Here is a 1,019,714-nt window from a genome sequence, read left to right as displayed (position 1 = left end):
CTACTCCAGAATAATTTTGTGGAATTCTTTCGGCAGGTACATATTGTTCTTCTGCTGTAATTGATCATTTATCAATTTCAGGCCCAATCCTAAGAAAATTTCTCCATGATATTTTGTGCTTGTTATTTTCCTTATAAGCTATGAAACTATTTATGTCTGACATGTTTAGGACTCAATAAAACACAACCACTGGCCAACACTTTGTGTTTTGACATCCAGTTGCTGCATAAATTGCCAACAACATTTACTCTGCCTTTCATTTTGTTGTAAAATGTGACCATTTGTGGCTTCATTTGTGTTTATGATTCACTATCAGTTCTTTCTTTCTTCTCTTGTTCTTGAGAAAGAATCTTACTATGTAGTCCACACTAACTAGAACTCACTATGTAGCACAGGCTAACCTTGAACTTACAGAATCCTCCTGCCTTAGCCTCACAGGTGCTGGGGTTACTGGCATCCATCACCATGCACGGTTTCACTATCAGTCTTATCATTATGGTAAAATGTTGGCAGTATCAATACTACTTTGTTTTTCTTCAGTATACACAAGGCCAATGTAAATCTTTCTGAAATCTAAAACTTGTACTATATATTTCTCTATTATGAATATGCCACATTTTGGGGGGAATCTCTACTTTGTTCTTGCAAATAGCTCCTGTGCTGGTCAATTGGTATTGATCATTTGGAAATGTTAACATCAGTGGGCAACTAGTGAACCAATTGTCAAATGTGACATTTTAGTCCACTTTGTATGCTTTGATACTGTGACTTGAGCAACTGTCTCTAAGATGATAATGTGTAATCTATTAACTGGTGATTTCTTACTTTTTTTTATGTAGTTCTGTATTACTTGTACCCTTACACCACTTTGTTTTGTTTTGTTTTTTCTCTTTTTCCTTTTAAATAAAATTTTTTTTAAAATGTGACATTTTAATGGTTACTTTTTGAATACGTGCAACAAGTCCGTTCACAAGGTGCTATGATTTACTACTGTATGAATAAAGATCTGGTAGCTGAATTCCAGGATAAATTTCTAAATTCAAGGTGTAAAATGTCTTCACATATACCAGGGCATGTATTTTATACCATATTAAGAAGGTTTATTTGGCATATAGTACAGGAACCTACAACAATCATGAAACAATGTGAGTTGTTTGTCAATTGTCATGTATTTTGATGGTACATAAATTGCTCGACAGTTCAAAGTTTTCAAAAACAACAGCCAAACTGTGAGATTTTTTTCTTTTTTCTTTTTTCGGTAGGACTTTTTGCTATTAAAACGTATGCAATTTTAAAGGAAACTAAATCTCTTGAGTGTCATTATTGTTCTAAGAATCTCAACATCATATCTATCACTTCATAAATTCTTTAGAATCTGATTAAAATGATAAAATCTAGCTATGAAAGCTTTTAGTTCAGATAGTGAGGTGTCATGATAAGTATAATTTTGAGTACTATGATTGGTGCATATAGAACATTTTACTTGTACATCATTATAAGTATGTTTCACAACATCTTGTAGCATATAGTCCATTACAATTTACAACACTAAATTGCAGTGTTGGTATTCTGTCCTAGGTTTTATCCCTAGAAAGAATTTAACATTTTCCAACCTAGTTCTAATGTTGGATCATTCAGTTATACAAGACCATTTTATCGAATTTTGCTTAGTCAATATTTACTTACACTACTGTTTTCTTCTGCATCTGAATCAAGGTCCTCATTCTGTGCTTCTCTGTCTGTCACATATTGTTCCATCTCATTGTCCCAACTTCTTTGGTTTACATGATCCAAGTCATTATTGGTAGGTGAGTGACATGGATGAGCACTTTCAACCTCTTCCCAAAGTTCTAAAAGCAAATTTTCATGCAATGTTGTACTGAATTGGGCTAATTCTACAAGCAAAATCAAAAGAAACTATTGAATAAAACAAATTTAAATACTCAAAATGTAACAGTGTGTAAAGTGGGTAAAAACTCATCTGTTGATACTTTGAGACCCAAGCATACACATTGCCATTCACCTACCAAGTGGGCAGACACAAAGATGGCTTCCTATATTCCCGCAGTGCAACTTCTGAGACACTCAGCTACCTACCGCTCACTACAGTAGATATTTACATTAGAAAAGTGTGGTGGGCATCTGCTACCCAATTTGAGGAACTGGAGTGAGCTCGAAGTTTATCCAGGAAAAGTGGCAAGACAAATATGGACTGCAAAATAATTTTCTGGCTATGCTACAGACAAGTTTAGGATGCTATGGGAGTAGAGAAGAAAAAGACTTAATCCAGACTGAGAAAAGCCCAGGAACAACGTGGGACTAACACCTAAACTGAGCCTGGAAAGCTATGAATTAAGTAGATGAGGAAAAGAGAAAACAGGTATTTGAGAGAGGGAAACAAGCACCAGTAAAAGTATGAGAATACCAAAAAACTTGTTTAGCAGGTTTGAAATAACTGCACTACGGCTAAAACATGAGATTTAGGGGAAACGTAGCAAGTAGTTTGACTGGAGTGGTAGACCAGAGATCCTAAATTGAAGTCCCTGAGAGCAAGTTTGTAGATTATTCTGCATAATGAAGAATTGTATGGAATTTTAAGTAAGGACATACGTATATTTTCTTAGAACTATGAAACTAGTAGCAAGATGAACTGCAGATTGGAAAGACACCAGAAAAAGAGATTTAAAAAGAGAATGGGAGGTAAAGAATGGAAACAAATCTTTTATAAGTGGGGAGGGGAAGAAGGGTTGAAGGAAGGAAAAGAATTAGACAAAAAGGAAAAATTAAGACATATTAATGTACAGGTACAAATTTCCTGTGATGAATGTGATCATTATGTGTGGTAAATATGTACTAATAAAAAATAATTACAGATGGGAGAGCTGCAAAGACATACAAGCTTAAATAATATTACATGGTTTCTCTTACATGAAAAAATCCAAAGAATAAAAAATTTAAAGAGCAAAAATAGGAACAGAGAGAGAGAGAGAGAGAGAGAGAGAAAGAGAGAGATCTTTTGCAGATGGAAAGAAGGGAAGAGGAAGGACGAGATGGGAAGGAGAAGTGAAAACTATTAAGATGTGTTGCTGTGTACATGCACCAACTCCCCATAATGAATGTAATCACCGTGTGTTACAAACATGTACTAATAAGAATTAAGACTGATGTAAAGAGACAAAGACAAGAATGCTATGGCAGTCCTGAGGAGGCTGCTGAGAAATGAAAAGGCCTGTAGTCACAAATACGTGCCATTCACCCCTATGTCCTGGCCCTGGATGACATATACTTTGCTAGGAATTTGCAAGTCCGATGAAGACAGAGATTAAACCTGATTGTGTCTGTGCAGAAGTACTCCTTATCTAGCCTTCACTGAAGGATGGTGATCCATATTTCCCTTCAATTCTCTGAGCTTCCTCAATATTATTTCAAATAAATCTTCCCTTTTTGCCTAAATTAGTTAGAGTTTGTTTCTCTGGATTGCGACCAAAAGCACCTAAGTTGAGAGTGTACCAGCTATAAGGTAAGGTAGTCATAGTGAAGAGAAAGGAAAGATGTCAGGGAGACAGAATTAGCAGGAGTTGGTGACCAAATGGATCCTGGAATAATGAGTATATCACACTGCAGATTCATTAGTGAGTAAATGGAGAAGAATTTACCAACTTAGAGGTGAAGGAGACGGAACAAGTTTGGGAGATAAATGATAAATTTTGGTCTTGGTCAGTTGAATATGAGGGACAGTTGGGGGCACTGAATGGTGAATGAGTAGTTTTAAAGATGAGTCTGGAGTTGAGGAAAGACAGGTTTGATGCTATAGAGTGAATACTTATGTCTCCCTCAGATTCATATTTTAAAACCTAAACCCCAGTATGAATGTATTAGGAGGTGGACCCTTTGGGAGATGAATATTGCCCTTCTAAAAGAGAACCCTAAAGAATGTCTTGGTCCCTTCTGCCATGAGGCCACAATGAAAGACATAGTCTCTGAGCCAGAAAGTGGGGTTTCATTAGATCTAGAATCTGACAGTGCTTTGCTCTTGGACTTCCAGCCTCCCAAACAATGAGAAATCCATTTTTGTTGTTTATAAGTTATCTGGTTTATGGCATTTTTTTATAGCAACTTTGCCTAATATATTTAGGATAGAGTTCCACATCTGGGAGCCAACTCCCAGTATATGTGCTAGGTGACACTCCTGGAATAGATGAGGTCAAAGAAAATTGTGGGTTGAAGAGAGACGAAGGCAAAGAAAAAAGGGCTGGACTATGCAAACATGGGAGGAAGAACATTATAAGTAGGTGGTGTAAAGAACACTGAGGAGGAGAGGCCAGAGTTTGGAGGAGAACCAGAAGACTACAAGTCACAGGTGCAAGGAGATAGTTTCATAGAATAAGAAGAAAAATCTGAAGCTTATGGCAACATCTGGACTGCTACTCCTGAAAGTGTGGAAAAGAGTTAAAACTTGCAAAAATGAACAAAAGCTTAATGAACTACCCAGTGTTGCCAATTACAAAGCAAGTAAAAGACATAGACTGAAAAATTCTATTAGGCTTGAGCTCATGGAAGAGCCACACTAGACCACTGACTGTCTTCACTTTCAAAGACATAAGGACGACCAAGACTCAGGGTGGTCATGCACTTCTTACAACTAACTCCTTGTGTAAGGACAGCTCCCCTCATGCTTTTCCACATTCAGGTGGGAATATCCTGAGTCACAGGTGACACCTGGTCAGGAAGGACGGTGTGCTAGGGGAGGTGCAATCCGGAAGACACGCCTCAGGGCAAGGAGCAGGAGGTGAAGGCACAAGGCAGGAAGAAGCTCTTGAGAGAACCACGTTCTTCCTCTTCTTCTGCTTCTAACTGTCATAAGATAGAAACTTATACCCTTTCAGAAGCATCGGTGTGGAAGGTCAGAGAAAAGAAGCCACTGCCCTTCTTTTTTCTTTCTGCCGTGAAAAAATGGTGGTATACAGGGCTGAGCCAAACTGCCCCATCCAGTTGTTTAACTCTTTGTCAAATAGGTACCAACAACACATGAAGCTCTTCTTTTGCTAGGGAGAGGCCTTTCATTAGTGACAAGGTAAGTCTTTCCAGTCCAGGAGAATATCAAGAAGCCTAGTTTATTTTTAAATTATTATTAATCAGATTTTATTATTTTATTTTATTTTTACATTCTGGCTCTCATTTTATTTTTGTTAGAGGTAAGTCATTGATTTCATTCAGGAAGTGGGAAATTTACAAAGTGTCTGGGGAAGAAAAATTAGGCCTTGATCCTGGTTCCTTTCATTTTGCATATTTCTTTTTAAAATTTAATTATTTTATTTTAAATAGAAGAAGAAAACAGAAATAAAATAAAAGTTTCAGGGAAAAAATATGTATACACAAGGATTTCTGAAATATGTAGAGGTAGTTAATTTGTAAGAGGGTTATATGTGTGTGCAAGAGTGTCTCTATGTGTGACTGGTAACAGGACCCTGTAAACTCCTGTTGTCTTTTCAGTGCTGGCAGGGAATGTCTTGGGCCAGCGTGAGTAGATGCAGATGAACACTAACAAATACTTGTGACCCTGGTAAGATTTTATTTCTGTGTAATCTATGCTGCATAAGGTTAGGGCCAGTGACAGAGACAAAAGCCCAAGCTGGCTGCAGGGATACAGGTACCAGTGCTGTGGCTTGAGCTTGCAGAAGAAATGGTGGGGGCAGGTCTGGCTCTGATCTTTTGGAAGTACCAGGTAACGTTTCCTGGCTGGGATTGATGTTTCAGCCAATCAGATCCCCAGAGGGGGCTTAGGCTTCTGGATTGAATTATTTTGCATTGGTGGCAGGTTTCCAAATAACAGCGGGAAGCAGTAGCAGGAGACTTTTGGCCAAATAGCTTTGTCCAAAAAACCACAGTGTTTCTAGCCTGCCAAATTCCATTCCTAACAGAGTTACTTCCACTCATAAGTGGGATATAGGAAGCATCTGTCAAGGGGGAGGCATATTTTTCAGTCACTGTTTTGTGGGCCCAGCTTGGTAAGTAGACATATAGCAGGACTGAGTTGCCTATAGTTATTCAGGAGGTCCAGCACAGCATGTGGAACCTGGACTAGGTCTCAGCCTAAGCGAGCTTGTCAACTTTCTTGATCAGAGGGACAGTGGCTGTTAGAGTATGGAGGCAAAGTGGGGAGGCAGCCCTTAGTGACTGGTTCCAAGTATTTGCACAGGCACGCCACTGGGTGCTCCCAGGGCTGACAGTCTGAGTAAGCATCATTGTTTTTGTGAACTCAAGGATCCAGGATCCATAGAATCTAGCAGCTCCAAGAAATTTGCAGAGTTTTTTTCTTGTGACTAGTTTCTGCCAGATATTGCAGCAGAGCTTTGATTCCTTTTAGCAGGCAGCTTGGGTGTCATTAATCTAAAGTGCTTTTTCAAAGAGGAAACAAGTTTTTTAACCTCTGGGAGGTTGAGTCCAGGTCAGTTGCAAAGAGGGGCTGGCTGACAGGAGCCAATTGAAGACAGAAGGCATACTTTAGGTCCAGGCAGATATACCAGCAGGCTGTGGCTGGCAGAAGACTGAGGCAACATACACAGAGGGCAACTGCAGCAGCACTGGTAGCTGGGAGATCTGACTGGCTTTAAAGGCAGGAGAGGTGTATTTTAGCAGTTTGACAGTCCAACAAGTTGAAGGGGACAGAGAAACAGGATGTCTTAGAGAAAATGTGTTGATGTCTTGGCCAAATCTGTTGTTACAACCTCCCAGGAAAATAGTGAGAAATCTTTTAACCCTTTGTGGCAACTGAGTCTAAGTATGTTGCATCGTGTCTCAGGATTTTCCCAGTTGAAGAGGCTTGTGGGTACAACTCACAAGCAGAGGAAGGCATCTTTTAAATCTACACATTTAAACCAGGCAGAATCTGGAGGTAACAGTCCAAAAAGAGTGTACGAGTTGGAAACCACAGAGTGCAAGATGGTTAACAGTCCATCAAGATCTCAAACTGCTGCGTGGTTAGATGCCTGTTTTTGCTTCCCATGACATCTGACAGCAATAGGGGTCACAGTGAGGTATCATGGTTAATGCACAGGCCCAGAGGTAAGTCTTTGGTTCATACCTGTGGGAGGTGAGTTTTCAGAATTTCAGGATTGTGGTTATCTGTCTCAGGCTGTTGCAGTCATCATCCTCCCCTCAGGAAACAGTCAGAGTTGAAAATGCAGGATTAAATGAGAAGGAGGCTGACTGGTTTGTTGCAAAGGCCACAGTGTCTTTTAACTTGAAGAGTAGGTTTCTTCCTAGAAGCAGTATAGGGACTGGCTTATACAGGAATTCATAATCCTGAGATCCTTAAGAAATCCTTAAGAAATCCTGAGATGTCCTCCCAGGCTGCAAGTTTCTGCTTGGCAGAAGGGGTAAGAGGCAAGAGTCCCAGTTGCCCTGGTGATGACAACTTTTTTTTTTTTTTTTTTTTTTGCCTTTTTCCTTTTTACCGGTACCAGGGATCGAACTCACAACTGCCTGCTTGCAAGGCAGGTGCTTATGCCGCTGAGCTAAATCCCCAGCCCCGACAACTTTTTGACAGAGGGGACTTTTGAAGGCAGAGTTCTATTCCATTACCTACCAGGACTTTTGTATTACCACCTGACTTTTGCAATGACTTCAGGCTCTTGGGGACTCAATTTGATAGATCTCATTCTGTCCTATCCATCCAGGCCAGACAAGGTGATGAGAAGTTCAGATTGAAGTGGGCCTGGATTATTGACCAGGTTTTTTTTGTATCTCAACAATGGAGGAGGAATTTATTTTTTAGTGTCTATAGTCTTTATATAAGGCTTCTGGGTAACAGTAGTAATTTTTGACATACTGATGGACTTTTTGTTTTCCCTCTTTAATGTCTTTGAACAGCACTTGACTAATTTTAGGTTTCTAGGTCTGGCAATCTTTGGGAATGGCCATGTCAACCATCATCAAGGGTAACAGACCAACGTTTCCTCAGTCAGTATGTGAATCTCAGAGGGAACTTCTGACATTCATCTCAGGTGGACGTTAGATGGTGCCATCTGACCAATTTAGGCATCACCATGAAATAGAAGGCTTGGAGGGGAGGACTTCTGTGGCCAACTAAGGCAATGGCTAGCTGGAACCAGTTTCTACTGCTGACAGTAGACATGTCAGGAGTGGGGAGTTAACTATAGGTTTAGACAGTAACTGCAGCAGCCAATTAAGGTATTAAGGCAAAATTCTCAGGAAGAATGGGCCTCTTTTTTTTTTTTTTTCTTTGCGACACATGGAGAAGTTTGTTTTCATTTTTAACTCTGTAAAAGCTTTTTTTTCTGCAGTCAGGGACTTTGGGCTTTGACTTAGTTCTATGTCTGATTTCCTACATGTGTTGTGTATCCTTGAACAATTGCACAACAGACAAAGGGTGGGCTCCTCTCAGAGTAAGAGACCATTCAGATGCCTGCCTAGCTAGGCCACTCGTGGGGACTTAGGTGCAACTAAGCAAAGCAGGTCTGAGGCCACATGTTGATCACCACAGAACTGTAAGCATGAGCCCAGCCACCATGACCAGTACTGGTGATGAGCTATCAATACACATGAACACTCCATTCACTCACACATTCATTCAACAGGCATTCTAGCTCTCTTCCTTCAAGGATAGTCCTAATAAGAGGTGATCAATCTTTCCTTCTATTTAAGTTGAGCAGGGCTGACAGACTAACTGGGGTTCTCCTGGGGGTCTTATTGGAATCAGGCAGCCAGGTAGATGGACAGATAGGCTGTATCCTCCTCCCGCTGGGGTCTGATGTGAGCCACTCAATTGAGATAAGAATCTTCCTCCAGACCTCTGAGGGGACTTGAGAAATCTCAAGAGCACACCTTCCCATTGGGACTTGGAGAGTTCCTTACTCCATCTTTAAGGGCCACAACCAGTGATCAAAGAGGTCAGCACAGTTGGTCTGGCCGCACCAGATGCAACAGCAAGCAGAAACACCAAAATGACACCCAAGATTTGGTGGCAGATTTATCCAGTATCAAACAGGCAGTGACTAGGAATCAACTGTTCTTCAAAATGTCAGGCCTTAAGATACAGTGAAGGAGGTTTTTAAGAGGTTGGGGGTGCACAGAGATAGAGTGCTTGGATGTCTTTGATTGATTCTTACAGTATGCATCATAGTGACCAGCTATGCATCACAATGACCAGCCATTCCTAAGAGAAGAAACCAGAACTGCAACAGGACCTATCACTTGGGTAACTGAAGTATACTGGCAATTTCTGCCACAGTACTTGTGCACGATGTAACTTGATTCTTTTTTACCACTTCCCTATCCTCCCTTCAAAGTCTCCTCTTTTCTCCATTTACAAAAGCATTGTTTCTATTTTTTCCTTTTCTCACTTTTTTTTATTTTTCCCTTCTTTCCTTTCCTCCATCCCTCATTCCCCTCTCCATTTGAAAAATGTCTTCTATTTCACAATATCTAATATACACTGTTTACACTTTTGGTTTCTCACACCAGCGAAACAGTGTGATATTTACAAATCTTTAATTCACTTAAGAGTATGGTCTCAAGGTGCATCCATTTACCTAGGAATGTTTCAAAAGAAGCCAGTTTATATTCTGTACAAACAAACCTAGCAAAACAAGCAAACAAACAAACACCAGAACCAGTATTTTGAACTTGCCTAATTCCTGGATATGTTAATTTGCTTCAGAATTCGAGTGGGGAAGAGATGTGATTGTGGCCACAGTGAACACTACAACTGCAGTTTTAGTGTTATGCATTAGTTCAGATAGCATAGAACCAGAAAATAGAAGTTTAAAAAGTGATTTCCTTCCCAAAGCAAAAATAAAATCCTTTAAGAGGACAGAAAGAAATTAGGAAGGAAAAAAGAAAGAAGCTACTTATAAGAGAGTGGAAGCTGTCTGTGCTTACAGTACTTTCCTTCTGTTTAGCATCTTGAAGTGGCAGGAATATAGAGGTCAAAGGAGAAACAAACATAAAATGAAAAAAGTTTAATATAAATTAAATATATGAAATATATGGTGAGGAATAGAAGGTGCTCTCAGGAAAAGTCTTGGGACTAGAAATGCCTACCAGGGCAAATTTCTATTTCAAATATAGCAGGAGAGTATGTGAAGGAACAGAGGATATACTTTCCTGTTCAAGTCACCTCCCAACCCTCTGCTATTCTCATCTTCCTAGAGGGTTTCCCTTATCCTAATTTAAGGAAGCCCAAGAAGGAAGTAGTAGACTCTTAGCTTTTAAGTCCAAGCATCGTACTTGATTGTACTCTAGAACAATTCAGGAAATGTGATCACTTCCCATAATTATGTCCCACAAAGGAGGCAAATTGTTAATCTTACAAATTTCTACCCTGATAATGGAGGCAGAGTATCACACCTAGGTTACCATTGAGTGTCATAACTGAATCCATCCCCAAAACGTGGACTCTAGCAGACACCACTAATTTATTGGCATCTCAGTGAGACTGGAACCTAGAAACTTTCCTTTGCCTCTTACTTTTTAAAGATTTTTGGTTCTTCAAAATAACTCCAGACTCTGCCTGATTTGCTAGCCAGTCATAGTGATGTAGGATAATACATAACTGAACCAAACTATATATAACATATATTCGATATATGAAATCTTATACTGAATGTTATTACTAGAAAAGCTCTAAAAATGTCAGTGTTGGTGGACTTAGGGTGATGGGATGTGAGGTAGGGCAGGGGCTCATGAGAAATTCTCTTCTTTGTCACCTTCTCTCTTGGCTTTCTCTGAAGAGGATTCATATTTCTGTTGGGTTTACTTTTCTTCTTTGAGGAGATGTCTGAACACTAAAAGGTCATATAAATGGGTTTGCCTTAGTCTTCTGTTCAGACTACGGTCCTCTAGTCTCTCTTTTCTCCTTTCCTTCATATTGCCCAGAAATTGGGCTTGAATTTAGATTTCAGGAAGACCCACTGGCTCCACTGTCCCTTGGCTCCATGCCTTTCATTTTAAACTCTGAGGTGCAAACTACATTTTCCACATTCTCTTGCTTTTAGGCCCAATTTCTCCCTTTTAGGTTCTGCTAAAAGGAGGGACTATCAGAAAACGAGCGTAGAAAGAAAACTTTCTGTTTTCCAATTCTTTTCAGCATCTCTCTGGCAAAAGCAGTTGGCTTATCTGCAATTCTCTATTTTCAGTATTGATAAATGATATTTTCTGTCAGTTTGCTTTTTGACATTCTGTTCAGTAAGGGCTGTAGGCCAGGACTTTAAGCCCCCAAATCCTCCTATCCATATTCATTCATTTGACAAATATTTACTGAACACCTAGTGTAGGTCACAGTCTCTTGTAGGTTCCAAGGATACCGCAATACACAAAGGCGAATCTCCATTCTGAGGGGGACTATGTGCAATTGCAGGCTACACCTGCTTTTGGTTATCTAATAGATATCTCAGACCTGATGTGTTCAGAATAATTCTTGATTTCCCTCCCTTCAAACCTATTTCTCCCTCAGACTTACCCATCTTGCTAAATGGCACTGCCATTCACTCTGTTATCTAGGCAAAAGTAATTTTGGAGTTACTCTTGATTTCACTCATTCCCTCACACTACAAAGCCAATATATCCTATTGATTCTATCTTCAGTCATATCCCAAGTTGAAAATCAAGGTGCTTTTCAACCATCCTGGCTCCACTCCAAAGCTCCATTTCCCTTTGGGCTGCTTACACATACTTGTAGTTTTCCTTAGCTTGAATTCCTTTAGTGCAAGGGACTGAATTCATGGCCTTCTGCTGAACTACATTCCTAGCTCTTTTTATTTTATTTTATATTTTTTTAATTTTTTATTTTGAGATGGGATTTCACTAAGTCATTAAACTGTCCAATTGAACTCGAACTTGCCATCTTCTTGCCTCAGTCTCCAGAGTGTTGGGATTACAGGCATGTGTGGTCATACCCAGCTATAGCTCAATTTCATTGTAAAAGGACCTTACAATTTGCTTACTCAAAATATGATAATATCTTCCTATTATTTTGTGAAAAAATTCAAACTGCTTGCCATATTATGTAAGAGTCTGTGCAGTTCTCCCTGGCCTCCTTAGCTTCATCTCCTGCCAGACTTCTATCATGTCAGCTGCAATTGGGCTTCATGCTGGTATTCGAACATGCCAAAGTCACTTCCTTCCAGCACTTTCTTTAATTCTATTCTCAAGAAGTCTATATGGCTTACTCTATTACTTCATTCATTTTCTGTTCAAGTAGTTCTGTTAAGAAATGTCTTCTAAATGTATGCTCTTTCTGAACCATGTTCTATTTCTTTATTATACTCTATTATTCTTGAAAACCTTGGATTTTTTTCCTTACATATTTCCTATTCATTTCCTTCACAAGACTATGCTGTCTAATATGGCTAAGTCCCTGGGTTACACTAATCCCCAGTGTGTATGCTAATAGTACTTGGCACACAGTAGGTAGCTACTTTGCAATGTTTTGAGACTGAATGACTGAAAACTCAACTAAAATGTTTCATGTGGACTAAATGAGATGTGGTTTTATTAGTGCAAGTAATTTGTAGTATATGATATTCAAAGAAAATTTTTTTTGATACCAGGGATCAAACACATGATCCTGTGCTTGCCAGGCAAGCCTTGTGCCACTGAGCTATAGATCTGGTTGCCCAAATTTCTTATTTTTATACAGTTCTGAAAGAAGTGCTAGATTCAAGGAAAATCAGATGGGATTTGTATAGCATTTCTGCAGACTGTCCTAAGCATTTTCCTCCTATCCACTCATTGCTCTTATTTGGTCTTAATGTGTCCATTAGTTATGATTTAATTTCATTTGTAGCAATGGCTAGATGCAGATAAATAGGTATCTACTTAAAAGAATAATAAAACAATCTCAAAGTCTAAAAAATCTACAGAAAGGACTTCCGGGAGAACATGGCAGATAGATAACAGCAGCTATGGAGGCTCTCTGAGATAGCCAGCTTAGAATCCAGGAATGGTGCGGTGTGAGTAGTCCTAATATACACTGCCGATGCAGTAATGAACTAAGCTGAGAGAAACCAACTGGACATGCAATCCTGGTGCTATAACTGGAACAGATAAAATATCAGTGCTGAAGCTGCAACCCATGCCTCTGGAGACTGTGATTTTAATTTCCTGCCACCGCTGCTACATCTGAATTGGCACAGCAGGGACAGAGAGAGAAACCTCTGAGAGTGGGAATCAACAAACAGAGTTGAGAGCGGGACTGGCAGAGAGCCCTGCATCATCCTGCGGTGAGTGAGAGGAATGGGGACCCTTCCATAGACTAGAAGACTCCAACAGAGAACATTCTAGGAATGGGCATACTAGCCAAAACAGGATGCTGCAGTGACTTTAGTCACATATTCCCCTCTCAAGCAGGATTGGTGGGGAGCGCTTGGTCTGGGTGACACCGTGGACTAAGACCCAGTAGGCTAGCCCAAACCAGGTCCCAGTGCCTGGCAGTGCACCCTAATGCAGTGAAGCCTTCAGCAGATTGACTGACCTGAAGGGGTGGGCCCAGCAGAGGCTTCCCAGGTCTGTGTCTCCCTAGTACACTGCAGTGGGCGGGAACACCTAGCCAGCAGATTCAAACAAACTGTAACCAACAAAGAAAGAAACTGGGCCTCCTATATACACTTGTATGGAAGGAACAAAAGTATGGGAAGAGGCAGCAACAAGAAAGGGTCCTCGGCTCCCAATCCTGAGAACACTGATCTAGGAAAGGTAAATGCAAAGGAGAATGAGAACAGAAAACATGCACTATCAGACACGGCACCAATAGACATAAAGCGATATCTCCAGAGCCTCATAGACGAGTTCAAAAGTGAAGTATTTAATGAAGTAAAGCAAGATATAAGTTAGAATAGTTAGAGAAATGCTAAGCACCACCCAAGAAAAAACAGATGATGGAATGGAAGGACAGGAAAAAAAGGGGAAAATTGTTTGATGGAGAAAATGGAGAAAACAGAGAATATGTGAAGCAGGTTCAAAGAGATTACCAGGAAACTAAAAACTCTATTGAACGCTGGCATAACAGCTTGAAAGAAACTAAGGATAGATTACCTGAACAGGAGGACAGATTTTTAATATGGGACCATGAAATGAAAAACTTCTTAAAAATAACAAGGAAACAAAACAGCAATAATACAAAGGCTTGAAGATGATAAGAGGATCTATAACTTAAGAACATAAAAAAAGAAGTAGGGACACAAACAAATGAACTACAAAGGCTATTCGCAGAAATAATCCAGGAGAATTTCCCTAATTTAGCAAAAGGTAAAGATACTCAGATGTATGAGGCATACAGGACCCCAGCCATCTACAAGCCAAACAGAACTATACCCAGGCATATAATAATCAAAATTCCAGAAATCCAATATAAGAACAGAATATTAAAAGCCATCAGAGACAAGAAACAGATCACTTACAAGGGAACACCATCAGAATTACAGCAGACTTCTCGGCACAAACCATCAAATCACGAAGAGCGTGGGGGGAAATAATTCAAGCTTTGAAAGATAGTAATCTCCAGCCAAGACTGATATATCCTGCATAACTGTCCCTAGAAATTGATGAAAAACAAGGTGCTTCCAAGATAAAGAGGAACTAGGGGAATTTGCAACCACCAATTCAACTCTACAAAGAATACTGCAGGACATTCTAAAAAAAAAAAACACCAAGATTCCAGAAATAGTGGCAGAGAGGCCACAATGAATGGAGCAGAAAGCAAAAGGAAGAAGACAAACTGACAACTAATGACAGAAAAATAGCTCAAAACAAATGAGGCAGAGAAGGTTGGATGGCAGGAACAACTATTTTGGAGAAAACAAGATATCATAATAGCTAGTGCTGATTTAATATCATCTTGTTTAGAAGTTCCATCAAGCTTTTGTTCTTCTGTCTCCATCGGTCTTAACATGTTGTATCTTATTGGATTTTATTATATGTGATAATATAACCAAAAACTTTTATAGACAAAGAGATTATACAGAAACTATTGTTCATTTCCTGTTAGTTGATTCTAAATATCCTGTAATATTGTCATTCTCTTGAATAGTTTTACATTGTCTTGATATGTTTGATGCTACAGTATACGAAGTTATACTCAAAGATTTCAAGGAAAGAGACACTATGGTAACTACTTTTATGTCGGGATTATCTTGTGGTGAAACACTATTTTGCTTAAATGGTTATGTTTTGACCTGTGCTATTTTGTTGTTATGTCCTCTTTTATCTCAATTTCCTTTTTTATTATTTACTTTTTCATTTTTATCTTTTTAATTAAGGGAAAAATAAATAAAACATAGCATGATATATTATAGTAACCCACTTTGATTTCCTGTTAACTTGATTTGAAACCCTGTATTGCTCTCATCATCTTGTTTTGACTGATTTTCCTCTGTTCTGTTTTGCTTGATAGTACCAAGTTCGAGAGTATAGGCAACACCTGTGAAGACAATAAGATTCATTATGACACCCATTCTGGTTTGACTATTATCTTCTTTTGAAGTCCTATAATGTCTCCAATGTTTTGGTTTTATTGGTTTTGTTCTTTACTGTTTTGTTCAATTTTGTTATAACATGATATAGGCAATTTGTTTTAAGATAGCAAGAGGCATTATCGTAACCATTGTTGATCACCTTGTATTTTGTTTTTACAGTATGTATTATGTCCATCCTTTTGATTTGACTGACTCTGTTCTGTTATGTCACATTTGGTTTTATTCTCTTCAAAAAAAAGTAATAAGAACTGTGGGAGTAATAAAACCCAAAATGTGTAATTGTCATTGTACAAAAGAGACGAAAAGAAAGTACTCTAAAGGATATAACTGCATGTATATTTAAGTGTATAAGATAACCATATTACTGAGTTTTGTTGGATTGAACAGAACTGTTTGCAGTCTCGCTGTTTGAATGTCCACTTTATTTGCTTTAATTTTGTAACTTGAACAACTATTTCTAAGATGACAATATGTAATCTATTGACTAGTGATTTCCTACTGTTTATTTTTTCTGAAATTCTGTATAACTTGTACCCTTTTTCTGTTTTTTTTTTTTTGTTTTGTTTTTCTCCTTAAATAAAATTAAAAAGAAATCTACAGAAAGCCAGCATCTATTGTATCTTTAGTTATGGAATCAGACTGGTATAAAAGTCCTGGAGGGTCTTGATCAGCAAGCAGGGCCAACTACTGGCTGGTTCAAATGAACAGAGAACTATCAGTTTAGAATATTAGCCTTAGAAAAGACAGAAGCCAAACTAGGGATATATTAGCAGATGAATAGAGAGAGACTGATTCTTGGAGAAGACATGAAATCCAAAATAGCTATTAATCATGTAAGAGGCATTTAAAGAAGGGTGCCCCTGATTGCTTTTAGGTTTAAAAACTAGGCTAGTAATAGTTTAGGGAGATGTTCTGGATGATACTGGATTCCAGGGAGTTTTAATGGAGGAGGAAAAAAATGATACCAGGAAATAGTTTGGAATTATACCCCGAGGGAACCAGATCCAGGAAACTATTGAAAGTCGCCCTCTGATGGTGATAGGCAGAAACTCCTTAATAAAGAACAACTGGAAGACTTTCCTATGATGATAGAGACAACTAGCCCAGATGATAACAGAAAACTTAGACAAGTTTAACAGAAAAAGATGCCCAAGTTGATGAGAGGATCAGGCATTCTTCTGTGGGTGTGTGACATGGTTTTTGCAGGTGGGGACGCATGATGAGCACATGCCCTGAGGAACACATCAAGCATTGTGCGAGGACAGGGCAGCACTCTAAGGAAAGGGGATCTGACACATAAGGGCCGACAGTTATCACAGAATGGGTCTAGGGCACCAGGGGCAAATGGACCAGTACTCCCTAATTTTCACCCTAAATGAACTTTGTAAATATTACATGTTGAAACTTTAAAGGCAATAACTAGAGGAATATATGGCTATTTCCCACAGAACATTTTGCTTTTTAATACAGTGAATATTTCCTTGTTGTTAAATACTCATTTTATAGACATTCATCTCTCAGTTCAAGGTTTTTTTATCTGTTGCCTAAGAAAAATTGGTATTCATGGCCCTAAAACTCAATACAACTTTAAAAATATGTATTTTAAAGACATGCAAATAATAATCTGGTTCACATTCCAAGTACAATCAGAATAATGTGCAGATCATATGTAGTCAGTTTTTAAGACACAAGTATTGACAAAGGGATACAAATTTCAGATGTTACTGGTGCTGAGAGGACAAATTATTGCATCAAATAAACATTTATTTACTTATTGAGACAGAGTTTTGCTATGTAGTTCAGGCTAGACTTGAACTCACTATGTAGCCCAGGCCAGCCTCAAACTTGCAGCAATCATTCTGCTTCAGCCTTATTTTTATAGACTTGTAAATATAGTTACAGTGTGCCCTCATCCACCTTATTCACTGGATCTGGCACCATCCAACTTTTGGTTCTACTTGAAAATCAAAACAACCACGAAAGGTAAATGTTTTGAATTGGTTCAGGACATCAAAGCAGCTGTGACAGCATAACCAAAGACACTCATGAGAGAAGATTTCCAGAACTGCTTCAGAACGTGGCAAAAATGATGAGACAAAAATATTTGAAGCAAGAGGAAGTATCTTAAGGGGGTTAATGGTGATGTGACTTTTCCCACAATAAATGTTTTTAAAAATTTAAATATTCAATGTATTTTTCTATCATAGCTCATAAGAAAAGAAAGCAAGAATCTGAATTAAAGTGAAAAACCATATTAAATGGAAAACAGAAAATAAGATAGTCAAAATAAATTCTACTAAGTAAAACAAAATCACAATAATCAAATGAATTATCTGATGCATGAGAAGATATCGTCAGGTGGGTTTTTTACCTTGCACTTGTCAGGCAGGTGCTTGATCTGTTAAATCCATGGGTTGGATTTTTAAAAAACCAGTGATTTACCCTTTGCTAGGACACAACTAAAATAGAATAACAAAGAATGCCTGAAAAAGGAACGTAGTTCAAGACAAAGTGCTTTCTCATTCTTTTCTTTTACATCTTCTCTATCTACTTTGTATCCTGCGTCATCATATCGGTATGCTATAGGTGTTGTTCCAGCATCTCTCCCCACCAAAAGAAACAAACAAGCCAGGTATGGTGGAACATACCTGTAATTCCAGCTTCTTGGGAGGCTGAAGCAGGAGGATGGCAAATCTGAGGCCAGCCTGTGCAACTTCCTGAGACTGTCTGAAAGAAAAAACAAAGGGCCAGGGGTACAGCTCAGTGTCAGAGCACCTCTGGGTTTGATCTCCAGTACTCTCCAACACACAGTAAGAGCCAACAGTAGCAACTTGGTGATGTCTGGTGAATCTAGGCAATATTGGGTTATCTTGGCTAGGAAAAACAAAGAAAAACACAAAACAGAAACTTTTTATCTAGCAGAAAAAACAATACACTTTTACCATTTGCAGCAAGTGTATCAGTCCTTTACTTACAGTTTTTCTATACTCTTCACTATGGTAATGCAACCTGATTCTGAAAATCTCATTTTCCAGATTCCCCTGCTAGCTAGCTTCTGGTCGGGTCCTGCCAAATGGAACTGGAGAGTGAAGGAGGGAAGAAGGACTCTCTTTCCAATTTCTAGTTTGAGTCTCCAAGCTGTTCTCCTGCAGCACCCAACTATAATTTCAGCCTCCAGCTTCTTTGAGCACTCCCAGTAATAATTCCACTGTGTTCCATGAAGACATTCGTCACAGCCAAATACCATTTGTTTTATCCATTTGGCCACAGCCCCTTAAGGGTCTGGCCTCCACACCCTCAGCAGTCTAAGCTCTAGCAGTAAAGTCTTTTTTTCTAGGTTCTGGTAACATCACTTCCTCCTTCCTGCAGCTCTGGAATGATAGCTGCTTCTAAAAGTATTGATCTCTGCATTTGCTTTTCAGTATTCTAACATCCACATGAACAATTCCCTTTATGAAATACCCTTCATTTGAATATCCAGTGTGGGTTCAACATTAGCAATTTGTGTTGTACCTCTATCAATCTATTATATATATGTATATATGTATATATATATATAAATTTTTGTTGTTGTTGTTGTTATTTCAGGCTGGCCTTGAACTCACTACACAGCCCAGGCTGGGCTTGAACTTGTAGCAATCCTCTTGCCTCAATCTCCTGAGTGCTGGGATTACAGGCATGCCTCACCATGTCCAGCTTCTGTATTTATTCTGGATATTTTGTATTAATGAAATTATATACTATGTGTCCTTTTGTGTCTGGTTACTTTCACTTTAACAGTTTCATCTATGTTATAGCATGGATCTGTACTTTATTATGGCTGAACAATATTCCTACATGATGTACCATAATTTGTTTACCCACTCTTTCATTGACAGACATTTAAGATGTTATTATACTATCAACTTGTATTAGTTATTTTACTACTCAGTTGTATCATTTAAGATTATAACATTCTATTTATTTAGAAATTCTTTATGTTCTTTATTGGAGTATTAAAGTTTTCTCTACAGAAGTCTTACACATTTGGGATTAAATTTACTCCTAGATATTTCCTAGTTTTGTTACTAATGTAAATAGTGTTTTTATTACATTTTCTAATTAGTTGTTATTGGCTAAAATGAGTTCTTAATAGTTTGATGACTGTGTGGTATTTTACTTCAATTTTCATATTGATTTAAAGGACAGTTATATACGTTTCTCCCTTCAGCCACTTGTATCATTTTACTTTTCTTTACAAAGTTAGCAAGACCTTGAGTATGAAAAACAGGAGGGATCAGGGAACCCTTAGCCTTCTCCTGACCTAAAGTGTCTATATTAATATCATACTTGCATTGTTTTTTTGACATATCAACTTTATCAAATTGAAGAATTTCTTCTAATCTTTGTTTTCTGAAAAAATTGCCATCCATAAATGTTAAAGCATATCAAATATTTTTGTTGACCACTTTGTAAGTTCTTTTTTCGTTCTTTTTATTTTTATTTTTTGGTACCAGGGATCAAACTCATGAATGACCTCGTGCTTGCCAGGCAGGTGTAAATTCTTTTTCTCCATTCTTCCATTACCCTATACATGTGGGAAGTTTTGATAGATTGTATTATATATAAATCACATCTCAATTTCCAAGATAGAATTCAGTTCATGGATTTTAAGTATTATTTTTACATTCTCTATTAGATCCAAAGAATTATTTTAAATGTTATCTAAATTTATAACTATAAATGAAATGGTCCTATGTGTCCTTGTATTATATATATTTTTTACAATAGTCTCATAAAATTAAGCAGCTTTTTCTTGATTTCTACTTGCTGGGCCAAATTTCAAACACAAAACAGAAATTCCTAAAATTACTGTTACACATGTCATTTGCATAGTTTCTTTCAATGGTAACTTTAGGCCCAAATCTTGTTTAACTTATTATCCACATTTATCATAGCTAATTAGCTCCTCTTGGTCTCCAGGAAACTATATGCATATTTAAACTTGCCTTCTCTCCTAAAATCCAGATTCACGTATCAATGTAGTATCTTCATACGTCTACTTAGATGTCACACATGTCCAAAATTGAGCTCCTATGAATATGCTGCACACTCAGACTTCTTGTGATCCTTCCCATTTCAGTAAAGGGTAATTTTTTCTCCAGTAATCAATGAATCTTGGAGTCAGCTTCCTTTCTTTCACATCCACATCCAATCCTTCAGCAAATCCTGTCACCTTTACTGTCCAGCAAGCCTCACGTGGTCTAAACCATTATATCGTCCCTGGTTGGGTTGTTGTAGTATGCTTCCAACTGGTCTTCTTCTTTCACTCTGGTTGCTCATTTCTTCTTCAGCTTATCTCAGCACTCCGGCCAAAATACACATCAGATCATGCTGCTCCTCTACAAAACATTCTCCACTGGTTTCCCAGCTGGCTCATAGCATTGGCCAGATTTCTGACAGTGTCCTGTCGTACACGGCTTGACTTCCACCCTGCCTCCCGTCTCTTCACCTCTCTGATACTGTCTCTTCATACTTTTCCTCTTGTTCAGTCCACTTTGTCCACTACGCTTCTCTCCTTTCCTCAAATACAACAGGCACACTTATACTCAGGGCTTTCCACTTGCTATTTACATTGCTTGTTTTTCCCAGATACTGAAGTTTCAGTTCCTTATATTCTTTAGGTCTTCTTGGGAATCCTTTCTGCTACTTTATTTCAAAATGTGACAGTCCTTTTCTGTCAATATTTTCTGTATCCTTTCCCTGTGTGTTTTATGAGTACTTAATAGACTATATATTTTTGGCACCCATTTTATTTACTTTATGAGTTCCATGAAGTTAAAGGGCTTTTATTCCTCGATTGCTGTCTCCAGCATGTGGAGTAGTATTTGGCAGCTAGTAGGTAAACTTGACATACTTTTTGAAGAAATGTGTGCTGAATACCTACTGTGTGCTTCTCTCAATTTGCTTGTCACTAGTTTCTACCTCTTTGCCCATTTTCTGATCTCTGTCCCGGAAGACCAATCTGTTTGGTCTGCATACTGTGTCCTGTAACTGTTGGTTGTGCTTGGTAAATAGGGATCCTGGCAGGAGACAAGCTGGGATAAGGAGATGGAAGTCAAACTGCTTACTCTCCCAAGTCTCTCTGTATTGGTCCACCTCCACGGCTCTTCCTTAGGTGCTGCTCTCTGCCTGTCTTTCTTTCCCAAAGGTGTTGTGAAAACTACTCTTTTCCCTTGCTTTTGGGGTACAGGCATGGTGACAGCACTAGGGCACTGTACTTGCCTTTGTGGCCTTTCATTAGTAGCCCTCCTTACTTCTTTGAAATATCTTAATTTATGTGTATTGTTTGTTTCTTCAGGGACCCTGAGTGACAGAAAGTGAATGAATAAACTGTTCAGAATACATCCAGAGTATACAAAAGCTGATGTCTCGTGTAATTGCTTGCTGAAAGGCTCCTGCTACAGAGTTATCTGATGGATAAAATGAACAGCTCTGTCAGTGTCAGTCAGCCTTTTTTCCAGTACTAGGGACCTGTTTCATAGGCTCACGAACATACTGAAACAGTGGCAGATATGGAGCTTATAAAGAGGATTTACTAACACAGATCTTGTCTCCTTTCCAAGTTATCAACCTGGGAGCAGCAACCACACCTGAACTCTCACAGTCAGGTAAGTGAAGACAGACAATTTCAAACACGGAATCCCTCTTATCATAAATGCAACTGCATTTTTTTGTACATGAGAACAAATACTCCAGACGTGAATTTGTTTTCATTGCCTGGATAGCATTTCCTATTTGAATCATGTTTGCATTTAGTGTTCATCCAGTAACATAATAACTCATGTATCCAACACTGATTTATATTTTGCAGTGCTGTGATCAAACCTAGGGCCACATGCATGCTAAGCAAGCACTCCACCACTGAGTTCTGCTCCCAATCCTCATATAACACTGTTGTAAGCCAAGCAGCTCACTCAATCATAAAAGAAGCACAGTAAATGTTTATTGTGCCCATGAGATCTACTGGTTTTGTTTGTTTGTTTTTAACCATGAACTCCATCATCCAGAAGTATCCTGGTAGAAAGGGCTTCTGAAGACCCAATTTTTTTTTAAGTACTAGAGTTTGAACCTCAGGCCCTTAACACTGAGCTGCATTCCAGTCCATATATATATATTTTGTTATTTTGTTTTTTAAATTTTGAGATAGTCTATATGGGTCTTGCTTTCCCAGGCTGGGTTTGACTTTGAAGACCTCCTCCTACAGCCTCCAAAATGTTGGAATTATAAGCATTCACTGCCACGTTCAGCTTGAAGAGTTAGTTTTGGTGCCAGTTGAAGGACATCATTTGGAAGACTCTGATGCTGAATAGGGTATGTGTTATGATTTGTGTCTAGGTGTCCCCCCCAAAGCCTCATGCCATCATGGAGGCTGTTGAGTTGTGTTTGTGATTCATTGTCTATTACTGGGATTAGTGGTATGAGTGCTGCGCCTGCCCAGGGGCAGTCACTGGTATACAATATAAGAGAGAGGTGTGTTTTTCCCTTTTTTGTCCTTCTCTTGTTGTTTATGGCCACCGTGAACAGCTGCCCTTTAGCCATACCATCCTACCTTGGAGCCAGTTGAATATGGACTGAAACCTCCAAACACTGTAAGCTAAATAAACCTTTCCTTCCTTCATTTGAGGCATCAGGTATTTTGTCTCAACAAGAAAAAAGTAACCCAGATAGTATGTAACCTGAACCAGAATTTAAACAGTGTTTCTCCCATAGCCAGAAGACAAGAGTCAGAGTAAATGTCAGAGTGGTATTCTCATGTGTTTTTGTTGTTGTTTTCTTTCAGCATTTTAGGGACTGAATCTAAGACTGTCACCCTGAACTATATCTCTGGCCTTTTTTTTTTTTCAGGCAAGATCTCATAAAAGTCACCCAGGCTGAGCTTGAACTTTTGATCCTGCTTCCTCAGCCTTCCAGAGTATTGAACGTCATACCACTTTTAACATATGTATTTCTACATTCCTTTAGGCTTCACTAGTTTAAAGCTCTTAAAATGAAAGTCATATCAATGCTTTTAATACCAAAGATCTCCTGGTACCAAGAGATCTGCAGTGGTCCCATTGAACTGGCAGCTAGACACTTTCTGGCCATTTTGAGTGTGTGCCACCTACCACTGACAATACAGGCTAAAAGAATATAATGTAGTACGAAGAGATAATTGAGTGTTCTAATGTCATTGTCTTAGAGAAGAATCTCAACTATTGGTACAGAGTGAAAGCTCTCCCTCCTCGGTGATTACTAATATACATTCCTTTAAAACTCTCTTTCCTATCAACTCAATAATTTTCAGTAACTGAAATGCCCTGGAGGACAAACATGCTGCTTCTCCAGAAACTGGGCACTAGATGAGGGAGTGATCCTGGCTTTCTCTCTTCTTTGTTAGTCTTACCCTATCATCTCTCTTCCACCTTTTCCTCTCATCTGAAAGCATCAGAGCAGATCCCTGATAATCCTTTGACTAGGGAGATATCTACCTGGTATGCCACCTGCCAGTCTCCCTCACAGGACATTGATAGGTAGCTTTGTAAAAATATCACTCTGCCAGGTATTACTATGTTAAAGTGAGTTTTTTTCTTTTTGGTCAAAAAGTGTTTTGCATTTAAATCTCCTGGTTTCAGTTGATAAGGAAAATAATGGAATTTTGTTCTAAAGATAAGCTCAGGTTGGTAAATTTGGGCAGGCAGACACACCCTCTTCCTTTATAGGGTGGCTGGAGTCTCTTGTCTCTCTGTGTATGGACATGAAGTTAAATGTCATTCTGTAGCATTCTGGCCCTGTTTCCAAGCCTCTCAGAAGTATGGACAACTTGATCATCTCAACTGTACACCCCTGGGAAGCAGGCTTAACTCTGGATAACAATCCAGGAAGTCATTTAAGCATCTGGCACTGTTTTATGCCAAATCTCGAGGTGATGTGCTATGCCTGAAAAAAATTATTTAACCCAGTCCCAAATCAGCTGCTGACATGTAACAGAAGGCCTTAATTTCTGTTCATTCCCTAGTGTCTCCACTGTAGGGGAGGTTGTTTGTGGTCTGGCCAGAATGACTAATTTCAAACCTATTCCCTCTGTCTTCTATATCAAGCATTTGCAATTGGATGTCTGGAACTGACTTCTCTGAAATGATCTACCACTTTCTAAATTAGATAGGATGCCACCCAACAGGGTCTTTGAAATACAGCATCCCTCACCCTGCTTCCCATGATCTGGCCACTCTACCTCCAGACATTTCATCCCAATGGACTTTCTGGGTTTCCCCTCTGAGACCTCTATAATTCTGATATCTCTCCGGTTACCTCAGTTTAGAGTCTCATGGGTAAGTGGCTGGGCATTGGTCAAACAGGACTCTTCTATACACACACACACACACACACACACACACACACACACACACTATACAAAAAGATAGGGAGATGAATTAGGTAAATGTAGTAAAGGCTTAACATGTACAGAATCATCATGAAAGAGATATGGGAATTTTGTGTACCATTATTGTAATTTCTATCAGCCTAAAATTATATCAAAGTAAAAAGTTGAAAAATATGCAAATACATATGAAGGTAAAGAATAAGACATTTTAAAAAACATATCCCATAATATTAGCAACAGTTATTGCTAGGATTTGGGATTACAAGATGGTTTTATTTTCTCCCTTAGTTTATTCATGTTTCTAAATGTTCTATAATGGAAATGCATTGCTTTTTCTCTGTGATGAAGATAAAAGAACATTAAAATTATGAACTGGTAAAAAGCAATATTTTTCAAAATTGATCTTGTCAGCATGCTAGCCACATGATAGCTACTGCTGTTCGTGGGAATATAACCTAAACACTGAAGTTAGTAATACATGGTCTAGACTTCCAATTTTGGGTATATGTTTTGTTCTGTGATCAAAACAAGAAAAAATTTTAAAAAGAGTTGCCAACATTCTTGCAGCCCTTGAAAATTATAGATATTTTTCTGGTTATATTCTGATAGAGTATATCCATTCTCCACCTTTCTCTGCTCTTCTTCCTCAGAAGCCTGGTCAAAATGTTCTCTTATTCTCTGGCTTCCATTGAGTTTGGCCAATTGTGAACAAGGAACAAAAGACCCTTAGGAAGAAGAAGAGTAAATCCTGGGATTGTTTTCCTTGCTACCAGTTGACACCATCCTTTACCTGAAGAGCCCTGCACTTGTCAGGTGGTGCTCTCCACTCAGCTTGTTCCTCACATTGCACATGTCCCTCAAGTTACTGGCTGCAGGATACTGAGTTACACCTGCTTCACCTCTGTTCACATCATTAAGATGGCATCTTTACTGAACCCTTCTTTACTGACCTAATTTGAGTGTACTATATGTTTCTCACTGGGACTCTAAATGGCAGCAAGGTCAGGTGTCATGTAGTTTTAAAGAAAAATTCAGCAACTGTACTTGAAAGATTTTATTAAGGATCATTTCCCTACACATATTCCTTTAATTCTCCCTTATGGCCAGTTAAAAAGCTAGGCCACGGATAGCTTAGAGAAGTGGCTATACAAGTCTTTAGTTTGGCTCAGGTTTAACACCTCCCACATTTGCTTCCATTGATACGACCAACACTTTCCTCTAACTGTCTTTCTACTCCAACATCAACAACATATGTTTGGTCTACTTAGTCAAGGTTTCTTGAATTTTCCTGACTTTTACCTCTTCATGGTATGGAAAGACCTTTATCTTGGTGTTGCCTTCCTCCTCAGAATTTTCTTGATGATATCCTTCTCTAGGGCCCTTTCAGACACTAGCCTATATTCAAGTTCCAGAGCGTCAGTGTCCTTTTGACTTCTGAGCATTAAACTGAATGGTGTCACATTAATTTCTCTCTAAAGCTGACTTTCCCAGAGATACTCAGTGCCTTAATTCATGCAACTACAAGCACCTGCTATGATTTAATCTATCCTTGGGGCTCTCTTTGGTTAAAGCCAAAGAAACATGAAGGTCTCAAGTCAGTAGTACAAGAATGCTGTCATTCTGGCCATGAGGTCTTCCACACTCTGCCTGGCCTCTGGCACCTGAAGCCTCCCTATTAGATGACTCACCATTCCAGAGCTCTGGATAAACCTGTACTTTTTTTTAAAGTGGCCTCTAAATCTCTGAATGTGCATATTGGTACCACCAGTTCCTACCCACAATCTTTGAGAAGAGCAATGTTTAGCTCTTGTTGAAGTTGAGCAGCTCTATGATATTTACCTGAATGCCTCAAGTTCTCATTCTTTCTTTTCTGATAGATACAGATCACCTTGGCCAAACCACAAAGGCTTCTATGTGATTAAGTAAAATTGGGATAGGCAGAATGAGGTTGCTGGTTTGACCTTTCATTGCCTGCAGCTACCTGAGAGAAAGCTTCTCCAGCCAGTGTCACTCATGACTTAGCTGTCTCTACTTCCTCTGACACATGGACCTTTCCTGGTGAAGGAAGATGCCCAAGAAGGTTCAGGTTAAGAGTTGGGCAGGGAAGTCAACCTTTCATGAGTCCACATGATGCAACTATATCCTTGAGTTACTTGCCTGGGGTCTCAATCATAGGTGAACTAGATATGACTCTGAATTCTTGGACCCTTTCTCAGGATACAATCCACTAGCTGTCATGATTAATTCTGTATCCACTTGATGGGGCCAGGAGGTGCCCAGGTATCAGTCAAGTTTTATTTGTGGTGTGTCTGTGAGGCTGTTTCTAGATTAGATTCAGAATTGGAATCTAAGATGTGAGTTGGTGGACTGAGTAAGATGGATGACTCTCCCTGATGTGAGTGGGTCTGATCCAACCATCTGAAAGCCTAAATAGAATAAAAAACTGATTCTTTTTGGAGTAAAAGGAAAGTCCTTCCTGGATCCCCTAAAACTGGAAGATCAGCATTTTTCTGCCTTCGGACTCTAGGTTTTAAGACTATAGCTTTTTGACTAGAACTACACCATTGATTTTTCCTGGGTCTTCACTTTCCAACTACAGATCTTAGTACCTATAGTTTCAGGATCTATGATGACATGAACAAATTCCTTGTTTTAAATGTTTCTGTACACACACTCAACTATTGATTCCTATGAGTTCCTGTCTCTTGGGAAGTCTCTGATATCCTCACTAGACCTAAAAACTTTCTCTAGGATCAATCCTGATTTTCTCTGTAAGACAGTGCCTGCCTTTCTACCACTGGTGTGAAATCACATTTCTCTGCATGTTGTGAAGTCTGTACCTCTTCTCTGATAATAAGGATTTCACTTTCCTGTTACCTCTACTCAGCCAGACTACCCAGTAAACTTCCTGCCTGACTGCTCCAGCACCCAGCACAGTCAGTGGGAACAAGTCTGCTCCCTGACCCACTGGGTGGTCATCCTGCCCACACAGGGGAGACCCATCTGGCCACTTGGGCATCCATATTACTACCATTGGCTCCTGACTGGCTTGTTTTCTCCTAGTCTTTCTCTGTACATCAATCCAGATTAAAGGGAACACTGGACTCTGTGCTTCTGGGACACCTGTCACTGTGCTTGCTCAGATTCTGAAGCGAAGTACTACCCAAACTTGTAAGTAAGAGCTTTTAGAACCTTCATGGCGAGAAGCACTGTCTTTACTCACATTTTTCTTGGTTGTTGTTACATAGATTGATCCAAAGAATTCTCTTCTTTTTTTTTCTATACTGTTTAAAGGAAAAAGAGAAAACTAACAAATCTTAGAGATAAGTCAAAGATTGAGAATGTTTTATAAAGAAATCTGTGCAAACTAGCAATTAAAAAATAATAAATTCCAGCTCAAAGAATCTGGATTATGCCACCCCAAAGCATAGAGAAGTCATCTCTAAGGCCCAGGCAGCACTGACATGGTATCAGAGTCAGTAACTGCTCTTATAATTTAGGATTTGGAAATTCTCAAAAAATTAAGAGAAATATTTTCCCTTCTTTCCCATATAAACTCCCCTTATTAGTTTAGGAGACTTTGGAAAGTAAAAAGATATTATTGCTTGATTTTTTGTAGCAATGACTGATGTGTGAAATTTCAGAGAATATCCAGCCACCGATGTCTATCAAAACTCACACAGCAGGTGTGTTACCCGTTTGGCTTACCAGCCTAAACAAATCCTATGTTTCAAACTTCTTTAGGATAATTTGAGTAATTATAAATATGTAAAACCTTCTTGTTATAAGATCATTAGATATTCTAGAGGATCAAAGGATCAAATCTGAAAAATAATGCCAGGTGTGGTAGCATATCCTGTAATTCCAGCACTTGAGAGGACAATGCAGGAGGATCACTATGAACTTGAGGCCACCCTGGGCTACATACTGAGTTCAACGCCAGCCTGAACTACACAAGGCTGTCTCAAAAAAAAAAAAAAAAGAAAGAAAGAAAGAAAGAAAGAAGAGAAGAGAAGAAGAAGAAGAAGAAGAAGAAGAAGAAGAAGAAGAAGAAGAAGAAGAAGAAGAAATTTTAAAAAAGAAACTTTAACCAATTAAGTTACAGTAGGAGTTTCTGTTGCTTGCAAGCCAAAAACAATTATAAATGAAGCAAAATGAAGAACTTAACATAGAGAATTTTTTCTCCAGGGGGACAGAAGTTTCTAGTATATCCTTCCCAATGATTCAAATCCTAGTTTGGCTGTCTGATATGGCCAAGTTGTGCCCTCTTAAAAACTAATGGGTTGCATGCTGCCATGGAAACAATCAGTTATGGTTGCAAGTGTAAAATGCTGGCAGCAAGTAATAATTTATGCTCCAATTTTCTAACTGGCAAATAATAAGACTGGCCTGATACCCTTAGTGCCAAACTTAAATTTGCTTGAAGGTCCAGGCGGTGCACTATGGAAGATCAGTGTGGGACAAAGATGCTGCATTCTCCCTTCTCCCAGTGCAACTCAAAGTAAAAAGTGGTCTGTGGTCTATGTTAGCAGAGCCCCAGGGCCACTTATAGCAGGGCAGTTATCACTAGAGCAGTTAGGACAGCAGCCCAATGGCCCAGGCAGAAGAGAACTCCTGCCATAGGTGGCCTAGTGACTGCAACCACAACTGTATTTCCTTGATGAACAATACTGTGATAGCTTTAAAATTCCTTTAAGAATGGCTATTGGTCTTCTTGGTGCCAAACTGCCCAATCAGTGGCACTAAGTAAAACTAAAGTGTGACTTTCCTTACTGTGCTCAGGCATAGTCTTCTAAATGTACTCAAAGGACTAAAGAGACTTGCACCAAAAGAAGTTTTGAGGTGGGATTTTTAATGTCAGAGGACTATCCTGAGCAATATCAAGAAGGGTGACATGTGGTTCCTAAATCAATAAATTACTTTGAGCTTTTTTAAATTTTAACTTGTACCCAATGTCTTTGAATTGAGCCACAATTCCAGCCTCACTCTTTTATCTTTTTATTTTGAGCTGAGGTCTTGCTAAATCATTAAGTTGCCAGGAATGGACCAAATTTACCATCCTCCTGCTTCAACCTCCTAGAGTGCTGGATTACAGGCATGTGCCATCCTGCCTGGTGTTTTATGCTTTGTGTCTCCACTGAGATACAAAAAGTAGATGCTGGACTATTTTCCTCCCAGCCCTACACAACCTACCGGAGGAAGTAAGGAAGCATTTCACAAATACCCTATGGGAATATCTTTGTGCTCTTGTCAATCACTCAAAAACCATTAAGATATTTATTGTCTGGGAAAAGTGTTTTTTGCTTTATCTACACAAACACATGATAAGATGGGAAAGTATGTCCATTTCCTAGTAATCCAGAGTAAAAACCACCTTGAGATTACAGGAACTAAATTAGGATGTGCCACAGTAGATCATGTGTCTAAGATCTCCTGGGCAACAAGGGAAGATGCCTTTTCATTGGTATTGATGTCACCAAAATGGAGCCCAGAATCCAGACTGTGCCAGTCACTCTAGGTATAAAGGAGGTCAGAATGCTCACTCATCCTTAAAAATGGTGATGGGAAAAGAAATCATGAACCATTAGCAATCTAAGGAGAAAGGCACAGTACCTAAATTAGAAGCCAGAAGTTAATACTTCTAAGCTCTTGGTGGATGTTTTCCTTTTACTCTCTAATCTTGAAATCACTGAAGAAGATGAATGCCCCATTATCTATTATTTTAGATCTTAGATTATTAGACTTGAACAACCAAAGTGTTACTGTAACGTCAAGCAGGCATTAATAGGGGAATAAATCCGAGTCTCCAAAAAAATGAAGTCAAACAAATTACTGAAACAAATGGAAGGGTTTGTTGTGTTTGAAAGAACCAGTTTACTGCTCAAAGAAATAGTACCATATTACCTTTTGATTTTAGCACTATCCATGCTTCTGTACTACCTGGAATAAAGTTTTTGCAAATAAATAAAATATTTGATTGGGATTGTAAGAATGATACATGGGGGGTGGAGCAAAGATGCTGGATAGATAACAGCTGGCTATAGAGGCTCCCTGAGATAGTCAACTTAAAATTCAACATAATAGAATGTGGGGAGTCCCGAACAAAGGGAGATGAAGTCTCTTGTCCCAAGAAAAAACTAAGGTGACAAAAACCAATCAAACATACAGTCCCAGTGCTATTATTGGAACTGCTAAAGGTTCAGCGCTCCCGCTGCAGCAGGCGACTTGACAAGCCATCTGAGGTCCCACCGCTTCGACTCACTGGAGGCACAGTCACACTGAGGTCGGGCATCAGCCAGCCAAACAGAGAGCTCCACTGGTGGGGAGCCTGCATCAACCTATGGTGAGCGATGGGAGTGGAGCCATTACACAGAAAGGGGGGCTCCAGTGAACGACATTCTGGGACTGGGCAGGACTGGCAAGTACAAGGGGCAGCAGTGACTTCAGTCATTTGTTCCCTTCCCAAATGGGATTGGTGGAGTGAGCAAGGCCTGGGTCTCATGACCTGACTGAGACCCAATAGATTATCTGAAATTAATTCCCTATGGCGGTGATGCACACTAATGCAGTGAAGCCTCAGAAGTTTGACTGGCCTGGAGGGGAGGCAGTACACAGTAATACAGTGCAGGCCACAGCAGCTTGACTGATCCAGAGGAGAGGGGCCAGCATATGTGACTCAGTAGCACACTGCAGTGGGAAGGGTCAGCTAGGCAGCATGCATCAGAAGAATTGTAACCAAGAAAGAAAGAAACTGGGGCCTCCTGGAAGAAGCAAAAAAAGATGGGAAGAGGAAGCAATAACAAAAATTCCCCAGGTCCCAACCCTGAGAACATTGACCTAGGACAGGTAAATACAAAGGAGAATGAGAACAGCAAACATGCAACATCAGACACGGCGCCAGTGGACATAAAGGGATATATTCGGGACCTTATAGATGAGTTCAAAAGTGAAATATTTAGCCAAATAAAGCAAGGATATAAGAAGATTAATAAAAGAGATGCTAAGCAGACACAGAGGGAAGAAAGGAGGAACACAAACAAAGGAGAGAACCGTTTGATGAAAAATATAAAGAAAATATAGAATACATGAAGCAGATTCAAAGAGATTACCAGGAAATTAAAAACTCTATGGAAAGATGGCAAATCTGCTTGAAAGAAACTAAGGATAGATTATCCAAACTGGAGGACAGTTTTGCAATGTGGGATTATGAAAGGGAAAACTTTTAAAAAATAACAAGGAAACAAGCAGTAACAATACAAAGGCTAGAAGAAGACAAGAGGATCTATAACTTAAGAATAAAGAATGTGAATGAAGAAGCAGGAATAAAGGAATCACAAAGGCTATTCACAGAAATAATTAAGGAAAACTTCCCAAACATAGGAAAAGGAAATGATATTCTGATATATGAGGCATACAGAATCCCAGCCACCTACAACCAAAACAGAGCTACATTCAGGCATATAATTATCAAGATCCCAGAGATTCAATATAAGAACAGAATATTAAAAGCTGTTAGAGACAAGAAACAGATCACCTATAAAGGAAGGCCCATCAGAATAATGGCAGACTTCTTGACACAAACCATCAAGTCAAGAAGAGCCTGGAGCGAAATATTCCAAGCCCTGAAAGAAAATAACCTCCAACCCAGATTGTTATACCCTGCTAAGCTGTCACTAGAAATTAATGGAGAAACAAGATGTTTCCAAGACAAAGAGGAACTTGGGATATTCACAACCACCAATCCAACTCTACAGAGAATACTTGTTGGGAGCCGCGGCCGAGCCCGGTCGCCTTACTTGGCGGACGTGAGGCCTGTAGGAAGGAGCAAAGCCTGAGCTAGATTACCCCTCCCATCGAGTGTGCTAAGATGGCGCTTGTCTCCTGCTTCCTGCTTGGTAAACAACCCGCTCTGTAAGATAGTCTGCCTAGCAACAACTGATGTTAGCCAATCAGCCCGCATCGTGCGCTGTGAACTGATTGGCCACTGTAACCTTATAAAAGTGAGTGCCTCTCCCGCCAGAGGGGGAAGCACGGAAGGAGCCGCGGGGAGCGGACCGGTTGAGGCTTCGGCCGGGTAGGATCCCTGGGCAGACTGTGAGGAAGACAAATAAAGAAAAGCTTGTCCACCACGAAACCCTGTTGCGTGCTGTTCCTGCCGGCCGGGAGCGACACCGACAAATACTGCCGGTCATTCTAGATAGAGAGAAAAGTACTAGGATTCCAGAAACAGTGGTGGAGAAGCCTCAATGAATGGCGCAGAAAACAGAATTAAAAAGATAAACAGACAACTGATGGCAAAAAAAGAGCATAACAGAAACGTGCCAGAGAAGGTTAGATATAAATCTCTAATATAGATGGCCTCCATACACTAAATTTAAAAAAAAAAAAAAGAAAAAGAACCACACATGGAGTTGATCAGGAGGTAGGGTCCACTGAGACACTATTTATAAGAAATATAATTAACATGAAAAAGAGTACATGGACTGAAAATCAAATAGGAGAAAACAATGTTCTGTGTGACAGAGAATCAGAGAGTAATAGGAGCAACTAGGCCAGCATTTGTGGATAAGCTAGAAAGATAGGCTTTAATAGGTAAAGGAATACAATTAGAGATCAAGTCCAGGAGAGAGAAGGTTCAGAACCACTTAGTAAATAGCAGATTGCCCCCCCCCCCCCAATTTAAAACCAAGGGTCTTTGTCAGATCCAAAAATGCACAGTATACCCTGGGGAAGGAAAGGGAAGGGAGAGTCTTAAAAAAGATGACAGAAGATATTGTTAATAATATATCAGGATTTAAAACCCACATTACTCGCACAATTCTGCTTAGATTTTATTCTTTTTTTGATAGATTTTATTCTGTCCTAGTTTGTCTACTTGCATTAGATTTGAGGGCACAGACACATATCCCAAAAACATCAGAATACAGTACAGTAATCATCTTTAATTTCATATTATCTTAATCTAAAGCCCTATATGACTTATACTGTTTTATTGTGACTGATTTTAGGTTAAATCTGGTTTGATTGCTGTTTAGTATCGACAGATTTTATTCAAAACTGATATGACTGATAGTATCAAGTCTGAGAGTATAGGCAACTACACTGAAGATGACAAGACTCTATGATACACATTCTCGTTTGATAACTGCCTGTTTTTGAAGTTTTATACTATATAAAAAGTAATGTTTTATTAATACTGTTATGTACTGATATAATCAATTATACTATGTCTGATGATATAGCCAATTCTATTGAAGATAACAAGAGACAACACAGGAACTATGATAGAACTCTTTGTACAACTGTCTTATATGTCTTTTTCATTTCATGTGTTTATAGGAATATGTTTTGTTTTGTCTTGCTCTGTTTGTTTCTCCCTCTAATATAGAAAGGATAGAAATACATGTTAAGACTCATACATGTGTAGAATCTATAAACAGTTTATGAGAACTGATCTTACGACACATGATGAAATGAACACATACTCTGAAGAAAAAGAGACACTAAAATACCCAGTGCTGATCCTGGAGAGTCATCATGTGAAACCCAGCAATAGTATTATTCTGTGTTCAGAGTGATATTAGCCTGCTTGGGTTTGTTCAATCTCAACATAATTGGAGATATGGATAATTGCATATATGTTTAAATTTATAGGATTGATAACCATATTTCTAAGTTTTTGTTGGGTAGTTGAACAGAACTGGTTGCAATCTCACTGTTTGAATCTCCACTTTATATGCTCCACTTTAGTATCTTGAATAACTATTTGTAAGAGGACAATCTGTAATCATCAACTAGTGATTTCTTACTGTTTATTTTTTTCTTTGAAAGTATATATTATTTCTACCTCTTTTCTGTTTTGTTAGTCTTTCTTTAAATAAAATTTTTAAAAAAAGAATGATACATGGGACGTGTGAATCATTAAATGTTACTAGACGGAAAAACAAAACTAAGAAGCAGTATACAATTAAAGCAGATAATCTCTTCTTGCTATTATAGGTAAGTTTCCCCAGGCAAACTTGTTTTGTTGGACTTGTACCCATTCAAGCAAATATTACACTATAGCCATATTTTGTTTTGTTACATTGAAAAAGGTAAAATAAGGTATAAATGGTAGGCTTCGATTATAACATTCAATTTGCGATTCGCTCTTAAGAATATCAGTGGATCATTTTCTTGTATTTCTAATAATTTTACTTCCTGGCTTAATAGCAACCTTGTCATTATTACCCTTTCCTTAACCTTGGTGAATGTCATATATAAATGACCCTGAAAAATTTTAAGCAATCAAGAAAGAACCTTCACAGACTCCCACCATTGCTTCTACCCATCTATCCCAGTCTGCTCCCACGTATTACACTTTCCTGGTTGCTTCACAATGCACTATCCCTGCTTCTAGCTAAAATCAATCCTAGCACGCGTGCATTAGACCTCATTGCCATTCCTCCCTGCCACGTACACACACACCACAAGGATATTGTTCCTGTAATTCTCCTTCCTCTCTGTCATGCATTAACAACTTCTTACCTTCCTCTTGGGTCATTTTCATTAGCATATAAATAGGCTAGTTTCTTTCTCACTTTAAAAACAAAAACAAAACAAAACACCAGGCCCACTGTGGCACAGCACATGCCTATAATCCTAGCACTCAGAGAAGTTGAAGGAGAAGGATCTAAAGTTTGAGCCCAGCCTACCAAGAGCTTGAAATAAATAAATAAATAAATGGCCTAGGGGTGTAGCTCAGTGTGATGGCCCTGGGTTCAATCCCTTGTACCAAACACACATACGCATCACAACCACCACCACCACCCCCTAACACAACAACAAAAACAAAAGTCTTAAATAAATAAAAACCAAAAGTCTTGCTCCTTCCCATTTTTGCTCCATTTCTTTACAGAAAAATATGGCCTCTAGTTTCTTTCCTCCTGTTCTTTCTTAAATCCATTAAACCCAGTGCAGTCAGACATTTGTTCCTACACTCTGTCACAACTGCTCTTACTAAGTTCACCAGTGACTGCCTAGCGGTGAAGGCCAATGGTCAGCTCCCCAGCTTTGGTCCTGATTTAATGTGATCATCTGACGAAGTGGACCATTTCCTTTTGGATATGCTTTCTTCAGTAGGCTCCTAGGACACTGTGCTCATGGCTCTCTTTCTCCCTTAGTGGTCCCACTTCATTCTCCTTTGCTGTCTTTTCCTCATTTCTGTTCCTTTCAGTTCTTCATGTCAGAGTGCCCCAGAGATCTGTCTTAGCCTTTCTTCCCCTTACATTCACTTTCTCTTTAATTTGATTCACTTGTAGCTTTAAATAACATCTCTATCTTGTTAACTCAGTGTTTCTCTTCTTTCTCCAACTCTCATTATTAATTCCATTGCCTAGTCAAATTTTCCTGTGGGATGTCTAATACACATGTTAAACTCAACAAGTTCAAAATGGAATGTTTTTTCTTCCCCTACAAATCTGCCCCACTTCTAGCCTTCCTCATCTTAGCTGACAGCAATTCCATCTTTTTGGTTGCTCAGGCACAGATCTTTGAGTCATCCCTCTTTTCTTTCCAAGCCATGGTCAATCCTTTAGAGATGCCTATCAGTTTTTCCTTTAAAATGCTGACCAGCATTTGTCCACTTCTACCCGGCCCTTTCTACAGCCACCCTGATCCAACTCCCCATCATGTTATCCCCTAGCAGATGACCTTGCTTAAACCTCTTAAGAATGATCCTCAGAAGTTTACAGCAGACACTATCAGGATTTTGCTCAAAATCTTCAATAGCTCTCCACTCTACCTTGAGAAAAAAAAACAAAGTCATGATAGTGGCCTTTAAGATTCATGTAAGTTAGTCTGCCATTCCTCTCTTCCTTTTGACAGTAAGTCTCTTCCAGACATGTTAGTGTCTCAGGTTTTCTTGATCACATCAGCATCAGCTAGCATTGTTTTCTTAGCTGTTGCCTCTACCTGCAATGCTTTCATCCCAGATAGTTGCTGGCTGACTTCTGTCTTTGTTCATACCTTGTTTGCACACTGAAACCCATCCACATCTCCCCTTTATTTATTACCTTGTCCTAACCCTGACTTCCGCCCAGCACTCTTGAACACACTTAGCCTTCTCTGCTTTTATTAATTCCATATCTATTACTTAACATATTGTTTCTTATTTCTTATATCCTTTCTGAAATATAAAACCAAATGGGCAGGGATCTTTTATGTACTTGTGTGTTCTAAAATGCCTATGACACTGCCTGACACATCATAAATGCTCAATAAATCATGGTTGAATTGCATACCCCAGCCCATTAAACCTTGGTTTTTCAGATAAATGCCATGGCTAAACAATAGCCCCAGAGAAAAAGCCTCCAGCATTGCCTCTGGGGTGCTCAGTGCATTCCAGTCCTATCCATTACTGACCCCTGCTGGATCTTACTGACCAATGTGCTGTCCCTTCCTAGATGGGATGAGAAGACCTAGAACTCCCTGGGGACCAGCAGGATGACAAGATGCTGCTGATACTCTCTGTCATCTACTGCGGCCTCCTTTGAGTGTAGCAATAATAACTGCAATCTTTCCTCTCCCTCCGGCTTAGCCTTACTTCAGGGGCCTGGAGAAGACAGATTAAAGCTTTGTTTGTTTGTTTGCTTATATTTAATAAGTATTTTTCTCTCATAGGGCCCAATTGGCTAGAAGAGAAAAACAAAATTAAAAACTCTGCTCTTGGCTCCACCATTAGAACTAATAATTTTAAATAAAAGCTAAAAGCTGATATGAAGGAGATAACCTATTTTGAAAAATACCATTATTGTCTTGTCTCATCTTGTCTTTTTATTTTTCTTTTCTTTTCTCTTGTTTTCCTTTCTTTTCCCAACTGTCTATTCCCTTTCAACCAGAGGCATCCTTTTGCTCCAGAGAGCATTATGGTTGTTACAATAGCAATGTAAAGATAAATTCCGATGCTAGCTCAGTTTTTGAGCCCATAACTAAACAGTCTTGGACACTCTGTTGGGAAGTAAAAGGGATCCCAAATGCCAGAATTTCTTTATGACAATACATGTAGCATCATTAGATACAGCAAATGTGGGGTTTGAGGGAAAGTTGCTCCTACCAAAAGAGGAAGTGCTCTTCTAGCTGGGAGAGTCAAGGAGAGGAGGGGGGTTAGAAAGTTGGAATTTAGATTCCTGAGTAGACACCCATCATGCCCCTCATCCCTTAGGCCAGGATGGGAAAAAAGGACTTGACATCAGGAATCCTTTAAAAGTTGAGGATCCAGTGGTCCCTCATTTCCATTCCATGCTCAGAATGGTACTGGGGCAGCATGGTGCCATTCAAGGGCTAATGCTTAAGTGGCCAGAAGGTGTGAAGGCAGGTGGACCTATATTTACCATGATTCCCTGTGGCCTTGGTGTAGTACAGAAAATCACAAAGGTTTTCATACCTTGGTAAGAGACCCCAGTCTGGAAGAAGTCTGCATTCAGGATAAGACAATCACATCCAGAAACATAACAGAACACAAATTCCAGCAGTAAAGGTACCCCTCAAAAAAAACCAATAAACAAACAGACAGACAGACAAAAGGACTGTTGGAACTCTGGGCACAAGCTTAAAATACCTAGAGCCTCCTAGAACAGCCACATAGCATGGAAAATGAGCAGAGACCCAAAGCACAACACATCTCACTGCTCTAAGACTGTCCCTCTTTCTGCTGCTGATGGAAGGCTATGTGAACCCTTGGCGTTCAGAAACTGTAGCAGGACTAAAGGGAGCCCCTTGGGAGGAGACAGCTCTGAGACAGTCTGGAATAATTTGAGTTGAGTGAATATTTTTGTAAAAAAAAATTAAATTGAATGGAAATATTTTAAATGCAAACAACGAACGGACATATAACTAAGTAGCCCTAATCGACAAGCTTAATATTTTCCTCTGTCATTAACAAGAGTGGGAGCTTGTTAAGAAGATGCAAGCTGCTGTAGATAATAAAGAATGCATAATTTTTTCTTTCAAATTGAGCTGTAAACATACATTTTGACTGTTTTTGCTTCTCATTCTCCTTATTAAACTAGAATATTTTAAAAGGGGAGGTAAAGTTCTGGTTCAGTCTCTCTCTCTGGATCCTCAAGAGCTGTTGTGAAAGAATAAAAGGGGCAAGGGTATTTGGGGGAGATTCTCCTGAAGGAATTCAGATGGGGTTTGCACTCCTGTAAGGCTTAACTTGTGGTGATATTCTTACCTCTGCACCTGCGGTGAATTTAAGACAATAAGGATGGATCACTGAATTTCTTTGGATAGATGAGGGAAGACCGAAAGCCCCTAACCCCATCTACTATAGGCACCAGAGCTCCTAAATCGCCCTTCCTTGGATACAAGCAAAGAGATTCTGATTGTTTGGGATTCTTAATGTGTTATACTTTACCACATAATCTGTCTCTTCTCTGCTAATATTTTGTACTTTGACTCCAATATTAATATTGTCACACCTGCTTGCTTTTATTAACATTTGCCTGCTATATCATTTCCTACTGTACCATCTGATTCTGTTTTTTTTAAACAATTACATTGTTTTCCTCCTTTAAAATGTCTTAAAATGTTTTTAATTTACACATGTAATACATATAGTCTCTTTTTGAAAGAATCACATTGCATATAAGACTGAAACACACCAAACTGATACTCTCAGTTCTAGTCTTCATATCACCTACCAATATCATTGATGAGCTTTTATATGTTTATTTCTTAAATTTTTGGCTCTTTATTACATTCTGGATATTAGTCCTGTGCCTGTGAAAATTTTTCCTCAGAGTGTGTAACATGATAATTTTACTTAGGTTTTAAAATTCAAAACATTTGGTTGTGTCAGCAGCCATAAAGGGCAGCCCTGCCATACCTTGCTGCCTTGCAGCCAACTAAGTATGGACTGAAACCTCCAAGGACTGAGAGAGGACAAGAACAGCCATGAAGAAAAGACACCACCTGACACTCTGATCTTCATTCTGGAGAGCAGAAAGCAGGAATCAGGGCTTCCGGTAACAATGGCAGATAGATAAGAGCAGATTACAGAGGCTCCCTGAGGCAAACAACTCAGATGCCGAAATAACATAGCTTGAGGAGTCTCGGACAGAGGCAGACGGATCCTCTTGACCCAGGAAGAAACTAGAGCAAAAAGAACCAGTCAAACATGCAGTCCTGCAAACATGCACTATTGAGGCAGCTAAATTTCTGTGCTCTCATGCGCCCGAATTCCCACTGCTTTGACTCGCTGGAACTGAAGTTGCGCTGAAGTGCAGTATCTATGAAGTTGGAGGTTGGTGAGCCCAACAGAGAACAGAGTTGGCAAGGGACCTACATCAACCTATGGTGAGTGCCAGAAATAAAACCATTCCATGGGAAAGGGGCACCGATGGTTTGACATTTTGGAATAGGGCAGGACTGGCAAGAACAAGGAACAGCAGTGACTCCAGTCAGTTGTTCCCTTCCCAGACGGGATTGGTGGGGTGTGCTTGGCCTGGGTCACGCCCCTGGCTGAGACCCAATAAGTTGTGCCAAACCAATTCCCTACATGCAGTGCACACTAATGCAGTGAAGGCCTCAGCAGGTTGACTGTCCCAGAGGGGAGAATCCAGCATACACCACCCCTGTTTGCACCACAAGAACACACTGGTGTGGACAGGGATACCTAGCCAGCAAGCTTCAGAAGAACCATAACCAACAAGGAAAGAGACTGGGATCTCCTCTATACACCTGTATGGAGGAAACCAAAAACATGAGAACAGGAAGCAACAAGGAAAAGTCCCCAGCCCCCAACCCTGAGACCATTGATCCAGGGGTGGTAAATACAAAAGAGATTGAGGACAGCAAACATGCAATATTAGATACGCATTAGTGAACCTGAAGAGATATCTTCAGGACATCATAAGTTCAAAAGTGAAATATTTAACCAAGTAAAGCAAGAAATAAGTAGATTAATAAAAGAAATGCTAAGCACCTCTCAAGGAGACACACATGGAAGGAGCACAAAAAAAGGAGGGAAATGTTTGATGAAGAATATAAAGAAAACATAGAATACACGAAGCAGGTTCAAAGAGATTACCAGGAAATTAAAAACTGCATTGAAAGCTGGCAAAACTGCTTTAAAGAAACTCAGGATAGATTATCCAAACTGGAAGACAGGTTTGCAATGTGGGATCATGAAAAAAAAATTTCTTAAAAATAACAAGGAGACAAAAAGTAACATACAAAGAATAGAAAATGACAAGAGGATCTATAACTTAAGAATAAAGAACATGAATGAAGAAGCAGGGGTACAAACAAAGGAACTGCAAAGGCTATTCACAGAAATAATAAAGGAAAACTTCCCAAGCATAGGAAAAGGAAATGATATTCAGATGTATGAGGCATAGAGAACTCCAGCCACCTACAAAAAAAAAAAAAAAAAGAGCTACACCCAGGCATATAATAATCAGGATCTCAGAAATTCAATATAAGAACAGAATATTAAAAGCCATCAGAGAAAAGAAACAGATTACCTATAAAGGAAAACCCATCAAAATCATGAAAGACTTCTCAACACAAACCATCAAATCAAGAAAAGCTTGGAGTGAAGTATTCCAAGCCCTGAAAGAAAACCTCCAGCCCAGATTGATGTACCCTGAAAAACTGTCTCTAGAAATTAATGGAGAAACCAGATGCTTCCAAGACAAATAGGTATGGGGAGAATTTGCAACCACTAATCCAACTCTACAAAGAATACTGAAGGACATTGTAGAGAGAGAGAAAAGTACCAGGATTACAGGAACAATGGCAGGGAGTCCCCAATGAATGGATCAGAAAGTGGAATGAAGAAGAAAAACAGACAACTAATGGCAGCAAAAGAGCACAACAGAAACAAGGCAGAGAAGGTTGTCTATAATCTCTAATATAGATGGCCTTGATGCACTAAAAAAAAAAAAGAAAAACACAGGCAGAGTATATCAGGAGAGGGTCCACCGAGATGCTCTTTGTAGGAAATATAATTAACCTGAAAAAGGGTTTATGGACCGAAAATCAAATATGACAAAACAATGCTCTATGTGAAAGGGAACCAGAGAATAAATAATAGGGGCAACTAGACCAGTATTTGTGGGTAGGTTGGAAAGACAGGCTTTAATAGGTAAAAGAATACAACTAGAGATCAAGTCCAGGAGAGAGAAGGTTCAGAACCACTTATGTAAATAGCAAATCTAAAATACCAAATCTAAAAACTGAGTGTATGGGTGAGACCCAAAAATGCACAGTGCACCCTGGGGGAATGAAAGGGGAGGAATAGCCTCAAAAAAGATGGTAGAAGATATTGTTAACAGTGTATCAGGATTTAAAACCCATATTACTCACACTGCTCTGCTTAGATAGATTTTATTCTGTCCCAGTTTGTCTACTTGCACTAGATCTGAGAGCACAGATATCTATCCCAAAAATAACAGGATACAGTATAGTAATCATCTTTAATTTCCTGTTAACTTAAGATCAGTCATGATAAAACAGTATAACTTATACTGTTTTATCATGACTGATCTTGTCAAATCTGGTTTGTTTGATTGCTGATTGGTATCGATAGATTTTATTCAAAACTGTTATGATTGATAACATCAAATCTGAAAGTATAGGCAACTGCACCGAAGATGACAAGATTCACTGATACCCATTCTGGTTTGATTACTACCTGTTTTTGAAGTTTTGCACTATCTACAAAGTTTTGTTTTTATTAGTATTGTTATGTACTGATATAATCAATTATGCTGTCTGATGATATAGACAATTCTATTGAAGATAACGAGACAACACAGTAACGATTGTAGAACTCTTTGTACAGTGGTTTTATGCCTTTTTTTGTTTCATGTATTTATAGGAATATGTTTTGTTTTGTCTTGCTTCTCTCTCTAATATAGAAAGGATAGAAATACATGTTAAGACTCATGCATGAGAACTTATCTCATAACGCATGACAAAATGAACAAATATTTTGAAGGAAAGAGACACTACAGTACCCAGTGCTGATCCTGTAATGTCATGATGTAAACTCCAGCAATACTATTATTCTTTGTTCAGAGTGATTTTAGCCTAATTTGGTTTGTTTAATCTCAACAAAAATGAAGATTATGGATAACTGCATGTATGTATAAGAGTATAGGATTGCTAACCATATTACTAAGTTTTTGTTAGATACTTGAACAGAACTGTTTGTAGTCTCGCTGTTTGAATCCCCACTTTGTTTTTTAAAATTTTATTTAAAGAAAGACTAAACAAAACAGGAAATAGGTAGAACTAATACATATGTTCAGAGGAAAAAAATAAACAGTAAGAAATCACTAGTTGATGTTTACATATTGTCGTTTTACAAATAGTTGTTCAAAACAAAAAAAAATGGAACATGTAAAGTGGGAATTCAAACAGTGAGACTGCAAACAGTTCTGTTCAACTGTCCAACAAAAACTTAGTAACACGGTTGTCAACTGTATACACTTAAACATACATGCAGTTATCCATATCTTCATTTATGTTTAGATTAAACAAACTAAAGCAGGTTAAAATCATTCTGAACAAAGAATAATAGTATTGCTGGATTTCACATCATGACACTCCATGATCAGCACTGGGTACTGTAGTGTCTTTTTTAAAAAATTAATTTAAAGAAGGACTAAACAAAACAGAAAACAGGTAGAAATAATACATAATTTCAAAGAAAATAAACAATAAGAAATCACTAGTTGATGATTACAGATTGTCCTCTTACAAATAGTTTCAAGATACTAAAGTGGAGCATATAAAGTGGGGACTCAAACAGTGAGACTGCAACCAGTTCTGTTCAACTATCCAACAAAAACTTAGAAATATGGTTATCAATCCTATACACTTAAACATACATGCAGTTATCCGTATCTTCAATTATGTTGAGATTCAATAAACCCAAGCAGGTTAATATCACTCTGAACAAAGAATAAATCCTATTGCTGGGTTTCACATTATGACACTCCAGGATCAGCACTGGGTATTTTAGTGTCTCTTTTTCTTCAGGGTATCTGTTCATTTCTTCATGTGTCATAAGATCAATTCTCATAAACTGTTTATAGATTCTGCACATGTATGAGTCTTACCATGCATTTCTATCCTTTCTATATTAGAGGGAGAAACAAAGCAAGACAAAACAAAACATGAATCAAAATACATGAAACAAAAAAAAAAACATAGAAGACCATTGTACAAAGAGTTCTACCATGGTTCCTGTGTAGTCTCTTGTTATCTCCAATAGAATTGGGTGTATCATCAGACATAGTATAATTGAGTATATCAGTACATAACAGTATTAATAAAAACACAACTTTGTATATAATATAGAACTTCAAAAACTGGCAGTTATCAAACCAGAAGGTGTAGAGTCTTGTCATCGTCAGTGTAGTTGCCTATACTCTCAGACTTGATACTATCAATCATATCAGTTTTGAATATAATCTTCTCTGCCTCATTTCTGTTATGCTCTTTTTTGCCATCAGTTGTCTGCTTATCTGCTTCATTCTGTTTTCTGCTCCATTCATTGAGGCCTCTCTGCCACTGTTCCTGGAATCCTAGTACTTTTCTCTCTCTCTAGAATGCCCTGCAGTATTTTCTGTAAAATTGGATCGGTGGTTGTGAATTTCCCAGGTTCCTCACTGTCTTGGAAACATCTTATTTCCCCATTAATTTCTAGAGACAGTTTAGCAGGGTATATCAATCTGGGATGGAGGTTATTTTCTTTCAGAGCTTGGAATGTTTCACTCCGAGCTCTTCTTGACTTGATGGTTTGTGTCGAGAAGTCTGCCATTATTCTGATGGGTCTTCCTTTATAGGTTATCTGTTTCTTGTCTCTACCAGCTTTTAATATTCTGTTCTTATATTGAATTTCTGGGATCTTGATTATTATATGCCTGGGTGTAGCTCTGTTTTGGTTGTAGGTGGCTGGGATTCTGTATGCCTCATATATCAGAATATCACTTCCTTTTCCTATGTTTGGGAAGTTTTCCTTAATTATTTCCATGAATAACCCTTGTAGTTCCTTTGTTTGTACCCCTGCTTCTTCATTCACATTCTTTATTCTTGTTATAGATCCTCTTGTCATCTTCTAGCCTTTGTATTGTTACTGCTTGTTTCCTCGTTATTTTAAAAAAGTTTTCCCTTTCATAATCCCACACTGCAAAACTGTCCTCCAGTTTGGATAATCTATTCTTAGTTTCTTTCAAGCAGATCTGCCATCTTTCCATAGAGTTTTTAATTTCCTGGTAATCTCTTTGAATCTGCTTCATGTATTCTATTTTTTTATATTCTCCATCAAATGGTTCTCCCCTGTGTTTGAGTTCCTCCCTTCTTCTGTGTCTGCTTAGTATCTCTTTTATTAATCTTCTTATATCTTGCTTTACTTGGCTAAATATTTCACTTTTGAACTCGTCTATGAGGTCCCAAATATATCTCTTTATGTCCACTGGCACCGTGTCTGATATTGCATGTTTGCTGTTCTCATTCTCTTTTGTATTTACCTGTCCTGGGTCAGTGTTCTCTGGGTTGGGACCTGGGGACTTTTTGTTGGTGCTTCCTCTTCCTATCTTTTTTGTTTCTTCCAGTTTCTTTCTTTGTTGGTTACAATTCTTCTGAAGCACACTGGCTAGATGACCCTTCCCACTGCAGTGTGCTAGTGAGTTACAGATAGGGACAGCGTATACTGGCCCCTCCCCTCTGGGTCAGTCAAGTTGCTGAGGCCTGCACTGCATTACTTTGCGCTGCCTCCCCTCTGGGTCAAACTTCTGAGGCTTCACTGGGTTAGTGTGGTTAGTGTGCATCACCGCTGTGACTTGATTTCAGATAACCTATTGGGTCTCAGCCAAGTCCCACGACCCAGGCCTAGCTCACTCTACCAATCCTGTTCAGGAAGGGAGCAACTGACTGAAGTCACTGCTGCCCCTTGTGCATGCCAGTCCCTCCTGCCCCAGAATGTCATCCACCAGAGCCCCCTTTCTATGGAATGGTTCCACTCTCATCACTCACACAGGTCAATGCAGGCACCTCACCAACTCAGCCCTCTGTTCGGCTCGCCAACCCCTGAACTCAGTATAACTTGTGCCTCCAGTGAGTCAAAGTGGTGGGACCTTGGATGGCTCGGCAAGTCATGGTGGGACCCCGGCAAGTTGCAGCAGGACCTTGGCAAGTCACCCACTCCAGCAGGAACACTTAACCTTTAGCTGTCCCAATAATAGCACCAGGACTATATGTTTGGTTGGTTCTTCTCATCTTAGTTTCTTCTTAGGACAAGAAAATTCATCTCCCTCTGTCTGAGGCTCCCCAATCTGTATTATGTTGAATTCTAAATTGACTATCTCAGGGAGCCTCTGTAGCCAGCTGTTGTTTATCCGCCATCTTTGCTTCTCCCCCCTTAATCCCCACTTTGTATGTTTCTGTTTTGTATCTTGAACAACTATTTGTAAGAGGACAATATGCAATCATCAACTAGTGATTTCTATTTATTTTTTCTTTGAAAGTATGTATTATATCTATCCTTTTTCTGTTTTGTTTAGTCTTTCTTTAAATAAAATTTAAAAATTTTTGAATTTTGATGTAGTCAGATATCTTTTCTTTCTTTAAATCTTTATTCTCAAAATTCCTAGCCAAACATAACTGTATATACCTATAATTCCATCACATTCGAAGGCTGAGGTAGGAAGATTGCAAATTTAAGCCTAACCTGGCAACTTAGCAAGACCTATCTCAAAATAAAACATAAAAATGGGCTGGGAATATGGTTCAGCATGCAGGTCTTGGGTACAATTACAATACAGTCAAAAAGAAAAGAAACCCTCCATCCTAAACAAGAAAAATTTCCTTACACTTCCATGCTCAATGATGATTGATTTACCAATATTTTTCACTTCTATAGTTTATAATTTCATTTTTTTAGTTATCTATATTTTTTAAAATATGTGATAGAAAGCAGCTGTGGCTCGAGCGAGCAGCAGGCAACCCAGGGAAACAACCAGTCAGCCAGAATCTCCCAAGATCCACGCCATGTTGGAACTTAGGGTGCTGGGCAACAAAGCAACCTGCTTGCCTCCCTAGTAGGCAGCCATGAACCTACTGGAGTGAGAGCTGAGAATCAAACATCCCCACCCCGCCATTAGCAAACGGGGGCCAGAGGTCTGAGCATCTCTTGGGAGGATGGCCATATGCAATTATAGCAAATATGGGGGATTTCCTTCTACCATCTCTTTGAAAGCAAATATTGTTATCACTGTTTTGCTTTGTTTTGATTAATTACATTGCTCTATTCAATACTCTGTCTTAATAACGTTTATGATGTTTTGTATTTGGCCTGATTTTGCTATACCTGATTGAAAGGACAACTGTTGTGAAGATAACGGGATATACTATGGTACCTGTTACTGTTATCCCGGTAACCTGCTCTAAAATTCTGTACCAATTTCACTGCACTGTCTCAATTGGCTTTATTCTGTCTTGTTTTGTTGTACTTTACTACCTTCAAAATAATAAATAAATGTGACAAAGTAATATTGTCTTCAGTTCGTTTTTCTTTTGTTATGAAGAGTTGGTTGATTTTGCAGTATTTATCAACTAGTCTTATCTTTCACCCATGTGTGTGAAGTGCCATTGTTTTCATTAGCATATCCTACATTCATAGGTCTATATTTAACTGGTAAAGCAATGTTCCCCTCCTTTCCTTCATGTTCATTTGTGTTACTTCTTTTAGAAAGCTCCATGAAGGGTTGGGGATTCAGTTCAGTGGCTCAAGCGTTTGCTTGGTAAGTACAAAGGTTGTGAGTTTGATCCCTGGTACCAGAGAGAGAAAGAGAGAGAGAGACAGAGACAGAGACAGAGACAGAGACAGAGACAGAGACAGAGACAGACAGACAGAGAGAGAGAGAGAGAGACAGAGACAGAGAGAAGGAAAACCCCAAGATAAAAAGCTCCATAAAAATCATTTTGGTTTTTTAAATCACATTAACCATAAAGACTAATTTGGGGGAGGTTTTAAATTTTGCATCCACATTTGAAAAATCTATTAAGTCATATTTTCTTTTTGCATTCATTAAAAGTTTTACACTCTTTCCCATAAAAATTTTCAGTGTTATTTGTTGCTACCATATATGGAATCACTTAATCCATTATACATATTTTGGTGATTGCTGGCATGTAAGGAAGTAATTGATTTTCTCTTTTATTGAATTAATGGAGTGAATTATACTGATAGATCTCTATTATTGAATTAGTTTTGCATTCCTGACATAAATTTCACATGATCATGATACATTACTTTTTAATTCACTGCTGAATTAGAATTTTTAGTATTTTACATAGAATTTTTGCATATATATTTATGGAATAAATTGATAATTTTTCCCTTTTACTTGTTTTTGTGCTAAGGCTAGCTACATAAATTAGTTAACTTTCTATCTTTTTCAGTGCTTTCAAACAATTTATAAAAGTTGGAAGTTATCTGTTTTTTGAAGGTTTGCAGAACTTGGCTATACAACTCTCTAGATATAGTGCCTTTTGGAGGGATAAGCACTTTGACTGTAATTGTAATTACAGATTCTATACATCTTCTTAGATCATTCTGAAATTTTGTATTGTTCATATAAAATAATTTACATATTTTTCAATTTTATTGCTATAAAGTTGTTTGCACTATTCTCTTATTGCTAAAAACATCTGCTCTAGCAATATAGTCAAGTTGGCCATACTTCCAAAACTGGCACACAGAGTTAATGCATTCCAAATTAAAATACTAATAGTTTGCCTTACAGAGGCAGAGAAAAAACTTAAATTCATATGACACCAGAAAACAAAACTAGAATAGTAAAAATTAATCCTGGTCAACAAAAGCAAGGAAGGAGGTATCAGGATCAAGATATACTACAAAGCTATGGTGATTAAAAACAGTATAGTATTGGGAAAAAACAGACAGGTGGATCTGTGGGGGAAAAATACAGAATGCAGAAATAACTCCAGGCATATTCAACTACCTGATCTTTGACAAATGGGTCAAAAACTTATGCTGGAGGAAGAGTAAGCATCTTTAACAATTGGTGATGGGAAAACTGGCTACCCACCTGCAAAAGATTAAAGCCAGGATCATATCTTTCACCATAAACTAAACTAAAATTAAAGTTAAAAATCTAAACATTAAAACAGAAACAATCTTCTGGGAGATAAAAGAGGTAAAATTCTTGAAGACGTTGTCTTAAATGAGGATTTTCTGAAAAGAACCCAATTGCTCAAGAAATAACATCAAGAAATGCAAATTAAAACAGCATTGAGATTTCAACTCACTCTGGAAAGAATGGTTGCCATCGAGAAATCAACTAATAATAAATGTTGCAAGGCTGCAGGGGAAAAAGAAAAACTGCTCCACTGTTGGTGAGAGTGTAGACTGGTGCAGCCACTATGGAAATCAGTATGGAGATTTCTCAGAAGACTAGGATTGGAAGTTCCATTCAACCCAGCTATTGCCCTCCTGGGTATTTTCCCAGAAAAACTGAAAAGGTCATGTCACAGAGATATATGTACACCCATGTTCATAGCAGCACGATTCGTAATAGCTAAATCTTGGAAACAACCAAAATGCCCATCAACTGCAGAGTGGATGAAAAAGATGTGGTATTTTTATACAATGGAATATTACTCAGCTATAAAAACGATAATCTTGAGGCCTTCATGGGTAAATGGAGACAACTTGAGACTATCCTCATAAGTCAAATAAATAAGAATCATATTTATAAATATCAAATTGTGTCTCTAGTATAAAAAATGATAAATGTAGGAGTCATAAAACCCAAAATGTGCAATTGCTGTTGTAAAAAAGAGACGAAAATAAAGTGCTCCAAAGGATATAACTGCATGTATGTCTAACTGTGTAAGATGGATAATCATACTACTAAGTTTTTGTTGGATTGTTGAACAGAACTGTTTTCAGATTCACTGTTTGAACATCCACTTTGTATACTTTAATTTTGTAACTTGAACAACTACTTCTAAGAGGACAATATGTAATTTATCAACAAGTGATTTCTTACTGTTTTTTAATATCCTGTATTATTTCCACCCTTTTTTCTGTTTTGACTTTTTCTCTTTAAATAAAAAAGTTTTAAAAAAGAAATAACATCAAGAATCAACAAATAGGAGATTTCCAGGAATATGGCAGAGTGACAACCAGAGGCAGCAACAAACCAGCCTCTCCAAGAGTCAGAATCCAGACACTAGAAAATAGCAACTTGGGGAAGAAAAAGCAGGCAGGTGGATCTCTGGGACCCAGGATGGATCTGATGGGAAAATTAGAGCCTACAGAGAAATTGATAGGCCACAATGTAGAAAAAGAAGGGGAAATCCGCACTTTCTCCCAAGCTCCTGGCTCCTGGCTCATAAAAAAAGATAAAATCTAAAGCAACACAGTGGAAGCATGTGATTCCAGAGGCCTCGTAGGAGAAACCTACCAGTGGAGTACACTGCAGATGGTGTGTACTACAACAGTTGTTGAGTGACTCCAGTCCAAGTGTCTGCCATATTGAGACTAGAGATTAGCATTGGGCAAAGCCTTCTGGGAAGGAGATGTGATCTGTTAATTACAGAATCTTAGGACACATGTGCAGAACAGTTCCCAGAGCTCTGCATTTGGACTTCTTGGGAGAACTTGAGCAGGTTTTTGGAAGGATGGCTTAGAATTGACATCAGCCTGAGGAGTGGGTGATGCAAAAAGGACAGCCCACATTGAGTTTTTGCCACTGTATTCACACTTGCGTGATGGTGCATCCTCACACTGAAGCGTATTCTTCTCTTCCTAGTGTTACTTGGCCCGAACTCATTCTGTTGAGCCTGTTTTTTTCCCTATAGCAAAACTTTACTACTGTTTGTACTTGTTTTGACCAATTTTTTGTTCAGGCCTGAAAGAAACTAGAAACTATCTTCAAAAGGAGACTCTAGCACCCCAAAACCCAGTAGCAATATATCTTGGAGATACATTGGTCAGATACTCTTCTAGGGAGGGACCAACTACAACTGTGACTCAAAATAGCCATGGGTTGGCATAATATCAGGATTCCCAGTGTTAAATTCCCACAGTGACTGGGTAAGGGTCTACCATGGGGGATGTCCATGGTCAGGAAGCCATGGTCAAGCTGGCAAGAGATACCCAGCATATTGTAAGATGACTCAGGTCCTCCCCCTATGACCAGAGGCCAGGTTCAACCTGAATTTCTGTGGATTTGAAAGCTTCAGAACCGGTATCCCACCTGATCCTACTGCTGCCTTAATGGTGATGATCCAGCACAGATCTGGGCTCTGACCGCCTCCTCTGTCTATCAGAAGGAGCAGACTCATGCCTTAAATTGGACTCTGCCACAAAACTGTGGAACCTGGATGATAACTACAGGCTTGAAATCACAGAGCAATTTCTTTCTCTTTTTTTAAAAATTTCTGTTCATTTGGTTATTTTTTAAAAAGCTGTTTCTGTTTTTTTTGTAAATGTGTGAACATTGTTTTTAGTTTGTTATTTTTGTTATTTTTTCTTTTCTGTCTTCTTCACCAGTTTCCCAGAGCTAAAGCAATCTTCTTTTCAACTTGAATTATAGCTTTGTTTCTAGTTTCTTTTTTTTTCTTTTTTCTTTATTTCTTTCTCTTTTTGTTTCTTTTTTCTTTTTCTTTTTCTTTTTTTGTGCCAGGAATCAAACTCATAACCTTGTACTTGGCAGGCAGGTACTTATGCCACTGGGCTGTATCTCCAGCCCACTTTAATTTCTTGTTTTTTTTTTAACTTCTATACTTTTTCTTCTTCTCCTTTTTAAATTTTCTTCTTGTAATTGTCTCCTATTTGCTTTTGTGACATTAATTGTGCTAGAGGACATTCTTAGAGAACCTGGTTGCTAGACTAAGTACACTGCTACCTCCTTTCTCAAAATAATAAAGGTAATTAAATCTTGGGGCTGTGATAAAGGATTCAGTTAGTTATGCCCAAAGACATCATTGAAAAGCAACTAAGGAGATCTGTATAACAACAAACTCTTTAGACCATATACATCCACAAACATCAGTACAAAACAAACAAGCACAAACAACAAAAACAGGAACAAAATGATTTCCAAAACTCCAACTTCCCCATAGTGTCCACAATCAAGGTGTCACAAGGGGGCTGAATTAAGTCATACACCTGAATTGCTGAAAATTACAACAGAGGAGATTAGAAAACAACTCAAAGACACACTCAGTGGGATTAGAAAATGTATAATCAGATAGATAATGGAAGTATTAACTACTAAGACGCAGGAGCTCTCAGCAGACAAACAAAAATAAAGAATCAACAATGTGATAGAAAACTAGATGAGCTGAACAAAATGATACAAAACATGAATGACCAGTCTACCAAAGCATTAAAGCCCATGAAAAGGTTTAAATTAGAAATCCAGGAGATTAAAAATCATATTTAAAGTATGGCAGCAGGATAGAACAATGTAGGGACAGAATTTCAGAACTAGAAGACAATGATGCCTTCAAAAGCCAACTACTCGGGGCTGGGGATTTAGTTCAGCGGCATAAGCACCTGCCTTGCAAGCAGACAGTCGTGAGTTCGATCCCTGGTACCAATAAAAAGGAAAAAGACAAAAAAAAAAAAAAAAGCCAACTACTCATTCACCTTAAAAATAATAAAGTTAAAAATTGATCCAACAACTACTAGTTGATGCAAGGAAAAGTAATCTAAGAATAACTGGAATAAGTGAAAAATTAGAAGATAACACAAATGGCATAAAAAATTTTTCACAGAAATAGGGCAGGAAACTCCTCAAATATAGAGAAAGAAATAAATGTATAGATAAGTGAGGTATGCAAAATACCAAATAGTCATGACAAAAAGAGAATTTTCCATGATAGACAAAACTTAAAATTCTAGAAGTCCATCACAGGGGCAAATTTCTTAAAAGCTGTTAGAGAGAAAGGTCATGAATCATATACAAAAGTAAACCTATTAGAATCACAGCAGACTTCTCTGCACAAACCTTAAAGGCCGGGAAGACTCAGAGTGAAGTGTTTCATGCTCTAAAAGATAACAACTTCCAACCCTGAAGTATGTACCCTGTAGAACTTTCCTTTAAAATTGATGAAGAAATCAGGTATTCCCACGACAACGATCAACTCAAAAAATTCATGACCACAAAACCAGCTGTACAAAAAAATTTCTCAAGGATATCCTAGAAAAGAGTTGGTGAAGCCAACAATATTAATAAATCAAAAAGAATCAATATACCTGGTATCGCAGCTAACCAAAAGGGGCAAAATGAGGAAATCAGCAACAAGAAAATAATGCAATGACAGGGATAAGTCAGTATCTCTCAGAAGTAACTCTCAATGTGAATGGTTTCAATTCCCCAATTAAAAGATATGGACTGGCAGAATGGATTAAGAAAGAAAACCCAACATTATGCAGCATACAAAAAACACACTTAATTCAAAAGATATTCACAGATTAAAAAACCAAAGGATGGAAAACAATATTCCATGCAATGGGAACTCAGAAAAAAGAGGATATTACTATCTTAATTTTAGACAAAGTGGATTTCAAGCTAAAACTGATCAGAAAGGACAAAGAAGGTCACTACATATTAGTTATGGAAGCAACAGGAAGATTTGATAAGTATAAATATATGTATACCAAATATCAACATATCCAACTTCATGAAACAAATACTAACAGATACAAAAAATCAGATAAACACCAACTTCCCAAAATAATTGACGATATCATACCACAGTGATCTATGCATATTATATTTATAACAGCACAATTAATAATAGTTAAATCTTGGAAATAGGTTATATGTTCATCAGTAGATGTATGGGTTAAAAATACGGTATTTATATATATCAGAGTACTACTCTGCCATAAAGAAGGATAAACTTGAACCATTTATAGGAAAATGGATACACCTTTGAGATCTCAATGTTAAGGAATGTAACTTGGACACACAAGCTTGAATGTTACATTATCTGTCTAATATGGAAAACTATATATTTGCTATAAATATAATTTAATATACATACTACAGAATAAAAGGCAGATAATAAGAAAAAAGAGAAAGAAAAGAAAAAGTACTTCAATCCAGTACAGATAATGTATCTAAAAGGGTATCTTGTCTTAGTACAACTGTCTTACATTTTTATGTGTTATTTTACCTATTAGCTTGATTTTCAATCTGTGTATATGATAATTAACTTTTTAAGGTTTTATAAGATAAATAAATGAATCTAGTGCTAGAAAAATAAAATGATGTGGGGAGAGTTGGGGAAAGAAAGGAATTGAAATGTGTTATGTTGATTTCTGGTATTAAAAAAAAGAAATGTGTTATGCACATGTACCAATTTTTTTTTACAGTGAATGCAATCATTATGTACTGAAAACATGTACTTATAAAAGTAAAAAAAGAAAAAATAAAGAATCAACAAATGCTATAATATCAAATTAAAAAGCTGCTGCACAGCAAAGAAAACAACCAGTAGAATGAAGACACATTCTAAAGAATGGGGAAATTTTTGTCAGCTGTTCCTTAGACATTAGACTAGTATCTATAATATATAAAATACACACAAAAAATAGACTCCCCAAAATAAAAGATTCATACAAAAACTGGGCAACTAAAATAAACAGACACTTCTCAAAAGAAGAAAAACAATGGCCAATAAACACAAAAAATGTTTAGCATCTCTGGCTACCAAAGAGACGCAAAATTCATGCAACAACACTGACATTCCACCTTACTCCAGAAAGAATGACTATCATCAAGAAATCAGAAAACAAATTTGAGGCTATGGGGGAAGACAGCTTCTACATAGTTGGCGGGAATGTAAACTAGTAAAACCAGTATGGAAATTAGCATGGAGATACCATAAAAATCTAAAGCAAGGCACAGTATTGCATTCCACCCACCATGCCTCTTCCATGTCTTTTCCTGAAAGAGTTGAAGACATCACATTACAGAGATAGATGCTACGTATATTTATAGCAGCACAATTCACAACAGATAAATTTTGAAAGTAATCTATGTCTATCAACAGATGACTAGATAAATAAAATATGGTATTTATATGTAATAGAGTACTACTCTGCCATAAAAAGGATAAACTTAAGTCATTTGTAGAAAAATGGATGTGCCTGTAGACCAAAATATTAAGTGAAATAAATCCAGCACACAAGCTTGAATATTATGTTTTCTCTTGTATGACAAATCTAAAATATAAATAAAAAACAAAATAAAAAATAATAGGAAATAATGAGATAGATTTTTTACTTATGGAAAGGGGACCATTAGATGGAGGGTGGAGAAAGGAGAGGAAAAGACAATTTAAAAAAGAATTAAGATGTGTTTTGTAGGTGTACCAAATCCCTAAGAGGAACATGATCAATATATACTACAAACATGCACTAATAAACAATCAGTTTTATTAGTGCATTTGTATATACATACAAACAAATACAACTATTTGCTCTTGTCATATAATTTTGTCCTTTTAAAGTTCTTAATTTCTTTGTGTCATCTTATTTTCAATTTATATTTGCCAAATAAATCTATTTTATTATGCTTTTTGAAATCTGTTCTGCTGATTTTACATTGCTATATTAACTTCTGCTTTTTATGTGTGACAATGTTTCAATTTTTATTAATACCCTTTTAGAATTGCTTTTGTTGAGATTTTTTTCCTAAACACTCTCTATCCCTGCCCATATAAAATGTTAAACCATCCAAAGGTGCATATCTATATAATATGCTCTTTCAGCAGTCACAACTATTTTGATATCTAATGCCCCCTACTCCTTTTAAGAACCTGTTATTTGTTCCTTTAGGATCAATAGCTTCCTAGTAGCAGACGCGCAGTCTCTATTTTCTTTGTGTGTAATGTCTCTGTTTTCTTTGTGTTTGTTTTCTTTTTTCCCTGGAATTAAAAGCTTATTCACTCACTTTCAATCATTCTTTTTTTACAAACAAAAAATTTAAGTCTATAAGTACTACTTTTCTTCCTCCAGTGGATAGCTGGTGCTGTTTTCATTCAGTTCTAAATTTTTGTAATATGTCTTTTATATAAGAGATGTAGAGATTTGCCTTTACACTTCCCAACCTCTAAACTTTTAGTGATATTTTCATTGTAAACCTGTTATTATCTTCCTGGAGTTTATTGAGATGGTGTATCTTACCGTATGGTCAATAGAAACGCTTGCAATCTTTCAGTATTTAAGTTTAATGTTTACAGTAGGCTTTTGGCAGATATCAATAGCAAAAATTATCTTTTGTTACTAGCTTATTGGTGTTTTTAAATTAAATAAAAAACTTGTGCTCTATTTTAACAGATATTTATTTGTGGAACGCATTGAGATGCCTTTTGTTTTCTTTCTTCACTTTGACTATTTTGATATAGTACATGTTTCTTGCCCTATTCTTTCCCTTGGAGATCTAATCTGTGCATTCTCCAAGTCATATTTGTATACCTCTGACAAGGCAGTATCACCGAAACTAAGCTAAAAATGTCAGTAATATTATTTACATTTTTAAACAATCTACCACACTTATCTCAGCGTTGAACAGACAATTGCCCATTATTTTTCTGCAGACTCAGGCAGAATTATCTCAGTATTTCATTTCACCTGAAATCTCATCCAGGTAGGTATTCCTTTTTTGTCTCTCTAAGTTTGTTTCCATTCTCTTGTTAGATCTCATTCCAATCACCTCCTCTAAACTGTTAGAGGCTAAAATGTAACTCTTTCATAACTCCTTCTTAACTCATCTCCTGATCTTTCCTTTTCTTTTCCTATCAATACTGTAATCAACAAACATAATCTTTCTACAGAAATCCTTTAATTCTTCCAGTTTAATCAGCCTGCCTTCTTTTACTTTTCTCTGGTGGCTACTTTTGACCTCCAGATCTAAATATATGTGAAATAAACATGGCTCTTACTTAATTCCCTGGATACTACTGACTCCTACTGGTAAAATAATCTAGGCACAACTCTTTTTCTTCTTGGCTTTGCTTTTTCCCTTCTACAAAGTCCTATATAACAAATATTTCTACTCTTCTTTATACATTCATGATGAAAACCATTATTCTGCAGTTGCAAATATAGGGAATTTTGGGGCTGGGGATTTAGCTCAGTGGCATAAACACCTGCCTTGCAAGTAGGCGGTCATGAGTTCGATCCTCAGTACTGATAAAAAAAAAAGTTTAAAAAAAAAGTTTAAAAAAAGGAAAATATAGGGAATTTCAAAAGTCCCTCAAATACCACTCCTGGGATTTACACAGTCCACAGAAACAGAGGATATGTCTAATTGCTAGGAAATAAAGAATTTGGTCCCTCTCATTTATTTCCTTATCCCTATAAAAGGATGCAATTCAACCAAGATGCTAAAGTGAAGTGAAATTGGGTAAACCTGATCTAATGCTACCTGAAAAGCTTTCACACAACGTAAGGACTACAATTCCTTAAACTTGTATTTTTTTAACTACAGTATGTGTGCAATTTAGGCTATTGTATCTAAAGTCTTCATGTTTATTGTGGCTGAGAAGAAAGGTAACCCAAATGGATCCATTCAGTGGTACAATATCTTTCCTCTCTACAGCAAGCCTATCTCAGCTACAACTATGTGATTCATGATCAGCCACAGTGGCCTAAACGTCTATGCCCAGTGCCTCTAAAAAAATAGTGGCTTACAGGCAGACACTACCTACCATAAACAGCTTGTATTTGAAAAAGCCAAAGAACTGAAAAGTCCAAGTCACTAAACCCTTAAAGCCTTGTTCCCCAGTATAGCAGACATCTAACCGCTATACATTTACTTTGGTTCCCTAATTCCATTTGAGTACCTATTCCTCAAGACTTAACACCCAATATACAATTAAATGTGTTAGGACTTAAAGGGGAAAGCTAATCATATTCCTTCCCCCTCCAAGTGTTCAGTCAATTCCTGGTCTTGAGGTGACCCATCAAAAGAAAAATACGCAAAGGAAACACTTACCGGGATAGCAGCAAGGGGCATCACTGCCCCCAAAGCAGATGAGAAGCCCTCTTCAGATCTGCCTCTGGAGCGCAGACTTGATCTCAGCAGGTGTGCTTACCATATGAGAGCAGGATCAGACAACAGTGGATATATATTATAGGTAGGGAAGTACAAAAGTGATAAGGAATGTTCAGGATATAGCTCAGCTCAGCCGCACAGTGCCTGCCTGGCAAGCGTTGAGTTCAATTCCTGATTAAAAAAAAAAAAGAAAAAGAAAAAGAAAGAAATGTAATCTCTCTCTCTCTCTCTCTCTCTCTCTCTCTCTCCAATGACCCTTCTCCTTCTATCTCCATCAAAAAAACACAATCTTTTTTCCTTAGAGAAGGAAAAGGTAGAACTAGGGCAAGGAATGATATTCAAATATTGTTCCCTCCTAGAAAAACAGAGGAACAGGGACAAATGACAGCTTCTTGCCTCTGGTGGTAGAAAGAAAGCTTGTACTCTTCCCTGCTCCCGCAGGAGTAGGGGATTTGTCTCCCTCACAACCAAGGTCTGCCCTGGAATTCATTCTCAGCTTCCAACCCAAAATTCAGGAAGATGTTTATTAAAAGATTCTGTTAACAATAACAACAACAAAAAAGATTCTGTTACTGGGTCATTTCTGTACTGGATTTTAGGGTGACATGGGTGAGGCAAGGACCCAGAGATTCAGTCTGACTCCAACCAATGCCCAGATATATTTACTCACAGAGCTTCATCTGATTAACAAAAAGGAAATATCAAGGAATCTCCTTCCAGGGCATTTCACTAACAACTAATCTTCAAGAAGTCTCTGGCCACTGGAGTGAAAAAAATAACAAATCAGGCCAAGAATCCTAAAAATCCTGCCTCTGTTATCAAGTTGTTCTGCGGTCTTAGGTTTCTCCCTCTCCACCATTAACACTTAAGAGGACTCAGTGTATCAGTGAAAGACGTATTACATCAAAGTTGTCAGTGGCTACCCTCAGACAAAAGTCCTCAAGAGAGAACACAAATAAGGATAGTATTTGGGAGCTCAAGTGTCAAAAGTCATTAATAATAGGTAGTTTGAAAAATTATTATTATTATTATTATTATTTTGTTATCTGAGCTCAACTCCATGAGTAAATGGGAGCTCCTTTCCTCTCAACTTCTTCAGTCCACTTATCCAGTAGATTTCCTAAGGAAGGGGACAAAGGAAAAATTTTACCCTTCAGGGGGGCCCATCGGGCCTACCCAGCCTAGGCTAAGAAAAGACAGCAAAAGGATGACTCTTCCTACTCTCAAAAGTCACCTCCACAACTGAGGGCCCACTCGTGCCATAGGTAACACAAGCATAGCCCTCCTGCCCTATTATACTCTCGCCCAGAAACGCTGAAGCTCTTCAGGGTCACAGACTATACTCTCAGTCTTCTTAATTAAAGATCCCTGGCTCATAAAGTGAAGGCTGATAAATGCCTTTCAGCCTCCTCTTAAGGAGTCACATATATACAAGCAGAGTGGTCAGTTATTTCATCTACAGCATCAGGGACACATTGTAGGAAAAATGAACATTGTTAATACCTGATTCGTTCAAGGGGTTGGGGAAGACAGGCCCTAAGGATGTAACATTGGAGGGGCCTCACAGTCATAGGAAAACAATCCTATTATTTAATAAAATCTAGCACCATGCTGCTCCTTCACCAAATCCAAGGCAATCTGCTCTTTGGAAGAAATCAATCTTCCACCTTGCTAACCCTCCCACCCATCAATACACCTGTAGTAGAAACACAACGCTCGAATCTTGAGGGAAATAAACCACTAGTTAGCCACTAAGAAATGAACAGACTCTACCAACCCTGAGATAATTTGAGGTCGGACAGCTGGGACCACATACCTCTGTTTCCCTGAACATTATTCATGGTTTTGCAAGGTCTTATCTTAGACCCAACCCACCCGAGAGTTGATTGGGTTGCCATCTGAGCGATTGTCATTTTCTGATACTTTTATAGTTGTTTCCACATTGTTTAATCTCATTTTGAGCAAAAGTTACCATTTGCAAGTAGAATTCAAATTGGCAGAAGCGTTACAATGCAAAAGCATGGTTTAAAATCATTCTGTAAAATCTACAAAGACTCACTCTTCAGACACTAAGAAGCGTCTGTCAGTCATACAACCACATGTACACTTACATAGCTTCACTGAGCAGAGGTAGCTGAGGAATAACATTAGCATCCTATCAACCTTCAATCTTTGTTTAAAAGATACTAAAAATAAATTAGTAAACATTGCTGTTTATAGAAATAGAAATCATTTCTGTGTCCAAAGGCCTCTCATCAACCCAGTCCTGGGCATTTCCAAGACTGCCATCCCTGATACCCTCTCCAAAGTCCACCCTGATGGGAGAGTAAGATACCAGTCCTTTGAGACCGGGAGCTCCTCCTGCATATGAGAATTCCAGTTCAACATTTCTGGTTCCAGGACGAGGAGAATCTTCAGTATTCTGCAGAGTACCAAAGTTCATCCATTCTCACAAGTTCCTGGAGTCTGTCTTGAGGCAACCCCTACTTTTAAAGGATGGTATCTGGGTTGCAAGAATTCCCGCTATTTTCTGGCTCCCAGTCTCTCCCCACAATCCAATATGCCCGTCTAGATCCAACCTCCTCAGAGCCGAGAACTCAGTCTGTGCCTTGGTCTAATAACTCTGAAAAAGTAAGATGGGCAAAGAGAAAGCGGAGACATTGACTTGAAGGAATTGTCCTTGAGGGAAGGACAGACAGCAATGACTGTCCTACAGGTAGGTAGTGCCACTGGTCGCCTGGCCAGAGCCAGGGCCAGAGCCAGAGCCAGAGCCAGAGCCAGAGCCAGAACTTTCAGCCACACTGGTAGGTTGCGGATCTTCGGCACGAGGTGTGCGACGACGCCCCCGATACTCAACCATGTCTGGGTGATACAGCGGATGGCGACGGGCATGCTTGGTCAAGTGGTCGCTCCTGGAGAACAGCTTGGGGCAGAGAGGGCAGGAGAAGCGCTTCTCGCCGGTGTGCGTCCTGTAGTGGCGGGCCAGCTCGTCAGAACGCGTAAACTTCTTGTCGCAGTTGAGCCAGTCGCAGGAGAAGGGGCGCTCGCCCGTGTGGATGCGCTGGTGCGACTTGAGGTGCGATGACTTGTAGTAGGCTTTGTTGCAGCCCGGGAAGGAGCACACATGGCGCTTGGTAGCAGGTGTTGCGGGCCTCCTCCGTTGCATCTGACGTGCCGCAGGGCCGGAGCCGGACCCTGGACCCCTGCGGGACCCTCTCCAGGTGTGCGCGGCCACACCCTGGACAGCTGACTCACTTGGGACGGCGCGCGAGCCGGAGGAGCTGGAGGGTCCGGGGACCGCTTCTTCGCTGGAGGCCGGGTCCGGCTGGAGGCGTCGGGGCGGCCCCGGGCGTCGGCGCGGGTCGGAGGAGCCGGACGAGTCTCGCGGAGCCTTCTGCAGGTTCGCCCTTAAGCGCTGCCTGGAGCGGGCGCGCAGATCAAGCAGGATGCTCGCGGCCAGCAGGTGGGGCGCCGCGCCGTCCGCGCCGGGGCCGGGGGCGCAGACCTGGGGAGCCGGGGGTGCCGGCGCGGGCCCCGGGGCTCCCAGGCCCGGCGGAGCGGACCCCGGGGGCGCGGCACCCCCCTCGGGGTCCGGCGGGCGGCGGTGGACCACGGCGCCCGCGGACATGGACACCAGGCACTCGGCAGCGAAGTAGTCCAAGCACGCCGCCGCCGACATGGAGCGCCAGCCCGGCCGCCCGCCGGCAGCGTCTGAGGGCGGCCGGCCGCAGGCCGCGGGGTCCTCCGGAGCGTCCGTCCCGCCGCCTCGGAGCAGAAGCCGGAGGCTGCCGCGCACCGCTCGCGCCGCCGCTGCTGCTGCTGCCGCCGCCGCCGCCGCCGCCAGCGCTAAGCTCGGCCGGCCCCGCCCGCCCGCCCGCCGCCCCCTGACGCAGGGAGCCGGACCCGGACCGCCCCGGCCGCCGACCCCCGCCCCCCGCCGCCCCCTCCCGGAACTGCCGCCGCGGCCAGCACGCCGAGCGGGAGATGTCCGGTCCTGCCCGCGCCCGGCTGCGCTGGCCAGCAGGTAACGCTCCCGGCGCCAACTCCGGGTCCGAACTTCTGCGCGGCCGGCCCGCCCCGCCCGCCCCGCCCGCCCCGCCCGCCCCGCCCGCTAGGGGTCCCGCCGCGTCCAGAAACTTTCTCTTTAAAGCAGGAAAAGCGCTGATACCTGGTCTGTCTTTCGATTCATAATTGCGATCGCGGCTAACTGGTCCGGGATTGCGCGCGGCTCCCGAGCTCCGCTCCGTTCGCCGCTTGCAAATTGCAAACGTCCCCAAGTCTGCGGCGGGGGAAAAAAAAAAGTTTTCTCATTTAGCGGTTCGACTGCGAATCCAGGGGCGGCAGCAGCTCTCTAAATAGATCTCCCACGTAGCCATTAATTAATAGCATTTTGAATCAGAAACATTTTTAACCGCGGAGAAGCTAAGAAGCCTCTCATGGCTGAAATTGAAACTTAAAATCCTTTGAGTAACGATTTAACTATTCAGGCAACGAAAGAAAAATGCTTGTTTACACTGCATTAACCTGTCACAGGCATACAAACAAATTTGCACGATGAAATATAAATTATAGGCTAACAGCGAGATAAACACTTTAAAATGGACTCCCACAATTTCAATAATAGAAAGTCACGTTTCCAGTTAGGCAGCATCTTCTATTTTTCTTTTAACAAAAATTAAAAATAAGAAAATGCAGCCAGTACTATAGAATGCTCATATGGTGCTTATGACTGTGGACGGTTTTTTTTTTAAATAGTCAAGTATGTGAGTAATTTCTTTTACATGTCTTCATTGCTCTAATTTTGCTCCTAAAAAATTAAAACACACAGAGTGCAAACAGGATGATTCTAAAAAATAGACATCACAGTTTTGGATGTACATAAGCTTTACTTTTATAATGAATCACGTGCATTTTATTTGTAGCTACAGTACCTTTTCTTCTGAAAATTAAAAAATACAGATGCAGCAAGAGTAACATATGTATGTGTGTTTACTGATTAGAATAATCAATTATGGTGTTTTTGCCCTATTTGCTTCAGGGTTTTTATTTTTTCTAAACATTACAGAGTTGCATGTCACTTTACTTTCCTCCTCACTTCCATTCACCTTTGTCCCTCCTTAACTTCCCAGGTAATCAGTATTATAAATTGTATATCCTAGCAGCATTTGTTATTATACTTGCAATAGTCAGTGACCTATATGTAAAAATGTATATCCATGATTATCTAAATTTTTTCATAAATGATACAGCAGTGTACATAGCATTTTTGCATCCTGCTTTTCTTTCTCAATGTGATTTTTGAGAATTATCCATGTAAATGCCTGTAGAATCTATGTTATTCATTACAATAATTTTAAAATAATATTGTTAGCTATAGTATTGTTAAGGAGATTTCATTTTAAATCTGATAATTTTTGCTAAAGTTGCTTGCCTCAAAATTTCAGGTTAGTCACCATCTATACATTAAAGTCACCTGCTACACATTACTATTTTTCTTTTAATTTTATATTTACAAAAAATAAAAAGATAATTTAAAATACAGAGGCAGTATAAACATCCATGTACCAGTCTCATATAACTAGGGAACATTACAAGCTGTCATATCTGCATCAGGTCTGCTTTTTAAAATGGAATGATTTAACAGTTCCAATAAAATTGAAGCCCCCTTTGGGTCCCCTGCAATACATTCTCCACTCCCCTTTTCCTCAAAGGCAAACATTATCATGAATTTATTATTATTTATTATTATAATTTATTATTCCAATCTAGGTTTTACACTTTCACTCACATATGAACTCATGTAGAATACCGCTTTGAAAGATTTTAAAATATACATATGTGATGTTAGACTGTAGATATTATTCTGATTTTTAAAATTTGTGGTATGTTTTTATTTTTTCTCTTAATGTTGATAAATATTGATCCAGTTCATTATTTTAATCTCTGTATCTCTTTAACATTTTGTGCCATTTATATATTAGTAAAGGGGACTTCACATCTGATGTGTGAAAGTATCCTATTATGTCTTTTGCCTTAATATTTTTAAAGTTTTGTTTTTCACAGATAAAACCCATCTATCTGTGGCTTATCATTTTGAATGCTGTAAATTACATTTGACTTTTCCCCACACCCCCAGTATAGAAAGCCTGTCATGACCTGATTTACAGAACTGTCTTCATATCACTACTAATGTATAATGCTGCCATGATTGCAAATTAAATTTCTGTACATTCATAAATGTGTTCCTAGCTTGTCCTTTCTCATAGATCAAACCAATTCTGAGCCAGTAGCACACTTTTAATGAATTTCTATGGCTCCATAAAAAGTCTCAATGTATAGAAGGGCCTGGCCCCTTCTTTGTTCATTTTAAAAATTGTGCCAACTATTTTTGGACTTTCACTCTTCTATCTGAGTATATAAAGTCTTCTATATGACTTTAGCATCAGTTTGCCAGGTTCCTTAATGAAAAAAAATTGAGGGGTATTTGAGTTAAATTTACAGGTTAAATTAGGTAAGCTGTGATAGCTTTACAAAATTTAGTAATCCAATGCCTGAATATTATTCTGATTTTAAATATCTTTCAATAACATTTTATAATATGTTTATAAAGTGCTTGGTTTATTTTCTAGGTGCCCTCCCAAGTATGTTGTTGTTTTTGTTGCTAGTATAAGTGAGATTTAAATTTTTTTTAAAAAAATTGGTCATTACTACTGTTTGGAAGTGCTATAGATTTTGGAATAATTTTGTTTTAAAGGAAAACATGCTGTATATTCTTATGAAATAGTTTATTTGCAGATTAATTTGTATTTTCACATAGATAATCACATTATAATGAACTAATATTCCTGATACCTTCTTTCCTTTCTGACTTCTTTGGGTGGGCTGGGAATTCCCACAGAAGGGTAGCAGAAAACTGTGTTCTCCTATTGCTGTTACTTAGAGAGTGTTTCTAATGTGTCATCATAATTTATCATATTTATTGGGAGTTTTTGATAAAAACTTTTTATCACATTAAGGTAGTCCACTTCTATCCCAATTGTGTTTAAAGCAATAATATTTTAAACCATAAACAGTGAAATTTTACTAGTTAGTAAAACACAGAGATGGTTATAGATTTTGTCTTTAATATGTCAATGTAACAAGTCAACCTTGATGGATTTTTCTAATCCATCATTGACATTGAATTCCAAAGCAATCCTGTTTTGCTATGTGGTACTGTTATTTTTTAATATATCACTTCATATAATTTGTGATTTAAAAAAAATTTTAGCATCCTGTCTGTGTCATTGATTTATAATTTACATTTCTTTCAATGACCTTGTCAATTTTAGGTGTTGGGTTATACTACCTTCAAAAAGCATTTGAAAATTTCCTTCATTTTCTGTATCCTGTGATTGTTTGTATGAGACAGGTTATTATATTGTTTCTTTGAATGTTTGGTAAATTTTCATGTGAAGTCATCACATTTTGAAATTTAACTCAGTTTCTCTAATTTTTCTTCTACCAGTTTTGGTAATTCACATTTATCTTAAAATAAGATATATTTTAAAAATTAGATATACTTAAACATTTAAAATTTGGTACATAGTTCATATTTTTTATTATAAAATTTAATACCATATCTGTAGTCTTGTTCTGTTTTTCTCCTCTGATCTATACTTGTCAATTCTCCACTTTTGGGGGCTTAACAAAGGTTTTCTATAATTTTAGACAAACCTATAAATGTTCATTTACGGTCTTTAAATGGCCAACTTTTGTTGACTATACTTCCCTTTTAAATATGTATGTTTATTTAATTTCTGTGTTTGTCTTCATTAATCCCTGACATTTGCATTGAATTTAACATGCTACTCCTCAAAAATGCTTTCCAAGTTATGTATCTAACACATTAATCACCAGTCCTTCTTATTTTCTAACAGAAATTTACAGCTATAAATTTCCTTTCAAGGGCATTGCTTTATCCATAGCCCACAGGTTTCCAAAAGAGTGCCATCATTGCTGTTTGATTCTAAATACTTCGTAATTCCACTGTGATTTCTTAAAGATTACATTTTCAGAAAAGTGCTCTTCCTGAATTTCCGTGGAATTGTACCACTTGAGCAATAACTCTGACTAGTGCTCATTGTGTAACCTCTTGGGACCCCCTCTGGAAGTATAATTTGGGATCATTTGAAATGAAAAGTTAAAAAGGGTAATTTCTCAATATCGTATATATGGTGACTTTCAAATAAATGTTACTGAAATAATCTTTCTCACAAACCCATTCAGAAGCTTCCTAAAAATCATCAAAGAGATGTTTCTGAAAGCCTTGAATACCTGACCTGGCCATTCCTTTGGTCATAAGTGATTTAGAGCAGGTATATAATAAGCATTCTGCCAATATGCCAAGAATAAGTGAATAGGAATTTATAACTTACCAGATTATCATTACTGTTCATTCATGATTGTCAGTCTTAAAAAGACAATCAGCATCCCAGAAACACTGGGTAACCTGCAAACACTGAAACACTGCAAACTTGTTTGCATTTGGGCTGCTTTTTTTCCTACCCTTTGGGAAAAGCAAGTCCATTCTTGTTCTAGCCGATTATATCTTGCTTTTCCAGGATCCACAATTCATTATATATCTTCCACTTCTCCAAAATATTTTTTGTTTATCTCTTTACAGAATAATTTGAGTCAACATTCAATAATAGTCCAATATCTTCAATTTAAAAATCTTGTCTCTCTATTCTCTTCTAGTTCCTGCTATAGCTACTTTGCCCTTCAAAACCAAATTTCTCAAGTGCTGAATATATTCTTATTCATCTTCTTAGCTCTACATTATTAAAATTGCTCTATACTGTACCCTCACTTTACAACAAAAAATTCTTTTGTGTTCATATTCATAGTCCACCAATATGAACACAGAACAATTGACTCTAAGACCACTGAACTCTACTTTTAAAAATGGTTAAGATTGTAAACTTTACGTTATACATATTTTACCACAATCAAAACCTTCTTTTTGTAAAAATATTTGTTAAATGAATGGGTGCTTGTATAATAGCAGGGACCCAATTTGGATGGGAAATGGCAGGTTCCTTAGAGGAAGTAGTAATGAGTGAATGTGGCATGAGAGTGAGTCAGAATGAAAGAAAGAGCTATCTAGGTTGAGGTAAAAATGTACCAAAATTTCTGACTTGAGTATCTGAAGAACTGGTGTTTTCAAAGGCCAGTGCAAGCTGGAGTAAAGGAAGTCAGAAATCCAGGAGAAAGGTAAAGAGGAGCTGGATCATTGTCTGCGCCTGGGATTTGTCTTATCTGTGACCGGCAAGTCACAGCTAGCTTTGTCACCGGAAGGTCACAGCTAGCTTGTTACCTGACTGCAACATGGAAAAAAGACTTTGAAATGGAGAAAGAGCAAAGCACAGGAACCAGGGGACCCCAGTATCACTGTAGTTTGATCAAAACTGAAAATGCTTCGGATTACTGGCAGGGAAAATGAGCATAGTGAATGGTAAACACGTAGTTGAAAGTAGAACCTACCACATTTGAAAATAGATTAAATGTGAGGGCTGATGGAAGGGAACTGTCCAGAATGACATCCAGTTTAGGAATAGGTCAGGTGGGAGTGCATGGTCCTTGTCCAACTGGCTAGTCTGAGGCCTTGGAGATGAAACAGTGAACAAAATAGTCCCTGCTCTTATGGAGCTTACATTTTAGTGGGGGGAGACCAACAAGAAGTAAATAAATAGACATATTTCAGATGGTGTTAACTGCTTTAGAGAACAATAAAACAGTGCAGCAAGACAGTACGTCCTGAAAGGGAACATTTTATATAGGGCCATTCTGATAAGGGGAAGTAGAGGGAGTAAGTCTTGGAAAGAAAATCTAAAAGTCTTGAGATAGGAACATGTTGAGGTGCTGAACAACTTAAAGGCTTGCATTCATTTTCTGTCACTGTTACAGTAAATTACCATATATTTAGTAGCCTAAAACAACAACAAAAAATTGTTTCTCACTTTTATATAGTTCAGAAGTACACTATAAGTATCAGTGAGCTAAATAAAATAAAATAGTCAAGAAGGCTGCACTTGGAGATTCTAGGGGAGACCTGATTTTCTTGTCCCTTTCTGGCTTGAGAAACAGCCATCTCTTAGATGACTCCTTTTCCCATCCAGAAAGCCTGCAATGATTGGCTGAGTCATTTTCTGATTTCCATCACTCTTCTGCTTTTCACTGCCGTTTACAAAGATCTGTGTGATTACACTGGGCTTACTTGAAAAATCTGATCTATTTCACAAACAGCCAATTAGTGACCTTTATTCCATTTGTTGCCTTAACTCTGCATTGCTATGTAATGTAACCTCTTCATGGGTTGTGGATATTAGAATGGGGCATCTGTGAGGAACCACTTTTCTGCATAGCACAAGGCTGAAGCAGACTAAGAAAAAAAAAAACAGTAAGAAAGAAAAAGCCCTGGGATCTGGCCAGGTGGAAGGCAGGTAGATAGCACTTTACAAACCAGTATAAAGAGTAAGACAGGACTCCTTAAGGAGGATTTTGAACAGTGAAATGATCTGAGTTACTTTTTAGAAGTTCACATTTTTACTGTTTGGCAGACATAGTAGAGCTCAGGCAAGAGCAGCAGCAGCAGATCAGTTAGTAAGCTACTACAGAAATCCAAGCAGAAGTCAGTGGTGGTTTGGATCAGAGAGGTAGCAGTGAAGGTGGTGAGATGTGTTGTATGTAGGGTGTGAGAAAAGGTGAGGACACATAAATGGCTGCAAGGACTTCAGCCTGGTGACTGGCAGACTGTCCTTTCTGTTCTGGGTTGGAGAAGGCTTAGGAAGAGTCAGAATACATGAGATAGCAATCAGGAATTCAGCTTTGAAGGTTGGGGGATGTCTCTGAGGCATGTAAGTAGAGATACAGAGTAGGCTGGTGAACCTAGGAGGCTGATAATTTAGCAGTGAAATCTCACTGCATCCCTGGCTAAGAAACAGGATAAAGTCATTTTTAAAAGCTGTGTATTTCTATATGTAAGTCTCTCAGGGACTGGAATTTTAACTCTTAGTAGGCTATTTTCTTAAAATTCTGTATGTAATTATTCAATATTTTTGTATAATCTCAAATTATTATTTAAGTATTATTAAAACTAATAGTGTTAAATTATAAAGATCAAAACCCTCTATTTTAGAAAATCTAGTTACATTAATTTATTTGCTTATTTTTGTGGTGCAGAAGATTGAACCCAGGGCTTTTACCCATTATAGGCAAGCATTTTCCCACTCAAGCTCAAGCTATAGCTCCATTCTCAAAAATACAGTAATTTTAAACCTAATGTTTAGATTCAAAAGTCTTTTATGTTGCATTTGGGCTCATGTTAATTTATCAGTCTCTGTGAACTATATATGACTTTATGTTGGTCAGCAGGTAAAAAGCTCCAGTTAGGTGGGAAGAGCAAGTTCAGGTATGCTATTGCACAGTACAGAGACTGTAGTTAGTAATGACTATGAACCTTCCTTTGCTAATTTCAAGTATAGTAGTGGTATGACTTCACAAATAACTGTAAGTGGTAGGAGGACATAGTAAATACTCAGGAAATATTTTTACATGAGGCTGAGAGCAAAGACCCAATTGAGGTATTTATGTGAAGATAAAAAGAAAGTGGGTGATGTAAGATTTTTATAGAATAATAGCCTAGTATTGAGCAAATATGTATTGTGACTTTGGAGTTTAACAGGCCAGATTCAAATGAGGAGGGAATGTAAATTTGTGCATCAATTTGACAATAACTTGTCAAGATGACAATGTGCATAACCTCTGACTTGGAAATTTCACACCTTAGTTATATGCCTTAGGGATACTCTTGGATTCAGGTCTCAGAGATATCTACAAATATGTTTGGTGAGGCATTTGCTTCAGGTTTATTTTTTTTAAAAGCAATTTAAGCATTGTGAAAATATAACACACTGCGACATCGGATTAAAAATAAATGATCAACCCACACTTGCTAGATCATGGATAATGCTTTCTGCATAGTAAATAGAGCAGAAAAAATTCTAAGACTTTAAAAGAAAGTGTCTAATAAACCATTTAATTTTGTTCACGTATGGTAATCATTACTTTATCAACATGTACTATTTTGTTAGTAGTACAAATTCCAGCCTGTGTCCAGGCTTCTGAGTTACAGGTTCTACCTGTAACCAGCTGTAGGACGTAAGTTACTTCTCTTCACTGATGAAAAGAGGACAATAATAGCACCTATTTCACTGCAGTGCAGTGAGTGCTCAGTATATGCAATGTTAATAGTTCACAGGCATATAGTAAGCACTATACTAGGTGCTGGGATTCGTGTGTATGTGTATATGTGTGTGTATGTGCCTGCATGCATGCATGCATGCATGCGTGCATGTGTGTGTGTGTGGTGGTCATGCTGGGGATTGAATTCAGGGCTTTGCACCTGCTAAGCAAATGCTTACCACTTATCTACATTTCCAGTACCTATATTAGACATTATATATTGTTTATCTGTGTATTATCCATCTACATATGTCTCCACAGTTGTATGTTTATACATTAAAAGTATAATACTTTAATAAATGTAATACACTACAAATTTAGAGGAGTACTTACCTACCATTATGGTATAGTAGGAAAGAGAATAGACTTTAAACTGATTATTTAACTTTTCATTTATTTTTTACAAAATCTTGAAGCAAATGAATCCAAGTGATAACATTCATCAGCATGAATGCTGAGTACACCCCTGACTGCTGTAATACTGCCTATACCTTTTCTATCCGCATGAAATGTTTTCTTTCCAAAAATCCCAGGACAGAATTAGAACACTGATACATAACAAATGTCTGCTGAATGAATGAGCGGTTAAGGCCTGGCTTGGACTGAAGAAGCAACCCAGAGACATTCAGTGTGGTAGTGCACTGCATAGTCAGTTAAGGACAGTGACAGGATATGGCGATTGGAAGGGAAGGCGTCTCCTCAGCCATGGTGGATTCAGTGAGACGGTAGAATAAGTGCTTTCAAACTTCTGATGGAAAAATATTTGAACTTAAATTCCATATTCAGTGAACCTGTCATTCACATATGAAAGCCAAACAAAAATACTCTCATAAATACATGGGATCAGAACACCAACCCCTCAAGCCTCTTTCCCGGGAAGAGTCCCTACACAGGGTATTCTGGGAAAACAACAAATGAACCAAAGAGGGAAGGTTAGGAGTGAGACCTAATTTGGTGGCAAAACAGTGAAATTTACAGTAGTTATTAAGTGAGGAAAAAGAAAAGGGTGAGAGAGAAAGAAAAGACAACAATCTGACAATCTGGAACTGAAATCCCTAATGATCTTTACTTAGGAAGTAGCCAGGGCGAAGGAGAAAACCAGAGATAGGAACAGTTTCTTGATTTATTTATTGAGAAGCTAGTTGTATCTTATCAGTGCAGAAGTTGATTTTATAAATTTTAAGGACTGTATGTGCTGAAAAATTGAATAATAGGCCCTGAGAAGTGGAAATAAGATGTATAACTTACTAGCCATTAGAAAATAAGAGAACTAATAAAATAAGAATATGATCAATTGAACAAAAGTAGGAAGGAAGGAAAACAATAACAAAGTTGGTACATAGAAAAGAGAAAATAAATTGCAAGTGTTAGCCTGAAGTGTTATAATCATGACGGCAATGGATTTACTACCTCTACAAAAGACAGAGCTCTCCAGGTTGCAATTAAAAGAGGAGTAGGGAGACAAAATATCTATTTAATAAAAGCAGACATACTATGTAAATATGAACACTGTAAAAACATTTCAGTGGGGGAAAACAAAGGCTATGGAACATTCTATAACATTATTAAGAGGCTGTATATGTGTGTATGTGTATATGTGTGTGTGTATGTGCCTGCATGTATGCATGCATGCATGCGTGCATGTGTGTGTGTGTGGTGATATGCTTTCTGCATAGTAAATTCTATAACATTATTAAGAGGCTGTATACTATATTCTGTTTAAATGGATCTATATTCTGTTTAAACTTGCATGGTGTATTTACAAGAAAATTTCAATAAACTATAAAGCAGAAATTATACAACCTACATTCATTACCACATGCCTAAAATGACTATTTAATAGCAAAAAGCTAGTCAAAAAAATCCTTAAAGATAAAAACTACTATCCTGGAAAGGAGAAAGCACACTTCTAATTAACTTGGATTACAGAGGAATTAAATTTGAAATTACAAACCACTTAGAAATGAACAAATGACTACCCTGCATTTCAAGATCTGTGAGTGCTGCCAAAGTGGTGCAAATGGAAAGATTTACAGCCTTAAGTGTTTGTGGAAAACAGAAATTGTGAAAATAGACAGACAGGGCATTTGACTCAAGTGCTAGAAAAAGAACAGGCAAATAAGCCCAAGGAAATAAAGGGAAGAGCAGAATAAAGACAAAACTAGAACTAATAAAAAATAAAATTATTAGGCCTCATTAATATAACCAATTACTACTTCTTTTGCAAGACCAGTAAGATAACCAAATGCCTGGTAAATCAGATTAATAAAAAATGAAGACTATATGAACAATGTAAGGTACAAGAAATGCCAGGAATACCAGCTGAATAATTACTATTTATAACTTTAAGAAAATACAATTAAAATACAATTTAAGATGGAATGTTTGATCCATAAAAGCACAAATTGCCAAAGGTGGTTTAATGAGAAGTGAGAAATTTCTATTGATGATTGCTTAAAAATAGATGATGAAAAAGAAGAAAAAACCCCAACAATCTACTTTTCAAAAAAGAAAAGAAAATATTACTGAAGTAATATTGCAATCTATAGCTACCAAAATGAAGGAAATGTTTGTTATTTTTCATGTTAAACAAGTAGTTGTGGTTGATAACTTGGGGCAGTTTTTATTCATAAGAGGCTGTTGTCACCCAGATTCTGAAATCAGATAGAGTGTCCAAAAGGGAGTGGGAGTTTAATTTCACCTGCAAACCTAAGAATAAATACTGTAGCTAAGTCCAGCAGTATATTGAAAGAATGCTGCATCATATCCTGGTTGACTTTTTCCAAATTGTTGAATTTTTCAGTAGAAAATACATTAATAGAATCATTGTGTTTTTTAAGAGAATAAAGAAAAATTGTCAGTAAGCAAATCATAGAAGAAAGTATCTCATACTTGAAAAGTAGCAACAAAAACCTATAGCAAACATGACTAATGATGAAATATTGAAACATTCTCATTAAAATTAAGAACAAGTCTACTGACATTTAACAGCAAACTACTTGTTCCATTTAATGAAATAATTTTTAAAAAGCAAAATAAGATGTGTAGTTATTAGAAAGAAAAGATGTACACTGTTACATTTTAAAGACGGTATTTCCATGTACCTTAAAAAAAATCCAAGAAAAATACCTTAAAACGTTCTACAGCTAGTAAGATATTGGTAGGGTAACTAAACAGCTTCATGAAGAAAAGTATCTAAGTGAATTGAAATTCCCAAATAAAAGGCTGAATAAATTGAAAAACAATACTATTTCTTAACAGAAAAAAAAAGGTGCTACAGAATAACAATAGTTACAAAAATAAATTGCATGCTATTCTAAACAATGTAACAACAGGTTTACATATGGAATTCAACACGCTGATTCAGGTTCATCTGAAAAAATATGAAAATTAAAGTGTGGAATAACATTTTCTAGAAAATATCAAAATGTATCCAGAAGAATTAGTAATTGATTCACTGTGTGTTGACATGGGAATAGTTCTATAAATTGATGGAACAAAAGAAATGGTCCAGAAACAGAGCCACTTATATTTAAGGGTTTAAGTACATGATAAAAGTTACATTTCTTTTTTTTTAAATTTTATTTAAGGAGAAAAAAAAAGCAGAGAAAGGGTACAAGTTATACAGATTTACAGAAAAAAACAAACAGTAGGAAATCACTAGTTAATGGATTACATATTGTCATCTTAGAAATAATTGTTCAAGTTACAAAATTAAAGCTTGTAAAGTGGACATTCCAACAGTGAGACTGCAAACAGTTCTGTTCAATGATTCAACAAAACTCAGTGATATCATTATCTATCTTATTCACTTAAATATACATGCAGTTATATTGTTTAGAGCACTTTCTTTTCCTTTCTTTTGTACAATGACATTTACACATTTTGGGTTTTGTTGCTCCCATAGTTATTACTTTTCTGGAAGGGAGTGGAACCAAATGTGACATAACAGAACAGTCAGTCAAATCAAAAGGGTGGACATAATAGATAATGTAAAATCATAATACAAGGTGATCAATAATGGTTACCATAATGCCTCCCACTATCTCTAATAGAATTGCCTATATCATCAGTTATAATAAAATTGAACAAAACAGTAAAGAACAAAACCGACAAAACCAAAACATTGGAGACATTATAGGTCTTCAAAAGTAGATAATAGTCAACCAGAATGGGCATCATAATGAATTTCACTATCTTCACAGCTGTTGCCTATACTTTCGAACCTGGTACTATCAAGCAAAACAGAATAGGGGGACATCAGTCAAAAACAAGATGGTGAGAGTAATACCAGGCTTTAAATCAAGATAATGGAAAGTCAAAGTGGGTTACTATAATATATCCTGCTATTTTTTATTTATTTTTCCCTTAATTAAAAGGATAAAAATAAAAAAGTAAATAATGAAGTGGAGATTGAGATAAAAGAGGGCATAACAGCAAAACAGCACAGATCAAAACATAACCATTTAAGCAGAATAGTGTTTCACAAGATAATCCTGACATAAAAGTAGTTACCATATTGTCTCTTTCCTTGAAATCTTTGAGTATAACTTCGTATACTGTAGCATCAAATATATCAAAACAATGTAAAACCATTTAAGAGAATGACAGCATTACAGGGTATTTAGAATCAACTAACAGAAAATGAACAATGGTTTCTGTATAATCTCCTTGTCTTTAAAAGTTTTTGCTTATACTATCATACATAATAAAATCCAATAAGATACAACCTGTTTTAACCAATGGAGACAGAAGAACAAAAGCTGGATGAGACTTCAAAACAAGATGATACTAAATCAGTATTACCTATTAAGACGTCATTTTCTCCAAAATAGCTGTTCCTATCATCCAATCTTCTCTGCCTCATTTCTGTTGAGCTCTTTTTCTGTCATTAGTTGTCAGTTTGTCTTCTTCATTTTGTTTTCTGCTCCATTCATTGTGGCCTCTCTGCCACTATTTCTGGGATCTTGGTATTTTACTTTTTTAGAATATCCTGCAGTATTCTCTGTAGAGTTGAATTGGTGGTTGCATATTCCCCTAGTTCCTCTTTATCCTGGAAGCACCTTGTTTTTCCATCAATTTCCAGGGATAGTTGGCAGGATATATCAATCTTGGCTGGAGATTATTATCTTTCAAAGCTTGAATTATTTCCCCCCACACTCTTCGTGATTTGATGGTTTGTGCAGAGAAATCTGCTGTAATTCTGATGGGTGTTCCCTTGTAAGTGGTCTGTTTCTTGTCTCTGACGGCTTTTAATATTCTGTTCTTGTATTGAATTTCTGGAATTTTTATTATTATATTCCTGGGTGTTGCTCTGTTTGGGTTGTAGGTGGCTGGGGTCCTGTATGCCTCATACATCTGAGTATCTTTACCATTTGCTAAATTAGGAAAATTCTCCTGGATTATTTCTATGAGTAGCTTTTGTAGTTCATTTGTTTGTGTCCCTACTTTTGCTTTTATGTTCTTAATTCTTAAGTTATGGATCCTCTTATCATCTTCTAGTCTTTGTATTATTGCTGTTTCTTTGTTACTTTTAAGGAAGTTTTTCATTTCATTCTCCCATATTACAAATCTGCCCTCCAGTTCAGATAATCTGTCCTTAGTTTCTTTCAAGCTGTTATGCCAGTTTTCGGTAGACTTTTTAGTTTCCTAGTAGTCTCTTTGAACCTGCTTCATGTATTCTATGCTTTCTCTATTTTCTCCATCAAACAATTCTCCCCTCTTTTTCTGTTCTTCCATTCCACCATCTGTTTTTTCTTGGGTGGTGCTTAGCATTTCTCTAACTATTCTGCTTATTTCTAGCTTCAGGTCATTAATAACTTCATTCCTGAACTCATCTATGAAGCTCTCGAGATGGTGCTTTATGTCTATTGGTGTGGTGTCCGCTATTGCCTGTTTCTCAGGATTGGGGGCCGAAGGGCCTTTCTTGTTGCTCCCTCTTCCCATATTCTTTGTTCCTTATATATGCAAGCGTATATAGGAGGCCCAGCTTCCTTCCCTGTCAGCCACAGTCTGATTGAATTGCACTGGCTAGGTGTTCCCGCCCACCGCAGCACACCAGGAAGTTGCAGACCAGGCAGCCTATGCGGGGCCCGCCCCTCCAGGTCACCCTCAGGTGCTGGGATCTGGGTTGTGCTAGCCTACTGGGTCTCAGCCAGCAGCGTCACATAGGCTAGGCACTGCTCACCAATCCTGCTTGAGAGGAGGACTGAAGTCACTGCAGCGCCCTGCAGACTTGCGGGTTCCCAGAATGTCCTCTGTTGGAGTCTCCTAAACTTTTGGAAGAGTGTCAGTTTCTCTCACTCACCTCACCGCAAGTCAATGCACAGCTCCCTGCCCGTCCTGTTTTCAACTCCGTTCGCCGATTCCCCTTCTCAGAGCTTCTGCGCGTCTCTCTCCCTGCCGAGCCGATGCAGACGCAGCCGCCACGTGGCGGGAAACCCAAATCGCGGCTTCCAATGCCGCGGGCTCCAGCTTCCACACTGAGGCTTTTCTGTTCCTGTTATAGCACCAGGATTGCATTCCCAGTTGGTTTCTCTCAGCCCAGTTCGTTCTTGGGTCAGCAGGGCATATCTCCACTTGCTTATGATTCCTTACTCCGCACCATTCCTGAATTCTAAGCTGGGTCTTTCAGAGAGCCTCCGTAGCTGCTGCTACCTGTCTGCCATGTTCTCCCGGAAGTCAAAAGTTACATTTCAAAAGTGAGTGGGAGGAATAATAGACAATTTATTAAAGAGTGCTCAATAGTTATCTTTTGTGAGGGAGTACCAGGATTTGAACTCAGGACCCTTGCGTTTGCCTGGCAGGTGCTTGTGCTGCTGAGCTGTATCCCTGGCCCTGTAAAAGTTATTTTAATCATTTTTGAGGAACACAAACTTCAGTCACTTTTTATATATAATATAAAAATAAACTATATTCAAGAGCTAAGCATAAAAATTAAAATTAAAGTATGAAATATTAATCTGAAAAGATGTAAAATAAATATTTCACAAAATATTGTCATTATTAAAAACTCTTAGAAAACTAGAAATAGAAAGGATTTGGGTAAATAGCTTCTATGAAAAAACTTAGGGATAAGCCAATGAGAGATGCTCATTCTCCTACTTTTATTCAACATTTTATTGGAGGTTTTAATAAGAACAATTAGGCAAGAAAACTATAGAAAAGGCATCTAGACTGGGAAAGTAGAAATATTATCAAACATAATTGTTTCTTTAGAAAACCTTAATGCATCTATCAAGAAATTACTAGAACTAAGAAGTGATTTGGGTAAGGTATCAAGATACAAAGTCAGTATACCAAAATCAATAATGTTTCTATATAGTAATAACAAAAAGTAACAAAAAGTATTACTAGCAAAGCCAGTACTAAAAATGAAACAAAATTAGTATGTATTTAATAAAATATGTAATATCTGTATATATAAAACTGCAAAATGATGAAAGTCAATGTATACCTATATAAATACAGTCTTCCATGAACTAAAAGACTTGCTATTATGTAAATGTCAATTCTCTGAAACTGATACATAGATTCAGTGTAGTTCTAATCAAAATTGTAGTAGGATTGTGACTTTGGTCGATATCACCTCTAAATTGATATGGAAAAACTGAGAACTAAGAGAATCAAAACAATTTTGCAAAAGAACAAAATTGAAGAACACATTTTATTTGCTTTTAAGAGTAATCTAAAGCTACAGAGATCAGGACAATGTGATACAAGTGAAAACAGAAACATATATTGTTGGATCAGAAGAGATATTCCAGAAATGAATCAAATTAGCTAGCTGATTTTTGACAATTGCGCAAAGATTTTATGGAAAAAGAATAATTTTTTAATTGAAAATTTTTTGAGCAATCCAATTCATATACAAAAAACTGAATTTTGGTTCATACCTTGCACCACCTATGAAGTTGTGATCAAACAGATTATAGATATAAATACAACACTCAGAACTATAAAACTTCCAGAAAAAAATGTATTTTTGAGTTAGGAAAGGATTTCTTAGTTGTGATACCAAAAAAATAGACTTTCTTAATAATTATGATAATATCAACTCAATACATTAAAATTTTCTCTGAGACACTTTAAAATGAGAAAGAGGTCAGTGGCTTAGCTCAGTGGCCTAAGTGCCTGCCTGGCAAGCAAAAGGTTCAATCCCTGGTACCAAAAAACAACAAAAAAGAGAAAGAGCAAATCATAGGCTGGAAATATTTATAAACTGTATATATATAAGGAATTTGTATTAAAAATAACTTTTCAAATTCAATAGAAAAGAGTAAATAACTACATTTTTAAATGAGCAAAAAGTTGGACCAACACATCAGCCAAAGGGATGTCAAATATGTATATGAAAAGATATTTGAAACTATTGGTTGTTAGAGAGATACCAGTTAAACCTACAATGAAGCACCACCATCTACCTACTAGAGTGTGTGTGTGTGTTTTAAATCTTGACACTACTACATGCCAAGCAACTAGGAAAAGGGTATAGCTGCTTGGGAAGACAGTCTGACAGTATATAAAGTTAAACACACACACTCACATTCATACTGTTTGATCCATTAGTCCCCTACGTATTTAGCCAGAAGGGATAAAAACTTATGTTCACCTAAAAACCTGTTCATAAAGCCTTTATTTATAATTGCCCCCAACCAGAAATAATTCAAATTTTCTATAATGGAATAGAGTACTAATAGGCAATAAAAAGAGGCAAATTTATATATACAACAACACAGATGGCTGGCATTGCATTATGCTAAGTAAAAGCAATCAAATAAAAGATTACATCTTTATGTTTCTATTTTATGAGAAATTCCTTAAAAATATGAATGATCACCCAGGCTGGTGTGAGAGAAGGGTAGGAAAGAGGAGAAGGGTAGGTAGTGTTCTGGTACTCCTGTGTGTTTTGTTTGTCTGTGGTTATTCCGTGGTACAAATTTGTTCAAGCTCACACAGTAGTATGTCCCCCAAAATTTAAAAATTATTGTGAAAAATTAGGTCTTTGTAATTGTTCAGTACAGCAGCAACATGTGACTCCCAGAAGCTATGAAAGAAAAGACACAGATTTGAAATCTACAAAAGACTAAACTTGTTGTAAATAAATTGCAAAGTCAGGCTATACAGATTCATGAATATAAATTTTTGGCTAATATTTTAGACAAAGGAAGAACATCCATAATACAAAGAGTGGCTACAAGTTATATGAAAAGTAGATAAATAACATGAGACCAGAGTTCGAAGTACTTGGAATACAGGAGAAGGTAGATCATCTCATATTCTGTAGCATCAATAAATATGAAAAGACAGCCTCACTATCAATCAAAGAGCTATGAATTAAAGTAGTTACATAAAATAATTTCAGTCATCATCTAGGCAAAGCTTTTAATAATTGCTAAAATCCAACATTACTAATGGTGTGAGGTAACAGGTACACCCCTAGAGATTTTTAGTTATAAACTGGTGTAACTTTTCAAGGCCAATTTGATAGCGGCTATCAAAAAACTAAAAGTTCATACTTTTGACTCAGAAATTTCACATCTAGGTATTAAAATATTTGCATAGGTTTATAAATATAAAAATTTTTATTAGAACACTGGTGAAAAATAGGGATCAAATTAAACAGCAGAGAAGTGATTACATAAATTAGATAAATCCTCATCATGGACTGCTCTTACAAGTACAAAGCACACACATGTAAGTACTCATATATACAATATATAAAGAATTGCATAGATACAGTATTCATTTACTTACAGTAAAGTCTATTAAATGAAAGGAGTAAATACAGTAGCAGAAAAACACACATACTGATCCTATTTGTTTTTTAAATATCTGTAAACCTGTGTGCAGATATTTACACACAGGCATGCTCACGCACATACACATGCACACCCACAGTAAAAGTTAGAATAAGTGAGCATGAAAGCTTAAGTAGTAGTACCCTGTTTGGGTCAGGAGTGGTAAGACTGGGGGTCATGAAAGAAACTTACATTTTTTCCTATATGTACCTTGGTCTTATTTGGACTTTTTAAAAAAAATCTATTTTCATTTTGTACATGTTTGCAGTACATAATGTTTGCATTCCTTTTCTGGAATTGGTACACACACATTTCAACTTTGTAAATGCAGAATATTATGTTTTACTTGTATGGTTTTTCACTTAATGAAATAGAGGCATAGTTCAAATATATTAATACATTTTTAAATTAAATTCAAATAGGAAACAAGATGGTAGTTTCCAAATCATCAAAGGAGAAAAATTAAATTTGATTACTAAAATAAGAAAAAATAAAGCCAGTATTATAAGTAGAAATCATAAAATAAAGAGGCAGAACAAAGATCAAGTATAACTTTTCTCATGACATCTGTGAATGCCCTAAAAATATCAAAAGGCACAACCCAGATAAAAGAAAGAAAGAAAAAATTTAGCCACAAGCTGTTCATGAAATTGACAGAGAAAATTGGAAAGGAAAGAAAAGACTTGGCAAAAATATCAGAGACAAATAGAATGCAAGAGAATCTATCCACAGGTACTAATACTGTATTAAAATTTTAAAAACAGAATTCAGTATCTGAATACCAAATGGAATAAAGGAAATTATTAATATTTAGAAATGGGATGTTTCTAAATGGCAAACTGAAGTAAGAAGGCAATGCAGTCTAGAATATAAACACTTCTGAAAGTTATTTATATTGTGGTTAGTTATGTACCAAAGCTGATTTAATTACAGTGAAGTTCTACACAGTCAAGTAATTGCTAATGTAGAAAGATCTAAAATGCCCTGAAAATTTTATGAATTAGGAAGTGAAAAATATAAACTATGTACTATAGTTATTGTATGATTTCAATTTAAAAACCATTTAAAAGGAGAAGAAAGGGATAGAGCCCACAGAGTCAGTGCTGCTCCTTGTGCATGGAGGACAGGCAGCAGTCCCAGCCTTGCAGCAGGACATGACACTGGGTGTTCAGACTGGGTGTGAAAAGCCTGCCTTTAAACAGTCTTTGACTGACACTTCCTTTTGTTTTCCAGCCTTTGAACAGGCTGTATTTCTTGATTCCCATAACTGGACTGCCTAGTCATGTGTCACCCCTTTTTCTGAGACTCATGTCTGCCATCCATAGTCACCACAGCTTATGTGACTTCAGTATTTGATTTAGTTGTTGATGTTGTGGGATGTCCCAAGATGCTAGGTGAGCCCAAACTAGCCTGGAAGCATTTAGGTGACTGCACAAAAGTGCTGTGTATTACCAGGCACCAGACCCAATGAGAAGGAACACAACTATGGCTTCCTCTAGAGGACAGATGGCCTAAGTCTTGGAGCTTCCGCTGGAAGGCTCACTCTGTCTCTTATAACCTCTTCATAGCTTCCGGGATTGGGGTGTTATAGTGCTGAGGATGACGTCAAATAGGGGAAAATTGAGAAAACATTGCAATGGAATAATTGGTTCTGCATTTGCATAAGTCACAGTCAATGTGTACTCCTTTGAACTAAGCTTCAGGTGTCATATTACCTCTTCAGGAGATCATCATGGGTAGCATCATGAGACCAAACAGAGAAGTGAAGTGGAAAACAGGCTGTGTGAGTTTACTCTGTCCTCTGAATTAATTAGAAGCACTAGAATTTTAGAAGTATCCTAGTTGGTGCACTCCTATAAAGCCAGCACTGAGGGAGGCTGCAGCAGGAGGATCGCAAGTCATTTGGGCAACTTAGCAAGACCCTGTCTCAAAAAAAAAAAAAAAAAAAAAGCAAAAGGATGGGGCTATAACTCAGTTTGAAAGCTCTGGGTTCTAGCCTGGCGTGGTGACTCTCCACTGTAATCCTAGCACTCGGGAGGCTGAGGCAGGAGAACCATTGCAAGTTCGAGGCCAGCCTGGGCTACAAAATGAGCTCAAGGCTAGCCTGAACTGCATAGCGAGATACTGTCTCAAAAAGACAAAAAAAAAAAAAAAAAAAAAAAAAAAAAAGAAAAGAAAGGAAAAGAAAAGAAAAAAGAAAAAAGAAAAAGCTCTGGGTTCAATTCCCAGTACCGGTAAAAAATAAAGCAGTATTTTACTACAGTAGGGATAGAGGCATTCAAGTTACTGGCAAGAGTGGTTGAGGAAGGGATTGGATACTGGTAACCACCCTGACAATCTCAGAGAAAATAATGAGAGAAGATTAGCATCAAATAATACCCAGATTTGACTGAGAAAAAAGCAAATTCAATCTTTGCAACAGTGACATAATTCAAGGGGTAGATAATGGAAATCTTCTCTGGGGCACAGTGCAGGGTTCATGGAAACATTGCTCCTTAGTAATAAAAGAGGCAAATGGTCTAAATTTCAGTAGAGGGATTTTCATGAGACCAAACAGAGAAGTGAAGTGGAAACCAGTTGCTCCTCACTAACCATTTGTGACTCAAGGCACATATCTTAGGAGGGAGTTCTTTTTTTTTTTTTTGTCGGTACTGGGGATCAAACTCATAACCACCTGCTTCCAAAGCAGGTGCTTATGCTGCTGAGCTAAATCCCCAGCTCCTAGGATGGAGTTGTTAAAATTAAGTCTAGGGGCTGGGGATTTAGCTCAGCGGCATAAGCCCCTGCCTTGCAAGCAGGCACTTGTGGGTTCGATCCCTGGTACTGATAAAAAGAAAAAAGACAAAAAAAAAAAAAAAAAATTAAGTCTAAATAAGAATTTGGAGGCAGGTTTAACTCCTGACTGCTTGCTGTGTCACCAGCCCTTCCACACCCTGACTTTCTGTAGTGGTATGTTGGGGGCGGGGCATTAGAATTGGTGTTTTTAGCAAGGTCCCAGCTGATACTGCTGCTGTGCTAGCCTAGGGAGCACAGCTGAGAACCAAACCTAGAGCCTGATGGGCAGGTAATTAAAGTGAATGCATGGAAAATATCAAAGACTCATAATTCCAAACTCTAGATCCCATACTGAAAGACTCTCTAGTTTAGGGGTTATTAGATAAAGAGATCTGTACTACATTTATATGGGAGGGGTTGATGGGATGCGCATGGTATGCAGTCAGAGGTGCTGGGTCTGATCCTTTGCCTTACAGATTTAGTAGGGTTCCACGTTAAGGGGGAAATGATATATAATCTAAATGTAAATGTTATTCAAGTTCCTTCCAATGCCTTGGGAAATTTCTTCTCCACTGAGCAGCCTCTGCTATGCCTGCGCCCTTTTTTCTCCTGCATATGACAGGAATGTGGTTCCCTGTCCCCTTTTTCATTCCTCTGGTACCATTCACAGATGACGTGAATGTGCACCGTGCAGTGGGTGGCTGTTGCTTTGCCTGTCCTGTCCTGGGGGCACCCTCCCTGCTCGTATGCCCCAGTCGGCTTATAGAAATGGATGCCAAGGGATGGTTAAGGTGTCTTCCCAGCCGAGGCCAAACACAAATGGTCTTCCTGGACCCTTGGAGGGGTGCTGCCTATTGACCTCAGGAGCAGCAGACAAGCTGGGTGACTAAAACTGCCTTCCAGAGCCTCCCTCTTCAAAGGTCTTTGACTTCTCTAATCTTCTCTATATCTCCCAGTAAATCCTGATTTCTTGGAAGTTAGCTATTGTCTTGCTTCTGAAGAAAAAGGAAGAGTCACAGACTGGAGTCTAGGATATGGAAAGGGCTTCTATTTTATTTTATTTTTTATTTTTTAAATTTTATTTAAAGAAGAAAAAAAGTGAAACAGAAAAAAGGGTAGAAATAATACAGAATTTCAAAAAGTAAACAGTTAGAAATCACTAGTTGATAAATTAATTACATATAGTCCTCTTAGAAATAGTTACTCAAGCTACAAAATTAAAGCATACAAAGTGGACATTCAAACAGACTGCAACCAGTTCTGTTCAACAATCCAACAAAAACTTAGTAATATGGTTATCTATCTTACATACTTAAACATACATTCAGTTATATCCTTTAGAGCACTTTGTTTTCTTCTCTTTTTTACAATAGCAATTACACATTTTGGGTTTTATGACTCCTACATTTATTACTTTTTACACTAGAGACCCAATGTGATATTTATAAATATGATTCTTATTTATTTCACTTATGAGGATAGTCTCAGGTTGTCTCCATTTACCCATGAAGGCCTCAAGATTATCCTTTTTTACAGCTGAGTGATATTCTATTGTATTAAAATACCACATCTTTTTCATCCACTCTGCAGTTGATGGGCATTTTGGTTGTTTCCAAGATTTAGCTATTAAAAATTGTGCTGCTATGCACATGGGTGCACATATATCTCTGTGACATGACCTTTTCAGTTGTTCTGGAAAACTACTCAGGAGGAGAATAGCTGAATTGAATGGAACTTCTAGTCCTAGTCTTCTGAGAAATCTCTATGCTGATTTCCAGAGTGGCTGAACCAGTCTGGACTCCCACCAGCAGTGAAGCAGTGTCCCTTTTCCCCCAAAACCTTGCAACATTTGTTATCAGTTGATTTCCTGATGGCAGCCATTCTTTCCAGAGTGAGATGAAATCTCAATGTTGTTTTCATTTGCATTTCTTGAATGAAGTGATGGTGATCATTTCTTCATGTATTTATTTAGGGCTTATATTTTAGCAATACCAATAATTTAAAGTGGAATATTAGCCATTTTGTTGATTTACAGAAAGCTTTGTCCACTCGCCCACAGGTCTGTGTCACTGTCTACCTTCCCTAAGGGCACTGGTCACCTCAATGCTGTCCACCCTGTTTCCCCTGTCCCTCCTCCCCCTTGCTTCCTCCGCTTTCCCTTGCTTATCAGTATCTGTTTCAGAGCAATGTTGCTCTCCCTGTCTCATTACGAGCCACACCACTGACCATCATCCTCCACAGCCAAGGATCCACCCTGGCCTTCCTTTCCTGGCAGATGATTGCTGCCTGAAGGGGCAGAACCACAGAGCCAGCCTGCTGTTCAAAAATAGAGCTTTCTTGCCCTGCAATAGACAGAGTGCCTACTATGCACCCATGTTATTCTTTGCTGTAGATGGGTGCATACTGTGGTTGCTAAATTAACTGCAAGAATAAACTAATAAAATACCACCTTATCAACCATAAGAACCATTCATTGATTTTTATCTGAGTAGTCTATAAATGAATTGGGAAAGGAGTTGTCAAACCATGGCCTGAGGCCTGTCTAATGGTTTAAAAACATTTTTAGTGTACTGTAAAACAGAAACAAAAGAGGCTGGAGATTTAGCTCAGCGGCATAAGCACCTGCCCTGCAAGCAGGCAGTCGTGAGTTCGATCCCCCGTACCAGAAAAAAAAAAAAAAACAGAAACAAAAACCATGTGGCAGGAACTTGTGTGGTTCACAAATCTAAAATACTTGTTCTGTGGACCTTTGCAAGGCAAGTTTGTTGAGCTCTGGATCAGAATTCTCTTGTAACAGGTGACAGAGGCTGATAATGAAGATCCCAGACCCAAGGAGATAGGTCCAGATTGGGCAACTTGACTTGCAGGTGCCTCCTAGAGTCACTGAGCTCTTCCTGCCTGTGGTGAAAAGAAGATAAGGGTGGGCACGTGGGATCACTGAGCCTAGTTCAAAGGGTGGGGAAGAAGGGCAAAGAGAATGGGAAGGGGAAGACCTGTGGTGGGGCTCCAGCCTCTGTGGTCCCGGTGAGAGGCTGCAGGTGCATTTCAGGACGGAGAGGGTGTGTGTGGGAGGCTGGTCCCGGTCACGGTGGGTATCCCAGGATGCCTGCGAGGGGAGTCGAAGAGATGCTAGATGGTGGGGAACAACCCAGCTTGGGGGACAAAGTGAACTGATCTGGGTTTCAGCCTGGCGGGTGCCAGCCTTGTGTCCCCCTGCTCGTGACGGTTGGCCTTACTTGTTGCTCTGATTTTCTTCTTATGGCTCACCCCAGTATTCTTGAGCTCACTGCTTTGTCATTGCTCGATAGGGTTTATTTGCTGCTTGCCCCCAGTGCCTTGGCTGCGCCTGATACACAAGTGCTTCGTAAATTCCTGTTGATTGACTCCAACAAACCCCGTCTCCTACAGAGTTTTCATGGGGAAAGAACCCCTAGAAAGTCCTAATGCCTGGTAGAGAAGGGACCCAGTTTGGTCAGGAAGGGGCTTAAAGTCTCTCCACATTGAACTTTAGTGGAAATGGGACCTAATTTTGTATCTCAAATTAATAAAGTGTAGCCCATTGGTTGTATCAGAGCCAGCTGGCCAGTACTTTTCTCCTGACAGAATGTTTACATAGAGTACAGTGACTAACAGAAGGTTACTTACTGAATACAGAATCACAACACAGCAACCGGCAAATATCTTGGCCAGTGATACAAGTACTTGTAATTGTGGGATCCTTTTCTCACGGAGAAACAGTCCACACTTACCCAGTGCCCACTCTGTACCAGTGGAGACTTTTGTTGAAATTTTATGCATAAGTTGTTGAGTGAATGTATGAGTAATATAAGCATTTCCTATGTAGTATTTAGAACATTTGCTATGTACTATTTGGGTATTATTCTAAGCACTTTAAAAACATATTTCACTTAATTCTCACAAGAATCTTATGAAGTAGGTTCTGATTTTCATCTTATTTCATACAAGGCATGAGAAGCATTGGGAAGTCGAGTAACTCACTCAAGGACACACACATTAGTAAATGGTGTCACTGGGTAGGATTTGAGCCCTGGCAGCCCCTATTCCTCCCCGGGGCAGTGCTGGAGACCTAGGGAAAAGCTGCTGACTGCCGGCCTTTCTCCTGTCTCTGTGGACCGTGACCCTCAGAGCACAGCAGGTCTGCAGTGAAGCTGATCCCTGCAGCAGAGTCTCATCCATCTTCCCCTGGAAGCACCCTTGTCCTGGGATTGCACTTGTCTGGTCCTGCACTGTCATCAGCAGCAGTCCCTGGCTCTTTAAATCATGTCCCGCTTTTAAAGGCAGCTGTCACTTTAATTCTAAATCATGATTCTAGTGTTTCAGGACAGACTTCTTTTGGTGGCTGTGTTGATACCCTCCATAATCTGTCAGTACTCACGTAATCTTTGATTTTTGCACGCTGGGAACTTGGTCTATTAGATTTTCCTGTAGCATAGGATTCAAGGGAGAATGTTAGTCAACTCAACTGCTCCCCATTGCCATGGAAACCCGGGCCTCACGGGCAAGTGCTGTACCACTGAGCTGACTACCCGTCCAACCCTCAGCTAAACAAGTATCATTGCACAATTTAAAGCTTGGCCCTGAGCCCGCAAATGAGCATATGTATAAACTTATTATCTGGTCCCACAGGCAAGATAGAGCTGTGGGATATAATTTGATAACAAAACCGATAAAACTGCTTCTGCTCAGTTCCAAGAGAGATAAGCATACATTTTGATGGGATATGGAGGGACTGTCCAAACAGAATAGACATATTTGCCGTGATCTAAATTCAGTCCCTCTCAGGCGAGCTTGATAATGCCTCCGGGAAGGCTTCTCAGATTGCCCACAGCCTTGTTTAAGAAAAAAAAAAAAAAAAAATCCTGGAGCTATTTTGGTGGGGATTTGGTTCCCCCCAGTGGTATTATCAGGAAATGCAAATTTCCTTCTTTGTATATTTCTGTTTCTCTTGTGTGTTTATTTGATCAGCACATCTGTTGAGCTCTTGTTTTATGGATACAGAGATAAAAGACACAAGTTTGTTTATGAATAACACACAAGGCTAAGGAGAATTATCTACAAAATATGCAAAGGAAGACGTGACCAGACTCTTTGCTGCCGTGATCCACATCACTGCAGATCTGCTGTGCTCTGCGGGCTGTGGTCCAGAGACTAAAGAGAAAACAGGGCGGTCAGCAGCTTTTCCTTAGGTCTCCCGCACTGCCCCGGGGAGGAGGAGGGAGGGCCTGCCAGGGCTCAATCCCAGTGACGCCATGTATTTTTATTTTTATTTTAAGAGAAAGTAAGACACAGAAAAGAAAAAAAAGCCAAAGAAACGAACAAACAATTTACTAAATTGTATGAAAAACAAGTACAGTGACCTAGCCCAGTTTTAGAGGCATGGAGTAAAAATAAAAGAAGCCTTTTTTAAGGGGTAAAGATGTTCTCTAAGTTTTTAAAAAGCAGTATTCGTTCCTTTTCCTTTATACAGTAGAAACAAATGTGTATTGTATAGTAGGAAATAGAACACGCTAAAAAACTGTCATATTACTCCCCCATCCACAGTAATTATATTTTCCTATATCTATTCCGAACTCCTTTTACATATAGTTTTAAACAGAAATTGTGCTCATAATGTTTTGTTATCTTCTTTAAACAAGATCTGTTTTGAAATTTTAAAAATATATTAATACAATCATGGTTTTTTCAAAACAGTATTATGTAACCCCACTTTTATTTTTTTAGGACCCTTTTGTTTAGTTTTTAAAAATCTTGTTGGTATTTTAATTGTGAAAAATACAGAGATTTATTTGAAGAGACTTTACATTAAATATTTCTGTCTAGCATGTAGCACATCTCTCCATTTGTTTGAATCATTTGTGTCCCCTCAATCAAATGATATAATTTTCATCATTAGGGTCAGCACTTCAGTTCAAAGGTTATGTCTAGATTGTGAAAGGGTAAGAAATTGTTCAAGGGGACAGAACAGCGGGGAGGGGGCAAAGGAGAAAAGAAGGAAAGAAAGGAGAAAATATAAACTGTATACATATATACACAAGGTAGCCAAGATAACTGTACTATTGGTTCATGGAAAAGAACAGTCGCTGTTGATACTGTTTGATCAATTTTGCATGCCTACATCCAGTAATCAGAGCGTCTCTTTTGAAGATAATGATATATAATACAAGAACCATTGTTAAATTCCTGTCATCCTGTTTTGAAATCCTATATTGTTACTGTTTTGGGGTTTTGTTGTTGTTTCTTTTTTTCTGTGTTTTTTCTTTTTAAAATAAAATTTTAAAAAATTATTTCAATGAATTAGCTATTGGATCTTTCTCAATTCATTATTCTCCTAACATTATTATGGCACTAATGCAGGAAATATAACTGATTTTTTAAAAATAATTTGCAATCTTATTGAAGTGTGAATTACTATTTTTAAAGTTAATTCTTTTAGTTCTCCATTTACAATCATAACATAGGAAATGACCATTTTATATCACTCTCCCCCAAACTAGTCCTCTTTTATTTTTCTTAGGGGAATAATAGGGAAGTCTAAAATTACATTAAATAATATTGGGATACTTGTTTTGGTTTTACTTGCCTTATTTCTGTTTCATTTTTAAATGTAGCATTTTTTACAGATATTTTCACATTATCTCTAATTTACTAAGTTCTAATGCCTTTTTTGTATCTGTGTATAGTTTTCTAAGTCCACATAAAAACTTAGCACATACAGGACGCTTAAAGCAATAGAATTTGTTGTATGTTTCTGAAGACCAGAAATCCAGAATGAAGGGAACAGTTTCTCCCGGTTTCTCCCGGAGGTTTCTGGGGAAAATCCACCCCCACACTGCTCACTGCTCTGTGGGGAGTCTGTCAATCCTCAGCATTCCTTGGCTTGTAATTACACAACTCCTATCTCTCCCTGCCTGTTTTTGCATCACTTTTTTCTATCTTCTCCTTCTCCTCCTCCTTACCGGCTTTTGCCCTCCCCCTCCTTCTTTTCTTTCTCCTCCTTTTCCTTCTTTCTTGTCCTCTCCTCCTCCTTTTTCTGACTTTTGTTTTTGGATTTAGAGCCCCCATGGACAATCTGGGATAGTCTCATCTTCTACAGGGCTCCCCCACCTCTCTCTCTCTGTGTCTCTGTCTCTGTCTCTGTCTCTGTCTCTCTCTCTGTCTCTCTCTCTCTCTCTCTCTCTCTCTCTCTCTCTCTCTCTCTGTCTGTCTCTCTCTCTGTCTCTGTCTCTCTCTCTCTCTCTCTCTCTCTATCTCTCTCTGTCTCTCTCTCTGTCTCTCTCTTTCTCTCTGTCTCTCTCTCTCTCTCTCTCTCTGTCTCTCTCTGTCTCCGTCTCTCTTTTTCTCTCTGACACAGTACTTTTGACTGGCCTTGAACTCTCTGTGTAGTCCAAGTTGGCCTCAAATTTTCAGCAATCCTCCTGCCTCAGCCTCCCAAGTACTAGGATTACAGGCATGCACCACCATGCCTGCCAAAAACCATTTTTCTAAATTAGGTAGTATTCACAGGTTCCTGGTAGATGGTTTTTTCTAGGGACAACCACTCAACTCACTACAGCATGTATAAATAAAAATATCTTTTAATTTATTCAATATATGAGTCTCTCCTCCTCCACCCCCTCCCCTGTTTTCTCTCTTTCCTAGGACACATCTCTTTCCTCAATTCTACTCTTTCTGATCCCATTTTTCACTCTTCAAATCTATCCCTGGTGCAATAGACCCAGTTAAATGCTCTTTATGTATATCTGTGTACACACATTAGCCCCTGAACATTTACCATAGTATGACACCACATTCCTGTGTAACTACTGGTCTTCTTGGTGACACTGTAACTTCCACAAGATAGAGGCTGTGTATAAATAACATCCTAATTATCCCCAAAGATTGATACATCAACATAGAAAGCGTAAGATATATTTTTTAGAGAAATAAACTAAATACGATGCATTAAATTAAAAATTTTTCTCCCATTGAACTACTCCATTCCTGTAGCAAGTTTAGTCATATCATATTATTTTTTAATGTTAGAGTTTGCATATTAATATTTTATTGAGACTTTTACATATATTTAAAAGTGATTTTAATCATTTTAATCACTTTTCAGTGTTTTGCTTTTTATCACTTCATTTGGTTTAGGGAGCAGACTTTAAGCTAGATAAATAAAATGGATTACATTTCTTCTGAAAGTTTTTAAGTAGCCTGGGAAACATGAACCACGTGAGTCCACTTACCTTCACATCTGGTTCAACATCTCCCTTCTTGTGTCATTGTTGGTTTTTCTATATCTACTTTTCAAGTGCTTTGGTTTCTTTCTAATTCCTCCCTGAAGAAAGGAAATATCCATCTTATCTATATTTTCAAAAATTTAGTAAGCATTGTGTAATAAATCGCTTTTATAATATTTTAAAAAATCTATCCAGTAGCTGATGATGTATCATTTCTCATCAGTAATCTTTTCTTTTTTAAATTTGATTTACTACAGATTTTCTTCACTTGGTTTTTTTTAAAAATGGAGTAACTTCTAAAGCAGTGCTTGCTCTCGAGGTGTAGTTTACATATTACATTTACCTGTGACAGGTGTACATAATATAGTGATTTTTAGTGGTATCACCAAGTAGTACAGCCTTCAATGTAAACCAGTTTTACAGCCTTATGTACTGCATTCCTTTTACTGGATGTAAGATAGTGCCTTCCATGTGTGTGCATGGGGGACTTGTTGGCTCGTTTCCTTTTTTTTTTTTTTTTTTTTAAAGCCAGTCAAATTTAGCAGTGGGGCGGGGGGCGGTTGGCGTTTCCTTTTTCATTGAATATTTCATTGTATGGATACAGCACAGTTTCATTTGTTCATTTACTTATTGAAGGACATCTTGGTTATATCGAATTCCTGGAGATTATGAATAATGTTATAAACATCCATGTACCGGTTTTTGTGTAAACTTCAGTTTTCAGCTCACTTGGGTAATACCTTCAAGTGTAATTTGATAGGTTGAAATATGACTATATTATTTTGTAAGAAAAACTGTGGTGGAAGGTGGTTATGACATTTTGTCATGTAAAGTGGTTATGACATGTCCACCAGCAATATATAAAAGTTTCTGTTTCTCATCTCTCTGTCAGTACTTCATATTGTGCATTATTTTTTTTGCATTTTAGGCATTCTGATAGTAAAATGGAATCTCATTGTTTTAATTTTTAATACCTACTGACAGAATATATTTTCTCATATTTATTTGCTATATTCTTTGGTGATTTTTTTTCTGATCTTTTGCTTATGTATAAATCAAATTGCTTGTTTTCTTACTGTTGAATTTTAAGACTTCTTGTATATTTTGCTTATAAATTTTCTGTCAAGCACATGTTTTGCAAAGATTTTCTGCCCACCTGGGATAAGTTTTGGAGTGATTTTGTGTACCTTCCAAAATACGTTTTTGGGACTTTGAAAGAAACTGTATTAAACCTGTGTTATCAATTTGGGAAGAAGTGGCATCTTTACTCTGTTGACTCTTTCACTCTGTGAAATATTATGCCCTCCCTGTTTTAGATCCACTTCAATTTCATTCATTAGTGATTTGTAGTTTTCAGAATACAAGCTCACGTGTTATATAACAATCTGCATTTTTTAGATTTATATGTATTTCTAGTTTTCAAAGCCTTATAAATGACATTGTATTTTGAAATTCTGATTTCCTTGGGTACTTGCTAGCATGTATATATGTCATTTATTTTTGTATGTACCTTGATCTTGTATATTGCAACCTCACTCCCTTATTAATTTTAGGGAGCTTTTTTGTAGATTATGTGCAATTTTCTATGTACATCATTATGTCATCTGAAATTTGGAATTATTTCTTCCTTTTCAATCTGTTCCTTCTTATTTCCTTTTCTTTTCTGGCTTTATTGCACTATTCAGAATTCTAGCACTATGCAGAATAATAACGGTGAGATGGGCATCCTTACCTTGTTCTTGAAATTATGGAGGGACTATCAGTCTTTCATCACTAACCGTGTTATCTTTAAGTATTTTTTATTTTACTTTTATTTGCGTTTATTTTACGTTGAATTCCTTCTTGTGCCCTATGTTTTTATTTCTTCAGTTTCTTCTTTGCAGCCTCCTCTTCTAGTTTTAGAACAGTTTGTTCTTTTTAGCAAGATGATTTCAGGTGGTGGGCGAGTTCTTGTATGGGTGGGCACCTACAGTGCTTTGTTTACCTGGTTACGCTCAATAAACAAGACCCTTAAATCCAGCACTACTCTGCATTTTTATGCATGTGCAACAAAAAGCTGCACCTTTCTAATACACCATGTCTTAGTTACTTTATGCTCGTCGCTGAGACAAAATACCTGAAGCCCAAAGTTGGGAAAGGAAAGGTTTATTTCTTACAGTTTTTGGAGGTTTCAGTCCACACTCAGTTGTCTCCAAGACAGGCAGGCATGGCTGGGCTGCAGTTCATGGCGGCCGCCAGCAGCAAACTCGAACCAGCAAAAGAGAGAAACACACCTTCTTCCTGCCATTACATCACATCCTGGCTCCACCCCTATGTGGGTGGCACACTGACACCATCAATCCAAGCACTATAGGATGAACCATCACATATGAACAATGCAAACTCATGAGGCCTGGGGGACACAGACATAAACCATGACACACCATCTTCTGAAATTTGTTCCTCTTTAACTTTAAAAAATTGTAAATTATTTTAGTCTCATAGGAAGTTACAAAAATGGAACAGTTGACCCTGTATGCCTTTCACCCAAACTCTGTACTGGTAACGTTTTATATAATTGCAGGGCACTGTCAAAACCACATGTCTCATATTGGTATAATTTAAAGAATTTATGCAGAATGTCACCAGATTACACGTATTCATTGTGTGTATAGTTCCCTGTAATCGTTTCCTATGCATAGATTTTTTAATCAGCATCATGGTCAACAGAGAAAATTATTCTGTTGCCACAAAGGCGCCTGGCACTGTTGGTCACATCCATTCTATTTTATGATAAAAAACGTAATTTCTTCTATGTAACTGTGTATCTTGGAGATTTATCCATGTCAGTACAGATGCCTAATTCTGTTTAAAAGCTGAAAAGAACTTTGTACTAAAAATGCTCATCAATATATCTGACCATTCCCTGCTGATGGAATTTAAATTGTTTCCAGCTTTTCACTATTTTTAACTCTACTGCACTGAACAGCCTAACATATGGCTTCTTACAAACATTTGTGCATGTTTCTCCAGGATAGAGACAGAATATAATTACTGAGTTTGCGGTCAAGATTATGTCCCTATTTTAGGGTATACTTGTTATTGTCAGTCTTTTAAACTTTAATACTTGTGCTGATCATGATCCTTCACATTATGATTTTAGCATGTATTTACTTGGTGACTGATAATGTCAAGCATTTATTTAGGTGTGTATTTGCCATTCATTTATGCTCTTTTTTTTTTTTTGAAGTATCTCTTCAGTCTTTTGACTGTTTTTTAAATTGTTTTAAAAATCATAGTTCTTTATGTATTTTAGGTAGAAGATCTTTTCAAATAAGTTTATGATATATATTTTCTTCCACTTTGGGACTTGAGCTTTTTATTTCTTGGCATCTTTTGGAGAACAGATTTTTCTTTGTGTAGCAAAAGGTTTGTCACTTTTTCTTTTCAAAAAGTTTCATTGATTTTTTTTAAAAGTCGTCTTTCTAAGCTCCTGTTTTATTTACTTCTGATCTGATATTTATTACTGTTTTCCTTCCACTAACTTTGAGCTTAAGTTGTTCTTTTTTTTTTTTTTTTTCTAGTTCCTTGAGGTGTAACTGAGACAGGGAGATGGGCCCCACACATTCCAAAAGATACTTTTCTTCTGCCGTTGCTCTTGACGCCTTGTGGTGGGGCCATGGCTGCATCAGGTGCTCCGTGAGACACTTGCTTTGGCTGCAGCCAGCTTCAGCATACTGCAAACCTGTCACAGATGCCTTCACGCCTCTGAAGCCCTCTTCAGTCAGCTGTGCAAGGAGCCTTCCCCTTCGCATGATCACTTTATACAAGCAACCTTCCCCAGGTCAGCCCAGGTCATTCGACCTTGAGAGATGAGCAAGCACCTTTCTGAAGGGCTGGTAGCGCTCCATATGAACACGGATGGACATGGGTCAGTCCACACACAGTGCTCTCTTATGCTGCAGTGCTGTGGTATAAACTGTAAGTAAGCCTCTCCCAAATAGCATATTTTTGACTATTCATAATTTGTGTCACAGGTAGTACAACCTGAGTCAGGGAAATCACAAGTTCAAATCCCACCTAGGAAATTTAATGAGATTCTGTCTCAAAGAATAAAAATGGTTAGGGACCTAGCCCAGTGGCAAAGTGCATCCATACTACAAAAACCCTTTATACTTTAGTAACATCCCTTGTGATCACACTCACTAAAGACACCATCATTATATCTGATGTACAGACGGGTCAGATTTCTAGTACCATAATGAAATATCCAAGATAATCAACTGGTAAAAAGAAAGGTTTATTTTGGCTCAGTTTTTTCTGTTCTATCCTTGATAATTTGGTTCTACTGCATTGGCGCTGTGGCAGGATAGGAAGAAGGATGAGGGGAGGAGGCTGGGGTCCCACAATCTGTTATGCAGGCTTGCCCCCCAAAACCTAAAGACTGCCAGTTAGCCCCTACCTGTTAAAACTTCCACCACCTCCCAGTATCCCTAATATAATGCTACACTGGGATTTAAGCACTTAACATATGGGCCTTCGGGGAACATTCAAGATCCCCCATAGCAATCCATTTTCTTATTTATATATGTGCTAACATATATTAGAATTGTTCATTTATTTTTACAAAAGGATCATACATAGTGTGGTGGTTATGGTATAGTATAATCTTAATTGGATCCACCCAAAGGATTGGTACAGGCCACTTCCACATGTGTCCGGGTGGGCCATAGAGGTGTACTCTTGGGGTCTATGTCTGGTCCCTTGTCCTTGCCCTATGGCAGTGAGGGTGAACCTTTTAGAGCTTTCAGTGATAATATACAGCCTGTGGTGGCACACAGCCATAGATTCAGTATCACTGCTGCTGGTCTCCTCCGCTTCCCAGCCCCTATGAACTAAGCTGCTCTGCCATGGTGGTCTTTCACTGGGGCTTACTATGGACTGAATCCCCCAAACTGAGCCAAATTAAAATTCTCCTAGGTTGTGGGTTTCAGACATTATGTTTCAGTGATGAGAAAGCTGACTAAAACACATAGTATTGCAATTTCCCCCCACTTTTAGTATCATTTGGATCATGGCTTACGTTGTTATATGTAGGTCTGACTCCTTTCTTATGAATGATGATCCACAAAGTACTTAGTTAAAAATCTTATTCCTCTGTCTTGTGCTTCACGAAGAAATTTCCACTCCCAGGATGTAACGGCATTAATGATTCTAGACTTAGTTCTACCTTCCAAATAGAGTGATTTATCTGAGCTGTTGAACTAGGAGAGTACACTGGGTACAATCCCTGCCTGCTCTAAACTTTTGGTTCCAGTTGACTCTGCCGTGTGCTCATTCTGCTGACCTGTAAGCAGTCTGCCCGCCAAGGCTCTTCCATCTCTGCAGGCAGAAAACTAAGGCCTTCTCTTCTTGGGATGGAAGAGAAGTAGAAAGCCTAACTGGCTTCACATTTCAGTCACATTCGCCGTGAAGTTTAATGTGGACTTTGAATTTCATCATCTTAAGTTTACAACTTCTCAAACCACCTCCCTCAAAAGGGCCCTTCAAATCTCAGCATTCCCCATTCTCTACCAGTAAATATTGTGTTTTGTTATAGCACATATTTGTATCTTTGTCCAACATTTACTTTTTTATCTGGGATAACACAGTCCAACAATAGGAATGATACCATTCAGCGAAGCCCTCTTTAAGAGAAATCTCTGAAACTGAGCCTGGGGTCAGAACTCACTGACAACCTAATCAACACCAACACAGCAGGATGGGGTGTAGAGCCTCTTCAGTTACAAAGATGATCTATAAGGAAACTGAATTGCAGGAGACTTCCTGCATGCACTCAATAAACATTATCAGCTCATGACAATGTGCCAGGCACACGCAGAGTCCCAGTTTTTATGGAACCTACATCACATAAAGAAACAAGCAACAAGCAATAAAATGCCGGAAGGTAATAATTTTTGTGTGGTCTTAAAAGAGGATGATGAGTTTCAGTCAAAGCTTGTTTTAAGTAAATCTTGAACTTGCTGGTGTAAGCAGTGTGCTTGTTATGCTGTCCGGTAAAAAGTAGCCATTGGCTTTATTTAATAAATTTCTAGCTCTTGAGCCTTTGTGACAATGGCTGGTATGTTGGCAAGTGATTGTTCCATGGTACTTTCCCATTTCGTGGCTGTTTCAGGAAATGTGTGTCTGAATTTTAGCCACACATGTCCCTGGTCCCCTTCCCATAGTCTACTGCACATACATATGCCTTTACAAAGCACTTTAGAATGATACAAGTAACTAAGTATTTGTGTGTATGGTGTGTGCACGTGTATTTATTTTCAGCATGCATTCATTTCAAGTGTTTTTCAAGAGAAAAGCTAATTTCCCAAAATATTCTGTCAGTGTCTGTAGGGCATCTTGATTGGGCCGTGCTAGAGTTTTAGGGTAATTTAAAAATATTTTCCTATTGTTAGAGTCTCTATTTTATAAACCCAGAGAGGCCTTGGGGCCTAGAGAGAGAGGACAAAGTGGAGGATGCCGGTTTAGATCACAGCCAACACCAACTGAACACTGGAATAGCCCATCCAAGCCTGGGTCCTTATTTAACCAAGTAGACACTTGAGCCCTTCCTATAAACATAAAGCCACATAGCCATTCACCCTGGGAATTTTTTGCTGTATTATTTCTTTATTTGGTGGTTTTAAAATGATTTCTTCTTTTCATTTTCTCTTTTTCAAGAATTGCTTGTCACACTGGACCTTCCTAACTCATTTGTTTGCCTTTTCCTTGTTCCAAATCTTTTGACTTTTTGTTTTCCTTTTGTGTAAAATTCCTTGACTGCGTACTTCAGGTCTTACACTTTTATTTTCCTTTTTAATGAACCTATTTTTATTTACCAAACACTTTGTTCTCTGCTGCTCATTTTTTATGAGATTCTATTTTCATTTTAAGAATCAAATATTCTATCAATTTCTCTGAAGAAGTTGTTTTCTAGTCCCAGTTGTGTTTTTTATTACTTGTTTCCTCTGGGGACATTTTTTCCTCTTAATTTTGGACTTTCTCTTTCATGTTGTATATTTTCCTCAAATCTGGTAATCTTGCCTGGTTTTCTGTTTTGTCCTGAAATTTCTATGGCAATAGTTTCCATCTGGTCACAAGTCTTTTTCTTGTTTTTTTCTTTTTTTTAACATCTTCATTGATAGCTTGAAATGTCTATATCAATTCTTTCTCCTTAAAGCACACTGTTCTTCATTTCTGATGATGATGTATTTAAATGCTTTGGTATCCTCTCACCAAAGGAGGCCTTCTTCAGCTCAGGTAAATAACCCTGATGACGCTACTGCATGTCCAAGTCTGATCTATGTACTACACAGCTCTTTCGGATATGAAGGTTCTCTTTGGACCCATCCATCCAGACTCTATGACTTCACTTTCTTCTTATTCTGGTAGTTCCTGAAAAACACATGGAGCTCATCTGTCTCCTGGAAAATAGTTCCTTCACTTTACTCCAAATAGGTCAATTAATTAGAAGTTCCGATAAGGTGACTTTTATGTAAAATTCAAAGGTCCCAGCAGGGATAGTTGCAGCCCTATACTTGTGGTGATATGAGGAAGTTATTCCTCAACCTATCCTATACTTTTATATTCTAACCTTCTGTAATATCAGAAATTATATTCTGAGTATTGGTTAGGGGTGGAGGAAGAAAAAAATTAAGGAAAATGGGAGGTGAATAAAATTGCTAAATATGAGATACCAACCCAATCATACAAGCAATTTATACTTGACTGATTTCTTTATCAAGGGTAATTCCAAGTTACAGTTCCCCTTACCTGGGTTATTAGATTCAGGCAAATTATTTTTTGTATTTCAATGGCTTAGGAGGCACTAGTCCTCAACTGCCTTATAACTGAATGCATTATTTACAATAAAAAATGTAGATGAACTTGTAATCCTTGTTTCACTTTTGAAATAGGAAAAAAATCTAAAATGATTAAGAGTCTTAATCAGGCAAATAAAATTGGATAAATGCCATCATTTTAGAGCGAGGAGGACCAGAATTTTGGTGAGAAAACATTGGCATTCATGATACAAATCTTCCTGTTAGAGTAAAAAGATCAAGAAAATTCTAAGGCATAGTGTTAACACTTTATAACCAGCACTGGTGTATGTGTATACACATCTTCTGTTCTGGTTGTGCTGTTCTGTATCTATTCTTAAGAGTCATCAAAGCAATTACAATAATCTGATCTATTAGATATGTGAAAATATAAGTTGTAATCAACATCTGGGGAATTCTTATTTTTGTATATCCATTTGTTTTTTATTTATTGTTAAGTGAAAAAATATTTATCAGAACTTTAAATGTTTAGAGTGTAAGGCCCTAGATTTGGCCTTATAAATGGATATTAGATGCTGATAATAACGTGGACTCCTTTCTGAGTTACAGAACATCCTGCCTGCTTTAGACTCTGCATTGTCGCGTACCTGGCCATAGGTCTGCAGAGGAGGAGCTGGGCAGATCTGGGGTGCCCTCACTGGCCTCTCTGCGTGTCTGGAGGACTCTGGATTTCTGCGCCCAGACTGCTGGAGTTCCCTCAGGCTTCCAGGTGCAGTGAAGGAGAGAGGTGGGTTTGAGGCTTCCACATCAGCCTCCCCATTCCCGGCTTCATTTGGAGACCTGCTGAGCTCCCGATAGGTGGGCTGGCCCACACTACCAGCCTAGCCCAGCCTGTTTAGCTGCCGCGCCTGGCCATAGGTCTGCAGAGGAGGAGCTGGGCAGATCTGGGGTGCCCTCACCGGCCTCTCTGCGTGTCTGGAGGACTGTGGATATCTCTGCAACCAGTGAGGGTCCACAGGTTCCTGAAGCACTGCGGCATGTGGTGAGTACCCTAACCCGGCTGCGATTGAAGAACTGTGGAGCTTCCAAGGGGCAGGTGGGCACACAGTGTCCCTGAGGCCCAGCTTGTCTGGAACTGCAGAGTTCTGAGCAGGCAGAGGAGGGCCACTGGTTCTGTAGGCCTAATGGCTTGGAGTAGCGCAGCGCCAGAGTCCCAGTAGCTCCAAACATAGAAGGGGATTTTCAACAGATCCTGAGGAAGCTTTCAAATAACACTTGAAACACAGAAATATAGGAAAATGACAAAACGAAAGACCAAATTACAACCTCAAACCTCCAGCCCATCTCAAGAAACCCTAGGAGCGATGTATATAGAAGAAAATATATCCCATCCACCTCATATATCGGACACAATAGCCACTGAAATTGACAAGCAACTCCAGGAAGCTTTAAAGAAATTCAAACTCGAAATAATCTCCCAGATAAAAGAAGAAATGATAAAAGAAATGAAAGAGATTCTAAATATATCTAAAGAAAACACAGATAAAAAATTGGAGGAACTAAACAAAAAGATAGAATCCCTAGACGAGCAATATAAGAAACAAACAGAATACATAATGCAGATGCACAGAGATATACAGGAAATAAAAAACTCCACTGAAAGTTGTAAAAACCACCTTAATGAAAGTGAAGATAGAATTTCAGACCTTGAAGACAGGATTGCAGCTAGTGAACAGGAAAGGAAAGATCTTTTGAAAATAACAAGGAACCAGGAAACAACAATTCAACAACTGCAAGACGATGCAAAGAAGAATAACATAAGAATGATAGGGATTAATGAAAGAGAGGGAGACAACATGAAGGATGTCAGGAGGATATTTAGAGAAGTAATAGCTGAAAATTTCCCAAGCATGAGATCAGAAACCGACATCAGGATCAGTGAAGCATATAGAACTCCAAACAGTCATAACCAAAATAAAACTACACCCAGACATATAATAGTCACCATCCCAGAAATCCAACACAAGAATAGATTATTAAAAGCTGTCAGAGAGAAAAGACAAATCACTTATAAAGGAAAACCTATCAGAATCACAGCAGACTTCTCAGCACAAACGATAAAGTCAAGAAGAGCATGGAGTGAAGTATTCCAGATCCTAAAGCAAAATGATTTCCAACCAAGACTGATATATCCTGCAAAACTATCATTCAAAATAGATGGTGCAATACGATACTTCCATGACAAAGAACAGCTGAAGAACTTCATGAACACCAAACCAACCCTGCAAAAAATATTGAAAGACAGTTTAGATACACAAAGGAAAAAACCACTAAGCAAAGCAAATAATTAAACAGAACCGAAAGATAAAGATGCAACAGCAGAGAGATAACATTCCTACAATTAACCAGCACTTAACAGTAATAACCATTAATGTAAATGGTCTCAATGCACCAATCAAAAGAAACAGACTAGCAGAATGGATCAAGAAACAAAATCCAACCATATGCTGTTTACAGGAAACCCATCTAACCCAGAAAGATACTCACAGACTGAAAGTCAAAGGATGGAAAACAATTCTTCATGCAGCAGGAATCCAAAAAAAGGCAGGAGTAGCCATTCTGTTTGCAGACAACGTGAACTTTAAACCAACAATGACCATAAAGGACAAAGAAGGTCACTACATACTCGTAAGGGGAAAACTCCAAGAGGAAGAGATAACTATCTTAAATATATATGCACCAAACTCCAGAGCACCCAGTTATATAAAACAATTATTAACAGAAATGAAAACTCAAATTATCAGTAACACAATTGTAACAGGAGACCTTAATACACCACTGACACCAAGGGACAGATCAACCAGACAGAAAATGAGCAAAGAAATAACAGAACTGAATCACACCTGTGAACAAATGGGTTTGATAGACATATACAGAATGTTCCACCCAACAACATCAGAATACACATTCTTCTCAGCAGTACATGGATCATTTTCTAAAATAGACCATATATTAGCTCACAGAACATATTTAAGCAAATGCAAAAGAGTTGAAATCATCCCTTGCATATTATCAGATCATAGCGCTCTGAAATTAGAAATTAATGACAAAGGATACTGCAAAAATTCCGCAAACACATGGAAACTAAATAACACACTCTTGAGTAATCAGTGGGTCACAGAAGAAATTAAAGAAGAAATTAAACAATACCTAAAAGAAAATGAAAATGCAGATACAACTTACCGGAATCTGTGGGATGCAATGAAAGCCGTTCTGAGAGGAAAATTTATTGCACTGAGTTCCCACATCAGGAAAACAGAACGAATACAAATAAATAACTTGATGCTACACCTCAAACAGCTAGAAAAAGAAGAGCAAGTCAAGCCCAAAGCCAAAAGAAGAGAGGAAATTATAAAAATCAGAGCAGAAATCAATGCAATAGAGACTAAGAAAACAATCCAAAGAATCAACGAATCAAAGAGTTGGTTCTTTGAAAGAATAAATAAAATCGATAAGCCCCTAGCCAACCTTATTAAAAAAAGGAAAGAAAAAGCTCAAATTCATGCAATAAGAAATGAAAAAGGAGAAATCACTACAGACCCAATAGAAATACAGAGGATCATCAACACCTATTTCGAAAACCTCTACTCTCAAAAGTTTGATAACACAGAAGAAATAGACAGATTCTTAGAAGCATATGAAGTACCAAAGCTAGATCAAGAGGATATAAAACTGTTGAATAACCCAATCTCTGCTAATGAAATTGAGAATGTAATTGGGTCCTTGCCCACCAAGAAGAGCCCAGGCCCAGATGGATTCACTGCAGAATTCTACAAGAAATATAAAGAAGACCTAATGCCGACACTCCTCAAACTATTCAATGAAATTGAAAGGGAAGCAATCCTTCCTAAGTCATTCCTGGAAGCAAATATTACTCTAGTACCAAAACCTGAGAAAGACCCAACTATAAAAGAGAACTATAGACCGATCTCCCTAATGAACACAGATGCAAAAATCCTCAATAAAATATTGGCAAATAGGATCCAGCAAATCATCAAGAAGATTATACACCATGACCAAGTGGGATTCATCCCAGGAATGCAAGGATGGTTCAACATACGCAAATCAATAAATGTAATCCACCATATCAATAAAGCCAAAAATAAGAATCACATGATCATCTCTATAGATGCAGAAAAAGCCTTCGATAAGGTCCAACACTTATTCATGATAAGAACTTTACAGAAAATTGGAATAAATGGTCTATACCTCAATATAATAAAGGCCATTTATGACAAACCAACAGCCAGCATCATACTAAATGGCCAAAAATTGAAAGCCTTTACTTTAAAATTGGACACAAGACAAGGATGTCCTTTATCACCACTCCTATTTAATATAGTACTGGAAGTACTAGCCAGAGCAATTAGGCAAGAAAGAGAAATAAAAGGGGTAAAGATAGGAAAAGAAGAAGTTAATTTATCATTGTTTGCAGATGACATGATACTCTACATAGAAGACCCCCTAAACTCCATTGAAATACTCTTAGATACAATAAATAAATTCAGTAATGTGGCTGGATACAAAATCAATACTCAGAAATCAACAGCATTCCTATACACGAACAACAAAATTACAGAGAGGGAAATAAGAGAAACTGGACTATTCACATTAGCAAGCAAAAAAATGAAATATTTAGGAATTACTCTTACGAAAGAAGTGAAAGACTTATACAGTGAAAACTATAATACACTGAAAAAGGAAATTGAAGATGATCTCAGAAAATGGAAAGACATCCCTTGCTCATGGATAGGAAGAACAAACATTGTGAAAATGGCCATTCTCCCAAAACTGTTATACAGATTCAATGCAATCCCAATAGAAATACCATCAACATACCTTATAGATCTAGAGAAATCACTCCTAAATTTCATCTGGAACCAGAAGAGATCTAGAATCGCAAAGGCAATTCTAAGCAGCAAAGACAAAGCAGGAGGCATCACAATCCCTGACTTGAAGTTATACTACAAAGCAACAGTAGTAAAATCAACATGGTATTGGAATCAAAACAGAGCTGAAGATCAGTGGAATAGATTAGAAGATACAACCACAACTACGAACACACTCAACCACCTTATTTTTGATAAAGGAGCCAAGCAGGTTCACTGGAAGAACGACAGTCTCTTTAATAAATGGTGCTGGAAAAACTGGCTCTCCATTTGCCGAAAACTAAAGCTAGACCCATGTCTATCACCATGTACTAAATTAAAATCTAAATGGGTCAAAGATCTGAATATTAAAACAGAAACACTAAATCTATTGGAAGACAAAATAGGTAGAAACCTTGGAGACATAGGAGTAGGTAAAGAGTTCATGAACAGGACTCAAACCGCACGGGAAATACTTCCCAGAATCAATAACTGGGACCACTTCTTATTAAAAAGTTTCTGCATGTCAAAAGAAATCTCCAGCATAGTGAAAAGAAAACCCACAAACTGGGAAAAGATTTTAGTGAACTCTCTCTCAGACAAGGGCCTCTTGTCTAAAACATACAAAGAATTAAAGAAACTCAGACCTCCGAAATTCAAAGATCCAATCCAAAAATGGGCATCTGAGATGAATATGCAATTCTCAGATGAAGAAATGCAAATGGCAAATAAATACATGAAAAAATGCTCATCATCACTGGTCATTAGAGAAATGCAAATTAAAACCACACTGAGATACCATCTCACTCCTGAAAGAATGGCCAGGATCAAGAAAACCGACAACAAATGCTGGAGAGGCTGTGGGGAAAAAGGAACTCTCCTGCACTGCTGGTGGGAGTGTAGACTGGTACAGCCTTTGTGGAGATCTGTCTGGAGATTTCTCAAAAAGTTGGGATTGGAAATCCCATTTATTCCAGCTATTCCACTTCTAGGCATATTCCCAGAAGAACTGAAAGCATCATACCACAGTGATATATGTGCACCTATGTTTATAGCAGCACAATTTGTAATCGCCAGATCTTGGAAACAACCCAAGTGCCCATCAACTGAGGAATGGATAAAAAAGTTGTGGTATTTCTATACAATGGAGTATTATTCAGCTATAAAGAAGGATCACATTGAGATATTTATCAATAAATGGGCGCAGCTTGAGACCATACTCATAAGTGAAATAAATCAATCTCGCATGTGTGAATACCGAATAGTTTCCCTAATGTAAGTAATGATTCAAATATATAAAAATATGTGGTAATCATGATTCCCCATTAGGTGGCCTTGAAGCCTTATAAAGTTTTCACTCATTAATTAGAAAGGCTTTATTCTGGGCTTCTTGATATGAAAATATTTGAAGCTAGAGTATATGAAGTTTTACCCAAATATTTCAAGGAAAGAGACACTATGGTAACTACTATTAAGTCAGGTTATAAGGTGGTGAAGTACTAGGTTATTGAAACAGTCATGCTGTGACCTCTATTGTTATATTGTTATGTCCTGTTTTATCTCAATCTCCCCCTTATTGTTTCAAAAAAATTATTTAGTCATTTCTTATGTTTGTCTTAATTAAAGAAAAAATTCAAAAAAATTAGGATATATAAATAGTAACTCTTTTCGATTTCCTATTAACTTGTTTTGAAGTCCTGTAGTACTCCCACGATCTTGTTTTGACTGATTAGACTCTGTTCCATTCTATATGATAGTATCAAGTTTGAAGACATAGGCAACTACTTTGAAGACAATAAGATTCACTAAGATACCCATTCTGGTTTGACTATTGTCTTCTTTGGAAGTCCTGTAATGTTTACAATGCCTAAGTTTTATTGGTCTTGTTCTCTACTGTTTTGTCCAACTTTATAATATCTAATAAGATAGACAATTCTTTTTAAGGAAACAAGGGACAACGTTGATAACCATTGTTGATAAACTTGTACTCTGTTCTACACCATGTGCTATGTCTATCCTTGGTATTGACTGACAGCTTTGTTTTGCCATATTTGACTGTATTCTTCCCCCCCCCCAAAGAAAGTAATAAGCACTAAGGAGTAATAAAATCCAAGATGTGTAAATTTTGTTGTAAAAAAGAGAGGGGGAAAAAAAAAAGAAAAAGAGCTCTAACGGATATAACAGCAAGTGTGTTTGGGGGTGTTAAATAGCTGACTTTATCAATGTTTTTGGAACATTGAACACAGCTGTTTGCAGTCTCCCTGTTTGAATGTCCACCTTGTGTTCTTTGATACTGTGATTTGAGGAACTATTTTCAAGAAAATAGTGTGTAATCTACTAGCAGGTAATTTCTTACTGTTATGGTTTTTTGTTTTGTTTTGTTTTGTAGTTCTGTATTGCGTGTACCCTTATGCCGCTTTGGTTTGTTTTGTGTTTTTCTCTTTTTCCTCTTAAATAAAAAAATAAAAAAAAAATAGACTCTGCATTGTCTGCTTTCCCACTTCTCTCTAGTTACATCAGACCCTTCGTGTGATTTTTCTATACGCAAAGGGGAGAAGTCTTCAGAGTGAGATCAAGACTAGAGTCAGGGTAATCGACTTTTTCTCATGATAAAATGTTTTTTATGGTTATGTTTCTGTCTATCCCATCTTAACTCTGATTCTTCTTCCCCTTAAGTAGTAATTTCTTCAATCTGTTTGAAACTCTACCAACAAAAGGAGAATGAGGAGTGACAGAAAAACTCTTTTAATATTCATGCTAGAACTTCACAGAACAAAAATATGAAAATAAATTTACCCTTAATAGATGTATTGTTCCTTTATATAATCTCTCTTTACAAAACAAAAATAAACATAGTGAAACAACTGTAGTATCCAACAATAAACCAAACTACTTTAAGTAGAGAAAATACCAATCAAGATTAATAAATTCTATTTTGAATTCAGAAAGATCCTATGTACTCAAAATGTATTAAAATCCAGATGAAAGGAAATGTAAGAACTTTCATATTACTAATGAAGATAATAATTGATACATATAAATCCCTTTCTGTCCAAGCTCTATTTTGGGTCTTATCTTTCCCATTTAGCAAATTGGAGACTGACCTATAGAAGTGATACATGGTTGCTCATACTTACACAGACATAGACCTTCCAGTAGTCAGGTTTACATAGAATAATTTCTTCCTTAAATTTATATGGGTCTGTTACTCTGAATCTGGCAGAGCAGTACAACATTCCGGTTAAATATGAATAAGAACATCTTAAATGGAAACTTCATCATTATCAAGGTACTCCACAAGTCACAGGAATACTAAAGTGTGACATAAAAAATGTCACTGAAGAGTTAAAAGAGCTGACTTTTCTATTTCAGGCATCATTTTATTTAGGTGATGATAGCCTCCAGCCCTTAAGACAGAAAACATCTGGCACTCTGCCCAGAACTTGCCAAGGTTTCAAGTATTCGGAGAAAAATTATGGTCTAGATTAATTTGAGATCTTGGCTTGTGGCCCAGCTAATGTGGCTTCTGAACTGAGAAAGTGCCAGGGTGGGCTGGTATTCCTCTATCCATTCATGAAAGGAGTGTGTGAGAGGGTAAAGGGATGATTACAAGTCAAAGCAAAACCACATACTGTTAAAACGAGACACCAGCACCCTAGGGAGACTGAGTCAAACACTAAGGGGGCTCCTAAAAAGGTCAGGAAATGCAAGAGAAAATCTACTGAGACAGAAGCTGAGCCTGGGCCGTGAGCCCTGGACAAGCTGGGGGTGAGGGAGTGTCCTTGGAGAGTTTGCATCTTCCAGAGATGGACAGCCTAAAGGCCCAGGATACAGTAATATTGAAGGTCCCAGGTGGAAGAGTCTCTCATACCACAGTGCAGGCACTAACTGGGGTATTTAACCCCTATTGTAAGGAGAACATGACAATTACAGGACATACAATTTATAATATTTTTTAGAATGGTCACCAAAGAGTTAAATACAAGAAGTGCACGAAATCTGTCCACACACTAAAGACCTAGAAAATCCGGCTAAGGATATGAATCCCAGGACAATAAGCTGCATGAATTTAGATGAAAATTTAGAACCCATGACAATGCCTCTCCTGAATCCAACTGGAGGCCTAGGACATACAGCAATGACTCATGCAAGTCTGTTGCATCAATCTGTGCTGGGAAGGTCCAGAGGTCGGCGGTAGAAACCAGAAAGACTGTGCCAGTAGGGTGAAGGATCTGTGCCAGTAGGTTGAGGGTTCTGTACTGGAACCAGGAAGCAATGTTCAAAGTAAGAATGAGGGCTCACCTGAAAAGTACTATATTCATCCTTAGCGACCACAAAGGTCCCAAGCTCCTCCAACTATGAAAACAGTCGAGTATATATCAGGAGGCCAGTGTGACAAGCTTCTGCTGGAGACACCATCTTCCCCTCTGGAGCCAGGAAGCCATGCTTAAAGTAAGGACCAGAGCTCCCCCAAAGTGAATTTCAGCCATTCTCAGCAACAAGTTCCTGAGCTCCTTTAATGATAACAGCCAGATTCATATCAGGAAAGAAGCTCAGCAAGCTCCTCCAGGAAAACCCACAGCAACAGGAGAAAGGCTCCTTTTTATCTTGGCAACAATCCTCAGGTGGGCCATCTATACTCAGCACCACAATGATTCAGTTCAGCTAATATTAAGTTGACCACAAGTTTTTAATACACCACAATCCCAAAGGGCTAAATAATTAGACCCCTGGGAAATCATCTATTCTGGACCCATCCTCAGGAAATCTCAGATAAAAAAAAAATCCATTATGGGCTTCTACCAGGTCCAAGGGACAAGCTGAAGGTGTGGCATGCCTCAGTGTTTTCAGAAAGAAAGGAAAGGAAAGGAAAAAGGGAAAAGAAAGTGAGAAGGAAAGAAAGAAAGTCTTATTTTATTATTATTATTTTTTGTTAATTGGCCTGGTGTAAATAGTCCTATCCTGGTAGATTTTTAACTACTAATACATAGTCCCTGAAAAAGTTTGGAAGAGAATTGGACCTCAGGGGCCAGTTCAAGCCAAGTGCTGCTCTGACTTATGGGTCTTACTGGTCCTGATCCAAAAAGTAGAGATGACTCTAAGGAAGTGGCTTTGTGTGTCTCCTTTGTGCTAATTACGCATTCCCACAGAATCCAAACCTGGAGCTTGATATGTTTTTGTAATTTAGTAATTTATAAAACTTTCTATAAATGTTTTGAAATTCTTTGGCAGTTACATATCAAAAAAACCCTCTCGACAGGGTTTCAAATGTATTTGAAAATTTCTTGTAAAGCTATTAGGAGGATAACAAAATATAATTTAAATATAATTGTGCTTGTAAAATTTGTTAATTAAAATATGCTAATGTATTTTATGAGTGGTTCTTCTGGAATATAAGCAATACTTTAAAGCCATTTAACTACATAAATCATTTCAGGACATTGCCTGTCCAAAAATTCTAAAATTGTCTGATAATTCTTGTTAATAACTTGGTCGTAATTGCTGACATCATGAGAACTGATATGCACTGAAACATTAAATGTTTATTTAAAGACCCTCTAAAAGGTAGAGTTCAGCACTAAAGCTACCTATCAAAAGAGAGAAATGTGTTTCCTATTCTTCAAAAAAAGAGTTATATGAGAGTCAAAGCCTCCAAGTCCCACTCGATTGAATCTCACCCTTCTCTGCTTCACCCCACCATCTGAGGAATTAGACCTCTGTGAGCTGATCAGTTGAGTCCCCTTTCCATTAGTGTCATTGGCTGAGTTTGGAAAAAGGGAGGCAAGAGATTGGATGGCAAAAGAAAGATGAATCAGAATATTTCTTCCCCCATCTTCCATGCTTTGAAGTTGTATCTTGGACATAACTCAATCCTTCCATGAAAACCACCTCGGCTAACTCTTCTTCAGTGACACTATTTTCTCCAGGTTGTCTCTTTCTTGCAAGAGATGATAACTGCCCTGTGCTGTTGTGGATCTCTGGGTCCCTGGGTTTATTCTGTTTCCTTCATCCTCCCCACACCTCTAATATCTTTCCTTTTCTTGATGTCTTTATTCCAACCATCTGGAGTCAATTCTTTCTTCTGCTGCGTCCTACCTTTGTATCTTTATATTTTACCTTTCATTTGTATAATACTGCAGTTAAATACTAAGGCAGTGGTTATTCTATGTTTGAATTATCTACCATCCCCTCTTGGAGAGATATATTTAAACCCTCATGCACCATAAATAGCAGCAGTCAGACTAGACACTGCCTTGTGTGTTGTTCTAGTGCATTCTGGTGAGTGTTAGTCATTTCTGATACAACTATTCCAAAGATTGACACTGAACTAAAGGAAATAACCCAAAGACCTAAAAATAAAATGCAATAGCTGTTTCTGCAGCCAAGGAAAAGAACTTCAATCCTTTATTTCTTCTGTTGTTTTTCTAGCTGAAGTTTTTCTTTATTTGAAAGTGACATTCCTAGTGCTTTCTCATTAAGATATAGCAAGTTTACAAATGTAAGCACCAGAATCAGAAAATAAAATACAATATCATACAGCAGTGGAACCTAAACTTTAGCGTACATCGAGGTGACACACAGAACTTGTTGCAGTCATATCGCTGGAGCCACTGATTCAATCAAAGTAATAGTCAAGAGGATTTGATTGTGTGAAAAGCTCCCCTGTGAGGCTAGGAAAGGAGGGGCCACTTTTGGGGACCATTGCAATATGCAGCGTGGCACTAATCCCAAATGATTGCCTGGTGCCCTGCAGATTCTTCTCCATCTTACATTTTATTAATAGTACTCTTCTCTGCTTGTGAGAAAAAGATGATAAATCATCTGTGAAACATCTGTTTGCCCCCCAAAAAAATTACCTTCAAGACTATGTCTCTTAAGCTTTAATTTGTGATAACAGTGTAAAGAATCTTGAGAAGATTGTGAAAATATCTTAGATCTTATCCTAAATTTTGTAATAGTTCTAATCAATTTTCAAAATTGTTGATTTTATATTATATATATAAAACATAATATACAGTATGCATGTTCAATATACCATATCTATGTTCATATTAATTCTGGCTAAAGAGATGCAAAGTCTTATTTTTTTATTTTGAAGAGAATAAAAACAAATGAGACAAAACAAAATGGGATCAGTCAAAACAAAAGGATGGACATAATACATGACTTAAAACCAAAATAAAAGATGATCAACAATGGTTATCATAATGCCTCTTGTTATCTTCAAAAGAATTGCCCATGTCATTAGGCATAATAAAATGGAACAAAACAGTACAGAGCAAAATCAATAAAAACAAAACATGAGAAACTTATAGGGCTTCAGAAGAAGATAACAGTGAAACCAGAATGGGTATCATAAATGAATCTTATGTCTTCCAAGTAGGTGCCTATACCCTAAGACTTTATATTATCAAACAAATATTCAAAAAAAAACTAATCAAGACAAGACTGTGATCAAACAAAACAGACTCAAATAAAATCAGTCAGAAAGAGACAATGAAAGCAATTCAGGACTTCAAATTAAGTTAATAGAAAATCAAAAATGGTTACAATAGTATATCCTGCTATCTTTGGAATAGCTGTCCATGCCATCAAATCTAGTATAAATAGACAAAGTGTAACAGAATATAACCAAACTAAACAGAGCAATGGAAACAATGTGCATTTCAAATCATGATACAAGATTAACAATAGCCACAGCCTTCCCTTTTTAGACAGCCCCTCCCCTTTCACTTTCACAGGGTGCATTGTACAGTTTTTATCCTACTAATTCCTTTAGTTTTTAGATTAGGGAGGCAACCGACTATTCGCCTAAGTGATTCTGAACCTTTTTACCTCTGAGCATGATCTCAAGTTATACCGATTTACCTACAAGAGTCTCAAGGTTTTCCTTTTTTATAGCTGAGTAGTTCTCCATTGCATAAAAGTATCATGTCTGGACTTCCGGGAGAACATGGCGGACAGATAGCAGCAGCTACGGAGGCCTCTCTGAAACACCCAGCTTAGAATTCAAGAATGGTGCTGAGTAAGGAATCATAAGTAAGAAGAGATATGCCCCAGTGACCCAAGAACAAACTGGGCTGAGAGAAACCAACTAGGAATGCAATCCTGGTGCTATAACAGGAACAGATAGAGCCTCAGGGTGGAAGCTGGAGCCCGAGCCATTGGAAGCCGCGATTTGGGTTTCCCGGCCGCTGCATCTATATCAGCTCGGCAGGGAGAGAGACGAGCGGAAGCTCTGAGAACGGGATTCAGTGAACGGAGTTGAGAGCAGGATGGGTGGGGAGCCGTGCATCCACCTCCAGTGAGTGAGGGAAAACTGGGACTCTTCCACAGTCGAGGAGACTCCAACAGAGGACATTCTGGGACCCGGCAGACTTGCGGGAACAGGGTGCTTCAGTGACTTCAGTCACGTATCCCCCTCTCAAGCGGGATTGTTGAGCAGTACCTAGCTCATGTGACGCTGCTGACTAAGACCCAGTAGGCTAGCACAGCCCAGGTCCCAGCTCCTGAAGGTAGATTGACCTGGAGGGGCGGGCCCCTCATAGGCTGCCTGGTCTGCAACTTCCTGGTGCACTGCGGTGGGTGGGAACACCTAGCCAGTGCAATTCAATCAGACTGTGGCCGACAGGGAAGGAAGCTGGGCCTCCTATATACACTTGCATATATAAGGAACAAAGAATATGGGAAGAGGCAGCAAAAAGAAAGGGTCCTCGGCCCCCAGTCCTGAGAAAGAGACAACAGCAGACACAGCACCAATAAATATAAAGCGCTATCTCGAGAGCCTCATAGACAAGTTCAGGAATGAAGTTATTAATGACCTGAAGCTAGAAATAAGCAGAATAGTTAGAGAAATGCTAAGCACCACCCAAGAAAAAACAGATGGTGGAATGGAAGAACAGAAAAAGAGGGGAGAATTGTTTGATGGAGAAAATAGAGAAAGCATAGAATACGTGAAGCAGGTTCAAAGAGATTACCAGGAAACTAAAAAGTCTATCGAAAACTGGCATAACAGCTGGAAAGAAACTAAGGATAGATTATCTGAACTGGAAGCCAGATTTGTAATATGGGAGCATGAAATGAAAAACTTCTTAAAATAACAAAGAAACAAACAGCAATAATACAAAGACTAGAAGATGATAAGAGGATCTATAACTTAAGAATTAAGAACATAAAATAAGAAGTAGGGACACAAACAAATGAACTACAAAAGCTACTCGCAGAAATAATCCAGGAGAATTTTCCTAATTTAGCAAAAGGTAAAGATACTCAGTTGTATGAAGCATACAGGACCCCAGCAACCTACAACCCAAACAGAGCAACACCCAGGCATATAATAATTAAAATTCCAGAAATCCCATACAAGAACAGAATATTAAAAGCCGTCAGAGACAAGAAACAGATCACTTAAAAGGGAACACCATCAGAATTACAGCAGACTTCTCGACACAAACCAACAAATCACAAAGAGCGTGGGGGGAAATAATTCAAGCTTTGAAAGATAATAATCTCCAGCCAAGATTGATATATCCTGCACAACTATCCCCGGAAATTGATGGAAAAACAAGGTGCTTCCAGGATAAAGACGAACTAGGGGAATATGCAACCACCAATTCAACTCTACAGAGAATACTGCAAGATATTCTAAAAAAGAAAAATGCGAAAAATCCAGAAGTAGCGGCAGAGAGGCCACAATGAATGGAGCAGAAAACAAAATGAAGAAGACAAACTGACAACTAATGACAGAAAAAGAGCTCAACAGAAATGAGGCAGAGAAGACTGGATGATAGGAACAGCTATTTGGAGAAAACGATGTCATAATAGGTAATGCTGATTTAGTATCATCTTGTTTTGAAGTCTTATCAAGTTTTTGCTCTTCTGTCTCCATTGGTCTTAGCATGTTGTATCTTATTGGATTTTATTATATGTGATAGTACAAGCAAAACCTTTTATAGACAAGGAGATTATACAGTAACCATTGTACATTTTCTGTTAGTTGATTCTAAATACCCTGTAATACTGTCATTCTCTTAAATGGTTTTATATTGTTTTGATATATTTGATGCTACAGTATACTAAGTTATACTCAAAGATTTCAAGGAAAGAGACAATATGGTAACTACTTTTATGTCGGGATAATCTTGTGGTGAAACACTATTTTGCCTAAATGGTTATGTTTTGATCTGCGCTGATTTGCTGTTATGCCCTCTTTTATTTCAATCTTCATTTTATTATTTACTTTTTTTATCCTTTTAATTAAGGGAAAAATAAATTTAAAAATAGCTATATTACTGTAATATATACTATAGCTATATATTAATTTTATTTAAGGAGAAAAAGAAAAAAAAGCAGAGAAAGGGTACAAGGTAAACAGATTTACAGAAAAAAATAAACAGTAGAAATCACTAGTTAATGGATTACATATTGTCATCATAGAAATATTTGTTCAAGTTACAAAATTAAAGCTTATATAGGGGACATTCAAACATGAAACCAAACAGTTCTGTTCAATGATCCAACAAAACTCAGTAATATCATTGTCTATCTTATACACTTAAATATACATGCAGTTATATCGTTTAGAGCACTTTCTTTTCCTCTCTTTTGTACAATTACTATTACACATTATGGGTTTTATTGCTCCCACAGTTCTTATTACTTTTTTGTGAAGAGAGTAAAACCAAATGTGACATAACAGAACAGAGTTGGTCAAATCAAAAGGGTGGACATATTAGATAATGTAAAAACATAATACAAGGTGATCAACAATGGTTACCATAATGCCTCCCGCTATCTTTAATTGCCTACATCATCGGTTATAATAAAATTGAACAAAACAGTAAAGAATAAAACCAACAAAACCAAAACATTGCAGACATTACAGTTCTTCAAAAGTAGATAATAGTCAACCAGAATGGGTGTCATAATGAATCCCACTATCTTCACAGCTGTTGCCTATACTTTCAAACCTGGTACTATCAAGCAAAACAGAATAGAGGAACATCAGTCAAAACATGATGGTGAGAACACTACAGGGCTACAAATCAAGTTAATAGTAAATCAAAGTGGGTTACTATAATATATCCTGCTATTTTTTTATTTATTTTTCCCTTAATTAAAAGGATAAAAATGAAAAAGTAAATAATAAAATGGAGATTGAGATAAAAGAGGGCATAACAACAAAACAGCGCAGAAAAAAACATAACCATTTAAACAAAATAGTGTTTTACCATAAGATAATCCCAACATAAAAGTAGTTACCATAGTGTCTCTTTCCTTGAAATCTTTGAGTATAACTTCGTATACTGTAGCATCAAGCATATCAAAACAATATAAAACCATTCAAGAGAATGACAGTATTACAGGGTATTTAGAATCAACTAACAAAAAATGCACAATGGTTACTGTATAATCTCCTTGTCTATAAAAGCTTTTGTTTATACTATCACATATAATAAAATCCAATAAGATACAACATGCTAAGACCAATGGAGACAGAAGAGCAAAAGCTTGATAAGACTTCAAAACAAGATGATACTAAATCAGCATTACCTATTATGATGGTGTTTTCTCCAAAATAGCTGTTCCTATCATCCAGTCTTCTCTGCCTCATTTCTGTTGAGCTCTTTTTCTGTCATTAGTTGTCAGTTTGTCTTCTTCATTTTGTTTTCTGCTCCATTCATTATGGCCTCTCTGCCACTATTTCTGGATTCTTCGTATTTTACTTTTTTAGAATATCCTGCAGTATTCTCTGTAGAGTTGAATTGGTGGTTGCATATTCCCCTAGTTCCTCTTTATCCTGGAAGCACCTTGTTTTTCCATCAATTTCCGGGGATAGTTGTGCAGGATATATCAATCTTGGCTGGAGATTATTATCTTTCAAAGCTTGAATTATTTCCTCCCACGCTCTTTGTGATTTGATGGTTTGTGTCGAGAAGTCTGCTGTAATTCTGATGGGTGTTCCCTTTTAAGTGATCTGTTTCTTGTCTCTGACGGCTTTTAATATTCTGTTCTGATATTGGATTTCTGGAATTTTGATTATTATATGTCTGGGTGTAGCTCTGTTTGGGTTGCAGGTGGCTGGGTCCTGAATGCTTCATACATCTGAGTATCTTTACCTTTTGCTAAATTAGGAAAATTCTCCTGGATTATTTCTGTGAGTAGCTTTTGTAGTTCCTTTGTTTGTGTCCCTTCTTCTTTTATGTTCTTAATTCTTAAGTTTTAGATCCTCTTATCATCTTCTAGTCTTTGTATTATTGTTGTTTGTTTCTTTGTTATTTTTAAGAAGTTTTTCATTTCATGCTCCCATATTACAAATCTGGCTTCCAGTTCAGATAATCTATCCTTAGTTTCTTTCCAGCTGTTATGCCAGTTTTCGATAGACTTTTTAGTTTCCTGGTAATCTCTTTGAACTTGCTTCACGTATTCTATGCTTTCTCTATTTTCTCCATCAAACAATTCTCCCCTCTTTTTCTGTTCTTCCATTCCACCATCTGTTTTTTCTTGGGTGGTGCTTAGCATTTCTCTAACTATTCTGCTTATTTCTAGCTTCAGGTCATTAATAACTTCATTCCTGAACTCATCCATGAGGCTCTGGAGATAGCACTTTAAGTCTATTGGTGCGGTGTCTGCTATTGCCTGTTTCTCAGGATTGGGGGCCGAAGGGCCTTTCTTCTTGCTGCCTCTTCCCATATTCTTTGTTCCTTATATATGCAAGCATATATAGGAGGCCCAGCTTCCTTCCCTGTTGGCCACAGTCTGAATTGCACTGGCTAGGTGTTCCCACCCACTGCAGCGCACCAGGGAGTTTTGGACCAGGCAGCCTATGTGGGGCCCGCCCCTCCAGGTCACCTTCAGGAGCTGGGACCTGGGCTGTGCTAGCCTACTGGGTCTAAGCCAGCAGCGTCACATAGGCTAGGCACTGCTCACCAGTCCTGCTTGAGAGGGGGATATGTGACTGAAGTCACTACAGCGCCCTGTTTCAGCAAGTCTGCCCGGTCCCAGAATGTCCTCTGTTGGAGCCTCCTAGATCGTGGAAGAGCCCAGGTTCTCTCACTCACCACAGGTCGATGCCCAGCTCCCCGCCTGTCCTGCTCTCAACTCATTTCACCGATTCCCGTTCTCAGAGCTTTCACGCGTCTGTCTCCTTGCTGAGCGGATTCTGATGCAGCTGCGGCGGAAACCCAAATCACAGTTTCCAATGGTGCGGGCTCCAGCTTCATGCTGAGGCTTTATCTGTTCCTGTTATAGCACCAGGATAGCATTCCCAGTTGGTTTCTTTCAGCCCAGTTCATTCTTGAGTCATCAGGGTATATCTTCTCTCTTGCTTAGGATTCCTCACTCCGCACCATTCCTGGATTCTAAGCTGGGTGTTTCAGAGAGCCTCCGTAGCTGCTGCTATCTGTCCACCATGTTCTCCCGGAAGTCAGTTATTATCTTTCAAAGCTTGAATTATTTTCCCCCATGCTCTTTATGATTTGATGATTTGTGCTGCGAAGTCCGCTGTGATTCTGATGGGTGTTCCCTTGTAAGTGATCTGTTTCTTGTCTCTGACAGCTTTTAATATTCTGTTCTTATATTGGATTCCTGGAATTTTGATTATTATATGCCTGGGTGTAGTTCTGTTTGGGTTGTAGGTGACTGGGGTCCTGTATGCCTCATACTTCTGAGTATCTTTACCGTTTGCTAAATTAGGGAAATTCTTCTGGATTATTTCTGGAATAGCTTTTGTAGTTCATTTGTATGTGTGCCTACCTCTTCTTTTATGTTCTTAATTCTTAAGTTATAGATCCTCTTATCATCTTCTAGCCTTTGTATTATTGCTGTTTGTTTCTTTATTTTTAAGAAGTTTTTCACTTCATGCTGCCACCTTACAAATCTGTCCTCCAGTTCAGATAATCTATCCTTAGTTTCTTTCAAGCTGTTATGCCAGCTTTCAATAGAGTTTTTAGTTTCCTGGTAATCTCTTTGAACCTGCTTCATGTATTCTATATTTTCTCTATTTTCTCCATCAAACAATTCTCCCCTTTTTTTGTTCTTGCATTCTACCATCTGTTTTTTTGGGGGGGGCAGTGCTTAGCATTTCTCTAACTATTCTACTTATATCTTGCTTTATTTCATTAAATACTTCACTTTTGAACTTGTCTCTGAGGCTCCGGAGATATCGCTTTATGTCTATTGGTTCTGTGCCTGATATTGCATGTTTTCTGTCCTCATTCTCCTTTGCATTTACCTTTCCTGGATCAGTGTTCTCAGGACTGAGGACTGAGGACCCTTTCTTGTTGCTCCCTCTTCCCATACTTTTTGTTCCTTCCATACAAGCGTATATAGGAGGCCCAGTCTTTTTTCTTTGTCGGCTACAGTTTGTTTGAATCCACCAGCTAGGTGTTCCCACCTGTTGCAGTGTACTAGGGAGACACAGACCTGGGCAGCCTCTGCTGGTCCTGCCCCTCCAGGTCAGTCAACCTACTGAAGGCTTCACTGCTAGGGTGCACCACCAGGCACTGGGACCTGGTTTGAGCTAGCCTACTGGATCTTAGTCCACAGCATCGCCCAGGCCAAGCCCTCCCCACCAATCCCACTTGAGAGGGGAATATGTGACTAAAGTCACTGCAGTGTCCTGTTTTGGCTAGTCTGCCCGTTCCCAGAATGTCCTCTATTGGACCCTCCTAGTCTATGGAAGGATCCCCATTCCTCTCACTCACTGCAGGTTGATGCAGGGCTCCCTGCCAGTCCTGCTCTCAACTCCGTTTGCCAATTCCTGCTCTTAGAGCTTTCACATTTGTCTCTCCCTGCTGTGCTGATTCAGATGCAGCAGCGGCAGCAGGAAATTCAAATGTGGCTTCCAGTGGCACGGATTCCAGCTTCCGCACTGAGATTTTATCTGTTCCTGTTATAGCACCAGGATTGCATGTCCAGTTGGTTTCTCTCAGCTTAGTTTGTTCTTGGGTCAGCAGAGTATATCTCCCCTTGCTTAGGACTCCTGACACCACACCATTCCTGGATTCTAAGCTGGCTATCTCAGAGAGCCTCTGTAGCTGCTGTTATCTATCTGCTATGTTCTCCCGGAAGTCCTATATAGAGCATCTTGATGGATCCTATCTCTTGATCCATTCTGCCTGTGTTTCTTTTTATTAGTGCATCAAGGCCATCTATATTAGTGATTATGGCCAGCCTTCTCTGCCTCATTTCTGCCATGCCATTTTTCTGTGGTTGGTTGTCTACTGTTCCCCTTCATTCCACTGTCTACCCCATTAGTGAGCACCTTCTGCCACTGTTCCTGAAACCATGGTCTTTTTTCTCTCTCTCTAGAACATCCTTCAGTAATTTTTGTAGGGTTGGTTTGGTGGTCATGAACTCTGTGAGTTCCTCTTTGTTATGTAAGCATCCTGTTTCTCCATTAATTTTGAGAGTTTTGCAGAGTACATCAGTCTGGGTTGGAGGTTATTTTCTTTCAGGACTTGGAATACTTCATTCCAAGGTCTTCTTGATTTGATGGTTTGTGTTGAGAAGACTGTCGTCATTCTGATGGGTTTTCCTTTATCGGTGATACGTTTCTTTTCTCTGACAGCTTTTAATATTCTGTTTTTGTGTTGAATTTCTGGGATCTTGATTATTATATGTCTGGTTATAGTTGGTTGGAGTTGCCTGGAGTTCTGTTTGCCCCATATGTCTGAATATCATTTCCCTTTCTGATACTTGAGAAGTTTTCTTTAGCTATTTCTGTAAATAGCCTTTGCATTTCACTTGTGTTTATCCCTGCTTCTTCACTCACATTTTTTATTCTTAAGTTATAGATCCTTTTGTCATTTTTTTTTTTTTTTGTCTTTTTCCTTTTTATCGGTACCGGGGATTGAACTCACGACTGCCTGCTTACAAAGCAGGCACTTTTGCCGCTGAGCTAAATCCCCAGACCCCCTTTTGTCATCTTCTAGCCTTTGTATTGTTGCTTCCTGGTTCCTTGTTATTTTTCAGAGATCTTTCCTCTCACCATCACAAGTTGCAAACCTGTTTTCAAGGTTTAGTTTCTTTCAAGCAGTTTTGCCAGCTTTCAATGTAGTTTTTAATCTCTTTGAATCTGTTTCATGTATTCTAAATTTTTTTATATTCCTCATCGAAGATTTGTCTCCTTTTTCTATGCTCCTCTATTCTTCCATCTCTGTTTTCTTTAGGGGTGCTTAGCATTTATTTTACTATATTTCTTATATCTTCCTTTACTTGTAATAGTATTTCTGTTTTAAGTTCTTTAATAGTTTCATGAAGTTGTTTCTTTATTTCATTTTCTGTTATTTCAGAAACTGCAGGTGTGCAACCCCCAATCTCTTCTGTGTTTACATCTCCCAGGCCAGTACTGCTTGGGTTGGAGGCTACCTTTTGTTTCTTCCTCTTGTCATGTTCCTGTTTTTTCCAGGCAAGTGGGTAGTGGGCTCCCCGGCACTTCCTGTATTGGTTATAATTGCTCTGAAGTGTGTTGGCTAGGTATTTCTGCTGTTTGCTGCTTTCCCCAATCTGCTGGTGACTACTGGAGCATATGCAGGGGTAGGGCAGGCTGGGCCCTCCCTTCAGAGCTGGTTAACCACAGAGAGTCTCCACCATGTTAGTGTGTGCTGTGCAGGTGGGGTTGGTTAAGGATAGCTTTAGGGAAACCTCAGCCTTGGCTATTGGGCTGCACGCAAGGGCAGGACTCAGTCCAAGCAATTTTCACCAATCTGCTCTGTGCTAGGAGTGGCTGAATGAAGCCAGCTGCAGTTCTGGTTCTGGGCTGATCGTGCCCAATTCCAAAATGATGCCCAGTCAATTGCCCACTCCTGTGGGAGGATTTAGTCCCCACACTCACCACCAGCCAGTGCAATTATCTGGCCTGCTGCTCCCTTCTGCCACCGTGTCTCCTTGCTGAGGCCTTCAAGCTTTCCAGCCACCTACTTCACTGGAACCGTGCATCTCCAGTTGCACAGTGGGACCAGCTCCAGTGAAAGCACCTCTGGCTATCACCTTCTATGTGGTAGAACCTGTTTAAGTTTTTCTTTTTTTTTTATTCTCTCTGGGCCTCAATTGTCACTTTAGTGGGTTGAGTGGACCCATTTCTTTCCTTCTAGTCTTGTCCAGAATGCTATGATCCAGCATCTGGGCTGTGTCTCTCAGAGAGGCTGTTTACTCTGCTGCTTACTGTTTTGCCATTTTCCCAGAATCTGATGCAAAGTCTTATAGAAGAACTAATTAATTTCCACCTATAAATACATAATTGAATTGTGTAGTTTCTTAGTGGAAATAGCCTGTTTCCATTGTCAGAAAGAATGGGTCAGGCAGTAAATCAAATAAGTAAATTTTAATGTTTAACAACTTTCACACTTCCTCACCATCCTGAAGATAAGGAGAAACTAAGAGAATACAGAACAAAAGACAAAGAAAAAGTGGCTAAGCTCTATTATAGCACTAGTTAGACTTATTATAAAGCAAAATACTGATAAATCTGGAACTTTTTGCAGGGGGAGTGTGGTAAAAGAACCTGCCATTATTATATAAGTTGGTTTAAGCTCACATTTTGGTTACTCTTCAGTATACTAGAAAATCTTTTTAAAAAGTGAGACAAAGAACTCATAAGTTTTAACTAAGTCATATATGGTCTGGAGCATATTTTGTGTAAGTCAGCTCATAGCCAGATGACCAGACTCTTAACTTGACCCAGACCATTGCCATATTGGAAAATGGATCGAGGTGCTAGATCTGGGTCTCTGTCCTATGCCAAGAGCATAAATAATGTTCCAGTCAGACTTCCTGGGACTGGACTTACTTGGATTGCTTTTAAAATATTGCATTCAGTTGCCATCCCTTGATAAATCTCATGGTAGCCATTGTGGGTGGAAAGAAAGTTCTAGAGCTAAAACTTTGTATTATAGGTGGAACAGAGGCTCCCATGACAGACAGGTGTGGGAGACAGCCTTGGAGGTAATGGATCTTAGACAGGTAGCTAGGGCATTTTAAACTAGAAACAGTTCTCTTCCGCACTCCAACTCTGACAACTTGAGATAACAGATTAACTTGCCTTCAGGGCAGACAGTATGCTCAATTTCTGTCAGGACATATCCCAAATCTCTTCCATGATATAATTATTAGATAGTCCCCTTTTCATGCATATAAAAACATCTGCCTCATGTTTAAAGTAAATTTATTCTGGAAGTGTGGGCTTCCCTTCCTAGCTGAGGATAACCTATAAATGTGTGCCTTGCAGGGAGGAGAGGTTCTTTCTATAAACAGAAAAAAAGAGGAAAACTGACATGGAAACTTCCCTGCTGCCTTGTATTTTATTTATATCCAGGTAAGGCAGTTTTCACAACGCATATAGTGAGATGGAAAGTTGAGTTTGAATTGGCGTGTTCTAATTCTTTACCTCAACTTTGACATCTGAAAATGTTTGCATAGTGCTTTTGACCCTGAATTCATATTTGTATTATGTTGCTGATGTAAGTATCCAGAAAAGTTGGATTATGTATGTCTTTGAGTCTTTTCCAGCTTTTTGAAGTAAGTTGTAAATAATATATCTGCAGATCTGAGGACAGTCTGTCTTCCATTAAGTCACTGTCAGACTAATCTCCTAGAATTCTTCAGTTTAGTAGTCAAGGAAAAGTTCTTTCTACCGTACATTTCAGATGGCAATGTCAAGATAAAGAGAAGCCTTTTGCAAAAAATTTGTGTGGTTGTCTGTGGTGGAAAGACTTACCTGCTACCGGATTCATTTAAACTTCCTGTTTAAAATTTATTAACATGGGTTTGCAATACAAGTGACTACATTCATCATGAATATTTGGTATATGTACACAACACATCTTAGTTCTTTTTACATCCCTTCCTTCTTCCCTCCATCTCTTGATTCCCTACCCATCTGCAAAAAAAAAAAAATCTATCTGCTTATTTCCTTCTTCTTTTTTTTTTTTTACTATTTTAAAAACAGAGAATAAAAACAGCATTTCAAAACAAAATAATCGGAGGTTAACTCTGGTTAATATATTACATACTATTATCTTCAAAGTAGTGGTTGTTTTTGAGCTTTTGTCGATCTTTTATTTGCTGTTTATTTGCACTTTGGATTTCTGAGATATAAGAAATCATGCAATATTTAAACTTGTGTGTTTGACTTATTTCATTTAACATTATGATCTCAAAGTGCATCCATTTTACTGCAAATGACTCAGATTTATGCTTCTTTATACCAAAGTAGCATTCCACTATGAATAGATACTGCATTTTCTTTATCCATTTGGTATTTGCCACACCCACTGGGGAGTATGGTGTGATGTGGATCTATTCAGTCTTCCAGGCTGATTTAATAAATTTCTATTTAGGGGAATTCCCTTATCAAGTATAATAAATGCATTTTAAATTAACCTAGGAAACCCCTATTACTTCCAAATACATTGTGCAAGGAAGGCAGGTGATTCTAAGAAAATTAAAGCGAGGGAAGCTGAACCAGGTCGTCCTTTGCTGTGGCTTCCCATGAAGCAAGCAAGGGACCAAGTCCTGTAAGCAGCCGACACACAGAGTAAAACCTACAACAATTTTTGAAAACATAAGGTAGAGGTGAGCTGAGTAGTTTAAGAGACTTTCTGATCATTGTTTAACACCAAAGTGTGGCTGAGAATGTGAAAATAAGAAAGAAATTAGACAGACCTGCCATATCACTGTGGCAAAGTACAGAAAACCTATGTTAGAATCTCTCTCTCTCTCTCTCTCTCTCTCTCTCTTTCTCTCCCTCTCTCTTTCTTTGCAGCATATGAATGTGTGGACGATGGGACTTCCACAAAAGTGCTAAATAAAGACACAAAAATACTTGAAGAAATAAGGTAAAATGGCCCAAATTTCATTTTTTTAACATGGAAAACTATATTTTTATCACAGATGACAAATAAGTGGCTGGAGTTTTTAGTATGCAGAAAGTGGAACCAAAAGTCTACAAGAGTGTGGACTAAGAGAAAAATAGGACACGTGTATAATAAGGAAGTTCAACATACTCAAATTTAAAAAAGAAATAGGCACGGAAAGGCACCTAAATTAACAGGAATACAAAAAATATAAGTTAAAATCACCGTGAGATACCATTTTACTCCAGGCACATTAACAGAGATTAAAAAGAAGGGTAACAGTTATGATGTCAGAACAAATGTGGCCTCACAGATTGTTCCAAGAAACATCAACTGATAAAGCCTTTTAGGAAAACAAACTATCAAAAGCAAAAATACCCTTCAACTCAACAATCTTAACTCAAAGCTTTTAGCCTATAAAATTTAAGTCCCAGCACACAAGAATATTTTTGATATTACTGTAATTTTTTTTCCAGAAATCAAATTGAACCCAGAGTCTCACATATGCTAGGTAAGCACTCTACCATCACACTACATCCCCATATTTTTTTCAAAAAAATTTTGAGTCTAGGTCTAAGTTGCTCGGGTTGGCATCGTAGGTACCTTGGCCTGATCACTTTCTGTGATAACAGGTGGGCAGCATTGAGCCCAGCCAACAATTCTCACAGTGGCAGAAACAGAAGAAAGAGAAGGAGAAGAGAAGCAGGTGAAACCATATAGGTTGGGAAGGAGACTTGAGGGGAGAGGGAGGAGGAGAAACAGAACTGCACCAAAACATCCTAAGTTTGGCAAGGTCACATTTAGGTGAAATCACAAATACAAATGCGTGTGTATGTTATAGGGATAAAAATGTCAAAATGTGTTGAATTTTCAGAATTCTTTTTTTATTTAAAGAAAAAAGAAAAAGAGAAAACAAAAAAAAAAGGGTAGAAATATATAATTTCAAAAAATTAAGAAACCACTAGTTGGTAAATTACATATTGTCCTCTTAAAATTTGTTGTGCAAGTTACAAAATCAAAGCATAAAAAGTAGACAGATAATCAAACATTGACAGTGCAAACCATTCTGATCAATGATCCAATGAAAACTTGGTAAAATGGCCATCTATCTTACACACTTAAACATACATACAGTTATATCCTTTAGAACACTTTCTTTCCCTTTCATTTTTACAATATCTGTTATACATTTTGAATCTTATTACTCTTTCAATTTTTATTTTTTTAAATTAGAGAAACAATGTGATATTTATAAACATGAGTTTTATTTATTTCACTTATGATGATAGTCTCAAGTTACCTCAATTTACGTATAAAGGCCTCAAGAGCATCCTTTTTATAGCTTAGTAATATTCCATTGTATGACCATACCACATCTTTTTTTTTTTCACTCTGTGGTTGATGGGCATTTTGGTTGTTTCCAACATTTAGCTATTACAAATTGTGCTGCTCTAAATATGGATGCACATATATCACTGTGACATGATCTTTTCAACTTTTTTGGGATAATACCCAAGAAGGGAATAGCTGGTTCAAATGGAATTTCTAAACCTAGTTTGTTGAGGAATTGCCATATTGATTTCCATAGTGGCTGCACCAATCTACTCTCCTGCCAGCAGTGAAGAAGTGTTCCTTTTTCCCCGCAGCCTCACCAACATTTGTTATCAGTTGATTTCTTGATGGCAGCCATTTTTTCCAGAGTGAGATGAAATCTCAGTGCTGTTTTAATTTGAATTTCTGAAATGACTGGTGATGGTGAACATTTCTTCATGTAATTATTTGTCATTTGTATATGTTCATCTGAGAAATATGTGTTCATCTCAAATGCCCATTTCTGGAGAGGGTCTTTAAATTTTGGGGGCTTGATGTTTTTCAGTACTTTATATATTCTGGATGTAAGTTCTTTGTCTGAGGTATTGTTGGTTAAAATTCCCATTCTATGGGTTTTCTTTTCACTTCGTTGGTGATTTTTTTGCAATAATATGAGATCGCAGTTGTTGATTCTTTGAAGTGTTTCCTGTGCAGTTTGTGTTTTGTTCATGAATTCTCTGCCTACCCCTATGTCTCCAAGACTTCTATCTACTTTGTCTTCCAGAAGGTTTAGTGTTTCTGTTTTAATATTTAGATATTTGATCCATTTTGATTTTAGTTTAGTGCATGGTGATAGGCATGGGTCCAGTATCACTCTTTGGCATGTGGAGAGCCAATTTTTCCAACACCACTTATTAAAGAGGCTATCTTTTTTTCCATGAACATGTTTAGCCCCTTTGTCAAATATCAGGTGGCTGAGTGTCTTTGTAGTTGTGTTTGCATCTTCTAATCTATTCCATTGATCCTCAGGTCTATTTCTTTGCCAGTACCATAATGATTTTAATTCAGGCTGTAAATCCATCAGGACCTGAGCTTTTCTTTGTTGGTAAGTTTTTAATCACATTTTTAATTTCAGTAGCTGATATTGGGTTATTCAAAATTGTTGTGTCTTCTTGATTGAGCTTTGGTAGTTCATATGTTTCTAGAAATCTGTCCATTTCCCCTGTGTTTTCTACCCTATGTGAGTGGAGATTTTCAAAGTAAGAATTCATGATCTTTTGAATTTCCTAAGGCTCTGTAGTGATTTCTCCCTTTTCAGTCCTTATTGAATGAATTTGAGTTTTTTCTTAATAAAGTTGGCTAAAGGTTTATCAGTTTTATTCTGTCAAAAACCAGCTCATTGATTTGTTGGTTCTTTGTATTTTTTTTAGTTTCAATTGCATTAATTTCTGTTCTGATCTTTACAATTTCCTGTCTTCTATGAGCTTTGGGTTTGACTTGCTCTTCCTTTTCTACATCCTTGAGATGTAGCATCAGGTTGTTTATTTGTGCTCATTCCATCTTCTTCTTCTTTTTTTTTTTTTTTTTCTTTTTTGAGACGGGGTCTTCCTATGCAGTTCAGGCTGGCCTTGAGCTCACTTTGTAGCCCAGGCTGGTCTCAAATTCGCAATGATCCTCTCACCTCAGCCTCCCGAGTGCTGGGATTACAGGCACCATGCCCGGCTTCATTCTGTCTTCTTGATGTGACTATTTATTGCTATATATTTCCCTCTTAGGACCACTTTCATTGTGTCCCACAGGTTATAGTATGTTGTATCCACATTTTCATTGAATTGTAGGTATTCCTTTATTTCTTCTTTAATTTCACCTGTGACCCACTTGTTGTCCAGAAGGTTGTTGTTTAATTTCCACAAATTAATGCAGGTTTTTCAATTTCTTTTGCCATTAATTTCCAATGTTAGTGCACTATGGTCAGATATTATGCATAGGAGAATTTCAATCTCTTTGCATTACGAATGTTTTGTGGGTTAATATTTGGTCTGTTTTGGAGAATGTCCCATATATGCAGCTGAGAATATATATTCTGATGTGTTTGGGTGGAACACTCCATAAACATCTACTAAATCCATTTGCTCACAGGTATGATGCAGTTCTATTATTTCTTTGCTGACTTTTTGTCCAGTTGATCTATCTCTTTGTATTAAGTTTTCCTACTACAATTGTGTTCTTGTGTATTTGGTTTTTCATGTCCATTAGTCTTTGTCTTATATAGTTGGGTGCTCCTGTATATGATGCATATATATTTATAATTATTAGTTCTTCTTGAAGAACTAATATGTAGTGACCTTCTTTATCTCTTTTAAACATTTTAGGTTTGAAGTTCACATTGTCTGCAAACAGAATAGCAACCCTTGCTTTTTTCTGGGTTCCTGTTGCATGGAATACTGTTTTCCGTCCTTTGACTTTTAATCTGTGAGTTTCCTTTAGAGTCAGATGTGTTTGTTCTATACAGCATATTGTGAGATCCTGTTTCTTGATCCATTCTGTCAACCTATTTCTTTTGACAGGTAAGTTGAGGCCATTTACATTTATGGGTATAACTGATATGTACTGGCTTAACTTTGTCATGTTATATTGCTGTTGTTTGTTTTCTGCTTTTCCCCCTTGTTTAACTGTTTGCTCTGCCTGGTGGTGTCTTTCTGTTGTTGTTCTGGAGATTGTGGTCATTTTTATCTCTATCTAGTGTGTCTTTCAATACTCTTTCTAAGGTTAGTTTATGGACATGAATTTCTTCAGTTGTTCTTTGTCATGGAGGTATCTTGTTTCTCCATTAAATTTGAAAGACAGGGGGCTGGGGATTTAGCTCAGCGGCATAAGCGCCTGCCTTGCAAGCACATGGTCATGAGTTCGGTCCCTGGTACCGATAAGATAAAAAAAAAAAAAAAAAAAAAAAAAAAGCCAAGCATGGTGGCTCATGCCTGTAATCCCAGCACTCAGGAGGTTGAAGCAGGAGGATTGTTGTGAGTTCGAGACTATCCTAGGCTACAAAGTGAGCTCAAGGCCAGCCTGAACTGCACAGTGAGATCCTGTCTCAAAAAAGACAAAAAAATTTTTTGAAAGACAGTTTTGCTAGGTACATCAGTCTGGATTGAAAGTTGTTTTCTTTCAGGGTTTGAAATACTTCACTCCAAGTTCATCTCAATGTGAGGGTTTGTGCTGAAAAGTCTGCCATGATTCTGATGGGCTTTTCTTGATAGGTGAGTTGTGTCTTTTCTCTAACAGCCTTTAGTATCTGTTTTAATGTTGTATTCTGGGATCCTAATTATTATATGTCTGGGTGTAGATTTATGTTGGTTGTGACTGTTTGGCATTCTTTATGACTCACTTATTGATATATCAGATTTTCCCCATATTTGGCAAATTTTCTGCCATTATTTCTGTGAATAGTTTACCAATGTCATTTGCATTGACTCCTGTGTCTTCATTGATGCCTATTAGTCTTATATTGTTTCTTTAGGCATCATCTTAAAGCTGCTGGGTTGTCATTCCACGCTACTTTGTTGTTTTTAACAGTTCTGCCCTTTCATGATTGCTGTGATCCTGCCCTCAAGGTCCAAAATTCTATCCTCAGCTTCATTTAAATGGTTTTGCCAGCTTTCAGTAGCATTTTTTGCTTCTTGGATATCTCTTTGAATTTGTTTCATGGATTCTACTTGTTTTCTATATTCGCTCAAGGTTTCAATCAATTTCCCATGTTCCTGTATTTTTTAAAATCTATTTTTTCTCTGGCCATGCTGAACAGCTCCTTTACTAAGGTTGATACGTTTTGTCTTTATGTGGGGAACTATTTCTAATTTGATTTCCTCCATAGCCTCATGGATTTGTTTCTTTATTTCACTCGTTATCTTTACAGAGATTTCTGGTATATGAATTTTAAAGTCCTCTATTTCAATGTCACCTGTACTTATGCCTGATGGACTAGATGTTTGAGATTGTGTTTTGCTTTTTCATTTTGTCATTTTCAGTTTCTGGGTTAATATTTGGTCTCTCAATCCCAATAGTCTCAACTGTTGGTAGTGTGAATCTTAGGGTGCTTGATGTGTGCTTGATGTTTGCCTGATTGTTGAATACCACAATATAGAGGAGAGTCAGTCATCTGTATTTCTCCTGCAGGACCTGTTGGGTGAGTCCTATATTCTTCCTCAGCTGACTAGCCTAAGGAGTATTGATGTAGATCAAACCTTAGTTCCTGCTGTTACTATATCTTCAGATTGTTCGAGGTCACCAGATCTCCCTGTCTATAGTGTTCATATTGGCTGAGGACCTACTGTGTCACTGGGTATCTCATAAGCCCTTTTAATTTCCTCCACATTGGGGGAGGCCTTATTGGCATACTCCTGAACCCAGCCAATGTTCTCTGTGTGGAGGAGGCAATCACCCACACTCTTGCCAAGCCTGCCAAGGTCTTACAGTTGGAGGGAACTTTGCTACCACTCTATTCCCCACTGAAGACCACATTGACTGGAGCCTGCTGAGGTCTTCTATTAGGGTGAGGGATTACTGAGTCTCCTGTCAACCCAATGTGGTTAATCCACTGCAGTCCAAGGTTCTGGGAGAAGGGGTGGGAGCCAAAGAACAACAGCATTGCTAGGTTCAGAAAGTGAGGATCATCCCCAAGGGCAGTGGGCTGGTGTCCATTGCAGTGGGGCTTACAGGAAGTGCACTAGTGGTAGGTGGGCCTTTTTTTTTTTTTTTAGAAAATCCTATAGATCCAACCTTACATAAACACAAATATAGCTATACTTAAACAGATCATAGTCAAACTAAGACAAAGAGTAAATCATGAAAACATGAGAGAAAAATAACTCATGTAGAGGGAAAATAATAATATGATTAAAAGCTGACTCTATCATTGATGACAGAAATTAATAGGTAATGGAATGACATACCCAAAGTGCTCACAGTAAAAGACTATCAAGCAAGAATCCTAAAACCAGGGCCAGGAATGTAGCTGAGCAGCATAGCACCTGCCTGGCAAGCATGAGGTTCTGAGTTTGATTCCCAGTACAAAAAAAAAATCCTATAACCAAAAAGACTACCCTTCAAAAATGAAAGTGAAATAAAATAAAATAATTCCCAGAAAAATGGAGTGTGAGAGACTTGGTGTCAGACTTACATTCACAGGAAAAATTTCAAGCCAAAAAGAATGAAATCAACTAGAAATTGAAATTCCGAAGAAAAAATAAATACCAAAAATAGTAAATTTGTAGATACATATAAGTAATTGTATAAATTTTTTCTTTTTCAGGCTGAGAATATAGCTCAGAAATAGAAGAACTGCTTGACAAGCAAAACCCTGGGTTCAATCCACAGTATTGAAATATTTTTTCTCTTTATTTAGAAGATACAAAATTGTTTAAAGCAATAATTATAGTATTATTGGAATTATAACATGTAGTTGTCATAGTATGTAAGTAGAGAAATGTGCTTGAAAAATACAATGTGTAATTTTAAAAATTTATTACAGTAGAAGATACATTGCCATTAATCCCCCCTCAAAATATTTTCAACAGACACATCCCATTGTTCTCTGAAACAATTCTGGAAGTCCTCTCTCCTAAGTGTCTTTAGTTGCCCTGTAGTGGCTAGCTCCATGTAATGAATAAATGAAAAGATTTACTTTGCATGGTCATTTTGACACTGGGGAAGAGCTGGAAGTCACAGTTACAGATATGGTGATTAATGTGCATGAGGACATAGAGCAGAGTTTTTATGAACTTCTCTTTCCATTGAATGGCACTTGGCAGTAGCATTTACCATATTTTTTATTACACCTTGTGTTATTGTTTGTCTCCAGATGTCCTCCCAAAGCCTCATTCAGTCTTACATGAGGCTTTTTTCAGGGGTGGCCAAGAGTGTCTGATGTTGGGATTAAGGATGTGTGATTATCAAATCAGTCCACTGATTGGCTGGCATAGTTTAAGCTAGGATTAATGGTGTGAGTGGTACACCTGCTCTTGGGTGGGAAGCCTGCATACAATATAAGAGACAGAAAGAGACTTGTCCCTCGCCCCTTGTTGCTTTTGCTGTCTTCTGCCATGAACTGTTGCCCCTCTGCCATCTGCCACCCTGCCTTGGAGCAAACTGATTATGGATTGAAACCTCTATAAACTGTGAGTTAAATAAGTCTTTCCCCTTTAAGTTTGGGTTTTGGGTATTTTGTCTCAGCAATGAGAGAAAAGTAACTAAGACACCTTGTAAATATTTAAAAGAAATAATACAGAATTTTTTAAAAAAGATATTCACAAAGATAACTTCCAGAACTGCTTCAGAAGGTGTCAATAATAACGGGATAATGCAAAAGAAACTATAGTGAGAAAGTTTAATGATAATGTATTGTTTAGGGTAACAAATTTTTTTAGAATTCAAACATTTTATTTTTTTGATCACCCTTAAATATGTGTATTAAAGAAAAAAGTAAATGGAGTTATCTTGTAGTAAAAATTATGATTACAACAAAATTACATGAGTTTTAGCCAGAATTAGATTTTGACAAATTATATTAATCTACTCAGAAGACAATTTTTAAAATATAGTAAAAATAGATGAATTAAAATGGTTCACTAAAAACTTTACCACAAAAGAAGGTAGTAAAGATGGAACACAATAAGAAAGATGTTACATACATAAAACAACATATAAATAAAATATGAATAATTATTTTAAATTTAAATGAATTGAACATTTCAATCAAAAGGCAGAAATTGTAAAAGTGGAAAAAAAGAAAAGTCGATTTATGTATTTACTAACCTTCCACGGTTCAGATTTAAAAGATACAAGTGGGCTACAAGTAAAATATTGGGAAATAATGTACCATATGTAAATAATAAACGCAAGAGTTGAAACAGGTATATTTATGTCATATGAAGTAAGCTATTAGATGCCAAATATTGCTAAAAACCAAATAAGACATCTCTAGTGATCAAAAGTTTCACTACATGAGAAAGATATAATAATTATAAAAATATATGTGGATCAACTGACTGATCTGATCTTGAAAGAGTATAATATCTAGCAGAGAAGGTAATCCCAGAGGGTTGGCAGCTTCAAGAGAAAACAAAAGACCAGCTCAACAGTCCTAGCTCCAAGAACAGCCCACAGTTATTGTAAACTGCAAAAACAGTGTGAGGTTTCACTCCTGAAGTGACACCTTCATGGCAGACTAAAATTTGGAGAAGAAATCCAGTGCAGTGTGTATTATATTTTGGAGAGTTTAACACATTCCTATTGGCTTGAACCGCCTCTGGTATATGCATGACTCTTATTGGTGATACATGCAAGCTTGAACCACCTAATGGGTCTATTCTATGTTTCCCAATGACTAGTTATGCAGGTACCTCTGGTAGTTCAGAGCCACCAGGCGGTGAGATATATAAGTTATAACCCTGTCATGAACATGTTAATCATAAGCTATTTTAGGGAAGGGTTAATTGTTTAAGTCTGAGCCACAGAACAACTTCACCTCAGGATTCCTAGTGTTACTCTCCTACAGTGACTGGGAGAGAGACTGTTATAAGACATAGTCATGCAAGACCCAAGATACAGACCATAGACACAGACCCAAGAAGTATAAGCTCAGTCTGAGAAGAATAAAAGGCCTAGCCCTCTGTGGTGAGAAGTCAGGTCCAACATGTGTGGTTTTGAGATGGCTGGATCTGAAAGTGCTGGCATTAAATCCAGAGATCAGTGGTCTGATTGCTTCTCCATTTACTAATGTGAGCAAGGAAATGCCTTATCTTGGACAGTTGCCACAGCTTGGATATAAGAACAAAGGGGCCTCTAGATTAGGGGCAGCACCTCAGAAACCTAGGGGTCATAAACGTGAGTGAAGAAAACCATGAGTTACTGGATTCCAAGATAGGTCTTGGAAAGAAACCACTATTCAAAAATACACAGGAATTCTTTTTTCTTCATTGTTTTTAGGAATTTGGGTTTTTTCTTTTTTTATTCTCTCAATTTTAAAATTTTTCTCATTTTTCTTTATTTTGCTTCCACTTTTTCTTTTTTTTTTTGTTCATTTTTGTTACCTTTATCTAATTCTGTTAATTTTCTTTTAGTCCTTAATATGATCCTTTACTTCACTTTTCTTTCCGTTCATGTTCCATTGCTCAGTTTTGCAAATTTAACTTTTTTCTTCTTCCATTCCCCATCCTCCCTGTCTTTATTAGTATAACCACTAAGATTTATTAGTCTTTACATAGTTAGCTCTTTGCTTTTACTGTTGAATATTTTCCCTTTGTTAGTGATGGTATAGTTGTCACGTAGAATATATTTACTGCATGTTGAATCTAATTTGTCTTAGTGTTTACACTATATAATTTTTTTTCTGTGGCTAGGCATGATATATTATTGGCTCTTGTGGTATGTGAATATGTAGTTTCTCTTTGATGCTGTTGATTTTGTTGTCATTGCTGGGGTGGCATAGTTGTTACCATTAATTCTTTTTCTCTATATGCCAAAATCTGGATTATCTTTGTATCATTACTAATACTGTAGTCCATTTCTAAAGAACTGGATGTTGGGCCAATTATACTGTATCCTTCCCTGTCAAATTAACAGACCTGTTTGGATCTTGAGACAGGGACAAAGGCCTATAGTAACCCAGACATCACTGAGTGCATCACTGAAAAGCAGATGCTAACTAAAGAGGTCTCCATACTAGCAACAAAGTCTTTTCATAATAATCAACTTATAAACATGATCAAACACACCAAAAGTAACATGAAATTACAAAGCAACAAAATGCCTCCAAAAACTTCCCAATTCTTCCAAAGCTGATCTTTGGGGGAAGCACCAAGGGGGAAGAAATCAAAAGCTATATGGTTGCATTTTGAAATGACAAAAAAGATCAATGAGGTACTCACTGATCTCAAAGAAGATTTAAAAATCATATAATGGATTTAAGTTTTCATAAAACCAATAAGTTTAAAGAAGATACTAATAAAAACCTAGCTAAGGCCAGGTATAGTGGTGCACACCTGTAATCCTAGCACTCAGAAAGCTGAGTTATGAGAATTTCTGTGAATTCAAGGTCAGTCTGAGCTATATAGTGAATTCAGGACCAATCTGAATTACATAGCAAGACCCTGCCTCAAAAACAAACAAACAAAACAACAAAAAAGAAAACCCTAGCTAAGGTAACATGTTATGAAACATGAATGATCAGTTTAGCAAAAATTATAGTACCTGAAAAAGTACCAAACAGAAATCCAGGAGATTAAAAATTCTCTTGAAAGTATAGGAATCAAGAGTGTCAAATATATGGACAGTGTGTCAGAACTAGAAGATAGAGGTTCAGTCCATGCCGATTACTCAGAGGTACTGTAAAAATAACAAGAGAACATGAGAAATGGACCCAACGGCTGTGAGACAATGTAAAGAAGACAGCTAAGATTAATTAGCATTAGTGAAAAATCAAAAGACTACAAAAAGGCAATTAAAAACCTGTTTACAAAACTGAAGCAGAAAACTTTCTAAATATGGGGACTGAATTTAACACAGATAAAGGAGCCATGCCAAATCTCACATAGCAATGGTGAGAAAAGGACAGAATCTTAAATGCTTCTAGGAAAAACCAAATCATTTATAAAGATAAACCCATTAGAAATAGAGCACACTTCTCAACATAAACATGAAAGGCCAGGAGAGCATGGAGTGAGATTGCTAAAAGAAAGCAATTTCTAACTGAGGGCCAATAATTCTTTCAAAACTGATGGAGAAATAAGACACTTTCATGATAAGGAGCACCCAAATAAATTCATGACCACTAAACCAGTGCTCCAGAAAATTCTAAAGCATACCTTAGAAAAAGACAATTAAACTATCCATGACAAAAGGTCTAATAGAATGAATACACCAGGCAGATGAGCAATTAAGTAGGAGGGAAAGATTGGGAATAAATAAAAATAAAATAAGGCAATGACAGCTATAAGCCAATACCTATCAGTAATGACTCTCAATGTGAATGATTTTAATTATCCAATCAAAGGGCACAGAATGTATCAAGAACCAAAATCCAATAGTGTGCTGTAACACATTTAACCAAACAAGACACATTTAACCAAAAAAAGAAACCCATAGACTAAAGATCAAAGGGTGGAAAACAGTATTCCATGCAATGGAAATCTGAAAAAAAGCAAGTATAACTATCCCACATTTAGACAAAGTGGATCCAAGTCAAAACTGGTTAATACAGCCAAAGAAGGTCACTAGATATTGGTTAAGAGAACAGGAAAAGATAACAATTATAAACATGTATGCACTCAACAAGGCATACCCAATTTCATAAAATAAGCACTACTAGACATAAAACATCATATAAACATAAATACGATTATAGTGTTAGAAGTCAATATCTTACACAAGGAGATCAACTAGACAAAAAATAACAATGAAATATCAGAGTTAACCAAAACCTTCAAAATCTAGACTTAATAGATTTCTACAGAGTATTATATTCACTAATAACAGAATACATATTTTTTCAACAGCACATGGAATTTTCTGGAAAATAGGCTCCATACTAGCCAATAAAGCAAACTTAATAAAATGTAAAAGAATTTGAATTATGCCATGCACATTATCAGATCATGAAGTTAGAAATCAATGACAAAGAAATTATGCAAATACATAGAAACTAAACAATACAGTTTTAACCAAACAATAGGTTATAGAAGAAATCAAGGAAGAAATAAGACAGTTTCTAGAACTAAATGATAATGCTAGTACAACACACCAGAACTTGTGGAACACAATGCAGGCAGTCCTAAGAAGGAAATTTATAGCTGTTAATGCTCACAAAAACAGAGTCAGCCCAAATAAATAACCTAACAATGCACTTGAAGATCTTTTAAAAAACAAGAACAATACAAATTCAAAGTAGTACAAGGTAAGAAATTATAAAAAGCGGAGCAGAAATCAATAAACTTGAGACCACAAAAAGCAAAACCAACAATATACAACACCCTAAAGATTTAATAAATCTTAAGAATAAACAAAATAATAGTTTTTCATGCAGAATTTTTTAATTTTAAAGAGGATAAAACAGGATAAAATCAATCAAAACAAACCAGTAGAAAAGATACAGGGCTTCAAAACATTACAAAATCAAGAATAGTTACCATAATGCTTTTTGATGTCTTTAAAATAGCTGTAGATAATTTCAGACTTAGTAAAATTCAAACAGAACAGGATAGAAACAACAAAAACAAAACAATGAATGCATTAAAGGACTTCAAGATGATAGTAAATCCAAAATTGCTACCATAATATATCTGCTATCTTTGAAGTAGCTTCTCCTGCCATTGGATTTGACATAACCAAACCAAAGAAAAGAGAATAAAACCCAACCCAACAAAACAATGGAAACAATATAGGACTTCCAAAACACAGCCATAGGGAATCAACAATGACTACAACCCTCAGAAAGAGATCCCCCTACATGGCACACTGTGTACCGCTATCCTCTGAACCTATGATCAGACCATTGGCCATAGATCTGCAATGTTAGTCAAACAACAAAGCACCACAGGCATCCAATTGCATTTCACATCCATAGCTACCATCACAGTCTGTGTTTCTCCAGATAAGCTGGTTGTCTAAGTCGGCAGGTGCAGGGGGTACTTGCTGCCTCTTGTTTGCCAGCCCATGTCCCAGAAGGGAGTGGGGTCTGGCTGTTCCAGTCTGGCAGCAGCTCGCACATGGTGCTGGTTCCCAGACTGGGTTTTCTTACTGATGTGGCTTTGTTCTCTCTACCACTGGCCCGTGAATGCCTTTCATGCAGACTTTTCACAGAAATGGGTGACTTTTCTAGATTCTATTCTCCAGGAACCTCTTTCTACCATTGAATTTTCTGTCTAGCTATTTCTCCCCATAATGGGAGACACCAAGCAAAACCTTTGAAGCCCAACTCCATCCAATTTCTGTTTTTTTTTCAAGCCACTTGTTTCAAGAATAGCTTCTACTTCCAGAAGGTGGCACTGTGGTCCAAGTCATTGTCCTTAAAAACACCTGGACTAGCTTCCTTTTTAAAAATTTATGTGTTTATGTATTTATTTATTTATTTATTTGGTAGCCTCTAAATGACAAACTTCAGGATAAATCCAGAATTAGGAATGTGTTGGGAGACCTACTCATTCTTTTTTTTCTGTGAGAACTGGACAGTCTCTCCATCACACACACACACACACACACACACACACACACACACACACACATACACACACACGTTCCATTCTCTTGGAGGAAAAGGAAACAGGTAAGGTTACTGCATAATAACTGGAGAAGCATGCTCGCAAGAAGTGTTACACTAGCAAACAGTGAGACAAGAAACATGGTTAAGGAAAAAACAATCTTTGGGAACATTTAATTACATGGGTGGTTTTTCTGAATCCCAGAAAGAGGTCTAGCAAAGTGTTCCATTGTATCTATACAATGTATAGATACAATGTATCTATAAAACTTGAAAAAATATGATATTTATTTTAACCATACTCACTGAGAGTTGTTATTCTTCCTCAGTTTTCCTTGGGTCACTGGCTTTCTCAGGTTGGACACTATGGCATATGATAGAATTGTGGGGGCGGTGGCTGAAAAGATAAGTATGAAATATACATGACCTTTACTTTAAGAATGCAGGGAAAGATGCCCCCAAACCCCTGGGGTGCAGCATCTCCACCTGGAGTCCGCGATCTCTCCGTGGGACACGTGGAGTGGGGGCACACATGTAGCTTAGGTTGGGGGTGGTGCCTGAGGGGGCATTAGGGATGCACAGGTATCTCACTGGCACTTGTTTGGTGCCGGGGCAAATTCCTAAGGGTGGGGAAGATAGGGCCACAGGTAAATTCCTAGGGGTGGGGGAGGTGGAGCTCCTTGGTTTTGCCTCTAAGGCTTTACTGGCTACAGTGTCCTGTCTGGGCCAAAATCCTTTCAGCATGGCCTTGGACATGCCTTGTGTCTGGCCAAGATGAAGGTGAGATTGATTTAACTTGGGGTTAGTAGAATGTATTTATGTGATATGCTGTCATTTCTGTAGAGTTATTGCTAGGTGACCTGGAGCAGGAATGGATTCCAAGAACACTGCTATCTCCCAAGTAGCTAGCCCAATGGACCTATTCTGATACCACCGTGTGTCAAGCACCAAAATTATGGTGGTAGTAATGCAAGAACAAGCTTTGAAATATATAAAAGAAGAAAGTGGACCACAGGGAATTCTTATATTTTGTTAGAATGTAAAACTACAATCTCAGGATCTGATTCTCATAGGTACCTAGTCAAAGTAAAAATATTCTTTTATCAGGAATTTATTGAATCAGACAACATATCCAGTTATAAATATATCATACATTTTTGTGAGCATCACACAAGCAGTTATTTCCAAAGCATGGACCTGAACCACAAATGACAGTTTTTGTAGATAAAGTTGTACCTTTTATACTTACCAACAACCAGTTATTTAAAAATACAGCAGAAGAGCAGATTGTTTTTTATAGAAAGTGATTTACAAAATAACTGGTAAGCCAGTAATCAAAGAACACGGAGATAAAATAATGTAAGGAAAAATATTTAGAGATTTGTCAGGCAATAAATTAATTCCTTAGGCTATATTTGGGATGATTGTAGTATTTGTCAGCTTTTAAAAATATTTAATTTAATGTGGTTATTTTATCACTTTAAATACTGTTCTAAATGATTCTCAGCTTGTAAAGTTGTGTTCCTGTCATTGCAGTGTGTTTCTAAAATTACATGTATTTCAGGCTCTGGAAGATTTGGCTATGAAGATCTGGGTGTGGTGGCTCACACATGTAATCCCAACACTTGGGAGGCTGAGGCAGGAGGATCGTTGTGAGTTTGCGACCAGCTTGGGCTACAAAGTGAGTGGAAGGCCAGCCTGAACTGCATAGAGAATGACTCTGTCTCAAAAAAAAAAAAAAAAAAAAAAAAAAAAAAAAAAAAAAAAAAGATTTGGCTATGCCTCTGATTATAAATACCTCTTTGATAACTACAATATAAATAAAACATATTTAAAAATTAGGTTCATTTCATAAGGAACTACTACAATTATTTGTCAAAGAGTTTATGCCGTTAATTCTCATGTGACTAGTAAGAGTTCCTGTTATTTCCTATGATCACCTGAATGCCTTTTGGGAAGTTTCTGTACCCTCCTTTCTGTTGTGTTGGCCCATGTATCTGTTTTTGTTTTACCACTGACTTTTAAATTACTGTTGCTTTGTAGTATGACTTGAAGTCAGGTATCATGATGCCTCTTGCTTTTCTGTTGTTGCCCAGTTGGTTTTGCTGTTCTGGTTCCATGTGAATTTTAGGATTGGTTTTTTTTTTTTCTAAATCTGTAAAGTATAGTGTCTGGTTGAGACTGCATTGACTCTGTATAATAGTTTTTGGGAGTATAGGCACTTTGACAATATTGATTCTGCCTATCCAGGAACAGGGGAATTCTTTCCATTTTCTGAGGTCCTCTTCAATCTCCTTTTTTGGTCTACTGTAGTTCTTTGTTAGAGGTCTTTCACTTCCATGATTAGGTTACTTCCCAGGTACTTAATTTTCTTGAAGCTACTGTGAATGGTATTACTTTCATAATTTCCTTCCCAGCCCATACATTGTCTGTGTACAAAATGCGAATGATTATTGTGTCAATCTGGTTTCCTGCTGCACTGCTGAACCTGTTATTAATTCTAAGAGTAGAATTCTTTGGGTCTCTTATGTGTCATGTCATCTGAAAATGAGGATAATTTGAGTTCTTACTTTCCTGCATGTATCCTTTTTGTTTCTTTTTCTTACCTACTTGCTATTGATAATGTTTCATGTACTGTGTTGAATAGAAGAGGCAATAGTGGATATCCTTGTCTTGTTCCTGGTTTTAGGAAAAATGCTCTTTAGTTTTTTTCTCATTCAGTATGATACTGGCTATTGGGTTTTCTTATACTTTTTATCATAGTCAAGTATGGTCCTTCTCTCCCTATTTTCTTCTTTTTTATTTTGAAAGTAGCAAAATACAACAGAACAAGACAGAACAAAGCCGATTGAGACAGTGCAGTGAAATCGGTACAGAACATCACAGCAGGTTACCAGGATAATAGTAATAGGTACCATAGTATATCTCATTATCTTCACAAGAGTTGTTCTTTCAATCGGGTATAGCAAAATCAAATGAAATACAGAACATTATAGGACTTATCAAAACAGAATATTGAATAGAACAATACAAGTAATCAGAACAAAGCAAAAACAGTGATAACAATATTTGCCTTTCAAAGAGATGGTAGAAGGAAATGCCCCTTATAGCTATTTGCTATATTTCATTGGTCAACCTCCCAAGAGATGCTCAGACCTCTGGCTCCCGTTTGTTAATTGGGCGGGGGTGGGGTTGGGGAATGGGATGTTTGGTTCTCAGCTCACATGCTGGTAAGCTCACGACTGCTTACCACGAGGCAAGCAGGTTGCTTGGTTTCCAGCACCCTAAGTTCCAACATGGCGTGGATCTTGAGAGACACTGGGTGGTTCTCTCCCTGGGTGACCGCACATTGCCTGAGCCATGGCTGCTTACCAGGGAGGCAAGTGGGGTTGCTTGGTTTGTCAGTGTCCTAAGTGTCCAATAAGGTGCGGATCTCGGGAGACAAGGGGTGGTTTTCTCCCTGGGATGGTCGCAGCTTGCCGGAGGCATGGCTGCTTCTATACCTATTTTCTTTAGTTTTTTTTTTTTTTTAATTGTGAAAGGGTATTGGATTTTGTCTAAAGTCTGTTATGCATCCATTGTTATAATCATAGGGTTGTTGGCCTTGCTTCTGTTTATGTGATATATTATATATTGATTTACGTATGTTAAGCTATCCTTGCATCTCTGGACTAAAACCTAGTTGATTATAATATATAATCTTTTTGATAATGTGCTGCAACCCCTATAATTTTTTAAAATTAAGTTTATTGGCACATTTTAGATATGCGTAATGATCGTATTCCTCATAAGGAATATGTACCTGTACATGATATATTTCGATTTTCCCCATATACATAGCTTCCCATCAACCTCTCATCTCTTATTTCCAAAAATCTTATACCCATTTTTCTTCTTTTCTCATTTTTTTCTTTTCCCTTCCTTTCTTTCCCCCTTCTCCTTCCCCTTCCCCTTCCAATTTGAAAATTTTCTTCCTGTTTGACAAAATTAATTTTATATATTGGTCCTTATTTACCTTTTTAGTTTATCACACCAAAGAAACATTTGTGTTAGTTACACATATGTGTCTAATTTATTTCATTTAAGAGTATGGTCTCAAGGTGCATCCATTTACTTAGAAATGTCTCAAATTTATCCTTCTTTAAGACTGACTTGTACTTCAGTGCATAAAAAATATCTTCTTAATCCATTCACCAATTGATGGGCATTTGGGCTGTTTCCAACATTTTGCTGTTACAAATTGTGCAGTTATAAACATGAGTGTGCATATATTGCTGTGGTAGATTGCTTTTAATTCTTTCAGGAAGATACCAAGGAGAGGAATAGCTGGGTCCAATGGAACCTCTACTTTGCTTTTTGAGGACGCTCCACACTGATTTCCACAGTAGTTGCACCAGTGCACATTCCCACCAGCAGTGAAGAAGGGTTCCTTTTGCCTCACAGCCTCTCCAGTATTTGTTATTGCTTGATTTCTTGATAATAGCCATCTTTTCTGGAGTGAGATGGAATCTCAGTGTTGTTTTAATTTGCATCTCTTCAATGACCAATGGTGTTGAACATTTTTTCATATATTTATTTGCCTTTTCAGCTTCTTCATCTGAGAAGTATTATTCATTTAAGATGTCCATATTTGGTTCGGGTCTTTAAATTTGAGAGGATCTGATTTTTTTTTGGTCCTTTATAAATTCTAGGTATTATTTCTTTGAGGAATAAGCTGGAAAAAAACTTTCCCACTCTGTGTGTGTCTTCACTCTGTTGGTGGTTTCTTTTGCTGTGGAAAAGCTTTTAGTAATATGAAATCCCAGTTGTTGATTCTTTGTAATAGTTTCCATGTGATCAGAGTTTCAGTCATAAAGTCTTTGCCTACATCTATGTCTTCAAGAGTTCTACCTATTCTATTTTCCAACAGATTTAGTGTTTCTGTTCTAATATTTACATCTTTGACTCATTTTGATTTTAGTGTAGTGCATGATGAGAGATACAGATCTAGTTTTAATACTTGGCATGTGGAAAGTCATTTTTTCCAGCACTGTTTATTAAAGAGACTATCATTATTCTAGTGAGGGTGTTTGATCCCTTTATCAAAGATAAGGTGGCTGAGTGTTTTTGGAGTTGTTTCTATATCTTAAAATCAGTTTCATTGATCCTTGAATCTGTTTTTCTGCCATTATCATGCTGTTTTTATCACAGTAGTTTTGTAGTATAATTTCAAGTCAGGGATTGTGATGCACCTGCCTTGCCTTTGTTGCTAGAATTGTTTTTGTTTTTCTAGGTCTCTTCTACCTCCAAATAACTTTTGGGATTTTTTCCTCTAATTCTTTCTTTCTTTCTTTTATATCACAACATTGTTTATTATGTGAATTTTTTATGATATAAAAAATACAGAAATACAATATATGGCTAAAGCTAAATATGGAATAGTGACTTTTTCTCCTCAGGAAGTCATGATATCCATTTCTAGTAAAATAAAAACACTGTGGATAGGTGGAAACAGGTTGGTTGTTAGCTGCATGATTTGCCTAAAAATGATCTATAAATGCATTTTTCTCCTGCTTCTTACCGTCAAGTGTGAAAAAGGAGTTAAAGTAAAGTTTCCTTGTTAGTTTCTATCATATGAAAGATATTATATTCTACTTTAGCAAGGCAAATATATGGAAAATATCTAAATTAAATATAAAAATCAAATTCTGTGAGGTATGTTATTGGTATTTTGATTAGAATTAAATCTGTACACTGATTTTGAAGTATGACCATATTAATTATGTTGATTCTTCCTATCCAAGAGCAAGGGATATCTCTCCATTTTGTGATATCCTCTTTGATCTCCTTTTTAAAAACAGTGCTATAATTTTCAATGTAGAGATACTTTCTCCCTCTGTTAGCTTGATTCCTAAATATTTCATTTTTTTTTGGATGCTATTGTAAAAGTTGTGGTTTCCCTAATTTCTGTCAGTGAGAGTGTTGTGTACAAAATGCTATTGACTTTTGAGTATTGACTTTGTATCCAGCTATATGACTCAATTTGTTTATTAAATCTAGAAGTTTTGTTGCAGTTTTGGGGGTTTTTCTATGTAGAGTATCATGTCACCTATGAATAATGATTATTTAATTTCTTTTTTCCTATCTTTATTGCTTTTATTTCGTTCTCTTATGTGATTATTCTGGCTAATGTTTCCAAAACTATATTGAATAGGAGTGGTGATAGTTATTGAAGATTTTTGCACATATGTTCATTAAGGAGATTAGCCTCTAGTTTTCTTTTTTAGTTGGGTTTAATTCAGTTTTAGGATCGAGGTGATATTAGGTTCCATAAATGAATTTGGGAACATTCCATCTCTTTCAATTTCTTTGAAGAGCTTGAAGAGTATTGGTAATATAACATCTTTAAAGGTTTTGTAGAATTTAGCATGACTCCATCAGGTCTTGGGCTTTTTTCAGTTGGTAAATTATTACTGTGTAAATTTATTTGCTTATTATTGGGTTGTTAAGCATATTGGATTAGTTTTGATAGTTTGTATGTGTCTAGGAATCTGTCAGTTGCTTCAAAATTTGGTAATTTGTTGAAATATATTTTTTGAATTAGTTGTTACCTTCAGATGTTCACTCTCAAGAATCTTAAGATTGCTCATAAGGTTGTCTGAGTTTGCTGTGTTTTCCTGTTGTGAGCATTGATTGTTATGAATTTTCCTCTTAGAACTGCTTTCATAGGGTCTCACAGGTTTTGATGAGTTGTATCGTCAGTCACTAATTTCCAGAAATTTTTAATTTCTTCTGTGGCTCATTGATTGTTTAAAAACATAGTATTGATCTTTCAGGAGCTTTTGCCTTTTCTGAAATGTCTTCTGTTGTTGATTTCTACTATCATTGCAGAGTTGTCTGATATTAAGTATTGGGTTAATTTCTGTTCTTTTACATTTACTGAGGCAGGCTTTGTAGGCTGGTATGTGACCTATTTTGAAAACAAGTACCATGTGCAACTGAAAAGAATGTTTCTCTGTTGTAGAGGGGTGGAATACCCTTTATATATCCATTAACTTAATATGTTCAAAGTTGTGATTCAGCTCTAAAATTTCTTTATTAGTTTTTTATTTAGTTGATCTATCTCTTTGCAAATGTGGGGTGTTAAAATCCTCTGTTATTGTTGTGTGTTTATTTGATCTTTTAATTTCAGCAGTTTTTGTTTTATGAAAATAGGTGCTCCAGTATTTGATGAATATGTATTTATCAATAGTATCTCATGCTGGATTTAACTAGAATGGAGTGACCTTGCTTGTCTCTTCTAATCAGTTTTAGCTTGATGTTGACCATCAAGCTAAAATTAGAATCATAATTTCTACCCCTGCTTGTTTTCAGGGTCCTAGTTCATGAAATGTTGTTTTCCATTCTTTAAATTTTAGTTTATGAATGTCTTTTTGGATTGGCTATGTCCCTTGAATGCAACAGATTGTTGGACTCGGTTTTTTTGATCCAGTCTGCCAGTCTGTATCTTTTAGTTGGTGAAGTGAGGCCATTAACTTTGAGAGATATTACTGAAATGTGTTGGTTATTTATTGTAATTGCCTTATCTGTTGGTGTATCCTTGGTTTTTCCTTTCTGATTTTTTTGTTGCTGATTATTTATCTCTCGCTAGTTTCTACTTCATTTTTAACAGTGTCTAATTTTTTTATGTTGAGAATATTAAGAAGTATTTTCTCTAGAGCTAGATGTATCTTTTGCATGGAGATTATTTATTTATTTATTTAGGTATACTGGAAATCAAACTCAGGCTCTTGTACTGCTGAGGTGTATTTATGGCCTGGAAATACTTATTTCTCCATTTACTTTGAAGGATAGTTTTGCCAGGAAAGATAGCTTTGCCAGGATAACATGGGCTGAAAGTCATTGGCTTTTAGATCTTGAAATATTTCACACATGCTCTTCTGGTCTTTTGGATTTGTGTTAAGAAGTCTGCTGTGATTCTAATTGGTTTATCTTTATATGTGACTTTTTGTTTTTCTCTGGTTGTTTTTAAAATTTGGGGTTTTTTTTTCTGAGAATCTTTTTTTTTTTTTTTTTTTATTGGTACCGGGGATCGAACTCACGACCGCCTGCTTGCAAGGCAGGTGCTTATGCCGCTGAGCTAAATCCCCAGCCCCTTGGGGTTTTTTTTCTGAATAAATGATAATTTAATAAGGATGTGCCTTGACAAGATTGTTTTTTCTTTATCAAATTGTTCTGGTGTTGTATAAACAACATTTACTGGTATTTTAAAGTCCTTTCTTATATTTGAGAAATGTTCTCCAGTGATTTTGATAAGCATATTAATGAATGCATCTGTGGTGTCTCCTAGTTTTCCACTTACTCTGATTAGCCTTAGATTGGTCTTATTATCTAGCAGCTACTTGATAGTTTTCTCCTGTTCTATTATTTTATTTTCTTCTTTTTTGAGCTCTGTATCATAATTCACTATTTTGTTCTCAGCATTAGACACTATCTCCACATTGGTCATTTCTGAAATGAATGAATTCTATAGTTCTTTAGTTCAGGTATATCTGTCTGACATCTTTTCAAGGATTTCATATCTTTGTTGGATCTGTCTTTCAAATTTTGAACTCATTTTGTTAGCTTTTCCATTTTTTACCTATTTGCCCCAAACTCACCATAGATATATTGAGTGTAATTGCTGTGAATTTTTGGCTGGTTCATTTCCTCTTTGAACTCATCTATTTTCTTCATCCCATCTATGAACTGTTCATAGATTTCTACTACCTGGTATTTGCTTTCTTCTGCCTTTCTGATCCTTTGCTCTGCCTAGGGAGATGTGGAGGGGGTGTGTTCAAAGATCTTCTATTTCCTTGGTTCCATATTCTCCTATGTGTATCTGGGATATATAGCTATAGCTATAGCTATAGCTATAGATATAGATATAGATATAGATATAGATATAGATATAGATATAGATATAGATATAGATATAGATATTTCCCTCTTTTTTTAACCTCCTTTCTGAGGGGGCTACTGCAGATTGGGGCCTAGAGAAGTGAAGAGAGCTTATGGTTTATGTGGACATTTTTAGTAGTATGTTGGCTCCCTGTGAATAATTTTCAATTTTGTATGTTTAGTGCTAGTAATTTCTCCTTCTGTTACGTACTTTGAGTTTGACTCCATCCCTGTGTTTTGCCAAAAGAATTAGTTCTGCTTATAACAGTAGCCACGGATTCAGCCTTATAACACTGCTACCTGACAGTCCTTGCCATTCCACCACCCACTTTGTCTATTCTCTGTGCACAGTGTGACAGTTTTATTATTTGTGGTTGTCGTGCAGTTGGGTGTGTGAGCTAGGATGAGAGGAATAGGAGATGATTGGATGAGGAGGGCACTAAAGGAGAGTGTTTTGTTTTGCTTTGGTTTTGCTTTTGGTTTTAGAGAGGGTCTTGCTATGTAGTTCAGACTGTCCTAGAATTCATTGTGTTCAATGGTGGCCTCCAACTGATGGTGATCCTCCTGCGTCAGCGTCCTGAATGCTGGAATTACAGGCATGCAACACTATGTCCAGTTTGAAGTGGTGGTAAAAGAGAAGAAAAGGTTGATCTGGGGTCTGATTTTATTGGAATACTTTTAGTTGAGTTGAAGGGTTAGTATTGAGAATTTTCAGAGACTATTCTGTGGAAGCAAGTGATGAGGGAAAGGGGATTTACTATGTGATTGAGGAAAGCTGTGTGACTGTCTGAACTTGCCGATAGGGAAGACAATAGCTAGGTAAGATATAAAAGGGCCAAAATCTTAGGATGGGGTGGATCGAGGCATAATCCTAGAGAAGATAGGAGAGAATGTCAGGGAGCTAAGTATGGGAGGAGGAGTTTATGTGCTTGGAAAAAGAATAAAGAGATATGTTAATATTATTATCTTGGGCTTTGAGGTGAAGAAATTATATAGGGAGCTGAGACAAGGGAGAAAACCTAGACACCTATTAAGTCACAGTCAATAAAAGAACAAATACACAAAAGCAACAGTCTAATAAACACAGGAAACCATAAAAGTACATAACATAACCCCACACTATTGTTTAAATCAGGAAACATATAAAAACTTAAAGCTGTAAAATATCCACTAGGAACTCAGATCAAATAACACTGTATAGTGAAACACTCCATATGTGATTCCCAAGTGGCTTATCAGCTGTCACCCCAATTACTCCTCTGGTCACTCCACTGCAGTACTGAAGCTAACTGAGACTCAGGACTTTTCTCTGCCATGTTGCAGACATTCTTGCAGAATCTGATCCTGTCTGAGTTCTTGAGTTAGGAACTCTTATTACCCTCTCTCTGTGTATGATGGGAGATTTGGCCGACACTTTCACTGGCACAACATTGTCTACTGAGTCAGGATTATTCCTATGCAATCAAATCAGCTATTGCAGTAACAGGCTAATTCTTTATAGTGATACTGATCAGGGCTCATGAAGAAGCAGCACACCATGAGACCCTGTTTTGGGTCTCCTCTTAGCCTAGTGAAGAAGTTCAAGGTTATATTGTAAGCATCTTAACAACTCATGTCTTGACTCATAGTTAATGTGTACTAAATGTGATGGCTGTTTCTCTTCTAATGGTGAAAACCAGCATTCAGCAGTAATTTTATAGAATTAGTTATCTAAAGCCCAGGAGGTTGGGCCTGGGTAACGCCAGAGACAGAAGGAGTTCTCTGATGGTGGACTGGGAAGCAGGAAGTGGAGCAGGGTATAAAGGGTCCTAATGATGATAAGGGTAGAGTTAGAAGGGGATAAAAGGGAAAACTCGGCACAGAGTTGGTAGTGAGACGTGGAGATGGCAAATGATTGTATGACGGATGTAAACTAGAGAAAAAGTAAAAAGAGATAAATGGAAGTGGGGAGAGAAGAGGAAAAAATTGAGAATGAATAAGACAGGAGAAAGAAGTCAGGCAAAGCATAATGGAGGTATGTAAAGGACAGGAAAGCATTCCCTTATCCTCTGCAGACTGTATTAGGAGAAAGAAGGCAAGAGGAAGAGAAACACAGCTACATAGGCATACTTATCAAATAAAAAAGAAAAGTACTGGAGTAAAGATGTGGGGGGAAATGTGCAGAAGAAGGAAGACAGCAACAATTAAAGTTAAAATTTTGAAAAAGTAAAATAGAAATAGAAAATGAAAAGTAAAAAAAAAAACAATCACATGGAGTATAATAAAGGAAAGTTTCCTATTGTTTGGGTACGTGGCCCTTTCCCTCAGCCTAAGGTTAAGGATCAGAACCCAAGTCACTCCACAGGCCGGGGGGTCCAAAGTGGCATTTTTGCCTCTAGAACAGTACTATGTGTTGAGATCTTCTTACAGTGAGAAGACAGTGCTAATGTGAGATTCCAGGCTTGTGTAACTCAAGCTGAACCTGACCTTGTACGACTGCAGGTCCATGTCTACCAGCTGCTGCCTCTCGGTAGACTCCACCCAGTCCGCTCTCCAACTGTTAGCCTGCTCCTGTGATTGTCCTTTTTTTCATCCTCTTCATCTACCCTCTTTCCTATTCCCTCCACTTATCAGTCACCTTCCTTTTTAAAAGATCTTTCTTTTTCCTACTATCTATTATTTTGCCTTTATATTTTGGGTTTTTAATATAAGAAAAATCATGAGCTATTTAAGCTTGTGTGTCTGATTTATTTCATTTAACTTTTTGACCTCAAGATGCATCAATTTCCCACAAATGACTCAAATTTCTCCTTTATTCCAGAGCAATAGTCCATTATGTATAAATACCACACTTTCCACCAGGGGTGGTGGCTCATGCCTGTAATCCCAGGACTCGGGAGGTTGAGGCAGGGAAATCGTTATGAGTTCAAGACCAGCCTAGGCTACAAAGTGAGCTCAAGGCCAGCCTGAACTGCATAGCAAGACCCTGTCTCAAAAAGACAAAAAAAAAAAAAAAAAAAACCACACTTTCTTTCTCCACTCATTAACCAATGGACATATAAGTGCTTCCAGGACCTAGCTATTATGAGTTATGCTACTGTAATATAATGTCTTTAAATGTTTAAGGAAGAGGGCTGGGGATTTAGCTCAGTGGCATAAGTGTCTGCTTGACAAGCATAAGGTTGTGAGTTTGATCCCCAGTATCAAAAATAAATAAATAAATGTTTAAGGAAGATAGCTAGAAGGTATCAAATAGAATTTCTTGTTTTAGTTTTTAAAGGAATTTCCATAGTTGTTGTACTAGTTTATATTTTCAACATTGTACAAGAGTTTATTTTCCCTATAGCCTCACCAGCATTTGTTGTTACTTGATTTCTTGATGATAACCATTTTTTCTAGAGAGGTGAAATTTTAATGTTGCTTTAATTTGCATTTCTCTAATTGATATAGGAGAATGAAACTCCTGACTTACTATATGCCCAGCATGAGTTTGTGTTCTCTAAAATCAAAGAATGAATTTTAGGAGCAATGGAGGTTAAGAGCAGAAATATTTATTGAGAGAAAAAAAGATTCTGTCTGAGAGAGAGAGATAGAAGGGGTCCCAAGTGGGTTGCCAAAGACTCTGCATTTTCTCAGGATTTTTGTAGAGTAAAACCATGAGGTGAGGCAGGTCTAAAATTGGGGAAGACTAGGAACTCTAGAGGTAGATAAGCATGAGGTGAGACAGAGCTACGTTTAGCCAATAAGATTAATTGCTAGGTAAAGTTGACCAAATCAGGGACAAATAGGGAAGCCAGTTACATAGAAAGCGAGCATTCTTTGAGATCAGTGACTCTTCCTAAAGGGGGTTGGGATGGTGACTCTTGGCTTCTCAAAGTGATCCAGACTTAATCCGTAAGGATCATACATAAGGATGTGGTGTGTTGCCTTCTGTTTTGAGATCTGGCCCACAGCTAGAGATGTGTGTCTCCTCCAAGGTCATCAGACATCTGGTCCTATGTGCCAGCTCCTTTGAGGGCCTGGCCCTGTCTGACTGCCTATAATATTTCTAACTAGCTCAGCTCTCTATAACATTATGGCCAGTTGTTTTGAACTTCTTTCCTGTATTTGTTGGCCATTTGCACTTCTTTTGAAAAATGTTTGTTCACTTTACTTGCACATTTTTGGTTGCTTTCTTTAATTTTAGGCAGTCTAATTTTTAAGTGCTCTTTATATATTATAGACATTAGTCTGCTGTTTTAGGAATGGTTGGCAAAAATTGTTTTATCATTACATTAGTTGTCTCTTATTTCCTTTGCTGTACAGGCTTTTACTTTGATACAATTCCATGTGTTGATTCTTGGTATTGTTTCTTATGTAGTTGTTTAGGAAGTCCTTGTCTATTGTACACCTTCAAGCATCTTACCTAATTTATCTTCCAGTGGGTTCAGTGTTTGTATTACAGTATAAGTTTTTGGTACCTTTATCACAGATCAAATAGCTGAATATGTCTGGGAATCTTACTGTATGTTTCTTTCTGTTGCATTGATTCACGTTTGTTTTTGTGTCAGTGCCATTATATTTTTATCACTGTTGCCTTGTAACATAGCTTGAAGTCAGGTATTGTGAGGCCTCCTGTTTTGTTCTCAATGCCCAGGATTGCTTTTGCTATTCTGGATCTCTTCCAGTCCTATATGAATTTTAAGATTGTTTTCTTTAGATTTGTGAAGAATGCTGTTAAAATTTCTGATTGAAATTTTACTGGATCTCTATTACATTTTTGGAGTATGTCATTTTGACAATACTAAATTGGTTCTACATATCCAGGTACAGGGAATAGCTTTACATTTTCTGATTTATCTTCAATATTGTCTTTCATAATACTGTAATTTCCACTGTAGAGATCCTTCACTTCCTTGGATAGATTAATTCCCAGGTATTTAATTTTTCTTGATTCTAATGTGAATGGTATTGTTTCTGCAATTTCTTTCTCATTGAGTTTATTATTGATATACACAAATGTTACTATCTTTTGTGTGTTGATTTTTTATCCTTTTGTTACAGGTAGCTGAGCTAGTTAGAAATATTGTAGACAGTCAGACAGGGCCAGGCCCTCAAAGGAGCTAGCACAGAGGACCAGATGTTTGATGACCTTGGAGGAGACATACACCTCTTTCTGTGGGCCAGATCTCAGCTCAGAAGGCAAAATAAAAGCAACTACATCCTTACGTATAATCCTTAGGGATTAAGTCTGATCTTGAGAAGCCAAGAGTCACCATCTCAACCCCCTATAGGAAGAGTCATCCATAAAGAACGCTCACTTTCTACGTGACTGGCTTTCCCATTTGTCGCTGATTTGGTCAGTTTTACCTAAACAGTTAAACTTATTTGTTGATCATCACTATGTCCCACCTCATGCCCATCTGCCTTGCAAGTTCCCAGTTTTCCCCAACTTTAGACCCACCTCACCTCATGATTTTACTCTATAAAAATCCCGAGAAAATACAGAATCTTTGGCAACCCACTTGGGACCCCTTCTTTCTCTCTCTCAGACCGAAGCTTTCTTTCTCTTAACAAATATTTTTGCTCTTAACCTCCATTGTTCCTAAAATTCATTCCTTGATGTTAGAGAACATGAACTTGTACTGGACATGGTAGGTTGGGAGTGTCATTCCCCTGTATCATTTTCACCCTACTAAATTTGGTGATTAACACATTCACGATGGGGCCATAGACTGTATATCTCCCTACCAGCTGGCCCTAATTTGAATTTGGTCATTCCTGTTGGTTTGAATCACCAGTGATATATGTATGACTGTCGCACTGGGTAGCTTGTACCATTTCTCAGGAGATCTTTGATTACAATAATGCAAAGAAAGGCATTGATTTAGTAGACTAGATCATACTATGAATGCTTAAGGTAAACATTAAAATGGTCTAAAAATTATAATACAGCTAATTATGACACAACAGTTATAAATGCATGTTTTGTACATCACCATGGTGTATTTGTAAGATTTCCATGTTAAAATATAGAGAATTAATTATTTATAAACTATTTGCAAATATAAATTTCTTTTTAATAAATTTGTTGATTATTGTAATAAATTTTAATGTGAATGGTATGAATATTTATGTTTGGACAGTAATTATTCAAATTCAGGCAACTAATAAGCTCATTTATAGTCTTTTCATTAACTTATTAGTAAAAGGACAAATAAAAGGTCCATTTGTTCTACTGGTAGTATAAGGTCCATTTGTTCTACTGGTAGTATAAGTCACCTGATGGGATAATCATGCATGTACCACTGATGGGTCAAGCCAGCAGGAACATGTTAATTTTAAGAATTCTTTTAGTAGAATTCTCTTTTTTTTTAATTCTGAAGAGAATAAAACCAAATGAGACAAAATAAAATGGGGTCAGTCAAAACAAAAGGCTGGACATAATACACGACTTAAAACCAAAATACAAGATGATCAACAATGGTTACCATAATGCCTCTTGTTATCTCCAAGATAATTGCCCTTATCATCAGGCATAATAAAATTGAACAAAGCAATACAGAACAAAATAAAAAAAAAATCAAACATTGGAGACATGATAGGACTTAAAAAGAACATAATAGTCAAACCAGAATGGGTATCACAGTGAATCTTATTGTCTTCAAATTGTTGCCTATACCCTCATACTTGATACTATCATACAAAACAGATTTGAATAAAATCAGTCAAAATAAGACAATGATCAGACAAAAAAGGTTCAAACAAAATCAGTCACAGCAAGACAGTGAAAGCAATACAGGGATTCAAATTAAGCTGATAAGAAATCAAAAATGGTTACCATAGTATATCCTGCTATCTTTGGAATAGCTGTCCATGCCATCAAATCTAGTACAAGCAGACAAACTGGAACAAAATATAACCAAACTAAACAGAGCAGTGAAAACAATATGGGTTTCAAATCATGATACAAGATTAACAATGGCCACTGCCTTATCTTTTTAGACAATTCCTCCCCTTTCCCTTTCACAGGGTGCATTGTACAGTTTGTATCCTACTAATTCCTTTGGTTTTTAGATTTGTGAGGCAACCCACATTCACCTAAGTGATTTTGAAACTTTTTACCCTTGAGCATAATCTCAAGTTGTATCCACTTACCTACAAGAGCCTCAAAGTTTTCCTTCGTGATAGCTGAGTAGTTCTCCATTACATAAAAGTGTCATGTCTTTCCAGTCAATCTGCTGCTGATGGGCAAGCTTACCCCCAATTTTTTCTGGTTTCCTGTCACATAGTGCGTTGTTTTCTCATCTTTGACTTTCAGTCCATAAACCTTCTTTCAGGTTAATTATATCTCTTATATAGAGCATCTTGATGGATCCTATCTCTTGATCCATTCTGCCTGTGTTTCTTTTTATTAGTGCATCGAGGCCATCTATATTAGTGATTATGGCCAGCCTTCTTTGTCACATCTCTGTCGTGCCATTTTTTTGTGGTTGGTTGTCTACTTTTCCCCTTCATTCCATTGTCTGTTCCCTAGTGAGCACCTTCTTCTACTGTTCCTGAAACCATGGTCTTTTTTTTCTCTCTCTAGAACATCCTTCAGTATTTTTTGTAGGGTTGGTTTGGTGGTCATGAACTCCACCAGTTTCTCTTTGTTATGGAAGCATCCTGTTTCTCCATTAATTTTGAGAGTTTTGCAGAGTACATCGTCTGAGTTGGAGGTTATTTTCTTTCAGGACTTAGAATACTTCACTCCAAGCTCTTCTTGATTTGATGGTTTGTGTTGAGAAGTCTGCCGTGATTCTGATGAGTTTTCCTTTATAGGTGATCTGCTTCGTTTCTCTGACAGTTTTTAATATTATGTTCTTGTGTTCAATTTGTGATCTTGATTATTATATGCCTGGGTGTAGACCTATTTTGGTTATAGCGGGCTGGAGTTCTATATGCCTCATATATCTGAATATTATTTCCCTTTCCTATGATTGGGAAGTTTTCTTTAATTATTTATGTAAATAGCCTTTGTATTTCACTTGTGTTTATCCCTGCTTCTTCATTCACATTTTTTATTAAGTTATAGATCCTCTTGTCATCTTCTAGCCTTTGTATTGTTACTTCCTGGTTCTTCGTTATTTTTAAGAGATCTTTCCTTTCTCAACTGCAAGCTGCAAACCTGTCTTCAAGGTTTGATAGTCTATGTTTTGTTTCTTTCAAGCAGTTTTGACAGCTTTCAATGGAGTTTTTGATTTCCTGATAATCTCTTTGAATCTGTTTCATGTATTCTAATTTGTTTTTATATTCTTCATTGAAGGTTTCCCTCCTTTTTCTATGTGTCTCTATTCTTCTATCTGTGTCTTCTATAGAGGTGCTTAACATTTCTTTTATTATTTTTGTTATATTTTCCTTTACTTAAAATAGTATTTCAGTTTTAAGTTCTTTAATAGTTTCACAAAGTTGTTTCTTTATGTCAGTTGCTGTTACTTCAGAAACTGCAGGTGTGCAATTCCCAATCTCTTCTGTGTTTACATCTTTTGGACCAGTACTTTTTGGGTTGGAGGTTGCCTTTTGTTTCTTCCTCTTGTCATGTTCCTGGTTTCTTCCAGACAAGTGCGAGGGGAGGTCCCCCATACTTCCTGTATTGTTTAAAATTATTCCGAAGAGTGCTGGCTAGGGATTTCTGCTGTTTGCTGCTTTCCCCAATCTGTTGGTGACTACTGGTGTATAAGCAGGGGCAGGGCAGGCTGGCCCCTCCCTTCAGAGCTGGTTAACCACAGGGAGTCTTCACCACCTTAGTGTGTGCTGCACAGGTGGGGTTGGTTAGGGATAGCTTTAGGAAAGCCTTAGCCTTGGCTATTGGATTGCGCACAGGTATGGGTTTCAGTCCAAACAATTTTCACCAATCTGCTCTTTTCTAGGAGTGACTAAATGAAGCCAGCTGCAGTTCTGGTCCCAGACTTATCCTGCCCAACTCCAAAATAGTGCCCAGCCAATTCCTGCAGGAGGACTGAGTCCCCCACACTGACCGCTGGTCAGCCCAGTTCTCTGGTCCACTGCTCCCTTCTCCACTGTCTCCCCTTTGAGTCCTTTGGGCTTGTCAGCCACCTGCTTCACTCTGACTGTGCACCTCCAGATTCCAGTGGCACTTCTCACACAGTGGGACTGACTTTGGTAAAGCCATCTCCAACTACCGCCCTCTGTTTAAAGTTTTCTTTGCTTTTTTATTCTCTCTGTGGGCTTCAGTTCTCACTTTAGTTTCTTCCTGGGTCAAGGAGACTCATTTCTTTCCTTCTGGTCTTTTCCTGAATGCTATCTTCTAGCACCTGGGCGATTTCTCTCAGAGAGGCTATTTACTCTGCTCAGAATTCTCTTAAAAAGTATCACCTCATGTATAAATAGTAATTTTTCCTATATGAATTCATTCCTTTTATTTCTTTCTTTTGCCTGATTGCTCTGACTAATGTTCCAAGTACTATTGATATAGGGGAATGAAATTCCCAACCTACTATATGACTGGTGTGAGCTTGTGTTCTCTAAAATCAAGGAATGCATTTTTGGAATAATACAGGTTATGAACAGAAATATTTATTGAGAGAAAGAAAGTTTCCATCTGAGAGAGAGAGACAGAAGGGGTCCCAAGTGGGTTGCCAAGGACTCTGTCTTTTCTAGGGTTTTTTATAGAGCAAAATCATGAGATTAGATGGCTCAAAGATGGGGGGAAAATGGGAATTTGCATCGTGGGCATAAAGTGGGACAGAACTGTGGTCAACCAATAAGATTAATTGCTCAGGTATAATTGATTAAATTAGGAACAAATGGAGAAGTGAGTCATGTAGAAAGCAGATATTCTTAGAGAACAGTGACTCTTCCTTCGGGATTGCAATGGGGACTCCTTACTTCTCAAGATGATCCAGACTTAATCTCTAAGGATTATACTGAAGGGTATGGTTCATTTGTTTTGCCTTCTGTCCTGAGATCTGGCCCACAGCAAGAGCTGTGTGTTTTCTCAAATGTCATCAGACAGCTGATGTTCTGTGCCCACTTCTTTAAGGGCCTAGCCCTGTCTGACTGCCTGTAATATTTCTAAGTAGCTCAGCTGAGTGTAACACTATGTTGAATAGATGTGGTAATAGTAGACATCTTTGTCTTGTTTCTGAGCTTAAAGAAAATGCTTTCAGTTTTTCCTCATTTAATATGATTTTGGCCATTGGTTTGTCATAAATAGCTTTTTATCAAATTCAGGCATGGCCCTTCTATACCTATGTTCTTCAGAGTTCTTATCATGAAGGAATGTTGGATTTTGTCAAAAGACTTTACTGTGTCTAGTAAGATAATAATGTAGGTTTTTTTCTTTTGTAATACATGATGAGGGCCTGGGAAATCAATGCCTCAGGATGGACAAAGATCCAGATACTCCAAACCAGCCACTATTTATTGTGTGTGTACAATGAAATGGGTGTATTTAGTGATAAGAGGAGCTAGTAGGAGATTCCAGGTCAGCAGAAGATTCAGACACATCAGGCAATGAATGACTCAAGAGGATGGAGGTGATCTAATGCTAAGAAAGATCTTACTCAGGAGTATACCTTTTTTTATTTTAGTTGTCTTATTTAGTCTTAGTGGTTGGGAGAGGATAGCCCATTCCAAGAGTTAATGTGAAGTCTCAAAAGGGTGATATCATAATCCTAAGCCTCGATTTATCCCTTAGGGAAGTATTCAAAATTAGCCCTTTTGAATTCCTGGCCCCAATATATCCCTTTTTTTGTTTCTGGAATGACAGCTGTTAGGATTCTTACAGATATTATTCAGAACAGATATTATTATTATTAATTTATTCTTAATTGCCCATAACAGTAATCAATTAAAAACTGACAGAAGAGGTTAATGATTGGATCCTCTTCCTATATCTAACTTATGACATTATTTTATATGTCATTTGATTATACTCTTCTGCTGGATGTTCCAGACCAAGTTAAATTGAGACCTGTAATAATTAAAATTAAAAATCTTGCTATCTATCATGGTCAGTGATAGTATTTTGGCGTGGCTGAAAAGATAAGAAGTACGAAATATAAATGACCTTTATTTTAAGAATGTAGGGAGAGACCCCCCCTGACCCTCCAGGGTCTGGCATTGTCTCTGGGGGCTGGCATTCTCTCTGTCAGACATGTGGAGTGGGGGCATACATGTAGCTTAGGTTTGGGGTGGTGTCTAAGGGGCATTAGTGATGCAAAGGTAGCCCATTGGTATTCATTTCATGCCAGAGTAAATTCCTAGGGGCAGGGAAGATGACCTCAAGATAGAGCCTCTTTTTCTGCCTCCAAGGCTATTTACCGGCTACAGTGTCCCATATGGGGCAAAATCCTTTCAGTCAGTTAAGTCTCCTCACAATTTGCCTTGGAACCATGGCAAGAACCTCTCAGTTCTCAACAGTGTCAGCCATCAGGATAAGTCACAGCCATTGCTTGACCAAATTGCTTTCTGTGAAAGCTTGGTAGATTTTTCTTCTCCTTTTGACTCTCCTTAGGCACACTACACACCAATGATGAGTTTCCTCTGTGGTCCCACAATCTCCTTGAGCAGAAGACCAGGGACTCACAGAGTAATGGAATGTCACTGCAGAAGTTCTCTTATATACTGGGTTCTCATTGACCTCAGAGGACTGAATCCAAAATATTGACTGTCCTCCTAGCCCATCTCTTTCTAGTTTTTGATCTCCAAACCTCAGTTGTTGAACTTCCAGAAGAAATATTGTTAACATTACAGTGTAATAAAGCATTAAGCTTAACATTTCTACCTTATCTGAATATTAAGCACATTAAAACATAGAATAGAGCCATTTTTTATCAACCATGGATATTCTAGTATTTAAATTCCTGTAGAATGTTTTATACATATTTTATACAGAGATTTGGAGATCAAAGCCATACATAATAGTTGTAGTATGACAATTGTGACATTTTGTAACAAACTGAATTTCCAGTCTGACATAAAATATCCCATTTAGTCAATCATCCCTATCTAATACATAGAAAGCTTTTACCTAACTTGCTGACTTTTGGTGGGATATACATCACATAAGGTTTTGTTAAAGGAAGTGGTCTGAATTTGCAAGAAAGTCTATCACCATAAACAATCCCTGTTTTACATTTTGGAAGACCTATAAATCTGGAGGCATGAATACATTTAATACAACATAAGAACAACAGTCAATTGTCACAGCCATACAAAAACTTTGATTTTCTAATTTGTTTTCATGCCAAGAGCATCTTTTACAAAAAACTTTATTATAGTGCTTCTAGAAAACTTAACCTTTGGATGATGGCCAATAACGTTTTTAACAACATTGATCAGAGTGTCTCCCATAAGGCTATGGAAATTATCAAGGTCTCCCATTAATGAACAAAGACTGGATAATGAATTTTACCAGGCAGCTGCTTCCTTATTCATCAAGAGGGAGTCCTGTCCACTAGTTTCTCCATACCCCAAAAAATTTTTGTCTAATTACCTTTTTATGTCCAAATTAAAATTGCACTTATTCAAATACAGTCATAGAGTTCTGAGACTATCATCTTATCTCCCCAAATTGTTTAATTATTATAATAATTTTTGATGGCTTATGAAAACCCAAACACAACATTTAACAAAGTATTTTTACAACAATGAGAGACTCTTGTCATGATATATAAGACACAATACACATTAAATTTACACAACCAATTATAGCATCATTTTAACAGCTGGCAACTCAAATGGAAGCATGCATTTAGACCTATAACCCATATTAAACTTGGAACAAATGACCCAAAATTGAAAAAGAAAAAGAAGAAAAAATTGTTGAACTCAAATAAAAACAGATGTAGAAACACATAACCAGTCTAATTGGACAAACACCTTACAAAATCAGAGTACGCTCAAATATATTTGGCCAATTTGAATTATAAAGACTATTTTATAGTTTTTACATTTGTAAGTATAAATATACTATCCAGAATCTTTTTGTAAGTTAATTAACAGAGATCTCTTGTAGTAGGAATCATAAGGAATAAAATCTTTTACATCTGTGAAAGCAAAGAGTTATTAAAGCAAAAACAGCTACTAGGCTGACAATTTATCTGATTGGAATATCCAAATTACAGTTTTGATAGGAACATGCAGGGACTAAAAGGCAGATAAACTTGAACTAAAACTTGTACCTTTAGTTTTGATAGCTACAGGATTACATCTAGACCTGTTTTTTAGTATAATCCAGAGATAAGTAAAAATCCACTTTGATAGAATTGCGGCATGGTTGAAAAGATAAGAAGTATGAAATATAAATGACCTTTATTTTAAGAATGTGGGAGAGACCCCCCCCCCAACCTCTTGGGGTCTGGCATCTCCCTGGGGGTCGGCGATCTCTCTGTTGGACACGTGGAGTGTGGGCATACATGTAGCTTAGGTTTGGGGTAGACCCTGAGGGGGCATTAGGGGTGCACAGGTACCTCATTTGTTTTCATTTCTCACCAGAGCAAATTCCTAGGGGTGGGGAAGATAGAGCTCCTTGGTTCTGCCTGAGGCTTTACTGGCTACAGTGTCCTGTCTGCACCAAAATCCTTTCATTCCTGTCTTATGATTATTATTAGGAAAAGGGCAGAGATTTCTTTTTTTACTGCTTCCTGCTGGAAGGGGGCACTGTACTGGGGTCTAGGGGAGTTGACAGGATGATGGTTGATGCGTGTGTAGAAACTGATGCCAGGTGTTTTAGCCAGGACAACTTTATCACTGGTTAATGCACATGTTAGATAGGAAAACAAAGAGACAAGATGTTATGAAGAGGCATGGCACTGTCATATTTAAGGATCCAGGTGAGGTAGAAGAGAAGGTGCCTTTGATTTTGATATGTCATCATATCAGTACCATGTTGAGGTAGAATCATTGCCACAGTAAGGTAGAATTCTGAAAAATAAATGTGGGGTTAGGAGGAGTGAAGTTATGAGAGGTGACTACTCTCCCATCTGAAAAGGGTAAAAGTTAAGAGGGTAGGTAGGTAAGGCTTGTCTCGGGTATGCATGACATGGGAGTCTAGGAAATACTGTTGAGAGTTCTGCTGTAAAAAGGATAAGGAATTAGAAACCAAATTGGCTAACAAAAACATGACAGCCTGAGAGTTGTGGCTGTGAGGCCTTGGTGAGATGGAGATGAGTAGGCAAAAGGATGGTTAGATTTAGGGCTGGAAGGGCACCACTTAGCCTGAGTGATGTGAAACCAGGATGGCAGTCTAGGAACTTTGATCACTGTTGAGGTTGCCAAGAATACCAGGTATGGACCGCTTTAACTTGGTTGTAGTCCTTGTGATGATTTGCTATAACAGGACTTTAGTAAGTATATCAGCAGTCTCCCTAGTTGTGGGAAAGGCTTTTATGTATCCTGAAAGAGTATAAACAAAGTGAGAAGACAAAATTTATCTGTCAATCTTGACCAGGGTTGTCTGAGAAACTGGTGAATAAGAAAGGAAGGGGGTGGTCTATATCACTGAGGAGAGGTTTATTATCAATAACAAGTGTAAGCTGTTGAAGCCTCAATGTCTGGGTCAGTCTGTATATACACAAGGAAATAAAAAGCATTTTTAAGATTTAGGACTGTAGAGTGAATGGTGGAGGGAAGATTTGGCACCACTGGGTGGATTGGGAAGAAGCAGTCTGGAAACTGCATGAAATAGGCCCTGTTTGTAAATGGTATATGTTGACCCTCAATATCCCCTAGAGACTGAGGACTTAATATAGCAGCCTGAAAACTCAGGAAGAACTCTATATATATGGCCTCTATGTCCACAAATATAGAGAATGTCTTACCTGAGACTTTTAGTGGGACTTGGGACCCTGAGACAGACATCTTAAATTGGGCTGCTGTTGGCCCCTATCAGCTGTCAGCAGCAAGTTTCAGCAGATCTGTCAGCGATGAATCTGGCAGTGTTGGCATTTCCTGTGAGGGCTAGAAGTTAGGATGGCTTACCTACTCTCTGGTGGCTAGGACAGTCCAGTATCCCTGAGATAAGGTCTCAAAGGAACGCCAGGATGGGGCACTCTCTTGCCCAATGTCTTCTGCTGCATTTGAGGCATGGTCCATGGGGAGGGGGCAGGCAGCTCCACCTTGTATCGGTTTACTTGTTCAGAACTCCAAGTGTCACAAATGTTATTGTTATCTCTGTTGTTGAAAACATGAAATGCCATATTAAGAAGGTCTCTATAAGGTTTGAAGGTCAAGTTTTGCCTTTTTGTTTGGGATTTGTGTACAATAGAAGGTATCTATAGAATTAAGTAAGTATGCAGGAGTCAAATACAATCAACAGGATATTTATGATTTTAGTAATGGCTTCCCATAAGGAGGACAAGGTCTAGGGAATTTTAGGAACTGACATGTTATTTATGTCATATATAAGTATCTCTTTATATCATTAAAAATGTCTAATGCCATCTAATTTTTGGAGGATGGCCTGTTTAATTAATTTTTACCTTCCTATTTTGGAGAGAGATCAGCTATGGTGTCATTTAATATCAGCTGAATATAGTTAATTATGGCTCAGTGGAGGGCTGAGCCAGGACAGGCAGACAGGCTGGGAAAGGTTTAAGTTTGGCTTCTGCTGTAGTGTTGGTTTTGTTGTTTTGCATGTATCATATAACCCTTGTTTTGAGCTAGTGGTTCCCAGCAAAAGGAATTTATACTTATCTCTTAATTTTAGTTGTTAAACATTTAGCAGATTGGTAACAGTGTAGTATAACATAGGCAGTAAGTTTAACATAGAACATTACTAGTGGTTTACAACAAAAGGAATTTATAATTACCTCTTCATTTTGGTTGTTAAACACTTAGGAGATTGGTAACAGTACGGTATAATGTAGGCAGTAAGCTTAACATAAAACAAGAAATTTGTGAAACATCTCTAAGCATATACCTGGATCTGAAAGAAAACATTTGTCATGGCTGGAACACAAGAAAAAGGCAGCGGAAACAATTTGAACTTTGTATCTGAAAACATGAATACAGCATCAGATCAGCAACAAAGAATTATCTTAGTCATATGAACTTTAGTTGAGGTATCTCACATAAGGCTATGGAGATTACTGAAGGCTTTAATTGATAAACAAGGCTGGTAAAATTACCAAGTGGCCACTTCGCCATTTATCAGTCAAAGTCTTGTCTATTGCTGGCTTATTTAACCTAAATAAACCTTGATTAAATGGTTTGAGAATGTAAAAAAAAGGCTGATGTGGACCAGGAAATAGCATCTCTGAGCCAAGCCGCTGAGCCAAGGTCTTCTGTGTTTGTGTTCAGAGTGGTACTTGCATTTGGGGGGTGGGTGCTGGGACTGTTTGGGAGACATGCAGCGCCTAAGGCAGGACAGAACTTGGATGGTGTGCAGAGCGTGCCTAGAGTGGGGGTGGTGCACACAGAATGGGTGGGGTGAGCCCCGGGATGCAATGCATGAGGCGGGGCCAAAACTGCCCCAGAAATGAGCACAGGGTGGGGGGGCAGTGCAAGCAGAGTGGGACGGGCGGCAGGCATGTGGCGCACGGGGGACGGAGCTAGGATGTGGTGTGAAGCCAGGACACTGCATGCTGGGACCCTGCATGCTGGGACCCTGCACGCCAGGACCCTGCATGGAGCTGGGGCACCGCATGAAGCTGGGACTGCTCTCAGGGCGTGCAGGGTAGGGCATGGCGTTAGAGCCAGACCCTACACGGAGCTGGGGCATGGCATGAGAGCTTAAAGCAGCCCGGGCGTATCTCTCAACACTGTTTGGACTCACCTCCCCCTTCTTGGCAGGGAATGGGTCAGTGTGCAGGGTGGGGAAAGGGAAGTGGTGAGGAAACAAAGGGGACACTGGTGGGAAAGGACACACACTCTCAAAACAAAGGCTTAAAGATAGAGAGTTTTGTAAACTTGTCATCAGTGTGATAAGCCATAGATAGGTATGGTTTTTTGGGGAGGACAAGAAGTGGTCCCCAAGATAAAATCTGGTGTGGGGTCTGGCCCACAGAGTTATAGCCAGATGAGGCAACAGACCATGGTCTACTAAGTTTAAGTTATCACTTATACTTTAGGCCAATCAGTATTTTGGTTCCAAAGCTCATAATAATTGGCTGTCACCAATATATATATATATATATATATATATATATATATATATATGAGTGGATTTTTCCATGGAGTTTAGTAATGGCTCTGCCTATGAGAACTTAAAAAGTTCTGAAGGACATGAGAGTTTCTCAGTGTGGACCCAGGTTGTCCCAGAAAATCTCTGCCTTGGGCTGTCTAAGGACGTGAGAGCATCACACGAATCCACAGAAAGGGAGAGAAAACGCACATGGGGCCTGGCCCAGAGGCAATCTCCGGGGGTTGCTCACCTGTGGTAAACTGGGCCAGTATTGTCTTCGAACCAGCAGCGACAAGTTTACAGCTCCCATGTGTAGAAGTGAGGAATTAATCCAGGATGCAGTCAGGTCTGTGAACGGCAGGGGACTCAGACTGGGAGGGTCCCAGGAGTCTCTCATTGGCCGTTCCCAGTCAGGGAACCATATGATAGAATTGTGGCATGGCTGAAAAGATAAGTATGAAATATAAATGATCTTTATTCTAAGAATGTGGGGAAAGACCCCCCTGACTCCCCTGGGGTCTGGCATCTCCCCGAGGGTTGACCATCTCTCCGTCGGACACGTGGAGTGGGGGCATACATGTAGCTTAGGTTTGGGGTGGAGCCTGAGGGGGCATTAGGGATGCACAGGTATTCATTTCACACCAGCACAAATTCCTAGGGGTGGGGAAGATAGAGCTCCTTGGTTCCGCCTGAGGCTTTACCATCTACAGTGTCCCGTCTGGGCCATAATCCTTTCACACTTCACTCTGGAAGGGTCCAAGGAGGGGAAACTTACCATTTGGAAATTTGCCCTTAAATTAAGCAGCCATAGAGAGAGAATTGCCTAGAATTAAATACTAGTGTATACTGTTAACTTCTCAGGGCGGGGGAAATGGAGAAGCAACAGAAGAATGACTCCATGTGTGGCACAAGAACTGAATTCTAACCATCTCAGGTGCAAAAAGACAAGATCAAGAGCTTTTCCAGGCTGAATCTATGATCCTTAGCAAAACATGTCTCTGGAAACAGAAGTTATGATTGACTCCAGGTGCATTGTCAAACTGAAAATTAAACCATTAATCAAAGAATCTGAATGGCTGCTTTTAACATTTTGAATGAGAGTGAGAGAAAATGAATGTGTTCCAGTTCTGTCCTTTCAGGTTTATTTCTCATCCTGATTTGTTTTAGGTTACAGAGAGAAAAGGACACATACATATGGGTAGTTTTAAATTCCTCATTTACTTTCTATAAGGGTTACTGTCCTTGAGAAGCTTGGACAAAATGAGCTACAAATGGCTACAGTCTGGTAAGGTGAAGGTTTCAATTATGGCTGGCCTAGAAGCTTCATTCTCAAGGAGAAGCCTCAGATTCTGTAATAGTGGGTGAGGCTTTGAATAACGTTATTTTGGAAACCTTTCCTCAGGTTCTAAAGGTCAAAGAAGCGTAGCTTCAGGCTCAGTGATAGCAGATGCCTTAAGGGCCAGAAATACTAGGATTTTCTGTGGCTCATGTTTACACTTCAAAACAAGTGAGGATTATTTCTCTAGTGCAAAGAAAGTCTGAACATGAAGCAATTTTGACCATTTTTTATAGTACAATTCTAGTAGTGAAACAGCATCATAATCAACATTTCCCTTTACGTTAACAGTGATTTTTAAAGGAAGTATTGTTTGATATTGACATAAAGATACAGACTAGGGACACAAATGAATCTATGGTGAATGGTCCTTGAGCTCAATTATTTACTACAGTTTTAATTTTTTAAGTGGTTTAAAATCAAATACTGAATGTGCATAAGCAAGTTAATTTTGATTATTTAGATCATATCTAGCCGTCATTGGGAAACAACAGCCTGTTGGTATTTGGCAGGCTGAGGGGTACCAGAAGCCTCACATGGCTCTGGGGCTGTGCCAGGGCACAATGGGTAGCCTTTTACTTTTATTTATTTATTCTCCCTGTTCTTGTTCTAAAATAGAAGCTGTGCGGCTGCTAGTACTTAACAGACCTATAACAGATTTTACCAAGGTCCAAAGTGAAAAAGTCTCAGGAGAAATGGTTTCTCCCCTGCCATGAGCTCTTCTTTAAATTTTCTCCCACTTTATCATAATTTTGAATAGCTAAGGTTCCTACCTGCAGAAACCACAATTATATTTAATAATTTTTGTTACATTTTCATCAACTTGCAGGTACTGACTTGAGCTCTCACCTGCAACTATACATCCTCGTTCTTTTTTTTTTTTTTTTTTGTCTTTTTCCTTTTTATCAGTAACAGAGATTGAACTCACAACCATGCACTTTCAAGGCAGGCACTTATGCTGCTGAGCTAAACCCCCAGCCCCATATATCCTTGTTCTTTTACGGACAAATTTAGCCCCATTTCCCAGCTAACTGAAAACTTTCCTCGCTTTACCTTCCACTGGCTTTTTTGTTGTAATTTGTTTTGGTGTAATTTTTATTTTAAAGAGATAAAACCAAGAAAAGCAGAATAAAGTCAATCAAAACAAAACAGTGTGATACAGGACTTCAAAACAAGATAATAGAAAATCAACAAGGGTTACCATTATGCCTCTTGTTCGCTTCAAAATAACTGTAGGTACCTTTAGACATAGTAAAAATCAAGCAAAAAGAACAGAATAGAACCAAAAAAAAATAAGCAATGAACACAATGAAGGCCTTCAATATGTGCACCCATGTTTATAGCAGCACAATTTGTAATAGCCAGATCTTGGAAACAACCTAAGTGTCCATTAATTGAGGAATGGATAAAAAAGATGTGATATTTTTATACAATGGAGTACTACTCAGCTATAAAGAATGATCACATTGTGATATTTATAAGTAAATGGATGCATCTTGAGACCATACTCACAAGCAAAATAAATCAAACTCACATGTATAAATACCATATTAGTCTCCCTAGTGTAAGAAATGGTAAGAGTACATAAGATTTTATGGTAATCATAATTCTTCATTACATTGCTTTGAAGCCTTATAATATTTTCATTCATTAGTTGGAATTGTTTCATTCTGTTCTGTTTGATTTTATTATGTGTAATGGTATGAACAGCTATTTTGAAGAAAACAAGACATTATGGCAGCCATTGCTGATTTAATATCATCTTGCTTTGAAGTCCTACCATGCTTTTGTTCTTCTGTTTCCATTGGTTCTATCATGTTGTATCTTATTGAATTTTAATATATGTGATAGTATAAACAAATTTTTTATGGAAAATGAGATAATATAGTAGCCATTGTTTGTTTTCTGTTATTTGGCTCTGAATGTCCTGTAAATACTTTCATTCTCTTGAATGGTATTATACTATTTTGTATGTGTGATTGTATGTGAAGATATGCTCAACTATTTCAAAAGAGGAGGCATTATAGTAGCTACCATAATATATCTTGTTATCTTTGAAATAGCTGACCATGCCAATGGATATAATAAAATCAAACAAGACAAAACAGAATAAAATCCAACCTAACAAAACAATGAAAATCATATAGAAATTCAAAACAAGACAGTAGGAGATTAACAATGGCTATCCCACCTTCAGAAGGAGATCCCCCATTAATGCTACATTGCATATTGTTATCCTCTGAATAGATGATCTGACTACGGGCTTTCGGCCTGCAAGGTCAGTGAAACACTAACCACTACAAGAATTAACTTGTATTTTACCTCTATATCTCAGCCTGTGTTTCTCTAGATGAGCTGATCACTTATGGTATAGAGGGTTGGCTCTTCTGTGTCCCAGACTGTGCTCCAGAAGGAGCTGACATCTAGTTCTCCCCCGAGCTGCCCACACATGGTGTAGACTCTCAGGAGGGCTGGGCTTCTTGTTAACTTTTTGTTCTCCTTCCACATAGTCTGTGAACGGAAAGGACTGGTGACTCCCACTGGCTCTTTGGACATCCCCAATTTTGTCCCACAGAGTGCTCTTGCAATCTCACATCCTCTTCTTTCCACTTGGGTGGCTTTTCCCTCTCAGGCCTAATTAGAATGTCCCTGTTTAGGTGCCAAGTATGGGGGACCTGGCCAAGGTCCCCAAATGGCTGTATGAGTGGTACAGCAAAGGATAAAGTAAGAAACAGGGACAAATTTAGTCAGGTATGATGTGGGACTGGGAGGCCAATGCCTCAGGATGGTCAAAGACCAATAATGTAGTTTTTGTCCTTGTTTCTGTTTATGTGATGTGTTATATTTACTGATTTGCATATGTTGAACTATACTTGCAACTTTGGGATGAAACCTACTTGGTCATAATGTATCACCTTTTTGATGAGTTGCGTTCTATTCATTAGTATTTTGGAGAGGGTTTTACATCTATGTTTGTTGAGATTCACCTGCAATTTCCTTTTATAATTGGGTCTGTATCTGGTTTGGGACCAAAGTGATGCTAGTTTCCACAAATGAATTTGGAAGCACTCTGTCCCTTTCAGTTTCACTGGAGAACTTGAGGAGTGTTGGTGATATAACATTTTTACATGTTTGTGGAATTAAGCAGTGAATCTACCAGGTCCTGGGATGCTTTTAGATGGTAGGTTTTTTTTTTTATTACTATGCTTCTTTTGGCCAGTTTTGGCTTGAAGTCTATTTTGTATATAAAATAGCTACTGCTGCTTGTTTTGGGGGCTTCTAATGCATGAAACATTGTTTTCTATCCATTGATTTTTAATCTAGGAATTTCTTTTTGGAGTAAACATTTCTTGCATACAGCATACAGTTGGATTTTGTTTTCAATTCATTCTGCCAACCTGTGTCTACTGGTTGAGGTACTGTGATCATTCACTTTGAGTTCTTATTGATTTAGCTATTACTTACCTGAGGTAGTATTGACTTGGTCCTGTCACTACACTATTTTCCTCATGCTGATTCACTCTTCTCCCTTCTTAACTGTTCACTCTACCTAGTATATTCATTCTACTAGCCTTACTGACATTTTTTGATTCCTTGACTCTTAGAGTAATTGTTTAGAGGGCTGGTTTGGTGGCTGTGAAATTTTTGGTGCTCTTTACTTCACTCCAACCTCTCTTGGCCTTTCAGGTTTACATAGAGAAGTCTGATTGTAATTCCGAGGGTTTTTCCCTTTATGAGTGATTCATTGCTTCTCTCTAACAGCTTTTAAGGTTTTGTTCTTGTGTTGGACTTAAGGAATTTCCAGTATCATGTGAGATGGAGAGGTTCTTTTCTGGTCATGGATAATTGGGACTTTATATGCCTAAATTATCCAAATGTTAAATACTTTCCTTATACTTAGGAAAGTTTCTGATATTATTTCTGTAAATGTGTTTTAGTACAATTTTCGTTGTCTTCTGATTTTTCACTACTTTTAATTAATCTTAATCTTTGTATTATCTAACAGCTATTGGGCCCATTTTCCATGTTTTCTTGCTATTTTTAGTGTGTGTGTGTGTATAAATGTTTGTTGACATCAGCCTCGTCTTTTAGCTCTAAAACTCTACACTTAGCATTTGTCATTTCTTCTGCCCACACTTTCAGTAGAAATTTTGACTCCTGGATTTCTGTATGGTACATTGTCATGGACTAGAAGTTTTTGGTAAACTGCTCATTCATGATTTGTATTGTTTTGTTTAGCTCTGCTAGTTGTTTTTAATGTCTTCTGTAGACTTGCTGATTGTTTTTTATTAAGTTCATTATCTGTTTAGTTATATCTTCTTTGAGCTCAGTGACACCTCATTGATCTGCTCTTTTTTTAATGTTTTCTTTTATCATTTCAAATAATCCACCTGTATGGCTTTTGATTTCCTCCCTTTGATACCTCATGGGTCAGCTCTGGTGGAGTTGAGTGTTTGGGAAGCATTCCACTGTCTTGTTTTCTCATATGTCACATGTGTGTGCTGAGCTCAATTATGGTAGAAAGATTTTGCTGCTAGTATAGAGACCTCTTTAGTTAGTGCCTGATTTTTAGTGATGCCATCTAAGTGTGGGCTAACTATAGCCCTTTACCTCTGTTGTAAGATCCAAGCACATCCACTAGTTTGGGAGGGGAGTGTGTAGTATAATTGCCTCAGGATCTGGTTCTCTGGGAGTGGGCCACAGGTTTCTTTTTTCTTTTTTTTTTTTAATTTAAGGAGAAAAGAAAAAAAAGTGAAAGGGTAGAAGTTATACTGATTTACAGAAGAAAAAAATGAACAGTAGGAAATCACTAGTTAATGGATTACATATTGCCATCTTAAAAATAATTGTTCGAGTCACAAGATTAAAACTTGTAGAGTGGACATTCCAACAATGATAGTACAAACAGTTCTGTTCAATGATCCAATAAAACTCTGTGATATCATTTTCTATCTTATACACTTAAATATACATGCAGTTATATAGTTTAGAGCACTTTCTTTTCCTCTCTTTTGTACAATGACTATTACACATTTTGGGTTTCATTGCTCCCACGGTTCTTATTGCTTTTTTGGAAGAGAGTAAAACCAAATGAGACATAACAGGACAGAATCGGTCAAGTCAAAAGGGTGGACATAATAGATAATATAAGAACATAATACAAGGTGATCATCAATGGTTACCATAATGCCTCCTGCTATCTCTAATAGAATTTCTATATCATTTGTTATAATACAATTGAACAAAATAGTAAAGAACAAAACCGACAAAACCAAAACATTGGAGACATTGTAGGTCTTCAAGAGTAGATAGAAGTCAACGAGAATGGGTGTTATAATGAATCTCATTATCTTCTCAGCTGATGCCTAAACTTTCGAACCTGATACTATCCATCCAAACAGAATAGGGGGACATCAGTCAAAAACAAGATGGTGAGAGTAATACAGGGCTTTAAATCAAGATAATGGAAAGTCAAAGTGGGTTACTATATTATATCCTGCTATTTTTTTCCCTTTAATTAAACGGATAAAAATAAAAAAGTAAATAATGGAGTGGAGATTGAGAAAAAAAGAGGGCATAACAGCAAAACAGCGCAGATCAAAACATAACCATTTAAGCAGAATAGTGTTTCACCACCAGATAATTCTGACCTAAAAGTAGTTACCATATTGACTCTTCCCTTGAAGTCCTTGAGTACAACTTCATATACTGTAGCATTAAGTGTATCAAAACAATGTAAAACCATTTAAGAGAATGACAGCATTACAGAGTATTTAGAATCGACTAACAGAAAATGAACAATGGTTTCTGTATAATCTCCTTGTCTTTAAAAGGTTTTTGCTTATACTATCATACATAATAAAATCCAATAAGATACAACCTGTTTAGACCATTGGAGACAGAAGAACAAAAGCTAGATGAGACTTCATAACAAGATGATAATAAATCAGTATTACCTATTAAGGTGTCATTTACTCTAAAATATCTGTTCTTATCATCCAATCTTCTCTGTCTCATTTCTGTTGAGCTCTTTTTCTGTCAGTAGCTGTCAGTTTGTCTTCTTCATTTTGTTCTCTGCTCTATTCGTTGTGGCCTCCCCGCCACCATTTCTGGGTTCTTTGTATTTTTCTTTTTTTAGAATATCCTGCAATACTTTCTGTAGGGTTGAATTGGTGGTTGCAAATTCCCCCAGTTCCTCTTTATCCTGAAAGCACCTTGTTTTTCCATCAATTTCCAGGGATAGTTGTGCAGGATATATCAATCTTGGCTGGAGATTATTATCTTTCAAAGCTTGAATTATTTCCCCCCATGATCTTCGTGATTTGATGGTTTGTGCAGAGAAGTCTGCTGTAATTCTGATGGGTGTTCCCTTGTAAGTGGTCTGTTTCTTGTCTCTTACAGCTTTTAATATTCTGTTCTTGTACTGAATTTCTGGAATTTTTATTATTATATGCCTGGGTGTTTCTCTGTTAGGGTTGTAGGTAGCTGGGGTCCTGTATGCCTCGTACATCTGAGTATCTTTACCTTTTGCTAAATTAGGAAAATTCTCCTGGATTATTTCTGTGAGTAGCTTTTGTAGTTCACTTGTTTGTGTCCCTACTTCTTCTTTTATGTTCTTAATCCTTAAGTTATGGCTCCTCTTATCAACTTCTTGTCTTTGTATTATTGCTGTTTGTTTCTTTGTTGTTTTTAAGAAGTTTTTCATTTCATTCTCCCATATTACAAGTCCGCCCTCCAGCTCAGATAGTCTGTCCTTAGTTTCTTTCAAGCTGTTATGCCAGTCTTGGATAGATTTCTTAATTTCTTGATAGTCCCTTTGAACCTGCTTCACGTACTCTATGCTTTCTCTGTTTTCTCCATCAAACAATTCTCTCCTCTTTTTCTGTTCTTCCATTCCACCATCTGTTTTTTCCTGGGTGGTGCTTAACATTTCTCTAACTATTCTGCATACTTCTAGCTTCAGGTCGTTGATAACTTCATTCCTGAATTGGTCTATGAGGCTCTCTAGATGGCGCTTAATGTCTATTGGTGTGGTGTCCGCTATTGCCTGTTTCTCAGAGTTGGGGGCCGAGGAGCCTTTTTTGTTGTTTCCCTTCCCCATTTTCTCCATTCCTTATAAAATGCAAGATTACATAGGAGGCCCAGCTTCCCTGCCTGTCAGCCACAGCCTGATCAAATTGCGCTGGCTAGGCGTTCCCGCCCACCGCTGCGCACCAGGGAGTTACAGACTAGGCAGCCTGCGCAGGAGTCTCCCCTCCGGACCACCGTCAGGCTCTGGGATCTGGTTTAGGCCAGCCTACTAAGTCCACCCGCAGCGTCACACAGGCCAGGCACTTTTTACCAATCCCGTCCGAGAGGGGAATGTGTGGCTGGAGTCGCCACCGCACCCCGCTCTTACAGGACTGCCCGAGCCCAGAGAGTCCTCCGCTGGAGTCAAACTGTGGTGGAGTGTGAGTTTCTCTCACTCACCTCGCCACCAGTCAGTGTACACCTCTTTATCCATCCTGTTTTTGACTCCGCTCGCAGACTCCCGCTCCCAGAGCCTCCGCGCGTCTCTGCCTGCCGAGCCGCTGTGGAGGCAGCCAGCCGCCAAGCGGCGGGAAATCCAAACCGCGGTTTCCAATGGCGCGGGGTCCACCGAGACTTTTCTGTTCCTATTTTAGCACCAGGACTGCATTCCAAGTTGGTTTCTCTCAGCCCAGTTCGTTCCTGAGTCAGCAGAGCATATCTCTACCGGTTCATGTCTCCTTAGTCCGCATCATTCCTGAATTCTGAGCTGAGCCTTTCAGAGAGCCTCCGGCAGTTGCTGTTAACTATCCGCCATGTTCTCCTGGAAGCGGCCACAGGTTTCTTAATGACATGAAGGCAATCTAGATATCGAAATACAAAGAAAACAAATTAATAGCAAAAATTGTAGCACCATAGCAAAAGCAATAAAATCAGTATCAATAATACAGTCAAAGACAAACTTAAGACCATTTAACCATTGAGAAGAGATTGATAATTATGGTATAAATACTAAGACAAACCAAACATTTCCAATATATACATAGGGTGTATATCTACTATATGCAGAAACTATGCTTCCACTAACAACAAAAAATATTCAATACTAACTTCGTAGAGTGAATTATCCAATGATTAATAAGGTTTATTGGTTATACTAGTAAAGATAAAGGGAGTGGGGAATGGAAGTATGACAAATGTAAGATTTGAAAAATTAAGGAATGGAAGACAATAAGGAGGAGAGAAAAGTGAGATAAAGCATCCTATTAAGAAGTAAAAGGAAATTAGTAGGATCAAAGTAATAGACAGTGATAGAATTGTGGCACAGCTGAAAAGATAAGAAGTATGAAATATAAATGACCTTTATTTTAAGAATGCGGGAGAGACCCCCCAACCCTCCGGGGTCTGGCATTCTCCCCGGGGTTGGCAATCTCTCCCTGGGATCTGGGAATCTCTCCATTGGACATGTGGAGTAGGGGCATACATGTAGCTTAGGTTGGGGGTGGTGCCTGAGGGGCATTAGTGATGCGGAGGTATCTCATTGGTATTCATTTCGTGCCAGAGGCAAATTCCTAGGAGTGGGGAAGATAGAGCCACAGGTAAATTCCTAGAGGCAGGGAGGATAAAGCTCCTTGGTTCTGCCTCTAAGGCTTTACCGGCTACAGTGTCCTGTCTGCGCCAAAATCCTTTCATTCCTGTCTTATGATTATTATTAGGAAAAGGGGCAGAGATTTCTTTCTTTTATTGCTTCCTGCTGGAAAGGGGCACTGTACTGGGGTTTAGGGGAGTTGACAGGATGACAGTTGATGCCCATGTAGAAGCTGGTGCCAGGTGTTTTAGCCAGGACAACTTTATCACTGGTGAATGCATGTACTAGACTGGAAAAGCAAAGAGACAAGATTTCATGAGGAGGCATGGCACTGTCATATTTAAGGACCCAGGGGAAGTAAAAGGAAAGGTACCTTTGATTTTGATATATTATCATATCAGTACCTGTTGAGGTAGAATCATTGCCACAGTAAGGTAGAATTCTGAAAAATAAATGTGGGGTTAGGAGGAGTGAAGTTATGAGAGGTGACTACTCTCCCATCTGAAAAGGGTAAAAGTTAAGAGGGTAGGTAGGGTAAGGCTTGTCTCTGGTATGCATGACGTGGGAGTCTTTAGGAAATTTTGTTGAGAGTTCTGCTGTAAAAAGGATAAGGAATTAGAAAACAAATTGGCTAACAAAAACATGACAGCCTGAGAGTTGTGGCTGTGAGGCCTTGGTGAGATGGAGATGAGTAGGCAAAAGGATGGTTAGATTTAGGGCTGGAAGGGCACCACTTAGCCTGAGTGATGTGAAACCAGGATGGCAGTCTAGGAACTTTGATCACTGTTGAGGTTGCCAAGAATACCAGGTATGGACCGCTTTAACTTGGTTGTAGTCCTTGTGATGATTTGCTGTAACAGGACTTTAGTAAGTATATCAGCAGTCTCCCTAGTTGTGGGAAAGGCTTTTATGTATCCTGAAAAAGTATAAACAAAGTGAGAAGACAAAATTTATCTGTCAGTCTTGACCAGGGTTGTCTGAGAAATTGGTGAATAGGAAAGGAAGGGGGTGGTATATATCACTGAGGAGAGGTTTACTAGCGATAACAAGTGTAAGCCGTTGAGGCCTCAGTGTCTGGGTCAGTCTGTATATACACAAGGAAATAAAAAGCATTTTTAAGATTTAGGACTGTAGAGTGAATGGTGGAGGGAAGATTTGGCACCACTGGGTGAATTGGGAAGAAGCAGTCTGCATGAAATAGGCCCTGTTTGTAAATGGGATAGGTTGGCCATCAATACCCCCTTATAGAGACTGAGGACTTAATATAGTGGCCTGAAAACTCAGGAAGAATTCTGTATATATGGCCTCTATGTCCACAAGTATAGAGGATGTCTTACCTGAGACTTTTAGTGGGACTTGGACTCTGAGACAGACATCTTAATGGGGGCTGTTGTTGGCCCTGAGCCCCGTCAGCCTTCAGTAGCAAGTTTAAACAGATCTGTCAGCGATGAATCCGGCAGTGTTGCATTTCCTGTGAGAGCTAGAAGTTAGGATGGCTTCCCCACTCTCTGGTGGCAGTCCAGTAGCCTTGGGGAAAGGTCTCAAAGGAACATCAGGATGGGGCACTCTCTTGCCCAATGTCTTTCTGCTGCATTTGAGGCATGGTCCATGGGGGGGGGCAGCTCCACTTTGTGTCAGTTTACCTGTCTGTTGTAGTCAGTGGTTATTCATAAAGAACAACTAGGATTAGGGCATGGAGTTTATAATACTTTTATAATGGCCACTGGAAATTAACACAGGAAAATGCAGGAAATCTATGTGCAACACCAAAGACATAGATTATTTAGTCAAGAGCCTAAACCCCACGGCAATGTCCCCACATGAGTCCAGATAAAAACCCAGAGCTCAGGATAATGCCTCCCATGTGTCCAACTGGAGGTTCAGAGCCCACAAGAAGGACTCACGCCAGTCTCTTTTATGGATCCGTGCCAAGAAGACCCAAAGCTCAGCGGTGGAAAGTCTATGCCAGCAGGATGAAGGAGCTGTGCTAGTGGGATGAGAGTTTTATGCTGGAGTGAAAAGTCACACTAACAACAAAGACCAGGGCTATCTTGAAGGGCACCACAGATGTCCTCAGTGACATGGAGGCCCCAAGCTCTCTGACGACAAGCACAGTGGGGTACGTGCCAGCAAGCAGCATGATAAGTTCATCTTGAAGACCAAGCAGCACATGTCTTCCCCTCTGGAGCCAGGAAGCAATGCTCGATGTGAAGACCAAAGCTTCTCCAGGAGAACCAACAGCTCAGACAGCAACTCGTAGGAGAACGCACAATGCCTCCTTAACACCTCAACCCTCAACACCTTCCTGCTTCTCCACCTATTTATCCTGGCAACTTTCCTCAGGTGGAGCATCCTCACTCAATGCCATGCTGATGTAATCCAGCTGGCGTTAAGTTGACCACTAGTTCTTAACCCGTAACACTGTCTCAGAACTTCAAGTGTCACTGTTATCTCTGTTGTTGAAAACACGAAAAGCCATATTAAGGAAGTCTCTATGAGGTTTGAAGGTCAAGTTTTGCCTTTTTGTTTTGGGATCTGGTCTATAGTAGAAGGTATCTATAGAATTAAGTAAGTGTGCAGGATTCAAATACAATTAACAGGGTATTTATGATTTTAGTAATGGCTTCCCATAAGGAGGACAAGGTGTAGGGAACTTTAGGAACTGGCATGTCATTTATGTCATATATAAGTATCTCTTTATGTTGTTAAAATGTCTAATACCATCTGATTTTTGGAGGATGGCCTATTTAATTAATTTTTATCTTTTTATTTAGGAGAGAGATCAGATATGGTGTCATTTAATATTAGTTGAATATAGTTAATGATGGCTTGATGGAGGGCTGAACCAGGGCAGGCAGACAGGCTGGGAAACGTTTAAGTTTGGCTTCTGCCACAGTGTTGGTTTTGTTATTTTGCATGTATCATATAACCCTTGTTTTGGAAAAGAGCTAGTGATTCCCAGCAAAAGGAATTTATAATTACCTCTTAATTTTAGCTGTTAAACATGTAGGAGATTGGTAACAGTACAGTATAATATAGGCAGTAAGCTTAACATAAGACATTAAATGGCTATTAACCATGAGCATTTTAACATATGAACACCAAAGAAATTTGTGAAACATCTCTAAGCATGTCTGGATCTGAAAGAAAACATTTGTCATGGCTGGAACACAAGAAACAGGCAGCAGAAACAATCCGAATTTTATATTTGAAAGCATGAATACACAATCAGATCAGCAACAATGAATTGTCTACTGCTGCACTGCCAGGCAGAGCTGCACCTGTAGTCAGAGCTGCGTTTGTATTTGGGGATGGGGGCTGACTTCTCTAGCAGGCAGCACGTAGGGTGGGTGGAGTGTGCCCATGGTGGCGGTGGTGCATGCATGCAGAGTGGGCAGGGTGCATGTCAGGCGCTCAGTGTGTGGGGTTTAGCTGGAACTGCTGTGGAGATGGGCAGGGTGAAGGATGGAGCGTGGAAATGGGTTCATAGTGTGAAGCTGAGACTGCTCAAGAGGCGCAGTGGGGAGCCAGGACCGACACAGAGCTGGGTCACTGCAAGAAGCCGGGACTGCTCACGGGGCATAGGGAGTAGGGTGGGGCGCACAGAGTAGGGTGCAACATGAGAGCCGGACCCTGTGCCGAGCTGGGGCACGGCATGAGGGCTCAGAGCAGCCCACAAGTACCTCCCAACACTGTTTGGGCGCACCTCCCCCATCGCGGCAGGGACTGGGTCGGTACATGGTGAGGGGAGGGGAATAGGGAGGAAAGAAACATTCTCAAAACAAAGGCTTAAAGACAGAGAGCATTGTAAACTTGTTGTCAGTGTGATAAGCTATAAATAGGTATGTTTTTTGTGGGGGGTGGGGGGGACAGGAAGTGGTTCCCAAGATAAAATCTGGTGTGGGGCCTGGCCCATGGAGTCACAGCCAGGTGAGGCAACGGACCGTGTGGTCACCTGTACTTGTTTTAGACCAAGTAGCGGTATTTTAGTTCCAAAGCTCATAATAATTGGCTGTCACCAATATATACGAGTGGATTTTCTGTGGATTTTAGTAACAGCTCTGCCCATGAGAGCTTAAAAAGCTCTAAAGGTCGTGAGAGTTTTCCAGAGTGGTGCCTGGCCCATGGAGGAAGGTTCTGCCTTGGGCTGTCTAAGGACTTGAGAGCATCATGGGAATCCACAGAAGGTAAAGAAGACTTGCATGGGGCCTGGACCAGCAGCCCAAGTAACCTCTAGGGGTTGCTCACCTGTGGTAAATGAATTAAACCAGTGTTGTTTGCAAACCAGCGGCGACAAGTTTAACAGCTCCTGAGTGTTGAGAAGTGAGGAATTAATCCAGTATGCAGTCTGGTCCCGAACAGCAGGGGACTGAGACTGGGGGGTCCCAGGAGTCTCTCCTCTGCCGTTCCCAGTCAGGGAACCATATAATAGAATTGTGGCATGGCTGAAAAGATAAGAAGTATGAAATATAAATGACCTTTATTTTAAGAATGCGGGGAGAGATCCCCCCGACCCCCTGGGGTCTGGCATCTCCCTGAAGGTCGGCCATCTCTCTGTTGGACACGTGGAGTGGGGACATACATGTAGCTTAGGTTTGGGGTGGAGCCTGAGGGGGCATTAGGGATGCACAGGTATCTCATTGGTATTCATTTCGTGCCAGAGGCAAATTCCTAGGGGTGGGGAAGATAGAGCCACAGGTGAATTCCTAGGGGCTGGGGAAGATAAAGCTCCTTGGTTCCACCTCTAAGGCTTTATCAGGTACATGTCCTGTCTGGGCCAAAATCCTTTCAAAAAGAACCAACAAGAAACCTGAAAAAATGGAGAGCAAAATAAAGGTGAAAAAAATTAGAAGAAAAAAACAAAAATATCCTCAAATCTCAAAACACCATGAATGGTTTCTTTCTGGAATCTGAAATCTTGAAATTCTGCAAGTCAGTTTTTTCCACATAGCTTTATGGCCATGGGTTTCTGAGATGCCCCCACCATCCTTTTTTTCCCATTACCCCTGTGACCACCCTCTAAGCTGAGATCTGTCCTTGCTCATGTTGGGGACAGCTAACAGATCAGTGATTTCTATGCTGGATGCAGGAGATGGCGTGAGTGTTCAAGCAGACTGCTGGATTTAGTGCCAGCACTTTCAGATCCTGCCACTTCTAAAAGCCACACACACCAGGAATGTCTTCACATCATGGAGGGTGGAGGCCCTGACTCCTTCCTGTGCTGAGATTTAACTTCTCAGGGAAACTGTGTCTAGTCTGCATGTGGCCATATCCTACCCATTCACTGTGGATGGTAAAACTAGAAACTCTAGTGAGATTCTGTGGCTCAGTCTTAAATGATTAACTCCTGACCAGAGAAGCTCATTAAATCCTTCAAAATATGGCAGGTGCTGCGCTGGATTTCTTCTCCAGCTCCACTCCGCCATGTGGAAGAAGTCACTTTTGAGTAAAGCATCATCCTGTTTGCAGTTTACAATAAGCCTTGGGCTTTCTTGATGCTAGCATTGTTGACTCAGCCATTGTTTTTTGCTGCCAACTCTCCGGGTTTCCCTTCTCCCCCTGGGTGTGGCCCTTGTCCACAATCCAGCCAGTCAGTAGGTCGGTTAACATTTCTGCTGTCTCATACCTACAGTAAAGAAAAACAAATGTAGGTACACAGTTGGCTCACAGCCATTGCCAGGGCATGGAATCTATGGATGTGGAGTTGGCTGGGGGGAAAATAATTCAAGAAATTTTTCAAAATCAAATTACCAGAGAGCATATAGCCTCATCTGCAAGATCTTTCAGAAACCTTGAAGTTAGCCCTATAATTTCTATGGCTTTCTATGCTCCAAAACACTTTCTCACAGATCTTCTAAAGGCAACAGATGAGAGAGGACTGAGCAGATCATTTATGATGATCTCACTGGCTGATTCAGGGCGTCCAAAGCTCCTCTTGGGCAATATCTGTATCAGTATCTTTTCTGGCTCTAACCACTGCCGCATGAGTTGCTCCCATGTCTGTGCATCAGCAGTGGAGGGTTGTGTGCTATATCTATTTTTAGCTATTCTGAATCTCTGGGATTTAGGAGTATCCTCTGAATTCAGCACAGAGGTGGGTTTTGCCTTGACAGTCAGTCTGAAAGTCTTTTTAAGAGATTTTTATTTACATGTACAGAAATGATCAAAATGTTTGGTTCAATAAATATTTTAATGTTATATTTATTGTGTAGTTTATTTAATATGTAGCCTTTACAAAGTTTGCTTATTTTGTTCTTTAAAACATTATTTGCTGTTTATGAAATTTTGAAAACATGTTACCATTTCAGTCGTCTTTGGATTAGGTCTTCATCTTAGTATATCTCCATACCTCACTCCCAAATAAGGCTACATTCTGAGGGGGTTAGGACTTAGGAATCTTTGGAAGGTACAATTCAACATAAAATGGACCTCGTGTGCATATTTATACAGTGGTTGCCTCAGCTCTGTCCTTTGATTCTCCAAGTTAAAAAGATTTTATTTTTCTTGGTATTTGATTTTTTTTTTTTTTTTTTTTTTTTTGCTGTGCTGCAAATTGGACCTGGGGCCTTGTGCAAGCTAGAGAAGCACTCTGCCTTTGTGCGATACCCCAAGTTACAAGCTAGTAAGATGGGATTTTTCTAGCCAAGTTTAGTTAGCTCTAGCGAAAGGATTGTGGGCTGCCCATAGGCTAAAGCCATTAACACAAAAAACTCATACAGTGCTGTGCTTGTCTTCTGCTTCATTTCTGCCCCCTTTTGGTGGTTCTTTGTAGCCTTTAAGTAGTCTTTAAAAAATATTTTGAACAGAATTTTTAATTATTATTTGCAGGAGAACTAGTCAAAAGAAGCTCATCCACCATTATTGAAAAATTCTCATTTCATCTCTCCATGGGGTTTCTGCTCATTTTCTGTTTTCTGTTTTTTCTTCCTATTGTGAGTTTCCACATTAATAATTCTGTGTTTTCCCCTCCTATTGGAACATGTTTATTTGAAGCTGGTAGTGTGTGTCAGGTTATTCCTGCTTAATTTTGTGGGAGGGAATTTTTAATAGCTGAAATGTTTCAATTTTTACTTTACCTTTCTTCGTACTGACTTTGCATGATGTCTGCCATTTCCAATTTGTTTGGAAACGGTCTCTTTTTTCCTCCTAGATGGCCTATTGTATATTTCACGGTTCAAGAGCACCCTCTTCCGTTGATTGAAGAGAATTGCAGCTTCTTTAATCATTTTGGGAGTAAGTTTGTCTTATGATTTTGTTCTACTAGAACTTTAATTTTAAAATATACTCAAAAATATACTGAATTTCCTCAGGTAACCATAATATTTTATTTTTTATCTGCATGATAGTGCAAAGGTTGTGTCCACTCTGAGAATTCAATGAGCCATGCAGTTACTACGTGTGCATGTTATGTATCAGTAAAAAGCTAATATATACTTAAATCCATAATTCTCGAAGGACTGAGTGACACAATGCTATATTTAAGGAAAGTTTCCTACTTTATTACCTGCCAATTTTGTCCATTTGTTACTTTAATAGTTATACTTTGTACCTATGTCCAAAAAGTATGATTGTTTTAAAATAACTTGATGTTTACTTCCAGTCTTTTCAAACTATGTCTGTACCAGCCATGAATTCTTCATCTTGATTAATCTTTTAGGTGGATGAAGTATAGGACATTTATCCACAGTTTCATCAAAGAAACCATAAAACCTGGCATATTGAAGAAAATCTTTGTGTCACTTCATAGAAGAAAAAAATACCAAATCATAAACATTTTCCTTCAAAATTAAGCAATGCTCTCATATTTCACTGGTGATAGATTGTGAAGCCGGCCTGGTTTTTTAAAATTCCATTGTGTAATGATTGTGTATTAAATGTGGTTTACTTTTTAACATTGATCTTTTTATCTTATATTTATCAATTCTAACAAGTTTATCTGTTAATTCTTTTGAATTTTCCACATACACAATTGAATTACAAAAGATTTTTCAATTCTATTCACTGTTTTCTATAGGACTCCATTCCCTGCATTCTGTGAAATGTCAGGTGTTCTCATGGGAGAAGCTGGGTAAATGTGAATTTCACCTCATTGTTTTTTCTGTATCTTAGGTATCAGCCCTTCAAACCCCACCTGAATTCCATGTTCTCCCCATATTGTAAACATACACTGTACATCTATTAGAGTTCTTTTCATAGGATAATTAATTGCTTGTAAGCTATTTCATCTGAAACAGAATCAGAACCTGAGTTTCCCTTTTGTTAAGTTTCTTTTCTTTGTTAAGTTTCTTCTGTTCTTCTACAGAACAGGTCCTTGAAGGATCACAGAAGAGAATTTCAGGACTTCTGGGAAGATGGCGGAACAGTAAGGAGCAGAGAAAACAGCCTCTCTGAGAATCACTGTCCAGACGCTGGAAAATGGCGTCATGAGGAAGACAAGAAGGAAGGAAGTGGGTCCCTGACCCAGGAGGAATCTGAAGTGTGAATTGAAGCCCACAGAGAGAGTAAAAAGAAAAACTTCAGCAAAGAACAATGCAGCAGCCAGTGGTGCCTCCGCCCTGGATTCACTGCACTAGAGGAGCTGTTTGAACCTGGGGTTGCCTGGTCATGATCATGGTGATGGCTGACAAGGCCTCTGCAGAGAGACACGGCACATGTGGAGGACTGTACTGCCTGGTGGTGAGTGCAGAGGGCTCTGTCATTCTGCAGGAGAAAGCGACTGGCCAGGAGCCATAGAAATTGCTTGGACTGTGGTGAGCCTAATGAGGCTGGCCTCAAGGCAGGCCTGCTAAGGTCATCTACTACTCCACCGGAAGGCAGCTGCTGGCTTGCTGGGATAGAAAGGCACAATTTGGGGCTCTATCTCCATAGGCTGTCTACTACTGAACACAGAGAGAATCCTGGAGTGGACAATTAGTTTTTTCTATTGCTTTGTTTATTTGCTTTAATTGGCTTATTTTTTTTCTTTATCCTTCATTGTTTTTTTTCCCGTGGAATGAGTGTGAGAGTGGTTCCTAACCTCTTTGTGGGTGTGGTTCTGTTCTGTTTTTCATCTCCTCTCAGTCTTCTGCACCAGTTTCCCCAAGTTGGCAGGACCCACCTTTGTCCTCCAACCTTACTTGTAATCTCTTTCTTTTCTTCTCCTTCTCTATTTTCTTCTTAATCCATTTTAAATTTTAACCTCAAGGGCAAAATTGACACATTACAGACTTATACATTGCATATAATTATCTGGTTTGTTTTACATTTTGTTATATAATCACAAATCAAGTTCATATAGATAAAAGTTGCAAATTAAGAGTTAGATGTTCACTGGAAGAACAATAGTCTCTTTAATAAATGGTGTTGGAAAAACTGGCTCTCCATATGCTGAAAACTAAAACTAGACCCATGCCTATCACCATGTACTAAATTAAAATCTAAATGGATCAAAGATCTGAATATTAAAACAGAAACACTAATCTATTGGAAGACAAGTTGGGTAAAAACCTTGAAGACATAGGAGTAGGTAAAGAATTTATGAACAGGAATCAAACCGCACAGGAAATACTTCCCAGAATGAAAAACTGGGATCATGTCTTATTAAAAAGTTTCTGCACATCAAAAGAAATCTCTAGCATAGTGAAAAGAAAACCTACAAACTGGGAAACAATCTTAGTGAACTGTCCTTCAGATGAAGGACTTCTGTCTAAAACATATAAAGAATTAAAATAAATCAGACCCCGAAAATTCAAAGATCCAATCCAAAAATGGGCATCTGAGATGAATACACACTTCTCAGATGAAGAAATACAAATGGCAAATAAATACATGAAAAATTGTTCATCATCATTACTCATTAGAAAATGCAAATTAAAACTACACTGAGATTCCATCTCACTCCAAAAAGAATGGCCAGCATCAAGAAAACTACCAACAACAAATGCTGGAGATGCTGTGGGGAAAAAGGAACTCTCCTGCACTGTTGGTGGGAGTGTAGACTGGTGCAACCATTGTAGAGGTCAGTCTAGAGATTTCTTAAAAAGCTGGGATTGGAAGTCCCATTTGTTCCAGCTATTCCACATATTCCCAGAAGAACTAAAAACACCATGCCACAGTGATATATGTGCACCAATGTTTATAGCAGCACAATTTGTAATAGCCAGATCTTGGAAACAACCTAAGTGTCCATCAACTGAGGAATGGATAAAAAAGTTGTGATATTTGTATACAATGGAGTACTACTCAGCTATAAAGAATGATCACATTGAGATATTTATAAATAAATGGATGTATCTTGAGACCATACTTATAAGTGAAATAAATCAAACTCACATGTATAAATACTGAATAGTTTTCCTATTGTAAGAAATGGTAAGAATACATAAAAGTATGTGGTAATCATGATTCCCCACTATATTGCTTTGAAGCCTTATAATGTTTTCATTCATTAAGTGGAATGGTTTTATTCTGGGTTGTTTGATTTTATTGTCAGTGATGGTATGAACAGCTATTTTGAAGAAAACAAGACATTATAATAGCTAGTTATGATTTAAAATCATCTTGTTTTGATGTCCCACCAAGCTTATGTTCTTCTGTCTCCATCGGTTTTATCATGTTGTATCTTATTGGATTTTATTATATGTAATAATATAAACAAATTTTTTATAGACAAGGAGATAATGTAGTAACCAGTGTTCATTTTCTGTTGGTTTGGAATACCCTGTAATACTTTCATTCTCTTGAATTGTTTTACACTGTCTTTTTATGTTTGATACTATAGTGTATCAAGGTATACTCAAATATTTCAAGAAAAGAGACACTATGGTAGCTACTGTTATGTCGGATTGTCTTATGGTGAAACACTATGTTGCTTAAATTGTTCTGCTCTGATGCTATTATGTCCTCTTTTATCTTAATCTTTTTTAAAATACATACATAAATAAATAAATAAATAAATTAAGGGTTAGCTCAGTTTGTTGTTTTATAGGATGTGTTTGATGCTATTGGTACCACTGCAGCCAAAATTGACATAATTGTTCTAAACAGCTGTTGGTCCTGCTAATCCATGACTGAGGACTAAGGGTCACAGAAAATACTGTGGCACAGTGCTAAAGAACCAGGGACTAGGCCAAAAGAGCAACAACTTCTCATCTCCAAACTGAAGAAGTAAGATCTTCCAACAGATTCAAGCCTCAAAAACCTGCTGCACCTGGAAGACACCTCAGAGAAGTAATCATCACTTAAGGGTCCTAAATACCACCAATAAGGCAACCTAGCATAGGCAACTTATAAGCATCACCCCAGGAACTAAACTAAAAAAAAAGAAAAGAAATGAGAAGACACTTAAACAAGATGCAACCCCATACATCCAATTCATCAAAGGCAAACCCAGGGGGCAATGAGGTGGGACAATCTAAAGCCTCCTGATAGAGTATTCTGGCACAATAGAGAAGCAAAAGTATAAAATGAACAGTTTTATTGAGTTGAGGATGTGGGAAAGAGCACACAACCCATGGTGGCTGGGCTGTCTCCTTCAATCAGAATACGGGATATGGGGTATATGTAACCTTTGACTGGGGTGGTGCTTAGGGCAGGCATTGATGATGTGCAAGGAGCTGATTGGAATTTTCTTTGCATGCACTAGCAAAGGAAAAAGCAAGTTGTAATAGGGGAAAGAGGAAGTGACCTCAGGGTAAACATCCCCAATTTGGCCTTGCACCGCCATAATGTCCTGTGATTTATTCTTGGGCAAAACTCTTTCATTCCTGTCTTTTTATTGTTAAAAAAAAGGGTGAAGTCTTTCTCTTACTATTTCCTGCTAAAAGGGGGTGCTGTATTGGGGCTTAGGAAGGTTGATGGGATGACAGGTGATGTCCATGTAGAAGCTGGTACCAGGTATTTCAGCCAGCACAAGGAATGAATCATTGGTGAATGCTCACATCCTAGATTGGAGAAATAAAAAACACAAGGTGCTATGAGGAGGCAGATCACTGTCATAATTAAAGGGCTCAGGAAAGGGAGAAGGAAAAGTGTCCTTGATCCAAATGTGTCATTTCAACAGGACCATCATGAGGAAAAATCTAAAAAATAATCACGGAGTTGGGAGGGGTAGAGTAATGAGAGGTAATTATTCCCCCATCTGAAAGGGTAAAAGTTAAAAGTGTAGGTGGTAGGACTTGTCCTTGCTTTAGGAGTTGAGCTGGAAAGAATACGAAGCATGAAAAATATAAGGCCTGATGACTGAATCATGTTTGGGAAACTGTAGAGTAGGGATGGGGAGGGCTGTGGCTGTGTCGCTTTAAGTGACATGAGATCTTAGACCTAACAGAGTCTCATGTTTAACTAAACAGCTGAGGGCATCATAGAGAACTAAGATAGTTATAGTGAAAAATTAACTATGAATGTAAGGGACCAGGAACCAAATGGGATAACAAAACATGACCTAACCTGAAAATTTTGGCTGTAGGGCCTTGGTGAGTTGGAGATGGGAGATAAGAGATGAGATGACTACTCAGAACATTAAGAGTCAGGGGAGTTAGAGTTAGGAGGGCACCACTTAGCTTGAGTGAGGTGGAACCAGGAGTCCGGCGACCTTGACCACTGTTGAAGTTCCAAGGATGACCAGATAGGGGCCACTCCATTTTAGTTGTAGTCCTGTTGAGAGATCTGAGAAATAAAGGCTGGACCATTATCTGACTGAATGCTCTGAGGTAAACCAAACTTGTAATGATTTCCTGTAACAAAAGTTTAGTAACTACATCAGCAGTCTCCCTGGTTGTGGGAAAGGCTTTTATCTATCCTGAAAAAGTACAAACAAAGGTGAGAAGATATTTGAGAGTTTTGTGGCAGGGAATGTGTGTAAAATCTACCTTTCCTGACCAGGGATGTGACTGCAAAATTGATGAATAGGAAAGGAAGGGGGTGGCATGTGTCTCTGTGGAGAAGTTCTATTATAGAGATGACAGGTGTAAGTTGCTGAGACCTTAGAGTGTCTGGGTCAGTCTACATAACACAAAGGAATCCTGACAATCAGGGTGTAGGAGGGATGGTTTTAAAAAGGCATTTTTAAAGTCTAGGACTATGAAGTGAGTAGTGGCAGAAGGGATATGAGAGAACATAGTACAAGGCTTTGGCACCATTGGGTGAATTGGGGTAACAGCATCGTTGATTACCTTAAGGTCTTATATCAGATTATAGGACCCATTAGGCTTGAGTTCCAGGAGAGTGGGAGTGTTTTAGGGTGAATGGGTAAGTTTAAGAAAATCATTGTCTAAAAGACCCTTGATTATAGGTTTAAGTCTCCATAAATGTTTGGGAGCTATAGGATAATGGGGAATACAAGGAAAAATTGAAGGATCTCTGAGGTGAATTAAAATAGGCATGGCATGGGTAGCATGGGTGGGACTGGAGGTATCCCAAACTATGGGATCAACTAGAGAAGAAGGGAGGGGAGGGGATGGCTTTGTAGGGCATTGTGAGGGTGTTTGGAGGACTAGAGCTGTGGGGAGAGAGAAGATAAAGGAAAAGTTAAGCTTTTGGAGAAGATCCCTACCTAAAAGGGGTGTGGGACATGTCAGAATTACCAGAAAACTATGGGTGGAGAAGAAAGTTTGGAACCTGCCTGGAATGGGCCCTGTTTGAAGAGGCTATGTAGGTTGGCTGTCAATACCCACTATAGAGACCAAGGATGTAATACAATGGCCTGAAAACTCAGGAAGAACACTACATATGGCCTCTATGTCCACAAATACAGAGAATGTCTTACCTGAGACTCCACTGGGACTTGGGGCTCTGAGAAGGATACCTTAAGTGGGGGGCTGTGGAGCCCATGCCCTATCATCTTCAGCAGCAAGTACTAGTAGATCAGCCAGCAATGAATGTAGTGGTGATGAGATCTCCAGTGAGGGTAAGGATTTAGAGGATGGCTTACCTGCTCTCCGGCAGCTAGGATAGTCGCTCTTCCAATGGCCCTTGAGATTGCAGAAGGGGCATTCTCTTGCCCAGCACCCTTTTTGTTGCACTTGAAGCATGGTCCAGGAAGGGCTTGGGCAGCTCCACCTTGTCTCGGTTTACCTTAGAGCTCCATGTGTCACTGCTAAAAGATCAGATTGTTATTTTTTCCTTTTTATTTTTATCTCTGTTGTTGAAAACATGAAAACCCATATTAAGAAGGTCTCCCTGTGGGGTTTGAGGGCCAAGTTTAGCCTTTTGTCTTGGGATCTGGCCCACAGTGGAAGGTATCTGTCTCCTCCACAGTCACAAGACATCTCTGCTGGTTACTTTGAGGCCCTAGCCCTGTCTGACTGCCTATAGTATTTTTAATTGACTTAGCTGCCTGTAGCATTTTTCCTTTGAAGAAGTAACCCAAACTGCCATGAGGGATAATGGGCAGAGACCAATATGACTTATGCAAGCTAAAGGGGATTGAAGTTGTTGAATGGCAGTCAGGGATACTCTGCAGAGCTTTTAACTAGTGGCCCTCAGGAGATAGCAGGCATTTTCATCTTGGGTAAGTGTACAGCTTTAAGTCTAAAGGGGACAAAGACAGAGAATCAATTAAGTATGCAGGAGTCAAATAATAGAATCAAGAGGGTATTTATCTATGAGCATAATTTTAGTAATGACTTTCCATAAGGAGGATAAGGTCCAGGGAATTTTAGAAACTGACATGTCATTCATTTGTCATACACACATTTAGGTTTTATAATTTTATAAGTACCTGTGCTATTAGAATGTTTAATGCCATCTGATTTTCAGAGGATGGTCTATATTATTAATTTTACCTTTTTATTTAGGAAAGAGATCCGGTGTCATTTAAGGCCAGTTGAGGATAGTCAATTATGGCCCCAATATGTATCATATAATCTTTTTCTGGAAAAGATCTGGTGGATCCCAGTAAAAAGAATCTAAAAAGAATTTAGTATATTTGTTATGATGTCTTGGGGTTTGGCACCTTTTAGGCAAGAACAAACTTTAATCAAAGCATGCATAATCAAAGTATAAAGCATGTATAATGAAAGCATGAGCAGTAGGGCTGACAGTTAAGTTTAGAAACTGATTTTAGGTTATAGCAATTGTAACTCATTGACTCATAAGTCCTTTTTGTTAGTGTGCATTACATAAATTTTTGTTCAAAAATTATCATTTGACTGAAGACCTCATGTTCATTTGACCTGAATCCCTTGGATGGAGCACATGAAAAAGGCAGATATCTGGATCTGAAAGAAAACATTTATTATCATCATATGAACTTTAGTTGGAGTGTCTCCCATAAGGCTATGGAGATTATTGGGACCTCCAATTAATGAACAAGAGCTGGTTAAAGTTATCAGGTGGCCATTTTTCTTATTCATTAATTGAAGTCCTGTCCAATGTCTCCTTGTGCCAAGGGATTTTGTTTAACCAGTTTTAGCATCATTTTAACCAGCTGGCATCCTAGGTGGAAGAATATTTTTTAAATTTATAACCCAAATAAACCTTGATTAAATGATCTGAAAATGCAAAAGAAAAATGAAAAAAGATCATTGAGCTCAAATAAAAAGGAACAGTTGTTTACAGAGCAGACAAATGGACAAACATGGACAGATAACCTGTACAGTATAAACAGATTGGGCAAACAGACAACAGATATATAGATTGACAAATGTCTTATAAACTCAGAGTGCATTCAAATATATTTGGTCAAGTTGAACTATAATAAATAGACTAGTGTGAACCTTTTTCTGAATTAATTAATTCTTGAAATAAGAATAGTAGAAAAGGAACCTAATTTATGTTTACTCTGAGATAGGTCAGCAAGGGAAAAAGGAACATGACTAGGAAGTAATCCCTCAGGGCCAGCCTGTTTCTTTTTCTTTTTTTTTTTTTTTTTCTTTTGAAAGCTTTCACCTTAATTTTATTTTGAATGTAGTAAAAATACAACAGAACAAGACAGAACAAAGCCAGTTGAGACAATGTAGTGACATTGGTACAGAACTTCAAAGCAGGATACTGGGATAATAGTAATAAGTACTATAGTATATCTCGTTATCTTCACAGTAGTTGTCCAGTCAATTAGGTGTAGCGAAATCAAACTAATAACAGAACATTGTAAAACCAGTTGAAGGAGAATATTGAATAGAGCAAAACAATCATTACAAAACATAACAGTGAAAATAACAGAACATAGAAGGAAATAGAACATAGAACATAGAACAGAACATTCAGACAGAACATAGAAGGAAATCCCCCATATTTGCTATATTGCATGTAATCATTCTCCCAAGAGACGCTCAGAATGCTCCCCAGTTGCTGATGGGGGGTGGGGAGATGTTTGATTCTTAGCTCTCGCACCGGTAGGCTCATGGGAACAACTGACTGGTTCTCCTCCCGGCCAGCGCCAGGGGTGCCTACCAAGAGGCAGGCAAATTGCTTTTTTGTACAGCCACCTAAGACCCAACATGGCTGGATCTCAGGTAGCAACTGATTTTCCCCAGCCTGTTCCTGAAGCAGGAATAGGGACTGAGTCTGAGAAGACTATGGAGTGGAAGGTATGGATGGCCACTGAGCAGCCAACTACCCAGCAGGCATCTGTGGGTAATTACTGAGTGATTAGCTATAAAACAGGTGCTCATCACCATGTGACAGGGAAACACATGATGGCGACTGATTACCATGAGACCTATGACCAGATGGCTGCAGCTGGTCCCATGATGAGGGACTGCAAGATGGCGGCCACTGACCCTGGAACCCGTCACAAGATGGTGGTACACTGTCATGTGACAGAGGGTCTCAAGATGGCAGCTGTCCTCCATGCGAGCTGCAGCAAGATGGCTGCTGAGAACCATGTGGCTTGCTGGAGTGCTGGAATGCATGAGACCAAGTATGGTGGACTGGCAAGGAAAATGGCAATGCAGGGGTAGGTAGGGGACAAAGAACCATCTGACAGAATAGATGGCTTAGGTGGAGGGAATTGAAAAATTGGAGACTGAGAAGAGAAACTAAGGGAAAGATTAGAGGCCACTGGGGATGAAAAAGGGGGAGAGGACGGTGCAGGGGGCACAGAAGTCTCTGGCTGAGAAAGCTGCGGGATTTAGTCTGGGAGTTACAGGGGAGGAGCTGTAAAGACAGAAGCCATATCATCTAAGGGGTCTGGTGGGGAGGGAAGGAGAGTTCCTGGTGGAGCAGAGCAAGCCAGAAGTATTTGGGTCATTATATAAGACACAGTGAGAGAAGGACATGTCTTTACAGTGAAAAAGGTCTAAAAATTAAGGGTTTCTGCCAACTTGCTGCCATTGTGACAAAAGTATAAATAAATTATCTGCTTTTTGGCTTTTATAGCCTTTTTGAGGCCAAGAGCACCAAGGTTATGAACCAGGCACCTCAAAGATGTGTTTTTTGGGGGACAGGAAATGGTCCCCATGACCGAATTATAAGTGAGCTGAGAGAACAACTTTGCCTCAGGACATAAGAGCTTTAGCGCCCCCCCCCCAAGAAACATGGAAGCTGTCTTGGATCACACCTGTCAAAAGAGGTCATCACCTGTTTTGAAAATGTGACATGGAAAGTGCTAATATTCCTTCTCCTTGGCCATCATCGAAGAGTGCAGGGAAGGTTCCCAGGGAACAAAAATAACAGTTTTGCCTCAGGCTGGATGGCCTAAGAGCATGAAAACTGCTACCTCTGTCCAGGGAAGGCAAGGATAGGTTTTCTGATGCAAGCTTGCAAATTTTAGAAATGGAAACAGAAAACCCTGGATGGCAGCTCACCTGTAATGAATGAGGAAAGTTGCTGTTGCATGTGGATTAGTGGAATTAAGCTAACAGTCCCAGAGGAAAAAATAGGTGGTTCATAGGCAGGGTAGCTTGAACTGGGAGTGGCTCCCTGGAGCTAATGCACTCTGCTATCCAAGTCATGGCACCATAATGTTAGAGTATTCTGATGCAATAGGGGAGCAAAAGTAAAAAATGAACAGTGTTATTGAGCTGAGGACATGGGAAGGAGCACACAACCCATGGCGGCTGGGCTGTCTCCTTCGACCAAAAATAGGGTGTAGGGTATATGTAACCATTGACTGGTGGTGGTGCTTAGGGTGGGCATTGATGATGCACAAGGAGCTGATTGGAATTTTCTTTGCATGCACTGAGAAAGGAAAAAGGAAATTGTAGTAGGGGAAGGAGGAAGTGACCTCAGGCTAAACATCCCTGGTTTGGTCTTCCACCGCCATAATGTACTGTAGTTTATTCTAGGGCAAAACTCTTTCACTCCCCACCAGGTCTCTCTGAAGTGGAAACAACTAAGCACTTGAATGAGGGTCTGGAAAAAATGAAATCAGAAATCACTTCTCAAATAGCTACAGAGATTACCAAAATATATACCATGCTTAGTGATTAGAGCAGACACAGACAATAAAGTAGACGAGCTTAAGCAAATTATGGGGGCTCAGCATAGGCAAGAAATGGAATCCATAAAGCAAATTCAAACAGTATCCAGGAGAATAAAAACTCCACTAAAAGTATTAAAAGCAGATTAGGCCAATGGGAGGACAGGACCTCAGACAAGGAAGACAGGCTTGCAGTTAGTGACCAGGAAAAGAAAGATTTCTCAAAAATAGCAAGGGGCCAGGAGAAATCAACCCAGCAGTTGCTAGATGAGACAAAGAATAACTTAATATTAATTGGAATCAGTGAACAAGCAGGAGATACCACAAATGACATTAAAAAAATCTTAATACACATGACAGAAAACCTTCCTGGTAGAGAAAAAGAATTTGACATACAAATAAGTGAAGCATATAGAACTCCAATTAGCAATGATAAAAAAAAATCTACATCCAGGCACATCATAGTCAAGATTCCAGAAACTCAATACAAGAATAGAATCTTACAAGCTGTTATGGAAAAGAAACAAATCACCAAAGGAAAGCCCATCAGAATCACAGCTATCTTCTCAGCACAAACTCTCAAGTCAAGAAGAACTTGGAATAAAGTACTCCAAGTTCTAAAGAAAAACAACTTTCAACCCAGATTAATGTATCCCACAAAATTATCTTTCAAAATTGGTGGAGAAATAAGATACTTCCATGACAAAGATCATCTGAGGAAATTTATGACCACAAAATCAGCACTCCAAAATGTTCTGAAGAACATTCTAGACAGAAATAATAAGGACTACAGCCCCATGAACCCCAACAGAACGAATCTACCATGGAAGACAACTAGAGGAAAATTTAAAAAGTGGGGAGGAGCCAACAGGAAGATAATATGACAAGAATAAATCAATCCATATCACTTATAACCATCAATTTAATGGTCTCAATTCACCAGTCAATAGTCCGACTGGCAGAATGGATCAAGAAGCAAGATCAAACAATATGCTGCATACAAGAAACACATTTAATTCAAAAAGAAATTCATAGACTGAAGATCAAAGGATGTAAAACAATACTCCATGCAACAGGAATCCAGAAAAAGCAGGAGTAGATATTTTATTTGCAGACAAAGTGAATTTCAAACCAAGACTGATTAAGAGAGATAAAGAAGGTCACTATATCCTGATGAAGGGAACATCCAAGAGGAAAAGATAACAATGATAAATATATATGCAACAAATACCAGAGCATCCAACTATATAAAACAATTACCAATGGACACGAAAAGTCAAATAAGGCCTAATACAATCGTATTAGGAGACCTCAATACCCTATTGTCACTAAAAGACAGATCAACTGAATAAAAAAATCAATAATGAAATAGAACTAAATCAAACTTTTGAGCAAATGGACTTAGTAGATGTCTATAGAGTGTTCCACCCCACAACATCAGAATACACATTGTTTTCAGCTGCACATGGGACATTCTCCAAAATAGACCACATACTGGTTCATAGAACATGCTTAAATAAATGAAAAGGAATTGAAATTATCCCATGCATACTATCAGACCACAGAGCAATGAAGTTGGAAATCCATGCCAAAGAAAACCACAAAAGCTTCATAAACACATGGAAATTAAATAGCATACTACTGAACAACCAATGGCTCACAGATGAAATTAAAGAAGAAATTTGACAGTTTTCACAGTTGAATGATAATGACAGTAGCACATACTAGAATTTGTGGGACACAATTACAGCGGTTTTAAGAGGGAAATTTATAGCAGTAAATACCTGTATCAGGAAAACAGAGCCAGCACATATAAACAACTTAATATTGAACCTCAAACTTCTAGAAAAAGAAGAGCAGGTTAAATCAAAAGTTCAAACAAGGGAAAATTACATAGGGCAGAGCAGAAATGAACACATTAGACCCTAAAAAAAAAAAAAGAATCAAAGAACTGAAGAGTTGGTTCTTTGAAATATTAAATAAAATTGACAAACTTTTAGCCAACCATATCAAAAAAATAAAGATTCATACATGCAATTTCCTGCAGAAATCTAGAAGATTATCAATACCTATTTTAGAGAACCTATATTCAAATAAGATGGAAAACAGAAAAAAATACATGTGAATTATGAAAGCTGAATCAAGAAGATACAAAAATTCTTTTTTTTTTTTTTTTTTTTTTTTGTCTTTTTGAGACAGGGTCTCGCTATGCAGTTCAGGCTGGCCTTGAGCTCACTTTGTAGCCCAGGCTGGTCTCAAACCCACAACAATCCTCCCACTTCAGCCTCCCGAGTGCTGGGATTACAGGCATGAGCCACCATGCACGGCTAAAAAATTCTAAATTACCTAATATCAGTAAGTGAAATTGAAGATGTAATTAAAAATCTACTAACAAATAAAAGCCCAGGTCCTGATTGATTCACTGCTGAATTATACAAGAAATTCAGAGAAAATCTAATTCCACTGCTTCTCAAACTTTCTAATTGAATTGAAAAGAAAGCAATACTCCTAAACTCATTCTTGGAAGCAAGATTATCCTGGTACCAAAACTAGAGAAGTCAACAAAAAAAGAGACCTGTATGCCAATCTCCCTAATTAACATAGACATTGAAAATCCTCTATAAGATACTGGCAAACAGAAGGCAGTAAATCATCAAGAAGATTATACACAGGGAAGGAAAAGAAGATGCTGCTTGATAGGTAACTGGGTGGAGAGCCTCTCTGGAAAAACAGCTCAGACACTGGAATTTGACAACATGGAGAGGGCCAGACAAGGGGAGAGGGATTCTCATGACCCAGGAGGAATCTGAGGAAAAAGAAAAAGGGTGGAGGGATGGAGCTGGACACGCTCATTGAAACTGGTCCTGCCCTGTGCTGGGCACCCAGTGGAGTTGGACAATTCAAGGTCGTGCTGAAGCTATGGGTGTCAATAACAGGTGTTGGTGAGTCCCAGGCCCTTGGCAAGAGGAGGCAGCACAGCATAGAGTGGAGCCAAAGAGGAGAGCTGCATTAATAAGCAGTGAGTGCTGGAAATTGGGTTCCGTGGTGGGTGTGGCCAGCTGGAAGACATATTGGAGTTGGGCAGGATAGGCCTGAGTCTGGCACTGTAGTGGCATCAGTCAGCTGTCCCTGACCCAAAGAGGACTGGTGGGACCTGCTTGGGCTGAGTCACACCCCTGGTCGGGACCCGATAGCCAGGGATGGAACTATCCCTAACCTGTGACATCTTCTCCACAGCACAGCTAAGTTGCTGAAGGCACTTGCCGGTTGACTGGCTCAGAGAATTGGGGCCAGCCCACAGTCCCTGCATGCACCTCAGAGAATAGCAAACTAGAGAAGGCAGCAAGCCCCCAGCCAGCATGCTTCAGAAAAACCGTAAGCAATATGGGAGAGGGCCTGAGACCTCTACCGTACACCTATCTGAAAGAAACCAGAAATATGACAACAGAAAGAAATAAGAAAAAACCTCCAGCCACTGACTCTGGGAAAATAAGTCCAGGTGAGGTAAATACAGAAGAGAACCACTGCAACAATCATGCAATATCAACCACAGCATCAGTGGACATAAAGAAACACCTTCATGACCTCATAGATTAGCTTAAAACTGAAATTCTAATCCAAGTGAGGCAAGATATAAAAAGATAAAAGAAATGCTAAGCCCCTCTCAAGAAGACACAGATGGAAGAATGGAAGAACACAGAAAAGTAAGAGAAACCTTTGGTGAAGAATATAAACAAAATCTAGAATACATGAAACAGATCCAAAGAGATTATCAGGAAATTACAAACTCCATTGAAAGCTGGCAAAATGCCTTGACAGAAACTAAAGTTAGCCTTTCAAAACTTGAAGATAGATTTGCAATGTGTGATCATGAAAGAAAAGACCTCTTAAAAATAACAAGGAACCATGAAGTAACAATTCAAAGGCTAGAAGATGACAAGAGTATCTATAACTTAAGAATAAAAAGTGTGAGTGAAGAAGCAGGAGTAACCACAAATGAATTACAAAGGCTATTCACAGAAATAATTAAGGAAAACTTCCCAAGCATAGGAAAAAGAAATGATATCCAGATAAATGAGGGATACAGAACTCCAACCAACTAAAACCAAAACAGATCTATACCCAGGCATATAATAAGCAAGATCCCAGAAATTCACCACAAGAACAGAATATTAAAAGTCATCAGAGAAAAGAAGCAGATCACCTATAAAGGTAAATCCATCAAAATAACAACAGACTTCTCAACACAAACTATTAAATCAAGAAAAGCCTGGAGTGAAGTATTCTAAGCCCTGAAATCCAACCCAGATTGATGTACCCTGCAAAACTCTCTCTCAAAATTAATGGAGAATTGGGCCGGGGATTTAGCTCAGTGGCATAAGCGCCTGCCTGGCAAATGTGAGGTCCTGAGTTTGATCCCCGGTACCACACACACACACACAAAAAAAAAAAAAAAAAAAAAAAAAAAAAAAAAAAATCAATGGATGGAGAAACAAGATGTTTACAAGACAAAGAGGAACTGTGGCCACCAATCCAACCCTACAAAAAATACTGAAGGACATTCTAGAGAGAGATAGGAAAAAATGCCAGGATTCCAGCAACAGTGGAATAGAGGCCTCAATGAATGGGGCAGACAGTGGATTGAAGGAGAAAATTGGACAAATAATAGCAGAAAAATAGAATAGCAGAGATGAGGCAGAGAAGGTGGGCTATAATCTCTAATATAGATAGCCTTGATATACTAACAGAAAGAAACACTGGCAGAGTAGATCAGGAGGCAGAATCCATTGAGATGCTCTGAATAGGCAATATATTCAACCTGAAAGAGGGTTAATAAACTGAAAGTCAAAGATGAGAAAACGATTCCCACTCCAGACAGGGAACCAGAGAGAAATAGGGACAACTAGTCCAGCAGCTGCAGACAGGTTGGAAAGTCATGACACTTTTGTACAGTGGAGAACTACTCAGCTATAAGGAAGGAAAACCTTGTGGCTTTAGTAAGTAAAGGAATATATCTCAAGATTAAGCTCAGGGGTAAAAAGGTTCAACACCACTTAGATAGATAACGGATTATCCCCCTAATCTAAAAACTAAAGGAGTTAGTGGGACCCAAAATATACAAAGCACCCTGAGGAAGGGAAAGAGGAGAAACTGCCCTAAAAAGGAATGCAGAGGACATTGTTAATAGTTTATCAGGACTTACAAGCCACATTAGTTTTATTGCTATGTTTAGTTTGATTTTATTTTGTTCCAATCTGTCTACTCATACTAGATTTGAGGGCACAGATAGCTATCCCCAAAATAGCAGGATATACTATGGTAAATATCCTTAATTCTCTATTAACTTAAACTGAAGCCCTGTGTTACTTACATTGTATTACTATGACTGATCTTATTTGAAGCTGGTTTGCTAGACTTCTGTTTTGTCTTGACTGATTTTATTCAAATTTGGTATGGTTGATAGTATCAAGTCTAAGAGTAGAGGCAACTACTCTGAAGATGACAAGATGATTATTAACTGCTTTTGAAGTCCTACAATGTCTCCAATGTTGTGTTTTTATTAAAATTGCTATGTAATTCTATGTTCAATTATATTATGTCTGATGATGTAGACAATTCTACTGAAAATAACAAGAGAAAACATAGTAACTACTGTACATCATCTAGTATTGTGGTTTTATGTCTTTTTCATTTCATGTTTTTCTAGGAATTTGTTTTGCTGTCTTGTTTTGATCTGTTTTTCCCTATAATACAGAAAGGATAGGTATACATGTAGAAGTTCACATTTGTGGAGAATTTATAAATAGTTAATGGCAACAGATTATATAATACATGATGTAATGAACAGATAATCTGAAGAAGAGACACTAAGATACCCAGTGATAATTCTGTAGCATTATGATATGAAATCTATTAATAGTATTATTCACTGTTCAGAATGATGTTAGTCTAGTCTCTTATGTTTAATTTCAGCATATGCAAAGATATGGACAGCTAATTCGAAGAGAATGAGAGACATTATGGCGGCCATTGTTGACTTCGCTGATGTCAGGTCTTGAAGACCAGGTCCTCATCATTTTGTTCTGATTAGATCAGTACTATAATGTTCAGTATGTATTCCCTGTGTGTGAAGATGGGGACAACTATTTGGAAGAAAACTCGAGAAAATATGATAGATAATGAAGATCTCCAGTGGACTTGCTTTGAAATCTGTGCTTCTTAAAATTGCTTCCTTATGATCTGTTTGTTATTTTTTTTATGTTTAATCTTACCCTCTTTAAAAAAAAGAAGATTATACACCACTAGTAAGTAGGATTCATCCCAGAGACGCAGGGATGGTTCATCATACCCAAATCAATAAATGTAATACACCATGTTAACAGAGCCAAGAACAAAAAAATATGGTCATCTCAGTAGACTCAGAAAAAGCATTTGACAAAGTCCAACATTCATTCATGATTTAAAAAAAAACCCACAGAAAATTGAAATAGATGGTTTCTACCTCAATCTGATAAAAGCCATCTATGACAAATCAACAGCCAACATCATACTAGATGAACAAAAACTGAAAGTTTTCACACTAAAATCAGGAACAAGATAAGAATGTCCACTATCACCATTCCTATTCAATATTGTTCTGGAAAGACTATCCAGAACAATTAGACAAGAGAAAAAATTAAAGAGAATAAAGATAGGGAAAAAAGAAGTTAAATTACCATTATATGCAGATTACATGACACTTTACATAGAAGACTGCAAAACTCCTGCAAGACTTCAAGATTTAATAGACAAACTGAATTGCATAGCTGGATACAAAGTCAATACTCAAAAGTCAATAACATTCTTTTACAGATAATAACAAACTGACAGAGAAATTAGAGAAACCATACCTTTCACAGCAGTGCCCAAAATAATAAAATACAATCAAACAAAGTAAAAGATCTCCACATTGAAAACTATAGTACTCTTTTTTTAAAAAAGGAGATCAAAGAGGATATCAGAAAATGGAAAGATATTCCTTCTCTTGTATATGAAGAGCAAACATAGTAAACATGGCCATACTCTCAAAATTGTTATACAGATTTAATGCAATTCTGATCAAAATACCAATAGCATACTTCTCAGCATACTACTAGAGAAAACAACCTAGAAGTTATTTGGAGCCAGAGAGGACCTAGAATAAGAAAAATTTCTAAGCAACAAAAGCAAGGCAAGGTGCATCACAATGCCTGGCCTAAAATTATACTGGGAGGCTGCTGTGATAAAAACAGCATGGTAGGGCCAGGGATTTAGCTCAATGGCATAAACGTCTGCCCAGAAAGTGCTACATCATGAGTTCAATCCCTGATACCAAAAAAGAAAAAGAAAAAAAAAAAAAAGCATGTACTGGCAAAAAACAGACTCAAGGATCAGTGAAACTGATAATAAGATATAGAAACAACTCCGGACACACTCAGTCACCTGATCTTTGACAAAGGAGTCAAATACCCTCACTAGGAAAAAAAATAGCCTCTTTAACAAATGGTGCTGGAAAAACTGGCTTTCCACATGCAAAATATTAAAACTAGACCCACATCTCTCATCATGCACTACATTGAAACCCATGAGTCAAAGATCTAAGATCTAAATATTAAAACAGAAACACTAAATCTGCTGGAAAGTAGAACAGGTAAAACTCTTGAAGACATAGGTATAGGCAAAGACTTTGAGAACAAAAACCTGATTGCACAAGAAATGTTTCAAAGAATCAACAACTGGGATCTCATCTTATTAAAAAGCAAAAGAAACCATCAACAGCATGAAGAGGCAATGCACAGAAGGGGAAAAATTTTTTGCCAGCCATTCTTCAAACAAAGAACTAATATCTAGAATTTCTAAAGAACTCAGAAAAAAGTCATACCTCTCAAATTTAAAGAACCAATCCAAAAGTGGGCTTCTGAAATGAATAACACTTCTCATATTGAAGAAGTAGAAATAGTAAATAAATATATGAAAGAATCTCAACATCACTGGTCACTGAGGAGTTATAAATTAAGACAATACTGAGATTTCACCTCACTCCAGAAAGAATGGCTATTATTAAGAAACCAACAAACAACAAATACTGGAGTATCTATGGGACAAAAGGAACCCTTCTCCACTGTTGGTGGGACTGTAGATTGATGCAGCCACTGTGGAAATCACTGTGGAGATTCCTCATAGAACTAAAGCTAGAAGTTCCATTTGACCCAGCTATTCCTCTCCTTGGTGTCTTCCTGAAAGAATTAAAAACAGTCTACTACAGAAGTATTTGCATGCCCATATTTATAACAGCACAATTTGTAATAGCTAAATTTTAGAAACATCCCAAGTGCCCATCAACAGATGAATGGATAAAGAAGATGTGAGTATTTTTTAGATATAGTGCAAGAATTACTCTGCCAAAAAGGATAAGCTTGAGACATTTTTAGGTAAATGGATGCAACTTGAGACCATACTCTTAAGTGAAATAAATTGGCCACACGTGTTTAAATAAGGCAGTTTTTCTCTGGTGTAAGAAACTGGAAAGGTAAATAAAGACCAAAATGTATAATAAATATTGTAAAATAGGAAGACAATTTTCAAGTGGGAATGGAGGGGGGAAGGAAGGAAGTGAGGGAAAAGAGAAAAAATAGTGGTAAAAATGGAAACAAAGCTTTTGTAAATAAGGAAGAGAAGTGGTGAGTATATAGGAATGGAAAAAAAAGCATCAAGATATATCATGTTCAGGTACAAATTACTTATGATAAATGTGATCATTACATATATCTAAAATGTATCAATAAAATTAATGTAAAAATAAAATATTGAGATGAAAAAATTTTTTCTCTTCCCATTATATGTGTACAAGATTCCCTAAATTTGAATCTGACCCTGTTCACAGGACTAATCAGAAGATGTTTTTAGCCCTTTATTTGCATGTGGGTACAAGCAATTAAGCATCACTATTTCTGAGTCTTCATTTACATGTAACAAGAAGCCAAACAAAAATTTTTAAAAGAGTCCACATAAGGGATTCTGCCAAATGACTGTTCAGTAGGATGACTTTCCCAATTCCTTACTAGAACAGAGATAACCTTGGAATTTTGGATAAAAGTATCATTTTTCCCTTATCCTAGGGATTCTGTGAGCCTTTTCCCTAACCCACTCTAACTCTGCAGGATGTACAATATCTTTCTTTCTGGCTTCTATAAATATACACTTTCACTGCCTTTTTGGTGTGTCTTATCCAATTCTTTGTTCAGAACACCAAGGACCTGGAAAGAAGACCTGTGAGACTCTTCATCCTGGAATAGGATCATTTAGTTTAAACAATGTTTCTCTAGTTTGAGGATAATGTCTGTGTCATCATCCAGGGTAAGGAGTAAAATAATTTCAAAGTGTTCCAAGCCTCTCTTTAGTGTGTTTTATCATTCCAAACAAGCCAGTCACCATCTTAACTTTTAACAGTACCACTAGAGTTTGAATCTGAGGTGTCCTTATAGGTCCATGTGGCAAAGACTTGGTCTTCAGTGAAGTGCTGGTGGGATGGTGGAAAATTTAAGAAATGGGCCCTGTAGGGAGTCTTTGGGTCAGTGGGGCACTTTGTGGAAGGAGACTGTGGAACCCTAAATCCTATTTCTTACTCTTTTGCTTCCAGCCATGAAATGAGCAGTTTTATTCTGGCACATGCTCCTGCTATGATACTGTGCCATGCCACAGGTCCAAAAACAATGGGGCTACAAAATGAGGGACTACAACCTCCCAAACTGGGAGTCAACATAAACCTGCTCTATCCTTCCATCTGGAGGACCCTGGGAAGACCTGTGATTGCTCCTTACCCCAACCAGAGGACACTGGGCCTGTGAGAGTGCTGGTGATTCCTCCCTCCACTTGGAGGACCCAAGGTGGGATGGCAAGACCCCCAGTGATACACTATGGCTCAGGCTGGGGCACATATCATGGAGAGGTGGAAACCTGGAAACCTGGAAAAGTCTGAAGCAGCAGTAAGAACCTGAATCAAATGTTGGTTCACATTGATACTCTTAGGCTAGTCAGACTGGAAAGAATCCAAGACTCACCTAACTGGTCCCTGTTAGGATTTTTTTTTTTTTTGGTGTTGTAGAAAAACAAAGGAAAAAGGGAAAAGGCCTTATTGTAGGCATTGCAGGACTGCAGAAGAGTGCAGAATCCTTCTGAGATACACAAAAAAGCCATTGGGCTTTTATTAGGTTTGACAGTCAGTGGAGTTTGAAGGGCCAGGCAAAATGACATATTGACAGCTGACTGGGGAGATGTGGGTATGTGTGCAAAAAGCTTGGAAGAATACAGAAATCAGTATTGGAGGGACATGCTATCATTTTCAGGTCCCATGGCACCATGTGGGCCTGATGGAATTTCATACAGGTGGAACCCATAACCTCATAGGAGAAATTCAGGTGACTGGCCCCTTCCCTACACTGTGGGAGCCAGTGACCGGGTGAATGCCAGCCACACAATGGGACCCTGACTAAGATGCACACAATGGACAGTAGAAACTACTGAGACTAAAAAGACCAAAATATAAATCAAGAGGTGAAAATGACAAGATGAAAAAACAAAATGCAATCTCAGGCCTCCAGCTCATCCAGCACAAATATAGGAGATAGAGACATAGAAGAAAATGAAAGACACATACCTGAAATTTCTAAAAAGATAGCAAGTGAAGTACAAATCTATGAGGCTACAGAGGAATTCCAATCAGAAATAATCTCAGGTAAAAAAAGAAATGACAACTATAATGAAGGAATTGTTCAGCATAGCTAGAGAAGACATAGATAAAAATAATACAGGAGCATAGAATGGAAACTTTGAATGAACAATATAGGAAAGAAATAGAATGCATGAAACAGATTCAAAGAAATATCCAGGAAATTGAAAATTCCATTGAAGGCAGGCAAAACCTCTTGAACAAAACTGAAGATAGTCTTTCAGACCTTGAAGACAGAATCACAGCTAGCAATCATAAAAGGAAAGGTTACTTAAAAATAACAAGAAACTATGAAATACAAATTCAACAGCTCCAACCCAATATCAAGAACAAACAATATGAGACTGATAAGTGTCAATGAAAAGGCAGGAATCAACACAAATTAAATTTTAAAAATTTGCAGAACTAATAGCAGAAAATTTGCTAAGCATGGGAAAATGACATGACATACAGTTAAGAGAGGCATATAGGATTCTAGATGGTCATGATCAAAATAAATCTATACACAGACAAAATATTCAAACAACATAAAATATAATATCAAAGGCTGTTAAAGAAACAGATCACCAATCACTATCAGCCGAGCCCAGCCTGTTTTGTGGCCACGCCTGGCCATCGGTGTGCAGAGGAGGAGCTAGGCAGATCTGGGGTGCCCTCATCGGCCTCTCTGCGTGTCTGGAGGACTCTGGATATCTCCACCCAGACTGTTGGAGTCCCCCCAGGCTTCCAGGTGCAGTGAAGGGGAGAGGTGGGTTTGAGGCTTTCACATCAGCCTCCCCATTCCGGTTGCACTTGGAGAACTGCTGAGCTTCCGACGGGTGGGCGGGCCCACACTATCAGCCGAGCCCAGCCTGTTTTGTGGCCACACCTGGCCATCGGTGTACAGAGGAGGAGCTGGGCAGATCTGGGGTGCCTGCATCGGCCTCTCCGTGTGTCTGGAGGACTGTGGATATCTCTGCAAGCAGGGAGGGACCACAGGTTCCTGAGGCACCACGGCCTGTGGTGAGTACCCTAACCCGGCTGTGATTGAAGAACTGTGGAGCTTCCAAGGGGCAGGTAGGCGCACAGTGTCCCTGAGGCCCAGCTTGTCTGGAACTGCGGAGTTCTGAGCAGGCAGAGGAGGGCCACTGGTTCTGTAGGCCCAATGGCTTGGGGTAGCGTGGTGCCAGAGTCTCAGTAGCTGCAAACATAGAAGGGGATTTTCAACAGATCCTGAGGAAGCTTTCAAATAACACTTGAAACACAGAAATATAGGAAAATGACAAAATGAAAGACCAAATTACAACCTCAAACCTCCAGCCCATCTCAAGAAACCCTAGGATCGATGTATATAGAAGAAAATATATCCCATCCACCTCATATATCGGACACAATAGCTACTGAAATTGACAAGCAACTCCAGGAAGCTTTAAAGAAATTCAAACTTGAAATAATCTCCCAGATAAAAGAAGAAATGATAAAAGAAATGAAAGAGATTCTAAATATATCTAAAGAAAACACAGATAAAAAATTGGAGGAACTAAACAAAAAGATAGAATCCGTAGACGAGCAATATAAGAAACAAACAGAATACATAATGCAGATGCACAGAGATATACAGGAAATAAAAAACTCCACTGAAAGTTGTAAAAACTGCCTTAATGAAAGTGAAGATAGAATTTCAGACCTTGAAGACAGGATTGCAGCTAGTGAACAGGAAAGGAAAGATCTTTTGAAAATAACAAGGAATCAGGAAACAACAATTCAACAACTGCAAGACGATGCAAAGAAGAATAACATAAGAATGATAGGGATTAATGAAAGAGAGGGAGACAACATGAAGGATGTCAGGAGGATATTTAGAGAAGTAATAGCTGAAAATTTCCCAAGCATGAGATCAGAAACTGACATCAGGATCAGTGAAGCATATAGAACTCCAAATAGTCATAACCAAAATAAAACTACACCCAGACATATAATAATCACCATCCCAGAAATCCAACACAAGAATAGATTATTAAAAGCTGTCAGATAGAAAACACAGATCACTTATAAAGGAAAACCTATAAGAATCACAGCAGACTTCTCAGCACAAACGATAAAGTCAAGAAGAGCATGGAGTGAAATATTCCAGATCCTAAAGCAAAATGATTTCCAACCAAGACTGATATATCCTGCAAAACTATCATTCAAAATAGATGGTGAAATACGATACTTCCATGACAAAGAACAGCTGAAGAACTTCATGAACACCAAACCAACCCTGCAAAAAATATTGAAAGACAGTTTAGATACACAAAGGAAAAAACCACTAAGCAAAGCAAATAATTAAACAGAACAGAAAGATGAAGATGCAACAGCAGAGAGATAACATTCCTACAATTAACCAGCATTTAACAGTAATAACCATTAATGTAAATGGTCTCAATGCACCAATCAAAAGAAACAGACTAGCAGAATGGATCAAGAAACAAAATCCAACCATATGCTGTTTACAGGAAATCCATCTAACCCAGAAGGATACTCACAGACTGAAAGTCAAAGGATGGAAAACAATTCTTCATGCAGCAGGAATCCAAAAAAAAGGCAGGAGTAGCCATTCTGTTTGCAGACAACGTGAACTTTAAACCAACAATGACCATAAAGGACAAAGAAGGTCACTACATACTCGTAAGGGGAAAACTCCAAGAGGAAGAGATAACTATCTTAAATACATACGCACCAAACTCCAGAGCACCCAGTTATATAAAACAATTATTAACAGAAATGAAAACTCAAATTATCAGTAACACAATTGTAACAGGAGACTTTAATACGCCATTGACACCAAGGGACAGATCAACCAGACAGAAAATGAGCAAAGAAATAACAGAACTGAATCACACCTGTGAACAAATGGGTTTGATAGACATATACAGAATGTTCCACCCAACAACATCAGAATACACATTCTTCTCAGCAGTACATGGATCATTTTCTAAAATAGACCATATATTAGCTCACAGAACATATTTAAGCAAATGCAAAAGAGTTGAAATTATCCCTTGCATGTTATCAGATCATAGCGTTCTGAAATTAGAAATTAATGATAAAAGATACTGCAAACATTCCGCAAACACATGGAAACTGAATAACACACTCTTGAGCAATCAGTGGGTCACAGAAGAAATTAAAGAAGAAATTAAACAATACCTAAAAGAAAATGAAAATGCAGATACAACTTATCGGAATCTGTGGGATGCAATGAAAGCCGTCCTGAAATGAAAATTTATTGCACTGAGTTCCCACATCAGGAAAACAGAATGAATACAAATAAATAACTTGATGCTACACCTCAAACAGCTAGAAAAAGAAGAGCAAGTCAAGCCCAAAGCCAAAAGAAGAGAGGAAATTATAAAAATCAGAGCAGAAATCAATGCAATAGAGACTAAGAAAACAATCCAAAGAATCAATGAATCAAAGAGTTGGTTCTTTGAAAGAATAAATAAAATTGATAAGCCCCTAGCCAACCTTATTTAAAAAAGGGAAGAAAAAGCTCAAATTCATGCAATAAGAAATGAAAAAGGAGAAATCACTACAGACCCAATAGAAATACAGAGGATCATCAACACCTATTTCGAAAACCTCTACTCTCAAAAGTTTGATAACACAGAAGAAATAGACAGATTCTTAGAAGCATATGAAGTACCAAAGCTAGATCAAGAGGATGTAAAACTGTTGAATAACCCAATCTCTGCTAATGAAATTGAAAATGTAATTAAGTCCTTACCCACCAAGAAGAGCCCAGGCCCAGATGGATTCACTGCAGAATTCTACAAGAAATACAAAGAAGACCTAATGCCGACACTCCTCAAACTATTCAATGAAATTGAAAGGGAAGCAATCCTTCCTAAGTCATTCCTGGAAGCAAATATTACTCTAGTACCAAAACCTGAGAAAGACCCAACTATAAAAGAGAACTATAGACTGATCTCCCTAATGAACACAGATGCAAAAATCCTCAATAAAATATTGGCAAATAGGATCCAGCAAATCATCAAGAAGATTATACACCATGACCAAGTGGGATTCATCCCAGTAATGCAAGGATGGTTCACCATATGCAAATCAATAAATGTAATTCACCATATCAATAAAGCCAAAAATAAGAATCACATGATCATTTCTATAGATGCAGAAAAAGCCTTTGATAAGGTCCAACACTTATTCATGATAAGAACTTTACAGAAAATTGGAATAAATGGTCTTTACCTCAATATAATAAAGGCCATTTATGACAAACCAACAGCCAGCATCATACTAAATGGCCAAAAATTGAAAGCCTTTACTTTAAAATCGGGCACAAGACAAGGATGTCCTTTATCACCACTCCTATTTAATATAGTACTGGAAGTACTAGCCAGAGCAATTAGGCAAGAAAGAGAAATAAAAGGGGTAAAGATAGGAAAAGAAGAAGTTAAATTATCATTGTTTGCAGATGACATGATACTCTACATAGAAGACCCCCTAAACTCCATTGAAAGACTCTTAGATACAATAAATAAATTCAGTAATGTGGCTGGATACAAAATCAATACTCAGAAAGCAATAGCATTCCTATACATGAACAACAAAATCACAGAGAGGGAAATAAGAGAAACTGGACTATTCACATTAGCAACCAAAAAAATGAAATACTTAGGAATTACTCTTATGAAAGAAGTGAAAGACTTATACAGTGAAAATTATAATACACTGAAAAAGGAAATTGAAGATGATCTTAGAAAATGGAAAGACATCCCTTGCTCATGGATAGGAAGAACAAACATTGTGAAAATGGCCATTCTCCCAAAACTGTTATACAGATTCAATGCAATCCCAATAGAAATACCATCAACATACCTTATAGATCTAGAGAAATCACTCCTAAATTTCATCTGGAACCAGAAGAGACCTAGAATCGCAAAGGCAATTCTAAGCAGCAAAGACAAAGCAGGAGGCATCACAATCCCTGACTTGAAGTTATACTACAAAGCAACAGTAGTAAAATCAACATGGTATTGGAATCAAAACAGAACCAAAGATCAGTGGAATAGATTAGAAGATACAACCACAACTACAAACACACTCAACCACCTTATCTTTGATAAAGGAGCCAAGCAGGTTCACTGGAAGAACGACAGTCTCTTTAATAAATGGTGCTGGAAAAACTGGCTCTCCATTTGCCAAAAACTAAAGCTAGACCCATGTCTATCACCATGTACTAAATTAAAATCTAAATGGGTCAAAGATCTGAATATTAAAACAGAAACACTAAATCTATTGGAAGACAAATTAGGTAGAAACCTTGGAGACATAGGAGTAGGTAAAGAATTCATGAACAGGACTCAAACTGCACAGGAAATACTTCCCAGAATCAATAACTGGGACCATTTCTTATTAAAAAGTTTCTGCATGTCAAAAGAAATCTCTAGCATAGTGAAAAGAAAACCCACAAACTGGGAAAAGATTTTAGTGAACTCTCTCTCAGACAAGGGCCTCTTGTCTAAAACATATAAAGAATTAAAAAAACTCAGACCTCCAAAATTCAAAGATCCAATCCAAAAATGGGCATCTGAGATGAATACGCAATTCTCAGATGAAGAAATGCAAATGGCAAATAAATACATGAAAAAATGCTCATCATCATTGGTCATTAGAGAAATGCAAATTAAAACCACACTGAGATACCATCTCACTCCTGAAAGAATGGCCAGGATCAAGAAAACCAACAACAAATGCTGGAGAGGCTGTGGGGAAAAAGAAACTCTCCTGCACTGCTGGTGGGAGTGTAGACTGGTACAGCCTTTGTGGAGATCTGTCTGGAGATTTCTCAAAAAGTTGGGATTGGAAATCCCATTTATTCCAGCTATTCCACTTCTAGGCATATTCCCAGAAGAACTGAAAGCATCATACCACAGTGATATTTGTGCACCTATGTTTATAGCAGCACAATTTGTAATCACCAGATCTTGGAAACAACCCAAGTGTCCATCAACTGAGGAATGGATAAAAAAGTTGTGGTATTTCTATACAATGGAGTATTATTCAGCTATAAAGAAGGATCACATTGAGATATTTATCAATAAATGGGCGCAGCTTGAGACCATACTCATAAGTGAAATAAATCAATCTCGCATGTGTGAATACCGAATAGTTTCCCTAATGTAAGTAATGATTCAAATATATAAAAATATGTGGTAATCATGATTCCCCATTAGGTGGCCTTGAAGCCTTATAAAGTTTTCACTCATTAATTAGAAAGGCTTTATTCTGGCCTTCTTGATATGGAAATATTTGAAGCTAGAGTATATAAAGTTTTATCCAAATATTTCAAGGAAAAAGACAGACACTATGGTAACTACTATTAAGTTGGGTTATATGGTGGTGAAGTACTAGGTTGCTGAAAAAGTCATGCTTTGACCTCTATTGTTATATTGTTATGTCCTGTTTTATCTCAATCTCCCCCTTATTCTTTTAAAAAAAATTATTTAGTCATTTCTTATGTTGGTCTTAATTAAGGGAAAAAATTTAAAAAATTAGGATATATAAATAGTAACTCTTTTTGATTTCCTATTAACTTGGTTTGAAGTCCTGTAATACTCCCATGATCTTGTTTTGACTGATTAGACTCTGTTCCATTCTGTATGATAGTATCAAGTTTGAGGATATAGGCAACTACTTTGAAGGCAATAAGATTCACTAAGATGCCCATTCTGGTTTGACTATTGTCTTCTTTGGAAGTCCTGTAATGTTTACAATGCCTAAGTTTTATTGGTCTTGTTCTCTACTGTTTTGTCCAACTTTATAATATCTAATGAGATAGACAATTCTTTTTAAGGAAACAAGAGACAACGTTGATAATCATTGTTGATAACCTTGTACTCTGTTCTACACCATGTGCTATGTCTATCCTTGGTTTTGACTGACAGCTTTGTTTTGCCATATTTGACTGTATTCTCTCCCCCCCCAAAAAAAGTAATAAGCACTAAGGAGTAATAAAATCCAAAATGTGTAAATTTTGTTGTAAAAAAGAGAGGGGGGAAAAAAAGAAAAAGAGTTCTAACAGATATAACAGCAAGTGTGTTTAGGGGTGTTAAATAGCTGACTATATCAATGTTTTTGGATCATTGAACACAGCTGTTTGCAGTCTCCCTGTTTGAATGTCCACTTTGTATTCTTTGATACTGTGATTTGAGCAACTATTTTCAAGATGATAATATGTAATCTATTAACAGGTGATTTCTTACTGTTATGTTTTTTTTTGTAGTTCTGTATTACGTGTACCCTTACACCGCTTTGTTTTGTTTTGTGTTTTTCTCTTTTTCCTCTTAAATAAAATTAAAAAAAAAAGAAACAGATCACCTACAAAGTAATGCCCATTAGAATCAAGACTGCCTTCTCAATACAAACCCTCAAGTCAAGCTTGGAGTGAAATACTTCAAGTCCTGAAAGAAAACAACTTCCAACCTAGATTGAGGTACCCTGAAAAACTACCTTTCAAAATTAGTGGAGAAATAAGATACTTCTCCAGAACAACTGGTGAAATTTATGACCACCAAACCAATCCTACAAAGAGTACTGAAAGATACCCTAAATAGAGACTAAAATGATGACAATTTCAAGAACAACAACAGAAATAAAACAACCAGGCAAGGCAAGCAATTAAACAAAGAGGGAAAGCAGGGAACCAACAACAGGAAAATAACATGACAAAATAACATGACAAAGATAAGCCGTTATAACCATCAATGTAAAATGACCTAATCAGAAGAAACATTACCAAGATAGATCAACCAACAAGAGCCAATAATACGCTGTATACAAGTACACATTTAACTCAAAAAAGAAATTCATAAACTGAAAGTCAAAAGATGGAAAACAATACTCCATGCAACAGGAACCCAGAAAAAAGCAGGGATAGCTATTCTGTTTGCAGAAAATGTGATCTTCAAACCAAAAATGATCAAAAGAGATAAAGAATGTCACTACATATTTGTTAGGGGAAAAATACAAGAGGAAGAGATAACAATCATAAATATATATGTGCCAAATACAAAAGCACCCAACTGTATAAGACAAATATTTACAGATATAAAAATCAAATAGGCACGAATACAATTGTAATGGGGAGACCTTAATACCTCACTGTCACAAATAGACATATAAACTAGACAAAAGTTCAACAAAGAAGTACCAGTCCTGAATCAAAATTTTGAACAAATGGGCTTAGTAGATGTTTAGAGAGTATTCCATGCAACCACATCAGAATACACATTCTTCTCAGCTGCACATAGGATGTTCTCTAAAATAGAGCACATGCTAACCCATAGAACTGATATGTATTGCCTTATCTTTGTCAGGTTATTTTATTTTTATTAAGTAAAAGCAAAGGAATTGAAATTATCTCATGCATAGTATCCCATGCATAGTGCACTGAAATTCAAAATTAATGGCAAAAGAAACTGCAAAAACTCCACAGACACATGAATATTAAATAACACCCTCCTGAACAACCAGTGGGTCACAGATAAAATTAAACAAGAAATTAAACAATATCTATAATCAAATGACAATACAAATATCACATACTGGAACCTGTGGGATGAAATGAAAGCAGTCCTAAGAGGGAAATATATAACAGTGAGTTTTCACATCAGGAAAAACAGAATGAGCACAAATAATCTAAGACTGTGCCTCAAGCTTCTAGAAAAAGAAGAGCAAGACAATCCCAAAAGCTCACAGAAGGAAGAAATTATAAAGATCAGAGCAGAAATTAATGTACTTGCAATTAAGAAAATAACACAAAGAATTAAAGAAGCAAAGAGTTGGTTCTTTAAAAGGATAAACAAAATTGATAAACCCTTAGTGAACCTTATCAAGAAAAGGAAAGAACTCAAATTCATGTAATGAAGAATGAAAAAGGTGAAATCACTACAGATCCTGTGGAAATTCAGATCATCAGTACCTACTGTTATAGATTAAAAGCTGATGGTCAATTTAACACCAGCTAAATAAAATCACCATGGTGCTGAGTGTAGATGTTCCACCTGAGGAAAGCTGCTAGCATAGAGACATGAAGAAGGAGAAGGGAGGCATTGAGGCATTGTGGGTTCTCCTACATGTTGCTGTTTGAGCTGTTGGTTCTCCTGGAGAAGCTCTGGTCCTTACATCAAGCTCCCGAGGGGCTTCTTGGCTCCAGAGGGGAAGATGTGTGCCACTTAACCTCCAGGATGAACTCATCACACTGGCTTCCTGGCATGTACTCAATTGTGCTTTTTGTCAGAGGAGTTCAGGGCCTCCATGTCGCTGAAGCTGGCTGTGGTGCTTTTCAGGACAGCCCTGGTATTTGTTTTGAATGTGACTTCTCAGCTCCAGCATAGAACCCTCAACCTACCAGCACAGCTCCTTCATTCTGCTGGCATAGACTTTCTAGCTTCTACTTCTGATCTTTGGGCCTTCCCAGAGTGGATCTGTAAAACAGACTGGCATGAGTCCTTCTTGTGGGAGTCCCAGCTGGACTCGTGGGAAGCATTGTCATGAGCTCTGGATCTTCATCTGGACTCATGTAGAGGGCTGGGGATTTAGCTCAGTGGCATAAGTGCCTGCCTGGACTCACGCAGGACATTGCTAGGGATTTAGGCCCTTGGTTGAATATTCTATGTCTTTGGTATTGGGGACAGATTTCCTGCACTTTCTTGTGTTAACTCTGGGTGGCCATCATAAAATAATACTATAAATAGTATATCATTGAAAATATAATTTAAAAATTACCAAAAAAGAAAAGCCCAGATTCTGATGGATTCACAGTTGAATTCTATAAGAAATTTGGACAAGATTTAATGTTAATACTCCTCAAACTCTTTAATGAAGTTGAAAGGGAAGAAATTCTCCCCAACTCATCTTAAAGGCAACATTACTCTAATACCAAAGCCAGAGAAAGACCCAACCAAAAAAAGAGAACTACAGGCCAATCTCTCTAATGAACACAGATGCAAAAATCTTCAATAAAATACTAGCAAACAAAATCCAGCAAATCATCAAGAAGATTATATACCACATTCATCCCAAGAATGCAGAATGGTTCAACATATACAAATCAGTACAGATAATATACAATATCAATAGAGCCAAAGGGAAAAAAATCACATTATCATCTCATACATGCAGAAAAACTTTTGATAAAGTTCATTCTCATTTGTGATAAAAAAAAACCTAGAGAAAATTGGAATAGATGGTCTCTACCTCCATTTGATAAAAGCCATCTATGACAAACCAACAACCAACATCATACTAAATGGACAAAAACTGAAAGGTTTCACTGTAAAATCAGGAAGAAGGATGCTCACTATCACCATTCCTATTTAATATAGTTCAGGAAATGTTAGCCAGAGAGAAATAAAAAGAGTAAGGATAGGAAAAGAAAAAGTTACATTACCATTATTCACAATTAAAATGATACTCTACCTAGAAGACCCCAAAAACTCCACCAAAAGACAACGAGAGTTAGCAAGAAAATTCAGCAGTATAGCTGGATACAAATTCAACACTCAAAAATTAATAGCATTCCAGTACACAAACAACGAACTCACTGAGAGAAAAATTAGGGAAACAACACCTTTCACAATAGGATCCAAGAAATGAAATACTTAGGAATCAATGTTACAAAAAGAATGTAAAAGATCTATATATTGAACATTGCAGTATTCTGAAAAAGAAGATTGAAGAGGATATCAGAAAATGGAAAGATATCCCTTTCTCATGGATAGGAATAACAAACATTGTGAAAATGGTCATACTCGTAAAACTGTTACACAAATTTAATGCAATCCCAGTCAAAATACTATTAGCATACCTCACAGATCTAGAGAAAATATTCCTCGAATTCATTTGGAAACAAAAGAGACCTAGAATAACAAAGGCAATTCTGGGCAATAAAGGCAAGGCAGAAGGCATTAAAATCCCTGACTTGAAATTATACTACATGGCCGGGGACATAGCTCAGCATCATAAGCACCTGCTGGGCAAGTGCAAAGTCCTGAGTTTGATCCTTGGTACAAAAAAGAAAAAAAACCTTCAAAGCTATTGTGATAAAATCAGCATGGTACTAACAAAAAATCAGTGGCACATATTAGAACATATAGAAACAACTACAAAGACAATCACTTCATCTTTGACAAAGGGGCCAAATATGTTCAGTGGAATGAAGATAGCCTCTTTAATAAATGGTTCTGGAAAAACTGGCTTTCCACGTGCTGAACACTAAAACTAAATATATGTCTACTTATGTGCTGAAGTCAAAGTGGATTAAAGATGTAAATATTAACACAGAAAGAATCTACTGGAAGACAAGGTAGGTTAAAATCTTGAAGACATAAGGGAAGACATAGGAGTTCATGGACAAAATCCAAACTGCATAGGAAGTACTTCAAAGACTGAACAACTGGGATCTCATCTTATTAAAAAAGCTTTTGCACATCAAAAGAAATCACCAAAAGAGTGAAAAAGACAACCTACAGAATGAAAAAAAAAAACCTTAGCAAACTGTCCCTCAGACAAAAAATTTCTATCTAGACCATATAAAGAATTGAAAAAAATCAGACCTCCCCAATTCAAAGATCCAATCCAAAAATCAGCATCTGAGATGAATACACACTTCTCAGATGAAGAAATGGAAACACCAAGTAAATAGATGAAAAAAATGTTTGGCATCACAGCTCATTTGAGAAATGCAAATTAAAGCAACATTGAGATTCCATTTCATTTCAGAAAAAAAATGACTATTATTAAGAAATTAACCAACAACAAATGTTGGTGTGGCGTGGAGGAAAAAGAACCCCTTCTCCACTTTTGGTGGGAGTGGAGATTGGTACGACTACTGCAGAAATCAGTGTGGGGACTGCAAAAAACTGGGATTGGAGGTCTCATTTGACCCGGCTATTTCCCTTCTGGGTAGTTTCCCAGAAGAATTGAAAACATCATACCACAGTGATATATGTGCACCTTTGTTTATAGCAGCAGAATTTGTATTAGCTAAATCTTGGAAAGAACCCAAATGCCCAACAACCATGGAATAGATAAAAGAGATATGGTATTTATTTTCTTTCTTGTTTTATTTTAAAACAAAAGAAAAAAGAGAATAAAAACAATGTTGCAGAATTTCAACACAAAATAATAAATTAACAAGAACGGTTTGTGCTTCCATTGTTTGATCATTTTTTCATGCCTATATCTTTTTTTATTCTTTTTTTGTTTTAAAATAAAAATAGAAATGATGGGAAACAAACAACAAAATGTGTTCTAACTTGATTGCCTCAGGTGTTTCTTACAGTAAAGGAAAAGCTGAGTAGCCCAAATAGCCATGCATTTATTTATAGTTTCACCAACCAAGTCTGCACACTTATTTTGTCCCAGTCATTTGGGATTAATATAAATAGCCATGTGGATTTTGATTTGCTTCTCTCAATAAATGGGCAACAAATTTGTATGATTTATCTCTATCAGTGATTGTACCCCTTTCAGGGACTTAGTGTCCAAACGGGGACCCAAAACCCACTTATTTATTTCAAAGTGGCAATACTACAGTTAAACCTGAACACTGAGGTTTTAATTTAGTAAAGACAACTGTTATCTGTTGCTCAGATGCTAGGGCAATTTGACTCATGCATTAACACAGAGGTACCCTGTATCTCTGTGTCCACTCTGGCACGTGTGTCATAGGTTTAACCACCACTGGTCTATATAAATGAGTGTAGTTTTATTTAAACGTATGCCCTTAATGTTGAGGTATGTCTGTGTTCACAGTTCCAGCTTCTAACAAATAATGTTTCTATGCATATACTAATACATATCTTGTGACAGTGAAGTTGCTGAGTTACACGTTATGTGTATGTTCATGCTTACTAGATAATATGAAATCATTCTCCAAAGTGTTTGTAAACCATACCTCCAATAGTATCAATTCCAGTTGCTCCATGTCTTTAGCAACACTTGGTGTTATATTGTTTAACTTTTGTCAGTCTGGTGAATGTATGACAATCTGATGTGTTTTTGCATTGATAACTAAAGAAGTTGACCATCTTTAATTTTGTTTGCTTCATAGTTAGGATGATCAGTTTAAACTTGCTGCCCGAGTATAATTACTAAAATGATCTCCTTCCATTTTATAACATGTAGTGTTTCAGACAATCAGGTAGCACAATATTCTTAGTGGAGTTCCTCTATAATATGTAAATTTTCTTTTTTGCTCTTTTAAGAGTACTAATGTACTCAAATGGCTCTGAGGGATGAACAGAAATTTGGGATATGTACCAAGAACTGAATGAAAAACAAATGACAGGAAACCAAACTTATTAAACTGTGATTACTCAGTGTGACTCAGGGTGACCATCTCCCAAATAATATGTGATGGAATTTTCTAATGGGTACAAGCAGACAGATTGGGCCATGTAACCCAGAGTCAAAGTGTAAGAATTTGTTTGCTTGTTCCTCAGAAATGACTCAAGTCATAATCATTGCGTGAAACTGGTCACAGTCTCTACTGCAGCCACTCACTTCCCTTTCAACCCCTAATGATTTTCTTAAGAAGTGCGCTGTAAAATCAAACAGTACTTTTCTTACCTTGAGATTATCTTGTGAGTTTCCTTAGTCTATTTTAAAGATTCAGTTGTTACTACACTGTTAAGCCACTTCCAGTTATACTTAACCCTTCATTTCCCCTCAAACAGGGAAATCAAATATATAGTTGCACTTGTTAAAACACATTATAATGGTTCTGACTTTCTTTCCTGTTTGCCCCAGCTGACCAGATGAAATGGATACAGCCTCTATCCAGTCATTACAGGAGGGAATTTCTGAGCCTCTATCTTAGCCCAGGAAGGAAACACATTTTTTTCCTAGGAAAAGTGAATGGGATTGAGTATACACATCCTTCCTGGGGACCGAGTGCCAAATTATTTCTTGCTCAGTCTTCTGCAATCATTTCCAATATGCAATATTTCTACTTTCCAAGTGCAGCTTACTTCTGGTCACTTGAATGAAATTTCTCCAAAGGATGACAATTTTTCCCCTATTTATTAATCTCCCTAATAGCCAGAGAAATTTTTTTCTAAACCTTCCCCCAAATTGAATAAAAACACACAAAAAATCTCACCTTCAGAAAAAGACCAAGTGAGAAGTATTAGTTCTGCTTCTAGAGTTCTAAGTAACCAGTAGACAGGGATTGATAATTCATGTTGGCTAACGTGAGTGAGAGTATTTCTATCTGTGAACACTCAGCTATTCATCTCACCAGATGAGATCCTGTAGAGTGGGTAAGCTCTTCCAGTGCTTAATTCTTGATGCATCCTGGTGGTGTATAGGGTGGAGTTTCAATTTGATTGGTGTGAGGGTTTTCCTGAGGATTGTTGGCACATACCTTTAGGTGTGTCTGCGTGGGCCATGGAAGTCTTTGTCTGGCCCCTAATCCCTTCCTTTCTGATACTGATTCTCTTCATTGCTTCCTGGCCACCATGAACTAAGCAGTTTTGCTCTTCCACGCCCTTCTGCTACAATGTGTCTTAGATCCAGTCAAATTAAAACATGAGCCAAACTACAACTAAAAGTTGGGAATGTCTCAGCAGTGAGAGAGCTAATATAGAAAATTATTACCAAAAAATGGGGTTATTGCTGTGACTATACTTGACCATGTGGTTTAGAAGCATTTGGCACTGCTTTATGGAAGGCATTTGGAAAGATTTAAAGATTGTGGAAGCCCTAGAATGCTGTTAACAGTACTTTATTGGTGATTGTCATTGGAGCTCAAAGACCAAAATGCTCGTAGGAATGCAGACAGTGAAAGTCAGGCTCAGGAGGTTTCAGTTCAGCACAAGGACTCCATTGACAGTTGGACTAGAGACTATGTGTGTTAATTCTGGCAGAAAAAAATTGTCTACATTTTGTAGTTAATCTGATGGAGGAAATTTGAAGACAGCCTGACATTTGAGTTGTAGCATGAGTACATGCTAGACTTTAGCTAGACTTATAGTGACAAAGAGGAGCAAGTGGCAGAGAAGAATAACTTGAAAAACTTACATTTTGGCCTAGAAAGAACCACATGTGAAGCTGGGGCCAAAGGAAGGGTGGATATTTAACAGATTGGCACCCTTATAAAGAATCCAAGGACTTTTGTACAGCAAAAGAAGAAACATGCCTTAAGAGTATCTCAGGTGTTGCAGTACATCCTCATTACTGAGACACAATACCCAACACTCACAACGCTAAGACAGAACGATTTATTTTGGTTCACAGTTTATAGGGCTTTTAGTCCATAGTTGGCTTGCTCCAAGTCAGGGCAGCATGGCAGAGGAGAAAGAGCTCATGGCATGGTGTAGAAGGCAGAGAGATCAAGGGATGGGGAGATATATCCTTCCAGGTCACACTTTCAGTTACATCTTCTGACCAGATCTCACCTCCTAACAGCAAGCCAACTGTAAACTTATCAGTAGACTATTCCATTTACAAGTGTCATAACCCCATGATCCATCACCTCCTAAAATCCCCATCTATGAGTGCATGAGGCTTAGTGGAGATATCTAGCATGAACTTAGTATAAACTAACATCAGAAATTAGCAAGACCTTACCCATTTCAGGCTTAAGGGTGCAAAAGTGTAAACCTTGCATTTGAGATAAGAGTCTCTTGGCCCCCTGATCATCAAGGGTTTCCTAGGGAATTGGTTCTCTGGGATTCATCTCACTGTATTTGGATATCCAGGCATTCAGAGGATGCTGTGGCCATGGTCCCAAGAGACCTAGCTAGTGTTTGAGCTAGCAGCCAAGCTTGGCATCATCCACATGTTGTTGGTTTTACTAGCATGTGGAATTTAGAGTTGTGGGTCAGGAAGACTTCCACCCAAATTTCAAAGGAAGGTCTGGGAGGCCAGCATGTGTGAAGAGCAATGTGTGAAGCTGTGGAAATAAGCCAAAGGTACAGTCAAGTCCCAAGCCCTCTAGAACTTACATTTTACCATTTTTTGGCACAGATGCCAAATATGGAGCTTTAAAATTAATGTTTGCCCTGCTGTATTATGGTCTTGCTTTGGTCTGATTCTTTTCTATTCCTTGATTCTTCCCTTATGGAATGGGAATATTTGTCTTGTGCCATTATAGCTTGGGATTATATGACTTATTTTTCAAAGTTTTGTGACTAAGAGTTTGTCCTGAATATTGGAAGACTTGCATTTGGACTTTTGAAAAATCCTGGTACTGTTTAGACTTTGGGAAGGGAAGTTTGTGTTTTGATGGTTCACAGCATAGTTGTACTGTATTATGTTAGGTGGAACTATTATTTTATTATTGTCTTTATTTGGGGATTAAGTATAGTTTAAAGAGATGTGTTTGGGTTACAATTTGACAAGGGTTGGGATGTGGTTGTTAGAGTGAAGTGTCAACTTGATTGGCTTTGAGATCTGCCTAGTAAATTGGTGAACTATACATCTGGTTGTGTCATGGAGGTGAGGACTTGGTGTCTATGTCTGGCCCCTCAACCTTTCCTCTCTGTCACTATTCCCATTCTCTTCCTGATCACTATGAACTAAGCACTTTGCTCCTTCACACCTTTCCATACGATATTTTTGTTTTGGAGCCAGCTAACCATTGATGGAATCCCCTTAAAACATGAGCCAAATTAAAGCTCTTGTATCTCAGCAGTAACACAACTTCCTCAGCTCTCCAGACTGTTAACGATAGTAATTCTGATGTAGAGCACTCAGTAGTAACAGAAACTTAAATTCACCTATTTGAATCTCTACTTCTTCATACTATTTTGGCAGACTTATAGATCAGGGTGTTGTGAAGCCCCCAGTGCTGTGCTGTCCACTACGTCACCCAACTAGCCACAGGTGACTATCTAAATTTTAATTAAGATTAAATAAAGTGTAAAAATCACTTGCTGAGTCACACTGATCATGTTTTTTTAGTCTATCAATATTATATTACATTGGAATCATAACATTCTTCACTTGGTCCCCTAAAGTCTCATGTACATCCCTTTATGCAAAAGCATGTAGTCCATTTGCAAGAGTTGCCAAAATCCTAAGTTTCAGCATTGCTGAGAAGTCCAAGTCCCAAGTCTCCTCAGAAATGTAAGATAAGGGCCAGGAATTTAGCTCAGTGGTATAAGTACCTGCCTGGAAAGTGCAACATTGTGAATTTGATCATCAGTACAACAAAAAAATTGACAGAAATGTAAGATAAACTCTTAGCTGCAAGTCCTTGTATGAGTGAAAACAAAGTTAACATTTCCAACATGGCATGAGATAAACATTTTTATTCCAAAAGTTACAAACAGAGATACAAAGGACTGGGACTGAAGCAAGTATGAAACTCAGCAGGACAAACATTAGGTCCTATAGTTCCATGTGCACTATTTGAGGCAATCTGTGGCAACTTGTGAGCTCCAAAGGGCTTAAGTGATTCTACCCCATGGAACTTCTGCTGGTTGTAGCTCCTACAGTGTCTCTGTTGGGATGGCTTTGCTCCCTCCTTGCAGCTTTCATTAGATGATGCATGCTCCCAGGTTTTCCAAACTTCTTGGTTCCTCGCTGCACCTTTGGCTTCACACTCACAGCTTCACACACTGCCCACTCAAAGGCACACTGCCTGGCCTCCCAGGCCTTCTGAAATCTGTGTGGAAGCCTTTTTTAACCTCAGAACTCTTGCATTCAAATGCATCTAAAGCCAGTGTCACTTAGATGATGCCAAACTTTGCTGCTAGCTGTAGTAATAGCCAGGCTTTCCTCTTTCTTGGCTGTAGAAGTCAAGTGCCTGAATCACTGAATCCAATTCTGAGGAACACATTTTCTATGCTGCTACCATTCTGGAACTTGGTCCCCTGTGGTTTTCAACTCAAAGCAAAGTGTTTCACTTTTGCAGGTTTTCAGCTGCAAAGGTTCAAGACTTGCTGCTTTTTGTGATGCCTTCATGGAATCTTTTCTATTCTCCTGTTACTTCTCAGCAATTGAGATTTCCTCTATCTTTTCAGTCCACAACTTTATTGGAGCTTCATTTCTGGCCAAACTCACAATATTTTAAATCATGCTGTTGGGCTCTTTGCTCTTGATTCTCAATGTAGATATGGATAAAAGCCACCAACAATAGCCATGCCACAACCTCAAGATTAGGTTGCCTTGAAATTTCTTCTGCCAGATTAATTAGTCTACCACCCTTAATCTTAATGTCAGACAAAGTCTCTGGACATGCACAAAATACCAACAAACTTTTGCCAAGCCATAACATATCTGGAGTCCAACAACCAATGCAGTCCTTCCCAGCAGAAACCTCCTGAACCTGGTCTTTACTGGCAGGATTCCTATCAGCTTTCTGGTCTTTTGACCTTTAAGCAGAATCTCCCATACAAAACAACCTAAGGCATTCCAGCACTACTATTTCAGGAGGCATATCCAAACCTTTTGAAACTCTTCCCACAAGCCATTTCCAAAGGCTTTGAATCTCATGGTCAGGTATAGTTATAGCAATGATCCCACTTCTCTGGTACCAAAGGTTATCTTGGTTACTTTTCTCTCATTGCTAGAAAAATACCTGACACCCAAAATTAAGTAAGGAAAGGTTTATTTAGCTCACAGTTTGTGGAGGTTTCAGTATATAATCCAATGCAGGGTGGCATGGCACAGGGGCATCACTTCAAGGTGGCACAAGAGAGCAAAGAAGCCCCAGCAAAAGGGCACTAATCATGTTTTAAGAGTTTAGTAGCTACATATGGCCACCACACCAGACAGTGCAGATATGAAATACTTCCATTGCAGCAGCAGAAAGTCTTCTTGAACACTGCTACTTCTTAGAGTGTTAAGGAGAGAAAGACTCTCCAAGTTGTTCTGGTGTCTGCCTTGTGGGTTGCTACTTAACAACTGTTTCAAAGACCAGCCCTTTGCTGGCTCAACTTCATTAGAGTCTTCATTAGAATGAAGGTGCTCTATGTTTGTCTCCACATTTCCCCACGTGCCCAGGAAGCCTCTTAAAAGTTAGAGTCACAGGTATATTAGAGAAGGAAAACATTTGGGAGTGACTTTTACAGCAAGGAGAAGGAATGCCAGTCTCATGAGTGCAATCTCTACAACTCTGTTGGCTTTATTTAGCTCACCATTCCTTAAGTCCCACAGCTGCCTTCTGCCGGCTTGGCTCACACATTGTCCCTGGCTACAGGTGAGAATGAAGAACGTTCCTCTCCTCCCTGCTCCTCCCTGCCCTGCCTTTCAGGGACTCTATACTTCTTGACATTCTCCAGACTCACTAGATTCCCTTTTTCCTCCTGGACAAACTGTCCATATATGAAGCTCCCTACTTGGTGGTTAGAAGTGTTAATGTACTTAACAGAGCAGAAAGAAAATCTGCCGTTTCTGAAGAAAGCAGGGAAGTACCAAATGTATAGGGTAGAACAAGATGAGGCAGGACTGAAAGGCAAGAGCAGGATGCTCAAACAAAGAGATGAAATTTATAACCATGATTGTTCATTTGCTTGGAATTTATGGGCTGTTAGCACACTGTGGGTGTAAGCTGTAAGGCATTTGGATAAATGACCTCTCTCCACAATGTCATTTTTTTTTTTTTTTTTGGTACCGGGATCGAACTCACGGCCTGTGCTTGCCAAGCAGGCATTTATACCACTGAACTAAATCCCTGGCCCCTCAATGTCATCATTAAAACATAAGAACTGCATGTTATATATAAGTATTTGATCATCTCTTCCATCCACAAATTCAGAAATAAGTCAACATATATTTTATATAAAACAAGTGCAACAGCAGTATATGAAATATCAATCTTTAGTCACTCAAAAGTGCACCACAATAACTCAGAGGCTGATGTTGCATGTATTTTACATACAGACTTAACAATTTCCCCACACACACATATACAGTGTTTAAAACTTAAAATAGTGTATGTTTTTTAAAAAGTGATATTACAGTAAAAGGCACATTGCTATTTATTTCCCTCAAAGTACTTTCCCTCACTTTGACCACACTTACTCTGCTGTTCTTGCCACTTTCTGAAGCAGTTCTGGAAGACCACTTCGTGAGCGCCTTGAGGTATGATCAGAAATACGGTGAATGCTGCTGCTAAGCGCAACCCAGTGGAATGAGGCTGATAAAAACATTACTGTGTATTCTCATTGACCTTATGCACTAGATCTGCCACCATGAGATTTCTAGATCTTCCCTAAAGTCAAAATGAATGGCAAACATTTTCAATGGATTCAGGTCACTGAGGCAGCCAAAGAGTACAACTCACAGAAGACAACTTATAAGATGGCTTCAGAAAGGGACAAAAGGGACAAGAATGGGATAAAGGTGTTTGAAGCAAGGGGGAATATTGTGAGGGGGACTTATGGCAATGTGTCCTTTGCTGAATACACTTTTAAAAGTTAAAATATTCACTTAAGTTTTGATTACATCTTTTGTTTGTGTGTACATGTAGCATGTGTGGAGAGAGGAAGAAGAGGAAGGGAAGGAGGGGAGGAAGTGGCAGGGAGAGACAGCAAGGGCAAGATCTTTATGGAGTTGGCTACCGTGATTGTGGGATCTGGTAAGCTGAGGCTGGTTAACAGGTTAAAAGTTCTGCCAAAAATTGATGCTATGGCCTGGAGTCTGAAGACTGACAGGAAACAAAATTCTTTGCGTTAGGGTCCTCAGTCTTTTTTCTTGAGGCCTTCAATTGACTGAACAAAGTTCAGTCACTTTTGAAGGGTAACTCAGACCCTGCTAAATTAAATATCAATCATGTATAACATTAGCAAAAACTAGAATAGTATTTAGCCAAACAACTGAGCACCAGAGCTGAGCCAAAGTAACCTATAAAATTAACCAAGTCATCACCGAACATCTCATTCACATGGCAGGTGAGTATATGACTTGGCTAGGACTACCATAAGAAAGACCACAGGCTGCGTGATTTAAACAATAGAAATTTATTCTTTCACCATGGTGGAGGCCAGAAATCTGAGACCAAGGTGTCAGCAGAACTGTTTTTCTTCTGAGGTTACATTCCATGCTTTACAGATCAGTACCGTCTTTTTCTGCCCTAGCAACACTTCCTCTATGACATCTGTCCTACTCTCCTTATCAGGAATTAGTCATATTGGATTAGGAGCCACACTAATGAGCTCATCTGAACTTAATTTCCTGTTTAATGACCCCATCTCAGAATATTGTTATAGTCTAAGGTCCTGGGGTTAAAAATGTCAACACTGAATTTTTAACAGGGGGCACAATTTAATCCGTAAGAGTTGGGAGGAAAGGCAATTTAGTGGAGAAGGTGGCTACTTGAAGTGCTGAGTTTGGAGTGATCATTTGCAAACGATCTGGGGTGGATCTGGAGGCAGACAATGTGTTTGGATGGATGGATAACTTTCCCCATAGTAAGCTTTAAGACTTTCTTCACAGTAAAAGACTGTTTATTTGCCCTGCTATTAAGCTGAAAGAAACTATGCTATTGGTATGGAAACAATTTGTACCCTGGCGTCACTTCACATGAATCATCTGTGGATGTTGGCATCTTCTGTCTCCTCATGGTAAAAGCTGCTGGTAAGGGAAGCCGTAAGCAGGTGGCTGGATTCTCTCTTCCCAGCACACACGGCTGTTGATTTTTCTCTTCGGTTTATGGATTCATTGCCTAGTTTTAATTCTTGGACTGATGTGATTTTTCTAGTTACACTTACTAACTTCTTTCTAAGTGCAAAGGATGGTACTTTGGCTCATTGTAGACATTTGGGAAATGAATAAAACAATGCACAAATAAATGCCAGAGCAATTTCACTGTATTTTTAGAAATATCACTTAATAATTTAATATATTTCTTCTAGATATACATACATTTTTCAATAATGTTGATGTAATGCTACAGTTTAGTATTTGTTTATATAAATTATATTGTCATGAACTTCCTTATTTCTTGAAAACATTTAAATTGTTTTGTAGTGCATTTATCCATATCTATGCAAGTGTCCATTTATTTCACACATTTCTTACTGCTTTCAATGTTCTCTTTCTGGGCAGAGTCCTGGAGAGAATCAATAAACAAAACAGGTAAGGGTGCTGCTTTCCTAGAGACACTGACATTTACAAATCTCTGAACTTTAACCACAGTTTTATGTCATACACTCTCTCACATTACATTAACTCTAAGGAAGTGTTTTCCCACAATGTAGCATCATCTGGCCATGGATGACATGCATAGTTTAAATGATTTTTACAATCGAGATAAAATTTACATGACATTCAACATTTTAGCCATTTTTGTGTCTTAACAGAAATGTGTTATCTCACAGTTCTGGAGTCTATAAATCTGAGATCTAGGTGTAAGCAGGCTTGGTTTCTTGCAAGGACTGTGATGGGTCCTAAGCCTCGCCCCTAGCTCCTAGTGCTTTGCTAACAGTCTCTGACGTTCATTGACTTGTCGACGCATCACCTATTTCTTTTTTTGCATGCATGTAGCATTCTCCCTGTGCTTCTGTTTCTGTGCCCAAGTTTCCCATTTTTAGAAGGGTATAGTCACACAGGATTAGGGCTCACTCTAATAACCCTGTTTTAACATAACCATATGCAAAGAATTTTCATATAAAATCATTATTACACTGTGGTTAAGACTTAAGTATTTATTTTATGAAAAAAAACAAAATCTCATAAGAGTAAAAGTAGTTAATTCACTGTGTATCATTATTTTCAAAGTAGTTATAGTTACTTAGAGTATAAACATACACCCTAAAAGTTCTTACAAAAACACACACATAATAGCCATTTTTAACAGTGAATTTCACTAGATTTTAGTATATTCACAATGTTATTTAACAATTTTAACTATTGAATTCCAGAATAGGGAATTCTGTTTCAAACTCTATACTAAGTAGTCAGTTCCCACACCCTTTTCTCCCAGGCCCTGGCAAAAACAAAACAAAACAAAAACCACAAAGAAGCATACAACGTATCTTCTGTGACTGGCTTCTCTAAGCATAACATTTTCAAGATCTATTTATATAACATGTACCAGTACTTCATTATTTTTGATTGAATAGTATTTCATTGTATGGACATACCATATGTTGTTTCTCTCTTCATGGGTTGATGCATATATGGCTTGGCTAAAGTGAGTATCATTGCTATAATTATTCATGTATATTTTTTAAAATTTCATGTTATAGTCTCATTTCCTTTGGGTTATACTGAGGAAAGAAATTTCTGGGTCATATGGTCATATGGTTTCATTTTTTGAGGAACTGACAAACTATTTTCCAAAGTGACTGTACCATTTTATATGCCTGCCAGCAAGACACCAGGATTCGAATTTTTCCATAATCTCATCATGCTCATTTCCCTCTCCATCCAGCCAGGCTATCTGTTTCCCAGTTGATGGGTAGTTGGGTTGTTCCCATTTTTTACTGTGAGTTTTGCTATTATAAGCATTTGTGTACAAGTTTTTGTTCGCACGTGTTCTCGGTCCTCATGGATATACACCAAGAGTAGATGTGCTGGGTCACATGGTAATTCTATTTACATTTTGAGTAACTGCCACACTGCTTTTTACAGCAGCTGCACTTTTAAATTCCTATAAATGATCAATGAAATGTGAAGAACAAATTTTGACTCCTACTTTATTTTTTGACTAGGTTTTAAAATTTAAATAATAGGCAAGGGCAAAGAAAATAAGAAAATTTTATACTTTTCACCCAGAATGTATTAGCACCAACACTTTTCTTTTTGGGCTTCAAATATTTTTAAATAAAATAAATAGAATGTAGATGATAAAACACATCAAGTACCATACCTATATTACACTGCTCCTTCTCCAGAGATAAACATCATCACAAATTTGGCATTTATCGAGACTGTATTAGCAGTTAAAAATACTACCAACATATAACATTTCTTTACATGTTTTAAAAACTTCAGGTCTATGCAATTATTATACTGGATCTTACTACAACTTGCCTTCTAAACAACAGCTGGAGATATAATTTATATAAAAAGAAATCCACATAATCTATATAAAGTAGAATTGGAAAGTACAGTGAACATTTATTATTTTTTAAATAAATTTTATTACGGTAAAAGATGTTGCCATTAACCCCCCCCCCCCAAATACTTCTCGCTTTGAACGCACTTATCCCATTATTCTGGCCACTTTCTGAAGCTGTTCTCAAAGTCTGTTGTGGCTGCCTTGATGACCTGAATCAATTCAAAATATTTAGTTTGGTGGTCACTTTGACTTTGGAGAAGAGCTGGGAGTCACACAGTGCCAGATGCAGTAAGTGAAGTGGAGAGGATGCCTGTAAGGCAGTCTTTTCTCAGGATGGTACTTAGCATCAGCGTTCACCTACTTCCACAAACTGCTTCAGAAAGCGGTCAGAACGATGGTAAGTGTGCTTGAGGCAAGGGGACGCGTCTTGAGGGGAATTAATGGCAATGTGTCTTTTACTGGTATAAATTTTTTTGAAATTTAAACATTGACCATACATTTTGATCAGCCTTGTATAATCTGATGAGTCTGGACATACATGTCCACCTGTGGAACCATTGCCACAATCCAGACAAGACATTTTATCACCTTCAAAAGTTTCCTTGTGTAGCTTTTTCATGTGTGTATAGTATGTGTATGTGTGTGTGGGTGGGTGTGTGTGTCTGTGCTGAGCACACTTTGTGAGACGTACTCTTAAATTTTTTTTTACCAAGTAATAAGTAGCTAAGTTTATTGAAGGCAAGGTAGCAACAGCAATAAGAAAGTGAAATAAAATTACTTCTTTATGTCTCTCAACAAATATGAGACAAACTAATAATAATATTACCATTTTTCAGGGTGAGGAAACCGAAGCACAGGATGATGAGGGATTTGGTAGATGCTGCATAGCTTATAATTGTATGGGATTGAGTCACACACCTGGATCTAGAATTCTGCAGAGAGGTTCATAGCATCAATACTCTTAAATTTTTAAGTGCATAATACCATACTACTGACCATACACTATGCTGCATAGATTTCTAGAATTAATTCATCTTGAATAACAGAAATTCTAGACTAATTAAACAAATACTTCCCATTTCCTCCTTGTCTAAAACTTGCCTTTAAAACATTTTTTTTTGAAATCTATTCATGTGACCTGCTGGTAAATATTTAACAATCAGTTTCATAGGGGAGAAAGGGAATAATCTGTAGCTTTTGCCAATTCCCATGTTGTAAATTCTCCTACAATGGCTTGCCCTGGGCTATGGATGGAGCACCAACCAATTTGCAGAATGGCTGCAGTTTTACCAGCTGGCTGTCAAGTGCTGGCACCAACACATCAGTAGGTCTGTGTGTATCCATGTATGGGTCTGGGTCTTATTTTATTTTCCATCTTAGTCCTTTTGCACTCCATCACTATGCCTGTCTAGTCCCCTACTGATGAACATGTAGAAGGCATCCACTGTTCAAAACCTTGGAAGGCTGAGGCGGGGGAGTCACAAATTGAAGCCCAGCCAGGCCAAAGGAGCAACTTAGCAAGGCTTTATCTAAAAAATAACAAATAATAAGCAGGCTGAGGATATAGCTTAGAATTAAGGCCCTTGGTTCAACCTCCAATATATGAGAAAAGACAGCAGAGCAGAGCAGAGCAGAGCGAATAAACATTCTAAGTATCTTAGTGCTGTTATGAGAGCTGGTGGAGCCCAGATTATGTTCATCAGCATCGTCAGCACCTTTACTTGTCTCCAGAGAAGCTGCACCAATTCATTCACCAGAACTTGCCAATACTTAGTACTGCAGCCTCAATATTTGCCAATCTAGAAGGTTTAATTTCTTTGAATGGCTATAGAGTTGTCTCTTACCTTGAGGTCACTATTCCTATGCAATTACGTATATGCTTATTGGTTTATTTTTTAACATGACACTCATGTAGTAAGTATCTGTCCATCTCTAGTTGATTATAAGGAGTACAACAGGCTATTGAGGAGCCTTAACATCGACCCAAAATTAGGGTACTGTGGCTACTTTGCTTTCCTCTAAATTTAAGGGAGATTTATAACTTTAATTTGGGGATTCAGAAAGAAGCTATGTGTAAGACTGCATTTGTTACTGTTGCCTTTGGTTTCATGCAACAAAGAAACACATCAACAGTGACTTAAATGAGTGTGGTTGATGCTTACTTACAGAGAAATCTGGGGTGGTGAAGGAGGCACTGAGGCCATCCTGAACCCAGGTCCCTCCAATTTTCTCTACCACCCTTAGCTATAACGTGCATGGCTTATCATCTAAGAGTCACAAGGCAGCTGCTGAAGCTCCAGCGTATCAGCATCCAGAGGAGTAAGTAGCTCCCAGATCAGGGACACAAAGACTTGCACAATACCTACAAAACTCTTATAGCATTAATGGCCAGACCTGTGCCACAAGGCCACCTATGTGTCAAACAGGGATTTCAGTCTAAATATTTTCTCTCATCCTCTGAACAAAATAGGGTGTATTAGGATGGTCAATGAGAAAAAGGGCAATATTGGTTCCATGAGTTATTTGAAATGTGAATTTTATAGACATTATTTTCTCATTGTAGCATCAAACTGAAGGAAAGCTAGAAACACACTGACAAATCACAGCTAAAGAAACAGAAGCAGAACACACAGTTCCCACACTATGTTAGTTAACAGTTTACTATTCCGCTCATTTGACACTGCCCATGCAGTATCTAAGTTTTGCTTCTTTTTGTCCCTTTTTAATAATTCAAGAATTTAAACATTAAAGCTGACATATTAACCAGATATGTGCTATCATGTGTTTAATTTCCCAGGCACATCTCATGCCACAAAAGTGCAGAAAATTGTATTAAATATAGTAGGCTGCAGGATGAGGCAGAGAAGAGCATGGGGCTAAATAGAAATCTAATTTGCCAAATATTGATTTGTGTTTGAAAGGAAAGTCAGTTTTAAAGTCTCATACTACTAACATCATTCATAAATGCCTTTGTGCAGAATGGAAGACCCTTAGCACTACGTGCGGCCAGGATCAGAAAAGGTGTGGTTCTTCAGAGCCCATAGCCTGAAGGTGAGTCAGGGGCAAGCGGCCAGAGGAACAAGAAGCATGGGATCTGGACAAGCAAGCAGGATATCCATTAGACTCTGCAGTCACTGGACTTTTCCACAGAAGAAGCATCTGCTTTGGAGCTTGGAAATTTTTTAAAAATGGGAAAGAAAAAGAGAGTTTGAAGGAGCTCTTAAGGAAAGCACGAAGGTACTCCGCTCTAGGCATTTAATGCTAAGTTGTTTGTAGTTAATAATTAGGTAGCTGCTATGCCCCGTGACAAAAGCCTGCACTGCAGAGATAACCACTGATCTACTTCCCAGGAGCAGCCTGGCTCTGAGGCTGCACCTGCCATGTGTCAACGCCAGAATGCAAAGAGGCAGGGGATGTGTCCATGTCACTGGGTGATAATCATTGATGAGTGTTTTAATTTCATCTACACCACTAGGAGAGTCCTAGAGGGAACTACTCTCAAGGCTTCATTTAACATTGGAATTCCTAGCTGAAGGATCTGACTTCTATCTTTGTTAGATTCCAAACCTGAAATAAGAAAACAAAGCTTGACTGAAGGGACCTCTGATCTACTGCATAGAATTTTATTTTAAGAGAAGACAACATAGTTGTTGATCCTGCAGTGACATTGAAGCGGACTTCAAGGAACAAAACCCGACACCGCCCCTCTTCCCACTGCCGCTCCACCTTTCAGCATGACACGGACACATCTATGTGATGTTCAACTTTAGTAACTTTGACAGCATTTATGTTTATTTGAGAATTGTTTCCTTCTAGTACATAACAGGTAATTTCTCCACCTCCTTGATTTCCTTATGCCTGAGGACACAGAGATCTGTTGAAGTCAAATAGCTCTTAGTTCAAACCCTGGCACTGTCACTTAGTGGTTGTGCAACCCAAAGTGAATCGCTCAATCTTGTCAAAGCTCCGCTGCTGAACCTGGAAAGTGGAGACAATAACATGCGTGTGTTACAGAGAGTGTGGTGAGGATTAAGGGAAATTGCGTAAAGTGCTTAGCCCTATGCCTGGAATTACTAAGTGTTTGAAAGGCAGACAGTTGTTACCATTGTCAGTTTATTTCTCATTGCACTGTAAGTCCAAAATTTTAAAATGCAAATTAGTAGGATTTGATCTGTGGCTTTTTACATACCCCCTTAGGAATGCAGGTTATCATGGCCCATGAGGCAGAAAGATTATTAACAGGAATGGTTCTCCTCACCTCTGCTGTGCATTGTCACGTTCAGGCACATGTGCCTGTGGAAGGGTGCTGCACGTTCCCCTCAAGCAGGGTGCCGTGGAGATGCAATGAGGCCACCCTCATTTCACACCTGGCCTCCAGGAGGCTCAGCAGGTGCCAAGACACCTGAAGACAAAGTGGCTGCTGCAACGCGGACTTGGGAGTTGTGATCCTTTGGCCCTCTGGCTAGCCTGAGCATTGGCTTCAAGGCCCTCAAAGTGGCAAAGATAAACAACTCTTCTGTTAAAGATTCCTTTTATTTTCCTCCTACAGAGATTTGTTTGTTTCTTAGGCCCTGACCATGGTGCTGAATGCAATGCTCTGAGGTTGAAATTTCTATTCCTCCAGTGGCCACTGATCAGTCTCACAGCTGTGGGATGTATTCACATGTATGCCCTTCCTCCCTGCTGTTGCCGCACATTTAAGCTATAGAGTTTATCTACACCTTTAGCTCTTTCGTGTTGAACCTAGGACCGTTGCACTGAGTTACAACCCCAGTCTAGTTTTTAGTTTTCTGTTTTGAAAAAGGGTTTGCTAAGTTGCTTAGATTTGGGGAGAATTTCTGGCTAAACTGTAGAGATGAGGATGCATATAGTTCAAAAACAACATCCAACGGTGGCATGTTTTGATTGGTCAGAAAACAGTTCGGTTGTAAAGTATGCTAAAGGCAGGCCAAGTGCTATATTCCCCAATGTGAACAGGGATGGCGGTTTGTCACGTTCTAGCATGAGTGTTCTGACTACACTGTGTGCTGCTTCACTGCTGACAGAAGCTTGACCACAGAGTCATTTTCCATCCTCTGAAGGCAGTGCTTGTGGGAAACAGTACTTTGTACCAGGCACATAGTGGGACTCTGACATAGAGATGCTTACAGTCGCTCGATGTGGTGGTGTATTCTTGTAGTCCCAGCATTCAGGAGGTTGAGAGAGGAGCACTGCTACAAGTTTCAAGGCTAGCCTGCACTACATAGTGAGCTCAAGGCTAGCCTGAACTACACAGTGAGTCCTTGTTTCAAAATAAAGACGCCTACAGTTCAGCCAGGCATGGTGGCATGAGTGTAATCCCAGCACTGGGAGGCTAAGGCAGAAAGATCACAAGTTCAGACTTACCCTGGCAAATTGCAACACAACAGGGTTCTGTCTCAAAAAAAAAATTTTTTTTAGAGGGATATGGCTCAGTGTGAATGCCCTGGGTTCTGTACTGAAGAAAAAAAAAAGTAGCAGCAGCTTACAATTTAACCGGTGAGAAAATATGAAAAGAGATAAGAGTGATTAATGTGAAGAGAATGGATCCTGTGTATTAGTGATGCCATGTGTTACAGGAACAGCAGTAGGACAGTGGCCCGAAGAGAATTCTCTGGAGTTGCAAGCTCTGGGCTTGACCTTCTGCTCACCTTCTATTTCAGGCTAGGAGTGGATATATCTGAATTGATGGGGCCTGGTGGTTAGAGGTGAATTCCACTCTGCTCTAGATCCTGGTCATGAGTCTCAGGATCCTGTTTGCTGGGAGCCTGGGCGGATTGTGTTTGTTCCTCTGAGGACTGCCAACCAGTGAGAGGATAATCACAGGCAGGTCAGGACAGAGTGTGTTTAATCTGCTCCATAGACACAAATGGCATCTCTGAACCGGCTGTGTGCAAACACAATGAGGCAGAAGTATGAATGAAGGGACATGCAGAAATTTGTTAGGAGCCCTTGCATGGGAGAACAGGGCCAGAGAGTCTTTCTCTATCAAGATTTCCGCTCTTTGGGCCCTTTTTTAGAACTTAAAATGTATTTCAAAGTTATGGCATGTAGGGCCAGACATCAACTTTGTCTAGAGAACAGTGCACCTCTCCTGTAAGACAGAAGGGTGGAATTTGTGATCGGTTTATCCACATGAACCAGCACCAAGGTGGGAACGGCCTGAGGAGCAGGGCTTTGGTGATGTTATGGAGCAACCCCTGGGTGCTGAGACAGTGCCTGCTATAGTACAGATGGCTCAGTACCTCTTCACTCAACCAAACTGCTGCTGAGCTACTAACAGAAATGGCAAGCTGCTTCCAAGGGCTGATTTCCTAATTTGGAAGGCAAAAGGGAGCTGATTGTATGTTCTGCTTCTGGGGAGACTTAGGACTCAGTATGCATCACACTGCAGAACACTGAGGAGTCCCTGCTATGCAGGGAAAGCTCTCCCAGGACCCAGAGCCCATCCCATCTTCATGAGCCACAGCCTCTCCAGCTAAGGAGGAGGCATACATATCCACAGGCCTCTCCCAGGACCCAGAGCCCATCCCATCTTCATGAGCCACAGCCTCTCCAGCTAAGGAGGAGGCATACATATCCACAGGCCTCTTCTCTTTATACATGCAGCTCCGTTACTTTCCAGATCTCTTAACCAGGTACTACCACTCACTCCACCTTGTATAAGAGACAGTCAGGTGACTGGCTTCACTGATACCTGGTCAGAGTAGCATCAGGACCCTTCCCAAGCCATGTCAAAGCCCTTTGCAGGTAGGATCCCCCTGGGAAACTTACTATCTGCTGAGTGTGGAGTTACTGAAGCTCTTTCATTTGTCTTTGTTACTGAAGCTCTTTCATTTTTCATTTGGGAAAATGGGAGAACTCACTCAGCTCTCTATTGTTTTTATTTTGTGACACATGCAGTGAGTGAGTGAGGCAGGAGGTCTCTGCACCACCCACATGATGCCTTTGTCCTTGTTCTGCCTGCCAGTGGCCTTGTCTTGTAGCCTGTTCAGTCACAGGAAAGAAGCCTTCAGGGAGAGGCAGCTGTTTGCAGAGTAAAAAAACGCCTCCTTTGAAAGTCTACCCAAGGGCTGTCCTTTTCCTGAGACCAGTTCTGACAGCTAAGAAGGCTAGCGCCCAACTGGCACATTCTGATGCCTTTGTCCTGTCACCTCCTGCCACATCAAGCCTTTGGCACAGTATTGGTTACTCACCCTCTGCCAGGCCTGCACCTTCTTCTGCCCAACCCATAGCGGGTGGTGGCCAACATGTTCAGGGTTGGTATGAACTGGTACTGGGCCATTAACTTTGTGGACTTTTGTTTTTATGGAAGTAGAATTCACAGAATTAGAAGCACCACTGACCTTCAACCTCCTCCTTTTGGACTTCTTCCTGTGATCCCTTTCAATTCCCAGAAGGAAGAGTCCCATGCCTGCTGCTCCATCATCTCCTCACTCTTCAGAGTGCTAGTCCAGAGACAGCAAGTCTGCACAATTTGGCCCACAGCACCCTAGCTGCACCTACATTCCAGGACAGTGCACGCCCTGCTCAGGCATTCATCTATTGTTGCCGCAAGGTTAGCGGTGGCCAATGGGCACTAAGGCTATCTGGGTGGAAAACCCTTTCGAAACAAAGTGGCTCCCAAACAGTTGATAAAATTTCTCTTTGCCCTTAAAAGAAGTAAATGAATGTAGAACTCCTCTAGACAAAGACTGGGAGAACATCACTGCCAACAAATCCTTCAGCCAATTTACTTGTTGGGGTTCTAAGCTCTATTATTCGGAAAAATATCAAAGCCCACTGCAATGAGTGGTCCACATATCTGAATGAAACAGAGTAGGGAAGATACTAACACTTCTTCCCATCTTTACCAAGCCCTGTGAAGTCTTGAGGACTCTTCTCTCTTTTGGTGCCTCTACTTTAGTGCTGCTAAAAATCTGTTATCTCATGGTCCAAAAATCCCCAAACCTTCACAATCTGAAGCTTTTTGACCTTTTGAGCACTAACATGACAGCATAAATGGAAAATTCCATACTTGCCTTCCTGTGACTAGTTGTGGTCAAAACTCAGTCATAATAAAAATAGTGTACAAAATTACTTTTAGGCTATATTACAGGTGTGTAAGAAACACAAATTGATTCTGTGTTTGAACTCTGGTGCCATCCCAAGATAGCTCATTACCTATATGGAGATATTCCAAAATCCAAGAAAATCCATCATCTGAAACACTTTTTGTCCCAAGCATTTCTAGAAAGTGACGTTCAACTCATAGCAGGAAAGATGGCATTTGCTATTAGAAAAAGAAGAGGAAGAATTAAGTTATTAGGGCCAAAGAAGCTAGTATCAAGTTAAATACCCGCCCACATAATGCCACCTGGGGCTGCAAGTGGCCTCAAGCAGATATCAGATAAAGACATTTAACAACAGAAGATATGAACTAAGCTTACTTCAGGTCCAGAAATTAAAGACTATATAATTATGATGTTGCTCTAATATCCTAGAAGATGATTACTAGAGAACCTTAAGACTTCCTCCTTATTTGGGCAAAATCTGTGCCCTCCTCCTTCCTTAGCTTTATCTATAGTAGAACAATCTTGTTTGTCAACTGCTTGTCACCAGCCCACGAGAAGTCATGTTGTTCCTGGGCCTGACAGAACATGTACAGACTCCCAAAAGCTGTGCTGCCCTACAGGTCTTGAGGAGCCAGAAAGAAAGCAAAAAGCTGGAGTCATGTGGCCACACCGTGAGGGTCTACCCAGGCTGTAGTGCAGTGTGTTTCTTGACTTCACTACTTAAAATGACTAGCAGTGGGAATGCACAGTGAGGGAGGCCACTGCCAATGCACTGTGGACTATGCGGTGCCTGATGGCCAGGGCTCTGCTAAGACTATTACCCTGACTCCATGCCATTCTTCATGGGGAGGAAACAAGGCCATGTTTTTGACCTCTGGCCCCTCTCTTTCCATTAGGCATGGTCATTAGCCATCTGAAAGCCCACAAGCAACTTGAATCTCTAAGCTTCTTGCTTTTACTGAACTGGATTCAAATTACCTCCTTGATTCTTTGGCTTGTTTGTTTTTTCTTTTATTCTTTCAATGTTTTTATTTTGAGGAGAATAAAACCAAGGTAAATAAAACAGAATAGAGCCACAATCAAAATAAAACAATGAATGTGACACAGGACTTCAAAAGAAGGTAAAAGAAAACTAATAATGGCTACCATGTCTCTTGGTATTTTCAAAATAACTGCCCACACCATCAGACATAGTAAAATCAAACAAAACAGAACAGAATAAAACTAAGATTAACAGGAAAACAATGGTTACCATAATGCCTGTATCTTCAAAGCAGTTGCCTATACCACCAGATATAATACAATCAAACAAAACAAAATAAAATAAAATCAATCAAAACAAAAACAATGAAAGCAATACAGGGTTTCAAAATAAGATAGTAACTTAAACAACAATTTCTAAGATGACAATATGTAATTTATCAACTAGTAATTTCTTAGTGTTTTTTAAAATTCTGCATTATTTGTACCCTTTTTTCTGATTTGCTTTTTTCTCTTTAAATAAAAATTTTAAAAAAAAGATAATAGGAAATCACTAATGGCTATCATAATATATTGTTATCTTTGAAATAGCTGCCCATACCATCAAATATAATAAAATCAAACAAAACAAAACAGAATAAAACTCAAACAGAAAAATGAAAACAATACAGGGTTTCAACATGATAATAGCTTAACAATGGCCACTGCCTTCCTTTTTTAGACATTTCTCCCCTTTCACTCTTCTAGTATCTATTGTGCATTTTGGATCCCACTAATTCCTTTAATTTCTTATACTATGGAGATAACACAATGTTTACCGTGAACATGATCTCAAGTTGCATCTATTTACCTACAAGAGCCTCAAGATTTTCTTTCTTCATAGCTGAGTAGCCTTCCACTGTGTAAAAATGGCGTACCTTTCTTATCCATTCTGCAGTGGATGTGCAAGCTACCCTTACTTTTTTCTGGTTCTCTGACACATAGAGCAGTGTTTTTTCTCCTTTGACTTTGTCTATGAATTTCTTTCAAGTTAAATGTGGTTCTTGTATAAAGCATATTGATGGATCCTGTCTCCTGATCCACTCTGCCTGTTTCTTTTTATTAGTGAGTTGAGGCCATCTACATTAATGGTTACGGCCAAACATGCACTGGTTTGTCTCTGCCATGCTATTTTCCTGCTGTTGGCTGCCTACTTTCCCCTCCTTTTAACTGTCTGCCCCGCTCAGTGATTCCCCTCTGCTGCTGTTCCTGGAACCCTGGTGATTTTTCTTCTTTCTCCAGAATGTCCTTTAGTATTCTTTGCAGGGTTGGTTTGGTGGTCATGAATTCCCTGTTATTCTTTGTCACGGAAGTATCTCATCTCTCCATTAATTTTGAAAGATAGCTTTGTAGGGTACATCAATCTGGATTGAAAGTTATTCTCTTTCAGGACTTGAATGAAGTCACTCTAAACTCTTCTTGACTTGATGGTTTGTGTTGAGAAGTTGACATGATTCTGATGAGTTTTCCTTTGTAGGTGACCTGTTTCTTTTCTCTAAAAGCCTGTTAATATTCTTTTCCTGTGCTGAATACCTGGGATCTTATTAAAATTTTCTTTCCCTCCTAATCCCTACATCTTGTGATCTCCCTTCCCATTAGAAAAAGATCTATTTCTCTAGTTTCCTATTATCTTCTATTTTGCTCTTTAGAGTTTCTCAGATAGGAAAAATCATGCTATATTTGTGTGATTCATTTCATTCCCATCATTTTCCTACAAATGATTCGTCTAACCTTCTTTATGACCAGTAGAACTCCGTATTTTCATCATTCATCTGTTATGGACATATAGGCTTGCTTCTAAGATTTAGCCATTTTGTTGTGCTGCTGTGAATATGGATTTGCATATATTGCTGCAACATAAGTCTTTAATTCTTTCAGGAAGATACCTACAAGGAGAATAGCTAGGTCTCATGGAATTTCTGGTTTCAGTTTTTTGAGCAATCTCCATACTGATTGCCATAATGGTTGTACTAGTTTACATTCCCAACAACGTGGAAGGGTTCCTTTTCCCTTAGAGTCCAACCAGCATTTGTTATTTTATTTCTTGATGAAGCCATTCTTTCTGGAAAAAGATGGAATTGAAGTGTTGTTTTAATTTGCATTTGTCTAATGGCCAGCAATGTCAATGTCAATGTCTCATATATTCACTGGCCATCTGTACTTCTGAGAAGTGTCTATTCACTTCAGTTGTCCAGTTTTTGATTGGGACTTTTATTCTGGACAGAGTCTGATTTCTTGAGGTATTTATATATTGCAAGTGTTAGTCCTCGAGTTGTAGCTGACAATTTCCCCCCCACTTTGCATAAATGGTGCTGGGAAAACTGGTTATCCACATGCAGAAGACTGAATCTAGACCCATATACTATAGATCCTTGTCTCTCACCATGTTCTAAATTAAAATCAAAATGGATCAATGATCTATGTTAAAAACAGAAATAATCTTCTGTTAAATAGGTGAAACTCTTTAAAGACATAGGCCTTAAGCAGAGTTTCTGAACAGGATCCCAATGGCACAAGAAATAGTATCAAGAATCAACAAATGGGATCATATTCAATTAAAAAACACAAATCTATTATGTTAGGATTCTGAAGAGCACAAGTTCCAAACAGACTCACTGGGGGAAACTCAAGGCAAGGCTGCGTCCCTTTCCGGAGGCTGAAAAATGCTGATCATTGTCTTGCTTTTCTCAGCTTCCAGAGGGAGCCAAATTCCCAGTTGCACGCTTTTCCTCCTCTTCAGCACCAGCAATGTTGCATCCCTTTGATCTTCTCCACAGCCCCTCTCCCTCTGACCACAGCCAGAAAAGGTTCTCTCCTTATAAGGACTCATGATTAGAGTCCTACGTGGATAATCCCCACCTCAAAGCACCCCATCTTCCCGTGTCCGAAGTCCGAACAAGGTAACATTTCTGCCTTGTCTCAGGAGGTCCCTGGTGCTGTGGTCCATCTCCACACTCCAGTTCTTCTGTTCTGGAGGCCTGTGCAGCTGGACACGCAGACATCTCAGGAGAAATCAGTCCTACCACCAGCTGGACTCTGGACCATCCAAGTGATAGGTGGGTTTTCTTGAGCAGTGTTAGTACTCAGAAAAAAAGGTAATTCTGTGAGAGAAAAATAGAAAATACCAATGTGCTGTGAGCCATGTTCCCAAGACCCGATCTTGATACATGAGCAGCCTTTGTTCTCAGACGAAAGACAAAGTATAGCTAAAAAAGGAGAAATGATGACTGGAAATATTCCATACTTAGAGCAAATGATCAGCTTCCAGTTAGTTTTAATTAATTTATTAATTTTAATTAATTTAATCCAGTTAATTAGAATTTAGTATGAAGTTTTGGAAGTAAAGGGGGGAATTTTCCCAGAAAGTAGAACAACGTAAAAATGATGGAAAACTGGAAGGGGATCACGGAGTTAACGTAGGAGGTCCAACATGGGAAAAACAACAGTATCAGAAATAGTGAAAACAAAATTAGTATGTTTTCCAGAGTTGAAGACACATTTTCAGAATGAAAAGGGTACTGAACACCTGGCCAAAGAAATAGAAAATACTTCTCTCGTGGCACATATCTAATGAAACATAAGAACACAAGAAGTAAACAATCTCTTAAAAAGTTCTAGAAAAAAATTAGCATTATATTAGACTTCCCAACAATATTGAATGCTGGAAAACAAAAGTCTTAAGTATTTTTCTAATCAAGATTCCTTAACTAGTGAAATTACCAATAAAATGTGAGTTAAATGAAAAGATCTACAAAAAAATTACCCACAGTCACCCTTTCACACAGGAAACTAATGAAGGACGTGTGTATGTATGTAAACATACATACATGCATATTCATACATACATGCATACACAAAAAGTAGAGGGAGTGAGAGGAGAGGATTAAAGCAAGAATGATCCTAAGGTCTGAACCTAGATCTACCTAGGAGAAAGAAAGGGAATTTCTGGGATGGCAGTGAAGTCAAGGCTCAAGTGGACAGCTTGAACCAGGCAGAGAGCGCCACCAATTTTGGAGGAGACGAAATACGCCAAGCACCTGCAGACGGGGTCCAAACTTGCTGATCAGAACACTCTAGTTCTGCAGTCAGGATTGGGAGTGAATTGTTAAGTACACGAGAAGGTAAGTTATGCATTTCAGAATTTTAAAAATGTTTAAAAAGAAGATGTGAAATTACATGGCCATGTTTGTCAACAGCATCTATTGAAGTATCAGTACTGATTCTTGACTTAACCAAAAACTTCCTAGTAACTGACCATCTCTGAAAGCACAAAGGAGTCGAGTGGCAAGCTGTGCTCCTCTGGCAACACTCAGGCATGCCGGCTCGCTGCAAGTTCCAGGGGAGAGTACAGCTCAGGTCCAGTTTACCTGAGCATTATGACAGCTAACAGGAGGCATGTGAATCTTCTTTTATCCTAATTGCTTGTTCCATGTCTGAGGTAAATGTGAGGTGAGCCAAAGGCTCAGGGCTCCTTATCAAAGAAACAGGCAACAGCTGCTGGTGTCCCCTTTTTAACTAATTCTGCATCTCTGTTTTTCATCCTTCTTTGCTCTCCAGTTGCTGAAAAACTCATAGGCATTCTGAGCAGGCTTGGCTTCCAACATATCTCCAAACTGTGAAGGTTAACAGAGTAGTGTCGTTATGGTAATATTAAAAGTTGAATCTTTGCCTCCTATAGTAGAAAAAGTAAAGCAAAACAAACCAGAAAGTCGAAATCAAGAAACAGCAACAGCAACATTTTAAAATGGAGATAATCAGAAGAGACAGACGAGTTGAAAGTGGCAGCGAAAAGCCAGAGAACAGAGGCTGTTCATTACTCCAGGGTTCAGAGGCCTTCAACTTGGTAATCTACATACATACTTCACACTGATGGAAATAAAGGCTTAAATGTGAAGAACAAGACAACTCAAATGTCAATCAGATTGATGGGTGAATAAAAGATGTGGTATGTCCACACAACGAACTGTTATTCAGCCATAAAAAGGAACAAATTGTTGATGCTTACTCCAAGTAAACAAAGCCAGACAGAATTGTTGTTTTTTTTAAACTTTTGGTATAGAACTCATGATCTCACACTTGCCAGGCAGGCACTTATGCCGCTGAGCTAAATCCCTGGCCCATAAAGCCAGAGAAAAATGCTGCACATTGTATGGCTGCATTTACGTGAAATGTCCAGAATATGTTAAACTATAGAAAGCAGATTTCACCAGGTGCTAGGAAGAGTATTTATTTAATTTAATAAATATAGGATTTCTTTTAGGGGTGATACAAATGTTCTGGAATTAAGCAGTGGTGATGACTGCACAACACTGCCACTGCACAACACTGAATGGCCTAAAAGTCACTAAATTACACACTGTAAAATGTGCACTCCAGGGTACACATTTGGTAAATTTTGTGCTATCTGAATTCCACCTCAATAGTAAAATTGTAAAGAATGCTGCAGAATGGATTCTGTATAGACTATATAATCTATTTTAGTTTCCATTAAATAATCTGAGTCATCCATAAGTCTCAGAAACTGACATATGTTCTTCTGCTTTATTAAACACAGGAGGGTGAATCAAATCTAAGGTCCTGATGGTTTGTGATTTTTTTGTAATTTTGAGCATCTGTCATCATTCTGCATATCAAGATTGTATTTTAGGCACAACAGGCAGAAATGAACTGTGCATTAACCTAGAAGTATAAATACAGAATTTTTTATGGATGCAGTTCCTCAGTAAATGTAAAGGGCTTGCTTTTTTGTCATCTGACACTTTCACTTCAAAATAGAGAACAGCAGAAAGGCTGGAGTCAGGGTTCTGTGAGTCTTCACAGTGAGCTTACTTTGTGTTTTGCTTCTTTTTTCCAAGTAACATTAACTTCTCCTTCCTTTGGAACTCTTTCTTTCTGCATAAGAAATGTTCACTATTTTATTATTTAATTGTTGAAAATTAGGTAAGCTGCCTACAAAGGAGTTGACCCCTCAGAGCCAACTAAGAAACAAACTGTGGCCACCCAAACTCACAGTCACATGTGTGTGCTGGCTTCAGAGTTCAACTTTTGCTGTTTTGTTTTACTTTTTATGGTTTGTTTTGGACTTTTGTTAGGTCACCAAAAAGTTTTTAAAACCCTGTCTCACTTAATGGTTTTTTCAAATCTATCCAAAGCTCTGCAGCTCACAACTCATCTGACTTTCTCATTTATACAGCCTATTTACAGTTCAGCCAGAAGGATATATGTAACAGCAGGATGTCCTTCTTTTATCCTCTATAACAACACACGTTTTCCTGACAATTTTACTTTTTATGAATTACTCTTTAAGTACCACTTAGAAAATAGAAAATATTGCAGCTAAATGTGTAAGCAATTAGGGAAATTTTTTAACACAGAGTTTAGTACTGTAAAGTGTTTACAACTATTATGGTAGCTGTTGTACATGATAAATTTGTCATAAAATTCTAGCACTGAGTGCGCACGTCTCTTCTAAATGCACAAATCTCACAGCCTGGCTGAGACTAGATGACACGTAATCAAAGGTACAATGTGCAAAGTGTATCAGGCTGGCAAACAGCTCAAGGAAGAAAGCCACCACCAGCATCAGCCTTGACGCCAAGGGTCCCAGGCAGGAGGAAGCAAACCATTCAGTATGCACACAGGCTTGGAATGGCCGGGACCTGGGAGTGTTCCAAGCAACCAGCCACTGGGTAAATGCGTAACACAGGTGCTAAGAAAGAGCGTGTGGCTGGATAGAGGCAGTGGTATAGTCAGGGTGGGAGATGGCAGCGCCCCACCCTTGGCCCACACAGAGGTCACTGGAGGAATAAGGCTGTGTGTGTATTTTACAAAGATGCCGGTAGCAACAAAAAAGCTGGAGTAATGGTGGGGGTGGGGCCTGGAAGTCCTGTAGGAGACTAAAGAGGTAACAGAGAAGGGGTCGATTTGGGAGAGTTCTGAAAGAAGACTGAAGAAATTTACTAGGTGTGGATGTGGGGAAGGGAAATCCATTCTAAAGCCTGTAGCTTCAGCCATGGGGTACAGCTGGAAGAACTGGCTTTGAGGAGAAGGCGAAGGGCAGAGCATATTAAAAGGAGACAGGTGTGGAAGAGCAGGTGAGACTCTCTAGGAGCAATGAATATTATGGAAGTCAAAAGTTCTAGAAAATACCTGAGGTGAGAGATCTGGTCTGAGGGAAATCAGCACACAGGCAATGTAATTTGAAGTAGGGGAATAAATAAGGTTACTCAGAAAACAACAGATAAAAAAGCGAAAGACAGAATCTTGAGGAAACAATAACCAAAGGACAGAAAAAGAAATGATCCTAATTCTCACGGATGACAGTTTGGGCTATAAATTCCAGATCTTGGCCCCGAGGTAAAAGAGCTTTCCCAGAGACATTTTCAGCTGAGTGGTGAGAAGGCAGGAAGCAGGGATAAAAAGGGTGGAAAAACTCCGCTAGCCGTGGCAGACATTATCCTGGATTGTTAGGCCAGAGAAAACAGGACAAGGTCTAAATTCCCATCAGGCATTCCCTCCATCCTCCAGATGCAACAGACATAACTGTTGGCGACATCAGCACTTCTGGCAGAGCGCCATTTACAAGCTGGGAAGCAGAGGGCCAGGACAGGTCATTCTTAACAGTTTGCTTTCCCTTGTAGCCCTAGAGAACTCTCAGCATTATTACCCAACTGTCTTAATTACTTTCTGATGGCTAAGACGAAATACCCAACACTCAAAATTAAAGGAGCGGTTTTATTTTAGCTCACTGTTTGTAGAGGTTTCAGTTCAAAATTTAGCTGGCCCCAGGGCAGGTGGTATGGAAGGGCACTGAATAGAACTATTCATGGCAAGCAGAGGGAAGCAAAGGAGAAGACAGTAAGCAGAGATATATGGAAGCAACAAGTGACAGTAAGGACAATAGCATCCCTCTTTTTGTCCCTTATATTCTATCCAGGTTACCCTTAGGAGTATGTGATGGGTAGCGCACACACCTAGAATGTGGTACGCTTAATCCCCAGCATCAAATCACATCAGCATCATATCCGTAATCCCAGCATCACACACTCTGGATCCAGCTACCTCCTCCACAAAGCTCCATCTATGACTGCATAAGGTTCTGGGTGGACATCTAGACACAAGTGCTAACACCACCTAAGGACTTCATCTCTAATAAGATGGGGAAATTTAGGATAATAGTGCAAGTAGCAACTCCTGCTTTCTGAACCAAACTGAACCCTAGCAACTGAGTTCTATCCTAAACTCTACAATCCAGTTTTTTGTGCCATTTGTCCTTCCATGTTTTGTTGGATTTCACTTCCAAGTCCACTTGAGCCTGGGTATCTAACCACAGAATGGGCTCTGTGGCAAGCTAGGTGAGGGGAGCGCCCTCAGCTGAGTTGACAATGAATTTCTCCAAGCAAACAGACCCTCCTCCCTCACTGCTCCCTTCACATCCTCTCAGTGGTCCTCAGCTTTGCCTGATTTTCTTCTTAGGTACCTGTCACCAGAACAAAAGTCTCCACAAATTCTTTGCAATTCATCTGAAATATTAACCACAGAAATACACTAATAGTTAATCACTGTTTTATTACAACACATGTAATTCAGGGGAGTGCAACTCAATTTAAACATAAAAAGAAGAAAAACCACCATAGGATTTTTGTTTTGCGTTTCTTTTTTCTTAATTCTTACTTGTTGTGATCCTAAGATCATTAATATGCATTTTTTTTCACCAGTTGGCTGCATGATGCTCTTCCCCAATCATTATAACCGATTTCAGATGGTGCTAGAAAATTATATTGACTCTGAACACCAAAAGAAATCAGTCATCCTCTAAGGGGTCACAGGAGGTCGTTGAGGGTCAGAAAGGGTCAAAACTGAGTATGTTTGTCGTACATTTGTCCTTTTAACGTACGGGTAAGTGCTACAGGTTTAGTAGACAAACAAGTATTGTATACAATTCTAATAAGGAGGCACTGCATAATTCACTTTTTATACACAATGCAAGGGGTTGGTCAGCTACACCATAAGGCAGGTTGTCCCAGCTGTTTTAAATTTTGCTTTTAAATTCTTCATTCATTATCTCCCCCTTGGCAGCGCAGGTGGTCTCCCCCAAGAACACTGATTTCAAATGGTGCTAGACAATCACTATTTAAATCTAAACCACCATATGAAACCAGCTTCCTGAAGAAGCTTTATGATCTGTTTTCTCTTTAAGAAGTTCTTTTTATAAACTCAGTACCACCTAGAAAGGAAAAGGCTGCAACCTGGCTCCACACGCTGTTCACAGAGTGGTCTAAGCAGAGCTTTATCAAACATTACCAGTTCATATCCCAAGGCCATTTGCTCTGGTGTTGGGGTGGGTGGGAGGGGGAAGCCTGCAACTCTGTTCTTGAGCTGCTCGAAGTTTGGTTTTATCACTTGTCTCTCACCTTCAGGTGGGAAGTCAAGGAAGACTTTTTACTGTCTTTACTGTCTTTCCTAGTAAAGCGCCACAGGAGAACCAGAGCTCATCCTGGAGTCAAGAGAACCAGGGAGGTGTGGGGTAACTGCAAAGCAATGCTGAAGAACCTTGGAGAGGTCATGCAAACAGCACACACTCAGCCTGGTCCCCAGCTGAAGCTGAAGGAAACATTTTTCTAAACCCAGAACTTTTACTTTGAGGTGGTTTTCTTTGATTCAAAGGTTTACTGTGATTTGGGGATACAAGGAAGACAGTGGACTGGATCAGAGTGCAAAGACAGACACAGATGATAATGTTTTTTTTCCAGAATAGAATTTTCAGTGGCATCTAAATATTAATACTACTGTTGTTATTATTGGTGGTAGTGGTACTGAGGATTGAACCCAGAGTATTCATACTGAGCAACATCCTCAGCCCATTTTATTAATTTTAAGACAGGGTCTTGCTAAATTGCTTCAATGGGGCAGACACAATTTTCTAACTTATTTCTAAGTATTAACCAACATCAATACGGTGAATATTAATTTTTTAACATCAATACAGTAAAGTATACCACTGTTAGTCCGCTCCTCACCTTTAACATGCACCACTTTCCACTTACCATTTTTCCAACTTACCACTTTCTGAAGTCTCTGTCATGCATGTTTTTATGAATTATGATGTAAAATACTGTGAACTGTGCTGCCAACTGCAGCAAGGCGGGCTCCTGACAACATTACGGTTTTAAAGTGGAAAAATGATGTGGTAAGTGTACTGGAAGGAGGGGACAAATTCTGAAGAGGATTAATGACAATGTGTCTGTCTTTTTCTGTAGTAATTTTAAAAATTTAAAAATTCATCATATATTTTGATTGCCTCTGTATGCTCCTTAAAATTCATCAGAGCAACAACAATTATATTCTTTTGCATCTCCATTGTATTAATCCAGTTTGACAAGGAATTTTCAGTAAACCATTAGTACAAACATCATTTAGTATGCTTTTCTACATTTTTCAAGTCCTTGGGGATGACTTGGGATGCTGAGTTAAGCAGCTATAAAGTTACTTAGACACCCTGAGATGGAGGATCTTTGGTTTGGGGCCCTGCTTCCTAATAACAGGTCTGCACAGGAGACCAAGTTAAAAAAAATCCATGCTGTTCTCTAGAGGGGAAATGGAAAAACCAACTGATAAATTAACAGAAACTCATCCATTCTAGGACATATATAGGAGAACAGAGTGACATTAAGAGCTATGGCATTACTTGCTGAGTCTCAGCACTGAAAGGATAGCCCTGTTGGGAAGGAGTACCTGATTCAATAAACATGAGTAGCTTCCATTCCTCTCCATTCTCTAATTTCCAACAATCAACTTTCAGGCCAGGACACAGTAAGACTGAATTTTTGTAATTCAGGATGTTCCTATTTTTAACCAGCGACAACTTTAAGATATTGCAACACTTGAAAGGAGGAAAAACTTTCTTACATAGAATACATTGCAAAATTTGTAGACTCTCCATCCCCAACATTAATCATCTTCCAAGAAGAGAATCCTCCTTACAATCTCTTGGCCCACAACCACAAGACTATGTCTCCATTTCAAAACACAGTCTATATTTGCCTATTTTTCAGCAAGCTGCCCTTCTTAGTACTTTTTCTTCCAAATCTGAGAATGGGCTGAAGCTGGGATGTGATTCAATAATCCACAGCAGGACTCCCAGGTGGCAAAGCCCAACAGTGGACCTGTGTCATCTTCCTTGATGTGAAAGGCCTGCCCATTCTGTAAGAGCAAACTGGATTAAGGTTACTTCCCTGAGGGCTTGGGACTTCACAGAGAGCTGTGTCTACTTCTGACACCTCTTAAAACACAGTTTCAAAATGTGAAGGACACTGGGACACAACAGTCCTAATTTGAGTATTCAGGTCAGACTAACATGCAACTGTCACTGCTATGCCACAAACATGTGACCTGCCTACCTAGATGCCTTCAGCAAACAGGAACATCTGGCTGTGCTGCTTACAAGCTATAAGATCCTGAAGTAATCACTTAATTTCTTTGATCCTTTGTGTCCAAATGTTGGGAATGGAGGTACAAAGCCCCTATACTGCAGTGGTTGGCAGGACTGTGCATAGTGCAATATATGAAACAGTTGGTGATTTTTAAAGCATGACACAAGCTTTAGGATTCTACTGGATAGGTCCAAACTCAAGTGTATTCTCAGAGTGAAGGCCAAAGTGAGTGAGAAGTAGATGGGAAAGGCACTCTGAAAAATGATCATAGCTTCCATTTTTGGAATCCTTGTTCTGTGAAAACATGCTGTGCTATGTGGTTTGAGTACATTTTCTCAACATTCACAACTACCTAAACAAGGCTGGTGTATCCAGATGGGAGATGAGGGAGATAGAACATGTGTTTTACTCTTTGTCTCGCAGCTCCTAAGTGGCAGGACTACAGCTCAAACCCTGGCCTAACTGATCCCAACTGGGCTCAGGCTCATAGCCACCACTCTCTGCTGCCAGGTACCTTATAAAACAGCTCATCTTCACGTGGCCACAATCAGCACTGAGAGATTGGTTATTTCACCAATAAGCATTTAAGCAAACCATTAATACCAGTACTGGTGCTAATTAGTAGAAGTAGAACCCAAAGAGATACCAAGAAGAGGAGAAAACTTGGAAATCTGTGCCATCTGGCTCACACTGAATGGTCAGAAACCTGAGACACTCAGCTGTATTTCTTACTTGCATTATGATCTTAACCACTTCCATCTTCTCTAAAGCCTTGTTTCTCCACTAATCAAAGAAAGTAAAGTCCAAAGAGCATTATGACTGTTCCCACAAATCATGCAAGGTGCTGAAATACAGTCTCTAAGACCTAGCCTCGCAGTTTATCCTCCTAAGTTTCCCATTTCTATGAGGCAGACTTCTGAATCACTTCTTGGCTTTTTGGCTAAGATCAAGTGAGGCAGACTTCCGGTGAGAGAGGGACAAGGCAGACTTCTGGAGCCAAAGCTCCTTGAACAACCCTGGGTAAGTACTACCTTTCTGTGCCTCAGCCTCATCTGTAAAGTGAAGATTACAGTAAAGGTTGCTATGAGCATCAAACCAAGTAAATACAACAACAGCATTAAACAATCAGTACATGGTAGCAAGACAACAAAAATAATACATTACTTTTTCCTTCTGTGCATGATAAAAGGTCTGCTACAACTTTCAAGTGGAAGGGTCTCCCTAGTCTATACCTATGCCAGCCAGGGTAGCTGACTGCTGCGGTGTCTGACCAAAATTTCAGAGACGCCTCTGAGTATCCCAATGTCACCTCCACCTCCTGAAATGAGAACCTTTTCCATTTTCTCCTGTGTCTCTCCTCATTCTAAGACTGCATGTAGGACTTTTACCACTGCTTTTAAATAGGAGTCTGCTTTTAAATAGTTGTAGATTTTCACTGGTGGTAAACTGGAGAGTTGGAAGTTTAAGAGGAGGAGAGATTAAACAGAGATGATCATTTTAAAAACTGTATTGGAGTATCATTCAGGAACAAAATATAACAAAACTCCTTTGAGGGTAGTTGTGAGCACAAGCCTCTACTTACATAGCATGGGTGTAAATGCAATCTGTTGGCAGTGGTTTTCTGGCTGCAGAAATCCTCTGGAGCTATCTGTTCAGAAAAGCAGCACCTGGAATTTAAATGATAGCATGAGCCTCTGGGACATCTTCCATCCTAGCAGAAGTAGAAGTCAGTGGTTTTTCTTCAGCATGTTATTATCTACCAGTGTCATCAACCAATGCACTTTTTAAAACGACAAATCTTAGGCATCTTCTTCTTCCTGCCTAAGATACTTAAGTTGGGAAAGTTCCTGTATAATGGGCAACATTTGTCTCCTTGTGCCTGTGTTCAGTCTGCACCAGAGAGAATGCAAAGTACAGCCGTTGCTAAGGAAACTTCCCACTGACACACAAGGCCATGAGATTAGCCTACTGGCAAGATCTAGGTAAGACATCTTAGGAAATAAAAAGTCTGGTATAAAACTTATAGATTCAATCACAGCAGAAACACATGAAAGCAGCCTACACAGATGATAAGAGGAGGTTTCTGTTTTCAAAACTGATTTTGTAGCTTCCTATTTTAGCAGTATGGACTGCAGAAGGCCCCCAGAGGGTAGCTCCCCCCTGCAAGCACCATCTTTCTCAGCTGCTTGGGAATCAGGTGGAGGGCAATTTGGAACTGAAACCACATTACACTCTCTCCTACGCAGTCTAACTTTAAAGCGGGAATGCATCTTTCACCACATCACAAGAAAGGAAGCCAGTATGTTGAGATCTTATTTCTCAAAGCAGATCGTTCAAGTCAACACTTTGGTCATCTTTGTGATGTGACTACCATAGCAACTCCATTTTATAGCAACTGGGAGTGCCTGCACAGTAGCTCCAAAGAGGGCACCTCATAAAGGTCTTAAAGCTCAGGAAACTGCCGTTTTACCCAACCAGAAGCTGAGTGACTCAGCTGTCTAATGAAGAACTCTCAGTCCTGTCATGTTACCACCTACTGTAATCGCTAAGCTAATGATTAAAATGCTTCTGGGACCCCACAGAGCATGCCCACTACCAGCCGGTGGGGATGGTAGGGTCCAGGAATGTGGGCCGAAACAGATTGGTGAAGAGGATGAGCTATGGTTGACAGGTATAACCTTTAAAGCAAATACTACTTAACACATTCCTTGGTGCCCAGAAAACTCAAGCCACTGAGATAACATTCAAACAGAAATGTAGTATGCTGAAGAGGTTCTTGAGAACTTCGGTTAAAATCCACAAGGGTACTGTCAAATTGAAAAACAAAACAGAAAGCAAAAGCTATACTTTTATTTACTAATGTCTTACCATAGGAAAATTAAATCTTACAAAATAATTTGGCAAGTATGTACAGTCCACATCAGGGTAAATAGGAAATGCAAACCAATGTGGAGCTATTAAGTCATGTGGGACTTGGTAGTGTTAACACACTATTACAAAATAATAGCATGTTCCCAAAACTATCTGATCACAAAAATCAGGAAAGGGATCAAATTCTTTCACTTTTCAACAGCAATGAGGTTTCTGTCAGCTTGTAGGGAACTGCAGTCTGTTGCTGTCTAGAAGCTTCTAGTCTTTGGGAAAGCTTCCACTGAAGCTCCCAGAAAGGCCTGCACATGGAACCTACTCCTTAAAAATGATGAGACTTAAGTATGGAGTGTGTGCCGTAAGTCTTCTTTGCCACTCCCCTAGGGAACCTGGTGAACACTATACCCACACTCAGCTATCTTGCACAGAAGGCTCATGGAAAAAGCTGTATGAGTCAGTGACAAGTGTCCTGCAGACTTCTTCCTCCTGATGAGTCTGTGGCTTCCACTGCAGTGCTTGGAGGCTCTAACCTAAGGGCAGAACCAAGGCCAAGTCACTGTTTCTACATTGGACAAGAGCAATGAGTACAGCCCAGCCAGGGAATCTAATGGCATTCCTGCTCCCTCTGTCAAGAAGCCATGGGTCAATGTACCCTGTAACAGGTGGCCACCAGAAGACCTCTTAGGTGCACAACAACTCTGGAAACTTTGTAGACTTTTAAGTGTTTGTTTTTAGTGATCCTGTAGTTTGAATTCACAGTCTTCACACTGAGCTTCATCCCCAGCCCTTTCTTTGAGACAAAGTCTTGCTGAATCAGCTACTCATACTGGACTCAAACTTGCAAGCCTCCTGCCAGAGCCCTCCAGAGTGCTAGGATTACAGGCATGTGCCACCAACCCTGGCTTACCTCTGCCCATCTCTGCTTAGACTCAAATCTCCAAGTAAGTATCTTTCCCTTACATTTGTCCTTCCTCATGAGTGAATGTACTCATATACTGCCCTTCATTGTAGAGTGCTCCTAAGTAATCTCCCTTTTAATGGCACCTTTCAACTGGGATTTGAAAGACAAACCTCAAGCCTTGTGATCAGAAATAAATGGATCTCAAATTCTCCTCTGCAACTTCTTACTCAGCCTTGGCCAACCTACTTAATTCTTTCTAGGCTTTAGTTTTTCCACGCATGAAGTGGAAAGACTCTCAGAGCTATTGTAAAACGTAACCAAAAACAGAACTCAGTTGTGGTAGTCAGAAGATTTTCATTAAATATTAATGCTCCTCCTATGCCACATTCCTCCTCCTCAAAAGCATAGCATATCTAACATTTTGGATAGATAATAGTGATGTGAAAGACTAAAGATTGGGCATCAGAGAAGAGATGGGTGGGTTTAGGGCAGTGATGGCAAATCTTTTAGAGGTGTGCCTAAACTGGAATCCCAAATCCACTTGTTTATTGCAAAACACCTACACTGCAATTAAACCTGAACACCAAGGTTTTCATTTAGAAAAACAATTCACACATTAACATATACTTGTCTTAAAAGAAAAATCACATGCATGCTATAGGTTTACCACTATTGGTTTAGGGACTTCTCTAGACAGAAAGGGCAGCCCAAAGACTGTCAGAACAAGGAGTCAAGAATCAAGGAAACAACTGGCAAGATCTGAAACTGGGCATCACATTACTCCAACCATCTATTCCTTATTCACCACTGCATTTATAATACACCAGCAGTCATAGGTGGGTCAGAGGACAGGAGAGCAAACTAGAGAGATGGAGGTCAATGTAAGTAAATATATTAAACAGACAAGGACAGAGCAGCAGGTGCCCAATGCAAACACAGTGCAACAGGGGCAAACACAAAAGGCACCAGTGCTCATGAGGCAGGTGCATGGGAGGATACAGTATGTCTTTTGTGGACAGATGAGCCAACAGCAATGTTGGAGAGCCACAAGCCACTTTTCCATGTAATTTAGCCCAGAGCTCAGCACTGTGCTGGACACAGCTAGAGAAATACCTTGGATGTGTTTGTATGTGATACTGTAACCGAACTGTGGAATGAAATTTACCCCAGAGGAATGAAAAACAAGTACTGGAGAGTTATTACACTGGTGGAGAGCACAGCAGTCAGGGACTTGATGGGATAGGATGGGCTATGGATGAGGCAGGAGACACTTCTCAGAGCACAAGGGTCTGATGAGCTCCCCAGAGGCAGCCTAAGCATGTGGGACAAAGAGGGAACAGTACACAAGTGAAGATCATGGGGAATGGAGAAGCTGTCACTGCTTTGGGGAATCAGGCTGCAAGAGATCTAAGATGACATGGGACAAAGGGGTGGGGAACAGGCCTCACTCAAGGGTGAAAGTGAGCTGGGGGCAGGGTGGGAGGGGTGAGAAGAAACATGCACCTTAAACAGATGGTTGTGAGGATCCAGTCTGGGGAAGTACTGTGTTGAGACTGATGAGTAAGTGAGACCCAGCGCCAGCTCCCATGGGGTCCACAGGGCAGCAGGGAATGCTGACCATCAATGCAATGCATGAACATTTGGATGAAGGAGCGATGGCAGGGGAGCAGCCTCTGGAATCGGTGCTTTCCTCAGCACTTGCTGTTCTTTGTTTCCATAGAGGCAGGGGACAGAGGAAGCAGGGTGGGGGGTGTCAGTTCCTTCCAAGTATCCCAGAGTGGCTGGGATCTCCTCTTCAAAACACTGTAGAAAACAGGCTATCTGTAGGTGCTTATTTATCCAGCATGAGGTTTTGTCTGGAGATGGGAAACAGATTGTTTGACCCTTCATAAATGCACTTCTGCTCAACCTGAGTTCCCTTTCAATTCCTTTAGAATGGAAGACAATCACATTCACACTGAAGGTGAATCACGCAGAATTTCAAGGCACAAGTGAAGCTTTTCCTTTTAACTGCTTGAGGGTGCAGAAAATGTGGCCTGACTAACGGAATAGCAGAGGATGGGGAAGAGGCAAGGATTCAGGAGCATTCTCAGCATAGAGGCATTGGTAAAGTTCTGGAGAGCTTCTCCTCCAACACGAGTTATAAAAAACCCTAAGAAGAAAACAACACATGCTGCTTTCTATTCCACTTTCTCAGCTTACTGCATGGTTTTCTGTGAGGAAAATTTTATCCATGGCTTAAATTTGAAATATTTGTTAGGTTGTACTTTTTAACACATAGACAGACCTAACAAAGTACTAAGATGACAAAAGCAAGGTAGTGTTCATTTAAAACACCACCACCCTATGACTCTCCATTTCACTCCTGGGAGGAGAAGACACATACGTGCAGACAACACAGGAAGATGCTTGCCTCCATGAAGAAAGGATTTAGGAAAGACCTTGGACATTATGGACACATTTGTGGCCCTAATCTAGTCAAGTTCTTCCACTTAAGGCAATTAGTATCTCTCTGAAATAATCTCCTATGTTAGAAATGAAAGAAAACACAGATGCTGGGGCAGGGTATTGTTATTGTTAAAATCAGGCTAGAAGCTAAACAATGTAATTTCTCTCTCATTTTTGTTTCCATGAACTAGGAGGAGGGGGAAACACAGATTATTACCAGGACTAAAGACCAGTTGCTCCAATGAAATACCAGTTGACAAGACTTACAACATGGGTTTATACTCCAGAGGAAAACAGGCTTTGGAATAATCACATCATCCAAATAACCAAGCAACAGATGACAGCTGCTTAAATATCACCTGAATAGGATTTACTTCTCAGCAGGTCTCCCAGGCCTGAGAGATCTAGGTAAAAATCTCATGTGTCTTTTTCTCCATACAGAAATTAGTGCATCTTAGAGAACTAGTTATACAAATAAAGGCGGCACCCTCATCTTGTGTGCTCCTGCAGTGTGCTGGTGTGCAGTGGGTACTAAGCACCTATTTGCTGGTGTGCAGTGGGTACTAAGCACCTATTTGCATCCTGTCTTGGGGACACTGTGCTTGGCAGGTCTTTCTGGCTGTGGTGGACACAGCACAAAGTCTGGGGGATAATTCCAACTGGCCGTGGATATCCTGTCATAGCAGGGGCAGCTGGTTCTGCCTGGCTTATGTGGAAATGAGTCCCTCCCTGTGAAGCTCACAACCTCCCAAGGTCCTGGGAGAGCAGGTAAGGGCAAGTCAAGCCCTCTTCCTCCAGCTGCTCCAAATTCTCCATCTGAATCTGCCATTTTCCCTCTTGCTTTCTTCCAAAAGGCATTTATGCAAACCCAGAGCATCCTCTAAATATTGCCTTTACTCACTGCCCCACAAAGTACAGCATGTTCTCATAGCATTGCTCAATTCTTTCTCCTGTGCTAAGGAGTCAAAGCTTATTTTATTAAGAACTAGTGTGGCATAATTAACTCTCATCCAAAGCAAAACACAAAAAAGGTATGTCAAGTCTTTCATTGTGGCATATAGACAGATGTGTCCTTATGCTCAGTTCTATCCAGGAGCTAATAAATTCATAACACACAGACAAAAGAGGTTTTGAAGAAGCTTCCAATGGCACATCACTGATTTGTTTCATTTTGTAGAAATGAGGTTTTCCTTTCTGCCCTCAGTAATTTTCTAAACATTCCTCAAAGGGCAAGCTGCCTCCTTCAGCAGGGAGGCCAAGGCCACTAGCACCTCCTCCCAAGGCTTGGACCAGAGCTGCGTGGTGCAGAGGAAGGAGTCCTGGGCTCTGGCCCAGATGCCTGGCTCAGGCCTGCCTCACTTTCCAGTGCTGTGACCTCTGGCAGACCAAAGTCTCCCTGGTGCCGTCTGTTCATGTCTTGAAATAAGCAAGCCATACTTTAGAGTTTTCCTTGTGCTCTACAGTAAGACGATTCCAAAATGTGATACTCAGTTTGAGGCTGGTTTTGGCTCTGGACCTCACCTAAAGGGTTTTAGCCATAAGCCCAAGTGTGGAAAGCAGCCCTGCCAAAAAAGGAACATTTTGAATCACTCGAAACCACTAAGAATGTTGGCGCTGACTTCAGAAAGGCAGGATAAACACACCCGTGCCCAGCGGGAACGCGTTTACTGGACTCTGCTTTTTTAACTCATCGGTGCCTGAGTGCTGCCCACGGCCCTCCAGAGGCTGCCCTGGTAACGTCCTGTCAGGCCTGGGATGCAGCTTTCTCAAAGGCAGAGGGCACCTGCTGCAGGGCCCAACGCTCATCAATCTTTCCATATCGTCAGCATGCAAGACTGACTTTTGTGCGACCTCTATCCAAAAGCAGGTAAGTTCTCTCACCTCCCCCAGAGATTCCAAACAAAGAATATAAAGCTTTCTTTAATGTCTTTTTGCCCCCAAACATACTCCTTAATCCAGTGAGTCTACAGATTCTTTTAACTGGAGTGGATTCTAGAATTGTCCTGCCTGTAAATTGTAAAGGTGCTTTTAATTTTGCTTTTACCCACCTGAAATCATAAAAGGAATAGCAAACAGTATTTCATTCTGGATTACAGAATTTGCCTGAGATCTTCTGCCTTAGAAACACTAGGAAATCTTTTTGATAGTCTTTATTTTTTATACACATTCATGTGAAGGCAACAGAAAAAGAGTAGTAAACCCCAACTTCTGGGTCACAGTTTATAACACGTATTTACAACAAAGCACTTTATAGCACATGTTTGCAACTAAGTACCGTACTTGAGCTCCGTGGACTTGCTGAAAGTCCTGGCAGGTGCAGTCAAAAAACTTAAACTTGTTTTCTAAGTTTAAAAAGTCCATACTTGGAAAGCAGGAGACATGGCACTGTTTTTCCTCATTTCGAACACTCCCAGTGATGACAATGCAGCTAATCATATAACATTTGTATTCAGGTAACCGTCACCAGACATTTCTATGGCTTCATTAGAAATGAGTAAGCTGGTGGTATTTCCTAAGGGTTATTACTCACTTGTGAAATATAGAAAGCTTTTTTTTTTTGGAAAATCCTGAGCAGCTGAAATGACTGGGTGGTCAGACTTGCATGTTCTCTTTTGCTGCTTGATAAAGGCTCATTTTTCCTGGGCTAAGAAACATGCTATGGTCAACTTGCTGTCTCAGACTGAGGTCATCTCTCACTGGTGGAGTGAATAAGCTAGACATAGTCTTTTTTAAAAAAGTAACACTTTCTTTCAAAAGCAACACTGTATTTTTCTCTTGGACAAAAAAAAAAAAAAAAGAAAGAAATTAAAATATACCCATCCATGTGCCTATAAATCAAAAAATTTCAAAAATAACCCAAACTCCATTTTTAATTTCCTAGACTACCAATAGCTTATACATCTCTCCATGTCATGTTATCCTTTAAGCTCTCTTAATTCACAAGTTCAACAGTATTACAAAATATTTTAAAACTCCCTGTTTCTATTTTTAAAGGGTAAACTGTAAGTAGATAATTTTGGTGTACTAAAATAATATAGCCTGTAACTGTAATTGTGGGAAAAACTTCTTTGTGCTTGGCCAGAAATCCATGTTTCCTTTGCTCTCTGTGCCACACTGAAAGGGCCCTCACAGGCACAGAGGCCGGGGAGAGGCCCCCTCACTTCGGTCTGGTCCTGGTTTGCCTAGGGTGGCCTGGCCAGGGCACTGGTCCCAGCGCAGTGACTCAGCTCGGGAGGACCACCTGCTGTGTGGGTGTTGCTGCCTTCTGGGTCACCACAGTCACGAGGGCAGAGGGACCCAAAGGATCAGAGAACAGCTCAGAGCCGGGTCAAGGGCAGTGCCAGAGGGAAAGCCTTTATTTACAAAAGGAAAGAGTTGGCCCTCAAGAGCGCAGCGCTGCCACAGGGGGGCCTTCCCACCTGGATCCTAAGCTTCTGGGTTTATCCCAGGAGCCCCAAGGCCACAAGAAGGAAACCAAGTGAACATGCCAAGAGGAAATTTAGGCAGGCACAGAGCACCTCATGCTTTCAAAGGAAAAAAGATGACCCTGGATAATCTTTCTAAAAACCACTTTGATAAGTCGCTATGATTTTCTGAAGTAGTAAATGGCACTCCAGCTGCCTTCAGGGTACTCCCTTCCTCTTTCCTGCAGATAAACCTTGCTGTCCCCCAAAACTAATCTTCCTCCACACCTGCCTGCCTGCTGCAGGATTCCCTCCCTGCCTGGTCTGAGTGCCTAGCAATCACCAAGGCAGAGTTCTTCTAGTTGGAACTATTTTTATTGTTTGACCTACTTTAAATCTACAAAATCTTTTCTGTCCAGTTCTAGTAATTCTTGCTGGTTCTATGAAACTCTTGGGACCCGTTCTGGCATTTCACTCCCTTGTGAACCACAGCACTTCATGATTTTAAGGCTACACATATTCCCAGACCTTCTAATATATTAAGTGCTTCCAGGCAATGATAAACAAGACATACGACATGTCAAGACACTGTGTGAGGTGCAAGGACTATAAAGGAAAAAAATGGTGCCGACAGTCACACAGGACAGATACAAGTGGGCACAACCTCCCAGGGCAGGTAAGGGGCAAGTACCTCGCAAGAGCATGCAGATAGTTCCTGGGGGAGTGGCCAGGAAGTAGCCAGTTCTGCACGCAGGATCAGTGAGACTTCATCATCCAGATTTGGGCTGTGTAGAGGAAAGGTCTTTTTAATTAAAGAACAAGCTGCACTGGGGAGAAGCCACTGTCCCAGGGCCTGTGTACACTAAATCAGATGATGCATGCTCTTTGGTATCTTTGCTGAGAGATCCCATCAAGGGCCCTGCAGGACAGGCTAACTGCCTATGATGTCATATGTGTAGCAGGGAATTGTGCCCTTTTTGAGAGAGGGGTGGACTGTGAGATGGCTCTGGGACAGGGCTTTCTAGGGAGAGGCACTTTCACTGCATTATCTGGTTTAGTCACCACAGCAGTTAACACACAGAGCCTTGGGACATGTTCCTCTCTGCTGTCTGGTTCCTTAACAGCTCTTACACTCTGTCTCCTGCTCCTTGGGCTACCAGAAGGCTCAGGACCAGGACCCTTTCTTTGATGGCTCCCATAGTAACCAGCACAGTGACTTAAGATTCAAAGAAGTTCAACAAATCTCTTTCTTAACCGCAATCTCAGGATGTGATTTTGCCATAGTGCCTGTCAGAGAAGTCATACGGTGGTCAGCAGATCCTTACTGAGTCCTAAAACATGAAGGTAGTTTGGATGTACATCAAGTCAGTCACAAAACACAGGAGGGTCTCAGTTGCTCTGTGAAGGCCCTGGGCTAACAAATCCCAACCTTTCTGTGAAAAGTTTTGGTAAGAAAAGCATGTGACTGATGAGCTTGACAGCATGGAGGACTGGATAGAGAGAGTGGCCAAAGGATCCAGAAAGGACTACGAGTACTGCTCATCACTCATGGAGTAAGAGCTGCTTTCTCCAACCCCGAAACGCGGCCTTTCCTCTGGTTGCCTGTGAGTTCATCTTAGCACTTTTTGGAGTTCTTCACACTGAAAAGAATCTCACCTTGTTTTCACTCTCCCTCCCTTTATTCCTTCTAACAATTAGTAAGCATCAGTCACATGCCAGATGCGGTGCTGTCACATGGGGACTGGGAAATAGAAGATGATCTCTACTCAAGCAGCTTGTGGAAGAAGAAAAATAACTTCTTGTAATGCAGTGTATTAAATTCTCCTTTCCTCCCAGCCACTTAACTGTTCTTCCACAAAAGGAGCTGAGGCAGACACAGGCAGGCAGTAAGCTAGGTAGGGTTAGGGAAGCTGATACTTTAGAGAGGGGCTCCTGGAGGAAGGAACACCTGAGAAGACTCAGATAAGCTGTTATCAGCCAGGAAAAACAGACAGGAAGACAGAAAAGCAAGTGCATATGCAGCCTACAGTAGGGGTAGGGACGGCTCGGGAGTGCCAGAGAGCTGCGGAGACACACGGAACCTGCAACATGAGGGGTCAAGCAAAAGCTTTCTGTGGCTGACAGTCAAATTTATATTTCAGGAAAACCAGTCTGCAGGCAGGAAGAGAATCTTACAGGGAAAGCAGAGACACTCTGGTCAAAGAGATGCCAAAGCAGAAACACTAAGCCTTGGGAGTGGAAATGATGTGTATAGTCAATCATGAAGACAGGCCTTTGTTAAAAGGCTTGTAAAAGTAGTATGTGAGATGTGATAGAAATACGATGTGTTTAAATTTTTAAAGAGGTTATTACAGTGAGAGACACATTCCCATCAACCCCCCTCAAATACTCCCTTATTTCGAACACTCATCCTAATGCTTGCCACTTTCTGCAGCAGTTCTGGAAAGCCTTTCAGGAATGTCTTTGGTAGCACTGTTATGCCTGCCTCAGTGCTCTGAACTGGTACAAAATGCTTACCTTTTATGGTGATTTTTATTTAGGCAGGCACTGTGCCACTGAGCTATATCCCTGGCCCTGGTAATTTTTATGTAGGGAAGAGCCAAAAGTTACACAGTACTAGATTCTGTGAATACGGTAGATGAAGATTCACCTTAAATGTTTTTATGAACCTGCCTTTCTTTTGGATGGCACTCAGCAGCAGCGTCCTATCTATTTTTGATCATAATCTCTTGAAGACACTCAAGAAAGAGGATTTCCAGAACTGTTGTAGAAAGTGGCAAGAATGATGGGATGACTTTCTGAATGAGGGAGAATATTCTGAGAATTAGGGGTGATATGTCTTTTCCTATAATACATTTAAAGTTTTTAAATACATACTTCCACTGTATTTGTGGATCATACCCCATTTTCACACGCAGTGCATTTCACACGCACTGCCTGACACTGACCACGTGGTGGCAGCCTCACACAGCCATTGCTGTGAAGAGTTAAGAGTCCTCTTGGGAGAATAGGCTCACCCTCACCCTGGGCAGATCACTGCATCCATTCTCAGAATTCCAAAGGAGGCGTGAGCACTCTCTGTTTGCCCCCATAACACACTGTTCTCCCAAGAAAACCCCTGGAGAAATAATGAAGTCAGTGGATCTGGGGCAAGAAGCATAACCATCAGCAAGGCCAAAAGCAGCCTGAGGTTGGGCAGAGAAAGCTCCTGCAAGACACCACCATCAAGCAGAACCACTGAAGAAAGAACTAGGACTATATTGAGAGCAGGGGACAGCCAGCCGAGAAGCCTCTTTGTCCCCATTCCTTGACACAGGTCGGCTGTGGGAGCTGCAGGGCATGTTCAGAGGGCTGCTGCTGCCATCTACACCTGAAGTGGTAGGACGCAGGACATGCCATGAAGAGGTAACAGCCTGAGCTGGCTCCACAGTCCAAAGGGCACAGAGAACCCACTTCCCCCTCTGGGGCCTGTCCCCTCCCTCTGACTGGCCCTCTAGAGGACATGCTACCATCTATCACGCACAATTCAGAGTCAAAGTAACCACACGAGGGAGGATGGAGAGGAACAGAGTCCATGATCTGGACCAGAGTGCCTGGAGTCTGTCCTGGAGAGGTTGGCCATTTCACACAGGCAATTTGTTTCATCCCTCAGTAGCCCTAGTAGGAGGCACTGATACCCACCACCTTGCAGGTAAGAAACTGGAGCCACCCAGATATGTAATTTTAATGTGCCCAGAGTCAGCACAACCCAGAAGGGGGAGGTCCAGGCTGCTTGATCTCCCAGCAGATTTGCAGCAGAGAGGTTTCCAGCAACCTGCCAGACTCACACACACGTTTTGGGGGCAGAGTGTGGGGAAGCTCAGAGCAAGGTATCAAGCAGCATCAGGGGTGGTCAAAAAGAACAGCCTGCCCAGCCACCATGCAGAAGGTGAACGAAGAGGGGTAAAACCCTTGAGGGGAAATTAATTCACACATTTTCTGTCATATACAAAAGCTCTCCCACCTTCAAAGTGATTCTAGGCAGCATCCCTAGCATTTATCATTTTGCTTAAATTGTTCATTAAAAGCCTTATAGATGTTTTTAATTAACGGTGCTTGTGGAGCACCAAAAAGTACCTTAGAAATCATACTGTTGTTAGCCAGAGCCTTTGGGCATGCCTGAATTCCCCCAAAGAGGACAGACCACTTCTGCCAGCCTGGGTTTCTGGGGCAGCCACAGCTCTGGGAAGGGACTGGTCCCTGGGCTCACTCAGTACTACACTCCAGCCCTTTGGGAGACTTCTAATCATGTCACACACCAGACTGAAGAGATGATGGACACTGTATCTACAGATGTGCAGTGGGTTTCAAAGCTACTTCTCCATCACACCAGCACAAGCCGTTTCTCAGGAATATTTTAAAGTATAACATAGCAGATATTTTATACTGAATTAAAGTATATGCTTTAATTCCACCTGGAATGATGAGGGGGTGGAGAAATCAATGTTTCAAATCAGTCCTGAGGAGCTAAAAATACCCTTCAATTCTGTCATCTGTCTGGTCACTGTCCTAGACGCAAGCTCAGCACAAGCCTTGTCCTTATCACCTATTGAACTGCTGTTTACCTCCACTATTTTGTTTTGTTTTTGCATGTTATACTGGGGATTGAACACATGGTCTTCACATGGACCTGCATCCCCATCCCTTTTTTATTTTGAGATAGGGTCTCACTAAGCTGCCCAGGCTGAGCTTGAACTTGTGATCCTCCTGCCTCAGCCCACCAGAGTGACTGAATTACAGACACGTGCCACCATGCCTGGCTTGACCTTTACTTCTTAAGTGGAACATCAGTGAATATTCTCATTTCCTCCTCAGACGTCAGTACAAGGTTACAGACTGGGATATTATTTTTTTTAAAAACAGCTGTTTAAGGTTAACTGCTTTTGACTGGAATTTCAGGAAACTCTGAAAGGAGTACTTTTTTTAAAAAAAAAGACTATTCAAACTACAGATTGGCAATATGACTAACCACTGAGACATAGCTAAACGTCTGCACAAAAATCCCGTGACACCCACCTATTCCAGAGGCTGAGACCCTATCACAAGTTTGAGCCCAGCCTGGGCAACTTCATGAGACACTGTCTCAAAATTTTAAAAAAAGAGGATGGAGGGGCCAGCGAAATAGCTCAGTAGCACAAGCGCCTGGCAAGCACAAGGTTGTGAGTTCAATCCCTGGTACCAAAAAAGGTGAGGGGGAGATATAGCTCAGTAGCAGAGTTTTTGCCTAGCACATGTGAGGTCCTGGATTCAACACCAAAGGGGCATAAAGGAAAACACACACACACACACACACACACACACACACACACACACACACACACACAGCTTGGTAAGGGGAAACTTTTGCAAGCTGTGAACTCCTCCTGCAGCTTCAAAAATACTCTAAACACTATTGCACAATCTGTAACCTTGAAAAAATCTCAGCCTTCCCTGCCAGCACTCTGCTGCAGCCACCTGTCCCTACAGGTAGTAAAAGATTAGACACCCAGAACCAGTGTTGACACAACACTGCTGGGCCTCTTCCTTCCACTGCTCCCACTTCCAAGTTTGGAGCTTACTGCTGCTAAAGTAAAGGGAGAGAACTTAGAAGGGAACACGGAAAATCAAGAGCCTTGAGGCACAAAAGCAAATGGAGAAGGACTTGGTATGGGGCTTCCACAAAGAGGCACTGCCACCTGAGTGAAGGAATCCCCACAGGGTCCATGGCCCCTGGGGTCTGCATCTGAAGGGGCTTGGGATGGCAGGTCCCTGTGTAAAGCCACCTTGTGGCTTGCAGAGAGGTCCCCAGTGACAATCCTAAAGGAAAGAAGCTCTGCTTAATTCTGTGGGTAACATTCCCCAGAATGCTGGGATCCAATGATGCAGAGTTCCCTTACAGAACTACCTAGTGCCCATGCCTTTCATCCGAGCATCCTGTTTCATCCAATGCCATTTCTCTGGCCTCTCTACACTCGCCTGCATGAAATACAGAAGAGGGCAAGTCACCTCTGTTAGAAGTGGCTCCAGTGGTTCCTCAGGTATAACCGTCACATTTCTGAGCAGCTGGTTTCAAATTCCCTATAATTTCACTCTGTATCCTTGTTTATTACCCTCAACAAGTGAGATCTACAGGAAGGGGGGGACAATCACTAGGGGGCAGGGCTGTGGTAAGAGCCTGGAAACCTCCCAGAGGCTTAGTAAGAGATCCTGTGAAACTCCTGAAATGGAGTGGGCCTCCAGGCCGCCACCTGCCTTTGTGTAGATCCTCAGAAGTCGAGCTCATTCCTTACTCCACAGCCTTTAAAACATGCTGTTCCTTACACCTGGTGTCCTCTCCCCAGTTCCTCCACCACCACATTTATTCTCACGCTCAGCTGATGCAAAGCCACCCCCTGGGAGGACCCCACCCACTAGTGCACATTTCTCCTCCTAGCAGTTTTCACTGGGCTGCTTTGCTGTGCATTTACTTGGATCTCATAATGACAGTGACCATGCCTACTTCCCCGCGACTGTATCTCCTTGGTGCTAACCAGTGCTTGGCACACAGCAGGTACTCAACAAATGGAAGAATGACAGCGTTAGCCTACCTTGACCTTATCGACTTGCTCTGATCTTTGAAATTTCCAGAGAAGATGACTTTTACTGGCAATCCCTGCTTCCTCCTGAACTTGCCACTCCACTGACAGACTATGATAAATGGAGACATTGCCACAGGGCCCTAAAACAGAGCACAGTCAAGTATTATATTCTGATTTTTTTTTTAGCACTTAGGAAATGCTGCCCGGACTCTCTAGTTACACCATATTTTTCAGGTTACTTGCTTATGAAAATCCATACCCAGCTCGAGTGTCCAAAGATGCTTCCACCCTACTCCCTGCGGGCCTGTAGTGAACACCACCCTGCTCTGTTAATAGGATCTGTTCAACTGTTTAATTGCACAGCCCATCCCAGCCAGCAACCTCACTCTGGCCTCTTCTGTGCCAACCACACCAGCCACCCACGCACATTCCCTTGCTCAGTTTCTCACTGCCCAGGCGCACGTACCTTCCACCCTGCTCAATGCACACTTGTGAATACAACTCTGATCTTACTCACTTGCTCAACCACTTTACCTGAACCCCCACGGCCCCCACTTTATGAAAATCTCTACCCACAAGAAAGGAAGCAGCCAGGCTGGTGTAAACACGAAAGATTCACTGTGACACCTTGAAACTTGGGAAGGAGCCATCACGTGTCTGCTTAACACTTTCATTGGAAATGCATGGGGGTAGGAGGATGCTAACCCGGAAGGTGGAAAGGGAAAAAGAGAAACAGGCAATCTATGGTTCTCCCGGAGTCCTGTTGATGAATTGATGTTTTTCTGAAAGATTCTCATAAAGATTTTAAGGGAATAGGCACACAGCACATCAGGATGTAGCATGTAGGGTCAGAAGAGCGGAGTGTTTGTCCTGGCTCTATTGCTCACTGGGACAAGCTGATGCTTCCCTGTCTATTGACAGGGTAAAGAAATCTACTTCCCAGAGTTACTGTGAGATTTAAATGAAGGCCCCAGACACTGTAGGGTTTCTATCTGTCACCAAGCTGTCATGTCTCTCTTTCATTCAATATTTATAATCTACTGTCTGGTATGTATTTATTCAAAAGTAAACACTGCCCAATTCCTGGCTATGAAGAGGCCACTGCATGTCAAGGAAGATGGACAAAAACCACCAGGGAGTGAGAATGTAGTATGTTAGGTGTGCAACGGAAGCACCCAGGGACCTCAGCCCCATCCTGAGGAGTCACAGACACTTCTCGAAGGAAGTTTCATTGAAACAATGTTCTGAGGGACAGCAGTAGATGGCCAGGAGAGGCATGGAGGGGACAGCTTCTGGGCAGAGGGTAAGACCAGCTTCATCAGGTGGATCAGAGATCACTGAAGACGGAGCCCTGAGGCACAAGGACCTGAACACCGAGGGACTCTTGTCTCTTACCCACGGGAAATCAGCTCTCCAGGACTGAGGTGTTACATAGTTAACCAAACACCAATGGTATCACAAGAGAACAGATTTCTGGGGTCTGACAGTACATTTAAATTATGGGACCTTAACTCACGAAGACACACTCATAAGCTCCTATTTATTTCTAATAATGAAAAAGTGGGAAACCAACATGGGCCACGCCAAGTTTCTTTTCCTTCATGGTTGGGACAGTTTGCGTAACTGTCTTTTTGAACATACTCTCTTAGAGTCACAGTGCATTTGTTGGAGTCACATGAGCAGGTGGTGGAAATGGGCACCATTAGTAAGCTATTACCAAGTGATCTAGGTCAAGGTATGGCATCGAGTGCCCATCTATGGGGGATGTCTCCACTAAACCCTTTTATGTTAAAGCCGCCACAAAAGATACAGAACTAAATCAAGTAGAATGGCCCCAAAGAATAAAATACCTCTAAAATATGAGATATAAAACTGAACAGGATACAAATTCAAGGCCTAGGTGAAGCGGCTAGAAGGCTGTAGTTTGAATTTTGTCCTCTTCCATTTACTGGATGTGTGATCTTCGGGAAATGATTTCTCCAGGTCCCTTGATTTCTTCCTATTATGAAATGGTTATCACAATGGCAACTATCATGCAGTCTTTCTTATCAAAAGAGACAGGATAAAGTGCTTGGCACAGTGCCTGGCATATGACACCCTAGACACAGGCTGTTGTTACTAATCTCTTGTACCTGTGCTGAATCAGGTCTCTTCTTGACTACTTTGTATGGAAGAAGTACAAGAGACATGAACACAGAAATGAATTATCCCTGTTAACCCTAACCCAAGAGCACAGAGGCCACAGGAAATATAACTGGTGACCTGGAGTTCTGAGTTAGTCATGATTAGCACGTGTTATGTCACAGTGAACCAACACTTTATCACATGATGGTGATATTTCAGTTTCGCATGAGAGCACTCACAAAGAAGTACGTACACTAAAACACCACACTGGAAAATATCCAAGATCCATTTAAAACATGGTTCAGTGGCCTCTATGTCTATACCTTTGATTTTTTTAAGTTCCAGCAACTAATAACATAAAATACTTTATTACAGCCCTCTCTTCACAATTCATCTTAAAATTTAAGGCTATACCTCAAATATCTGGTATTTGCTTCACTAACCTATTACATAACCCTGCTGACTATGAGATACCCAAACTCCACTTTATGTTTTAATCTGAACTCATTTGTAAGCTTTTTATCTTTTTGCCATTTTTAATATTTTGGAGACAGATGTTTCATATAGGTACAGCTCAGACTAAAAATCAGTGTTCCTGATGACATCTTCCTTAGGATTCCCTGTGCTAACATTACGTGATCTGGTGAAGTAGTTTCATACCCACTCCACAGCACTTATGATCTCACTACTTCATTTCCTGAAGATCTAACCTGGAAGCTAAAATTTAAAACTAGTTTCAGACTTAGAAGATGATTCATAAACTCTCTGCATACCATGGTGATGAGTGGTGGAAAGAGGAGGTTCTTACAGCAGTCTTCTTTATACTTTAACAGTAGAGAAAATCATAGGTTAGAGTAATACTTTTGTATCTGTCCTCTCTTGCTCCTGGTGAATTTAAAGCCAAATAAACTCGATTCTTGCGGCATCTTTGGAAAGTCACAGGAAGCCCTGGGCTGGGAAACATGCATAGAATGGAGACCTTTGGGCCGGCTGCCCACTGGGGAGGCGGACAGCATGGTGAAGCTCAGAGGGCTGCATCTGAAAGGCAGGCAGCATGTGAGTAGGTCCGAGCCGCAATGAGTAGACTCTTCCGGGAGCACAAAAGCAAAAGGGAACTAAGCCAAAAAGAATTCTCTCTCTTTTTTTTTTTTTGACTAAAATGCATTCTTTCAAACAGAATGTTCTTCTGAACACTGATATTGTTTTATTAAATCTTTTTTTCAGTATAATTACCCTAAATTTTAAAATACTCATTGGCTAGACTTCTAAAATGTGACAGCATCATTCACTAAGCAGCAGAAGATTTAGAACTGAGGTGACACCAGACTTCAGTGAGTTGCCCTGAGGTCAAGGCGGGAATGTGTGCAGTAAGGGTCCAGTCCCCCCCCAAGCTTCCTGCCAGCAAGACTCTCCCCAGGCCGACCTCACACATGCTTTCCCATTCCTTTCACTGGGGCCCTATCTAAGGGCTGTAAAAGTCTAACCCTAGAGATCCTGAGTCTGGAGATCATCAGTGTTGAAATACCCTGGAAACATTATTCAGAGAAGCAGAAAAAAAGTCACCTTCCCAGATTTCTGAGAAAGGGATGGACAATGACCTACATTTAGTGTTCTAGATTAAAATCATAGATATGGAGAAAGAAAATAATAATAATCTATGTAATGTGATAAAAGCCAACATATTTTACAGATAGGAAATTGAAGCTTTTATGGGGAAAAAAACAGTACAAACTTTAAACCACGGCTGAAGTTCCTGCAGGGACTGAAGGTGTGCTCTTCAGTGCAAGTTGGGGCATTTTCCCATCTGGCTAACTGTATGCTACACTAAGGGAGATTGTGGTGGGTCATTAATGGACAGGGCCCATCTCTAAGCTAGTATGCTATCAGACTTCAAAAGTTTCCATGGAACTTAGGCTGGAAAGTAGTAGCGAAGCTCCCTGATCTAAGGTGAATGTGACGTGTCCCTCATTGTGAACCAGGGACATGAGAAGACAGACATCAGCAGGACTAGTTAGGGGTGGTAGGCTGTACTGGCCAAGCAGCCTTCAAACACTCAGAAAGTGGCCTGATTGTGACAAAGGCTTCTTTCAATGCCCACTCCTAGAGGGGGCTCTGTGGCTCAGGCAGCCCACTTGCCAGTTCTGGCCAAACCTGCAACTCAACATCTCCAAGCCTCTTAGGCCTTTTTAGTCCTTTCCCAAAGGTACTTCTTAGTTCCTGCCATGACAATAAAAAGTAAATGTAATGTTAACTACAGTGCCGTTAACTGATCTGTTAGAAAAAAAATTCATCTTATGTGAGCAAAATTCATAAATCCTTAAGTAACAAACCATAGAGTTAAAATAACTAAAACATATTTTTGACAGTAGTTTGTCTTGGTAAATACTGTGTTGTTCATAATCTCATTGTAATAATAATCTAAAAATTTCCCAGAAATCAAACCTAGGTATGTAAAAAATTGAACAGGGAAAATGTTTTTAATATTATATTCTGGAATTCAAACATTAAAGAGGGTGAGAAATTATTACATAAATAGACAGTAAAGAAAAACTAAATTGTGGAATCCAACATTGATCCATCTATCTGTCTATCAATATAAAATTCATTTACCTTGACTGCATACCTGAAATTTTTCATAATAAAGTATCTGGGAAAGTGTGACATACGTAGCAATTAATGACTGCCTACAGCTGGGTTAACATTACTGTACAAGGTATTAGAACAGAAAATAAAGGAAGTAACAAAAATTACCTGGGGAAAGACCAGTGACTCAGTATTCATTGGTGGGGGATTTATTATACGGAAAAAAAAAAAAAAACCCTTTTGGGTTTTTGTTTCAGATTTCCTTTTAATTTGGTGAATTTAATGCAAAAAATAAAGTTTTTTAAATTAGATGAATATTATTTAACTTATGAAGAAATTCCTAAGTCCATGGTAAGAGGTTTGGGCCATAGGTAGAAAATCACTTACTGAACAAAGAAATCTAAAGGTTCTAGATCTCAAGAAGTCATAAATAAAAAGTCAAAGACGCTGTTAAGAGTACATGGTCCAAGTATCTTATATACATATACATACTCTTACAAATAGTATTAAATAATCATACTCTAGTAGAAAAATCTGATAAATGAACATGGACACAGCATTTAAAAAAGAAAACAGTAGATTCATAAACACATGAAAAAAGTTATACTTTACTCATAGAAATTTTAAAATACCACAAGCCTAACCCAAGAGGGCATTCATTAAATAGCTGCTCAATAACTGAGCTAAAAATAATGTGGCATTTTTGTGTAACGACTAAAAAAAGATAATAGTGATGATAAAGAGATGGCTAAAAAGGACATTTCATACTTTTCACATTATACACATTGTTAAACAGAAAGAATCTATGACAAGGGAATAAAAAAACAAATGCTTAACATTTATGTACTTAAAAGGATAATATGTTACTATAAAGATATTTTTAAAAATGGAAACATTAACACTCCCAAATTAGTGAGTATAATGCACCATTACAAATGCTTTTCAGTCATTTTAAGAATATGGAGAAAATGTTTGTTTAAAAAGTGGAATATAGGGAGTGGGGATATACAGTTCAGTGGCATAAGTGCCTGCCTAGCAAGTCCAAGGTCATGAGTTTGATCCCCAATACAAAAAAAGAGAAAGGAATATAAAGTCAAGTGTGGTGGTGCCCACCTGAAATCCCAGCACTCAGGAGGCAGAAACAAGAGGATCACAAGTTTGAGGTCAATTTGGGTACATAAAGAGATCTTGTCTCCAAATACCAAAATGTTAATTGAAAACTGGATACAAAAATGCCTACATAGAATGCTGCTCCTTCTGCAACTTGTGTGTGTGTATAAAAATATTAATATATAACAATAACTGAGAGAATGTTATTTCTTCTTTATATATGAAGTCTAAAAGTCAGAAACCTAGAAACAGAGTTAATGGTGGCTGTGGGGGACGGGAGAATGCAGGGCCAAGGGTACAGAGTTTCAGTGATGTGGGTGAATAAACGGAAAGAGCAGCATGAGGATACCAACTAATTCTGTACTGCATATTGGGAATTTCCTTACGAGAGATTTTACCTGCACTTACACACATTAGTAAATAGATGTACGTATGTCAAAATGTATTAGAAATCTTAAATATATATATATACACATATATATATATGTGTATATATATAGTAAAAATAAATGTTCCATTACAAATAATTTTAGAAAAAAATTTAAAAATACTTCAAACACTGGAAACAGGTCTTCACCAAATCAAGACCACCCTTGGAATGGCTGTCGTTAAATCAAATTTTTAAAACCACATCTACTTAAACTGACTTCTCACTTGCCCTGCCTCTCTCACATCCCGCCTTGCCAAGGTGTACTCTAACGCTGTCTTCTGCACAAGCTCCTATCTCCTCTGGCTTCGCATGTGGTGATGGGTGACACCCCTGGCAGCCACTGCCTCCCCACTCTGTCTAGAATCTGTTACTACTGGAGTCAGCACTGCCCTGCTAGATTATGATCCAAACTTTTCATCTGGTCGCCTCGTTTTGCCTGACCTACCCTGAAACCCTGTCTTTACTGTAGCTCTAATGGTCTTTCTAAAGTATACGTTTGACTTTGTCACCCTCCTGGGTAGAAATCTTAGGCAACCATGGCAGGGACATCAGACTCGTGTTAATGCTCTCTGCCAGCTCCCGCTCTCCCCACTCCTTTCCCATGTCCCACTGACCCACCCAGCTGACCACCCTGTACACTCTGCTCCTTCTCTCTGGACTCCATGCTATGCAAGGCTTCTTCAACTAGCTCGCCTCAAAGGGGTCCTTTGAGAGGCCATTCACACAGCACCAAGCCAGGTGGGGTGACTCACATTTGCAAGCCCCTATCATATGCTGATTTTATGTCCCAGATCACTAACCTCACATTGTGATTCTGGTTCTGTATCTATCCTTCCTCTACCAGGACCTAGCAGAGAATAAGCCCCTCAAAGTTTGTGAGAAAATTAATACACAAATGTTTTCTGCCCTCTAAAACAGTGTTACCCATTCTCTTGTAAGACAGATTAAGCAGATTTCGTAATTTCCCTTAGCTAGTCACTCAACTACTTTATCATTCTGGCAACTGAGATAATCCTTATCTATTAATCAGCCAGCAAATTTATTAATTGTATTCTTTCTGTCATGATAGTATCTCTTTAGTTGTATCTGAATCTATTTTACTTCTGGTGAGTGTATCACAAAATCATTACTAACATTTCTAAACGCAATGGTCCCTGAAAGTTTTCCGAGTTACTGAACACAGGCACTCAGTAGAACCCAGGGATGTAAGGACAAATCAGGCAGTTAACTAGTTAAAGACCATCTGCAAGGAATCCTCCAGCCCTTTTCAGACTAAAACCCTCAGTTACTTTATCTTTTCCTAGAAGGGTATGTGATTTCTGTTGCTGCATACAGTTGCCCAACATGTTCTTTTCAATTGTGATTCAAATTGGAGAGAATGAGTCTGACTAACATCTTATTTTCTGACCATTTTATGTCATTCGCATTTAATATACTCAAGAATCGTGTCTATTTTTTTTTCTGTAACAGCCTCACAGTACTGACTTGTATTTATAGTTGATGAGCAATAAAAACTATATAGGTATTTTTTAAAACCAATGTTTCTTTTGAATTAATCACCTCTTATAAAGTCTGTCGCCAAATTTCTTGTGCTAAAGCAGAATCATTTTTCCAGTTTGTTGTAATTATTATGAATTGTACGTCAGAAGTTCGAATGATCTGCAGTCCTATCCAATTTGGTAAAACACACAACGGAAAAGCAAAATGAAAGTGATTTCACAGTTTTATGTTGTGCAAAAGGCTTCGGCAAAAATAGGGTCTGAGAAAAACTTCCAGTGGCTCCCGCAGGTCTGTAACTTTCTCCCTGAACTCACAATCCCTTTATGACTACTGTATGTGTGATTAAACGCTGAAGGATTGTGGACTATTGATTTGGAGTTTCTGATAGTATTAACCATTTTCGGTATTTATTTAGCACTATTTATGTATTTTCTCTACCTTTTGTCCTTTTCTCTGGCTTTGTACCTACCCCTAACAACCAGAGAATGACTTCTTTTGACCTGGATGCTTCCCCTCTTAATACCAGCACTCTAGGAAGCTTAAGAACAGTAAAATTAGGTCTCAGTCCAGGTTGACTTTCTTTAGCCAGAGCACTGAGGGAGCTTCACTGGGCTGGTTGAGTGCCCCCAAAATGAAGGCAAATGTTGTGCAGGAGTGTGGTAAAAGGATCCATGGTTTCCACTGTAATCTCAAAAAGCTCTAGCACCCTAAATAGGTTAAGACAGCCAATTCAAAGACATTCAGATGTAACAAAGTAACTGAATAAATAGCATCAGAGTGAGAGACCCAACCTTTTACTCAGTCGCCTTGCAAGAGAATGAGAAATTCTATAGTAATTATATATCAAGTATCTTTTACATTAAGAAAAAACAAAATTAGAGGGTGTGATACATAGGGATGGTTTTCCAGGATATGTGACGTTACACAGAGGCAATACCCTTTTTCAAATATTTTTTCTCAGTTTCTATTTTTATCCAAATTCAATGTACTTTCTTTGTCCTCTTCTGAAGCATATTTGCTAACTTTGGTGGAAAAGCAAAACACTATGAATTACATTATCTATTACCTTACTAAACATATGACTTTCATTAACTGTAATTATGATTTCTGCTAGTATGTGGATATCTTTCCTACTTGTGTTTTAAGTAACTTTACTAAAAATCATTCAGTAAATCAAAACTCAAGTTGTCATATCAATGTGCCTCAAAAAGTATTTATCAAAATAAACTTTAATTCTTAATGTTCACAATCTTATATAGGTTATGATACCTTATATAATTACTATTGTAGCCAGAGTATTTTCTAGTAGCAAACATGTTATGTATTATAAATACACTGGGGGCAGGAGGAATCTCCTCAAAGCTTCCCTTAGACAAAATGCCATTTGGAATTAAGAAACAAGAACTAGTAAACAGCAGAAATTTCTGTCCTATGTACTCACGGTTGAATAGCCATCAGAGAATCTCCAAGCGCAGGCTGGATGCATCCTAGAAGCAGAGGATGGATTCCATTAAAAGGACAAGCCATAGAAAAAAATACCTAGTTGCCAATGCTACCTTTCTCCAGCCCATTTTAATTGCAGGCACACCGATTTTGGAATCCTTCAGCACTAACAATAAAAACCACACTAGGTTGTTTTCCTAATTCCTATGAAATGAGTCAGTAGGTCAAACAACTTACCAACTCTGGAGAGAGCACAACTCTTTCAACTACACTCCCTGTTTCCAGTAACCCTCCTTTCCTTCTCTGCCCCTGGATCAAAGTGCACCCAGTAATTCCCAAGAAACCACCAGCACCTAAAGGATACTCATTGTGGATAATGTCAGAAAGTTAAGTCTTTTCAGGGAATGCATTGCTCCCCCTTAGGAGAAAAAAAATTCCATTTAGATGTGACATGTAAAATTAAGTTTTCCCCTTAAAGAGAGTCAGCACAACTTTTTCTCCGTGGAAACTAGGTATACATTCACTTCCTTCACACAAGAAGATGAAGTGATGTTTAAAATAAATATAGAAAAGCAGTAACCACTCTTCTAAAAGCCCCTGATAAACCACTTCCTCCTGTAAAATACCTTTTCCTCCTCAAAAGATACAGTAGTCGAAAGATTCAATGATTACTCAATCCATGTCCTTAAAAACCTCTCGGGGTCTTCTACGGTCCCGCAGTTCCAGGCACTGTGTTATATAAAGCAGAAGTGTGTAAAAACTTGCTAGCAGTCTTAAATCCATGACTCAAGACGATGAGTATTAGTTTAGCAGTAATCTTCAGAAACTATCACCTACTCACTGAGGATAACATTTCTTATAGTTAGCAACCTTCCACATAGGAAATCACCAGCTATTGGCAATGAATCCATAATCCCAAGAACTCACTCATGCAGGCAATATAGGAACATACGGCTCTATGTAGAAGTAGAGAGATCTGCTGTGACAGTTCTTCACGAGGCGACTGGAAATACTTTTGCTTTCTGTATCGACAGTACTTTCTTTCTTTTTAAAGACAAGGTTTCATTTTGATCTTGAGAAATTCTGTGTGATCGAACCACCAACTGAAAACCTGCCATTATAATGAGGGATTTCACAATTCTCATTCCCCAAAAATGTGGCTATTCATTTCTGGAAGTGATTCACTCCAGAAGAATCATTGTTGGAGGAGAAGAGAGCATTAATTTGGGGGAGACAGCCTGCTCTCTGAGAAGTGGACAGAAACCTCAGACACAGCCGCCACGCGCCTTGCTGACCCCATCGCAGCTCCCTACGTCCTCCTCCCTGGAAATGACACGAAGTGACCAGTTTTCTCTTGTAGTTCCCTCAGAAGAAAAAACCTTCTCAGTCGCCACACTGCCTTGAGTCCCCTGCTCTGAGGGCCACTGTCATAAATCCAAAGGGCGGTAGCAGCATTCTCCACCTGTCATCGCTCAGTGGCTGGTGAGTAACCAGCATATGGAGACCCACTTCCTGTGAGTATTTCCAAAAGACCTTATGCTATTTCCTTATTAAGAAAAAAAAAAAAAAAAAAAAAAAAAACCAAGCCAGTAGAGAGAAAAGAAAGCTACTCTGGGAGGAGAAGCAACTTGCGAGCAAAGCTAAAAGCTTGCAACGTGATCACTGTTTACCAGACACGCCTAGTTTTAATTTGGTTTCTTAACCCCTGTGTAATTAAGACAGCCCAAGAGAACAGCATTGGGAGGAGGAAAAAATAAAAGACATTTCACAAATGCTTAGACCTTCTGTGCACGTGACTAGAAAAGTAATTTTAAGATTCCAGGGAACTGATGTGAAGCTGGTCAGAGCATTAACCCTTCCAGCAAAGAGAAAGTTGACTTTGTCTGTCTTCAGATTTCAAATATGGAAATCATCTCCTCTCCCAGACACTCAAAAATACAGCTGCTATTACTATTCCTTGAGGTAGTAAGAAGAAAGCGCTTCTTCAGGTCTGTCTGTGACAGGGCAGAATATCTGTTCCCAAGATATGGTCACACTAACAGAACAGCCCACATAGAGTGCACACCAAGGTGCCCTTGGAAACTGGCCAGTAAGGTGTTCCTCTTGCTTTTACTTAAACTCATTATTATTATATTGTTTTGTTTGTTTTGCTTTTGGGTACTGGGGCTTGAACTCACAACCTCGCAATTATTAGGCAAGTGCATGAGCTGCGGAGCTAAATCTCCGGCTAAACTCATCATTTATGTCACAGAAAGAGCAGGAATTTCTCACCATTGGGAAAAATGAGTATAAAACATTGGTTTTATTTCACCATAACGAAATAGTTTCAATGACAGAGGTCATTTTCCAAAAAAACTACCAGATATTTGCTAAAGGGGCGGCTTTTATAAAACCTGTCCTTTATTGCTGCTTGTCAGTGTATTTTCCTCTTGGCTGGGGAGGATGAGGTGGAAGAGTTCATGGGGGGGCAGGTCTGGTACTGAGGATTAAATCCAGAGCCTTAGAACTGAACTAAACATCTAGCTGTTTTTTCCAAGTTCTACAGCAGGGTCTCACTAAATTTCCCAGGCAAGACATAAACTTGTGACCTTCCTGCCTCAGCCTCTCATGTGCTAGATTTACAGGGGTGCCACCATGCCCGGCATAAGTAGGACACGAACCAAATCAGATTCAATGTTTAGGTTCAATGTTGACTTTATGGGGCAATTTGATTCAGTTCTGGTCCAGTTTGGTTTGTGACCAGAATCATGAAGAGAATTGAGTTTGTGAAATGAGGTACTTAAAAGCAGCTGAAGAATAAAAGTACAACAAATTCATACCTGCTTCTGTTACACAACACCTTTGAGCTCTTAATTTATAACCTGATAACACTAGGCTTTTGTATCCCAACCCCTGTATTTATTTTTGGGTATTTGAGATAAATATGAAAAGTATATATAAATATATAATAAAACTGTGTTTTATACTCTGAAACTAAATTTTCATTTATGTTAAATGTTTTGTAACCTTTACAAAACTAATTTTTTAAAGAGTATAAATGAGGATGGTTTTTTTTTTTTTTTTTTTTTTTTTTTTAGCTCAGTGGCTTAAGTGCCTGCCTGACATGTGCAAGATCATGAGTTTGAGCCCCAGTACCAAAAAGGGGGGGGTATAGAAGCCTTCTGCATGATATAAATATAATTTTCAAATTGAAGATAACAAAAATAGAATCTCCAACTGGAGGTAAGAATTTAATTTAAACTATGCCATAGTGCAGTCATCCTTTCTGCCTCCTCACCCTTGAAAGCTCATGAATCTCAACAGAAAGAAATACTGTTATGCAGTTCTCAGAGAACAAGAACATTTTATGAGGAGGGTAATTTAAATGTGTACAATTTTAAAAGACTTCTACTGATACTGACCTTGGTAGAAGGGAAAGCACCCTGAAATGAGGGCCCTGAGAGCTCCTCCAGTACCTGAATGTCCAATTTTCACTTTTATTCACAGGAAACTTCTTACTCCCATGGTGTCTCAAGTTCCCCATGCTCAGCCCCCGACGGCCTCTGTGCAATCTGTGCCATCTCACACAGCTTTATAGGCAAGTGCCCCTCCCCCGGGTGCCCAATGCAGAGTGTTTAGAAGAAAGGAAGAGAAAGAACGGTGCAACAAGAACAGATTGTGAAATGAAAACTTGGGGAGAAAGCACAGAGAACATGAACCCAACACGGCAGCTGCCAAGATGCAGCCATCCTCTAGGAATTTCTGCTAATTTGGGGACTGCTTCTTTGAAGGTGATGAAAATTCAAGGACTCTCCAGGTTTTGTGGGCCTTTAGGGCTGTGCTGCAGATAATCATATAAGTGCATAGAGTCCACCCTCCCCAAACAAAATAAAACCTTGAGAAAAAAAGTTCAACACTAACTCAAAAGTTTTCTTTTACATGATGGAAAGGAGTGCACTATTTTGTGGCACTTTTGTAGCTAGGAGAAGGAACTGACTTTACTTTTGAATAGTACCAGACCTCAAGGAGATCTGAAGGCCTATATTCAAGTTCTGGCTCTTCTTTTTGCTGATTTGCTCTTGTGCAGATCACCCAACTTCCCTAGGTAACAGTCAACTGACATGCAGGGCTAGCTCAGGCATTACTTACTTCACAGTCACAGCAATCCTACAGGTAAGTTCTATTATTACCACCATCCTGTAGATAAGCAAACAGGCCCAGGGAGCTTAGGACCCACCAGGGTTACACAGTCAGTAAGTGGGGGAACCCAGACTCAAAGCCCAGGGAGCTTGACCTTGACCCATATGCTCCAAAGTGTGCCATCAGCATGTCTGCTAGTCACAGTCGGGCAGGGCTACACCGCAAGACAACACATGATGCTTAGTGAAATGCCTTAAAAGCCACCAGACAGGCTATCACATAAAAATATATTCACTTTTTGCAAAATTTAAGGAAAATTCATGACAACTAAGTACTAGTAACTGCAAAATTATTCCATTAGTTTGTACTCTAAGGATAATTTACAAACTATTTATTTGCAAAATCTGTGATACTGAGTTTTACAGGCAGAAGTGATTTTGAGGTCCTATTTTTAAAGCTTGAGGCGGGGATTGGACCTGCAGACTGAATTGTCATTATCTAACTCCCAGGCCGTTAAGTATGGCTGTGTCACAATCCCTTGGTGGTTATGAAGGCATTGGAAACTGCAAAGCACTTTGCAGATGCTTCAGACTGTCAGACATTCTGACATCCTGGAGTATGAGTCTTCAGAAATGAGTGCTGTAATTTTCCCCCAATATAAATATTTTAGGCTTTAAAATGAAAAGAATGAGAAAAAACTTTTTCTTATTTTAATTCAAAGAAAGAAAAACAAAATCTCACAGTTTTGCCTACGATGGATACAACCGAAGTTGTTTTCTTTTTAACTTGTTCATATGCATCCTCTCTGATGTTAAGACAAGTTGTCTTTCTTAAGTGCTTATAGAGCAGTAGGAAGAAACCTGCCTACACCAACAGCTTGGGGACTTTTGTGGCTTCAGTGAGCCATCAAACTTCAAGGAAAGGGTCATTTCTTTTTTTGACTCTGAATGCTTTTCAGTATCATTTGTTCTACACTTAGAATATTTCTTGGAAAAATTGCAGCTCAGTAGTAGAATACTCAACCTTTTAATAGAGGGATTAATTTATTTTTATTTTATGTATGTATGTATGTGTGTATTTTTCTTTCCAAGAAAGAATTTTACTACGCAGTTTAGGGTCACCTTCCACTCACTTTGTAGCTCTGGATGGCCTTAAACTTGTGGTGATCCTCCTGCCTCAGCCTTCCAAGTGCTAGGATTACAGGCATGTACCACCATGTCCAGCCCTAAAAAAAAAATTTTTACAGTAGTCCTATATCATGTTAGCTCTTGCCAAGATACTCAGAAATGTTTTTCTAAACCAGAGGCATTTGTTAGTAAGAAATGTTAGGAAAAGAAATCATCATTCTGGTATTAGTTGAATTTAAAAGGCAATCCAGTCATATGCAAGATTCAGGAAAATTTATGTATTTTCAATTTGTAAGTTGATGTTTTTTCCCCTCAAAGATTTATTTGGTATGAAAAGTTACTTCCTGTACTATAATCATAAAATTGAGTGATATTTACTCCTATCATAACCATTCATATACTTCCTGTCATAAACACTTAAACCTGGATGGAATATTAAATAAAACTTGCAAAACATACAGGAAGAAAATATACAGAGATATATTAAAGTTCTAAGAAAGGGATGAATCACCTACCCTTTGGAAAATCAGTATTACATCTTACTACTTTGGGTGACTAATTGTACTTATGGCCTATAGAATGAATTTTAAAAATAAAAAGGGGTTTCTTTCTTCTGAGCTTAGTCTATGGTTTTGTGAAAGCTTTTAGAGTATCTCCCAGGGGGACTATCTGGATTGGATTGCAAAACACTTTGTGGCCCAGAAAATTGTGAAAATACAAGCACTCCAATGCTTCATTTTTAATGCATGTATACATTTTTTTCTGATGCCTGCTACTTCTAAAAGAAAACATGCTTTAAAATTGCTAGACTTCTCTGCATGTCGGTGTGAAAAGCTGAGCCGGTGTACACATCCAATGATAGAAGAAAACGTGTGGGAACAGATTTGTTTACAAAACAGGGCCCAGCAAAGTCTGTCTCTTAGTGCCACAGCAGGATCCATCCAACAAACACACAAACACACAGGAATATGAGGAACAGCTCTTCCTTCTGATGGGGTACTAGGGTGAGAGCAGCACACTACAGTGTACAAGTGTGGCCCAGGCTCACAGGAAATGCTACAAACACTTCAGCACAGACACCCATACGCTTATTTACAGCACAACAATTAAACTCTTCTTCTTCAGCATTGGTCTCCAAGTCATTACTTCAGAACTGGCCTCACCTTTCATTTTCCATCTTGGACATTTTCTATTTCAATAGAAACTCCCTTTAAGCTCATCCAGAAACAACAAAACACACAAATCTAACTTACTTTACCTTCATTAGCTGCAAAGCCACCCAATGAAGCTTGAGAGTTGGAGCTGGGCCCCTTGAGCTCTGCCTTCACTGAGCTGCACTGGGCTGATCTATCGTCAGTCTAGTTGGTACCTGTCAATGCTTACTGCCTATCCTCTCCTGCCCATTCTTTCAGTAAGTACTTCAGATCTTTGTCACTTTGTTCTTGGACAAGTGTAAATAGCCCTTCCAATTGGTTCACTTAGCAATGAGCGATCAATTGTAAGATAAACACAGGAGGTGGGAGACAGATTGGGCTCCAGAAATGGCTCTGCCACACACCGTGTGATTTTTAAAAAGTTAACTAATTTAAATGTGCCTCAGTGTTTTCACCTAAAGAATGAAGACAGTGGCTGTCACGTTGTATTAGCCAATGTGTACAAAGTCACCAACTATAATCTCATGAAATTGTATTTTCCTGTACCACTACTCAAGAATTTGCAATGACTTTGCTATGTCTAGAGAATAGAATTTAAGATCTTCAGCATCTTATCTTTTATAAAGAATTCTGAAAAATAAAGGTGAAAACTGTAAGGCACCACCCATAAGCAATAGTAACCCTAACAGACCCCATGTTTTGAACTGATGTCTCATGTACTGCCCAGGGATTTTATATATATGGGCATTAAGTTTTGTGATCATGATACAAGGTGGTGTTACAATACAGATCAGAAATCCGAGGTTCTGTGAATAACACACCCAAGGTTATGTTACTGGAAAGAATCAGTACTGATGTACAACTCTACATGGGATGGTTTCTACAGCCCACCAAACCATATCAAGTCCACTAAAGAGAATGTACTATTTGGGAATGAGTGGACCTCCTTACTTGAGTAATCAGCTGAATTTCTATGATTACAAAGTTGCATCAAGAAGTAAACCTCATCATAATACAAAAGCATTGAGAAAATGATCACATAATATTTAGTGCTCAATGACATCAGCTATTCCCTTTCTTAGTTGGATAATATCACAGAATACAGTGCAAACACAACATAGTCTGACTGTAATAAATATAAAACTGCAGTTTTATAAAGTTGATAAAAATTATACTGCACTATTTATAAAACCCACTAGGGTCACAGTCACTGACAAATAAGATCAAAGGGAGTTTCAACAGTTTAAATTAAGGAAGAGAGAGCCAACAATGGTGACTACCTGACAGGCAAACTTTTTAGAATGGTTTATATTTCAAAATATTAAGAAAGGGCCTTTGGAAAATCAAGAACTTCTACAAAAATTAACTCTAGGATTTTACCTTCAAAGTTATCATTCATTCTTTGTTCGAAGAGGTAAAACTGTTATGTCTCAAATTTCATTCTAGATAAAACAAACTAGCTTTCAACATCCCTTTTTATTAAGACTCAGTCTCAATAAAAATTTTTAAAAGAGATTTTAGTTTTCTATATATGTTTGATTCAGTTTTAAGTCAATTCTCTCAACATAGTGGTGATTTTGTACAACCAGGTATCTTCAGGTATCTAGGTCCTCTTGAAATGGAAAGAGAAAAAGAAATAGAAAGATACACAAACAGTCAAACATCTAGCACACCAATGGAAAGCAGTATCACAGCGTCCCTTTGGTCATGGCTTACCCCTTCACATTCTCAGGCTCACCAGTCCAAAGTACTCACGAAGAAGCCAGGCTCATCAGCCCCACACCCCATGCACTCTGCTCTACCTAAATGGCATTTTCATGGCACTGCGCCAGCCCCTGTAAGTCTGATGACGGAGGTGAAACTCGAATGCTTCTAGTAAACTCGCCCCATTTTATACGGTTCACTGTGCCTGCTCTGTCTTTACCCAATCAGCTGAAGACTGGCACTTCTTTTCTTCAGTCAGGATCAGAAAAAATTCTGTCCTATAATAATCCACTTGTAGAAAGGCCTCACTTTACCAAGATCTTTTCTGACATAAAACTGTGTATTATACACTTGTGTATATATTAAATGGCTCTTTTTCTAAAAAATATCCATCAATCAAAGGTTCGGAAAGGCTACTGTGAGAAAGACTCCATGGGATTCATAACGGATGTGATGACCTCAAATGTATACTGCCTTACGATGACTTTGAAATACAAAGTGTGTTTGTTATAAGCTTTCTTTTTCTTTTTCTTTCTTTCTTTCTTTTGAGACAGGGTCTTGCTGTGCAGTTCAGGCTGGCCTTGAGCTCACTTTGTAGCCTAGGCTGGTCTCGAACTCACAAGGATCCTCCTGCCTCAGCCTCCCAAGTTCTGGGATTACAGGCATGCGCAAGCTTGCTTTTTCTGTGACAGTAATGCTCATTTCCAGGAATCTAATAAAATAAAGTTGTCTCCCATGCCAGAAAGAAACCCAAGGAGCCATGCTCCTGAAGAATCAGACTTGGTTAGAGTTCTGAGGTAGTCACTATAAGCAATCAGAATACTGTGTCAGTGAGCTTTTGGCCTTTCTGCAAGATCATTATTTGCTATAGGGATCACAGCTTGTTCAATAGCACTATGATATTATGAGGTAGCTCTCTCTGAAAAGCAGGTCACATGTTAACTCTGCATTGAGAAATATACATTGTAGCTCTTATTTTTTCTCATATGAAAAGTGTATATATGCTCCATAAAGGAAAAGTATAAAATTAATATATAAACACATATAAAAGCCTTTTTAGAATCAGTAGTCTGAAACTAAGGCTTGGGGTGAGTGGAAGGAGGAGTAAAAAGTGACAGCAGTTTAAATTTTGACTTATTTTTTCCCCCCAACATAGCATTGATTTCCCAGAAAGTTTTGTAGTGCTGATCCAAAGGCCTCACAATGATGTGTTGAAGTGTCTTTTAATCAAGGCCACTGATAATGATATTCTCCTCTTGCAGACCGAACAGAAGCTGAATATGCAAGCAGCTAGTATCAAGCCAGGCTGCAGTTCCTTTCAGACCCCAGAAGCAGAGGAGTGTGAGTTTGAGGTGCACTGGGTGGAAGGTTTATTTTGGAGACTATTCAGTGGGTAGCACTGGGTTTCCTCCATTTAACCAGGTCACCCAGGCATGGAATGCACAGCTTTGCCAGATACAGCATGTTGCGGATGCATGAGAAATAACAGCTTATCCAGGCTACTGATGCGAAGAGAGGCCACAGTTTCCTTCTTCTGTGCTTTGAATGGCAGCCTTGACGTCACAGCAGCTAGGAATCACTGAAGGAACAAATAACAAGGCCCAAGCCAAAAGGGCCTCGCTCTGTTGCAGTGGCAGGGCCATTTTAATCTACTTCTGATACCTTCTGTGGCTGCAGAGCGTCAGGGGGAGCACAGACAAATGCCTAGAGTGTAAACATAAAGGCAGTCTCTGCGCTGATAAAATAGACCTTTGGCCAGTCTTAATTGCCTTCAAAATCCTGGATCAATGACAGTTTCTGAATTAAACTTCTTTCTCACAGAGCAGATTTCCCAGGGAATACTTGTGGGGTTTTTTGCTGATGGCTCAGACACTGGCACTTTCTCGAAGGGCTAAATTTCCTATACTTAAAAGCAGACTTCTTTTAAGAGGAGCTGGCACATAAGCATCCTGAGAAATACAAGGAACCCACAAAAGCAGCCAATCTTTACAGCACTAGAATAGAAACATCTTTTTAGAGGTTTTGTGTTTTAAGTCTGAGCAAGTAAGCAGCAGGTACATTAGCACCCAACTATAGGTGTCTGAATAATTGGGTGAAAAATGCTGGCTGCTGGCTGGCTTAATTCAGTATTATCTACAATGAGTTGTCTGTTAAGCCATTTCAGCAGTTTGAAAAGCATGATCTTTCACGTTTCAATTTTACAATAAATTATAAATTGTATTTAGCTACACAAGTGTCAGATTATTTATTTCTCTTGTAAATGCAATGCAAACTATAGACATCCTGGGCAATCTGCAGACAGAACTTCAAAGCACTATCAACTATCCTGACAGAACGGAAGACCTAAGTTCAAGCCCCTGTCTTGGGAGCACTAACAACTTCACCAAATTCAAACCTTTGGCTGAGCCCACAGTGCTCAGAAGTCATGAGCATATACTTGTTTGAACATGTGTGCGTGTGTGCGCCCCAGGTATGTGGACAGAGCACAGCATGTGGACAGGCAATGGAAATGCCTGCTGTTGACTTCTATGCTGCTATCTGATAAGAAGCTCAGCAAAAAGAACAATACTTCTGAGACACTCAGAGTCTTTTATCAGCTCTTTCTTGTCTTAACTAAATGAGTATTCTCAAAGCACCCTATTTTGAGGCCATTGTGTTGGTCTTGTTTCAGCAAATAATCTGCTATGAAGGTTTCAAATAGAAAAAGGGATAAAATTCTGATCTAAGACTCTCACTTAGCACAGACCCTTCTGCCTCCAGAAGGTCCTGCCAACTCACATCCCCCCTACAGGTGTCTGAGGCCTGTTTTGGAATCTGGTCTTTTGAATCAAATAATCTTGCCTGTGTAGATAACAAACTGTCTTGTTCCTGCTGTCTAAAAAAAGCCCTCAAGTATATTTGGTGATTAAACAACGAAGAAAGTAAGCAAAATTAGATTTTTAACCAACGTTTTTTTAAATTAGTGGTTATAAAAACAAAATAAAAATAATGGTTATAATCTATAGGTAAAACTTATTCTAGACCCAAGGACTTATAATCAAAAGGCAAAAGTGCTGTTGTCTTACCCTGTTTGTATTTTATAAGAGCTTATTATAAGTTTAAGAACTATAATTAAATCTCCCCTAACCAGATTTATTAAACTTAAGTTTCTAAGGACAGGATGATGTGATTTCTCAAATCTTTGTGTTTTGATGGGAAGATTTTATTGTTCTAGGGCAAAAAATAAAAAGAATGAGGGACACATTTTTTTCAATCTGTTTTTTGAAAAGAATTTTTTAATGCTAAAATTTCTGGCTGTAAACGCAAGTAAACAATTAGTCATTCATTAAGAAGCAACTGCTAAAAAGGCGATATTTAAAAAGATGAAAAAAATAAAACGATACAATTAAAATCCCACACACGTCTTTACTCCGAGGCAAACGATGTGGCCATCTGGGTATTTGAAAGGTGCCAACCATCACTGAGATCTAGATTTAATTCATGTCATAAAGAAAGCACTGTATTTAATTTGTCTACAAAAGACCTAGAACTTCATGGAAATAATGGTGGCAAAATGAACCACTGACATCAAGAGGCTTTTAAAATTACCTAAATATGATCAATCACAAATGTGAATAAACTTTAATGCTTTAGTGTCCTAATCCCAGTTTAAACACTATACAGATCATTCTTTAGCTTTAAAAAGTTTCTACTCTAATCTCATTTACAAGTCTTAAAATTAGCAGATTTCTTGAGCATACTGGTACATGCCCATAATTCCAGTACTCAGAGAGGCTAAGACAGGAGGATCTTGACAACTTTGAGGCCAGCCTGGGCTATGCAGTGAGTTCAAGATCCGTCTGATTATAATGAAGCTGCTTCAACAAACAAACAAAAGCAACCGGCCAACAAACAAACCAGTAGTTAGTTTAAAAGCCCTGGCTACTTTTACTCATAAGGACCAAAAGAAGAGACAAGATTTATTGTCTGGAGACCCAGTGACAGATCCTGGGAATTTAGACACTGAACATATTGTCTGACCTTAAGGTACTGTTTTTGCTTGCTTTACTGCAAAACTAGAAAGACTCTGAGTTCCACAGGTATCTTTCCAAATGACAGGAAATAGGAAATACACTGTGCCAAGTCACTTCCTGCACACATGCACAAGTATCCACATCTGGAAGCTAAGCCTGCACCAGGGCTCACCAGCAGGGCAGCGCCGCAGCTTTCCTTACATCACAGCTCTCTTGGACTGAGTCTGGTATGAACAGTAGGTCAAACCCCTGTTCGCAGTCTCAAGGGATTATTGTCTGATCTGTTTTCTTTAGGCATAAACAGCTATTCTACACACCACATAAGTGAGCTACCCCTTCTCCAATTCCTGTAATGAAAAGGTAGAGAATAATTACTTCCTATCTGTAAGATTTTAAAAAATAAGTTTTCTCCTTCAGTTTATAATACACAACCAAAGTTATCATCCAATCCTATAAGGCACACCTGAGAAATTAGTTTTCAGAAACTATCACTTGAGTATGTCAGGAAAAACTGTACACTATTCTTACCTACCTACCTTTTATCTATTTGAAAAAATAACAGCCCCTTATACTGACTTCCAAGAGTGACACTGTACTAGAAAGCTTTAGCAAAACAAATGTTTATGCTTATAAATTGCCCTCTAGGAGGTTACGAAGAGAAGATCACCGTCCTGAGCTGCTGAGAGTGCAGGCATAGTTACCCAAGCAAAGAGTGAAGGAGCCACTCTACACTGCTGTGTGGGCTTCTCTGCCCCGTGTCTGCCCCAGATCTGGCCTGAAAACCCCATGAAGGCAGAATTAACACCAGTGGTACTTTGGCATGAACACTGTGGACCAATGTAGAAGAGAAAGGAAAGAGAAAGAAAGGAAGGGAAAGGTCAGTCCCAACAGATACTCCAGTGTTGGAGCATCTTGCCTAGAAACAGTTACTAATAGGAAATGATCTGTGAGGCTGGCCCATTTTGGGGTGGGGTGGGGGCTTTTGATCAATATTCACCTTGTCCAGGCAGTCCAACATAATTTATCTTCCACCTATGGCTATTCTGGGGATTGTGAGAATCAACACAAAAACTTTGTGTGCATGCTTTGGAGGATCCTAATATTGTGTGCCTGGTGGCACAAGCCTGCCTCTGTCAAATACATTCAAGCTCTAGCATGCCAACCTTAGAAATTCAACTTTCATTTTTCCAAAATTGTTCTCTTAGTTGTATTTCTGTTATCAATGTATCAGAATGTATTATTAGCGGAGGGGCCACAGTCTGTCTAGCAATCCTCCAATGACAACAGTAATAAATTGTTCCCTGTATTCTGTCTTCAAGTAGTTTATAATTCACATTTTCTTTTCCCTTTTCCTGATTGATGTGGCTTCTCCAGGGACACAGAAAACAAACTGCAAAAAGACAAGGAGGGACTCATTCAAATAGTTGGGCTAACTTGGCTGGTTCTGACTTGAATCACTGCAGTGTCACAGAAATGCCACCTTCCCCATGTCAACCTCTCGGCAGCTATGACCAGCTGGCTCTATGGGCAGGACACTGTGTATTAGATTCATCTGTGTGCTTTCCAGGTTCAGCTTCAGCCTACGTCCACACCAGAGGTTTTAACCCCTTCTGGGTACCCAGTGGGAGAGAGAATCAAAGGCCAGTGGTCCATGATCTAATCCTAGCACTTGTGTGCATCTGTCAAAGGTCCTCAGAGAAAATCATGTTTTCCCTGGCTGGGGTTTGGCTTCTTTGCTTTTAAAAATAATTCTTTAATATTTATTGCAGGAAAATTAAACACGTTCAAATTTCTGCCAGATCCCCTGAAGACGTAAGGTTTTATTAACACAAAACAAATGTTAACATTTGAAAGGCAAGAGACTTGGACTCTAGTCCCTGGCCACTACTTACCCACTGGGTGGCTGCAGTTAAAGAACTTAAGCAGATGACAGTTTCACCAATCATAGAGTGGGTGCATGGCAGAGGCTGTGTCCTGCAAGAGTAGAGGCTGGGGTCAGGGGTGAAAGTAGGCCACAGGTCTATGCAGACAAAGCCCTCTGCAAGCCTATGGCTGAGGTAGGGGGAGGTGGACATTTTGTAGACATGCTGAAATGTGTTACTAAAATGTCTGAACACGTGAAGCTGTAAGAGCTCAGAGAAGCCTGTCATTTAAAAAAAAAAAAAAAAAAAAAAAAAAAGCTTCTTAAAATGCTGCCCTGGAGCCCAGAATTCAGCTTTTAAAAGCTGACATCACAGATCTGAATTCTGGTTTACCCTTCATATGCTGTGGCTTCCTTACTTTTAAAGCATGAACAACCAGGACCGGACCCACTTCTTCCTGAACATTTCCTATTAGCTAAAAACTATTTACTACTAAAAACTATTAAAACTATAATGAAGTATAAAAATTATATATGCTGTGTGTTTCAGTTGACAAAGCAAATTTGACTATATAGTTTCATTTGGATCTCATAAAACTCCAGGGGACAGGTGCTAATTCCAATAACTAACCTCTACATCATCCTTCAGAGCTTGTCAAACACTTTCCTCTGTGTTCCTGGCCGCTCCTAGCCGCTTGCTCCTTTCTTCTCTTGCATGTCAGACTTCAATCAAGGGTGACAAAGATTTCAAAATCAACTAACCAGACAGACAGTACAGAAGTTTTTTAAAAAATCATTGTTAACATAAAAATTTCAATTGGCAGACTCAGTAGAATTCTAGAAACAGCTGACAAGAGACTGCTTTATATGTCACCTATAGGCTGATTACTGCCATCCTGACCTCTCCCTCGATCAGTCTCGAGCACCCACCTGCCTATTCAACCTTTCCCTCGGTTCCTCAGACCCCTCAAACTCACCAGTCTAAAGCATAACACCTTGTTTCCCTTTCTTCCCATAAACAAGATAGCAGATACGTTGTGACATACTCACAACCACAACATTATGCAAGAAAGATGAAGGAATTGAAGCAATATCTAACAACACAGATTAATTTTATAGACGAAAAACTCAAGCTGCAAAGAGCCCACAGACAGTGTGATACCATTTTTGTGTTTGAAAATACCTTTAGCAATGTACATTTATGCAATAAAGTATGTTATTTGTTTTTAAAAATCAAAAGAACTATCAGTAAAAAGTTCAGCAGCAGGAGAATGATACGGATGAGATGCACAGAGATTTCCCGGTATTTCTGAAGTACTACTTTATTAGTAATTCACTGGTGCACATTTTTAAAATTGTGCTTCAGAGTCTACTGGTAAGTAGACTCTGAAAATAATAACATAAGAGTCTACATACTGTCAAAAATAAAAAGAAGGAGCTGGGGATTTAGCTCAGTGGCAGAAGCACCTGCCTTGTAAGCAGGTGGTCGTGAGTTCGATCCCTGGTACCAATAAAAAACAAAAACAAAAAAATAAAAAATAAAAAGAAATGCCACTCACAAGAATTGTGTTGAAAGTAATTCGTATTTTAGGTCAATTGAACAATGAAGGAAGGTAAATTTTAACTAAAAATATGAAGAATTTAGGTTGGTAACAGTATCATTATTTTACTCTTCAAATACCAAGGAGAAAATGACCAGGTTTACATACCAGTGCAAATGTGTTTCCTGAGACTCTTTCTTTTTCCTTTCCTTTCTCACTTTCTCTCTAATGGCCTTTTCTATGCAAAGGTAGTATAGGAAACCACTTCCTTTTTTTCTAGTACTGGGAATTGAACCCTCTCACAAAGCTATATTCCCTGCCCTTTTTATTTTTTATTCTGAGACAGGATCTCACCAAGTTGCTAAGTTGCCCAGGCTGGGTTTGAACTCATGATCCTTCTGCTTCAGCCTCTCAGATTGCTGGGATAACAGGCATGTGCACATTTTTAGCTCAGAATTTCTTTCTAAAAAGCAAAGTGCACTGATGCTATTTCTTAGCATTAACTGTTCAAGAGGACGATGGTGGCCATTTAGGACAAAGGTTCCTTCCTTCTCCTCCAGTGGCTGAGGCTATGCAAAAGCAACTCAGGGGCCCAGTGAACTATCAAAAAAGGCCACTAATTTTCAGTTACCTTTTTTTCCTTCAGCACTGACAATAGCTTGTTGTAGCCAGATTACATATGTTTTCTTCCTTCTAGAACATCTCAACTTCATTAAAATGAACAGTATTAGAGGTGACTTTAAAAGGAAGTGACCAAGCTCCAAACAACACCAGGCATGATACGCCTTGTTTATTTATCTGCCTGAACAGGCATACAACAAAAAGACCTGTATACTCCTTTCCTTTTTTAAATATAAGAGTTGAATCTATTTGAATGGCCAGGGAGTAGAAGGCAGATTGATTTAAATTTGGCATGTGATTTAGGGAAACAAATGTCTTTGTAGCTGGTCTTAAATATTATGGTAACTTGGACTGAGTTAGTCTCCAAGGGAGAAGTTGCCACATGTCACAACATAAGCCAACTGGCTTGGCAAAGCAGGAATGAAAGAATTACAGTTAGAACAACTTCAATCCTCCATCATGGCAGGCATGCAGGGAGATGCAGGCCTCCTTGTTCTTAGTTGACCAAATCAAGGACTGCCTTTCCAAACCAGTCTTCACCATGCTTGGAAGAACACAAAATACTGAAGCATTTCCAACAATTTCTCAAGGAGAACTAAACATTCAGAGTAAGATTTAGAGGAGTCCAGTGAGCATTCTGGTTTGGGGAGGTTGAGAAGGTGTATTTTTTAAATGTATTCATGTTACAGCTCCAAGACGATCTGGAGCTTTGCTGTTTGTGTCAATGCTTGCCAGCTAAGTGTTTGCAAATTACATTTCTCCCTGTATCTGTCTTGCTATTTTGACTGGATGTTCCCAAACACAAATGGCCCTACCGTGAAGCTTTTCAGAGCCACATAAGCTTTTGGACAGTTTTCATCTGGACATATATTCTAAGGTGCTTTATTCTGGTAGTAATGGAGTTTCTAGCTATATAGTTAGTTTATCTATTTTTGTTTTTGTTTTTGTTTTTAGGGGAAGGAAAAGGCAACATATACTTTAATTTCCAGAATACATAGGAGTATGAACACAGACCCACATACTCATGTACTACATGCCCAAGAGCTATTCTTCTAGACTATATTATCTTTTTTAGAGGAAAAGTTTGCATCATTTAGTTTAGCTGCTGCAGAAATCATTGCCATCTACTTACATAATTAAAAATAATAACATAAGGCAGATGGAGCTAAGTACTACACACTGCCTAATCTTACATTTTTTGGTCAAAATTTAGTCAAAATTTACCATTTCTAAGGGGAAAATAAATGTACATAATGGTACTAAATACAGTATCATTGATTTTTCAGTTATGAGAAGCAAAGGAAAAGAATTTTGAGGGGAAAATGGTACAAAATATAAATAGTTTCAGTTTAAAGTGGTTTTTCCATGAACTGTCATATATTTAATTTAAAAAGCAATGAAATATGTTTATGAAATAGTGAGAAACTGAAGTAGAAGAGAGAAAAAGAGAGAGAGAGACAGACAGACAGAGACAGAGAGATATTGGGAGAATTTTGGAAAGACACAAATGGCACAAAACTTTAGATGTATTTTCCAAATCTATAAAGTGATGATTCATTAACAGCACCAGTATTACTTAGATACGGATAGTAGAGAGCACAAGATACAACAGATGGGTTCTCAGAATGGATGACAGGGATGTAGAGAACGTCACCTAGACTTCTCTGGAAAGAGGGAGCTGGTGACAGAGTTCAGGCAGTGTGTTCATCTTAAAGCACAGATATGGAAAACAACCTTAACCTGTAGCTTAAGGGCTAAAATCCCAGGAGTGCATGATACCTCACAAGTCTGTGATTCCTTTCTGGATCTATAATGAATTATATATGAGGGACATGCTACTCCAATGCACATCCACTTGGATGTGATCACAGAGAACACAAGTGAGTCCCTTAGTCATTCAATATATATGCACTGAGCACCTACTATGTGTTAGGAACTGCACTTGGCAGAAGTTGAAGTATTTTGGTGAAAAGAACACCTGCTTGCATGGAGCCTATGTAGTCTGGCAGGGAAGAGCAGTCGGCACCTACGAGGTGCCAAGGAAGGCACAGCAGAACACCCAGAGCACTGGTTTGGAATCATTCTGATGAGATATGAATCCATGTTCTGCTACTGACCTTCGGAATGTTATTTGATTCTTCAATCATTCCTTTCTTAAAATGGGATGATATAAGGCCACTTTCTTTGGGATGACAAGAAGATAATGTTTATAAAACACTTAAAATGGTACTTGACACACAACAAACCCAATACATGCCAATTATGATGGTCATTCACTCAGAGAACCAAGACACAAAGAAACATACACAAAGAAGTTGGTCTTCTTCCCCAAAAAGCTGCATAAGGAGCCAACCCATCACTTTATAATATTCCTGTATGACCTTCGGCAAATCAGATGGCCACCAGAATACTAAGTCACTACAAATACAACCCCTGCCCCTGAAGCCAATGATAATGCTGCAATAGGAGGATTTTCTGTTTTCCAAGGAGGTAAGAAATGTCAGATAGCTTCTTGAACGACACCTTAGATGCATTTTCCTTTTCTACTTAAGCCTTACCAACCATGCTACTATCTCAATGAATGCTCTGGAGCATGATCCCAAAGGAAGAGGTGAGAAATGTTCAGGACATAGTAACCTGAGAAGCCACAGAGTTAAAGTGATTATAACACAATCTGGATCCCCAGCCCTGCCCCATCACTTATTGGTCAATCTGTATTAGTGGCTGTGGAATAATTTACCTTTCTTAAGTCTTTTCCTATCTGTAGTAGTTATGGTTCTCCAGAATAAAGTAAACCAGTAAGGGGTGTGTGTGTGTGTGTGTGTGTGTGTGTGTGTGTGTGTGTGTGTGTGTGATAATCAGACTTATAATAATGCTTTTATGGGAACTGGTGAGTCTGAAGTCTACAGGGCATGCCAGTGACTCTGGGAATAGTTGGTTATCACAATCTTATCTCTAGATGCAAAGTTTTGTTTTCTTTGAGGACTTTAGCTTTGTTTCTCTTATGGCTTTCAACTGATTGACCCACATTCATTAGGGAAGGTAATCTATTTTGCTCAGAGTTTTATTAGTGTACTTAAATGTTATTCTCTTTTAAAAAAAATTCCTGCACAGGAATTCTGTGATCAAATATCTGGGTGGCATGGCCTAGCCAGGCTCACATTAAACTTGCTGTCATACTAACCTTTCAAACACAGAAGTGCTCAAATGGTTCATTTAAGCATAGAGAGGGTACGTAATTAGTCAAAGGACACCCAGCAGAGAATTCCAGAAGACTATCAATGAAATAGAAAATATGAAGACTCCTACTACCTTCTCTTGCTGTATCTTCTTACTAATGGTCCCTCTATACTGGTCACACAGTAATTTTTAGTCCTTGAGAAGTTCTGTGATTCTCTCTTGCCTTTGGATTGTAGCACATTCTATGTCCCCTGCCTATCTCCCAGAGCAACCCATCCCTCCCCTGTATCATTTTCTCATTTGGTGGCTGTGGGAAACCAGCGGCTCAAGCACCCACTCTACCATGGAACTACATCCCCAGCCCTTGTCAGTTTTCAAAAACTTAAGACAGTCTTCCTAAATGCCTCAAACTTAGGATCCTCCTGCTTCAGTCTCCTTGGCATCTAGGGTTACAAGTGTGTGCCACTATGCCCAGCCTTTTTCTTACTTTTTATAACTCATCTCTCATTATCTGAACGTAATGTTAAGTAGTAAAACTGACTCAAAGAGGCTTCCTGACCCCCGACAGGGTTAGATTCCCCTGACAGGTGTTCCTACAGCCAAGCTACATTACATTCATGCCACACTATTGAGTCTTTCTCATCAGCCTGCACACTGTTAAAAGATACAAGTATAGTCTGTCATGCAATGTCAGTTGCTAAGGATAATCAACAAGTATCTGCCGAATAAATGAACACAAAGGTACTTCTTACACCCCATCTTTAATCCTCCTAACGTTGTTCTCAGATTGCCCTCCATGTCTCCAGCCTGCTGATGGATACCTACCCAGAAGGGAGAGTCCTTCCAGCAGCAGACTGAGTCTAAGCAGAATGAACACAGTTCATCTACTTTCTTCACAGCTGAGTTAAACAGAAAGGACATGCACTATGGGGACATGGATGCCTGCACTCAAAACCTTGTTCTAAATCCTATCAGTTGTGCAATTTTAGACCTACTACTAACTTTTTCTGAGTTTTAGTTTTCTCATCTCAGAAATAAGAACAAAGATACTAGTTACATAGAATAGGGAGAAGATAAAGGTACAAACTATGAAAGCCCTTCCAGATCGGTCCCTGGGTCCCTGAATCCCAGAGCAACTTCGGCTTCCCCTTCCCACAAGCCAATACCCATCATCCAGGCACTTCCTACATCCCACCTCCTCTGTCTAGCTCCCCCATTCCAATGGTGTCCCCTCATTTAGACTTCTTTGTCTTGTTCCTGGACTATGACAATGTATCTAAAGGGCTTCTGAGCACTGGGCATTTCCCCGCAAGTCACCCTCCATTGACATCAGGGATGGGTTGCTCTGGGAGACAGCTCACCACTATTCTCTTAACCAAAATTCTTCAGCTGCTCCCTAGTGACTTAGGATTCAGTCAGATGATATTTAAGGCCCTTCCTGGGCTCACCTCTATGGACTTTGGGCACATATCTCATTAGTCATTTTTACACACACTGTTGCCCACTTTATACACCAGTACTTCCCACCCCCACCAATGCTTCTGCTCAGATTTTCTTGGGTGAGGACAAGCTCCATTCCAAGATCTCAAATTCAGCACCATCCTTCTTTTATCATCTGGTTCAAATGCTGTTTTATCCAATACATATTTCTTGGACCCCTTTCACAGATTAGTGCTCTACAAACTTCTGTTGTGGTTCATTTAGCCATTTCCCTGTCTCTCATGCATTCACCTCTCTCTACTTTTATTCCTGTTTTATCTATGCACATGACCTTAGTTCAGGCTCTTCAAAGGGAGCAGCCCCTGGCCTACATTCTAATACTCAGTGAAAGTATCTGACAAATAGTGGCTTGCCATATACACTTCCAGGGTCCTGTAGAGGAGTGACATCATTTTGTGTCTGCAATCCATCAGTTTAGCCTTCTAATAGCTCCTAGAACAGTGCCCAGCACTGAGCAATACTCTACAAATAGCTCTTTAATGAAATTGGTCCACTAGGGACATTCGTTACTGGCCATAGGGAGAAATCTTGTCCCTATGGAATGTAACATGAAGCCTTCTACCTCCCACCATTCAGAGATGTGAGACACCTCAGATTCACTGTCTTCTGTAAGTGACATAGCTACTGTCAGCAATAAACAGCACATGCAATGCTTTGGTATATTTAGGGTATCACAAGAACCCAATATAAACAGTAAAAAATGAGTTACTCTTCAAAATAGTGTCCCTTAAAGAACATGAAATTATTCTACGGATGTCTAAAACCTTGTATCATCTCATCTTTTGTCTGGTCATCATTTGGGGGGCAGGGGCTTATTGCAAAATGAAAATCAACTGACTTTCAACTATAGAATTTTAGAAATAAACTCTCATCTCTTCAGCCTTAAAATACAATTCTTTTTCAAAAGCTTTCATTTCCAAAATTCTATTCTGTAAGTCACTTTATAAATCACGTACATGATTCATTTTCCCACCAAATCTGTATCTTAAAATGGGCTCCAGCTACACCACATGTACCTTTACTGGTGCACCTGCCTGTCTGTAGAACAACCTCCTTATGTGTCATTTCTCCAATTAAACAACATTCTTCTGGAATGCCAGGTCTGTGGCTGGCTCACTTTCAAACTTGAAGTGCTTACTTTTGCAATGAAGCGGCATGTGTGGTACATTATCTACTTTCTTCATCAGAGGTAAACTACTGACTTCTTCCTGCCCTCAGAGGACAGAAATTTCCTCTACTACAGACAGGAAAAGAAGATTAAAGACTCTTAAGGAATGGCAGGAGGTGCTCAATGTGCCCCTGGCAGAAGTGGTATCATAGTGCTAACGTTAAAATTCTTTCTGCTAATATTCACCATCAGATCTAAATGTCTCTTGCCATGTGAGTTAAAGTATAAATCACATTATTTCGGAACTACACTTGGTAGACAGGCTTCATTATTTAATCTGTTTGAAATAAATAACAAAGGGAAAACTGAATTAATTTACATTTTCACAGGGATAGGTAAGTATCTAGTTGAATATTTAAAATTATTCCACGAAAAAGCCAAGAAAACTTACTTATTTCAGTACTCTGTTTTTCTATTACATCTACTACAAAGGACCCACTTTTATCTTCTGACTACTTGAACGGAATGCCAGCATCTTCAAAAACCTATACTCATCTTCTCAAGATTCAACGACATAAGCACATCTTCATTTCCAAGAAAATTCATTACAAGTTGGTGACAGATTTGAAAAAAAAAAGAGCTGTAAATGAAATTACAGATATGACTCTCACATTTGAGCCTTTTACACATACTGTAATAGGGTTTAGAAATACTGCATTTCCATGTTATGAAGAGAGTTCTAAAATTCAGCACATTCTAGAAAGCTCACCCCCACCTAGGAAGCTAAATATAATGTGTACAGACTGAACTTTCTAAATGATTAACATTTTTCTAAAGTATAAAAAAGTTGAAAATATACATTAAAATTTTATAAGTTTTTAGTTTCAATGAAGTTTATGAAAGAAAGAAGCTGGGCATGGTGGTGCACACCTGTAAATCCAGCACTGAGGAGGCTGGGGCAGGAAGATCAAATATTTCATTTCAGCCTTGGCAACTGAGTAACTTAGGAAGATCCTGTCTCAAAATAAAAACAAGGGGAGGGGGAGAAGGGAAGGAGAAGGGGAGATGGAGAGGAGAAGAAAAAAATCTCTAAGTACTGTTTCATTTTCTCTTTCATATTTCTAAAAACAACACATTTCTTTCATTGAGAAAAGAAACTGAGGCAAGAGCTCACTTATTTTGTTAAGAATACTCTACATATTTCAAAGCTATTACTTAAGCTATTACTCCAAACTACGCTCTCTTGTACCACATTTTCATGAGAAAGGTGCTAAATGGCTTATTGCTTAATTGAAGGATAAACAATGTGAATTATTCCAGTGATTGGTCCAAGAAACTGCAGTAGACCACTGGAAAAATTGGACATCTATGTACATTGTGGTCCATATTTCCCCCTGAGATGAGATGCATGCATTGTAACTAACAGGTGTCCTTGATTTTGATAATATTCCTGCATATCCACATCCCTTGTATGTAGCCATATGTTGCCATCTTCAGATTGTACCCACTGGAAACTGAACACTTTTTTTATGATAAAGTAAAAATAAAAGCAAAATTCCCTATTTTTCCTAGGCATAGTGCTCTTGGTAACAAAAGGGGCAAAGACAGCAACTTAGAGATTAAAATACTCTCAGACATAATTCAAGTGGAATTCTAAATGGATAAATGCATGTTATAAACTTTGTTCCCAAGTGCATGCATGCTTATGTTACTATTCATTCTGAGACAGACAGATCATCAATGACCTTCTGGGTCACTGATTAGAGAGAAAGCTGACTAGAAAAAAGAGTGGGAGAAAAATAAGGGGAGGGGGTTGCTTCCTTCCATCCCAGACCCCCTACTGCCTTGAATGAAAGAAGACAGATGGCAGCCACCTTCCCCTTTAATTAGGAGGGCAGCTCACAAGGGAACAGTCCTGCTTGCTTGGCACCATCTTTAACAAGACCGTTTCGTTTCGATGGTAATGCTCTCTGCTCACTCATCCTTGTTTTGAACTGCTTATGATCTTTAATTTACAAACTTAATCTTTGTAAATTTAACAATGTAAAAAAATCATAGCTCCTACCACATTACTATAAGATAGTTAAATATGTTTAGTGAATAATTCTCAGACATGCACATGATGATCCTGCAATGTTTCAAATGAAATACAGCACCTCAACTAAGTTCTTACCACTTTGAGATGAATCTCTGACACAGACGCTCCTACTTAAATCCACACAGCACTCTACACTAGAATCCGAGGAAAACTCCTGCTTCTGCCTTTCAATTCCACACTACTGCTGTGCTGCCTCTCTTTTTGCAAAGTGTTATTACTCAAATTGAAAACACCAAGAACAGTACATGGCAAAACCAGTCCACTTTATAAAGAAAGATAATTACAAATCACAAAATACTCCACATTTCTATTTGTTGTCCATTTTCAAAACTACAGGACTTTGCATTAAAAATTAACCAAGGCATATAAATAACATCTCTGGAAATAGGATCAGCATAAAAAATAAACACACAGGACAGACAACAGGGGCCAAGTGTCAGATTTAGGCTGGTGTAACAGAATCTTCTGTATAGGTGATAAAGTCTCTTATTCAGGTTATAAAGGCAAGTGAACATATTTTCCATAAACCTGTAAGGCACAAGACTTTTTCTAACATGAAGGAAAACCTCAGCGTCTGTTGATAAGATTAGGTCTCTATATGTTTTATCCTATCTTTATATTAAATTCTGGCCAAAATCACTAAATAATGTATTTCCCTCAGCTCCTTGCATTCCCTGGCAGGTTTTAAAGTTACAGCTTCTTGTCCGTGACCTTTTGCTGCCTGCTTCCTGTACAGTTCCCACTTGAGGACCCTTTGTCTTCACACTAGCCCTGGGGACACACATCTTTCCTGTGTCCAGATGGAAATCAGGACAGCGAACTGGAGTTTTTTTTGCTAGAGATCTCCTGGCCACATTACATAAAAAGCTTCGTCTATGTTATTATTATTTACCTAACAGCGAAAAGGAACTTCCTGTTTTCTCCTTGATAATACACTTCCGTTTCTTCCTACCTCTAAAGCTCAGCACACTGTGTATGGGGGTTAGGGTGGGGGAGACAGGGAGAGAGGGAGAGAGAGAGAGAGGGAAAGAGGAAGAGAGGGAGAGAAAGAAAAAAAGAAGGGGGGTTAAAAGGGGCAATTCGTTAACAAACTCCAACTCTCGTTCCCCAGGGGTGATACAGAAATTTGGCACTTGTCACATACTGAGTGTCTACCTATGTTCACAAAAAAAACATGTAGGAGAGACTGAGTACCAAAGAAACAAACAAAACTTACTTTGCTTTCCAGCACTGTGAGCAGGTTGGGAATGAGTCGAGATGACAGCAATTCCTTCCTCGAGGCCCTGCTTTCACTTTAAAAGCCGTGTGTGCTCCTACCCAGGTCTGCTGTGGAACTCACAGCGCCTGCGCTGCCCAAGATGCCCCAAGTTCACAGTTCAACTCAGAGACACTTCTGAGGACCAGAATCCCCAGGACAGGCCAAGGCAACCTCAGGGCGCCACGTGGCACCACTGCTGCTGTTACCACACACACACACTCTCCCAGGACACTCACTTGTTACCTCAGGAACCTTGCAGCCAGCAGATAACTGCTCCCTCAAACTGCCAGAGACTCAAGCCTCTGGCATTCTCAGGTTCAAGGTTGGAAAACGCATTAAGACAAGCCACATAGTCAGCAATATCCTGGGCCATTAACTGTCTTGTACTTAGATGCCTGTCCAATAAGAACCAAAGATACAAAACCCAAAGGAGTATTTTACTACTGGTTGTGATTGCTATGTGCCATTCCTCTGAAAGGACTGGGTTCTATCCTGCCCTCTAAAAGTGCATTTACCACTATTAGGTCATAAGCATTTTTACTTCCTCTATAAAAATATGGGAAAAAAATCCAGTATAATTCTGCTTAAAAATGTAATGATTACTAAATCTCATCTGACTATTTTTTTTAAATCTGAAAAGAAAAAAAGAACGACACACATATAAATGGGAAATCTGTTTTGAAAAATTACTTCATCCATGTACTGTCCAGCTCACAAAAATAAATCTTCCAGCAAAACGGGACACTTTGACCTTGTTTACTGCAGTGTTTTGAAACTGCTGTCTCGTAACTCCTGACATCACTAGCCACGCATTAGCACCTTTACTGCTGTTGGCTGCACATGCTGCTGCCCCAAATCCCTTGCATCGCCCATGGGTGAACAAATATCCTACCAAACGGCAGTGACAATGGCATCAGCGTTGAATCTACAAAACTCACAAACGTTTGCTCTTTGTATTTTTAGGGAAAACAAAAGCATCATAGATCTAATATTTTTAAGTCCGAGCATTCCCACACTTAATCCAAGCCGTTCTGCCTTTTGACCCTCTCCTACCCAAGACATGGCTTCCTTGTTCACCATTTGCCGTATTAGCAACGAGTCCTGCCACAGAGCTTTCCTCACCGAAGAGAGTGACCTAGTTTCAACCCATAGAGTTCCCATGGACCTTTCTAAGAGGAGAATTTATTGCTAGTTTTAGTGTTTCAGAAAGTATTACATTAAGTTTGATAATGCTGAATTTATTATTTTTTTCCTTTTATGGAACATGCTTTTGGTGCTACACATGAGTACTGTATTTTTAAAGAAGTAATTTTTCCTCCTGTAAGTCTGACACATTTCTCTTCTGCCTTCCCCAATTCTTAATCTAAATACATCAACATCACAGCAAAGGATAGCTATAACTATGGATACTGAGCCACAGTTACATCTGTAATATTCCATAACTCGCCACTTTAAATAAAACCAAATCCTGGTCCTAAAATGACAGCAAGATTTTACAGAATAATTAAAAACCCTCATTTAATCTATCCTATACCAATTAGTAACAATCTTGTTTGTTTATTAAAACCACTTATAAAACATCAAGTCCTTGAACCACAGTCATTAAGATAAAAGAACATGAAATAAATATTTGAGCAATTTATAGTTTTTCCTTGTCACAAATGAGTGAAAACAAAAATACCCATAGTTAATAAAATTAACTGAGTCAGGATACAGAACTACTAAAAAGACCCCCCTAAAGGTCAGGCTGTTACTATGACAACTTCAAAACTGCTTTGAGAAAATGTGACGGACTAGAAGATTTGTGATAAAACTAGGGTCATCCGGCCTGTTGGAAATTAATTTCATTTATTACAGACAGCAGAAAGGCTAAATGGTATTTATGCATCTAAAATATCAAATCGTTACCTTGTGACAGCTGCTGTATTCTTCGTTCTGAACATGAAAACAGTAATAAGAAATGGATCCTTCAGTAATCGGAACCATTTTGATTTCAGTCCTGCAACCGTACCACCTCCGGTCTATCTAGCTGGTACATTATTTTTTATAATGAAAGCAAAGTCTGACTCAATCTGAAAGGGAAGGGTTGAAAAAAATTCCCTAACAGCTTCTCGCCTCCAAATAGAAACAGGCAGGCACACATTCCCATTGATTCTAAGGGGGTTAATCACAAAACAGAAAAAAAACCAACATTTTTCTCCCTAAAATTCTTACTCTTCAATATTTAGACTGATTTGCATTTTACATAATCTTGATGGCTCAATCAGGAAGTACGAATTTAAAGTGCGTGTGTGAAGGACGGGAGGAATCATGTGACCCAGAGCAAAGAAAATTATGCCCTAGATTAGCACACTAAGAAAAATAAATACAACAGCAGTTTAAAGATAGTATCTTTGGGATATACTGACTTATGAATATATTATGGGTTTTGCGAAATAAGAATTTGTTTGCAAGTTTTGAAAAAAAATCCCCAAAACAGTTTTTAAAAACATTACAAAATCAGTAGTGCAGAGTGAAAAACTGAAGTTTAATTTTCAAAGCAAGTATTGTCTCTGAAGAGCGTATATATTCAAGGCTTAAGTTAAAGGCTATCTTTCAATATTATTCGAAGGTCATGTAATATATAATATAATCAAAACAAAGGCTGCAGAAATGAGTTGTAATTATGCTTCCTTTAGTATATAATGCTGTGAGTTTCTGGAGCACAGAGAAAAACTCCCAAAGTTTATCCATACTACAACTAAATTCTATAGATTTCAAGAGGTTACCACATGGTATTATAGTAAACATACTCATTCAAAGAGGAAAACGTTAAAGCCACAGAAACGTTCATGAGAGGTACCTAAGTTTATAATAGGTCATAATTAAGTAATGTCTGAATTATCTTTGTATAGTATGTAAGTTATGACAGACACAGACCACATTCACTCACTTTGGGAATCAAAAAGTAGGAGAAGTTTCAAAACACCTAAGTATAACAGCCTAAGCGATGACTTTTATACAAAAACTGCTTAAGACATACACTTTGTGCTACTTTACAACAAATTAACATAAAAATAAAGTTACATTTAGCTAGTGGCTGTTTTATTTCTTAAGGCAAATTTTGTTGCTAGTACAATAATAATAATTATATCAATAATAAAATATTAACACAACTGAGAGTAGACAACTGTATCTCCTAGCCATTACTTTTACTATTTTAATGCTCTATACTTTTCAAAGTATTATTCAGCATTTTATTTCAGACTTTAAAAACTTTGTACTATAGCTCTGAGCATGTGGCAAGGGTGGGGGCAGAGAAGTGAGTCAGTTCCAGATTTGTGTGATTTCTTTAATTCTTAAACACAAGAGATAGCTGAGGGAAAACAGCGATTATTAGGAAAAACAGAAATCTTTTTGAAGTATAGTAAATTAAAAATACTTAGGGAAAGTAAAAAGTACAAATTCTTCCAAGGCGGAATATTAAGTGACATTTGTCATCATCTTACTAAATTTGGCACCACATCTGTTGACTGAATTAAACAGAAATGAACTACTTACCAAGAAATATCCCTAATGAATGCAGGTAAACCTAGCTCTGCCTTGTAACTAAGCTACAATTTATTTAGAATAAATATGAGGAGACACAGATCTCTATTCCATCCATTAAACCTAGAAAATTGGGGAAATTAAGCAACTTTGCTATGTTACAGCAATAGTTGACTGATAACTGAAATCAGACTCAAGATTTCTGACTTTCCTGGCCTGAGGCTCTTCACACCATGCGAGAAGCCTCCTATGTGTAACTGGGGTTCAAGTAACTCTCCAGCAAATCAAGCCCCGTTACTTATCCTGCTCATGAATAAAGACAAATACAGTCAAGATTTAGAGTACCGTACCCTGGCCCCCCCAGTCCCCAACTCTCACAGGCTGGCTGGTCCTTCCTCCTGCCCTGCCAGCCACCTCCACCCAGCCGGGAGTCACTGCTGGGAGCAGACAGGTCAGGCTCTGGTGGGGGCAGCTGCTCTGAGGGTCCCGTGCCTCTCCTCACAGCCACCTCAGTTTTCGCAATACAACAGTCACTAAAGTAAAGTCGGAAAAGCACTTGTTCTGGTTTGCATCATGCGGTACTGGGAATTTGAATAAACTTAAGAATAAAATAATACCAAAGAAATTTCTCTTTCATAACATTCAATCAAACTAACTCCGTACAGATTAAAGAGTTAAATATAAAAGAAAACAAAACTAAATTAGGAAGAAATATTTCCGAATTTCAGATGGGAAAATAAATCTTAGCTTTAAAAAGCAATGGAAAAAATAACAAAAGGTAACACAACTTGGATAAATCTGACTAAAGTATAAAATGTCTATTCATCAAAAACTGGCAAATAAAACAAAAGCATAAAGTAAAAGATTTGTAACAGGATAATAATATATAGTATATGTGAATATAAAAGTTCAATTAACAGAAATTCACATAAAAAAGCCAATTACTAAGGAAAAATACTAATTTACTAGCAAAAACCAAGACTTATTTTATTAATCAAATTCACAAATATGGACAATGAAAAGAGTAAAGTCAATGATGTGACATACCACAACCACGATAGAAAACCAGCAATCAATCAATCCATCCATTCATCTAGCTGGCTACCTAATCTATTTTTAAAAGTCATGATACATTTTTCTTTTTTAAGACAGGGTCTCACTCTGTAGCTCAATGCAGCCTTGAACTCACTACATAGCTCAGGCTGGCCTCAAATTTGAGCTGACCCTCTGGCCTCAGGCTCTCGAGTGCTGGGATTACAGACATGCATCATCATGCCCAGTCTTAAAGCCATAACACATTTGTGACTCATACCATGTCAACAAACTTACTTGTGACTAAGGAAACAAGTCACAGATCACAGGAATATAACTACATGAGGAAGGAGTGATAATAACATAAAATTGGGACCAACTTAAACAGCTAAAAGTAGAGGGAAACACGACATAGGTAAACTCATATGCTTAAATAACCATTTTTGGAGGATATTAAATTATACACGCATATTTGGATGCACAAAATAGGTACAACTACTATATGTAAAATTGTATATAAATATTGCTAGGGAGGGGAAGAAGAACTATGCAAGAGGAGACAAGCTAATTTCCAAAAAAGCCTGAGAATTAACACATTTAAAAAGATTATGAAAGGACAGACTGAAAGGGTTTTGGCCCAGACCGGACACTGTAGCCAGAAAAAGCCTCAGCTGGAACCAGGGAGCTCCTATCTCCCCCACCCCTAGAGATTTACTTGTAACTCTATCTCCCCCCACCCTTAGGAATCTACCCCTGGCGCCAAACGTGTGCCAATGAATACCTGTGCATCTCTAATGGCCCTAGGTCACTACCCTAAGCTTAGGCTACTTATATACCCACCACGCCACGTGTCTGCTGGAGAGATCGCCAGACTCCAGCGGCCAGTGGGATGTTGGTTATCTCTCTCCGTGTTCTCAGAATAAAGGCTTCTTTTGTTTTATACTTCATATCTTTTGGAAATAATCCTATCACAGACAGAATTTGCCATTTATGATGTTGGGATGTTCAACATTGTTCTGTAAGAAATAACTGCTTTTAAAATTGGAAAAAAGTTATTTAAGCTAATGAATGTGAATATTTCATGGCTATATAAAAATCACAGCTTTATAAGTTATCTAGCATTGTCATGTTTTCATAGTAAAAAAAAAAAGCAGATAAACTCACAATTATAAAACTGATATATGAAGAAACTGTCACTATTAACAGTTGCATTTCAACACACAGAATAACAATAGCCACAAGTACCTATCTTCCTTACTGTGTAGAGTTTTTCCTTAACTGAGGAGCTCCTGGCATGCCATTAGCAAAAGGCAGACATGATGTGTATGATGTGGCACTGATCGTATTTCCTGGCTGTCAAACTGCTTTCTGCATGACCAGTGTTGTAAGGGTTCTGCTGAAACCTAGGAAGTCTGGCAGTAGGAATGTTATAGGTGGTCCCCAACTTCAGATGGTTCTATTTATGATTTTTCAACTTCATGATGGTGTGAAAACAATACATGTTCAGTAGAAACCAAACTTGGAATTTTTATCTTATCCAAGGCCAGCATAACATAATCGAGTATTTTCTGGTGATGCTGTATACTGTGGCTCCATCAGCCAGATCTCACGTGATCACAAGAGGAAATGACAGATACTCTGCAGTGTGTATGTTGGTAAGCTATGATGTTTGGTAGGTTTGAGGCATTATATGCATTTTCCACTTGTGATACGTTTACTTTTTGATAGGTTAATCTGAATTATACATGCAGGATCACTTGACTAGGAAAATGGCCCAAAGGTCACAGGAAATAAGTAGTAAATGAACAAAAGAGGAAGGAAAACAATAGACAATATCAGGAGATTAGGATGAATACTCATTACATTCAAAGAATTGAAGACAGGGACTCATACAGGTATTGTACACCCAATATTTATAGAAGCACTACTCAAAATAGCCAGAGAGTGGAAGCTACCCAAGTGACCATCAGTAAATGAGTGGATTAAAAATATACATATATATACACTCATATGATATGTATATGTATATATGTATCTCAACATATCACATGGAGTAGAGTATTAGCCTTAAAAAGGAAGGAATCCTGTTAACGCTACAAAGATGAACCTTGAGGACATTAAGTTAAGTGAAGTAAGCCATTCACGAAAGACAAATGCTATGTGATTCTACTTATAGGACGTACCTAAAACAGTCAAATTCCAAAGAGATGGAAAGTGGAATAGTGTTTCCAGGTAAACAGAGAGCTGTTGTTTAACAGATACAGAATTTCAGTTTGCAAGACCAAAGAATTCTGGAGGTAGAAGGTAGTGATGGTACAACAATGAGAATGTATTTAGTATCACAGAACTGTACCCTTAAAATGTTAAGTTCAATGTGACATACTTTACCACAATTAGAAATAATAAATTTTAAGCACAATGTATTTGCACATAATACACACGATATACTTTTTGTTTGGCTTTAGTGTTTGGAGACAGGGTCTCACTATGTTGTCCAGGCTGGCTTTGAACTCTCATGTAGCTCAGGCTGGCCTCAAACTTGTAGCAATCCTACTGCCCCAAGGGCTAGAATTGTAACCTGTAGGTATCTGCTGCGACACCAGATATACTGTGGCTTATGCCAGATATACTGTTTTAAAAGAGTGTAACTGTGTATCAGAAAGGGAAAGGAAGAAAAAAAGAAAAAGAAAAAAAAGAAGAAAAATGTTGCTTCAGAATTCTAAGTCCTCAAAATAGCTTCTAATCTAGTGAAAAAAGAAAATACAAGAATGTCAATAATATAGGTATCAAAGCAGCCATTATTTCAGATAGTAAAACCTTGAAATATAATTAAAGAAGTCCATAAGCATAGATCAAAAGTGAAAAAAAAAAATAAGAGACAGTGTGTTTAAGAAGAATATACCAAACTTCTGTGTGGTTTTTGAGACTCTCTCATCATAGCCAGCTTGAAGATTTTCCCACAACCAGGAAAAAACCTACAAATCCAAGCAACATCATCTGCTAACAGGGGAAAACATAAACACTCCAAGTGTTCCTCCCTTTCCCACATGATTCCCCAAGAATGTGAGGACCAAGGCCCTTGAGTAATGTGTCTCAGGGATTGGACACTGAAGAGAAGCTTGCCCAGAAGGGCAATCACACCACATTTAAGACAAATCTGTAGCGGATAGTTATGTTTTACTGTTTATTTTGTCAAGGTAAGAAGCATATACCATTTATTGAGTTCAGAGTATACAACTAGGCACCAGGCAATGGATGGTGCACAAGATGTGACCATCCTTTCCTCAGTGAGCTGGAAGTTACAACTTAATGGAAGCAAAGGGAACGGCTGCATCTGAGAAGCAGTGGTCATCTGGCCCAAATAGGTTAAGAACAGAAACCTTGAAGAAGTGATACTTTCAATAGCAAAAGCATCACTGACCACTACCAAAGTCCACACAGGGCTCTAAGCACTACTCATGTATTAATTTAATGGTCACTGTAACCTTTTAAAGATGAAGAAAAAGAAAAAGGAGTCTTGCACATGAGGAAAGACTAACCTTCTCCTGAAACAGCAGGCAGGAAATACAGGCAGCAAAACAAGGCAAGTGCTGGGGAGGTGAGCTCCTCTGTACTATATGGCACAGGACAGATATAAAGCGCAGAATATGTACAGCGGAAAGTGTGAGATGGGAGAGCTGCATGGCACAGATCAGTCACCACAGAAGAAAAGGTCATCCTATCCAACGCTCTTCTCTACAGAGCAAATGCCCAGTGCCACCTCCTGGTCTTCTATGTGTCTGTGGCACTCACCAAACACTGAGCACATAAACAAGAACTCTACTACACTGAGCAAGCCTCCTTGAGAGAAATTTTACCTTCAATACAGTAACAGCCTTAGGTAAATCAACTGCCATCAGTAGTATCAAATGTCTATGCCTTCATCATTCATGTACAATAGCTGTGAAAGAACACAATGGTCATCTTGTACAGTGTGCAAAACAATCATCCTTCATTCCAGCTACCTTTGGTTGGTCTGTGCAACCAGAATGCCATGGCTTCAACTGAAATCAGGTCATTAGTAATGCACTTCTGGTTTGATCTGAGCTGGGTTTTGCTTCTGGGGTCATCAACCCTGCACAATGGGAAGGAGTAATGACATTGAGGATCACACTCATCCCACTTGCCCGCGTGGTGCAGGGTAGCTGACTGGGGAAAGGCCTGTCCTGGCTACTTCTCCTCAGCATGGCTCTCATTACCACTTTTGCCAGGAAACTGCGAGAGAAGAAAAACGGGCCAGCAGCTGAGCACAGCAAGTCCAAACACAGGCTGGGAATGGTGGTATGTCAACTGAGCTATGTTGTATTCTTCTTAAGATGAAAAGAGGTAGACAGGAACTTAAATATGTTTTTCCTTGTAATGTCCTTTTGTATGGACAAAAGTAACTCCAGCAATTAATACAGAGTACTCCCTGTATTTTCAGAGCATGTATTTCCCAAGGAGTTTAAGATCTACATCCTTTTGGATGAGAATGGGAGTTAAGTCTACAGCCATATCACCCTGAACGCACCCAATCTCGTTGATCACACAAGCTAAGCAGGGTCGGGCCTGGTTAGTACTTGCCAGGAGAACGGGAGTTAAAAGCAAAACCTAACCAGTTCAGGCAGCTGAGGAGTGACACTGTAAACATTGAGACAGCAGATTCACCGTACAATGCAATACACTTTTGCTTTGTGTTCTTTCCTTTTTTTGCAGCACTTAGGCATAAACCCAGGTCCTCATGCATGCTAGCCAAGATTCTAAGGATGAGCTACATCCCTGACCCTATTCTCTTGATTTTTGTTTTTTAAAATAATCTTTGAATGTGTGTTTATTAGAGGTTATATATTAGTACTAACCAGTATTTACATAGTGTTCTGAATCACACACAGCTCAGTGCCCTTTGCCTGGCTCAACCCACCCCCAAAGCAGGTATTCTCATCCTCCCTACTTGAGGAGATTTCCAGAGACTAATTCCTTCATCTCTCGCCAGCAGCAGAGCATGTACTCCAGCCCAGGGAGTCTAGCCCCATAATTTATCACACTCACATGCCATGAAAACACCAACTCAAATTCTGCAACGTAGGATGCCAAAAAAGATAACCATTACTTATCTTAACTTCCTGCTACAGTCTGGATCTTGAATGTACCCCAAAGGCCCATAAAACCTCGGATTTCAGGCTGCTGTTACTGGAAAATAGCAGACCTTTAGGAGATCGGGCTCTATGGGAGGTACCTATAGTCACTGGGGGTGTGCTATTGAAGGTCACAATTCAGAATATGTGAATATGCTAATCAACAACGAGAAAAACACTTCAAATTAAATATAAGCAAAAGAAAATAAAATCAGGAAAAAGAGTTGAATAGATACTTCCAAAAAAATGCCAGTCCCTGGCTCTTTCTCTTTGCTCCCTAGCGATGTAAGTGGTTCTTCTCTGCTATATGATCCTGCCCTGACAGGCTGCCTCATCATAGGCTCTAACTGAATACAGATGACTGATCATGGACTGCAGCCTCCAAAACCATGGGATGTAACAAACCGTTTCTCCAAAAGTTATTTATCTCAGGTATTTTGTTACAGCAATAAAAAAAAATTGACTAACACACTAACAGAGTAACTTTGGTATATTTCTTATTCTATTAATTCTTCATTTTTCAACTAAAGGAAGCTTTTAAAAGAGACAACATTTTACTATGGTTAAATAAAAAAACCATGCTACATTCAATTAACTAAATCTGTGACCAACACCCCTTAGAAGTAGAAATTCTACCCGTAAACAAGATTTGTTTAACATCAGAAGACGTTTCTATACAGTATGATTATACAGTATGATTGTTATTAAAACAAGCTTTGCCCCACGAGTTTCTTTACATTATGAAAAATGTCTCTCTTAAGAACGTATTTTTTGGTCTGGCCTACGTTTAATCAGGATGAGTTTCAAATCCATTTCTGAATCCACACATACCCAAGTTTTTAAATACGAAAACTGAATTTAAAATATTTTTTCATAAAGTTGCCTGCAGGCTCTCATTACAACTCACTTTTTATGGTATTATTTCTGTGTAGATGAAAACATTACTGTTAGCATGGGAACACTGGAACTTCTAGAGGCCTCAGTAAGATCAGCTTCAGAAAGCAAGCAAAAAATGCCCTCGTTACACACAGCTTCAGTTGATGACCTGTGATGCTAATGTGCCACGATGCATCCAGCATGATACCCATCACTTGAAGCTTAGTAACACTGACCAATGAGATTGGTTACTTCCCAGGCTTACGGGCCTGCCTCATGTGTTCTATGCAAATAGTCTTTATAGTTCTTCGAAACCGGTCCACACATCTGTGGACAATCAATTTTCAATGAAGATGCCAAAACAAATCAGTAAAGAAAATAAACAAATGATGTTTATTTCAACAAATTGTGCTGGGGAAAATGTGGAAAAAGACAAAAAAGAAGGTTGACTTCTATCTTCCCTCACATACAAAAATTAACTAGAGGTGGATCACTGGCCAAAGCATAAAATCTGAAATAATATGTTGAAACCTAGGGGAGGCAATGATTTCTTAAAATAACAAAAAATATTGGTAATATAGAAAAATTTTTGATTAATCAAATTACTTAAAAACAAACTTCTCATCAAAAGGCACTTTTAAAATACAATGCTGCAGGCTGGGAAGGTGTACCTAAATTACAAATTTCTAACAAAAGGTTTTTATACAGAATATGTGAATATGCTAATCAATAATGAGAAAACAGTTCAATTTAAATATAGGCAAAAGAAAATAAAATCAGGATAAAGAGTTGAATAGATACTTCAAAAAAAAAAAAGATATAAAATGGTTCAGTACATAGTAGTCCTTAAGAAAATGCAACTAAAAATGTCATGATGGAACACTGCCTTAACATTTAGCAGAATGACCTAAACTAGAAAAACCTACAATGAATAAAAGCTGCAAACAAACTGGAGTAACCAGAACTCTCATGCATTGCTTCTTGGAATGGAAGGTTGTGCTACTATTTTGAGAAATGATTTTTTTTTAAAAAACAAGAAAAGAAAAACCCTTACTGTATGACCTGGCAGGTATGGCTGAATTTAAAAAGAGGATGAGTGAACTCATTCAGAGAAGCTTAATATTCATAACAGCTAAGAAAGTGAAAACAACCCAAATGCTGGTCAACAAAGGAATAGATTAATGAATTGGGTCTTTTCACACAGTGAACTACTACCTAGTCATAAAGAATGAACTGATAAAACATAAAACTGCCAAGTGAAAGAAGCTGGACACAAAAGCATATGCTCTCTATGATTCCATTTATAAGAGGCTCAAGAACAACACTGCAATGATAGAAATCAGCAAGTTTTTGTTAGTGAGGGTGGGGAATGACTGGATAGGAGCAGATCAAATCCAAGTGACAGACGTGCATATAAGGGCGACCTGGCTGTGACATCTGTTACCCTACTGATCGTCAGGGTTGATTAGGCTGATCTGGCGGGCTAGATAGGTGTGCCCTTCTTCCCTTGCCACTCCAAGCATGTCCCTGCCAAAGCTGTGTGCTCTATGGAAGAGGACAGCCACTCCTGATACATGAGGACTATTCCCTTGGGTATACAAGTAGCCACACTCCCCTGCTAAAACCTCTGAACAAGCTCTCAACTGACAGACCCATTCTCTATCTTCACTAATGTGTGGGCACAAGAATCTACTTAAGATTTATGCACTTTCACGCAGGTAAATTTGTCAATGGAAAAAAGGGGGCTGGACTGGGTTCCCAAATTGAACTGTCACAGGTCATCCCAAAGAATGTGATTTTATTCATGCTCTTAGGTCCCACCAAATGGGGAATGAATCTGAATTGCTTCAGCTGCACAACTATCACGGTGTCTATTCTCTTTGGGGAAAAAAGGAATTTGCATGTTTTCCTCTCACCCAACAGTAAAAGCCAACAAAAGACATAGTAGATTTCAGAGCCAGTGTGGTATATGCGCTCAAGTCCTGCAGTCATGGAACTTTGTTTTTGCTTTTGTTTTTCATGCCCAGCTATTTTCAGGAGACAAGTGACAACCTACACTCAGACATACTCCTTATCTCCAAAGGTTACAAGGACAGCAGAATGAAAGGTTTGAAAACAGGCATTTGAAACAAACTGATGCCAGTTGTCCTGATCAATACCAGAAATAAAATCATGAACGTGCTGTTTGCCTGGAAGCTCACATGCTCAGAGCTCAGGACATCTCATTACTCTTCATGTCTGGTCCCAACAGCGTGGCCTCAGGATGCCAGTTCTTTGGTTTGGAACAGACCAAAGGGTCTCAGCTAGTGAACAACTTACAGGGATGGGAGAAGTTGGATAATGCCAGGGGACCGTATCATCAACTGCTTCTACATTACCCCTTGAAGAATGAATGGTTAAAACCCACCAGTACTACCTTGCCAATGTTAGAGGTAGACATGGGGTCCCTAATACTGTGCTAGAGACAAGACTGAGCCTGAAAAAAATTTAAAAGCTTAATAATGGTGGTATAACTGGCCCTAACCATGGAATACTTGTAGAGTGATTTCCAGGGATTTTCCACAGGGAAACAGCCAATTTTCTTCATTAAGGAAAATAATGAAATCCCTAAGATTAGAGCATTAATTCAGTTTCTTGAGAGACACAACTGGATACCACTTATGTCAGGGATATGTAACAATCAATTAATATCTATTTTCCCACTTTCACAGTATCTGTGTGGCAAACAGGACACAGGGATGATCAATAAAGGTTTGCAACTCTGTTCAGAGGAAATGAGAAAAAAAATTCAGAAAAAAAAATTTAGAAGCAAGGAGAGAAGTAGAAGGATGCAAGATGAAGTAGGATTACCAAAAGGCCTAGCTACTAATGTTGCTTTTTATTTGTTTTGGATTTGGTGTTTTGTTTTGGTTTTTGAGACAGGATCTGGCTAGGCAGTCCAGTCCTTGAACTCGTGGAGATCCTCCTGCTTCAGTCTCACAAGTGCTAGGATTATAGTTGTGGTGCCTAGTTCTACGGAATGTTTAAAAACAATTATTACAATAGAATACCTAATGCCATTAATCTTCCTCATTTAACACAATTATCCCATCACTCTTGCCACTTTCTGATGTGCACTTCTAGAAATCCTCTTTTGTGATTGTCTTTATGGGGTATGATAAAAAATCTGGTGAATGGTACTGCTAAGTGCAACCAATGTAAAAGCAGGCTTGTAAAACTATAGTGTGGCCTTATTTTTGTCAGATCTGTCCCTGTGGAACGTGCACCCCGAAGTCAAAATAACTATGAAAGGTACATGTTTTGAATCAATTTCAGGACATCAAAAGAGCTACTACAGTGTTACTAAACAGGCTCAGATCTATTTCCAGTGATAGTATTTTGAAGGGTATTAATGGCACTGTCTTTTATGCAAATCTTATCCACATTCATATTTGCAGTAAGATTAGGAGCTACCATTATTTTTATAGATATGAGGACCAGCACTAGGGATTGAACCCAGGACCTTCACATTGAGCCATATTTCCATCTCTTTTTATTTGTATTTTGAAACAGGGTTTAAGTCACTAAGTTGCCCGGGTGAACTCAAACTTGTGATCTCTGCCTCAGCCTGCCAGAATATTGAGCTAACAGCGGTGTTCCACAACTGTCTTTTTTATAGATTATAAAGGACTAAACTGGATGTTTCGTAAGACATAAATTTTCTTTTAGCAACAAAGCTCAAAGAACCTCTTCTGCATTCCATGATTAAAGACCTGACTGGTCCTCTGCAGCAGGAGAGCATAATTCTAAATAATACTATCAGCTAATTATTTTTTCTCAAACAGGTGCTTTGGAGATAGTTTTCCCCAAGCCTCACAATCCTTTGCAGTCATTTTATGTCATCTAATCTCTTCCTTGAAAAATCAAGGGCCTGAGAGTTACTCACAAAATGTCTGGATGCCAGAGGGATGATGGAGGGGACTGCTTGAGAAGTTGGGCAGGGATACCTACAGCCTGGCAAGCTTGCTGCTCAGACCCTCGTGGAACAGGCAGGGTGAAAATGCTGCTGCTGGGAGAACACAGGTGATCTGGTTTGATAGAATCCCAGGAAGACTCCTAGTCCACAGAAAGCAAGTACAGAAGTGCCAAAAAGGGCAGAAAGCACTCTGGATATCAATAATTACTCCTTCCATCTCTACTTCCTGTGCTTATAAGAAAGAAAAACCTTACAGAACCCCCAAATAAAAATTAAAAAACAGACAGACATAGTGGCACATATCTGCATTCCTCGCTACTTGGGAGGTTAAGGCAGAAAAACGTTACGTTCCTGGCTAGTCTGAGCAACTCGGAAAGACCCCACCTCAAAATTTTAAAAAAATAAGAGGATGAGGACATACATAGTTCAGTGATAAAACATTTACATAGCATGTAGGAGGACAAGTGCATGACCCCAAATACCATAAGAAGTAAAAACAAATTAAAATCCTAAAAATAAAAAGGAAAATGATTCTCTAAAGAGATTTGAAAAGGTCTGTATGAGAACCCTAAACTCAAGCCCTCTTCACTCTGGAACTCAGCAGTTCCCCAGTGTGGGGGGTATCTGCAAGACTCAAGCCACCTAGGAGGAAGCTTACTCCTGGCAAGGGGTGGCAACACATGTGGCTTGAATCAGCCAGAATCAGCTTCACTGCAACTGTGGATGAACAACTGAGAATAAATACTTATTTAGAAAGCCTGCAATATGAAAGAGGAAACCACGATTCACAACAGGGAGACTGTGGAAAAACCAAAAAATTCAAGGGAATGATGATTTAAAAAGAAAAAACAACATTGAGTAACCCTAGAAATACTGTAGATTATATCCAAACAACAAAGTAAATAATCCAAGGAAAATATCTATGAAATTTTAAAATATAAGTCTCCAAAAACAAGTCTTAGTGCATGTGTGTAGGTATCCTAATCTCACAGGTATATTTTCATTATTCAACTTTACCATGTAAGACAGTACTTTTTAACCTCAGATATGTTATATTTTACACTTTTGCTTAAGTCTGAAATGGCACAGTGACATAATGCCCCACTGTTCAAGAAAATCCACATCTACTTTTAATCCTCTGCTAGTTTACAGTGTGATATGTAAACTTCCTTCTATACCTGTGTTCTTTTTCTATAGAAATGGAGCAATCAAAGGTCATGTTTTTAGAATGACATATGAAGACTTCTGGAAAGTAGCAATAATGTACACAAACTGAAACGGTTAAAGGGAAGACTTCAAAATACTAAAATATATTAATGAGGCACATGTGAAATCCTCGCTGCAGAACTTCATAAAGGTAATCCTCCTTCCCACCTAGGTGGCGTGCATACCATACTTTATTAGAGCGGATAGCCAGACTGTATCATTGTTTCAAAACCACTAGTCCCACAGTCCTCTTTTCATAACAAAAAAGTCTATGCCCTAATTACTCCAGTATTCTAAAATGAAATTCTGTGGTAACATTGTGGTAACATATGTGGTAACATATAGCTCCTAAAACATCAACAAACTCAATGTAACATAAAGGAAAAACAGTAAAAAAAAGCAATTTTCTAATATTTAAGTAATTTTAGATCCATTTAACTAGTAAAATAGATGTCTGTCATTTACGTAGATTTAAGAGAATCAGAGTCAGAAACTTCCCACGTTAAAAGTAAGGGAAAATAAGAGAGGTGAGACAGAGATAAACGAAATGAAAATTAGTATATTCTATATATTAAAAGTCTAGTGAATGCTCTTTTGTGTGGTATCACATCTAGGCTTAGAAAACAATAAATTGATTTTTAACTTCATAAAACAGGTAAAAGTCACACGGGGTACTTACTGCAATTTGTTCTGTCTTTTCCACTGTAGGATGTTCAAAATCTCTGGCTCTTACCCATTAAACATCCTTCACGATACAATGAAAACATCCTCACAATTTCTACTATGTCCCCTAGAGGGAGGCCCTGTTTCTCTGAGAACCCCCAGCTAGGTGATATACTAGAGTTTGTCTCTAGCCTTCTTATCCTGAGGGTTGAATTCTGAAGGACAAACCAACACTGTATCTAAGAAAACCATCAATGTGGAAAATAGCATGAAGAAGTTAATTTTGTTTAGATGTGTAGAATGAACTCCAGTTATATTCAACATTATTTCCTCTTTTTAAATTCACAATGATTAGTTTATTTCACACAGAATATTGAATAGAAAGCTCTAACTCTGCAACTTTTAGATAGTACAAAGTGACTAAATTGAATATTTTTAATATATTCACATATGGTTAATTAATGACAAAAAGGGAGTTTTACATAGAACTCTACAGCTCTCATTTCCTCAAAACAAGAATTAATGCATTCTTTCACATGTGGTCATTACAGGAAGAGGAGGGAGTCATTTACTGTAAATGTCTTTCTGATGCAATTCCACCACCTCTTTCAAAGACAGAATTCATCCAAGAAGCCTTAGTCACTTCTTCAAGAAAAATGCCACAGCGTTGAATGTACACAGAGTAAATTATACGCATGAGCAAAAAAGATGAGCTGATTCCATGGTTAGAAGGGGGGCGGGCTGAGGTGCACAGAGACAGAGAGTCAAACAGATCGACAGACACATCTCATAGCTTCTTTGTCATAATGGATTACCACTATACTGAAAATTTGAAGTTTAATACAGGAAAGAGTCTGACAGGTATGCCACGATCATTGTTGCATAAATCAAAGGCAAGCAGATTTCCTTTCCACCTAGCTTCTAAAGCATTCTTAAAAATAGTATCTAAGGCAGGAACCTGTGCAACTGTGGCTGTTTAATTTTAAAAATCTTGGACATAAGAAGAAAAAGGAAACGCTGTATCTTAAAATTTGAAACTGGAACTACATTTTGAAGAGGGTGCACTGCACATGCAAAGGGTAAGGCAGTGGATAATTCTATTAAGTGGCTTGGGCAGAAAAACATACAGCAAACGGTTCTGAGCTTTCCTTTAAAAAAAAAAAAAACAATCATTCTTTGTAAAATTCCAAATCTACTCAAAGGAAAAATAAGGAGTGATTTCTGTTTCTCCTTACCTAGATTACCATGAATTCTTCTCAGAGCCAGGTGCACACACTTGTTTTCTGTGGGACAGTCAACACAGAGCCAAAGACCGGGAGTAACAGAAGACTCAAAGCAGGTTGCTGTTGGAACCTGAAATCCCTTTCATGAATAAACCGCACATGGTAATATGTGCCTTCTGAGCAAGCTATTGGCTAGGTGAAGGCAATGCGTGTGGAACTCTGATTTGCCACCTTCAGGGTAAGCCTCTTGTAGTCCACCTCAGAGATATGATGGATTCACCGCACTTGAGAGAGTCAAAACGAAAGAAGGATCGTTTTTTTCTGTGGTATTCTCCCTAACCCTGCGGAAACCACGATGAGAAGAAACCACAGTGAGATCTGACTCCTTCACCCGGCGATGCAAATGAAAAAGAGAATTACTGTCGACACCGACAATTTACAAACAAATCTTGCTCTGTTGCCAAAGCATGTTGGTATTACAATGTCTGGGTGGGAGTAGAATGGAAACGTAAGCATGGTGTGTATATTTTTGAGCCAACAAATCTGAGCCATGTTTCAGGGTTCCATGTAGGTAGCAAGCACCATCCATCAAGGAGTATTAAAACTTCTGAGAAGAAATTCAAACTTGGTACTACACCGGTGAGCAATTATGGAATGAAAAAGATGAACAAAGCAATAGTGTGACTGATCTTCCTACAGGTGGAGGTTTTCAATCTAGAGTCCTTGGACCATTTGCATTACAATTACCTAAAATTGGACTCACAATTTCTGAGGTACACCACAGGGATCTACTTTTCAAACTAGTATTCCCGGTTGTTCTACAGGTCAAAGTTGAAAGACTTTTCCTGTGGATGGATCTGAGCCTCATTGCAGCTGCTCTCATCTCCCTTCATTACTCAATTATTTTGTCTCTGATTCCTGTAGAAATCAGGAGCATCTAGGACACCAGAAGACACTAGTCATCTTCTCAGGACAACTGTGTCTGTAACTCCAGGGAAAACAGGTTCACCCGATCACTGTCTACCCTTGCCATCCCCAATCTGTCACCTAGCAAGAGAGCAAAATTCAAGTTAAAAGAACCTGAAAATGAACTATCTCAACAAATGTGAACATTGCAGGAGAAGGGGCGATGGCTAGAAAACAAAAAGTACACACGTGGATGAAGATAAAGACAGATAAAATGAGGGAGGAAGGACACCAGCGCTTACTATGCCGCAGGCACTGCAGTAAGCAGCTATGGAATTTTCTTTGCCGGCGACATCTCATGAAAAGCTAACTTGTCCAGAAGTACAGACACACACACACAGGCGTCCTGCCTCCCAGCGGGACACATGGCCGCTGCGGGTTCTCTCAGGAGTAGGCTTTTAGCTCCACCACATACCCATTTCTAGCCCCAGTGTCATATGAGCCTTGAAGAATTTGCAATCATCATAACATTAAGAAATACTCTCAGAAACATTTAAGATGACATCACCTTCCCATAGTTCCTGTTCTTTCTTATTTATTTTGCCAAAGGTTATGTAATCTTTCAGAAATTTCAGAGTGGTTTTCCATCACTATTTCTCCTTTTTAACCAGTTTCAGTCCAAAGCGTGTGGGGAAACTTCATTATTATAACACTGACAGAAAAAATTTCTCAACATTGAGCATGAAGATGGTTTTTCACTTTAACAAGTTTTTTCTCCAAAGTGTATGTTTTTAAACAGGCTTTCTGCATAAAAGGAGGCAAACTCTGAAAATACTACTCATGGAAGAATTCTTCCAAATGCCCCTTTGTTTCCACAATATTTCTTAAAATATCTGTTGACACAAAAAATTAAGTCTTTTCATTTTGGGGGTACTGGTTCCTATTTTAGAAGATGATGTGTCTTGTTTGTGGGGAAACCATCACCATCTTATTTCAAATGTATGTAAGAGAAACTGTCCAGAGTAGAAGTGCTGTCTTGGGGCCATAAACCTGACCCCAGGAAAGGCTGAGATTTTGTGGTCAACTGTCCCCTCAGAGTAACAGAATGCTTGAAAGTAGGGAAACTTATATCCACAGGAGTGTCAGAAACACTCACAGACATACGAAGTGTTGGGCGCAGGCGCTCAACATACCATACCCCAGCCGGGACTAAGGACCACGCCAGCTTCCGCAATGCGCTACGTTCCTCTTTAAATTAGCCAACCCGTGCGCACCCCGCGCTCACTCCGTACTCTGTGGCAACTCCTGATTGGCCACAGCTGGATATAGTAGCCAGAGCCTGCATCCCATTCCCGCCCTGCTTCCTTGTGGCAGCCTGTGATTGGTCACAGCCAAATATATAAACCAGAGCCCGCGTAAATAAACTAGCAGTTAACTGTCATCCACAAGAGCGTCTCCTGTCTCCTGTTTCATTGGGGAGCTGCGCCGGTCAATGAAGAATTTAAATGACCTATTATTTTAAAATTCATGCTTAAACTTATTATTTTTAGGATATTCTGAATTCTCCTATCATTTTGCTATAACTTGTTATTAAAACTAAAAATAAATGTTGAAGCATGTTAGTAGCACTTACAGTATTTTAAAATACAGGGGCCCTTTTATCATAAGGGATATGCCCTAAGACCCTTAGTAGATGCCTGAAATCACATATAATATGAACCCTATTATAAACTCTATGTTTTCATATATGTATTTGTGTGTAAGTTTAATTTACAAATTAGGTAGAACACTTAGGAGGTTGAGGTAGGAGGACTGCAGTGAGTTCAAGACCACCCTGGGCTACACAGTGAGTTCAAAACTAGCTTAAACTACATAGCGAGAGCCTGTCTCAAAAAACAAACAAACAAAAAAATCCAAAAAAATTAGGTAAATAAGATTAACAACTAATTAAAAAATAGAACAATTGCAAAATATACCATAAAAGCGTTATTATGAATGTAGTCTGATAATTTCTGAACTTTCGAGGTAATATTTTCAGAGTATGACTGACTGAGGGTTACTGAAATAAGGAGAATGAATTTGTAGATAAGGGGAAATTACTATAGTCAACCTCTTCCCAGAAGCACAGTTAAGAGAAATAATGACATTAAAATAGTCCTCAATTATTTCATAGTGTTCTCAACATGTGTCTACACATTCATTGGTGGTTCAGGCTGGACTACTTTTCTGTTAAAAATAGTGCTGCTGGGGGCTGGGGATTTAGCTCAGCAGCATAAGTGCCTGCCTTGCAAGCAGGCAGTCGTGAGTTCGATCCCCGGTACCGATAAAAAGGAAAAAGACAAAAAAAAAAATAGTGCTGCTAATGACAGTAACCAGGCCATTCCACAAAACTGGTTTCACTCAGAGAGAGAGACAGACAGACAGACAGAGACAAAGGCATAGTATGAAATGCATTCAGCAACTCTGCTGCAATTCTAAGTAATTACATAAAATATAGAAAAAATAAAAATCTTCATTTTTCTCTATGGAAATGTAAGGTTTAATCAGAGGATGGTGAACCAGACTGAGGCTGCTAGAGCTTTGAAAGTTGATGATATTGGCATTACAGTTTATTTTACCTCCAAATATACTGTGTTCCTTTGCCTTGGTATGATTGTATCACTACTCTTGAGCTTATCAACTATGGCAGATGCTGTGTTGCAAAGTTGAACAAACAGATAAAGGAAAAAAAAGTTTAGAAAAAGGAGATTTACTAAAAATATAGAAGAAACATGGTTAAGGAATTGTATGGAATTAAAATTATGATCTGAAAAAAAGGCAGGAAAAGGGGCTGGGGATTTAGCTCAGCAGCATAAGCGCCTGCCTTGCAAGCAGGCAGTCGTGAGTTCGATCCCTGGTACTGATAAAAACGAAAAAGACCAAAAACAAAAAAAAGGCAGGAAAAGGAGGAGAATGTGTGACATTATCCCAGGTTGGATGGACAAGGTGCTGGACTGGATATAAGGCCTGAACCCAGACAGCCTGGCTGCCACATGCCACACACACTACACAGGGCTGACCAAAGGCAGGCACTGAGTGATTGCCCACATACATGACCAGAATGTATGCAAAGCAAGTGTCTATAATCTGGAAAGGCTCTGTGTGGTAAACGTGGTAAGAATTTGGTTGTTAGTCTTTCAAAGCAGTTAGCTGTTTCGTTTGACTCAAGTGATGAGAATCCAGAGTCAGGGTTTTCACTGGTGTACAACCAGGATCATGGTCTCAGAAAATTTAGAGCAGCAAGTATCCAAGTGCTGGCCAAAAAGGATTGACTCAAAGCTTAGAGATAGTACAGTAGAAAGAATCAAGCTCTCCAGAGCTCTTAACAATAAAAGCAGTCTCATGCACAAAATCTTTGAATTTTTATTTAACTGGGGAGGGGGAGAAAAGAGAAGTTCAGTATCACAATCTAAAAATTCCATTACCTTTAACACAGCAAACCTAAAGTGTTTAGGAAAATGATTAACAGTTTTATGCATTTTTGATGTTACATGTATCTTAAGATTTATGCATTTTTGTTGTTATATATATCCCCAAAAGTAGATGTGAAGTAAGAGTAATACTTAGCAAGCTTTTAAATGAAAACACAAACTTGGACCTTACAAAATAGATTGATTTAAATGAGTATGTGTGCCCATGCGTATGCGTGTGTAAGACAGGTGAATTCCAGTTCTGCTAGAATACAAATTTAGGAAAGAATGAAAGCAAAGGATTTTGAGATATAATTAAAGTATTACCTCTTTGGCTCTTGTCAATAGTTAAAGTGGTCAAATGAGGTTTTCCAGTGTAGGATGATGCATTAGTGGGTTGGAAAATAAATTCAGTGCTTTGCAAGCACTATTCTTACAAAAAAGAAACAAGGAATAAAATTTAAAAGTTCATCCCATACAATGTAACTATGTATATGTTGTGTGTACTTATTCAGGATGTAAAACATAATCCTTCCTGTCAGTTACAGGAAAGAAATGGCCCATTAGAAAAGAATTAACGATTCTATTTGAAATGAAGTGAGTGAATCATGTGGAAGCTTAACTTTACTTGGGGCTATGCCATATAATATCTTGGAAACAAGCCCACAAACCAAGTTGCATTTACATTACTAAGCAACAATTCTAAAGATATCATGCAAGTCATTTATTGTCTACTCTCCTTGAGGTGTTAGGAAGAAGTGAAATTTGAAAAAACGAAAAGCAAAGAAAGCCCAACTCCTTTAAATAGGTCAGATAATAATACCAAACACATATTGAGTGCTTACTGTGTGTCTCAAAGTGTTATAAGCATTTCACACATCATTAATTCACTTGATCCTTGCAATACCTTCACAAAAGTACATACTAACAATATCCCTGCTTTACAAATAAGGAATGTAAGAAATTAAGTCAGTTGCCTAAAAAGCTGAGCCAGCCCGAGCCCAGGAATGTGTGGTGTGTATGTGTGTGTGTGTCTGTGTGTGTGTGTGTGTATGTGTGTGTGTGTGTGTGTGTGTGTCTGTATGTGTATGTGTGTGTGTGTAGGGAGAGAGGGAAAGAGACTGAAGTCAGGGCTTGTGATTCAGACTGAAGTCAGGGCTTGACACACGTTAGGCAACTACTGTACTACTGAGTCACATCTCCATCCCCAGAGCCCTACTTTTAACTGCACAGTATCTTTGATTCCTAATGCCATGATGGTGCACATCGGACAGTGAGACAGAAGAGAGGAAGACATGGACCCCATGAGGGAAGAGCTGCTGCCTGAGCCTTGCCATCCAGCTTCACTTCTCTGGCTTCTAATGGACAATCCAGTCTATGCAAGAGGTAGCCAGGTATCTTCCACTGTGATGTCTAATGTATACTAAATACACTTCCAAGAAGATTAATTCCAATCTCATCTCTCTTCCCTCTCTAGAAATCATACAAGAATGCAGTGAGTGGGCATGCACTAATACGTTAATTCTTATACTTTAGGGTTAGTCAGTGACTTCTAACAGCTCTTCTGGGTCTCATCTCCATGAATTGGTGATATCGAAGTTGGGGTGAATTCTGTTAATGTTGGCCATGGAGAGCACCATTTTCTTTGGACCTTTTGTCCTATGATCCTAATTTGTTTCAAACAGGTCCAAAGGAACCCAAGCAGGATATGTATATGGTGACAGGTGTACGATCAAACCTCTAACAGAGGGCCAGGGATATAGCTCAGTGGCACAGTGCCTGCCCGTAAGTATGAGGTTCTGAGTTCAATTTCCAGTTCCGAAACGAACAAAAACAAAAAACAAACCTCAGAGGGACATAGTAAGATAGTGCCCAAAGACTATTCTCCCATCTAATCTACCCACTTTTGTCTTCAGGTTATATAATCTGGCTTAGAATAGGGCCTACATAGGTGGTAATAGGTACAGAAAAATGCTGGTATTATGAGGATGATTAATCTTGATTTTAAATGTTAGTTAAATGTTGAGTAAACACCACAAGCATTCTGCCTCTGATATAATGCAGGTTAAAGTGGCCACTGTAAGTAAATCTTGGGACAAAAAGACAACACTTAGGTCTCTGACCATTATAGCTTAGCCATACAATTTGAATTTTTTTTCTCATAAAAACCAAATGAACATGAAACCTTTCAGATTTTTAACAAAATTAGTAAACCAATGCATAATGATGGTTTGTATACTGTGACAGGAAAAACTGAATTTTAGAATAATTTAGCATTCTATCAAAATAAAATGAAATACTGTACTCAGCTAAAGTAAAAATTTGAGTAGACTATAATAGGTGTTTTACTGTACTTTGTTCATATATGTACTATATTTATATCTCATAACATTAAAACTACAATGGAAGTATAATACTTGTTTTAATAAACAGTTAAGAGTTCTGTCACAATAACATTTCTCTGAATAATATTATCTGTATGTCAGTATCAATGTCACACAAGATGGAGGAAATAGGATTTTACTGTCCATCTGTAACTCTTAGGCTATTTCTTTTAATAAATAGATTAAACTATTCATTTCTATCAAGTAATTCCTTGTGTCTAAAATCAATACTTTTGATATACGCTGGGCCACATTCTCTGTGGTTTCAAAAGCTAGAGGGATGAGTCAGTTATGTACCAATCTAGTCAATCCACTTCTAAGAAACACACCGTTTTTGGATAAAACAGCAGCACTGTCTGCAGTTAACAATATGACACACTTTTTTACAAGTGCTATTAGCATACTGGAACTTTTTAAAATGATGATGCTTGCTTTCCTTGTCCTATTTACTCTGTTTCATTAGCTATACTTGAGACCAAGAGCACTCATTTGAAAAAAAACGATCAGAAAACAGTCTTACTTGGATATGGGAATTGGATTTAAAAAGGGCGGGGGGGACTGAATGGCTTATGTGCATTGGGAATCAAACGTAAAACTGTAGTCAAGGGATACACAATTCACTGATATAATACGTTAATAGTTTCCATTAAAACTGTTATCACTAAAAAACAACATGGGCAATAAATATGCTCCTCAACAGCAGTATTCTGTCTGCTGAAGGAATCTGGCAGAGGTCTCCCTAGAACATAGAAATTAAGCAAGTTGTTTTCTGAGCTGAATAAGGACACACACAGCTGAGAAAGACATTGAACTTCTCAGGGAGCAACTACTGTTAAAAAAAGAAAGCTGTTCCAGGTTAAAAACCATCCCATAAAACCTTTACTGTCACTGAAGCACAGTGTGGGCTTGTGTCTTTCTTTTCTGTCTGCCCACATGTCAAGCTGCCCTCAAACTAGTCCGTGGAAAAAAACTGAGCTGAGTAACAGCAGGCTTTGCTTTTCATTACATTTTGCTTAGAAAATACTTTTTTGTTTTTTAAAAAAAGACTGAGGTTTAACATTCGTTTTGAAAAATTACTGAACTTCTAAGTACCATTGACCTGTCAGTATTAGTTTTGCCCTTTCATGTATCTGTGGTCTTCTCCATGTTTCATCTGCTTTAAGAGACTTGGTTTCCTTGTCTATAGGTTGAAAAGCTAAACATCCTCTCACCTTTCTCCCAACTTCAAATTTAAATGGATAAATGTACATTATTTTGTGATTTATTTTATCCCTCAAATATACCTGATACAAACTTTATACTAATTTCACTTCAAATCAAAACAGGAAGGAGAGGAGGGGAGTAGTCATGGGGGAGGGGGAAAGATAGGACTTGCGAAGAGTGAACTGTCTGTTCTGTCCTGGACACTACAACAAAGCAGATCTCTAGAATGCACTCATCTAGCATAACTGACATTTTATTCCCCACACTTGAAACACATCCCATTGTACTTGCTGATTTCTGAAAGCGATTACGAAAGTCCTCTTTTATGTCTTTAGCTGCATTGTTGTGACTGCCTCAATGTCCTAAATTGAATAAAAAATGTTTATGTCTTATGATCATTTTGACTTTGGGGAAGAGCCAGCAATCACACAGTGCCAGATCCAGTGAATAAAGGTGGTTGAAAATGTACCATGGGGGCTGGGGATTTAGCTCAGCAGCATATGCGCCTGCCTTGTAAGCAGGCAGTCGTGAGTTTGATCCCTGGTACCGATAAAAATGAAAAAGACAAAAAAAAAAAAAAAAAAGAAAAAGAAAAAGAAAATGTACCATGATACTTTTGTGCACCAGCCTATCAGATGATACTCAGCAGCAGAATTCACTATATTTCTGATCACAGTCTGTAAAGGCACACACTTGTAACCCCAGGTACTCAGGAGACTGAAGCCACAGAATCACATGTTTGAGGTCAGCCTGAGCATCTTAGTGAGATCTGGTCTCAAAATAAATCTTGAAAGTATAAAATAAAAAGGGTTGCAGATGTAACTGAGTAGTAGAACGCTTATCTAGCATGTGCAAGGTGCTAGGTTCAATTCCTTGTACCACCAAAAAAAAAAAAAAAAAAAAAAGAGCAAAGGACTTAACTAGATAGTTCTCCAAAAAAGACATACAAATGATCGCCATGCTTATGAGAAAGTGTTCAGCATTACTTATATCAAGGGAAATAGAAATCAAAACTTCGATATCACTTCACAACTTCTAGTTATTATGAAAAAATAGTGCAAGCAGGAGGAAAGAGAATTGGAACTTTCGTACACTATCAGTGGGAATATGAAGAGCAGCTGATAAGGAATGCAGTGTGAAGCTAGCTCTCTCACACACAAAAAAATAGGACTGCCATATGATCCAGCACTTCCATTTCTGCATATATTTTTCTTTCAGCATTGACGCAAGCATACCTCAAACACTGATGTAGACATATGTTGTTTACATATACATTTCAAATGGAAATGGTAGTTTTACTTGCACTATACTATCTTTGCAGACTAAATGGCAGGTTATAAATTGGAAATATTCACTTAAGAACGTTTAATACCAAGTTAGGCATGCCTGTAATATCAGTATTTTGTGAGGCTGAGGCAAGAGGATTTCAAGTTTGAGCCCACCCTGAATGACTTAGCAAAGCTCCTGTCTCGAAATAAAATATAAAAAAGGACTGGAGCTGTAGCTCAGAACAAAGACCCTGGGTGCAATTTCCATTATCCAAGAAAAGAAAAGAAAAAAATCACAACTTTTACACCCAAGTTATTAAAATAACCTTCCAAATTCAGGAAAATCTGAGTTGCTTTTATTTTGTTACAATCTATCACTATTTTTCTTGTAGGATTATCACAGATAATCAACCATGTAAAACCAAAAGCTTTTTAAATATTGTTGGATATTATTTGAAGTCAATCAGCATATGATTCCAATGAACTATGCGCATTGTTTAATTCTCAGCAGAGTTAGATAATTATTTCCTGTACTTACACACTCTTTGAAACTGAAATAACATTAGCACCTTCCCCTTAGGCATTCAACCAATGCTTAGAACACAAGAAATGCTAAGCGAATGTCATTTTAACATGATTGCTTTCTTTGTATACATTATTACCAAAAATATAAAATGACGAAAGGTTTTAAAGAAACAAAGTTCAAAGAATTTACTGAGTGCTTTAAGTAGTATTTTATCTTTGTACCTGACAATACTAGCTATTGTGTAATAAAAACACAATTTACATTATTTTAAAGCAACACCTGAAATTAAGACTTCAGCATTGAAAACAAACCCATAACTCACTTGTATCTGTTATGGTCGAGATCTAAAATATCTCCTACAAATCTCACGTCTGGAGGTGGGGCCTGACTGGCCAAAAAGGGCCAATCACTGGGCCTGGCACTTGGAAGGTTCCCCTCTCTCTGTGCTTTTTGTCTGCCATGCACTATCACTGTGCCTGCTCTGCCTCAGTCTGCCAGCCATGAACTAAATCCCCTGAAACTGTGAACCCAAATAAGCTATTCCTATTAGATGTGTCAAGTATTTGTAATGGCAATGAGAACGCTAATATACTGTTTCACCTCGTCTTTTTTTTTTTTTTGCTTTTATTGATATTTTTAAAAGCACTTGGCTATCCGATGGTGACTTCCCACGTATGACATGATAAATCTAGGTGACTTGATAAAAATAATAGCTTCTATTTTCATTTTAGTTTTCAAATCAGAAAATTAAGAAAGAAAAATGGTCATAAAGATTGGAAAAATATGAAACATTTTTTAAAAATACATGTTATTCGGTTTTTCTGAGACAGGATTTGTCATCAACACTATGATTCTTCCTTTTTTTCTTTTCTTCAAGCTACAAAGGCTCTGTATCACCTACTAGCCTAACACTACTGGTATTTTCCTAGAATTGATCTTCAACTGCCCTGAAATGCAATGCCTCCCAGTAAAGTACCACTGCATCACTGTGGACCTTTACAGACCCTCTTCCATAAAAAGTAGTGCACTGACTGTTTTTCCAGCTAAGCAAAATAACACCCTGGTGAAAAATACCCGGATGAAATGATTTAATACTTTCAAGGTAACTGATGAGTAAGTAAAAAAAGAGATGTCCAAGGAGATTGTGCCCCTTAATTCAAAGCTAAGAAGAAGACATTATGATTGTTGTGTGTATTCTATTAATAGGAAAAATTCATGAATTGTCTTAAAAAGTGAAAATTAGAGAATTGAAATAAATTCCTAGGAAATGTTTTTCAATTAATTTTTATAGGTAAACCTTTAGATCTACTAGCTACCAACTTGGCTTTTGCTTCTTTATTTTGTTTTGGTTTTTTTGAGACAGGGTCTTGCCATGTAGTTCAGACGGTCTTGAACCCACTATCAGGTTGGCCTCAAACTTGTGGCAATCCTCCTGGTTCAGCCTTCCAAGTGCTGGGATTATGGCATGCACAACTACAGTGGAACCAAGCTGGCTTTATTTTCTTCTTACAATACTTTCGACACTACTTGCAAGACAAGGTAACCCAAACTTGTGCTAACATGGTATTTAAAACAAGTGTAACACAGAAGACTGTTTTCATCTGTAGCACTAATATTTGGCTAAGTTTCAGTGAATCACTCAATTACTCCTAAGCAAAATCAGAGGATACATGAAGACTACATTAGCAACTCTGACTTAACTTCAATGACAAAATATTTAGAAATCTATGACTACTCAAACAAGACTTCTCTACAATAGAAAACTCAAATTTCTTGTGGCATATCATCAACTTTAGAAACGGTCCTCACAGATTAGGTGACTAGTGGCTTAGTTTTCTAACATCTTTAAGATTTGTTGTGCAATGGAGTAATCTTAAGATATAACCTTCATAAACAAGCTCGCCTGTGAAATCAGTGAGAATTTTGCTAAGATAAGCATGGCTCAGAAATCACTATGACAGTCTGACGAGGGCTTGTCACAAAGAAGCAACAGCTTTTCTATTAGTATTTCCAGCACAAGATTCAAAAGGAGGACCAACTGCACCTCTCATCAAATAAATCAAACTGCAAACTTACATTATTTAAACATTAACTTCATAACCATCTTGGAAGAGTAAACTATCAGTTCAAAAATTTTTAAGTGAATCCAGACCAGTGAGTGCTTTAGTAAACCATCATTACATAGTCCCACTAAACACACATGAAGTTCAGGAATCACACAGTACCATGAAATACTCTTCTTCCATTAGACTGTAGCTTTTTAAACTGAGGTATAAGGTATAAATATATCTGTTTATCAGATGTGAACTGGAAATAGCAAACGTGTTTGAGCAGACTAATTGGCTACCTTCAACATATTCCAATATAATGCTTATCCATACACTTAAATACACATGCAAGGTCCTAAAAATTATTATACAACACACAACACAGTACTGGGCCAGCAGGTATCTCCCTATAGTCCACAACATCTACCAAGAGGGCCAAGTACAGAAAACCGTATCATTATTGTACATGCATGATCCCTGCACCATGTAAAGCCATGAAGTATAAGATTAGACCATCAGAATAGTTCACTTTCATGATAAACTTTACAGGTATCTAAACATGAAAATTATAAGGTGCAACTGAAAGACAGAGTGAATGTTTAAAATTTTAAAATTTACTACAGCAAAAGAAACCTGAACCTTAGTTTCCCTTGAAATATTTCCCCTCACTTCAAAAACACTTATCCTATTATTCTTGCCCCTTTCTGAAACAGTTCTGTGAGTCCTCTTTCAGGAGTCTCTAGTTATACTATCATGACTGCTTCAATGTCTTTGATCATTTCAAAGTGTTTACATCAATTGCTGTCAAATACTGTAAAACATTACGATGTGTCCTCATCACCTTACTCAACAGACATGGCATCATGTAACTTCTGGCTCTGCCTCAAAGTCAAAATGACCAGAATGTTTTGAATCAATTCAGGGCATCAAAACAGCCGCAACACCACAACTACTTCTGAAAGTTGTAAGAATGAAGGAGTAAATATGTTTGATGTGAGGGGGAGCAATATCTTTCACTGTCATAAATGTTTAAAAATTAAATAGTTTATTTTTTTCTGTTTTTTCACTTTATATTTTGATCACACAGTGTAAGTATTTGTTTGTTTAGTCAGGGTCTTGCTGTTTGCCCAGACTGCAATCAAACTCCTTGGTCAAACAATCCTCTCAGTTCAGCCTCTCAAGTTGTTGAAACTACAGGCTTATATCACTGTATATGACATTTAAACTTCACATACAACAGCTAACAGTATATGTCACTATAGGTATTTCAGTCAAAATAGTAAATGCTTCTTGGCTACTGGTCAGAAAGAGAATGTTAAAAGTTCAAACATGAAGTTGAAGAGTAAATGGTAATTGAAAAAATAGAAGTTAGTTTCAAAAGGCAGAAAATGCAACACATAAAGGATTAAAGTAAGTTTGAGGAGTTTTTCGGGCTGAAGAGACTCATGAACATCAGTGCGGAACATAGGTAGATGCGCAAAAGAGCATGTACACTATCACAGCACTAGAACATTGCAAGTTTATCAAAGGACAACATAGCATAGCATGAAATTCGTTTCAGACCAAAGACCAGGGAACTGTGGGTTCTACAGCATTAATCATGGGAAAGCCCTGAGTCTCCATTAAACAGAGAGGCAAAAAGATGCAGAAACTGGTACCAATCCAATCAAAAAGATACTGGTGGAGTGAGGAGAAAGGTGACATTTCAACATTGAATCCCATGGCCAGGTGAAATACTAGGCATATACAACATGCCTTATTAGTGTTTGCAGAATGCATCAGTAGCCCCAGGAATGTCAACAGCTTTTCAGGTTGGCAGGTAGGTAGGTTCAACAGTCTATCCAAGTTACCATCTGCCACCTGCAGACAGTGGCAGTGATGCTCCTCGTGTTACCCTCCCCTAGGCCACGTCAACTCCAAAGAAGCCCGCTCTATCTCCAAATTGAAACCAGTCTGACACAAGGTTATCTTCAAGGGGTGTTCAAATGGTTACTCAAAGAAGGATTGGTTAGGGTTCTCAGTGCCACTGAATAGGCCAGAGAGGCTGCATCACAACTTCCCAATGATGTTCACACTTGCAAAAAGTGTGGTTTTGGTGGGGACTTTTTTTTTTTATATGACTATAGTTAGCTCATTATGGGCTTCAGGACACTTAAAAGAACTTAGTAATAGCAAACACTTACATACTATTTACTACCTATTTACTGCCAAGCATGTGTAAATATTAACTTGCTTAATGAATGTATGTATAACTTTTGCCAATTTCAGTTACCTGTTCAGTGGTTTGCTTGGTTCCACTAAAAGTACACCTGCTTTTTCCACTTTTTTCCTGCAAAAGATGAAGAGAATACGGTTAGTGAGCAGCACAAATGTTTTATATCACTATTTGATATTTTCCAAACTCAAAGAGTGTCACAAGGGCTTCCCTTAAAAGGATTTAATACACCATCTCTACATGTGCTCCTAATAAGGGGTTTGAAAAACAAGCAATAGTTTCACAGGAAGTTAAATTGACACAGTAAACACAGACACAAGAAAACAATTTAGGAGTTTCTGATTCTGAATCCTTCTATGTTCGATATGATTTTTCAAACTATGTTCCCACTGAAAATCTTTTTTTACATCTTTTCCTCCAAGTGAAAAAACTGCAATTCTAAGGACAGGATGGGTTGGTAGATGTAGTTTTCAAAGGTTTACTTGGGGCTGGGGGTTTAGCTCAGTGGCATAAGCACTGCTTGGCAAACACGAGGTCATGAGTTCCATCCCCCATACCAAAAAAATAAATAAATAAAAGATTTACTTAAAATTTTAAAACTTTGTAATGGAAAGCACTTGTCAGGGGAAAAAAGTGTGTTGCTTAGTAAAGTCAGTGTTCAGAAAATGTATAGCCACCTTAGAGAATTCCTCACCACCCAGGCTCTGTCCTTCAATTCTGATTCCAGAAGTTATCGTGCTAGTAAGGTCCATAAATGATCTAGTTTATCAGTGTTTACACATGCTGATGAAGCTTACAAGAGACTGATAAAACCTTAATGTCCATGTATGTATTCACAATGAAAAGGTCAGACAGTCTGGACATCTACACTACTCAGTTTGACTAATACAGTCCTATTTCTTCAGTCAACAGCTTTTTACTGACAGTCAATATATACCAGACACAGCGATCTAACAGGAAGGTTCAAAACCTGACCCCAGCTGCAGTGGATTTTTACTGAACCTTTAGCACCACCTCTTTGTCCACTAGTCTGTCCCTAATCTATGCTGCCAATGTTGTGTAAACACAAAACACCTCTAGGTGTCTTTCTAGTTTCCATACTTTTACCCTTCCAACCTGTTATCTACCATGTATCCAGAGAAAATATTTTGAAGTATAAAATGGATCATGGTCAGCCCTACCAAAGCTGCATGGGTCTTTTCATGGACACACTGGAGTTGACACTCAGTCCACTCTGGCCCTGCTCTCCTCTGCAGCTCTCTGCACACTGCTCTCTCATCACCACCTCACTTCAACCACATGGGTCTCCAGTTACACCAGTCAATGTACACAATCCCTCAACACCCCCAGAGAATTTGCACAGCTTATTTCTTCTGCTTTGAAACTAACTCATGTGCAAGTTCCATCCCTCAATAAACCCTTGCTTCCTGATAACCTGCAAATCCTTGCTCAAAGTACATGAGTCCACAATTAGGACAAGCTGCTCTATTTTAAGCTCCCAGGACACCTTCACCTCCTCCTTTGTGGTATCTTAGTTCCTAATTATACGTGCAACTGTTTCTCTCCTCCCTGGACTGACTATAAGCAGCTTCATGAAGGTGGACAGTATTGTCCTTTTATCAGTACAGTCCACCAGAGTGGAGATATGTTCTTTTTTTTGTCTTTTTTATCAGTACCAGGGATCAAACTCACGACTGCCTGCTTGCAAGGCAGGCGCTTATGCCGCTGAGCTAAATCCCCAGCCCCTGGAGATAAGTTCTTGACTGAACAATGGCTTGGGGCTATCAGAGCCTGTTACACATCCATTGCCAAAACAGGGCTAACTCTGCTAGGCAGACCACATAGCCGAATGTGCACCATTCTATTTAGTGCGCCCATGCCACAGGAACAACAGTTACGAGATAGGTTTTGTTTATAATCATCACTATAAATTTTTTGTTCCTATACTTCTATAGCCAAATGAATGTTAAGCACAAAGTTCAAGACACATCCGAGCAGCAATTCTGCAGAGAGGACTCTGGCAATGGGTTACTAAGAAACACCATCAACAAGAAGGAAAACATACATTTCAGCCAAAGGAACTCTTTGATGACAATACTGGCAAATGGACATATGCACATGTGTATACACACACACCCAAAGCAGTAGTTCTCAGAGCAGGGGCCAGGAAAGACTGAGTTTACTTTGAGATAGCACACAAACTGAAGGTCTGACAGGCTCCTCTGCCACCTCTCTTCTCACCCCCACGGCCTGAGCCAACATGGCACTCAAGAGTGGCATATACCAACTATGTTCACCCATCTGCCTTACAGATCAACAATCAATCAGCATTTTCTAACTCACTGTGTAGAATGTTTTAAATGGCTTACAGCTGTGGTTAATTTTTTAAAAATGTTCCCCTAACATTTTAGTCCTCTCATAATGATGGGACTGAGAAAGAAACTGGTAGGAAGTTGTCCCAAAGTGTACCTGGCTCTAACTTTGGAGGGAGTCAATTTCATCTTTTTGGTCAACAAACAAAACGCACTTCAAATTAGCCAGGTATGATTCTAGATATTGGGGATATACTGAGTGAGATAAAACCTCCCTACTCTTCTGCCAGGAGCTAACTTTCTGGCAGATGGGCAAGGAATATTTAAGAAAAATATAAAACAAGTTAGATGACAGAACAGTGGGCAAAAGCAAAGTAGAGGGTGGTGAGTGGAAATATGTGTTTACATGTAGTAGGGAGTTAACACTGAAATGTGAGGATCAAGAAAATCTCACTGAGAAACATTCAAATGGCCATATGAGCTAAGACCTCAAAAGAATTGAAGAGACTTCATGCAGATGTCCTGGGAAAGACATTTTCAGACAGAGGGATCAGCAGGGGCCAGGGCTCTGAGGCTAAAGGCTGTCCTGGAACACACTGTTAACACTACGAGGAGGTGAGCTCACAGTACTGGGTTCCGTTTGGTGACACTAAAGGTCTCTTTTATTCTGGGAGCCAGGGAATGCGGCTGACATGTTTCAGGCAGGGGCACAAGTATGATGAGATGCTGCACTGACAGCAGACTGAAGACGACAGCAAGGGAGAAAGTAGCAAGACCAGTTACCAGGCTACTGGGACCATCCAAGACATGGTGAGGAGATGAGAGTTGCTTGGGCTATGGTATGGCCATGAATGTCCTCCTATAAAGTTGTCAGATTCTTTGGAAACTTGGAAGAAAGGTCCTGGGACTAACTCTTGCTCCTTAGAGAGCTGAGCACAATGTTTTTCATGCTTTCTCACTGCTATGGTTTGTAGCCAAAGTGTCCCCTAAGGGTGCCCATGGTAGCACTATTGGGAGACGGCTAGAGCCTTTGAGAGGTGAGATCTTGTGGGAGGTTGTTGCATAACAGGTGCTGTGCCCCTGAGGAGGACTGTGGGACTGCAATCCATTCCCATTCCCTGTTCCCTCTTCTGCTTCCTGACCTTGTGCTCTATGGTTCTGCACAGACTCCCACCATGTTGTACAGCATCATCACAGGCCCAAAAGATCCTGGAGTGGAGCCTTCAAAATCCTTAATGCAGCCAAAATAAAATTTTCTGTTTATAAGCTAATTATCTCACGTATTTGGAATGCTTAATAAAACAATCATGTATTTTTGCTTTAATCATTTTATTAGCAGTGAGTTTTAATCTAGTGTAGAACGTATCATTACAGGTAGCAGAAATAAACAATAAACAAAAATCCTTGTATCACATTATAAAAGAACTCAACATACAAGTATTTCCTGTACTAGTCACAGCGATGTATTTAGTATTTTTCTTTATTCTGAAAATAAGACTTCTTCTCTAGTTAAGAGAAAAGACCACTCTGTTCATGTGGCCATAGTAGTTAAAAAAAATCCCCATGGTTTTTTACTTTAAAGATCTATTGATATCCAACATGATAAACACCAAATAGAATTAATCTTTAAAAAAAGTTCAACACACTGGAAATGTACTTCAGTACAAGGACTAGGAAACTTAGCAAGAGTCTGTCAGAGCGGGGGAGGGACCTCAGTGTGGGGGCTCTGGGCTCAATTCCAAGTCCTACCACCAAACCAAACCAAAAAAAAAAAAAAAAAAAAAAGACAGAGAGACACAAAAAAACTCCACAAAAACACTACAAAAAAAATAAACAAAACCCTTCAGTATTTTCTAGGACAAAGATTCCACGGATATTTGTGAGAAAGACACACTGTTCACTTTTCATTTCTTTTCTTCCATTTCATTTCTTCAAAATCCTCAGATAAATAAAAGGAGATAGTATGGAAAGGAGAGCAAGTCAGCAAGCGTAAGGGAGGTGGGCCTTGCAAGGCTGTCCCTCTGGAATCCTGGAAACCATGGAGAGAAAAGGGGATCAGGAAGGCAGAGACAGGAGCATAGTGAGCAGTCACTTTGGAGGGAAATTAGTTTGAATGAACTTAGCACCACTTTGGAGAGCTGTGTGATATATCTAAGAGACTACAAGCAATTGTTGATAGGTTCTCAGAGGACCAACTAGAAACTACCATGGAGTAGCATACAGGGGATAAAACTATTAACCACAATCTATTAAAAGAAGGATAAACAAAGATTTACACCCCTTGGGGCAAGGTTTAAAGAAACACACCACCACCTACACAGAAAGGCAAGTACCTGAGAGCAAACAGATTCATTTTATGACTCCTAAGTCTTGAACTAAGGTTACACAGAAAATGAGTCAAGCAGGCTCAGGATAAGAAAACACTGCAGAGTCAGGAACACCCACCATTAGCACCACTGAGGCAGCCTCACCCCACCACTGCCACCTGTTCCTCCCCAGGACCCAGCATGGCACATAGGCTAGGTTGCATGTCACTCCTCAATGATTTCACAACTGCATGCGTCACAGGCATTGTGCCTTCAATATTGTGTATTTCCCAGCGAGTCCTTCAGCCTTGCAAACTTGGTTTCAGTCCAACCTTCTCTGTAGATCTTGAGCTCACTCCCTTCTGAGCAGAGTGGCCGGCAGCGCTGTTCCTTCAGGCAGCTTCGACATCTGCCTGTGCTGTGAATACCAGGTGCCCTCCGCATCCCACTGAGTCCCCACAGTTAACTTCCACAGCATGGGACTGATGACAGGAAGGAGGGAGAGGGAAAGAGGAAGGTGAAGTGGGAGGGAGTGATGGCACCAACGTCATCACCTGTTAATCAAACTGTAGAGACATTCTGATCTGGACAGGGAAGTTAGTTTGAATGAACTTATTCTGCATAAAAAGGATGAGTCACTGTGGCCTTAACTAAGGTTTATAATTGTACATGTTTATCATCTGTTTATTATTAAAGCTATTTAGAAATAGTTCTAGTAACTCCCTTCAAGAATACATATATTAATACCAGTATTCTTCTTTATATGAAAAACAGTCTTTCATAGTTACTGAAAAACCTGCCAAAAAAAAAAAACCAAAAACATATCCATAGCATTATGCTAAAGTTGAAAGTAAATAGATCATTAGAGCAAGTACATGAATATCTACTGACCAAACAGACCATTAACACTTTTACAAGACTTTATGTTAGAATTCTATATACCAGAAAGTAAACTATCTTCAGACTTTCCTTAATTTATGCAAGTCTTTAATACTAATTACAAATGAGTACAGATAAGGGGAATTTCGTTTTACCACTTGTTCTTTTTTTCTAAGAATCTAACATCCAAGTTCATCTGTGTCTTTCAAGTCTATCAATAGCAGCTGTCTAAAATGTGGCAGGTATGCGTTTGTGGTCACTTCTAGGGAAGGCTACACTGACTGGGACTTTTCAGGGGAACAGCATACAGGTAAATAAATCTGGAAATCACAGAATCATTGCTAATAATAATTACTATTTAGAAATTCTTCCCTCAGCCATACCAGCACAATTTGCACAGACACATAAACCCATTACCCATTCCTGACACCACAGAGCCTGGCTCTGCTTTCATCCAGGCTGCCCTCTCAACACTGGCACAGCCAGACCATCCTAGTCCCCTCCAAACTTGTCCCTAGGTGAACATCTGAACACAACAAGCCAGTCCTTACCTCTGGAAAGCCTGGTTCTTCTAGTCCCCTTTTTCCTCTCTAGACTACTGCCATGCATGGCAACAGAATGGTCTCAGGGCTCTGCCATGCCCAGGCCAACCCAGACTGGTGTAGGGACAATCAATGCCTAACAAAAGAGGCTACAGCCTCTGCACAGTGGGTGGTAGGACATTTGCATATGAACCACCAGCCCCTCTCTTTTCATCATTTAAGAGGAAAGCACAGTGGACTTTCTCTATAATGAGAATGGTATTATTTAGAAGGAACTAATGAAGGTCTTTAGCTCACTGCATGACACTGTTTTAAAAATATTGCTTCAAGATATGTATTTTAGAAACAGAAGCAAAAAATAAGTCTTCTGACCTAACATCAATTAATAAATCAGATCTTAAATTTCTTACACTTGTTTTTTTTTTTTTTTTTTTTGGTACCAGGGATGGAACTCACAACCACACCCTTGCTTGCCAGACAGGGACTTACACTGCTGAGCTACATCCCCAGCCTCTAACACTTTCTAAAACAATGCTAATTTGTAACATAGCAACCAACATGGTAGAGCAGCAATGAACCAAATGCAGATTTTACTATACAGATTTCTTTCTATCTTTCAGGTTTTAAAGTAGCAACAAGTGACACTGGCCAAGTGATAGAGAAAAAGTCCCATATAGACCCTTGGAATTAATACTCAACTAGGGAGGCCACAGCAGGAACAGCAGTGACACTCAGAGGAAAAGGAAGACTGGGTGTCACTGTGGATCTGAAGCTGTACACAGGATCTCATTTTCAAAACAACACAAAAACTTTTTTCCTCATTCTGCCAGTTCTTCTATATATTCAGCCAAACTAGAGGGGAAATAAAGTGGCAAAATTCAAAGCAAATGTCTATTGCCTCTGAAACTCCTCAGATGGCCTTTACGGAGAAGACTGTCTCTCCTTGGGAAGACGCATTCTGATTTTAACTAGAGGGCAGAGCTCTCCCTCCCCAGGCAGTTCCCTTTCTGTCCCAGCAAGTTTCACATTTACTGTTCAAGTAACCCACCAAGGAGTTGTAAACTGACCGAAGGTTAAGGCAATAAACTGGAAAAGGGTAACTACTCTCTGCACAGTGCTGTCCAGGAGATTTCCCGGAGTAAGGGGCCTGGAGAGTCCTCCTCCCACCATATCCCACAAGGCCTCCCCCAGGACAGGACTGATACACACCTGTCCTCTTGTGAAGACAAGACCACACACCTGCTCCAAGGGGAGACCTTAACTAGGACAACAGGATGCAATGTTAAACAGGCTAACGGGAAAAGCAAGTGTTACACAAGCTTAGAATCAATAACTAAAGGCAAGCAGACTCACGTGGCTCACTGCAGCTGCTTCCCAGGGACAGGGACACAAACCCCTCTTTGAAATGCCTGTATCTCCCCAGAATGCAGACAAGAGATGCCCTGCAGCCAGGCCTGGCCTACAGGAATGAAGGAAGGCCAAAACTCTGGCCAGAGCTGGGCCCTGGGATATGTCCCAGAGCAAAGACCACCAGTCTCCTCTGTTCCTGCCTATCAGGAACCGAAAGATATTCTATTCCAGAACCCTTCCAGAGTTCCTTGCTCCAGACATAGAAACCCAGGAACCCTACAGATCACCACTATGTATTGCATTTCACCCTCTGGGGCTCAGCAGAAATCTGCAGACCACTACCAAGCGGCAAGTAAGGGCCAAACCCTGGAAAACATACAAACAGGGAAGAAGTGGTTCTTAAGAGCTGGAGGGGGGATGCTTTTTAAAGTGAAAATATTTGTCTAGAATTGAGAATTGGAAAAAAAAATGACAGAAAGCACTAGTGAGCTGAGGAAGGGCAACAGCACTGTCCTCAGCAAGAACAGAGAGTTCGCAGACGCCTGGGCGTGTGCTCGCTTCCATTCCGCCCACCCACAGCTTTTGGGGCAAACAAATTCTTGGCTGAGCAGGTATGTGTGGGAGGCCTGATTATTTTCCAGCCATTAGAGCTTTGCCCAGAACTACTTAATCAGGACTTTCCAAGGTCATACATTCAAGTATGATGTTATAGCCTTACAAAACAAATAACTCGGGGTCCATGGGGCAGGAGGGTGGAGAGTGTGGGGAGGGAGAAGGAGGAATTAACCAATCTCATGTGATCCAGTTTCCTCTTCACTCTCAGCTTGCATCTACCTGTATTCTTGGAAGACTGACAAACTGGGAAAACATAGCTAGAAGGAACAGTAGCTAACTGTTAATATATAGTGCTTGTTCTGCAGCAGCCACAATTCTAAATACTCTGTACACACTGACTTACTTGCTCCGCCACCATCCTGTGAGGGAGCTACTGTTACCGTCATCATGCCTACTTTACAGGCACATACAGAAGCTAGGTAACTAATCTAGGGACCACAGCTTGTCAGAGCACAAGGTTGTCTGTGCATTTGCACTAGCCTCTACTCCCTCTTGTGTTCTGCTCAACATCTCATCAAAAAGCACAAACTGTGACAACAGCCCTTTCCAGTTATAGCATATCCATTCCATTTTCCTGGTCAATAGTTTTCTTTCAGTGAACTTTCTGAAGAAGCATATGATTAGAGCCTGGCCCACCCCGTAAAGTACAGATAAGACATTACCACCCCTGCTGTTGAAAAACCATGATTAAGAACCCTAGGAATGTACCACAGTTCCAATCACCATTCACTCTCACACACAAAGTGATTAGAAGCAGTTTTAACCAAAGTTTTGATCCCTGTTAAAATGTAAAAGCTTTTAGGAAGTGTACATTTTATGGTGTACATCTTATTCAAGTTGCATTGTTATCTTTTTAAATCCAGCTTAATGATAAGACCTTCAGGTGGTTTCCAGGCATGTGATTCCCCTGTCTAGTTCTGACTTGTCACTGCAGGGTGCCTGGAACTCTCCAGGGTCTGGCAAAGAAACAGATGCTCAAGATCACCAGTGTGGGTGTAGGGCAAACTTACGACACACAGGTATCAAAGGGGCAGCCAAGTTGGGTAAAGTTATCACCCAAAAAGTCTAAATATGAACTAGTGAATCACTATTAGCATTAACTCTGAAAGGTACTTCAGACATATTTAAATACTGTAATATACAGAATGGTACTTTTGGGGCTTATTAATGGATTCTATTTTGAAATACATTTAGAGCTAAAATATTTAAACAAAGACAATAATCTGTTTAGGAAAGTATTGACAGCCATGTAATTTTCCCCTAAAATAATGTGCTCCTAAAAGGGAAACATGCTCTAGGACAGTCTTTTCTCCCTAAAATTCTCATATCCACTATACTGCCTCTTCCAGGAAGCATTCCCTGACTTTCAGCCAGAAAAGGTCACTCCCTCTTTGTACTTGAAGTTATTTTGCTCTTTCTTTTTTGAATATAAACTCATTGTCTGAGCTGTCGTTATTTTCTCATCTGCACTATTATATTGTTGTCCCCAATTTCATCCCTGTATTCCACAGGGAGCCAAACATTTTTCTTAACATAAATCAGGCATTCAGTAACCATGAAGCTGCTGTTCGAAAGACTCTTTTGGGAGGAAGTGCTCCAAGGACAGCACAGACATCTGCTTCTAATGTTCAAATATATTTTAGATATTTTTAAAGCTGTAATTTAAAAGAAAAATCGCCCTGATTTATATTCAAGCTTTTCATGACTGTAGATCACCACCCTATTACTGTGATGAAGCCAGGGAGTCTGCCTGGGGCCCCTGCTCCCCTCCCGGCAGGCTGCTCTGTTGGCCTGGTGCACACATGGGAACATCTGGGTGTGACACTGCAAAGGGAAGCTGGAGCCTCAACTGGGTTTTATGAAAACCACGTGTGCTGGGAGCGGAATCTCAGCTACCTTGGAGGCTGAAGTAAATGAATCCTAAGTTGAAGGCCACCTGAGGCTACACAGAAACCCTGTCTCAAAAGTGAAGTAAAAAGAGCTGAGGATACAGCTCTGTGCTCCCTGGGTTCAAATTCCAATGCCGTCAGAAGTAAACATACACACGCATACCCCAGCCACATCCACGGTCCACTATCCTGAAGTCCTCTCAGTAAGCACACAAAGCCAAACCACACCTGAGTGTGGACTTCCAGGTTTACCAGGCAAGACCCAGAGACACCTGTGTGGCCTTTGCTTTTACTGCACTGAGAAAAGTCCTTTGTGACAGCAGTTTACCTGAGAGATGGCAAATATTTCTTCTAAAACTGTAATGTTTTCCTGCGTCACTAGGCTTATGATAAGCAATGTGAGCAATTTCTTCCTCAGTTTAATTAGAGTTATGGCTTTGAAACAAATATTCCCTACCTTATGTTGTTAGGTAGACTGAAAAGATTCTGGGATCCTAAGTCAAGTTATTCAAACCAAAAAAAGAAAAAAAGGTTACAATTTGCAAATAATTATCTGTAAGAACAGCTTTTAAAATATAGTATTATGCATCTAAAGCAAAGTACAGAGTATAATTAAACACAGATGATGTTATAAATATAGCTGTTGTACAGTTAACAACACCTGATTTAAAGTTTTTCTTTTTTGGGCTGGGGTGCAGCTCAGTTGTAGATCACTTGCCTACCATACACAAGCCCTGGGTTCAATCTCCACCATCACAAAAAATTAACAATTTACTTCTTGGTAAGCCTCACTGCTCTGACATTGCAGTAAATAAACAGTGTAAGTGTAAATATCAAAAAGAAACATACTAGTAAAATTTTACTTTATCACTAGAGTTTCATACAAGATTTCAATTGAAGGGTTTACTGCTTCCAAAAAAAGTCTAAAATTCCCCACCAGCATCTCTCAGTTTATGAACTGGCTGAGAAGAGCCCTAGCTGAAAAGTCAATCAGCAATTAAGTGAATCAGATATTTTTTGTATGAAAAAGTATTTTGGAATGCAAATACCCTACACTGTCTTTTTCAGGTAAGAAAAATGTATTTAAGAAACATACCTAAGATGAAACAGACATTGCAAAACAAGAACTCAGGAACCAGGTTTCCATGGTCTGTCCCATTTACTGGCTCTTGGTCAAACCTTATGAGCCACAGTCTCCTCCTATTTAGAAATGGGAATGATCCCATCCAGGGTTTGTTACCATACTGAGAAGTGAACCAAGCTGAGATGCTTAGTGGTACTTTATAATAGCCAGACTCCAAATAATAACCACACAGGTTATGTTATTGGTAGCTTTAAACTGGTACTTCATTATTGTTCTAGAAATAGAGAAAAACTGTCTACTCATAGGGTGGACTAATCCAGAGACCTGTGTGTTTTGAGAGTATAAACTATAGGAATTAGGTGCTGGAGCTTCCTAGAGCTGTAATAATAGAAGTGGTAAACTATGGGAGTGAAGCAGAGAAGGGCTCAGCCTCTGGATCATATTTTCTTAAACCTAGAAAGAGCAAGGACCTCATAAAAGCAAAGCTCTAATGAATTCCTACAACAACTTGCTGGAGGTAGGATATCAAAAGATGCTGACAGGGCTCTTGTGGACACCAGAGTGAACACATGCTCTGGGTCACCATGCCAAAGACCCCTGGATAAGCTTGCCATGGTAGGAGCAGAGCCACCAACAGAGCCTACCCTTGGTTGGAGCCCAGGGCTTGGGGACAGGTTGGGTAACAGCATCCACAGATGCACGAAGATCTGAAATCACTCTCCTAGCACATGAGAGGACGCAATGATGAGGGAGAGTGGATTTTCCATGCACCTTGAAAGATGAGAACATAGCAAATTTAGTTTGACTCATAAAAATCAGGTTCAGCCTAAGGTCATACAGCTAGTACCATAAGACGTGGAACCCAAATTTGGGATTATCTAATTCCAAAGCCCTCACTACGATACCCCTGCTGCCCCTGTGAACAAACTTGGTTCAAACCTGAGCTCCAGTAATAGTGGATCACTGACAATGTGTCAGTGGAAATCAGTACATAATCTTCCCATTAAAAATACTTGCCAGGTTTGAATTCCCACTTTACATGTTCCATTTTTGTATCTTGAACAACTATTTGTAAAACAACATTATGTAAACATCAAATAGTGATTTCTTACTGTTTATTTTTTTCTCTGAATGTATGTATTATTTCTACCTATTTTCTATTTTGTTTGGTCTTTTTTAAATAAAAATAAAAATACTTGCCAGGTGAAAAATTCTGATTCTCCACAGGAGTATCTGGATAGACCACATCAATGAGGCTGCATTTACTATGCTTCCTTTGGTAAAGAGGAAGGTTGGGAGAAAAAATTCACCGTAAAAAATCTACACTGAAAAACATAATGCAAGCAAGTGAGTTTTCAATCCTCCAAAAACATTTAAACCTAATAGGAAAAACAGCAGAGGAAGGATGGCCATTCTTAAAGCTGGCCTTATTGGGACAAAGTCCTGTGACAGTGACACAGGAAGCCATGCAGGTAAGTTGATGAGGATACCCTGATCCCACTTTCACCAGCCAACATTTGACAAAAGCTAGCAGAATATTATTTCTGAGCCTCTGTACACCCTGGCTTTGAATGTGAACCTGATACAAGCAAGACATTTGCTGATACTGAGGCACAGAGTGCTTAGAATGAAACTCTGGAGGAACCAGTTGATTTGATATACAAAGAACTTTTTGTTTTCAAGTTGTATACATTAATAAGCTCCACATTTATACAAGTGGCTTAATGCCACCTTCCAAAGGAAATTGCTTTAAGTTATTATGTATTTTCTAGCTGTGAGAAAGGTGCTAAAAGGATTTCTATTGTCCTGCTAGAGGTCAATGACAAAAATGAAGGTCCACAAAGCATTGTGTGAGGGGATAAAGCAGGCATACCTTAGATGCTTGCCTAGGACGAGGACTTGTGGACTAATGCTAATCTCTTGGGCACTCTACTCACTTGGAGATGTGTCAGATATGAAGGGACTCAAGGGCCACATCAGAGCTGTATCATCAGTTGTTGCGTATTAGTCAAATACTCAGGATGTACATATATACCGTTATGTTTAAGGATTTCTGTACTTAAGTAGCTTACTATGTACTATCAGAAGTAACACACCTAAAAGTTTTCTGTTCTGTGATTTTAATTCTCGGTTAGATCGTCTGTGTTTCAAAAGAAGGGAAACACTATTGCAGTCCTGCAAAAAATGATCCCAATATTTGTCGACACATAGACTGACTCCAGATGTTTTATTTGATATGTTTTAATACTATTGATGCTTTTGTATATTGTTTCTGTATTTGACTGTCCTCAAATCTCAGCATACCTAGAATTTTTAAAATGTCTCCAAGAAAAAAGATTAAAAATTCCTTTTTTGCTCTTACTGTCCCTTTCTCTTTTCTCTATCAAATAATCAATAGTATGCTGATGAACTTTCAAATGTATTAAGAGGTAGATAAATAAAATTTGAAAGACAAAAATATTCTTTTTCAACAAAAAAATCACATCTCACTGGATCCCCGCAAACTTTTCTCAACTCATCTAATTTTAAATGTCTTAACCTAAACTTCTTGAGCACAGAGACTTTATTTTCTCTAGCCTCAGGAATTACAAGAAAAGAAAGACAGCACTCATTGCTTACCATTTGGGTAAAACATAATGGGGGTTTGCAAAAAATCGAGGGACTTCCGGGAGAACATGGCGGATAGACAGCAGCAGCTTTTGAGGCTCTCTGAGAAACCGCACTTAAAATCCAGGAATGGTGCCGGGCGAGAAATCTTAAGCAAGGGGAGATAGACTTTGCCGACCCAGGAACGAACTAAACTAAGAGAAACCAACTGGAAACGCAATCCCGGTGATATAACAGGAACAGGTAAGGTCTCAGCATGGAAGCTGGACCCCGTGCCACTGGAAGCTGTGATTTGAATTTCCTGCAGCCACTGCTGCATCCCAATCAGCGCAGCAAGGAGAGAGGTGCAAAAGCTCTGAGAGTGGGAAGCGGCGAATGGAGTTGAGAGTGGGACTGGCCGGGAGCCCTGCATCGACCTGCGGTGAGTGAGTGGATCGGGGACCCTTCCATTAGAGTAGCAGCCTTCAGCAAAGGACATACTGGGACCGGGCAGACTAGCCGGAACAGGTTGTTGCAGTGACTTCAGTCACATATTCCCCTCTCAAGCAGGATTAATGGGCAGTGCCTGGCCTGTGTGATGCCACTGACTATGACCCAGTAGGCTAGCCCAAACCAGACCCCAGCGCCTGGAGGTGCACCCTCACAGTAAAGTCTTCAGTAGGTTGACCTGGAGGGGTCCGCCCAGCATAGGCTGCCCAGGTCTCTGTCTCCCTAGTACACTGCAGTGGGCGGGAATACCTAGCCCGCGCAATTCAAACAAACTGTAACCAACAAAGAAAGAAACTGGGCCTCCTATATTCGCTTGTATAAAAGGAACAAAAAATATGGGAAGGGGGAGCAACAAGAAAGGGTCCTCGGCCCCCAATCCTGAGAAACATGCAATATCAGACACGGCACCAATAGACGTAAAGCGCTATCTCCAGAGCCTCATAAAGGAGTTCAGGAATGAAGTTATTAACGACCTGAAGCAAGATATAAGTAGAACAGTTAGAGAAATACTAAACACCACCCAAGAAAAAACAGATGGTGGAATGGAAAAACAGAAAAAAAGGGGAGAATTGTTTGATGGAGAAAATAGAGAAAACATAGAATACGTGAAGCAGGTTCAAAGAGATTACCAGGAAACTAAAAACTCTATTGAAAGCTGGCATAACAGCTTGAAAGAAACTAAGGATAGATTATCTGAACTGGAGAACAGATTTGTAATGTGGGAGCATGAAATGAAAAACTTCTTAAAAATAACAAAAAAACAAACAGCAGCAATACAAAGGCTAGAAGATGATAAGAGGATCTATAACTTAAGAATTAAGAACATAAAAGAAGAAGTAGGGACACAAACAAATGGACTACAAAAGCTATTCACAGAAATAATCCAGGAGAATTTCCCTAATTTAGCAAAAGGTAAAGATACTAGATGTATGAGGCATATAGGACCCCAGCCACCTACAACACAAACAGAGCTACCCAGGCATATAATAATCAAAATTCCAGAAATCCAATATAAGAACAGAATATTAAAAGCCGTCAGAGACAAGAAACAGATCACTTACAAGGGAACACCCATCAGAATTACAGCAGACTTCTCGGCACAAACCATCAAATCACGAAGAGCGTGGGGGGAAATAATTCACGCTTTGAAAGATAATAATCTCCAGTCAAGATTGATATATCCTGCACAACTGTCCCTGGAAATTGATGGGAAAAAAAAGGTGCTTCCAGGATAAAGAGGAACTAGGGGAATTTGCAACCACCAATTCAACTTTACAGAGAATACTGCAGGATATTCTAAAAAAAGAAAATATCAAGATCCCAGAAATAGTGGCAGAGAGGCCACAATGAATGGAGCAGAAAGCAAAATGAAGAAGACAAACTGACAATAAACGACAGAAAAACAGCTCAACAGAAATGAGGCAGAGAAGATTGGATGGTAGGAACAGCTATTTTGGAGAAAACAAGACGTCGTAATAGCTAGTGCTGATTTAGTATCATTTTGTTTTGAAGTCCCATCAAACTTGTATTCTGTCTCCATCAGTCTTAAAAGGTTGTATCTTATTGGATTTTATTATATATGATAATGTAAGTAAAAAGTTTTATAGACAAGAAAATTACACAGAAACCATTGTTCATTTTCTGTTAATTGGTTCTAAATACCCTGTAATAATGTCATTCTTTTGAATGGTTTTAGAGTGTCTTGATATGTTTGGTGCTACAATATATGAAGTTATACTCAAAAGATTTCAAGGAAAAAGACACTATGGTAACTATTTTTATGTCAGGATATCTTGTGGTGAAACACTATTTTGCTTAAATGGTTATGTTTTGACCTTGACTGTTTTGTTATGCCCTCTTTTATCTCAATCCCTTTTTTTAAATTATTTACTTTTTTCTTATCTTTTTAATTAAGGGAAAAATAAAAAATAGCAGGATACATTATCGTAATCTACTTTGATTTCCTATTAACTTGATTTGAAATCTGTATTTCCCTCACCATCTTGTTTTGACTGATTTTCCCCTATTCTGCTTTGCTTGATAGTACCAGGTTCGAAAGTATAGGCAACAACTGTGAAGACAGTAAGAATCATTATGATGCCCCTTCCGGTTGACTATTATCTTCTTTTAAAGTCCTGTAATGTCTCCAATGCTTTGGTTTTATTCTTTACTGTTTTGTTCAATTTTATTGTAACTGGCAATTCTTCTTAAAATAGCAAGAGACAGTATGGTAACCATTGTTGATCACCTGGTATTTTGTTTTTACATTATCTATTATGTCCATCCTTTTGATTTGACTGACTCTGTTCTGGTATGTCGCATTTGGTTTTGCTCTCTTCAAAAAAAGTAGTAAGAACTGTGGGAGTAATAAAACCCAAAATGTGTAATTGCCATTGTACAAAAGAAAAGAAAGTGCTTTAAAGGTTATAACTGCATATATGTTTAAGTGTACAAGATAGATAACCATATTACTGAGTTTTTTTGATCATTGAACAAAACTGTTTGCACTCTCACTGTCTGAAAGTGTACTTTATATGCTTCAATTTTGTAACTTGAACAACTATTTCTAAGATGAGTATATGTAATCTATTAACTAGTGATTTCTTACTGTTTATTTTTTAAATTTTATATTACTTGTACCCTTTTTGTTTTTTTCTCCTTAAATTAAAAAAAAATCATTTGAGCACGTTTTCCAACCACGAAAGTTAAGAAAGCTTGAATTATAGAAAAATCTACACACACACACACGGAAAACAATCAACATTTGAATGCAAACTAACCTTAAAAAACAACAGTCTTGAATAATTCTGCAGTGAAAAACTGCCACCCACTCTATAGAAATATTTAATGAGTTATTCCTGTATGCTAAGGGTGGCATATTATTGTTGTGGTCCCAAATGAACCAACCTTCTGATGTGTCATGCCACGCACAATGTGACATTGGGTCAGACCAGTGGGACAGTAGCAAGCATATTAAATGCCTGCCTATCTGGGCCTGTCCTTTTAAAGTACCTAAAATTCAGATGCCACAAAAAGACCACATAAGTCATTGTTATGATTAGATCTAAAACATCACCCAAAGTCTCATGTATTCTGAGGTGAGGCTTTTAAAGACTGGATCATAGGGGTGGGCTACACACCATTAATCCATTGATGAGTCCATTGCTGACTGTGCTTGTTAGGAGGTGGGCCCTAGTCGAAAGAGGGTCACCAGAAAGACCTAGAAGTTTGTAGTCATTTTTGTTGTTGTTGTTTTGTTTTTATGGGTTTTCTTTTTGACATACAGTCTTGCTATGTAGTTCAGGTCAGTCATGAAATCACTATGCAACTCAGCTGTCCTGAAGTTCATGGTGATCCTCCTACGTCAATCTCCTGAGTGCTAGGATTAAGGTGTGCATCTACTGCAACTTTTCTGAAAGACTATATTCTCGTTCCTAGTTTCTCCTTTCCCTCTCTTCCTCTTGGCTACCATGCCATTTCTATCTTGTAGTCAGCAAACCATGGGCTGAATCTCTTAAACTGTGAGCCAAATTAAACTTCTGTTACTTTGTAAGTCGTGTCAGGTATTTTTTCCCAGTCACAGGAAAGTGATTAATACAGAAAACTGGTACCCAAGAAGTATGGTCTTTGGTGTGACTGTACCTGAATACATTGTTTAAAAGCTGGAAATGGTTTGCAAAGGTTTGAAGATGCTGATGAAGCAAGCCTCAAAATGCTTTAAGAAGAGCCGGATGGGGGATTCTAGTCAGCATTCAGAAAAAAAAAAATGCTAACAGGAATACAAATAGTAAAGGCCAGGCTCAAGAGGCTTTAAATTGGAGTGAGGATTCCACTGGCACCTGGACTATCGATCATGTTTTTTTATACCCTGGTGGGAAATTAGACTTTATTTTGTCCATGCCCCAAGACTTTGCAGGAGATTGAGATTAAGGGCAGTGGAACTAATTAAATTCAACAAACTAAATTTCAAGAAGCCCAATATACGGGTTGTGGCATGGATTCTGCTGGCTGCTTTTAGCCAGATCAAGAGTGAGAATCAAGAGCAAAAAAATTATTTGCAAAATTTACAGTTTGGTCAAAAAGGAGTAAAATCTGGGCCAATGAGAGTGAGTAGTATTAAATCAGTATTAAAAAGAAGACAAGTACAGGACAACAGAAAAAGATGCCTTAAGGGCATCTCAACAAATAGCCATACCCCTATCCATCACCAATTCAAAGGTGTAAAAGGGTAAAGTCCTTTGAAAGACTGTTTTGATAAGAGAGCACCAGGCTGCCCTTCTCTTTCAGGGCTGCCTATGAAAGTATTTCCCCAAATTCAGCTATCTAGGCACTCAGGCCACTTCCATGATGGCCCAACTACTTCTTGAGTGAGCACTAAATCTTGGCATCATCCACATGGTATCCACATGGTATTGGTTGTACAGGCATGCAGGCTCCAAGAATTATGGGGTCAGGGAGGTTTCCATGCAGATCTTAGATAAAAGCCTGGGAGGTCAGGGAAGGAGCCTCAGAGAGGGCAATGAGTAAAACTAAAAGAGCAAAGATGGCGTTGAGACCCTGGTAAGTTTGAGATGCCAGTAATGTGGAACAACTGCCAAGGAAAGCCATAGGCAATAAGCAGAGCCAGCCCAAGAGAAAGGTCATGTAGGCTGCAATCAGCAGTCTGTGAGGCAGGGCTACCCAAACCTTTTGAAATTCACATCTCATCACAATCTGCCCCATATGCTGGATATGGAGCTACACTCTTTAATGTTTGCCCATCTGGGTTTCAGTCTTTCTTTAGTCTGCACCTTTCTATTCTTTTGTTCCTCCCTTTTAGAATGGGAATGATTACCTTATGTTACTATATGCTGGGAATTAACTTTCTTTTTTATTTTTATAGGGGCTCACAGTCAAGAGTCTGCTTTGAGTCTCACAGGCCACTTCAAACTTGGGCTTTTTGGCAATGATGAATCTCTTAAAATACTGGCAACTTTTAGAGATGGACTAAATCAATTTTAAATAATAGACATAAGTCTTGTGGGGGCCAGGGGCAGAATGTTATAGTTTACATCTAAAATGTCTCTCAAAACTCTTACATATTCAAAGGTGGGATTTCTAGAAGGTGACTGGATCATAGTGGTAATACACTTATCAGCAGATTAACTCATTGATGAATTCATAATTGAATACACTGATAGAGGTGAGTTACTGCGGAATGACCTAGAAGACTTACGTTCTGTAGCTCTTCCCTTCTCTCTCTGCTTCCCAGCTGCCACAAGGTGAATAGCTTTCCTCTACCATGGTCTTCCACCACAGGTTAAGTGTCAGATAACTTGTTCCAGTGATGAGAAGGTAACACAGCCATGTAGAAAAAGAGGTCAAACCTCTCAGTTGTTCATCAAACTGCTAGCCATATGATTGAAGCCATCTTAGATATTTAATTCATAGCCATCATCTTACTGTAATCTCTCTAGGTAATCAGAGATAAGCAGAAGAATCACACATCTAAGCCCAACTCACACAATCATAAGTAAACAAAATGACTGTGTGTTAATTCAGTAACTTTTGGGATGCTGTGTTACATAGTAAAAGGTAATTCAAACAACTAAGAAGTATACCTGATTAGAATGCCAAGTACTTATTAAAGAAGTCAAGAATGATTTCTTTCTACTTCATGGTTCTGATGTAAGTTAAGATAAACTCATATATTTAAAGAATGTAAATGAATTCAAATAAGGGGTATTTGGATTAACATTTAGCCTTGCTTATTAAAAAATTCTATTTTTCTCTATAAAATAATAAGTAAGCCTGTAAAATCAGAAAGGCAAAAATGAGTCAAAATAATATAATGGAAATCAATCCTTAAAGTCAGTTTTAAATATCAAAGCATTAGAAATTGGGAACATACCGTCAGGGAAAGGATACCTGGGACTGAGCTAGTGAACTAACTATGGAAACCTAGGACATGATACTTACATTTCTGTTCTAGATCTGATACAACAACAATGAAGGAGGAGATGAAAGGTTGGAGTGAGGAAAAAAGACAACACAAAAACATATTTTTTTCAGCAAGTTCCAATGCTTTAAAGATAACTTAAAGGTCTATGTAGGGAATGATTATAATTTACTTGAAATAACGCTGCTTTTCATATTACCACATTTTTACCATTATTTTCTATCAAATTTCACAATAACTTGTAAAGCACAGATTCTTAATCAGAGGGTTGGGTATCAGACCCTCTGAGAATCCAAAAAAAGCTAAGAATCCAAGAAACACAGAACCACATACAGGCAAGACCATCTGTGGATTCCAGCTTATTAACTTACATTGTCTAGTGAAATTGGTGTCATCAGGCTCATTTCATTGGTGAGTACACAGGACCCAGCAGACCTAAGATCACACAGCTAGTAACTGATAGGACCAGCAGTTAAACCTGCCAGAAGTCACACCACTAAACCTATGTTTCTCTTGATTATAACCACACAATTGTTGAGCCTAGGGAAGAATACATGCTTCCCCTTTTCCTATAAAAACAATGTAAGATGCACATAGGCATGTGCACATAGGAGAAAGGAGTGTGACTGCTGTGGAGAGAGCCACTCTTCCTGGCAAAGACAACTGTCACAGGGTCAAGAGAGCCTCACTTCCAGAAAACATGCTGTGATGGTTTTGGATATGGCTTGTCGGGTCAGGTAGTGTGTGACAAGGTGAGGTGGTGTGGGGCCTTCAAGAGGTGGGGCCTCATGGGAGGCAACAGGGACTAAGCAGTTCTCTGGGGTCCCCAATTAGTTCTTGGCAGAGGGCTATTACAAAAGAGCATGACTGGCACCTCCTCAGACTCCATGCTTCCTTCTGGTCACAGGATCTCTAAGACACACACGCTCCCACCATGGTACTTTCTGCCCCAATATCCCTCAGAGGGTGCTCTGATTAAGACTTTCAGTCTTCAAACCTGTGAAGTAAAAACTCTCCTTTCTTCATAAAGCACCCAGCCTCAGCCTTCTAATTGACTAAATACTAATACACAGTCAAATGTATACCTCAATACTAAAGAGATGGCTGCTGTGGAACGCAAATGCTACAAATGTATTTCTATACAGAAGTCTATCAACTAGCTTAAACATACAGTCCTTTGGTTATACATCTTCTTCTGCACACTCCCATGAGCAGTGCAGCAGCCCGTTCCACATGGTTTCCTTAGCGCAGATCTACGCTGTGGCCTAGCAAAGGATGGAGTGAAAACCCAGCTTCACTTCCTCAGGCTACTTGCAGCATTTCTGTGGAAAAGTAGGGGAACTGCAGTCACTGTGCCCTTACTTTAGGACTGTACCATATGACTGTAGGCATCTCCCTCGCTGTGAAGACTTTCAACCCAGGAGTGTGGAGTTTAAGTATTACTCTATCACTTATTCATTGGTGTGACCAGCAGTAGACTTTTGTGCCACTTGGAGTCACAATGCTAACTTTACAGCCTAGAGATGACGATTCACACATGAGTTTGGATAATTCAATGCCCAGCAGCCTGAAATACTCTCTGTATTGATCGTTTAGCAATACTTGATTCTCTATTCCTTCTCTAGTTCAAAACAATTAGAAAAATTTGTGTACAGAAATTACTACAGAGCTTTCTGTATTATATTTGATTATTCCTGACATTAAGTTGAAAGCATCCTTAAGAATAGTTACCAAGTTAATTTATCCCTTTCTCCATATGCATGGGAAATACACCAATACAGTATTATAAATTACTGAAGGTGGAGTCCTGGTAAAGTTGCTGCCAAGCTAGTTCCTTGATGGCAGCTGGCAAGTCCCTGAGAAAACTCCTGGCAGACCAGCGGAGATATCTATCTCCAATCTCAATGTCTCTAGAAAGTTCAATAATAATACAATTTTTGAAAAAATAAATCTTTTAAAATATGCCTCTCTTGTCTACAGCTCCATCATTCATGCCATACCCATTCTTCTACTTTCTGTATGATTGCCACATCCTACATTAAAACTTCCCATAAACCATATCCTGCTTAAGAGTAATCTCTGGGAATAGAGAAACTTCCACAACTCCCACTATACTGCTGTCTTTGACTATTCTATCACGTTCTAGCTTCTCAAGCAACACAAGCAGGGGCTTGCATGGCTTTGTCTTTCTTTTAATGTTTAGAAACTCACACATAAATTGTGTGTATATAGATGTATGTGTCCCGAGAAGGTGTGTGGACGCACACCAAGATCTATCTACTACGCCCCAAGCACTGTGTGTTATATAGACTACATTTTATCCTCACAAAGCCTCTATCAAATAGTCATTCACCATCCTCATTCCACAGATTAGAAGAGAAATTTAGAGAGGCTAATGCTTAACAAAATCACAAAGTTAGAAAACAGCAGAGCTGAAATTCAGACTGACTAACTTGAAAGCCAAGGCAACAATTAGAATATAAATAATTACTCTCAAAGCAAACAGTGCAAGTCCCAGAAGAGTACGCAATCTTTTTTTGCAGGGAGGGGAGCAGACTGGAGTGAAAGTAAAGATAACCATGAAGAAGATACAGAGCTGCAACTTGCCAAGCAGAGAATCAAGGCAATTACCACATTAAAGGTTAAACTGGACTCGCCTTGGCGTTCTTCCTAAAGCATGAAAACGGACCAATAAATCAAGTTCAGTGAGATCTGCATCCTCAATAGCAAATGCTATTTCATGTACTTTTTTTTATGTCGCATTTGTTCTGGAAACAGTCAGTAAATATTTACTTACAAAGAAACAACAGGTAAAGGGGAAAGAAGGATGGGCTTCATAGTATTTAATTAGCTCAAAAATATTGTTCCACATTTAGTTTGGTTTCACAATACATGTTAATAAATCCTCTTTGTCACTAACTCAATCATAGTCTCCATATGAATATTTCATATTCCGAATGACTAGCTCCAATCAGTTTTACTTCCAAATGAAACAAAAATCTCTTTTTTTAAAAAATCTGTTTACTTGTACAAAGGGTTTTTCTTTAGAAAATACCTTCATATATTTAAAAGGGAAAAATTAACAAAATGTGCTCATTTACAAAGAGAAATCATCTACATAAAAAGCAACAGAAATAAAAATACAAAGACAAACTCGACATTTCACCAAATTACCGGACCTGCTTCTAAAGCAAAGTGTTCCTCTAATAAATAAGTCAGAAGAGAAAATGAGCCAGTTGTAATGTGCCTCAAGCAATGAAAACCTGTTCCCTTCCTTTCCTTCTTGTCCCAAAAGACAACTTGTCAGAGTGAGACTATTTTTTTTTTTTTAAATAACAACATTCATCCTTATGACAAATGTTTGCCAAGGCTGTGGGGGGAGGAGTAAAGGAATAAAAAAGCAACGCAAACAGGAGAGGGAAAACAGCAAGACGCCATCTGCTGACAAAAGGGGAGAAGAGGAGCGGAGACAATTGACATTTCCGGACCAGCACATTAAAGAGAATGCAATGAGTCATCTTTTCACTCATCCTCGTGAAATGGAATTTTTTTTAAACTCTGAAAGTACATGAAATTAAATTTTGTTTTTCCCTTTGCATACAGTTTATGTCTTGAAAAATGAGTAAAAATCAAATCATAAAGACCTACGTCATTCTCCAATTATAACCAAAATTACACTCGAAAGTATTTTATGCATTAGAGTAGCATTATACTAAATAAAACAGATAATATCCTACTATTAAATCTCATTTTATGTAGACAAAGCCACCTAGTAGATTTCTTGGCAAGAAGCAGTCATCTAACTTTTAAGCAAATCTGAGACAGAAGACTACAGAAAACTGAAGGGCAGTGTTTCACAATCCAAATTTCACTACTATGATAACTACTATTCTATTATCTAGTTATGAAAATCAGTCTTACTTTTGCCATAAAACAAGAAGCAAAAAACAGTGCCCTAATTAGTTTGCTCCTTTGTTGTCTACAAATAGAAAGTTGGACATTACCCATCACTGATTACAAGTTAGCCAAGCAAAGTACTGCAGCTTGTAAGAAAGTCAGTGCTATGTGGCCATGAATGAGATCACTATCACCTGTAGGAAAAAGAGGGTGGGGGGGGTGTTCGCTTGCACATACATCTTTAAGAATTCTAGCACACTGCTCACTCATGCCCTCACTCTGTCTCTCTCTCTCTCACACAGGATTAAACAAAGGACCTTCCTACTGAGCAGTATCTCCAGCCCTTTTTCTGATTTTTAGAGAGGGTCTCACTAAATTGTACAATTGCCCAGGTTGGGCTTAAACTTTTGCCGTTCTCCTGCCTCAGCCTTCTGAGCACTAGAATTAAAGACGTTTATTGCAATTAGTTGTTTTTCTTGTCTATTTCTTTGTTGACTATATCCACATTCCCACTTGGGTTAGGACATTTCAGCTTTGCAGGCAGCTTCTTTAAATATCTCTGTTTCAGCATATGGCATGTCTTAGCATCTAGAAACTATCTGGACATGGAGCACCTGCAGGGTACCAAAGGACAGGTACCGAGTGGCCATCACTGGGGTTTCCAAGCTGAAGCACACTAAACAAAAGTCATCTCAGGGGACCTGGGTTAGGGCCGGGGGGCTGCTAGTTTACAACATTAATCATTTCAAAGCTTTAAACCTTTCATTCAAACTACTTATTACCACTGTTGAATCTATCCATTATTTTCATTGATTTGTTTATATTGTTCTGTTTGGGTGTTACTGCATCAAATGTAATTTCAAAAACACTTGTATTGCTTTTTTAAATTATAATCTTTAGTGGTGTACAACTGTTACAAAAGAGCTCAACAGAAGCAGATAAAAAAGGCATTAGTATAGAGAAAATAACGCCCTTTTCATCAGATAGAGACAACTAAGCAAATTCTTGAAGAAGTATATAAAAACGTAAGGGAATTCAGTGTTTTGTTAGTACGGATAGATCTAAGACCACAAAGACATTTCCTGTTGTTACAATGGACACCATTTAACACAACCTCTCTGTCCTTCCCTCCTATTCTACTCCTAGGAATATTCTAGAGACAGGGAAATGAAGATATGGGCTAGGAGTAGTGGCTCTTTCCTGAGTAGTACTGGATCTTTTTCCACTGTCACCTGCTATCACATGCTGAAAAGCCACTGTGAGACACACAGCTAGCCACTGCTTATAATGACTGGCAGGTCATCTGGTCTTGTGCCTTTAGAATCTACGGTCTGTGTACCGCAGTTACCTCACCAGTAAAAGGGAATTGAACAACAGTTACCTGCCAGGCTTATCAGAAGATTGCACTGGAATACACAGACCATGGACACAACAGAGAACTTTGTCTGGAAGGGAAAAGGCCCCCAAAAGTTTTGCCACACAGGCACTGTATGAACAGGGTTTTCCAGGATGTTCAGAGCAATAATCAGAGAAGGGAAGAGAGCACATCAGTTAGGAGCTCAGCCAGAGAACAAGCTCAGAGGAGCCACGGGGCTGTGTTCCTAGTGCTTACGCTCCAATGGCAGTAAAACTAAGTCGTATGCAAAACAAAACTGAGAAAAGCTTTTTAAATTATAAATCCTAACACAACTGTAAAATCTACTTGATAGAAATCTGTTTTCTGGTTCCAAAAGAGCCTCTAAGAGGTTGTGCCCTTGTGTTACCTCAGTGGCAAAATGGAAAAAAATGACCTGATCCAAAATACAGTTATAGCAAAAATGCATTATTACCTATTAAAACCCTCAGGTCTCTGGCAACAGGGGAGAGAGTTCCCTATTTTTATTCTATCATCTTGTGCATATCTGGTTTCATTTAAGCTTATTCTCAGAGTCTCAATAGACACTGATTGCTATTGTCCAGCTGCTTAAGTATCTTCTCTTTTTAACTCTATAGGAGATGAGAGGCTGCAACAGAGACTAGACTTGGAACTGTGCGCTGGCATTTATTACTGAAAGAATGTTCCTGACTTTTTAACAGAAACAAGGCAATCTTATGGCTTTATGATACTGTTCTTCTTCCAAGCTGTCAGGATGGCATGAGGTCAGATGTAGAACACGCAAGCTGAACACAGAATCTTCAAACACAGACATGGCAACAGAAAGCTTTGGTTCTAACAGATAAACAGGAAGACTGCTGACCGTTTTCATAAAAAACGTGAGAAAAATATTTGAGATGAACTTCTCCAAAATTACATGATTCTAAATAAAACGGAAGAACTTCCCACAACAATGAAATGATCAAATTTCATTTACTAGTTAATAAATAAAAGTTTACCAACTTTTCCACAAAGGAAAGAAAATCTAAATTTAAAGCAAAATAATTTAAATCCTGGTGTCAATACTATGCACCTTACAAAAAGCTCCCAAAATGTCCTTTTAAACATCTAACTTCATTAAAACCAGACATTCCCTCTTATATCCAAAGACTAAAGTAGCTACAACCCTATAAAATTTGGGAAACCTGCAATATTGTCTTTCTAGTTGTTCACTTGTTTACTGCTTAGCAGTCACTCAAAAAATCGTTTCCTGCATTCCCTTTCACAGCAAGCTTATTTCAAGTCATTGGTAGCCACACAAACAAAATAACTTTTTTTAAAGAGCCTTGATCTGTATTCTTGCTCTTCCCTGTGGCAGTCTTTGTGTTAAGTAAATGATTGCCTCCATGTCTCCAGGATTCCTGTTTTTGCTCATTTTACCCATCCCAAAAGCTTGGCAGGAAATCAATATCAATGGTTTTGTTCTATATCATCACAGTCTGGACATAAGAAACTCTTGAAATAAAGAAACTCAAATGATTTCCCCTATGAACTAATTACACATTATGAGACCATGGCTCCAGGATCCTTGTTTACTGGGGTCCCTGGCAAGTGACCTAATCCTTCAGAGCCATCGTTCCTCCCACTTGTAAATGCAAAGGCAGAACTGGCCTCAGAAGAGTCTTTTAAGGTTTAAAGTTTTTGCTTTTACGACATACAAACAACATGCACTGAATATTAGAGAACATGGATTAACAAATCAAACAGGATGCCAAGAAAAGTCTCAGGCCTCTGGAGTCAAAATCTTGTATTTTCCTGGGAACTAATCTACCCAAACAGCAATTTCTAAGACCATTACTAATTACTTATAAGATGATTTATGAGTAGCTGCATGGGTTAATAAAATGCTTTTTCAAAAACAGATTCAACTTCTATTTCAAGTAAGTTACAAAAATAGGGCTAAATAAATCAATTTTTCATCATCTTAGACTTTTAAAGCATGCACTGTGAATTTCCAGAAAGATTACTGACACACAAAATTTTCCCAGACTTATTTGCCACCAAATCCTTTCTCTCAAGGCAAACCCTGCAAAACCAGTGTTCCCAGGAACATACTCAGAGATTTCTATGCCAACCAATTAGTGTTCCACTCAGGACAGAAATGAATGGACTTTGAAGGGTCACTTGGGCACCACCAGAAGGAGCCCTGGCTGCAGATCAAGATCCCTCTCTCCACTGCAGGTCCTGTTGCCAGCTCGTGGTTTGCACTCCCCAAACCTGGTGTGCCCCACCTGCCCTCATCGCACCAGCTGCCAGCTTCCACCACTCCAGCCTCAGGGCCCAGCAGCACAGCAAGAACCCACTCAGGTCTCTGTTCACAGCCCATGTCTACATGTTACAAAAATGCTGCCTGCCCAGGCTGCTCCCAGGTGACAATCCAAATGACTTCCAGAATTCATTCCACAGGAGCTCCAGCAGCACAATTGGTTAGTGTGTAGTACTTACAGAGTTCATTCCACAGCCCTCCAAATTTCCACATTATCATGGAGCAGACATGGCGAAGGTTTTGGAGATGGTATGTCATTAAGTAAAATTCTAAAACATTCCAGGTTTTCTTGAAATTTTCTTTGACGTAGGTACAAAGAAGATAAATCAGAATGACTTCTCGTCAGACTACTCTGTTTCCACAGAAATGTTATAATTAGGAAATGACAATTGTAAAGTAAGAGAACATCATAGGTTTCTTTGAAATTAAGAACAAAGTTTTTTCTGATAAATATTACTGACATATAGCTAGCACGTTTGTCACTTTCAAAAACCCACAAATGAATTTCTCTGAAAAGCCCAATGTTTTTTTTTTTTTTTTCAATCGACAAAATTGGGACTTTGCCAAAATGTACATGCTACAAAACCATGGGCCACAAGTCCTTCTTTAGGCTTCACAGTAACTTTTACAGCCTGGGTGAAGCTGTTTAAAAAGTGAAGTCAGAAAGATTAGGCCTGGATGCAAATGCTGCTTCTACCTGAAAAAGCTTTGAGTAAATTACTTAGTTTTTTTAATCTCAGACTCCTGCACCATTATTAAGAAAGAATGAGCATACCTAGCTCACAGGATTTTAAGAGTTTTAAGTAAGGTAAAGCTCAACCTGCCTACTAGACTGAAACCTACGTTAGTTAGAACTGGCTTTGGCTGTGAATGGCAGAAAACCCAAAGGCTCATGAGCTTAGAGATCCTTTTTTCATCAGCTGTAAGCCTGGCAGGGTGCTCCATCTGTTCTAGCGCTCTGCCACACACAGCACCATCACTGTCTGTGATGGTGGCACTCATATTCTAGGCTGTGGAATGGAAAAGGGGAAGAAGAAGAGCAAAGCAGTGACCACACTGCCCTTGAAACAAAATTTCTCGAAGGGATGACACAGTAAGCTCCCATTTCACTGACCAGAATTCAGTGTCATGGCCAAGAAATGACTGAGAGCTTCAGCTGGAAAGCAGGTACTGGGTTACTGTATGAAAAGGGGCATGATTTCAGGGACAGCTAGCAGGTTCTGCCATGAAACCCAGTTACAGTGCACCTCCTGACTGAGACAGCTTCATCTTTCAGAAGAGTAAAACAGCCCTGAGCAGCTGGATTTCTGCGAGATCCAGGCACTGTAGAGATTAGCCCTGCCTTGAGGAGGTCCTGCCTTAAATGTTCCACAACAACCAAGATTTCCTTTTTAGCATACACAGGTCGGAACATAAGTACTTTGCCCTTAATTTTATTTCGTGTGTGTGTGTGTGTGTGTGTGTGTGTGTGTGTGTGTAACCGGGGATTGAACTCACGACCTTGTGCTTGCCAGGCAGGCACTTACGCCACTGAGCTAAATTCCCAGCCCTAATTTTATTTCTTGAAATACGTATAGATCCTAGCTTTAGAAAAACAAATTTCCAGGTGTGCTGGCACACACCTGTAATCCTAGCACTTGACACACTGAGACAGGAGGATCTCTGTGAGTCCAAGGCCAGTCAGGGCTACCTAGTGAATTCAAGGCCAGCCTGCAATACAGAGAAAGACCCTGTCTCAAAACAAAATGAAACTAAACAAAGCAACAATGAAAAAGAAAACATACACAAAAAAAGAAAAAAATTAATGTTGTTGAATCATAGGGTTCAGTTTTCAAAAGTAAATACTTCACTTTTAGTCCGTAAGCAGTCCTTTTTAGTGCTGTGGTCTCTGCAAAGCTGAACCAGAGACTTGGTAGAGAAAAAAAGCAGCCTGTGCCTCAGTGTCCAGGCTCCACCCTACTGGCCCTTCCCTCCTCTGTGGGTGAGGGGACAGAGACTAACATCCACACACAGTACACACGGGACTTGCATGTGGGTGGTGTGTGTGCTAAATAAGCTGACGTGTATCATCATTCAACTTAAATTCAGTTAGCACCGATATTCATTCTCCTCAAAGACAAGCTGAAGCAGGGTGCCCTAGACCTGCAACAATTTCTTGTCAACCTCATCCTTCTGTTCTAATTATTTCCAAGAATTTAAAATCAGCATCTCCCAAGCCCTATTCCAAAGTGTTTAAGAATGGCTGCGTGAAAAAATAAATCAATACTAAGGCCAAACTTTTCTTCTAGACTATATTAAGTTATATAAAAATCAGTTTTACATAGTTTTAATGCTGTACAAAAACTGACATGGTAGTAAAGGTGAGCCTGGGGGCTCAGAAGGGCTCATGTGATGGCCATGTGACATAAACCCTTTACTTTGATTTCATTGTGTAATTTGTTTAGTCCTAAAAAATCTTACTTCTTAATTTACCTATTCTGCATCCCACACACTTTAAGAATGGTTTTATTTTTTCATTATTTTATTGATTTACTTTGCTAAGGAATACAGGCACTTATTTACAAGGGGCACAAATAAAAAGGGGTACACACAGTGAAAATTCTCTTTACCTGTCTCCCTTTTCCACAGCTTTCCTCCCCAGAAGGAATTATTTTTACAGCTTCCTGTGAATCCTTCCAGATTATATTTCCTAACATACATGGTGGCATAAATATACCTTGTTTTATAATTTTTTGTCAACACTTTCTAGTGTATATTAAACTGTGGAATTCACTATTATAGGTCAGTGCTATTTATACATGAATATACATCCCCAACTATGATTTCAAGTACTATTATATCCCTGAAAAGCTAATAATACCTTTTCTCACAGTTAAATTTGCATAGAACATTAATTCTCAACAGACAGTTGCAGGACTTGTATCCTCAAGGAGAGGATCAGAAACTTGATTGGGAAGAACATGAGAATCCAAGTTCTCTGCCACTCCCAGAAATCATGCTGTGTGCTCCTAGGACTTGTCATTCCTCAGCTCTCATCTGTGGAAAATCACTGCTTTTCATGAAAGGTGGAACTGAACAAAGTGCCTAGAGCAGGCGCTGTCCAACATTCTGCAACCACGGAAATGTTCCCATCCATTCTGTCCGCTCTGCAGCCACTGGCCACATGTGGCTAAGGACCACTTGAAACCCAAATGCCAATAAAATTTAATTTAAATATATTAATAGCAACATGTGTTTAGTGACCACTAACAGGAAGGAGGGGGAGATAGCAACCCATTGTACAGCAGAGAAACAACAGGAATGGCAGGGGCCTGAAGACACAGAATAAGCAGAATGGATTAAGCCCTAGTATACCTTTTGACTTGTCTTCTCTTAGCATACCCAAGGCCGAGTAGACTAGTTCCAAAAATAATGTGTTTATTTAAAGTTAGAATGCATATTGAGATTTGCTTTCAGTTACCGCTAAAATTGAAATTAAAATACTTTAAATTTAGCAAAATTTTACGTTTGACTATGCAATCTGTTTTAATTTTTTCCTGGCATGATACTGCCTGTAGATCACACTAAATTAACAGTTTCCCTGTTAGGTGAAAAAAAAAACAAACTGCAGGACAGTATGTACAATGTTATGCCAACTGTGTACATGTGTATCTATGTATATTTGTGTATGATCAGGATCCATTCAGCCCCACACTGTTCAACAGAATACTTTGTGACAATGAAAATATTCTAGTCTGTGCCATCTACATGACAGCGCTAGTTGGTACTTGAAATACCGATAATATGACTGAAAACCTTTAAGTTTAATTATGTTTAATTTTAATTAATTTAAATTTAAATAGCTCCAAGTAGCTAATGGCTACCTTATTAGATGGTACAGGTCTAAAAAGCTAGGTAAGAAAGAAAAAAAAAAAAAAACCTACATGGTTAAATAGTAATTGTAAAGGGAAAGCAAATGGAGAGAGAAAAATAAACATTCTAGATCTCTGTGCTGTTTGGATTTAGTTTTGTACAACTCATGTACCTGTAGTGTATTAAACAAACATGAAGGGATAGTGTCCTTGCATGGGCTACTATAACAAAAGAGCACAGACTAGGTAGTTCACACAATGGCACTTATTTCTCCTAGTTCTGGAGGCTCAGTAGACTCAGTGCCTGGTAAGTCTCTTCCTGACTTGCTATGTACTTAATGGGGAGTTTGGAACAATAAGCACTCTGGTCTCTCCTCTGCTCCTAAGTACAGTAGTCCCATTACAAGGGTTCTCCCCATATTTCTTCAGAGAAATGTACCTACTTTCCAAAGATCTGCGCTACCAACGCCATTACACTGGGAATATTTATGATTTCAACATACGAGTTTGGGTGCAGAAGGTCACAAACATTCAGTTTGCAACAAAGAGAAAGGGAAAAATGAAGTTTATTTTACTGTTTTCTCTTTTCCATTCACCCATCTTACTAGATTCTCTAGAAACGTCATTATTAGGTTTCTGAATCCTGGTTCCTGAATAGTTGGGACAATGGCATTTCCAACTGAGCAGAGATACAGCCAAGTCTCCAGGCCTTAGGACATGACAGATTTCAGTTTGAAAGAAAGCATTAATGGTTCAGTGTTCTTACATCCTCACATCCCTGGAGGCCCCAAATGAATGAACAAAGGTACCAAACTTACAATAAACAAAGCTGGAAGTGGCTCCCCGCCATGGTGGTTGACACTTTCTGGATAATCAGCACGATCATTATGGTTATGGTCAGTCAAAATATGGAACCTGTCACTGGACTAAACTGACAAGCAGCTGAACTATGAGTCACAGTAGTTGATTTCTGTAACATATTAGACCACCATACAGTAACCATGGTGGGAAAGTTCACAGTTAAGGGGTAAAAATAGAGGGACAGAGGCAAACAGCTTCCCACAGCCTTCTCTCACTCCTCCTGTCACCTCCACTCCAGAATACACTCTGGAACCATTTTTCCAGAACCTCCCTGAGCATCAAATCCTTTTTTCATGAAACACTTGCCAGCACCTCCTCCCAGTAACTTTGCTGATCTATAACTTTCCCTACACCACATTTTACCTACATACTTGGTCAAGAAATATTGAAATTATCCTTGGTTATTTTTTCTCCATGGTTGGACCAGCTTTACCTTCAATGTCCCCAACCCAACCACTTTTCTGAACCTCCACTGCTACAGTCTGGTTTCAGCCACGGTAATACCAACCCTCACCTGGACAACACCATGCTTCCACCCACTGCCACCATGCTGCAACATCCAGTGATCTTTGAAAATTAAGAGCCTTAACACATTTTTCTCTCTTCAAGCAGGCCCCCACTACCACTGCCAACCTATTCTAAACTGCCTAACACAGCTCATTAGGTCTTCCATAAACTGGCTGCTGGGTACTTCTCCACGATCATGTCTCAACTCCCTCCTCAATGGCTGGAGTCAGCTGAGAGAGCTGTTCCTGTAGCCTACCCAGCCCATTTTCACCATCAAGCTATGATTTGAATGCCTCTCTAAAATTTATACTAAAATTTAACTCCATTTGTAAGGTATTAAGAGATGAGACCAGAAGAGGTCATCAAGAGATGGTAAATCCACTTTGGAATTAATGGAATAATGGATTAATGAGTTAATTTGGGAGTGGGTTGTGTTCTGCCTCTTACATGTGCCCTTGTCATGTGATGTCCTGTGCCATCCCAGGACTCTAGTCTGCACCACCCACTCCTTTGACCTTAGCCTTCAAGCCTTCAGAACCATCATTTGAATAAACCTTTGTTCTTTGTAAAATTTGTTGTTTGTTAATGACAATGGGAAATGGACTAAGACATGAATTGAATTTACAATTGTCGTATAATGCTTTTCTCCTCACTGTGGTTAACCATTGCCTCCTCAGTGAGACCTGGGGACTCAAATAAAACAGCAGCAAGCCATGTGCCTTGCCTTCCCTATCCATCAATTTAGCCTCACCTATCTTCACAGCATCTGCCATTATCTGAATCATGCCACATGTTTATTGGTTTACTAGGTACTTCCTACTCTAGAACAAAAGCTCCATGTAGTCATAGACATCATTTTGTGCCCACTATATCCCTTGCACTCAGAACAGGACTGGTAGGTAGTGATGTCCAATAAATACTGGTGAAACAAATCCATAAACATCAAGAAACAGTAAGCCAAGAGATGCAAAAAGTGCTAAATCAGAAGAAGAGTTAAACTACTGAAGTCAGAATATAAGAAATGGAGGTTCTCCAAACAGAACTGAAGCCAACTTCACATCAGTATCACTAGGCCCAGGAGATAAGCAGCTCAGGTTACTAACAAAGACAGGGTGCTGGCTTCTAGCTCACTGCAACAGATGGGAAGGACTGCACGGTTATCTCCAATGATCTGAAAAGTGGTCCTGTATTTCTTCAGTGATAGATAACCCTGTCCCCTCTACCTTTTGCCTGAAAGGCTCTTAAAAATTTAAACGTGTTCTAACCAATATGTCTGAAACTGGCCCTTAAGAAGGTAACTTGGGAAAATAAAATCTTTTTATGTAGGAACATACATGTTCCATGATTGTAACAGATGTCTTAGAAATTGAATGACATTAGTGTAATTTTTAGGCACTCTAAAGAATCTGCAGTACCAATCATCATACTGCATCAGTGGAGAAACTAAAACATTGTAAAACAAGATTTTTAGCTAGTATTTAATACATGATCTATTCTTAGAGTGTGAATCTTATTTATCTTCAGTCCTTTGAAGATGAAGATATGGGAGAACATAAAAAGCTACTTACAATAATTACAAGTGTGAGTTTGCAGCCCCACCAAACCCACTCTGTGACTCACTGTTTAAGCAACCTGGAGCCCTCTTTAGAGCTTTCATTTGCTCCTCTGTAAAGTGAGAGCACTATTAACAACCTTGCAGGACTTTAAAAAAAAAAGATTATATGAAATTATGTAAATAAAATGTCCAGTACAGACTTCAATGGTCATTATTTCATTCTAGTGGGATTACTCATTCAGCTGTTATGATTGCCAGAAGAACAGAACTGTGTTGTTATCACCTTTGCTTCCCAAGTGCTCAGCTCTGGAACCAGATGATAAATCAATGAATTATGTATCTTTACATGAAGTATCTTTACATGAAGCCAACTCAAGAGGTAAGTCAGAACAGGAGAGGTAAGGCAGGAAAGGGGAAGAATACTGCCAGGAACAACAGGATGAACAGAGCAATGAGCAGGAGGGGCAGGACTCAACAGGAGTCAGTGCCGAGTGGGTAGCACCCCCTGGCAGGAACCAGGACAGACCTGAGGTTCATTGGCAGAAAAGGGCCCCAACTGCCACCCCACTAATCCACAAAGACACAGTTAAGCCACACTCAGGACAACACTTCTAGTACACAGTAATAGTAAAACTCATCTAGCTGGGAAATACCTGCTCAATTCTAATCTGAAAGCTGCCAATCAAACTTTCCACCGGCAAGTTTGCAGAATAAGCCTCAGGGGACTGTTTCTGCAGAGTGCTGAACAAAGCAGCCATCAAGGGAGATGGTTAATAGATACAGCTTGATACTGCATCTGACTAAAGTTGTACAGAAGTTCTGGGGCCCATGCAGCACACAAATACCTTACATACATGCTACATGGAAAAGCGAGCTGCCTGCCACCTGGCAGAGGACCCAATTTTCCAAAAGGAAAGAAAGAAAAACTCAGAAGTTGTAGCTAAGCACAGTGGCACACACCTGTAACCCCAGATACATGGAAGGCTGAGGCAGGAGAATCAAAAAAGCTTGAGGCCATCTTAGCCACACTCTGGGTTCAAAACTAAAATAAAAAATGCTGGGCGGGTAGCTCAGTGGTAGTGTACTCATATGGCATGAGTGAGGCCCTGAGTTCCATCCTAAGCACTGAGAAAATGAACAGATTGAAAACAAAAAACAAAAAAATCCACACAAAATTGTTTTCTGACACTTAAAAAGTAGGCATCTGTACTCAATGTTTGACAGAGATGAAACCAACGAAGATGACTAAGAAGAAAACAGTAAGAGGGAAACATGGAAAACCAGGAAGGTCTCAATTAACAATGTCAAGGACAGAAAAGACTCTGTAGCAAATGGTATAGAGGGTCCTAGAGCAGGGGCAATGAATGTGGGGAGGGAAGAAGGTGCCAGAACAACTCTTCACCCATAGGGCACATGAGGGTAGGAAGCGGGTCACTAGATAAGGATGAACAGAGCTGAACACAGAGACAGAAGGGCCGTTTTCAACCTGGGGGTATGGTAGCAGAAGTGAAGACACCTGTGTGACAGCCCCTCTTGGCTCTCTGAGGTGTGAAAGTACAGAGGGCGAGGGAAGAGAAGCAGATGCTCTAAGGGTATGAACCAGGCTTGTACAGTCACTATGAAATCACGATGCCACTCAGAACATGGTGTAATCTCCCACCATGCTCAAGTGGTCCCCAAATCTGTGCAAACAGGTCCCAGTCTTTAATACTGCTCAGCAATCTAGGTGCCTACCAAAGGCTAAAACGGTCAGAAGTGGAGCACTTCAGCAAGAATGATTTAAAAACTGAACCAAGAAGTACACCCTGGCTGAGAAAGGAAATGAAGGAAGTGACAGGTACTTTGTAAAGGAATCAAGGGATGGGAGATTTAGTAAGGAAAGAGGAAGAAGAGGAACAGGAGGAGGAGGTGGAGGAGGGAAGGAATAAGGCCATGTGGGAAAGAACTCCATCAGGCCATTGTGTCATCACATGAGTTAACACCCAAAGAGCCCTTGCAATACTGCCTGATGCATACTAAATGCTGTGGAAATGTCTGCTATTATTATAATATTTACTGCATGTCACAGTTTTTTGGTTTGTTTTTTTTTTTTTTGTACCAGGGATCAAACTCATGACCTCGCGCTTGCCAGGCAAGCACTTACGCCACTGAGCTAAATCCCTGGCCCTATGTCACAGTTTTTAAAATTTGTTAGCACTCTCAATGCCTAATACAGTGACTGGCAAATAGACATTTTATGAACAAGGTCAACATTCAATCAATTTTTATCTTACAAAATGTGAAATAGATATTAAAAATAATAAGCTTGAAGTATTGCCTTATTTATAACCCATCTTGTTTGAAAAAATAAATTAAGGACGTTCACAAGGTATAGCCTGATGGTTCAAATATGTAATTTGTATGTGAGAATTAGACAAACAGTTTTCACTTTTGCTACAGAAAAAAGGAAAAATAGTCTAGAGCCTGGCTCTAGACAGAGTGTGCTATGATGATTTTATCCTTAGTCTGAGGTATCTCTAAAGGAGAAAAAAGCCAAAATCACAAAGTTCATATACTTAAATTTTTCACCATTCTACAGAGCAGGAATGTCTCAATGTTGCCCATGGCAGACAGAGAACAACAGAGTATCTAAAAAGTTCAACTATTGTGGCTATTGACAATGTTTCTCAAACCACAGGTGCTTGAGAGTGAAGGGCTCCTCTCATTCTCTGGTAGAGGAAGCCATTTTCTATACCTTGTCTCTATCAACATTCATAACCTCAACTATTTTAAAATGTGCAATTAGCACTACTATTATTTTAAAATTCTGATTTTTTGTTATCACACTGAAAGTTTATCATTTACCTAGCAGGATTTTCCTCTTTCCCTGGTACATGGAAAAAACAGTGACTTGTTCACTAAACTGATTTAATGGAAGTTATGCTAAAATCTGGGAGTTTTGCACCTTACAAAGTGAAAATGCTTATCATACCCTAGGGTCAACCAAGCAGAAACCCATATGAAAAAGGATGAGGCTACAGAGTCAGAATCCTTCATTCCTACTCTTAGGCAGGCAGTCCTTCTTACGCATTTCCTTGAGCATCAGAACAGGAAATTTCAATACAATCTAAGGTACAGTAAAACAACTGAACTGCCTGTATAAATGTAAATTCAAGCCTGAACACAAAAACAGAAGAAATGCATAATTAATAAACTTCTCCACATGCTGGAGATTTTACAAATGACAATGAACACATATAAAGGTGCATAAACCTCTTTTCCAAATAACTTCACAGTCAAAAATGCAATCACTCTGAGCACTATCTTCACTTCTATTTATCCAAATAAGACAGCATAAAAAAAAGCACTCCATTCAGAGAATATGTTAGAAAAGTAAAGATAAAAGCACAACACGCATATACACATATGCGTACATCTTATAACTGTGTCCTATAATTAAATGCTGGGATTTTGGATTCACTTTAGATGAAAAATGTATAGTGTGATCTCAATCTGACAAAGGGCTACATTTGAGGATTAAAATTCTCAAGCGCATGTCTTCTGTTTCTCGTCTTTGAATTATTTTATGAGTGACTGCTTAGAAAACCTGACTGCAGAGTCTAAATGAACTCTCTTTTCCCAGCTTATGTGTGTGAGTCCCTACCAATCTTCCTGAGTTACTACCATCTGATATGTTTGCAGCCTAGATGGAATTAAAACCATTATTTTGAATATAGGGTTCCAAGAAACAGTTAAAGCTAAATTTTATTCACTTCAAAATTAGAATAGAAATATACGTTACTCCTATGTCAATATGCTGACAATATTGTGATTAAACATAGTAAGAGATAATAGAAGGGAAATACAGTCAGAAGACGTATGAGCCTCAAAACTGCAGCCCTTACCCTAGGCCCCCCACCACCAGTGCAGGTTCCCTGCTGGTTCCTACAGTCTGGTTACATCTCAGCCAGGATAACATGACAACCCTTGGTACAGTGTCTTAGCTGAACAATAAGGAAAAAGCACAGGTCTAAACTTTTGTGTCAAGTCCGTAACAGCCTGCAGGCCACAGAGGAAGGCTGGAATCTTCCATAATTTCAGCAAATTCCAGCAGAATTACCAAGCACAGCCTCAATGTGACTGCCAGATGATGCCAATGCCAAAACCAAGGTTTTTAGGATGTGCCTGAAGACAAGAGACTGACCAGGCCTGGGGAGGGAGAGAGGATAAGGCTGAAGACAGAGATGGCAGCTGTGGCCTTTGACTACTTTCTCTGAGTTCTTTAATCTCAAAATCTAGCAGCTTTTTCTACCATCTTTGAATAATCAGTAATTGTTTACCCTAAGTGAAATAATTGAAAACCAATCTCCTGGAAGAAAAGTAAGGATTCTTCCACCCTTACCACTGGCTCAGCTGTCGCTTCAGAGCTGCTGCAGGGAAAGGGGACCTGGAAATGTGGGGGCAAAGGAAAGACAGGGCAGAAGCCCAGCCCTGGCTACTTCTTCAGAGAATTAAAATGCTCTGCTGACTACTACTGACCCTGCTGCTGTGCCTCACCCCACAGCTAGCCACTCCCTAGACTGACAGATCAGAGTTTCTACGCACTAAAGGTCCCTCAAGGCTTCCTGGTGACCCTGGGACAAAAATCCAAACTCCCACAGTTCAGTTCACAAAGCTCTTCACTAGGCATCCACTGGAACACCATGACCTTGAGCTTGTAAAACAACAAAACTCTTAAGTGCTCCTTCCAGACTTGGACTGAACAGAACTAAGCTGTCACGCATTTAACTCCCAACACTGTCATGGAAAGGATGCACAGTTTTCTAGGTACGTGTTTTTTTCTAATGTAATTTTCTAATGAACTTTAAGGAAATTAAAATGCGCTGTGAAGCTACCTAAAGCAATGCACACCTGAATTCCCAGAAGTCTGGGAGGATTAGGCAAGAATATTGCAAATCTGAACCCAGCCTGGGCAACTTAGCAAGACTTGTTTCAAAATAGAAATTAAAAGGGGAAGGGGCGCTGACAATGTAGTTCAGTGTGAAAGCCCTAGTTCAATCCCTAGGGTACATCACCTCTGGCCCCCCAAAACTGTGTTCTATCCAGCTGACTCTCAACTATTAGAGTATAAAGATCTTTGACAAGGCCTTCTTTTTAGTGATAACTGCATTAATCTTTCTTCCTGTAAGTCCCTATGCCATGGATCAATCTTTCAATAACCCTACTAGGGGCCTTTCATTGCAAAGCTGTAATAAAATACAAGCACATGTTCACAACTGAACTTTCTGAAAAGTTTTAACAGCTGCTAAGTAACCCAAATCAGGCCTTTATAGCTTGTAATCTCCAGCATGCTCCACAGGCTCTATAGACTTCTGAATGAACAGAAACTTCCCCAGGCCCATCCCTCAGGGCCTGTCACTTCCCTTTGCCCTCTGTATCCCCTAACCCATCACAGAATTTGGCTCAAACCTAGCTATGGATAGATAACGTCTGGTGAATGTAGGAATAGTAATAGACCAATGCAGGACTCCAACTTACAGGAGAGGTTGTTAAAATTCCCTGTGCAACCCACTTATGGATGCTCTGAGTTTGCATCGGTCAAAATCAGATCCAGCAACCTGACATTGATACTGTTCCTGCGCCTTCATGTTGAAATGAGAGACAAACCTGGGTGGGGGGGACCCTCTACCAAAAAGGATCATTAAAGTAAAGCTTAGAAACCTTCCCTGATGTGCTCTCTTCCCTCTAGACCACAGCAGAATTGTAATATGCAGGGCAGCCCCTGCAGCACTCTCCTGACCATCTGGCATACAGTAGACACCCACTGGAGTGACTCAAGCTCACTGACAAGTGCAGACAGATGGTAGAGGAAGAAGAGTTAAGATCTCCTGAAATGTTAAAACTAGAGGAAGAAAGAATACAAGGAATTTTAGAGGGAGGGGGGAAAAAAAGAACAATTTTAAAGAATCTTACGAGTCTGAATTCTTGGCACAAGAACATAAAAATTTAGTTTGTTCATAGAAATACCAGGTTTTGAGATGTAAAAGACCTGAGGGCAAAACAGGAAATTTGGGAGAACTTTTTCATAGTGGCTGCTGAGATTTCGCTGGAGTGGGAGGATGTGTAAATGCTTTAAGAGGTGGTTTCAGTTTTCCAACGCTCTCCCATCGTTCATATCTCGAGGATACTGTTGGGAAGAAGAAACCTCCATGAAAAGCCTGAATATAGTGCTGCAGAGTAGGGCAGAAATGGGCCAAAAACTTTGCTTCCTGTAGGTGGTTACTTGTTTCTTTCTCATTTAAGGAAATTTCTATTTGGTACACTGTGCACATGAGCTGCAGAATGGCAGAGCTGATGGCAGGGTCTTGTCTACATGCAGGGTTTTTTTCCATGCTCCTGGAGGAGCAGAGTCAGGTAACAGACACTCATGTCTCTCACAAGACTCAAGATAGGGATGTAGGGGCTGGGGATTTAGCTCAGTGGCATAAGTGCCTGCCTTGCAAGCAGGGAGTTGTGAGTTTGATCCCTGGTACTGATAAAAAAGAAAAAGACAAAAAAAAAAAAAAGATAGGGATGCAACAAAACAGCTTTCTTACACTAATTTCAGGATGACCTATCTTGTGATTGATAGTTATATTACAACTCTTAGCTCTACATTTCCCCAAAATAGCTCAACATTTATCAACTTTTGGAAGATTACTTGAAGGCCTTAGAAACTGGCCTGAACCAGAGTAACCAGAGGAAGTGTTCCTGCCAGATCTGAGTGGTAAAAATATGTCTGGACTCCTTAGTACGTAATGGGAAGAGCACGCCCCAAAACTAACCTAGGAGGTCTCAGTTAGCTTGGCAAAAGGGAGGTGAGAATGAACTCTGCATCCAAAGCTTTGTGGAGTTTTCTTTACTTACTGCACAAAAAGTAAACAGCAATGAGAACTACATGTCCAAAGATCTTATATTTAACAGGTCTTTAACTCTCCTGGGAACAATTTCTTTTCTAATGTTTCCTAATTGATTTTCTAATACTGTTATTTTATTTATGTGTTATACTTTACTTCTTACACACCTGTACCGAGAAAACAGAATGAGTGATAGTAAAGCAAAGTAATGGTACCCTAAACAGACCTCCTACAATTAAAATACAAAAGACCCTACATTCTGTACACATACGAAAACTCTACAAGAGACTTACTATAGTTCATGTGGGACTCTACCACATGAATTTAAGAATCGTTTGACTGACTAAATGTAGAATTGAGGGCCAGAGAAAGAATTTCCCCTGGTTAAAAGCATAACTCTTGTTTTGAGTTCTCTTACCAAGTGACCACGAAGTGAGCAAAACACTAAACTTTTTTTAAAAACTTTTTCCCAAGGTACCAGATTTTAAGATTGACTTTCAAACGAACAGCTCTAACACATTCAACATAACTTAAATTAGTTTTCAGTAACACAAATAAGAAGAAATACTAAGTTCTAATGTTCTAAAAAAGTACTTTACCAACAGTCTAATTTAATGCTTGCCAATGAAGATTAAAATGAACTGTCTGCAAACATGGACTCACAAGATTGGTTATTTCTGACATCACCAAATTCCTTACAAGATCTTTACTGAAGTAGTGAAGTCTCCTAAAACATAAAATGATGATGCAATGAACAAATACATCATTTGTACATGCCATTTCAGCAGCATTCTGAGTAAATGCTAAAATGGTGTTGAAGATTCTTTATTCTTTTTCATAAATGCACTTGAAGTGAAAATGGGAATAAAGGCATATGACTGGGAAAAAAGTAATCAGACAAGAAAAAAAATTTCATCCTACCAGCACTGAAAAAGTAAGATGTCTGAACTTCTAAGGTCCAATACTTTAAGGAAAAAGAGGCATGTGGAAGCCAAACTGTGTATTATGATGGTAGAATCAGTATAAGATTAAAATTCATAAATATTTAAGACAATTTTATACAGAGAAACATTTTCATCAATTACTTAGAAAAACTATATATTCTGATGTTTACTAGGTAAGATTCTGTATGGATAAAATGCTCTGGCGCTAAACTTTTATGCCCTGACAGTAAGAGAAAAAATTAGGTTTTCTTATGCTGGGAGAATAAGGAACAATCTGTGCAGCCATCTGAGCAGAATGCAACAGCTGATGCAGTTTACAGATTAAGGAGATTTTAAAGTAAAACCATTACACCAAACGTATGGAAGCTGGGAGAAAGATTCAATATAGCTATGAGCTACTTCAAACTCTTAAGTTAGATTCAGGCAATTTTTATTTATTTTTGTGTTTAAAGGCTTAAACACAAAGTCTATACATTCACAGTCCAAAAGAAATATGAGACACAGTTGAAATATAAGCTTTTAAACTGAGATCGCACAGTGCTTAATTACTTGCTTCTGAAGTGTACGGATAAGAAAATAAATTCATGGTGTTAAAAAAAAGGGCAAACTCCACATACCCTGGCCAAGAGATCACACTCAATACCAACAGCACTAATTCAAGTACAGAGCTTGCAACCTTCCTAGGGATGAGATAAAAGTATCAATATAGCATACCGTTTTCCTTCCTCAAACCCGTACCTGGCCAAAAATCAGAAAAACAAGAATAACTAAGAGACAGTCTATGAAACATTGCCCTGTATTCTTCAAAACTGATAAGATTATTTTAAAAAACAAAAGAAAAACCAACCTAAGGAACTACCCCAGGCCAAAGGAAATTAAAAAGACATGGCGACTAAACATAATGTGACAACCTATGTGGAGATGCTGAAACAGGAAACTTAACTTTAGGGAAACACTAGTCGGCTCTGAATATGGTGTGGATTTTTGTTAATAATTCACCAGTGTTCCTTAATGGTAACATGACAATATAAAAATTAGCAATAGAAGGGGCATATAAAATCTCTATACACTAATCTTGGCAACTTTTCTTCAAATTTATAAAGAATATTAAGTATTTACAAAATTAGCTCACTGCACCAACGCATGGCACTGCAGTTTTGATTACAGTCACAGAGACAAGCCCAGGCTGGTTACTGACCATTCTGCACACTGACCAACAAACACCCTTGGACAATTTAGGAACCTATCTGAGATGTAAGAAGACCACAGATGGCAATCATGTGACAAGAACAAACATCTCAGAACTGCCTCACACCCCCATCTGAAGTGAAAAATAGGCAATTTTATGCAAGGGAAAAAACAAAGACTAAACAGGCTGGCAGGGAGCCATCAGTGCTCTGTGAAAACACATGACAAACCAGCCTTCGTACCTCGCACTTCACTTAGCACACGCCACTGCCAGAACCTGTGTAGGTGTGAAAAAATTATACACACTCAACAGGACTCTTCCTTGCCATGAATAAGGAAAAGTCAGAGGGGTAGGGACATAGATCTCTTCAAAGCTTTGTAGGAGAGAGTAGTCCACATGAAAAAAAACAATTTCTTCAACCAAACAGTACATAAATTATTACTTATCTTCAAGATTCCATCCAGGCAGGGAACACATGGTACCATGCTAGCCATGTTTTGTAAGGAGGTGGTAAAGCCTTTAAGTGCTGCTCAACATAGAAAAACATTTTGTTTTTATAGAACAAACATGTGGCATGATAATGTTTGCTGCAGTAGACTTAACTCAATTGCCTTGAATTTCAATCCGAAAAGAAATCTGGGGACTTATCTGCTCTAACCAAAAAGCTCCACAATTTATGAACTACATGAATATGTAGCACTCATCAGGCCAGGGAATTAAAACATAAATGTCTTTTTATGTTTTCAGAAAATTAACACACTGTCAATCAAAATCATAATAAGCTTTTTTGGAAGCTTGACCAATTCTTTTAAAATTCATCTGAAAGAAAAACTTTTCAGAATAATCCCTGAAAAACCCTAATAGTAATGACGACAATGTTTTAGCACACAAACCTACCACGCAGCTCTAGTTATTAGAAGAGCATGCCTATAGATGTAGATAGATATACTGATGGAAAAACAAAACATCTGAAAAACATTACAAACTGATCTATTTATTCAAACATTTCAGTGCCTGCTACATATGGGCACTGATGATAATTCCTTGATGATGGCACAAAAGGACAAAGTAAGGCACAGAAGGATAGAGTAGCCAAAACCTGGCTAACTGTATAGGAAGAAATTGTATTTTTCTCACATTTCACATCCATATTCATCTCATTTGAATAGAATATGCAACTCCTAGCATTACTAAAGTAAACACAGGTGAGTATTCACATACAATTTCATGATGGGAAAGGTGAGAGTTAAGAATAATCAATGTGGGGCTGGGGATACAGCTCAGTGGCACAGCGCCTGCCTAGCAAGCACAAGGTCCTGAGTTCAATTCTCAGTATCAAAACAAACAAAAAACAAGAATGATCAATGTGAAATATGTTCATCTAAATGTCAAGAATGGTTAAATATACCATCTAGCTATGTAATGGAAGATTAGGCAGCCACTAAACTGTTGAAGAAATGCACTTACTAACATTTAAGATGTTAGTATTTAGTAATAGATCCAAATGTAGATATTAAAGAAGACAGAAAATATCCCACAAGGATGTCAACACTCCTTAAATTTACCTAACATTTTATTGGGTTTCCATCAAAATGGGAGGTTTCTGAGGAGTATAAGCCTAAAATCTAAATGGAAAATGCAAAAGGTAAAGAGCAGAGGTAATTTTAAAGAATAATAGGAGAGGCTGTTGTTCATGGTTTACATCTAAATGTTCCCCCAGAGCCTCATGCACTCAAAGGTAAAGCTTTTGGAAGGTGCTTGGGTTATGGGTGCACACAGCTGACCTGCTGTCAGGAAGTGGGTCTGGATGGGAGAGGCAGTCACTGGGGGCGAGGCTGAAGGAGGGTCTGTGTCTCTCTCCCCAGCATGGTCCTTTGCTCTCTGCTTTCCATCTCTGTTTACCATGCTCTAGGCAGCTTCTTCTGCCATGCCATCCAGCCTTGACAGCTAACTATGGACCAAAACTTTTACAAACTGTGACCCCCAAATAAACCTTTTCTCCTTTAAATTGCAGGTGTCAGCTATTTTATCCCAACAATAAAGAAAGTAATTAAGACACAAGAGATTTAAATTACCAGACAAGGAAATAACAATAAATAAGTGAAAACATAATAAAGCAAGTAAAGCAGGCAAAAAAGTAAAGAAAAGAAAAAAAATAAGACCAGTGGAACAAAATTAAGAACCCCTGAAAAGATCTAAATCTACACAGATTGTAAGCTGACATGACAGAATGACACTGCGTATCAGGAGGGCCAATATACAGTGCTATGACAACCAGTTGTCCATGAAAAAAAAAAATTGGTGCTGATATGGCTTAGATCTAAAATGTCCCCCCCACCAAAGTCTCATGTATTCAGACTGAGGCTTTTGGAAAGGATGGCAGGAGCACAAAACTCATTAGTGGATTAACCCACTGATGAGTTCCAGGCTGAATGTGCCACAGGAGGTGAGGCCTCATTGGAGGTGGTCCCTAGGGACTAGATCTGAGTGGCACATCTTTATCTCCACCCACTTCCCCTGTCAGGTCTCTCTGCTCGGCTATCCCATCTTCCATAGTTTCTGCCTTGGAGCCAGCTGACTGTGGACTGAAATCCTTGAACTAAAATATACCCCCTCCTTTAAATGGCAGATGTCGGGTATTTTGATCCAGCAATGGAAAAGCTGTCCAGTACATGTACTTACAATTCATCCTGATATACACAAAGCTCCATCTTAGGTGGAATGCAGATGAAACTGTATAAAGCACAACACTAAAACTTTTAGCCCAGCATGGTGCCATAATCCAGTACTTGGCAGGCTGAGGCAGGAAGATCACTTTGAGTTCAGGCCAGCTGAGTCTACAAACCAAGTTCAGGGCCAGCCTGAACTGCACAGTGAAACCTTGTCTCAAAAAGATTTTTAAAAGCAAAGTAGTAAACAGAAAATATTTTTATGTAACTTCAGCACAAGGAGGAATTTGAGAGACACAAAGCAACAATGCCCAAAAGAACCAATAAATTTCACTGGGTTATAAGGAAAATTCTACTTCATAGAACATGTTACTTAAAAAGTGAACCACCAACCCAAAACCAGGAAAAGATACCTGTATCCACAGAATATACACAGAATAAAAATGGCCTACAAATCAGTAAGTGAAAGACACTAACAGAAAATAGTCATATGATTGGAATAAATACTAAGAAAAGAACCAGATACCCAACACACATCTGAATATAATCAATAAAATTCTAATTCAAGCTACAATTAAATACTACTTCATAAGCATTATATCAGCAGAATTCAAATCTCGCAAGAACAAGGCTTTGGAGTAAGATAATAAGCACTTCAATTTCATTACAGTTATTTGATTTAATTTGGCATGTATCCCAAGACACTGGAATTTTCTGGTTATATATCCTAGGATGAACTCTGGTATGCATTAAGGAGATATACTGAAAAGAGATTGCAAAAACCTAAAGATCTGTCAGTCAGAAAATGTATTTAAAAGTTGTGACATTTATAAAATGGAATATTGTAAGACAATTAAAATGAATGAATTAGCAATATAAATGTTACTGTAAGTATGATAAATTGGGTTAAAAAAAAGCAAGTTCAGACAGTGCCCACAACATGGACAGGAGTGAAGCTAAGATGTGCTGCCAAGCTCCCATTTTAGCACGGCAGAGCACACTACTCTACACCTGCAGCGAGGAGCCTCGCAGCTGTCAGCTCTCTGCTGCAGTCACCTCCCAGCTTCACAGGCTCTCTCCAGAGGCAAGTTTCACCTTGTACTAAAGCTCCAACTGCTTGGCCCTCTCCTCAATTTGAGACGGTTCTCTCTCTAACCCACCTTCAGCACCCCTACAAGCCTCAGCAGAAGCCTTCCTGCTGAATGCAGCACAGTCCAATTGCTCTCGCAGCCTCTTCCTTCTTTTCCACAGCATTAGCCCTATAATCCCTTCAACAATAACCCTACATCTTCACCTCCATAATGTCCTGGGAACTACTTCCTTAGAACTAGACTTGTAACAGATACAATTTGTATTCTGTTTGAAAATATGTTATAGAAAACAGGGAGACAGTCCTTTGCAAATCTAGTAAATCAGGACCAAGAGATGAGAATTAAACAAATTAAGAACTGTTAACGTACATATACCAACTTCCCATGATGAATGCAACCATTATGTACTACAAGTAAGTATTTATAAAATTTTTAAAAGCTAAACCCCTATACCCCAAATAAAACATGAAACATTACCTTATGTTTGAGAATACATGTACACTTATAGTGTGTTATACACGCATGCCAATGGTAAATCCCAAATTCAGGACATGGGTTAGCCTCTGGAAGGTAGAAAGAAGAGCTTGTGGAAGAATATATACAATGTTTTAATAACTGTATACAGTACCCTGCAGAATACTGCATATATATATATATATATATATATATATATATATATATATATATATATACACACACACACATTATAGAATATTCCTGTGCTTTCTTTGCATTTCTGACATATGCAATAATTTTACAAAGTATAAAGAAAACAAACAGCTTGCCCTTCTCATCAACCATTCTCTACCTTCTTTCTGCTCCAATACACAAGACAGATGACCAGCAAAGTGTTAAGGCTTTCCACATTCTGAAACAAGAACACAATCTTTCCTGGTGGAAGTGGGAAAAAAAAGAGCTAAACATTTTTTTTCTTTTTAAATGTAGTGATCTTGAAAGGCACTTACATGTATATAACTCCTTATGCTCTATCAGCAATCATCTCTTAAAACAGACTGCTACGCAGATAAAAGTATGCATAATTTCTACAGTAATTCCATTTACGTTTCCTCAGCTTAAGAAATTATCAGATTCCAAGTGAATGAGTGAAAGTATAGAGATGACTTTAATTTTGTCAAGTTTTACACATAATGGCAATATAATGTATAAAATTCTATGAATTTCGATAGTGTTTAACTTTAACTTTTGAACCACAAGAAAACATCTAAAAACTAGAATTCAGAGTAAAAAGAGATGCCTCAAATTATTATTTCTAAATTTAGAACACTTTTCAATGTAGAAAGTATTATGGTATAATTATAGTTACATAAAATATGGTATGGTCACATGAAATATTCATACAGACAAAACAGTATTTCTCTAAACTTATTATATCATTCTTCCATGTCTAATTTCACTGTCCCATTCTTTAATAATGACCCCAGGCCCCTAGGTTTGGGTTATATAAACAATGTCTTTTCCTGTTCTTAGCAATCATTGCGAGCTATGACCGAACAACATCATATAAGAGGATCCAGAAACAAGGAGGATTGAGGTAGGGAAGAATGAAAAAATTCAAAGAGTGCTTACTTCACTATACTGAGGCAAACTGGTTTTGAACAAATCCAATGGATCAAGCACAAATAATCCAATTTATCTTTAGTCTATTATTAATTATTCAGAAGCCCTATTGAAACACTAAAGTCTCCATATGTGCTGGATATAAAAGATTTGTAGACATACTTAGAAAGAAAAAAACAAAACAAACTTTCAAATTTTTTGAGATATAGTAATCCCATTTTTTGATTTGTTATCTTATTTCTTGTACAACAGTGATGTACATAAAACACAACTGTTGTCTGGGAATGAAATCTCTTTCTTGTCCTTGTGTTTCAAGTATAATACTGTCCCAAAAAAACCCTTTTTCATGATGTTTGCTCAGTAATCTTTCCATTCTTGAACTTCCAGCCACATTTTAGAAAAGAACGTCAATCTCAGTTCGGGTTAGCAACAATACAGGCACTCCCTCTGGTGGTGTAAAGAGAAACTGCCTGGCCACGCTGCCCCTTGGTCCAATCTTTCCTGAGTTTTCTACCCTGAAGCAGGTATTACACCGCTTCACCTTCAAAGCAACTTGCTTCCTTGGGATGTATCTCAACCTAACAATGGCAACTCAGCTACAAGGGTCAGATCCACAGGTCATTAGCTTCCTCCCATAGCTCATGACCTACAGGGTTTTTTCAGCCCATATTTTGTTACCAAATTTGTAAGATGACACTCAAATAAAACAGATACTGGCTTCGTATTTCTAAAAGACATACCTGAAGGAACAGGTTGAACCTAACTTTAAGTTCTACTGTTTTATGCAGTTTCAAAGTAACTATTTGGGTAGTATTTTCATGTTTAATTCATCATCTATAAAACAGGAAAGTGAATAATTGGGAAAAACTTCATAAAAAAGGGTAACTATTTTCCATATGATTTTCTCAGTATTACCACAAGTATATATATTTTATTTTCAGTATTATCACTCTACTTATTATTACTAAAAGTACTTCCTTGAAAGACAGGCAGAAATAATTAGAATTCCCAAAATAATAAACCAACATCCTCAGTTACATGTTAGTATCAATGGACATGAAAATGGGTATTTAGCCTATGTGTTAATAACATGTCCTAAAATTTTCAAATTTTCTGATTTCCAAACATCTTTATTATATAAAGTATCTTCGTGAGTTTGTCTGATTAAAAGTGCTGTACCTCTTTTATAGGGTTGTTTTAAAAGTTAAGCTATCTGGGAGCAGTGGGGCACATGTGTAATTCTCACACTTGGGGGGCTGAGGCAGGAGGGTTACAAGTTTGAGTCCTGCCTGAGCAACTCTGCGAGGCTTTCTCAAAAAAAGTATATGAAGGATGGGGGAGGCAGCTCAGTGTGAAGACCCTGGGTTCACTCTCCAGTGTCACATACACACAGAAAAAGTTAAATGAACTAATCCAAACAGCAAACTGGGTGGCCTTTTCTAGTATTTACCCCTTTGTATCATTTTTATACCAAAGAAATACCAAAAAAGTACTGATTAATGGTAAAAAAAAAATGTAGAGAAGGCAAATAGAAAAAATAATCAAAAGATATTATTAAATTTTTAAATGTGATAGGTTTTTATGTATAAGAATATTTCTACTCTAAATGGGCTCAAGTGTCCAGGCGTAACTTTGCCTGTAGAAGTGGGACTACAGTCCGAGATGCTGCCACCCACAGGCTGGCCTAGAAGGCAGGTCCACAGATCATGTCACTGTCACGCTCCTCCCTCACACTCCCTGTATGTCCTCCCCAAAGCTGGACAGCAAGTGGGTTAAACAGGATTGTGTTAAAGCTTAATCATAGGCTGCACTCCCCTGATAAAACCCCCAAAGCAAGTTCCTGGTTTTCTGAATCAATGATGCAAATCAAATAAAACTCAAGAATCTTGAATTTCCTACCTAGCAAATACTATAACACACTAAGATGACTAAGCCATCTGATCTTTTCTCCTATATTCTCTATATTCAACCAGTTGCAAAGTTATGCCACTTTCTATCACCGAATCTCTTGATCCCATTTTCTCTTCTTTAATCTCTAGACTACAGTTACAGATAAAACTCTCACCAAGTTTCCCCAATCTGGAAAGCGGCTAAATCCTATCACCATCCAATTCAGATTGTACATGCCTCTTGCAAGGCCTGCCCAGTTCTTCCATATGTGCCTATCTTCCCTACCAAGGCAGACTGCACATCGGCCACTGCCTTTGCCAGCCCTAGCTTTATCTTTGCAGATACGTCTTTACGATGCCTCACCAATATCAGTGTCCCAGAAATCTGTATTCAATAACGGATTTTTTTTATAGGGAAAAACAAAGAAAAAATACAGTTTGTTTAAATAGCTTGTGCTTTAAAAGAGCTTAATGAATTTCAGTGAATTATTTTCTTGGATTTTTTTTCTATTTTCATTAGACTTAAGGAAAATTATGGGACAATGTTTTAGGTTCCTTGATTTTTCACTAATACTATGTTCAGTTTCTACAATTTCTAATATTTAGGTGTAACCCTAACCTACAGTCTGAGTCCTCATCAGGTGCAGAAAACATCCACATGCAGCTGCAAAGAGCTCAAGAAGGGCACTTCAGGGTTACAGTCTTATCTATCTGATGGTCCCACAGATGTAGGGTCGAAGTCATACAGGTGGATGCATAGACCTAGGAAGCTGTGCCTTTCTATAACTGAAAAATGCCAGGTATTAAGCCACTATCAACTTCCCCACAGAACTAAAAGATAAAAATAAAACCTATTTTCAAAAAATCAAACTGCTTTATAAAAACAGAACTATAATCTAGGAAGCTACCTTGTCTTCCATTAAGAATGCTGACAGTTATTAAAAATAAAACCAGCAGTTCTAAACCAATGTTCATGTATAAAAAAGTAAAGCTCTTGCTGTAACTGAATTTTGAGCAAGGCAGCAAATAATTACTTCTGTGTTACATGTAGAACCCAGAGCATTAAGCACAGGATGTCCATTCAGTGAGTCTCAACAAAATATTTCAAAGCAATATATGACTACAAACTTAACAATATAATATAGTCCCTTGGTCTTCTGAAAAAGAATTTAAATTTTTGAGTGCTACCTGATAAGTTTTAATGAAATATGATATACACACCATAAAAGTCATTCACTTTAAGAGTATGATTTGATGTTTATAATTTAATAGCTATATAACCTTCACCAGGACTGCCTCCAATGCTCCCACAGGTCCTGTATACCTGTTTATACAGTTAATCCCTCTGCCACCTCTGGCCCAGGGTAACCACTTATTTATCTACAGTTTTGCCTGTTCCGAAGTTTCAGATAAGCGGTATCATACAATACATCGTTCTTTGTATTTGGCTTCTTTGACCTCATATAGCACTTCTTAAGTTCATCCATGTTGTTTGACACTCAGTAGCACGAAGCAAAATTTCCTTCCTTTTCATGGCTGATTTGGATTAATTCCAGTCTTTGTCTATTGCAAATGTTAACTGCTATGAATGTTTGGTTTGGGGATGAACACAACTTTTTGTGTTTCTACTGGTGGGTACAATTGATATGCAATAAAATATATAATGTATATATTATATTGTACAGTGGGTTTTGATGTATTATATATCCATGAAACTACCAAGCAAAATGAAGGTAATATACAAATATGCATTAGTCCCAATGTGGCCCTTCCTCAGGCACTACTGTTCTGTTCCCAACTCCCAAACTATCCTCAGGCACTACTGTTCTGTTCTCCATCATTCTGCATTGTAATCCTATTGTGATGTTCATGCACTTATGCTTTATCACTGTTGGTGTCTCTGTTTGTAAAGTTTAGTGGTCAGCCAGTAATCTGGGCAGTAATTGTACCCAAACACCCCATACCAGGCATGGCTTCCTCATGCTCTGCTGATAGAGCTGTGTTTGGGCAGATGGACATCGAACTCAGCTCAACTTTCACGTTTTGCTAGGTTTTTCTTAAGTCTGCCATACATTCATGGAGAGCTTATCTCAGCTCTGCTGTAGTTCCCTCATTTCCAAAACCAACCTATTAAATTTCTGGCTAGAGGCTCCAAACCAGCAAATTGAAAATTCATGGTAGAAAACCTACATGTTTGCCACTCTGAACTGATCACTTTTCACTAGAAAATCTGTGAGTTCTTTTTTACAACCCAACTCCAGCTATTCACTATTGGTCTAGCTGAATTTCTTACAAACTGATACAGAGGGACAGGGGAGAAAAGAAGCCCCAGATAAAAAGGCCAGAGACTTCCACTTTTTGTACTCAAGCTTCAGCATATCAGTAATGTTTCCTAATTTATGAACTGTTCTTTGGGTTACCAGTACTCAGAAATTATCATCTTGACAATCTTGTTTTGTTGGTTACATTTCTGAGAAAAAGAACTACCTATCCTATTCAAATCATCATTAATGGAAGTTACTCATTTTTTTAATTTCTCAATTTCTCTTTATATAAAGTATTGCTATAATTTCACTTCAAGTATCAAATATAGAAATGTTCTCCAAAGCTGGTAGAAACTTTTTCATCACAACTGAATGTCTTGCATTAAGAGTGACTCTTTCACACAGTGCTGTTGAGTTAACGAAGTCCCAAAATAGCCAGATGTTCACTAATTCTGAGGCTCCTGGGGAATAAACTGATCAATATCTTGAGATGACCTCAGCCAAGGCTCCTGACCACAGACCACCATGATGACTCACACATAATCAATACTATGGTGTCATGAACAAAGCTTGACACAGGCAAAAAGCAAGTTTTGGAAAATTTTCTTGTAAGTAAATGAGTATTAGGTATTACAATTATTCTCAACTCAGATTTTATTTCATTCCACTATTTTCCAATTATGTCAAATACTATGATAAAATCCTGAAACCTAATTTACCTATAATGCCTTTACTTTCTATTTATAGAATGAATGTTTTATAGCTGACTAAGCTCTTTCACCTACTACCTCATTTGACCTTTATAAAGACTTCATGTGATACACAAAGCAAGTTTTATCCTCATTGCTATCTGGCTGGGACTAAAATACAGAGATTAAATGCTCCAAATCACACCGAAAATCTGGAATATTCTGGCAATGTTCCATTCTATGTGATCTTGAGCAGCTCTCAGCCTCAATTTCTTCCAATTTTTTAATAATTTTCTTTAAAAGCTAAGAAAACAAAATTAGCCCCCAAAATCAGAGTTTTCAATAGTTCCAGGTGAAAAAAAATAGTTTTAAGTTTTCCTTAAAATTTTTCATTATCAAAGTGCAAACATTAACACAGAACAAGAAATGAAGGTACATTTCGTAACTGAAAAACTGACTTTTTAACATTGTAAATAGCAGCTTCTATTCTCATCATCATTCCTACCTCCCCTCATCAGTTTCCCCTCCAATCTACTCCACTCTGGCTTTTGCGCTCACCACTTCACTGACTGCCATCAGTGTCATTAGAACCTTCCTCTGCTAAACCCAGGCACCAGCTCTCAGCTCACCCCTGAGCCGGCTGATCAGCAGCACTGACAAGGTGATTGCTTTCTTCCTCTGACATCTAGAATATCACAATGCCTAGCCCCTGTCCATCCCTACCCTCTCCTTTGCTGATACTGTCTCATCCCTAACTTGAGGTCTAGGAGTGCCTATTCTCTGGCTACTCTCACCCCCTTGATGTTCTTGACCCTCTCTATGATTTTCCATAATAGTTAAAAGTTAATCAATTCTGCCTCTTTAACTCTGGCCTCTCACTGAACTCCAGACTCTGCCTATTTGACCATTCTGCTCAGATGCCTAAAGGAGCATCTCAGACCAAATGTGCCCCACAAACTGAGCTTTTAGTGCTGTCTCCAACTGGTCTGGCCTCAAATACCTCCTGCAGTTCCAGGAACACGCACAACTCCGTTCTTCAGTTGCACAGATTCAAACTTTGGAATCATCCTTGATACCGCTCTTTCTCTCATCTTATATGCAATTCATCACACCACCTCATGAAAATCCTGTCACTTCTCATTGCTTCAATTGTTTATGGCCCAGGCATCATCATCTTTGATCTTGGAGTAGACTGCACTAGCCTGGACCTGGTCTCTCTGCTTCCATCCTTCCAGTGCCCCTTCTCCAAAGGCAAATAAATCATAGCAGTGTCAAAAGAATTCATCATGTCACTTCTCTCCTTAAAATCTGCTAGTTCCTTTTCAGCTAAAGCCTAGGTGAAACCCTTATAATAACCACTGTCCACATGGTACGTCTATCCATTTCCTCTCTTCTCTCCTCTCCCCTTGCAGTCATTCCACTCTAGTCACCAGCCTCCTTACACCATTGAAGGCAGCTAGTCATGTGCTGCCTCTGGCCCTTTGCACCTGTTGTTCCCTTTGCCTACAATGTGCTTCCCCCGATTATCCACAGAGCTCTTTCCCACCCCTTCTGCAAGTCTTTCTTCAACACTATCTTTCCAATGGAGCCTTGAATGGGGCATTCTCTGAATAACCTATTTATCACTGTATCTCCAACCCTTGCCAGTCTCAGATTTTTTCAGAGCACTTACTACTTTATAGTATATCACATCTATTTATTTGTCCTATGTTGACTTATTTATTTGCTCTTAGAACATTTCTCCCTGCTAAAATGTCGGTTACATGAATATATTAAGTTTTGGTCAGTCTGTTAACTACTATGTGCTTTGGACACTGGCACATGCTAGGTATTTAATAAACACTTGACAAGTCAAAAAAATTATATTTGGAAAACAATATGGATTTTCATTCACTGATTCTTATGAAGACCAGACCATAAAGCTGCAGTACTACCAATGCTAAGTAATGGATAGGTAAGAATGCGGATGGTATATGAAGGTACAGACCAGTTCTGTCCAGAAGAAATAAAATTCAAGTCATCAGTAATTTTAAACTTTCTACCAATAACAAGGGAAAAAAGGTAAAAGAGATGAAATTAATTTTCATGTTTTATCTCCCAAAATGAATTTCATAATGTAATTCATTCACAATCAAAATATTTTCAATATTTTATTGAAAATATGGTGCATATTTTACACAAAGCATATCTCAATTAATACTACACACACTGCAAATACAGCAGCTGCTGCACATCGTCAGGAGCTGGCAGGTTCACAGAACAGCACAGATTTGGACCAAAACTAAATAACCTCATTGCAGGGAAGACTCTCTTCTAAATTAACTATTAATGGTTTTTAACCTAAGACCCTTAAGGATCTGGTACAGCCTCATAGATTACTAGCTTTTTCAACATCATTTCAAAGGACATTGCAAAAGGAATAATCCTTTCTTTCTTTTTTTTTTTTTTTTTTTTTTTTTTTTTTTTTGTCTTTTTCGTTTTTATCGGTACCGGGGACCGAACTCACAACCGCCTGCTTGCAAGGCAGGTGCTTATGCCGCTGAGCTAAATCCCCAGCCCCAGAATAATCCTTTCTATTCTGAGAAACAATTTACATCAAGATGGCTTACTTAGTGCTTATTCAGGTGTTTTAAACAGGAAAAAATCAGTGTCTAGGCTCTTCCATCAAGAACAAAACTCAATTCAGAAATATTCTGTAATCTCATCTATATCAGTATTTTAAAAATCATTCTTTTCAAACAGATTAAAATTCGATTTCCACAAAAGCGGCATTTATTTTAGATTAAAACATCCTGCATTAAAACACAATTTCTATACATTTGCACTTAAAAACTTAGTAACAATTTCCTTACCAATATTTTTACACTTCATAGTATAAAGGTGAAATCAAGCACTAAGCAGACTGCTTTTAAGTAGGAAATCTAAATCTTCACTATGCTTCTTAAAAAATTGAAGTATTATGTATGGAAAATGTTTTCATTACTTTTTTATCACCAGGGGAATGAGTTCTTCTCCCAGAAGCTCATTATTTACAAGTATATTAGAATTATGATAGTATCACTATTATTCAATCATAAAACTTAAAGAACCCAATTAAAGTACACAATATTGTAAAACTTTATAAAGCTCTAACATTACTTTTTGAAAGGAGTAAAACAATGAATCTACTCACTCAGCTTCCAGGCTGCTATTAATCTTTTCCCTATAACAGGTAGCTCCGAGTTCATTCAGTGAGGCATCAAAACAGAAGGCAAAAACACCCCAACTCTTTGAGAATATGCAGTAAACTCCTGTGTGAGAAAGAAAACTGGAGTTATAACCAAAATAAACCTCTGGCAAGTCATTGTCTTGATAAAACTTTGTTTCCTTTTTTTCTTCCAGGCGGGGGCTCAGAGCAAGTTAATTGGTGGCTCTGCTGTGTTGGGGACCTGACAAGCCAATTCTTGGTGTTACAACAGTTTTTCTGTTAAGAAATCTCTTGGGGAAAGGGTGCACTGGGTTTGTAACCCCAGCTACTCAGGAAGCTGAGGCAGGAGGATTCCAGGTCTTCCTGGAGATTCTGTCTTTCAGAGTGTCACTGGTTAAAAAAAAGATACGGTCTCAGTATTTCTCACTTCTCAGAAAGGTGCCACAATCTTTTTTAAGTTTCATTCCTTTAACATGAAATCTCTCTCTTCAGTTGACTCTTCTCTACTGATACATGTTTAAAAAGAAAACATTCTTTACAAGCGGTGAGAAACCTGTAAGCTCAAAGCACTTTCTGTTACAGGGTATTCACCATTTTAGTCCTACCAAAATTGTATTTCAGCCAAAACAGATACTTTTCCCCTAATTAGCAGCATATCCCACCCCACCTCGCCACCTTGCACTTCCAAGCCATTGGCTAGGACGCACTTCAGCACATGTAGTCTAGTCTCTTATTACAAGTCCTGCCTTAAAACTTTTCAGAAGTTTCCAATGCTGTTCGGATGTAACCTTCACTCTGCAACATGATCTCCAAAACGCTGCATGGCCCAGTTAGTTCCTACTGTGTAGGCCACATGGACCTTCTCTCGAAACCCCCAAAGTACCAGGTTCTTCCTCTCTTGCCCCAGGGCCTCTGCAAGACCAGCTCCCCCAACTGGCCTACTCCCCTCAGTCATCTTTCCTACCTTAGATGCCTCCATGTGCCCCTATGCTAAGTTACACCAGGATGCTCTCCCTTGCTACAGAGAGTTCTGTAACTGTCCTATGAAGCTCACACCCAAACCTGTACGATTTCTGTGTTTTAGAAAGCCTATCCCATCTGACAGTTAAAACTTTGACAGTAAAAACTTTGTGAGAACACGGAGATCGTGCCTGGTTGATTTATCCTATAACCTAACTTCACCCAGCAGCACCAAGCTCGGACTTAGCACCCCATGAACTTCAATGTTTGTCCAATGAATAAGAAAGGAGATGAGGTTGCAAACAACAATCTATTATTTCAATGTTATCTGTGATCCAAATGTGTCAGAACCCTAAATCCAACCAAATTATAGTGTTACTATACGGAGATTCCCATCACCATGTAGTCTATACTTTCCCCTACAAGGGACGGAGGGAGGGAGAAGCCCTTAACCCCTCACACTCCACATTTCTCTAACCCAGTTTTACAGGAATGCTTAAAAAAATAAAAAATAAAATAGAATGCCTTATTCTCTCCAGTACTTGCCTCCTGTTTTCACTTGTTTTCATTCTGACCTGGCTTTTGTCTCACTGCTCTCCAGAAGCTGCTCCTGTTAAAAGTTACCAGTGACTTCACCTGGAAATACACAAAAACCAGTACAGCGACAGACACGTTGAACTACAAGACAGGTACGATTACCATTCTGGTTTAAATCCAGATGTCCCTCTGAAGTCCCACATGCTCATGGGTGGGGCTTTTGGGAGAGACTGGATGATAGGGTGTGATATGGGTCATGCGTGGCTGGGGCTGCATTAGCAGCCCACTGATTGGTTTAGCACAGTTCTAGGTGTAGATCAGGGATTTACTACTCAGTGGGAAAGACTGGATGGAATAGAAAGGTAAAGAGAAGGCTTGCTGCTTCCTGCCTGCCATGTTTCTCCTCAGGGCTACCCCCAAGCCAAGCTTACCCAAACCTTTTCTCCTTCAGTTTGTGAGTGGGTGTCATGTATTTTGTCCCAGCAAGGTAAAAGTAACTAAGACAACTATCATCCCCAAAGAGACATTCATGGAATTTATTCAAAGCCATTTGGACAAAAAACAGCCAAGACAAAATTTACTAAACCACAGTAAGGCTGGAGCAAAATAGATTCCAACACTTATTCTACTCTCAAACACTATTAAATTTAGTCTCATTTCACCCAAAGAATTCAAAATTATTTGCATTATTTCCTGAACTTTCAATGATAGTTTAAACAAATAGAAGCTATGCATTTTCAATGTACGTTATTGGTGTGTTTCTTAAGAGCTGATATAAATCAACACTGATAAAATCAAGATAGGAAATATTTATTCTCTTCACATACCTAAAAATGTATGCGTATGACATAGCATAAAAATTCTGGAAGAATTATATGTTATCAATAACCTAAAAAATGATGAAGAATGATATTTTTAAAGTCCAGGCATTTAATCCACATTATCATATTTTATCTTAATAAGACCTTCAAGGTAGGAATGTATATATTATCAGATTTCAAAATTATCCAAGATAATCCCCTTAAATCCCAACAGCATACCTTAAATTGCTACCTAGTGGTGATTTGGTCTAAAGGGTAGAAATTATTGGTCAGTTTTTATCATTATAAGCAGGTGATAATTAATAACTATAATAAAACTGCTGTATTTAATAAACATGTAAAAATCAATCCTTAAGCCTACCGTGCTTTTTATGGGCCCAAGTAATATAAACATGTCTAAAAAGAAGCTCTACTATTATAACCATACTGAAGATTTTCCATCCAAATTTTCATAAAAAAGACAGTTGGCTGTATTTTTTTCAAATATTTCAGACACAAGCTATTCTTTCATGTATATTAGTTGTGAAGACAAGTCACTTTTTGTTATGAAAACTTGTATTAATGAACATGAGCCTTGAAAAAAATATTGTATTACTGCCCACTAGACTTATGGGCAAAAATATTAGCTCAGCTCTTAAAAGATCCATGAGAAATATTGTTTGCTTCTTTCAAAGCTTAAAGCGTCACATTAATCATCAAAAAGCATCTTCACTACAGTCATTTATTAGAGGACTTGTAGAGGAATAAAATTAGCCCCAATACAAAAACTATGCTGACAGTGTCTGACATTCTATAGAAAACAAACTTAATGGTCCTATTAACAGGGTGGTTTTCTAAAGTCCTTTCTTCAGTATAGTTCCAAAGAGCACAGGCCCAGGGTTCAGGAACCTCCCAACTCCCCTTCACTCCCCCGCCCGGTGCCCAGGTACACCGCTCCTGACTCTGCCTCCCACAGAACTCAATCCACACAGGCTGTGCTCCTGGGTCTTTTACATAACTGTGGTTAAAGATATTTTTCACTAGGTTCTTTAAACAAAGATCCACGTGATTAACTTCTGCTCAAGTTTAGTTCCAGGAAATGTTTGGTTGCTGCAGATGTTTACATGCTTCTGGTTGTCAGCACACAAAAATTACCTTTTTTCCGCCTCAATTTAGAAGCTACCAAGAATCAAATCAAATTCATTGTCTGAATCTTCCCAATATTGATATTGAAATACTTAATTCAACTTTTTTTTTCAGGTGAGACTTTTTTCAAACATTGTTTACCATTCAACTTGAAATGTTCAAGTTACTTCAGAGGTGTTTTCAGAAGCATAAAAAGCTACAAAATTTTAAAAAGTAAAACGTGTGTAATGTTGACCTTGTAAGTTCTAGAATAAATGGAAAAGAGAGAAATGGACTATGGCAGTGGTGACAAACCTATGGCATGCATGCCACAGTGGGCACACAGAGCCCTCTCTTGTCAGCACATGCAGCCCCTGCAGCCAAGTATAAGATAACAGTTGTTTTTTCAAAGCTAAAATCTCAGTATTCAAGTGTAATAGCAGTGTTGGCACTGCAGGAAGTAAGTGTGTTTGGGGTTGCAGTCTGGGTACTCAGTCTCTAAAAGGTTCGCTACTGCTGTGCCATGTGTTTTTCTCACAAAGGTAAAAATCCTTGAAAGGATTCTTCTCTATAAAGAAACAAAACAACCTTCTACACTCTTATTCAAAGCCCATTCGCCAGTTTGAAAAAATATTCAAATATATTATAGGTTGAATTTTCCTAGCAATATGTAAAAGCCTGGAATGTTTAGTTCTTCAATTACTATTTTGAAAATTAATAAAAAAATAGAAAATGTTAGGAAGTGGCTTTATGACATTCTCAGACACTATGCTTGGCAGTCAGTACTGAACTCCCCATCAGCCAAGGACTGTGCTCCCTCCTTCACTCCCCACTACTCATGTTCAGGAGTAAGAGACTCCTAATGAGGGACTAAAGGAATAAGTGAAGTTTCAATCAAAATCTTGAAGGTATTTATTATACATATACCCTGCCTCCTTAAAATATAGACCTAACAACAAACTTAGCCAACTATAAAAATGTAGAAAAGAAAATCTGTATGCCAGAGAGGTTAAACTGAACCACAAACGTGATCCATCACACATTTTCTGGTAAACTAAGAAAAACATGAAAAATCAATCAGTTGCAAAATTAACCCTGAATATGACAGAAAGCTAAGACTCACTTGTCTGATACGCAAATCTGAGAAGCACTTTTTCAGCAGATCATTATATAACAAATACACTGCGTTCCTCACCCCTGTCCCTGAAAAGATACACTGATTTATCTAGAAGATTTTTATAGTACGCAACATATGCAGCAAAAATATAAAGCTGTATAAAAATAAACCCTAGAGAGTCTGCCTAGTGGTGTTTTGTTTTTTGTTTTTGTTTTGTGTGATGCTGGGGACAGAACTTAAGGCCTTATGCATGCTATACAAGCACTCTACCACTGAGCTATATCCCCAACCCAGTACTTCTTGAACAAATGAAAAAGCTGTATTTCTATCCTGGCAAATACGGTAATTGTACTGTTTGACTATTTATTTACTCACTTACTTACTTACTGCTACTAAGGATTGAATTCAGAGCCTTGCGTGGTACCAGTGACCTACATCCCCAACCCTGAATTTTAAAATATATTTAATGTTAATAATCATATTAAAATAGCAAGTATCTATCCACTGGACAGCGCAAATTGAAAGTACATTTTTTTTACTATCAAAGCTATTTTTAGGATGGCAAACATATACAGAATATGAAAAATTTTTTAAAAGATGGTATACTGTATGTGTTTATGTTCAAATTTATCATTTAGTTAATGAAAATACAGGTCAATTAAAATATAATGGGTAAAAAATAAAAATAGAGGGTGGTGAATGTTATAAACTCAAAGTTAAAAAACAATCAAGTTATATCATGTACAGTTATAAATTCTCTATGATGAATGTGATCATTATGTATATCTAAAATATACCAATGAAATCTGATTGGAGGAAAACAAACTCAGATGAGCCCGAGTGAGTGTTTTATTTCTGCACTTTGCTTGGAGGCAGTGTGCAATGCCATGTGGGACCTCGGACCTCCAACTACCAAAGGAATGCACACAGCAACCACCTACTTAGAAGGCAGAGAAGAAAGTGCAGCAGGCCAGCAGTCAGTTTCTGGTGTTTCTTCTCAAGGGTGGGGTCCTCACTGGAATCCTCATGGCCATTCAAGAGCTGTTTCTCTGCATCCAGTTGACAGTTCGGGTGCAAGGAAATGAAAATCAGGTACATGCATAGCCATACTGATTTAGAAGCCTTATGGAAGAAACCAAAGGCATCAAATGATCTCAACCACAGCCTCTAGGATGCCCCTGAAGGCCAAACCCATTTCTGAAAAGTGAGTACTCCTACAGAAGTTCAAAGTGATAGCTTCTAACCAAGAATTAGAGAATTCAGGTAGCTTATTCCAGTTCAGTTACATTTACCAGAAGTAGGGTTACCACAACAACACTGCCTAGCAACATGGTTGACTTTTTCCTTTTATCAAGTTCAGGGGAACTGAGCAGAAAGTTCATCCAACCTCAGTTTTGTCCTAAAAGAATGATAAATGGCTTTGGTCACTGTTTAGCCACCTCTGTATCTGAAGAGAAAGAACACATTTCAGCAAAACAGGAATAAAAAAGAACTTAGCAAACTTCATGAAAACTACAACAAAATCACACTTAACTATTAAATAATGGAGTATTTCTTTTAAAAGCTAGAAAATGCAATGAAGATGACGATAATTATCTTTTCATTCAATAATACAGGTTTTAATGTAATAAAAGTAGAAATTAAATGTAAGTTTTAGTGAAATGTCTATCTTCAAATAATGATTGTTTATCTAGTTTTAAAAGGAAAACTGTAAGAATAAAAGTTCATTAATGCTGAATGTAAGCATCAATATACAAAAATTAGTAAAGTCTATAAACCAAACATCACTTTTTAATTATAATATGAAAAGCTACTCAAAGTATCCACTAAAACCTTACATCTTCCAAAATTAAGTTTAACCAAAATAAATACATAAATAAAAGTTACAGAGAAAATTAGTTAAGTGAAGAAATGTACTATGTTTGTAGAAAGAAGACTTAGCAATTATTCCTAATGTGAATTTGAATTCAGTGTGATTACAATCAAAATCTCTCCAGAGTTTTTTTTATGGAATATGGCAGGTTGATCCTAAAATTCATAAGGAAACAGGGTCAGGAATAGCCTTGATAAATTTCAAGAAAAGTTAAGACAACTTACCCTTCAAAAATTTTAAGATTTTTTAAAAACTATGGTAATATGGTTAAGATTTATATTATCTATGATAACATGGTAGGGCAAGTGTAAAACAACAGAGCACCCAGGAAAACTCATTTACATTTAGAAATTTGGTATGTGATAGCAGTTAACGATGTAAATTGATTTACTCAGACATAAGTAATGTGTGAGGAAATTAAGTCCTTGTCTCACAACACAGAGAAACATTTTCAGGCTACTCTAAAATACAAAAATAAAACTTTAAAACTTTTAGGGAAAAACGTCCTTGAGATAATGATTTTTAAAATGAAATGCAAACAGTAGATATTATAAAGTTGAAGACTGACAAATGAATGTGTTTTAGGTGACAATCAACAAAATGAAAAGGTAATCTAAAGAACAGGAAGAGTGGGCTAAAGATGTAGCACAGGGGTAGAGTGCTAAGCCTGGCACACATGAGGTCCTGGGTTCCATCGCCAATACTAGAGGGAAGGGGAATGAAAGAACTAAGGAACTGTTGAGTTTAATACCCAAGATGCTGTAAGTAATAAAAATAGTAACCTATTATTACCCTAAAAACCCTGTGTCTACTCTCAGGGATACCATCGACACGCACTATTAAAAATGTACTAGTTAGCAGGTGCTATGCTTGTTCCTACAGATAGGACAGTGAGCAAGATGGTTTCTGCTTCCAGAAAGGTCACAGTCAACTGTGCTGCTGACCAGTAACCACCCTATGACAGTGGTGTGGCAAATCCATGATAGGAAATGTACAGCAAACTGGGAGAGATAAGGGAAATCTAAACTAAGACATGAAGGTTAAAATAGCCAGATGCCTGCAAATAAGGAGAAATCCCAAATCAACAAAGATGCATTATCCTCACATAATAAGAAATCCCAAAGAAAGATTACTCAGTGGTGCCAGCAAAGGCACAACCCCCAGCTGTGTTACTGCTGTTCTATTCTATATACATATTTAGAATTTTAGTAAGAAAAATGTCATATAAGTGAAATTAATATACTATAGAGTAAATAACAAAAGGCTTAGACATCATAAATTAATGAGGTAGTTCAGGTTGGGAAAAACCACTAGTAGATTTGATTTGTATTTAAAGGCACATTAGGTAAAAATTAAGAGAAAAGATGTTTATCTGCAACAGAGACGAGAGAAACCTGAGGAAAGCATATGTATAAATACAAAATATCTGTTTTGACATCCAACATTTTGCCTAGGACCTGAAGTTCAAAGTTGCTCACAACATATTGATGATTAAATGCATGAGTAGACAAATGGAGATTTGAAATGCTACCAAAAGTTGCTTATCAGAGGACACCTGTGACCAAAACTATTTATGATAAAAATTCTACCGTTTTCAATTAATAGCATGGGCTGGAGGAATCTGAGGGAAAAGTGTGGTAAATGAGAAAGCCACAATGACACAATCAGGGCCTGGATCCCGGGTCTCAAGAACTAAAAACCAGGAAGAAGTACAATTCTAAACAACAATAGTTACACATAAGCACAAAATTTTGTTCACTTCATTTACAAAGAATGGCATGTACATATAAAGTAGTACTGCATATTTTAGACTCACACTATGACACATTCACCCTAGCTTATCTAATCTTGCATCGTAAGCTTTTGCAGCAAGAATATTTTCTCTAGGTTTTTAAAGTTCAACAGGAAAGACCCAGAACTTAACATGAGAACATCAGAATGAATCACAGGCTCTGTGGCCTCCTAAGCGCTGACCATCTAGAATGACAATTTTTGCGAGAGGTTTTTGTTTGTCTCTTTGGTTTTTTGAGACAGGATTTCACTAGAAGTTCAGGCTGGTCTGAAACTCCATCCTCTTCCTGCCTAACCACGTCCCAAGCTACGATTATAGGCACAGAGATCACACCCAGCTCGATTCTGTGTATTCAATACCTACAATTTTGCACCAAATTCTTTTATAAACGTATCATATGACACGCCTGTTCTCTAGTCTTCTATACATGTAATGCTGAGGCCTTCAACATGTCAGGCACTACTTACAAACCATATCAAGTCCATGGCTGAGGCAAACAAAGTATTTACAAAGCTAGGTCATTATCATTTGCCTCTCCAACACTATCATTTCCTGCAATAATCCATGAGAACCTAATGTCAAAGATTCTTTGTTTTATTTTGGTTTAAAAAAATGTTAATTATTGCCTGTCCTATCTTATCTACCACTTAGTTTTAACTGCAGGCACCTCCCGCAACTTTACTTACTAATCTGATTTCCTAAGACTGGTCACTGCAAAAGGTAATGAGTGCGGCTACCCTGTGGAAGACCGCGTGACTGGACTCTTACCCCGTCTAGAGCAGACTTAAGTCACAAACAAACGAGGCTCCACTGCCCACCAGAGTCCCGTGCTCGGCCCCCCGGGGGCAACACTGCAACTGCAGCCAGAGGGGCAGGCTGAATGTGGACCGACAATGCCATTCTTAAGGATGTGGGCAGCAAAAATACTGTGGTATCTATTTTCACAGAACTGTAACGTTTTAGACATAAATAGCCTTAAGTCTGGGGAAGAGTGTAGGAATGAATATGATCAGTACATAAAATCTAGGCAAGTAAACAATCCCCTTTTGCTCCCCATAAAAAGATAATTATCAGTAGTAGGAAAAAAGAAAAGTTGTGCTAGAAAGAAAAGGTAACTACAGATTATGTAACTCAGTTGTGAATATGTGATCCAAGTCATAAGATAATTAATGCTGAAAATTATTTCAATTTTAACTATAATTAGTATGAGAGAGAAGTGTGTGTATGGGTTGGGATGGTAAGAAAGATAAATTCTCTATTGAAAGAAATGGAAATTTGTGATTAGTTGATGAGTCATCACATATAAAATGGCTGAAACTCTGCCTGGCAGATAGTAATTACCTGTCAGAACACAAGAGAAATACAGCCAAAAAGATAAACCCGGGGCCAGGGATATAGCTCAGCGGTACAATGCCTGCCTGGCAAGCATGAATTTGGGAGTTCAATTCCTAGTACAAAAATAAATAAATCTATGTCTGCCTGACTAAAGCTTGTGTGCATTCTTGTACTCTCATATCTAAAATAATCCTATTATTTTCCTAAACATAGTCTTGACTTTACTTCTGGGTCTAAATGACCTCAAGTAAAAAGAACAAATTATAAGTCATTATGTAGCATGTACAGATGTATAATAAAATCTGATTTTTAAAAAACTAGTTCTTTTTCTAATGATTTATAAGCATTTGACTTATTTTAAGTGGTTTCTAAAAAGGTAGCTTATGAATTAAGTATGATTAAATGGCTAGTGAATGAGGTAAAAGTAAAATTTCTTTTTTTTTATGGTCCTATTAATGTTGAACTCAGGACCTTCACTAAGATACATCCCCAGTCCTTTTTATTTTGAGTCAGGGTCTTGTTAAGTCACTGAGTTGCCTTGGTAAGGCTTGAACTTGCAATCCTCCTGCCTCAGCCTCTCACAGTACTATAACTACAAAGAAATTTGTTTAAAAACTGAAGGTTAGTGAGCTACGTTCAATAACCAGCAGGTGAATTGTCACTAGATGGCACTGTGCTAGGTATCTTTTTAAAAATTTTGTAATACAATGTGATACAAACCAATTTGTCCAATTAAAAGAATACCTTCAAAAGAGGGTAACATTAAATCATTTCTGTTTTTGAGGTTATTTCATGGCTTTAAAAATAGATATGGCTCCGTGAAAAAGAAAACAAAACATAAGCAAGTTAAATAATTTTAATTTTTTTTTTTTTTTTGTCTTTTTCCTTTTTATCGGTGCCGGGGATCGAACTCACAACTGCCTGCTTGCAAGGCAGGCGCTTATGCCGCTGAGCAGCTAAATCCCCAGCCCCTAAATTAAATAATTTTGAACTAAATAATTTTTCTGGTATCTTCTTAGCAGGAATAATTCTGACTGTCTCTTTTGTTTTCACTGCAACAAGTAACTACACAGTGAATTTAGTGATACAGATGTAGTGGCTTCAATCATTACTTTGGCATAGGGAAACTGTTGAGTTCCCTTCCAGATAAGGCTTTTAGGCTAGAGTTGGTACTAAGAGGAATTTATTAGAGATCTGGAAGGAAGAACTGCAGCAGCAATCACTTCTCAAATGTCATTCTCTTCAAAGTGTATCACACAGGACCCCAGCAGGTTCCAGATCCTCCTCTCCCCATTCCCCTCCAAGTTTAGTACTCTTTAATGAACACCAAACCTAGTGGTGAACACAAGAGGCTCCAGGCCTATCATTACATGCGTGCCTGGGAGATACAGAGATGGTATTTGAAAACACATCCTGATTGACAAAGGTACATTTAGCAACTCATAACAATACAATGAATGATTGTACATTCTCAAAAGTAGCTTCCATATACTCACAGTATTATTTATACATAATTAGATCAACTTTCGCATATATCAAATATAACATGATTTTTTAAATAATAAAACATACCCAGGCATTGTTGTACATATGTATAATCCCAGCTACCTGGGAGCCTGAGGCAGAAGGCTCATAAGGCCACAGCAACAGCACAGGTAAGGCACATTCTAAAGTACAGCAGCAAAACACACACACACACACGCAAGCCAGAGATTTGTTTTGATCTTTTTAAGTAAGCTGAGACTCTACTGTCTAAAGAAAATAGAGAGCTAAGGAAATTCAACTCTACTGCTTATTATCAAATTATTACTTAGTAAGTTTATTCGTTTTACCTGAAAACCTTCAAATATTTACAGCCACCTATTCTTATAAACCAGATAAACTGAGAGCCAACCAACATGAGTTCTTAGTAAAACATGATATAATAGACCTAATGACAGAACCTAGTAGTGCACAAGATAAGCACATAACAAGCTCAGTAACTGTCTATTAAAAGAACTGGTAAGTTATCGTCATATTGGTATCAGTCTGGCTCAACTCTCCAACATCTGAGTTACCACAAATTAGGAGAAACGAAACACTGCAGAAAACACAATAGTAACTGCTAGTCCACATTTGTGGATAACAAAATAAGGCTCTGTATTCGACCCTGTTTTTTGTTGGCCTCTGGCGATGTCTTCCAGTGTGATAGAGTCTAGATGACTCCGTTCATAGCTTTCACAGAGATAACCCCTAAACCCTATCTGTAACATTGAACTTCTAGCAAAGTCATAATCCCCTGGGCTCACAAGGAAGCATTCTGTTGATCTCTGTGTGCTGCCACTGGTTATAGAGGGTTCATGGGAGAAGAGAGTCTTCTAAACCCTTTACCACACCATTGTCTTTTTAGGCCGCTACCACCCTTATCACATAGGTACTACTGCATAGGTCCTGTAGCTTGACATGTGCTGGATGTATAACCTTGTCAGGTTTAGAGCAATTGAGCATTTTCCAAGGAGATATGTATTACATGTCAGCACCAGGACATGACTCTGTGTTGGGTTCACTATTGAAGCTGAATTCTTAACCATCAAATGACAGACAGTCCATCCCCTCCCACTCAGATAGGGCAACAAAAGAGTGAGGTCTGCATTGAATTCCTCTTTATATCCCAACAGCATGTAATATACTTACATTTTAGTATGTAGCAATATATGCTGACTATATCTTTTAAGTTAAATGAGATGTCTCTACCTTCTATCAAAAAATAAATTCTCTTCCAATTTAAACTAGAGAAGACGAAGTTTCATAAAACTCAAAAATATTGCAGACAAGATGCACACATCTTGTAATCCTAGCACTTGGGAGGCTGAGGCAGGAAGATTATTGCAAGTTCAAGACCAGCCTGAGCTACAAAGTGAGCTCAAGGCCAGCCTGAACTGCATAGTGAGACCCTGCCTCAAAAAAAAAAAAAAAAAAAAGTGCAGACAATGGAAGATGAAAACCAAGGTTATGGTACACTACAGTTCATAAATTAGGTAGGTAGCTTTCCTGGATCCACTAGGCCAACGCAGCCATTTCTGAGATGACAACAGGAGAACAGCATTATCTATAGAGAAAAGGCTGTGTTAAATATGAAATCTTTCTGCCAGCTTTCTAAAGAAGGTTTCACACTGGATTTTGTCACCCTATCCTAATTAAATGCAGAGTTTTCTCCTATGAAGACATTCTACTTTCTGACTGAAAGTAAGAGTGCCCTACTTGGCACTCTGAAGTGCGTAACAGACTGAGTTTGTTCAAATACACGCCCAAAAATTCACCATTATGTACCTTGGGAATACAAATCCTACTTGTTTTGGACTACACATTAAGCACGATAATCTCACAGGATTATCTATCATGGTAGGTCTAAAATATTAGAAGGTCCAGAGCCTTCCTCAAATTCTTTTCCACTCTGGTCTCAAGTCCTTGGAGTCAGTCCTCTTTTAAGCAGTTCTATCTCTACTCCCAGATCCAGGATGAGCTCTTCTCTCAACCCCTGAGCAGTAAAAAGAGAAGTCCTGGACTTCCAGGAGAACATGGCGGATAGATAGCAGCAGCTACAGAGGCTCTTTGAGATACCCTGCTTAAAGTCCAGGAATGGTGCAGTGTGAGGAGTCCTAAGCAGGGGGAGATGTACCCTGCTGACCCAGGAACGAACTAAACTAAGAGAAATCAACTGGAAACACAATCCCGGTGCTATAACAGGAACAGATAAGGTCTCAGCGCGGAAGCTGGAGCCTGCGCCACTGAAAGCTGTGATTTGAATTTCCTGCTGCGGCTGCTGCATCTGAATCGGCACAGCAGGGAGAGAGACACGGAAAACTCTGAAAGTGGAAACCAGCGAACGGAGTCGAGAGCAGGACTGCCAGGGAGCCCTGCATTGACCTGTGGTGAGTGAGCGGAATGGGGACCCTTCCACAGAGTAGGAGGCTTCAGCAAAGGACATACTGGGACCAGGCAGACTAGCCAAAATAGGACGCTGCCGTGACTTTAGTCACATATTCCCCTCTCAAGCGGGATTGGTGGGGAGTGCCTGGCCTAGGTGACGCTGCTGACTAAGACCCAGTAGGCTAGCCCAAACCAGGTCCCAGCGCCTGGAGGTGCACCCTAGCAGTGAAGCCTTCGGTAGGTTAACCTGGAGGGGTGGGCCCAGCAAAGGCTGCCCAGGTCTGTGTCTCCCTAGTACACTGCAGTGGGCGGGAACACCTAGCTGGTGCAATTCAAACAAACTGTGACAGACAAAGAGAAAAAAAACTGGGCCTCCTATACTCACTTTTATGGAAGGAACAAAAAGTATGGGAAGAGGAAGCAACAAGAAACAGTCCTCAGTCCCCAATCCTGAGAACACTGATCCAGGAAAGGTGAATGCAAAGGAGAATGAGGAAAGAAAACATGCAATATCAGACACGGCACCAATAGTCATAAAGCGACATCTCCAGAGCCTCATAGACGAGTTCAAATGCGAAGTATTTAACGAAATAAAGCAAGATATAAGTAGATTAGTTAGAGAAATGCTAAGCACTGCCCAAGAAAAAACAGATGGTAGAATGGAAGAAGAGAAAAAAAGGAGAGAATTGTTTGATGAGAAAACAGAGAAAACATAGAATATGTGAAGCAGGTTCAAAGAGATTACCAGGAAACTAAAAACTATCGAAAGCTGGCATAACAGCTTGAAAGAAACTAAGGATAAATTATCTGAACTGGAGGAAAGATTTGTAATGTGGTACCATGAAATGAAAAACTTCTTAAAAATAACAAGAAAACAAACAGCAATAATACAAAGGCTAGAAGATAATAAGAGGATCTATAACTTAAGAATTAAGAACATTAAAGAAGTACACAAACAAATGGACTACAAAAGCTATTCACAGAAATAATCCAAGAGAATTTCCCTAATTTAGCAAAAGGTAAAGATACTAGGTGTATGAGGCATACAGGACCCCAGCCACCTACAACACAAACAGAGCTACACCCAGGCATATAATAATCAAAATTCCAGAAATCCAATATAAAAACAGAATATTAAAAGCCGTCAGAGACAAGAAATAGATCACTTACAAGGGAACACCCATCAGAATTACAGCAGACTTCTCGGCACAAACCATCAAATCATGAAGAGCGTGGGGGGAAATAATTCAAGCTTTGAAAGATAATAACCTCCAGCCAAGATTGATATATCCTGCATAACTGTCCCTGGAAATTGATGGAAAAAAAGGTGCTTCCAGGATAAATAGGAACTAGGGGAATTTGCAACCGCCAATTCAACTCTACAGAGAATACTGCAGGATATTTTAAAAAAGGAAAATACCAAGATCCCAGAAACAGTGGCAGAGAGGCCACAATGAATGGAGCAGAAAGCAAAAGAAGACAAACTGACAACAAATGACAGAAAAAGATCTCAACAAAAATGAGGCAGGAAAGATTGGATGGTAGGAACAGCTATTTTGGAGAAAACAAGACATCATAATAGCTAATGTTGATTTAATTATCATCTTGTTTTGAAGTCCCATCAAGCTTTTATTCTTCTGTCTCCATCGGTCTTAACAGGTTGTATCTTATTGGATTTTAATACATGTGATAATATAAGCAAAAACTTTTATAGACGAGATTATAGAGAAACCATTGTTCATTTTCTGATAGCTGGTTCTAAATACCCTGTAATACTGTCATTCTCTTGAATGGTTTTACATTGTCTTGATATGTTTGGTGCTACAGTATACGAAGTTATACCCAAAGATTTTAAGGAAAGAGACAATATGGTAACTATTTTTATGTCAGGATATCTTGTGGTGAAACACTATTTTGCTTAAATGGTTATGCTTTGACCTGCGTTGTTTTGTTGTTATGCCCTCTTTTATCTCAATCTCCTTTTTTCAATTATTTACCTTTTCATTTTTATCTTTTTAATTAAGGGAAAAATAAAAAACAGCAGGATACATTATAGTAACCCACTTTGATTTCCTATTAACTTGATTTGAAACTCTGTATTGCTCTCACCATCTTGTTTTGACTGATTTTCCTCTATTCTGTTATGCTTGATAGTACCAAATTCGAAAGTATAGGCAACAACTGTGAAGACAATAAGATTCATTATGACACCCATTCTGGTTGACTATTATCTTCTTTTAAAGCCCTGTAATGTCTCCAATGTTTTGGTTTTATTCTTTACTGTTTTGTTCAATTTTATTATAACTGATGATATAGGCAATTCTTTTTAAGATAGCAAGAGGCAGTATGGTAACCATTGTTGATCACCTGGTATTTTGTTTTTACATTATCTATTATGTCCATCCTTTTGACTGACTCTGTTCTGTTATGTCACACTGGGTTTTACCCTCTTCAAAAAAAAAGTAGTAAGAACTGTGAGAGTAATAAAACCCAAAATGTGTAATTGTCTTTGTACAAAAAAGAGGAAAAGAAAGTGCTCTAAAGGATATAACTGCATATACTTTTAATGTATAAGATAGATAACCATATTACTGAGTTTGTTGGATCACTGAACAAAACTGTTTGCAGTCTCACTGTTTGAAAGTCCACTTTATATGCTTTAATTTTGTAACTTGAACAACTATTTCTAATATAACAACATGTAATCTATTAACTAGTGATTCCCTACTGTTTATTCTTTCTGAAATTCTGTATAACTTGCATCCTTTTTCTGGTTTTTTTCCTCCTTAAATAAAATTTTTTTTAAAATACCTGAAAAAAAGAAAAAAAAAATGAGAGAGAAGTCCTTTTCCTTCTAGGACTGAGCTCTGTTCCTCTCAAGTCAAAGTTCTCCTCAGGTACTGGATCCACACCTATCCATTTGAATTTCCCCCTTTTACAATCTTCCTTCTTCCTGAGCACACTCACAAACTCACTGCACTTCTCTTGCTGAACATGGATTCTCTTGCTGAACATCAAGTTTTTCTCCCAGAACTCTACCCAGAATTATCCACTGACTCACCATACTTGAAAAATATATTTTGTGTTATCTGGAACATTATTCCTTCCTTTACATTTGAATAAAACAATTATGTGTTAATACCTGATTGCAGTTTAAGTACCTTGATTTTAGGCAGGCAAATACCCTCCTATGCCTGACTTTCAGGAGGACAAATTTTTCACCACAGACATTAATTTGTTTTTAAATTTATGGAGTTCGAATGAGAGAGCTAACTTAAATCAGAGAAGACTCTACTTGCTAATCACTTGTAAACTGAAACACACAAGCCACCAATGGCAGGGGATTTAATCTTATCATTCTTAGGAAAAAATAAAAGAGAAAGTAGAAAGGAAACATTTACATAATGTTCATGATTTTGGTATTATTGGCCTGAAGTAAGATTATAGGCTGTTTTAAAACGTAATCTGATCCCCTCTAATGATCCCAGAGAATCACTCATCTTCTTCCAAAGCATCCACTGCAAGACTGAACCTGGCTTTAGTGCTCCTCTTTCTTTAAAGTCATTCCAAAAATGGGCTTCTGAGAATAACTTTCTAAAGTCAACACAAGCTTCAGATTCTCAGACTCTCTAATAATTGGTCACAGAATGTAGAAGAAATTCAAAATCTGTGGCACTCTCAAAACTTTCAAAGCAATGCACTGAATAAAAACAGAAGAGATAAGCTCAGCCTTCAAACCACACCAAAGCCCACTGGCTCACATCCATGGCAGTCTCGAAGTTCTGAAATAATCATTCTGTAAATGATTGGTTGTTTGCTCAGGACCATCCTTTCAAACAACCTTGATATGTCACTGTCATCATTAGCTTCAAAGCAAAGTGTTTTTCACCAGTAAAAGAATAGAAGATTCAAGAATTCAGAGTAACATAAGATTAAAACCCAACAACAGTAATACTTCAGCACAGCAAATGTCAAGACTGGGAATCAAATACTCCAGAGTCAGGTTACTTAGGTAACATTTTGGTTTTAGGAAAGCCTTAAAATGAGTAGTTTTACACTTCTCATTTTTAGTGTTTCTCCTTTCCTATTTATGATTAAAACAGAATCTGTAAGTTTATAGTCAAGACAAGTATTTCCCCTCAGGAATCTATCCTACAAATCTATCAGTTTAGTTCTGTAAACTACCCCGAGATCAATGCTAGGTTGGATAAATATACCGGACAGGATTAGACAAATAATTGTGTGAGCTGAATCAATTAATTACACAACTAATTTCCACTTTGGGCAAACATTTGATTGTGTTCTTAAAAGCTTAAATACTAAATAAGAACAGTTTGATGTCACAAGCACCTTCAACAATTTGCTGAACACTCAGAAAATCTTTAAAAAGCACAACCTCATTAAATTCAAGGCAAAAAGATTTGACTCTTTCAGAACAGTATAATCAAAGGTTAGATATCTAAAGAGCTGAAAGGTGGTATAGCTAGTGCACACTCTGGTGTCACAAAGTTCCTGGCTCACATTTCTGTAAAAATGTGACCTTGCAAGAGTGACTGAAGCTCTCAGAAATTCAGTTGATTCAGCAGAATAGTAAGAGAATAACATCACCCCATAGAATTGTTGCAAAGATTCAACCAGTCAAATGAAGGATTTTCAAACAATGTAATTCCTGACAGGTAGCAAATAGGATGCAGGTAAAAATGTGAATTCCTTTCTCTCTTCCCTATGTGAAACTGAAACGACAGACCCTGAAGTTTAGTAATCGCTATGGGACAACTTCCTGTGTTCCTGTAAGTGGAAGAGGCTGTGCTTAAGTATTTTAAGAATACTGAAGGAAATCCTGATACACATTAAACACAGCCTCCCTCTTCATAACCCCTGCACAGTCATTTATCATCTGTGCTATGCATGGCAAAGTCTTTCTAGCCTCCTTCACTTCCACTTCTCTTGTAAATAAACCCTGACCCATTTAATCTCGTCCCACGGACATCTCCCATGCCTTCTGCAGAACTGTATCATCTAATGCTGCGCTATTTACTCAGAGATGGTGCTGAGAATAATCTTTTTTTGTACTAGAAGGAACTTATCAACAACAGTCATTTTATCAAAGCATAAAGACTACTCTAATTTGGAACTATAGTAATTATTGCCATTGTGGCTTAGTTTCTTTAAATCTTTAGTAGACCCAAAGTTTTTCAAAAAAGAAAAATAACACGATCAGAAAAACAAAATAAAATAACTGTCATCACAACATCTCTACTAGTAAAGAAAAGTCAGATTTAATTTCTGGGAGTTCTAATGTTTCATTGCACAATTCCTTGGTACATTTAATGCCAAATTCTTATAGAAATCTTAAAATATACCCTCCTATCACATAAAAAAACTGCTACATATTTTCATGTTTTTGTTTCATCAACAACTATTTTACTAACTTGAAAACTGGTTAAGTACATGTATAGGTATATAATGCAAAAAGTATTAAATAATCTCTCAATTTAGTATTTATGTCAATTACTATTTTAATCATTTTTTGTATTAATCTTAAGTTGAGTAACAGAGTCGTATTTAAAGGTGAGAGGTAAAGATGGAGAAAAGTATGTAATCCCTTGTATGTAACTGTGGTCTTAAAGAGTCATACACGTGGGAGGAAGAGAAGAGAAAGGGGTAAAGGGGGCAGGAAAGGTAGTAACAGCTAAAAACAGTATGTGAAGTGAAGAAAAATGGGAAATAGATTTCACTTACAATGAAAAGACTTCCTGAAAACAAGTGAGGTAAAAATCACTCTGCATTCCCCTCAATCCAAGAACTGAGCAGAAGTACCATTTCTGGGATGCTCCACGATACTAAAAGGAGGCAAGACGACAAAGACCTCAAAATCTAAGAGATGAATGGCAAGTCAGCCACTCATCCTCCCACCTTACGCACCTTCTAAAAAGTTAATCGTCAATTAAATGTTATAATCCAATTTCCAAAATTGTTCTACTCCACATAAACCGCTGTCACCTATAATAGTCATGAAGGCAAATGAATTCATTTCAAATATCATTCATTCTCTTCAAATTCTGCACCATCGGAAGCTCTTGTTCACTGAACATTTTTCATTACTGCCAGGAACACAGCTGGTTCTTCCTTCTCTCTGATGCTAAGATCTGGCTCCCTCTAATCATACTGCAAACCACAGTTTACTGTACCCCAGGGGCCTGGTCCTCTAGGCTCTGTTCTCTACATGTACTTGGTCCTTGAAAGTTAACCATTGCTGCACCAGGTAGCAAGCCAGTGCCTCTTTGGTTATACATCTCAACCTAGGCTCCAGCTATGCAATTGAAACACCTCAGGAATTTCTCCTGGAATGTCTAAAACCAAATACATAGCTTTCTCCTATCAAAACTGTTTTATCTTTCCAACTGTGACTTGCCTGCCTGATCAGTACACTCATCATTTTTACCCCCTTTCTTTCCCTCATCATTCTGTTGCATGTGCTTTTCCACGTGTCCTATTTCTCTCTCACTGCCCTCAGCTAAATCCATCATCACTTGACTGATCAAGGAATCTACCTCATCTCTATTTTATGAAAAAAGTAGAACAAAATTTTGTAACAATAAAAGAATTTAATTCATTTTTTACACTGCTACCAGATTAATCTTCCTCTAAATACCATGGTTCTTTTTCCTTTTTAAAATTAACTATCACTCCTTTTTTTCAGAATATAAGACAGTACAGTGGTTTCAAAATGTTTCCAGATTCTTTGACACTCTCTTTTTAAAAGGTGAAGCTACAATGGCAAGCAGAAACTCCAAAATGAAACCCAAGATTTGGAAGCAGATTTATTTACGTCAATGGGCACTGACCAAGATCATTCTGAAAATATCAGGCTCTGATCTCTGGTGGTCTATGGCTTAAATGAGATAAGCAAGCAGAAAGTACAGAGGCAGAATGGCCTATCAATCGGGAATCAGTTTATGCAATATGCATCACAGTGACCAGCTATATCACAGTGACCAGCCATTTCTAAGAGACAGAAGCAACCAGAATTGGAACAGGAACTATTAACTGGACAATTAGGAAACTGAAGTATATTGGGGGGGGGGGGACCATTTTCTGTTACAAAGCCTAGCTCCTCCTTCTCCAGTATGGACTGACTTTATGGCTTACAACTAAAGGAACAGAATGTGGCAAGAGTGGTAGTGTGTGGTTCACAAAGCTAGGTCAAAAAGGACTTTGATGCTCTGCCTGGTTTAGGCTTCCATGTCACAGGACACTAGGCCCTCTACACAGTCCCACATAGAGAGGAGCTGAGGCCACCCAAAACCAACTTGCTACCAGCTGCCATCTTGGGAAAAGATCCTCAGCAGTCAAGCCTTCAGAAGATGGCAGCCTGGCTAACATTGTAACTTCAACATCAGAAGAGACTCTAAACCTGAAACACCCTGTTAAACTGCTCTCAAATCTCTGGTCCAGAGAAACTATTAGAGATAATCAATGTTTACTATTATTTTAAATTGCTAAATTTGCCAGGGATTGGTTACATGAACCTTCCTTACTGTATCACTGAATACAAACATTGAGTCTAGAGCAGTTACTTCACTCACTTTACATGACATGATGAAATTCTACCTCTATTTTAGTCAATGCCATTTGTATTTTTAGTGTCTTTGCTTGGTCTTCTCTACTAAACTAAATGTAGTTCTTTCCTTTAAGTACAACTCAAAGTCTATTTATATAATAATTTTTCATGATGCTTTTTTTTTTTTTGGTACCAGGAATTGAACTTAGGACCTCTCAACTTGCCAGTCAGGCACTGTGCTACTGAACTATATATCCTTGGCCCATGATAATTTTTAATATTATAAAATTTACATAAATAAAAATACATCGATTTTCAAACTATTGTAGTTATTTAAAATAAAAGTTACGACTTTTGCTTTTTTGTGTGTGCAGTGCTAGGGATAGAACCCTCAGTATCACAGATGCTAGTCAAGTAGTCCACTACTGAGCTACACTCCAGCCTCTGCTACCTTTGTATTCCCCATATTATTCAAAGTACACATTTAACTTTTTACTAGAATTAACTTTTATGTTTCTCCAAACAAAATTTTGAATATCTTGTAGTAATAGACACATACAATGATGTTTTCTCAACTTTACAGGTTTGTCAAATAGTTTTAGGACATAATGTGGCAGTATCTAAAACTTGCATGGTCTTTAAGTAATTTCATTTCTAGAAATCTGTCTTACAGATACAGTAATCCAATCAAGCACAGAGTACAAGGATATTCTCCAAAGTATTGTTTGGAAGAAGCAAAAATTAAAAGCAGCATAAAATATACCAATAAAGGAAAAGCTGAGTTAGTATACAGCAGACCATTGTAGGTCCATTTTAAAACTGAAATGGGTCAACATGCACTGACCTGTTCAGATACCCATGATGTATTAAATTAAAAATTACAAATTGCACAAAGAAAATACTTAATGAATTTAATAAGAAATATGTAAAACCCAACAGAAAAAAAACTTTAAAACATTCCTAAAAAGGATACAAATGACTTAAATAAGGAGATCTCTCATATTTTTGAATAGAAAAAGTTAACATATAAAAATGTCAGTTCATCAAAATTTATGAATTTAATGAAATCCCCACAAATATACTAACAAGTGTTTTTAGTTTCACCGGTAGAGAAAAAAAAAAAAAAACAATGAGCAAAAGCAGCCAGGAAAACCCTAAAACGCATGTTCTGGGGAGGAAAGGACTTCATTCTCTAGACAGTATTGCCTCCACAATGCCAAGTGTGGTGCTGACCCATGAGCAGGCAGCCAAACCAATGAGGTAACACAGAAGGGCCCAAAACAGGCCAGCCTGAGGACTGTACATGGTAAAGGTAGCATCTAAAAACCATTGATGCGTAAACTGAACATTTAACGAATGGTATTAAAACAACTGGCTCTTTACTGAGAGACAGACAATTATCTCTTACCACACATCAGATACACAAACTACATGTTTAACAAAACTGTCACTTCAAAAGATAGAACTTGAGATCAACTGACTTCATTTAATATAAATGGCTTTAATTCCATACTAATAATATCATGTCAGTGTGACTGCTACGTTGACAGCTGCCTGAGTAAATAGTCAAGTTTATAAAATGATTTGTCTCCTAATAGAGAATACTGTCTTGAAAAACTTAATATGCATACATGCACACACACACATGGATCCTCAAAGAGAGAAGTTTTTAAACATACATAGCATTGTTGTTCACACCAGAAGTATTAGCAGGGAGCAGAATGAAGAAATTATGGTATGGTCACACAGTGGAAAATTAGGCAAGAATGAACATTAATGAACTACAGCTACATACCACCCCCGCATAGTTAAACATCAAAATCTTAATGTGGAGTAAGAAAGGTATAATACAATAAATCAAATATGATTCCACTATATAAAGATCAAAGACAAGCAAATCTTGTTCATCAAGCAAAGTAGTTAAGTTTCAAACTTTATTTTTTTGAAAGTCTACAACATGCCACACTCCACTGAGAATTAATACAACCGATCTCATGCAAACTTGCCCAGAAGGGTTAGCTTCATCTAGTCTCACAATCCCTAACAATTCTGTTTTTTTGGTTTGTTTGTTTTTTTGTTTTGGTACCAGGGATCAAACTCATGACCTTGTGCTTGCCAGGCAGGCAATTTCACCACTGAGCTAAATCTCCAGCTCCTCCCTATCAATTCTGAATGAACCAATAAAACCAAACTTCTATCCCTACAAAGTCACAACTGGTGACTAATGAAAGAGTACAGAATTCTCCTCTCTTGAAGGCCTATCTGAGCAATCAGCAGTGCCCTTCTCTTACACTGCTGAAATGTTAACTTATGCCACCACTTCCAGAAGCACCTGTCAGAGGTGGGCCATCTGTCTCCATTAACCACAGGCTGCCTAATGGACACCAGGAGCAATTCAACACTCACTGCAGCAACACTGGCTTTCAAGAGAAGATACACTAAGAACCAATCAATAATTCTGTATTAATCCTATGAAAACAGAAAATAAACTGCAAGAGTTAACTCCTAAATGAACCTTACATGCAACGTATCTCGCTATCTTGAGAAAAAGTAATTTTTAAAAAATGAATACCATACAAATTCACCATGTAATTCTGTATCCCTCAGTAGCCATATACAACTAGTTGCAGGTTGCTTCTTCATGCCATAAACTGCAGGTGCCCAGGACTCTTGAATAACAAGGTGCAGAATTTGCATATAACCTATGCACATCTTCCAAGATACATTAAATCATCTCTGGATTACTTATAATTCCTAAATGCTACATATATACTTGTCCTGTGTTATTTCAGGAATAAGTAGGCAAAGTCTAGTTTTAGTTTTAATATGAGCACAGTATTTCTCTCCAAGCATTTACTATGATGCTTTTAAGAGACCCAAGAAAGCTCTTTGCCACATTAACAACACAGCAAAAAGGCAACATTCTTAGACCATGAAGCTGGGCCTGGGGATAGGAAAGGTGAGATGCATTGAAAATATTGGAGAAAAAGCAGGGAAGAATTTTCTGAGGTTATTGCAATGAGCTTCAACATTTTCACCATGGCACACAATACGGTACTATTTTGACAAAATCTGCCAGCTCCTTGATCTTAAGTCTTCCAGCCTTGGAAATATGAGAAATAAATTTCTGTTATTTATAAGCCCTCCTGTGTACATATCATACATAGTTTGTTACAACAGTCCTAATGACTAGTATATCCTTCAAAGCCAACAAGATAAAAATATTTTGTCTTCCCCAAATTTCTTTAGGATGCAAGGAGAAATATTCTTTTGCATATTACAAAGCTAATAGTAACTATGTCTATACTTGTTTCTTTACTATTTATGTTTAAACAAGTAAAATGTTCACATAGTTCAAAAGATAAAAGCACAACTCAAAAGGGTACTCAGAGCAAACTTCCCTGTCCCCCAGTTACCTAATTCCTTTTCTTACAGGCATGAAATGTTACAATTCATTTTCTATCCTTCTAGTAATATTACATTTATAAGCAAATGTTTATAAATTCTTTTTTACATTCTTCTCTGCCTTAAAAGATTTTATCTATAAGAACTCAGCCTATCAGAATACAATGAGTTTAGCTTCCTTTGTATTTTTTGTAGCTACTTGACTCTTAAAATATGTTTAAAATGGTTTCTGTGGCTCAATTCAGTCAGTATGTTTTGCCAGACAAATCTTGGCTTTTAATAAAGAAATGAAAAAAGAAATCATTCTTCCCAAATTTAGGTATTTTCTGTATATTACATCTCATGTTATTGTAGCAAGACTACAGTAAGAAGTGTGATAACTGTATGGTGGCTGTACAGAGAAAAACCTTTATCAATCCTTTAAAGGTAAAATGTTATAATGTCTGCAACTTATGTTCCAGTAGTTAGGGAAGTAATATAAATATACATAGTTGCCTGATTTGGTTCAAAACACTCACAGATCACACACAGTGAAGGGTACATAGGTGTTCATAGAAGTATTTTTCTAAGCTTAATATTTTCCAAATAAAAAATATTTCGCTGTATTCACAAGCAGTCTCATTTGCCATCTTACAATTTGCAATGATCATTTCCCAACCCTGGAGACTGTTCTAAACTATTTCGGCCACATCCCAGCAAAACAAAAGAGAAATGTGCTCTTCAACCATTCTTAACTGCTGCTTACCTTTCAGAAGCCTCCGGCATATTCTACTGCCTTGGGCCCTCCTCCTCTCTATTCTTGCCTGGAACATCCTGTGGGGTGCTCAGACATTCACTGCACTTCACCCTTCTATACGGCCGATATACTGGACACTTAGATAGGGAGTAAGTGCCCACACACAAAAAATCTTGGATGAATAATTCTTTTCTAAACTCCACAGTGTATGTCTCAATGCTATGTACATAGCAAGTATTCAAAATTCCTTACTGAAGGGTGGACTGTTTTAAAACAAAGAAGAGCACAAAAAGCACCGTATTGTGTGCCATGGTAAAAGTGTTGAAGCTCATTGCAATAACCTCAGAAAACATCTCCAAATTTCTTCCCTGCTTTTTCTCCAATATTTTCAATGCATCTCACCTTTCCTATCCCCAGAGATAACCCTAGCAGTCTTCTCTCTGCCACTATGCTGATTAACCTACTGAGAATAGAAAGTGTGCCCTGCAAATCCAAATAAAGTGAAATCTCAAAGCCAGAACAGCAAAATGCTTTTAAATTTTCTCTATGATAATAGTGTCCAAGGCTGTAAGAAAGTCTTAAAACCTTGAAGAGAACATTTTTCAAAGACTCATCTGTGAAATATTACTGCGCGCACGCACACGCGCATGTGTACACACACACACACACACACACACACACACCTAACTTTTACTGGTTTGAAACCGGAAAGACTTCTGGGTATATGCTAAGTTATAAGACAACACTAGAGACACTTTAATACAGAGGCACCCAGCCTGCTAATTCAGACAACAATCTGTGACAACAGTATATGTTGAAAGAGTACATTATTTACAAAAAAAAAAAAAAAAAAGATAAACAGGAATGACATCTACTTACACAAAACACAAGCACAAACATACACTAGAAATAAACTAAATTCGTTTCTCATTCTTCAGCTGAGTACATTACAGACCTACGAGGAACTTTCAAATACAACCTTCCAATAATTCAGTTTCAGACATTAAACACCTACTCTGATGTCTCATAACTAAGCAATGTTTAAGTCACAGCTACTTTAGAACTCAAATACTCTTTTCATGCTTCTCTGTCCATTGCCCATTATCAGAGTTGCTAAGCCTCCTGTGACTTCCTCCTATCCTCCAAATACACAAGGGTCAAAGAGGTGATAGCAAGGTCAGCTACTACAATTAAGAAGGTATGAAACTTAAGTAAATTGTCTCATCTATAAAATAATAATACTGAATTAGCTTTGCAGGTCATTATAGGTTACTCTGATCCTCACCAATGGCATGAGCATTTAATACAAATTGACTATCACATTTTGTATGCCAAATGATTTAAACAACTTTAAACCATTATTTTAACCCAAAAACAGTTTTGTTTACCCACCGTTTTATAAATGGAAAGTCCCGATATTCGTAACTGATTACTATTACATAAATTTTGGCTGAATGATTTTGAAACTTCCATTTGAAACCTGTAAAATGCTTGTAGAATTATCTCAAAAAACCAGGGACCTTACATATTTTATATGTATTTTCCACTCAACATGGAATTAGGTTACATAAACATACTCAAGTTTTCTAGAGTACTTTGCACCAACATGGAATTTAACAGCCTTAAATAAATATTAAAGTTGTCTTCAACTTGGTTTGTCTCTTTGTCACATTAATGACACAGCAAAAAGGCAACCTTCTTGGACCATGAAGCTGGGCCTCACTGGAGACAAAATCTGCCAGCTCCTTGATCTTAGTCTTCCAGCCTCGGAAATATGAGAAATAAATTTCTCTTGTTTATAAGCCCTCCTGTCTACATATCATACATAGCTTGATATGTAGATAGTTGGGCTGCCATTAGGCTAAAACAAAACAAAGTAATATGGAAAGTAGTAAGATATAATTAACCAAAGAGAAAAGAGCCCAAAATGGGGTGTAGGGAAGGCAACTGATGGAAGGAAAAAAGCAGAAAGAGAGAACAAGGAGGAGAGGAAAGGCCCACAACCAGCTTGCAGTCTGCTGGCAGCGTGGTGAAGCAGCATCTCATAAAACTTCCAGATATACCTCTAAGGTTTTGTATTTCTTTTCTTTTGTTTAGTTTTGGACAAAAGGCTTACCCACAGAGGACATGTTTACTTATGCCTGCTTTTAGACTCCATGTCAAAGATTAAGGAGTCAAACACATGCTAAGTAACCCAGACTCCACAATCCAAAACATGCTACCGCAGTGATAGCAAACCTTTAAGAGCTTTCAATAACAAACAGCTCACTGCAGCACGTGTGCTATATAGGTTTGCTGCCTCTGTGCTAGAGGGTTTACCTGTGATTACCTTGACCCCACATGTTCCTGACAAGTAATTCTGCTGAAATTTAGATCATTTATTCTAAAAGACCACAATGATCAGAAAATATATTTAGTAAATACATGTATTTACAAATTACAAGTCTGTTCTTGAAAACAAGTGCTACTCTCCAACAACGAAACACAGTCAGAACACAAGCATTTCCAGGCAACTCTTGGGATGCCACTGTGGTTTTCCTCAAGAATGTAAGACCGCTTTCTGGGTTAAGGGGTTGGTAACATTTGGATATAGAATGTGCCTAGCGTCTCAGGCCACCACCATATCCCATACACAAGTGCAAATTTTCTATGGTTATTACTACCACATTGTTAGGGATTGAACCTAGAGCCTCATGCATGCTAAGCACATGCTCTATAATTGGGCGGCATTCCCAGTCCTGATCTTTTAGTTTTGAAAAACACATTATCTTGGAAATATTCTGCAGATGATATGGGCACTGATTCATTAAGCCTATCAAGTCCTTTTGCAAACTGTTTCTTAGGTAGTAACAAAGACAGATGTCAAAGAACAAATTTGTCTGTTCTTTTTCCAGAAAAACTAAATTAGCAGCAAAAGAAAAGTCAATTTAGAACTCTTGAAAAGCAGGAAGAAAGGGATTTTGGTACCCTTTCCAATGAAAATAAGGAGTAGAGTATAAACATACACAAACTTTTCAAAAATAAGCTAAAAGGCATAAACTATAAATATCAAAGGTAAAAAAATTACTACAAATGAATTCTAAAAAGTGTGTTTCATTTATTGCTACCATATACCTGAATCTTTAGGCAAGAAATGCCAAAATGTAAAAAATTTACATAATTAACAAAACCTTCATTATAGAGCCTATGTAAAGTATAAAATTTTGAAAAGATAAAAAATAAAATCTAAAGGATGACACTAAGAATAAAAGTGATTAAGTGTTCTTAGCACAACAGTAACTAAATGCTCTGAAAACAAAAAAACTAAACACTTATTTGCAGATTTTTTTTAAATGAACAATTTGTGCAATGAGAACATGATATATCAATGTAGTCAGAAAGGAAAAACAGTTGCCAGTGACCTTGACAATGGAAAGATAAATAGCTTTGTGTAATTATAACAGAAAAGATTCAGTACGTACTAACAAAAATTCCCCTAAAAGGAGGACATGAGCACTCAATGAGGTCACAGTCCATGTACAACTGTGCAAGAGAAAGATCTGAGATAGCATTCTTTTAATGAGCTGTACAAGAATTAACAGAAATGCTTAGCAGGCTCCTAGAAACTCCCTTGGTGGTTTAAATACCATCACCCAAAGGATGTCTTTAGAAGCTGCTGCCATCTCCTGGGACATAGCAGCAGAATCTTTCAAGTCTGAGCAAGCAACGTTTCCCAAGAAGAGGGGTTGAGGTTCTCAAGATGGGTAACTCAGCACACAGAAGATAGCCCTTGCAACCCAACCCTAACTTCACAAAGAAGAAGGGGCCAGTTACACAACAGACAAGCTAATGTAGAGAATCCTGGGTCTTCTCACCCAGGGCCTAAAAAGCATCACCTCTACTCTGAGACTGGTCTCCACTAATTGTCATCTTGCAAAAGGCTGAAGCATGCCTGCAAGGAGCTACAACCTTACCATCATACTAACCAACTCACCCGTCTCTAAAGGCCTGAAACAAGCTTTCTACAACCAAGCCCCTCTGACAAAGAAGCAGACTCTCTCCCCCAAGGACCCATAGCTAGTGGGAACTAGAACCCAGTTGAGAAAATGCAAATACAGCTCAATAGAAAAAGGAGCTACATTTCATTAAAGTGGATTACCACTATTCTACCTCAGTGATTAGCCAGCACAAAGAGAACTTTGGACAGGAAAAGGAGAAGGGAAATGGAGAATTAGAGCCATAAAAGAAACCTACATAGAGGCTTTTGCCAATCAGCAATCTGCATGAGAAGCTGGTTGCCTGGCGGTGACAAACTAGAAGAAACCAAAACAGACACAAAGAAAAGAGGCAAAGACAGACATTCCCAACTAAAGTGTTCATCTACTCAATGAAACAACTACCAAACAAAACAAAACAAAACAGTACTTGTCTTTAACATCTTAACTCTAACAGGGAACTTTTTAAAGGTCTTGAAGAAAGAGGTGGAGGGACAAATTCCTCGTAGGATCAGGGGGAGGGGATCCTACAGCATCCCCCTGACAAAGCCCCAGCACTCACAGGCTGCTAACCTCAGCCCCCAGTTGTCAAGTCTTAAAAAATTCAAAATAATTTCAGATTTAGCTTCAGAGATGATGTCATATATTTGAGTCAAGAAATATACACTACCAAACTGCAAGTCATTATCTAGTTCTATACAAAGTAATAAATCAAAATCTAGAGTGATATTCAGCAAATATGCTTTACAGTCAATTACATGAATACTCAATCAACTCTTAAAATTCTAAGGTTCAAGATTTTAAGGTATTTCAAGACAAAATTAAAACCTATAGATGTGAAAAGCAATGAGTCTCAAGGTTTCAGCCCAGCTTTGTGGCCTGTGCTGGGACTTGTTTCATAATCTATGAAATACAAAATGGGCACATCTTGAAACCATACTCATAAGTGAACTAAATCAAACTCGCATCTGTGAACACCAAATAGTTTCCCTAGTGTAGGAAATGAATCAAATATATAAAAGTACGTGATAACCATGATTCCGCATTATATGGCCTTGAAGCCTTATAAAATTTTCACTCATTAATTGGAATGGCTTTATTCTGGGCTGTTTGATATTATGGCCTGTGATGCAATGAACAGCTACTTTGAAGAAAATAAGACATAACAATAGCTAGGGCTGATTTAATACCATCTTGTCTTAAAGCCGCACCAAACTATGGCTCTTCTGTCTCCACTGATTTTATCATGTTGTAACTTGCTGGATTTTATCGTATATGGTAGTATAAACAAAAATTGTTATAGGCAAAGAGATAATATAGAAACCATTGATCATTTTTTCTGTTAGCTGGTTCTAAATACTCTACAATGCTTTCATCCACTTGAATGGTGTTACACAATCTTGATATGTTTGATGCTATAGCATATTAAGTTATATTCAAATATTTCAAAGAAAAAGACACTATGGTAGCTACTATTAAGTCAGGTTATTTGGTGGTGAAGCACTAGGTTGCTGAAAGTGTTATGTTGTTATGCCCCCTTTTATCTCATCCTCTCCCTTATTCATTAAAAAAATTATTTAATTTTAAAAAAAATCTATGAAATACATTCAGGAATAAGCATCCCATGTGCCTTGCAGAAACATGATTTAAACAAGTTAACAACTATTAAACAGCATTTGATATGCATTAATAGTATGTGGTGATATTTATCAGAAATGAAAAAAGAATTTCATCTTTTATCTTCCCATTCCTTACACAATTTTATTTCTCTGCTCTTGGGTAAGGTTAGACAGTTTCAAAAAAAAAAACTTTCCTCTGCAATAAATTCACTCACATTAAAGCATACTATCAAACCTCACTTCAGCTCACCTTAGAGACCTTGAGTCTATGTGAAGCTGGGTATGTGCCAGTGCACAATAGTTTTATCTAGAACATTTCCAGAGTATTGCCTGCCCTCCTAGAATGCCTCAGAATCTCCACCATAAGCCTCCCCCACTCCAAAAAAAAAAAAAAAAAAAAAAAAACATCAGGCACGCTGAGATTAGTATACTTAACACAGTAAGTATGCAGGGCTACTTTGGGACAAATTTGCTGATATTCTTACTTTCCATTCCTATCAGATTCCAGTCCCAAAGGTCTCTCATTTAGAAACTTCAGAGCCACCAGTTTCCCCAAGGTCCCTAAAACGGGAATGACTATGGCTTCTCTTCATAGTCAACCCGGATAGGCATCTCCCTCCTGCAAAAAAAGGACATCAAAGTTAACACTGTCACACTCTAGTCTATACTAGACCCGAAATGAAAAATAAAAACGTTTCAACAAAAAATAAAAACTATGTCTCAAGCCATTTAGAGCACACAATGGTAATCTCAGGTACTGGGAAGGCTGATGCAGAGTGATTAGTTGAGCCCAGAAGTCTGAGAAAACAGCCTGGGCAATACAGCAAGACCCTGAAAAAAACAAGTGTCTTTAAAAAACAAATAGAAACCTTGTATCATAAAACCTTTCACCTACTGAGCTCACCATTTATGATGTGCTGTGCTATACATGCGGCAGCTGTATCATAAGAGAGAAGGTACTAGGTTAGATTTACTACAACATCAAGGTTGAAGGAGTGACAAATAATTTTATCATGTAACTACAAATACTTTAACCATGTGCCAGGCCAATTATTTAAATATAGGATGATCAAAACTGCATTTTTGTTAACTTTTAGAAGATTACGTATCAGGAAATATAAAAACGATTTTCTCAAATTTGTTCAATAAAAGAATCAACTGAGTGAAAGGCCACCTGCCCAAGCCAGGCTCTGGGACAGGCGGTACTATGTAAACAAACTCACTGCCCAAGTGATGCTCAGAGTAAACTGTTTAGTTAACACGACTCAATGGTGGACTTCTCTTAAATAGGAATACCCAATTTGAGTTTTAGCAGACTTAAGATTTTTGGAAAACATATGGAATTTTTAAGCATCTTTCCAAAAAAATCTAATCCCTTTTCAAAACAATCTCAGGATTGGATGTAGAGCCCAGTGGTCAAAAGCAAGTTTAGCATGAGTAAGGTTTAAAACCTAAACAAAAAGACAAAATTCAGTTTCCCACTGAGTGATATACTGCACACATGCAATCCCAGCACCTGGGAAGCTGAGGCCAGGGACCTCAGCAGTACAAGGCCAAGGCCAAGTTGGGCTACACAGTGAGTTCAAAGCTAGCCTGAGCTATACATGGAGACCCTATCACTCATGCACACACGCACGTACACACACACACAATTCAGCAATTTTAAGTGGACCGATGTTGAAGAAATCAAGAAATGGAGAGGTGCTCAAATTGAAAAGAATGAATGTTGGAAGAAACTGTCTAACTGCAAACAGCAGTGACTTACCAAGTGATTCTTAAATTGTATTCCTGAATCCAAGCAACCTATATAGGATTTTCTAGCAAATACATTTATACATTTCACTTTTCTACACTATTATTTCTGATAATATTACAACTTTCATCCAGACCCATCTAAGTAACAGAAATATTTTTGTCCTAAGTAATTTATACAGAATAACTATAAAAAGCCTTCATGTAACTGACCTCTTCACGAAAGTAACAAGTCAAATCCCTTGAGCTTTTTTTAAAAAAAAAAAAAACACAATTATTTGTTTGGTTAGGTTAACATTTGTTGCTATTAGCAGTGTTGTGTTCTGCCTTGTTATGGCTGTGTTTTGGTTTGGTTTCAAAGGTAACAGTAGGAATTAATGGGAAACACTGCTGACAGTTTGTTTTGAGGGGGAGGTTTTTACTGATTGGTATTTCTTTCTCCACCAAAAAAGTTCACACCAGAAAGATTCCAAAAGCATTCTTAAAGAACTAACGCACTAGCGCTGAAAAAAGAAGCCTTCACCCCCAGCACTTATCTCAGAATGTATTCTACAAATTTCTCTGACAACAGACCTGTATTTTCATTTGTATTTTACTTTATTATAAAATTAGTCCTCATTTGTAGAACAGGGAGTGGCAGAGTGACAGGAAGACAGGACTAAGTTGCTGCAGATAAAGCAGGCTTAAAATCTGGCCCACAGGGGCAGGGATTTAGCTCAGTGGCCTAAGTGTCTGCCTGGCAAGCACAAGGTTGGGAGTTTGATCCCCAGTACCAACAACAACAACAAACAATCTGGCCAATAGAGCTGCACAAGGTAGGTCCACCACATGGATGGATCTCCTGAAAGTACTAAACCACATGCTTGCATCATCAACCAAGTATAGATTTACCACATGTAATAAAATTACAATTTTCGGCCTTTGGGCTATTGTTAAACAGATGTTTGATGTGTCACCCACATACCTTTTTATATAAATATTTGAAAGTCCAGTAATAGTTATCTACACAATTAAACATCTGCTTCTATTTATGCCTTAAATATCCTCTTGGAGAAGTTTATAGCTTTGGTGTTAGAACTAACAGATTCAGATTTAGAGGTTTAAGAATAAATGTTTCCATACTGAATTTATTTTTTCAGTGCCATACCAAAAAAGACCTATTTCAGTCCTCTTTTTCAGACTCCATTAACATACACAATTACCTTTTCATTTACAAGCAAGCTTTTCTAACTAACGTAGTTCAGGGCATGCTCCCCTTCCCTGTGAAAGTACATGGACAAGTGCACCTAGCAACAGAAAGACCACTTCAATTTCATTAATACTTCCTAACGTTCTGTAATGACCTGAGCACCAAATCTCGTGATTTTATTTTTCAATTTGTCATCAAATAAGAGTAAAAACTTCTCCTACAGATCTTTCAGGAAAGAAACCAAAGTCATAGTTAAAAATGATGCTCCTGGAAAGACTGCATGCCTGGGAACAATGTGATCAGTGTACTTACTGTCTTCAGCATTCTCCTTAACTCCGCAGTACACCCAGAAGGCCTACATTATTTGAACATCAATTTGCTCGAGAAATATTTGTGAATTTCGCTATGTGTCAAGCATCACACAAAGCACTGCAAATACAGTGGCCAGCAAGATTCTGCTCCTCATACATCATATCTTAGAAAAGTATCAACTTACGTAACTTTCGTTTGGTGTACATACGAAGGCCTCACATCCACTTGTAAATAATTACTCTTAATTATAATTACCCTCAACCACTGTGCTGAAAAAGAGAGCCACATGAACTACTGTACATAAACAACTCACAGATAACTGACAGGGCTTTATGAAAATGAAGGCCTCATATAGGTAAAATATATATATATGTATCACATAAATGATACATACATATATTTACATATACATACATACATATACACATATATATATCACTTAGCTGATCACCATCACAAGGGCATGTAATCCCAGAATCCTGGGGAAGTGAGGCACGATGATTTTAAGTGTTAGCCCAGCCGAGGCAACTTAGTGATATCTTGTCTCAGGATAAAAAAATAATAAAGGACTGAGCTGTAACTCAGTGTAAAGACCCAAGGTTCAACCCTCCAGAACCACAAAAATCACTAACCAAGCACCTTATAATCTACAAATGGGAAGCACTAGTTTTAGCCCTAGAGGATGAACCAAGATTTTTTTTTAAAGGCAAGATACACAGCCTAAACATTCACCTGTGAAACATCAAGTTTAAATTTTAATTATGTTGTATTAGTGGCTATCTTCTTTAGAAATTAATTTCCTACACTGCACTAGCCACATTTAAGGTACTCAACGGCCTCAAGTAGTAGCTAATGCACCGGATTATGCAACTCTAAAAAATCATTTCTCCAACACAGAAAACTCTCTAGGACAGTGCAGCTCTAAAATAACTTTGTATACTAAGTCTGAAAGCTATGGTGCAGTGAACTATGAGGAAGTACTGGTACTCTGCTAGGGCCCATGAAAGTATGTGCACTGCTATTGTGGCATTTCTTCCTTCCCCTTTATTCAACAGATACAACACGACATCCTGGGATAAATACAATGAGACAAGTGTGCTAGCAGATGGAGATGACACAGAAAGGGTGTTTTCAAATACCTTTCTGAGAAGAAATCGGAGAACTTTACATAAGGAAAGTACCCAAAATGCAGAAGTGCAAACTAAGCAGAGATGTGCAACGGTATGTATGGTGAAAAGAAAAGCAACCCTGGCGCTGACTAGATGGGAGTGAACAATGCAGGGAGGGAGACGGAGCTACAGAGCCATTTCCACCGGTGATCAGGTCTGCCAGGGTGTATCCGTAAACTTTCCACACCAAAATGGCCGGTGATGGAAACACCTCTTAAATCTCCAAACAACACGAGTTTGACAGCAATACTTAGTAAGAATATTAGAAAGATTTTTTATGACACTCTACACAATTTTGGTTCACAAACTGTTACAACCCGAATTCTTTGTTTTCAAAGGGAAACTTCACTTTACTGTTTTATTTGGAACACCCTTAGAGATCATATCAATGTACAATTTCAAAACAAGATTATCCCCGCATCTCAATGTTCCCACAGACAAAAGACACAGTGAAGAAGGGGTGAAGGAAGAATGTAAAAGTAAAATTTCTATACTCCAAAAGAGTTGTTTTCTCCCCCAAAACTTGCTGTGGGCGCCGTAACTATGTAGTGTTCAACAACCTAAGGACTCTTTGGATGCGCCTGTAAATGCCTGAAAAACATCTGTGTCTTCTAGACTCTTCATTTTACAACATCAGCGTCTTCTAGATTCATTTTACACAGTGTTCAACTCCCCAAAGAAAACATTTGCAGGGAAAACCTGTTTTCTTCAAATCACTAAAACCCTTTACTCTTCTCCTCACATTAAACTTCTTCAAAAGATAGCCTGCAGGCCTTGAAGAATTCATCAAGTGATTCTCCACCCTTTCCAATAAAGCATTCTTCACCAAAAGGAAAACCTTAACAGTAGATATGTACACATAGGGACTCACTGGCCCTAAAGTAGCTCTTAAATTAAAAAGTACTCCCCTCCCCAGGACAGCAAGTAATGGTTGAAAATACAGAGGCTCTGGATCTGCCCCCCTCAGAGATCCACTCTCACCTGACCTCCTGAACTTCCATTCCTCCAACTGTAAGCCGAAGACAACAGTATTTCACTGCGTATATAAACGTCTGCAAAGCCACAGTGCCTAGCGGAGAGACCCCAAATGGTAACAGATCAATATTAACTACAAAATTCCAGCTATTCTTGAGTATGGAGGATTAGTCTACTTCGTTACCTCCGAAAATTTTTGTTCTTGCCCTGCCTCAGAAGTGGCTGTATAAGCCACAATCTGTCCAGACCCTCTTTGGATTTGGATCCGTTGATTTAGGTCTGTCTAGGTATGGCAGTTCTTTTTAAGGCTCTCAGTTGTTCCTAATAAGCAGGATTTAAAACTGCACAGAAATCTGTCCTACATTTTCAGTAAAACACACACCTGTGACGTCCGTTCCCTTTCTAAGCAAATCACCCCAGGCCGACGGCCCCTCCAGCCCACATGGAGGGGACGAAGCCCGCCTGGACCAACCTTGTGACGACGAACACAGACGTTGCTCACCGTGGGCCAACTGCGGCCAATTCCACAAACAAGTGCCGGACACCGGCCGCAAGAAGTCGGTTGGGGGCCTCGACCCTTCCCGGCACCCTCACCCAACCCCTCCCGCCTCGGCCACGTGACTCGACACGCGCCAGCTGCACGCGGGCTCCATCAAAACAAAAACAGAGGGGGCTGGGCCGGCCGGCGGCCGCGGGGGCGCGCGGGGGTGGCAGGGAGCCGGCGCGCGCCCCCGCCACCGCGGCCCCGCGCCGCGGACGCGCCTGTGCTGCCCCGGGCTCCGCCGGCCGCGCGCTCCGGCAGAGGGCAGAGGGCGCCACCCTGTTTACCGCCCCGGCTCGCCCGCGACCGCGCGCCCGGCCCGGAAACGGCCTCCCGGGAGCGGGCCCGCGAGAGCGCACCCGCCCGCGGCGCGGACGCCGGCCCTGCGTGGGAGGCGCGCGGCCCGGCGCCCCGGCTGCTGCGTGTCACCCCCGTCACGACTCCGCCACGCACTTCGCCCTCAGCTCTGAACTCCGTCGCTTCCGCAGACCCCCTCACGTGGCCGCCCCCCTCTGGGGCACAGCGGCTGGGCGACCGACAGCGCTGCGGACCCCGACGCTCAGAGGGATCCCAAGCCTGTCCCCACCCCGCCTCGGACGTCACCCTTCTCAGACCACGCCACCCACACCTTCCGCCCGAGGCTGGCGGGGGTGGGGGGCTGCTACAAGCTGTCAGAGCCTGCAGTTTCCACATGACGAAGCTCACCCTCACCCTCCTCGCCACTTGCGCAGCTCAGCTGCGAGCTGAAACATTTAATTACAGCGGGGGCTAGGTCTTGAATTTTGCCCCTAATTTAAAAAATAAACCCCAAAAGCAAAACGGAAGACGCAGGGAAGACGCAGTTTGACTCCGAGTGCTCGCTATAAAGGTCTCCCTCCCCACCACCACCACCGTTCTACCGGGAGAAGACTTACCCACCCGAAATGCCACCCGCACACCTACCAGGTGACTAGCCATCCGGAAACCCCGAGCCCCACCCACCGCGCCAGCGGGAAACCCGCGCCTGGGGTGAGGTGGCGGGGACACGGTCTGGTATCCCGAAGTCCTGGGAGTGAGGGGGGGACAGACACCCTTCGCCCCACCCGGGGGCGCCGCGCCCTCTCGTGCCCACCCCCCGCACCGCCAGAGCAAACCTACGCGTCCTGCGACCCCCCGGAGGCTGAGGTCTGAGCTCCGACGGGCTGCCGTCCCCGAGCGCCCGGACTCCGCGTCCTTTCCCAGAAGCGCGCCCCCTGCCCTGATTTCCTGTTGACAGCAAAGGTGGGCGACGTGGGAGAAAGGCGAGAGTTGTCTCCAGGTTCGGGATGTCGGTCTCCGCCGAGTGAAGAGGTGGGATCTCGAAATGGAAACAGCCCCCCTCCTCGCTCCCTCCCCTTCTCCTCCTCCTCCTCCTCTTCTGTTTACCTCAAGTTTGAATTTTATCTGCGCAACATTAGCTGGAATGCGGACATTGAAAAAAAAACACTCGCTCTCTACCCGGCAGCAGCTCCGGAGGAGCCATGTGGCATCAAGCCACCGCAAAGGGCAAAAAAAGTGCTCTTAGCAACACAAACATGGCGAAGTAGCTCCGACAGGCCCTTTTCACGCACAGCCCCGTCTGCTCCCTCTGCTCGCCGGCCGAAGCCCCCAGCCGGGAGCTGCAGACCCCTGGGGCGCCGGCGAGAAGGCCGGGGGTGCGCGCGGGTGGGAACGCGGAGCGCGCGAAGGGGGGTCCGCGGAGTCCGCGGGGGAAGTATTTCCAATTGACGCCAGAGCCCATCTGCCTCAGCTCCGTGAAGTGGGACTGGAGCAAAATCCCCGTCCCCAACTCCTCCTGGACTGGTTTCCCCACCCCCCTAAACTTACCTCTGGGCGGAACGCGTGCCGCTTCCATCCCTTTCCCCGACCTTTCCTCCCAAGTCAGCGAGACGCCAGAGGAAAATGATGCGCACGTAGATTTGTACAGTACACATTCTTCGAGAATTTCCCTGGGATGATCACGGGGAGTGATGGAGACTCCAGAGGCAGGTGCAGGGCTGGTGGCCGGAGCTGCCGACAAAGTTGTTCGCCGTGCGGTGGGCAGCGGGGTCCCCTGGCCGGGCCGAGGACCCCCGACTCCCTGCCCCCGCCTCTGCCCACTTGTCACGCCAGGCTCCTGCGTGCGCTCGGCTACAGGGGAGGTGGCGTAGTTTCTCTTCCTCCCACCTCTTCTCACTCACTTGTTTTTGTAGCCGTGGGCTCCCCTAATGCTTTCCTCTCCACAATGTTGTTTCATTATATCATGTCCATCATGTGACACCGGAGAGGCCTCTCTATGGAAACTTAAAGGGGCTCCCACGTGACTGCAGTGGCAACAACAGCGGCAGGACTGGCGGCGGCGGCGGCGGCGGCGGCGGCGGCGGCGGCGGCGGCGGCGGCGGCGGCGGCGGCCGCAGCTATTGTACCACCACCCATCTGGAGCCCTCGCAGCATCCCGAAGGGGCTTCTAGCGCTGCGGAAGCTCGGAGAAGCATCCGGGAGCTGTGGCATCTGTACGTGCGTGGAGCCTATGCTCCTTACCAGTAAGCCGAACTGAAGGAGCGACCTTAAATCCTTTTCTACAGTCACAAAACCCACGCTCTGTTAAAATGACATTTCATGGCTCCTACTTTATTTTCCCCAAAGAGCAATGAGTTTTCTAGTCGGCCTGATTAAATTTTACAAAGTTTTTTTTTAAAAGCCAACCAAACAAAAAGCCACAGATTTATCCTTCTGTGAGTTCAGTCCCATAGGAATGGTAGAAATGCCAAAACAATACCAGAGAGTCAGGTATTTGATACATAATTACCATCAGCACCAGTTTTAAAGCTTTCTGGAATTGCATTCCTCTGGTAACTCTGTTGATGCTCACAGGAGACAAAAATGCAATGCAGTTTTTCTCCTCCGCAGCTATATTAGGGCTTTGTTGCTGACAACAGTAAAAACTTGTTTGTGTCAGGAAGTGAGGTATGAAGATATGACCTGGAAGGTACAGACAAAACCAAAGTGGCAGTTTTGCATTACTTTTCTGACCATATTCTTCAAAATGGTGACAAGCAGAATGGCTGCTATAAAATGCGTGCTGTTTCTTGGGAAATAAAAGAATCAGGAAAACATTCGCCCCTCGATCACACATGGTAGACACTAGACATTATACACATATACGTCTAGGTGTGAAGAGGGGAGCTTGTGCATTTTTCTGATATTTTGTCCTCATTTTCAAAATTTAACGTTAAGTATTAAACAACTCTAAAAGACTGTTCAAGTCCGATGATGTGTGGAAACTCCTAACAGTTTTCAGTTCTCTCTGGTATTACTGACTCACAACCCTTCTAGGGATTTCTACCTTAAATCCTAGTTCTCTGTATTAAAAGTGTGGATTGACCATGATGATGTTTATCTTATAAATCTAAGCTAGATGTCTATTTCTGTGTTTGGGTTTATGCTTTTCCATTTTAGAAGGAAAACTGGATTGGCGGAATTATGCAAAAACTTTGCAGGAAACTGAAGAGTGGGATGGAAGATCATGGTTTCTGCCGGCCCTGCCTTGACTGTGCTCTTTCCATCTCATCAGCTTACCTCCTCAGCCATGATAAATGACTGTCACTGCATCTCTTCAGATTCCATAAGCCCCCGAATTTTTACCTCCCAGTATCATGCCCAGTTTGTCATTCTTTTCCCCAGCCTCCCTCCCAACTCAGGCCCTTCCCTGCCTGGGTGCTCAGCTCAGGCCTCCCCAAACCCCCAATATTCCCTCCCAGTCCTCTCCCCTACAGCTCCCTGCCCCCACCCTCTCCCCAGCTTGGTCTTTCCTCAGCAACTCTCCCTCCTTACCTCTCTCTTTGACCTCCTTTCATCTCCTCCACAGTCTGACCCTTGACTTCAAGGCCTCTCCTTACCTTTCTTTACCTGAAATGTGCTGCCCCTACTGGGGTCTCCTTCACACCCTGCTCTCTGGTCCCATCCCTTCTGCGATCAAGCCCCAGCATTCCTCCACGGCTCGGCCTGGTCAGCTTGAGCCGCATTTCGTTCGCGTGGCCCTGCGCTGGGAAAGGAGTGTGTGGTGCACAGTGGGACCGAGACTCCCCCTGGCCCGGGGCCCCTGCCTCACCCCCTCCGCCCCTCCCGAGTCCGGGTTGCGGCGCTTCCTGGGCGGATGGTTTGGACTTGCTGCCGCAGCTGCGGTTCTGCTGTGTCATGCAAGAAGGAGGCGGCAGCGGCGGCCGGAGCTGGAGGGGGAGGAGGGGAGGAACCTGATCCTCTGGTAGCGAAGGGCTGGAGGCAAACACCGACCTCCCCTAGAGCCGCCCGGGAGTAGGGAGGGCTCCGCTACCCCGAGGGGCCCTCCCCGCGGGGCAGAGGGTAAGTGGGGCGGCGCAGGTGGTCGCCTTGGGAAGGGAGCGCGCAGGGGGGTCAGGCCGGGCGGCGGGAGCAGCAGGAGCCACCTCGGCCCAAGTGAAAGAGCCTAGTGTCCAACTGACAGGGACCACGGCTGCAATTGGGATGATCGGCCAAACGCAGCCATGATCACTGTTCGAATAACGCCCCGCGGTTGACCTAGGCTGCATCGAGGGTGGAGTTGTGCGTCCTGAACTCGGGACTGAGCTGGAGGCAATGATTCAGGGTCGGAGAAACATCACCCAGTCATCCCGAACAGCAAAAGCCAACAAGCCCCATAGTCCTAGTCTAACCTTGCTGCGCTTTCTTGTTCAAAACTAGGAAGGGGATGGGAAACCTGCCCAACCTCACTTTAGCCACGAAAATAATGCTCTTGGCCAGTGGCCCTGGACAAGCAGCCTCTGGTGCAATTAAACGATCAATAGGAAAAAGGGCTTCATCTCTCTCACTGCCCTCCGTCCCCGAGCTTCTTCGACCAGGATAATTCATTGTGCTTGAAGAAGAAAGAAAACGTGTTGTATTCGCTCCCACCCAACCCCTGCCAGCCTCCCCACCGCACCAACTGCAGACTGCGCACCCCGCGCCCACCCCACCTTCACAGCTGCGCTCCGGAGACGCTGCTCCGCGTAGCTTGACTGCCTTCAACTCGGAACACTCTCACCTCCGTTGCCCTTTAGCACTAGGGGTTTCTGAAGCTCAAGGCTGAAAGCAGGGATGTGGAGGGACCTGCTGGGCACATGGGAACGTTACTTTTTTCACCCAATACAGTTCGCAGTATCACTATATATTATTATTATTACTATTATTATTATTCCTTTCCATTTCACTTGTAGAAATTTTAAAAAGCACTTTCTGAAACATCATTTTTTAAAAATGTCAGTCATACATTTAGAAGTAAGGGGTTGATGGGATTAACAGAAAGGCTAATGACTGTCTCAAAAGCACATGCGGTTGCTAGGGAACTCAGGCTCATCCCGCTCTCTAATCACCAGCCTGTTACGTGGAAATCAAACTGCTCGGGGTGTTATTAAAATGAATCGCATTTGGTTAAAGGCTTTCTTGCTTATATTGTAGCATCTTGAATTATCATCAACTGCCTCACACCCACATACCTTGTTTTCCTAATTTGATTTCTGTATTTGCGTCACTGCCAGGGACACTCAGACTAGACTAGTCAGGTTCACTTCCTGTTTCTCAAAACTGGTTTATATTTGGTCTGGTAGCACTAGCTGGTAAAACATTATCAAACTGATCCTCTTAGAAGTCTTTGCTTTCGGTTCAAAACAAATTATACCAATTAAAGTCTAATTCTCATGGAAAACATCATCATTTGAAAGTAAGGTAGACTGCTAATCTACTTCATTAGCCATTTGAGAAAACCATTCTTGAAATGTAAAACCTAGAAAAATCTATCTTTATTTCTTTTACTCAGAATCTGTAGTCCTCAGTATTGGAACTAAAACAAACTCAAGTGGAAAGCAGATATGATATTCCTAAAACGAAGCACAAAAAAAAAAAATACACATTGAAGCTGGGGAAATTGTTTTGACTAAATAAGGCATAGAATTGAATGGAATCCAGGCCCAGGAAGGACAAATAAGCTTGGGTTAGCACTGTGGCACACTGAGAACAAAGTGTGATTACAGGGCTGTGCTACAAATAGGAAACCCCATCACTTTGTGTACTAATTGTCTCTCTACCAACTCCTCTGCGTTCCAAGACAAGATACCCTTACTCCGCCTTCCCAATTCCTTCATCTTTATAACAAGGACATCACAAAGACAGTATTATAGGCACAAAACTGTATAAATAGTTGAGTTCTGAAGTGGATAATTTGTTGATGTGGAAAATAAGGCCCTTTGAAAATGATGTATGTGAGCCAAGGTTACTGATAGGAGCCTAAAATCCCAGCACTCTGGGATGCTGAGGCAGGAAGATCACAAGTTTGAGCTCAGCCTGGGCAACTGAGTAAAGCACTGTCTTAAAGAAAGATTTTTTTTTAAAGCTGAAGAATGTAGCTCAGTTCAAGGGTCCTAGGTTCAATTTCTAATACCATCTACCCCAAAGAGAAAGAAAGAAAAAGAAAAGGAAAAAAGGGAGAAAGTCCTTGCAGTTATGTTAGATATAGTTAAATGTTTATATATAGTTTGGATCTAAAAATTCCCCTTTAAAAGCTTGTTTTTGGAAGGTGATTGGATCATGGAGGCTCTAATTTCATCACTGTATTAATTTATTGATGGATTCCTAAGTTTTTTGTTGGTTTTTTGACCCAAGGTATAGGCCAAACTGGTCTTAAACTCACGGTTCTCTTGCCTTAGCCTGCTGAGTGCTGGGATTGTATGTGTGCACCGCCATGCCCGGCATTGAGGGATTCTTCATTTGATGGCATTATTGAGAGGTGATGGAACTTAGCGGTAGTGCCTCGCTGAAGGAAGTAGACCACTGGTGTCCACAGCCACTTCCTCTCTCTTTTTCTGTGCCCTAGCTGCCATGAGGTAAGCTGCTTTCCTCTGCCACAGCATTCTGCCCTGATGTTTCTGCCTGAGAACCAACCAAGCACAGACTGAAACCTTGAACCAAAACGGGTAAATCTTGCAATTCTTTAAGTGACTTTCTCAGCTATTTCCTCAAAGTGACAGAAAGCTAACTAACATTCACCCAATGTGCTTTGATGAGCAGAGTGGTAGAATGATGGAGAAAGAGCTATAAAAAAAATCAACTAAGTGAATTCTCAGAGACCCAGTAATTTGTCTTCAATTAGTGATATTAAAAATCCCTAATTTAGATTAAGAATTTTTTAGATTCAAGATATTAATAAATAGCATGCAGAAATGTGAGATTTATGCTGGAAAGAAAAGTCTTAACTTTGAAACCCAACTCTACCCTTTATTAATTATTGAGTGAATGCAGTGTGTCAAGTAGTGTGCTAGGTCCTGGGAATACAAAGATGAATAAGATCACAGTCTATGGCCTGCAGGATCATACACTATAATGAGGAGGTAGATGAATACACAATTGATCACACAACAGTGAGATACACCTACAGAGGAACTATAAAAGAGGAGTCTGAGATGAACACTTAAGGATGAACAGAAGTAAGCCAGACAGATGGGTAAATTCAAACAAAGGTATTCTTTTGCAAGAAAACATTTTGTGTAAAGACTTCAGTGTTAAAAAGAATGCCCAGAGAGTTGAGGGTAAAGGACAGTGCCCATAGGAATATTCTCAATGAATAACCTTATATCACTGCATGGTAGAAATCCTGAAATTTACATCCAAAAAGATTAACATGGTTTTATATTTTGAAAGATTCTATATGCCTTTTAAGAAGTTTGAACTTATCCCAAGGCTAGTGGAAAACCATTGACTTAATTTTAAGCAGCATAATGAAATGATTATGTGTCCATTTTAGAAAAAGCATGCCAGTTTTGAGAGTTTACTAGTGAGTAAATTTAAACAAGGAGACTAGGAAGTTAGTTATCTGAGCATTATGGGAAATACAATGGACGTGCAAACTAAGGCAGCAAGAATGGAAACACGAAAACTGGAAAGATTGATAAATAGTCCAGACATTGAACCAGCTGAACTTGATTATTGATTATATCTGCAGGATTAAGGAATGGGGGGTGATTTATGGCCTAGGTAAATGGGAAGATGGTGGCTTCATTCATCAAGATAGAGACCTACCTGAGGAAAAGCAAGTTATGGAGGAGAGATACTTAGTTTAATTTTAAACTAAGTTGAGTTTGAAGTGAATGTGGATGTTAAAGTGAAACTGTCTACTACATAACTGAACAAAAGGATGTAGAATTCAAGAGAGAGAGCCAATCAGAACAAGTGATAGTTCATGGGCATAGCTGGGATTCCCAGAGAGTATAAAGAAAGAAGAGGAATTAGTATGGGACTCTATGAAAATGCCAACGTGTAAAAAGTGAGGAAAGAAAGATACAGGGGAAACAATGGCCAGAGAGATAAGAAGACCAGAAACAAGGAACTCAGAGGATGAGAGAAGAAATTACAGTATTAAATGCTAGAGGGAGGTCCAGAGAAATGAAGACTGAAAAATCTTGTGTTTAGCAACAAGAAGGTCATTGATGTGCTTGGAAAGAAATGTATTTATGGGTAAAAGGTAGATAGCAACCAGATTGCAGTGAGTTGAGGAGTTAGTGAAAGTAGTGCCAGAAGTTCTTTTAGATAAGAAGGACTAACGGGCAAATAGGCAAGAAGGTAAAGGCATTGGTTATTGGGAAGAGAATAAAGTCGGGTGTGTGAGGATAAGAACGTATAGGAGCGACAGGAAATGATACAGCATCCCAGATTTGCCTGGTCTTCTTCAAATTAAGTGGTCTCATCATCCACCAGTTGCTTTAGCCAAGAAGCATGTAGACATTCATGATTTTTCTCTTTTTGTCAGTTTTAATGACCTATCCATGAGGAATTTAGGCCATCTACCTCCAAAACTTGTCTGTCTCTACTGCTATCCCCTTACTGTGAACCACCGCCTCTGTTCTGTGCTCCCATAGTAGCTTTCTAAGTCATCTTCCTGCTGCCATGCTCGTTCCCCGTTTTCCATACCACAGCTAGGGTAACATAAATCAGACATGGTAAAAACATGAATGAGATCGTATTATTCATCCTAGAATCTTCCCCCATACTCTGATTGCACTTGGAATGAAGTCCAGACTCCCTGCCCTGTGGAGCCTGAGAGACAGACACCTCAGACCCCACTTTCACCTTGCTTTCCTGATCCTAACCACGTGGACCTTTTTCTGATTCTCAGATACACAGACTTTGCTCTTGCTTCAAAAGATTCATTCCAGATATTTTCTTTCCCTGGATAGCTTTTGGGTCTTTCTTATCTTTGTTTAAATGTCATCTCCTTAAACTGGCCCTTCCTAACCATTCCACAAAAGACTTCCTTTCTGCCCATGTTTCAAATTATACTATGCATTTTCCTCCTAACAGAACTTCATTATGGTTATTACTGTTTTTATTGCTCTATGGTAAGGACTACACTAGAACTGATTAGTAAAAATTAGAAGCACATGGATCAGTCAGCCAGGTGTGGTGGTGCAAGCCTGTCATCCCAGTACTCGAGAGTCTAAGACAGGAGGATATTTATGAGTTCAAGGCCAGCCTGGACTATATAGTGAGTCCAGGCAAGCCTGAATTACATAGCAAGAAACTGTCTCAAAAAAGCAAACAAAGAAGAAAGAGGAGGAGAGAAAGAAAAAGAAAGAAAGAAAGAATTAGAGTTTGATTTAGGTGTGGGCACATACTTGTACTCCTAGCACTTTGGGAGGGTGAGGCAGAAGCATCATAATTTCTAGCTCAGCTTGTGCAATTTAGTGACTTAGGGAGAACTTGTCTCAAAATATCGATCAGTCAATCAATCAATGGGCTGAGGATGTGACTCCATGAAAAGGCCCTGGGTTCAATCTCTTATACTGCGAAAAACCAAAACCAAAACCAACAAACAAAAAGCATTAAAGTCTGAGCCAGTCATGGTAGTGATGCCTATTATCATCCATCACTCTGGGAGGCTGAAACAGATCACAAGTTCCAATCCAACCTGGGCATCTTAGCAACTTAGCCAGACCTGTTTCAAAATTTAAAAAAGGACTGGAGATGTAGCTGAATGTAAAGGTCCTGGCTTCAACCCCCAGCACCCCCCCCCCCACACACACACACCGTCAGTCCAGCTGGGAATGGTGGTACATCCATGTAATCCAGCTACTTGGGAAACTGAGGCTGAATAATTGCAAGTGTGAGGTCAACCTGGACAACTTAGCAAGAACTTGTCTAAAAATAAAAAAAAAAAAATTAAAGACTGGGGCTATAGTTCACTGGGCCAGCATGGGTCCAATCCCCAGTACTGCCAAAAAAAGAAAGGAGGAGAAGAAGAAAGGAAGAAGAAAAAGGGGAAGAGGGAGGGGGAGGAGAAATGGAATCTGGTGGATTATGGATTATGAGGCATTCACAATTTTGGAAGTGGAAGAGTTACTAGCTATGTGACCCTGGACATTCACATTCTCCAAACTTCACTTTGTGGTTAGTAATACTACATGCCTCACTGGGCTGTTAGAAAATGAAATGAAGTAGGATAGGTGGAAGCATTAGATGCTCTTGGTAGGCTGTTTTCAAACAAGTAAGAACTTGTCCACATCCATACATCCTCCACTAGTGGGGCCCCTGTGATGGAGGTAGCCCTTAATTACTAGTCACTATTGGAATAAAAATTGACCAAGCTGTGACTTTTAAAAGAATTTGTGACAGACCTAGAAATTAGATTATGTAAAAAGAAAGCAAAACACTCCTGCAAGTCAATAAGAAAGACACTGAAAATTAGAAAATTGGGCAAAACGTATGGCAGATTGCAGTCAAGGAAATACAAAGCAATCTTTAAAATATGTAAAAATGCTCACTTAGATGTGAATCTTTTATATATCAGCTTGACAAAATTTCTAAAATTTAATAACACTTGGCTGGTCAGACTGGGAAGCAGGCATGGTCTCGTATAGTCAGAGGGAGGAAAAGTTGCTATCAGCTCTTTGGAAGGCAATCAGGCAGTATGTATCACATTCTCAAATGCACAAAGCCTTTTATCTAGCAATTCTACTTTTATATATTTATCTAATAGATTTACACATTCATTGGAGGATGAACCTAAGAGGACATTCTTTGAAGCATTATTTATAATCATTAGAGACTGAAAACATCTATCAAAAGAATTAGCTAAATAAATTATGATACAACTATACAAGTGAGAAGTAGGCAGCTATAGGCAGCTATTAAAATTTGTGAGTCACTTCTAGGCATATTTACATTAAAAGATTGTCACGAAGCATTACTATGTAAAAAAATTAAGATGAAGAACTATATATGGCCAGATACAGTGGCACATGCCTGTAATCTTCACTATTTGGAAGGATGAAGTTGGAGCATTTCAAGTTCAAGACCAACCTGGGTAATTTAGCAAGACCTTGTCTGAAAATTAAAAGGGTGGGTGGTACCTCAGCAGGCCATGGGTTCAATCTTCAGTACCACTGAAACAAAAAAGAAAGAAAAAAGAAAAAGAAAAATGATCCACCTGTATATTTTGCTAATGTTGTGTTTCTTTTTTTTTTTTAATCGGTACTGGGGATCGAACTCATCACTGCATGCTCGCTAGGCAGGCACTTATGCCGCTGAGCTAAATCCCCAGCCCCTGTGTTTCTTTTTGAAATGCATTTACACTTTTTCTAAAAAAATAGTTTTTGTTTTGTTTGTTTCTTGGTACCAAGAATCAAACTCATGACCTCACCCATACCAGACAGGTGCTATGCCACTGAGCTATATCCCTGGCCCATCAGCACTTACACTCTTGATCTAAAAAGTCATTGTCTGTGGGAAGATTACATAGAACAGGGTAAGTGCATATGGAAAGTGAGACTAGTTGGGAGTGTTTTACATAAGCAAAGATAGTTGCCTGGCTGAAGCCAATGGCTTGCACAGCGAAAGAAATGATCAGAGTTGAAAACAATTATTTGTAGTAACTTTGGTTGATTGGAGATAGTGGGTTATGGTAGGGGGATAGTGTCATGATGAACTTGAGACTGCTTTCAAGATTGGAGTACAAATAGAGGTGTCAGCTACCAAGATGGGGAATCCAAGGACAGACACAGAATTTCGGGAGGAAATGAAAAGTGTTTTCCAAGTGAACAGACTGGTATACCTGTATCAAGTGCCCAGATGTTGGCTGCAGATTTGTAGGCATGCTTCTGAAGCTAGAACTTCTAGAACTGGATTTATAAATTTTGAAGAAGATGGCCTAGGGATGGCAGGTAGAATCAAAAGAAAAGTGGGACCAGGACTAAGCTCTAATCATGTAGAGACTGAATAGAAAAGATCTGGCACTGGAGACTTGAGAATCAGAAACTCCAGAAATAAAACTAGGAAATTGTGGGACCAAAAAACCCAAGAGTGTTAAGGAGGATCAGCTTGTTACATAATGCCAAAGCTCAAGAAAGATCATTATTATGTGTTAGTCTCATAAGCTCAAAGCTCCTTGTGAGTTGAGTTATTTTTGTAACCTAGGGCTTGCCCCATGCCTCACACATAATAAATGATCAGTAAATTTTTGTAAAATTGGGAAGAAAAACAAGGATACACAGAAAGATATACAGAAAGACAATAGAATTTATGTTTGCACATCAAAAAATAAGTAAAGCAAACTCATTTAGAAGCTATGAAAAGTCAAATTTGATCTTGGAAAACAGAAAGAATTTCTGTGGACTTTGTTTTACTCTTGAACTAACACAGAAGTTGAACACTCATAGTACCATGTTGCCAGGGTAAGCGCCTTCCAAAATATTTTGCTAGATAATTCCTGTGCCAGTCAATCTGAGCCATTTTTAATCTTTATTTAGGTCCTAAGAGATAACGAAAAGAAAAGTTTGGTTCTGCTCATCTATCTGCTCCCATCACCCCAAGCTGAATCAGTTGATGGCATGTGAAGAATCCACTTCAGTGCCACTGCAGCCCCTCCTGGGATACCCAGCCCAGGTTTCCCAGCACAGGACAAGGTGACTTGGGCAGGAAGAGACTTCCGAGTCTCTTCAATTTCAATTTCTGAGTCTGTTGTTTCTACATAAATGCATTGCTGCTATCCGAAGACACTCTAGACAGTATGGATAAGAAGTTAGAATGCAGAAGTCAGTAAAATAAAAAGAAAGAGTCCTCATGTTAGGAAAAAATAAAATAATATATGTATGTAAGCAATATTTAAAATGCTATTACAGCATGTATTAGTTACATAGAAGATCAGCACACTTCTCTACAGAGCCAGACAGGAAATAATTTGGGCTCTTTTGGCCATACAGTTTCTGTTCCAAATACTCCATTCTGCCAAGACAGTGAGAAAGCAGCCACAGAGAGTCCATAAATGAATGAACTCAACCATTCTCTGATGAAACTTTATTCATGGACACTAAAGTCATGTAACTTTTCCATGCCATCAAATACCATTCTTCTTTTGACTGTTTTCCAACCATTTAAAAATGTAATAATCATTCTTTGCTCACAGACTGGACAAAAACAGGGTCGGTGAGTGGGCAGTAATTAGGCAAAGACAAACATGAAGATCATGTTATGAGAAAGATGTTCAGACTTGGACTTTAAAAAGAAGACACACACATATATATCTTTATATATAATCTTTATTTTAACTTCTCAAATTTATTTGAACATATAAACACATTTTCTTACCTCTGGCTTAGGCAGGAGTAAAATATGTCCCCTCAGTTCAGTATTCACTGAACACTTTGCTGTTTCTCTTCCTTGTAATGCTCATGACTATGGATGCAGTATAATCATGTACCACATGGCAATGGTTTGATCAGCAATACAATGCACATAAGATGGTGGACCAGTAAGATTATAATGGAGGTGAAAAATTCCTATCACCTAATGATGCAGCTGTCAGCATTCCCAAACACAACACATTTCCCAAATGCTGGTGTAAACAAACCTACTGCTCTGCAAGCCACTTAAGAGTATAGCACATACAATTATACATGGTACATAATATTTGATAATGACTATGACTAGTTACTAGTTATTTGATAATGACTAGTGACTTTGTTACTAGTTTATCCTAGACTATACTGTATCATTATCTTAGAATGCACTCCTACTCATCAAAAATTATGATGTAATAGTATGCCATGTTATAACAGCATTGTCCCATACATCTTTTTCACTTGTGCTTAAATCTTTTTTTTTTATTTGTTTATCTTGGACCTATAATAGTGATGGCAAACTTTTTAGAGCTTTCAGTAATAACAGCCTACTGTGGCATGCATGCCATAGGCTTGCTACCACTGTCCTAGAAGCAGCAGGGTATATCACATAGGTCAAATCTCTCTCACATATATGTAAATATCCCATATAATCAAGGTGTGTAGTAGGCGATACAAATGCAGGCTGTATAAGTATGCTCTGTGATCTTTGAAAAATGGCAAAATCACCTAAAGACACATTTCTCAGAATACATTCCCATCATTAAGTGACTCATGATTGTGTTTTTAAATAGCAAATTGAAAAATATAAATATCTAAACCAAGAGAAGAAACGGTAGTGCTAATCACATTTTTTAACTGCACTAGTTCATTCACTAAATACATTATTCTGGATCTAATTTTTAAATAGTACAATACTGTGTATTACAAAGTTAGAGATAAAAGAAGTTAGATCATTGATGGGTAGGTAGATAGATGAAAAATCTAGTGGCTGATAAGTTCAGTGAAACTTGTTTGGGTGTGTAACCGAATAAATGTATGAATGTATAAATGTTGTCATTTGAAGCAATAAATAGTCTGAAAAAAACCTCAGTTTAAATCTGAGCTCTTTTGCATCCCAGCTGTGTGACCTTGGACTGATTATATAAACCATATTTGCTTCAGTTTCCTTTGTATAGAAAGGGGATAATAATAACTACTTCTGAAGGAAGCTGTGGGAATTAAATAAGGTATATTGAACATCAGCTAGTATGGTACCTGGGACATATTAAGCATTAATAAGTCATAGGTATCATAATATAGCAGTCTGAAGGTTCATAACTTGTTCTTAAGAAGCACACAATCAGAGGCAAAGCAGAATAACCTTGTAAGTAATGAAGTCACGGACACATATGGAAACCCATAAACCTGAGAGTAAAGAGATGACAGAAAACACTTGGGTAAAACTAAAAGCAGAAGTGACTTTGTCACAGAAACATACAAACATGTATGTGACCAGTTGTTCCCTAGCAACAAGTTGCTGGATTGTCTAAGAAGCTCCACTTTGAGGTCTAGCTCCCCAGACTCCCCAACACTTAAATGCCAATTCTAACTGGAGAGAAAGTGCATCATCTGTGTGCCTCTCCCTTCTTTCATCTTTCCACTCAAGTCAGCTGTGTTCCTCTGACACCCCTAGGTCCTTCCTACTATACCTTCCAACCCTCTATTTGCCCAATTCTGGGCTTCTGACTTCAACCCCTCTCCCTCTGGCCATTGCAGCCCAGTCTCCCCCAATGTGTAAGACCTTGTTCTGAGCCCTAACCTCCCTTAACACAGCTCCTATTTGTTTAGCTCAGCTATGGCCAATCTTCTTCCCCACAGGGGGTGTATTCTAACCATCCATGCCCCTGGTGTAATCTCCTTACCCTGTGGGACACAGTGCCCTACCCTTCATGGATAACCTGCTGCTGGATAAGACTAGACTTATGGGTATTAATAGCTTCCTGATCTGTAGTGTGGTGTGAAACACCAGGTCTTGCATAACCTGGCTTCCCTAATCCAGGCTGGCTTCTGTATTCACAACTCAAGCTCTGGGAAGTACTCCTACCCTAGTCTTGGCTCAAACCTTCTCTCATTGGCCATGTGTTGTGAGGTAGTTCTAGCATGCCTTGTGATCCTGTTATGGCAACATCAATCATGCTTTCTCAATATAAGTGACAAAATTATTGGCACAGGGGCACAATAGAGGGGTAATGGAGAACTTCAATTTATCTGACAATATCATTATGTGAAAATTAAACATCAAATAAAGTTGGCATGACTTAAATTCAAACTAATTGCTCACTGAAGAGGTACTATTCTGTGCTTAATTCCACTAGCTAAGAAGAATGTGCTGGTGAAGCAAAAGTGACAAACAACTTAAAGTTAAAGTGACCATGGCACCCTTGAAATTGTAATAGCCAGAGAAAGCAACTTTGTATTTACTATGCTGACATGAAGAAGGGAAGAGAGTTAAGAGGCTGCAGGGACATGAGACTGCCTGGCCAGGAGCTAGGGAATAAAGCTTGAGAGGAGTAAACTGACTTGAAATGCGTATTTCCACAAAATCAGTGATTTCAGTGAAAAGGAGAGGGTCTTTAAAGATCAATGTGGTTGCGCAAGAAGTGTTCTAACAGACTTATCTTTTTAAAGGACATATATGAAAAGCAGTAAAAGGAACATACAGTAGCCCTCTTCTTATCTGTGAAAGACTACCAGTGGACATCTCGAAACCTCTGTTAGCAGGAAACCCACATGTATTGTGCTTTTTCCTATACATACATACTCATAATTGCTGTTATTTGTTTCCCTGTGCATACATACCTCTGATACAGTTTAATTCATAAATTAGGCACAGTAAGATTTTAACAGCAACAACTATAACATAATGATTATAACAATATATTGTAAAAAGAAAAGGCTATCTAAAACTTAGGAATTGTTTCTTCCTGGAATTTTCCAATTAATGGTTTCAGATCATAGTTGATCAAAGGTTATCAAAGTCAAAAAACTGAAATCTTAGATGAGGAGGAATTACTGTACACCAAGATTATCTTCAAAAGAAGGGCTCGCATCCATGAGAATAATACCTTAAGGGCTAATGTCCAGATACAGCTACAGTCTGGAAAAATATTGAAAGGAGTAAATAAGGGTTTTGTTTATGTTTATGCTAACATATAATAATGAAGAGGGGAGAGTGCTATACAATGGGTTAGTAGTTAACCGAAAATCAGAATTGTTCAACTGTAGCAATTTCTAAATTCTAAGGTATAAGTTCTTCCCTCTACATTTTTAGTATTTCTAAAAGCTGAATATCTTTTCTTTCTTTCTTTCTTTCTTTCTTTCTTTCTTTCTTTCTTTCTTTCATTGGAAATTGAACTCACTGCCTCATAATTACCAGGCAAGTGCTGTGTCACTGAGCTATATCCCCAGCCCAGAATACCTTAAATAGATACGTTTAATATGGTAGCATTTTAGGGAAGGGCTCAAAACAGCCATTAAATGATGGTGCATCCTACCATAAGTTGGTCTTGGAATCAAGGAAATGTGAAATTTTATTCATTTAACATTGTCTGCCTCAATTGTACTCTGTCCATTTTGTGTTCTAAAAGCTGTGGTGTTGCAGGTGGCCCCCAAGAGACAGGGAAGAATCAAAAAGGAGTTCAAAGGCCACATTTGGAAATGTGTTGCCCTAGGCAAGATGCAGAGGCAATCAGATGAGTCCTATTAAAAAATGAGAGGGAGCAAATATTAGAGACAGGACTGAGGCAAAGAAGGCATAATAAGCAGGGTGTGATGGCGCATGCATGTAATCCCAGCACTGGGGAAGCTGAGGCAGGTGGATTGTTGTAAGTTTGAGACTAGCCTGGTCTACAAAGCTCAAATCCAGCTCAACTGCCTAGAGAGACCTTGTCTCAAAAAGACAAAAGGGAAGAAAGGCATATGGGCAGGTAAAGAGACCATTGCCAGCCCATGGAAGGCAAGTCACTGAACATGTGTGTCACCCAGAAGGGTGGATGGAGAAAGGAAATGTGTATCTGAGTCTAGGTACAACCAAGACACAGGTAAAAATAAACTGCTAGGATGATATTTAAGACAATGCCTACCCTGGATCAGATAGATAATGTTTGTCCTGGGAAGGACATTTTGAACTGCCTGGCACACAGTATGTGTGCACCACTACAACCCGACTTCTTGGAATCAATTAAGTGATTGACTTAAAGCCCTTAAAGGATCCAGTGTACTCAGCTTTGATTAACCCTGTGGAAAGCTCCTCTGAGAAGGTAGCTAGTTAAACCAAGATTATAGGGCTGGGAAAACACAACAGGAAAAGATACTGCACAGTGGTTGAGATTGGTACGTACATGCACATACACAGAGGTCAAGGAATGTACAAATGACTGAAAACAAGGTAGCCAAGAGCCAGAGACTTCAGCAAAATAAATTCCAGGGAGAGTTGAAACAATCATCTATTTATGTTCCAGCTTGGGAGCCCATATATAAAGGAAGTAATTTAAGAAAGTTATTTCAATCACGTATGATCAGACCCTTGTGAACTGTGATATACCCAAATGCTGCATGTTTTGTGAACATAAATGACAGGGACCATGTCTTTTCAGGATTGTAAGCTCTAGTGTCAATTAGTATCTATAGTGGCAAGGCAAGTGAGCTTTTGGATGGCAAAACGTTTGTCATTTTCATTAAATACAGTGACTTGGCACTTAAGGATAGGAACTCTGCAATCTCACACATACTCACCTTTGCCAGCTGTGCCTTCCCAGTGGGGGGATGTGGAGTGGTGGGAAAGTTGCTGTAGGGACTTCAGGGAACATCTCCATCTCCAGAGAACAGAGAATATGGCCAATCATTGGAGGACATTCCTTTGGCCTCAGTGATTGCCTTGGGCTTAGCCATGGGACCCAAATCACTTCCACCAAAGACAGTGTCAGGAGGGTGCTAGTCCAAAGATGCTTTCCTTCTGGAAGTGAATGCAGAAACACGAACCCCATGAGTACTTGGCTACTTCTGTAGAACCACAAAGTCACACACAGTCTATTGAGAGTGTATTATCACCAGGGACTAAAGGAAAAAAATGAAGAAGCTGTCAGGTTTCCCAACACATTGTATGAGTCACCTGACCAAACCTGGCTTGAAATTTGAATTTTCCACTTATGTGAGCCGATAAATTCTACTGTTGCTTGAAACACAGCAATTCAGAGTTTCTATTGATGCCTACATAACTTCTCTAATTTGAAAGAATGGAATGAATGTAGCTAAGAATGAGTAGAGTACATTTCAGATGGAGTAAGGAGTTAAACATGGAAAGTGATCCATTAAGAGCAGTGATACATGTTAAAAAGATGGAGGTGATATTGTCATTTTTTGATCTTATGATGATAAAGACATTCATGAACAAAAATATAAAGGTTTATTAGCAGGTCATAGTGTATGTCTGCAATCCCTGTACTCTGGGAGGTTGAAGCAAGAAGATCACTAATTCAAGCTCAGTCCGGACATTTTAGTGACTTACTTGATTTTGTTATCAGTCTTTATGCCTGAATCCACTGAACAACAGGATGTTTCTGCTTTTGCTTCTTGGCCAGGAATCGTTTGATTCTGAAAGTCTTGTGAGAAGACATGGTTAGGCTCACACTGGAGCAGGACCAAGCTGGGACTGTAGATTGCACATGAGCTGCAGCACATTTACCTTCTCAAAGGTCACAAGGCAATACCTTCTTTATCATGGTCAGAATGATATCAGCACATCAAGCATAAAAAAATACCATTGGCTGGACAGTGGAACATGCTTAATCAGGGATATTTATCTTTTGCTGTGATCAACACTAATGGATAAACAATAAATATCTGAAACCTTAAATAAATAAATAAATAAATAAATAAATAAAGTTTCTAAAGAAAAAAAATTGATAGATCTGATTGCTTAGAATCTATTAAGGTATATAAATAGCATCACAAACAAAAGGTAATAGTTTCTAGAACTTTATAGCTATATATATATAGAAATAGTGAGAGTAATATCTTTAATATATAAAATTCAATGTATAAAATTCTCTCACATATTTCTAAGAAAAGAAACATTTCAAAGCGATGACTAAAGAACAAGAAAAGTCAAAAAGAAAATAAAAAAGAATTCAAGAGACCAATGAAAATGGAAGAAATTCAATCTCCCTAGGAATTAAAGAAAATTCCAATTAAGGTAAAGCCCTAGGCTGGGGGTATGCTCAGTGATAAAGCTTGTAGTTTGCATTTGTGAGACCCTGGGCTTGAAAGCATTACACACACACACACACACACACACACACACACACACACACACGCCAGCTTGCTTTATCTAGCAAATGGTCAAGAACTTTAAAGTTATGTCTTATATGAATAAAGATACAATAGACAAATACCCTTACGATACACTAAGTACAAACTGGCACAAACAGTGTAGTGAACAATTTGAATTGTCTGTTAAGAACATACCATTTAACATAGTGGTTATTTTTAAGACTTTAGCCAAATAATCAGAAACACTCACAGAACTTAATATAAAAGAACATAATATTTAGTTCAGCATTCTTTATAATATCAAATACTTAGAAATAACCTAAGTGTTCAGTAGAATTAACACATATTTTGTGGTATATTTCTATGATGAAATGTACGTATACAGTCAAAGCAGGCTTTGGAAGATGTTATGACACCAAAAAGTGTTGGTCACTTATTCTTAAGTGTCAGAAAAAGAAGACTAAACAATGACACAGAAAAATATTAACGGTGATAATATCTTAGTGGAACAGAATTGGTTTTATTTTCTTTGTGATTTCTGTGTATTCTAAATTTACTGGAATAGACATGCATGTTCTCATAGTCAGCATAAAGAAAAAGTTTAAAATGAAGTGAGACCTCAAGGTGAATAACAGCAGGGTAAATTTAAAAGAGATTTAAATTTAAATTTAGATGAAATTCAAATTTAAATGAGATTTAAATCTTCTGATCCATATAAACTACATCTAGGGCTACAAAAAGCACTTCCAGATATGCTTATAAACATGTGAGGAATCCCATAGGGAAAAATACCATATGCCTGGGGTTAGGCAACTATGCCAATTTTTAAAAGGGGGAAAGTGAATTCCAGAACCTACTAACTGATAAGCTTAGTCTGCTTAGGAAAAGAAAGATGCTACTGTATCAAAAAGAGCCAGCATGAGTCCACTTAACTACCTGCAAGCTACTCAGATTTCCTTATCCCCATGTGCTTTAAGTCATGTAATCCTCATTTCAGATGTTATGATTATTCCTATTACACAGAAGCCAGAGGCCATCGATGTCAAGTGATTTGTACAAGATCCTATAGACTAATTTTTCTCTTCCTCCCTCCCTTCCTTTCTGTCTTCCTTCCTTCCTTTTCTATCTTTCTTTTTTACCTGGCTTACCTAACCCTGGACAGAGACATAGTCATGGGATCCTGGTAGGCAAGATGATGGAACATGGGGCAAGTATGGAACAATTTTAAACAATATTCTTAGTGGATGAAATGAATATACAAAGAAGTATGAATTAGTAGGACATGAGTTGAAGGTTTTCAACTGGTCATAACAATCACAACAATACTTAGTACGACTCAGCACTTACTATGTGTAAGGTTTTGTGCAGTGCTACCTATCCATCATCCTCTCCAACATCTGGGGAAACAGGAACCGTTATCATGCCTATTTTATAGGTGAATAACTAAGGTTCAGGGTGGTTTATGAACTTGTTTCCAGTTACGTAGCTAGTATGGAGAGGAGCTGGGGATCAGCTACAGGAAATTTCAGAACCTCCATGACCTATATGCTTAACTATTATTATATTAGAGTTAACTATTAACTATTATTATGTGTATAACTTAATTTATATTATATAGATTATCTTTTTTGGCCTTTTGTCCCTGTTATGTCCAACTTATTTTTTCTTTTTATTGAAAGAAAGATTTATTTTTCATTTCTGAGGATCAAACACAGGGCCTTATGCATACCAGGCAGGTGCTCTACTACTGAGGCGCATCCTGCGCCCAGTTTCTCTCTCTTGAGTCATCACTCAAAAGCCTTATCCTAAGGCTACAGAGCTGAGAGAAAGAAAGAAAAGTAAGGCAGGAAACCAAAGGGTATTGGGCCTTTACATGACATGGTACACTGTCCATATGTTAGCCTCAGAACCACTTTGAAGTGTAGACAGGATCATCCTTATTTTTACTGTTAAGCAAGTCATGACTCAAAGAGATCACACATCACATTCAAAGTCACTGGGCTACTTAACAACATCGAACTTCAAATGTAGATCTGCCTGGATCCTACACCTTGTTTTTATGACTGGTTGTCGAAAACCAAATATAAAATATAATATTTAGGGGGGATGTAAAATCCTGCAGTAGGCTGTGAAACAGCAATTGTCTAAGATTAAGAGACCTAGTCTCTTAACATTCAAGCCCCAAAGATCTTGGTATCTGAGCTGATTGTGAAGCATTATGAGACTGCACGCGATTGTCAGATGCTCCTACAGTGTCAGGTGACATGACCAGGGGACAGGGTCCTAGACAGGAGAGAGAATGCTCCCACTGCTCTGTCTACTGCTCCTACCAAATGGGGACAACCGCGACTTATTCTGAGTGCCACATTCTAAAAGACACTTTGGCAGATTATGCTATGTATACCCAGAGGAAAGCAGTCAGCTGGCAACAAAATACATACGTGTGTACACACACATGGATCTAAAAACTGGATTATCTCACAAAAGTGGAAAAGTGGGAGAATCCCAGAGGCAGCTGAAAATCATCTTCAATTAGCTGAAGGTAGCTATGTGGAAGAAATTCTTCTTACCTTGTGTGTGGCTCCAGGGGTCAAGAACTATGGTTGAAAGAAGGCAGATTTGGGTTAATAAATAAAAAAGGACTTCCCATCTTGCATATCTTTTTGGGCACTGAAATGCCAAACCTGCTATTTTAAACACAGTAGGTGCTCAACAATCTCGTGTTGAACTGAACTGTATGTATCACTGGGAAAACGGTGAAGAGTTTGTCTTGTGGACAGAAGCAAGGTGGTCACCTGCTGGACCCAAGATATTGATCCCGGCACATGGCCCAGCTCCATCTTCTTCCCTTCCTACTAGTCCCTGCTTCCTCCCAGCCATGCTTTAAAAGAAGTTTCATGGTTGACTGACTTCTAATTCCCGAGAAACTATGTCCTTTCATCTTCTCGTGCTAGAGCCTTATTGTCACCCTTAGACTACCCAAGGGAGAGTTGCCGATCATTTCCGGCTTGAAGGTCACCTTTTCCTGCTACCTAAAGGCCTCACTGTCCTGTTCGCACGTCACCTCTGTGAGGGCTCCTTTCCTCCGCTGGCTCCTTCTGTGATAGCTGCCTGCTGCTTGTGTTTGGGGTTCTGTGCCTGGCACACGTGGCACTGTTTGCTGTCCCCAGTCCCATCCACTGGGAGCGCTCATCTAACCTGCACATTCATCCAGCTCTCCTTGCTGTCTCTGGAGCTGGCTACTCCTCATTGTCCCTGGGCACCCTAAGGTCATGTCGAGCTTAACACACCCGTCCTCCTCCCCTTTGCGGGTGCTGGCCTTCCGCACACGTACGCAGTGTCATTGTCTTTCAAGCATGGCAGGTCTCCTCACCTCTCAAGCCTCTGTCTCATCAATGACTCTGTCCTCACCACCACTTTTAAATCTGTCTTGGATTTGTCACTACTTTTGATCCCACTGCTGCTATGTGATTCAGATCTTAACCCCACAGTGGCCTTCTAGCTGGCTTTCCTTATTTCCTTCTCTCCTTACTCTTGCTCGATCTTTCTCTTTCCACTCAAGTTTTTATATTCATTCATTTATTTGTTTGTTTATATGTATCTCTTAATTTATTTTGTGATGTAGGGGATCAAACTTGAGGCCTCAGACATGCTAGACAAACATTTTACCACTGAGCTACGTCCTAAGCCTTATTTTCCTCTTTAAAATACAAATAATCATGGTTTTTTTTTTGCAGTAGACATCTGTCATGTTTTAGACAAATCACAGTAAATTGCTGATGATAGTTTCAAATTTGTGATTCTCTTGCCTCAGGCTCAAGACTGTGAGATTACACATGTGCACCAATGCTGGGCTTCCCCCCTCTTCAAGAACTTCCGGAGTATCAGCCACAGTGGCACGTGCTTATAATCTCAGCACTCCTGGAAGCTGAGGCAGGAGGATCAAAACTTCAGACCTACACTGAGCAATTTAGCAAGACTCTACTCAAGAAATAAAGGCGGCGGGGTGGGGGGAGTGCTGGGGAATATAGCTCAGGGTGAAGGTTTTGAATTCAGTTCCCAGTACCAAATAAATAATCCGTGGTGCACATGCCTATAATCTCAGCACTCAAGAGGCTAAACAGGAGAAGAAATGTGAGTGAATGCAGTCTGGAATAGATAGTGAGACCCTCATTTCAAAAAAAAAAAAAAACCCTCTAAAAATTACTTGTTTTCAGTATAAATTCCATATTCCTTAATTGTAAATCAAATCTTCTAAAGTAGAGCTACAGCCTACCTTCTTGGTCACTGCCAGCCCCTCCCAGACTTGTTGGGATTTTTTTGCTTGTTTGCTTGTTATTTTTTGTTTCTTGAGACAGGATTTTGCTATGTAAACAGTCTGGCCTTAAACTCACAGTAATCCTCCTGCCTCAGTCTCCCGAGTGTTGGGGTTACAGATGTGCATCTTCACACCCAGCAAGATGTGCCTCTTTTCTCTGAAAACATTTTCCCTTTTCACAGCTTTGTGCCCCCCCTTTTTTTTTTAACCTCATTTCCCCTTATTAAAAAACTACCCTTCTGCCCTTTGGCAATTCATTTGCTTCTTCAGTTCCAAATCCAAATTTCAAAACTATGAGGGGAAAAAGTCCTCTTCAGATTCTAAATCAAGAGTTCAGGGGACATATCAGAGCAATAATGATGGTATTTAGTTATTTTTTTTTAAATAAAAATTTTGTTTTTCCTGCAGTGCTGGAAATTGAACCCATGACCTTGGGTATTCTAGGCAAGCGCTGTACCATTAAACTGGCTATATCTCCAACCTGCTATGAATATAGCATTTAACGCAATGGACCAAGCAATAATTATAAAGGAGCTCACCAAAGCAACTTCCAAAACTTCCAAGATCAGGAAGGGCCCAGCAAGAGACTAAAAAGGAGGAGGCAAGAGGAAAGCCTGTATGGTGTGATGGAAAGCAAGTACAGGAAGTGCTGCCCTAAGAAGGGAGTGGCCGGCAGTGCCAAGAGTGCACTGAAAGTTGAGATGAGGAATGAAGATTGACCACTGGCCATTAGGGTTGACATAGAAGTCACTGTGACCTTCACAAGTGTTTTCAGAAAGCACAATAGGGCAAATGTTGTTTGGCTTGCCTCCAAGAGATAGGCAGAGATGAGGAAGTAGATGCTTGTTGGAGGGGAGAAGAGTGGATAAATGAAAAACAAATGTGGCTTAGAGAAGATTCTCTGAATTGGTGAGGAACTAAAACAGATCCATAAGTTATCTTGGATTCTTAGTGAAAATCTCCAGGTAGAAACAAGGATGAGATTTCAGGGTGCGAAGCTTTTCTTAAATTTCAGAGAAGGATTGCCTGTGCAATCGGATTTGTCTAGGGAGAGTTCTGTATGTGTTCTTGTGTTTTTCTCTCCTTCATGCAGGGCTTCTTAGAGGGGACTCCAAAGAACAGGCACCTCAGGGAAGAGCTGTCACTAAAAGGGCCTTAGCGTAGGATGTTCAGAGACCATTTCCAAATATCTGCTGCTAGTGTGTGGGGCTTCTGAGAACCTGAATTAGTCAGCTTCTTACTGCTGTGACAAATACCTAGCAGAGGGATGCGGTGGTGGAAAGCTGGGCATTTCATGGAAGCTAGGAAGCAGAGGGAGAGAGCCAGCAGGAGACAGGGAGTGGGGACAAGATCTATGCTTTAGAGATGCATCCCTGGAGACCTGCTTCCCCCACCTGGGCCCCACTTGCTAATGGTCTACCCAGCGATAACTTGTCAGAGAATTCATCCAGTCGCCATCCTACGCCTCACCTCTGAACATTGCTGCTCTGGGAATCAAGCCCTCAATCCATGAGTCTTCAGGGGACACTTCAGACTGAAACCACAACAGAAGCCTACAAGGCTGGCTCTCATCCTTTTTGGTTGCTGGGCAACACCATGTCTGAATAGTCAGGAAGAGGTGAACGGGAAAAACTGGACCCATCCAGCAGAGTGTACTTGAAAATGCTGTATTTTGAAATATCTAAATAGAAACCTCATAGTAAAATAATAATGGAGAAGAGCTAAATGGTCACCTAAATTTGATGAATAAGTTGACTGTTCTTAATTGTTAATTCCTAGAAAATAAGACAGTGAAATATGAAGTCTATAAACCTTGGGTAGAACTGAAGTTTGATTTTGTGCTACTCCCTAAGTGATATTCTTCAGAGATACAGTTTTCAAATGCGCTTTGACACAGACCCCATATAGAATGTGTTTTTACTTACTTGACTGTGGACAATACATTTCCCTTTATACAAGCACGTATGATGGTGCCCGGGACCTGAGTTGTGAAACAGAACAAGCCATAGAATAATTGAAGAATCTCCTATTTCATGTGCTCTTCTTGTGCCTTTGTATATGCTGTTCCCTGAGCCTGAAATACCCAAATCCTCTTGCTGGAGTGTTCATCTCTGGGAGCACCTTTGAAAGAGATCAGGTTAGATTCCCATTCCATGCCCCCCAAATCACTCTTGTTTTTTTTGAGACAGGGTCTTGCTATGTAGTTCAGGCTGGCCTTGAACTCATGGTAATCTTTTGGCCTCAGCCTCCAAGTGCTGGGATTACAAGCATGTGCTATTCCACCTGACCTCCTCAGACCATTCTTGTGCATAACCCAATCTCCACATCTACCACAGTCACCCACAATTGTTTATTGTGTCTCCCTCATCAGGTTGTGAATTTCTTGAGTCTGTGATTTTTGTCTTATATCCATTTCTGTCTTCTGCATGTAAAATAATGGTGCTTCTACATTTTGGGCACACGATCTCTGTTTATGGAATGGACATTAAGTGTTTGAAAGTGTAAATGAATGAATAAGAAAATGAATACATGAAAGGATAAAAAAATTTACCACTGCAAATTGAAGCTAATAAAAGAGTAAAAGTATCAGTGACCTCACACACATGTAGAATGTGTGTACATAATGGTACTTTCCTAATCCAACTGAGATGGCAATATCATCGCAGTGTAACATGCGTGAAGAGGGGATGACACATACATGAGCTATAATATGTGGGTGTGCGATGATGCGAACTTGCAGATAAAGTGCAGAGTTGGGTAGTGGGAACTGACTGATTCAAATCTAGATTTGTGGGAGAGATTTGACTTGAGGAACACATGAACATTTCGGTCTTTGTTATTTCTCTTAAGTAATGTATTTTTTACTTTAAAATTTAAGGGCAGGATACACCTTAATAAGTGTGTTTACCCAAAGTACAGTTGCATTGTTAATAAAAAATGAAAAATAAACCAGCTATGACAACTCTAAAATGGAAGTTACATTGAAGCAGTCATTTCATTGCCAGCTCCCTTGGTTTCATTCATGCCTAATTTATAAAATGATAATAGTCATTACTTGTATTTCCATTATAACAGTGTTGTTACTGGAAATTAGAGAGTCTATAAACAGAATGTCTTTGAAAGACAAGCATTGTAAACAAATGAGGTATTATTATTTAGTTTTTCCTTTTCAGTACCCTTAAATGAGAATTAGATGAAAACTCTTGCTTTAAGCAATATCCAAGAGGTAAATAATTACTGACTTGAGTGGGGGAAAAAACTCCTTCTGAAAACTTAGTTTGTACAGCTCAGCCTGTCTGTGCACAAAACAAAATCACTGAGCTTCAGTGTGATGTTTACCACTGCTCTTTCTCTCCTCTCTGCTCTAATCACAACCGAAGACAGCTGAGCCTTTTGGTCCAAGCAGAGTGTGTATTCTGAAGAACCCAGATATCTTGGAAGAACTGAATTTTAGAAATGTTTCTACTCATCAGCCCATGCAGCTAGCTTGCTTATTGACTTAGGGCCTTAAGGGTCTATTGGTCTCCATTTACAATCCTGGATCTTAGGAGAGGGAGTGCTGTTCTAGGACCTTTTCAGATGCTCACAACTGTGTGTACCCATTAGCAACTCAGAGGCCAGAGCTTTTCTGTCCACTTCTTGGAGTATAGCAACACTTGGCTGGAGAGGGAGGTTGTGGAAATAAGGTTCGGAGGATTGTTGTAAATTTCAAAACCTTTACTTTGTGTCTTGAGGACCTGGGAACTGAACAATGCCCTGGGAGGACCAGGTAAGAGAGTTAGTAGTGATGTACCTGTCTGTACAGCATAGTTATGTATGTCTGGCCTGTGTGTGTGTGTGTGTGTGTGTGTGTGTGTGTGTGTATATATATATATATATTAGCTTCTATTCATCTCTGCATCCTTGGTTCCTGTTCCTGCACTGCCCTCTTGTCCAAGCCCCTTACAGTGTTCATTCATTATGTCTTGACTCACCTTCACTCCCCAGGACCAACCTTCAGCATTGCTGTCATTTGTTTTCCAACTGACCCATTTATTTTGGCTTCTGGATTTTGTTCTCAGAGAAGCTCCCTGCTTTCATAGTTGACTGGCCAGCTGTGGGGCCAGCTGCCTGTTCCAAACTCCAAGGTGACCAAATTTCTCTTCCCTCTCTCTGGCTGCCCTCATCGCAAAAGCTGTGACAGACAATAGACAACAGATAATGACAGTGTGAGAATTGTGTCTGACCAGATTTGACCATATGTAGGTCATTTCCTTGGTGGACTGTTCAGAGAGGTCAGTCATACATCAAAGTGGCCTTGTTCCAGGAGCCTATGTGGCCCTCAGAGACCTATGAGGAGAACAAAAGGGACATATTTGGTTTATTTTACATTTTTAGCCAAGTCCAGCACTGATTGTTGGACCACTGTCCAATGCCCAGGCAATGTCTCCCCAGAGCACCACCATGCAGTCAACTGAGCTACCACAAAGCAGCTAATGGATCTTGAAAGATGCTTTATGAGGACCCAGTTTCCCTGCCTTTGGAAGAAGATCAGGAGACAATGTTTTCTTCCTTTTTTTGGATACAAGGTCTTGCTATATAGTAAAGGCTGGCCTTGAACTCATACCTATCCTTCCACCTCAGCCTCCTAAGTGCTGGGTTCACAGGCAAATGCCACCATGCCCAATGTTATTTTCTTCCATTTTTAAGGCAAACTTTTTTTAAATTTTAAAGTGGATAAACAGAATAAAAGCAATCAAAACAAACCAGTGTAAGAGATATAAGACTTTAAAACATTAAGAAATCAACAATAGTTACCATAATGCTTCTTGATGTCTTCAAAATAGCTGCAGATAACTTAGGATATAGTAAAAATCAAACAGAGCAGAACAGAATAGAAATAATAAAAACAAAATAGTGACTGCAATAAAGGACTTCAAAACAAGCCAATAGTAAATCCAAAATTGCTACCATAATTATTTCTTGCTATCTCTGAAATAGCTACTCCTGCCATCGCATTTGACATAATCAAACAAAACAAAAGGAAACAGAACCCAACCCAGCAAAACAATAGAAACAATATAGGACTTCCAAAACAAGACATAGGGAATCAACAATGGCACCTACGTGCCACACTGCGTACCACTATCCTCTGAACCTATGATCAGACAACTGATCATAGAGCTGCAATGTTAGTGAAAAACCAAAGCACCACAGGCATCCAACTGCATTTCACCTCCATAGCTGTCATCACAGCCTGTGTTTCTCCAGACAAGCTGGTCACTCACCGTAGGGGTGGGGTGAGGCGTGGTGTTGGTTGGTACTTCTTGTTTGCCAGCCCCTGAGCCGGAAGGGGGTGGCGTCTGTCTGTTTCAGTCCAGCAGCAGCCCATGCATGCGCTGGTTCCCAGATTGGGCTCGCTTCCTGATTGGTCTTCTCTTCTTTCTCCCCGATCTGCAAATGGCCTTTAAGGCAAACTTTTGAAACAGTTGTTTATATTCATTAGTTCCAGTCATTCCTCAACTCACTGTGATCCAAGTTTGCCATTACCAAATATCCTGTGGTGCCTCTCAGTCTTTCTCACCTCATCTTTCCACAGCATTTGCCTTTGTTGGTCACAACTTTTTTCCCCTTGTCCTCTGTGATAACTCATACTTGTTTCCCTCCTCTCCCCCTGGCTGGACCTTGCCACTGTGTTTCTCAAAGATCCTTATTCTGTCCATTCTTTGAGTGCTGATGTTCTGCTGGTTTTTTCCTGGATTCTTTTCTCTTCTGTGAACACCACCCCCAGGTGTCTTACTCATACTCGTGAATTCCATTGTTCTCTGTTGTGCTGATGATTCCTAAATTCTTATCTTCAAACCCCAGGTCTAACTGCTTACTGCTGCTCTGAGTGTTTCCCAGGCATCAGAAACATGGCCAAGGCTGGGTGTGTCACCATTTCCCCCACATCTCTTCTGTCTTGCATTCACATTTCTGCTGTCTCAGTGAGTGCTATCAGTACCCATGCTATTGTCCAAGCCCAAGATCAGATTCCCACTCTTGACTACTCCCTCTTCAGAGCTCTAGCATATAATCAATCACACAGCTCCGCAGATTCTCCTTTCCCTGTCACATAGCTTGTAAATTTCTGCATGTTTGGTACTCTTCACCTTTTCAGTCCCATCTCTGACTGCTCTGGCTAATGCTCTCTGATTGCTTTTGGGACTCAGATACTCAGAATGCAGAATTATCTCTGTTATTTCCCAAATGTGCGTATCCTATACCTTCCAGTTGAAACATACCTCCCACCTCTTTGTAAGACTCTTTCATATCTCATAAGTCTCTGCATAGAAATTGTTAACTTCCCATTTTTCTTTTTTTCTCTTAATAACACACTACTTCAACAGAGCCAACCATATTTACCCTATTTATCTTTGTTTTCCTAGCACCAACAATATGGTACAAAACAGATATTTGATGAATGGATGGATGTTTTCCAATCAAAGTGTACTATTGGGTTTTTTTTCCTTATGGTATCAGGGATTAAATCCAAGACCTTAGCTCCAAGCCATATTGCCAGTCCTTTTTTATATTTTATTTTTGAAACAGGGCCTCACTAAATTGCCCAGGGCGAGCTCAAATGCATGATCCTCCTGCCTCAACCTTTCAAGGTGCTGGTATTACAGGTGTGCACCACCATATCCTGCAAAGCAGTCTTCTACTGAACCAAAATTTATCAAGTCCTTACAACATCAAGGGGTCTTAAAGATTGAAAAATATTTAGAGCAATGTACCAACATTAGAATCACAGAGAGTAATTAAAGGCAAATTTCCAATGTGTCCTTTGTGGGCTTCTTTTCCAGAATTTAATGTCCAGATTCTGAACAGTGCCTTGAGGTCACCCATGCCACCCTGCAGACTCTCCAGAGACTATTGGACTCATAAGCTATTGGATTCATACCTGAAACCATGGGGATTGGAATAAGGTAAGTGCTACCTTTTTAGCTTTTTCTACATTATTTTTTCAAGCATGTATTGCATCTGTAGAACAATACTTTAAAAAGCTCTCTGGAATCTTCATCAGATATGACTGCTTGCTGAAACCTTGAAAGTTTGCATATCCTATGGGTATGAAGAAATGGGAAGTCTCCTGAGGAATTATCATTCAAATTTTCATTTATGCTTCATGACTAAATTCTTTTTTGTTTATCTATTGATTTTTTTCTAATATGACACCACATAAGGAAAAAGAGATTTTGAGAAATTGGAAAGACTTGCTGCCTATGTTAGTCAGCTTTCTGTCACTGTGACAAAAAATCTGAGCTAAAGAACATAAGGAGGAAAGATTTATTTTGACTCACAGTTTCAGAGGTTTTAGTCCATGTTTATCTGGCTTCATTGCTTTTAGGTCTGTGGTGAGACACAAAGCTCAGGGCATGACAGAGGAAAGCCGCTCGCCTCATGGCAGCCAGGAAACAGAAAGGCAGTAAGAGCTATAGGGAAACAGAGGGAGGAACAAGAATCATGGTATCCCCCTGAAAGGCACGCTGCCAGTGACAAATTTCCTCCAACTGGGCGTCCCCTCTTCATAGCTCATTCAGAGATGAACTCATTAGTGAATCCATTAATGAGCTTAGCATCCACATGATCCAATCACCTTGCTAGGCTCTGTCTCTGAACATTGTTGCACTGTGGATCAATCCTCTGAATATTTGGGGGATACTCCATATTTAATTGTAATTTTTTTTTTTTTTTGGTACCAAGGATTGAACTCATGACTTTGTGCTTGCCAGGCAGGCGCTTTACACCACTGAGCTAAATCCCCAGTGGGATACTCCATATGTAAACCATAATATTGGCCACTTTTGGACATATTTTGGCTAGATACACACCAAGACTGCAGGACATGAGCAGAGCAATCAACTGTTTTGGGAGGGTGGTTACAGTAGTGAGTGGACCCAAGGACTTCACACTGAGCTATATCCCCAGCATTTTTTATTTTATTTTTGAGATAAGTTTCTGCTGAGTCACTAAATTGCCCAGCCTGGGATCCATCTTGTAACCCTCCTCCCCACAGAGTGCTGGGATTACTGACATCCACTATACATCATACCTGACTTCAAACTGAAAACAACTCCGTTTTATCAATATTGATCTATACACAGTCCTTTCTTCCATCCCCACTGTCAAACTTCTCTAGCTTCTTCTTTTGTTTTTCATAACATTTAAGATTATTTACTTCTTTTCTTTTTTTAAAAATTGTCTATCTTTCCCTCTTGAATGTGAGTTTTAAGAGGACAGGGGTTTTGTTCTGTTCACCACTATGTGCTCAGCACTTGGAATAGTACCCATAGTACTTGGAAGACACTTAATAATATTTGTTGATTGCACAAATAATAACTTTTAAAAGTTGTTTTGGTAAGAGACTAAGGCACAGTAAGGTTTCTAAAGACCTAATTCAGTTATGATTTGATACACTGTTCCCTTAACACTTTTATTGATCACCAAGATGATAACATTGACGGACATATCCAATAAGTTTACAGGTGATACACAACCAGAAAGACAATGAATAAACTAGAAGATATAATCAGGATTCCCTCTTCACAAATTCTAACAAAATGTAATAATGAATCATATCTGACAATATAAAGCTGATGAGCACAAATATAAAGTACTAAAAGATCCTCAAATTCAATTATACAAGTACAGGGTGGAGGCGTAGCGGCTTACCATTGCACAAGTCAGGAAGAGCTAGTCTCCTGTTGATTGTGAGTGGATGATGACTCAACACAGCATGATGTTGCTTCCAAAAAAAATCCATCTTTATTTTATTAGAAATACAGTGTTCAAAAGGGAAACTAGTTCCCTAGTACTCACTGGTGATCTGTCCACATTTGCTCTGGTTTATGAATTCTGAACTTCACACATTCAGAGATATCGATGGACAGATTACTCAAGAAGAGCAAAATGGATAATAAAGGATCTAGTAAAATGTTATTTAGAAATAGCAAAAGGATCTAAGGTTATGTGTGGGTGTGTGGGAGGAGGGTGACAACTAGCAGATACAGCTGCCTTCTGAAGTCTGAGGAGTTATCCTTGCAGGGGAAAGATTAGATTTCTTCTGAGTAATCCTGAATGATGGATTGAGCCCAATGAGTGGAAGACGTAGCCCTCTAGAATTTATCAACGATTCTATTTATCTAGCAACCAAATGGATAACCACAGGAGGTAGTAAATGTTCTGACTCTTGGGGGATGATGTCCGGAAGTTGGGCAGACATGTAGTATTTGCTGGATGAATTTGTAATGGAAGTTCAAACACTGAGATAAGGAAATAGAGAGAGGAAGGTTAATCAAAATAACAAGTACATATTGTGTGTTAATTAGATGGCAAGTATTTTAGTAAGTTATTTTCATTTCTAATAGATCAATTCTCCTAGCCAAGACCTAGATTAAACAATCTGCCCAAGGTCTTACACCTGATGCAAACCTGATCAAGGATTTAAACCTAGTCAGTCAGATTTTTACCTTAATTATTATTATAAGGACTTTTACTTTTAGAAAACCATTCTTTTCTTCTCTGAGAGTCTATAGCTGTAATGAAATAATCATACCAACAAGTTTGTTACCTCAAAGAGTAGATAATTCTATAGCAAATGACCTTCTTCTCTGTCTAGTGTGCAGGGACTAACGTTACCTGGGTATCTGTCACTGGTGATGCTGTAGATGGGAGCTCATTTTGGCACCAGAATACAGTAGGTGCTCAATAGTTATTTGTTAAGTGAAAAGAAAAGAATGTGACCATAAAAGGTTGACTGCATCTGCAATGGCAGAATCTCAATCTATCACCCCTGAAGAAAAAAAAGCACTTTTGAGGTGGTCTTCTGAGGACAGCGGGCAAATGTGATAACCCTTGATTCCTGGCAAAAGCCTTGGGAATTACTGCTCAATCATTTTGACACAATTCATTTAAACAAATATTTATTGAATACCTGTCTCATGACAGGGATGCAGAGGTGAGTGAGAGGACACATTGTTTGTGGGACAGAGGGAGATAGGCGAGTAAAATCTTCTTCAGGATACAGCGTGACAAATACTGTAGCAGGTGTGTGTGTGTGTGTGTGTGTGTGTGTGTGTGTGTGTTTTAGGTACTATGGAAATAGAGCAGGAAGGAACTAATTCTACTTGGTTTCTTGGTTCAAGGAATTGTCTTGAATAAATTCTACATATGTTATCTTATTTGAGGTTGTTTTGTCTTTCTAAATGCCATGTGAGATTGTGATACTTTTTTGCACTAAAGATAAAACAAGAAGGTTAAGTGAGATCCCCAAGGTTATACACCTTCTACCAATGGCTGTTAACATTCTCAGAGTCTTAGGATCCCTGGAATTCTGTTCTAAACCCTCTAAGACCTTTAAGCCTCACAAAAACTATACGGTAGTTTTCATATCATCGCCATTTTTCAAATGAGAAAACTGAGCTACAAGTTTTTAGTAAGTTGCCTGGAGTCTCATACCTGGAAGTGGAAAATTACAGTTGGCATGCATGCAGCCTGGTCCTACAGACACACACTCACCCTTTGCACTTAGTCATCTTAACTGGTCCCGGAAGCGCCAGGGCCTGCACACCTGTACTCTGGACTCCAAGTTCAGTTTTCTTGTAAGTGATCTTGCTCTTCAGCAGATGTTGCATCCAGGTGAGGAGAAATGATAATATGGGTACACAGACAATTATATAGGCAGTGCACGCATGGTATTTAGGGAACAGTATGGTGAAATCCAGAATATACATTAACATAAGGCTGACAAATGTCATCACATGCTTTAGACTTTCTGTGTGGTTTGTAGGGTTTCTCACAGCAAACACAATTTAGCCTCTTGTTCTCCAGCATAGTGATCTGGACTCAAGGGGATATGACTTAAATTAGCCACCAACACTAACTCTGCAGCTTCTTGAAGTTTAGTTTAAATTTTTCTAAAAAGGAGACAAGATATAAAACATTAAGAATGAAGCAAGTTAAATTCAATACCTTGTAAATTAGCAAGAATGGAGATAGAGCAAGGAAGAAATAAAGCATGTAATTGCTTAAATTGTCCAATCTTTCTATAATAAAAATTCTTGGATTGAAAAATAGTTCAATCCAATATTATTGTGCCTTCATAATTAAGTTGGTTTGGTTCTATGGCAAATCTAACCAAGAAAGAATTGGTTATTAAAATGAATGAAGTAGATTATCCCTTGCGCAATAATTACTGCTTATGCTGATATGGACTTGACTTACATGATCAAAGCAATTGTGTTTCCGAGATACCCATCTCCCATGATTTTTGGAGACGTGGTAATTAAAAGTCAACTGCAGGCTGAGATTCATGTGGTAGGTGGTAAGGTGGGAAAGGTCAGTGCTCTTTAGTATTCTATCCTTCAAAGTAGGTAGGGTTTTGGAGTTGCTTAGTTTTCAGTGTTTTATTTTGTCATTTATGGAGGCTTAGTGTATTCAACTGATTATCCTGGACTTTGTGTTTACGGATTTTTATTTCTCGGCCTCAGTTCCATGAAAACATTTGTTTTGCTGGTATCAGGAGAGTTAGTTTCATCATATTTTATTTTTGTTGCTCCTATTTATTTCTAATATCCTTTAGTTCAAGTCTGCTTTCAAGTGTCATGTAACTTGTCTCTATGTTTCCATAAAGAAAATATTTCTAGTACTAATTTTGGCAAAACTTTATAGGAATAATTAATGTGATGCTCACTGGATGCTCAAAGGGTAATTCTGCAGTATTAGCAGCTAAAACAAAGGTATGTTTTGGAAATTACATTTGAGGCTTATCATTAGACTTAGCATAATACGTGACATTTCATGTTTCTTAGTTCAGTTATTTTTGAATTACAAGTAGCTGTATTCTTATAATCATTTTTTCTATTTCATCAATAAAACTTGGAAAATTCTTTTCTTATAAAGTCCATTCTTTGAAATGGAAGGTAAATTACTTTCAAAACCACATCCCAAATTCACAATTTTTCAAAGAGCTAAGAGTAAATGAATAGAATAGGTTCTACTGGCATTTAGGATGTATGTCTAATTAGAACTCTCAGTATTTCAAACATATAATTTACTAACGTTGTGGTTTTTAATTCCAAACTTTGAGTCCACTGGGATGTTGGAAATATATCAAGAACCAGCTTTCTCAGACTGAGAAACTTGTTCATTGTCAAGTCAAAACATTGTCTGAACCTTTTTGACATGGCTGAACCTTTTTGAATTTGTTAGAAGAAGGTCCAGGCTGAAGGTTGGCATGCTCTATGCTGTAGAAAACAGTATTCTTTGCCCTGCTCTGTGACGTCTTCTGGTCCTTTCTGCATGAACACAGACAGAACTCATTGGCTCCATCTTTGTGTCACTCCCAAGTCATCTTGTACCTCTGGCACATCTTCCAGGGTATGGAGGGGCAGAGTACCATGGTTTTTCAACCAGATAGATATATATTGTATTAGAACTGATATCATATTCTTTCCAACACAAGGCTGGGTCTTAGACATCAAAGATGTACAAATGTTCTCTCGCTATTGTCCACAATTTCAAAGTAGTAACCATGACTTAGAATAGGTAGGTTGTGTGAGCTTGAAAAGCATCATAACCTATTTCTGTAATAACTATTTTACAAGGTTATTGTACTGAAATAAATGCTCCTGATTATATATGAGAATAAGCACAAAATTTGGAACATAATTGCAAGTTTAGATTGAATTTATGTGAAACACGTAATGATTCTTGGAAACTCAGATGACCAAATGAATTCCAATCCATATTATTTGTTGCTAGGCATTTGTTAAACTGGAAAGTATCACTTCCAAATGAGTAACTACATCTATCTATGACTTGGTCTTGAAATTTACATTCAGAAAAAAAGGTACTTCAATGATAATCCATTAATATGTCTCATGACATATTTTGTAATTGTTTATTAATGAAAGAAGGAAAATTAGATAAATAAAATGCCTTTATTTCAAAATAACAAAAAGAGACAGATACTTGATTGTAGAAACTCAGATGATGATATAATTTTATGTATAATTATAAAATATGCTTCTTTTTATATTTGGTTTTGAAAAATTGTATTGATCTTGAAGGACTGATTTTAAAAGACTAAATGACTAACCATGCAGTACTTTGTATTAGCTATTAATATACTAACAATAACCTTTGACTATTTTTTCTTTTATTATTTCTTTCATGGCCTACATTTATTTCTGTGATACAAAAGGAATGATTCAATCTGATAACTTTTGGTCCCCATCGGAAAGTAGGGAAGAAAAGTGTTCTCTCTGGCCCTCTGAACTTGAAAAAAATATTCTCCCAAGTTGTCAGGAACTAATATTGCAGTAATATTACAAGCAAATTTTGCTAAGAAATCCATTTTCTCATGTGCAAGTGATTTGACTGAAATATGAGGTACTTGGATTTCAGCACAAAGGTGACTTTGGAGGAGAAACTTAGTGCCAAACTGGATGCATTGTTGTTATGTTATGTGAGAAGGAGAAAAAAATTAACTGTTGTTTACTGCTAAGCCGTAAATATGATTATCTTTCTACACCAAATGACAGAATTTCCAGACCTCAAACTGTACTTTAGAGCTATATTTTCATAAACTATTATCTGTATTCACTCAAAACCAAATATAATTAAATATTAAGTGACTTACCTTATCCAATTATATTTCAAAAGAAGTTATCCATTACATCAGAAGTGAATTATAATTGAATTTCAAAAATGATATGCAAACAAAATATGAGTTTTTTCCTTGATCGTAAATATATGTGGAGTTCCATATAACTTAGTAATAGAGCATGTGCCTAGCACACATGAGGTCCTGGGTTCAATCCCCAGCACCAAGGGGGGAGAACCAGCATACACATACAGTATAAGAGGAATGTAGAATATAGAGTAAAAGGGAGAACATAAAAATCACCAGGTCATCCATCATTTTATTACACTGAGATTATTACTAGTAACATTTTGTTATATGTAATGGAACTTGGTTCAATACACATGCACAGATCCCCAATACCCATACATCCCCAAATACTTATCATATATAAAGTTATATGGTTTATTATAAAAAATTTAAACAAACTAAAGTTGACTGAAAGCACAATGAACCTCATGTTCTCACCAACCTGTGGCTAGCCCATCAGCATCCTTCTCCACTATTCTGCTCTTTTGGTGGTGGTGGTGGGGGCAGTACAAGGGATTGAACATTGGACCTCACATATGCTAAGCAACTACTCTGCCTCTTGAGAGGCAAGCACTCTACCCAGTTTTATTTTGAAGCAAACTCTAAACATTGTGTCACTTCCCCCATATTTTATATGGATCTTTAAAAGATAGGGACCTTAAAAAACATAATCACCATCACATCTAAATTAATAACTAATTATTTGCAAGTCCGAACTTCAGCATTCGAAGTTTTAACTATTGCATACATGCTCTTTTTTCTGTGTGTAATGTTACTGGGGATTGAACCCAACACCTTTGCACCGAGATACAGTCCTAGTCCACTTTTTATTTTGTATTTTGCAACAGAGTTTCACTAAATTATCAAGTTGCCCAGTTTGGGCTGGAACTTGCAATCTTCTTTCCTCAGTTTCCCAGAGTGCTGGGATTACAGGTGTGCACCACTCTGCCCAGCCCCTATTTAATTATTTTAAGTTGGTTTTTGAAGGAGGATCCAAATGAGGCTCACACATTCATTGATATCTCTCTCTTTCATCCACCCTGAGGCTGGTGGTTAGTGCTGGGATCAAACATATGGCTTCAATTATATTAGACAAGCACTCTCTCTACAGCTGAGCTACGCTCTAAAGTTAATATGTGCTGTAAATGTCTTAATATAGAAATCACCACTGAGAATAGATGTGTGAGTTCAGTGTGGGTTACTTCACCACTGGGTTCAGTCCCCCTGCACTTGGACAAAAAGAAAAAAAACCAAGGCTGGCTGTAGGTGATGACCACTTGTAGTCCCACTGTACTTGGGGGGCTGAGGCAGGAGAATGACTTGGGCCAAGCAGTGCAAGACCAGCTTGGCTACTTGGACAACATAGCAAGACCATGTCTCAAACAAGCAAAAATGGGGAGAAATACATTTATATACGCAAATACACATATATATGCAGATGTGTATATGCATATGTGCATAAACAATATGAGGATAAACAACATAAAATAATAGTTGCCTATAAGATAAAAGTATAAAAGTAAGGGTATAGGGCTAGAAATTAAACTACTTTGAATTTACCTTGCTTTGTAGATTTGACTTTGGAATCATGTAATAGTTTTACATAATTATGAAAATATTTTTAAAATGTAATTTCTATCTTTTAAAAAAGATATACATACAATTGGTGAGATACAGATAACTATGTTAAGTGACTTCAAAACATGCTAAGCCAGGTGCCATGGCACAGGCTTGGAGTCCTAGCATTCAGGAGATGGAGCTGGGAGGATCACTTGAGCCCAGGCGTCTGAAATCATCTGGGCAATGTAGCAAACTCAGTCTCAAAACACAAAACAAAAGAAAGGAGACACCAATTGGACTGTCAGTCCCTAATTGGATATAAGCTCACCACAACAACAATTTTAAGTCATTTTTATAATCATATTTTTGGTGAAAGTGTTGATACTGCCATTGTGTGTGTATGAACTAAGCAAGAATTATGGGATATTCTAATTCTATCGTGTTTGTTGTCTTTAGAGTCAGGATTCTCAGCATGAGAGAAAGGGAATATAGACAAGAGAAGGTTGGATACAAATGCTCTGGTCCTGAATTTGAGCTGAAAGTTATTGATATCCAACAATGGTGTACTCTTATGTGTTTGTATGTAGATGTGTTTTCCAGCTCTTCTGTTCACTGAAAAGACTTCAAAACTAAGACAGTACCAATGAGCATCTCTGGTGTCTAAATTATTGTCTACCTGAGGCAGGAAAATTGCCTATGCATATATACATTAATGCACATATACTGTAATATATTCATATATGCATAAATTCAATATATATTTAGCATCAATTATTTAGCTGTTCTTCTATTTTTGGTCACTTAGATTGTTTTTATTTCCTTACACTTATAATGTTGCAACCAAGACTTAGCACAAGAAATTTGTGTCAAGGAAATAAATGCTCAAAAGTTTGCACAAGCATTATGTATAAGTCTGAAGAACTGGAAACAATTTAAATGACTGGAAATAAAAAATTTGCCTTAGAACAGATTTATTCAAGTGGAATTAATTAACTAGGTGGTAGGAATGTTTTCAAGATCTTGATTAGTATTGTCAGGTTGCCTCTAGAAAGGTTATACTGGGTTACTTGCCAAGTGGCAGGGCTGGAGAGAGTAACTGAGCCTCTATGTTTGTGGTGAGAGTTATTTTTTAGACATTTACATTGACATGTTTCTGCCAATATGATATGTCAGCTACAATTGCTCCTGTATTTCTTTGTTTACCTTTCTTTTATTCTCCTGTAAAGAAACTTTAATGAATTTTCAAATATTATATAAAAAATTACACTAGTACAATAGTCTCACATTTACATTACAAATTAATATCTACATGTCAACAAAGACTAGAATGGGCTTATCACACTTCTGTGTTAAATATAATTAATATATATCATGAATATATTAAAATATGACTTTTTATAGGTTTTTGGTAATTTTGATAGTCACCTTTGAAATTGTTGGGGTTTTTAATTGTAACTTTATCTCTACAGAACTCATAAAGCAGGAAACTTATTTCCCACATAGTTTAGGAAATTAACTTTGTAAACATTGTTTCATTTTGTGTCTTATGCACTACATACATACAATTCCTTGTGTGTATTACAAAAGTCAGCAGACAGAGTCACCCACAATGGAGTTGCTAGATCTTAACGTTTATGTGATCTAATTCTTCCATTTTATACTTCGGAAAACTAAGGCAAAAGGCAGTTATGTAAGTTTATTAAAGTTCACAGCTACTTCATGACAAAAATACAAGTTTGATTTTATGCTGTGTTTTTTCCGTGTAGTTTCACAGAATTAGTAAAACTGAAAGGTGATATGCAAAAGAATTAATTGTGGTAGGGAGATGTGTTTTGGGGTTCTGCCTTCAAAGTTCTATTATATCGCCTTTTTAATAAAACACAGAAAGTGAACCAATATCTGTATTTTAAAGTCAGATGAAAGGCCATGTCTGTTATTTAGGAAGCTAAAAATAAAACGTGGAGTTTCTAATACTTAGACAGGATTTATAGAAATAAAAATAGACTGCAAATGAATTGCATATATTGTATAGTGATCAAAGGACTATGAATGTTAAAATTTAAAAATTCGTATTATAGTAAAAGACATGCTTTATTAATTCTCTTCAAAATATCCTCACTGGAAACACATTCATCCTATCACGCTTGCCACTTTCTGACAGAGTTCTGAAAGTCCTCTTTTGTGAGTGCCTTTTTAAGGTGCGATAAGAATACGGTGGATACAGCTACTGAGTAACATCCAGGGGAAAGGCAGGATCATAAAAACAACACGGAGTGTCGTCAGTCACCAAATCTGAACTCCTGTGACTTTCGGTTCTCCTTTCAAGTCAGAATGACCATGAAAAACAAATATTTGAATCCATTTAGGACACTAAGTCACCCAAAGTATAACTAAGGACTTAATTCATGAACGAGAACTTCCGAACTCCTTCAGAAAATAGCAAAACTGATGGGCTAAATGGGCCCAAAGTAGGGCTGGGGATTTAGCTCAGTGGCATAGGTGCCTCTCTGGTTCCTGCGAGGTCCTGATTTTGATTCCCGGTTCCAAAAAAAAAAAAAAAAAGTGCCCGAAGTAATAGGAGGGTATTTGGGGGGAAATTCAGACATATTTAAAAATTTGAGCATACTATATTTTTCAATCATTTCCTTATATACTTGAATGTGTTCTTGTACACTGGTGTAAGTACTTCGCTTACATTCTCATTGGATTCTAACAATAATTTCAAGCACAGAGAGGTTCTGTGACTTGCCCCAACCTCTAGGGTGTCAAACTCAGGATTCAAACCTAGATGGTCATAGACATGCAGGATGGCTTGAAGACTGAAGCTCCTGCTGTCAATCTTATTGTCATTGAAGGTCAGTGTTCTTTCCCTATAGAGTCAAAAGGTCTACATTGGAAATCCATTCATTTGAATATCATGATAGAATTTCTTTTAGAGCAAACATTTTGAAAGATAGTTCTTCTAAGTCCCTCATCTGCTGCTTGCTAGCCATGATTTTTTATTGCTCTCTATAACCTGGATGTGATAAAGTCTATCTCGGTGGGTTGTAGAAAGAGTAAGTAAGATAAATTGTATCCAGTTTATATATGACATGCAGTAATCAATAAATAATTGCTATTTTCAGGTACTACTGTCATCATCAGTTTACTAATATCAGTTTGTCATTTGCTTATTAATATTTAGTGTTTATTAATTATTTATTATCAGTTTATCAATCATCAGCAATAATATCATTATTTCAGTCTGTCTATTGCCCTCATTTTTAATGCAAACACTTCTGGAAGTGATGGCACATTACTCAAGGGGCTAGTAATTCATTAGTTGTTTTTCTCCTGGTAGGAGCACACAGAAAAGTATTACAGCACAAGGAAGGGAGGGAGATGTCAGAGGTGGGAAGACCCCGAAGACAAGTAGAACAGAGATTTCCTCCAAACTAGTTAGGATAAGTTTATAAAAAAGCCAGTTGAAGTCCACTGTTCTTATTTATATGGGATCTGTAATCTTTATAAGGATCACAGAGGGCCTTGTAAGGAAAGAGAAGGCCCACTATTAGCAGATGGTAGAGACCGTGTGTCCCTGCCCAAGGACGTCTGTGCCTCCTTATCTGAGCTGCAGTTGTAAAAGTGGGCAAACAATCTTTCACGGACTTTTCTGTTTACTCTGTCTGGTAACAGGCCTTTTGCCATGGAAGAGTTCCTTTTTTTATTTGTCAGTACAGGACATACATTGTACAACGTGAAGATACTAAGATTTCTTGGAGGCTGGGATGGGGCCTGTGGTAGAGCACTTCCCTGTCATGTGCAAGGTCCAGGTTCAATAACCAGTACTAAAAGAACAAAAATATTTCTGTTATCCTGTGTACACACTGTGCTCCAAGACTAAGACTGAGTGCCATCGACAAGGTGTCCTTCTACTGTACACAGAGGCGAGAGGTCTCTAGGTGGCCTGAAGTGGCAGCCTCACACTTCCCCTTGGAATTCTAGTCCATTCACTCCCTCCCAGCCCAGCTCTGCAGCACTACTGCCCAGAAATCCCCACAATTCCTCCATTCTTTCATTCATAAGACATAGTGGGGTGCTGGCCACTCTTCCGGATGCTTTGGCACCAGATCCCTGCCTTCCAGTAGGAGCTGATGGCCACAAGCCAGACTTGAGCAAATAGTCATTTATGTTATAGAGTCATAAGTGCGACAACGAACGAGCAGAGGTTGGGAGTGACAGAGGAAGAGGGGAGGAGCTATTGTGGGGAAGAGAGTTCCACATGAAAAGAAAGCAAGTATTAGCAAGTTCACTTAGTATGGGTGTGAGATGGAGCTTTTAATTTTCATTTTTAAGCACTTAGAAAGGATCCATCAGAGGCTGAGCATTCTTCTGAGCACTTCACATGTGTTAACTTTCTTAATCATCACAAGACTGTAAACTCTTATCATCTTCCTTGTTACGGGGAACTGAGGCACAGAGGGCTTTGAGAAATTGCCCCCAAACCACACAGCTGGTGAATAGTGAGACCCGAAATTGCCCTCTGGTGCCACACAGTAGGGCTGTTGGCAGAAGCAGTGTGGAGCTGGTTCAGGGCAAGGGAGAAATCCATCAGAAATTCTGAGGCTCACAAGTATGGATGGTTATCTGTGAGTATATGTGTCTTTAGGTTTATGCTCCCTTAGTGCTAATTAGGTTTTATGTTGAACTTTGAAACGGTTATTACTTATGGGGAGCAGAGGAAAGCTTGATATTATGTATGCTTTAGTTAAGATATTATCTTATCAAATAATATTTTGGTCATGAGTAATCACTTATAATCTTAAAGTCTCACAAATGTCTGTTCTGGAGTTCTGGCAGTACTTAGGTACATGGACATGCTTCCTTAAGACAATAAATCAGTTTAACAATTCACTGGTTTGTTCCTTTTTTCTTTTATTTTAAAGAGTTTCATTCCTTTTTATGTCTGAGTAATATTCCACTGTGTGCATTTGCTGTGTTTTGTTTATGCATTCATTGGCCAGTGGGCATTTGGGTTGTCTCAATATTTCATTTATGATGAATAATGCTGCTATATACTTTTATGTACAAGTATTTGTGTTAACATATGTTTTATAATTCTCTTGGGTGTATACCTAGTGGAATTGCTTGGCTGTATGATAGCTCTATTTAACTTAAAGTCAGTTTCAATCACAGCATACCCCTTATCATCGCTACTTGGAAGAGGGAATGTAAACGAGCAAGTAGCTACTTCAGCAAACGTCTTACCACGGCGTATTTATGTGAGAAGGTAACAGATCAGTAGTGGGGCCTCCTTCGTGCATTTGTGAGTTCTGTGACCTTGAAGGGCGCTGGAGTTCACTGGACAGAGTCTCCATATATTCTCCACTGAGGCTACCTTCTGTGTTCCCCTCCATACCAGATGGGGAGTAGCCAAGAGGAAGTTGTCCCTAAAGTACCTGGAATGCTCAGGCTTGAGTTACCTGCCTTTCTGTATGCTTCTAAAGAGTGCCACGGGCAGTCAGTCTGGACAAGCCTTGAGATGATTACCAAATCCTCTGAGAATATTAGTGCTGATTGTTTTGCTGTCACTGCATGCCTAGCGTAATGCTAAATGCTTCATAGCTTCAGTCTCAGACTCACACACTCCAATGTGGTAGCCACTTGTCTCTTGCCTGTGCAGCAATTAAGTCCTTGAAATTACTTAATCTGAATTGAGAGACACTGTACATGGAAAGTACACATTGGATTTCAAAGATGTAGAATGTAAAGTATCTCACTAATATTTTGTGCATGTTAAAATGATATTTTGAGCATAAAGTAAAATAGTGTTAACACTGATTGCACCTGTTTCTTTTTATTTTTCTAAGTGGGCTACTAGAAAAATTTTAGTTGCACATATGGCTCACATGTGGCTTGCATCATATTTGCATGGACGGCCCTTGTTCTAGACTGTTCCTTACTGTAATTTGATCAGCTGGATAGTATTATCATCTGCACATTATGGGTGAGGAAATTGAGGCTTAGAGAGCTTAAGGAAATTGCCTGTGATCACACAGCTGTGGCTTAAGCACAAATCTGTCTGTCTCTAAGCCTCAGTTCTTTCCCATTACTCTGTGCTGTCTCCCCTAGTCCAGAAACATAACCCATGTAATGCAGAAATGGCTGTGATCATTAGTTATGGCAAAAAGCTGTTTTCGTGTCTCTGTTTTAGAGCACGAGAAAAATGGTCTGTGTAGCTCTGTAAGGTAGAATTTAGGAGTAGTTGGGGGAAATTGCTTATGGGAAAGTTTCTAAAATACTGACTTTCTGTTTGTAATGGTTTGGGGTCAGCCGCTGAGGAGAGAAGGGGGCGAAACTGCCTCTGAGGTGCCTCTCATATCTCTGCTGCATTTCAGTTGTCAGGTGGCACAGGTTGGCCTCTACTGCGATGCTCCCGAGGAGATGAGTAGAGTCAGATGAATCAGGGCTCCTGCTTTGTCTTTTTTCTAGTGAAGTATAAGGCTTTCATTTCAGTGCATTTCATTGGAATTTGTGAAAACCTCAGTAGGACATTCTTCACAGCAGTCCTGCCCTCTCCTAAGTCACAGAGGAGAGGAAAGAGCCATTCTAATTCCTCGCCCCAGCCCTTGCCTTTAACCATTCTCTAAAATATGTTTTAACTCAGCCAAGTCTTCCTTTTCCTAGGGGAATCAGAGTTCTTCCCTCACACACAGAATTCTTGTGTGTGCATCATGAGTGCTAGCTGTTACTGTTTTTTAAATGCTACAACTTAATTTTATTCACATTCTACATATAATTATGTAGAACATGTATCAAGAGTATAATTTGCTTATTTAATTTCAAATTCCAAAGAGGAATCCCATTTTAGAACACACTAGCTCTTTGAGCAAATTTTCCAAGTTGAGAAGGCAGAGGAAGAACTAGGATAATTGGGAATTAGACGTGGTGGCCTGGCCTTTTCCCTGAATGTTTATGCTTGCTCATATTCTCAGGGGCTAGAAATGTTGTTGGGAACGGTTAAATGAAAGAAAAGAAAAACAGTAACAGCTCCACCTACTTATTCCTTTTTTCCCCTAGACTGAAAATTTATAGCATACTAAAAAATATGGCAACTTGACTCCTACAAGTAAAACTCAAAAAAATCAAACTCTAAGAAGCTATGAGGATCTAGAGATATATGTACCACTTTTTGTTGTTCGTTTCTGCTTTTTAACTCAGAATCACATCATTAGTCAAATTTTTGGTTTAGATAGCTACATGGAACATGAATTCCAGTCCTTTTTAAAAATTTTATATTTTTTGCTTAGTCATTCTTCTGTAAAATTCCTTACAGGTTTCATATGTAGCTCAGATGAGATGACAATAAACTAGAGAAAGAAGAATTCAGATAAAATTGCTTTGGGAAAGGTGTTTGGAGCTGGGAACCAGATGACCTAAATCCCAGTTCTGTTTCAAGAATGAATTAGCAGCTCGGCACTGGGGAATTTTAAATTGCACATTTACTGAACAAGCATTATGTCCAAGACATTGTAGTTTGTGCAGTTGGCCCTACAAAGATATGCAGGACATGTATCTAAGGAGTTGCTACGTAGTGGGAAAGCAAGCATATTCACAAAGCAAATAGGTTACCAAATGTGTAAGCAACGCAATAGAAATTTATGGGAGCACAAAAGGAAATCAGCATAATTCCATCCAGGGAGACTGGGGAAGGCTTTGTGAAGAAAGTGATGTGCAGGGTGGTCCTGGAAGTGTGTATAGGATTCCTGGCTAGGGCTGCGAGGGAAGCAGGTTTTAAATAGAAGGTACAAGGAAAGGAGAGACAATATAAGCAAAAGGGCACAGGAAAAAAAGTACAGGGCTGGGTCAGGAAACTCGTTAGACAGGAAGGCAAGTTAATTCTGAATAATAAGAGATAAGTTTTGACCACTGGGTTAGAATGGAATTGTTGTAGAGCTTGAATTCCATTCTGAAGGATTTGGACCTTCCTAGTGGAGAAAAGCCGAAAAAGAATAAATATAAAGAGCAAACCCATGAAAGATCAGCTTTGCGAAGATGGCTGTCCCAGCAGCATCAGTTGGGATGGGTACAAGGCAAAGGCAGGAGACACAGAGCGCAGTTAGATACTGTTCGGGGAGTTTGGGGCAGTGGGAGTGGATGAAGAGAGGCGACAGAAGGGACACTGTGCCGGGTGCATCGGCAGGGTTTGGTTTGGAGACGTTAAAGGTGACTGAGATTCTGAGCACCGGTGAGTCAGAGAATGGAGGTGCTGCGGAAGTAGGAGGTTTGAGGGAAAGAGACCAAGTCTGCTTCTGAGCTCGTTTAGTCTCTTCGGAACACAGTTAAGGAAACCGTATAAAAAACAAGTCAAGTGCTGATGCTCCCTGCTCAAAATGCTTCGGTGCCATCTCTTCTCATAGAGTAGGGAGAGCAGCCTTTACAGTGGCCAATAAAGCCTTACATGTCCTGGATTCCCTTTCACTCTGACCTTACCTCCTAACCCTGCTCCCATCTTCTCAGTGGGCAGGGACCACACAGGCCCAGCAAGCACCTGCCTTAGGACTTTCATTTTTCTCTGCTTGAAACCATCTTTTCTCTGTCAGTTTTCATACCTCCCTCCTGATTTCCTTGTTCAAATCCCACCTTGTTAGAAAGGCCTTTCCTGGTGCTCTTTATAGAAAACAGCAACAGCTCCTCCCCTCTGCCGTTTTCCCTTCCCATCTTCCTGTTCTATGTGTGTACTGGTTTATTATCACAGCCTGGAAACTGAAGCCGTGAAAAGAATTAATAATGAAATAACCCAGTGCTTTCAAGAGTGCAGTGAGCTTTGTTACTCTTATACTCTAGTCTAAGGACTGAGCATGATAAGCAATTTGGAAAGCAATTTGACAGTAAGTATGAAGAGGCATAAAATGTTCATGTCCTGGAACAGTCTATGTTTTTGAAATTCTCAAAATTAGTTCTTGAAAAATAATCTAAAATAGGGAAAAGAAAATATACAAGGAAATGTATACTAATGTGGTATTTATAATATCAAGAAATTGGAATGATTCTAAGCATCTAACAATGTAAGAAGATAGTTAAATTAAGCAAATTACTGTTCATTTACTTAATTATATATTATTCACTTGTTAGAGGATAGTTATGAAAAGCTGGGTAGCAACAGGAAAATGCTCATGAGACAATGTTATGTTTAAAAGAATAGGACCCACAGCTGTATACACGGTGATTTCAGTTATCTTTAGATGTACATACAAAAAAAGACAGGGAAGAAGTTAACCCAAATGCTGATATTAAATGAACTAGGCTAATAGGATTATAGATGGCTTATTTTTCCTAAGTCTTTTAGATTTTCTGCATTTAGGTCATATTTTTTCTTTAATGTGGTTACTTGATTTTTAAAGAAACTGCTGCTACAACTCAACTCAACTCGCCTTCTATATCCAACTGCTGGGTATGAACAGTAAGCGTGAGCTTCTAGGCTGATGGAACCTTCCTGTAGCACCAAAAGTCACTGACGTAGGTGGCTGGCCCTACAGCCCCTAAGCCCCTAGTCTCAGTCCCCACTCATTCTTGACTGTTTCCTGTTCTGTGCTTCCACGTATGATGTTTTTATTTTGAAAAAAGTTCTTGCTAAGTCAAGGAGTTGCCACCACTGGGCTTGAATATTCAATCTTCCTGCTTTAGCCTCCCAAAGTGCTGGGATTACAGGTGTGCACCACACCTGACTCCAAATTGAAATTTAAATCCTCAGCTTTCTGACATCAAATCCTATGCCCTTAGAGGCTACATTCATGAGCATGCCAGTTCTTACAATGACCTAAATTAGTTTATCATACAGACATTGAAATGTGAAATAACTGAATGATTCAATCTAAAACTTGTAAATCACTTGATGTCACGTGTCTTTATGTCTGAATTAACCAGCTCATTACTTCAGATTTTCTTGGTGGATATTCAAAGTATCTCAAGAACTATAAGAGACCCTACCATTAACAAGTGGAGATATTTTAACATTTTGGTTATCTGAAATACTCTAAGCATTTAGCTGTTTTATTAGAATTAATTCTCTCTGCTCTGGTTAATGGTCTTTTTTGAAAGGTTTAGAAGCTTTCCTTTGGACAAACAGTGACTTGTTTTGATAAAACAAAATCCTTCATTACTTAGTATTAACCTAGATCTTTCAAAATGGCTATTAGTACTAAAAAATAAAGGCTATTAGTAGGAGACATGTTCAGCATCAAAGGAATACACATGCAGTCATGACTAATACTATTTCAGAAGAAACTTCTAACAAAAAAGGAGATTTTCCATGTAGCTAGCCATTTATTTTAAGTAACAGAAAGTTTAATAAAGATTCTACAGCTGGGGATTTAGCTCAGTGGCATAAGCACCTGCCTTGCAAGCAGGCAGTCGTGAGTTTGATCCCTGGTACCGATAAAAAGGAAAAAGACAAAAAAAAAAAAAAAGATTCTAGACAAATCCATTCTAATGGGTACGAAGGAACTGAATAGAATTTCCCAGGACATATCACTCATAACGCTCCCATTCTAATAACTGAGCAGTATTCTTCTGTCTTCTGCAGCTGGAATTCCAGGAAGGAAACTCTTTCAACTCCTGAGACCAAGCCCACCCACCAACCCTCACTACAGCTAACATTTTTGAGAACTTAGTGTGAGTGAGGCATTGCTGCGCACTGTACTTGGTTATTTCACGAATAGATTAACTTGTTCAAGGGGCAGCATTAAATAAAACACAAGATATGTTATGTTGGCTGTTTACCTTCTCTGTCACACAGAAAGAATAAGACTTTTTAAAGGAGTGTCAAGTTCAGCTCTACAGCCATTAACTTGAAAAGGAAAAATGAGTCTTTTTGAAATGCTGTGGTTGTTAGGCCGGTGATTAATTCCATTGGAAAATTGGTTCAGTCAGAGTTTAGAAGGCTAAAAGGTCTGAGAAAGTAGGTTTCCCTTGGGTAGTTGGGACTTCTCACAACGCTTTCTTTCTCCCTTTCCTTGGTTGTAAGCTATTTCGTCTTAGGTCTGTTGTGACTTGGAGCTGTCCTTGGTCTGAGAGGTCAGAGGAGAGAAATTGTTCCTGGCATCTCTGACTTCTCACAAAGTTCTCAGCTGACTTGGCTGAATCCTCCACCCCACCACAGAGAACATATTGGGAGAGTTCTTAGGAGAGGCCATGAAAAATATCCACAGTTCTTCATCCTAAAATATTTTAATTTTTCCCTGCATGTGAAAGCATATTCCTGCCTTAGATCAAGTAACAGGGAACCTGGACTTCACTTTTTCAGTAACACTGTATGGAAGACCTTTTTTGTGTGTAATGCAGTTCTAAACTCTACAAAAGGTCAAGACAACATTTCTGCCCTTGAAAAGTCTTCATTCTTGTGATTAGGTACTCCTACATAAAAAGTACAAAACAAGCCAGCATCATAAAAGAGATGAATCAGAAGCTATTAGATGCTATGGAGACTAAGTGTTTGGAATCCGTAGCAGGATGATGGGGGAAGAGGTTACCAGTTGCAGAGGCAGAGAAGGTTGTTTCTGGGAGAGGGGAAATTTTATACAGATCTTGAGAGAAGAGAGCACAGAGTGTATAGTGTGAACCCACTCACTAAAAACAAAACAAAACTATATGCATATGTATTAGTGTAAAGAAAAACAGCAGGATTGGGAGGATGAGTGTCTTAGAGCATTTTCTATTGCTGTACACAACACCACAGACTGGGTAACTCAGAAGAAAAGGTGTTTATTCAGCTCATAGTCTAGAGGCTGGGAAGTCTAAGACATTGACACCAGAACCTGCTCGCCTTTGGGTGAGGGTCTCAGGCTAATTCATGACGCGGTAGAAAAGCAAGAAAGTGGGATCCTGAAGAGAGAAGAAGAAAGCAATTCACTTTTGAAACAATCTACTTTGGAGATGAACTCAGTTCCACCAGAATGAGCTCACTCTCTTGAGAACTAAGTGGCTCCTGAGAGAAGAGCATTAACTTCATCCGGGTGCAGAGTCCTCATGACCTACACGCTCCCTATTAGGCCCCCTGCCAATACTGTACATTGAGAACTGAGGTTCCAACACAATAACTTTTAGGGGACCCATTCACACTACAGCAAGGGAGAGGGTGGCTAGCGGCTGATGAGGGAGAAGAAGGAAGGAATAGAATTCATAGAGAATTTCTTTCCTTGCTGTACATATATTTTTTGTGTTGTTACACTCTTTTCCCAAAAAGAATTGTTATAGTTTTGTATAACTAAGAGATACGAAGTTTACAAAGAATGAGTAGAACTAGGATTTGTAGAGCCAAGGAGGCAGATGTTTCTGGTGAGAAAACATGTGGCAGGGGATGGGGTATATTTAGGTATCAGCGAATGATGGGGCCAGGAGAGAAGGAACATAGTAGTCTGGTAGAGTGGGGCCAGGTAGAGAACAGTTACAAATTCAGTTTTTAGTATATGTGCTACTGAAGTGAGCACCAGCTAGGAATTCAAGACCTCAGAGCGTGAGTCTTTCATCTCTGAGCAGAGGCAATGATGAACTTGTGAAGACTTGGCTCAGAGGTGATTAATCTGCTTTCTCAAGAATTAATCTATTGGGGCTAGGGATTTAGCTCAGCAGCATAAGCGCCTGCCGTGCAAGCAGGCAGTCGTGAGTTTGATCCCCAGTACCGATAAAAAAGAAAAAGACAAAAAAAAAAAAAAAAAAAAAAGAATTAATCTATTAGCCGGCATAGTTGAACTCTCAGCAAAGTGAGATAATATGAATTCACATCTACCTTTCTTGCATACTGCGAAAGTCCATGGAAATGTCTCCTAGAGTAACTGGAGAAAGAAAGGCTCTGACTTACACAAACCCATTGTTGGACTTTTCAGGAAACTGAAAGATAGAGATGCTGTCACGTGCAAGGAAGGAGTAGCCTCTTGCACGTAATGCATTGTATGAATTCTGCTACAAATTTTATGAAATATTTGACATGTATGATGATGTTTCAAATGTATGAGGAGTGTTCTATTCTCAGAGTATGAGAAAAGACTGGGTTAAATTTGTAAAAGTTGAATTAAAATAACTTGATTTTAAATGAAAATCAGATGTATTTTTTAACATATTATTTGTTTTAGTTAATTTAGTTAGTCCCTTCAATGAATTAGCAAAATGAATGTTTTTGAACAAATGTTTATAATTATAGCACTATTCAAACACCATCCATATATAATATTTTACACATATACTATATTTACACAGTATTATATATACACAATATTTTATACATACATACAATACATCTATACAATATTTACACATACATACATGCAATATTTTATACACACATTCATACTGTAGACACCATGTAACAAAATCTATACTTAACCCAGGGCTGCAGAAGTAACTGACCTACATGCCAGTCTTACAGAAAGCGGCTCCAACATGGGGAAAAATTCCATGGCATGTTGAACCTTGAGTCATGCATTGTGACTCATTTTCAGGGACTGAATTCTGCAGGAGATGAACTTTTTTATTGACCAACAAGTGGAAGAAGGAGCATCAGACTCCCAGAATGATGATGTGAGTTAGATTTATAACAATGTCGTCTTCATCCCCTGAAATTTCTTGCTGCCAGATGTGCTATTTGAGGAAGAAACTGACAACTGATGTTAGTTGCCATTTATTTTCCTCCTTCTCCAGACTTTGAAGACTTTTAATCCCCAACCCCTCTTTCCAAGCTCCCCATCCCACCGTCCTGCATGGTCTGTCCTTTTTCAGAGAGGCAGATGGAACTCTAATTAATAGGCAGGAAAACAAGAAACAGATGACAAAGAAAGAGTCAAAGAGACTTTCAAACTTATGTGGAAGAGTCCTGATTTCATAGGTTGCTTTCCCCTGGCTTCTCTGTTCTCTTAATCATTTAAAATTACTTTGTGGTATCTCTTCCCATTATGAGGAAGAGGCATCTGACCTCAATACACTGGGAAAAGGCAGGGACGCAGGATGACGGTGCTTATGTGCTGAGACAGACTCATGTATATTTTTTACAAAGATCTTTTTTTGGAATAAACAATGACTTTTACATTTTTTCAAATCATTTTCATTTAGATCTCTACACTACTCTTGATAAGAATTAGTAATTCAATCCAGTAGATGTTTTACTGTTTTCTGTTAAGTTGCAGAAAAAAGCAATTTCATATAGCCTGGTAGCATTGTGCTAATCATTTGGGTTACAAAAGAAGAACAAATACAGAATCCAAGCTTCCAAAATAATTCAGATAGTCTATTCTCTGTCTCTCTTCCTACTGTTTAGTTTTTCTGTTTCTCCTTGCCCCTTTGCCATTATTCCTTGATAAATGACCAGTATTAAATTCCAAAAGGAATATATTAAAATCTACCACTGTGATTGCATTGAGACATTGAGAGAGGGAGAGAGAGAGAGAGAAAGAAAGAAATAGACAGACAGGCAGACAGAAAGACAAAGGAAAACTTCTTCCTGGGAGTGATGATCTCCTGCACATGGAACATCTGTAAATGACAACAGCTTAAACAAAACCCAGGACTTATTGAGTACAGAAATTAGTGAGAAGATCATTCTAACCAGGAAGATGGGAACTAATTTTGCAGTCACACAAAATTTTTTTAAAGTGAAGCAGGAGTAGAGACTGGTGAAAAATGGATATCCTAAAATAATGCAAAGAAAAACTAGGAACAGCTAGATGGTAGGAAATATTTTTGATGAAAAAAGAAAACAAAAGCCTCTTAGTCTATTTGCAAATCCACATTTGAGGTGGAACATGCAAAGATATGCAAAATACAAATATTATTCTGATGTTGCTGTAGATCCCCGGAAACAAAGGAACAAGTTCCCCATTCATTCCTGGGTGATCTCAGTCAGATTCTCCCTGGTTTGTGAACAAAAATGAGTTGGGGAAACTTGCTATCTTCAATTCATCTTTGACCTTCAAATTTCAGGGGTAAAAGTTCATTTTAATGTGATATTTTATTATTGTTTGCTTTAATGAAAATATATACCAAGATTGTATAATTCTTAGCATCCTATGTATTTTAGCTTATGTATAAACTAATTTATGATAATATACAACTAATAGTATTCTTAATAGATTCACATGTTTTCATATATTAAAATACTTGTTTATCAAAGTACTATTTTTATTTTTTTATTTTAAAGAGAATAAAATTATACACAACAAAACAGAACAAAGCAGAACATAAAGCAATGTAAGAGACATAAATTTCAAAGCAAGACAATCAGAGATCTTCACTATCTATCGTATTGTCTCTTGTTTTCTTCCAAATAGTTGTCCATATCTTCACATACAGAGAATTCACATGAAACAACATAGTATAGAACTGATCTGAACAGGATGAGGAAGGCATTTTAGGTCTTCAAGACCAGACAATAGGGAAGTCAACAATGGCTGTCATAGTGTCTCTCATTCTCTTCAAAATAGCCGTCCATATCTTCATGTATGTTGAAATTACACAAAACAAAACAGGCTAAAATCACTCTGAACAAAAATTATAGTATTGCTGGATTTCACAACATGATGTGAAAGAATCAGCTCTGGGTACTGTAGTGTTTCTTTTTCTTCAAAGTAGTTCATTTCATCATGTGTTATATAATCAGTTCTCATAAACTGTTTATAGGTTCTAAGCATGCATAAGTCTTCACATGTATTTCTATCCTTTCTGTATTAGAGGGAAAAACAAAGCTAGCAAAACAAAACAAATTCCCATAAAAACATAAAATGAAAAAGTCATATGAAACCACAGTACAAGATGATCTACAAGTTGTCTCTTGTTATCTTCAATAGAATTGTCTATTCATCAGGCATAGTATCATTGAATATAGCAGTACATAATAATATTAATAAAAAATTGTAGACAGTGTAAAACTTCAAAAGCAGGTAGTAATCAAACCAGAGTGGGTATCCTAGTGAATTTTGTCATCTGCAGCATAGTTGCCTGTACTCTCAGACTTGATACTATCAATCATAACAGATTTGAATAAAGTCTGTCAATACAAAACAGCAATCTAACAAACCAGATTCAACTAAGATCAGTTGTGATAAAACAGTGTAAGTTATACCGGACTTTAGATTAAGTTAATAGGAAATTAAGGCTCATTACCACACTATGTGTTGCTATTTTTGGGATAGCTATCTGTGCCCTCGGATCTAGTACAAGTAGACAAACTGGAACAGAATATAATCTATCTAAACAGAGTGGTGTGAGCAATGTGGGTTTTAAATCCTGGTACACTATTAACAATATCGTCTGCCTTCTTTTTTGAAGACTATTCCTCCCCTTTCACTCCGACGGGGTGCTGCACATTTTGAGTCCCAACAATTCCCTCAGTTTTTGGATTTGGGGGGCAAACTGCTATTTACCTAAGTGGTTCCAAAACTTCTCACTCCTGGACCTGATCTCAAGTTGCATTCCTTTACCTACAAAAGCCTCAAGGTTTTCCTTCATTATAGCTGAGTAGTTCTCTACTGCACAAAAGTATCCTGTCTTTCCAACCTATCTTCAGGTGCTGGTCTAGTTGTCCCTATTACTCTCTGGTTCCCTGTCACATAGAGCATTGTTTTCTCATATTTGATTTTCGGTCCATAAACCCTTTTTCAGGTTGAGTATATTTCCTATACAGAGTATCTTGATGGACTCTATCTCCTGATCTACTCTGCCTGTGTTTCTTTTTGTTAGCGTATCAGGGCCATCTATATTAGAGATTATAGCCAACCTTCTCTGCCTCATTTCTGCTATTGGTTGTTTACTTTTCTCCTTCATTCCACTGTCTGCCCTGTTCATTGAGGCCTCTCTGCCACTGAAGTACTATTTTTCACTTGTTTATTATTTAGTATTTATTCAGAACCGATCTCACTATGCTGTCAAGGTTGACCTCGAACTTGAGACCCTCCTCTTTCAGCCTCCCGAATAACTGGCACTACAGGCTTACACTTACACCATTATTCCTGGTTTCATTTACCTATTTCAAAATTACTTTTTTGTAATTTAAAAAATTATTTTAAAGATTTACACTAATGTTTTTCTTCTCTTTAACTGATAGCTAAATTTAGAAGTTCTATCCTATGTCACAAATGATCTTTGTTGGTATAAAACATTTATATTTGGAGGGCTTTAAAGACTTCTTGTCCTTTACGCCTTACTGACAAAGTTTTTGTCAGTTGTTTTCTACTGTCCCTCATATTAGCTTGCCAGCAATAAGCAAAAATAAAGCTGAGACTGTGTCAAAAAATGCCCTGGCCTGCATCCAGCCTTCTGTGGGGTGTACTCCAGAGTGCACCCCATTCAGTGCCTGGGCCAGCCAGCAGAAACAGCCAGTTGTTGTCTGAAATGAAGAATAAATGGAAACATGGTGCCTGTTCCTTTTCCTGCGAGTAACAATCCATCCATTTAACATTCTTTTGTTGCTCTTGAATTCTGGGGTAGACAGCTTGTGCTCACTGCACAGCTGAGGCAAGCTGAGAAATGTGAGCCTTCCTGCCACTGCTGGCCCATGGGGAGAACAGCCCAGCCCTCCACACAGAGCTGGGGACACGCAGCGCTAGCAGCTTAGGTAGGTAAATGGACATCAGGCTGTGAAATGCTAGACTGGGAGGGATCATAATTATAAACGATAAAATTTCTGGCCAGTAGGACTCTCTAGATAAAGAAACAAAACCCAGAAAAGCAAAATAACTCCCAAGGTCATTTTGCTCGCAAAGAGAATAGACATCTTTCTTCTGTATATTTTCATGGTTTATGGCCAAGTACATGATTGATTTTGTAAATGTTTCATACCATATAAAAAGATTGTGTATTCCCTTTTTATGAAGTGGAAGAATATGGGTTTATACAGTCTTTACTAACCATGCATCTCTACTCATACGTATGTGTATGTAAGATTATACTATATGACAGATGCTATATTCTTTCTTGTTTTTATGTCATATTCTATTGAATTCTGATGGAATATATTAAAATCTACCACTATAATTGTCATTTCATCAAATGCTGTCTTTTGTATTTTAAAAATTTTACATTTTGTTTTTTGCACATGATAGCTGACATTTGATACTTTTTTATGTTTGTATGTATGCCACAGGGATTGGTCTTCTGCATATAAAAAGATATTCAAAGCATAGTGGCTTCAATAAGTAGAAATACATTTGTCTCAAATCCCTTCCAAGATATTTAGAGGTAGGAAATACTAGCCTGGAATAGTGGCTCCATGGTCATCTGAGATGCAAATCCTTTCTGTCTTCTTACTTTCCCAACTTTAATATGTGACGCCCGTTCTTCAAGTCATAGTTGCAAGATGAGCTCCAGAAGCCGGGCTCCTGCATGTTCTAGAGAAGGAAGCAAAAGAGACAAGTAAGTAGGAGTAGCTTCTAGCTGAATTGGACTTCTGCAGGTTCTACTCACAAATATATATTTACAATTTATTTTCTATCCTGGTTGTAAAAGAGGATGCAAAAATCATTATATTTTCAATAAGAACACATTGCTGCCCTAAATAACACTGAGAGTATTGTTAGCAAGGTGAGGAGAAATAAGACTTTGTAGGAGTCTAGCAATCTCTGCTATATACCTTTCATCACTCATCGTCTTATTCCTAGTTCATGTTTTAGCCTTGAGTTTGATATTGATATTGCTATGCCTGCTTCTGGACTTGCCTGATATATATCTACCTAATCACTGATTTCCAGACTTTCTTTGCCACTTTCTTTTGAGTGTCTTATATATAGCTCAATGTTTGTTTGTTGTTGTTTTTTAGCCCAATCTGAAAGTTTGTCTTTTGAAAGGGAAATTTAACTCATTCAAATATATTGTTATTTTTTATAATTTATTTTATGTATACATTTATTACACTTCATTATTGTTTCCTTTGACCCTTTTCTTATGTGTACTGACTTGATCATTTTTAAGCCATCTCTCTTCTGTGAAATGAGAGTTTTCCTGTAATTGTTTTCTTCTCTTAAATAAATAAATGCCTGACATAACCATGTCCCTGTGTGTCAGAAATTCATTGTGAATATGCTGGGAAAGAAATGGAATTTATTTCTTCGGTATTGAAACATAAAGACATTGGTGCCACGTAATGATTAAAGTTTATTTTCCTCATTCTCATCAATATAACACTTTGACAACTAGATCTCTTAAGAGTTGGAAATGAGTCCTACCTTGACTGAGCTGTGATGTACAGCACTTTACAGATTCCTTTCCAGGTCTACCTATTGAAGGGAAAAGGAAAGCAATTATCCCAAAATTCCAAAATCCTGCACAGGACTGAGTTGTGGTAACTCTTCACTGAATGAAAAGCAAGTTCTCATGGATGATAAAATGAATAACAACACGGTAGAGCACTCTGTGGCTTGTATCCCAGCTGTATTTATTCTTAGAGGGTTGAAAACATTTTTTTCGTGGAAGATTTGAATTCTGCAGAGTTTCATATACTTCTGTAAAGAACTTGCATATGAACTTACATTACATTTGGTGAAATTATTAATTTTTTATTCTACATTCACATGAATATTGTACTTGTGAAAGTCTTTTTCTCTCTTGTCTGCCTCCAAATTATACCTTCCACTTCATGCCACAGCAGTACACTTGTTCCGAAGAGCGATCAAGGTTCCTAAAAGTAAGCAAATGGTTCAAGTGTTACCAGTTAGATAGGAATGTTTCTGGTTTTACCACAGGGAAAGATATAAAAGAAGAAGACAATGGTTTTTTTAAGCCACATAACTTTTACCCAACTCTATTATTTTAACTTACTTCTTAAAGATTATAGCTTTAGAAATCTTATGGGTATGACTTGACTCTAAATTGGTATACATTTTGTTAAATCTTGGAATAGTGTTTCTATACAGGAAAATTTCATATTCTGCAGAGACATTTTGTAGTTTATATGAAATAAATAAATGAATAATCTGTCATATGCAAGGAAATCTTTACCTTAAAACATTTGAGTTATGTATCTGCTCTTGCCGTATATTGTATTGTTGGGTCAAAGGGACCAAGAGCCAGTTCTGCAGTTGGAAAACCTTGCTGTCCACTGCTACAACTTTTCAGGCAAAGAGGGCAAGGCATGGTATTAAAGGAAGAGAATAATTGATAAATTAATAAATTTCAACCCACAACTTTCTCCTCTGCGTGTATATTATTTCCCTTTGCCACTGACCATGAGAAGGTCTTGGCCTCTCATCACAGGAAGTGACAGAGATTTATGAATGAGAAAGCTAAATGTTTGATGAAAATAAGAGGATTAGGGCTGGAGATGTAACTCAGTGATAGAATACTTGCCTAGTAGTGCAAGCCCCTAGATTCTGGCCCTAGAACTGCAAACCAATAGATAAATTAGAGTTAAAAATACATAAATAAGCATACTATCAGGTTTGAACATTAGACTGTATTGCTGTATTGTATAGCATAAATACAGTTTTATTGGCTACTAATACCTACTGCAACTGAGTCTTTGTAAGATTGGCTGTGTGTTGCTGAATATGAAGCTGGTTGGTGGGTTCATAAGGAGGTAGGCTGGGTTCATTTTCATATTCTACTTTTATTCATGTTGACATTTTCCTTAATTAAAATTATTAAAATAAAGTAAGTGAGATTCAGAAAAGTACTCTGGATTAGTTAACACTGAAACCAGGGATTCCTTGATAGCATACAGCTCAGAATAAAGAGCCTTTTAAATATGGTCATCAATCGAACTCAAAACTGGCCTTAGTTCATTATTTTGACCTCATGCTTCAGAACTACATACAAGTCCTACAGTTGACATGCAGTGGCTGGACTTGAAAACATAGGCTCAGATGGCATTCATGAAGAGCATGTAAAAATACTGAAATTGAAAAGTTTCAGTAGGAGAAGACAGCGGAGTTCAGTTGTCAGTTTTGTAGTTGTTTGTAATTTTACAATGTCTAGTTATTTGTGTTTTCATGGTATTTGGGCCCAGAGAACTAGAAGGAGAATCAGAGGTTTATATAAACCAATTCCTGGATATACAACTTACTTTATTGCTTGCTTACTGTTTCTGTTGTTGTCTCAAAAGACAAAGCACTCTGTGTGTTTAAAAGACTTGTTTTCTTTCTCTTCTTTACTTCTCCCTTTCTTCTTCTTCTTTTTTTTTTTAAATAGGGTCTTGCTTCATAGTTTGGTATAGCTCAGAACTCCCTAGAGTAGATTGTAGAATAGGTTGGCCTTGAACTCAAGATCTTCTTGTCTCAGCTTCCCAAGGGCTAAAATAATGGGGTGTGCCACTACATTTGACTTAATTTGATTTTTCTGATGTATCATACAGAATTCTATTAGAACAGAAAGGTTGTCTTCTTTACTAAGAACAAATAAAAATCAATACTATAAATCAATGAATCATTCTGAGTCTTTTTCTGTCTTCTGGTATCGGGGCTTGAACAATTAGAGCCTTGATACTGAACTGCATCCCTAGCCCCTTTTATTTTTCCTTTGAGACAGGGTCTCTTACATTGTGAAATTGCCTAGGCTGTGTTGAACTTGTGATCCTTCTGCTTCAGTCTCCCAGCATGCTACACCGCCATACCTAGCTTCTCAGAGTCAGTTTTTTAGGGTTTTACAGTGTTCCCCGTCTTTTCAGTAGTGCAGCCCTACACTCGGACAGCGGCAGGACAGTCCCTGTCTGTCCCTGCCTTTGTTCTCCCCACTAAGTGGCAGATTGCTTGTGAAATTTCCCACATAACATACCACAGGTTTCAGTTTCTTCTCAGCTGTCCTGCGCCAAAGGAGATGATGATTTGCCCTGCTCATAGATCAACTACGTGCTGGAAAAAGAAGTTACCTGGGATTTTAGTGTCTGATAGCTGCACACGAAAGGCTCTGAAACCCTAGTTGGTTGTGGCTGCATTAATCTTCACAAGTCCTGTGTGATCAATGTGACCATGGCATGTTTTGTGAATTTTTCAGTTGGTTTGCTTAGAATTTTAAGGTATCTATGGATTAAAATGCACTGGGGGATAAATCACATAGTATCAGGAAGAGGTGGAGTGGCTCTGCTGCATAAATAAAATTAAATCCTGAGAAATAAAACCCTCAAAGGAGCTAAACAAGGAAGAGAAAAGGGAAGACAATACCTCATCGTTAAAAGTCAAATATGAGTGTCATACCATTTTTGTTTTTGTTTTTGTTTTTTTGAGACTGGGTCTCCACATGTAGTCCAGGCTGACCTTGAACTCACCTTGTAGCTGAGGGTAGTCTCTACCTCATGGACATCCTCCTGCCTCACCCTCCCAAATAACTGTGTGTCTCTTCTGAGGACTCCTTACATAGTTTGTAGACAATCTTAGTTTATAAAATACTTTCGCATGCATTATCTTACTTGATCCTCTGAATAACCAGTGAGGCAAGCAATCTGAAAGTGAGGAAACTGCATCTCACAATAAAGCTCTTCCTGAAGACCTCCATCCAGCTGCAGGGGACAGAAGGGCACTGAAATACCTCAGGTCTCCAGACATTGTGTCAGGTGCTCTTTCTCTCTCCATGGCTCAGCACTGTGCTGTGTTAAGGCTAATGGACAAATCCAGAGAAGAGGAGATATCAGTCACTGGGGAATAGTTGGGAAAACACAAATTTTCAAAATGAAACAAGCAGAGAATTGTTAAGTGTTGTACTATATGAAACTGGCTATAAATATGATACCAACTAGAGTATTTTAATTAGAATATAAGGTGCTCTAAGTTCTATCCAATGGCTTGAAAAACATGTGTATAGATAATTGAGAATACTGGGCAACTGAATGTTTCTGTGGTTTTCTAGCCAGGCAATTGATGTTTTCCTGTGATGAATTTGGGACCAGGAGGAAAATCAACAAGCACAGTCTTACACAGGGACACAGAGAATTGCTTGAAGATCCAATTCCTGAGTCCTCGAATTCTTGCTGGCCTTTGTGATGACTCAGACTCAGAATTAAAAGCCCATGGGAGCTGGTGCTGGCCCTGGCACATTTGTTAGGTCCTCAAAACCATCAGTGGAGGTCAAAAAAATGCCTTTGATTTACCAAATTTTCAAAGGGAGTAAAGGAGAATACTGCCTTGAGACAGGAAAATGTTCTGTACTCTGAAGACCATGGACTTCAAAGGCCTGCAGGAGCTCTGTGATCACTTTAATTTTCTAATGTCTTAATGTTTAAACCTAACTTTTTCTAAACCCATAGTATTTCTTTCAGAAGCAAAATTCTATTCCAAATAGCTCTTCTGTGTCTTTTCAGCAATGTAGCCCTATGCTCGGACAGCTGCAGGCCAGTCCCTGTCTGTCCCTGCCTTTGTCCTCCCCACTGAGTGGCAGATTGCTTGCAAAGCCCCGCGGAGACTGGCCCAGTGCTTTTACAATGATTGCCCTTGCCCAAGTTCTTTAGCATTACAGTCTCAGATAGTCTTCTTCAAAATGCCATTTGCTAAAGTACCTTGGAAAACAGTAACACATGATACAGATTTTATGTCCACTGAAGGCTCGTACTGCATCTTCTTTGCCTATATCTCTCAAAACCTAGCAGTGTACAGAGTAGAGACTAAACTAATAGGCCAGTATGGATAGACCTACTGTGCAATTCTGATGACTACTGTGGAGGACTCAAACAACAGACACAGGCTGGGCTAGATTTAATGTTCAAGTATCAATACTTGCTACCCAAGAGAAGGACAGGACAGAGGAAAATCAGATTGGAGCTCTGAGTACAAGCATAACATTCTGTGAGGAAAGGTAAATGTTCAACTTGGTGGTACCTGTGACTCTCAACTCTGCTCTCGTATGCTGGGCACTTGAGAGCCAGTGAGAACCTAGGTCTCCCCAGTTCTTAAGGCAAGCACATGACCACTACTGCTGAACTACTCACATCCTCAAAAATGCACCCTTTCAATTACATTTCCAGGAGTGGGAATGGGCTTGTGCTGAGTCACCCCAGCTGTCTTTTCACCCAGTGGTTGTGAACATGGCCTCTGGATCAGCTCTGTCACTTCCTAGTTGTGTAGCCAAAAATTCTCTGTGTCTTTGATTCTCCATATATGAAATGGTGATCATTACATCGGCTGTTCTGTAAAGTTATGATGATTAAATAAGCATAGATATGTGAGGATCCTAGAACATTACCTGGCACATATTCTATAACTGTGTGTAAGTATTGGCTATTTTCATCCGTTCATCTAATATTAATTTTAAAATCTTTGCTCTGGACACTGCTAGGTATTAAAAAGTAAAGCAAGAGCTCAATAAATATTTTGAATATGTGATAGACTGGGGTAAACAGGCGAATATACCAATTATTTCACCCAAATGACAGTGTATAACAGCACGTGACACTTAGTGCCTGCTACCATAGATCAGCTATTTTAACTACTGTTCAGCAGAATGAATGCTGAGACTAAGTATGGGGACTGGAGGTTGAGGGCCAGGAGGTAGAGGTTTTCTTGGGGAAGTCTTCCAAGACCCAGTATCGTTGAGCTTCATTTTGATCAGCGAGTAGGCGTTAGCCAGTAAGAGAAGAGGGCTAAGAGTGTTCCAGGCAGAAGGAACATTGTGTGCAGAGTTAGAGAGGCGTGAAATAGCACAATACATTCAGGGAACTCCAAGTAGGCAAAGTACGAGTGGCGCCCCATTCTCATTGTGACACACAGCTTGCGTTCGGTGAGTGTTTGATATTAGAGGCTGTGAAAGGAAACAAAACAAGTGAGACATTGCTTGTGTCACTGGCCTTCAGCTTTCACTGAACAACCAGGAAGAACTAAGTAGATAGGGAGTTTAATTGTTCTGTGTAGGACTTGCCTGGGTACAAACACTGTGTAGTCTGTACAGAGGTGCTATAGAGTCACTTCCTCTTCATCTTCTGCTAGAGGAATGAAATCCACTTAATTTGTCTTTTTTCCTCCCAAATTAATGCAGATGAATTAAATAAAGTTGCTGGGATCGTGGTTTAGATGAAGATCTTTGGGTAGTAACATATTGCTCTAGTTCAGAGGTCAGCAAACCACGGCCGAGGGCTAAATGCAGTCTGCTGCCTGCTTTTATAACGAAGTTCTGTTGGAACGCAGCCATGCTCATTTGTTTACATGTTGTCTGTGCTACTTTCACACTGCCACAGTAGAGAAGAGCACTTGTGACAGGCGCTGTATGGCGCCAAGCCTGAAATACTCACCAGCTGGCCCTTTGCAGTAAATGTTTGCCAATCCTTATTCTAGATTCGGCTCTTCTAATCCGATAAGTAAAAACCATTACTTAAAACAAGGAATCAGGTTGGTTGAGAAGTTTCACAGCAAATAGTAAATTACTGAATTTTTTAAAAAAATTCACTATCAAGATTATGTACAGAGCTGAGTGTGATAGCACACACCTGTAATCCCAGAGCTCAGGAGATTGAAGCAGGATTGCTGCAAGTTCAAGGCCAGCCTGAGCTACAAAGCAAGACCTTGTTTCAAAACAAACAAGCAATCATTGAGAATGTGTTAGCCATACTTAACACAACACATACGAATAAATGAATAAAAATCGATTCTGAGATTGGCTTTCAAAATTGACTCTGAATTTCCTGGCTGTCAGATACAAACAAGCAAACAAACAAACAAATATTGGATTTGTTCCTCTGCATTGGTTACTCATCTTATAACAAATCATCTTAAACTTTAGTGGCTTACAACAGCTACCATTTAGTGTTTGTTACTGATCATATCTGGATGTCCTCCCAAAGCTTTAAGTGCTCATGGGTGAGGCTTTTGGAAGGTGATTAAATTATTGAGGTTTATACCTGGCTTGTTATTAGGATAGGGTTTGGTTGAAAGAGGTAGGTCATAGAGGTGCTGCCTGGAAAGGGATATCTCTCTCCTCCCGTTCTCTGCTTCCTGTCTGCTATGAGGTGAGCAGCTATCTCTACCCTACCCGGTAACCCTCCTCCATACTGTCTTGCCTTGGAGCTAACCAATATAGAGTGAAATGTGAGCCAAAATAAACCTTTCTCCTTTAATTTTCTCCTTTAATGCTGAGTATTGTTTCTCGGCAACAAAGAAAATAACTAAGACAATATTTCTCATGAATCTGTGAGTCTGTTGTTGTGGGCTGATATTGATGGGCTTGTTCACACATGTGTTGTCAGATTCTGGGTTGTCTTGGGGCTAGCCGGTTCCGGATGGCCTCAGTTGGGACAGTTTATCCCTACTGCACAGGATCTCTCCTTCTCCAGCAGACTGGCCTGGGCTTGCTCAGTTAGCAATGACAGGTTTTAAGAAGGAAAGTGGAAGTGTGCTCTTGAGGCTCAGCCTTGGAATCAGCCCATGGTTACTTCTGATACATTGTCATGGCCAAAACAAGTTAAAAGGCCAGCCGAGATCCAAAGGGCTCCAATTCCCCAGTTCTGGATGAGAGGAGCTGCTAAGTCACATTGTAAGGGGCACGAAGTACCAGGGACAGAACCGGGGCCAAGTTTGAGATCACAAATAATCAATCATAGTCTAAAACAGCATGCATTTTGACCACTAATTTTTAAAAAGTCATCTCTGTGGTCTCAAGTGGAAAGAAATATTCATCATACATGTCTATTCAACCCCACCCACAGATATGAATCATCAGTGTCTTCAACTATGAGGACCATTATCCTCTAGCTAATGGCAGATATAGAGGAGGAGTGGAAAGAAGCCTGCTGGAAATCACATGAGACTGGTACCCCCCCCCCATTCAAATAACACTTGACCACTTTCATTAGGAACCAGATTCAGTTTTAGTGGGTTAAAATGGTAAGGAGAATCAGTATCACAGAAGTCATCAATAACCAAACTAAACAGCCTCTGAGACCAGAGTACACAGAACAACAATATTCTTGCAGGCCATTCCATTCTCTCTCTCTCTCTCTCTCTCTCTCTCTCTCTCTCTCTCTCTCGTCTCTCTCGTCTCTCTCTCTCTCGTTACCAGGTGGTATTAGAATTGGTCACTGATGAGCTTGCTATCTGTGTATATAGACATTATGGAAAAGACAGGCATGGGATAAATTTTTAACTCACTAGTTGTGTAATGATTTTAAAAATTTCTTGCTAAAAAAAACTTACCATTACCAAATGTGCCTCAATAAAGCTAAGTATAAATAGTATCCCAACATCAGAAAGCCTCCTAGGTGGGTCAATAGGACTATCAGTAAGAAAAGATCAAACACAGGTAGCCCTTGCTTCTTAGACTGTGTCAGAATCCCCTGAAAATCTAAAAACAAAACAAAAGCAAACCTCTCAAAGCACTCAGACAAAACCACACAGCTTAGGTTTGAAAATATCTTTCTGGCCCAAAGCCAACTGGGGTTCTTAGCCTTGTCTTTGAGAAGCCAGTGTCTTTATTCTCAGACTTCCATGGAACAGCCACTGTCATACTTCTATCACAGCAGCAGTGGGTAGGGAAGGACATACCAGATTTAGGGAACTACTAGCTGCCAGCTGAGTCGACCAGCTGTGAATGGGAATATGGTTTAATACAGATACAGTGAAAAGAAACAGAGCTGTTCATGTTATTAAAGAAGTGGAAATGAAATCTCCAGGATGTTTGTGGATGACTGGCTTATGGGTGGTTGGGGGAGACAAGGTTGTCTTGGGAAGAACAAAGAAAGCTTCCAAACTTTGACAAAATATGAAGTACTTAGAAAATTAGACTTCGACAAATTTTGATCCTCTTCCTCTCTCTGGATCTCCCACCCAGCTTGGCGATTTCCTAAAAAACAAAAGTCCTGCCAGCCAGCTGCCACTGGAGCGATGTCAAGTAGGATAAGCTGCTGATAGGTGGTAACAATCAAGCATGCCAATTCAGGTGGAGGGAGGGGCGTGTATCCCCTCTCCTGCCCCCTGGCATCACAGCTGGAGGCAGCACAGAGATCTTTTCTTACTGCAGGGGAAGCATGTGTATTCTCTCAAACCTACCTTGGCATTCCTTGATGTCTTAGAGAAGCAGATGACCCCGGCTGAGCAAGACAGTCAGCAGAACAGCAGCCCTTGATGCTGCATTTGGAAATTTCCATTCTTTGCTTGCAGCTCTGAAAAAAAAAAAAATTCTAAAGAGCCCAGTAGCTGGGAAATTTCCACGATGGAAAATTTTAACATATTCTTTAGTTCTAAACTATGCAGGTTTATAGACACTATTTTTTTTTGTAATTTCCTTCTTTAACAATAATTTATGAACATGGTAACACTACAGCTGAGGGAAAAAGAAGGGCAAGATGACCTGGAGGAGAATGGGCATGGTCTGGCTAGTGAGAGGCTGTGCTATATAAATGTATGACCACCCTAGTCATGAAAATGTAGATCTCTGCAAGGCCCACTGGTTGTGAACTCATCCAAAATAGAGATAGTTTGTCCTGGAGCACTGCAGAGAAATCTGTATAAAGACTGGAAGTGGGGTGTAGATGGATACAACTTTGGAACAGAACATAGTGAGTTCTGTTGCTGGAAAAAGCAATCCTAGACAGATCTCTTAAACCACTGCTTCTTAACCCTAAATGTACACAGCAGTCACAGAGAATCCTGTTCAGGTTCAGCAGGTCTTGGGTGGGGCCTGAGGCTGGTTCTAACTGGCTCCTACTTGATGATGCGATGTTATCTGAGGACCACAGTGTTAGAGCAGTAAATGCTGTAGCAGAGGAGTTGGAGGCAGGCTGGTCTGGGGCTGTTTTCTCAGGTTACAAAGCTGAGACGCAAAAGTAGAACTGAATATCTGGAGAAATGTCCCATGCCAGTCTGGGTAAAGCAGACCTTTTGGATGTGGTGATGGACAAAGTTGCCAGAAGTCTGTCTCCTTCAGCACATCCAAGTTGGGGGGTTCTGGACATTAATGCCTTTGCAGAGAAACCTCTGCGTCAAGTTGGTGAAGATGCCTGAGCTGCCCCTGATTCCAGGGTGATTTTGCAGCCCTGAACCATGTGGGTGAAACACTCATGAACCAGCTCCAAATATTGAGGGAAGACTGTTGATGAGAACTCTGCAAAGGGAGGAAGGAGTCCAGAGAATAAATTACTTCCATCCCAGCCAGAATATTTGTTCCACTATTGTTGAGATAATATAAAAAGGGAATTGGAGAATTTTCTATTTTCTTAACAGCTATTTTTGCTTTGCACTACATATATGAGAGAGAGGAGAGGGAGAAGGAGAGAGAGTGAGAGAGATCAAAATCTGTGGCATTGTTATTCTAAGATGTTGCTTCCACTTGAGCTGTAATGTGTCTGCTTTGTACATTTTTAAAGGAACATTTGTCTCATTTTTCATTTTCCATTCAATTGAGTTTTGGATGGGTTATTAGTCTTTACTTTTCAAATGAAAGTACACAGAAGAGCATATGGAAGGAAAGGAGGAGGGAGATTATAATCATGAAAATGTGACTGAAATCAGAACATAACAAGCATGAAATGAATTTGATTACATAATAAAAAGTATTAATGTGTATGTTAAAAGTAAGTAAGTTCTCTGATATGCTAACATCTATATAACACTAAAAATTCTAAGTGGCTTACAGATTGCTTAGGGATTTGAACTGCTAGAGATTGCTTGATGTCTTTTCTTTCAAAAATCTTCCTTTGGGGTCAAGATGTGATTCAGACTTAAGTAAAAGAGATCAAATATATTTTTTCCTTTTCCTAAGTCTTGATGAGCAATTAGTCACCATCTTACAACTTACAACCAATTAAATAGAACTTGTTTGATCCATCGAAAGCCAACTTTTTAAAGGAATGCTTTTTAATGTTGCAGATAAAATTTGCATGGCAGAATTTTCCCATGTAAAGTGGACATGAGTGACATTGTGCAACCATCACTTATTTATCTAGCTCCAAAATATTTTCACTACTCCAAAAAGGAAACCTTGTATCCATTAAAAACTGGTTTCCCAGTTATTCCTCTCTCCATCCTCTGGCTATCAGCAATTTGTCTTTGTGGATTACCTATTCTGAATATCTCATAAAGGTGGATTCCTACAAGATGAGACCCTTTATAAAATCACATCTTAAGACTAAACATTATAGGTATAATAAAATGTAACACTACTGAGTGCTCACTACCTGTGAGGCATGTCATCCTTATAAGTGTATAGATGGGTACCATTATTATATATGAGAGAATTGGGACTTAGCTTGATGAATGGCCTCAGATCTATATGTTATGGTTCAGCAAGAAATAACCTTCCTGGCCAGGTCAACTTACACTAGTGTTTTTTCCAAATGCCACAGCTAGATCTCAGCTTCCTTTCCTTTATCACAGACAGATGGATACTTACTCCTTCTCAAGTTTAACAACTTCACAGAGCTTGATTCAAATACAGAATGTGTTGTTAGTTGCTTACAGCTGCTATTTCTCTAGCAGTGCAGTAAGTCCAGGCAAATTCTTTTGAAGAGCTCATTAAAACTGCTAAAATAAAGTCTTAGAAGCAGGTGCATTCATTAGCTGAAATGCAGATGATTATGCTAATATCGCATTCAGGTGACAAATTTAAAGGCATCAAAATCATGGAGGATAAAGGATTTTCAAAGCTAAAGTTAACTTCTTCCTTTATAAGGCTGTTGTTCTGTTACGCATGTGACGAGCTACAGCTGTCCAATGTGGAGACCTCCAGTGTTATCTCACAAAAATAAAGCTGTTTTTCAGTATCATGTTTCCATCCTTTCTTTGGGAAAAGAAAGGTAAGGGATTGTCTACAAACAGTGCTATATCTGGCACCCCAATGGCTAGATGTTATACTAGGCCTATGGGTAGAGGAAACATATTAAAGATGATTAAAATACATAGTCAGGGCTGAGGATGTAGCTCAGTGGGAAAGCTACATGACAAGTCCTTGGATTTAATCCCCAGCACCAAGGAATAAACAAGCAAAAAACCAAGGAAAATGCACACAATGATTCCCAATTTGAAAAAAATGGAATGGCAATTCTTTCACTTTGTCTTTTTAAAAATCTCAAATAGGAACTGGGCATGGTGGCACACATCTGTAATCCCAGCACTTGGGAGGCTGAGGCAGGTGGATTTCTGTAAGTTCAAGGCCAGCCTGGGCTACATAAGAGAATTCAAGGCCAGCCTTAACTACACAGCAAGACCCTGACTCAAAAATAAATACATAAATAATAAAAATCTCACTTCCGGTGTCATGGCTGCCCTGACCACAACGTAGTGCTGAGAATTTCTGTCCCGGCTAGACTGCTTACTGAGACTTCTACGGCCTACAGGCCTCATGGAAGGACTCTTACAGACCGGAAAGACACACAGTGATCTTTTAATATATTATGGAGGATGTCAAAGATGTAAGATCTAGCCAATTGCTCAGTACACACAATTAAGTTGCCATTTGACTCTTCCGGGAGAACATGGCGGACAGATAACAGCAACTACCGGCGGCTCTCTGAAAGACTCGGCTCAGAAGCCAGGAATGGTGCGGACTAAGGAGACATAAGCAGGTGGAGATATGCTCTGCTGACTCAGGAACGAACTGGGCTGAGAGAAGCCAACTTGGAATGCAGTCCTGGTGCTAAAACAGGAACAGAAAAGACTCGGTGTGGAGGCTGGAACCGCGCCATTGTAAGCCGCGATTTGGGTTTCCCGCCGCGCAGCGGCTGGCTGCCTCTACAGCGGCTCGGCAAGGGGAGAGACGTGCAGAAGCTCTGAGAACGGCAATCTGCGAACGGCAGGGAGGCGTGCACTGACTTATGGTGAGGTGAGTGAGAGAAACTGACACTCTACCACAGTTTGACTCCAGCAGAGGACTTTCTGGGCCCGAGCAGTCCTGCGGGAGCAGGGCGCGGTGGCGACTCCAGCCACACATCCCCCTCTCGGGCGGGATTGGTGAAAAGTGCCTGGCCTGCGTGACGCTGCCGGCGGACCTGGTAGACTGTCCCAACCCAGATCCCAGAGCCTGACGGTGGCCGGGAGGGGAGACGCGTAGGCTGCCTGGTCCGTAACTCCCTGGTGCGCAGCGGTGAGCGGGAACACCTAACTGGCGCAATTCGATCAGGCTGTGGCTGACTGGGAGAGAAGCTGGGCCTCTTATATAAGCTTGCATATATAAGGAACAGAGAAGAAGAGGCAGCATGGGAAGAGGCAGCAACAAGAAAGTCTCCTCGGCCCCCAATTCTGAGAAACAGGCAATAGCAGACACCGCACCAATACACATAAGGCACCATATAGAGAGCCTCATAGACCAATTCAGGAATGAAGTTATCAACGACCTGAAGCTAGAAGTATGCAGAATAGTTAGAGAAATGCTAAGCACCACCCAAGAAAAAACAGGTGATGGAATGGAAGAACAGAAAAAAAGGGGAGAATTGTTTGATGGAGAAAACAGAGAAAGCATAGAATACGTGTAGCAGGTTCAAAGGGACTACCAAGATACTAAGAAGTCTATCGAAGACTGGCATAACAGCTTGAAAGAAACTAAGGACAGACTATCTGAACTGGAGGGCAGACTTGTAATATGGGAGAATGAAATGAAAAACTTCTTAAAAATAACAAAGAAACAAACAGCAATAATACAAAGACAAGAAGATGATAAGAGGATCCATAACTTAAGGATTAAGAACATAAAAGAAGAAGTAGGGATGCAAACAAGTGAACTACAAAAGCTACTCACAGAAATAATCCAGGAGAATTTTCCTAATTTAGCAAAAGGTAAAGATACTCAGATGTATGAGGCATACAGGACCCCAGCTACCTACAACCCAAACAGAGCAACACCCAGGCATATAATAATAAAAATTCCAGAAATTCAATACAAGAACAGAATATTAAAAGCTGTAAGAGACAAGAAACAGACCACTTACAAGGGAACACCCATCAGAATTACAGCAGATTTCTCTGCACAAACCATCAAATCACGAAGAGCGTGGGGGGAAATAATTCAAGCATTGAAAGATAATAATCTCCAGCCAAGATTGAGATATCCTGCACAACTGTCCCTGGAAATTGATGGAAAAACAAGGTGCTTCCAGGATAAAGAGGAACTGGGGGAATTTGCAACCACCAATTCAACTCTACAGAAAGTATTGCAGGATATTCTAAAAAAAGAAAAATACAAAGAATCCAGAAATAGGGGCGGGGAGGCCACAATGAATGGAGCAGAGAACAAAATGAAGAAGACAAACTGACAGCTACTGACAGAAAAAGAGCTTAACAGAAATGAGGCAGAGAAGATTGGATGATAGGAACAGCTATTTTGGAGAAAATGACATCTTAATAAGTAATACTGATTTAGTATCATCTTGTTTTGAAGTCTCATCTAGCTTTTGTCCTTCTGTCTCCAATGGTCTAAATAGGCTGTATCTTATTGGATTTTATTATGTACGATAGTATAAGCAAAAACCTTTTAAAGACAAGGAGATTATACAGAAACCATTGTTCATTTTCTGTTAGTCGATTCTAAATACTCTGTAATGCTGTCATTCTCTTGAATGGTTTTACATTGTTTTGATATACTTAATGCTACAGTATACGAAGTTGTACTCAAGGATTTCAAAGAAAGAAACAATATGGTAACTACTTTTAGGTTAGGATTATCTGGTGGTGAAACACTATTCTGCTTAAATGGTTATGTTTTGATCTGCGCTGTTTTGCTGTTATGCCCTCTTTTTTTCTCAATCTCCACTCCATTATTTACTTTTTTATCTTTATCCTTTTAATTAAAGGAAAAAAATAGCAGGATATATTATAGTAACCCATTTTGACTTTTCATTACCTTGATTCAAAGCCCTGTATTACTCTCACCATCTGGTTTTTAACTGATGTTCCCCTATTCTGTTTTGCTGGATAGTATCAGGTTCGAAAGTTTAGGCATCAGCTGTGAAGATAATGAGATTCATTATGACGCCCATTCTTGTTGACTTTTAGCTACTTTTGAAGACCTACAATGTCTCCAATGTTTTGGTTTTGTCGGTTTTATTCTTTACTGTTTTGTTCAATTGTATTATAACTAATGATATAGGCAATTCTATTAGAGATAGCGGGAGACATTATGGTAACCATTGTTGATCACCTGTATTATGTTTTTACATTATCTATTATGTCCACCCTTTTGACTTGACCGATTCTGTTCTGTTATGTCACATTTGGTTTTACTCTCTTCCAAAAAAGTAATAAGAACCGTGGGAGCAATGAAACCCAAAATGTGTAATAGTCATGGTACAAAAGAGAGGAAAAGAAAGTACTCTAAACTATATAACTGCATGTATATTTAAGTGTATAAGATAGAAAATGATATCACAGAGTTTTATTGGATCAATGAACAGAACTGTTTGCAGTATCATTGATGGAATGTCCACTTTACAAGCTTTAATTTTGTGACTTGAACAATTATTTCTAAGATGACAATATGTAATCCATTAACTAGTGATTTCCTACTGTTCATTTTTTTTCTGTAAATCTGTATAACTTGTACCCTTTCCCTGCTTTTTTTTTCTTTTCTCCTTAAATAAAATTAAAAAAAAATAATAAAAATCTCTAAATATGAGCCTGAAATATGTATGTGACTACATGTACATATTTGGGAGACCATACACATAATGTTACTATTTTACTAAGATAATTTAAATTTTCTATTTGTGTATATTTTTGTATTTCACAAAATTTCTAAAATGAATATCCAAATTTTAAATCAAAATTTTAATAATTTAAATTGTAATTTTAAAAAGTCTTAAAAATTATTAACTGGGTATGGTGGTACACAATTGTAGTCCCAGTTACTTGAGAGATTGAGGCAGAAGGATTGCAAGTTCGAGGTCAGCCTGGGAAACTAGCAAAATCTTGTCTCAAAATAAAAATATAAAAAGGGATGAGATATATAGCTCAGCATCCAATACCACCAAATAAAACAAAATAACGTAAAGCACTTATCCTTTCCACATTCATTTATTTTACTTGTAAAATCAAATTTCATTTAATTGCAAAGTACATAGAAGTTGAATTCCTCTTCTCAAATCTATGGTATTTGTGGAAACAATGCTATCTCCTTTCAGAAGGAAATATAAGAAAATATGATAAAAATATGTATATGCATAAAGTTTTTATAATCTTCTTCTAAGTTTTTTATTTTGAAGAGAATAAAACCAAATGAAACAGAACAGAATAGAATCAATCAAAACAAAAGGATGAACATGGTACAAGACTTAAAAACAAAATACAAGGAGATCAACAATGGCTACCATAATGCCTCTTGTTATCTTCAAAAGAATTGCCCACACTGTGAGACATAATATGATCAAACAAAATAGTACAGAATAAGGTCACTACTTTGAAGACAATAAGATGCATTATGATACCCAATGTGGTTTTGCTCTTATCTTCTTTTGAAGTCCTCTACCGTTTCCATTGTTTTGTTTATACTGGTTTTATAATCTTTTTCAAAACTGCAGTCAAACATGCATCTAAGTGAATAGGGGAAAAAGACTGAGGAAGTCTTTTAAAGGCAAATCCATATTTTTCTTCTTCTTTTTTTTTTTTTTTTTTTTTTTTGGTTATAAATGCTATAAGTCCTTTCTAAACTAGTCTCCTGAAGCACTAGAAACTAATACGCAAAAGACTTCTTGGATGGTATAATAGTTATATTTTTGTCTTTCTTCTTTTTAAAGTCTTCTTCTTTATCATTCTCCCTACATTATTACTTTCTCTTTTTTCTCTACACAATTAACATTATTGACCTTCTCCCATTTAAAATGAAAAGCCATATGTAAAGCATGGATGGAGTTTGGTGAACATACAGTAGAACTTCTTGTACACGGGATATATGCTCTGTGCATGCCTAAACTATAGATAGTACTGAATCTCATACTTCAATGCCTTTTCTATTTCTTTTTTTTTCTCCCTTGTCTTTTTGAGACAGTGTCTCATGACAGAATTCAGGTTGGCCATGCACTCACTTTGTAGCCCAGGTTGGCCTCAAACTTGCAATGATTCTCCAGCCTCAGCCTCTCAGAGTGGAGGAATTACAGGCATGTGCACCACGCCCAGTCCCTTTTCTATTTCAACTAAGCACTTACCACATACTGTGGCCAAAACTCTTGCAGTTTGGGGTGTGATAGCAAAACTAGCACACATTCTTTTTTCTCTCACCATTTCGCAGACTGAAGATCTATTCTTCTCATACATAGATCTCAGAAGTCTCAGCATACATTGTTTTCTTAAGTCAATTACTTTCATCTCTTCACTTAAAGGAAGCACTTTATGGCTTCTCTGCAGCATATTTGAGTTAGCACCATTACTCTTGTGCTTTGGGGCAGTTATTATGTAAAATAAAGGTTTTCTGAATAAAATCACTGTGACAGCATGACAGTTGATCTGAAAAGGGAGATGTCTACTAAATGATATATGGGCTAGTAGCATACACAACATGGATACACTGGACAAAAGGATGATTCATGTCCTTTGTGAGATGGGACAAGATGGCATGAAATTGCATCCTGCTATTCAGAACAACATGCAATTTAAAACTTATAAATTGTTTATTTTTAGTAATTTCCATTTTACATTTTGAACCCAATAGTGATTTGTTGTATTTGAAACCTTACATAAGGGGAAGCTACTGGATTCATATATGCCTATATACTTCTCAGGAAAGACCCAGCTGGATCCTTGTTCCAGACTGCCACAACCAAATTATTCTTAACAGGGACTTACATAGATGCAGCTCCTTTGACTGCTGGACAGCTCCATGTCTCCTAGGAATACTTTCCCACTCGCCCCTTCTCGTCTGTTTGATTTTCCAAGCTTTTACCCTTACCAAGCTGCAGATTCTGGACAAAATGAGAAAGGTGGCCAGAAGAGACTGCAGTCCTTCCAGTGTGCTGCCTTACAGCAGAGATGCAGGGGCTAAAGGGAGCATCAGAGCACAGAACTTAAAGGTGAATGAAAGATGTTACTTTCATCAAGTTTCATGGATGTGTTTCTTTGATACATACCAGGTAGTCAACTAGTTTGAAATTTTCCAGTGATGAGAAAAATGTCCTAGTTTCCTCCAAGTAGTTGAATCCATAGAGCACAAAAAGCATTATAACCACAATGCCAGGAGGGCGGGGGGGCGGGGAGGAGGAGGAGGAGGAGGAGGAAGAGGAAGAGGAAGAAGAGGAGGAGGAGGTAGAGGAGGAGGAGGAGGAAGAGGAGGAAGAAGAAGAGGAGGGAGACACAAATGAATTCTAATCCTCCTACCTTGTAAAAAAAAGGCAGCTATTTTCAAATTTCTGTTTCTGGTCCAGCACCCAGTCTCAAAGAAATAGGCCTCCATATGGTCAATGAAGAAACTAATGAAGCCATATCATTTAGTTGAAAAACATTTACATGATATTCACCCCGAGTGTCCATCAGACCATGCGTGCAAGACTGAGAAAAAGAAAACTAGGTGATTTATTTATAACCCTGAGTTCCAGAGTATTGCCCAAATCTCTCCCTAATTCATCTCCTTTTCTCATTCTGATACCTATACAATGAAAGAAAAGGAAAATTTTTATTTTACCCAAGGACCTTGCTTCATTATCTTCCAATATTTAGCAATGGTTACCAGTTTGCTTAAAATTTATATATGATCTTCTGTTTTGGAGAATTTAGGAAATTCTGAAACACCTAAGTAGGAACAACCAAAGGACAAATATAATAGAAGAAAAATTCTTCAGAGATAGAGTGCCCTGTAGGAACAGCCAGGTAGCTCATCCTTTCTATCAGCTAGATGGAGCTTCTTTTAAAATCAGTCGTAAGAGTGAAAGTGGAGTTGCATTTTTGAAAATCAAAAGTGAAAAATCAATTAGCTAATAGAGAAGACAGAAGACTGTGAACTGTAATTTTGGCTAAGTAAAGAGAAAATAGAGCAGTTTCTAAATAATTATTGTTTTAATGAACTGTAAAAATTGAAGCATGAAAGAAAACAAAGAGAACAAGAAACCACTGTGTATCACATCACTTAAGAATAACTATCCTGGGCTGGGGATTTAGCTCAGTGGCATAAGCGCTTGCCTGACAAGTGTGAGGTCATGAGTTCGATCCCTGGCACCAAAAAAAAAAAAAAAAGAATAACTATCCTAAATTTGGAGGGAATATTACTTACAACATGGAAATAAGAGGTAGTTTAAAATTTTAAAAAGTAACCTGCATTTGGGCAATCGGGTATGGTCTTACTGAAAGAAACTAAAAATTGACCTTTTAAAGATAATCATTTCATCTGAAAATTTACAACACAGAGGGAACTAATTGAACTGATTGATCTGTAAGCAGTCATGAAGTCATGAGTTCAATAAAAATTAGCAGATATTTTCATTTTTTTCTGTAGATCCATGATCTAACAACCAATTCAGCTACATCTAAAACACACTATAATGAGATCTGTCTCCTGAATGTTTTTCAGTTTACAAATCAACTTTATACTAATTTTCACAACCATGTAAGAATAATCAGAATCACCGTTTAGCTGGTACATATTAGTTTGGTCATTCTAGATTATTTGACCCATTCTGGTACACTGAACATTTATTTTGGTTGGTCATTGTCTATGCTATACCAGTTATTAAATATTTTTGACCATCATCCCTGAAATAAGAAATACAGAAAAGCCTAAAATTTTGCCTAACACTTCACAGTTTGATGAACATTTTCACTTATTTTTCACCTGAGGCTCACATTCCCACTGTGTTTTCCTTTGAAGCAAATACTCCGGCAGAACCACCTGCTTGTGGTTCTTTGCATGCAATTTGGTGCCAACTCATGCTTCCATTTTTGGCACCTGACAATGGCTTTCCATGGAGAAGGAGTTGGGGGCGGGATATACAGATGCTCAACACCTTGTTCTGCCCAGAGGAGAGTGGTGGGAGTTGCCTTGCCCTCCGTCTTTTCTAGGTGAAGAACTGTAGTGGCCAGCAAGGCAAGAGTCCAAGGTCATGGGCATCGCATTATTTCTGACATAAGATGTTCTGCTTGCTATTTGAGATAGTTTCACATCCATCACTAACGCAAAAACTCACCCTTCTCATTCCAAATCCCCCATTTTGATGTTTACCTAAGAATGTTACTCTCACTTAGCTAAACCTACTTTCCTACGAGAAGAAGAAAGGAGGACTCTTTTTAAGGTTATAAATACAGATAGACAACCACGGGAAGGTCTTCCTATATTACATCAGAGTCCATTTTTACTAGTTACAGCCCTTTTTCTGAGCATATAAAATATTTTCCTGAGTCGTTTTATTTATTTTTACTTTTTTCCCCCTGTACTGTGCTACCACTGAACCACATTTATTCTTTTAAGTTTCTAATCTTTGGTTTTTAAGCAATATGTCATTTTAAGCCTCATAACTTTATTAATCATTTATTTATGAAGGGCCTTCTGTCATTAGATTCCTTCTCTTACATAGGCAAAATAATCTTATTTCTTTGTGAAAATTCTCTTCTGTCCCTGAATATATACCACCAATTTAAATTGGGATCCCACTGTGATGGCGCTCGCCTATCATCACAGCTCCTTAGGAGACTGAAGTAGGGTCACGAGTTCAAGACCAGCCTGAGCAACATAGCAAGATCAGATATTGAGTAAGAACAAAAAACCTTACTCATGTTGGGAAAAAAAAATTAACTGGAAAATTTTGAATGCAAAGGAAGTATTGCTCCTTTATGTAACAAAAATCAAGAATATTACAGTCTCCATTATCTGTGTTAAATTCAGAGGATATTGATACTAATTGGCAAATGACAAATTATTCCAGTTCTTTCTGTTTTAAAATTTGCACAGTAGTTATCCAATCTTACTCACATTTCAATAATGCTAATATAAAATTAAAGTTTCATGATTTACCAACTTACACTGAGAAAATGCAAGTCAAATAGTTAGAAGAGGAAAGCTAGTATTTTTTGAGTCACTTGCTTATTACAATTGAAAGTAATTCATTAAAACTACAGATTTTGGGGAAGTAATATCCCTGCTTATCTCATAAACACTAGAACATTAGACCCTTGCTTGGACAGTTCCATATCCTGGAAGTATGTTTCTGTCAAATGACAATAACTTTCCATGAGGAAGCAGATAGAGGGAAGGAGAGGCGCTTGCTCGAAACCTTGGTTTAGCCGGAGCATTGGGGGACAGTCATCTTGGCCCTTTCTTCCCAGAGGGGAAAGTATTAAATAATTTCAGTAAACTGTCATATTTTCCCACAGACTTGTTCTAATTTAGAGATACAATCACTCTCTCTCTCTTTCCTTTCTCCCTTTCTTTCTTTCTCTCTCTTTCTTTCTTTCTTTCTTTCTTTCTTTCTTTCTTTTTTTCTTTCTGTCTGTCTGTCTGTCTGTCTGTCTGTCTTTCTTTCTTTCTGTCTTCCTTGTTTCATGTGGTACTGGGGATTGAATTTGGGCCCTTCACCCTCATCTGCATCCCCAACCCATTTCATTGTTATTTTTTATTTTGTGCCACAGTCTTGTTGACTTGCCCAGGCCTGGCTCACACTTGTAGTCCTCTTGTTTCGACCTCCAGGAGTGCTGGTTTCCAGGAGTGTGCCACCACACCCAGTTTATAATTTTGTTTTTAAACTGATCCCAAACTGAGAGGGACACTTAACCATTCTCGCATTCTGGATACTTATTTATATGTGTCAAGAAATGGACAAAAGTCAATGCTTCTGCTACTTTATTTTATTATTTTTGTATATAAAGAGCAGGAGCCAGGTTGTCTGTCAAAATAAGGCTCATACTTCAAAATGTCACTTCTTTCTTCCCTAAATGTGTTACTTGGTCACTTCAATTTTTTAATGTTTGAAGTTTCAAGCTTCACTAGTATTCACTGACTAGGCACTTTAAGGAAAGGACTAATTTGAATAAGTGAAATTTTTGAATGCTCTGTTATAAAAAATACATAATTGCATCCCTTTATGGTATAATATGCAATTCCAGCAGTGAATAGTGAAGTATTTTGAAGAAAGCTACACTTAAGACTACTGTAATGCCAAGAATTTTAAAACTTTAGGCAAATGAGTGTTACCAAGTCATGTGAATATGCAGTTTATATTCACTGAGCAACTATTATATGCTTGGCTTTGTGCCAGGAAAGTTTTGTCCGCAAGTTAACAGTTCAGTCCAAACTGTCATTCATTTTGCCTAGTGACATTTTATCTCATGTTTCATTCATCACTTGTCCAAATATACTCATTTATTCAGAAGATAGTTAACAGTTATAATCGGTTACAGGCACACATTCAAAATGATAGGGTCCTGGGGTGAGAGTCATTTACTGTGTGGACCAACACCAATCAATCACTTAATCAAGCAATCAATCAACCTGTCTGTTTCATGGCTAATAAAGTGAGTTCAAGGGTTCTCAGTGTTGGCATTGTTGACCTTGTAGGCTGGATAATCTATTGTTGGGCAGATAGCTCTTCTATGAATTAGAGATATTTAACATTGCCTCTGTAGGACCTCTACTGCCAGTTCTGATGATCAAGAATATCTCTAGACACTGCCAAAAGTCACCAGGGGAGGGGAGAGATTATCCTGATTGAGGATCAGCAAGCTAACTTATATACCATGCCTTCTTTACTAGACTATAAAGACGTTGAGGGCAGAGACTCAGTCTGATTCACCATTGTACCATCCCTTCTCCATCAGCTAAATTTAGTTTTGGCACAGAAATGCTTCGTGATAAATGTTCAGAAAAGAAACAAACTATCTGTGGAGTTTCTCGACTGTCATTAGCTCTGCACAAGACACCTGGTAAATCCAAAAGATAAATAAGGTAACTGGGCTGAATTGTCTTGACAAGTTTTTATAATTGGAATAATCATCTATATTATAGATCTACTTAGGTGTCAAATGCATGTATCTGCATAAGGTTTTCCCATGGTTGAAGCACATCCCATGGAATGTTATTTGTCACAGACACAACAGTAATCATTTTGGCCACCGCTGTCTGTAATGTAAGCTCTCAAGTCCTAGAAACATATTCTTAGGCAGGAGTGGGAGGTGTTTCGATTTCAGTAGCATTGCCTTTGTTCATTAAAACTCTCAGAAGTGGCTTAATAATGTTAGATGTAAAGTTCAGATTTTTTTTTTGTCATGTTCAAAGTAGAGCATCTAAGTAGAGCCTGTCCAGTGATCTAAGTAATTCTGGTTTATTTAGATTCCTGGAAATTGCCAGAGGGCTTAAAGGGAGGAGGGGAAAAAAGAGTGAGGAAATTTTCCCTGTGGGCAATTGGGGAAAACAAAAATATTTTTGTGCTGTGGAGACTTCGCAGGAAAGGAGGGCTGGCCAGCAGCGGCCTCATCTGCGCAAGGGGAATTTCCACATTTGGGAAAACATGGTCATAATTAATGACTTAGGAAAGCCAAGAAAATGGACCATGTTGGAAAAATATGATCCTCAGTGGCCAAGTCATTGTCAACTGATTGGGCCTGAAAATTGCATTGTTTTATAAAGATATTTTATAGGTAGACATTTGCCTATATATCCTTCTTTCTGTGACTAGAGTAAGTACCCTGCTCCTGCCTGGGGAGCTTGCTTCTCAAGGCCGGAACCACTCATTCTCTGTCTTCCCCTTTCTCTATGGTATAGACTGTTTGCTTTAGCTTTCTGGCTTATACACTGGCCGGAAGCCTTTTGCTTTGAATATGAGGTTTAGATATGGCTAAGGGACTATTAGTATCAGTTAGAATACAGATGATTATCTGGGATCTTAGGACAGGGTGGGAAGATAACTTGGTTGATTCTGACACAGCCACCAATCATCGAGGACTCCGTGTCCTAGACCCTTGAGCTAAGAACATTGACAAACTGTCCTCATTGATACAAGAAGAAACTGAGGCTTGGAGAATTTGAGTCACTTGCATAGAGCTATGCAAATTTTAAACTATACTATACAGCTATACTTCTCTTCTCATTCTGAAGAGAAAATCTGCTCTCTAAATCGAAATGTCATCACTCTGTCAACAACTTTTGTCATCTTCATCTTCCTCTACCCTAGATCACTGTTTAAACTAAATCTTCTCTTGAACTGTTATTTTCAGAGCATTGCACAGTTGCTTCTCTTTCTCAAAACAAGTCCAGGTTCTCAGGCCATGAGCCACTCAAATCTTGGTTAATCTAAGCAGTGATTGTGTGCTTAGACCATTCTTGATCTGCTTTTTTGCTTTCTTGCTTTTCAGTTACCCATTTTATTAAAGCAGGTGTGCTCTTCTTTTGCTTCTTTTCTCCCGTGGTTTTCTCAAGATCCTAAATACCTACCAACATTCTCCAAAGTCAAGGTCAAGAATTTCAGAAAGGGAATCATAGCTAAGAATGAAGAAATTCTCTGTATGTGACTCTAGATGTCATATCCAGATGTTATCCATGTAGACACTGTATCCAATAGAGCATCAATAAAACCCAACACATTGTTTTCTGAATGGAACAAGCTGCTTGTCAAATCATGTCTCCAGAAGCAACAATTCCACACCCTAAACCCACATGACACAGCTCCTAAAGTTAGCTCTGTCTTCCAACTGCAATGAACCTGCAAAACAAATGTAACTAGGATTGAAGAGTGTAATTGTCTTGTCGAATCCCAATGAATATTGTAATTAATATAAAAATCATAGCATTTGAAAATAATTTAATATACTTCTGTTGAACCTAAAATACATGTCTTAGTTACTTTGCTTATTGCTGAGACAAAATGCCTGATGATCAAATTTAGCTGAGTATGAAGTCACCTGGGATTCATCCCCATTAACACCAAAGGAGAGAATAAAGAAAGCTATGCACCATCAATTAATCACACACTCTAGAGCCAGCCCCACCCATGGGGCTTCTGAAAAAACCCACCTATGACTGCATGAGGCTTTGGTGGACATCTAGACACAAGCCAAGACAACATTTTAATTAAATTTTATAGATACTTTTTTGGAAATGTTTCTTGGCCATAGCCAGATTTGTTACCTTTATTTCAAGATGTGAAAAGTGAAGAGTCGCATTAGCTTCCTACTGCTACGGGACCTAGAATCGCCACAAATCTGGGGGTTAGAATGACATCCTGTTTACTCTGTAGTTTCTGTAGTCCAAGTGGACTTGGCTGTGCTCTCCTCTTGAAGCTCTATAAGGTAGAAAGCAAGGTATTAATTAGCCTGGACTGAAGGTCATGGAAGTTTACATATTCCTTGTCATGAGGTTTTCTCCACCTTCATAGCCACTGAACATTCTGCAATGTTTCTCACTTTTGCAATCTCTGCAGCTTCCTCTTCTGTGACCAGCAGAGGAAAATTGTACTTTTAAAGGTGTCACTGTGTTGGGCCAGGCCCATCTGGATAACCTCCAAATTTTAAAGTAAACTTACTTTACTTAAATTCCTCCACAGCACTACCTAAATTAGCATTTGACTAAATAATAAGGGGATGGGCATGCAGGGTAGCCATCTTTATAGTTCAATCTGGCCTAAGGAAATGGTCACCCAGTCAACTTGAGATATAGCCTGGAAACAAACAGGCTACCAACTGTATTGAATCAAAAACTTCCATTTTTAAATGGTATTCTTTGTTCTATTTTTAAATGTATACACACGGCTTTCTTTCTCTCTCTCTTTTTTTTTTTTTTTTTGGCAGTATGGGGTGTGGAATCCAGAGTACTTCACACTAAGCTATGTCCCTAGATCATTTTATACTTTTATTTTGAGGCAGGGTCTCACTAAATTGCTAAGTTGCCCAAACTGGGCTTGAATTTAGCAATTGTCCTACCTCAGCCTCCAGTAGCTCTGGAAATACAGGTGTGTGCACCAGTGTCAGGCTGCATGATTTTACTTACCACGCATGCCTTGTGGGTGCACATAGATACCGGCCTTTTTCACTGATGCACGCTCAAAAGAGTTTCCAAGTTTGGTTTGAGACATGCTGTGCTTCGGGACCTCTTGGGGCGAGGTAATATCTAGAATTACAGGTTGATGTGATGCATTTGGTGGGGAAGATGTAGGTGGGAGACTTACATTTTGGTGAATACAGAGGAACAGTTTATTCCTATTTTTAGATAGTGACTAAAGGGTTCTGAAGATGGGAATTATTTTCTCTTGTTTTCTTAAAATTTATTTATTCAAGTGATGTACTGGAGGTTGAATCAGGGGTGCTTTACCACTAAACTATAACTCCAGCCCTTTTTTTAATTTTAAAGAAAAGAAAAACAGCTGAGGATTTAGTTCAGTGGCTTAAGTGCATGCCTGGAAAGGGCAAGGTCATGAGTTCGATCACTGGTACCAAAAAATACATACACACACACACACACACACACACACACACACACACACAATAGTACAAAATTTCAGTGAGTAATAATGGTTAGTATACTATGTATTGTTATCTTCAAAATGGTTGCTCATTTAACAAGATATAGGCATGAAAAGTTGAACATAGGCACAAACCTTTCTTTTCAATGAACTCATGACAATTAGTAGTATAACTATCTTAACTATTTTTTCCTTTGCATTATTTGTTTTCTTCTTTCTCCCATCCCAGTTTCTCTTTCTTTTTGAACAGTTTCTTCCCATTTCATAATATCTATTGTACATTTGGATCTTATTCACTTTTTCAGCTTTTCACACTAGGGAGGCAAACATTGTTTACACTTGCAAGTCTGATTTATTTCACTTATGAGTATGCTTTCAAGTTGTATTCATTTCCCTACAAATGTCTCAAGTTTATCCTTCTTTATAGCTGAGTAGTACTCTGTTGTATAAAAATACCACATCTTTTTTAACCATTCCTCAGTTGATGAGCATTTATGTTGTCCCCAAGATTTAGTTACAGGTTGTGCTGCTATAAACATGGGTGCACAAATGCTGCTGGGATATGTTTTTAATTCTTCTGGTAAAATACCCTGAAGGGGAGAAGATGGGTTGAATGGAACCTCTCATCCTAGTTTTTTGAGGAATCTCCACGCTGATTTCCACAGTGGTTGTACCAGTCTACACTCTCACCAATAGTGGAAAAGGATTCCTTTTTTACCATGGCTCTGCTAGCATTTGTTATTGGTTGATTTCTTGATGTCAGCTATTCTTTCTGGAGTGAGATGAATCTGTGTTGTTTTAACTTTCATCTCTTGAATGACCAATAATGTTGAACATTTTTTCACATTTTTATTTGCTATTTGCATTTCTTCATTTGAGAAGTGTGTGTTCATCTCAGATGCCCATTTTGGATTGTTTGAATTTGGAGAGTCTGATTTTTTTCAATTCTTTATAAGTTCTAGATACAAGTCTTTTTGTCTCAGGGACAGTTTGCTAAATTTTTTTTTCTCATTCTATGGGCTGTCTTTTCACTCTGTGGGTGATTTGTTTTGGTGTTCAAAAGCTTTCCAATAAGATGAAGTCCCAGTTCTTTATTCTTGAAGTGTTAACCCATGCTGTTTAGGTTTTGTTCATAAACTCTCTGCCTACCCCTATGTCTTCAAGAGTTTTACCTACTTTCTCTTTCAGTGTATTTAGTGTTTCTGTTTTAATATTTAGATCTTTGATCCATTTTGACTTTAGTTTAGTGCATAGTGATAGACATGGAGTCTAGTTTTAGTTTTCAGCAAATAGTCAGTTTTTCCAGCACCATTTATTAAAGAAGTTATCTTTCTTCCAGTGTACATGTTTGGCCTCCTTTGTCAAAGATAAGGTGGCTGAGTGTCTTTGTAGTTTTGTCTGCATCTTTTAATTTGTCCCACTAGTCCCCATTTCTGTTTTTTCTTTACTTTTGTTTAAATGGTTTTTCCAGACCATTTTGTCACAGTAGCATTATAATATAATTTAAAGTCAGGAATTGTGATGCCACCTCATTGCCTTTATTTTCCAGGATTGCCTTTGCTATTCTAGGCCTCTTTTGCTTCCAGATGCATTTTAAGAATACTTTCTCTAGATCTGCAAGGTATGCTAATGGCATTTTGATCGAGATTGCATTAAATCTGTATAAAAATTTTGGGAGTATGGCCAGTTTCTATATGTTGGTTCTTCCTATCTGTTAAGAGCTTTCTGGCAAAATAGAGAAGCAGAATATAGGAAAAAGTGAAAGTGGCCTTTTTATTTAAAGGACATGGAGAGGAGCACATAACCCACAACAGTTTGGCTTTCTCTTCCGACCAGATACAGGGTGTGGGGGGGTATATGTGACCTTTGATTGGAAGTGGCACATGGGGTGGGCATTTATGACGTGCAAGGAGCTGATTGGAATTTTCTTTTCTTTTTTTCTTTTTTTTTTTTTTAATTGGAATTTTCTTTGTGCTCATGGGGAAAGGAAGGAGGAAGTTGTTATCGGGAAGAACGAGGGAATGGCCATCAGGGTAAGTGGTCCTAATTTGGCTTTCCGCCATGTTAGACCACTGCCATAATGTCCAGTAATTTATTCTAGGACAAAACTCTATGAACAAGGGATATCTTCCTATTTTCTGATATCTTCTTCAATTCCCTTTTCAGAGTACTGTAATTTTCAATATATAGATCCTTTACTTTCTTTGTTAGATTAATTCCTAAGTGTTTCATTTTCTTGAATGCTAGTGTCAAGAGTGTTGTTTTTCTAACCTCTCTCAGTGAGTCTGTTGTGTGTGTACAGGAAGATTATTGATTTTTGAGTGTTGACCATATCCAGCTACACTGCTGACTTTGGTTATTAGCCATAGTAGTCTTTTAGTGTAGTTTTTGAGGGCTTCTTTGTAGACTATCATGTTATCAGCAAGTAATAATACTTTAACCTCTTCCTTTCCTATCCTTATTCCTTTTATTTTTCTCTGTTGTCTAATTGCTCTTCCCCATCCCTTTTTACTTTTTATTTTGAGACAGGGTCTCGTTAAATCACCTAGACTAGCCTCAAACTTGCAATAGTTCTGCCTCAGCTTCCTAAATAGCTGAAATTATAGGTATGTACCATCCTGCCCAGCTTTTTTGTTATTTTCTATGGGCAATCCCAGAAGTTAAAAAAATCGAGGGGCTCTTTGTACGTGTGTGTGTGATTTGTGAAGAGGATTTGGGAACACTTTTTCTAGACACGGGCAGTTTGCGGTGGTGAGGTAAGCATTTCCAGGATGCTGTACCTGCAGTGGGGTTCTGAACTCCCTAAACTTCCTGTCATACAGTTTCTGTAGGCTGGAACCTGAAGTCTGTGACGCAGGTGAGTCCCTAGGCTCAAATGCTTACAAAGCTTGAGCCTGAAGAAAGTCACTTTGGGACTGGGAAGGCCTAGAAAAGGCTGCAAGGATCCGCAAAGAAAAGATGAAAGAAGACAGTATCTTATGAGAGGCTGAGGCACTTCTTGTCTTTATCATTTTACTTGGATACAAGCCTAATGAAAAACTGTAGTATTTTGGGCAAAACTGTAGAGATGGTTTTGGCCTTTGGAAAGAATATATACAGAAATATGAGAACCTAAAAAAAAAAAAAGGAAAAACATTTTAGAGGCTTAATATTCTTTCCTCTTTCAAGAACACTGGGTTTTCCCCTTTCTTAAAATTCTTGCCAAAATGGGAAAGGAAGGACATTCCTCAAATGTTTCTTTCAAATTCTCCCAGACATTCAGAAAATAGTGAGAAAAAGCAATTGTATTATTAGGCCAAGAGAAAGATCGTCAGTGAGAAGGCATTTAATAACTTGCATTAAAAAGAGCAGTATGGCTCGTAGTACATGAGGTGTGTTTGGCTTTGGAAATGTGGACCCAGGTGGAAAGAAATAGGGTAGAAGAAGTCAATGTTACTTATTAACTGTGATGTCTTAGAGAAAAACACATTTTTAAAAAATTTTCAATAACTATTTTTTTCTATAAAGAATAATTTTAAAGGTGCTGATAATATGTTTCCACTTAAAAATCCTTCCTCTCATGGGTTCTTTCATTCAGAGGCGTTTGATGAGGACTTACCATGTGTCTTGATCTAAGTACCAGGAGTGCTGCAATAAACACAGCAGGGTCCCTGCTAATGTGGGACTCATATATTTATGTAAGGTAGTTAAAAAACAAAGAAATACTTATGTTTCATTACAGGATACATGTGAGGTAAATATTGAAATGTTAAACAGTGAAATGTAAGACAGTGATAACAATATGGAGAAATAAGCAGAGGCAAGTGGTAGATGACCAGGTGGCATTTTAGTCCAGGTGACTAGGGAAGGCGTCTCTGAACAGTGATCAAGGCATCACTTGAACAGTGATCTCAGTGACAAGAATAGAACTAGTCATGAAGCGATGAGAATGAAAAACCTTCAAGGTGGAAAGAGCAGATGGTTCAAAGGTCCTCACGAGGGTAAGTAATTGTAATCTGAGGCAGAGAAATAGGATATAAGTGGTTGGAACTCATTGACAAATGGAAATTGGCACAAGGTGAAGCTGGACAGGTGTGCAGAGCCTATTTAGGTATAGAAGTCCATGGTAAAGAATTTAGATTTTAAGGGAAATGAAAAATCATTGGGAGATTTTAAGTAAGGAAGCAATTTTTTGTTCGGGCAAAAAATTGTACAGATCAAGCGAGCAAGTATGGAGATCTTTAGGAAAGCATTGTAGTAGTGTAGGTGAACAATGGTGACTTGGTCTAGGATAGTCTCAGTGAAGCTGGAGGGAAGAGCGTGTATGGGATAGGAAAGTAGAGACCACAGAACTTTCTAATAGCTTGTATGTGAGGCATAAGAAAAAGAAAGAAATCACAGTTCTTACCTCTGTTGTTGGCTTAAGCAATAGGTTGATGGTAACACCACTGGGGAGACACAGGGGCTCAGAATAACAGGCACTGCTAATTCCCTCTCTGATGACTGCTCATTTCTTCTTCCTTGCTAAAGAGCATTCATTTTGTTTCAGATGACAATATTTCCAGCCTCAACTTATGAATCATGATTGGTATAATTCAATCATAATAATCCCATTCCCCTTTGCTAGATACTCAATTTCCCCATCTCCTTTGCAGCAAAAGGAGACTTATTCTGAATCTAAATGAAGGCCTCTGGGGACAGATATGACTGAACATAGTTACAGGGGCTCAAGTTGTGGCTGACATCTTTTGACTTTAAAATGAAGAGTATGAAGATTCAAGATCAAAGATGTTAAGGATGCTTAACTAGTAAAACAATTTGTCTGTGTCTTGGGTAGCACTGTTTTGCAGCTGAACCAACATGAACAATCATGTATGACTAGACATCTAGCTTATTAAACAAATAAACATTTGTTTAAGCCACTTGTCATCATTCAATATAAGGTCAAGGGAAAGAAGCAAAGGTTCTTTGACCATGTTAAGTTTCAGATGCCTGTTAGATATTCACATGGAAGTTTCTGTTTAATATCTACCCTCCCTTAATGGAATAAAAACTTTCAGATCTTTTAAGATATGAATCTCATACAGGAAAACATGAAAAGTTTGAAAGTGATCCAAGTTGCAGTGGTTATGAAGGAGCCTAAATTAGCAGCTTAGCATCAATACATAAAACTGATTCCCTTAGCATTGTTAGATTTGCAAAGTCAAAATTGTTCAAATAGCAATAGTAGTCAAGCATGGATAGAAAAAACAAGCTTACCTGAGGACCAGGTAAGTCTGCATTTCTAGTAATTTCCATCACTTTGGTGGAGCAACATTGTCCTGTACTAAAATAGGTGTTTCTGTCAAGATCCTGTCTTACCTGTATAACACACTGTTCCTGATTTGCTATATTTCCTCCACTGATACATAACAAGAAGCCTAGTGAAAATTCCCCACTAATGTGCCAGGGAACTTAAAGTAGGCCAACATTGAGCTTTTAGCACAGTTTCTGGTTTCCAATAAAAATCAGTATCAACAGACCCAATTGCATCTATTTCCATTATAACTGCCGCTCAGTGCTAGATCTTAGATCTTTCATTTTGTACATTAAAAGTTTTCCAAGCCATGTCTTTCTTCCTGAACATATTATCTGTATACTGGATGGTTTGGACTCCATTTACAGAAAACGTTTTTTTCAGTGCTCCTTCCAAAACAGCTGTTGATTGTGTGTGTGTGTGTGTGTGTGTGTGTGGACAAATGAGTCTGCAAAATTGACTGCACGGGGTAAGTATCTTGTATTCTGCTCATACTGTGAGTCTGTGTTCTCTTGAGGTTAATTTGCTAATCAAATTCTGTTTCCATATTCTCTCATTTATCACAATGCATGAGTTTTTGCCCCTTATACCTTCTCACTTTGTCTCCCCATAATTGATTACAAACAACTCTTGTATTTTTTAAAACAGTTTTGAATCTGCATTAATTTTTAAGTCCCTGAGGAGCATTATGTTCCCAAACATTATGTTCTGCACTTTCATGCTCATATCACTTTGTGTAGTGCCAGACACCTCCTGGGATCCCAAGAAATGTTGTTTCTTTTTAAAAAGATGGGTGATTACTCTGGGATGCTTATAAAATATCATTCTCAGTTGAGCTACTCTCACTAATTATTTATCTCAAGTGGTTTAGGTCAAAATATTGTTTAAGAGAAAGATGGTAAGTCTTTGGAAAGGTCTTGTTAGTCTTTCCTTTCTGTAAAAACAGAGATGAATTATCTATTGGTCTTACAGGAATATGGAAAAGAAATGATGAAAAGCAATGAAACAACAAAGGGTTTTGTTTAAAAAATGATAGGCTAGGGAGGTGATAGGATCATTCTCACCAAGCAGGCCTTGGTGAAAAGAGAATTTACTCCAATGCTATACTCTGCTCAGCTGTGGAGATGGCAGCCAACAAGATCCCTTTTTGCTGGCATTGTCTACTGTAGACAGTTGGAACTGTTTCCAAATACTCAAGACTGGGCTGTATCCACATCTGCTCTTCTCTCAGTTTCTCGTCTTTACCTAGAACACTTCCAGGGCCTTCCTATGAGGCACACTTGAACTTCCTCTGCATTTCTCTAAGGCTGTTTGAAGGCCCAGGGATAGGACCATGGACAGGGGTTTCGCCTACCAATCACTGACTGCAGGAAAGCTAGTTCTTCTGCCAAGGAATCCCTTGGAGAGGGTCTTTAAATGAATAGATTCTTCTTTACCCAGGGGCCAGCTTTCCGTTCTCTTCCTTTGGAGAGGCACAGTTTCTTCTGGAAATTCGAACTGCCTCCACCAGTTTCATGCTCCTAAATCACATAAGAGATTTTGACTTTTGCAAAAATGTGGCTCTTAAAACGTTTAAACATATTTTCATTATGAAATATTTCAAACAAGTAGAAAAATGTAGAACATAGTTTAACAAACATCTATGCATGAAACATTCACTTAACAAATCCTGATCTTTGAGTTTTTGCTGTAGCATTTGTTTGTAAAAAAAAAAAAAAAAACCTTACAGTACAAAGCTCCTCATCCAATCCTATGCATTTCTCTATATGTCCCTTTCTCTCTTTTTCCAAAAGTAAACATTACCTTGAAGTTGTATAAATCATTCCCATGCATGCTTTTATACTATCATTATGTGTATATATTTATAAACATATAACTTCTCTGTTTGTAAAATATAATGGAATACTATATGTCAAGCTACACATAAAATTCTGCTGTTTACTCATCATTAGTTTTTATATTTATCCATGTTGCAACTCGAAGAATTCATCCATTCCTTATAACTGTTGTATATTGTCCCCCCATTTGAATACATGCAAACTATGTATCCATTATCTTGCTTTCAAGATGGGTATGTATTTTCTGATGTTATTTGCTGTAATAAACAATAAAGCAATCAACATTTAAATATCAGCAACCCATGCACATTGTGTGAATTTTTTCTAGGGCAGAGTTTCTCATCCTTTACACGGTTGACATTTTGGACTGTGCAAGTCTTTGTTGTGTGATAGGATGCTAAGCAACATCCCTATCTTTTAGCCACTAAGTAGATACTATAGCACCACTTCCTGCCCCAGTGACACCAAAAACATCTTCAGACGTACAAATGTGTAGCACTGCAATTGGTAACTTTGGATAGTACCACCATTTCAAATATTTGCCAACTTAATAGTAAGAAGTTGTGGCTTTCTATTGTTTGAGTTTGATTTTGTTTTGCTTTAGTTTCTAGTGACCTGGAACTTTCCTTTGTATTTCTATTGGCTGTTAGAGTTCTTGTCAGTGTGACTTGCCTATTAATACTTTTTGTTAATTTTTTAAAGTTATTTGGCTTCTTTTTATTGCTTTGTATGGGTTTATAATTTTTAAGTAGTACTTTGATAGTTCTATATGTGGGAAAATGTCTTCTCTTGTCTAAGTTTATCTTTCCACTTAGTTAGTGATGCCTTTTTATTTTAATATGGTAAAATGTGTCAGTATTTTTTGTTTTTTACTTTCCTGCTTTATTTAATCATTTCTTCCTATCCCAAGAGTATAGGATAATCCCTTATGTTTTATTCTAGAAATATAAAATTTTCCTTTTCATCTTTAGGACTTTAAAGTTAACTTTATTGTCCTGTGAATACACATAATATTTAATATATAATATGTATATATAATTACTTTATCATATATTCATTACATAGTTCATCTTCTCATTCCTGCCTCATGATGCTCTCTCTGGTTTAAATTTTAGTATTTGGCAGAGCAATTCCCTGACTTATTCTTCTTCAATATTGATTTGGCTGTTATGATTAATTATATGAACAGCAAATATTCTCTCTTTTTCCTTTCTAACTGAAACTCACTGTTTTCAAGTATCCATGGGCCCTGTCGCATAGTGTGTACCCTACGCCCATCAGAAGAGCAATCTCATCCATTGAGCTCGATTTGGGTATGCTGCATCTCTTGCTGATGAGTACTAAATGGAATTATGCTAAAGAGGATAAAAGGGGATGGTTAACTTTTCCTCTCTCTGAAAAAGTACATAGGAAAAGCCTTGCCCTTCCTAGTTTTATGCAAAGTGGGAGGGAAATGTGATGTCTGGTACTGTGATGGCCTTCTGGCCACCCTGAGGGCTTAAACTTGAAACCACCACATTGAGCATGCCTAAATGGAAAAGTGAAAAATTGTAGATCCCTAAGATATCATTGTGTGGCTGAAGTGACTGATAATAGAATATCCTGTGATCTGAAATAATAAACCTCTTATTGTTCAAGCCACATTAGGTTGCATATTATGTTACTTGCCCCAAACACATCCTCAACTACCATGAAATATTTGAGGTTTTATTTTCTACATGAATTTTGTGATCATTGTATCGTTGTTCTCTGCCCCCAATTAGGTTGGTGTGTGTGTGTGTGTGTGTGCGCATGTGTGTGTGTGTTTTGTTCTGTTTTGTGTGTTGGGGATTGAACCTGAGGGCTTCACACTAAGATACATCCCTAGCTCTTTTATTTTGAGGTAAGATCTTGTTGATCTGCTCAAGCTGGCAAATTTGCAAATCTTCTGCCTCAACCGCTCAAATAGCTAGAAATAAAAGTGTATATTACCATGCTCAGCTTAGGTTAGGACTTCTAACATTGAATTTACATTGAAAAAAAATGTTAACTTTGTAGAATTGATATATCATGGTAATGAATATTCCAGTTAAAGGATATGGTACATGTCTCTATTTAAAAAATCTTTAATACTTTTCATAAAACTATTTTGTACACAAAATCTATATTTTATTCATACACAAAATTTATCTTACTTTATATTTATTCCTAGACACCATATTGTTGATTGCTATTAGGTACAGTATTTTTGGTTTGTTATTAAATATATGATACATACTGAAATATAAGGTTCTAGTAGATTTTAAATGTTAATCTTATACCCATCAACCTTGCTGTATTATTTTTCAAGTGCCATTGCTGTTTTTGTAAAGACTGTTTTATTTTCTTAATAGACGATTACATTATCCAAGTAAGGAGAGATTACTTTCTCCTTTTCCTCTTTGGCTGGAGGCATTAATGCAGCTATGGAAGACTGTGGTTTCTTGATCCAATCTCCTTTCATGTGCCTTTTCTTCTTGCCTCACTATTCCATCAACTAGGGCCCATCACCAGGCAGTGGGCCGCTGCTTTACCCTCTTTAACAAGGTGGTCTACGTGTGTGGGGTGGGGGCTCTCGGTCTAGCCTGTAGTTCAGGCACTGACCTGCCCTCACCCTGACAGGTCACTGGAATCTCTCCTACCACACAGAAGCCCTGTTCCAGCATCCTCTGCCTTGTTTCAGCCCTACAGGAACCTGTCTTCAGCCCCATTCATTGCTCTGTATTTCTGGTCCATAGAAAAGTTTGTATACTGAGCCAGTTTCGTCTTTGAATTTTTCTCTTATATTTTAGTAACTGCTATGATTTAGATATGGTTTGCTCTCACGCTGAAATTTAATCCTCATTTTGAGGTATTAGAGGGCAGAAACTAATCTCACTGTAGTGTTTAGAGGCAGGGCCTTTGGAAAGTGATTAGTATTAGATAAGATCATCAGGTGGAGCCCCTTTGACTGAAAATTGGTGGCTTTATAAGAAGTGGAGAGAACTCAGAGGGACACATACACACACACACATGGCCCACATGTGCCTTGTGTCCTGCCACATGATGTCCTGTGCCACTTGGGAACTCTGACAGGAAGAAGGTTATCTAAAGCAAAGCCTTGAACGTCAAACACTGAGCTAAATAAACTTTTTAAAATGATGTTAATCAGCCTCAGGTATTTTGTTACAGTAATACAGAACAAATAGAATAATAATTGCTTTTGTGTTTAAAGCTGAGTCAGTACTTCAGTGACTTAGGTACAACAATGCTACTTTGACCAGAAATCATATTCCAATGGCTGCTTACTTCATAAAGGGAGACAGAAATGGCTTAGGGATATAACAGTGGCACAATAACATAGCAATTATGATCAAATACAGTGCCACTTAGAATTTTCACAGTGTCCTTCAGGTCTTCGTGCTTTGTAAACATTAGTTCAATCTGTATATGTCATCTTGCTATTGGGGAATGGAGGTAAATATTATTTTCTACATCTGAGAAAAATGAGGCTTCTTCTTTAATTGTAGTTTAGAATAGCCAGATAAAACTAAGATTCTTCCAGGGATGAAACTAGACCCATTCACCCCATACCTTGTACAAAATAACTCCCAATAGAAGTTTTTGAACTGGGAAAATCAAACTCCAATACCATTCCTGACCTTATTCAACAGGATGTCCCATAAACTCAGAAGACCCTTATTGAATGTCCCCGGAATCTCTGCAGTACCATGACTTGAGCAAAAGAAAGACAGGCATAAGAGTTGATTTTAGGAAAATTTGGAGAAAGGAATTGTCAATGGCATTTCATCTGGAGCGTGAATTTTGATTGAGATTTAGATTTTTTATACTAATCTCATATAAACTAGTTTAGTATGTAAATACAATCAAAATAGCATTCATTAAACTTGCAAAACTTATTTATTAAAATATGTAAAGCAGCCAGCTGCAACAGTGAAGACTAAGAAGTATAAAAATATTTTGTTCAGCAAATATTTATTGAGTTCCTACTATATGCCAGGACCATACAGGAAGTAGGAATACCAAACAATAACACAGTCCTTTGTGGAGCTAAAAATCTAGTTGAGTCAATTATGGGCAAATAGATAATACCAATATGAAGTGATAAGTTTTTTAAAAGTATGTTAGTGAAACACCTGTGTTCACAGCAGCATTATTCATAGTAGCCAAGAAGTAGAAGCAACCAATGTATCCACCGATCACACGGATGTTATTCAGCTTTAGGAAGAAAATTCTGACACCTGCTACAACATGGACGAACCTTGAGGGCATTCTTCTAAGCCAGTCACAAAAAAACAAATACTGCATGATGCCACTTATATGAGGTACTTAAAGCAATTAAGTTCATAGAAACAGAAAATAGAATGGTGGTTGCTAAGGACTGGGGATGAGGGGTAAATGGGCTATTTAATGCATACAGAGTTTCAGTTTTTCGAGAAGGAAAATGTCTGGAGACTACAAAAATATGAACATTCTTAACATTGACAAATTGTGCACTTAGAAATTGTTAGTGTAATAAATTTTATGGTGCATTTTACCATGCTTTTTAAAGTAAAAAAAAAAGAGTATTAGCTCCATGAGGGCAGGAGCCTGTCGTGTTCACACTTGAATTTCCAGCATCTATACAGGGCCTGACACATAGTAGGTATCTGACTAATATTTTACCTTCCTCCATCTTTTCCTTGCCATGCAACATTCTACACACCAGGACAAAAGCCAAGTAGTTCTGGGAGCCACTTCGGCAAACAAAAGCGCTGCTCTATACGTGGCACAGAAGGGAAGAATTTTAAATATTTGTGATTTGATATTTGTTATGGTCACACCAACTATTCTTTACTTCTCAATTATGCTTATCTGAGCTCTTTTGGTATTTAATTTTCCTAAAGATAGATCCTGTTTCTATTTCCCAAAACAGAATAGAATTTTGATGACCTTTGTAATATTTCCCCCCAAAAAAGTGGAAGGAAGTGAGATGAAATCATTATTAGACCTTGGTACGAATGGCCCATGGGCCCTGGTGGCAGCCAGGCATAGGAGGAAGGGTGAGGTAATTAGCATGTATTTGCAGCTCTGTGTCTATCTTTGTTCCTTCCTTTCTCTGGCTCTGTCTGAGTCTCTTGTTTATTTTTGGCAAGTTAAAAAAAAAAGCAAAAGAAGTTTCCTTCTACTTAGGCTTTTCTACTTTTCCCTGGTGTGCTTGGTTTCCTCTTGTCTTGATCCTTTCTGCCACCCGTTGTCTTCACTGTTCCTCTTCTTTTGTGTTCTAGAATCTTGGCATAGTACAGAGTATCGGGGAGAGAGAATAGGATGGTGCTGCATTTCAGGAGATGCAGGCTGGGAAGGTCCTAGGGATTTGAATGGAGGAATTTCTATTTCTGGTCTAGGTATTGGCCAGAGCTCCTTGTTACTGGTCTTGGCTCCACTGCGATCATGGGAATACATGCCTGATTTTGCAAAATATCTTCCATAAAATGTAACACCCTCTGTTGCAAAGTGCTGAGCAATGTGTATGTCTCTTGAAACTTCTACGTGGCTCTTGGCACAAGCATCAGCAGTCATGTGTCCACAGGCTTCCATCCCACAGATGACATCAGAATCAGGCTTTCTTTCTTTCTGGGGGTTCAGGGAATAAGGAAGTTGCTTACCTCATGGCTACCAGGAAGCAGACAGCAAGCAAATCAAACAGGAAGGGATCAGAGTCCAGATATGGACCCAACTCACACCCCAGTGACTCACTCTTTGAACTATACCTGCTTCCTAAGTAGTTTATTTAGTTATGAATTTATTGTTGGATTAATATTAATCCATTAATGAGGTCACCCTCATGATCTGGTTAGTTCCCAAAAGCATAGGTGTTCTTTGAAGAACACTTTAGGTCCAAACCATAACAAAAGCAATTTTTACCTATATGAATGAAGAAATAAAATTTCAGTCACGTGTAATGGTGCATGCCTATAATCTCAGCTATGTAAGAGACTGAGCCAAATAGCTCACACATTCAAGACCACCTTGCACAATTTAGCAAGACTCTGTCTCAAAAAGATTAAAAGAGCTGAGGATGTATATAGCTCAATATTGCAATGTGCTTGCCTAATGTGTACAAGCCTCTGAGTTCAATCTCCAGTACAGAGAGAGACAAAGACAGAGATAGAGACACTGCCAAAGCATACTTCCTTCTATTAAGTATCCTCTTCCCACATAAATGGTATTAACTTGGAATCTGTGACAATCAGAGTGAGTTTGCAAGGAACCATCCGGGCCTTTGGGAAGAGGGTCATGAATTTTTTAGATGGCTGGCTGGATTCCAGAGAGTGGTTCAGAGCTGTAGGACAGAACTTCCAGTGAGTGTAGCAAACTGGTCTGGAGAGAAGCCCATGACCTTGGCCTTCTTACTCTGAAAGACCATGGTCAGAACCATGAATATCACAGGCCATTTTTCTGATCTTCTGACCTTCTTTAGGCTACACTGGCTGTGTTCCAGAGAGTTTTCACTGGGAAGAAGTAAAACGGAAGAAAACAAGAATTTTCAGAAAGTAAGATTGACCTTGAGTTTCTGTTGCCCATTGAGACTCTGATTTGTGTTACCTCATTGCTATAACACAGAAATTTGTCTCTGGCTCTTCCATGCCTCCTGCCAGCTTCTTGCTCATAATTCACAAGGCCTTTGCCCATTTTCTATCTCCTAAATGCTTTTTCTAGATCTTCCCACAGGCCCCTGATGCTAAGCTGGCTGGAACTAGTGGAAAGTGAATTCCTGCTAAGAAATTGGCTGATAATATTGGAGTTATGTTCTCCCTACACGCTGCATTTACATCTTAATAGGGATGTCAAAACCAAAAAACTTTAAAGCACAAAGGATTGAATATAGAGGGGTAGAATATCAGACTCTCTGACCTGAGGAGTATTAAGAGGGTTTCTGCCTCAGTATTTTGGGCTGCAGTAACAAAATACCATAGACTAGGTATCTTATAATCAACAGAAACTTATGTCTCATAGTTATGGAGGCTGACATCCAAGGTCAAGACACTAGCAGATTTGGTGTCTGGTATGGGCCTATTTTTGTTTGTAGATAACCATCTCCTCAAATGGTAGAAAGGGCCAGGTAGCCTATTGATAGGGTTCTGCTTTCATGTTCTGATCACTTCTCAAAATGTCCTGCCACAATACCATCATATTGGTGATTACATTTTCCATAGAAAATTCAGGGGGACTCAGTCTTTCTATAGCAGCTGATGTCCTGTAGATCTATCTCTTTGCATTTGTGTATACAAGTAAACTGACCCTGATGTCAATGCCAAGCCAGAAGTCCTCATGTCCAGAATACAAACATTCAATTTACAACAACAACAAGAATAGTGCCCCTGTCTATAGGCTTGGCCTTCAGGGAAGAGAACCTGTGTCCCTTGTGCCAAGCCTGGCATGCTTGTTCCAGGATGGGAGCTGCTGATTCTCTGGATTAGTATACTTTTGACTCAAGCAGAGTGAAAAAAAAAATGATGTAAACAGCAGAGCTGTAGCAACTGGCTATTGCAGGTGGAATTTTTGAATTGGTGGGATGGTGACAACCATCAGAGGCTACTGTCTTCCCTGGCCTGACCCCCTCCCCCACCTCCTGCCATCACCACTGTCTTCTCTATGCTACTTCTGAAGATCAGCTGCTCAGGTGACAGCTTGCGCTCCCCAAACCTTCTTTGTTTTCCCCCCTTGTCTCCTTTCTCAAAATATTCCCCTCTCTTTCCTCTCTCAGTGTCAGAATGCTGGCATCCGACTGTGTCCTGCTCAGGCTGCCATCTCTGGCTTGCCACGGGTTTATAATTGCCTCTGGTTAAAGTTTAAATAGATGGGTTTCAGCCCAAGAGAAAAATGTAAACAAGTCCGTTCTGCAGTCTTTCAGAACTGCTTGCCACCAGTGCTTCTGAATTCTTGCTAGGAAATTCATTCTGCTCCTCCCTAACTCCGAGACTGAGACAGCCACCTCCACCACTGCCACCTCTGGACTTTCGGTGCCTTGAGTGGCTCTCTGAAGCCATTGAGAGCCTTTCAGATGACCTGCACTTTTCCTTTTAACTTAATTAAGCCATCAGGATCCAGTTTCCCTTCCAGCAAGAGTGCGAGGTGAGGGAACAGGGAGCAGCCTCTGAGAGCTGGGAAGGAAGGGAAAGGGATGTCATTTCCCTGCTGGAATTTTTTTCTGGGGCGTGGAAGGCATTTATTTGTTGCCTGAGGCTTTTTGGTGGCTGAGATGGTCTTGGGAGTCCTGAGAATGGGGACATTCTTGGCTGACACCGAGGGAAAAGTGCAGGCTGGGGCTGGCACAGGCCTTTAGGCATGGAGCCTCCTGTTCCTCCCTTTCCTCTGAAGTCCACAGACCTTTTGGTCCTTGGTTTTTTGGATTTTGTTGTTGTTTATTGTTTTCTTTTTTGCTGTTGTTGGTTGGTTGGGGTTTTTTTGTTTTGTTTCAGTCTTGATTAAAAATACCAATTTTCTATATCTTTCTGCTTTCTCTATTTTGGATACTTATGATCTGGTATAAGAATGGATTTGGCAGTACGTCAGAATGTTTTAGTTAGGGGTTTGATTAGATTGCTGCCTTCTCCTTCTCAGCCATCCTCAGTAATGCCCTGTTTCAAGTTTGGACTCTTATTCAGGACCTTCCAGTATCCCAACCAGACAGCGAACTCTTCCTCCCTGCTCCAGTAAAATGCTGCTTTGCTCTGCAGTGGATAAATACCTGGGTCCCCTCCCCTCCCCTGCTCAGCGTCTTCTCCAAACCACTTTCCTGTGTTCTATGGAGCCTTTCCTGCCCTCCCTGGACAACCAGCTACAACCACTCCTAAGTCAGTTCTCAAGCCTAGCTCCCTTCCTGGTAATCTGACTTCATCTGCTATTCAGCCAGTGTTTATGTGTCAGCTTCTTGCACAAGATGCTTTGTCCTTTGGGCATAGAATGAAATTTTTTTGTCCCCTTACACAGCCATCCTCATGTATAACCCATTGTCAGTGTTCAATAAATAATCTTTATTTTTCAATCTCTCAGTATTATATAAGGAGCTCTTGAGAGGAACCAAGAGAAGTGAAAAATGGATTTGGGTTCAAATCTAAGCACTGAAATCTTTGAAACAGCCTACAGGCCTACATACAGATGAATGGGTAAAGAAAATGTGATTTATCCTTGCAAAATGGAGTACTACTTAGTCATAAAGAAGGATAAATTTGTTTCATTTGTAGGAAAAAGGATGTACTTTGAGACTAAAATGCTAAGTGTCAAGAATCAAATACAGAAGGTTAAATATTGTATGGTTTCTCTTCCATGAGAAACCCAAAATATAAATAATTTGAAGAGCAAACTAAAAGATCAGTGACATGAAATGGGGTGGTTGACTATGTGGAGATGGGAAGGGGATCTAGCTATGGGGATGGGGGAGAGTAAAAATCACAGAAGAGAAGAATAACAAATCTAAACTCTACTGAGTGTTAGCACTAAGAATTTCTCCATTCTTATCCTTTCCATGCCTTATTTTTTCACCTGTAAAACAAAGAGTAAGATCTCTTATGAGTTTTTGAGTTAAAATGAGTTCTTACAAATATTAAAGTATTTGAAATGTTGAAACATTTTTATTCTGAGGTTGGAATTTTATCAATCAATTTTGAAGATATGTGCCACATTTTCCCATTACTAACACAACCTTCTTTGATATAACTGTTTCTTCTCATTTGCACCTGAAAGTTTTTGAAAGGCTTATCTTGGGTAAGGTTGGACTCGGTTCTTGGTCCAATAGAGGAATGTCTCCATGGTAGCAATGAAGAGAAAGTAGCCACTCTCGTTGTATTTTATTTTATTTTATTTTATTTTATTTTATTTTATTTTGATGAGTTACATTTATGTGTAATCGGCCCAGGGCATGATATCAACTCTTCATTGTCAGTCTTAACTTTAAAGAGGGAAAGACACCAATAAAGACACCCTCCTCTTTCTTCCACCACCAAAAGTCATTTGCTATTTTCTCCATGGGTGGAAAGCAGAGATTTCACTCATCCATTCAACATCTGTGTGCCAGGCAGTAAGATAAAAGGTGAATCAGCCAACTTCTATGCTTTTAAAAGTTGTCAAGCATCTAACTAAACTGGACTGTGGGGGTAAAAAGGAGGAGACAATCAGTACCTCAGGAAAAGCTTTAGAGTATATCGCTTTCAACAGATAGTCGTGATGAAGCTCTTCAGGTAGTGGAATCATGACTCTTATCACCACATGCAGCTTGAAGCATTTGGCTCTACCATCCTTCACCTGTTCAGCCGACTTCTCCCTGGTCCAAGGGCCAAACGTGTTTCCTTGGAAGCAGCCTTGTGAGTACTGGATCGAACCAGAGAGCTGACACTCGAAACTGCTGCTGCTTTTGTTACCAGGGACGGGAAACAGCTGGAGAGGCTGGAACTCCCTGGGGGAGGATGGAAGAGTCAAGGCTGTGCCCTGGTGCCTGCACGTGTGTGTGTGTGTGTGCGTGTATGTGTGAAGTTTGTATGTGTCATTTTGGATGGGTGGCTAGATGTTTATATGTAGGTGTTGCTACAGAAAACAGAAGTGAAGATTCAGAAAACAAAGTGGCAGCTCAGGACCTCAAAGGCAGCTGAAAGGCTGCTCCGAGAAGTATCGACCAAAACAAAAACAGAGCAGGAAGTTGCATCAGAAGAGGAAGAATGCCAGAGTCATGCTGAAGAACCACAAGTGTCACAAAATAAAAATAAAATGCACGATTCTCATTTTACCTAGGTAAATACTGTTACAGTATTTTCCTCTTTAAAGTGCAATGAAATTATTGAAATAATATTTGGTGCAGTAATCAAGAAGAACACAGATCACACAAACAAAAACTTGCAATAATTTTTAAAGTACATACATCATATTTTATTTGGACTAGCAATTGAATATAATTTTACTCTCTACTTCTTATGATTATGTTTTCTCCAGCCCTTAAAAATATTAAAAACAAAATATGAAATTCACTTATTGAAGAACATTTAAAAGGAATATGTACTTATTATTAGCACAAATTGAGAAATATAAATATGTTAATGTTAATGATTAAAGATGTCAAAGCAAGAAATATAGATGCCATGAATGTCATTAAGTTTTTCTATTTCCGTTCAAGCTGAAATGTTAATCCAAAAAGAAATAAAAGGATAGTTTCTCCTTTGATTAGATTTTTATAACTACATACATCAAAAATTTATAGAATTGGCTTTAGTAAGGAGATTTTATAAAAAGTTGATATAATACTAGAGTGAGCTTGGCATCTGGGCCTCAGATAAGTCTTTTGAATCTACTGCTTTATAAATATGGCCATAGCTATTGGATTTCTATCAGCTTTATAGAATTTTAATGGCTTCAAATGATTAGCTGATTTGCTAGTCTCCCAAAGATTTAAAAGTATATTGAGTTTTTGGCAGTGAACTAAGAAAGTTTTGTGTGCTTTGGCTAAATTTCAATTAAAGTTCTCAAATCTTGAACAAATTTTTAATCCATTGCCTAGTTGCTCATCAGGAGTGACTAGTAGGAGAGGAGAGCAGGGTGGACACTGCAGAGAGGAATCCATCAGAGAAAAGCGCAGCCAGCAATGAAGAGAAGGAGTGAATAAGTATGTAGCTCTTTGTTTGCGTGAAGTTGGTCCTCTATAAATAATTACTAAAGGAAGAAATGACAAGGACAGGTGAATGAATAAGTACAGAGAAACGTAAGTGTCTGATTCAAAATGAAGCTCAGGTTGGGCTTCCTGACACGGTGATTACATTTGGTATTGCCTTCATCATCTACTAACATGTCATCAAGTTATGAAACCCTTAAAAAATAAAATGTCTAAAAAAAAAAGTTTGGAAAAGAAATGGAAATCTAGGCAAAATGAAGCTTTCAGATTTTAAAATATATGTTTACAAGCTCAAATTCAGCATAACTTTAGGAACAAAAAATACATTAGGAAGCTGGAGGTGTAGCTTAGTGGTAGAGCACTTGCTCGGCCTGTATAAGGCTCTGAGTTCAATCTCCACCACCAGGAAAAAAAAGCATTATGGAAAAGAAAAAACATTAGGAATAAATTGTTTTAAAATAATCGTTTATTCAAGTAATATAAATCTAATTTTAAATTACCTTTTTCTTTTTAAAATTAATAATTGTTGGAGCTACAAGCTGCTTTATTTTATGATGTCTCATTTGACACTTAGCAATTAAGAAGAAACCAGTAAAAAGTTAGAAAAGATGGCATACACATCACAATAAAAACAAACAGAATCATTAAGTTATATATTTTTGCTAGAATCACTACCTTCCAGATGGTATTTCTTTACAGAAAAGATATAGAAAGAAGCATTTATTTTCAGAAAGTAACTCAAGGAATAGGCACGGTAAGAAGGATAAATGGATAAACCAAACTTAATATCTGCAATTTTTCTTTTTCTGGTACTGGGGATCAAACTTAAGGGTGAGATATCCTTTTTTAGTTTGAATTTTGAGACAAGATCTCCCTAAGTTGCCCAGGCTGGCCTCAAACTTGTGGTCCTCCTGAGTAGCTGGGATCATAGGTATGTACCACCACACTCAATTTGACTACAACTTTTCCCCAAACACTTACGTTTTTGTTTAATGAGTGATTGACCCACATTTTCCTGTTTATGTGCTAAGGTTCCATATGTCCAAGGGTCTTCCACTTGATATGAAGTTGGCTCTCTATATTCAAATTCAACCAAAAGCATACTGAATATGTATGTATTTTAAAATTCGTGTCTGTTCTGAACATACAGACTTTGTCCTTATTCCCTAAACAATATAGTACTTACATTGTCTAGGTATTGTAAGTAGCTTAGAGATGATTGCAAGTATATGGAAAAAGGGCCGGGGATTTAGCTCAGCAGCATAAGTGCCTGCCTTGCAAGTGCGTAGTCATCAGTTTGATCCTTGGTACAAAAGAAAAAAAGAGTATATAGAAGGAGAAACATAGGATAGGATAGATGCAAACACTATGCCGTTTTATAGAAAGGATTTGAGCATCTTCAGGTTTTTATCCCAGGGGTTTCCTGGAACCAAGCTCCTGCCAATACCAAAGAATGACAGCTGCTTTGCTCCAGAGTACATGCACAAACTCCTTGGTCCAGCTTATGTACCAGGCAACTTATCCTTTCTAACGCAGTTGTCAAATGATGGGAACAAAAAAGGCAGTGTGTGAACTGAGAGATGCTAAGTTCCATTTCACTTTGTAAATATGTGGCCTTTTCCTTCAATGAGTGGCAGGCCATTCTTAAATCTCGCTCTTCGGTGATGGAGAGCTTAGCATCCCTGCCTTGGTAATCTAAAGAACTTTGTTCTTTGCCCAAAATACCTCTCTTTCCCAAAGCAATTTCTCCTCCTCTGAGAAACGCTGTCATGTCACGTTGCACTGACCTTGAACCAGACAACTTTTTCTGCTTGTCTTTATCTGTCTAAATAAAGCTAACCTACATTTGCTGTCTAATTCATTCAGATGCTTGCTGATGCTATTTAAAGCATCCCTCAAGGCCTGAGGAAAACAAGATGCATTACATCCACCCAAGAACTTTTAGGTTTGCTGGTCATTTAAGGAATTCAGGAATCTGTTCAGTCTTCAATGGTTCAGACACAGAGAACAAAAAATTCTGGATTTTTTTCTATTTCAGGCACTTTCCTTAACTTGTACATGGCTGGAAAGAGAAAGGTGATTGGAAATCTGTCTCTGTCTGTCTGTCTCTCTCTTTCTGTGACTCCATTTCAGCCTCTGTTTCTCAACAGTCTCCTTGCTCAGGATCCATAAAATCCAACTTTTCTAGAGATTAATTGCTCAGCAGAATATATTTTCTGTTCTGACCGCTGATGATTGGTTAGTCCACTATGAATTTACTTGCCCCTCTCAGGAAATAAATACAACAAAATGCATATGCCTGTAATCTCAGCTACTTGGGAGGCTGAGCTGGTTTCTAAGTCTGAAGCCAACCTGGGTAATTTAGAGAGAGCCTGTCTCCAAAGAAAAGGAGGCAGGGATGTAGCTCAGTGACAGGGTGCTCTTGGTGTCAGTCCTCACCAACACATATACATGCACACACACACACACACACACACACACACACACACACACACACATTCAAAAGCAGCTGTCACCTTAATAAACAGACTTTTGATGAGTTTGTGACTTGTTTTCAGCTTTTCATTTTCAGGCTCCATGTATCATTCTATTAGAGAATACTGGTACTTCTATGTTCCAGAAAAGGAAAAAAATTCCACAGGGTAAGAAGTAGAATATTGGGGAGTATATAGGATTCTGTTGTAAATTTATACATGATGGAGAGTTCAGAAAGGTTTCAGATATGTTGTTTGTGTTTTCAAATCTGGAATTTCTGTAGATCTGTTGGCTTGCCTAGTGAGAGAGACAGAGACAATGGGATGGTTTTAACTATTAGTACCTTTCTGCTACCTTAAACACAAGCTTATTATCAGCATCCATTTGTTCAGCCAGGATTCTGTGACGTCCATTGCAGTGAGTGAGTCAGACGCCACAAGCTAACAGGTCTATTCCTTCCCACCGTCACCTAGGAAACCATCGCATCATCTACAGGAAATGCAGGCCCGATGAGGAGTGTGCCCCAGATCAGGTTATAAAGCTGGCGATGAGTTTTTCAGAGGAGGTCAAATAATAATGCCCAGCGTAGAATCTTGGTCTAAGGTGGGAGGTGGATCCAACCTCTCAGGCATGGGTGGAGGGCAGCCAGGCGAAAATAACAAGAGAAATTAATCAGCAAAAAGCATATAAGGTATTTGCTTTATAAGAAATTGACCAATGGCAAGAAATATGCAGACATGATTTGATTCCCATAGCAAACAGCACTCATTTGTCTGATGGCTGAGAGTATTTTGGGGAAGTATGGTTGTACAGAGTGTGAAACAGGATGAAGAAATTGACAGCACCTCAAGCCAGGCTTTCTGCTGAACGAAATGCATGTGTACTGTTTCATAGTCATTGTCCTTGGGTTACAAAAGGGTTGGGCATTATCCTTAGAGAAAACTACATGTTAATTTCTCTTGTGCTCTCACTGTTTAGTTGTTGTTGGTGCTATTCACAATTTTCTCTTTCCTTGACTGCTACCACTCCCTATGGTCCAAACCAGTACTGGCCTGGTTGTATGTATCCAGTATATCGCACAGTAGCCAGATATCTGTGGCTGTAAGCTTAGTACCACTGAGAAAAATTACCCTGAGGGTTTCATGTTATATGTTTCAGCTTGATATTTCCGGGCAGAATGACACTCCCATTGCTGCTCCAAATGAGAGATTTTGCGTCAGAGTACTTGAGGTCTCCCAGAACTTCCTGTTGTAACCTCAGAGAATGTTTGGGAGAAAAAAAAAATCCTCTGCACTGTAATCATTTAGCTCAAACATCTCATTTTTCTTTCTTTGTTTGTTTTTGTTTTTTTTGGTACCAGGGATCGAACTCTTGACTGCACACTTGCAAGGCAGGCACTAATGCCGCTGAGCTAAATTCCCAGCCAAACACCTCATTTTTCACACAAGAAATGAGTTTCGCAGAGGAGAGATTTGTCTAAACAAAAAGGGAGAAGAGAAACAAAGCACAAAGCTTGATCACAAATTGAGGATGAGTCAATAAATGACACGGCTACCTCAAAGACTTAAAGTGAGCCGGGCCTGTAGGTGTACTACTATCATCCCAGGTACTTGGGACACTGAGGCAAGAGGAACTCAAGTTCAAGCCCACCCTAAGCAACTTAGCAGCTTGACAGCCCTGTCACAAAAAGATGGAAAAAATTTTTAAAAAAGAATTCAGTGGCCAAGGATGTAGGTCAGTGGCAGAGTGCTTGCTAGCATGCATGAAACTCTGGATTCAATTCACAGCCTGAAAAAAAAAGTGGCTGTTAATATATTAAGCTATTTGCATTGAAATGCAGAGTCCTGGAGCAATTGGTTTCATCATAGGCTGGTAGTGTGGTGAGTGTGTGCCACGATCATGATGTGTAATCTCTGATTGGGAAACAGTGGCAAACATGAGTGTGCCCAGAGAAAGACAAAAATAGTGATAGGAGTTTAAGTAGCTATAACTTTGGGAGAACTACAGAATGCCAGAAGCTAAGAAAATTTGTCATTGGAAAGATAGAAGTGAGTATCATCAAATAGTTTAGGGCTGTCTTGAAGAGGGTTCAGACTTATTTTTTGTGCCCAAAAAGGTAGTCATAAACTGTTACAAGTTAAAAAGAGATGGAATTTATCTCCTTATTAGTTTTATAATAACTGATGCTGAATGATTTATACTCAATTTATGAATACAATAGTGAATTCTAAATTGGGCACACATGTTTAAATATCACATTGTTTCTCTTGTGTGGGAAACCAAAAGCATAAATGAAGACCAAAATGGATGATACATATTAGGAAGTAGGAAGAAAATGTTCAAATTGGAAGGGGAACCTGAAAAGGGGAAGGGGAAGAAGGGAAAAGGAAAAAAAGGGGAACAGAAGGAAAAAACTAGAAAAAAATTTTTTTTGCAAATGAGGGGAAGAAGAGTTGAAGGGACAGGAAAGGAATGGGGAAAAAAGAAGAATCAAGATATACTAAGTACAGTACAAATTCCCTATGATGAATGTAATCATTATGCATCATAAAAGTGTACCAATAAAACTATTTTTAAAAAGGAATTATTTTCATAGCAAAATAGTGAATTAGCTCTTTATCTCTGCAGTTGTTTCAGTATTTATTCATTTAAAACCATTTATTGAATACATGCTCTACGCCACTGATGCTAGGCACTAAAAAGACATGATGACTAAAATAGTCACTTCCTTGAAGGGAAACTGTAGCCAAGTGGAGTTTATGGGATATCACTTCTATGTTGAAATGGTGTCTTAGTTCATTTTGTGTTGCTGTAACAAAATACCCAAAGCTTGGGTATTGTAAAGAAAATAAGTTCATTAAACTCAAGGTTCTGAAGATCTAAAGGCACGGTGTCAGTCTCTTATGAGCTCTGGGGAAGGCCTAGCTACATCACAACATAGCAGGTGGGATCATGGAAGAGAGGAAGAGATCACATTGTTGGACAAGAAACAAGAAAAATACCAGAGACAATAAAATTTGTGTTTAAAAAAATCCTCAGGAAAGCAAACCCATTCCCTAATACCAGCATTAATCCCCTCTGAAGGTGGTGCCCCTTGTCCTAATTACCTTCAATTTACCTCACTTTTTGACTGTTCTACCACCTCAGTACTACCACAGTGGGGACCAAGTCCCAGCATATAAACCCTTGGGGATGATAATATCCAAAGCTGATGACAAGTAATTTAGAAAGCTGGGGAAAAGATTCGTGCATTGCACAGTTGATTAAGTGAGAGGCATTGATAAGTTGTCTGTGTTAATGAAGGCTGCTGTGACGATCAAGACTTAACATGGCTCAAACACGATAATAAATTTACTTCTCCTCCCTTTAACATCTAAAATGGGTACTTCTATTAATTCTATTATTTGATCCATGCATACTCAATTGTTTCTTTTCCTTTGTCTCCTCTAGACTCAAAGCTGTACACCTACCCAAGATAACAATGCCTGGTATCTATAGCAAGGGCCATTAGCCAATGTATTGTTTTTTGTTGTTGTTGTTGTTTTTGTTATTTTGGCACCAGGAATCAAACTCACAACCTCACACTTGCCAGACAGGCACTTATGTCACTGAGCTAAATCCTCGGCCTGCAAGGTCCATTAGACAAAACCTCTGCAGAAGGGGCTGGGGATATAGCTCAGGGGCATAAGCACCTGCCTTGCAAGCAGGTGGTTGTGAGTTCGATCCCCAGTACTGATAAAAATGAAAAAGACACACACACACATACACACACACACACACACACACACACACACACACACACACAAACCTGTGCAGAGTATCCCTGACTACTGATCAGCAACTATGATCCCCTTTCAGCCTGAAGAAGCCAAATTGATCATTGCCTATTACTCCCGTTTGGGTTATTTCTTCAGAGAGGGGATTGTTACAGACAGCTGCATTAGATTAAAAATATAAGCAAAATAATAGTAAATCCAAAATGGCTACCATTATAGCTTCCCATGCCATTAGATATAATGAAATCAAACAAGATAAAACAGAATAAAACTCAACCAATCAAAATTGCATTCATTATTTTGTTTTTATTAGTTCTATTCTGTTTTGTTTTGTTTGATTTTACTACGTCTGAAGGCTTGGGCAGCTGTTTTGAAGATAACAAGAGGCATTATCGTAACCATTGTTAATTTCCTATTATCTTGTTTCGAAATCCTGAGTCACTTACGCTGTCTTTTTTTGATTGATTTTATTCTGTTTTATTTTGCTTGGTTATATTCTCTCTCTGTCTCTCTCTGTCTCTCTCTCTCTCTCTCTCTCTCTCTCTCTCTCTCTCTCTCTCTCTCTTGGGTTTTATTCTCTTGAAAATAAAATTTTTCTTTTGTTGTTTTTATCGGTACCAGGGATTGAACTCACGACTGCCTGCTTGCAAGGCAGGCGGTTATGCCGCTGACCTAAATCCCCAGCCCCAAAAATAAAATTTTAAAAAATATTATAGGCAGTCAGACAGGGATAGGCCCTCAAAAGAGCCAGTGCATGGCTAGTTGAGTGGCATAAGCGCCCGCCTCAGAAGCTGGAGGTTGTGAGTTCATTCCCAGTACCAAAAAAAAGAAAGAAAGAAAGAAGAAAAGAGCCAATGCAGAGGCCTGCAACCTTGGAAGAGACAGACACCCCCCACTGTGGGCCAGGCCTCAAAACAAAAGTTCAGAAAAACACACCCACATGCTTAGGATTGATATTCTAAATGTTCTCTACCACCCTGAGGAAGCCTGGAGTTACCATCTCAGCCCGCTATGGGAAGAGCTGCTCTTTAAGCATGCCCACTTGCTAAGTTGACTGGCTTCCCCAATTTAATCAATTTTACTTGAGCAATTAATTTTACTGGGTTGACCATAGTTCTGTCTCACCTCATGCCTGCCTTGCAAGTTCCTGTGTTTTTCCCACCTCAGACCTGCCTTACTTCATGGCTTTACTCTACAAAAGTCTAAAAAAAAAGACAGAATCTCCTCAGGACCCCTTCTGTCTCTCTCTCAGAAAGCAGCTTTCTTTCTCTCAATAAATATATTCAGCTCTTAACAAAAAAAAAAGGGTACTTCTGATGGTGAGTAGCTCTTTTCCAAAAGATGGTTTCAAGGGCATAAGCCTCTCCATCCTGTAATTCTGTCTTTAGCATCCATCTTATGAGGTCATGTTAGGCCTTCCTGTCCTGTTGAAATATGGGTGAGAACATGAAGACTTAGGATGGGGGTTATGGTCTGGATCCAGAAATGATGCTTATATACTCAGCTCACATTTCGTCCACTGGAATTCAGTCACATCCAAGCAATGGGAGGCTAAATAGTTCAGTGTTAGAGCACTTGCATGAAGCTCTCTGGGTTCAATTTCCTATACTGCAAAAAGAAAAAAAAATCAGTCTGTGTTGTCAAGGAAAAAGGAACAGGTTTCAATGCTTGACTAAGATAAGACTTTTTAAAAGGAGGATTAGGACATGATGCTCTATTTATTTATAAATTTTTAACAATTTTCTTAGTTGACTAATAAAATCATATACACTTATGTATAGTATGTTTTGATATATAAGCATACATTTGTAGAATGGTTAAATCAGGCTAATTAACATAGATATTACCTCACTGGGTTATTGTTTTTTTGCGATAAGAATAAAACTTTTTTTTCATTTAACACCAGTGTCATCATACCCCATATCAAGTATATTCTTATTGAAGGTCTCCTATTGAAGATATATCATTTTGTTGGTTTTTTTTTTTTTTTTTTTTGCTTTGTTTTATTTTGTAGAGCTAAGAGTCAGACTGAGGGCCACACATACTAGGCAAATGCTCTACCACTTAGCATATCCTCAGCCTTCAAGATGTTAAGATAAAGAAGCAAGAAAGAGAACAAAGCAGAGAAGTTACTTTGGGCATGAAAATGAAATGATAATCAGTATCTGTATTTTGCATGTAGGATGAAATACTAGAAGCACACATAAGAAACCATAGCGACCAGGTTGAGGGCAGTGGGATAAAGCATTAGTGGGAATAAGAATTTATGGATTCCATTAGATATTGTTTTAAATTTACTTATAAAAACATATAATTAATTTTTACTCTATTGCAAAAGGGCTTTTCACTGACTGACCTCTTTTTGTTTTCAAATGAAGAAAAGCCAAGGATAAGACTACTTGAAAAGGTGAACAGGGCACAAAGTAATGAGCTTGAGGAAAAATAATGATCAATATTGTGCCTTTTTTATTATAATGTGCCTGTACTGGATTAGAGTTTTCAAAAGAAAGAAAAAGAATATTAATGTAACAGCTTAGTTTTATGTGGAATCATCTGAAAGTCTCTGAGTGCTTTTATATCCAACATCTTTGCTTATTTTCATTGACATTCTTAGGCTAGTCAGCTTTCTGCCACTATAGCAAAACATCTGAGATGAGTAGAAAGAGAAGGGGTTTATTTTGGCTCACGGTTTTGGAGGTTCTAGACTATGACTAGTTGGCTCCCTGTATCTGGGCCTGTGGTAAGGTCATGTATCACCTCATGGCCCAGAATTCCCAACATCCTTTTTAAGGAAAGCTTTCAATGACTTGAGGACTTCCCACAAGGCTCCACCTCTTGAATGTTCCACCACCTCCCAGTAGTGCCAACCTGGGGACACATAGATCTTTCGGAGACATTCAGTGTCCACACTATAGCAATTCCTAATGACTATTATGTTCAAGTTAACATTTTGTTTTACAAGATTCTTTAGAGGCAGAAGTAGGAGTTTAATTTCTACAGATTCAGCTAGAATCATCTTTTTATTTCTAGGTAATACCACTGAAAGTATGTGATAAAAACCCTTTAAAACCCAAGGCAGTGATGGGGAACCTTTTAGAGCTTTCAGTGATACAAACCTAGGTATGCCCTAGGTTCATCACCACTGTCCTAAGGCAACTTCACAAATACTTTCTTATTTAGTTTTTCTATCAGCAGTGTGAATCAATTGAGACTAGTATCATCTTAACTTTGGAGATGAAAAAACAATGATGGCCCCTATAAAATAAAATAGAAAGATTAATAAAATGTCAGCAGAACTGGGACTGTAAGTCCCAATATTATTACATATCATTGATTAAAAGGGAAAAATATCCCAATAGAAAAATTGACAAAAGATATAAATGAAAACTTATAGAACTCTCAGCAACAATAACATATACAAAAATATTTTCACTCCTCAAAGTGAAGAAAAATAGTATCTAAATATTGACAAAAGCACCTGAAAATAGAAAACCTGATGTTTTTCTGCTGTAGAGAAATTAGTTAGCAAAGCCTTTCCATAGGTAATTTGGAAGCATATTAAAATGTTAAACATGTTCCCATGCTATAACCTATAACTTCATTCTGCTATTCCGTCCTGGTGAAACATTCAGAGAAGTGTAACAATTTATGGCAAAGAGAAATATTTGCATTTTTATGAGGCCAGCAAAAGATGAACCAGGTGAAAACAGCATACCAACTTGCCATTAAACAATCATGTCAGCTGGCATGCCTGTAATTTCAGCTACTCCTGAGGCAGAGGCAGGAGGATTGCAAGTTTGAGACCAGCCTGGGAAATTTAGAAAGATCTTATCATAAACAAACAAACAAATAAATAAAAATGGCTGGAGATGTAACTCAGCACTTCCTGGGTTCAACCTTCAGTCCTGAAAAAGAGAAGTCATGTTAAGAAACTAGTGAAAATAGTTAAAAGCTAAAAGAAAATCTCACTGCCCAACGTTAAGAAAACACACAAAAAAGGCAAATATGCAAACTGATAAATTCTGAAAGACTGTTAGTAAGCAAACTGGCTAAGAATGATTTAAATTTGAAACACATATTTTGGTCATGCAAAGCTTTAAAAGTAGGCAGAATTTTTGTCCTCTTCCTGATGTCCATCGTACTGGGCCACTTTCTTCAAACAAAATAGACCGATTATACATATTGAAAATTGAAAAAAGCAACCAGTGGTGAGGTCTGCTAAGTGTCACAAAGAATGCCTCCGCAACTCCCATAGGGGAATTTAATGTCATATAGGGCTGGCAGGTCTTGAATCTGTGGCACTACTCCCGGTGTTCTGCAAAGGTTTCACAAAGGGAACTTCTATCACGCCGGGGTTTAAAATGTTTGCACATAATTTTAGCCCTCACCTCAATTCATATTTAGATCTTAAGCATTTAAAGATGTTACCATTCTCTAATCGCTCATTCAAATGGTTTCCGTACTTTGGATGATTTTTTCCTCACTTCTTGCTGCCTGCTATTCATTGCATTGACCTGCCTGGCATTTTTCAGGTTTTGAATTTCTCTTTGACTTCAAAAATCACTCCTGCATTCAGAAGTACAGCACTTGCCTAGCACTGGATTTGATCCCTAGGAGTGGGGGGAAAAAGCCCACTCCTGTCTCTTACCCACATGCAGCATCAGTGACTTCTCTCACTGCAATGTGTTGATCTTTTATGATTTTCATCATAATCATAAGGTTTTTTTTTTTCCCAGCACATTCAATCTTCTCATTGCTTTTGTGATGATCAGACATACTGGGGTTAATAATGTTGCAAAACACCGACACTAAATACAGAAAACCTGCTGGTAACAGAAAACTAGTTAGTTAAAACTGAAACCACCATGGCCAACTGCTGTTGCCATATGTTGGAGGCAAGGGAAGCTGAAATGCTTTTGCGTTTGGAGCAAGGCATTTTTCATCTGCGTGACAGGTCACAGGTTGCCAAGCTGTCAAAGAACCCCTGCCTTTCCACAGCTATGGTCCCATTCTAGTAAAGTTCATTTGAGACAATAGCCGTCAAATCACATTTAAGCATGCAATCAAGCAAAATTATTTTTAGATGGCTCAGTTGGTTTATGTTGACTGAACAGACTGAGCCTGTGGATTTGATCTCAGAGTGGGATATTTAGCATTGAGAATAATTGTGCTGTCCAGATAGTCTCTCACACATACTTTTATTTTTATTTTTTTAAAGATTAAGATAAAAGAGGACATAACAAAACAGATCAGAGCAGAACAATTTAAGCAACACAGTGTTTCACCATGAGACAACCCGAGATAACAGTAGCTACCATAGTTTCTCTTTCTTTGAAATATTTGAGTATACCTTCATATACTATAGTATCAAACATAACAAAATAGTATAAAACCACTCAAGAGAATGAAAGTATTACAGGGCATTCAGAACCAACTAACAGAAAATGGACAATGATTACTATATTATCTCCTGGTCCATAAAAAAATTTTGTTTATACTATCACACATAATAAAATCTAGTAAGATACAACATGATAGAACCGAAGAAGACAAAAGAACAAAAGCATGGTAGGACCTCCAAACAAGATGATATTAAATCAGCACTGGCTATTATAATGTCTTGTTTTCTTCAAAATAGCTGTTCATACCATTACAGACAATAAAATCAAACAACCCAGAATAAAACCATTCCAACTAGTGAGTGAAAACATTATAAGGCTTCAAAGCAATACAATGGAGAATCATGATTACCATATACATTTATATAAGTCTTACCATTTCTTACACTAGGGAGACTATACGGTATTTATACATGTGAGTTTGATTTATTTTGCTTATGAGTCTGGTCTCAAGATGCATCCATTTATTCATAAATATCTCAATGTGATCATTCTTTATAGCTCAGTAGTACTCCATTGTATAAAAATACCACAACTTTTTATCCATTCCTCAGTTGATGGACACTTACGTTGTTTCCAAGATCTGGCTATTACAAGTTGTGCTGCTATAAACATGGGTGCACATACATCACTGTGGTATGATGTTTTCAGCTCTTCTGGGAATATGCCTAGAAGTGAAATAGCTGGATCAAATGGGACTTCCAATCCCAGCTTTTAAAGAAATCTCTAGACTGACCTCCACAATGGTTGCAGTAGTCTACACTACCACCAACAGTGCAGGAGAGTTCCTTTTACCCCACAGCCTCTCCAGCATTTGTTGTTGGTAGTTTTCTTGATCCTGGCCATTCTTTCTGGAGTTAGATGGAATCTGAGTGTGGTTTTAATTTGCATTTCTCTAATGACTAATGATGATGAACATTTTTTCATGTATTTATTTAACATTTGTATTTCTTCATCTGAGAAGTGTGTTTTCATCTCAGATGCCCATTTTTGGATTGGATCTTTGATTTTGGGTGTCTCATTTTTAAAAATTCTTTATATGTTTTAGATAGAAGTCCTTTGTCTGAGGGACAGTTCACTAAGACTTTTTCCCAGTTTGTGGATTTTCTTCTTAATATGCTGGAGATTTCTTTTGACAAGGAGAAACTTTTTAATAAGACATGATCCTAGTTATTGATTCTGGGAAGTATTTCCCATGCAGTTTGATTCCTGTTCATGAATTCTCTACCTACCCCTATGTCTTCAAGGTTTTTACCCAATCTAGTGTTTCTGTTTTAATATTCAGATCTTTGATCCGTTTAGATTTTAATTTAGTACATGGTGATAGGCATGGGTCTAGTTTTAGTTTTAGGCATGTGGAGAGCCAGATTTTCCAGCACAATTTATTAAAGAGACTGTCGTTCTTCCAGTGAACATGTCTGGCCCCTTTATCAAAGATAAGGTGGTTGAGTGTGTTTGTAGTTGTGGTTGTATCTTCTAATCTATTCCATTGCTCTTCAGATCTGTTTTTATTCCAGTACCGTGTTGACTTTACTACAATTGCTTTGTAGTATAACCTCAAGTCAGGGATTGTGATACCTCCTCCCTTGCCTTTGCTGCTTAGAATCGTCTTTGCTATTCTAGATCTCTTCTGGTTCCAGAAGAATTTTAGGAGTGATTTCTCTAGATCTATGAGGTATGTTGATGGTATTTTTATTGGGATTGCATTGAATCTGTATAACAGTTTTGGGAGAATGGCAATTTTCACAATATTTATTCTTCCTATCCATGGGCAAGAAATGTCTTTCCATTTTCTGAGGTCCTCTTTGATTTTTTCAGGGCATTATAATTTTCCCTGTATTGATCTTTCACTTCATTCATGAGATTAATTCCTAAGTATTTCATTTTTTTGAATGCTAGTGTGAAGGGTGTGGCTTCTCTTATTTCTCTCTCTGTGATTATGTTGTTAGTGTATAGGAATGCTACTAGGAGTCTTTCAATGGAGTTTGGTTCTATGTAGAGTATCATGTCATCTACAAATAATGACAATTTAACTTCCTCTTTTCCTATCTTTACCCCTTTTATTTCTCTCTCTTGTCTAATTGCTCTGGCTAGTATTTACACTACTATATTGAATAGGAATGGTGATAAGGGACATCTTTGTCTCGTGCCTGATTTCAAGGTAAATGCCTTCACTTTTTGGCCATTTAATATGATGCTGGCTCTTGGTTTGTCATAGATGGCCTTTATCATATTGAGGTTAAGACCATCTATTCCAATGTTCTGTAAGGTTCTTATCATGAATGAATGTTGGACCTTATCAAAAGCTTTTTCTGCATCTATTGAAATGATCATGTGATTCTTATTTTTGGCTTTATTGATATGGTGGATTACATTTATTGATTTACTTATGTTGAACCATCGCTGCTTGCCTGAGATAAATCCCACCTGGTCATGGTGTATAATCTTCTTGATGATTTGCTGCATCCTGTTTGCCAATATTTTATTGAGGATTTTTGCATCTGTGTTCATTAGGGAAATTGGCCTGTAGTTCTCTTTTTTAGTTAGCTCTTCCTCAGGTTTTGGTACTAGAGTAATATTTGCTTCCAGGAATGACTTAGGAAGGATTGCTTCCCTTTCGATTTCATTGAAGAGTTTGAGGAGTGTCAGCATTAAGTCTTCTTTGTATTTCTTGTAGAATTCTGGGCTGGGCTCTTCTTTGTAGGTAAGGACTTAATTACATTTTCAATTTTATTGATAGAAATTGGGTTATTCATCTTTACATCTTTTTGTCAGTTTTACATCTTTTTGTCCTAGCTTTAGTACTTCATATGTTTCTAGGAAAATGTCCATTTCTTCTGTGTTATTGAACCTGTGAGAGTAGAGATTTTCAAAGTAGGTGTTGATGATCTTTGTATGTCTACAGAGTCTGTAGTGATTTTGCCTTTTTCATCCCTTATTGCATGAATTTGAGCTTTTTCTTCCCTTTTTAAAATAAGGCTGGCTAGGGGCTTATCAATTTTATTTACTCTTTCAGAGAGCCAACTCTTTGATTCATTGATTCTTTGGATTGTTTTCTTAGTCTCTATTACATTAATTTCTGCTCTGATTTTTATAATTTCCTCTGTTCTTTTGGTTTTGGGCTTGACTTGCTCTTCTTTTTCTAGATGCTTGAGGTGTAGCATCAGGTTATTTATTTGTATTCATCCTGTTTTCCTGATGTGGTAACTCAGTGTAATAAATTTGCCTCTGAGGACTGCTTTCATTGCATCCCACAGATTCTGGTAAGTTGAATTGGTATTTCTGTTTGCTTGTAGGTATTGTTTAATTTCTTCTTTAATTTCCCCTGTGACCCACTGATTGCTCAAGAGTGTGTTACTCATTTTCCATGTGTTTGTGGGATTTTTGCAGTTTCTTTTATCATTAATTTCTAGTTTCATGCCACTATGATCTGATAACATGAATGGGATAATTTCAATTCTTATGCATTTATTTAAATATGTTCTTTAGGCTGGTATATGGTCTATTTTAGAGAATGTACTGCTGAGAAGAATGTATTTTCTGATGTTGTTGGATGGAACACTCTGTATATGTCTATCAAGTCCATTTGTTCACAAGTGTGATTCAGTTCTGTTATTTCTTTGCTGATTTTGTGTCTGTTTGATTTCTCCCTTGGTGTCAATGGTGTGTTAAGGTCTCCTGTTATAATTGTGTTATTGCTTATTTGATTTTTCATTTCTATTAATACTTGCTTTGTATAACTGAGTGCTCTGGAATTTGTTGCATATATATTTAAGACTGTTATCTCTTCCTCTTGAAGTTTTCCCCTAACTAGTATGTAATGACCTTTTTTATCTCTTCTGATCATTCTTGATTTGAAGTTCACATTGTCTGAAAACGGAAAAGCTACCTCCAATTTTTTTTTTTTTTGGTTCCTGTTGCATGAAGTATTGTTTTCTATCCTTTGACTTTCAGTCTGTGAGTTTTCTTTTGGGTTAGATGGGTTTCTTGTAGACAGCATATGGTTGGATGTTGTTTCTCGATCAATTCTGCCAGTCTGTTTCTTTTAATTGGTGAATTGAGACTATTTACATTAATGGTTATAACTGTTATATATTGGTTTGTTGTTGACATGTTATCTTTCTGCTGTTGCATCTTTATCTTTCCATTCTGTTTAATTGTCTGCTTTGCTTAGTGGTTTTTTCCTAAGTGTATCTAAACTGTCTTTCAGTATTCTTTGCAGGGTTGGCTTGGTGATCATGAAGTTCTTCAGCTGTTCTTTGTCATGGAAGTACTTTATTTGTCCCTCCATTTTGAAGGACAGTTTTTCAGGGTACATCAGTCTAGGTTGGAAATCATTTTCCTTTAGGATCTGAAATATTTCACTCCATGCTCTTCATGACTTCATTGTTTGTGCTGAGAAGTCTGCTGTGATTCTGATAGGTTTTCCTTAATAGGTGATCTATCTTTTCTCTCTGGAAGCTTTTAATATTCTATTCTTATGTTGGATTTCTGGGATGGTGATTTTTATGTCTGGGTGTAGTTTTATTTTGGTTATGGCTATTTGGAGTGCTTCACTGATCCTAATGTCAGTTTCCATTCTCATGTTTGGGAAATTTTCAGCTATTACTTTTTAAAATATTCTCTTGATATCATTTGTGTTGTTCCCTTCTTTTTCATTTATCCCTATCAATCTTATGCTGTTTTTCTTTGCACCATCTTGCAGCTGTTGAATTGTTATTTTCTGACTCCTTGTTATTTTTAAAAGATCTTTTCTTTCGTGTTCACTAGCTGCAATCTTGTCTTCAAGGTCTGAAATTCTATCTTCACTTTCATTGAGGCGGTTTTGACAACTTTCAGTGGAATTTTTGATTTCCTGTATATCTCTTTGAATCTGCTTCATGTATTCTGTTTGCTTCTTATATTGCTTATCCAGGGATTCTATCTTTTTGTTTTGTTCCTCTAATTTTTTAACTGCATTTTCTTTAGATGTGTTCAGCATCTCTTTCATTACTTTTATCATTTCTTCTTTTATCTTGGAGATTATTTCTAGTTTGAATTCCTTTAAAGCTTCCTGGAGTTGCTTCTTTATTTCAGTTGCTATTATTTCAGGTATTTTGGGTGTATGGCATATATTTTCTTCTGTGTACATAGCTCCTAAGCTTTCTTGGGATGGGCTGGAGGTTTGAGATTGCATTTTGGTCTTTCATTCTGTCATTTTCCTATATTTCCCTATTTCAAGTGTTGTTCCAAGGCTTCCCCTGGGCCTGTTGGAAATCGTCTTCTATGCCCTCAGCTCCCTGGCCTCTGGCTGCCCAGTTCCCTGGATTGACAGAGGGTCACTAGGGGTGGCCCAGGTAGGCTGAAAATCTATGGAGCCGGAGCCAGTGGATTGTGGTGGGAAGCTGGGGGTTTTCTTGACCACTGGGAGCAATGATCTTAAACTCCCAGGGCTTGGAATGGTGCTCAGACACTCACTTCCGGCTGCCCAGTTCCCCAGATTAAGTGAGGGTCACTGGCTTGGCCCAGGCAGGCTGAAAACCTATGGAGCTGGAGCCAGTCGAGTGTGGCAGGAAGCTGGGAGGTTCCTTGATAACTGGGAGCGATGATCTTGAAGTCTTGGGGCTTGGGATGGTGCACAGACAGTCTCCTCTGCCCTCCCAGTTCCCCGGACTGAGAGAGGGTCACTGGAGGTGGCCCAAGCAGGCTGAAAATCTATGGAGCTGGAACCAGTCTAGCGTAGTGGGAAGTGGATAAAGTTGCTCCTCTGCTGGTCATGGACCAAGAAATGCAGATCTACTATAGATGCTCTACCTTGTACCCAGTGAAGAATCTGCCTTTGTTCTCAATGATTTCTCTCCAGCATTTTCCGAGAAGCCACAGCTATCCATCAAGACCACTGAAGACATCTACCACATGCATACTTTTAGAGCAGCCCAGCTATAGTATGAGGAGGCAGTCATATTGCTTTAGTACAGTCCATGTAGCACAATACGGTTACCAGCCTCTGTAATGATATGTGACTCCAGAATTGCAAATTCTGAATCTCAATTATCCATTGACAAGAGAAAAGATGCAACAGGATATAGTGGTACATTACCATAATCCCCATCAGTTGGGAGGCAGAGACAAGTGGATCCCATGTTTGAGGCCAGCCTGGCAACCTAGTGAGACTCTGTATCAAAATAAATATATAAAAAGGATCTCAGGCAAGTGGTAGTACACCTGCCTATATATATATGAGATCCTGGTTCAATGCAGTCCAAGAGGGATGGGGGTAAGGGAGTAGAAGCCTCAGTCATGCATTTAAATTTTTGCACAGATTGGATCTCACTCCAGAGTTTCACCTTTTGACTGAGTCCTTCTGATCTGTAGCCTGTAGACAGCCCTTTGCATCCTTCCACACCTAACTCTACAGGTAGCGATTATAAGCCTATCTAGTAAACCTATCATCTGTCTGTCTGTCTGTCTGTCTGTCATATAAACACACACACACGTATATATATATCTTATATTCAGTCTGTCTCGCTAGTGAGCACTGACCAATACAGAGTATTAGAACACTACAGGGATGGTACTGTTCACCTCTACTCCTCGAGGATCCAGTGACAATTCTTATATGAATTTGTATCCTGATATTTGCCAAAGAACAGGTCATGTCACTGGGGAATGCTGCACATTTCTCCCAGCATAGAAGGCTGCAGATTCACAGTGCAGCATCTGGCCTAATACACAATTTTCTTGCTCTGTTTTCAGGCCTCGCTCCTTCCTTCAGCGCCAGAGCTGCAGGCAGCTCTCTAAATAACACCATGTCCCTGGCCTTCTAGTTCCCATTTCAGCGGGGCTCCTTTGAGGTCTGATCCCCACTACCCCCCCTCTTCCAGGAGTTTTGCTTATCTGAGTCAGCCCATGAGTCACCTCACTCATTAGTGGAACTCAGATTGCTTTGCCATCCTCTGGATCCTTTTTGTCTTCCTTCTTCTAACTGGTTTCCTGGCAGCATAAGGTCTGGGGACAACCTTGAACCTAGAGGCTGGGCTGCCACTAAGATACTTGGTAAAGAGGTTGGCAGAGAGTGAATAGAATTAAAATGATGAGGATGAGAATGATCATGACAATCGACAGTGATGTGCACAGGCTGCCTCAGAAGGAATTCAGTGGCCAGATTTGGTGTCTCTACCTGTATCAGTTTACAGGACAGTGTACATCCAAGCTTATGGGCTCCACTCTGTTGAGGCAGCAATGTCCTATTGGACATTTTCACCATCCTTTTCAGGTCTTCTCTCATTTCTTCTTCCATGATTTCCCTTTTGTGAGAGATGAGAAAATATAAGAGAAAGAAGATGCCTTATGGTGTCTCTGGGGCACATCAAGAAGCCCAATGTAGCTAGGGATTTAGCTCAGTGGCATAAGCACCTGCCTGGCAAGTGGGAGGTTGTGAGTTCAATCCTTAGTACCAAAAAAAAAAAAAAAAAAAGAAGCCCAGTGAAACAATGCTAATATGAAATTCTAAATTCATTATGGAGACATCAGTACCAATGCAGTGTTATTAATTCATTAACCTTATTTAATACCCTTAGCAAAGTGGCTAACACTTATTGACTTAGTTTTGATAGGGAACCCAGAGACCCCACTCAGCAAGCACCTGTGAGGAGCAAGCTGGATACCTAGGGCAGTGCTTCTGATTGCCATGGTGCGCAGCTGCCGCCTAGGAAACTTGCTGAGATGCAGGTCCTGGTTTAGGAGGTCTGGGTAGGGACTTGTGGTTTTGCATCCTGCTGGCCCACAGACTACACTTTGATAGCAATGCTCTAAGGGTTCCATGTAATCAGATGAGGCTTGACTACGTCGCTAGGAAACATCAGAGGGTCTGTAGGCTCAAGCATGCTGCTCTGCACATTTCTCCTGCAATGGTGATGTTTATCCAGGAGTCCCAGACAATGCTGACCTGTTCTTCCAAATGCTCTTGGCTTTCTCCCATCTTTACTCCCAGTGGGGGGTGTTAAAATGGCAAGATTTAGGCCTGGGATTAGGATAAGAAAAAGGGCCCAAATATCTTCAGCCTTGGCTATGAAGTCCAGGCTAACTCAAATTACCAGAAAGTTCTGAACTCACATTTGAGGCAAAAACTGGCAAACAACAAAGTCTTTGTTTGAGATCTCATAAAAAAGATCCCCTTTTATGATTTTATAGTTCATCTCCTTTACTGATTTTTTTTACCAAAGTCTTTGTCTTTTAATTATTAAATTGTGATAGCTCTTTAAGATATTAATGAGAATAAGCTTTCTTCCAATAAACTTTTTTTTTTTTTTTTGGTCTTTTTCCTTTTTATCGGTACCAGGGATCGAACTCATGACTGCCTGCTTGCAAGGCAGGTGCTTACGCCACTAAGCTAAACCCCCAACCCCCTTCCAATAAACTTTTTTTAAGTAGTTGAACTTTTTATCTATTAATTTTGCAGTTTGGAATCCTAGCCTCTAGGCTAGCCGTGGTGAACCTATAGCACATGTCCTTTGACATGTGCTATAAAAGCTCTAAAAAGTATTGATTTTCTTTTTTCTTTTTTTTTTTTTTTTGGTCTTTTTCCTTTTTATTGGTACCAGGGATCAAACTCACGACTGCCTGCCTACAAGGCAGGCGCTTATGCCGCTGAGCTAAATCCCCAGCCCCAATTTTCTTGTTAATTTGAGCAAGCCTCTTTATCTGACGTGACCTGGACTCTTCCTGTACTGTAAGGTCTATATATTTTGGGAACTTTTGAGAGTAGAAAGAAGTCCATGTTAGAGACTGCTGGACAAATACAGGCCATGACTAGATTTTTTTCTAAGTTTTTATTAATCCCGTAGTTTTATTAAAACTTGTGTGAGACGCAGATGACTGGTGTTGACACGACCCAGTTTTGTTTTGTTCTGCTTTTCATTTGGTTTTGGTTAAATAAACATTTACTCAGCACTTCATAGTACTCTGAGTTCTGCTCTAGGTTTTAGCTGTCTCTAGATAATGAAGGTAGGATTAGAAGCTGCCTGTTGAGGGCTTTATGCGCTTATGGTTTGTGTTTACCTTTTGTCTTGTCAGTGACCTCTTTCTAAGGTGTCAACAGAAGTGTTTTTCTCTTCTCCTAAAGTGTCCACGTGTAAAACTGCTTAGTACTGTAAAGCAGATGACCAGTTTGCTCCTTGGCATCTACATCTTCTTTCTTGTCCCCATTAGAAACTTTGACTTAATAAAATTACTGACTTTTTTTAGAAGTTATAAGGTTAATAGTATTCTCTCTTGGACTGACAAAGTTTTGTTTTAACTGAACTAGAAACTTTATAACTCCTCCTAACTATGGTGATCAATGCCTTATCTTCATTGCTGCCTATTAAAAATAATATAATGAACTCTTTATTAGTAAAACAAAAATTTCTAAATATGATGTTTTGCCCCTCATGGGTATTTGTTTTTTGATAGAGTTAAAGGAAAGAACACGAATGGTAAAATTTAATAATCATGCAGGCAGACAATACTCCTCAACCTCTTTGCTAGTACCTCTGTTATCCTTCTATATACAAATCTGCTTTATGGGTCCCTCCGATAAGCATAAATGAAACAAAAAACTCAATATTATTGAACACTTTCCATTTGCCAAGCACTGTGCTAAGTGCTTTCACATGCATTCAGCGGGGAGGGTGGCAATGTTGTACATTTAATGGATCCTTTGCTTGCTTACTGCAGAGAAGAAAGTGAGCCCGTGTCTTTGACTGTGCCCTTCTCTGCCTTGAGGCCTTCCTTCTCTCTGTGGTGCCAACTTTGTACTGGAAGCAAGGGAGCTCAGTCTAAGCCAAAATCCGTTCTTTTTACATCCCATTCTTATAGGTCCATGGCAAAAAGTTGTTTTCTCACTTCTAGAAGATGGAGAGGTATTGATTTAGGAGGCAGTGAGTGGAGCAGGGCTGAAGGCTGTATACCCTTGAACACCACACTGTGTACCATGTGAGTGGGCAGATACCTCTTATAAAAGGGTTTGCTCTTCTTCTGGCTTCTTGCCAAGGTAATTCATTGCATTGTCTAGGAACAAGAGCCTACATTCAACACCTTTCCTTCTCTTTTTCCCTCTTTCCCTCCCTTCTATGAACCTAGGTCTCTTACTACCTTCCACCCCCTCACAAATCAGTCCAAACAAACAAAAGCCCCTGTCTCCTGCAGATACTTGACAGATTGTATCCACTCCTGAGATAAGGTACATCTTCTCCTCCAGTTCAAATCTTGGTTTCCATTAAGGAAAATGCTGCCTAAGTGAAGTCATGCAACTAGGGAGAAAGGAATCTCCTGTAGGCCATGGGAAGAGGGTTCTCTTACTATCTCAGCTTTTAGAAATGACTCTCTAGCTGCTAACAGAGATACCTGGGCTCAGCCAGAAGGCCAGCAACAACCTCTCTGTGGACTAACAAAAAGGAGGCAACTCGGAGGTGCTGGAAGTGAGCTGAGGAAATGACCCATTTGTAGACGAGCCCACAAAGACATGACTAGCAATCCAAGTTGCAGTACTTTGGCAGCATAGCAAACACCTAGCTGGTTCAGAATGGTGGATGATTGGCATTCAGCAAAAGATGACTCTGGAAAGGGGTGTGCTTATTATCAGTGTGTAGCATTTTTATTGGGGGGGGGCAATGATGGGAGATGCCTTGTTGGGAGGAAATGATGAGTTCGGGCTGAAGCAGAAACCCTCCATTCCACTGATAACTGCCTGAATATCAATGGAGCTGAGGGCTTGCCAGGTGCGCTCCAAATAGACTTGATGACAAATCCAGACCCCAGCAGCCAGAAAGGACAGGGCTCCTAACACCTGCCTGACTCATTAAGACTGAATCCACTCAGGATGGAGGCTGCAGATGAGAGGTCTTCAGTACCTGCTGCCAGACAGGGCCCGACAAGCCGTTTCTATGGAGACCCAGCAGCCTGCGCAGGAGGAAGTAGGAGGCCTGATCCATTCCAGAGCCTTGGGTCACAAGACTGTTGCAGGCTAACAGATAAACAGGAAAAAGACATGATCAATGAGAAAAGGATGTCAAAACTATTGGCACTTACTTGCATCATAATTCTAGATTAAATGTAACAATTCAGGAAGGTTGGAGCAAGTGAATTCATGATCCTGTTTGTTATTCTGGAGACCACGCAATGAGAACACAAGGAAGTGGGTGCCAATTTAGGTTGACTCCAAATGTTCAGACACTCATTCTAGGCCCTTCTGCATCCCTGAATTCTAGCTATATATCACTTGCAAGTGGCTGGAGAAATAGGCAGAAATACGGGAAGTGAATTTCTTTTCTATTTGCCCTCTGTGTTAGTTACTTTCCTTGTTGCTGAAACAAAATACTCAATGCCCAAAGTTAAAGGAGGAAAGGTTTATTTATTTAGCTCACAATTTGTATTAGTTTCAGTCCATAATTGGCTGGCTCCAAGGCATGATGGCACATGACAAAGGGGCAACTGTTCACAGGGGCAGAAGACAGCAAAAGCAACAAAGGCAAAGGGGGAGACAAGCCTCTTTCTCCTCTTTTTTTTTTTTTTTTTTTTTTTATCTTATCCAGACTGCTGGGATTAGGGCAATGACAATCCAATCAAAGGACTGGTCCAGCAATCACCCACTCTTAATTCCAGCACCCTTAATCCCAGCATTGCACATTCTAGATTCAGCTCCTTCCCGAAAAGTCCTGTTACCGCCCAAGACTTTGCAGGGAGGTGGAGGGGCATCTAGACACAAACCATAACACATGCTAATGGCACTGATAGGCAGGAAATCTTCAGAGCTCTTTGGAAAACTCAGATGCTGGCAAAGTCCCAGACTGGATGTTGTTAAGCAATTTGGGGAATAGTCTACACGAAGAGTCAGGAACAATGGAGTCTCCAAATATTTGTTGTGTACTTTAAAATGGACACAACATGAAGTTTACCATTTAGGACATTTTTAAGTGCACAGTTCAGTGGTACTAAATCTACTCACAACCTTGGGTCAGAGATATAAATCAGTGGTAGATTGTGTGCTTAGCTTGCGCAGGGTCCTGGGTAAAAACTCCAGCACCATATTTTTAAAAAGTGAATCACAATCTGTGTGTGTCATTTGGCACTACTTCTACAACTTTATCATCACCTAAAACAGAAACTACCACTAAGCAACAATTCCCCTTTTGGCTCTGTCTTAGTCCATTTTGTGTTGTTATAACAAAATACCTAACGCTGCATATTTCATAAAGAGAGGTGTATTTGTCTCACAGTTGTAAAGGTTCAAGAACATAGTGCTGGCATCTGCTTAGTCTTATGGGAGATGACATCACAATGGTGGGGAAGTGGTCAAATGATGAGATGAGAAGCAGGAAACAAGAAGGGCTAGGGTCCAATTTTTCTAACAACTTGCTCTTGCAGAAATAATTCTAGCACTGTGAAACCTAACCAATTCTGTGAAACAAACATTAATCTATCTGTGAGAGTAGAATCTCTTAATTACTTTCCACTATGTCCCATTACCTCTATACCACCACACTGGGGACCAGGCCTCCAGCACATGAACCATATGCAAAACCACAGCAGGCCCCTAAGATTTTAAATCACTGCACTTTGCTGCAAAACTCTGCAGGTGGGATGATGTTTTGGCTGCTGTAACTGATCTTGATTTGGTCTGCTGGTTTCAATTCAGGCAGGGAAATTTTTGGTTAAAAATCCTTAATCCTATTGGTGAGCATAGGCAGTGGTGGTGGTGTGGCGGGGATTGTTTTACCATCTTAATGACTGGTGGACTTAATAATTTTGATCTCCAAGGTATTCAAGTGGCTGAGGGCAGTGTTTGTTTAGCTAGTAAAAATTAAATGAAGGCCACAATCAAAGATTCTGCTGAAGTCTAACTATTTCAAAAATAGCAGGGCATAATTGTGTTTGGAATCGTCTAGAACCAACTTTTCACTTGGATAAACCGACAATTATGAGATGTCATTCTGGTGTACTACAGTAGCCTACGACCAGAAGATCCGAACCTAAAATTCCAAATGTCCTAATTCTCTTCCTTCTACTAGTTAAAACATTTTGTGTAGATGGGATAAAGCTTTTTTATTTTGCTTACTTACCTATCAAGGTCAAGGTTTTGGAACATGGTTCCTGTAGATCAAAACTTGATCTTGAAGTTCACAGATTCAAAGCAACAATCTGAAGTTCAAACTGGTAACTCACTGATCCATGATGTTAGTCACAAAGGGCACAGTAAGTGAGAGAAGGAATGGAGTTGATTTGGTGAAAATTGCTGTACTCTAATCATAATCTAAATCACATCCTGTGTTTTGGGGACCATAGTGAGAAATACTTTTATGTAATATACTATTCCGGGGAACTAGAACTCAGAGGAGGTTGACTGGCTTACTTATCATCACCTGGAAAACCAGAGAGAGAGCTAAGAACTGATACCTGTGCTTCTTGATACCTGATGTAATGGTTTATTCTGATGAGTAACTACAGTATTCTGTGCTTGGAATGTTCTCAGAGCCTGTCTCTAAAGTTTTTATTTGGTAAACTATCAGTATCTTATCTCCAAATTCATTTTCAATTTACTCTTCTTATTGTACTGAATTTTTCCATTACAATCCAAACTCTGGATGGAGAAAAACATCATTAGCAGTCAAGAAAATGATTAGAGCTAAAACAGGGGTGGTGGCACAGGCCTTATAGCACAGGGGAGGCTGAGGCAGGAGGATCACTGAAAATTCAAGGCCAGCCTGAACTACATCATAAGCTCCTATCTCAGAAAACAATAAAGAAATTAAAAAAGGAAAATGTTTAGAGTTACTAAGATTTTATTAGGAGATGATTTCCAGAAAGTTGGTATGAGGAGTCTACAGACTTAACCAAACAATCATAACTGGTGAAAATTATTTTGAAACAATAAAGTTCCTGGAAATTGTCCTATGGGCATACAGCAAATGAAGAAAAAAATCTGAATCTAGGTATTTAGGAAAATCTAAATCTCAGCAAAAAGAGTGAGAGTCTATGGCATTTGAGCAACCAAATGCTCCTTGCCTTTCACCCTATCCCATCTAGGTAACTTGCAGAATCTTTTAAGCTAGATGTTCTGTGGAACAGACCAGATGCACTTGGAACATGTATTTTGTTTTAAACTGAATTTATCCTTTATTATTTTAAAAGCTGTAACAAGTTATTTTTTAAATGTTTTCCATCAGCACGTTTTCTATTTATTTTCCTTAACATCCTGAGGCTACTTGAAGAACGATTTAAATTTCAAAGTCTGGTAAGTAAACAGAAGTTTCCCAACATCTTCAGGCAAGCACCAAAAAAGTCTTATTTATGACACGGTGTTTGGGTCTTCCATTATGGTCCATCAGTACTGTGCCTAACCACAACATATTACAATCATTTTAAAAATATACTCCCAGACACAAAGTTGCCTCCCAATTTATTTGTTTTTCTTAATCATCATGCTTGGTTTAAAATTAAAGAAACAAACAGGTTTAAATGTAGTATTATTTGACTAGACTCTAAACATATTAATCAAATAGGCTATGTGGGAGATTCACAGGACAACTAGTTTGAAGATGATTATTTACTGTTCTCCCCAAAGTAGAAGAATGTCCAGAGGGATAGTTAGAGAAGCAGAGGCTAGCATGTATAGCTTCAGCTCTTTGGGAACTTTCAAGGCTTTCAAGTTCATTCTAGAATCTTCTAATATCTCCTGTTATTAAACTTGCTCTCTGATACCTTTTTAAAAAAAATCTAAATTATGTGAGGCCATGCACTGAAATGTCAGGAATTTACTCATTTCTCTTTCTGCTTGTGACCACAGGGAAATTGGGAAGTAGGGTTAATTGGTCAAGATAGGCTAATTCTTATAACAAAGACAGCAAAATCTCAGTGGTTTTATCTAATATAAAATGTGCTGTTCTTATCACAGTCCAATATGCACTGATAGGAGTGGAAGTACAAGGAATGTGATTAGTACTATCTAGTGATTTAGGGGCTGAGGCTTCTCCTAACTGTGATTCTGTCTTCCTAGAGCTTCCCAGAGTCCTCACCATTCAGCCAATGGACAAAGAACTGTACAGGAGGCTAAGGGTCAGATAGGAATTAGCACCCACAACTTCCACATCTCATTGACTAAAACTCAGCCAGTGGCCCTGCCAAACTTCCAGAGAGGCTAGGAAATTTTGGCTAGCTATACGCCCTGCTCACTGCTGTGAAGGCTACAGAGAGCTCCTCAGGGTAGGCAGCAGCCATAGTCTTATGTGTCACTGAAGCTTTTTAAAATAAATGCACAATCCTAATTCACTTTATTTAATGTCTCTAATCTCTTGGTCAGTATTATGGTTTCATCTAGAATGTTCCTCAAAAGACTCATGTGTTGGGGGCTGGGTATTTAGCTCAGCAGCATAGCAAGCAGACGGTCATGAGTTCAATCCCCGGTACCGATAAAAATGAAAAAGACAAAAAAAAAAAAAAAAATTAAAAGACTCATGTGTTCAGAGGTGGGGCTTTTGGAAGGTGATTAGATCATGGATGAAATGTGCTGTTAGGTGGTGAAGCCTGCTCATAAGCAGTGGGCCACTGAGGTGTGTGATGGTCTATATCTAGATGTCCCACCAAAGACTCATGCACTCATAGGTGGGCTTTTGGGAGGTGGCTGGATTATGGGTTTGTGATACTGGTTTAACAGTGTTTGATACTGGATCAATCCATTGACTGGTTTAGCATAGTGCTGTGTGTGGCTCAATAATTTACTGAAGACAGAAGCCCCTTCCTGGATATGAGTGGCACCAACCAGTAGGCTTGTAGCATGAATGGAATAAAAAGGAAAGCAAAAGGCAGGCTGCTGCATCCTGTCTGCCCTATCAGGTGACCTGTTTCTCTACTACCACGTCCCTTTGCCTTCTGCCCTGGCTTGGAGCCAGCAGACTGTGGATTGAGCTAAAGTAAGTCTCCCTTCCTTTAAATTGTGGGTTTTAGGTATTTTGTCCCAGTGATGAACAAAGTAACCAAGATAGGGAGGATGCCCCAGAAGGGTTTTCTTTCTTCCCAGCTCCTCCTTTATTTCTCTGCTTTCTGGCTGACAAAAAATGAGTAGTTTTCCTCCACCAGACTTTTCCACCCTTGTCTTTCTGTCCTGGAGCTAGTTGAATATGGACTGAACACATCAATTGAAGTAAAACTTTCTTTAAGTTGTGGGTGTTGAATATTTTGTTCCAGAGATGGGAAAGTAAGACAGTTTCTGGAAGAGTCCATCTGTCAACAGTAGCATCAATCTATCACCATGAATCAGTCCTAACTGGTTCATACATAGGATTTCACAGAGTTTCAAGATAGCTGAACCAAGCTCATAGATGCTTATTATAAACTGTCCTTGCACTTGCACATTGCCCTTCTCATCAGATGGTCCCCGTGATAAAACCTGCAGGTTAATCTGCATAAATATCTAAGCCAAGCTTTGTCCTGACATATGAAAAGAATAAATGTGTTATAAAGAACTGTCTTCAATTTTAGTCCATTATGGTCCATCAGTACAAACATTATAAACTGGGTGGTTTATAAAGTATAGAAATTGGTAGTTCACAGTTCTGAAGGCTGCAAAGTTCAACATTAATGCACAGACAGCTTTTGTGTCTGGTGAGGGTCTCCTTTCTGGTTCACAGCTAGCATTTTCCCGCTGTGTCTTCAGATGGTGAAACAGGTGAGCATCTCTCTAGGATCATTCATGAAGGCTCTGACCTCACGATCTAATCCCTTTCTGAAGTTCCAGTCTTCAAATATCATCCTTTTAGGAGTTAGGTTTCAACATATGAATTTTGGGTAGACATAAACATTTGCACCATTATAATACCTCTTCAAAAATATTCTAAGATATGCTTTGTTTTTCCTCAGTCTGTGTACTTTTCACAGTTTCCAGGACTTCGTTATTGTCTGTACCCTTTCTTCATATTTCTTTCATTAACCAATTTACAAAGGCTATTTTATAGTTCACCCATTTTAGAGACATCCATTTGTTCTCATTTAGTCACAGGCCAGCATTCCTCACTGAGATTTTAGCCTCCTCAAATAATATTTGTTTGTTTTTTTATAGAAAGAGGATAATGACATGGGCTGTACAAGCTGGCAGTGGCAAAGTCCTGACGTGCACTCTGAGCTGTTTTTTCAGTGGCCATAGTAACATTTTATTGGTCCATTTAGGGTCTTGTTTTATAACCCAGGCCATTCCTTTATGTAGCTTACAGAGCAGTCTTCACTTATATATTTATTTATTCATTTATTCATTCCAAAGTATTTGTTGAGTGCCTACTACGCTGTGTGCTAGACAATGTGCTAGGTGCTGGAATCAGAGCAAAAGAACAACAGATACAGCTTCCTACTCTCACAGAGCTAATTGGAAGGCCAAATTCTAAATAAATAATAATGCAAAACATTAATTATAATTATTCCATTTATATAGGAAGTTTGTTTTCTTTTGAACACCTTGGATCTTGCGTCACCACTTTTTTTCTCTTAACTGAGTCTCAGCTCCTCTGTAAGAATCAGCTTCTTTTCTTTGGGGTGATCATTTATTGGTTCTTCAGTCACTCAGAACATTCATTCAGTATCACTATAAAACTACTATTCATCCAGCACAATGCTGAGCTTTCAAAGTACAGAAATGAAAAGGACTGATTCCTGCCTTCGAGAATCACAGTCCATCCAGTTAGGTAGGCTGCAAACCACACGACACCATGTGATAACTGTCACAGAGGAGAGAGATGTAAAATCCAGTGGGACAGCGAAAAGGAGGACCTAAATGTGCCCAAATAGGTTAGAGGAGACTTCACAAAGGAAGTAAAACTTGGACTGAGGTTTGAAAGGCGACAAGAGGACAAGTCAAGAAAGGTCATGAAACCTTAGTTAACAATCAAAGACTTGTATTCTCCTTCCACAGTATGGCATTTTTATGAGAGCTTCCAGTCTTCTACATATTTTGATGGGGCCAGGAGTCTAGTTCTTCTTAAAGTAACAGAAGTGATGAATATCATTTGTGTACCAGGTTAAGAAGTTAGTATGCTTTTGATTCCTTTTTTTCGTTACCTGCCAGTTCTAGAAGTGAAAGACTGATGCTTAAAGGATAGTGGAGCTACAAAATAGAGTAAACCTGTGAGAAGCCTACTTGTCATACTCAGTTGTTACATGACTAAGAAATAAGTTTCAATTGTGTTAATCTACTGATATTTCACAGCATGTTTGTTACAGCAGCAAGCTATATCCTAACACAAAACATTCAAGCAAAGACAACATATGCACTTACAAGAGTGTCTAATACAGAGTGCATATTCAATAAATATTTCACATTGCAGTTAGGACATGGGGAAGTACAAGTAATCTGGTATTGCCAGAGTCTAAAATACATACTGAAAAATTGTGGTTAACCTTATGCAGAGAGGGAAGCCAATGAATACTATGAAAAGGACAGGCATGATCCCTAAAATAATAGTGTCTTGGCAAAATATTTTTAACACCCAAGAGCATGCTTTAAATTTCTTTAAATGTATGATGCTAATTCAAAGATAAAGGGTTTCAGAATCAGTAGATATCACAATCTGGTCAAAGCTCATTTAGCAAATGAAGGAAGTGAGGCCCACAGAAGTTAAGCATCTTTGCTAAGATTACCTAGCTAAAACTTGGCAGCTGTGGGGCCTGGACAGTCAGTCTTTTGTCACCAGCCCTCTAGCATTGCTCTTTCCACTGTGGCACAGTGCTTCAAAGGAGTGGGGGCCAGCTGGTGTGCCTGTGTTCAGTTTCCTAATGAAGACATTAGGGATTTAGAGGCAGGGTATTTTCCATGGAATGCCATCTTTTCTGTAATTCCTCATCTGATTTGAACCACTATTTTGGAAAAGGTCCACTTTTCAGCATCAGATTTCCCTGGAGGATGATTGAGAATATGCTTAATGGCCTGTCAGGTACCCCTGCACTTTGAGTTTTTTTTTTTTTTTAAAAGATGAGAAGTCACAGTGATTTGAGCTCCTGTAAATACTGACTGGTTCCCTGGCATCTGGGGAGTTGTTGGCTCACTGAGAGGGACTGTGGTTCAGGCAACTAGCTACCTGACTGTCCTTTCAGGGGTCAGATCCAAATGTCATTTCCAATTTATCTGCTTAAATGTTCACTATTTTAATATTTCTGTTCATCAGTTTGCTGTTTCTGGCCTTAGTGTATTAAACTGATCCATTATAGATTGTAATTATTTTTACTGTACATGCTACCTGAGGCCATATAATACAGATTTGTTCTTTAATGACAAGTAGAAGTGAAGAGTAACTGCTGTGGCCAGTATCAGAAAGACCTAACATGTGGTCTGATTTATATACAGCTGGGTATTATCAAATTATTCTATAACTGGGGAAGGCAGCATAGGTCAGGGGTGGAGCAGAAGGTCATTCTTCCAAAAGTCTCCAATAAATCTGGGTAAAAATAGACTTTTTGTTGTTGTTTTATAACCACCTTCCTCCTTTTCCTTTGGTTGTATCATCTTTGTCTCCCTTGCATGTTATTCAATTGATAACTCAGAGTGCTGTGAACAAAGGTGTTAGCCATGATGAGGTGTTATGAAGGTAAGGTTGCTATCTCTGTTCCCAAGAAATGTCTTAGTGGCTCTTCAAGAGAAGCTATTATGCAAAAAAAATACTTGGGCTTTGAAATTAGAGAAACATCTGCTATACACTAGCTATGAGAACTTGGGCAAGTTTTTTTATTTCTTTGAGTCTTAGTTTCCTTATATGTGATGTAAAAAAATGTACACTATTGAGATGGTTTGAGGATTAAATAAACTAGCATATTCCATGTAAAGTTCCTTTCTTAGTGCTGGGAACACAGTTGATGCTTAAATTATTTCCTTTATGAGTCACTGAGAAGATCTCATCGATAGCTCTCTTTTACCCACTGCCCATATCTGATTCTGGTAGAGATGAGAGACCAAAACATGAGCAAATGGAGACCAAAATATTACCTTTATCTTCCTCAGTTCAGTAAAGTTTCACAAAGTTGGTGGGTTATAAACAACGGACACTTATTTCTCACATTTTTAAAGGCTGGAAGTACGAGACCAGGATTCCAGCATGGTCAGGTTCTGGTGAGGGCCTTCTTCTGAAAGTGCAACTTCTTACTGTATCATTACTTGGCACATGACGAATAAGAGAGCTCACTGAGGTCCTTTTCATAACTGAATTAATCCCATGATCTCCTAAAAGACCCACCTCTTAATATTGTCATATTTGGGGAACAGCAAACCAACACATAAATTTGGGGAGAGGTTGTTATTCAATTCGTAAGAACTTTGATTACTGATAAAATCTTTTTAATGTGACAGTTAATAGTACTGCTAACTGAATTTCACAGTTAGGTATTCTTATTCACTGTACCACAGGCAGCATTTTACCAGGACAAGTAAAGCATACCATGGGTGAGGGCTGGGTAAGCAAGGTGATGCTTTTAGCAGAGGAGCACTCAGGTGATATCCTCACTGTGGGCAGACAGAAACCCAAGGAAAAAAAGAAGCTAGATGTCCTGTGTATTCTTTTCAAACTCACCAACAGGGTGCAGCCATGCCTCCAAAGAGGAGGAATAAGACAATATGGGAGACAGGAATGTCAAACTTTCAAAGGGAAAGCACATCCCTAGTATGTATCTTCTTTTCCCCCACTCTCCATCATCTTGCTCACGTTCCTTTCCAGCCATTCTGCTCATGGTGAACACAGTCGCCAGTGTGAAGCTGAGGGAAGCCTCAGAGTATAAAAGGTGGGCAGCAAGGTACCGGGAAGGTCAGGAAAGTCTGAGTAGGGTCATTGGTTGATAAAGAAGTGGACATTTGAACCCAGAAGGAAAAGTTTTAAGTTCAGAATCAGGAGCTAAATGTTCGAAGACTTGTTCCAGACAGATTTCCAGCTATGGCATAATCCTAGGGCCAATTCCCAAGGGCAAGTGGGCAACGAGGCTTCCAGTGGCATGGAGCCGACCCAGGAACCCCAGAGCCACATCTCCTGAATCATCTCATTCTCAATCTTGGGTTTGGATTATTTCATATTTTTGTTTTTCTGGTACCAGGAATTGAACTCAGGTCCTTGTGCTTGCCAAGCAAGCACTTGTGCTTCTGGTCTACAATCTCTGGCCCCTGAATTTGGGTTTTACACCTTCTGCTCCAGAATTTAATCTATAACATGTATACATATTTTGTGATTATAAAGATAATACATATATGCTCATTATGAAATGTTCAGAAATTCACATGGGTCTAAAAAACAAAAATAATCTCATCACAAAGGAATACTAATTTTTAAAATTATATTTCAAATCAGTCTTTCTTCTCTGCATATATCACACAGCTAAGGTGATTCTGACTATATATTTTAGAGTGCTGAATTTTTTCTTAAACTTAAAAGACAGCTCTCAGTAATGAAGCTTCATTTTAAATGACACTTTCTTTCATCTTTTTTGGGGGACTGAACAAGGCATTCCCAAAGGTTGGGGCTCCTCAAGACTACACAACACTTCATCTTCTGATTTCTCATATGTCTAACTACAGTTGATGGAGGAATCAGAAGGGTGCTACTATTGCCAATATGGCAAAAAGCAACAGTTCAAAGCATGAGCTGTCCTTACACATTGCATCATTGTACATATTCAAAATAACCACTGTATTAGTCTTCAAGGGCTGCCATGACAAACTTACCATAAACTGTGTGGCTTAAATAACAGAAATGTATTTCTGACAGTTTTGGAAGCTGAAAGTCCCAGTTCAAAGTGTCAGCAAATTTGGTTTCTTCTGATGCCTCTGTTCTTGGCCCACTCCTGGATGCTTTCTTGCTGTGTCCTCACATGGGTCTTTCCTCTGTACGTACACAGCCCTCGTATGGCTCTATGTGTCCAAATTTTCTCATCTTGTAAGGACAGCACTATGTTGCATAAGGACTCTTCCTAAAGGCTTTAATTTGACTTGATTACCTTTGCAAAGATGTTATTTCAAAGTATGATCACATTCTGAAGTCTTGGAATCAGGACTTCAACATGCATTGAGTTGATGGAGGCATAATTCAACTCACAACAACTACTCTTTAAAAGTGAGTATTTGGGGGCTTTATTTCTTGAGAAAAGTGTAGTTACATGATGCTAGTAAATACATACTTCAACTTCTAGAAATAGTGTCATCACAGCTACTGAGTGTCAGGAATTTGCCCTTTTCCAGCATCTGACAAATCATCAACTTCACAGTGCACCAATTTTCTGAAAGACAGGATGCCTCAGTCCCTAAAGAAATTATGGAATTGCCCTGAGACTAGAGTACCAGGAGGGTTAGGAAAAATATCTGTGGTCTGCGGTACAAGGCTTCTTCTGCTTCTATTTTCACTAGACTGCAGAGCAATATATATATGCATATATATATGTGCATATATATAATATTAAGAGAGAGCGAGAGCAAGAGAGTGAGACATTGAGAGAAAAACAGAGATAGAGAAGTGGGGGTGGGGGGAAGAGATAGAGAGAGAGAACACGAAGGAACCCAGAGCCTTTGTCCTACTGAATTGTATCCCCAGTCCTTTCTCTGTTTTTTTTTTTTTTTTTTTTTAGTTTTCATTTCGAGACAGGGTTTTTCTAAATTACTAAGTTGTTCAGGCTGGGATCAAACTTACAATCCTTATTCCTCAATCTCCAAGAATTCTGGTGTGTGCCACAGTGCCCCAAAGCATATTTTCTTATGTTCCTTAGTTATTATATTGCACATGCATTATGTGCCTATTTTTCTCTCTACCAAAAAGACAATTATTGAAACTTTAGAGAGGCCCTTTCCGATATTTGTTTCCAAGTTCCAAAATTTGTGAACTTTGTGATAAGCTGTGTTACCCTTCTCCAAACACTCTTGGTTTCTTCCCTCTGTTCTGTCTTCTTTTTGGAAGATTGTACCTCTCTGCCTTGATGTTTTAGGCAGTGCAGTGAGGGTAGGAGTGGTATGTTGGATTGGGGCCAGTTTGGTTCACCATCATCTTTTTCCTCTCCATGACAACCAGTGATGTTTCTGATAATAGTTGCTCTGTCCTTCTAAGCCCCAGGGTGAAAACAAACTGGAGCAGAGCCACAACTGACTTACAAGGGACGAGAGGTATAAATGAGATATAAACTGTTGTTGTGTGCCATTGAAATTTTGGGGTCATTTGTTTCTGCAGCATAACCATAATTTTCCTGATTGATATGCCACTATAGCGTATCATTTCTGTCATGAAAGACAGTAAAAGATAGCTTCCAATGCCTCCATCTGACTTTTAATGAGGGCTACTACAAATGTGACAAGTCTAGATGTGCATGCTGAGCAGTAGGTAAAAGTCATCCCCTAGCTATGTGACCTGCTTCCCCAAGCAGCTCTACTCCCCAAGTTGTTCAGATTTTCACTTCAGTGACTTCATGACATGGATCTTCTAAGCCAGCAAGGAGTCAGACATCAATTAGTTATATTTTTATTCAAAAGATATTCACTAAATTCTTGTTGAATATTTAATAAGTAGATAAAAATTGGTGCATTATGATCAATAATCTGTTCATTCTCCTATCTCTCCTGGCCGTCTTCTTTAGCCATTAGTTTATCTTTCCTTTTCTTCTTTAATTTTTTTTTTTTTTACTCCTTTCATTTCTAATTCCAGGTAATCCCAATATTGGACTAGGGGTAGAGTTGGTGGCAGAGGATTTGAGGTTTGATTCTTAGCATCAAAATAAAGAAAAATAATAGTAACAGTAACTCTTATTTATTAAGTTACATTAGGGGGTGTCAAATTCTAGGGATCTTGTGTGTAAAGTTTGTCCAGTCCTTGGATGCATGTCCCCCACCTTGGCCACCATTTTTTTATATGAGTATGCTGTAATTTGTTTGTCCATTCTTTAGGTCATTGATATGGGTAGTTTTCATTTTTGTTCATTATAAATCATGCAGCTATGTACTTTTATGTACAAGTATTTTTGAACATGTTTTCATTTCTCTTGGCATGTGTATGCCCAAGAAGGAATTGCTGAGTAACCGTATGTTCAGCATTTTGAGGAATTACTAACATGTTTTCCAAAGTGACTTATCATTTTATGTGCTCACTGATAATATAGGAGGGGTCCAACTTCGTTATAGTCTCACCAATACTTGTTATTGTCTATTTTATTACAGCCACTATTGTGGGTGTGAAGTGGTGTCTTATGGTTTTGACTTGTGTTTTCCTAAGGATTGCTTTATGTGATAGACGGTGTTGGAGAAATGTTTATTCAAATTCCTTGTTTATGTTTTAAGTGGGTTGTCTTTTTATTATTGAGTTGTAATATGTTTTTATGTACTCTGGAAAAAAGCTCCTTCTCAGATACATGATCTGTAAAGATTTTCTTCCATTCTTTAGTTTGGCTTTCCACTTTGATGATGTCCCTTGAGGCACAAAATTTGTAGTTTTGAAGTTGAATTTTTTTTATCCCTCTTCCCTTCCCCTCCTCTGCCCTTTCTCCTTTCTCTTGTTTTTTTGGCAGCACTGGAGACTAAACTCAGGTCTTTTGCATTGAGCTACATCCCCAACCCTTTTTAAAATTTTCTTTTCTTTTTTAGGGTCTCTTTAACTTTCTAAAATGTCTAGGCAGAACTTGAACTTGTGATTCTCCTGCCTCAGTCTCCCAGAGTAGTGGGATTATTATTATTTTTTAACCACTTTTGTCTTTGGTGACATATCTAAGAAACCACTGCCAAATCTAAGGTCATGAAAATTTATTATGTTTTCTTCTAGTAGATTTATATATGTGCGTATGTGTATACTGGGGATTAGATTCACAGTCTGAAACATGCTCAGCAATACTCTACCACCAAGGTACACACCCAGCTCCAGTTTTATAGTTTTAATTCTTACAAGGTCTATAATTCATTTTGAATTAGTTTTCTTCCTCATCTTCCTCCTCCTCCTTTTCTCCATCTCCTTCTTCTTTTTGATATGGAGTTCAGGACAGTCTACTTCACTGTTATACATGGGTAACATGTTGTCCCTGCTTACCATTTGTTGTAAAAATGATCCTTTGCCCATTAAATTGTCTTGGTACTCTCGTCAAAGTTCAACTGACCACAAATGTGACAGTTTATTTATGGACTCTCAGTTCTATTCTATCCATCTATATGTGTCTCCTCATGCCTTATATCTAATTATTGTACTTTTGTTGTAGATTTTGAAATTGGGAATATGTATCTTCCAACCTTGTTCTTTCACTTCAAGGTTGTAGTAGTTTTTCTGACCTGTGCTTTCAATATAAATTGTATGATTTCTGCAGAGAGACAGAGAGAGAGAGAGAGAGAGAGAGCCGAGCACATGCACTGGAATTTTGACTGGGATTGCAGTTGGATTTTACTTTGAAATTCTTCATTGCTAGTTTATAGAAATGCAATTGATTCTTGTATATTAGTCCTATATCCTAACACTTTTATCCTTTATTCTTTTTTTGGGGGGCTGGGGGGTTTCCTTTTTACCGGTACCAAGAATCGAACTCATGACTGCCTGTTTGCAAGGCAGGTGCTTATGCCACTGAGCTAAATCCCCAGCCCCCTATCCTTTATTCTTAATCACGATGCTTTAAACTTATTTTCTGGGAAGCACTATGTGAGATACTATAGAAAATACAAAGTGGTCTGTGCCCGGAAGCTTTTAAACTAACTCAAGGAAATAAACAAAGAAGCTTCCAGCCCAGTCCTTAAAAAAGCACTAAAACATAAATCTATTGAGTAAACAACAGCCTATTTTAGCAATATATGAGGAAGTATATAATTGTCAAATGAATGTTACAGATAATTAGAGTTATACCGAAGTTCAGGGGATGAAAAGATAACTCAAGGCTGGAGAAGAGTAGGAGAAATAGAGGCACAAGGATCTGAGCTGGCTTTGGAAGGTTTATCTGGCCCTCCTTTCTTTCCTTTCTCTCTTTACTCCTTTAATTTTGTTGTTTCTTTTCTCCTATTTCTCTCCCTGCCCAACTTCTTTGAAAATATTAATAGAATATAACATGGTTAGTTGGTTTTTCCAAACCTGGTTAATCATCAGCATCTTTCAGAAAGCCTTTTAAAAATATAGATTCCAGATTTTCACCACAGAACCGCTATATCATATTCTCAAGAGAGTAGAACATCAACAATTGCATTACATTTTTTATTTAATTTCCAGCCAGGTTTGGGAATTTTGGGGTATGATTATAATTATGTCCACGTGGGAACCGATCTCTATCTTCATCCCATCACACTTCTGACTTGATTTAGGATGCTTACAAAGCCAGAAGGTCATGAGGGCACTTGGGTAAGACAGTGTAAATGGACCTGTTCAACAATTCCTCCACTAACGACAAACATCTCAGTGTGCACACACTACTGAGCCAGCTCATTAGTGGCCTTTGTGTTTCTGAGGATGGCTCATTATACAGAACAAACTTTTATTTTTCATAACTGAGAATCTTCAGAACTTCAAAAGATTTTTCTGCTTTGATGGCCATGACTCTTGGAGTCACCTGTGGGCCATGCATCCACTATTCAGATTTAATGAACAGTAACAACTTACTGTATTTTTCTTAAAGAAAATATTATAGTTGCAAGAGAAGACCCTTCCTTCTTATATCTACCCAGTTTTAAGCAATCTCTTGAAGATGCTAGGAATCTTTCCCACATGTTTTTATATTTTTATTACATACTACATATTTTATTTCACAATATGTTTATAAATACAGTACCTATTTTTCTGTAGTTTGCTTTTTTATAACATTGTGATTTTGAGGTTTATCCATGTGATATTATAGTTAGTGCATTCTTTACAATACAGTATATTGTATTATACAGCATTGTAATATATTGTTCATTGTATAAATATTTTAGATTAGTCTCCTGGAAATGGATAATTGTTATGTCTAGTTTTTTTGCTACTTCCAATCATGATGAAATTCATATCCTTGTGTATGTCTCTTCGGACACATATGTAAGAGTCCTAGGGATTATATTTAGAATGGAAATTGCTAGGAAATAGATTACACACTTTTTTAACTTGACTAGATGGCTTAGTAGTAGCTGAATCAATTTTTACTCTTATCAGCAATATGTGAGAATTTCTCTTTCTCCAACATTGTTTAAAAAAAAATCCAACACTGTCAAAAAATTAAATTAAAAGACCCCATCCCTATCTGGGCCCTATTTTCATAGATTCTTATAGGGTAGCTCTAGAATATGGTTTGAAATAGCCTACAGGCTATTCTAGAATACAGAACTAAAAGCCCCTGTGTTCCATGTATGCATGTATACATGCTTTGATATATTAGCTTGTGCACTGGCAAAGTGAGACTGCTCTGACACTTCGCCAGAGACGTCTATGTTGGTTTAATTTAGATCACCAAAAAAAGGGAGGTAGAGCTAGTGTACACTACTGCCCAACATACCGTGCAGATGCATTTTAATTAGATTGCAGTATGATTTGCCAGTCTACTGGGTGGTATTTAATCTAAAGTCCTATCTTTGCCAGCCAGGCTGATGCGGGTGAGTCCTTTTTACCAGCTCTTTTCCTGGTCTACGTATGTGTGTGGGTGTCAGTTGTCAGGGCTTGCATACTGGTGATTGCTTAGAGCATGGTGCATGTCAGTGATGTCTGCCAGCCCACTGGGTGGTGTCACTGTATCGAGCATTTGTGGCTTTTTCAAAGCCCTGAGGAATCTGAGAAGCAAGTGAGGGGAATGATGCATGAAAACAAAAGGCAGTGGAAACAGTGACCAGCCAGCAGGCTCCAGCAGACTAGAACGCTCTGTCCTTGTTATTACCGCCTCATGAAAATGCCGCCGGCCCCCTGGCATGGTCTAGAAGGAACAGGTTTCCTTAGAAAACCAGGACAAGGATATGTACTCCGTGGCTGGGGTTCTGGTTTCTCAGCTTCCCCCTTTCCCACTGGAAGCTACAGAGTGAGGATGGGGAACCCTGTGCCCCTTGGTAGATTTCAGCCAGTCTTTTCCTTTCTCCTGGCTACTATCCCAAGAGTTCTTTCCTCTCACTCGTAAGCAGCACAGTACTGGTCTCAGAGGCCTGGCAGGCCTGGCCTGGGAAAGAAGCTGGGTGGTGCCCAGGACAGAGCTGCTCAGTAATGGTAACAGAGTAAGCTGAAGATCAGTCTTGGAGAGGAAAGGGGCCTCAGCCCTAATTCCCATTCACAGAGTGTCTGTGCAGAGAATGCCTACAGTTGGGGGCACAGAGACAAGGGGTGCTCTCATTCCATGTCTACTTTCCTTTGGGCTCTAAATTCCCTACTACCACATACTCTTCCAGATCAGCCTAACTCAGTTCTCAGAAATGTGTGGATATCCAGGAAAGGTAAGAGTTTCCACTGAATGGGTATTTGGAGTTGAAAGTCAACTTCTACTTTCTTCCTACTGAGTCTCTTTATTTGACAGGTAAGATATCTGGATGCCTAACAGAGACATTGTGAGGATTCTCTTTTCTTTAAAAGTAGCCATGTGGATAATGAATAAAAATAGGGCTTTGTGGATACAATAGGGTCGAGCAGGGTGTGGTTTACTTGGCAAGAGATCAAAGTTATTTCTCTTGGTCCTGGAATGCTTTTGACTTTACCTCTGTTTGATGATGTCCAAAACCTCAGCTCAAATGTGACTTTTTTTTTTTTTTTTTTTTTTTTTTTGACTGAAACTGGCATCAGTAGGGTTTAATCAGTCCGTTATTTCCGGGCCCATAGCATTTTGTTCTTACGAAAAGTATTCATCACATTGTGTGACAATTACTTACATAAGATCATCTGAGTGTGTGTGTGTGTGTGTGTGTGTGTGTGTGTGTGTGCGCATGTATTTCCTCATATCTATCAGCTGTATTTGAACATAGTAGTTTTTTCTTTCAATTTTTTCTTTTTTGCAGTACTAGGGGATTAAATCTAGGGCCTTATGTATGCTATGCAAGCATTCTGCCACTAGCTACATCCCCAGCCCTAGTAAATATTTATTGAATAAATTGAAGTTCCTGAGTAAACACTGATCCTCAAACCTTTTATTTTCTTAATTATTCCTTCCTTAGGGGAAATAGCAAACAGCTTCAGCTTCACATGGAATAGAGAGCTCTCTAAAACTAAATGTATTTTTTTTTTCTTTTCTAAGGAATTGCTCCAAGAGGAATGGGTGTTTCAGATACATCATTCTGTTACAGGTACAGAAATTGTTTCCAGGAAACACTGCCATCATTATCTCTGAAAGGCAAGTCAGTGGAAATGGTTATTTTCCATTTACAGATGGACAAATGGGAGCTTTCTTTCTCATTTACCAATTACAGAATGTCCACTCTGTTCAAAATACTGTGTGAGTTTTATGGGCTCCAAAGATGTGTGAGACAGGATTCTTGTTGTTAAGGAGAATGTCATAATCTTATTTGGATGAAAAGATATTTGTATGCAAAAATAACTGTAATTTAGAAGCATATAATCTGAAGCATATGAGTAGTTTCAAAAGGAGCACTAAAAGGAGTTTAAAAGGTAGGCAGAAGAATGTCCAGTTAACATGATCAGGGATATCATTATGTCATTTGAGATGAACAGATTTTGTGCTGGTTCTTTTTCCATTTGGCCTCTGTCTGTATTGGTTTCCTGTGATGGCTGTAACAAATTACCACAAACTGGGTGGCTTAAAACAACACTATTTGTATTTTTTCATAATTCCAAAGGCTACAAGTCCAAAATCAAAATTCTGGCAGGGCCTAGGTCTCCAGGAAGGCTTTAAGGGAGAATCTGTCTTTGTTTCTTCAGGTACTGGTGGCCCCAGTACCTTCAGCTTGTGGGCACTTTCTAGTCTCTTGTTTCTATGGTTGTATTGATTCCCTCTCTGTTCTCTTAAGAGTCCCATTGGTTCTCTCTCCTGAGGATGTATGGATTACACGGAACACCCACTTCAGTGATCTAGGATAAGCTTCTCTTCAAGATTTGGAATGAAATCGTATTTTTTGTCATATGCTATAATATTCTTAGGTTCTGGAGATTAGACTACACACATTTTTGGAGTGAGAAAGGGAGCTATCATATAGTCCTGTATCCTTCTCTGCACTACTCTGTGCCTGATGGGTTGCTACCCTGTATGTTGTCAAATGGGTTTCACTAACTTTTGGCTTATTGTGGATTTGTCAGTAGAAAGGTATCAAGAGTAGGAAGAAAAGGCTGGGTGTGGTGGCATATGCTTGTAATTCAAGCACTTAGGAGGCTGAGGTGAGTTTGAGGCCAGCCTGGACTATGTAAAATAAAATTTAAAAAAAAAAGGGTAGGAAGAAAATACTTTGAAATACTTCTCCTTTCCTCCCTGTATTAGCAAGATGGCTTTTGGCAATAACTGGCACCTCCACAGTCGCAGATCTTTCTGGACTTTTTTTTTTTTTTCTGTCTTTTTCCTTTTTATCGGTACCGGGGATCAAACTCATGACTGTCTGCTTGCAAGGCAGGCGCTTATGCCACTGAGCTAAATCCCCAGCCCCTCTTTCTGGACTTTGATAAAACCATTTCTTCTCTTTTCTCTTGAGCTCTGGACTTTCATTGTTGCTAGTCCTTGGATGCCTCAATACCCTCTTTAGTTCCCAAAATCCTGCCTATATTTTAAAAATCTGTATGTTTTCATCATTATTTTCAAACTCTCAGTAGAGTGTGGCTTCAGTTTCCTGTTTCCTGGGCAGAGATTTCAAGACGAAAAGTTCAATTTCCAGAACAGAGATATACTCACGTTACCTCCAAGTTTAAGTTATGACCAATGGGCACTGGAAGGTGATTCAGAGCACACACAGTCATAGCAACTAGGTTATTCTGTACGTTCTTTGGCAGTAACTGTCTGTTGCTGTATCTTATTATCTACTATTAGTGGACTCTAGCCTTGGTTGCCCTTGTGCCTAGTACTTTCTATTTTTTTCTCTGTCTCACAACTTCTTTTGCCTCATAGTGTCTGCTACCACCTGACTTCAGCTTTCTTCCTCCTCTCTGTGTATCACTTAGCTTCTGTCCACTGCTAACAGCTGACTCACTCCAATGTATTTTAATGTAATTTCCAGAAGGACCGGATGATGTGGCTATTCATCACCAAGCACAGACTTGTGGGCAGAGCTTTCTAGAGAAAACATCTCGTCAGCATAGATTTGATGCCCCATGTTAGGTGGCCCCTCCTGTCTTAAATTGCTCTGTTTGGAATAGAAGAATAAGTTGATATCCTATATATTAGAAATTCCTATGAAGGGTTACGGATATGGCAGGCATCACGACTTGTCATGGGGGAGGTAGCTATCAAAACCCACAAGTGCTTCTGTTGTCCAGTTCAATACCTGAGGTATATCATCCTCAAAAATAGTGCAAAACATACTTAGGGAAAAGTAAGCAGCCCAGACTAGCTAATCCAATACAGAAACACTGCAACTAGTATTGTAGCTACAGCTTGTGGAGAGCCTGAGTGCCAAGCTTTTGCTATTTTAGACTTACCAAAGATTAGTTTTAGAAGGAACTCTGGGTATTGGTCAGTTGGCAATGAGAAGTTACTAAAGAGTTGTTTTTTTTTGTTTTTGTTTTTTTTTTTTTTTTGTCTTTTTCATTTTTATCGGTATCGGGGATTGAACTCATGACCGCCTGCTTGCAAGGCAGGTGCTTATGCCACTGAGCTAAATCCCCAGCCCCACTAAAGAGTTTTGAACATGGGACAGCAAGGTAAAATCTGTGTTCATACTATTTACCTGATGGCAGTGGTATTTAGGTTGCATCAGGAGTAAGAGAAAACAGAGAGACAAATTAGGAAGCAATTAGTTTAAGTGACAATAATGGGGATCCAAACCAGAACAGGACTGCAAAAGAAAGGGGAAAAGTGTTTGTGAAAGAGAAGGTCAGGAAATGAGTGGATTCAGAAATGAGCTCAATTTTAAGCTACTGACTCAAAATGTTTTTAGCACCAAGGACCTTTTTGTATTTATTTCCCTCCAAACTGTATTTTTTTAAAAGTGGAAATACACAAATTCCATCAGTTATACTTATAATATTGGCAAATTCTTATTCTCTATTACTGTCTTTTGGAACACACTCTTGGAAGCTTGGCTTGGAGTCAAAAGAATTTAGGAAGTAGTGGTTCTATCCAGAAAAACTGAACCTGAATAATTTAGCTTATGTTTTCTAGAAAAATAGAACTCAAACCAAGAATAATACTAATGCTTTATTTAGGAGGTGCAATCTGAGAGTAATGAGAGTGACAGGAAGAGGGAAGAGAGCAGAAGAAGGATGCACTGCCAGAGGACGCTTGAGCAATCTGCCCGAGAGACAGCGGATGTGCACGTGGCCATACAAGTTACCCCCCTGCATGCCACATGGGAAAAACATATCTCAGGTAAGTTCTTGGGAGGAGAAAGCACAGGGAACCCATCTTCATGGTGTTTTTCCTCTTTCCCCTTGAGCAAAATTCATCCTACTAGGAGTTAGTTTCCTCATACTCTGCTCTGTCACCTTTCGCACTGCTAGTTTTGCAGCAACCCAAATCCAGTGCTCTCCGATGTGACCTTTAAACTTATTTGAGGGGTAGAAAAAGCAGAAATTCACAGTGTCTTGCTGATGAACCTATTTTTACAGTAGTGGCCATGGAGTAGAGCCAGGCTAGAAAAATGGTTGGAGGATAAGCCCCAGACCTAGGTCATAGGATTTGGGGCTCTGTGGACCCAAGCAGAGCACTTGGCTGCAGCAATGCCCAAGATGGAATAAGCAACCGGGGAATTTTAGATGATGGCAAGACAATCTGATGAGGCACCTGAGGTGTAACTGATACACTGAGATAGAAGAGTAACATAAAAACCTGCAGTTATATTCAACAGGCAGGTGGAAATTCAGAACTGGAACCAAAGTGACAATGTTTTTGAGGTTCCAGAAGAAAAAACAATTCCTATGTCATACTGGATTATTTTCCCAGACAGTAGGGACTAATGATTGGGAGCAAAAGCTTTGGAGATAGGCAAAGCTATGCTTAAGTCACACTGTATATGCTCTGGGAGACTTATTCACTCCCTTTAAGTCTTAGTTTCCTTACCCATAACACATGAATGATGACACCAGGTAGCTCATGGTTATAAAGCAGTTAGCACAATACTAGACATCCAGTAAATGCTGAATACATTGTGGCTATTATTCTCACTAGCATTATTCTTAGATGACCAAGTAATTTTCTCCAATGTGCTCTTCTCTAGATGGCTCCTGTTTTTATACTGCTCTTAAATGTTTGTGAGCAGGGCAAGTTGCACAAGCCTAAGCCCATTAGTTATTCTCAAGAGTAGTGGCCTCAGGATTGCTCTGTGCTGGACATCATGGAGCCACAGTAAAGCTCATGGCCTTTTTCAGGATGCTGACACAGTATGCCCCAAGAAAACCATTAACCTATCACCTTGAAAGATGGATATAACATATCTTAAATGGTCTACTTGATGTCATAAAATTTCATTTTCAAATTAGGCAAACAAACTTTGGTAGTTAAAATTTCACTTTGGTATCCTCAAGAAAATACATATACACAGATGTTGCTAGAGTCACATAATAAAAGAGGTTCATGTAAGATTTTTTTTTTTTTTTTTGTCCTGGGAATTTAACTCAGGGCCTTGTACTTGCCAGGCAGGCATTGTGCTGTTGAGATATATCCCCAGGCCCTCTTGTAGGATTTTAAAAATGGAGCTTAACTGTATGCATTGTAATTGACAGGATATACTATACATTTGAAATTCTCTTCGTTCTCATAAATTAAAATCCTTTTGAATCTAGCAGATCCATATTAAATATCAAGAGTATGTAAGTCCTTAGGAAATTTCTAGAAGGAGGACGACAAAAACATACATCACTTTTCTGTTCAAGACCATTTCACTTGGAATAAATGCCAAATTTTTATCATTTTATTTCGGTGCTTAGGAATGGAACCCAGGGTGATATGCATGTTGGGTAAGTGGACTACTACTGAGCTACACCCCAGCCCTAAGTGACAAATCTTGACTAGAAGCCTTTAGTGACTCTATGATTTAATCCCTACTTCCTCTTACTGCAAGGAAGAAGCACAGCGTACTTTGGTGCCTAAAAGCATCAAACACCAGGAAGAGACTACCCAAGCTCAAGCTTAGGTATATCGCACAATTGCAATATGGTTTGGGGCAGCTGGTTAATATTCCTGTTCCTCAGCTCCTCACATGTGCAAAGTCAGAATCTATATTAATAGCTGTTGGGAGGATTAATTTTTTTCTACTTTTTTTGTAGTGCTGGGACTGAAACCCAGCACCTTTATACACTAGGCAAATGCTCTACCACTGATCTGATAACTTCAGTCCATTAATTTTTTATTTTTTTACTATTTAAAAGAATGCCATTAGTATAGGCTATTTAGGCATTAGAAGGCCTTTGTATTTGTCATGCTTCCAAGTGGCCACATGAACAATTTCCTCGCCTCTTTCAAGTCTTTGCTCACTATATCAACTTTAAATGGTATCAATCCTATTTAAAATAGCAGCTCTCTGTATACTCTGTTTTGTTTTTGTCATTAGCACTTATCTTTCTAATATGTAATTTGCAAATTTGTTTTTCATCTATCTCCCCACCTAGAAGACCAGGGTATTTGTTTTGGTCCCTGATGTGTTCCAGGTGTCCAGAATATTGCATGGATATAGTAGGTGCTGATTCTATTGTAATATGCTGCCTAATGATATTTTGGTTCAAATCACACAGCACAGAGCTTGCTGTGGATGTGGCTCAGTGGTGCTTGCCTAGCATGCATGATGCTCCATCTCTAATACCATAAAAATAAATACATAAATGAAAATAAATGGACAGCATATATGACAGGGGTTTCATAAAATTATGTTACCTAGTGTTACCATACTCAGAGAAATCTGAGGTTTAATTCCATATAATGAATATAATCATTATGTATACCTAAAATGTATCATTTTAATCATATAAGTATATTCTGTGATGTTTGCTCAGTGACAAAATTGCCTGGCCACACATTTTAAAAATTTAACTTGCAGTTATTTGTGGAATGAATGAATGCATTTTTTTTTTTCAGGTTAACCAAGCTGGAGTCTCCTTTGGAGAGAGATTTGTAAAGAGCTTCCTAATGTGCATGTAACATGTTAACAGTCTTCCTAAAAGTAATTCTCTTAAACTGAATAATCTTTCTCCTACAATATTGGTTTTTAAGAAATTGATTAGCAACTTGTTTTCCCCCAAAGATATTTTAGCAGAAACTTAGGTCACACTATCTTCAATCCCTAATGAGCACACTCAATTAATCAGATTGACGGACTCTTGAGTAACTGCTGGTGGATTCAGTGCCACTATGGTTGATCCATGTGACCTAGACGTCACACCCTATCATCAGGATAGGTAAAAAAGCAAACATACAATACCTGTTCTAGGTCAGGTAAATTGCTAGGCTCAACCTGTCAGGCAAGTATCACTGCCATAGGACAAAAAGCAAACCAAGATCAGAGGATCAAGTCATATACCTAAAAGGTGACAGACTCAGGTTTCAAACCATCAGTTTCCAGTGCCACATTTTAAGCCTCAGATTTCTCTTTTTTTATTATTAAGTTTATTGGTACATTTTAGGTATACATGATTATATTCATTATAGGGTATTAAACCTCAGATTTCTCTGAGTACAGTAACACAATTTATGTACAAGGTTGTTGCAAATTATAAATACACAATACAAATACAATTACAAATAAACGTACGTAAAGCAGAATACCCAATAAATGACAGTTTTCATTATGGCTATACTTTAGGAATGATGATGAGACTTTCCCTCTGGGGAACAGTCACATATCCTCTCCAGAGAGAAACACAAGAGCCCTGACTCGGCTGGATGACAGATACATGTCCTGCAGAGGTGAGTAAGTTGGAGTTATCATATTAAACACTGTTTTAATCTTTTAAAGGTTTTAAATGTATTTATGTTTTATTTCTCTAAGAGCCTTATGGACTCTTACTAGACAAGTCTGAGACAATTTGGTCAGAAGAATTTTGTTTGTGTGTTGTATAAAAATGATAGTTATACAGCTGTGTTGTAGAGCTCCACGGTAGAATGATTGCCAACTATGTATGAGACCTGGGGTATGACCTCCAACACTTTTAACAAACAAACAAACAAATAAACAAGATGGTTGCATATAAAGCAAAAGCCAGCCAAGTGTGGTGATCTCAGTACTCAGGTAGTTGAGGCATGATCACCATGAATCTGGGACCAGTCTAGACTACATAGCATGACCCTGTCTCAAAAAAGTAAAAAACAAAAACCAAAAACCCCAAACAACCAACCAAACAAAATCTCACAAAGCAAAAGCCATGTATAGTGGCACCTTAGTTCATGAACTTAATTTGTTCTATGAGTTTGGAAAGATGGCCACATTTGTGTTTGTGTGGGAAAAATGGGGATGGTCGTGTTTGTCACCCGATGCAGAGTTTACAAACAAAAACAAAATTTTGCCAAATGCTCCATTTTTGAGCCAAATTGTTTGCAAACAAAGTCACTCACAAATTGAAGTATCACTGTACCCAAATTATTTTAAAAATATCAGAGAAGGCAGAGAAATAGGAAAAAGCCTTCTTGCAGAAACTTAACAGCTAATAAATTTGAAGAAATGATGAAGGTTAAGGAAAACACATTTGCTTATTCTCAAGGTAATAAATACCCTGGATGATGAGATACAATGAATGGTAAAACCACTGAATGAAAGGTAATAGGATTTAGGGGTTGAATGTTGTCCTCCAAAAAATGTTGAGGTCTTAGTCCTCAGAACGTGCTCCTATCAGGAAACCAGGTTGATGCAGGTGTAATTAGTTAAGATGGGATCATACTAGTGTATTGTGGGTTCTTAATCCAACATGTCTGGTATCCTTATTCTAAAATGGCCACGTAAAGACTCAGACACATGGGGAGAACGCCATATGAGGGTAGAGGATAAACTGAAGCTGTGAGCCATGGGATGTCCAGGGCTACTGGAAGTGGAAAGGCAAAGCAGGATTTTCCCCTACCGGTTTCAGTGGGAACATGGCTCTCATAACATTATTTTCTTACTTCTAACTTCCAGATGATGAATGTTTATAGTTTTAAATCATCAATTTTGTGAGTACTTTGTTATCACCGCCCTCAAAAAACAATACAATGGGGAATAGGATTGATGCAGTATACTGCAGTATCTCCAAATACATAAAAGGTAAGAGTGTTCCAAAAAGAGGTCAGGTACTGTTTAAGTGTCACACGTTAACATCACTAAGAGGGGATGACCTGACACTGTATTTGATGAGAGGTTCACAATATCACTTTGGCAGACTGATTGCAATATGAGGGGTTGGAGTTTACTTATCCATCATTTGACTTGGGTTGGCTGCGTTGCATGCCTTTGTCAATATAATGCTGTTAAACTATCAAGAGTGCAAAGTCTACTAAGCTTCTGGTTTCAGTAGATGCTTCCCCTTTCTTTTAGATGCTGCCTCTTCTGGAGGCTATCCTGCTAAGTGTGATAGACTAAGAGTACTGATCCCAGTGGAAGTCATACCAAACGTGACTTGGCATGTCAAGCCCAGCCATGGTCAGCAGAACTACTGATTCTTAAGATTATGTCACTGAATTTGGGGGGTAATTTGTCATTCAGTAGTAGCTAACTGTTACAGTCATCTATGTAATAGCATTGCTCTTAGTTTAAATGAAAACTAATCATAAAGAAACAATCAGGAAATCTGACAGTGTGGGACACTCTACAAAACAACTAGTAGTCTAGAAGTCAGTGTCATGAAAAACAAAAAGTTTGGAGTCTGTAGTAAGGTCTTTTCAACTTTGGCACTGACATTTTGGATCATGCAATTCTTTGTTATGGGGGCTGTGAATTGTAGGATATTTAGCATGCATCACTGCTCTCTACCCATTAGTTATCTGCTATGTACTGGATGTGGTTTTTCATCAGAGGTTCCTCTGCTGGAATCCTGATCCACAATGTGGTGACGCTGAGAAGTGACAGAACTAAGAGGTGGCACCTACTGGAAAGACCAGGTCATTAGTGGCCTGGCTTTCAGAATGTACTAATGTGATTTTTGTCTGATACCAGTTAGATCTTGGAAGTGCAGGTTGTTATAAAACATGCTTATCTCCTCTGATTGGGCCTTTTTGCATCCTGGATCCCTTTATGTTTCTCTACCTTGCTGTGAAGCAACCAAGGGGCCCAACACAAGAAGCCAAACTGATAGGGACACCTGATCTTGGAGTTTTACTCTCCAAAACCATGAATCAAATAAACCTCTTTTCTTTGTAATAGCACCCACACTCAAGTATTTTGTTATAGTACCAAAAAAAGTGAACTATGTAATAAATACAGTTCCAGTAGCACCCCTAATTATGAAAATAAAAATGTCTCCAGATATTGCTGAATATCCATCTCTGGGCCCTGGACTCAAGAGACAGAATCAAATGGAATGTATAGACCTTGTTAAGATCTTGGATCAAAGAGGAAAAAAAAGCCTATATAAAGCACTTGGACAATTGAAGAAGTTTAAATAGAAGCTTAGAAATATGTACATATTACTGAATCATTGCTAATTTTCCCAGGCCTGAAAATAATATGCTTTTAAGAGATGCTTACTGAATTATTTTAAGTGAACTATTAACTATAGGCTGAGGTATTTAACTTATTTTCAAATGTTTCAGTACATAAGCTGCCTGTTAGGGATAAAGCAAAAGTGAAAAAATGTTAACAATTATTGAATTCAGTGCAAGATATAGGGGCATTTATTGTACCATTCTTTTGATCTTCATGGGTTTGAAAATTTCCAAATACAAAGGTGAGAAAAGAATTAATTGCATCTTTACTATCTGACTCCTTATTGATTTAATGAATAGAATGAATAGGCTGCTTTAAATGAATTTGAATGCCCATCTGGGGTTGCCTGGACAATAAGCTAGCTCAAACCACGTCTTGGGGGTTAGGGCTGAGGCAGCGGAGGCTTCTGGTCTGAATGTGCACAAACTCAGCTTCCTATGAGACAAACAGCTCTTTTTCCCTCATGTAATATCCTCAAAGGTACCAGGCAGCTTTGTGTTTCCCAGACAGCTCTGATGAACAGCCGACACTAAAATCTAGATTGCTTGATGCCAAGATAGTTTGATTATTCCTTTCAGAGATAAGGCTGCTGTCATATCTGCACATACAAAATAGAGGGGCAGAGTTCCCTTGTATGGAATATAAATCATTCTGAGAGGCCAGCCAGGGAGCAGTGGGAGGTTGGGGTCTCTGGGTTTTCCCCTTCTTAATGACCTTGATTTCGTAGGTTTTCTCTTTCACAATAAAAAAATATTTTTTAAAAAAAATCTGTACTGGAACTCAAATCAAACTACAACTGTAAAGAGAACCAAATGGAAGACACCTAACATTTAAAACACAGGCAAGACTTATAAACCAAAAAGGGAAATGCTGGTTAAATACCCTGGTCTAAAATATTTAAATCTTTTATATGGTAAAATCCAAACTGATGACAACAGCAGCAAGATAACACTATGAACAGAGCCAAAGTCGAAAGCACAGTGGGAAAAAATGATTTACAACTCAATAGAAAAAGTGCTTATTTCATACAAAGAGATCTTACCGTTTTACCAGAAAAAAATGAACAGAACAAGAGACAAGGAATATAAATAAGTATTTCATAAAGGAAATAAGAATGGCAGAAATTTAGAGAAAAATGTTCTATTGTACCTGTGCTCAGAAAAATGCAAATCACAATATGATAACATGTTAATGTATGTGTAACAAAAATTTAAAAGTTCAATAAAACTTAGTTTTGGCAGAGTTACAATGGAATTTATCCTGTTGATGGAAATGTAAACTGGAAAAATTCTGGGAGGTGGTTACAAGTTGGGAACATAACTCAACCTTCAATGTCCATATATTGTGAGACAGCAATTTGCTGAAAGGAATTTATCCTACTGGTAAGTCAGAAAATTCCCAATGACATACATATGAGGATATTCAAGGAAATATGGTTAATAATAATGGTGCAAATGGAAATTATACAAATGTTCATTGATTAGGCAGTAACTGCCTAAATTATAATCCAGTGATTAGATAAGGAAATTTGTCTAGTATATTATCAAATAAATACTGTACAAGGCACTTCATATAATACAATCTGCTTTGTGTAAAAATTGTCTAGAAATCATATATCCTTTTATGGAGGAAACATAAGAAACAGTTATGAGTGCTCACCTTGTGATAAGTATGGCAAGAAGGGGAAAAAGAAGGAAGGGAAGAGGAAAAAAATATATACACACACACAAGCTAGTTAAGATAGTTATACAGCTAGTGTCTCTTAGTTTATTGAAAAGGTTTGTACTAATATTGTCTTGACAATACTTTAGACTTATATCTTGTATTCTGAGTAATTACTAAGCTAATAATATGCAATACATTAATTATTGTTACCCTCCTATTAACCTGTTTTGAAAGTCTGTCCTATTTTTTTTAAAAGAATGGGAAGAAGACTTTTTTCTCTTCCATTATAAATCATTTTTCTCTTTCGTTCATTCTTTCTTTCTTTCTTTCTTTTTTTCTATTTTTTATGCGTGTTTTTTATGAGATTGGGATTGACTCCAAGGCCTTGTGCACACTACGTAAAGTATGTATACCACTGAGCTATATCCTCAGCCCTTTTTATTTTTTACTTTGAAACAGAGTCTCAGGCCTTGAACTTGTGACACTCCTACCTCAGTTTCCTGAGTAGCTGGGATTACAGGCATGTAGTATTATGACTGGCTTTCAATATGTTTTTATTAAGGTCATGTCTTACTTTTACAACAATAAGGACAACGGGAAGCCATGCAGATTGTGCCTTGAAACAATTTTCAATACATCAAGCCATGTCTCTTTTGATACTTTTGTGGAAAAAGTATTTTAATTACTGAGCAGGTTAAGTTGCATATGAGTTAAGATGTTTTTAGCTGGGGATGCAAATCTGCAAATGACATAACCAGTATGATTTTTAGAACCTAGAAAGGCTTTACCAGGACAGTTAGCAAGTTCCTTAAGTATTCTTGGATTATTCACCCTTCTTATGTGGCTCAGGCCCAGCCTTCAGCAAGAGTCCTATTTGGAAAGCAAAACTGGCCCAGCAAGGGAAAAATCACGGTAAGTAATTTTCTCTTGCCTTCTTTCTTTCCCTCTGGAGTTTCTTTAGGAACATGAAATTAAAGATATAACCATGATTCAAAGGTGCTGAGATATGGGGCAAGTCTGCAAAGATGTCTGGCTAATTCTAGCTCTTTACAAATGCACCATATCTGTACCTGGTTGGTCCTCTTTCAAGCACCCAATGTATTAATCTGCAAGGACAGCCTCTATCAGTGCAGCATTTTTTGTTCTCAGTGAAGTGGCACATTCAGTTCTTGGTGCAGGCTCATGTAATTCCCATTAGTCATTTCACAGCTGTATCTTAGGAAAAGAAAAATCTCTCTCCTTTTGGCTGATTTCATGAGTAAACAAAAATCAAGGCGTCTACAGTTCATGGCTTGTTTATCATTTTTAATTTAATAAAGCATGTCTATCTCCATGCATATTCTGAAATTTTTTAGTTGTCTACTGATCTAGATGGCTTCCCCTCTCCTCAGGTACCTAGATTTGTTGTTATCATGTTTGAATTGGATCCTGGGCCACCCACTCTTGTCCATTATTGAATTGATGGTGTAATTTTTGTCTGGCAGTTTGTGAGGCTAAGGTTATTTAGGGACACTGTTTAAAAACATAGGTCAGTGACCTAAGTCAGACATCAACTCTGATCATAGGTTTGTTATTTTTTAGGTTGTTTAGGGACATTAGATGAATGCATAAATTTATTATTGTAGAGTTGCTATGAATACTGAAGATGCACATACGGGGATCATTATTGTAGATTGGCTTGTGACAGCTGGCCCTGATTTAGTTATTTCCTCTAGAAGACACTTTGAACAATTATTGAAATGCCTCCTCTCTGTAATTACAATAATAATGATGATGATTTTGCAACTGAATATGCAATTCAGGGTGTATATACTCAACTACTGTTTTTAGCTTGTTTTTCTTTTTACAATGATGTCAGGCTGCTCCTGTCAGGATTATTGAAGAACAGAGAATCATTTTTCTACTGAAGGTCAATGAACTATATGAAACTATAGTTCAGTGATCTATAGCCAATACAGGAAGTTATTAAAATAATTAATATAGAGTTTAGGAGCGTTAACTATGAGCAAGGGTTTTTTTTCTTTTAGTCTTTGGAGAAATATATAATTAGTACTTACTTGTTTTTAAAATTAACACACACACACACACACATATATAGTTTTGATGGAAGTAGGGATGGAATCTAGGGGTCTCTACCAGTGAGTTACATCTTTAGCCCTTTTTATTTTTTGAGATAAGGCCTCTCTAGGTTGCTCAGGTTAGCTTTGAATTTAAGACTCCTCCGCTTCAGCCTCCTGAGTAACTGGAAATACATAAAAGTGTATGCCACTGTGCCTAGCAACAACAAAATATCTTATTTAAGTTATAAAATCTGGCAATGCTTTTCTATAGTAGCTATTTAAGGCTCTGCACTAAAAGAAAATGAGACAGACACACAGAGAGACTACGGAGGCCCAGACAGTAATGAGACAAGGGATAAGTGACGTGAGATAGAATGACAGCGATTGGGAGGGAGAACAGGGGAAGGAGACAGCCAGGTAGGAAGAGAGAGGAAGAGAGACAGCCAGGCAGGAAGAGGAAAATGGGTAAAGGAGGAGATGGAGTGGTTTGGAGGTGTTGATGACCCACAGAATGGGAAAAAACTTTAGCCGGTTGTCCCTCAGAAGGGCTAATACCTCGAACACAGACAGAATTGAAAAAAACAGCTCCCCCCCTTCAAAGACCCAATATAAAGAGGAGCAGCTGAGATAAATAAGCACTTCTCAGATGATGAAACACAAATGGCAAATAAATACATGAAAAAAATGTTAAATATCATCAGTCATTTGAAAGACGCAATTAAAACAACACTGAGATGCCATCTTCAGGAATAATGTCTATCATCAAGAAACTAACCAATACCAAATGCTGGACAGGCTGTGGGGATAAAGGAACCCTTCTCTACTGTTGGTGGGAGTGTAGTCTGGAGCAGTCACTGTGCAGATTCCTCAAAGAACTAGGAGTACAGGGTCCATCCAACCCAACTATTTCTCTTCTAGATATCTTCCCAAAATTAAAAACATCATGCCACCATATATATTTACACCCCTGTGTATAGCTATACAATCTGTAATAGCTAAATCTTGGAAGCAACCCAAATGCCCATCAAACTTAGGAATGGATAAAAAAGGTGTGGTCTTCGTACACAATGGAATACTACTCAGTCATAACTTGAGCCTTTTATAGGGAAATAGATACAACTTGAGACCACTCTGATGAGTGAGATAAATCAGACTCACACGTGTAAATATAATGTCTCTCTGGTGTGAAAAACTAAAGGAGTAAATAAGGTCCAAAATGCACAATTGATATTGTGAAATGGGAAGAAATTGTTCAAAAGGAAAAAGGAACTAAGATTGGGGGAAGGGGAAAGGAAGGAAGGGAAAAGGAAAAAAGAAAATACGAGATAGTTATCCTACTCATTTCTCTTAGTTGAATGAAAAGAAAAATTTGTACTGATTTCATTTGGAGAATTTTTTAAGCCCCTATCTTGTACTATGGATTACTTTAAAGAGTTCAATCTCCAGCACCAAAAAAAAAAAAAAAAAAAAAAAAAAGAAAGAAAGAAAAAAAGAAATCTCCTTCGGCAGGCCGAGGATATATCTCAGCAGCACAGTACCCACCAGGAAAGCACAAGGTCCTGCGTACCCACATACAAAAAAGTCTCCTTAAATGCAAATATTTCTACACAAAGAGCTGGGATACTCTTTTTCTAAGCCAATTTCACTCTTCACTAAGGGACTTTTGGTTCCAAACACTAGGAATTAGTGTTAATTGCTTTTTTGAAATAGCATTTCATCAGCTTCATTTAGATGTGGCAGTTTGCAAAGCAACCCCCAGCAGTTGATGGTTTGTCCATAGCTGTGTGGTATCCAGACCTTTCCTGGGATTTCTGCCCACCTGCTATGCCACTGGCAGCGTCTGCCAAACCAGGATATGTGCTCAACTGGGATTAACTTGGAACCAGGAACGCTTTGTTATGTCTCAGATTTTTAAAATTCAGAAAGAGTAAAGGCCCACTCCTGCTTAATTCAGAAAATAAAGGTGCAGAAACTCATAAGGACTATGAGATGCTTCAAGATCACCTAGTCTAGTGATACTGATCTATGGCATGCAGATTGTTTTCCTTTTAAAACAAAAGATGTTAATGTATGAGTTATTTTTTCTACACTAAAGCCTCAATATTTAGGTTTAATTGCAGTGCTAGCATTTTTTTTTTTTTTTTTGGTGGGGAGTACCAGGAATCGAACTCAGGACATCATACTTGCCAGAGAGGCACCACCCCACTGAGCTAAATTCCCAGCCCCTGCAATGTTGGCACTTTGTGATAAATAAGTGGGTTTTGGGTTGTAGTTTGCACACATCTCTACAAGGTTCACTATCATTGACCTAGTTGATACTGGGTAGATAAAGAAACTGCAGCTCTAACAGGTTCAGTGACAAGGTCAGCTGTCCAGCTGTGGGCAGGATAGGTCTAGAATATAGTCTTCATGTGGCACCCAACTGTGAGTGGTATCTGCTGGATTTATGCTGGGGTGGATGTATTTCAATTACTGTTTGCTTCTTTTGAAAGCGCTTTTTTCCTGGTCAAAGACTTCCTGATCCTCCTTCACACATGCTTCAAGGTCACAGCCTAGACCAAAATGTTTACCAAAGAAAACTAGGCACTTAATAAGTTCCACTTACAAGAAAAATCATTGCCAGCTCCTGCACTCCCTAAGCCCTGGCTCCAACCAAGCCCAGCAAACCAAGGAAGGGATAAAGTCGTCTTTGGAACTAGCAATTTCTAGGTTTGGATGCCAATAGAAAAACAAATGAATTCTGTGTGATTTTTCCAGCAGGCAGAGGCTGCAGCTGCTGCCACCTCCTGGGAGAAGACAGACTTCAGCTTCATACCTGAGGCTGGTCCGAGTTCACCTATGGCTTGGGCAAAGCCTCTGTTGGGATAGGGCTGAAATCTTTTTCTCACAGAAAATAAATGGGATATTCCCTTACTCAGCAAACAAAACATGGGCTTCTTTTTTAATTTGTTCTTTTTTGCCAATGTTATGCTGAAAGAAAATAAGGGGGCTGGGGATATAGCTCAGAGGTAATATATCTGGTTAGCATGTATTAAGCCCTGTATTCAATCACCAGCACTACCAAAAACAAAACAAAACAAACTCAAACAACAATAACAAGGTTATACTGAGTTAATATGGGAACAATGAGAGTACAGAAATAATAGTAAAGCAGAACTGTAAGATTTAGTCATATGTTAGAAATTCCTTCTCTTGGCTTTCTGAACCCTATGTCCTGAGGTGATATTAGGAATATAAACAATTGGGGCTGGGGATTTAGCTCAGTGGCATAAGCACCTGCCTTGCAAGCAGGTGGTCGTGAGTTCGATCCCCGGTACCGATTAAAAAAAAAATAAAAAAAAAAAAGGAATATAAACAATGGAGAATTTTACAATAGCCACAGTATATATGACCTGCTGAATATTTACCTCCAAGAGTCTCAGTTTACTTTTGGGGCTATTGTGAGAGTTGACATAATACATGTAAATTCTTGGTATGCAAGAGAAGTTCGATAGGAATTATAAAGAGCAATTTCACTTAGCTAATCTCCTTAGTGATTTTCTTCATTTATTGACCAAAAAAATGGATCAACAATCATGCCCATAATTCTGGGCTGCCTTTCTGATTTATAGATGATCCTTACGCCACCTCTCTCACCTCTCTCTCTATATGTATGTGTGTGTACATGTGTGTATTTTTTAAACACAATTACGAATAAGTGAAAAGAAATTTAGGAGGAAATAAGACACCCAATTAAGGAAACATTTCTTGAGTACCTACTCTAGGTTAGTCATAAAGGATTTAAAGAATGATAATATAGATGAAGACCTCACACAAAAGTGACTCAAAATTAGAAATTTGGGTTCTAAATCCAGATCTTCAAAGAAATCAGTTATATATATGACAGCTAATGTTTTTGATTATTAGTTTTCTCATTGGTTGAATACCACAATATAGAGGGACATTTTTTCATTTACAGCAGAGGTTGCCAGGAAGACAGCACATTGGATGCTGTGTTGTCCTTCAGTTATCCCGATCATGGAAAGCTGTTAAAGAGATCATGAAGTTTGAGTGGCCCTGGTAAGAGAAGGCAAGACCCTCACAAACTCTTCTGTCTGAAGCTTTTATTTCCCTGACCAATTAATTATGGGTGTTATCTTAACCAATCATGTACAAAGCTATGAATGTATTTTAGCCTACTTTGAGTGTTTTTTTTTTATTCTTTGATATGGTTTGAATATTTGCATTCAGTCCAAGACATGCTGGTACTTGGTCCCAATGCAACAGTATAAAGAGGTAGGCCTTTTGGGGGACTCTTGAGGGTTCCCAACACTAGTATTTTTATAGAAGCTCTGAAGGAAACTAGCTAGGTTCTGTTTACCTTTCCATTTCTTTAGCCATGTGAGGACCTCTCTCCTTTGAAGCACCCTTCTCCTCTGGAAGATGTAGCAACAAGGCACCATTTCTGGGAGCAGAAAGTCTGGGCCCTCAGTGACACTGAACCTGCTTGCACGTAGATGTTGACTGTTAGCCTCTGGAACTACAAGAAATAAATTTCTGCTGTTTATAAATTATCTTGTCTCAGCTATTTTATTATATCAGTATGTAAACTAATAAGCAGAAAAACCTAAAATTCCTGTCCTAACAATGAAAACCACACTTTTGCCCTTAGCCAATTTCTGTATTCCCCAAAGCATGTAACTTCAGCCGTGTTTTGGTCTTTATTATTACTGCAATGGACCACTATCATATATTTAAATAGTATATTTTCAATTTACTAAATCTCTTCCATATATTGGCTCATCGAGAGGAAATGGAGTGTCATTAAACAAGTTGGACTTTAGAACCAGAGTGTGGCTTTTTTACTGACCAGCTACCTCTCCTTGGATAAATCATTGTGTCTGTCAGAGTACCAGTCTCTGTCTAGAATGTTTCTTAATCCATGCCATCTCTTTTTCATTGTACAGATCTTAGCTCAAACATTACCTTCTTAGAGAAGTTTCCTTTAATCACCCAATCTAAAATTACCCTGGTTTAGTTTCTTTTTAGCATTTAGCACAGACTAAAATTATCTAATTAGCTTATTCATTGCCTACCAGGATGTAAATAAAGTAGGCTTATCTGTTTACTCCTGTCTTCCCAGCATCTAGGACAGGGCCTGGCACGTCAGCGCAGTCTTTCAAAAAAATTTTCATTGCGGCAAAAGACTGTAAACAGCAAAACTCCAAACAGTCTTTTTGGGAAATATTTAATATGAGAAACATAGTGAAAAAGCCTCTAGGGAATGATAAAGACGACTAGGTTGCTGAAGCTGTTGCGTCACCATAGTTGGTGCTGATTTCTAAAATAATGATAATTCCTTGATGATCCTCATGTTTTCCATAAGGCTATCAATGTATCTCTATTTCTGAGATGGAAAGTCACCAGAGAGACTATATGGCTACTGTCAGTTTTCACGCTATCCCTGTATATGCTTACAATACACCCCATCACTTAAAGTCAGACCCCAAGGCAGAGGAAGCTAGAGCTGTACATACAGATCTGAGAGTCTAGCATTGGGGATGGCGAACCTAACAGCTTTCAGGGATAACAGCCCAGTGTGACACATGTGCCATAGGTTCACCACTAGTGCAGCTCAAGCAGCCTCCTACAGATACTGAAATTGATTTGAATTTTATCTTAATATTTATACAGATTTGGGGCTCAATATCATATAATACATTTGCCTGCATTTATGTTAACATAGGAATGTTTTATCTGTATTAGTAGCAATACTGATTGAATTCAGAATCTTCACACTAAGATACAGCCTCAGCCTTTTTTCTTTTTTATTTTGAGACAGTGTCTCCTTAAATTGCTAAATGGTCAAGGTTGGGATCCAATTTGTGATCCTTCTGCCTTGACCTTCTGGATTACAGGGGAGTACTATTTATTATGCCTAGCTAGGAATACTTTAAATTATTTTGTAGTTGTGAAATTTGTGCTATAGGAAAGCCATGCTATTCTTGGTCTTACATTCCCTCTGGCAGTCTAACCTGAGGTATACATAGTTGCAGTCTGCGAAGTTTTGGCATTTTGTCTCTTGCAACACATAAGTCTCTAGTTCAAGTCCTCTTTTCACACCATTCATTCATTCTTCAATAAATATTTATTGAGCATGTATTATAGACTATAACAAATACAATTGTGAAGCGCATATGCACAACTCATCTTTATGGGAGTTATCTTTTAGGAAGAAAGACATAAAGAAGAAATGAAAACATAATATGATGCTTGTTAAGCTAAGTAGGGGAAACACAGAGTGCTAAAGGAAAATGAAGAAAATACTATCTAACCTCAAAATAAGTGATAAGGAAATATTTCCCCCCAAAAAAAGATAACCTGAAGAATAAGTAAGAGTTAGCCAAGGTTAGTATGGGAAAAATATTCCAGGACTGTGATTTAGACTAAGACTGGAGAGAGAGAACAAAAGACATAAAAGCAACACTCCCATTGCTATTTAGGGTTACTGGAGTAAAGTGCTGAGGAGGAGGAGGAGGAGAAGAAAGAGAGAGAGAGAAAGTGAGCTGGAGAGATACACTAGGTAATGAAGGGCATCTGTTAAGCACTTCAGCAGTTCAGAAGAAAATACAAAATCATTGTAAAGTTTCAAGTTTAGGAAAAAATTATATATTACTTTTAATGTTTTTTCCTCCCTGAGGTGTTGGGAATTAAACCCACAGCTTAGCACATATTAGACAAGTGCTCTTCCACTGAGTTACACTCCCTAGACCCCAATCCTTCTGCAGTTTTATTCTGAGACAAGGTCTAAATTGCCCAGGTTGTCCTTGAATCGGAGATCCTCCCACCTCAGCCTCTTGTATAACTAGAATAACGGGGTGTGCACCACAGTGATCCTTAAATAGTTGCTCAGGAAATGTAACTCTATGTCTTGGAAAAAAAAAAAAGGAACTTATTAAGGTAAGAGGTGGCATTATCAAATGTTGAGCCCCCATACTAACTAGAGTGAGTTTCTATCTTAATTTTTCCTCTTTAAATTATTTTTTTCCCAAAGGTAACCATGGATTATCTCTGGGATTCACCTCTTCCCTTTCCCACAGACCTAGGCGTTCCTTAGTTAGGTCACTGGGACTATCAGATTCCTTCAAGGATTAAAGACTTTTCCAACATGGCACAATACATGCAGCACAGGTAATTTTAAATGTTTACACACTATGGTCTTTCTATCTGATGTTCTTGATCTGATATACTGATGGAGGCCAGAACTAAATTTGGGCTGGAGTGAGTCTGGGGGCAGATTATGATCATAATGGAGAATATGATTATTGATTCACCTAGTTATTAACCGAGAAGTTCTTTGCTTGAGTTTTTCCATCCATCAGCTGAAAATGATGATCCATCCTCGGTTTCAGGAGCTTAACCTCTTCGACAATGAGTGACAAATACTTTGGTAATTGCAGTTGCTTAGCCACGAAATAAATATGTATGATCCTGATAAAGAAGTATTTAATGGGAACATTTAAAGTTGCCAGATATTTAAACCAACTGTTTTTGTTTGTTTGCTCTATTTTGTTTAATAAGGAGCTCGGATGATGCCCTTATGGTGGATGGTGCCCTTATGGTGGTTGGAGCCCCAGCGCCCAAGAGATCTCTTTCTCTGAATTTTGGGATTCATTCTTGTCACAGTTAGTAGTGGGCAGCTCCAACTGGGAAAGTGACACACAGCTTCCCAAGGAATTTTTTGGCAAACCAGTACCCCAAGATTATCAGGAAAGGCTCACAAGAAATTTTTATGATGAAGAAATATTTCACAGGCTGGAAACAGAAAGGATACAGTAGCATTTCCTTTTCCTGTCTCCATCTGACCCTGAACGGGTAACAAAGACTTTTTTTTCTCGCAGGACACCACCAGAAACTAAAGGATATGCAATCGCACTCTAATTGTCTAATTCCTTAGATTTATAAACTGGCTAGGGCCATGCTTTTCAAAGTTGTAAAAGCATCTCATTTCCAAGTTGCTCTTTTCATTTTTTCTTTCTGGTCCATAACTACGATTTGTTTCTTTTCATACTAGTCGTCTTTGTCTTTACCTCTGCTATCAGGAAAGTCTTTGAGTTTCTTCTTTTCAGACATCACAGAAGAGCCCTGCAGGTGACCACATCCCAGACCAGCTTCAGTTAGACATCAAGGCCTAGGCAGCGTGGGAAACCCTAAAATGAGACTGCAGACTCAAGCGCTCGCTTCTGCGCTGCCGAGGCCGCGACGCGCGATGCAGTCCCTTTAAGAATAAACCACGCCCCCTTCCCTCCCCCCGGCGCGGCCCGCGGTCGGCGGCGGCCGCTACGAGGCTAACAAAATGGCGGCTGGCGGGGCTGTTGCTGCGGTGCCTGAGTGCCGGCTTCTGCCCTACGCACTACACAAGTGGAGCTCTTTTTCTTCTACCTACCTTCCCGAGTAAGTGTCGGGGCCTAGACTCGCGTTGCCCAGCTCTTCGGAGGCGGCACAGCTGGGCAAGGGATGCCGCGGAGGGTCGCTGAGGCGAGAGGCCCAGGTGGGGCCTGTGAGGGGGACGCGCGGCCTCTGGAGTCGCGGTCCAGCGGCGGAGAGCACCGCCCGCCCCTGCTCCGGAAGGCGCCAGGGTCCCCGCGGGGGGCTCCGGGAAGCAGCGAGGTGCGGGGCGGTTCGGGGCGGGCTCGGGAGACGCGGGAGCTGGCAGTTGCTGCGCTCCGGGTTTGGGAGGCGAGCTAGGGGGCCGGGCTGCGTTGGGGGGTGAGGGTCGGAGCTTTGGGGGTCCGGCCCGCGGGCTAAGTGCCCGAGACGCCTAGGGGCGTCCGGGAGGCTGGCTTCGAAAAGGGACCTCTGGAAGAGTCGTAGCCCGTACTAACTGCAAAACCAAGGTGTTCTAGAGTAACGGGTCCTTAAAAATGATCAGCTTTAGAGAAGTGGTGTAAAGTCAACGAGGCTAGTAAGTTGTGGATCCGTCTGCAACCCCCGCGAGGAGGGTGAAGTTGTAAGACTTGAAGCTCGAGTATCTTTTTTTCTAGTTGGAAGTACTTAAAAAAAAGATTAGGATATTACAGAAGAAGGAATATTACGGAAGAATGCCATTCTATTAGGACAAATGAAAAAGTACATTTGTAAAGACTTAGAGCAGTTTCCCAAAGGAGAAATGCAAACAGAAATACTGAAGCCTGATTTTACAATGAATTTGACTTCTAACGTCGGTTTGGTTTGGATCCTTGATTTAGATGTTAAAACTTTTGCTTTATTATCGTTTGTGTTTCTATAGCAAATTCCTTCTTTTCTATAGCAGATTTTATTTAGCATATCTTTGATAGAAGCAAATGTTTAAATTTTACATGCAAACGAATTAAGTGGCTTACTAAAGGTTTAAGATTTGTGCAAATCGTGAAGAAAATTGTCTTATGGACCATCATTTCACACAGTCGTAGATGGTATTCAGAACAAAACAAGCAAATCTGGGTGTTTTGAGGTGAATGTAACAAACAAGTATGCCTAGATCTATGAAGCATACTGGCTTTTCCACTTATATGTTAAAAACTCTTCACGTCTTCTACAATTTTATTTCTCTAGTCAGATCAGTGAAGAATTTTTAAAAATGGAGCTGTAAGTGAAAGAATGTGTAACTCTGGACTACCAGCCTATCCTGTTCACCACCAGGTCAAGGGTTGGCTGTTTGGCTTTGAGAAACATCTGGCTCAGTGAAAGGTGCCAAGTGACCTGTGGTCTGATCTGGCCTATGTTGCTTACTGATAGCCACTGTGAGACCATTTTCATGCTGGATGCTAGAATCCATCTTTTAATTTGAGGCTGAGCCAGGTAATCTTTAAGCCTCTGGTGAAGTTGAAGTGTGGTCCTTAGATATATAACCTTTGACTTTCTAGGTTAATGTCTTTTTAATTTGAAGATGTTCAGCATTTTCTGTACCCAGATTAGAAGATTAGGATCACAGTCATTTGGAAATTGGGGTGGTGCCACCGTGTTTGATCTAATAAACATTTTTTTCTCTCTTTTTTTTTTGGTACTGGGGCTCGAATTCACAACCTCACGCTTGCCAGGCAGGTGCTTACACCACTGAGCTAAATCCCTGGCCCAAACATTGTTTTCTTATCTTGAGTTAGTCTAGTTGTAGGATGTCATACCTTTAAACTTCCGGTGCAGGAGTGAGACATGGGTATCACAGGTCCCATCTAAGTTGTCTGTTGTATAGGTGTTTCAAGGAAGTACAAGTGGCCACTGATTTAGTAGAATGGCAACTTTAATTTGACTTGTTTCTTGTTATCCTGGCCCCTGAAGTAGACAGAAACTAGTTTTGGAATTAGAAGGCAATTGTTTGAAATTGAAACAGTTCATTGCTACAGTCTTCTCGAGTACATTGATAAAATAGTATTTAATACATATATAACTTTCAAACATTTTGACTTTCTGTATTATGTTTAATCCTAATGATATTCTATTGTATGTCTACAATTTGTACTTTAACACTATACTATTTTAATTGAAGAGTGATGAACTTTTTTCTTATAAGGAATATAGTTGAATTATGGAGATTAATTGGGAATTTAGTGATTGCTGGGTTGGTATTTGCCATGACTAAATCATAAAACTCTTGATTCTGAACTTCTGTTAGTAAATAAGACATAATTTATGACAGGAAGTATAAGAAAGGAAGTCCATTTCTTTCACCCTCAAATCATCTGTAAGAGTAATTGCTGTATTTTTACTGCCAGGGAAGTTCTTACACTTCTTTTCATATTAAGGAGTATCCCAAAATAAGTCTTACTTAGGTAAGACTTGAAATTGTCCACAAAGCAGGAGATACATATTGGCAAATCTGCATAGTTTCAGGTGACTATAGTAAAACAGTGAAAAAATTTTTTGTTGTAGTTTTCTTTTTCTTTTTTTTTAATCCTTGAAATAAAATGGATTTTTAAAAAATGGAAAAAATGGTGTATATTTACTGTTTATCTTCTATAAACTGTGTTGTATCACGAACAATTTGTTTTAATGAATTTATTCTTACAACAATCCTGTGAGAGTCAGTCTTCTTTTTCCAGTTGAGAAAACAGGCATGAAGAGGTGAAAACTTGCCAAAGGTCGTTTAAGTAGGTAGGTCTGAACCCAGACAGTGTGGTTCCATAGTCTTTGATTGTAACTACAGAACACTGTATACTGCTTCTCACCAAGGTGTAATACAAGACATCAAAGATTTGAATGAGTTTTTGAATTAAAGACACTTACATTTTGATTGCATAAAGACATGTTGTGAAATCATTAAAAGAAATCTCATTTCTGTTCTCCAAGGACTTAGGCTTTTCTTTATTCCAAAGGCAGAAAAAAACATTTTCTCTTTTGATTCTTTTAGACTTATTTAGACCTTAAAAATATCAAAACAGATGAAAAGATGATGCATTTTCACTTTGAAAAGTAACAAATACCCTTTTATTTTTCAAGGTGCTTAAAAGAGTTTGCATGTATTTTACTTTTTTCAGAAATTTATACTTCATTTGGGCATTAAGAGAAATACATTTACCAGGTAAAGTGGCTAATTCCTGTAATTCCAGCTACTCAGAAGGCTGAAACAGGAAGAGCACAAGTTTGAGCCTAACTGGTGAAATTTAGTGAGGGCCTGTCCCAAAAAAGAAAAAGGGTTAGGAATGTAGCTCAGTGGTAAGAGTATTCCTGATTTTGATTTCTAATATCACAGACCAACAAAACAAACAAGAAAAGGCAAAACATTTATTTAAATGGTAATTTATAGAATCACATACACTATATGTAAAAAATTTTGGTAAATTACTGATTCCTATCCTCAGTTGTTTATATTGTAGCTAAATAATGATGCTAGCTACAGTTTATTGAGCACTTACTATACACAGGATGCTTTTGTGTTTGTAATTTTATTTAATCTTTAGCACTAACCTGCAAGATTATTAAATATGATATCTGTTCTGCAGATGAGGGAACTGAGGTCTATACTTGTAGGTTGTGTAGGGTCATATATTAGTTTTCAGGAGGCTTGGCAAGTTCTATTATTTAATAACTTGCTTTCTGGCTTAAATAGCAACCATTATTTGTTGAGTCCCTTCTATTTTTCAGATACTTTACAAAGCATTTAGCAAGTGTTCTGAGACTTAGTGTTAATAAAACCTTTGAGAAATATTGTCATATGTTACAGCTAGAGAAACAATGTCAGAGAAATAAATTAACTTGCTCAGTTCTGAGAGTTGAAAGCGTAGGAAATAGGCTTCTCATCTTGAGCCTTATGGCTTTTTTTTTTTTTTTTTTTTAACTTTTCTGACTTGTGCAAAAGCTGCTTTCTTATGACTGTGTTATGTACCTAACTGGGAATACAGATAAGAAGCACTCCAAAACTAGAACAGTGAGAAAAAGAATGCTATTTAGGTATATTTTATTTTAATGTTTAAGATTTTAAGGTATTAATATTAAGGCTAGGAGAAATTTTTAAAAGTGTTTTTTACATATTAGGTAATTTTACCAATATAGAATGACATTCTTTTTTACATATTATCAAATGACAGTAAAATTTGACACCTAGGATTAATAGATTTTTTTTTTTTTTGGTCTTTTTATTGGTACCGGGGATTGAACTGGATTAATAGATTTTTTTTTTTTTTGGTCTTTTTATTGGTACCGGGGATTGAACTGGATTAATAGAGTTAATTCAGTTCTTTAGCAACTAATTTAAATTTCACAATTAAAAATATTTTGTGAATTGTAAGAAAAAAACCGTTAAGTTTATTATAGATCATTTGTGAAGCACAAACCCACAGAAACAAATGCATACTTTACCCTTAATTCCTCCACCCAAATATAACTAACCTGTACCCTTTACATGTATGTATATCATTCCAGATCTTTTATGTCCAAGACTTTTCCAATTTAATATTTTCTTGTTTTTTCCTTAACTTATAGGCTGAAGAACCTTAATCCAAAAACATTAAATCTGAACTTATTCTGAGATATGAAACTTTGTAAGCATCTAAGTTTCAGGTTTCAGAGCATTTTGGATTTTGAGGCATTTCAGATTTTGATTTGAGATTCTCTACAGGTAAATATAAAGTCTGTGAAAATATTCCAAGGTGAAAAACTGAAATTCAAAAGATTTCTGTCCAACCATTTTGAGTAAGGAGTACTCAACTGGTATAATACATAGTACCTTATGTTATTATTCTATTGTATTTTCATTTGTATGGATATATTGTATTCCCTTTAATGATTTTACATCCTATTTAATTTTTTTCTGAGATTATTAGACATTTAGACTTTCTGGTTTTACTTTTTCCCCTCCTTTAACAATTATGAATATTAAATAGTTCATCTTACAGAAATAAAATTGCAGTTCATTGGTTATAGGTTCCTAGATGTTGAATTGCCAGATTAAAGGCATCAGTTTACTTTCCTTTTGGTCTTTATAAATAGAGCCCTGGGCAGCCTGAGTGATTTTGGCATTATTCTTAATAATTTAGTATTAGGAATGGGGTTTTGATCAGAGATGATTTCTTAAAGATGTCTAGAGTGTGCGTGTTATTCCAAAGTGAAATTATTTCTGGATACTTCTTTTTCTTTGTTTTAGCCTTAAATAATTTTAATTTTATTAATCACATACATCTGAAAATTAGAACATTTATGAGAGTTATTAAATATTTGATCTTTAGATGATGACTGTTGTGTGTGTGGGTTTGAGGACTTGGTACAATAATTGCATAGGCTCATTCAACTTATAAAACGTGAATCACTAGTAGGAGGCATCCAGTTCCCTGGAGCCTTGAGACTCATTCCCTTTTCCTCCATTCTTTCTCTGTAAATTGAGATTAGACCCTGGCCTACCTTGGAAGTTTATTGGCTACTGAAAGTTCTGTTGCTTTCAGTCTGAGAAACCTAGAACTATAGAAAAATAATGATAACCATGATGGAAGAGAAGTATCATGAGGTGAATTGAGCAGAGTTTCAGAGGAGAGCTGACTCTTGGAAATAGCTGTTTATGAATTAACAAATTATGATTCTGTTCTGAGCATCATCAGTTTTCTATTAACATAGAAATATTCTTCATTGATCAAATGCTGGAAGGTTTTATAAATTTTTTGGCAGATGGACAAATGACTTACTAGCATTTAGTTTTAGGTAACTATAGTTAAGTTTTTGATAAATGACTTGAATCTGATACAGGGATTTTATAAAGTTTTATACGTAGACGAGGTACACTGAGCTTGTGACTTTGTGATTGTTAGGTAATTGTCAAATGTCAGGTGACTTTGTTGTATTTCAGTCATTAAGAAATCATCGTTGGTAGGTGGGTATAGTGGCACACACCTGTAATCCCACCTAGGTGGGAGGCTGAGGCAAGATCAATCACAGTCTGGGCAAGTTAGCAACTTCGTGAAATCCTCTCTCTCTTTTTCTGGTACCAGGGATCAAATTCATGACCTCGAACTTGCCAGGCAGGCACTTGTGCTGCTAAGATAAATCCCTGGCCTCATGTGAAACTCTGTCTCAAAAAACAAAAACAAAACAAAACAAAAAACAGAACTGAAGATACAGCTCAATGCAAATGTTCTAGATTCAATCTTTGGAAATAGGAATTTTAGATTTTAATTTTAGAGATACAGCTGTTGTATGGATATTTCAATATCAATAAGGTGTTTCAAAGAATAAGCAGTTGAGAATTTAGAGAGCCTGGTTATTGTTTATAATATCAGTTAAAAATCCACAATAAGAGACTTTAGAAAAGAAAATTGCTAGGTTTCTGTAACTTGAATCTTAGGATACTTGACATAGATATATTCTCTACCACATGGCCTCCCAAGGTATATTCTATGAGTGGCTAGTTCATAAGATTGTTGTTGATTATATCTCTGTATCAGATGCCTGTCTGAGAAGTCCAGCAGTATAAAAATTATTATTATGGAGGACTTTGTTGTTTAAAGAAAGAACTTTTAATATAATTGTGGAAAAGTATTTCTCTTAAACAGTTTTTAAGTTTTTTTTCTTTCTATAAAAATAAATTTTCATAACCAAATTATAAGAGAATAGCAGTAATTACTACATTGTATATCATTATGTTACTCAGTAGCAGAATTAAACCAAAAAGATTTTCAAAAAGACACATAATAATACAGTCTGTCTTTTCAAAAAGCTAAGATAAACTATTAGTATAAATGAAACAAATTAGCATATATATTGAAATTTTAAAAAACCATGTGTAATTTGGGGGAATATTTTAACTTCTTTATTTTCTATTTATCTTTTCTATTTTGCTCTTTTTGTGTGTATGTGTGCTGTTTCTCATGTAAGAGAAACCATGTGATATTTGATCTTGCATGTCTTGACTTCACTTAACATTCCGTAGTTTACTATGTCTATCCTTTAAAAAATGTAGAGCGGCACCAAAGTAGAATAATGTACCCTAACGTGAAATATTTTGAGTTAGCAGGTAATTATAAAATTGGAAACTTAGACGGTTTTTAATTCCAATGTGTGTTTAAGACTGTAGGATTTCCTATGCTGAGAATTATACTCGGGACCTTATGCATTCTAGGCAGAACTTCACTGAGCTACACCCTCAGCCCTTTTTTTAATATTAGTGATCTTTAGCTCTTTCCTCTAGCTTTGATATATGTTCATTATTATTCAGGTAAAATTATTTCCCAAATTTCATTTGGTTTATTCTTTTTTAGTATTTATTTATTTATTCATTTATTTATTTTTGAGTTACCCTCTTTCTGTATTGCCCATGCTGCTCTCCAATTCTTGGACTCAAGGGATCCTTCTGCCTCAACTTCGTGAGTAGTTGTAACTGTAGGCGTGTAACACTGTGCCCAAATATGTTGCTTAATTTTTGAAAATTGAAGATCTAGTTATCTTTTGGGTACTGATACCTTAATTTTGTTATGGTCACAGAGCATACAGAATGATTTTTTTTTTTTAAATCTGTACGGGGGATCAAACTTGCGAACACACGCTTGCAAGGCAGGCACTTATGCCACTGAGCTAAATCCCCAGCCTCCAGAATGATTTTAAACTTCTGTTGAAATTTGCTTAATGGCTAAGCATTTTGATAAATGTTCATGTTGAAAATACTACTTATTAAATGTTATATTCATATATTTTAATAAGATCCAGTACTGTGTGAATTGCGTTTTTCAAATCTTCTGTGAAATTCACTGAAAAACTTCTAATCCATTTTTTCTTTTTCCTATTCTTAAAATGGTGCCTTTAGGTTAAGTGTCAAATTTATCTCACTATGAATGTGGATTTGTATATTTCTCCTTTTTTTTTTTCAAGAACCTAACTAGTTTTATGTTTTTTTTTTTTTTTTTTTTTGGTATGTGGGATTGCGCTCACCACTGCGCTTTTGGAAGGCAGGCGCTTATGTTGCTGAGCTAAATCCCCAGCTCCTGTTTTATGTATTTTGAAATCATGTGATTAGATGCAGAGGAACTTACATTTGCTATATCTTTCTAATAAATTGACTTTTGCCCTTAAACATGTCTGTTATTTCTGCCAGTGCTTCTTGCCTCCAAGTCTTAGTCTAGCTAGCTATACTTGTTTTTATGTTGGCTGCTATTTACATAGTAAAACTTTTTTGCGCCTTTTAACTTTTTTTTTTTTTAGTGGTGGTGGGGATCAAACTCAAGACCTTATGCATTCTACCCAGAATTCTGCTAAGCTTTCAGCCTGTCTTTTATTTGTAACGCTCCTGTATTGTTAGTCTGTATTTTAACAACATACAGGTTTTTATTTGGTCTCAAGTATTTACTTCATTAACAACCAGTACAACTACTGATAGATTTTCACTTTAAAATATCAATTTCTGTTTTTTATGTGTTCTGTTTTTTTTTTTTCTCCATGCATTTTTTTGGAGGGGAGATTACTGAAGTATTTTTAACCGTATTATTCCATTCTTACCTTTCTGTTAGCTTGTTAGATTCTCTTTCTGTTCTTTTGTGGTTACCCTAGATTGGTGGTGGTGGTGAACCTATGTTTATGTGCCACAGTTGGCTGTTTGTATCATTACAGGCTCTAAAAGGTTCACCATTACTGCTGTAGATTATACAGGCATTCTTATTATATAGGGGAAATAAAATGTAACACCCAACCTGCTAGATGTCAGATACACTGAGTTTGTGTTTTCCAAAATCAAAGAATGAATTCTATGAACATAAGAATAAGAAATAATTTATTGAGAGAGACAGCTCCTGAGACAAGAGGGGACCTGATAGTGGGTTGCAAACAAGCCCACTTCTCAAAGGAAGTTTTATAGAGCAAAATCATGAGGTAGGCACAATGTGGGCCAAAACTATGATCAATAAGTATAGCCACTTAGGTAATACTGATGAGTAGGGAAGCAAGTCATGTGGCAAGTGTACATGAGAAGAATAAAGACCTTTAGGGCAAGGGCGTACTGGCCCCCCACTGGGGTGACTGGTATCTACCTGTACTTTATTGAACCAGGTGATACTAGTTATACCCTGAGGAATTATGTAGGCCTCGTCATTCTAACTTTATCTTGAGGTCTGGTGTCCAACAGATAGGCTTCTAGCCACAGTTATGATGTGTTGTCGTCTTCTGTACTGACTTCTTGAGGACCTCATGCTGTCTGACTGTCTCGAACCTAACTTAGCTGTCAACAATACTTAGGTTAGACTTGCATTTTATTTTAGGGGTTTAAAAAACCATATTTCAGACAATGTTAGAACTTTAAAACACTTTCATACTACTGCTGTTGATGTTGTCATTGTCATACATTTTAATGCTACATTTATTTTACATGTCATAGACTGTCTTTTTTTTTAGTTATATTTATACAGATTTAATTCTTTCATTGTTATTCCTCTTGTTTTTTCATATTTCCACCTGAGATTATTTTCCTCTTTGAAGAACTGTGGTGCTGAAATCTGGTTCTTGCATGTCTGAAGGCCTCCTTCCCTCTTCTCCCCCTCTTCCTCCTCTTTGTTCTTCCTTCTCTTCCTCCTCCCCCTCCTCTTACTCTTTCTTTTTCTTTATCGTGTCGTCCCCTCTTCCTTCCTTTTCTTTTTTATTAGGAATTGATCCTAGGGCTTTCAGCACTCTACTACTGAGCAACATCTCCAGCACTTTTTAAATTTCATTTTGAGACAAGATCCCATTAAGTTGACCAGCCTGGCCTCGAACTTGTGCTTCTCTGGCCTCCACCTCTTTTTGAAATATGTTTTAACTGGCTGTAGGGTGTTATGTTCGTAACTGTTATTTTCTTAATCCATTTAAAGATCTCAGTCTGTTTCGTTGTGGCTTTCATTGTTTATCAACATTGAGAAGTGAGCTTGTCAGTCTTATTGCTTCTTGAAAAATAATCTTTCTTTTTTGATTGCCTGCCTCTTATGACTTTCTCTTTGAGTTTTAACAGCTTTATACTGATATCCTTAAATGTAACTTTCTCATTCATTTAGCTTCAAGACTTTCTCTGAGTTTTAACAGTATTACAATGATACACAGTACCTAAGAACAGTTTTCATTGTATTGATTCTTTTTGGAGTTTCTGATATCTCTAATCTGCTACAATTCATTTTTTCTGAAAAAAAACCTTTTGATGTTTCGAAAAATAGTGTTTCTATTCTATTCTTTCTCCATGACTCCAGTTAAATCTGTATCATGCCCACATGTGTGTTGTACATTTTTCCTGTCTTTTCTATAATTTTGTTACCCTCCTTAACTCTATCCTGTATATGTTTTTTTTTTCTTCTTTATTTCTTTCAATTTTTGGGGGGGAGTACTGGGAATAGAACTCAGGACCTTGTGCTTGCCAGGCAGATGCTGCACTGCTGAGCTATATCCTTGGCCCTCTTTTTTTAAATAATAAAGTTTGGATATTTTTTCTTTAATATGTTGTAGTTTACTTATTCTTGGTTCAAATATGTCCAACCTGCTCCTTCCACCTGTGTGTGTGTGTGTGTGTGTGTGTGTGCGTGTGTGTGTGTTCATGCATGTTCCATGTATATTACTGGAGTCTTTATGCTGACCTACATCCCCTGATCTTTTTTATTTTGGAACAGGGTCTCATTAAGTTGTCCAGGCAGGATTTGAACTTATGATCCTCTTACCTCAGACTTGTAGAGTGCTGGGTTGACAGGCATGTGTATGCCACATGACCTCTTCCAGCTTGCTTTTAACATTATCTATTATTTTAATTTTAGCTGTGGTACTTTTTAGTTCTGCAATTTATATTTGATTCCCTTTTTAAAAATAGATTCTAATTCTCTGGTGAAAATCCCTATATCACTATATTTTTGCACATACTCAAAGTCTGTGTCTAAAAACTCTGGTGTCTGAACCACTCAAGAGGTTTATTTCCATCTTTTTGCTTTTGGTTTTGTATCTGTTATGCCAAGAAATAACTTACATGATTAGGCAGCTTTTGGTGTACTGGTAGATATTTATGAAGATTTATAAATACATATTACTATGATAAATTATTTATCTGTAGTTATTTATTCTCCATGCTATTTGCACATGTTCATATTCAGTCATCTAGCAAGCAGATGGAGGCAGATGACTTAAACCGTGAAGGGCTGAACTGATTTTAAGTGGGGTTTAAGGGCTTAGTAAGCTTGTTCTATCTCTAGTTTGCTCTGATGAAGTGGTCATCTAGAGATCTCATTTGAGACACTGGGAGTTTCTAGGGCTTCCCTTTTTTTTTTTTTTTTTTTTTTTTCTTTTCAGCAGCATAAGAGACCTAACAGCCCCTTCTCTTTTAGTTACTTTTTGCTTTCTTTTTAGACCGTTGCTCTGTGCAGTTTAAAAATTGAAAGACGAGGGGCTGGGGATTTAGCTCAGCGGCATAAGCGCCTGCCTTGCGAGCAGGCAGTCGTGAGTTCGATCCCTGGTACCGATAAAAAGAAAAAAGACCAAAAAAAAAAAAAAAAATTGAAAGACGCCTGAAGGAAAATCAGTACACAGTGTGAGATTTGTTTTTCTGTGCCTCCCTTCACTGTGGGATTTTGACCTCTCAGTATGTGATGCTATCATGATAGGGCTACATGAAGGTCTACCCCTTATCCTGTGAAACTGCCAAATACTTTGCTAACTTCTCTGCCCTCTAGTGGCTGTCCTTTCCTGACTTCTATGCCTACTTGTCCTGTGCTAGTAAAGAAATAGATGGGATGTTTCAACAGAGAAAAGCTATACAAAATGAGCAGCTTACTTAATGAATTCTGTGGCATCTTAAGTCATCACTGCCTCAGAAAGTTTCTGATACCTTAAAAACCCTACCCCCTTTTATTCAGCTTTTCTAGTTCTATGAGGTACTGTTGGTTGATTGCAAGTTTATTCTGTCATATCCAGAAACAACTTTTTGTGTGTTTAGTTTTGTTGGCCTATGAGCTGCTCATGGTTATATCAGTGTAATAATGAAGAGTTTGAATAGTAGATTTAGAGTTCTTGCTCAATTTTTTCTTCATCTTTTTGACACATGAATTATTTCTGATACCTTTTTTTTTTTTTTTAAAGTACTGGAATCAAACTCACCACCTCACACTTGCCAGACAGGCACTTGTGCCACTGAGCTATATCCCTGGCCCCTATTTCTGATATCTTATGGGAAAAGTTCTGGGACAGATTCTGTTGGTTATTTTTGATTTTGAGAAAGGGCCAAAAGTCTCTTTGGTAGTAACTGCTTAAATAAGTTGCTTATTGAATAAAATTTAAAATGACGCTTTAGCTTGGTTTTTTGGAAGTGTGCAGACTTCTTTTGAGACTTGTTAAAAAAAGTTCAGAAATTGAGTTTTAATCTTTGCCAAGAGCACATAGTATTTTCCGTTCTTATAATGATACATGATTTTTGTATTATATATACATATTTTTGTATTACATATTATCTGCTTATCCTGTCCTGAAGTGACCAGTAAAGTACTTTTTTTATTTTAAAGAAAAAAAAATTCTTTTTCTATAGATTTAACTATTATAGAAACATCATAAAGATAAGAAGACTATGTGGTATTTTGTTACTGATTACCACTTAAAATACTGTTTTTAAGGTTTACCCATAATGAATCATGGATCAGTAGTACTACATCCTTTTTATAATTCGTAATGTACTTTTGTATGGATGTACCATATTTATCCATTTATTAATTGATGAACATTTGGAATATACGTACTTTTTAGACACTATGAACAATCCTATATACATTTATGTACCAGTTTTTTGTATGGATTCATGTTTTCATTTTTCCTGAGTATGAGTAGAATTTCTGTCTGCCTATATAAGGAGCTGCCAGATTTTTTGTTAATTGATTTTTTTGCTGTTATTGAAGTATTGTCAGGAAAGTAATGCATGTGGATTAAAGCTCTGTAAGGAATGTGATCATCTCAGATATTGTAAATTGCTTGACTTTAAGTCTGTTGCTCTGAACATTTTCTATGACACTTTAACTAGTCTCATATATTCTTTATCTTTGAAGATAATTTATCCCTGCCAATCTATGTATATATTTACATGTATACAAAGCTGTTTATTCATACTTTGCTAAGCTGTTTGTACTGTGAAGGTTAGTTAAAAGTTGATTTTTATTGCCCCTGAAATTTGTATTGTTTGCATGCTGAATAGTGAATAAGAGATGTTTTTGGAAGGAATGAAACTTGTTTCTAATTTCTGTCCTTATACAAACCAAAGCATAAATTTTTGAAAAATTGAAAATGACAGTTTCTTGTAGCACTTAGAATTTCAGGTGATTGAATATTTGTAACTGTGTCGTTGACATCTAATGCAATCTCCAATTCAACAATTTGTGGTACCCTGGGTGACAGATTAAAGACAAATTTTGTTTTGTCCTTAGATTTTGTACTACATGAGTTTGGATTCAGAGGAATAATAAAACTAGTAAATACTGCAGAAATTAAAAATGATAGTCAAAGGATGTTCCTTGTTGGGTGGTGCTTAAATGGAGACTTCTTGAAATAGATAAATGAGCTATGCCCTCTTTTGATGTAATTTTTTTAACATTTTCTCCATTTGTTTATTTTTGGCAGTGCTGAGACTCTTAAGGCCTCTTGCATTCTTGTCAAGCTATACCTATAGCCTAGTTTTATTTTTAATGCCTTTTCTTATAATATTGCATAGTGTTTTAAATATTTCATATTAGCACATAATTAATATTATCTTTAAACAACAAAATATATATTTGTATGATTTGCTTTGTTGATTATAAGCAAATTATAAAGCATCTTTCATGTTAATTTGAGTTTTATTTTTGAAAAGTGAGGAATTGTCTACTGATTTTTAAGTAGAGAAGTATGTGAATAAAATGTCTGTGGCTTATAATTTAAAATTTAAAATATTCTTAAATCAGCTTTTAGTAGCTCATTTTGAGCATCTTCAAATTGAGATGTGCTTATGCCTGCCAGTAAATGTATACTACATTTTCCAGTGAGTACATGGGCAAAAATAGTTTTTAGAGCGATTTGGTTTTCTGAGTCTTCTTATACTTGCATATTTATGAAAGTTACGTTCCTGAGAATTTGTGTGTGGCATACACATTGCTACTCAAATGTCTGGGTCCTTTCAGTGAGCTGCACTGTCATTAACTGGGTGCCTGTTGGAAATGTATAATTTTTTTTTTTAACATAAAGGAGGACCTAACCAACTTGTCAGTTGATAGATTATAAATTACTTTTTAATGAGACCTTATGCAGTTTTTGGTTTCTAATTCAGAAGATTTTTCAGAAAGATAAATTCTCATTACCACATAGTTGGTGAACAGAATTTTTATTTTGTGTACTTATAAAAATGAAAATAAGGGGCTGGGGATTTAGCTCAGCGGCATAAGCACCTGCCTTGCAAGCAGGCAGTCGTGGGTTCGATCTCCGGTACCGATAAAAAGGAAAAAGACAAAAAAAAAAAAAAAAAAGAAAATAGGTATAGCTGGTGTCAAATCCCGTTTTATTCTAGTAGTAAATGTTTATGCATGAAATAATAATTTAAAAAATTCTTGGTGAATCATTTCTACTACCATGCTACTCTATATTTATTCATTATCTGTCAAAATTTATATTTCTATTGTTTTGGTCAGTAGTATGCTTATGATAATAGTATCCAAAGGAAAATTGTAAATTGCTTAGAATCCCATGGTCAAAACCAAAAAAGTTTAATCTTTATTTTCACATTTTCTTTTTCCCCAGGAAAAGTCATACAGAGTGAAAAGCAAAGGACTCAACAGCATAAAAGTATATTGTGTTAGGTAAAATTCTGTATGCTAAGTTTGAGGAAAAACAGAAATAACATATATTTTTGACTATATAGAAAGAACCTATACATTTTAGAGAATTGGTGATGTCATTTTTATTTTTTTGATACTTTTAATGAAGCCAGGCATGTTGGCATATACCTGTAATCCTACTTTTCTGAGAGGAGAAGGCTGGATTGGAAGTCTAGCCTGATACTGCTCAGATGCTTTTTGACCTGGGTACAGAGAACTTTATTATTGAGGCATAGCTGGATTTCAGCTTTCAGTCCTCAGTGATTTTATCTTGTGCAAAGTGTAGCTTATATAACCGTAAGTGGCAGCTTTGCACCTTCTATTTCTAGCTCTAGAAAAATCAGAAAAATAGGAAAAGTAAAAAAAATACTACGTTTCTGAGCCAGAGGACATTTCAGTTTGGCTGTGGTTCGTTTTATTAAAAAAAAACATCAAAAACGAGATCTGGATTCTAGATGTATTACTTTTAGGATGATTCTTTAATCCCTCTCATTTGACAGCAAAGAAATACATGTATGTGTACTAACCTATGTAACTAAATTTACAAATGTTTCCATATGTAACTATTTGTATTTGTGTTGGGTTTCTACTAAAATCTGCTCTTCCATTACCATATGAACAATTCCAGGCTTCTCCCCTTCTAATGTATAAATTTCCATCCCTTAATGAGAAACTTGACTCATGTGCAATTGCTTTTGTCTTTAATCTCTCCCAAAGTTATATAGGTTAGCACCTTTTGTTTTTCTGGCTCTTTTGTTTTTTATATAAACTTTGGATTCCATTGCCAATATCTATAAAATAGCTTGCTGGGGTAGTTTGGATATATACATCAAATTGGGAGGAACTCACATATTAGTAATATTGAACTTTCCTATGTATGAAATGGACTATGTCTTCATTTATTTTGTTATTTGTTTTTGGTACCAGGATTGAACTCAGTACCTCATGCTTGCCAGGCAGGTGCTGTGCCACTGAACAAAATTCCCGTCTCTATATTTTATTTCTTTACATTAGAAGTTGTAGTTTTTCTCATTGACTACGTGCATTTTGTTACATTTATTTGTGAGTGCTGTGTCTTTTGAGGGCTAATGTAAGTGGAGTTATATTTTATCTTTCAAAATTTGGTTTTTCATTGCTTTTACTGTATATAAAAAAGCAGTAGATGTTTGTATATTAACTATATTCTACAACCTTTTGTAATTGTAACTCCTGATTTGCAGGAGTTTGATTCTTTGAAATGTTTTTTATAGACACTTATATCATCTGTGAATGATGGCAGTATTTTTTATTTTTTCTAAACCTGTATATATGTTCCACTTTTTTTTTTGTCTTAATAGATTATCTGGGATTTCCAGTATGTTGTAAATAGTGTGTGTTATTTCCAGTCTTAGGAAGAAGCATCCAGTTTCTCGTCAATAAGTATAATGTGGGTGTTATACAAGTTCTTTATCAATTCAAGGAAAATTTTCTTTTGTAGCTTACATTTTTACTCATAAATGGGTGTTGGATTTTGTGAAATGTTTTTTCTATGTATGTTGATGTGAGCATACAACTTCTTCCTTTGTTGATGTAATATGTTAATTGATTTTGAAATGTTGAACTAGCCTTGGATACCTGGAATAAATGCATTTTATTGTGCTGTATAATTATTTTTGTATGTTATTGAATCTGATTTGCTAATATTTTGATAGTTTTGCATCTTTATTCATTAGAGACATTGGGCTGGAATGTTTCTTTTTGTAATGCATTTATCTCGTTTGAATATTAGAATAATGATAGTCTCATAGCAAAAGGAAATATTTACACTGATATTACTTTAAAGGAGGCCTCCTAGAGAATTTTTAATACTTTCCTTCAATGTTTTGCTGAAATCACTAGTGAGACCGTCTGTGCCCAATGCGTCCTTTTTGGGGAGGGTATTAATTATTGATTCAAACTCAGTTATTTGCCTTATCAGATTTCTTTCTCGGGTATTGTATTTTATCTTTCAAGGAGTTCTATTCACCTGTTATATTAATTTTGTAATAACAAATAACATTATATTATTTTCTTTTTAGTAAGTGAACAAGTGATGACCTATTTTCATTTCTAGTATTAATGATTTGTAAACAGTCCCCCCCCATACATTTGTTTGTCAGTTTTATTGGTCTTTCAGGTCTATTCTATATTCTACTTACCTCCTGATTCCAATTATATTCCTTTTTACTGTTTTTTTTCCTGCTTCATTGATGTTAGAATTGCTCTTCTTTCTTTCTTAAGAGTGGAAGTTTAAGTGATTTATTTTAAATATATTTGGTTATATAATGTATATTCAGTGTTGTAAGTGTCTTAGCATTGCTTTCACGATATCCCATAGATTTTGGTAAGTTTTGTTTTCATTTTCATTTAGTTGAAAGTATTTTAAAAACTTATCTTGAGATTTCCTTGACCAGTATATTATTTGGAAGTGAATTATTTATTCCAGTTACTTTAAGATTTGCTCTCTACCTTTCTGTGAATGATTCCCAGTTTAATTCCATTGTGGTCTAAGCATATTTTGCATAATCTTTTATCTTTTACATTACTTGCCTGTGTTTTATGTTCTGTCTTTGTAAACCTTTTTGTGTGAACTTGAGAAGAATGAGAATTCTGCTGTTGTTGGGTTAAGTATTCTATAGATAACTAGTTTATTGATAACGTGCGTTTCTTTTTTTAAATTTTATTTTGAAAGTGGTAAAATACAACAGAATAAAGCCAACTAAGATCGTACAGTGAAATTGGTACAGAACTTCACAGCAGGTTCCTGGGATAACAGTAATGGGTATCACAGTATGTTTTGTTACCTTTATAATAGTTGTTCTTTCAATCATGTATATTAAAATGAGATGAAATGCAGAACATTATAGAACTTATCAAAACAGAATATTGAATAGAGCAGTACCATTAATCAGAATAGAGCAAAACAGTAATAAAAATATTTGCCTTCAAAGAGATGGTAGAAGGAAGTCCCCCTTATTTGCTATGGTCAACTTCTCAGGAGACGCTCAGATTTTGGTTCCCATTTGCTAAGGCGGGGGGGGGGGGGACACAGGGTGGAGGAGACAGGAGAAGGGTGTAGGGAAAGTGGGATGTTTGACTCTAGGCCCTGTATCAGTAGGTTCACTATTGCTTAGCAGGGAGGCAGGCTGGTTGTTTGGTTTCACAGTGTCCTAAGTTCCAACATGGCGCGGATCTCAGGAGCTGCTGCTGGTTCTCCCCCTGGAAGGGCCGCAGTCAGCCAGACCACCACTGCTTACCAGGGAGGGGAGGTGCTTGCTTGGCTTCCCAGTGTCCCAAGTTCCAACATGGCACGGATCTCAGGAGCTGTTGCTAGTTCTTTCCCTGGAAGGGCTGCAAATCTGCCATACCGCCACCGCTTATCAGGGAGAGGTTTGTGCTGTTTTTCATTTCAGTGGTATTCTGAGCTTCTGCATGTGAATCTATCAAATATTCAGGGAGGGAGGTTCATTTCTTCTATTATAATAATGCTTCTGGCAGTTCTGTCATCCCCTCCCCCAAGTATTTTGACACTTTTTTGTTTCATGCAGACACATTAAGGATTGCTACATCTTTTCAGAGTGCTGACTTTTTTTTAAATTAATGCCCTTTTATTTCTGATGATTTTCTCTGTTCTTAAATCTGCCTGACATAGCTATTTCAACTTTTTATTTAAAGTATGCTGTATCTTTGTCCATTTCTTTATAGTCATTTGTGTCTTTATATTTATGGTGGATTTCTTACAGACTACATATTTGAACTGTATTTTTTTTATCTACTCTGAACCAATTCTTTAATTGGCTGCTTTACATTATTCTCATAGCTATAGCTTGGTATTTAACTGCTTTGAAACTCATTAAAGTTGGTACTCAACCCATTTTGATGGGAAAATTTTGTCTCAGTATTTGTCATTTTTTTGACACTCAATACCCATAAGAAAGCATTGGTGTCCATTGCTGCAGTTTCCAGCCAAAACATGCCTCCCGCGACTAATTAATGAAGAATACTTTGTTATTACTGCAAAATGATTATTGATCCAGTTAGATTGATATGTCTATATTTTAACTTTTCTACACTTTTTTTGCTTTCTCTTGATTTGAAATGAAATTTTTTTTTTTTTTTTGGTCTTTTTCCTTGTTATCGGTACCGGGGATCAAACTCATGACTGCCTGCTTGCAAGGCAGGCGCTTATGCCACTGAGCTAAATCTCCAGCCCTGAAATGAAATTTTAATGTGACTGTGTTTTTTGTCTCAGTCTATCAGTTAGATTTCTTTAAACTTATTTTTGATGGTTGTCCTAGAGCTCGTAATAAACATTTTTGATTAAATCTATCTTTTAAAATAATAGAATGTTGCTGGCACTTTATATCAGTGCTCTTTTCTTTCTCCCTTATCTTGGGTCTGGTATAATAGAATATTATAGATTGAGTAATTTATAATGATCAGAAATATATTGGCACACAGCTTTGGAATCTGGAAAGTCGCACTGGGGAGTCGGCGTCTTCCTGCTTTGTTATCTGTTGTGGTTTGTTAAAAGGCCTCCTCCCCCAAAGTCTCATGCAGTCATGGAGGCCACTGAACCTAGCATTTGTGATTGGTTTGTTGTTCAGCGCTGGGATTGGTGGTGTGAGTGCTGCACCCACCCAAGGGGTGGGAAACTGGCATACAGTATAAGGGAGGTAAGGAGATGTGCTTTTCTATTTTTTGCCCTTTTTACTCTTGTTACTTGTGGCCACCATGAACGGCTGCCCCTCAGCCACGCCAGCCTGCCTTGGAGCCAGCTGCGGGAGGACTGAAACCTCCAAAAACTGTAAGCTAAATAAACCTTTCCTCCCTTCATTTTGGGCATCAGGTATTTTGTTTCAACAAGGAAAGAAAAATAACCGAGACAGCATCCCATGGCAGAGAAGGGAAAAGGGAACAAGAAAGAAAAAAAGGGGAAGGACACAAAGTAAGACCTAACTCTTTTATAAGGACCTTTGTTACTCCTGGTTTATAAACCCATCCCCACAGTCTGTTCAGCTTTATTTGCAGGACTTACTTCCATTATGCCATTCTTATCTTCATGGTTAGTTAAGCGTTTTTAGTTCATGAAAGTAAATTTTATGCTGAAGCTTTCAAGTCATTTTTAATATGTATAGTTTGTTCTTTAGTAGATTTTTCAGGAAGGCTCAAAGAACATGTTTTTATAAAGTTTTGGGCCTAAAAATTTTTTTGTGCTTGAATATATTAAATTTTTCTGTTTTATTGTATCTGAGATATGAAGTCTTTTGAGAAATCTTTTTACATAATTTTCTTTTGCTTATTAGTAGCTCAGTATTTTTACCTGAATGCGCAAGAAACTTATGAAAATGCCAAGCTGATAGATTGTAGAAGATCACCTTCTGAGTTCAGTTTCCCTAGTGAACTGTGATCTTTGGTTCAGATTTTAATTTAGAAAAATTTACTTGTTGCTTGAAATATTTGCTTCCAAATACATGTTTTCACATAAACTTATTTTTGCTTGCTTTCTTTTGTATCTATTTCATTGTTGTTCACTTTTTAATGTGTTTTTACATTATTTGGCTTTTGGGGGGAAGAGCTCTTTTTTGGCTCTTTTATGAGGAGAGTCTTTGTGTTTAGTCTTAAAATATTTTGTGAGTGTGTGTGTGTTTTACCAATTTTTCCTATCATCTGGTGATACTGTTTCTCTCTTTTTGTGGCTGTACTGAGGATTGAATGAACTTCAGTCTTTATACTTAACTATATCCTTAACCCTTTTTTCCTTTCCTTTCTTTTTTTAAAATCTGTGTTGCTATATTTACATGGTTTTCTTCCTTATAATTTAGTGCATAATTTAAAAGTAGGGTTATTATTCAATCTTTTACCCCCTACTACAGTAGCCATACAGTATCATGAGAACTAATCTGGGAGCTGTTCACAAATACACAGTCTAAGAAAAGTTTTCATTGTAAAAAGAAAAAGATACATCGTTGAAGAACGGAGTAGTACAGCTTGCAGTTGCAAGAGGTTTGACCAGTGATGTAAAAGATTGACCTGGGATTATGAAGGAAGCAAACAGCCATTGGAAATTTCTGAAAGTATGACTGGTAATAGTAGTAGTAACTGAATTAGATTACAGGTAGACCAAGGACCAAGGATAAGGAGAGCAGGAATAAAGTTCTGTAGGCGATGCAGTCAAAGATTTACAAGTGTGAAAGAGCTAGTTCCAGTATTTTTTCTTTTATGTGGAACAGTTGATCTTGAGTCTGCAAGGAGCAAGCTGACCCTAGATGTCTCCAAATCTCATTTCTTTACCTCCAGTTCTTATAGGTACAAAGACGAGAAAAAGACACACCTTTGTAGGAGGGTTATTTTCTTATTTGAGATAAAGGTCTCACTAAATTACTGTGTCACCTAGCTAGACTGAGCTTGATTTATTTTGCCCCTGCCTCAGCCTCCCAGAGTTCTGGTTAAATTATAGATACATAGCACTATACCTGGCTTTTTCATGGTATTTTTGAGCTGTTATAATTTTGATATATTGCTGTTAATGAACTGTTTTCTTAATTTCTTTTATGTAATTTCGAAGTATGAATTAAGAGTTTTAATCGTTAGCTACATTTCTAGTGTAGTGTGTTTTTATTTTGTTAGAATATTATTTTTCCTATAGATGTTTTATTTAGGCTTTTGTTTTAATTTCTAGTATTCAAGCAAGTTAGTTTTCTGGTAGTTTCAGGGGAAGAATTTCTGTAGGAAGAAGCTTTGTAGTACATGTCCATCTCATTTGTGAAATATTTTTAAAATTTGGACCTTGGAGAAAGAAAAGGTTTTTGCCTTTTTATGTTTTCTAGGTATTTTGCTTTTAGAAGAGGTTCTTTGAAAAATAGTTTGCTGTTGTGATACTTTTTGAAGTCTGTCCTATGCTCCCCTAAAAACATGTACCTTATCTTTCCTTAGGTTGTTTTGTATTTCCTACAATTTTTCTTTTTGCTGAATTTTTGTTTTTCTGGCAGTAAGAGAATATTAATAAGGTAGTTCCAAAATCCTCTTAAGAGTCTTGAATGTTCCCTGGCTGCCTTCTTTGCATTATATACATTTTGGAGCCTGTAAAAGGACATTATCAGACTTTATTTAGTCTCAAATTCCCTTGTTCAGGTTATTTTCTGTTGTCAGAATTTGAATTTGTTGGTTCATTTGTGGAGAATAGACTTTTCTTTCATTTTTGTGACTGTCTCCTTTTAATTAATATAAGTAACATTTTTTCCCCCAGAGAGTGTGTCTTTAAATTTTAGGACTTATTTCAGCACACTGTTTATTTTTTTTATAGCACTTGTGATAGGATATATTTTATAGGCAGCTCTACTTATTTTGTACTTCTAATTTGAATGTTAGCATCACAAATAGGGACCTTGTCTGACTGTATACCTCTGTAATTCCAGTACTCTTGAGAGGCAAAGGCAGGAGAATTTCAAGTCTGAGCCAGGGAGATTTAGCAATTTAATGAGATCCTCAGAAGGGGGAGGAGGTGCTGGGAATGAAACTCAGTATCTTGGGTACCCTAATGCAGGGTGGGTGGAAAGAGAAAGATTGTGAAGTGTTAAGTAAATTTAGGGCTGGGGATATAGCTCAGTGGCAGAAGTGCCTGCCTGGCAAGTGCAGGTCCTCAGTTCGATCCCTGGTACCAAAGAAAAAAAAGAAAGAAAAGAAAAGAAAATTTAAACCTCAACAGTGTGTACATTATCTCATTCTTTGTTATTTACTATTTTTATCTTCAGATTCTAATTTGTTTTTAATTGACCGTGATTATATGTATTTATGGGATACAGTATGAAATTTCAGTACATATATATAGTGTATAATATCAGAGCAATTGGCTAATTTATTACCTCAGACATGTATCGTTTGTGTTGGGAGCATTCTAAATCTTTTGTACTAGCTATTTTGAAGCATTCAATTAATTGATGTGAACTGTAGTTTCCATATTGTGCTATAGAACATTAAAAGTTATTCCTCCTATCCAACTTCACTCCTATACCCATTAACTGTCTTTTCTCCACTCCTCTTATCACCTGTACTTGCCAGATCTTGGGCTCTGGTAACCACTGATCTATTTTCTACTTCTTTGAGATCTACTTTTTAAGCTTCCTATGTGTTACACTAAATAATATACAGGAGGATGATTTTATATTACACCTTAAATTAAGGTAACCATAGACTCATAGAATATCTTCACGAATGGTGTTTCCTAACTACCCTGGTTAGAGCTGGAAGAAATCTGAGATTAAAGAATTTAGCCTTTTCCTTTACAATGTAACTAAAAGAATTAAAACTTTAAGAGATTATGTGATCGATTACCTAACCAATTAGTGGCCAAGATCCAAGTTTTTACTCTTTTTAGTTGATTTCATTTAAATCTGTTTTATTACATCATTCAACAAAAGGTAACAGGTTTTATGAGTGTATTTTGAAATTATTAAAGGAAAAATATTCTCAGGCTTAATCCTTCTACATTTTTTATCAGAGATCGAACTCATGACCTTCTGCTTGCCAGCCAGTGGTTTGTATTACTGAGCTAAATTCCCAGCACTTCTACACTGTTTCTGATACTCTGCTTGACTGACTTCTTTGTATCAGAATTAGAAGTGTCTTATGAATATCTGCAATTCTCAATTTAAAAGTGATTGGATTTAGGATAAGTATCTTGAGAAGCCTTTAGCAGAAACAAGGTAAAAGGTTCTTTTTTTTCTGTTTATGTTCATTCTAACTATTTTTCATTTTTTTTAAAATTTTATTTAAGGAGAAAAAGAAAAACAGCAGAGAAAGGGTACAAGTTATACAGATTTGCAGAAAAAAATAAACAGTAGGAAATCACTAGTTAATGGATTACATATTGTCATCTTAGAAATAATTGTTCAAGTTACAAAATTAAAGCTTATAAAGTGGATATTCCAACAGTGAGACTGCAAACAGTTCTGTTCAATGATCCAGAAAAACTCAGTGATATCATTATCTATCTTATACACTTAAATATACATGCAGTTATATCGTTTAGAGCACTTTCTTTTCCTCTCTTTTGTACAATGACAATTACACATTTTGGGTTTTGTTGCTCTCACAGTTCTTACTACTTTTTTGGAAGGGAGTAGAACCAAATGTGACATAACAGAACAGAGTCAATGAAATCAAAAAGGTGGACATAATAGATAATGTAAAAGCATAATACAAGGTGACCAGCAATGGTTACCATAATGCCTCCCGCTATCTCTAATAGAATTGCTTATATCATCAGTTATAATAAAATTGAACAAAATAGTAAAGAACAAAACCGACAAAACCAAAACATTGGAGACATTATAGGTCTTCAAAAGTAGATAATAGTCAACCAGAATGGGGGTCATAATGAATCTCACTATCTTCACAGCTGTTGCCTAAACTTTCGAACCTGGTACTATCAAGCAAAACAGAATAGGGGGACATCAGTCAAAAACAATATGGTGAGAGTAATACCGGGCTTTAAGACAAGATAATGGGAAGTCAAAGTTGGTTACTATAATATATCCTGCTATTTTTTATTTATTTTTCTCTTAATTAAAAGGATAAAGATAAAAAAGTAAATAATGAAGTGGAGATTGAGATAAAAGAGGGCATAACAGCAAAACAGCGCAGATCAAAACTTAACCATTTAAGCAGAATAGTGTTTCACCACAAGATAATCCTGACATAAAAGTAGTTACCATATTGTCTCTTTCCTTGAAATCTTTGAGTATAACTTCGTATGCTGTAGCATCAAATATATCAAAACAATGTAGAACCATTTAAGAGAATGACAGCATTACAGGGTATTTAGAATCAACTAACAGAAAATGAACAATGGTTTCTGTATAATCTCCTTGTCTTTAAAAGTTTTTGCTTATACTATCATACATAGTAAAATCTAATAAGATACAACCTGTTTAGACCAATGGAGACAGAAGAACAAAAGCTTGATGAGACTTCAAAACAAGATGATACCAAATCAGTATTACCTATTAAGACGTCATTTTCTCCAAAATAGCTGTTCCTATCATCCAGTCTTCTCTGCCTCATTTCTGTTGAGCTCTTTTTCTGTCATTAGTTGTCAGTTTGTCTTCTTCATTTTGTTTTCTGCTCCATTCATTGTGGCCTCTCTGCCACTATTTCTGGATTCTTCATATTTTACTTTTTTAGAATATCTTGCTGTATTCTCTGTAGAGTTGAATTGGTGGTTGCATATTCCCCTAGTTCCTCTTTATCCTGGAAGCACCTTGTTTTTCCATCAATTTCCAGGGATAGTTGTGCAGGATATATCAATCTTGGCTGGAGATTATTATCTTTCAAATATCCCCCCACGCTAGATGGTTTGTGCAGAGAAATCTGCTGTAATTCTGATGGGTGTTCCCTTGTAAGTGATCTGTTTCTTGTCTCTGACGGCTTTTAATATTCTGTTCTTGTATTGAATTTCTGGAATTTTAATTATTATATGCCTGGGTGTTGCTCTGTTTGGGTTGTAGGTGGCTGGGGTCCTGTATGCTTCATACAACTGAGTATCTTTACCTTTTGCTAAATTAGGAAAATTCTCCTGGATTATTTCTGTGAGTAGCTTTTGTAGTTCATTTGTTTGTTTCCCTACTTCTTCTTTTATGTTCTTAATTCTTAAGTTATGGATCCTCTTATCATCTTCTAGTCTTTGTATTATTGCTGTTTGTTTCTTTGTTACTTTTAAGAAGTTTTTCATTTCATTCTCCCATATTACAAATCTGCCCTCCAGTTCAGATACTCTGTCCTTAGTTTCTTTCAGGCTGTTATGCCAGTTTTCGATAGAGTTTTTAGTTTCCTGGTAGTCTCTTTGAACCTGCTTCACGTATTCTATGCTTTCTCTATTTTCTCCATCAAACAATTCTCCCCTCTTTTTCTGTTCTTCCATTCCACCATCTGTTTTTTCTTGGGTAGTGCTTAGCATTTCTCTAACTATTCTGCTTATGTCTAGCTTCAGGTCATTAATAACTTCATTCCTGAACTCATCTATGAGGCTCTGGAGATGATGCTTTATGTCTATTGGTGCGTTGTCCGCTATTGCCTGTTTCTCAGGATTGGGGGCCGAAGGGCCTTTCTTGTTGCTCCCTCTTCCCATATTCTTTGTTCCTTATATATGTAAGCGTATATAGGAGGCCCAGCTTCCTTCCCTGTCAGCCACAGTCTGATTGAATTGCGCCGGGCTAGGTGTTCACGCCCACCGCAGCACACCAGGAAGTTGCAGACCAGGCAGCCTATGTGGGCCCGCCCCTCCAGGTCACCCTCAGGCGCTGGGATCTGGGTTGTGCTAGCCTACTGGGTCTCAGCCAGCAGCCTCACGTAGGCTAGGCACTTCTCACCAATCCCGCTTGAGAGGGGGATACGTGGTTGAAGTCACTACAGCGCCCTGTTCCCGCAAGTCTGCCCGTTCACAGAATGTCCTCTGTTGGAGTCTCCTAAACTGTGCAAGAGTCTCAGTTTCTCTCACTCACCTCACTGCAAGTCAATGCACAGCTCCCTGCCCGTCCTGCTTTCAACTCCGTTCACCGATTCCTGTTCTCTGAGCTTCCGCGAGTCTCTCTCCCTGCCGAGCCAATGTAGACACAGCCGCCGTGTGGCGGGAAACCCAAATCGCGGCTTCCAATGCCGCGGGCTCCAGCTTCCACACTGAGGCTTTTCTGTTCCTGTTATAGCACCAGGATTGCATTCCAAGTTGGTTTCTCTCAGCCCAGTTGGTTCTTGGGTCAGCAGGGCATATCTCCACTTGCTTATGATTCCTTACTCCGCACCATTCCTGAATTCTAAGCTGGGTCTTTCAAAGAGCCTCTGTAGCTGCTGCTATCTGTCCGCCATGTTCTCCCGGAAGTCCATTCTAACTATTTTTCAAAGCAGTAATTTGAAAAGTTATTTGAGCATAGGATTTGAATATAAATTTAATAAAGTTTTGATTTTTTTCACTTGAATTAAACCCAGCATGTCCAATAAATTACTGTCTAGTGATGAATTCTAACACTTTGCATTTGACATTTAAATTGGTGTGTGTGTGTATGTGTATATATATATATATATATATACTTTTAAAAATATGCAAAACTAGAGATTTAACTTGGAAAAAGTTAACATTGTATTCTAATTTTTAATTACCCATGTGCTTTGTTTTAGAGTTTTACAGTCCTAACAGAGGAATTTAGTTAGAACTTTGCCTGGGGTATCTAAGAAACTTAAAATGTCATTTTTTTTTTTAACCTTTAGTTTTTATCCAGTGTTGGGAGAAATGAAAATGTGCATTTGAATGTAAATTAACTTCATAAATATAAGAAGCCATTTTAGTCATCAGCCCATATCCCTTTTCAGTTCTTGACCAATTTTTAATTACTAGTTTTTATTTTGCAGTTTTAAATATAGGTGAAAGATAATCTTGGTAAGTAAATCTTTACTATTTGATTGCTCTGAATTCTGTCTTGCAGAACTTCTTCCCTTTATTTTCTAGACAATAGGGCTATATAAATCTAAGTCATAGGATGCCTACAAGGTGTTATGGTCACATTTTTTGGTTGCCAGGAACAGATTCCTGGCAATTGGAATTAAAAAGCTCTTGATTTTTAATTCCCTGGGGTACAATCTTTTTAAAATACCTCTCTTTATTTCTATGTCTGCTGCATCCTTATGCTACTGATGGGCTAATTCTTTCTCTTGTACCTGTTAGTCAGAAATTAAGCAATCCTTAAAATCTATTTCATTAGTTTATATATATTATTTACACTTACTTTTATATTGGTCCATCTGTCATAGGAGGAAACTAATCTAGATTAGCTAACTTTGAGGTAGTTTAAAAGAAAGTCATAGGTACGGAATTTCAATTTGGATTCTGTTAAATTTCAACAAGGTACTTCTGGTCTGTATTTTATTTATTTTTTATCTCCATTTTCACTTAGTATGGACTTTAATACATAACCAGTGGGAATTAATATACTGTATGCTATTCTGGATCCAAAAATTTTTTTAGTTCTATTTAATTGTTCACATCACCAAGACTTTGCGTGTGGGCAACATTTAGACACATAAAAACAAATACTACCCTGTCTTTTCAGAAACATTTGTTTCATTTGTTTCATCTTAAAATGCTTTTCTCAGTTGGTATCCTGTACCTTCTAGGTCATCATTTTTGCCCCTCTTTACTTGCCTCTGTTTGATTCTTTTCATTTGGACCTTAGAAATTGAGCAGTCCTTAAACTGTTTTATAGCTTCATTTTATTGCCCTTGTGTGTCAATGTCTTGGCTTTAGATACACTTGTAGCTCTGAAGATGCATATTTTATTCAGCCCTTTAATTTCTCTTGAATTTCATTCTTATATGTCCAACTGCCCTATTTCCAGTGGGTAATAGACATTTCACAAACCAAAATACTTTGTTACAGTTTTCCTTAACTTTGTCATCTACTCATTTTTCAGGTTATGAAATGGCTAGTTACTGTACACCACTCAGGTTTTTTCCTCATTTTTTTCATAATACCATTATTCCTTATTACTGTCTTGATGTTATACAGATCATTGGTTTTTGTCTGTTAGTTTTCTGGGTGCTGGAAAGCATTGCTATGTTTTATCAGTTTCTTTTTATACTTACTGTGGTTTTTTTTTTTAATTTTTGTTTTGCTATATTACAATTTACAAGTTGTATCATTAATGTGGCTTGGATACTGTTATATGGTTATTTCTTCACCTAGCTATTTCTTTTTCATTATACAGTTGTTGTTTTCACCCAACTCTTTCTTTTTGCTTTGTATTCTCTCTAGTTTTTACAAAATTTGCATCTGCCTTATATATGCTTTACCTATCCTGAGTCCCTTTGTTATTGTATGTGTGCCTTTGAATAGTATTTATTTATTCACACAGTGGAAACCATTTGTATATGTAGTTGTATTTATGCTTGGTGTTAATATTATTACTTTAAATTTGTTTTGTAATGTTTTTAGCTTTATAGTTTATTCTTTCTGCTTTTTCCAAAAATAGGATTTTTCTTCTACACTTCTTTTTTTTCCTTCCTTCCTTCCTTTCTTTTTGTTTCTTTTCTTTTCTTTCTTTTTTTTTGTACTGGAGATCAAACTTATGACCTCACACTTGCCAGGCAGGTGCTTGTGCCACTGAGCTAAATCCCCAGGCCTTGATGGTTTTTTTCTCACAGTAATATAGAAAGTATGTAGTCTGTTTTTATTGTGGTGTTTTTGTTTATTGGCTATTCTTTGTTTTTGTGTTAAATTCTTTTTTTTTTTTTTTTTTTTTTTTTTTTTTTTGTATTTTTACTGGTACCAGGGATCAAACTCATGACTGCCTGCTTGCAAGGCAGGTGCTCATGCCGCTGAGCTAAATCCCCAGCCCCTTGTGTTAAATTCTTAATATACCTAAAAGATCATTTTTATTACTTAGTGCGAAGTAGATTGATCTCTCTCAGTTTTTCTGGTAAACAAAAGTTGCCTAGAAATGTGACTTTCATCCTGTTTTTAACCTCTTTTTCTTCCTTAATTTTTTTTATTAGTATACATTTTTGATATATAGTGAATATATTTATTGTGGCATATTTGTGTATATCTATACTGCATCTTGATTCTATATATGTCCCTTTTTCTTCTGTTTCTCCCCATCTTTAGATCCCCTTCCCATCTCTGTAAAGGCTTTATCATATTTTAAAATTATATATATGCACATATTTATACTAGAATACTTATACTCTGTGCTTATTGTTTTTCATATTCAAGTTTCATGTAACTTTGCTAGTTTTGAAATCTGTATTATTCCTCTTTTTGTCCATTATGTTCACTTTTTTAATTATTTGCTACAATTTCTTTATTTCAGGAACATTTTAGTGGATAAACCAAATGACCAGTCTTCAAGATGGTCTTCAGAGAGCAACTATCCACCCCAGGTAATACTATATGTATCTTCTGATGGTCTTTAGAATTCAGAATTAGGCACTTGTTAAATTGAATAGTGGAATCCATTAGTAGTTTATTCAGACTTTGGGATTATAAGGTAAATATTTTTCTCTCACTCTCTTTAAGTTTTGGAAGTATTTTTAGTTCATATAGGCAAATGCAATGTGGGATTTCATGAGAGAGACTTTTCCATCCATCCACTAAAAGACTTACATTCTATTTTTTTTTTTTTTCTGGATTAGTAATGATGTAAAACTTTTTATTTTTCTTTTGTGGGATGCAAGATTTCTGGGTACTACCACTGAACCATACCCTAAGCCTAGAACTAATTTTTTCGATCCCTCATGAGGACTGTTAACCAAGAAAAATTAGTTAAAACATAGGTGTTGATGTCTGACCTGAGAAAAAGTTATAACCTCTGTTCTAATATACTGAAGTCATTCTATAAATATTTAAGGAAATCTTAGTAATAATAATGCCTTTTGTGGAAGATTAACTTAAAATGGTTTTTTGTTTTATTAAAATAGTATACCTAGATGGTGTTATGACCATGAGCTAAATTTCTCTTTCTGTTAAGTGGTGTCTGAATTTAAAAACAATCATTCTTACACTTAATGTGTTTTCTACATTAATGCTTATGTAGTAGGGATAGTTAATAATGTCCATATCCTTGAGGAAATTAATGTATTATAGGTAGGCAAAATAAATGGATAAATAAAATCTTTTTATTTAGTATAATTAATGGCAACTTAGTTTCTATGCTTTTTATGTTGCATCCTGGGCTTGAAATACCTGGTATTTACATATTTTATCTTATATTGTGTTTCTAAGGGATATGTATTAATATTTTATATAAAGAATAATAAATTATTTAATTCTGAGTAGTTTTTAGAAGTGGAAAATAGCCAAAACCTTTTGAAGCCTCCTGTGAGACTCTGGTCATATCTGTCTTTTGCTTAATATACTGATGTTATATATTAATTGATTTTCCCTATTTTATTGTATTCCCCCATATAAATATGCAAAACAAGATTACCATGAGCTCTTCTTTTTGGCTTGCTCTCATCCTGAGAAGTGTACTTATCTTTGATCTTTGCTAATAAATCTATGCTTTTATGTCTTAAAAAATATGCTTATCTTTTTTACTGTTGAGATATTTGAATTTTTAATGGATTTTTGCTGATATGGGATAGGCTAGTATGAAAAAATTTTTTGGTATATACATATATAGAAATTCTTTTATATATAGGAGTAGAATTGCTGAATCATAGGATGTGTATGTATAGATTCAACTTTATTGCATAATGCAAAACTATGTTACAAAATAGCTATGTAATTTATACTCGTAACTGAGATTATCTGTAGGTTGTTGCATCACATTTTCATCACTTGTGCGTTTCACTATTAGATTTTTCTGGTCTGATAGATCTTACATTGTTCTGTTTTTGTTGTTAATTTTAGTTTAGTTTTAATTTACTTTTTTCTGTTTATATTTAGGCTTCTTACCATATGTTGATGGACTTACATTTTTTATCTATCTTGATTGACTATCATTTTAATTAGACTTCACATTTTCACATGTCTTTTTTCTAGTTTTGTTATTGATGAATATCTTTGCTTTCTATTATGGAACTATGAAATTACCCTCTGGACTATTTTGAAGGCAATAGAATTTAATAATTTGTTTTTGTTTTTTTCATTCATTCAAAAATCATTTAGTAAATACCCATTAAGTTACCAAACTAGATATTGGGAATATAGCTTGAATTAAATATTGTCTTCTTGATGAGCCAAGAAAAACTGAATTATTTAACATTTAATGTGTTAAGTCTTAGAAATAATCTAAAGTTTTTATGATTGAGGATTAATTTATTTTAGAAATGAATAACATGTAATCCATTTTTCTTCATTGTAATTAAGACCTAAATACAACATGTGGCAAATGTCAGAAGATGACATTCTTGCCAGAAAAAAGTATAATGGATAGCAGTTCTAATTTTTACTTAGTTTTATGAGAAACAATCATGTTGGGTAGAATGGATATAGTTTTGGTGTATAAATACATAGCAAGGAATCTTGTGTTCTTTGTGGTTGTCAACTGTGATGCTTATTTTCTAACTCCTCTAAAAACTCCTAAAAAAGCTCTATAAAAGAAATAATAGACATATAAAAAAGTTTATGAAAGTACAATGCTGAAGTGTTTCATTCTTAGGATAAGGATAAAACAGAAGAAATCCTTGCTTGTGAGGATAAAATCAGACAGTTATATTGATACTGAATAGAAGAAGGAAAATAAAACTTATTCCTGAAAGTTACAGCTATGTATTGTTCTTTGTTTGCATTTAGTATTCAAAATTCTTAATCCTTGGGTATGTATGAAACCTTACAATATCATTTTAAAGGGATGTGAATATTGTTGTTAAGGTTCTCAGTAGAAGTTGTCTATGAAGATGGTTACTTTCATCTCTAGCCCTCAAGTCTCCAGAAATCATTTTGAAGGGAAATGAGTACTATCCATTCAAAGATAATCAAACAACCAGGAAACAGGTCACTTTAGGAACTAGTAGAAATGTACAAAAATTGTAGATTTTACAGTTAAAAATATTAAAATATACTAGAATTAAAACAACTACTGATTGTATTTAGAAAGAAAAGATATAGAGAAAGAAAAGGACATTATAAAATGCAATATAATAGATTTTCAAAAGAAGCAAAGAAAACTTTGATAAATGAAAAATTAGTTTTTAAAAGCTATTAGTTTATGCTTACAATATATAATGAATATATTCCTTGTAGAGGATTGGTAGATAATATGAATACTGCATCTTGATCCTTGTTAATTCTCCTCATGCCTATTTGCCTCTGTCCTTGGATTCCTTTCCCATCTTCGCAAACTCTACCACCTGTTTTTGATCATCATTCTTTTCATTTTGCTGTTTAAATTACCTACATTATGAGTTTCTCATATAAGAGAAACCATGTGTTATTTAATGTGTGTCTGATTTATTTCACTTAGCATTATGGATGCATCCATTTTCCTACAAATGACTCAAATTTATCTTTCTTTATGACTGAATTATTTTATGCTGTTGATCGATGTATCTTTAGTTGTGCCAGCACTATGCTGCTTTTATCACTCACTTTGTATTGTATAACCTGCAGTTTAGGATTGTGATGCCTCTTCCTTTGCTCTTGTTTCTCAGGATTGCTTTGGCTATTCATAGCCTTTTCTGGTTCCATATAAATTTTAAGATCTTTTTTTTCATGAAGAACGTTGTGGATAGCGTTAGATCTATATGTAAAATTTAGTAATGTGGCCATTTTGACAATATTGATTCTGCCTATCCAGGAACTGGGGATGTCTTTCCATTTATGATGTCCTATTCAGTCTCTTTTTTCAGAGTTCTATAGTTTTTGTTCCAGAGATCTTTCACTGCCTTGGTTAGATTAATTAGTAGGTACTGATTTTTTTTAAACGCTGTTGTGAATGGAATTATTTTCCTGATTTCTTCCTTGACAGATTCATTGTTAGTGTACAGAAATGCTATTGATTTTTGTGTATTGATCTTGTATTCAAAATACTGCACTGAATTTATTAGTTCTAAAAGTCTTTGATAAAATTTTTGGGTCTTCTGTGACAAGCATCATTTCATCTGTAAAATAAGGAAAGTTTGACTTCTTTCTTCTCTGTGCATCCCTTTTTATTTCTTTTGCCTGATTGCTGTGACTAAAGTTTTTAGTGATGTATTGAACAGAGGTTGTGAGAGTAGACACCCATGTCTTTTTCCTGATTTAAGAGCAAATATTCTCAATTTTTCCCCATTTAGTATGATACTGGGAGTGGGTTTGTTATAAATAAATGGCTTGTATCAGTTTGAAATACTATCATTCTGTACCTGTTTTTTTCATTGTGCAATATTGGCACATATATCAATATGATTTTACTTTTGCCAAAAACTTTTTCTGCATCTTTTGAAATAGCCCTGTGATTTTTGTTTCTATTTATGTGATGTATTATGTTTATTGATTTATGTATATTGAACCATCCTTATGTCCCAAGAACAAAAATCATTATGTATGTTCTTATTTAATGATTTGTTGCATTCTTTTTGTCTGTATTGTGTTAAGAATTTTTGTACCTATGTTAATTCAGATTGCTTATAGGCTTTCTCCCCTCCCCTCCCCCCTCCCCTCCCTTCTCCCCTCCCCTCCCCTCCCCTCCCCTCCCCTCCCCTCCCCTCCCGCCTCCCCTCGGTCTTTCTTAAGTCTGTTACCAGAGTAAGCTTTGAAAAGTGAATTTGGAAGTGCTCCTTCCCTTGTTGTGATTAGATCATTCTTGAAGTTCTGGTATAATTCTCCTGTGAATCCCTCACATCCTTGCTTAGTTGGTTGGATTTTTATTACTGTTTTCACTTAATTATCTCTTATGGACTATTCACTTTTTTTAAAATCTTTGTTCAATTTTGGTAATTTATTTGTATCTGGAATTTCTTCAAGGTTCTCTAGTTTACTGCAGTTTGGTTTTTTAAATCCTGTGGATATCATTCATATCTTGTGATATCATCTGTTTCATTTCTAGTTATCTTGATATGAGTGTTTTCTTTTTTTAGTAAGTTTACCTAAGGGTTTATTAATTTTGTTTTTCCTTTGAGAGAATCAACTCTTTGATTCACAGATACTTTGTTACCGTTTTTGTCTCAATTTTATTTCCATTAAGATGTTTATAATTTCATTCATTCTACTAGTTTTGGGTTTTGGATTGTTGTTCTTCTAGGACCTTGAGATGCATCGTTAGGTTATTTATGATGACTTACATTCTTTTAATGTGTACATTCACAGCTGTAAATTTCTTTTAGGAATACTTTCCTTGTGTTCCATAGGTTTTGGTAATATTACGCTTCCACTCATTGGATTCTAGAAATTTAAAATTTTTTCCCCCAGATTTCATCAGTGTCTTATTTAGGTTCCATGTGTTTAAGTAGTTTCTATGCTTTCTTTTGCTGTTGATTTCTTAATTCATTCTGTTGTGATCTTACAATGTGCAGGGTATTATTTCAGTTCTTTTTTTATTTAAACATTCTTTATGGCCTAAAATATGGTTGGTTTTGGAAAAAGCTCTGTGTGCTGCTGGAAAAATGTGTATTTTGTTGTCATTGGATGAAACATTATACATTTGTTAGGTCCATTTGTTCAGTAGTATTGCTTAGCTCTAATATATCTTTGTTGCTTTTGTGACCTTTCTATTTGTGCCAGTAGGTTAGTGAAGTCTCCTGCAGTGATTGTATTAGTGTTTTTCTTTCTTTCTTTTTTTTTTTAGTATTAATCTTTCTATGTCCAGTGCTTTTCATTTTCTGAATTTGGGCTCTCCTGTGTATTTAAAATTGTGATTTCTTAATGAATTGTTTCCTTTACCGTTATACATGTTTCTTTCTTCTGATCAGTTTTGGCTGGGAATCTGCTGTGTCTGAAAATGAGTTATCTATTCCTCCTTCTTTTGGGATCCAGTTGCATGGAATCTTGTATTCCGTCCTTTCACTTTTAGTCTGTGCGCTTCCTTTTGGATGAGATGTGTCTCCAGTTGGCCACACTTTGTCTTTTTTCCTTGAAGTAATAATTTCATCCTTCTCCCTCATCAAATATATATTTTATAGGAGTTGCTAATGCTGACATATCTGTCAAGATGACTGTTAATACACTAGAGTTGAGTAAAATGTAAAAGTACTTAAGATTCTTGAGAGTTGCTTTTTGAAAGATTAGATTAAGTTTCTTCCTAGATAGTTTACATGGAAGTATAACAGTAAGTACTTTGTGTTAGGGACTGGAGAGGGCAGTTGAAGTTGATTAAGGAGCAACAGGCATTCTGCTTTTTTGTAACCAAAGAAAACTTAGTGATTGTTTAATGTGTATGTGTGTGTGTGTGTGTGTGTGTATGTATGTATGTGTGTGCGTGTACATGCGTGTGTGTGTGTGTGTGTGTGTGTGTGTGTACATATATACATTGTATGTTTTAGCTTTTGTAGTATGCCCAGGTTATTTCTTCTGTTTGATGAACCATGACAAGAATGTTATAAGAATGAACTACTTGCAAAGTGAAGTGAAACTATGAGGACATATGTGTGTTTAAGTATAATTTATTTTGTCCACGTTTGTTAAAGGACTATTGTACAAATTATGTAATACACTTTTCTTAATTTTATTTTGCAGTATTATGCATTGAACCTAGGGCTTCATATTTGCTAAGTAAGCACCCCTCTACTTGATTACATCCTAAGTCAGTCTGTCCATCTATCCATCCATCCATTTATTTATTTATTTTAATTTTGAAAGCAGGCTCTTGCTTAATTGCCCAGGCTGACATTGAACTTGTAATTTCTCTCTGTAATTCCCCTGCCTCAACCTCTCAAGTAATTGCTATATGCACTAGGTTAATACAGTTTTAATTAATGTAATTTACATACAGTAAAATATACACCCTAAGTGTATACCCATTTCCAAGTTGAAAAGCATACACACTTATGTAATTCATATCTCCTGAAGATCCAAAATATCTGCATTACTCCAGAAAAGTCCTTCCTCTGCCCCCTTATCAAAGAATCCCTAATTCTCCCACTATGTACCCAGAAGCAACCATTGTTCAGGTTTCTTTTGCCATTAGTTAAAAAATTTTATATAGGAGAAGCTAAAGATGGCAGATAGATAAGCAGCAGAATACTGAGGCTCCATGAGAAAGACAACTCAGATGCTGGAATAAAACATTGTGGGGAGGTCTGAACAGAGGGAGATGGATCTTCTCAACCCAGGAAGAAACTAAAGGGAAAAGAACTGGTCAAACATGTAGTCTGGGGGCTACCATTGGAGCAGTTAAGATTAGTGGCCAAAGTCACAGTGCTTGAACTCGTGTGGCTGCCACTCGCTGAGCCGCCCAAACTCCCACTGCTGTGACTCACTGGAACCGAGGTTGTGCTGAAGTCAAAGGTCAGCGAGCCCAACAGAGAACGGAGCAGGCAAGGAACCTGCATTACCGTGGTTGACCCGGCGGTGGGAGGGGGCCAGCATACACAGCTCCTGCTTAAACCTCAGTAACCAATAGCAAGCTGGAGAGGGCAGAAAACCCTAGCCAACGTGCTTCAGAAGAACCATAACCAACAAGGAAAGGGGCTGGGACCTCCTCTCTACACCTGTTTGGAAGAAACCAAAACATGACAAGAGAAAGAAACAAGAAAAAGTCCCCAGCCCCCAGCCCTGAGAACATTGATCCAGGAGAGGTAAATACAAGAAAGACTGAGGGCAGCAAATATGCAGTATTGCTCACAGCATCAGTGAACATAAAGAGATATCTTCAGGACCTCATAGATGAGCTCAAAAGTGAAATGTTTAATCAAAAAGCAAGATATAAGTAAATTAATAAAAGAAATGCTAAGAATGGAGGAAGAAAAAAAAGGAGAGAAACATTCAATGAAGAATATAAAGAAAACCTAGAATACGTAAAGCAGGTTCAAGGAGATTACCAGGAAATAAAAAACTCCATTGAAAGCTGGCAAAACTACTTGAAAGAAACTAAGGATAAACTATCAAAACTTGAAGACAGATTTGCAATGTGTGATCACGAAAGGAAAAAAATCTCTTAAAAATAACAAGGAAACAGGCAGTAACAATACAAAGGCTAGCAGACGACAAGAGGATCTTTAACTTAAGAATAAAGAATGTAAATGAAGAAGCAGGAGTAAAAACAAGGAAATACAAAGGCTATTCATAGAAATAAGTAAGGAAAACTTTCCAAGCATAGGAAAAGAAAATGATATTCAGATGTATGAGATATAAAGAACTCCAGCCACCCGCAACCAAAATAGAGCTACACCCAGACATATAATAATCAAGATCCCTTCCAGAAATTCAGTATAAGAACAGAATATTAAAAGCTGTCAGAGAAAAGAAACAGATCACCTATAAAGATCACCTATAAAAAAAATCACGGCATACTTCTTGACACAGACCATGAAATCAAGAAGAGCTTGGAGCGAAGTATTCCAAGCCCTGAAAGAAAATAAACTCCAGCCCAGATTGATAAAACTGTCTCTAGAAATTAATTAATGGAGAAACAAGATGCTTCAGAGACAAAGAGTAACTGGGGAAATTTGCGACCGCCAGTCCAACCCTATGGAGAATACTGAAGGACATTATAGAGAAAGAAAAAGTACCATGATTTCAGGAGCAGTGGCAGAGAGGCCTCAAATGAATGGAGCAGAAAGTGGAATGAAGGAGAAAAGCAGACAACTAATGGCAGAAAAATAGCACAACAGAAATGAGGCAGAAAAGGTTGGCTATAATCTCTAACATAGATGGCCTTGATACACTTAAAAAACAAAAGAGAGAGAGAGAAAAGAAACACAGATAGAGTAGATCAGCAGACAGGGCCCCACCGAGATCCTCAATATAGGAGATGTAATTAACCTGAAAAAGGATTTACAGACTGAAAATCAAATATGAGAAAACAATGCTCTGTGTGACAGGGAGCCGTAGAGTAATGGGGGCAACTCGACCAGCACCTGAAGATAGGTTGGAAAGACAGGTTTTATAGGTAAAGGAATACAACTTGAGGTCAAGACCAGGAGGGAGAAAGTTCGGAACCACTTAGGTAAATAGCATATTGCCCCCTCAATCTAAAAACAGAGGGAACTGGTGAGACCCAGAAATGCACAGTGCACCCTGTGGGAGTGAAAGGGGAGGAATTACCTAAAAAAAAGAAGGCAGAAGACATTGTTAATAGTGTATCAGGATTTAAAACCCACATTACTCACACCACTCTGTTTATAGATAGATTATATTCTGTCCAAGTTTGTCTACTTGTACTAGATCTGAGGGCACAGACAGCTATCCCAAAAATAGCAGGCTATCGTATGGTAATCATCCTTAATTCCCTATTAACTTAATCTGAAGCCCTGTATAATTTACACTGTTTTTATCATGACTGATCTTAGTTGAATCTGGTTTGTTAGATTGCTGTTTGTTATCAACGGATTCTATTCAAAACTGTTATGATTAATAGTATGAAGTCTGAGAGTATAGGCAGCTACACTGAAGATGACAAGATTCACTACGATACCCATTGTGGTTTGATTAATGCCTGCGTTTGAAGTTTTACACTGTCTACAATGTTTTGCTTTTATAAATATTGTTATGTACTGCTATATTCAATTGTACTATGCCTGATGATGTGACAGTTCTATTGAAGATAATGAGACAACACAGTAACCATTGTAGAACACCTTGTACTGTGGTTGTATATGACTTTTTCGTTTCATGTGTTTATAGGAATATGTTTTGTTTTGTCTGGCTTTGTTTTGTTTCTCCCTCTAATACAGAAAGGATAGAAATACATGCAGAGTCTCATGCATGCTTAGAACCCATAAACAGTTTATGAGAACTGATCTTATAACGCATGATGAAATGAACAACTACTTTGAAGAAAAAGAGACACTACAGTACCTAGTGCTGATCCCATAGTGTCATGATGTGAAATCCAGCAGTACTACTGTTCTTTTTTTGTCTTTTTCCTTTTTATCAGTACCGGGGATCGAACTCACGACTGCCTGCTTGCAAGGCAGGTGCTTAATGCCGCTGAGCTAAGTCTAGCCAAAATACTACTATTCTTTGTTCAGAGTGATTTTAGCCTGCTTTGGTTTGTTTAATCTTAACATACATGACGATATAGACTGCATGTATGTTTAAGTGTATAAGATTGTTAGCCATATTGCTAAGCTTTTGTTGGATAGTTGAACAGAACTGTTTGCAGTCTTGCTGTTTGAGTCCCCACTTTGTATGCTTCACTTTTGTAACTTGAACAACTATTTGTAAGAGGACAATACGTAATTATCAACTAGTGATTTCTTACTGTTTATTTTTTATTTGAAATTATGTATTGTTGCTACCCCTTTTCTGTTTTATTTTTTCTTTAAATAAAATTTAAAAAGTTTGATATAAATGGAGTCGGTGGTGGGGGGGCAGAACAGAGGGGCGGGGGAGAAAACCCCCTTCTACTTTTCATCCTTAGTATGTTTTTGATATTTATCCATGTTGTCATGTGAATTAATATTTTATTTCTTTCCATTACATGATATTATCCACAGTTGTTTATCCAGTCTTCTATTTAGGACTTCAGTAGTTCTTGTTTTGAGTGATTATGCATAAAGCTTTTATGGGCATTCTTATATAAGATTTTAAAAATGAAATAAGATATTTTCATTTATTTTGTACAGATATCTAAAATTAGAATTACTGTAATATAAGGTAGGAATATATTTTATGTGAAATAATCATTCTAGTTGCTTCATAGCCTCATTAACATTTGATATTGACACTTGGATTTTAGTAATTACTGTTGTGAAGTGGTTTTAATTTGTAAATCTGGTGACTAATGATACTGAGTGCTTTTTCCATTTGGTTATTAAATGTTTATTAGGTTTTTAATTAATTTTGTGCCCATGTGTGAGGTTCTTTACTTTTTGATTAGTATTGAACTGTATGTTTATATCTTCCTGATGTAAGTCCTGCTTCAGGTATGTACTGCAGTGGCTTACTATATCTTTTATTATTTTTAAAAAGTTACTGAGATATAATTGACACACAATTAAGTAAGTTTTGACATAAATATATGTCCTTGAAAATACCCACACTTGTGTTTTAAACATATCTGTTACCTCCAAAAGTTTGTTCTAATTCCATTTTAATCCCTTCTACCTACCTCCATCCCTGTCTCTAGGCAATCATTGGCAATACAGTATTTTTTATTTGATTTATTTCACCGAAAATAATTGAGACTCATTCTATAATGCATCTATTTTTAAAATATTATCATTTATACTGTTTAATTCTGCTATGAATATCTCACTGTTCATCTTTACACATATTGATGGGCATTGGGTTGTTGTACATTTTCGGGCTAGGAAAAATAAAAACTTATTGGTAATGGTAATGTACATGTCTTTGTGATCTTAATTTGCAGTTTAAAAGTACTAAAAATGATTATCTTATGCTTATTTATCTTTTTAAATGTTCTTTGGAAAAATGTCTTTAAATGGTTTGTCCGTTTTTAAATTTTTTTACTTATTGTTGAGCTTTGAGAATTTTTAAGTACATTTGTCCTTTATCAGATGTATGATTTACGGTTACGTTTACTGTCCTCAAAAAGAGTCCAGATTTCTTAACATGGTCACAGATTTTAGATTTTTTCCAACAGGAGGTACAGTTTGTTCCTGAGTCGTGAATCTTGACTGCTTTGTAACTTACTTTGAAAACAGAAAATTCAGTTACAATTTCTTAGCAAAATCTGTTGGAACTCAGACAACTGTGGTGTAAGGAAAGCCCATCCAATCTTCTTGAGAATGAAAGCTCGCAAGGAGAGGTCCAATCCCATTTTAAGGCCAACCTCCTCTTACTCCAAGCAGGCCCAGTTCGCCAGCCAGCCCACCAACTGAATATAGCTACATGAGTGAGTCTCAGTACATGGAGATACCAGTTCAAGAACTGCCTGGATTGCCTCCAACATTCATAGATACAGAGTCTGGACTGTTGACTATTTTCATTTTTTATTCTTCCTGTCTCTCTGCCAGTCTTTCTCTTCAGAATAAATAATATTAACAGCTAACTTGTCACTCAAATGAGAAACTAAATCATCACCCTTGTTACCTTCCTCTCCTCTTCCTTCATACAGTCATCCATCCTACCAATTGTTTCTCCAATATTATGTTGAAACTGTTTAGTTGTCAGCAACTCCACACCATTCCAGTCCAAATTTTCTTCATCTTATTTGTGTGAATTATTATAACAACATCATAACTTCTTCTAATCCATTTTCCACAAAGCAGACTGTATTTGTGTGTGTTGTTAGATTGTTACTATTTTGCCTAAATAGATCCCAGTGCATTTATAATTTGAAACTCACGTAATGGCACACATTAAGTGATCTGGTGGCTACCCACCTCTTCATTCTCAGCGCCTACCATTTTCTGCCTTGCTTACTAGGCTGCACTTAACCCTGACATTTTAATGATGCCTTAAACTCACTTTCATAAGTCTTTGTTACTTTTTTGTCTGGCATAATTCTGTATAATGAGTTGAATATCTTATCTCCCCCTCTCTACCCAAAGAAATAATGATGTATGAACCCTTAAGAATGTGACCTTATTTGATTTGTTTAGCAGATATAATTAAGGTGAGGATCTCTAGTTGAGATCATTCTTGATTAGGGTAGGCCCTAAATCCAATGAGAATTGTCTTTATTATACATAGAAAAGGAGAAGATGGCAGACACAGGAAAGAAAGCTATGAAGTTGGAGGCAGAGATTGGAGTTAGGCTGCCATGAGTCAGGAAACATCAGGAGCATCAGATATTGGTAAAGACCAAGAAGGACCCTTCCCTAGATCTTTTGAAGAGTACGTGATCCTGCTGACACCCCAGTTTCACAGTGTTCTAAAATCATTCTTTCTTTAAATTGAGCATATAATTAACTATTTTAAAATATGTAATTTGGCCAGAATTTAGCTCAGTGGTATAATCACCTGCTTGGCAAGTGTGAGGTTATGAGTTCAATCCCCAGTACAAAAAAATATATCTATCTATAGATCTATAGATATATAAATAAAATAAATAAATACAGTTCCACCTAGTGCGTTTACAGAATTGCCCAACTACCATTTCTTTCTAGCTCCCAAGTGTTTTTGTCACCCAAAAAGAAACCTTATACTTCTGGACTAGTCTTTTTTTTTTTTTAGACAGGGTCTGGCTAGTTTAAGCTGGCGACTTGCTCACTGTGTAGCCTGGGCTGGTCTCGAACTTATAGCAATCCTCCTGCCTCATCCTTCTCAATGCTGGGATTACAGGCATGTACCACCATGCCTGGCTGTCCTTTTCCTCTTCATTCACATCTTGGCAACCATAAATCTACTTTTTGTTTTTAGTCTTTATGTACTGATATATGTTGAATCATATATCAGTCTTTTATGTCTTCTTTCCCTTAGCAAGGTTTTGAGGTTAATTCATATTGTAGCACATATCAGTAATTACTCTTGTTTGTGGCTATATGATACTGCATTGTGTAGAGGAACTGCATTTTTTGGCCATTTATCATTGTAGGGCATTTGAGTTGTTTCTGCCTTTGGCGTGTTTTGAATAATACTTTTCTGTACATACCTGTTAAAGTGCTTATTCCAATAAGTGCTTTTCACTTCATACAACTGTATATTTGTTGGTTATGTAGTAATTCTGTTTAATATTTTTGAGGAACCTTTAAACTATTTTCTTCCCATGGTGTTTGTTTTCCTACTAGCAATATATAAGAATTTTACTTTTCTATATCTTTGCAAATTCTGATTTCTTTACATGGTGGGTTGTACATCTCTGCCTCTTTCCCTCCCTTCCTCCCTTGCTTCCTGTTAGTCTTAGTGGATATGAAGTGGCATTTCATTACGGCTTGGATTTGAATTCTCATTATGAGTGATGATGTTAAGCAGATGTACCTGTTAGTCAATTCTTTATTTTCATTGGAGAAAGACCTATTCAATTTCTTGGCCCAACTTTAAGAATTGTGTTATTTTTATTAAGTTTTAAAAGTTATTTACATATTCTTTAATCAAATATATGATTTGCAAATTTTCTATTCTGTAGGTTGTCTTTTCACTTTCACTCTCACTTCACTTGATAGTGTCTTTTGACACCAGAGCTTTTTTTTTTTTTTTTTTCAAGTACTCGAAATTGAAACTCTAGGGCCTTTACACTGAGGTACATCCCAAGCCTTCTTGAAAATTGTTGAGACAGGTTCTTGCCAAGTTGTCCATACTGGGTTTCAGCTTGTGATCCTCTGGCCTCAGTGTACCAGAATGCTGAGATTATAGGGATGTACAACCATATCCATCTCAAAAGCTTTTATTTTGATGAAGTCAAATTTTTAAACTTCTTATTTATACTTTGGTATGCTATCTATGAATTCATTGTCAAATCCAAAATCATGAATATGCTTTAGATTTCTCTAAAGACTTTGAGAAGTTTAACTTTCAGATTTTCAGTCACGTTTCGAACCAGTTTGACCTATTTTGAGTTTATTTTTTTATTTGTCTTTTTGAAACAGGGTTTCACTATGCAGTTCAGGTTGGCCTTAAACTTTGTAGTCCAGGCTGATCTTGAACTCAAAGCAATCCTTTTGCCTGAGCTTCCCTAGTGATAGAATTATAGATGTATGCTACCACACCCAGTTTGAGTTAATTTTTATGACCAGTAAATGTAGGCCTATCAATTTTTTAAAATTCTTACTTTTACTCATTATTATCAAAGCATAAAATCTCTCCCAAAAAATCTTAATTTTTTTCAGATAACTTTTTTCACATGTATTCAGTCAGTGGTAATTTCCCTCAAATTCTATAATTGAAAAAAGTTGTAGATAATTTTTCCTATCTGACTGATCCTTTATCCTGACCAGTAGTAGTAGGTTTGGGTTTTTTAACTTGTAAAATTGGTAGGGCTGGTTGTAAATCTCTAAATTTGTTTCAGGCTTAAAATTTTATCACTGATTTGAAACTTTCATCTAGGTAGTGAAATCCATGGGCATATTTAACTGTGATTTTTGCATTTTACGCTTTAGTTGATTGTTCATAGTGTGGTTATATCTTTTATTATTCCTTGATTACAAGTTACCTCACTAGTTCATTTTTTTTCCTACTTACAGTGTTAAAGGTCATGTAACTTTTAGGCCCTGCTAGTGTGAAAAAGTAGTAATGAAATGGTAGCTTTTGTAAAGCTGTTGTATACTATTCTTTAGCTTAAAAAGCAAACCTATCAGTGTAGGTTGAACCCTGTTCATTTTTCTTTTAATATTAAAACTTCAGTTTTAAAGTTGTCTATTTGTCTAAAAAAGAGAATATAATTTCATTGTTTTTTTTTTAGTATTTGATTCTAAAACTTGAAAGGCCTGCTATAGTTCAGAATATCACATTTGGAAAATACGAGAAAACACATGTCTGCAATTTGAAGAAATTTAAAGTCTTTGGTGGAATGAATGAAGAAAATATGACAGAGCTATTGTCTAGGTGAGTTACGTTGTGGGGAAGAAAGCATTTTCAAGCGAACTGTAGTCTTAGTTGCTTTATAGGTACATCTATTTTGGTTTTCTTCAAGGAAGTAAGAATGTTCTATTTTGATCCTCATTCTTTATTTTAACTGTGTGGCTTGTGTTGGCTTTTGTATTTTTAATTCCAGATTCCAGTAAATATTGCTAGCAGTAAAGAAAGATTACTTTTTTCCCCTTCTGTTGCAGTCATAATTTTGAACTGTGACTGGCTTGAATCAAACTCTTTGCTATAGAAGAGGGCAGAGGTTGGGAAGGAAAAAAAGTCCTTAGATAGACCCTGTCCTAAACATTGATGGGCATAATCATAATAAGTTGAAGACCAAGAAGAAGATTCTGTGAATAAAAAATGTATGTGATTATATCTAGCACAGTGCCTGCCTCTTAGAAAGAGCTCAGTAAATTTGAGTTTTAAAACATAGGGCATCAAGAGTGTTAAATTATACCTCAGAGAATGAAAAATCAGAGACTCAATGGAGGGGACAAATAAAGCCGTGGAGGTAAAGAAGGTATCTATGCTAAACAATATAACTGCATGTATATTTAAGTGTATAAGATAGATAATGATATCACTGAGTTTTGTTGGATCATTGAACAGAACTGTTTGCAGTCTCACTGTTGGAATGACCACTTTATAAGCTTTAATTTTGTAACTTGAACAATTATTTCTAAGATGACAATATGTAATCCATTAACTAGTGATTTCCTACTGTTTTTTTTCTGTAAATCTGTATAACTTGTACCCTTTCTCTGCTGTTTTTCTTTTTCTCCTTAAATAAAATTTTAAAAAAAAGGTGTCTATAACATGTTATATTCACTAACACCACACTTTATGTAAGCAAATAATACTGCTGTATTTGATTTGAGTTGCAAAAGTACTTTGTTAAAGCAACCTGAAAGGAAAGTGATACTTCTGTAATCATCAGTTCTGTTTGGTTAAATAGAGATAATATGAATTAAATTTTGTTTAAGAGAAAGTACATGTTTTTAAACCTACAGAATAAGACTGAAAAGTGTTTGAATTGTAAAAGGAATATTGACATCTTGTTGGGAAGTAATTTAATTCTTCAATAAATTCTGGTATTTAGCTTTAAGTCATCAGATAATGAGAGTAAATTTATTTATTTATTTTTGGTACTAGGAATCGAACTCACAACCATGTGCTCGCAAGGCAGGTGCTTACGCTGCTGAGCTAAATCCCCAGCCTTCTTTATTCTTAAATTTCTTCATATTACTTAGAAATTTTATGTCACACTCGGTAATATGTTAAGGACTTCAGGTTCTGTTACACATTCCCATATGCTATAGCCACATTTGTAAACACTGAATTTTTCATTAGCCATTATGTAATGCATGTGTGTTAAAGTTGATTTAAATGTACAAATTCTGGTCTATATTCCCATGTTAACTACTCATTTATGCTGTCTTGATCAAATGTGAATATTGGTTTGAGTTTAAAATCTTGAGTATGACATTATTCTGTGTTTTAGTGTGTTGCTAAATTATAAAACCAAATTTGCTAACGTTACTTTTTTCTCACAGTGGTTTAAAGAATGATTATAACAAAGAAACATTCACCTTGAAGCATAAAATTGATGAACAGATGTTCCCTTGTCGATTCATTAAGATAGGTAAGGATTTAGCTTTTTAGAATTTGTAGAAACAAATTCTTTTACCATTGACCTACAAACTACATATGGTTTATGGACCAAGTCCTCCAGGCCTCCTGTATTTTTAAATAAAATTTTATAGAAAAGTGCTACCTTGGTCAGTTCACATATTGTCTGTATCTGCTTTTGTGCTCCAAATATTGAGGCAAATAGAAGGAAACCATATTGACGGCCAGGGATTTAGGTCTGCCTGGCAAGCCTGAGGTTATGAGTTTGATCCCCAGTACCCACCCAAAAAACAAAGTCAACAAAGAAAACCATGTAGCCCAAAGGTTACTGTTTGGTCTTTTACAGAAAAAGGTCTGTGGCTCTTGATTTATAACTCCATTACTGAGTAAGCGTTAGTAATTTCAAGTGGAACTTCTAAGTGTTTACTCATTTGAAGGCTTTTTAAGAAGTTTTTATGAGATAAGCTAGGTGGTTTCCTTTATTCTTTATCAGTTACTCTATTCTATTATGACATTCTAAAATCAAATATAATAGAATTCCTTAAGGCAGTCTATGTAGTAAACTTCTGTTTTGTTATTTTGTATTCCATTTTTTTAGTGGTCAAACCTATTACAATGATATTTTGACCTACTAATATGTTGCAAAGTACAGTTTGAAAAATACTGCTTTAAAACATATTTATTTAGAAAGTGTTTTACTTTATGAAAGTATTTGTAAGGAATGCATCTTCAAAAATAGTAAATTTTAGGTTATTTTTATTTCCTTTAGGACTTATTATTTAGAAGATAGGAAAGTTGAAGACTTAAATCTTTTGTTTTACATCTCTGTTGTACACTTTTGAAAATATTATATTAAAATGAGTCACATTTCACAAAGAATGATAATAAAATCCAGAATCCTGCAATAATATACTTTATAATCATTGTGTATTATTCTACTAGGAGTAAGCCTGTTAATTTCATTGTGTCAAAACAATTATATGAGATTCTAATATACTACTCATAATGGAAAATATTATATCTATTCAAGTCCAAGCAAAACATTCAGTGTATTACCTGTTGTTATCCTGTGAGTATTTTGTTACAAACTTTATTTTTTCATGAAAGTAAGAGGAGTGTTTTTTGTATTTTCTTTATTCATATCTAAATGTACAGAATTACATAAAAATTTTTAAAATTCCTTTAATTAAAATCTATAGAGCACTTGTGTTCTAGTAAGCTTTCTTCTGTATAACCAATGGTCCAACTGAAATACTGGGCAAAAGGAATATTTGAGGTATTAAACACCATAGAAGGAAAACTGGTTTTATATTAGTTGGATATTTAATGCATTATTTTTCTTTTGTAACTGTTTCTGTTATAACTAGTTGTAAAGAAGAATTTCTTTGTGTAATAATTCAACTTAAAGATTTTTTAAAATCAATTATTGGTCATTTCTTCTTTTGTACTACTAAATAATTCTTTCATCAGTATTTAGACTGCCCAAATTCCTAAACGCTATTGCATAGGTTTTACATTTTTGTGATATTTTAAATCTATAGTCAGTCAATAGAGCCCTTTCTCAGCCCCTTTTCTTTCCTTTTTCCTCATTTTTGCTGTGAAATTGGGTATGTGCATTTCCCTCCCAGCTTCATTAATATAATTGATAAATAATATATCTATGATCTACAACATATTTCAACATATGTACATACTGTGAAGTGATTAAATGAAACTAACATGCATATTACTTCATACACTGTATGTATGCGTGTGTTAAAAAGTTGTCAGATCTCAGAAGTTTTCAGTTATGCGGTATATTATTAAAGTCTCCATTTTGTACAGTAGATCTCTAGAAATAATTTCTCTTGTTTAACTGAATCTGTACCTTTTGAATACTATTTCCTCATTCCCACTATCAACCTGCTTATGATAGAGGATATCTTTTACTTGATCCACATTAGTTTTATGGTATTTATATGTAATATTAATCGGAGCTTTCAAAAAAATAGACATTAGCTCATTTGATACTCAGAATATTTAAATCATTTCATATTTCTTGTCAGTTAAAAGATGTGAATACGGGGTTGCAGTGCATTTACTTTCCAACATTTTCTTGATAAGTTTTCTTTGAAATTAAGGAAATTGTGAAACTAAGACTATATGTTAATATTTTGGTTTATCGCCATATGTTCTTTTTTTTTTTTTTTTTTTTTTAATCTTTTTCCTTTTTACTGGTACCAGGAATCGAACTCACGACTGCCTGCTTCCAAGGCAGGCGCTTATGCCGCTGAGCTAAATCCCCAGCCCCCTCGCCATATGTTCTTAAAAACTCATTCTGATAAAAGACCTGAACCATATTATGTTCTACATTGTTACAATTTAGAAGAACCTGATTTACTTAAACAGGTTTGTCTTTAACACAATACATATAGTTAATTTTCAGTTACTCATGTTAAAGGGAGGAAACAAGCAAGGCTAACTCAATGACAGATTGTCTCCAAATCGACATTTTATTATAATTTTCGTTAAATGAACATATCTTATTCTTTAGGTTTGCATAAACTGGATTTGAGTAAGTTTGATCACAAATTGTTAACATGGTAGGAATCTCAGTTTTACTATTAGGTGGGGTTTTCAAGTAATTATAGATACTTACATGTAATATTTAAAATATTAATATTTAGATAGCTTTCTTATTTTTCTGTTAAAATTGGTTTTGGCCGCTTTCCTTCAGGTAAACGTTATATTCTTTTTTAAAGTTACCTTTTCTATAAAATGAGAATAGTACTACCTTTTCTTTTTTTTTGTCTTTTTCCTTTTTATCGGTACCGGGGATCGAACTCACAACTGCCTGCTCACAAGGCAGGCGCTTATGCCGCTGAGCTAAATCCCCAGCCCAGTACTACCTTTTCTGCCTAGTGATATGGTAGGTAGTTATCTGAGACATTTTCTTGAATTTTGTTCTGATTTTTGAAGCAGTTGTTAGTCTGTTAAATTTTAAGATCCCATTTATGAAAGAAATGATTACATTTTGAATGTCTTGTGCATTTTTTAGAAGGGAATAAAACAACTAAAACAAAGCATGATAGTGATAAGACAATAGGAAATCCATAGTAGTTACTATATTGCGTATTGTTAGTGTCTAAATAGTTGCTCAGACTGCTGGCTAGTCTTATAAAGTCAGTCAAACTTGTATTAAGTGTTAGGTTGTTTATTTCAGGTGTTAACTCAGCCTTTGTTCCTCTGAATCAGCCAGTTGCTTGAAGGTGGGGTGTGGCTTCTTCTCTTCTAGTCTTGTGCATTTTTGGACGCCTTCTTACATACAGTATTTTAGGTACTATACAAAAGAATATGGATAGGTATAATTTGGACCATGATGTCATTTCAGCAATCATTATTTAGAATTTTTTATATTTATATTGTTTTTTGATAGTTTTGTAAGGACCTTAAAATGTGGTATCTAACAACAAATGGAAATCTTTCCATTTTTTTAATGAAGAAGCAGGGTAAAAGTCACATAAGTTAACCAGCATGTGATGGTCAAGGCATAGAACTTAGTATATGCATGACATTGTGGGGACTGCATAACATTGTTCATACTGCTTTTGAGTAACAATAGATACCATTTATGAAACACCGAACACTCAGTGACAGATATTGCTGTACTCACTTTACAGTTTATGAATCTGAAGTTTTGAGGTTAGGTGTTTTGGCTAAAACCATACAAGTACTAAAATGTAGTGATTGGACATAGACTCAAGTCTCTACTTCCAAAGGTCAAGTTTGCTGACTATGTGGTACATATATTATTTCCTCAGGGTGATTATGAAATCCTTGGAGAGAATAAACTGTTTTCTGATTCCTCATGCAAACTGCTTTCCTCAGTGTAGACACCTCTGTATGTACTTTTTTACCTTTTGAATTATATAAGAAGTTCAGGGCATAAATCAGCTTCATGAATTTGCTGAGGAAAAAAACTGCATTTTTTTCCTAACTGCTTCCTAACATTTGGCATTTCTTTCTGTTATGAAAAGTAACTCATAATAGTAGTTGTAGTGCTTGTGACTTGTCAAAGATTAGAAGTTAAAAATAAAAGTTACAAGTTTTTCCTGTCACATTGATGTTGTCAGTTTTATCACAAAAGTTATAAAATTATGGTTAAGTATTAGACCTGCCTCTAGATCTTGTTATTTAATGTGTTAATAGAAGCATATTAATTTCTTATAATAATTTTATTTTATTATAATTTTACTTTAATACAATTAATTCTGCAGTTTTGCATGTTTTATTTTATGCATTTAAAACTAAGGGTGATATGTCATACGTTTTACCAAACAGTATAAAAGGGTCATGGCACAAAGGCAAAAGAGTTCTTACTGGGGTTCTGTTTTAGATGGGACTTAGTGTGGAAGTGGAAGAGTCTTGGCTTCAGGAAAGGCCTAGAAGGACAGGGAAAATTTACTAAAGAAGGAGCATTATTAATTGAGGGACTGAATCCTAGAAAGTAAGTTAAAAGTTGGGGAGGAGACCTCAGTGGGAGTTAGGATCACAGGAGAGGAAACCTAAAGTGGTGTGGGATGAGAGTATTGGTTGCCAGTGACTAGAAGAATTTAAATCTTCATTTATACTGTGGTAATAGCTAAATGAGGAAACTAGCAAGAAAGCCAAAGACACTGAAAGAGATACTGAGCCTTGGAAGGATTCTAGCAGAAGTTTTTGTTTTTGTTAGTTAAGAAGAGTCACTTGGAGTCCACATTGTTGTGGGGCTTCAAAGAGGTTCAGATTGAATGTGACATATATTCTGCATCTCAGGATTATGGAAGTTTAGGATGGGTCTTATGTCTAGAAGGTATCCTGATTCTGCGTGGGCATGCATGACCTTTTATGAGACTATGTGGGAAGTGACATTTAAAAAACACATTATTAAAAGGAAAATTAAGCATACTAACAATAGTAAGGCTAGCAATTATTGAGCACTTATTGTGTGCTAGTTACTTTGCTAAATGCTTTGTGTACTTATTCCATAGTGGAATTGCTACTTCAGAGTGGTTAATCTTGAATTTTTAGGATCTTCTGGAACCTGATCTTAAAATGACAGGCATCTCGAAATGGCTGTTTTAGTCATCTATAAAAGAGTTCCTAAGTTGTATCATTAAAGCACATTAAATATGCCATCTTTGCTTCAGTTAAGAGTAGAGTCTTAGTCTGCTGTCCTTGTGCTGTATGTATCCCATTTTATGAAAAGGATGCATGGTTCTTGATTATGTCTTATGCCTAATCCATCTTTTGGGAGGACTTGTGGTTGAACTGTAGAAATTCCTACTCTTGACATATATATTAGGAGTTTCTTATTCTTTTATTTAAGGTAGCAGCAGAGACATTTTATGAGAGGATAAATAATGTTTCTCCAGAACCCTCAATTCACATTTAGATTTCTTATGTCTCATTATAGTATATCTGATATGCATTAGTAAAGTTGATAAAGCCACCAGAAATCATTGGTAAATTGAAATGAAGGAATATCATCTTTACATTTTTTACAAATTCCTTTAATCTGTTAATAACTAACTACACGTTCATTTATCTGTAAGATATCCTTCATTAGATAACTTGGTAATTTGCCTTTTTCCCCTAACTGTTCTTTCAAATGTATTAAAAAATAGAACAAATTTTATTCAGAAATATTTCTATTGAGACACTGGGTGTACACAGTAAATCTCATCAGAATAAAATTGTTTAACTGTTAAAATAAATATATTTTGCTGGGCCTTAATAGATATAATAGGAAGATTCTCCTCTTCCTCTTAATTTTATTGAACTTGAACCTCTACTACTGTGTATCTGGATATACATAAAATATTTTTGTGACTCTGAAATTAGACTCATGTCTTATTCTGACTCATACTGTTTGGTGGTCATTGCTGTGTGACATAGTAGACAAAAAAATGTCAGTGCTATACAAAGAAATAAACTGGGCATCATGGTGCATGTCTGTAAATCAGGCGATCTGGGAGGCTGTGACAGGAGAACAGTCACAAATTTGACTCCATCTTTAGCAACCTAGATTTAGTGACACTCAGATAGTTTTTTAAAGACCTGTGGATATAGGTTAATATAAATGTCCTGGGTTTAGTCCTCAGTTCTAAAAGGAAAAAAGGAAGATCAGGAGAGAGAAGTGATGAACAAGGGCGGGAAGGGAGAAAGAAGAGGAAAAGAGAGTGGAAGTTTAAGACTTGATATAAAACTTTTTGGAAATTTTTGTTTGCACAGGGAAGTGGAAAATCGTAATAAACATTCTCACAATGTTTCATACATCCACATAGTTGGTTGCTACTGCTTGTATCTGTCTTTACTCACACAGCTTCCTTTAATTAACACTATAAGAAAAGTATCTGACCCATACATCTTAGTTCCTTTTGTACTCTGAAGCAATGAAAACAAGCTATAAACTTTGAAATCAGTGACCTGGCAATTAGATATTGTGGTCTATCCTGGACTTAGTATCCATGTGTGATTTTATGATATCATTCATTGGTCATTTAGAAAATGGTTTGGTTAGTTATACGGTTCTTTCAAGTGTGGAAACATTTCATTAATATTACCTCCAGTCAGAAAAATCTTACAGAACTACTTAAGCTTAAACTGCTAGACTCTGATTTTTCTAAAATTCTGATTTTCTCTTAAAAACTTGAATTTCATTTTCAGCTGGGGATATAACTTAGTGGCACGGTGCCTGCCTGGCAAGGTCAAGGTCCTGAGTTTGGTTGCCGGAACTGGAAAAAAAATAGTTTCAAAATCCCATATCTTCAGTTATTTTTCTTGAATGTCCTAACAGATATCCAAATCTGAATAATCAGGTTATCAGTCATTTTTCTTTCAAGAATAATTTATTGCCATGCAGGAAAAGATCCACTTATTTTATCTCATAACTCAAATGTTTCTACTCAGTTGTTTTCCTTGAGATAACCATTATGCTTTTTGTACAGGAAAAATCCTTTAGTGTTTCCCATCTTGTCACACTAAAAAGATGTATATTTAATCATAGGGATTCAATAAGACTAATTTTTATTGCATCATCAGAGACATCCTTAAATGAACAGTCTTTTTTTACTAAAGTGTAAGTATATGATGGTGAGGAATACAGTGCAGCTCGTACTGGATTAAGAACTGCTGATACTTTTTGGTGCTACAGCTTTGCTACAGGTGTCAGCAGTTTTACAAACCATTGCATTTTCACCTTTGATGCCAATGTTAGTATTATTAAAATACTGTTGTTGTGTATTATTACAGAAAGTAGTTTGACCATCTGAAACTGCCACAAAGTATTGTGAGACTCTCCAGAAGTTCAAAGGTCATGTTTTGAAAATTTCTGCACTGTTCCATTGCTATTGATGTGAAGTTTTAGTTCATTCTATGTTAAATTTTTCTGGATGCTTAAGAGATTTTTGGATTACCCCCCCCATTCTTCTAATTTATTTTCCTTTTCCTAGATAAGTATGAGCGTAATATGATAATTATTGTATCTTTTTAATATATTTGTATTCCTATTTTATTGTGAATATTCTTGTGTTCCTTTTTCAGGTCAGCTTGTATAATTACATATCAAGAAAAATTAATATATACCTTTGGAGTGTTTTTAAAATTATGATTACATTCAATTTATAATGAAAGGAATTGATATATTGACTACATTGAGTTTCTTATTGAGGAAGATACAGTATCACTTCACTTATTTAATTTCTCAGTAAAAATTTTCTTCCATGAATATTGCTTATTTTCCCTGTATTCTGAGATATGTTGTGGTTTTTGCAATTATAAAATATCATTTGTTTTATTTTCAAATTGATTATAAGTATAAGATGTTACATTTTACATGTTTATGATGTGTAAAACTTGAAAAGAAGTTGTTTGTATCTTCTGAAGTTTTTATGTAGAGAGTTACCTATAATCTACAAGTGACTTTTCTATGGGGAGGGTTATGCTGGGGATTGAATTTGGGTACTCTGCCACTGAATAGTATACTTTAAATTTTGAGACAGGTTCTTGATAAGTTGTCAAGTTGGAAATTGAATTTATTCTCCTTCTGCCTCAGTTTCCCAAAGTACTAGGATTACAAGTTTAATGTCCACTAGACAAAAATAAATATAAAATAAAATACATTTTTTCTTTTAACATTTTGTTAAGCTGCTAAATTATATTAATATAGCTCCTAATATTGAATCATCCTTCTTTTCCTAGGATGAAGTGTATTTGGTTACAAGGCTTTTTTCTCATCTTTTTTTCTCTTTAATTTGGATATATATTTGTAGCTGAGATTAGTCTTGCGTCCTTTTCTTTCATTTTATTGGGTTATTACTGGTAAATAATTGAACTTTATTCCTTTGATATAGTTTAAATAATATAATTATTGTCAAATACAAGTTTTGTGACATTTACCTGTTAAATCACCTAGTTCTGGTTATGTTTATTTGGGGATATGTATGTGTGTTTGTGTGTGTGTGTGTGTGTGTGTGTGTGTGTGTGTGTATGAGATTACTTTGAATTATCTTACCAGGTTTTGTTAACTAAGGGAGCCTCGTGGTGGAATGGGTCACGTGTTTCTTTTTACTACCATAACCTTAGCATCTAGCACAGTGCATATAGAGATGCACAGAAAACGTCGTATAAATCTTTACAGACTCAAATAGTGATTTAGTTTGCTAAGATTTTATTGCACTGTGTTAATACTTTTTTTCTCTTCTTAAAGTTCCACTCTTGTCGTGGGGGCCCAGTTTTAACTTTAGCATCTGGTATGTTGAACTTAGTGGCATTGATGATCCTGATGTAGTACAACCATGTCTCAACTGGTACAGCAAGGTAGGATTGTATTCTAAAATTATGTCCTTATGTTTAATGCCTGTAGAAGGAGGAATTGTTTATTTTCATTGTGAATAATTTGAAATGCTGAGATTAATAATAAAGTTGACAACAATTCATCAACTAACATTTTTAAGTATTAACACTGTGCCAGCTTCTAATCAATCTTGATAACTCATTTAATCATTGCCACCCTGAAATAATCCATTTATTGTCTCTGTTATTTTATAAATGAGGAAATAGAACACAGAGAATCACACAGTTGTAAAGTACTGTAGCCAGTACATGAACTCATGTAGTCTAGCTCTACAATCTGCTTATTTGGCTCTTAATGTTATTTTTAACCTACATTGATGTAAACACTTTGTTTTTTTTTGTTTGTTTGTTTTTTTTTTTTTTTTTTTTTTTTTGGTCTTTTTCCTTTTTATCGGTACCGGGGATCGAACTCACGACTGCCAGCTTTCAAGGCAGGCGCTTATGCCGCTGAGCTAAACCCCCAGCCCCCTATGTAAACACTTTGAACATGGCTTTTGGTGGTTATTAACCTGATAGAAGATTTAAGATGTATGATCAAGCCCCTAGAGTCATGATGATAAACAGGTGTTTCTAATATAATCACAGCACACAGAATAATGATGGCTCTTGTTTTAGATAAAAACAAAACAAAACTCTACTAATGTAAAATTAGGATTGATAGAGCATTATGCTTTGGTTATTTGTAAGGTTAAATTTTTATAATTACAATATGTGAAGATATTTCATAATCTTTTATTAGTCTAGAAATCAGCTAAGTCCTTATTTTCTTCTTCTCTAAAGGGTAATGCTTATAATCGTTGTTTGATTATCATATAGTGCTTTTGTTAGTTCTTATTGTACAATGGTATACTTAGAAAATGTCAGGTAATCTCAGAATGTAGTCTTGCAGTTGAGTTTTTAAAAAGTTCTATTTATTTATTTATGGAGACAAAAGTCTCACTATAGGTCTTACTATTGCTGGATTTAAACTCACTGTGATCCTCCTGCCTCAGTTTCCTAAGTGCTGGGATTATAGGCATGTGCTACCAGGCTCAGCTAAAAAATTCTTTTTGTGGGCTTATTTTTGGTATTCATGCTTTAAGGGAGAAGCTGTATAAATTAACTGCCTGCTTTTTGGATTCTAGTTAATCCAAGTACATACTTTATACTGTTTAATAGATGATAAAATTTAATATCTATGATAATTTTTGAGTTGTAAAACCTATTTATAAAATTAGAATATCTCTCATTCATGTAATAGCTTATTCTTAAGCAAGAGGAAGAAGCATAATGTAGTTTATGTGTATTAGTTGATGGTATCTGTGCTTTTAGTACTTGCATTGTAATTTGATTAGTAAAAATTGTAGAAGATAAAATTTTTACAATGTTAAGTGAGCCATAATGTGTAGTGAATTACATTTTTTTCACAGTTCAGATTCATAGGTCTAATTGGTTTCATCTCCTTTGGGAAAATTACTACAAAGACCTTAGCTGCAGTTTTGCTATTTAAAAGATGAAAATAATGATAATCAGACTAGTACAGTGCTCAGTAAATAGTGCTGAGGTTAGGTTAGTTATTTTTACTGTGCTGTTTTTTCCTGTAGTGCAACTAAGCAAATCTTCTTTTCTGCATGCTTTCTCTTGTGTTCTAGTAGTACCGTGAACAGGAAGCCATTCGCCTTTGCCTAAAACATTTCAGACAACACAACTATACAGAGGCTTTTGAATCACTGCAAAAGAAAACTAAGATAGCCCTGGAACATCCTATGTTAACAGATCTACACGACAAACTGGTGTTGAAGGGTGATTTTGACGCTTGCGAAGAATTGATTGAGAAAGCAGTAAATGGTATGATACTTTGATTATAAGGGCAATTTTAAGTTTATACAACAAACTTTGAAAAAGAAGGAAGGGTTTTTACCAATTGTTACTCTTTCCTAATTTTTCTTTTTCGTTTTTCTTTTACTCTACAAATATTGTTAGCTCCTTGAGTTATAGAATTCCTTCATGTAAGATAGATCCATAATGTAATGGTGCCTTTAAAAAAAAGAGAAATGTAAACTCACATGCTTACATTTGTCATCATGGGAAACCATTTATTTCATTAGCAATAAGCCAATTTAGAAGTGATCTTTTAATATTACCTTCAATATCAAGACACCTGTTTCTAAGTGTTTTTGGCAATTGGCAGTAGCGCTGTAATTTTGGATAGAAAGTATTAGATTTCAGACGTGTTGTTAGTAAATACTTTTAATGAGCAAAGAGATTTGTTTTTAAAACAATATCTATGGATTAAGCGCTAAAATAGCTGATTTTTTAATACGGCTTTTGAAAAATGTGAATATTTGATAATCTCCCTCTTGCTTTGGAAGATGACACCATTTCAATAGTTAAGACTCAATAGTTGTTATTTAAAATAAAAAGCAATTCTTACTAATGGACTGACATTGTTTTCATTCTTTTTTTCAAAATAGTCTTATGTAGTCACTTTCATAGTGACGAACAAAATACATGGCTTAGTGTAGAACTTGTGGAATTGAATTTGGTGCATTTTTTAATAAAAAGAAATAAGGAATAATGAACATCTAGTACTTTGCTCTTATATTTTGTAGTCTTACACTGTTACTATTATCTACTGTTATTAGGTACTCCTATTTATCAGATACTGTGTTGAGGATTTTACAACTAAGGAAAACAGAACTTTTTACTGCCTTCTTTTAGTTCATAAATTTAAGGTTAACCTAAAATGAATTGTTCATAGTTATGTTTTGATAAGTATAATGAAAAACTTGCTTTTAAGCCTTTTGTATTACTTATGTTTATTTGATTATGATACTTACAAATAAGACATTGACATGTTTGAAATGTCATGTACTTTTGGAGTATGAACAAATAGAATGTATATTTTTACCAAACTATTAAACTCCAATCAGTGAATGCATGAAAACATACACACAATCTTTTTTTTTTTTTTTTTTTTTTTTTTGGTGCCTGTAATGGAATTTGTGATCTCACACTTGCCTGGCAGGCACTTATGCCGCTGAGTTAAATCCCCGGGTCCCAGTCTTTTGAAAAGTTAAAAATTTTTTTTTCCCAATTTCATACACTAGGGGAGATATAGATAATTTTATAGTTTTGAGTTAGTTGATTTTGTTTCAAATCTTTTTTGAGACAGGGTATTGTTTTGTAACCAGGCTAGCCTTGAACTCATTATGTTGTCCAGGCTTGCTTCCAGTTTATAGAGATCCTCCTGCCTCAGCCTGTTGAATACTAGAATTGCAGGTGTGCTCCGTGCCTGGCTCAAGTCTTTTGACGTTAATACATTTGACTATTTTGTTAAGGGAAAGAAAAAAAAAGACCATGAATAACTTTATGTAATTATAAGGTTAAAGACAATTAAATTTTAAACCTCTGTCTTTAGTTGTTACTTAGCTGGTTAAGAAAAACTGTTAAAAGTGTGTCAACTTTGACTACAGCGAATACACAGTTTATCCTTGGGGTTCTAAAAGGGAACCAAATTTAGGAAACTTGATAATACTGTATTTTTGAAACTTAGAGCCAAGTAATATTTTTGTACTGCTCTGGGATTGCCTCAACTGGCTTGGAACCCTGTTAGTTAATAAGCATTCCTTCCAGAGTTGTTCAGTTTGCTGCTGACCTCACTGTTGATGATTTATTGGACAAATAAGGAAGTAAACAGTGTTTTTTGGCCTCTGCTCTACTGAAAAACATAGCAGAGAAGAACATGAAGTTCTTGCCTACAAAATAGGAAAGTCTATTGGAATGAAGTGTCTCTATTGAGCTTCTTACAATGGAGAGAACAAAAACTTTTAGTATATTTAGTATTCTAATTAGTATGATCTGTAAGAGTGGTCTGTATATTTAAAAATGTCAGGCTGTATTTTTCTACTGCTTTCTTAGAAACTTTTCCATATTTACATTTAATTTCATTAGAGATAATTTCTGAACCAGTAATTGTTACTTCTCTTACAGTGTAGAATCTAATAATGATGCTTAGAAGTTACCTGGAACAGCAAAGTTATTCAAAGAGATAAAAAAATGTGCTGAAAACCTCCAATTGCCAAGCTTATTTTATTATAGAAACAAAATTTCCTTTTATAAGTCCCTCTGCTTTTTTCTCCTTGTTTAAAATTTTCGAATGAGTTAGGCTGACTATATATCAGATAGACAAATGTTACCTATTTTTTATCTTTTTAGAGTTCTATTGAGCTACGGCTCAATAAAATATGTCTAACATAGGTTATACATATTTGAAATGTACAATTTGTTAAATTTTGACATACATGTGTACAGACATCTGTGATACTATCACACAAAAATCACAAATATATTTACCACCCCCAAATGTTTTTCTTGCCCTTTTATAATCCAGCTTTCTCTCTTCAGTGCTCCTGTTTCCATCTCCATATAACCATTTATTTCCTACCTGTCACTGTAGATTATATTTTCTATAGTTTTTAAAAAATGGAATCATGTTGTCTATACTTTTTTGGTCTGACTTCTTTTATCTGCTTATTTTGAGTTTCATCTATGTTATTGGATGCATCAATATTATACATATCAATATACATATACTGCTAAGTAATAATCTATAGTATGGATATACTGATTTGTTTATACATGAATTTATTGGGCACTAGAAACATTTCGGCTTTTTACAGTTTTAAGATAGTAGCAATAAATCTGCTATGAACATTTATGTACAAATCTTTGCATGGAAATATACTTCCACTTTTTAGTTAGACACTTAGGAATGGAATGTCTGTGACATACGATGTATATATATTTAACTATATTTAAGACAAGTTTTTTCACTACTGGCCATACAGCAGGAGGTGAGGGATGGACAAGAAGTAGACTTTTCTTCTGTATTTACAGCTCTTTCCCGTTGTTCAAAATACTGCCCTGAGCTTTACCTCCTGTCAGATCAGTGGCAACATCATGTTCTCATAGGAGCCTGAACCCTACTGTCTACTGTCCATGCAAGGAATCTAGATTGTGAGCTTCTTAGGAGAATATAGTGCTTGATGGTATGTAAAGCTGAAGTGGTGATAAGTACTGGGGAATATAAACATATATTAATAAAAAGAAACAAGGGTCATTTTTTTGGTGTCTCGTAATTAGATTGATTAATGTTTTGTTAGCATTCTTTCTATGTTTATGAGTAAGAAGGCCTTACAATTGTACTTTCTCTTATGCTTCTTTCAGGTATCAGTGTTTTCCTAATATCATGTAATAGGTTGAAAAATTAATCAAGTTTATTCTTGTTCTCTGAATATGTCTTAGAATTTTAATGATTCCTGTCTTGTATTCTTGGTAGAATTTACTAATGAAGCTATCTGTGTGTGCTTGAATCTACTTGGTGGGAATAATTTTTACCTATCAACTGAGTTTCTTTAAATGTTGTAGGATTAATTAAGGTTGTTTGGGTCATGCAGTTGTGTTGTTTAATGTTATGTTTTAGAAATGTCTGTTTCATCTAAAATTTCAAGCTTTTGTACCTTAAGGTTAATAGTCTTTTTTTTTTTTTTTTTATCTATAGGATTTTCAGCGGTACTTTTTTCCTTGAATTTTTTTCGAGACAGGGTCTTCCTGTTGGATCAGACAAACTTGAACTCACTTATGTATGTTACGTCCCTTTTTCTCCATCATTCACACCAGAAGTTTATTAAGTTCACTAGTCTTTTGAGAGAACAACTTTTGATTTGGTGATCTTTCCTTTTTTTAGGATTAATTTTCTGACTCTCTAATACATTTTAAGATGGATACTTAGCTAATTAATTTTCAGTCTGAAAGTTCTCCACATATGTATTTAAGGTTATAAAATTCTCCCTTCTTAAGTTTTAGTTGAACTATGAAGTATTTTCACTTTTGTCCCTATGCATTTAAGCATATAAAATTCCCTTTGCTTAGTTTTAGTTCTGTTATGAAGTATTTTCATTTTTGTTCAGGTCAGTATTTTAATTATGACATGAAATGACTCTTTGTGGATCAGTAGTTATATAGAAATGTAATTTTTAATTCCTAAATACACCAATTTTTTGGTAATTTTCTTTATTGATTTCTCCTATAATGTTTTTGAACTTAAAATTTTATTAGTACATGTTGATAGTACATGCAGTTTATAATCATCATGGGAAGTAGGTACATGTATGTATTACAGGTAATTTTGTTTTAAATCCTCCTCTCTCCTTCCTCCCTCCTCTAATTTTTCTATTATGATTCTTCCTTGTTGATATTTTTAATCTTAGCTCATGTTATAACATATAATGTTTACATTCACTGAGATTACTAGGTTCCTGTACATGGCATATCTTTATTCTACTTATTTCCCCTTCCCTTCTTCTCACCCCTTATTCTTGCTTCCTTGGTCCATTTCCCTATCTCAAGAGATCCATTGCTTGTTTCCTTCTATCCATCCTTTATTGTTCTTTATTTGTACTTGCTTCACTGAAATCACACACACACTCACGTGTACAATGCATATATTAGCAAATCTGACCAACTGGACTTGTATAGAACACCGTCCCAAACAACTAAAGATCATTCTTTATCAATAATGATTTTCTGTTTGATTCTCTGAATAACTGAGAATAATAATAACACTTTTTTAGCTGTGACTATGGAGTTCTATGTCTCCTTATACTTCTGCCAGTTTTTCTTTATATATTTTGACATTATATATTTAGTTACGTATAAATTTTAAATTCTTCTATTTTTAATTAAATATTTTATTTCTTGTAAAGTCTTAAAGTACAAAATGTCTTGTTTTCTACTTTTGCTTTTTAAAAGAAATAAATTTAATTGAATTTTTAAAAATCTACTGGTACTGCCTTTCATTTAATTTTAACACTTAAAATTTCACTTACCTGACTAAATTACTGATAGATATATGGCCTTAAACCTACCATGTGACTTTCTTTACTTTGCCATATTCGTTGTTTATTTTGTCTTTTTGATTTTTGTTTCTCACCTTTTTACTTTTTATTTTCTGTTTATTTGGCTGCTATATTACTTTTTTTTTTGGTCTTTTTGAAACGGGGTGTAACTATGTAGTTCAGACTGGCCTTCAGCTTACTTTGTAGCCCCGGTTGGTCTTAAATATGCAACAGTCCTCCTGCCTCAGCCTCCCACGTGCTGGGGTTATAAGCATGTGCCACCACATTTTTGATTAGTTGAGAAGTGTTCAATTAACAAAACTGGTCAGCACCTTTTTTCTCTGCCTGTACAAAGAATTAATGGAGTTTCAGCTTAGTTGAACTCAAACTTCATTATTGTTTTGCTCTATGTTGTCTCTTTTATTTCATATTTGAAGACCTTGTAAAATATTGCTGTTCTTTTATACAGTGTTCATTGACTTTACCCAAATATCTACTGATTTTGCCCCCTGTTTATTACTGTTTGTGTCTTTGATCTTAGTCCTAGGATCGTATTCCCTCAGCCTCAAATATGGCATTTTAGAGTTTCTTCTAATGCAGGTTAGCTCACAGTTCTGTTTGCCTGAAAAAGTAGCCACTTCTCAGGAAGGATATTTTTGCTGGATATAGAATTATAGATTGGTAATTATTTTCTTCTAATACATTTTGAGTATTAGTCCACTATTCAGTGGCTTGTAGTGTTGCTGTTGAAAAATGTGCTGTCACATCTGTTAATTCCCTTCAAATGTATTTTCCTTGGGCTGTTTTAAGAATTTTATCTTTGTTTTAGGGTATTTTGTAGTTACAGTGGTACTTAGGTTCAAAAATGTCATTCTTTCCATTGTTCTGGTCACAGATAGTTGGATGAGAACTGAATCTTATTCAGTGGTTAGGTTTAATGTTGACCATAGGGGGAAGTTTGATTCAGTTCTCATTCAGTTTACTTTGTGCACGGAATAGTGGAGAGAATCGAGTTCGTGAACTGAGGCATCACTACCAGCAGGGCTGTCTGCAATTACTATTTTAAACTCCAATCATAGCCTTTTCATTGTTGTGTACTTTGGATTTTCTTTTAAGTAAGTGCATATTGCCTTTATATAGTTTTCAGTCTCTCATTTTCTTAGATATCTGTTTTAACTGCATATTTCTGTTTTTCAAGTTTCTCTAAGTCCTTGATCCTGTTAACATTACCATATCGTTAGTTTTTTCTCCAACGCTTTAGTTCTCATTTCTGTGAATTTTTTTGTTTATTTTTCTTTTCCTTCAACTCTGACATTCAACATTTTCTTTAGTTATCTTACCATATTTTTAATCTATTTATATCAGTTTTCTACCTGTTTTGTTCTCATGTTCTATAGACAGAGTTGCTTACTTTGCTTTTGTGTATTTCTGTTAGTCAACTTTCATGTTGCTAGGAAAAGTTACATGACACTGCAAAACCTGAAGGAAGAGAGGTTTGCTTTTGGATCTGAGTTTCAGAGATCTCAATACATGGTCTGCTGGCTCCAAGGGAGAAACATCATGGTGGTGAAAGCTATTCAACTGATGGCATATGGGAAGCAGACCGAGGGAAGAATGCCAAGAGGAACCAGGAACTTCATATAGTCCCCAAGTTTATTAACCCACTCAGACACACCCACAATTATGCTTTACTGATTTCCCAAGCATCTTTTAAGGCATTCAAATTGGCAGTCAAGATTAACAGTTATGGGCCAGGGATAATGCTCAGTGTCACAAGGCCTACTGGCAATTGTCAGGTCCTGAGTTCAATTCCTGGTTTAAAAAAAAAAAAAAGATACACGATTATAGTATTTATGGAAAAGTATTTGGTAATTTTCATCTATTGCATAACTACATTTTTCTGTTAGGTTCATTTGCCACTGTTTTATTGCTTTGTTTTTATGCATTTTATATCTTGGTGTGAATCCTTGGCTCTTTGTTTTCTTTTTTCTTTTTTAATTACTTTTTTAATCTTTGGATGAGGCAGGGTTTGGTTTGTTTTGTTTTGGTACCAAAGATTGAACTCATGACCTTGTGCTTGCCAGGCAGGTACTTGTGCCTACCAGGCAGGTACTTGTGCCACTGAGCTAAACCCCTGACTTGAGGCAAGTTTTTCCTAACAATTTTTTTTTTTTTTTTGTCTTTTTCATTTTCATCGGTACCAGGGATCGAACTCACGACCGCCTGCTTGCAAGGCAGGTGCTTACGCCCCTGAGCTAAATCCCCAGCCCCTCCTAATAATTTTGAGGAGTTTTTTTAGGAGCTAGGGTTCTGTTCTAGGATAGCATTTTTTTTAAAATTTCTTTTTCCTTTGGATTCTTTTACTTCTCAGCTACGGCAATAATGCAAAATCTTTTACCTACCACCTGCCAAGTGCTTCCTAAAAGGTAGCTTTTTAAAATTCCTGCTCATCCATGCCTTCATGCTTTTGTTTATGCCTTATTCTCCTTTCCAACTATTGTGTTTTCATCACTACTCACTTCAAAATCATGTTAAAGTCCAACATTTACAAGATACTGGAACTTGTTTTATTATTCTCTCCCTCAGTTGCTCCCTCCTCTTAACTTTTTTTCCTTAGAGCTATGGTCCTCATTTTATGCACAGAATATTGTTAAGTTTTCTATGAAGTACATTTCCAAACACTGTGCTACACTCTACATTTTTACAACGTACCTTCTAATCTCATAAGCCCCTTGTGTTAATTTATTTAATTCTTATGTCTACCTTCTTAGTTAACTTTGATATTATCTCCATTAAATGAATGAGAATGCTTAAGTAAGTAATTTACCTAAGAGAGGATAGTGAATGAATGATAGAGCTGAGATTTGAACTATGTCAGGAAACAAAATCTATACCCTTATATAAGTGTGCTTTGTATCCTAGTCCATTTTTAGTCATTCTGGTTTCTGGTATAGATTTTTGAATTATAAATATAGTTTATGTATATTTTTTCAGAATTTGATCAAATTGCTGAAATGAATGCTTTTTTAAAAAACACTTTTTCCCCCCCTAGTACTGGAGAATAAACCTGGGTCCTTTGCACTGAACTATACCCCCAAAGCTTTTAAAGTATTTTTATTTTGAGACAAAATCTCAGTATATGGACTCATTCTTGTGATTCCTCCTACCTTAAGCCTCTAAGTATACTGTGATTACAGATGTGAGCAGCCATTTCGAGCTCCAGTTTTTATTATTTATGCTCCACAAACTATTTACCTACAAATACATTTTGAATTAGTTTCTTTAAATGTACTCTCAGCATTAGGGAGAAATCACGTTTGATAAAGGTTGTATAGAAGGCAGTCTTTTAATCTGTTGTTTTGATCTCAGATAAGGTTTGAAAATTTCATTTTTCTTTTGGTAAAAGGTTCCTAAACTTCCTTTATTAATCATACACTTTTAAAGAATGTGCATTTTAGGAGATGCAATAAAAGTATATGTTTTTAATACTTATGATATAGGATTTTATGATGTGGACTTTATGAAGTGTGTTTAATTAAGATAGCCATAATCATAGAAATCATAGGAATCCTAAAGATGATAGTTGAACATAGAGAATTTATATTGAAGACTGTTAGCAACTTGCCCCTCATTTGCTTTTTCCTGAGTCATATTTTAAATGTTTTTGTATATTTTTACTTTTACCAGATTCTTCTGATTTTCTGCTTTAGATATTTGTCAAAAAATAGACTTTACAAAATATTATCATCTGCCTCCCTGGTTTCCTCCTGAAACATAGTTTTTTGTTGTTTTTGTTTTTTAACTCAGATGATGCAAAATCATCTTTAAAAATTTCATTTTAATTTAAGGACTGTATATATGTTGTGATATATGTTGTCATGTTTTTGTAAAGGAGAATGGATAACTGTTTCAATGTAGAGCTTAAGCTTTTTTCTAAGTCATAAAATATCTTCAAATAACTATGCCAAAAAGGTTTTGGGGCAACTTTTCAAGAATTAGAATTATCAGAAATAATGATGAGATTTATTTGGGGTACAAAGGTGTCAACTTTTTGTTTTCAGATCTGGAAAGGTTTAGAAAAATCTTTTTATTTAAGCAAGATGTTGAAAGTGGTGTATTCTAAAATAATTCTATACTGCTTTACTGCTCATATTTTTATTGATTGCCTCAAGGAATTTCAAGTTTAGGGAATTTATTTCTAAAAATTAAACTACTTTTATTAAAAAGTGAAGATTTTAAGCATGTTTTTATTGGTTTGAAAGAGAGTTTACTGCTTACTAAATCACTGAAAAACACTTGTAATATTGTTTTCCTTTTGAGGTTATAAAAGAAGATTCTTAAGCCTTTTATTTCATTAAGAATAACTACTATACATAATCCACTCTGGATCTGATTTATTTATTGGTAACCCAGCTTCCCTGGCAAGAGTCAATAATATGGGTTAATATGGGTTAAGTGGAAATAATGTTTAATTTATGTTGTTCTGAAAAATGCAGCATAGGTTTTCATAAATTCTTAACCAGCATTTGTTATTTGAAAGTGGTTAAATGGGTAAATAATATAAAGGAAAGAATTTCAAGAAGTCAACAGGTTCATAGTAGAGTTGAATAGTTGGGCAGGGATGAGAAAACTTGACTTAGTAACCTACTACTTATGTCTCAAATCATAATTTTGCAAACCGTTGAGATGGTTTGGTTTGCTCTTTTTCTTTTGTTATTGTTTTGATAGAATAGGTAACTTCTCAAACTAGCCATTATTTACATGAAACAACTTGCGTCTGACAGGATTTCTTTTGGTAAACATTCTGAAATAGTGTCGAACTAAAAATTTCTTGAAAAAATAAATAGTAATCATCAGACACAGTCGCCAGTAGGTGTTAAAAGAGGGACTATATTTGTTCTTCTATCATAAATAATATATTGCATCTTTTTAGTTTTGTTCCTCTTTATTATTTTGTTTACTATTGTATTAGAATGATCTGAAATAATGTTTTTTCTGATTTTCATTTATTCTTAAATAGAACAGATGAAATTTTCTATATCTGTTTTAGTATTTGACCTCAAATTTTTATTTAAAAAACTATGTTATGATATATAGGTTACCTATGTTTTACAGTCTATGAAAATACAATATGAATTTTTGAATTCACCTTTAAACTTGTAGCTGCTGGGGTTGGAAATTTAACTCAGTGTCAGATGCCCCTGCCTGGCAAGTGGAGGATCGTGAGTTCAATCCCCAGTACCAAAAACAAACAAACAAAAACCCCAGACACACACAAATAACTTTTAACTTCTGTAAACCTTGATTTTCTAATCTTTGCCTTTATTGATACTGTTCAATAAATAGTTTTATTTTAAAGGGGTAAATAAGTTAATCTGTTTAGTGTTTTGCATCCAGTAGATATTCAATAAAAGTCAATTCTTCTTTGGTGAAATGTTTTTTAAAAATTACTTAATGATTTGGTAATGCTTTATATAAGTGATATTCTTCAGGTTTTGTAGTAATCTCTGGAGGAATAAAAGTTACCAAAAAGAATTGTGTGACTTCTTGACTGGTAGCAGCAAAGGAAAGAGATCAAGAGACAGGCAAATTAAAAAGTTTCAGAAACATTTCTTTAAAAAATTCAATACAGGGCTGGGGATTTAGCTCAGCGGCATAAGCGCCTGCCTTGCAAGCAGGCAGTCGTGAGTTCAATCCCTGGTACCGATAAAAATGAAAAAAAAAAATACAGTACAATGCAGTACAGTACAGTGGCACCTTGGTTAACAAACACTTCTATTTGCAAACAATTCAGTTGGCAAAAATTTTGCTGCTGTTTGCAAACTCCACATCAGGTGACAAATGTTGACCAAAGCCATCTTCCCTGCACAAACAGGTATATGGACATCTTCAGAGTCATGGAACAAATTAAGTTTGTGAACTGAGATACCACTGTATTATCCAGTGCAGCATGTCTCAAAAGAAAGTGCAGAGCAAGCACAGTGGTAAAAAGAAAGAGCAGAGGGGTAATGAAGGTGGCAAGAATGTATGGAATGATAATGAGCGTAACCAATGCAGATGAAGAATATGAAGAAGGTTCTGAAGAAAATAACCATTGAATTGAAGAAGGAAATTATAGGCAAGCGTGAGCTTGGAATTCAAGTATCTGATCTGGCCTTGAACTATAAATGATAAAGTCAACAAATCTTGACTGTTTCAAAGAATAGAGTTGGCACCAAAAGAAGTAAGGATGTTAACCAACCAGAGAACATAAGTCCTGGAAGAGGTGGAAAAACTTTTTATAGTGTGGTTATTGTGAGAAACAGCTGGCAGGTGAAACTGTGTCTTAGTTAGTGAAACTGTGGTCTGTGAAAAAGCCAGGAAATTGCACAGTGATACATTGTTTAAAAACAAAACAAAACCCTACAGGTGCAACTGGTGGTGAATTTAAAGCCAGTAGTGGTTTGGTAAATTCTGCAACAGCCGTGGCATCCACAGTGTAGTGAGATATAATGAGGCTTCCAGTTCTAACAAGACTGCTACGGAAGCCTACAAGAAAGAATTTGCAGAATTCATAAAGGCAGCAGAATACATCACTGAACTATGATGAAACAGGGCTCTTGTGGAAGAAGATGCAGAACAGACCCGGTGTCACACCAGGAGGAAAAGGCACTGCCAGGGCATAGCCCATGAAGGACATAAAGAACCTTCTGCTGTGTGTGAAAGCAAATATGTATCTGAAGATTAAGCCACTACTGACGTATCATTCCCAGATCCCCTCTGCATTCAAGGAACAGAATATGAACAAGGCATGTCCTTGTCATGTCACATGTTGTGTGGAGAGCCAGTGCAAAAGGTTGGGTCACAAGGCAGTTGTTTGTGGAATGGCTGCTTGAGATGTTTTCACTCACTGTTCAGATATGTCTTTCTGATAACCAAATACCTGAAAGTGCCTTCTGATAGACAGTGCTCCAATGCAGTCTCCAGTCTTGGAGAATGATACAGATACTGTGTTTTTACTTCATAAAGTTCAACACTCCCCACTCCCAACATGATGCCTCTTCTGCAGCTCATGGATCAAGTTGCAAGTAATCTGCAACTTCAAAGTATCCACAAAGGTACTCTTTACCAGGTATTTCGGTGTCACTGAAGAGACATTCATGACTCTGAGAGAGTTTTGTAAGAAACATTTCAGTATCCTGCACTGCATTAACTGCATTGACGAAGCAGAGGAAGATGTCATGTACTAGACTTTAAACTCAGCCTGGAGGATACTGTGGTCAGAATGTGATACTGAACACAATGTGTTACTGCACACTACCTGACACACAGGTAGTAGAGGAGATTGTGTTTATGGGCAATAGTATGAGTCTGGGCTTTGATGGAGTGAACATAGAGGAGCTTATTGAGGACTATAAGAAGGAGTTGATGACCAAAGAATTTGCTAAACTCCAGAGTGAGCATCAAACAGACTTGTTGGAAGAGCATCCACTGAGGAATAGGAAGACAGAGAAGAGATTAGCAGTGATGTGATAAAATCTATTAGGGAAAAATGAAATGAGTGCCAGGATTTCTTTGAGAAGCACTACTCCAACATAACTATAGTGAATGGAGTGTTGAACCATAACATGGTCTCTCATTTCTGGAGGGTTCTGCAGTTGAGGAAAAAAGTGATATTAGACTGATCTTTTCATCACAATTCACCCTGAAGCTAAGAGAGGAAAACCCTAAAGGAGATCTCCCTGGTATCCTTGTGTAGGGGCATCTTCCTCTGAATAAATCCTCCCCACCCTCCCTTCCATTCTCCATGCCAGGAGTCACTTCAGCCAAGGTTAGTGTTCTCTCTCTCTTTATGCTCTACTGTACTATAGTTTGTTTAATATTTTTGTGGTTAAGAAAGTACATATGGTTCAGAACTGATTGACCATATTTGTATTGAACCAAATATGATTCATTTGAAACCAATTTAGTTTGCAACTAATTAAGTTCTCAACCAGAATTGTGGAAAAATTAAGTTGTGAACTGATGTGTCACTGTTTTCTAAGGAGTGGTATACCTAAATCAAATGATAACTCTGTTTTTAGTTTTTTGAGGAGTCCCCATACAGATTTCTATAGTGGCTGTACTAATTTACATTCCCATCAGAAGTGTATAAAAGTTCCCTTTTCTGGGGCTGTGGGTTTAGCTCAACGGTGTAAGTGCCTGCTTGGCAAAAGTGAGGTCATGAGTTTGACCCCTGGCACCAAAAACAAAAGTAAAAAAAAAAAAAAAAGAGTTCCCTTTTCAGTAAATCCTTGCCACCTTTTGTATTCTTGATGACATCCATTCTGATTGGGGTGAGATGGTTTCTGAATGTAGTTTTGTTTTGCACTTTGCTAATGGATAAAGGTGATGAGTAGTTTTTCATAATGAGCATTTGTAGTTCTTTTGAGAAGTGTCTGTTCATTTCATTTTCCCGTTGATTGAACTGTTTTATTTTTCTGGTATTTTTTTGAATTGTTTGTTTATTCTAGATAATTACTCTTCTGTTGGAAGAGTACTTGGCAAAATGACATTCTTTACACTAAAAAGACTAGAAAAAAAAATCCCAAATTCATATGAAAACATGAAAAACCAAGAATTACCAAAGCAATCCAAAATAAGAAGAGTAGCATTTAAGGGATCATGGTATCTGATTTCCAACTATAGTACAAAGCCGTAGTAACTAAAACAGGATAGTACAAAAGTACCTCAGTTTATGAACACTTTTATTTGTGAGCAGTTTAGTTCACAAACAAGTGTTTGCCGAAATTTTGTTGTTTTTTTGCAAACTCTGCATTGGGTGACAGTTGTAACTGTGGCCATCACCCCCCCACCACACACACACACAACATGGATTTGGCCAGCTTTTCCAGAATTGTGAACTGAGGTACAGGGTACTAGCACAGAAATAGATGCATAAACCAGTGGAACAGAACAGAGAACACAGAAACAAGCCCATATGAGTATAGCCATCTAATTCTGCATAAAAGAGCCAAAAATGTTGTAGGGAAATACAGTTTTTTAAATAAATGATGATGGGAAACCTGAACATTCACTTGTAGAAGATTGAAATTACATTCCTGTCTCTCACCCTGTACAAAAATCAATTCAAAATAAATCAACCTAGGTATAAGAACTGAAACTTTAAAACTACTAAAAGAAAACATAAGGGTAACACTTGAAACCATAGGGACAAGGCCAAGCCTTCCCAAATAGGATTGTAGTAGCACACAAGATAACAAGAATCAACAAATGGGACTACATCAAATTCAAAATCTTTTGCACAGCAACAGAAACAAGGATGAAGAGTCAGCCTACCAAGGGGACTTTTAAAAAATTATGAGCATTTATTTTATCCTAAACACACCCGATACTGTGCTATTAACAAATTCAAGAGAAGGTTGGTTTCATCTTACCTAATTTCTTTCTGGTTGGAAGACTTGGTATTTAAACTTTGAAAGTAATCTCCTCTGTCAGCCTTACTGTAAATGCCTTCAGCTATACTTGACTCTATTCTTGTTAAAACAAGCTAATGTCAATGTACAAAGCACTGCTTATAGAAGCGTGATGTATTTAGTGAGCTGTGAGGAAGAGGCATTTCAGGAATAACAAAAGATATGAAAGTGACTTAAACCCCTTAGCCACAGTTTTGATTTTATGGATTTAGTTAGGTGCATTTAACTGTAATGAACAAGTTAAATAGAAAATTCTATCGTTTTAGAAAAAGGAATGAGGAGCCAGGCCTTGTGGCTCGTGTCTGTAATCCCAGCACTCGGGATGCTAAGGCAGGAGTATCCCCATGAGTTTGAGGCCACCAGAGGTATATAGTGAGTTCAGAGCTAGCTCGACCTACATTGTGAGACCCTGTCCGGGAGAAAAAAAGAAAGAAAGAAAAAGAAATGTGAGCATGCTACATTTATAACTTTTTATGATACATTATTACAATTGTTTTATTATTAATTACTATTAATTTCTTGCTCCAAATTTTAAAATAAACATCATCACACATATGTATGGAAAAAAAATAGTACTATATATATATATATATATATATAATTTTCTGCTATCTATAGTTTTAGGTATCTGTTGGGGTTCTTGAAATGTATCACATTGTACATGAAGGGGACTATAACAATACTATACGAAATTCTTCAAGTTTAGAAAATAGTTTCATATATTTAGATGTTTTAAGGTTTTTCATCTGATAAATATAGTCCTGAAAGTAAAAGATTTGGAAAATAAAAAAGTACAACATGTTAAAAATCATCTTAATCCTGACAACCTAAGAAAATTACTTTTGGAGGGAGGGTGTGCTGGGTGTTGACCTAGGACCTTTGCACTAAGTTACATCCTCCGCTGCTTTTTATTTTTGGTTGTAAGACAGGTTTGCTAAGTTGCTAAATTGCCCAAGCTGTGCTCAAACTTGAATGAAAGTGTTGGTCAAAAAAGCAACGAGCATTTAATTTTACCCACAGTGTTGAGAATCATGTAATGATCACAGATGAGATTCTTTAATTAGAATTGTTGCCCCGAGAAATTTTGAAAGAATTGCCTCCAGTGGATTTTTCAGTTTTCTTTTAAGATAGAGTTACATAATGGTTAAGGAAAAAGAAGAGATGGTAACTGTTCATAAATGAACATAGGTGAAATCAAGCAGACACAATGTTAAATACACTGGTTCTAACAATGTATCACAGAATTTAGAAGAAATTTCAGGCCCATCGAACCAGTGAAGCTTAGTTGTGCATATGGGTAAATTTTTTGAAGTCTAGGTGTTTATTGAATAATTTTATTTAGTTTTTAAAAAGTGTTTAAAAACCTTTTATGTCTTTTGTTCAAAGTGAAACATTTCGTTACTGTTTTATTTCTATATAATTTTAAGTATACTATTAATATTTTTCACTGTTACATATTATTGTGAATAGGAGTCTCCACGCAAATTATCTGAATAAAATTTCCAACTCTTATAATGGAAGAAGAATTTTGTTTAAAAAAAGGGCAAGAATGGGTAGAAAGGCTTACCAGCAAGTAAATGATATACTATAAACTCTCGAAAATAAGTTGTAAATATACTTACTCTTTTTTGCTGTAACAATTTAAATCTAAATACTATTTAGAGTGTTTATTTATGTATTTTTTAATATTGTGAAAGGTTTTTTTTTGGTACCAGGAATTGAACTCATGATCTTGTGTTTGCCAGGTAGGCGCTTGTGCTGCTGCGCTAAATCTCTGGCCCAAGAATGTTAATTTTAAAAGAAATTTTATTTTTGTAAGAATTTGAGAAATTGCAATGGTAAAGAAATTTGATAAGTATATGGGATGGAATTTCCCATTACAATAAGCCAGAAACACTTGAAAGATGAAAAGGTTTGTTACAACTGAGCTTCATAAATTACCCAGAAAAAAAAAGAGATTCAGGAGATCTATCTAAATTGCACGACACTGACAAGTATACAAGTTGTGGAAATAGTTTTACATATAACTTTTTTTTTTACTGACAAATCTTTGCTTGTTTTTACTGACAAGTCTTTGCTTTCAGTGACAGAAAGTAAAATGCATTTTCAGGTTGAAATCAGATTCAAAAGAGAATTTATAGTAAAAATAGCTATGAATTATGATGCATTTGGGTACAAGTGAAATAAAACCCCGAGTTTAGTAAGGAAATATTACTATATCACATAACAAGTCCAGAGATAAGATAAATTTTATGATTGGTTGATATTCTGTCCAGTTTTCTTTATCTCCATTCTATTATCATTATAAAATGTTATCATTATTATTTACCTCTACAAATTGACATTTGTAGTTGTGCATTGCATATGGATATGAAAATGTTTAGAAGAATAAAATTAGTTTATTTTTTTCACCTGTATGGTCTGCTTAGAGAACTGGGTTCTATACTATTGCTAAACAGATGTTTTTGAAGGGTGTGAGTTGGGCATGATAATCATTTATGGTAGGAATACAGTTAAAACAACTAGTGTAACAACTCTTTATAGGAAGTAGATTAAGAATATATTGATGAGAAATTTAGAAGTAAGGATAGTAAAACCTGAATTCTAACCCCACTAAAGAGCTATGTGATTTTGGTTAAATTTTTAAACTTTTCTAAATATGTATTTCCATATATGTAAAATAGAGATGATAATGCCTAGTTCTTAGGGTTGTTTTTAGAATTGAACCAAAGAAGTAAAGCAGCACAGGTTCAACATTTGGAAAGTATTCAATAAGTAATTGTTCTTTACACAGCAAAAGAAATGGCTAATGGAATGAAGAGACAGGCTACAAAACGGTAAAATATATTTTGCCAGATACTCCTCTGACAAAGGAGTAATATTTAGAATATATAAAGAACTGCCCAAAAATTAGACTCCCAATTAAAAAACCCAATTTAAAAGTAGGTATCAGAAATGAATAGAAACTTTTCAAATGGAATACAGATGGCCAATAAATACATGAAATAATGTTCACCATTGATGGCCATTCAAGAAATGTAAGTTAAAACAACACTGAAGTTCTTTCTCACTGCAAAAAGAATGGCTGCCATGAAGAAATCAACCAATAATAAATGCTGGCAAAGCTGTGGGGGAAGAGGAAATCTTCTCCATTGTTGATGGGCTCATAAGCTGAGGAAGACATATGGAAATCAGTGTGGAGATTCCTCAGAAAACTAAAGTAGAAATTCTGTTTAACCTAGGTACTCCTTTCTAAGTATCTTCCTAAAAAAATTAAAACATTTTATCACAGTGATATATAAATGCCCATTTTATAGCAGCACAGTTCATAATAGCTAAATCTTGGAACCGCTTATATATTCATCAAAAGGTGAATATGATATTTATGGACAATGGAGTACTATTCTCCAAAGGATAAACTTGAATCATTTGTAGGACAATGAAGGTTACCTTGAGAGACCATAGTATTAAGTGAAGTAATTCAGATGCACAAGCTTAAACATTGCCTGGTTTCTTTTACATGAAAAACTCATTATGTTTACAAAGTATAAAATAAAAGACAGATAATAGGAAAGAAGGGGGGAAAAAAAGACATTGTAATCCAGTGTGGACCATGTATCTAAAAATGTATTTTTACTTAGTGTAATTGTTTTACATATTTTATATCTTCTTTGGCCTGTTAGTCTGCTTTTCAGTCTGTATATATGATAATTAACTTTATGAGGTCTTGTAAATAAGTGAATCTGATACTGAAAAAGTAAAAGATAGAGGGAGGGGTGAAAAAGAAGGGAATTAAAATACATTATGTACATGTATTAATACCCTAAAGTGAGTGTAGTCATTATGTAGTAAGCATGCACTAATAAAAGTAAAAAAAAAAAAAAAACAGTTCTGTTACACTGCTGGAACTTTTGCTGCTATGTAATTTTGTACTGAAAACAAAATGAAACAAAAAACCCCTATGTAATAATGGATATGTTTTCTTGAAGATATATTATAAAGTGCCTACACTAAAGATATTAGTCTTCCATTCCTTTTTTAGATATGTTGTATCATGGTAACAAAAAAGCACTGACATTAACCACTGTTGAGAGGAAGAGATTGGAGTGCAGTGAATCAATTTCATTTGAGGGTATAAGGATTAAAAATGTAGTAAAATAAAGATAAGTGATGGGAGATCACATAATGGAATTAAAATTTTTCTGGTCTTTATCCTTTCCTCTTTCTATTGTATTCATACAAATGCCAGAAAGTTTTTCAAGGCTGCGCATATCTGTATTTCAGTAACTTTTAAAACATTTGTTCAAGTTATTTATAAGTTGTCTTATTTTTTATTTCTGATTTATAGCCTAAAATCATCTTTCAACTTTTTTTCCAGATGATTCCCCTTTTCTTCTTGCTTGGTTTCTGTTTATATCCTTTGTTAATACCCCATAGTTACCATATATAATATATATTATGCATTATATAATAGATGCAATAATTTTGGGAAATATAGTACATTAATATGATCTGCCACTAATGCAATTTATGTGGTTATGTCAACTAACACTTTACTGTTCATATTTAAGGAAGCATGAAGTGATGTATATTTTATGAAAATGCTGTTGTATTAGTGAAATATTTGTAATTACTTTTAATGTAGGCCTCCACATTTTAATCTTTTTTTTCCTTTAATAAAAAGTCTGGCTAAGATATAATTCTTTGTTACTTTTTGATATTTGTAGATGGCTTGTTCAATCAGTATATCAGTCAACAGGAATATAAACCACGATGGAGTCAAATCATTCCCAAAAGCACCAAAGGTAAGACATGCCTTCTATATTGGTGTAGTTTGTTGTTAGCATCTCAGTCCTTAGTAATATAGCTCAAGTGTCATGGTACTCTGTTTATAAAAAGCAGGCATTTAAAACAACATGTGTGTTCCTTAACTCGATTGCAGCATAACATACACACACACACATACACAGAGGCGTTTTTTGTTTTGTTTTCTATTGGTGTGTATTAAACCTATGGTCTTGTACCTGCTGGGCAAATTTTCTATTACTGAACTATGTTCTCAGCTCTATTTTTAAACTTTTACTTTAACAAAAGGTTGGTCAGTTGTCTGTATCCCTCCCACCCCAAAATGCTATCATAAGTGCTTTCTGAAAGTATATTAAAATTATGATTGGGCATGGTGATACATGCCTGTAATCCTAGCACTTGGCAGGCTGAGGCAGGAGGATTGCTGCAACTTCTAAGGCCAGCAAAGGCTACAAAGGGAGTTGAAGGCCAGCCTGAACTTCATATGAGACACTGACTAAAAACAAACAAACAAACTGAAAGGTTGAAGTATATATGTTCCTGAAAACTTTTTTTAAGTTCTGCAGAATTGCTCTCTAACCTTAACAGGGCTTCTTAGAAAAACAAGGGAACACCATTATCAATGTGTGGGACCTCTAACTGGATACTGAAAAACACAGTATAATCTAATAAAAATATAGTACAGTTAAATCTTTACAGGCATTTTTCTAGAGTACCATACTAAATTTGGAACTTTAAGTTTTGGGGTTTATGCTTTTTTATTTGAAGTATGATCCCAGAGGACATTAGTTTCTCATAGGGACTATTTTTGTCAATACTTAGAGTCTGGGTCAGAGCATTAATCCATTTTCATAGAGGGGGATTTTTTGTCTCTTGTTTATCTGTACTAATTAAATTATTTTTATAAAGAGGAACATTTCTGTCACTCCTTATCTGCATAAACCGCTTTGCCAGAGAGTTCTTATAGTGACAAGTGTAACAGCTTCTCATTGTACTACTTTCATTAAAGGAAGAAAATTATATGGGATATTCACTTGGTACCTGAGACTTAATATATTACTAAGTCTTAACTAGGGAAAGCTTTCCTTTCATCATATTAGACACTAATATGCAGAGAAAAATTATTCTTGGACTTCCCATAATTTCTGCATTAACATGAACATCATTCTACTTTACCAGTCATATGTAAGACAATTTTCTTAAAAGACACATGTATATTTGGAAAATGATGAACTTTAAAAATTACATAAAATGAAAACAAATGCATTGTATTTACTTAATCATTTCTTGAAAGTGACAGTACTGACAGGGAGGGGAAGAAGAAAAGGGCAAACCTTTAGTGACATTGAACTGAAGAATCTAAAAAGCCACCTATTAGAAATGAAAAAGAATTTCCAGTGAATATGTGAATGATTGGCCGTCCAATATAGTGGTAACCAGGAGGCTTTGTTTTCTGTCACATTTTCTTTATATAGTCACATACTGTGTAACAGTGTTTTGGTTAATGATGATTCCATAAGTTTTTAGGGAGCTAAAAATTCCTACCATTTGGTATTTTTACTGAAATTCTTCTGTGTTCAGGTATGTTTACATGCACAAATACTGAACATCGTGTTACAGTTGCTTACAACATTCCGTATAGTCTGCAATAGTTATGGCGAACCTTTTAGGTTTTTTAGTAATACAAACAGCCCACTCTGGCATGCATGCCACAGGTTCATCACCACTGTTCTACAGGTTTGTAGCTTAGGAGCAATAGGCTTTACCTTTGTAGCTAGACATGTAATAGACTATACCATCTAGGTTTGTGTAAGTATACTGTATGGTGTTCACACAGTGACATATTTCTTAGAACATTTCTTCATTTGTAAATGGTATGTGACTATGTAGGAACTTGCATTTCAATTGTTTGTATAGTAGCCCTGTGAAATTAATAAAAAGATAATAGTTCTCAAGTTTACATAAGTGAAACAAGGAACCTTATTAGTCAAGTTATGTCTTTCAGTCAATGAGAAAATTGTTAAGAAGACACAGGCTTTCTTTTTTTATTTTAAGATATTGGAGTTCTATAACCTTTTGAGTCATTCAAATGAAGTTATTTCTTCATTTACATGACTTAGTATAAAGTTGGATTAGATATAAATACAACAGTCATTTTTCCCTTCAGAAGTTTAAAAACACTATGATTTTACTTGCCTACTAAGCTCTGAGTAAATATAAAAATCAAAGTGAAGTAAGTCATACAGTTTCTCAGTATTCAAAATAGTTCAGAAAATCAAGTAGGGTGTTTCTGAAGCACTGTTACAAAATAAATGCAATAAAAATTATTAATATAAAACTTAATCATCTTAGTTTTCTGTAGCTACTGTTAATGAACTTTAAAACTGCTCATTATACTAAGAAGCTGTGTCTGGAGTAAAGACATGAGACCTATTTTTGTGTTTTTTGTGTACCTTCACTTTGACATTTCAGTACTATAATTTTGAGATTTTTGTCTTAGTCTTTTTTAGAATATCCAGTATCTTTATTGATTTACGGCATTGTTCACAAATAAACTGAGAATAGCTTCTGGTTGTATTAATAGCCTGAAGGCAACTGAGAGGAAGATCACAATAAATACAAACATAGATTTAAGTTGTACTGTTTTTAATGAATGCTTTTACTAATTTTTAATAGGTTGAAAGAGTAAATGTGGGTTATTTTTACTGTCTAATACAGATTTATAAAGTTATTGTAGATTTGCAGTTATTCTTTATTGTTGTTTTAAAATAAAACATTGTTTCTGGTTTAGGTGATGGAGAAGATAACCGGCCAGGAATGAGAGGGGGTCATCAGATGGTTATTGATGTTCAAACAGGTTGGTAATACTTACAGAGGAAAGAAACATCTTTTGAAAAATTATGTGTGTTGGTTATTTTTCTCTTCTTGCAGGGACAAAAATATTAAATAGTAAAGGAGAAAAGGTGTATTTATCTCATAGTTTATGGAAGTTTCAGTCCATAATCAGCTGGGTTCTGAGCTAATTGGGCACATTACTGTAGGCAGCAGTTCATGGCAGCAGGAAACAGCAAAAGCAGCATGAACAAAAAGGGAGAAGCATGAGAGCAAGCCTCTTTCTCTCCCTTGTACTGTAGGCAGGCTACCCGCCCCAGGTCGGGTATAACACTCATACCCATAATCCCGGCATTGGACCATGAATTAATCACAAACTCTACAAACCCAATTCGATGACTGAATGAGGCTTTGGTGAGACATCTAGACACAAACTATAACATTATGAATTGTTTTTCAAGGCCTCAACATAATTCTAAGAGTTAAGGTATTATTACACATTAGTAGTAAATTCAGTTATTACTGCCAGTACCTCATTGACTTACATTTTCAAATAACAGATAAAAGTGAATATGTAAAAATAAAGGAATATACTTCTTTTTATTCATTATAAGGGTTAAATCTTACTGACTATTGCTAAGTAACAAAGAAAATACGCACTGGCTGTAAGCCAGTGAATACCTAACCAGAGAGTGTCAAGTGAGGTAGAAGAGGCTACTGCACAAATGAAATTACATTACCTAAAAGAAGTGTATTATGAGCCCTTTATTTGTGTGTGTTGCATATTCAAGGAAAATGAAGTATTTCTGGATTTTTAGTGTATGTATTATATTTTAATATAATCTAAGCATTATTAGAGTTAAAAATCAAGACTTTTTATATCAAAGTAGACAGTGAAGTGTTAAAAGATTGCTGTGATTGAGATGTAAATTGGAGAAATATTTATTCTCTAGTTTTCTAAATGTTTAGAAAAGAAACTGTTTGTGAAGGTCCTTTAAGGTACAGAGACCTGATTGTAGAAGCCACAGGTTTTTCAATATGGGTAGTTCTTTTTTTTTGGTAGCAGGGATCGAATTCATGACTTCATGTCTGCTAAGCAGGCACTTACGCCGCTGAGCTAAACCGCCGGCCCAAAGAGAAGAATTAGCTTGTTATGACGAGAGAAAGAAATAAAAAACAAAAAAACCCTGGAGGGTGGGGATGGGAAGGTACTGGAGCCAGCAGAATAGCAAAATGCCACACTTTGTGACATGACCTTCTCTTCTCTAACCAAAATCTTAGATGTTTTCTATAGTAAAGTTGATTCGGGAATTTTCTTTTCTTTGTGTTTTTTTTAAAACAAGTCCTTGCTATGTTGCCCAGGCTGGCTTCAATCTCCTGGGCGAAAGCTGTCTTCTACCTTAGCCTCCTGAGCAGCTGAAACTATACACTGTATAGGCATGTATTGTCATACCTGGTTCGATTTGGGAGATGTATTGATTTATCAACTGATTTTTATAGACACTGATGAGCTGGCTAGGTTTGGGTTCCAAATTGAGGAGGGCAGAAGTATGATTGCTTCTAAGAAATCAATTTGTCTATGTAGAAATACAAAGAAGTGTAAGTAAAAGGTGCCCTGGACTTGAGTAAGTCATAAAGAATGTTTTAAACTTGCAACAGAATGGCCAGGTGTCCTGGTATATGCCTGTATTCCTAGCTTTGGGATGCTGAGGCCAGGCAGGAGGATCACTGAGTTTAAGGGCAGCCTGTGCTACATAGTAAGCTGAAGACCAGCCTGAACTACCTAATGAAACCTTGACTCAGAAAGAAAAAACAAGCAAGCAAATTCCAAAAGATTCTGAAGTTATGGTTCTGGTTAAATTTAAACAGATATCTTATGAATGCCAGTGATCCAAGAACTTGCTCTGAATGAAAAGAAACAAGAGAACCCAAAAGATACTATTCAAAAGTCTATTAACTTATACCTTGTCATTTCTAGTCTTTTGTTTCAGCTGCCCATTATTGTCCAGTTGTCTTTCTGCCATTATTCTCTATTTTTTTTTAGTGTTTCCATGTGTACTTATGTGAAACTTCATAAATGGACTTTAAGAAAGTTCACAATAATCTTGAAATGGTGTGCAAAGTTTCTGTTTCTTACATATTTTCTAGGGAGATTCACTACCTATGTAACTACCTGTGATACACACATGACTGTCCCATTGGGCGGCTTGTACCACTGGTGTTCAAGCCATCAGAGTGAAACATGGATTATGGCTGTGTGGTGAATATGCTAAATGATTAGAAAAACACTAATTTTTGACTGCTGAACTAGATATTGAAATATAATTTCAAATAAATACCTTACTTCATATGGATATTGTTCAGTCTTTTTTAAAATTCTTTTAGGAGTTTAACCGGTACTCAGAATGATACAAGGCACTATTGGGTTATGAGAGGTGTTATAAACTGACTTGCATTCTTTTAAAAAAAATTATGAAGAAAATGAAATAATTTCATAACAAAATAATAAGCGAATAACTATCATTAATACACTGTGCATCGTAGTTTTAAAAGTAGTCACTCAGATCATAAGACATAGACAAAAAGACTTTTGCTGGCAGTTGTGGTGGCACAAACCTGTAATTCCGCCATTTGGGAAGCTGAGACAAGAGGATCACTGTGAGTTCGAGGCAGCCCAACCACACAGCAAGACCCTTTCTCAAAAAAAAGCTGAAAACTCTTATCAAGAACAAACAAGCAGATAAGCACTCAAAACTTTCTTTTCAATGAACAAAGAGAAATTGGTAGTATAAATGAAACAAATTAAATGTATAGTAATTTTGAAATGTTATTTGAACTTCTTTCCGACTTCCTATTTATCTTTATTGTTTTGTTCTTTGTGTGTTTGAGTTTCTATATAAGACAAACCATTAAAAGCTTGTGTTTCTGACTTATTTCACTTAATATTATATTCTCAAGTTGCATCTGTTTACCTATGAATGCTTCAAGTTAATTTTTCTTTATGGCAGACTAATACTCCATTTTAACAAAATAAACCGAGTCAAAAACAGAAGCAGACAGCCCTTGTAGAAAGCTCTGCTTGAGAAATGATGATAGCATTGGCTCATCCAAGAATGGTAGTAGTAATGCTGAGAACTGATCAGATTTTGGGTGGGTTTTGGAAGTATCTGCTATGATTAGAATTTATCCCCCAGTGATCATTTATTGACGTTTAATCCCTGTTGTGAGGTGTGAAGAGTGTGGAAAGCCAGGCATGATGACACATGCCTGTGATCCCAGGACTCAGCAGAATGAGGCAAGAGGATCACCACAGTATCCAGCCTAGCCTGGGCTGGCTACATACTGAATTCAAGGCCAGCTTGGACTACTGAGCGAGACCCTGTCTTTAAAAAAAAAAGAGATAGAGTAGAAATTTAATACAACTATGGTATTTTTAGAGTTGAACCTTTGGAAAGTAATTAGGGTTGGCTAAATTCACCAGGGTGAAGCCCCATTGGTTGAATTACTGATGACTATAAAAGAGGGAGAGACCAGAGAATACTCAGATACTCATGCAGGCTCCCTGCTTTTCAGGGACCTACTTATGACTTGGCTGTCAAGAAAGCCATCATAGAAATGCAGCTTCTTGACCTTGAACCTCCAGAACTGTGGACCAAAATAAAGCTTTTTTTATTAATACTCATCTAGTCTGTGGTATTCTTACTGGCAACAGAATACACTATCATATAGAAGTGACAGGGTTTGCTGAATTGCACGTGGAGTGTCAGAAAAAGATGTTAAGGTAAACCATTAACATTCTGACCCAAACAATTAGAAAAATAGTATAGCTGTTCTATAGGGATAAAACAGGAGGGTCAGATATGTTGAATTTTTTGGCACCTGATTTTAGGTAGATTAAGTTTGAGATGCCAATTAGATATCCACATAGACGTAAGCAGCAGACTGTTAGTATGGGGTGTAGGAGTCATATCTTGAATAATCATCTCTGCCCTACATTTGTATAACATTTTGTTGTTCTTACCACCACCACCATCAGCAGCAGCAGCAGCAACAGCAACAGCAGCAGCAGGAGCATTATATGATACAGGGAATTGAACCCAGGTCCTTTGCACTGAGCCATATCTCCAGCCCTTTATATTTTTTATTTTTCATTTTGAGACAAGGTCTTGCAAAGTCACTAAATTACCCAGGCTGGTCTCAAATTTGTACTCATTCTGCCTCAGGCTCCCACAGTGCTAAGATTATTTTCACTTACTCCCTCTGTGGTTTCAGAGTTGCTTATATAGGTGCTTATATCCCATTCCTATTTGTTGAGCTCCGCAGTCCCAGTGTACTTATCAAGGGAGAAAGGACAAGAATTTTGTCTAATTTGTTTTTATGGCCATTGAGCTTAACAGGAAGTAGATATGCTTTAAATATTTTTTCAAATGAATAAAATACCCAAAATTCATTTCCCTTCAAGTTAAAAGATAAGTACTTAACTTGGAAACTATACTGACATACTGCTATAAATCTTGATAAGTGGATCATGTCTTTTTTTTATGTTAAAAAACAAAACAAAGAATAGAATTGATACGAAATTTCAAAAAAAAGTAAGGAATTAACACTAACATATTGCATTTTGTTATCTCAGAACTAGTTCAGATTACAAAGTCTAGACACAAAAGTAATCAGTGACAGCACAAACTGTTCTTTTTGATGAATTAAGAGAAAGTAGTAGTATAGTTATCTATCTAGCATACATACACATACATTTACATATGTTTACCAACACATATATAATCTTGTCCTTTCTTCCTTTTTTCCTTTCCCCTATCCCAGTAGTTCTGTCCTTTTGAGTACTTCCTTTCCCTTTCATTATTACAATATCTATGTATATTTTGAATCTTACTACACTTTCAGATTTTTTTTTATACAAGGGAGTCAATATGATATTTATAAATGTAAGTTTGATTCATTTCACTTAGGAGTATGGTCTCAAGTTGCATGCATTTACCTGTAAAAGCCTCAAGAATATTCTTTTTATAGCTGTGTAATATTCCATTGTATAAAAGTATTGTATCTTTTTTATCCATTCTGTTGTTGATCAACATTTGGTTGTTTCCAAGATTTAGCTATTACAAATTGTGTTGCTATAATCATGGGTACACGTATATTGCTGTAGCGTGACATTTTCAGTTTTTCTGGGAAAATACTGAAAAGGGGAATAGCTGGGTTAAAATCAGCTTCTAATCCTAGTTTTTTTGAAGAATCTCCACATTGATCTCCACAGTAGTTGCACTACCCTACAATCCCTCCAGCAGTGAGAAGTGTTCCTTTTTCCTTACAGCCCTGCTAACATTTGGTATTGGTTGATTTCTTGATGGCAGCCATTCTTTCTAGAGGGAGCTGGAATAGAATCTCAGTTGTTTTAATTTGCATTTCTTGAATGACCAGTGATGTTGAGCATGTTTTCCTGTATGTATCATCTTCATCTGAGAAATGTGTGTTCATTTCAGATGCTCATCTTTGGATTGGGTCTTTGATTTGGGGGGCCAGATGTTTTTCAGTTCTTTATATGTTCTACATATGAGTCTTTGGTCTGAGGTATAGCGAGCTAGAATTCTTTCTCGTTTGTGGGTTTTCTCTTCACTCTGTTGGCAATTTCTTTTGAAGTACAAAAACTTTTTAATAAGAGATCTTAGTTGTTGATTCTGAGAGTGGATCATGTCTTGATGTTCTTTGTGCATTTAAATTTCTCACAATCTGGCTTCTTCTTTTGCAATCTTTGGACCTTTGAGAGACTGAGTGCCCAAAATGCAAGCCAAAACCCATTTACTTATTGCACAGTGCTTACACTGCAGTAAATCAATATTGAGATTTTAGTTTTGAAAAAACAACTGTTGTTCAATGTTTAGCTGCTGGGGCAACATGACTCACAAGATGATAGAGAGGGCTCTGTGTGCCCATTGTGGCACACATGTCATAGGTTCACCACCACTGCTTTAGACTATGCTTTCTGAAATTATAATTACCATTACTTTGGGATCCAGCTAGAAAACCCCATGTTATGTAGAGCTTTGTATTCTTTAGGGTAATATTTGGTTAATATATCTTAATTAATTTGGACATAAGAGCAGAATCTGGTATATCATTGGTATTTGTGCTCTAAAAATCCTGTTTTTGTTGTAAGACTTAGTAACGTGATTTTAGGAGGTATGTCCATATATTCATTTTGCAAATGCCAGAGCCCTCTTACAACTGCTGTCATTGGGTTGATTTCAGTCAACTTTAGAGAGATTTTATTTGTCCAACATCTTTGAAAGAACATTTTCTAGTTCAGTCTTAATGTTGCAGAAACTAAATATAGTGAGTGATTAGGTGCTGAATATGTATGAAGGTGGAGGTATACATCCAGCATATCTGAAGTAGAATCCTGGTTACCACTGATTTTTTTTGTTTGATTGTGAATGCATTATATTGCTTGAGATGAGAATAACAAGCTAAATTGTTGTGAGAGTTATAGTTTTTAATTATGTTGAAAAGATAAGTGTAGGGGCTGGGGATTTAGCTCAGCAGCATAAGCACCTGCCTTGCAAGCAGGCAGTCGTGAGTTCGATCCCTGGTACCGATAAAAAAAAAAAAAAGAAAAAGACAAAAAAAAAGATAAGTGTAAAGAATTTCATGTATGTTTGTATAATTTGATAAAAAAAACCACTGTGAAAATATTTTTAAGTAATTTAAAAATTATTTTGATAAACAGTTTTGAAAGGCAGTGTTGAGAGGACAAAATAACTTACTGATAATCTCACATCATAAAATAAACCAGTATTGTAGCTGGGTGTGGTGGTGCATGCATGTAATCCCAGCACTTGGGAGGCGGAGGCAGCAGGATTACTGTTACTTCGAGGCCAGTCCCCCGAAAAAATATTCTTTTGGTATGTTTGTTTCATCATGTAGATTCATGTACACTGTCCTAATTAGTGTTTTAGAAAGAAAGGGAAACCATATACTAAGATCTTAAAGAAAAAATGTAGATATGCTTAAGATCAGATAGTTTAGTAGTGAAGGATGACTTTCCCAAAGTAGAGTTCAAAGAATGTTCAAGTTCTTAATAAAGCTTGTCTTTAAGTAGCAATACAAAGTTTAAAGATGCCCAATCATTATTTTTAAGTATGCATTTTGAAGATTTGTAGGTCAGTGGGCTCTACATTTTTTGAAGTTATCTGTAATGTAACTGGGATGATTCCATTGTTTCAGATTATTCCATTGTTTCAGATTATCAGACATTCAGAAAATGAAAGAGCACTGTCACTAGAATAAAAATCAAAGTTTATTTAAACGTCTTTAATGTAGTTGTATTTCATAAGGTTTTTTTATTTTGTGTACATTGTTTTCTTAAATATATTTTAATTGTACTTGAATTTTATTTTTGTTTTTTTAGTCATAAGTTTTAATGGTCACTCTATCCTTTGAGCTATGTTGTTATCAGCTCCAAAGATAGAGTCAACATTAAATGGCATGATAGCATAAATTTTACTGTTGAATTTTTGATACTTTCTTCTGTCTTCAGGGAATCTCATATTTCATACCGTGATAGAGAAGAAATGTAGTGTTTTGTCCCACTGCATTTCTATGTCAGTTTTATTGACTATAATTTCTGTACCTGATACTAACATTTTTCAGCTGAGTTTAGTTTCAGCTCTAGATTAAAGAAGTTTAATAGAAAAAAATGTTTCATTTTAGCAAGTCTATTCAGGTAGAAATGTAAATGTCAATTGGAAGAGGCTATTCTTGTATAACTCCTATAAATTCTGAGAATCTGACCTTAGTCAGAATAGGTATTAAGACTGAGACAAAGCCGCAGTATTTGATATCTGCCAAAGAAGTTGATGGGGAATTGCTTGTCACTTAGAAGAAACATGTATAAATATTTGAACCTTGAACTGTTTCTGTAGCAATTCTATGAAAGTGCTTTCATTTTGTAGTACATGATACTAAATGTGGTTTTCTTTGATTTTTCCTGAAGAAACTTTAAGGAGGTGAGTAAAATGGGGTTTGGTTGTTAATGTAAACATATTCATATATTTTCAAAGCTATGTATAATATGCATGTTTTTGTTTTATACCATTATCAGAAAAGAATTCAAACTGAAGAATATGAGTTGGAATAGTATCGTATTCATCATAAAATGAAACTTTTTAGTGAAGAAAGTAACTATGTAAATTTATTCAGAAGATTGGTCCTTAGATATTTAAGAAAGGAGGCAGTTTGTTTTTTCCATTTTACTTTTTTTTCCCTCTTGCTCTACTTAAAGTAAGAATTAAGCTGCCTTCTATCACCAATCTGTTCATTCTTCTTGTACTATTTTTTAACACATGAATTATCTAAGATTTAGACCTAAGCTTTGTCAGTTCCTAGTTTATGTGCTCTATACAGTTTCAAACTGGAAAGACTAATTTAATTACAAAATTAGTGTGCCATCTTGTGGAGGATTGTGTAGTTAGCACAGTCTGATTTACCCGTTAGAGTAAAACTACAGATACTGTGGTTGAGCACTTAAAATTAAAAGCCTAGTCTGTTGTGCAAAATAGCAGGGATGTCTTCACATTTCTTAACATATCTACCTTATTTTTAGTGTATACAAGATGTGTAGTTGGTGGAACTGGTAGTAACCATTCCTAATGTTTATTTGGTATCGGTGCCATTTGGTACATATTCTATACCAAAAAATATGGTTAAATTTTAGTATTTGTGGCCCAAGTAGTGATTGATTCACTGTGTCTTAGAATGAAATTGGCTTGGCGTTTTAACAAGAGACTATTATTAACCACATCGCCTCCAATCCCTGGCTCCTCCTCTTCAGTCAGCCTTGTATGCGTCAAGGTCAGCTCCTGTGACGTGTCTCCCTTCTTACATTCTTCTGTAGCTTCCCCACTGTCTGTGGACTCAAGTTCAAGACTCTTATAATTTAATCTTTTCTGATAAGTAACCATTTCTTTTAAGCTTTCCTGGCCAGTATTCATCATTTATATCAAATAGTGTATATATTCATCACACATAGTTTAACTATTTAAGTAACAAGTGCATGTAATAATTTACTTCTCACAGTAGCTTGTCAAGATACTGTGTCACATTTTTAAGATGAAGAATCAAGTGGTTAAAAAGCCTGCCAGAGAACTGGTCAGAGAGCTGTGATAGAGCCAGGATTGTAGCTGAGAGCTGCTTGATATTAATGTTTGGAAACACTTCTCACTGTGTTTTTCTGTATCTGTATCCTTGTTTCTCTTTTCACATTGCCTGAAAAGTCCTCTTCTTTTTTCCCCATTCTGCCTACCAGAACACAAAGCCAGCTTCTAATATATAGCACAAGTGCAACCACCACAATAAACGTTTCCTGAGTTCCCGCAACCAGACATTTCTCTTCCTCTTTTGAACTTTTATGGTACTTTTTAGCTTTCTTGTGGCACTTAACTCTATTGTGTGTTACAGCAGTGATTTATGTACCTGTTTTATATTCTTGATAAGATTGTGAACGTAGGACAGAGACTTTGTCATCATCATCATTGTCATCATTTTCTTTTTAAAAGTTCTTTGGAAGGGCCCAGGATTTAGCTCCATGGCATAAGTGCCTGCCTGGCAAGCATGAGGTTGTGAGTTTGATCCCTGGTACCAGAAAAAAAAAAGTTCTTTGAAGTGTTTTGCCAGTTCAGATCAATACTCATTGGTAGATACTGGTCTAAGTTCTGGGAGAAATGGACAGCCAGCATAGCCTGTGCTCTGTTAAGAAAAAAATACAGGGAAAAAGTTGTGCCTGTAAGATTGTATGTGCCCCAGGATGTACATGAATTGTTATTTCTTATGTGCATGAGAATGAATTTTGAGCAAGACAGTCTGTTATCTTGCTCCAAACATTGATGCTTTCCCTTTGCTTTTTTCTTCTTCCTTTTCTCTGTAGTTCTCCTCAGTTTTTAACATAAATTTCAAAGGTCTGTGACATCTCTATCTTTTAGGTATTAAATAGTACCTTTGCTGATCTTTGTTTCTAGATAATTTACTTTTTGATTAAATTATTCAGTGATTTAACTAAAATTTTTGTTGCACATTTTCATTCACGTATTTCAGAAGGTCCAGTTTTCATCCAGTTCATTTAATTTTAGTATTAAACTTCAACTTGGATCACAAAATGTTCATGGACAAGAATGACATCTTGGCTTCAGTCCATTGGGATGCTTACTCTGTGCCAGATTTTATTTTGCTCAGCTATCAATGAGGCTGTTGTGAAAATGTGGGTCTTTTTTGCTGTGAGAATTTATGCATACAAAGAGACCTGCTTTTCAGAAAGAACATTGAGAACCCAGAGCCCAAGAGAAAGGGTTATTAAAGTTAATGAACCATAGTAACCTTTTCTGGAGAGTGCCCAGAAACACTATAAAACAAAAGGTCACTTGCTGTTGCTATTTTAGTTATATGCTCCTCCTCCAGATTTTAGGATTTAATAGGGTTAATTGCCCTTACAGTGAGGCCTGGGCAAATAATTTTTAAGTCAGATGAAACTTCTTTAGTTTTTTCCCCATTAGAGTATGAGTGTCTGGACATCACTGTGTGCCATTTGTGAAACAGAATGTCACTAAACTAATGATAATGGACTATTTTATAGTTCTGAAATTTGACAAATTATTAGTAGTTTAAAATAATTGCCATTAATTTATATTTATACAGTGCCAAAACTGCTTTAGGTGCTGAACTAGACCCAGAATCAGATAAAATAGTGCCATTTTTATTGTATTTGTAGTACTTAGAAACTACAGGTTATTTTTTATTTTAATGCATGCTTTGAAGGTAGATTGTTCATGCTTGAAAGGCTTTAGAATGTTTCCATGTAACTCAGAGCTAAAGAACTTAACACTTGAATTTTGTGAATGAAAAGATAAGACCCTAGGAGATTTAAGTATTCTATACTTGATTACTCAGTGCTAGAACTAAGTCCTGCTTCAGTGAGCTGTTCTTATCCAGAGAGCAGAGAAGCATTATTTGGTTATTGTCATTTGGTTATAGATTGGGCATTTCACTCAGAAAATTTATTCACAGTTTGAAATTATTTGAAAGTATGACAGAATTCTTAGAATACCATCCAACTCTATGAATGGCAAAAAGTTTTTTCAATGTTACAGTGTGCTGTGAATTGTAACATTTCACGGTGGGACACTGCATAGCCTTAGGTATGTCAGTTAGGGACTCAGTGATTTTTCCATTTTCTTGTAGTTTTATTTTACTTAAAAAAAAAAAAAAAAGGTGGTGTGCTTGTGTAAGCCAGTAGGTATAAGCTGTTTATTAAAAACAACATTTGAAGAAAGGAAAACAATATTGTATAAGAAAGGATAGGATCTGTAATACAGTTTTATGTATAAAAAGTCACTTACTAAGCAAGAGATTGTTTTGACCAAGTGATAAAGTTTATACATGCAGTAGACATTTCAGAGTTAGAAGAAATCAGATTCTCCAGATAAAGTACCTAAAATGACTTAATGTTACTTTCTGAAGAGTTAAACCTACCACAATATATTTGGGGGGAAAAAGGTCCCTCAATTTTCCAGGGAATACCAAAAATATGAATTACTTTTTTTATTAAAATATGTAACTTCAACTTGCAACAAGTTTTAATCATTGTTTTTGTTATTGCATTGGAGAGAAACCACTTTTAATGTGACTTTTTTCAGAGGTAGCTAGATGTCGTTTGTTACATTTTTAGGCTTTATGTTGGTCTAAGGTTTCTAGTTTTTGGAGTCTGAGTAATAAGTTCCATAGACCTTTAGTGGATAAAAAGTGACTGTGTTTTTAAGAAGCTGATAAAGGTAAACTTTTTATGGCCCAACACACAAATTTGTAAACGGGCTACATACCAGATTCATATGCAGTATTTTGAAAATTCAACTCATTATCTATTGGAGAACAATGGAGTCAGAAGGTTGGGGAACATGACTTAGTAATTGTGTTTTTAGGGGCTGGGGGTTTAGCTCAGTGGCATAAGCACCTGCCTTGCAAGCAGGCAGTCGTGAGTTTGATCCCCGGTACCGATAAAAATGAAAAAGACAAAAAAAAAAAAAAAATAATAATAATAGTAATTGTGTTTTTAAGTGAACCTCTCATAATAGTAACTTGTAGCACCCTTTCCATCTGTTCATGTTTAGGGAATACTAGGCTGACACACATTTTGAAAGTTGAAATGTAAAAATCCCATTTTAAAATTTATATAGATGTTCCTTTTAAAACGATCTTTAAAGCAGCTAGCTAGGACTGTTGTCCTTAAGGTTTTGTTTTGTTTTTGTTTTTTCCTTTAAACACTTATTTTTCTGATTTTCATAGAGACTGTTTATTTGTTTGGTGGCTGGGATGGAACACAAGATCTTGCTGACTTCTGGGCATACAGTGTGAAGGAGAACCAATGGACATGTATCTCTAGAGACACTGAAAAAGAGGCAAGTTTCTAGACTTTTCATGTACGTATGTTATATTAGGGGCATGGGTGTACATTTCTTTTTATGCATGATTAATGTCTTCTCTGTCAGCTGAAGAATTTGGTATGCAAGGTTAGTTTAAGTACTCCTTGATGTCAGCTTCTATACCTAACTTGTCAACTACTGATACACAAACAAGTCTATTTTATACAGAGAGATGGAAATATGGATATTTTGATTTCATTTAATGTTTAAACTACTGTAGCCCAGAACAGAGCTGTGTAACTATGTTGTCTTATGCTCCTGTCACGTCTGGTGTTGTTTTTAGCCTTCATTTTATTTTTATTTGCTGTGAAAAAATATGCTTTTGATTTCTAACCTCTCATGGTCTCACTGTTTTGACTCTTTATTGATTAACCATATATTCATGTCTTGCATAACTGTATTTCAGCTGACTATAGGTCATGTATGTGATAGTGGGTCCTGTAAGATTGCATTGCCTGGGCTATTATAGCCATAAGTGTATTCAGTGGTAGTCACACGATGACATTGTATATCAATGCATTTTATTTATTTTATTTTTAAATTAAAATTATATATACACATGCATTTGTATGTCTATACATAAGCAGAGTCTGCCAAAAAATATACACTTTCAAAAGTTTATCATACTAATAAATGTCTGAAAACCAAAGGCCTGCAATTTGAGCAGTTTTTGTAAGTATAGAGGTCAAAGGTAACTTGTATTAATCTCATAATGTAAATTTAGTGTTATTTATACAAGGTTTTCTTCTCCCAGTGTGTATGTTTTTTGGGTGGATTCGATCTTTTTTGGCTGGGGTTTATGGCTTTGAATTAAACAGGTATGTACATATTGGGATAAAGCAAATATCAATTCATTTTTGTCTAGAAATTGTATAGAAATGTTAAATTGCATTCTCTATCCTGAAGTACTTCAATAATGAATTGAAAAATAACCTGTTTAAAAAAAAAAAAAAAAACAAATTAAAAGTGAAGAGGGAAGGACCTAATTTAAATGCTTCTGGTTTTCATTTAGTGAAGTCATTTTAAGAGGTTTAATGCTGTGTCTTTTATACCTAAGAAATTGGATTCTTATTCATTGTAATCTAAAGATTAATCATTTGGGTAGTCTTTATTTTTTCAAAAAGACCTTCAAATTTTTACTTCTTTTTCCTAACTTTGGGAAAAGTATGTAAAAATGACACTCATTGCTTTGTCATAATTGATGTACCATTTTCTGAAGTGATTATTTCTCATCTCAACACAAAGACCTATCTTTAAATACCTAACATTTCTTTTCAACTATGCTAAGTTTGATCACATCTGTAATTATCTTGGCAATAAGCCTTGGATTCATCTTTAAAATTTTCTCTCAGCCAGGCCAGTGGGACAGGCCTGGATTATAAGCATCCTGAGGAGGCTGAGGCTGGATTGTAAGTTCTAGCCCAACCTATGCCTTTTAGCAGCTTAGTGAGACTCAGTCTTAAAATAAAAAATGGCTAAGGATACAGCCCAGTACATATTATCAAAATAATCCTCTCTATTCTTCATTGAATGCATCTCATTTATGTGAAAGTTCCACCAGAATGCTGTATTACACTTCTAATGTTCTTTCCTCTCTATTCCTTTTTACCCTGATTCCATCTTTATGGTTTCTTAAACTTTTGGTCACTGCTGTTTATCTCCATATCTGTTTCCTATTCATGAACGAAGTTTTTTAAAGACGGTTTGGCCATGTGACATCTCAATTTGAACCCTGTGGTTAGTCTGTCTTGGTTTCAGTTACCTGTTACATTTATCTGTGGCATTACAAGCACTCACAGAACTTTAGTGGCAAATAGTAATAAGCATTTATTGTTCCTGACTCTTCAGGTTAATTGGGTCATTCTTTTGTTGTAGACTGTGTACTTACTTGTCTGGGAGTCATGTTTGTCGGCTAGTTTAGGATGATTTCAGCTGGCACTACTTGGCTGTGTTCTGTGTAATCACCTTGTATAGACTAGCTGGGACTTGTTCTCATGGTTGGGTCAGAGCTTCCAGGAGGGTGAAGTATACATGAACAATCCATCAAATTTGTTCTTGTCTCAGCAAAAAACTATGTAAGGAAGTCTGTCAGCATGTCGTGGGAACCACTATTAAAAGGCATAGACACATGGAAGTATGCCTAATAACAGTAACAGAGCAGTTTATCTCCCTCACTTCCCATTAGAGTAAACCTAAATTTCTCATCAAAGTTTGATCTTCACCTGCTTTTTGAGCCTTATCTTCTGATTTCATGTACTTAGTAACTGGAGTTACCAGAATTATTCAGCTTTCTCACCTGTATCACTTGGCACTGTTGTTTTCATGATTGGGATTAGCAGAGGATCTTTCCCTTAGCCTTTACCTAACAAATACCTGTTGATTATTTGAAACTCATTTCTACCGAGAAGCTTTTCTTACTCTCCCTCAGCGGAATTTAAAACTTCCTGTGCTGTGCCCACCTTACCCCTTTTAATTCTTGAATGGGTTATGATGTTAGTTTTTTATTCTTGATTTCCCTACCTATACCCTGAGTAAAGACATGAATCATATTCTTTAGAATTTATATATTTTAAGAATAAGACACATATACTTACTCCTTAATGATAGGAGTAAGTAGATAGTGAATAGGATAAGTTACACGAAGAATTAGTGCTGAAGAAAAGCAGTGATAAATACTACAAAATTCAGGAGAGTGACTGCTTTGGGGTAGATAATTTACTCCAAATTCAAAAGTATTATAGATGTTCTAAGGCTGTATTATAGGTAGATAACTGTTCATTCCAGTATTTTTATATCATTTACATTTTATAGGTAATATTCACAATATACTTAGTTATTTTAAAACTAGTGGTGAAAAATAATTTTGATGGAAAGATTTGGTTATTTTGAAATTAATAGAAATAAGTAAAATAGAGTGACTCATTTCTGCAGCTCAGCTTTATTATAATTTGTTACTATTTTCTTCACATAAACACCTAAAAACCTTTGTTGATCATCTGTAAACTGAATGGCAATTTATGGCTGTGGCTTAAATGTTCATCATTTATAAAATTGAGCAATTACTATTTTACATATCTAAGTTTATTGGTACGTTTTAAGTATACATAACGATCACATTCATTATAGGGAATTTGTACCTGTCCATGATTCTTTTCTCATTCACTAACCCTGCCTTCAAACCCTTTTCCCCTCATTTGGAAAAGCTTTGTTTCTACTTTTTCTTTTCTTTTTCACATTTTTTCTTTTCCCTTTTGATTTGTTATACCAGTGAGTACAAGTTACTGTTTGATGCTACTGTAGGACATTGTATTTTAAACAGATAACACAATTAAGTAAATTTAATTTAATCACTTAAGTTTAATTATGTACCTAATAAAACATTTAGGAGACTGAAAAATAATAGCTCAGCTCTTAATGAGAAAATTATTTTAAATTTGTATGTAGATACACAAGTAAATTTTTATAAATTCATTTTTATTCACTGCAACCCAGTTTCTTCAGTATTCTTTTTAAAAGCCAACTTCAGTAAAAATTCAGTATTTTGTAATTATCTTAAATTATCATTGTTAGTAAAAATGAAATTTATAGCCAGGTGTGGTGGTGCATGCCTGTAATCCCAACACTTGGGAGACTGAGGCAGGAGGATTGCTGGGAGTTCTGTCTGGGCAACATAGTGAGCTCAAGGCCAGCCAAAACTGCATAGCAAGGCCTTGTCTCCAAAAACAAAAGCAAAAAAGCCAGCGACAAAATTTTTTTTTAATTAAAAAAAAAATCATAGCAAGAGACTTCTTGGAACAGGCAGGATTATACCTTTTTGTTAAAGGAAGGTGGGGTAATGACCTTTATATATTTTAAAATCATAGCTCTTTTTGAGGAACTATTTTCAAGATGATAATATGTAATCTACTAACAGGTGATTTCTTACTGTTATGTTTTTTTTGTTGTTGTTGTTTTGTTTTTTTTGTAGTTCTGTATTACGTGTACCCTTACACCGCTTTGGTTTGTTTTGTGTTTTTCTCTTTTTCCTCTTAAATAAAAAAAAAAAAATCATAGCTCTTTTTAAGTATTTCTGACTTCATTTGTGTATTATGGACTAGAAAGAAATTAGATATAGCTCTTACTGGATTTTAGTTACACTAATGCTTTTCTAACGTGGTTTCAGGATTCCTTTACACTTTGGCAAAACCTCATTGGTGTTCTCAGTTTATTTGGATTATTTGTATTGAAAATTATTGAATTAGAAATGAAAAGAACTTTGAAATTTCATCAGTTAATTTAAAATTATAATAACCTATGCTGCCACAGATGATGTTTCTGTTAAAAACAGTTGTTTAGGGTTATGTTTTCCCTTTTACACTACTATAGTGTAATAAATTACCCTGATTGATTTGTGAAGTAAAAGCAACTTTGCATTCCTAAGATAAACAAACCTCTTTTGTTATGAGATGCACTTTTTATGTTTTATAATGCTACATTCCACTTGGCAATATTTTGTTAAAGGTTAATTTTGTGTTTGTGTTCATAAGAGATACTTATCATCTGTAAATTAATTTCTCTGTTTCCTTCTCTTTCTCTTCTTCCCATTCCATCTTCTCTTCCTTCTTTGTAAAGTTGTCATTTGACGTCAGTGTTTTGTTGTCGTCACAAAATTAAGTTAGGAATAGACTGACTAGAATACAGATTTTTAAAATAGGACTTTCTTCCTCAGATTTCTGAAACATTTGGTCTAAAACTGATAAAATTTCTTCTTTAATATCTGAAGAAACTTGCCATCAGATATATTTCTGGGAAGATTCTAAATTATGAATTTAATTTTTCAGTAAATGTAAACATTATATTTTTCTCTTTTCATCAAGTTATTTTCCTGTTAGCATTTTTTTTAGGACTGTGTCTTATTTTATCTACATTTTCAACTTTTATCTAGTTTTTATAATAAACCTTTATTTTCTTTTTGATTTTTAGATTCTATAGTCCTGATTTTCTTTCATTTCTGATAAAGGCTGTTTGTATTTTATTACTCTTTATAAAAAAATTTAATCTGCTTTAATGCTGTCAATATTTCCTCTTAATTTTCTGTTTTTAAATGCTTTATATCCTATTCTATTGTTGTTTTCCTTTTTTTTCTTGCATAGTATATAATTTGTTCATCATTTTAATTGGACTTGTGCTAATTTAGCTAAAGCACAAAGAGAGTAATACTCTTTGGGCTGATTCTGCTCTATTAGAATTTCAGATTTTGCTTCTAGAAAATATGGCATAGATTGAATACATATTATTCCATCTTTGTGACTTGTTTTTTGCAGTGCTAGGGATTGAACCCAAGGTCATCTTGTATGTATGATGCAAGTGTTCTTCCACAGAGCAACATTCTCAGCCCTCCATCTTGGTTTTTGAGATTTTTAAAACTGAAAAAAATTCTTTCTCAAATAAAACTTTCACCTTACCTGCTGAAATCTTGACAAAAATCTTTTAAAATAAGCTTTTGAAGTTAGCTTATGTGAATACTAAAATAGAGAAAGCGGTTTAGTACTAAAAACCTATGATACTTTTTTGTTTTCCTTTAAGTTTTTTATTGTATACAGATTATATCCAGTCTTTGGCAGTTATTCACCAGACTTAAGATCTATTTCCACTTTTTTTTTTTTTTTTTTTTTTTTTTTTTTTTTTGTCTTTTTCGTTTTTATTCATTTTTGTCCTTCAGCGGGAACTCTTTGTCTTAGTCATAACCACATACACACTTTGTTAACAAATTTGTTTTTAGTTTTGTTTCTCTTCTAGAAAAAGAAGTATCTGAAATAGTTAGAACAGAGTTTTTGGCTCTGGTTACATTAGAGCTTAGATCTGCTATCTTAATTTTATGTCTGTGGAAGTTATGGAGATGCTGAAATAGTGATAATGTTTCCTTATAGAATTGTTTAAATGTTAAAGAAAATACATATGTACATTCACAGTAATAATAGAAACAAAACTTAGGAAATATTAAACATTAGTTTTATTTTGTTTCTATCTTTTACCTTTTCAAACCCTGCCCAGTTGAAGTTCCCTACCATGAACTCTTCTAGCTATAGTACAGTTCTTTTAACCTTTTGTTGAGTACTATTATACAAGTGGTCTCAACTCATTCTGTCTTTCTGTTTTTGTTAACATACTAATGTAACTTGCTGTAATTGTGTTACTTAGTCAAGAGTCAATTTTATGTCACGTAAATGATGGCTAAGTCTACAATTTGTGTTCCCCTGCTTCTGTCACTAGCTTAGGGATTTTCAGGATGATACCTTTCTTTTCTGGGTTTATGTTTCCTTGTTAAAAAGAATTAAACTAGAGATTTCATAAAAGTTTCTTCCAATTTTGAAACTTACTGATTCTAAATATTCTTGAAGTATCTGTTTTGTACGATATTCTGGTGAGAAATACAAAAATAATTTTAAAAGCCAAACATAGATTCTCAGGTAATTGAGACTACAACTGTGTTCACAGGTGACCAAAATACAATGCAGTGTAAGACAGAAACCAACAGGTGTTAACAGACAAGTGTCAGAGAATGTGTAAAAGTTCATCTCATCTTTCCTGGTTGATATTAAGCACTGAAGAGTAGTTTGCTTCTCTTGCCCCTTTTTTCCTCTTTCATTTAGAGATTTAAACCTACCATAGAATCCACATTAGTTGACTTATGTTTCTGTGCAAAAAGAGAACCATTTAATTTTATTTTGTTCTTTTGCTCCTGCTCTATTTTTCTCTCTACAGAATGGCCCAAGTGCCAGATCATGTCATAAAATGTGCATTGATATTCAACGGAGGCAAATCTACACATTAGGACGTTATTTGGATTCCTCTGTGAGGAACAGCAAATCTCTAAAAAGTGATTTCTACCGTTATGACATTGACACAAACACATGGATGTTACTAAGTGAAGATACTGCTGCTGATGGAGGACCGAAATTGGTGTTTGATCATCAGGTTTGATGCACAGTTAAATATATGATGGAATTAGTATTCAGTAATTCTTGGTCATAGAGCTTATTGATGTTATGCAGAGTTCTGTACAAGTGACTATACTGCAAATACCTAAGACAGATTATTAAAAAAAATGGTTGATTTACTAGATACAAAGTTAGTCCTTAAAGTTTTTCTTTTGTTTAGTGCAGATGTCAGAACATAAGCTCCAAGGTCTAAGAATAGAATTATTAATTTATAAAATCTTTATTACAATACAGTGTAGTTGGAATAATATTAGGAAAAACAAATTTTAATTTCATGATAAATATCTGTGATTCCTAACACTAGCACCTTCCCCTTTTAACAGTTTAAAAACTTTTTTTCCTTCATGAAAGAAATTTAAAACACTTTATAATGAGTATGAGAATTTGAAATCTCAAGCTTTTTTCCCAATTAATGTAAAATATGTTTATTCTGGTTTACAAGCAGCAAGTTACTGTGAACCTAGATTGGGTAATTTAAACTTTGCACCAAAAAAATTCATATGATGGTGTTCGTAGACAAGGAGACTGCACATAAAAATATTGTAATTCATTTTAATACTAACATGCAGATAGCTGTCACCATCATCACTGTCAGTGTTATTGTCATGGTTATCTGTCTTTGAATACTTCTGCCAGTTCAGAGTAAGTCAGATGAAATAATAATCACTTTGAGTTTTACAGGCAAAGTTTTACTTGGCTCACCTATTTCTAACATTTTTGGAGTAGAGGAGAGAAAAAAGACTTAGAAAGATCGGTAGTAATTGCATTGATGATAGCATTGTCTCACATGTGAGAAATGGGAGATGGTAGTAAAATTAGAACAAAAATTCAATTCAGGTTTAAAATTATGTAAGAGTCATTATTGTGTGTTTACAGATTTTGTAACTATTTCTTTGCTGAAAAACTATGCTATTAGCTTGTTTATATTAAGGCATAATTGTTACAAGAGAATTGTAAGAAAAAGAGGCATGATGTATACCTATCAAGTAAGTGATGGGTGGAAAAATCAACATTGGCCTTCACAGTACTCCTCAGACTGAATTTGAAATTTCTACTGGCTCAATTATATAACTAGGCTCTTGCATGCTATACACATCCTTGCCGACATCCTCAATTATCATATAGGAAGTAAAAACTCCAAGAATTCAGGCTCCAAGAATTCTTTTAAAAACATCAGTAGATAACATTGTTGAGGAACAGTTTATTCTCTTGATCCCAAATTGTTACATATTTTTTTACAAAAGATTCCAATGTCTTTGTTACTGGTTGAAAAAGTATTCTTAGGGATAGTTGGACTGTCTAGCACATACACAGTTCTTGTGTGTGGTCTTGTCTCTCTTGACTGATAAGTAGGAAGTTCCTGGAAGCTGAGTTGTGTTAAATGATGCTTGGTTTTCACCTAATTAGATGGTACTGCAGAACTCTGGGAGCAGAGAAACCCAGATTTTAATGCAGCTTCAGCTAACAGCTAGCTCTGTGTTGCTGAGCAAGTTGTATAATCTTTATAAACTTCTATTTCACATTTTATTTCTTGTACAAAGCTAAATGTAAATAAAGTTACTAACTTGTGGTGTTAAAGGAATTCCAACGAAATATTTGTGGTGTTCATGAGACTTTGAAATTTAGCACTCTGTGTTGAAATTTGAGAACATGAAAATACTAGAGGCATGAAGACATGTTTAAAGAGTATTTTTTTTGTTTTTAGTACTTGGTAATAATATCCCAGGTATCCTCCAAAGCAACATGAAAATTTGAGAATTCAGCTGCTATTATGTTTTTTGGAAAACTTCTTCATGCCAGGCATGGTAGCACATACCTGTAACCCCAGCATTTAGGAGGCTCAGGGAAGAGGATCCCTGAGAGAGGCCAGTTTGGGCTACATAATGAGTTCAAGGCCAGCCTAAACTATATAGTGAGACCTTGACATAAAAAGAAACAGAAAGCAAAAAAAGGAAATGGTTCTTCAAGTGTAAACACTATGAGGAAATTTAGTGGAATATGACCTGGTGAAAAAGTAACAGGAAAAAACTTAAAAGTATTGGAGATGTGAGCACACTGGCAATATTCCTGGGCCAAATTGGGTCACTAGCAAACTGAATATATCTTTTACTACCTTCCTTTTCAACATCCTCTGATATGAGAAGAGAATACATTATTAATAGAGTGGAAACACAGTATACTCAAAGAACTTGAAAAATTCATGGGAATTTTCCTGATTCAGATAGGATCAGATCCAAATAGAAGAAACTAGAGATTCTAGAGTCACAGCAAAGGCTGAGAAATCACTTGATTCTCAAAGGATATATAACTGGGACAAATATTAAGTGGTCAGTTGGTGACAAAATAGGGTGTTTTCCACTGAAGCACTTAGCAGGGATAATTATCTACAAGTAAAATGTGAAATAAGGATAATATGGCTGAAAAGATAGAACAAAAGGGCACTGGAAAGCTGCTGTAGGGCCTTTGTAGCATCCTGTCTGTCTTCCTTTCTAGTTCTTCAGACAGGTTATAGTATATGCAATAAGACTTATGTTCTCCAAAACAGACTGTATATTAACCCATTCAACATTCTAAATTTTAAGGGATTGAAATTACACCAAGCGTATTATCAGCCCATAGTGCACTTAAATTGGAAATTAGTGGCAAAAGAAATTGAAAAACCTGCATAAATACATGGAAATTAAATAACAACCTCCTGAACCGTCAATGGGTCACAGGGGAAATTAAAGAAAAAATTAAGCAATACCTAAAATTCAATGAAAATGCAGATACAACATACCGAAACCTATGGGATGCAATGAAAGCAGTACTAAGAGGGAAGTATATAGCAATAAATTGAAGTATATAGCAATAAATCAAGAAAGCAAAATGAACACACACAACCTAATGCAACATCTCAAGCTTCTAGAAAAAGAAGGGCAAGTAAAACTCAAAGCTCATAGAAGAGAGGAAATTATAAAGATTAGAGCAGAAATTAATGCAGTTGAAACTGAAAAAAAATCAAAGAGATGATTTTTTGAGAGAATAAACAAAATTGATAAACCTCTACCAAGCCTTACCAAGAAACAGAAAGAAAAAACTTAAATTCACACAATAAGGATTGAAAAAAGAGAAATTACTACAGATCCCATGGAAATTCAAAAGATCATGAATACCTACTTTGAAAATCTTTACTCACATAAGGGTGGAAAATCCAGAGGAAATGGACAGATTTCTAGAAGCGTATGAACTACCAAAGCCCAATCAAGAAGATAAAACAATTTTGAATAACTCAGTATCAGCTATTGAAATTGAAAATGTAATTAAAAACTTACCAACAAAAAAAAGCCCAGGTCCTGATGGAGTCACAGCTGAATTCTATAAGACGTTTAGGGAAGATTTAATGTCAATATTCCTCAAACTCTTCAGTGAAATTGAAAGGGAAGCAATCCTCCTTAACTCATTCCTGGAGGCAAGTATTACCAAAACAAGAGAAAGACCCAACCAAAAAAAGAAGAACTATAGGCCAGTCTCACTAATGAACATTGATGCAAAGATTCTCAATAAAATCGTGGCAAATAGAATGCAGCAAATCATCATGATTATTATACATTATATGACCAAGTGGGATTTACCCCAGGAATGCAGTGATGGTTTAACATACACAAATCAATAAATGTAATACACCACATCAACAGAGTCAAAAATAAAAATCACATGATCATCTCAATAGATGCAGAAAAAGCTTTTGATGAAGTCCAACACTTGTTCATGATAAAAACCCTACACAAACTCAGAATAGATGGTAACTACCTCAACCTGATAAAGGCTATCTATGACAAACCAACAGCCAATCTTATACCAAATAGACAAAAAAAGACAAGGATGTTTACTATCACCATTCCTATTCAGTATAATTCTGGAAATACTAGCTGGAGCAATCAGACGAGAGAGAACTAACAGGAATAAAGATAGGAAAGGAAGAAGTTAAATTATCACTGCAGATGACGTGATACTCTACATAGAAGACCCCAAAAACTCCAATAAAAGACTACTGGAGTTAATAAATTCAGCAGTATACCTGGATACAAAGGTCAACACTCAAAAGTCAATAACATTCCTATACATAAACAAAAAACTCAGAGAGAAATTATGGAAATAACACCTTTCACAAACCATCTAAAAAAATGAAATACTTAGGAATCAATCTAACCAAGAATGTAAAAGACGTATGTGCTGAAAATTATGCTACTCTAAAAAAAGGAGATTGAAGAGGATATTAGAAAATTAAAGGATATTCCTTACTCTTGGTTAGGAAAAACCAACATTTTGAAACTGGTCATTTTCCCAAGACTGTTACACAGATTTAATGCAATCTCAATCAAAATATCATTAACATACTTACAGAGCTACGAATAATATTCCTAAAATTCATTTGGAAACAGAAGAAACCTAGAATACCAAAGGCAATTCTGGGCAACAAAGGCAAGGCAGGAGACATCTCAATTCCTGACTTGAAATTATTCTACAAAGCTACAGTGATAAAGTCAGCAAGGTACTGGCAAAGAAATAGACCTGAAGATCAATGGAACAGATTAGAAGAAGCAAACACAACTACAAAGGCACTCAGCCACTTTATATTTGACAAAGATGCCAAACATGTTCACTAGAAGGATGGTCTCTTCAATAAATGGTGTTGGAAAAATTGGCTTTCCACATGCTGAAGACTGAAACTAGACCCATGCCTATCATCATGTGCTAAACTAAAGTCAAAATGGATCAAAGATCTAAATATTAAAACAGAGACACTAAATCTCCTGGAAGAGAAGGTAGGTGGAAATCTTGGAGACATATGGGTAGGCAAAGAATCCATGAACAAAACACAAACTGCACAGAAGTACTTCAAAGAATCAACAACTGGGATCACATCTTATTAAAAAGTTTTTGCTCTTCAAAAGAAATCACCAACAAAGTGAAAAGAAAACCCACAAAATGGGAAAGAATTTTAGCCAACAGTCCTTCAGACAAAGGACTTATATCCAGAATATACAAAGAATTGAAAAACATCAAGCCCCTCAGATTTAAAGACACTCTCCAAAAATGGGCATCTGAGATGAACACACAGTTCTCAGATGAAGATATACAAATGGCAAATAAATACAGCAAGAAATGTTCACCATCACTGGTCATTTGAGGAATGCAAATTATAACATCATTGAGATTTCATCTCACTCCAAAAAGAATGGCTGCCATCAAGAAATCAACTGATAACAAATGTTGGCAAGGCTAATGAATAGCATGTATCCTAGTTAAAATCTCTTGTCATTTGATAATTGACTCTTGAAACTGTGTATATCATAGAGAGAACAACAAATCTTAGGAATAAGTAAGTAGCTGAAAGAATAAAATTACTTCTGTTTTGTTTCCTGTTTGTCAAGATAAGGGAAAGAATTACCATGCTAATATATAATGTTACTCATATTACTTCTTTCTTCAAATGATCTGGACTGGTATGCTAGCAAAAGCTACCATGTTAAAGTGTTTACACAACAAATGAGAATAAGCAGTTAAGCTTAAATATCCCCAAAAGGGGAGGAGATACTTCCTTTGTAGCCATGTGAAGTAGAACTGTTGGAAAATAGATTCTGGCCATTAGTATAAACTGTGAATTTGTGAAAATGAAAGTAAAGCCACTTAATACAAACCTTTCAGGATTTTCTGCATGCTTCCTAGATATTTGGAGAGTTTTGAACCTAAGTACTTACGACAGAGTAGTGCAACCCAGTTTGGAGTTACATAGCCCTGGGGAGAGACACAGAAGCTAATTGGAGCCGTGTGTTGTAGTCCTCGGCATTGTGTTTTTAATATTATGTTCTTTAAGATTAAAGACTGAGCTGGGGATGTAGCTCAGCAGCATAAGTGCCTGCCTGAGGTTAAAGACTTGAAAACACCATTTTTGGAATGCTGAGGAAGTGAAAACTTGGACATTTTAGTTTTTCAGCCATATTCACCAAGATTTCAACCTCTGGGGGAAGTAATAAATTTTTATCTGAATTTATGGAAGTGTTATAAAACCTGGGAAACGGCACAGGAGGTACAGATTGTTTTGGTAGTAAAGAGTAGAAGATGCTAGAATCTTTTTTAATATTTTAGTAATGAATTAGTAATACAGATTAGTAATGAATTCAAGAATAATAGAATAAATTGAAGAATATGATATTTTAAAGTAATTCTCATGAATATTGCATCTATAAAAAATATCTAAAGCATAAAAATTTGATAATGAAATAGAAGTCTCAGTAAATTGATTAAAATACAATATGTTTAAATTAGTAAATCAGTGAGCTAAAATTATGAGAGAAAAGACAAAGAGGTCTTAAAGTTTCACCTCATCAAAGTTGCAAAATAGAAGTAAAACTATTGTAATAAATTTTCATCTTTAATTTATGCAAGTGTTTTAAAAACCTGGGAAATAGCAAAGGAGATAAAGATTGTCTTGGTGGTAAAGATTAGGAGATGCTGTAATCTTTTATAGTACTTCTTAAGATCACTTTTTAAAATTATTAAAAACTTTTTATTTAAAATACAATAATAGACAAATGTTGGAAGTAATTTTATAGGAGGAAAGATTTGAACATATACAGCCAGTACTTGTGTTTTAGCAGAAGAATGGGTTAATAAATGTTTTGTGTACACAGATTATTCTTGAAACATAAATGTTACTTGTATTAACAAATAATTTCCAAGAAAAATAAATTTTTGGTGATGGGTTAAAGGAGATCAAATTTTTCACACTATAAAAGTCAGTGTGGAGGGGCTAGGGATTTAGCTCAGTGGTGTAAGTGCCTGCCTGGCAAATGTAAGGTTGTGAGTTTGATCCCTGGTACAAAAACAAAAGGAACAAACAGTCTGGAAACTGTTGTAAATATTTTTGTTTTGCTTTTTTGTAACATAATTTGAAGAGAATTGTAAAACCCAAAAATGAATTTAACTGAATCATTCTTACTTTTATATCTACTTTCGTATTAAACAAAAAATTAATAGGATGCTTGTCTAGAACAGTGGGAGTTTTTATAAGGAAAATGAATAAGAGCTTGTTACTATATAAGATTACTATGTATGATTAGATTTATTTCAATACATTGTGTATCATTGGTTGATTTTGGTAAAAATTATGCAGTTTGAAGAAAGCAGAAAGTTCTTTAACCTGACATGTTTTATTCTGTCTGAAACAAATGGAAATCTGCAAGATATTTATAAATCTATCCTGAATCTGTGTCAGGGAGTGAACTGTATTACAGTAAGTTCCTGTGATAATAGGGGGTTGATATTTAACATCATAAATGACAAAGTTCAGGGTTTTTTTGTTTTTGTTTTTTTTTGAGAATTATTCCATTTGCCACATATGGCAGGGGTAAACTAAAAGTATTCAATTTGTTGCTTTATTTGATAGATGTGCATGGATTCAGAAAAACATATGATCTACACCTTTGGTGGTAGAATTTTGACATGTAATGGCAGCGTAGATGACAGCAGAGCCAGTGAACCACAGTTCAGTGGATTGTTTGCTTTCAACTGTCAGTGTCAAACCTGGAAACTTCTTCGAGAGGACTCCTGTAATGCTGGGCCTGAAGATATACAGTCTCGGATAGGACACTGCATGTTATTCCACTCAGTAAGTCTGTTTTGTGTTCTTCATTATCTTATTTTGTCATGTTTATGTTTATAGGAAATGTTGAAGTCAAAAATCTTCAGCAGCAGATCAAAACTTTTCATTAGAAATAGTGTAGCAATGACAAAAACATCCTTAAACAGTGAACTGTTTGTCAGCTTGAAGCTTTTTCTCATCAGCTTAATAACTTTTAAACAGTTATCACCTGAATTCTAAGTTAGACAGTTTTACGAATAAATTTGCTGCCTTTCTGGGTAGCTTAGCTGTTTCCCTTTCTTAAAACTTGCATTTGGGACAGTTTTTTATCTGTTCTTTTTCCCTTCATTAAGTAGAAAGAGTTAAGAATTGATTTCATAGAATTAAGAATTATCAGTATATATACTTTTCTTTCATCTTTTTAAATGTTTTAATGAAATTTTTATTTTTTTGGTTACATACAGCTTTGAAACAATATTTGAAATATTTTATATGTGTCCTTTAATTACCATTAACATAATCATTCCCAGCTCAAAGCAGTATTTTATTATTGCTTACTATTCAGTCATTTATTTTTTTTTTTCCTAATATAATGAAAGGAATCTTTTTCTGTTCGGTTCGTTAAAGTCAGGATCCAAGAGTAGTTCTATAAATGGCATTTTGCTGTTATGGCTCTTCAGTTTCCTTTAATACATAAAAATACTCCCCTCCTCCACATACCACTTAATTGATTTTTGAGAAGTCCTTTGTGCTATAGTATCTCTCAGTGTTTTGAGTTAGGTTGCTTTTATCTTCACAATGTGACTTTATATGGTCCATTCTTAGTATTTTCTAAAACCTAGCAGTTATATCCAGAGGCTTGATTTTGAATTTGTTCTCTGTTTGAGAGAAAGCCAAGAAGACACATACAAGAATACTTCCTATATACTCTGACTGAGGTATATGGAGGCATGTAATATCTAGTCATGATTTTGATGATGTTAAAGAGTTCAAGTGTTATCAGCATGGTTGATTCATTCACGAAGTTTCCTATAGTTTTAATATTAATTTAATATTCATTATCTGGATTTTCAGTAGTGATTTTTCTAGTGATGTTATTTCTTAATTTACTAACTGTGATTCTCCCATTACTTCCTCCCAAATAAAACCACACATGAAAAAAAACCCCACCTCACTATTTAGTTACTGTGAAATGTAAACCATACAGAATAGCCAATGTAAATGTCTGATTCTTTGCCTTTATTGATTTTTGTATTATTGAGCTAAGGCTCCAAAGTTAACCAATGAGGCATTTCTTTAAAAGTATAATTATGGGGGGCTGGGGATTTAGCTCAGCGGCATAAGCGCCTGCCTTGCAAGCAGGCAGAAGTGAGTTCGATCCCTGGTGCCGATAAAAATGAGAAAGACAAAAAAAAAAAAAGTATAATTATGAACTCATGAATTTTTGTTCATTTCATAGTTTTAAATCCTTTGCTGTCATTATTCTTTTTTTATGCTTAATTTTTTTCTCTGCCTTTGGCCAATAAGAGCCCTGCTCTTATGTATATACACGTTTTTTAGTAAAAGAAAAACTAAATCATGATAAATCACATTCAACTTGAAGATTATTTTTTACTTACTACTTTTTTGTATTTGTGGATCTTTTATGGTTAAAATCCTACTGTATACAATACTTGCTTTATCTTTAGTAGTCTGTAAAATAACAAAGCTAAGTAAAAAAGTCATAGAGTGTGTATAAGTTTGACTTCTGATAATTTTTCTGTTTAGGATTTATCCCATTACAAATGGATAGTCAAAAAACTGAATTAAAAATCACTATAGATATGCATTGTGTTTCTGAGTGGCCATATCTATTTTTCACTTTTTTGTTCAAATTTCAGAGATTTTTTTTTTAGTTTTGTTTCTAATTAAAAACCTATGTTTGGTTTTTAATCTTAAAACCATCGGTTGAGATACTTTTGGAAATACCTGGTTTTTATCCCTGTTTTCTGGACAGGGATAGAAAAGAGCTTTGTTCCTTCCCCTTCTTTTATTAGATTTTGACCTATCCTTTTTTGTTTTTAAAAAGAAATATACTTTAGTAACACACATGTTCCTTCTTCTTCCTTATCTTTTATTGGATTTTGACTTATCCATTTTTGCTTTTTAAAAAAGAGGGAAATACACTGCTAACACACACACACACACACACCTGCACACACAGATAATACTTTTTTTTTTGGCGGGGTACCAAGAATTGAACTCACAACCTTGTGTTTGTCAGACAGGCACTTGTGCCACTGAGCTAAATTCCCAGCCCCCAGATAATACTTTTGATCTTTTCTTACACAAATGCAGCAATCTTTTATACACTATTTTGCACCTTGCTTTTGTACTTTAACAAGATACTCTGGTGATCACTTATTGGCAGCATATAAAAAGCTTCCTCCTTTCTTTCTTTTCTAGCTTAGTATACTCCATTGAATGGGGTCTCCTAGAAAAATACTTCTATAAAGGTTTAAATTATAAAAAAATCATTGTAAATTCTTCATGTAAGTTATAACTTTCTTTATTGTCCTTTTATTCTCTTTCAGAAAAATCGTTGCTTATATGTATTTGGTGGCCAGAGATCAAAAACCTATTTAAATGATTTCTTTAGTTATGATGTGGACTCTGATCATGTAGACATAATATCAGATGGCACCAAGAAAGACTCCGGGATGGGTAAGAGAATTTGATGATTTTTTTTTTTTCTCTCATGCCTTAATTACTTTACATAGAAAACTAAAGCCCATTTTCTTTTATTCCTAACCATTGTTTACCCTTTCTGTTTCTTTAATTAAAACATTCTAAGAGAAAGAAAGCTCTCCAATTATATATATATATACATATATATATGTATATATATATATATATATAATTTTAAAGATACTTGAATTACTGTTCTTCAAACAGACAGTATGTGACTATAGGAATTGTTTGTGTGCTTATTGTGGGAAGCAATATTTTACAAATTATCTTATTCTCTTATTTTTTATTTATTTCTACCTTCCATTTCACCATAGTGCCCTAAGGCACCATCATAGTAGGATATGTCTCTTTGTTGTAAGGGAACACATCGTGTAATGGGTAATGCCTTTATAAGTTTACAGGCTTATTTCCCACTAAAATCAGAAACAAGCGAAGAATGTTTGTTATCACTGTTCCTCTTCAACATAGCTAGAGCAAAACAAAACATTAGCTAGAGCAGTCAAGCAAAAGAAAGAAAAGAGATATGTCTAATAGGAAAGGATGAAGTCAAGGTATCATTATTTGTGGTTAACATGATCTTTTACTTACAAGACCCCAAAAAATTCCACCAAAACACTGTTAGAATTAATTCAGCAATGTAAAAGGATATAAAATAAGCACAAAAATCAGTAAAACTTCTGTATACTAGTAAGTCATTGAGAAAGAAATTAGGAAAACAATACCATTCAAATTTTTAAAAATACTATTCACAGTTGCATCAAGAAAAATTGAATACTTGGAAAGTAACCACGAAAAACCTCTATAATGAAAATTACATCATTCTGAAACAGGAAATTGAGATGGACAGCAGAAAATAAAAAGATGTCTCTTGTTCCTAGATAGACGAAACCAGTGTAATCAAAATAGCTATACTTCTAAAACTAATGCACAGATTTAATGTAACCCCAATCAGAATATCAACAGCATTTCTCACAGATCTACAAAACCCAATCCTAAAATCATGTGAAACCAGAAAAAATTCAGAATACTAAAAACAATCCTGGGTAGCAAAAGAAAAGTAGGAGAGACATCAGAACCCAGATTGAAAGTTATATTGCAAAACTACTGTGATTAAAACAGCATGACTCTGGGACAAAAACAGCATAGAAGCAGTAGAAACAACCCCAGGCACATTCAGCTATTTGATCTTTGACAGAGGGGCAAATGACACACTCTGAAAGTAAGATAGCCTGTGTAATAAACAGCTGGTAGCTACCCGTATGCGGAAGATTGAGTCTAGGCTCCTATTTCACACCATGCACTAAACTAGCAATGTATCAAAGACCTAAATATTAAAACAGAAACAGAAGATTAAAGAAGTAAAACTCTTAAAGACATAGGAATAGGAAATAACTAAACCAAGAATTAGAAGATAGGTCATATCAAATTAAAAAGCTTCTGTACAGCCAAAAAAAACCCCAACAGGGTAAAAAACACAACAGAATCTACAGAACAGAAAAAAATTTTTGCTAACTGTTCGTCAGACAGAAGGCTAACATCCATAATATATAAAGGACTAAAAAAAAATTATACACCCCCCAAAAAATAAAAGATCCAGTCAAAAAGTGGATAACTAAAATGAATAGGCACTTCTTAAGAAGTAAAAACGAGGTATGGTGGTGTAAGCCTGTTATCCCAGCACTCTGGAGGCCCAGGCAGAAGGTTCACCAGGAATAAAGGCCAACCTCAGCAACAAAGTGAGTTCAGTATCAGCCTGAACCACATAGTGGGATTCCATTTCAAAAATCCCAAAAATGAAATAAGTCAGGAGGGAGCCAGGTAGTCAGGCTAAATGGCCAAACAACATGAAAAAGTGTTGAACATTGCTCACCATTAGGGAAATGTAAATCTACATTGAGATATCATCTTATACCAGAAGGACTGTCCATCAAAAAATCAACTAGTAACTAATGCTAGCAAGGATGGGGGGGGGGGACCTCTTCTACGTTGTTAGTAGGAATGTCAAATAAAGCAACCACTATGAAAATTAGTGAAGATTCTTCAAAATAGAAATTCCATTTGACCCAGCTATCTCCTTTCTAATTATCTTCCCAAAAGAGTTAGTCATCATACTACATCATACCCATTTTTTTTTTTTTGTCTTTTTCCTTCTTATTGGTACCAGGGATCGAACTCATGACTGCCTGCTTGCAAAGCAGGTGCTTATGCCGCTGAGCTAAATCCCCAACCCCTAAACATCATACCCATTTTTATAGCAGCACAATTTTTAATAGCTAGATCTTGGAAAAAGTGTGGTGTTTAAACACAATAGAGTACTACTCTGCCATTAACAAAGATAAATTTGAAACATTCGTAGCCAGATGGATGCAATTTGAGAACATAATGTTAAGGGAAATAAGTCAGACACACAATTTTAAATATCCCATGGTTAGGGGCTGGGGATTTAGCTCAGTGGCATAAGCACCTGCCTTGCAAGCAGGTGGTCATGAGTTCAATCCCCGGTATCGAAAAGAAAGAAAAAAAAAAGTTAAATATCCCATGGTTTCCCCTTGTGTGATAAACTAAAAACATAAGGACAAATAAAGAGCAAAATAGAAGATAGTTAAATAGGGAATAGGGAATTCGGGTAATACCCAAATTACCTATTCTGTTGTGTCAAAAATATTTTTTGTTCCATTCATACTGCTAGTTTCTTTTATTAAAAGACAGTTTTGTTCTTTTCTTTGTTTCTTCGTAAAAGAGACTGTTTTATCTATGATTTGTCTTTTCAGTAACATTTTGGCCATTCTTTTAAGATCATGATACAACCATTTTATATCAACCATTGTTATTCTTAATCATTTTATGAAATTAAAATTCTTCGTAGAAATAAGTATTTTTTATACTTTGTACTTTTTATATTTGTATTTTTCTTAATATCTACTTCTGTTAGCCAGACATAATGGTGCACACCTGTAATCCCAGCACTTGGGAGGCAGAGGCAGGAGAATAGTTGTAATTTTGAGACCAGTCTGGGCTCTAAAATGAGTTCAAGGCCAGCCTGAACTACATAGCGAGACTCTGTCTCAAAAAGACAAAAACAAACAAACAAAAACTACTTGTATGACATTACAGTTTTTAAGAAGTTTATACAGTAGTTTTAATAGCTAAGACGTTATTCTCCCAGTAATAAGGTGACTGGTTTGCCCAGTTTATACATATTTCTCAGACCTAATTACTAAAGTGCCTCATTCATTCTCACAAGTGCCTTGTTTTGATAATTTACAGTTATCATACATAGTAGTTGCTTTGCTTATGATTAGTACATTCAGTACAGTAGATAAGGCCACTTGGCTTAAAATGACTAATTTGGGGCACAGGGTTAGAAATAAATGCTTGCCCTTTTAGCTATAAAATAAGTCATGTTATTTTTGGCTGTTTTTTAAAATAACATTAAAACACTTAATAGGATTTCTGGATGCTGTGTTGATGCAAAACCAATGAAAAGATCTTTTATTAAAATTGCTCACATTTAATGAAAAAAAGCTTTTTTCCTTTTAAAAGCACCAAACTAAAAATAAAAAAACCTACATGTGTAGTCATTTATATTAAGCCATCTTGCTAGACAGAGGACTAAGAAAGTAGGGATATTATTCATCCCGGCCACCAAAATAAAATAACTGTTCTTGCTTCCTAGTCCCTAATATAGTAGCCAGGTTTACAGCCCAGTACTTCTTACTGTGTTGCCTTACCTTACATGCACAGATTTAACTTTTTATTTCTTCATTCTTAATGTACAGTAAGTTAAATGTCTTCTGTGTTTGATGTTGAACATGAGACAAAAACTAAACAAATCTAAAATAATGTACCAAACACAAGTAAATAAAAAAGTAATCACCATGATCATTTTTCTTAAAAATGCAGTATCCATTAAATGATAATGATAATAGGATGCAGTTAAAGAGTAAAGATAAAACAGATTTTAGGGAATAAGTTTTGTTTTTAAAAAAACAAAGCATTGTAAGATCACCAAAAGGAAAACTTCAAAAAGTAAGGACAGAGGTAGACATTTGAGGAGATAAAGGCCTTTAAAAAGAAATCAATCTAGGAATTATTATTGAACTAATAAGAGATTCACCAACAACAGAGAACAGGGAACACAGAGAAGACAACACTACAAAGTGAATATCAGAGAAAAATTCTTCAAATTGTAAAGTGTTATCTCCAGATTATAAATGGTCCCCTACAAAAATCAGGTTGAATTTTAAAAGACCACAATCCCCCCTCTTTGAATGCACGTGATTGTGTATCATACAGTTTGATATATTCAGTATGAAGGGAAACTCCTAAAAGCTTGTGGAGTAAAACAAGGTAATGTTCAAGGGAATAGGACTTAGAATAATTCTCAGCAATATTAGAAGGAATAACACATACAGTTTTTTAAATTCTGAGGAAAATTTATCAACCTGGAATTCTCTTCCTAGCCAAACAGTGAAAGAGGGAAGGAATATTGCCAGATATGTAGCATTAATCAATGAAATATGTTTGCTTGCTTGTCATAGAGAAACTCATTAAATAATAGCTTAAACAATTGTAAAACGGCTTCTCGCAGAGATAGACCATCTGAGACTGATATAGTAACTCAAAAATGGCACCACGGTTCCTTCTTTCCCACCCTCTTCTTGATGGTGGCAAGCTATCTGAAGCACTTCATACACCTTTGTCCAGTAAGGGAGAAAAAAAGGAAAAAGAGAATTTGCCCATAAAGCTTTCAGGGGGATTTGTGTAGATTTCATTGACCAGAACTATTGAAACCTGAATTTAGTGATCTAGAAAAGCAAATAGTTAACTTTTTCAGCCTTTGTGTTCTACCTATGAGGAAGGGTTTAGAAATGATTGTTAATTGTATAGTTATCAGTGTCTGCTGATAGTGGTAGGCCTTTTATGCACTCTTTCCTAGTAAGTTACTAGACCGTGTAAAATAATAAAAAAGTAAAAATAGCAAAAAAGGAAACGTTTCCCTATGATCTAGGGAAAAGACCCAACACAGAAAATCAATAAAGAATCAATCCTAGATGAAATCTACACAGCTAACTTATGAACATTCAATTGAAGTTGGAATAGAAGACATAGGAAAGTAAATCTTTATTTCTCACCAAAAATGAGAGTTTCAATAAAATAGATTCAGAAGATATGCTTGAGCATTTGGAATAAAAGCTATTACTAGGTAAATAGCACCTTATATAAAAGATTAAGGATGAAAACAATAGGAAAAGCAAAAAAAAAAAAAAAGAGGGAGAAAAACAACCAGTTATAAGGAAAGAAGCATCAACACAGTAAATTTCTTGACTCCACAAGTGAGCAGGAGTTTTGTAACTATAATAATACCAAAAAGGTACAATAAACCAGAGAATTTTTTAATGTACTTAATTAATTTTGTTTGGTACCAGGTATCGAACTCACAACATTGCACTTGCCAGGCAGGCACTATTCCACTAAGCTACATCCCTGGCCCAGTAAACCAAAAATTGAAATAAAGTTTAGGATAATATAAGTATAGTAAATACTTCATCTACTAAAATGGCAAGTTATTAGGTAATATCTAAGGTAGAAATGTAAGGTTATAATTGAGACATACATACCTAATGGTTACTAGTGTTACCTTTCCATCTAAAATTGTCTTATTGTTTACTCATTTATTTTCTGTTACCATAGGAATGAGTGGAGGGTACCATGTATGATTTAACCTTTGATATATAAAAAAGTTATTCTTGTCCTGCCTGATCTAAGAGACACCTTTTCAGCAAACTTGCAGCCCTCCACAAACAACAGGAAATCATTAAACAGCTATGCTGCCTTCAGTATACAGAATAGATGGCCATAAAGAAAATTTAGTACAGAGCATACAACCTCTCTGTTGCCAGAAAATCCAGTATTATCTCCACACCTGTACTGACTGTTTGAGGAACTTCAGCCCCAAACATTCTACCCAGATTCCTTGGGATTATAACCCCATGTTCAGACTCTAAATATAAAATATAATAATCTCCTTTGGCCTGCTGTTATAGTCATTCACAATATCAATCCACCCAGACAATAAATCCTGCCTTTTTTGCTCACATAAAGGCTATTTCCAGGTGGTTTCTCATATGCCATTGATAATGACTGGAAGGGATTAGGTGAGCTGTCTCCTACAATCCTATTGTAGCTCTCCCTAAAAAATATATTGAATGTGATAATTGATAGGATAGATAGGTTGAAATATATAATATACTAACTTTAAGTTAAACTAAGGATACAGTTCTGAAACAAGAAGATCATTAATGTCTCTCAAAGTGTTTATAGCCGAGCTAGTAATGTTCTGTTGAATAACAATAGCTGCTCTTTATTTAGACTCTGTCATATGCTAGAACATGTTAAACTGATGGTATTCTTATTTACAAGTTGGAAGAAATTGAGTCAGTGAGGTTAAGTAATATATTCACCATTACACAATTAGATAATGATAAAACTAAGGTTTAGAAGTTTGAGTGTAGCACAAAGTGTTCTTCCCACCATATTGAAAAGAAAAAAGCTGGACCAAGGATTTAGCTCACCAGCATAAGCGCCTGCCTGGCAAGTGTGAGGTAGCGAGTTCGATCCCTGGTACCAAAACAAAAAAAGAAAGAAAGAAAAGAAAAAAGCAACAAAGAGTAATAGTGGCAAAAAACTAGTTTAAAAATTCATTTTAAAAAATAGACTTTAATAACTTTTTTGAAAAATGAGTTATATAATAATTTGCAGAATTGATTATAAAGCTTGAGACGACCAAGTGTAATTATTGTGGGGTTTCTTTGTTTTGTTTTTTTGGTACAGTTTTTGTTGTGATTATTCAAATAATTGCTAATGCTGGGGTATCAAGTTATTCAGAGAATCTCCAGAATTAACATGTTGGTGTATTTCCTTCTAGTCATAAAATTTGACACAATTTTTATTTTTGGCTATTGTAATTATTTTCATCATGGTTTTATTGAACCAGAGATACTAATAGAAGAGACAAGTAGGTTCATTCCCTCATTACTGCTATAATCAACTTTTCTAAAATTAGAATCACCATTTTTGCTGTTCGGTGTTCAATTTTTAATTATTTTTGATGAATTCTGTAATAAAAACAAGTTCATTTAATAATAATTGATAATTGTCTACTAGTGTCTATGCTTATGTCTCTTTTTCTCTCCTTACCCATAAAACTCATTTTCTCGTACATGCCAAATATTATTTCAAGCACTTTGGTTTCAGCTATGGACCTGAGGAATAAGACGTGCTCATTCAGAAGGCTATCATTCTTGTGGAAAGGAACCAGCAATTTCATTGTACATGCTGTGAAGATAATTAATTGGATGCTGCAATGAGTAACCTTGGAGCTACCAGTTAGAGTAGGTTGGGAAACTGCAGATTGTCTTTAAGATTTCTGATGAGAAGTAGAAAGTTAGAAAAAAATCACATGAAGGACTGAAATGTTCCAAAGCCAGAAAGAACCTGAAATGTTCCAGAAACAGATGGGACTGATACATTGAGAGAACAGGGAAAGTTTGAATGAAATGAGGTTAGAGAGAAATAGGAGTCTAGTTATTAAAGACCTTGTCCACGTATAAGGAGTTTTGGTTTTTCTGAATAGAAAATTTTTAAAAGGTTCAGTGTCAAATTCTTTATCTGATTTGTTTTGAAAATACCACTCTTTTGTCTAGAAATATAATTTCCAAGTGGTTAATTCTGACAATAGTCCTGTGAGTTGCATTGTTTAATGGCTAGGATATACAGTGGGCATTGTGTTGAAGATTTCTTTTTAGTAGTAGAATTGAACATTTGGTTCGAACTACTACTAGACCAACATAGGATCACAAATCTGAGTCCTGCTTAGGCAACTTAGTTATACTCTGTCTCAAAATTTTAAAATTTTTATAAAGGGCTAGAGTGTAGCCACTGCAAAGGACCTGGCTTCAATCTCTAATACACATATGTGCGCGCCCCCCCCCCATATTTTTACACCCATTCACCCTACTTGGATTAACTGTTAGAGTTACATTTGTAATTAAGGAACCTCTGTGGCTTAGTTGATACATTAAAGTTAAACAGACATTGTTTTCTTTTCTCTCATCTTTATCCTACTCCTTTCATTTATTCCTTTTCTCTTCCTTTCTGCTCCCTTCCCCATTCCCTTTCTTCTTTTCTTTCTTTAGAGGATTCCAAAATGTAGTTGGGACTAGAAGCACTGTTCTAACTCTCCAACACCTATTTCAATCCTTAGTTAAGTAATTTTGAGCAGGTTATCTGATATCTTAGCCTTTGTTTTAGCGTTTGTGAATGGCCAAAATTAAATTTTAAGAAAAATGGTTTGCTGGCTTCTACCTTCTTTCGAGTACAGATGGATTCTGGTTTGGGCTGATATTATTGTTGGTAGCTCAATTGTCTCCAAGGATGTTAATTCTTTCATACCAAAGATGCCAGTTTTTTTGAATTTTTATATGAAATTTGTATTGTTAACCTAGAAAAATTCAAGGGACGAGAATTTGAAGAGAAAAAAATGTTACTAAGTTCTATTGTTACGAGTATTTCAAAAATGGAAACCGAAACATTGAAAGCTTAATATTAACCTCAGGTAGTACTGATGTATCTAGTATCCCTCAAGTCATGTTAGTTTTCCTCCATCTTTTTCCACTGGAATTATTGCTTCAGTGTGTATATTAGTGTGGGCCATCATCATCTGTTTGGCCTCAGTCTTTAGTCTTCTCTCCCTGTGTTCTCCATTTCTTCCCCAACCCATTCTCCACACTGCAAGCAAAATACAAGTATCTGTATTACCTGTTATGAACAACCATATGCCTTCACATTGTTCAACAGATAGTTTTTGGTTACCTACGAAGTGGTAAACAGAATGCTGATAAGCACTTGGAATACAGCTGTAAATAAGGGCTGGCTCTGTCTTACTGAAGCTTTTAGTTTTGCATGGAAAGGTAGAAGTGGTAAATTGACTTTACTTTTGGATTAAGGCTAAAAGAAACTATCTTTAAAAAAGATAAACCTAGTGGTTTTTCTTTACTTTAGATCACTTTTACTTGTCTTTAACTGTAAACTTGCCTTAAAGTCTCCTTTGTGATAGGCCCTAGCTTTGTTCTCTAGCACCATTTTTGGTATCATTATCCTCTTGCCATCAACTCTTTGTTTCATTACTTGAATATTTAATCTTAATAAATCATTTTATTTATTTTGGGCTTTCCCAATGCTGTTCCCCATTCCATGTCACTTCCAGAATCTAGTAGCAAATTTGTGTTTATCACAAATTGTTTCCTTAAATTCTTTAATAAACTCAGGTTAAGAATTAAAGCATATGGTTTTTTAATCTTGGCTGTCTGCTATGGTTTTGACTCTGCTTTTCAAGACTCTGGTGATGTAGTTCATTTGTAGTTTTCCTTATGAGGGTTCATTCCCCACTACTATTAAAAACAAAACAAAAACCTCTGGGGAAATGTGCATACTTTATTCAGAATTTTTTAAAGAACATCGAGTCTTTTCAGTACTCTAGATCTCCTAAAAATTTTACTGGATTAAGTTAGGCTATTCAAAAAAAAAAAAAAAAATGTCATGTCAGAACCATGGTATATTGTATTGTTCTCCCATGGAATTACTTTTACCTCACTTTAAAAATTACATTTACATTTTTTTTCATCTTGCTAGATTACCACTTTGTAAGGCATGAAAAAAGTTTTTTTTATTAAGAGTAGACTATATTTATTGAGAGAAATAAGCTTCTGTCTGAGAGAGAGACAGAAGGGGTCCTGAGTGGGTTGCCCAAAAAATTCTTTGAAGAATGAGTCAGGATACTGTTTAAATTCTTACATTATTAAACATTCTTAGAAAACACGAATTTTGCCCATTATGTAGATGCTTTCTAGTGTATTTAACCATTCTGGTTTTTATTAACTATTCTTCTAAAGCTTTTTTGCTACAGTTAATTACTGTAATTTGAGATGGATTTAGGATATAATTAGTGTTTATGATTCACTAATGTGAGTTATTTGATTAAAAGTACATTTAAATGTGAGTTTCAAGTTGTATTGTTGGAAGTCATACAACAATTTGAACTGTTGAAATTACCAATTAGAGATATCTCTAATGGTAAAAATTGCTGCTGCTTATTATAATCTTGTATGTGTCAGATACTGTAAAATCTTAAATCATTGCTCTTTATAACTATATAAATATATTTCCTTCGATTTAACATCTCAAGTTCTCAAGAAACTTACTCTTTTCATTTGTTAATTGGAGTATAACAGTTTTATGTTATCCTGGGAAGGGAATTAATAGTTTCAATCAGAATGGCAGCTGCTTAGAAAGAAGGGATTTATTAGCATTGTGTCTAACACATAATTACATCAAATTTCAGCGTATCTAAAATTTGGGGTTATTTCTGAATAACTTTTGGCAATAAGACTTCGAATATAAAGGGTTTAGCAGATTCCCCCCCATATGTCAGCTCTGTATTTAGCACTAATTGAAAATTAGTATAGGAGATCTGTGACACTACGAGAGATTTATGCTTTTCTGTCTTGATTACTTTGCTACTGAGACAGAACACCCAGTGCCCATAGTTAAGGAAGGAAAGATTTATTTAGCACGCAGTTTGTAGAGGTTTCAGCTGGTTCCTATCTAAAGTGTTTGGCAGAGGAGAAAAGTTGTTGCAGCAGAAAGTAGCAAAGCAACAAGCAGGGGAGACAAGATTCTTTCTGTTCCTTATATATTATATTTAGACTGCTGGGATTAGGGAAGTAGCACACCAGTCAGTGACTGATGATTTAGCAATCACATACCAAATAATATGTTTTACATACAGAAAATTTTCCTATATTTGAAAGGAACTGCAAATTTAAGAGTTAATAGAAATTTTGTGTTTTAAGAGATTTTTGCCAGTGAGTATTTTTGGAGAAAAATGTTTTGATAACTTGAAAAATTTCAGTGAAACATCTTTACTCTTGGTTTCCCCAGTTTTCCATTCTAGTCTTGGTTTCTGTTGATGTCAGTCCAGAGATTTTTTTATAGTCAGTGAATAACATGTCTTCGCTTTACATTATCATCTTTCTCCCCCTGCGCCCCACCTTCCTTGAGACAGGCTTTGGATATGTAATCCTGGCTGAGCTTGAACACCTACTTTTCTTGCTGATTATATCCATTTGGTGGAATTATTTATTGGTATTTCCTTCCTGCCTGCTTCCATTCCACTTTTATTTCAATCATAACAGCTTTCTGCTTGACTCTGTTTTAATAGCTACCTACTTTGTCTATCCATGCTGTTGTTACTAAGAACTTTCATCTTCTCACTCTATCTTCTCCCAACAGAAATTTCTAGCTTAAAGAGATTTTGTAACCTACCTAGAAGTACTGTGAATTTTTAGATGGAAAATTAGGATCCAAAATTATTCTTGTGTGAAATCATATAGTTAATTGGGAAATTTAGATCAAAACGAGATTTTCTACATTCCTTATGTTTCCAGCACTAATTAGTATTTAAGTTATGAAACTGGCTTCTAAAACCTGTTGAACTCACAAGTCTGTTTCTGTATTATAAGCAAGTTAACTCCAAACTGATGTTTCAATTCAGAAGTAATTTATGTCCTATGAATTTGATATTGTACTTTTACAAAGAACACCCTCAACAAACCATTTCTTCCACACACTAATTTTTTTTAATGTGTAAGGATTAAAGGTTAATTAACTTGAGATGATTTTAAAATAGTGTACCCAGTATGAACACAGTGGTAAAGAATACATTGCACAAGTCTTGTTTCTCTATAGTTCCTTTCTGGTAGTTGATATTCATTCTTTCAAGATGTAGTTGAGCAGGGCTGGGGATTTAGCTCAGCGGCGTAAGTGCCTGCCTTTCAAGCGCACGTTCGTGAGTTCGATCCCTGATACCGACAAAAATAAAGAAGTAGTTGAGGGCCAGGGATATAGCTCAGTGATACAGCATCTGCATGGCATGTGCAAGGTCATGAGTTTGATTCCTGGTACCCCACTCCCCTAAAAATACAAGAATTGAATAATTGTTATATGCCAGATACTATTCTAGGCAGTGGGATAAAATTGATTGACAAAACAACCTCTGCTTTGTGGACCTTACTTTCTTTTTTTAAAATAAATTTTATATGTGTGTCTTAATTTTACAGAACACTGAGTTTCAGTGTGGTGTTTTCATATGTACATATACGATACTTTGATCATACCCATTCCCTCATTTCTTCCCTTAGTACCACCCACCAATTATCTTTCTTCCTTCTTATCTTATAATCTTAGAAAACAATAAATACTTGTCTGTTTAATAAAACAAGTTATGCTTTGAGTTGGAAGATAAGTACTGTAGACACAGAACAGGTTAAAGGTGTATAATCTTTTAAAGAGTACTAGTCTGCTGTCTCAACATGGATATTATCTTATTTTTTCCTTCAACTTACAGTTCCAATGACAGGGTTCACACAGAGAGCAACCATTGATCCAGAACTAAACGAAATACATGTCTTATCTGGACTCAGCAAAGACAAGGAAAAGAGAGAAGAGAATGTCAGAAATTCATTCTGGATTTATGACATTGTGAGAAATAGTTGGTAAGGAGCTTCTGTCTGTGTGTGGCAATCTCAGTGTAATATTTATGTTAGGTTGTTTATTTAAAAGATGAGAAAAATGGAAGGCTTATGTTACTTGTTACATTGCACATTTAAAGGAAGTATTGAAAGAAATCAGTATTTTTAAAAATTATCGACAAAATTGATTCCTGTATGTACAGTGATATTGACTAAATGGAATTTTACTTCTAGTTAGTTTTCAGTCAGAGAGTCAGGAGATTTATATTACTACCAACTAAAAAGGTGAAGAAGGAAATAATGCTTTTTTATCTAATTTTTATGAAGTGAACAGGTGTCTCTAGTGCAGATTTGGGGCATTATTACTTAGTGTTTCCAAACCAAGACCCTTTCTCCCAGAGTGCGTCACAGAACTATTGCTTCAGTAAGCCCTGGCCTGGAGGATCCAGCTCTCACGTTCTGTGATTGCAGCATTAAGTGAATATTTCTGCTGAACAGAAGCACTTCAAAGAACTTACTCTGGGGGATTTAGCTCAGAGCCACAAGCACCTGCAGGCAAACACCAGGTCGTGAATTCAATCCTTGGTACTAAAAGTAAAAAACAAGAATATACTCCGTTTAGTTATGGTGTTCAATAATTAAGAAATTTATTTTTTCCTAAATATAACATTTACTTACATTCAAAACACTGTACTGTGTATCACTTTATTGTGAATAAACAGGCTAGTGTCTCTTTAACCTTCATTTGAGTTTCATTTGTGTTGTGTTTCACAGGTTCTTTTAAAGGGAACTATTTGATAGCTATAAAAAAAATTTGAGAACTTAGTCGTTACACATTCACATTATTTTATGAGTGTTATCAAGACTTTAATTTTTGATGTGAACAAATATATAATTTTTTCTGTTGATAATTGGACATTGGCAATTAAAAGCGCTGTCTTACAGGTCTTGTGTCTATAAGAATGATCAAGCTGCAAAGGATAATCCAAGTAAAAGTCTACAGGAGGAAGAGCCATGTCCAAGATTTGCCCATCAGCTTGTTTATGATGAGTTACACAAGGTATGTCTACTACTTTGACCTATAAACTCTCTGGGACCTACCATATGCAAGAATCTCTAAAATAATCTTGTTTCTCAGTGTTTTTAAATGGATTTGAATATAAGGTTATAATACTAGCAAACATTTACTAGAATATGTAATAGGCATTCAATGTCACTTCTCTCTAAAATTCCTTAAAAGAATAAATGTTTCTAAGAAGGGGACAAGTCACAACCTTGGAACCAAGAGAAACAGTAAACTACATATGAACAAATGAAAATCAGGAATGAATCAAGTGCTTAGAAAAACAACAAAATGACAGAAATTAGTATATACATTTCTATGAGAAACACTTAATAAAGATGCTCTTAATTCTTCCAGTAAAAGACACAGTCTGGCAGATTGGATCAAGAAACAGAATTTACCTCTAAGAAATAAACTTCAGGGCTGGGTAATTAGCTTAGCAGCACAAGCACCTACCTACCTGGCAAGCACAAGGTTGTGAGTTCAGTCCCTGAAACCAAAAAAAAAAACTTCATCGGAAGAGACATAACAGGATTGAAAGTGAAAGAATAGAAAGTGATAGTCCAAGCAGCTGAAGTCTAAAAAGCAACAGGAGTAGATATATTGTAGATATATTGTCCAAACTAATACCAGGCAGAACAGTAGATTTAATGCAGTCCCAATCAAAATAGCAGCAGCATTCCTCACAGAACTAGAAAAAAAAGTATCCTGAAATTTATATGGAGAGCTGGGCATAGTGGCACACACCTATAATCCCAGCAATCAGGAGACTGAGGCTAGATCACTGTGAGTTCGAGGCCAGCCTGATATACATAGCAAGACCTCGTCTCAAAAAACCACCAAAAAAAGTAAAATTTGCATGGAACCAGAAAAGACTCAGCATAGTAAAAGCATTTCTTGTGAATAAAAACAAAGCAAGAGGCATTACAATCACAGACTTTAAACTATACTACAGCACCACAGTGAGAAAAGCAACATGGTACTGGCACAAAAACACATTTGAATTAGTGGAACAGAACAAAAGATGAAACAACCCAGGCATCTGATCTTTAACAAAGGAGACAAAAGCATATGCTGGGAGGGAAAATACCCTCTTTAATAAATACTGCTGTGGAAAGTGGTTACACACATGCAGAAGATTGAATCTAAGCCCCCTATCATCATACAACAAAAGAAAATAAAAATGCATCGTTATAAATATTAAAATAGAAACATTTAATTTCCTGGAAGATACAATACATAAATCTTTTAAAGATGTAGGGATGGAAAAGAACTTTCCAAACAGAATTCCTGTTGTATAAGAAATAACATTAAGACTCAACAAATGAGATTATATTAAATTAAAAATCTGTACAGCAAAGGAAATAATAAAGAAACAACCTACAGAATGGGAAAGTTTTTGCTAGTTACTACTGTGACAGGAATAATACCTAGAATTTACAAAGAATTCAGAAAAATCAGATGTCTGCCAAATAAAATACCTAGTCCAAAAATGGGCAACTGAAATGAATAAATGTTTCTCAGAAGTACAGATGGCCAATAGATACATGAAAAAATACTCAACATCTCTGGTCATCAATGCAGATTAAGTTAATACTGAGATTCTGTCTTACTCCAGAAAGAATGTCCATCATCAAAAAATCAGACACTAACAAATGTTGCCAAGGCTGCTGGTAAAAAGGCACTCTTCCTCATTGTAAACTAGTACAGCCATTATGGAAGTTGTATAGATATTCCTTAAAAAATTAAAAACAAAAATTCCAGTTGATCCAGCTACTCCGCTTCTAGGTGACATCCCAATAGAGTCAAAGACATCATACCACATTGACAGATGCATATCCACGCACAATTCTTGGAATCAACCTATGTATTCATCAACAGATGAGTGGATTTAAAAAATGATGGTATTATATTTTGTCATAAAGAAGGATAAGCTTTGGTCATTTGTAGGAAAATAGTTGCATCTTGAAATCATAATGTTAAGCAAAATCAGATACCCAAGCTTAAATAGCACATAACTTAGATGAAAAATTCAAAGTGTAAATAATTTTAAAACAAAGTAAAAGGTAACAGTAGGAAATAGGTCTTTTACACATGAGAAAAGATTATAGAGATGGTGAGAGAGGAAGGGAAGGGGAAAAAAAGAATTACAATATGTTAACTATATGTATTCCTTAAGATGAATGTCATCATTATGTACTGCAAACATGTACTGATAAAAGATAAAGAATTAAAATTGTAAGAGACAGAGGGCACTATCTGTTGGTAAACGGACTAGTTTACCATGAAGAGATAATAGTTGTAAGTATGTGTATACAAAACATAGGCAGCTCAGTTTTCATAAAACTCCACTGCTTGACATAAAAGGTCTGGACCACTTCCAGTACAATTATAGTGGGTGACTTCAACATCTTCACAAATAGATCATCTAGCTCAAGAAAAAAAAAAAATCACTTAAAGTACACTATAGATCAAATGGACTTAATGAACGTGTACATTCCATCCAGTACTAACGTACACATTTTTAGCAGCCCATAGAACTTTCTGCAAAGTGAAATGTATTTTAAGCCATAAAACAAGTCTTTTTAATAAATAAAAGTGAAATAATCTCATATGTTTTACAAGATCACAATGCATAGAAGGTAGAAATCAAAAAGTAACCACAGAAGCCAGGTGTGGTGGCATAAAGCTGTAATTTCAGCCCCCTTAGAAGATTATCATGAGTCTAAGACCAGCGTGAACTATATAATAAGACTCTGTCATCCCCTCCCCTCAAAAAAGCTGAGGCAAGAGATCTCAAGTTTGGTTCCAGCCTGAGCATCTTTTTGAGACGTCCACTCAAAATAAGAGCCAGGATATAGTTCAGTGCATAGGCCCTGGATTTTATCCCTGTTACTTTAAAAAAAAGAAGTGGTAACAGAAGCCACACAAACATTGGAGATTAAATAATATATTCAGTGGGTCATTGCATCAAGGAAGAAATTTTAAAATTCTGACAGTCAAATGATAATAGAAACATGACATACAAGAATCTGTGGGACACAATGAAAGTTTTAAATTATGATTGCCCACATCAGCAAATCTGAGGGAACTGGCCTGTTGACACACATCTATAATCTCAGCACTCTAGGAGGCTGAGGCAAGAAGATCATAAATCTGGGCAATTTAAGAAGATCTTGTAACCAAAAACTTTTAAAAGTTGCAGTGAAGATACTGGGGCTATGTCTCAATATGAAGGTCCTGATTTTAGTCACTAGAGACCCACAAAAAGAAACAGCAACTCCAAATAACCTAATAATGTATCTCAGGGTCTTGGGTAAACAGTAACAGATCGAAATCCAGTTAAGGAAAAAAAAAATACAGTGGTACCTCAGTTCATGAACTTAATTCTTCCCATGATTCTCATTGTAAACTAAGTCAAATTTCCCTATAACATCAACATTGAACCCAGCCATTGAATTTGATTCAGTTCGAGGCAGTTTGGGACAGAATTGTGGAAAGAAGTTTGTGAAGTCAGGTGCCATTATAATAAAGATCAGAGCAGGATAAATAGACATAAGGACAGTAAAAAAGATCAGTGAATCAAAAGTTGGTTCTTTGAAAAAATAAAGTTTGCTAAGCCCTTAACCAGACTTTCTCAAAAGATTCAATAAAATTAGAGATGAAAATGGTGGAATTGCAAGACACCACTGAAATCTAAAATATTATTAGAAACTATTTTAAAACTTACAATTCATTAGAAAATTTCCCTATATAGTCAACATTGAAATAAAGGAAATAGAACATTTCTAAACAACATATGTCCTATCAAAATGAACCAAGAAGATACAAAAAAATCTGAACAGATGAATGACAAACAGTGAGACTAAAATAATAAGTCTCCCAACTAAGAAAAGCCCATGGTGGCACATGCCTGTAATAGCAGCACTCAGAAGGTTGAGGCAGAAAGACCCCCCTGAGTTTGAGGCTAGCCTGGGCTACATAAGGAGTTCAAGGTCAGTACATACTACAGAGTGAGACTGTGTCTCAAATAAATAAACAAAGCTCAGTATGCAGATCTACTGCTGCATTTTACCAGACTTTTAGAAAGGGTCTGACATCAATGCTTCTCAAAACTTTTCTATGAAACAGAAAGGGAAGGAATGCTTCTATGTTTTTTCTTCAAAGCCAGCATTCACCTGATACCAAAATCAGGTAAGAACTCAACTAAAAGAGTAAAGTACAGAACGCTATTTTTGATGAACAGAGATGCAAAACTTAATAGAAATCTTGAAAACATAATTCAGCCATATATTAAAAAGATCATACCTGTGACCAAACTGGCTTTACTCCAGGGATACAAGGATGGTTCAGACATTTGTAAGTCAGTAAATCTAATATACCACATAAATAGAACTAAGGATAAAAACCATGTGATCTTCTCTATAGATGCAGGGAAAAAACCCTTCCTTCATGATAAAAATACTGAAAAAAATAGGAAGATCTTTCCTCAAATTGATAAAAGCGGTACATTATGAGGCTCTAGATAATATCCTACTGGATGAAGAAAGAAAAAGCATTTCCTCTAAAATAAGGAATGAGACTATAGTGTCTACTCTTACCACTCCTGTTTAGTATAGTACTTGAAATTTTAACCAGAGTACTTTGGCAAGAGAAAGTAAAAAATGGATACAAAAAGAGAAGGAAAAAGTCAAATTACCCATTTGCAGATGTAATTTATAATAACTAAACTATGGAAGGGGCTGGGGATTTAGCTCAGCGGCGTAAGCGCCTGCCTTGCAAGCAGGCAGTCGTGAGTTCGATTCCTGGTACCGATAAAAAGGAAAAAAAAAAAAAAGATGCATTATTAAGGGGCTGGGGATTTAGCTCAGCGGCATAAGCACCTGCCTTGCAAGCAGGCGGTCGTGAGTTCGATCCCCGGTACCGATAAAAAGGAAAAAGAAAAAAGTGGAAACAGTCTAGATGCCTAACAACAGATAAGTGGATAAAGAACATACACACACACACACACACACAAACGCATGATGGTGTTATTCAACCACAAAGAACAAAATCATGCCAGTATTAGGAAAGTGGAGCTGAGTGTGGTGCTGCGAGCCTATAATCTTAGCACTTAGTAAGCTGAGGCAGAAAGGCCATTGTGAGTTCAAAGCCAGGTTAGGCTACATAATGCCTTTAAGACCCTTCTGAACTACTTTGTCAAGTCTGTAGCTCGGGGAAAAAAAAGACAAAAAAAAAAGTGGGTGGAACTGGAAACCATAATTTTATGTGAAATAAGCTAGTCTCAAAAAGTTAAATATTGCATATTTTCTTTTCTATAAGCAATTTAAAAATAAATTTTTAAATAAAAGGAGGGATTAGAGGGAACCAGAAAGGAGACTTTTTAGAGCTAGGGAAGAAGTTAAGGGAGAAGTGAGTAAGAGGAGAGGAGGTAATAGGGATGAAATTAAGTGTTACACAAATGTGCCAATATACCCAAATGAATCTCTTTATTCAGTATCACTAATATACACTAATAACAAGTATTTTGTGTAGTGTATTTAATTTTTGGTATTTTTCATCTTTGGAAAATAGTTATTGGCTGCTTCTCTAGCTCAGTGGTAGTGTTTGCCTAGTGTGTGAGGTCCTATTCCACAACCAAAACAAAAATTGCACAGTTTATTATTTAAAATAATTTTGATTTATGATATGAAAAAGGAACAAGAATGTAACCTTCTGTTATATAATTTCTCTGTTGTGTAAAAAGTTGTACTATCTGTATTTCCATTATATGAGTGACTTCTCTTTGATTATTCTTATGAAAATGGTATTATTACATTTGAAAGTTTTAATATCACCAAGCATTCAGAGTGATTTCTTTAGTTGTTTCTCCTTTAAATTTATCATGTAGTTTAGTGCTTGAATTCATATCATATAGAAATTTAGTAGGGCCAGGGATTTAGCTCAGCAGCATAAGCGCCTGCCTGGCAAATGTGAGGTCGTGAGTTTGCTCCCCGGTACAAAAAAAAAAAAAGCAAGAAATTTACTGACATTCCTGATTTTATTTAGGCTGTATAGATGATAATTTGAAGCACGTGCTGTATAGCTTAGGCGCTCCAGGTTAAAAGGTACCATGGAGGCTGGGGATTTAGCTCAGCGGCATAAGCGCCTGCCCTGCAAGCAGGCAGTTGTGAGTTTGATCCCTGGAACGGATATAAACGAAAAAGACCAAAAAAAAAAAAAAAAAAAAAAAAAAAAAAAAAAAAAAAAGATACCATGGAAATGGGGGGAAAGGAAAGGGAAAAAAAAGCTGGTTCTCCCAATTTAAGGCATTAAATGAATTTCCACCTATAGGACAGAATAATGTCTCTACTGTATAATATCATTGAATATAAGTGTTTGCAGAATTTCTTGAATGCTTTTTATAGGTATGGAATATTAAAAGTCTAATGTAATAGTGAAATCATTATTATGTTCTTACAGTTTTGAATAAAGGAATGATATTTTTAAAGTTATCTTACAAATTATATGTGCCACTTAATATTTGACATTTAGATTAAAACCAAAATAATATGGTAAAAATTTTAATGTACTTTTCCTTTTTAGTTATTCTGTTGAATGTGTCACAGTTACACTCATTTCTTTCATTTTTCTGCCTCCCTTCTCCTGCCATTCCCTCCTGTTTTCTCTTCTTCTCTCCTCTTTTTCTCCCGAACAGGGTTTCTGTAAATTTCCCATGCTGATTTTAATCTTGTGATCCTCATACCTCACCTTCCTACTTTCCTGAGTAGTTAAGATTATAGGCTTGTGCCACCTTATCTGGCTGAGTGTCAAGAGTGCTTTTAAAAGATGCATTTGCTATTCTAGTCAACACTTGATTAATTTGTTACCCTCTGGAAACTGTATGTTGGATTAGCTGCTGCTTGTCATTCTAATTATGGTAGTACAAGCCATTTTTGTAATACATGTAGTCTAGAAAAGTAGCCACAGTACTTTAAAGTAAAATTGAAATTTGAGAAAAATCAGTAGAAACTTTTGGCAAAAATGTACTAATTTTGTAATTTTTTATGTGCATAAGGATATGGAAGTTATCTGCAATGCACTGCTACCAGAACAAATTTTACGATGGCTTCAGTGTTTTCTTGAGAATGTATAAGATTTTAAAAATCTGATTTGTTTTTTTATTATAGGTTCATTACTTATTTGGTGGGAATCCAGGAAAATCTTGTTCTCCAAAGATGAGACTTGATGACTTCTGGTCACTGAAGCTGTGTCGACCTTCTAAAGATTACTTGCTCAGGCATTGCAAGTACCTCATAAGAAAACATAGGTATCAGAATAATTCACTAAAAACTTATAACATTATCAGCTATTGTTGGTTTTACCTAGCTTTGGACATAACACTTTCTCTTTGCAGCTTTAATAAAAAGGTAAATGTAAATATTGTGAAAATCATGTCCCTTGTAGATGTTTTGTTACTTTTTTTTTCTTCTTTAAAAGGGAGAGACAAAACAAAGGCATTGGTGTTAAAATATTTTAAATACAGAGCCAGTGAAATTTTGTGAATGCTAAAGTAATAGGAAAAGCTTTGCTGTGAAGGTCATGTTGCTGCCTTGGAGGAACTCAGTTACTAAGGTTACAAATTAGGTCAATTTAGCCAGGCATGGTAGTGCACACCTGTAATCTCAGCATTTGGGAGACTAGGGCAAGAGGATCATCATAAGTTCAAGTCTAATTTGGGCTACATAGTGAGTTAAGGTCAGTCTGAATTACAGAGTGAGACACCACTTCAAAAATAAATTAGATCTGCTGTAGATTATTGATATATTTTCAACCTGTTCATTCTCATAATAATGAATGTGGTGTTATAGTTGACTGAATAATTCTTTTGTCTTGTTTCATTTTTCAGAAAAGGTCTTACTGTTTAGCACAGGCAAGCCTTGACTTGTAGCCCAGGCTGGCCTACTGCCTCAACCTTTCAAGTGCTGGGTTTGAAAGCATGTGCCACCACATCTGGCTTGGCTAAATAACATTTTAATAATTTGATGTATCAAATCGATTTAAAATATGGTTATAGTTTTATATAATTACTTTTGCTAAATATAAAATCATGTAATTGAGCATTTACCCATATATTTCCTTGGTCTTGTTTACTTTTTTTGCAGATAGCTGGGTCAAATGAAGTTTCTTGCTTTAGTTTTTTGAGGAATTTCCATAATGGTGGTACAGTCCTAGTTTATAGTCCCACCAACAATTTCAAAGAATTCCTTTTTTCCTTTAGCCTCCACAGGATTTGTTCATTTCTTGATTATAGCTATTCTTTCTGGGGTAAGATAGAATCAGTGTTGTTTTAATTTGCATTTAATAGCCAGTGATGTTGAACATTTCTTCTTGTATATACTAGCCATTTGCACTTCTTTTGAGAGTGCCTATTCATTTTACTTACCAATTGCTTGATTCTTTTATTCTGGGGGGTCTAATTCTTTTGAATTCTTTGTCTATTATAGATACTAGTCCTCTGAGGAGTGAGTAGCTGGCAGAAATTTTTTTCCCATTCTGTAGGGTGTCTTTTCACTCTCTTGGTTGTTTTCTTTGCTGTTCAGAAGCTTTTAAATTTTATTTGATCCCACTTTTTTGATTCTCGGCACTATGTCTCCACAACCAGAATTCTGTTCACAAAGTCCTTGCCTATCCCTATGATTTCAAGAGTTTTACTTATTTTATCTTTTAGCAGGTTGTTTGCCTTTGGGCTTTTAGCTCTTTGATCCATTTTGATTTTAGTTTAGTACATGGTGAGAGTTATGGGTCTAGGTTCAGTATTCTGCATGCAGATAATCAGTTCTCCCAGCACCATATGTTAAAGAGGCCACTTTTTCTCCAGTGTACATTTTTGGCCCCTTTGTCAAAGATAAAGCTGAATTTGCTTGATGTTGTTTCTGCATCCTCTGTGCTGTTCCATTGATCTACATATCTGTTTTTGTGCCACTAGCATGCCATGGTTTGGCTTGGTTTGATTTGGTTTGGTTTTGTCTTGTCACTGTAGCTTCAATCAGGGATTGTGATGCCTTGCACTTTATTGTTATTATCTAGGAATGCTTTTCCTATTCTAGGTTTGTTCTGGTTTCATGTGTGTTTCAGAGTTGTTTTCTCCAGTTCCGTAAAGAATGTTGTTGGTATTTTGATTGAGATTATATTAAATCTGTATATCAGTTTTGGGAATGTCATTGACTATATTGTTTGTTTCTCTATGTCCAGAAATAAGAAATACCTATGCATTTTCTGATGTCCTCTTCAGTTTCTGTTATCAGAGTATTTTAGTTTTTGTTGTAGACATCTTTTACTTCCTTGGTTAGGTTAATTCGTAAGTATTTTAATTTTTCTTGGTGCTATTGTGAATGGTACTTTTTTCCTAATTTCCTCAGTGAGTTCATTATTGGTTTATGGGAACACTTGATTTTTGTGTTTTAATTGTGACTCCTGCTACATTGTTAAACTTGATTATTAATTTTAGGAGTCTTTTGGTAGAATCTTTTGGGTCTTTTATGTAGAGGATCATGTCATCTGCAAATAATGATGACTTCTTTCTTTCCATATAAGGTTTATTTATTTTTCTTGCCTAACTGCTCTTGCTAATTTTGAGTACTGTATTGAACTGGAGTAGTGATAGTGAATGGACATTCTTGTCTCATTCCTGATTTTAGAGGGAAAGCTTTCTATTTTTCCCCATTTAGTATGACATTACTTGTTCAATGACTTTAACCATTTGAGATAATGTTATTTATGCCTGTTTTCTTCAGTGTTTTTGTAATGAATAAATGTTGAATTTTGTTGAAGGCTTTTTCTATATATATTAAGATAGTCATGTGATTTTTGTTCTTCTGTTTATGTGGTGTATTAAATTCATTGATTGGCATGTATTGAACCATCCCTGAATTACTGGAATGAAGCCTGCTTTGTCCTTTTAATGATTTGTTGCATTCTGTTTGCCAGTATGATGTTGTTGAAGATTTTTGCATCTATATTTATTAAAGAAATTGGTCTCTCGGGGTAAAGGTAGCTTTCAGAAATGACTTTGGGAATATTGCTTCCCTTACAGTTTCATTAAACGTCTTGAGGAGTATTGGTATTAGATCTTCCCTGAAGCTTGTGGAATTCAGTGGTGAATTCATCCAGACCTGGGCTTTTCTTAGTTGGTAGGTTATTACTGCTTTAATTTCATTGCCTGTTATCGGGTTATTCAGGGTTTTTATATCTTCTTGGTTCAGTTTTGGCAATTCATATATATCTTGGAATCTTTGTTCTGAATTCTCCAATTTATTGGCATACAGATCTGCAAAATAATTGTCAGTAATCTAGATTTTGGCAACGTCCATTATAATTTCACCTTTGGAGTTGGTTGGCTAACAATAAGTTTGTTTACTGTTTTGTAAAACCGTTTGATTCATTGTATTTGTTTTAATTTTCAATCTTACTGGTTTGGTGTTTATAATTTTCTTTTTGTACTGTCTTTGGTTTTGGATTGTTCTTGATTTTTTTGGACCTTGAGATGTACTGTTAGGTTTATTTGGACTTGCTCTGTTTATTGTGATGTAGGCATTCAAAGCTGTAAAATTCCCTCTTAGGACTGCCTTAATTATGTCCCATAAGTTCTAGTATGTTATATCAGCATTATTGTTTAGTTCAAGGAACTGACATATTTCTTCCTTCATTATTGTTTAATTTCTATCTGTTTGCACAGTTTCTGTGTTTTCTTTTGTCATTAATTTCTAGCTTCATTGTGCCATGATCTGATAAAATGCATGCTGTAACTTCAGTTATTTTGCATTTACTTAAGCATGCTTCTTTGAGTAGTACGTAGTCTGTTTTGGAGATAGTTCCATGTGCTACTAAGAAGGTATATTCTGCTGTTATTAGGTGGAATGCTGTAGATATCTATTAAGTCCACGTGTTTGAAAGTTTTCTTCAACACTGCTATTAGGCGATTTTTTTTTTTTTTTGTCTAGTTGATCTATTTGTGACAGTAAAGTATTGAGATTCCCCACTATAAGTGTATTGATATTTGTCTGGTCTTTTATGTCCAGTAGTGGTTGTTTTATGAAAGTGAATGTGCTGTTGTTCAGTGCATGTATGTTAATAATTGTTACTGCTATTGAAATGTTCCCTTAACTAATTTATAATGACCTTCTTTGCCTTCTGATCAGTTTTGGCTTGAAATCCACATTGTCTGAAAATAGAATAGCTACTCCTGCTTTTGTGTGTGTGTGTTCCTGTTGCATAGACTATTGTTTTCCATCCTTTTGAGTTTTAGTCTGAATTTCTTTTTGGATTAAATGTGTTTCTTATATACAGCATACCGTTGGATTTTGTTTCTTGATCCATTCTGCCAGTCTGTGTCTTACAGTTGAAGAATTGAGACCATTCACATTCAGAGTTATTACCTAAAGGTATTGGCTTATATTGTCATTGCATTATTTTCCTGTTACTGATCCCCTTTCTTTCGCTTCTGTTTAACTGCTGACCCTATCTGGTATATTCATTCTGTTAGGCTTTTTGTCACTGTTAGTTTCATTGCCTCTTCATAGGATAGCTAGAGAATTTTTTTGCCTACTTGGATTCAAAGCCAAGATTTTATCACAAGTATTCTGACACTACACCTCCTTGTTTAACCACCCTGTCTATGTGTGTATATATGTACATATAATTATGCGTGTATTTATTTTTATATGTTTAGTACATTAAATATTTTATATAGAATATAAATATTTAAAATCTCTATGTATAAATTAATTTTGTGTTTCTTTATCATATAATGTTACCATTCTGTGCTTCACAAGTTGTGCTTGACAAATACATTAATGCAAAAACTGTATGAAGCATTATTGTGAATAATGAGTGTATATCTTACAGGATCTAGAAGGGAAAAAAGTAAATTTTCACTTTATTTAGATAGCAAGGGATAAACCTTTACAAGATTTAAACTTGGAGAAGCCTCCAACTATTGTTAACATTTTATCCTTAGTATTTTACTTAGTGTTAACTTTATTTTTAAAAGAGGTTGCTTGTTTGTTTTTAAGTGGTAAGCAAATTCAGAGAAACTAGTTTTAGTTCTATTTTTTTTTTTTCATATATACCAACTAGTTGATGTGGAGATTGTCTATGAGCATTTGGAGAAAAGGATTTTCCTGACATTATATCCTTGAGTCAGCCACAGGGAGAAAGCTGCTCAGGGAGAGTGAGAAGAGTAAAGGTATATGGGCATTGTTGGAGAGTCACCACCTTTTGAGAGGCTTGCAAAGGAAGAGATACTCCACAAAAGAGACTGAGAAAGCACAGTAAGATATTGGATAACTCTAAAGGTTGCACAGAATTTCTTGGAAAATTTGTTATGGATATGAGAGAAAGAATAGCCAAAGATGGTCCTAGAAGATCATGAGAATCTTGTCTACTACTAATTCAAACTGACCAATAAAAGGGCAGATTTTAAACATTTGAAACAATGTAGACCTTTTTCCCTCTCAAACTCTTTATTTTTAAAAGAAAAATTTTTTCAAAACAAGATAACAGGGTAACAGTATATTGTGTATTGTTATCTGTAGCTACTCAGAGTAAGTTAAGCTTTCAAGGTCATGGCTACATTGCAGACAGAATAGATAGAAGTTTGTTTCTAAATAGTGAGTGGTATATTTTAATTCAGCTGTCATATTAGACACTTAATCTTTCATTGTACATCATCTTACCCTATGTTGGCTAGACTGGCTTCTCTTTTTTTATTGTTGTTATGGAAAATAATTATTCTATTTAGTAAAAATACAAATTTAAAGGGAGAGCAATATGTTGTACCAAGGAAGTAAATAAAAGTACAAAAGAACAGTAATACTTTTCTAGACTTTGACTTGCCTAAAATACTGATACCTTATCACTGAGGTGGTCTTCAGCCTGTACACTCTGGATAAGTCTTCACCATTTTCCCTACCCAGAGAACAATGAAATAAATGATCTTTTCTTTGTTTGTATAATATTTTGAAAAACATGACCATTAATTATAAATAAACCCATGTATGATTATATTATAACCAAAGTACATTATCTTACTTAAATAGATAAATTGATATGAATAGGGTTCCCCCCCACCGTAACTCTTTTTCCTTTTCGGTTTTGAAACAGATACAACTGAATTTGATTCTGCTTCTGTTACTTACTGGCTTTTGTCATGGTCAGACTCATATTTGAGGTCTTATGTTCCTTATTTTTAAAAATGGTAAAACTGGATCATCGTGGTTATTTTTGAGGGTAAATGAAGTAATGTGTATAAAATACCTAAATCAGTATCTCACACATTACAAGTGCTGGCTGGATATGTGGTTGCTGCAGATGTTTCTCTCAGGTTGTTTTCACTGAGAAATGGAAATAGTCTCATTAAAAATATCAAATCAAAAAAAAATCAAATCAATGTTAATGATACTTTTCAAAAGAGAAACTCATTTCCAGACTGTTAAGCGTATTATTTAGAAAATATATTTTACAAATTAAGTATTTTTATTTTATAGCTCCTTGTCTTTGATGGAACAAACTGGGCTGTTTTGCAGTTTTGACATGTGAAATATTTAGCATAATCACGGTTGTACAGTTGCCTTAATTCTCAGTTACAATTTTAAGGAAAGGCCAGAAAGTACCTGTTCCTTAGCACAGCAACTGTTTGTGGCCACCTGATATTGCCGTTATTGCCATGGACTTCATTTACACTGTCTGCCTGGTGATATTCTTACTCTGTATTCCCAAACATGTTTTTTAGATCTCCAGAATATATACAGTAGTGCCTTGGTTTATGAACTTAATTTGTTTTATGATTTTGGGGAAAATAGCTGTGTTTGTGTGGTTGGTTTGTGTGGAGGGGGCAGGGGAGTGGTTGTGTTTGTGTCTGTTGCCTGATGCAGTTTGTGAACAGAAATAAAATTTGCCAAATGCTTTTGTTTACAGACCAAATTGTTTATAAACAGAAGTGTTTGTGAACCAAGGTATTTTACTTTGCTCTGAATTTTAATGACATTTCTAATGGTACCATGTAACTCAAAATAATTACTATTCTTGTTTATATTTTTTAGGTTTGAAGAAAAGGCCCAAGTAGATCCTCTTAGTGCTCTAAAATATTTGCAAAATGATCTTTATATAACTGTGGATCATTCAGACCCAGAAGAGACAAAAGAGGTAAAGAAAGATGTTAATAAACTTCAGAAATTATTTTTTTTTAAAGGTCTAACTTGAACTTTTAAAAGGAAATATGACATTAATCTTAAAAATGGCACAGAACAGATAAAATAAGCATTAAACAGGCATATTTTCTATTTTTAAAAAAATTATTTATTTATTTTAAAGAGAACAAAAGAAAACAATGAAACAAATCAAATCAGAACAGGAAAATGCAAACAACACAGCACTTCACAACAAAACAATTGGACATCAACATTAGCTAACATAATGTCTCTTTTCTTTTAAATAGTTGAGCATACCTTCACACACAATAATATCAAACATAAGAATATAGTTAAAAACATTCAAAAGAATGAAAGCATTACAGGACTTCAGAGACAAATAACAGGAAATGAACAATGGCTGCTATTATAATACCTCATTTTCCTCAAAAAATTTGTCTGTAACATCACACATAATAAAATCAAATAAAACACAACAAGCTAGAATCAATCAAAACAGAAGAACAAAAGCATGGTAGGACTTCAAAACAAGATGATAGTACATCAGCAATAGCTACCATAATGTCTTGTTTTCTTCAAAATATCGTTCATACCACCTCACATAATAAAAATCAAAACAAAATAAAATCAGACCAATGAATGAAAGCATTATAAGACTTCAAAACAATATAATAGGAAACTATGATTACCGTAATATTTCCCTAAATTATATTCAGAATAGCTGCCCTTACCACCTGAAAGCATAAAATCTAACAAAAGACAGAACAAAGCCAAACCTAATAAAATTGTGTAAACAATGCAAGAGTTCAAGATAAGACAATAAGAAATTGACAGTAGTTTCCACCTTTCCCTCCCTTTGCTCTTTTTTTAAAAATTTTATTTAAAGACAAAACAGAAAATGGATAGAAATAATACATACTTTCAAAGAAAGAATTAACAGTAAGAAATCACTAGTTGATATTTATATATTGTCCTCTTATAAATAGTTATTCAAGATACAAAAGTGGAGCATATAAAGTGGGGTTTCAAACAGCAAGACTGCAACCAGTTCTGTTCAACAAAAAATCACTCTGAGAAAAGAATAATAGTATTGCTGGGTTTCACATTATGATACTCCTGGATCAGCACAGGGTATTGTAGTGTCTCTTTTTCTTCAAAGTATTTGTTCATTTCATCATGTGTCATAAGATCAGTTCTCATAAACTGTTTATGGTTCTAAGCATGCATGAGTCTTAACATGTATTTCTATCCTTTCTATATTGGAGGAACAAAACAAAGCAGGACAAAACAAAACATATTCGTATAAACACATGAAATGAAAAAGACATATAAGACCGCTCGCTGTACAAGGGGTTCTACCATGGTTACTGTGTTGTCTCTTGTTATCTTCAATAGAATTGGCTATATCATCAGACATAGTATAATTGAATATATCAGTACATAACAGTATTAATAATACAATTTTTTATGTAGTATAAAACTTCAAAAACAGATAGTAATCAAGCCAAAATTGGTATCATAGTGAGTCTTGTCATCTTCAGTGTAATTGCCTAAACTCTCAAACTTGATGTTATCAATCATACAAGTTTTGAATAAAATCTGTCAATACCAAACAGCAATCAAACAAACCAGATTTAACTAAGATCGATCATGATAAACCAGTATAAGTCATACAGGGCTCCAAATTAAGTTAATAGGAAATTAAAGATGATTACTGTGTTATATCCTGGTGTTTTGGGGATAGCTGTCTGTGCCCTCAAATCCAATGCAAGTAGATAAACTGGGACAGAATAAAATTTATCTATGCAGAGTGGTGCAAGTAATATGGGTTTTAATTCTTGATATACTATTAACAATATCTTCTGCCATCTGCAGTATCTTTTGCCAGGGTGCACTGTATTTTGGGGTCTCATCTAGACCCTCAGATTTAAATTGGGGGAGGGGGGCAACCTGCTATTTACCTAAGTGGTTCCAAACCTTCTCCCTCCTGGACTTGATCTCTGATTATATTCCTTTACCTATTAAAGCCTGTCTTTCCAGCCTATTCACAAATAACTGGTCTAGTTGTCCCTATTACTCTCTGGCTCCCTGTCCTATTGAGCATTGTTTTCCCATATTTGATTTTCAGTCCATATACCCTTTTTCAGGTTAATTATATTTCCTATAAAGAGTATCTCAGTAGACCTACCTCCTGATCTACTCTACCTGTGATTCTCTCTTTTTTTTTAATTTAGTGTATCAAGGCTGTCTATATTGCGGTTTATAACCAACCTTCTCTGCCTCATTTCTGTTATGCTCTTTGCCATTAGTTGTTTGCTTGTCTTTTTCATTCTACTTTCTGCTCCATTCATTGAGGCCTCTCTGCCACTGTTTCTGGAATCCTGGTACTTTTCTCTCTCTCTAGAATGCCCTGCAATATTCTCTGTAGGGTTGGATTGGTGGTCCCAAATTTCCCCAATTCCTCTCTGTCTTGGAAGGATCTTGTTTTTCCATTAATTTCTAGAGACAGTTTTGCAGGGTATATCAATCTTGCCCTGGAGGTTTTTTTCTTTCAGGGCTTGGAATATTTCGCTCCAAGGTCTTCTTGACTTGGTTTGTGTCGAGAAGTCTGCTGTAATTCTGATGGGCCTTCCTTTATAGGTGATCTGTTTCTTATCTCTAACAGCTTTTAATATTCTGTTCTTATATTGAGTGTGGCTCTGTTTTGGTTGTAGGTAGCTGGAGTTCTGTATGAAACAGGCATATTTTCATATGATTATTATCATATGTTACCAGAAAATTCTTAGTCCATTTAAAAAAAATTCTCAGATACAAAGTTTTAACTCAGGTATTAATTTTGTACTTCAGGAAAAAAGTAGTAATTTTTACATTTTCCATGGTCTCAGTCTTTCATGAATTATGTTCAGTATAAACTTTTCTGTTGAGTTTGAGGCCAGCCCAGACTATCTAGTGAGTCTAAGTCTAGCTAAGTCTATAGAGTAAGACCTTGTATTAAAAATAAAACTACTGGTGTGTGCATGTAATCCCAGCCCTGGAGTAACTAAGGCAGAAGGATCATAAGTGTGAGGCCATCCTAGATTACACAGTGAGTTTGAAGCCAACTTGGCCTATATCGTGAGTATGAAACTGTGTGAGTGTATGTGTGTGCATGTGTCTTTCTCTGTTTCACACATACACATAGATGTAAAACCTACTAGAGTTTGGTGCTGTGTTCAGTCCATAATCTTAGGTCTCTAAGAGGTCAAGGCAGAAACTTTACAAGTTCGAGCCCAGCCTGGGCAATGTGAAGACATAACATGACCCTGTCTCAAAATTTAAAGCAAAGCCAAAAAAAAAAACCGAGGCTGTTGTTGAGTGTAAATGCCCTGGGTTCAATATAGAATACCAAAAAGAAAAAGAAAAAAAAACTTTTAAGTTCTTTAAGAAAAGAAAATGTCCCGCCCCCTTGTTGTAGGGAAAAAGAGGTTGGTAGGATAGAATCCTTGCTGCCTTAATGTTTAGTTGTATGTCTGTTAATACCTGGATAGCTTGATTATAGACTACAAATTTCATTCATCATTAGTTCTTAAAGTTTAAAGATCAGCAGCTGATCAGGACTTTTCAGTTTGTTGTTACAAGTCTAGAAGCAGCTGTTTCTAAAGATTTCATATTCTTAAGGACATGTTTGTTCATCCAATGTGTAACTGTGCCCACTGTAATTTTCATGGTTTTACAGTAGCCTCTCTTTCCACTTTTTTTTTTTTTTTTTTTTTTAGTGGAGGGAGGATTGAACCCAGGGCCATCACACTGAGCTACATCCCTAGATTTTGATTTCTGTTTTTTGGCACTGGGAATCAGACTCTAGACCTCACACTTACCAGGTAGATGCTGTGCCACTCAGCTAAATTCCCAGGTAATCCCCTGCTCCCTTTTTGAGACAGGTCTCAGCAACTCTTGCTGAGTTTTCCATTCTGGACTTGAATTGTGATCCTCCTGCCTCAGTCCCTTAGAGTGCTGGGATTACGGACATATGCCACCACACCTGTTTCTTTCTACTAACTTCTGAAATTTGTTTTGTCATTTCTGCCTTTTCCAAGCCATTTTTGTTCATCTAGCACATCTGAATAACAGTCTGCTTTGTCTTTCACTCATAGAATTGGTGCCGATGGTACACGGTTCTGTTCCTTATACCCATTTCCCTCGTTGCTGTTGCTTTTCTTTGGCTTTGTAATAGCAATATCAAACAGTACTTTGCTTTGCTTTTTTTTTTTTCATTCACCACATTGGTCCAAACAGTGCTCTTCTGTCTTTAGCACTGACATTTAGCATTTCCTTTAGCATTTTAGATTTAATGTTAGATCACTTTAAGACACCTGGTTAGGGCTGGGGATTTAGCTCAGCGGCATAAGCACCTGCCTTGCAAGCAGGCGGTCGTGAGTTCGATCCCCGGTACCGATAAAAATGAAAAAGACAAAAAAAAAAAAACTTTATTAAGACACCTGGTTCATTATACTTCAGAAACAATAGAGGCTACATGACCTCAGCACCAAAAAAGGTTCTTGATCATTTCCTTCTGTGAAATTAAGTCCCACTTCTCTCACTCAGTGTTGATTGCAACCTGTTACTAGTTTAGAGAATCAGTGGAACACCCTTTAGGTTCCAAAATGACCTTGAGTGGAGACAATTAATTGTTTCGTTTTTCTCGAGACTCCAGTCAATTCATGATACTGTTGAAAATACAAGAAATTATTGTAATTATACCAAAAAACAACATATGTCATTTAAGCTTTTATGGCTTACAACTCTACATAATGTGAAGTTCATTAGTGTTTTGGTGGAAATACTTTGAGAATTAAGAGATTTCCTTTTGATTTCTCTATAACTTATATAAAATGGCTGTAATTGGGCATTGTTGTTTTCTCCTTATTTTATGAACCAAAACAAAAGAATTTCATAGTAAATAATTGCTGTGGGAGCTGTACACAGGCCAGAGAAAAGTTTGTTTTAAGCTAGTAGAAAAAATCAGGAAAGGAAGCTCTCGAGTTCAAACAGAACCATTTAAAAATTTTGTCTCTAGAACAGCAGAGTGGTGCAGCAGAAGTGTGCTGGGCCCAAAAATTTCTTCTCTGGTTTTTATTTTTTAAATAGTAAAATTTTGTTATTATATGCTGTGGGCTTCCATTCCCTTTCCTAAAAGCTTAATCATGTAAGAGTAGTGTTAGCCCTAGAAATTAGTTAAATAACATTGTGTTTGTTAGTATCAGAATAGCCTCAAAAGTTCTCTTTCAAAAAGCATACCTCTTACCCAGAGATTTTCCTCTGTCTGCATCTATAACAAAAACTAAACAATACTTTTGATATTGATAATTACTGATTTGCAGGATTATTGTTTTGTTTAAAATGTGAGCAGATTTAACTTTTAAATTTTTATTCTAATAATTAATCTATTTTTAGTAAAGAAATCCCTGAATGACAGTTAAAGCATATATACTTAGAGTATTTGGCAGTGAGGTAAATATATCTTCTCTTTCCTTAAAGGAAATGATTCTACTTGTTGAGAAAGGCCTTACAGCTATTCCTTTTCTATAATAATTTGTTTTTGTTCTACGTGTTATGTTTTACAAATTTTTCATTTAAATGACTTTATTAGTAACTAAAAGCATTTTTTAGATTTTGAATGTGTGGTTACTATCATGATAGTGATGATTGACTACTAACTAAATATATATACATGCTTACATACAAAAAAAAAAAAAGATAACCTTGGTTCTTTGCTTCTTCTGTATTCCAGATCATGGGTTCCGAGTTGGTGATGACCTTGTAGTAAACTTTATAAAATGATATGTTTTTCTAGGAAAGGGCTGAGAAAGATCCCAAAATTGTGTCTACTATTTGGAGTACTCTATAAGAACATTGCTTTTGCATAGTTTCCAAAGTACCAGTATTGATCAATAGCTATGTATGAATTCCCTACAATGTGCAAGGCGTCCTAGGCATAAAAGATATGTTAGCAAACCAAACAAGATCCCTGCCCAAAAGATGCTTACAACTTGGTGGGAGCAATATTAAGTAATAAACAATAAATAAGTTATATAGTACATTAGAATTTGGTAAATACTGTGAAAACAAAGTAATAAGAGAAAAGGAGGTAAGTATAGGGATTGAGACTTGGACTGTCAGTTTTAAAAGGATAATCATAAGAAACTTCAATTTGAATTGAGATTTGCATAAAGATCTGAAGGGTCTGAGGAATCATACAAGGAGATAATTTGGTGAAGATTATTCCTGCCGAAGGGAGGGCTAGAACAAAAACCCTATGTTAACCCTATGTTACATGGCTCAATAGAGTGGTAAGGAAACCATGGTAAATGAAATAGAGTTTATAAGGGCAAGAGAAGTCAGAGGTAAGATCAGAGAGTTAAATGTAGGTGTTAGGAGAACAGGTTGTGAATAACTTCATGAGGCAGAAGACTTTGGCTTTTACCTTGAATGAATAAGGGGTCAGTTCAGGATATTATAGAGAAGAGTGATTATGATATGATCTTCTCTGTATTTTAATTGGATAACCATAAGTGGTAAAGATAGAACTAAGATTTTTATGGTAAATTGAATGTATCACTTAAAGGACTTACAAGTCTTTGACCTAAAAATCTGGAAGGGTTCACTATCAGCTGAAATGAAAAGGCTGTGTGGAGCTATTTGTGGCAAGGGGTGGGCATAGGTTGAGATGTCTGTGAAGCAACCAACTTCAGTTGTTGAGGTAGCAGTTGACTATGTCAATTCAGATTTTATATCCAGGTCTGCAATATTATTTGGGCATTTGTTAAAATCATACACCTTGTGTATCAAATCTGCATGTTAAAATAAGTTTTCTACCTGTCTTTCTTTATACAGAAAAATAGTTTGCCTTTCACCTTAGGAGTTAAAGAGAGGAGCAAATTGAACTCCAAATAAGTACATAAAAAATTAGCAAAACAAGAAACAAATACTATAATGTAGAAACTGTTAAAGTGAAACATCAATTGTTTGAGATGGTATATAAAATTAATAATCCTCTTGCAAGAGTAAGAAAAAAAGTAAAACATAAAATATCAGCTTGGCAAAAGAAAAAAGTGGAATCACACTACAGATCCTGCATATATTAGAAGAGAAACCGAGATACTATGAACAACTTAGCAAACTCAGGAATTTGATGCAATGCATAAATTCTTTAAAAGGATACAGTTTATCCACACTGACAAAACAGATAGATAATTTTAAGGTCCTCCATAAGTATGGCAGGGGGTGAATTTGTAAATAAAAACTTTCCAACAAAGAAAATTTCACTTTTAGAGGACATATTTTGCCAGCTATTTAAGGAAGGAAGGAAGGAAAAAGAATTAACCAGTTTTACTTAGGCTTTCAGAAATCAGAGGATGATAAGAAAATTCTTAAATTATTTTATGAAGCCCTTTTAACTCTGCTCTAAAATATTAGCAAACACATTACAAGCAGAAAATCATAGACTAAGAATACTTTTCAGGAACATAGATACAAAAGTATTACAAAGGTTTTATCCAACTGAATCCAGCAATGTATTAGAATATTAATATATCTTGACCAAATGGAGGAGAATCCTAGGAGTACTTGGTAAGTTTAACATTTGAAAATCAGTGTAATTCACCATATAAAGAGAATGGGAAAAAAAACATAGATCATTTTCATAAGTAAAGAAAAGCATCTAATAAAGTTCAAATTCATTGATAAAAATTCTTAGTTAACTAGGAATTAAACTTAAATCTAAACTTAAATTTGAGAAACTAAATCTCAGGCAACTGTGAAAAACTGAGGAACATACTAAAATGTAAAACATTAACCTTTTCCCCTTAATAACAAGGGGAACTAGGGATTTAGCTCAGCAGCATAAGCGCCTGCCTTGAAAAGCAGGCAGTCGTGAGTTTGATCCCTGGTACCGATAAAAAGGAAAAAGACAAAAAAAAAAAAAAAAAGATTTTAACAAGGAAAAGATATATGCTGTCAAGATTACTTTCAGCACGTACCAGTCATCCTAGTTTATGCAGTAAGGTAAGAAAAACAAATAAGGTGAATATAGATTAAAAGGGAAAAAATACTTGTGTTTGTAGATGACATCGTTGTGTACATAGTAAACTCAGGAGTCTACAAAATAATATTTTATTGTAAGTGCACTCAACAAGGTTACAGAATACAAAGTCAGCTTGTGAGGCGGGGCAAAGATCCTAAATACTTTTATTCTAGCAGTATAATGAAACTGAAAACTTAAACTGGACTTGGTGGCACATATCTGTAATCCCAGCTAGTCAGGAAGCTGAGACAGTAGGAGTGTAAGGTCAAGGCCAGCCTGGGCAATTAGCAATGCCTGTCTTAAAGAGAAACAACCGGTATTATTAAAGACTTGAGATGTAGGTCAGTGATAATTTACATGTTTGTGGCTCTGGGTTTAATCCCCGGTATTGCAAACAAAAACATAATAAAATTTTTAAATATAATGCTTATATTAGCACCAAAAAATACCAAGTTATATAGTCATAAGTCTGTGGAGGAAATTAAAAACCTGGGGCTAGGGATTTAGCTCAGTGGATAAGCGCCTGCCTTGCAAGCGCGCAGTCATGAGTTCAATCCCCGGTACCAAAAAAAAAAAAAAAGAAATTAAAAACCTAAATGTAGAGAAATATTTATGGATTGAAAGACTGAAAATCATTTAAAGTTGCCTATTCGTTCTAAGTTGGTTGTTAGTTTAATCCCTGTCAATATTTTGGCAAGTCTTTTTTTATTGTCATTGTTAAGGACATAGACAGACTGATTTTAAAATTTATGTAGAACTGCAAAAGCTCCTCTAGGAGCCAAAATGATTTTGAAAAAAAAAAAAAAATTGGGAGATTTTATGCTACCTGATGTTAGTACTCCATATAAACCAATCCTGGGAATGTGGACAATGGATCAATAGAACAAACTAGAATAAAAAAAAATCCCACATATATATGATCAATTGGTTTTTGACCAGGTTGCCACGTCCAGTGGAGAAAGAAAAATTTTTAACAAAGGATGTTAAATAACTGGAAATCTCAATCTCTATTTTAACTGTTGACATAAAAATTGAGATAACAGATCAATACAAAACAGTAAATATTGGAAATAAAATATCTTTATAACTTGGGGATAGCCAAAGACTTCTTGGACATGACACAAAAGACACTTAATGATAAAAGAAAAGACTTGAGTCTGGTGCTCACCTGTAATCCCAGCACTCTGGGAAGCTGAGACAAGAGGATCTCAAGTTGGAGCACAGCCTGGGCGGTTTACCAACTTAGCAAGATGTTATCTCAAAATGAAAAAATAAAAAGGGGCTGGGAATGTAGCTCAGTGTGAAGGCTTTGGATTCAGTCCTTAGTACTGCAAAAAAGAAACAAAAGAAAAAACTTGATAAATTGGTCTTCAACAAAATTAAAACTTTTATTCACTAAATGATGTTATTAAGAAAGTAAATAGGTAAACCACAAACTAACAGTATTTGCAGTAAATACATCGTTAGAAAATTGAAGCCTAGAGTATATGAACAACATCGTATTTTCCTGGATCATTTACCCTTCCTTTTCCCAACTTTCAATTAGTTGGATAGCTCTAGGATATTTGTGCCATTTCTGACCTTCAAAAACCTGTTAATCAGTGTTTAACAAAAATAGTGTGATTAGCACTTGAAATTTTAAGTTGCAGAGATGGATATGAACTTGCTTTACTTGTTTGGATAGGCATTTCCCCTGATGTTTCATTTAAAAACCATTCTTACTCTAAGTTTCTTTTTTTCCAGCATCCTCATTCAGAATAAATAGAATTATCCTAAATTTTTTATTAGTTTATCAAATTGCTATTGTTGCAGTAATTGTGTCTTGCACTATTTTGTCTTTGTTCAGTTATTTAAACCCTTAATTGTGTAGCCTGGGAATCTAATCAGGGTTTAAAATACTATTTCCATTAAAAAGGACCGTTGAAGCCAGATGTGGTGGTATATGCCTTTAATCCCAGCATTAGAGAGGCTAACGTAAGAGATTGCAAGTTTAGGCCAGCCTGGGCTGCATAGCAAGAACCTGTCTCAAAAGGGAGTAGAGGTACTTTCAGTGGTAAAAATATATTTATCCATGACTGGGATCCAATTGTACTTTGTACTTTGGGAATGGCCTGTATGTACTGTTTTCACACAGTTGGATTTACATCACAGAAACATCAGGTATTTTACATAGACATGCTTTTTTTAAAAAATTATGAATGTATTATACTAAAAATTTGGTGACACTCTCTGGGGTACCAATCTATCCATATGGATAGATTGATAGAATCCAAAGTGAGTGATTTTATTTTTTGTTGTACTAATCCTTTTGTTCCTTAGTACATACTTTAGTAAACTTTGAAGAATAATTTCTGGACTTTGTCAGTTATTTTTGAAAACAGTAACACTCTAATTTTTAAAAGCCAATATATTCTTTTTTCTTCTTCTTCTTTTAATTTTTTTTTTCTTTGTTTTTTCCAGTACTGGGGACCAGACTCACGACCGCCTGCTTGCAAGGCAGGTGCTTATGCCGCTGAGCTAAATTCCCAACCCCTAAAAAGCCAGTATATTCTTAATCTAAATGTATTTTTGTCAGTATTTGGTTGAATGAACCTATACAACATATGTGAAGCAACATACAGAGGCTAAGACTGTAAATGGTCAAAGTTATAGAAACTGCATTTCTTAAACATGCTAGCCATCTAATTTGTTGCTATTTTTCTTTACAGTTCCAGCTTCTAGCTTCTGCTCTGTTCAAATCTGGTTCAGACTTTACAGCTTTAGGTAAGTATGCCAGTGTTATCTCTCCAGTTAGGTGCCCTGGCATTTGAAAGGTTGGTTTTTAGTTTCTTTTAAATGAAACATCAGGAATAAATAAATACAATGAAACATCAGGATGGCATCCATCCAAACAAGTGGAACGAGTGCAAAAATAGTATGTAGCATTATGACAGCTTGCTAACAGCTGAGTCTCCAACACTGGTTAACAATTCGTGGCCAAGTTTGGGATTCCTGTTATAGCAGTTGTTGCATTAAGATGTGAATACATGGCAGTAGGGGCATGGTCAAAATAAATTAACCCCGCTTTGGAATTCTGTTTCTATTACTTATATATTGTGAGATTATACTTGATTAAATGTTTTTTCTAAGCGAAGTCTTCGTGGTAAGGTGCCAGCCCTGCTGCTGGCTAATTTTAAAAGTAATTTGGGAGTAGGAGTAGGGCTCATTTCTAGAGCATGCATAAAGGCCTGGCTTTAATTCCAAACACTACAAGAAAAGAAAGAAGAAGAATGAACAAGTTACTTAACCTGTCAATTCATAAGAGTACTTACCTAAATTGTTGAAAGATGTGAAATAGTGATGGAAACCACTTAGCACAATAAAATGTTTAGAAATGCTTTATTTGGGATGTTATTATTAGTATGATTATTATTATCATCATCTGCCTTTACAGTATAATAAGTAGATTGGGGTCAGGAATAAATTCAACCTGTATGCTAATTTTAATAATGAAGAATTTGATATATTTATAAACAAGACATAATTTTCATAGTTTAATACCTATTTAGAGTTCCTAGTTCTTGCTCTCATTCATTTTCTGTAAGACTTACTTTTTACTATTAACAATTAGAATTGAAATAAAATGGGTTACTTATCAAACTTTTCATTGTATAGATGACTTTTTTTTAGCCCCAGGACGCCCCTCCAAATTAATCTAATTTATACCAACCTCTGAGAATTAAATAAAAGTGCTTATTACTGTTATCTGTAATATTTAAGAGAATCAGAAAATTGAGAAGTAATTTATAGACAGTGACATTATTGGAAAAATGAGTGATTTTGGAGATAAATAACCTCAAGGGGTCTTTATTTTAGTGTTTCTTGTGGTTAGAGGCACCTTTGAGATTGAAGTGAGTCATTTTGTTAATTTTAAGAGCTGCATTTTCTAGACAGCATTGAAGCAACGTATGTAATAGCTCACCTTGGAAAATACAGTCTGTAGACTATGTACCTTTTTTTAGTCTTCACACCTTCCTTTAGAAGTTTATAGTCCAAATATTATATGAAATTACAAATTCAGACAACTTTATAAAACATTTTATGCCTAAAATACAATGTTTTTGGTACTCTGTTGATATTGTAAATAGAAGTCTTCAGCATTTCACAGCATTTGCTTATGCCCTTTTAACTTTTTATGTTTGCTGTATCCTTCAAACTTAAGATCTCAGCAAGATACTTTTCTTTTATTGCCTATCTGTAGTCCACATGTTTATAGTGGCTCTTCATATGAAAAGGTTAGTATTAGAAATAGGAAACACCGTTTCTAAGATGATAGTGTGTAATGTATTAACTGGTGATAGCTTACTGTTTTTTTTTTCTTTTGTAGTTCTGAATTACTTGTATTGTACCCTTATACTGTTTTGTTTTGTTCTGCTTTTTTTTCTCTTTTTCCTTTTAAATAAATAAAAAAAAAGAAATAGGAAATACTGATTTAAAAAAAAAAAAAAACCCCTCATGTTCTGAGGAAATGGGGAAATTGCTCTATTTCTCCTTTACGACAGATAGGAAAAGCCAGCTAAGCTCTGTGTTGATAACACATTCTTACAGATTATTTTTTACAGCAGTCATTGTTTTCAGTCAAAATGTTAGTGATATAGAAATAGCTAGTTAATCCTATTTTTGATGGGACCAGATGTTATTCTAAGCATTTTTCATGTCATACTTCATTTAATCCTCACTACTTAATGATCCCTTTTTGTGTATGAAAACTGGGATGCAAAGAGGCTAAAGTACCTTGCCCAGAAATAGTGCTAGTGTGTGATAAAACCATGGTTCAAACCTTGTCACTATGGCTTCTGAGTTCTATACTGGCTCTCACAGAGTTTAACATTTTCCACGTCTCTGAGGATAAGTTCCTCATTCCATTTTATAGTGAAAATACAATGAGAGAAATGTAGTGATTAGAAATAAGGGTTTATAATTAGTATTATCTTTTTGTCCTACATCTGCTATTTATGTCATTGTGTTACTATGTTCCCACCCCTTTTTATTAAGTGGTTTTTAAAAATTTACTACAAAACTTAAGATTCTCCTTAAAGGACTTGTCTCAGTCTACCCCCTACCTTCAAATTTAATCACACCTGGTACACACATCACTGTATAAAGGGACATATAGACACAATTGATTCTCATAGTTCAAAATAATTACATTTGGGCTGGGGATTTAGCTCAGTGGCATAAGCGCCTGCCTTGCAAGCAGGCAGTCGTGAGTTCGATCCCTGGTACCGATAAAAAGAAAAAAGACAAAAAAAAAAAAATAAAATAAAAATAAAAAAAAATAAAAAAATAAAATAATTACATTTGTAAAGTCATGAGGAAAGCCAGGTGTGTTGGCACACGCTATGCTGCCAGCACTCGGGAGGCTGAGGCAGGAAGATCACCATGAGTTCAAATAAGCAAGTTCAAGGCCTGCTGGGCTACTTAGTGAGACACTGCCTCACTTAGATGGATAGGTAAGTAGTAGATAGGTGACAGATAGATAGATAGATAGATAGATAATAAGGTCATGAAGAACTTTGAATTATAATCGCAGCATTATTGCTCCTCTGAGAAAGAGGTTTCTGTTAGACTCTTCAAAATATATTTTTCGGCAGATCAATATAGAATCTTCACTTATAAGTATTTCTGTTTAAAGATTCCTTATTTAATATATACTATTGTTTCATTAACATTGAACTCATGGTCAGCAGTACCATAACTCATACCTGAATGAAGCTTACCATGTAAATACATGAAAATTTTCTGTAAAGCACATCGTGGCTTTCCTACAGTTGGAAGCACTCGACACTTGGCCAATTTAAATAGTAAAGTCACCGAAACACAAAAATGTGGAAAATATGGCACTAAACAGAATAGTATAAGAGCTGAAATAAGGCATAGATCCTCACATAGTTTAACCTTGGATGATATGGCTTGAAACTATTTCTACAAAACTATATGAGATCTTTTGTATTAACTGAAGTGATACTACTTATTAATCCAAAACAGGGATGTACCATAACTTAACCACTCATCTAATGATAAGTTTCAATTTCCTTCTTGGTAAATAATAAAAATAAAATGTACTTTTGAGGATCAGATAGCACATTGCTCTATAATTTGAATACTCAACAAGTAAAAATTGATGGACTCAATATGGGCATGGGTTCACATTCTGTGTCTTCCCTCACTAGTTGTGAGACCTTATTAAAATACTAACTCTAAGTCATCTGAAAATGGATTTTATGCACCTTATTATTTTTGTGGCAGTATAATGGGGATTTAGCTCAGCAGCATAAGCCCCTGCCTTGCAAGTGTGCGGTCATGAGTTTGATCCCCGGTACCGATAATTAAAAAAAAAAAAAAAGACACATTGCTGTTGATCCCCCTCAAAATACTTTCCCTCACCTCAGATACACTTAGCCCATTATTCTTGCCAGTTTCTGAAGCAGTTCTTTAAGTCCTGTTTCATGAGTGTGTTCATGAGGCATGATAAAAACATACATATGGTGATTGCTACCATCAGTGGAAAGATGGGCTTATAAAAGTGTTACAGTGTGTTGCTACTTTCACTGCACATGAGACCATGCAACTAACTTCTGGCTCTTCCCCAAAGCCAAAATGACCATAAAGGTAAATATTTTTAATTGATTCAACTTCACTAGAGCAATTTTAAGTATGAAAGAAGACTTCTAGCACTGCTTGAGAATGTGGCAAAAAATGTGACTGTAAGTGTATTTGAAGCAAGAGAGAAGGGTATTTTGAGAGGATTTAATGACAATATGTCTTCTGTAATTTTTAAAAGATCAAACATACACTATTTTTCAATCATGCTTTGTAGAAGAAATAGCTTGCACAGAGTAGAAAGTAAAGGTTTCCCTGCCTTTTAAGTCATATGATCTCATGAAAATGCTATTATTTCATTGGAATATGTCATAGAAATTCACTCTCTTCTCTTAAAAATATAATGTATCCTGCAGTTTTACAAATTTAGTGTAAAATAATAAAACAAGATAAAAACCATATAGTTAAATATGCTTTTTAAAGTTACACGTATTTATCAAATTAGTCACACAATCACCCAGTACAAAAACAAAGAAGTAAGCCTTTTTATTACAATACTTAAAACTGTATCCTGTCTGAGAAGTACACTCTAAAGAGCATGAAAGTACAGAAATCTTATTTTTGCTGGTGTAATATAAGTGTAGTAATTCTAGGGCTCTTTTTGGGTATATTTTGAGTTGAGCAAATGAATAAATATTATAATGTTGCTGAGAGTCAAGGTATTCCTAGTGGAAGAAAGGGAAGCGAAATGGGATAAAAAAGAATCCTGTGAGCCTCTTTAAAAAAAAAAAAAACAATTATCAATAAAAGCATGAATTGATGATTTTGTAAAAAAATATATGTGTTAAGCCTACAAATGATGGCACCAAGATCAGCATAGTTGATCTTGGGTTTCTAAATATAATTTGCCACCAAAAGGAATGAGGGCTGTTAGGAGAAATGCCTGACTCCAGAACTATGCAAGGGTGAATTTGGAAATCTTCCTGTATCAGAAAAGTAAGGGCATTTGCCTAAATTGATGGGCAATTTCCAGAAGACACAGAAGCCAACTCTAGAGGCCAAATCTGGAACAATATGAGTCTCAAAATGAGTGATGATAGTATTGAGTATAATGTTAAGCAGCAGGAGAACTCATGAATATATATTGACCCAAACAAATAAGTAATATGGAGAGAACAGACAAGAAGCTCTTTATAATAAATATTGACTAACAACTGTAGAAGAAATTGTAGAATTAGAAAGTCACCATAATATAAATAATAATTATTTCAGAAAGAATCATTGGTATTAGTAATCATTGGGAAATAAGATATTTGTGTAATATCAAACCAGCGCTTAATCCAGTTAATTAAAAAGAACAACTTTACATTGGAGAAATTTGTAATATACCAGTTTAAACACATGATCAAAGTTAATGTCACTGGTATTGACAAATTACCATGTATGCTCGAAGAAGAATACAAAGGTTTCCTTTAGTATTTTGGCTAAAACAAGCTAAAGCATCTGATCATGAAAAATGAATCATAGAACCCAAATTTAACATAATACTTGTAACTTCTCTGTATTCTTGAGAAATATGTGTCATAAAAGACGGAGAGGCTAAGGAACTATTTCAGATTAAAGAGACCTGAAACTAAATATAGGGCTAGGAATGTAGCTCAGTGGTAGAGTGTTTGGCTAGCATGCACAGCGCTCTGCATTCAATCCCCAGTACCCCCCCAACAAACTATGTAGAATTCATAATCTTTAATTGGATTTTAAATTTGTGGAGAAAATGACAATAGACAAGATTATTAGGGCATCAGTGTTAAATTCTCTGAACTTAGTATACAGTGGTTGTATAAGTGGCTGTTCTTGTTCTTATCTGAAATGTGCTCAAGAATTTAGGGGGAAGATGTATAAAATTTATTCTTAAGTAGTTTTACAAAATTTTTCTAAGTTATAAACACACACGTAAGAATCAGTGTATCTGCAAAATGTTAACAGCAGATGAATCTTAAGTGAAGAACACATCCAAGTATTCACTGTACTCTTGAAACTTGTCTGTTGATTTGAAAGTTTTCAAATGAAAAAAACAATTTGGAAAATTTTAAAAACATAATGTAGAAAAAAGATTATAATCTCACCATTCAGAGATAAGCTTTGTTAACTTTTTGGAGTATTTCCTTCCGTACATTTCTATGATGTCATTGTAGGTTTTGATAAAAGCTTAGCTCAAAGGAAGAAACATTTTCCCCTCAAACGTAAGACAATAATAATAAAAAAATTTTAAGAATAAAAAGGAATGTACCATTCTTGAGATAGTTTTTTTTTTTTCTTCCAGGAAACTGGTATTATTGGCAGTGTTACGTTCTATTCCTACTCTTCACAAGATTAAAACAGATTGGGCCTAAAACTGTATTCTGAGTTGAATGGAAATCAGACTGATTTGAAGCAGTCCTCATTGACCCATCCTGGCATCTATAACTCTTTATAGCTCTAGTTCTGTTTCTGATGGTACTCTGCAGTGGTCGCATGTCTCAGCTAGCCATTTCAACACAGAAAAATCACATATTTTGTCATTTAAGTATCTCATTTGTAAAAAATCTGAAGCACCGAAAATCAGTGTACCAGATGACTGAAAGAAGGGGGCATCTTATTGAATGTTGTGTTGGGTAGTAGAAACTTGAAAATTAAACTTTTACCAGAGGTTAAAAAAGAAGTATCTTTAGAGTAACAGTCTCCACCTTCTAATAATGTCATCTACTTTCTTTATCTGAAAAAAAAATAGTTCATTTTACATCCTTACATTACCAGCAGAGAGCCTGATATGTAGTACTGTACCATGGCATTTATTATGGTACCATGGTACTCTTCTATATACTGTTGGTTTCTTTCAGTCACTTCACTGAGTTCTCTGATAGTACTTCTAGCTCTCAAAGCTCTCTAAAAGTCGTTTTCATTTTGATTTTATTTTTATTATCAAAATATTCGGTGAATCAGAAACATTAAAAGGTAAGAAGAAAAGGACTAAAATTTCTTTAATGGACTAACAGAGGAAAAAACTTTATAAGGAATCGAAATCAGTATTAGTTACTAAAGTGCCAGTCTTTCTCCTAGATACTTGACATATAATTGCATTTAATCACAATGATCTTATAAACAGGATTATCACACATTTACAGCGGCAGAAACAGAAGTGCTGAAAGCTGCTTAGCAAAGCTGATAATACCTAAGTCCACAGTACTCCCAAGTTGTAGAATAGGGATCGTATTGACAGAGTCTGTCTGGTTTTGAAGCTTGATTTTTTTTTTCCCCATTAAACATTTGCTGCTGGTTTGAACTAATTTTTCTATTATGTGTTGAGTTTTAATCACAGTGGATGAGTTTGTTTGTTCTGTCTTCTTCACCAGGCTTTTCGGATGTGGATCACACCTATGCTCAAAGAACTCAGCTCTTTGACACCCTAGTAAATTTCTTTCCTGACAGCATGACTCCTCCTAAAGGCAACCTGGTAGACCTCATCACACTGTAACTGAAGAGTCACTGGCCACACAAGTGGTGAACAGGTGTCACTTTCAGTGTTTGGATTGCAATTCTGTTGACTGAAGTAAAGCTGCAGTGATTGAGGACTGGCACCAGTGTGGACGGGATCTTTACCATCACAAGTTTTAACCCTCTTCCTTCATACCTGACCTCAAACCCATTCTCATCTTATTCCTAAATTAGGCTAATAAAGTGAAATTGGTATTCTTTCCATTTAAATATATATTTTTCTTTAATTTTTAAGAGTTAATGAGTATAAAAGAAAAAAATTGAGCAGTTTATCTTTTTCTAATTTTTCATTTCTTTTAAATTGGAAGAACAGCACTACCAATAGACTCAGTGCTACAAGAATTTGGAGTTTTGGTGCTGGGTTGTTTTGCCTTTATTTCCTCTTTCTTCCCTTCCACTTTACCTCACATCGACAGCTGCTTATAAGTAGTGTCACTAGTTTACTTCTTTGTTCTTATACAAGTGTAGAGTTCTGTAGAACAGTTGATGTATGTTAAAATGATGTATGTGGTTGACTTGTGTCCTGTTACATTAAACAGTAGACAGGATAGAGGGCTCAAATTTTCATCTATTTTCATAGGACTAAGAAATAAAATTCAGGATTGAGCAAGATACCCTATCAGAAATTGGTATACAGTGTTTCATGTTACATTTATGTAGCTATTACAGTGGCATTTGGCTTTCACTCACAGAAACTGAAACTAAGAAGAGCCATTATAAAAATGGTTTAAGTACTGGAAACATCCAGTAGTGATTAATGTTTGTTATCTTTGTAGCAATTCTGAAAGAAAATGACTTCTCTGCTAAAGCTATTTAGAACTAGGGCTCTCATTTCTCATGTGAGTTACCTCTTTTTAGCGGTTCATTTGGAGGCACATGGGGGGTGATGGGTCCATACTTGGGTGTTCATTCTTTCTGTACATCTTTTATCTCCTTGTGAATACTGATATGTTGAAGAGTAATGATTGTGATTATCTGTTGTTCTACAGCTGACAGTTATGTCATAAGTACCTAAACAACCTTTTTTTAAAATAGTACCAAAAAACCCTAAAGGTACAATTTTTTTTTATTAAATAGGTATAATAGATGGTTTTTTTCAGGGTTCTGTTTTTGTATAGGTACATGTCTTCTGGTGAGATTCTATGAAATGTAATATGAAAAGCCTAGACATGTGCACAGAAGGTGTGCTTTATGACACTGACCATGCTGATGGCAAACTCAGTGTATTGTGCATCTGTCCACTATTAAGAGTGAATGACTTCATGGAATTGAGTACCTCTCTGAGGAATAAGATTAAGCCTTACCAGAGAGAAAAAACTGATGTGTACTTTCAAAAAGTGTTATTATAAGAATGAGACTCGAAGATGTCTTTTCACTCTGTCTATATGTGGTTTTACATCTTTTGGGGATGGACAGAACATATTTTGATCAGTTTTAGGTTTCAATTGTGGATTTCTTGACTTTCCAAGCATCCCAAAGCAATTAATAGTGATTTGTTAAACGTTTAGATTTGTACCTTATGAAAAGTATACTACATAATCAGCAAGTACCAAATTGTATAGATGCATAATAACTAATTGATAATACAGTTGGATAAATCCATTCTATTTGCAGACTTGTACAGTTTTGTAAAATATTCTGAGAGACAGCCAAAAACATAAAATATTAATATCACTAACATTATATAGCCTGTTGGATTTTATTTTATGGAGACATGCAAATCAGAATGTTGATAAGGAAAAATTTAAACTTGTTAAGACTATCAAATTTAAAAGCTCCAATTTGGTTACTGTGAATTTTGGCACTTTAAAAACATTAACTAAATGAAATTCTGCAGCCTTTCACCATTCTTACAGTGATTTCTTTGTAATTTTCAACAGTTCCTCAGGCTTTATATTACTTCATATAGTTCAGTTTTTATTTCAGTGAGTTTTTTTTCTAACTGCTTTTCTCCACTAGTTTTTGTTTTGTTTGTTTTAAATACACCTATTTTATCTTTCCTTTTATTTCGGTAAAACTTTTTTTCACTATCATGTTTAAATAGGGTTGAAATAATAGTGAATACTTAGTGTGCCTAAGTGAGATAGAGTCACTGAGAAGGTAACTGACTTAAGTCAGAATCTCTACCTCAGGGCCTTACTGGGCACTGCCAGAATTGACTGCAGAGAATATTGTGCTCCCTATATCTATGCCCGAGACTGGCATATTGTTCACATCCTACATCAAAACTTTTATTTGAAACTTGGTTATATATTTTAGTGAGAAGCTACATGTATTTCCAAGAGTTCTAGTGATATATTGGTATTTAGGTGGCCAAGTACAGTAATACCTTGGTTTACAAACTGTTTGCAAACAATTTGCTTTGCAGTCCTTCACAAAATTGTAAAACAAGTTTGTCAACCAACATATCGTTACATATGTCTTATACTACTTAAAAATTTATTCATTCTGGGTTAGTTTCAAATTGAAAACCTGGCTTACACTTTAGACACGTTGATTAGTGAGGTATAATTTGCTTAGTTTATCCCTAGCTTCAACCTCATTCTCATTTCTCTTTTTCCTAGTGGAATATATTGTTTTCAACCAGAGATAAACTAAAGCTCCAATCATATTTTTCAGTGCTTGTATTTCATGAGAAATGATTTGATTTGCAAGTCACATCTTAAATGCATTTGCATTTTATTTTGTAAAATAACAGACACCTTGCATAACCAGCTTGATTAATTCAGACTGTATCACTCTTATTTAAGCAAAGGAATTCAGAGTTGGGTAGCTACTTCTGTGCTAACGCTGACAGCAACATTAACCTTTATCAAGGTCATCTTTTGAGATGTGGTTTTCCATTTATATTAAAATTGACCTGTCCATGTTTGATAAGTAAAAATTAATAAACTTAAGTTATTGTTTATCCTAGAAAAGCTAGTCATATTTAAAACTTTGTGATATAAGCTTGTAAAATGCATTCTTAGTGAAATATAAATATTGTATATAAATGGTTTCATTCCAGTGGATCTTTTCACATCTGCCTTAAAAGTGATATGTAGAGTTCCATCTTAACAGTTTCACTTAGTAAAACAGGATTTTAAAATTGAGCCAACAACTACAAACCTACAAATCTTAGCATTTAGTAGTAGAATAAGAATGATGCTTCTGCTGGGTCAAAAAGCACTTTATTCCTTGCATTGTACTGAGTTCCATGATAATTACATAGAGAAATTACCCTGTGATTGTTCTTAATGTGACATGGACTTCATTGAGTAAGGATCATTTGATTGTTTCTTGAGTAAAAGTTGTGTGAAGTCCTCAGCTAGCTTAGTGTGTTGTATCATAGTTGAAAATTACAGTTTGAGGCAATTTTTATGGGAGAGATCATTACATTGTGTAACAGTGTAAACTTACATAGCTATTAAAATATGACCTTCCTAATACTTATTTTCTGAAAAGTCCTTGTTTCTCCACATTGCCTGAATTTTCACCAAGTTTTAAGTAGTCTGTATTCTAGGATGTTCTGGCTTCCCCTAGAAAAAGACCCTAGTTGTTGGAGGAGTGTCATAGAGATCTGTATGTAATCGTACTTGTACATTAAGGTTTTGGACTTCTTCATACAAAGGTTTTTATTTTCCATATATTCTTTTGTGTTTTTTGCCCATGGCTTATATCTTCATGTGATTTGTTTTAATGTTAAAATGACTTCGCTGTTGAAGTTGCCTAGTCTAGAGGTGTATCAGTTGAAGGTTAGACTTTCCAAGTTTGTTGAAATCACATGGAACTGATTAGCTCGTCTGAACACCATGGCCGTAGTTTTGTTTTAGAACTCAGTCCAGTCTATTGACTTCTTCACCAAATGCTTGTTTTGTTTTTCCTCAATAAATGCTATTAGAGAGATTTTATTTATATGTGACTTTTTAACCTGGAATTCCTCCAAATACTGTGAATTGCATTACCATTTATTTTTCTCAGCTATTTATTTATTATTTTTGAAACAAGATTTTACTGTGTCGTTTGGCTAGCTTTGAACTCAGTGTGTAGCCCAGGCAGGCCTTGAACTTGTGGTGCTCCTCCTGCCTCAGCTTCTAAGTGCTAGGATGACAGGTGTGCACTGTGAAGAATAACCATAGCTGGCTATTCTTCATGTTCTTTAGCCCCAGACTTTTGTGACTTTCCGTAGCATTGCTTAAGATCAATGTATTTGAAAAAATCAAGTCAGAATGATTCTAAAGCAATATGCTCATCCCTGTTGATGACAAGCAACAATGAAATTAAAAATTACGTATTATTGAAGAAGTAATAACTTTTAGATATTGCCATAAAAACATATGCGTCATTTTCATTTGGAGATAGTAATAACAGCTGTGGCAGCTCTAATCAAGGAGCCCATGTTGGCTTCTTTTCCTGGCAGTAGGAATTATTGTCATAGAACTGTTAGAGTGCAAGTCTTTTGAGAGAACTCATGAAAAATCCTGTATACCACCAGAATTGCCATTTGCCTATTGTCTTACTGTGTTTTTAGCCTTTTTTTTTTTCCGTTCCCGTTTCTCATTGATTTTCAGCTGAAGTTGGAATTTCTATTAAGAATTGGCATACTCTGGTTTCTCTTCAGATCATATAAGTCGTTTTTGCCTTCTACTAGTAAGAATTGTCTTTCAGTTTCTGATGTAGTTGAATGTTAAGAATAGCTTTCTTTAGTGGCTGCGAAATGATTAATTTTTTTCCTAAATAAAAACAATACAAATGTATGAATGACTCTTCCCCTCAAGAGTGTGACTTTAGACCTACTTCTGAATAACTTAAATCTCATTCTCAATTGCATAACCAATGATAAAATCATCCAATAGCAGCTTCATAGGTGCTAACCTGCAGAATCATTAGAGGTTACAGTAAATTAGATTCTAATGCTACAGAGACAAATGCCCTCTGGGGAAGGCATCACTTGTCTTTTTTGGTCAGATCTTGAACTGGATCCCAGTTCACAATTTATCACCAAAAGCAAAGGATGATTCTAGTTTATCTTCTGTTTTACAATCATCATTTGGAAATCAAATTTGCTGTTATACACTCATGTTCCCAAACACTGTCAACCTTGCTTAATTTTTGGTGGATATCATCTGAGAACTATAATGTCAACAAGAGAAGAGATGGCAGAGGCTGAGAGGAGTGTTTGATAAGGTAGACCAGTTCTAAGAAACCATTTAAAATTACCAAATGTTACCTCATCTTTTTATCTGCTCTTCCTGCAGCCTCAGTGAACAATAACACTTGTGTGCAGTGCTGTATTTTGCCTTCCTAAGATATTTTGACTTAAAAATATTGAATTTCAGGAATAAATCTAGAAGGGAGATTGGGGATATGTTGAAAAAGGAATAATGGGAACTTTTTCCTTATGGATGTGAAGGTTCATAGATCTAAATGGAACAGAAAGGTCTCATTTTTAACCCTGAATAATTTTATTTATGCAGTGCTGGAAAAGGCTATCAAAAAGAAATCAAAGTTTAAATTTTTTAGAATGTTCAGTTATTTTGACTAGTCTTTGGTATGCATTTCTTGGTTACATTTCTCCCCATTAGTGGTAAGATATTTTAAAAGAGAAAACCGTATGTTATTAACTCTAGATCTCAAATAGATGAGCAGCTTTTTATGTATATCCAGTTCCTTGCTAAGGGTGCAGAATGAAAAGCAACAATAGAACATTTTCACATGCAGTTTTTAGGCTCCCAGAAGTCTTCACATGACTCTGGGTCTTCTGGGTTGCTAGCATTCCCAGCAGTGAGTTTAAAATATCAGAAGTGTCTGCCACACAGATACTATACCAGTCTTAGGAGATCACCATTGTTCAGTTTCATTCACTACTTTAACTACAAGTTAATAGGTTTATGTTTGTGAGCTACACAAAATAGACTCCTGTACTCAAGGAGACAATGTAGCCAATTTGAGCTTTATTTCTCTCTCGTTAGCAAGTCTCAAGAAAGTATTTCTTCATTTAATTAGTGCCATTGGATTGGTGTTCATTTACTAGCCCTTTAAAATAGGAAGAAAATGTCCATTTCATATATAACTTATAACCCATACAGAATTGAATTGACTAGTTTTCATGCCCTAAAGTAAGTTAATATATAATTCTAAGGATCTGTATTCTGCTTTGCCAAGAAGTTCATGAATTCTAGACATTGGAGCTACTTAATAATTACTTTTACTCCTTAGGTCTCCACATTTGAAAAGTGAATGATTAGAGAAGGTATCTAGACCAAGCCCCGATTTCATTACAGCTGATTAAAGCTTTACAGATTGAATTGCAATAACAGAATCATGCTAGCCCTTATTTCTAAATGACTATTTAGCATGTTGCTTTTTAGTGCTATATTTATAGTTTCATTTGCTTATTTGTAGTATTGGGGAGTCAATCCAGAGCCTCACACATTGCTAGACAATATGTAAGCTGAGCTGCACTTCATTGCTCCTGTTTGTCTTGAGATGAAAGGGAAAACAGGAGAGATGTGTGGCTTTGTATATTTAATTGCCTGTTTTGGAAGTCCTGTGATACATCTTTCTACATTTGTGAAGCTTAACTTAATTTTACATATACTGTTCATGTTAGCTGTGTTTGTAGAAGCATTGAATACAAAAAGTCATGTACAGATGGTTTTATTTTGTTTTTTGTTTTTTGGGTTTTTTGGCCTGAAAAAATGATCTTGATGACTGATGACTTATAAACAAATAGTTTATCTTCTCAGTTGTAAACCATCCATTTAGAAACACAAAAGTGGATTTCCATTCCTATTATGCCTGGACAAGAGATACTAATTCTGTTATTCATTAAGACAGCCTGCCATTTTAACTTGTGTGAAATGTCTTTTGAAATCAATTGGATTGTATAGTATTACCTCTTACATACATGAAACCTTCAGCTCAACATAGAGTTTGTGAAATAATGTGACATTTTCTGTAAGCAGGCTTCTTGGTGATATATTACCTTTTAATCAGTTGCTTCCCAGACCACCACCCCAAATACATAGTTGAGTCTTCAGCCTCCAAAGAAAAGTACAGGAATTCTAAGCTAAAAACCTCTCTTGTTTTAGCTTGGAAATATGTTCCATATTTTTAAAGTGATATATTAATAAGCAGCATGGAAAAGATGTATTTTTTAAACATTAATTCTTGTAAATTAGAAGTACTTAGTGGCCAGAAATTAAAATCTCCTTGTTAAAGATCTTCAAATCTAGAATTGGGCTGGAAATTAGACTAAGAAGAACAATACAACTTCACCCAGAGCCTGCAGAACCTTGTCTTTCCAGGCCTGCTCCTCAGCACTGCAGAGAGCTGCTGCCCTCTGAGGGCAGCACCTGCACTGAAAGGATGCTAACAGCACCAGCTTACTTGAAGGCTGAAGTATTATTAACCTTTATGGGACTTTGATGGCATTGCTTTTTGTCATTAAAAAGATGCTTATCCCAAAACATTAGGAACTTAATAAAGTAAAGAAGGAAAGCCCTTGTTAATGATACCTCTTCAATTGCTTTCTCCTAACCTCTGTTAGCAGACATGCTAAAGACTAGAAAAAGGTAAATTAAAAAAAAAAAAAAAGTTATTAGAAACATTCTCCTTTTCTCCTACCACTTCGAATATAGGAATGACCAGGTTGCGTATATTCCTTAAACATTACCCTTTTCTAGATGGTCTGAAAATAATTCTGCTGATAAGTATTTTTAAACCTGAACTAGAGATATAAGATGGTGACCAGCAGCTACGGAGAACTGCCTTGTTCAGGTCATTGAAAATTTCATCCCTAAATCTTAACTGGACTTTTCAAGCTCATTAGGCACCACTATATATGGCGTGTTTTCATACCATGGAGAGCTGCTTTTTTCTAATGCACTTTTTATAAGGCCATAATTAAGCCCACACTCAAAAAGGATGAGCAAACTTTTCAAAGGCTCAAAGCACAACCAAAAAAAAAATTGTCAAATGAACATAAATGTAAATAAGGCTTAGTGTTTGAAATGATATGCCTTATCATACTTAAACAGATGTCTCAAAAAACAAAATTTAAAAACCCGTTGTTTCCATAAACACCACCCAATATTCAGAAGTTTTATACCCCAATGTTTCTGATGAGACTCTTTCCCTTAGGGTATGAAAGAAAAAAAAAAAACAAAAACATCTTATTGGATACTTTTCTTTCCTTTACCCCCACTTCTGTGGTATTGTGGGCCTAAACTGTGTCTAAATTTCTAAGTGAAAGATGGGAATCACAAGGCCTTCTGAAAAGGTAGGTGAAGTATTAAAGCAGTGCTGTTAGGGTGTCAGTTCTCAGATCTCTTTTAACATGATCGTTTTAGGTTATTGTTGGGCTGTTTTATTTGCAGTCTTCCTCATTCCTCTCAGATCCCCTAATTTACTGTTTGTCCTATCAATATGGACTTTTTTTTATACAAGTAATTATCTGGTCCTAGGTTTGGTACATGTGTTACCACCTTGTGAATAAATAATGAACTACTGAACAAGTACAGTTGTAGAATTATGTTGTATGTATGTACATATGGAGAAAGAATGTATTTTGTTCATTTTCTTAATAAAAATTATATATAAACAATACAAAATGTGGTAAAACTACTTTGAAATCAGCTTTTTTGAGTGTTTATGTTTATACTTCTTCCTCAAAAGTTGAGTTTTAATTCAGATTTCCCCAGACGTTTTCTTTTGAGACATAGCTTGAGGAAGTACCAGTGGATCTCACAGTTCCTGAAGGAAATTTTCATTTTAAATGCGCACTAACATTGTTTCATGAATAACTGCTGTTAACAGCCACTCTTATTTCATCCGTCTTGTGAAGTTGAACTTGTCCCCCAAGTTCTCTTTTAGGGGTACATACTTGTACTACATAGGAACTACAAGAAAACAGAGGACTGAAATAGAAAGTTATAGAAAAGATACTGTAAGGACCTGACATGAAAAAAAAAAAAGTGAAGTATGCCAGATAAAGGCAGTGAACTAGAGGGTCAAGTTGTGTGCACTGTCTAAATGGACATGAAGATCACTCTTGTCATCCCCTCATCTGCTTCACTTGTGTTATGATCCTGCACTGTGGGGCGAGTTGTCAGTTATGTATTCAAAATTGGGCCTGTTTCTTAGATGTACATAGCTCATGTCTTACTGCACACCTTTAATTTCTAAAGTGTGCTCAAATCTTACATTTCTGAGCTTTGAGTGTGCCTCAGTGAGGTTTCTTTGTGTCCTCAAAACAGGAAAACAAACATGAGGTTTGGTGATAAGGAATTGGCCTTTCCATGGTTAATCCTCTAGAGAATTAAAGAGATCAAAACATGGAACACCACTTTGACATATTTGTCATTATCTTCTGTCCAGAAGACAGCAGTTGGCAAAGAAAGCTTGCTTGAGATGCAGCCACTCACTGGAGTGAGTGTGGAGACTCATAACGATTGAAGTTGCTATTTTATGGCTACATGTGCCCAGGTTCGTGTAGTTTCTCAATGATAGCCAGGGAGTTCATAGAAATTGGAAAACAGTACTCTTCCTGGAGAAGAAGCCAACATTCTTGACCACCCATCCTTCAGATTCTACACATCTGTGACTGGGAAGGTCAACTAGAGGATTTCTGGAGGCCTGTACTAGTTCTGTGCAAGTTTAGACACTAAGTGATGATGTTTGCTCTTCGTTTAGCACCATGTCCTGTGCTGCATCTTCCTAGGCCTGCTAGGTATCTTGAAAGGACAAAAGACAGTCTGGATTTTTTGTGACAGAGAATAACAGCAGAGCATCATACTTAGAGATACCCAACTATTTCTGATCCACAGCATCTCTGATAACATGAGACTGTTAGTCCAGGGAGTTGGTTGTCCTTGCCAGAGACATATCAAAGGAACAGAAGAAAAACTTAGCTGAAAATGGCCTGTATTGGTAAGTTTTGACCAAACCCCAAAAGGAGAGATGATGACAATTGGCGTCCTCGTAGAGCTGCCCTCTCAACTTGGGCAGTAGTCTGAACAGTCCAGGGGCTAAGTATCCTGATTTTTATCTGCATAGCCAACAACTGTATAGCATTGAGGCATCTCAATTCTGCAAGTATGTGTTGGCAACAGGTTTGCTAATCTACAAAATGTGAAGACCTTTGAAAAATGTGATCTCAGTATTTATCACTTCTGTAGCCAGTCCTACTTATTTTTCCCTTCAGTGTATTGAAGTAGCAAGTGATCTGGGAGGTAATGTATAGAATAGGAAAGTTTTGAATGACAAAAGAGGCACAAAATTTAAAATACTAACCAAGAGCATCTTAAGGTTAGCAGGGGAACAGGGTCTATGACCCACAAAGGAAGAGAACAGAGTTAGATTTAATTTGTGGACCCAAGACAAAATGTGAGTCATTTTTAGAACAGTGTGCCAGGGTCCTGCATGAGTTCCTAGCATGTGGACTCCTTTCTGCATTCCTGGTACATTTGTGAAGCTAATCTCAATACCCAGGCCCAACTCTGACCTACCTTTCAGGATGTTAGCTGCCTTTCAGAATTCCAAGATGAAATGAAAATCATAAGTCATTCCATCTTAAAAATGAATTTTATGGATAGCTCCTGAGCATGAATGTACAGAAAAGAATGTAGGACTACACAGAGAAAAGATCAAGTTGAAGCCCAAGATTACCATTACATCCTAGTTTCCTTTATAAGGTAGCAACATCATCCTATAAACTGTGAACATGTTCTGTAAACTGTAAGGTGGGGGAAAATAGAAGAAACTTGTCTAACAATCAAAATGTGGGCCTGATCTCCAAGACAGTTGTTTCCCTCTTTCCTGCAAACTTGGAAAAATGGAGCTGTAAATACTACCACCTCAGGAGAGATGAAAAGGATCAAAATCATCGGAGCTTACCCCACAATATGGACCAAAACCAGGCAGAAAGCCACTGTGACAGGTAACTAGATCCTTTTGTGAGGAGAAATGTCCAGAACAGAACATTTCTGGCTTTTGTATTTTTATCTGTGTATACTTTTTGGTCAGTGTTTTCATACCTGATCAGGACTCAGCAGCCCCTGTGGGGTCTCTGTGGTGATGACTCACAGATGTGTCAGAAGTAGAGGGGAGGAAAAGTGGAAACATTTATGAAACAGCATCTTGGGGAGAAGCTATTACTGCCTCATAATTACACTCCTTAGGGCAATGATGGCAAACCTTTCTTTCAGTGATTACAGCCAGCTGTGGTACGTGTGTCATGTTCACCACCACTGTGGGCCAACGCATCTGGAATAATGTGAAGTATCAGGACTTCCAGGGTCCTCCCCCACCCAACTTCTGTGGGCATCTCTCCACCTTATGTTATAGGTCAACAGATATTTCTCTTTTTTTTTTTTTTTTGTCTTTTTCATTTTTATCGATACCAGGGATCGAACTCACGACTGCCTGCTTGCAAGGCAGGCACTTATGCCACTGAGCTAAATCCCCAGCCCCTCAGCAGATATTTCTGAGAGCACAGTATTCCTCACACATGGAGCTGGGGACATGTCTGATGTACTTGGAGAGTGTACAGGTGAAGAACTAAAGCTATTCAGAACAAATTACTAGGACTTGAGCCAGTTTATACAACAGCATTTTAATTGACAGTATAGTTTTCCAAAATATATTTTTGTAAGAAAATGCAATAATTAACTATAGTCTTTACAAACACGTTTCTCAATAAATTCCAGTGTACTTCAGACTCCTGTCCATTAAGACACATGCTCCCCCAGTCTCCTGGGCAAACTGTTTATCATTCAGTAACACCCCACCACCTCCACCATTAAATAGTAATCCCTTTAACCTGGTGTTGAGTGTTTAGCAGACCTGAAGGAATCTGCTAGCAACAATGAAACCAGATAGGCTACAGTTTTATTCATAAGACCTCTCTGCCTTCTGTCTTGTTCCCTTTGATCCTTAATCTGCTAGAAGTTCCAGAAGCAAAAGCTGGCTCAAAACTATTTCCTGGCAGAAAAGACATTAATGTACATTTTCAACCTAAACGCCTCAGAGGAAGTATAGACCAGTAAGATCCCCCTGTCTACTTTGCAGTTCTCGCTGGCCTTGCTGGTGGAACTCTCGGGAAAGAATAGCAATTTTCATGTTATCCTGGTGCCTGTGAGTGGCAGAACTTAGTTTCCTGATTCTTGGAATCTTTGGAGGCCAGGTTTTAATCCTGTTTGTCACTGACCATGTCATTTTATCCAAATCACTACCTTTGTGACCTTAAAGTTCTTTTCCTGTCTCACTTTCCAACTAGTGCTTACCAATCCCAATGTTCCCTGGTATGGGACTGGAAGTTGGCTGGGGATGAGCATGGATAATTTAAAAATAAAAATGCTTAATCTGCAAGACAAATACTTTGTCATCTGCTTGTCTTGTAGTTCATTTTTAAAAACAAAATCAAACACTTTCTAGTAAGATAAACATTTACATTCTTGTTCAGAGGGGAAAAAACTTTCTTAACTAATAAATGTTTTTTTGAAGTATATTCACTAAAAGCAGTGCATAATACATTAACGTGACTGTTGTATTTACATTGTCAAAATATGTATCAGTTTGAATTTGTTCTTCAAAGTTTCTCCAGTGTATTGTCCAAAAAAGAAAAAAAAAAGAGATAAATCTCAAAAGGTATTTTAAATAAACCTGCTCATTTTCCTTATCAAGAAAGGGTAAATCTGGTGTCTCCAGATCAACCCCTATTGTCTTAAGATGCATGCTCCTCTGTACCTCCATAAGCACAGTGGCTTCTTTCCTCACTCTCAGTGCCCACAGGTTTCATTCATTCAAAGTCATCAGATCCATGGTTTTTGTGGCTTTGAGATCATCAGATTCATGGTTTCTACAGCTTGGGGAAACCACAGTTTGATACTGAAATAAAGAGTTTCTAACTTCTCTTTGATACAACTAGTTTAAAGTCTTGCTGAGCTGAGCCCCTAATGTTCTTTTCTTGGCTCCATGATCAGAGAACCCAATAAAGATGTGGGAAGATGATTTACAGGTGCTACTAGTGTGGCCTATTGACACAGATGTACCAGCAGCAACAGAAAGCCAAGGCCTAGTATCATATTCTGAAGTTGCTCTAAAGGCAGCACAATTTGGATGCAGAGAAAGAAGGAACCTCTGGATCAGCTCAAAGCCTCTCTGGCTTCTTCCTGGACAGAGCCATGGTGATTCCTCCTGACCATCATTTTTCCTCCCTGGTACCTACAGTCATCATCTCTATCAGAGAGCCCTTGGGGTTGCAGTGCCTGATCATTTTGCAGAAGCAATATTTGTTATTACTGTCAAATGCCCTAGCTGGTCAATATGACCCAGAGTCTGCAAAGGAGCAATAACCTCACCTTTTACAGAGACACCATGACAAACACACTGGGTAGACAAAAGCCAAGCGTGGGCAGGAAGGAAACAAGAAGACCTCTTTCCAAAATAAAAATATTTCCTGTATTTTCCCTTAAACTGGCACTGTTCAGCCTTCCCCAACCACAAATGCTAGAGAAACAGGGCAGATGTTGGTCTACTAAGCATCTAATTCTTGAGAACTTTCTGGGGCCCCTCCTTGTTTCTGTGACTGTCCTGTTCCCCTATGGTAAGCTACAGACTGTAAAGAAGGAATCAGGCCGTCTCCTTCTACCTTTTCATTTGTTAAATAAATTGTGCCAAGGCAGACAGTTGGTTCCAGGAATTTATATCCAAGAACAATACAGAGCATAGTGAAAGGTTCAAAATTGTATGCATGACCGCTCCTTTTCAGAAATCGAAATGACCCTTCACTATGTCTAGCTCTCAGGAACCTTCTATAGTTAGCTAACTTCTGAGCCTATAAAAACCATGTTGAGGAGTAGACATAGCTTTGTGTTTCCCTGAGACGCCACCAGAAACAGGAAAACTATTAAGGTTGCAGATTAAAATAGCAAGGCCTAGCTCCACGCAGGACAGTAGGAAACTACAGAGTTTTAAAAACTCACTGCATGTTCTGGGCTGTTCTTGTGGCACAGCACAATCAGAATTAGTGAGACTGATTGGAAGCCTTCAGTAGTTTTGAGTTTTGACCTTTGGCAGTGGAGGGCTAGATTAAAAACAATAACAAAAACAAAAATCTAAACAAATACAACAAAACTCTCAGCAACTTGAAAAGTCCCTGAGTTTCCTATGAAACAGAGATACACCTGTCTTCCAGCACTTTCAACTGATTGTCTACTGAAACACAGCTCTGTCAGTCAGGGGCCCTTGGACAGGACTGTCCTGTGACCACTACTCTTGACACCTGGGCATCAGGGGTCCATTCCATCAGCCAGCAGTGAAGAAAAGAAACATTTCAGTTGCTATTGCAGATTTCTGTCCCTGGTGGAAACAGAGGATCAAAGATCTTAGGGGACACTTTCAAGGACAGGCTTGGGGGAAGGGCCAGTGTGAGTACTAAGCCCGGATCAGCTGCCATGGGGAGGCCATCCTGGGATGAGATGCTCCCCTTCTCTCTGCACACCTACTAATTCCTCCTGCAGGTCTCATTCACTTTGGGGGAAGAAGAGGTGCTGACCTCGTCAAGCAAGGAGATCAGAATCCAGAACAGGGGCTTCAAGATCACAAATGACCTGTGTTATTCCTAGGGGTACTGGGTCACAGTGCGACTCAAAGTTGAGTGAAAGGTTTGTAAAGGGAAAGGGGAGGGGAATACTTGCAGACAGGAGGATTGGGATAGGAAATGGAAGCTTGAGGCTTGTCCTTTCGCAGTCAGATCCCCTGAGACAGGGTACAGGCCTGCTTTCCTTTTCAGCCTACCTTCCCTACTGGGGTGTCACCCGATGCCCAGCCAGGGAAGTTCTACGGAGAGGGTACAAATGAACACAGCAGTGTAACATGGTCCAAATGAGCACTGGGCTGAAGGGAAGAATGTCTGTCACCAAGTGGCTGTGTGACCTTGTGCAGCCAGTTGCCTTTCTTAGGCCTCAGTCATCTCACCTGCAAAATGAAAATTTCTACTAGAAGATTCCTAAAGTCCCTCCCATGGCTCTTTCTCCATCTCCCTTCTGCTCATCCTCCTGTTCACCAGCAACTCTGAGCTCAGGCACTAGTGGATTATTTTACAAGAAGAATCTAGACAGAATGTGATTTGTTCATCTCGAAAGGGGGAAAAAATTAAGGCCCTGGGGGACTTGAAAGGAGGTAACCCTTGGAGTCCACTCCCTCCTGTCTTTCCTTCTTTGAATGGGGAGGCATTTTCTTCCCCAGCCCAAATGGCACTTCGGGTGGTCAGTCTGCAGCTCTGTGGCACTGATGGAGACAGCCAACAGACCGGCTTAGAGGTGCGTGTCTTCCTCCTCGTCGAGGTCATCCTTGGACAGGTTGTCCAGAGGGACGATCCAGCTATCCCCAAGCTCCCCATTAAGGTTGACCACCTTCTTCTCCTGCATCTCGGAAGAGGTCTCCATCACTTCCAAGGTCGGGTTATCATGGTAACCATTTTCCACTGTCTGAAGTTCCTCAGTAAGTCGTTGCTAGATTGAGGAAAATGATCAAGGGAAAAAAGTTAATTTTGGATGGTTATGAGTCTTACACAAAATACAGTCTTAATATAAAATATATAGCCCCGCTTTCAACCCAGGGATCCCAATTTATCTAACAATAAGCAAGCACTTATTGTTCAGATGTGGGGGTTGGCTGCTCCTGGAGCCCACTGGCTGCTGGCCTGCCTACCTCATACAAGGACTTGACCCTCCTCCTAAAATTCCCAACTGGTTTCACATTTACCATCTGTGCCATCTCTGAAGTTGAACTTCATTCTCACAAGCTCCCTTAGCACTTTCTTTTCTCCTCCATTCCTTTTCCAAAGCCTTAGGCTCCTACCTCACTCCGTAGTATGGGAATGGGCAAGACTTAGGAAAAAATGACATTGCTCAGGCTGGGTCACTGAGGACCTCTCCAAGTCTGGACAAGGTAAGAAAGGTGGTCCCCATGGCTGTTCGTTCCTGCTGGAGGCAGCACCCATCAGATATTCTCTGAGATTCAACCTTTGCTTGCATGTTAGGATCACCTGAGGGCTTTTAACACATACACTGATCCAGAGATCGGGTTCCCGTTGGCGTGTGAGGAAGCTAGGCATGGGAATGTCCTTACAGCTCCTGCTAGTGCGCAGCCAGGGTTGAGAACCAGGGATCTGGGTAGAACTGTCAAGATGGGAGTTCTAGTAAGGCAGGTGAGAGGTTTCAATTAGACAGGCACACACAGGGCCATTTGTATCCAGGACTTTGCAGGGAAACTCTGCAAGGTGGCCGTTATCCCCCTCTGCAGTAAGAGGCTCAGAGATTTATGACACTCTCAAGGTCACACAAAGAACAAAGGCAGAGCCAGGGCTTACGCCCTGTCTTTCTGCTCCAAAATCCTATTCATCCCTCTAGAAATATATCCTCTTTGATAAACCAGGCATCAAGTAATTGCCATAAAAGGGGTGTTGGTGGTTTGGATCAAAAATGTCTCCAAAATGCTCCTGTGTTTACAGTCGGGCTTCTGGAGGGTGACTGGATTGGGAAGGCCCTAACTTAATTAACTCACTGACGAATTTAAAGCCGAATGGGCTACTGGGACAGAGGGTCTGGTTGGAGGAAATAGGTCATGAAGCATGCCTTCGAAGGGTGCATCTCTCTCTGGCTCTTCCTCTCTGGTTTCTGGGCCCCCATGAGTTGAACAGCTTTGCTATGCCACACCCTTCCACCATATTGTTTCTGCCTTGGAGCCAGCCAACTGTGGACTAAAACCTCTGAAATCTGAGCCAAACTACGAAACCCCTTCTCCTGTAAATTGTGAATGCCAGGTATTTTTGTCCTAGCAATGCAAAAGTTACAGGCGGGGTCTGCCTGCCAGAAAGGCCCCAGTCCACCCACTTTCCTCTGCTGCACTATGGAGTAACAGAACGGCCGCTGCCTCAGCTGGAGCAGGAAGAGCCCACCTGATCCTTCCTCTGAGAGAAGCGCTGGTGGCAGCAGCCATAGAGCGCTGCAACGAGAAGCAAGAAGGATGCCATGCAGACAATGGTGATGATGAGGGGCATACTGTAGCGGTCCTCAGTCACTTCTGGTGGACCATCATTCCCCAGCCTCATGTCACTGACTCCCAACTGGCCAGAAAAAAGTTATTTAGTGAAAATGCAGGTTGGTCTCCAAGCTCCCATTCACTTGTGAGTTATTCTATATGGGGTCTGTTGCCACCACCCCACTCTTGGTGGCCCAAGGGCTCTTTCATCGGTAGGGGACAATGGACTTCCAGCAGAGGCTCCTGACCCACTCCTCCCAGCACACAGTGGGGCCCATTTACCTCTCCTAGTTCATCCCATTGGTCCTTCAGTGATTCATACACATCGCTGGGAGGAAGATTTGCTGTGGGAAAGAGGAAAAGCTGTACCTCCAGAGCTGAGCTCTGAGTGACATGAGGTTGGAGGTGGGCCCCAGGGAGAGGATATACTTACAGTTCACAATCTCTTTGGTGGCCCTTGGGAAGCACATAGCTTGACCCTGCTGAGGACTTTGGGTGGCACTGCCTGTCCCTTCCTCCAGTGAGGTGGCAGGCTCTTGCCTACCTCTTCCCACCCATACAAGTGTGGGACTCCTGCCCCAAACTCACTCAGAATGCTGATGTGTTTGACAGCCACCGCATTGCTATAGGGAACAGGTCCTAGCTGTACAGTGCAATCATCTTGACTAGGGTTGAAGTTGTCTTTGACTGCTCGGCACAGCACTGTGACCAGCTTCTCGTCAAGGAGATCCTCATTCTATTGTAAAGAGAACACAGATGATTCCTGAGGCGTCATGGCAGCAGCCCAGGCTCAGGGAGCTCTCCTGGTCACTTCCTCCCTCCACACTTTGCACGTGCCATGCCCCACCCTGCCAGGAGTCGAGTTCTGCCCTGGGCAGTCCTGGCTGGCTCTCTACACCTTCCAGCTTTCATCTTGCCTATGGCGCATGGTGCCTTTCCCTTTAGTGCCACTTTCCTCCCTCCAATCTTTTTGCAAATCAAGAGTTGGTGGTCTGTACCACGGTCTCCCCCAAGACTGCACAGCACCTCATCAGTGAGTGGCGGGTAGGAGTTAGGAGGATTCAACGCCCTGTCGAACTGCACAGAACCGAGACCTCAGGAATGGGGGACCACAGCTCCCAGAAGGCTGACCCTCTGCCCGTTACTAGGCTAGGACACTGAGGCCACAATCAGACTGTCAAGGAAGGCCAAGTACCACTGCACAGAGCAAAATAGGGATCCTGAAAATGCATAGGAATTGCTTTATATTCAGTACAATGACAAAATGTGGTCCACGTTTAGATTTTTAAGATAAGTAATGTCAGATTGACTCAAGCATTACTATTTATTTATTTATGTGCCAGGGATCAAACTTACAACCCTCACTTGCCAAGTAGGCGCTTGTGCCACTGAGCTAAATCCCCAGCCCAAGGTCCAAATTTTTAAAAATTTTATTACAGTAAAAGATACACCGCCATTCATCCCACCCCTCCTTCCTTTGAAGACACTCATCCCATCATTCTTGCCGCTTCCTGAAGTAGTACTAGAAACCTTCATGAGTGTCTTCTGTGGTGTTGCCTTGCTAATGGCTGCCTCAAAGACCTCAACTGGTTAAAAATGTTCCCTTCTCGTAGTCCTTTCCACTTTGGAAGAGGCAGAAGTGCCAGGGTGCCAGACCCAGTAAATAAGGCGTCCGAGGGCACCGACATGTTTTGTGAACCTGACTTTTCACTCACGTCACCTGGTAGATGCCGTCCCTCTATGTTTGGTCACACAGTTAAGGTCCTCAGAAAAGACTTCCGGAACTACTTCAGAAAGCGGCAAGAAGAACGGGCTAAGTGTGTTTAAAGCAAGCGGGAGTATTTTAAGGAAGATTAATGACAAATGGCTTCTTACTGTAATAACGTAGAAGAATTGAAGGTTCACTGGATAGTGTTCACCCCTTCTGTATGTCAGCAGGATGAACATGGTAACATGCCTGGGTTTCACCTGTGACTTCCTCAGGCTCTGCAACACTCCACCCTAACAGGAGCAGCCCTGTGCTTTCCATCTTTCTTTTCAAGAACAGAAAAATTCGGGCTGGGGATTTAGCTCGGCGGCATAAGCGCCTGTGAGTTTGATCCCTGGTACCGATAAAAAAAAAAAAAAAAAAAGAACAGAAAAATGCTTCTCTCAAACAATACACAGCTAGGCAAGTATAGCCAAAAGACTGTCCCCAGCGTCAACCAAGGCCATTCCTGTTGTGTCCCTAAAACCTCTTCTGGAGAGCACTCCTCCCTTTTAAAACTCTTTTAGGCAAGCGTATGTTTCTAGAAGTTTTTCTTGGGAAATAACAGCAGCATGGATGCCCAAAAGAAAACAATGACAAATACAGGCAGCATTAAAGCCTTGTGAGTTCTCCAACCTAAGGAAACCAAACCCTATTGTTCCGATTCCTCAGGAGTGGTTGTAAAAATATGCACTAGCCAGGAGAGGGCAGCAGCGAGCCAGAGACTGCTGGCACTCAGCTCCAAGGCTCTCTGCTAAGAGCTGTGCATCTCAGACCCAGGGAGGCTGGAGTCTGAGACAGCTGCAGCGGCTGCTACACACATCCTCTCTCACACACAATGTGTATACACACACGCCACCCACAGAGCAGGAATGACCACTGGTGGCGTCTCCCTCAGGTTCAGTGGGTAGGGGTAGAGGGGGTTATTATCTCCTCTCCAGGACACACACAGCACATTGAATCAAACTCATCTTCTGAAAAAAAACCCACATTCAAAGAGACTGACTTAGTGAAGTCACACCTGGAGCTGGAGGCAAACAGGAACCTGGATCAGGCTCTCTTGCCCCTCACACCACCATGAAAGCGGAGGAGACCTGGGTCCCCTTCCTGGCTCCCAGCAGTCCTGTTGGTACGCCCTGACTTAGAGGTTGGCTTGTTGCTCTGTGAGATGGGAAAGAGCCAGTCCTCACGCAAACTGACGCCTCAGTTCCTTTCACGAGGGCTGTGGTACCCTTGGCCTCCCCTTGCCGAGAGGCCTGTGAGGCCTGGTGACCTACACAGATGGGGTCAGGGCTCTAGTGAGTAGTGTTCACAGGACTCACGCAGTGGTTGCTTCCCAGGTTAGCTTCTGAGTTGGTTCCCTTGTTTGTCAAGTTCAAGACGAGCAGCTTGTCGATCGGCTCCTTGAGAGAATCACAACGTACCTGGAAGAAGCCACAGCATAGAGGCTCATGCAAGCTGGAGGGTCTTGGACTCTCCCCTGGGTGGGTGACACAGAAATGAAGAATTTGTGACAAGCTGGGGGCCACTTCAGACCAGGTATGTCCTTGGTGACCCAGTTGTCTAAGCAGCTTTAGAAGAGAGGGGGACAGACAGGAGAGTGACAAACAAATGGACAAAATCTCTTCACGGCCCAGGAGGAAACCCGAGTTGGAGCGTGGAGGGATGACAGAAATACTTTTCTTTAAATCCGGGCTCTTTTTTTCATCCTACCCATCACGGAATTACCGTCTTATTCCCAAAAACCCGGTGCGTAGTGTGTATGCTGGGAGTTGAGGGAGCTAAAACAGTGCTGAGGCTTGTGGATCCCCTGACGCTGGGCACAGCCACAGTTCCCGTGGCAGAGTCCTTCTGCTGTGGCGTCACAGTGGAAGAGTGTGAAGAGCTGGGAGGCATCAGGCTGTCCGGCGTGGGGCTGGCCGTGGCCGGCACCTGGCTGGCTGGCTGTGTGCTGGCGGTCTGCTGAGTCCTGGTTGGTGCTGTAATGGGGGAAGCAGAGGCTGTGAGAAAAGAGAGTCAAACTCCGCAGACGATGGGACAGTCTTTTTGGCTTTAGAACTCCTGCAAGCTGGAGCCACCAAGCAGGCCGTGAGGATGAAGGCACAAAAGTAATGAAATAGGGACCATACCACTTTACAGGACAGAGCAAACTAGATGAGCTAGACTAAGAACAAAACCAAACCAAAAAAGTCACAACAGTGGTATCCCTGGACACAGCTAACATTTACCAAGCACAATATGTGGTGTCAAGGGTGCTTTCTAAAGAAAGGGGCCATCGTTATACCCATTTTACAAACAGGGGGACCGAGGCTTAGAGGGACTTGATGATTTGCCTGAGGTCAGGTGCCAATCCCGTTGGCAGAGGAGGATTTGAATTCAGACTCGTCCACCTCAGAGACCTGCTTTCCCTGCAGGACATGACCACTGTCTCCCGCTGTGGCAGGCTGTGAGCTCTTTCAGGATGTCACATGAGCTTCTGGAAATGCAGAGTCTCACACTTATACCCAAAATTCTGGTTCAGCAGATCCTGAAATGGGTCAGGATTTTGAGATTCACAATCCATCTGTAGAATCTGAATTTAATTTACTAGACTAAGACCAGCACTTCAAAAAATAGTAAAAGGAAATGGAACAGAAAAGAAAATATCAGAACGTATAACATACAGTGAGTCCCTAGTTCATCAAACTTTACTTCACTGATGCATATTATATGTGTGTTTTGGATTATAACACAACATTCATGTTTCTGTGCTTCTTATGGTGTACTGCCATCAAACAGGTCTGAGAAACGCTGTTCTAGAACCTTCTAATACCCTACCTCCATCACCATGCAGTCTTGCCTGTGGCTAAGACCGCTGACTTGATTATGTGCTCGCCTGGGCAGGATGAAACATGGAACTCTCATCAGCATATGTGCACTGCTGGCCTCTGCTCAACCCTGAAATAGCAAACCAGGTCTGAACGGAGATGAATGAAGGATACCAGATGTTTCACTGTCATCTAACCTGCATTTTTAGTGGATCAGATGATTGAGTGGGGTAAGGGAAGCCCTGAAGAGTTTCTTCTTGCTTGGAAAAGCAAAAATAAAAACAAAACCACCAAGATCGTACTTACTTGGAGTGGTGAGCACACTCTGGGCTGTGGTTGTGAGACTAGAATCAGGCAGAGGGCTGGGACTGCTGGGAAGTGTGGCAGAGCTGCTCTGTCTTTGAGAAGAGATCCCTGAGGTCACGGTAGTAGTGTCAGCTGGTGGGTTAGAACTTCCTGTACTGAGCAGTGAAGGAGTAGGAGCGGAAGTTGTGGTCTTCAGGGTTGGAGCTTGAGATCCAGAGGCTGTAGGTTGGCTTTCAGAAGTGGACAGCGATCGTGTGGTAGTCAGGTTGTCTGTGTTGCTTATGCTCCCAGGCCTGGCACTGGTGGCCGCAGTGGTGGAACTGTCAGGGCTCCCACCATGTGGGCTCACAGTAGCTGGAGCACTTGTGGTACTTGAGTCAGAAGATACAGTCACAGAGATGTTTTGCAGAGCTGAGTCTTTAGAAGTTGTAAAGTTGCTTCCCACAGCTTGGTCCGTCTTTGTGATGCTTGAGGGCTGTACTGTGGAAGCCACTTTGGAAGTAGTGGGAACTGAACGTGAGCTTGGCTGATGTGAGGATGTAGGAGATGCCCCAGGTTTTGTAGATGCCCGTGCTGAGGCAGCTGGGCTGCCAGAGGAAGCTGCTGGTGCAAAGATGACACAAGGCCAAGTCAGGCTACCACCAGGCAGAGTTTCTCTCCAGTTTGTTCCCACTCCCATCTCTAAGTTTGCCTTGCTGAAGGCCTGGGCCCCCCTGTACCCTGAACTTTCTGGAATTCCAGCCCCTCCGGGAGGGAGGCTAAGAGGGACACAGGGGAGGGAAGTTCCACAGAAAAGGAGGGCAAGGCCAGCTGAAGTGGCCACATGGAGTCTGCAGGGGTCCCTGCCCTGTCTGCCTACCCACATGCAGCCCCTCAAGTCTGTCCATAGCTCCCCATCTCTGCAGTGCCTAAGGCAAGGCACCACAGAGACCCACGGGCTGCTGCTTGCTGAGCTGGCCTGGCCCGTCACCTTTCCCAGGGAAGTTATAAGCAGCAAGAGACACTGTGATAAACTGAAGTCACATGAACGACAGTTTCAGTGCCATTGCTGTGCTACTGGGACAAGGACACAGTGTTGCTGGGCTCTGTGCAGCATGATAGCTTTCTCTGGGGGGAGAAGCCTGGGAAGGAAGGACTTTTATTGATTTACCAGATTTAGCGAGAGCACTTTTGTATGACAAGTCTTTTATGTTGGACCCTGCAGAGACAATGGTGGAAGACACAGAACAACTACTGCAGGTTTTGGTGACTACAGGGAGAAAGTGAACTAGGAAATGACACAGAGGGCAGGTAATTAGAGGGAAGGAAAAATGGCCCTGCAATGACTGGTAAGCTAAGGCCAGAGGAAGACAAGCAAATGCCACAGGGTGGGCAGACAGTCCCCTGACAGAGGGAACACCAATATAGGAACAGGGGCCAGGAAGATACACGTGCATGGAAAGCAGCCACAAAAGGAAAGAATGGCCCAGAAATGCAGGAACTCACATGTAGGAAACTTCTGGTTCAAACCAAACTTTTTTGAAAGTTTCAGAAGGACTCTCTTAAAAATCATATGCAACAGCCAAACCAAGTGGTACATTCCTGTAAACCCCAGTACTTGGGAGTCTAAAGCAGGAGGACTGCAAGTTTGAGCCCAGTCTGGATAACTCAGCAACTTAACACGTTAGCAAGACCCCTGTTTCAAAATAAAAAATAAAAAGGACAAGGGCTGTAGCTCACTACAAAGGCCCTGAGTTCACAGAGGCCTCCAGTACCACCAAAAAAATTTTAAAAAATCGTATGTAAGCCAGGTTCAATGGTGTATACCTCTATCCTCAGCACTCAGGAGGTCAGCACAAGGGTATCACAGATTCAAGCCCACCCTGGGCAACTGAGTGAGTTCAAGGTCAGTCTGGACTACATAACAAAAGCCTGTCTCACAAAAACAAACAAACATATCCTAGGTAAAATGAAACATTAAGTTCAGAGACTTAATAAGGATTTTAAATTTTATTCTAGCCGTAAACAGAAGTCACCGATAAAGCTCAAGAAAGGAAGTAGTGTAGGCTGAGAAACACAGGTTTGCTTGCTGCTTTGGGGTTCCTGAAGGTCAGAGGGAGAAAATCTGCAAGTGGGAAGACAAGCCCTGAGCAGTCTCCCCAGAACTCATGGAAATAGGCCAGGCATGGTAATGGAAGGCTGAGGCAAGGGAAGGTCTGCTGTGAGTTCAGAGCTAGCCTGGACCACATACTGAGTCCTGGCCAGGCCACTCTGGACTACATAGCAAAACCTTATGCTGAAAAAAGGTCAGAGATGACTGAGCAGTGGCCACCTGTGGGCCACTATGGATATGGGGATGAATGGAGGATGGAGTCAGGGTATCAACTGCTTCCTTATGCAACAAGTGGAGGGAAAGAGAGTCTGGCAGTTTGGATTCCTGGTTTCCCACCAAGAGCAGAAGGGAGGCCATGGTGAGACAGGATGTTGCCACCTCAAGGCCACTCTCTGTGGCCAGCTGGCATCTATACGCTTCTGTCTGGGCAAATTTTCACCCCAGGAGACTGACGGCGGTGGCAGAAACTGTCCTTAACTGGCACTGAACGTGCCAGCCTTCCCCATGGCAAGCACAAGCACCCTGCGCTGGGTACACTCCTGCCAGCTAGGGCGGGAAGAGACTGACAGTGGACAGTGAGGAACACATTAGTGCGGGCAGTGTCCCAATGTCTAACACAAGGAATTCTCTTATTAAGAAGCACAAACGTATCAAGCAGTTGTGGTTAGCAGAGTTTCCAGGATTACTGAGGAGGATCCATTGGAGCCAAAGGCAGTCAAAACTATTTAGGGGCTGGGGATTTAGCTCAGCGTCATAAGCACCTGCCTTGCAAGCAGGCGGTTGTGAGTTTGATCCCTGGTACCAATAAAAAGATAAAAAAATTAAAACAAAAACAACTCTATTTAGGGAACAGGATTCTAGTACCTAGCTATAGTTTGCCAGGGTCCTCCTGCCCCCTTTTTTGCTGTTTGTTTGTTTTGCAGCAACAAGGTATTGGATCCATGGCCTTCACACCAAGATACTTCCCCAGCTCTTTTTATTTCGACACACAGTCTCACTAAGTTGCCAAGGTTGGGTTTGAATTCCTGATCCTCCTGCCTCAGCAGCCCCAGAGCACTGGGATTATAGATGTGCTACCACCCCAGCTGGATTTTCCCTTCTCTAGGTCATAAAGTAACTCTTTTTCTTCCTCTTCCTCTTCTTCTTCTTCTTCTTTTTTTTTTTTTTTTTTTTTTTTTTTTTGTACCAGGGATCAAATTCATGACCCTGTGCCTGCCTGGCAAGTGCTTATGCTACTAAATTCCCAGCCCTAATGGTGCCTCTTATAATTGATAGCCACATGGTGTCCCGTCAAGAGGTACTAGATTGCTAAGGGAGGTGAGACATCAACATGGCTGGGGAATTAGGGAATTTAAGAGATGAAGATTGGGATAGGTACTTTTTACTGTGGTGATGAGCTGAAGTCAGTGTTTTCTCCACTCAAACTACTGACATTTTGGAATAGAGTCATCGTCTCAGTTGCAGGAAGTTATCATATACATTATAAGACATTTTGCAATATCTCTTGCCTCTGTCCATTATATACAAGTAACATACACATAGTCTTTGTTAGCTGGGATAACTAAAAATGTCTCCAACTACTTACTACCCAAAGTTCCCTCAGGAAGATGAGTCACTACTCAATAAAACTACTGGCTTAAACAAAGAACGACGGAAACAGCCAGGCACGATGGTGCACACCTGCACCGTCAGCCTCTTGGCAGGCTGAGGCAGCAGGATCCAAGCATGAACCCAGTTAGGAAAACTTTACAAGACGCTGTATCAAAATCAAATATTTTATTTTAAAAAATATAAAAAGGGCTGAGGATGTCACTCAGTGGTAGAGCACCCCAGGATTCAGTCCTCAGTAAGGGAGAGACAGAGAGACCTTAAATTCCTAAACCCTCTGATCTAAGCACAGAATGAAAACCAGAGTCTTTCTAAGACCACACTAAAGGGATCTCTCATTCGTAGCAGAAGGGCTGAGAAAGCCAAAAGCTGGGTCTCACAATCGCCACATTACAGTGCTGACAACGCATAGCCTCACCATGCCTCTGATGTAGAAATGGGACCCTGAGAATATGATGGTGATTCAGGAGAATGCAGGTAAATGAGACCACCATAAATCCCCAGCTCCGGTGGAATTCACTTCACCTGCCGCAGACCCCACTGCTGTTCTGTCTGATGAAGCTCTGCCGACCTCGCTCAAGACTCAGGATCCCCCCTGCCCCAAGTCACTGCAACAGGCACCAGAGCTCCTCAGTATTCCTACCATTCTTCATTTTCTTCACAGACCCCAGTATGTCCCAGCGGTACAGAAACACAGTCTGACCGAAGAAAATGCTTGTGTGCTAAAAATACTTACAAAATATCTAGCAAATATGTATAAGGACACTAGCTCAAGGAAGGATCCTTTCTATATCAGACTGGATCTGCCAATGTGAGAACACACATCACAGATTTTACATTCAAAGTGCGGGTTCATGCAGCTAGGAACATTCTGATTGCTTTCGTAGTTAGATGACTACAGCCTGAACTCAGTGGCAGCCCACATGAAACAGCTGAAGCGATGGTGCCAGCACACAGATTCACATTCTGGAAGCTCAGTCTCCAATGTGACAGTGTGGAGAGCTGGGAGGAGCTTTTTAGAGGCAGGGGCTGATGGGAGGTGTCTGCATCTTGAACACCCTCAGGAGTTGGTTAGTATCCCAGGAGTGGATGAGGTCCCATGAGGGCAAGCTATTGTCACAGAAGAACCGGCCCCCTCTATCCTCCTAATTCCCTTCTTACCACCTGAGCGCTCTCTACCATGTGTGCCTGCCACATGCTACCACCTTCCAACAGACCTTCATGGAGAACTAGCCCCAAGCTGTTTGGCTTTCTTAAGCTACCAGAACCAAATTGACTTTTTTTCTTCATAGTCGGCCTCTGGTATTTTATTACACAGAAAAAAAATGGGCTAGGACAGTAGAGTTGCCAAAAATTCTCTGGAATAATGTGTAAGAAGAAATCCTAAGTACTGGAGCAAGACAAACATGAAATGTTTGTGTTACATGACCTGCTCACTATACTCTAACTTTGCCCCTGAGAAAGCTCAAATGTCACACCCTTCACAAGGCTTTCAAAAATAGAGTATTTCTTGGGTTCTAGGATATACATCTGGCACGTCCTTGACATGAGGATATATTTTAAATGACTACAGGTGATGTTAAACAGCAGTTTGGATTTTTTTCTAAATGATGGATAAAATAACAGCACATCTTAGAACTGAGTGTCCTGGACGTTACTGTCCATGGGATGCTGGAGCGCTGTTCAGGTACTGTGAGAGCTCTGCTGTGCCTTTTCCTCACTGGTCACGTATGTTAGGAGGAAATGCTTTTGATTCTACTGAGGTGTGGAAACCAACTTCATGGGTGGTAGAGGCAAGATTAGAATTGACTTTCCAGGAAAAAGAGGTGTATGAATACCCAAGGGGCAGCCACTCCGGCACTGCGACGGGAACAGTCCTCCAAAGGGTATTTTGAACAGTGGCTAAGAAGTCTTGTGCTCTTGAGGTTCCAAACATGGGCAGCTCACTAACTTCTAGCTCCAGGCCCAGCAAATGGAGCCCTGCGTTGAATGACAACAGAGAACGCAGCCATTCATCCTTTAGTGAACTGCACTCCTTTCAAAAGGCTGATCTGACAAATGGCTACCCACTGGCTGGCTTCACACAACAGAAATGAATTATCTTGTGGTTCTGGAGGCTAGAGGTCTGAAGTCAGCAGAGCCATGCTCCCCAAGAAGACATGCGGGAAGAACCTTTTCCTGCCTCTTCTAGCAGTTCTTGGTGCTCCTTGGCTCACAGCCTATCACACAATCATCTTTGATCACACATGGCCTCCTTCCCTCTGCATCTCTCTTTTTGGGAGTTTGAAAGTACTGGACATCGAACCCAGGGCCTTGCACGGACTCTATCACTGGGCTACACTGCAGTCTCCCCTCCTATTTATACACCTGTTTTTGGATTTAGGACCCATCCTGATCCAGTATGAGTTCACCTTGGCCTAATTACGTCTACAAAGACCCTCTTTCCAAATAAGGTCATTTTGTTTACACTATCAGAGCTTAAGATTTGAATGGTATTAAATCTCATGAGAAGCACGGTTCTCAATTACAAGCATTAATAATCAACTCTGCTTTAAATAGAAAGCATTTTTTTTTGTTTGTTTGTTTTGAGACAGGGTCTCACTATACAGTTCAGGCTGGCCTTGCACTCACTATGTGGCCCAGGCTGACCTCAAACTTGCAGCAATCCTCCTGCTTTAGCCTCCCAAGTGGTGGGACTATAGGCATGTGAAACCATGCCCTGGCGAAAGTGAATTAAAAAGATACTTAGCTAATAAAATACATGGGCTACCTAAAGTATCAGGCTTAAGTCAGAAGCAGTGACCACACCTCTGGTCTAGTGAGGCCATAAATGAAGCACAGGCAGCTTCCGTCTGCAGCCCTGCCACTCTGAGGACTGGATATGGATTCATTTCCCAGCAATGCGGCCCACAGGGATGCTGTCAGAATGAAATCCTTCCATTTCCTTGCATGGCTGGGCACCCCAGGGACGCTCCATAGTCCTCCCTGCTTCATTATTTAGTAGCATGAAGGGTTTGTGACAAGACAAGTAAATCATGCACTTAATGTTTCTTGGCTTGGCCTCTACAGTGAGTTCTGTAGGGGATCCCTGTGTGGTAAGGAAGACATTGAGCTCATGGACAGTGCTGCTAACAAGAAACAAGGTAACTGGAACCACATGCAGATCAATGCATGTCTGCTTCAGTCACCTCCTTGAGCCAGGTGTGGTGGCGCATGCCTGTGAGCCCAGCACACTTGGAGACTGAGGGGCAGGAGGGTTGCAAATTGAGCCCAGTTTGGCAATTTCATGACACCATGGCCACGGTTATTAGCCCATGAGATAACCATCATAATGAACCACCTGACTCCCCAGCGCCTCCCCCAGAGGAGACAGACAGCCTCCCACCCCAGAGCACCCCAGCAGGTGTGTCTGAGTGCCTTCTGCCTGAACTTCCAAGCACTGATTCCATGTTCCTACTCCTTTTGAGTCCCTAACCACTGGTTTATGACATTAGCTATGAATTTGCTCATACCTCCCCTCAGTGTAATAATACAGTCCTATAGTCATAAAGTAAATAGGTAGTTAATTTTTTCTTCATATATAAACTCCAAAACTGTATTCAAGGATCAATTAATTCCAGCCTTACCCCAACTTTCCATAGCAGGCTATTCTGCTGTGATGCGTGTATAAAGGAGTCTGTGTGTGACACTCCCTAGACAAAGCACGAAAAGTGCAAACCACAGGAAAACACCCATAAATTTGGCTGCATTAATGTTAAGAACTTCATCAAAGGAAACCATAAAACTTAACAGTTTCAGCTAACAAGAATAGAGAGCTGAAAAGAATTGCACTCTACTCTTAACAAGAAAAAAGCAGAGAAACTAAAGTCACAAATGGTTCCCTGTCTCATCAGGGAACTGAGGCACAAGGAAAGCTACCACTCTACCCATGGGAGGCCCCTGCTCAGCCTCCAGGTGACTTCAGGAAGAATCAACCTGAGCATTTGCTTTACCAGGACAAATTTCAATAGGACTATCCAGGTATACTTTTGTCTGTCCATCTGTCTATCTATCCATTCATCTTTGTGGTATAGGTGATCAAACCAGGAGCTTTGTGCTTATTAGGTAAGCAGTTTACCACTGAGCTACTACTATACCCACAACCCCAGGTAAATTTTTCAATGAATTCCTAAAGGCTGAGTATGGGTCAGTGTGAAAGGAGCTGTGGACAGTGGAAGGAGTCCAGAAAGTGCTTAGAAGGAAGCCTTGAGAAATTGTTCCCTGTGGGCGGGGATGGATGAGGAAGAGACTGGCTAATTCTGGGGATTCCAGACAGCCCCACATCCTGTGTGTTCAAGGCAAAAAGCTTTCAGGTGGCATTCAACAAAACCTTCATTCTAAGTGCACTGGTGGAAGCCCAATGCAGCTGAGGAAGAGAACAGAAACAATAAAAACACTTGTTAAGGGATGTGTGCTAATAAGCATTAATACCTAACAGCACTGGTGAAGGCCACACGGTCAGCAGCAAGTTCCCAGTGCTTCTGTGGGGTTTAATTCTAACCTCAGACGATATCCCCTCCTAGTCCCACAGTTTTGCAAATGCAAGTACCAGTGGAATGGTTACGTGGAATTCTGCTGGGCAGAGCATGAAAAAAAGACCTACAGCCAAGCAGGGAGACAGAGGTATTTCTACAGAACTTTTCAAGCTCTTGCACACTGACGGTATCCACAGCAACAACATGTTTTAAACCTGACCCCTGATTAGAGTAATACAAACTCTTACACTAAAGACACAGCAGAAGAAAAGTGCTATGGTTGCCCTAGGTAACCACTAAAGGGCTGATTATAGACTTGTCTATTCTGGACATTTCATGTAAAATGTTATCAGTGGTCTTCTAGGACCAGCTCCTTTCACTTTAGCTTAGTTTTCAATCTTCACTTTTGTTTTCAAAGTTCATTCTTTTTTTTTTTTTTTTTTTTTTTTTTTTTTCCGGTACTGGGGATCGAACTCACGACTGCCTGCTTGCAAGGCAGGTGCTTATGCCGCTGAGCTAAATCCCCAGCCCCTTCATTTTTTTTTTTTTTTTTTTAATGTTTATTGAAAAGCAACTAAGGGGCTGGGGATTTAGCTCAGCGGCATAAGCACCTGCATTGTAAGCAGGCAGTCGTGAGTTCGATCCCTGGTACTGATAAAAAAAAAGAAAAAGAAAAGCAATTATACTTCCACTTCATGGTAACAAATGAAAACAAAACATATCAGTTATAAGAGTATTAAAATATTAAAGTGATGAATTTCACCACAAAATTTACAAGAAAACTAGAAAATATTGCAGAGAAATTGAAAATTTTGAGAAACATATCAAGGTGAAACATTTGAAGATGACAATTTTCTATGCAAATCCAAAAGACCTGAAATCATTAAAAACCATTTTGAAAGGGAAGAAAAAACTCTGGAAGGCTAACACAATATTATTTCCAGAATTAACAGATACTTATAATATCTTATTTAGTCTTTCAGCTAGGGAGACAATACAATGCTTGCACATACGGGTCTGATTTATTTCGAAGTTCGTCCACATGATTGCCTGTTGCAGTCCCTTATTACTTTTTATTGCTGAGTGCTATCTTATTGTATGGATCTCCCATGTTTGTTTTATCTACTTATCCATGGATGAACATTTAGGTAATTTCAGCTTTTAAACTATTATGAATATTTGCTGCTAAGAACACTTGTGTACATTTTTGTATTAACATGTTTTCCTTTTTCTTGGATATAGATCATGGGTTAACTTGGAGTTCAGCACTTTGAAGAACTGGGTTGGTGATATAGCTCAGCGGCACAGAGCCTGCCTGGTAAGCACAAGGTTGTGAGTTTGATTCCGGGTACCACAAGAAAAAAGGAAAAAAAAAAAGAACTGTTGAACTATTAGTGGCTGCTCCACTTTACATGACAACCACCAATGTTTTCTGGATCCAGTTTTTCCACAGCCCAGCCAATAATTTCATCTCTTTTCATGACAGCTGCCTTGGAGGGCATGGAATAGTATCTCACTGTGGCTTTGATTTTCACTCTCCTAATGGCTAACAAAACTAGCAGTACATAAAAAGGACAACACATAATCGCTAAGAGAGACTCTTCTCACAGACAGCTCAGAGTTTGAAAATCAACACAATTTATCACAGTAACAAACAAAATAGGAAAAACCTTATAATCATCTTCTGATTTTAAAAGTCTCTCAGCAAACCAATAATAGAAGAGAACTTCACTGACCTAATAAATATATTTCCTACAGCTAATGTCAAAACTAAATGGGGACAAATGAGTCCTCAAGTTTTCCTCAAGTTTGAGGAAAAAAGAAAACCCTGTTACCACTCCTATTACACTGTGCAGAAACCCCAGCCAATTCCATAAGGGATAAAAAATTCTTTTAAAATGCAACACTAAAAAGACAATCCAATTTTTTTAAGGGTAGAAGATCTACAACGAAAAATACATTAAAGTGGCATGGGGATTTAGCTCAGCCGCACAGAGCCTGCCTGGTAAGCACAAGGTTACAAATTCGATCCCCAGTAAAAAAAAAAAAAAAATTAAAAATGATACACATAAATTGATGTTTAACATCAGTAAGCATTAGGCAAATGGAGATTAAAACTACAGTGCACCTGTGCGTGACAGTGCACACTGATAACTCTAGTATGCTGGAAGGCAAAGGCAAACGTAAGTTCCAGCACAGCCGGATTAACTTAGTGACTTAGACAGACCCAGTCTTAAAATTTAGAAAATGAAAAATAAACAAATAAATAAGTAAGTAAAGGAAATAATTCACTACAAAAGCCCTGGATTTAATGCCCAGTATCACTGAAAAACAAAGACAGAAATAAAACAACAACAACAAAAACCCCTTACAGTGCAGTATCATACAGCTACTAGAACAGCACGAAAACTGACCACACAAAATGCTAAGCAGATGCTCTCATACACGGCTGGTAGGATGCACTTGGAAAATACTTCAGCAGCTTCTCTAAAGTTAAATATACCATGACCATATGACCAAGTACTTCCATTCTTAGCATTTACACAAGAGAAAATGAAAACCTTTGGTCACACATAAACCTACATGCAGATGTCTATAGCAGCAGTGTTTATAATACCTCCAAATTACAAATCACCAAGATATCCTTCCCCAAGCACATGCATAAGCAAACTCTGGCGCCTTCATTCCATGATTACACAACAGTGAGAAGAAATGATTGTGCAACAGTAAGATGGTGTGTTGATTCACAGTACTATGTACATCAACCTAGTATTTTTTTAAGTCAAAGGCTACACAGTGTTTGATTCTGTTTATATGATATCACAGAAAAGGCAAAACTTTAGGGAGTGAGAAGATGCCTCTTTCTCACCCCATAAAGTTATTTTAAAGACAGTGGAATATATACATGTGTTTGTGTGCTTGTGTGCATGCCTACACATGTGGGTGTGTGCACAGCTGCACATGGTGGGGGGGGTGGTTCTAGGCTGATGGATACAAGACCTGCATTTGTTAAAACCCACAAAACTGTACCCCCAAAGACTTAGTTTTACTTAACACAAATTGAGAAAGGTAAGCAGTGGAGATGTTTAAGAAATCCCAGGACATAATGAAGACTAAGAAAACAAGTTTAACTATATTACATACAAATGTATAACATAACCTCTGCAAAGTGTGTGGGGAATGAGCACGTAGTTTGCTCTGCAAATGAAAAAGCTGGCTCATTTCTCTGTAATTTAATTATTTATTCAACCCTCCAATACATGTAAAGTTGGCCTGAAGCAAATTACCTATACCCTTGAGAGAAACCATTTTACTACTGTACTTAAAATACAGTTTCTATACAGGTGTTTCCTTAGGTTACAGCATTCAGTCACATCAGTCCTTTTCAAAGGAATCAAAAGAAGCAATTGAGATGGGGAGGAGGCTGGACGGAGCCAGAGATGCTGGACTTGGATTCTTCACAGAGCCGAGATGTCTTGATTTATGATAGAAATAAATGTAGATGTGTGTGCTCACATAGGAAAGTACACAGAAATGTCTTTCCTAGCTGTGTCCACTGGCAGCATCTGGAATGGTGACAAGCCAGCAGCGCATGGTACAGAATGCCTGATTTTCTCTAATACCTTGCTCCAACAAATGAGCTGGGCTCCCTGGGGCAATGGCTGGCTCTAGTGTGAACACAGAAAAGGTTAAGAAGTGCTGAAGCGTCTTTCTTATGATGCCAGTACTCCAGGAACTGCTCTTTGAAAACGCAAATTCGAAAGACACAGGCACCAACCTGACAGAGGTTAGCTCCTAATGCCTCCTGAAAGAGTTAGCTCCTAATGCCAAACCTGGAACAACTTAAGTAACAAAATTTTTAAAATAATTGGAACCAAAGAACAAATTTTCTTAAGTCCATTCTGATGAATGACTGAATAAGTAGAAAGAAAGAAAGAAAGAGAGAAAAAACATATCACCTTTACCAAAAGAAGTATTCCATAAAATTTATGCCATTTCCTCCCAAACTTTTACAAGAAAGCAACAGATGAATGGATAAAGGAAGTGTGGTGTTTACACATAGGGAAGTATTACCCTGCCACAAAGAAGGATAAACTTCAGTCATTTGTAGGAAAATGGTTGCATCTTAGAACCATAATACTAAGTGAGATACATCAGACACAAAAGCTTAAATATCTTATTTTCTTATATGAGAAATGCAAAATATAAATAAAAAGCAAACTAAAAGATGGATAATAGAAAGTAAGGAGATGGATCATTCTTTTTCAAAGGGAAAGGGAATCAGGAGATGGAAGAGGAGGGAAAATGAAAGAAGGAACTAAGATGTGTTAGGTACATGTACCAACTCCACACAAGAAGTGTACACATTAAGTGCTGCACACATGTACTAACAAAAAAAAAAAAAAACAAACAGAATTTTGCACCCTGAAAAAAAGGAAAAAGACCAAGAAAATCAAGGCAAAAGCAAAAGAAAAAAATAATCCAAGAGAAAAAAAGATGAAGTATTTCACAGAAAAGGGAGCACAAGTAGCACATGGGTATCAAAAAATATTAATTAGGAAAATACAAAATAAGAAATTATCACTTCATATGTAATACCCTGTAAAAAAAAATTAAGTCAGACAATGGATACCAAGAATATGAGATAGTACAGACTGGTATGCAACTTTCCAAAATAGTATGGTGTTACCGGGTAAAGTTAGACATGCACACCTCTCTCCATCCACAACTTTGAGTTATGCCAGGTGTTTCCCATGGGGAGATGCACAAATGCCTGCAAGTACTTTTATATTGGTCCCACACAGATAGGAAGCAAATGTTTAGCGACGGCAGCACAGAAAAGTAAGCTGTGATATTTGTGTAGTGCAGTGCTGCACAGCACTAAAACAATGGGCTATCTCTTAATTTGTAAACATTAATTCATTTTTTTAAAAGCCTGCAGCGGGGTGTGGTGGCACATGCCTACAACCTCAGCATTCAGAAGCCTGTGAGTTCGAGGCCTGCCTGGACTATCTAGTGAGTTTGAGGACAGTCTGACCCTGCCTCAAAAAAACAGCACAGTGGACAAGTATACTTACTTGATTCCATTTATAATGTTTCAAAATCTGGGAAAACTAAATCACATAGATTTTTAGAGACAGAAATCAGAAAATATTTCTAATACTTTACAGGGAATTTAACAATGAAAATAATAATAACAGTTTTGCTAGGAAGAAACAGGGAGATGCAAGGACTTCTGGTGGTTTTTCATTTTTTGTTTTTCCTTTTTGTCATGCTGGTGACTGAACCCAAAGAACACTGAGAGCTCCGGCTCCAGCTCTTGCTATTTTATTTTAAGACAGAGTCGTGCAAAATAGTGCAGGCTGACCTTGACCTTGGGATCCTCCTGCCTCTGTGTCCTGAATAGCTGGGATCACAGGTGACCAGCACTGTGTATAGCTTGACGTGCCGTTTCAATGGGCACAGCACAGGCAGCAGCTTGACTCAGGCCGGCTGAGGAGGGCCAAGTGTAGGCGTGTGCAGGCGTGGGCAGCGCATCAGTTGTCAGGGGAGCACAAAAGTGTGGCAGCAGATGGAGGGAGCCGGTGCAGACACAACAGCTTGGGTTTCTGTGCGAAGCTGGAGGCAGCAGCACAGATAAGGATGCTCCTATTTTGATGAAGCCTGGTTATCTGTTTCTCTCTGCTGTTTCATAAGCTCCTTAAGATACAGAGGGAGGGGCTGGGGATTTAGCTCAGCGGCATAAGCACCTGCCTTGCAAGCAGGCAGTCGTGGGTTCCATCCCCGGTACCGATAAGAAAAAGACAAAAAAAAAAAATTAAGATACACAGGGCACACATGTGTGTGGACTCAGCGCACACAGTGGGCCACTTCCCGCTTTGAAACACCAGAGAAGGAGAGGCCAGGTACTATGCACACAGGTACCATGTCACTTAGATGTGGGGAGATATTACAGTGACAGTGGAAGAGTGTCCAACTTCTAGCTCCTGTTTCTCAGTCAAGTCAGATGAAGTCAGATTCAGTGCTCTGGGTGAAATGATCCAGGAAGAGAGGTTACTTGTGAAGGCCTGAGGAAAAGGTGTGAAAACTCCTGCTGGAAACCTCAATGAGCAACAGAATTCCTGCAAGACCTATTAAAATGCTGACCAGCCAGGGATTTATTTAGCTCAGTGGCTGTAAATGCCTGCCTAGCAAGCGCAAGATTGTGAGTTAAATCCCTGGTACCAAAAAAAACCCCAAAAAACAAAAAACACTGGCCACTGGGCCTGGCTGATGTGTGTGTGACTCAGCTGGCTGGGATGGAGCATGAGGATTTGCTGCTGTGGCTACAGGACCACACTCTGAGAATCAGCCTCCTAGGCAAATAAAAGCTGATGGCCAGGGAGTATCTGGTGCCAGACTGAGGCATGGGATCATGAGTTTAAAAGGAATCCAATCAGCCAAATCCTGGGAGTCTTCTCCAGCAATGTCTAGCTGCTTGGGCTCTATTGGGCAAGCAGGGTGGCGAAGGGGATGGCTTGGGGTCTTGTGTCAGGTGTAGGCTGAAATTGTGGACTAGGAAAGTGCAAGATGGATAGATGGGGAGAAAAGCTCACAGACTGAGAAAGGCCTCTGCCTGGCTGTCTCAAGTTCAAACTGCAATATAGATGTACAGTCTGTCCTCCATAGCCACACAATCCACATCCCTGAGGTCCACCAAATTCCACACCTGGAATCTCAGCAAACTGAAAAGCTAAGGCAGGAGGACCCAAGTTTAAACCCAGCCTGGGAAATTTAGCACTATAGTGAAAAATGAAAAAAGACCAGGGATTTAACTCCGTATGAAGGCCCTTGGTTCAATCCCCAGTACCACTAAAAATATGCCCAGACTGTGACTATGTTGTGCTCCCTTATTACTCCTTAAAACAATATAGTATAATAATTATTTGCACAATATTTACATTATATTGAGTATTATAAATAATCTAGCCATGATTTAAACAATGTCGGAAGATGTGGGTAGGTTACATGGAAACTGTTCCATTTACATAAGAGACTTGAGGATCCTTAGATATTAGGGGAAGGGGAGGATCCTGGATGCAGTCTCTTGCAGATCCCAAGGGATGACTGCCTGAGCAAAGGCACTGGAATATAGATGGGTGGCGGTGCAAGAAAGGAACGTCAGCAGCCCATTTCAGAAGCAGGGCGGTCTACGGTGGCGATCAAGCCAAGGTTGGCAAAGCGCAATGGGTGAATGGTGTAGAGTAGGAAGGAGTCAGGAGACAGAGGCTAGGTTATTTCACTGTTTCCAAGTGGGTCCACAGTCATCAAGGATGAGAATGACGACATGAACTGAGATGCAGGGGACAAGGCGAAGGCTCAGCAAGCAATGCAGAGCACAGACGTCAGCAGATCCTGGCAGGGAGGAAACACCACGGACACCGGTGCCGAAGGCCAAGCCAGCCACGGTAGCCGGGTGCCGGGTTCCTGGCAGTAGGTGGAGGATGGGAGTGGGAGAAGGCAGACTTCAGCCTCCACCCCTGGGGAGAGGTGAGGGCCTGTTTCCGCCTATTCCCAGCCATTTCCAGACCTGGGACTGACTCGCAACTATTAATAGCTGGAAAGGAAGCTGGAAAGAATGCCCCAGGAAGAGGGCGTGTGGAAGGCAGGCAGGAAGGCAGCGGGACAGAGGCTCCAGGCCTGGACACTGGTGTCCACCTCTCCTTCCTCACTCACCCTCAACTCTCCACCCCAGCTGTCATCTCCAGGGAAACAAAGCCAAAAACTCCAAGCGGAGAGCCCAGGCAAGACCAATGAATGTCTTCCTAGACTGTGGTGGAGGGATGTCTGACCCCAAGGCCCCAGGCAAGCCACCTTTCCTCTTGAAACACATCTGTAAAATGAGCCAAGGACCCTTGGGATGCAGAAACACTTGTCTGCATATGCTACCTTCAGAGCCATCTGACTGGCACTGCGGGGGACTTCTTGTAGGCCTCCCGTGGGTCCAGGTGAGACCCTTTCCAAGTGTCACCCAAACTCAACATGCACTAGGAGCTCCTTCATTCCCAGGAGGAGCTGCCAGCCATCAAGAATGACAGCTTCTGACACTGTCTGAAGCCAGCCAAGCAGAGGTCTGATCCCTGCCAGTCCCCCAGGATCCCTCTTCCCAGACCCCTGCTTGGCTGCTGAGCCCTCAGTGGTAGCTGGAGAAGACTGTGGAGGAGAATGGACTAGAGGAGCAGGGTCAGCAAGGGGTCAGGGGCTGCTCTGCTGGCCTGGCCTAGTCTTTCCCAGCCCCTCATTGTCAGGCCCTCATTTGGCAACACGTTATGGTCCCACCTCTGAGCATCTCAGGCTTTGTCATTTAATCAGGACTCCTCAGCCGGGAGAGCCTTAACAGTTTGGTCATGATTCCCTGCTACTGCTCTCTTGGTCAGCTGGTCATTCATTTCCTCCCACCCAAAGGGCCTCCGAGCCTAGGGTGCAACTTCTGGAAGTTCTGTGCTCTGGGGTCAGCCCTGGGGGCATCAGTAGTGTTATGCCCATGCCATACAAATGCTTGTCTACTGTGGGCTTTCCTAAAGCCCCCACCCTGAGTCCTGCAAGGTTTTAGCCAGGTATCAGTGTCCCAGAGGGGATGCTTGATATGGGGAAGCAGCATCAACCAGTGTGGGTGGGCAGAGGGCTCCCTGGGAGCTCGGAGAGGGAAACTCAGTGACTTCTGCCAGCCATCTCTGGCTACCTCCCACGTCTGCCCTAAGCCTGGAGAGTACTTGGACCCTCTCTGCCTTTGGGGTCCTGCATTGGCTTCCTGGGTTGCCACAAATTGCTGCAAAGGCTTCAGACCACAGAGACGCAAAGGTCTGAAAGGAGGTGTCTGCAGGGTCACGCACACAATAAAGGCCATGAAGAAACATCCATTCCTTGCCTTCCCTGCCTCTCTGGACTGCCAGCATCCCTTGGCTCCACGCAGCAGCACAGCCTACTCTCTGCCTATGTGGCTATGTGATTGGCCACCTTCTACTGTGTTTCTTACAAGGATTTAATCCCTGCCCATATGCTCCAGGATATTCTCATCTCAGTATCCTTAATTTCATCTGCAAAAATGCTTGGTCCAGAAAAGTAAACATCACAGGCTTCAGAGATTTGACTTCCATGGGGTAGGGGTGAGGGAAGCATGTCTTTGATTTGCCATGGGTCCCCGGCCAACCAAGAGGGATAATAATCCCTGGCATTGTTCCCTATAGCTTTCCCTGTAACTCTCTAAGTGACCTCCTTCTTGGGCTAGTGACCCCAAAGAGGGCCTGCTCAATTTCCTTGGCTTAAGAAATGACAATGTTCCCCTCTGAAATGATGCTGAAGCCCCAGTCTCAATGGCATTAGAAGGTGGGGCCTCTGGGAGATGATTAGGGTTAGATGGGTCATGCACCTGGGGGCCCACAATGATTAGTGTCTGTGGTAGTTTAGATTCAGAATGTTCCCCAAAGGCCTCCTGGCCTCATAGGTGGGGCTCCTGGAAGGTGACAGAATCCTGGGAAACAGCCAACTGGCTGTGAGGAGGTGAGGCTAGGTGGAAAGAGGCGGGTCATCTGGGGCATTTCTCCCTCCAGCTCCTCCTCTTTCTGTTTCCTGGACACCTTAACAGGAACAACTTTCTTCCTCCCAGGCCTCTCCACAGTGCCCTTTCGCCCAGAGGCTGCCAAGCTAAAATAAACCTCGCTTCTTTAAGCTGTGGGTGTTGCTACGCGTTCCAGTGATGAGAAGTGACTAAGGGAGTGTCCTTGAAGAGGAAAGGAAGCACCAGAGCTGCTTCTCTTAGCCATGTAGCCATGTGAAGACACACAGGTAGGCAGCCATCTGCAAGCCGCGAGAAGGCCTCAGTAGGACTTGACCACACCAGACTTCTGACCTCCAGAGCTGTGACCAAATAAATTCCTGCTGTTTAAGCCTGCCTGGACACAGTATTTTGTCATATCCTAACAAAAGCCTGAGCTGACAAAGAACCAGCTCCCAGACGCAGCCAGCAGGAAGAACAGGGTCCCCAACCCTCCCTCGTCAGCCCACCCCGGCTGCCTGGCTTCTAGCTGCGCTCTGGCCACTCCCTGTCCCTTCCTGTTAGGGACTGTGAGTCTTGGTGACTCTAGGCAGTAGGACAGCGGCAGGAGTGTTGTCAGCCACCTTCCCTCAGCGTCAGCCACCCTTGTTTTTCAGCATCGCGTCTCCCAGAGGGCTGGTAGCAGCACCCTGAGGGGAGATAATTCCGGGAATTCTTCAACACTGGGGCTGTTCTCCCCTTATCAGCTTGTTTCAGCTGGCCTGCTTGGCACTCACTTCCAGGGCGGGGCCCATCTGCCTGTGTCCCAGGGCAGGAGTGCTGCCACTGTCCAGCGTGTGAGTGAGGCCACCATGGTGGCAGAGACCCAAACAAGTCATAGCTCCGACCACTTTTCCTTTTCAGGCCATGATTCCTCCGTCTTCCCCATCCCCTACACCTGAGAGCACCCCAGCTCCTGTCTCCAACGCATCCATGCCCCTGTGACTTACTATGACAATGGAGGATTGTGGGAACAGCTGGGTCACCTGACTTCAGGTCTGCACTGTGTGGCCAGACAGGGTCTTAAAGCACTGATTTGGCTTCCCCATCTGTCAAAGTAGGCAGGCAAGTCTTAAGAGGAAGTAACTCGTACCTCGAGCAATGCCTGTTTGCCCTTCCCTTCCTGTTACAGAGCTGTACTGATCTCCTCCTTCTCCATGCTGAGGGACACGTGTACCTGCACAGGCTGTGACAGGGTGAGCAATGGTAGACACGAATTGTAGGACCCAGTGCTCTTCCCCCACAGGATTCCTAAGGAAGCACCAATTCTAGGAGGTAAAAAGCATGGCAGCACCAGGGGGACTGTGGGCACGAGAACACCCAGACAAGGGTTAAGTCTGAATCTGCTGGTGGACAAAGAGGAAACTGAGGCCTGGGTGGGCCCAGCTCCAGGAAATACGTCCTCCCCTCCTCAAAGGAGCCTGAGGAAGGCAAGGAGAGGACAGGAAGGAGGGGCTTCCTGCTGTCAGCCTGGGGCTATGTCCTGACAGTGACCTGAGACTCTGCTCCTAAGGAAAGGCTTGCCAGCCAGAACCTTACCTAGAAGAGATATGTCAGGCCAGCTGGGCTCCCAGTGCCAGTAACCCTGCTCTTAGCAGGAGGGCTACAAAGCTCAAGGAGTCCAGGCAATTCAGTGAAACCTTCTATCAAAACTAAATGTTAAAAAGGCCGGAGATGCAGCTCAGTGTGAAGGCCCTGGGTTCTATCCCTGCTATGACAAGGAAAAAAAAAAAAGGATGCAATTTAGGCTAAGATGTAGCTCACTGATACAGCACTTGCCCAGCATATGCAAGGTCCTGGTTTCAATCTCTAACACTGAAACTAATATAAAATTACAGTAACAGTGAAATGGTATACACACACATATAATTAAGACAGGTTAACTGGCCAGTTCAACCCCATAGCCAGCAGGTGGTCAAGGGGTGGAGCGCTGGTCTCACCAAGAGGCTTTCTCTCAGGATAGCACGTGGCTGCAGAACATCTCCCACTGGTGAATGACAACATATAATGAGGGCTGACAAACTTTTTCAGGAAGGCACAAAGGCTCAGTCACAACTACTCATCACCACTGGGAGCCCAAAGGGAATCCCAGATGGTCTGTACACAATTGGGCACAGCGTGGCTGTCCTTCAATACAAGTTTATTCACAAATCTAGATGGCTGAGCGGTAGTTAGCAGACCTTTGATGTATAAGATCCTGCCCGGGTCCTGGGCTGGAAGCCTACATTTTTACCCAGCTGTGAATCCTACTATGATTTCCCCAGAGAGCCCAACAAGTGCCACTTGAACTAGTCTACTAGCCACATCACACAATGACACCCTAGGCAAAAATATATCCAGCTTCTACCCCAGCAGCACTGGAAACACCTACATTGTTACCTAATGGAAAAACAAGTTTAAAAGAACAAATAAACATAGGAATCTAAAGTTTCATGACCCAGTCACAGGCAACAGAGAGGTGACTGTGGCATGTCGGGTCCTTACACATGGGTTCTCACTCTTCGTACAGCTGCTGCTATTCACTAGTAATGTTGCTGTTCAGTGCTCAGTCTGGGGTGCTGCGGCCCTCATGGGAAGGACCATGACCATGTCATGTTCTTCCTATCCCTGGCACCTGCATAGCACCTGTGCCTGTGGACACCTGCAAGTGTGTTCCAGGGACGGTGCTAACAGGTGCTGTGCACTCTGCCTCGGGGGAATGGTGATGCCAGCTGTGTCGGGGCTTAAGCAGACGGGCCAGTAGCCATGTCAAATCAGTGCACACACATAACTTGCTCTTCCTGACCTTTTCCTCAGGGCTGAGTGCCATTCTCCTGCAACTGCCTGGCCAGAGCCTGCTAATGAGAGGTCTGAGTATCTGCTATTGCCAGGAGCTTACAGGAGCCCCCGGACAAAAATCCTTGAGCCCTTTAAAAAAAAAAATCACTAAACCATTGACACTCAGAACACAACACAGGATCACAAGGCAGGCTACACTGTGCTCCCTCTCTTTCGTAAGGGATAACCACCTTGCTGACATAAAGTGCCAACGGGTTACTTCACTGTGTGTGTTTATGCTGCTGGCATTGAACCCAAGGCCTCGCATATGCTAGGCAAGTGCTCTACCACTAAGCTATGCCCGCAGTCCAGTTATGTCTATTATTGAATTTTCTATCTGGCAGAACAATCTTTACACCTTTGGCTCTACCTTCTGCCAGTCAGCATCTGATCTCTACGATTCATTTTCAAGCTGTGCAGCTGCAGATTGTTTATTTTCATTCTGTTATTCTATATCATGTGCTCCCCCCATGGCATCATTCTACTGCTGATGGGCACTAGGGTGGTTTCCAGTTTAAGGTCACCATGAAAAGAGCTGCCACGAACGTGCAGCTCACAGCTATGGGGAACAGCTGTTGGTACTGGATTCATTGCTGTGGTCCTGCACAGCATAGGGACATGAACCAGGAGGCCTGGCTCCAACACACTGGACCCGGCTTCAACCCAGACAGGCTCAGACCATTCCTGCGTGGGCCACTTAACTCAGTTGTGTGTCCCACACCTCCCTCCCTAGCCAGCCAGCTGTCACTCAAGTGGTGGGTGCAGAGGGATGTCCACCGAGAGCCACAGGTGTGCTCAGGTCAGCTCTGTGCAGAGCACTTGCCTACCTGGATATGGTCTCCAGGTGGCGATCAGGGGCCAAACCCAGCCCCACCCTTGAGCACCTCGGTGGGGTGGGGAGCTTCAAAATACATTCTTTAGAGGCTGAGAGCAGGGAGGTAAAAGGAGAACCTGGAATGTCATCAACTGTATCACCAAAGACTCAGCCCTGCTGCCACCTGTGAGCCCTCACCACTGCCCTTGTGGTTCCTCTCCCTGCCTCTGCTCCCCATCCTCCATGTTAGACCATGGTTTCTCCTAACAGGGGTCTACAGGCTGAACCCCAGAAGTTTTGCCTGGGGACTGCAGGCCTGCCCAAGGAAGGGCTGAGTTCTTCCTGAGCTGGAAAGCACAGGGTAACCTCCTTAAAACAATACCCTCCCCAGGGCCTCCTAATCCCTTGGCCTGCTGCAGACCATGTGAATCCTGATCTGTCTGGCCGGGCAGGGCGCCCAGGAGCAGTCGACCAGCTGCCAGCAGCAGGCAGGGACAGGGCTGATGCCCACTGCCTTGACAGGCTCTGGAACAAAGGCCAAGACAACAGGAGCACACCTGGGGAAGAGTGCCCTTTACTGCGTCTTAAGCTCTGTTTCTGTGGCCCCCTCTCTGTATGATGGAGGCCAGCCTCCAATGAAAAGCAAAAGCAAGCCCTAAGAATGGGAGAGCCATGCTCCTGTGGGCAGGGGCCTCCCTGAGTCTTGATTTTCCTGTTTATTAAGGTGGGGAGGATTATACCTTGTAGGACAAAATGAACATTAAAAAAAAATATAAACCTTGGGGGAAGTACAGTAATACCCCAGTTCACAAATGCCTCTCTTTGCAAACAATTAAATTCTCAAACAAAAGTATTTGGCAAAATTTTGCTTTCATTTGCAAGTGGGTGACATGACCACTGCTGTCTTCCTCGCACAAACACAAATGCAGCCATTTCCCCCAAAACTACAAAGCAAATTAAGTTCGTAAACTGAGGTGCCACTGTATCAAAACACACCAGATCTATAGGAGAGTTCTTACTGAGGGCAGGTCCAGCAGGATGGGGAAGCCAGCTCAGACACCCTGGCCAGCATCCTCCTGCAGACTGGAGCCACGGATGTCTGGGCCCAGTCTGGATACTTGCGTGTGTCCTGCTATATCCCAGGGCACTTGAAGGCCAGGGGGCAGCTGCATGGCTGTGTTGCCTTGCTCACATGCTGGGATTTCCTACACATCCATCTCCTGAACACTGGCTTCTGTCACCATAACTCTTAAGCCTTTGCAGAGAGAGGCCTTCCCACATTGGCCAGATGCCAAGCTGAGCCCTTTACACATGTCTCTGCTGTCCCCTCCAAGGTGCCTTTATTTCCCTCTGAGGTGCCTTTATTTATGTCCCTTGTACTGAGAGGAGACTGGGGCTGGGGAGACAGATGACCAAACCAGGGAGGCTACTCAGCCCAAATCAGGAAGTCTCATGGAACCCAAGAGGTGCATGGACACAGTGTGCCACTCCTTCCACAACAATGTGCCACCCTGGGCCACCATGCTACACCTGTGGAGCTGACCCTTTCCCTCCCAAAAGGGCCTGCTATGTGACCTTGGGCACACACATACTTCCAGAGCCAAATTGGCACTCAACTCTTCCCTTTGCAGCAAGTTCAAAAACAATCTTGGTAAATATTTTTCCCAGGGAGCACGCTGTGATTCCCACGCCACCTCCCCACCCTGCAGCCATGAAAACAGCCAGATGTGTAGTTTTCTCGGAGGCTCCCGGAAACCTCCACTAGGGACCCCACCACTCCGAGCTGAAACAAAGGCCTGAGGCCAGAGGGAAGTCCCCATCCAAGGCTGTGGGACAGTCACCTCTGACACGCAGAGTGGCCTCTGGGAATCAGGGAGAAGTACTGTGAATTTCCCTTCAAATGACCAGTTTCCATCAGGTGGAAGCCAAAGATCATGACACCAAGTGTAGCTTTCCAAAATCCAAATTTTGGGCTCTGTCCTAGATGGACCATCCCCCACCCAGGAATGACACCTGCATCCTCCTAGCTGCAGAATAACCCACAGTGCTTGCGTGTTCTCGACTAAAAGCCTGGATGGCGGGGCAGGCCACTAGTGAAGGCTCAGCTTGGCCAGCTCCCCATGTGTCACCCTGCTTACTCCCAAGGCAGAAACAATACACCTCAAGCTCTGTCACTGAGCTCCCCCATCCAACTTCCAGAGATGGAGGCAGTATATGACTATCAGCATAAGATGTGGGATTCTCTGGTGTTTGAAGATGGTGGAGCTCTTGGCTTGCTAGTGGGGAATGGAGGTGGGATGTGGAAGTCAGGGTGGGGAGCTATGTGCGGCTAGGGGTGTTGCTGAGAAAGAACAAAACACACCAAGTAAATGGCTATAACAAAACAATTGAGAACTGGCTGCCTTGTACCCAGGAAGGCCATGTAAATCGTCACCCTATTGTCAGGGCATTTTCCACAGGCCCCACCTAGGAAGTGGATCAGGAATCCCAGGCCAGTGCTGGGTGTAGCCAGGGGTCCACTCAGCTGCACACTCATCCCCAGTAGTCAAGGAGGCTCAGTGACATCAGACGCAGTGGGGAGAACTGCAGTGAACACTTCCATGTGTAGGTTTCATAGCTCTTCTTTTCCCGAGACACTGGGAGCAAAATGGGATGCCCCTCTGAAGCTCAGTGGGTTAGCAAAGGGGTCAGGCTTGCTCACACTGCTTCTGAAGACAGACTTGAAGTTCCAACAACGTGCAAAGGACAAAGTATGGTCTCTTGCCCAGTCGGCTACACACATTCCCATCCTCACCATTTGCTTGGCCTGCATCACACTGCATCCCTAATTTCCCCTTCCTTTTAGTTTTTTATTTTATGACAGAGTTTTGCTAAGTCACTAAGTTGCACAGGCTGAGCTCAAACATATGACCCTCCTGCCTCAGCCTCTAGGTGTGTACCGTGACACCTGGCTTTGTGTGTGTGTGTGTGTGTGTGTGTGTGTGTGTGTGTGTGTGGTGTTAGGGGTTGAACCGAGGGCCCCCTGCATGCTCAACCAGCCTTCTACCACTGAGCCACATCCAGTCCTTTCTCTGCTGTTTCAGTCTTGCTACTCTGCAAAGTGGCTGCAGAAGCTAAGACACTGAGACCAAAGCTATCCAGCCACTTCTATGTCCAGAACACCAAGGCACACCGAAAGGCATGGTGCTACATGCCTAAAACCCCAGCACTCCAGAGACTGAGACACGAGGATCACCATGAGTTCAAGGTCAGCCTGGACTACATAGCAAGACCCTGTCTCAAAAAAAAATTGGAAGACAGCCCCTTGGAACCTCACAAGATATACCTCTAGGCAAGTCTGTCACCACCCTCCCTGCCTTGGAGTTCCCATCTAGAAAGTGGGCACAGTACTAAGTAGAGACTCCATCCCTTTGAAGCAGACAATAGCACCAGTCAGGCCCACAGAGTATCAGAGATCCTGGTTCCATGAGCCTCTGGCTACCTTGCCTTGCCTTCAATCTGGTTGCTGTTGGTACGGTATTGATGGAATGCCCAAAGGTGCACAAGCAGAGGAGCTGGTGCCCACCCCTCAGGGCAAGCAGGGGTCAGGGTCAGGCAGTGCTCAACTGAGCAGGCAGCGCCAGGCTGTGACCACAGGACACCTGACCAGCGGTTGCGTGTCAGACAGGCATCGGCTCTCCTCTGAAGCCCAGGGTTATAACATCACAACTAGGGAGATCCTTGACTTTGCCTCAACAAAGGAGATATGAGCACCAGAGGGTCAGAGTACAGAGTGCAAAGCATCCTTTAGTATCTAGAGCCCTGTGATTCAATGCCCAGTGTGGCTCAACTGTGGGACACAAATGTGTCACAGGTATGCACACCTGTCTCTTCTCCTGGCCACTGGACAGCAGGGGGAAGTACCTGTCTTGCCCTCGGCATTACCAGGGGCCTGCGGCACATGCCCCCCCCCCCAACATAAACCCTGGGCTCTCTATTCTCGGCTGTCCCCAACAGGAAACTGTCATGAATTCCCCTCCTGCCACCTCTACGGCTCAGATCATCAGTGCTATCTGTTCCCTGAGGCTCACACCCTAGATGTGTCCACCTATGAATCCAATCCCACTATGCCAGCAGATCTAGACCCAAATCACCAGGGAAGTCAGGATACTCAGACAACAGGAATGTCACAATGGAAGCTCCCAGGCAGCTGGTGGACCAGTCCCTCATTCACAGATGAGGAAAACAAGGTTGGAAGGAGGACTGTGGCCCTGAGTGTCCAAACAGACCATCTTTTTTTGCAAACCTGGTTCCTTTTTCTCTTAGCTACAGAGTTCAATGTCCAACTTGGAAGGACTCGCCGGATGTCTTACCCATGCCTGCTGCCACCTCTGGACACACACCCACTCACCACACAGACAGTCCGAGCTGCAATCACAGGAGGCAGCAGAGGAGATGACAGCACAGGACAGAGGGACCTAGCAAGGCCACTGCACGCCAGCACTTGCTCAAGCAGCATCCTCCTGGCTGGGGTACAGGGCTGCAACCACCTGAGCAAAGGGCACCCTTAGTTCCTTGTGCCCCAGGATGGTCACCTTATGTGCCAGCTGGCTGGAAAAGTGCATGGTGGCTCCTTGCAGCCACTGACCGGCTGTTTGCTCCCAGAACTATGGTGGCTGAGATCCACGCATTTAGTGGCTTGGCTTAGGTGTCCCAGCCACTGGCTGCTGACGTGTGTTCTAGGCTGTTAGCTCGGTCTTTGGGAATCCCCTTCGCCAGGCCACGGGGACAAGGGTGCAGACTGAATCTAAACAAGAGGTGATTCTGTTAAGGTCAAAGGTGTAAGCAGCAGGGGGTAGAGACATAAACAGGGAAAGCAGCAGCCAGAACCCAGGACTGTCAACCAACTATGTGTGCCCCTAAACGATCGGAAAGATCAAATGTCAAAAACATACGTGCCATTCTTTTAGTTGTGCCTCCCGTTTCTGTCTGAGAAGCAGCACCATTAAAACCCACGAGGGGTCACAAGGTACAAGAAACCTTATAGTGGCCACAGCCTCCCACGTGGTTTCCTCTAAATCCTCTAAAAACGAAAGGCCTTCTGAAGTTCAAGTTTATTTGAACAAGATCTTGCTCACCCAGTACCCAACACAGATACACACATACTGAACACCTGTAATGTCAGTACTTGGGAGGCTGAGGTAGGAGGATCACTGTGAGTTCAAGGCCAGCCTGGGCTACACAGTGAGCTCAAGGCCACTTGCTATGAACTACATAGTGAGACCCTGTCTCAAAAAGCATTCACATGCATGCGTACATATATATACACACAGAAAAATACCATAAAATGCGCCTTCTAAGAAGGAGAAGAGCATAGGTTACACTTCCCAAACTTTTAGATCCTGGTTCCCTTTATTTTTTTATTTTATTTATTTTTTATTTTATTTTATTTTATTTTGTGGTGCCACGGATGGAACTCATGACCTTGTACTTGCCAGGCAGGGGCTGTGCCACTGGGCTAAATCCCTGACCCCTATCTTTACTTTTAATATTTTATCCATTTATTAAACATTTGTTGAGAACATAAATATTAAAATCTTGAAGTGCTCTAGTGTTCTCTATGGACAATTTAGCATGTAGCTTGTTTTACAGAGTTTAAAAGTAAAGCCTCAAACTCCATATGGCACTAGCTCTGAATTATCATTTGGGTAAACTGAGGCATGGAGCAATGCTGCCCTGGAGTTTGTACAGACCTCTCTGATGTTCCTTTGCTGTCTTTCTCCAACTTTTCTTCTTCATTAAGCATATATTCCTTTCTAAGTAACATCGGGCCCCGCCTCTCTCCTCCTCCATTCCCCCCCCTGGGAGGAAAATGTGAAGCTGCCCATAAAAAGACCAACATCACACTTCACTGCACCTCACTGCCAAGCTCCGAGATGTCACTAGGAACTTGATGCTAGAGTCTAGGCACAGTCAGGCACTCCAGGGAGGAAGCCACTTACAGGAAGTGAGAGGGAGAGAGCTGGCTCTGTGGCTGGACAGAGGTGCATAACAGGGTGGGCTGGCGCTTACAGCCGATTTGACAGCATCGGAGAAGGGGGCTATGGGCAGGAGACTCCTCTGAGGGATGTGATGGGTGTAACAGTAGGAGCTGCCAGGATCATCAAGCAGGTGACTTCAGGAAAGGCTGTGCTGACGCAGGGCCCAATGGTGAGCAGCAAAGCCTCTGAGCTTTGGGGTTCCCATCTCAAGTAAGTCAGCCCTGGAGCACTAACTAAATGGGAAAGGATCTTGAAGGTGACAACTTGACCTGAAAGATCACAGTGAGTGCTCTGTGTGGGAAATGGCAGGAGTAGGGACCATGCTAGGCTAGGGCCAACACACACACACAAAGAAAAAAAGAAAAAAGAAAGAAAAGAAATTAAACCAAGATTGCCTTTGATTATCACTACTCAGGGAAAGCAATATGCCCATTTTACTGCTGGGGAAACAAAGGCTACCGAGTAAGTGTAAAACAAGGTTAGCAAGTGTTGAAGCTGAGACTAAAAGCCAAGCCTGTAGCATCCAAGTTTGGGAATCACACCTGCAAGAGATGTCCCTTTTTTTTCTCTTTGACAGCAGGACATTTTTCTCAAAGGAACTCTTGCCTGGAAATGCACCACAGGGAATGGACCAGTGCAGGGCCCTGCTCCATGGATGTTCACACCTGACCCTGTCCTCCCAACCCCTGCAGAACACAGCCACCAAAAAGCTACTGCCCCCCAGCTTTCTTAGAGGCTGCTGGTACCAAACTTCTAAGACAGTGTCTCTCTTGACTGTGAACTTGCCCCAACAGAATAACACAAGAAAAGAGGGGACAGAGAAACTTCCACTGTGGAAGCCAAGTCTGCTTCACACTTGGCCTTGCTGAGGTCTCACTTAGGGACCCAGGTACTGAAGGACTTGAGTGGTAGGCTCAGCTTTCTGTGCATTGACAGGATCTGCTCCCTCAGCACTGCTAAGCCAGAAGCTCCAACACCAAGAGCAGAGTGGGTGGGGAGCCAAGCCAGCAGCACCAATGCCCGGTCCCCAGGAGGGCACTGCTCCCTTTCTCTCTTACACATGTGCCATGGAGCTGGATGGAAAGAGGAATCATGGTTTTCAGGACCAATGCTGCAGTAACACTTGTCAGGCACCTGCTCTGTTTCCATTCTCCACTGTTTTTGGTTGTTGTTTTGTTCCACATATTACTGGGGATCAAACTCAGGGCCTTTGCACTGAACTGCATCCCCTGTCCCTTCTGACTTTTCATTTTGAAACAGCATCTCACTAAGTCACTAATTTGCCTGGGCTGGGCTCAAACTTGCAATCTTTCTGCCTCCACCTCCCAAAGTACTGCAATTATAGGCATGTGCCACCATGCCCAGCTACCACTGATTCTTTATAACTGAACCAGTTCTGGTCAGGCATCTGAGCTCTTAAAAATGACTCTAAGGAAGTACTTTCCTGCTTCCCTTGCAGCTAGACGTGAGCTTGTGACTAAATTCTGTTCTACAAAATTTAACTGCAAGTGTCAGGTGCAGATTTGGGGAGGTAGCCTTATTTCATTGTTTCTGTTTTTTCAGAAAGGGTTTCACTATATAGGTCAGGCTGGCCTCAAACTTGTGGCAGTCCAAGAGCTGGGATCACAAGCACACACTACCATATCTGGCTTTCTTCCTTTTTTTCTGATGGCTGGAACTACAGCAACCATGCTGGACCACAAGGCTGCGTGGTATTGATAGCAGAATGACCACATCAGTCCTGTGAAATCCCATTACATGATAGATAGGACTTTTTAGTCACTTTAAGCAGCCAAAACAAGTTCTAAAAAACACCCATAATGCTGCACTGAAGACTCTGTAGGGTAGGGGCAGAACAGAAGTCTCCTACTTCCTCTTATATCCACCTGCCCATTTCTCTGAGACCCAGGGCCAGCACCTGTCTGCCTTGCTCTGGAAGCAGGTCCGGAGGCATGCAGTCGGACAGCACAGAGTTGGCAGAAGAGATTTTGGGTCCTAAACTAATTCTGCCACTTGCTTACTTTGCAAATATTTATTGAACATCACTTTGTTCCAGGTCCATCTGTAGGTGCAGGTTCTATCACTAATAGAAGTTCCCCTCCTTGTGGAACTTACAGCTTAATGGAACCATCACAGAAAGAAATGCACATAAGGTCAGGTGTTGGGTGTTATAGGCAAAGGCAGTGGGGAGAGGGATGTTATATAAAACAGCCCTGCTGGAAAGCATCTCTAAGAAGATGGCAGAGGTGGAGGAAGCATGCATGTGGAGGGACCATGCTAGACTAGGGCCAACACACACACACAAAGAAAAAAAGAAAGAAAAGAAATTAAACCAAGATTGCCTTTGATTATCACTACTCAGGGAAGGCAATATGCCCATTTTACAGATATTTGGGAGAAAAGCCGATTGTGTGATCTACTCTAGAACGTGTGCTTGTACCTCAGTTTCCCCCCTCCAAAATGGCTGTGAGACAGAGGCGATCTAATGGCAACCTGTGCTAGCTCTGTGTACAGTGGATCATATTGGTGTACTCCAAAAAGTGGGCACAGGACTCAGGCTGGAAGATGACCAGGGGACCTTTACCTCAAAACTCCAGGGGTTTCTGCTCCGTGGCCACAGCATAATACAGAGCTGTAGGGTTTGAGTCTTACAAAGTGTCCTCCTATCAGGCCTGGCCCAGCCATTGTCTCCTCTACCATGGCCGGACCTGGTCAGCCCAGGTCTCCAGGAGCCTAGCACTGGGAGGGCTCTGCTCCCCACTCTGGGCTGAACACAAACCTCCCTTAGCCCCTCCTCAGAGTTCTCTTCCCTCGCCCTGAGGTACACAGCTTTCCGGCTATGACAATTGGCGGACAGAGTGCCACCCTGTACCCTGGCCCTAGGGAAGTGCAGGGTGGCTGACCCGATGGGGGATAAGGCTACAAAGAAAGAGAGGGTGGTGTGGTGTGTGTTGGGGAGAGGGGTGGAGACGGAAGAAGAGGCTGACTCAAGCTGAGGGACTGCACTGGTCACTCACTGCTCGATGGCCCAGGATGGGGTCTGAGGCTCATAATAATAAAAGTGTCCAGGACACAAGAGTTGAGAGGAAGGGGCTTCTCAGCTGAAAAAGGGCTCCGCATTTGTGTAGCCAGTCCTCATCTTGCAAGACCAACTGACTGCCCGTCTGTCTGTCTGTCTCCCTCTTTCCCTCTCTCCTTCTTTCCTTTTGGAAAGGGGAAAAAGGGATAGAGAGGAATTTTATATAAGGCAGCCACCTCTAAAGCTTCTCTCTTTTTTATTTTTATGGTAGTTGGCATTGAACCCCGGGTGCTCTAACACTGAACTACATCCCCAGTCCCTTTTAATTTTGAGACGGGGTCTCATTAAGTTGCCTGGACTGGCTTTAAACATGCAATCCTTATGCCTCAGCCATCCCTGGATCTTTCACCAGTTGCTTGATCACCTATTCATGGTGAGCCCTGGGTGGATGCTGTGAATAGCTCATAGACCATGGGGGACACAGGCACCCATGGTGGCAACTCTGCATGTGACCCAGTACCTGAAGATCTCTTGGAGAGTCTAGCTCTAGAATAATCAGATGGTTCTAAGCCTCCTAAGTTTACTCTGATGGCTGATAGGTACGGAGAGATTTGGACACAATTCTAGACTCGTCACCATCACTGTTTCTTCAATTTCCAGGAGAAAACTGGCATGGAAAGGCTGAGTTGTTATTAGTGACCTAAGGTCACATCCATATGCACTCTTAGCAAGGCCTTTCGGAGCCACAAGGAATTGGGGCAAGGGACCCTCTTCCCTGGTCTGTATTCCCTCATCTGGAAAATGAGTGTGTAACTGTAGATGATTTCCAGAAGGCTCTCCAGCTCTAGAATTCTGTGCCCTATGACATTCTGAGTTATCTAGAGATGCTGTGGAAATTATGCTTTGCCTGCTGGATTTCCTTTGGCACAGCCAGTAGGCAGCTGCTGGAGGAACCTTCAGGGCAACACTGCTATCAACACACAGAGCCTCCTTACAATGGATCCCTTTTTGATCTTTTTGAATGCTTTTTTTAGTCCTTTGGCATCTATGGCCCTTAGAGTCACCATTCCAGGTCTACCACTTCCTTTGACCTTCTACCAGCCCCACAAGTGGATGGGACACATGATAAAGAGACTGCCCAATGTCTCGGTGTTCCTAGGAACAGGATATGACAAAAACCCTTACTGGTCTCATTCCCAGAGGCACAAATAGGAAACCAGTCAGAGCTTAGGAAAGAGGTCCATGCCTGAGCCTGTGAGTCCCTTAGCTTTGACTTACACACTAAACTGCTATCCTAGCAGCCACCTATGTCATGCAGCTCAAAGCCCACATTCTCAGCATTTGCTCCTGCCAGCTCTGGCTGCTGGTCAAAGAGCCCACTGGCCAGACACAATGGCCCAGGACACAATTTGGCCTGGTACACGTGGTCCTGAGGGCTGGCCAAGGCCAGCTCATCCAAATCAGCAGTCTGACATTCAGCTGGGACACTGTACCACACTACTGGACTTGGGAAGAGATGGTCCGGTACTTCACTGCCAGGAGGACTGTGGAATACAATCTAGGACACTCGCCCATTCCAATCCTGCAGGGCCACACCCCCATCAGCTGGGTGTCAAACACTGCCAGCAGGAGCTCCTTCCTCCCTTCAAATTCTGGAAGAAAAGGCAGGAGGGCAGCCTTCCCTGCCAGCACTGTGCCTTCTCCAGGCCCAGGGTAACTGTGAGGACCCTGAGGACCTGAGGCTGCTGACTTCTACCCCTCCCCTGGTGCCATGCCCCATATGTCTGGATACACTGCCACCTTGTGTTGTGTCAGAGACTGCTCTACTCAGAGCTCAGGCCAGCCTCAAGCCTGCTCCTGCCTCCACAAGCATCTAGTCCCACAAAATGACCTAATACCTGTGGGCACCCACCTACCCTAGGAACCTTCTCTCAGCTTGGAGAGCTCAGCTCTCCCCAGCACCTTCCAGCTTTTCAAGAATTCCACCCCTGGGGCTGGGGATTTAGCTCAGCGGCATAAGCGCCTGCCTTGCAAGCAGGCAGTCGTGAGTTCGATCCTGGTACCGATAAAAACGAAAAAGACAAAAAAAAAAAAAAAAAAAAAAATTCCACCCCAAGACTCCCATCACAGGCTCTGGACCCTAACCTGCATCTCTCCCAGCTGCCCAACTGATTTCCTCTCAGCCACACTGTGAGGGGTCTCCCATCCCCACTAGACCCTATTTTAAAATCCCTTTGTGGAAATCCCACCTCCTTCAGGAAGCTTTCTCCAGACCACCCTTCCAAATCTCAAGGCTGTCTCACATGCTCCTCCCTCTCCCTAACCAGGCTTCCATTTCTACTGCTACACAACCAGCTGACAACCAGAAACATCAGCAGAATTCTGATGCTTGGGGTGCCTGAAACCCATCAGGAGCTCCATGCCTAGGCTTCATTAATCATCAGAGCTGCTCCCACTGCCTGGGAGTTGGCACAATGCCGAGCCCATTACATGGTCCCGCTGGCCTTCAGCTCGGGCCATAAAACAGGTCTGCAACCACTCAGGAGGAAACTGAGGCTGGGGGAGGTTCACTGCCTTCTCCGTGGCCACACACATGTCTGACCTAGTCTGAGCGTTTCCACCACGTCAAGCTGCCTTTCTTGTTCCCAGAAGTCATCCATCAGATAACTATCAGATTGGTAGCACTAAATCAGCATGTTCCTTCAGCAGCCGAAGGAACACAGAAGCCTAGAAATCTTATAATGGAGGAACCAGAGGTCCTTCCCACTGTTCTAGTCTATCTCATGGATTTAAAAAAAAAACCTCTGAGTTCTGAGGTATGACTTGCCACATGCTTCAATCAAATGGATAGCAAAGTAAAAAGTACTGCAAAGCCTCTGGCTTTTAATGCTGTTTACCAAGGAGGCTGCAGGATCTACCAGTATTAGAAGGTAAGCTCCAAGGGACCTGTCTTGGGATAATCCCTAGTGATTTACACTTGTAACCCTATGTTATCTTGCATCAAACTGCAGAATTCCAAGAGTTCAGAGGGGTCTATGCCATTTCTGATGGCAGCAGCCCCTTGGAGCCAGCCACAGGCCCTGAGAGCACAGTTCCTGACAGTTTGCACCTTTCAGCCTTTCGGGCCTCAATATATGCAAATCTTCATCTTCCTCCTCTTCCCCATTCTCACCCTTTCCTATTCCTCCTCTTTCTCATTCCCCTTTGTCTCTTTGCCCTTCTTAAAGCACTTCCCTGTAGTACTGTGGGTTGTAATAAATGCATTTTGGGGATTGGGTGCCTAAGGCTCCCAAAGGCTGAGACTTGCTGATTGGAGCAGAGGCTGGGAGGTAGGCAAATTTTGCACAAATCTATCTCCTACCAAGGGTTTTTTCTGTGCTGGGCCTGGAGAAGGCTTCGTGGCAAAGACAAGGTTTTGGGGCAGTGCCCAGGTACCTGGAAGAAATCCCAGCTTTGAGGCCAGCAGTGAGCTGGGCTTGATTCTCCACTGGTGGCTCAGGAGCATGCATCCCCCAACAGCTGGGTCTTTCACCTCCAGGATAGGGTGGCTCAGCCCCTTCAGGCACAGAAGCACTAAGGACTAACCATTTTTTCTTCCAAGTGATGCTGAGATGCTCTCTTTTTAGGTGATGGTCCACCCTGGCTGAGGACAGCCAACGTGCTCCAGCAACTTCTCTGCCTGGAGGACTGGGCATATCTGGGAGACCACCGCCTTCACAGCCTTTCCCACCATTCTTCACACTGCACCTCCCCCATGCACACACCCTTCCCCCACCAGGAGCACCTTTCCCTTTTCAGGATATGCTAACAAGGTCGGGGCCAACCCACCTACCTACCCAAGGCCCAGGCCGGTTGGCTCTGAGCACCAGGCCTCCGCACCACCAAGGTTCGCTGTGATGCAAAGAGAGGGAGTATTGCCATCTCACCGTCTCCTCCCCACAAGAGCAAGTTCCAAACCAGAGCACCGGCAGAGGCAGCGTTCCTTTCCAGTCTGGGCTGTCACCAAAGTCCTCCCGGCTCCTCAGTGCACCCCCACCCACTTCTCCATGCAGACAGAGCTCAAGGGGGCAAAAGAGAATATCCTGGGCTTAGGCTCCAGCTGTTCCAGGGGCTCTGGGATATCTGCTTGGCTACGTTTGTAGCCACCTCCTGTCTCCCCCAAAAGAGAAAATAACCCTTCACTTCAGAAGAAACAGTGTGGGTTTCTCTAGGGTGCAAGTTCTCTCTCATAAGCAGGATGGAGAAAGCAGGGAATGAAGAGAGGGAGAAGTGAAAAGGATTGAGATGCATTATAACAGTATAACAACTCGCCACAATGATGTACCCATCTTGTACCACAAACAGGTTCAAGAAAAAAAAAAAAAAAAACCAAACAGGGAAAAAAAGGAACGGCGGGTGCCGTTTCTAAGACGCAGCCCAATCCTCCTGAGAGAAGTTACTATTTTCACAAAGGGGTCGGGGATGGTCCCACCGCCCTGGCCATTCCCAGAGAAGTGTTCCTTTGGCAACACGGAAGTAGAGTCCCCATCTGCCAGGTGACTGGAACTGTGAAAGGTCCACTAGCTTCCCTCCACCTGCCTCGGCAGGGCTCGGGTGGGTTGAGCCTGCACACGTGGAAAAAGCTCTGCGAACCAGTAAGCACAGCTCGTATGGGCCCTTACTGGAAGCCGGTCACCTGTCTCGGGACTCCTCCTAACCTCCCAGCCCGCCGTTCTGCCTGCAACCAACCCACAACTCCACAATACCGCTCCTCATTCTCTACGCCAAGAAAAGGGTTAATTCTACCCTAGGAGCCCCGCGGGGCCACGGAGCCTTTCGGCACCCTAAGTATCCCCTCATGCCCGCAAACCCCTTCAACCCGGCGCGCCCCTTTTGCCCGCGCGCCCTTAGCCCCTGCACGCTCCTCTGCTCCAGTCTGCAAGTCTAGGGGCAAATCAACACGCGGGGTCGTCACTTGCGGCGGCCCGAAGTGCGGAGGGGTCGAGGATGGTGCAAGATCAGGACTCCGCGCGTGGCCCGCGGGCACAGAGGCTGCTCCGGATCGGACCACGCGGCGCAGCGCCTTTCCCTGCAGCTCTACCCGCCTGGGTGTAGGACGGCGTGGTGGGGGGGTCCCGGCGGAACTCGCGTTGGCCACTCACCATTACCAGTTTCAGAGAGCGACGGGAGAGGCGATCGCAGCACAAGCAGGAGCGCCGAGAGCACCAGCGCAGCGCGCATGGTGTCCTCGCCTCCGGCCCGGAGCAGGTGGCTGGGGGGCGGCGCAGGGTCCGCGCTTCTGGGCGGCAGGAGCGTGGGCGCCGCTCGGGGAGGCCTGGCGGTAGCTCCCGCTGCCTGGCGGTGGCTCCTCCGAGCCGCAGAGCCGAGCTAGGGCGCGGAGCCAGCGGCAGAGCGGCGGCGGCGGCTGCGGCTGCGTCTGCGTCCGCGTCCCGAGCCGTATCTGCGCGACTACGGTCCGGCGAGCGCTGCAGCGACTCCCGCCCCGTCCAGTCCGCGCCGGCCCCCACCCCCTCCCCAGGAGCGCGCCCGCCGCAGCCCAGGCCGGGCCGGGCCGGGCGGGGCAGCGCTGGGCGGGCACTGGGCCGCGAACAATGAGCCGAGGAGGAAACTCCGCCCTGGAGCACGGCGGGCGGGGGATGCGGGCGGGCGGCCCCGCGCCAGTGGGTGCGGGCGCGCGCGTGTGTGCGCGCGGTCTGGGGCTTCAGACGGACCGCCGACCCGCACGCTAGTATAGTGCGCAGAGCTTTGTGGGGCCGGTTCTAGGCACCCTTGTATATAAAATCCGGAGTCCCCGTGTGTTCATTAATCTCCGACTTCTGGAGGCTTCCTTGGCTGCCGCGCGTTCTGCCGCAACGTCCGACCACTTCTCCCATCTCGCAGGTGTAATTCGCCTGCAGCGAGCCCGATCCCGTATGGCTTCAGGGCGAGTCGGTGCTGCAGGATGTGCACCGCGTAACGTGGACCAATGTGTTCCTCAGCCTCGCAAGCCTAGGTTCCTGTCCTGTGAACAGGAATGATGGTTCTTTGAAAGGCGAAAATGCCCACGATTAATACTTAGCTGTTCTAAATGCTTTGCAGGCATTAATTCGCTTTTCACTTTAGCCTCACTTGCAGGCCGGGAAACTGAGTCAAGGGAAGGAGGGCCGGGGATTTAGCTCAGCGGCAAAGCGCCTGCCTGGCAAGCGCAAGATCCTAAGTTCGATCCCCGATACAAAAAAATAGTAAGGAAATTGTTCAAGATGACATTCCTGCTAAGTGGCAAACTTGTGTGGACATAGTTTGAAAGAATACTGCGCTCATTACCTGACCTATAGTAATTGCTCGATAAGAGTTATTTTTTTTCCAGCGTGAAAAGTAGTAATAAATAGAGTTTTGGCAACACCCACCTTGGGCTAAAAATTTACCTGTGCCCGAATTATTCTCTGGCCTCTGTTCTTTTCTTACGACAAATAAGGATAATAACACCTACTTTCAAGAGTCGCTGGGAGAATCAAATAATACAGGAAAGGAACTTAGCCTAAGGTCAGGAACAAGGACCGTCTTAACCAAAGAAACAGCCTGAGCACTACTTGAGGATGAGAAACGTGCAGGTTGGGAGTGAGGAGTGTAGGTGGGAGGTGGAGAGTATGCAAAGCTGAATTTACAGGTGAAAGAACAAAGAAGCCATCCTCTTTTTTTCTTCTTCTCTTCTCTTCTCTTCTCTTCTCTTCTCTTCTCTTCTCTTCTCTTCTCTTCTCTTCTCTTCTCTTCTCTTCTCTTCTCTTCTCTTCTCTCTTTCTTCCCTTTAAGTAGCTTTGGGGAATGCACACCCAGTAAAGGCGACACCGCTGCGACGCCGGATGCAGGCTGGAGGGGGAGGGGTGTAATAGCCAGAAGGCGCAAATTGGCTCACAGGACTCTTGGATTGCTAAACTGGAGCCTCTTCTACCAGATGGGGCTGAGTGAAGGGACGGCGGACCCTGTGTGCCCTTCAAATCCGCTGTAAGCAGGCGCTGTCTGCAGGGCCCAGTGTCCGTGGAGGGGCAGAGGAAGCGCTGCAGCCCCGGCTGGGGTAGCTCGATAACCGGCTTTGCGCGTGGGAAGGGCTCACTCGCTGTTTTCTTTGGGAAGTTTCTGCAGGGTCGTTCTGGCCTGGTTTTCCACAATGCAAATGGGAAAGACAGAGTGTGTTCCATCGGAATGCTCTGGGAGTGTGTGTGTGTGTGTGTGTGTGTGTGTGTGTGTGACTCTTCGATTTTTTTTTTTTTTTTTTGGTGCAGTTCTTCTGATATCTCTGCCAACAAAAGGCATGCTTCTCTTGTGAAGCTGAGCAATACATTTTAAAAGCTGGAACTTAAAATATTTGCTTTTTATGCTGATGTAGATTGTTTTTATGTTTAGCGAATAAACTCCTCTGAAAACCCAGAAAGAATCTTATCGTGTTAACGTTGTAAAGCTTGGATTCGTTGTAAAGCTTTGTAAAGCTTTAATTCATACGATTTAAGACTGACCCCACTACAAAATCATGCTGAATTAAAATGAAAGTTGATATCTGTGCTACTCTTTGTATCTGCAGATAGTGAAGTCAGAATTGTGTTACAGCTAGGGGGCTTGCTGGCTCAGAACACAAGATTGTGGTTGAAACACAAAGCTCTTGTGTATTTATTTCCTTTCAGTTATTTTTATACAAGTGTTTGAATATTTACCGGTAAAATACAGATCTCCAGATGCAGATACAAATGTAAACATGAATGCCACCTGGAAGATATCATACAGGAATCTATGGCACACGGTTTAGTATTGTTTTTCCGTGGTCCCTGGCGTTCAGTATTATATGTCATGATTCTTAGCTGCAAGTGTAATTTGGAAATGTTGCTGACCACATCTTTAAGTGCAAGCCCTGTGAGTCCTCTTGATCCTCAGTCACAGCATCTAATAGGGATGGGACACAGCCTCTGCCACCTCACACCACAGTAAAACTTTAGGCACACATTTATCCACTCTGAGGCTATAGTTACTCAGAAGGAGCCTGGGATGCTTTTCCTGAGGTTTCTTAACCACTCACCTCTGAGTTACCTGAGCAGTATTCTTTTTTTTTTTTTTTTTTTATCGGTACCGGGAATTGAACTCACGACCGCCTCCTTGCAAGACAGGTGCTTATACCGCTGAGCTAAATCTCCAGCCCCAAGAGCAGTATTCTGTCCATCATGGAAACCAGTGCCCAAGAGGACCAAATCCTGAGAAGAAATTTAATATGCAAAGGCTGAACAGATGAAGTGCTTAGATTTTTATCAACAAAATTGGGCTTTGTCTCTGACACATTGTGTGATTCTACAAATACCAACTGGGGTTCCAGTGGAGTACCTTGCCTCAAAGTCATGTCCTTTCAATGCAAACATGGCATAGCCTCCATCCGTCAGGAGCAAAACAACAGCTGTACACAGACACAGCTGGCAGGTGACAGGGCTGCAATAGATGTTGTGCAGGTGTCGGGGTAGCAGAGAGCAAGCCAGCTCAGTTTGCCTGGGGAGGTGAAGAAGGCTCCTGGAGGAGAGATGTGGGTCTTTGAAGGGGGCATAAGACCTCAGCAAGGAGAGCATGCAAGGGAGGGTGTTGCAGGCAGATGCAGCAACAGCTGAAACGAAGAGGGGAGCTGAGCTCTGTAGGGATTTTGCCTTAGGGAGAGTACAGGGTTTGTGGGGGTGGTGGAGATGAGGCTGGAGAGGTACATAGAGGCAAGAGCTTTGAGACAATGCAGGAACCTTGGAGGCTGTAAGCCAGAGGAACAAGTGAGGAAGGTCATTCTAGCTGCAGCGGTCTTGGGGATGGGTGTGAGGCTGGATGTGAGCATGGCATGTTAGGGATTGAGCACAGCTGTCCCTAAAGCCCTTGCACTCAGGCAATGGTGTTGGGAAAAGGATGTAGAAGTGGTGTGCAGTGTGCATGGTGTGAAGAGGGTGTACGGTCATAGCAGGAGATGGGGTTCCCTGCTTGGATCACAGGTGGGTTATCTGAATGTGGTGATTTGGTGGGAGAGGAGATAACACCAGCTGAGATGGGGAATATAAGAGAGGCAGATTAAGGGAAAGAAAATAAGTCCAGTTTCAAATGTGCTAGAGCCAGGCATGGTGGTCCTAAACCTGTAATCCTAGAACTCTGGAGGCTGAGACAGGAGGATTATCTGTTTGGCCTTATCTCAAGAACAAAAATATTTCTAATGTGTTGCCATCAAAGACTCACTGCCCATCCAGAGGTTATGTCTAGAAATTCTGTCTATGACACTGAAGCTCAGGTGTGACATTAGGACAACAAATGGAGCCCTTGCATACAGCAAGATTGTCCAGGACTATAGAGAAGGAGCCAGGAATTCCTGGCACAGAGAAGGGAGATCCATGTTTACCGAATGGGCTGCAGAGGAGGAGACTGTATAATGGTGAACTTGTCGGCCAGGAGAGAAGGTACCATAGAAATGGAGGCAGGAGGATATTGTGACAGGAAAAGGGTGGCCAGAAATGTCAGCTCTTGCCAGGACTGAGATCTGCTGACAGAACTTGACCACGAAAGGACCTTTGGGGTCCATCCAGGGTAATTTTCATGAAGTGCAGGGGCTTGGAGAAGTCAGTGGAGGGGAGGACATGGAGCAGTGTGGAGAGAAGGGAAGGAGAGAGAACATGGAGCCAGGGAGGTTTGCATGTGTTGCCTTTTTTGTGTGTGACACTGGGGATAGAACCCAGAGGCATTCTACTACTGAGCCACACCACCTCACTTTTCACTTTTTATTTTGAGACAAGGTCCCTCTAAGTTGCCCAGGCTAGCCTTGCGATCCTCCTGCCTTGGTCTCCCAAGTAGCTGAGCTGTCAAATATGCATCCCCATGCCTGACACATTGCTTTAAGATTAGAGGAAGATACATGACTGTAGACTAGGAGGAAGAAGTCAGTTAAAAGGGAGAAATTAAGCTGGGCGTGGTGACTCACACCTGTAATCCTAGTACTAGGGAGGTAAGGCAGGAGGATCCTTGTGAGTTTGAGACCAGCATAGACTACAAAGTGAGCTCAAGGCCAGCCTGAACTGAATAGAGAGACTGTCTGAAAAAGACAAAAAAAAAAAAAAAAAAAAAAAAAGAAAGCAGAAGTATGAGAGCCAAAATGGGAAATGGGGACAGAGGGACTAATCCCAGGCCAAAGGAACTTTATTACTAGAGCTGTCTGTTGAGGCAGATAAGGGGTGGCCGTAGAGGAAGTCAGGTCAGAATTTAATTCTGCTGTGTGGTTTAATAGCCATGTGACTTGACTTTCACTTGACCTCTGTGAGTCACATTCTCATCCTATAAAATAAATAACAGAATTAAAAATAAATAAATACCAGAATTAATCTTACGAGATCCATGTGAGACTTGGAGGAAGCACCCCGTTGGGGCTCAGTATAGGATGGCATGCTTGTGTCTGCAGAACACCTACTTTGATGCGTATTACTCCCAGTGTTTTCAGGTCCCTCTTGGAAGCCCTGCAGCCAGGGACAGGATCATGCTGGCCCTGGCAGCTAGTGAGGATTTCCCACAATGACTGCATCCATCACAGGCCAGGGCTGCAAGTTCTGGGATCCCATAGTTCCTGCTCAGATGCACAGGGTTGCGTGGGAGCATCAGAATCCCATCCACCTCAGATGCAGGGTGAGCCTAAGGCTAAGTGAACTTAAGAGATCACTGGGTCCACCGTCTTCGTCCCATGTGAAGAAAGCAAAGGTCTGAATAGTTGAGGTAACATCTCTACTCACACAGGGTGCCCCAGAAGGATCCAACGCATCCTACAACTCCAGCTACTGTTCCAGTGGAGTAGATTGCCTCCTTGTCCTTATCTATGAAGCTGAGTCTCACAATTGTTGGTTGCACAACTTGGAAAGTCACAGGTTGCCTGGTAGGAGTAAAAGAGAGATGCATGGAGCTGTGGAGCTGGAATTGGGAGAGTTGAAATAAAAATAGCCACAGGCATCAGCTTTGGCTTTCCAGTCTCAGTAAAGCCAGGGCCATCTTTCCCATTCCTCTGTATTTAGTTAGCTTTGTCCACCCCCAAGGTCAGGGTGTATTTGGAGAGAGCTGTGGGAACTTTGCCTGTGTTTTGTGCTTGGAGTATGGTGCTCAGCAGTTTACTTTTCTAACACAATTCTTCATAAATCCAGAAAAGTACATGTATTGGCTCCACCCCATTTACAGATGGGGAACTAGAAACTTCTTTCCCTGACATCCACCTAAAGGTAGCATTTGCTTTGTTGCTTGGCTTTTCCTTGGAGGTTGACAAGCAGGCGCCTCACTTCCTGGATGAACTCTAAGCCCCTCAGGGCGAGACCATGTCCCTTGGTGGTCCCTGACTCTTGCATCCTCACCTCATTCCTCTCCTGCCTTCCACCTGCCAACAGGGTGTTGGGTCACAGAGTCAGACATGACCTTGTTCTTCACCTGTTCAACCCACCTGCCTTCCTGTTGCCCTAACATGGCATCCTTGTTTTCCAAATTCTCACCCACCTAACCTTCCCCTCTTCTTGCACTGCCTGAGGGAAGATCTTCCACATTGTACTCTCAAGTCTTGACCCATTGCTGGTGCTGCTCTTTGTAGCTGGAGCTAATTTATTTCCCTCCCTTCACAGCATTTGAGGGTTCACTTACCACATAGTCCATTCTGATCTGGTCTCTGCCCCTCAGATCAGAAGTGACCACTTCTTCCCAGCACTCAGGAGGCTGAGGCAAGAAGATCACCATGAGTTTCTTGCCATGTAGTGAGCTCGTGGCCTGCCTGCGCTACACAGTGAGACCCTGTCTCAAAATTTCTTCCTCTTCTGGGTTCCCAGGATTCATGTTAGTGCCTTAATCCCCTGTATGATTTCACATGGCTTTTGTTCCAAGCCCCCAGTTCTCTTTGAAGGCACATTATTTACTTGTGTGCCCATCTCAAACTTTCACACGGTGTCTGGCATATGCTAAGTGCTTAATTGTTGAATATTTGTGTCTCAGCCCATTTTCCATTGCTGTATCTGAATCCCTGATGTGGTAATTTGTAGCAAACACAAGTTTAATTTAGCTCCTTGTTCTGGAGGCTAGACAAACCCAAGAACACAGTGCTAACATCTTCCTGGATTCTGTCTGGTGAGGACCTTGTAGTACATTGTAACATGGCAAGGGCATCGCAGAGCAAGCATGAGAGAGAGAGAGAGAGAGAGAGAGAGAGAGAGACAGAGAGAGACAGAGAGAAAGAGCTTTTGCAAACAAGCCACTTCCAAGACAGCCCATTAAACTGTTTCCAAGGACAGAGTCCTCCTAAACCCAATTACCTCCCAAAGGTCCCAGCTCCCCACACTGCTGCACTGGGGACCAAATTTCCAGCACATGAAGCTGGGGGACACATTGAAGCCACAGCTCCTGGTGATCAATGGTAAGAGCAGTGTGAGCGAGAGCTGGAGCTGATTGGTCCTCACCACGTGTATCAGGATTCAACCCTGGCAGGCTGATCCTAAACCTCTCGAGTTCAGAGTACATGAACAGTGTAACTGCAGTGATATTCATCGTGCTGTCATTTTGCCTGCTGTGTCTCATAGGCATGGTAAAAAGATAAACCATTTGCCCCCAGGAGTACTCTAAAATATACAAGTGCTTGTCCTAACTCAAAGAAGTGATTGGCTCACGCACACACCTCCTTATATGTGTGCCTCACCCACACCACCTCGCATCCCCAAGGAACTCGCAAACTCACGTAAACTGCACAGGGACTTGGCCTCTGGGTTTACAGTTACTGATTGTGCCGCACAGTGCACGGGAGGCCACGCCCTGCAGCTAAGTTTATCAAGCCCAAGAGCTATCACTGAGGCACGGTGCCCTTCACAGCTGTGGGCCATTTCCTCCACCTGGGGAAGTCAGAATCGCCACAGCACCGCAGTATTTTCACAATTCTCTTCCTCATGCCTGCCTTTCCCCTGCTCAGGGGTCTTCCACGTGTTTTATATGGTACTTGTTTAGGATTTTTATTTATTTTTCTAACAACTTGATGGACAATGCCTAGATTTATGTAGCTCCCCTGTGTCTTGGAGTACGCTCTGCATTTGGAGGCCTTAGGAACCTGGGAAAAGACTTTGGTTCAAGCAGCCTTCTCTGTGGCTACAGAACAGGTGCAGTTAGAGCCACCATGCCATTCTGTCTCTGTGCGCCGTGGATCACAAAGGTAAACTCGTGGGCCCAGATACGGAAGAGTGATGGCCACAGCCAGGCTGGGACGATCAGTGGAGGTTCCTGTGACTTGTGACTTGTGTAGCTTCTAGAGCATTGTTCTTCCCCACATCACTCCGGGGTATTTTGCTAATAGCTGGAGATGGAGGAGCTGCCTTTGGGCATCAGGGAGGTCAGAAGGCAGCTGCAGAAAGCAAGCCTGCAGCAAAAGGGGCTAAGGGTGGGGGTGCTGAGAACTGCCCCCCAACCCAGTCATCAACATTTTTTGCATAGACCAAGTAGAAATTCCAAAATTCTCAAATTGGGAAGAATCCTGACCTAAGAAGTTTGAGTGAAATCATAGACTTGGGCTAGGGCTGTAGCTCAGTGACAGAGTGCTTGTCTAGCACACACAAAACCCAGCACCACAATTAGGTACATACATACATACATACATACATATCACGGGTTTAGAGAACCCTAGAGCTTAAGGATCTCCCTTGAGAGCCCCATTTTCCCTGATAGCACAGTGGGTGTGTGCATTTCTAGTTCTATCTCTCTGCTAGCATCAGCCTCCGCACTACACCCAACGTTCCAGGAGGTCACAGACCCCGACTGTGTTGACACCAACATCCGGGGATTTGCCACTGAGCATGCTGGAGAACTGAGTTAATCTCCAAAGATAATTTAAAGAGCAAAACGTTGTGTCTCTATTCTTTATTGTGCCTTTTACTAGTTCATGACATCAGGAAACTCTTTAAATATTAATTTTTAATTTTTCATCTGCAAAAAGAGGGAAAGACTATCTGCCCTAACTGTTTTTCAAAGACAATTCCAAACTCTGCAGGTTAAACTGTCAAAGAGCTTTGAAAAATATAACACTCTTTGTGTAGCTCTCACAAATCACTTGTGTATAAATATGGTATTAAGTTCATTTTTTGGTTTTTTTGAGATATGGTCTTGCTATGCAGTTCAGTTTCACCTTAATCTCACTATGTAGCCCAGGCTAACCTTGACTTTATGCTGGATTACGGTCGTGTGCCATTATACCCAGCTTACTATTAATGTTTTACCCAAGTCTCTGATGAGCTTCAAATAAGTAACTCTCAAATATGACCATGGTAAATCATTTCAGGTCTGGAGATGGACGCTGCATTTTCCGTGCCAGGGCACCTCAGGACAATTGCCTTTCCACCCTTCTAACCACAGGGAGAACTTTTGATCTTCCTTATGTGCTGTTGCTATGACCCTGTACCCATGCCTGGGACACAGATCTGGTGACGTATATAGGAAGTGTCAAGTGTTGAGACTTAGTATGACTGCTTTCTCTGCCCTTCTGCCCTACCGTGGGGCTGCACCTAATTCCTTCCCAATGAGGTAACCTCCTTCCTTTTCACAGGTAAGGCCAGCCAGGTGGCTTTCAGCAGCTTCCTCACCTCCTCTGAGGAATCTAATGGTCATTCTATCCAAGAAGTCCTCATTTCAAATTCTTCTGTCACCACTGAAAACTATTGGGTAAAACAGTTGGAACTCTTCATGTGAAGGCCTGGGCCTAATGTTAGTTATGGTGTCTATTCCTCTTCAGTCTCAAGGGGTCCACCCCACCCCTCCACCATCTGGTGACAGCAGGAGCCTTTGCTTTTCTAATAGCAGTCACTTCCGACAGCATCAAAAGACTATTGTCTTTGTATTTTATATAGACCAAAGTCACACAGATAGTGGTAGAGCTGGGCTTCATCAGCCAGTCTGGCAACAACATGACCTTAGCTACTCTGTCATAGCTGTTTAAAGAACTATATGGTTCAAGAGGAGTCCTTTTAGCTGGGTGTGGTGGTGCATGCCTGCACTCCCAGCTACTCAGGAAGCTGAGACAGTAAGACTGCAAGTTTGAGGCCAGCCTGGAATTTACGGAGACCCTTTCTCAAAATAAAAAATAAAAAGGCTTGCATATGTAGCCCAGTAGTACAATGCTTGACTATCATGTGTGACATTTGGTTCAATCTACAGTACTATCAAAAACAAACAAACAGGGGCTGGGGATTTAGCTCAGCGGCATAAGCGCCTGCCTTGTAAGCAGGCAGTCGTGAGTTCGATCCCTGGTACCGATAAAAAGGAAAAAGACAAAAAAAAAACAAACAAACAAACAAACAAACAAAAAAATAGAATGGAGAATCCAGGGGATTGCTTTCTATTGGTTCTTCTAGGAGAATTCTGTTCTTTAAGGCTCAGCTCTAAAGTTCTGCAAGACTGGGGCAGCGATCTAGGGCTGCAGCTGAGTGGTAGAGCTCTTGCCTAGTGTGCACAGCAGCCTGGGTGATCTCAGCACTGTGGGGGAAAAAAATGCTCCAAGGATAAAGCCAATTTTCTGTAAATTTCCCCCCGTAGTATTCTATTCAACATCCCTTGAAGCTCTTCCTCTGCTCTGACAAATGGTAGCCCCAAAGCTGTTCTTCCCCGCTTTGGCCTGTAATTTAAGGAAGATGCCACCCCATGTATACTGCTGGTTTCCTGCTCCAAGCAGAAGATTCCAAATGTTTGTTGATTGAAATCATGATGAACCCTAAGGTGCTAGATTTGGTCACAAGCAGTCCTAGCAACCATGGTGGGCATCGAGCTTAGCTGGGATCCTGGAGGACAGAGAATGAATGAAAGGAGTGATACTGCACTTTCTGGAGCTCTGGATCTACCTGGGAAGTTACACAAGCATCACTTGAACTGTGTAGTCTAAGCTTAATGAAGTGCCATATCAGCAAAGGCAAACATATATCGATGGAGATATTGACTTAGAGAGGTGGAACAGCTCAAGATGTTGTTGAATAGGTAGTGATTCATATAATTTAGAAAGTGTAAGTGGAATACACTGGCTACTCTCCTCCTCACCCTGTCCTTTAGCCCCTCAGTACCCTCCCATAGACAGCAAATGGTATTATTGTCTTTTGGGTTCTTCTAGAGGTATCCTACTTGTTTGCCATAAAAAATATAAATATGTAACATTTTAGCCTCTTAATATGCATTCAATTTGATTGGGAATAATTCAGTAATATAACAGGCCCACTGATTACAATCCAACACTTAACAAGCTTGCCACACGCGCATGGCTTGTTAGGAACTAGATTTACAAGGTGAATATGTCAGAAACCTTGTACCCTGTCAGTAAGGATAAGTCAAGACAGGTCAATTTCTATTTTGTTCAGCCGAGGATGGCCTGGTGGGGTGGAGAGTAGGGAGGTAAAGGAGGACATGGCGTGGAATTAAAATTTTTGGTTGTTTGCCTTACTGGAGACTGAACCCAGGGCCTCACAGATGCTGGGCAAACACTACAGCTGACCTACATCCCTAGACCCTGCAATTAAATTTTAAAAGAGAATGAATTTCCCTTCTCTATTTTGTGCCCATGGAAACTAATCAGAGAGTGAGTCATTGTAGAGCAGATCATGTCGCCTCCAAAATAATGCTGCGTTTGAAAGTTGCATCTGGAAGGAAGAACCTGGCATCATAAAACCCCAGATGTGACTGAAGGTATCATGAGAGCAAAGAACTATAACCTCATAGTTGCTTAAATAATAAATGTGTGCCCAGTAAAGCTTTTAAAAACATGTATAAATGTGCCAATCACAAACGGCCCCAATAACCATAAAAGGAACATGTAGCACATACAAAATTACAATATTGCTCTCATAAAATTTCTCTGTCTGATATATCACTTATTATAAGCATTAATTAAAAGATTAATAATAATTCTTCCTGCCTTTCATGAAATAAATTTATTTACTTATTTATTTAGAGACAGGGTTTTGCTATACAGTTAAGGTTGGCCTTGAATTTGTTTATGAAGCCCAGGCTGGCCTCAAACTCATGACAACCCTCCTGACTCAGCCTCTTGAGTGCTGGGATTACAGGCAGGTGCCACCATGCCCAGCTTATGAAATTGAGAAAAGCTTTTAAAGAATAAATTGAAGGGAGCTGGGCATGGAGGTGCACACCTAAAATCCCAGCACTCTTGGAGACCAAGGCATGAGAATCACAAATGCAAGGCCAACCAAGGCTATGTAGTGAGGCTGTGTCTCAAAACAAACAAAAATAATTTTTCAAGGTGGGGGAAGCCTAAAAGTGTGAGGGACTGGGGGTGTGGTTTAGAGTACTTGCCTAGCATATGTGAGGCCTTGAGTTTGATCTCCAACACTAGGGAAAATTTTTGATGATTGTATAGTTCTTCTCCTAATAATTATTATGAGGAAAACAGAAGTGTTCAAAATGCTTCTTTTTATTTTAACCTTGCCCTTGATGTGGCAATTTTTCATTCTTTGAGCACTGCCTTTCTACTAGCACTTGGCTTTAAAAGTAAAAAGGAAAGTCAATAAAGCCTGGGCCCTGCCTGGAATCACTTGGGAGGCTGGCCAGCCATGGAGTTGGTAAGCAGGGCAGCTGAGTGTATGGATGTGTACTGTGTCACCAGCCAAGCAACGGATTCATTCAGTGTCACTTTAAGAGGCAGCACTTACATTGTACCCATTTCAGAGAAGAGGAATTAGTTTAAACTTATCCAAATGCTGTGGGTTGAATTGTGTCCCCAGAAACATGCTGAAGCTCTAATCCCCATTATTTTGGAAAGCGGACTTGGAAATACATCTGGTCCCTAGGTTAGAGTGTTTCCACTTATGAAGGTTCAGTTTTATGATGGGACAAAAGCCATATGAATTTGGTAGAAAGCATACTTTAAATTTTGCATTCTGATCTCTACCCAGGTAACAGTACCTGGTCTAATACCCTTTCATGTTACTGGACACAGGGGCTCCTCATCAGAAGAGATGCTCAAAGCACTACAATGTGTCATGTTGCTATGCTGTGGTGTTGGTAGATAAAGTATAGTAAGTGAATTTTCTACTTCTGAGGGAACTTATCTGGATATAACTCCATCGTAAGTTAAAGAGCAGCTACAGAAAAATTGCAGATACAATTAGTTAAGTGAAGAACACCCTTATTCTCATATGATCAGTGTCCTTATAAAACAAACAGAAGCTGGAGATTATGGCCCAGGTCTGTAATCCCAGCACATTGGAGGTTGAGGCAGGAGGATCACCAAGCTCAAGGGCCACATAGTGAGTTCAAGGCAAGGCTGAACTACGTAGCGAGACCCTGTCTCAAAAAACAAACAATAAAAGAAAGGAAAGCAAAGCAAACCAAAGCAAGCAATGTAGCTCAGTGGTAGACTGCTTACTTAGCATGTGCAAGGCTCTAGGTTCACTTCCAGCACTGAAAAAGTGGTCAAACAAAAAGCCAAAAAGAGACAAAGGGGAGAGTGCCGTATGAAGACAGATGAGTGAGGACAGGACGGCCGTGAGAGGCCACCCTGCTGGCATCACCAGCATGGAGAGGAGTGGAACCCATTCTTCTGAGTCGGAGAAAGAATCAGTATCACCACACCCTGGTTTAGATGTCAGCCACCAGAACTGTGAGACCGTTAGTTTCTGGGTTTTGTTTTATTTGTTGAGACAGAGACCTGCTGTGAGTTCAGTCTGGCTTTGAACTCACAGTGATCCTCCTGCCCAGTGCTGAGTACACAGGCTTGTGCCACCATGCCAAACCCAGCTGGTTTCAGTTGTTTTAAACCTCCCAGTTTCCAGCCATTTGTTACACCTACCCCAAGAAACTAATGCATGAAACAACACACCTGTGGATGGAGTCAGGGCTGGCTCTGCCATCAGAGCTCACTTGCTCAAACTCCACCTTATTTATGACAAAGAAGGATGGTTTGGAGCAGAAGCCTGCAAAGCCTTCCTGAGAAGGGAGCTTTCACACTGGATCCCAGAGGTTAAGAAGGAGTTTGGTAGGGGCAGAAGGATCAGCATGTGCTGGGTGAGAGGTAGCTGTGCTCCAAGGAGTCTGGGAAGGGACAGCAGGTTTGCACTGTGGGTGGGGGTGGGAGGGGTTTGAATTCTTTCAAATCTGGGACTGACTCCACCTCTTCCCTTTACCCTGTCCTGCCTCTTAAGGGTGAGAGAGTCAGAGGGGGATGTCCTGAGCATTCACTCCAGCGCAGCAGTCCTCTTCCGCCCTTGGAGCTTCTGCTTTCCTCACTGCATGGCTGAGCCTGCTGGTCCTAGGGCCTTGGCCTGAAGGCCATCTCCCCAGAGGCCTGAGCTGTACCCTCAGCCTCCCAGATGCATTCTCAGACCATTATCATGCTGTTTAATCACTGCACTTGTTACTACCTGAAGCCAGTTCATTATAATCATCTCCTCCTCCTTATCTGTCCCCTCCTACCCCCATGTAAACTTAAGCTCTGTGTGACCAGCGACTGGGTCTGGCTTATCCTTAAAATAGAGGATCAGGTCTGGGACTTAAGAATACCTGAAAGCTTGTTGAATGAATTTTCCACCAAGGAAAGCAATTTTGAAAATAAAACAGATGGTCCAGGAAGGTCAGAGGCACTGCAGAGGAGCGCTGAAGACCTGAACTCGGGGCTATGGGGAAAAAAGAACCCTTCTCCAGTGTTGGTGAGAATGCAGACTGGTACAACCACTGTGGAAATCAGAGTGGAGATTCCTTAAAAAACCAGGACTAGAGGTTCCATATGATGCAGCTCTTCCCCTTCTGGATATCTTCCCAAAAGAATAAAAACATCATTCCACAGCAATATATGTGTACCCACGTTTATAGCAGCACAATTTGTAATAGCCAGATCTTGGAAACAACCTAAATGCCCATCAACTGAGGAATGGATAAAAAAGATGTGGTTTTTTATACAGTGGAGTACTCAGCCATAAAATAGGATAAACTGGAGACTTTTATAGGTAGATGGATGCAACTTGAGACCATATTCAGTGAAATAAGACACACATCTATAAACATCATATTGTTTCACGTTCATGTGAGAAGCTGAAAGAAACAACATATGTAAATGTATATATCTGTGTACATGTATACAAAAATAGTTAAGGTAGTATTACTACAGATTTCTCTGAGTTTGCTGAAGAGTAAGATTTGTGCTGGTATTGTTTGGACAATTGAATGTAGATGTCTTGTCCTCTGTGAGTAATTTGGGGATGACAGTGTGCAATGCATGTACCATTGTTGCCCCCTGATTGATGTGTTTTAAAATTTTGTTTTAGTAATAATAATAATAATAATATCTGATCCCCAACGCCTTGAGACTCTGAGATTTACTTTGTGTGGGCTGCCATCCCTGTCTGGTTTGAATCTAAGCTGTTTCCAGTGGGACTCAGGGTATCAGAGAGTGGCTTGGCCTGACTAGAGAGTTCAGGACTCCCCAGAAGCGGATCATCCTAAGGAGTGAGAGAGTGACACACATGACTTAGGTTCTAGGATGGGTCAGGGTCAGAGAAGGTATAATACTGAGGCCAGACAGGTCTGGTTTCAAGGCTATGCTGGGCCCTGCTCCTGTAGAGAGGACCTGGATCATGGAGCAAACAGAACAGAGATGCCAAGTGACATCCCCACTGTGTAGGGAAATGGCACTGTGTCAGCAGTGGCCTGGGCTGCAATGACTGGAAGTGGCCAGCTCACCTAACCCTTATGGCACCATTGCTATAGGAACCTGGTGAGTGACCATGTATGGTTAGTATCATCTCTTCCTAACAGTGGCCTTTGCTAATTAGCGAGAGTGGTCACTTTGGTCTTATGTCAGTCACTTTCTCATTGCTTAGATAAAATAGCCTACACCTAACCTTAAAAGAGGAGAGGGTTATTTTGGCTTACAATGTTTAAAGACTCCAATTAATAGTCAGCTGGCCCAAAGCAGGCAGAGAATGGTGAAAATGTCCGGAGGAGGAAAGCCACTCATCATGTTGGCCAGGAAACAGAGACAGAGGAAGAGCTGGGAGGGAAATCAACCCTTTCAAGTAACATCTTCAGTAAACTAACTCTTCCCACCAGGCCCTGTGTTCTAATTGCGCTGCAGTAGGGATTCATCGGTGGATTAATCCATCGATGACTATAATGACTCCATGATCTAATCACATCTGAAAACATGAGGCTTGGTGGGGGGACACATAGATCTAATCCACAGCAGGTCTGGAACCATCAAGGGAGGGCAGGAGGTTGGCAGCCAGACTGTTAACATGCTCTTACCTGGGACACACGCTTATGTTGGTGGTGGTCCCTGCAGGCTGGGACTTGGGTGGGGCTGGACTTCAGGAAAGGGAACCAGGGAAACTGTCTCGTCTTGTCTTGATGGCTTTTCTGTACTCCTGGGCTGGGATTGTCTGGAAACACAGAGGAGTGACTGTTCCTGTGACGGTGAGACCAAGCTTCCTGCGCCTTGAGTGTCATGCGTTTCCTGGCCCTGGTTTGCCTTTACGTCAGAGCATTTCACACTCCTGTGACAAGCCAGGAGGAAGTGGGCAGAGCTAGAGTAGTGAAGGATCTCTCACCACCTCAATGAGGGTAGACAGCTTGCCTGTCCCTTGGATGCCCATCAGGAAAGGGGAGTCCCTTTCCCAGGTGCTGGCCATGTGAACCCTGCCTGCCAGCAGCTGGCTGTCCATCTGGGGAGGGAAAGCTCGAAGCTTGCTCCTGGCTGTGCAACAGAACCTGGAACTGTCTTAGCCATCAGCCTGGAGTAGGGGAGGCCTTTTTACCCAGTGGCCACGAAGTCTCCCTTGGAGGAGAAGCTAATGATCACTGAAAGCTCCTTCCATGACATTCACTGTTACATGTAAGTGTGTCCTAATCATCAAGTCGCTTGACTCTCACAGCCACAGTTACTCAGCTTGCTGGGATGCTTCACATGGTGCCTCACCCTGCTGCTCAGCCTCATGGGCCACACAGAGGGCCATGGAGGAATAAAGTGGCTGGATCCCAGGAGGGCGAGCATCCCAGGTACCTTTCTATCTCTGCATCACTGCATCCTGGGGGCCTAACTCAGTGCCTAGGGTACAGTCAGCATGCAGTCAATACCTGTGGAATGACCAAAAGTGACAACCTGCCAAGTGATTGTACTTATGTCATGAAGGTAGGTCCCTGTGTGTGGACTCACCCACTCCTCACTTGGACTTTTCGAAGATGGAGGAGAACGAGTCGTCCTGCTGTGACTGTGTCCTGTTGTTATTGTCATTCTCCTTGTGCACACAATGAACTTGACAGGAGCTTTGAGAGTTTAAATCTCCCCAGCATCAAACCAGGGGGAACCAGGCTAGGGCTGGGCTATAGCTGACTGATAGAGCACTCACCTAGTTCAATTAGCCCTCTGTTCATTTCCCAGCACCACCAAAGCTAACAAGCATAAACAAGAATCCCCCAAAATAAAACTCAAAACAATGAGTTTAGCTGCCAGAGCTCACAGTCCAGTTCAAGCCCCCCAGTTCTCAGTTCTCCCCAGTGTATTCTGATGGCGTGAGTGAGCTGGAAGCCACACCAGACTTTCCTATTCTGATACGGAGGCTCAGGCCTTCCTTCAGACCCTGAGCTCGCTCCCTCCCTCCTGCCTCCTCCTCACTTTCCCTCTCCTCAAAGGTGAATCACCTTTGCCATCTTGGAAGGATGCTGCCCCCCAGTGCCAACTCTCCCAGGCTTCCCAGCAGCCCCTCCAGGTAAGAGGGTTGGTTACAATGAGAAAAGTTTTGGGATGGAAAATTTGTTCTGGAAAATAACCCAACTCTACTCAGTGTACTATGGTCAGGTGATACCATCTCAGGATTGGAGAGCTGGTTAAATGAAACACTGTCCACTCACTCATGATTTAATGGCGCAGATGTGTTCTGCGAAATGCATAGGTAAAGCCAGTTCATTGTCATGCAAACACCATAGAAGCTACTTACACAAACCTAGTTGGAGTAGTTCTGTCATTCCACATGGGCTCTGAATGTAGCCAAGGGACATAGTGAACATGGAATAGAGGAGGCTGCTGTGGGAGTCACAAAGCACGTTGTTTTTTGTGGTTTTGTTTTGTTTTTTCTTCCTGAGACAGAATCTCACTATATAGTTTAGGCTGGAGTTAAGCTTACTAAGAAGCCCAGGCTGGCCTTGAACTCATTGCGAGTCTCCTGCCTCAGCTTGCGAGCCGCCTCACTTGGCTGGCAGCACATTGTTTTGCAGTTAAAAAAAAAAAATTTGTTGTAATAACTTGAAGGGGTACCCTTTAAAATACCAATAGAACACCCAGTGTGGTGGTGCACTCCTGTAATCCCAGCACCCGGGAGGCTCAGGCAGGAGGATTCCTGCAAGTTTGAGGCCAGCCTAGGATACATAGCAAGTTCAGGGGCAGCCTGAACTACATAGTGAGACCCTGTCTCAAAAAACAAAACAAACACACAAATAAATAAAATAAAACTAAATACAATAGCAATAATAAGTATAACACTGTAAACCAGTGGCATAGTAATATTCTGTCGTTCCAAGCATTGCATATGTACGTAATTGTCTGTGCTGTACTTTCATAGGACTGGCAGTGCAACCTAGTAGGTTTATTTACACTACAAATGCACGAGCACTGCAAAAGCATTTCTGCTGCAACATCACTAGGGGACAGGAATTTTTCAGTGAGTCGGCTGTTGAGTGTGTAGTTCATCACTGATCGAGAGACCTGTCATTATGCCACACATAACTGTATCTACAGGTGCTCTGCAAATTTCCAACTCTATGTGAACGTGGATTAAAATTATCCTGAGTGCCGCCTCCCTGGAATCTCTCTGCATGGCCTCTAGAAATGTACAGGGCTTCCGAGCTGTGCTCTGAGGAATGTGAATAGGTAATTAATCTGTTATCACCTTCCTTCTTGGGAGTAACACTGAGGCTCCGTGGAGGGGACAGAAGGAGACCACGAGGAAGGGAGGGAACGCTGCTACACAGGAAGAGGGTGGAGGAGCATGATTTTGTCAAAGGAACATGTAGGCCAGATCAGTCCTACAACTTCCAGCTTAGCTCAAAACCCGATTTGGATGAGGCAGAATTTTATCCTTAGTAAATTTTTTAGTAGAAGGATAGATTCTGCCATCTAACAAGAATCTATTGAATTCCTACTATGTTCCATGAAGGCATAATAGAATAAAGGAAAAGGTACAGTAGTGCCTCATGGTTCTGATGTTAGCCCTCTGACACCTTTGTCTCTTTAGAATAGGATAGGCCGGCGTGGTGGTGCACTCCTGTAATCTCAGCACTCGGGAGACTGAGGCAGAAGGATCACTTCAAGTTCAAGACCAGCCTGGGGGCAGGGGATTTAGCTCAGCGGCATAAGTGCCTGCCTGGCAAGTGAGAGGTCGTGAGTTTGATCCCCAGTACCGTGGAAAAAAAAAAAAAAAAGACCAGCCTGGGCTACAAAGTGAGCTCAAGGCCAGCCTGAACTGCATGGCAAGACCCTATCTCAAAAAGACAAAATAACAATAATAGGGTCAAGCACAAGGAAGAAAAAAAATCATTGATTTGTCTGAAATATGTCAGGAGTACACATATAAATTCATGCATTTGTGAATTTGCTTTAGATTGATTTTTTAATTATCATTACGTTTCCAGTATATCCTATTTACACTGCCTGTGTGGAGTTGGTGTGTGCACATAACTCACAATTGTTTTTTCATCTCCTATTCCTCTCCTTCCCTCCATCTCTTGACCCCTTCCCCTTTGAGAAAGGTCTCCCTCTCTACTTCCTATTACCATTTACCTTGCTCTTTTATTTAGAATTTGAAGATTTTCTCCTTATACAAGAGGAACCATGCAGTATTTAAACTCACGTGTTTGATTTATGTTATGGTCTCAAGATGCATCCATTTTCCTACAAATGACTCAAGTTTATTTTTCTTTATGGCAGAGTAGCACTCCACTATGGGTAAATACCACATTTTCTTTATCCATTCATCTGCTGATGAGCATATAGGCTGCTTCCAATATTTAGCTATCATAAGTTGTGCTGCTATAAGCTGGGGTGTGCTTATATCACTATAATAGGATATCTTTAACTTTTTTGGGAAAATACCTAGAAGGGAAATATCTGGGTCAAACAAAAGTTCTATTTAGTTTTTGAGGAATCTCCATAATTTCCATGGTGTTTGTACTAGTTTGCATTTCCATCAACAGTGTAGAAACCTCCTTCCATACCTGCTGAGCTGCAGTCTCGCCAGCCAGCATTTATTATTTGATTTCTTGATGATGGTCACTCTTTTTGAAATGGAATTTTAGTGTTAACTTGCATTTCTCTAATGCGATATTGAGCATTTCTTCATATATTTGTTGGTTATTTGTATTTCATGTATTTGTTGGCCATTTGTATATATACTTCATATATTTGTTTGCTATTTGTGTTTGTATCTTTGTCACAGAAATATAAAATGTGCCCATTTTTATTGTTTTTTATTTTGGGGTAGACCTATTTATTCTCATCTTGCATACGTTTTTAGCAGGTTAGGAAGTCACTAGCTTAAAATAGAAGACTTGCTACAGTGGGTGATCCACAAACAATGATCTAAAATCAGCTTAAAAATAAGGGAAGAAATGGTAGAGTATATGCTCAGTACAAAGTCCTAGGTTCAAGTCCGGCACCAAAAAGTGGGAGAAAAAGAAGGTAGGAAAAAACAGAATCTACAAAAATATGGTTATGAGAACAGAGGAAGCCAGCTATAACTTAGTATGTTGGAGTGTGTTACGACCTCAATAACTTTTTAAAAATTTTTTTCTTTGGGTATTATTCTCAATAACTTTTTAAAATCTATTTCGCCATACGACCATGATATACAAAGCAATTCGTGGAACTGCAGAACCTGAAAATAAAGATAAAGAGTGTGTGTTATGAGGCCAACCTTTGCGAGGCAAAGAGATGAAGGGAATTGCTCCAGACTGCACAGCTAGCCAGGCAGGGAGAGGACAGTGCTCTGGACCTCCCTGGTCAGTGTCCTTCATACTGCTCCATGCTGGATGCCAAGCCGAGACTCCGTGTGCCCAAGGAAAGCTCAAACTCTGTTTGGCAAGGATCTGTGCAAATCCTCCATAATGCTAATGAAGAAGAGGTCAGGGATGAGAAGAGGTCTCACCTGCTTCATGCCTATAAACGCACATCACAATTTCTACAAGCAGTAAATCCTGAGGAAGCCAACCAACAAGGTTTTCCTATGACACAAAGAAACATTTCCTTGCCACAGGGCACCCACACTGGCACTGGCTCTGAGGGTCTGGCAGGCAGACTGGACTCGTGGGTGAAACCATGCCAGCTCACAAGGACTCAAGGTAGGGGCATCAGCAGAGCCGTGGCATGAACATGTGGTGAAACGTGCCCAGGGCTCCTGCTGACCATCTCAGCAGGTGTATAAATAACAGACGGGCTTATTATTGAGTGTACATGGCCACATTATTCTAATTCGGCAGTTCTACGCCCGGTGGGCATCCAGCCAGTCTGCATTCCCACATCCTGGCTCCTGGGTCCACCCGTTTCTATATTGAGCTGCTCTTCTCCATAAATAAAGAACAGGAGCCAGGCCCAAAAGAAAGGCCATCACTTGGGCCAACAAAGGGCAGGAAGTGCCGGGCGGGGACCTATGTGTCTGTCCCAGGGCCCAGCTCACCTGGCCGTACTGTGGAGCCTTTGTGCAAAAAATGTCAGGCCTGAGTCCCTGACTTCCTGCCATTTGTCAGTCTGTGCGTGACCCAGAGTTCACCGAAATGCTTGTTGCTCCCAACAATGCACACAACATCCTTTGGAAAAATTCTCTTTCTCCCATCCAGGCAACCAGGGCTTTTTATGGAAGTGACTGGAGGGACCAGGGCTGTGCAGTGGAAAGCTCGGGCTGGACTTCTCTCCACAGAAGCCAGGAATGCAGAGGGAAGTGGGAGGCAGCAGTCCCTGATAGGGGACACTGATGCCTGAGTTCTCACCCCAAGACAATGAAGCCATGGCAGAAAGGCATCTGTTTCTGAGGCTCCTTAGCTTCCTGATCCTCCCTAATGCAAGATCCCACCTGCCCCAAGGCTCAAGGATGCCACTCCCACTTGCAGAATGTAATTAGTGTCACTAACACCTGCGTGCCTACAGGGCCAGCGAGCAACACACAGGCAGGATGAATGTCTGAGGCTGTGATTAATGGAATGGAAGTCAGGCCAGGTCACCTGCCTCTGGGACCAGCTATGTCAGTGGTGGCCAGGTCCCAAACACAAAGCCTGTGATGGCAGAGTCAGGACAACCTCTTCCCTCAGCAACTGGGACTGCACTGGGGATCCACCAACCACTCTTACTCACTGGAGCTCAGCATGGAGGTGATGCATGATGGTGGCCAAGAGAATGAGGACACCTGTCCTCCATGAATGGCAGAAAAAGAAACACGTGGTAACTTTTTCATTGCGCTAAATGTCATCCATTGCGAGGACTGCCCTTTACTCTGGGATTTTTTATGTTCTGAAATGAAGGAAAAGAGAAGCTTGGTGATGGCCCATGGTGACACATGGTGATGGCCCAGTATAATCCAAGCACTGGGGAGGCAGAGGCAGGAGAATTGCTGCAAGTTTGAGGCCAGGCTGCACTGCATAGTGAGTCCAAGATCAGACTGAACTACATAGAGAGATCCTTTCTCAAAAGACCAAAAACAAAACAAAGCAACAACAATAACAATGACAACAAAATGTATATATATACATTTTTTTTCCTTAAGAAAGAAAGAAAAAGAAGAGAAAAACATGGTAGATTTCTTCACATTGTCATTCATTCTAGAACCATGTTCTCCTTCCTGTCCTACTGTGAAAATGTTTTATTTTTGGTAACATTTGGTAACATTCAATTAAAAAATGTATTTAACAAAAGAAAAAATTGGCAGTCCGGGGCTAGTATTCTTATGGCTATGGCTTGTGACCTGGGCAGATGACACAGTCAGAGGGCCACAGACCTATGAGGCCCCAGGGAGAGGCGGGAGTTCACTGTAGCACCTCAGAGGGGAGCCAGGCTGGGAGTGTCTCCTTGCTCCACAGACAGCGCGCTCAACGAAGACTGGCTTAATACAAGATTGGCTCAGTAAATGACTGAATAACCAAAGACAGCAAGAATAGGTAACCAAAGTGAGATCTGAGAGAGAAGTCCTGGTGAGATGCAGGGGAGGCTAAAGGGTATTTCTGGTCAGGGGCCCAACCAAGCCAGGGAGTTGAAGCCCAAAGGAGCATGCTTGTGTAGGGTTGCAAGGATTAATATTGTGTGGGGCTGCAAAGGTTGATATTGTCGGGGCTGGGGATTTAGCTCAGCGACATAAGCACCTGCCTTGCAAGCAGGCGGTCGTGAGTTCAATCCCTGGTACCAATAAAAATGAAAAAGACAAAAAAAAAAAAAAAGGTTGATATTGTCAGTGACATAGAATGTGATGTTATTATTATTACGTAGGATATGATGTTAAAGTGGCATCTCCTGGGCTGGGGATATAGTTCAGCAGCACAATCACCTGCCTGGCAAGCACAAGGTCCTGAGTTCAAAAATAATAAATACCTGGTACCAAAAATAATAAATAAATAAATAAATAAGTACATATATACATACATAGGCATCTCCAGCTTTATAGTTTTTTGTTTGTTTTTTCCTTTGAGACAGGGTCTTGCTAAGTGACTAGTTCCCAGTCTAGACTCAAACTGGTAATCCTCCTGCCTCAGTCTACCAGAGTGCTGGGAATACAGGTATGTACTACCATGTCTGGCTCATGGAGGTACACCTTGAGAACCTGATAAACATGTTCAGAGTAGATTCAGCCAGAAGCAGGGAGCCATGGAATGTTCTTGAAGCAGGGAAATGCTTGGTGAAATGAGCAAAGTCTATTTCCTGGTGGTGGTGTGTAGGAGACAGGAAGTACCAAGTCTGGAGAGGGCTGTCAGGAAGACTTGGCCTATGAGACCTGGGGCCTAGGATTGGATGGCAGTGCTGGCAGGAGGCGCTGCCAGGATGCCAGGGGTACTATAAGGTGGCTGAGGTTTTCTCCTGGGAGCCTTGGGGTGTTTTGCATGATGGCATGGTACAGGGGGTAAGGGTTCAGAATAAGATAGAGAAAAGTCTGGCATTGGGTATGACAACTAGGAGAGCCCCCTAGATGAGCAGGTCCAGCTGCCTGGTGAGAGGCAAGAGTGACACATCAGCTCGTTGACAGTGACCACAGAAGAAGAGAGAATGGGTTGGGCGCTCTTAAGGGAGGAGTCTGAGGTGGAGGAGAATGTGCTACACTTGTGTTGCCCTGCGGAGGCCTCCAGTTGAGCCTCCTAACCTGTGAGGCTTAGGTCTGAGTTGCAGGAGGAAGGGCTGCCAGGGACAGATGACAGGGAGCTGTGTATGGGGACCTGTCAGGCAGGCCCGGCCCACACCACCGCCACCCACAGCTGAGATAACCTGAAGCTATTTCAGGAAGAAAGCCCTAAGAAGATAAACAGGCCTGGGGCCAGCAGATGGACAGATAAGCTGCCCTAATCCCTGGGGAAAGGCAACAGAGGGTCTTGGGTAAAGGAAGGTGCCAAAGTGAGTCGGACTAGCATAGGCCAGGCCACAGCAGCGCTGCAACTGACTCTCCAGCTGGGGAAGGGCAATGTGCCCCCAGTGCAGCCCAATCCTCCTGATCCTGATAAGCAGCAGGGACAGCAGTCCTTGAGGTCACCTTGTCTCCAGGAGACCCACGTATCACTTGGGGTCAGAATGCCCAGGAGCCGCACCAGAAGCCAAAGCCTAGTGCATTTGCTCTTTTAGGTTGTTCACGAGTCAGTGCTGTTTTCCTGGAGGCACAGCACCAGTGAGTGAGTGAGTGAGTGAGTGAGTGAGTGTGTGTGTGTGTGTGTGTGACATGGGCATGGCAGAGGGTTTGTGTGTGTAGATGGTGTATGGGGCAGTGTGTTGTGTACAGATGGCTGTGGATGTGGTGCGCATGTGTGTGGTTGGTGGTAACATTGTGTTTGTGTTGAGAATCACGTCCATGCAGTATGCAAATGAGTGCAGATGCTGCGTGTGCAGGCGGTATGTGGATTGGGGGCACATGTGGGGTTCTGTGTGGTGCTGCATGTGTAAATGTGGACTGTGTGGTGCAGTGTGTGTGGTGCACTGTGTGTGTTGTGTGGTGGGACATGCCCATGTGGGAGGTGTGGGGTGCAGTGTGTACACGTGTGTTCATGGTGCATGTGCTGTCTGCCTTGGTGCACTGACAGGCTCTAGGCTGTGTACCCAGCTCCTGCCACCTCTCTCAGAAGCAGAGTAGGCCACTTGTCCATGCAAAGTGCCACTGGCTCAGGGTCCCTCAGGGCAGGCTCCACAGCCTGCAGCTATCACAGGAGCCTTGTGAGTGGGCCACTGCCTTCCTAGCCCCATCTCCTTGGGCACTTGAAGCCCGGGCCCAGACACCTTCACCGGCCTCTCCTGCCCTCAATCTAGCCCAGCTCATCATTCTGAGCTTCGCACACATCTGTGTGCCCCTCAGCATCCAGGCTGAGTAGGGTGGGCACAGGTGCTATCAAGTGCTGAGCCACCACCAGATGAGACTCCCAGGGGCCAGGACCAGGCTGGCTGGCAGGCTTCGCTCTGACTACCTGCCTCACCTGCACTCCACAGGCTGTGGGTATTGGGTTAGGATTAAGGTTAGGGCCTCAGATGTATACTTGGCTCTGTGCCTCAGTTACCAACTTTCCCCAGACCCCTGCCACCAATCTGCTTCCAGAATCCAAACCTGGGCCTTTCTTGGACCTCCCTGTCTGAACCACTCACTGACCACGCTCGGTCTGTTCCTTCTTCCTTATCACTGTGTCTCTTCTCAGTCTTTTTTTTTTTTCTTCTCACAGTGTTACCCTGGTTTGGGTTATTTCCTGATTATCTGTGAAGCATTCTTTAGACTTGGAGGTGGCCTTGATCAAGCCTCAAAAAGGAGCCCCTGGCCTCTGGGGACGTAGCCCTGTGGTAAGGAGTTCACTCCAGACCCTCAGAGACAACACTATAGTATACATCTGGGGCAAGGCCTTTTGTGCATTTGGGAGAGAATTTCTTTGGCAGGGTACTCAGCAGTCAAAGAGCTGGATCCTACTGGAAAACTGCGGCATCTCACCCACTTTCCTAGTTCACATTTCCCTATTACTGACCCCTGAGACATCTCACATGGTCATTAGCTAGTTAGTCTGTTATCCTGTGTGTGTGTGTGTGTGTGTGTGTGTACTGGGGGACGAACCCAAGTTCTTCACACTGAGCTACAACCTCAGCCCAATCTTATGTTTTAGTTTGAGACAGGGTCTTGGTAAGTCACTGAGTTGCCCAGGCTAGGCTTGAACTTGCATTCCTCAGCCTCTCAGTGTTAGAGTTTTAAGTGTGTACCCCTCCCCCATCTTGTGACATCTTTTGCCCATTTTCTATTGGATTGATGCCTTCTCCAGGAGTCCAGAACTGTTAATTTCATTGCATATTCTACCAATTAGAACACATCTAGAATTAGATCATTTTTGATTGGTTTTAGAACTGGCAAGGGTTTCTCCCATTTCATCATCTAGTTACTAGTTTTGTTTATGGACTTCTTCATTCTCAATAAATCTTTAATTTAATTGATTAGTTAATTGACTGTAGTCCTGGGGGTTGAAACCAGGGCTTCATAAGTCCTAGGCAAATGCTACTCTGCAGCCCCAACACCTCATTTTTAAACTGTAGTGAGTGCTTTTGAAGTTTTCAGATCTCTTTCCATTTCCTAAGTCACAAAAATATTCTCCTACATCTTCTTGTACTAGGCTTATATTTTTGTCTGCCTCGAGTATTTTCTAAAGTAGCTGGTATTCTACAAAGAGCTTTGCAGACCCCAGCTTAATGGAGCCTGCCTTAGGTCTCCACGTGTATTAACTCATGTAACCCTCACGACATGCTACGAGGTCACTACTGTAATTGGTGCATGAGGCAGAGTTGCTGGTAGGTTGAGCAACTTCCCTAGGGTCACAAGGGCAATAATTTGAAGAGTCTGGGATACTGGTCCAATAGTTTGTCCTCACAGCCTCTGTACTACTGGACCTGCACAACAACCCTCCAATCAGATGATTAGATTAGATTAGTCCCTTGTCCCAGCAAAGCCTGTGCCCTGAGCCACTGTGTTGGGAAAGAACCCCTGAGGCAGAGACTTGATTTCTGGTGGTTCCTTAGGGGGCATGATCCCCAAAAAACAGCGATGCTGAATTTGAGAGAGCAACAAGGAGGGAAACCAAGCCACTCTCAAGCCAAAAAGGATGGATGTCCATGCTGGTCACTGTTGTGAGCAGCCAGGGCTGGGACCCTTGAGCAGTGTACAGAATGAGTCTCAGAACTGCCCGAGAAGAATGGCATCTACCACCAGCTCTTACCTCTCAACGGTCAAGGGCCATGTCATCCCTTGTGTGAATGTCCAGAGCCCTGTCCTGGTCACAGGACTGCAGTAAGCAGCTGCAGGTTCCAGTGAACGGAGGTGCTGTCACATGACCCCTGACACAGCCAATGACAGCAAGTGAGGCTGAAGCACTGCTTGGTGTCATTAATGATGAGGCTCATGTAGTCTCTGGAAGTTTCTCTTCCTGCGTGTCTGGATTACTCCTCCAGAAAGACCGCTGGCTTCTGACTGGTGGATACTTTAGTTCCTTCATCTTTTGTCCTTTACAGTACCCAGCACCAGGAACTCGGATAATAACAACCCACCTTCTACTAAGCATATTCAATCATTTATTCGTCTAGCTCTGCTGGTGATTGAACCCAGGACCTTTGTAGTGAGTTATACCTCTAGCCCTTTTTATTTATTTTATCTTTTTGAGACAAGGTTTTGCTAAGTTGCTAAGTTGCCCAGGCCAGGCTTGAACTTGTGATCTCCCTGCCTCAGCCTCCCAGAGTATCGAGATTACAGGCATGTGGCACCATGTTCAGGTTACTGAGCAGCTTCAGATCCCCAGACATCAGGATAGGGTCTCTGCAGGTACCATGGCTTTGACTATTGACTAGCACCTGCTCTAACTGATTTAGATGAGGACACTGAGGTAAGCAGGTTAGGAACTTGGTGCAACAGAGTTAAAACCAGTGCCTAACTGGAGCAACCAAGGGCCCAGGGCTGTCTCCACACTAGCTGCAGGGGGCAGCTTCAAGGTTTTCTGAACCAAGGGGAGGAGCCCTCTGGGCAGAGGAAGCAGCTAGAACCTTAACAAAGGATCAGGGCCAGGAAAGCCAGTGTTCTTGCCTAAGGACTAGCAGCTGGGCCAAACTTGGAAGCTCAGGGGAAGGCTCTGATAAGAGATGCTGCCGTGCAGGAGGGTAGTGGTGGGAGGGAGGAGCACGGAGGTTGCAGTGGTGGGGAGAGTCCCTCTATACTCTAGCTGGCTATGGAGGTGGGCTGGCGCTGGACCCTAAGAAGCCCGTTTCACAGCGGCCTCCTTGAGATCAGGGGGTCACTGTATCTCCTTTGTGTTGGGGGAGGCAGTTGCCAACTTTCTCTATACCATGCTGTATGTGTCACTGCAGCATGGACAGGGCGCATGGGAAGATAAGCCTGGGGTTGAGGATTGCTTCTGGCTGACCTTAGCTCCCCTAAGCACAGCCGGACCTGCCTTCCTTCCCACTTGTCATCACCATCCTCACCAATTTTTCCCCCAAAGCCCCAGAGGCCTTGGTAAAAGGCCTCTCCCAAAGGATGCCCTCAAGGTGCCCTGCTGCCAAGCTTCCACAATTCAATGGCAGCAGGTGTGAAAGAAGGGACAAGAGAGGGTCCTAGAGTTGTAGTCAAAAGTGACAGAGACAGAATTTGCCCTTGCTCTCTTTCATGCGGGTTCCTCTTCTAACTTTGCCAAATTTTCTGCGTCTGCAGGGAACTGGCCTGAGTCTGGTTTCCTGTAGCCTGGCGGCAGGCCTGCACTCCTGGCTTCTCCCTCAAACCCATCTCCAATGGGCAGCCATGCAAGCCATTAGCAGTATAGGTGTACAGGTACATGTAAATATTTACCCAAATCCCATGTGCATTTGTAGATATATTTCTTCAAAAAGAGAATCATGCCATGTGTATTCCCCTTCTAATTGCTTCCTGTCCTTCTAAACATGGGCCTCCTTCCATGGACTGCTCATGGATCCAAATCATTCTTTTCAGCAGCTGTATAACATTTCATTGCATACATCTGCCATAATGTTTTTACAAGGTTCTGTTCTGTTTATCTATTTATTCATGCTGGGAACTGAACAAAGGCTTCATGTGTACTAGGCCAAGTACTGTACCACTGAACTATATCGCCAGTCTCCCCATTATGTATATGTGGGGATTTTGTTTGCTTTTGTTTGGTGGTACCAGGGATGAATCCAGGACTTTCACCTTGAGCTTATATATCTATAGCCCTTTTCTTATTTTTCAGTAAGAGACAGGGGCTTGCTAATTTGCCCAGGCTGAGCTTGAATCTGTGATCTTCCTGCCTCGGCCTCCAGAGTGCACCACTGAGATTACAGGCATGTGCACCACTCCTGGATTCTCTCCATTGACCTGGCTCTGTTCCAGGAACTAGATTTTATATTCTGTTAAAGGGTACAGGAAGTAGGTAATTAAGTCAAGGGACTGGAGCACTAAGGATAGTGTTAAATGGCACAAAGAAAATAAAACAGGAACACTTCAGAGAAAACTGTCACTATGGAGATGATCTTTGATAACTTGAAATTGAAGACAGCAGGCAGGATGTGTCCTGAGGTTGTGCCAGTTCTGCGCTAGGACACCATTGCTGGTGGCACCTTTGAGCCCATGTGATGCACAGGGTGGAGATGACTGGGGGGCTTCTACCTTGGATGGGGCGAGTTTGGCAATATTGGCTGTGTTTCTCATTCAGGGTCTTCAGGGGTGCTGGCTGCTGAGGGTCAGGTGCACAGGTGGCCAGCCGGCCTGCACGTCCAGTGGCCATGGGAGGGGCCAGGTCCAAGTGCTTCTGTTGCAGGCAGTCGAGTTAGTTAGAAATATTATAGGCAGCGAGACAGAGCTGTGTCCTCAAAGGAGCCAGTGCAGATTCTTTACAACTGTGGGTGGAGGGGAACAGACACCTCCTGCTGTGGGCCAGGCCTCAAGACAAAGGATCAAACAAATGCATCCATGGATCCCAAAGACTGATATTCTAATTAGTTTCCTATCACCCTGGAGTCACTATCCCATCCTGCTAGGGGAAAGGTCACAGCTCTAAGAATGTCCGCTTCCTACGTGACTTGCTTTCCCATTTGTCCCTAATGTAATCAAATTCACCTAACTATTAATCTTATTGGCTAACGATAGTTCTGTCCCACCTTATGCCCATCTGCCTTGTGAGTTCCCAGTCTCCCCACCCCACCTTGAACTCATGGTTTTACTCTATAAAAGTCCCTGGGATAGACAGAATACTGGACAACCTGGTTGGTTCCCCTTCTGTCTCTTTCTCAGACAGAAGCTTTCTTTTACCCCATAAATATATTCTGCTCTTAACTTCCATTGTTCCTAAAATTCGTCCTTCGATTTTAGAGAACACTAACTCGTGGACATACTAGGTTGGGAATTTCATTCCTTACTTACTACCCTTGGGACCAGTGCTTTGTGATCTGTCAAAGTAATAAAAGGACTTTCTTGTTTTTTTGTTTTTGTTTTTTTTTTTTACTTTCTTGTTTTTAAAGCAGACAAAAATGCCTCTTTCTTAGCCTTCACAGGGTGATGCGTGGGCGGGCCATGAGAGTAAAAGTTGCAGCATTCAAGATGCATTTGCTAGATTGTCATCCACTTCCAGGAAGCGGGCGACTTCAAATTTTATTGTCCTACAGACTGGAGGCCAGGAACTTGGAGCCCAGGTGTCCGCAGAGCTGGTTCCTTTTGGCTGCAAGAAGTGAGAATCTATGGTTGGGAATTTAGCTCAGCCGCATAAGCACCTGCTTTGCAAGCGCTCAGTCATGAGTTCAATTGATTAAAAAAAAAAGTGAGAATCTGTTCTCTCCTGGTTTCTAGCAGGTTTCCAGAATCTTTGGTGTTCCCTGACTGTGATACCTCACTGAAGCCTCTGCTTCCATCACCACATGGTCCTATATGTATGTGTCCCTCTTCACAGGACACCAGTCATTGGACCAAAGTTTAGCTAAAGATCTCTGCTCAAATAGACTATATCTGCAAGATCTTATTTCCAAATAAAGTGATATTCATTTGCAGGTAGAAGAGGAAAGGGTTAGGATTTGACCAAATTTTTTTTAGGTGGTGGTGGGGGATGGGGCAAGATCCAGCACGTAACAGTATCTAATGTCACCTTCCCTATCAGCACCAGCATTGTCATCATAATCACAAAGAATCACTGTTAGAAAACAAACACACCAAGAATGCATTATCAGAGAACTGGATCTGCTTGTTTTGGTGTGGGATGGTCACCTCACTTCACAAGCAAGCAGGCAGGGGATTTACTAAAACTCAGACTTGGCTTTAACAGCCCCTCCCCCACCAGCCTGCATTTCCACCAAACTCCAAGGAGGTGCTTTTGAGCCATCCCAGGAGCTCCACTATGAGTAGCAAGGGTCTGATGGGTCTCTCCCAAGCCTTTTCCCTGCCAAGGCCTTCACATCTGTCATCTTGGAGAAAACTGGCAGAGTCCTTTTCGCTTGTCTTCTTCCTCCTGTGACCTTTATGATTTCAAGAGCCAGCCTAGCAGGTAGGTGTGCTATACATGTCACTTCTGGCTGAGGTGGTCCCAGCTAAGAAGTCTAGCCCGCTCTTTCTGCAGCCTCCATTAGTATTCCAGGGAGCCAGCCTGGCTAGGGAGGACACACCGGGGGAGAGAGAGGAAGCTTAGCTGACAGGAGGATAGCAAACACATCGGCACATTGCACCAAAAGACCCTCATTCCTGGACCCCGTCCAGACCTGTCCCTTTATTATTTTTGTTCTCTTTTCTCTTTAACTAGATCTTGCCTGAAAACAGCTTGAGCGTTGCTAAGGTAACGCCTCAGAGCCTCCCTGAACACATCATTGTTCTATTCCAGCAGAGGCAGCCTGGAGGAATTTGCTATTTGTATTAGAGATGAAAGCTACAAACTTCTACACATTCTTCTCCAATTTCACTCCCCTTCATCTGGATGGCCCTGCTGGAATGGAACAAACTCAGGGGAACCCTACAAAATAATGGGTGCTCATGGATGATCCTTGCTACTCAAGGACAGAGAGATGGAGGGTCCCTTTGAGTGGTTATGATGGAAGACTTGTCCTCAAATGAGGGTCTGAAAAGTATGTGATTGGAGAGGAAAGCCTCTCATAAAGCCACCCAGCTGCAAATCTGTGTACGGTGAATTGACCCAAGCCTCCTGGGGTCCTCAGCCTCACAGACTGTAAGGGATTGGGGGGAAGGGTACCAGAGACCTGCTGAGTAGCATTCGAGTCTCTAAGCAGAACACATGAAAATAGGCTTTAGAAATGAAGACTAGTTTCCTAGGGATACAAGAAAGAAAGGATCTCTGAAGAGCTCGTCTGCTCAAGAACAGAATATGGTTTGAGGGAAAGAGAACTACTAGTTGCCTTTCTGGTGCTGAGACAAAATAGTTTATAGCCACACCTTAAGGGAAGGAAAGTTATCTTTGGCTCACAACTTCAGAGGTTTCGGTCCATGGCTGACTAACTTCAAGGCAGAAACGTCATGGTGGAAGGGTGTGGTGCAGAAAAACTGCTCAGCTCATAGTACCGAGAAGGAAGAGAGCTGAGGAAGTACCCAAGAAGAAAGGCTCAGGAACCAGAGACAGTTCCCAAGTGCACACCTCTGTGACCTATCTGGACACAGCCAGAAGTTTGTCTACTGATCAGCTCTCAAGGCAATCAAGTTGGCAATCATGATTAAGCATCACAGGAACTGTTTCAGGAATCCATACAGAGACCACTGTTCAAGGTTTATGGGAACCTGGAGTGAACCCGGGGTGCCTGCGAGGCCGAGACTGGAGACAAAAGTGCACAGTGACAGATCTGGGAGCTGTATACTCCCTGGACTTGCTGCTTCTTGCCAATGGGACAGCATGGCTCAGCTCTGCTGCTGGGTGATTCCATTCTGCTTGCTGGGGCACAGTGCTTCTCTTCCTGACAGTCCTTTCTTACCCTCTGTGTTACCTCAGGAATAATTCAGTTCAAGCAATCACTAACTCCTGAACTGAGACATTCACTGGACACATGATAGCGCACACCTATAATTCTAGCACTCAGGAGGCTGAGGCAGGAGGGTTGCCACAAGTTCAAGGCCAGCCTGGGCTACACAGTGAGTTTAAGGCAGCCTGAGGTACATAGTGATGTCCTGTGGAAAACAAAAATTGAGAAGTTTAATAGTGAGTGGAAGGAGAACATAAGTTTACCCCAGTACAGCAGGAACATATATACATAGATCCATAGAGTTGTGCAAAGACAGGAAGGTATACAGACACATGCATGTCTGGACAGAATGAGATAGAGTTAGAGGCTCCAACAGACAGAGAGACATACAGAGATATGCACATAGCCTGAGACACAGACATAGAAAAAATACAGAGAAGCTGGTACGGTGGTGCATGCCTATAATCCTAGCATTCTGGGAGGCTGGAGCAGGAGGACTGCAAGTTTGAGCCAAGCCTGGGCAATTTAATAGCTTAGTAAGGATTATAAGACCTAGGTTTAATCTATAGTACTGTGGGGCTGGGGATTTAGCTCAGTGGCATAAGCACCTGCCTTGCAAGTGTGCTGTTGTGAGTTTGATCCCTGGTACCAATAAGAACGAAAAAGACAAAAGAAAAATCTATAGTACTGCAACAAAGCAAAACAACCCTCCCCCCCAACACACACACACACACACACACACAGTTACACCATTGAAACAAGCAAAGAGCTGTGACCCTCAAAGAGCAAACATCAAGGAGGTAAACCCTGTATCATTCAATTAACTCAGGCAGCAGAGGCTGTCTGGTGGAGGATGAAAGTGATAGAACTGTGGGGGACCGGCGGCAGCTGAAAAGATAAGTATAAAATATAAATGACCTTTATTTTGAGAATGCTGGGAGAGACACCCTCGATCCCCTGGGGCACGGCATCCCCCCCCCGCCCCGGTTGGCAATCTCTCCGTGGAACACGTGAAGTGGAGGCATATAAGTAGCCTAGGTTTGGGGTGAAACCTAAGGGGCATTAGTGATGCACAGGTAGCCCATTGGTATTCTTTTGGCACCATAAGTAAATTCCTAGGGGTGGAGGAGATGGAGCCCCTTGGTTCTGCCTGAGGCTTTACCAGCTACAGTGTCCTGTCTGGGCCAAAACTCTTTCAGAAAGGATCTTCTTTCTGATGTCAGGATTGCATCGTGATGTACTGGCAAAACTCTTCTATGGAGAAGAGTGCTGGGTGCTGTGGCCAATGAGTCAGCATAATCTCTTTTCATAGGAACGTTTTCCTTACACTTGCAATGCAAACATCAAAGCCCCAGAACAGGAGTAGAAATGCTTTTGCAGCAATCATCAGAGCACAGATGAGTTTGAAACTTCTGGTTAGCAGTGGCCCCCATACTCAGAAGGGACCCACTTGAGGGACCCTGGGAAGGAGTTCACACCTCCTAGAGCTGTGAAACCGGAAGGTGCCTGGATAAATGGCCAGGCTGGTCAGCAGACCAAATGTGTACAAGGGTGGCTGTTATCTGCCTATGGTTTTCATGCTGCAGTCACCCATGGAGGCTGAACCACAAAGGAAACGGATGCTGGACCCCAGCCACAGCCAGGTCCCTGGGCCAGGGCCAGCAGCAGAGCAGCTGTGGGAGCATTGAGGAGCAATTAGATCTGGAGCTCACCCTGTGCCCTAGACTTGATCTGGAAGGAAATTCAGTAGTGTTCAGGAGCAACCCTTTCCATTTTAGAGGACAAAACTGAAGCTCTGAGATTAAGTGACTCCTCTGAAGTCCTGCCATGAGTGATGCGTGCCTGGTAATCTCATTTACCAAGGCCACTACCTTTCAGCTGAGGTCAGTTTTCCTTTTACCTCTTGGGGTGACAAAGCCTGACAATAGGCACAAGAGTCTCTCAGTCAGACAGTATTGGAGAATTGTCAAAAAAATGTCTGCTTCACTCTTTGGAGGATCTCTCCTCCTTTGGGATGGTGAAGACTTCATTTAAGTGACAAAGAGGAAGGTGATTCAGTACTAGAAAAATCATGGAAAACACCAGCCCCTGCAAGCCGAAGTGACATTGAGACACAGGGCAGGCAAGTCTGGGGCTAAGATTCAGGGGACAGCATGGAGGCCCAGCAGCCCCCACCCCAACTTGTGAATTAGTTGCTTAGAGTGCAAAGTGGTATCTGGTGAGAGATGTAGGTGAGGAGTTTGAAAGGGTTTTGGCTCAGGCCGGACACTGCAGCCTGTAAAGCCAAGGAGCTCCTATCTCCCTCTCCCCTAGGAATCTACCTTTGGCGCCAAACTAAGACCAGTGGGCTGCCTGTGCATCCCTAATGCCCCCTTAGGTTCCACCCCAAGCCGAGGCTACTTATGTGCCTCACTCCATGTGTTCCACAGAGAGATCGCTGACCCTAGGGTGGAGATGCCATGCCACAGGGGGTCGGGGGTGTCTCTCCCTGCATTCTCAAAATAAAGGTCATTTATATTTCATACTGATTATCTTTTCAGCTGCCGCCGGTCCCCCACAGTTCTATCAGAGTTCATGGGATGAAAGGACATGGGTGTCATGTTTGTAACAAAGAGATCTTCACTCACAACAAAAGCTTTAAGTATGTGGAAATCTAAAGTTCCTGGGCTAATGTGTGTGTGTGTGTGTGTGGGGGGAATCAAATCCAGGGCCTCACACATCCAAATCACAAACTGTACCACTGAGCCATACCCACACATCCTTGCTTAACTTCTTGCTGGAATTGAGCCATGACATTCCCGCCCCTTGCTAATGCTCTTACTCTGAAGCTGTTGTGACTGTCACCTTCATGTCCTTACTCCTTCTGGGATAAGGGTGGGAAGGTGGTAGAAATGCAGCTTTGAGGTGTGTGTGTGCGCATGTGTGTGTGCTTGTGTGTGTGTGTGTGTGTGTGTGTGTGTGTGTGTGCACACGCGCACATGTTTGCCTGGAGCCTCGCATAATCTTTGAGTACCATGTGTACCTAAACCTTCACTTGCACACAGACCTTAGAGCTGCACTGGAACCAGGGAGTAGAGGCAACAGCTCTTCCCCTAAACCAGGCATCATGTTGATATCTCTTAAGTCACAGGTCTGGGGCCACAGCAAGAGAGGAAAGATGGAAATGCCAGGAAGAAGAAGCAAAAGAAAGCTCCATTCCCCACACCCATAGTGATTCAGTTGGTCATTTGAGATGAAAAAGAGGCAGAATTCTTTTCAGCGACTCTGCTAGGATCTTCCTTTTGAATGCAAAGGAGAGACTGGGAACTCTTAGCAGAGGAAAATGAGGGTCTCCATCTCAATGCCTGGAGACAAAGGCCAAAAAATGTCAGGAATTTCCAAAGTGCCTCCTTTACACAGCATCTCCCCCAGCCCTGGCAGAGCCCAGAATGGGAATGGTGGCTTTCTTTCCCAGCCCTGCCTGGCCTCCTGCCCACTTGATAAAAGCTTGTATCTGAGGAGAAATGAAATTAGGAATTTCCCTGCTCAGCCCCTGCACTTGTCCTTTGTAAGAAGATACTTCTGAGAATCGGGCTGTTGATGGGCCATTTGCGTGGTTGTCCCAGTACATGGCAGGGACCTTTGCAGTAAGCAACACACTTCTCTAGCAGGCTTTCCTCCCACATGAGCAGTGCTGGCGTGGCAGATGGAGGAGACGAATTACCAGGCAATGGAATATTTCCATTCTCTAAGAAAGCCCTTCAGGAGGAGACCACCTTTGGCTTTCTTTTGTTCTCCTGTTCCATGGGACACTTACACTTCTACTGGCACAGGAAGGGTAGGATCTGGACACTGAGTTCTGTAGTCCCTTCAGTTCCACTAAGTTCTGCCACCTGCCACTAACTTTCTTGCACTCCCACTAGTCAACATCATAAAAAATAATAAAGTAGGGCTGGGGATTTAGCTCAGCGGTATAAGCACCTGCCTTGCAAGCAGGTGGCCGTGAGTTCGATCCCCGGTACTGATTAAAAAATAATAATAATAAAGTATATGAGTTTACTGGCAGATAAAAGTACCACAGAGAAACAACCATGAGTTTTAAGGAAAGGTAAAAGGATCACATCCCTAGGATTTTGAGAATGATAAATGGGGAGAATGAGAAAGAGGATTGAATCATTATTATGATTTAGATGGAGAAGTCTCCCCAAGAGCTTCATGCACTTGTAGATGATGCTTTTAGGTGATGATTAGATTATAGGTCTATGATAATCATTAGTGGATTAGTCTACCGATAAGTTTTTGGCTAAATGAAATCCTTGAAAGTAGGTCCAAATCAAGAGAGGCGAGTGACTGGGATGTGGTCTAACTGGGCGATTCTTCCCGCTCCTGCCCTTCTCTTGACTCTCTCTGCTTCCTGTTTGCAATGCCATGAGCAATCCCCCTTTGCCATGCTGTCCCGCCTTGGTGATATAACTGTGGTGACTCTTCCTACAGTTGAGTATGGGTTAGGATGGTGACTCCTGGCTTCTTCAGGGTGATAGAGACTTATTTAGAATATCAGTTTTTAGGATGTGGATGTATTTGTTTGATCTTTTGTCTTGGGGTCTAGCCCACAGCAGGGAGGTGTCTGTTTCCTCCAGGGTTGCAAGATATCTGACCTTTATCTTTCTTTTTTCTTTAAGTCTTTTTGAGACAGGGTCTCCTCATGCAGCCTTGAGCTGACTTTGTAGCCCAGGGTGGTTTCAAACTTGCAAAGATGCTCCTGCCTCAATCTCCCAAGTGCTGGAATTACAGGTATGCAACACCACACTCAGCAATATGTGGCCTTCTGCACTGGCTCCTTTGAGGGCCCATCCCTGTCTGATTGCCTATAATATTTCTATCTAACTCAGCTGCCTGTAACATTGGAGCCACCCGACTATGGACTGAAACCTCTACAAACTGTGAACCAAAATAAACTTCTTCTTCCTCTTCCTTCTTCTTCAAAAAAGCACGTGTTGAGGAGTCAGGGTAGTATGCATGCCTGTGATCCCAGGTATTCAGGATACTGAGACAGAAGGATCACAAGTTCAAGGGCAGCCTGGGAAACTTAGTGAAACCCTGTCTCAAAATCATAAATAAATAAATAAATAAAAAGGGCTGTGGCTGTAGCTCAGTGGGTACAGCATTTACCTAGGATATAGGTATATAGGTATAGAGATCTGAGTTCAATTCCCAACACCACACACACACACACACACACACACACAGTGTCTATTAGAAAGAAGCGCACCAGGATCCCTGGCAGTCTGAACAAATGTCTGCCAGACTTCACTGTACCAAACAATTTGTTATCTCCTTCTCTTCTGTAGAACAGTGGGCTTTTGGGGATGATTCCTCGGAAGACGATAAAAGATAGAACTTGGCAGCACACAGATAACCTTTGAGGAGGGGGGGGGCGTGATAGTGGGCTACACAACCCCTCTAGGCTGCTCCAGTCATCATCACATGGCAGGGAAACCGCCTCTGCCATTGCCGTGGCCGCCCGCTTGGTAGACTGGCTTCAAATGCTTCCTGCCACCCGCCCCCCCCCCCCCTGCTTACAGAATCTTTTCTTCATGCCCTTGCCAGCTGCACAGCCTGCAGCAGCACCCTCTAGCCACTGACTCTAGCCGGGGGCTCGGTGTGGCTCTGGAGGCCCTGCAGCAGTAGAGGAAGCCCTGTTTTCTCCCAGCCTCTGACCAGCACCACGCAGAGGCTTCAGTATGGCTGGCTGCCGGTGGTGCCGCCAAGTTCTCATTCACCCCTCCTCCTCCGTTTCACCAACTCCCTATGGCTGGCTCTGGATGTTGCAGTCGATTTTCCTGGAGGAATCTGACAAACTCTCCCTGCTCCCTGGTGTGAGATCCAGGTGGCCCCAGAGCCTTTGTTATCTTATTAGTTGCTTAGCCTTGGGTAAGTGATAAACTTTGAGCCTCTTTTCTCTCATCTGTGAAATGGGGAAAGCAATTCCTCACCTTTCAGAGATTGTGATAATAGAATGAGATAATGATTGTGTTGTGGTAGGTGTTAGAAAGAAGGAAAAGAAGAAACAGAGGAGGGGCTGGGGATTTAGCTCAGTGGCATAAGCACCTGCCTTGCAAGCAGGCAGTCGTGAGTTCCATCCCTGGTACCGATAAAAAACAGAACAAACTTGAAAGAGCCCACTCTGGCAGACCCTGGCTCCTGTACAAGCTACTACTGTGAAGAGCAGGGCCGATTGTGTTAGGAGTCCCCAGGTGCAGCTGCAGTGGTGAAGCAGGGGAATGAAACTCCCAGCCTACTAGAAGTCCCAGTACGAGTTTTGTGTCCTCTAAAATTGAAGAATGAATTTTAGGAACAACGGAAGTAAAGAGCAGAATATATTTATTGAGAGAAAGAAAGCTTCTGTCTGGGCCAGAAAAGGGGTCCCAAGTGGGTTGCCAAAGACTGTCTTTTCTAGGGACATTTATAAAGCAAAACCACAAGGTGAGGTGGTCCAAGGTGGGGAAAAATAAGGTGGGACAGAACTGTGGTCAATTAGTAAGATATGACTGTAATTGCTCAGGTAAAATAGATTAAATCAGGAATGAATGTGGAAGCCAGTCACATAGCAAGCAGGCATGCTTAAGGTAGTGACTCTTCCTGTAGGGGGTTGGGCTGGTGACTCCTGACTTTCTCAAGGAGATAGAGAACTATTTAGACTACCAGTCCTTAAGATATGGGTGTATCTGCTTTGCCTTTTGTCTTGAGATCTGGCCCACAGCGGGAGGTGTTTGTCTCCTCCAAGGTTAAGAGGTATCTATCTGGCCTTCTGCATTGGCTCTTTTGAGGACTTATCCCTGTCTGACTGCCTATAATATTTCTAATTACTCAGCTGCCTGTAATAGTGGGAAGGGCAGTTTAGAGGGTCTCTAATCATGACAGCAATGGCCTCATTTCTTCAGTAGGTACCCAAGGACCACCTTCCCTCTTTTGCCTGCGTGCCCTCAGTTTGAATGTACTCAATACTGCACTGCACCCATCGCTAAGATTTTTCCTTTGAGACTGTCTTTGGGATTAATGAGGAATATTTGATAGTCTCAAACAGTGTGTGACTCCTTGAAGTCAAGGGGAATCCTCTTCCAGGGGCTCTCACAGTGAGGTCCCCCACCAGCAGCACCTGCAGCATTTGTTAGGAATGCAATTGCCAGACCCCAGTCTTAGTAAACCACTAACTCACTGACTCGGGGGTGGATGGGTGGGCAGCAGTCTATGTTGAAATAAATCCTCTAGATTCTGTTGAGGTGAGTTCAAGTTTAAGAACTATGCCAGCCAGATGTTATGTTTGGGATCCAAAACGTCCCCCCAAAAGCTCACTGTGTTGAAAGTGTGGTTGCCAGAGGATGGGCTTTCAGAACTGACTGAATATTAGGGCTTAGTTGAAGGAAATAGGTCACTGGGAGTTGACTTTGAAAAGTGTGTATTGTCTTTGGCACTTTCCCTTCTCTCTGCTTCCTCACTGCCATGAGAGAAAGGTTCTTCTGTACACTTTCCTTGTGCATGTCTCGTCACATTTCATAGCGGTGGGGATTCTGATAGTGGATGATGACACAAAAGATACTGGTCTTCCAAAGACTCGCTCACTGGCCAGCTGGTGCACCCAGCCCTGGGGCTCGGAGGTGGTGTCAGAGTCAGGATTTCCAGGACGCAGTGAATTCAGTTGGTCAGTGCTTAACCTCTATGGACCCAGAGGAAAGATCATCAGCATCCCAGGCAGCTGTCCTCAGGGGGCAGGGCCACCCGGGTGGCCAAGAAGGCTGAGCCTGGCATGAATGGAGACCTTGTGCCACATCCCTCACTGGAGCCAGGAGCCACAACACAGGGGCTTTTCACGAGAAATCTTACAACAGGGATGGCATTAAGCGTGACCAGTGGCCAGCGGGCAGACGTGGGGTCTGGAGGACACGTGGCATCAGTGGCATAACATCTCTGCTCCTCCTGATCCTGCCTGAGTCGAGGAGCCACTCAGAGGTCTCTTTCCTGACGGAGGACACATTGTCACAGGGACCAGAGCTGCAGCCGCTCTCCGAGAGCCCCTCAGCTGCACAGAATGTGAGTGAAAGGGCTACTGTGTGCCGGGAGGAGCCAGCTGGGTGGGAGCAGGTTACAGATTGAGCTTGGAGACAGCACCGAAGCACAGCTCTGCGGGTAATGCTGGAGAAGGGAGGTGCTGGCTGCTGTGCTGTGCAAGGGATGGGACCCTAGGGGCCCCTTCTGTGGGAAGGGGGTGTCCCTGAGGGGTGAGGAGGAGTTGCAGCCCTGCTGAGGGAGCTGTTGGAGAGAACAGGAACTGATAACAGCTGCCCCAGGGCAATTAGAGCAGCATGACAGTGAGATGGGACTGCTGAGTTTATTATTTATTCGTTTGGTGCTAGGAAACATCGTGAAAACAGTGCTTCTAAAGGAAAGCATAGAGACACCCTTCCCCATATATAGACACCAGATCCATAGATACACACTCTTCCTCTTATATAGACACCTTCCCCATATAGACACTCTTCCCATAGATAGACACCCTCCCCATAGATAGATATTCTCCCTCTTATATAGACATCTTTCCCACATAGACACCTTCCCCATATATAGACATCTTCCTTATATAGATACCCTGCCCCTATATAGATACTCTCCCCATAGATAGATATTCTCCCCCTTATATAGATTCCTTCCCCATATATAGATACCCTTTAACATATATAGACACCCTGCCCATAGATAGATATTCTTCCTCTTATAAATACCCTCCCCGTATATAGATACCCTTCCTTATATACAGACACCCTCCTCATACGTAGATACTCTCTTCCCATATAGACAGTCTCACCTTTATAGACCCAGTCCCAGTCTAGAGACAGCTTCTCCCATATATAGATGCTCTTTCCCCATATGTAGGTACCTTCCATACAGTTACATCTTGCCCCATATAGAGATACCTTGCTCTGCTTAGATACGTTTTCTCTCTGTCCACCTGCAGCCAACCCTCACCTACTGAGGGTGGTTAATCAGTTAGTTAGCCAGAGTCTGTCTGCTTCTTTTCCTGGGACCACATTTTTTTCTAGTGTGACTAAGTGTCCGGATCAACTCCCAACCAAAAGACTTCCCTGGCACATGGGATGCTCATGTGTGTATACATGCATGTGCAGCACACATGTTCAAGGGGTGATCAAAGTATGTGGTGAATGTTTTAAGTTTTTAAAAGTGATTGCAGTAAGACATGTTGCCATCTAAACCACTCCCCTTCACTTCAAGCATATGTGTCCTATCGTTCTTGTCACTTTCTGAAGTTGTGCTGAAACTTCTCTCATGAGCGTCTTTACGGGGTGTGATTACAGATGCAGTGAATGCTGCGTCTGGGTGCCATCTAACAGAGAGGCAGCTTGTAGAAACCTCACAATGTGTTCTCTCCCACCTTTTTCACTGGACTTAGGAGGACAGATTTGGGACCAGTGGAGCTCAGGCCTGACTTTCTCCAGGTTCCCCAGCCCACACTGTCCAGCTCTGTGTTGGCCTCCTCAGCAGCTGCTCTCAGGCTGCAGCTACTGTATTGTGGTGACACATGCATGGAAGTTGCCTTCTTCTTGAGCTTGGTGGCAGGGGAAAGGGACCTGGGAACATCCTAGGGGCCTGGTGTGTCTCGCCTTCTTAGTGACAGCTGCCTGGCCTTGCGGCCCTTGATTGTCAGGGAAAATGCTGCCTTTTTCATTCAGTCTTCTACCAGGGACAAACAAATAAATGGTCCCAACCAGGACCTCTTGAGGCCCTGGTAGGTCATGTGCAACTGTCACTGCTGGGACATCTGTCATCCTTGTCCAGAGACTCCCTTGGACCCTGCCCAGGCCTCACAGGCTTGGGGCTGGAGTGAACCAAGGAGGCACCTGGAGAGGAGACTGGAGGCAGAGGGGAAGACTTGAGTGAGCAGTGGGCACGACCGAACCCTGGTCAGCAGCAGTGTGTGTGTGGTACTGGAAAATGAACCCAGGGCCTTTGCACGGAACTGTATTCCCAACTCTGTATTTATTATTTGAGACAGGGTCTCCCTAGGTCATTATGCTGCCCCAGGTTATGCTTCCACTTGTGATTCTCCTGCCTTGGCTTAGCAGAGTGCTGGGATGACAGGCATTCCCCACCAGACAGCTCCTCCTTCGCCCCAACCCAGCTTGGTTAAACTGGACAGGCTGAGGCCGCCTGTGTAAACGCCAGGATCCCCACTGCCTTCTGCACTCTGCCTTATTCTATGAACCACTTTTTCTCTTGTTCCTGATTCCTTTTTCTATTTTCTCTCCACTCTTCCCTGTCCATACCTCAGCTTTCTCCTCCCCAGCTGGTAGTCCTTGCCCCTCAGCCTAGGAGAGGCTTCCACTTTCCACCCCAGCTACCCTGACCCCTGGCTTTGTTTTTCTTTGCAGTACTTAGGACAGCTGGACACTGATCAGTTATAAATTCGTGTGTGTGATTGGGGCTTGTCTCCTGGACATGAAATAGAGCAAGAACAGACTAGTTCATTTGCTACTAGCTATGCAAGTGCCCTTGTATCACCATTCACAAGTGAACGAATGAAACCAAATTTAATCCCATGCTTCAGGCTACGGTACCTGGGCTCTGTGTTTGCAAGGTTCCCAGATACCTGGGTCTGGGGAGAAAATACCCTGCAGTTCTATAACTTCACCTTTGCACCCTGAGTGAGGGGGGTCCGGAAGACAGGGAAGATTTTGAGGTACATGGTCATTGACAGAACTGATTGCTTTACCCACCCTTGGTTTTTTGGCAACCGAGACCCACAAACTTGCCTTGCTCTTGCTAGGTTTTCGTGTGAGTCCTGCTCCTTGGACACCCGCATTCCTTTGGTCCCGAGCACAGACTTCATTTCTCCTATGCCCAGCTGCATCACTCTGTGGCTAGTGCTGCTTTGTGAATGAGTACCAGGTCCTGGAGGGATAACAATACCCGTGTGCCCTTGCTCTTATTACAGAGCACTGATGGAGGCCCAGAAAGGTGGAGTATAGCTGATGGGATTGTGATTGGCAGAGCCCAGAGCTCACTGATTTTTCCTTTGTGGAGCTGAATCCATTCTTGGGGTGTATCTCTGTACAAAATGGTAGGACAATACCATCCACATAGCATTATAACAAAATTAACAAACAATTTTCACTTGTTCATTGTTTACAATGTGTGGAACATCACCAAGATGCTGTCCTTGAAAAAAACCATTTATCTCCATTTTGGCTAAAACTGGTCCTAATTCCATGCATTGCTATGTACAGAGCTGGTTAGGTTAATACTTTACTCCTCAGTATGCAATGCAAATGGGTCTAGTCAGGGGCTGATTGCAACTTTTGAGGCAATGGACAGACAGATCAGTGATGCCCCACCTACAGCTCCCAACTAGTATTTGTGAGCTAGGCTCAATGTCAGCTGAGACTGAAGCTCCAGAAAGATCCTGTGACATCTCAGGGCATGAAGGCCAGACATCAAAGCTGAAGCACCAACTCCAAAACACAAGATACCTCCTCAAGCTGTGCTACACAGATTACTCTTTCTGCATATCTCTCTCTGCATACTGCTGAGGTGCCATTATGCTTCCTACCTAGCCCAGCTCACTGCACTTCCTACAATTCTTACAGTCCCTCATCCCCAAGCCACTCTCCTCTTCATGAATTAATAAACACAGGTTTGGCCCTGGTTTGAGGCTTTTGTTCTGATTGGCCATTGTTCTGACTGGACTTAGAGTGCTCTTGGCTCCCTATAACTTGTCTCTCTATTCTTGCTGTGAGCTGCACTGGAAGTGGTAGATTGGAATTATTGGAATTCTAATAACTTTTCCCTGGGATTAAAGATGCAGGCTCCTCCAGGCTGCATTGAGGCTGCAGCAGCCTCTCTGTAACAATTCACTGAGTATCGTCCGTGCTTCTTATGCATTTTGCTGTTGTCTGTTTATCAAGAGATGTGATGTCCTTGCAACAAACCTACAAGAAATCTTCTTCTGGGCCAGGTGTTTAGCTCAGTGTCACAAGTGCCTGCTTGGCAAACGTAGAGTCATGAATTAGAGCCCCAGTATCAAACAAACAAAACAAAAACAAAAACCACTTTTTCAGGCAAAGACCTTTCAGCTAAGAAGAATCTGACATTGAAGCCCATGTATATAGTGAGTCACATTTCAACTTCCTGAGTTAGATCACATCACATCTTGGCTCCTACAACAGTCCAGGGCTATTTCTACCCCGGTATCTGTCTCTTTTGAGTTTCCGTGGTTCTGTTCTCTATCTAAAGAGCATCAGCTATTTTTAAAAGCCAAAGTGTTTTTTGTACCAGGGATTGAACTCATGACCTCATACTTGCCAGGTATGCACTTACACCACTGAACTAAATCCGTGGCCCTAAAAGCCAAAGTTTGTCCTTGCTTTTAAGACTTTAGTCTAAACGTAATGATTAATGATGGTTCCTATTGTTGTTCTAAGGACTAAAAAAGATATTACAAAATTCAGGGGTAGCAAGGAAAGAATGATGGTCCCTAAGTTCTGTTCACACCAGAGCATGAAATAATAGAGAATGATCTTTGCCTCTGTGGATCCAGAATTAAACGCAGTTGGCTTTCTGAATCTGCAGCCTCTGTCTCCCCACTTTCAACCAAGCACAGATCCAAAATATTTGTGAGAAAACAACCAACCAACCCTGGGTCTATACTGAAAATATATTGATTTTTTCTTGTCATTATATTAGATTACAATGTAATCTAACAGCTATTGACATAATGTTTACAGTTTATTAAGTATTATAAGTAATCTAGGCTGGGGATTTAGCTCAGCGGCATAAGTGCCTGCCTTGCAAGCAGGCAGTTGTGAGTTCGATCCCTGGTACCAATAAAAAAAAAAGGAAAAAGACTAAAAAAAAAAAAGTAATCTAGAGATGGGCGTTTGGTGGTAGAGTTTTTTTTTTTTTTTTTTTTTTTTTTTTTTTGTATCGTGGATCAAACTCACAATCTCGTGCTGGCTAGGCAGGTGGTTGTGCCACTGAGCTAAACCCCTAGCTCCTGGGGGTAGAGTTCTTGCTTAGCATGTGTGAGTCCCTCAGTCCAAATCCCAGCACTAAGAAATTAATTAATTAATTAAAATACAAGTACGTGGGAGGAGCCATGCAGATCATAGGTGATATTATGCCATTTTGTGTGAAGCCTGGACATTTTTGGGGATTTTGGCATCTGATAGGGGTGGAGAGGTCCTGAAACCAGCTCACTTGGATATGGATGGAAGACTATTTGAAGCGTGTCCAGCGTTCACTAGGAGAGGGACAGTGGTACACAGGAGTCATATCTTTAAGGAACAAACAGCCCAGTGCCTCCTCACTGAGTGTATTTATACATCAGGCACACACAGAGATACCACTATGAGTTCACCAAGTCTTGCTTCATTTTTCTCTGCCTAGACACATTTCTCTCTGCCAGACATCCTTGTGGCTAGATTTGGGCCTAAGAGTCTTGAGCAATGGGATATGATAATGACTTTGGACATCATATGTAGCAAGAAGGCCTCAAATGTTGGAAGTATAAATAGGACTACTTGGCATTCATGGGCTGTGACTTATGGTTTATTACTGTAGCACAACCCGCCTCTCCCAGCAAGAAAATCAGTAAAAAGAACAAAAGGTCATCAAATTTAAAAACATACAAAACTTAAAAATTGTTGTTTCAGAATGCATGTACACCTATTGGAGATACACTGGAAAGCATGGGTATATGAGACCAAAAGTTGAGAAGATCATTTGCCTTCGGTAAAAAATGGAAAGGGATAGTTAGGCACAGAGAATCTTTGAATGTGTGAGTGACAGTCCCTTTAGCAGTCATTCATGTATGGATATATATATATATATATATATATATATATATATTTGTCTTTTTCATTTTTATCGGTACCGGGGATTGAACTCACGACCGCCTGCTTGCAAGGCAGGTTGTATGGGTACATTTTATGTTCTTTGTTATTTATTTTGAGACAAGGTCTGCTATATAGTTTAGGCTGACTTTGAACTCACTGTGTAGTCCCACTGGCCGTGAACTCATGGTGACCCTCCTGCCTTAGCCTCCCAAGTGCTGGGATTACAGGCGTGTGTCACCAAGCCTGGAGTATATATATATATATATATATATTTTTTTTTTTTTTTTTTTTGGGTCTTTTTTGTTTTTATCGGTAACAGGGATCGAACTCACGACTGCCTGCTTGCAAGGCAGCGCTTATGCCACTGAGCTAAATCCCCAGCCCCAGTTTATATTTTTTTTGCATAGAAGCATTACTTAATTGGACAAGAAATCAAAGGTGGTAGAGTACTTGTCTAGCTTGTATGACCCTGGGTTTGACCTTAGGGCTGCAAACAAACAAACAAGCAGCAATCATCTGATAAAAAATTTAAAAACAGGATGGGCCCTTATATTCATATCTGCATCTCTGTGTTTATCTCTATATAGTTATTTCTGTTTATAGATATTACTTGTTTAATGACCTACCTAATCTAACCTCTGTTTGAACATATGATCTGCAGCTCATTTAAGACCTGCATTTGAACTTATGATGTAGGAACCTAAGTGGCAGTGTGGCCTTACGGTGGCTGCTTCTGTGGTGCAGAACTATAATTTTTGCTAATTGCACTGTATAGTACAGTGCTGTAGTCTTATATTCTGTTATAGAAATAAGAGTTATGCAAATAAAAGTGATGTTATCCAGTTGCAGTTTCCTTTGACCATTCTTTGTTCTGAGTATTGTAATATATATACTATATGCATTCTTCCTTTTTATAAGAGTAGGAAAATTGGCTGGTCTGATGGCAGTGGGTTATCAGAACTTATTAACATTAGTGTCACTAAAGTTGGTATACCACCCCCCCCCACTGCTAAATTTGACTGGCTTAAAAAAAAAAAGAGTAGGAAAATTTATTGGAGAAAAGGAATGGGGAAATAGGGCACAGGACAGTTTTTATAGAGCAAAATCATGAGACAGGTACAATATGGGTCAAAATTAGGATCAACCAATAAGATTACAAATATAGTCCCTTAGGTAATATTGATCTAATGGTAGCAAGAAGACATGAGTGACATCATTAACCTTGGTCAATAATCTATAGTCTTAGTCTTTTTTTGTTTTGTTTTGTTTTTTGTCTTTTTGAGTTAGGGTCTCCGTATGCAGTTCAGGCTGGCCATGAGCTCACTTTGTAGCCCAGGCTGGTCTTGAACTTGCAGCGATCTTTCTGCTTCAGCTTCCTAGAGTGCTAGCATTACAGGTGTGTTCCACCAATGCCCAGTTTACAGTCTTATCTGGTCTTTAGTTTTTAGCAGTCTTTCTCTTACTCTTAGTCTTAGTCTTAGCCTTAGTGGTGTTGGTCTCACTTAGTCACAGGTGGGAGAGGCTGACCCATCCCAAATGAGACACTGGGAAATCTCTACATTTTTTTTTTTTTTTTTTTGTCTTTTTCCTTTTTATTGGTACCAGGGATCGAACACAGGACTGCCTGCTTATAAGGCAGGCGCTTATGCCACTGAGCTAAATCCCCAGCCCTTTGGGAAATCTCTAAAGGGTGATATCAATAATGCCCAACCTCTGTTCATACTTTAGGGAATTATGTAAAACTAGTCATTGTGACTTTAATCTTCAGATGGCCTCCAGCCACAGTCTTGATGCAGTGTCATCTGCACTGACTCCCTTGAGGGCCCAGCCCTGCTGCCTACTATATTTCTAGCTAAGTTACCTGTCTGGAATATTCCCCACTCTGAACAGGCATCCCTAGCTTCAGTCAGGGGAAAAGGGGAGTAGTTTCCACATAGCTGCTTTGAGCTGAGTGGCATCTCTGTAGGGGAAATGGCAGTTGAGGGCCTTCTCCAGAAAGATAATCTATGGGCCTCAGATAAAAATCATGTTGTTGCTCAACAAGGTTGACAAGGTTGCTCTTTACAAGGTTGACCTGGTGGATCCCAGAAAAGGAGTGTGGCACATTTGTCGCTGGTTTCATCTGCACGATCCCCCAGAGTTTAGCAGCCTCAAAGTTGTAGGATCGCATAGAAAGTCTTCCTCATGTCCTGGGTCCTTGATGACTTTGGAATGCTAAGGCCAAAATACTGGCTGTCCTTTTAGCCCAGTTTATCTTTGTAGTTCCAGTTTCTAAACTCCTTCCAAGTATCTTGGGGTGGGGCTGGGGATTTAGCTCAGCAGCATAAGCGCCTGCCTTGCAAGCAGGCGGTTGTGAGTTTGATACTGGTACCGATAAAAAAAAAAAAAAGTATATTGGTGGACCCTCCAAGATGATATACTAGAAATGCTAAATGTCAAATATGCCCAGTTTGTGTCGCCCAGAGTAAAAGGATGAATTCTAAGGAAAAATAGAGGTTAAGAGTAGGAAAATTGGGCTGGGGATTTAGCTCAGCAGCATAAGCCCCTGCCTTGCAATCAGGCCGTCATGAGTTCAATCCCCACTACCAAGAAAAAAAAAAAAAAAAAGGAAAATTTATTGAAGAAGATGAATGAGGAACAGGAATAGGAATAACTCCTGAGAGACAGGAGAGGTCCCGAATGTGTTGCCTATAGTTTCTCAGTTAGCAACCAATTCATTTAACGATCTAGCAGCGGGGTTGGGTGTTAAAAATATATATCATACATCTGAAATGGTGGTGGAGCAAGAATGTCTAAAGGAAGAGTGAAAGAAAGAAAGAGAAAGAAAGAAGGAGGAGAAATGTGTGAAGAAAGAGTGAATATTTGTGAAGCCAGTCACCCCGCACAAGAGATGTAAGGGAAAGAGAGGCCCTGGCAGAAGGGAAGGGAGTGGTCAGGAAGGCAGCCTACAGCCCAGACTGGGGAGCTGATGCTCAGTCACAGCTCAGGCAGGAAAACAAAGGTACAACAAAAGTTTATGAAGGAGAAGGTAACAAAGGGACTGCTCAGGACAGGTGGCAGGGTTAGGGAGGAGCCACAGGAGGGGGCCTGGCACATGTAATAGTAGGGGCCTCAGGCAATCCCGCAGGGAACACAGATGTGGGTCTCACCCTGCATGGAGCTCCCTGCTGTGGGGAGCTCCCCCTGTGGAGGGGGAGGAGGCGGGAGCTGAAGGGAAGAGGAGGAGGAGGAGGAGAAGGAGAAAAATTTATTTTAGTATAACCCTTAGAAGAATATTTTGTAAGTAGTGGTTTCCAAAATGTCAGAATGCTACAGGATGCCCTAGCATAGAGACAAAGCCACCAAACTGTAGGACCTGTTACCAAGTTTTTCACCCATGATTCTGTTTATTTTCCCATGTGATGAGACAGAAAGTATGCATAAACTTCTAGCGCAGGCTGAAGTAATGGTTGTGTTAGGGGAATAATATGGATGAATTTTTTTTTTTTTTTTTTTGTCTTTTTATCGGTACCGGGGATCGAACTCAGGACTGCCTGCTTGCAAGGCAGGTTGCTTATGCCACTGAGCTAAATCCCTAGCCCCTGTATGGATGAATTTTTGAGTTACAAGTTAAAGTAGTCACTTGCTTTGTGGAATTCCATTTTTTTCCCTTGAAAGAATAGCAAACTAAAGCCAAGCATGGTAGCATACCTGTAATCCCAGTACTCAGGAGGCTGAGGCAAGAGGATCACTGCAAATTTGAGGCCGGCCTAAGTTATGTAGTGAGTTCAAGACTAGCCTGAACTGCATACAAAACCCTGTCACATACACACAAAAAGTATGAAAATCAGTATGAAGCTGGGTGTGGTGGTGCATGCCTGTAATTATAGCATTTGGGAGGCTGAGGCAGGAGGATCTCTGTGAGTTTGAGGCTAGTCTGGGCTGCAAAGTAAGCCCAAGGTCAATACAAACTGCATAGGGAGACCCTGTCTCAAAAAAAAAAAAAAAAAAAAAAAAAAATCAATATGGAGTTTTTTCAAAAAACTAAAGCTCGAAATTCTGTTTGACTCAGCTGTTCCCATTCTAGCTATCTTTCGCAAACAGTTAACTACCAAGTTTTTTTTTTATTCAGTACTGGTGATAAAACTCACAACTGCATGCTTGCAAGGCAGGCACTTATGCCTCTGAGCTAAATCCCCAGCCCCCTCAAAGAGTTAAAGACACCCTAATATGGTAGTACATACATGGTTATAGCATGCTCATGATGCCATGTTTATAGCAGCACAATTAGAGTAACTAAATCTAGGAAGCAGCCTACACATCCATCAATAGATGAATGGATAAACAAAATGTATTTATACACAATACAGTGCTACTGTGCTATAAATTAAGGTAAACTTAAGCAATTTGTAGGAAAATGGATGCATCTTGAGACCATAATGCTAAGTATAATAAATCAGACACAGAAGCTTAAATATCACGTGGTTTCTATTACGTGAAAAACCCAAAATATAAATAAAGAGCAAAATAAAATGTAGATAATAGGAAGTAGGGAAAGAGATGTTTCTCAAAATGGAAAGGATCAAGAGATGGAGGGACGGGGTAGAGAAGGAGAAGAAGGCGATGCGAAAAGGAATTGAGGGGCGGGGAATATAGCTCAGCAGCCCTACCACCTGCCTGGCAAGTACGGGGTCCTGAGTTCAATCCCTGGCTAAAAAAAAAGCAAAGCAAAGAAAAAAGGAATTAAGATATATTGTGTGCATGTACCAACTCCACACAGGGAATATAAACATTATATACTGGAAACATACTAAAAAAACCCCAAAAACCTAAATGAGTCCTGAAACCAAAACTTTGAAGCTTACGCAGTTGAAGGAACACGATGACAGAAGCTGGCTTCATGACTGCCAGGACTGCAGAAAGTTCAAATGGAAGTCAGCAACCTGGGGACATCTTCATGGGGAAGCTGTGGCTGCTCAGGAGACGGGCAGGATAAAGGCGAGGTGCTGATATAGTAACGAAACTCAGGAGCGGCGTGGGGACCTGGCATCATAAAGGAGGGCCACATGGAGCCAGGTCTGCAGCAGGGGCTGCCAGACACAAGCTTACAGGATGAGTCAGAGAGACTAGAGGCTGGCTCGGGAGAGCCACAGAGGCAGGAAACACTGCTGCAGATGGGAGAGTCTTGTGGGACAATGAAGGTCTCCAGGCAGAATGGCTGGCCTGGAAGACAGTGGCCTCTGGACGAGACCTCATGATTTGAACTTTATTACCACTAGTTGTTTTGACATGATGTCTGCCTCTTCCTACAGAATCTCTATTTCCAGCTCTCAGTACAGTCCTTGGGACAGGTGGGTACTGCATGTATATGTGAAGAGGGATGGAGGGCTGATTGTCATGGGGAGCTGGGGAATGCTGGTGTTGTGGTTTATACTTAGATGTCCCCCAAGAGCCTTATGTGTTCATGGGCGGAGGCTTTGGGAAGAGGATTAGACCTTGGGGTCTTATGGCTAAATTGATGCTAGGAAGTACAGCCTGGTTGGAAGAGGCAGGCCATTGGGGGCATGGCCTGGTAGGACGTACCTCCTTCCCCAGTCACTGCCTTCTGCCCCCTCGAGTTGTGGCTGCCACGCCCTCTGCCATGCTTTTTCTTTGGAGCTGGCCAACCATTGCCTGAATCGTGAGTCAAAATAAACCTCACCACTCTGTGTGTCTCAGCAAGGTGCAAAGTGACAAGACAGTTGGGGTGCATCTCCACCTTCAGGTCAACTATCTTCTTCCCTCCTTCCTGCCTCCAGGAGATGTCAGAGGGGAGGGTGACCTTTCTTCCCTAGGTAGGGCATATGATTTGCCTTCAAGAGCCAAGAGCTGTAGGGTTAGCTTGGCTATCACAAAGTGGCTGTGAGATTTTGAGCAAGTTTTTCCATTCTGTGACTTAGGGCTGTCATGTATAAAATGGAGACAACAGGGGCCCAGGCATTTAGTTCAGTAGCTCAAGTGCTTGCCTGCTTAAGCACAAGGCTGTGAGTTTGATCCCTAGTACCATGTTCTCTCCATCTTTCAAGGTCATTGTGAAGGTGAGAAGTGGTGTTACTGAGAGAGTAGTACCAAATTCGGAAGATCCCCTAAACAGTATTTCTGGCATGAAGAATTAGGTGGTCCCGATGTTGTGGATCCTACTGCTCATCCAGCAGAGGGAACGTTAGCCTCAGGGGAGACATCTCTTGAGCTGTGGAGCTGGCCCACAATTTCAAGGGCTTCTAAGAAAGCCTCCTGCAGGGTGGTGGCCCCTGCCTGGAATGAGGGCCCAGCCTGTCTCCTCCACCGGCCCTGCCATGGGTAACTGAGCCTGGCACACAGAACCTCAAACAGAGTGCATGCTTCAGATCCCAGGGCTCTGACTCCCTAACCAGCTCTGGTCCCAGGACATGGTCAGGTTCTGCCAAGGATTAAACAAAGAGATCATTTGCAGAGAGGGGAGTCTTTTGAAGTATCACTTCCATGAAGATGTTTGGAGCTGATCAAGGGATGGGGTGGCTGCCTCAGTGAAGACTGGGGATCGCTAGGGACAGGACATGGGCCATGGGTGCCCTGATCCATTGCTGCTGGCTCCTTCTCTCCTGGAGCTGCACAACAGGATTGCCAGGAGCTGAGACTGCTTCCTGAAGCCAGACACTGGCAGGTTGACTCAAGGGCAGTGTGTGACAGATGCGGTGGCACAGGGCTTGTCTGTGACGAAGGCCTGGGTTCCTGGGGAGAAGCGATCTCATTTCCTTATTTTTCCAGCTAAGAGGCTACTCAGCCTTCCTGAGAGCCAAAGGAGCTCCTGATCTGGTCTATCAAAGCCTGAGAGGCCCCTAGAGGCAGAGGGATGGACGTGAGGTGGTCAGAAGGAATGCAGGAGCCCCCACACCCTAATCCCTAGGGCCTGGGTGCGGGTGTGGCTGGTACAGGCTGGGACTGTACCCTCCCTGCCTGAACCCCTCTGAAGTGGGAGGCCAGGCAGTGTGAATTATAAGCCTGGCCCAGCTGGGAATGGGGCCGAACAGGGGCCCTGGGCCCCATGCTCCTTTAGGGGAGATTCTGACAGATCAAAGAGAAGCTGCTCTTGGGCTCACCCTTCACACGCCACTGTTTCCAGGGCCCGCTGTCTAGCTGTGGGAGTGACAGGACAGACAGGAGAGGATGTTTCTATTCTTTCCAAGCTTCTTGCAGTGTTAAGACCTCCCTGCACCTCCCACCTGTGCCCCAATGAGGAGCCTTACATGGTTCCTGCCAGTTCTGCCTCCTTGGATAGTTTATCTCATGGGGTCCAGGGTGGCCAGAAATAATACAAAGCAGCCTCCATAGACCTGAGCAAATCTGCTCTTTGTCTGCCCTATGCCAGGCATGTTTTTTTTTTTTTTTTTTTTTTGTCTTTTTGAGACAGGGTCTTGCTATGCAGTCCAGGCTGGCCTCAAGCTTACTTTGTAGTCCAGGCTGGTCTCGAACTCACAGCGATCCTCCTGCCTCAGCTTCCCGAGTGCTGGGATTACAGGCATGAGCCACAACGTCCGGCTCGTCAGGCATGTTTTTTTAAAATTTAATTTTATTATTATTGTTTTGTCTTTTTTGAGACAAGGTCTCACTATATAGTTCAGGCTGGCCTTAAGTTCACTTTGTAGCTCAGGCTGACCTCGAACTTGCAACGCTCCTCCTGCCTCAGCCTCCCGAGTGCTGGGATTATAACAGCAACAGAAGCAAATTGATGGCAGAACAGCAGAAAACCAACAATAGCTGTATAGGTTTTCAAAATAAGATGGTAGCAACTCAACAATGGCTGATATACCAGGCACCGGTATGGCCGGCACTCTGTTTCAGACTCTGACTACAACCCAAATCCTCCCTGCAGCTTCCTCAGGAAGTCCTTAGCTTGCAGACTGAAGCTTTTATCCAGGAGCATACCCACGGCAGAGTTCAGCAAATCGGGACCCTGAAAATGGCTGAGTTGTGAGTGCTTGACCTTTTAGACCTGCCGAGGGCACATCTCCGTCGCTTCCTCTCACCACCTTGAAAGAGGAGAGCCATGAGGCGTCTGTGGGGGCATACAGGGTCCAGTGTGTGGACTGTTGAGTCCCTGTCTGCACTGGGCATGATTTCTAGGCATTTCAAAGCTCAGAATTGAGGTTTTCGCCCACTCTTCAAATCTAGGAAATCATCCCTGATGCTCCAAACCCCAACAATCTTTCCTCCTTCCGAAATATGAACCCTTTTGGTCTTTATCCCTCGGTTGGCACATATCTGCCAATATGTTGGGTAATAAGACCATCAACAAATACTTGCAGGGCACTGCCTAGGAGCCAGGATTATTCTCTACATGTTACAGTTACTAACTCATTTAGCAAAGGGTCTGGGTGATTTCCTTACTCCTCTAGGCTGGGGGTGAGTTTCTCTCCCCATCATTCGTCACACTCCAGGAATGTTTGCAAAGGTTCAGAGGGGTGTTGCAAGGTCCCAGCCCATCCTGGTCAGTTACTTTCTCTTTCTCTTCAAAGCAGGCTCAGGTTCCCACCCTTCCTGCTTCCGGAGAAGAAAAATTAACAGAAAGAGATCTGCAACCTTTTGGATCCTCTGACTGTGAGAGGGACAGACTTCGGTCTGCTCTCAGATGAGCCACCTCTCAGGGACCGGCTATGGAGGTGTGCCTGGGCCTCCTGGGGCCGGGGCTGGGGGGAGTCCCTTAGAGTGTAAGTTTATGGCCCTGAATGGTCTCTGAATGGTGGATTGTGGGTGATTTGGGTTCCCTTTTATGCTTTCCTGGATTTCCTACCATGAGCAAGCATTACTTTTACACTCTTAAAAGGAAAATTGGAAATTTACAAAAATGTGTGCCTAGTAATTTGTTGAGCAATACTGTAGTAAGCATTTAGGGGAGATGCAGAAATCCTAGAAGCTGGACTGGGCTTCAGCGGGCAGCACTTGGCCAGCTGACACCTGCCCAAGTGGTCAGGGGTCTCCTCTGACCAACCAGTGCCTGAGCTGCACCTTGGGCCAGGTCTCTGCTTTAGAAGGGAAGAAGGTTCCCCTCTGTGGCCTTGTCCATCTCCCAGTTCAGTGACACTTACTGCCTCGATCTCTTTGACCCTAAAGATGGTTGTGTGAGGGCCTCCTGCTGCCTCCCTCCCCGGTTACCTTTCCAACCTTCTAGACTCAGGCAACGCTATCCCACTCTCTATAGAAGACCCCTCAGCCTGCTATAGAGAGACCAGGAGAAAATCCAGGAGAGGCTGGTCCGATGGCAGTGGGTTATCAGAACTTATTAACATTAGTGTCACTAAAGTTGGTATACCACCCCCACCCCCACTGCTAAACTTGACTGGCTTAAAAAAAAAAAAAGAAAAAGAAAATCCAGGAGATCAGAGAGATGGGGGGGGGATGAGGATTTATTTTCAGGATTTTAGATGCATACTGAGCCAGCTGAACCCACTTCCAAAGCGTTGGATGTTAGAACACAGAAAAGTTCTGGTTTTATACATTTGTCCAAGGAACTTGGTCTTCAGAAACTGGGGACGGGGCGGGAAGCAAGGGTACAGAAGCAAGACAAAGCAATGAATAATTTAACCTTGAAAGAAGACAGAGTCTTATGAATCCCACCAGAACAAGACAACATAAAGTCTGTTTACAGGACATAGCTGCCCGTCTTATCTGTACCAAAACAAGAAGTTACAGCTGTGGGACAGGGCGAGGGGCTGCTCTTGAAGTCTCACTTCACAGATACTGAAAATATGTTAGATCAGAATCTCTGGGGTAAGTGTGGGGCAGGAGTGTTTTCTAGGCTTCCCTGCATGGTTCTGCTGGGCAGCCAGAGCTGAGGACCAGGAAGATATAGGAGGACCCTGGTATTGACACAGGAGTCATAGGGATGTGTTCATCCTGAACTGGGCCTTAGGAGGGCGCATGAATGATTCCAAGGGTTAACAGTTGATTTCAAAGTTGGTTAAGAGGAAAAACTGCCAGAAGGACTCATCCTCCACCCTCTCCAAGGACAATAGCAAACAATCACAGCCCTGGCCAGGCTTCATAGATTGCCTCATTTGCTCTCCCATGTTATCCTGTGCTAGTATTGAGGAAACTAAGGCAAAGAGAGGTGGCACAGCCCAAGGTATCACAACCAACAGGTGACAAGGCAGGGTTTATGCCTGGCAGCCTGGCTCCAGAGCCCGTGTCCTATAAGCTTCAGCACTTGGGAGGCTGAGGCAGGAAGATTGCCACAAATCTGAGGCCAGCTTGGATTACATGGCGATTTCAAGGGCAACCTGAACGACACAAGAAGATCCTATTTCAAAAACAAAACAAAACAAAAGTTGGCTACATAGCTGAAATTTGCACACAGATAGGCATATATGGTCTGAGGCCTACCATGTCCAGCTTGCGCCCACTCGGATGTGAGTTCTGAAAGTGCCAAGGAAGAAAGGAATGGTTCAGGTGGGCTCGGCTCATCAGGCTAGTCTTGCTGGAGAAGGTTCTGGAAGCAGTTTGTGGGGGAGAGCCCAACTCTCCAGGTCTTCAGGGCTTCTTATCTTCCGAGCCAGCCCCTCTGTGCTCAACGGCACTCCCCCTACCCCCACCCTGCGGTCTCCCTTGGGTGTGGCTGGCCACTTTTCAGTCACTGCCCGGCTCTCTGGGACACCCCGGCAGGACTAGGCCTGGGCAGATAAGAGCTCTGCTTGTTAGCACAGCTGTTTCTGCAACACCCAGCCTTGTTTTCAAACCTGTGGAAACTTGGGTGCGGAAATGTGGCTACATCCACCCAACTTCAGAGTTGGGCTTGCTTCCAAATAAAAGGAAATTCAGTCAGTTTTCCCAGACACGGTGACAAAAATAGAGTTGACAGGAACGTCATAGGGTCCACTGGGGTCCCTGTGCTGCACCCAGAGAAAGCAGCTGGCGCTTGTTCTAGATGCTACCAATGCTCTGTCCAAAGAACTCGAGGTTCCAGCACTGACCGCTACCCCGGGAGTCGGTCCCCATGGAAGTTCTTCAGGAAGACGCCCTGCAAAGTGATGCTGCCTTCCAAGGTCACTTGGTGGCTTCTGCTGTTGGTAGCTTGAGGGTTTCCTGTGGATTTATGGAGCCTCTTTGGCCAATAGGCTTAGCAGTTACTGGACAGTCAGAAGACTTCGCTAGAGGGGGAAGGAAAGGCCCAGGTGGTGCTGCTCACCCGGGGGTAGCTCAGACCCTGGCGTGATTTGTTACCCCTGAAGGCAACCGTGGGTTCCATCTCCAGTGTTTGTGTCCCGCTTATGGTACAGAACAAGGACTCCATCAGAGGGCCCTGGTTCTGCCTGGACATCCCAGCTGTGCTGAGTGGGTACTGACTACTCAGGGACCCAGCCTCTCACTCCCGGAGGGCATTTTTCCCTTGACTGCTGTTCTTAGAACAGACTGAGCACAGCACTTCACACTCAGTCCGGGGAGGGCTCCCTCAGGCCTTGGAGGATCCTCTGAAGGGCCAGCGGCTTTCTCACTGTCAGACCAATGGAAGCCATGGTGCCGTGAGCAGCAGCTCGGCTGAGCCTGAAACTCAGATCTCCCCCATTTCCTGCCGTCCTCTCCCACACAGTGAGCTGAGATGGCTCTGTCTCCCCAAGGGTCCCCAGAAACAGGTATATAAAGCAGGAAGAACCACACAGGTCTCCCCAACCCCCCACATGTCCACATGTTTATGCTATATGTGGCCTGGCTGGGCCCAGCCTGCCTTGGGAAACAATGGAACTGTTCCTGCCCCATGGGGAAAAGCTTGGTGGGCTTCGGCTTCTAATTGTGTTGAAGGTTTTTGATTGGTTAAAGCAGCACAAAATGCCTGGGCCAAGTCCTTTAAGCCCTGTGAGCCTTAATGTCCTCATCTGTTAAATGGGAAAATATGGGGATCTCCTTCACTGAACACTGGCAAAGTAAAGGTACGTGATGTCTAAGAGCGCTGTCGTAAAGCTGACAAATGCACTGTTTTTTTTTTTTTTTTTTTTGTCTTTTTTCCTTTTTATCGGTATCAGGGATCGAACTCACGACTGCCTGCTTGCAAGGCAGGCGCTTATGCCGCTGAGCTAAATCTCCAGGCCCCCCCCCTTTCTTTTGAGACAAGGTCTTGCTATACAATTCAGGCTGGCCTAGGCTTGACTCAAATTCATGGTGATCCTCCTGCCTCAGCCTCTCAAGTGCTGGGATTGCAGGTGTGCACCACCACGCCTGGCTAAACGTGCTTTTCTTAAAGGTCACTTTGCTCTAAATTGGCCTTCCATCTCTTCTCTTGCCCATCTCCTCTGGGCCCTTGAGGGTGGGTGCACAATGACTCCGACGACTCTGATGACTCTGTCCCAAAGGTACCTTCAGGGGAAGTGACTCGTCCTGGAGACGTGAGATTAATCAGCAGCTGAGGGCCCGGGAGCTTGGCGTCTACTTGCTCACCAAGGTGTCTGCTAGTGCCCTCAGGGTCTCCCTTCCGGGATAGCCTGCCCACCCCTTCACCCCCCACTGCCACCCCACGCCAGGCTGCTGGATCGCCGGAAACCCCGCCCCATTGTCCTAGCAAACCCCGCCCCATTGTCCTCAGCGGCTGCCTGGCCTCAGGAGTCCGGCTGCCCTGGGCTGACGTTTCCTCCTGTGGCTGAGATAGCTCTGGAGGGAGATTTCTATCAGGTTCAGGGCAAGCTAGGCTCTGAGCCGGCTCTTCCGCAGCAAATGGGGCAGGGTGTGGGTGGGGCCGTGGCAGGCTTAGAAAGGAGCTCACCGAACCTCACAGCCCTCTCCCCAACTTTCGTTCCCCCTCCTTATCCTTTTCACCCCTTCCCCCAAAAGCTTTGCTGAGTCTTCCACCTGGAAGTACAGGCTTATTGGACAGTGTGGTGCGTGGGAAGGTGACCACCCTGGGAAGCAGGGACAGGTCCACCGGTGTTCAAGGGTGGGTGGTTGTGGTGGGGGAGCGCAGGTTTTAGTAGGAATGGTTCACTTGCTCTGGTTTTATCCCAGGAAAAATTTGCCTGGCGGTTGGGATTTAGAGGTATCATGAACACGCTCAAGGAATTTGGGAAATTTCAGTTCCTTCCTCAGGCCCTGGCTTTCTGTCTGTTAAGAAGGGATAAAAATACCCACTGATGAAGGTTATTGTATGGAATGAATGATCTAAGACATGCAGAGAACCTAGCAGGGGGGTCCTGCACAAGGGAGCCAGCCTGGTAGATGACCTCGTGACAAGAATGACCAGGAACACCCTACACTGCATCCTTTACTGGAAAAAGCAGCTCATGTGCTGGTTAAGTCAGGCGGGTCAACATGAGTGGAAGCTTACTGTGAGCCAGCACCTTGAGCAGTTTAGGAGATGATAGTGAGCAAGATGGTCCCATTCCCCGGGCATAGATGATGGGCTGGGCCTGGCGTGCGGCAGGAACAGATAGCAAAAAGAAGTACAAAACAAAAACAAAATAAAAAACAAAACACTTTGCCTAGAAATAGGTGCTTTCACTTGAGTGTGATTGGTGTACACATATAATCTCAGCACTCTGAGAAACTGAGGCAGGAGTATAGAAAATTTGAGCCCAGCCTGGGTCTTTAGTGGCCTTTAGTAAGAACTTCCTCGTCTCAAAATTAAAAAAAAAAAAAAAAAAAAAAAAAAAGGTTGGGGATGTAGCCTCAGTGTGAAGTCCTGGTTTCAATCCCCAGTGCTGCCAAAAGGACAAACGAAAGATGGGTGCTTCAAAAACAGTTAAAATAGGAGTTGAGAAGGCATGCTGTGTTAGCCAGGGTGTGGAGAGAAGAAGGCCTTCCATGCAGCTGCTATTTGAAGGAGAGAAGGAGTGAACAATGAAATACGCGCAATGAAATGTGACCAGATGGTTTTCTGGATGTAAAGAGCCTTGAGTTGGGGAGCCCCAGTGTAGAGCCCCAGCTCCAAAGCAAAGCAGGTTTTGGAAGTTAGGAGCTTAAGCCATGGCTGTGTCCATTTGGGTATGTGTGTAACTTACACACATAGGCTGAGGGCCCTGGGCTGTGCTCCCATGGCTGTGACCTCTGTCACAGTGCAGGTGGCCTATTGCTCTGGAGTGTGTGGAGGGGGAGCCCGGGGACCAGAGAAAGCTGACCATGGTAGATTGCATATTTTCTTAAATTAGGCTGATGGCAGACAGCTGTCTCTGGTTTCTTGTTATTTGTTTATTTAGTCCCCGCTTTCTGATTAAACTTTCTGGTGCTATTTGCTGATAGCACCAGAAGCAATTTTGAATTTCTGAAAACACAGCAGGGCCCAGCTGCTCCCCTTGGGCCAGCCCTTCATTTAGTACCAGCTCACCCATGGGCCCATGGGCAGGAAGCAGCAGGTGGCCAGGGGCAGTGTCTTCATGTGACAGTGCCACAAGTTCTGTGTGCCAGCCAGGAGCCCTCATAAGGACCATGATTCACTGAAAAGAAAAGTTGCCTCTGTGCCTAAGTCAAACCGGATGTTTGACTAGATTGACTGATGTTTCCCGTCATTAAACTGATGCTCATTCAAGTCATTTCAAGGCAACAAGCATTTCTGGGACCTAGCATTGCCGGAGCCCTGTCTCAAACCCAATGGCAGTCATGGTGGGTGCTGACAGCTCTGGTTCATGGGACCCATGCCTTAGTTACTTCATAGATGATCACAATGCTAAAAAGGAAGGAATGGGGCTGCAGCTTTAGCTCAGTGGTATAAGCACCTGACTGACAAGCGTGAGGTTGTGAGCTCGATACCTGGATTCCCCATACCAAAAAAACCAACCAAACAAACAAAACCAAAAAAAGTAGAAAACGAAGGAACAAAGGAATGTCTGTCCCTAGGAGCAGACACTTTGCTGAACGACTTGGAAAACTGTGACAAATCTGACTGAGGTAGAAGATGTGACAGTTGCATAAATCAGGGACTAAGACATACCAACTGGCTCAGAAAATCAGTTTCCCCCAATATTTCTCTCTCTGTGCCAAGACTGCTTGCTGTCTACTTCCTCTGGCCCTGCAGGCCCAGGAAATCCCATTTCCAAAGTCTGTGCTATTTCCTTCTCATTTCTTTTGGTCCTCCCCAGGGTTTTCGCCTCTGAATAACTGGAGCTTGGGTAAATCAGATTTTATTTATGTATTCAGCAGCCTGCATGTTAGAGTCATTATGTGCCAGATGCCCACTGTACCCTCCAGGGATTCCTGGCACAAAGCTCAGGGTCATTTTGGGGTTTTCATTGCCTGTCTGCCCTCTTTCCATGGCTTACCTTGTCTCCCTACACAATGTGGGGTTACAACATCTGGCTTTTTATGTCTCCTTTGCCTGCCAGTTTCCTGCCTCTGCCTGCCAGTCCCAGCTCTGCTTGTGCTTTAGAGCCTCCTTATAAAACCTGGGACTCGTGGATTCCAAGGGCCACCATTTCCCATGCACTGCCCCACACTTCTCATGTCTCCAATTTCTGTGGTCTCCCCAGGACTTGCCAGCGGCACTTTCCTGTTCAGTCTCAGCTTCTGTTTTTCAGCTCTGATGATGGAAGGTGACGTTGTCTCCTTTCTCTCCCCCTGGCCAGGGTGAGGAAGATCAAAGAAGGATTGTAGGATGTACCATCCTATACCAGTGGTGGGTGGGATGCCTCTGTGACGAGCCCGAAACCAGGCAAGGGAGACAGACAGACAAACCTGGATTCCTTCTGGGGCACCTGAGGAAAGGGCGGTGGTGTGGAAGGGCGGGATGTCATCTGCCTGACCTCAGCCAGCTTCTGTTTTCCTCTCCTGCCCTGGATCAGAGGCCATTCTTAGATATTTTGGTAAATACCAGAGCTCAGTTCACAGCAGATGAATTCTGGGCTGTCTCTGTATTTTCCTAACGTGAGCTCAAAGCTGGTAGAATTGGACTGGACTCCGCTCTAGGAAGACAGGGTCTTCAGAAAACCAGTCTTGGAGGTGGGTGTGCACCAGGGGCTGGCCCTAAACTTCCCCTTTGGCCTTCCCTCAAGAGCTGGACAGTGACTCACTCAGAACAATGATGCCATTACAAGAGCACGCATAGGAGTGAAAGGCAGGCCTGCAGGTTGTGGGTGGGGGCACAAAGCTCTGGGACAGTCAGAAGAGACCTTATGACTGAAACCCACCGTGCACTGTGGAGTTGAGTCCTGGTTCCTGAGCCCTGATGGAAAGTGGAGAAGGGCAGAGAAGGGCAATAGAGAAGGGCAGAGAGACATTAGGACACAGAAGCAGGACGGGGAGAAAGTCTTGAGCAATAGGTGAGCAGGAAAAATGGTCACCAAGCATTGAGGAGGCAAATGCATCCCAGACAGCCAGCTCTCCTGGCCAGCTGAGAAGAGGCCGAGGTAAAAACAGAACCAGAGGAAGCCGAAACCACCCAGCAAGGTGAGGGAAGGGTTCAGTTCTAGATCAAGGAGCCACAGAGAGACCCAGAGGGTCCCACAATAATCTCCTGAAACTGGGTCTCTTTCCTCAGCCTTTTAGATGTTGCCGAAGGTGTGCAAAACTTGAATCAGGAAAGCAGAGAGGGTGAGAGAGATCTGTGGAACTCGGAGGGGGGAACAAGACAGCAGGCAGATCTCATGGCTGCCCCTTAGGATGTGTTTCCCCTCCTCCCACCTTCTGGCTTCACCTACTTCATCCTGTACTGTCTTCTTTTTGTCTCTACTTTGGTCTCTTCTCCCATGCTCCTCATCAGTTACGCACCGATGCTGGGATCTTTCCCTCTTCTTGATGCATGTGGCTCCCAATCTGTTCTGCTCTGTCTTCACCAGGCACAGACTGAGAGGCATGAGGAAGAGTAAATGAGGCAGGAAACTTGGTATCCAAAGAGGAGGTATCCCTCCAACAAGTACCCACAGAACAGCTGGTGTGTCTGGGCTCTGGGCTGAGCAGTGGAGTTCCCTGCCCTCAGCTCACTCTTTGTTGGGGAGACATACACAGGTAAAAGTAGCTAAGTAGCCATGTGTGGTGGTGCATGCCTGTAATCTCAGCACTTGGGAGGCTGAGGCAGGTAGCTCCCTGTGAGTTCAAGGCCATCCTGAACTACATAGCAAGAACCTGTCCCAAAAAAGAAAAAGAGGGGCCTTAGCTTAGTGGCACAAGCACCTGCTTGGCAAGTGCAAGGTTGTGTGTTCAATCCCTGGTACCAACAAAACAAAACAACAACAACATAAAAAGCTCAAGTACTAAGACAATGGAGTGATACTCCAGGTGTGATATAAACAAAGTGTTGTGGGCAGGAATTGGTTCAGCTCTTGCTTTCTTCCTTCTTCCCCAGTCTTGGATGTGTCTGTTGAACTCTGAACTTCATTTTTAGTTTCTTGCCAGCCATTTCCACCTGGAGACTCACAGACATCGGTCTCAGCTGACTCTTTGTGTTCCCGTAGTCGCTTCTGTGGATTTTCCATCTCAGGAGCTCTCTCAGTGGCCCCAGCTGCCGGCTGGGCGCTGCTTTCACCTCCACCCTCTTCCTCGTGTACACAGATCCACCGACAGACATGTGAGGTCCACCTTTCCTCCATCACTTCTGTCTGTCCACATGGCCACAGTTAACCGGGACTTTACTGTCTCTACCACAACGGCGGGGATCTTCTGCCCTGCCTGCCCACTGGCTACTCTCTTCATGCACAGCTCTACCAGGAATGTTTCCAAAGTGAAAATCATATTCTGTTTATTTATGTCACCTTAAATTTATCATTATAATTATCATCAATTTAATTTTTTGAGATAAGATCTCACTATATAGTTCAGGGTGGTTTTGAACTCACTACATAGCTCAGGTTTCCCTTGAACTCTCAGCAGTCCTCCTGCTTCAGCCTCCCAAGTGCTGGGATTATGTACCATTTGGCAGCATGCATATTGGGATTGTTATATACCCAGGCACCCTCCTGAGTAATTCATAAATATTAACTCATTTAGTCTTTTTAACACTCTTATGAGGCATGTATGGTTACAGCCGTATTTCTTTAACAGTAAGAAAGGGCTACCAGTAAGATGTACCTTATTTTTTTAGCACTGAGAAAAGAAAATTATGGCACAATGCTTCCTTACCACTTAGCTTTTATTTGATGTTTAATGAAAGAGCTGGTTAGGCTTGTTTAGATAAAGGCTTTCAAAAGCATAGATTTCATGCATACATAAGTTTACAAATGAAAAAAGTTAGTATAGGTATTTTTTGTGTGTGTAGTTTTGGTGATCAAACCCATAGCTTCAAGCAGGAGGCAAGTACCCTACCGCTGAGCTACGTCACCAGCCTCCGGTTCTGTGATCTTCTTGTTTTGTTTTTGTAGTACTGTGAATTGAATACGTGGCCATGCTAGACAAGTGCTCTACTGATGGACTGCATCCTCAGGCCTTTTTATTTTTAAAAAATATTTTATTTATCTCTTTGAAATAAAAGTAGAAAAAATAAAAATAAAAAAGTAATAAAAACCCCAAAATATCTTATTTATTTATTTACTGCAGTTAGATCTTGTTATTTATTTCAAGTTAGCCTTAAAGTCAAGGTGTAGTCCAGGCTGTTCTTGAACCTGCAGTGATTTTCCTGTCTCGGCCTCTCAAGTGCTAGAATTACAGGTGTGAGGTTTTAAAATGTTAGAATGCTTAAAACATTTTTAAAATGTATTGGTATTTGTTATTATTTTTGCAGTCTTAGAGATTGAACCCAAGGACACTCTACCACTGAACCACATGCCCATAACTTTTTATTTTTTATTTTGAGAGGTTCTCACTAAATTCCTTGTAATGCCCTCGAATTCATAAAAGTCCTGTCTCAGCCTCCTGAGTTGCTGAGTTTGAAAATGTGTGCCACCACATTCTGCTTGATTCTGTAACTTTTTTTTTTTTTTTTTTTGGTACTGGAGATCAAACTTACAACCTCGTGCTTGCCAGGCAGGCACTTGTGCCGCTGAGCTGAATCTCTGGCCCCTGTGACTTTTTGATTTACATGCATAATGATGACAACTGTGTCATTACTGCTACCCAGCCCATGATTCTAAGGTGATATTAGACATGTTAAAATGCTAAAAACAAAACCAAAAAACACTCTGTGTCTTATAGTTGATGAAAAATGTTACCCACTGTACTAATGATAAAACTGAGATGTGAGCTGGGTATGGTGATTCACCCTTGTGATCCCGCAAACTTAGGGGGCTGAGGCAGGAGAATGGAAAAAGTTTAAGACCTAGGCAATTTAGAGAGACACTATCTAAAAAAAGAAAAGAAAATGCGGAACATAGCTCAACACTCCCTAGGTGCAACCTCTAGTGCTGCAAAACATGCAAAAAGAACTTTAGAAAGCAAATCAAAAAAGAGATGGGCAGAGGTTAAGTATATTTCCCACGGCCACAGTGCAAGCAAGTGGCAGAAGTGGGCTTTGAACCCAGGAGCCTATCTCTGGACTCTGCTTTGAATCATTCATAGAAGGCTGTGCTCTAAGATGATTGCACCAAGTCCAGCGTAAGAGTGAGTGAAGTCCAAAGTCTCCTGCCAGCAGCATGCAAGACCTTCTCATCTGTCTCTTCTTGCTCTGCAGCTCAGTGGCTCCCAGGATCTGTTCTTCTGCTCAAGTCTGCTTCTAGCTACTGAGTGCAGATCTGTGTGTCTGGCTGGCACTGCTGGACTCTCCTGCAGAAGACAACTGGGCATCTGTGTGTAGTGCTCCACTCTGTGCCTGCCCTGTGAGAGACAGCACCTTGTTGGTGCCCCAGCAGATTTGGTCACTTGATGTCTGGCTGCGGGCCCCTCTGTAGGGCCCTGGCTTCTGTGTCGGTGCTTCTTTCCCAGTCAGGGCTCCCATCTGTGGCCTTGTACACTAACTTCCCCTCATCTCCCCTAGAGTGACAGGAAATCTGATGTTTTGTATCTGCCACATGCATGGCAACCACCTGGGCCTCCTTGATCACACTGTATAAGTAATATCCTGTGGGCTGTGTGGTTCCCTAGCAACACAGTGAGTTGTGGGACAATGCTTGCCTTGGTGTTTTGTGAACTGGAGCACCCTGACCCTGCAAAAACTCCAATAATCTAACACCTCCTGACACACAATGACTGTGAGGCTCCTGGATGGAACACTCGCAAGTGTGGAAGTATGCATATGCGGGCGTTCACATGTGTGTGTTCAGGATGGCGTGAAAGCATTGGTGCAAACTGCATTTCCTGGAGGCTCCGGACCCGCTCTCCCCATTTCTTGCCCAAGCCAGTGCCAGCTTGAGACTCCAGCTGCCCTCCTCCACAGTGTGGGGGTGGCAGAAATCCACGTGGGAGAAGCAACAGAGGAATGTTCCAGGCCTGCTCGATTATTAAAGACCTCTCAAGATAATGAGGCGCAGGGAAGAACAAAGAAACAGAAAACCAGCTAAATTAAAAAATACCTCCCTGTGCCTCCTGACCATCAGGTTCAGGCTGAGGCATTTGGCAGATGGTCAAGGCTGCTCAGAGAAGGGATTTCTGCTACAGCAGGCAGGAGGGTCTCTGAGTGCGGGTGAGGATGTGGGAAATGTCCCATTGGCTTAGGCCAAAAGGCTGCTGAGCTGAGAGGCTGTGTCCTTATTAAAAAATGCCATTGACTTGTGGGTGACATCACATTCTCTCTGACATCAACCTTTAACATCTGAAATGTGAAGGCAAATCCTGTCTTGCTCTATCTAATATCCCTGGGCAGATATTACTGTAAGATTTTATTTTTCTATCTAAAACTTACACAGTTATCCACAATTGTCTCTGATGGTATGGACTGCTTAGTACTGCTTTCTTTCTCATTCCCAATCTACTTTCTCTAAGCTTCCTACTGTGCCTTGGAATTTAGAAAACCAGCTGCATTGAGGATCCTGGCTATCTTCATTTAGAAGGATGTAAAACCTATATACTGTGTCTGGTTGAGAGACACTGCATCTTTGCCCTCATTTCAGGTGTTTACAGTTGGGGTCAAGCCCCTTCACTATGCTTTAGGAGTCTCATAAATGTATGGACAGAAATGTTTTTATTAGCCACTTTCCAGAGTGAATACAGGAGCTGAGCTGGAGTTGAAGTGCTGTAGCTAAATCTTCAAAGAGGCAAATCACACACTGACTTAGGGATTACTGGAAAACACACAATGCAACTATTTTCTTTTTCTTTTCTTTCTTTCTTTTTTTTTTATCGGTACCAGGGATCGAACTCACGACCGCCTGCTTGCAAGATAGGCGCTTATGCCACTGAGCTAAATCCCCAGCCCCAACCATTTTCTCTTGATGAAGCACCTGCTAACTCTTGCCACCACAGCATGGAGGGAAGCATCCTTATTTTTACTTCCTATCAACCACCTCTGGTCCAGTCAGGTGACTGTCCACATTCTCCATCCTTTGGACTTAGCAGAGAAACTCTCAAATGTTAACCTTGCTCATTCCTCCTGCCCCCATGTGACCATCACTTCCTCCCACCACTCCTGAACACAGCAACACCAAGGCTGCCGTTAAGGTAAAGAACTCTCTGCCCATCCTCACAGTTGGTCTTAACACACCTGGGTGTGAGGGCCTGGGGTGCTGGCAGTAAAGAGGCACACAGAATGGTGAGAAGGGGCTGTGCGGGAGGCCTCGAGCACAGGCAGGGTGCTGTGAGGAGACAGGAGAGCGGAGCCCAGGACAGGGACACCCACGGGTGAGAAGGCCCAGCTCCCAGTGATGCTCAGGTACCAGCTTGCCGATGCGGTCTTGGCGTTAGAGGGGTCCTGGGAATGTCTCATAAACCTCAAAACCCTGGTGACATGAGACTTTGTTCCCATCTTTACTCAGAGGCTGAGGTGAGGATGAAGTCAGCCTTGGTCAGGAGGAGAAATGGAAGCCCAGAACTGGACATCCACAAGATGGTTTAGAGAAAGAAGCTGGGGAGCAGCTTGGAAGCAACTTTAGATACTTGAGGAGCAAGGTCAGATGATCCCCTGTTCTGACACACTCAACTATGCACTTCCTGACCTCCAGAACATGGAACGAGGCCCTGCCATACCCTGTAATAGGCTCAAGACTGCTGTCCTGTATAGTTCAAACAGAACTAAATGGAAAGCCAGCCTGAGACAGAAGACCTCCTCTAGCTTCCATGGCTTCGGACCCTGGGCCACTGATCTCTCTACAGCACTGTTTGGCCTCACAGGGCCACGGTCACACCGTCTCCCTAGAAGACTATAAGCATCTATGTCAGGACTCTGGCATTCCAGAGTGGAAACTTGCCGCTGGAAGGACCCTGTGGCCACCTGTTGGGAAGTAGCCAGCCAGAGTACAAAGTACTCATTTTTGAATGCCTTGAGAGCAGCTGCCTACGCCAGGGTCTGGCCACTGCTGCTGGCCTGAGCTGGTGCTGATGTAGCATGGCTGTCCATTTAAACCTCATGGCTCCCTGGGCCTTGGTGTGCCCAGGTTGGGGATGAGACAGACTCAGTCACATCTTAGAGATGGAGAATAAATAGAATGTAGAGCAGACAGGCTGGGACGTGCAGAGAGGCCTGGGAGATATGTTGGGGGGAACACACAGCTCAGGGAAAGCATTCCCAGAGACAGAGGCTCACTCCTGAGCCCCCTTATCAGGGAAGCAAGGCCAGAGACTGAGAGCAGGTACTAGGAACCAAGGCCCCAGGCCACATTCCTCTCATAAGTGGAATAACACTAAGGCCCTTTTAACTCCTTCTTAATTGACGGAGCTACAGAAACAGCACTCCATCATCCCTGCACCTCCACTCCCCTCCTTCCTCAGCCCTGTGTAGTGCTGAGGAGGAGCCTGGGCCCCTGGCTGGACCTGTGTGATGATAAAGGCTGAGCCCCACACCCTCGACAGCTCCCAGCGGGCGGGGGCTGCGGCCAGAGCTGCCTCGTACCCAGGACTCTGTTGTTTAGAGAGATTTCCAGCGTTCTTATGGCTCCCCGTTCCTGGTACCACCTGGGGGATGATGTCAAATGGTGTTGGTCAGGAGCCTGGAATTCCAGCAGCCCATTCCCCCAGCCTCCCTCTCTAGTTCTGTGAAAACCAGGTGATGGGCTCTGATTTGGAGAGAGAAACATGGAGACCCTTAGAAAGGAAGCAAAGTGGCCCTGGCCAGTCAGATGCAGGCAAACCCAGCATGTGGAGGAGATGATGACTTGGAACCGAAATGCATCCATGTGGCTGGGACTGGGCCTGGGTGCTGGCTGGACTAGTCCCCCTTGCCAACCTCAGGGTCTGTATTGGCACTAACATGTGTAGGAGCAGCACAGGGAAAGTGACTGAACTGTGCACTGTGTGTTTCAGAAGAGCTAATGTAAGTGTACCGAGGAGCAGGGTGCTTTGGAGGGTAGAGAGAGCAGATACCGTGTGGTAGTTGAAGTCAGGTTTGGCAGGGTTTTAAGTTCCTGGAGAATCGAGAGATTGAGAGCAGATCCAAGAGTAATGCGAGCAGATCTATGTCTTGGAAAACTCGTCCTGATGGTCAGTGTGGGAAGGGCCACTTGAGATGTGCTGCAGTAATCCAGGTGTCAGGCTTTTGTCAAAGTCTGAGTAAGGGCCCTGCGGTAAGAGGCCAAAGAGGACAGCTGTCATTGGAACTGATGGCATGTTATGACCTGTCACATGAAGTCAGTGATGCTAGGTGTCTTTGAAGGAGATGAGGAACCAGTTTGGGGGAGGAAATCAGTAATTTAATATCAGTTAAACTGTAGTCAGCAAAAATGTCAGGGCTTTAGGGGTTGAGTAGGAAGTTGGCTGGTTTAGCCTACAGCTGGAGAAATAGATTAGTTTCAAGGGTTGAGGCTGAGTTCCATGGGGTGTATGTGCATGTGCAGGCATGTGCATGAGTGTGTGTATGTGTGCGTATGCGTGTGGTGGCAGTTGGGAGATAGTTCCAGAGAGAGATGGCAGGATGGTAGGAGTCCACGAAAGACCATCCCAGAGACACGGCACTCTGAAGTCTGAAGAAGAGCCAGAGTTTGGAGGGAATCTTCATCAATGCCACCTAACCAGAATCGAGTCATTCTGATCTGTCCTGGTGGTCAAGCACAGCCTTTCTGTCCCCACTCAGTTCTGACAAGCTGGGTGGATGGAGACAAGTGCTGTGTTGGGTCAGGAGCTGATAGAGTTCAGGAGGTCCTCTGGGCCTTGGTGACAGCAGACGTAATATCCAGGAGGCTGTCAGATCCTGGGAACACAGGCTCCTACCTGGGGACACTGCTGCCCCCTGGGAACCCTGAGCACCTGTCTACCCTTGGGGGAATTGGAACACCTGGGTTTTCTTTGTGACTGTCAGATATTTGAACCTTCAAACCTTTGTGTCTGCACTCAGCTGTCTCATGTGAGCAGCCCCTGACACTGTTAACCATTTAAGAGGATAAAATACTCCACCTTTCTGTGAAACAGCACCACATGTGTCCCTGCTACCCAGGCGCCTTAAGTCATAGTGTATCAGAGATAAGCAACTGGAGAACCCTTCCCACGACAATGACTCCACATTGTAAATGGAGGATGTGGAGGCCAGGGCAAGCAGGGTGAGTCTCGCCCGCAGTGCTGGATCAGAGCATTGCTCAGCTCCTTGGGGACGGGGTGGTGTCTCCAAGCCCTCTCTCAAAGGTGTCCCTGGGGAAATGTTAGAATGCCCTCAGGGCACCCACAGGCACAGAGATGGGGTGTAGTTCATGTGTATCACAGGGTGTGATGCCTTGATCCCAGACATTCTGGGAGCTGCTTTCTGGGCTCTGAGTCCACTCACTGCAGCAAAGGTTAGTTGGCATCTCGAGGAACACACTCTTGAGTTCTTCCCCCCACACTTCTCTCTGCAATGTTGGAGAACCAACCCAGGACTATACAGCTGGATACCACTGAATTACATCTCCTGCCCTTTTTATTTTCTTTATATAGAGACCAGGTTTAGATAAGTTGACCAGGTTGGTCACAAACTTACTGATCAGGAGCTAGGGATTTAGCTTAGGGGCATAAGCGCCTGCCTTGCAAGTGTGTGGTTGTGAGTTCAATCCCCGGTACCAATCAAAAAAGGAAAAAGACAAAACAACAACAACAACAACAAAAAACAAACTTGCTGATCTTCCAAGCAGCTGAGTTTACAGGTATGTAACCTGGCCCCTTGAGTTATTTCTAAAGCAAAGTCCAATCACATCAACCTTGGCTTAAAACCCTCTGATTGCTGTATCCATAGAAGCCTCAGGCTGCCCTATTTTTTATTTATTTTTTGGCAGTAGGGATTGGACTCTTAGGTGCTCTGCCACTGAGCAACATCCCCAGGCCTATCCATCAGCTGACTGATGGGTGGGCGGAATCTCACTAAATTGTCTAGGTAGGACTCAGATTTATGATCCTCCTGCTTCAGCCTACTCTAAGCTGGGATTATAGGTGCATACCACAAAGCCTGGCTTGATCTTTATCATTTTTTATCTGTACAGTTAAGTTGCATTAAGTACTGGCCACCTATCGTCACCATCCATTTCCAGAACTCTTCATCTTGCAAAACTGAAACTACCCCTTAAACAATGTCTCCTTGTTCCCTCCTCCTCCAAGGCCCTGACAACTGCCTTTTTGCTTTCTGTGTCTGTGAATTTTACTACTCTAGTTACCTCTTGTCCCTAGAATCAAACAGGATGCTATTTGTCTTTTTGTGAGTGGCTAATTTCATTGAGCATATGCTCACTAATTTCACCCATGCCACAGCTTGTGTCAGAATTTTCTTCCTTTTAGGCTCTCGGTATGATGTATGTATAACACCCTTTTTGTTTGCTTTGGGGTTTTTTGTTTGGTACCCGGGAGTACTGTACTCTGGGCCTCACACAGCAAAGTACACGCTCTATCACCCTGCTACGTCCTGTGCTTTCACCACATTTTGGTTTTTTCATTCATCTGTTGATGGGCTCCTGGGCTGGAGTGATCTTCTGGCTGTTATGAGTACGGATGATTTATCTTTCCAAGTTCCTGCTTTTGGTTCTTTTGGTTCCACTTACACAGAAGTGGAAGTGCTGGACCATATGGTTATTTTATTTTTGTTAAAAGAAACTGATCATCAAGCATAATCTGGTGCATAAACTTGTGAAGTGCAGCGTTCTTAGGGTTTTTAGATTTTGAGAAATCACTGTACTGCTTTTTTCATAGCATCTGTGCCATTTTATTATCCCACCAGTCGTGTACCTGGGTTCCAATTTCCCCACATCCTCCCAAATAGTTGTATGTGTTTTTTGGCAGTAGCCATCCTCTTCAGTGTGAGGTGACATCTCACTGTGATTTGAGCTCACATTTTCCTAATGACTAGCAATGCTGAGTCACTTTCTGGAGTTGGTAACTTGGTGCAGCCCCCACCTCCCAGAGTCCAGGAGGCTTCAAGGAAAAAACAGAACCCCAGTGTGGTAATCATTAAAGGCAGTCAGTACTTCTTTTCTTTTTGTTGTGTGGTACTGGGGATTGAACCCTGGGAAGCTCTACCACCCAGCTACATCCTCCCCCTCCCTGCTTGAGACAGAGTCTCACCCAGTCAACAGTCTGGCCTTGAATTTGTGATCCTTCTGGTTCAGGCTCCCAAGAGGCTGTGATGACAATGTGCCACTGTGGCCAGGGGTACTTTTTCTAATTTCTTGAGACTAGGCCCAAAGTGTAGGCTCTGCAGAAGTGCATAGAGTTCTCTTTCTCTACTTCTCTTTTCTTTCCTGTTTTGTTAGACAAGGTCTTTCTACATTGCTTAAGCTGGCTTCAAACTCCTGAGCTCCAATGACCCCTCCCTGTCTCAGTCTCCTGAGGAGCTGGCATTACAGGTGTGTCCCACTGAGCCTGACCCTCTAAAGTCTACATTGACTCTGGTAATCCTTGGCCCAGCACTACCCATGAACTGAGGTAGGAAACATAGTTGGGGGTGGGGTGGGAGCAGAGAGAGAAATCAGAGTGGTCCAGAGTCTCGAGGCTCTGCAGAACAGGACACTCACTGCCTATTAGCTGCTTCTGTTTCTCCCTTTGGCATGGAAGAGGCCACCTGGGAAAAGGCAGGATTCACAGCCAGGACTGTGAATAACTCTGGAATCTGCCCCGACAACCTGGCTCTGTGCACGGGACCCAGAGTGGGGGGCTGGCCTCCTTCTGTTCCTTCTCACAGTTTTACTGCTGCCCAGTGGACATGCTCTGACCACCAGAGCCCATTACTAAAAGCTCCTTTGAAGTGAAGCAAATACTTTTAAGTGAAATCCGGGAGATAACCCTACTCTCTGCCCCCATCCCAGGAATGTCCCTCCCCAATCCTGTCCCTGGACTTAGACCTGACTCCAGTATCCCAGGCTCCCCCAGCATTGTTCCTGTTGTTTGCAGTGGCTGTGCTGTTGTTTTTGTGTTTGAGAGGTGGGGGAGGATAGATGTGTTTCTAATTGGGATACTCTGACTGGGGTTACAAAGCAATTCTCCCGAACAGTGAGGGAGGGGAAAATAAAAGAGGAAGAATTACAGAAAACTCAGAGCTGGAGTAGGAGAAAGGGTCCAGCAGGCGAGGACACAAAATGTGGGGTCCATTTTTCCCAAAGTCTGGGATGATCTGAGACTAGCAAGGTAGGGTGGAAAGGTCATGGAGAGCTGAAAGTTAACAAAAGTTTGTGAAGGGAAGGACTGACCTGAAATCAGCAGGAGGTGGGCAATGGTGGGACCTAGACAGGTGCTGCGCTTGGCTGAGGCTACCACAGTTTCTCAGTGCTGAAGGCTGGCTTGGTGGGGAGGAGCCGAGCTCCAGCTGGTTTGGGAAGGTGTCATCCTGTGGACTCCAAGGCTAACGGGGAAGTGAGGGACAGTGGGCTGGGGGTGGTGCTGGGACCTCGGAGGTAGACCTGGTTCTCATCCTATCTCTTTTCCTCCTTCTCAATGACCTTGGGCAGCCAGTCTGTGTCTGGTCCTTGTCTTGGGATGGAGCTAAGCTCCCTTCCCTTTCTGGGTGGTTTTGAGGTACATGTGCCAAGTGCCTGCCATATATATCTTGAGCTCTGGAGCATTTTCTCGTTAAGTGGTAGAACCAGGGCTGGTGGTGGTGGGGCTTGGCCTCCATCTCCAGCCCTGTCTGCCAGGATGCACTTGCCTCTCTAAGCTCACACCTAGGCTGTTTGCTTAAGGGATTAGAAATGTTTTCGGCACCTATTTTGCTTTTGGGTGCACCCTGTTCCTGCCTTTGCAGGGACATGCTAAGCTGATGTCCATCCAGGTGATCAGGCTCACATCTGAGGAGAGTAGCTTCAGACAGAGTGGGTGGGCACCAGGATATGGTGTGCAGGTGCCAGAGGGTACTGGCTGATGACAGTCATTGGCATTTCCTGGCAGGACACTTCAGGAACTCTGGAACTGCATGCATATTGGGGAGCTCTGGCTGTGTGGCTTAGGCTTAAAAAGGTGAAGAGCAGAGCCCCAGATAATCCTCTGACCACTGTGTTCCTGGAACTGGGCTGGTCCCTGCAGGCAGGGGCAGGGCTGTGTTGGAGCTGCCTGGGTCAGCTGCGGCTCTCAAAAGCCTTCAATGCAACCCTCAGAATAGAGCTGGAGCTCATAAATTCTCCCAAACAGCACATAAACAAACTCCCTTCCACCTCCTCCACTTGGCTCTCCGAGACTTCCTTTGGCCTTTGAAGCTGGCGTGGTTGTTTGTAGAAACCTGGTGTCAGTTGGGTGAAACCTTGGGGAGGGGAAGAAGGAATGTTCCTGGCTGCCCCATCTCCGATTTCAGACCCTGGATCCTCTCGGGCCACCGTTCACTTGTTCACTTGGATTCATTCTTGTTCTGTTACTTTATTTTTAGTTGTAAAAAAAAAATCTAATTTACTTCCTTCATCACTTTTCTTGTGTGTGTGTGTAAATGTGACACTGAGGAGTGAACCCTCATGCTTACATGAATGTTCCCATGGAGCCACATCTCTAGCCCTTTTGTAAAATTTTGAAACAAGATCTTGCTAAGTTACCTTTCTCCAATTTGTGATCTTATTGCCTCGGCTCCCCAGAAGCTGAGTTTAAAAGTGTGCATCACTGTTTCTGGCTCACCCTCACTATTTTTAAGTGTGCAGTTCATTGGTGTGAATTGTGCTCATCTCAGTGTGCAACAGACCCACCTGTCCCATAACCGCGGCTGCTGTGAGTCTGCTGACTGTAGATATTTAGTAAGTGGTCTCACGCAGTATTTTCCCTTTTGGGATGGTGTATTTCACTTAGCATAATATCCTCAAAGTTTATCCATATGGTGCATGTGGTAGAGTTTCCTTCTTTTGTAAAGCTGAATAATGTTCTATTGTGTGTAAATATCAAAATTTTCTTTATCCATTTATCAGTGATGGACCATTCAGCTTGGATTCCCGTCCTGGCCCCTCCCCACATTGTGGTGTACCTAGTGGAGGCTGAGGACCTTTAGATTCCCAGGGGCTACTAGGCACTGTTCTCACTTTCAGGATCCTCAGATTAGAGGCTCTGTTGCCTCACCTTCCCTGAACCCCTACGAATTTTGACCAGAGCCTCCTTCATTCCTGTCATGTTTACTGTTTCTGAACAAATGCTTTAGCTATGAGCCTATACTGCTTCGACAAACATTTCAATAAATAAATACGTTAAATAAATGGGAAGCTACAATGGATTTTTGAGCTTAAAAAAGTTTGGAAACTTCGAGGTTATTTCATTTGGTTGAGGTGAGGTTTCTGATTTCCATTTTTCAGATGTGAAAATAGACAGTGGGACCCTGGAAAGGAGGAAGCTGAGGTGGGGGAGGTCGGGGAGTCAGAAGACCCCTGGGGGTCAGGTGGGGTGGAGAGTGGGCCAGGTGCCTTGGCTGGGTCAGGCCTTCCGGAGGGGAGGGGAGTGTCTGTCACTTGTTATACTTTTGGCCTGGGTACCTGACTTGTCTCCCTTGGCTCTAGCCATGGGCTGGCTACTGAGCCTAACAGAGACCTGCTCACGTCAGGAGCAGGTGTCCCCAGACTGGAGTCCCTTGGGCCTCCTGGGAAGTGGAGAAGGCCTGGGAGACAGAAATCTCAGGACCTGCCCTTGGGTCTGAGATACCTGTTGTTCCTAGGCTGATCACCTTTTGCCTTCTCGGATGTGGGTTTTCGGAGTCCCCCTGTTCGCCTTCCCTGTTCCTCCCACCATACTAGAGCTTTATAGGGACAAATGTGGGGCTAGTGGGTGCCACAGGATGCCAGCTGCTGATGGGTGGGGGTCAGAGTGGGAGGCGCAGAGGTGAAGGCACTGGCAGAGGTGGAAGGATTGACCTCCTCGAGAGCCGGCCAGCAGCTCCAGCTGGCGGGCCCTCTGCCTCCTCTTCCTAAAAGGCAGCAATAACCGTGGCCTCAGGATTGTTGAGACAGCAAAAGGGGAAGCAAGCAAGACGGTGCTTGGTGAAGCAGAAAGTGCTCGGCAGGTGGGGGTGTCCCCCATGGGGTCTCAGGTCATCCCCCAAAGAGGCCATGGGGAATCTTGATTCGCCCACCCACAGGATGAGTTGTGGGTTTGCCGGCTTTTGTTACAGAAAGACAATTTTCAACATGTGGGTCAGTAATGGGCATAAAAAGGTTTATTAGGCAGAATTTTGGAGAGAGAGAGAGAGAGAGAGAGAGAGAGAGAGAGAGAGAGAGATTGATTATTATGGCCTGGAGTTGGGTATATTTATGTACTTAGGGTATCTTTGAGTTTCTAGAATGTTCCCAGGTCCCCAGGTCCCTATTTGGTGGCTCTGTGACTGTTTGAAGCCACATGCTTTCTGAAGGATGGGTCCATATAAGTGAGTGCTATCCAGAGGTGAAGGCACTGGAGATTTCCCTTTCCTGGTTTATTTTCTTCAAGATCCTTAGGAATTTTTTAGTGAGTTTCCTGGAGGCGAAAAAAAGCCCAAGTAACTTTTTGTGTCCCAAAGCCACAGTTTTTCTTAAAAGTTCAATTTAAAAAATATGATCATTAATATCATCCTTATGTTTTTTTCTCTTTCTGCCTTCTCTCCTACCTCAGGAGGCTGATTTCCCTCAGAGGAAGGTGGTGGAGGCCAGGTGAGGCCAATGGTGGGGAGAGGGACTGAGGAGTTTGGGATTCGCAGGTGCACAGAGGAAGAGGGGACACTTTAGTGTGTGGGATGTGGACAGCCTGGTGCATGTGACCAGCGTGTTGTGCTGTGTGTGTTGTGTGTGCATGTGGGGTGTGTGTTGGGGGTATGTGTGATAGTATGCTTTGTGTGTGATGTGTGTGTGGTGTTGTATGTGTTGTAGTTGTGGCATCAAACGTGCGCTGCGTGATCTTGAGTAGGTGTGTGCTGTGCTGTGGAGCAGTGTTCTGTATGTATGTTATGGTGTATGTGTGTGTAATGTTGGGTATGTTTGTGGTGTGTGTTGTATGTGTCCTAGGATTTGTGTTGTGTGTGATGTTGGGTGTGTGTGTGTTGTGCTATATGTATTGTGTGTCCTGGGTGCCGTGGTGGATGAGTTGTGGCATGTGTGTGTATTGTGTGTGTTATAGGGTGTGTGGGGGTTGTGGTATGTGTGTGATGTGTGGTTTGTGTTGTGTATGTTGTGGATTTTTGCTGTGCTGTGTGTCGTTGGAGTGTATTGTGTGCATTGTGTATGTGTGTGTGTGTTATGTGATGTCCCTCTCAGCCCTTTTCTAGCTTTCAGGGTGGCGGCTGCCAGTGGCTGTGGGGGCACTACTTTGCAGCCCCGAGCTCTGGTCAGATGGCCCTGTGCCGCCACCTGGTGGCCAAGGATGGCAGCTGATGGTGCATTTCACCCACTCTTGCAGGCTGGGTGCCTTCTCTCCTCTGCACTCTCCACTCCTTAGGTCCCAGCTCCCTCAGCCACTCGTCCTCACTTGCTCTCCTCCACCCCCACTCCACCACCGCCTCTGTACCAAGGGAGGCAAATTTCTCCCTGGTCTTCCCAGCTCCCGAGGCTTCTCGGGCATAAGCGGGAGTGATAACGCCCAAGGTGCCCACCTCCCAGGTGGCTGTGAGGGTGACTCAGATGAGTAGAGGGGCCACAGCAGCTCCACCAGCCACTCACGGATAGGATAGCAGTGTCCATGACATTTGTGCAGCTGTCAGGTGGCCTTGTGTGTAACAGTCCCTAGACTTCATCCCTGCCAGAACGGGGAGCAGTGATAGGGTGACAAGAGGACTGCCGGCTTCAGGGATTTGCACTTCACATGCTGACAGCTGTGTTTTTTTTTTTTAAATAATGATTTTAAAAACAAACAAAGGAGTGATTTGAGACTAAGCACCTTACACTGTGCATTTTAACCAAACAATTCAGACAGAGGTTGTGACTAATCTTGGGAGTGTTGTGCAGGCCTCCTTCGGGTTTTCTTTTTTTCTTTCCTTTTCTTTTTTTTGGTTTTGGTTCCAGGGATCAAACTCATGACCTCACACTTGTGCACTTGCCAGGCAGGCGCTTAAGCTGCTGAGCTAAATGCCTGGCCTGTTCTGGTTTTCGGTTTTCATACTGATCCTGCCTTCCCAAAGAGCAGTGGCCTCTAGGACACTGCCCATGGGTTGGTGGCTGCCCTAAACCTGCGGTGACCACTTCACTTATTTGTACATTCAGCTTCTAGGGCAATGGCACATGCCTGGCACTGCATCCCACACAGGGAACAAAAGCCAGTAAGGTCTATGGTGGCCCCCAGTGGCCAAGGTCAAGCCAGGATAAATACTCCCACAAGGCTGTGCAGGGGACCCCCAAGAGTCTGGGGCCTTTAACCACTAGTGGCTCTGGGCTACACAAATGTGGATCTTAACCCCACTCTGCCGTGTGCGCTCATCCCAAGACTCGGAAATGCAAGTCAGCAGATCTGCGCTGGGCCCTGGAATTGCATTCTGATAAAGCCCCTGAGAGACCAGGTTTGTAGCTCTTTCTGGAACATAGCTGGACTAGAGAGTGGTGGCAAGGCAAGGGATTTCAAGGTGACAGGCTGTGGCCCACCCAAGCAGAGTGGCTGTCTGAACACCTGGGGCCTCTGTTGATTGTCCCAGGACTGGAAGGCTACACACTTCGTTGTGTGGCTGCCAGGTGGGTTCCGTTGGTGGCAGCCACCAGGAGGCACTTGCTTCCGTGCAGACTGCAGGGTCCTGACAGTGGCAGCTTCCTTCTCTGCCGTGAGGTGGGTCACACATTTCGGGTAGCAGGTGGGGGTTTGATGAGCTCATCACAGTGCCTCTCCTTTCCTGTGGTGCTACTGCCTGGCCCAGCGGAAACGCTGTATAGTGGCCGAGTCTGCTCTGTGCTGCAGTCAATTGCCTGTAGAGGTGAATAAATGGGTCAGCGTCACCACAGGATGCAAAGAAACTCTCTCTGTGATAGCATCTGCAAAAGTAAGTTCTGGACACGATAGTTCAATGTAATGTATAGCCTTAACTCATAACCATTCACTTCAAAATCGGAGGGAGAATGAGATGAGAATGGAAAAAAAGAGACTAATACTATGACCAGCTTAGAGTAGGTCATGTTGTGTGGACATCAGTAGACAGGTTTCTTTGTAAAGCAGCTCCTCAGATACTTGGATAAATGATTTCCAAGTGGTGGGAGGTGCTGCAGCTTGCATTTCCCGACTGTCTTTGGATGTAAATCCTTTTGGTGACCGTCTTGCTGCATGAGGCTTCCAAGGGTTTCAGTTTGGGAAAACATCTTCCTTTCCACCCCAATAAAGGGAATAAAGCAGTCTGACTTTTAACCTGGTTGGTATTGTCAGTCAGCAAAAAGATACCTGCTAGGGATGAAACTAGTTGTGTGTATGTGTGTGTGTACGTGTGTCTGTAGTACCAGGGATTCAAACATTATTTGGAGACAGGGCTTCATTAAGTTGCTCAGGTTAGCATTGACTTCTGATCTTTCTGCCTCAGTCTCCCAAATAGGTGGGATTATAGTGTGCATCACCATGCTCAGTTAAGAAGAGTTGTGTGTGTGTGTGTGTGTGTGTAACCTCCACTTTAGCCCCTCCTTCTACCTTTTGTTCCCTTGACTTTTCCACCTGGTGAGTAGCTTTGCATCTACTGTTAATATCCTGAGTAAGCCTGGGATTCATAATCAACCTCTTCCGCACTCTCATCCCTATCTCTAAACTCCATAAAGTCCTCAATTTCTGTTGCGTTCCCCATTTTTAATCTTTGTCCTTGTCACTGCCTGGAGAGCTCTCATTTTGCACTAAGATTTTTTTCTTAACCTGAATTGTTGCCAAGCGCCTCCAGATGAAAGGACCAGCTTTCTGCTGGAAGGCCTTTTAATAGTGGGTCACCCCCCGCCATGTTTCACCCTGTCCTCCTGTCTGCCGTCGTCAACCCCTCCCCATATGCTGCCAGTCTCTAGGCTTGTAAATGATTCTATTCTTTCAAAGTGCCGTTTTTCCGTGATGCTTGATGGTGCTGTTCTGCTGGGTCTGCTTTCTACTCCTCTTTTCTACAGGTAAACACCCATATACCTCCTCTGAGAAGTTGCTTTTAATTTTTCCAAAATACTTTCTTCCCATCTTTACCTTAAGGCACTTCTGGGAAGACAGACATTACTAAGGGCCTTCTTCATTTGTAGAATTTAGTATACTTCATTTTAATCTATTTGTCCATTTTTTCAACTTAGCCTGTCTTTTTGATACAAGGGAAGAAACTCCCAACTCACTAGATGCCTGGTACGAGTTTGTGTTCTCTAAAATCGAAGAATGAATTTTAGGATCAATGGAGGTTAAGAGCAGAATATTTATTGAGAGAAAAAAAGATTCTGTCAGAAGTAGAGAGAGAGAGAGAGAGAGAGAGAGAGAGAGAGAGCGAGAGAGCGATGGAAGGGGTCCCGAGTGGGTCGCCCTAAAATGGGTTCCTGAACTGTGGGGTCTTTTTGTGTACCCAGTGCAGGTACATATCCAGTCCCTACTTGGATATCCAGTGTATCCAGAGTATTATAATTTCATGAAGGAGGGAACATTTGGGAAAAATGTCTAAAAACACTACTTAGGAAGGGAATTGTGGGGAAATAAGTTGAGAAATACTGTCATAGAGGCTTTCAGCCTTGGGCTTGGGGATGGCTGTGTGCCGCATGCCTTAGGGTACCTGGTTTACTTCTTTGAATTTAGGGTTGCTGACCTCAGATATGGTGATTCTTGCCATCTCCTAAGATTTCTAGGAGTTTTAATGAGATAAACACGGATGACTCTTCACAGGAGATGTCAGGAAATGGGAGCCAGGGCAGGGATGTGTCCTGGTAGGACAGTGCTTGCTTAGCATGTGTGAGGCCCCCAACACTGCAACAAAGAAAGGACAAAAATAAAGGAGGTGAAAGAGGAACCCCTACTATTGGACATTTTTTCTTTAAGGTTGCAAACTGATGTGTAAAAATCCAGGGGCCTAGAAACAGAAATGGGAGCACACTTGTTTAAAACTTCCAAGGTTAAAAAAATAAAAGCAACATATCCTGGGGACAGTTCACCCAGTTAGGACCAGTAGCTGCAGTCCCACCCATTGGGTGCTGAGCTGCTCTTCTGTACACCAAGGTTCCTGACCCCAGATGAGCTCCTCAGGCCCACCCGGTATACACTTTGATAGCAGAGGCTGGGAGAGACTGGAGGTGGGTGGGACAGGTCCAGGCAGGAAATGTCTGCGGGCCCTAAAAATAGCATGGGAGGGAACAGGAAACAGAAACCTTGGGCCAGCATGGAAATCAGAACTAGAGCTGGGGGAGCGGCCACCTCCCTGCAGCAGAATCAGTTCCTTGGGAGCAATGTGGGGAGGTCCCGCTGGAGACAGTAGGCTCCTGTCCTTTGTTTTGTTCTTAATGCAGCACATTTGTGCTCTCTTCATGTTTAATGGCCCATAGATGCCATTCTGTGTTTGAGCGACCTACCGTCCCCATTTCCCAGGGCTCTGGGACATGGAAATTTGAGTGTTAAAATAGGAGAAGCACTAGGCCAACTGACAAGCTGGTCACTATTTTTGAAACAGGCTGCGTAAAGGTCTGAAACTCCCTTGCAGTGAGCTCATCTTGCCTGTACAGTGAGACACCCTTGGTGATGGACCATGCTGCTCCTCCCTGGCCAGTGAAACTCACCTCTGGGTGTGATCCTGCTCTTTGGCATTTTTCAAAGCTCTCCAAGGGGAGTGATTCCTATCTGCAACCATAAACTGTGGGCTTAGAATGGGTGAAACATCACCTGGACTTGTTACCTGGAACACTCAAGAGTCTCACTCAGTAGTTTCCAGTGGGAGTTGATGCTTGGGTTAATCCTAAATCATGCAAATGTCTGATGGCACAGTGCTTGCCTAGCATGTGTGAGGCCCCCAACACTGCAACAAAGAAAGGACAAAAATAAAGGAGGTGAAAGAGGAACCCCTATCTATGGCACACTTTGAGAAACACTGATCTAGTGTTTTATTTTCTAAGGAATCTGCTAGCTTTAAAGATACACTTGACACTGGTTGTTAATCATTGCTACTCATATATGATGCTGATGAGCAGATACAAAGTACCCCAAACTCTTCAGAGTTGCTATTTTAAAGTCACACTAGTGGTCAGTGGGCTTTGAGCCTTGACTGGGCTCAGATATATGCATTTGTGATTTTGATTTCAGAGGCACAGATTAGACCAAGCCTAGACTTCACAGCTCTCTTCACTGGGTACTGACTTCCCCAGTCCTTTTGTTCGTGTGTGGGAAACTCATGCCCACCTCCTGGATAAAAATTGGAAGCTGCTGAGGCAGCTGGCAGCTCTGTTCTGTGTCTGTGAACCTAGGTCAGCTACCAGTGAATACTTTTTATGTGGCTACTTTTTGGGTCTCTGTAGCTCCAGTCACTGGAATCCCTGGTTTCCTCTCTTGCTGCTGTCCAGGGCCTCAGGTATGCTGCTAAGTTAGGGGCCATGCATATTTGGTCCAAGATGTCCCGGAGCATGATTTGGGCGCAAAGGTTCTCCCTGGCTTCTGAGATCTGCCACACCTCATAATATCATGGGAAGTGAGGAAGGAGTGAGCCCTATGGCCTGAGGGATGCTGGTAAGTTGTCTCCTTCATGGGCAGTTAGTGTCAAGGAGGGCTGTCCAGATGGGGGGTGCAGGAGGCTGGACACAGATGACTTGTTGTGGGCCCAGGTGGCAGATGCTTTGTGTAGGACACTGTGTACCAGTTGAGAGCCACTGCAGGCTTTGGTAGGCAGGGTGTACACTCAGGATTTGGGGAGCCAGAAGTGACCACAGCCACCTTCTCACATGGGGATCCAATGAAGTCTATGGAGGGAAGGTGGGCTCAGGAAAGAGCAGGGGCTCACTATCAGGGCTGACCCCATCCCACACCGCATCCCTATGGCACAGCTCTGTTTGCTGTCTACCAGGGGTAGGAAGATTCCAGAGCCTGGGCCCTGGCTGGATCTGCAGAGATGATCAGGGTGTGTCCTGGGGTCAATTCAGCAGCCTCACAAGAGAGAAAGGAAGCCTCACCCGTGGTTTCTGGCTGCTTTAGTGGGGATAACTGCCCCTACCACTGTTTCCAGCCTCTCCCCCCTCCTTCCTCCTAGTCCTCCTCCTCTTTTGTTTTCTTTTCAGTGTCCAGAATTGAACTCAGGCCCTCATGTGTGCTATGCAAGTGCTTTACCACTGAGCTAAATCCCTAGCTTGCTTGCTTGACTTATTTATTTATTTGTATTTGAGACAAGGTTTCTCTAAGTTGCCTAGGCTGGTATTGAACTTGTTATCCTCCTACTTCAGCTTCCTGAATACGTACGCACCACTATGCCCAGCTCGCCCAGCCCTTCTTTAAATGAAGTCTGTGCTGCTTGTCCCCATGCCTAACCCAGGCTGACACAAGTGATCTTGTTTATGAATTTAAATTTTGTTTTCAGGAAAATCATAGGAGCTCAAAGGACATTAACAAAAAGGCGAGAAAAATGCATAGATTCAGGGGGCTCTGGTGCACTGTTGTGGTTCGTTTAGTGGAGTGCATGATTGCTCATTAAGTGTTTAGGATGGATGGTAGAGAAATGCAGTAGTTTAGGTAAGTAGCTCTGCGGTGGGCTGAGCTGGTTATTTATGGTTATATGGTTGCTTTATAGTTCAAGGGTCTCTTGAGCAATCAATATGCTCATTTTCCTGTTTTATGTGACTTAAGAGCAAAGTCATATAATTTTTAAACAGTCTGGAAGACTTGGTGTTCCGGAGTCTGCATTTGGCTGCACTTTTCATTGTGTGTATGCCTTGATTGAAGCTGAGACTTTACGTGGTTAAGCAGTGGGTCCTGACTGAGTTCCTTCAGTTGTGTGTGACCTTAGTAGCCTGCTCCTTTGAACTTCAGTTTCTTCTATACAATGAAGAGAACGTATTGCGAGCCTTCCAGGGCTAAATGCAACAGTGGATGTGAGAGTCCTCTCTGCACTACAAAGTTCTGTGCAAGGGCAAGGCATTATTTCTTCTGTTATCGTTCAGTATAACATTGTTTCCATGGGAAAGCCCAAGTTGCTTTGTAACAATTGGATTTACAGCATGGTTTCCAGGAATGCATTTGTCTCAAATCAGCCATTGGCCAAGAGAAACATAACCTGACCTAAGGATAAAGTGCACTGTGGCAAAAGGCAGGAACTACGTACGCAGGTTTCAATGGAAAGGGAAAAAGAAAACTTACACAAGCTGTGACATTCATCTTGCTCCACCTTGGCCATCTGTAATTAAGTTCTTGTATTAGTCAGGCTTCCCTAGAGAGACAGAAAAAACAGGGCAAGTGGGGAAGTGTGTGCATCTATCCATGTATCCATCCACCTGTCCATTCATCCCTTTCATCATCCACTCATTATTTGTGTATTATCTATAGTCTACCTGTCTGTCTATCTGTCTGTCTATCTATGTCTGTCTGTCTGTCTGTCTGTCTATCTATCTATCTATCTATCTATCTATCTATCTATCTATCTATTTATCTAAAGAATCGACTTCTACAACTATGGAGCAAGCTGGCAAATTAAAAATCTTCAAGATGATCTTCCAAGCAGGCTGGTGACCAGGGCAGAGGTGTGGTTAGAATCCAGAGTTATTCCTGCCGCAGAATGTCCTCCTGATGAGTCTGTTCCATTCAGTTTTCCAACTAATTGGATGAGGCCTGCCCCATGGCAGAGTTTGCTGATGTAAATATTTAATCTCGTGTAAAACAATCTTTCACAAGAGCATCTAGAATAATATTTAATGAAATATTTGAGTTCCATGGCTCAGCCAGGATGACAAATAATCTTTATCATCCTAGGGCTAGGGATATAGTACAGTGGTATAGTATGTGCCAAGCATGGGGACTGACCTCAGTCCCTAGCACTTTATACCCCTCAGATCTTCATCTGTGCCCCTCTTTAGGGGCTTCTACTTGCCTGTTCCCTCTCATCCAGAAGTTGGAAGATTTCTTTCTGTTTCTGTCTCTTTCTCTCTCTGGTACTGGGGATTGAGCTCAGTGCCTTGGCACTGAACATCATTCCCAGCCCTTTTTTATTTTTCGTTTTGAGACAGGGTCTCCCTAAATTCCTAACTGGAAAGAACTTGAGATTCTCCTGCCCCAGCCTCTTAGAGTACTTGGATTATAGATGTGTGTACCCCTTGCCCCCACTCCCACCCCCAATTCAGCCTGGCTCTTGCTCGTATTTTAATGCTATTACTAAATACATTTGTGTGTTCATACAGTAGTTCTTTCAAGTGAAGGAAGCTTTCACTGAAGCACCCAGACAATAGATGATGTTCAAGTCCCTGTTGAGGGATTTACAAAGGAGGACCAGGTGCCTGGCTGGGTGACTTGCCAATAGTGTGTTAGCTGGTATCACGTGAATAGAGGCTTAAGATACGCTTGCTCTGAAGACTTACCTCACATTTCTGCCACCACTGTGAAGAGATGTGTAGGTAAACTGATTTCTTAGGAAAAATACTTAGGAGCTTAGGGTTTAGCTCGGTGGCATAAGCACCTGCCTGGCAAGCATGAGGTTATGGGTTCAATCCCTGATACCAAAAAAAAAAAAAAAAAAAAAGAATATTCAGTTGGGTGTGCTGTTGCATGCCTGTAACCCCAACACTTGGGAGGCTGAGGCAGGAGGATTATGAATTTGAAGGCAGCCTGGGCTAGACAGCAAGTTCAAGAACAGTCAGAATTACATAGCAACATATGATCTCAAAAATGAAACAAAGCAAAACAAAACAAAATGCTCAAACAAAATCCAAGAATGAGTACTCACACTCAAACCCAACCAGAATCAGCAATCTTACCAATCTGACTCCCAGGTTTGTGAGCTAGAAATAGACGCTCACTTCTGTGTATCACTGAGCCTTGGGGAGGTTTATTATATAGCATTATTGTGGCATTAACTGCCCGGTAAAAAGAATTACCAAATAAAAATTAAAATTATGGTGATAATAGTAAGATAGACATTATTAATTGACTGGAGGGCATACTTGATTGACTAGAACTGCTTAAAATTCATTCTGGAGTAAGGAAAGAAAATGCCTAACCAAATAAATTTTAAAGAGCACTAATAGGGAACAGTAAGATTACTTTCTGATTATACCCATGAGTCCTCCTTGTTCGACTAAATAGTTACATATACCTCCATAAACAGCATGTAGGAATGTGATAAATGTTTAAAAATGTACACAAATAGCATCATGTTGTATTCTGCAAATGGCTCTTTCTGCTCAGTGTTATATTTTTAAGATTTAGTCACGTCAGGATGTTGCAGCAGGAATATAGCTCGGGGCAGAGAGCTTGCCTAGCATTCACAAGGCCCTGATATTGATCCTAGTTCTCCATACTCCCATATAGTTGTCAGTTGATGCTTACAGCTTTAGTTTTTCATTTACATTGTTGCAAAAACACTATATGAATATACCACTGTTTACAAAATCATTTCTCAACCAGGCATGGTGATGCATGTCTGTAATCTCAGTATCACAGACAGTTGAAATAGGTAGAAATATTATCAGCAGTCAGATGGGGCTGGTCCTTGAGCGAGTCAGGGCAAAGATGAAAACTCATCATGATTGTGGCCCGAGGGATGTCAGCTGGAGGCCGTGATCAAGATGAAGATGGGATGACCAGGCCTGAGGTAAGTGGTAACACCTGGCCTAATGAAGTCTAGATAGACGTCAGTCGCCTCAGTGGGTGACCAAGACCCTTGGACACATCCCCTCCTGAAAAGTTCTTTGTTCTTTCCATGTACACTTGCTACATGACATTCCTCCCCATTTTATCAACATTACTTAAGCAGCTATACTGATAGTCTTATTGGTTGATTATAACTGTCACGCACATTATACTCATGTAATTATGCTCTACAAAACTTCTCCTGAGAAATGGGGTCCTCAGCAACACACTTAGAGCCCCTCCTGCCTCTCAAGAGCTGTATTTTTCCTGCTCAATAAATATTTCCTACATTTAACCTCCATTGTTCCTAGAATCCATCCTTCAGTTTTAGAGGACATGAACTTGGTGTATTGGCTATCTAGCAGGTTGGGAGTTACAGTGTTTCCCTTATATCATATTTGGAGGTCCTTATATCATTCCTATATCACCAGCACTCTGGGAGGCTAAGACAGGAGGATCATAAGTTTGAGCCTAATCTGGGAAATTTAGGATCAGCCTATGTCAAAATAAAAAAAATTAGAAAGGTTTGGGGATGAATGTAGCTCGGCAGTGCCAAGGCCCTGGATTCAATTCCCATCACCGTAAAAAGTTTATTCTTCCGATAATGTACAGTTTGACTATTCCTTACCCCTCCTTTTTCTTTCTATAACAAACCATATTTCTTGTAGAATTTTATCATGGAGGCATCTAGTAGCAGAGCCTTCTTGTTCATGTACATGTGAGTGTAGATGTAGACTGGAGTAGTGATCGCTGGTGCTGTTTACCAGGCAAATATTTCCGTCTTTCCTCCTGCTGGGTGTAAGGTAGAATCTCATTTGTGTTTCCTTGTTGTCAGGCCCAGTTACACGAGTTGTAGCCAATGAGATGTAAGTGGAAAGGGTCCATGCTACTCGTATGTGGTTGCTTTTAAGACCTAATGTATGATCTCTTTCTCCTTCCTGCTGCCCCATGACCAATATTGCTTCAGAAGGAGAGGCTTGCCTAGCTGCTTCTTGGAATGAGAAGAGTGTGGAGCCCAAGCCCCAGACAATCTGTGATAGCTATGTAGCATGAGGAAGAAATAAACTGTGATTTCAGTCCCTGAGACGTAGATTTTGTGAAGTCAGCATAACCTTTACATTCTGCCTAGAACGCAGATCAGCACCTAAAGAGTGGGTCTCCATGACTAAATGCTTGACTAGGGGGCCAAGGCAAAGGCACCATGGGTATGCCTGAGAAAACAGACCTGAGGCTGGAGGAATGGTCACTCACAGTGTGGCTGGACAAGCATTTTGTAAAACTGCACTTGTAGAAATTGAGATAAATGAGAGTTTACCTAATAAATTTATGGAGTTAGAGAAAGAAGGTAGAAAGTGGACTAATGATTGTGTTAGTTGGTTACTCTGAACAGTTGGCAAGATATTTAAAGAAAGACGCATTAAGGACAGAATAGACCAATGTGCACTTTTTTATTATGGCTGGAGTTAGCAAAGGCTTCTCATCTCCAAAAAGCAAAAGATAAAACTGAGAAAACTTTGTGGAGAATGATTGAAACTCAGTTTGTAAGCAAGGGTTAAATTTAGGCTGTGGATGTGATGTCCATTTACAGGATCTCTGGATGCACAGTATTAAGGCATATTCTGATAAATGTCTGTACTGTAATGTTGGGGAAAATGAAACTTTTCAACTCTGACACCCCCTCCTGACAACCCCTCCTTTTCCCTTACTGGTTTGAAAAGTAAGGATCTTCACTACATCCTGTTACCTCACTCCCCAATTGGCTGAAGCCACCCAGATGTTCAGAGCTGTAAACCTGTCACCTATGAATGACTGCCTTTGTTATGCTTCTGAACTTAGCTTGCTTGCCTTTTCCCACCACAGCCTCGGTTTGAAGCTCTCATCCCCCAGGTTTGGGGCTCAGACTTTGGAGTGCTGAGTTCCTCTGGGCCTGCTAATGTGATAAAGCTTGGTTCCCTCCAATTCTCTGAGGGCCACTTGTTCACTTAGCCTCTAGTAAATCCAAAATTGTTGTAACAGTATCAGTTAGACAAAATGAATTGAGGAGAAAGATTGAGTGTGCAACAAAATGCCTTCATTTTTATCTAGAGCAAAGTAGTAGCAAAAAGAAGAGATACAGTGAAAAGGAATTCATTTTTTGTTTTATTGTTGGCAGTATATCATGAATACATTCATTGTGGGTAGTACATGTGCATGACACATCTTATTTAGGAGATTTTTTTTTTTTATTTTGGCACCGGGAATCAAACTCATGATCTTGCTGCTTGCCAGGCAGGCGTTTAAGCCACTGAGCTAAATCCCTGGCCCTAGAAGATTTATTTTTGATGGGATTTTGATGTTTGGTGTTTCCTGGCATCAAATGGTAAGAACTGATGGTTATGAGAGAATTACATTGCCAAAAGAACCCCTGCCTGATCTAGATTTTGAATGAGTATTAAAACAATTCTTGCTTCGTAAAACACTTGGTTCATGGGGAGACCACAGTTTTTTGCAGTCTACGTAGCTTTTGGAGAATAATGGAAAAGGGAAATCTCTTGAAGGACAAGGTTGGTGAGCTGGAATCAGGTTCTAACCTGTGGGGAAGATGCTCAGTGATCTCAGGATTGCTGAGGATTAATGTCTGCTGTAACTCACTGCTTTCTTCTCTGAATGGGAGAGTTTGTGGCTATTTTTTCTTGTCTTAAGGTTCCTTACTAAATGCAGGTTTGTTGGGAGGAACAATTTTTTTGATATCCTAATAAGGGGCACCCCAAGGACATGCAGAGATAACTACCTATCACTTTCATAGAAGTTACTGTATTGTGAGAAACTGGGTATCTTGGGCTTTGAACTTGTTACGATGCTAACCTGGGGCTTTAGGTTGTCTTCTTTAACTTTTTATCGGTACCAGGGATCGAACTCATGACCACCTGCTTACAAGGCAGGTGCTTATGCCGCTGAGCTAAATCCCCAGCCCCAGCTAAATCCCCAGCCCCTAGGTTGTCTTCTTGAGAGGGAGTGGAGTATATTTTAAACCCAGGAATGAGAATACATCAAATATTGGGTTTGGATAAGGATTGACTCTGGAGATCATTACTGCTGCTTAACAATATTCTGATAGTGCTCTTCTGAGCTGTTGTGTGATGGATCTCTCATCTGACACTGGTCTCAAAAAGAATTGAGTGAATCTCATGATGTCATGAGTTGTGCATTAAAAAAGACATTATTAAAAAAAGAGAGAACTCAAAAAAGCAGGCTCAGCAAGACGAAGATGCACATACTCCCTCTTTCTCCATCTCCTCTTGGGGAGGCAGGCAGGGCCATGTCAGGATGTGGGGGCCATGCTGGGGGAAGACCGTTTCACATTACCATCCTTCCTGTTTGGAGGGAAGGTATGAGAGTGTGCTTTGTTAGAGGAGAAGACACAGTGTGCTTGAGAGCCTGGATTTGAAGTGGTGGCTTTAGCAGATTTGTCTAAGGACATGGAGGCAGATATAATGTTATTTGCCCTCTGCTGGTGGGGGGAAGGTATTAGGTTAGATGACAGAGCTATACCTTGGCAGAGAGGAGGAGTGGTCTCTCTGGTGCCAATCACCTTCTTTCTGGACAGCGCACAGTTGTGCCTGGGATGCTTTCCTTTCTCCTAGATGACAAAAGTGTCCACGCACTTGCCTCGGTCAGTAACTCAAGGAGCCTCCAGGTTCTTGCCCTTTCCTTTGGGAACTACCAAAGTTATAGGCAAGAAGTCTCTGAAAAAGAAGACAATGTGAAACAGACTCCCTCGCCACTCTGGGACATGGAGCAGGAGGGAAAAATGAAACTAGGTTGTCTCAAGCTCCTAATGCTTGTGAGTTGTTCTTAACCACAGCATAACTGTCTTAGGCTATCCTGGAATATACAAATGGATTTTCTGGATGACAGGTTATACATATCTCTGGCTTTCCTAGATAGTGCCAAGTCACCCTTGAGAATCATTGTTTCAACCCACACTGATCCTAACAAGAGAGAACTCAGAGCTTCGTCTTGGCCATTCCTTTATACCTCTACCCTGCAGTACTCATGGTTGGGCTCTCATCCGTCAATGAGCAGCCACCTGTTATCTGAGGACTCAGGCATGAACTGGATAGACTGCGTAGGAGGAAACAGGAGTAAGGATCTGGGCAGAAAGGATGAAGACCCGCAGCCAAGCAGATCTAAAGTCAAACAGAGAGGTCAGGGAAACATGAAGACATGAGAGAGGGTCAGCCAAGTGGGGCACTGGCAGATAAGCTGAGGCAACTGAGAGACTTGGATTCTGGAGAACAAAAGAAGAGGGTCTGTGCAACAAGGGGTCAGGCAAAGACTTGGTCAAAACAAAAGCATCCTCGCAAAGGCAAAAATCAATCGCTTTTAGAGCTAGGAGCTGCTTACATAGTTGGTGTTGATATCCAGGTAGCTTAGTTTGTATAGCTGCATAGAATAAAGAATTGGGAATGACACAGGAATGACACAGGAGAAATATTATGACTTCCAACTTGTTAGATGTCAGATATGCTGAGTTTGTGTTCCCCAATATCGAAGAGTGAATTCTAAGGAACAATGGAGGTTAAGAGTAGGAAATTTTATTAAGTGACAGCTCCTGAGAGGCAGCAGGGGGCCCAAGTAGTTTGCTCCAGGTCCCATTTTTCAGAGGAAGCTTTACAGAGCAAAATCATGAGTTGGGTACAAAATTACGAGGTGAGTACAAAATCATGAGGTGAGTATAAGATGGGACAAAATAATCTTTGTAACTTTACTGGTTACAAACATAGTCACTTAGGTAATTGTAGTAGTTGATTGATTGTGTCAGCTTGAGAAGTTGAGAACTTTAAATAAGTCAGCTCAGCAATTCTACACCCTAGAGTATAGAGGACCCACCCTAGGTGGCTCACTGCCTGGACAGTGTAACAAGGAAACGAGGGAGGATGAACTGACTTCTGCTCTTCAGACAAGAACCAGGCTTCACCCTCAGCTTGGATGTCATCTCTTGGCTTCTAGTGCAGACTCTTTGACTTCTCTCTTGGATCTTTAGCCTTCTGGTGTAGACTCTTCAGCCTTCCATCATAGACCTGTCGGCCTCCTAACAATGAGTTTGCATGGAATACTGCATTGAGCTCCAGATCTTGGATTGAGCCCTTCAGCCTCCAGCATGCAGATTCTCTCTGTACACATCCTCATCTGCCTCTGTGAAGGACCATCACAAGCCAATCTTTTAATTTCTTATACATTTTTATATCTTGTGTTATGTCTGTTTCTCTAGTAAAATCCTGACTGATACAGTAATATTATTCCAATGGGAAGCAAATCCCATACAAGTATACATGAAAAGAACAAAGACCTTTTAAGAAGGGATGAGTCCAAGGGTCATGCTTATCCACTGAGATGACTGATATCTATCTAGCTTCATTAGACCACACATTACCACTCATCTTATCCCCTGGGGAAGCATGTAGACCTGGTCCTTCTGCCTTCAACTTGAGGCCTGGCCTCCAACAGATGCGCCTCCAGCCACAACAATAATGTTTTTCATCTTTTGTATCAACTTGTTCACTCCTGTCTGATTGTCTATAAGATTTCCACCTAACTTAGCTGTTTATAATAGGAAGAAGGGGAGCTACTGCTCCTGGAACTCTGCGAAGACCTCGTACTGCACCGATGAATGAGCTAAGATTTTATTTAGCTCTGCTCCTGCTCCTTCTTTGGCTTGTGCCGTCCAGCTCTCATGTTCTCTGTAGCGCCAGATTTCATTCTTTAAGTCTGTTCAGTTCTCTGGCCCCTGGGGAAGCAGGAAAGTGAAGGAAGCAACACTATCAGATACCTACTGCCTGTAGATACCGAGCTGGGTAGTTTATGTGCATGTTCTCATTTTCTCCTCACAGGAATCCTTTGGGTTCCCTGATGTTGTTGTGTTTTGTAGATAGAAAACTTGCATTTGGAGAGGCTGAGTAATTCACTGGCAGTCACATGCACAGGAAGTGGCGGAGCCAGGACACAGGTCTGTCTGATGCCTGCACCTGGATGCCTAATCACAGAGTGCATCTGGTCTTGCTGGGGACCCATTGTCACTCAGCCCCACATCATTGTCCTTCATATTTAATTTTGGGCCAGCTGATGCAGATGGGCAGATCCCACTGGAGTTACAGGTCAGTGGCATACAGCGGGCCTGCCTCTGCTTCCTCAGGTAAGACCATCTTCCCTGGAACAGCCTTAGCATTTGTTTGCAATACTGGTGTGTATTTAAATGTGTAATTACCGATCCCACACAGAACTGTCACCCAGGGCAGACAGCTACTCTCTTATGCAGGAGCCAGAAGGTCCTGTGGTGCAGGCAGACATGTTTTTGAAGGGTACCCGAGGGAGTGAATGATAGGCAGGGCAGGAGAGGAGGAGGGACCGGGCAGAGGAACAGCTGTTCTTGGTGGCTCGAGTCACGTTTGTAGCTTAAATTAGCCTGGTTCTTTTCCAGCTCCACTGTGAGGGTGCTGCAGGGAGCCTGGGTGGCTCTTCTCCTCTGAGACATAGATTCGTCCCTTTTCTTTTCTTTCTAGTCCTCCCTTTTGGGTCCTTTCACTAAGGCATGAAGAGGCCAGGTGGGATGGCCCTAGTGTGAACTGTTTGAAAGAGGGTACTAGGATCTTTCTCTTGCCTCTTTCTTGTCTTTATTTGCTTGAAGTTTCACCATTAGAGATTAATTCTTTTATTAGAGTGTGACATGCAGTGAAGTCTTATCAGCAAATGTGTCAGCTTTCCCTCTTAGGCAGTATATTTGAAAAATTCAGAAAAATAAATTCTCATATAAGTCTGCTGCCATGTAAGGTGACTGTGCCAATAATAAGGGAAATCCTCTTGCCTCCTGTCCGTCTCATCCCCACTGCCCTCGGAGATGGCTGCACCAATGGAGGATGAAGGGCTCCACCAATGGGAGAGGTGGGGAGGGCAAGCTGGACCATCTATACCACCTTGCTTTTATCACCTCTGTTATGCAGACTCAGCTCATCTGCACCACAAACTTGGTCAAAGTTACCTTTCCTTTTAGGGTTTCTGTTTCCTTTCATGGGGCTTAAGATGGTACCCCAGGCCCCTTCCTGTCTTCCATCCAGCGAGTCTATCACCTGTCTTGGTGCACTGCCAGGGCAGAAGTTTTCTCAGCCTTGGCATCTTGCTGGTTAGAACCATGCTGGTCCCAGCTGAAAATGAGCCATGTCCCAAGATTAATCTTAAGAACAAGGCAAGACAAAACAAATGATTTTCTTATAGACTCTGCAGACAACTGAGCTCTCAGAAAGGACTACAGCAGGCCCACTAGGTTGAACCAGGTGTGCTGCCAGGTACAGGATGAAGATCCTCTCCAGGTTGGGGAATGCCTTTGATGGACCTTGATGGCAGCAGCACAGATAGCATGCAGTCTCTGGCTTTTCATTCCCTGAACTGGCCGGGGTCCCATCTGACTGCGGGTCCAAACAGTTGCCAGACAGAAGGCACCAGATCAGCACTGGCTACCACTTGGGCTTGAGGTTTCTCTGGAATCTTTGCCTGGACAGCTCGTTCTTCTTACAACTTATGTGTTCTCTTCACACTTTTATTCATTTGGTGTCTCATTATTTTAAATATTTGTGTTTTCTAATTGTTATCTATGTTTTTTTTTGTATCTCAAATTTTGGCACTTCTAATGCCTTTGTTCATTTGTCTGCTGATTTTGCGCGTGTTGGTTAGCTACTCCTGTTGAGTTGTAATTTTGGATTGTGATCTCCTGTCTTCAGTGGGACTTTGTCTGGGGATTATGCTCCTCCTGTTCCTCAGGCTCACTTTGCATTTGCTTCTCCCTGGCCATCTACCCTTCCTCTCCTTTCTTGTGTAGAATCAGTTTTCTGTTACTATTTCTGGTTGAGGTTGTTTAATTCTTTTTTTTTTTTTTTTATCGGTACCGGGGATCAAACTCACAACTGCCTGCTTGCAAGGCAGGCGCTTATGCTGCTGAGCTAAATCCCCCGCCTCAGTCAGATGGGACCTCAGCCAATTCAGGGAGTGGAAAGCCAGAGGCTGCATGCTATCTGTGCTGCTGCCATCAAGGTCCATCAAAGGCATCCCCCAACCTGGAGAGGATCTTCATCCTGTACCTGGCAGCACACCTGGTTCAACCTAGGGGGCCTGCTGTAGTCCTTTCTGAGAGCTCAGTTGTCTGCAGAGGTTGTATAATTCTAACCCCCACCCTGTGACGTACAGATATACTACCTAGAATTCTTTGTGGAGACTCCTCTGGTGAACCAGGAAGGAGCAGATAGATTTCCCTATGATCTCCCTGTGAAAGGGTTTTGGCCCAGACAGGACTCTGTAGCCAGGAAAGCCTCAACCGGAACCAGGAAGCCCCTATCTCCCCCGCCCCTAGGAATTTACCTGTGACGCCATCTTCCTGCCCCTGGGAATTTACTTCTGGCGCCAAACAAAGACCAACGGGCTACCTACCTGTGCATCCTTAATGCCCCCCTCGGGTTCCACCCCAAACCGAGGCTACTTATGTGCCTCACTCCGTGTGTTCCGTGGAGAGATCACTGACCCGGGGTGGAGATGTCCTGCCCCGGGGGGATCGGGGTGTCTCTCCCCGCATTCTCAAAATAAAGGTGATTTATATTTCATACTTCTTATCTTTTCAGCCGCCGCCGGTCCTCCCTCACACTTCTATCACCAGTATTAGGGAATGATTTTTTCCCCTAATTCATCCTATTGTCTAAATTGAGTCTCTTCTAGAGTTTCACCCAAATGTTTGTATTTTAGTGTTAATTCTTCCTTTAGAAAATCTCATCTCCTGCACTTGGGTGGAAGAAGCCCTAGGCTCAGATTTAACAGCTCAGACAGAGTAACCGCCTCGGATTAACTGGAGGAACCTGCAGTCTGGGATTTCCTTTCCTACTTGGCTCTTGAGATCTGGGAATTCCCTTTTACTTTTTCTTGTGAGCTCAGCTAGCTATATCTTTAATGTTTTTCTAGTATGTACTTCTAAGTATTTTTGGGTTATTTTTTCCCATCTTTCTGGAATTGAAAGTCTCCTAATCTTTTTTATTTTTCTGAATATGAATTATGCTTCTTGCATAACAGCAAGGGGAAGAAACAGAGCAGCAGAATTGATTGTACTGATAGTCTCCTTGGAAGAGATGGCTACATCGATCTTAGATGACTCCCCATTCTTTTGCTTAAAAAATTTTGAAAAATGATGTGTCTTTCAGTGCACATTTTAAAAAATAAACTGAAATAACTGCTGAAGATAATTTCCTACATATTCAACATATTTTTATTTAAAAATAAAATGGCTGTATCACTTTTGAAAGTATATTCAATGCAATCTAAATACCTTAGTGATTTCATAGCCACTACCATGCATTAAAAATGCACATACAACTTCATTAAAAGTTTAAAACTCCACATCGTTTTTCTTTGGACTCATTTTTCTGTATCATGGCCTCCTGAATATTTTTTCCCATTGTAATACTTTGCCTTTAAAAGTGTTTTATTGATTATTCTCTCATACTTTGGAGCAATACAAACATGCTGGGAAATTAAATTTCATTCCCTGTGATCATAAATTCCTAAATGTTGAACACACTTCTCCTGGATTGAGCTATTTCTGCAATTATTAATATGCTATTGATCAAAATAACAAATATAAATTTGGATAAATAATTTCTAAAGGAAAATGCATCTTTGCAGGAGATGAATGAGCCTGACACTGCAGGTCAAGAAGCCACAAGCAAGTTTTGCTTGTGGCTGGAATGAGACAGGATTCAGTACACATTTTACTCTTATTTTTTATTTTTATAGATAAAATCCTGGAACAATATTTTCACATAAGTAAGAGAGTAGGAGGATGAAGGAATTTTGTCTACCACTTTTTCAATTCCTTAGCTTTCTTCTAACTTTTTAGGCCTCAAATCACATCATGATCTATTATGATACATTATCTTTAGCAACCTACAGCATCAATTAAGAACTTGATTAAGAGCTCCTCCAATTTTGCAGGAAGCAAAGACTTGAAAAACTACATGACTTCCAAAAAGGAAATGAAATTATTTTATTTCATGACCATGGAAACCAATGGTTCAAAAGTAGCGTGCTTGCCTAGCACATGCAAGGCCCTGTGTTTGATTCCCAGCCCTGAGTTCGTCACTTCCCCCAAATCGCTCTTTCATTTGGTGGCTGGGATTTCTGCATCTAGGGATTATGTGAGATTAGCACAGTAAGGTTCTGTGAGGGTGCAAGGTTTATTTTTCTTTTGTAAAGCGTGAGAAGGAAAATCATGAGAGAGGAGGATTCTGCTGTAGATATTTTCAGGATTAATTTTACGGCTGAGTAATTGAAGCTGACTATCAGAAGCAGAAATTTGTTTCCCTTGAGGCTGCTGGTTCTAGATTTCCTCTGCAGAGTTTTTTGAGCTTTCACTCATTGGTCTGAGTGAGTTTGCTGGAAGAAGCTTTAACGGCTGGATGGCATGAGCACATCTCCACATCTTGCACTCCCCTGTGCTATGGTGGTCCTGCCTTAGCACCAGCCAATCAAGGACTGAATCCACTGAAACCCTCTGCCTTTAAGTCTGGGTGTTCCAGAAAGAAAAAGCTTACTAATACAAGAAGCTAACAGTTGGAGGGGCTGAGTAACTTGCTCCTATTAAGTAATAGAACTGGGGATTGCGCCTTAGAATATTTGTCTAATATCAAATCTAAAGATCTTAACAATTGCACAGTGGAGAAGCAACAAAGGGGGTCCTTGGGAGTGGATCCCTGGCTCACAATCATGCAAGGAAAGGAGGAAAGAACGAGGGCCTTGAATAATTGAAAACAATTGAATTCTATTGTTGGAAGTGGCTTTTTAATAAGTCATGAGACTTGGAGTGAATTAGTTAACATGTCTCAGTCCTAATTCCTAATGTCACTATTGTGGTGATGATAATGATCGTAATGGTGAAGATGTTGTTGATAGTGATGATGGTGATGATGATGATGGTAGTGAAAATATTTATTGCTTAAAGAGCCCATCATCAGTCCTTTCCATAGCTGCACCGTCTAACTCTGTTAGCTCTCTGTTCTGTTTTGATGTCTTTTACCCTCTCATCTAGAAAACATTCTCTTTGTAGCAAAGCCTCAGTTAATTTGATGTTTGAGTGTTTCTCTCCTTTCTTGTCTTTTCTCTAGGATAAATCTTCTGAGTTTTGTTTTTGTTGTTTGTAATATGAAGACATCTTATTCTCCTGGTCACTCTCCTCTGGATCTAATCTCATTTGTCAAAATGACTTTTAAAATATAGAACCCATAATTTATCATCATAGTCTAGATGTGGTTTGATCAGGGTGGAATGCTACAAAATATCTCTTCTCTTGATCTGTAGATGTCATCTGAATACTTAATAGTTTTCTCAGGCATCCTCAGTGTTGGATTTGTAAACTTCTATTAAAGCACCATTCTCAGGTTCTGTGGAAAGCTGCTGCAAACCTGTTCTTTCCTCTTGTCCTATAAGTCGTAATTGACAGTGTGACATTTGCTTGTGTAAAATTTCATCTCAATGTCCACGTTCTAGTTTATTACTACAATTTTGCATCCTGATTGTGCTCATTAAGGAGGACAGTGCATGGTAAGGTACGGGGAGCGCTTTAGAGGACAGAGCAGTAAAAGTTGCTGCTCTGTCCAAGCCCCTGTATCCCTTACTATTTTGGGTACTTTGGGTGATATTTCCCACTTACAATATTTAGAGTCAAATGAAGGGTATAAGTGGCTTCCTTTCTCCTCCTCTTCCTTCTTTTTCCTACTGAATTTTATACCTGTGGTATTTTTCAGTGAAGGTATAATTCAGAATAAGATGAATTCTGTTACATGTGGAGAAATTTATTAGCAGGAAGGCACAAACATGATCATGAAGCCAGCTCATGAAAATTCTATGATGTCCCAACCTTCTTCCTCCTCCTCTTCCCCTCCCCTTCACTTTCTTCTTCTTCTTCTTCTTCTTCTTCTTCTTCTTCTTTTTCTTCTTCTTCTTCTTCTTCTTCTTCTTCTTCTTCTTCTTCTTCTTCTTCTTCTTCTTCTTCTTCTTCTTCTTCCTCTTCCTCTTCCTCTCCTTCTCCTCCTCCTCCTCCTCCTCCTCCTCCTCCTCCTCCTCCTTCTCCTTCTCCTTCTCCTTCTTCTTCTTCTTGTTCTTCTTCTTCTCTTTCTCCTTCTCTTCCTCCTTCTCCTTTTCTGGAAATTGGGCTAAGATTCTCACACAGAGCTATATTCTCAGCCCTTTTTATTCTGAGACAGAATCTTTCTCACATCTTGGTTTCTTTTAAATCATTTTGCATGTTCAGTTGGATATAAAATGCCTGCACAGAAAAGGCTTAGCAGTGGAGCAGAGGGGTCAGATGACAGTCCTTCACAAGCACCAGTGGAACCCTAAGCTCTGGGTGCTGCCCCAGAGGCCACAGCCTAGTGTCCTTGACTTCTCACATCCCATCTCCCTTGGGTGACAATGCCTGCAAATGTTTATCCAACCCATGCATCATGAACTGTGCTCATTTCTGCCATGAAAATATTTTCCAACATCCGTTATGCTAATTAGCTGTAGTGTTGTTGATCAGAAATCAAGTTGGTTGGAATGCTTGTAGACAGCTGCTTCGTGAGTGTGGAGTTTTCATGGGAGTATTTCAAATGTTAACTACCCACCCCTGTTGTGAATCTTCCCAATTAGAGAGCTTCAAATGTTAAATAACTTCCTCTAGACTACATATGTGTAACTGTGATATACGTATTACCATCCAGGCTGAAGAATTTTGAAGTAAGATATAACAATGTAGCAGATTGGGAGTCTGGGACCTGGGTTTCTTTTCCAATGCTTGCTGTCATCTGGCTTGGTAGGGGACAAGGAGTCTTGTCATGGGTGCTATAGTCACACAGGTGGTACCATCCTGGTATCCACCTACTGTATGATAGGACTCAGTACATATTCTACAGTGTCACAGTTTGTGCTTTCATTTTGATTGTTTGATTATTTTTCATGCCTAGATATAACCTGAGCAACTACTTCTAAGATAATAATATGTATTCTGTTAATGCTGTTAATTTCCTATTTTTGAGATTCTGTATCATTTCTATCCTTTTTCTGTTTTGTTTTTTAAAATAGGTTAAAAAGTAGAATTCTTATAATTCCAGAACCCTGAGAGGCTGCAACAAGGAGGATCACAAATTTGAGCAAATATATACAGAGAGACCTTTTGAGATTGAGGTTGGCTAAAAGGATCACACAAGGTTAGGTTACCCCAGGGGGAACAATATACAGGTGCCCCAATCCTCAAAGACTCAGGCTGAGGCTGGTGCTTTGCCACATACAGTGTGGGTTTGTATCCTGTGGAAGGTCTTTATCTGTCTCTTTATGGGGCAAGCAGAGCACAACCTGATGGTCAGGAAGGGGAAGCTCCCTGCCCAGGTTCTAGGTAGTCTGACTTTCTGTCCCTGCTGTTCCTGGGGTTGTCTGGCCCTTGAGTCCACAGAAGTTGCCCACCTTCGTAACTTCTTTATGGACTCCTTGAGAAGCCAGGCTTGGGTGTGGTACTTTCTGCTGGGAGAAGCTGGGGAGGAGACTCTTTGCAACTGGTTGAGGGCTCAGGAAACCCAGCATGAGGTCCCAGGGTGGCATTTAGACAATCCTGCCTCTTGCATCACATACTGTGATGGTGCAGGGCGTGGCCCTTCCTGGATCTTAATCTTCTTGTCTCTTAGAATGAGGAAATTGGTTTTTGGTGGCTCTCAGGCTCTGCATTCTAAGCAGGAACAGATACTCACTTTCCTCCACGGTAAGCAAAAACAAGCACACAGACACCTGATCCCAGCATGGTGGATTTCAGATGTATAAAACTTCAAGGTTCAACACCCTGACAGTTTTTCCTTCAGTTTTTCTTGTGCAAATGAGTGAAATCACGTAAATTTTAATATCTTGCTGAAAGTGATGCTAATCGATTTGACTGTGGAAAAACATTTTAAGAAATGACTGATAGAGGCCTCATGTTGCTGCCAGGACCCAGGGAAGTATTTGCAGATGATGACAATGCTCCTATCAGTTTTTGAATGCATTAAAAAAGCACACGGATTTTTGTGCTCATAGAATTTTCTTCTTTCCTTCCTAACACCACTGTATTTGTTTTCATTCTTCGAATGACTAATTTTGGATACAAAGAGGTTTTTTGAGACCTTCTTGACATAATAACATTTACAGATTCAGTCTTCACATTTGCCTGGCCAAATGGAGAATAAGATCATGGAAATATTTGCCCATTCATATTGGCTGGTGCGTTAGCTTTTGGTCACTGTCACAAAACATCTGAGACAATCAGTTTAATGGAGAAATGACTTATTTGGGCTCACAATTTCAGAGGCTTCAGTCCACATGGGGCTGGCTCTGTTGCTTTGGTGCCTGTGGTGGGGCAGATCACCATGGTGGGAGGGCACAGTGGAACAAGGCTGCTCACCTTACGGTGGCCTGGAAGCAGGAAGAGAGAGGAAGGAGCCAGGCCCTAATAGCACCTTCAAGGCCACACACCAGTGACCTAACATCCTTCTCAAGGTTCCTCCAACTCCCAGGGGCTCCAGAATTTGGCATATGGGGTGGAGAGACATTCAAGACGCAAACCGTAGCATCAGGGCTGAATGAGAATCAGAAGAGACAGAGGTGCTGTGCAGCAGGTTTTGGCTTCCCATATCCACTCAGTTACTCTGCAGTTGAATAATGAGAATAGAGTAGTTTGCCTGCATTTGACAAAAATTTTGCACAGAGCCATCTGATAATGACATTGGTCAAACCCTCTTTCCTTATCACAGTCTCTGTGTTTGCCTTCTTTCTAATGGGACAGGCATTCTAAAGGCAGATCTGCTACTTCTAAGGTACAGATCTTCCCCCTTTTCAAAATCTTTGGGGGATTTCTCTTCTAGCTTTCTTTTCCGACACCTGGCAGTGTCCTGCCTGTAACAGGCAGTCAATAAATATCTGTTGTGGCTGATGATGATGGGGAGCGAAAGCGAGGAAGCCTTTCGTGTGTTTATAATGGCAATGCTGTGCAGTAGATTGTTGCGAGGGGTTGCCAGAAACACTGCTGATTACTGCTGCAGCCCCATCTTCCGGCACCGGCTTAGCAGGCCTTTGATTGAATGGTGATAAAGGTATCATTTTGCGGCATTAGGAGGAAAGCTGTATGGAGATTTGACGTATGTGGTGTTTCATAACTTTTCCTTGATAAAATAGTGGCGTTTGTCTTCTTTCATCTAAGGCAGAATCATTTTTGAAATGGAGTCCTAAATTTTAAGGTATGGAACAATTCAAGTTAAACATCCCTGGGAAGGCTTGCTTCATGTTTTTCTGCCCAAATGGGGAGTGAGATTGCAGCAACCTCTCACCCCTTGATAATGGTGATTCTGAGTAAGAGCTGGGGAGGGGCTGCAGGAGGCTGCCCGGCTTACTGCTGGAGGCCTCTTCTTCCTGCCTGCGTGTTGGCTTTTGTTTTGCTTCAGTGCTGCAGCTCAGTTTGGGGGGAACCTGGTGAGGGACAATGGTGTGGGAGCCAGAAGGTGATTTTGGGGGGCAGGGATAAAGGAGAACTCTGCACATTTTATTTCTTTGGTACCCATCATGTTCCAGACAGTATAACAAAAGGGAACTATTGTGGAAGAACAGGGAAAAGGGACTCAACCCAGCTCAGGGAATCAGGGAAGCTCCCTGGGTGAGGCTGTTTGCACAGAAGTTTTTCAAGAAGCAGTGAGTGCGGGGTGTGATGGCACACATCTGTAAACTCAGCTGCTTATGAACTGAGGCAGGAGGATTACAATATCAAGGCCAGTCTGGGCTATATAGTAAGATACAACCTGAAAGAAAAGATAAAGAGAGGGACTGGGAGGCCACAGGAGTAAAGTGCTTGCCTAACATGCACGGGGGCGTCAATCCAAGTACTGAAGAAAACAAAAGCTATGAGTCAAGCAGGTGGAGGTGAAGTGGGACTGGAGGTGTGATTCTACCAGACAGAAGCACATATGAGTGATGGAGGGAGGAATGGTCCTGGTGCAGCTGTTTTTGGGAAAAAAGAAAGGTCTCGAAGACAGATATGCCAGGAGGAAGTTAGACCTAGATGTGAAGTGACAAAGTGAACAGGACAGCTTACCTCGAATGCTTCCACTCTGCTGTCAACTTAAGGTCACACTGGTCCTCCTTCTCCACGTTCAGTCGGATCCCAGGTCTCACAGTCTCAGGAGCAGTCTTACCCTTTCTCTGCTGTGGCTTGAGACCTCATCCTTGGGCTGAGTCACCGGAACAGCCCTTATGGTAGCAAGGGCTCAGGAGCGGTGGCTGTAGCGGAGCCCACAAAGACCTGCTTCAATAAGAGGAGTTTCCTTTCCATGACTAACAAGCAGCCATCAGCAGTGCTGGGACAGCATGATAGTTCCCTCGTGTCACTTCCTGTTCCTATTATCAGTGTGAAGCCAGCCACCTCACTGTGTCTCTGATAATCCAGTTGGTGGAGGGGCGGAAAGAGGCAGAGGAAGGGAAGGAAGTGACTCTCCTTTCGTCACATGGGTCACCCGAAGGCTGTTTGTTCTGTAGGTACTAATCATGCGCCCTTTACCATGTAGTCACACTGATCAGCAAGGAAGGCTGATGTCCTTCCTGGTCAGTTTGTGCTACTGTAACAAAATGCCTGAGACGGCGTAATTTATAAATTAAAGACATTTATGCTCCAGTTCTGGAGGCTGAGAAGCACATGATCAGAGCAGGAAGTGCTGGTGCTGAACCAGGACCCCAGGAGGGCAGTGAGCCGGGAGTTCCAGAGGGAGGCTGGGTAGGGACTCGTCAGTGGCTGAATGAGCCAACTCATCCAAAAGGAGCAGTACAGAGGCTGGCCCTGTGGCTGCCATTTACTGAGCACTGTCCTTCCTTATGTTATTTCTCACCCTTGTTCTCTGTTCTGGGGTCTTTTCCTCATGTCCACCTGCCCCGGAGGAGTGCTTTATGGCTTGTCCATCTCTATTATACTCCTACTCCTGGTATGACACCTGTTGGAGCACAATGTTCTGTGTGTCAGTTACACTGAATTCAGGCGAGCCACGCCCAGGAAGGAAATCAGACTCAGAGGAGCAGAGACTCGGAAGCAGGAACCCAGAGCTCTGCAGCTGGTGGTCACTGCTGGGCATCCGGGGCCAGGTCAGCTGGTGCTGAGGTCAGAGCCTTCAAGGGGTGAGGTCAGCAGGCAGGCAGGCAGCAGAGATGAGAGCTGGGCGAGGGGGCACTGAAAAGCAGTAACTGCAGAAAAAAGGGGGGAGGGCATCAGACACAAGGAAGAATCTGGACACAGCGGCAGCAGCCCATGGAATGCTGGGGTCAGGAGGTGATTCTGTACCGTGGAAGGACCAAGCGTGAGGGACCGGGAAGAAAGTCCCTTTTGTTTTGTTTTGTTTTGTTTTGTTTTTTGTCTTTTTCCTTTTTATCGGTACCGGGGATCGAACTCACAACTGCCTGCTTGCAAGGCAGGCGCTTATGCCGCTGAGCTAAATCCCCAGCCCCCCTTTCTTCTCCTATTACTTTGGCCCGAGGGATATCAGGTTTGGGCACAGCCTCCTGTTGGAAAAAGGAACAGAGGTTGACCACCGGTGTGGTGGTGAGGGCAGGAGTTTTCTGCACTGAGGTCGTGCAGGCTGTGGTTGCACTACTGAGATGTGCCCACCAGAGGGCGAGAGAGACCCATACCTGAGACCTTAGAGAGCAGAGGCCGCAGAGCTGCTAGGGATCCCTTGGCCTCGCCGAGGTGCAGGGCTGTGATTAGGAAGCATTGGGGAATGTAAAGTTAGGCTTGAGTTTTCTTTCTTTCTGCACAAAAGGCTCTAGACAGACGTTTCCCAGATCTTGGTGTACCCGTAGTATGCATGGCAGGAGGGCAGGGGCAGGGTTACCCTGGCAGCAGGTGACTGTCAGGACCTGGCCCCGCTAGCACCACGAGGACATCGGTTCTGACTTTTAACCTGAGCCACCTCACTTCCCCACTTCTCTTATCGGTCAGCAAAGAGGACGGTCTGTCTCCTCCTTGGGGTGCTCTCCTAACACCCGTGAGAGATGCCACATCCTCTGAGGTCGCAAGGCCACATCCTCGGAGGGCCCAGCCAGTGTGTGGCTCTGCGATGAGGACCAATTGGACTCACCATGGAGATGCTGAAGGATCTGTCTTGCTCTTCAGTGGTGGGCCGGAGAGTCTGGGGCTCAGGCTCTGCTTGGGGTGACCACGCACCTCTCTGAGCCTCTGTTTCCACTTCCATGACATGGAAATTTGAAACCAGCTCTTCCCCAGAGCTGAAGGAACCGGATATGACATCAGTGCCTGAAAAAAATTTTTTGTTATTTTTTAAAAGCATAAAGTGATATAGAAATGTGACTTCCTGCTGTTGATATTCCGTTTTTCTCTGTTCTCCTGTCACCTCTTTATAAGTCACTGGCTCTCCAAGGTGCAGTCAGGTCCACAGCCACCCTGAGGCCTGCCAGTGCTTTGTGTTCCCTCTTGAAATGTGAGTAGAAAAAAAGAAATGTGAGTAGAGGTGACGATGACGCCCTTCTGGCCTCCTCTATCTTCTTTGACAGCAGCCTAGCTATTCTGGAAGTTGCCAGCAGAGGGCAATAGCACCTTACACCTTCGTTCCTCCCCTGTGTTTCCTCCGCCACAGCACGGGCGCCGCCAGGAAGGCTGCCTCCGTGAACCCACAGGCAGGGCGCGCGACAGGCAGCCACAGGATGTCTTAATGACCTGTGCAGCATGCGGTGGATCAGCTGAGGGTGTGTGGCGACAGGGCCACCCTAAGAGCCAGCCTGGCCATGTGCGCTGATCTGTGAGGAGCAGGAGTTGGAGGGGCAGCCTTCCTGGATGATGCTAGAACAGGACAAGGTCTGGTGTTGCCCTTGGAGGTGCTTGCATATCAGTGAGCCTCTGCCAGAGAGAGGGACGTGGATGGGGCTCAGAAGGCCCTCGAGGATGGGGATGGAGCTGGATAAGTTTTCCCACCTGGCTAGGCCCTCTAGGGCACCCTGCTGGTCCAGGTGGTGACAATAGCAATGCCCCCCCCCCCCCCCCCCCCCCCCCCCCGCCAAAAGCCTCAAGGCAGGTTCCCTAGCTGTGATCCAGGCCTCCCCAGACTCCCAGCGGGACAGTCTTCTCCTCCCCCATGACTATCTCTTCAGCCCTTTCTCTGCTCAGACTCTGATCCTGATGGGAGCGTCTGGCCCAGTGCCTGGATACCCAGCTGTCTGCACTCTGCCATGGGCCCTGCAGGGTTCCGAGGTCCTGCAGGACATGAGCACAGGAGCCCCTGAGTTTGAGGCTGAGAGCAACTCCAGTTTCCACTCCTGGCAATTATGCCTCCTGGCTCAGTTGGTGGGGACACTGTAACGATGGTGCAAGTTGATGCTTCTTGGACACACAGGACTGGGCACAGGTTTCTAGGGACTTACAGTCTCCAGGGGACAGACAACATCATCTGAATCTTGGGTGTCGTAATCAGCTTTTGCATGGAAGAATTTGAAGGGGACAGAAGCCTCCATGTAGAGGGCAGTCCCTTGTCCCTTTGGCCCTGTCATTCTCTCCTCCTTCTGAAACAATAGCTTGTCCTGTCCTAAACCTTTCAAGTCACTCTGGCTTCCCAGGCATCATGGCAGTGTCTCTCTCACAAGACCCATCCTCTCAAAGGCAGGGGTCCAACTTACCCAAACCTGAGAAACACCGCACAGAGTATTCCAGGGTGAGGGGCTCCGGGTGCCTTCTTCTCTCTTCTCCTAAGCTTTCTAACACCACTCTTACTAAATTATTTATTTGGCTGCATTTATTGCTTCGCTCATTGGTTGAACCTACTTTCACAGATATTCTGAGCACCTACTGTTTTCCAGGTTGTCTCTCTCTTTAGTCTAGGGACACAGGCTAGAGTTCCAGTTTGGAGCTGGCAGCCCTGGAGCTGGTCCTCAGGGACTTTAAAGTCACAGCTCCAGCTGTAGGGGCTTCACGGGTATGTGTGTTGTGGCACCTGGCCACGCCTTGTCTGTGTGCCTGGCAGGCGACCTGGTGCTCAGAGAGGCCCTGAGAATATAATCGTCAACAGGACACAGGCATGCCTTCGGCGAGCTCTTGCTTGAGGAGTCGCAGGCTGAGGGCGTAGAGGACCAGTGCGGCAGTGCCCTTGGCCTTCTATTCTTTTCTGCTCCCAGATGACTTCCATCCAGGGTCACTTGCCTGGTCCTGGCCACTGGGTACCTCTGCCCTGCCGGTCTCTCAGTGAGGCAGCATCTCTGCCTTTTTCTGCTCTAACTTTCAGGACGTACTCATCTATGCTCCCTTCCTGAGTTCTGCTGATTGACAGGCGCTGGCGCAATGCGTGGCAGCATTAAGGATTGTTAATGATTCCCCAATAACACCTTCCAGGTGGCATTTGTTGTCTGTAGGAACTGTGTAAGTGGTTTAGCCCAGGTAATAATTAAAGCAGGATGGAAGGTGGACGCAAGGTCCATGGAGAAGTTGGTGTAGGAAATCTGTACTAGGGAGCATCCAATCCCCCTAAATGGATGGCCAACTTTTCTGCTCAGAGATTCATGGTCTGCATCTGTATCTGGGTCTTCAGAAGCTCCAAGGACATTTCCAGATGGCTCCACCCTTCTCTCAGTGAGTCTAAAATTTCTAGTAGCCACACATGAAGGTCTTGGTGTCCTAATCCACCCTCCTCTTCCTCTTTGAGGTCAGCATGGTGACTTCAGCGCCCTGCCAGGTAGACACAGTTGTGCCCTTTCTATTTTTTGCAAAGATTGTTCCAAAATCTCTTTTGGTTCTTTTCTCTTCAAATTCAAAGAAAGTCCAATTTTTACAAATCTCTCCTCAAGCATCCAATTCTTTAATCCCCAATCATCTTTGCAATTTCTATCCACTAAATCTTATCCAGCTCTTTCTTCTCAAGTGAAACTTTAAATTGGACACATTAGGAGTTTGGAGACTTTAATGAAATGATTGCTTCATGGTTTCCATATATTTAAAAAAGTCCTCCAACATAATAATGATTTAAAAATGAATGTTTTCACACTTTTTTTTCCTGTGTCAGGCTCTGTTTTCAGGGATTTTTCTTATGTACCCTGATTTACCATTTGTAAGAATGAGCTAATATGGAGGGCATTGTTACTCCATTTTACTGGTGAGAAAAGTGACAGAGAATGGAAATACAGTGGCATGAACGATTTTGTTTGTGAAAAATTTGGTTCACAAAGAAGCATTTGGCAAAATTCTGTTTTTGTTGGCAAACTCTACATCAGGTGACAAGCATGACTGTGGTCATCTTTCCCACATGGGCACAAATGTAGCCATCTTTTCCAGAATGGTGGGATGAATTAGGTTTGTGAACTGATGTGCCACTGTAATTTGCCCAAAGTTCCCTGGATGTGTGGGAACCCCTGGGCACTCCTGAACCTCACACTCCTGGGAGGAAGAACTATTTGTAACTCATGATTTCTGGGTTCCGGACTCACCGCATACTTTTATAGCTTTATACTTTTTCCCCTGGAGTATCAGTTTCTCATCTTCTAGGATAGGGATGATTTGTTTCTTAGAGTTGTTTTGAAGATAAAATGAAATAACAGACATGAAATGGACCATGGAGTGCGAAGGCATGACATTTTGGGTTTACATTTACATTTTGACATCAGGAAGCCATTTGACCCAAACTGAGCTTCTGATTTACTCTGGCTCCAGATTTATTTTATTGCATTTCTGCAGATTTATTTTATGTAGGGTTTCTGTTCTGCTCAATCTCAATTTCCCAGGGGCCAGTGGAGGTTTTTCTGTTTCCCTGACTTGATTTCTTTGACTGGTTAATAAGATTTCTTTTCCATGCAGGAGGAGACAGGGAAGCTGCAGGGCATGGCAGTGACCCTGCCCATAAGAGCAGACAGGAGCCAGGCCCACAGCAGCTCCCAAAGGTGGAACCTGACTGGATACACATCCTAGTTAAGCATCTATCTACCTATCTATTTATCTTTCTATCCATCTATATATATTTGTGGTGCTGGGGATTGATAATATCAGTATTTTTTGATGACCCAAAGGATAGGATATCTGGATCCTGCTTATAGAAAACAGAGTGATTCCAAGGGGACAGAGTGGTCAGTGGCAATATCTGTAATCCTGATCTGAGCCACACTCTTGCAGGGCCTGGGAGATATCTGTGAACAAAGGACACAGAACCCTACCTTTGTTTATACAGATTATATAGAGTAAATGTATGAATAAGAAAACTATAGAGTACATTAAGAAGAAAGAAATGATTTGGAAAAAGTGGAATGCAGGGCATTAGGAGTACATTAGAGTACTGTGGGTTACCAGCATCAAATAGGGTTTGCAGGATAAGCCTTGCCAGGCCAGTGAGACTTTCATGGAGCACCCCTGCTTCCACTCTCTATTTAGAGTTAGTTCATTGGAGGTCTGAGCGCAGTGTGACTCCAGAACACAGAGCAGAGGCAGTAAGGTGAGATTATCAAAGTGGCCAGTGTGGCTGAGGTGACTAGCTAAAGGGAAGAAAGTCTGCCAAAGTTCAAGAAGGCAGTGGAGAGAGGGGTAAGATCTACACGGAGCATGCCAGGTGTCTCCTCTAAGAGACGTGGCAGCCTTTGCTGGTTTAGGTAGAGACAGGACATAACACCACGCCATCTTGCTTACCGCTCCTCTATCCCAACTGTAGCGTGAATTCATGGTTGAGACTCAGACATTCTCGGCCCGCCCTGAACCAAGTCTGGAGCTGGGAGGTCTTCTAAAAGCACCTAGTCTGAGTGAGGGAGGGGCTTCTGAGTGGAAAGAAAGAGGAAGGGACCCTTCAAGGACAGAAACAGGGCTGCCCTTGGCTACCTCTGATTACCTGCTGGTGGAAACAGGACCTGAACACAAGTAGCATGCAGATCAAAGACTCTGGAAATCAGGAAAGAATAGGATTAGCTCCAACTCACACGATTTATGGCTTAATTTGGGGGTGTGTGTCATTTAATCCAGGATTTAGAGGCTAGGATTTCAATAGGCAGATGTAAGAGAAATGACATTCTATATGCTGGAAGTCAAATGTGCACAAGGGTAGAAAAACAGGGAAAGAATTGATTAAATGCAGGACAAGAAGCAGTGATGACTGGTTCGTCTTGGCTGGATTGTCAGATGTGCAAGAGAAAGCTGAGGCTGATTCACAGGATTCTCAAATGCTGTTTTGGATGCTATGAGGAAGTAAGTATAGAACATAATTCTACATTTAAAGAATCACCATATAAATTTGTTAGAATTCTATAAAAGCATGACTTGGCAGGGAAAAGGTTTAAGATAATTAAATTCAGAGAAATGGGTGGAGGTAAGGATTTAATTTGGTAAATAATTGTACTGTTATTGAGTTTTAGGTATGTGAGTCACTTCAGAGATTAGGCCACAGGACCAAAATCACCGTAGAAGTAACCATATAACAGAGAAAGATCTTAGAATAGTTTTAAATGGGTCCTAAAATAAGTAATTAACATTCAGGAAATTATACGATAAGGGAGAGAATCAGAAACTATACAGGAACAAAAAGAGGAAAATTATGAAAGTGAACAATACAATGCAATATGAGTTTACCAGCAGATTTATATGCTTAAAGAAAATATCCAGATTAAAGCAAAAATGTAAATGAAAAGAGTATAAGAAACAGGAAGGAAAGTGGTGAAAATGCCTAACATATATGCATGTGAGTTCCAGAAGAAAAGAGAGGGATAAAAAACACCAAGCCCTAAGTTCAAGAAGCACCATGAACTTTAAGAAGAACACATAAAAACTGTATGCCTAAACTCATCTTAGGAAAATAGCCAGGAATGAAGATAAACAGCAACATATTAATGTACCCAAACAAGGGAAATATTACTAGAATTACAACAAGAGGTAAGGGGATCAATAGCTGACTTCTCACCAGAAAAATTGGAAGCCAAAAGACAGTCTTTTCTGAAGGCTAAAAGAAAGAAACCAGACCAACTCAGAATTCACCTGTTGAAAATATTCTTCGTTAGTGAAAGTGTAATAAAACAGTTTTTGGGAGCAAACAAAACATCTATTTGTACTAACAGAACTGTTTTACAGGAAATATTAAAAGTATTCTTCAGGCAGAAGGAGAAGCATCTCAGATAGAAGCACAAGAATGCAGGACAGAGTGAGACCCAGGAGAGACCACACTGATAAAGCTACCTGAGTGCTGGCTGTGTAAGACAGTAACACGAGTGACTTTTTAATCACATATGTCTTATTTCCAGGCATTCTGCAAGCATCGTTTCATTTTTGAGTCTGAATCCCTTCTTAGTCCCATTTGGCACACAAAGAGAATGAAGCTTAGAGAAGAAGAGGAACTTTCCTGAGGTTGCTTAAGCAATAAACTTAAATTAATCTTATGCTCAACTCTACGTTTCCCTTACCAATCTGTTGTAATTTCCTGAGGGGTTAGCAATTCGGCTTCATAAGTTTCAGGCAGAATCAATGGGGAAGGATTCCACGTGGATCAGCCAGATGGCTGCCATTTCCATGTACTTCTTACTCACCGTGAAGGCAACCCAAAGTAGCTGTGAAAGTGACCCCACCAGCTAGTGGGTCTGTCCCTTCTTTTTGTGGGTTGGCAAGTTCCCCTGCTGCAAATCGCTGCTGTTTGCTCCATCCATCCAGTCACCAGCCATCTTGGAAGCCATCAGTAGAAGATCTTCCCTGGCTATGAAGCCTTCCTTGACATTTGTATTTATTCTGATCACTCTCTTTCAAACCTACTTGTAAAAGTTAATGCATTATTCAAGACATCCTCAGTTATTTGCCATGGGATCGCTCTTCTCCCCTGCCATTAGATTGTAAACTCTTGGAGAGCAGACACCATAATTCATTTGACTTTGTATCTATCAATGTTTAGCACGGTACCTGGCCATGAGCAGGTACATACTCGTTAATTTCTCTACTGGAATCCATCATCTCCACACTGGCAGTAAACTTGGAAGCCGGTGTTTTGGCACCCAGTGTCACAGGAACAATTGCATGGCCATTGGGGGTTGCGTTGAAGTTACCAGTACTACTGTGCTGTCCAATCACAGCTGTATGTACATACTGTCAAGACCTCTGGATTCGAACGGTGAGCAAAGAAATGTGAACAGTGAATGATTGAAATGTGAGCTGTATCTGGATGATACAGAAACCAACAGAATTACCAAGCACTGTACCAACGCTGTTTAGTGGAATCTGACTTCCTCCTAGAATCTTCTGTCACACTGACCTCTGAGTGGTTTCACAGTCAAAACACTCCAACGCCCCCATCAACCTGATGGCTTGGGGCTCCACTTCAGAGCTATGTGCCCTCCAGGGTGACTTACAACTAATTTCTAATCTGCATTTCTCTGTGCTAATATTTATGGAAGTCTAGACACATCTGTGGGGAGAGAGGCCACCCACAAGAGTACCTGTGGTGAATATTAATGAGTGCTCCATAACGAGACCAGGACACTTGTGTGCCAGTAGGAGTGTAGAGTCGGACAACAACTGTTTGAAGGAGACAAAATGATAAACATCATTCCTGGTGGGACCAGAAGCAGGAAAGACTGTGTGGATCTCAAATGACCCAAGTGATATTGGATTTCTTGTGGCCTCTGTGAGGGAAAGTTGAGTGACGACTCAGAGCCAGTTCCTGGAACTTGCGAGGTCCTCCTGTGGGCTCAGCTTTGTGCTGAGAGGATGCTGGAGGATGAGACTTAGGCTCCGTGTGGGTCTCTGCTGAGGGCAGAGGAGGGAAGCAGAGAAAGCACCATAGCCGGGATGGACAGTGATCCACAATCTTCTTTAGTTCATGTAATTCTATTTTATATCTCATATAAGCTGAGCTTAATGATGGAGAGATTTGCAATTCCTTTTCATCTCATGAATAGCTAAGTACAACAATGGGCTGTATTTCATTAAACTGAAGTAAGCTCCAATCTTACACTTGCATATGCACACAGTCCAGACACATACAGGCGCCCTTTCTTTTGGCTGAAATTAGTAAAAATGGGTTGATTTAGGAAATTAAAAAATTGTAACACACTGAGCTCTTGGTGGTAATTGCATGCAACATAACAATTTGGGAAGAATTATCATCTTACTGTGTTAATTTTTTAATTCATGAATGCAGGGTGCCTCTCCACATATTAGATCTTTGAAATCTTGCTTTAGTGTTTTGTAGTATTCATAAAACTTGTACATATTAGTTTTTTTAGATTTATGCCTGAGCATTTCACTTAGTTTTGAGTGATTACATATAGTATTGTAATTGTATTTCTGGCTTCCATGTGTTCATCGCTAGTAGATAGAACTATAACTGATTTTGGCACGTCGATTTTATATTCTGTGACCCTGTTGAACTCATTTACTAGTTCTAGGCATTTTAGCTGCAGATTTCCTAGAAATTTCTGCATAGATGATTATGTCTGTTGCAGGTAGGAATATTTTAATTTCTTTCTAATCTGTATGCCAATTGATTTTTGAAAAAAAGTGCAAAAATAATTCAATGGAGAAAATGTAATCTTTCAACAAATGGTGCTGGAGTTATTGGATAGTCATAGGCAAAATAAACAAATATGAAAACCAAAACCAAAACTCTCAGACCCTACAAACCTTGATTAACCCTACAATATAACACTTCACATAAAAATGAGCTAAAATAGATCATATATTTAAATATAAATTATAAAAATATAAAAGTCTTAGAAGAAAATCTATGACCTAAGGAAGAGCTCTCAGACATGACACGAAAAAGCACTATCCAAAAAATGAAAAGAAGAAAGTTTATAAATTGATCTTCATCTAAATTAAAAATCGTTTGCACTGTGTAAGATGTTGTCATTAAGGGGAATGAAAAGACAAGCTATGGATTGGGAGGAAATAAATGCAAACTACACGTCTGACAAAGGACTCATATCTAGATTATATTAAAAAGAACTTCCCAAACTCAACATTAAAAAAACAAAATAAAATGGTCAGTAGACAGAGAGACATTTTGTCAGAGGATATACAGATAGCAAGTAAGCATATGAGAAAAGGTGCGACCTCACTAATTGTCAATAAATGCAGTTAAGACTATGCCAAGATATCACTACATACCCATCAGAACAGCTAAAATAAAAAATTATATGAATAATAAAAATAATAAATAATACCAAATATTGTGGAGTACACAGAGTAGCTGTACCTCTCACATATTGCTTATATATAGCAAAATAAAATGAAAACAAAATAAAACTGGAAAATAATTTGCCAGTTCCCTTAAAAATACATTTATTGTGTAACCTAGCAAAATCCCGCTTAGGTGTTGATCCTAAAGAAATAAAAATAAAATTATATTCAACTAAACCCTCTGCATAATTGTACATAGTGGCTTTAAGACAGTCTAATGGTTGATCAAAGTGCGATACATGTATTCCGTGGGCTACCATTCAGACATGAAAAGGAATTATTCATTGGCAAAAGAACTTGAGTGGAACTCAGGGGCGCTGTTCTGAGTGAAAAAGGTACAGTCCCACAAGTCACATGTTGCATGATGATATTTATGCACCATTTAAAAAGTGACCAAAGTAGGGGCTGGGGATTTAGCTCAGTGGCATAAGCGCCTGCCTTGCAAGCAGGCAGTCGTGAGTTCGATCCCTGGTACCTATAAAGAGGAAAAAGATTAAAAAAAAAAGTAACCAAAGTATAGCATTGGAGAATAAATTAGTGGTTACCAAGGGTCAGAGATGGTGGGAACAAAAAGCAAAGCAGGTGTGATTCTAAAAGAATGGCAGGAGGGGAATTTTGTGGTTAGGGAATGGCTGTATATCTTGATTGCAGTGGAGGTTACAGGACTCTCCATACACAGAACTTCTTGCCTATGTATGCCAAAGCCAATGTTGGTATTATACCATGGTTATGTAACACATAACCCCCGGGGGCAACTGGGTGACAGATACAGGGGACCTCCCTGCTTTGTGTTTGTAACTTCCTGCCAATCGGCAATTATTTAAAAATCAAAAGTTAAAAAAGCAAAGTTAAAACAATTTCAGCAGTACCAAAAGCTGCAGAATACAAAACAGTACTGTGTGCCTGCCCCTCATTGTGAGGAAAGAGGTGACAATGCCCCCCATGTACACTTATCCTGTATCACCCTCCTCCTGCTCCGTCCACTTCCCCCAGGTCACTATTATCTTGAGTTTGGTGTTTGTTATTCTCCCCTATCTATATCCCCACCATGAATATCTGTCTCCTTAAATAATATCTCATATTGTTTTGCATATCATAAGGCTATATAAATAGGATGGTGCTATCAAGCTGTGCTTATTTTCCTGTAATTTGCCTTTTTAAACTCAAAATTATAGTTTTTGAGATTTGTTGAATAGATGCATGTATACTTCACATAATCATTTTCATGGTGGTATGGTAGTCTAATGAATCAGTTTGTTACAATTATCTTTTTCTTTGATGGTTATTTATCTGCAGTTTTCACTATTATACCCAGTTCTGAAATAGTCATTTTTTATTAATGTCTTCTTGAGCATGTATAGAAGAGGTTTTAGGAGATGCATTTTGGAATTGAATTGCTGAGTGATGGGTTATAAGCATTCTAGTATTATTATATAATGCCTGGTTCCTCTTAGAAGTGGTTTTTCCAACACCACATAAGAACTATTGTGCCAGCCTGATGTGGTGGAGCATGACTGTAATCCCAGCACTCAGGAGGCTGAGGCAGGAGGATCACTGAGAGTTCAAGGCCAGCACTACATAGTGAGACCCTGTCTCAAAAAGACAAAACAAAAACAAAAACAAAACAACATCCCCCCAAACCCCCCAAAACAAAAAACAAACCCCAAACAAAAACTATGCTGCCAGGATCTGGTAGTGTCAAAACTATTGATCTGATGGTTATGAAATGGAATTACATTGTGGTTAGAATTCGCCTACATTGTCTTCTGGTGATGTTGAGCATTTAGAAACATTGTTTCTGAACAGCTGGTTTTATTCTTTAATGTATTGCCTTTCATATACTAATTTTTCTGTTGAGTAGGTTGTCTTATTCTTTGTAGAAGTTCCTTATATAAAATAGATATACTTACTATATTACTTTTATGTCTTTTTTTTCAAGACAGAGTCTCACCTGCAGTTCAGGTTGGCCTTGAATTCACTACACAGCTCATGCTGGCCTCAAACTCACGGCAATCCTCCTGCCTCGGCCTCCTGAATGCTGGGAGTACAGGAATGTGCCACCATATTCGGATGCTTATATGCCTTACAAATAATTTTTCTAAGCCTAGGACTTATTTATTAATCATGTTTCTAGTGCTTCTTGATGCCTCCAATTTTAATTTTAAGCTGGTTGAATTTATCAAAGTTTCCTTTTATACTTTATGATTTTCATGTCTTGCTAAAACATTTCTTTTCTGCCTATTTTAGTTTCCTGTCTTTTAAATGTCTGACAGTTAAACTTCTATTCTTCAGTATGTATCTTAACCTACATGCAATTGATGTTTTGTGTATGATGTGAAGTTGGGTCCAAAACAATGATATGTCTATATGGATGATTCACTTAGTAGCACGTACAGTGCGTTACATCTTCATCCTAAGGTCTGCACACGTTCACCTCTGCCACACGTTCACTTGTTTTAACATAGAGAGTTCTCTTTTGGACTCTTGATTCTAATTAATCCAATTCCTTCTCTCTGTGACAATTCCTCCTTGTCTTGGTGTTAAACCTTATTTAACAGTGTTGATTTTCGATAAGGGATGCCTATTCACCCAATTCTTCTTTATCAAATTGTCTTGGCTATTCTTAGCTATTGGCTTTTCCATGGAAATGAACAGTTCCTATGAAAAAACTCTTTTGGGCTTTTGGTTGGAATTTCAGTAAATTATATTTTGATCAGGGAAAATTCATATTTTTAATATTTAGTCTTCCTATTCTTTAACACTGACCATTTTACAATTTGTTAGTGTTATCTTTAGTTGCATTAAGAATTGTTTCATACTTTTATCCATAAAGGTCTTGCATATCTATTGTTACATTTTTTTTCTTTTATTTTTGAGTGATTGGGAGTTGAACTGAGGGGCCCTCTCCACTGAACTACATCCTTAGCCTTTTTAAAAATTTTTAAAAATTTTTGTTTTATAGTGGATATTATTAAACACAACAAAACAACAAAATAGAACATAAGAAAGCAATGTAAGAGATATAAATTTCAAAGCTAGACAACCTGAGATCTTCACTGTCTATCGTATTGTCTCTTGTTTTCGTCTAAATAGTTGTCCAGGTCTTCCATACAGAGAATTCATACAAAACAACATAGTATAAAACAGATCCAAACAGAATGAGGAAGGTGATTTAGGTCCTAAAAACTAGACAATAGGGAAGTCATTAATGGCTGTCTTACAGTCTCTTGTTCTCTTTAAGATAGCTGTTTGTACTTTCATGCATATTGAAGTTCAACAAAACAAAACAGGCAGCGGGGGAGGGGTTGCTTGGTTTCCCTGTGCTCCAGGTCCCAGGATGGCATGATCCCAGTGAATGCCGGGGGCTCTCATTCTGGGCTGCCATAGTCTGCCACGCTCATAGCTGTTTACCAGGGCGGGGAGGGGTTGCTTGGTTTCTTGGTGTTCCAGGTCCTGATATGGCTCAAGTCCCAGTAAACACTGGTGGCTCCCTTCCTGGACCGCTGGAGCCTGCCATGCTCATAGCTACTCACAGGTTGCTTGGTTTCCCGGTGCTCCAGGTCCCAGTATGGCATGGGTCCCAGTAAACCCCGGAGGCTCCTGTCCTGAGCCGTTGTAGCCTGCCATGCTCACAGCTGCTTATGGGGCCGAGAGGGGTTGCTTCAAACTGTTTCTTTCTAATGAAATTGACCATTTCACTGTCCATGTTCTGAAATGGCCAACAGATAATGAAAAGACATCTCTTTAGGCTCCTGCTTGAAACCAACAGCGTCAGGAAGCTGCTGGCCTTGAATCAGGGCCAGATCCTTAGCCCTTTTAATTTTATTTTTGAGACAGGATCTCACTAAGTTACTAAGGGTGGCCTTGAATTTGTCATTCTTTTGCTTTGGCATCCAAAGTAGCTGAGATTATTGGCTTACACCCCCCACTCTACTTATTAGATTCTTTTTTTTCATTTACTAGATTCTCACACACTTCATCTTTCCTTCCTTCTTTCCTTCCTTCACTCTTTCCCTCCTTTCCTCTCCTCCTCTTCCGCCTGCACATCTTGGTCTTGTTAGATTTTCCGGGCTGCTCTAAGCTTCTGAGGTCAAGCAAGGCTCCTACCTCAGCCTCCTGAATGCTTGAGTGTCAGCCATGTGCTACCATCTTGTCTATAGATAGTTTATACATTTATTTGCTGTTGTAAACTACGTTTAAAATTTTTTGGGCCGAGGATTTAGCTCAGTGGCGCAGCACCTGCCAGGCAAGCCTGAGGACCTTAGTTCAATTCCGGTTTCTCACCACCCTGCCATGCCCAAGATTCTTAGGACCAGGGACGTATCTCAGCAGCATAAGTGCCTGCCCAGAAAGTGTAAGGTCTTAAATTTGATTTCCAGGAACAAAAAAAATTTTGTTTTCTATTTCATGCTCATGTATAGGATTACGATTCATTTCTGTATAATAATTTCATATCTCCTACTTTGATGAATTTCCTCATGTCTTAGTTACTTTTTACTTGTCGCTGAGACAAAATACCTGAAGCCCAAAGTTGGGAAAGGAAAGGTTTATTTCTTACAGTTTTTGGAGGTTTCAGTCCACACTCAGTTGGCTCCCAGGCAGGCAGGCATGGCTGGGCTGCAGTTCATGGCGGCTGCAAACAGCAAGCAGGAACCAGCAAAGAGCAAGACACACCTTCCTCCTGCCATTACATCACATCCTGGCTCCACCCCTTTGTGGGTGGAGCACTGACACCATCAATCCAAGCACTAAACAATGAAGGAATAACAAATGCACAATGCAAACTCATGAGGTCTGGGGGCCACAGACATAAACCATGACACCTCATTAATTTTAATTATTAGAAACATCACCCCAGAACACCACTACCACCACCAACAACAGAAGCCAAATTTGATTCCTCAAATTTACAGGACCTACTAAGTCCCTACAAATAGCATGACATTTGTGAATGGAAAAGATAATGAGAAAGGCCTTAAAAATCTCTGAAAGGAAGTAAGCAAAATGCTTGCAAAGGAAAGAAAATCAAATTGATATCAGACTTCTCAGCAGCAGCAACTTAGACTGTTTCAAAATTACTTTTTTCTTTTTCTGCTTTTTTTTGCATTTTAAATACTTTATTGGTACATTTTAGGTATACATTATGACAACATTCATTATAGGATCAAAATTAAAAAGTAAAAAGTGGTCGGGCATGGTAGCATATACCTGTACTTCCAGCAGTTGGGAAGCAGAGGCAGGAGGATTGGCCATGAGTTTAAGGTCAGGCTGGACTACATAGTGAGTTCGAGGCAGCCTGAATTACAGGGTGAGACCCAGTCTCAAAACAAAAACAAAAACAAATCACAGTGGTGTGGATATAGCTCAGTGGTAGAGTGTTTGTTGACATGTACAATACTGAGTTTGATCCCCAGTACGATGCAAACACACACACACACACACACACACACACACACACACACACAATCCCTGCCCCAAGGAATCAGTGCAGTGATATATTTACAATTTTGAGAGATAATAACTTTTAATTTATTTTTCTCTTAGGCCCAATCAAATAGAAGAAAAAGATGGAAAGGGATATTTTTCCTATCAGATACCCACTTTTAATAGAGAGGTTTTTAAAATTAAAACTGTGATATTAGTACAAGGATAAATAGCTAGACTTTTGAAACACAGAATAGAGGATTCAGAAATGAACATATTCACAAATGAAAACTTGATTTGTATAAGGCTGACATCCCAGATCAATAGGAAAATGATGCCTTCCTCCACCAATGATGCTGGGACAATTCATTGTGTATTTAGAATCCTAGCTTGCATAATGTCAAAATATAAGAAATTGTTATTATTTTATTTTGACACATGGTCTCACTATTTTGCTCACCTTAAACTTGTAATCCTCCTGTCTCAGCCTACCAAGTAGCTGGGATTAAAGGCACATATCAAACTGAATGTTGTATGTACATTCCTGATCCATCTGCTAATATCTCAATAACTGTTCAAGATATTAGATGACAAATCAATGACATGTCAGACTCTAAAATTCTCTTGACATTATCCTTATCCTCTTTATGGGAAGCCATTACTAATGCCTCTTGATGGAAATCTTTGTTAGTTGCACTCATAATTATCCTGTTGGTTCTGTTATTTGGCCCATGCATACTTAATTGTTTCTTTGGCTTTGTATCCTCCAGACTTGAAGCTGTATACCTACCCAGGATGAAAATTCTTGGTCTATTGAGGGCCTTTACATAGACCCTCTGTAGAGTATTCATGACTGCTGATCAACAGCTATGACCCCCTTCAACCTAAAAAAGCAAGATTAGTCATCATCCATTGCTCCCTCACTGCCTTTTGGGCTACTTCTTTTTAGGGGGGATTGGTATGGGCAAAGTTAGATAGAATATCATATGCAAGTCAGATAGGGCTGGGGCCTTGCGGGAGCCAGATATCTTGTAACTGTGGAGGAGACAGACACCTCCCACTATGGGCCAGACCTCAAAACAAAAGATAAAACAAATGCATCCACACCCTAAGTATAAATATCAGGGATTGATATTCTAAATAGGTGTCAACTCACCTTGCAGGGAAGCCAAAAGATGCTGCTAACCCAACCCCCTACAGGCAAAGGCTCTGTTCTATATTCATGCCCACTCCCTTCACCATTTGACCCCAATTTAATCAATTTTACCTGAGCAATTATACTCATAATCTTATTGGTTGACCATAGTTCTGTCCCACCTCATGCCTACCTTGTGATTTCCCATTTTTCCCCACAGGGGACTTATGCAGGCACACATCCTATATTAGCTTTTCATCACTAGAGCAAAATACCTGTCAGCTGCAACTTAATGTAGGAGAGGTTTATTGTGGCTCATGGTTTCAGACCATGGTCAGCTGTCTCCAAGGCAGAAATAGCATGGTGGAAAGGTGTGGCAAAGTGGTGGACATTTGTAATCCACCCTGGATTACCATTCAAGCTGGCCCGGGCTACATAGTGAGTTTAAGGTCAGCCTGGACTATACTAAGACCTTCCCTCAAAAGACAAAAACAAAACAAAACAAAACAAAACAACAATTAATCTAACTCACTCTAACTCAACATAAGGTCTAGGATTTTACTCTATGGCATTTACTCTAAAAAAGTCACCACAGGAAGAGTTAACAAGACTTGGACAAAAATATTCAAAACAGCATTGTAAAAGAGGAGAAATTTAAAACATACATTAGCCATACACATCAAAGTGAAAATAGGTAGCTAGACTGGATTTAATTAATAAAAAGACTACTATGAAATAACTTATGATTATCCTATGATTAAATTTGAGCTGTAAATTCACAACAGGGATGACTTTCAAGCATATAAAATGTGTTTATTCAACGATGTTGAATAAAAACATCGCTAAAATTATTTTCAGTAAGATACGATTTACACAAAGTTTGAGGCAGGCAAAAGGAGGATAGAAATACGCAGTATAGCATCTATGAGGGCATCTCCTTCTGAAGGCGGTAGCCATTGTTAATTTCCTATTGTCTGGTTTTGAAGTCCTGTATCATTTTCATTGTTTTGTTGGGTTGGGTTTTAATATTTTGTTTTGTTTTTATCTGATGACATGGGCAGCTATTTCAAAGATAACAAGACCTATTGAGGTAGCCATTCTGGATTTACTCTTATCTTATTTTGAAGTCCTTTATTGAATACATTGTTTTGTTTTTATTGGCTCTATTCCATTCTGTTTTGTTTGATCTTTATTATATCTGAAGCTATCTGCAGCTATTTTGAACACAACAAGAGGCATTATGGTAACCATTGTTGATTCCCTATTGTTTTGAAGTCCTGTATCACTTACACTGGTTTGTTTTGATTGGCTTTATTCTGTTTTATTTTGCTTAGTTTTATTCTCTTTAAAATAAAAATAAAGAAAATTAAAAAAAAAGAAACATCATCATGGGTGTTCTATATGGAAATTATATTACATATGAACACTTATAGTCTCATACTTCTGGTAAAAACTTAGTAGGAGCAAAGAAAGTGGTCTCCTCACCTTGTGCCTGATTCAAAAAATAAATTCTTTCGTTTCACTATAAATATGGTGTTTTACAAGGTCTCATCTACTCTTTATAAGTCTCTACTCCTTTTTTAAGCAAAATATTTTTCTGTCATTGTTAAGCTGATTGTATAGGGTTATTCTGTTTAGTTTTTTACCTCCCTCTTTTAATGTGGCTTATTGTACTAGTACACAATCTGATATTGAACTTTTCTTGCCCTTGTAGGATAAATGTTACTTGGAGTTGATGTATTTTGATTTTACACATTTGATTTAGTTAAAATTTTATTTACCATTTTACATTCATTTGCATAAATAAGATTGACTTATTTCTTTCACATACTGTCGTTGAGAAAATACAGTACTATTTCATGTTTCTTTCTCATATTGTGTCTCATTTTGGAAGCCTTATAATTTGGTAAGTTTTCCTTCCTTTTGTCTTTCCAGAAACAGTTCGAGCAAGATTGACATCACTTTTTACTGTTTCGGTAGACTATGATGACGAGGCAGGCTGGCTCAGGGGACCCTTATTTCCACCGGAATGAATGAACTGCTGATTAGTATACAGTCTATTTTTCTTGGGTCATTTTGTGTGAATTCTGCTAAGAATGTCAATTTTGTCTAGACTTCAATTTTGTGCTTCTCAAGTTTTCAGCCTTTAATCTTTCTTATCTAAGTATGAATCTACTAGAAATCTTCCTGTAGCATAGCTTTTAATAAGTGGCCCCACATTTTGGCCAGTACAATCCACTGTAGGTTGGGCCTTGAGTCCTTCTGTGAGTGACTGCACCATAGGTTATTCAGTCAGTTCTCTGCTGCTGGATGCTTGGCTGGCTTCCAGGCTTTTGCCATTCTAGAGTCTGACACAATGAACAGAGTTGTGCACATATGTCTCTTTGAATTTTTACTGATGGCTCTTTAAGATGCCTAGCATAATGATTTCAGAGTCAAAGAACAAATAAATATGTGATTTTACTAATTATTGATATATTCCCCTGCATAGGAGGACATTGTTTAGATTCTCACTAGCAACACACGAGAATTCTTATTTCTTCCTAACCTCTCCAGCAGGATGCCTGGTTAGATTTTAAGCCTGTTGCCAATCAGATGGGCGAGAAACAGTATCTCAGGGTAGTTTAGTGAAAAAAAACTGCAGATCTTTTGAAATGGTTAATGTCATTTTCATTAGTTTTATTTCAGAAATTAAGACATTAACATGAGAGAGTAAACTCTATTCTTTCAATTTATTGCTTTGAAAGATGCAGCTGGTTGTGTAGCTACCCCCACCCCCCCCATCATAATACGGGGTCAGCTCGCCACCCTTCACATTTTCCTGCGAATCTGTGGAAGTCAGATTTTCCCCTAATCCCTTAAAGCTGCTGACACTTTTCTGTTCCTGCTCTGGGTTTGGGTCTGGTTTGTCCCTTAAGAGTTTGTGTGTAAGGAGCTGGGTCCCAGGGCAGCAAGGTAAGAACTGCAGGAACTTTAAAATTTTCATTTTAGATATATATATAAAGTTCTTATTAATCCAGGTAATTTGTACCTGCACATGACATTTCTTGCTTTCTCCCTTTTCCTGTTTCCCTCCCCAATCTTCAACCTCTTTTCTGCTCATTTACAAAATTTTGGTTTCCATTTTTTCCTATCTCTCTCTTTTTTTTTTACTTTCCCCTCCCTCTTTCCTTGTTCCCTTCCTATTTGAACATTTTCTTCCCACTTCCCAATACTGATTTGGGTCCTTATTTATACTTTTTTGGTTTCTCACACCAGATCAACAATGTGGTTTTTAAACATGTGTGCTCAATTTATTTTTTTTAATTTTATTTAAGGAGAAAAAAAACCAGAAAAAGGGTACAAGTTATACAGAATTTCAGAAAAAGTAAACAGTAGGAAATCACTAGTTAATTACATATTGTCATCTTAGAAATAGTTGTGGAAGTCACAAAATTAAAGCATATAGAGGGGACTTTCAAACAGTGAGACTGCAAACAGTTTTGTTCAATAATCCAACAAAACTCAGTAATATGGTTATCTATCTTATACACTTAAATATATATGCAGTTATGTCTTTTAGCGAACTTTCTTTTTCTTTCTTTTGTACAATGACAATTACACATTTGGGGTTTTATTACTCCCACAGTACTTACTACTTTTTTTTTTTGAAGAAAGTAAAACCAAATGTGACATACCAGGACAGAGTCAGTCAAATCAAAAGGATGGACATAATACATAATGTAAAAACAAAATACAAGGTAATCAACAATGGCTACCATAATGCTTCTTGTTATCTTAAAAAGAATTGCCTATATCATCAGTTATAATAAAATTGTACAAAACAGTAAAGAATAAGACCAATAAAAACAAAACATTGGAGACATTAGAGAACTTCAAAAAAAGATAATAGTCAACCATAATGGGCGTCATAATGAATCTTATTGTCTTCATAGTTGTTGCCTAGACTTTCAAACTTGGTACTATCAAGCATAACAGAGTAGAGGAAAATCAGTCAAAACAAGACAGTGAGAGCAATACAGAGTTTCAAATCAAGTTAATAGGAAATCAAAGTGGGTTACTATAATATATCCTGCTATTTTTTATTTATTTTTCCCTTAATTAAAAGGATAAAAATGAAAAAGTAGATAATAAAAAGGAGATTGAGATAAAAAAGAGGGCATAACAACAAAAGAGTGCAGGTCAAAACATAGCCAATTAAGCAAAATAGTGTTTCACCACAAGATAATCTTGACATAATAGTAGTTACCATAGTGTCTCTTCTCTTAAAATCTTTGGGTATAACTTCGTATACTGTAGCATCAAACATATCAAGACAATGTCAAACCGTTCAAGAGAATGACAGTATTACAGGGTATTTAGAATCAACTAACAGAAAATGAACAATAGTTTCTGTATAATCTTCTTGTCTATAAAAGTTTTTGTTTATACTATCACATATAATAAAATCCAATAAGATACAACACGTTAAAACCGATGGAGACAGAAGAACAAAAGCTTGATGGGACTTCAAAACAAGATGATACTAAATCAGCACTAGCTCTTATGATGTCTTGTTTTCTCCAAAATGGCTGTTCCTACCATCCAACCTTCTCTGCCTCATTTCTGTTGAGCTCTTTTTCTGTCATTAGTCATCAGTTTGTCCTCTTCATTTCGCTTTCTGCTCCATTCATTGTGGCCGCTCTGCCACTGTCTCTGGAATCTTGGTGTTTTTCATTTTTAGAATATCCTGCAGTAATCTCTGTAGAGTTGAATTGGTGGTTGCAAATTCCCCTAGTTCCTCTTTATCCTGGAAGCACCTTGTTTTTCCATCAATTTCTAGGGACAGTTGTGCAGGATATATCAATCTTGGCTGGAGGTTATTATCTTTCAAAGCTTGAATTATTTCCCCCCACGCTCTTCGTGATTTGATGGTTTGTGCCAAGAAGTCTGCTGTAATTCTGATGGGTGTTCCCTTGTAAGTGATCTGTTTCTTGTCTCTGATGGCTTTTAATATTCTGTTCTTATATTGGATTTCTGGAATTTTGATTATTATATGCCTGGGTGTAGTTCTGTTTGGGTTGTAGGTGGCTGGGGTCCTGTATGCCTCATACCTCTGAGTATCTTTTTTTTTTTTTTTTTTTTTTTTTTGTCTTTTTCATTTTTATTGGTACCAGGGATCGAACTCACAACCGCCTGCTTGCAAGGCAGGTGCTTATGCCGCTGAGCTAAATCCCCAGCCCCCACCTCTGAGTATCTTTACCTTTTGCTAAATTAGGGAAATTCTCCTGGATTATTTCTGTGAATGGTTTTTGTAGTTCATTTGTTTGAGTCCCTACTTCTTTTATGTTCTTAATTCTTAAGTTATAGATCCTCTTATCATCTTCTAGTCTTTGTATTATTGCTGTTTGTTTTCTTGTTATTTTTAAGAAGTTTTTCATTTCATACTCCCACCTTACAAATCTGTCCTCCAGTTCTGATAATCTAGCCTTAGTTTCTTTCAAGATGTTATGCCAGCTTTCAATAGGGTTTTTAGTTTCCTGGTAATCTCTTTGAACCTGCTTCATGTATTCTATGTTTTCTCTGTTTTCTCCATCAAACAATTCTCCCCTTTTTTTCTGTTCTTCCATTCCACCTTGGGTGGTGCTTAGCATTTTTCTAACTATTCTACTTATTTCTTGCTTTATTTCATTAAATACTTCATTTTTGAACTCGTCTATGAAGCTCCAGAGATACCGTTTTATGTCTATAGGTGCGGTGTCTGATATTGCATGTTTTCTGTCTTCATTCTCTTTCGCATTTACCTTTCCTGGATCAGTGTTCTCAGGATTGAGGACTGAGGACCCTTTCTTGTTGCTCCCTTTTCCCATCCATTTTTTTCCTTCCATACAAGCGTATGTAGGAGGCCCAGATTTTTTTTTTTCTCTTTTTCTGTTACAGTTTGTTTGAATCCACCGGCTAGGTGTTCCCACCCACTGCAGTTTATTAGGGAGACACAGACCTGGGCAGCCTCTGCTGGGCCCATCCCTCCAGATCAACCTAGTGAAGGCTTCACTGCTAGGGTGCACCGCCAGGCGCAGGGACCTGATTTGGGCTAGCCTACTGGATCTTAGTCCGCGGCGTCACCAGGCCAAGCTCTCCCCACCACTCCCACTTGAGAGGGGAATATGTGCCTAAAGTCACTGCAGGGCCCTGTTCCGGCTAGTCTGCTCGTTCCCAGAATGTCCTCTGTTGGAGCCTCCTACTCTATGAAAGGGTCCCCATTTCTCTTACTCATCACAGGTCGATGCATGGCTCCCTGCCAGTCCTGCTCTCAACGCCGTTTGGTTCGCCGATTCCAGCCCTCAGAGCTTTCGTGCGTCTCTCTCCCTGCCATGCGGATTGGGATGCAGTAGCGGCAGCAGGAAATTCAAATCACGGCTTCCAATGGCACGGGATCCAGCTTCCGCACTGAGATTTTATCTGTTCCTGTTATAGTATCAGGATTGCATTTCCAGTTGGTTTTTCTCAGCTTAGTTCATTCCTGGGTTGGCAGGGTACATCTTCCCTTGCGTAGGACTCCTCACACGGCACCGCTCCTGGATTCTAAACTGGTAATCTCAGAGAGCCTCAGTGGCTGCTGTTATTTGTCCGCCATGTTCTCCTGGAAGCCCAATTTATTTCACTTTAAGAGTATGGTCTCAAGGTGCATTCATTTAGCTGCTGGAACTTTTTTTTGGTACTGGGGATCAAACTCTCAACCTTGCGCTTGCCAGGTAGGCACTTATGCCACTGAGCTAAATCCCCGGTGCAACTACTGGAACTTTTAAAGTGTGTAGCTAGATGGGAGTCAGCACTGTCCTTGGAAGGGCTTAGTGTAATCCTTGCAGGACCTGTCAGTTCTAGTGAGAATTTTTACAATTTTGCAAGAATGGCTACTCCCTGCTCTCCGGCTTCCTATCTCACCGTGTGATCTTTCCTTCTTGTACACAGTGTCCTTATGATTCCATCTGTCATAGGGCTTTCAGCAGAGCTGGTGCCATTCTAGTCATTTGGACATTCTGTCTCCAAAACATGAGCTAAATAAATATATTTTCTTTTTAAGTTACTCTGCCTTAAATATTTTATTATAGCAATGGAAAACAAACTAGTACATTTCCTATAGTTTGCTTTTGAAAATGTCAATAAATGAAATAATACCATATCGTGTAGCATTTTGAGTCTGGTTTGTTGTACTTAATGTAACACACTTGCTATTGTTGTGTGTAACACTTTTTATTACCAGGTAGTATATCATTGTATGAGTTTACTGCAGTTTGCTTCTTAGATCCCCAGGTGAAATATATTTAGATACATTCCAGGATTTTCTTTTCTTTCTTTCTTTTTCCTTTTTCTTCCTTGCCTTTTTATTTGAGGTAGGATTTCCCTGTTTTGCCTAGGCTCAGCTTTCCAGGGAGTTGGGACTACAGATGTGTGCCACCAGGCCTGGTTAGATTCTAGGTGTTGGATATGAATATACTTGTTATAAATATTCACATACCAATTTTCTTCTAAACATAGTTTTTATTTGACTAGGGTAAATAATAGCAATGACATCACTGGGTTGCATGGTAAGAGTATCTTTAACTTTATAAAAAAAGTGCCAAGTTGTCCCACGTGTACACTTAGGGTTTTGGTTGTTTATCTTTTTACTATTATAATAGATGTGCAATGGTTTGTCACTGTGGTCTCAGTTTGCATTTCTCATTGACTAATATTATTGAGCATGTGTTTTTCTTCCATCTGTGTAACTTCTTTGGTGAAAGATATGTTTCAAATAGTTCATCCATTAAAAAACTGGATTCTCTGGTTATTGAGTTTTGAGAGCTCTTTATATATTCTATATACAGCTCCTTTTATCAGGTCAGCGATTTACAAATCTTTTTCTCCCCGTATGTAGCCTATATTTTTACTCTCTTAACACTGTCTTTCACAGAGTAAAGTGTTTAAAATTTTGATAAAATCTGGCTTATCAATTTTCTCTCAAGTATTGTGCTTTTGGTGTGGTAGCTGACAAATGTTACTTAAGCTAAGGTTACAAAAGTTTTTTTGCTATGTTTTCTTCTGGAAGCTTTAACTTGTAGTTTTTACATTTATTTCTGTTAGTTTTTCTGTATGGCTAAGACATAGGTTATGTTTCTTTTTTTTTGCATATGGATATCAAAATTTCCACCATCATTTGTTGAATAGACCATTTTCTTTCTATTAAATTATCTTTCTTCCTATGTCAAAATCAATATATTGTATACATGTAAGTCTGTTTCTGCATTTTTCTTTTTCTTTTTTTTTGGCACTGGGGATTGAACTCAGAATCGCATTCTTGCCAAGCAGGCACTTACACCGCTGAGCTAAATCCCTGGCTCTGTTTCTGCATTTTCTATCCTTTCCATTGATCAATATGTTTAGCTCTTCTTTAATGCCACATTGACTCGACTCCAAGCACTTTATGTTATGTATGGGAATCAGGTAATATGAGAATCCAACTTTGTTCTTGCTTTCCAGATTCATTTCTGCTTTTCTACTTCCTTTGACTTGCTGCCAATATTGAGTCTTCTAATCAATGAACATGACATATCATCTATTTATGCAGTTTGTTTTCATCACGTGTATTTTGTAGTGTTTAGTGTACAGATCTTGCACATATTTTGTAAGATTTATACCACTATTTCATGTGCTTGATATGCTTTTAAGTGGGGTTTTAATAATTCAATTTCTAATGTATTTTTAAATTTTAAAAAGGATAAAACAATAAAACCAATCAAAATAAACCATTGTAAGAGATACAGGACTTCAAAACATTATGACATCAACAATAGTTACCATAATTCCTTTTAATGTCTTCAAAATAGCTACAGATAACTTCAGACATAGTAAAGATCAAACAACAGAATAGAATAGAAATAATAAAAACAAAACAATGAATGCAATAAATGATTTCAAAGCAAGCCAATAGTAAATCCCAAATTGCTACCATAATATATCTTGCTATCTTTGAAATTGCTGTTCCTGCCATCGGATTTAACATAATCAAACCAAACGAGAGAATAAAGCCCAACCCAACAAAGCAATGGAAATGATACAGGACTTCAAAGCAAGACCATAGGGAGTCAACAATGCCTACAACCCTCAGAAGGAGATCCTCCCTAGGTGCCACACTGCATACCGCTATCCTCTGAACCTATGATCAGACCACTGGCCCTAACCTGCAATGTTAGTGAAACACCAGACCACCACAGGCATCCAATTGCATTTCACTTCGACAGCTATTGTTACAGCCTATATTTTTCTGGATAAGCCAGTGGCTTATGGGGTGTGTTGGGGGATTGGTACTTCTTATATTGCCAGCCTGAGTGCTAGAATGGGCTGGGGTCTGGTGTTTCCTCCTCCAGCAGCTGCCCACACATGGTTCTGCTTCCCAGCGTTGGCTTGTTTGCTGCTGTGGCCTTCTTCTCTCTCCCAATCCGCAAATCTTAATTTTTAATTTTTATCAATTGTATACATGAAAAGATTGATTTTGTATACTGGCCTTGTGTCTTGAAAACTTGATAATTCAGTATTTTAGTAGTTTTATGGTTTTTTTGTGATTTTCTATGTAAACAACTATAAATAATGAGAGATAATTTCTCTTCAGACTGTATGCTTTCTTTTCTTTCTTTCTTTCTTTCTTTTTTCTTTTTCTTTTTTTGCTGCCTCTACTGTGAGTCAGGGGCTTTATTCCCAATTTAAATGGGAAAACATTTGCTGTTTCACCATTAACATATGATGTAATGTCTTTCATCCTTGAGTGTTCTGCTAGTTATAGAGTGTTGGTGATGCTGTTATTAGCTTGAGCAATTTCCTTATGATTCTTTGCTGAGTGCTTTGATATTTATCTAGAATGTGTGTTGAATTTTGTCAAAGGTTTGTGTGTTTCTGTTGAGATGATCTAATATGGTGAGTGATAGTGACTAGTTTTGAGTAGTTGGGTTAGTCTTGCCTTTATGGGATAAACTCACTTGGTTAGGATGAATTATCCTTTTGATAATTTGGATCAGACATATCAGTGTTAGAGAGATTTTTGAAGTTTTAATCACAAAGGATATTGGTTTGTAATATCCTTTTCTAGGTAATATTTTTGTTGGTTTTCCTTTGCAGGTAATGTTGTTCTTACAAAATGAGTTGGAAAGTGTTTCCTTCTCTTTGCACGATCTGGGAGATTTTGTGTGGAATTGATATGATTTCTTCTTTATTGTCTGAGAAAATCTACCTATGAAGTCATTTGGCCCATAGCTTTCTCTGTGTGAAGATTTTATTTATTTACTTAAAAATGATTTATGTTTTTTGGAATGAGGTCTCACTACGTTGCCCAGGACGGTCTTGAATTTGCCCTCTTGCTGCCACAGCCATTTGAGTAACTGGGATTATAGGTGTGAGCCATCATGTCTAGCTGTTTGAAAGTTTTAAACCACAGACTCATTAAAAAAAGATGTAAGAGGTTATTATACAGTTGTTTGTAGTTTTCATTTTAGTTTTTTCATATTTATGCCATCTATAGTGATCTCTTTCTACTTCCGTTGGGTTAACTAGAAATTCATCACTTGTATTTTTTTAAAGAATGGTTGTTTTATTTCACCAGTTTTCTCTATTGCTTTTTCTGTTCTCCATTTCTTGAGTTTTTTTCTTTCTATTTTTCTTTTTCTTTGTTTTCTTCTGTGCTGGGAATTGAATCCAAGGACTTGCACTGAGCTACATTCCTAGCCCTGTATTATAGAAATTTTGGTATACTGTGTTTTCATGTAACTAAATATTTTCTATTTTTGTGGTTCTTTTTTGACTAGTGGATGTTTTAGAAGTATGTTGTTTAATTTAGTACTTTGAGGGCTTTCTAAATGTCTCTCTATTACCTATTTCTAGTTTTATTTCACTCTGGTCCTAGAGTTTATTTTATGTATGAATTCTCTCTTTAGTACCCCTGCCCCAGGCCTGTATCCTAAACTAAGTTCGCGTGGGATTTTTCCTTGCTCCCAGTGTTTCCTGTGTGCTCATAGAGAAGGGAAATCTGCAGAGAAGTGTGCCAGGTATGTGAAGCTCCCTTGGGTCTGCAGACTCCAGGTCTTTTACTTCCCACACTAGTGCCTAGCTGGCCTTTAGCACTACTGTTAACACATAGGCGAATTCTTAACAGCTTTTATGCCGTCTGCCCCAGAGCTCATGGCCCGCCTCTTCCTGGAGGTGCCAGCTCCCTGCATTTCAGGTTACTTGGTGGGCTCAAAAAAAAAAAAAACAGATCCAGTTTCAGGTTGCTTTTAATTACTGATTATAAGAGTACAAGTAGGGGCTGGGGACTTAGCTCAGTGGCATAAGCGCCTGCCTTGAAAGCAGTTCGATCCCTCGTACTGATAAAAAGGCAAAAGACAAAAAAAAAGTACAAGTAACATTTTTCAAACTCTCTGTATATCTTCTAGAAGCCTTAAGTCTTTTAATGTCTTTTTTTGGTAAACAGTTCATATCTCTAGCTCATTTTTTCCATGGATTGTGTTCTTCTGATGTAACACCTACTTGATGAATTCCCTCTTTACATTGTCTAAAGTACTGTTAGATCCATCATCCACTGAGGTTTTAATTCTAGTAACTGATTTTCAAAATAACTTAATAGTATAATTTCAACACATGGTTTTGTGAGTCTGTTTCTGTTTCTGTGTAGTTTTAGTTCTAGTGCTTCACTTTTTCTTTTTCTTTTCTGATATTGGAAATTCAACCCAAGGCCTTGCTAGGAGCCACATTCCCAACCGTTACTTGTTTTTTAAGATAAGGTTCTACTGAGTCACTAGGTTGCCCAGGCTGGGCTGGAACTTGTGATTCTCTTGCTTCATCTCCCAGAATGCTGGGATTATATGTGTGGGTCACCACATCTGGTTTCACTTGGTTTTGGTTATAAGCTACAAACTTTTTAGTGGGTATTTATTGGTATTTCTTTGGACTCCAGGGTAAAGGTCCAGAGAAGATTTTGTTTTCTTCTTCTGTGTGCTTAAGGACCCTATTGGTACTAGTACTCTTTGAGCTAAATTCACTGGAGTTATTTGGGTCATGCAAATTGGCTAAAAATCTGATTTGTTACAATTTTTCAGTGAGAAGGTTGTTCCTGCTTTTCTCTGTGCCGAGGCAAATTTTCATGTGGCTCCCGGGGAGTATGAGGGAAGGTTGGGTGCATTTCTATTTAATACTCATCTTGATGACAAAAGTTTTTCAGTACCCAACATATGGGAAGGGGTCCTCTGTTAGGACACCTCCCCCTACTCCATGGTGGGCAGGAGTTGGGTTTTGTATTTTACCTCCCAAGACTTGTGAGGGTGAGTAAATGCAAAGTTAAAGTTCTTTGGCTTTGGCAAAATGCCCTCAGGGTAAGTGTAACAGTCAGGATTTGTGCCTCTGTGTGTGTGTGTGTGTGTGTGTGTGTGTGTGTGTGTGTGTGTGTGTTTAGTGCAGGAATACTCTGGATTTTTTCTATCACATAGATTTTGACTTGATAATTCCCTAGTTGTCAACACGTTGAGGATTTTAAAGTAAACTCAAAAAGTAATCTAGCATTTCTTTCCTTTGAGGAGGAACTCTATTATCTTGTAAACTTACTAAAAACCATAGATTTCATTCAATTTTAAAATTTAATAACTTATTTCCTGAGAGAAATTCTGTCATTCTTTTTCATCATTTTGTTCATTTCTTGTTTTGACCTGTTCTTTTATACTATAAATGAACTTGAATTTTTGATTTTATAGTATGTATTGAATAATTCTATTAACTAAACACTCAGTGGGTCAAATTTTATTGTTTGTTGTTCTGATGAATCTTGCTCACTCTGTCTTTTTTCCTGTTTTGTAACCGGGGCCTGCCAGCTTTGATTCAGTGGTGCTGCATCTCGGGGACTGTATGCCACACTTACAAGAGCATCACATGTGTAGAGGTGGTTTATATTTGTTTCTGCTCTATGCTTAAGACATTAGCAGCAGATGCCATTTTCATGTGACGTTCGTAGTTGGGAGGGTCAGAGACCATGCGTAGCCTAGGAGAGGCCTGCAGCTATGAATTCTGCAGTTTAAAAAATATTCTTGCTTGAAAGGAAAGAACAACTTGTAGATATACACATATGACTATGCATGTTTAAGTGTGCAAGATAGATAACCATACTACTAAGTTTTTGATCGAACAGAATAGTTTGTGCTGTCATTGTCAGTTCATTTTTTTAGGCTTTGATTTTGTAACTTGAACAACTACTTCTAAGATAATCAACATGTGATGATTTCTTAATGTTACTTTTTTGAAATTCTGTATCATTTCTATCCTTTTTTGTTTTGCTTTTTAAAAAAAATAAATAAAAAATAAAAATATTCTTAATATGTACATATTTTTTGTTTCTTTCTTGTATTGTCCTCTCAGATCTCAGCCCAGTTAGGCGGGCTTCTGTGCTGCTTCCCTTGGACAGTGGGTAGACTTTTGTCTACTTGCAGAGGGATGACAACAGTGAATGATGATGATATTTCAGGTGTGACTCTGCATTTCATCCATGCTCAAGTCTTTTTCTCTTGTTGTTACTGGACTGCTCAAGTGCAAGCTTTGTTTTTATTGTAACTATTTTGTGAGGCTGCAGGTTAAACCCAGAGTCTCATGTGTGCTAAGCAAGTGCTGTACTTCTGAGCTACATCCTTAGGTCTCCTTATTTTTAAAAAATGGAGACCAGTCAGTGCTTTGAGAGGAGTCCTCATACCAGCACACTTGCCACTCTTTTTTTCAACCTCCTGTTTCCCTTTGGGATTTTTCTTGCTTCCTTTTGAGATCAGCCATGCATTCAGAGGATGTTAGTTTTATCTGATGTTCCTAAGTATTTAGTAACTGGAGGTTTTTCAGTTATGCCATCAGACACACTGCTGAAAATTGAAGTAAATTCATTCACTTTTAAGGGAGAATCTACATGATGTTCAAGATCTGATTCGAGTACTTTTTTTTTCTGGTACCGGGGGATCAAACTCACATCCTTGGCACTTGCCAGGCAGATGCTTATACTGCTGAGCTAAATCCCTGGCCTCTCTGGTCAGACTTAAAAATAAAAGTTTTGGCTAATATGTTTGGAGATCAAAGACAGTGAAAGCAAGAGTTTCGTCACATTTTTACTTCTTAAGCATAGACATAAGGTGCCAATAATTATCAAAAAGGAACAAATAAATGGGTCTAGGGCACATGAATTGCTGTTTTCTCAGGCCTGTACTCACTTCTAAACATCAAAACATAACATTTCTGAGCTAATGCAAAGAGTTTTCAGGCAGACATCTGATTAGAACACTCTTGTTCATCCAGAAATTTCTTCTGATCTTGTTGACACACAGGATAAAAATCGGGTACTTAGCAAGGCTATGTCCTCCCATTCCGATGACTTCTGTCCTGGGCCACGTCCACAGGTTGGTTTTGATTTCATAACTGTTTGCAAGCTGGATTCCTCTCAGTATAGTATGATTGCAATAAAGGATGCTGAAAGTAACGCCCAGCTCTTTTCCCCATTAGTGTCCCTTATATGCACGAGAACACTTGTATAAACACATACATACTGTAAGTGCACTAATGCTGTGGGCAAATAATGACAGCTGTCCTTAGAAATTTGCTTTTCCAGAAGGCACTGATGGGGGGCAGGCTTTGGATATCAAGCACCTTTGTAACTTCCTGCCCTCCTGCAGCCCCATTCTGTGGGCCTCCTACCCGCTACGAGTGTGGCTTCATCCCAGGGTTTTCCACATGAGAGTTTACTAGGCCTGACTGATGAACTGCCAGTCAAGGTAGGCGTTAAGCAGACACCTCCAAGGCAAGAGGAACTCTCTTGGGTAGGGATTCAGGAGGAAAAAGAACCAATAGCCCCCCAACTCAAATTCCTCCCCACACTTCCTTTTTGGACAATATGGAGATTTTTAGGCAGTTTCTGGATGAGATGATGTTGACCACACGCTGCAGCTCCAGATGGTCTAGGAAGCATGAAGCAGAGGCAGCAGGATGGGTAGGGGGCAGGGGACGAGATGGACCTTAGAGATGAGGAGGAGCAAATCAGACAGAATTTGCTCAGTATGGTGTGGGGAGTGGGTGTGAGCGGCCCTTTCTAACTCAGTCAGAATCTGGGGGCTGTGATTTATCCTGCTTGTATATTTGCTCTGGGGCTTCAGAGGGGTGTTTAAACCAAGGCAAATGGTTGTGCATTGACTCTCAGACAATAACAGACTGCAGACCCATTCCCCACAGTCTAGTTTTCTAATTAGGTAGTTAAGCAGGCCAGCGCATGCCATGCCTTCCACTGCAAACATTAGCTGTAACTCCAGAGAGGAACTACCCAATCTGTGTGCTCCCTCTTGATTCTGTAGGGAGATATATATTGATTATGTAAGCTACAAATGTGCTGTGTGTCTGGTACAGAACTGGCCTCTTTTTCCTTTTCCCACACTGGTTCTTGCCTAGTTTTCTTAGGAAATGGGAAATGATAAAAAGAACTGGGAGAAGTCCTAGATCCATTTTATTATACAGCCCTCTAGGAAGGCTGAGAGACAAAATGATGCACTTAAGCTGTGTACATGGTTACATGTCCACTCTTAGCACTGGACTAAGCAATGCAGAACAGTCTTCTACATCTTCCAGCACTGTATCTTTTCCATCACCTCAGCATGATTATGTCTTTTATCTTAATCTAGATCGTTGATCCCTGGGACAGCAGCAAACAGGAGAGTCTTGGGTTTCCTTTGGGTTTGGGGAAAATTGAGAACAAGAGACCTAAATGTTCCTCAAGGAAAGTTCCTGCCAGGCTGCCCTGCCAGCCAGAGGCAGCTTTCCTGCCGGTGGAGCATCCCTCTAGCAAGTGTCCATTGCTGGACCATCTTTCCCCTTGAGCATCCCATCTGCTTACCATCATTTGAACTTCTACTGGAGATCTTTGTCCCTGTGATACAGAGCTTACCTGGGAGCAGGAAGCACTGGACCAGAGCACTCTCTCCAGGGTCCATTTTTGCCCTATGGATAGATTTAGTATTAGGTCTTTAACCTTCCAAGTTTGCCTTACCACCTGCAAGTGATTGCCTATGCCTGGGCAATTTTGAGACGTGACACCTACCATATAGAATTCCCCTGGCTGCTGACTGTGGGAGCAGAGTGGGTTCAGAGACCATCACAATGGCTCATGTGAGAGATGTGTGTGTGTGGCTCTTAAATGCCTAGCAGATACTAGTGGTAGTACAGAAACAGGTGACTACATTCTGTAGATAGAATGAATGGGATATTTTCACAGTTGGGATTGGAATGTGAGAAAAAGAGAGTAGTCAAAGACAACATCAGGGCTTTAATTCTGGGCAGCAGGAAGACTTTTGTTGCCAATAACTGAGATGGAGAGTTTATATGGGGAGCAAATTCATAACAGGGGTGGAAATATACATAGATAGCCACATATACATCCACACGGAGACACTAAGCAGATATATGGGTGTGAGTCTTAACTCAGAGAAGACGATCAGGCTAATGCCATTCATGTGGGAGTTGTTGGTTGGTACAGACAAAAGAAAGAGAGAAGAGAAGAGAAAGGGTGTGAGGACTGATCTCTGTGATAAACTAAACTTAATAGCATTGGGAGGTAATATTTCATTTCCTTTTGCCTTTATAATTTTTTTCTGTTTTCTACTGAGAATAGAGGCCACCTGAGGGCAGTGGCTGTGTCTGTTTGGTGGTCAAATACTAGGTGCCTTTATAAAAAGGTGACAAAGGATTGCATGCAAAGACTTATACCACCCAGATAGCCTCTGATGGTGAGGGGGTCCTGTAAGCTGTTGGGTAGGTGGCCTAATCCAGGTCAGGTCTGCCTGTGGCCCCATTGGTGTGGACGGTGAGAGAGAATTCTGACTATCCCTGAGCCCACACCCTGACTCCACATAACTATGTCATAAAGCTGCTTTTTGGGATCTGGAAGATGAGAGAAGTGCTGCCAAGAGGAGCCAGGAGCCCTGCAGGGTGCCAACAGAGGCCACAGCATTTGAAAGTGGTGGCTTACATGTGCCTGTGATGTGGCTCTGAGTGGAGGGAACTCATGCTCAGAGGCAGCTTCTTAGAATGCTCCCTTTCCTGTTGTGATTTTGTGTGTGTTGAGGGGGCAGGAAGTGCTGTAATCCTGTTATCCTTGTCCTTTCTAACTCAGGAGCCTAAAATCCAATTCCCGGAGAACATCAGCAAACAGAACGGATGCAGAACCAGAGGAAGTGCCAGAGGCCTGGCGTCTTTGCCAGATCCCCGATGAAGCCAGACTCGGGTGAGCTCATTCCTGACGGATGAACTTGAGGAAGGCTCAGCTGTGCCCCAGGCCTTCCCACTTTGCCCCACCTTCCAGGGCGAATCGCTTTGTCTGCACGCACACTGGTCCTCTGCACATGCTCCTTGTCTTCTGCAGACTCCCTGCCCGCCCCCCCCCCCCCCCCCATATATCAGAGTCTCTTTTTGGACAGAGTCATCTTGTCAAACAGAATTTAAGATTGATGCTTTGCATCTTTGGCCTTTTGCAGGAACAGAGAGCTGGGCATGGCTATAGGGGCATTGATCGCTGACCTCTGGTCTACCCACCAGCTTTCTGTCTCCAGAGGGTCTGTCTGGAGCTGTTGTCTGTGGTTGCAGCCTGTGGTGTTTCCTTTCCTTCCTGTCTTATAGGAAGCAATTGATAATGTGCTTCCAGACTGGTCTCTTCAAATGCATCAAAAGCCTGCAGACTCTTAAGAATCCTAAAGTAATTAGAGGCAAGCATTGATGGTGAGGGAACACACATTTTTAAATGGAAAATTAAAAACCATCCACAATTTCATAACTTAGAGACAGCCATAGTAAGCATGTGGGTTTCTTTCCAGGTTTTTTCAAGCTTGTTTATAAAGCATTGCTATGACGGTATTGCTGAGTCTACTTCCCATCTAGTTTGTATATAGGTGGGTACTACAGGTGGGTGCCAGGGAAAGTGTCAGTCTTCGAGTGTCTTGTACTGGTAAACCTCAGCTTCAAGAGCACAATCTCCCTTCTGGCCAGCAGCCAGACCAGATCCGTGTTTGAGAAATAAGCATTTTCCTTAGGCTTTATTAGCTTCCACCCAAGCCTAGATCTTCTTGCAATAACTCAGCCTCACCTCTAGAGGATGGTAGTTTCTCCCTTCCCTAGTTTTTTATTCTTTTTTTCCCCCCTAGTTTTTTATTCTGAGTTCAGGAGCATTGGCCTGAACTGCGAAGTTGCTTCTTCCTCATAGCAGAGGCAGCTGGTCAGCCTTTGTCTGTCTCTGGAATGTACCAAGTTTTTAAAAGCATTTGTTTTTCCATTTGGGATTCAAGGTACCTTTCTGTTTTTCTTCTTCATGGAAGGAGTTGGAGCTGTTGATGCTCACATTACCATGAAAGCCAGCACAGACAAATCCCACTGATTGCTAGAGGACAGCTCCAGGTTTATGAAAATGCAAGGATGGTACAGGTAACAGGGCCGTCCCTTAACTAGGTCAGAGCATCTCCTCCAGAAGAGGAAGACATAAGATCCCTAATGTTATAGTTTGAGTCTAGATGTCCCCTAAGGCTTCATACAGTCAGGGAGGCAGACTTTCTAGAGTCTGTGAATGACTCATGGTCCAACACTGGGATTATGGGTGTGAGTGCTACACCAAGGTAGATGTGGCCTATATACAATGTAAGGGGCAGAAAGAGTCTCTTCTCTGTGCTCTTCCCTTTTTGCTCTTGTTGTTTGGGCTGTTTTTCACTGCCATGGACTGTTGCCATCTGCCATGTGCCACTCTTCCTTGGAACCATCTGATTTTGGACTGATTGAAATCTCCACAAACTGAGCTAAATAAACCTCTCTTTCCCTAATTTTGAATGTTGAGTATTTTGTCTCAGCAATGAGGGAAAAGTAACTAAGACACCTTCTTTTTCCACTTTGTGCAACTGCTCTGCTTGGGATGTGTCCTTGTGCAGGGTAAACCTCACTCTAAGCATTGGCTGTGTCACTTGGCTAAGGTCTTTCCTTTGGCATGAATGTCTCCATGACCTTGTCTCTCCAGGCTGCCCTACACCTCAGTTCTCCTTCTACCCGCGAGCCTCTTCCTGGCTCTTGATCCTTTGCTCAAAATTCCTGCAGATTTCTGTCCCCATCAGCTCTGCCCATCGAGCCAGACAGCCAGGCACCTGCTCTTTAGCCCCTTGGTGCCATGACCCTCTCCTCAGAGCGGTCTTTTTCTAGATTATGTTCCATATATCTAAGATTCCAGAATTCAGTACAGTCCATCCTGTGTGTGACACCCAGCAGCTGCTGTGCGCTCCCAGGAGACCGCTGTTTGCAGGGTTTGGGGAAGGTGGTAAATGCGTGGGCTGGTATGTCTGCACACAGGTGTGCGAAAAGCCTCTCAGTATGGAAAAGACAGGGAAGGGACAAGAAAAGAGTGTCTCTTGGTCAGTGGACTTTATTTGTATTCTGGTTTGTACTGTTGCTCTAGGCTCTGAATATGGGAGGAGGTTCCTGGTACCCACAAATGTGAACATTTACTCCTTCCTATTTTACAAAGTGTGATCAAAATTTATGAATATTTAAATTAAAAAATAATCATTACACTAAAAGAATCCTTGTCATCAATCCTCCTCAAAAGTCTCCCTCTTGCTGTAAAAACACTTATACCATCATTTTTGCCATTTTTAACTTTTGTCTTTTTAAGACAGGTTTCACCAATCAATTCAGGCTGGCTTTGAACTCACTTTTTGCCCAGGCTGGTCTCAAACTCACAGCTTTCCTCTTGCCTCAACATTCTGAGTGCTGAGATTACAGGCATGCACCACCACACTGGCCTGTTTTTGCCATTTTTTTGGAAGCAATTCTAAAGGTGTGCTGTGATTGCCTTTACCAGGTGTGATAAACAGTACAGTGAATGCGGCTGCTGAGTACCATCCAATGGAAAGGGAGGCTTGTAAAAACATTGTGGTGTGTCCTCATCTACCGTGCTCACTGATCTAGCATCATGCAATTTTTGGCTCTTATACACTGTGTCAACTTGAGAAGTTTAGAAGTTTAACTAAGAGACGCAACAGGGAGCCAGGATCCTCACTTTGTAAATATCCCCAGCCTATGCAAGAGGAGGGCACAGAGGTGGTGTGAGTGCTACATCTGCCCTGGGGAGGTGGTGGTGGCAGCCTACTTACAATATAAAGGAGAAGACGCCTGTTCTCCCTTTTGGTCTTGCAGGTTTTTGCTGGCTGCTGCCTTGAAGTGTTGCCCCTGTGACATGCCGCCCTGCCTTGGAGCCGCTGATTATGGACTAAAACCTCCACAAACTGTGAGCTTAATAAACCTTTCTTTCCTTAATTTTGGGTGTCTGGTATTTTGTCCCAGTAACAAGAGAAAAGTAAACAAAGACAAACAGTAAATTGGATCAATTCAGGACATTGAAGCAGCCATTACAACACAACTAGACATGAAGGAGGGCTTCCAGGACTGCTTCAGAAAGTGGCAAGAATGATGAGATAAGTGTGTTTGAAGTCAGGGAAAGTGTTTTGAGAGGGATTAATGGCAATGTGTCTTTTATGGTAATAAATGGAAAAAATTAAACATTTATCATAGTTTTTGATTGCCCCTCATACTTACATCATTCTCTAGGAAAGAATGGAGGCTGTCAGTGGGACAAGGATCATGGATCTTCTTTTTATGTCTTCCACTATGTCAAGAGGCTCTCCTCCGTCTACTAAGTGAGGACATTGCTCCTGGGCACTAACTGATTCTACCCCGTCTCCTCTCCAGGACATCAGCAAGCTATCTGTCACTCCTCCACCAGCCCTCTGGTAGGGGAAGGCCTGTGGTCCCCAAGCCTGGAGCAGTAATAGCTCAGAATCTTTCTGTCCTGGAAGAGCCTGTCACTGTGCCACGCTGGTGCTCCATATAAGTGTGGTAACACAGATGTGATCCTCCCTGGTAGAGTAGGCGACACAGGTAATTTGAAAAGTGTACAAGAGGCAAGGACATTCCATAAGTGGAGGAAGGAGGCCTTAAATCAGCAAAAAACTTTGGGTAAGTGCCATCATGAAATACTGTGACCCAGTGCTACAGAAACTCAAGAGGTGCCAGTGAGAAGAATCATGGTGAGTGTGTGTCCAGGAGTGGCTCTGGCACAGGGGGCTTGGCCTGAGGGTAGGAAGCCCTCGGCCCTCAGGCCCCAGGATGCTCTAACTGCTGGAATCTTACCTCACTGTCTGGGCAGCGAGTGTCGAGGCAGTGGGGATGAGGCCGGAAGAAGGCAGTCATTTCTCCACCCAGCCTGGCCACCTGGCTTAGGTCCCAGAGATGCTGTCAGACTGAATGTCCTGAGGAGCAGAGGATGCAACGCTAGAGTTTAACCAGGGCCAAGCTCTGCAGCAGCTCCCTGGCCTGTCTCCCTTTCCCTTTCTCTCCCTTCTAATCTAATGCGCAGGATGAAATTCAACTTAATTAGGAGGATTATATGTCTTACAAATTTAATATTCAAGCCGAGGCTCCCTCCACCCCAGCATGTTTATTAAAGATGTCCTGGGAAGAATGTTAGTGAATCATGACATCATAAATATTTAAAATGAAGACGCTGTAGTCAGGAAAGGGAGAAAAGAAGAAAACAGATTTGTTTTTCAGCACTGAACTCAGGGTCTTGTGCATGCCAGCAAGTGCTACCACTGAGCTATATCTACAGTGCTTTTAAAATTTTGTTTTGAAAAAGTGTTTTGCTAAGTTGTCCAAGCTGCACTCAGACTTTCAATCTTCCTGCCTTAGCCTCTGAGAAGCCAGGGCTACAGAAAACAGATCATTTTAAGAACCAAAAAGGAATCACATTTTCCTCCTGGATTGAGTTTGCTGAGGAGGCTTTTTGGGCTTTCTGGCTGGGGCAGCAACATGATTTTATGATCTGGAACTGTGAGCTGTGGTCCTGTCCAAAGCTGAGTGGCCTGGGAGTACCATTTGTGCTGGCTAAGTCAGACTAGGTTTGACTTTGAGTTTGTGCTGTGGTTCAGGATGCCAAGCACATTTTTACGACTAATGCAGGAAAACAACCTGGCCCAGTGTGGCACTCATTTGGATCTTCTTCTCCAGTCCTTTGGAAGTAGAATTAGTCTAGATTCAGCAGGTGGATGCAAGAACTCCATGCAGATGTTTAGTGTTGCATAATCAAAACAGTGTTTAGATGGAAGGGGAGGGATGGGTGAGAGAGAGAGAGAGAGAGAGAGAGAGAGAGAGAGAGAGAGAGAGAGAGAGAGAGGAAAGGAGAGGGGAAAGAGAGGAAACAGGGGAGGGAGAGAGAGAGGAAAAGGGAGAGAGACAGAGCCCTTGGAAGAAGCCTCTAAATTCATCCCCCCACCCTGGGCAGAACTTTCTGTGATGAAATGATACGTGGGCAGTCATAAATGCAGATTCCACTCATTCATTCATTCCCATAGTGAATTCCTTAGCTCATGGTGAAGGACATAGAGATAAATAAATACAGTTGCCCTGTCTTCCACAGTTGAGGGTGGGTGGGTGGGAAGACAGCCCAGTCCATGGACACTCACACTGCACGTGATGCTGCCACAAGAGGGGGAGGATAAGGGCCTGGAAGAGCCTGCAGATACTTCCAGATTTGTGGGCAGGGCTCTCAGGGAGGTATCTCTGGAGCAAGTGGTAACAAGCTCAGGCTTGGAAGCTGAGCAGGGGTTAGCTAAATAAAGGAGACAAGAGATCTAGGCAGGAAGAACGCCGCCTGAAGTCCCTGAGCAGAGAGAATATGGTAGAGTAGGGGAATTGTAGGCAGCTCAGGAGAATGTGAACATGGAGAGAGGGCAGGGTTGAGGGCCAGGGATGAGGTGTAGGTGGCACCAAAGAGAGCCTGGGAGAGGACTCCAGGAGAGGACTCGAGGACAATGGTCGATGAAGATTGGGCAGGGACTGATGCAATCTGTTTCCTGGTTACAGAACAGTTCGTGGCTGTGGGTGGAGATGGGGTATGGGGGCCATGGCCCAGGCCGGGAGACTAACAGGGAGATTGGATCAGTGTTCTCTGCTTCTGCCTGGCACTGGCTGAGTTCAGGGAAGAGAAGCTGGAGGCCTGGGCTAAGCCAGTGGCAGAGAGTACTAGAAAAAAGTGGGCTGGCTTGGGAGACTTCCGTTTCTCATTTGCTTTCCCCTATTGTGTGTTACAGAGAAAGCAAAGATGACTCTGACAGGGCAGGTGCCTGGCCACCCATGAGGGCACCTCCCTGTTTAGCATGCCCACTAGTTTTGTTGGTGCCTCTGTCACCCCAAAAATTTATGAGCACAGACCCTGCTCCCTGAGCTCTAGGGTCAAGGCACATAGATGGCTAGGATCAGAGTTGCCATGGCAACCCAAGGCAAGTTTTGTCTTTGTCCTGGCAGATTGGAGGTGATAGAGACAAAAATGCTGTGATGAACAAAGGGTTTTGTGCCTGAATGGAACTGAGGAAAAGACCTCGCCTAGCAAGGGCTCCTTGAGGGTGGGGCAAGGAGGTGGGCAGTCCTGGGGAGGCAGCGCTGGGCTCGTAGCTATGGTAACAGAAAATGGTATGGAGCTTGGGACAAGGCCCTGCCCAACCTAAAACACAGAGCAGCCTTGCCTTTTGAGACCTGGGATCGAGGGGCAGAGGACACTGAAAGTGTGCATGTGGGCATCAGGCAGGTCATAGGCCAAGGTCACAGAAACCAAGATCCAGAATTTTCTGGGAGAGATGAGGGTTTGTGAAAGGGCTTCTGTGCTGCCCCCTGATCATGGTCTTGTGACATGTGGGTCTCAGCTCTGTGAGGGCGTCTTATTCCATCCTCCCTGAGACAAGAGAGCAGGGACCCTTTCCTCCAACCCCTCCCTCAAGCCCTGCACACCAGCTTGGCTTTGGTGTGGCCCCTGTTCCAGCAGTGCCTTGTGCAGGTGAGCCCCAGGGTGGGCAGCAATTCCTACAGCTCTAGTGACATTCTGGTGAGAAGGAACAGTGTTCCAAAACCTGGGAAACAGAAGCAGATAGTGGCTGGAATCCTTAAAAATCTTCTGAACCCCTGACTCTTTTTCTACTGCATCCACAGGGGCCTACCCCCTTCTTCGTTTCCTCTGTGAGGTACCTAAGAATAGGAGAGAAGGACGAGGAACTGATGTCTAATGCTGCTCCTAGTTGCCACTGGCTGGGTCTGCCATGTGCTTGAACTTTGTATTTTCCCCTCCCCTCCTCTCACCTTGCCCCTCCCCTTCCCTTCCCTCTTCTGTTCTGTTCTGTTCTCTTCTCCTCTCTCTCTCTTTCCCTTCCTCTCTCCCCCTGCCTTCTCTCTCTGTTTTTTCTTCAAGGTCTTGCTAAGTTGCCCATGCAGGCCTTGAATTCATGACCCTCTGCCTCAACTTCCTGAGTAGCTGGGATGACAGGCATCCACCACTGTGCCCAGCTACATTATTTTCTACACTGAACATAATAGCTCATCTTAGCTACCCAAGGAGGTGATTGCTATGGTCTCCCCATTTGACAAGTTGAGGAAACAGTGGCCAGAGAGCAACACAAGCTCCTGTGGTTGGTTCAGCAGAGGGAATGGCCTGGGATGTCCTTCCTCCAAGTCAGTGTATGGCTATTTACTTACTGAAAGTTTGGGAGGGAGGTCAGCAGCAACTGAGGACCTGGCATCATTTCTATAACCAGGTTGAACAGCCATGGGGCTTTGTGACATTTTCAGGGGCACTGTTTTCTAATTTGCCAGGAGGTTTGCGCCGGGCCGGGCCACTAACTGTCATATGGTCTGAAGGGCTAAACCCTGTTGGCTTCAGGGACTTTGGGGGTGCCCTGGAGAGTGAGCAGAAGCTGGAGATGGGTTGGAAAGGTGTCCTTGATGGTGAGGAAGGCCTGGTGTTGCCTTACGGTGGCCTTGGAGGTATTCTGGTCCTTCTGGAGCTTGTTCTGACTACGGGAGGTGTTTGAATGAATAAGGGACCCATTGCCTGCTTCTTGGAGCATCATTTTCACATACCCAGGAGGCGCAGAGGTCCCTTGGCAGGGCCTGTATCTCCCTGGAAGGAATCTTGCTTCTGTCCTAATTTCTGAGTCCCAGGAAGCTTATGTGCCAAGTGTAAGCTGTAACATTGAGAGATAAGGCACAGACTCTCAAGCTGGACTGCTGGATTCCAATCCTAGTTGCCCCAGCTATTCGCTGTGACTTTGCTGAGTCACCTAATGTCTCTGCATCTTATTTTTCTATCTATGGAATGGCAGTCATAATATTGCACAATTACATGAATTAATACATATTTTCAATTAAAGAAAAATGGGGTCAGCAGCAGTAGCACCCCTCAGAAATTACAAAAGAATGTAGTGGGTGACTACAGCTTGTGGAGGTGGTTGGCAGCAGGGTGGTGGTGACAGGGACTGCTGGAGTCCCCATTCCTGTAGCCCTGAGCTGCCTGGGTGATAGCAGTGGGGATTTTCAGGGACAGAGCTGCTATGGATAGGACAATCATAAAGATGATGAAGGGCATGTTATTCCGGCTGGGCCAGTGTGTGCCTCACTCAGAGTTGGGAACCTTTTCCAAAGAGAGATCCAGGTTGGTTGTGAGGGGCAATGCTTATCTCACACTCCTAAGAATGCATGCAAGTAATTTGAAGCTTTTCTGCAGCAAAGCCTGACATGATTCTCAGTGCGCAAAGCTGTTTGGTAAGTCTGGGAAGAGGTGGCGTGGGGGACAGGAAGGTGTGACTCCCCAAGTCTCCCAGGAGTGAGGGGGTCTCAGAGACCCAAGATGATCGGGGAAGGTGGCTAGGGTCAGCAGGTTTCCTGGGCCTCATCTCCTTCTTCCAGCTCCTCCGTGGTGTGTGGCAGGAGATTAGAAGTGATACCTGGGGAGTAGAAGAAAGAGGAACCTACCTGGCTCTGGACATCTGTCCTGTAAGTGGGAGGGGCAGAGGACATGAGCTATACTATACAGTCTAGAAAAAATAAACATAAGCAAGCTGGTGTGGTGGTCCATGCCTGTAATCCTAGCTCTGGGAGGCTGAGGCAGGAGGATGGCAAATTTAAACTTATTCTGGGCAATTTAGGAGACTTTGTCTCAAAATAAATGGAGCTATAGTACAGTCTGAATGCCATGGGTTCACTTTTCAGTACAAGACAGATAGACAAACAAAAACAAACACCCAAGCTAACACCAGGGAAGTGTCTTTTGTCGAGTGAGAAGCAAAAAAGAAAAGCAAATGAAACTATTCTCTCCCTACCTTAAAACAACATGACTTTTATTTTCAGTTTGTAATAAGAAAAAGAGGCTCTTCACACTAAGGAAATAATTTCAGAATAAATAACACGAACACTTTATCACATCATGCCACCAGCACCACATGTATGATAACACACACACACACACACACACACACACACACACACACACACACTTGCAATACCCCATTATCATGTTTGTTTATTTTTCATTTTGTTGAAGTTGAAGTCTTAGCAGGCCTGGTCTGGAAACAGGCTTTCCAGTGTGGGCTCACCAAGCTGTGGGGACAGGGAGAGGCTGGGAGGGGTGAGATGGAGGTGCCTTTGGCCTGAGAGGTGGCCTGTCCGGGCCCTGGGGCTGGGGAGAACTCCAGTCTGCTCAGAGCAGGTCTGATCAATTCTTAGAGAGCACCAGCTGTTAGCTGCAGAAAGCATCCCTGCAGGAGGGAGGAGAGTGTCAGGGCTGAGGCGCCTTCTGAAGGTGAAGTGCATACTCCTCCACTCCTCCGTCCCTCTCCCCGGCCACATACACTCCTCCCCTTCCTGACTGGACGGTGGGCTCCTTTCCCTGCGGGCTGCACTTGCCATTCTTGGAAAGAAGCTCCACTTGAGCCAGGGGCCCACATGAACTTCGTGAGCACAGCTGGGAGCTGCAAGCCAGATGATGGAAATGGAGTCTACACATTGTCTCTGGCTGGTGGCTCCCTCCCCAGGGGCCAGGTGACAGGTTGTTAACAGCTTCCCTGGAGAGACCTGGGATTTTCTCTGCATTGTCTTCAGAGTCTTTGCTCATCAGTTCAGCTTTTTTATGTGCAGTTCCAAGCTGCCAACTGACATTGTCTTTATCTGCTTTCACGGTGAGTTCTGACCATCTCTCATGTGGGAAAATGCCTGGCAAGACATCAATTTCCTCTGAACAGAGATTCTGAATCGCCCATGAAATGAAAGTTTGCTCCCTGAAAGAGCCTTAATAGAACCACAGCACAAAGGTGGCAGCTGAGCCACTTGGACTTTTGGTGGTGCCAGGGACAATATCCGCCAGTACAGAAATGCACAGCATTAGTGAGTACCAGAGCACATGTATGGCTTTGCCCCTGTGTTCATACACACACACACACACACACATACACACACACACACACACACACACACACACACACACACACACACACAGATTGGGTGTGAGGAGGGCAGGGATTGGGGGAGAATGGAAAGGGCAATCAAAGGAATTAGATTCTTTCCACTCTGCTGCTGAAGAGCTCTGTGTCACAGGAAGGAGGTTGATTTTTGTATCAGCTCCGCCTTCTAAAGTTGCTGTGGAACCCGGGGAAAGTCAGTTCACTTCTCTGAGCTTCCTCTGCAGAACGCATGTGAAGACCTGGGAAGACTGTGCATCGGTCAGAGGTTAAGGCCGGAAATAGAAGCCACTCTAGAACAGGTGGAAAGGAATTTGACACAGAGAAACAGGTCTTTACAAAGCCATCGGAAGAACCACAAAACTGGAATCAAAGAGCTCTAGGCCAGGAAACTGCTGACACTAGCTGTCTTCACTGAGACGATCAAGCCCCTCATGTCCGAGAGGCTGGTAACAAAACCATGAACCCTGGAATCCAGACACCAATGGCGTGACACAGCGCTGACTGTACCCCTGCAGAGAGATGGTATCTGCTGGGTTCCAGTCTCCAGATCCCATGTGAAGGCACAGAATGGGTAGAACCCGGGCTGAGCTACTAGAAAGGCCAAGTAGTACTGTTTTAGTTTTGTGAGCTTTGGGGATAAAAGGGTGACACGGAGACAGAGAATGGATCTGAGCATCTCACACGGTCTTTTTGCTCCCAATTCCCATGATTCTGCTAGGAGATGAAAACAAGAGGGTCTCCCTGGAAACACCAGCTTTTCCAATTTTTAAAAGAAATCAATCTTTCCACTGCTTCTCTGCCCTTTGTGCCTGATCCATAGGCCAGAAGGGGTTAGGCACTTCACGTGTGGGCACAGTGGGTATCTGTGCCCTTTGGGTTCCACTTCTGCTGTCCACTCTGTAGAGGGCTAAGAGAGTCATGAAAGAATCTGCCGATTGCTTTGTCTTCCAAAGGTGCCCCTTACCCCAACTTTTATTCTTTTATTTATTTATTTATTTATTTATTTTTTATTTAAGGAGAAAAGAAAAAAAAAACAGTGAAGGGGTACAAGTTATACAGATTTACAGAAGAAAAAAAATGCGCAGTAGGAAATCACTAGTTAATGGATTACATATTGCCATCTTAGAAATAATTGTTCAAGTCACAAAATTAAAGCTTGTAGAGTGGACATTCCAACAATGATACTGCAAACAGTTCTGTTCAATGATCCAATAAAACTCTGTGATATCATTTTCTATCTTATACACTTAAATATACATGCAGTTATATAGTTTAGAGCACTTTCTTTTCCTCTCTTTTGTACAGTGACTATTACACATTTTGGGTTTCATTGCTCCCACGGTTCTTATTGCTTTTTTGGAAGAGAGTAAAACCAAATGTGACATAACAGAACAGAATCGGTCAAGTCAAAAGGGTGGACATAATAGATAATATAAAAACATAATACAAGGTGATCAACAATGGTTACCATAATGCCTCCCGCTATCTCTAATAGAATTGCCTATATCATTAGTTGTAATACAATTGAACAAAACAGTAAAGAACAAAACCGACAAAACCAAAACATTGGAGACATTGTAGGTCTTCAAAAGTAGATAAAAGTCAACGAGAATGGGCGTTATAATGAATCTCATTATCTTCTCAGATGATGCCTAAACTTTCGAACCTGATACTATCCAGCAAAACAGAATAGAGGAACCTCAGTCAAAAACCAGATGGTGAGAGTAATACAGGGCTTCAAATCGAGATAATAGAAAGTCAAAGTGGGTTACTATATTATATCCTGCTATTTTTTCCCTTTAATTAAACGGATAAAAATAAAAAATTAAATAATGGAGTGGAGATTGAGAAAAAAGAGGGCATAACAGCGAAACAGGGCAGATCAAAACATAACCATTTAAGCAGAATAGTGTTTCACCACCAGATAATTCCGACCCAAAAGTAGTTACCATATAGACTCTTTCCTTGAAGTCCTTGAGTACAACTTCGTATACTGTAGCATTAAGTATATCAAAACAATGTAAAACCATTTAAGAGAATGACAGCATTATAGAGTATTTAGAATCGACTAACAGAAAATGAACAATGGTTTCTGTATATCCTCCTTGTCTTTAAAAGGTTTTTGCTTATACTGTCGTACATAATAAAATCCAATAAGATACAACCTGTTTAGACCATTGGAGACAGAAGAACAAAAGCTAGATGAGACTTCAAAACAAGATGGTACTAATTCAGTATTACCTATTAAGATGTCATTTTCTCCAAAATAGCTGTTCTTGTGTAGTTTTGAAAGATAGAACATGGAGGATGGAGAAAAGGGAAGTTCAGGAGGAGATGAAGAGGTACTGGAGTCTCATAGCCAAGGTGTTGGACTCTCGCATTCAGGCACAGATGGCCCTCCTCACCTGGAGGGGCCGAGCAGAGTGGGGCAGGGTGTAAGTTCAGCAGGGTTCCCAAGGGAGCCAGCCCCCCACCCTCTCCCTGGGCTCCCTATCTTTCCCCACAAGAACATTTGTAGATACTGAGCAGCAAGGGTGTGGGAAATAGAGGGCAGGGAAATTTCCCCATGGCTGCATCCCTTCTCCAAAGTACCACTCATCAGCCAGTCCTCCTGCCATTCCCCCATAGAGAGGAGGGCTGGGAGACGGCTCAGCCTGGGACACTGCTGCCTCTGCCTTGAAACTGGTTCTACAGCTAAGTGGCAGTGGTGGCAGCAAGTATAGTAAGCCCGAGAAGGAAGTGAGTACAGTTCGTGGTGAGGAGGCTCTGAAGGGGACCCCAGGATAGCCAAGAGGGCTGTAGTCTCCTCTACCTTGTGTGTCCTTGGACTTGGATCCTGGAAACTTTCGGTGAAGGGCCTGGGAAACAGGCTTGTTTTATCAATCGGTAGTGTTAGCCAGAGGTAGTCAGTTCACCATGGAGCACCTGGGCAGCACCCTATCTAGCTGTCTCCCTGACCCTGGCCCCTGGGATTGGCATGCTCCCTCCCCTGGGCATAGGAGATGATTATCTGGATATGAAGCTCCTGTTGAGAAGGAATCAAAACACCCACCCACTTTTGGAAGGGGGAATTTATGGGCCTAAAAGGAGCCTGAAGGTCTTCGCAGATAAGCATGAGAAACTGTGTACTCAGCCTCCAATCCTAGCTACTTGGGAAGCTGAGGCAGGAGGATCTCAGCAAGTTGGAGACTAGCTCAGGCAAGACTGTGAAACTGTTTCTCAAAATAATAAAAACGGGCTAGGGGTGCAGCTCGCAGGTAGAGCGCTTGTCTACCATGTGTGAAGCCCTGAGTCCCCACCCGCCGTGGGAGGGTCAGGACCGCACTGCCTAGTCCAGTGGTCAGCTCTGACTGACCCTGGTTCCAGGCCTGTCCCCTCCCCTTCCCACGTGCTCCTGCTCCTTGGCCTCCGAATTGTCCCAGGTGATGGGGGGGGGGGGGTGAAAAGGATCCTTTTTGGCTGTTGGAAAAGACCCAGGATGTGCGCTGCCTGGGTTCACCGATGTTGTTATTCAGCAGGAAGAAAGGAAAGGGGAAAAGCGAAAGGAGAGGATATTGTTTGGGTACAATCTGTGTTTGCAATTTTCCACATCGGTTCTTTTTATGAACGCTCCAAAACAAGACGACAGCAGCGGCTGATTCAATATGCGCCATGCAGGAAAACAATAAGGAAAAAAAATAAGGGTTTTTAATAAGCACTTGGAAAGGGTGTAATTAAATCTCCGGCTCTGTTTGGAAAACAAGAATCTCATTTAGTGCTTTTGCCCCGGCGCTCCCTAACATCTGCACCCGTGTTTTCCGCTGGGCAATTACCGCGTCCTCGCGGCTTGATTAACAAATACAGGTGCGGCCGGCTCGCTCGGGAGGGGGATCCCGGCTGGGGCTCGGCGGCGGCGAGGCGGAGCCAGAAGACGTGGCGCCCACCCCAACAGGTGTCGGGGTCCCCGGGGAGCCAGGGAGGAAGTGTCACGGCGGGTGGGCGGGGAAGGAGGAGGGTGGCCAGGAGAGACCCCGCTGGCTCCTGCCTGCTCCTTTTAGAGCCTGATTCACCGCGGGGGGAATGGGACAGGAGAGTCCCTCTGGCCCAAGGTTGAGGGGTGTGGGGAGGCTTGAACAGGTGGAGGCGACACCTTTCAGTAAGCGCGGGAGCCCTGAGCTCAGTGGAGGCTGTCGTCTCCAGGGCTGTGTCTTTGCAGAACTGCTAAGTAGTGTAAGTAGTGTAAGGTCCTCTACAGCTGCTGCAGTTCAAAACAGCTGTCTGGTCTGTGGCCTCTGCCGGGCCCATAGCCTCACAGTGTCTCCTCACAGCGTCAGGGGATGTGTTTGCTGAATAGCAGCTGGAGGCTGGCTCCGTGCTCTCTCACTGAGCCCTGGGCACGCCCAGGGTAGAGGTGTTGTCATTACAGTGACTGTTTTCTGGATGGGGAAACTGAGGCACTAGGGAGCCAGCCCCGTCCTCAGGTGTCTGGGTCCAGAGCTCTCACTGTCACTCCTGCCTGCTTGGATCTGCTCTGCCTCTTTATCATAGACTCTTCCTTTTCTCTTCCTGTTCCACGCTCTGCAGGTCCAGGTCTCATGCAGAGTCTGCTGGAGCAGTTGTGGTCAGATTGGATTAGGGGACATCCCAATGTGCCCTAGTGCTCAGGGATGTGCTGTCAGGCCTCCCTGTGATGGGAAATATTTTAGTGGGATCAAGGCCCACAATCTTCAGTAAAGCGGTTGTGGCTTAAAGTATTTTTAGAAGGCCTTCTCAAATTTTAACACATTATCTGACTATTACACGCCACCAGGACATTTAAAACCAGTTACATGCTGTTTTTTTTCTTCTCCCAGCGTACAGCTCATGTTGGTAGCTGTAGGGGACTAAGAGAACCTGTTAACTTTGACATTGTATGCTTATTTATGGGTTGTTTCTTTTTCCAGTTCTCTGAAATAGAGCCTGAGTCCTTGTGGCCGGAGATTCCTGAAGGTCCCCTGTGACCTTCAGAAAAGGATTCTGCCTTGCTGAGTCTCAAGGACAGATGGATTTCCTTGCTAGAGATTGTGTCCAACTCCATGGCGCTACCTTATGGCTCTGAGATCCCCGCTCTGTGTGTCTATTCTAGCTAGAAGCTGGCTCTGGTCCTTCCTTCCTCGGCTCCTCCCAACAGTGCTGAGGATGTGACTCCCTGTGCCAGCTGGATGCCACTCTGTTTGGTGTGTGTGTGCTCATGGCTCCTGTGCCCAGTGCCAGGCTCCGGGAAATTCTGGAGCAGCCAGGCTGCTCTCCAGCACTTGGCACAGCTCCTGCTGCTTCCTGAGATGGGGAGAAGCGAAGCTTTTGATGCGATGCTCTGATTGCTGCTGCTGCTGTTTCTGGGGCTGCTGGGGCTCCTGTCACCTGTTGCTGTGTAGCTGCTGGGGCAACAGTTTTTGAGGAGTTGTTGCCTGAATCAGCTCAGCAAAGGGCGGGGGAGAGGGAGGGAGGGAGGGAGGGAAGGAGAGAGAGAGAGAGAGAGAGAGAGAGAGAGAGAGAGAGGCAGTAAATGAGCACCGCCAAGTAGGAAGTCAATTAATATTCTTGTAATCAACTCTCTTAACAGTATCTCCTGTCATCAGTAAGCTGGTGCAAATGGTGAAAATCCAGATAAAGATGAGAGTGCGGTGGGTCATTTCTTTAATACCAGAACATTCTTCTTAGAGTAGTTTTGAGAAGATGAAATAGTTAACCATTACTCTTTCATGCTAATTGCAAACTTCAGAAAACACCTGAGTATGACGTTAGTAACATCACCTGGCTTGCATATTTTATTTTCTTCAGGGACCTCTGATGGCAGAGAATGCATGATTTCATTTATTGTCACTGCCATGCTGGGAGTTGGTGCCTTGCTGCCCCCCCACCCCCCCTTTTCAGTTTTGGATTCAGAGGTCAGGGAGAGCATAGCATGTTAATGGCTAAGTCAAATGTCTCAGTCCCAAGCTCTTTCATTCAAATTCCTTAGCAGGATCTTAAATGCAGGCCTGTTTCGAGGGCCTCACACTCTGTGTCTCCTGCACTGCTTAGCATGCTATAGGAAAAGATGTGTAAGAAATTTGATGTGCGACAGATGGCTGTTCTCTGAGGTGGCTGCTAAAGTGATGGCTGTGCTCGTTGACTTTGTTTGTGAGGGTCACAAAGCAACTGTGGAGAACTGTGGCCCAGGGGAGAAATCAGCCTATAGCTGTGGTTTCTACTTTGTCTGCCAAGCCTAACATCTGAGTCCTGCCTCTGAGGCTTTTGCATATTGTCTACCCTGAGAATCTGAAAGGGCTCCAACCAAGGTCCATTACAATGAGTTTGAACAGACAGGGGCCCACTTTAAGTGTGGGGTTCTGACTGAGTGGCCGAGTGACATCGGATACTGCTGCAGTGATGCAGTGATGGGGCTTTAATCTGTGCCCAGTCCCTTCTTGGGCTGTGTGGAAGACCATGAGCACTAACTTTTTGATGACACCGTGGTTCATGAATGTGGTTGGGAGTGATGAGCTACAAGCCCAGTGTGGTGGGACAGGCCTTTAATCCTAGCTTTCAGGAAGCTGAGGCAGGAGTATCTCTGTGAATTTGGGGTCAGCCTGGGTAAGTGCATTTAAGGCCAGCCTGAGCTGCATAGTACACACTGTTTCAAAAGAAAGTGATGAGTTAAAATCAGAAGTTGCTCCGTTATTAGTATCGTTTAGGGAACAAGTTTATAAGCAAGATTAATGGATATCAAAATCACTCAGTGGAACATAGGATATCTGCAGGACTCTCAGGTAGGCTGGGTGTCTCATAATCTTTTCAGTCTTTCCTGGGGGAATGGAGGCAGCTTGCCAGACAATTAGGTGCCAGATTTTAGATAGAGCAGTCCTCACCAGGGCTTCTACTGCATCTGGAAGATGGATAAATTCCCTTTCTACTGCTCAGCCGTACTAACAAGCCATATCTCATTTGGATGACCCTGGGCAGATGTCACACACTTTAGGGAGAGAGGCAGGCTGTATTGAATGAGTTCTGAGCTGGATGCCTTGATGTTCCTCCCACATACGAGTCTCTGTGTATCTGTGCATCTCTACATAGTGGACTAGAAGGCCAGAAAGATGAAGATGATGTACACAATAAGACATGAGAGTGGTCATTACCAGTTTCCCAGGGTGACTTGGCCTCCCCTGTCATTGTTGTAGTGACCTGGTTTGTAACTCTGCCTTCCTGCCCCTCACAGAACTCATGTTTACTGGAGTGAGGCTGGTTTTAAAGGTTCTCTTGCTGCAAAACCAGACTCTCTTGTGCATTGTCCTGTCCTAATCTGTCTTGTTCTGAGTGTTCTGATTTCCTCTCCAAGGCTCCGTGTTCGGAACATGTAACTGCCCATATATGCTTTACTGGCTCAAATTTGGACCTTTCTGTGTCCCAGTCAATCCCTTTTTTACTGGGACAGTTATGGAGTGGGTGGCCTTTGGTGGCTCAGGCCTTTCTGCCTATGAGGATGTCAGGCCCATCTCCCTTGTATCCTGGCACTGAGATAAGGATATAACATCAAAAGGTTAGGTTGCACACTTTGGAAGCAAATTCCTTTTCAAGAGGATCAGAAAGACTCCCACCCTGTGCCTTTGGCACAGTAGCCCACTGCTGAGGAAGGCAAGGTCCTCACATCCATCATCCCTGTTCAGGAGGGCAGAAAGGTAACACGAGATTCGTGGGCAGGTGATTTGTGGAGACACTGTTTGCTGTAGGAGAGGCTGAGATGAGTTTGACACATCAGAACATTAGTGACATTGCTTTCTCAGTATCAATACCTACCCCGCTTTGGCTAAGTCTCCATGTCAAAAGTCTGCACCCAGAGAGCCCTGTGAGAGGCTGGATTCCTATGTGTGCCTTCTAAGAGGCCTAAGGAAACAGACCTGGCCAACCTTCAGCAGCCTCATAGAGCTCTGGGCTAGCCATCCTGTTTTTTTTTTGTCTTTTTCTTTTTTATCAGTACTGGGGATTGAACTCACGACTGCCTGCTTGCAAGGCAGGTGATTATGCTGCTGAGCTAAATCCCCAGCCCCTGGGCTAGCCATCAAGGAGGAGTTGAGCAGACAAACTGTTACTAATGGCACTCTCAAGGTATTGGGTTTTGTCTTTGGCCATACCACCCTGAATTTGCCTGATCTCGTCTGATCTCTGTGCTGAGTCTTCCTTAGACTGTGTCTTTAACATTACATGCATTATGAGTTGTTCTTATGAAATAGATTGAAGGATTGTCTCTCAATTTATTATTTTCTGTTCTCCTACAGGCTTACATTTCTTAGGTGGGCTACATTTTTCTATGCCTGTTTGTCCCCATCGAAAATAGGGAAAATAATCCCTAATAATAATTTTGATAATCATAGTAATGCTGCATTCAGTTAGTACTTCTGAGCACCTACTGCATACCGGGTGCTGTTCCAGGGTTGAATGAACAATATAAGTGAACAAGTCCACTCATTCCATCATGGATCTTCTTCTGTTCTCAGAGGAGTAAGAGAGGATAAAACCACAAAAATAATATTTAGCATACTGGATGTGATAAATGTTAGGAGAAAGGTAAATTTGGAGTGGTAGGTAGAGAGCAGGGAAGAGGAAGTGCTGGGGTGTGATGGGGAGGACTGCTCTGTAGGAGGTGAGGCAGGAAGCCATGTAACTGCTTAGGGAGAAGGCTTCAGAGCCTAGGACATAAAGGTGATATTTGAATTTTCGAGGCAGAAGTCTGTTCAAGCAACCACAGGATAGCCAGTGTGTCCAGATAACAGCAGTAATAGTAACAACAATATCAACAAGGGCCGTGAGGGAGGTAGCAGTGTTTTGCATGACTGGCCCAAGATTACATGACTATTGTAGCGTGGATCTGATTCCACACAGTTTGCCTGCAGGCTCTGTTCTCTTGGTCAGAAAACAGCAGGATATGGGAAGGAGTTAATGGTATTCATCAAACAGTTTCTTAGAGAGGGAGAGAAAGCCGTGGAAGGAAGTGTTTTCTGTTTTCTTCCTCTACCAGTTAATCAGTGAATATGTTACTACAGCACAATCGATCTTTATGGACACCCAGAAACAGTGACCCTGAGTGAACCCAGAAGGAAGAAACAAGAGAAAAAATAGGCGTCCCGTGGCTGACGACCTGGAGAAGGATTCCATTTTCCTGGAGGCCCCTTCTGGGGCTGCCGTCTTCCGGCTGCTGCAGGCGCTGGCCGTGGTGCTGAATGCTGATTTGCGGAACGCAGGGAGACGTCTGTGGTGGGTGATTTCTTTCTAGTGCAGCGGTCAGCACAGGGCGCAGCTTGTGTGCCTGGCGTAGGATATCTGTATGGGCTGTGGCCAGTGGAGAGGAGAGTGCGGCCGGAGTGAGGCTAGCCAGCACATTTCTGGTTCTGATATTGGTCCATGGTGAATGAAACACGATGTCTCAGTGGTTGGGCCCTGAGGGGATGCTGACTTGGTGGGCTTGCCAGGATGGAAGCTGGAAGTGTCATCAGTCTTCTACTGCCAAACAAAGATCACGGATCACATCAGCAGGTTTTCTGTGACCCCAGGCCATTTGCATTCCTATTTCTATGTTTTGGCTGTTTTGTTTCCCTGCCAGGAAAATCTAAAACTTGCATCAAATCATCCTTAACTTGATGCAACTAGACTTCCTATTTCTCTTTTCAAGTGAAGGCATTTGTGTAGCTTATTTCACAGAGTTCAATTGTTCCCTATTCCCCTATTCCTGTTCTGCTGTCCAATCAACATTTGTTTGAGCTCACAGAAGTTATTCTTCATTTCTTTTCTTTTTAGACAGGGTCTTAGTATATAGTGCCAGTTGGCCTTGAACTTGCTTATGCAGCCCAGTCTAGCCTCAAACAGCAATCCTCTGGCTCAGCCTCCTGAGTACTGTGATTACAGGAGTGCAACACTGTGTCCAGATAACATCACCTTTTCTTTTTTTTAAACAGGGTCTTACTTTGTGGTTCAGGCTGGCCTTAAACTCATGTAGCCTGGACTGGCCTTGAACTCACAGAGATTCTCCTGCCTTAGTCTCCAGGCACTGGGACAAGTGTGTGCCACCACACCCAGCTTCATTTCAAGTTTTCCGCTAAACAGTTCTGGTTACAGGATACATTTGCAGGAATCCCAGACTCTTTGGAATCAGTGCTTTTCAAAAGCTGCTTGCACTCTCCCCTGTGTCTCTTTTTCACCAGAGCCATGGTAGCTTTTGTAATGTTAAAATCTCATTGATTAAGCCAGTGATTCAAACACCCCCAATAAGTAACTCTGTATGTCTCAAACATTATAGGGGGGTGGTGGAGAAATGCGACCAGGTGATCAGTCAGTAAAAGTGGGTGGAATCAAAGGCACCATGTTTCTGCCTCTTACTGATGGCAGTAGGGGTAACTGTGTTGTATTTTGTAGTCTAATTATGAGAATTAAAGATTGTGTTGGTTTGCCTCAAACTGCTGCCATAGATAGTAGTTTGCTAGGTTATTGATTGTGTTTGGACACACAGATTGTGTACCTGAGCTATTAATATTTTTCTATATCCTTTTTAAAAGAAGATATTACCTAGTAAATCTAGTTCTTTCACCTGGATGTTTAAATAGAGCCAATAAATGATGCACTTCCTTGGGAGAATTCAGATTTACGTTCTCTTGGAGCGTGAAAGAAAGGCTACCAATTAAACGTCCCCCCGCCCCAGCTCCTTCTCAGCCACATCTCTCCCACATGGCAATGCAGGTAAAAGCTGTTGCTATCTTTCTCAGTCATCTTTCTGATGGACTTGGCAGCTGCTGTTATAGCTTGGACAAAATGTAGTATGTGATGGAACTTTTTCTCAGTGATGGCAGAAACTTGCAGATGTTGATGACCACGGGGATATCACAGAAAAAGCATTAAACTTTCCAACAAGGCTAGGTCCAATATTAATCATCTGTCAGCCAGGCATCTCAGGGAGCAGAAAACAGAGAATAAGGTGTGTGTGTGTGTGTGTGTGTAAATGAACAGGGGCCAGGGAATGCAAGGGTGAATATTAAAATTATTTTACATTATGAAGGTTTGGAGTAGTGTTATGTCATTACTGGTAGACATAGGAAATGTGGGAGAAGATATGATAGGAAAAAGACAGAGGAAGAAGGAAAACAAGGATAGGCAAGAAGGATGTGGAGACAGATTGAGAACAGGCAGGGAGAGAAAGGCACAAACAAAGAGGAAATGAATATCCCAGGGTCACAAGAAACCAGGGACTAGATATATTGTGACATCAACAGAAGGCAGAGACTGCAAGACAAAAGGCAACTTAAGCCATTTTCTGGTCTGTTAAGTCACCCAGGCAGCACAATGTGCTGGGAAATGATGTCTGCCTGTGATCATTGTTTACTTAGAAAGCTGGCTGACACGAGATGAAATTAACACAATAGGATGGAAAATTGCTAATAAAACAAAAATCCCTGCCGTTAGATTTTCATAGCCTAATTATTCAGCACGTTACTCACTAATGGCATGAGACATTACCATGCTAATGTGTAGTCTGCATATGTCAGGCAAGGAAGGGTGGGAGGGACTTTGACTCTGTACAAGTGGAGAAATTCTGTATTCCCAGATGGAGGACGGTTGGGATGAGTGGAATGTTGGTGGTCAGAGATGGAGGGGCAGCTGTAGATTTTGTGAACCTGGGCAGGGAGTAAAGCCCTAGGGTTTGTTCCTCTGCATTAATCAAAGCACCATGGGCCCTTCCAATCCAAGCTGCTCTCTGCGTCCACCATGTGCTCCTTCTATTTGAGAATCACATCACTGACACTGAGTAAGATTTGTGCACATGTTATAAGAAGGAAAATCTGTCTCTAAGTGTGCCCCATAACTGTGGAAACCTGTCTTTGTTTACTTTTATACTTGGCATCCTCTGATCACTACCTGATTTAAATCACACAGAGTTAATTTATTCTTGTTGCTACTTTTGTTATACTCATAGGTATCATAGTTATCTTTGACAAAGTAAAAACATTCTGCAGCTAAGACTGTCTTCTACTTTCTAAGAAGCTCTCTATTCTGTCCATTCATGGATCCAGACATTCATCCAATACTGGCTAAATGCTTATTCTTGGCCCATAGGCTGGAACACAAAGAAAAACAGACCAACTTTTTCTGAAGACACTCATGGCTTCCTGGTTGGACATAGCATGAGTAGGTGTATAAGAAAGAGGTGTCCAAATAAGGGAAGCAAAGCTGGAGGAACATCTTCAGCTGTCTTTTCTTCTAGCAGGACAGCAGGGATGAAGCTCTGGAGGAGTGATTCTGCCTCCTTCAAGCTTAGACCCTTAGGCAGTTCTGAAACTATAACCTGTGTCCAAGATGGGGGCAGCCCGAGGGTAGCAGGGCAGCCTGCATGTGTGTATTTTCCAGATTCTCTCTCTCTCCTGGGGGGGGGGCCTCTACTTGCGGTCTCTCTTCTTCTTTTTTCCAGAAAAAGAAACATCTTTTCTAACCAGAAGCCGCCACTGTCTGTCAATCTAACTGGACCAAATTACAGTGACTATGGCAATTAATTCAGTGATGGTCATATGGCCCCATCAGCCAGCATCCTCAGTATCTCAGTGTCCTTCTGGCACCTCCAGTGACTTGAGATGTTTTCTATCTCTGCATTTTGGTCTTATTGAAAGGTGGGGTGGATTCATATCACTAGACCACACACAGACAGACAGTCAGAGAGACAGTCAGACAGACAGACAGTCAGAGACAGAGAGAGAGAGAGAGAGAGAGAGAGAGAGAGAGAGAGAGAGAGAGAGAGAGAGAGAGAGAGAGAGAGAGAGAGAGAGAGAGAGAGAGAGAGACTGATCTTATATGATAGTGTTCGTATTAATTCCTGAATCTAGGCATGTCTGTCTTTTGGACTTCTCAGTTATACAGAACAGTTCATTCTCTTTGTGCTTAAGCTTGTTTGAGTTCAATTTTTTTCACATGCAAATCTAGTAGTCCTTAATAATATCTTTCTTCTACTTATCTTAACTTTAGAATGCTTAAGGCATTTTTGGCCACCATCAACAGAGTGTGACTTTATAATTCTTTACAACTAATGTACCCTTTTGTAGCCTGCCATCTGCTTTTGTGGTGGCGGGTGAAGAGCCAGGTCGAGCAGCATGCTGAGCAATACTCAGCGGAGCGCAAGCTGGGACTGAGGTCCTTGATCTTCTTACCTACAAAGGGTTTTAGGAACACACTTTCCAAAGCCTTCCTTCTGTTAATCTTTGGACTTTTTCCCTGTTGTAAATTGATACCCGGGATATGAAGCCAAGAGAGAATTTCATAAAAGGGCTGGGTTTTTCAGGAGGGATTTTAGAGTGAAGAAGCAATTTAGCAGGGGGAGCTTGCTTGAGGCAGGAATTCATGGACTCACGGAGCCTCTGTCTCCATGTGGCTGCCGTGTTTTACTGCTTGCTGGTGTGAAAGTTTCCTCTCTTCACCCATGTGTGTGTGTGTGTATACACATATGTGTGTGCCTTTATGATGATGTTGGGCCAGGAAGCAGGAAGTGATAGTCATGTAGGCTAGTGATTGGCATTCTGAATTTCCTTTTTGGGGTCATATGATAAAATGCGATTCTCACTCCTTTAAAGGTAGATGTGGCTGGATGACCTGCTCTTTAATGAAAAATGAGTTGGAACCGTGTACCTCTAAGCACAGACTGTTGTTTTAGAAAACGAACACTAACAGATTAGTAGTATAGCTTTCTGTCTTGTATATATTTACATGCATACATATATATGTACACCTACATACATGTAATTTTTTCCCTTTTTCCTTCTCTCCTTTCCCCATCCCTGTTGTTCAGTTTTGTGAGTTTTATAAATGTATGATGTGTGTCAGTCATGTCAATACATGCAAAATCTGTTCATTGCCCTAAAATAACCCATGCTCCACTTATTTACCTAGAGCCCCTGAAAACCGCTGGCTTTTAAAAAAAAATGGTCCTGTAGGTATTCTCCTTCTAGAATGTCAGACCTTTGGAAACATGCAGTATGTAGCATTTTCAGACTAGTTTCCCTTTTACTTTTTATCTTTTGCTGTGCTGGTGATAGAACCCAGCACCTCACACATGCTATTCAAATGCTCTACCATGGAGCCCCAGCCCTAGCCCCAGCTCCACACTAATTTTTTTCACTTAGAAATATACATTTAAATTTTCTTCATAAATTTTAAGAGATAATTTAATTCTTTTTTTATCATTGAAAACTATCCCATTGTATGGAATGTAGTTTGCTTATTTATTAAAGGATGTCTTGGTTACTTTCAGCTTATGGAAATTTTTAAAAAGGTTGCTATAAACATTTGTGTACAGGTTTTGTGTGGGATTAAGTTTCCAACTCATCCTGGTAAATACCTCGGATTTGATGATGGATACTATTATAAGTCTTTGTTTAGCTTTGTCAGAAACTGCCAAACTGTGTTTCAAAGTAGCATTTTGACTTCTGACCAGTGAAGAATGAATATTTCTTTTGCTTTGCATCCTTGACAGTATTTGGTATTCTCAGGTGTCTTTCTCCTCCTTAATTTTAGCCATAATACTGGGAACATAGTAGTATCTCACTGTTGCTTTAACTTGTAATTCCATAATGCCACATGACTTTGAGCATCATTTCAAATGCTGGCTTCCCACCTGTCTATCTTCTTTGGTAAAGTGACTGTGCATATATTTTGCCCATTTTCAAATTGGGTTATTATCTTACTATTGGATTTTAAGTGCTTTTTATTTCAGTGCTGGGAACTGAACCAGAGCCTCACACATGCTAGAGAAATACTTAAGCATGAATTGTTCCTCTGGACCAAATGTTATTCTTATATTTTGGATAAAAGGCCTTTATCAAGTTTATGTTTTGTGACTATATTCTTTCAGTCTTTTCTTTCTTTCTTCTTCCTCTTTGTCTTCCTCCTCCTCCTCCCCCTTCTCTACCTCTTCTTCTTCTTCTTCTACTACTACTACTACTACTACTACTAGAAATTTAACTCAGGACCTCAAGCTTGCCAGGCAGGTGTGTCACTAAGCTACATCCCTGGCCTTGTTTCTCTTGTGATTCTCTTAAACATATCTTTGGCAGAGCAGGAGTTTTGAATTCTTATCAGTGATTTTCTTTAAAGTGTTGCTCTTTTGGTGTTGTAGTGAAAATTCATCTCCAATCCCAAGGTGAGATAGATTTGCTTTTAAACTTTTATAATTTTATATTCATTTTGAGGTTTTTTGAACAGTAGAAGGTCTATATCTAGGGTTTTTTTTTTTAACAGAAGAATGTCCAGTTGTTCCACTATTTTTTTTTTTTTTGTCTTTTTCCTTTTTATCGGTACCAGGGATTGAACGCATGACTGCCTGCTTGCAAGGCAGGCGCTTATGCCGCTGAGCTAAATCCCCAGCCCCTCCACTATTTTTTGAAAAGACTAATTTCTTCATTGAATTTCCTTTGCTTCTTTGTCAGAAATAGGTGGCCTATATTAATGAATCTATTTTTGTCTCTAATGTTTCATTGATTTATTTGTTTATTCTGCCTCCAACACTAATGTCTTGTTTTTTAACCTTTATAGAATTCTTGAAGTCAGATAGTATCAGTGTCTTGACTTTCATTTGCCCTTCCATTTAAACTTTAGAATCATTTTTGCTGATATCTACAAAGTAACTCTCTAGGATTTTGATTAAAATTGTATCTAGTCTGTAGATCTATATACTAGATTGGGCATAACTGACATGCACCTAAATTTATTTATTTAGATCTGATATTTTTTCATCAAATTTGTGTAGTTTTCTTCATAGAGATTCTGTACTTCTTTTATTACATTTATGACTGTTTTAGTTTTAAGATATTTATCATGTTTTAAATTTCCTATCCATTTTTTTATTCTCAGCATTTAGGAAAAAATTACATTTTGTATATTAATCTCATATCCTTTATTTCTACTACAATTGCTTGTGAGTTCTGGGAGATTTTTAAAAAAAATTTATTTTGAAAGTATACAACAGAACAAGACAGAATAAAGCCAACTAAGATCATACAGAGAAATTGGTACAGAACTTCACAGCAGGTTACTGGGATAACAGTAATAGGTATCACAGTATATTTTGTTATCTTTGTAACAGTTGTTCTTTCAATCACGTATGTCAAAATGAGATGAAATATAGAACACTATAGAACTTATCAAAACAGAATATTGAGTAGAGCGGTACCATTAATCAGAAAAGAGCAAAACAGTAATAAAAATATCTGCCTTCAAAGAGATGGTAGAAGGAAGTCCCCCTTATTTGCTATGGTCAACCTCCCAGGAAATGCTCAGATTTCTGGTTCCCATTTGATAATGGGGGGACAGAAGAAGGAAGGTAGGGAAAGTGGGATATTTGACTCTAGGCCGTACATCAGTAGGTTCACTATCACTTAGCAGGGAGGCAGGCTGATTGTTTGGTTTCACAGCGTCCTAGGTTCCAACATGGCGTGGATCTCAGGAGCTGCTGCTGGTTCTCCCCCTGGAAGGGCTGCAGTCTGCCACACTGTCATCTATTACCAGGGAGGGGAGGTGCTTGCTTGGCTTCCCAGGGTCCTAGGTTCCAACATGGCGTGGATCTCAGAAGATGCTGCTGGTTCTCCCCCTGGAAGGGCCGCAGTCTACTACACTGCCACCCATTACCAGGGAGGGGAGGTGCTTGCTTGGCTTGCCAGTGTCCTAAGTTCCCACATGGCATGGATCTCAGGAGCTGCTGCTGGTTCTCCCCCTGGAAGGGCTGCAGTCTGAGTGTTCTGGGAGATTTTGGGAGGGTCAATTCTTTGTAAATTTTAATAATCATGTTATCTGCAAAGGCAATTCTATTTTCTTTTCTCCATCTGTTTGAATTTTATATTTTTTCTTATCTTATTGCACTAGTTAGAACTTCCAGTAAGATTTTAAATAGGATGGTAAAAGGAAAAACTCTTTTTCTTGTTCTAAGTCTTTGAGGGACTCATCTGGTTTTTCCTCACTGAGTATACTACTTCTTGGGATTTGTAGACTTAGTTTCCCTGGGAAAGGAGATTTCTATTCCTACTTTCCTTTTTATTCCTTTTAGTCATGAATAGATGTTGAATGCTATCATTTTTCCTGCATCTGTTGCTATGAACATATATTTTTTCTTTAATCTGTTGATATGAATTGCATGAATTGATTTTTCACTGTGGAACAAGATTTGTATGCCTGTAATAAATCTCTTTTGATCACAGTATATGTCTTTTTATATGTTGTTGGATCTGATTTGCCAATCTTTTGTTGAGAATTTTTACATTTGTGTTCATGAGTAATATGATCTGTAATATGATCTTGTTTTTTTAGTGTCATTATCTGTTTTTGATACCAGGATAATTAAGATTTCATGGAATATGTTGAGAAATATTTCCTCTGCTGCTTTTGCAAGAAACTGGAGAGAACTGGTATTATTCTCTCCTTAAATATTGATCAGAATTCACTTTTGTACCCAATGCTTTCTTTTTGGAAGGCTATTCATTATTAATTCAATTTCTTTAGGTGTAGTCCTACCATCTATCTCTCTTATGTGAGTTTCGGTGGATTGTATTTGTCCCTTTCATGTGTTACCAAATTTTTAGACATAGAGTTGTTCATAAATTCTTTTATTATGTTTTTAATTATCTAGAAGATCAATAGATGTAGCTCCTCTTTCATTTGTATTATTTGTAACTTGTACTCTAACTAGATGTTTATCAATTTTTAAATATTTTTTGAAGAATCAGCTTTTGATTTTTTTGATCTTTTATATTGATTTTCTGTTTTCAGTTTCATTGATTTCTGCTCTAATTTCCTCTTGCTTCTATAAGTTTATGTTATTCTCTCTAATTTTCTAAACTAGAAGCTTAAATGATAAATTCTATGTCTTTCTTTTTTTCTAATATATGCATTTGTCATTATATATTTTCCCCTAAAGCTTACTGTTGTTATATCTACACATTTTGAGTTGTATTTTCATTTGGTTAAAAACATTTAAATCTATCTTAAGTCATTATCATTTATCTTAGGAAATTCACATTTACACATGAAGTATGAGCAAGGAAGAAATAATTGTTGTTTGAAGCTATCAAGGATTTTTTGAGCTGTAGAAAGCCCAGTCTGTTTTATTGGTACATGGGGACAAAGAATTTTGTAAGTGTAGTGGTTATGGTTCTTAGTTGCAGGCAACATAAACCAAATTTGGTTAATTTAAGCAAAAATGAGTTTATTATAATGAACATGATATGGTTTAGAACACCCGCAGGCCCTAAATTAAAGGTATGTACCTGGGAACGATCTTCCAATTACACAATAAAATGATGCCAGGAAAGGGCATCACAGTTGCTGCCACCAGCCAGTGGCACTGAGGATGGCCTTAGCAGAAATGACCAGGGCTAGATGCTGTCAGGTATAAGCAGAGAGAACTCCTTCAGCGCCTGCCTCTTTCCAGTCCTTTCCTTCAGGGGAAAGTCGTGGAGGGTTCGTGTTGGTGAGTCCCACAGAGAATGACACCTGCTGTACTAAGAAACAGTGATATAACCGGGAAAGTATTACACTGAAAAATGACTGGGTTGGACTGGACTATCCCTGGAGTGAGCCTGAGCAAACCCCTTCTCCTTTCTGAGCTTGCAGGGTAGCATGAGAATGAAAGGAGGTCAGTGACCTGAGAGTACCACATCCTGTATGAGTGACCACGAGTATGTCATTGCATACCCAGGTATGGTCAGCATAGTAGCCGGTCAGCAGCCCTACACTAGGCACAGATCAGGCACTTAATATATAGTATAGACAAAGAATCCAAACTTGTGCAGGTTAAAGCTCTTGGCTTCCCAGCAGGTGCTGAGTATAACCATTTTTCTAAGGGTTTTTGTTTATAATAATGTAGCCCCACCAATGAGAACAGGCCTCAGAGAGTGGTCCCACAGTAAATGTTTGTTGAATAAGTGAATGATCAACTGAATGAATGAATATGTATATCCTGCCATTTGAGAACAGAATATTCCCATCCCAGATCCCTAATTCTGTGTTTGTCTGAGTACTGATTTCTGATTTATTTCTACCTGTCTTCAGTTTCAGTGAAGAAAGTTTAAAAAAAAAAAACCTGTCCAATTGTCTAGGAAGCCAGGTTCCAACTTCATTTCTCCAGGTCTTATGATCAGGGCCTGCAGGGTGCTCTGGAAGGATGCTGTCCCCAATCTCTACAGAGTCCCTTTCAGCTTGCCACCTAATGACTTCTTTGCTCTTTTAGCTATACTTCTTTCTCTCTTTCCAGCCTTAGTTCTGATTTTTCCCTTGCTCAGCGGGATCCTAGCAGATGTAGTCTAGCTGCATGACTCTCCACCTCTTAGTGAAAGTAATCAGCCCATAAAAAAACTGTCATTTGAGTTACCCCAGTGTCACACACAAAAGTCATGTCCTGACCACAGAGAACAGAAGACAAAGACTGTTGGCCCTGGAAAGGACTTCAGAAGCCATCTGAGCTGGCCTCCCAGATGGCCTTCATGTTTTCTCTTCTCTTTGCTTGCACAGTGTCTGCCCTTGATCCTCTGATGACTGGCCTCTTCTTGTCGCTGGAGGCCTCAGTATAAAATTGACCTCTTCACATAAGTCTTCCCTGAGTGCTCCCTCTGAAGTAGCCACCTAGGACCGCATCATCATAAAACCATATTATAATGGTCCACCTGCTACTTACTATTTCACTCACACATTTGTCACTTGAGTACTGACAAGCATGTGGCATCAGTTAGGAGTGGGTAACATATTAATAACGCATGCTTTGGTCATTTTCTCAGTACTGAGACACAATACCTTAAAGAGTAACTTAAAGGAAGACAGGTTTATTTTGGCTCCTGGTTTTACTCCATGGCTGTCTAGCTCCAATGCAGGAGGAGTGTGGGGGAAGGGTTTGGCAGAGGAAAGCTGCTCATGTGATGGTGGTCAGGAATCAGAGAGTGAAGGGAGGAGCTACAGAGGGCGTACCCCCTTCCAGTCATGCACTCAGTGATCAACCTCCTCTTACCAGGTCTCATCTACTAGCACATTCAACTATGAATTCATCGGTGGGTTAATCTGCTGATGAGATCAGAACTCCTGTGATCCAATCACCTTCTGCTATAAAACAGCAATGAATGAATCCAGCTTGAGCTATATTGGAAACCAAAGCCCAGGGATGTAAAGTGACCTTACCAAGGTTGCAACTCATTAATAAAACAGCTCAAATCAGAACCCATGGCTTCTGAGTCTTGTCCAGGTTTTCCTTGCCATATCAGGTTTCATGATGATAAAGTTAGAAAGGGTGAACATTTCTTGAGCCTGTAATTGTGTCATCTCTGTGCTGGCTGCTCTGAACATGTCAGTTATCCTGATGATAAGCCTAGAAAACTGACAGTGTCCATATTTTTATGAACAAGGACGCAGAGCCTTTGGGATACTGTCATGTGCCAAGTATCATACTGTTGTAGAGTGAGAGCTGGGGTCTGGACCCAGCTTGGTCTGACTCCCAGGTTCTTTGTACTGCTCTAGCTGTGCGACTCCCTTCTGATAACATTTATGTTTTATTAGTGTTTCTGTACAGTAATCCTGAGCAGTGAATGATAGGGGAGTTTCAGCCACTATAGCAGGTTGACAGCAGGCATGGGGTAGAGAGGCTATGCAGCTTTCTCTCTGTCCTTCAAGCCACACTATAGAGGAGACATCTGTCTCTTTGTCTCACAAGTGAGGATTAGTGCTCTAGAGTCCTGGAATGCAACTGTCACACTACGTGGGTGGCCTCCAAAGGTGTGGATATGAGTGGGCGCTCTACATGGCTCTGCTCACTTTTCTTGTGGAGGACAAAGAAAGTTGGGATGTAGTAACTGATGCCCAGTTAATAAAATATCTCATCAATGACTTACATATTCCCAAATATAAAATAAAGCATATAGACCAAAGGATAGCAGAAATCACATGGCCTTTGGTGTCTCCCACCTTTTTTTATAATCTGGGTCCCTTATTCGTTCTTTTTTTCTCCTGAGCTCATTCTGCACCTACCTGGAAGACTCCAGTGTGGACAAACTCATCCATCACCTTCTCCAGGCTGTAAAGCATTTCTGGATAAGATGCCTTGTTCTCTGACTGACCTCCTTGCCAACCTGTGTTCTTGTGCCTCATCTGGGTCTTTGAGACAGCTCAGGGATGCTTTTGTGCTGAGTTCTGGCCCCTTCTCATTCTCACTGATGTAGGCAAAGCCACTCCAGATGCACCCAAGGATGTGCACTGGCTCTGATTGCATAGGGGGAGTTACAGGGCTGGGGGCAGGAGTTCTCAGCACCTCGACCACTCCCAGAGGCGTAGCAGTGAGTTTCTGGCCACTTCGTGAGCCTTGATTATTAAATCTGAAACTCATGTTCTGGACTCAAACTCTGGTCTATTCACCTTTATGAAAGATTTTTTTTTTCAGTACTGGGGATCAAATCCAGGGTGCTCTGCCTCTGAAGTATACCTCTAGCCCCTTTTATATTTATTTTGAGATAGGATCTTTCTCAATTGTCTGATCCTCTTGCCTCATCCTCTGGGGTAGCTGGGATTAGAGATTATAGGTACGTGCCACTGTGCCTAGCCTGACATTGGATTTGAGTGCCATTGTAGTAGAGAGAACCATCTCCTGTGCCTTTCCTTCTTGTGGTGTCTTAACTTTTTTCTTTCCTTCCACAAAAGTCAGTTACCAAGTGTGCCAAGTTCCATTCTAGGCTCTGGAAAGGGAAAGTTCAAATCTCTAATAACCTGAACCGCCCATGAGAATCTCCGTTCCATGCCATGACCCAGCTTACAAAGATGAGATGCTTCTTGAGTCTCCTACATCCCTGACACACAATTGTTGGCATCTGCTCCACGAGCGCTACCTACTTGCTAATTAAGCATAGTTATATTCTTGGGCTGACGCAACCTCTAGGGGCTCAAGTCTAGTTCTGCAGATTTCTCTTTTGGAGACAGGGAAGAACAAAAGCAAAAGCAATAGGGATGCAAGGAGAAGATACACCTGTTCAAGACAGAAACCCTCAAAGCAGCTCTTGTAGCAAACCAAACATTAAAAGTAATTTTGGTTGAGCTGAGATCTCCCTGAACTCAAAAGCACAGGTGTAGGGAGATGAGAGGCAAGAATTATCTTGGAGATACAGTAATAAGCTAATACAGCGTGCATGACAACTTAGGGACTGAGAATTCATAAATATATTCATGTTCTCTTCCCAGTAAGATTGATTAAATACCCAAGCACAAAGTTAGAGTCAAAGAGATTGAAAGAGCAAGGGAGAGAAGGGGGAGCAAGTTAAAGAAATTCTAATAAAACATATCAACTCTGGACAAAGAATATTTCATCAAACACAAAACAACCACGGCCTGGTACATTGAAATTTGGAAGTGTCATAAATTAACCTGCCATGAAACTTTGCAAAGGTCACATTTACCATTAATCAGCTTGGGCAGTGAGTGTTTTTATGGTTAGAATAGAGAGAGAAGAAAAAAAAACAACTACTCTCTTTGCATTACATTTTCAAAATCACTTCCAAATTATTCAGCAAGAGAAGGAAAAACAACATTTCTCTCTGCTTTAAGGACTTAGAATTGATTCCTTCCTCACCTGGGCACCTTTTGAGTAGGGTATTGAGGCTCCTGGGTGGAAAAGGACCTTGCTTGGAACTTGAGTAGTTACTCATTGTCACATTAAGTCCTCCTTTCGTAGCATATGGTCTCATGTTGAAGACCTTTGGTAACAGAGCACCTGTGAAAGCCACAGAGGAGCACCGAGGCCCAGGAGGAAGGCCACAGTCAACACAAAGTTGGCAGATGATGGACAGTTAGTGGTGGCCAGTTTGGAATATGATTTTGCTTCTTTTAATCTATGTGATCTTGACCTCGGTCTAAGACTCTGGGTCACTTAGCAGGACCACAGGACACGCTGAACTGGCCATTCCTGGGACTTAGTTTCCCCATCCACTGAGCGGGTCTGATTTCCCTTGTCTAGAGAACACTAGAGAATGTGTTTACTCATCTATCTGGGAAAGCCGTAGCCCACACCCTACCCTTTATGCTTGGTCTTCTGTGTCTTTTCTGAGAATGTTCATTTTCTTTGTCTGACTTCATAAAATATATCTATCTTTATCACTCTTTGCCCCAGACTTTTGTCAGTTCTTTTCTTGTCAACTGCCTTTCCCAATTGGAGATTGTAATTTGATGCCCCAAGACAGATGTATGCTAATCCATGCATTTATTAACAGATATTTATGAGGCATTTGCTCAGCGTGTCAGACTCTGTTTTAGATGCAGAGGATGCAGCTGTGCCAAGAGGCAGAGATTCCTGCCCTCACAATGCACAAATAAGTAGGCATAAGTAATAGATCAATTACACAGCACATTATGTGACAAACATAATAAATGAAGTACACAGGCAGTTAGAAGGCAGAGGAGGGTAATGGGTTGTGGAGTGCCAAGGTGGTTACTTTTAAATAGAATGGCAGTGTGCCTTTTTTGAAATAAAGCTTTTCAGGAGAAAGGAGGAGCTGTTTGGATACTTGTGGGACACTTGCTCTAGGCTAGACAAGAGCAAGTGCAAGAGCCCTGTGGTTGCACTCCCATTGGCATAGCCCAAAGACCAGCAGGGAAGCTGGTGTAGTAGAGAGAGAGTGAGTGAGGGGAGAAAAGCTAAGCAGAACCTCGGAGAGGTCTTTCAGGGCCTAGTACAGCAGTATAAGGGTCTGACTTTTGCTATGTGAGGAACAGGATACTTTTAGAAATTTTGGAGCAGAGGAGACACAATTATCTTGTAAATTAATGTACAGAGGTGAAAACTTTGGTGCTCAGATAGGCCTAGCAGAGAGGAAGTAGGAATCAGCCTCTGAACCCCCAGACCCCAGGGGAAGTTGTGGGCAGTGCTGGGCTTGCCTAGACCAACCCTGCACTCATTCCCATGGTGCCTGTCAGCACGGCCCGGGCCAGCGGCTGGATTCCAGGGAAGCCACAGCAGAGACAAGGCAAATCAGGAGGTTCTGGTGGAAAGCAGATGAGAAAAGGGTGACTTACTTTCCTTATCACAGAGGGCGTGCCTCAAAAGCTGGGACTGCTCAGTACTGTTGAGATGTCTACTCTGCTTTCTTTGTAAAGAAAATTCTGGCTTTATCAGGCAGTGTCCAACTTACTTTCCATCCAGTATTATTATAGGAAAAGTCACAGAATGAGATTCCTGGGGAAAAGTTTTTAGAGGGGACAGTTGGCACCCAAAGGAATGTCCATCTGTCTCTTCCAACTTCTGTTACACTAATGGTTGGAGCCTCAGCAGCTATCTTGTGGTATTGAGGATGAAAACCAAGAAAGGAAGAAATAATGAGTCTGGTTTCATGTAGCCCCCATTACCAGTGCTGTAATGTTTCCATTTGTTCCAATTTCATATGGACTGTAGTCACCATTATTAGTAAATACATGAAATTCCTAACCGATTCAGGAAGTGACTAAGCTCTGAAGGTTCTTTTGATTACCTGCACATGAGTTCCAATTAAGGAGTTGTAAGAACTGAGTTTGATTTCTTCATTTGATACAAATTCTGTGAATGATTTTGGGCAAATTATGAAATAATAATAACTGTTACTATAAATTATGCAAATACTCCAAGTGATTAAAACATTTTGAATATATATCTTAATCAACACAGCAATTAGACATATTGATGAGGTACAGTGTGGTATTGTAACGTTTTTACAGCATGTAGTGATTAGATCAGTGTGGTTGGCATATCTGTCAATTCACAGTCTTGTCTACCAGCTGTTTTGAAATATTCAATATTCAGTGTTCAATATTCAATAGCAGAATATTCAATGTTGATGTCCATAGTGATCTTACTGTTAGAATTTTATGTTATTTCTTCTGTTCCACTGTGCCCATTTCTGTGTGTCTCCCAGCCACAGGTAAGAGCTAAGTGTTTTAGTTACTTCATTATTTTCTTGTCAGCCCTATAAATCATCTCATGGGGTAGGTTATCTGATATACATGTTAGAGATGAGAAAATAGTGATGCATGGGAATTAAGTCCAAGGTTGTAGAGCTGGGGTTAACCACAACCATGCTCAGAAAGAACTTGCAGATCTCTTTCTTAATTCCTAGCTAATGTTCTTGTGTTCTTTGCCTATTTTCTTCCCATACAATGGATGGTAGGATGGGTGGTCTTTGAGTTCACTATTTACCTCTGAACTTCTGGGATATGCAGTCCTTTTTATGCAGTCTTGCCTGTCAGAGCTTGACCTTGTCCTGTTTCCTCCATTTCCAAGCTATGCCCTTTTCAAAGATGTTGTAATGAGCTGGCTGGGCATAGTGGCACACGCCTGTAATTTCAGCACTCTGGGAAGCTGAGGCAGGAGGATTATAAATTTGAGCCCCACTTAGGAAACTTAGCAACTTAGTGAGACTCTGTCTCAAAATAAAAAATAAAGGAAGCCTAAGGATGTAGCTCTGTGTGAGAGCCCTAGGCTCAGTCCTAGTACCCTTTCCCCCTAATAAAAGAAGCTATCATGACAGAGCTGGAGAGGAGCAGCTCTGAGCTCACCAGGACATGGTGGTCACCATGGGTGACCAGAAGACATTTTGCAGGCCCCTGCCTCAGCCTGCTTCTGTCAACTGGAGCACCATCTGTCAGCCCCTAGACTCACCTGGGCCGGCGCCTCTCTGCACAGCCTGACAATCTGTTGTATGATCGAGGAGGGACGTGGAGGAAGGCATCACACAAGCCCTCCCAGGTGATAAACCTTCCCTAGGCTACTTGGAGAGGTGGGTTGCAGGTGATGTGGGGGAGACAGCCCTGTGCTGTGTAAACACATTTATAGGAGGGCGCTGCTTCGTGGCCTTTTGGGGACCATTTTCTGAGCGCTGTGGCAGGAGCTGACTTCCTTCGAATGATTGACAGGGCTAGTGGGGAAAACTAAGCAGACTTTGATTTGTCTTCTCCTGTTGGCACATTTAACTAATGAGTGGAAGGCAGGGGCCTGGAGAGACATGAAACTGGGTACCACAGGTGGCTTTGGAGAGGAAAACTGTTCCCCTTGCAGTGTGGAAATATTCAACTGTGCTCTGCATGATCCAGGCCCAGGTGTACCTCAGTGCACAGAGCTCTCACTGTGGCTCACTGGCACAGAGCAGGTGCAGGGGATGGATGGGAGCTGGCCGTAAGAACCAGATCATCCAGCATGGAGGCTACTCTTGCATGGGGCCAGCTCTTTTGATGAATCAGAAGGTTCTGCGATACCTTATGGGGACAGTTCATGGAGCTCTCAGCAAGAGGCAGGATGTGGCCCCTTTAGCAGGGCATGCTCTGTTGGACTACTGCAACAGAAGAGCATAAGCTGGCTAACTTGTAAACAACAGAAACTTAGCTCTCTCATTTCTGGAGGCTGGAAGGTCAGTGTGCCAGCATGTCTGGGCTGTGGTGAGGACCCTACTCTGAGGAGACTGCTGACTTCTTGCTGTGCCCTGTCTGGCAGAGAGCAGGAAGTCACAGCCAGCTGTCTCCCAACTCTAAGAAGAGCACTCATCCTCTTTGTGAAGGCTCCACCCTGATGACCTGATCTAATTACCCTAATTACCTCCCTAAGGCCCACCTCCCAGTACCATTCAGGTCTAAGGTATGGCGGAGTCCACAGGGGGATTCTGAAAGCACACAGACATTGAGTCCCTCACAGGACTTCCAGCTGGCCAGCATATTCAGAATCAGCCCCTGTGTCCGGGGGATGCAGAAACAGTGATCCAATTCAATGAGGAAAGGGAGAAAAGTCAGGATCTGCTACTGCTAACGGCCAGATTATCTCAGTGAGTGGAAGAGGCTTTGTGTTTTATTCCTGCCTCCTTTGGGTCCAAGAATTCTGCTTTGACTCATGATTGCCCAGTGATTGATATGGAGTCTTTTCTTGTGGGTGAGCTTGTTGCTTCAGCTTCTTTACAGGAAACTGATAAAAAGCATCTCTCTTTCCAGGGTGGGGCCTTGGTAAGAGATTGCTGTTATGAGTGAATGTGGCTCTCAGCAAACCGATACCAGCTGGGAAGAAATCGTTGCTAGGCAGGAGGGGCCATAGTTTTGCTCTTCTCTTTCAAGACGAGCAGCCCTGTCATCTTTCTGTTTGGTATCCTGCAGAGGAAGAATTCCAGACACAGAGATATACTAGCCTGCAGAATCTTGCCCTCCAAGAGAAGCAGCAGACATTCCATATTCTGAGTCACTCCAGGAAAATCGGAATCATCCCTGGAGAGGAACCAGAGACTTTCTCTGTGAGTTTCCCTGGAGATGAGACACTGACCCCCTAGGTTGCCTCCTTCTTGAACCTGTACAACTTGTCAGTTGGTGTCTAGGGAGAGAAGCCAGACAACTAAGATTCCCTTAGCTGCAGCCCTTGGAATATCTCATTGCTGAGTCTGGCCATCTTTACTCACAACTTTCCAATTATTTGGTCTTTTGACCTCCCTCTTCCATTCCTCTCTCAGCCCAGAGATGGCTGGGAGGCAGAGCCACAAGGTCATCATCCCTGGGGAATTCTTTTCTCTTGGTTTATGCTGGAGGCACTTGGAAAAAGTTGGGTATGCAGACTGCAAACCTCGTTTGGATTTCTTGTAGCTCAGAGATTCAAATGGGGAGGGATTATAAGAGTGCTCTTGGGAAGTAGCCCTAAAGGTAACTGCAAAAATGTGGAGTCTATTGAGCAAACAAATCAGCCTGAAACCAAGAAGGAGGGAAATAGTTCTGACACTGGGGACAAACTGGGTGGGTTCTTTCTGCCTGTGCCATTCCATACCAGTCATAGAAGCATCTTGCAAACGTCTGCAGTGCGACAGGCTGGGTCCAAGCTCTGCCTGGTGTGCTCTTCAGACCTAATGCCTGGAGGTGAGATGTAGCCCTGCCACTGGATGCCAATCCAGGTTTCCACAAACAATAGATCAAGAAGGGATCTCCATAATCATATTTTCCACATCTTCATTTTACAGAAAGGAAACAATCTTAGTGGAAATAATACTCACAAATACGTTTATATTGCTGATGATGAATAAGGAATTTATAAGCACTTCTTTCCTTGGTCCTCACAAAGCCCTACAAGGGGAACATAATTGTCATCACAATTTTACAGATGTGGAAACTGAGGTGACAGAAGCCAATCAATGTGCCCAACTTGCTGGTGTGCAGTAGGAAAAGAAATCCAAGTCAAGCAAGCCTGCCTCTGCTGCCTAGACTCTACCATTTGCTAATTTACATTGGTAGCTAGTTGAATTGGGACCCATATTACAAACTTACTTCATCCTTCCAGACCTGCACAGTCCAATATGGTAGCCATCAGCCGGTCATCCGTGATTATCAAACACATGAAATGTGGCTTTCCAAACAGAAATGTGTCATAAGTAGCACACACAATATGCTCTGGGTTTCAAAACACTTACTAAAAACATTTAAGATATCTCAATATTTTTTCAATTGATTACATGTTGAAAGGATAATCTATGGGATGTATTGGTTTAAGCAAATATATTATTACAATGAATGTCACCTCTTCTTTTTAAAAAACATTTTATGTAATTACCAGAGACTTTAAGGTTTCATGTGTGGCTTGCATATGTAGCTCATGTGAAATTTCACAGTACTATGTGGCTTTTGTGTGTGGACAGCACTGTTTTGTGCAGTGAGTTGCTGGCTGGAGAGAAAACCTGAGAGTCATGGTGCTGATGAGACTGAGCTCAGTCCCAGCACTCGGCCTGCTGTCTGGGGAGAGGGTATTCTACCCGCACCTGGCCTTGTCTGCATCTGTGACTCACATCCCTGCCCCGATGATGAGCAGGATCCCCTTTCTGCCACTCCAGGGATGACACTGTCAGGTGAAGGGCACCCTCAATCTCTTTGGGAGATACTGGGATTAATGGAGAGGGCATGAGGCCTATAGAGCCATGTTTGAAAAAAAAAGGTGCATTTCATGTTAGCTGTGCTATTTACACCCTGGGCTTTACTTTCCTTATCCAGGGAATGGTGATAATACCACTTGCACCTCAGAGGTATTTGGATAAGAGAGGCATTGCAACTAACACCCTCAGAACAGGGTAAGTTCCAAATATTTTTAGAAGATAGTTTAGTCCACAGCTTGGGATGTCACATGCTTGTAACCCAAACTGAAATTAGAAAAAAATCAGGAAAAAGTTCTTGCTGCTTTTGCACTTCCTAAATTCCTTGGTAACTTAGGGTAGGTCTGTCTCAGTTTCCTTCTTCATGGAGGATGTGAAGCCTCTGGGAGACAGACCCTACTGACCTAGCAATAGTGGGACCCCAGATGCTGACTGTGGTGGCTGAGTGAGCAGTGTGCTGGGGAAGCTTCTGGGTTTTAATCTGCTTTCCATCCTCTGTTGCTAACCTCAGCCATCTCTGCCTTAGCTCAGCCTGGGTCTTATGCAACATGTGAATCTGGCATTAAACAGGTCCAAACTATGCAGTGGTGGGTAGTCAAGGCAGAGCCATACCTCATGAGCCTGTCCAGATAGAAGGGACTGGTACCAGTGCTCTCTCTGGCTGTCATTTGAAAAGTATCTGTGTAGTGGAGGAGGTTTTGGGCATTCAGATTGGATCCAGGGTTTTATTTTTGGCTAATTTATTTTTAATTGACAGGTAAGTCATGTGAATTTATGGTAACCATCATGATGTTTTAAGGCACATAATACACACATCTGAATCTAGCTAATTCACTTATGTGTTACCTCACACACATTCATTTTTGTAGTGAGAAGCTCCAGCATTTCACAGTTGTCTCAGCTATGACTCTAGGACCCCCATAGCATGGGGGTAAAATGTAAGGCATGGTAGAAGTGCACAGATATTATCTACCCAAATCACCAAAAATGCATCTAATCTGGAGCCTAAACCTGTTAGGTGCATGACAATGGAAAAGTAAGTCACTTTGAGCCTATATCTTCTTTTTCAAGAAAACGGTACCTAGCTCACATAGGTGCAGACGAATTATGCAATACATACAAAATGCACATTTAAAATGCATCTTGCGAATGGTCACCAGTGACAGCTATTATTAGAGCTGTGTCTGATGCAACCATAGTTGGAACATTTTCATCTTTTTGTTGTCAGGAGTGCTGGTTCTATCTGTTTAGAAGACTGGCCAGCAGTAGCCTACTGCAGAAAAAGTGAACCAAGAACCATTTAAATCTTTGTCCTTCCCCAGTCTGCAGCCTTGCTTCTACCTTGCCCATTTGATGGTCTGACCATAAGCACAGGCCTGAGAAATAGGATCATTTCCTTTTCAGAAGTCAGTCAGTAAAAATCAGAGGTGTAAGAATAATTTGGCACTAATTTCAGCCTCTACATGGTTTTGAGAAAATAAATGACTCACAATATGCCCTTGGCCAATCTATGTACCCCATTGGGGTTTCCACTTCCCCTTTAATAAAATGGGATGAGTAATCCTTGCCTCTTCTTCATTTTACAAGCATGTAACAAGGATGAATCAAGTAATGGTTTCAGAATCCTTTGACGTCCTTGGAGAAATAGTTGCTATATAAATGCAAAGTATGATGTCCGTTTCTATCACATTGTGATTTGCAAATAAATACATAAGCCTACAGCACATCCATGCCAATGCCTGTCTGGCCAGCTGTCTGCCATGTGCATTTTTTAGTGAAATAACATCTCCATACATTATTCCTAGAAAGCACAACTCCAAATCTCTAATGTGTGAGGTTACTGTTGTTATTATTGTTTCTTTTTCAGTGCCCAGTGCACACATCTGTTCTGCCTCATTTCAGCTGCTGGGATTTCTGACAGATCCATCATTGGTGATGGGGGCATGGGGGGAATTTCTCAGTATCATTGAGGACTTAGACTTGAACAGATGAGGGCTTCATATTCATGGCCATTCCAATTTTTTTCTGACCTGCTCATTTGAGTTCAGAAAAGAGGCACTCTCATTGATTAGAAAAATTGACCACTTGTCCCTTCCTAAAGCTTCCAGATGCAGAAGATAACATTGTGGAGCATATTTTGATTCATGTAGTACTTGAGAGATGGTTAGATCACTGCTAGTTATCTCTGTAAAATAGTCACAATAATTAAGCCCAAAGATGTGTGGTGCTATTACTTCTTACTCAGGATTCTGGAGCTTCAGAACATATGCTGAGCTGCAATTCTCAGGGCTGATTTTCTTCCTTTTTAAAGTGAAAATGCATAGAAATTTGGCCCATGGGAAAAAGGGGAGTCCTGATCCCAAATTGAAGGAAAGACATTTCTGTGCTTAAGAAGCCTCCTGAGTCTTGTACTCAACTCTAGTTAGGGTCCTCTGGACTTGGGTCTGCTGGGAGTACCCATACTCACTGCATATTGGCCCTCCAGAAAGCTTTGTGAGACTCAGTTCATGTTCATAAACTCCTCAGGCACTGAAGTGTTGGAACTTGTGAATTTTCTACTGTTATAAAGTTAGCAAGGAGATTCTAGTTTAGTGCTCTCCTAAAAGGTTTGGGCCCCTATGACCCAACCCATTGATCATTTTGATTAAATGTTGGCATACTATATGGTATACTGGCCATTCAAAATTCAAATCTCCTTATTGCCTCTTTCCCACTGTCTTTTGAAAAAAAAAAAGGTAATTTTTCCTTATACTTTCCTCCTTTCTCATTCCACCTAGTCTCCTTGAGTGAAAGTATCCTCTCCCATATATTTTCCTTCAGATCTCCTTCGTTAGCTCTAACTCCATCATTCTAATTATCAGTTGCTCATCTTCCCTATATGTCCACCAGACATCTTAGACTCTAGATCCTAAAATGAAGCTCATCATCTTTCCTTCTTATCAGTTCTATTTCCTACATTCTTTGACTTGGTTTGTGGCCAATAATAAGTAAGCTAAACCAGAAACATGAGAGATATCCTGCAATCTCCTCTCTGTTCCACTGAGTTATGAGATATTGATGAATTTCTTTCATGTCTTCTTTTTTGTCCTCTCCACTACTTTTGAAAAGGTTCAAGCCCTTTGATTTTTCTCATTGGATTTTTATAGACTATTGTAACCATTGTCCCTGTAAATCTCAATATCACCTCCTGTCCTCCTAGTGTATCCACCTGAAGATCTTTCAGATCAACTTGATCATATGATCATGAACTTGAACAGTTTCACAGTGTCTATAAAATAGTTCCCTTGATGACCTGGGCTTTGTTTTCTATCTTTCCTATTTGGCCATGGAGTTTCTGAGAACAAGGACCCTGAGTAATGCCACTTACATACCTCAGCTATCAGTACAGAGTGAACTCTTCATGAAAATGCTCAGTACTCAAAAGGATCAGCATAAACTATGAAAAAAGCCTCTGGGTGCTGTCCTTGGTTCTGGTTCCCTGAGAACTTTTACCCCGGCTCTGTGTCTGAAGCAGACTTGTCTTTGATGTGCATGTGAACCAGTCAGCTCTGCAGAGTGAAAGCCCTTTGTCTCTGCTGCCCTCCCCAACCTGAAATTCCATAGATTCTTCTTGCAAAAGAAATCACATGTTCCAGTGGGGCAGTAATAGAACCTTATTTTCTAATACAGATTTTACTTTTTATTAATCAGCTTTGGGCTTCAGGATTCTCATTTCCAACATGAAGGCATTGAACAGGTTGATCTTTCAGGCCATGCACTCTTTAAAATTCTGGGATTTGGAATGTGGATCATTGGCCTCTGGGAGAACTAGGTGGAGAATTCACTGGGGGAATGGTCCAGAGCACATACTATTGGACAGAGCATCTCCTTATCTACCTAGGTATAACTGCCTCTTGGATTCTTACTCTGTAAGTGATGCTGAGAGCCAGCACACCAGATTTTGGGACCAGGGCTAACTAAGTTGACAGTGCTTACTTCCTTCTACTTCAGTACACAACCTTTTATTCCTAGCTCTAGTCTCCCAGGTGACCAACAGTCTGACTATTCTGCTTCTGAGGTCTTCTGTGGGCCTCCTTAGGCTCCTGTCCATCCATCATCAGTCCCTGAGATTCTTGGAGAAACTAACTACAATTCTTTTATAATTGTATAATTCTACTCATTGTGCTAAGAAATATTCCTTTTCCTAAGGTCTACTCTGTGTGATGGTAATATAATCATCGTAACTTTCTTTTGATTAGTGCTTGTACGGTGTATCCTTCACTTTTTACTGTTGCTGAGAGTGGAACACAGGCCCTTTTATTAGCTAGGCAAGCACTCTACCACCAAGCTACATTTTTAAGTCTATCATTTACTTTTGGCCTATTTATGTGATTATTTTCAAAATAGGTTTCTTATAGGCATCTTGCCTTATTATTATCCAATTCATTAATCTCTCTTAATTTGTATGTTTACTACTTGTCTTCAATGTAACTATTAAAATGATTTCAATTATTAAAAATTATTGAAATATCAGGGTTTAGATTCACTCTTTTGTCATTTGTTTTCATTCATTTTCTTTTATTTTTGAACTTTTTTCTCTTTTTCTACTATCTATTAAATTACTTGGATATTTATTTTATTGTTCTGGTTTGATCTAGTTACTGACATTTTGCCTATATCTTCTTATAATTTTGTAAGTGGTTTCTCTAGGGATTATATATACATAACTAAACTTTTATGATCTAAGAATTAAGATTTCACCACATCAGATAAGACACAGGCATTCTCTCCATTTGTAATTGTTGTATATAATTACATTTATCTATAAATGTGCTGAATCAATGTATATTGAAATTCCCATCATACAATGTTGTATTATCTGTTTTTAGTAGTTTTAAGGAGTTTAAATGGCGGTGGAGCTAAAGATGGCAGATCAGTAAACAGCAAAATACAGAGCCTCCTTGAGAGAAACAACTCAGATGCCAGAATAAAACATACTGGAGGACCAGACAGAGGAAATGGATCCTCTCAACCCAGGAAGAAACTAAAGGGAAAAGAGCTGGTCAAACCCACAGTCCAGGAGCTACCACTGGAGCAGCTAAGATTAGCTGCCACCGTGCTCTTACTGTGGCCGCCCATACTTGTGCCGCTGTGACTCCTCAGAGCCAGAGTTACACTGAAGTCTGGGATCAGCAAACCCAGTGGAGAACAGAGCTGGCAAGGAATCTGTATTAACCTGCAGTGAGTTCTGGGAATAAGACCTTCCCATGGGAAAGGGGTGACCAACTGGATAACATGTATGAATCAGGTAGGAGGGGCATGAACAAAGAATGGCAGTGATTTCAGTTGGTTGCTCCCTACCCAGAGCAGATTGGTGGGATCTGCTTGGCTTGGGTCATGCCCCTAGCCAGGACCCAACCAGTTGTCCTGAATCATAAGCTGGGCACACACTAACGTGGTGAAGAGCCCCACAGGTTGACTGGCCTGGAGGGGAAGGGTTAGCATAGGCTGCCCCTGCTTGCACCTCAGTGACCAACAGCAAACTGGAGAGGGCAGACAACCCTAGCCAGCACGCTTCAGAAGAACCATAACCAACAAGGCAAGGGACTGGGACCTCCACAATACACTTGTATGGAAGAAAACAAAAACATCACAAGAGAAAGAAATAAGAAAAAGCTCCCAGTCCCCAACTCTGTGAGTGTTGATCCAGGAGAGGTAATACAGAGGAAACTGAGGGCAGCAACATGCAATATCAGACACGGCATCAGCGGACATAAAGAGATACCTTTATGACCTCATAGATGAGCTCAAAACTGAAATATTAATTCAAGTAAAGCAAGATATAAGAAGATTAATAAAAGAAATGCTAAGCACCTCTCAAGAAGACACATGAAAAAATGGAGGAACACAAAAAAAGGAGAGAAACATTCAATATAAAGAAAACCATTCAATGTAAAGAAAACCTAGAAAACATGAAGTAGATTCAAAGAGATTACCAGGAAATTAAAAGTTCCATTGAAAGCTGTCAAAACTGCTTGAAAGTAGGGATAGACTATCAAAACTTGATGATGCATTTGCAATGTATGATCAGGAAAGGAAAGATCTCTTAAACATAACAAGGAAACAGGCCATAACAATACAAAGGCTAGAAGACGACAAGAGCATCTATAAGTTAAGAATAAAAAATGTGAATGAAGAAGCATTGGTAAAAACAAAGGAAATACAAAGGATATTTACAGAAATAGTTAAGGAAAACTTCCCAAGCATAGGAAAAGGAAATGATAGTCAGAGGTATGAGGCACACAAAACTTGAGCCACCTAAAACCAAAACAGCTACACCCACACATATAATAATCAAGATTCCAGAAATTCAATATAAGAACAGAATATTAAAGCCATCAGAAAAAAGAAACAGACCACCTATAAAGGAAAACCCATCAAAATCATGGCATACTTCTCCATACAGACCATCAATTCAAGAAGAGCTTGCAGTGAAGTATTCCAAACCCTGAAAGAAAATAACCTCCAGCCCAGATTGATGTACCCTGAAAAACTGTCTCTCAAAATTAATGGAGAAACAAGATGTTTCCATGACAAAGAGGAACTAGGGGAATTCATGACCACCAATCCAACCCTACAAAAAGTACTGGAGGACATTTTAGAGAGAGAGAGAGAGAAATAATACCAGGATTTCAGGAACATTGACATAGAAGCCTCAATGAAGGGAGCAGACAGTGGAATGAAGGAGAAAAGTAGACAACCAACAGCAGAAAAATAGCATATCAGAGATGAGGCAGTGAAGACTGACTAAAATCTCTAAGATAGATGGCCTTGATACACTAAAAAAAAAAAAAAAAAGAAACAGGAAGAGTATATCAGGAGGTAGGGTCCATTGAGATAATCTGAATAGGAAATATAATTAACCTGAATGAGGATTTATGGATCAAAAGTCAAATACAAGAAGACAATGCTCTGTGTGACAGGGAACCAGAGAGAAATAGGGACAGCTTGTCCAGCAGCTGCAGATAGGTTGGAAAGTCATGACACTTTTGTGCAGTGGAGAAATACTCAGCTATAAGGAAGGGAAACCTTGAGCATTTAATAGGTAAAGGAATACAGCTCAAGATCAAGCTCAGGGGTAAAAAGGTTCAGAATCACTTAGGTGGATAGCAGGTTGCCCCCCAATCTAAAAACTAAAGGAGTTAGTGGGACTCAAAATGTACAAAGCACCCTGAGAAAGGGAAAGGGAAGTAACTGTCTAAAAAAGGAAGGCAGAGGATATTGTTAATAGTGTATCAGGACTTAAAAGCTACATTAGTCTTACTGCTCTGTTTAGTTTGATTTCATTCTATTCCAGTCTGTCTACTCATACTAGACTTGAGGGCACAGACAGCTAACCCACAAATAGCATGTACTACGGTAACTAGCCTTTGTTTCCTATTAACTTAACCTGAATATCTGTATTGCTTACACTGTCTTACTATGACTGATCTTATTTGAATCTGGTTTGTTAGATCACTGTTTTGTCTTGACTGATTTTATTCGAATTTGGTATGCTTGATAGTATCAAGTCTAAGAGTAGAGGCAACTACTCTGAAAACAACAAGATGCAATAGAATACCCATTCTGGTTTGATTATTAACTGCTTTTGAAGTCCTACAATGTCTCCAATGTTTCATTTTTATTAATATTGTTATGTACTGCCATATTCAATTATATTATGCTTGATGATATACACAGTTGTATTGAAGATAACAATAGGCATCATAGTAACCATTGTAGATCACCTTGTATTGTAGTTTTATATGACTTTTTCATTTCATATTTTTCTAGGAAATTGTTTTATCTTGCTTTGTTTTGTTTTTCTCTCTAATACAGAAAGGATAGATATACATCTATCCTTTCATGTGTAGAGACTCATGCATGTGTAGAACTTACAGTTTATGAGACTGATTATATAACACACGATGAAATGAACATCTACTTTGAAGAAAAAGAGACACTGCAGTACTCAGTGTTGATTCCGTAGTGTCATGATGTAAAGTCCAGAAATACTATTAATCTTTGTTCAGAGTGATTTTAGTCTGTTTTGTTTCGTTTAATTTCAAGATATGTGAAGGTATGGACAGTTATTTTGAAGAGAATGAAAGACATTATAGCAGCCATTGTTGACTTCCTTATTGTCTGGTCTTGACAATATCAAGACACCTTCATTATCCAGTTCAGATCTGTTTTATACTATGTTGTTTTGTATGAATTCATTGTATATGAAGATATGGACAACTATTTGGAAGAAAACAAGAGACAATATGATAGATAGTGAAGATCTCTGGTTGTCTTGCTTTGAAATTTATGTCTTTTACATTGCTTTCGTATGTTCTGTTTTGTTGTGTTTAATTTTACCTTCTTTAAAATAAAAAAGGAGTTTAAATGGAAAAAAAGAGTTACATATTTCCATTTTTATACCATTGGTGCCCTTTTTTTTATCCTGGAAGTTTCAACTTTCTCTCTAATATCATTTTCCTTTAGTCTGAAGAGCTTCCCCTATCCTTTCTCTTACAGCAGTTATATCAAATGATAAATTCTTTAAATTTATCCTCATTTGAGAATGTCTTTCTTCACTTTAACTTGTATGTTCACTAAATATTTAATTCTGTGTCAGTTCTTTGTTTCAACACTTTTAAAAAATGCTGTTCTCTCTTTTGCCTTCCTCATTTCTGGTGAGAAATCCACAGTTGTATGAAATTTAATTTATGTTATTTTTTACTTGGGTTGACTTCAAGATTTCTATCCTTGAGTTTTTAGTTGTTGATTGCGACGTATCTATTCTATTTTGGATTTGCTGAAGTTCCTTAGTCTAAAAAGTAACTGTGTGGTGGCCTTTTTCATTTTGGTAAGTTTTCAGTCATTATTTCTGTGATTGTTTTGGTCTGTCCCTGTTTACTTCCTTCTGCCTCTCTACATGCATGAAAAGGAGGTCTTTGATATTGTCTCAGAGGTGCTTGAGCCCTCTTTTCTCTTTGATCTCTTTTTTCTTCCGATCAAACAATTGATACTGATTTATCTTCAAGTTCACAATTCTTTCCTCTGTCAAATCTATTATTCTACCGAACCAATCCAGTGAGCATGGTATTTCAGCTGTTTGTTTTTCACTTCTGAAACTTTCACTTATTTCCTTTATATATCCTTCCCTTCTTCCTTCACTTCCTCCCTCCTTCCCTGCTTTCTCACCGTCCTTCATTTCTTCCCCTTCCCTCTTTCCTTCACTTACTCCTTCCTTCCCTCACTCCCTCCTTTCTCTATCTCCTTCATTTCTTCCCTCATCTCCTGCTTCCTTTCTTTCCTGCCCTCCTCTTTCCTTCAGTTTCTTTCTCTCCTTCCTTCCTTCCTTCCTTCCTTCCTTCCTTCCTTCCTTCCTTCCTTCCCTCCTTCCTTCCTTCCCACTCTCCCTCCTTCCTTTTTTCTGAGGAATTAGTATAAATGATTGAAAACACCAAATGCTTACCAGAACCACTACATCAACTGATCTTTGGGGAAATGGAGTTAGGGAAGGTGTCTACCCAGGGTCATTAGCAAGTCCAATCTTGGTGGTGGCAGGGTGAGCATCAGTCCATCAGGAAAGGGAGGGCCAGGCCAGCCGGACCAGTCTTCCTCCTAACAGGAGTGGAAGAGGAGGCTCCAAGTCTTCTCCCTGTGGAAGGAATGCAGGTGCTCTAAGCCTTGACGTAGTAGCAGCTGTGTTTGATTGCATCTCGCCAATTCATTCTTTTACTGATTTCATTCTTTTACATCTTGTTTCTTTGATTAAAATGTTCTTTTTGGAATGAAAGATTTAAAAAAGAACATAGAGCCTGTCTCATATTCCTTATTTGTACTTTTCTAAATATTTGTGCTTACAAACACACTTCTATATGATTTTAAGATGGAATAAAATCACCTGGTATTCAACCAGTGTACACATCATTTAAAACTCAGAGGCTGGAATGCTACTTAGGTTTTGGTTCATTGAGGACACCAGGTAATTACTTCTATGGAAAGAAAACATTTTAAATTCTTTTTGTGTTTATTCAATTATTTTTAAATTGAACACCTACTATGCTCTAGGTCCCAACATGCTGCCTGTAGTTAGGGGCCAGGAAGGCAGTGCTGCCCAGAGTTTACTTGAGTTGCTCAGGGGTTTTGTTAGTCTGCAGATTATGATTCAGTAGCTCTGAGTAGGGGTCTGAGATCCTGTGTTTCTAACTAGATCCCAGCAGTGCAGGTGGTGCTGTGAGAACAGGGACAAGAGTGCAACCGTGGAGCTCATGTGACATGTCTGACTGGTCCTTTTTCCCCCACGTGGGCTTCAGGGCCAGCCTTGCCATTTGCTCTAACACCATCCCTTCTGCCATTAGGAGTCAGCACAAATGGAGCACTTCTGACCCATGGCCTTCTGTCTTGCCCAGGACCCTAATCTCTGTTGTGTGTCCTGGTTCTGGCTTCTTCTTTGATTCTGAGTGTTTTAGCAGGCCAGGAACTCCAGACCCTACGGTCCAAGGTCTTGCCTGAGTCTAGCTCACCTACCTCACATACTTGGAGACTGGCCCTTTATGGAAGCTTGTCTAGAAGCCGGCATGAGTCTTTGAGTAGCTCTTGTTCCTCAGTGCTCTGCCCACTTATCTGCTGCTGCTTGAGTTTCCTGCTGCTACACCACCTAAAAGTCTAGGTGCAGGCCTTCCTTGGAATGCATGTCTTGGTAGGCACCACCACCCAAGCAATAGGCCCTGACTTACTGGGTGTGAAAATCTCTTGGGTATTCCTAGTAAGCAAGGCATTTCATCCCTGGCTGCAACTCCCAAGGGGTTCCTCTGGCCTCATTACCCTAAATCACAGTGATCAGGGCTTAGATCAGGGCTTACTTAACTTAGACCTTGAAACCTGCAACTCTCTCCAGAGTCCAGCCACAGTACTCTCCCCAGTTGAAGAAATAAATGGGAAGCCAGTCAGATTGGTACTGGTACTTGTAAATTCTGGCTCTGATAATGTGTGACTTGTGTGTCTATGTCACAGTGTGGGTAAATTTTAATACTGGAGAGAGAAAGAAGAAAAGGAATTCACACTGAGTTTCATGGCTTTCTTTGAAGCCGGTCTCTTCTTGACTTGCACCAGGAAAATTAGGGTTTTCTTCCTTGGACAGACCACTGACTCTTTATGAATGGAATACCCAAAATTTACATTTTAGAGATGGAAAACTGAGACATGGAAATGCCACTCCTGTGATACTCAGCCATGTGATTCCAAACATGACCTTCTGAATGCTGCTTTTTCCTAGTGGCTACTTTTCCTTTGCCAGATGAGGAGAGAGCCACAGTGCATGTTATTGGGACGGTTTTCCTTCCCAGCAGTCTCTGGCTGCCTATGTATTTGGAACCGCACCTGGGCTTCTATGCTAATGCATGTACACTTCCCTCTGCCAGCATGTGGGGCTTACTCTCATTTGGGTACCTTGTTAGAAAAGACCAGGAGGCTTCAAAGGCATTATTAACTCTGGATGTTGGTCTTGGGAGTGAAGATGTGCTTCTGTAATGTGCTATAGCATGTGCTATAGCATGACCTGGCTCTGCAGAGAGATTTGTGAACCAGCCATGAACCAAAGGAAGCCACTGGGACAGTTGTCGCCCAACAATGTCTGTGGTCTGCGACTTTGATCCAGGATGCTGGGTCTTTCATTTTCCTCCTTAGCCCATGGAGTAGTTCTCAATTTTGGCTACACATTGTAATCTTTGGGGGCAATTTGTAAAAATATTGCATGCCCAAGATATTTCTCAGACCAGTTCAATGACATATGAGGGACTGGAATTCACATGTCAATATTTTAAAATCAAATTCATTAAGGTGCATTTTCCTTATGTGTTACTTTCTATTCCTGTATCAACCATCCAAGAGGAATAAACTTAAAAAGAGGGAAGTTCTATTTTGGCACCTTGTTCTGAAGGTTTTAGTCCAGGATGGGCCCTGTTGCTTAGGGCCTGTGAAACGGTATAATACACTACTATAATACACTAACAGTGTATTATAATACACTAACAGTGTATTATAATACACTAACAGTGTATTATAGTGACAGCAGTGGCAGGGGAGGCCCAGTCACCTCATGGCCAGATGTGAAACAGAAAGGAAGAGGAGGGCCCAGTATCCCCTTCAAGGGTACACACCCAGTGGCCTAAGATGTTTCACTAGGCTCCACCTCTTGAAAGTTCTACCTCTTTCCAACAGTGACAAGCTGTGGGCCAAACATGTAGCACATAGCCCTTTGAGGAAGTTTTAATATGTGAAAGATTGCAGTGTATCATATGATGCACACTCTTTAGAACATGATGGGAAGAGTTTGACAAATGATACACTTATGTAACTATCACTCCTACGATCAGGACAGAAAATTTGCTCAGAAAACTCCACCACTCTCCTTTGCAGACAATCGCTTCTTCCCTTCCTGAGATCCTGTTCATCTGCTTTCTGTCTCTTCCAGTGGTTCTGTCTTTGCTAGAATTCCATATAACTAAAATCTCCTGTGAGCGCTTTTGCACAGATAAACGCTTTTGAGGTTCATCTGTGGCACTGTGTGTACTGGTATCCAGCTTTGTTTGCTGAGTACAATTCATGTACTCATAGAACATGGAAACACATTTGGTGGTTACCTAATGTTGGATATGATTATTTCTAGTCTTTTAACAGTTATGAATTGATATGCAACTGTAAATATTGACAGAGACACTGTGGGAACATACATCTTAATTTTCTTGAGTAAATGCTTAGGTCATATGATCTTTATGACAGGTCACATAGTAAAATATATGTTTACCTTTATGAGGAACCGCTGAATTATTTTCTGAAGTGGTTAACCTATTACACATTCTTAGCAGTGATGTTTACAAGTACCAGTTGCTCCACATTCTTATGAATAGCTGATACTTTCAGGCTTTTAAAAATTTTGTAATGACATTTTAATTGTTTCCATCTATTTTTTACCAATACATGTTTGTGGTATATAAGGTGTGGAATTGTATTACCTGTGTAACACATCCCTTTTCCTCTTTCATTCCTCATTCTCTCCCTTCCTCTGCTGCCTACCTCCAACTCTTGATCTCCTTCCCATTTGAGAAAGATCTGTCTTCCTACACCTATTATCCATCTTTTATTTTTTCTTTATAATTTTGGTTTCTTATATAAGAGAAACCAAGTAATATTTAAGCTTGTGTCTGATTATTTACTTAACATCATGGTAATAAGATGCATTCATTTTCCTACAAATGACTTAAATTTATCTTTCTTTATGGCAAAATATATACCACATTGTATGTAAATTTTCTTTATCCAGGCTTTTAAACTTTAATTATTCTAGTGGGGGTGGTGTGATATATCATTTGGTTTTATATGCATTTTAAAAAAAATGTTATTTAAGGAGTAAAAGAAAAAAAAAACCAGAAAAGGTACAAGTTATACAGAATTTCAGAAAAAATAAACAGTAAGAAATCACTAGTTAATAGATTACATATTCTCATCTTACAAATAGTTGTTCAAGTTACAAAATTAAAGCACATGAAGTGGACATTCAAACAGTGAGACTGCAAACAGTTCTGTTCAATGATCCAACAAAACTCAGTAATATGGTTATCTATCTTATACACTTCAATATACGTGCAGTTACATGCTTTAGAGCACTTTCTTTTCCTCTCTTTTGTACACTGACAATTACACATTTTGGGTTTTATTTATTTATTTATTTTTTTTTTTATTTATTAATTTTTTTTTTTGTCTTTTTCCTTTTTATCGGTACCGGGGATCGAACTCACGACTGCCTGCTTGCAAGGCAGGCGCTTATGCCGCTGAGCTAAACCTCCAGCCCCAACATTTTGGGTTTTATTACTCTCACAGTTCTTGTTATGTTTTTTGAAGAGAATAAAACCAAATGTGACATAACAAAACAGAGTCAGTCAAATCAAAAGGATGGACATAACACATAATGTAAAAACAAAATACAAGGTGATCAACAATGGTTACCATAATGCCTCTTGTTATCTTAAAAAGAATTGCCTATATCATCAGTTATAATAAAATTGAACAAAACAGTAAGGAACAAAACCAATAAAACCAAACATTGGAGACATTACAGGACTTCAAAAGAAGATAATAGTCAAACCATAATGGGTGTCATAATGAATCTTATTGTCTTCACAGTTGTTGCCTATACTCTTGAACTTGGTACTATCAAGCAAAACAGAACAGAGGAAAATCAGTCAAAACAAGATGGTGAGAGCAAAACAGGGTTTCAAATCAAGTTAATAGGAAATCAAAGTGGGTTACTATAAGTTGTTGCCTATACTCTTGAACTTGGTAGTATCAAGCAAAACAGAACAGAGGAAAATCAGTCAAAACAAAATGGTGAGAGCAATACAGGGTTTCAAATCAAGTTAATAGGAAATCAAAGTGGGTTACTATAATATATCCTGCTATTTTAAAATTTATTTTCCCTTAATTAAAAAGATAAAAATAAAAAAGTAAATAATAAAAAAGGAGATTGAGATAAAAGAGGACATAAAAACAAAACAGCACAAGTCAAAACATAACCATTTAAACAAAATAGTGTTTCACCACAAGATATCCTGACATAAAAGTAGTTACCATAGTGTCTCTTTCCTTGAAATCTTTGAGTGTAAATTTGTATACTGTAGCATCAAACATATCAAGAGAACGTAAACCATTCAAGAGAATGACAGTATTACAGGGTATTTAGAATCAACTAACAGAAAATGAACAATGGTTTCTGTATAATTTCCTTGTCTATAAAAGTTTTTGTTTATATTATCACATATAATAAAATCCAATAAGATACAACTTGTTAAGACTGATGGAGACAGAAGAACAAAAGCTTGATGGGACTTCAAAACAAGATGATATTAAATCAGCACTAGCTATTATGATGTCTTATTTTTTCCAAAATAGCTGTTCCTACCATCCAACCTTCTCTGCCTCATTTCTGTTGAGCTCTTTTTCTGTCATCAGTTGTCAGTTTGTCTTCTTCATTTTGCTTTCTGTTCCATTCATTGTGGAATCTTGGTATTTTTCTTTTTTAGAATGTCCTGCAGTATTTTCTGTAGAGTTGAATTGGTGGTTGCAAATTCCCCTAGTTCCTCTTTATCCTGGAAGCACCTTGTTTTTCCATCAATTTCTAGGGACAGTTGTGCAGGATATATCAATCTTGGCTGGAGGTTATTATCTTTCAAAGCTTGAGTTAATTCCCCCCACACTCTTTGTGATTCAATGGTTTGTGCTGAGAAGTCTGCTGTAATTCTGATGGGTGTTCCCTTGTAAGTGATCTGTTTCTTGTCTCTGATGGCTTTTAATATTCTGTTCTTATATTGGATTTCTGGAATTTTGTTTATTATATGCCTGGGTGTAGTTCTGTCTGGGTTGTAGGTGACTGGGGTCCTGCATGCCTCTACATCTGAGTATTTTTACCTTTTGCTAAATTAGAGAAATTCTCCTGGATTATTTCTGTGAATAGCTTTTGTGGTTCATTTGTTTGTGTCCCTACCTCTTCTTTTATGTTCTTAATTCCTAAGTTATAGATCCTCTTACCATCTTCTAGCCTTTGTATTATTGCTGTTTGTTTCCTTGTTACTTTTAAGAAGTTTTTCATTTCATGCTCCCACCTTACAAATCTGTCCTCCAGTTCAGATAATCTATCCTTAGTTTCTTTCAAGCTGTTATGCCAGCTTTCAATAGAGTTTTTAGTTTCCTGGTAATCTCTTTGAACCTGCTTCATGTATTCTATGTTTTCTCTATTTTCTCCATCAAACAAGTCTCCCCCTTTTTTCTGTTCTTTCATTCCACCATCTGTTTTTGCTTGGGCAGTGCTTAGCATTTCTCTAGCTATTCTACTTATATCTTGCTTTACTACATTAAATACTTTACTTTTGAACTCATCTATGAGGCTCCGGAGATATCGCTTTATGTCTATTGGTGCCATGTCTGATATTGCATGTTTTCTGCCTTCATTCTCCTTTGCATTTACCTTTCCTGGTTCAGTGTTCTCAGGATTGGGGGCCGAGGACCCTTTCTTTTTCCTCCTTTTCTCATATTTTTTGTTCCTTCCATACAGGTGTATATAGGAGGCCCAGTTTCTTTCTTTGTGGGTTACAGTTTGTTTGAATCGTTGGCTAGGTGTTCCTGCCCACTGCAGTATACTAGGGAGACATAGACCTGGGCAGCCTCTGCTGGGCCCACCCCTCCAGGTCAATCTACTGAAGGATTCACTGCTAGGGTGCACTGCCAGGCACTGGGACCTGGTTTGGGCTAGCTTACTGGGTCTTGGTCCACAGTGTCACCCAGACCAAGCACTCCCCAGCAATCCCACTTGAGAGGGGAATATGCGACTAAAGTCACTGCAGCATCCTGTTCCAGCTAGTCTGCCTGATCCCAGAATGTCCTCTGTTGGAGCCTCCTAGTCTATGGAAGGGTCCCTGTTCCTCTCATTCACCCCAGGTCAATGCAGGGCTCCCTGCCAGTCCCACTCTCAACTCCATTTGCCGATTCCCACTTTCAGAGCTTTCGTGTCTCTGTTCCTGCTGTGCCAATTCAGATGCAGCAGTGGTGGCAGGAAATTCAAATCACAGTTTCCAGAGGCATGGGTTCCAACTTTGGTGCTGAGATTTTATCTGTACCGGTTATAGCACTGGGATTGCATTTCCAGTTGTTTTATTTTAGCTTAGTTTGTTCCTGGATCAGCAGGGTATATTTCCCCTTGCTTAGGACTCCTCACACTGCACCATTCCTGGATTCTAAGCTGGCTATCTCAGAGAGCCTCCATAGCTGTTGTTATCTATCTGCCATGTTCTCCCAGAAGTCTTTATATGCATTTTTGATGACTCATGATATTGAGCATTTATTAATATGTTTATTTCCTAATCATATATTTTCTATTGTGTTTTTATCTGTTTCAAATTGAGATTTCCTGTTATTATTGAGTGCTGAGAGTTCTTCATAGTCTTCAAAAATTGTTTTAAATTGACAAATAAAAATTTTGTGTTAATGGTATGTGACATGATGTTTTGATATGCTATATGTATGCATTGAGGAATGGCTAATAATTCTTATGGTCTTTATAAATCTTTGTCTAGTATATCCTTACATGTGTTTTTATTTTATACCTATCACTTGTACATTGCACATATTTTCTCCTAGCCTATGACTTATCATTTCTTACTTTTATTAATGACTTTCAGAGAATAGAAGTTTAACATTTCAATGATGCTCAGTTTGTCAATTTTTTTCTTTTGTGATTCATGCTATTTGTGTCCTAAGAACTCTCAGTGCAACATAATTTGTAAGATCTTAGCCTATATATTTTTGTAAAAATTTTATGGTTTGGGTTTATGCTTAGGTCTATGATTAGTTTCAAATCAATGTTTGTGTATGGTATGAGGAATAGGTCAAGGTTCATCTTTTTTTCCCACATGGTTATCTGATTTTCCCAGATCATTAAAAAAAGACTGTCTTTTTTCTACTGAATTATGTTGTCATCTTTGTACAAGATCAATTGTCCATATATATATATATCCATTTTTTTTGGTACCAGGGATCAAATTCACAAGCTTGTTCTTGCCAGGCAGGCACATGTGTCACTGAGCTAAATACTTGGCCCCATGGGTCTATTTTTGGACATGCTATTTTTGTCCATTGGTCAGTATATCTATCCTTACACTATAAGCATCACATTGGTCATTGCAACTGCCTCTAGGGAGTCTCAAAGTCAGTTAGTATAAATTCTCTATTTTTTAAAAAAATTGTTTTGGCTATTTTAGATCTTTTGACATTCCATATGAATTTTAGAATCTGTTTGTCAAGTGTAAGTCAGCTTTCTGTCATTGTAGCAAATATGAGATCAACTTATAAAGTGAAAAGGTTTATTTTGGCTCATAGTTTTAGTGGTTTCAGCCAATGATGAATTGGTCCCATTGCCTGTGTTGAGGTAGCATATGATGGTAGAAGTGTATGGAGGAGAAAAACTGATCAGTTCACAGCCAGGGTATGCAAGAGAAAAGCAAGATGGGGCCAGGATCCCAACATCCTCTTAGGGCACTTACCTCAAAACCTGAAGACTGCCCGGGTCCCATCTCTTAAAGATTCCAATACATTAATAGTGCCAACCTGGGGATCGAAACTTCAATGCGTGAGCCTTTGGGTGCCATTCCAAATCCAAAGTACAGCAGCCAATTTTCACAAAAGATTCTTGCTGAAATTTTAATTTGGATTTTTTGATACTGTAGATTAATTTGAGAAGTATTCATATCTCTTTTTTTGTACTAGGGATGGAACTCATGACCTTGCACTTGCTAGCTAAGTGTTTATGCCATTGAGCGAAAGCCCCAGCCCTGAAGTATTTATTTCTTAACAGTGTTAAATATTCCACACTGAATGAGGAATCTCTCCATCAGTTTAGGTCTCATATAATTTATGTAAAAATGTTATATAGTTTTCAGTGTGGGGAGTCCAGACAGCTTTACTGATTGATTTATTATTAATATTTTAGGGTTTTGACACTTCTGTAAATCAACTTATTCTAAAATTTGATTTTCCAATTATATACTGCTAACATGAGAACACAATATTTTTTGTATATTAATTTTGTGTTTTATGACCTTACTGAATTCACATACTTGTTCTATTACTTGACATGCGATATCATTACCTTTTTAATAACCATTTTTGTGTTTTCCATTGTACAGATCCCCTGCTGTTAAATTTATCCTTAAGCTGAATGTGGGACACACATTTTATTTGTTTTGCTTGCTCTATTGTGATGCTTATGGATGGCTCATGTCACCTGAGCAACAGAGAGTCCTACCAACAAGTGCAATCATTTGAAACTGTGGCAAACAGCAAACCCTTGTGATTCCTCTTAATGGAAAATGCTATTGGGTTTTAGAGATGATGGGCTCCTGCAAGTGACTTAATGGATCTTGAGGTAGGTTATTGACATGGTGTGGACCTGCCTCTGCTGATAGAATAGACTTAAACTCCAGTTCCTCAGGACTAGTGGTGAGCTGGGCACTGGTTTTGGGAGTCAGTCTTTGGAATCCAGTGGACTATCTATTTTCTCCAGAAATTGTTGGGCATGAGTAAGGGAGGACACATGGGGCCTGTTTTTGTAGCTTTTTTTGTAATTAAGAGGAAAGAGATGGAACCTTGAATGTGAGTCTGCAGTCCATTCTTCATTCTCCCCAGTGCTCTCGGTAATGGTATGTAATGAAAAGACAAATTCACTCATCTTCCTAGTGTACTGGCACAGGGAAGCTGTGCACATTGGTGTCAGAAGAGATATTACGGCTACAAAAAGTCATTTGATTCTCTCCCTCTTTTTATTCTTATTTTGCAACCCCCTTCCCAGGGAGATTGGTGCAGCGATGGTTGACGCTCCATCATTTGGAAGTCTTGGGCCTCATGGGCATTTTATTGAAATTCAGATTGCAGATTGGCTTTACTATTCCACCCTTGTTCCTTTTATCTCCATTATTTCTCTGCGAGGGGAGGCAGTGTCATGGAAGAATTTTTCTTTCTGCTTTATTCTTTCTGTCTGTTTTTAAAAGAACTGATTGCTGTACCCCTCCTGGGTGTAGAAAAGTGAGCTAGTCCCTAAGGACTGGTGGCAGGTTTCTGGCCAGAGCACCCCACTGCTTCCCAGCCAGGCTTAGAGAAACAAGTGCCTGTGTGCCATGCTGTTGTCTCAGCTTTGGCATCTGCATCTTTGTCTCCTTTCCTCACCCAAGGCACTGTTACCAGGATTACTTTGGGCAGCATTTGTCCCTTTTGATGATAAAAATGATCCCGGGGGAGAGATCCATGTCCAAAGGATTTTCTTCCTCTGCTCTTTATTCTCTCATTCTCTCATGTGGCTGTACCTAAGGCCTCTTGGTGTAACCCTCCACCTTAATTTTTTTTTGAAATGGCAGGTTTAGAAAGTTCGATTCCACACCCAGTTATTGAGCACTGAGTTATTGAGTTCATGCCAGGGACTGTGGTAGAAAGGAGGTATACAGGGGGAAACTGGATCTCATTATAACTCACGATGAACCAATTTACTTGAGGAGACAGCCTGTCACTCAGGGTCAGCAGTAAGTACACAGTAGAGGTTTGAATAAAACCGACTTGATGAATTCTAGCAAGGGCAAGCTTACACACATGCTAGGCCTGGAAAACAGGTGAAGTTTGCACAGCCACAGATGAGGTGAAGGGAAGAAGAGTGGGGTGGGACATTTCAGACTGAGGAACAACATTAGCAGAAGCCCAGAGGAGAGAACACTTGTAGTAAGAACCTGTAGGTTGTCTTGTGAGATTGAAGGATAATGCATGTGGCTTGGCAGGAGCTGGAGCAGAGAGCCAGAAAGGAGGCTGCAAAGGCAGGTAGGGCATTAGCTGTCACACTAAGAAACCTGAGCTGTTCCTCTAGGAGGTGCTGGGGAGCCAGCAAAAGTTCTGAATGGCTCAATTGACACTGAGCTTTAAAAAGTTCTTCCAGAGGATGAATCAGTGAGATTAGTGACTGCAAGGAGAGAGGTCTGGGAGGAGCTCTTTCAGTGGCTTTCTATGCAAATTTTATTTATTTTAAAGAGGGTAAAACTAAACACAACAAAACACAGCAAAAGAGAACACAAGAAAGCAATGTAAGAGACATAGATTTCAAAGCAAGACCACCAGAGATCTTCACTGTCATATTGTCTCTTGTTTTCTTCCAAATAGTTGTCCATATCTTCATATACAGAGAATTCATACAAAGCAGTATAGTATAAAACTGAGCCAAAAAGGATGATGAAGGCATTTTAGGTCTTTAAGACCAGACAATAAGGAAGTTAACAATGGCTGTCATAGTGTCTCTCATTCTCTTCAAAATAGCTGTCTATACCTTCATGTATGTTGAAATTAAACAAAACAAAACAGACTAAAATAACTCTGATCAAAGGATAATAGTATTGCTGGATTTCACAACATGATGCTACAGAATCAACACTGGGTATTATAGTGTCTCTTTTTCTTCAAAGTAATTGTTTATTTCATCATGCATTATATAACCAGTTCTCATAAACTGTTTATAGGTTCTATGCATGCTTGAGTCTCTGCATGTATTTCTATCCTTTCTGTATCAGAGTGAAAAATAAAACAAAGCAAGACAAAACAAAACAAATTCCTATAAAAACATGAAATGAAAAAATCATATAAAACCACAATACAAGGTGATCTACAATGGTTACTGTGTTGTGTCTTGTTATCTTCAATAGAATTGTCTATATCATCAGGCATAGTATAATTGAATATAGCAGTACCTAACAATATTAATAAAAACAAAACATTGTAGTCAGTGTAAAGCTTCAAAAGTAGATAATAATCAAACTATAGTGGGTATCCTAGTGAATCTTCTCATCTTCAGTGTAATTGCCTATTACTCTCAGACTTGATACTATCAATAATCATAACAGATTCGAATAAAATCTGTCAATACAAAACAGCAATCTAACAAAACAGATTCAAATGAGATGTCATGATAAAACAGTGTAAGTTATACAGGGTTTCAGATTAAGTTAAAAGGAATTAAGGATAATTACCATACTATATCCTGCTATTTGTGGGATAGCTATCTGTGACCTCAAATCTAGTACAAGTAGACAAACTGGAACAGAACATAATCCATCTAAACAGAGTGGTATGAGTAATGTCAGTTTTAAATCCTGATACACTATTAACAATATCCTCTGCCTTCTTTTTTTAGACAATTCCTCCTCGTTCACTCCCACAGGGTGCACTGTGCATTTTGGGTCCCACTAACTCCCTCAGTTTTTAGATTGGGGAGGCAACCTGCTATTTGCCTAAGGGGCTCCAAACCTTCTCACTCCTGGACTTGATATTAAGTTGTATTCCTTTACGTACAAAAGCCCTAAGGTTTTCCTTTGTTATAGCTGAGTAGTTCTCTACTGCACATAAGTATCCTGTCTTTTCAACCTGTCTTCAGGTGCTGTTCGAGTTGCTCCTGTTTCTCTCTGGTTTCTGGTCACATAGAGCATTGTTTTCCCATATTTGATTTTTGGTCCATAAACCCTTTTTTGGGTAAATTATATTTCCTATATAGAGCATCTTGATGGACTCTATCTCCTGATCTACTCTTCCTGTTTCTTTCTTTTTAGTGTATCAAGGCCATCTATGTGAGAGATTATAGCCAACCTTCTCTACCTCATTTCTGCTATGCTATTTTTCTGCTGTTGGCTGTCAACTTTTCTCCTTCATTCCACTGTCTGCCCCATTCATTGAGGCCTCTATGCCAAAGGCTAGTATTTTTTTTCTCTCTCTTTAGAATGTCCTTCAGTATTTTTTGTAGGGTTGGATTGGTGGTCACGAATTCCCCTAGTTCCTCTTTGTCATGGAAGCATCTTGTTTCCTCATTAATTTTGAGAGACAGTTTTTCAGGGTACATCAATCTGGGCTGGAGGTTATTTTCTTTCAAGGCCTCAAATACTTCACTCCAAGCCCTTCTTGATTTGATTGTTTGTGTTGAGGAATCTGTTGTGATTGTAATGGGTTTTACTTTATAGGTGATCTGTTTCTTTTTTCTGATGGCTTTTAATATTCTGTGCTTATATTGAATTTCTGGGATCTTGATTATTATATGTGTGGGTGTAGCTCTGTTTTGCTTGTAGGTGGCTCAAGTTCTGTATGCCACATACGTCTGAATATCATTTCCTTTTCCTATGCTTGGGAAGTTTTCCTTAATTATTTCTGTGACTAGCCTGTGTATTTCTGTTATTCTCCCCCTGCTTCTTCATTCACATTTTTTATTCATAAGTTATAGATGCTCTTGTCATTTTCTAGCCTTTGTGTTGTTATTGCCTGTTTCCTTGTTATTTTTAAGAGATCTTGCCTTTCATGATCATACACTGCAAACATATCTTTAAGCTTTGATAGTCTATCCTTAGTTTCAAGCAGTTTTGATAGCTTTCAATGGAGCTTTTAATTTCCTGGTAATCTCTTTGAATCTGCTTCATGTTTTCTAGATTTTTAAATGTTCTTTATATTGAATTTTTCTCTCCTTTTTTGTGTTCCTCCATTCTTCCATCTGTGTATTCTTGAGAGGTGCTTAGCATTTCTTTTATTAATCTTCTTATATCTTGCTTTACTTGAGTTAATATTTCAGTGTTGAGCTCATCTATGAGGTCGTGAATGTATTTCTTTATGTCTGCTGATGCTGTGTCTGATATTGCATGTTTGCTGCCCTCAATCTCTTTTGTATTTACCTCTCATGGATCAATACTCACAAGGTTGGGAACTGGGGGCCTTTTCTTATTTCTTTCTCTTGGGATGTTTCTTCCATATAAGTGTATTGTGGAGGTCCCAGTCCCTTGCCTTGTTGATTATGGCTCTTCTGAAGCATGCTGGCTAGGGTTGTCTGCCCTCTCCAGTTTGCTGTTGGTCACTGAGGTGCAAGCAGGGGCAGCCTATGCTAACCCCTTCTCTCTAGGCCAGTCAACCTTTGGGGGTCTTCACCACATTAGTGTGTGCCCAGCTTATGATTCAGGACAATTTGTTGAGTCCCGGCCAGGGGCGTGACCCAGGCCAAGCAGATCCCACCAATCTGCTCTGAGTAGGGTGCAACCAACTGAAGTTACTGCCATTCCTTGTTCATGCCCCTCCTACCTGATTCATACATGTTGTCCAGTTGGTTGCCCCTTTCCCATGGTCTTATTCCCATAACTCACTGCAGGTTAATGCAGATTTCTTGCCAGCTCTGTTCTCTGTCAGGTTCACGGATCCCAGACTTCAGTGCAACTGTGGCTCTGATGAGTCATAGCAGCATGTATTTTGGCAGCTCTGGAGAGTCATGGAAGTGCAAAGTCAGGGCCCCTCTGGTGAGTCACAGTGACAGGAGTTTGGGTGGCTCCAGCCAGAGTGCCGTGGCCACTAATCTGAGCTGCTCCAGTGATAGCCCCCAGGACTGTGTGTTTGACCAGATTTTTTCCCTTTAATTTTTTCCTGGGTTGAGAGGATGCATTTCCCTCTTTCTGGACCTCTCCAGGATGTTTTATTCTGGCATCTGAGTTGTTTCTCTCAGGGAGGCTCTGTATCCTGCTGCTTAGTGATCCACCATCTTTAGCTCCTCTCTATGTAAATTTTAAATTCACAGCAGAGGGATTGAGATCAACTTGATTAAAATGTTTCCACTTGAGTCAGTCCACTGTGGCCTGGAATAGGATTCATGGTGGATAGACTTATTTACTACTCTCCCTCACCTTGTGTTTTAGGGCTGTGCCTAGAAGGGAAATTATGATGAGCTGGGGACTCACACTGACAAAACCTGTTCTGGATGAAGGCAAAGAAGAGAAAAAGCATGCATTTTGTCTTGGACAAGTTGTGTGTGAGTGTGGTACAGGACAGGGGGTACGCAAAGGGGATATCCTTTGATGAACTTGGGGCTAGTGAATACAAATGTGTGAACTCTTCAAGTGGAGGGATAGAGAAATTGATTCTTTATGGTATTTTCAGCTCAATTTTTATGCTATTTTAAAGATCTGGTAAATACAAATAATCAACAAATGCTGTATACAATTTAAAAGGCTTTCATATCAGGAGTGCTTTGGAGAGAAACTAAAATGTCAGAACAACTGTAATTATTATCTAAACTTTCATTTCATTTCATTCCTCCTTATGGATTTTCATTGCTATACATCCTGAGTGCACACAATTTACATAGATAGCTCTAAGAATTTTACACATACAACTGCCTGAAACAGATGTAGAATATTTCCACGACTCCAAAAGATATTGCTGAGGATGTATCACGTACCTTGAAAATACTTTTGCTCTTTGGCTCAATTTCTTTAAGAATCTAAAATCTTACATACATAAATATAAAATTTTACATACTCAGATGCCTATTGAGTGTGATTTTTTTAAGTGCAAGGAAAAAGCAAAGAGAAAGAAAAAAGGAAAGAAGAAAGAAAGAAAAAGAACCTATGTATTGAGTAATAATGTACTAGCTAATTAAACTGAGGCTCTTTGATATTGAATACTGTCTATAATATTGAATAGTATTACTGCATAAACTTCAATTTAAGATATTTTTGAAAAATATTTATTGATCCATGAACATAAATACAACATTTTAGAAACTCTGCTGATGAATAATTTACTCTACTGAGGAACAAGTGCTCTCACAAGTATGTAGGATAATGAATTTGTTTCTCTGTTTTAAAAATGAAGTTCATTGAGGTATAATTCACATAAAATACAAGGTAACAATTTGCTGAATATGTCTTGATGAATTTAGAAAAAAAGTATATATATGAGCACATAATCACTACTACAATAATGACACAGAAAATTTTAATTCTCCAAAATTCTCTGGTATCCTTTTGCACTCAGTAGCTTTTTATCACTCTCAACTTTTTGTTGCTGTAGATTAGATGCCCCTTTTCTAAAATTTCACACCAGTGGAATAATATTTTTTATTTTCTACATGGTTTCTTTATTTCAGTTTAATGCTTTTAAAAATTCACTTATGTTGCTACCTGTATTAGTATTTTCTTTTTATTACTATGTGGTATTCATCAAATAAATATATAAAATGTGTTTATTATTTGATTGATGGGCATTTGTATAGTTACTAGTTTATGGATCTTTTGTATAAAGTTGTTATGAGTATTTCTAGTACAGATTTTTGTGGACACATACATTCACTTCTTATAGGTAAATATATGGGAGTAGAATTTTAAGTATTATAGTAGGCATTGATAGTGAAGTTTGCAAGACATTGATAAACTGTCAAAGTAGTTTGAACTACTTTCTATTCTTTTTTTATTTTTTTATTTTAAAGAAGGTAAAACTAAACATAATAAAACAGAACAAAGCAGATCAGGGAAAAACAATGTAAGTGACACAGATTTCAAAGCAAGACAACAGGAGATCTACAGTGGTTATCATAATGTCTCTTGTTTTCTTCTAAATAGTTGTCCATGTTTTCACACACAATGAATTCATATAAAACAAAGTAGTATAAAACTGATCAGAACAAAGAAATACCAGACAATAGGAAAATCAACAATGGCTGCCATAATGTGTCTTATTCTCTTCAAAATAGCTGTCCATACCTTCATGTATGTTGAAATTAAACAATACAAAACAGAGTAAAGCACTCTGAACAAAGGATAGAAACATCACTGGATTTCACAGCATGACAATAGGGAATCAGCAATGGATACCATAATGTCTGTTTTTCTTCAAAGTAGCTGTTCTTTTCATCACACATAATATAATCAGTTCTCATAAACTGTTTAGAAGTTCTAGGCATGTATAAGACTCTACATGTATACTTATCCTTTTTGTATTAGAGGGAAAAACAAAACAAAACAGATTACTGTTAAAATAAGAAACAAAAAGGACAAATAACAGCAAAGAGTCCAAAACAATGACAATACAGGCCTTTAAAAGCAAGGTTAGTAGGAACAGAACTAAGGTTGATATTTTACATAGTGATCTTCAAGATTTCCTTAGGTCACTAGACACTAACATGCACAATTGTTCTAATCCTATGAATGTTAACTGGTTTGTTCTACAAACTTATAGAATTTGTAGCACAATCATCTTAGCTATCCTAAGTATGTTTATACAAATTTAGATATTTTTTTCTTTTCCTTTCCTTTTTTCTTTTTCCTCCTTTTCCCTGAGATATTATTTTTCCCCCCTTGAGCAGATTCTTACCCTTTCTCTGTATTTATTGAAGATTTTGTATCTTACATACTCTCACCATTTCTTACACTAGGGAGACAATATGATATTTACTCACGTGAGTTTGATTTATTTCACTTATGAGTATGGTCTCAAGTTGCATCCATTTACTTATAAATATCTCAATGTGACCATTTTTTATAGCTGAATAGTACTCCAGTGTATAAAACTACCACATCTGTTTTATCCATTCCTCACTTGATGGGCATTTAGGTTGTTTCCAAGATGTGGCTAATACAAATTGTGCTGCTATAAACATGAGTGCACATATATCACTATAATAGGATGCTTTCAATTCTTCTGGGAATAGGTCCAAAGTGAAATAGCTGGGTCAAATGGGACTTCCAATCTCAGCTTTTTGAGGAATCTGCAGACTGACCTCCACAGTGGTTGCACCGGTCTACACTCCCACCAACAGTGTAGGAGTGTTCCTTTTCCCCCACAGACTATCCAGTGTTCATTGTTGGTAGTTTTCTTGATCCTGGCCTTTTTTTCTGGAGTGAGATGGAATCTCAGTGTGGTGTTAATTTGCATTTCTCTAATGAACAATGATGCCAAACATTTTTTCATGTATTTATTTGCCATATGTATTTCTTTATCTGAAAACTGTGTATTCATCTCAGATGCCAATTTTTGGATTGACTCAATTTCAGGGATCTGACTTTTTAAAATTGTTTACATGTTCTAGACAGAAGTCCTTTGTCTGAGGGACAATTGACTAAGATTTTTTCAAAATTCATGGGTTTCATTTTTACTCTTTTGGAGATTTCTTTTGACATGCAAAATCTTTTTAATAAGACATGATACCGGTTATTGATTCTGGGAATTATTTCCCATGTGGTTTGATTTTTGTTCATGAATTCTCTACCTACTCCTATGTCTTCAAGATTTCTACCTATTTTGTTTTCCAGCAGATTTAGTGTTTCTGTTTTAATATTTAGATCTTTGATCCATTTTGACTTTAGTTTAGTACATGGTGATAGGCATGGGTCTAGTTTTAGTTTTTGGCATATGGAAAACCAGTTTTTCCAGCACCATTTATTAAAGAGATTATCTTTCTTCCAGTGGACATGTTTGGCCCACAAAGATAAGGTGGATGAGTGTGTTTGTAGCTGTAGTTGTATCTTCTAATCTATTCCATTGATCTTCAGGTCTGTTTTTATTCCAGTACCATGCTGATTTTATTACAGTAGCGTTGCAGTATACCTTCAAGTCAGGGATTGTGATGCCTTCTGCCTTGCTTTTGTTGTCAGAATTGCCATTGCTATTCTAGATTGTTTCTGGTTTCAGATATATTTTAGGGATGATTTCTCTAGATCTGTGAAGTATGCTATTGGTATTTTGATTGGGATTGCATTAAATCCGTATAACAATTTTGGGAGAATGGCCATTTTCACAGTATTTGTTCTTCCTATTCATGAACAAGGAATGTCTTTCCATTTTCTGAGATCTTCTTCAATTTCTTTTTTTCAGGGTACTATAATTTTTCCTGAATAGATCTTTTACTTCTTTTGTTAGCTTGATTCCTAAGTATTTCACTTTGGATGCTATTGTGAAGGATGTGGCTTCTCATATTTCTCAATGAGTTTGTTGTTTGTGCATAGGAATGCTATTGATTTTTGAGTGTCAACTTTGTATCCAGGTACATTATTGAATTTAGTTATTATATCTATGAGTCTTTCAATGGTGTTTTGGGGGTTTTCTATGTAGAGTATCATGTCATCTGCAAATAATGATAATTTAACTTCTTCTTTTCCTATCATAACTCCTTTTATTTCTCTCTCTTGACTGATTTTCTGGTCAGTATTTTCAGCACTATATTGAATAGTAATTGTGATAATGGACATCCTTGTCCTGTGCCTGATTTTAGAGTAAAGGCTTTCAGTTTTTGACCATTTAATATGGTGCTGGCTGTTGGTTTGTCATAGATGGCTTTTATCATATTGAGGTAAAGACCATCTATTTCAATTTTCTGTAAGGTTCTTACCATGAATGAGTGTTAGACCTCATTAAATCTTTTCTGCATCTATAAACATGATCATGTGATTCTTATTTTTGGCTCTATTGTTATGGTGGGTTATTTTTATTGATTTGTGTATAATGAACCATCTCTGCATACCTGGAATGAATCCCACTTGGTTGCGGTGTATAATCTTCTTGATGATTTGCTGTGTCCTGTTTGCCAATATTTTATTGAGATTTTTTGCCTCTATGTTAATTAGGAAGATTGGTCTGTAGTTCTCTTTTTTGATTGGGTCTTTCTCTGGCTTTGGTATTAGAGTAATATTAGCTTCCAGGAATGAGTTAGGGAGAATTGCTTCCCTTCAATTTCACTGAAGAGTCTGAGGAGTGTTGGCACTAAGACCTTTTGAATTTCTTGTAGAATTCTGCAGGGTATCTGTCTGGACCTGGGCTTTTCTTTGTTGGTAAGGTTATAATTACATTTTCCATTTCATGAATTGAAATTTGGTTATTCAGCAGTTTTACATCTTCTTTATCCAGCTTTGGTAATTCATATGTTTCTAGGAACCTGTCCATTTCTTCTGTGTTATTGAACCTATGAGAGTAGATGTTTTTGAAACAGATATTGATGATCTTCTGTATTTCCACAGGGTCTATAGTGATTTTACCCTTTTCTTTCCTTATTGCACGAATTTGAGTTTTTTTGTTTCCTTTTTTTAAAAGTAAGGTTGGCTAGGGCTTATCAATTTTATTTATTCTTTCAAAGAACCAATTATTTGATTCATTGTTTCTTTGTACTGTTTGCTTAGTCTCTATTGCATTTATTTTAGTGCTGATCATTATAATTTCCTCCCTTCTTTTAGCTTTGGGCTTGACTTGCTCTTCTTTTTCTAGATATTTGAGGCATAACATCAGGTTGTTTATTTGTGTTCATTCTGTTTTCCTAATGTGGGAATTCACCACAATAAATTTTCCTCTGAGGACTGCTTTCATTGCATCCCACAGATTCCAGTAAGTTGTATTTGAATTTTCATTTGCTTGTAGATATTGTTTAATTTCTTCTTTAATTTCCTCTCTAACCCACTGATTGTTCAAGAGTGTATTATTAAATTTCCATGTGTTTGTGGGGGTTTTGCAGTTTCTTTTGTCATTAATTTCTAGTTTCATGGTTCTATGATCTGATAACATGCATGGAATAATTTTAGCTCTTTGGCATTTACTTAGGCATGGCCTGTGGGCTAGTATATGGTCTATTTTACAGAATGTTTTGTGTGCTGTTGAGAAGAATGTGTATTTTGATTTTTTGGGTGGAACACTCTGTATACGTCCACCAAATCCATTTATTCACAGATGTGATTCAGTTCTGTTATTTCTTTGTTAATTTGCTGACTAGTTGATCTTCTCTTTGTGTCAATGGGGTGTTAGAGTCTTCCATTATAATTGTTATTGCTTATTTGATTTTTCATTTCTGGTAATATTTGTTTTGTATAGTTGAGTGCTTCCAAATTTGGTGCATATATATTTAAGGTTGTTATCTCTTCCTTTTGAAGTTTTCCCCTAACTAGTATGTAGTGACCTTCTTTATCTCTTCAGATCATTCTTGGTTTGGAGTTCACATTGTCTGCAAACAGAGTAGCTACCCCCTTCTTTTTTTTTTTTTGTTCCTGTTACATAAAGTATTGTTTTCCATCCTTTGACTTTCAGTCTGTGAGTTTCCCTTTGGGTTAGATGGGTTTCTTGTATACAGCAAATGGTTGGATGTTGTTTCTTGATCCATTCTGCCAGTCTGTTTCTTTTAATTGGTGAATTAAGGCCATTTACATTAATGGTTATAACTGATATATATTGGTTTATTTATTTATTTTTTGTACTGGTTTATTTTTGACATGTTATCTTTCTGCTGTTGATTCTTTTTTTTTTTTTTTTTTTTTTTTTGTGGTACTAGGGATTGAACTCACAACCTTGTGCTTGCCAGGCAGGCGCTTATGCCACTGAGCCAAATCCCTGGCCCCACTGTTGATTCTTTACCTTTTCACTTTGTTTAATTGTTTGTCATGCTTAGTGTTTTTTTTTTTCAGAAATTTATCTAGAATGTCTTATCTAGAATCTAGAATTCTTTTCAGGGTTGGTTTGGTGGTCATGAAGTTCTTCAGTTATTCTTTGCCATGGAAGTATCTTATTTCTCCATCCATTTTGAAGGACAGCTTTTAGGGTACATTAATCTGGATTGGAAGTTATTTTACTTTAGGATCTGAAATACTTCATTTCATGCTTTTCTTGACTTCACTCTTTGTGTTGAGAAGTCTTTGGTGATTCTGATATGCTTTCCTTTGTAGGTGATCTGTCTCTTCTCTCTAACAGCTTTTAATATTCTGTTCTTAGGTTTAATTTCTGGGATGTTGGTTATAATATTCTGGATATAGTTTTATTTTGGTTATCTATTTGGAGTTCTGTATGCTTCACTTATCTGTATTTCAATTTCTGTTCTCATGTTTGGGAAATTTTCAGCTATTACTTCTGTAAATAACCTCTTGGTATCATTTGTGTTGTCACCTTATTTGTTTATATCTAGTAATCTTATGTTGTTTTTCTTTGCATCATCTTGCAGCTGTTGAATTGTTATTTCCTGATTTTTTTGTTATTTTTAAAAGATCTTTCCTTTCCTGTTCACTAGCTGCAATCTTGTCTTCAAAGTCTGAAAGTCTATGTTCACTATTTTTTTATTTTCATTTTTATTTTGAAGAGTATAAAACCAAATGAGAAAAACCAAAATGGAGTCAGTCAAAACAAAAGGATGGATATAGTACATGACCTAAAACCAAAATGCAAGGTGATCTACAATGGTTACCATGATGTCTCTTGCTACCTTCAATAAAATTGTTCACATCATCAGACACAATAAAATTGAACATAGCAGTACCTAACAAAATCAATAAAAACAAAAATAGGAGACATTATAGGACTTCAAAAAAGGTAATAGTTGAAACAGAATGGGTATCATAGTGAATCTTATTGTCTTCAGAGCAGTTGCCTATACTCTCAGACTTGATAACATCGAACAACAGATTTGAATAAAATCAGTCAAGACAAGATGGTGATCAAACAAAACAGGTTCAAATAAAGTCAGTCAAAACAAGACAGTGAAAGCAATACAGGGCTTCAGATTAAGTTAATAGATTAAATTAAAGATGCTTTCCATAGTATATCCTGCTATCTTTGGAATAGCTGTCCATGCCATCAAATCTAGTACAAGTAGGCAAACTAGAGCAGAGTATAACCAAACTAAACAGAGCAATGAAAACAATATGGGTTTCAAATCATGATACACTTTTCCATTTTTTTTATTGGTACTGGGGATCAAACTCATGACTCCCTGCTTGCAAGGCAGGTTCTTATGCCCCTGAATTGAATCCCCAGCCCCAAATGTAGAGTTTCTTTTTTTTTAAAAATCAGTATTGGGGATTGAATTCACAACCACCTGCTTGCAAGGCAGGTTCTTATGCCACTGAACTAAATTCCCAGCCCCTAGATCATGATACACTTTTAATAATGTCCTCTGCCTTCCTTTTTTAGACAATTCCTCCCCTTTCACTTTCACAGGGTGCATTTTACATTTTGCATCCCAGTAATTCCTTTAGTTTTTAGATTGGAGAGGCAACCTACTATTTACCTAAGTGATTCTAAACCTGTTTATCCCTGAGCTTGGCCTCAAGTTGTATCCACTTACCTACAAAAGCCTCAAGGTTTCCTTCTTTATAGCTGAGTAGCTCTCCATTGTATAAAAGTGTTGTCTTTCCAACCAATCTGTAGCTGAAGAGTGAGTTACCCCCACTATTTTCTGGTTCCCTATCACATAAAGCATTGTTTTCCTATCTTTGACTTTCAGTCCATAAGCCCTCTTTCAGGTTAGTTATATTTCTTATATAGATCATCTTAATGACCCCAATCTCCTGATCCACATTGCCTGTGTTTCTTTTTAGTAGTGTGTTGAGGCCATCCATGTTAGTGATTATGGGTAACCTTCTCTGCCTTGTCTCGGCCATGCTCTTTTTCTGTCCTTGTTTGTATACTTTTCCTCCTTTATTCCACTGTGTGCTCCATTCAGTGAGCCCCCTCTGCCACTGTTCCTGAAGTCATGATTTTTTTTCTCTCTCTCTGTAGCATGTCTTTCAGTGTTTTTTTGTAGAGTTGAATTGGTGGTCACGATCTGCTCCAGTTCCTCTTTGTCATGAAAGCATCTTGCTTCTCCATTAATTTTGAGTGATAGATTTTCAGGGTACATCAATCTGGGTTGGAGGTTATTTTCTTTCAGGGCTTGGAATACTTCACTTCAAGCTCTTCTTGATTTGTTGGTTTGTGTTGAGAAGTCTGTTGTGACTCTAATGGGTTTTCCTTTATAGGTGAAGTTTCTTTTCTTGACAGCTTTTAATATTCTCTTCTTGCACTGAATTTCTGGGATCTTGATTATTATATGTCTGGGTGTAGATGTATTTTGGTTATAGCTGGCTGGAGTTCTGTATACCTCATATATCTGAATATCATTTCCTTTTCCTATGCTTGGGAAGTTTTCTTGGACTATTTCTATAAATAGTCTTTGTATTTCATTTGTGTTTACCCATGCTTTTTCCACTCACTTTTTTTTGGGGGGGACTGGGGATTGAACTCATGACCTCACATTTGCTAAGCAGGCACTTATGCTGCTGAGCTAAACCCCTGGTCCCCTCACTCACTTTTTTTTATACTGAACTTATAAAGCCTCTTGTCATATTTTAGCCTTTGTATTGTTACTCCCTAATTCCTTGTTATTTTTAAAAGATCTTTCCTTTCATGATCACAAGTTGCAAACCTGTCTTCAAGATTTGATAGTTTATCTTCAGTTTCTTTCCAACAGTTTTGCCAGCTTTCAATGGAGCTTTTAATTTCCTGGTAATCTCTTTGACTCTGTTTCATGTATTCTAGATTTTTTTATATTCTTCATTGAAGATTTCCCTCCTTTTCCTATGCTCCTCCATTCTTCCATCTGTGTCTTCTTGAGAGGGCTTAGCATGTCTTTTATTATTTTTCTTGTATTTTCCTTTACTTGTATTAGTATTTCTGTTTAAATTCTTTTATAATTTCTCAAAGATATTTGTTTATGTCAAATGCTGTTTCTTCAGAAACTGCAGGTGTGTAACCCCTGTTTTCTTCTGTGTTTACCTCTCCTGGGCCAGTACTGCTTGGGTTGGAGGCTGGAGACATCCTTTTTATTTCTTCCTCTTGTGTTTCTGGTTTCTTCCAGACAAGTGGATAGTGAGGGTTGCTGGCACTTCCTGTATTGGTTATAATTACTGTGAAGTGTACTGGTTAGGGATTGTGGCCTTCCCTAGTCTGCTGTTGACCACTGGAGTACAAGCAGGGGTGAGACAGGCTCACCCCTCCCTTCTGAGCTGGTCCACCACTGGGAGTGTTCACTATGATAGTGTGTGCTGCATGGTTGGGACCAGTTAGGGATAACTTCAGGGAAACCTCAGTGTTGTGTATTGGATCACGCATAGAGGTGGGACTCAGTCCAAGCAGTTCTCGCCAATCTGCTTTTTGCTAGGAGTGGCTGAATGAAGCTGCTGCAGTTCTGGTTCTGGGCTTATCCTGCCTGACTCCAAAATGTCACCGGCCAATTGCCTACCCCCATGGGAGGACTGAGTTCCCCACCCTTACCATGAGTTGGTGCAGTTCTCTGGTCCACTGCTCCACTCTGCAACTGCATCCTCCCTGCAAGGCCCTTGCTTGCCAACCCCCAACTTCACTGTGACCATGCATCTTCAGATTCTAGTGGCATTTCATACACATTGGGACTGGCTCTGGTGAAAGCGTGTCTGGCTACAGCCTTCTATCCACTTTTTTCTTTTCTTTTCTTTCTTTCTTTTATATATTTAACTCTTTTCTATATTCCAGCATCTAAGCTGTTTCTCTCAGAGAGGCTTTTTACTTTGCTGCTTATTGATCTGCCATTTTCCCAGCTTCCTCCTCTATCTTTGTTTTCATTGAGGCAGTTTGGCCAATTTTCAATCGAATTTTTGGTTTTCTGATATTTCTTTGAATTTGTTTCATGCATTCTGCTGGTTTCTTATATTGTTCATTCAAGGTTTTCATCCTTTTGCATTGTTGCTTTAAATTTTTTTAAACTATGTCTTCGTTAGATGTGTTCAGCATTTCTTTCATTACTTTATCATTTCTTCTTTTACGTGGGAGATTATTTCTGATCTGAGTTCTTTTATAACTTCCTGGAGTTGTTTCTTTACTTCATTTGCTATTTCAGGAGTTTCAAGTATATGGCTTACATTTTCTTCTATGTCCGTGTCTCCTAGGCTTGCTTGGGATGGGCTGGAGATTTGAGACTGCATTTTACTGTTTCATTTTGTCATTTTCCTATATTCCCTTAGAGAAGCTGAAGGCAAGGTCTCAGTTATTTCTTTGGTTGAGAATATCTATTGCTATTGTAGGGAATTTCCCCAGTTGAGTGGAGGTCTTTAGACAGACCTTACCAGGTGGCTCCCAGCCTCTTGGGGTCTTTGAGTGGGGCCTTACCAGTCTCAGAGCAATGTGCCAAGCACCCTTTTGGCTCACAAGGCAGAGCACAGGTGGCCAGGAGCTACTCCAGGGTAGCTGGGTGGGGCTCCTACTTTCTATTCTTAGCAACTTATCAGTTTTTCCATATCTTTGTCTAAATTAAGAATTGTCAGAATTTTAAAGTCAGTTTATTTTTGTTAATACTAATGTTTCTATTACATGCCCATTAGTTATCCTAACCTCATGGTATTTGATTAAAGTTTTCAAAACACAGTTTTATTGATATAATTTATGTACTTTGAAGTTCACCTATTGAAAGTGTATAGTTCAATACTTTTTGTTTACAGTTATGCAGCCATCAACATTGTTATGTTAAAATGTTCCCCCAAATTCTCAAATGTTCAGAGATGGGGCTTCTGGGAAGTGATTAGATCACGATGGTACTGTAAACACTGACAGATTTAACCACCAATGAGTTCAGAGCTGAATGTGCTCTGAATAACATGCTGTTAGAAGGTAGGTCATGGTTGGAATGAGTCACTGGGGATGTGACCCAGAAGGGTATATCTCTCTTCCAAGTTCTGCCTTTTTTCTCTGTTTCTTGGTCCCATGCTGTGAGTAGCTTTCCTCCATTGTGCCCCTCTGCTATATTGTTTGTATCTTGGAGCCAGTCAACCATGGACTGAAACTGGGAGCCAAAATAAACCTTTCATTCTTTAAGTTGTGGGTGTTGAATATTTTGTCCCAACAACTGGAGAGTGACTAATGCAAATATACCTAATTTTAGAATACTTTCATCAACTAAAATAAATCTATACTGTATTCATTAATTATCTCTCTGTGCCTATAATATTAAGTAGTAAAATACCAAACAAAAAGATATTATTGCAATTTTTCAAAAGATAAAAATACATATTTATATATCAGCCACAGACCTTAATTGTCTTTTGGTGGTAGCATTTAAGCACAACTTTATTTTTTCCTCTGAATTTTTGGGATTTCAGAATTCTCCCCAGCAAATGTGTAATACCTTTGTGATTTAAAAAATTCACCACATATATAAAAAAAGATATTTCTTCAAGTTACATTCATCAAGGAGGGCAGCATCATCCCAGCTATGCTCACTCTGTATTTGCAGTGTGATTTCCTTTGGGAAGAGAGTTTGTAAAATCTTATTCTTCTGGGTTTCTGCAGTGAGTTGGCAGTATAAACTTGCTGTTTGCAATATTTACGTGAACTGCCTCAGGGAGACTTGTAAACTACTCTATGAGTTGGTTTCTCCACTGACAGACTGTTGAGTGCTTAGAAAATGTGCTCTGGAAAATAAATCCATATGAGAGTTGACTCAAGGGGTACATGCTGTGTTGTGATATGCCAGGAGAAGTAAAGATATTTCCTATTTCTGAAGTATGTTTATAGCCATGCAAGGTTGTGTGTGTATGCACATTTATATTAATGTGTAATGTACATTTTTATACTATAAGTTACGTAAGTTGAGAAGGCGAAGTATATCTTGCCTTCCAGTTCTTGTTTAATGATCATAATGCAGTTGATTTAGGATAGATCACATACCATTTCTTTAGGTTCATCTCCCTCTTGATTCATGGAAAGAGCAATAATCTTTGTTTCAATACAGTTATATGGAAAGAAATTGGATCATATCCATGTTTTTAAAATGTGCTTTGCACATTACTTTGTTTTATTTTTTTAAATAGAATAAAATCAAACTGAATCAAACAAAACAGAATAAAGCTAATCAGAACAGAACAATGAAAGTGATACAAGACTTCAAAACAAGATAATAGGAAATCAACAATGGCTACATAATGTCTCTTGTTTTCTTCAAAATAGCTGTCTATACTATCAGTCATAATAAAATCAGACAAAACAAAACAATAAAACCAATCAAAATAAAAGGAAGTGTATTTTCAAGAGAATAAAACCAAACAAAATAAAGCCAATCCAAAAAAAAAAAAAAACAGTGAAAGTGATACAGGATTTCAAAACAGGATAATAAGGAATCAGCAGTGGCTACCATAATGCCTCTTGTTATCTTCAGAATTGCTGCTGTGGGTCAGGGATTTGGCTCAGCCATGTAAGTGCCTGCTTGGCAAATGCAAGGTTGAGAGTTCAATCTCAGGTACCAAAATTGCTGCCCATATCATCAGACATAATAAAATCAAACAAAACAAAACAGAATAAAATCAATCGAAACAGACTATTGAATAAAACAAAACAATAAGATAGAACAAAATAAAATAGTGAGAACAATATCAGTTTTCAAAAACAAGACAGAAGGAATTTCCCCATATTTGCTATACTGTATATTTTTTATCATCTTAATAGATACTCAGACTACTGGCCTTGGGCCTGAAAAGTCAATCAAACAATATAAAAAATTAGGTTGTTTTGGTACCTCAGTTGCTGTCAACTCAACCTATCCTCTGAATTAGCTGGTTGCTTGGGGGTGTAGGAGGGGAGGTTGGTGTCATTGTCTTCAAGCCTGTGTGCTGGTTGGCTCATAGGAAGGGCAAATTGGCTTCTTTTACTCCTCCTACTTCACATTTTAAAGGTCACTTTCTGGGGTGAAATTAAACTTCAATTAATCATTTGCTGGAAGAAGAAATAGAGTGGGGAGGACTTGTCTGAGCCAGGAATTAAGTATGAAGAACAAAATTCACTAAAAGTATCTCAAAGTAAGGGTAGGAAGATATGCTGTACAGATTGAATAAACAGAAGTGTTAAAAGAGGTGAGGTCTGAAATTTCCCTGTCTCGGACCTTATGAGGCATTTTTTTTTTTTGTATTTCTCTTTATATACATCTTTTCTGCACATTGACGGCTTCCACTGTTGTCTGGTCCCCTCCATCTCATAACTTCAGCTTAGCATGGTTTCCCTGAATACATTCTGTTAACTCCATCCTTGCTGACCTACGACCACTCAGTTTAACTCAATACAAGCCTAGATGACTCATCCTCTGTGGAAGAAGCTGATTGACCCAGATTTTATCAGATTTCCTAGCAGGTGTGATGTGAAGGAAGACCATCTGTAAAAATGTGACCACTTGATGTCACCCTGTCAGCACAGGCTTAGAGGTGGTGATTGACTGTTTCAAGAACAGGAATTTGGTCATGGTAGCTGTTGTTTTATTTTGCAAATCTCTGTAAATGAAGAAGATATAGGTTTAGTATCCAAATGCTCCAAAATCAGACTTGACTTCTCAATGTCTGGTATTCTGAAGCAGATTCCAAAGATTGATTAGGGCTTCTTTTGTTGGGGGAAAGGTAAGCCCACAATCTGGGAAGATGCTCAGAGAGAATAGTATTTTGCTGGTTTTGTCCCAGGGCAGATTCTTTGCTAAACATTTTCTAAACATCTAAGCCTTCACCAAGAAAATTATCACATCTTGATCTTGTCCTGTCTTCTTTGCTTCAGTTTCCACAAATTGGAAGTACCCGATGGCTTCTACTTCTTACTCATGTTTCCAGACAGCTCCCTGTTCTTTGTCAATGACTCTGCAAATCTGCAGGTTGCATTCCAAAGAAAATATATATTGAAATATTTAAGCACATTTTTATTGACACTAAGATCCTTCACAAAAAATTGCGAAGAAATTTTGCAATTCAGGGGGGACTTTTTCCTTTGTTCTTTCAAAAGCAGACTTCCTTAGACCGCTATAGGAAACCTTTCACCTAGGAGGCTGTTCCTGATGGAGAAATGGGCAGCACTGAGCTGACCAGACAGGGCAGGGTTCAGCCAACCAGTGACCATGATTTCTCAGTATTCAGAGGATAAAGTGTTGTCTCATTACTCAAACAAGGCTCTGGATGGATAAGTGTGCTTCTGCAGGGAGACAGGTAAGGGAAGAAAGAGAATTGAGAAGAGGGACAGATACTGTATCTGACTTTCAAGGTTACGTGTAGAGACATCCTGCAGCTCTCTTAAGGCTTGGAAAGCCATTCCTTTCTGAAGCTTTCTAAAAAAGAAGAAAGACCCTTTTGTTAACAGTGCCTTGTATTTATCTCACGTCTTTCTCTAGAGAAATGGCAAGTGCTTCAGAGATTTTATCTTTATGGAAAGCTGATGAGTAGGCGTGAAGTCCTGCTTGGGAACCAGCCCCTCTGTCCCTAATCCAATCAGTTTGCCTGGTCCTCTGGCTTTTTTCTGGTGGTGGTGATTGGCATAATCACTGTTGCAGGAGGTGCCACACGTGAGGGCTCAGGATCACCCATTTCTACACCCTGGATCCTTCAGTGTGTCTCATTTTGAATGCCTCAGCCAGATTCCCATTCTAGCGATCATAAATTAAGGAGATTATTTAAATGAATTTAAAGTATTGCCCCGAGTTTAGGGCCTATAAGAAGAGCTGAGCCTTATGGTGATTTAGATCTGCGGGCTGGAAAATCATCCCTCTCCCTCTCTGCTTGCTGTGGGATGGGGGCTCCTTGGGTCTGTGTGCTCATTTCTTTCTCTCTCCAGATTGCCTTTCTCTGCTTGCTTCTCTGGCAACATGGCCCAGCAAGGCAGGTTTAACACTTGAGTTTTCAGTTTTACAATAAACAACTCTTTTAGTTTGGTCATTCTATGAGAGGAGAAGAATTGGCCAGGCTCTAATCTGGTGGTGGCCCTGGTGCAGTCTGCTGACTGGAGGGGTCAGATTTGGTGGTGGGAGGTTCCCTCCTCTAGGCACAGGATTTGTGCCTCTATATTTCCTTTGCTTGTAATGGTAGATTCCTGGACTCCCAGATGGTTCCCATGCATCCCTTTCCCTCACAGCACCCCTAACCACCTTCCTGGCTGCCCAGTCCTAGTGTGTTCTGCATAACCTGTGAACCCACCTTGTGCTTTGCTGTTTTGTACTAGTTGCTCATTTGACTCCTTGGTTCTCTGACAAGCATGAGAATGTCCCAAGGGGAAAAACTCTGTTGCCTCTTTCATGTTTGTATTTTCATGCAGGCACAGTGCTCTAAATGTTTGTTGAGTGAATAGATGATTGAAAAGCAATATATCTCATCCACAAAACTTCATACTTCTTGTCTTCATGGTAATACTTTGATAGTAGCTGATGAAATATGCTTCTTTTTAAAATAAGCACTGATCATGCTTAATAAAGAGATTTGGGAACAAAGTGTATTTCTACTAGACCATTTCACTTTGGGGGAATAAGGGAGTACATGAGTGATAGCTATGGTGTGCTGTGGTTCCAACAGCTGTGGTTCCAAAGTTAGAACCAGAGTTAGTTTTTTTATTGCAAGCAGACCTGAGGCCACTGAAATGTAAATATTGGAGAAGATGCGTTTATACTGTGTGTGATTTTT

General features: G+C 39.4%; 4 protein-coding genes, 4 long non-coding RNA genes and 3 other non-coding genes across 17 annotated transcripts; 2 read left to right on the top strand and 9 right to left on the bottom strand.

The window, feature by feature from the left end:
* Nucleotides 1-60,708: 60,708 nt before the first annotated feature.
* On the bottom strand, nucleotides 60,709-61,677 carry Klf14 (KLF transcription factor 14). The gene has a single exon (XM_063235739.1). It carries the CDS (start codon nucleotides 61,675-61,677, stop codon nucleotides 60,709-60,711), a length of 969 nt encoding a protein of 322 aa, XP_063091809.1.
* A 186,608-nt stretch (nucleotides 61,678-248,285) lies between these two features.
* On the bottom strand, nucleotides 248,286-424,493 carry LOC106027256 (uncharacterized). Its single transcript, XM_063235730.1, has 8 exons — nucleotides 424,428-424,493; nucleotides 424,127-424,324; nucleotides 423,675-424,077; nucleotides 385,843-385,960; nucleotides 329,178-329,234; nucleotides 272,200-272,245; nucleotides 263,021-263,151; nucleotides 248,286-248,461 (listed from the first exon to the last, which is right to left on the bottom strand). The coding sequence occupies exons 1-8, from the start codon at nucleotides 424,491-424,493 to the stop codon at nucleotides 248,287-248,289; spliced, it is 1,194 nt and encodes a 397-aa protein (XP_063091800.1). The 3' UTR covers nucleotide 248,286.
* A 2,253-nt stretch (nucleotides 424,494-426,746) lies between these two features.
* Mkln1 (muskelin 1) lies at nucleotides 426,747-743,899 on the top strand. Of its 6 annotated transcripts, XM_063234205.1 has the most exons (22): nucleotides 426,747-426,900; nucleotides 453,669-453,791; nucleotides 569,944-570,106; nucleotides 573,531-573,634; nucleotides 574,836-574,961; nucleotides 618,192-618,261; nucleotides 633,207-633,349; nucleotides 634,930-635,018; nucleotides 643,734-643,843; nucleotides 645,514-645,706; nucleotides 664,940-665,017; nucleotides 667,810-667,875; nucleotides 680,196-680,308; nucleotides 687,077-687,289; nucleotides 694,745-694,966; nucleotides 697,513-697,642; nucleotides 710,136-710,283; nucleotides 711,205-711,319; nucleotides 718,492-718,631; nucleotides 725,404-725,506; nucleotides 736,282-736,336; nucleotides 743,548-743,899. In XM_063234205.1, exons 7-22 carry the CDS (start codon nucleotides 633,315-633,317, stop codon nucleotides 743,667-743,669), a joined length of 1,932 nt encoding a protein of 643 aa, XP_063090275.1. In that variant the 5' UTR covers nucleotides 426,747-426,900; nucleotides 453,669-453,791; nucleotides 569,944-570,106; nucleotides 573,531-573,634; nucleotides 574,836-574,961; nucleotides 618,192-618,261; nucleotides 633,207-633,314; the 3' UTR covers nucleotides 743,670-743,899. The 6 variants fall into 6 exon arrangements, with proteins under 6 accessions (XP_063090275.1, XP_063090270.1, XP_063090258.1 ...); XM_063234200.1 differs by lacking the exons at nucleotides 426,747-426,900; nucleotides 453,669-453,791; nucleotides 569,944-570,106; nucleotides 573,531-573,634; nucleotides 574,836-574,961 and adding an exon at nucleotides 587,196-587,233; XM_063234188.1 differs by lacking the exons at nucleotides 426,747-426,900; nucleotides 453,669-453,791; nucleotides 569,944-570,106; nucleotides 573,531-573,634; nucleotides 574,836-574,961 and adding an exon at nucleotides 588,366-588,496.
* On the bottom strand, nucleotides 475,251-490,239 carry LOC106027246 (uncharacterized). Of its 2 annotated transcripts, XR_002790715.2 has the most exons (5): nucleotides 490,015-490,239; nucleotides 484,577-484,645; nucleotides 482,057-482,165; nucleotides 481,285-481,736; nucleotides 475,251-480,450 (listed from the first exon to the last, which is right to left on the bottom strand). It is a non-coding gene; the product is annotated as an uncharacterized LOC106027246 (long non-coding RNA). The 2 variants fall into 2 exon arrangements; XR_010044704.1 differs by lacking the exon at nucleotides 482,057-482,165.
* On the bottom strand, nucleotides 609,554-609,680 carry LOC111756268 (small nucleolar RNA SNORA38). The gene has a single exon (XR_002790746.1). It is a non-coding gene; the product is annotated as a small nucleolar RNA SNORA38 (small nucleolar RNA).
* On the bottom strand, nucleotides 668,309-668,392 carry LOC111756259 (small nucleolar RNA SNORD45). Its single transcript, XR_002790737.1, has one exon. It is a non-coding gene; the product is annotated as a small nucleolar RNA SNORD45 (small nucleolar RNA).
* An 11,370-nt stretch (nucleotides 743,900-755,269) lies between the features above and the next one.
* Nucleotides 755,270-801,391, bottom strand: Podxl (podocalyxin like). Its single transcript, XM_063234215.1, has 9 exons — nucleotides 801,177-801,391; nucleotides 765,578-766,180; nucleotides 764,193-764,443; nucleotides 763,787-763,888; nucleotides 761,306-761,453; nucleotides 761,000-761,061; nucleotides 760,635-760,802; nucleotides 759,744-759,872; nucleotides 755,270-759,186 (listed from the first exon to the last, which is right to left on the bottom strand). The coding sequence occupies exons 1-9, from the start codon at nucleotides 801,253-801,255 to the stop codon at nucleotides 758,989-758,991; spliced, it is 1,740 nt and encodes a 579-aa protein (XP_063090285.1). The 5' UTR covers nucleotides 801,256-801,391; the 3' UTR covers nucleotides 755,270-758,988.
* A 4,721-nt stretch (nucleotides 801,392-806,112) lies between these two features.
* Nucleotides 806,113-817,452, bottom strand: LOC134472665 (uncharacterized). Its single transcript, XR_010042575.1, has 3 exons — nucleotides 817,297-817,452; nucleotides 806,790-806,926; nucleotides 806,113-806,340 (listed from the first exon to the last, which is right to left on the bottom strand). It is a non-coding gene; the product is annotated as an uncharacterized LOC134472665 (long non-coding RNA).
* A 24,378-nt stretch (nucleotides 817,453-841,830) lies between these two features.
* Nucleotides 841,831-943,199, top strand: LOC134474098 (uncharacterized). The gene is made up of 3 exons (XR_010044703.1): nucleotides 841,831-842,233; nucleotides 940,027-940,137; nucleotides 943,080-943,199. It is a non-coding gene; the product is annotated as an uncharacterized LOC134474098 (long non-coding RNA).
* On the bottom strand, nucleotides 880,093-907,641 carry LOC134474097 (uncharacterized). The gene is made up of 7 exons (XR_010044702.1): nucleotides 907,236-907,641; nucleotides 905,207-906,342; nucleotides 892,585-892,778; nucleotides 886,573-886,642; nucleotides 884,132-884,251; nucleotides 883,055-883,212; nucleotides 880,093-881,225 (listed from the first exon to the last, which is right to left on the bottom strand). It is a non-coding gene; the product is annotated as an uncharacterized LOC134474097 (long non-coding RNA).
* LOC111756264 (small nucleolar RNA SNORA2/SNORA34 family) lies at nucleotides 919,951-920,088 on the bottom strand. Its single transcript, XR_002790742.1, has one exon. It is a non-coding gene; the product is annotated as a small nucleolar RNA SNORA2/SNORA34 family (small nucleolar RNA).
* Nucleotides 943,200-1,019,714: the final 76,515 nt, after the last annotated feature.

The sequence above is a fragment of the Cavia porcellus genome, unplaced genomic scaffold, assembly GCF_034190915.1.
Source record: "Cavia porcellus strain 051 isolate PalLab524CR breed Dunkin Hartley unplaced genomic scaffold, mCavPor4.1 scaffold_2, whole genome shotgun sequence".
NCBI classification, from domain to species: domain Eukaryota; kingdom Metazoa; phylum Chordata; class Mammalia; order Rodentia; family Caviidae; genus Cavia; species Cavia porcellus.
Note: the sequence above shows the minus strand (reverse complement) of the source record. Positions and strands in the feature narration are given on the sequence as shown.

What these genes read in the sequence shown, in the direction of transcription:
- Klf14 (XM_063235739.1), bottom strand. Translation starts at nt 61,677, where the DNA reads ATGTCGGCGGCGGCGTGCTTGGACTACTTCGCTGCCGAGTGCCTGGTG.
- LOC106027256 (XM_063235730.1), bottom strand. Translation starts at nt 424,493, where the DNA reads ATGTGTACTGTACAAATCTACGTGCGCATCATTTTCCTCTGGCGTCTC. An exon ending in TCGCTGACTTGGGAGGAAAG is followed by an intron (nt 424,325 to 424,427) that starts GTCGGGGAAAGG and finishes ATTTTGCTCCAG; the next exon opens with TCCCACTTCACGGAGCTGAG. An exon ending in GGGGGTCGCAGGACGCGTAG is followed by an intron (nt 385,961 to 423,674) that starts GTTTGCTCTGGC and finishes TTTCTCACACAG; the next exon opens with GAGTTTACTGCATATTCTCA.
- Mkln1 (XM_063234188.1), top strand. Translation starts at nt 588,399, where the DNA reads ATGGCGGCTGGCGGGGCTGTTGCTGCGGTGCCTGAGTGCCGGCTTCTG. An exon ending in TCTTCTACCTACCTTCCCGA is followed by an intron (nt 588,497 to 618,191) that starts GTAAGTGTCGGG and finishes TCTTTATTTCAG; the next exon opens with GAACATTTTAGTGGATAAAC. An exon ending in CTAGAGACACTGAAAAAGAG is followed by an intron (nt 680,309 to 687,076) that starts GCAAGTTTCTAG and finishes TTCTCTCTACAG; the next exon opens with AATGGCCCAAGTGCCAGATC.
- Podxl (XM_063234215.1), bottom strand. Translation starts at nt 801,255, where the DNA reads ATGCGCGCTGCGCTGGTGCTCTCGGCGCTCCTGCTTGTGCTGCGATCG. An exon ending in GGGTTTTTGGGAATAAGACG is followed by an intron (nt 763,889 to 764,192) that starts GTAATTCCGTGA and finishes GGCTTCTTCCAG; the next exon opens with GTACGTTGTGATTCTCTCAA. An exon ending in AATGGGATGAACTAGGAGAG is followed by an intron (nt 760,803 to 760,999) that starts GTAAATGGGCCC and finishes TTTTCTGGCCAG; the next exon opens with TTGGGAGTCAGTGACATGAG.